This window comes from Lissotriton helveticus, chromosome 9 (assembly GCF_964261635.1).
Source record: "Lissotriton helveticus chromosome 9, aLisHel1.1, whole genome shotgun sequence".
Classification (NCBI taxonomy): Eukaryota; Metazoa; Chordata; class Amphibia; order Caudata; family Salamandridae; genus Lissotriton; species Lissotriton helveticus.
The window spans coordinates 424,355,209-425,298,868 of record NC_136070.1 but is presented as its reverse complement, the minus strand read 5'-3'; the positions used below and the strand labels follow the sequence as shown (position 1 = coordinate 425,298,868).

At 46.6% G+C, this 943,660-nt stretch overlaps 4 protein-coding genes and 1 pseudogene across 11 annotated transcripts in view; 4 read left to right on the top strand and 1 right to left on the bottom strand.

Moving 5' to 3' along the window:
* Positions 1-61,979: 61,979 nt before the first annotated feature.
* Positions 61,980-90,278, top strand: ANKRD9 (ankyrin repeat domain 9). The gene is made up of 2 exons (XM_078660216.1): positions 61,980-62,130; positions 83,554-90,278. Exon 2 carries the CDS (start codon positions 83,632-83,634, stop codon positions 84,514-84,516), a length of 885 nt encoding a protein of 294 aa, XP_078516342.1. The 5' UTR covers positions 61,980-62,130; positions 83,554-83,631; the 3' UTR covers positions 84,517-90,278.
* A 160,475-nt stretch (positions 90,279-250,753) lies between these two features.
* Positions 250,754-762,942, bottom strand: TECPR2 (tectonin beta-propeller repeat containing 2). 4 transcript variants are annotated; one of them, XM_078660213.1, is made up of 22 exons: positions 762,750-762,868; positions 732,774-732,825; positions 723,139-723,251; positions 705,500-705,753; positions 693,510-693,638; positions 665,533-665,664; positions 657,706-657,863; positions 620,213-620,525; positions 614,945-615,077; positions 611,539-612,021; positions 599,331-600,328; positions 532,782-532,965; positions 486,964-487,137; positions 485,198-485,378; positions 440,456-440,597; positions 422,132-422,372; positions 414,277-414,366; positions 406,240-406,473; positions 342,507-342,655; positions 286,741-286,882; positions 282,614-282,763; positions 250,754-252,679 (listed from the first exon to the last, which is right to left on the bottom strand). In XM_078660213.1, the coding sequence occupies exons 4-22, from the start codon at positions 705,722-705,724 to the stop codon at positions 252,522-252,524; spliced, it is 4,416 nt and encodes a 1,471-aa protein (XP_078516339.1). In that variant the 5' UTR covers positions 705,725-705,753; positions 723,139-723,251; positions 732,774-732,825; positions 762,750-762,868; the 3' UTR covers positions 250,754-252,521. The 4 variants fall into 4 exon arrangements, with proteins under 4 accessions (XP_078516339.1, XP_078516338.1, XP_078516341.1 ...); XM_078660212.1 differs by lacking the exon at positions 732,774-732,825 and having other exon boundaries at positions 762,750-762,942; XM_078660215.1 differs by lacking the exon at positions 732,774-732,825 and having other exon boundaries at positions 599,331-600,325; positions 762,750-762,935.
* A 455-nt stretch (positions 762,943-763,397) lies between these two features.
* CINP (cyclin dependent kinase 2 interacting protein) lies at positions 763,398-853,941 on the top strand. Its single transcript, XM_078660211.1, has 5 exons — positions 763,398-763,785; positions 791,917-792,085; positions 802,008-802,125; positions 850,095-850,224; positions 853,312-853,941. The coding sequence occupies exons 1-5, from the start codon at positions 763,779-763,781 to the stop codon at positions 853,512-853,514; spliced, it is 627 nt and encodes a 208-aa protein (XP_078516337.1). The 5' UTR covers positions 763,398-763,778; the 3' UTR covers positions 853,515-853,941.
* Positions 853,942-880,468: 26,527 nt separating this feature from the next.
* Positions 880,469-943,660, top strand: part of ZNF839 (zinc finger protein 839) — a 213,649-nt gene continuing 150,457 nt past the window's right edge. For 2 of the 5 annotated variants that reach the window (XM_078660208.1, XM_078660206.1), the window contains exons 1-2: positions 886,581-887,278; positions 922,126-922,977. In XM_078660208.1, coding sequence (XP_078516334.1) covers positions 886,757-887,278; positions 922,126-922,977 — 1,374 coding nt within the window. In that variant the 5' untranslated portion in view covers positions 886,581-886,756. Of the gene's footprint in view, positions 880,665-880,736; positions 881,895-884,961; positions 885,158-886,580; positions 887,279-922,125; positions 922,978-943,660 lie in introns of those variants that run through there. The other 3 variants (XM_078660210.1, XM_078660209.1, XM_078660207.1) reach the window with 3 other exon arrangements.
* On the top strand, positions 894,364-897,164 carry LOC144782552 (uncharacterized; annotated as a pseudogene).

Sequence of the window (943,660 nt, the reverse complement as noted above, 5' to 3'; positions counted from 1 at the left end):
GGGTGAGTGAGGGTGAGGGTGAGTGAGGGTGAGTGAGGGTGAGGGGTTGAGGGTGAGTGAGGGTGAGGGTGAGTGAGGGTGAGTGAGGGTGAGGGTGAGGGTGAGTGAGGGTGAGGGTGAGTGAGGGTGAGGGTGAGTGAGGGTGAGGGGTTGAGGGTGAGGGGTTGAGGGTGAGTGAGGGTGAGGGGTTGAGGGTGAGTGAGGGTGAGGGTGAGTGAGGGTGAGGGGTTGAGGGTGAGTGAGGGTGAGGGTGAGTGAGGGTGAGGGTGACTGAGGGTGAGGGTGAGTGAGGGTGAGGGTGAGTGAGGGTGAGGGTGAGTGAGGGTGAGGGGTTGAGGTTGAGGGTGAGTGAGGGTGAGGGGTTGAGGGTGAGTGAGGGTGAGGGTGAGTGAGGGTGAGTGAGGGTGAGGGGTTGAGGGTGAGTGAGGGTGAGGGTGAGTGAGGGTGAGGGTGAGTGAGGGTGAGTGAGGGTGAGGGTGAGGGGTTGAGGGTGAGGGGTTGAGGGTGAGTGAGGGTGAGGGTGAGGGTGAGTGAGGGTGAGGGTGAGGGGTTGAGGGTGAGTGAGGGTGAGGGGTTGAGGGTGAGTGAGGGTGAGGGGTTGAGGGTGAGTGAGGGTGAGGGTGAGTGAGGGTGAGGGTGAGGGGTTGAGGGTGAGTGAGGGTGAGGGTGAGTGAGGGTGAGGGTGAGGGGTTGAGGGTGAGTGAGGGTGAGTGAGAGTGAGGGTGAGTGAGGGGGTGAGGGTGGTGAGGGTGAGTGAGGGTGAGGGGTTGAGGGTGAGTGAGGGTGAGGGGTTGAGGGTGAGTGAGGGTGAGGGTGAGTGAGGGTGAGGGTGAGTGAGGGGTTGAGGGTGAGTGAGGGTGAGGGGTGAGGGTGAGTGAGGGTGAGGGTGAGTGGGGTGAGTGAGGGTGGTGAGGGTGAGGGTGAGTGAGGGTGAGTGAGGGTGGGTGAGGGGTTGAGGGTGAGTGAGGGTGAGGGTGAGTGAGGGTGAGGGTGACTGAGGGTGAGGGTGAGTGAGGGTGAGGGTGAGTGAGGGTGAGGGGTTGAGGTTGAGGGTGAGTGAGGGTGAGGGGTTGAGGGTGAGTGAGGGTGAGGGTGAGTGAGGGTGAGTGAGGGTGAGGGGTTGAGGGTGAGTGAGGGTGAGTGAGGGTGAGGGTGAGTGAGGGTGAGGGTGAGTGAGGGTGAGTGAGGGTGAGGGGTTGAGGGTGAGGGGTTGAGGGTGAGTGAGGGTGAGGGTGAGGGTGAGTGAGGGTGAGGGTGAGGGGTTGAGGGTGAGTGAGGGTGAGGGGTTGAGGGTGAGTGAGGGTGAGGGGTGAGGGTGAGTGAGGGTGAGGGTGAGTGAGGGTGAGGGTGAGGGGTTGAGGGTGAGTGAGGGTGAGGGTGAGGGTGAGGGGTTGAGGGTGAGTGAGGGTGAGTGAGAGTGAGGGTGAGTGAGGGGTTGAGGGTGAGTGAGGGTGAGGGGTTGAGGGTGAGTGAGGGTGAGGGGTTGAGGGTGAGTGAGGGTGAGGGTGAGGGTGAGTGAGGGTGAGGGGTTGAGGGTGAGTGAGGGTGAGGGTGAGTGAGGGTGAGGGTGAGTGAGGGTGAGTGAGGGTGAGTGAGGGTGAGTGAGGTGAGTGAGGGTGAGGGGTTGAGGGTGAGTGAGGGTGAGGGTGAGTGAGGGGTTGAGGGTGAGTGAGGGTGAGGGGTTTGAGGGTGGGTGAGGGTGAGGGGTTGAGGGTGAGGGGGTTGAGGGTGAGATAGGCTACATAGGGGTTGATATCAGCATGAGTGAGTGAGGGTGAGTGAGGGTGAGGGGTTGAGGGTGAGTGAGGGTGAGTGAGGGTGAGGGTTGAGGGAGGGTGAGGGTGAGTGAAGGTGAGGGGTTGAGGGTGAGTGAGGGTGAGTGAGGGTGAGGGGTTGAGGGGTGAGTGAGGGTGAGTGAGAGTGAGGGTGAGTGAGGGGTTGAGGGTGAGGGGTTGAGGGTGAGTGAGGGTTTGAGGGTGAGGGGTTGAGGGTGAGTGAGGGTGAGGGTGAGTGAGGGTGAGGGTGAGTGAGGGTGAGGGTGAGTGAGGGTGAGGGTTTGGGGAGGGTGAGTGAGGGTGAGTGAGGGTGAGTGAGTGAGGGTGAGTGAGGGTGAGGGTGAGTGAGGGTGAGGGTGGGTGGTGAGTGAGGGTGAGTGAGGGTGAGTGAGGGTGAGTAAGGGTGAGGGTGAGTAAGGGTGAGGGGTTGAGGGTGAGTGAGGGTGAGGGGTTGAGGGTGAGTGAGGGTGAGGGTGAGGGTGAGTGAGGGTGAGGGTGAGTGAGGGTGAGGGTGAATGAGGGTGAGTGAGGGTGAGGGTGAGTGAGGGTGAGGGTGAGGGGTTGAGGCTGAGTGAGGGTGAGGGTGAGGGTGAGTGAGGGTGAGTGAGGGTGAGGGTGAGGGGTTGAGGGTGAGTGAGAGTGAGGGTGAGTGAGGGGGTTGAGGGTGAGGGGTTGAGGGTGAGTGAGGGTGAGGGTGAGGGTTTGAGGGTTGAGTGAGGGTGAGGGGTTGAGGGTGAGTGAGGGTGAGGGTGAGGGTGAGTGAGGGTGAGGGTGAGTGAGGGTGAGGGGTTGAGGGTGAGTGAGAGTGAGGGTGAGGGTGAGTGAGGGTGAGGGTGAGGGTGAGTGAGGGTGAGGGTGAGTGAGGGTGAGGGGTTGAGGGTGAGTGAGGGTGAGGGGTTGAGGGTGAGTGAGGGTGAGGGGTTGAGTGAGGGTGAGGGTGAGGGTGAGTGAGGGTGAGGGGTTGAGGGTGAGGGGTTGAGGGTGAGTGAGGGTGAGGGTGAGTGAGGATGAGTGAGGGTGAGGGGTTGAGGGTGAGTGAGGGTGAGGGTGAGTGAGGGTGAGGGGATGAGGGAGGGTGGGGGTGAGGGTGAGTGAGGGTGAGGGGTTGAGGGTGAGTGAGGGTGAGGGTGAGTGAGGGTGACTGAGGGTGAGGGTGAGGGGTTGAGGGTGAGTGAGGGTGAGTGAGAGTGAGGGTGAGTGAGGGGTTGAGGGTGAGGGGTTGAGGGTGAGTGAGGGTGAGGGGTTGAGGGTGGGTGAGGGGTTGAGGGTGAGTGAGGGTGAGGGTGAGTGAGGGTGAGGGTTGAGGGTGAGTGAGGGTGAGGGTGAGTGAGGGTGAGTGAGGGTGAGTGAGGGTGAGTGAGGGTGAGTGAGGGTGAGTGAGGGTGAGGGTGAGTGAGGGTGAGTAAGGGTGAGGGGTTGAGGGTGAGTGAGGGTGAGGGGTTGAGGGTGAGTGAGGGTGAGGGTGAGTGAGGGTGAGGGGTTGAGGGTGAGTGAGGGTGAGGGGTTGAGGGTGGGTGAGTGAGGGTGAGGTTGAGTGAGGGTGAGGGGTTGAGGGTGAGTGAGGGTGGGTGAGGGAGGGTGAGTGAGGGTGAGGGTGAGTGAGGGGTTGAGGGTGAGTGAGGGTGAGGGTGAGTGAGGGTGAGGGGTTGAGGGTGAGTGAGGGTGAGGGGTTGAGGGTGAGTGAGGGTGAGGGTGAGGGTGAGTGAGGGTGAGGGGTTGAGGGTGAGTGAGGGTGAGGGTGAGGGTGAGTGAGGGTGAGGGTGAGGGTGAGTGAGGGTGAGGGTGAGTGAGGGTGAGGGTGAGTGAGGGTGAGGGTGAGTGAGGGTGAGTGAGGGTGAGTGAGGGTGAGTGACGGTGAGTGAGGGTGAGTGAGGGTGAGTGAGGGTGAGGGGTTGAGGGTGAGGGTGAGTGAGGGTGAGGGTGAGTGAGGGTGAGTGAGGGTGAGGGGTTGAGGGTGAGTGAGGGTGAGGGGTTGAGGGTGAGTGAGGGTGAGGGTTTGAGGGTGAGTGAGGGTGAGGGGTTGAGGGTGAGTGAGGGTGAGGTTGAGTGAGGGTGAGTGAGGGTGAGGGGTTGAGGGTGAGTGAGGGTGAGTGAGGGTGAGTGAGGGTGAGGGGTTGAGGGTGAGTGAGGGTGAGGGGTTGAGGGTGAGTGAGGGTGAGGGTGGTGAGGGTGAGGGGTTGAGGGTGAGTGAGGGTGAGGGTGAGTGAGGGTGAGGGTGAGGGTGACTGAGGGGTGAGGGTGAGTGAGGGTGAGGGTGAGTGAGGGGTGAGGGGTTGAGGTTGAGGGTGAGTGAGGGTGAGGGGTTGAGGGTGAGTGAGGGTGAGTGAGGGTGAGTGAGGGTGAGTGAGGGTGAGGGGTTGAGGGTGAGTGAGGGTGAGGGTGAGGGTGAGTGAGGGTGAGGGTGAGTGAGGGTGAGGGTGAGTGAGGGTGAGGGTGAGTGAGGGGTTGAGGGTGAGGGGTTGAGGGTGAGTGAGGGTGAGGGTGAGTGAGGGTGAGGGTGAGGGGTTGAGGGTGAGTGAGGGTGAGGGGTTGAGGGTGAGTGAGGGTGAGGGGTTGAGGGTGAGTGAGGGTGAGTGAGGGTGAGGGTGAGGGGTTGAGGGTGAGTGAGGGTGAGGGTGAGGGTGAGGGGTTGAGGGTGAGTGAGGGTGAGTGAGAGTGAGGGGTGGGGGGTTGAGGGTGAGTGAGGGTGAGGGTGAGGGGTTGAGGGTGAGTGAGGGTGAGGGGTTGAGGGTGAGTGAGGGTGAGGGTGAGTGAGGGTGAGGGGTTGAGGGTGAGTGAGGGTGAGGGTGAGTGAGGGTGAGGGTGAGTGAGGGTGAGTGAGGGTGAGTGAGGGTGAGGGTGAGTGAGGGTGAGGGTGAGTGAGGGTGAGGGGTTGAGGTTGAGGGTGAGTGAGGGTGAGGGGTTGAGGGTGAGTGAGGGTGAGTGAGGGTGAGTGAGGGTGAGTGAGGGTGAGGGGTTGAGGGTGAGTGAGGGTGAGGGTGAGGGTGAGTGAGGGTGAGGGTGAGTGAGGGTGAGGGTGAGTGAGGGTGAGGGTGAGTGAGGGTGAGGGGTTGAGAGGTTGAGGGTGAGTGAGGGTGAGGGTGAGTGAGGGTGAGGGTGAGGGGTTGAGGGTGAGTGAGGGTGAGGGGTTGAGGGTGAGTGAGGGTGAGGGGTTGAGGGTGAGTGAGGGTGAGTGAGGGTGAGGGTGAGGGGTTGAGGGTGAGTGAGGGTGAGGGTGAGGGTGAGGGGTTGAGGGTGAGTGAGGGTGAGTGAGAGTGAGGGGGTGAGGGGTTGAGGGTGAGTGAGGGTGAGGGTGAGGGGTTGAGGGTGAGTGAGGGTGAGGGTGAGGGTGAGTGAGGGTGAGGGTGAGTGAGGGTGAGGGGTTGAGGGTGAGTGAGGGTGAGGGTGAGTGAGGGTGAGGGTGAGTGAGGGTGAGTGAGGGTGAGTGAGGGTGAGGGTGAGTGAGGGTGAGGGTGAGTGAGGGTGAGTGAGGGTGAGTGAGGGTGAGGGGTTGAGGGTGAGTGAGGGTGAGGGTGAGTGAGGGTGAGGGGTTGAGGGTGAGTGAGGGTGAGGGGTTGAGGGTGGGTGAGGGTGAGGGGTTGAGGGTGAGGGGTTGAGGGTGAGATAGGCTACATAGGGGTTGATATCAGCATGAGTGAGGGTGAGTGAGGGTGAGGGGTTGAGGGTGAGTGAGGGTGAGGGTGAGTGAGGGTGAGGGGTTGAGGGAGGGTGAGGGTTGAGTGAAGGTGAGGGGTTGAGGGTGAGTGAGGGTGAGTGAGGGTGAGTGAGGGTGAGGGGTTGAGGGTGAGTGAGGGTGGAGTGAGAGTGAGGGTGAGGGGTTGAGGGTGAGTGAGGGTGAGGGTGAGTGAGGGTGAGGGTGACTGAGGGTGAGGGTGAGGGTGAGTGAGGGTGAGGGGTTGAGGGTGAGTGAGGGTGAGGGGTTGAGGGTGAGTGAGGGTGAGTGAGGGTGAGTGAGGGTGAGGGGTTGAGGGTGAGTGAGGGTGAGGGTGAGTGAGGGTGAGGGTGAGTGAGGGTGAGGGTGAGTGAGGGTGAGTGAGGGTGAGGGGTTGAGGGTGAGTGAGGGTGAGGGTGAGTGAGGGTGAGGGTGAGGGGTTGAGGGTGAGTGAGGGTGAGGGGTTGAGGGTGAGTGAGGGTGAGGGTGAGGGTGAGTGAGGGTGAGGGTGAGTGAGGGTGAGTGAGGGTGAGGGTGAGTGAGGGTGAGGGGTTGAGGGTGAGGGGTTGAGGGTGAGTGAGGGTGAGGGTGAGTGAGGGTGAGGGTGAGGGTGAGTGAGGGTGAGGGGTTGAGGGTGAGTGAGGGTGAGGGGTTGAGGGTGAGTGAGGGTGAGGGTGAGTGAGGGTGAGGGGTTGAGGGTGAGTGAGGGTGAGGGTGAGTGAGGGTGACTGAGGGTGAGGGTGAGTGAGGGTGAGGGTGAGTGAGGGTGAGGGGTTGAGGTTGAGGGTGAGTGAGGGTGAGGGGTTGAGGGTGAGTGAGGGTGAGTGAGGGTGAGTGAGGGTGAGGGTGAGTGAGGGTGAGGGTGAGTGAGGGTGAGGGTGAGTGGGGTGAGGGGTTGAGGGTGAGGGTTGAGGGTGAGTGAGGGTGAGGGTGAGTGAGGGTGAGGGTGAGGGGTTGAGGGTGAGTGAGGGTGAGGGGTTGAGGGTGAGTGAGGGTGAGGGGTTGAGGGTGAGTGAGGGTGAGGGTGAGTGAGGAGGAGGGTGAGGGGTTGAGGGTGAGTGAGGGTGAGGGTGAGTGAGGGTGAGGGGTTGAGGGTGAGTGAGGGTGAGTGAGAGTGAGGGGGTGAGGGGTTGAGGGAGTGAGGGTGAGGGGGTTGAGGGTGAGTGAGGGTGAGGGTTGAGGTGAGTGAGGGTGAGGGTGAGTGAGGGTGAGGGGTTGAGGGTGAGTGAGGGTGAGGGTGAGTGAGGGTGAGGGTGTGAGGGTGAGGGGTGAGTGAGGGTGAGGGTGAGTGAGGGTGAGGGAGTGAGGGTGAGTGAGGGTGAGTGAGGGTGAGGGGTGAGGGTGAGTGAGGGTGAGGGTTGAGTGAGGGTGAGGGGTGAGGGTGAGTGAGGGTGAGGGGTTGAGGGTGGGTGAGGGGTTGAGGGTGAGGGGTTGAGGGTGAGATAGGCTACATAGGGGTTGATATCAGCATGAGTGAGGGTGAGTGAGGGTGAGGGGTTGAGGGTGAGTGAGGGTGAGGGTGAGTGAGGGTGAGGGGTTGAGGGAGGGTGAGGGTGAGTGAAGGTGAGGGGTTGAGGGTGAGTGAGGGTGAGTGAGGGTGAGTGAGGGTGAGGGGTTGAGGGTGAGTGAGGGTGAGTGAGAGTGAGGGTGAGTGAGGGGTTGAGGGTGAGGGGTTGAGGGTGAGTGAGGGTGAGGGTGAGGGGTTGAGGGTGAGTGAGGGTGAGGGGTTGAGGGTGAGTGAGGGTGAGGGTGAGTGAGGGTGAGGGTGAGTGAGGGTGAGGGTTTGAGGGAGGGTGAGTGAGGGTGAGGGGGTGAGGGTGAGTGAGGGTGAGTGAGGGTGAGTGAGTGAGGGTGAGTGAGGGTGAGTGAGGGTGAGGGTGAGTGAGGGTGAGTGAGGGTGAGTGAGGGTGAGTGAGGGTGAGGGTGGGTGAGTGAGGGTGAGTGAGGGTGAGTGAGGGTGAGGGTGAGTGAGGGTGAGTAAGGGTGAGGGGTTGAGGGTGAGTGAGGGTGAGGGGTTGAGGGTGAGTGAGGGTGAGGGTGAGTGAGGGTGAGGGTGAGGGTGAATGAGGGTGAGTGAGGGTGAGGGTGAGTGAGGGTGAGGGTGAGGGGTTGAGGCTGAGTGAGGGTGAGGGTGAGTGAGGGTGAGGGTGAGTGAGGGTGAGGGGTTGAGGGTGAGTGAGGGTGAGTGAGAGTGAGGGTGAGTGAGGGGTTGAGGGTGAGGGGTTGAGGGTGAGTGAGGGTGAGGGTGAGGGTTTGAGGGTGAGTGAGGGTGAGGGGTTGAGGGTGAGTGAGGGTGAGGGTGAGTGAGGGTGAGGGTGAGTGAGGGTGAGGGGTTGAGGGTGAGTGAGGGTGAGGGTGAGTGAGGGCGAGTGAGGGTGAGTGAGGGTGAGGGTGAGTGAGGGTGAGGGTGAGTGAGGGTGAGGGTGAGTGAGGGTGAGTGAGGGTGAGGGGTTGAGGGTGAGTGAGGGTGAGGGGTTGAGGGTGAGTGAGGGTGAGGGGTTGAGGGTGAGTGAGGGTGAGGGTGAGTGAGGGTGAGGGGTTGAGGGTGAGGGGTTGAGGGTGAGTGAGGGTGAGGGTGAGTGAGGATGAGTGAGGGTGAGGGGTTGAGGGTGAGTGAGGGTGAGGGTGAGTGAGGGTGAGGGGTTGAGGGAGGGTGGGGGTGAGGGAGGGTGAGGGTGAGGGGTTGAGGGTGAGTGAGGGTGAGGGTGAGTGAGGGTGACTGAGGGTGAGGGGTTGAGGGTGAGTGAGGGTGAGTGAGAGTGAGGGTGAGTGAGGGGTTGAGGGTGAGGGGTTGAGGGTGAGTGAGGGTGAGGGGTTGAGGGTGGGTGAGGGGTTGAGGGTGAGTGAGGGTGAGGGTGAGTGAGGGTGAGGGTGAGTGAGGGTGAGGGTTTGAGGGTGAGTGAGGGTGAGGGTGAGTGAGGGTGAGTGAGGGTGAGGGTGAGTGAGGGTGAGTGAGGGTGAGTGAGGGTGAGTGAGGGTGAGGGTGAGTGAGGGTGAGTAAGGGTGAGTAAGGGTGAGGGGTTGAGGGTGAGTGAGGGTGAGGGGTTGAGGGTGAGTGAGGGTGAGTGAGGGTGAGGGTGAGTGAGGGTGAGTGAGGGTGAGTGAGGGTGAGTGAGGGTGAGTGAGGGTGAGGGGTTGAGGGTGAGTGAGGTGAGGGTGAGTGAGGGTGAGGGTGAGTGAGGGTGAGTGAGGGTGAGGGGTTGAGGGTGAGTGAGGGTGAGGGTGGGTGAGGGTGAGGGTGAGTGAGGGTGAGGGTGAGTGAAGGTGAGGGTGAGGGTGAGCGAGGGTGAGGGTGAGGGTGAGTGAGGGTGAGTGAGGGTGAGGGTGAGTGTGATGGGAGATGTATATGGGCATATAACGAGAAAGCGAAAGTGAAAGAACAGGTGATGTGGAGGACTCAGAGGTAATCAGAACGGGGCCGAACGCAGAGGAGATGGCTTCGAGCTCCAGTACACCACCCTGGCAGCAGGTGTAAGGTGGCTGAAGCAGACAATGCGCATCTTGACGACGGAGAAATCCCATTTCAAAAAGCATCCAGGGCCCTGCATTATAGCTTTGGGCTTTGCTGACAATCACTGATCAGGAAGTCCTTTGCTAACTGGTAACGACCTCTGCTACTGGACGCAGCCTGTGGTGGGCACATTGCTTGTACTGCAGAAAAAGACAGAGTTTAAGCAGCACGTGAGAAGATACCTCGGGCTGCAGGTGGGAGCAAAGTACAGGCCCTGCACCCTCCTCAGTCTGCATGCATGCACGGAGCTTGAATTGCCGTGGCTCTGAGATTTTGGTGGCTTACTGCAAAGTTGCCAGGTTTTGCATGTATGTGCACTGAACACCAGGTTTGTAGAACTGAGCTTTGATTTAACAAACGAGTGTCTTCTGGGAGTTGTAATTTTCATGTGCCAATATGTAAAAAAAAATAGGCTAATCTCCATGCCCGATAACTATCTGTAGTAGAAAATATCAGGAGTAAGAGAGATGGTGATCGGCACAAATGAACGGATGGTAACCTTATTTGTGGCACAGAACCGTTTGCAACCAAAAAGATTGACTTTCTGGATAAGAAAGTAAGGTTAGCAATAGGCAAAGAAAAGAGACTGCTAGAGGCACACACAAAAGCCAGCTGCTGCTGTGTGTAGGACCACCGGTGAGCCCAGCCTGCCTTGAGCATGTAAACACACTCCATTCAGCGTCATCGGAGTGCAAAGTTCCCAGAGAAACAAGAAAGGAAACAAGACGGAGGGCATTGCTGTGGGGAGGGGGGGAGGAGAAATGCACACTGCGGGCAGGGGAGGGGGCGGAGCGGGGAGAGCGGCATGAGGGTGTGAAGCAGCCGGGGCCTTTGAAGTGAAGCTAAGCTTCACTTCAAAAGGTGTGGGAGGAATGCGGCTGAGGTACCAGACGGCGATTTGGTGATGTGCACGCGCATTTTAGGTCAATGCGCTTGCGCATTGACCTAAAAGCCACGGGCACAGCAGCAAATCGCCACAGTTAGGTAAGCTTTGTTTAAAGCCCTATAGTCTCGCTTCTCTCAATGCGCATGCGCATTGATAGGTCACGAGACCTAAAAAGGAGGAGGGCGGTATTACAAGCACCTCCACTTCCGCTTGGCTCAGTACTAGGGGCACCGACGGACAGGTGAGACGCTGAGTGTTCGTGCTGTCTTTCACTCAGTATTTGACGAGGTGACATAATTGGAAGCACCTTGGATGGTCCGTAGATTCCATAGACCGTGTCTATTTGTAGGACTTCGTCCATTTACATATTGTTGATACCAAATGGGTCTTTATAGTGGGTGGCGAAATAGGCTACATAGGGGTTGATATCAGCATCTCTTACCAAATTTAATAGATTGTGGTTCTTAGTCAGGATCCCATCGATACCCATTCTTTGTAATTTAAATGAGCCTTCTTAGTGGGTATCTAAGATAGCTATCTAGAGGCGTCTATTAGTGCCTACACTGCGTCCTGGGACATGTGCAACATCCCAGTATGTGTAATTTTTGAGTTAGCCGATGTGTGGGCCAGTGCTTGGTCTGACAGATAGGTTTCCATCACACGTTTGTTGGGTTATTTGTGTAGAGCAATTTGGCTAGGCACAGTATAGTTGTGTGCTAACTGCGTCCTCTTTCTACACTGCAGAGCGGGGCCTCATTCTCCCGAGCGGTTGCCGGGTGAGGTGAGGCTTTCACCCACACAAAGCTGGGTGAGTATCACTGCGAGGAAATGCCTCTGGGTGATTAAGCTATTATGCTTCTTTTGTAATGCGGAATGCAAATTATTCGCGCAGGTGTGTTTATCCATACGGTTTTTTGTGGAATTGTGTGGTTATATGTGGGTAACCTTGTGCTGTTGTAAAAATAACTTTCTGTCTCTTGATAGGAAGAAGATATGTTTCTCTCCTTCCAGTGGACATTGGAGCACAAAGTTCCTGGTAGATATGTAACTTCCCTTAAGTACAATTTATGTTATTCCTCATTTTACTTATTTTTTCTAGTTGCAGTAGCTATTCCATATTATAGGTCCTGAAGAAAGCCGGGGCAACTCCCCTATAGGCTGAAACATGTCGACCGCCCTGCATAGCGCCTGAAAGTAGTCCTAGTGTCAAACTACTTGGCGTGTTGTTTTTTCATTCTTGACACTTAGACTTCTATCTTAATGTTTTCTGAGTCTTAGTAGTCAATTGTATCCATCACGATCACCTGAGCAGTGCAATTTATTATCGTTTGAGGAACATCATGGCTAGAGTTTTGACATCCACTCCCGGCACTAAATGGTCGGGTGAGGTATTGAGTGTTCATCAATTCCCATATGATGAAATTCCACCATAAGGGTGGGCTGATGGGATTTGTTCTAGCCTGTGTGACTCAACAGCATTTGCTCACACATGCATCCAACTGTTTTCACAGTCACCTGTATGGCTACACACCATTTCCAGACCTGGTCTGCTCTGTCGTATGTTATGTATCTTGACAGTAGGGGAACAAGCAGACAGGTCGGTAAACATTCCCCTTGACCCTCCACACATTTGTTTTTTACAAATAACCTATCTCTTCACGTGAACAAGCAACACACCAAGGAATTAAGCGGTTTGTGGGACGCATGATGGTGTAACCAGGTATTATAAGGAATAAAGTGCCCCCTTGTATACATTTAAGACCATTGCAAGTCACCTCAAAGTTCCATGATCTTGAAAAGGACCTCAGACTTTAACCTTGTTTCTCTGTATTATGGTCATGGAACTCCTCAGTGACTTGCAGTATCCTCATTATGGTCCTCAAAGGGTACTTTTTCCCAAATATAATCATGTAACTAAACGATTTGCTTTAAAGTGCACGGTTGAGCCTGTAAAATGCCAGATAGTCAAAAACAGAAATCGGCATTAGTAAACAGAATAATATGTGCTAGATGTCCCAGTTTAAGAAGGCCTGTGATAAAAAGAGATTACTTGTATCCAACTAAAGTTATTTTACAGAGCAAGGGTTTAATTAACAGAATATTAAGTGGTAAGTGTCCCCAAGACCTGCGTATTCAGTGAGTCAGTCGGAGCACAGATTTAACGCCTCCTTGGTGGAAATATCAGTTGGAATTGGTGTCCACAGGATCTTTTTTCCGACATGAGTTTTTGGCAGTGGACTATATATGTGAATATAAACAGTAAAGATTGGCTGTTGGGTATGGACTGCGCAGAGACGTGAAAATTCATGCACCAAAAAGATATTTCCTCAATGAGAGTGCTCTAAAGATATTGGGTAACGGCCACCCAGCATTGCCAATTATGTAGACCACTATCTACACATACACACAAAAAGAAATAATTCAATATACTGAGCATCAATCAAACAGAAATATATATATGAGTCCACACAGAGTTCTTGTCGTGTTCTTCTTTGCTTTATTCCATATTTTGTATGGTGATCAATACTTCGATCTTCATCAATATAACTTGAGCCACAGCTTTAGCCAACACGTGTTTCGTCTCTGTGGAAATATCCACTGACTTCATATGGGCTAAAACAAACCAGTAAACAAATTATGACTTATGTAACCTTACCACACTTTAACATACAATTTACTCCATCGTTAACACAAGTAGGGTTAAACACCACCAGTAACCGGTGTAATATCCATATGGGACACAAAAGTATTGGAACATGTCCCTGGTGGGGAGGGCAAGAAAAAGTACACCAAATGAGATGCCCCAGGACATCTCGTGATAAAGAGACAGACACCCCATGTGCCTCTGCCCCCTGAGACTCCCTGAACTGCCACGAGGCGGAGGCCGCCCACCGAGGAATACCTGCCGGTCCCCGCCGCCTCCGCGTGAAGGCCGGGCTGGCCGTGACACAACGGGCGTCCTAGCGGCCTGGGGCGCCTGATGGACCTACGGCGGTGACTGCAGGTGACTTTGGGGCCCTCACGGACTGCCCCCATCAACGAACCCCTGGGGACGTTCCCCCTGCACCCCGGACGCCCCGTGTGGCCCTGGGGACCCGCCCTGCCGGCCTCTGCGGGGACTGCTAACTGAGGGCCCCTGCTGGAATCCCGGAGTGACTGGAGCCGAGGTAAGGAGGGGATGGGGACGGGGGTTGGGGCAGGGAGACCGGGCGCCCAAGCGCTACTTGACCCCTCACTGGTCCTCGGCCCCCCCACTGTGCCATTACCACCCGGAACCCCGGCCTGTCGGCTAACACGCTCTGATCGCCGTCTGCCCCCACTCTGCCGCCCCTGCCCGCTGTCGCCGCCTGCCACGAGAGTGGGAGCCCTGAAGCGACTGGCCTACCCCTGCGCCCACCCAGGCATTGTCGCTGCTCCTCCGCGAGGCGCGAGCGGTGTGGGGGTCGGTGGAGACGTTTTGGACCCGGGGCTGTGCTACCAGGACTCTTCTTTGCCCAGCTACAACCGGGCCGGGCCAGCTGCGGGGCAACGCAACAACGGAGACGTCCGCCTGGGGGCCCCCCGCTGCCATGGCTCCCTACACCAGGAACGCGGCGGCTTCCCCCTGCTTCCCCCCCTACATCCAGGCCCCCCTCTGCTAGTCTGCCCACACCGGGGAGGGCCCCGGAGCTCTGCCGTGGGTCCACTGAGCGACCGGGCGGCGTCACCCGCTGGACTGCATACTTGGAGCTGTGCCACCCCCCCCTGGTCCACGACCGCCTAGAGAAGCCATTGTCAGGGGAAAGAACACGCAGACCCCGGTCCCCTCCTCCCAGCTATGAATGGACCAATTTGCCAAAATGGACCATGCCTCCGGTGCCGAACCCCCGCCTCCCTCGGGGACGAAGGGAGGGGACCTATCAATAACCCTCCAGGCGATTAGCGCCTCTCAAACATCGGTCGAGGCCAAAATTGGGGAGGTGCGCGTGGATGTGGCCCTCATCCGTCAAGACCTCAGAAACGCCACGGCGCGAATCACCGAAGTCGAATCCCGCATATCCAGGGCGGAGGACGACCTGGCCGCTCTCAAGACCCAAGTGGCCCGTCTCCAGACACTGACGTCGGATCTTCACCATCGGGCGGAGGATGCCGAAAACCGGGCCCGAAAGAACAACCTATGCCTCCTGGGTTTTCCGGAGGGGGCGGAGAAGGGCCCGGTGGCCGAATTCCTCGAAACCTGGTTCCGATCCTGGATGCCGGCTGAGAAGCTCTACCCCTGGTTCACCATAGAGCGGGCCCATCGATCCTTGGCGCCCCGGCCTCACCCCGGGGGCCCCGCCCAGCCCCTTATCCTCCGCATCTTCCACTTCAGAGATCGGGACGCCATCCTGGGAGCGGCCAGGGACCTGGGCTCCCTGCTATTTGAGAATTCCAAAACCATGGTCTTCCCGGACTACTCGAGGGAGGTCCAGTCCCATAGGCGATCCTACGACGAAGTCAAGCAAAAGCTCAGGGCGCTGGGTCTGAGGTATGACCTCCTATTCCCCGCCCGGCTCAAGGTCCTCTTCCAGGGCAAGTCCTTTTTCTTTGATTCCCCTCAGGCAGCCTGGACCTGGCTCATGGAGGAGCGTCCCCTTCTACCTGGGCGAGGGCTCTCCCCTAGCCGAGGTCCCACTCTCCGCCCCGCCCACGAAGGACCCAAGCCAAGGCAACTCCGGACTGGCTCCCGACGGCGAGGTCGCCCGCGTCGAGACGCCTCGTGCTCACCAAGGGGTAACGCACGGCGGACACCTCCCCCCCGGATCAGGGGACACCTCCGGCGACGGGGCCTCCATCGGTGGTCACCATTGACATTCCCCCTAACTCGGGCCCGAGCCTGCGCAAATCCAGATCGGACTCGGACTTGTCCGGCAGCCCCATAATCCGGGACTCACCACAGGATACGGAGGCCTGAGCTCTGGCTCCTTGAGGTCTGTCTACTCAAAGCCGCCCTGACCGACCGGACTGCCCTGCGACGCTCGTCCAGGCCCTGTCAGACGCCCGTAGGGCGAATCGCCTGGAGAGGGTCCCTTCCAGGAACTGTAATCCAATCAATGCATACCTTTGTCTTCCCTTCTCTGTTTACGACCTTTTTTCTTCTCCATCTCTCTCTTCTGATCCTGCACTCTTCTATCCCTTGTGCTTCCATGGGCATGTATTTCTCCGTACCATGTCTTCGCTTAACCGTGCCTGTTTCTTGCTGTTGCCATCCATCCGGCACTATGGAGGGGGGTCCTACTTTGTTCGCTCTAGATTAGTGCTACTGCTCCCAACTACTCGTTTAAGTTTAGTATCAGTCCCCTAGTGAGGGGTTAGTTCTTTGGGTGTTTTAATTTAGGGCAACAGATGCTTCCTGTTCTGAAGTGTGGGGTGGGGGGAGTTGGGGGGTACTGGGGCAGGGGAGGCCGTTGTCTCCCAAATGTTTTTTGTTCTCAGCCGTCTACGGGCTGCTTTCAGGTTTAACGTGGCTCGGCCGCTCCTCGGCCTCTGTTGGTGCTGCTTGTGAGCAGCTGGTTGCAGCTCCCTACCTTGCTACCCGACTGTGGGTGCATCCTTGTCCGACACACACCTCCGGCTCACTGATCTCCTGGCCACTCTGGGTCCCCGTGGTCTACCACGGGGGCGGACTGCGGGCGGCCGCCCCTGTCTCCTACCCCCACCCCGGGCGCCTGCGTCCCGCTGGCCCGCTCCGACTGCCCTGCTCCCTTGACCCGGTGTGGTGCTGTGGGCCCTTCCCCTGGAGGTGCGTCCCGAGCTGATCCCGCGCTCTCCCATGTCCTCCTCCTCCCCTAATGGCTTCCACTCTAACTAGGCCCCTTAACGTTCTCTCCTGGAACGTCAACGGTCTCCTCGACTGCATCAAGCGTTTCAAGCGGCGCATCGCCACTCGGCAGACGTGCTCCTTCTCCAGGATACCCACCTTTTAGGGACTCAATGCACTTTCCTGGCCCGCTACGGATTCGCGATGGTCTGGCACTCTGGGTTCCAACGAGGGTCCCGAGGGGTGAAGGTCCTGATACGGAGAGGTCTCCCCTTCACCCTGCTTAAGGCCCACAATGACCCACTAGGACGCTACGTTGCTGTCTCGGGTGTGATGGAGGGCTGCCCCCTGAATATCCTGAATGTCTATGCCCCACCGGCCCTCCTATCCCCGACACTTCGGTGTCTCACTCAGATCATTCCCACCTTCCCGCTCGGCCTCACAATTATAGGGGGTGATTTCAACGCCGTGATGCAACCGGGGCAAGATTCAACCGGTCCCCCCTCGGTGACCCGCTCCTCCTCTGTGGCGGCCCTATCGGGCTGGGCCTCGGCCTTAGGGCTATGCGACACTTGGCGGGTCTGGAACCCGCGCAAGACACAATACACTCATACCTCGGCCTCTCACCACAGCCACTCCCGTATTGACCTCCTCCTGCTCCCGGCCACAGATTGTCATCTGGTCTCTGGAGTCACTATCTTACTGAGGGGACTGTCGGCACTCCCCCGTCTCCCTCCGCATGGGCTCCGCACCTGGGGGTCCGCGTGCGGTAGGGCGCCTCAATGCCTGGTTCCTACAGAACCAGGCGATGATCGACGATTTATGGCAAGAACTAACCCTCTACTTCACTGCCAACGAGGGCTCGGTTCCGTCGCCAGGGACGCTATGGGAGGCCGGTAAGGCAGTGATTCGTGGAGTGGCGAGAGGGCTTGTACATGCCAAACGAGCGAACCGGCTGGCCCGGCTTGCAGAGCTGGAATCCCAGGCTGCCCGGCTTGAAGTTGAGCAAGCTGCGCTGGGTCTAGGTGACCCCACCCGGCAGCTGGCGCTGATCCGGGAGGAGCTCCGTCAAGTCTCGCTCAACTCGGCCGAACAGCTATGGCGCTCGTCTGTGGCGCTGATATACGGCTGGGGGGACAAAAACGGTAAACTGCTCCACAACTTGGTCTCCTACCCTCAGATTCACCGCGTTATCCCGGAGATCCGCACGCTGGACGGTACCCTTCAGATGTCCTCCGGGGCTATAGCAGGAGCCTTTGCCGACTTCTACACTCTTCTCTATACGGCGCGCCCACCCGACACGCTTCTGAACACCCTCCTGGGCAGGGCCGGCGCCCGGCTACCCTCCCTTGCCCCAGAGGATTCAGAGGCCCTGGAGAAGCCCTTCACACAGGAGGAAGTCCTAGAGGCTATCCCTCTGCTGCACAGTGGCAAGACACTCGGTCCAGACGGATTCCCTCAGGAGTTCTACGCGACCTTCCGAGACACTTTGGCCCCCCACCTGATGACTCTCTTCCACCACGTGCTGGAGAGGGGTTCCTTTCCCCCCGAATCGGACCTGGCCATGATTGTGGTCATTCCCAAGACCCATCCGCCCTCCGTGAACTGCGCGGATTTCCGCCCTATCTCCCTTATAAACACTGACATCAAGCTCTTCGCCACGATACTGGCCCAGCGGCTCAAGCCCCTCCTGAAGGACCTGGTCCCTCCGGACCAATACGGTTTCATGCCGACCAGAGGTACCCGCCACTGTATCCGCCGCCTCCATTTGGTCCTGGCCCATCGCTCCCGCCTAACGCCCTATCTGGCCCTCCTCTTTCTCGACTTTGAGAAAGCATTCGATACGGTGGGCTGGGATTACCTGCAAGACGTGCTGGAGGAGATGGGCTTCGGCCCGCGGTTCCGCAGCTATGTTGAGGTCCTTTATGCGAGCCCCAGGCCCGAGCGTTGATCAATGGGACACTCTCGAAGGTATTCCCGATACGTAGAGGTACGCGCCAGGGGTGCCCCCTTTCTCCACTCCTGTTCGTGTTAGCGATGGAGCCCCTGGCGACGCTCATCCGGCACGACCGCCTCATTCAGGGGTGGGCCTGAAAGGAGAGTCACGTCGACAAGATAGCCCTCTAGGCCGATGACGTGCTCCTATATTTGGCGGACCCGGCGACCTCGGGACCCAGGTGTCTGCAGATCCTCCTGGACTTCGAACAAGTCTCCGGCCTCCGGCTTAACGCGGCAAAGTCCACCCTGGTCCCGCCGCACCCCTCCCGGGAATGCTTTGACTGGCAGTCATCCATCCCTCTTAGACGTCACTCGGTTAAATACTTGGGGATATGGGTGACTCTATTGCCGGAGCTGGAATGGGCCTTGAATGTTACGCCTCTAGTAACCCGAATGCGTTCTGACCTGAAGAAATGTCAATCCCTCCCCCTCAATCCCCTGGGACGGAGTGCACTGTTCAAAATGATGATCCTCCCCGTTTCCTATACATTCTACAGAATGCCTCCATCCCCCTTCCCCGTTCCTGGTTCCGGGAGCTGGACAGAGCCCTCTCCAGGTTCCTCTGGAGTGGTGGGCGGTCGCGTATCTCCCTCGCACACAGCCGCATCCCCCCCGTTGATGGGTTCTAGGGGTGACTCACCTTTACCTCTACTACCTTGCCACCAAGCTGATCGTCATCCACGACTGGTACGTGGGCGGCTGGTCCGACCCGGCGTACCGGGTGGAACTGGAGGAGACAGACTTTTCTCAGCTTCAAGCGCTCCTCTACGGCTGTCCTGTCCCGCAAACTATGGCCCCAATTACCAGAGCGGTCTTGATGGCTTGGTGCACCGCCCAATGCCATACAGGATGGGACCGCAAACTTACCCGCCAGACGCCACTCTGGCACGGGAACTGCCTCCGGGAGGTCTCATCCCTTCAAGGGTTCCGGCGCTGGGACCTCATTGGGGTGTCGGTACTAGGGACGTGTGGTTGGGGGACCACATGCGAGCTTTCGCCGTCCTACAGCAGCGGCACGCCCTTCCTCACGCCCAGCACTTCTGGTACTTGCAGCTGCGCCACGCCCTGTATGCACACATCCCCACGCCAACCACCCTTCCAGAGTTTAGCCCGTTGGAAACCCAAGTGATGATGGGGAACCTGGCTTGGGGAGGGGTCTCCCTAATTTACCGGGCCCTGATCAACAATAGCCCCTCAACCCTTGACCAACTGCGCACCCGCTGGGAGGGCTGGGTGGGACCCCTGGAGGAGGCTGATTGGAGAGACGCCCTGATGGCCCCGCGTACCCTCACCACATCCTCCAAGCTGCGGCTGGTGCAAACATATTACCTACACGCGTCCAACCTCACTCCAGAGAGGCTTTTCCGAGCCCGCTTGCGCCCCTCCCCGGACTGGACTGATATACTTCTACCCATATGTACTGATGTTTTTTATCTCGCTATACCTGCTACTTCTTGAGCTGTGACCAATGAATTTTCCTTTTTATCCCTGTTTTAAAAATGCCAATAAAGTTGATTATCAAAAAAAAAGAGAAAGGAGAAATAAAAATGGCCCGCAATGAGTTACAAAGTGCCAGGGAAGAGGGCAAGTGAATGTCAAAGGAATGTGAAATAGAAATTTAAAACGCATATAGTCAGAGGCTGGGACAACTCACCGAAGAACCGGTGATAATTCCAACTCAGTCGACGGGTATTAGTATGAGCAAAGGATGGGGGGATCAATAGAAAAGGAGTCACACGGGCGGGTTCGTCCGTGTTCAGTGGGGCCTGAAAAGAAGCATGAGCGTAGGTCAGAACTTGGGTTGGAGAAACTGAGTTCAAGAAACTTCATATGGCGTGGGTAGGGGTTCGTATGGTGCCTGAAAAAGCAAGGTCCAGCCTGTGTACGTCTCGCTGCCGAAGTGCGGGAGGAGTAGTATAAACAGGAAGTGTTTTTTATTGGCAATTGAAGCCAAAGGCTGGAACGCTAACATCCGTACATGTCAGTGAGCACGGAAGTGGTGTTGGGAGCGAGTGGCGAATGGTGAAAAAAAGTGGAAACTTAATACAGGAAAGACTCAGAATCCTATATCTACGGACCGTGAGAGTCACATAATTAAAAGACCTACTTGACATCTGACTTTACACTCTAATAGTCGGAGGTGGTTTGGCGATAAAATGGCATAAATATATTAATTTAAGCTAATATAGGTCAGTGTGTCATGTAATCAATTTCTGAAAATGCAAACATCTCCTGGTTGTAATGCGCATGTACTAATTTCTAGCATTTGCATGTGGGTTTAGCATATAAATCTTAGCACATTGATATATTCCGATAGTTTTTACAGTCAATATACAGCAATAATGTAAATTGAATATTAGACAAACATGGATAAGAGCTGCAAAAGACCGTAGCTTGACTGGAGAACAGTAAAATTCATTTCATAGGAATCATATGCAAAGTGAACATGACACAATGATACATGGATTCATTTAAGCTAGACACACTGGTCATTATGCAGTCTGGGTAGTGCTATCAGGGAAATCAGTGACAAGTTGAACATCTTGTGATAAAGCTTGCTACATAGATGCAGAAAATTTAATACAAGGGATTTACAGAATGATAAACAGGATAAGAAGTAAAAATGAAAAGGCTGTGAGTCATGACTTGAAAGGCATGAATGTATAGCGCCATGTGGTGGTTGGAAGTAAAAAGATGGTCTTGAGGACGGATTGTGTCTTAAGTGCCCAGGAAGTATTGTAACTCATGGTCGGTGTTCTGGCCATGTCTCACAGTGCGTAGGCGCATAATCCAGGTGGCCTCAAGGCATCTCAGTTTGAGTTCACAATTACCCCCCCTTATATGAGGTTGGGAAATGTCAATTCCAAAGAATGAGAATTTTTTATGAGCACCCTGCGAGGGGCATGACGCAACATGTAGAGCCATAGGGTACCTAGCATCCTGTTGGTGAATGACTCTGGCGTGTTCACTGATGAGAACTTTCAGGGCCCTGATAGTGCTGCCAACATATTGGCTTTTACAGGTGCGCTCAAGCACATACACTACATATTTAGTGTTACAGTTGATGTTCACTTTGATCTTATAGTGACGTTTGTGGTGGCTCGTGAATTTCTTCACTCCAGTTTGTGCCCATTTGCACACACCACAGCACCCACATTTGTGAAACCCTTTAGTGTGTGGTGTGAGCCAGGAAGAGGTTGTTGCTGAGTGTGGAACAGTGGGACTTAGTCTGTTCCTCAAAGTCCTCCCACGTCTGTATGTGATTAAAGGCTTGGTAGTAATGCTCTCACTCAGTGTTTTGTCAGGTAGTAGGATGTTCCAATGTTTATTGAGGCTCTTTCTGATCACTATGCTGAGGTCATTGTAGCATGTTATCAATCTCGTTTGTTGGGTATGTGGTTCTTTGCGGGTTTTTGGTCGGAGTGTACTGTCTCTGTTAGTTTTTTCAATTCTGGTTACCGCTTTGTTGATCGTGTTAGGTTTGTAACCTTGTTTGGAAAATCTGTTTCTCATGTATGACATGCAGTTACGGAATTCAGTTTCTTCGCTACAGTTCCTTCTTGCTCCCACGAGTTCACCATAAGGGATGGACTCTATCTGATGGGCAGGGTGGGAACTGTCCACATGAAGAATTGCATTGCAAGCGGTCTCTTTTCGGTATAGTCTGCTGTGTAAAATCTTCTCTTTTACGTAGAGTTCTATATCTAGGAATGTGATGAGAGATGTGCTGTGACTGCACGTGAACCTCATGTCCATGTCATTGGTGTTAAGGTGATCACAAAAGGCATCTAGCTCCTCTTGTGTACCGGACCATAGGAGAAGACAGTTGTCGATATAGCGTCCCCAGTATACAATAGAATTGGTCCAGTGTGCACCCTTCCTACCCCAAATCCAAATTGCCTCTAATGAGCACATGTAGAGGTTTGCAAAATAAGGTGAGAACATCGAGCCCATGGCCACACCTTTGGTTTGCTTGTACCACTTCTTATCGTACATGAAGCAATTGTTTTTAAGTATAATGTCCATCATGGATATTATCATGTTGGTATGCTGCCACAAGGTGGCAGGTCTATTATCCAGATATTGTGTCCGATAATTCAATTGGTGAAGCGGCGCATGTGAGCGTGATTAAAGTGACTTAGTGAATATGGTGACAAAGTGACGAGATTTGAGTATTAAACACAAAAATGACATAATACTGTACATATATATACAATTTTTTTTTTTTTAAACAAGCTATAAACAAGCTACAATTTCAAATTAAAAAAACAATGACGCTAGCTCCATAATTGAATTATAAATTTGTGCGCTAGCAGGTCTGTTAGAGCATGGATGGACAAACAACCGTTGACGTTTCAACCCTGACAAACGGCATGAGTTAAGGATGTCAAAGACGGGTCTTCTTCAGGACTGGGTGGTGTGTTGGACAGCCTGCAGAAAAAATTCTGAGTGAGTGTGTGTTCATATCGTAAGAGGGAACATGCCATTGTTTGTACTGTGTACAAACCACTCACTGAGTCTTCGAAAATTGAAGGAAGCGAATGGAGCAAGCCCATGGGGCCTTGAGGTGGGAACGCCAGAGGTGTAATCCAACTGTACGTCAATGGTGGACTGTATCAGGTATCTGAAATATTGATGGGTAATGGTGTTAAAGATGGTAAAGATGTCAGATCCTCCCTTGGTTCAATTAGGTAAAGACAGGTTGGCGGATCAAACATACCTGAACAGAAGATAGATCCAAACATTCAGAGTATTAAACATAAAAGTGACAAAATACTGTACATATATTTATAATAGAAAAAATTAAAACAAGCTCCAATTTCAAATTAAAAAAACAATGACGCTAGCTCGATAATTGAATTATATGAATTTGTGCGCTAACGGGTCTTGTTATGAGCGCTGGATGGACAAACAACCGTCGACGTTTCGACCCTGACAAATAGCATGAGTCAAGGATGTCAAAGACGGGCGTTCTTCATATTCCTACACTTAGATTGGGGTTTTCTTCTTTTTTCTCTTCATGTAGAGCTAAAATGATGCCCTGAAATCTTACAAGATACGCCGTGCATGGCATTAACTGCTATGCCCCAACGTGATTCTTCCAAATACAAACGGACATCCAGGTACACTTTGTCCATAGTTACGTTTGGTCTTCTAACTTTGATCTCCTCTATGAACCGCACACTTAGGATTCATTTCATCTTTCTACAGTTTGATGCTCCACAACTGTTCTTTACAGTTTTGATGCTCCAGAAACTGTCCTGATTACAATTAGGCCTCCCAGTTTTATGGTATTTATTTTCTTTACATTTCCGTCTGTATGTATCCATATTTATTTTTTGTCAACTTTATCTGTATTTATCCATATTTATTATGGGTTTTGTGAAAAAAATAAAGCTGAAACTGGTATATTTCCACATTTATTTAACCAATAAATATGCAGTCAAACTGCACACTAATGCCTGTCAGGTTTTAGTGATATGAACACCCGCAGAAGATAAATCAATGTGCTTATATGAAAATATGCACATTTCAGTATCAGACATGTGCATATCTACTGCTGTTTAAGCCTCTTTACTGAAATTCCTTTTTTAACCCCCTTACCGATCAATCCACACAGTTATTGGTCTGGCAGTAATGGCAAAGTATATTTAGAATCACCCAAAAAGCACCCAATTTTCGTTGGTATCCACATTTAAAAATAAATATAGACAAGAAAATAAATGGTTTTCTGTCTGTATTTATCTGTAAAAATCAGTAAAAACAGAAAACAGGGAGCCTTAATTACAATTCAACTAATTTAATTAGTTACAGACGCTCTGAATCTTTGGATCTATCTCCTGTTAAGGTATGTTTAATCCGCCAACCGGTCTCTACCTAATTGAATCAAGGAAGGATCTGACACAGTTACTATCTTTAACACCATTACCCATGAATATTTCAGATACCTGATACAGTCCACCATTGACGTACAGTTTGATTACACCTCTGGCATTCTCACCTCAAGGCCCGATGGGCTTGCCCCATTCGCTTCCTTCAATTTTCGAAGACTCCGTGAGTGATTTGTACACAGTACAAACAATGGCATGTTCCCTCTTACGATATGAACTCACTCAGAATTTTTTCTGCAGGCTGTCCAACACACCACCCAGTCCTGAAGAAGACCCGTCTTTGACATCCTTAAGTCATGCTGTTTGTCAGGGTCAAAACGTCGACGGTTATTTGTCCATCCATGCTCTAACAGACCCGCTAGCGCACTAATTCATATAATTCAATAATCAATCTAGCGTCATTGTTTTTTTTAATTTAAAATTGGAGCTTGTTTCCTAAAATTTGTTATTGTAAATATGTGTACAGACTGATGTCTCTTTTGTATTTAATACACAAATCTCGTCATTTTGTCACCACACTCACTATGTCACTTTAAACACGCTCACATGCGCTGCTTCACTAATTGAATTATCGGACAGCCTTCTCTTGTTGGTCGTAGTAATTCTTGACCTTGTCTGAACAATTTGAAAATGTAAAGTAAAATATTATCTTCTTTGTGAATAACATACATTGCTTGTCCCTCTGTGTGTGTTCAATTGTTATGTGTATTTAAATGTTTAATACCACAAAGAAATTGTTTCACCCGACAGAACCAATTGTTGTTTATAGTGCATAGGCTCAGGTTCTGAGGGATACTGGGTTACCCCATTGCTCTGCATATTATTGTAGTAGGCGCCACTGGTGCCACCATGTTTGGAGATGTTGGCCCTGTTAAGACACGGTTGAATCATGGCGGCCTCTCATTGAAGGCTACACATATTGTATGTAGCATACCAGTATAAAAATACTCCATGATGATAGGAAACCTGGAATTTGTATGCATATGTGTGATTTCTAGAGAGCAAATCTAGCTACTAGACAGTGGGAGGTTTTGCAACATGCAAACATTGAGGACAAGTCAGTGGGGAGAAGAGCGGCTCTGGGAGTGGGAGAGTGGCAGAGATAGTACCCATGGCACAGGGAGTGAGAGTCATGGGCCTGCAGGAGAGTGTTGTTCCTCAGTCAGTGCTGCATTGGTAGGTTACTGACACTATAACCACACTGTAGAAGTACATTCCCAGGGGCCACAGAGCAAGGTGGAGATTCTGCCACGGGTTTCCGCTCCAAAGTGACTCCTCTCATTGGTGGAGACAGTCTCTTTGAGGAAATATCGTGGTGGCCCACATCGCTTGGCGGAGCCCCGGAACCCACCGACCACTCACGCAAACTGGGGTTCATCCTCGACTCCGCCCTCTCCATGACCAAGCAAGTCAACGCCGTCTCTGCGTCCTGCTTCAACACCCTCCGAATGCACCGCAGGATCTTCAAATGGATCCCTCCCGACACGAGAAAAACCGTCACCCAGGCCCTCATCACCAGCAGACTCGACTACGGGAACGCCCTCTACTCAGGAACAACAACCAAGCTCCTGAGACGACTACAAGCAATCCAGAACGCCTCGGCATGTCTGATCCTCGACGTCCCCCGACACAGCCACATCACACCCCACCTGAGAGGCCTACACTGGCTCCTTGTCAACAAGAGGATCACCTTCAAACTCCTCATCCACGCACACAAAGCACTACACAACACCAGACCCACATACCTCACCGACCGACTCAGCTTCCACACCCCCACCCGCAGCCTCCGCTCGGCCAACCTCGCCCTCGCCACAGTTCCTCGTATCCGGAAAACCACCGCCGGGGGCAGATCCTTCTCCTACCTCGCCGCCAAGACCTGGAACGCCCTCCCTACCAGCCTACGACAGACCCAGGACCTGCTGGCCTTCAGAAGACCTCTCAAGACCTGGCTCCTCGATCAGTAGCAGCCCCCCCCCAGCGCCTTGAGACCCTCACGGGTATGTAGCGCACTTTATAAATGCAATGATTGATTGATTGATTGATTGACGGTATGGTTGAATTCTTTATATACAGATAATTTTCCTCTGTCATTGTGCAGAGGTGGTATGTCTACCACACTGGCAGATGATAAATCTGCAATGAGCCTAAATCCGGCATGTTAACGGCCATGTGTATCCATCTACTTATGGTTAGAAGTGATTCAAACATGTTACGACTGTGATAGCCCACCAACGCTAGGTATCATCAACAGTAGTGAAGGCAAAAGAGTAGATTTGCAAATAGGATGCAGATATAAATAGTATACAGTACATACTGCGCCATTAAGCTGCAGGGTAAAGAAAGTGTTTGTAAATGTGATGCTCCCAAATGTCCATTTTGTACATATAATGCTTAAAACTGCACACCAGCCTCTCTTTTAACGTTCCCACACTTGACAAAGTGTTATACAAACATGTGTAGTTACAGTGTTATGCCCAGGAGGATACAGCTATTCAAACATAGAAGCACACATTTCAATTCATTAGGTAGACCCTCTTCAGAACTGTTAATTACTCTGAGTATAGCTCTGTTTAAGTTTATCTATATATATATAAAAACGAATGTATGTCTGTCTGTCTGTCTGTCTGTTTGTCCTTTAAGCATTACTACACCATTCATCCGATCACCATTAAACTTTGGGAAGTTGTTGAGTACACTCCCGCAAAGGTTTCTGGCATAATTTTTTTTAAAATATTGGCCTCTCAGGGCCCTCATAATCTTTCGAATACTGATGTACGCACCAGACGGAAAAACAAAAAATAGTGTACCCACAAGCACTCGAATAAATAAATAGAATTAAAACGACACTTTGAAATGTTTTCCATATTAAAATGAATACGTTTCAATAAAAATGACACAATGTAAATTGAATGTTATCATAACGAGTTTCCTTGAATTTCCTTTCTTCGGAGATCGTAGCAACGCGCGACGGGTAAGCTAGTATATATATATATATTCACTGAAAAAACCATAGGTTATAGACCATATATAATTAGGAATTAGCATTTAAAAAACCTTATTTTACTCACACAAAACCATTGAAATTCCATATATAGTTAGTTGCACTAACTATATATCGCGCACCTGCAATCCACTGCTGATCATGTCACATATTACATCATTCATGACATGGTCAGTGACATCCCTGATGACATCACTGATGACATCTCAAATGACATCACTGATGACATCACTGATGACATCTCATTTGACATCATTCTTGTGCTAATACGATAAACCTCTTCAGACTCTAATATAACCTTAGATACACTCAGTGTATACAGACACTCACACACTTCCACTCATCCATGGAGTTACTCACACACCCAGTCAGTCATGCAAAGAAACAATCTCATCTCCATTTCTTCAACTATACAGTTAAACACACCTTACTTATTGAAACATATACTAACACATATTTACTCTCTTATACAATCCCTGATACAAGTTCACAATGATCGATACAACCACTCACTCATTCGGTGGCTCTCATGCACAGTTATTTATATATGCCAACTCTCACATGTACTGTGTTTTACATATGTACTTACTATGACATGTAGCATTGAGATATCCATTCACTCATCAATACACTCATGCACACAGTCAACTGCCCATGTAGCTGTTTCCACATGCACTCTTGAACTCATACACCTAGTGAATAAACTGTTCACACATCTATGCATAGAGTCACACACCTTCCAGCCACCCCCACACAAACTCAATCTCCCATAGAAATACTTGGGCAAGCAATTAATAACACATATAGCCTCTCGTATAGCTAATGATCAACACATGCAGCAGTTTACAGAACAACAGACATAATGATGCACAAATTAAGACAGTTTAGTCACTAACCCATGCATTCAGTGAGACACATTTAATCACTCACTCATACAGTCAGTCACGCACCTACTAAATCCTTCATCCAGACACTTATACATCCACTCATTCTTCAATATGTAAGATATATTTTAACTTTACAGAAACATACAGTCACTGGATGTTGTCATCAGTGATGTCATCAGTGATGTCATTTGAGATGTCATCAGTGATGTCATCAGTGATGTCACTGACCATGTCATGAATGATGTAATATGTGACATGATCAGCAGTGGATTGCAGGTGCGCGATATATAGTTAGTGCAACTAACTATATATGGAATTTCAATGGTTTTGTGTGAGTAAAATAAGGTTTTTTAAATGCTAATTCCTAACTATATATGGTCTATAACCTATGGTTTTTTCAGTGAATTTTCAAGGTTTTGTAAATGCTAATTCCTAACTATATATGGTCTATAACCTATGGTTTTTTCAGTGAATTTCAATGGTTTTTTAATAGCAAATATCATAAGCTGTCGAATGTCAAGTACGTGGTAAGTGAAAACATTTTCGTGTTTATGCACACTGATCTGCTTTGAATGGTGCCCCCCCCCCCCTCATTTCTATTAGGAGTACTCTCTCTTTGCAGATAGTGAAAGGTAGTTAACGCAGGTCTTTGCCCCCATTGTAATCCGTCGTGCCTGCTTCTCTCTCCATTTGATTGATTGTTATCCAAGTATTTACTGTTTTAGAATTAGTTCTCTTTGGTTCATTCTCTATTTACAAACAAACACAGAGTCGCAATACTCTGTTCAGTCTTTGCAGATAACGAAAAATCGTGTAAAAAAAAAAGAAAAGGAATCGAGCAAAATCAGTAGGCCACTAATGGGATCTCTTTTTGACCTCGCTAAAATAGAAACATTAGGAACAACCCCTCATGACAAATACAAAACTAGTGAGATGAACTGAACTCCACACAATGATGGCTGCAAAACAACTCGGCTCCGCCACACACCCCGCCCAAAATAACGATAAAGAACGGCTGCCATGATTGGTTGCGGAATGACCACGACGGAGCTACGAAATGGTGCTGCTCTCATGCTAACCCCAGCTTTAGTCTGAAACATCCAGAAACACTGTAGACTACCAATTCGATCAGTTCCGGTAGCGCCCCAATGTAACCCGGTAGAGAAGAACTAGCTCTCCCCTCTCTGACTGATGGTTCTTGTTGCCTGTCCCTTCTGTTGTCATTTAACAGAACTATTTAGCCTGCTGAAAGGGGTTGTGTTCCGACCGCTGGTTGGTGGAGACATTTTGACTATATTCTGTACCTGCGTTGTCGCGTAATGCGTCATATGACGCGCCGCGTTAGCGCATCCGGAAGTCATCCGGGGCGCGCAGCGCGTAACGTAAGCATAACAAGTCATGTGACTTGTTAATAAAACTTTTCATTGGTTCATTTTACTTTTCTTATTGTAATGATGAAAGGCTTGGTCATATGACCTAAAAATTACGCTTTTCATTACTTCCGAACATTATTTTTTCTTAAATATATGTTATAATGTTCCAGGCTAATGTACTTTCCCGGAAATTTTACAATTGTCCTGCAAGTAAAATATATTCTTTTTTCGAGAAAAAGAGCGTTTCTTCGTCCCATGACGGAGCCGTTGAGCAAAAGAGGGTCGACCTGCTGTCTTAGTCGCCGATACGCCTGAATATGAGATTCTTATCGATCACTTTATGTTGCAGGAATAGAAAACACAACAGCCCTTGACCATTTATCTTTACTGCGTTCCTTCGTATTATACCTTTTACCCTTCATGTAATTGGTCTGCTTTATTTCACTTGCCTTTTAATGATTCTAAAACAGTCACTATTATTAAAAACTTTACCAATGTATATACTACTACCATGTTTTCTTTTAAAAACCTTTATTGAGAAAATTTCATTATACAAATACGAGCCTATAACCACGTGGGCCTGCCACAGAGCAAACTGTAATCGTATATGATGAATAGACATTTACACTGTAGAGGAACGTAACGGGCGGGCCATTAGGTTGCAAGAACTAAGGTGTCTAACAGTTACGGAATCGGTGGACGTACATTTTATAATTAAAATACGACAGGGCCAGTTACAATAAAATTATCTAGATATACATTTGCGGGCAAGTACCATGGGTGACGTTAATTCGAACTTTCAACAGTACAGTAATCAATAACACATCAGAACTTAATATCAATAGGGATGTCGAAATATTCAATCAATTCTCGTCCCCGCCCGCCATGTGCTTCAAAACTGCATACGTATCTCGTGATTTCAAGGTTCTGCAACCAGTACACAACAAGGAGTTACGAGTCCCATTTATTCTGGCGCCATTTTGGGCGAGGACGGGCAGGTCCAGGATATAGTCAAAATGTCTCTACCAACCATCGACTATGATGATCTTCATATGCTGTATTTATTAGAGTAACACTCATCTGTCCACATGAAATTAATTTGCCACAATCTAAACATGTCATTTTAATCTTTCCAAAGTTCTTCTAAATATTTGGGACCGTTTCCCTTGCCTCTGAAGCTCTCAGTGCCACTTCTTTGATGAATGTACTAGCAGGTCAGGGGTTCTCCTCCAAATCTCTCTTTTATGCAGCACTATAATTAATTGGTGCCACCTCTCCATATGACGATGCATGGTATAGTTACCACAACTATATTTTTTTTCGGTTCCTCTGGAGAGTTCATCGTGGCAGATGAAGCGTGTAACGTACCGGGCATTTACCTTTTTTTGCATGTACAGGAAAGGAAAAAAAAAATCGAGCGTCCGAGTTCTAAGGTGTCCCAGGGCCATTTTGGTGGACCAGGCCCAAATCCAAAGAACAGCCATCTCACAGGCTAATGGGGCGACCCACGCCGAGTTTCAGCATTGTAGGATGACCACACAAGTACAGCAACTTGCTAGACATCACCTCGGTGCCATCCGGATCTCGGCGCCCCACTGCAGATGAAGTGCCTCTCAACTATGAAACCACCACGGTGACATCCGGATCTTGGCGCGTTGTGCTGCCTTCGGCCTATTCGCACATCGGTCCGCTACTGACGCCATCTCACAGGCTAATGGGGCGACCCACGCCGAGTTTCAGCATTGTAGGATGACCACACCAGTACAGCAACTTGCTAGACATCACCTCGGTGCCATCCGGATCTCGGCGCCCCACTGCAGATGAAGTGCCTCTCAACTATGAAACCACCACGGTGACATCCGGATCTTGGCGCGTTGTGCTGCCTTCGGCCTATTCGCACATCGGTCCGCTACTGACGCCATCTCACAGGCTAATGGGGCGACCCACGCCGAGTTTCAGCATTGTAGGATGACCACACCAGTACAGCAACTTGCTAGACATCACCTCAGTGCCATCCGAATCTTGGCATCTCAACGCCTAGTGGTATCTTCCATACAAAAAATATTGTTACGCTGCCTTTGGCCCCATTCGCACATCAGTCCGCAACTTAGACACCACCTCGGTGCCATCCGGATCTTGGAATGTCAGCACCTTTTGGTGTCTTCTCGTCAGAAAATATTGTTGCGCTGCCTTTGGCCCCATTCGCACATCAGTCCGCTACTGACGCCATCTCACAGGCTAATGGGGCGCCCCACGCCGACTTTCAGCATTGTAGAATAACCACACCAGTACAGCAACTTGCTAGACATCACCTCAGTGCCATCCGGATCTCGGCGCCCCACTGCAGATGAAGTGCCTCTCAACTATGAAACCACCACGGTGACATCCGGATCTTGGCGCGTTGTGCTGCCTTCGGCCTATTCGCACATCGGTCCGCTACTGACGCCATCTCACAGGCTAATGGGGCGACCCACGCCGAGTTTCAGCATTGTAGGATGACCACACCAACTTGCTAGACATCACCTCAGTGCCATCCGAATCTTGGCATCTCAACGCCTAGTGGTATCTTCCATACAAAAAATATTGTTACGCTGCCTTTGGCCCCATTCGCACATCAGTCCGCAACTTAGACATCACCTCGGTGCCATCCGGATCTTGGCATCTCAGCGCCTTGTGGTGTCAGTCAGAAAATATTGTTGTGCTGCCTTCGGCCTATTCGCACATCGGTCCGCTACTGACGCCATCTCACAGGCCAACGGGGCGCCCCACGCCGACTTTCAGCATTGTAGGATGGCCACACCAGTGCGGCAACTTGCTACACACCACCTCGGTGCCATCCGGATCTTGGCATCTCAGCGCCTTGTGGTGTCTTCTACTCCGGAAATATAGTAGAAAATATTGTTGCGCTGCCTTTGGCCCCATTCACACATCAGTCCGCTACTGACACCATCTCACAGGCCAACGGGGCGCCCCACGCCGACTTTCAACATTGTAGGATGGCCACAGAAGTGCGACAACTTACTAGACACCACCTCGGTGCCATCCGGATCTTGGCGCGTTGTGCTGCCTTCGGCCTATTCGCACATCGGTCCGCTACTGACGCAAACTCACAGGCCAACGGGGCGCCCCACGCCGACTTTCAGCATTGTAGGATGGCCACACCAGTGCGGCAACTTGCTACACACCACCTCGGTGCCATCCGGATCTTGGCGCGTAGTGAAGCTGCAGCAGCTGCAAATAAGCTTCAGACAGTGTTACAACCGCTGCTCAGAACTCTCAACTATGACACCACCTCGGTGCCATCCGGATCTTGGCGCGTTGTATTGCCTTCGGCCTATTCGCACATCGGTCCGCTACTGACGCCGCCTCACGTGCCAACGTATTTTCTCCGCATTTTATACCCTATGCCGCATAACAGGTCATGTGACTTGTTTATAAAACTTTTCATTGGTTCATTTTACTTTTGGTTTCCTAATGATGGAAGGCTTGATCATATGACCTAAAAACAACACTTTTCATTGGATGAAAACTTTTTTTTTCCCCCAAACGATGAAAGCCCCACCTTGTTTCTGGATGTTTCAGACTAAACTGGCGTCACCATGAGAGCACCACCATCTCGTAGCTCCGTCGTGGTCATTCCGCGAGCAATCATGGCAGCCGCTCCCCACCAGAAGCCTGCAGGAGTCGGGGCCCCCAAAACTTTTGATGAATTCTCAAGGCGGAGGGGACGCTTTCGAGAATGGGGTCCAAGACCTAGCAGACAAGCGTCCGATTTCCAAGGTGTCCCAGGGCCATTTCAGTGGACCACGCCCAAAAAGGAAAGAGCCTGCCGCCATTTTGAGAGTCCTGTGGCAGCCGCCTATCGCTGCACCGCAAGAGTGGGCGCAACTCAGCTGAATGGCGGATTTTGACACAGTGGACCAAAAGCGGACGGAATGGCAACTGAAACGGTAAAGGGGCGCCCCACTAAAACAGATGAGACTCCACCTGGAGAGGCCCGTTCACGCCGCCTCCCCCGGGGCGCTCCACGCCGTTATTCGGAGCAGCATTGTAGGATACCAAAACCAGTGCGGCAACTTACTGGACATCACCTTGGTGCCATCGTTCTGCTGCCTTGGAACTATTCGCACAACAGTTTGCTACTGATGACCCACCCCCCGCGACGCCCCACGCCGTTATTTGCTGGGTGGCAACTTACTAGACATCACTTTCGTGTCATCTAGATTTCGGCGCGTTCTGCTGCCTTGGAACTATTCGCACAACAGTTTGCTACTGATGACCCACCCCCCGCGACGCCCCACGCCGGAAATCTGGACGTTGTGCTGCGTTGGGACTATTCGCACAGCCGACCGCTACTTCGTTGTTTTTCTCTAAAAATGTTTATATGTTATTACTATTTTTGTTTTCTTGTATATATTTATAAATTATTAAAGTTTTATAATCTTACTACTTTGTCGGAGTGCTATATATTTTTAATGTGACACATAATTGTAAAAACTTTGATGTACAAAGAGTCATCCCTGGAATCTTCCGCTTCACGCTCGGTCCCCTCCCCAATCACAATACAGGATGGTTTTCAGATAATAGCAACGCTTCTGCTGTGACGGATCTCATCGAGTGTGGGCCTTGATCTACTATAACTCCTTTGAAGAGGGGTGATTCTTTACAGCTGTGGCCATAAACTACATCTGCAGGGCTAGCTGATAGCCTAGGACCGGCCTGGACAATCGGACACAGAGGAAAAGGAGTGTCAGAGGGTGCGGTAGTGAATAGGGCGAAAGGGAGGTGTCGGACGGGCACAGGGTGTGATTCTCAGGGAAGAGCAGCGCAGATGGGGGGAGGTTTATTACCCATGCATAAGACAGAGAGCGGGGGTGACCACTGCCTGGGTGAGATGCTTGCGAGGGTGGGGAGCCATGCTAAGGATCGACAGCGTGCACAGAGTGGGTCTGGTCAAGGCATCTAAAATGGCTGCCGTGCACGACAAAAGTGTGGCATTTGAAAAAAGACAAGATGGCGCACACAATGTTTTTCAACACTTCCTGATTTCCTTCGAATCGAACGTTAACAGACGTTGGGGCATATTACCAAAGTTAAGCGATATTTATCCCTAACGATGCATTGCAAAGATTTTTTTACCGTCAGAAATTATCGCAGATAAACCTTGCTATTATCAAGGTTTATCGCAAATACGATAAAAAACGAGCGCAATGCATTAATATCGCTGAAAACTCCGCGATATTCATGCATTACCGAGCTAATGCTCTTAGCCATGTTATCCACCTCCCATTGGATAACATGGCTAAGAACTGCTCAGGGCAGCTGTTACTTTTTGGAGATATTCGCGCTTATCTCGAATATTTCCAAAAGTTGATAATAGGAGATAGCGATGTTAGCGACTGTTTCCAGTCGCTAACATCTTGGCATGCCCACTTTGCATGTCATTAGTGATAAATATCACTCACATGCAAAGTGGGACCCAAGATGGTCGCTATCTCCTACTAGCCGTCGCTAACTGGTGTTAGCAACACCTAGGTAATACAGATATAATTTTATCTCCGCGAAGCGGAGCGCTGTTACAGATATATATCTTGTTTTTGAACGTTAATTTCTCAAAATGCACTGAAGCACATATATTGAGACATAGCAAAGGCACATCGGGCTACCAGTCCCTAATATTTTACCAAGTTTCGTGCAAATCCATTCAGCCGTTCGATTATTATTATTATTTTTTTTTTTTGCCCCGCGGGGCCCTTTTAAAACCTCCACATCAAACCTAGGGGGTCAGCGAGGATCTACTATGCCCCCTTATGGTCATTTGCCCCTTCGCTTTGGCCTCCTCTTGTCTCTCGATCCTACCGAGAGACAAGATGGCGGCCGCTACGTACCGTTTGGAATGTTTACAGACACCGGAGAGCCAATCAGCTTCGCTTCGCAAAGCTCCGTAACGCGAAAAGTACGCGAAGCGGTGCGCTGTTACAGATATATATCTTTTTTTGAACGTTAATTTCTCAAAATCCACTGAAGCACATATATTGAGACCTAGCAAAGGCACATCGGGCTACCAGTCCCTACAATTTTGCCAAGTTTCGTGCAAATCCATTCAGCCGTTCGATTATTATTATTATTTTTTTTTTTTGCCCCGCGGGGCCCTTTTAAAACCTCCACATCAAACCTAGGGGGTCAGCGAGGATCTACTATGCCCCCTTATAGTTATTTCCCCCTTTGTTTTGACCTCCTCTTGTCTCTCGATCCTACCGAGAGACAAGATGGCGGCCGCTACGGACTGTTTGGAATGTTGACAGACGCCGGAGAACCAATCAGCTTCGCTTCACAAAGCTCCGTTGCGCGAAAAGTCCGCGAACCAGTGCGCTGCCTGGTCCGCGCTTACAGATATATATCTTTTTTTAAACGTTAATTTCTCAAAATCCACTGGAGCACATATATTGAGACCTACAAAAGGCACATCGGGCTACCAGTCCCTACAATTTTGCCAAGTTTCGTGCAAATCCGTTCAGCCGTTCGGGCTAAAAGTGAGGCCAACCGCCCTATGGAAAACTCAATGTTAAAAACACGTTTTGGGACCCCCCTTTTTTCTCGGCCCCCACTGGACGAACCCCCCCCAAATTTTCAAGGGCTGCTCAGAAACAAAATGTGCCATTTTCCTGAAAATTTCAGCCAATTCCGTCCACAAACGCCAAAGTTATTAGACATAGAATTTTCAAAAAACCCATAGAGAAAAAATCCTAACTATATATACCTACTGGCGACCGCCAGTAGGTAATATATATACAGGGCAACTTATCAGGGTATCCAGGCGCTGTCCATGGGCACGTGGAGATTAAGTAATTTGCCCAGAATCACAGGATGTTGCGCAGATGCTGAGACTCGAACCCGGAACCCCAGGTCCCGAGTCAGCCGCTCTGGCCGCTGTACCACATGCACCCATAGTAGCCCATCTGGCAATCCCAACAGGATATTACAAAAATCCTAAGAGTGAAACCAATGTAAACAAGGGCCCAGATTTACTTTGATTTTGCATCAGGCTGCGTCACTTTTGTGTGGTGTAGGTCAAACACAAAACTATTTTTGGTGTTTACTAAGTCACACAAAGCCATGCAAATTAACGCAAGGCCGCAAGGCAGCACTAAGCTCTGTCTTGCATCACTATGCATTGGGTGGCATTATATGACTGCAGCATAGGTTTCCCCATGCATCCACCCATGTGTTTTGGCACAAACCCAAATTTAAAAAGACTATGTAAACCTTGGTTTGCGCCAAAATGGTGAGCCTACCCAACAGAGGTGTAACGAGGAAAAAAATCTTTATTTCTCCTCCTTATTTCCTCTTTCCGTGTATGCTGCACTCAGCGCCACACATGGAAAGAGGAATATACATCTAAGGACTGTTTTTGTGATGGAAGGTATCCCTTTCTAAATAACAACAATCCTGCCTATAACGCAGGCACCCTTGCACAGTGGTGCAAGGGTGCCCGCATGGCACCGGGCAGCACACAGTGGGCCAGCACAAGAAGAGAGCAGAAATTCTCCATGTCCACGTAAATATAGAGCATTTCTGCTCTCTCCCTTTCACACAGTGCAGTGCAGCAAGTCATCTTGCTGTGTTGTGTTGTGTGAAATGACAATAAATGCGCCCCTTGGTTGGTATAGATCATCACAATCAACTGACCAGTGTTTTATCTATAGCTTTTTCATGGTTTTAAATAAATTCGTGGTGAAGATGACAAGTAATGTATGACTGTAATTTCATGGATGAATAAAGAAGGTGAAATAACATATGGCTGCACTTCAACTCTAGTGGAAGATATCTAAAAGCATGCTTGATAAAACAATTCCTGAGAGCAAAGAAAATCTACAAAGACTGTATGAGAATGCAAAGTGGCTAGACTGCTTGACTACGATCTCCAGTGACAAGTGCCCAACTAAATATCCTCCCAGTGTACAGCCACAAAGACACCTCAGTCTCAAGACTTCCTTAACTCAAACTCAGATCACTCTGTGGTCAAACTTAAGATGTTAGAACTTTATCTCAACAAAAGGTGCAGCCTTCTGTAGCTCGGACAAACAGGACTGTGTCAACCAACAGATGACAAGAGTGTCACTATAGGACAACACCATGCTGTATAACACTTAACCACCAAGCATGTATCTCGCATGTTGTGATACATAGCATCAACAATTAATCTGTTTGAACTTTTCTGCATAATTAGTGTTTTTGCTTACCACCCACAGACAGAATGAGGAGTTATAACTAGAGTTTTTGATGTGGGACAACACCATCACTCCATATTTCTTTATCATGCTTCACTTTTTTAGGGAAAGATCCACAATCAGGAGTGGTACAACCTCACCCCCGATACTGTTAAGGATAAGGGAATAACTATAGGTCCCCCTCGAATTTGGAAAGGAAACATCAAGTTATAATCATGTACGATACATTGTACCCCGTGAACCATCTCTTTCCTTATGGACATGCCTTTTTATTTTATAGGTATCCTCCAGTGACGTAAGATCAAGTCAGGTGAGAGCATTAGGCTTCGGGTATGTGCATTGTATGCATGCAAATAGAGGCAGGAATACACAAAATATATCGGAAGGGGCTCATAGCGTGGGCCAAAACATGTTGGCATATGCATACTAGGATTGGCTGAACAATTTGATTCAATTAGAACCCTAACAAAAATATTTTTACCTATACCACAGGTAACCTACAAATGAAATAATTCTTTGGGTATACCTTGAGGTATTGTTATACTTTCTATTCTCTATCTGGATCCCTGCTTATCTAGCAATCAATCAATCAATCAATCATTGACTCATAAAGTGCACCTACTCACCCATGAGGGTCCCAAGGGGCTGAGGGGCGAGGTGAGGGGCTGGGTCTGCTGTTCAGTCGAAGAGCCAGGTCTTGAGGTCCTTCCTGAATTGAAGCAGCGATGGTGATTGCCTGAGGTGCAGAGGCAGAGAGTTTCAGGTCTTTGCAGCGAAGTAGGAGAAGTATCTTCCTCCAGTCGTGGTCTTGCAGATCTGTGGGACGGTGGCCAGGGCCAGTTGGGCAGAGCGGAGATGTCTGGTGGGGGTGAAGACAGAGAGGCAGTGGTTGAGGTATGCAGGTCCAGCGTTGTGGAGGGCTTTGTAGGCGTGGGTGAAAAGCTTGAAAGTGATTCTCTTGTTGACAAGTAGCTAATGAAGGTCTCTCAGGTGGGCAGTGATGTGGTTGCAATGTGGGATGTTCAGGATGAGTCTGGCTAAGGCATTTTGGATGGGCTGCAGTTTCTTTTTGAAGTTTCCGGGTTGTGCCAGCATAGAGTGCGTTGCCGTAGTTGAGTCTGCTGCTGACAAGCGCACGGGTGACTGTTTTCCTGAACTCGGTGGGGATCCACTTGAAGACTTTATGTAGGAACTCCCAACCTTTTAGTTGAGTCCGCTCTGGTGGTACCACCTTACCAGGGTGTGGATAGGCTTCAATGATGAAGCATGTCATGATAAAGTGACTGAGGCATCTATTTAAAAAAAAATGAATACCTAGGAATTACATCCCAGTCAGACCATGTTAGTATCCCTCTTTCTCCTACTTTGCCCGGTTGCTCTTGTGTGATAATAGTGAATTTGGGAGAATGCAATTGGGTAGATTTTCTCTTGTTCACCCTCTGTGAATATAGAATCGACATCCATACTCTGGTTTTCACACACACTATCCTACATCACTTATTTAGCCCACTAGACAGACACTCTTTCGGTCTTCCAAAGACAGAGCATGTAAAGACCACCTGCAAAACAGGATTCCGATTGCTGTACGTAATCAAGAAAATTATGCCCTTTATTCCAATACATAAAAGATGCTTGTTTAAAGCACTGTGCGCATGTCACAAAATGGTCAATAGCACCAGTCTGGGCACTTGCATGGCATTATTCTTTTCGTGGGAAGTCCCCTCCCAAGAGCTTAGATCCAAACTTAATTCTTTAATTGTGACTCCAAGATACAGAAAAGTTAAGACAAGGAGGTCGCTTGTAGGCTGTTGCCACCACAAAGACGTGGAATTAATAGCCATTAGCAAAACGTGCACATCCCAACCTTTTCATGTTTAGGAAACACATTAAAACCTTTTTGTTTTCACATCCAAGCTAAAACTGTGGTCTCTTCGAAATAATACCTTGCTCTTGTTTCTTTTCTCACTGTGCCAAACTCACTGTATTAGATATGGGGTTATAACCCATACTTCTCCTGATAGCCCCAGGTCACTTCACTGGAAGCAGTTGTTCGTGCTTTTATAAGTGCCCCGATCAAATCAACATCCCACAGAGTAGAGTACTACCCATGAGTAAATATGCTTTGGTGCCCTGCCAGGGATAAAGTGCCCTACATAAAGTGATTACAAAACATTACTGTGTATTGACGGAGAAAGTCTTTTCTTTGAATTGACTGCACCAGTGCTTAATTTGAGCCGGTGGGTTCTGGCGCTTGGCATCAGCACTTAATTGTCAGCACTAGCACTTATGACAGTCTGCCACACCGTGAGCACAACAACATTAGTTTATTAACCCTTTAAGTGCTGCCGTCGGCCAACGGTTGTCACGGGCACTACCTCCCCAGTGCTGCGTGCGACCGCTGGACGTCCAGTTCAGCACTGGATAATGGACAGCGCAGCACTGGGGAGGTTTATTTACGAAGCTGCTAAGGTGTTAATGGAGTATACATAAAAAATGACTGTGTCTGCCGCCCTAGCCATTCTTATAGCTTTGGGGGCCTAGAATAGTCTGGATTGTCACATTTGTAGGAATACAAGGGTTAGTCACTGTGTTGGTACTGTCATTGGCAGCGCTGGCAGGGGCAATGGGTGATGCAAGCTCCATCAGCCTCCTGCTGAGGGCACTGGCACTTATTTCTTTCAACAAATTAAGCGCTGAGCCAAATACCACATCCACATTTTTGTCCCTGAAATCTACTCCACTCTTGGCCTTCAGTTAACAAGAAACAACCATACAAAACTTCCCCTTATCTTAGCCACTGAGATTGCACTCACTCAAAAGATCACCATGAGACACGATCATCAGTCAGTGCTTTGCAAATTAAAGAAATTGTTGATCCAAAGTGACTTTGTTGAGTCCAATGTCTTAAAAATCTAGATTGCTGATAGCACGGACTGGACTCAAAAGTTTGTCATCAGCCAGGATTTAGCCTTGTTTTCCGAGCTAAATTCTTCTTCTTCTTCTCAGTGACGAACCTTCGAATGTTGAATTAGGAATCAAGGAGAAAGTTAGACATCTCAGACTTAATTTCATTAACAGTTTAAGTTCAGTCAAGGATGAGAGTTGTAGTTTCATTTCAAAGCTTTATTTCTCAGCAACAGATTAGTAAAGTTATTTTCTTTATTTTTTGTATTTATTTAGTTAGTTCATCAATCAAATACGTTTACAGAAATCTCATTAACACCTTGGCTGCTATGACTTTTCCCCTCCTGTGCTGAAGGCTTCAGATTTACATTGTTCATGACGAACACAGCTCGTCATAAGCACAGCTCCAGTGTGCCTCATGACGAGCTGAGCTTGTCATGAGCAGCGAAGGGGTTAAAAAGAATGGTTAGGACAGCCTCTTTATTATAAAATTGCATTAAGTATGTTCCTTATAAGAATATATTCCCTGTTCTATAAATCAAAATAAGAGCTTCAGATTTTATGAACCCATAAATAGTTCACATTCAATGGAAAAGAGTGAATTCAAAGGAGCGTAAAGCCTTAGAGCCATATTAGAGTAGCAGAACTTCCCAGAAGGAGTAATTTATAAGAATCAGCCAAGTCTCAATAAATCCAAGTAGGTAAGCATACAGTTGCAGTAGCAATGTGTAAATTCAATATAGCAAAGTAAGGCAGAGAAGAAAACAGTAGTAGCAGTAACCACAACTGTCAAAGGTCTGAGTCTGGGGTAATCCACCAAAGAAAAGCATGGAATCTTCCTAGGAACCAGCACTAATATAACCGTCAAAAAAACATTTCGAAAGCATTATAGCAGGCTTCTTTTTCCATGAACCAATCAGTAGACAGAGTTCTTCAGTAAGCAGGTTCAGCTCTTCCGTACCCATGAATTACGTGCAAATAAAGTCTTGCCTGATGAGATTCTGGAAACACCAAGCAAGGTTCCCATTGACCTTAAACACAGATTGACTTTCCACATGAAATGTGTTTCTCAGCAAGAACAATTAACTACTAATTGTTAGACCTGTCTGGTTTTTTTGCGTAGTCCCTCCAATTTATTATTTATTTTGTCCCCTTTTTGCCCCTCATACCCTTAATAATTTTTGTGTCCACTAGCTTTTTCTAGGTGTTGGTCAAGGGGATAGGTGTTCTTTTTCCCCCTCATAGTTTTTCACCTCAGGCCCAGAGGCCTGTTCTGACAGGAAAAGTTGGAACCACACAAAATGGTGGCTACCAACTGCCTTAACTGCCAAACCCAGAACTTGCCCATAGACCAGTATAGGGCGTTCCAGAACCTTCTGGTCCATTCTGGACCACTGAGGGGCAGCCTATATAAGGCGGAATGCGGGGCAACCATTTTGTCTACCTGTGAGAGTCCGCTGGAGGACAGGCTATCTTGGAAGGTGGGGGGAGGCTAGTGAAAGGGTTGAGTTCCTGAACTAGGAAGCAGCCTAATTAATCCACTTCTCTACTCCTCCTTTGTGATCCTTGTCTTGTCCCCGCTGTGGAAGTTTAAGGGAGACCCTGGGCGCCTGTCTAATCCCTGGACTGAAAGAATAGGGAGGTGGACAGGAGAAGGAGACTACAGCATTGTGGGGTGCAGTCCTCTGCCCAGTGAAAGGACATCTGCTGTGATTCCCTCAAACGGAGGAGGGCTAATTCTTGTGGCCCCCACCCTTTTATTTAGTCCTCAATACCATCCTGCCCTGGTTTCAGCGACTGTCCCCTCGCTTAACTACCCCACAGAGAGTCATCTCTCACCTGTGCGGAGTGCAGCCAGCGCCTGGTGAGCTGTCCTAGTTCAGTAGTTGAGCGCCATCTAAGAGGAGCAGCGGGCGCTGAGGGAGCAGTGGCCAGGAGAGATCGGGCTGTTCTGCCCTGTGTCAGCGTGGGGAGCGGCGCCGAGTGGTGGCGGAAGAGGCGCTTTGTAGGTGAAGGGTGCCGGTTTTCATGAGGCGGCGCTGATCTCGCCGTCTGTGGGACCCCGGGGAACCGGCCGCGTCGTGGAGAATATGCCCCAGATTTGAAGTTCACGGAGCGCTACCGCGCATGCCCCAAGCAATCCCACTCCTTTGTGCAGGAGGGGCCTAGGACCGAGCAGGCCCGGAAGAAGCAGCGTCTCGCCAGCGGAGCCAGCGCGGTGGAAGGCGGGAGCGGAGGCGGGTCTGGAAGCGAGGTGAGAGGCGGTGCAGTGTGAGCGCCTCGCGCAGGCCCAGAAGTATAGCGCGTCCCTTGCCAGAGCGAGGAGGATCTGAGGAGGAGCGCCAGGAGTCCCCCGGCGGCGGAGGAAAAAGGGAACTTCTCTCCCCTGCTCGAGCGGCCCATAGTGAGGCTGGTGTGAGCGGGAGGGGAGATCTGTGCAGGCCAAAAGCGGCTGAGGAGACTCGGCGGTAACTGTGACTCTGGATTTTGGCGCCACGCAGAGGAAAGCTGAGGGGCCCCAGAGGCTGAGGAATCTTGATAGCGTGTGGCTCCCTTTTGTCCTGCCCAGTGATTTTCCACGTCCCTTGGCACAACAAGACTACCACCGCCTATTCTGGCCCAAGTAAGGAGGTGTACTGAAGGGGGAGAGTGTCGCTAGAGGTTATCAGAAAATAACCCAGACACTGTTAGTTTCCACAGCTGTGTTACATAAAGTGGGGAGTATCTTGAGGAAATCCTCAGTGACTGTGCATCACGGAGAGGGGGTTATAGGTGCTGTGGGAGACAAGTATAGTGCACTTAGTAGTAACCTTTTCTAACTAAGGCTGGAGTCTGATAAAATGCACTATTGTTGTTGATTAATGATTTAATTTAGCCAATCTAGAAGTGCTGATCTTCTCTCCTAGAGTAATGCTGTGAAGAGAAGTTGCCGAAGAGTAAAGCAGAGTACAGTAAATGCATAACTAATGTATTGGAGTATAAGTGTTACCTGCCAGTTTTGGTTAGGAGGTCTGACCAAATTTAATGTACTGCAAATGCTGATTGATAATATGTTTTAGAATTTAAAAGTATAGTTAATGCTTCCAAGACAAACTGAAATGCCTAAGTTGTAAATTTTGAAACCAAAGAGCAGAGTATATTATTTTTATAAACCAGTACATATTTTCATAACAAATTGGTGTAGTGTCCTTTTTAAGTGTCATTGCGTGGATTTACTGCTGGGTGGTTTGCAACCTTCACACTTGTGCCTCTGAAATGCATGTCTTACCCTAGGCCAGGCTACCCTAGGTGACCTGACATCCCAGGTTCCAACAGATTGGTGTCCAGTGGTGGGATCCTGACTGTGGTTGCAGCTACTCAGTAGTAATTGAACGTAATACACTAAGCCTACACCAGGAGTTTTCTCCTAGCGGCCCTCCTAATTTGAATTGTGTTTTTTTTCCAAATTTGTTCCTGGTGGTGGGTGGAGGTAGCTTTAGGTTGCCCTTGCAACTCTAATTTCCTGGTGTGTATAATCTGGTTTTGCCTATTTCAAAATGGAGTTTGCATTAGAAAACCTAGATACCTATTCTGTGGCTCAGCTGAAAGATTTCTGCCAGAAAATGGGGGTATTTTTTAAGCATGGTGCCAAGAAGGTGGAACGCCAGACCAGTCTAAGGGCTTGGGTGGAGGCACACAAAGAAGGGAAGGAGGAGGATGAAGGGGCAGACCGGGACCCGGTTGTGGAGATAAATGGATTATTCCACCCGGAGGGGGAAAACCTACTCCCAGGACCAGGGTCCTACTCCAGGAAAGGCAGTAGTGTCTCCGGGGGAAGCTTAACCGAAGCAGAGCTCGCTGACAGGAGGGAAAAGAGGCAATTAAAATGGGAGTTGGCTAAGCTGGAGCAGGAGAAGGAAGAGAAGAGGATGGTTCATGAGTTCAGGTTGAAAGAGTTGGAACTCCAGGCCCTGCAACGGGGGCCTTCTCCTGTAATAAGTGGTGGCAGCGAATCCAAAGAGACAGCCAGGGAGTCCAGACCCTATTTGCCAAAAGACCTAATCGCTAGCTTTAGTCAGGGAGATGACATAGCCAAGTGGTTGGCTGCCTATGAGGTCTCCTTAAGAGCCCATGGGGTGCAGGAGAAGCACTGGGGGGGGTGGTTTATATAGGTACATGCCTCCTACTGGTCGGGACACCTTGCTGGCCCTGGAACCAGGGGAACAAACCAACTACCCCATCATGAAGCTAGCATTAGTAAAGAAGTTTGGGCTTACCCCGGAAAGGTATCGCCAGAAGTTCAGGGGGAGCCACAAGTTAAGCACCCAGAACTGGGTGGACTTCCTTGACTACGCACGTAAGGCATTAGAGGGCTGGGTCAAGGGCAGCGAGGTGAAGGACTATGAGGGGTTGTATGATCTATTTTTGAAAGAACACCTCCTCGAGAAATGTTTTCCCGAGCTGCGCCAACACCTGGTGGACAGCAAGCTGACCAATCCCCGGAAGCTTGCAGAGGAGGCGGACATCTGGGCAAGTACCTGGGTGTCCTCAAAGGGGACTGGAGGGGATTCCCAAAAGGCCGGACAGGGCGCCCCTCAGAAGAAGGAGGGTGGAGACAAGAAGAGGGAGTTCTCTAAAGGTCCCCAAAACAGTTTCCAAGGGAAGGGAACAGGTTTCACCCCTAAGGCAATCCCGCCCAGAAACCCTAATCCTGGCCAAAGCCAGCAGCCAAGGGTTCTCCACTGTTTTGAGTGTGGTGGTGTTGGACATTATAAGGGAGATGTCAGATGCCCAAAGAGACCACCCCCTCCCACCGGAGGAAAGTCACCGGGAGTAGCTAGTGTAGCGCTCGGGGAGGAGTTGCCCTTAGATAAGGGGGGTGAGTGGGCGGGTGTCACCTTAGTGTCCCTGGGAGAGCGGGAGATGGTTCCAAAGATCCAGGTGCCCCCAAACACTACAAAGTATGGGCAATGGGTCACCATCAATGGCCAGAGAGGGGAGGCTCTGAGAGATACAGGAGCCAGTATGACTATGGTGAGAAGTCAACTGGTGTCTCCAGAGCAGGTGGTTCCTAATGTACTCCACCCCGCCGCGATGGCTGACGGCAGAATGGGCCACTATCCCGTGGCTGAGGTTCCCTTTGAGTGGGAAGGGGTTGCAGGTTCACTTCGAGTTGCCGTAAGCCCTGCCGTGCCAGTTGATTGTCTGCTGGGGAATGATATGGAGCACAACACTTGGAGAGAGGTGGAATACCGGACGCACTCTGCGATGCTGGGTACACCTGACTGGGCCTGTGTGAGCACACGGTCTGCGACTACCCGAAGAGGGAGTTCGCCTGGGTTGGAGCCTGGAACAATGGCCTAACCCGCTGCCAAAAAGGGACAGACCCGAAGACAGGAAGAGCCTGCTTCGGCTTCCGCACCCCATGTGACGGATCGGCCACCTGCGGTGGTGGGCCAGGAGTCCATGGAGGGGGAAGTAGACTCTCTGGAGGATTTACCCATCCCTGCTGAGTGGCATGTGGAGGGAGGACCTACCAGAGAGGAATTCTGTAAGGGGCAGAGGGAGTGCCCTACCCTTGAGGGACTGAGGCGTCAGGCTGAAGCCCAGGCAGCAGGTGATGCTACGGGACACCACCATATTTACTGGGAGGATGGACTCCTCTACAGTGAACCCAAAGTACCCCTACCAGGCTCATCAAGGGCCTTGGTGGTCCCGCAGCAATACCGAGCCTTTCTGCTGGAATTGGCTCATGCAATACCCTTGGCAGGACACTTAGGCCAGGACAAGACCTTTGCTCGGCTTGTCCTCCACTTTTACTGGCCTCAGATGAAAGTGGCGTCCAACACTTACTGTCGGACATGTGTATCCTGCCAGGCCAGTGGGAAAACAGGAGTGAAGCTGAAAGCTCCCCTGGAACCACTTCCAGTCGTTAGCACCCCCTTTGAAAGGGTGGGCATCGACATTGTAGGGCCATTGGATCCACCAACAACAGCTGGTCACAGGTTTATCCTGGTTCTGGTGGATCATGCCACACGTTATCCAGAGGCCATTCCTCTGAGGACTGTTACTGCACCTGTGGTGGCTAGGGCCCTGATGGGAATCTTTACCCGAGTAGGATTCCCCAAGGAAGTTGTGTCCGACAGGGGGACCAACTTTCTGTCAGCTTACATGCGGACGATGTGGAAGGAGTGTGGAGTGACTTACCGGTTCACCACTCCTTATCACCCCCAGTCGAATGGATTGGTAGAGAGGTTCAATAAGACCCTGAAGGGCATGATAAGAAGTCTGCCTGAGAGCCTACGAAGGAAATGGGACGTCCTCCTGCCTTGCTTGCTGTTCTCCTACAGAGAGGTGCCGCAGAAGGGAGTGGGCTTCAGCCCTTTTGAACTGTTGTACGGGCACCCTGTGCGTGGACCTCTCAGCCTGGTGAAGGATGGATGGGAAAAGTCTCCCAGGAAGCCTCCTCAGGATGTGGTGAGCTACATGCTGGCCTTTAGGAGCCAGATGGCAAAGTTGTGGAAGCAGGCTTCTGATAACTTGGAGGCCAGCCAGGCAGTAATGAAGGAATGGTACGACCAAAATGCTCACCCGGTGGAGTTGGAGCCTGGCCAAAAAGTGTGGGTGATGGAACCTGGAGAGCTAAGTGCCCTTCAAGATCGTTGGACAGGCCCATTTGAGGTGTTGGAAAAGAAGGGTAAGGCCACTTACTTGGTGGATCTTAAGACCCCTCGACAGCCCCTACGGGTGCTGCATGCCAATCGCCTCAAACCCCACCATGAGAGGCCAGAGGTCATCCTGATGATGGTGACTGATGGTGCCGAGGAAGCAGAAAGCGAGCCTCTCCCTGATCTCTTTTCATCCCAAGAGAAGTATGGGTCGGTGGAGGGAGTGATTCTCTCCCCATCCCTAACTCCTGAGCAACGAGAGGATTGCCGCCAGGTATTGGAGCAGTACTCTTCGTTGTTCTCCCTTGTCCCGGGAAAAACCCACCTGTGTACCCATGATGTGGACACAGGAGACAGCCCCCCAGTGAAGTCAAAGACCTACAGGCTGTCAGACAAGGTGAAGGCTAGCATCCATGGAGAGATTGCCAAGATGCTAGAGCTAGGAGTGATAGAACCTTCCAACAGCCCTTGGTCCAGTCCGGTGGTGCCAAAAGCCGCCCCACCAGGCACCACACCAGAACTGAGGTTCTGTGTGGATTACCGAGGACTGAACTCAGTTACAAAGACTGATGCTCATCCGATCCCTAGGGCGGATGAGTTAATTGACCGGCTAGGAGCTGCCCAATACCTAAGTACCTTTGACCTCACTTCAGGGTACTGGCAGATCTCCTTGACAGATGGAGCAAAGGAAAGGTCAGCCTTCTCCACGCCTGAGGGACACTTCCAATTTTGTGTGATGCCCTTTGGGCTCAAAAATGCCCCTGCCACATTTCAGCGGCTGGTGAATCAGGTCCTCTCTGGAATGGAGAGTTTCTCTGCTGCCTACCTGGATGACATTGCTGTCTTCAGTAGCAGTTGGGAGGACCATTTGCAACATTTGCAAGCAGTTCTCCAGGCCCTGAAACAAGCTGGATTGACCATCAAAGCCAGCAAATGTCAGATTGGGCAAGGGTCGGTTGTGTACCTTGGACACTTGGTGGGTAGGGGGTCAGTGCAGCCCATGCAGGTAAAGATTGAGGCAATCATGGCCTGGGAACCCCCCAAGACACAGACTGAGGTCCGAGCTTTCCTGGGCCTCACAGGCTACTACCGTCACTTTGTGAAGGGGTATGGCACTATAGTAGCACCCCTCACAGAGCTCACCTCCAAGAAACAACCTCGACGGGTAGTTTGGACGAAGGCTTGTCAGCAAGCCTTTGAAAAGTTGAAGCAGGCAATGTGTGTAGCACCGGTCCTGAGGGCCCCAGACTTCTCCAAGGAGTTCATTGTCCAGACAGATGCATCAGAACATGGCATTGGGGCAGTGTTATCGCAACTAAATGAAGAGGGCCTGGATCAGCCTGTGGTCTTCTTATCCAGAAGACTACTTCCCGAGGAACAGAAGTGGAGTGCAATTGAGAGGGAAGCTTTTGCGGTGGTGTGGGCTCTGAAGAAGCTGCGGCCATACCTCTTTGGCTCGCACTTCCTGGTTCAGACTGACCACCGACCCCTTCGTTGGCTGATGCAAATGAAGGGGGAAAATCCCAAGCTGTTGAGGTGGTCCATCTCCCTACAGGGAATGGACTTCCGGGTGGAACATCGGCCTGGAGTGGACCACGCCAATGCAGACGGTCTCTCCAGGTATTTCCACCTTAGTGATGAGGACTCCCAAGGGGTTGGGTAGTTCTCCCCACTTTCAGCTGGGGGGGACGCGTGTTAGACCTGTCTGGTTTTTTTGCGTAGTCCCTCCAATTTATTATTTATTTTGTCCCCTTTTTGCCCCTCATACCCTTAATAATTTTTGTGTCCACTAGCTTTTTCTAGGTGTTGGTCAAGGGGATAGGTGTTCTTTTTCCCCCTCATAGTTTTTCACCTCAGGCCCAGAGGCCTGTTCTGACAGGAAAAGTTGGAACCACACAAAATGGTGGCTACCAACTGCCTTAACTGCCAAACCCAGAACTTGCCTATAGACCAGTATAGGGCGTTCCAGAACCTTCTGGTCCATTCTGGACCACTGAGGGGCAGCCTATATAAGGCGGAATGCGGGGCAACCATTTTGTCTACCTGTGAGAGTCAGCTGGAGGACAGGCTATCTTGGAAGGTGGGGGGAGGCTAGTGAAAGGGTTGAGTTCCTGAACTAGGAAGCAGCCTAATTAATCCACTTCTCTACTCCTCCTTTGGGATCCTTGTCTTGTCCCCGCTGTGGAAGTTTAAGGGAGACCCTGGGCGCCTGTCTAATACCTGGTCTGAAAGAATAGGGAGGTGGACAGGAGAAGGAGACTACAGCATTGTGGGGTGTAGTCCTCTGCCCAGTGAAAGGACTTCTGCTGTGATTCTCTCAAACGGAGGAGGGCTAATTCTTGTGGCCCCCACCCTTTTATTTAGTCCTCAATACCATCCTGCCCTGGTTTCAGCGACTGTCCCCTCGCTTAACTACCCCACAGAGAGTCATCTCTCACCTGTGCGGAGTGCAGCCAGCGCCTGGTGAGCTGTCCTAGTTCAGTGGTTGAGCGCCATCTAAGAGGAGCAGCGGGCGCTGAGGGAGCAGTGGCCAGGAGAGATCGGGCTGTTCTGCCCTGTGTCAGCGTGGGGAGCGGCGCCGAGTGGTGGCGGAAGAGGCGCTTTGTAGGTGAAGGGTGCCGGTTTTCATGAGGCGGCACTGATCTCGCCGTCTGTGGGACCCCGGGGAACCGGCCGCGTCGTGGAGAATATGCCCCAGATTTGAAGTTCACGGAGCGCTACCGCGCATGCCCCAAGCGATCCCACTCCTTTGTGCAGGAGGGGCCTAGGACGGAGCAGGCCCGGAAGAAGCAGCGTCTCGCCAGCGGAGCCAGCGCGGTGGAAGGCGGGAGCGGAGGCGGGTCTGGAAGCGAGGTGAGAGGCGGTGCAGTGTGAGCGCCTCGCGCAGGCCCAGAAGTATAGCGCGTCCCTTGCCAGAGCGAGGAGGATCTGAGGAGGAGCGCCAGGTGTCCCCCGGCGGCGGAGGAAAAAGGGAACTTCTATCCCCTGCTCGAGCGGCCCATAGTGAGGCTGGTGTGAGCGGGAGGGGAGATCTGTGCAGGCCAAAAGCGGCTGAGGAGACTCGGCGGTAACTGTGACTCTGGATTTTGGCGCCACGCAGAGGAAAGCTGAGGGGCCCCAGAGGCTGAGGAATCTTGATAGCGTGTGGCTCCCTTTTGTCCTGCCCAGTGATTTTCCACGTCCCTTGGCACAACAAGACTACCACCGCCTATTCTGGCCCAAGTAAGGAGGTGTACTGAAGGGGGAGAGTGTCGCTAGAGGTTATCAGAAAAGAACCCAGACACTGTTAGTTTCCACAGCTGTGTTACATAAAGTGGGGAGTATCTTGAGGAAATCCTCAGTAACTGTGCATCACGGAGAGGGGGTTATATGTGCTGTGGGAGACAAGTATAGTGCACTTAGTAGTAACCTTTTCTAACTAAGGCTGGAGTCTGATAAAATGCACTATTGTTGTTGATTAATGATTTAATTTAGCCAATCTAGAAGTGCTGATCTTCTCTCCTAGAGTAATGCTGTGAAGAGAAGTTGCCGAAGAGTAAAGCAGAGTACAGTAAATGCATAACTAATTTATTGGAGTATAAGTGTTACCTGCCAGTTTTGGTTAGGAGGTCTGACCAAATTTAATGTACTGCAAATGCTGATTGATAATATCTTTTAGAATTTAAAAGTATAGTTAATGCTTCCAAGACAAACTGAAATGCCTAAGTTGTAAATTTTGAAACCAAAGAGCAGAGTATATTATTTTTATAAACCAGTACATATTTTCATAACAAATTGGTGTAGTGTCCTTTTTAAGTGTCATTGCGTGGATTTACTGCTGGGTGGTTTGCAACCTTCACACTTGTGCCTCTGAAATGCATGTCTTACCCTAGGCCAGGCTACCCTAGGTGACCTGACATCCCAGGTTCCAACACTAATTAAAAGGCAATATCACTGTTAGGTAATCCATTCTTTTATACTATGATTCAATCATTATTGTTTAAATCCACTGTTGGAAGTGGAGTTCCCTGTCGCTTACCGCCGCCACCAAATGCTGGAGGCGTGCGTTCCCGACTCCTCGCTTCAACGATAGGCTAAGTAAGGACACCATCTGAGATAGCCCTGCTCACACCCTTAGTAGCTTGGCACGAGCAGCAAGGCTTATCGCCAAGGCACAGGTGTTCAGTATGTGCAACCACGCTCACAGTAACCCCATGATATCATCACAAATAGACTCCACACGAGTATTGATAAAATGAGTATAATCTTTATATAAGTAATTATATAATACGACCACACGATACAAAATCAACATATAAAAATGGGTAGTATTCTTTCCGGTGGGTTGGTAGGTTCTAATCACAACAACCGCTTCTAACCAACAGTTAAGCTCACTTCTAACCGTTTCCCAAAAGGTTAGGCAAATCGTATTGCTAGAATCCCACACGTTACAAAAGGAAACAATACTGCAATGCGTAACAGTATTGTCCCATACTGTGCAATAGAGAAACAATGCCATACGTAGCGCCACAGTCATGTACTTTGCAATTGAAGGAATAATGCATTGCGTATCACCACCAGCATGCCCTGTACCAGGAAGGAAACAAAGCAATGTGTCACGCTACAATCCTGTACGGTGCAATGAAGAAATATTACACTGTGCCACGTTATACTCAGATACTATGCACTGAAGAAATAATGCAATGCGCCACGTTACAATCAAGTAATATGCAAGGGAGAAAATAAAACAGTGCGTAGCGCACCCAGCATAAAGTTCGTCAGGCACAAATGAGGTCAGGCGTCATACGACAGTTTGATAGTTCGTTAGCAGCAATAATGCAAAGTGTAATATGACAGTCTTAAAGCTCCGTTAACAGTGCCACCACTATGGATCACAAAAACACAAAAAGTACTGCTTCCCACACCGGCCCCAGTACTGCCCCATCTTGGGTCAGCATGAGCCAGGTTCCGAGCTGAAGCAACGGCTTGCGCAGCTGACTGAAGCAGGAGGCCGACAGAGTGTCCCTCCGGGCCCGCACCCCACCCCAGGTGTTGATCCACGTTACCTGGGGGGGGATGAACCCACTCTTCTTCCCAACGTCTGTGACTTCGGCCTTGATCCAGAACTCCGTCACGGGCTGCGGGTGATTCGGGTCGGTGGCTCAGCTCTTCCGTGGCTGCCGGTCCGGGCTTCTGATGATCGACTCCGAGGGCCCCAATTACTTGGCCCTTACTCCGGCCGTCTCAGTCCACACTAGGGCCCGCCCTCAGCACTGTGGAGACTTTACCTCGATTCAATGGCAAACTGAACCAGGCACTCCTCACCAGCACCTCAGGTTACATTTCGGCATGCACACGGCGCATCCGAGACTCGCCTCTTCCCTGGTGCTCAGGACGATCCGGCGCTCTTCACCAACGCTCTGCTTGCACTTCAAAATGCACCCTGTACGTTCGAGCTTCTCCTCTTCTCCTGGTGCACACGATGTCCAGGTGCTCTTCACCAATCCCATGGCTGCACCACGACACGCACACTGGCGCGTCTGAGTTTCACCTCTTCTCCCGGTGCACACGGTGTCCAGGCGCTCTTCCCTAATGTCCTGGCTGCACCACGACACGCACTCTTGCACATCAGAGACTCACTTCATCTTTTAGTGCCAACGAGGCCCTGGCGCTCTTCACCAACACCCGGGCTGCACCATGACACCCAACCAGCGCGTCCGAGAATCACTTACTCTGTTGGTGCACACGATGTCCAGGCGCTCCTCACCAAGGCCCTGGCTGCACCACGACACACACACTGCGCGTCCAAGTCTCGCTTCTTCCTTTTGTGCACACGAGGCCCAGGCGCTCTTCACCAACACCCGGGCTGCACCATGACACGCTCCCAGCGTGCCCGAGTTTCCCTTGAAACTCCCTGTGCCCACGATCACAGGGCACAACTTGCGAAGGTCTCCGGCTAGGTAGAGCACACGCACCCACAGCTATCTGAGAGGCTTCTTTAGAAACTTTTATGTTCTTGTATTTCCAAAACAGGGAGCCAGCTCACCTCAGGCCCTTTGGGGTACCAGACACAGCACAAAGCACAGTCTTTTTCAAGCAGGGATTCCCAGCGCCTCCAAGCACAGTCCCAACAGCCTCTTCCTTAGTTAGAACAGCAAACTGCAGACCAGCCCCAGATCACGAAGCAAGGATTGGTCTATCCACAGCAGTCTCTCCAGTTGTTCCTTCTTTAGCAGAGGTTCCTCTTGACCACAGAATGGGTCCAAGCCATTTCTTTCTAAATCCATATCTGTTTCATTCCCCCGTTCAGGGGTTTCAGCTCTCATAGTTATACCCCTTAACGTATTTGAAGTTTGTATGTGCTCAGGGGACCCTGACCCCTCCCTAAATTAGTTCTGGCTGTCTCCCTCCCAGTGTCACCTCTCTCCCTTTGATACTGGGGGTCTGAATCCTTAATCACTCAACAGGAGATGGGTCAATTGGTTTATAGCACCAGCCCAGGCCTTTTCACCTCCCGGGCTTCTCCTCCCCCTACTCTCCAGATGCAGGGCAGTCTGGTGCCATTTCAACCCCTCCCTGGGTCAAGACCTCTCCCAGCTCCTCTCACCTTTCAGTTCCAGACATACAATCCACATTTCAGAGACACACAGAAATGCTCAGAACACAGAACTCATCCACTTTCTAAAAGAGTGGTTTATAAACACACAGTGACAAAACCACCTTCATAGAAAGATGCATTATGACACTGTGAGTTCATACATACCAAACTTCACCTCTCCATTATAAACTGACAGGAAACTAGGCTAACAAACACAACACCCAGCCTCCCCATTCTGTCCTATGGGCAGAATGGCCTTTCAGCAGTGAAAAATAAAATGGAGAGTTTTTCACTGTCAGAACATAACACACACCTTAGTTTCATATTTATGATGAACAATAGGGGAAACAACCTTTACAACGCAACTTTTACAACGCACTACCATTACAACGAAACTTTTACAACGCAAAAACCATTACAACGCATGTATTTACAACGCATGTTTGTACAACGTAGGTACCTTTACAACGCATACCATTACAACGTAAGTATTGGTAAGTATATAATTATATTTAAAATTTTATATGTTTGGGTTTTTTTAAGGGGTATTTTTAGGGTTCAGGGTCAGTTTTGGGTTTTTGGGTAAAGGGGTATTTTTAGGGTTCAGGGTCAGTTTTGAGTTTTTGGGTAAAGGGGTATTTTTAGGGTTCAGGGTCAGTTTTGGGTTTTTGGGTAAAGGGGTATTTTTAGGGTTCAGGGTCAGTTTTGGGTTTTTGGGTAAAGGGGTATTTTTAGGGTTCAGGGTCAGTTTTGGGTTTTTGGGTAAAGGAGTATTTTTAGGGTTCAGGGTCAGTTTTGGGTTTTTGGGTAAAGGGGTATTTTTAGGGTTCAGGGTCAGTTTTGGGTTTTTGGGTAAAGGGGTATTTTTAGGGTTCAGGGTCAGTTTTGGGTTTTTGGGGTACAGGGGTACAGGGTAAAAATAAAGTAAAATTACATTTAAATTAAATTAATTAAATGAAATGAAATGAAATGAAATTAAATTAATTTCAATTAATTTACATTTAAAAAATTAATATATACTTACCAATACTTACGTTGTAATGGTATGCGTTGTAAAGGTACCTGCGTTGTAAAAACATGCGTTGTAAATACATGCGTTGTAATGGTTTTTGCGTTGTAAAAATTTCGTTGTAAAGGTATGCGTTGTAAAAGTATGCTTTGTAACGTCATACATCCAACAATAGTCATCTTTGAGAGAGTAATTAAATGTACTCGACTCATTTAAAGTTTATTTCATTAATTCCTTTGATACCATTTTTATGCTTGTATAACAATTTGGCCTTTACCCCGGTATTGAAGGGTTATTTGTGTATATCCCTGTTGTTTGTTTATCACCTTCATGACCTTTATATGGCCTACATGATTAACAATGAATGCCTACTGTGAGTTACCACATTTCTAATGCATGTCAGTTTAATTTTAAGTTTTACACTTTATGGCACATTTAGCTTATTATGTTAATTATTTTTTCGTTCTAATTAATTGACTCTATCACTGCCTAATCCAATCCAATCCAAAAATTCTTTATTTCGGCCACATGGGCCATAAAAGAAGCAGTAGAAATACATACAGATAAAAAGACAATATATACAGTAAAAACAACTGGACCTGCAGTGTTTAGAAAAAACAGGGTAAAATGGATTAACCAGACATTTTCTTCCTTATTAACCATGCTGCCATTAAGAATTTGGAAACCGCGAACACAATGTGGCCCAGGGTATTAGTTTTCATCACCCTGTGGCCTGTAAATAGTTACTGAAGCCCAGATTCCGGCATAAAGGGGCTAGCCAACGCCTCCTCGGGCTCCGATAGGCGTGGCAACAGAACATTATGTGCAAATCATCTTCATCCTTAACTTTACAGCATGGGCAGAGCTTGTCGCCCCCTAGCGTCCATTTGTGGGTGAAGACTTTAGTAGGGAGCGTACCAAACCTCCATTGCAGGAACAGTTTCCTCGCCAAAAGAGGATAAATAAAATCCATAAAAGTTTCAAAGATATAAGAATTTTTGGATACTAAAAAACATCCCGTCAGGGTGCCACTATCATAAGCATTGTCCAAGTCAGCGAGGTTTTTGTTCTTATAGAGCTGTGCGAGGGATTTGCGCGATAGCCTTCTACATCCTTGAGCAGGGTCATCCCATAGATCTGGTAACTTAAGGCCCGAGCATTCCGACCTAATAAATGCCAGCCAGGGGATCTTGCCATTTACATCCAACCTCATAACGTGTGTGAGGTCCTGCCTGTAGTGATGCAGCTCCTCGGTGGTCCATACCCGATGCCAGAATTTCAATGGTTTCGACCGTAGGTCCTCTGCAATAGACGGGAGACCCAAGTCAAGTCTTAAGGGGAGGAGTGGTGTACCTTGCGGGAGGGCAAGTAAACGCCTAAAGAAGCAGTTTTCCACCCCTGCCATGACCTTCCCAGCTTTGTGGCCCCACAGTTCGCTGCCATACAGGGCAGCTGCCTTCGCCTGTGTCCTGTACATTTCCAAAACCGGACTAACAGGCTTGAAGGTGGACTTGTTGGACACCCTCAAGAGTGCGCCCGATAGCTGGGAAAGTTTCAGCCTGGATCTTGCTACCTGGGAGTCCCATGCCAGATTTTCTTGGAGTGAAACCCCCAGATATGTAAAAGTAGAGACCCTTTCCAGGCTAGTTTCCCCCAGTTTTGGATTGGGTCTGGTCTTGGATGGAGGGTTGAAGATCATGAACTTGGTTTTATCCGTGTTCACCTCCAACCCATGTTGTCGACAGAAATGACCAAAACCATCCACAATCCTCTGGATCCCCATAGGTGATTTGGAAAGAAGGAGGGTGTCGTCGGCAAACATTATTGCCGGGACCCTCCTTCCTCCCAGGACCGGGGCGTCATTGTCCCCAACGGCGTCAAGATGTTGAATGACGCTATTTATGTACAGGCAGAACAGTGTCGGAGCCAGAACACAGCCCTGCCTGACACCTCGGCGGACCGGGAATTTGCCTGAGGGCTTACCATCCCTCCCACACCTCACTACCGCAAAGTTGTTCTCATGCAGCCTAATGATGATTCTAAGGAGGTGGGGGGGAACTCCTAGCTTCAGCAAAACCTCCCATAACTTCCCCCTCGGGACCAGGTCGAAGGCTGACCTCAGGTCCACGAAGACCATGTACAATCGACCTCCCTCTAGCGTGACCGTCTTCCAGTACAGGAGAAGGAGGCGGAAAATTTGGTCCATGGTCGACGTGTTCTTCCTGAAGCCAGCCTGGAGGGGGCTCATGATGTCATTGGCCTCGGCCCAGTCCAGGAGATGATTCAAAATGAGGCGGGCAAAAAGCTTTTGGGGCACATCTATTAGGCTTATAGGCCTATAGTTAGAAGGGAGCAAGGTAGAACCCTTCTTGTGGATGGGTACAATCTCTGCACCCAACCACGTCCCAGGGATCGCCATACCTTCAAGAATGGCATTAAAAAGAATGAGAAGGTATGGGCCCCAGATATCCGGGTGGTGCCTAAATAGATCCCCGGGTAACCTATCAAGGCCTGGCGCCTTCCCCACTGCTAGGCACTTGAGGGCATGCTCCACTTCCCCCAGGGATAAATCCATTCCAAGCTCCTGGGTACCCATGGACAGTTGCAGCTCTGCTGCCGGGCAGGAACTAGTATCTTGGTAGAGAGCCCCAAAGTGGGCCTCCCAGACCGCAGGGGCTATATTTGGCTCTATCGCTTTACTGAGTTCCCCTGTCCCATTATTCACTAGGGCCCAGAATTTCCGGGAATCTCTGACTTTGAGGGCATCATAAAGATCCTGCCAATGGGTCCAGTCCCACTCGGACCTAGCAGCCACCAGCACTGATTTATGGTACTTCCTGAGATCACGTACTTTGGCCTTATCTGAGCCCTCTTTTATTGCCGCAATGAGCTCAGATTTTGCCGCCCTACAATCTTTGGTGTACCAGGAAGGAACCACGGTCCTTTTCTTCCGGGTTGGGACCACCGGATGGAATACCTCGGCCAGGTCCCTCACTAGATCCTGGTGGATGATTCCCAGTTTCTCGTGATAGACTGGTGTTCTTGGTTCGTTCAGGAGAGTATCCACCTCCATAAAACTCGGAAGTGCCAGCTCATATAATTTCTTAATAGACTCTTCCGAACTCACCAGCTTTCCCCACTTTACCCGACGCCTGTTTGTAGTCAGGGACAGACCCCCCAGGTCATCCCCTTGGCCAGCTGAGGAGGGGTCCGCCATGGGCAGAGGGCACAGGATGTTTAGGCAGAGGGCATTATGGTCACTGTCTGACCTCTTAATTACCCTAAGGTCAAGCACTTTGGGCCAAAGTGAGATGTCCACCATGATGTAGTCAAGCCTCGACTCCTGTCCCCTCCTATTGAAAGTGCAGACCGAGGGGGTGTCGGAAGGAGTGCGACCATTACACGCCCTCAGTGCGCAATTCAAGGTAAGGGACGTGAGCTGTAGGGCTAGAGGGGACCATGCTTTAGGGTGGGGCGAGGACGACGGTGGAACCCCCCAATGGTCATCCTCGGCCGTTAGGGCACCATCCAATAAGCCTTCCAGTGGTTCAAAGTGGCAATTGAAGTCTCCTCCAAGCACCACCTTGAGGTCACCCGGAAGTTGGCCCAGGAATAAGGCCAGATCATCTAGGGTAGGTGATTCATTTGGCGGGGCCACTGGGCGCGAGTAAACGTTGACAATGGCCCACGAGGATTTATCAGGCCAAGTGAGCCGCACACACTGGATGTCCTGCGAACACGTATGTACTTGCTCCGCCTGACACCCAGTGTGACTCGCAATCCAGATTGCCAAACCCCCAGATGGCCTCCCCCTCCCAGCCCATTTGGCAGGAATTTCGTAGATTTCAAACCCTCTCCTGGGCTGGGCGACCCTCGCCCAAGTCTCCTGGAAGAGGAGTATGTCGCATTCACCTACCAGGGAATCCCATTCAGGAGAGCCTTCCTTGTTCGCAATGCCTGCCACATTCCAGGAGAGAATCCTCAATCCTGGAACAAGTGACGGGGTGCCCTGGGCTCCAACAGGAGATTGCAGGGTGACCATGGATGAACCAACCTCTAGGGAACCAGTTCCGCAGACAGCAGTGGCGGCAGGACCTAGCCTCTCCACTGCCCCTGCCTGCTGAATATGGGCTGGTCCGGTGTCGAGCAGTGGACCCAATTGGGACAGGATATCATCTGTGTTGGCCTCACTCTCGTTAGCGGTGTGCATCCGGGTTGATTCCACCATGGGGACCACATCCGATCCCACGCAAGCCTGCACATCCACCATCATCCTCCCTGGATCAGACAGGATTGACCTAATTTGTGGTCAATCAACCTGGTCCAGACAGGAAAACCTGTTGTGGTGTACAAAGTTTGCCCGCACAGTTGGAAGGGGGTGCCTTGGTCTATAGCGGGAGCCATCTATAGCAAAGCCCACCCTAGTCCACCCCTTCTCACTCCCACCCACCATGTTGGTACCACTAGGATAGAAATAAGAGAGGGGTACGAGTTCTATATTGGACTTGTCAGGCCTTACAAGCCAGTTGCAGATGTAGTTTGCAACATGTGGGCTCCTAAAACTTAGGACGATGCAATCCCCTGGCCTGTTTTTAGTGGTAGGGCCAATCCACGGGATCCTCCTTACCATCAGGACCTCGCCCTTCAAGTTTGGAGGCAGCGGTCTATTTATACTGAGCCAGCTTATGACCTTATTACGGAGGGAATCTTGAGACTCTCTAACTCCACCAGCTAGTTCAGGAACTCCCATCATGATTGCCGTAAAAGGTACAGCTTCTGGGGGCAGATTAACCACCCTACGTCTATCAAGGGGGGGGGCAGGACCATCGCTCAGGACATTTACAGTACCCACAGCCACCCTGGTCTGCGGCGCGAATTGCGGCGCAGGGGGTAACTTGGATCTCCTGGGGGCCGGGACAGGGGGCCTAGGTGCTGGTGGTAGCAAAGTGCGCGCCTGAGGGATAGACGCGCCATTTGCACTAGGCAATACCCTACTGGAGCCCTGAGGCAATGTGGAGGAAGGTACCCTATTCCCAGGTGGATCCCCGATAGCTATAGGAGGATTTACAGCCATACCAGGACTATTCCTAGTATGGTTGTTTTCCCGGGACTGGAGTAGATTTTCTATTGCTTCTAGTCTAGCTGAGATGGGGATTAGCAGATTCTTAATAATAGTTGTGAGCGATGTAATTACTAAATCTGAATTGTTGGATGTTACCCCACCAAAGATAAATGGGCCCGCCAACACTGGTGGTGGCACAGACGCTGGCGAGGCCACATGATCCGACCCCGACCCAGATAGAATAAGCTCTGGAGAGACCGAAATGTCTGTGCTTTCTTCAAGGGACGAATCAGATGCAACAGTTCTTGCCCTTTTCACCCTCTTGGTTTCATCCGGCCTTTTCCTTTTTAGAGGCTGAACCACCCCACTACCTGCAGGGTCTGGTGACAGGCCTGCTTGGCCCGCTTCCAGCGTGTTTGAGCCCATATTGTCAGGGACAGCAGGGTGGTCAGAAATCCCCAGCAACCGCGGGGAATCCCGATCCCTCTGCGGAACAGGGGTTCTCAGCTGCCGAAGCACCGACTCAATGGTCTGGTCGATGCTGTCCAGTAATGACATGTGAGTGGCGTCCATAGTGATGGGAGTACTGGCATCATTTGAGGCGGATTCCCCGAGGTCCATAAACACACTTTCGGGGCCCATCTCAAGATGAGAATCCATGGATGAGTGGCACTTACTAATCTGGGAGCTCGCCTTGGGGAAGAATTTTTCCAGAGTGCTTACGCCATGTTGTACAGACTTGCTCCTTAGTGCTCTAGATGCCATACTGGGATAAGTAGTGGGGCAATTTGTCCGGGGCGTTAGAGGGGTGGCCCGGTCCGGTCTCTCCCGGCCTCTAACGGCCTAAAACGGCCCGCTCTTTGCCCGGTCTTCGCCCGCGCGCGTCCCGCGTTCGCGCGGGTGAGCGAGGTTAAGTAGGAAGAGGAGGAGCGAGCGGGAAGAGGCAGCAGGTGTGCGCGCTGGTCCGGCGCAATTACCTGTGGGCCTCGCAGTCCCGCTCGCGCTGTGGGAGTCCTCTGGCCACAACAGATTTGGAAAACCAGGAATGGAGCACGCCGGCTCCCGCAGATATCCACAGTGAAACAGGCGGTGGGGACACAAAAGTCAGTGAATAGAGCACGCCGGCTCCCGCTAGTGCCCACAATTAATGGAGCGATTAGAATGCTTCAATGAAAGGCACGTCCCACTTACAGCAGCGACTTCGAGCGGCTCCCGCGGAGCGGGGGCCGCGAGTCGTATTTAAATAAAGAAGGCTTCAGGGAGGAGCGAGCGGGAAGAGGCAGCAGGTGTGCGCGCTGGTCCGGCGCAATTACCTGTGGGCCTCGCAGTCCCGCTCGCGCTGTGGGAGTCCTCTGGCCACAACAGATTTGGAAAACCAGGAATGGAGCACGCCGGCTCCCGCAGATATCCACAGTGAAACAGGCGGTGGGGACACAAAAGTCAGTGAATAGAGCACGCCGGCTCCCGCTAGTGCCCACAATTAATGGAGCGATTAGAATGCTTCAATGAAAGGCACGTCCCGCTTACAGCAGCGACTTCGAGCGGCACCCGCGGAGCGGGGGCCGCGAGTCGTATTTAAATAAAGAAGGCTTCAGGGAGGAGCGAGCGGGAAGAGGCAGCAGGTGTGCGCGCTGGTCCGGCGCAATTACCTGTGGGCCTCGCAGTCCCGCTCGCGCTGTGGGAGTCCTCTGGCCACAACAGATTTGGAAAACCAGGAATGGAGCACGCCGGCTCCCGCAGATATCCACAGTGAAACAGGCGGTGGGGACACAAAAGTCAGTGAATAGAGCACGCCGGCTCCCGCTAGTGCCCACAATTAATGGAGCGATTAGAATGCTTCAATGAAAGGCACGTCCCGCTTACAGCAGCGACTTCGAGCGGCATGCTTGTATAACAATTTGGCCTTTACCCCGGTATTGAAGGGTTATTTGTGTATATCCCTGTTGTTTGTTTATCACCTTCATGACCTTTATATGGCCTACATGATTAACAATGAATGCCTACTGTGAGTTACCACATTTCTAATGCATGTCAGTTTAATTTTAAGTTTTACACTTTATGGCACATTTAGCTTATTATGTTAATTATTTTTTCGTTCTAATTAATTGACTCTATCACTGCCTAATACTTTTCCTGCTTGCAGAGAGGCAAAATCCTCTTTTCTGCATATTGTCAGGGGAGTAACACAGACCCCTGCAGCCCCCGCGGTGCGGGGGGAGGGGGAGGGGCATCACCCTCCAGGGGGCCCCGTCAGCACCGAACTTCTGCTGGGGAGCTCTAGATTGAGTCCCGAGGGCGCCCCTTCACGTACCCTGCAGGGGGGCCCCCTCAAGGTTCGTTACGCCACTGCATATTGTAACATTTTAGCATTATTTATTTTAAATGTACATCAAGCGACTCTACTCACGGCCTTCCTCGGTGACACTTACTGGTTAGTTTAGCTTGAATTGTGTCCAGGTATTATCGTGAAACCAGCATCTTATTTAGAGCAGCGCTATGACTTATCAGATCTGCATTATGCCGCATTGCTTTCGGCCGGTACAGGTGCTGCTGTCTTCCCTGTTTACACGTCGTCCCCGTGCAGGCCTCCCTTCTTGGCGGTTGCCCCCTCGAGGCCCTTGCCCCTCCCTCCTGTCACTGTCGGAATGCCAAACACAGCACAACTTTCTTGGAACTTTGCCCTTGTGTGACGCACTGTAATAGAGGAAGCCGGCCTCCCTCTTCGGCCAATCACAGGCGAGGGCGCAGCCGCCAGCCAATTGCAACTACCCAGGCTCCTGACGACCTTCAGGGTTCAGGGAATGAATAAAAGCGATCCGGGCGAGCAGCAAGTGTTTGCCGGCGGGAGAAAGGAGGTACCCCCGGGAATCCCCGGACGGAGGAGAGGAACGCAGACACCACCTCTGGGCACCCGCGACGGAGGACAAGAAGCATAACCAGGAGCAAGGTCAGTCCACAGCAGCATGTGTCTAACTGGAGCTACATGCTTGTACACGAGGTATTTCATTGTGTGTGACTGGTGCGCCTCTGCGTACACGGGGAAATTCCATGATGTTGACTGGTGCCGCCCTTCTTTAGTGAGGGTTTCTTCGGCACGTATGCGTGACTGGCTGGGCTGGTCGAAGATGGCGAGGTCCATTTCAGATTTTAATTAATCAAACAAATAAAAACAAATTGAATTGAATCATTTCAGATTCTTATAGAGGCGCCCGCACCTGCTATTCCCTTTCCCCGCTCCAGTACATTATACAAATATGTATAGATCCCCGTTCCTTTCATTCACTCTATTTCACTGTCACCTTTCGTTCGTACCGTTCTCTTCCTCCATGTTTCTTTTCCACTCTCCCCTTCTCTTCTGTCTCTATTTCTCTCTCACTCTCTCTCTCTTCGGGTCAATCTTTATACACCTGGCAATGTTCTCCAAGCACTCTCATTTCCACCACCCTCTTTTCCTCTCTTTAACTATCTCCCCTTTACTCTATATTTCGTGTATTGTACACATTAAGGATTGCTCCCCAGAGGGACCTAAGGTATAATGTACAAAAACACTTCAGGAAGTGCGTTACTATAATTCATAGTGCTCAAAAGGTCTAAGATTAAAAAAGTGATGCACTAATACATGTCTGTCAGCCACACACTCATAAGTCCCGCTACTACATCATCTTTCACTTCTTTCTCCCAGTTTTCCTCTTTCTCCCACACTGTCCTTCGCCGATTCCCACTGTCCCCTCTTTGATGTTCATCATACATACCTGGTCCCATGGAATAACGTTGATTAAATGGCAATGGTAAATGTTTTCTTCCAAATAGCACAACTCTGCGTTCGGAATACCTCTCGGAAAGACAATTATTTTAGCTTCACGGATAAGTCAGTGAGTGTTACACAGTTTTTTTTCTCTGTCATGTGGTACTTGCAGTTGTGGTCTTCCCTTATAAACACTGAATTGATGGTAGCAAAAGTCAAGGTAAAACTCACACAGACTCATGGGCCAGGCAGCTAGAGATCTCCGTTGTATTAAAGGAGCCCTTTAAAAGTGATAGCATGGCAGGCTTTTCCTGCATTACCCCTTGGCAGTGTAGAAACGATTATCCCTTGGTGGAAAAATATACGATCCTTAGGTTAAATACTCAATCTCAAAGTACACAGCAAAAAAGTTTTTAAAAGTTAACAGCCCATGTGGTAGATCTCAAAAAGTCGCACATACAACAATTGTTTGTTATATTCCTAGAATATATGCTTTTATTATAAAAAGTCACAGATATCACGACAATGGTTAAAAAACGCTATAAAACCAAATACAGTAGCTTTGATCTCAAATTCTTGTACAGTTAAAATCATGTATCCTATAAAAACCTTAAATTTATATATTTCTAATCATAAAAGTCTCCAACACTTAGTCATTCTTTAATAGAGGCGTACAGTTTGTCAAGCATGAGCACCCAGATGAAACACACGAATCCGTTTACTGCAAGTCACAAATACACTCATGAGTTTTTTAATGGACTAAACAACTTTGTTAAATGGGAAAAGCGAAAAAGTTATGATTTCTTATGTTGTTTCCTTGAAGGCAGTCAAAGGAGTTGAGATTGTCAAATACAGAAGCTCACATCTTTATTCTGTGGGTCATGCGTCAACACTTTAGGCTTCATTTGTAATCTTATTTTGCACATTGTGGTTGAATTTTGATTTGAAATAGAAATGAATTAGGAGTCTGAATTCACAGAATATTTTTTACTGAGTCGGGATCTGTAGATAGTTCCACCTGCAAATATATTTCCGCCTGCAAATACAAGTTGTACTGTGGATAATTGATCAGTAGGCTAGATTGTAGTTCTGAATTTACTCGTGGGGCAGGAAAGGAGGGTTTAAAGGTGATGATGGCCACCCTGGAAACAAATATTAGACTACTTGCGTAAAAGGCGTGAATGGGTTCCTCAATGGTAGGAAATGAAAGGGAACACTCTCATCTTTCATGGGGGTTTAAAGGAAGAGGTTTCTCCAACTGGATTTTTATTTTACTGGTGCACAAAAAAAGTAAAGCAAAAAATCTGTAAATGTACACTTCTGCCTCATTGACAATTGACAAGGGCATGTTTAGATAATTAGCAGTACACATGGACTTATGCGACTTGCATACAATTCCTGGAACATATGAGGGGATCTTTGTGAAGTCAGAAATCTCAGTAAATCGTAGCCAGAAAACGACTATGCATAGATTTCCACATCTTCTGCAAGGCCTTTGAAGTTGGCCTAGATGGCATGTAAATTTCACCTATTGCACAAAGTAGAACATGATTTATATTGTCGGTTTATTTGGAAGTAGCATATTGTCTGTGTCTTTAGTGCTGTTTCGGTGAGGTGCTCTGCTCCTGCATGTTCTTATGTATTGTAAGGTCAGTGTGCTTAGATACTGTGTCTTTATTGAAGTTAGAGGGTGGCTCTTACGTAGGCTGTGTTTATTCACAGTCTGCGCATTCAGTGGTAGGTAGGTGTGGCTCTTATGTAGTCTGCTTATTCATTGTGTATTCTGTATTAAGTTAGTGCGTGGCTCGTATGAGGTCAAGACATTGAGTGTGAGGCGTGGCTCCTATATATTGTGTGCCTCTGTTCACAGTCTGCACATTCTGTGTTAGCTTAGGGCCATGATATCAAGGGTTGCATCCCGTTTGCACCACGAAATGGAGTGCAAAAGCGACTCAACCCTTGAAATGCGATTTAACAAGCCACGCAAGGCCAACTTGCGTGCCCTAGTGACTTGATAAATCCAAAGTAATGCACCATAGAGCAAATAGCTGCATTACGATACTCTGCCCCAGGGAGGCGTTCCATGGGTGGTGCATGGGTTTTCCCTCGCAAAACCTATGGAATTTGACGTACTCTCAGATTTACCATAAGTGGTAGACATGGGAATGCGCCTAAACTGCTATGCGTCCCCATGAGGCGCAACGAGGAGAAATGTGTTTATTTCTCCTTGTTTTTTTCCGCTTTCTATGTGTGATGCAATCTGCAGCACGCATAGGGAGAGGAAAATGCCTTAGGGGATTGTTTTTGTTCAGGAAGGTGCTCCTTCCCCGCACAAAAACAATCCCGCTAACAACACAGGTACTGTTGCACCTGAGTTGGCGCTAGGCAGCATATTGTGCGCCTGTGCTGGGAAAAGGCAGGAATGCGCCATACAATGTTAAGTACCCCATCATGCAGCGCAGCAAGGTGACTTGCTGTGCTGCGTGATATCATGATAAATATGCCCCTTAGTGTGTGGCGCAGTACGCACATTCAGTGGTAGTCTTTAGCGCTTATGAAGCGCATGCTTATTCAAAGTTAGTGCAGTGTGAGGGTCTGATTTACAGTAGGACACTGTATGGTTTTGAGCAGTGTCTGGGTATACCTTGGGGGCACTAGTGCCAGCAGATCTGAAACAGTTTGCTGACACTGAGGGAAGGGATGAGGGGTGCTGAGTGAGATGCTATCAGAACTATCATGTCTGCCTCTAGGAGGGCGTTTGTTTTTGGGGGTACTGCACATCTGTTGCTGCAGGGGGGGGGGTCTTCCAACCTCCGAACCTCTGAAGAACCCGTTTGTCTGTGCCTTCCGGAAGCAGCTGTATTCTGTTCCCCGTCTGAACATTGGAGTGTAGGTCTAGAAATGCTCCCACATTTTCAAACGCAGACTAGTTTGGTATTCTAACTCCAGCCCCTGAATATTAGGCGAAGTGTCTTTTTAAAGGCAAGACTGGGGAGTAAAAATGTAGTGCCATCAATTGCATGCGTGCATACCGGTCAACCTTTTGTCTAAAAAATGCGGGTAAAGTCAGGTGTTGAAGAAAGTTGGCACATATGGGTCAATGGGGAAGAGCCGCGTTTTTAAAGTTTGAAAAGCAAGTTACTCTTAAAGTCTGTTAGGGCATTTTTTTTGTCTGGCGGCTAAATAGAAGTAAAAAGCAGGTGACACCTTCCAAATACGGGTGTTGACAGTTGTGTGTACACTATCTTTGTATGTACAATGGAGGATGTGAAGAAATGACAGATATGAAGCTTCAGCAGAGACAAAATGTTGGCTGTAAAACCAAATTAAGTGTGAAGTTGGAAGGTGCTTACTAGATGGTGTCTGAATAATTTATTGTGAATTGGCATTTAGATGTGACAAGATCTGCCATTAGGATGGCACTGCATCGCATTTTGATAGTCCCAGGGTATTACTTTCCAAACGTTTCCATCACAGATCGGTTGTGTGGAAGTTTATATTCCGAGTAGTCTGTGTTACAGTTTTCAGAAAATGTCAGGTTGGGTGAGACTAGAGGGCTCTACCAGATTTCTCACATATTTCCTCTAGTGTTACAGGTGCCCATTGCCCAGCAACTGAGAGGCTTGCATAGGATAAAGAGTGAGAAGTCTGACAATTGGCTAGGGGTGGCATTCTATACGCCTCCAAAGAATGAGACGAGCGGGGATGGGGCTGAGACAGAGACATGATACTGCGGCTGAGGTTGGGAGCACGGCCAGACCCAGTCGGGGCCAGACACGATAGACCGGTTGAATCGCCAGGTCCTGTTTCTGTGAGGTATGTCAGGCCCTAGCAGGTTCCCCTCTCCTGGGACTGGCCCAGTCCTGCACTTTAACACCTAATATTGTGCAGAGTGATCGAGACTGTGGGCCATGTGGGTCGTTCGACCGGTTTGTGATGCTGACTGACCATGTGTGAAGAATAAATAAAGGCTCTTCGTGTTCTGGTTCAGCCTGGGGCAGACGAGGTTGGAAACAGGCCACTCTTACAGCTGGTATCATTGTTCTGACTCTGTGCAGGATTAGGGGGTAGGCAAAGAATCCCTTAGGATTAGGAACATTATTTTTATTTACTTAGGTTTTTTTCTGTAGTGCTAACATTTAGCTTGGAAGATGCAAGCACCTCACATGCTCGAGGAGAATCATTCAGTTTCTTAGGTGTAAAACACTGGTATGTTATTGTCGACTCATGGAGAAAGAAATACATTGTTGACATCAACAAATATGTTTGAGACTTATATTTTCTTGAAAAAGTGGAACTTTTCTAGGATACTGTTAAAAAGCTACAATTAGTAAAAGAAAAACTTGCACTGGGGCGGGGATCCACTTTTTGAATATAATCACGTCTTTGAGCACTCTCATATCTCAGAGGGGCCAGGCGAGAGAGTAAGATAGCGTGGAAAATGGCGGGAGGGAGGGAGAAGGTTAGTGTGAAGTATGGTACCGGCTGTATAGACTTGACGTAGCAGTAGAGGTCCAAAAGGGTTATGTGTTCCATACCATACATGATTATATTCGCCCATTCTTGTGGCTTCAGGGTGCCCCTGGATAAGTGTATTCAGTCTGAGTAGGCCGAAGCCCTTAGGATAGCGGAAATGCAACTGTGTTTTTGGGTACCCCATTTGATATTGATAAAAAACTGGATGTTTGAATAGAGTGTCGTTCTAGCCACTGAACTGTAGCGTGACCTGTCCATCAATGTCAATCTGCTGAATATGCTTAATAGTGGCACGATGCCCAATAAGCTGCCCTCAGCCTGTAGAGTAGTACTTGACTGCTGGCATAGGCCCTCAAGTGCATAAGAGGGCCTGGTAAGTTGACCCAGGAGTGTCCCCTGTGGCATGGCACTTGGTTGGCCCCAAATCACATCCTTGACAGGATCCGGACCATGAGATCTGATAAGCTTGTTTCCTTTCCAGTAAAGAATTGGCTTGGTAGTTTGGTCTGCCCTGTTCCCATGATGCACTGGGCCAGGGTCAGACTAATTTGCATGTAGCCAGGTTCTGAACTGGGATGGTGCAGTGAGCTAAAAAACGGTGATGGATCAAGCCCTGATCTTTTGACTGGGTAGGAGTGTTCTGCTTAACTCAGATACTCTGTCCATCACCACCCCCTTTTGAATCGTTTTGGCCACCACAAGTGTGGAAGGGTATGCTCAGATGTGAGTCCCTTGCTCACTGCACCATCAGGATTCAAGCAAGCCGGGCCAAAGACGGCTGTAATGCCCGAAACCGGTCCCCGGAAGCTTGTTTCCTTTCCAGTAAAGAATTGGCTTGGTAGTTTGGTCTGCCCTGTTCCCATGAAGCACTGGGCCAGGGTCAGACTAATTTGCATGTAGCCAGGTTCTGAACTGGGATGGTGCAGTGAGCTAAAAAACGGTGATGGATCAAGCCCTGATCTTTTGACTGGGTAGGAGTGTTCTGCTTAACTCAAATACTCTGTCCATCACCACCCCCTTTTGAATCGTTTTGGCCACCACAAGTGTGGAAGGGTATGCTCAGATGTGAGTCCCTTGCTCACTGCACCATCAGGATTCAAGCAAGCCGGGCCGAAGACGGCTGTAATGCCAGAAACCGGTCCCCGGAAGCTTGTTTCCTTTCCAGTAAAGAATTGGCTTGGTAGTTTGGTCTGCCCTGTTCCCATGATGCACTGGGCCAGGGTCAGACTAATTTGCATGTAGCCAGGTTCTGAACTGGGATGGTGCAATGAGCTAAAAAACGGTGATGGATCAAGCCCTGATCTTTTGACTGGGTAGGAGTGTTCTGCTTAACTCAGATACTCTGTCCATCACCACCCCCTTTTAAATCATGAGATCTGATAGGCATATGGAAGTTGGGGAATGTGTGCGACCTATGTATGAGTGGAGGACTGGGTGGTTATTCTTATTATTTTACTTGGAGCTGAGCTATCCTTGGGCAGGGGCCCCCGGCTCCCCATAAGTCAATTACGTTAAATAGGTTGCACATTCTGTATACAATTCAAATGTTAAATGCTACATGCTATTTGTTTTCTGTATCTTATCCCTCATCACTCAGTCTTGGACTCCTCTTCGGAATATGGGTAGAACTTCCCACACTGTACTGTATTATTGTTTCTTTTCAGATATTTGGTTCCTTAAGAACTGATATCCTGTATCACTGATTATGTGCTGATATATGTTCTTTTTCCAATAAATATAAACAACAAGAAGAGTTGGGAGATGCTCTGGTAGGAGACCATAAGAAATCCTTTAGTGAGTTAGGGATTAAATTGAGCGTACATAAATCCTATTGCTATTTATATCTACAACTGTCAGTGCATAATTGGTAAAAGAAAAGTGCTGAGATGCAAAGGTTTGCTCAGAAGCCCGCAGCTGGCACTATCGAAAGCCGGGGTAAGTACCAAGGCTGCATAGACTTCATTCCACCTCATGTCTCTTTAATCTACCACCAGAAACTCCCTGCTTTTTTGTCCCACTCTTGCTTGCCGGCTCTTTTTCATCCCTATTTTCTCCATTGTCACTATTTTTCTTTCTTTCTCTCCCTCCTTCTCTCTCTTGCTCCTGAACATAGGCTAATGAGGAAAGTTACATGCAGCACAAATCAGTGCTGGTGGGTCCCATCAGCAATCACTGGCACAAATTAAGCACTGATACATACAAAAGTGCTCAAACAGCCTAACCCGAGTTTAGTCTGTTAGAGGCTTAACTAATGATTACTGAGTTGGGGACAAAATGAGTTTCAATGGTTTATCCTATGATGATAGTTAAGGCACCAGACAAGGAATGCTCCAAGGGAAATTGTCATCTCATCTATGCTATGTCTAATTCAATTTTTATATTTACAGAGAATATACCACATGCCTGAATGACTATAGAGAATGGAAAGAGGTTTCTCGCCCAGTTGTCTTAGGGCCTGATTACAAGTTCAGCGATCCGGGAACCAATGTACCTGTGGTTGCGGTCCGTCCTCTGCGAGTTCAGTGATCCGACCGCCGTATTACGAGATTGTTAGATTGCTTTTGCAAAGATCGTTGGCACTCTGCCAGCCATCTGCAGACTGCCACGGCTGCTGTAGCGGAAAAGCAGCTGCCATAGGGGGGTACTGAGAAGATCACCGACATCCGTATTATGAGATGGCGTTCCAATGAGCCGACCACAGCAGTCCTACTGTGTTCTTCAAGTCGGCGGAAATGGGGTACATACTCACCCCTTTCTTGTCAGTTTGATGTGGATCACTTTCTTCAGGTCCCTCCTTCACAGCAGCATCTTCACCCCGAAGAATACGAGACTGTTTGCGGCGATATACAGGTAAGTCTGTTTTGTACCATATACCTATTGACTGGACTGCCCGCATATGGGTAAGACTCTGGCAATGGGTAGGTGGAATTTTTCCACATGTATCATGCATATGTGTACATTTGACACAAGCGCAGTCGAAATATACACACAGGCATTGATAAATATGGAAAACCATTGACTGCCGTCAAGAAGACCACTACTGGCCCCATGGTCCACTCTTAATACAGTGGTCGGAAGACAGCCCGCACTGCGGTCTTTTAGAGATCGCAGCGTCCGGGCGGTATACCGCCAAACTTGGTAATCCGGTCTTAAGTGTCATGTACACAGATAGGAAAGTTTTTCCACTCAGCCCTGTGAGTATTAGCGATACAAAAGGGGATGATGGACACAGGTTTTGGCCAGTACAGTGTACTCTCTACTACGTATAATCTCATAGGGTACTCCAATAGTTTATCGGGATTGCTTTTGATGGTTTGCATGATGCCTAGGAAGGTACAGTTCCCAATAGCCTAGTCCCTCTTGTTCATCCTCTCTGTCGCTGAGCGAGGGCTTGTGGATTATTAGAAGCACAAGTCTCGTCTGGGGTGGACATTGAGTTGTCCCCTAGGATGGTACTTTTGGGTCTGTTGAAGGATCTTGGGTGTACACGGGCACCTCTGAGTTTAATTACTATGGGTCTGTTAGTAGCTAATAGAGATGTAGCTAGGCACTAGATTCAAGCATATATTCCAGGCCATAGCAATCACCACTGCTCAATAGATGCAGTTTCCCCTATGTCATGTTATGTGTCTATTTATATCAAATGGAAGTAAAATGTTGCTAAAAAGAAGGGGGGTGTGATGTGGCATAAATGTTTTGGTAAAAGGGAGCGGTGAGAGTAGGCGAAAGGAGGGTAATAGAGTTCAGTGAGAGGGAGGCTCGAGCAGAATTAAGTTGTCTCCACAGCAGGTGCTCTGTCAGCATATATATTTTTGAAGAAGAAAATGAGGGCCCTTGCAAGATCTCTTGTACCTAATCAAAGGACAAATTGTGGGTGGGGAAGAAAGCAGAGCACAAAATACAGATGAGATATGGCACCAGCAGAGTTTGGGTGGTCTTGCTGAGGCAGGCGCGTGCAGTCGGAATGCATTTGTTGATTTTTAAGTTCTCTTTTAAGGTCAGGTTTGACAGCACAGTTGTTTGCATGACATATTGTCACCAATGCATTATAATATATGCATGGAGTGGGCTTTGCCTCCGCCCTGCAGGAGTGTCTCACTCTCACTTCATGGTATTGGTTGTTTGGATGTATCTTTCCCGCTTCCATTACAGTGCAAACCTTACACTGTCCGCGCACTCTGAGCAGTAAGCTTTCGCAATAGGATTGAAACCGTTATCTACAGGTAACACTCCAATCCCAGCAGTTGTATGTTCTAGGCCCCGGTGTGTCCTATGATGGGAGATTGTGATATAAATATTAAATAAATGCAGATCTCTAAAGAAGTTGCAGTGACACATTGTACCCATAGAAATTAGGACCTCTATGCTTCGGGCTACACACAAGTGTACACATACGCACCTCTTTGCAGAAGATGTACTAACCAAATGACCTCTGTCCCTGGAAGACCTGAATATTATATGGAGATCTCAACAGTAAGTGCATTAACCTGCGGAGAGGTGCTGCTCTTATTGAAATTGTTAGCAAAACAAAAAAAAGTTAAGAACGAAATTGAATTGATCTCTGCTACTGGTAATTACTCAGTGGTACACTTCAGTCCATTGTTTTTAGCCCATGTTGTACTATTCAGGGGCTGCCAGGCTATCATTGGTCCCCTAAAAATTCAGATCAGTTCTCCCATCTCTGCCTGCCTCCAAACCTGCCCAATCGTTGCACTTGGCCCCAACTGTCCACCAACCAAACCATCCTTTGCCCACGAGCACACACTCTAGTTGGCTATAGCAAGCTGCAGTTTATTAATCACATCATAAATCATTGATAAAAGCTGCAAATCACTCGTCATATAACCCTAAATCATTGATACAACCATAAAGGAGTGTTGCCACTCTGATGGAAATTCACTCGTCACTCAGTGTTTGACTGGACTGTGGATTGAGTGCAGCAGCTTCTAGGCTTTCCTTGCTACCGATGTCTGACCTCGTAGGCTCCTCTGGCTGGGCAATAGGAGCCATGTTTGCTTTGTGACTACACCATCGACTCCTCTGTTGCTCTCCCCAGTGCCCTGCAACATTTGGCATCCCAAGGCCCACTGGTATGGCAGCCTTACCCTTCCTTAGGCCTTCCGGACGCCCATGAGTGTTCTGATACCGGCCAATGGTGCTGCTTCCGTCCACTAAACCCTGGAGGGTTCGTGACTGCGAGAACCACAAATCTTGTTCCTCAGGTGTGGGTGGGACAACTTCAGGAACAGTGAGGCTGTTGCCCCGTTCCGTGCCTTTTTGGCCATTTAGATTCGGTCACCCTCCACCCTCATTGGCCAGTTTGAATTGGTGTGATCCAATCCCCTGGGAGGGATGTTCGTGCGCTTATGGTGGGAGGAGTCATCCGGCCAGTATGGTACCCTGCCGGCATCGCCTTCTCTGCCCATTCCTACAACCCTTCTTGTCCTGCTATAAGGAGGGGAAGGGTCCCTCCCCCAGGGATCTCTAGAGCTCCACCACAGCCAAGTGTTGGCCTGAGCCCACATGCACTTTAGAGTGACTAGCCCTCCAAGGACCGCCTGCACAGCGAAGTGTGCACTCCTTTCCGTGTCAGCACGGACACACATGCTAGAACTTGTTGCATTGCAGCACGTACATGCGCGCTTATCTGCTTGTATGAGCAAAGACACGTTTTTCAGAATGTTGTGGTCAGATGATTAGATTGCAATTACTGATCTGTGCGCTATGCAGTATGGATATATATATACACACACACACACACATATACTTGTATACACTATTTGTCTATTTCACAGACAGAAGATTCTGCAGAAGAGGTGCCAGAGCTTACTCTGCAGTCTAGAGATGGTGAATCGCTATCACACTGGGCCCCACCTCCCCCACTTACCCATCCCACACGCCTTCCTGCTGGGCCTGCCTCCCGCCAGATAATCAAACGGATGTCTAACGGAAAGACTTGGGGGGAGGTGAAGCTGTACTAGTGTTTTTAAGCGATTAGACCTTGTACAGACAAAGGCCGAAAATGTTGCAGTCATACCAGTAGCAGAGTGTAGAAAGAGAGAAAGAGAGATAGGGGACGGGGAGGGAGAGGGTAGAGAGACGGTAGAGAGGGAGAGGGTAGAGTGTAGAGAGGTAGAGTGTAAGAGAGGTAGAGTGTAAGAGAGGTAGAGTGTAAGAGAGGTAGAGTGTAAGAGAGGTAGAGTGTAAGAGAGGTAGAGTGTAAGAGAGGTAGAGTGTAAGAGAGGTAGAGTGTAAGAGAGGTAGAGTGTAAGAGAGGTAGAGTGTAAGAGAGGTAGAGTGTAAGAGAGGTAGAGTGTAAGAGAGAACGAGTGTAAGAGAGAACGAGTGTGTAGCGAGGTAGAGAGAAAGAGAGAGAACAAGTGTGTAGCGAGGTAGAGAGAGAGAGAACGAGTGTGTAGCGAGGTAGAGTGTGTAGCGAGGTAGAGTGTGTAGCGAGGTAGAGTGTGTAGCGAGGTAGAGTGTGTAGCGAGGTAGAGTGTGTAGCGAGGTAGAGTGTGTAGCGAGTAGACAGAGAGAGAGAGTGTAGAGAGTAGAGAGAGTGTAGAGAGTAGAGAGAGTGTAGAGAGTAGAGAGAGTGTAGAGAGTAGAGAGAGTGTAGAGAGTAGAGAGAGAGAGTAGAGAGAGAGAGTAGAGAGAGAGAGTAGAGAGAGGGAGAGTAGAGAGAGGGAGAGTGTAGAGGGAGAGTGTAGAGGGAGAGTGTAGAGGGAGAGTGTAGAGGGAGAGTGTAGAGGGAGAGTGTAGAGGGAGAGTGTAGAGGGAGAGTGTAGAGGGAGAGTGTAGAGGGAGAGTGTAGAGGGTAGTGGGAGAGTGTAGAGGGTAGTGGGAGAGTGTAGAGGGTAGTGGGAGAGTGTAGAGAGTAGTGGGAGAGTGTAGAGAGTAGTGGGAGAGTGTAGAGAGTAGTGGGAGAGTGTAGAAAGTAGTGGGAGAGTGTAGAGAGTAGTGGGAGAGTGTAGAGGGTAGTGGGAGAGTGTAGAGGGTAGTGGGAGAGTGTAGAGGGTAGTGGGAGAGTGTAGAGGGTAGTGGGAGAGTGTAGAGGGTAGTGGGTGAGTGTAGAGAGTAGTGGGTGAGTGTAGAGAGTAGTGGGAGAGTGTAGAGAGTAGTGGGAGAGTGTAGAGAGTAGTGGGAGAGGAGTGTAGAGAGTAGTGGGAGAGTGTAGAGAGTAGTGGGAGAGTGTAGAGAGTAGTGGGAGAGTGTAGAGAGTAGTGGGAGAGTGTAGAGAGTAGTGGGAGAGTGTAGAGAGTAGTGGGAGAGTGTAGAGAGTAGTGGGAGAGTGTAGAGAGTAGTGGGAGAGTGAGAGTGTAGAGGGAGAGTGAGAGTGTAGAGTGAGAGTGAGAGTGTAGAGTGAGAGTGAGAGTGTGAGAGTGTAGAGTGAGAGTGTAGAGTGAGAGTGTGAGAGTGTAGAGTGAGAGTGTAGAGTGAGAGTGAGAGAGTGTAGAGTGAGAGTGAGAGAGTGTAGAGTGAGAGTGAGAGAGTGTAGAGTGAGAGTGAGAGAGTGTAGAGTGAGAGTGAGAGAGTGTAGAGTGAGAGTGAGAGAGTGTAGAGTGAGAGTGAGAGAGTGTAGAGTGAGAGTGAGAGAGTGTAGAGTGAGAGTGAGAGAGTGTAGAGTGAGAGTGAGAGAGTGTAGAGTGAGAGTGAGAGAGTGTAGAGTGAGAGAGTGTAGAGAGAGAGTGAGAGAGTGTAGAGAGAGAGAGGGTAGCGAGGGTGTGGAGAGAGAGGAGAGAAGGGAAGGGAGAGAGATTTTCCCAGAATGCAAAGAAAACAAATAATGACTGGGTCAGGAACTCTTGCCGACGTGAAACAACTTACGGTATTCTATGGCTGTATGCGGGGAGCACCTTTGTGGCAGGCAAGTCTCACAGCACACCTGAGCCACCATGTACTGCAGTACAACATGGCCATAGCATCGAAAATGCCTTGGCTTTGCAGTTTAGCTTGTTGCAGTACGCATTCGATCTCAGGTGTTGATGTTTGAAGTGCAGATTAAGCGATATGAAAAATAACTACAGAATTTCAGGAATCCAAAAATCAGTGTTCCTGTTCCACAGGACGCCAAAAACATGCGAGCGATGGAAAATGTTCACGTAAACAGCTCTGCTTTTAGCTTGTTTGGTAGAGGTCTTGTTGCTGTTTAGCACTTGTACTGACATTTGACACCCAAGGACAGCTGTTAAAACGGTTTTAAAATTAAGATGCGCCATGTTATGCTTAGCGTGTGCACACACTTTTAATGGCAGCTGCGCCCAGTGCACTAATAGCCCCCCAGGGATCCAGCACAACTTCCCCCAACCACAAAAAGAGTGATAATACTCCCCAATCAAAATAATAACTTGATTTTACATTTTGCTTCATGCCTCGCTTATGCCATTTCAATACCTATACGTGACTGGGGCAGGTTACATAAACTTAAGGTGCAGATACCAGTGTCCAATTCATTTTGCACAATGTTGGCACTTTTCAAATATGGAATTGTCCCCAAAATGTTTGTCTGAGTCCACACTACAGAGAGATCTTTGTACCAGGGAATCGATTGTGGAACCATTGCTGACCATATCAACTCACTTTTTTTGCTCATAAATCAATGTATGCGTTCATAGAGATGTTAACGGACAAGCCATTGTCCATGAGCAATTCTTCATTTAAAAGAACGAGCAAAGACACTTTTTCTCTGCTGGTGGAAGGAAAAATATGAAGCAGACTGATTTTCCTTCAGATGTAGTGCTAAATCGTGCGTATTTGAAAAATGCTGAAAATGTTTTTTTCTTTACACATGCTTATTAGAAAACAGTAACATCTGTGACTTCACTTTGTGTCTTGCTTGTCCTGGTGAAACCAGAATTTATCTGAATCCCTATCACAAAAGTAGCAAAAATGGTGCCAATAAATATGCTCTAATTTTGGGGTCTCAGTGGGGTGTTTCTGCAAAACGGTCAGTGATGTTTGTCATTTGACTTAATAGTGCTCAGTTTACTCACTTTAGGAAGAGGGAACGCTGACTCGACGTTTCAAGGATTAAAACTCGTGCCCTGGCGATCATTGCAGAGGGCAGACGGGGCGCCTAACTCACTGGCCCATCTTGGCGGCTAGTGCTTTAAATGGGACTGCAATGTCGGGTACTGAGTACCTACACTTCTTTATTTGGAGCGGGAGAGTACCTGCACTTCATACACGTTAATGGGAAAGAACCGACCCTTTTCAGAAGTAAACAGGTACTCTCGTATATAGGGTACCTGCACTTCTATTTTTCTTTTTAAAGCACGGTTGGCAGCATATATTAAAACATATAAAAGGATGTCCCAAAGACTTTCTAAAGGTGGCATTTTGGGCAGCAGTCACTACCCCTATGCAACATATGCTTGCTACCCTTCGTAAACTGCTTGCATGCCCTGTGGTTGAACCCAATTTTATTTTTAATTAAGTGATCAACTTTTCATAGTTGCAGTAACTGTTTTGTCAGTGCCTGTCGTCAAATATTAGCGTGCTGCTGCTTCGTTTCACAAACATTAAAACAGTTATGTCGTCCACTGGTCAAGTGTTCTGTGATAAAATCAGAGAATTTTTTTTTCCGTTTTATATAGCGCGAACAAGACCTGAAGGTATTACATGAGCACCAGTTATATTACACAAGAACACATAAATTTTTGGTAGGCACGGGGAGATTAAGTGATTTGCCCAGAATCATTGGATGATAGCCGCTGCTGAGACTCGAACCTGGTTCCCCAGTGCCAACGTTGGCAGCTCTGGCCATTGCGCCACATCCTCTCCCCTAAGGGAGGCCTCTCCTATAAGGGGCCTACAAGGTTGTTTCCGCTCCCCATTCTTTTGCTAAACTGGTGTAGCCGAGTCTAGTCCTGTCCCCCCTCACCCTTCCCTTCTTTTCTGGTGAGAGGCCCTTCCAACAAGAAGCAGAAGGCAGTGGAGCACACGCCTGGCCTCCTTGAGTGGGCAGGGAAACCACACCAAGTTCTCCTACATTATTTTTAAATCTCATCAAATCCTAGTTTACTGACATAAAGTGCTACCATAAGTTGTGGTGTGAAAATCTTCTTTAGAGAGAAATTTCACCGCTACCAAAAGGTTAATTGTATGTACATGTGAGAACAACTTTATACAGCTGCTAGCCACAAAAGTATATATGCAGTGAATGGACACTTGACATATTCTGCCTCACTATTTCCGGGTAGTCTTTCTAGGCACCAAATCAACGTTAACGTGTATACTTAGGACTTCATTGATTGCCATGTTAGGTCTCACTTATCTGTTACAAATGTAAAACTGCTAGTGTCAACCCCCTCTTGGACCTACTCCACACCAAGGGGCCCTTGCCAACAACAGATGCTAAAACTTTTTTGCATCCCAAGGGAGTGAACTTACTGTTTGTACTGATGGTGGCCTGCAGCATTAATTGTTTAAGAACCGAAATATTGACTGATATACCTGAGCTTCCTCCTTAATCAACTTCAAAATAGATAAACAATTATCGTCAAAGCCAGTAGGTGTGGGTTCAATGAGAAAATGCATGCACAAACTCACATGAGACATGAGGTTTCCATTTGATTGCAGATTAAACAAACATTGGTAAATGCTTTAGGTTTCGCCTATGTGATTAATAATAAGCTGCTTATTTGTTCTAAGTTGTAGCTTGCGGAGCAGCTTTACAAAAAAGTCTATTAAAGTTTTATGACTTGTTTATATACAAAAAGCAATACATTGTGCTGTTACTAGTGGTATAGTGGGAGCGAGTAATAGCAACATTTTGAAAAATAAGAGTGAAATAATAAAATTAATTAATGTAATAGCAATAGTATGTGTTTAGAGGAGTTCTGACAACTTTTGGCCCAGGTGCCGCTGCACCATTAAAATCATGCCTCTAGTGCCTGCAAGATAACTGCATTTGTGACTGCCTGTTTTGTATTAAAATATAGCAATATTTGGTGTTTAGAGGAAATATGACAACTTTTGGCCACGGTACCACTGCACCTTTCAAATCATGAACCTAATGCCTGTAAGGTAACTGCACTTGTGACTGCCTGTTTAGTAGTAGTATATTGCAATATTTTGTATTTAGAGAGGTCCCTAGAGCTTTGGGACCCGGTGGCACTGCACCTGCTGCACCATTGAAACATGGCCCTAGTGCCTGCAAGGTAACTGCACCTGTGACTGCTTATTTAGTAGTGAAATATAGCAATATTTGGTGTTTAGAGGAGTTCTGACAATTTTTGGGCCCAGTGCCACTGCACCTGCTGCACCTGCTGCACCATTCAAATCAGGACCTTGTTGTCTACAATGTAACTGCACTTCTGACTCCCTGTTTAGTAGTAAAATATAGCCATATTATGTGTTTAGTGGGGTGCCTAAAGCTTTTGGTACTGGTGCTACTGCATTTTAGTGGGGTGCCTAGAGCTTTTGGTCCTGGTGCTACTGCACCTAATGCACCATTCGAATTATGACCCTGTTACCTGCAAGGTAACTGCACTTGTGGGTGCCTGTTTAGGAATAAAATATAGCAATATTAGGTGTTTAGTGGGGTGCCTGGAGCTTTTGGTCCCGGTGCCACTGCACCTGCTGCACTATTGAAATCATTACCCTAGTGCTTGCTAGAAACTGCACTTGTGACTGCCTGTTTAGTAGTAAAATATAGCAATATTTGGTGCTTAGCGGAGTTATGACAGCTTTTGGCCCCAGTGCCACTGCACCTGCTATACACCATTAAAATCAAGCACCTTTTTAACTGCAAGGTAACTGCAATTGTGACTGCCTGTATAGTTCTAAAATATAGCAATATTAGGTGTTGACAGGCGTTCTGACAATGGCTGGGCCAGTGCCACTGCACCTGCTGCACCTTTCAAATCATGACCCTGTTGTCTGCAAGGAAACTTCACTTGTGACTGCCTGTTTGCGAGTAATATATAGTAATTATAGGTGTTTAGTATGGTACATATAGCTTTTGGTCTTGGTGTCACTGCACCTGCTGCCCCATTGAAATCATGACCTTGTAGTTTTCAACGTAACTGCACTTGTGACTGCCTGTTTTGTATTACATTTTAGCAATAATCTGGGTTTAGTGGGGTCCCTGGAGCTTTTGACCCTGGTGCCACTGCACCTGCTGCACCATTCAAATCAAGTCCCTTTTAACTGCAATGTAACTGAAATTGTGACTGCCTGTTTAGTAGTAAAAAATAGCAATATTATGTGTTTAGAGTAGTTCTGACAACTTTTGAGACCAGTGCTACTGCACCAGCTGCACCATTCAAATCCTGACTCAATTGTCTGTAAGGTAACAACTGCACTTGTGTTTGCCTGTTTAGCAGTAAAATATTATAGATAAGACAGGAGTATAACCCTTAGACCAAGTCAGGACTGGGTAGGTAAGATACAATTATAACACAATGTCCTGAAAGGTAAAAGTCAATAGACAGTTATAAATAGCATGCACATAGCATTGCTGGGTGGACAAGAAGGAGATTAATCATTTTTTAAAGCAAAAGATAATTATTCATCTTTATGTGGTAACATTCATTTCAGGGTTGGATATACACAGTTAAGAACAGCATCGCATAGAATGTAATGACAACCACATGGAACTTGGTGCAACAAACGTGAATAAATAGTGCAGGTGGCGACGCAAGTGAAAAGAGAACAGAGAACAGCGTAGTCGGTGCACTGTGTTTGAGGTGCAAATTATATACAGTGAGTGGCTAAAACGGCGCATGTGACATAGTGATATCACAGTGGGCACAATTGATTTAATTAGAATCTGAAGCCACTAAGGAGAAGTGCACCAATTAATCGGGCTGTTGGGTCGACGGCGTTTCGATCCGGAGTATTTCGGATCATCATCAGGACTGGTTGTCTGAATTAGAAAGTGCTTGAAGGATCCTTGAAGATTGGAGTCCTTGTAACCAACAGGAAGGGACGACTTAAATTAACCAGAAGATCACCGAATGATCGGGTTGCTGGGAGAGGCTCGCTGTAGATTTCAGCGCGCGAAACGGCCGTGTGAATCAGCCGTACTCGGTGTGTCTGTGCTGGGAAAATCAGCGTTCTAGCCGGCCGCGTCAGTCAGCCGTGCTTGATGGGCTGACTGACGCGGCCGGCTAGAACGCTGATTTTCCCAGCACAGACACACCGAGTACGGCTGATTCACACGGCCGTTTCGCGCGCTGAAATCTACAGCGAGCCTCTCCCAGCAACCCGATCATTCGGTGATCTTCTGGTTAATTTAAGTCGTCCCTTCCTGTTGGTTACAAGGACTCCAATCTTCAAGGATCCTTCAAGCACTTTCTAATTCAGACAACCAGTCCTGATGATGATCCGAAATACTCCGTATCGAAACGCTGTCGACCCAACAGCCCGAGTAATTGGCGCACTTCTCCTTAGTGGCTTCAGATTCTAATTAAATCAATTGTGCCCACTGTGATATCACTATGTCACATGCGCCGTTTTAGACACTCATTGTATATAATTTGCACCTCAAACACAGTGCGCCGACTACGCTGTTCTCTGTTCTCTTTTCACTTGTGTCGCCACCTGCACTATTTATTCATGTTTGTTGCACCAAGTTCCATGTGGTTGTCATTACATTCTATGCAGTGCTGTTCTTAATTGTGTATATCCAACCCTGAAATGAATGTTACCACATAAAGATGAATAATTATCTTTTGCTTTAAAAAATGATTAATCTCCTTCTTGTCCACCCAGCAATGCTATGTGCATGCTATTTATAACTGTCTATTGACTTTTACCTTTCAGGACATTGTGTTATAATTGTAGCAGTAAAATATAGCATAGCTCTGGTATATGAACTTTTTTTTTATCGTGCAATGTTTATTACAGCATTTAGAATTTGATCATAAAGGCCAAATAGATTATATTGAAAAAATCAATCTGATAATGCCTACAGAGTGCAAAGAAAGGTTCTGAGGCATGAATTTGGAAATGCCACAAATGTTCTAAGGCTAAAGCATCTGCTTTACACAACTAAGTGATAAAAAGAAACCAGTCCAGCATACTGTTAGAAGCTGTCTGCCTTTTCCGTGGGAAGAGATCTCATCTTGACAGTGAATGGGGCTTAAACAGTGTGAACAGCTTTAGTAGAAGTATTGTAAATGCATGCAGCCAGGGGAACTAAACAAACAAAAAAGTTCCACAAAAAAAGTGAATGAACACAGTAATTCGGCCATGGGAACTGATTAGAGCCCCCTGTTAAGATATATTAAATACAAGAGATTCCGCAAGCGCTGTGCCGGCGAAACCTGAAAAGACCCACTGGCTTCGTCATTGCTTGGTTGTGGTGGTGTTGTTGGCGTTTGTGATGGTGGTATTCTTGCTATTCCTGGCATTAGTGGTAGTACTGGTGGTGTCTGGCTGTGCTGTTATTGGTGACCCTAGGTGTTGGTGATGGTGGTAGTGGTGTGGTATTGGCAGTGGTATTATTGGTATTGATTGTGGTGGTGGTATTCTCTGTGGCATTGGTGGTGGCAGTGGTTTTGGTGGTCAGTTGGTGAGGTCTGGTGAGATTGATGGTTTTATTGGTATTGGTGGTGATTTGGTATTGTGGTGCTGGTATTATTGTATTGTTTGGTAAATTCCTTTATGTAGTGCTTACTATCCCTGACAAAGCATTGAAGTGCTTTAGCTATTGCATTGGTGTGGCATTGCTAGTGGTGATACTAATGGTGATTTTTTTTGCCGAGGAATTTTTGGTGATGGTAGTGGTAATGGTGCTGTTTGTATAATGCAGATATCAAATAACTGAGTGTGACAGCAAAAGGTGTGATGGCTGAGTGTTTTTGTTGATGTAAGTCCTCCTCTTGCATTAAAATGCAAACTCCCTGAAGACGGCAGAATGATACACCAAGCAGCCAATACCATGCCAGTGAGAGACTGACTGCCGAGCCGTTATATGTAAGAAGAAAATAAAATTGTGTTCTAAAATATGAACATTCGAGTTTCTCATCATTGTTCGCTATTAGTGTTTAAAAAATGTTTCTTTGACGGTTAAAACAATCTTTGCCTACAGACTTTAACTTTAATGAAGAACAATGTAAAAAGGTGAAAAATGCGTGTATTTTCTTTTGGGGATCACCTTCGTTTAATTGGGTAACTGTACCCAGATCTCCCATGGGGCATTCCGTAGCCCTATTAGTATGAAATATTTAGTTTGGGGGCACATGAGCAATACTGTCCTCCGAGATGAAGGGCCATGATTGTTATTGCACCTCATGTGAAGAGGCCTTCAATGTAAAAATATAACATTGTAATTTGTTTATATACAGGCACATGCATCATCCATTTTTGCGAGCGTAAACACTGCGATTCTCAAAAATTGGCCGTTTGCGCCAGCAAAAAGGGCATTTGCGATGTATCAAGGTTAAAGGCACTCACAATTTGAGAATTAGCAAATAATTGCGATTTCTCAAATTGAGATTGCATTTAAGGAATCGCAATTTGCGATTCCTTAAATGCAATGCAAGAACCACTTTAAAATAGCGATTTCGCTATTAGGGGGCTTAATGGTAATTTGCAAAAACTAAAGTGCATTTTTCAAAGTTGTAAGTTGCACACACACATGCGCAAAATGTGTCACCCTTGCACCCTTGAATTTGCATGCGCAATTTGCGAGTACCTATTGGTACTCGCAAATTGCACATGCAATCTCCCATTCATTCCTATGGGCTTGTAGACCCATAGGAATGAATGAGAAGGCATTCCTTAATTGCGAGTCGCAATTTGCGAGTCGCAATTAAGGAATGTTTAGGAATCGATCTTTTAATAGCGATTCCTACATGCATATGCTACTGAGAGTCCTTAATTGCGATTCCTTAATAATCGCAATTAAGGACTCGCTAAAGCTTTTCTTGATGCATGTGCCTGATAAAGTATAATCTACAGAGAAAGTGCGGATTACTAAAAAAGCATATTTTTACTTTTCTAAGATTACAAAATGCTGTTTAAGCTCAAATAATTTGACTTGCAATATTAGGGAGTAAAATGCTTCCCTTTTAATGTCCTGGTTAATATGTGTCACTGTGGTTTTTGTGTTAGCGAATCATAGAGACTGTTTACTGCATTTAAATTGATCTGAGTCAAGTAAATGAATGAATAATGAACAATATTTTTTCTCTGCAGTAATATCGGATCCTTGCCCAATGAAGCGCTGTGATCACAGCGAGAAACACGCGCCCTCCTTCAAAGTGAAATCTAAGAATGTCTGGGAACGTTAAATGGCTGAACAGTGGCAAAACCGCCGATTATCAGTGCCAGAAGCGCTGCAAGAACACCTCTTTCGCCTTCTACCAAGCCGTGAGGGACCTGCGGCCTGTATGGGTCCTGGAGGACATGCGCATCATGGAGGTGCTCCACTGGCAAGAGGGCGGCAAGGTGAGTTCGTACACGCCGTCCGAGGCTCTGCTGTACGCCCTGGTGCATGACCACCAGCCCTACGCGCAGTACCTGCTGAGCAACTTCCCGCGCGACGCTCTGGCCATGCCCAGCATCAACTTCCATTGCTGCCTATCCCCCGCGCCTCACTTGGCTATGGCTGTCCGCTACAACCGCGTCAGCATTCTCCTCAGGATACTGAAGACTATGGAGGCCTTGCCGGACAGGCAACGACTCAGCTACCTCGACCGCAGGGGCTGCCAGCCCGTGGAGAACGGACAAACGCCCCTGCACTTGGCCTGTGAACTTCTGCACCCAGAGTGCCTCATTCTGCTGCTGGGGCATGGTGCTTCGCCCTCCATATTGGATGCTAATGGGTATACACCACTTGACACTCTAGTACAGCACATTGGGCGGAGTCAGCAAGACCTGCGCTGTAAACTGCTCTGCCTGGACGCGCTCTCGCTCTTCCTGCCAGAACAGGTTCAGTTCACTTCAAAGCAGCAGCTACAGGCCAACGAAATGTTCTGGCAGGAGCGGCTCGGCAGGAACTTGTTTCAGTGGCTCTCGGGTCAATGCCCGCCATCTTTGTATACTCGATCGATGCAGGTTTTAATCCGCTCAGTCCCTGTGGCACGGTTCCCGGAAGCCCTGGACGAGCTTCCCCTGCCCGCCCTTTTGAAACCCTGGGACCTAAAATGGAAGCACTGAGTGGTGTAACCCGGTGCACTTGTGCGTAGGTGCACTCTCCACAATGCATCTACTATGTGACATTTCTTAATGTGGATAAAAGCACTTTTTAAATATTTATAAAATTAACTCGTTGCACTTTATAACTTTTAAAAGTCAATACATGCGTTGAGTGCAGTAAAAGAAGGCAGTTTAGCACCATGCGCTCCAGGCAAGGCCGGCCTTTAACATGGGCGAGCTGGGCCCAGGGCACCAATTTTCTGAGGGGTGCATAGAGCGGTGTGCATTAAGGTTATGTCAACAGCAGCGCCCTTGTCATTGTCTCTGCCTGTTCATTTGTGCCTGATTTGCCAGTTTAAAGTGGTTAGTCCTCATTATCACTGGGCGGGCGATGTTTTTTTAACACCCCTATAGCCCCCTTCCTTCACCCTTTGACCACTGCTGGCACACATCAACAAAACCATCATCTAACTGAGGCAGCTAAGCTATCGGTGATTTAGGTGAGCTGGGGGAGGTCTGGGGATGTTTGTGTTCAGGGGCCGGTCCCTACTCATCCAGGTACAGCCCAGTGAACACAAAAGCCTCATTTAATTCACTACCATAGCCGAGAGTGCTATTTTAGCAAAGGTCGGCTCTGGTTACAGGATCATAACATATTAGGTTATTTATTAAGATGTGTTTAATGTTTATGAATGTTAATCAATACGTTTGTATTGAAGTTAAATCTGATTTGTGTTTCTAGGAAAGCACTTTTGCATTCATGGCAGCAGATGCCTCACAATAACAGATTTCTTCTTAATGTTATTTATTTATTGAACACTGTTGCAACGTCATGATACTTTCTTTCATGCCCCCAGAGATTATGGAACCAACTATATCTGCTGTAGTTCTGATTAAAACTCACAGGGGCTGGTGTTTCCTGATGTTGTTCATTTTTTATTATCCGTTATTTTCATGTGGCACATTTACAACACTACCATAGTACCCCAACTATGAAGGATTTGTACACTGTAATGGTCCTCTCAAATAACTCGGCCTAAAACTTTAAAATCCTGGATGAACAACCACAAACATTTCCCCCATTTTTACGCCAACGTTTAAATGATTGGCTGCCCCAAAATGTTATACAAAAATAAACACTGTAGGTCGGCCACAAACTGTTTTGGCCTGTGTAGCTCAAGGAAGAGTGGAAATTAAAGCTGACACTGCAATTACGTTGCCCAAGTCTCATACGATACCCCAGCGGGGTAGCTACTCCCATTATTATGCCAATTTATGGAACTTTTCTTTTAGCTTTACTCTGAGATTTGTCAGCAAGTGAGTGACACTATAGCAGTAGTGTAGCAAATACTGAGTTTTATACAATGAGTATGAGACACATTTACACATCGTTAAACAACAAAGTAACTAATGTCCTGATTTTAAAGGAAAAGGCTAAGGCAGCTAGTTAAGTCACACATCTTTACTAGATATGAATTCTCTAAAATGTTTAGGCGTTTAGAAGAATAGTATTGCATGGGGAACTCTCCCCAAAGTAATAAATTACACAGCTAGGGCCAATCAATTAAGCAGAGGAGCTGCTACTCAGGATCTTACACCTTGATATCAGTCTTTCCATTCTCCAAATTAGTAGAATCAGTACTTTCTCCAAGAAACTGCACACTAGTTTATAACGATCATCAGCATCTTACTACAATGCACATAAGTTCTTCGAATCATCCTCCTTTTCCAGAGACTAAGACCTCAGTTTAGAATCCCGCTTAATTGCATTGCTACTTACCACACTCCATAAATAGCTATACCTTGGGGCTCATTGTTTCTCAGATGTGATCAGTTACATCTTTTGCCATGAAAATGGAGCCTAACATGCAGATTTTGGTGCTTACTGCACCGACAACTACATGTCCTGTTATTTGCTGGGCTTCTTTCACCCATTCAATTTTGGCAGTTATCGGGTGAAAAATCGGACTGTCGGTAAAATCCAACAAACTTGTAATTCCAACACCTGTCCAAACAGTGGTTGTATGGGTGTTGGAATTTTTAGAGCCACTCGAGATTGAGGCTTAAGATGTCCCACACTGTCTTCCTGCGGCGTGTGTGGGATCTGGAATATTCTTTCCCATTTATCATGGCCTGAGAGCTGTTTCAGCAGTCAGACCACTAGTGCCATTGATTGTCCACTGCAGTGTGTCGGCTCTTTAATGTGAGTTAACATTGTCCCCGATTTCTGGTCAGAACTTAGGAATAGCATAATTATCATCAAGCTTTCTTACTAGTGCTGTCCAATGCAAGTCCACTACAGAAGTAGCCAAGCTACATTTTCAGGTTATCCGTCGGATACGTTTGCATACATGGTATCCAAATGTGAGTCATTTACATAGTCACTTGGCATCTTGAAAATATTTACTTTGGACAGCCTTTCACAGCGCTATTCATACAGGTTGATTTTCACATCCTAGACACCTTAGCTTTCGTAAACTCCTCACTAGTTCTCCAGGTTGCACTATATGACAGTGTCAGGCACACATCAGCTAACCTCAGCTGGGGCTAGCTCCATACACGAACTTCTTTTACAAAGTGGAAAAGAAATACGAGTGCCTTTCTGAGAATGATAACCAGAATATCGTAAATAAACGGAACCATTTGCTTCATTGGTATATCATATGCATTGAACATCAGGTCCACACTGCTGAAGAGTCAAAAGACTTTATTAACTTTGGGTGGCATCAGAGGATTAGTTGTTCTGGTTCCTTCAGTCCTACAAACGACTAACATCAAATCACATTGGGCACATTTCTCTCCAGTATAGCTCACATCAACTGCGATGCACCTCAATGCTCAGCTGTCACCAATGCTTGTTTACATTCACATGGCCCCTGCTGCTGACCTTTTAGACACATACAATATTAATTATTGCATGTGTGTTGACAGCACTTCATTCCAGCTCATGTTAGAAGATTGGCCAGGAACCATCATTCTCAGTTTATCCTATTGCCTTTTACATTTGCATTGTTGGGTGCTGAACAAGTGGTTGTGCCTAAACAATGAGAAAACAGAAATCCTCCTCTTGAGGGTCTGTCAGTCATGCTCGCCTTCCATGTCCCTGTGGAAAAGGTCAGCAAAGTAGTTGTGCTCTCTCACTGCAAACTGCCATTTAACCCTCAAAACAATGTGGTTTGCCTCATCGAAAAGGTGGTCAGCTGATTTGCTACTGCTTACACCAGTCATTTCCTGCTTAGGTTATTATATTAGCCTGTACAAGGGTCTCTCCATTAAACCACTTTCAGAATTTCTGAAACTCCAAGATTATGTAGCACCTGTTGTTTGGGCAGAACCAATAAAATCACTTCACACCAACCCAAAGGCCCTCCACTAGCTTCCAGCAAAAGAAAGAATTAAGTTCAAAACACTGTTGTACACAAGGTGCCATATAGACTCTTTCCACAAGCTCTTGCAAATTGTTTGTCCCGACAATCAAACTGGAAGCCTCTGGTCCACCAACTGAGGCCAGTTGATGACCCTATTATTTAGCTATTTAGGCATAGACATGGTCGATCTCTTCATGACCAAGGCTACTCCCTGTGGAATTCCCTAATATTTCAACTGAAAGCTCAAACAGACTATCTATATATTCAGAAAATCCTTTAAAGATTAAGCTCTTCACCCAGGCATTTGGATACCATCTTAATTAAAGTCCTTTTGAGTGTTACTCGTCCTGCCTGATCAGATGCCTAAGACTGGCTACACTGCCTTCATCCAGGCAGGACTCATTACAAGGCTTTGTAATCTATTTAGGATTGAGTTTGACAATGGGTGTCCACCGGGACACTGCACTGTTAAGTTTTGTTCCCCATCACCAGGTTTGTGTTGAGTGTACAATATTGAAACCCACCACTGCTATATGAGCCCTTACAGAAAACTCTTTCCAAGGAGACTGCAAGATGATTAGTAGTGCTTTACAAAAAAGCCAAATTAAAAAATATACACACACTGCTTATAAACAACCAAGTAAACTATGGTCAGTGCTTATGTGACTCCGTTCTCTCTTAATATTTAATTTATTTATAGAGAATTTCAGAATGTGTACCTGCATATTGACAGTGTTTACTGATTCTGTTAGCATTTAAGCCCTCTTTCGTAGTCTGTGCAGTGGTATACTGCCTGTTTCAGGAGTAGAGAAAAAAAAAAGTTGGTATTGCCTAGAGACTAGGCAGTGCTTTGCCACATTACTATAATTTACACAGGTATCGTACTTGAGCTACCACGGATAGTGACCTATACATCTTCCGCTATTCCTTGCACAGATAATATTTAAATGGAAATGTTTAATTCTAAATCTTTAAGCAGAGAGTGGATTTGAGCATATCTACCTCATGTATTCACGTCTACGTTTTTTGCCTGCAAGCAGCTGTGCCACTCTTGCCAAGGTATTTCTTTGTCCATGCAAGGCAATCCGATCAGGGACAGGTAATCACTTGCTCAGGGAGCTCAGAACATGACTATCAATATCCATATCAACCGCACGGCGTGCACTATGGATTGAGAAACCTACTTTAAGGATTTATGAATGTCCCAGTAATCTCAGTGGAGCTAGTAACAGAAATGACCAGCCACATCAGGATTACAAAAAGTCAGCGGCGTAGCTAGACGGCCTGCGGCGGCTGCAGGTTAAGATCGGGGGAGGGTGCTGGTGATTCCTGCGTACCTCGCCCCGGCTGCAGCAGCAAGTAAGAGCCGAGGGGAAGGCAACCTCCCCGCTACACCACTGCAAAAAGTGCAGTAACACTGGAACTCTGAAGTTTTTCACCTAGAAACTTTATTTGTTAAAAGCAGGTGAATCCTTTTAGTAAAAATTTAGCAGAGGATGTGTAAAATGCACAGGAATCTGTGCAGAAAATAGAAATAAATATTCCTGCATGTTATCCACCATTATCCTGCAATCATGAGTAATCCCCCCCCCCCCCACACACAGATGTAGTAGTAGTATCCATAAATCCACGTGGGGGAATTGGGGGCATACCGGGCGATTTCTCGCTAATTTGTAATGATCTATCTGGAGCTGTGTCACCCATAATCACCATTCATGCCATTGCATACCTATCTTTTCACATCAGCCTTCCTTGAAAGAGACCGTCATATAATTTCTTCTGAAATGCTGGGACCTAGGTGTGCTCTAAGGTCATGGCTATCATGAGATAAAACCTTTTCCAGTTTTCATGATGTTTTCCCCAGCACTAGCATTGAAGAAGCTAGCACATTCTCGTCATATCATTATGTTTTGTGTTGGTGCACTTCCTTCCGACATCTTAAATACCTCTAACATTCACTGTATTCCTCATACGTACAATCTTTCATCACTATGAAACGCCTTGCACACTACGGTAAAGGCAAATTCCAGTAAGCAAGAGCAAACCGGTGCCTTACTAAGACTGATACTCAGCATATCAGCCACTTAAACATGACACAACTGCTCTACCAGTGCCTCATATGAAGAGAAGAAAAACACCCAACGCCACATAAAAAAACATTTTAAATGGTTATCTGTTGTTTCAGTTAGTTTGCTGTTCAGTCCTCTGGTTTCTTTTGGTATGTAACTTCAAGATCTGACAAATGTATCAGGATCTAATCCCCACCCACAAGCCCCTCAGTGAAAAGGCCTTACATGGAAATAACTACTGTTTGCTTGACTGATCTGTGTACATTGTCCTCTTGTTAATGTGTTACAGTTTCTTTGAAAGTCAGTGTTTGTTGCTTATTCATAAATTAAATGTTTATCCAAAACATTTGTGCAGTTTGTGCATTTTATTTTTTGTTTGTTACCCAGTGTCCCCCTAAAGGGGCATTGCAATATTTTCAGTGTACCAATAAAATACAGTACAGACTGTGACAAACAGGGGAGTGCAATGAGGAAAAATGTCTTTGGCATAAGACCCAGAAGCACACAGAGCTTAGAGCACGGCAGGTGCCTGGCATTGGATCGAAGAACCACAAGCTGGTTCAGTCTGGCTATTCTAGCTGACCCATAACCTCAAAGACAAGGAACTTCTAAAGTGCTGCACCCCACACTGTGCCTTAAAAAACATCGTGGGTAGATTAGTGGAAGACTATGCACAAGTGGATTGTCAGAACTACTAGGGACCAAATTTGTTAATATTTGACGCTATGCGGCACAGAAGCAAAGTTGCTACGCTGCCTTGCATCAAAGGGAGAGAGAAAAACAAATGCACCATAACTACTGGTGCCTTTCTTCTCTCTCCCAGCACTGGTGCACTATTGGCTGCTACGTGCCAAAACATAAGCCTCTGTGCCCTAGTACAAGGGTGTGTGCGTTCTCTAAAGCATGGGTTTTACACTGGAAGGACACTCTTCCAGTACAAAAACTATCCTGAAATACTTTCCCCACTTTGTATGTGTGTTGTACAGTGCAGCACACATTCAAAGTTGAAAAATAAGGAGAAATTAAAACATTTATCCTGGTTACAACTGCCTCAAAGCATAAAGTTTGGGTGCAAATCCTTGTCTATGAATGTTAGTAGATAAGAATTTGCATCAAAACCCATGGATGGTTGCAGGGAAATGCCCATCTGTCACCAGGAGTATGCCCCTTTGAGGCAAAGTAGAACAAAGTAATGCTCAGTGCAACTTTGCATGACTTTGGGATACTTTACAACGCAAATCTTGTTTTGCTTTGGATACTAAGGGCCTCATTTATGAGGCCCCTTGCTCCATCGGATCGGCACTTTTTGTGACGTTCCGTGGCGCAGAAGCCTGCGTGCTATTTATCAGGCAGCACTAAGCCACTTTTTTTGGCTTAATGCTGCCTGATAAATATCAGTCCCTCTCTGGCATCTCCTTTGTAGTGATAGAAGCCTTTACACGCTCCCACCGCGCCTTGATTTATTAGCGCTTGTCTGTCCTTTGGAGCCTCTCCAAAAGTGCCAGAGTATCTGTTTTCGATCACCAGCTGTACATCAACAGACTGGTGTTAACATAATTGGCTCATCCCATAGTTGGCCCGGAAACATCCTGTTAACAACGGCACTGCTGTGCAATGTAAACTCCACAGCATAGTGCACATTTCTAAGTCTGCACATACCATCCAGTTTTTTAAGAATGTATTCCTCTTTGGTTGTAATTGGGCCCCTGTCCCAGTGTACTTGATTTGGTTAACAAGATGGTGCCTTTATAAAGGATCGAGCCAAAAGATGTTTCTAATTTGACCATGTAAAGGATGAACGCCATTTTTCTCTGAGTCTTTATGTTGTGACAGTAGCAGAAGCCTCCCCAGTACTTCTTTACCAGCTGCTTTGCGCCTCGTTCGATACGCTGTCCGTGGGGTAGGTGCATCGGCTTGGACCGCGTGCCGCCGAAGGTACCATACCTTTACCAGCCGGTCCTACGGAAGCAGACTGCGAGGTACCTCAGGGAATCTTCTGGGGTCACAATACTACAGAAGGACCAACCGGCCTGCGCTTCGGTATTACCGACCATACAAAGGTTGTATACCAGATTGCAAGTTTTATTTATCACTATTATACTCTTTTCACTGTGTGGTACTATACACCGAGGTCCTCAAGAATTGCCATCACGGCAAGAAACATGTCGACCAAACAAGAGGGTAGTAGTTAACGTGCTAGGATAGCTACAGGGCATTTAGCTCCCCTCCCACCCCTTTTAAACAAGGAAGTCTACTACAAGAATAAAGTAGGTTGTGGACTGACTTACCTTTTTTAACTTCACCTTTTTCACGTCACGACCACACTCCCCCGCCCTCTCACACGCATGCACCATATGGCCGGAACAAAAGATCTCCGATAAAGTGCCCCGGTTTCGGGAGCCCGTCAGACATTGCAGCGCCAGTCTGACGAGGAGCAGAACCCATATGATGAAGCATGACACCTAGCTTGCTGGGTGTGTGAGGTTTTAGTTCCAACAAGGGGATTCCCTCCTCTCTCCTGCACACACACCCTCTACTCCTTCACTCTTCTCGGGGAACTTTGCACCCTCTTTGTGTTACTTGTGTTAGTAGCAGAAGCCTTCTCAGGGTTGAGACTGAGTCTTAACTATCAGAAACTGATTTGCTATTGTATCTGTGTTGTTATTTGCAGAGCATGAAATGTGTTATATGTGAAACCCAAAATATTTTTTCCAAGAGGCCCGGGGCTACTGAGCGGACTTCCAAGGCGTCTCGTTTGCAGCCGATTGAGAACTCTAACCACGATTACTGGGCTGTAATTCATTAGTCTGCGTTCTAATCTTCCTCGTCACAGTACTTGCAAAGTGAGCGTGGCCTCATCCAAGAGACACCATTTTCCTAATCCGACCCTAGAAATGAATATTACCCATACGTAGTTGGAGCACTGCCTCCTCGTCAGTGGCGCAACACTAAATGAGCGTGGAGAGGAGCAACGGTCAGAGCTGCCGACTTTGGAGCTTTGGCGTTGGCTCAGCACCCTATGATTCTAGGCAAATCACTTAATCTCCCCACCAAAAAAAGAATGTGTCTTTGTGTACCGTAACCGGTGCTTATGCAAATTGCTCCAATATTTTTGGGTCGAGTTCGCGCTATATAAAACTGCAAACAAAAAAATGGCATCAATCTATTAAAAAAAAAAACGAGACCCACTGGCTAACTTTGAGAGCAGCCGAAGCCAAGAGGGCACAACCCCACACACATCCTTCAGACCAGAGATGCTCAGTTGGTCGCATTGGCAGAACAGCAGACGCGGAGGAACAGACCGACGCCTGGCACTCCAGAGAATTTCAGAAAGGGGTTGTCCCGAAGCCCCCCTCTCTGTACGTCCTCTTCCTTATTGTATTTTTCGAAGAATCGATGACACAAGGGGGGACGGAGATAGCGCTGCCTATAGACAGACCGGAAAAGGAGCACACTTGCACCAAGCCCCAGACCACCCTCCTGTAACCAGTTTCCCAATTGTAAAAGAAAGCAGCTCCTCATTGGACCACACAATGTGTTTGAGCAGAGGGGCACACCCTCCCTGGGGAAGCGGAGCTCTCCCCCCGGTGCCAGGCCTCTGCTGCGCATCAGTGATGGATGAACGCACTTAGCTGCTAGTGTCTATGGTTTGCAGCTGGGCATGCTGCCAGGGAGGCACGCGGAATTGTGGGCCCCACCCTGGCCCTCCCCTGACAGGTGTGCGATTCTGCAACGTCTCATGCACAGCGGCCCCACCCTGGCAGCGCACCCCGACAGTGAACCACCCCCTCGCTAGGAGGCAGTCACCAGCCTGTACTAAGCCCCTACATGCGGGGATGCAGAAGTGCCCCTAACGTTTATCAGCGCTCCTTGTGCACATAAGCTGAAGGCGTGCGGCTTCGAGGTGCTATTACAGTGCGTAGCTGGGGTACTCATTCTGCCGGCAACGGATGGTTAAAACGCGGATACGATTTCGTCAGCGTGTGAACCCTTAGCACGCAGCTGGCATCTACCCATGTCTCAGCAGCATGCGCTGCAGCTCGATCAGTTATGAATTGGAATTTGACGGTGGAATTTGCCTGGGAAAGCTGGGTCTGAATGCACCACGTGACCTGCAGCACCCACACCGACTTTAGCAACAGGTGCATTGACTCCCCTCGGCCGTGCATTATTTAAATGTCACCACTGGCAGCTCTTTTGTAGGGAGGAGGTAGGTGTTACCCAAGAGGAAACAAGCATTTACAATGCAATAGGTCTCGCATCGACACAATTTTGAGCTATTGGCATTGCAAATAACAATGCCCTTTATTTTTGTTTTCTTTTTAAAAACAAATAAAAGGCATTGCCATTTGCAATGCCAATAGCTTAAACTCGCATAAATGCGAGACCTATTGCATTGCAAATGCTTGTCCTTTTTTTCTCTGTGTGCTGCATTCTGCAGCACACATAGAAAGAGGAAAAGCCTCTTGTGATTATTTTTGTACAGAAAGGTCTCCCTTCCTGTACAAAAATAATCATCCCCGCAAGGCTGGCACCCTTGTGCAAAGGTGCTTGCGTTGGCGCAGGCAGCCCATTGTGCACCGGGACAGGGGAATATGACAGGAATTCGCTATATCTTATAGATACGTCGCATTCCTGCCCTTTTCTTTTGCTGTAGGGAAGCGCAGCAGGAAGGTCTGTATATCCAAACACACCTATGTAGCTTTCAGCTTGTAACAGAAGTGCACACACTGCATGGCCATTAGACTTGTTATCATGAAGTGAGTGCAGAAACCCGATTGCAAAGCACACACTGTGTCTATATGTGCCTCTGTTACATTTAAATTTACAAAACTGGCTTTGCATTTGAGTAAATCGGAAATCAGAGAGGAATTCTTGAACTCATTTTTGGAAAAATGCTACTGTCAGCATTCCAAGAATAGCTGTGGAATTCTCTGTATATTCTAAAAAAGTAGGGAATTTAGTCCAGCACGACGGGTGAAAATGTGCAGGTGTTTTGAAAATTGGGATCCTATGATCAAGGTTTGAAGCCTCAGGGTTCTCCTTGGTCGCAGCTTTAGTAAAAAACAAGAAAAATTAAAAAGCTGAGACACAGATAAGTCTGCAGTGACCACCACAGCTATGATTGCTTAATCGTTTTCAGATGGCTTTTTCAGTTTCGGATTGTAGAATCATTTACTCACGTTTTCATATTGGCTAGTTTAAATTATGTTACACCCTCGCAGGGTGGATGTTAGCAGAGGAGGCGCACATGAAACTCAATAGACGGGATGATAAATTACCGGATGACTTAGAAACTTGAGCCACATTGCTGGATGCCATGCAGACGGACAGGAAAGGGAGTTGTGAGCAGGGGCCACAATCACAGGGTACTGAACATTCTGACACACAGAGGCAGCAGTCAGAGGACGAAGCGGGGAGGTGGCCCACCCATGAGGGTCTTAAGAGGGCCTGTGAGGTGGGAACAGGCCAGGGCCTACAGCATGTGCTCTGTGGGTTCGGATGTTTCTTTGGTGAGGGACGGCTGGTACGAATTGTGTAGAATTAGCTGGGAGGAGAATGGGGTGAGACTGGGTGATGGGGAGGGGAGGGTCGGATCTTTGAGGCTCGCTGGAATTTGAAGTTATTATTATTATTATTATTATTATGCGTTCTTATATAGCGCTCGATTACCCGTAGGCATCTCGGCGCTTGCCGTGGGAACCCGTCCTGGCTTCCCCCAAGGTGAAAGCCAGGCATCCCGCCGCGGGGGGGCCGTAGTGGAGATTAAGCAGGCTAATGCCCAGAGCTGCAGAGTGTGAACCCATGATTCGAGTAGGCACCGAAACGAGAATTATCGAATCCGTGGATATTTGGGCTCAAGACCCTGCCGCGTCGGGAATTGAACCCTGGTCCCGGGTCTGACCTCTGCTTCAGGGTCTGCCTCCTCTAACCAGTGAGCCACACTTCTCCACTCTGAAGTGCACAATGAGTTACTGTACCATTTGACGTATCGATTTTGGTTATTAATGTTTTTGCTGTAACTGTGTACTTGAGATTTGTGGTTATATGTGACCATGACAAAGGATTTGCCCAACAAAACCTGAATACCAGAATAGATAGGTTGTAATTTACCCCTGTTTCTTTTGGTCTTCAGAGTCCCATACAAATCAGCGGATCGAACTATAAGATAGATTGTATATATATAAATTTCTTTATTCGGCTTTACACATTGGCAAACCATAAAAGCAACAATTTGATAATAATGTTTCATATCTTAGGAGATAAAAAAGTAAACATATTATAAGCTAAGATTCAGACAAAGTCAAGTTAGTACATTTAAAATAATGGAGCGTATTGTTTCGTTACGTCATCTGAGACCACAATCAGGATACATTTTACAGATTTTTCTTGTGCTTCATGTTGCATTTTAAAAAGTTCAGGACGTGGAAGCAAACGGATTCAGATTCTAGCAATTGGAGACGAAGCATTGCAGGACGACATTGTCTCAATCCCCAATGCCTTAACACAGGTAGTAGCCATATTTTCCGATGCGGAAGGTGGAATTTACAAAACAATATTGTGTGTAAGTTAGTTTGTTTTGATTCTTCATCGCAAGGACAGACAGGAAAGGTTAAATCCCACCTATTTCCGTCATAGAAGGCTACTAGTCTGAAAAAAAGATCTAGCCTGAATCTTGTCAGTAGCATCCTCTCATAGGTACTAATCTGTAATGTTAGATAAGGCTGGCTGGAGTATGTGGCCTGGATCATATTAGCGTGAAGGACCGAGGGTTTCGTGGACTCAGAGGTCAGCCTCAGTGACTCTAGGTGACTCAGTGCCAATTGTTTCAGCGCTCTTTGGTAAAACGATAATGCCTTCGGGTTGGAAGTAGTACTTCTCCATGCCTAGGTCTTTAAGGAAATTTCTGATGTACCGAAGCCATCTTATATTATTAGTTCGATCGAGAGTCTTTGTCTCTGCTGCAATTGTCTGTGTCAGTGAGTTTTTATCAGACGTCCAGATGCGCCTCCAAAGCAGTAGTGGCTGAATCTTTATAAGATCCTTTAAATAGGGGACACCAAGTTCCAAATGAGATGCATAGATAGAAGTGCATCTCGGTGTTGCCAGGAGGAATCTAAAAAAGGAGTTTTCTACGACCTGAAGGGTACTGACGTCTACATGACCCCAGAGGCCCGCCCCATATAGTGCGATCGCCTGACACTTTGCACTATAAATTTTTAGTAGCTCTACTGGTGCCCTTCTCCCCAGTCTCTGAGAGAAGCTCATCAGGGCCGCTGTGGCTCTTTTAAAAAGGTGACACCTTGCCTCTACTGCAGGCCGCCAGTTCAGTTTTTTATCAATCATAATACCTAGGTATGGGTACTGGGCAGTTACCTCAAGTTTTTGACCTTTGAGATAAATGCTCTTCACTTGTTTTTTCCCCGTGCCTGCTATCATGACGAACGTTTTTTTAACGTTCACATGTAAGTCCAGCTCGCCCATGTAGTCAGTGTACCTATTCAGGGACTTCTGTAGTTCGCGCGGAGTGCGTGCCAAGATGACGGCGTCGTCTGCCTAAAGCAGAGCGGGAATCAGGCGCTTTTTAACCCGTGGCAGGTCCTGGGCCCCCCTCAACATCTCTTCCTCAAGACCGTTGGTATACAAAGAGAATAAGAAGGGGGCCAGGACACACCCCTGCCTGACTCCGCGCTCCACGCCAAACGACGCCGTCAACTCCCCCTTTACGCCAAAACGTACCCTCGCAGAGGCTCTAGAATATAGTTCTCTCAGGAAGTCTAATAGGGCAGAATCCACTCCCATTGATCTCAAAATTGTCCATGGCTTAGCATGCGAGACACAATCAAAAGCAGCGGACAGGTCTACGTACACCATATAGACCATGTCCTTCTTTGCTTGGGTGTATTTGCCCATTAACAAGCTAAGATTAAGGGCCTGCTCCACCGTACCAAACCCCTCTCGAAATCCAAACTGGAGATCGGAGATAATGCCTTTCTCCTCAGCCCACTGCTGGAGTAACTATTCGCCAGAATGCCTCGCTGTTTTTGGAAAGAGCACTAGTGTGGAGATCATCCCATAGCTTCTGTTTTAGTTCTTGTATTCTCAGTTTGCGTGCCCTACAATATTGTTGTCTACAAAGTTGGATCTGACCCGAGTCTCTGGGTATATTTTTTTAGAGCCAGCTTTAAGTTGGTTAAGGCCGCTGTGCAGCTATGGTTAAACCATCCTTTGGTGGTTGTGTTCGAGCCTTTGGGATTTGCTATGAGAAGGCTTTTAGTTTTCTCAAATATTTGGGTAAAGTTATTTAAGACAGCCTCATCCGTTTCCTGCAGATCCAAACATTTAATTATGTTTGGATAGGCCGCTTTTACCAGTTTTCCGGTAATTTCAGCCGGATTTAGCTTTACCCATTTTAGTGTGTATCCATTTCGTTTGCCTATCTCCAGTTTATTCTGAGCGATTGTTTTCTCTATGGTTGTAATTAGGGGTTTGGATTTATTTAAGTTGAGATCCAGCCTCAGGGCGGAATGATCACTTAAAGTATTATTCCTGACCTCGAAAGATCTAACTCTAGCTGCCAGTCCAGATGAGAGAAGGATGTAGTCAACTGTTGTCTGGCATCCCCTACCAACATAGGTTGGTTGTAAGGAGTTTGTATCTAGGCTTGACCTGTTGGCTATTACGAGATCTAAATCTGATAGCATGTTATTCATGGCAACCCCCATCTTAGTATGGACAAAATGCATTAATGGGGCGTCATGTTCGTCCACTATCCCACATTGGTTTTTCTCAGCGTGTGAGCATGGGTGTAAATTAAAGTCCCCTCCCCAGAGAAGATGGATTATCCCTTTTCCTGTCCTAATTTGACGGAACTGGATTATTTTCTCCTGTATATTAGAGAGAAGGGTCAGAAATTGTCCCTCTTCTAGGTTGTTATAGAGGTTAATTAGAAGAATGGGGTCCTTGTTCTTGAAGGCCAGGGAGAGTATTTGAAAATTTGGATCAGATCCAACTATCGTCACTTTTAGGTGGTTCACAGTGTTTGCGATATACGTGGTCATCCCTCCCTTCGGTCTGCCTGCGTTGCAGGTCAGGGCTGGGATAAAGTAAGTTTTATATCCTAGAAGGTGGAGTTCCACTGTGGACCATGTCTCTTGTAGACAGATCATTTTCCCCTGTTCCAAAAAGTACAGAGCCGTCCCATCCTCGGTTTTAGGGCGGAGACCCGCCACATTCCAAAAGAAGATGGGTAATGGCGGTGGCACTGGATTAACCGCCAGTTCTTCGTTTGCTAGGGACAGTATGTTTATTACTTGGGGTGAAATGGGATTACTGGATTCAGTCACCGCTAGTGGTCAATCGACCATTTCGAGGCCACTGAATCTATTTCTCATCGGGATATTGAACCAAGTATCCCAGCGGGGCGGCTCTCTATGGGTCGTTCTCTGCGTATGTGGGCCCCAATCATCCCATCCCCCCCTCCTGTAGCGTGATCCCACTGTGTGCCAGGAGCTATCATAGTCATGAACGCGAGGGGCCGTTGTTTGTCTTATGTTGCCGTGTTCAAAAGGCCGGGGGCTGTTCTTTCCCAGGGAGTTTCGTGATCGTTAAAAGGGCCGTTACATTGCCTTGCGGGGTAGAAGAAGGAGAGTGGTTTCGTACTTATACCTCCATTTATACTCGAGTATTCCCAAGAGCAAATGTAGTCTACTACTCGGGGGTCCTCGAATGTAATGACGATACAATCTCCCGGAATTGTTTTTCTAACGTTTCCCACCCAGATTGTCCTACGAACCATCAAAATCCTAGAAGGCCAGGTTGGCCGAATAGGGCGATTGATGTTTAGCCAATGCTGGGCCTTATTTTGCAATGACCACGTAGGTTCTATGTTGTGGTCCACCAATTCGGGGACGCCAGTCATTACTACCACAAAAGGAGATGCTTCCGGTGGCATCTCAACAGGGAGTCTACCTTCAGGGGGTCCTCTGGGGCCACCTCTGTTTGATACTGGGGCCAGGTTTTTGTGAGCTTGAGGTTTACAACCCGGTGTTTTAGCTGCCGGCGTTTTGGGCGCCGTGGTTTTTGGCACTGATTTTTTTGGGGCGGATGTCTTAGGCGCCGGTGTTTTAGGCGCCGGTGCTAATGTTACCGGTGAATTGCCCTGTGAGAGAGTTGTGACAGTGTTAGTGGGAAGTTTCGCTGAGCTATTATTACTTATCATTTCAGGAGCTGTTGGTTTAGGTGTTTGATTTAACAGTATGGGTACGTTGTTTTGTATGACTGGGTGGTTGGGAAGAGTCTGTTTATTGGCTTTATTTCCCCCCGTTTTTTGTTTCCCCGGGACTTGCATCGGCTTTATATGTTTTGCAAGGTTAGTTAACTGGTTCTCTATGTGCACCAGTCTTGCTTCTACTGGCTCAAATAAGGATTTCAGTATGTCTTTAATATTATTTATACGCTGCAAGTTATTACTAACAGTTGCATCATTACTACAGGATAGAGGGATGGGAGATTCTAAGCTGATAAGGTTAGATGAGTCATGTACTGAATGGTGTATAATCGCCGTAACTACTATCTGTTCCGGCCTGGGAAGTACATTCTCTATCGTAGTAGTCATATCTCTAATCTCAGTGGTGTTGGAACTTTTCTGGTCATTTTTTCTTTTACTTATTGCACCCTCCCTCCTCCCTCTTGCATGCCTTATTTCGTCCGGTGTGGTTTGGGGAGGGAGCTCTGGGGTCCTTTCTAGATCTGAGGTTATCTGGGCGACTGATAGCTGGGAGTCTGATAGCTGGGAAACTGACAAGTCCACGTTATTTGGTAGACTAAGCCTACCCTCACAGAGGATCCCTTCCCCGGGATTACTGTCTATTACAGGGGACCTTGCGTTCGCTAAGTAACCCATGGAGGATCTCTTAGCGTCTTCTAGGTCCAGGGACACCCTGCCTTCCATCAAAGTGATACTCTGATCGATAAATAAGTTAGCCTTTTATAATGAAATCATCCATGGGTCCTAGTAGTTTGCCCCCGCCCCCTATTACCTTGCTTTTACTTCCTCTAGTTAGTACCATTGTTCTTGGTGAGCCAGTACAAGGAGGTTAATAGCTTATCTGGGCAACAATCGTTGAAGCTGACTTTTTTTTAAAGAGTTACAGAAGCAGGCTCGTTATAAGGAACAGTACTTACGATGTTCGGGTAAATATCTCAAAGTTGATAATTTAGGGGGATGGCCCGGTCCGGTCTCTCTCGTCCTCGAACGGCCTCAAACAGCCCGCCCTTTGCCCGGGCTTAGCCCGGCGCCAGCCCGCGCGCGAGCCTCTGAGCAGTTATATAGAGTGAGGAGGTGGGGGCGGGAAGAGGACCAGCTGCGGCAGATTAGCAACGCACTGCCCGCTGGTCCTCGCAGTCCCGCTGAAGTCCGGTTGGAGTCTCCTCACCGCCCTCTAGCCAAGGTCTCTTTCCGTGAGCGGCACCCGCGGAGCGGGGGCCGTGAAAAGTGGGCAAAAGAGGGCTGGAATCCTGGGGGTCAAACTTTCTGCAAACACGCCTCTCCCGTGGTTTTCTCGAGCAGATAGATTGTAATTTACCCTTGTTTATTGTGATCCCATACAAATTCTTTACCATTCTTAAAGGTTGCTCTGGGGCAACCTGAAGCAATCATTTTTCTAGCCCGCTTTTGTTTTCTTGTGCGTTTATTTTTGAGGGTTTGCACAGCGATAACCAAGCTTCTCGGGGCATGAATGTCCTGTACATGACGGGGTAACGTCCCAGTGAACCTAGCACACTTATTAACACATTAGAGGGCATTTTAAACATAGAAAGGATTACATGGAGCCTAACCAATTGTTAGAGGGATAATGGATTTGGACACATCATGTTCATCACCCTGATCATTAATATATGGGACAAAGTACCCACCTTAGTACATTATAAGGATACAGCAGGACACGGTGGAGTTCTATGGACATATATAGAAGACATATATAGACATGAGGCCCAAGGCTGAGTTCCTTGACATCACCCGAGGTGATTTGCAATATCCTTTTAATTTACAGGAGAGGGTATTTTATTCCTCAAAATACATAGGTACACTATCACCCATCCCACACGCCATTTAAATGCATAGAGTTGTGCTCTTTCGTATAAAAGAGATGGTATGGTTGTAGACATGAGAAAATTTACCATCTGTAGTGCGAAATTAAACACATCAAACAGCACTTAGTAATTTGTTGCAAAAACATTAAAATCAGTTTAGTGTAAATATGATTTAAAATAATGTTTGGGGCGTGGCCAGGCGCCGACGAAGATGGCCACTTAGCCCGGAGCTCCTCGGAGCCTAAACCCTCCACCCCTTCTAAATCCGGTAGGATCCGAAATTTATGCACTTCACCGGCGTCGCTACCTAGGGGAGGTGTGGCGTCACACAGGGAGCCCACTTCGGACCTTCTAGCTGCCTCTGATGCTGTGTTACGGACCCGCTGCCGGGCGCCGCCACTTGGCGCTGGTGCCCTGCGTGCGGCCTGGGCGTCACCGGAGGCCCCAGCTTTGAGGCCTGGTCGGGGCGTGGCGTCACTGAGGCCTTTGGGACATATGCGGGGCCCCGCGGGGATGGCACTGCTGCGGAGAGGTCGCGGAAAAGAAGAGGACACGCCGCGGCCCCTGAGCACTACTGTGCACACTGGTGAGGAGGCGGGCCAGCTCGCAGTTTCGAGACGTGCCCTGGTGGGGGTGCGGCCTATGCGAGGCCTCGGGGACCGGCGGAGACAGCAGCCGCGGTGTGTGTGGTTGGCAGGAGCCTTCCCCTCGCTGTAAGATCCGGGCCCCCCTGGAGAGGGGCAGACCGAGTGTGTCGTGGTGCAATATCGGGCCAGCAAGGACTGAAGGCCATCCACAGTCCGGAGTGGCTAACGGCTGGGTCGCGGACTTGAGGACAAGCTGGGAGTCCTACCAGGTACAGAGGCTAACCGAGAGCAAGCTCTACAGACCGGTGTGTTCCCTCCCTGGGCTGGTTACTCTGCAGTGGGCGCTGGTGCCGGTGGCACTGGGGTAAGAATGCCAGGACACGGCACAGAGGCTAGTTGGAGGGACATCGACACCTGGGCCCTGAAGGGGGATAAAGGGGCCAGTTGAGTTCCTTTTACAGCGCCACGGAGGGATAGGCCTGCCGCCCTGATGGTGGGCCGGACTAAAGGAGTGCTTGCAGAGCAATTCCGTTGTGAAAGGCGGCTTAACACGGCTACCATGAGGCCTAAACAAGACACAGCATCACAGTCCAACAAGCTTGACAAGTACACAGTACGGAAGGGGATGCAACAGACGGAGGGGGCTACCGCAGACCAAGCCGCGCAAAAAGAACCGTTGCTCGCCTCTATCATGACGGCCATTCAGACACTCTGCACGAACCTAGAAACAAAGATTGACAAGGTTTCAATTGAGGTCAATCTGCTCCGGGTGGACCTTAGCAAAACCTCCGAAAAGGCCAAAGCCAACGAAGTTGATATCCGGGAGCTCCAGTCTTCGGCCAAGTCTCTTGAGCAATGCGTGAATGACCTGGTGCACCAGCATCGACGGATGTCCATACGGCTGGAGGACCAGGAAGGGAGAGCTTGCAGAAGTAACATTCGCGTGGTGGGGGTTCCGGAGGAATTGGAAGGGCACAGCGTAGAACTCTTCTTGGAAGGTTTGATCCTTAATCATCTGAAACCTAAACGGCTGTCGAAACTCTTCACCATTGAACGGGCCCACTGTGCACCTATCCCTAAACCGGAACCAGGGGCTCCACCCAGGACTATAATTGTAAAAATTCTGAACTATAGGGATAGAGACGCTATCCTCCAGACAGCAAGACAGGCTGGGGACCTGCAATACGAAAATGCCACCATACGGTTTTTCCCGGACTTTACTCTGCAAGTACAAAAGGAGAGGCGCTCCTTCGCGGGAGTCAAGGCAGCGTTGCGGAAGAGAGGAGTTAAGTACATGATGTTCTTTCCGGCCAAGCTCAAGATCATAACTGGTGGCAAGTCCCTGTTCTTCACCTCACCAGCGGATGTACAAGACTGGATTGATCGGGAGTCCTCGAGGGCCCGGGATTGAGTGAGTGGCGGGAACTGGAGGGATACTCAAGCAGCGTCACCAACATCGAAGGTCGTGAGGCCGGACGTGGACGTCAACGTTCCTGGAGGTCGAGGTCTGTGAGTCCTCGCTGGGGGTCTCCTCGAGAGGCGGCTGAACATTGACGGCGATGGGACTGCTGCTGTGTATCACTGCTTCACATAACGTATTGGGTGTTGTGAGGCAGGGGGACGGACCGGGTCGGTCTCTCTTGTTGATTCTTCTACCGGGAGGGGATAGAACGGTACTCCCCACCACGTTGGAGGGAAGCCATGATTATAATGGCAGCAATGGCGATGGTCCCCCCCTTTTCCTTAATGCTATGGGTATCCATGGGGGCCCTTGCAGGCGGTGAGGCTGGCTGCCCGCGATGTTGACTTGACTCTAAACGGCTAGAACTGAATCATAGTGGAGTGTGGTGGGAATTTTGCGATACTATATTATTCTGTTATGCTGTGTAATGTTTTGAGGGGTGAGGGGGCGGCGGCCTAAGTTGGGAACGGTCCGCGCTCCATACAGGGAAGGTACTGATAGGAGAGAGGGCAGGGGAGTTCTCTGCTAGTTTCTTCTCCTTCAGGGTGGGTCAAAAGGCGCCCTGCTAATTGGGGATGTGGGTAGTTCTGAACCTACGGAGCAGGGAAGCAGGGAGGGGGGTTTGGGGGGGAACTGGGGGAGGGAGAGGGGGGGAGTTGGGAGGGGCTGGAGTTGGTGGGGGTGGCGAGGGGGTTGGGAACTGTTTGGTGTGGTCACAGCAGATTGATGTGAATATTAGAATGCAATGTACCAGGAGCTTCAGGGCTTTTAGTGCAGTTCGGACTGTGTACTGCTATGAGGTGGGATAAAAGCCTCAGGATTCGGAGTTGGAACGTCAATGGGCTGGGGGATAAACTCAAGAGAACCTTAGTGCTGCAATTTGTTAAACGACACCTGCCGGACGTAGTGCTCTTGCAGGAGACCCACCTACTGGGTAACACTTGCCATGCGCTTAACAGGTGTGATTCATGCTGGTTTTACTTCGGGGTCCCGCGGGATGGGTATCATGATACGACGTAGCCTTCCCTTAGTCAAAGACCATACAGATTCTGATACACTTGGTCGCTATGCTGCTCTCTCGGGTAAATGAGAGGGCCACAGAATAAACCTGGTCACTAGTTATATCCCTCCTGGGCTTCAAACCCAATCTTTTCAGGATTTAGGAAAGTTGCTCCTTTCTCTTCCGGAGGGGCAGCTCTTTGTGGGGGGGGGGGGGGATTTTAACGCTGTGGTCTCAGGGCACTGTGACAGACATCCACCAAGGGACATCCCATCCGGTCATAGGTGGTATGGAGACTTTATTGAGACATTTGGCTTTACTGACTTATGGCGTCTCAAACACCCCAATGACAGCCAGTACACCTTCTTTTCAGGCCCTCATCGCTCATTCTCCTGCATAGACTACATATTAACACCTTTACAGCATGGCACCACCGTACAAGAAGCCACACACTTAGCGCGGGGCATTTCGGACCACTCCCCGTTGATGGTCCATCTCACTATCGGAGATAAACGGGAGGGAAGTATAGCGCAGATCAATGCCTGGTATTCTGTAATGCAGACACGCGGAAAGCTCTGGCACTTGAGAATGACCGATACTTTCAGGATAATGATGGTACGGTGGACTCCTCGGTGGTGTTATGGGAGGCTTTTAAAACCGGACTTAGAGGGGATGCCCTCTCGGCGATTGCGGGCCGTCGCAAGGAGCAGGAGGCGCAAAAGGTCAAACTGGAGGGAGATCTGCGGGAGTTGGAAGCTGCGGTGCTTGCCGAGGGCGATCCAGAGGTAACCCACCAGATGCAACTCAAAAGGGCTGCATATAAGGTGTTGGCCACTGATTCCGCCAAAAACGTTTTAGGGATAGAGAGGGCAGAATCTACGACCAGGGAGACAAGGTAGGCAAGCTCATAGCTTGGTTGGACAAAAAACAACAGTTACAGAAGGTAGTGGCGGAGCTCAGGACCGAGTCAGGAGCAGTTATCACAGAACCTCGTGAGGTTATTAAAGAGTTTGAGCAGCACTACCGTAAGGTCTATAGTAGAGGGTCTGACCGGCCGGAGGAGGACTCAGTGGACCTGCTGACAGACATCCGTCTGCCTACCCTCACAGAGGCAGAGCGGGAAACCTTGGAGGCTCCACTCTCGGCTGAAGAGCTGGGTCGAGCTATTAGCGACCTCCGCTCAGGGAAAGCCATGGGACCCAACGGGCTGCCTATTGAACTTTATAAGATTACATCTGACGGCCTCACCCCCAGGGGAATGTTGCCACGAGACCAGCGTATAGCCACCATTGTGGCCATCCCTAAGGATGGCAAACCTAGAGACTCATGTGCCTCTTATAGGCCTATATCTTTTCTGAACACGGAGCCCAAGATCCTGGCTAAGGTTCTGGCCAATAGGCTCAAGCCAGTCCTGCCGACACTGGTCCATCCGGACCAGTCGGGCTTTATGCGCTCAATCTCCGCTGTCTACACGGAGTGCTGGGGCGCTGCCACACTATTCGAGAGGATGCAGTGGTGGTATCCCTTGATGCCGCTATGGCATTTGATACCCTGGATATATGATGGCAGTCCTTCCGAAACTGGGCTTTGGCCCCAAATTCATTCATCGGGTGGGTGCGTCTCCTCTACTCTGAGCCCCTGGCCCAGGTCACTGTCAACAATAAAATCTCTGAGGTCTTTGCTTTGGAGAGAGGGACACGACAGGGGTGTCCCCTCTCACCCTTGCTTTTTGCCCTGTCTCTGGAGCCACTAACTGCCTGGATCAGACAAGACCTTTCTCTAAAGGGGCTCTGCTGGGCTGATGGTTGGGAAGACAGGATATCGCTTTACGCGGATAACATCCTTCTCTACCTCGCAAGTCACTCATGGTAGCAATGGACATTTTTACTAGTTTCGGGAGGAACTCAGGATACAGTATTAACTGGGGCAAGTCCGTAATGTATGTCCTTCATGGCGACCCTCCGGCGGTCCCCCGGAATTGCCCGATTAAGATAGCCACAGATGGGTTTAAATACCTGGGGATTTTTGTCTCCAAAGACACGGCCACCAGGTATGAGAGGAATCTCCTGCCACCTCTGCAACGGTTCAAGAGGGACTCGGCCTCCTGGCGGAAGCTCCCGTTGTCCCTACTAGGTAGGGCGTCACTCTTTAAAATGATGGCGTTGCCGAGATTTTTATATGCCCTGCAAAATTACCCAGACCTGGTTCCTCAGTCGTATTTTGCATCTCTCGAGACCATGCTGAGTGAGCTACTGTGGTCCGGGGCGCCTCGTATTTCCCTCCAGAAGCTTACATTGGGCTGGTTTGATGGAGGCATAGCACTCCCGGACATTCGTAAGTACTACTGTGCTGCGCATCTCTCGACCATTAATCAGGGCACGTACTGCGATGGCAATGACCTGGGGTATGGAATGGACCGTTGGCTCTTACCGGGGTGGGGAATTTTGAGGCTGCGCTGTACTCCAAGCCTGGCAGGTACCCGCTTACCGGGCCCACCAAGCACTCAGTACAAATATGGCACATAGTGCAACGGAAATTGGGCTGGGCTGACACTCTAACTATGGCTACCCCGTTATGGGCTTTGGAAAGACTGGGCACTATGAGCCGCACCAAAGGGTTCCGCAACTGGGACTTGATCGGTATCTCCCACATAAAAGACTTATGGGGTTTAGGTGGTGTTGTGTCCTTTGCATCACTCCAACACAAGTATGAGCTCGCTCAAGCAGAATATTACCGATACTTGCAGGTCAGGCCCTCCCTCCAATCCAACATCCCCCCAGGGACTCTTCCCACAGCCTCGTCCCCCCTGGAGGACAGATTACTGGATGGCCACCTTCCCGAACATGTCATCTCTCACATATAAAAAAAATTATTAATAACTCCCCAGACATATTGCAATCCCTTAAAGGGAAAAGGGAGTCTGATGGGTTGGAAATAGACAAGGAAGAGTGGAGAAGTGCGCTAGCGTCCCCTAAGGAAGTATCCATATCAGCCAGACTTCGCTTGATTCAGCTTAAAATTCTCCATCGAGTTTACATTTCAGGGACAAGATTGCAACTGATGGGCTGCAGTGCGGATGGGCTCTGCAGGAGGGGATGTGGAGACATTCTTTCACATTATATGGGAGTGCCCATTGCTCCAGGTTTATTGGTAACGAATACATCACTGCATGCAGGAGGTGTGGGAGGTGGAGATACGAGTCGAGGCAAAGAGGTGTCTACTGAATATTTGGGAGCCCACTGACTTGTCATCCCGTGGGAGGAATTGGGCCACACTGGGCTTCGCAATCGCAAAAAGGAACATTGCTAGGTTGTGGGGGGCAGCGGGGCCTCCGAAACTTGGTCCCTGGAAAACGGACATGAACTGGTGCATGCTCCAGGAGAAGACAGTCTTTGTAGCCAGGGGATGCCCACAGAAATGGGTCGCTTTCTGGTCCAAATGGAATGAATACAGGGGCCACATTTGCGAACCCCCCAGACTACCGGGGTTGACAAACCACTCGCATTGTTGAATGTATAATGATGAACTGTAATGAGTAATATCAAAGGTCCACAACCCTTTTTGCTTTGACTTTCCTAAGGTACAACTGTATGTCTTCAACTGTCTGATTGTGATGATCACCACTGTTTTCTGCAAAGTTAATAAAAAGATTTAAAAAAACAAACAAACAATAAAAAAAAATAATCTGCAGGTCAGAATGAATAGTAACATGCAGAGATTATTTCCTGTACTGAACTGTAGCATGCAAAATATAAACTTTGGTATAAATCAGCCCTTTGTGCTGATCAATGTTAATTTTAGAAAAGCAGATCATAAGAACGAGAAGTGTTTAAAATGCAGCTGCGATGTTACTTCAGTCCTGCCTCTCACCTTGGCTGCTGATTTAGGCAGAAGGCATTCTGGCATCACAATTACACTCAACTTATTACTGCTGAGCAACCTCATCATTTTAGTATTACACGTGACTAGATATGTCATATCTCAAATGTAATAAGGAAATTGGAGACAGGTTTCTATACAAAGATTGGAGGCTTCTGTATATTATAAAGTGGATTATTACATGAAGGCATCCAAGCCCTTTGCTTACATGTTCCCCTCCTCTCACAAAATATGAGTTTTTGATCTTTTCTGAAAACGAAGTAGATCAGGGAATAGCCGTGGGTCTTCTGGCAAGGCATTTGGCAGGTATATTGATATATCAGGAAACCTCTTTCTCCAGTCTAGCATGTTGGTATTCCAGCCTGTCTAATAAAGAGCTTACCTTCACATCATAAGTGTCTTTCACAATGATAAAACTGAAGGCTAGCTTTGACACCAACACATTTTATATAAAAATTAGCACATACACACACCACACCGGAGACAATACATGGAGAGACCAAGGGCCAGATGTTCAAAGATTTTGTCAGGTTAGCATCACTTTTTTGACACAGACCAGGCGCAAAATCCTTTGTGATATTTTGAAAGCAACACAAATGTGTATTTGTTATGCTTTATAAAAAACAAGTTAAACCAGTGCATTGGGCTGCCTTGCGTTACTTTGCTTCAGGTAGGCATTCCATGGGTGGTGCATTGGCATTCTCATGCATTTAGCCATGGATTGACACAAACCTGTGTCTACAAAGACTTGTAGATATAGGTTTGCGCCACAATGGTGCCCCTGCCTGAGGTTGGCGTTAGAAGGAGAAAAATCCTTTTTGCTCCTCAGTGTTTCCTAGTTGCATGTATACTGCTTTCTGCAGCACACATGCAAAGAAGAAATAGCCCCAAATAATATCTTTTGTGCTGGAAGGTATCCCTTTGTGTACGAAAACTATCCTGACCCTAATGCAGTCACCCTTGCAGTATGGGACAATGGTATCTGCGCTGATGCTAGGCGGCCACAAGTGCGGCACGCATGGAGAGAGCAGACCTGTGACGTAGCTTTGAAGATATTGTGCAGTTCTGTTCTCCAGTTCACACAACGCAGCACAGCAACTTCACTTGTAGCGCTGCTTTGAATGAACCCTTTGAAAATATACCCCCGAGAACATAGTGATGTATGGGTAAGGAGTAGACCATAAAGACTTAGGGGTCAATTACGATGGCGTTTGGAAAGGCTCCGAACGGGATTCGGATTCGTTGAATCTGATTCGGAACCTATGTTTCCGACCGATTCGGATACATGTCCGACCAACCAATAACGATGCAAAGAAACTGTTCGGGCTAGTCGAATCGGTTCCAATCTGCATCCAGGCAGACAGAGTTGTTCGGAGACGAAACGTACAGCCCTATGGACACTGTTTCTAAACCGAGCAATTACAATGTCCGATTTGGACAGCCGTTCTGAATCTGTTTGTCCGACATGAAACTGCTTTCGCAATCTGACTTTGGGGGCCTGTGTCAGGCCCCCCTTTACCCAGGGGTCTCTGAATGGGACACCTGGGGGTACCTGTGGAACCCCTCTTTCCATCCATGCACAGTGTGGCAGGCACCATGAGGTGCACGCCACAGGGTGCAAGGTTTTCCACAACCACCCCTTTTTTCAATGGGAGCCTGTGTTCTCGTTCGGAACACAGGTGACTATTGATGTCAATGCAAGTCCGATCGAAGTATGTTTGGAAGTATTGTAATCAGTCTGTCGGACTCGCAGAACCCGATTCGGTCAGAAACGATTCCGTAACCTATTTGGTCAGAGGAGTTTCCAAACGACATCGTAATTAACCCCTTAGTGCAGTTATTCAATCTGTGGGGCGAGCCCCCTCCCCAGGCAGGGGGGTGAAACACCATCTCAGGGGGGGGCGCACTCCACCCTAAACTCTTACCTTTGTTTTCCACTGTCCCACATCGCAAGTCTTCACCCATTTCAAATGGGGATTTTTGATTGGAGCACTCCAGAGCAGCAGCCAATCAGCGGAGGTTCGGCGGTAACGGAGGGTCATAGGGGGGAGGGAGGGGAAATCGATGGGGCTAACCGTCCCAGGACGGGGTTAATTCCTAGAACTGAAATGCTTCAGCTGCAGTGGGATTCAAGGAGTCTCCTCTGCTATGAATCCGAAAGCAACAAACAGACAGTCCACTGTGGACTGTCTATTCCTTCGTGTTCAGTTTCATAGCAGAGGAGACTCCCTGCCTTGCACTGCAGCTGAAATGACAGTCCGTTTGTTGCTTTCGGGTTTAGCAGTGGGAGACTCCCTGCCTCCCACTGCAGCTGAAGCATTTCAGCTCTAGAAATTAATCCCGTCCTGAGACAGTTAGCTCTTCCCAGAAAGTAGTCAAAGTTTCTCTTAAAGTTCCACAGGCAGACGCTCAACGCCGACAGGGCTAAAAGGGCTTCAAGTTGCCAATAGAAAAATGCCAGCCATGTGTTGTTTAAGCAGCCTGCAAACAACTCGTCTTGACAGTAAATAGGGTTATAAATAAAGAAATGTGTATTCATTTGCAATGTGGCTTTTCTGTCTTTGTTCCCTTTAAATATCAGTTATGGATCATTCAGGCAGCTCTAGAACACAATTAAAAGAGCTTTCTATTTATATTTGCTGTTCGAAGTATGCACAGATAAGTGCTGAAAATACGGCTTTAGGTGACTGTTTATTTTTGTACCTCCTGGGACATCAAAATAATGAGCTGGCAAGCCTAATCATAAAACCAGAAGTTTGTTGCAAGATCAGCACATTACTTATATCCTCCACCTGCACTCACAATGCACTTGCGCTGGTCACCCTGTACCTCACTCTGCAGTCACACGAGCATACTAATCCACCTGCACTTGTGTGACACTTCACTCTCCTGTCCCCCCTCGCTGCTCAATCTGCAATCTTACTCAAATAAGCCCATCACTAACCATACATTAATCCGTCCCACTCTGCACTTACATCCGCACCCAAATTTAAATGGTCACCTCACTCACCCTCCAGTCACTCCTCTTACCCTACTCTCACACTGTCGCATCGCTCACCCTGCACTCACATGGGCACTTCTGCCACCCACACACAGCGCAGACGGTTAATGTGCCTGCTACAAAGAATGTGTACCATGCAGATCAAAGAACTGAGTGTGAGTAAACTGTGAGTCGTGCTATAAAAAATATGTTTGTCAGAAAGGTGCTATTGAGAGATGAGGTGCATGTGAGTGAGTACGCTCTTGTATAGCGCATGGCTACCCTGAGGCATCCCAGCGCTGCAAGACCACGGACAGAAGAAGACAATCAGTGGAACAAAAATGTCTTCAATCGATTCCTGAATACGAGATGATTCATTTCCAGCCTGATGTTATCTGGGAGTTTATTCCAGCCCTTGGCTACATGGAAGGAAAGCTGGCGGCCACCCATACGGGCTCGCTTCACTCTGGGTACCACCAGCAAATTTCGCTGATTAGATCTCAAGGATATGGCGGCATGATGCCGGCAAAACAAGGGCTGCAGGATGGTAGGACCAACATTACTTAAAGACTTGTGCGCCATACAGAACGTTTTAAACAAGATCCTTTCTTGGATCGGGAGCCAGTGAAGTGACCGAAGTGCCGCCTTCGCCGAACAGCGTCTGGGGAGATTCATAAGCAGCCGAGCTGCACAGTTTTGTACGATTGAAGAATTTGGATAGAACCAACTGGAGCTCCCAGATAAACAGCATTTGCATAATCCAGATACGATAAAATCAGCGACTGGACCAGCACACGTCTGGCCTCAAAAGGTAGGAGGGACAGGACTTTCCTGAGGACCCTAAGCAGTCCATAACAGATCACTGCCACCTTCTTGGCCTGGACCTGAAACCCCAAGGTGGTGTCTAGCCAGACCCCCAGGCTCTTTATTTGGGTCTTTCGGGTGGGAGGGGGGCCCAGACACTGCAGCCACCATGGGTCGAGGTTGATGGGAGCTTTATAGCCCAGGTGCATGATGTCAGTTTTGGCCCCATTTAGCTTTAAAAACGACGTCGTCATCCACTCCAAAACCTTGGTGAGACAGGGGGTCAAGTTGTTACTCCCCTGGTCCCCGGCGTCATCCCTTGCCAGGGAGACGACCAACTGCGTATCATCGGTGTGTTGGTGAGTAGTAGTGAGGGAATTCATGGAGAAGGAGGAAATGGGGAAGGGGCGCCAAAAAAGACTGTTGACTGTGTGCGACAAGTGCTAGGGCCAGCCCTGGCTGGGAGTTTTAGCCCCCCCGAAGTTGAGGTAAAGTTGAGTTCCTGTACATAAGTATGGGCATGTCATGCCCCATCAAGGTTTTCATCCTAAATTACAAAAGTACACATTTAATGGATACCAATCCAGCCTTTCAGGGGGCCCCTTGATGGAGGCAGCTCTGTTTTTGCCCTGATGGCCTGGAATAATCCCTAAACAGTTTCTTCTATGTACTGTTGTTTTTCATTTCTTTTTATTGTAATTGATGTGAAAGTATCTATTACTATTTGCAGACAAATTTGTTTGTTTAATGCAACAACCATAAAAAAGTTTGTTTTAGATCCAAATGGGTCCTCACATATGAGAAAGTGGAGGATGTCACAGATATAATTTGCTGTAAAATTAGTGGGCTGCTGCTGTGTTACAACAGTGAAAATACACATCACTATCTCTGAATATTAGATGTAAACACTTATAGAATTTCGACCATAGGGCCTGTGCACTGTTAGTAGAATGGCTAAAGAGGATGTGGCAGAGCTGAAAGTAAATCATAAACTCAAAGCTGTTCTGAACAGGCGCCCCCAAAATAGTTTTGGACTAGGCCCCCCAAAATCCTTAACATGTCTGTCACAACAAAGTCTGTCAGACAACATTGCTATAAAGTAAAAAAGGCAACATCATTATTTTTTTATATGTTCTAATTTTTTTTAACATAAGCCTGACATGTGTCCTAAACCCCACTGCTTCAGTCAAGCAACTTATTGTACCACTAAGGAATTCTCAATGAGGTGTTCTTTCAGCGCCCTCTCTGTGGACTTTTACCTTTGTCTTCAGATCCATAACTGTTTGGTAGGCAATTATCCCATTATAATGCTGCCTAGAACATTTGTTAATGATTTCTAGAGAAGAATGATTCCTCGTGTACCAGCTCTGAGCTAGGGAGTGCTAGAAAAATCTGATAACACTGTCTCCCCTTACAGACACACAAACATTTACATGGGTACATATTCTGCCACACATAAACACATACTAGTGCGCGTGCACACACACAGCTATTACTAGCACCCTTGAAAGTGCTACAGAAGTTACAGAGATTCGAAGTGTCATACACACATTATTGCACTTAGCATGATTCCACTTTGAATATAGCTTTGGGCTGAAAAAGCATACCTAAAATTCAAATTTCTGGCATTGTTAGGCTTTGTTTACATAAGAATGCTAACTCTTCATAGCTACCTGGGTGTGTAGGACGTTAGATGTTTGTAAAATCTAAGCGGAGAGGATGTTGTTTTATAGTCAGAGCTGCTGACTTTGTAACTGGGGAGTTGGGTTTGAATCCTGGCCTTGGCACAACATCTCGTGATCTTGAACGAAATGATTTAATTTATCCATGCGTAAGGTAATAAAACTTACCCTTTGTAATGTAACTGGTGCTCATTTAAAGTGTTCCAGTGCCCAGGTGCTGAGTTTGTACAATGTAAAACTGTGAAAATATAATATTTTTAAAGTAATCATTGGCACTAATTTTTCCCAATATATCAAGGTGTTATCTTAATCAATGGAGTCTTAGCATTGACATAGGAAAGATTTATATTTTGAATACAATTTCCAAAAAAAGATACAGTGTGGCGGTACGGAGTATCCCAGGAGCCCTCCTTGTTCCTTTCTAGATGCCATTCAGCAGCAATCGTTGTATGAACCGTTTTTATGCAGTAGAAGAAGTTATTTTTTCCAGTGCTTTTTTGCCCTGCCCGTCCTTCTGTAATATCGCAAAGGCCTGAGCTCCATGAAAATTATGCATAATTATTTTAACAGTCCAAAAACCACAATTAAGACCTCTGAGGTTGTGAATCAAAGGCAGTGCAAGTTTCTTACAGTGCCTGTGCAGAGTGCACATTAATTTAGTCACGGGCCAGTTGTGATTCTGTGAAAGATGTGTTGAAATATTAACACGGCACAAGTAAAGGAAATTGTGTTTACAGGAAAGTGGGTGTGTTATGTATGGGGGATATTGAAGTGAAGGAGTTGCAAGGAAGTACATGCAAGATCAATTTAACAAACTTGAAAGAATTGAAAGCTTATGTGGCCCTGTCAGAAATCATATTTTTAACTTGGCGATCATGGCTATCTTACCAGCCATAAGGACTTCAAACTAAGAACTTGAAGATCATGGCGTATTTTATTTGCCCTTAAGATAAGGCAGCAGGTACCTTCTAGGCATGTCATTCACTCCCTTGCCCATCACTATGATTCGGATCTCTGGGGAGCTTTCATAGTGTCTCATGCAAAACATACTGAGAACATACAAGTAATATTTCTGAAACATTTTCTCTTCATTGCAAGTGAAAAAGCTACTTGATTGCTATGCCAAGGACTCCTATTCAAGGAGCAGGAACATCTGAGGAAGTGAATAAGAAGGTATGCATTTGTTTTTGCGTGATGGGTGAAGGGGCAGTGCTGAAGTTTGCCCTCATTAACCTTTGAACAAGCAACTTGCAGAGCCTCAATAGTGGTATACGGCATATACATGCTGCAGCAATTTTGGGAACACCTACTTAAAGCCTGGATGAGCTGGAATTACTTTTTATCCACTCACCACAAAATTATTCTTTTATCCAAATTTATTTTATTTAAAACATAAGAAGATATTTTTTAAGTTTTTTTTTAAAACTACAATGTTAAAAACCTGCTGTGCCTCATGTAGCTGTAACATTGCAGCCATGTACTATTCATTAACATGCTGCTTCGAATGTTGTATCTTAGGTTAACCAAACATTTGACATGGATCGTTTTCTGCTCCCAAAAGATGGTAGAGTGCTCAAGTGAAAGGCTGAAACAGAAACAGATGGAGAGAGAAAAGCTGCAAAAACAAGAAAATATGATTCCTCCTATTTGGACATGGATTTCACCTGAATTGTTGTTAGTGGAAAAAGTAGACCACAGTGTGTGGTTTGTGGCATAATCTTAGCTAACAACAGCTTGAAGCCAACAAAACTGGGCTAAAGAACGGTGATGGATTAAACCCAGATCTTTTGACTGGGTGTGAGTGTTTGATTGGTTCAGATGCTCCGTCCATCACCACCCCCTTTTGTACCGCTTTTGGCCACCATAAGTGTGGCAGGGTATGCTCAGACGTGAGTCCCTTGCTCACTTTGCCACTGGATTCAAGCAAGCCGGGCTGAAGACGGCTGGAATGCCAGAAACTGGTCCTCGGAAGCTAGTTTCGGTCCAGGGAAGGCATGGCTTGGCAGTTCGGGCTGGACTGTTCCCATGAGGCACAGGGTCAGAACGATTTGCATATAGCCATGTCTGAACTGGGGTGGCAGAGTGGGCTAAAGAACGGTGATGGAGCAAACCCAGATCTTTTGACTGGGTGTGAGTGTTTGATTGGTTCAGATGCTCCGTCCATCACCACCCCCTTTTGTACCGCTTTTGGCCACCGTAAGTGTGGCAGGGTATGCTCAGACGTGAGTCCCTTGTTCACTTTGCCACTGGATTCAAGCAAGCCGGGCTGAAGACGGCTGGAATGCCAGAAACCAGTCCTCGGAAGCTTGTTTCCGGTCCAGGGAAGGCATGGCTTGGCAGTTCGGGCTGGACTGTTCCCATGAGGCACAGGGTCAGACTGATTTGCATATAGCCATGTCTGAACTGGGGTGGCAGAGTGGGCTAAAGAACGGTGATGGATCAAACCCAGAGCTTTTGACTGGGTGTGAGTGTTTGATTGGTTCAGATGCTCCGTCCATCACCACCCCCTTTTGTACCGCCAACCAAACTAAGGCATCGCTTTTTAACCAAACATGGGTCTCTAGCAGGAAAAAGCAAAGATTTCTTTGCCTGGAAGTTGCAAGAGATAACTCAGCAGAAATAAGCAGTTAAACAAATACTCCTGCAAATGCATTAAAAGCATCATACCAAGTAGCATATCACATTGCGAAAAACAAAAGGCAGTTTGTAGATGAATAAAAGGTGATGCTCCCAGCAGTGGCTAGGACATTGTTTGGTGAAAAAGCAGCAGAGAAGTTCAAAAGTATACCCATCTCAGATACAACCTTTGTTCCTGCATCTCTGACATGTCGGAAGATATCCACTTTGGAGAGCTACTGGTTACTCACTCCAGCTGATGTCCAGCTTCTGCTGTACCACTTAGACATAAGGACACACAAAACAGTGAAGCATACCTATGGTCTGCTGAAATCCCAAAGCTGCTGTTGCCCAGGACAGGTGTTTAACTGTTGTAGAAGGTTGATATGGTTTGTAGGACTGTAATATTGTTTTGCATGCTACACATGACTCCTGCACGCAGGGTGCTGTTATCAAGGTAAGTGAAACAAATTGGTTCAGTGAATAAGAGGAGGAACTGGGTGATGCCTACAGTGAGACCAGATGTATGAGATAATTCACAAGGTAACAAAACAAGAGGGGTGATACCCAGAAACCGGTCCCAGGATGCTCGTTTCCGGTCTAGGGAGGACCTAGTCTGGCAATTCATGGGGAGCAGGGTCAAGGCTGATTTTCATATGACTGGGTCCAAACTGGGGTGACATGGCGAGCAAAACAACGATGGACTAAACCCAGATCTGTGACTGGGGTGAGTGTGAGTGTTCGAAAAGTTTCAACACTCCATCCATCATTTTATTTTCTGATGTTCGTATCATTCACAAGGATATAGTTTGTAACATTTCTGACCTTTGAAATCGACGTATCATGTAAAATAGCAATACTTTCAGACAGCAACATAGTTTTATTTATTCACTGTGATGATCACTTTCTAGCACCCAACATACACCTAAAAACATAATCCCCAGCACCACCTTACCAGGACCTAGCTCCAACAGACCCATCCAAATTACATTCCTTAGCAGCAACATACCATCATCTCCTTAAGCCCACAATACCGTTCAAAACACAGTCCCCAGCATAATCATTTTCCCGTCCCTAATTACAACATGCCACTGAAAAGCGCAATCCCCAGTTCTTGTACCCTACTCTGTTTCTAACTTCAATACACCCCTCAAAGCACAATACCTAAAAGCTGCACCCTTCCCTCCCTCACCCTGATTCAAAAACACTACTCTAAAGCACTACAGCCAGCAGCAGTGTTTTCTCTCTCCCTACCCCAACATACACACACAAACATTTGACTGTTGAATTCTATCCCCTTCCTATTGCAACACGCCCTGGAAAATAGCTCATCACACAGGGGAAAACAAAAAGCAAAGGAAGGAGTGTTTGCATTAATCTACTTCGCTGGTAACTGCCATGGGCCTCATTCCAGCCTATCATTCTATTGATCACCCTGCCACCCCAGACAGAATCCAGGTACATACATAGTGAGAGGAAGACAACTGGTTTGCTAGAATGGGTTGAATTACTCTTGATCCCATGACGGGTTGCAGATAGCTTTTTCAGGGTTGATCTGATCTGGCATTGTGTAGTGAGACTCGCCTGCAAAGGTAATGTAATGATTTTGTGTCTGTGGACTTTGTCACCCATGCTGAACTATACTTTTAAATCAGCTTTCAAATTAACCTCCTGGGTGCAGGGATGTTTGGCCAGCCCCAAAACTGCGATCAACCTTTGTGAATCATGGTGAGCTATGGTTCCTCCCAGGTCCTCTCTACTTAGCTGGTGTGGTCTTCTGCAAAATCAGGTGCCTGTGCTTTTCCACTACCCCTCTAACATGGCAGTGTTGGTCTGCCCCTCCTTCTGCTCATGTTGTATGGAGCAGAAGAAGGGTGTTATTGCCTTCAACCTGTCACTCATATGATTGAAATCCTGGCCTTCTCACAGAAAAACGTTTCTGAGAAGCTTTCTAAGCAGAGCGCCACAATGTCATCAGACAAAAATCACAATTACATCTGAAAAATAATGTTTGTATCTTTCACCTGTTGGTGTGCCTGTGCCTACAGGTGTATTGATGTGTGTGGCCTTCGTGTTCACTGAACTGCAAGAGAGCAATTGATGCGTTCAGGCTTTGGACATCTTAAAATGGTGGCCCAATTTAGAGAAGTCTCCTCTCAGTTGTATTTCTGGTCGCCATCCAGTAAGATGTAGCTATTTGGGAAACATGAGCACTCCCTCGCTAACGTGCCTTGTGAGTGCAACACGTTTCCTGCATTTGTACAGTACTGGAACATGCACTCATATCCAGCAAAATTACAAAAATGAATACCTGCTAAATTTGACAGCAAGACTAAAGCTGATAGTCTGACAAGGCGAGTTAAAGACACAGATGGAATTACCCATGGTGCTATGTTATGGGACAACACCATCAATATAACAAGCATTAGAAATGCAATCGGGCTCGGATTTATTTGAGTTTGAGCTAATGGCATTGTAAATGCCAATGTATTGTTGCTATGTGTTATGGAGTGTGTTCATGTGGTGTGTACTGCCAGTGATCTCCTTGTGAGTGTGAGAATATTGCACCGTTACTGCCTGTGATGTCCTTCTTGTGAGTGTGAGAAGCTTGCACCTCTGCTGCCTGTGATCTCCTTGTGAGTGTAAGAAGCTTGCACTGCTGCTGCCTGTGATGTCGTTCTTGTGAGTGTGAGAAGCTTGCACCGCTGCTGCTTGTGATGTCCTTCTTGTGAGTGGGAGAAGCTTGCACCTCAGCTGCCTGTGGTCTCCTTGTGAGTGTAAGAAGCTTGCACAGCTGCTGCCTGTGATGTCCTTCGTGTGAGTGTGAGAAGCTTGCACCGCTGCTGCCAGTGAGTATGAGAAGATTGCATTGTGCATCTCTGTGCTGTGCCTGTTCTTTGTAAGGGACTCTTGCTCTGTTGCTGCTGCTGCCTTGGCACAGTACCTGCTGTGAGTGTGTAAGGGAAGCTTGCACCACTGCTGCTTGTGATGTCGTTCTTGCGAGTGTGAGAAGTTTGCACCTCTGCTGCCTGTGGTCTCCTTGTGAATGTAAGAAGCTTGCACTGCTGCTGCCTGTGATGTCGTTCTTGTGAATGTGAGAAGCTTGCACCGCTGCTGCTTGTGATGTCCTTCTTGTGAGTGGGAGAAGCTTGCACCTCAGCTGCCTGTGGTCTCCTTGTGAGTGTAAGAAGCTTGCACAGCTGCTGCCTGTGATGTCCTTCTTGTGAGTGTGAGAAGCTTGCACCACTGCTGCCTGTGAGTATGAGAAGATTGCATTGTGCATCTCTGTGCTGTGCCTGTTCTTTGTAAGGGACTCTTGCTCTGTTGCTGCTGCTTCCTTGGCACAGTACCTGCTGTGAGTGTGTGAGGGAAGCTTGCACCACTGCTGCTTGTGATGTCGTTCTTGCCAGTGTGAGAAGCTTGCACCTCTGCTGCCTGTGGTCTCCTTGTGAGTGTAAGAAGCTTGCACTGCTGCTGCCTGTGATGTCGTTCTTGTGAGTGTGAGAAGCTTGCACCGCTGCTGTTTGTGATGTCCTTCTTGTGAGTGGGAGAAGCTTGCACCTCAGCTGCCTGTGGTCTCCTTGTGAGTGTAAGAAGCTTGCACAGCTGCTGCCTGTGGTGTCCTACTCACTACTCTACTCTACTCACTACTGTACTCACTACTCTACTCACTACTCTGCACTCACTACTCACTACTCTACTCACTACTCTATTCACTACTCACTACTCTGCACTCACTACTCTACTCACTACTCTACTCACTACTCCCTACTCTACTCACTACTAACTACTATACTCACTACTCACTACTCTACTCACTACTCACTACTCTACTCACTACTCTGCACTCACTACTCTACTCACTACTCACTACTCTACTCACTACTCACTACTCTACTCACTACTCTACTCTACTCACTACTCACTACTCTACTCACTACTCACTACTCTACTCACTACTCTGCACTCATTACTTTACTCACTACACTACTCACCTCACTACTCTACTCACCTCACTACTCTACTCACTACTCACTACTCTACTCACTACTCAATACTCTGCACTCACTACTCACTACTCTGCACTCACTACTCTGCACTCACTACTCACTACTCTGCACTCACTACTCACTACTCTGCACTCTGCGCTCCCTATGCACTCTGCGCTCCCTATGCACTCTGCATTCCCTATGCACTCTGCACTCACTATGCACTCCCTATGTACTCTGCACTCCTTATGCACTCTGCACTCCCTATGCACTCTGCACTCCCTATGCACTCTGCACTCCCTATGCACTCTGCACTCTCTATGCACTCTGCGCTCCCTATGCACTCTGTGCTCCCTATGCACTCTGCGCTCCCTATGCACTCTGCGCTCCCTATGCACTCTGCGCTCCATATGCACTCTGCACTCCCTATGCACTCTGCATTCCCTATGCACTCTGCACTCCCTATGCACTCTGCACTCCCTATGCACTCTGCACTCCATATGCACTCTGCACTCCCTATGCACTCTGCACTCTGCACTTCCTATGCACTCTGCACTCCCTATGTACTCTGCACTCCCTATGCACTCTGCACTCCCTATGCACTCTGCACTCCCTATGCACTCTGCACTCCCTATGCACTCTGCACTCCCTATGCACTCTGCATTCCCTATGCACTCTGCACTCCCTATGCACTCCCTATGCACTCTGCACTCCCTATGCACTCTGCACTCCCTATGCACTCTGCACTCTGCACTTTCTATGCACTCTGCACTCCCTATGCACTCTGCATTCCCTATGCACTCTGCACTCCCTATGCACTCCCTATGCACTCTGCACTCCCTATGCACTCTGCACTCCCTATGCACTCTGCACTCTGCACTTCCTATGCACTCTGCACTCCCTATGTACTCTGCACTCCTTATGCACTCTGCACTCTGCACTCCCTATGCACTCTGCACTCCCTATGCACTCTGCACTCCCTATGCACTCTGCACTCCCTATGCACTCTGCACTCTCTATGCACTCTGCACTCCCTATGCACTCTGCGCTCCCTATGCACTCTGCGCTCCCTATGCACTCTCTGCTCCCTATGCACTCTGCGCTCCCTATGCACTCTGCGCTCCCTATGCACTCTGCGCTCCCTATGCACTCTGCACTCCCTATGCGCTCTGCACTCTGCACTCCCTATGCACTCTGCACTTCCTATGCACTCTGCACTCCCTATGTACTCTGCACTCCCTATGTACTGTGCACTCCTTATGCACTCTGCACTCCCTATGCACTCTGCACTCCCTATGCACTCTGCACTCCCTATGCACTCTGCACTCTGCGCTCCCTATGCACTCTGCGCTCCCTATGTACTCTGCGCTCCCTATGCACTCTGCGCTCCATATGTACTCTGCACTCCTTATGCACTCTGCACTCCCTATACACTCTGCACTCCCTATGCACTCTGCACTCCCTATGCACTCTGCACTCCCTATGCACTCTGCACTCCCTATGCACTCTGCGCTCCCTATGCACTCTGCACTCTGCGCTCCCTATGCACTCTGCACTCCCTATGCACTCTGCGCTCCCTATGCACTCTGCGCTCCCTATGCACACTGCGCTCCCTATGCACTCTGCATTCCCTATGCACTCTGCACTCCCTATGCACTCCCTATGCACTCTGCACTCCCTATGCACTCTGCACTCCCTATGCACTCTGCACTCCATATGCACTCTTCACTCCCTATGCACTCTGCACTTCCTATGCACTCTGCACTCCCTATGCACTCTGCACTCCTTATGCACTCTGCACTCCCTATGCACTCTGCAATCCCTATGCACTCCCTATGCACTCTGCACTCCCTATGCACTCTGCACTCTGCGCTCCCTATGCACTCTGCGCTCCCTATGCACTCTGCGCTCCCTATTCACACTGCGCTCACTCTGCACTCCCTATGCACTAGCGCTTACTACCCCTGACAATGCAAAAAAAATTATGGATTAGGTCCCTGTGTTTAGTTTCTCAGCTGCAGGCGCACAACCAGCTCTCTGTAGACGCAGGAAGTAGTGACAATACGGAGACAGTTATTTACTGTTATTAAATTATTAATGGACAGCATGTTGCCTTCACAGGTGTTCCTTGTAAACTAAAGTTACGAGCAAATAAGCGAGCATTTCACATCAGCAGAGCAAAGCGGTTCGTCATGCTGTGCTTTAGGCAAACTCTGCTGAGGAAGCAACTGCCTCTTACCATAGAATTATTAACACTGCAAAAACACCATCTGGATTGCATTTGGAGGAGCACCCTGACAGCTCCTAAGTAAAATTAATGGACTTCCGTGCGCGAAAGGTACATGTTACACGCGCGCCTAATACATGCAATGCAAGGCTGAATGGTGAACGCGCTCCCACCATCTGCATTGCATTACACGGGCACTCTGACAGCTTCTAATTAAGATTAATATTCTGCCGTGCGCATAACCGCACACAATATGCCATGAAAATGAAAAAAATGTCGGACGAAAAGTAAATATAGCCTATCACGTCAATGCTACTAAATAGACACCACAGCAAAGACTAATCACTAGGCAGATGCCATAAAAAACTTGCGCGCACTAAGGAATGTTGCAGCCCGGACCCCTAAAGAAACTTTTTTTTTTCTTTCTTTAACATTAGGATCTCGGAGCTCCGCCCCGAGCCCTAAAAATGAGTCCCATTGAGGTTCATTCTTGAAAAAAATAGAGTTGAAGCTTTCTGTTACAGATGTGTAGGACCACTCGTGGTTTATAGAACAGCAGGTTTAGCCAAGACCCGCAGGTATCTGGGATTCCAGTAATCCCGTTTTATTGTTGAGCATATACCCCAACTGCATCACATGTATAATATTGCATGGCAAAAATATCACATGTGCTACATCCACCTAAACACTACATCGCAAAGTAAGTCTAGGTAAATAGACAGTGGAAATACAAATACTTATTTACTTAACTTGGCAAGGCAGTGGTAGTCAGGGTCGAGGATGCAGTTTTCTGTACCTCGATATTCTTGACCTCAAAGTGTCATGCAAACCTGGTAAGCCATAAAGCATTAGGGCCTGATTAATAGTTTGGCAGTCCTGCAGCGGGCTGCCCCGCGTCCACCAAACTCGACCACCTGCTGCCAGCCAGATTACGAATAATCTCGTGGTCTGGTGGGCAGTCCTTTGGCTATCCCACGTGCTGCCTATTAAAAAGGCACTGCAATGGGAATGCCACAGCAAGTTCCTGCACGGCATGGTCTGTAAAGGCCATGCTGTGCATGAAAGGGGGTGACTGCACACGGGGTGGGGGGGTGGTGGGGCACAACAGGAGGACTGCCCATCTGGTTGTCCAGGAACCGCCACCAAGGGTTCGGTGGGCCATCATAATTAGGTCCTTAGTCTGTTTATGTTAGGAGATTCATCTATGCATCTTGTCCATATCAACAGGGCACCCTCACGTATTTTGCATGCACTTTCGTTTAACAAACTCTTGATTGGTTAAATTGCATGTTGACTTGTAAATAGTTTCAAAATCATGCATGTTCAGACTGTTTTAAAGAGCACTTTGAATCTGGTAGATTCCAGTGTTTGAAAGATTTTATGAGTATTAAAGCACATTATGATTTCCTGTCTTTCTTAGACACCTTTGAGTTTCCATTCGCTGAACTATAGAAATGCCACAATATACGCTTACCAAAAATATACTGGTTAAGGCACCACCCTAGTAATTCAACTGAAGATCCACAGCCTTGGCAAACACCACCATCTCTGAACCACAAGGATACAATTCTAGATACATTCAAGTTAAAAACAGCATCTCACCAAGGCTGATCATTCTCACTCGAAACCCACACTGTTTAAAGCTGCAGTTAATCTCTGATTAAGGGCCTCCCCCCTCCTTCAACAAAGCAATCCGTTGTTTTTTGCTTATTCCATATTGTGGTATGTCAGCTGTGCCATTTCAGAGGCTCGGCTGCCCGCTGTAATATCTCACTTGCCTACAATTTCTGGAGTAATAATAGTGGGGCTCTAATCAATTCAAATAGTGTAAATGTATTAAGAATATTATACCATGAGCAATAACGATGGTGTGCTCGTTATTATATGGCATTTAGAAAGAAATGTTGATGTCACTTATCGCTATGGGAACATTGTTAATAGATAGTTTATGTGCCCAGATTCCTATGGAGTTAGTGGGCACCCCTGTCTTAAACTGCAGTGTAATTTCTCAGCTGTGCTGGTGTCGTAGACACCATTGTATGCGCATCTATACAGCAGCAATGTTTCCCCATGCAGAATATCTGCATGGGTATGCCATTAGCATAGGGTGGGGGTGCAGGTGCACCAAAACCTGCCTTGTGTATGATTTACCCCAGTTTAAAGGAAGGCGTGAAAACCTGACAGCATATATGGACAACCTAAGTAGAGAAGAGGGTGAGGAGTCAAACAGCAATAAATTGAGGCCAACAATAACTTCACCAACATGGGGTGTGGGATAATGCTGCCATTTTAGCTTTTAATAAGAAAGGCACAGGCAGCTGCTAGACGACTAAACTCCTCTCGTAATTATCATTTAAATAATTGATCAGTCATCCGAAAATATTATAATTCCATATGAATATCGAAAACGCTTTCAGTCTTGGTCCAGGCTACTATACCCTAAGTATACAGCTAGAATGGGGGTTAATGGACATTTCTCAGCACCAATAACTATAAGCAGAGGAATGGGGCAAGGGCGTGCCCTATCCTTTTAGCTGTGGCCGCGGAACAACTCAACAGCATACCAAGGGAATCCCACTGTAGGTGGGGCATAAACTTTGACTATAAGGTCTTGCAGGTGCCAATGTATGCAGCCATCATTCTACTGTTACTAAGACAACCAAAACAGAATCTTAACCTGATTAAAGGTGAAATCATTGAATTTGGTTGGTGGTCCAATCTATTGATAAACTGGACAAAATCTGTCCTAATTCCACTGATCAAGATAAAAAAGCCCTTTTGTCTTAGACTATATTGTTAAGTGGCAGACTGATCCCGTGTACTCTCTGGGAATTCAATATCATTGGGAAATCTAAACAATTATTGGAGAAATCTATGGGAAATGTATGACCGCAATGATTGCATCAGTCAAGAAATGGATAGAACTTCCATTGTCTGTGGCCGGAAGAATCGCGCTTAAGGCAATCTTCATACTGCCCAAGCTTTTCTACTTATTTCAGAATATCCCAATCCCTCTTACAAAATGGCTTATGGGAAATTTGATGGGAAGACTAGCCTGGGCAGGTCGACAGCCCTGGAATAGCATGGTATAAATTACTTCTCCCCTACGACAGAGGAGGATTTGCTGGGCCTAATGTTGAAGGCTATTATTTAGTCACACAGGCACAGTTGGCACATTCTTGACTGCAAAGTTAAAGACAGGAGCCACACTGCAGCCTCGGAGCTGGTCTATCAACCTCAAGCCCCCTTCCCATCCCGCTGTTTTAACGGTCTAACAGATCCTCTGGAAATTCCCACAGTGAGATGCACGATTTGGGCATGGGATAGGCTATCTACAATGGGTGGTATTGAGAAAGCATTCTCCCCTTTAAACCCCTTGGCTGCAGCATTACAATGACCACTGAAAGAACCAGAGCAACAGTTGTAATACAAAAATCTGAAGAAACGGAGGGATCTTTTTATAAACAACAATTTAAAATCACATGAAGAGTACCTAGACGGATCAAGGGTGACTTTGGTTCATGTAATGACATATCATAAACTAAAATCCTCTTTTGGGCGACCATTCGGGAGAGTCTGCCTGATGTGCCACCAGAATGGACACTACTTATGATGCTAGTATCTAACCCTTTCCCTAATCAAATAATAATGAGAATGTAGAATAATGTTGTAAAAGATATTCCGAACGAGGTGTATATATTGAACATTATACACCGGTTAGCATGCTTCGGGATGGCATCCCCTACAGACAGTTGGCGCTGTGGTGAACATTTTTTTTTTTTTTAATATATTTTTATTGCAGAATCAGGAATAGACACATCCAGCAAGTCAACCCCTACACCAACGGCACCCAGCGTACAGTGCAACATCAATACAATACACAGCCGATTAGCCCACATCCCGGAGGCTGGGCGGCGCTTCAATGAGTCAGTTCACTGGAGGTACCTCGGCGCAAGCCCTATTCGGGACACAGGTCAAGTGTAGTACTTCGTTTCTGCATTTATCCCAGAACAACCAACCCACCCTCACCATCCAAGCCTAGGCCACTCCAATGTCATGTCACTAAATCATCACAACAACCTTCCTGGGCCACCCGGTTCCGGGAGGCTGCCGCTAGCCGGCGAACCACCCCCTCCTCCGAACCCTTCACAGTACCCTCCCCCCAACTGCTGCTAATGCGGGTCCCACCATCCTCCTCCTGCTCCAGGGTGACAACTATCAGGAAGTGTTGACTAGCAAGTAGTCACATGGAATCCCTGCCTACAACTGATCAGTTTCTTCGCCTTCAGTTAGGTAGTCCCTTAATGCCTGCACCACCAGCTCCCAGGCCCGCGCCAGGTCCAAGCTCTTCTCATTACCAGTTCTAGTCGCCTGGCGCATTCGTAACACACTCTCACAGCTCGACCACTTCACCAATTCATTCCTCCACCTCCGTACAGACGGCCCCTCTTTAGACTTCCAATGCCAAGTGATCTCACGCTGTGCCAGTATCAGTCCCAACCCAATGAATTTGCTCGTAACCTTGGTCTTTTTGGTATGCGGGAACCAAAGAAGCAGGCATGCGGCCATATCAAAGTCCACCTCCCGATCCGTGACAGCATTCAAGAGGTCTCCTACCTCGGACCAGTAGTCCCCCAATTTCGGGCAACCCCACAGCATGTGGTCAAGATCCACCTCAGGTTCCAAACATCGCGGGCACATGGCATCAAGCACCCGGAAGTGTCCACGTAACCTCTCCGGGGTCAAATATGCCCTATGGATCACAAAATAATGCACCTGTTGGAATCTCGCATTCCTCGTCCCTTTCCAGGTCCTGTACAGCACCTGACCCCATACGGCGTCCGGAATTTGTCTACCGACGCTGGTCTCCCAGCGCGACTTCAACTCAACTAACGGGGCCAGACCTTCAGTTAACATCCTAAGGTGGAGGCAGGTCACCGCCTTGACGGTGCCCGCCGCCATCACCACATATTGGCACACCGCCGTCACCTCCGGTTCAGCCAATCCGCCCCCCCAATGCTTCTGCAGAGCCGCGACAACCGCCGCATGCAGCAAGAAGGTGCCACTCGGCAGGCCAAATTGCTCCTGTAAGGTCTGGAACGGGGCCAGCGTCCCGTCCACATAGAGGTCCCCTACCATCTGCAAACCCAGGTCCTCCCACTCTAATAATCTGGACCAATCACCCCCGTGCGGTAAGGCAGTGAGCATTCCCAACGGAATCTCCGGGGCGTATGGCCGGCGCTTCCCAGCCCTCTTCAGGTTCCTGTTCCAACACAATCTGAATGTCCATTCCTCCATCGTGAGGTCCCTACTGGCCAGCCTCTGTTGCATCACGATAGACGACAAGACATGCCTCTGAATGCCGACCCCCCGGCCTTCTTCAGGCCCCCTGAATTCTCTGGCCACGTTCTGCGTCAGGACCTGTAGCTGCGCTGCCAGATAATACAACTCGTAGTCGGGGACAGCCATCCCTCCCTCACACTTGGGTCTCGGCAGAGTGGACAATGCCACCCGTCTGCGACCGTGGCCCCAGAGAAAACCAGTCACCAATGTCTTCAGTTCCCTAAAAATACTCTGCGGAATCCACACCGGTAGCGTTCTAAAATAGTAGAGGAGCCTCGGGAGTGCCACCATTTTCAACAGCGCCACACGGCCCAGTACAGACAGCGGAAGCGCTGTGGTGAACATGACGCTGAAGTACTGCATTTGGCATGGTTTTGACCTCAGGTATTTGCATATTAATTGATGCTGTTTATAGGGCGACAACATGGATGGCCTTGTTGGGATATGTCAAGGAGGTATCTAACATTAAGCATGAGCGTAAAATCCGTTCCGCTCGCGGATTTTGCTGATTTTCAGCAAATTCGCAATTCGCGAACTCTTGCGAACTTGCCGAAAATTCGTAAAATCCGTGCGAAGCGGATTTTTTGCTTGGTCGCACTTGCCAACTAGAATACTATACAATTTCGCGGGAGTAAACACTTGCGAACACGTAGATGCGGCGGGCAGCGACAATCTCGCAATTGCAAGATTGCAAAATTTGCAATTTCGCACAAGAAATCCACCAGCAGGCAGCATAAACCTTGAAAATTATGATTTTTATCAGAATAACTCCTCAGGTTGACATTTGCCTGCACTTTTTCTTTGCTCTTTGCAAGGAGTCCATTTTGGGGGGGGGGGGTGGGAGGAAGGAAGTGCCCCACAGTCTCCAACTTCCTGTTCCTGTCCAGCAGGCTCCTCCCAGTGCTTTCTTCATGTGCTGGTCACTTTGATTTGGATCTTGACCTGGAAGGATTACTTTTTGTGGATGCTGCTGGATATTTGGATTTTTGCAAAACTGAAAGCACTCAGCAGGTGCTAAAGTTCAATCTTATCATTAGTAACCATTCCCTGTAGTGCTTCCTGAGGGGCCTCTTCAGAGTTCAGTTGCCTACTTCCAACTATTCTATGACCCTGCTCTGACCCTCACAGCAGGCTCAGAGAATAGCTACAAGTAGGCCACAAAGGTCCTGTGAAAAAAAAAAATTGCACTGCAACAGAAAGCAAATTACAGATAAGGAAGCAGGTGCCAGCCAGACTGGAAGTTTAAATTCAGTGACACATTAATCAACCCCAAATTAATTCATGTCAGTTGAAGCAGGGCAGGTGTGCTTGCTTTTTTTCACCCCCATAATCTACAGTGATAAACCAACCAGAGGGTGGCAGTGATGTACCAGAGGGTGGCATGGGTGTACTAGAGGGTGGCAGTGGTGAAACAGAGGGTGCTGTGTACCTGTGATGATGAACCAGACGTAGAAACAACATAGTCGCGGCCGTTGCGAGCCGACAAGTAAGTTCGCAATTGCGAACTGGTACACAACCCTCGCGAACTGGCAGAAACCCTTGCGAACACAAAAAAAAAAAATCTGCAAATTCGCGAGAGTTCGCGGATTTTGCGGATTGCGAATCCGTAAATACGCAAGTTCGCGGATTGCCAATTCGCAAAATCCGCCCATGCTTTTCTAACATTCATTGCACTGGCTTTACTGCCAGGCAAATGCATGGTTGCTAAGGGCTGGTGGCAGGACTGAGCCCCCAGGTGAGACAATTGGATCATGGGCCTATCAACCTGTCAGGAGAATTTGGAGGTGTATGATTCCAGGCTTTCTGCTCCTCACGTCCTAGAGACATTTGGGGTCAACTACAAGCATACTTGACTCATGCAAATGAGGAACCATAGCAGATATGCCGACCGAAGCGGAAGGACTAGCTGTCCCCTATCTGGAGCTGTACTATCTGGCAGCGCAAATGCAGTGGGTGTCGGGCTGGCTGGGCGGAAGAGACTTGGGAGATACGGCCACGGATGTCACGGTCTAGACACAGTTACAGGTTCAGGTGCTATTTCACCCACTGACCAGGACCCCGCGCCCGTCGCAGCTGTATCTCGCAGTAGCACGCAGATGCTTCCTCCGCTGCCTGCGCCTAACGCGGGTGACAACGCCATATGCCCCAATACTCCCAATATTGGGTACCCCGACTGCGACAGGGACACTAACGGCTGCACAACTTGATGGCTGGACCACAGCGGGCGTGGAAACGTTGGGGGACCTTTACTCTGACGGCGCTCTCCTCCCCTTCGCCACCCTCGTAGATGACACATCTCTACCGGCTGGACAATTCCTATTACATGCGACCCTCACACACACGCTGACTACCGCCTGGGGGGACATTACTGTTGAATTGCCCACCCATAACTTCCTGCAGTACCTTCACGTCATGAGTAATGGCACACACATAATCCACTGGCTAGCGCAAGCTCTCCTTCTCCATACACATCCCACCACGGAGCAACTGAGGGAGAAATGGGCAACTGACAGAGGACGAGACTGGACGGATAAGGAATGGACAATGATTTTGGCTGGCCCGGTTAATGTCCCTCGTAACCCCCGCTTTAAAATTATACAACTATACATACTACACCGTGCCTACCTCACTCCGGACAAGATCAACAGGTACTTCTCAGTCAGGGATACGGCCTGCACTCGCTGTTCCCAGACCGGAGTGGACCTTTTGCACATGCTCTGGCACTGTCCTACCCTTCAACAGTATTGGGACGGGGTGACCATGCTACTGACGCAATGTACTGACGAACGAGTGCCGAGAACGTGGGAGGCCTGTATACTGGGATTGTACAAACGTACGCGACTGAACAAAGTCCAGGCCCGGTATTGGGATCTTGGGCTCATCACGGCCAAGCGACTGCTCACCAAACGGTGGAAAGCCGACACGCCTCCACACATCCGACACTGGAGCCTATCGTTGGTAAACTGGGCCCGGGCGGAGAGCACAGCCCTACGACGTGAGGAAACGGCAGGCCTAAGAAAATTCCCGATTGCACAACACTGGGACGCTATCCTCCAATCCTTTCAGCAGAAATGTGTAGAGCAGGGGATCACATGACGAAATGTAGACCATCCCTGCTCCCCCGCGCAGCGATGAACGCCACACACTGTGATCACATCTGGCGAGTCTTCTCCGTGTCCCTTTCCCCCCCCTCCCTGGTCCTGCTGTGATATTGAAACGTGGCTGCTGCTGCACTGCTTGCTGCCTCCAGGACCCCCGGGTCTTAGCCACTGTATGCTACGTACCCGACTGTTTGGTGTTGACGGTTATGCAGTCTTTCCCACACCCATGTCCCCACACACACTACCATAGCTAGGGGTCTTACTGCTGACTACGTACGGAACAATACTATCCTGGTACAACTGCCATACTCTCACGCTGGGAGCCCCCCCTTATGAACCTGACATGCAAGCGAACTCCCTCCTGCGCACCCCGAGCTACCCCGCCCGCTGATTAGCTACCGACATATGGATGACACACCCCCCCACCACATGGCTACCTCCATCCCACTCCCCCTCTTCCTTTCATGTGCATTTCCCAAGTTGCTGTTATGAATGTTATTGACCTCTTGGTCCCCCACACCCCTAGACCACATTCTTCCCTGCTGCTTCTCATACGCGCTGCGTCTTGGGGTCTTAGAGAATACCTGTCAGGGCTGAGGTAATTCTACCCGGCTACGACTATGGACGCCGGACATCCCCAACAAGTTGACCATGTTATATACCCCCCAATGACTGCCACACTTGCGGTACTATGCAACATCATCCCTCCTTAATGCTATCCCGCGCCCTTCTAGGGAACGGGCTATCTTATTATCCTTTATGTGCCTTACAAGTGTTATGGCGGGCCATGGCTTACAGACTGTCACTGATGAGTACTACCATAGCACTAAGTTTTTCTTTGAGTTTGATTATGAACATATAAGAGAAAACGAAGACCTACAGACTTACAGTCGTTATTTTCACGTTGTATTATTGCATTGCTGAATGTTCACATGATTACGAACTTCGGAATCGATCATTTAAACGCCGCCGGACCCCCGGGTTGTCGGCCCTGTGGCTGTGTTCCTTCAATGCATGTGCTGCGATTTTACTGATGTGCGGCTGGCCCAGATGGGTTGTCAGCGGAACGCTGTGTACTGTATGCTTCCAACAATAAAGGTCTTTTAAAAAAAAGAAATGAGGAACCATAGCAGATACCTGCATGCAATGGTTAATACACACCTTTCCTGGTTGGATCTGGTCCACCACCCTATTATTATATGATTATTGCTTCAATTCACTTGAAAAAAAGTGTGCTTCGTAATTATGTGTTTTATGATTAATAGGCCACATTCCAATGGGTTAGAGGACTAGAACGGGGTGATACACTGCACATTGCCAGCTTTCTGTCTGTCACTGTTAATTTAGCAATGCTCTGGCTGTTTTTGAGAGCCCAGGAGGTCCTATAAATGCGTGACTTTCCATTTCATTGCAGGGATGCGCACCAGCACACTGAAATGCGTTAGTCTCACGCCAGATGCGTGGTACTTGGCAGGACTGTACACATTTCAGTGTCACTAGGCCCCAAGATGTGTAACTTGTACTTGATGATGCAATGTCATCTGTTTGTAAAACTTCAAACAAAGTTTAAAAATATCTTGCAGTCTTCTAGCCCCATACCTCTGTCGAGTCTTTAACTTGTGTCTCTTCGGGAACCGATGGTGGGACGGAAGCCCAAGGCGTTCGCCCTGTTACGTCACCTCCTCTCTGCCCAAGAAATTATTTCTCAGTCCCACAGTCCCGTGTTACGTCGCTTTCTCCCCACATCTGCAACTGTTTCCCCACCTGTGCATGTGAACCCTAGTACTTAAATTATAAAAACATAAGTACAAGTGCAGGGGCCCAAAGACTTTCTCAGGAGCCGTCTCCTGATGGTGCAGAATCAGTGGCATAAATGTCAAATCTGCCTAGTCTTAATTCTATTTCATAAGTTTTTCTTCCACCACCTCACATTTCCTGTCTCTTTATCTCACACTTACTGGTCCTTTTTCATACCTGCTTTCTCCCTCTGTACTTCTTTTCTTATCTTTATCTTCCTCCTTTGTTCACCATTTTCACCTTTCTCTGGGTCAAGATCTGATGATAAAAGATATGTCTAGGAAATCAAAAAATGTGTGCTGGGCCGACCACCTAGAAGCACCTATATCAATTAAGCACTTGTACACCATTGAAATTAATTTGGCTTCCCTCGCTTGGTGTAGTTTATATCGTATAATGCTTTGCACGCCAAGGGAATCCTGATTGTGGCTTCCAGATAAACAATACAATGTGTGTGTCAGGTTATTAGTGCATGCACTTGAGGTTCTCCCCAATTGTGCACCCGAACCCTAGTACTGAAAATGTAAAAAGATAACTGCAGGGACCCCACAATGTTCTCAGGCGCCAGCGACAGAATCCTGTGGGCCAAATGACAAGGGTCTGCCTCGTCTTGACTCTACCTCACACCTTTTTCTTCCACCACTCCACACTTCCTGTCTCTTTATCTCACTTTTGCTGGTTCTTTTTCATCACTGCTTTTTCCCCATGTCAATCTTTTCTTATTTTGTTCTAACTCCTTTGTTCACTATTTTCCTCCAACTAGTTCTTTGTCAAGGGCTCTCAAAATGAGTGCTGGGTCCACCATCTGGAGGCTCTTACACAAATAAAGCAATTCAACACCCATGAGGTTAATTTGGCTTCCTTTGCTTGGTGCAGATTATGTCATCTAATGCTTTGCACACCAAGGGATGCCTGTTTGGAGCTTCCAAATAAATAATGCAATGTGTTTTTCTTGTTGTTGGTGCAGGCACACGAGATTCTTACTTTGATAAGAGCCAGTGAAGTATTTTCTTAGGAAATGCACCATGCAGGTTGGGTGTGGTACCAGCATATCATAGTCAGGATATCGTCTGATATAAACAGTGTGTCCTAAGTATTGTGTACAATAACATCACCCCATTTGAATAAATAACAGAAAAGGTTCACTCAATGCTTAGGGCACAGTACTTGTGTCAGAAGATGTATCTAACTACAATATGCGACAATCAGCAAGAGGTATAGCAGGTGTGCTATGCGCCATTGTGCAAGCAGGGAAAATAGGTCTCGGATTGCTGCCTGGATGGCACCGCACAGCAATACTCAGGGTTCCGTGGGTCCTGGCGTCACTGCACCTGCTGCACTATTGACAGCTACTCCCCTCTAATCAATCCAAATCGTGTCCAGGTAGGTGAAAGATGGACAACGTAGTTGCTTTTGATTTAAAACGAAATAGGTTTTCCATTGAATTTATAGAACGGTATATACTCTCCGATAAAAAAAGGTAACAGCTCCTCAGCGCCTGGGCTGCAGGAAGGAAGGGCGTTTCCCACCGCAGAGGTGGTTTTAATGCGTGGGTTCAGGGTTTGGTGTCTCATGGGGTTGCGACAGACCGTGACATCACGTCTTGGCAGCCCTTTGTTTTGTGTGATCGGAAATGTGCAGACGATGTGGTACGTGCTGCTCCCATTATGTGTGTCACGTTCGCCTGACCACACCCCTGCCACGCATGGACAGTCTGTGACTTGGCCTTGTGCGTTCAGCGTGACAAGGCGAGAGAACGTCTTGTGCCCACACTCCGGTAATTAGGCGGGTTCTTTTACTCGAGGTGAACAAAAACTGCAACTCACGGGGATCTTTTTTTGTCAAAAGGAGTTAGTTCCACGGTCAGTAATACGGTTGTATGTCGTTACAACGAATTCCGTTGCAACGCATCCCTTTACCACGCATCATGCGTTGCAACGGAATTCGTTTTCCACGCATCACCTTTATCACGAATATTCCTTTACCACGCATAGATTTATAACGATTTTTGTTGTAAATGTATGCATGGTGAGGGCATACTCGTGTTAAAGGTTGTACCTCTCCCCTTACATGACCCCCGGCCCCCACTCCTTTTAATTACCCCTGCCCTTAACCCTTAATCTTTTTTTTTTTTTAAACTAAAATTCCCCTTACCTTTATAAGTCGTCTCCTTTTCATCTTCGTTGGTTACGTCGGTCGTACGTCGTAAAGAGGAAGCAGAAGTTTTTTTCTGCTTCCTCTCTAACGGCGCTGACACTTCAGGTTCGGTTTTTTTTGGGGGGGGGGGGGAGAAGATCCCCCCCAACCCCCTTTTTAACCACGCTTTATTTTTTATTTTTAGGGGGGAGACCCCCAAACCCGGTGTTTTGTTTTTTTGTTGCATTTACCACACATGCCTTTACTACGTATGTCGTAGTAAAGGTATGCGTGGTAAAGGCTGTCGTTGTAACCACGCATGCGTTGTAATGCATGTGTGGTAAAGGTTTTCGTGGAAACAGCCGCGTTGTAGGGGCCGTTTCCTGTAAATAGTCACCTGGTATCTTTATTCCTCACATGCGCACTGCAGAGCGCGTTGCCCATAGGTTACTTAGAGTCGGGTAAAAGGAAAGGCCAGACAATGGCGCTTCCTATGGGCTACATGGGAGCAAAGGGCCGGTGCTGGGAGGCAGCAACAAGGTGTGCAGCTCCTTTGAGTTCCGGCCGTATGCTTCTCTTTTCAGACCATACTTGTGTCCTCAGGCCAAACTGTCTGCCCTTTCAGTGAAGAGACCAAACATATGTGCGACATATATTGTTCACTCCTTTCAAGTCATGCTTCTTTTCCACATAGTGATGTTTCATCAATAGGTCTGGGTTTTCTGTGTATGTGGTGAAGTGGAGGGATTTAAGTGGAGGGATATTAGTGACATAGGGGCATATTATCAAGCCCGCGATAAATGCGTTAGCGACTTTTTAAAGTCGCTAACGCATTTTTTTTTTATCGCACTATTCTCAATACGTCTGTAACCGGAGTTAGAGATGTATTCTTGACTTCATCTATCGCCCTCGCGCTGGGGGCGATAGATAACGCTAATGGGATGCAGGGTGGGCGTTCCCACGTCCAACTACATGTAGAATGTGGTTGGAGGTGGTAACACCCTATTATCAAGGCAGGCGTTGGGAGAAGGAGACCTGCGATAAACTCGTTTATCACAGGTCTCCCAACGCCTGCTTTGATCAGGTGTTAGGCATTGATAACATGGGGGTGTGGATCATAAAGCTGAATCCACCCCCCCATATTATCAAGGCACACATTAGCGCGTGACAACATCGCTTGTTTTCAAGCGCTAATGTTCCCTATTGCCGACTATCGCCGGATTTAATATCGCCTACGTGTTGCGCGTTGATAATAATGCGATATCACGGCGATAAAATCCGGCGATAGCCGGCGATAGGGAAATGTGCGATAATATGCCCCATACTGTTATCAGAGACTCTTCTATTTCTTTTTTTGTTTTATGAAAGGCGTGAGCTTGTTGTTGGGAGAGATCTTTGGGATACCGAGAAACCGATGGTCTAGATTTGAAATTACATGCTTAAAGCAGGGCACGCATTCTTCGATGGTTTCCAGGAGTGCGTTGAAGGTGGAGAGTAGGGCAATGACACCAGAGGTCTGGGTGGTGGTGGTCTGGTGAGAGTTACTTTCATGATGTATCTTGTTAACTTAGAAGACCTTGAAGGAGTGAAACTTTTGTTTTAATTTGGTTGGGCAGCTTGTTGACCACCAATGAAGTACACTGGCAGAGATGGCTAGATACATCTGTCCGGTCCAAGAATGTGAGTGGGTTGCAGAGGATGTAAGGTGACACTGAGGGGGTAAGGTCAGTGATGTGGCTTCAGGAGTAGATTTATTCAGTGGCATGCTTTACCACTCTGAGGGGCATATTACCAAGGGCCATTATCGCCGCTTTAGCGGGACTTTTTCCGGCTAAAGCGGCGATAATTTCATCTCCCTATTACCAAGCTGTCGCTAACACCAGTTAGCGACAGCTTGTAGGCGATAGCGGGCATTTTGGGGCCACTTTGCATGTCAGCGATAATTATCGCTAATGACATGCAAAGTGGGCGTGCCAAAATGTCAGCGACTGAAAACAGTCGCTGCAATCGCTATCGCCTATGATCAACACATGCGTACTTTTGGAAATATTTGCGCTAAGCGCGAATATCTCCAAAAGCTAACGTCTGCCCTGACCAGTTCTTAGCCATGTTATCCAATGAGAGGTGGATAACATGGCTAAGAGCATTGTCACGGTAATGCCTGAATATCGCTGTATTGACAGCGATATTCACGCATTTCGCCTGTTTTTTATCGCTCCTGAGATAAACCTTGCTAATAGCAAGGTATCTCAGCGATAAAAACAGGTGAAGGGCGGCAATAGAAATATTCCCGCTAAGCCAACTCAGCGATAATTATCGCTAGTTGTTGGTAGAGTTTGTTGAGGAGGTTGGAGAGGGAGTCTCTTGTTTTCTTTGTGCTTCAATTGTTGAAGAGGTCGAAGTCTCTTAGGAGGGTGTATGTTTATGTTGAATGGGCACCTACTCTCACGCCTACACTCACAACTCAGCGCTTGGATACCCTCACGGGTGATAAGCAGCGCTCTACAAACCCACTTTACACGGTGAGGCGATCGCAGATTTCACCTATGAAGTCCCTGTTCTGTCTGGAATTCCTGTAGATGAGGTCAATCCTGGTGGAATGGGTTGCCAAGAGTAAATAGTGATGATTCATGAGGAGCTTTGTGAGCATAGGTGCAGCTTGTTCACCTAGGGTGCAGGGCCAGGAGGAACTAAGGAAGACAGCAAGTCTCTCTCTATTTTGAGTGTGCATTGTGCACCCAGAGTGTTGTAGCTTATGCAAACCAGTATCTGTAGAGCCTATTTGAAGGGCATGCCGGTGTGGACGCGCTGTAAATTACAGGCAGTACGTACGCTGACTAATCTGTTTCAACTTTGGGCTCAAAATATAGATTTTAACTGCAATTTCTTAGAGTTGTGTTGAGGAAAAGGATATTTAATGTTCTGTTGTGCCGCATAGCAGCATCTACCCTTTGGTCCGCCACAGAGTTTCTGTGCAGAAAGGGTTAGGTTACTGCAATTAATTCCCCACTTCCTGGCCGCCATCTTGTGAAGTCAGCGCTCTAATGCTCCCTCCACGGGGTCTATTTTAAGGGCATGCCAGCAAGAACGCGCCGCTGGCTTGCTGAAGGTGCATCAAAGGCAAGCCCGGCTGCGCCCATCCGCGGCTGGACGGTGCCAAGGGCAAGGACCCCTGGTGGTTTGGAGTCAGCCTCTATTCAATACCCTAAGCAGATACTGCTGGAACTCGCAAATTCCCTGCCTAAAGGTTGCCATCATGTGTTAGACCCTGCAATGGCAGAGTCTCAGTGTAAGAACTGTGGGTATCTACTGTGAGCTCTGCCAAGGAATCACCCAGTAGGTAATTTAATCTATATACCTCCGTCCATGGCAACGTTTTTCTCTATTAATTGCAGGTCCCTAGTCAAACACAAATTAGATGTGTATGACTTTCTGGATGAGCATCAGCCAGATGCAGTCTTCCTTATAGAGATATGACTTACACAGGATACCTCTACTGACCTTCTTCAAGCCATTCCCAAAGGATTTGCCTTTATGAGAATTGATAGCTGTGAGAAAGTGCCCTCTTTCTGCCTTGCTGCACCAACTTTTTGCTGAACTGCTGATGTGCTTTGACTGAGTGTGTCATGGGCTCCTGCTAATCTGGTACCCAGGGCCTTTGTTATTTCCCTAAAACTGAATTGAAACCAAAACCCAATTGCCATCCCTGGCCACAGGTCAGCCCCTGGTAAATGGTACCACAGGTACCCAGGGCACTGTGACTAGGGAAGGCCTCTGAGGGCTGCAGCACTTATTGTGCCACCCTCAGAGATCCTGTGCCTTTACACTCGCACACTGCTTTAGCTGGCTGCATGTCAGGGTGCAGAACAATGTGAAGAGTTGACATGGCAACCCATCCCTGTGTGCCATGCCTACAACCCACTGCCCTGGCATAGATCAGACACCCCTCTAGATGGGTGCCCTATACCAGTGGTGAGGGTACAGGTGCATGAGCCCTGTACCCCTACAGTGTCTAAGTCAATTTAACTCTGAACTTGGCTCCAACCTCTGCACTTGCTAGCAGCATCCCATGCTGGTAAGGCTCCCTTGTCTGGCCACCTACCGCGACCGGTTCTACGCGCATTAAGTCACTCCTACTCACCCACCATACACCTTGTCACTACGCCTGAATTGTTTTCACCTTGTCACTGCGCCGTTCACACCCTCTCTTCCCCCTATATTCCTGTCCCATCCCATTCCCGTGCCCTTTTAAATTTTCTCAAATTCTGTGCACTACTTTAATTCAAACTGGCTTAAATTGTATTGTTCACTCACCTAGCCGCTCTTTCCCTCACCAATGCTAATTTGCCGCATTGTACTCTGAATCAACTGTAACAGATAAGCATTAGAACCATTGGACAGTTGCCCTAATATCTACCTTTGTTTTGTTTTTCCAACTTTTTCCCTCCTGTTTTTAATTGTGTAATGTGATGAAGGTTATTTAGGCACTTAACTACAGGCATGTATATTTTTAAGTCCTGAAGATGATCCCTGTAATTATGGTTGGGATCGAAACGTCGTCGACACCTTATAACTGCTCATACATATACGCTTGATATCTTTAATTGTTCGTGTAGAGCAGTTACTTGCGATTTGTTTGTTTAATTACTTACCCTCTTGAAAAACAAACCGTGAGCATTGCCTGAAACTCCCCTCCCGCCTCTATATGTCTCCCAAATTGTATGTCTCAATTGTCTCTGTAGTTGGACACAGGCTTGTGCTCCACTCTCAGTATTTGTGTTTGCTTATTCTCTTAAATTGTTTCTTAAATTAAATATTGAACCTCTGTCCGGCTGGACAAGTTTTTTGGCCAATACAGTACTGATTGGGTCTGTATTCATTTTTCGTTATGCGCATTTTCTGTTATTTAGTCGGGACCACTGTTGTGTTAATAAGTGATTCCCAAGGTCCCTAGCAGACTTAATTGGGTTACCCTTGTTGTAATAACAGATACAAACTCCACAGCACCATAATGGCTACACTGAAAACTGAGAAGTTTGGTATCAAACTTCTCAGCACATTAAACCCACACTGATGCCAGTGTGGGATTTAATGTAAAATGCACACAGAGGGCATCTTAGAGATGCCCCCTGAAAAATGACCTACCACTAGTGTCCAGGCTGAGTGGCTGCTTTCAGCTGCTGCCACCAGCCATGATTCTGTACCCCTGGGTCGAGGGCCTGCTGCTCTGGGGTGCCTGAAACAATGCACATCCTGGGATGAGGTTCTAAGCCAGGATGGGCAGGGTCCACAAAGGGGAAGCTTCAAAGGCTTGCCGCCTTTGTGAGCTTCCCCAGGCCATGTGCTGCTTTCAGCAACTGGTCCCCACTGGTTTTGACCCCCACTTTGGGCGGGAGAACCGGCGGGAAAAACAAGTGAGGAAGAGAGGTGTCCTCACCTCTGCCAACTCCACTATAACAATAAACTAACATAACATAACCCCTCAGGTGGGGGAGGTGAGGTGAAGCACAACTCTCAGTCCCCGCCAGCTAGCAGATGGAGGGGCCAAGTCAACCAGGGTGAGGCACATGCCCCCCTCCCACTGGAGGGTGGCATAATAGGGGGTGTACTCACCCCAGGGAAGGGACCAATTGGTTCCAACCTTTTACCTACCTGTAACACCCCTAAATCTTGTATTTATGGGCACCCCTGAACCTTGCTTCCTCAGACAAGAAACCACAAGAAAAGAAGAAGTACCGAACAACCATGCCGAAGCTAACAAGAGGAAGACTCCTACTGACTTGGCCGCAGCCCTACCGGCCTGTCTCCACCTCGAACCTGCTCCTGCGAAATCCCGGTGTGTCCTGCAGCCAGCAACCTCAAGAAACCCGGAGGACCTGCCTGCCTTCCATTCCAAAGACTTTTTCTCCCGTGAACACCGGATTTGTTAATCTCCAACCTCTGGTTCCAGCCAGAAAACGCGAATCCGCACCACTCTGCACCCACCGTCCATGGCCTGAGCTTGGGTGGTCAAACACCATGAGGAGGTCTCCCCGGCAATCCTGATCTGAGATCCAGTGACCCCTGACCTGCCTCCAGCCGACGCCTGCAGCCTCAATCCAGAAGGTCTCCCCAACCGCGACCAAGAGCTGGTAAGAAGATCCAACCCTAAAAGGCACCCCTGCACCAGATGCGCCACGGCTATGGGTGGCCCAACCGATGGTGCCTAACCAACCCCCAGCATCCCAACTTACCTCTCCAAGTGGTGGTCGCACATAGAAGACCTTCATACCCGAGCCTGCAGTGCCTATGCAAACCGGAGAATCCCCATTGCAAGTAACAGGGCACCTGACATCGAAACAGCACCCTGCAACCGGCCGCCCTAGTGCCGCTGAGGGTGTACCATTGGTGCTGCTTTTTTTTCCCCATTTGCCCTGAGCTAAAGTCCAGGAGCTTTGCTCCCACAACCCAGTGGCCTGCTCGTCAGCAGCCACCAACCAGAGGCCCTCTATCCCCCATTGGATAACATTGGACCTCAGCGCTCTGCACCCGGCCGCCCTAGTGCCTCTGAGGGTGTAAGAAGAGTGCATCCCTGACCCTGGGGGACCCCTGAGTCTACCCCCAGAATGCCAACTCCCACAACCGAATACCTCCCTTTAAACCAATAACACTATTTTCCTCTATAGGATAACATTGACTGTTTTTCTTTGAAAAGTTTCTAAGTGTGAAGTTGGGAAATCTAAGAAACCCTTTAAAACGGTAACTAAATAACCACAACGCTTTTACTTCCATGTTTACAGGAAATGTCCCAGTACAGTATCCAGGTATACTGCACTGTGTAAGAAAAGTACTCTGAAAAGTAACTTACCTGTAATTTTACTAAAAAACCTAGAAAATCAGTGCTTAATTTGAGCCGGTGGTTTCTGGTGCTTGGCACCTAATTGCCAGCACAGGAGCTTATGACAGTCTTGGTGGCACTGTCTGACTAATTTAGCTATGTTATGGTATGTTCAAATTATTGAAAGTCCCGGACCACTTCTTCATGGAAAAGGTGGCCAAGATATACAATCCTTTCCGGAAAAAGCCAAAGATACCCCGTGCATGAGATCTTGGTTCAATTGCCCAGAGGACAGCTCTAAGTTGTTGAATTTTAGGCCTATAAAGCCTGAGGAGCGGACCTTGCTATGTACTTCGGTGAATTCAGGCTCACCACTGGACACAGCTTCCCCGTCAATTTTGGAAAAACCCAGTTGTAGGAAAACTGATTAACAGATTCCTAGCCACTGGCCCGGTACCTTGGTGATGGAAGCATGCTGTGGTGGTCCCATTTTAAAAACAAAATGCTGTTGGATCCCACCAAGCTGGAAAATTACCGGCCTGTTTCACTGCTACCATTATTTCCCCAAATTATGGAGAAGTTCATTATTAAACAGCATTGAAGGTTTATAGAGAGTCACAATTTACTCCACTTGATCCAAACAGGCTTTCGCCACTGTAGCAGTACTGAGTCAGCCTTGCTGCTGGCGACTGAGTTGATCCGTAAGATTCTGGATGCAGGCGATTCTGTGGCCCTGCTATTATTAGATCTCAGTGCCACTTTTGACACTGTGACCCAAAACATCCTGATTGAGAGACTCTGGAACTGTGGAGTGGGGCATAAAGCATTGATCTGGGTGGCTTCTTTTCTGCAGGGGTGTACCTTTCAGTTATGACAAAAAACTGCACCAGTCAAAAGTTCTCCCATTAAAACAAGGAGTACTGCAGGGCTCGTCTTTGAGTCCAGTAATGTTCAATGTGTATATGTGACTGCTTTAGGAGGTAATCGAATGCTAAGGGTTTACAATCATCTCAAATGCGGATGACATACAGCCAATCATCATGCAGTCACAAAACTCTTCCCACCTGGCTTCGTCCTTGTGCCTCTGCCTTGCAGAGGTTGCCAGGTGAATGGAATGGAACTGTCGTGAGCTCAATGCCGGAAAGACCGAGGTTCTGTCTTTAGGCAATCATTCAAACATCTCACCCACTGCCTGGTGGCCCATGAAGTTGGGTCCACTACCTGATCCAAAACCCAAGGTTAAGAACCTGGGAATTTGGTTTGATGGAAAACTGTTGTTTGACAGCCATATTACTGCAGTGGGAGAAAAATGCTTCGGAATCCTCAAGATGTTGAGAAAAATGTTGTGCAGTAATTCGGGCCCTGATTGTATCAAGGCTAGATTACTGCAATGTGTTGTATCTCAGAGTTACACAAGGCTGGACCAAGAGACTCCAAAGAGTGTAGAACGCTGCTGCACATCTAATATTTAACCTTCCATAGTGTACGTCAATGGGGGCCGCACTTAACCCCTTCCGTGCTCCTGTCGGCCAACGACCGTCACAAGCACTACCTGGCTAGTGCTGCACACGTCCGATGGCCGACGTGGCCCCGCCCACTCGTTAAAACCGCCGCACCGTGGTGGAATTCACGCCGCGGTTAAGAATCTGCACTGGCTTCCGGTGAGGCAGATGTCTTCATTTAAAGCACTCTGTTATTGTCACAAGGCTTTTGCTAATAAAGGACTGCGGTACCTTCAATCGTTGGCTGAACTATATGTACCGGTGAAAAACCTAGGATCGGCAGGGAATAGATTGCCTTCTGTTCCCAAAGTAAAGAGATCTTGCTCATGTGGAAGTTCTTTTACTTAATTGGCACCGAAGTTGTGGAATAGTTTGCTACTGGCAGTTTGTCAGGTTCAGTTGGAGTGTGCCTTCAGGAAAAAAAATAAAACTTGGTTCTTCAGTGTGTGATCTAGGGGAGTTTAATTGTTGCACTTGGGGCAGCGGATACCTGTACCTAGTGCTGGGACACCTCATCTGAGGTAGCTATGCGCTTAGAATAAGCGTTATTATTAGGATGTGAGAAGAATGGGGACATGTTTCAATGATGAAGAATGCATTGTGTGTGTGATACTTGGATGAGGCCTGCAAAGCTGAGTACAATTCATGCTTGTTGGCCAATAATCTACAGTAGAGTGTGGCCATAGTGAAATACTGATCTGGTAACAAATGTGTTTATGAACTCAGTGTGATCACTGATGAAATCATGACTGGAAATCCTTGGGCCATTGTTAGGCAATGTGCTTACTGAATGTAGCAATTATAACCACCCTGAGGATATGTGGTGTGGCAGTAAGCCAAAGATGTATCATCAAAAATGTGAAAAAAAGCATAAGCTTCATGTTTTTCTCCCCATGTGAGGAGGTGGTGGTGGAGCAATGGTACCAATTATAATGAGGAATTAAGGTGGTGCTCTCCTTCTTGGCCAATTTCCTCATACTTGCTGTTTTCCGGTTAGATAATTATGGCTGCTCTTGTACAAGGTTGCCAAATAAACCCAGCAGAATCGAAAACAAGTAAACAGGTGAGTTGTGCGGAGCATGGATTGTTATAGCGACCTTTTGTTTTCTTTGCATGTTTTAATGGATGAGTTTTCATATTCTTTAAACTTACAATATCATTAAAGTATACCATAAATGTAACACAAATAACACTTCTAGGTGTGCAAGGAAGTTAGCTGGTCAGCATGCCATATTACAGGATATTAGATTAACATGCTGCTCTAACTCCACTGTGGGGTTCAGCTAACAAAGATCACTACTACTGAGATATCCTCCCTCCATGAGCAGCTTTAACTCGACTATCGGATAGATCGAGAAATGGCGCTATCTATCTGGCCTCTCCCCTGAGTTGTTGTTGCTCTGCTTATGGGTAGACATAAGTCTGCTTCCAGGTACTCCCAACCACGATCACTATAGGTTTATTCAGCTGTCTCTCTGAAAAACTAATTTTGATATTGCAAAACACCAATGGCCTTGAGCTTCAATGATAGGTGACTGTCTCTGAGCGACCGAACAATCAATGATAACAAACCACCTTAAACACAACACAACAGATCAAAACCTTAGATTCCAACATGCAGAGATTGGAAAAACTACGACCTGTTGACCACATGGCCTGGGAGACCCAACAACAATTTAAAAGAAGTAGGAAAACCAGACGTTGCTATATACTCAGCCCACACCATAAGCCCTTAGGGTAATCAAACAGCTAAAGGAACTTTTCATACCAAGTGGATACTAGGGTACATTTTCCTACATCTGGAATTCCCAAAGAAGATACAAGTAACTACTTCCCTCATCATGTTACAGTTGGATTATGCAAGTTGTCTGCATCCAGGCGTTCAACTATGAGACTCCTTCAAAGAGACTCCTATGAGACTCCTTCAAAGAATCAAGAACACAGCAGCAAGACAACTTCGACATGTAAACCCCTGAAATCTCATCCCCCTTCATCGATGTCTTCACTGGTTGCCTGTCTGTAGATGATCTTCCATCAAGGTACTATGCATTAGACGCAAGGCAATTATTGACAATATGACACTATTCTTACAGGTGAAGCTGACATGGTTCTCTCAGTTAAGGTCACTGCATTCCAGATGATCACACCATCCTACAAGAAGAAAAACATCAGTTGCACCTTCTTCTCTGTTCATCTAATCTCCCTGGGGACACATTGCCTCATATGTTCTTGAGGACAACACTGTCTATGTAGGCTTTTTATTTTAAGATTACCAGATAAGATAGTATCAACAGTTAGGCATAATCGGTTGTGAAAAGAAAGGGACAGCCCCTGATGGAGATAGGATAGTAAGCACAGGGTTAGAAAATCCTAGGTGTTAATTTTCCAGCAGAGCTAGTCAACATTTTTATAGCTGAGGAGTATTCTTGAACTAAAGGACAGTAATACTCCATAGAATTGGTTCAAAATAAAAAACATACTTTTTGAAACTAGTGACAATTCTTTGACCCTCAGCACGACCAAGTTATTTCCCATTGCAAGGCGAACCCTTGCGAAACGGACCCTCTAGACTTCAAAAGACATGCAGCTAGATTCATCAAGCCGAAAACGGCTCGCAAAGGGCCCGATTCTGAGAATCAGGCCCTTTGCGAGTGCAATTTTTGCATTTGCGATTCATCATCCCAAATGCAAAAATCGCTAATTGCGAAATCGCATATTTGCGAGGAATTGCATTTAAGGAATCTCTATTTGAGATTTCTTAAATGCAATTCATTAACCATTTTCTAATAGCGAATTCGCTATTTCTGGCCGCTATTTACCACGAAGTCAGACTTTGTGGTAAATAGCGAAAACTCAGAAAAATGCACTTTAGTGCATTTTTCTGAGTGGTATGTTTCACACACACATGTCCTTTGGACATGTGTGTGCGCAACATCTGGCTACATTTGCTTTTCAGGGGTGCTACAGGGTGTCCTTTGGACACCCCTGGCACCCTTGAAATCGCATCCTTATTTGCGATTAGCAAATTGCTAATGGAGTTATTCCTTATTTGCGATTAGCAATGTGCTAATCGCAAATAAGGAAGATGTAGGAATCGCAATATTTTTTGCAATTCCTACATGAATCCCGTTTTGCAAGTCCTTAATAGTGATTCATTATGAATCGCTATTACAGACTCGCAAAACGGGACTTTGATGAATCTAGGTGTATGCCTTTGATGTCTCTTCGATGTCTACAGTTTGACACATTTTTTTGATCTGCTCTATTTTGAGACTTTCCTTGTGCCCGTGGTGACGTAAAGTTAATTTTCTGAATGAATTCTGTCATACTATTTTATTTTTAATTGCTTCACATGTTTTTGTTATCGATATCATTGTCTTAATTCTTATAAATAAACATCATTCTCAGTGTTAAGTTGCCTGTAGCGCCTCTCCCTTTGATGTATATTCTGATAATGTGTGCACACCACATTAAAAAAATACACAGTATAAAAGATGACTTTATTATCTGGACATCATCCTAGCACTTTTTAGTAAGGCCAAGCCAGAAATTGACGGTTATGATAATCATGCAAGAAGTATGTGTACACAGTTGAAGACACGTCTTGCATCAGATAACTTCCTTGCGCACACTTCTGCACATACGCAAGAATGCAAACATCATTCACGTGTACAAAAACAGGGCGGAATTAGTGTGTGTTGTTCAGTATGCTGAGAGTCTGCAAGTTCGCAATAGCAAGAAGGGATTGAAGACTTGGACAGTGGAGCATGGGGACCGGAACTGGAAGGGAAAGACAGACACTGGGCCAGAGCGACAGAGACACTGGGCATTGGAGATACTGATACATACACTGAGGCAGGGCGATACCAACACATGCATTGGCACAGAGAGATACCAACACATGCACTGGGGCAGGGAAATACCAACACACGGACTGGGGCAGGGAAATACCAACACATGCACTGAGGCAGGGATATACCAACACATGCACTGGCACTGGCGCAGGGAGATACCAACACATGCACTGGGGCAGGAAGATACCAATACATGGACTGGGGCAGGGAAATGCCAACACATGCGCTGGGGCAGGGAGGTACCAACACATGGACCAGGGCAGGGAGATACCAACACATGGACTGTGGCAGGGAGTTACCAACACATGCACGGGGGCAGGGAGATACCAACACATGCACAGGGGCAGGGAGATTATGATACCAACACATGCACTGGGGCAGGGAGATACCAATACATGCACTGAGGCAGGGAGATGCTAACAAATGCACTGGGGCAGGGAGATGCTAACACATGCACTGGGGTAGGGAGATACCAACACATGCAATGGGGCATGGAGAAGCCAACACATGCACTGGGGCAGGGAGATACCAACACATGCACTGGGACAGGGAGATACCAACACATGCAATGGGGCAGGAATATACCGACATATACACTGGGCAGGGAGATACCAACACATGGACTGGGGCAGGGAGATACCAACACATGCATTGGGGCAGGGAGATACCAACACATGCACTGAGGCAGGGAAATACTGATACCTACACCGGGGCAGAGAGATACTGATACATACACTGCCGCGGCTGGTGCTCTAAAACTGACAGGCACTCTAGACAATTTCATTGTGTACACTAATTCCTTAATTGATGAGGGTATCGCTCTCATGGAAAGAAGAGTGTCCCAGGATCTCGCTCAAGCGAGAAGGTCCTCATTAGGCCCTATAGCCTTTGCACACACACCAATTAAAGACCAATGTATTCCTGAATCCAACCCTTCCTCTACTCCCACATTAGTAGTCTCCCTTACCCCTTCTTCAGTTCCTTGTTTAGCTATTGACCATCAAGATATGACACTCTCACAAAGGGGCATACTGGATGGTGCTATTCCTAAACACACCCAACCAAATTGTAAGAATACTGGTGTTCGCACAATCATCTCTGATGAGGCAGGTGGACCAAACGGTTCCACCAGTATTAGTGGCGGGCCCGAGGAGAGGGGAGCTAATTTGGATGATATGGGTAATAATGTCGGGAGAATAGAGGTGCTCCATGAATCCCGCCCTCTATCGATGGGTATTCCTGACGATACAGCCTCAAACATTAGTTTGGAAAGTATCCTTGAGGCGAGTAGCCTGGATGAAACCTCAGCGGGTATAGAAGATCGGAAGGGTATATTTATGAGCTCCCTATCTGATCTTATTAAGTCTTTACTTTCTCCTCTGGAGACCAGATTACAGGGCATTGAACTCCAGTTCCAGACTTTAAATCGAGAGTTAAAAACCCGGCCTAATGTTCCCACCCAAAAAGCTTCAGGTACACTAACTTTGGCTGGATCAAAACCACCTCTATCCGCCAAACAGTCTATAGGTAAAAATACCACCCCTAAAATATGCCCGCCCAAAACTCCTACCCTCAAGACCAATATAAATTGTACCACTAAGTTGCCTCTTAATGTCCCCAGTAAATCGCAGGGGAATGATGGTTCCATCATTCCTGCGCCGAAGCCCCCTACATCACTCCCAGTGAATCCTAAGGCACGCAGGAATATTAGTTTACCACCTGACGCCTGCCCTTATGTTATAGTCCTAACAGGTGTTCCCAAACTTGCCCCTGCAACATCAGAACCATTTTGGGCTTTAAAAAACAAAGTCTGCCACTGGTTAGATAGAAACCACCCTCTTCCACCCCACATCCATAGTAAAATGCTAATGGTGGAGAGAGCACCGTGGGTTGGTGAGAATAAAAAAAATATTCAGGGCGACTGTGTGGTTGTGACATTTGGGGATCCACGTTCGGTGGAGCATATTTGTGCTGGGCCCCCCTGTAACAACAATTCTCCCATTTCAGCTAAACCCCTTTCCTATTTTTATATGGTTGCAGATCATCGCAGTAATAGGTGGAGCTGGTTGAGAGCCTCCAACCATATGAGAGGGGGAATGAGAGGGGAGCCATTGTTGGATCATAACACAAATCAGTGGGATGGGGGTGTTGATGAAGGATGGAACATAGTACAAAGAGGAGCTGGTAGGCCCCCTTTCGGTGCTAATCAGTTTAATGGGGTATGGTTTGGTCATCAGCAAAATCCCCTTCCAATACCCCGTTTCAATCGTTATAGTGGTCTGGAAGCAGTTGACTGACATTTAACATTCTCATCTGGCAATAATGATATGGGGGAGGTGGTAACTTCTCCATTGGTTGTTCCTGGAAGTGGTAGGGGGGAGCAAATGAACATGGAAACGATATATCGTAGTTTGGGTGAATCTGAACATATCCTTATAGTCACAACCAAGGCATCTCCTGTACCCCTCACCCCGATTAACATTCTTTCATGGAACATAGCAGGGCTGAGGAGAAACCTTGTCAACCCGGGATGGAGCAACTTTATTGATTCCTTTCAGATTTGTATGTTTCAGGAAACTTGGTCCTTGTCCCCGCAATACAAAAATGGGTATTCTACCTATTTTGTTCCAGCAGTTTCCTCAGGGAAAGGACGCCCCTCTGGTGGTTTGCTCATCTGGGTGAAGGTTGATCTAAATTGTACTGTTACTACACATAAAGTTGATTCCAATGATATTTTGCACATTTCCCTGAAAAATCTATATAGGGGTATTGTTCATCTTTTTTGTGTTTATGCAAGAGGGATCCAGGGTGCTTTAACCTCGCCGATAATTGAGCTACTGGATACTAAGCTTTTAGAACTACCACCTAGGTCCCATATCCTGGTGGGGGGGTGATTTTAACTGTACATTTGAACCCTTGGATGATGAGGATGTACTGGGTTTGAGTTCTGAGGATTGGAGACAGACAATTCCCCCCTTAGTTCTGGCCCCTATTAAGAAATGGTCTGCCAGAGCAATCCAGTTGAATGCCCTCACCCTGGAGCACAACCTACGGGCTCTAAATGGTCGGACTATTTCCGATCGTGAGGGGGCAATGACCTACAATAGGCTAGGCTGCCCATCACGAATCGCCTACATTCTTTTAGATATACAATCTTGGGCTAGCTTAGTAGATATGGAGGTTAGACAGACCTCAGATAGTGATCACAACCCATTATGTATGAAAATGAATTGGAGTATTGGATTTTGTAAGAGTGGGGGGCCAGAGTTGATCACTAAGGAGGTCTTCCCCTCCAACTGTAACCGGAAATTAAGATGGGATGTGGTAAAATGTGAAGAGGGGAAAATTAATAGTATTAAAGAGTTAGTTACAGCAGAAACCCATAGCCTCACAGCCGTGGAATTAACAGGTCCCCACTCTTCAGGGCCTAATTTGTTAGCCCAGTACAAAAACCTAACTGCTAAAATAGGAAAGTATTTTCTTAAAAACTCCCAGGGGCCCACTCGAGTGGATCTTAGACCTTCAAAGGCAAATCCATGGTATACATTGAACTGTAGAGCAAAGAAGAAGGCTATTACACTGGCCATTAAATCGAAAGACCCTATAGCAGTGAGATCAGCTAGAAAGGAGTACCGTAGCACTATAATCTTAGCCAAGAAAAATTGGGAGGAGGAGCATTGGCAACAGCTTAAGGTCGTTGTCTGTGGAAAGAACTCAACCGTTTTTTGGAAATTAATTAATGTCTTAGAGCGTAGGGGAGTTGACCCAATTTTAAACCACATTAATGAACAGCAATCGTATGTCAATTTTTTTAAATTGTATTGTCAGGATGGTGCCCAAGTCTCTTTAATACCACCACCCTTGGGTAACCAGAGCAACCTTAGTTTGGATTTGGATAGCAAGGTGGACTTATTCACCCCGCGAGAAGTTAGAGATGCCATTTTAAAAATCCTTCCAGGTAAGGCAGCCGGTCCAGACGGTCTGCCTGGGGACCTATTATTACTTGACCCCAAAATTTGGGCTGATTATGTAGCATGCTTAATGAACCTAATCCAGGTAGGCCACCCCGTCCTGGAATCATGGAAAGGGGCGGAGGTGATCACGATATATAAAAAAGGTGATAGAGAGGACCCTGCCAACTACAGACCAAATAGTTTAATTGATACCATCCAAAAGGTAGTTGGCAGGGTCATTATAAATCGAGTGGAGACTTGGCTTGCGGACGCGGGTATTCTAACCCACTTCCAGGCCGGGTTCAGGCGGAAAGTTGGGGCAGTGGATCAGGTCTTCCGGTTTTGTGCGGTCTACTGGAAGTCAGTATTAATTACCAAAGGCAGCCTCTACTTGGCTTTCATTGACCTGAAAACTGCGTTCGATGTCATTCCACGCGCCAAACTATGGGAGGTTATACTGGCCTTGGGGTTTCCTAGTTATTTGCTACAATTTGTTATTAAGCTACATGAGAATAACTACGCAAGGATACGGTGGGGGAGTCAGGGCCAATTGACAGGGAGGGTACCAGTCAACAGAGTGGTGCGGCAGGGATGTGTGATGGCCCCGACACTATTCTCCCTTTTTATAAATGGGGTGGTGGACCATTTGAGGGAGGACCCAGCGGATGCCCCTGTCCTTGCCGGGGAGAAAACCCCCACACTCCTCTTTGCGGACGATACCCTCCTGATGTCCAAGACCCCTAAGGGTCTTCAAAAACTACTTGACCGTTTTTCCCTCTTCTGTAAAGATCGTGGGTTAACAGTAAACACATCTAAAACAAAGTTAATGGTTTTATCAACGCATAGAAAGGTTAGGAAGGCTCATCTTACACTATATGGGTCCCCCTTAGAAGTAGTGAGTGAATTTGACTATCTTGGGGTAAGATTGTCCAACAATATGAGCTGGGATCCCCATATATCAAAGATGGTATTGAACCTCAAAAGGGTCTCTGGAGCTATATTAAGGAACCAGCACCTTTCCATTAGCAGACCGGTGGCCCCTGCGTTGGCAGTCTACGAGGGGAAGGCGTTAGCCTCGGCAGTCTACGGCTCCGAACTATGGGGTGCCGAGAACACCAAGGCCTTGGCTACTGCGGAGAATAAGTTCATTAGGGACTTAGTCTCACTACCAGTCTCAACCCCCTTGTTACCACTATTTTTTGATATGGGTAAAAAATCAATTACAGATAACGTCTAACTAAGGCCGCTGTTATACTGGGTACGCCTTAGAAGGACACAAGAACTAGCACAATATGCTCGAGTGTTGGACGAGTTAATTTCCCTAAATGTCGCAAACAAAATAAAGTGGCTAAACAAGCTCAAAACGCTGGTATTATCTATAGGTTTGGGAGAGTCTTGGGTCTCACAATGCCCCCCGGTCAAACAAGTTGTTACAAAACTTTATTGGGATTGGGTTGAGGCTAAGGTTAATTCTAACTCAAATCAGGGAACCCTGACGTCCAACTTTTTGGATCATAAATCCTCAAGGAAGCTAGAACCTTTTCTGGATTCCATCCAATTACCTAGAGATAGAACCTTATTTTTGAAACTACGATATGGTATCCTGCCCCTTAAAAAATTCATGGTGGGTGGAAGAGCAAGGGAGGGCATGACTTAAAATGTCCCGGCTGCCCATGTCCAGAGGAAACCCTTGGCCACTTTCTGTTTGCATGTACAGCTTATAAGCAAGTTAGAGCTAAATGGTTGAAACCAGTATGTAGGGAATTGGGAGTGAAGGATCATAGATCAGCCCTGCGTATTATTTCAACTAATACTGTCTCCATGTTTATCATCTGCGGGGTTGCCAAATATCTAGCGGGCGCTTGGTTAATTCGCTCAAGGTTGTTGGGCAATGTATAATTCTCTTTTTAGAAAGAATGTACTGTTTTTAACTTTGTTTTACCCTTGCTGTTCTGGATGGAATTGTAGTATTATCGGATGGATTGTTTTATGTATTTTTTAAATGTTTGTACTTTTATGATATATATCTATCGAATAAAGTATATTGAAGATTTGAAGATACATACACTGGGTAAGGGTGGTACCGACACACAGACTGGGGCAGGGAGATACCAACACATACTTTAGGGCAGTGAGATACCGACATATACACTGGGTCAGGGAGATACCGACATGTACATTGGGGCAGGGATATACCCACATACACACTGGGGCAGGAAGATAGCAACACATGCCCTGGGGTAGTAAAATAATGACACATACTTTGGGACAGGGAGATACTGACACATACACTAGGACAGGGAGATCCAGATACATACAGTGGGACAGGGAGATCACTGACACATACATTGGTGCAGGGAGATATTGGTATATACACTGGGGCAGGGAGATACCAACATATGCACTGGGGCAGGGAGATACCAACATATGCACTGGGGCAGGGAGATATCGACACATACACTGAGGCAGGGAGATACCAACACATGCACTGGCACTGGGGCAGGAAGATACCAATACATGGACTGGGGCAGGGAAATGCCAACACATGCGCTGGGGCAGGGAGGTACCAACACATGGACCAGGGCAGGGAGATACCAACACATGGACTGTGGCAGGGAGTTACCAACACATGCACGGGGGCAGGGAGATACCAACACATGCACAGGGGCAGGGAGATTATGATACCAACACATGCACTGGGGCAGGGAGATACCAAGACATGCACTGAGGCAGGGAGATGCTAACACATGCACTGGGGCAGGGAGATGCTAACACATGCACTGGGGCAGGGAGATACCAACATATGCAATGGGGCATGGAGAAGCCAACACATGCACTGGGGCAGGGAGATACCAACACATGCACTGGGACAGGGAGATACCAACACATGCAATGGGGCAGGAATATACCGACATATACACTGGGCAGGGAGATACCAACACATGGACTGGGGCAGGGAGATACCAACACATGCATTGGGGCAGGGAGATACCAACACATGCACTGAGGCAGGGAAATACTGATACCTACACCGGGGCAGAGAGATACTGATACATACACTGCCGCGGCTGGTGCTCTAAAACTGACAGGCACTCTAGACAATTTCATTGTGCACACTAATTCCTTAATTGATGAGGGTATCGCTCTCATGGAAAGAAGAGTGTCCCAGGATCTCGCTCAAGCGAGAAGGTCCTCATTAGGCCCTATAGCCTTTGCACACACACCAATTAAAGACCAATGTATTCCTGAATCCAACCCTTCCTCTACTCCCAAATTAGTAGTCTCCCTTACCCCTTCTTCAGTTCCTTGTTTAGCTATTGACCATCAAGATATGACACTCTCACAAAGGGGATACCAACATATGCACTGGGGCAGGGAGATATCGACACATACACTGAGGCAGGGAGATACCAACACATGCACTGGCACTGGGGCAGGGAGATACCAACATATGCACTGGGGCAGGGAGATATCGACACATACACTGAGGCAGGGAGATACCAACACATGCACTGGCACTGGCGCAAGGAGATACCAACATATGCACTGGGGCAGGGAGATATCAACACATACACTGGGGCAGGGAGATACTAATACATACACTGGGGCAGGGAGATCACTGACACATACATTCAGGCAGGGAAATACCGACACATACACTGGGGCAGGGAGATACTGATACATACACTGGGGCAGGGAGATCACTGACACATGCATTCGGGCAGAGAGATACTGACACATACATTGGAGCAGGGAGATCCCGACACACAGACCAGGGCAGGGAGATACCAACATATACTTATGGCAGGGAGATACTGACACAGTGGAACAGGGAGATACGGACACATCTACTGTGGCCGTGAGATACCGACACATACACTGGGGCAGGAGATACCGACATATACATTGGGGCATGGACATACTAACACATACTTTGGGGAAGGGAGATACGGACACATACATCCAGAATTACTGAGGACACAGCCAACATTTAGTTTGCTAGTTTCATTGGGCATATATAAGATTACAACCATATGCAAAAAAGAAATGAATCGAACCTAAACCTCGGTGGGTTGGGATGGAGGAATGAGATGAGGGACACCTTCATCCCAAACAGAAGTGACCGTGGCAGGTCGCTGCCCTTAGAATAGTCCCTCGGCCCTGCATGGACCATAGGAGTCTTCCTGACAATTAGTGGGGGAAGAGCTGCCTGCTGAAGGTGCAAGGGTGGGGTGGGGATGAATTGGAGCCCTCACATTTGCATTCACTGTATTTGAGTGTAATAGACAGATATTATATGGTGTTGGTATTTGAATTGTGTTTTCTTCCCCCAAGTAATGCACAGATCAGTAGGCGGTAGGAGATATTTCGACTCAGATGGTGGTGTTTGTTACTCAAGTATTGCCCTGGTAATGCCTCCTTTTGTAAATGCTGTTATCAATTTTGGTGTTGCCTTTCTGTTTCTGTTGCTGTCAAGCCTTTTTGTCCATAAAGGTTGACTAAAATCCATAAACTGTGTTAGCAGCTTTCTTGCAGTGCCTGTGCAGATATTGAGGGGGATTCACAAAAGCATTAACAATTATGGGAAGTCGGATTACTCTTTTACACACTCTCACTTACCTTTGTGTTTTGGCCCCAAGACTGTCCATTAGTAAAAGTGCAAAGAGAGCACAGTCCAGCCGCTTCCCGTGCAGGTAAGAGCAGTGGGTGGAAGAGTTTGACAGACGACGACGAGGGAAAATGAATTATTTCTTTACTTTTCCCTCATGGTCGTGTGTCAAATCCCTCCACCCAACCCTGCCCTACCGCTCTTACCTGCACAAGCCGAACCTGGAAGAGTCCCTGTACTAAATGTATATAAATACTTCCTGAATATTCCCATTTTAGTTGTTTTGCGGCCAATTCACAAAGGTGTGTAAGAGTACGTAAAAGAAGACTACAGGAGCACTGCTTCACATACAACCGAATGCCTTTGTTGGTAGGCCACGTTGTGATTTTCTTGTGCTTCAGTCTTTTCAGTGCCTTTACGATGGGATGTAGCCAGAGGACATGCGATGTTGTCTACCAGGGAATGACTGCAAGGGTGCATTTATGGTCCCTCTAACAAGGGGGGCGAATGCTGTACAACTCATGTTTAACAACAACATTGTGTTGTTGCTGGAGTTATTTCACTGTAAGTTACATTCACTTGAGTATTATCTGCCTAGTTGGGTGCTCTAATTAAACGGAGGGAGAGAGAGTGTGAGAGAGTATGTGTGTGTGTGTGTGTGTGGGTGTGTGTGTATGTGTGTGTGTGTTAGTGTGTTAAACAGAGAGTTAGACATGGGTACTGAAGGTAATGGAGATGGATTTGAATGGGCCAGAAATTGTTGAGGGTGGACACAAAATAGGGCCCCAAGTGTGGACTTTACAAACCAACATGATACTGGGGTCCCCACCTCTCTGCCCCTGGGCTCCACTCCTTCAGGTCTAGTATTTGTCAGTTCTTCATGATACCTGAAATGGACACGGTACAGGCCCCGAGGAAAGGCGGACTACATGATTCCAGTGGGTTGGGAACTGTGAAAAAATTGCTGTTGAGAAAGAATGGACTATTGCTTAGGTAGGATGAAAGATGAGATCCCCGACAGTTATTAAAATGGTATCCAATAAAAGTTAATGTTACACCACTCAGTATAAGGTCACAGCAGCATCCAGGACTGAAGGATTCCCTGGGAGAATCCGGTCCATTGTAGGAACTGCCAGGATACTGGTCATGTGACGTTCCCTGTGAAATAACATAGCGACACAAGGATTGCAAGGAGACAATGCCGAGGTGTGTCATCATTCTAATCCCACAACATTTTACAAGAGGAACCCAACTTGTGTGTCAACTTAGTTGAATGTGGCGCAGTAATCGGGTGGGTTTTCTCCTATCCCAATTCAGGAAATGGGGGCTGGGATGAGTTTCTAAAGGTAGATGCTTACATTCACTAGCTTATGTATAGTACCCTATATGTTACATAAGATGCCTGGGAGGGGTCACGTCTGTCGGTCCAGGAACCCGCTCGTTATCTAACGAGACAAAAGGGGTTAACATGCTATCCAGAGGAATATTTTCTACTGAGCGAGCTAAAGATCTACCCCATGAAGTTATTGGTTTTTTTTTTAAAAAGGGCCTGATTCAGGATTGACAAGGGAATATAAAATCCGTCCATTTGCAGAGAAAACAGTAAATCTTAAATTGGAGGATTCTTTCTCGGTGGGGAATCCTGAGGCAGTCTTACCACTTTTGTAGGGATACTATGGCAGTGGTCGATCTGTGGGAGTGTCTCCACTACTAGAGAATCTCTAAAGGGGGATTTTCCACATTTCTTTCAAATATAAAGATTTTCAATTACTCATGAACTTTAAATCAGGCCCCTGATGTTTGATCTACCCCATTTGGGGCTGATGTGTTTTGCATATAATAAGGCATGCGGTTACACCTGGAAGGGGCTACTCATGAGCCGAGTGTCAATAATAGCCAAGGAAAGATGTTTTGAGGCACTATTATTAATAGAACCCCAGCGAAATCAAACAACACTCCACAACAGCAAAGTAGTTACAAGGATTCATGACACACACATTCTGCAGGGAACGTGAGGGTCAAGCCCAGACTCCTGCCTAGGAAGTGTCTAAGGTGACCAATGTTAGTCATCCAAATTGTAGTGAATCCTCGCAGGTGACAAAATGTGGTAGGTACAAAGGTGAGGCACGCGGCAGACAAATTATTAACAGACAAACAACACAGCATCTATCTATAATTATGTGACATTTCTCCATCTGTACAGGCGCAAAGGCAACCAGGCTTTGCAAGGTTTTTCTTGTATTTTACTCAGCTTTTGTTTTTAAATCCAGGGGAATTTTAACATTTTTCATAAGGTTACCATCAAGTGAGCATGTCAGATCTTATATTTAACGTTTTCCCCATTCCACGATTGGAAGCAATTATACTTTGAATATGGTAAACATAGTGGACGTTTAAAATCAGTCTAATATATAGAGCAGTTATCCTCTGGAACAACAATCCGGTAACCACAAAAAAAGAAAAAACAGGAATCCCAAGCAAAGAAATCAAACAAATGAAGCTCCCTCGATGAAGACCATGATTCGAACAAGCGAGGGAATTGTAGCACTGGAAGACGAACAATGTGTTGACATTTAGTGCAACAAAGTCAGTAGAATCGCTTTGTTCTAAAAAATAATGTGGATTTTTGTATCCAGAGTCAGGGTGCTTTGAAGACGGACCCATTATCTTAGCAGTAACAATAAACATTCATGGTGGTATATTCTTTTTGTGAAAATTGCACTGTTGTTTTTGAAGTTGGTCATATTAACACACAGTTTCCCTAAATAAAGACACAGATGGTTAAAACCATGACGCATATCACATTTCCAGGGGTTTCCCTGTGGATCAATTAAACACCCCAATTAAGCACCAGGCTTCTGATTAAAGTTTCTCTCCCTAAGCGTCAATGTGGCATCTAGATGTGGCTACCTTGTGCTCATCTGTAGCTGAGCCATAGCCTCTCCCCTTTATTAGCCCAACAACTGAAACATTAGCTTCTGGTGTCGTTGCAGGCGTAGGGGATTTAGAATTTCAAGCGGAGTCGTGTTTCTGTACAGAAACAGAGTGATGTATACCTCCAGCAAATTCAAACATCAGCAAAATTACAAACCATATGCAGATTATCCAATAAATCACATTCTTGTTGTTTCAGTGTAATGTAAAGCATCCTTCCCTTCATTCCTTTTCTACCCATTGGAACACATATGTAATTCACAACGTGTTGCCTTTAATGCATTGAAAGTGAATCAAGTAGAATTTAAATTAGAGCCAATCTATTTCTCTGTGAGTAGGATTTGGATAAAGTTTGGTTTTAGTAAATTTACGTTCAGGATTAAAAATCAACGAGGAGTTGGTCGAAGCAGCTCGTTTACTATCTCATATTTGCCACAACCATGCCAGGATAGGCTAAAGTTTGTGTCACATGTTATAGATTTGCTGCTCTAAACTCCATTTCTAGAACATCTGATCAATTAAAGATAATTTCTCCTTGCTCAGCTCGGGTGGCACATTATGTTGGTGTCTTGTGAAGCACGCACTACAAATTGAATCGACCCTCGGTGCGGCACACACAAGCAAACTCTAAGGGGCCGAATCACAAAAGCATTTATGAGTAAGGAACCAGTACTACAGGAGAAGTCTGTTACGTACTCCTACATGACTTCGTGAATTGGCCTTGAAGCGACCATCTCCCTATTAGTAAAAGGTCAAAGAAGGCATGGTCCTTCCTATTTGTACTAATAGTATATGAATAGTCCCTAAATATTCATAATTTAGATGTGTGTTGCTAATTCACAAAAGCCTGGTAAACTGCTCAAAAGAGTGCTACAGGTGCTCGAATAGCGTAGTCCAAAATGTCCTTGTGAATATGCCTTTAAGAGTAGAGGGTGAGGATGGAAGAAAGAACAGGGATCACAGAGGGAAAGGAGATAGCACTGAATAGTGTTTTAGGAAGGATGAAATAAAATAAATTGTGAATTAGGATATTAAAATAGAAAGCTAGCAGGGACGTGGCTTGGTCAGTAAGATGGGGAGAGGGGCAGGAGCTTCAAATGTTCCCAAAATCATCCTGGCTTATAATGTAAACATACATTGAATGGGGCACGGCGTATGAGAGGGGGTTAAGGGGCAGTGGAAAGGGAGATGAATTCAGATTGATAGGGGTACTAAGTGAGAGAAAATATAGTATTTCTTAAACTTACCAATATTTTTAACACTTTCAAAACAGAGAAAGAGGGAGAGTATATGTGCATCTTTGTCTATGTGTATGTAAAAATTCCTGGTGAAATCTGACAGACACCTCACCATATCCGACTGAAAGCACCTGTACCCAACTATTTCTCCCAAAATAGATTTATTACGGGGTATAACACGCTAAACACTCCCCTGAAGCTACGCCAGAGTGTTAGCAAATATAATCAAAGAAGCAGATTAGCTGTGCTCCCATGCCCTCCACTTCCTTGTCCCTTAAATTTAGGACAGTTGTGGCCAGCTCCACTGTACACTGCTTTTATCTCCCTAAATAATACAGTCTTCCCTGTGCATAGCATGGAAAAAGGAAATGAGAGGAAAGCTGAAGGATATTTATCCTATTTGCATTTGGGATGTGAGTTCTGAGAGAAAAGATATGTTACATCTTGAGTAGGAGCACTACCTACAGTTCCGAGGCAGGCAGCCACCCATCCTTCTCAATGTCGCCATCTTGGTTGCTTACGTGAGTATTATATATATATATATATATATATATGTATATATATATATATATATATATCACTCCACCCTTCCTTTTTCAAGAAGTACACCAGGGACTCAGGGGACTTGCAAACAGGTAATTTTAATGAAGGCTCTGGCATGACCGGTTTCGGCGTGTGCCTTTTTCAAACGCCTCGTCCTTCTACAATGATAACTCCCACGTCGTGGTTCTTAAGAGCTCCTCCCTCCATGTGGTGGTTGGTCTCACCTGGAGCTAATTGTCTCTTGCTCGCTTCTGTATTGGGGACTACCAGTCCCACGTTGCAGCGTATATATACGAACCAACATAATATGCACCGCCACCATATATGTCCCCCAGCTCCGCCACAATTGCCGACTGGCGGAAAAGCGGCGGACGGACTTTCCGTCCGCCGCGATACCCATCGCCATCTTAATATGGCGGAGGGTAATTCATGTTACGATGGTGGGTGGATTGCCACCACCGGGCCGGCGGTGGCGATCCGCCCTCCATCGTAATCAGCCCCTCTGTGTGGGAATCGAGTTACATGAATATTTATCATTTGCCCATTACCAATTAAATTACCTTGATTTGTATTGATCGTATTAAAGTCTGTTTCTATCATACATCAGAATTACAAAAACATTACTGTGGATATATTTTCAATAATTTGTACAGTACATATACAGGTATTTAAATATTGTAGTGTTAGGAAAAAATTATGTCCTGTTGCTTTTCATTTCACACTCCCTGTAACCCAACAAGATTGTTACATAGGTTCCTTCACAAAATGCTCTAACTTTGCAGTCAGAGAATTAAAAGTAAACACCAACCTCCATGTTAAACAGCAATTTGACAGAAGACTTAACCTAACATTTGACTCTGTTCCTGAATGCGCAATGGGCGTGACAAAAAGAAAACAAAAATATAAAGGCATCTATATTGCTCATTCAACTTTTGAACTCCAGCATGGTTATTTTGGGGGTGAAGCACTCCCCCCTGCACCTACACTTCCAGCGCCTACAAATAAGTAGCCATTTTTATTTTGGTGCCTATTTTCTGTCCCAGTCCAGCCCTGTGCTATTATAGTCCTTCTGTGAGGCTGGGACAACCCTTCTCTGGCAGACATGAAGAATGGCATTTTAGAGGGGTTTGGGAAGCATACAGTACCAGGCCCGAACACCAACTTGTTGATCCCCGGTATCCACCACAGAGCCTTGAGTAGCAGGGGCAAGACTTCTAAGGAGGGCCTTTTGTGTAGAAGTATGGAAGTGCAAGAGGCAGGGACAACAGAATATATGCCTCATATGTACAAAATAATCCTTCCAGCCACGTCTCTCAAGCTCCCCTCCGACCCCTCCCTATACCCCATGTCAGGTAACTAACGAGCTGCATTGGGACAATAAAACTGCACCTTTACTACTGTTCCTCTGCTGAGATTTCAGTCAAAAAAGTCAAGATGATATTGATTATTGTGTTAAAAGATGGTGAATGATGTTTTATCATGGTGATGTTCATGCCATAGTAACACAACTAAAACTGTATATAATTCGGAAATATGTATTTATTTTCTTGATGTTGTGATGCTGAAAGCTACCCAATCTCAAAAAGCTACTTTCCCAAGATTCAGACGGCTTCTTTGGAATCCTGCCAGAGGGCCAACATTCTAACCCCAGTTCTTGAATATTTGTCAATGTGTATTTTTGAGTGCCTTAGATGACATCACAGGAAGGGACATCATGTGACAGCTGACCTTGGTGACATCACAGGAACTGATGTCACATGAACTATGTTTGTTTTATAAGGCTTAACTGAAGTTAAAAAGTCTACAATAAATGCTAATGAAACAAGCAATGCAATAGGTCTTGCATTAGCAAGAGTTTAAGCTATTGGCATTGTAAATGACAAAGCCTTTTATTTATCTGTTTTGATAATTAACACATAAATAAAAAGGCATTGTCATTTACTATGCCAATAGCTCAAACTCTTGTAAATGTGAGACCTATTTCATTTCAAAGAACATTGCCCCGGGCTCCTTGGAAAGTGAAAGCGCGCATGGCATGCTGAACTTTGCAGGAAAGCATGTCGTGCCTGCAGGACCAGAAACTCATTAAGTAGTGCTTACAGACAAAAAAAGAAGTACCATGTAACACCAGAAGTCAATGGGCCAGTCCTCATGGGAGGTTACAAATGAAGACAAGGTGGTACTAAGGAGGGACTAACAAGCCTATCAACGAATCAGAAGCCAGCATTTACAAAGGACAATGACACAAGCCAATTAAAAATATGGGCGAACAGATTGCGGAGCTTCAAGTACAAACTACAATACAGCATGCCTAGCAGCGTATGCGCTGCCCAGGCTCTAAGTAAAAAAGATAAAAAAGCAGATCAAAGTGCATTTTAGTTATTAACCATATACTGAGATGGCTCCTGTCAGGATATGTCAGAGGAACAAGTGGACCAGGGAAAAGCCAATGTTGACACTTTAGTTAAGGCAGGGGCGGCCTTAGGCATGTGCAAGCTGTGCGCCTGCACAGGGGCACCAAACCCCAGGGGCCACCACACCAATATATATCCTTAATATAATAATCCTCTGAGGATGGATACCAGACGCGGCCCGTGGAGGGAGTTGTGGTGGAGCAGGGTGGGGGGTGCTAAAAACCGGAATATGGATAATTGGAGGTAAGTAAACAATTTAATAAATAAAACGAATTTTGTAGAGCGCCCTGCATCGCAAAATACGATGCAGCCCGCGCTACGAAATTCATTTTAATAATTAAATTGTTTACTTACCTCCAAATATCCATATTCCAGTTTTTAGCACCCCCCTCCCTGCCCCTCCCCCGCCCCGCCTTTCTGCCCCACTGCAACTCCCTCCACGGGCCGCAGCTGATGGATACATATTTGCGTGGCGGCTCCTGGCAGGGATCTGGCGGCCTCCAGCTCTGTTCTACTTCCAAACACCCTGACCCCCCCTCTTCACTGGCCTTCGTGTTCCGCCCCGCCCGGACCCCCTCTTCCGGGGCCCCCTACCTACGCTCCCTGCCCAGGGCCGCCATGTGCCGAGAGCCGCCCCTGGTTAAGGAAGGTATTTAAGGCATGACTCTCTTAATTGTATTTGGCACTAGGTGCTAGAGGCAGCCAGGTCATTTGAAGGGCAAATGATGGCAACGAAATGCCAAGCTGTTTACATGATGAGCGCATCGAAAGGGAATGTGCAGTGGGTGAGACTGGCTGAGAGGATTTGGGCACATGCTGACGGCATGGAAAGTGGCTGCTGTGGCTCTGTTTTTCAGTGCAAGCACGAAGGCAAAGTATTGTTGTAGTGAGTGAGTTTAGACTACACAAGGGGAATTTGAATTCTCAGAGAGCTGTGAAAATGAAATTACTTTTCTCGAGTTAGAACTTTTAAATATTGAATTCCTAGCTCCTAACTATTGAACTTTAATCTTGGGCCTGCCCATTTCTCTCAGTAGAGGGATCCGAAGCAGCAAACCCATCATTAGGGAATAGAGAAATCGTATAAAGATGCCATGCAAATTATTTTCCGGTGAGCTTCAGGATGCGACATATTTCTATTTTGACTGTAGAGATTATTTATTTTCCTGTTGATCCTAGTTGGCAAACCGAGCCTTTTGAGTGTTTAAGTTTAATTGTTTGCTGAGGGCAGGTGGAGTTTGTACAACCCTAGTATATATTGGCTCTCGGGGAGGGATATTCTTTTTGTTTAGGAAGAAAGAACAGATCTGGAGGTGGCGGGCACATATTTGAGCCAATTACATTTTTGAGTATGTTTACTACTTTTCGGTATTCACAAACTCCACAAGTAAATGTATTACAAAGTGTAAGTTACATGCTTCCACTTCATGGGGATGGAAACTTTGCTGCCCTGCGTTGTGTGAAAGTGAGAGAGCCAAAATGTGTCATATCAACTAGCATATGGTGCATTGCCGCTGTCTCCTAGCACTGGCCCACTGTGTGCAGTCTAGCGCTGATGCAGGTACCCTGCACCATAGTGCAAGGATGCCTGCGTTGCAAGCAGGATTATTTTAATGCAGGAAGGGATACCTTCCTGCACAAAAACAATAATTAAATGCATTTTCTTCTTTCTATGCATGCACACATAGAAAGAGGAGGTAACAACAAGAAATACAGATATTTCTCCTCGTTACACTCGGTTCAGGGAGGCAAAGCATTTTGATGCATTCTCAAGTGTACTAGCGTTAGTAAAGCTAGGAATGTGTAAAAATTCATGGGTGGAGGCATGGAAACACCCATGCCCCACCCATGGATAACCTCCTTAACACAAAGCAATGCAAGACAGCGCTATGCTAAACCTTGCATTACTTTTCGGTAAAAATTCCACGCAAACCCAGGCAAATCTATCTGCTTGAGTTTGTTTGTAAATGACAAATATCATTTTATGAAAGATGTTAGTAAAACTTCCCCCAAGTGTATAGCAATTGGGTTACTCTTGTGTGGGTATGTAACATCTGTCCAAAACGTACCACAAAGTGCAGTTTGTGAATCAGGCCCTGTTTGTTTAAAATTTCAAAAAGAAACTACTTTCTTCAAATTCATAATTTACTGTTAAAAGTACATTTTACAGTGCACACATATTCTGTATACTAGACTGGAACATAAAATATACATTCTATAAGCATGTTAGAGGTGCTGAAACCTATAAATGTTTTCATTATACCTGAACTAAATACCGTTCTACTAATTAAATACTTTGCTGTTAACTGGGACATGCAAATACACTTCGGTCACTAACATATCTGTACATGAATTTATAGTTTACATTTAAAATGTAAGGTATATAAAAAGTATACATACCATTTATTTGGAGAAAGCAACAAATTGATACCTTATAGACATTCACAATCATTTATTCACAAGTTTAGTTTTTGTGGCAAACAACACTTTGCCAGGTAGATTCCGAATTAATCATTTCAGAGCTCACAATGCAACTTAAGGTGTGGATTCACTTATGGCCACATACTTTCTGCTTATCATTAAATTGTGGGTACTTACCTTCTTCTCAGAGCCAGGTCAGTCTCTAAAACGTTGGCAGGTTCTGGTCAGTGTCTGTCACATGCTAGGGCAGCGCTGACCAAACGGATGTATGACTTTACAACGCATACTTTAACAACGCATGCCTTTACAATGAATTTTTTACAACGCAACATCCTTTACAACTCATTCCATTACAACGCATGCCATTACAACGAATTTCTCAAAACTACCATTACAACGCATTCCATTACAACGCATGTTTTGTAAGTATTGGATAGTATAGGGGTAAAAATTACTATTCTAACTCCAGGGGGTGCAACAGTAGGGTAAGTGTTGGATAGTGTAGGGGTAAAAATTACTATTCTAACTCCAGGGGGTGCAACAGTAGGGTACGTGTTGGATAGTGTGAGGGTACTATGCGTTGTGATGGTATGCGTTGTAATGGTATGCGTTGTAATTGTATGCGTTGTAATGGCATGCTTTGTAATGGTATGCGTTGTAATGGTATGCGTTGTAATGACTGCGTTGTAATGACATGCGTTGAAATGGATCTTGCGTTGTAAAAGTTTTGTTGTAATGGTAGTGCGTTGTAAAAGTTGCCTTGTAAAGGTTGTTTCCCGACCACACTGGCCAGGAGCATGCGAGTGGCACATTGGCAAAGTCCCCTGAAAGAACAGGGGTACATGTATCTAGTCAGTTACGTTGCCCAGCACACTCCAAAATCTGCTAGATTTAGGTAGATCACTTGTCAAGGTGATTCCTCTAGATGGCTGGTACAAACTGGATCACAATAAGGGTTACATGAGATCTGTGCCACTTGGGAGGAGAATGACCTTGGAGATAGTTGGCCCATAACTATGGTACAATCTGTCAAATGCCTCTGGAGCCTACAAACATGGCGACCTACCCTGTCCACCAAAATGTCGGTTCACCTGCTCTATTTAGAGTCAGGCGAGCTGTCATGTTTTCACCAGCAGAGCCCCAACTGGCTCTGCTGGTAGAAACCAAAGTCCCACGGGCCCATAGACTGCTGGTCCTCAAATTGCCTTAGTTGGTCCACCCTACTTGGGGTGGTCATTCTGGCATACTTTTTTTTAACTCGAGCGGACCAGGAAAAGATTAGTGGTGTCGAAAAGGAAAAATTTCAAAAATGGCACCCACACTTCAGGTGAAAACTCCCAGTATGTCAGGGCCATTAGATTTAAAAAAAAACACAAAAAACACACAAGCTCACATGTTGGAAGTCGTTTGTGAAAAATAGAAAGTTTGCTGGGCGGACGTCTGACACATGGTTGCCACTCAGCAACCTTATAGTGCCTGGAGAGAAGCTGCAGTCGCGATTTCTCCTCTGACAGCATAGAAATCTCCAATGATATTGGTAAGTTGCAGTCCTATATATATACGACTGTCACCCGGGGCACAAGATTATTGCTGAAAAAATCCAGCTTGCTGTTAACAAAATTCTTCACTCCTGATTTGTTTCATGTGTGATTTTTTATTCCATTCCATCAAGTTTTCATGTTAAATTCACACGATATTTCATTCGAATGATATATCACATCCAATGCATTTCGGCCGTTAGACCGTCTTCATCAGGGAAACCATCTGTAAAGTACAAACATTAATATGTCTAAATATGCAGGTTTATCAAATTCACAATCATTCACTATATACCTCCTAGATAACTTTTAACCAAACCACTGAGAATGGATCCCCACTCTTTAAGCAACCTTTCTAATGTTATGCGACTGGTTATTAAGTAGATCTTAAACGAATCAAGCCTTTTGTTTCCTGATCCTCGTTTATGTTAAAAAAAGCTACCCAATTGCAACTGTGCATTCACAAACGTTATTAAGCCTCCGGTAATGAAAGTGTTCGCTCTTGCCTACTAACGCGCTCTCTCACCTTAATGTTATATTACACGGCTCTTCCGTAAGATTTGGCGTGTGATGCGCTATGCGTTCTTCCGGGTTCTTTACGTGACGCGATTGCGTGTGCATGCGCTTTACCTATAATGTTGCGTCTGTGAGTACGAGAGTTTTTTTTAAATGAACTTTGGGTTAACTTTATGGGCCATCTGCCTTGGCATTACACTCTCACCTTCATGCTATGTAACACGGCTCTTCCGTGAGGCTCTATGTATACATCCGGATTTTTTACGTACCGCGATTAAGTGCGCTTGCGCATTACCTATGATGTTGCATCTATTGGTGCGAGTTTTTTTTGGAAATAAACTCTAGGTTAGCTTTATAGGCCATCTGCCTTAACATTGTGTGATCATATTCAGTGGGTTGGCTGGATACGGATACAGCCCCTTACCATTGACAAGCATTATCAGTTCATTTTTAACCACAAAATAATGACTTATTTCAATGAAGTAGATGTATTTTCAATTCCTAATAAACTGATTATACATGATTAAATCATAAGTAGCAAGTAAATTCAGTTCTATCGTTTAGCTCATGATGTTTTAAACTGTTCAGGTGAAAAATCCAATAATTTTCTCGTTTCAACAAGTTTTTTTTGTTTATAGACCTGAAAGGTAATAAAATAAATTTGAAAACCAATGCAACTTGTGACTCCACCAACATCATATATATGTTAAAATGCCCATGTGGTTCTGTATATGAGGATCATACAGAAAGGAAACTTAAAACTAGACTAACCGAACATAAAAGTAACATTCGTACCAACTCATTGAAATCATCGGTGGCAGTACACTTCATGGAGAAGAAACACCGTATAAGTCATTTAAGGGCGTGCGTATTGGAAGAGATCGATAGAAAAGAAGGGTCTATAAACAAAAAAAACTTGTTGAAACGAGAAAATTATTGGATTTTTCACCTGAACAGTTTAAAACCGCATGGGCTAAACGATAGAACTGAATTTACTTGCTATTTATGATTTAATCATGTATAATCAGTTTATTAGGAATTGAAAATACATCTACTTCAATGAAATAAGTTATTATTTTGTGGTTAAAAATGAACTGATAATGCTTGTCAATGGTAAGGGGGTGTATCCGTATCCAGCCAACCCACTGAATATGATCACACAATGTTAAGGCAGATGGCCTATAAAGCTAACCTAGAGTTTATTTCGCAAAAAACCTCGCACCTATATTTGCAACATCATAGGTAATGCGCAAGCGCACTTAATCGCGGTACGTAAAAAACCCGGATGTATACATAGAGCCTCACGGAAGAGCCGTGTAACATAGCACGATGGTGAGAGTGTAATGCCAAGGCAGATGGCCATAAAGTTAACCCAAAGTTAATTTTAAAAAAACTCTCGTACTCACAGACGCAACATTATAGGTAACGCGCATGCGCACGCAATCGCGTCACGTAAAGAACCCGGAAGAACGCATAGCGCATCACACGCCAAATCTTACGGAAGAGCCGTGCAATATAACATTAAGGTGAGAGCGATAACGAACAGGGCGAAGGCGCGTAACATGCGAGAGACAGTTCAGCACGACCTCAGGAGTAAGTGAGCGCGTTAGTAGGCAAGAGCGAACACTTTTCATTACCGGACGCTTAATAACGTTTGTGAATGCACAGTTGCAATTGGGTAGCTTTTTTAACATAAACGAGGAGCAGGAAACAAAAGGCTTGATTTGTTTAAGATCTACTTAATAACCAGTCGCATAACATTAGAAAGGTTGCTTAAATAGTGGGGATCCATTCTCAGTGGTTTGGTTAAAAGTTATCTAGGAGGTATATAGTGAATGATGGTGAATTTGATAAACCTGCATATTTAGACATATTATTGTTTGTAATTTACAGATGGTTTCCCTGATGAAGGCGGTCTAACCGCCGAAATGCATTGGATGTGATATATCGTTCGAATGAAATATCGTGTGAATTTAACATGAAAACTTGATGGAATGGAATAAAAAATCACACATGAAACAAATCAGGAGTGAAGAATTTTGTTAACAGCAAGCTGGATTTTTTCAGCAATAATCTTGTGCCCCGGGTGACAGTCGTATATATATATAGGACTGCAACTTACCAATATCATTGAATACACTCCGGGCGGGAAGTGATACCTGGGAGCACGGAAAATACGGACAAATACATTGATTAAAGAGGCTGTGCACGACCTAACTACATTAGCTAATCAGCATAGAAATCTCCGCCAGGAAGACAGAGGACTGCCAGGGTAAGGAAGTACATGCCTCTGCTGCCCTGGTAGAATTGAGTAAAGCCTACACATTCCTGAATAACTCCTTAAGTCAGAACCTTTGGAAAGTCAGAAGATTCAGGATGCTATTAATCACAAACCAGCAGGTGTCACAGACACATGGGTCAGGCTCGGTCAGAACCATTAACAGATCAAGATGATGACTTAACGCAATTTTCAGGCCCAGGCACAGTCAGTCACTTGTTCCACCTTTGATTATTAATGGTTGAGTGGGATGAAGACAATTGGTCATGTGCAAAACCAATACCTTTGAAAGTGTTGTTGAAGGTTTACTTACATTTCCAGTGAATGCCCCTGCATTACTGGTAGTGCCGATGTACAGTCAGTTGACTTTGAAGTCATTGCATCTGGAACCTGAAAAGGCTTCGGGGAAGTCAAATACATGTTCGATTAATGCCTTTGTAGGAGGGCTGGTCTGGGGCTAAGGCTAATTGGTCTGTGGCCAGCCAGTCACAAATCAGTAGACAGAACCTGAACACAAGTATATATAAAATATACACATACTAGGGCCATTCACAAAGATAAATACTGTTGTATATTTACTCATGCGTATATTTACTACTACATCTAGGAGTAAATGTATACTTGTTTGCTATTCAACATTTCAGAGTGTAGACTTATACCTAGGTGTAGACTTATATGTCTTCACCCTCAATAATCAGGGTGTGGACCCTCCTAAAATGTGATTTACTAGCATAAAGTTACTTCTAGTAACTTTGCACACATAGGTGGAGATCGCTTGGGCCACCATGGCCAAGATCTCCTTATGGAAAAGTTTAGGGCAAGTTATTAAACTTTAGCATTAAAATATTTTAATTTACTATATAAATGTAAATTAATTTTAAATATGTATTTGTTATCTAGAAATAATAAAATAAAGTTTTACAGCACACTAAATTAAAATGAAGTGTGTATTAAATAATTGTATTCAAATATATATTCATTTAATATATAAATAAAAAAATTCAAACAATTTAAAAATGACACCCTCACTAACATTTTTCATTTTACTTACTAGCTAGTAAAGTTTGTTAAAAATTATGTGTGTAATAAGTTTAAATTATTTAGAATTTTTTAAGTAAAAGTTGAATTTCTTTTTGGAATGTATATATGTATATAATTTAAATGTTTAAATACATTAATCATCCTAATATTAATTCCTGTGGAATTCTTGTGGGTATTTGCCTGCAGGATTGATTTGATGGTGTGGTACTTGACTTACTCCAAGACTGCGATGTATAGTTTATGAAAAGCAATGGTCTTGGTCTTTTGTGGTTGTGCATTTGTATCAGTATGTGGCTCCCTAAAGCTTGCCCTAAATTTCCCTAAAACTCTACCATTTACTACTTAGGGCCTGATTTAGACCTTGGCAGTACTCCCGCCATTCCTCTGTGGCTGTGGTTTCAAGTACTCCATTGAGTTGACGGTATCCCACCCGCCGTATTTAGATATGTGCTGGCTGAACCGCCACGGTAGACTCCTCTGGTGGCTAACAGTACTCCGTTAGGCCGGCGGTATTGCGCAGATCTTATTGAGATGTCCCCGCTGTGCTGGCGTTGTCCTAGCAGCGGAGTCCTGACAGAGTGAGTCCCTAGTGAAGTAGACACTGGCAAGTACCACCCAGTAATATGTCAATACACATATATGTTGTGTTTGCGCCAAAATACATATGTAGGTAACGTGTAACAGCGGTTATTGATACATATTGCATGCCACACACACAACATACACACCCACAAGCACCACAACAAATTTTTACTTGTGTCAATATAGGTGTGTTCATTTTACCTTGATTAATTGTAAAATGAACACTACTGGATTACACATAAGAAAAAATTGTATGTAAGAATAATGCAAAAAGACACACGGCCAGAGCAATTGTCAACACATAATTCACAGTAAGACAATTATTGAAGATGCCTACCTTAGATCCCAGCGACCACAGAGCGGTTTGGCGTCATTGTGAAATCAGAGCAGCAAAGAAGGGACCTCGACGATGTGGTTCAAGACGGAAATGGAAGTGAAAAACAGTGAAAAAGGTAAGTTCTTACCTCATTTCCTTCGATTCTGCCAACTCAAAGTAGTAGGTATCCCCAGCACAGCTACCTCGATGTAAAGGCACATTGTGATTAGCTCAAGGGGTAATGTCGAATAACACAGAAAGCAACTTCTACCTATTATGCCATCGACGCGGGTGAAGATTCCTGGCGCAGTCGGCAGAACTCTGGAGGTCTTTCGTCTATGGACCTGCCAACATCTAAATAGGGCGAGCGGACCTCCAAGTAGGCGGGCAGTGAATCAGTTGAAAAAGTGACGGTGGAATCAATACCACTAAAACCTAAATCAGGTCCTATGTGTCCCCTATTTACCAGCCACTCACCATTCTCCTTCCCACATTTACTACTAAAACATATACTGACATGTACGGAGGTCTCAGCCATTCTGGCTGAGCTCTTTGCACAGAAATTATAGGCGAGGCGGACGTACGGCCTGTACGTTTGGGAATAGCATTTTCTAGTACATGAGTAGTACAACTGCAGAAATACTATACAACAAAAAACAGTTTTTGAATATCTCCATATTCTAGCATGACTGTACCCATGCAAGCACACACACACATACATATTTTCATTGAAAAAATACAGTTAAAACGGAGTTCTGATTCTGACTCAAATATATAAAACCAGTGAAAATTGCCAGTTATGGTTCTGAACCTACACAACACACACCGGCGCTATTTTGTTCTCCGGTCATCTGTTTTTGTATATCTGTCCTGTTGGCAAATAGGTGTTTTGTTCATTGCAGACATTGTGACTTATGGCGTGTTTTGTGTGCGTTCGTAATCATAATTAGTGAATTTCAGTGGTTTTACACATTTGAGACAAACCATAGCTGTTTTTAACTGTGATTTTTTTTCAGTGTTTTAACAAAAAAAATTATGACACACTTAAAATCCAGCTCCAAGTGGGTTGGGCACATGGCCTGTCTGTAGGCCAGGCGCTATGCCCAATGCATCATGGCCACACATCCCCCACTGCCACAGTATTTGGTCATTCAATGTGGGGGTTCAATCAATCAATCAGAGTAATTGTAAAGCGCGCTACTTACCCGTGAGGGTCCCAAGGCGCTAAGGGGAGGGGGGGGGGGGGGTGCTGTACAGCTCGAAAAGCCAGGTCTTGAGGAGTCTTCTGAAGGTGAGTAGGTCTTGGGTCTGCCGTATGTGGGTAGGGAGGGTGTTCCAGGTCTTGGCAGCGAGGTAGGAGAAGGATCTGCCGCCGGAGGTCGTTAGTTGGATGCGGGGGACAGCGGCGAGGTCGAGGCTGGCCGAGTGGAGCTGGCGGGTGGGGGGTGTGGAAGCTGAGTCTGCAGTTCAGGTAGGCAGGCACGGCGTTGTGGAGTGCTTTGTGTGCATGGGTGAGGAGCTTGAAGGTGATACTCTTGTCAACGGGGAGCCAGTGTAGGTCACTCAGGTGGGGGGTGATGTGGCTGCGACGGGGGGCGTTGACAATTAGTCTGGCGGAGGCGTTTTGGATGCGTTGTAGTCATCGTAGGTGTTTGGCTGTGATTCCTGCGTAGAGTGCATTGCCGTTGCCCAGTCTGCTGCTGACGAGGGCCTGTGTCACCGTTCTTCTTGTTTCGGTCGGGATCCACTTGTAGATCCTGCGGAGCATGCTGTAGCAGGAGGAGGAGACGGCGTTGACCTGCTTAGACATGGAGAGGGAGGAGTCGAGGATGAATCCTAGATTGCGTGCATAGTCGGTGGGTGTTGGTGCTGTTCCCAGTGTGGTCGGCCACCAGGAGTCGTCCCAGGCTGAGGGGGTGGATCCGAGGATGAGGACCTCCATCTTGTCCATGTCCAGCTTCAGACAGCTGCTCCTCATCCAGTCGACGACGGCCTTTATTCCCTCGTGGAGGTTGGTTTGGCGGTGTGTTGGTCCTTGGTGAGGGAGAGGATGAGCTGGGTGTCGTCGGTGTAGGAGATGATGTTGAAGTCGTGATGGCAGGCCACTAGTGCGAGGGGGGCCATGTAGACGTTGAACAGCGTCGGGCTGAGGGATGAGCCCTGGGGGACACCGCAGATGATGTCGGTGGCTTCGGATCGGAAGGGTGGGAGGCGGACGCTCTGAGTTCTGCCGGTGAGGAAGGACGTGGTCCAGTCAAGGGCCTTCTCTTGGATTCCGGCTTCTAGGAGGCGTGCCGTTAGAGTGCGATGGCAGACCGTGTCGAAGGCGGCTGACAGGTCCAGGAGGATGAGGGCTGTTGTTTCGCCGTTGTCTAGTTAGCGCTTGATGTCGTCTGTGGCAGCGATGAAGACTGTCTCTGTGCTGTGATTTCGTCTGAATCCGGACTGGGACGGGTCCAAGATATTGTTGTCTTCCAGGTGGTGGGCCAGTTGCATGTTGACGATTTGCTCGATGACCTTTGCTGGGAACGGGAGCAGAGAGATGGGCCGGAAGTTCTTGAGTTCCTTGGGGTCTGCTTTGGGCTTCTTAAGGAGGGCCTTGATTTCGGCGTGCTTTCAGCTTTCCGGAAATGTCGCTGTTTCAATGGAGATGTTGATGACCTTCCGTAGTTGGGGTGCGATGGCTGCGTCTGCTTTGTTTAATACGTGGTGAGGGCACGGGTCAGACGGAGATCCTGAGTGGATGGAGTTCATGATCTTGCGTGTCTCGTCGACGTTGACGTTGGACCAGGAGGTCAGGCGGTTGGCGCTGGTGGTGTTCACAGGGGAGGTGGAGCCTGGCGTAGTCGGGACGGTCGTGATGTTGAAGCTGTCGTGGATGTCAGCGATCTTGCGGTGGAAGAAGATGGCTAGTGAGTCGCACAGTTCTTGTGAGGGCGGGATGTTGTTGGCATTGGCGCTGGGGTTGGAGAGTTCCTTTATGATGCTGAAGAGCTCTTTGCTGTTGTGCGCGTTGTTGTCCAAGCGGTCTTTGAAGGAGGATCTCTAGGCTAGTCTGATGAGGTGGTGGTGTCTGCGAGTGGCGTCCTTGTGGGCTGCGTAGTTGTCCGCTGTACGTACGTGTAGCCATGTCTTCTCCAGTTTTCGGCATGCTCGTTTGGAGGCCTGGAGCTCGTTGGTGAACCATGTGGCTCTCTTGTTGGTGTGGCTGATGGAGGGTTTCGTGAGCGGGGCGAGGGTGTTGGCGCAGTCGTCGATCCACTGTCTGAGGTTGCGGCGTCAGAGTTGGTGGGGTTGGTGGGCAGGTTCTTGGCGAGGGAGGTGAACAGCTGGTCTTCGGTGACTTTGCTCCAGCAGCGGCGAGGCAACTGTTGGGTGCGATGGTGCGTGGTTGGTTTCTTGAAGGTGAAGTGGATGCAGCGGTGGTCGGTCCAGTGGAGTTTGGTGGTGTTGAGTGCAGGGCCTCATCTGAGACCCAGTCCTTACTGTGCATGGCCATGCACAGCAGGGTTGGGTGCAGGACCTGAGCCCAACCTGCTGATAGAGGTCAATACCCACTTTTGGGAGGTAGATACAGTACCTCATTTGTGCCAGGCCCTGCGCCCATGCTGCAGTGGGTACACAACACCCCTGTGCACATCCTTTGGTGATGCACAGATGGTGTTTGGAATTGCTTTGACTGTATTCTGCAGTGATGGCGTTCGGCTCTTTCACAATGAGCATATTTACATACATGGTAGTTTCCTATCATGCCGTGGACAACTACAGCAATGTGTGCATTTCAGGCGGAAAAAAGTTTGCTTTTTCCAGTGCTTTTTAAAAATATTGGCTAAGTACCATCAGCTCCTACAACATGGCAAAAGAAAAGTATTGAAAAACCAAGCCACGAGGCTGGAAGCCAATGGCAGATTGACTGGTTTTATTAACCGCATGCGTGCTTGCGGAATTCAGCTGGCACGCTGAGAATTTGTAAATCCCTTTATTCATGACGAGCTGGGCTCGTCATGAGCGTGCGAGGAGGCTACCTCATGACGAGCCCAGCTCGTCATGAGCGTCGAAGGGGTTAATGGTTGGTTCCCACTATCATGTAATACTCCTTTTAGCTAATGTGAGGCCCAGCATCACAAATTTGGACAGTGCATGATTGCTTTCACTGCTTGGAATCAGTCCTAGTAACTCATCTGCACAAATGGTTTTAAGGCCATACTGTTTAGGGATCTCAGCTTACATGTCACTTCCCACCCCTCGCATTCCCACCTTGTGTGAATATATATTTATAGGCCAGTATTAGTCAAGCATTTGGAGCACTTGATAGTATTTTAAACTTTTATACTGTGTGTTAATTAGGGTGTCATATAAATAGGGACTTTTGGCAGTATAAAAATACCCTATCCATCCCTGCAACCTTAGGGCCATATTTGCCCTGGGTTGGCTCACTTTTGCACCAAGCAACGGGTGCAAAAGCAACGCAAACCTTGAGATGATATTTATCACCTTGTGTGGCATGAGTGGCTTGATACATCAGAGTAATGCAGTGGAAATCGCTGCGTTGCCTTACTCTGCCCCAGGGAGCCGTCCCATGGGTGGTGCATGGGTGTTCCCAAGTAAAACCCATGGATTTTGATCCATTCCCAGATTTACCATAAGTGGTAGACCTGGGAATGTGCCAAGCCGCTATACCTCCCCAGGTGAAGCGTAACGGTTTATTTCTCCTCGTTTTTACCCCTTATTGCACAAAAAACAATCCTGCTAACAACACAGGCAGGCCTCGACCATGGTGCAAGGGTGCATGCGTTAGTGCTAGGCAGCACATTGTGTACCAGCACCGGGAAAAGGCAGGAATGTGCCGTACAATGTTCGGTACGAAGCATTCCTGCTGTTTCCCTGTCACGCAGCGCAACAAGGTGACGTGCTGCACTGCGTGATATAATGGTAAATATGGCCCTCATCTCCTCCATTGCATCTGTGTTCCATGGCTCCTTTCATCGATTTACTTTCTAAGTCTCAGTAGGTAAGCATACTTCGTAGCGACTCACGTTTTCCCTCTGCACCTAGAGTAAAGATGGCCTGTTTACTGTGTGTGTCTCTGGCTCTTGGGAAGGCAGGCCACCCCTTCTGAATCACTGTGGCTCATTTTTGCATAAGTAAGGAATTGCCATTACAGAATCCTCATTCCCACATTTGGTGCATAATTCTCACATCATTCAACACCCTTCCTATATGTCTTCCAAGCTTTGAGATTTTATCTCTTCGGTCCCTGCCTTTTTGAAGTTGGGAACCTCAGGTGAGAGTACTGTGAGCCCTTACTGTCAGTTGAGGGGTTTAATGAATGTATAACTTTTTAATCATCGTCGTATGTGCCAGACCATAACTATAACTTTTACACATGTAGGTAGTGATATGTTTTCTTTGGTGATAGTGGTAGGGCTCTCCTGAGATAATGTTTTGTATATGTAGATGTTTTCATCAATTTGGATGCAGATATTGTGACAACACTAAACATAAGTGACTTATTATCAATTATTGGTAATAGCCGAGTATGGACAGAATCATATACAGAGGGGAAGTGAGTCTCGGTCCAAAATCCTCCATGAGAACCTCACTGTGGTTAGTGGATCCAATGTCACATCCACATAGCATGCGTCACTCAGCCTGTGCATGTATTTAAGTCAGAGAGAGGTGTCTTTCTATCCAGCTCCAAGGATGAACACTGGCACTGTTGCATCACATGTAAAAAAAACATGGGGTCAATATAATGTTGCTCATTACTAATTACCCCCTTAATGACATTGGGAATTGCAATCATTTTGTTACATTAATGTCAAACGATGTCAACAGAGACCCCGCGATAATCTCATATACTATCTCATAATCATCGCTTATGTGTATACGTAGTTATTAAAATGGTAATTGGTAATATGTAGTCAGCAAATAAGAATATTATGTGTATGACACCATTGGGATTGCTCCCTCATGTGCAGGGGCCGACACATGTTAAGGGGCACACTCTGGACCAGGTGTTCTCGACTTCCCTTTTAGAGGAGCTAGAGATTATCCCGGTACTATGGTCAGACCATCTGCTGGTGAAATTTTCCATCAAAGGTACAGCTAAATTGCCTGCTGCCGCCTTACAGCAGTATGGTCGAACACATAGGGCCTATCATCGAGTGACCCCTGAGTTGTTGGCTCAGGCTGCTTTGGATCATCCCTGTCCTCTCTCTGGCGACCTGACGAAGGATCTGGATTCCTTGCAGGAATGGCTGTCTGATAGACTCAACGATCTTGCCCCGGAACTAGTCCCCCGACTTACTCCTAAACGAGTTTCCGCCCCTTGGTTCACCGCAGCACTGTCGGCTAAGCGGCAGCAGTGCAAGGTGGCTGAAAGAGCTTGGCGGGTTAAATATGAGGCGGAGGCTAAGATGATCTATAAGAGCGTGGTTAAAGAGTATCACCAGGACATTCGCATGGGTAAAAAAACCTACCTGGCAGGGAGGATTGAAGCTGCCTCCAACTCCTGTAAGGAGATTTTTTCTATAGTTAGGGAATTTACATCCCCACGGACTAACATCGCTGAGGAGAGGCCCTCTGAATCGTGGGCTGCAGATCTTGCTAGTTTTTTCACTAGCAAGATCCAACTTATTCAGGACTCTTTTCCGGTCGCTACACCCACGGAGCGGATCAATTCTGAGGCTAATCGCTCACCCCCGGCTTCGCCAGGCTTGACATTGGGCGCATTTCCACCGTTATTGGCGCCCGCCTCTTTAGCACTGATGGGCAACTTGAAATCGGGTTCACCTTTGGATCTCTGCCCTGCTAAAATTCTGGCGAAATTGGCGGAGGTGATTAACCCATTGGCCAACCCGCTAATGAATCTCTCGCTGAGTCAGGGAGTGGTCCCGCAGGCTTGGAAGCAGGCAATGGTCATCCCGCTGCTCAAGAAGCCTGGTTTGGACCCTAAGGCCCCTGTGAACTATCGGCCGATCTCTCTGCTGCCGGCCCTTACGAAGATTGTTGAAAAGCACGTGCAGACGGTGCTTTCCAATTTCCTAGAGTCGAACGAGATTCTGCACGCCACCCAGTCGGGTTTCCGCCCTAATCTCAGCACGGAGACGGCGCTCCTCGAGGTCTCCGAAACAATCAAGGAGACCCTGGATTCTGGGGGTAAAGCCATGCTGGTGCTGCTGGATTTGTCGGCGGCTTTCGACACCGTCCCCCATGATGGTCTTCTCACAAGACTCTATGAGATTGGACTACGGGGGACGGTGCTCAGCTGGTTTTCCTCCTTTCTAGCTGGCCGCCGGCAAACGGTCTGGGCCTCGCCAGACTCCGCCGTGATGCCGCCTCTGGGAGTTGGGGTCCCTCAGGGCTCTATTTTGAGCCCGACCCTCTTTAATATCTTCATGACCCCATTGGCGGCGTTGGCGGAGTCGTTTGGGGCCCGGATCGTATCGTATGCTGACGACACCCAGCTCCTCTTCTTGTGTAAGAGAGGAGGAGATTTTGAGGAGGAGAGTATCCGGGATTGCCTTGGGGCTGTGTTTCAATGGTTCCAACTGCACAGCCTCAAGTGCAATTCCGATAAATCTGAGGTACTCTTCTTTGGGTGCGATACGGAGCCAGACTGGCGGGCTTGGTGGCCTACTAACATGTTCCCCCCAACGCGTTCCTCCCAAATGGCCAAGAACTTGGGTGTTAAGATGGACAAGGAATTGTCTATGAAGGCCCAGATCCTGGGGGTGTCGGGCATGTGTTTTGGCCTCCTCAGGATGCTACGGAGGTTTCTTCCCCAATTATCGGAGGAGCACAGGAAGCTGACTGTGCAGGCCCTGATAGGCTCCAGGTTGGATTACTCCAACGTTCTATACCTGGGCCTGCCACAGTACCTGCTACAGCGGCTCCAAGTTGTGCAGAACGCTGCAGCGAGGGCGATTTATGGATTGAATAGACGTGCCAGTGCCACTGGTCTGCTTCGGACCTTGCACTGGCTCCCAATCCGTAAGCGGATCGCCTTTAAGACCTTGACTCTGACGTACAAGGCCCTCCATGCGACGGGAGCCAAGTACCTCCAAAGGAGACTTGCCTTCTATCGACCGGCCCGTTCTCTGAGGTCGGAATCTCTATCTTTGGCGATGGTCCCGCGAGTGAAGAGAGCGCGCCTGGGAGGCCGTTCTTTTGGACTATTGGCCCCCCAGTTATGGAACTCTCTGCCTCTTACTCTTCGGGGAGCCACCAGTTTACTAGTTTTCAGAAAGGATCTTAAAACTTGGCTGTTCACTCAGTAGGCCTTTTGCTCGAGTTCTCTTTTATCCGGTATCCTTTCCTTTTTTTTAATGTGTTATGTTAGCAGCCTACCTTAAATAAAAGCGCCGGGACACTCTTTTTGAGTAGCCGTGCGCTCTACAAAAACCAATTTAACATAACATAACATAACATAACGTATTGTGTTATTAATTGTCACTCCATCTTTCAAATGTCTTTTTCGCACTATTTGTGCCAGGCTTCAATTACTAATGCCAAGACTAATGGGGACAGAGGGCATGCCTGTCTTGTACCTCTATTTATTTTCCACTGACAGATATTTGTGTGCCTGGTTTGAATCGGGCAGGGACTTCACTATTAACGCCTTAACCTCGGCGGCAATTCCGCTGCAGTGCGGGCGTTCCATTGAGTGGGCAGGGCTGCGACGGTCATTGGCCGTTCGCAGCACTGGGGAGGGAGTGCTCGCCGACGGGAGCACAGAAGGGGTTAATGAGTAAACCCACTTTGAGAACATATCTGCTAATTCATATCCTTTGAGCTCCTTGGCCATAAATCTCTGGTTTACCATATTGAATGCCTCGTGAACATCCACATTTGCCAATGCACCATGTTCATGGGTTTTACCCATCACCATTGCTGCCTCAATTTAAGAAGGACCACAAGACCTGGCTCTTCGACTGAACCACAGATACACCCCTACTTCTCAGCACCTTGAGACCCTGACGGGTGAGTAGTCACACTTTACAAGAAACCTAATTTATTGATTGTTTCAGCAGCAGAAATACCATTCTAATGTTTGTTGTGGTATTACGACTTACAAATCCTGACTGATCAGTGTGCAATAATTGTTCAGCTGCCTCTACCAGGCATTTAGCTAGGGGTTTTTCCTGAGATCCTGTTATCTACATTTATCACTAACAGAAGTCTGTAAGGCTTGTAATCGATTGGATCCTTGCCTGCCTTTGGGAGCACCACACTTTCGCCTTCCTGAGTGGGCTGGGGAGCTTCTATTCCTAAATGCCTACTTCATATCCACCAATGGGGACTATTTGCACATATCCAGCAATGGTGGACTAATAAGTCTGCATATTCCCTGTAAAAGTCGGGTCATGAGCCATCATTTCCTGGTGTCTTGCCTGTTCCCAGTTACTGGATGGTCCATTTTATGTCATCTACTTCTGAAGAGGTTTTTAGCAAATCGATTATTTCCACATTTAATGTAGCAATTTGGCCTTATAAACGAGGGCCATATCAGTCCATTGTTCATCAGTTAACTGCTTGTAGCTGATATTATAAATTGGCATCAAAGTTCTGAACCTTTTGTCAATCGTTACCTGATCTGCTTGGATTTGACCAGCCTCAACCGCACTGCTTCAGTTGTCCTGCCTCCTCTTTCTCTGTTGATCAGCCATGCTAAAAGATGTCCTCCCTGGTCTCTGTTTTCATGTTCTAGTACTAGCTCACTTCTGTACTCCTATTGGCCTCGCGTATCCATTGCCTCATCGGGTTGCTTTATTTTCTTATTCCTTTCATTGTTGTGACAATTTCCCAATAAACTGTGCCTATCTATGTCCTGAATGTCTTTTTTCAAGTCTAGTTATTTCATTTACTAGATTTCTTTTCACCTATAATTGTAACCTTGAAGTCTCCTAAACTACTCCAGGTGATTCGACTAACAGCTAGATTCATGAAAGAAAAATCGGCTCGCAAAGGGCCAGATTCTCAGAATCTGGCCCTTTGCGAGCACAATTTTTGCATTTGGGATTCATCATCCCAAATGCAAAAATCGCTAATTGCGAAATCGCATATTTGCGAGGAATTGCATTTAAGGAATCTCTATTTGAGATTCCTTAAATGCAAATCATTAACCATTTTCTATTAGCGAATTTGCTATTCCCGGCCGCTATTTACCACGAAGTCAGACTTCGTGGTAAATAGCGAAAACTCAGAAAAATGTACTTTAGTGCATTTTTCTGAGTGGTATGTTGCACACACACATGTCCTTTGGACATGTGTGTGCGCAACATCTGGCTACATTTGCTTTTCAGGGGTGCTACAGGATGACCTTTGGACACCCCTGGCACCCTTGAAATCGCATCCTTATTTGCGATTAGCAAATTGCTAATCGCAAATAAGGAATAACTCCCCATTCATTCCTATGGGCCTTTAGAAGATGTAGGAATCGCAATATTTTTTGCAATTCCTACATGAATCCAGTTTTGAAAGTCCTTAATAGCGATTCCTTATGAATCGCTATTACAGACTCGCAAAACGGGACTTTGATGAATCTAGCTGTTAGTCTTTATTGATAGTTCAAGATTCTACAATGGCTTTCCTTATTTCCTCCCAGCATGGTTGATCCAATAGGGCTCTGATCTGTAGTTTCCATTGTATTATCCGGGTCTCCTGTCTTCCCTTGCCATTTAATTAGTAAAGGGCTTTATCTGATAACGTGCCATCTAGGTGTATCCCCTCTTTGAAGTCTCCTATTTGTTCTGGGTGGGTGAGCATGAAATTAAGTCTTACGGGAAGTGTCATGTGGTGGTGAGTAAAACGAGTATCTCCTTACTTCCCCATGGTGTGTGCTCCAGATTCTACAAAATTTAGAGGTTCCATTGCATTAAGCACTGCCATGGTGGAGAAATCCAGAATGCATTCAAAGTTGCCCATCCATTTATAATGTACATATGGCATAGAACGTGGGCATATCTACGATTAGCGCATATATGTTCAGGAGAAAGGTGGGTTGGCCATTTCGCTTACCGGCTACCTCCCAATAAATATATTTTCTGGTTGGAGCGGACAGTGTGGGATACTCCTCAAGCTGATGATTTGAAGTCTGCCTGCCAAAATGTTCACCCCTCAACTTCAATTTGAGCTTCCAGTGCTTCAAGGACGTCGTGGACTACCTGAAACATTACTATTTTGGCATTCCTTCATTTCAAGAATGATCATACACTTGGCCTCTTGCTTACCCCGTCAATGCCATTGCCATTCAATGATAGTAATATGTTCGCAACTTTGTGCGTGTTTTCATGATTTCTTTTGGGTGACAGCATTTCTTATTGGATGTAGGTTCCCTTCATATTCCATGATATCCACAACTTCATTCTGCAGCACACTTATAAGGAGGAAAACACATCTAGGTTTGTTTATGTGCAGAAAGATGTCCCTTACTGCACAAAAACAATTCTGCCTGCAACACAGGCACCCTTGCACCCTGACCCAAGGGCGCCTGCATTGGTGCTATGCTGCACAGTGTACACCAGCACAGAGAGAAAGCAGGAATATACCATATCTTGATACATATGACGCATTCAGGCTTTCTTCATTTGACCCAGTGCAGCAAGTTGTCTTGCTGCTTTGCTCGGTATCAAAGTTTGATAAATCTGTTCCCAAATATTTATCAGTCCGAGTTTCCATTTCAATGTTCAGATGTTTTTCTTCTCTTTTATGTAGTTAAGCTGAATTCAGGGTAGAATGAGAGTGGATTTTCATTGTGCATGGTTTCTCTTTAATGTCTTGTTGCTGACAATATGCAAATCTTTCACAGAACTTTTGCATCCTCAACATAATCCTCTTGGGGGGGGGGGGCACCAGTGGGGGATGGTCACCTGGGGTTCTATGTACACCAAGAGTCCTTCAATCTCACAGATTTAGTAGAAACTTTTCCGGTAAGAATTCCAGTGGGTAGGCTTCTGTACCCTCTGGTAGGCCAAAAATGTGTATATTGTTGTCCCTTGATCTATCGTCTATTTCAGTGAACTTTTCAGAATGGCATTTTCGCAATCTGTTTGAGTGCAGCTGGTTGCTCTGCAAACCCACCGGTATTGTTTCTATTGTGGATATTTTGCATTCAGCTTCAGTGGTGAATTCTTGTGTATTATTTAGATCTTGACTTAGCAACGTAATACCGATCATTAGGTTATCCATTTGTCTTAGCAATTGCTCTGTTGTCTTCCATTATCAGTTGCTTTAGTGCTGTGTTGGAAGTAGAACTCCTAGCCTGGACAGCCTCCTGTGTCATTTAACATACTCTGCTTGATTGTGCCATTTTTGCAATCCCCTCCACAATGTAATGCTTATTCCAGGTGTATTTTGCGACATCCCTTCCATTTATGCAGCTTCAGCTCAATTTCTGTTCTAGGTGCAGCCAGGTATGTGGACTCTTCATCGTGGGTGGTCTCTTTGGCATGACTACGCTTTGTGGGATGTCACACTGATACAGCTGTAATTTGTGTTTGGTCAAGGATTCAGGGGCAGGTTTACTTTGCCATTTTAGGAGGTACTGTCCTTTCTCTCTGCAGCACCTTTTTGTTCACTGTTCATATGTGTATTGTTGCAGGAGGCTGGGTATGTCCTGTTTGGTCACAACAAAGACCCCGGTCAGACAGGTGCTGGTAAATCCCAGCTCATATATTTTCTCTGCAAGTGCACTTCTGAATCGCCCTGTGGCGGGCCACTTTCTTCTGTTCCTTCCTCAGAAAACCGGCATGCCCAGTACTGCAAGTAAGTCATTACCTGCACCCTTCACAATATCTTTCATGGACTTTTTGTGGTTAGGAAATAGGTTTCTCCAAAAGACAGCTGAGGAATTAGGAGTGAAATGTTTAGGTACACTATCAATGGAGAGCCCAGAAGCAGGGTTGGGAGTGGATTGATGAACAGGAGAAGACAGTAACAGGATGGTGATAGAGGGAAAGTAAAAGGTAGGTGTACACGAGGGCAATAGTGGGAATCTCTCCTTGCTGAGATCATATTTTTTTTGATATTGTTGAACCTCAACTGTGTGTTAGTTAGTTACAGGGCTCAGTTCACAATGCCCAACTGGGTGGTTCGCTGTAAGTATAAAAACTATTTTCCGCTTACAAAGAAAAAACATGGCAGCTCCACCATTTCACTTATTCTAATAGTAGACTATTTTAGCAGCCATAGCATTAACATTCAGAGCAGGCTTGCTTGTGCTTTAGAAATGTATTAGTAGATACAGCAGGCGCGTGAGACCATGAAAATCTCTGGGCCTCGTACATAATGCTTCGCTGCTCTCCCTTTGTTTCGACCATGGCTATCACTCTCTCGAATGAATCTCTCAAAGTTCTAGAAACAAATCTCAGAACACAGGTATCATTAGCAACTACCCATCCTACCCCAGGACCACATCTTACACAGCTATGATTTAAGTCCCTGAGAACATTCGTTGGTGATTGTGTGCTTTACCAGAAGTTATTATCCTCGTCTGGGGGTTCAGTAAACCTGTGATACAAAAATAAAAGATCTCTTGGCGGTCTACATTTCAAGAAGTGCACCTTGCGTGGATCCTTCTCAAGCAATGCTCCCTCAATCCAGAATGATGCGCTGGATAGATCTGGAGTTAAGTCAGAACTGCCAAGTTAGGTCCTCTCTGGAACAGAACACAAACAACCCAAAATGGCTGTGCCATTTCGGGCTGGACTGTGCCTATTGGTGCAGGGTTGATTTGCATAAGGTTGTGTCTAATTTGATGTGAATGATGGGCAAAAAAATGGGTTGGAATGCAACCCTAAGCCTTTACCGATTGTTAGACTATTTGCAAGCATTCCTCCCATCATCTTGTGTGTTTTTGATAGTTATGTTTGTGTCAGAGATTACCCCCAACTATTGGAGCCACCATAAACATTTTGGAGGACTGGCTTCTAGAGTAAGCTAGTGCCTTTCAAGGATGGACACAACAGCAGTCACATACACAATAGCACACATATGCACAGAGAAATTCACATACATATATGCACATTACTTCCACCATGTGAAACAAACCACTACCAATCTTCACTCATAATCCAGCCTGGACAGAGGAGAGACAGTAGCCCTCATCCTCCTCGACCTTTCAGTGGCCTTCGACACAGTCTCTCACCGCACCCTAACACGCAGACTTCACAACGCAGGGATCCGGGACAAAGCCCTCGACTGAATCCACTCATTCCTCTCCGGCAGAACACAGCGGATCAGACGCCCTTCCTGCCACGGCTGTTCAGACTAAATCCCAGGAAAAGAATAAAATAAAAAATCATGTTCTGGTTCTGTGTGAAAATATAATGTGACACAAATGTAAGCGTCTTATTTAGTAACATGTGCAAAACAAACGTCGCCTACAATGTGCATGATTAGGCTAACCTAGAGCAAACAGCAATGGTCCATATGCGAAACACACAACAATGTTCTGTAGTATGGTTTAAGGCAATAAAAGTTAAAGCTACTAAAAAATATTAATATATATTTCTCTTTACTGCTTGAACCGCCTGCCCACGAGAAGTTTATCAGCTTAGATATATTCGCCAGACTCCAGCGCGTAGTTCATAGATCCTACCATTTCTTACACTTGCATTATGTGACTACGTAGTAAACATTGCCTCACCATATCAGTAAGATAAGGACTGTGGCAGTGTAACGAATGACGCAAAGTCGAGAAGTTAATACTGCATGTAGCCTTTTCGTACTGATTAAGAATCCAAGCAGGTATGACTGATATTGTGAACGTGTATGGACTTTATATCACATTACGTAATGAAGCCTTAAGTTCTATTCAAATGAACTTCACATTTTGCTTCGCTAAACTCACGCACTGCTTGGCTTAGTCAAACGTGATGACCAGTAACCAAGCTGACGCCTCTCTGCCCTACACGAGCATGTCTCATTCTCAGATTGCCTGTACACACCTAGAAGTAGCTATCTGCTTACATTCTTTGTGCTATAATGCGGCAGTGTAGGTGACAGAGCAGTTGAGAAGAGGATATTTACTACTGTGTTACTGCGACAGCGAATCAAATCTCAAGTTTATTGATAAGGGCTCAGACGTCCTTATAGTCGTGAAATATTTAATATTTGATGAAGTCTGTGATAAAATAGCTCAGGCAGAAGGAATTGTTTCACATGTTAATGAATGTATACATTCAATAAAATGCTAGCGTGTGAAAGCAATGAGAATAGCCAAAGGCAAAAGGGGGATTAGCCACGTGGCCAGATATGGGACCAATTCAGGCAGCTGGAGAGGTAAGTGTGGGAGACTAGTTAGGATGGGCAGACGATAATACGGGGCACATGGAATACTTCTGTTTTCACCAGCCACTCCCTGGCAGCCTGCTTGGCGGAAGCATCCTTGTGATATGGTGGCTTGCCATGTGACTTACCGTCCATGCATGGCCAGCCTAAAAAGTCGCCTGCATCAGGATTATTTGTGTCATTGGCAGGCCAACGTGCTTTCATTGGACACTCCTGAAATTGTTTACACCACGACCCTTCCCCACCAACCAACATGGAACAGTTGTGGAATGCCCGAATATTGATGTATTAACAGGGTCGCTGCCCCATTCTCTTTCCTTGTTGTAAACAGGGCCAACCTTTCAGCGGATAGCACCCTGGGCAGAACCAAGGGGCATATTTACAAGTACAAAAGCATTGATTTGTCAGATTTCTTGCGCCTGACACAAATGACCTATCAACGCCATGGATACTGTATTTACAATACAGTGCTCCATGGCGCAAGGATTCACGGATGCATCAGACATTGTTGACAAATCTTTTGGTGCTAAAGTGACACATTGCTGGAGTTGGTCGTAAGACTGAGGCAACAGCAGCAATGCGCCAGAACACAGAGGCGAGTCCCATGTTAACAGACCTGCATCAATCCTTACACCTAGTTTGAGAAGGCGTAGGGATTTTGACACAGGCAAGTCGTAGAGTGACTGCCTGCTTTTAACGTGGGAATGCTTACCCTGCATACATTATACCTGGCACAGGTATAATGTTACGCAGGACTCTACAAACTGACGCATTGGGCCCAATGTGTCAGTTTGTACATATGGAGCAGTGTGGAGCAGTGAGTGCGCCGTCTCTGCATCAAAGAAAATGATGCTGCGGTGGCGCTAGTTCCTTTTAAATCTGCCCCCAAATTTAGTGCCCCTTAATACTCTGCTTTTCATCCTAGTTTTTTTATTTATTTTTGTTTGTTTTATATAGCGCAAACTAGACCCGAACCGAATCAGGTATCAGAGCGCTTTACATAGCACCAGTTACGTTACATGAGGACACACATTCATTTTTTGTTAGGCACGGGGAGATTAAGTGATTTGTCCAGAATCACAGGATGTTTTTGTTTAGCGTCGTTACCGAGACTCTAACCCAGGTCCCCAGGTGTAGCCTGATATACAAGGAGCAAACCATTATCTCCATTAACTTAGCAAAAATGTTTCCTTTGCTTCCTGGTACTTGTAGCCCTATATTTACAGTGAGAAGAAATAAAACTTCAAGTACTAGAAATCAAAGAGAAATGGTAGAACTATTTTTTCAACATTTTTATATAGCGCACTAGTTGTTCCACTAAACAAGGTCAGATTCATTTAAGCATGGGTGATTTGCCCAGACCTACGAGATCTTAAGGCGACGCTGGAACTCTAACCTGGTTCCCCAGTTCCGATGCCACAACGCCACATTCTCTCCCACAATAAACTTAATAAATTAGCAGTAATCGAGTAACACATCTGTTTTGTGTTTGCAACAATGTGACCAGAAATATGTAAGATGATTCATGTATAGAAACCAATACTTAGAATTTTGTTTTATAGAGGTTCAGTAGTTCCAACTGAGACCTCCCTGCCAGGCTGTCAGCTATGATGTCCAACCCCATCCAACATTTTCTTCCTTGCGGCTTCCACTAACTAAAATTTGCCAGGGAGGGGAGGCTGGGGGTTATTGTATTCAGGGCAGGCCTTGGCTGATGAGACAGACTTTGCTATTCCTCCCCCTGAATCACCCTCAGCTTCAAGTACAAGAAACAAGCATGATTAAACACTGTGTGGGCTGAATTGCAGGAGCCATTTCAGAGGGTGACTGCCACATGATCTGTATGCAGACAGCTCCTTGCGCCCCTATGAATGTCAACACCCCGGGCGTGGGCCCAGCTCGCCCGTGCTTAAGGCTGGCCCATGTTACAAAAAATGTATAGGCACTGCTGCTGGAAAACCCGGCCCTACCACGTCACACAATTATGGATGAAGTAAGACTACAGCACATACATGAAGTATTTGGGCATTCACTTTAATCAGCGTGGTTCGCATCAGGCACAGCTGGCAACCTTGAAACAATTTTCCTTATCTATGGTCAATGGCTTCCAAAAGTTAAAAAAGTTGTGCGACCCAGACCTTACTGGCATCCGTAGAGTAATCGACGACAAGTTCAAGCCAACTTTGACTTATGTCTTGTTGATATTCAAATATCACCTTGCCCCATGGCCAGATAAAGCCTAAACACAATGCTACAATCGCCTGTTCCAGCTGCCAGATGCCAACCCTTTTTCCCAAATACGTTTGGAATTTGGCCGGTGCAAACAATCAACTATGCTTAAAGCTCGATTTCTGAGATATTATGCTAAACTCACATGGCCCCCATAGGATGCCTCAAAGATCTGATATGGTTAGGCTGCGGCATTCAAGATAAACAGCTCCATTGGGAGCCCTACGTGAAGAACTCAATTGAATTTTTGAAAACACAGAGTCTTTTTTAACAAAACTTGCCGCCCAAATCAAGTGCTAAAATCTTCGCCAAAAATGCAAAAATAGAATCGGGCGAAGAAGACCAGCAAAAGTTAGCACAAAAATGCACATGCGGACCTGTGCGTAGCTTTCTACCAAGATCTAGAGAAAGCTGCTTACTTATGCAGCTCTTTGAACCTAGCATATAAAAAAAGAACTTATGAGACTGAGGTAGGGACAAATCCCTTTAAAAGTGTACACATTTGGGAGTTTATAAGGTTCTTCCCATCACAACCTGTAGACTGCACAATTACAAGCAAGAATCACTAAAGCATGTTGTGTGTCTTTGGCCTAATTTAAAGAGATTAAGGTGTTACTGCCGTAAACCAATATTTTGTCACTTAGGCATAAACAAAGGCAAAATAGCCAGAACCACTTTAGAGCGGTAAACGCTTAGCTCTTGGCCAGGTTTGCGAAATTTCTCAGGGAGGCTTACAAGATAACAAACATAAGTTCTGGGGCCGGTTAAAGTTGCAGATGGTTTTTGCCTTCTCAAATTTTGCCCAAGTACAGTTGATGACTGGTGTCGCGGCTCATGATATTACACAGGGCCAGTGCTTTAAATGGGCCGGTACTCACCGGTACTGAGTACCGGCACTTCTTATTTTTATCCCTTCAAGTACCACTTCTCTCCCGCCAAGGAGAGTACCGGTACTATTGTCTGATATATTGTTCATTGCTAATTCTGCGGAGGCAGGGTGGCGCCTGCCTCTATGGTACTCTGACAGCCAAAGTGCCCCTGTAGCCCTGTGCTGAGCTCCTGCGGAACCGGAACCGTTCAACAGCAGCTCAGTTGCATTATGTCTTTGACTTGTAGGTGTTGAGAATTTCACCTTCACTCTGAGATTGACAGAGCAGTGTCAATATCTTTCAGACACTGCTTTGTCAATCACATTTACACTATGATGTGCATTGTGCACACCCTGGAATCCAGACGACCCAGTGAGCGGCAATTAAAGAAACCACGAGAGGTAAGGAGGTAAAAATGTCCTTTATCCACCGTGAGCCTTTTGTGTGAGTGTTTGACTGCTTGTGAGTGGTTAACGGCTTGTGTGTGCCTTTATGTGTGAGGCAAAGAGGAAGCCATAGAATCTGGATAGTCTAAGAAGGTGTTTTAAAGAAAGTGTGCAGACTGATTTGTATGTGCATGTATGCTCGGGTCTGGGTGTGTGTGTCCGCACACGAGAATTTGAGTACTAAGCCCAATGCAAATAAATAATAATAATCAGAGCCACTGTAATAATGCGTCATGGTTGGTTAAATTATGCAGCAACAAAAGGAGACTTATGCTGCGTAATGCAGAATAGTTCCTGATTGTATTACTTCATTATTTTGGAAAGGGCCTTCCACTGGGCAGCAGCATGTGTTGGTACGATTTTACTAACTTTTTAACTGTTTGAGTTAGAAACAATTTTTTGGGGAGAGGTGAAGATTATGCATTAGATGATGTGGCAAATGCAGCAGATCAATAATTTATGTGAAAAGGAATTGCATAATCCCAATTTCCTGACAATAACAGTGTGGCATCAAGAAGCTGCACTAGATGAACAAGTATTGGCTAAGCCATTAGGTTTGGCCTTGGTAAAGCTGGTGCAATTGTTAATTCAAAAAAGATTATTGCACTAATATGCCACAAAAAAAGAAAACATGCCTCCTATATGAGGTGAGCTTAAGCATCCAAAAATTACTTTAAATAAAAAGGATTTACCATTGCATATAATTTAGCAGTAGCAGTAAACCCTATCAGGCATGTGACTTAGAATAGTTTTTTGGTTGGGGGGGGGGGGTAGTTTTATACAGCACAAACTAGACTCCAAGGTATTAAGCACTTTACATGAGCACCAGTTGCGTTACAGATTAACATATTAATTTTTTGCCAGGTACAGGGAGATTAATTGAGTTGCCCAGTAGAATCACAGGATATTGAGCATCCCTGTCGAGACTCGAACCCGGTTCTCCAGCTTTAAGGTCAACTGCTCTAGTTGCTCTCCTCAACTGGTTTAGAACCACTTTTTAGCTTTAATACACATCCCATGGAAGTATGATTCTTATTGGTGTAAGGAAAAGCTACATTGGCCCTTAACTACTGTAACCTGGAGACTTATTTTAAACAAACACAATGACTACCCAAGCATTGGCATAGCCAATAGGTCTCACCCTTGGGAACTTAATAATCCAGTCATTCCCATAATTTAAAGGAAGACATTTTAAACCCAATTAATTACTGACCAAGTGGTGCATTATCTACGTATTAAAGTAATGCGTTTCCTTACTTACACTTAAGTCCTACCTGTTCAAAACTAACATCAAAGGAAAACTAATGAAAAAGCAATAAAAAAATAAAAAATGTCGCGGTCTAAAGGTGGCATGCATATGCTTGGAAAAAAGTTAAATTTGATCTGTTGCAAACTTAAACTACGACAACATGAAGCGAATGCTGAAATCGGCCAACTAATTCTGACATTGAAGTGGACGACTTTATATGACGAGGACTAACATGCCAATACTCAAAGTGTAAAAAGAACGGCGGTTTAACTGGGGGTACTCTGCACCCCTTGCTGTAGTTCAAGGGGGAAGGAAGTAAATTGTGGACAACATTGGCACAGATCCATTGATAACGAGAGCTGACACAGTCCCTCTATTCATGTGAAATGTTTGTATTTTTGATTAACATTTTTGGAAAAATTAGGATCAGACCTAAAAAGGAGAGCAGAGCACTACTACAGCGAAAGGCGCTACGAAGCTGTGAGAGAGGCACGTGATTCCTTACCTGAAATCTATTATTTACATGCTAAGAAACTATGACAGAGGCACACGATACCTTACCTGAAAACTATTTACAAAAATTGTAACACCCTAGTCTATTTACGAGATGTCCCCGGCCGCCTGGCACACAAAGCAGCACACTGTGTTTTTTGGCAGGGCACTTGGAAATTTGAGCAGAGGTTTTTAATGGCAACATAAAGGCATCTACTAGAAGAAATGCTAATGTTATTTCAATTCCCCAGGCAGGATATTTGATTTCTGCTGGCAGAGAAAAATAGTGGGTAGAATACCTCAGACATGGGTACCATTTTATGATATAGCCAATATTGCCCTCGTGACCACAGATATTTGTCTGCTCAGTCGTTCAAGCGGGCATGCCATTTTCTGAACAGTGCATTTTACATTGGTCATGAAAACTGCTTGTGTGTCAGATCCTAAAAGCACAGAGCTAGTTCATGAATTCAACTTTGGAAGAGATTCTATTTCTAAATATATAAGTTAAAAGCCAATATAATTGGGGAAAGTGGCTGCAAGATGCAGCATTTAGCCTAGTTTTTAAATTGTCTGCAGGAGAGGCGCGCTTCCCAAATTCCCATGAGGTGTTTGAGGCTCTCGCAAAGCTCTCTACAGTTTGGAGCTTGTATTGCACATGTGGTTCTCAATTTGGCGCTGTAAGTAGAGATGGGGGAAAAAGGTGGTGTGAGGTGGAGAAACGGAGAGGTGGAGGGAACATCGAGTTAATGGAAGACTAGGAAAATTGAGACTTGTAGGCCAGACACGCCAGTTGAACAGGAGGAGGAAGGAAAATAAAAACTGACATAAAAAAGCAGAAAGGGAATTCACAGAAACTAGAGCCAGAGGTCAGCTGCAAGATGCGGAGAAAAGGTGGGGGGGAGCTATAGGTAAATTGATTTGGAGGTGAAAAAAAAGTGGAGAAGGTAGGAGGAATTTCTAGAGAGTCATGTCTGAGCTTGGTTAAGGAACACATTGATTGGAAAATACAATTTATTTCAATACTGTTATTTTCCGCCTTTTAATGACGTTTAAACTGCAGGAAAGCGAGGCTGACAAAGGAGAGGGGGGTTGAGGGTTCTTCTAAAGTTAATGGCTGTGACTCATGGCTCGGAAATCTGCGCGAGGCTGCCAACTGCAATACAAGGGCTTATTTGGTCAGTGTGAATGGAGCTCCGCCTGTCCTGCGAGGCTGAGCCCCATCCATATCCTGAGTTAAAAAGGCAGCCTGCCTCTCTGAGGGCGCGCAGACCTATCTTGAAAGATAAAAAGAAAAGTTTCCCTACCATTAATAAAGTGAACGGGCGAAGGGAGCTTTAAAGCCCGTAATCTTAAAAGAAGGTAATGACACATCAACGGCTCGCACTGAATAATCATGCAGTGGGAATCAAAAACCTCATTTCTGTCAGTGATGGAGGCAATATGGTGACTTCTGTGTGGAAACAATGGAGAGGACAGTGGGGGGACAATGCTTCAATTTCCACCGAGGGAAATGGAAGAGAGGCAAAACACAGCAACACAACAGCTTTTCACAAACGGAGACAGCAGCCCCGCCGGGCTGGTGCCGGGAGTTCTGGTGCCCGTCGATGAATGTAAACTCAGCTACCAGAGCCAGAGAGCTGATGGCCTGAGCGCCCCAGTACAGCCGCTGTTTGTTGATATAACCGGGGCAAGGGCGGGGTTATTCGGCAGCGCCTCATGCCACGACTGAACAAGCATTTGAAAATAAAGCATGGCGGCGCGTTCTGTTCAATTAGTATCCTAATCCAGGATGAGGAATGTAGCTGCCAGCCTGCGCGTCGTTGCTCGCTCCCGAGAGCAAAGCGTTGACAGAGTGAACATTTGAAGAAGAGGTAGGACATGCACCTGCCTCTGGCCATTTGCGTGCTTTCATTACTGAAAGACACACGCAAAGGCCAATCAGATATGTGGGAGGAGTCTGACCCACACGGAGAAGTTTGGAGTGATTACACAAAGCCTCCCATAGAGGAGCGCATGCGCGCTGCGCTAGGCTCGACCTAAAAATTTATAAAAACTGGAAAGAAAAATGTTATTACCAAAGTAAAGTACTGGCCCACCAGCCTGGCATTGAAGTGCACTTTTTTAAGGCAAATTTGCCCATGTGATTAGGAAAAATTTCGTCATTCACAGTGCAAGGTAGTTAGTACCTTCATGGGCTGCCGCTTTAGCCCATGCTATTTGTTGTGCTGGGTGGAAGCAGAATGTGAATGATAGCTGAACGGACCCAGGGATAAAGACAGTTGAGTAAAATTCCCCTCTACATGTGTATTTTTTATTCATGGAAATTAATTTCATATGGCTGATGAAAACCTTACCAAACTTTAAAATGAAAAGGGGGTTAGCTGGGCTTCACTTTCCTGCAGTATCTGAAGAAGGACAGATCTGTGATGTTCTTTTGCTGCATTTTTTGTTTTCTACACCACAAGCCAGTCAGTCTTGATTATTTAAGGCCTCAAACATATTCCCATGTGTAACGTAGGATAGGTAGAACCAGGACCCCCTAGAAGTTCCTAGAGGGTGGCAAATGCTAAGTATTCTAAAGTGTGGTGGCAGTTATGCATGAATAGTTATACTGTTCAAAGAATGTAATGTCATCTTTAGGGATAACTGAGCTAAAATAATGAGATGTGCCTAGTGTTACAAATAGTCTACCTAATAATTTTTATCTACTCACCTTCTGACACCAACTAACAACGATGTAAGAAGACCAGGTGTGAGAGAGACACAATTACACACCTGCCTTCATGCTTGGCTGTGCCACGCATGGGCTGGTGGATTCATGACTGGTAAAGAGGGATAGTTAAGAATGTTTGACATCCCCCTGCCAGACACTAAACATGTTTGTCATTGATTTGTTTCAATAGCGCTTAAAAACCATGAACTAACACAGGTCCCACCCATCACTGCCTCTACTCTGCTCCGCACACCCGCTCCAGACCCATTATGACAGTGTCCTATTTAACATACTAAACTACCAACACCCAGTAACCCAAAGTGCTGAGGTCTCATTGCATATAAGAGGAAATGAGGGTGAGCACTTTAAATGAGGATCTCTTGAAAACTATGGTGCTAAAGGAGAGACGGTGCCCGAGACTGTACAAATACGGTTTGGTGTTACCTGGTTTAAAAGTAAAAAATGGCAAAGCAGTAGTCTAGGAGTGTGCATGTTGACGCTGCTGTGCCAGGATTTTCCCCTGCAATCTCCTTTCATGTAGTAAAGATAGGTGAAAAAACCATGGCCACTTACATTACAGACCCCCAATGTATACATGTCAACATATTGGGAATAGCTAAGAGTTATTAGAGAGATACATTTCAATGTTATTTTCTGTTAGCTTTCTTGAGAATGAAGGAAAAAGGATGAGAAAGTTAAAATATAATTTAAAGCTAAAATTCTCCCCTCTGTTTCACAAGTTTTTGCATGCAACGTGTTATGAACTAAGTGCTATTCTCTGTGAGCTCATCCTGATCTTTTTGTGGTCTGTGTTCTCTGTGAGAAACAAGGTACAGAGCAAAGATCTGAAATTTCAGAGGCAAGGTCTGATAGGGCTGAACCAGGGCCCCACATCACTGGCACAAGATAGTACATTGGTGTCCCAACATCATTCAGTGCTGGCCTAAATCACAGCAACAGCTCATTATCAGACAAGGAAGATTTAAAAATCACACAGTGTTGGGCAGTGTGAAAACATTTCTGGCCAACGACCACACAGAATATGTCAAGATCACTTTAAGTGCAACGGGCTGCATACATATTTTAGCGTGTCATAACAGCAAAAACCTATTAATTACTAAGCATGTGTTATGTCACATGTGCAGAGGGAATCTGCACATATGGGGAATTTGAGATTACTAACAAGGATAATGCAAGTACAAAATTAATACACATCAGATGGAAGAAGTGCCACTGTATCATATCCCACCCTTCGCCCCACCCTTAGCCCCGCCCACTAACCACACCCCTAACTCAGTTTGAGGAGTACCTGCACTTATTGTTTTCCATTTAAAGCACTGCACAGTGCATTCTATTAACTGGACTAAGATTTTGCTGCACCCTACTGGCAGACAGAATCACAGAATTTGTAGTTTTTTCCAATTTTCAGCTATGTCCAATGTGCGACAGGTTCGGTAGGCTCATTGATATTATATTATGCAGTTTATAAGTTCGATTGGAAAACTGCTATCCAAACACTTGTGTATACTGCTAATACACGGTGCACTTTATCACTTTGTCTTATGATCTGGTGTCTGGTGATCTAAGCTTTCGCAGCAAAGAATTACAAATGGTCCTTATTTATGAAATTCCAAAATCAATATACCAATGGTTGCATGGTTTCACTTGACACATCTACTCTCTCTTGTCAATTTCGGAAGCAGGATGAAACGTAAGTACAAAAGATAAATAGAAAGGAGGATTTAAAAAACTGAAGAGAGAGGGAAGAAAAAAATGAAGCTTGGAAAGGATAGCAAAAAGAAAGGAACAAATAAATAAAAATAAAAGATGGAAGGTAAGAAAGAAAAAAGGAAAGCAGAACAATTGAATGGAAGGATGGAAAGTAGAAATGAGTGACCGATGGAAGGGCAAAAGGAAGAATTGACAAATGAAAGGAATACAAAAATAAATAAAAATGGAAAGAAGGGTGAAGGAAGAACACGAGGTTGATAAAAAGAAAGGACGAAACAAGAAGAGAAGCATGGGAAGATGGAAAGCAGCAACGAAAATTAAACAAGACTATTGCGAAGGGCTGAAAGCTAGTGTACACATGAAATGAAAAAAGAATGGACAGAAGGAAAGGAGGATAAAAAGAAGGAATGAGGAGAATGGAAATGGAGGAAATAAATAGAAGGTAGGAATGAAAGACTAGTAAAAAAGGAAAGAATTAACGAAAGAAGTTAATACTGGTAAATGTGCAATTCTCCCAAATTCTTTTAAAATAATGCTGCACAATGCGTCATTTTAAAGCACTGTACTAAAGGGAACTAATTCCACTAGCTCTTTAATAAAAAGTGTCGGGATCACTAACTTTGGTAGGATATTTTTACTCACTTACTCCACTATCAGAAGCAGAGAAAAGCAGACTAGGGGCCAGATGTACAACCGTTTTTTGCATTCGCAAAGGGGATTTCAGCCCACTGTACTAACCCTATTGTGCGAGTTGCTAATCAATTGGAGACTCACAAAATATGGTTAGAGACTCGCTATTAGGAAGGGGCGTGCCAAGGGTGTAACTTCCTAATAACAAGTCCATAACCTATGTATGAATGTTCCTTCTCAGAAGGGTGGTAAAGCACTCCTTTGGGAATGGATGCACAAATATATTTTAAGAATAGGCAATGCCTGCCCTTAAAAACAGGCAGCATAAAAAAAACCTGCTTTATTGACAAAGCAGTCCCAGACATGGTGGTCTGCTGACCCCAGCAGGCCACCATCCCTGCGAGTGCCAGCTATTTCCAATGGGGTCGCAAATGGCGTCAGCCTCATTAATATTTATGAGGTATGCAATTTGCAGCCCCTTTGGGAATCACAAACAGTGTCTGACACACTGTTGTACATTGGATTTTGCGACTTGCAAATTGTGACTCGCAATTTGTTGCAATTTGCGATTCGCATATTCCAATGGTCATACATCTAGCCCTAGGTATCTCTGTTATCAGAAACAAATGGAAAGTAGATCAGACAGATCAAGTATCTCAACCAGAAGCAACGGAAAAACAGACCAGGTACCTCTGCTATCAGAAGTAGAGGGAAAACTGATATGGGGCTTCTGCTACAGTAGCAGAGAGAAAGAAGACCAGGGGCAGTATTACATGAAGTGCCTTGGGGGTGCAACAGATGTGTGCAGCTGGGTTCTGCGCCCCTGGGGCACTTTGGTATTACATAAGCGACCATAGATGCTTGTGCAGACCCTACTGTAATACTGATACCACCAGCGCCATCTTAAGGAGCCCATGCAAATGAGGGAGATACATTGCCTCAGTGCCTGCACTGTATTATGGACATGGGCGCAGAAGCAGTAAGGAGGTGCACTGACTATGCACCACAAAGAGGTGGTGCACAGTCAGCCCTCTGGAGATAGTACGTGGGGGGTCCCCCCCAGACACTGCCTGCAGGCTGGTGTAGTCACTCACTGCACCTTCCTACAGGGGGATCTCTGTCCACCTTTGAAGGGCAGGCCAGGTGCCGCCTAAACAGTGAAAGACAGAGCGGCTGCTTGTAACAGCTGGTCCTCCTTTCACTAACGTGCTGCCACTAGGGCAGCCACGAGATTGCGGCTGCCCTAGGGGCAGTACACCATATTAAGGTGCGCTTCCCCTGCCTGAGCCTGCTGCACCTTGTTTAACCAAGGCACAGGAAGGCTCACAGCAGTCTACCTGGAAGTCCCGTGATAATGCACAGTATTGAGAACTTGTACTGTTGGTCGTTTCCTCTGTGGCTAAAGCTACTGGATATCAGTTTTAAGGCCCATACTGCAGGCACAATATGAGGGCTGAGGAAAGAAAAAGAGAGAAAATAAGAGAGATAAAGAGAAAGAAAGAGAGAAATTAAATGTAGAGAAAGAAATGAGACAAGAAAAAGGGAAAAAAAGGCCCCAGGATATGTTCCCTCCTGAGAACTCATCTCCCCAAGTGAAAAATCTTGGAGTGGTGTTTGATGATGACCTCTCCTTCCGTCCCCATATTCTGGGGATAGCTGGGAAATGCTTCGGCATCCTTAAGATGCTGAGGAAGTTCCTTCCTCTGCTTTCCCTGCAGTATCGGAAGATTGTAGTTCAGGCATTAGTAGGCTCTAGGCTAGACTACGCCAATGCGCTCTTTGCAGGCTTGCCCAGGTACCTCCTGGACAGACTGCAAATTGTTCAAAACTCGGCGGCCAGAGCTATATTTGGCCTGCCCAGGAGAGCTAGCGCTCACCTGCTATTAAATAGGTTGCATTGGTTACCCATCTCTAAACGAATCAGGTTTAAAATCCTCACACTAGCCTTTAAAGCCCTTCACTCTGTCGGCCCGGTTTACATCAGAAAGAGGGTCGCTTTCTATGTGCCTCGGAGGACGTTGCGCTCAGCGGATCTGGCCAAGCTGGAGGTTCCTACTGCCAAACGAGTTCGGATGGGGGGACGGTCCTTCCAATTTGTGGCAGCTCGCTTCTGGAATGAGCTTCCTCTTTCCCTTCGCAAAGCTAAGAGTCTTTTGGCTTTTAGGAAAGAGCGGAAGACCATGCTCTTTTCCGCGTAATCACTACGACTGTGGTATTGCTCCTTTGTGTTTTCAGGTTTCAGGTCTCTTTTGCCAAAGCGCCGGGACACCCCTTGGGGTAGCCGTGCGCTCTAAAAGTATGGCCATAACATAACATAACAACAAAGAGTTAGAGAATGTGAGTGAGTGAAAGAACAAAGGCGGGAGAGAGAAAAAGCAAACACAGTTGGTTTCAACATTTTTGACAGGTCTACATTTGGGGGCATATTTATCAAAGTTTTGTGTTGCCCTTGTGCCACGCAAGGGTGCCGGAAAACCTAAATGAGATTTATCAAGCCACGCAAGGCCTTGAGTGTCTTGATAAATCTAGAGTAAAGCAGGGCAGCCCAAATCACTGCCTTGTGTTACTCTGTGGCAGGGAGGCATTCCATGGGTGGAGCGTGAGGTGGGTGCTCCCACTCATCCACCCCTGGACACTGACACATAACCAGATTTTTTGGGGAAAATCTTTTTATTATATTAACCAGCTCCATAAAATCACACATCAGTCAGCATCGGAAGTTCATTGGCAATTGCAAACACAGTCAATCATAGAATCATTTTAAACAATATGACCTACATACAGAGATCAATCCCCTGAATAGACATCTATGTAATGGCAAAGGCGCCCCGAATGCCACAGGAATAAAACAGGCCATCTTCAAATCACCATCCACAGTTCGCTCCCCCCCTATCCCTCCAAATCCATATTGTGTGCATCGTGATCAACAGTAGCAGTCCGTTTGACTCAGAGGAGGCAGGGTGACTCATAACATCATCATGAACAGAGCATTCAAGAAATAAAGATCCGTATACATGCATCTCATTAATCAAGTGCAAACACAGACTGGGTATCCATCAATTCTCCCCTGTACCGCCTCCATGCCGCCCATATTTTCTCCCACTTCTTGGGGCAACCTCGGCTTTTATAGATTACTTTCTCAGCCCGTTGGCACCAGTCCAGGTCCCGCTCCCATTCTTCCACTGTTGGCAAAAGATCACTTCCCCATAACCTTGCTATATTTCTCTTGGCTACCATACTCGCCAGAACCAGCCATATCTTGTCCCATTTCGGCCAAGTGATGTCGCTCGTCACACCCAAGATATGCCATCTGGCTTCCAGCTGGACCTCTGCGCCCAACACTTCCGACATGATGCGGGACAGCCTGGACCAGTATGCCCGGACTCTGGTGCAATCCCACAAAATGTGGAAGAAGGTGCTCTCCTCTCCACACCCCCTTATGCAAAACCGTGAATCTACATATCCTATCCTGTACTGTACCGTGCGCTGGGTGTATGACCGGTGTAAAATACGTAACTGAACTAGTCAGAACTGGGCGCGAATCGCCACCTCCCGGGGACACTGTAAAGCCTCACCCCAGTCGTCATCCTCTAGCAGCCCAATATCCGATTCTCACTTTTCTCGCAGAGGTCCCAGTGGGTCCGTGAGGTTATTGATGAGCTTCTTATATGTGAGGGAGATAGCTTTGTCGATTATGGGGTCCATCAGTAGCCTGTCTTCCAGTGGGGCATACTCAGGTAATTGTTCCCCCTGGCTCAGATGTTGGTGTAGGGCATGCCTAAGCTGCTGGTAATGTAAAAACTCCCCACTCCCCATTTGGAATTCTGTGTGCAGGGTCGCAAAGCCCACCATACCCCCCCCTTTTCCAGATAGCCCCAGCACATCAATACCAATTAGGCTCTATTGACGAAGACCCTGTAATTCGCAACCTCCGGGAGGAAGTTCCCAGCCCACAATGGGGTTTGTGTCGCGAGTTTCGCCTCCCATCCCAGTAGTTTCATCGCCCGCTTCCACACCCCTACCACCACCGCCGTTTGGGGTGGCAAGGGCCGACCACGCCTGCCCCTAGTATAGAGAGCTGATAAGTAAGTACCACTGCCGAGGACCATGCGATCCACCCTGTATGCTGTCTCCTCCAGCGGGGCAGACACCCACCCATTGATATTAACCAGTTGCGTCACCCAGTAATAAAGGCGGATATCCGGGACGGCGAGTCCTCCCTTATATGGCCCCTTCTGTAGCTTCCTAAGAGCTATACTCGGGCAACCCCCACTCCATAGTAAGGAACGCTGCTCTGATTCGACCATTCTAAAAATCTGTTCCGGGACGGGAAAGGGCGTGCTTTGCAGAACATATATCAGCCGGGGAAGGGTAATCATTTTAAATAAAACAGCGCACCCCATCAAGGAGAGCGGGAGGGTTTTCCACTGCTCTACATCCCCGTGTAGCCGCTCCAGTTGTGCCGACAGGTTCAGGCGTAGGAACTCTGTGTCCGACTTTGTGACCCAAATACCCAGATATCGGAATATCTCCTTCCAAACCAGGCCCCTATAGTCTTCAGTTAACTGCGGTTGCCGCCCCGCCAGTACATGTCCTAGGGACTTATCCCAGTTGATGCGATATCCGGAGTACTCACAGAACGTTTGCCGAATTGCCATCAATCTCTGAATGGAGGCGGCCGGTCGCTGCACATATAATAAAACGTCAACGGCATATAGCGATATACGCTCTTCCCAGCCCCCTCCCAGGTCTATGCCCCATACCATGGGGTCCGCCGGTATCCAATTTGCCAATTGGTCCAGCGCTAAGGCAAATAGGGTCGGAGAAAGTGGGCAGCCCTGCCGCGTGCCCCGGCCCAGTTGGAACTCCCTTGATAGAGTGCCATTGACTCGGACCCTCGCAAGCGGCTCAGTATACAGTCAGCCTCACCCATGATCGAAAGTTGTCTACAAAGCCCAGTTTCTCCAAAACCGCATATATGTACTGCCACTCCATTCTATCAAAAGCCATATGGGCATCGAGAGATAGCAGGGCTGCCAGCGCGCCAGGCCGCGTAGACACCGCCTGTAATACACCAAACAGGCGCCGCAAATTTAGCCGCGTGCTTCTATGGGGCATAAAGCCCGACTGATCCGGGTGGATCAGAGATTGAACAACCGCCCCCAGTCTTGTGGCCAGGATCTTCCCGAGAACCTTCGTTTCATAATTAAGAAGGGATATGGGCCTATATGAGCTGCACAGGTCTTGCGGTTTGCCTGCCTTATGGAATACTACAATCGTTGCTGACCTTACATCCTACGGAAGCTTCCCCACCTGTTTGGCCTTGGTGAACATGCGCAACATGTGAGGTACGATTCTACTGGATACACACCCAAACGCCTCTGCCGGGAACCCATTAGGACCCGGCGCCTTCCCCACCTGTAAGTCCCCTATGGCATCTTCCACCTGTTTGACTGTAATATCGGACTCCAAGATTTCCTTATCAGCCTGATCTAGGGTAGGCAACTGTAGGGGGGCCAGGAAGTCCCCGCATTCCTGCTCTCGCCTTGTAGTTTGCGACCGATATACTGCCTCATAATGTAAATGTATGAAGCTTATATAGCGCATGACTTACCCTGGGGCATCTCCGCGCTTGCTTAGGGAACCCGTCCTGGTATTCCCCTGTGAGATAACCCTGGCAGGGTATCCACAAGGTGAAAGCCAGGCATCCCACCGCGAGGGGCCGATGTGGAGATTAAGCAAGCTATTGCCCAGAGTCGCAGAGTGTGAACCCGTGAGTCGAGAAGGCACCGGAGCGAGAATTATCGAGTCCGTGGAATTATTGAGCCCAAGACCCGCCGAGGCGGGGAATTGAACCCTGGTCCAGGGCCGAACTCAGGCTCCAGGTCTGCCGCCTCTAACCCCTGAGCCACACTTCATAATAGAGCGCGAACTCCTCCGCTATACCCTTGCTCATGTTCTGCACAGTCCTGTCGGTCAGTCTAATCCTGGGCACCCAGTTACGTTCCCTATCCCGTTTCTCCAGCCAAGCTATAATCTTATTGGCCTTGTCCCCTAAATCATACACGCGCCTCTGGGTGGCTAGGGCGTGCGATCTCGCCTGGTCAGCAAGTAAATCCCTCATTTCTTTTTCTAGGAGCCGCAGCCTGTGTCGCCAATCCTGTTCCTGCTCTTGAGTCTCCCCCCTAGCGTCCTCTAAGGCATGAAGCTCCAATTCTAGTCTGTCAGTTTGTGCATATTTGTTCTTGCGACGTTTTCCCACCTCCTCCTGTACAAACCCCCTAAACACGGTCTAATACGCCTCCCACACTATACCATGAGATCTGACTGAACCCACGTTTTCTGCGAAGTATTGGTCTACATGCTCCAGAACTTCTCCTGAAACTCCTGATCTTTAAACAGAAATGTGTTAAGCCGGGGGGGGGGTGGATTAGTCCACTCTTGCTCTGGACCCCGCAGTTGTACTCCCACCGGGGAGTGGTCAGATATCCCCCTTGCCTTATGGTAACCACCCTGAAAGAGGCCCATATGTCCCATCTGTGTGAATATGTAATCGATCCTGGACCCTGAGCCGAGAGCTGCGGATATGTGTACGTATTGCCGAACGTGGGGGTTATGTGCCCTCCATAGATCCACCAGGCCCATAGCATGCACAAAATCCCGGAGATGACATATCCACCCCCTGGCTGGTAGAGCCTGTGACCTATCAATGTCCCTAGCCATAACCTCGTTCATATCCCCCCTAAAAGCAGTATCCCAGTTGGCATATCCAAGAGTAATTTCCCAATATCGGGGAGAGTGATGCTGTGCAACTTTGGGGGAATGTAAAGCGAGCAAAGGTTAAGCGTCCGACAGTACCACTGTGCCAAAAGTGCCGCATAGCGCCCTAAGGGGTCTAACCATTGCCGCCCAATTATCAGCGGCAAGGAATTTTTAATGAGAATCCCCACTCCTCTTGAGCCTGTGGTAAAGCCGGCATGAGCCCGTAGCGTGTAGCCAAATCTGTTAAGGGCCTTGCAATGGTTCCCAATCAGGTGTGTTTCCTGGAGTAGGACAATATCCGGGGCATGCCTGTGAAGGTATTGAAGTATCATGGTACGCTTAATCTTGTTCTGCAGGCCATTAACGTTCCAGGACAAGATATTGACTTTTCGTGCCCTTGGTGTATGCATTGTAGATATCTATCAGATAAATCATGAGGGATGGCTGCCCATACTCCCCGCCTCCCACCTCCCGCCTGCCCACCAATAGTGCAAATGGAGCCAAAACAGTTACATAGTGTAATGACAAAAATGCAGAAAGCAAACAGTCAACCTTCCCCCCCCCAACCCCCAGAACTACCCCCCCTCCCTGCTACCCTGCTGCGCCGGCCAACATGGCCCGACATCCCCCAACAAGCAGAGCACCTGTAGCCCTTACAACGAAAACCTTGGGGGTGAATGCTACAACGAGTTTGGCAACCTGAGGGTTTCACCCGGCCCACCACTACAGTGAGCTAGCCGTCTTACCATATCCTATTACGGGGGACAATACAAAAAGTATAGGTCTCTGACCCAAATGCATGGACCATCCTCCCACTCCTCCCGAGTATCACAAACAGTTCGATCCAATAGGTCCGGTATATGTCAGATCCCCCCCTGAGGGCCACCCTTTAGGACAATGCCCTCCACCATATCAATGTCCCAGTAGTCTCATACACAGGAGAGTCATTATATGTTACGTGCACTACGTCTGCGCCCTTCACAGCAAGACAGCCCCGGCCGCTTCACCTCATGTCCGGCGAAGCCGATAGACTCCGAGTCCTGTTTCTGCTGGATGGTCGAGGGCTGCCCTGCTGTCCACGCTCCCTCCCAGTGGAGCCCACAGAAGAAGTCTGAAATTGGGGCGCTGCATTCCTCCAGCTGCCTCCCGGCCTGGGGCCTCCCGATAATTGTACGTGCTCCTCCAACCAGGCATAAACTTCCTCCGGGGATGTGAAGAAGAAGGATTTCCCGTTCGCTAGAAGCTTGATACGTGCCGGAAAGAACATCATGTATTTAATGCCACAATCGCGAAGCTCTTTCTTTACTCCATCAAACGATCGGCGCTCTTGTTGAACCTTAAGCGTAAAATCGGGAAAGAGTCTAATAGTGGCGTTTTCAATCCAAAGATCTCCATGTTGACGGGCTCCCTGCAGGATGGCGTCCCGATCCCTATAATTAAGGATCCGAGCAATGATTGTTCTCGGGGGAGCTCCGGTACGCGGTGGTGGGATCGGCGCCCTGTGAGCGCGTTCAATGGCAAAAAATTTCGATAGACCTTTGGGCTTAAGGTGATTTAGGATTAGATCCTCCAAGAACAAGTCAATGCTTGGCCCTTCCATATTCTCCGGCACTCCCACCACCCGTATAATATTCCTGTGGGCCCTTCCTCCCTGGTCTTCCAGCCGGGCCGTCACCAATTTCTGCTGATGGGTCAGTTGCTGGACCTGCTGTTGCAAAAGTTTGGTGGTGCGCTGAAGTTCTACAATATCCATGGCGTTCTGAGTGGCTTTCTCTGAGGTTTTGTTTAACTCCGCTCACTGCAGCGCCATCTCGATGCTCACTTTATCCATCTTTGATTCCAGCGTGGTGCCCAGAGTTTGTAGGGCCTGTATAATGGAGGCCAGGGAAGGCTCCTGCGCCTCAGCCAAGTTCCCAGTATGGGCCTCACCCCCGCCACCCGTCGCAGCCGTGTAGTTGTCCATGGTGTTGGTCTGCGTCATTGTGGATTTTTTGGGCTTCATGGCCGTCTCTGATACCATCCACGGGACCACAGGGGGAGGGCACACCACATTCTCACACTCTGGAGCACTCCGTCACCCGCTGCTCACACCCCCCAGCGTAGTCTCCTCACAGCCCGGGAGGCGCTCTTGTGGGGATGAACTGGACTTGCGTCTGGGCCTCTCGTCGATAATTCGCCCTCCCTGTGGCCACTACAGCTCAGGCCTTGGGTCCACCAGCGCACTCGTCCTTTGGGCTCCCTGCCGAGGATCAACAGGGTCGCCCCCTAGTAGGCAAAATTGTCCGTCTCGGGGTTTTACCACCCTTGGTATTCGTCGATATCAGGGCACCTCTCCCACAGGCCATACGCTGCATCTCCCAATCCGGGGCACCGCACCTCCACAGCCACCACCACTCCTGCCCAAGTCCACTCGCCTGGCTCCGCGTTCTCTCCTTCTCACACTCGCCGACCGTCGCCTACGATGTGCTGCCACTATTTACTCCCCAACAGGGGGCACAGGCAAGCGCCGCCGGCCTGATGCCGCAGGTCGCCCGGGGCCTGCCACTTCCCAGCCAGGGCCTTCACTTGCCTCTGTTAGTTGCTCCCCAGGGTGGCAGGCCGCCAACTCCCGTCATCCCGTGGGCCCGGTAACTGTCTGCAGTGGTCCGCTGCTCCTGCCACACACACGGGGGATATATGCCAGTTATCCGTGACCTCGGGGCAGAGTTCCTTGCTCCTAACACGGGGCCCGCCGCTCTCCGTCCCCGCCGCCGCCAATGCGGCTCCTCCTCACCCGGCCCGCCAACCACGCAAGGCCGGTGCTTCTCCAGCTGCCCATGCCCCAGAAAGCTCCCAACCGCCGGGGGCCGTCACCGCGCTTCCGGTCGTCGGAGAAGGACAAAACAAACACCTCCCGGCTCCGGAGTGTAGCAGCTGGCCGAATCCGTTGTCAAAAGCAGTGAGACCGCAGGATTTAGTCCAGATTTTCGGGGCCTTCAGATTTGCCTCCGGAGCGCCGCGGTGTTATGCGGCCAACTTGGTTGCGGCCAGGCCACGTCCCCCTACACATAACCAGATTTAACAGCACTGGTAGACCTAAGACTGTGTCAGAATTGTACACCTCCCCACCAGAGGCACAACAAGGAGAAATATCTCTATTTCTCCTCGTTGTTTCTTCTTTCTAAGTGTTCTGCATTCTATTGCATACTTAGAAAAAAGAAAATGTTGCGGAGGATTGTTTTTGTGCAAGAAGGCACAAAAACAATCCTGCCTGCAACACAGGCACCCCTGCAACATGCATTGGCGCTACATAGCCAAATATGCGCCAGAGCTAAGAAGACAGGAATGCGCCATATAATTGTAAATACGGCACATTCCTGTTCTTTCACGCAGTGCAGCAAGGTGGCTTGCTGTGTTGTGTTGCATGAATTTTTGATAAATATGGCCCCTCCGTTCTCAGTTAGGCCAAGATCGGGAGTCTACTTTTGGTGAGGCTAATGACCAGGAAACCCCCAAGAACAGCTCTGGACACTAAGTGTGAACACTTAGGATCGGACTCTGATAAAAACACATATAGGAAGCTGGGGAGAGGCATGCTATTATTCTCCAGCTACTTTTTAGTATAATAATGCAATTTTGCACTGTGACAGAAAGTTGCACCACTTTTTCCATATAGTTAGGCCCAAAACATGTTGATGTGTCCCCTGGAGACTGCCCCCCTCCCCAAGCCACTGCTACTTACCAGTAAACAGCCTCTGACCATTTGCCCCCAATCCCCATTGATTTGCATTGGGGATCCGAGCTCTAATTTGCACCTTGCACCCGGGTGCACTGTTGGTGCTGAAGTGAACTTTGCTTAATACAGACCTTAACTTCTGAAGACTGGTCTTGTAAGTCAATGTTATCTCAAAGTTTGCTGAATGTTTTCTTCCTCCCAAAGATTAACGTTGTAAAGTCTGAAAACAGCACTGTGTCTTTTTTGGAAACAAAGTATTTCTTTTGAAAAACATATTTGTCTATGATGAAATTCTGAAAAAGAAATATAACCAAATACTATTTTTAATAAATTTGTCTCATATTTATTTATTGAGTGTCTCTCTCATTTACTGCTACTGCGTGTACCACAAATGCTTAATATTACCATCTGATAATTCTAACTGCTCATACTTCAAACACCCAAACTATAAATAGTGTGGTGCAAAAATAGAAAAGTGAGTAAAGAACGCCTCATATAGTTAATTTGGATTTAGGATCTGAACATGCCTGAGGAATAACTTGAAAATCAGTTGCTGCACCCTTTTTCTTTAGTGTTTGCTTTTCAAATGTATATTGGGTGCAGCCATGCGCCTTGTCAACAGCATTATTGAACAAGTCACTATGGTAACTAGGAAAGACACACCTAGCCTCCTATGACTTAGGGCCAACATACTTATAATACACCCAATATTCAACAACAAACATTTAACTACCTCATGCTGCCTGCTACCTACCACAACTGACAAGTACTAGACTCTGATAGGAGATGGAATCCTTAAACCCATGGAGTGAAAATACTGACTCCTACTGGTGCTGCGAGGCAATACCAATGGCAGCTTGTGTACAATACAAAAAACATAAACAGAACATTTGAGCAGCTGTGTTTCAACAAATTCAACCCTTTTCAAAATGCGTATCAACATTTTATTTTTGAAGTGAATAAAGAATGTGTGCAACCGTTTCAATACTACAACCTACTGTTGCTAAAATTAACTTTTTCTTTTAATGGTACGGCTAATTGTGTTTTACCTACCAAAAAGAGTGGGCTTGGAGCCTGCCCACTAATTACCATTGGTTGGTTTTCTTGTCCCTCTCATGTGCTTGTTTCGTATTCAAGAAGAAAATGGGTCAACCCAGTAAACCAGGGACCAGGGTAGGAAAATGATTAGTAGAGAAACAATGGCCCTATGAGGGAAGTGTAAGCCTCAACTTCCGGGGCAACATGTCAAATCCATCAATAGATTGGTTTGATCTGAATCAAAACAAAATGTATTTAGTACATTTTGTAAAACATGAATTAGAAGACGTCAACAAATAAATTGAACTAGGGTGCTCCAAGTAATGTTGTAGTGCAGTGCAAGTGATATCGGTGAATTTAAAGTGTACGAGTGCTATACAGAAAGCATACATATACAAGTGACTGGTAGATATAAATATATGTTGTACATCACTCTGTGTAGGAGTGTTATCTAAAATCAATTAAAACAGTCCACTGAAATAGTTGTCGACGTTTCAACTCCACAAAGAAAGTATTTATACAAGGGTCATCATCAGGGCGAGAGAATAGGATGGAAGCACCTAGAAGTGAAAAAATCATGTTTCAAAGTAGAAAGAATATGTTATCAAGTTATTCCATAGTACATCACACTAATCGGTTGTGTTAATCATTTTCAACTAGTTGGTACCTTGTAGCCAACAGTAAATATGTAGAGTTATTGCTTAGCTCCCAGATTATACACAAATGACTGAAAAGTGATTTGCTGCCGGGCCACTCTGCTTTCCATAAAGCCCTTTGCAGAATTTAATTTTTTTTGTTATTTACCAATCTAAGTCATACCCGCTATGTTACATAGGTAAAAAAACAGAAAGGCACTGCATCATTCTGTAGGCATGCGCACACCTACATTATCACGCATGAACGCATCCTCTTTTTCGCTCTTTTTGTTTATTTGCTGATGTAGCACAGCACTGGCATAAAGCGTTGCAGAAACCAGCAAGTTAACAACGCGAGACCAATTGGCTTTGTCAGTGCTTGTTTTTAAAAGCAACGGTTTGATTTGTATTCATTAGCAACGTCATGGTTAATGTCTTTGGGGTTTGTATAATGCTAAAAAAAATGCAGTGCTTTATTTCGAACTCATTTACATTTCACAGAGCACGCAATGTTCGCATGATCATTCGTCAATATTTAATGTAATGCATTAACAGAAAATAACAGTTGCATCTTTGCAGCACACACCGGAGGCCTAACTCAGAAGCCGTGCCATAGGAACACATGGACAAAAACAAGGTAGCCTCTCCTAGAAAACTATTCAACTATAGGTAATATATCCATCAATTTCTATATATTAACATTGTCCCACACAAGAGCATTTATTTGATAAAGATATCACTTTTTTATTTTTTGTCCATCAATCGTGATTTTTTGCATAAAAATATATACAATATAATTCAATATAATAGACATATCATGCAGCCCCCAAACAACCTCAAGCAACCAGGCATCCTCACAGGCAACCACACCACCATATACAATAACAAAACCATATACAAATATAACAAATTACAATACAAAAATACAAAAAACAATGACAAAAATAAATGCAGGCAAACAGCGCATTTGCCTGCATTTATTTTTGTCTTTGTTTTTTGTATTTTTGAATTATAATGTATATATTTTTAAGGAAAAAAATCACGATTGATAGATAAAAAATAAAAAAGTGATAGGTTTTTTAAATAAATGCTCTTGTGTGGGACAATGTTAATATATAGAAATTGATGGATACATTACCTATAGATGAATAATAATAATAATAATCTTTATTGCATGATTAATTAAAATCTTTGCAATTACTCAGTAAAAACAAGAAGGAAGCTGTAATATAAATATAACAATTTTGCGAGTAATTAAAAAACACTTTTAGAAAATTAAAAAAGAAAAAAAAAAGAAAAAGAAGCCGTGCAGCTAGTATGGTACTGTCCGTTAATAGAAAAGTTCCTTCGCGATCAGTAGTGACTTTAATTATCAGAAGAAAATCATCTTAGATTGCGAAAACTAGTCACAGTAATTCAAGTTTAATTACTAGCCTCTGGGTTTAGGGCCGTATTGACTATTTTCATAAAGCTCACTAGCCTGCTGGCTAGTTAAATATCTTCTCCCTTGAAGATCATCAGCAGAGCTTGTCTGCAAGTGCGCACACGTCTTTGGTTCCAGAGCTGTGTTAGTAGGTTTTTTCGGGCGCTATCTAGAGCGTTACAGCTACACAGCAGGTGCAGGACGTCCTACTTTGCGTTATCACAGAGCCTACACTTGGGATTACAGTCCAATCGCATCCAAGGGGGGAGATGTACTTTGGATGGTATTACCCCCATCCTCAACCGTAAAAAGTCTTCCTTCGCCTTCCTTGAGAAGCCGGTACTGAGATATGGCTGTGGTGAGGCGCTGGTGTAGCCTTGAATCACAAACCACCCATGGGACCTCTTGGATAGTGCTGCTTTGTCCTCTTCCAACGAGATTGTTTTCACAGATTTGTTGACAAGGCGCTTGAAGCAATTGTGTGTACAACTCGAGACCCAAAGATCTTTTAGCACCAGGGAGTTAATGGCTGCTTGGAGGTACACCATTGCGGGGGAGTCCTTGTTTGTTTCCATCTCTTTCCAAAGATGAGCCTTCAGGGAGTCTGTTTCAGCGTTCTTTACTTTGTACCAGCATTTTACGTATGCGCCTTTACGTGCAATTTGCTGCTTCTATAGATGATTAGTTTTCTAGGAGAGGCTACCTTGTTTTTGTCGGTATTTCTTGCCTGCTTCCTCCTCCTAGCATTATTGTATTCAGGGACCCTCGCTTGTTGTTATTAGGAACACATGGAACACGACTTGCATAGCATGACCTCCTGTTGCAATGTGCCGAGCTTTCAATATCACAGTAACTTTGCACAGGTTTTATTTAAATACTTTCGGCAGCAACCCTTTCGTGTACAGAATTCAATAAAACAATAAAGACATTCACAAACGTGTAGAACAACACACTCTAGTGACTCATGGCAAAGGATGCAGGCTCTGGGCCGCTTTTCCATCTGAGTGTGTCCATGCCTTACATACTCTGGTTAGCATGTGAAGGCACTTCACACACGGGCACTGACAGTGCCAGTTGTTTAGGTCGAGCCAGGGCAGCGCATGCGCTGCTCTGCCAGGCATGCTGAATTAGGGCATGGACTTGAAGCCCCACCCACTCTCCACCAATATTTGTCACTGGCTTGTGTCATTGTCCTTTGTAAATTCTGGCTTCTGATTCGTTAATAGTCTTGTTAGTCCCTCCTTAGTACCACCTTGTCTTCATTTGTAACCTCCCATGAGGACTGGCCCTTTTTTTTTCACAACAAAATTTTTTATTATTCAATGGAAGGGAAGCAGAGCAAAAGATGTGGTTCCCCACAATCAGGAGAGCGCCACCAAACATTGTAGTACATTGTATTTTTGTCAAAACGATACCAAGTAAAAGGAGAATAAAGCAATGTAAGCAATCCCTTCCCTCACCCCTGTCCCCCCCCAACAACCCCCAAAACCCAACTACCCCACTACCCACCCCTTATCCCTCCCTAACCCTATGCACGTGTAAGAGAAACACAATCACTATCGGTCGTGAGGTATGACACAGTAATGAGGCTCCATCGGTTCTACTGTCTATATCTCTTCCTCATGCGCTACAGGGGGATCAAGAGGCAACCCCCTATACTCCGCCCACCTCTTCCAGATCTTAAAGTGTTTACGGGGGCAGCCTCTCGCCTCAAACACAGGTCGTTCCAGTCCCATATAATAATCTAGGCCGGCCTTCCATGCACACAGGGGGGGGCACGAACCCCCTTCCACGCTCTGGCTAGGTCTCGTTTGGCCACTATTAGTCCTAGTAGCAACAGGTGGCGCTTGTATATATTCCCACCTACACCATCGAGTATGTGGAGTAATCCCAAACGGTGAGTGCGTGGGAGGTCCCAGCCCAAAACTTCAGACAGGCAATTCAATACGCCCCTCCAGAATCCAATCATTCTAGGACATGACCACACTGTATGCAGCAGCGTACCCACAGCCGCACCACACAGCAGGCATTCCGACGAGCCAATCAACCCAGCCTTACAGAGTCGCTCTCGGGTATAATAAGACCTATGGAGGTACTTAAATTGAATCAGGCAAAGCCGCATCGCTATTGCAGTTCCGCGTGGGGACTCCAGGGCTTCCCTCCAGTCATCCTCATCTAGGGGACCAATGTCAGCCTCCCATGCTGCTTTCAGAGGGAGCAGGGTAGAAGAGCAGTGGGTCACTATCGTCTGGTAGATGCGAGAGATCTTCTTATCACCAAGGTCTCCCATGAATACCTTCGCTTCAATGGGGTTAAACTCCGGGAGCGAGTCCAGATCCGCAATGCTGGGGGCGAGCACATGTCGGAATTGTAAGTAGCGAAAGAACTGGGTTTGGGGCATACTGAACTCCGCGCTGAGTTCCTGAAAGGACTTAAGAGTAGTCCCGGACATGACATGTCCCAGCATTGATATCCCAATGGCTTCCCAGCCATCAAACCCGGAGAGTGTTGTCAGTTCAGGGAGGCGTCCATTGTGCCATAGTGGTGTCTCAGCGGTTAATCTACCCCACCATCCCATGCGACGTAATGCCTGCCGCCATACAGCAAAGACCACTTTTGTGACGCACGGTAACGCCCGCCACAGCCGGGCCGAGTAAAGAACCGTGTGTAATGTATTATCGCCCATCAATGAGCGCTCTAGAGCGTATGTCGGATCTCCTCTTTCACCATACCACCACTCATTGAGCACGAGCAGCTGCGAGGCCTGATAATAAGATAGCAGATCCGGGGTGGCGAGGCCACCACAATATGTGGAAAGGAAGCACGTCTTCAGCGCCACTCGGGCCGCACCCCCAGCCCACAGAAAGCGGCTCAAGGCAGAGTTAGCCTGCCGAAACCACTGGGGAGGGATAGGATGAGGATAGTTCTGTAATTGGTACAGGAGACGCGGAAGAGCCACCATCTTAAATATCGCTGATCTATCAAAAATGGTTAGAGGCATCCGGGACCAAGTCTTAACGTCCTCTTGAACTTTATCCCACACGGGGACAATATTGCGCTCCCACGTAATACGGGTGGATTCGGAGAGGAACACCCCCAAGTACTTCAAACCGTCGGTCGCCTGCTGTAAGTCCGTCGCCCAGGGGTCTATTTCCGCCGCGCCTCCTAGAACCCAAAGGGTGGATTTGCCTAAATTCAAGCAGAGTCCCGAGACCTCTCCAAATATGCGCATGATTTCCAACACTCGAGGCCCCGAGCGACTCAAGTCGGTAAGAAAGAAGAGGACGTCGTCTGCATATAAGGCAATCCTGTCGAAAAGAGTCTCAGACCAGACAAAATACCGGAGCTGGGCATCTATGCGCACCCAAGAAGCCAAGGGCTCCATGGCCAAAGCAAACAGGTACGGGGACAATGGGCACCCCTGACGGGTCCCCCGTCCAATGGGGAACATCCTCGAAGTGGCCCCCGCGACCCTAACGGACGCCGTGATATCGGTATAGAGCAACGAAATGTATGACAGATACACCGGGCCCAGGTTGAGGCGAGACAGGAGTGCAAAGAGGTACGCCCAGCTAACGGAGTCGAACGCCTTATGGATGTCTGCTAAGAACAAGGCCGCTCTGTCTCCCAAGTTCCCCATCGCGTCAACTGCAGCCTGTGCGCGCCGGATGTTGTGTCGTGTCGCACGGTGAGGCATAAAGCCTGCCTGGTCCGGATGGACTAGATCCACCATATATGGGAGTAAGCGGTTCGCTAGTGCCTTTGCTAGTATTTTGGCTTCCACATTGAGCAATGAGATGGGGCGATATGAATCGTGTCTGTCAGGGGGTTTGCCAGGTTTCTGGAAGACCACAATCTCGGCGTGGCGCCAGTCAGGAGGCAAGCTGCCCCGCTCACGTGCAACCTCTAGAGTACACCTATAATGGGACCCCAGGAGCAGCTGGAATTTCTTAAAAAACTCACAGGGGTAGCCATTTGGACCCGGTGCCTTCCCCACATTAAGTTGGCCCAGCGCCCCCCCCCCCCCCAAGTTCCTCAGCCGTGAGGGGAGCATCTAGCTCCTTCCTTGCCTCGTCCGACACCGCCCGAGGCGGCAAGTCGTCAATAAATTTAGCTACGTCGTCTGCGCGGAGGCTGTCTTGCGGGGCATATTGTGACCTAAAATACTCCGCGAAGCTTGCTGCAAGCTCAGCTGGGTCCGTAATCGTTACTCCGTCCTCAGCAGTGAGGCCCGGCAGCGTGATCGGTTGGAGACGTCGTTGACACAACCTATGGAGCATGGCACTGGACTTATCCCCCCATTGGTATATTCTGCTCCGCGTGGCCAGCCACGCCTGTTTAGCCTCATCCATCAAGAGAGAGGCGTATGACCGTTGTGCCTGGAGATGCAATCGTATTGCCACCTCGTCCCCTCCTCCCCGGCTCCGCTGTTCCAGTTCCTCAACGAGTTTCGCAGCCGTAGTGGTCGCTTCCCGTCGACTACGGCGGGCCTCAGCACACCACGCAATATCTACCCCTCTTATAGTGGGTTTCATGGCTTCCCACACTACCGCAGCGTCCATACCATCCACCAGATTTTCTCGCCAGTAGTGTGCGACGGCTGCACGCAGATGTTGGACATAGGTAGGCTGTTGGAGATGCCACGAGGACATCCTCCACCGGAAAGGCTGCCGCTTCGTAAGCAGTTCTATCGTTATGGATACTGGGGAATGGTCCGAGAGCCCCCTCGGAAGCATCGCAGCGTCGCGCACCCTGCTCAGACAAACACCAGGCACAAACATATAATCCAGTCTCGAGAACGAGCCGTGCACCGCAGAAACATACGTGTATTCGCGCGCTGCTGGATGCATATGTCGCCACACATCCACCCATCCCAGTCCTTCGGCCATGGCCTGCCACCTGGTAGGGGAACTCGGAGAAGGGCCAACAAACACTCCCTGCTGCCTCTGACGGTCCACACTAACATCCATCACCTCATTCCAGTCACCCCCAATCACAGCCAGAGACTCCGGGATATCGTCCCACACCGTAAACAGCTTCTCGGACAGGGCCCACTGTAGAGGGGGGGGAGCATATACGCTTCCAAAGACTACTGGCTCCGTACCCACCCTACCCTTGATAAATACATAGCGTCCTTGAGGATCAGCCCACTGCTTCTCATGGACGTAGGCCACCCTGCGGTGCACCAGAATAGCAACACCTCTAGAGCCCCTGACAAAACCAGCATGAAAGACCTGATGATATCCAAACCTCTGCAAGCTAAGTACTTTAGAGCCCATCATGTGAGTTTCCTGGAGCAAGAGTATATCAGCTGCCTCCCTCTTCCCCCAACGTAAAACAGGCCCCCTCTTAACAGCATCCAGCATCCCCCTGACATTCCAAGTAATTATCCGTAGGGACTCTCTGGGGAGTCTATGAGTCGAGTCAGCCATAGTCAATCGAGGTCCAACAGGTAAGCCTCCTGCGCCATCCCCACACAACGCGCACTGTCTTCGGATCTGTAACAAGCAGCACGTGCATTTCCCCCCCCCGCCCACACCAGGCCCTCCCAACATCAACAAAAACTACCCCACTACCCCAAAATGCAAGAACTTCGGGGTCAGCAACCGCTGTTCCCTCCCCTGCTGTCCATATTCCCAACCCCCCCCCCTACACCTCACAGAACTATGAAGCATCTGTCGCGGCATGGACAGTCCCAAGCCCAAAACAGAGGGCCTAAGACCAACCATGCCAATGGAGCCCAACTCCCGTAAACCAATTGTCACAACCCCCCCCCCCCCCCCCCCCCAAAAACAACTCCTACTAGGGTAGGAGAGGGACAGCCCCTAATCAGCTGTACCCGAGCCAACCACCACCACCCCATTTAAATCAAAGAACACAGTCTCGAGATGTCAGCGAGGCATCAATACAGCGTCCAGTTCGCCGGGCCACCGCCGTTTACCCTCCCATCACTGGGAGCCCTACCATCAAGCAGGGAGCACAGAGTACCTGTTGATATCACTGTCACTTCCCAGAGTGGTCCGAGTCTTCAGCTCTGCCACCTCCCTGTGCACCAGATGCAGAGGCCGACCGTTTTCGTGATCTAGATCTTCGGTGTCTCTTGGCCTTGGTCGGTGGAACTCTGCGTTCCGGCGAGGAGCCCCTCGAGGACCCCGGATTCAGTCCCGGCTGGGCATGTGGCCTGAGCGCCACCGTTTCATCCGTCCAGCGAAACAACTCTTCCGGAGAATCAAAAAACAGCGTCTTGGATTGGAAGATTACTCTCAGGCGAGCAGGGTACAGCAGGGAGTACTGGAGACCCAGACCACGGAGTTTCGCTTTAGCATTCATGAAGGACTGTCGCCTCTGCTGCACGAGTTTGGTATAGTCTGGGAAAACCATGATCCTGTGGTTTTCATACAGGATAGCATCCTTGGACCTCGCCTCCCTCAGGATAACATCGCGGTCGTGATAGTTTAACAGCCTAGCGATCACTGCCCTGGGCCGCTCACACTCCGGCGGCCGCTGAGTCAAAGCGCGATGCGCGCGTTCAATGACGAAGCATGTAGACAGGGCCTCCGGAGGCAGCCAACTCTGCAGCCACTGAGTAAGGAACTGTTCCATGCTTCCTTTCTCGCAGCGTTCCGGAAAACCAACAAATCGGAGATTGTTACGACGAGCACGTCCTTCTGCAATCTTAGCCCTTAGCGCCAGATTCTTCTGCATCGATTCTACCACCGCCAGTCGTTTCTTCAAGGACCCAACATCGTCCTCCACCACAGAAATTCTGGATTCCGCTTCGGTAATCCGCGCCACCGCATTCCGTAGGTCTTGGCGTATCAGGGTAACTTCTACGCCCACCGCTCCGATCTTGGCGTCCAGCATGTCCCTGGACTGGGTTATGGCGGCCATAAGAGCGACATTGTCCGGGGGGGGTGGTGGTTGTTGCTGTCCCCCACCCGATGGGCCCGGACCTCCTGTAGGACCAGTGAACTTGTCGATGGTCGGCTGTTTGGTTTGGCTGCCGCCTCCTCCTCGGGTCATGATTGCCCCCTGACCGTGGGCCACCGATAGGTAACACGGGTGTGGCTGTATAGGGTCTCCCAAGTCCTCCGGCCAGCCCAATGGGGACCCCCTCAGCCGTTCGCAGCCCACAGCCAGATGTGTGCACCCAAGTCCCTCTCTAGGCTCGCTGCTCAAATGAAATACGGCAGGCTACGGGAGCCACCCCCACGCCAACAGGGCCCGTGAGTCACTTAGCAGATTAGCGGTGCCACTGTGTGTCCTCTATGCGCCTGTAGTCCCGCTACCACTGCCAGTAATACCTGGGGGTCCAGATGGGGGCATCCACCATGTACCGTCTGCCACCGGGCCTGCCCATTGCCGCACCGCTGGGAATAGATCGTTAGCAGCAGAGGCGAGGCGTCGTCCAGCCCCAGAAGCAGCCACAGCCCACTGCCAGTCCCGGGCGGGAGCCGCGAAAATCGAGGTCCCCGGCCCCGCCGGTCCCGCCAGGCCCCGGCCGCCAATGGAGCAAGCCTCGCCCCTCCCAAATGGTAGAGCGGCGACTGGACACCCGGGATGGGACAGCGTCAATTGTTTCTTGCTCCGCCGGGTCAATCCAGCTCCGGAGAAGCGGCGAGGCGGCCGCGCCACTCCTGTGCTTCCCGGTGGGGAGCGCCAAAATTGAGGTCCCGGCTCCCGGCTGCGCACCAGGCCGCCCTCTGCACTCCGCTCCTCAGCCGTGAGTAAAGCGCCGGAATCACCGCCAACCACACCGGAGGAATCCCGGTGCCCTCAGCCACAATTGCCTCACTCGGGGTGTGTCGTGGAGGCTCGGGGACCAGGATAAGCAGACGGATAAATCGCGGGCAAGCGGGAGCTCTAAGAAGCTGCGACCCCCCTTGCCGCTCTCGAAGCCACGCCCCCGATCGAGGACTGGCCCTTTTACTTTGGTTGTTACACAGTACGTCTTATTTAGTCTGTAAGCACTATTTTCTTAAATGAGTTCCTCCTACTGCAGGCATCACATGCTTTCCTGCAACATTCAGAGCGCCATTCGAACTTTCACTTTCCAAGCAATAGGTCCCGCATTTACAAGAGTTTGAGCTATTGGCCTTGTACAGAACAATACCTTTTATTTATGTGTTAATTATCAAAACAGATAAATAAAAGGCATTGCAATTTACAATGCCACTAGCCTAAACTCTCGCAAATGCGTGACCTATTGCATTGCAAATGCTTGTTTTACTCTCCTCATTTGATGAACAAGGCCAAAAAAATACACTACCCCAAATAATCGAGGAGTGAAGTTGGGAAGATAAATCATACCCTCATCGACATTTTCGAATAATTCTATGCCTCTTTTGGGAGCTTGAGGGGAGGCATCGAAATGCAGGCAGTATTTCTGTGTCTATCCAGGAGTTCCGGTGACAGCTTTGAAATACACTTCCGGAAGCCATGGACCGAAAGGGAACTTGAATGGACAGAACACTGGACTGGCAACCAAAGTAAGCCCTGGCTAAAATGTTCTAACCATCCCACACTGCAGGAAACCGTGACTAGAGTGGTGCCATGATTGGTCATGGCAGTTGGGACAGGCTTTAGGGAGGTGCGACCAGTGCAGCCGCACGGGGCGCTGACCTGAAGGGTGGGGGACACTGACCTCAGGGGGGGCACTGTGTTTAGCAATAACTTACAATTTGAAAGCACCTGCTGCAGAGCTCCTTCTGAGTCCAGCTTTCAGGCAGCAATAAAAATGGCAAGATGACTCTCGTGATTAATGTTCCTTCTAGAGAGAGAGTGGAGTTTTTTCTAGAGGCAGCTTTGACTCGCATAAAGTAGCGCATTGGTTAATATGCCTGCTGCAAAGAAAAGATCTGTATTTTATGTGGATAGCTGAATGGATTAGTAAAACCAGCCTTTACCAGGGCTTTAAAACAAATGAAATGTATGTGAGAGAGGAGCCAGGGCCGGCTTTAGGCATGTGCAAGCTGTGCACCTGCACAGGGCCACCAAACCCCAGGGGCCACCACGCCAATATATATCCTTAATATATTAATCCTCTGAGGATGGATACATATTTGCGTGGTGGCCCCTGGAAGGGATTTGGCGGCCTCCGGCTCTGTTCCACTTCTAAACACCCTGACCCCCGCCCCTCTTTACTGGCCTGCGCGCTTCGCCCCGCCCGGACCCCCTCTTCCGGGCCCCCTACCTACGCTCCCTGCCCAGGGCCACCATGAGCCTAGAGCCGGCCCTGGAGGAGCTATGGAGAGATGAGAAGCACTTTTACTGGGTGGTAAGGAGGGAATCCAAGGAGGAGGAAAAAGGGAGGGGGGAATAGACTGTCTCACCAGGCGCCACCAGCGCTAAAGCCGGCCCTGATGGCAGTCCACGAGCCCTGAAGGCAGCCACTTATTTGGTAGGTCACTGACTAGGACTATATCCAGTCCAGCTCTGCACAAGGTCAACGATCTTGAACAATCATGGATTGGAAAGTGGGGTTGGGGTGACACTTATGATGGGCTGACCATAACCAGAGCAGTAAACGTGCGTGGAGAAACATCATTAGCATAACATCCCTCCAGGAGCACTTTTACAGCACCTACCAGGGGCCTCACTGTCAGCCCAGTTGCAAAACACACAGTGGTGTGCAGCACCTCCTCAGAGGCAGGAGTGGGGCATTTGTGACTATGGTAGGATGGCGGAGGCAGATGCCACATGAAGGGTGGCTTGGGAGGTTCCAGAGCTCCAGCTACAGTCTGGTTTGAGCCTTCAGTTGCTCGCCCACCTCTACTCTCAACTCTCAACAACAATGCCAAAATTGAAAGGGGTTTGGGAAAAACTACTGCACCAGCCAGGATTACCTCTATGAAATGCTCTCCTGGTGCATCTCGCCAGGAAAAAAGCAAGATTATTATCCTAGATAGCGGCTTGGGACAGGGGCTTTGCCACAAGTTATGATGATAGTTAGGGCAAGGTTGGGAGGTGACGGAAATTGAAGGGAAGAGAGAAAAGGTATAATGATGTATCTTGATTCGATGACTAGAAGAAAAAAAAATAGTAGTGGGTAATAAAAAAGATACTTTAGGTAGGGTTGACTGTAGACACGTCAAACTTCTTCAGTTTTAGAAGTAAGTCCAGGTGTTATCAGGCAAAATTTGACTCCAAGCTGGAATCAATTGAGCCCATTGTGGTATTCATTGTCGAACACATCTTCCTAAAGCCGGACTGATCTACAGGGATTTCCGAAGATTCCCAGGTATACAATCTACAGTAATGCAGTCTGTCTTGGTTGTTTATTCATGAACTACTATCCTGTTCATCCATTTCAAATCAAATACCAACGCCATTCTGGGCAATAATTTTGTACAAAACCATGACTAGAGGTGTTTCCAATAAACCTAAATGGGAATCTCTGGGAGATTGTTAGCATTTGGAAATAATGTTCTGCTTCACCATGACCATATCACAGATGTTCTTGTCATGAAAAGGGGCTATTGATTCACTGGCCCGGGCAATGCTGGAAGATCTTTCTTGATGGCATTTTTTAACCTCTTCTCCTTCTTTGAAGCTTTTTTCGTATCTCCCATTCCTCTCCCTGGTTTATTCTGGAATCTCTGGGTGCATTAATTACACAGTTTTTCGTTTGGAATTTCCATTTAATTTCCGAGTTATTTATTTTGAAAAGGGAGTTTTGCTTCTTTATTACCAGTGAAACTCCTAGTCTTAGTCGACAGTCTTCTTCTAACAGTCTCCTGTCCAGTGATCCATGCTTAATTTTCATGAACCTACCCAACTCCTCTCTAAATCTGATGATGAGGAATTTCTTGAATAATAGCTTTGTGCTACAGCCTTTCTAAAGTGTTAATCGTTGATTTGCCACAGATCTCTCTTTTCTGACTCTTCCCCATATGTCACAGTGGTGGACAAATTAACAGATAGGAGGAGGTCCGAGAAAAATCTGTTTAGCTTGGTCGCCATTGCCGGCTGTCTGCGACACTCCGCATTAAGATCACAACTGGTTATAGACTGATCATTTTGTCTGATGGTAAAGTCTCTTGATTCCTAAACTGATTCCGCAATAGAATCACCAGATTAATACCAGACAAGTCTGTTTCATGCATTTTCTACACAGGATCATTCTCAATCTTTGGTGGGTTGGAAAAATATCAACAGAGGAAGTTTGCTGTGGCCTGGGGAAAACAGAGGTAAGATGCAGAAGGTGCTGTGAAGTTTAAAGAGAGTGTTGATTTGGGAGGCTTTATACACCACATGCTTCTATGGTTCATTCAAACCGCATCTGCATTCTAGTGTCCCTGTTATCCAGCACAGATAGAATGCAAATGCAATTAGCTGGGGTAACAGGTGGCAAATGTGGGGTATCTGCTGGCATGATAGAGAGTGCTGAGAACATTATTCGGTATATCGACCCCTCTTTGTTGTAGGATTAAACTTCTTCATTCCACCTATGTGGTTATCATGGGAAAAGATCTGATGGAAGGGTAGCTCACCCTCACCACTTTCTTTCATACAGAACCAGATTCTTTCAAGAGAATCACACTTCCCTTCAAAAGGGAAGGGGGACTGTGGAGTGGGTTAGCGTAGCGACTGCTAACATCTCATGTGTGTCAGGAACTCTAAGTGAGGCTATAGTGCATATAATCATTGGGTCTTTGGTGCTGTAACAGTCTGGGCCTTCTTAGTGCAGAATTCAGTCATATTGGCCTAATTATTAAACTTCACGGATAAGGGTGCAATGGATGTGCCAGTGGAAAGCATCACCCCGATTGTCAGCCAGAGATGCCCAGTTCTGTACACCTGTCTGATACCCTTAAAATACATAGGACGGTCCCCGTAACCTCATGATAATTTGGTATATGTAAATTCGCTAGAGTGTAAACACATTCTCAATTGGGGTTACATAAAATAAAAGTATTTACGAAAGCCAGCTCATCTGTCACTGCTTTCAAAAACCATTTATGGAATTTTACTAGGTTCAATTGCTTACACAATAAGGCCTTCATTTGTCTTGACCCTTAGAAGATACACCATGGGCGTGTGTGTCAACAGTTCCTTGCACTTTAATAATTTTCAGTTTTATAAACATATATTCCTATTTCTTTTTAGACAAGCCAAAATATTTTTGAAGTCCTTGTAGTTATGTTTCATTGCAAAAAAGCCACTGGAAGTGCATTTTAATTGGCAATTCGAGACACATTTCCAACATGGAAACTGAACTTTTGTTATCCAGTTCAGATGTTGCATATATTCTACTAAATGGCCTTTTATATGTTGGCCTTCCTTTGTGTTGATGACACATTTTGGCCTCTATTGATTCACAGGTCTTCTCAGGACAATCAGAACAAAGGTGATCAAATTACTTTGAACAACTCAATACAAAAGTTCTTGCCTCTCCAATCCCATCCACGGTCCAGGCTTTTACATATTACAATTCAATTCAATTCAGAACTTACAGCATCTATATAGCCCCCATTGTTAGACATATTGCATCATGGTCCATATCTTTGTCAGATATTCTATTGTAAAGCAGGGCTGGCGGCAAGTGTGCTGCACAGGGTCTAAACACACCCAGGGCCTTGGCTATATTGGGGCTGTCTGGTGTCGAATCTAGTTTTTTTTTGTTGGCAAGCAGGCTCGTTTCTGCTACTTCTGGCGCGTAGGTCTGCACAGATTCCAATAGGTGTAATAATGGAATATGCCTGAAATATGAAGGGCTGGCTCCAACTTGACTCAGAGCTTAGGAGATTCATCATGGTGGTTCATCCATGAAGTCTTGTCCTACACATCTTGGCTCTCAGAGACTGTTACAAGACAGGATCCGGGTTAGAATCAGGCTAAACGAACTGGGCATGCGCACGCCTGCTCAGTATCATACGAAGAGCTCATGCTTCATACTACTGGGTATTATGCATAGGAGACATTGCCATACTATCCAGAGCAGGGCCATTTCTAGGCATAGGCGGTCACTTATGACACTACCTGCCAGGAGCACTGCTAATGAACTCCTTGCACAGGCATGCAGCTACAAGGCGTGCCAAATAGAAAGAGCCCTAAAACGGGTGTGTCTTGAGAAGTCCTTACTCGAGGCATGCCCATTTACTTATTACACGTGAAACAGGATCCTATCTTAGAACAAATTCATAAACAGAGACTCACTGTACAAACCATAATCATTATTCACAGGATATTATAATTATGGTTCAAATCTGTTTTGTTATGTGTATTACAAGACAACGTACAACAGATATGCCAACAGCATGTATTCTATTTGTGCCATAGGAGCCGGGCATAGGTTACAAAGCAATATATTCGCTTTTCATGAGCACCAGTTAAGGACACATTCATTTATAGGGAGATTGAGTGATTTGCCCAGAATCACAGGATGATGTGCCGACTCCGAGACTCGAACCTGGTTCCCCAGCTCCGAAGACGGTAGCTCTGGCCATTACACCACATCCTCCCCCCACTTTCATGGTTAGTTCTGTTTTAGGTGACGCCAACAGGAGAAATGGGTTGGTGCAAGCTGCCTCCTGACGAGAACACCAACACATTTGTTTGACAAATTACTGCTCAAAGGCCTTCTAAGAAAAGCTATACAGCTTAGGCCCTGTAAATGTGTACTGGCTAGGTTAGTAGTAATCCCCTTCGGCATCCTTCATGTCTGGAGGGGCGCTTATCCCGGGGCTTGGGCCTCAGGAATCAGGCATAGGGCCCACAGATATTTAGGGCATGTCAATTCGGTAAACTCTCTGAAAATAAATGAGATAAAAGGGCCCCACAGCGCCTGAAATGCCTTTCTCGGTGTTACACTACCAGGGCGAGTTTCTCCATACCCAAAGTCCAGCACAGCCTATGTAACGATGTGGTGTGTGTGGGGACTGTGGTAGTGTCCCAATGTGTGAGAATGGTCCGAAGTGCTGCTCTCAATGCTGGCCTAATCTGGCGTCACCGTCTGGATTTTAATAGGCATGTCTGGGAGTTAGGTAGGTCCAATATCATGTAAGTCAGAAAGCGAGGTAACAGTGTGTCCATGTGCTCATCTATATCCACTAGTATGTTTTTACAGTACCAGTTTAGTTTGGGACAGGGCCTCTGGAGATGCAGTAGCCTGCCAGTTTTGCTCTGTTGCCCACCCAGTAGGTCTCCCTACGTATGGGATTCAATCTGTTTAGCCCAGTGGGAGTGAAGTATTAGTATGTGGTAACCATAGTGGACTTTGAGTGCTCACTACATTACATGCTGTGTGTTGCACTCTCTAGTATGCCTCTCCTTATTCCTTGTGTGTGAGGGGGCGTCCAGCATCGGCATCCCAGTGCAGCTGAGCAGGGAACTCATGGCTGCCCGTGAAGGAAGGATGTAGAGTTTTATTAACCGTTTATCACCTTCATTTAGGAAGACTCATTTATTGACAGGACTAAGTGTTCCCTGTGCTCCACTCCTCTTGGAGGGCTGCATGACCCAGTGTTGGATCTGGAGATATCAGAGGCATTCAGACTCCAGTAGATCGTGGGCTGTCTTTAGGCGGTCAAATGGGATTACCTCGCCTTAGTCGACGAGGTGGAAGAGGTGTCTTATCAACTTGAAGGCAGATTGCTGTCAGACAGCTAAGGCATTGATGTGGAGGCTTTTGGGTGAAGCCTCTGATGCTCACAAAGGGAGTCATTGGCGAAGGGAACATGGACTATGGGCTGTGGAGACACAGGTCGCAAGTGTGGCCCTCGTGATGGCAGCCAAAGGATTTTCCACGTGTCCCCACTATCATACGGACCATGAAGCACCAGTGTTTCTCTGAGTTGCTCCGGTGCTTTTCTACAAAATGCCTTAGCTGACCGACCTTGAAGTATTGGATCAGGCTAGAGACTCCCAAACTGCCCTCCCCCGTGGGGCGATAAGCTAAGTACCTATGGATGTGAGGTCGCCTACCAATTCAAACAACAGCGAAGGAGTTCGCTTGCAGAGTTTCTGAGTATGGCCTGCGGGACTGTAAGTCAGAGTGCTATGAACAGATACAGATAGGGAGCCCTGCCATTTTCAAGGCCACAATGTGGCCAAGCCACAAGAGGTAGTATTGCTTCCATTGGGATAAATATTATTTGACTTGGCATAGTAGAGTGTGGTAGTTACGTGTAAATGTGTCATTAAGCATAGTGGCTATCTGCATGCCTAGATAGGAGTTAGATGAATAGGACCATATCAGGGGATATTGGGTAACTGGTTGTGCCTGAACAGCTGGTGTGACCGAGATGTTGAGGGCCTGAGACTTCTGCAGGTTTATTTAAAAAGCTGATGCCCTCCAAAGAACTGCAACTCTTCTAAAAAGGCTTGCAGGTTTGTGGGTTCTTCAAGAGAAACCAAGACATCATCAGCGTACTGGCTGATGGTATGCGTGTCCCCTCTAAAGCGGACCCCGGTGATCCATGACTCATCCCAGACTCTCTGTGCCAATGTTTCCATGTAAAGGGAGGACAGCAGGCATAATTGCCTCGCCTCCCTCCCTGCAAATGGGGAAGGGGCCCAATGTGATGGCGTTAACTCTCACCATCCCCTGTGGCGCACAATAGCCACTTCGTATCCAGCTGCAGAATCTGTTCCCAAAACTGAAGGGTCTCAAGGTAACGAGAAGATAGGGCCAGTGTACCCTATCAGACTATTTCTCTGTGTAGGCCACCTGGAGGATTATCTCCCATCTGGAGCGATTTGCCTCACTAAGCAGGTGCAGAGTCCACTTAGTGTTATCCCACATTTCTGATGTGGGGTAAAACCTGCTTTAATCTGATCGACTAAGGACAGCATAAGGGGGTAACCGCATTATTATTATTATTAGTCAGATTTGTATTGCGCATAGCTGCCCCAGCAACGGGGCGTCCCAGCGCTGCCACAGACCTTAGACGTGAACCAAGGGAAGAAAATAAAAGGTTAAACAGGGAAAAGCCAGGTCTTTATGGCTTTTCGAAAGGCCAGGTACTTCTGGATTGCTCCGATGGAAGCAGGGAGCGAATTCCAGAGTTTCGCAGCCAGACTGCGAAACGAACTGCCACCAGCTCTGGCTTTCAAAACTCGAGGAATGCAGACCAAGCTTGGTCGGCAGATCTAAGAGGACGCCGTGGCACATAAAACTCTAACAAATTGGCCAGCCCCGAAGGTGCCTGTAGTGTCAGGATCCTGTGCGACACACGAAGAGACTTGAATTGAATGAGCTTCTCAACAGGCAGCCAATGAAGTTTAGGGAGCACATGAGAAACTGAGCAGGATTTCGGAAGTGCCACCAAAATGTGAACCGCTTTATTCTGTAGTCTCTGCAGACGCTTAATGCTGGCCTTGTTAGCGCCCAGGTAGAGGGAATTGCCATAGTCCAGTCTGGATAGGATTGACGCCTGGACAATGGTTTGACGTACTTTGGGGGGAAAGAAACCCAGCAGCGGTTTCAAGATTCGCAAAAGCCCAAAACAAGCCCCTGCCACTACTTTCGATTGAGTGTCGAAAGTCAGGCCACAATCGAACCACATGTCCAAGTTCTTCACAGCCTCCTTGGGCAAAGGGGCGGGTTTAAGACGATCCGGCCAACACCGCTTGGACCACAACTCCCAATCCTTCCTAAACAATAAGATCTCGGACTTACTGGCGTTTAACTGCAAGCAGTTTACCGCCATCCAGTCCACGACAGCTAAAAGGTCCTCTTTAAACTTGTCCAGATTGGTACAACATTTCTTAGAGAAAGCGATCACCAATTGGGTGTCGTCGGCGTACGACACCAATGACAATCCCCTACCTTTGGCTACCGCAGCCAGGGGTCGGACATAGATGTTGAACAATAAGGGGCTCAAGACTGAGCCCTGCGGCACACCCTGATGCAAAGCGAACTCCTGTGAGTGAAAAGGTGGCACGGAAACTTGGAAAGACCTCCCCTCCAGAAAAGACCAAAACCAATCCAAAGCCACATCCTTGATACCAATTTCCTGTGGCGTTTTAGAAGCATCACGTGAGAGACGGTATCAAATGCGGCGCTTAAGTCCAAAAGGACTAAGGCCGCTGAATCGACATCCAGGCTCCCCCGGATAGCTTACGTCACTACCAACAGAGCGGACTCGGTGCTGTGACGCGCTCGGAAACCATGCTGTGACGGGTCTAGGATGGCATTCTGCTCGATAAACTTAGCGAGAGTGGAGAGCATGCTGCTAGGATACCTGTAAAGAGTTTAGCATCATTTATCACATAGATGGGGTGGTATGAGCTGCACTGTAGACCATCCTTCCCGGGATTCAAGAGGACGAATGCCTTGAGCATTGATTGTGGAAGGGTCCCCAAGTCCTCAAAAGAGTTAAACACCCTGGTGAGTAGTAGGGCCAATACCGGACAGAAGATCCTATAGTAGAAGGAGTTTAAGCTGTCTGGGCCAGAGTATTTTAGGGCCTTCAGGCGAGTGTTGGCTGAGATGACTACCTCTATGCGGATAGGTTTATCTAAGGACTCAGCTTGTTGCACAGTCAGCCGTGTAGTGTGCACTCCTCACAGGTGTTCCAAGCAATCTGGCTCACTATGATCCTGAGAGTCGTAGAGGGTCTTATAGAAGTCCCTGAAGCATGCCGCAGTGAGAGCATCGCCAGTCACGTCAGGGCCATCTGGCGTTTTAGGAGATTTGACCTGCTTAGCACCAGTCTATGAGAAAGCAATTTGTTGCATCGATTCCCCCTGTAAAAAATGTATGCACGAGTCGGAGGAGCGCATATTCTGCGCTATCTATATCCAGCTGCCATAGTTGTGACCAAGCGGCCTCCAGCTGTCACCATATCCTGGGGGCCTCAGTGCACTTATTGTTTCTAGTCCAGAGACCCTACCTTATAGTTCTGCCCTTTTTCCCCGCAGTTTGTTAGTTGTGGGGATGCAAATGAGTTGCCCCCTCATCACCACCGTCAGCTTCTCCCAAAGGGTATGCATGTGTCTCCTATGTCGGCTGTCAGGAAATTCGTTAGGGTAAGAGTCCGTTTTTGGACTTTGACAGATAGATGTAGGAGAGTGTCATGTGGTCTCCATGGGCCAGGCAGCAAATTCAAGGGTTCTATGGAAATCTCCTGGACTCTAGATTGTATTGCTGAGGAACCAAGAAAATGGTCAATGTGGTAGTAGTGTAATCCCTAACATTTGGGTGTGCTACCCTCCATAAGTCACCCAGCCCCACTTCCTGCAACTAATCCCAACCCTATTGGATATAGCTTCTGCTTAGCTGATGCTCTGCCCGAATCTGTCCAAATCATTATCTATTACTAAGTTAATGTCCCGCGCCTATAACTATTGCTTGATCAGGTGTCTCTATGATGTCTGGGAGTGTTTATTTCAGGAACCTTTTCTGGTTGTTGTTTGGGACGTAGATGGTTGCACTCGTGAGCAGGTGCCCCCCAAACAGGATATGCAAGGCCAGTAATCTACCCCAAATCTCCACCACTTTGGTTACAATAGCCCCGCCAAAGTAGCCCAAAACCAGGATGGAAACCCCCCCTTCTTGTCCGGACCAGAGGAGAAGTATTGAGGAGGGAAATGTTGTGATCTCATACTATGACAATCTTGAGACACCAAGTGGGTTTCTTGAATAAGGCACATCTCCCCACCACCCAACTCCCCCTCAACGACTCCTCCAGCATGGGTTAGAAACTAGTAACCTATTGGGAGCCACACTTGCCCATAGATACTCAGGGGAAATAGTAGCCCTATGTAGGATAGTTTTGACTTGGTTCTTTTTCAATAGAGAGAAAGAATCCCAGTCTTCTTTGAGGCTATTAGGTGGAGTGCTCCCATTGTTGCCAAATATGGAAGGAGATCTCAAGATGGCTGCTACCATCTTGCCATCATAACTTAATCCTGGTAATTCTGCCATTGCAAAAAAACTGTTGGGAACGGCGACCACCAGAAGTCAGTTTTTACCAAATCTAATTAGTTGTGGCATTATCCCAAGAAGGGGATTTGTCTTCTAACCTGCCCTCTTGTAATAATACAAATCATGTCGCCCACAGCTGGAAAGTTATGCTGAAAACAAGGTAAACTGAAGGGAAAGAGAGGATGCTATCAATCCAGAACACTTCCTCTCTAATGCAGTTATCTAAGTATACTCTGTGGTTAACATTTGCTGAAATAAGTAGAGCCCGACATGTAAATTAGGCATTAGTATATTGGTCCTGACGAATTGCCACTGATCCAATTAGGGACCGTTGACCCAGGCTAAATGTCATGTAACATTATTTCCCTGGTGTCTCCATTCTTAATAACGTTTACAAAGGTCCCCCAGGATTTAAAAAGTATTTAAGTGGGGATCCTTTAGTTAATTTTATATTCCCCTTCGCAGCAGTGGCTGCTACCTGTTAGCAGCAGTGGGTGGGGTGGGGTGGAGGGAAGGGGCGCGGGGGTCAAATATGTTAAATAAATCACTTACCTCTGCGGCCGGCCAGCTGCTGCCTCTCCTACGTCCTCTTCCTGGATTCTTGGGGGAGACAGGAAGCAAGAAGCCCCAGAGCTCGCGGGCTCCCTGCAGCCAATCATAATGCTAAAATGCAGCGTTGTGATTGGTCTTAGCACCGTGATACGGCGCTCAGCCAGGGGCTAGAGGGGTAGAGCATGTTCTCCATGCAGGCTGTAATGCAGCCTGCATGGAGAACACATATGTGCGCATGACTGTTTTGGGAGGCCCGAGAGGGCTGACCAAGCACTCATGCTCACATAGGGAGCGTAAACCACTCCTCTCCCTGCTCTGAGGGCAACCCTGCTCACAAAGATGCCAGAACGGGGGAAAACTAAAATGATAATAACCTCAAGTTATCATTTTATTTTTCCTTTTTTTACACAGCAAAAAGCAGTGGGGCAACGCTCCTGCGCCTTAGCGGAGGAGCCACCACTGCCCCGTTGCTCATTTTTTTGGCCAATCTACTCCGCATCCACGTCAAGTCCTAAACTTTAGATTCCAAGGCTGATTTTGAAAAAGATCTCTGGAAAAGAGCCCCCATGAGGAGTCCATCGGGCACTGCGGCACCAGCCCGACAAGGAGCACAGCCCAATGACAAAGCACCGCACAAGCTTGTGCTCCATAACACGAATACTGTGTTTGACATCCATATGTTCTACTGGTCATAATTGAGCGCTTGAACTACCCCTCCGGAACTGTACACAGGATATACTTAGATTACTGTATTGGGAAGGAAGTGTGCTGGAGTGGCCATATCCTCTCTCTCCCTCCACTTTAACTTTTAGCATCAGTAGCCATCCATCACTTCGTCCCTCTGTCACAATAGGGAATTCTAGTGTCACTGCATTGTAGCATTTTATGTGACCGAAAGGAAGGTAGGATTTTTTTCTGCAGTCGATGAATGGCAGCAATAGAGGGCCACATAGGGTCGTGGCTCAATGCCAGGCCTGGCCTACTTGGAACACTGTCTATAAAGAATATTGTTGTCACTTCAGTGCTCTGCCGTCTTTTGGCTAGGTTTGTGCTAGCGAAATACCACATACACACTTCATTGTTATAAAGCCCACCATGAGATAGCAGGTCCTTGACGACATGACCTCCTTAAACCTCCTACTACTCCATCACAAAACCCATACCCAGTTTGAACAGTTTTTCCTAAATATGCAAGGTTATAGTTTGCTAGTTAATATGTTAATAGCTGTTTGACTATTGAAGTGGGATGTAGATGTAGGAATAATATCGATGGAATGGATCTGTTTTAAGTCAGTGAAGGAGTAATGGTCTCCCTTTGGGGGTTTGGAGCTCCAGCTGGCAGAATAAACAAAACGATATTCGTTTTTAAATTTTATTTATGATATATATATATATATATACACATACATACATCCAGTACACGGGGATAGCTTCGTATGGGAGGCCGTCCTCTGTGGTACAAGGTAAGTGGTACATAGTAAATACTTTGGATGGCCCCCTTTTGCTGGTTATACAGTAGTGGTAGGTTGGAAGTAGAGTAGGAAGAGAGGAAAAAGTGAATAAAGATTACGACTGTAAACGTGATGGTACCGTAGGAATGATGCATTTTATTCTGCAACTAGATATGATGATGGTCTCGAAATCGACCTCTCAGAGCAATTTGAAAGAAACTTCAACATGGCCTCCAGATGGGAAGTCATTGGTTTCCCTGGGTACAGCATGGAACAACACCTGTTCTTCCTACAGAAATGTCTGTCCAAAAAAACACATTTGATTTGTTTTAAAGCTATAAACAACTACTTCATAGTGTGATCACTTCCACGCTGACCCTGCACTGGCCCCTATTCAGCTTCCACACTGGGTCCTTTATGTAGCCGATTCAATCGTTGTTGGGCTCCCTCCAGCTACGCGACAGTGACAATGCGCGCAGATAAAATAAAATATATAAGGAAAATGCTACTTACCAGTATGCATCTGTTCTTGGCATGTAGAGCTGCAGATTACTACACTTTTGCATTAGATCGCCACCTGGTGTTAGGCTCGGATGATTGCATGTTGTTGTCGTCTTGGAAGAAGTCTTTTGTAGTCACGAGATAGGTGACTCCTCCCTTGGACGATAGTGCCATGGGCATCGACTCCATCCTTAGATTGTTTTTCGCCATGATGGGAAATGATGGAGTTAGTAGAAGTAAAGAAAGGATGTCCATGCGTGCGCATCTAAGATAAAACTGGAACAGATACAAGTCCCGGGGAGCCGGGAGGGCGTGTAGTGATCTGCAGCTCTACATGCCAAGAACAGATGCATACTGGTAAGTAGCATTTTCCGTTCGAGGCATATGAGCTGCAGATACTACACTTTTGCATCGATTGTGCAGCAGTGTCTCCCTTAGCGGTGGTCACCTGTATCTGTTGCAGTAGTTTGAAAGAGAGTTTTAAGGACAGCTTGGCCTACTGCATCTTTCTGCTTGTCTTGCACATCAACACAGTAGTGTTTAGTGAAGGTGTGTGTTGTAGACCATGTTGCTGCCTTGCATATGTCTTCTAGGGGGATGTTCCCTAAGAAAGCCATAGAGGCTCCTAGTTTACGTGTGAAATGCGCTCTAGGAGGAACTGCTAATGTACGTTTTGCTTTCTGATAGCATATTTGTATACATTTTACAATCCACCTTGAAATTCCACCCTTAGAGATGGGGTTGCCTTTATGTGGTGGAGAGAAAGATACAAACAATTGTTTTGTTTTTCGAAAAGATTTAGTCCTATCTATATAGTAGAGAAGAGCTCTTTTAACATCTAGTGTGTGTAGAGCTCTTTCTGCTACAGAGTCAGGGTTTTGGAAAAACACAGGTAACTCTACAGATTGGTTTAAATGAAAAGGACTAATGACTTTTGGAAGGAATTTAGGATTAGTTCTTAGAACCACCTTGTTACGATGTAGTTGTAAAAATGGTTCTTGTATTGTGAAAGCTTGTATCTCACTTACTCTTCTAAGAGAGGTAATAGCAATAAGGAAAGCTGTTTTCCATGTGAGGAATTGCAGTTCACATTTGTGTAAAGGTTTGAAAGGGGGACCCATGAGTCTTATAAGAACAACGTTTAGGTTCCATACTGGAGAAGGTGGTAACCTGGGTGGAATGATTCTTTTTAATCCTTCCATAAATGCTTTAATAGCAGGTACTCTAAAAAGAGACTGATGTTGTCTGTTTTGTAAATATGCTGCAATTGCTGCAAGGTGCAGGCGTATGGATGAATATGCCAAGTTACATATTTGTAAATGTAAAAGGTAGCAAATGATATTCTGGATAGAAGCATCCAGGGGATCAATTTGGTTATTGTTGCAATAAATGGCAAATCTCTTCCATTTATCAGCATAACAAGCTCTGGTAGTAGGTCTCCTGGCTTTTTTAATGATGTTCATACAGTCTGGTGGTAGGTTAAGATAACCAAACTCTAAGACTTCAGGAGCCGGATCGCCAGATTTAGTTGATTTGGGTCTGGATGTCTGATGTCTCCATGGTTCTGCGTTAGCAGGGAAGGTGTTAGTCGTAACTTTTGGTGTGGAACTAGAGACAGTTCTAGCAGTGTTGTGAACCACGGTTGGCGTGCCCAAGTGTCATGTTGTCCGTCCGGATTAATACAGCTTTGTTTTGTACTTGGAATGTTTTGAGTACTAAGAATATTGCTAGCAGCTCTAGATGGCTTATATGGAACAATTTTTGTTGAATGTTCCATTGTCCTTGAGTTGTATGATGTAGGAGATGGGCTCTAAATCCTGTGGGAGATGCGTCTGCTGTGAGCACTATTTGTGAAATAGGTTCGAGGAACGGTCGCCCCTTTGTCAAGTTTTTGGTGTTCCACCACTGCAGAGAGCGATGTGTGCGGCTGTCTACCAACACCAGGTCTGTTAGTTGCCCTTGAGCCTGGTTCCACTGTTGTGCTAGACACTCCTGCAACAGACACATCTGTAGTCTTGCATATGGTACTATGAAGATGCAAGATGCCATCATGCCTATTAGTCTCATGAACACTCTGGCTTGGAGAGAGTGTTGATGTTGGAAGCTTGTGACTAAGGCCTGAATGCTCTGTATTTATTTTAATTTTATTTTAATTTCTGATATCGCGCAGGAATCAATCCCGTAAGGGTATCTCCGCGCTTTGCCCACCAGAACATTAACAGAGTCAGTGAGAGTGATTAGTGGAACTGGAATGCTTCCCGGAAAAGGAGAGTTTTTAATGTCTTTCTAAAGGACAGATGATTGGTGGTCATTCTCAAATCTGTAGGAAGCTTATTTCATAGGGCAGGGCCGACTGAGGAGAATGCTCGGTCACCCTGTCTGGATTTTTTTGTTGCAGGGGGTTTCAGAAAAGCTTGGTTACTTGAGCGGAGTGACCGGCTAGGTTGATACAACTCCAGTGATTGAGAAAGATATTTAGGACTATCCCCATATAAGCATTTGTGGACCGTGCAGCATATCTTAAAACTGATGCGCTGCCGTATAGGGAGCCAATGCAGCTCATCCAACAAGGGCTTAGAGGGAGTCCTAGCCGGTGCACTCATGACCAGTCTAGCCGCAGTATTCTGGACTACCTGCAAACGGCCTACTGCATCTGCGTTTGCTAGTGTCAGCAGGCCGTTGCAGTAGTCCAGGCGGCTAGTGACCAGGGCCTGTACGAGAGTCTTCCTGTAGGTGTCAGGAAGATATGGGAAGACTCGTCTTAGGAGGCCAATGGTATGGAAGCACAATCCTGCGATGTGGTTGGTATGTTCCTTAAGGGTCAGTTTTTGATCAATTTTTACCCCTAGATTTTTAACGTGTGGCTTTGATGTTGGAACTGGACCCAAATCCAGCGGCCACCAATCTGGAGACCACAAAAGACTTGCTTTGCCGAAGAGCATAACCTCTGTTTTTGCAACGTTACATTGAAGGCAGTTTGCGGCCATCCAATGTGACACTGCCCTCATACCCTCAGCAAAATTTTCCTTGACTTTGGGGGCAAGGGAGCTGAAAGGGTAGAGAAGCTGGGTGTCATCAGCGTAGGAGACCGGTGTGAACCCGTACTTCCGCACAATCTCAGCAAGGGGGGCCACATATACATTAAACAATGTAGGGCTAAGGCATGAGCCCTGTGGCACCCCCTTCGTGAGCACCCTCGAGGTGGAACAATAGGGGCCCAGGCTAATAGATTGCGACCTCCCGGAAAGGAAGCTCTCCAGCCAGGATAGTGCTAAGCCTCCAATCCCCACTCCCTGCAAACGGCTGAGAAGGATGTTATGGGACACGGTATCAAAGGCCGCAGACAGGTCCAACAGCACTAGAATCATGGAACCCCCTCTATCCTGTGACATTTTGATCTTATCAGTCACCGAGAGGAGGGCCGATTCAGTGCTGTGGTTGGGCCTGAACCCAGATTGTGATTGGTCCAGGCCCCCTGTCGCCTCGATAAAGCTAGAAATGATGGTGTTAACGTGTTTCTCAGCCAGTTTGTTAATAAAAGGGAGGAGGGAAATAGGGCGGAGGTTGGAGAGCTCTGACCAAGGTAGGGTTGTATTTTTGCGTATGGGGTTCACAACCGCTTCTTTCCAGGGTTGTGGAAGTTGTCCTTCGGCAAAGGAGAGATTCATTAGTTTTTGAATAGTGGGGCCTAGAGATTCCGTCAGGGAGGAAATCATTTTAGCAGGAATCAAGTCATTGGGGGAGCCGGTCTTCATTTTGTTGATAAGTGTGGTGAGTTGTTGTAAAGTTATTTCTGGGATTACATGAAGGGTGTTCCCAAGGGTCACCATTGGGGAGATTCCAGAGACCGCAGTCTCTAAAGGACCTGAGACTTTCATGATTTTTTTATATATCCCCCCAATTTTATCTTCGAAGAACTGGGAGATTTTATTACAGAGGTCTTGGGTAAAAATATCCGGTCTCTCACACATTACTGGGTTGGTGAAGGCCTGTATAACTTTAAATAGCTCTCGAGTAGAATTGCCTGCCTCTGTTATTTGGGAGGTAAGACTGATTTTCCTCGCTTTTTTGATGCTTTTGTAGTAAGTGGTCATAGCTACCAAGTATCGTTCCTTGTCTTCCTCCTTACGTGTCCGTCTCCAACGCTTCTCTAGTTTCCTACATCCCTGCTTTTCTGCTTTGAGGGCCTCAGTGTACCATATTTCCCTCTTAGCCATGATTGGCTGTTTAACAGTTTTCTGAGGAGCCAGTATGTTAATGGCTGTCACCAGAGTGGAGTTAAATTTGGACAGGGATGTCTCAACGTCATCCGAGATTAAAAATACTGGCTGCTTCCAGGCTTGTGCAAATCTGGCAGGAGTGACTTTATGCCATGGTCTGCGTTTAATGGGCTGTGTAGTAGGGTGATTAATGGGTTCAGGAAGATGCAGAAAAGAAAAGTCTAGCATTTTATGATCAGACCAGTAGATGTACTTAGGGGGATGACAGTAAACTTTAGGGAGGGAAGTAAAAATTAAGTCCAAGGTGTGGCCACCTATGTGGGTGGAACCATTGTTACGAAGATGAAGGCCCAGTAGAGCAAGATCTGTCAAAAGTGCTATTGTATCAGGGTGGTCTGCAGTGTCGATGTGAAAATTAAAGTCTCCAAGTAAAATAAAATTTTCATTGGTTTTAATGTAAGGAGCTAAGAGTTCAGTTAGGGCTAGGGAGAACCCAGCATTAGGTCCAGGTAGGCGGTATACTAGTGCCCCTTTCCAGTATACCTTAGGGCTAGCTTTTAAGTGAAAGATTACTACTTCCATAGTAGGTAGCATTACTTGTTCTAGAACTCTAATATTCAGAGTGTCTTTGTATATAATGGCGATCCCGCCTCCTACTTTTCCAAGTCGATCCTGGCGAAAATTTTTGTATCCCATAGGTATTCCTAAGGTGATAGTGGGGGTAGTGTGGGGTTTAAGCCAGGTTTCAGTAATAAAACAAATCTCTGGTTTAATGCTGTGTATGGTATCCCAGAGTTGTATATGATGTTTAGGGAGGGACCTTACATTTAGTAGAAAGCTTTTCCAGCCTTTTGGAATATCAGGATTATCACAGGGGCGCCCAACTGTAATATGGGAATGAGTAGCTTGAAAGCCACATGAAATGCAGGAGAAAGGCCCTTCGGGACATACTGACAATCTGTTAGTACAGCTATACTTGGTCTGGGGTTGTAGGGCAAGTAGAGCATGTGCAGAGTACCTTATACAAGAGGCGGTTGTAGGCACGTCCATAATACCAAAAAGCGGCAGAGTAAAGGGCCCCTGGCCCCGTCCTGTCGCGGACGGGCGCAGACGGGCAGCTCTTTGGCGGGTCTTAGGCGGGGCTGCGTGCGATCGCTGCGCGCTCGGGGAGGGGCGAGGGCTAAATAGCCCTGTGTACAACCACTAGAGCGCTAACCGCTCCTAGTGGGACAGAAAGTGCCGCAAATGCCTACCACCCCCTAGCAACAATGGGAGGTGGGAGGCGGCAACCAGCGCTTGTACGCGACTGTAGAGGCACACGAGTGTGGCTGAAAGCAGCTGTTAATGCTGGATGAGTGCGGGAAATGTGGATTCCAATTTTAAAAAAATACACAATTTAAAAGTATCAGCGCGAATTCTGGATTTAAAATATCACAATCACAGTCACATTATATGCAGACCCATAGGAGCGTAACTGACAGGCAAGCGGGTCGGAGATACTGCCACCGTCTCCTTCCCGCCGCGAGCTCCTCTGGTGCTCCGCCTAAATAGCCCTGTGTACAACCACTAGAGCGCTAACCGCTCCTAGTGGACTGGAATACGCTGGACTGGAATACGCTAGAGCTGTAGACGTGTTTATTGTAGCCCCTAGATACTGATGTGTATGAGAGGGTTGCAGGTGCAACTTGGTGTAGTTTATTGTAAACCCTAAGTCGTGTAATGTTTGAATTGTCTGATGTGTGTGTTGAACACACTGATTGAATGACTTGGCTTTTATGAGCCAATCGTCTAGATAAGGGAAGACATGTATTTGTTGTCTCCTGAGATGTGCTGCTACTACTGCTAGGCACTTTGTGAGTACACTTGGTGCTGTTGTAACTCCGAATTAAAGGACTTTGAATTGATAATGTTGTCCTTCCAGTACAAATCTTAGATACTTCCTGTAAGCAGGATGTATTGAAATGTGGAAGTAGGCATCGTTTAAATCTAGTGTTGTAAGGGAATCACCTTGTTGCAGCAGTGGAAGCACTTGTTGTAAAGTGATCATATGAAATGATCATGCCCCATCTGATTGTATGTAATGATTGAGGGGCCTGAGGTCGAGAAATGGTCTTAGTGTCCCATCCTTCTTGGGTATTAGAAAATACAGCGAGTAAACCCCTGTTCCTTGGTGTTGTAAAGGAACTATTTCTATTGTGTCCTTTTGAAGAGGTGACAGGACTTCTTGTTTGAGCAGAGTAAGATGTTCTGCAGACATTGGACGCTGCTTGGTGGTATGTATGGAGGAGTTGCTGTAAGTTCGAGGCAGTAGCCATACTGCATAATTTGACTTACCCACTTGTCTGTTGTAATGGAATTCCAGACAGGTAGGAACTGTGTTAATCAACCCCCCCAGTCTCTGTATCCTTCTTCATCTTTTCAAGTGCTGTGTCTACCTCTGGTCCAAACAATTGATTTTGATTAAATAGTTGATTTAAAATGGTAGTTTGCACTTCCTGTTTAAATCCTGAAATGCATAGCCACGCATGTCTTCTAAGTAGGACACTAGTGTTCACCGGTCTAGACGCAGTGTCTGCCACATCAAGTGCACACTTGATTGAGGCATTGGAAATTAGCTTGCCTTCTTGTATAAGGTCGGTAGCCTGCGTTTTATATTGGTCAGGTAGATGTTCTAATAGTTTCTCTAACTGATCATAATGAGCCCTGTCATATCTTGAAAGGAGGGCTTGTGTGTTAGCTATACGCCATATGTTAGTAGCTTGTGCAGCTATTCTTTTGCCTGAGGCTTCTATGACTTTAGATTCTTTGTCATCAAATCTCACTCGTTGGCTTACCTCTGCTGCCGACGTAGTAGCTCCCTTAAAATTAGTTAGAGCTAGACGTTGTCATGACGCTCAAAGGTGGTTCACCGAGGACCTGAGAGCTTTAAAATTAGGCCTCCGTCAGGCAGAACGGCGGTGGCGCCGGGGGTATTCCCTCGAGACTAAGGAGGTATTTTCCTCCCTGCTCAAAAAATACAAAACAGCTATATCCTCGGCTAAATCCTCCTATTTTTCGAACAAAATTATGGATTCTGTAAATAAATCAAAGGACATATTCTCAATTGTAGAGGAACTATCCAACCCAGCGAGACTCACAATAGGGCAACTTCCCTCTCAACATCTGTGTGATTCCTTGAACTAATTTTTTATAGAAAAAATTGTCAAAATCAAATCTAGCATTGCTGCCCATACCCCGCTTGTTCCTTCCCTGTCCACTGAGCCTATTGACTATCTTAACCCTCACACTTTAACCCTGATCCCCCCCCATCTCGACAGTCAATTTTTCTTCACTTTTGCATAAAATTTCCTCTGGTTCCCCCCGCGACTGCTGCCCTCCCTCGGCCCTTCGAGCAGCTTTCATTTCCTGCCCTGAACCCCCCTTGGCCCTTATAAACAACTCTTTGGCCACAGGGGAAGTCCCTTGTTCCTTTAAACAGGCCGAGGTGGTTGCCATCCTAAAAAAACCTTCGGCAGACCCCTCCATCTTGAGCAATTACCGTCCCATATCCCTTCTCCCCTTTCTCAGTAAAGTCTTGGAATCGCACGTAACTCAAACACTCAGTACCTTTATTGAGGACTCATGTGTCTTAGACTCTAAGCAGGCAGGGTTCAGACCTGCGCACTCCACGGAGGCAGTTATTCTCTCCGTGATGGACGAACTGCGCAGAGGGGCTGATGTTAACACCCGACAAGCCCTAGTCCTTTTGGATTTATCGGCCGCCTTCGACACGGTCGACCATGGTATTCTGGTCGGCCGTGTCAGAGAGGCTGGCATCCATGGGACCGCCCTTGACTGGGTTCAGTCTTTTTTGACGGAACGTCAACAAGCCGTCAGGCTGTCCCAGTTTTCTGCCACTCAGGTAGAGCTGACCTGTGGTGTTCCCCAGGGTTCCTCCCTGTCCCCTCTCCTTTTTAATTTGTATTTAGCCCCTTTACTCCGTGCCCTTCGTGGGATGAGTGTCACCGCGTTCAACTACGCGGATGACATTCAGTTGATTTTCACCATTGACTCCTCTGATGACTCTACTTCCACTTTCCAAAATACACTCTGTTTCATCAGTAAGTGGATGAGCTCAAACCACCTGAAGCTTAACCCCGACAAGACGGAGCTGATTCTTGTCGGGGGAGCTTCCAATCCTTGGCAGCCTTCCATCTGGCCTGCCAGCCTTGGAAGCCCTCCCTCTCCAGTTAACTCTGCCAAAAGTCTGGGTGTTGTCATTAGTAATGACCTCTCTATGACTCCCCAGATCAGCGCAGTGGTGTCCGCCAGCCACTTCCAACTCAGGAAAATTCGAAAAATCTCCCACCTACTTACCACCGAAGCGCTCACGTTAGCGCTACTTGCATTAGTGATCAGTAGACTTGATTACGCTAACGCATTGTATGTTGGCATTCCTGATTACCAACTGAAAAGACTCCAGCTGATCCAAAATCAAGCTGCCCGCTTGATCTACCACCAGCCGAGAGATCAGCACGTTCGTCCACTACTAAAGAGTCTCCACTGGCTCCCAGTATCCGCCCGCTGTAAATTCAAGCTAGGCTGTATCATTTCTAAGTCCCTCTCTGGCCATGGTCCCTCCTTTATTTCTTCCCTTCTTCATCTCTATACCCCGTCCCGCAATCTTCGTTCATCTCAAATTGCCTTATTATCTGTTCCCAGATTCAAGAGGAAAAAATACGGAGGCCTTAGGTTTTCTTTTTTGGCCCCATCCCTCTGGAACTCCCTCCCACTTTCTCTCAGGCTTGCACCCTCATACCCTGGTTTCAGATCACTTCTTAAAACTTTTCTTTTCTCTACCTCATACCTTTAGATCCCGTCTCACACTCTTTCCACCGCTCCCCCAGCACAGCGCCAAGAAACCTAATGGTGTTAGCCGCGCTTAAGAAATTTATTTAACATAACATAACATAACATTTGTCAGATGGGGGTGCTTCACCTGACATTTGCGAGTTTGCCCTTTTCCTAGCATTTGATACAACAAGTGAATCTAATGGTAGTTGTCCTTTAATGTAGGCTGGATCGGCAGGTGCAGGCCTATATTTTTCTCAATTTTAGGGTTTAGGATCCTAGTACGTACAGGGTCTTTAAATATCTCTGGAGCATGTTTGATGACCCCTTTAATCATAGGAAAAATTTGAACAGACCTTTGCGATTGTTCAAATGTGTCTAATGTAAAATCCTCCTCTGCCTCATCAGAGTGCATAGTGACCGCATGGTAAATGGCAGCTCTGTTTAATAGGTGCCCAAAACCAATGTTATCTTCTGGGGGAGAAGGTTTTGATGGGTATGACTGTGGGTCAGGAATATCAGGTACATCCCTTGGGTTTGGGTACTCCCAGTCTGGATCATCTAAAGGGTATGAGAAAGGCTCATCTGGGTCTATCCCTCTCGCCAGGCTTTACTCATCATCGTTTTGAGGTGAGTGTGAAGACAGAGTAGGAGAATGTGGAGGAGAAATCTGTGGTGAAATGTTAAGAGGAACAGGGGATGAAGGAGAAGGAAGTATAGGAGAAGAAGGGTGCATAGGAGATGTGGCAGAGTCCTTCTTCTTGGCAGGTACTACAGGTGTGGGTGTTGTATCTGCCTTCTTCTTCTTGTGTGGTATGGTGGATACAGCACCTGATTTTGGGTCAATGTAGATCTTCTTTTGCAGAGGATCTGGTTGGAAAAGTTCTTCTCTTTGTGGAACCCTTGTCGGCGCCGATTTTTTCGGTTCAGGACGAGGTTCCTGCTTGTCTTTAGCCATAGGAGGTGTTACATTGTCCTTTGGCGTAGTTTTTGGCACCGAAGATGTTGTTTTCGGTGTTGTAGGCTGTTTCGAGGGCTTGGGCGCATCGGAATCAGGCCTTGTCGGTTGAGTGGAAGCTGTTTTCGTTGGCTTCGAGGCGTCGGATGCTGGCTTCGCACCTTTGTCTTTCGAAGTCGGCGGTCTTGGAGCCGAGACTTCTTTCGGTTTCGGTGCCGAGGGAGCTGGTGGGATCGGCAGGTGCGGCTTGCTCGGTAAAGAGCTACCGGAAGGCCTAACTGCTTTCTTCGGAGCCGGGCTCGATGGCGGGGCTTTCAAAGTGGTTTACCGGTCATGACTGGGCCCCGGGAGGCAGAGTGTTGACCTTTGCCTTCGATCTGGGTGCTGTGTGTGGTGCAGGGGCAGTAGTACTCACGCACTGACCCGATGGTATGGAGTCATCTGCCTCTGATACGATTTGGAGATCATCGGAATCTTCTTCGGGAACGAGTGGAACCTCCTCGTCGAAGATGTCTACCGGTTCCGGAACTGATCTCTGCATGTCGTGTAGACGGGTCCTCCGATCTCGGATGGTTTTCTTGGATCGAAAGGACGCGCAGGCTGTACAGCTGGATTCGTCGTGTTCTGGCGATAAGCACAGGTTGCAGACCTCGTGGTGGTCACTGTGTGGAAACTTTGCTCCACACTTGCGTCATTTCTTAAATGGCGTCCTTTCCATGAGGTGTAGGCCTCACGGCGTGGATAGGCCCAACGGCCCGCGTCGACGACCGGAATCGAGCTGATGGAGTCGAAACGATACTAGTCGATATCGAAGTTAGTTAAGCAAAGTTTTTATGATTTTTTGCGCTTCAAAGTACTTGAAAAGTAGATTTCGAGGCGGAGCGGAAAAAGTTCATCCGAACCCAGTGGCGGAAAAAATTCAATCTAAGGATGGAGTCGATGCCCATGCACACTATTGTCCAAGGGAGGAGTCCAAGGGAGGACTACAAAAGACTTCTTCCAAGACGACAACAACATGCAATCATCTGAGTCCAACACCAGGTGGCGATCTAATGCAAAAGGGTTGTATCTGCAGCTCATATGCCTCGAACAGTAAGTTTAGGGATTTATCGGGTTCACCTCATTGCTGTAGTTTTTAGGATTATGTTGAACTTTTGAGATGATGTTCACTTACACTATTTCTGTTCAACACACAGCTTTTGTGGCAAGTCAACGTGAGACAAGCTTGTTGACTTGCCACATTTCGGTAAACCACCACTTTATATTTTAGGTATTTGTTTGAATTTCTTCCTCTGCATTCAATAGCGAGTCCAAGCATGACAGGGAACTTTTCTCCCGATTCTTTGCTTTTTTTATGTACAGCCTCAAAGATGGACAGAGAACATACGAGACTGATTTATCGACAATAGACCTCACAGACTGCCCACAAGAGACACAAATATTCTAGGCAAGTTTTCTATACCATTGAGCCAGACCATCACCTGATATACATGGATCGCTGGTCTCTTACATGGTTTCTCATCTTAATACAGGATAACTCTGGAGGTCCCCCACAACGCTCCCAAAACAGTGTGTAACACTTAGATACAGGTGCACGCTTTATCACAAATAGGTAGTCTTGAGACTAAAGAGCAACATGCATGTTCACCATTTCTTAATTCAAACGTGGACCTTATCAAGGCAAAACTGCATGCGTAAGCACAGATAGGAACATTTGAAGTCAAAGACAAGCCGGTACTTTATTAATCCTTCGTGCACTTTGATTTTTTTTTACCGACACATAAACATAGTGCAATATAAACCAATCCATAAGGTGATTGGTCCACTTAGTACACAAACCGTTTTTAACTTACATTTTAGTCTTTTTTTTAGAGTTTATAATTCGTTTTTTGAGGGCACATATCAAAATTAAGAATACATATATATTTTTTTTGTTTTTCACTGTCATTACTTTGATTCATCTATCCTGTGGCTTCCTGATGAAGGCAACATGCGGAAACGTGTATAAAGAAAACGATATTTCTTCAGAATTCTATTTTTTAACCATAAATATGTTTAGAATTTGGTATTATTAGCACACTTAAATAGCCTGTTCAACTCTGTGATATCGATGAATAAACATTATGTACTTCCATAACATATTGATAGAGAAAGATGAAGAATGGAGGCTTGTATGCATGAGTATGTCTAACGATTGTAACGCATGTTATTTATACAATTTTTTTTTTTATTGCTAATTATTATGCTTAAAGACACAGTGATATTGTTCTTTACAGACAAACAAACAGATGTCTAGACACCCTTAAGGCGTCATTCAACATTTCCAAATGATATTTCAAAACTCTATTTGTTTATTCGGACAATGTGTCCATATCATATATACATTTCTAATAATTAATACACCTGCAACTACTGGCACAATTAAGCACTTCTAGCTGCTGCCTTGCCGTTTTTTTACAGCAATCTACTTATTGCACGCAAAATAAGCGGTTTTAGGTCTACATTATTCTGTAAAATACTGATTCAAAATGGCATTCTCAAAACAAAATTTGGGTCCGCTTTGAGGAAGTAACAGTAAAGTTCCCCCCCCCCCCAATTATTTTTTTTCATAATCGCTCTATGTGCCTCAGTGCGAGCACTAATACAATCCCTTCTGTGTGTTATTGAAAATGTTGGTGAAATTATGAATTTGAGATGCTTTAATGTAGGCCTATGTACTGTTCTTTAGCCAGAAGGCAACACTATAAAAACCACCAAAATAAAATAACAATAATCTTCAACGGTTACGACTCCTAGGTACCTGACCAGCAGTGGCTTGCTCCTTGCATGGGCATGAAAAAGGTATCGCTTGACATGTTTCAAATAATACGTTTTAAGTTTTTTTTTTTTTTTTTTAAAACCTTTATTGTACAGAGAGAGCTCACAAATACGGGCCTACAACCCACCGGGCTGGCCACCACATAGCAAAAGTATCAGGAGCAATGTATAAAGTGTCACAGTATACAAAGGCTACGAAACAGGGGAAATAACAAGCATCTTAGAGCAGTCTCAGGAGCAAACAAATAGAAAGGTAGTTTTCTTTTTTTAAAAGGACGGGTTAGGGAGGTCAGGAGCATGGCGGGCCGCGAACCAAATCAGAGGGGCGGGGTCGCGGCGGGCAGCAATATAGCGATCTCAAAAAACACAGGAGAAACAAATACGAAATAGGTATACCAAGAAGCACCGGTCAAAACAACGGACATGAGGAAAGGCCACTGCGCACCCTGTCCAATGCCCGCCCACCGCAGCCACCACCCGTCCCACCAATCAGCACAGAAAAGGACCCAAATACAAAAACAATACGAAACGCACCCCCAATAGAGAAGAAAACCCCACAAAAGGGGGAGGGGGAAGGGAAAGGGGAAAAAGGAAAAGGAAGGGACTCTCACCCAAACACTCGCCCCCAGGCGACAAACCAGGAAAAACAAAAATCCGGTACAAAATAGACAACAAAAATAAGAAGACACACATAGCGAATCACAATCATCGTAATACCGGAAAAGTACACCAGAAAGACACCTGGGGGACAAACAACGAGACAGAGCCCCGAAAAAGGGGATACACAAGGGCCATAGAACCAAAAAGGGAGAAAAAGGGGAGGAAAAAGACCCCTCCAAAAACAACAACAGGCCCCCCCACCCACCCCACAAGCCCACCCTGCACCCCTGCAGAAGGCTACGGCCTACCCCCCAGCAGCGTGCCTGTCGCCCTAAATAGAACCCGAAATATAGAAGAAGAGGAACAGGGTAGAAACAAAGACAAAAGGGAAGGGGTAGGGGAAGGGAAGGATCAGCACACACGGGAGAGGGCGAAAAAACAGTATTATCTGCATCCATCCCGCCACCCGTAATAAGGGAGAGGTAGAGCCCACGGGAAGTTAACGATATTAGGATAAGTTTCAGGAGTCCCATGAAGTTACACAACAGCACAACAGCACATGTCAGTCACAGATCAAAAAACGAGACTACCGCATATAGAAAGTCATTTCAGCCCTGTCCGCTTTTGTCCAAAGTTATAACCATCCGAACAAACAAAGACCAAACGGCGAGGGACACAGGGCACAGGAGAAAATCCCGCGGCAGTCCTGAGAAGAAACGTGAAAGAAAGTACTGAAGATCCAGGAAAGTCATGGTACAACGTACGCATCGCAGGCACAGTTCCAAGGACAGTTCCAACGAGGCAAGCCCAGCCGGGTCGGCACATGCGTCTCGGCCAAGGAGCCGACGCGATGAGAAACAGGAAGGATCATCGAGGTCAGGCCAGGATGCAAGCGGACCGCAGACCAGTGGCCGAGGCAACAAAGGAGGACGACGAGGGGCGTCGGAAACTCTCCGACCCAAGGATGCGGTCTCCGCCGGGGGCACAGAGTCCAGGAGCACACCAGCCGTAACCTGCAACGAGGAGGCCAAATCCGATGACGGGGGCCCGTCCAGTTCAAAATGAGGGCTCGCCTCCACAACGGAGACAGGTGCAGCCACGGTAGTCCGCCAGGTGTTCAGTGCATCCAGGACAACTTGAAGTGCAGGAAACTCTTTACAAGATCCGACATCCGGGTCATGTGGCGGGCCCCCAGTGCTCGCCCAGGCCCGGCAGAGACTCCCAGGGTCGGCCGCCATCTTAGGAGCCCAGCAAGTCCTCGGTCGTCGGGGGCCCCGGCGGGGCAACACCAAAGCAAAAGGAAGTCAGCCGAACTGCGGCAGGGCGCCCCAAGGCAGGAAGGAGACCCAACAGAAGAAGGATTTTCGTCGGCCCCCTCGTGCCGCCGGCCCCGTTCTCCGAGCCCGGGCGGAAATTCAAAATGGCCGGGCCGGGGAACAAAGGGGGGGACCAAGCCGGAGAAATGAGTAGGCTCTCCCGCGAGGGGCAGCGTCCGCACCCCAGGGCCCAGGCCAGTCGGGTCCGCCAACAGGCACAGCCGGACTATTCGCACATCAGCCTCCGCATCCAGATCCACGGCGCCAGCAAGGGCCGACCATCGTGTTCCGTCACGTCCCGGCGTCGCAAGGAGGTCCAGGCCAGTCCGCCCCGGAGGCTCCGAGCGGGATCGCTGCACAGGATCGACAGCACCCAGGATCACCGGAGCAACGGGTAAGTGTCCACAAAGTGACTTCAATACCAAAACACAGCAAGGAGGGCTTCCCGGGGCAGGAGTAATACAGGATAAACGAAGAAAACAGGCGGTTGAACGGAGCCGAGCTAAAACGCGGCCATCTCGGTCGCGAGCTAGGCTCCTCCACGTTTTAAGTTTTTGACTCGGATGAACACCCACAAAGTATAACATCAAATATTGACCTGTGTCCCGAAATGGGCTAATAACGATTACACCGATATTGATTTCATGCTTGTCAAATGTGTCTGCCCCACCACACGATACCATACTAAACTACTTAAGGTTGATACTTCGATTTGATAATGTGTCTTCTTACATTGAAGTAGGGACTGACAATAACTGCTGACCTCACATTGCTTGTTCTGATACATTTTTCTTAAGTTTCCTAGGACGTGGGTAAACTTTCCTGGGCTGGCTGTTTTCCTAGCCAATCAGAAGAAAGCATTAAAGTATATGAAAAGAGGGGCACCCCCCCAATGTTGATGATCAGATGACGGGCGCAGCACTGTGTAATTTTATGTTACGAGTTCATAAAGAGTATGCAACTCACGAGTTTCTTGCTGAGGTAGACTGGAACTAGGACTAGAAAATTAAAGTAGGCTCTGGCAAACAAGAAGGTTTTGATCATGGGTTTAAAATTACTGTGGTATGCTGTCACTGATCGGTGAATTCCACGGTCTAGCAGGACAGAGCGAGAAGCTCCGCCCTCTCAAACTGCTTCTAGAGGACTTGGGGATAGTGACCAAGTAGGCAGAGAAGGAGTGTAGTGTTCTAGAAAGTGTAGGTATGATAACACTCAAGTTTGAACGAGGCAGAGAGAAATATCACCATGCAAGATCCTGTAAACGAAGCAGAAAGTTTAAACTGGACGCGTTTCCTAACAGGAAGCCAGCGAAGTCAACTTGGTGCTGTGAGCAGGATAGAAGCGTCCATGGTTCCTCCTATATCAGCCAGTTTGTAGCAGTTATTCAATTGTTTGGCCACACGATTTTCTTACAATTTGGCAGCAGCTGGTTGGCGGTATAGGACATTAGTTTTTTTATTTTTGTGGAGTGCAGGCCTGGTTTTGATGTCGGCAAAATCTTTGTAAACTAAAAAAAGATTAAAACGAGCTTTTTAAAAAACAAGTCCTTACCATTGGTTGGTTTTGATGCAACTCATTTCCTTGCTTCTTATTATTAGTCGGTGCCTCATGCTTGCCTCCTGCTTTCTCCAGGCGCTTCCAGTTTTTGTCCCTGCAGTGGAGCCTGGACCACATTCAGTTTCCTGCCTGCCGCTAGTGTCCATCCACTGGCCGTGCACTCCTGAAGTAGCTTTTAATAAAATAAAAATAATAATTCATGCACTCTATAAGAGTGCATGTGTCTGCTGTTCATCCCCTTCCCTCTGTCTGTCCTCTTGCCTCATCCGCCCTCCTCCTACTGAGCGTTGTGTCGCTGCACCTCCCTCGTGTTGCCTGCCCCACCCGTCTTCCTTCCACTGTCTATTGTGTTGCTGCTCCCTCCTCCTCCACACCTTCCTAGTGTGGCTGTGCAGCATGTGGAAAAAAAACATTGACAAAACAAAAAGATCTTGCATAGACGAAGCCTATTGGCTTTGACAGTGTTTGTTAAGAATAGTGGTAACCAAGGCAGATTTACAATATTTAAGAAATAAGCCCTGCATGAGTGAGGCGTTGAGGAACTTCTGTAAAGGGAGGAGTTGCTCTGCAGATTCAGTGAGTAAGGCCCAGATGCATGAAGCTAAAAACCGCTCGCAAAGGGGCAGATTCTCAGAATCTGCCCCTTTGCGGCCGGTATTTTTGCATTTGGGATGCATCATCCCAAATGCAAAAATCGCAAATTGAGAATTCGCTAAATTGCGATTACTTGCATTTAAGGAATCTCAAATTGAGATGCCTTAAATGCAATGCAGTAAAGTTTAAAAAATAGCGATTTCGCTAATAGGGCTCGCAAATTACCATGAAGTACAACTTCATGGTAATTTTTCAAAGTTTCATGTTGCGCACAAACATGCCCTAAGGGCATGTGTGTGCGCAACATATGTGCACAGATCAATTTCAGGGGTGCAACAGGGTGTCCTTTGGACACCCCTGCACCCTTGAAATCGCATTCTCATTTTGCGATTCGCTAATTGCGATTCGCTTTTTGCGATTCGCAAATTGAAAATTCTTCCCATTCATTCCTATGGGCCTCTAGGCCTATAGGAATGAATGGGGAGGTATTCCTTAATTGCGACTCGCAATTTGCGAATCGCAATTAAGGAATTTTAAGAAATCGCTATTTTTAAAGTGATTTCTTCTTGCATAGCATTTTGCTATTCCTTATTAGCGATTCCTTATTTTTCGCTAATAAGGAATTGCAAAATGGATGCTTGATGCATCTGGCGGTTAATCTACAGGGCAGGGGCCAGAGAGTTAATCTGAGTAAACGGATTGTGAAGAGCGGTACACAACACGTTTGCATCCTGAGCAGGAACAAAGGGGTATTTGGACAGAATACCGATTATATGAACCAATTTCACTCGGAAGATGTAGCCGAGAGATTGATTTTCTGAGGGACTCAATAATAGATGTTCACTTTACCTTCCTAGCTACTAGCGGGGGTCTTATAGGCATGGGGGTATAAACTGATTGACGGCTATCGATGAACTTTAAGGACACCATAATCTGATGAGCCAGACTATGTAACAATTGGACAGTAGAGTAGTACCTTCGAGAAAGCTTACATTCTCCTTTTAACCATTATTCAAATGTTGTGTAGTTTTAAAGAACACCACAACTAAAAGAAAACAAGCACAGGCAAATGTATTAATGTTTAATTTATTGCACATTTTTCATAACAAAAAAATCTGAGAAAAAGCTGTTCTAATAAATAGTACAAACAAGGGAAGTTAAAAACGGTTTTAATAATTTGCCACCAACTAAAAAAGGACATATTATATTGCACTAAAAAACTTGGAAAAATGAACACGGAGTTTTACAGTACTGCACGAAGAAAGCAAGATGTGTTACAACATCCCAAAGCACATCTAATAATCGCAGCACAGCCAAGTGTCACTCAGCTCGTGTAAACCCGGTCTCCCAATACCATTTCCTGTAGTGCACTGAGATGTCCCTCTCTCTTTGAAATGTTTTCGGCCCTACGCAGTTCAGTGGACAGCTGCGCACGTCCTTCATTTGGACCAACAATGTCACTCATTTTCTCTCCTTAAACTTGGCAGCTCCGAAATTCAGGGTCATTTTCCGTGTGACTCAAAAATATAAAGTGTCAATACAAAATGGCGCTAAATCTGCTTCTGGACTGAGACGGTTAAACCAGCTAGCAACCGTCCACTCAGTCACACGCCCTTTCTTTAACCGTTCTTAAATTACTCCTCGCAGCAACACTACACTCCTCTCAGTACAGGCACCCCTTCCAGAAGGCTACAGGCCCAAGGGTGTTCCTGAAAGCAGAAACCGCTTGAGGGGTCTATTTATGGCTACAGTAAACTGTGTGAAACCCCACTGGATGTATCCCCTGAAGGCACAGTCCAGAGGCCACGATTATACAATAGTGTTTAAGTTCTGTAACCTTTCTACAACAACTTTTGCTCACAGGGGCATAAAAGCTCTACAAGGTTCACATTGTGGTTAGCGGCCTTTCTTAACTTCTCGTTGCTACTTCCTCTGACTTGTGAGTTTCTCTCTCGTCCACCTGTTGACATTTTGTATTTAGTGACGCGTTATACACCGACAGTTCACATTATGCAGGAATCTGTTCAGAAAACGGCAAGCTATTCATCAACGAATTGTACCGTGTTAAGGTTACTAATGAACGAGGCCTTGTCTTCAACGCAGCCTTTTGGGTCAAACGAGGACGTAAATAATGTATATATGTTGGGAAACAAACCACGTTGTAAACGATCGAGACAAACATGCCGCATTTGTTTAAGACACGGATCTCCAGAACCCACAAACTCACCATTTTTTGCATGTTGATTAGTAATAATATAATTTCATAATGCGACTGTAGTGACGCGGAAACATGCACCTTTATGTGGCAATGTATTGTTAACTCGAATGAAACCAGGGTTTGATGGACTGTTTCCATGTGCAAAAAACTTATGCTTCGTGTGCTGTAAACAAACATTATGAAACAAAGAGATATGTAGTGAAATGAAGAGATGCAGTGAAGAGATGCAGTGAAAAAGAAGTGATACGTACTGGAATGCAGCTGAAATGCAAAGGTGGGTATTGAAATGAAGAGATTTGTACAGTAATCTGATGCAGGCATCATTACATGATAGCAGCTTTGGTCGATGTACTCGACAGACACGTGAAGGCATGCTGTTGTGAAACATTCGTGCTCACTATTTATAAAGACTATTCACTGCACAAGTGTTGCATCGTTAATATGTTGAGCTGACTTCCTCAAAGTCTAAGTTACATGAACAGTTCTCTTATGTGATTAAAAAATTAACATTAGTTGCCTGACGTCAGTGTTTTAAAAGCAGCAAATAGTGGACATCACAACAAGGCTCCCACAGACATTTCGCACTGCTTGTAGAAGAAACCTCAAAGGTGGACATCATTTCATATGACTTCCCATTCATCTTCAAAATCATCGGGGTGGACAAAAAGCGATTGGTCGCTGTTCTTCTGAGCACTCTGCGAATGGCTGAAGGTTTTCGTAAGGCGTTGCAACAGATACCCTGAAGAACCTACCGCCCACAGGTCATCCATAGGTGTCACTGCAAAGGGAAGGTGAAGATGCGTTAGTCCTAAGCAATACAACAAAAAATAGAGAAACCACTAAAACAAGCTTTGGTAAACCCCGAAGGTCTGGCATGCATTTTCTGTTATTACTCAGAGCATGGCCCCGGAAAAGCTGCGGACACACTGAATTTGTATTTCAACAACAGCCCAGCATCTGAATATGGTTGCTGGGACGCCAAAGATTCGTACTCTAATTAACCGCATGCGTGCGGGCGGAATTCCGCTCGTACGCTGAGATTTTTCAAAGCGCACTTTACGTGACGAGCTGGGCTCGTCATCAGCGTGCGAGGAGGCTACGCCATGACGAGCCCAGCTCGTCATCAGCGTGGAAGGGGTTAAGACTATTAGAGGAAAGTTAAATTGGCGTCCCCAGCAATGTATTTGGTTTGCTGTTTAGTGAACCAATGTATCTTGCTGTGACAAAAATAACAAAAATATTTTTTTAAATATATAAAGCACGTAATAGATAATGTATTGGATGTGACAAGACCTTTGATGAAGGAGTGTACTTTTCAATTATTAAATAATTGATATAATGCATTCCAATGAGAGCACTTTCTAGGCGGTGGAAGGATAAACCTAAACAAACAACAGAATAGGGAGACTAGAATACTCTCTGGGCAACTCCAATATCTGATAGACAATGTCTCAAGCCAATGACCAAAGGGAGCCCACCCATGCAAGCCAACACTTTGACGAGGACTGCGCCAAAGCCTACCCACTTTCTATTAATTAAGCACAAGAGGTTAAATGGAATATACGTTACCATACCAGTTTCCTAAAGGTATCACTCTACTGGTACCAAGTTTTCCAAACATTGAACATCATCATTATTATGAATGTATTCTTAAAGTATCATCTACGACTCAATTAGTAAAAATGTGTACTTGATAATAAAATGAGTTAGGAGGCCAAGATACTCGCATTGCAATGGCCAAGGAGAAGATATATCTCCCGCAGTGGACTTCGATAAGTGAGTGCAGTGTAGGGCATTTAAATGGGTCATTTGGTGAATGATTTCACAGTAGGTCCCAAAACCTACGCAGATATTATCAAATAAAGGCACATTCTGGAATTAATATTGTTGCTGATTGTTAGCGAGGTAGGACTTGGTGCAAAATAACCGGGGTTTTTTCAAAACAGGATAGCAGTTTTATGGTCAATGAGAGCGAGTTTCAACAGGCTGATGCCATAAATGAGAATGCATACCCTACCAGGGCTGAATGAAAAATGTTTGGTTTAATTTGGTTTAACGAGGCACTTATCCACAGATGAACTTAGCATTAAGCTACTGCTCCTCAGATACACCTGTAAAGACTGCCATAAAGCCAACCTTGCAGAGTTTTGAATGTATTCCCCAAGATCACAGGTAACCAGTGCAGGACACACAGGTGATCAATGTTCAAAGCAAGGGAGAAGCTGCAACAATACAGCAGAAGAAGTTTATGTAATGAGGCCTTCCACCCAAAACACCCTAAAACCCCAGAAATGCCAGCAGAGTAAGACCTATTGCAGTCATTTCCTTACCAAGACAAGTGAAACACCAGCTCAGACTCAACTAATAAATATAGCGACCAATGCAAGCCACAAAAGAAACACAAATTTGAATTCAGGCTGAAGCATAGCATGGAAAGAAATACTGCTGATCTTCAATAATGCTAGTCTTCGTCAGCTGTTTTTATAGTGGGTACAGCTCCGACACGCCCATCTGTGTTGTTTGTGGGCTAGCTATTGTGCTGGAATTCAATTACATAATTGCTGCAGTGGCGAGTGTTTAGCTGCTCTTTCTTCTTCCATCCTCTGGATGCTAAATTCATTATGGCTGTAAAGAACTCTTTTCATCAAATTGCTATCAAACTCATTAAATCTAGCTTCTGGTAGTAAACATCAAAGCTGGCTTGATCAATGTCAGATTGGGCCCTCTTGCATGTCTTCTGCAAAACGTCAGGTGGAGTTTCTGTTTATATGCAGATGAAAACAAAGTTTTATATAAGGAACTATATAAGGAACTAGAGAGTAACATCTAATTCCTGTCTTCCTCAAGCTCTTGACGCCATCAGATGGTGGATGAAGAAAAGTAGTAAAAATTGAATCCTAAAATTGAAATCATGCCTGTTGGAAACTGACCAAACAATGGTCCACACAAACATCAATTTGAATTCACATGGTAATAGTTTTCCTCCATTCTTGTCGTATATGGTAGACGTAGACCCACGAAAACAAGTGGAGCTACGATTTCTTTGGGAGAAGTGTGAGAATACAGGGTGGTAGGAATTTTGTGGATCCCCACAGATTCCAGAACTTTCCCTCACAGAAATTGTAGTGGCATCTATGTAAGACACACCACCCTGGATTTGTCTGAGTCAGTAGGCTCCAGAAATTCCCTGGGTTCATGGAGCTCCTTGGTTGCTTCTTGACCCAGAGCATTTTACCATGGCAGCTGAGAGGAGATTGGATTTGAACTCCCTCTAAGCAGGCCCACATGTCAAAATTATGCCTTGAAGAAACCAAATTTCCTCTTGCTTGCCATTGGGTGGGAGATGCTCTAGGCGAACAGAAAGATTGTTGGGCGCTTAGAGGTGGAGGTAAGGCCTGATGCCAGGGCAGGCCACCCTACTAGGCCTTGGCAAGGGCAGACCATCCCACCACACTTTTGTTTTCCCCCCAAAAAGTATCCCTGGTGTTTAGTGAGATTTCTACCCCTACCCTGCCCTAAAGGGAGCAGATTGCGAATAAACAACCAATCGGCCCTCATGGGGTGGGACAGAAACACTGACGTGCCCTTTAGGGGTAGTGAGTCAGGCTAATTGTTTGGGCGGGCTGCCCCCACCAACATATTTTATTTCTTAGTTCTTCCCAACTGGGGAGAAGACAGATTGGGGGTAAGCCCCACGAATCTACCCCCACCTGGGGTGGGCACAAAGCATGTTACACTGATTCTGCGGTGGGAGCGTGGCCCGGTGCCACGGTGTGCGGCTTACACTTCCTTTAAAAAAATACAAAAATAAAAATATCCCAGGCGTCCTGTGAGTTTTCCGCCGCAGTTCAAGCAAGGATGGTAGAAAGACTGATGGGCCAGTTCTGGGGTGGGGCATGGCTCAATGCCTGGGCGGACTACCGCCACCCTTCTTTTTTTTACAATTTTTCCTGATGTCTAGCAGCCATTATGTCCAACTGGCGGGGAGACAGAAAGATTGTTGCACCTATTTTAGGGGGGACATGGCCAAATGCAAGGGGGTGGGGATGGCATGGACTGATTCTAGGGTGGGGCATGGCCCGATTGCAGGGCGGGCTGCACGTCATCACCTTTGAAAAAGAATGATCTCTGGTGTCCAGATGGATTTCTGCCCTCCCACTTGGGAGAGATAAGCTGTAATGGGGACATTGTCCTCTTTCTAGCTGTACCTCTCCCACACAGATCAGTACTCAGGTGGGCAGAGTTATGCACCCCCGCCCCCTCCATCACCGATTAAAGTGAAGGCAGTCCACTCCTAATGGTGCTATACACTTTCATTTTTGTTTACTGTGCCTTCAGTGTGCAACACGCCAAATTACTTTTGTTTTTTAACCAGAAGGATTTTCTTCTTTTGAGTGGTAGATAAACGGTTCATGTACACCATAACAGAGGTTCTAGCGGTTTATCCAAAAATAATTTTTAACATGGTTTGTCCAGAGGGATCAGTTCTAAATTGGCCCATCATCATTCTACCTGAATGTCCATATTGGCAAGGCGTGAAACAAAGGATAAATCATTAAGGCAAGACAAGGCCTTTTGAGGATACAAAGGATTCTATGGTTAGGATAACAGGAGAGAAACTTCTCTTTTCAGCCCCCAACAAATCAGAAATGAGGGCCAAATGGGCCATCTGGAGGTCACAAGAATTACTGTGTAGCTTAGTGCAGAAAGGGATAATTCTGAAGAACAAAGGCTGGCACAAAAACAAGACGGAAGAAGGATGGCTGGAAGGAGGAGCACTAGAAGCTCCCCCTTTTCTTGTCTGATGATCGGGTGAAAGCCTGGGAATCAGCCTTAGCAGCAATGCAGCCCTTTCATGAGGCGAATTAACTGGCTTTCGTGGACGGTAAAATTGGGTTCGCTGTTCCCACAACTGGTAAATCTGATCAACTTATAATAGAGATCTTAGTCAACTGAGCTTATCCTTTTACTGTTTGTGTACTCCCATCCCGTGAATTGCTGACAGAAAGAAATGTGGTTGTCAGAGCTCATTTCCATAGGCTCACCACAGCACACAGAACAACGGATAACCTGCACAGCCCATGTTTGTGAATGTAAGATATATTGAAGTATTACAGCTTGGATTAGAACTCATTTGTCTTGGATAAAAAGGCAGCAAGCGTACACTGATCTGTGTCAGTGGCGCAGATTAAGGCATGTCATGTACATTGGTAACCACAACTGGTGAATTTCATTGGGTTTTGTATGTTTGAGTCAGAAACAAAACTCAGTTTTTAACTTTGTTCAGTGTTATGCACTTAAATTCCAAACCTTTACTGTTCACGGCTGTATGCTACCAGACCTTCCATCCAACCTGTGAACAGCCAAACACCACTGCACACACTTTTTAGCAGTGCATAATGGGGGTTAGCTGCAGGTCTGGCCTTCAGCCATGTTTAGCCCTAATCTAACTGCACACAATCAGACCAAGCAGTTAACTCCCGCTGCTCACTGCCTAAGACCGTGTGCAGGGGGAATTGATGGGGAGCTTGGCCTGTGGCCATACCCTACCATCAGGCCGTTGCAGGAGGAGTGGACTCATGGAGCTTGGCTTTTGGACCACCTTTTTTATTTTTTATTTTAGAACTGTTAATCCAAGGCCAGTGTCATATCCCAGTACCACAAACCCAGGGATTCCTTATCCCTGACAAGCAATGCATGTGTCGGAGAAGTATGCTATGAGTTTGCTGTACCTAAACAGAAAGGCTGTTCTGGATTGCAGTACCTTTTAGGGATTCGCAGTTCCAGACACCTTAAATACTGACTGGGTTCCACAATACCCGTCATGGTACTTTGGACAATGGCTGCCAATTTCAGTGCCGGGGATACATGGATCCTGTAAAGTTACAGAGGATAAGGTCTCATTTTAATAAATGAAATAGTCTTTTTTTTAACTTAACTCAAGAGGAAGGGCTTTTAAGGTCTTCAGATTATGGCCAGGGGGTCAGGGTTTGCTCACTCTATCCCCTTATATTGCCTTTTAAAAAAAATCAGGAAGCAGGGACAATGTGCAGTGTCCTGAAATAGCTACAGTAGGAGAAATTTCTCTTGCGGTAGCCAATCACATCCTTTGGTTCAGCTGTACAAGCTCTGTAACCGAGAAGCCAAAAGGACGAAGGGAGAAAAGATTCACTTGTCCAATCTGATTCCTTTTTTATTTTGGATTAACTAAGGACTCACAAATCCCAAAACGCACAGATATACAAATATTTCTAACTCTTAAAGCCCAATTAGCAAATTTTATAAACACTTAAATCTCCAAAAAGTCTGAAAAGATTAACAACAAACCAACAAAATCACAATATCTGATTACGTTCAACTTTCATGCCATATTTGGTGTCAATCCGTTTAGCAGTTTGGGCTGTAGGCGGGAGCAAAAACTTCCTATGCGAGCTACAATGGGTAAAAACACATCTTTTTAAATTCCCCATACATTTTCTTCTCTGCACAGACCGGCATGAAAACATTAGCTGACTACTTCAAGCAACTTCCAAATTTGGTCCAAATCCTTCCACAGAGTCAAAATGAATAGGTAAATTAAAAAAAGCATTTTCAATGGAAAGTGTGGCTGAACCATAATTACACAGCACCCATCACTGTGTAATTTATATTTGTGCCCTGACAAATAAATGGGGCTTCAATAAACAGACCCACTTTCTCAAATGTATTACAGTAGTGAGAAACTCAGTTCCATGTAGTTACCACAGTACAGTTTAAATGACTTGGAAAAACAATGCTGGTTGCAATGTAGATTCCATCTACAATCACTTGATAGACGAAAACAACTGGAACTTAACTGGACTTAACCCTTATGCAGTAGGTTGAGTATATACCTTTGTGAATAACGAGTGTATATACAAACAGTACGGCATAAACCATGTCTGCATATTCACTGAATATAATATCATATTTAATACCAATAAGTCTGTGTGACTATCTCCAGGCTGGAAGAAAAAAACAGTAGCATAAGGTGGTCTGAGATAAATATAGAAAAAGCAAAATACAACATCGCCGAAAATGAATAATCTCAAGAAAGGAGATATCCAAAGAGAAACAACAACACATAAATAACAAATAGCAAGTCTAATAATGAGTTGACCAGTGTTAACTTATCAACTAGACCTTTAATTGCATTGAAATGATTCCTTGCATATTGTAAACTTTGGACCCCTCTTGAGGCGAAATAGCCGGGAGGTAGTTGGACTGCACATTTTACTGAGATTGATTGCTGAAAACGAGCATTTTAAAATCGGATTATTTTAATTTACCTACCTCACTTGCACTAGCCTAATATTAGCACAAAATAGAGCGTGAGCCTGCATTTACTCGGTGACAGCCGATTTTCGGGCTGAATACCGATCTCTCACCTGTAAGCTGTGAAAAATACGGCGGACATCTTGGGTAGGGGCGTGAGCCTAACAGCGCTCTAGCCACCACTACATAAGGAGCCCCAAGGCAAAGAACGCGAGATTCCTTGCATATTGTAAACTTTGGACCCCTCTTGAGGCGAAATAGCCGGGAGGTAGTTGGACTGCACATTTTACTGAGATTGATTGCTGAAAACGAGCATTTTAAAATCGGATTATTTTAATTTACCTACCTCACTTGCACTAGCCTAATATTAGCACAAAATAGAGCGTGAGCCTGCATTTACTCGGTGACAGCCGATTTTCGGGCTGAATACCGATCTCTCACCTGTAAGCTGTGAAAAATACGGCGGACATCTTGGGTAGGGGCGTGAGCCTAACAGCGCTCTAGCCACCACTACATAAGGAGCCCCAAGGCAAAGAACGCGAGATTCCTTGCATATTGTAAACTTTGGACCCCTCTTGAGGCGAAATAGCCGGGAGGTAGTTGGACTGCACATTTTACTGAGATTGATTGCTGAAAACGAGCATTTTAAAATCGGATTATTTTAATTTACCTACCTCACTTGCACTAGCCTAATATTAGCACAAAATAGAGCGTGAGCCTGCATTTACTCGGTGACAGCCGATTTTCAGGCTGAATACCGATCTCTCACCTGTAAGCTGTGAAAAATACGGCGGACATCTTGGGTAGGGGCGTGAGCCTAACAGCGCTCTAGCCACCACTACATAAGGAGCCCCAAGGCAAAGAACGCGAGATTCCTTGCATATTGTAAACTTTGGACCCCTCTTGAGGCGAAATAGCCGGGAGGTAGTTGGACTGCACATTTTACTGAGATTGATTGCTGAAAACGAGCATTTTAAAATCGGATTATTTTAATTTACCTACCTCACTTGCACTAGCCTAATATTAGCACAAAATAGAGCGTGAGCCTGCATTTACTCGGTGACAGCCGATTTTCGGGCTGAATACCGATCTCTCACCTGTAAGCTGTGAAAAATACGGCGGACATCTTGGGTAGGGGCGTGAGCCTAACAGCGCTCTAGCCACCACTACATAAGGAGCCCCAAGGCAAAGAACGCGAGATTCCTTGCATATTGTAAACTTTGGACCCCTCTTGAGGCGAAATAGCCGGGAGGTAGTTGGACTGCACATTTTACTGAGATTGATTGCTGAAAACGAGCATTTTAAAATCGGATTATTTTAATTTACCTACCTCACTTGCACTAGCCTAATATTAGCACAAAATAGAGCGTGAGCCTGCATTTACTCGGTGACAGCCGATTTTCGGGCTGAATACCGATCTCTCACCTGTAAGCTGTGAAAAATACGGCGGACATCTTGGGTAGGGGCGTGAGCCTAACAGCGCTCTAGCCACCACTACATAAGGAAACGTACATTCTCCGCGATAGCGGACGCGAAATGTGGACGCGCCTGCACCAGCGCCGGAGTCACGCCTGAGTCAGCCCGTCTGCGCCCGTCCGCGCCTCGGACGCGCCCAGCGGCCATGACACCTACTCCCCAACCGACTTTACCGGTAGGTGACAGTAACCAGACAATTAGTGCCTCTACTATCACTCCTTATATAAAATATAGCTCAGAACAACTCTTAGCGTTAAGAACACTTAGACTACCGGACTGCTGCCTATTAGACTTATACAGACACCATAACATCTGTCACGGCTGTTCACTGACAACAAATGCCACTAAAATCAAAAGGCTTGAGACCCAAACCAATGCTACATGTGCGACATCTAACTCTAAAGTATTTACCTTCTTTAGTCTGAACTGTCGCTCTCTGCCAAGACATAAAACAGAAATTTTTAATTTTCTACTGGATGAAGCCCCTAATGCATTGTTCATCACTGAAACCTGGCTTCATGCAAGCTCCGGACCAGATGTGGCCATGGCCCTCCCTGACTCATACGCAATTATACGCCTTGACAGAATTAAAAAAACTGGAGGAGGCATAGCTGTTATTTTTAAAGAAGTATATACCTGTGAGTTTACAAATCTCCCATGTCCAGGGTGTGAAGGCGCCACTTTCAAAATCATACTCTCACCCAACTTTACCTTTTCCGGCGCACTCATATATCGTCCACCTGGTGCTGCTTCAAACTGGCTAAATAATATTTCAGAACTTCTAGGCCCGTTCATTATGAATACTACCAATTTTACAGTGATTGGTGATCTGAATCTTCACCTGGACAATGAACATTGCTCTAAAGCTACGGAACTTATCGATGACTTCTTATCCCTCAATTTGATTCTCAAAAATTCTGGCCCTACCCATACTGTTGGTCATCTACTTGACCCAATCTTTTCTAATATTTTGAATTTAAACACCTTCCCAGCTTTACCTATTCCCTGGTCCGACCATTTTCCCATCAAATTTTCCTTTCAAACGCCTACAACTAATATCCCTCCTATGGCGATGCCCGTCATGGTGAGAAAATGGAAAAAGCTAGATATTAACATTCTTAATACCCTGCTAGAAGATACAATACCATGTACCATCTCCGGAGTACAAAATCTATCCATCTCTGTTCAATCATGGCTCCTAACAGCCATCGACTCCTGTCTCCCTCAGACTAAGTTAAAAGGCATTTATCAACGTCCTCCCGCTCCGTGGTTCAATGACTCTTTAAAACATGAAAAAAACAAATGTAAGAACGCTGAACGTCAATGGAGAAAGTCCTACTCCTCGGAAGCTAAAAATGAATACAAAAATCAACTAAATCAATATCAAAAGCTGTGCAGCAAAGCAAAAGCCAACTTTGTCTGCTTAAAAATTACTGCAGCTTTAAATCAAGCTAAAACACTCTTCAAAACAGTCAAAGAGCTAGCTGGCTCTAACACCTCACCTTCCCCTCCTGATCTAAATAAAACTCAATGCAATAAACTTGCCGCTTTCTTTGTCGACAAAGTTGATAGAATCTATCAAGCCATCCAACCTAATCAGGACAATTATGAGGAAAATCACCATGAGAGTAGTGATGTTAATAGATCAGACAGTGAAGAGACCAATACCGCCATCCCCTATGATACTACCACCTCCCCTTCTTTGAGTGCTTGGCCTACACTCAACGTTGACACTGTCATCGAACTTCTAAACACCATTAAATCAGGTTCGCCAAAAGACCCTCTACCCTGCTCAATCTTAAAACTACTTAGCAGGAAAGCCTTATCTACCATCACAGACCTTCTAAATAAATCCTTGCTAGAAGAATGTGTTCCACAGGAGTGGAAGCATGCCATGATCCATCCCCTTCTAAAAAAAGCTAATGCTGACCCGAAGGTACCCGCAAACTTCCGACCAATATCTCTCCTGCCTATTTTTGCCAAAATTCTAGAGAAACACGTCCACCGCTGTCTCTCACATTATATAACGACACATGACCTGTTACCTCCCTATCAATCTGGCTTTCGAGCAGGTTTTTCTACAGAAACCACTCTCCTAGGTGTCACTGAAAATATTCGTCAAATGATAGACAAGGGTGAAACAGTGGCACTGGTGCTTTTAGACCTCAGTGCCGCATTTGACACTGTATCACATGCGGTACTAATAAAAACCCTTTGTCTAATGGGTATCTGTGGCCCTGCTTTAAATTGGATCACATCCCTACTTGAAAATAGAACTTTTCAAATTTTTTCAAACTCTTCGGACTCTGATACCTATACTTTTAAACATGGCGTCCCTCAGGGCTCAATTTTAAGCCCATTACTTTTTAATTTATATATGAGCCCTCTTGCACAAATTGCTAAAGACTCTGGATTGATAATGTTTTCATATGCTGATGATTCTCAGCTTCTCTTTTCCCTTCCACCAACAGACAATAATGATCCTTCTATTTTGAGAACAGGGCTTACAAAAATTGCTGGATGGATGAAAAATAACCTCTTAAAATTAAACAGTGAAAAAACTGAACTCATAATCCTAGGAAAAAATAAAGAACTCTGGGGACCCCAACACTGGCCCCCAGAAATGGGCTCTCCTCCTATTCCAACTAACCAGGCTCGTAACCTTGGCTTTGTGGTTGATGACACTCTTAGTATGCACCAGCAGGCCATAAAAACATCAGCCACCTGTTTTGTCATCTTGAAGTGGCTAAAGAAAATATGCTGGATGCTACCAGCTCACACTAAAAGAACTGTCATCAACGCCCTTATAACATCTCGATTGGATTATGCCAATGTATTATACTTAGGGGCCAACAAAGCCACAGTCCGTAAACTACAAACTGTGCAGAATGCTGCTGCAAGACTGTTAGGTAAAATCCCTATTCATGCACCCACCACCAAACTCATACGAGAATTACACTGGTTAAAAATTGAGAGCAGAATTAAGTTCAAATCATTATGCTTCATGCATAAAATCTCAGCAAACAAAGCTCCTAAATATCTGCTAAATCTGGTGCAACGTTACCACCCACCCAGAACGCTGAGATCTGCAACAGCGAATAAATTTGCTGTGCCTAAAATAAGATTGTCACGCATGGGAGGCAGATCCTTTGCCTATCTTGGCCCCTCCCTGTGGAACTCCATGCCACAAGTTCTGCGTTCAGAGGCTAACTACACCAGTTTTAGGAAAGCCATAAAAACCTGGCTGTTCAACATCTAAGTCAGCTGTCCAAACTCACTTTACTGAATCACAAGCGCCGGGAAACCCTTTGTTGGGTAGCTGTTTGCGCTATATAAACTAAATAAATAAATTAATTAATTAATTGAACTAGAACAGAATGTGTTATTAAAGGGCTTGTCCTTTTACCCAACTTCTAATCTTAAACTGGTCTATCTTCAAACTGGCTCTGCTTCAATTTACACACAAATTGAGTCCAATTAAATATTATACATGACACCTAGGATCAATTTTACAGAAAGAGATACTGTAGTAATTAGTTATTTGCATTTCAAGAAGTTTGATGTATTAGATGCTTTGCATCATCTAGACACCAATGCAGACATGGAAGATAACGTTGATATCTAAGTGTTAAATCCTGAAGCTTGCGAGTTTGCTCAGTCTTCTATTCAAATTGGATTTAAACCGAATTTCAATTTTGAAATTCAAGTATGATTCCTTAATATCAGCATTTGAGAAATTAGCTTGGGATGAGTGTTGCTAAACTTTCTCAGAGAATCAACGAGATCTGCATATAAAGCCCTGAGATGGTGAAGTTCAATTTAATAAGGCCTCAGATAAAGGAGGAGATTTTGTTGTTATTGATAGAAAGCAATATTTTCTGCAGCTTATAGACAATTAAATGACAAAAATAACTATATTAGATTGCACAGACACCGGACTAGAATGCTTCAGAAGAAACTAGTTATCCTTACAAAAACCTGTACTGAATTAGGTATTAGTGACACAAAGACGGAAGGTAAATGTTTATTTAAGGAGCATTCTACAGCACCAGTCCTTTCTTTTTTGCCTAGGACCAATAAATCATTAACCTCACCTCTAGGAAATTCAATAATTATATCTCGGTGTATCTTGACACATTTCTTATTCTATGTGACATCTTTGGCATCACATGCTAGGAACACTGGGATTTTCATGAACATTTGAAGGACTTCCAATTAAAAAAAATGATTGTATAATCATTACCTTAGATGTCTCTTCCAGTGATACTTCTATAAAACATACAGTTTACATGCACTGTAGTATTCTCTTTCAGGTTTACCAGCTTCTCATTTAGGACACAGAAAAGGTTTACTAACTATGTTACTAGAGAAGAATTTATTTATGCTAAATGTGGATTTTTTTTACAATTATGTAGAAACGCTTGACCTTAAGATAAGGGTAAAAAACAATAGTTCACATATGTCATTCTTCTAAAAGGAGACTTCATCTAACTGTGTTAGAAGCCTTCAGCTGTCACCCAAGAAGCATGATTAAAGCAATAACCTCTGGGGAATTTCTGCATACAAAGTGTAATTGCACATCAGATACTGAATATCGAGAGGTTGCTGATGACATGACTGTTTGCTTTTGCTAGAAGAGGGTACTCAAGTAGGGTTTTGAATAAAGCTAGAACAAGGGCTATCTATTTTAGGGACGGACAAGAACTACTGAAGAAAAGTATAATAATTGTTTTAGTAAAAGAACAGGAGAGGGAAATCAGATTCCTGATGTCAAACTGTAACCAAAAGCTACAAAATGCATAGTATTTTAGGGAAACATTGAAAGATAATGTTGACAGATCCTATATTAAAAATACTGTAAACCATGGAAGCAAGTATTACATATATGAGAGGAAGGAAACTAAGGGAAAGATTAACTAACAGCTTATTTATGGCCCCCCAGAAACAATCCTATATTATTACAGAATATGGGGAACAAGGTGATTGTTTTGTGTGTGTGTTTATCCTTCATAAATACAATACCATGACTAAGTCTCATAACAAGACATTTAGTATACAATCCTATATTAACTCCACAACAATATTTGTAATTTATATACTCCAATTCCTGTGCAAATTGCTTTATGTGGGCAGTACTACGTGACATATAAGAGTTAGATTAACTGAACAAATTAGTACAATTAGAAGTCATGATAAATACCCTGTAGCTGCACATTTTAAAGCATTACACAATAGTGATTATACTACTCTTAAATTAGCAGGAATCTGCAGACAGCATCCGGCCTGTATGGCTTAATTGTGACCAGCCTGTGTTCCGCTGCCTCTTGTGCGCTTATGAATAAGCCCTGAACCTGTGCTTGGGATCGCAGTTGGTTGAACCTTGGATCATACATGTGCTGGTGGACCCATTAAAGGATAATAACAACAATTTGAGAGCGAGGGAAGGAAAAGGGACACTCTCAGTCCCCCGGGTCAGTATATGTCAAACAACAGAAGAGTGTCGTGAGAGGCAAATGTTTCAAGCACAATAGCAGAGAAGGAGGAAATGACCTAATTGATTCACATTGGAAATCATTAGGGATTTCTTTAGGAAGCCCTCAATCACCACCCTGGGTGGTGACATGCTTCATCATCGGGCCCACCAGGAGAAGCCAAATGCCTCCCTGGTGTGCTACAACGCCAGAATACTGCGGAGCTGGTTTTTCGTGGCAATAGTGTGAAAAGAATGTGAATTAAAAATGTCTAAAAACTGTACCATACAAAATTTTATTCAATGGTCAGCCAGACATGATTAAAAATAAATGTGTCGGGAATCTACCAAACAATGTTTTGGGTATTTCCACATCTGTGCAGCTGTCCCCTGCCAATACCTCTGGATGGACCACCACTGCGTACACTTCTCTTTCAACATCGCCACTGCTCCCAAACCCACCGCTCGCCCTCCACGAAGGAACTGGAGCAAGACCTTCATCAGGAACAAAATCCTCACAAACTCCAGCATCTCTAAGGAACTTTTCAACATCATCCAACAATTCACCAAGCCTCACAGTGAAGTCACAGATGTCACTCCCTCCCAAGAACTCTGCAACAAGGTCAGCTCCTACTTCCATCGGAAAATCAAAGCCCTCTACAACAACTTCAGCGAGCATACTTCAGAAACCACCCTTCCCTCCAGCTACGACAGCCAGCCTACCATCACAGCCTGGACCCCGGCCACCACCGAAGACACCACCACGACCATGAAGGGCACTCACTCAGGAGCCCCCACGGACCCCTGCCCTCCGCACTTCTTCCACAGAGCCGCCGCCTGTGCACCCCACCTACGTAGCACTATCAATGCCACCTTCGAGTCTGGCACCTTCCCAGATGACTGGAAACGCAGAAGTCAAGCCTCTCCTCAAGAAACCCTCTGCAAACCCGACAGACCTGAAGAACTACCGACCCATCTCTCTACTTCCCTTTGCAGCCAAAGTCACTGAGAAGATCGTCAACGCCCAGTTGACAAACTTCACTGAAGAGAACGCCATCCTCGACTCCTCCCAATCCGTATTCCGCAGCAACCACAGCACAGAAACGGGCCTCATCGCTGCCACAGACGACATCCGCACACTCCTCGACCAAGGCCACACCGCAGCCCTCATCCTGCTCGACATCTCCGCGGCCTTTGACACCGTCTCCCACCGCACCCTCGCAACCACACTCCACCTCGCCGGAATCCAGGGAACCACCTTCAACTGGCTCTGCTCCTTCTTCTCAAGCAGAACCCAAAGGATCAAACTCTCGCCTTTCCTCTCCAAACCCAGAGATCAACTGCGGTGTACCACAAGGATCATTGCTCAGTCCCACGCTCTTCAACATCTACATAGTCCCTCTCGCCGCCACCGTCAGACAGCATGGACTCAGGATTTTATCCTACGCCGACACCCAGCTCATCCTCTCCATCACAAAGGACCCCAAAACCACCAGACTCAGCTTCCAAGAAGGAATGAAGGACGTCACAGCTTGGATAAGCAGCAGCTGTCTGAAACTCAACTCGGAGAAGACAGACCCCCCCCCAGCACCTTGAGACCCTGATTGATTGATTGACCTCTGCTCTTGGCCACGTTCTATGAGCGTTCCTGGGTTGCCTCCACACCTAGTGGTTTGGAACTGAGCTCTGTTTCAATGGAACATCTAATGGCTGTGTTTCGTCCCTCAGCGGCTGCTGTGGGGACTGGATGGGAACATATTTGCTCTATTAATTTACTTCAGGGTTTGCCTCTGGGAACGTGGTCTGTGGATGCTGGGAACAGCAATGTTGCGTCTACTACTCGGAACATGTAAACATCTGACTTTCCATGTGGTGGGAACTTTTATTCAGCCTGTTTTTACTTCCAAATTTTGTTTTTTAAATTGCCTTCATTTTAAGTGCTTTTGTATTTTATATATGTTTGGCTTTCTTTGTGCTTTTGGCCTCCAAATAGCACGAGTGCCTAGATTTTAAGCAATTTTACTATACACAATTTTTAGCATTTTCTTTTGCTGCTGTGTGAGTGCCTTGCTTTTAGTAGCTTTTTACCGACATACGTATGAGGAAAAGGTGTCATGTGCCCGAGTTAGGCCCGGTAGGAAAAAGTATAATTCTTACATAAACCCGAATCCTTTATCTGAAAGTTGCCTGCTCTTTGCCACATTAACATTTGACACTCGTTTTGCATTTGTGACGCTTGAATTGGTTTTACAGAAACGTCAACTTTGCTAAGACAGACCACTTTGTGAGAATCCTATCACACTGCCTTAGCATTCAATGCAAGGCCTCTCACGTGCCTAATACAAATGTGTTTTATTATTACATCCATATGGCGACACAGCTATCTGTAGAACACAAACAATGGTTGCCCAATAATTATCTTTGTCCGAGCCAAGGGGGCCATTTTGTATATATAGCCTTCCTAACATTATCAGAGGAGATACTTCTGCTGATCTCAAGGGGTCCCTGCATGCGGACGCTTTCGCCTAGCAGCTGACTGACATCTCCGTGAGGGGTGTCCAGTTCGTGACCAAGACGGGGTTGTACACTCTTACCCACCAGGAAAAGGGGTTAGATCATCCAGACTGGGGTTTTCTTGGCAAACCATCCATTCACATCCTAGACATATAAGTTAGGGTTAGCATCGTAGGGATATGCTCTTTTGTTACAATCTCTTATATGTATGCATATATAACCTGTCTCAAAACGATGGTGGAACTCTTTGTTTTCTTTTCTGTGATGACACTCTTTGTAACTTTTATATGCTTCTGTCTATTAATCATCGCAGCTCACATATTTTATACAAGAATCACTCTGGTTCAATAAATATTGAAAATGCCTCTCTGTGTATTCTTTGTATAGTTCTCTGAGCGGAAGAGAGCACGAGTGACTGAGCGAAAGTTTGAAGTCGGTCACCATGGTTCCTGAGGGAATAGAGTGGTCATGTTTAGTGGTTACCAGAACTGTTCGCTTCTGGTCTAGATTAGGGGGGCTAACAGTGGCACTACGTTCTAGCTGGTCCAAGGAACAACATATGTGACGGGGTATATGGAATCATTCTGGCACCACTGTGCCCTCGGCCTGGTTGCCCCCTCGCTCCCCGCCTGCTGCCTGCCACTTACCTGCTGCCTGCCTGCCTGCTGCCGATCCATCCCGGCGCCCCAGCCGCCGCAGGGCCGCCCGCCTGATCGCCGATCCAGCCCGGCGCCCCAGCCGCCGCAGGGCCGGCCGCCTGGATTTCGCGCCGGTTTTTGACGCGACCCCGCCCCCCCGCCTACCGATAGGCCCACGCGCTCCCCGCCTCCCGCCTGACTCGCCCTCCCGGATCCCTTCTTAAGGGGACCCCGACCCCAGACTTGCAGCAACCACTGTGCCCTCGGCCTGGTTGCCCCCTCGCTCCCCGCCTGCTGCCTGCCACTTACCTGCTGCCTGCCTGCCTGCTGCCGATCCATCCCGGCGCCCCAGCCGCCGCAGGGCCGCCCGCCTGATCGCCGATCCAGCCCGGCGCCCCAGCCGCCGCAGGGCCGGCCGCCTGGATTTCGCGCCGGTTTTTGACGCGACCCCGCCCCCCCGCCTACCGATAGGCCCACGCGCTCCCCGCCTCCCGCCTGACCCGCCCTCCCGGATCCCTTCTTATGACGCCCCCTCAGCGACTGCGCAGCGGACGCGCGCAGCGGACGCGCGCAGCGGGAGCACCGATTGAGCGCCGAAGGTGCGCCAAAGGTAAGCTCGTCTGCGCCCGTCCGCGCCTGGCCCGCGCCCAGCGCCAGGACCCCTGGCCTCCGCAGACCCCAGCCCACCCGCCGGACGTACGACGCCGCCACCCTCATCGCACTCAACGACGGACGAGCCCCGGGATGCTACCGTGCCACCCCGAGACGCACCCACGGACCCTTCATCTGCCAGTCCTGCAAGTTCACCTGCATCCGGACCTGCCTCGCACCAGCACCCGCCAAGACGAACACCAGCACCAACCACCTGAAGTGCATCCTGCTCAACACCCGCTCAGTCCACAGACACGCCATCGAACTCTGGAACCTCATCGACACCACAGCACCTGACGTTGCCTTCCTCACAGAGACCTGGATGAACGCCTCTTCAGCGCCCGATATCGCCATCGCCATCCCAGAGGGCTACAAGATCACCCGGAGGGACCGCACTGCCAAACAGATAGGAGGAGGCATCGCCATCATCCACAGGGACACCATCCGCATCACGACCAGCACAGACGACATCCTGACCACCGCCGAACACCTACACTTCCAGATCCACACCGACCCGAAGACCACCCTCACCCTGATCTACCGACCCCCTGGACCACGCACACGATTCAGCGAGGACATCGCCGACTTCGTCAGCCCGCATGCCCTCCCCTCCGCTGACTACATCCTCCTGGGGGACATCAACTTCCACCTGGAGAACAACAACGACCGCAACACCACCACCCTGCTGGACAACCTCGCCAACCTCGGACTCAAGCAGCTGGTGACCACCCCCACCCACCTCGCCGGACACACACTTGACGCCGTCTTCTCATCCAGCAAAGACATCACCTTCAGCCACGCCACTGGACTCCACTGGACGGACCACAGCTGCGTCCACTTCACCTTCAGAAGAACGACGACCCACCACCACCAGCAACAGGTTGCCCGAAGAAGCTGGAGCAAGATCACAGCCGACCAGCTCGCCGCTTCCCTGAGCCAGCACCCTCCCGCCAGCTCAGCGAACCCCAGCCAGGCCGCCGACAACCTCACGAAGTGGATCAGCAACTGCGCGGACGTACTCGCCCCACTGAAGACCCCGCCCAGCAGACCCGGCAGCAAGAAGGCCCCATGGTTCACCGACGAACTCAAGAGCTCCAAGAAGAACTGCCGAGCCCTCGAGAAAGCCTGGAGAAGGGAGCCAACACCGGACAACATGACCACCCTCAAGCTTGCCACCCGGAAGCACCACCAGCTGATCCGCGACACCAAGAAAACTGCATTCAAGGACCGACTGGACAACAACGCACACAACTGCAAGGAACTCTTCAACATCGTGAAAGAGCTCTCCAACCCCAACGCCGGAAACAACGACATCACCCCATCGCAAGAACTCTGCAACTCCCTCGCCTCCTACTTCCACAACAAGATCGCGGACATACACAACAGCTTCAACACCCAACCGACGAACGCCACGCCCGACTCAACCGAACCACCGCCCCCCACCACCACCCTCCGCGCCTGGACTCCTATCAGCACCGAAGACACCGTCCGCACGATGAACTCCATCCACTCCGGATCTCCGACCGACCCTTGCCCTCACCACGTCTTCAACAAGGCCGACGCTGTCATCGCACCCCACCTGCGGGACATCATCAACACCTCATTCGACACCGCCACCTTCCCTGAGAGCTGGAAGCACGCCAAACTCAGCGCTCTACTCAAGAAACCAACAGCGGACTCCACCGAACTGAAGAATTACCGCCCCATCTCGCTCCTCCCGTTTCCAGCCAAAGTCATCGAGAAGACCGTCAACAAGCAACTGGCCGCCTTCCTCGAGACGAACGGATCCCTCGACCCCTCACAGTCTGGCTTCCGAGCCAACCACAGCACCGAGACCGCCCTCATCGCTGCCACCGATGACATCCGAACCCTGATGGATAACGGAGAAACAGCGGCCCTCATCCTCCTAGACCTCTCCGCGGCCTTCGACACCGTCTGCCACCGCACCCTAGTGCAGCGCCTCTACAACGTCGGAATCCAGGAGAAGGCACTGGAATGGATCATCTCCTTCCTCGACGGAAGAACCCAGAGAGTCCGCCTACCTCCGTACAAATCAAAGGCCACCGAAGTCATCTGCGGCGTACCCCAAGGATCCTCGCTGAGCCCAACCCTCTTCAACGTCTACATGAGCCCCCTCGCGGCCATCGCACGCCAACACAACCTGAACATCATCTCCTACGCCGACGATACCCAGCTGATCCTCTCCCTTACCAACGACCCCGCCGCCGCCAGAGCCAACCTCCACGAAGGAATGAAAGAAGTAGCCGAGTGGATGTCGACCAGCCGCCTGAAGCTGAACTCGGACAAGACGGAAGTCCTCATCCTGGGATCCTCCCCCTCCGCCTGGGACGACTCCTGGTGGCCCCCCGCCCTGGGAACTGCACCCAAACCGACAGACCACGCACGCAACCTGGGCTTCATCCTGGACTCCTCCCTCTCCATGACCAAGCAAGTCAACGCAGTCTCCTCGTCGTGCTTCAACATCCTGCGCATGCTACGGAAAATCTTCCGGTGGATCCCCACCGAGACCAGGAAGACTGTCACCCAGGCCCTCGTCACCAGCCGACTGGACTACGGCAACGCCCTCTACGCCGGAACCACCGCCAAGCTCCAGAAGAGACTCCAAACGATCCAGAACGCCTCAGCCAGACTCATCCTCGACATCCCACGACACAGCCACATCTCCGGACACCTAAGAGACCTGCACTGGCTCCCGGTCAACAAGAGAATCACCTTCCGTCTCCTCACCCACGCACACAAAGCCCTACACGATCAAGGCCCGAGCTACCTCAACAACCGCATCAACTTCTACGCTCCCAAACGACACCTCCGATCAGCCAGTCACGCCCTCGCCGCCGTCCCCCGCATCCGAAGAACGACAACAGGAGGAAGGTCCTTCTCCTACCTGGCTGCCAAGACCTGGAACTCCCTCCCGACCGACCTGCGCCTGACCCAAGACCACCTCGCCTTCAGGAAGAAGCTCAAGACCTGGCTGTTCGGGCAGTAGCAGCACCCCCCCCCCTAGCGCCTTGAGACCCTCCGGGTAAGTAGAGCGCTCTATAAATGTCTATGATTGATTGATTGATCCTAAGTTTATGTCATCCACAAACGCTCCGTTCCTACTGAGTGGTGGAAACTACACAACATCACAAATTGACAATTGTGAATTACATTTGAGACAGCTAGAATCAAAAATCATTAACAAGCTAGTCCCCACTAAACCTTCGGGAATCAGATGAAGATTATGCTATATCTTCCAAAATTAAAATATAACCACTTAGTCATTATTGCAAATAATCTAAATGATACTTTTCTATATTTTAGGAATATTGGACATTGCTTAGACTATCTATACTACCATAATATTGGCATTTAAAAGATACTAATGTAAGTGGCTCATACCATTCTATAAAAATACAATATCTCTGATATATGTAGCAAATAACAACTGCGTATTTCCTCAAATGTATGTTCAAGTATTTATATAGTGATTAAATAATGCCTAATTGTGCCAAGGCAGTGAAAATAAATGTGGCCCAATAACCTGCTATTTAGAGAAACTGTACTAATACATGAACAAAGACATGTTTATCACTCCACAGGACAGCAAAAATAACATGTAAAAAACACTATTTACTGCCTCACAGAGTGTGTATTACATTTAACAGATGGAAACAACTCTCCCAAAAGTCATAAACCCTTGTCAATGTGATCCTAGCTTACTGCACAAATCTATGCTCCTGTATCCTTATTTTGGCTAAAGATAGTTTTAAAATAAATACAAATGAAAATACCATGGCATAAACCATATATGCTGATGCCTAGATTGTAATATTCTGTTGGTCACCAATATTGAAGGCGAGGGAGTGCGTCATAAGCCACTCGAGGCTTCACCTCTTATGCATACTGGCCCCTCCTCACACTCAACAACTGTAATAAATAGACTATTACATTATTTTACTTCTGCATATATACTGCTCACTTAACCGCATGCGTGCGGGCGGATTTCCGCCCGTACGCTGAGATTTGCGAAAGCGCACTTTACGTGACGAGCTGGGCTCGTCATGAGTGTGCGAGGAGGCTACCTCATGACGAGCCCAGCTCGTCATCAGCGTCGAAGGGATTAAGATACTTCTGTATCAAGTTTTCTTGTGACTGTTTAAGTGATTCAATAGAAATACAAGACGACGATGAAAATGCCCACGGATGCGGATGAAACGCTGGCCGTGTGTGGTTGCCCACACCATGTTGTGCACTTTTTTACTAAGAACTTTGAGATTATTAAATAAATGAAATTTTGTACATTCATTCCTACTGTCCCATGTTTGGTCACTTGGGGCAATAAGTATGGCAGGGATTTAAAAGGGCTATTGGCGTGTGCCTGCTTTCTTTTGACAGCACAGAAGAGTGCCAGCAAACCAAACTACAGGTGCAGAACTTGCCCTCTGCCAAACAGATGAGCTTTCTTTGAGAAAGTCATGCTGGATAGGTGCTGAGCTCTTCTAAGTACCAGAGCCAGGACCGCTTTTTTTTAAATAGAAGACAGATAACCTTATTTTAGTCCCATTCTTATCATTGCCTCATCCAAGACTGAATAAAGAAACCGATAAGAAAACAATTGCCCATGTAGTACTTCCTATTTCAAAATCAATGTCAGCATCAATGAAGTCTGTGAATTGACCAGCAGACAAGGAAGGACAAACAATTGAGGATCAGAAGGAAAAGGGTCACCTGACTGACAAGGGGGCTCAGGGCCAATGGAGCTGATTAGGGAACATTTATTTTCTGGACATCTATTTAAAAAAAAACCTTCAATAATGAACACTGAAATAACTCAGAAATGGAGCTTGTGCTTGAGGGTTAAGAGTTTGTGGGTGACCACTCTCTCATCGTTAGACCTCGGCGGTATGGCAGCATTGATAATAAATCCAGAACAGCAGTACATATGGCAGAGTCATGCGGGGGTACCAATGAAAATGTGCACAGCATAGTATCACCAGCCAGTACTCCTGTGAGAGTAAAATTCAAGCATGAGTGTATGTAGGGTGATGCAGAGGTACACAATTCTCTGCACAATCACTCCATAAGTTCCAAGTGAGACTGGCTCATTTAGCATCTGTGTGGATGGAAAGGGCAAACCACTGGGGCCCTTGTGGCCCAGGGAAGCTAAATGATTTAGGATTTGGCCTATAGCTAAAAAACTGCTTTATCAGAGAATATGGAGCATGAACGGAGGGAGGTAAGACCACAAAAGGCAAAGGTTTGAAGAAGCTAAAACTAACGTTGGGCATTAGTAATAATTGGCCGTTCATCCTCGGAACAGCGAGGCAGGTGGGCTAGGTGAGGAATCCGCAGGTAGAGTATCCACCAGAAAGACTGTAGGTAAGTAACTTTCTCTTATCAATACTGCTACCTGCAGATTCCTCATCTCTTGAAACTAAATGATTGAGGATTCAACCTATCTAGCTACACAACTACTTTATCAGAGAATATGGAGCTTGAATGGAGGAGTCCTTTCAGTTTCTGAAATTCATCTAGGAAAAACAGCTCACCATGAGCTTGGAATGTGAGAAAAAAACATTCGCTCACCCTGCTTCAGAGGAACAAACCGTTAGAACGCCCTCCCTGAGGAGGTGGCTACCACAATGCCTACCTGCTAGTACAGATGATTCATAAAAGGTCTAACTCAATTAAAATGACAGAATGCCAGAGCGATGTGGTAGCCAAGTCTCAGACAGTGCAATCACAAACGGTAAGCATGACACAATACAAATGTTAAACCATACCATTGGCATATTTGGAGACCTGTGTCATAAGCAGAAGCCCAAAAAATGCGAGGAAGCAGCCTACAGGGCCAATAAAACCCTGACCATAAGGTGGCACCAGGAAACCAAAGAAAAAAATAATTGTGTCCAATTACCTCATATGTACCTATAGAGTGAAGCCTGCTGCTGATGGAGCCACTCATAACCACTGTTACTAAAGTGCTCTGGCCACTTCCCTCTAGAAACAAAATACCATACATCTTGAGTAAAGATGACTGGACACTGAAGTAGCCTATGCAGTTTTCTTCAACATATGGTCCAAAAGATTAGATTCAGAAGACAGGGATGAAAGAGATATCCTTGCATTGTGTCAAAAACAATAACCAAAACAGTATCTGCTTTCAATACATTTGAGATATTGCATAATGTTACTAGTTCCTGTTTGCACATACATGGGTAGTGTTTTTATGTGAAATACTCCAATATGAACCAAATAATCCATTACATTGCATATTTAAAGGGCATAAGGGACATGCCTTAGTATTAATGTGTATAGGTGTACTTTAGTATCACGTATACTAAAGCTATCTATATACTGCCCTTCGCATGCATACATTCAACCAGTGATCTAACCCTTTCAGATATACTGAAGTCTCTGTTTGTTTTAAATGCATTCTGAAAAACATATATTTCAGGAGGTTAAAGTAAACCCAATCTATTAAAACTTGAGACATTACACACTTTTCACCGACCTGCTTAAATGCACCTATTTGATATATTTATTACATACCTCTCTCTCAAACTATACCCACGTACCAACATTCTACCTCTAAAATGCTCATCACCACATGGTGAATTCACATGCCTCTGTAGTGTTAACAACCGTGGAATCAATAATATATTCGACGGACTGGGACTGGTCCATGTTCGAGGAAAATCATAAATAAATATCTACAGGCTGTTAGAAATGTGGACTTTAGTTGGCAGAGGTATGCACCCAGTCCAAGGAGGGGGCCACAATCCTAGTCAGGGTAAGTCACATACACACCATAAAATAACCTGTGCTTACCCTCTGGTAGCTTGGCGCAGGCAGGCTTAACTTAAGAGGCAATGTGTAAAGTATTTGTGTAACACTTCAAACAGTAGCACAGTGAAAACAAAAAGACTCTACATCAGTATAGAAAAATAGATTATGATTTTATAAATAAAAAAAAAAAAAAATCCAATGAGTAGAAGTAGAGATATGAATTTTTAAAGATTTAATACAAAAATCGGACTTAAAAGCAAACAGATCTGAAACAGTTAATTGGTTACACTGGGCCGGTATAAAGTCACGAGTTCAGGCCACCCGCGATTGAGCGCAGGCAGGCTACAGGACCCACACCTGGCCTGCTGAGCAAAAGTACCTTAATCCTTGTCCCAGCGCAGATCCATTGATGAGCTCCACACAATTGGGGTGTTGTGCCGGAGTTCTCCACACAACTGTGGCGATGCGTCAGTTCCGTTGAGCGAAGTGGCGGTTCCAAGTGCGGCGGTTCTGAAGGCGATGCGTCAGGGTATTCCAAGCTGGAAGGCCGATGCGTCGATCTACTCCACTCAGTGGCCGTGATGCACTGGTTGCAAAGCAGTGGTTCTGAAAGCGATGTAGTGGTTCAGAGTGGGCAGTGGCGATTCTGCTCCCGCAACAGCGACGATGTGTCGGTTTTGCTTCCCGCAGGCAGTAGATGCGTCGGTTCGACTGGAGCAAGCACCCAGGTCCACTTCCAATGGACCAGGCACAGGAGCAGGTGGTGACACTTTGATAGGCCGGAGTCTCAGAAACAGGAGGCAAGCCAACAAGTCTGTGGAGATCACTCTGGGTTCAGAGTCCAGTTCTTCCTCAGCAGGGTAAGACGGCAGCAGGGCAGCACAGCAGAAAAGCAGTTCTTCCACAGCAGCAGTCCATCAGAGTGACAGTCCTTGTAGCAGCACAGCAGTCCTCCCTGACAGAGTTCCTTTAAAGGTGCAGAAGTGCCTGATTTGGTGGGGTCAGAGACCTACGACTTAGATCAAGTTGTGCCTTAGAAGTGGGGGTGAATTCATAGGGGGTCTTTAAAGTGCACAGAGGTCCTTTCTTCCTAGCCCTGGCTCCAGACTCACTACAGGGGGGTAATCAACTCTTTGTGTGGGGACAGGCCTATTGAGGTGTGTCAGTTTGTCCATTTCATCCTGCCCAGGATGAACCATCAGGATGCAGGTGGGCACTCAGACATACCTAGCCTTCCTTCGTGTATGGCCATCTAGAGGAAATGCACATAGTAAAGCTATCTTCCACCCCAGACGTGTATTGGAGACAGGATGCAGGCACACAGAGCTTTAAGAGCAGAGAAATACCAACTTTCTAAACGTGGTAGTTTTAAAATAGTAATGTTTACCAGTAAAGAGAATTTATCGTTGCCATTCTAATGACATGAACCATAATAGAGCTACTCCTTTTCTCAATCAGGAATTACAGCTTAAAAGTGTAATAAGGAATTCTAAAGTTAATCTATGAGAGGAGTAGGCTTCGCCGTAGGTGTTTTTCACTACCAGGGCTTGCAGAACTTAAAAGTACCTGTCCTACCTTTTAATTACACAGCACCTTGCCCTATGGGCTACCTAGGGCCTACTTTAGGGGTGACTTATCTGTAAAAACAGTGGAGTTTAAGGCTAAAACTGCAGAAACAGGCTCTGCAGTGTAAGGCCTGAGACAGGTTTAAAGGGATACGTATGTGGGTGGCACAATCAGTGCTGCAGTCCCACTAGTAGCATTTAATTTACAGACCCTGGGCACAGGGAGTGCACTTGACTAGGGACTTACAAATACATTTGATATCCAAATTGTAGCTCAACCAATGTAAACATGTTTAGGGGAAAAGCACATGCACTTTAGCACTGGTCAACAGTGGTAAAGAGCTCAGAGTCCTACAGCGAACAAAAAGAGCCAGCAACAAACAGGAGGTAAGCAGGCAAAAGGTTTGAGGGAAGACCACATTGAGGCTGACAAGTCTAACACAGGCCCATATGCTCAAACATAAATGAATATACACTAACTCAATAATAAACATCCCTTGGTACAACATCTTCATTTAAATGCAGCCAGATTATACACATGAAAGTTAAGATACCCTACTGTGGCCTTTGGTAGCTGCAATGCTCAACTATACACTTACAACATAATTCCCTCTGCGGATATACTTAGTGGAAGTGAAGTGCTTATATAACACACACGGTCTTAACCTTGACAATGCTGACATACTTAAAAGTGAGCATGGACATTAAATCATGGACCAGTATGGCACCACTGTGGAAAACATGTGAAAAGAAGCAGGGATACAGTGACAGTGTCACGGTCTTCCATACAAAGTGACTGAATGAGGACATCAATGGTATACTTAATGATCACAGGCACAAGTGTATTTCTTGATAGTGGTTGTTCCCCTGTTATTGTGGGAGAAGTTCACAAAACAAGCAAATCCTAATATTTACTATTTAGCATGGGCTGTTATCTACCAGAAATGTATGCAGCGGCAAGGTTTCCCTCAGGCACAACACACAATATACAAACGGTCAGAGACAACAATGATGTTCCTTGAGATCTTAGCTGGTGGTGTTCCTAATATTCCTAACAGAAAAAGGTGAGTAACCAAAGAAAAAACAAATTGGAATTGCTGCGATGACCTTAAACTCACTGTGCAAGACACATGCATATTGGAACTTTACTAGGAAAGGTGAGAATGGAACTATGAAAACATATCTATTTGTAGCATACAACACCATCAATCATCACCTTCACTTGTCTGCAAGGACTAAAATTGTGTATTCACAGTTTTGGTTTTCACTTTGATATACCTAATGACACAGCTCCTCGTTAGCCCACATGATCTTTTTCTTTCTCCTCGCAAACATGTTTTCAGACTATTTCTGAAAGGCTGAATACAATCTGGTTCAAACAGAACGCAAGCAAGATGGAGGTGGCATTACAGCTCTCGTCACCTGACAATCTGCCCAATGTTGTCAATCCCAGTGGCAGTAATTTGGAGTTCAATGGGACTTTAATTCTGGCATTTCAGGTCAGCTTGTTTTGAGACCATTTGAGATAATGCCCCTTTTTGCATGGTCATCCCATTTGTTTGCTGAATTTTATGGCTAGCTTTTAGACTGTGCACCATGTGATGCTATTGTCCAGTGACCGGTGTGTGTGCTCTGATCCTTAAAATATGTTAAAATTTGACAATCCCTGATTGGCATATTTAACTCTCCGGAAAGGCCACAGTATATGGCACAGGAACTACGCCTATGGCATAGAAAGTTAAACATCAAGTGTGGACTGCAGCACTTATTGTGCCATCTACTAATGTGACTAGAAAAATATGGCTGCAGGCCTACCAATAAGGCCAAACTGCTGTAGTTTAAACATGGAGCCCGGCCTGTCAAAATGACTTCATTGACAAGGGGAATCCCTTTCTTTTAAATATTGACACGTCACCACTATATAGGATGGTAGCCGACAAAGTATAATGCCTGGCATTTAAACATTTAAAAGTAGGGCACGTAGAAATGTAATGTTACCATGTCCATGCAGTGACAAGACCTCACAAGCTATTTCAGTCTGGAAGGTACTGGCTATTCTATGAGGAAAACTAGAGTACAGATTAAAATAATTATTCTGCTATCTCTGGTTTGGTATAAGCCAGAGAAAATAAATCACCATTATTTAAAATACCTATTAAGAATCCAATTCAATGGTGCAGTTAGATTTTTAACAAACATTTGGGAAAAGTAACTTTTAGAAATATCACTTTTTCTTGCCTGAAGCTCCTGGAAGCTCATTTGCAAGAGCCTGACAGCAGCTGCGTGCCAGTGCTTGACCTTCAGGAGGTGTGAAAACTGCTCCCAGAGCAGAGACGATGGCTTGGAGGCCTAGTGACAGGATGGACTGTGTGTGGGGGGTATGTGCTCACTATAAGCTCAGGCGAGGGAGCTGGAGAGGTTCCAGGAACTTCATTAACTTGCAAAGACCAGAAATGAGGCCTGTCCATACACCGCTTAGGCTAAGGGGAGAGCTGAAGAAGGGGAAGCCTTTGTTCTTTAGGACAAGGTAGCCAGCTGGGAACCAGCTCAGTGGGCGGGAGAGCTGATCCCACAGCCACTTTGGTTTGGCTTAGTGGGAAGCTCTTCATTTTGCTTAATTCACTCCTGTCTGTCACACAAGCTCCCTCCAAGGGCAAAAGACCTGTGCCATCTTCAATTCCCACTAGAATAGTACATTCTGGGACAGTTTGCGGTAAACAGAAAAGAAGTGTTGCAAATGTGGGTATGGTTGCCTCAGGTAACTTATTCCCCCTTTGGAAAGGGAGAACCATCCACCCCAATTAATTTATTTTCTTCCTGAGTGCAGTGTTGTTGTATTTTAATTGTTATTTACTTAGAGACATATCAGGGAGTCTTGACCCTCCCCATCTTCACTCACTTGACTGATGTAGTAACCGCACTTCTGGTGTTGATGGTGTATTACAGGATTCGTTCTTATTTTAGTTTAATGGTTGACCTTGTGGCTAACTGCCATTGAAACCAGAAGGTTCCAACAACCTTCTACTGCAGGTCGACTCAAGGGTGCACAACTTCATACAACTGCTGGTTTTGCACTGGTTCCTGGTAGCCAAAATAGGTACAAATCACTGGATATTCCACAGACATAGTCATTACTAAGACATTGCTGCACTACCAAATCCATCCTGACCTAGCTCCAAAAAAACTAAGGACTCCTTATTTCATGGAAAAGTTCAATGACAATTACTTTCAATCGTGAGAACTCAGCTTTGAAATTCACAAATAGTTCTCCCATCCTCAGTACTAAACCGTGATCACAGTTCAGACCTTACTATTGTCAAATACTCCTGTGCTGGTGTACCAGATATTTACTGCAGTGATGGCCCCAAATATTCAATAGGGATGGCTTGGGTGAGTCACTTACTGAAGTTCTTGTTACTTGTTCCTGGCAAAGCCGGGCCCCCTCCCAAAAGGGTCAGAGTAAGGTACACTCCCGGATTATGTGTAGGAACGTGTCTCTTTGCCAACACTCCACTCCGTTGCACATTCAGGAGAGGCCGCCCACCCCATTCTGAATAGTGTAACTCTAGTCTAGTACAACCTGTGTAGTATACACAATTGCACTAATCTGAATCCTTCTCGGAATGCAATTTCTCAGAGTCTCCTCCCATTACCCCCCTCTTCCATATCGCCCAGGTCCACCTCCCAGTCTATTTGTTATCGGGCCGGTGAGACAGGGGAATTGTTAATTATTTTTCTATAGGTTACCAATATTGATTTTGTTTTATTTTAAACCGAAGTTTACTCTTGAGACATATTTTTGGATCACAGACACCGATCTACAAACAATACTTTAGGCTTTAAAGATGATGTGCTGGCTCTTGTGGGATGCATATGTGCAGCATACTGACACAGTTCAATCTGGAATAGACAACTAGATGCATTCCTTAAAACCTGGGGATGATAAAGCATAACTAGCTATTTAGGGTTTAACAGCAGCACTTATTAAAAGTAAGATAGAGATTTATTAGTTTATATAGAGCTTGTCTTAAAGGATTTCTCGGGCTTTCATGTGAGGTATGACATTGAAAATAAACATATGTAAACGTATAAAAAAACATAGGCCTGTCAGCCTATGTGATAACAATAGACAATATTACACATTTAAGTCACTAGAAAATACAGGAACTGTATATTTTTGACACCACTTTAAAATAAGTCAGAACTTTATCTGACTTAGCAAAGAAATTGGTCTATTGTAAATTATATAGAAATAATAGGGGCCAGATACAGCGGGCCAGTAATCATTTAAAATACTCTGAAAATGTAATTACCTGCTAAGCTAGACATATGTCCTGGAATTTTCTTCCAGTAGTCACCTGCTGGATTTTTATCTGTGATACCATACCGTCTTGCTACATCTCCATTTGGGCAAAGTGCCCATACTGTCCTTGTGCTGATAGCCAGTCGACATGCTTGCAGCCCTTATTAAAAGAAAAAAGATAATGTCATTAGCAGAAGTGTTCTATCTGTGGGAGAGCACTTTAGCAATCTTTTTGATAAAGAGGAGCCCAAGAAAATTATGCCTTGTATACCAGGCATACATTTGATTTTAACATGCAATACTACTACAGAACAAGCTACTTACCTTTAGTAACAATCTTTCTGGGGATACTGCAGGTTCCTCACCTCTTGTATCCTTCCAGGCACAAGGAAACATATAAACTTATAATAGCTTCCCTGCTCTGGCATGTAGAGCCAGAGCTTCTTTTCATTTCTGGGAATCATCCCAGATATGACATCATGGAGACGTATAAGGCACCGCCCGACACAATGATCTCAGTTCCTCATCAATTTTCATGCCCACAGAGGCAGATGCTGACTTGATTCATAGACGTTTCAGTACACCAAAGGTAAATTTGGGTCTTATTAATAATTTTCTGATCATCCCCAGAATGGCAAGGTGGGCGGGATAGATGAGGAATCTGAAGGTAGAGTATCCACCAGAAAGACTGAAGGTAAGTAACTTTTCCTTATGGATGTCACTTACTGCAGAATGTTCATCTCTTACACCAATGCCATAGCAGTACCGGAGGTGGTGGGTCTGAGGAAACCAAATAGCCCTGCAACAAAGATGTAGCAAAATAGCCATCCCTGCAGACTTCAGAATCAAGGCAACACTGTGTGCAGAAGGCAACGGTGGAGCCGGGCAGACATCCAGGACAAGAACACAATTGGACAATGCCAAACAGGCAACCTCCACACAGGTGAAAGGGGCCCATGCGTCCCGAAGAGGGCCTAATTTCACAAATGCATAGTAACTCTTAACGCACAGCATGATCCAGCAGGAGATGATCTGCTTCTTAATCACTTTTCCTTCTTGCAACGAACACAGTCAAGGAAAAGCGGATCATCAATCTGGCACTCATGAGTCCTATTAATGCAAAAACTGAGGATTGTGTAAAGATCTAGGCAATCCTGTCTCTTCTCTTCTATGGAGGAATGAGGAGGCAGGCAACGTTTTGATATAACAATGCACTGATCCAGGTGAAATGGGGTCAGCAGCAAGTCTTCAGCAGGCAAGAAACCTTAGTCCTAAGAACCAGCTTGTCTAAGGAAAAAAGTGGTAAAAGGAGGAAAAACAGGCAAAGCCTTCAGCTCGCTATCATGCCAATCTGAGTAAATGGAGCTCAAGAACATGGTACGCAACCACAAAGGACATCAGTGTGTAGCCTCAAAGGGAGAAACTATTGAAAACACAAACACCAAGTTAAGGTCCCATTAAGGCAAAACAAAGGAAGAATGGGGAATAAATTAATCATCTCCTTTGGAAAACCCTACAGGAGAGTTAAATAAGGGTGACTGATCTGATACATAAAGAAAAGCTGAAAGTGATGACAAATAGCCCTCAACTGTGCCCAGCGTACAGCCTTGATGGGCCAAGGAAATTGCAAAGTGCAACACGTCATGTAAATATGTTCTGCGAGGGGGTTCAACTTCTGCTTCAGCGCAGCAAGAGACAAAATAGAACCAGAGCCTAAAAAAAACAATTTGGCAAGGGGGCAATTTCATTAACCACCTCAGCGGGCAGATCTAAAGGAATCAGATTGTCCCATTCAATCTCTAGACATGAAAGCAGAGACTCTGGAGATTCAGATACAGAACCGTTCCTCCCACTGTGAGAGGAGCTCTGCTGCCATAAGTAAAAAAGCAAGGCACAGGTGCAGATGAAACAGACCTAAGTACCATACCCTTCTTGGCAAATCCAGTACATTTAAGATCTACGCATGGTGCAGACACCATCATAATACGAGGAATCAAAGGGATGGGATAAGATCAGTAGCGGAGATGCAAGTCCTTCCCCAGATAGAACATAACTCCTAGGGCTCCTTTTAGTGGAAACTGCATGGTGCAGAACAGCAACGACTGCATGTTTTTGTGAATGGCAAACATGTCCACTGGAGCAGTGCCCTAGAGGTCGAATACGGCTCAGACTACCTCTGGGTGAAAATGCCAATCGTGATCAGCAAGGTGGCTCCAACAGTGATCATGGCCACACACAGTCTGTGATCCTGTCCTATGGTTCACTATCGGCTAGATATCGTGAGACTACACCCAAGACCAAAGACTTAAGGGCCAGATGTAGGTAAATATTATTTACCGATTCTAAAATACCGAATTTTACCGATTCGGTATTTTAGAATCGGTAAATGGTATGTAGCACCGAATCGGTATAATTCAGTATTTACCGATTCGGTATTCCCCATTCATTCCTATGGGCCTGGAGGCCCATAGGAATGAATGAGAATTACCGAATCGGTAAATACCGAATCGGTAATTACCGAATCGGTAAGAGGGGGTAGACTTACAAGGGTGGCAGGGTGTCACATTGACACCCTGTTGCACCCCCTCATTCCTATGGGCTTCAAAGCCCATAGGAATGAATGGGCGTTACCGATTCGGTATTTACCGAATCGGTAAATACCGAATTCTTCAGAATCGGTATTCCAGCACATCTGGAATACCTACATATCCACCCCTTAGATTTACCGATTTTTAATTACCGATTCGGTAAAATTCGGTAATTAAAAATCAGTAAATCTATTTTACCTACATCTGGGCCCAACTCCTTAATTTTGGCCCCTACATCTGAAAAGCCGAATACCGGTCGGTAACGGCCGAAATTCGGTAATTTCGGCCGTTACCGACCAGTATTAGGCTTCCTACATCTGGGCCCACTGTGGAAGGTTGAGATGGAACTAGTGTCATCATTATTTTCGCTCTACGTTGGAAGCCGAGAAAATGAAAGTCTGCTGCTGCAACCTCAGTCAGCTGGAAAAAAGAGTTTAATCACAACAGCAATCTGAGGAGGGCATTGCCAGGTGACGATACATGTGCCAAGTTTTGTGGCAGGCAAGGGATAGGCTGTGGAATTCACTGCCGCTGACATTAAAGAAAGAAACTGAACTTCTCTCTTTTCGTAAACTTTTTAAAACATGGTTATTTAAAAAAAACACTAAAAAAGGAATGCTAAGTGGGGTTTGACACTACTGTATTTTTTTGTCTATTTTCTATTGTTTGAAATCTGAGTTCTCGCGCCTAGACACCCTTGGTATTAGTGAGCGTTACACAAATTACATTTTCATTTAATTTCTTTACCAAATGCAGACACTTCACCCTGGGGCGCCGGATTGATAGTGGGCATTAGCAGAGATATGCAGATTTCAACCGGACGTAAAGGACCAAACCTCCAAATACCTTAATGTCAGTTTTACTAGGCTTAGTTTTCAATTTATTTTGGTTCTGTTTGCTCATTAATTGCCAGCAACAACAGCTTTCTGGGAGATCAGTAAGTGGCAAAGTTTGAACAACAGCTGAGGGGTTTACCAGTGAATGTAGAAATTCAGATAAAAAGAATAGTTAAGCCAGCAGGTTTGACCTATGCCATACTATGGCTCTCATATCATGGAGTCGCTGATCTACAGCTTATAAAAATGTGCTATCATAATTGGAGTCCATACAGTTCTATCCCAACATATAATCACTTAATATACAGCCTATTCCATATTCTGTGCTTCACCTTGATTGTTATATTATTAGCCTCACCCACTATCATCCAGCGCGTTTCAGCTCTCTTTAGCCACCCGCTCCTCTTTTTTCTGCTTATTTGTTAGGAAATTTTTTTAATCAACCAGAAGGCCCCAACTTAGAACTTTATAAAAACTAATCACACATCACCTCTCTTCAATTACTTAATTTAAGTTGCAGTGGTTCACTTCATGACTTTGGATGCTTGCGGTGATCACGATGCTGTTCAGGCGAAAAGCACATACTACGCAGCTACATCTACTGAACTGTAGTTCTAGCCTTCGCAACTCTACGGCAATCTATGGCCATGACAACAACAGATCACAGCCCCACGTCAGTATCTACCAAAGCCCAATGCAGAAAGAGAGTGTACCTGGAACATGCTCCCAGTCAGTGCCTACGGGCATTTCCTCTGTAATTCCTACTCGCACATGAACATTCCATCGGTTATCAGTGGCCCACAACATCCGATCATTGGGGCTCGAGTGGACACTGATCAGGTTCATACCTACAGGCTAAAACACAAAAACTCGAATTAATTTTAAAATAACTGCACAACAATACTGATATTAAATCCATTTTCAAATGACACATTGCTTTAAATTAAGACTACATCTACAGGTAGCCTACTCCATTATGTAATAAAGCTTTTAGCTAAAAATTTTCTCTGGTAAGAAAGCAACTGACGGTCCTTCACTGCGGTCTTAGTTGATGAACGCTCTTCTCTCTGCTTTAGAGCAATTTAGCAGGTTCATTTTCACATATTCATCACCCAGTTCTTAGACATGAGGGCAGACTGCATGCTTCTAGTGCAGTGGTGGCTGCTAGGGAACGGTGGCAGGGGGTGGGGTAGGTTTAGAAAAAAAGAAGAGACAAAAAAAAAAGACAAAAAGACAACGTACCTGCAGGTCGCCGGCCACCTCGCCTCCGTTATCCCTCTGTTCCTGGCTCCCGGCAGCTCCCAGACTCCGCTAAGCCAATCACGACGCTGCTGTCACAAGCATGACCCCAGCATGGTGATTAGTCTACGCGGCCTGTTTGGACACTCAGGCAGTGCCTGGGACAGTTATATGCCCCGCTGTGCAATACAGCCAGGTGGAGAAATGCTAAGTGCACATGACGGTTTGGCCAGCCCAAAGCGGCCGGCCAAACCATCATGTGCCTCTTAGAGAGTGCCCACCACTCCTCCTCCCCCCTCTGACGAGGGCCCAGTGCACTCCACCCAAACCTGGCTCCATACTAAAAATAAAATGATAATAACGCTGTGTTATTATCATTTTATTTTTCCTTTGTACTGCTCGGAGAACAGCGAGGCGACGCTCCTCCGCCTCAGAGGAGGAGCCGCCACTGTACTAGTGGCGCCTGAGGACGAATTTGCACTCACTCTGGGTGTGATTAGCTGACAGGTAGGTCGGAACCAAAAACTTAGAACTCCTCATTGAAGGATAGTAAGTCTGAGCTAGGTTTTGAGCCCTGCACAGTGACAGGGGCAAGACGATGGAAGGCAGCGGCAACCAAGAAGGATTGTGCAGAAAAGAGCAAGCCATTCCCGAGACTGAGAACATAAAACAGAAAGCCCATGAACTGGGAAATGGCTCAGGGCAACGGCCATTACCCCACAAAGTGAGACGTGTACCGTGGGTGATGGAGGACTCCAGTAATATCAGTGGAGGCTCAGTTGGAACCTGACTGTACTTTGGAGAAGGCAGGTGAGAGGAGCAGCTAACCTCTTCCCAGTGCAGGCAGATTAGCAGTTGTTTGTCTACAAGTTACAGTTGTTGGGCTTTATCATTTTAAAGTTACCTGGATGAAGCACAGATTGGCAGAAATAAAGGGGCGGTTAACAGTGCTTAAAGTGAGATGGAAAAAGTGGGGGGTCTCAAAATGGGTATGATCATGAAACATAACTAGGATTTCTTTAAAAGGGTGGGGCCTCTATAACGAATGGTGTGGCCTAGTAGACAAGACTATACGCCTGTGCTGCATAAATCAATAAACAAACAGTTCCTTCACAAAATCATGTGCAACAATCTATTTAAATGTATGCAGAAACATTTTTCTGTGCCACTACAAATAGCAAGTCTGAAAGAATATATTTTTTTTCTCCAGAAAATACTGGTATTTTAAAGCCACTGACATATTTTATGTGCTAGTTACTACAGGCAGCCTATTTCCAAACTCTGCATACAAAATTCTAGAGGAAATTATTTGGGTTATTTTTATTTACCAGCAAATCTAGCAGTACTGTTCACTTTCGGTTTGAAAATACTATGTAGAGATAAGATGCTTGACAGCTATCCCATAGATTCTATTTCATTCTGAAAGTCTTGGTGGCCATGGGAGAGTGAGAAACAAGTGGTAAGTACTGAAAGAAGGGCTAAAAAAATCCACGAGTGACAAGCAGCAATAACAAAGTGCCCCATGGTGCATAAACGCCAGAGAAGTACAAATGACTTACTTACGGTAAAGCTTTGTCTGGTAGGGACAATCTAGCAGCAGATTCCTTACCTTACAATATCCCCAGGCGTCTGATTGGATCCGGAAGATTTTGGAGAGGTACACTTTTGTTTCAGTAGGTGGCGCTGTTCTGCTTTGCGTCAGCCGCACCAGAACGGACACGTGTGGACACGGACATTGTGCAACATTCCGTCCATCATCTTGTGTGTTTTGCTGTTCACCCTATGTGGGAAGGGTATGCCCAGACGTGGGTCCCGTGCTCACTAAGCCACTGGAGTCAAGCTATCCAGGCTGATGACGGCTGATAGCCAGACACCGGTCCTTGGATGCTTGATTCCGGTCCAGGAAAGACATGGCTTGGCAGTTCGGGCTGAACTTTTCCCATGAGGCACAGGGTCAAGGCTGATTTGCATATGGCCATGTCTGATCTGGGGTGGTGTGGAGTGCAAAAAAACGATGGATTTAGGCCCAGATCTCTGTACTGGGGTGAATGTATGACAATGTTCTGCATTCTGTCCATCACCTGTTGTTTTTGCCTTTGTCGCCCCGAGTGGGATGGGTATGCTCAGACGTGAGTCCCATGCTCTCCACACCACTGGAGTCAAGCTATCCAGGCTGATGACGGCTGATAGCCAGAAACCGGTCCTTGGAAGCTTGATTCCGGTCCAGGAAAGACATGGCTTGGCAGTTCGGGCTGGACTGTTCCCATGAGGCACAGGGTCAACGCTGATTTGCATATGGCCATGTCTGACCTGGGGTGGTGTGGAGTGCAAAAAAACGATGGATTTAGGCCCAGATCTCTGTACTGGGGTGAATGTATGACAATGTTCTGCATTCTGTCCATCACCTGTTGTTTTTGCCTTTGTCGCCCCGAGTGGGATGGGTATGCTCAGATGTGAGTCCCATGCTCTCCACACCACTGGAGTCGAGCTATCCAGGCTGATGACGGCTGATAGCCAGAAACCGGTCCTTGGATGCTTGATTCCGGTCCAGGAAAGACATGGCTTGGCAGTTTGGGCTGGACTGTTCCCATGAGGCACATGATCAAGGCTGATTTGCATATGGCCATGTCTGACCTGGGGTGGTGTGGAGTGCAAAAAAACGATGGATTTAGGCCCAGATCCCTGTACTGGGGTGAATGTATGACAATGTTCTGCATTCTGTCCATCACCTGTTGTTTTTAGGTCTCGTCCTTTTCCATTGCGAAGCAATGGGAAATGGGGGAGAATTCAAGTGCTCCATCGGATAGTCAAACCACCGCTTTTTTCCGTGGCGTTTTCTTCGAGTGCACGTACAGGCACGCGCATTTGGCCCATACACTTTCATGGCCATCTGTTCCTGTTCCTAATGGCCCTCCCCCAGCACAGAGCGCGCATCGCGGCCGCACAGCACATCAAAGGGCTTCTCCCAGCGTGTGCTGTGCGGCTTCTCCTCCCCTAATTATGTGGCCGGCCGTACTTGTGTTTCCTGGCCGCTTCCCGGCCGATCAACTTGTATCAGTTTGCTTACATTACCATGGTTTACACATAATTTCCTGTATCATGCCTTGCACTCCCTACCTTCTCGGGACATTCTTTGCACTTGTAATCATAGCAAACAAGGCAACTTTCGGATCAGCTACGGTCAGACAGCTATCTTGTTCGCTGTCCTTGTTTTCGACGTTTTATGTTCTCTTCCTAAGCCTTACATCAGTGACGGCCCTTCGCTAGCCTTGCACACCAAAGCCTGTGATGTCACTTATATCACAGTTGCTTGAACTAGATTACCTACCCATGCCACCTGAATTTGGCACACATTTTATATTCTCTTGCTGGACATCTCATGCCGTATCGTTATTTTTACTCCTCAATTTCCACACCTGGCATTAGTTTCTTTTCATGTCTTGCACCATTTTGTCATGCTTTACTCTACTCATGCCTTGCAAGCCCTGAACCTATTATCTTCCCTACCCAATCTTTCCACCTGATATCTTCACATGCCATATACCTGTATTCTCCTCCTATGCATATGCACCCGTTATCGTCTCTCACATCAGGAAGGTTTTGTTTCCCATGCCTGCTCCTTGCATCAATCTCATGCTCTGCACCTGAAATGTCACATCAAAGGCTCTGTGCCACTTTCACCCACACAGCAACACTTACAGACACACAACGCCACTCACACCCACGCAAGCCCACTATCATCCACGCAACACCACACTCACCCACGCAACGCCACTCACCCAAGCAACACCACTCACACACGCAACGCCACTCATCCACGCAACCCCACTCATACTCATCCACGCAACGCCACTCATCCACGCAACGCCACTCACCCAAGCAACACCACTCACACACGCAACACAACTCACCCACGCAACGCCACTCACACACGCAACGCCACTCACACACACAACGCCACTCACACACGCAACGCCACTCACACACGCAACGCCACTCACACACGCAACGCCACTCACACACGCAACGCCACTCACACACGCAACACCACTCAGCCACGCAACGCCAATCAGCCACGCAACGCCACTCACACAACGCCACTCACACAACGCCACTCACACACGCAACGCCACTCACACACGCAACGCCACTCACACACGCAACGCCACTCACACACGCAACACCACTCACACACGCAACGCCACTCACACACGCAACGCCACTCACACACGCAACGCCACTGACACGCGCAACGCCACTGACACGCCCAATGCCACTGACACATGCAACGCCACTCACACACGCAACGCCACTCACACACGCAACGCCACTCACACACGGGTGCAGATTGTGGGTGCAGATTCAGAGAAAACTCAGCAGCACCACCACCATTGCAATGCAATAGGTCTTGTTTTAACGCAAATTTAAGCTATAGGCCTTGTAAATGGCAAAGCCTTTTATTTATGTTCCAAAAACCAGAACGCAAAAATAAAGGGCATAATCATTTACAATGCTAATAGTTCAGACTCGCGTTATTGCGAGACCTATTGCATTTTCAATGCTTGTTGCCTTTGTCGCCCCGATTGGGATGGGTATGCTCAGACGTGAGTCCCATGCTCTCCACACCACTGGAGTCAAGCTATCCAGGCTGATGACGGCTGATAGCCAGAAACCGGTCCTTGGATGCTTGATTCCGGTCCAGGAAAGACATGGCTTGGCAGTTCGGGCTGGACTGTTCCCATGAGGCACAGGGTCAAGGCTGATTTGCAAATGGCCATGTCTGACCTGGGGTGGTGTGGAGTGCAAAAAAACGATGGATTTAGGCCCGGATCTCTGTACTGGGGTGAATGTATGACAATGTTCTGCATTCTGTCCATCACCTGTTGTTTTTGTACCTATATAGGTGCCACCTTGGCGTGCTGGCATCAGTTACTTTTACGACTTTTCACGCCAAGAACGTGGAGTCACCATAAGGACTTACCACTGGCATGGAAAAGACCAAGGACCTGAAAAGGCTGTTCCTGACATCTTAACTGGTACACAGCGCAGGGACGATGGGCGGGTCGGGAAGGAATCTGCAGCCAGATAGAGTCTCTACCAGATAAGGCATTACTGAAAGTAAGTGACTTGCTCATCGGATAGAGACTTCTAGCCACAGATTCCGTATCTTACAATAGACACCAAAGCAATACCTCCTCAGAGGTGGGTCTGCAAACCCCATTAGATCAAAAAGTCCTGCAGGACAGAACAGATGAAGTACTCATCACAACGGACCTAACTGTCCAGGCACTAATGTTTTGTGAACATGTGCAGTGATGCCCATGTCGCCTCCTGACCGATGTCGAGGAGATTGACGCTGTGCACTAACACAGTGATCGCAGCTTTGGCTCTGGTGCAATAAGCACATAGGGCCTCAGGGGGCTGTTTCTTGGTCAATGCATAGCAGATCTTAATGCACAGGATGATCCATCGCAAGATGGTCTGCTTCCGCACAGCCTTCACTTTTTAGGCTCCAACATAACCCATGAGGAGTTGATCACTCACCAGACTCTTTTGTGTGGTCAAGGTAGAACAACAATGCTCTTGTGGAGTAGTGTGGCTCACTGGTTAGAGGCGGCAGGCCTGAGAGCAGAAGTCAGCCTGGGACCAGGGTTCAATTCCCGACGCGGCAGGGTCGTGGACCTTGGTCAGCGGACTCGATAATTCTCGCTTCGGTGCCTACTCTAATCAGGGGTTCCACTCGGCAACTCTGGGCATTAGCTTGCCTAATCTCCACAACGGCCCCACCAATTCCGGGGATGCCTGGCTCCACCTTGGGGACTCCCAGCAAGGGACCATCCCACAAGGAAAGCCAGGACGGGTTCCCCAGAGTTATACAGCGCCGGGACGCCCCGTTGCTGGGGCAGCTGTGCGCTTTACAAGTATACTACATTTACATTTACATTTACATTTTTGGGTCCAGGCTGTGAAGTCTCTCCTCCTCTTTGGAGGGATGAGGCGGTGCAAAGTAGGTAGGCAGGGTAATGCTCTAGCCTACATGAAAGGAAGTGACAAACTTCAGAAGGAAGGAAGCACGCGTCCGGAGGACCAGTCTGTCAGGGTAAAAGGAGTTGTAGGGATGGTGCCCATAGAGGGCTTGCAATGCACTGACCCCTCCTGGCCAATGTAATGGCCACTAAAAAGGCAGTTTAAAGGTCAGCAGCCGAAGAGGGCAATTGTGCAAAGGTTTGAAATGGCGCACACATCAGGAAAGTGAGAAAAAAGTTGAGGTCCGGCTGACGCATGATAAATGGCGGTGAGGGGAAACATGTGCTGCAGACCTATAAGGAACCTGGCTACAACAGGTGATTTGAAAAGAGAGGATTGGTCCGGCAACCTCAGGAATGCAGGGATTCCAGAAAGATACCCTTTGGCAGTGTCAATAGCAGGTGCCTGCTGGGCCAAAGAGAGGGCAAACAAAACACCCTTGGATAAAGGTGCAGAAAGGGGTTCAAGGTTGTGGAAAGCTCACCTCGATACAAACGTATCGCAACAGCAGGCGTATACAGACTTAGTGGAGGGACGTCTGGCTGCCAGAATACCATCACAGGCTTTGGGCGGAAGGTCAAAAGGTATCAACTGTCGCCACTCAGTCTCCACGCATGCAGGTAGAGGATGTACAGTTTCGGGTGCAGAACCCTCACCTGTTGCTGTGACAGAAGATCATCCTGAAGAGGCCGCCTGATTGGAGGACTAATGGTCATATTCCAAATAAACAACAGAGGGTCCCTGAAATCTCAATGAGGAGGAAGAGAGCAGGGAAATAACCACAGGCAAATCACAGAATCTTCCCCCTAGAGCTTTAAAAGTATTGGTGATTCATCCAGAGTACATATGTAGTTGTCCCACAGGTTTAAGGTTTAAAAAATGTTATTATCAAAAATATAACAATGTGAAGTACAACAATTTTTAAGAATAATTTTTTTCTCTTTTCACAGGCATTTATAAACAGTTATCTCCACGGGATAAACAGCGACCGATGGTGCTCAAGCTCCGGTAGGTCGAGATATTCTGACATCCTGAGAATCTAATAATTATCAATTCTCTACCGTGAGATCAATGTGGATCCTGTAGAATTACACCACACAGGTCCCTTTCATGTTAAATGAATCCCGCATAATCCCTTGCGGGGTCCTTCTCCCATTCCTTGGGCACCATACCGCACTCATTAGGCGGGTTCAAAACATTGGCATTACCCATGACCTTGTGAGGGTTGTCCTGTCCCTGTCCTAAAGAAGACCCGCGTGGCTGAGGTTAAAATTTCCCTCTCCTGCCGTCAAGTCGGGTCTAAACGTCAACATCACACACCCTCCATTTTGGACACCTGGACCTTCGTTCCTGGCCCCCCATCCCTCAAAGGAAACATAATCCTCCAATTGTTATAAATCAATTGTGTAAACACAAGACATGTAAAATTATTGGGCCAGATTTCTGATGACTGGTTAATAATTACCAGGCTTACACTGAATTTTGTAAATATATGCTTCTTACTCTTTTTGGGAATGTTTCCCTGTTCCAAGTCCTTTTACAATTGAGCACATAAATTCCTTCACGTTCCCCTTTGGAGCAAACCTTTCTCTCCCTCTTTTTCTTGACTGATTTTTAATCATATGATGATCTTTTATTGTATTATACATACATATGTGAAATAAAATATATGCCCTCTTTTGAAAACTGTATTGAAAAGACTTTGTTTGGTGCACATCTGTTTTTGGTATTAGTTTCCTGATAATGTGAGCTAACTTAATAGTAGCTCTTGTTGAGAATATCAGTACCTTTGAATTAATTTATGGATAAATAGATATTGGTCCAGGACCATTGTTTCCAGGAAGAATTTAGTCAGTCATGATGCAAACAGCATAGGACAACGTCTATCCAGCTCCGTGTTGGAGTCGGCGATGAGAACGGGGATTGTGCCCTCTAGGGGCTCCCCTTTGAGTCCAGCAAGAGATCCATGGGGCCTAACTGACGCCGAAGGCGATGCCGCCAGCGTGGATCCAGTAGCCAGCGCTGTAGGGAGGGGCAGGGTCAGGCCATGGGAGGGAGGAGGAATGAAGTGGCATGTACACTTCTAAGTGTGCATGTCTGTTTGGCCAGTCGTCTGAGGCTGGTCTAACAGACATGCGCAGTTTGTTTTCTCCAAACCAGCTGTATTACACACCCGGGTTGGAGAAAGAGCACATACTACCTGTGCCTGAGCGAGCATTAAACCAGCCCGCTCAGGCCAAACCATGTGCTATTGGTAATAACATGTGAGCAGCGCAGGGATTGCACAGGGCATCCATGATGCTTTCCCAGTGTCTTCTAGGACTAGGAAGCAGTGGAAAACCGAGGCACGAGGCGGCTGGCAGCTTCAGGCAAGTCTTATGTTTTTTTTATTATTAAATCCACCCCGCTTCCCAACCCATGCTACACCCCGCACTACCTCCATCCGCTAACCACTTTCTGATTATGTCGACCGCCACTGCTAAGATTACTACCAAATACTCTGATGCACCCCAGATGCTGGCCCCCTTACACTTCCTGAGCACCAGTTGGGAGAAAGCTGTGGACTTTTCGGTTCCTGGAAACCAGTATCAGGAGGACAGCTGGTGCAGGGAACCAGGAGAACCAGCTCTGTGAAAACTGCATTACTGTGGAGGTGAGGAGGGTTGCTGTAACGGCCCCTGGTAGATGGAGCTTGCCATCAGGAGTAAAATGAGCCCAGGATCGTCCAAATCGACCCAGCGGGGTCCAAGTTATGGCATTTCAAAGTTTAGCGGCCTTTGACATTCTTTGCCTCAGAGCACGTGGGGCTCCGCTGCCAGTCTGGTAAATTACCCCATGGTGGGCCAGGGCTCGGCAAAAAAAAAGAAAGTACAATGGCCCCAGGGAGAAGGCATGTGTGGGTCCCCCTCCCTTCACCCTCTGGTTTGCACAGGGACCCAATCCCCTGACTGTAGGCCTCTCCTGGGGTCCGTGACCCCATCCCCAGCCCTCGCAAAGTGACAGAGGGCTGGAGGGAGCCCAGGCACCCCTAAAAATAAACAACAACAACAAAAACAAACGAACAAATAATTAGAGCTGTCCCAGCTCAGTGGGAGAGTGAATTGCACCAGCAAGGAGTGCCCCATAATACCTTGCAGAACTCATTTGGTTTGCCCACATTTTGTGCTGTTTCTCCCCTTGTGGTGGCCCCAGGACGACGGGGTCACCACTGAGGGATCAGGGAGGCACTGCCTTGCCAACCCTCCCCCCCATTGATTTTAGGAGTCCCCACCCTAAGTTGGGGGGACTCCAAAACATTCACCACCCCAAGATTTTCATTACATTTATAAGTACTCCCAAAGCTGGACCTATAGCTGGGAGTGCTGCACCCTATGATTGCATTCATTATGGCCTAAAAAGTCTAAAGGTTGTTAAAAAAAAAAAGTACATGGATTGAAGCGCCCTCTAGGGGCCAAGTGTATGGTTACATTACAATGTGACGCCCTCTAGGGGCTGCTTTTGTCAGTTTGATGGTAAAGATGGTATTAGAAGTATACAGACACAGGTTTTATTCATTCTAAATGTTTTATTGTTTCTCCATAATGATGTCAACAATTCATTCTAAATGCTTTATGGTTCTCCATAATGCTGTGAATGATTTCTGCTCACAGTATATATGTTTAATAAGTGCATTCATGCTGGAATACTATTTGGGACTATTGCATTTAAGTACATAATGATGAATTTAACATGGTGTGTTGCTCTTAAGCCTTGATAAAACCAATAGACTCACTTAATATGGTTGTGTGACCCTTTTAGGGGTTCACAGGTGATTACACAATGTCATATATGGCATTTTCCACCTGGGAATGTACATTTATGTAAATTATTGTGTGGTATTTAGTAATGGGTGTGTAATAAATGTACTTCTACTTTTTCTACAGAAAAAGTACTGACTGGACAATCATTTATTGAGTGTTATTATAGCATGCCAGTGAAAGGTGATTACTAGCCCACACCACCTCCCCTGATTAGACCTTGCCCCTGCTCTGCCTCGCTACAATGTGGTGCTTGGTTCCCAGCAAGGACAATTGTGGACTTATTACTTGTGCAGGCCGCACAACAAATAACCCAATTTCCTACAGTGGGTCAATTTGAAACAACGGTTAGGGCTGTCAAATGCTTTATACTTGAATTTGCTGAGCAAGAAACTTGCCACCTGATGAAGGAAAGGCCTCTTCTCTTCCCAAAAAAGATAGTGAAAAGGTGGTTGTCAACTGCAAATGAGCAATTCATGTTCAACGTAGGAAGTTTAATGAGAGTTTATTGGGCATGACCAGGTTAGCTGGATTCAAAGTTCTTGAACTGGGGTTGGGAACTGAAGGGCAAATCCCACTCCATGTGGATCTGAGAAGGAGAGGTGGTGTCAGAATGAAAGCATTTGGTTTGAACTGTGAAAATTGAACATGATGCAGGGACCCCTGTCCAGAAATGGTACAGGTGATCATTAAACTTTAGCAATACATCTGATTTGCAATATTTGACACTAAATGAATTTGAGATTAAGAACTACCTGAAGCAACAAGCACTAGTCTGGTACCTGACAAAGTACTGAGTGCAGACTGCTTGTGCGCAGGGAACCCGTTTAAATGTAAGTGAACACATCAAATTGAAGACATGATGGAAGGCCATATTTAGTTTAGTGCTCATGTTGCATCTTGATTACAAATATGCTGCCTATGACCATCTAAGCACAGGACAAATGTGTTCCCAGGATATCATCACCCCTCAACCCTCCATGCCTTCTGCAATAGCACACTGTCAATGGGAATAACAGGGCAGAGTACAAGTTTGTGGCTCTTAAAGTAAGACTATCAGAGGCAAAATTATTTCTCTGCAAGAAGTCAAATCTTAGAAATCCCTTGTGGCTAAGCTGGTGAAGGCAATCCGTTTAACTCTGGTACTCGCATGTACCCCTAACACTGGTTAAAGTGCTGGTTTACAGTGTGATTAAAGGGTATAAAGCCTGTATAATGCCTTTATTTCCTGTTGACTAAAACAGAAGACAGTTTGTAGCAAAGTACAAAAAACTGACCTACTGGTGCATTATTAAAGGGAAGCAGTAATCCATTATTGCTACTGTTTTTTAAAACACATGTAAGCTTGTTTATGTTGTCTTCAGCTGTAGGTACAGAGGTGCCATGTGCCTCAGACACTATTGCCAGTACTGCAGAAAAAGATTCAGATTCTTCTGTTGGGGTGACGTAGTGATTTGGAATGTCAAATTTGGCAAATTGCCCAACCTACAGAGGCTTTTTAGATACATTCTGCTTATTATTATTAACATAGCCAATGCACATAAAGACACAGCATGTCGCCTACAACCCCAAGGGGCCGTGGCATTACGAATAAAAGACATAGCATCCGCCTACAACCCTGGGGCTGGCTGCGGGGTACAGACTGGTGAAACGTAAAATTAATGAGAATAAACATTAATCACCCCCTTCACATCCTTCAGGCTTTTGGAAAAACAAGCAAAGTAGCTAACATCAACTAGGCGAAAGAGCTTACATCTGGTACAGGAAATGGCGATGGCCGGCTAGGCCTCTAGGTGGAACACCTCAGGAGTCAGGTGAAGCAGCCGAAGATAGGACAGGCATATCAGCACCCGCAATTTTGGTAGAGAGGATGTAAATGAAGGGGGACCAGAGTTCGGGGTAGGAGGAACAGTCCGAGGTCGCCGCTAGGGAATGTTTCTCCATCCCCAGAACAAACCACAGTCTATGCAGCAAGGAGACATGGTCTAGAGGCCTATCTGTGCCCCAAAGTGAGAGTATCAACTGGTGGGCTGCACTGAAAGCAAGGGCCATTTGCCTTCCCCTGTTGGAGCGTAGGGGATAAGTAACATAATTCGGGGGTCCCAAGATGGTGTAAGTGGGGAATTGGGGGGGATGGTAGTGTTAAAAGCCAAGTCAATATCACCCAAAACCTGTTCCCAATATCTAGTGAGTTTGGGGCAATGTCATAGAAGATGAAGCAGGGTCCATGCATTCCCAAAGCCCCTCCAACAGTCTCCGGAGTGCCCCGTGTTGCACTTACTTATTCTCATCGGGGTAAAATACCAATCTGAGGCAATTATGTAAGTGTTTTCAGTGCTGGGGATAGTGGGAGCTGTGTGGTGGACCCGGTAAAATATGTCATACCATTATTTGGTGGAGAGAGGTCTACCAATTTTGGCCTACCATCTCAGCTGTCCCCGAGATTTTATCCGGGGCCCCTTATCTCCCAGTAGAGCATAACATTTGGATATTAGGCGTCTATCATCCTCCTTGAAAAACAGGCATTTTCAAAAGAGGTCATCGGTCTACCGGCATTCTGTTGCATCTCACCCAGTGTCGTAATTGTAGGTATGAGACGTGATCAGATAGTTGTCGATTCCACTCAACCAAAAGTCGTAGCTGGCCAGCCTAATAATAACGAAGCAGCAGGGGAACCGCAAGTCCCTCCTCCTTCTTTGAGCGGTATAGAAGCTGTTCATGGAGTTGAGGCTTCCTCCTGCCCCATATAAATGTATTGGTATCCAGTTGAAGGGAACAAATAATATTAGGCGGAGAGGTCAGGAGTAGAATGTGAAAGATATATAGAATGTAGGGGAGGATAGTCATCTTAACTGCTGAGGCACGCCCCATCCTGGAAAGAAGAAGGCGATTCCAGGATGCCAGATCTGTACGAGTTGTGTGAGTTAATAGCTAGAGTCTGAGATATGGTGCGGGCTAAAGAAATGTCTAGATATGGAATGGCATCCGTAGCCCAGTCAAAAGGAAAATGATAATGTAAGGCAGTCTCAGTCGCAAAAGTAACCGAAAGATTTAAAATGTGTGCCTTCTGCATCTTAGCCCTGAACCCAGAGATCGCACCAAAGGTCTGGAGCTCGGTCACTAAAGCCGGGAGGGAGGTCAAGGGATCCGTAATGGACAAATTGGTGTCATCAGCATAGAGGTTTATCAAATGGTGGTCAGCTCTGAAAGGAATCCTTTTGACGGCTGGGTTGTCACGGAGCTGCTGCACCAGGGGCTCCATTTATAGAGCAAATAAAACCGGTGAAAGAGGACACACCTGACATGTGCCCGATGGATAGAGAATGGGAGGAACTGAGCTCCACTGACCCTGACCAATGCAGGGGAGCGCGGTCTATGCTCCGGATCCACCTAACGGCTAGGGCGCTTGACCTTGGACCTGGGGAACTGGGTTTGAGTCTCGGTAATGACGCTAAAAATACCCTGTGATTCTGGGCAAATCACTTAATCTTCCAGTGCCTAACAAAAATTAATGTGTGTCCTCATGTAACGTAACTGGTGCTATATAAAAGCGCTCTGATACCCGATTAGGGTCAAGTTCGCGCTATATAAAACTCTGAGAAAAAAAACCTCCCAAATATCTTGCTAATGCAAAAAAAAACCATAGTGTATCGAAGGAGTAAGGTCAGTGTACCCGGTTGAACGCCTTTTCAGCATCAATAGAGAGAAGCAAGGCTTCTCTGCGCGACCGATGTATTTTATCCGTAAGATAGAGTAGATGCTTAGTGTTGTCTCCACACTGGAGGGAAGATATGAAACCATTGGTGGCTCGCACTGGTAATGTTGTGGGCCGATGAGGCAAGGCGGGGCGGGGTGGTTGTGGAATACGACAGCAGGCGCAAGGTAAGGGGGTTTATTTATTTATTTACTTTCACCTTTCCCGTCGTATGTCGTACTCCACTACCACACCACCACACCCCGGCCCATCGCCCCACAGCGTTACCTGTGCAAGCCGTCACTGTATCAAACCCGACTAATCTGGGTCTATAAGACCCCGGATTAAGTTGATGTGCTAAGATACGAGCAAACAACTTTGCGTCCACATTTAAAAGAGAAAAGGGTCTATACGACCCACAGAGGGCTGGATCTTTGCCAGGCTTTGGAATGACCCAAATGACAGCTTCCAAGAATGGTATTAGCCAGAGAACCCATTTCAGAAAACAAATGAAAAAGTTGAGTGAGTAAAGGAGCTAAGTGTTGCCAAAAAGTTGAATAAAAATGGCCACTGAAACCGGGTGATTTCAGTGGCTTTAGATGTGCAATGGCCGATACCACTTCTTCCAGATGGATAGGCTGATCAAGAGTGCGAGACTTCTCTGTAGGTAGAGAGCTAAGAGCAATACTGTGGACATACCCAGCGGGGCAACAACAGAGTCATTGGTAGACGAATAAAGAGAGGCATAGAAGGCCTGAAAAGCCGAGGCAATACCTTAATCTAGTTTTGAGAAGCAACCGTCACCAGACATCATGTAGGCCTCAGTCTGCCAACCAACACATCCCCAAGGGTAAAAAGGCCCCAGTCTGAGCAGAGCATTGGCTGGAATGGTCCAAGTCAGAGTTCATGACGAGATTCATGTCATACCCAACCACTATTGACGCGTCAGTGGTCTGAAGAACAGAGGCTAGTGAATGTGTCAGGAAGCTCTCCTGTTGTTCATTCAGGACTTAAACATTGACTAGAGTAAGACAGAGAGCAAGAAGGCACCCCTTGACCTTCACCACAGTAGTCAAAATTTCCCCTGTAAAGCGTTTGGAAAAGAGAATGGTGACCCAACTCTTTTTTGAAGGACCAGACTACCAATGTTGGCGTGGAAACCAATGGGATTGCATTCTGTGAACATCTTCAGGAACAAGGTGGGTCTCTTGGAGAAGACAAAGAACACCGCCTGACTGCTCAACAGAGAGGGGGATGGCTGAACTATTGGTAGGATTATTCAAGCCCTGAACATTAAGGATGATAATAATAGGCCCCAGAAGGCCTACAGTGGGAAGTGAAGCCCTGAAGAGGCTCCCTCCTGCAGGAGCGCATGAGGCACATAGCAGAAGAGTGTCATCCAGTACAGCCGGTATCAAGAGCATAGACTAATCCAGGTTGAATCGCAGCGTGAGAGGGAAAAAGAAAATCCCCCAAAAACACACAATAAAAAAAGTTTTAAAAAAACCTGTGTGCTAACAATCGTAACATGTCCATCAAACAGGAAAACAATAGTGGAGGGATGGTTCCATCAGGTATATACATATAGATGAAATGAAACAGGGCTTGCACGTATTACTCCAGATCAGCACATTTTGCATCAGTTAGAACAACTCGAATTAGAATAATGTTTCTTCTAAACCTGTTTTCAAGCTCTTCAATGTTTGCCTGAAGGTTAATTTGTTGTTCCTGGATGTGAAGCACCTTCTCCTGCAGGCCCTCGACTTCTTCATCCCTCTTCGTGACCCCATCCTCCAGGGCGGCAACCCTTTCCCCCACTTCGTCCAAGTCTCTATGGACCTTGGGGAGGTTCGAGGAGAGGTCTTTCTTTACCAACTGCAGGTCTTTGCGTAAAAAGGTAAACAGGGACTCCATGAACGTGTGGGTGACCGGGTTCTCTACGTCTTCAGTTTCAGTTGGACACTCCATGCTCGCCGCAGTAGTCTTGTCGGCCATAGCTCCCCCGGGGTGTCTAGTGAGCATTTCCCGTAGGAAGCAGTACATTTTACCCTTAGCTGTGGACATGACGGCGAACTTGACCAAGAACCAAAGCTGCGATAGGGGAAATCTCAACAGAAGTCAGGTCCGATGGAGATACAAAAGGAGACTGCGATTCCCGGTCAACTCTCTCTCAGCTGCGTGTCGACGTTCCAAAGAGCACCGCTCACCTCACTGCGAGCGGGCAGACGGTGTCTCTGAGGCCCCGTTCTAAATGTATTTTATTCTGCTTTACAACTAGGTCTTTTTATGGTGTGATTAGCACCAGTGAGTCAGCTGCACTTCTGTTTCCGACCCTGAAAATATTACGCTTTGAATCTCACAAGTAAAATGCTATCCAAAAATGTCTTTTCGGTCAGCTCCGGAGCTACGGCCGTCTCCTAGAGCCCCTGGTAGCATTAATCGATGTTCACCAGCTGTGCACAATTGAAGTCTGAGAACTGCTTGTTCGAGGAAGCAGCACGAATCAGCATATAATAACTGTGAGAGGCTTAAGAGTCACTGTAGCCCAATGGTTATGGTCTTAGACTGTTACTCTGAAGGCTAAGTGTTCAATTCCTGGTGCTTTAATGGGTCTGTGTGCGCTGATAAAAAATATATATGCAATTGTAGTTTCTTTTCACCCTTCATCTCACAGGCACCCCCCGAATGAGCAAGTGCTTGATCTGCGTGCATGTTTACGTCAAAGAAGTAAAGTGGAGGATAATGCTCTGCTGGATGGCCATGAGTTAACCGCTCGCCATTAATGCAGGCTGACAGATGATACGACCAGTGATAATCCAAGCGAACAAGTTACTTACCTTCGGAAACGCTTTTTCTGGTGGATACAGTATCTGCCTGTGGATTCCTCACCTTGTGAATATCCCCCTGCGCCAGCAACGTTCGGAGCTTCTGTAGCACACTGGCGTGGACGACGTCACAGGAGCACGGCATCACGCGCGACTCCGCTGACGTCACCGACCCCATAATAGGCCTACGTCGGCATGATGACATCAGTTCCGCCCTTTTTTCCGTGCCTTCGAGGCACACGGACAGACCAACAATAGATAGATAGATAGATAGATAGATAGATATATATATATATATATATATATATATTACCTACTGGCGGTCGCCAGTAGGTATATATAGTTAGGATTTTTTCTCTATGGGTTTTTTGAAAATTCTATGTCTAATAACTTTGGCGTTTGTGGACGGAATCGGCTGAAATTTTCAGGAAAATGGCACATTTTGTTTCTGAGCAGCCCTTGAAAATTTGGGGGGGGTTCGTCCAGTGGGGGCCGAGAAAAAAGGGGGGTCCCAAAACGTGTTTTTAACATTGAGTTTTCCATAGGGCGGTTAGCCTCACTTTTAGCCCGAACGGCTGAATGGATTTGCACGAAACTTGGCAAAATTGTAGGGACTGGTAGCCCGATGTGCCTTTTGTAGGTCTCAATATATGTGCTCCAGTGGATTTTGAGAAATTAACGTTTAAAAAAAGATATATATCTGTAACAGCGGACCGGTTAGCGCTCTGGTTCGCGGACTTTTCGCGCAACGGAGCTTTGTGAAGCGAAGCTGATTGGTTCTCCGGCGTCTGTCAACATTCCAAACAGTCCGTAGCGGCCGCCATCTTGTCTCTCGGTAGGATCGAGAGACAAGAGGAGGTCAAAACAAAGGGGGAAATAACTATAAGGGGGCATAGTAGATCCTCGCTGACCCCCTAGGTTTGATGTGGAGGTTTTAAAAGGGCCCCGCGGGGCAAAAAAAAATAATAAAAATAATAATTGAACGGCTGAATGGATTTGCACGAAACTTGGTAAAATATTAGGGACTGGTAGCCCGATGTGCCTTTGCTAGGTCTCAATATATGTGCTCCAGTGGATTTTGAGAAATTAACGTTCAAAAAAAGATATATATCTGTAACAGCGCTCCGCTTCGCGTAACGGAGGTTTGCGAAGCTGATTGGTCATTCTGTCACTGGGCAATAGTTGGGCTACATCTGGCTGATATTTGGGCTACATTTGTTTTTTTGTGTGTCTGGCGGCCATCTTTGGGCTACATTGGGCTACATTGGGCTTCATTGGGCTACATTCGGCTAATTAGCAAATAGCTCATCGCAAACTAGGAATGGTAAAGAATCGCTATTTATTCCTTAAAGTTCGCTATTTAGGAAATGCAAATAACTTTTATGATACATATGGCGGTTCATCTCTAACAAGATAAGAAGCATAGGGATAGATTTATGATGACTGGCGCATCACCAGGGATGTGTTAGTCATTCTGTGCCGCTGTTCCGTCACCTATGGTGTGCTGCATTTACAATGCGGCGCATCATGGGGCAAAAACAGCACAGATGCGTGATGTATCTGTGCCGTAAAGGTGGCGCATTGCTGGAGTTGTATCGCAAGTGTGATGAAGCTCCAGCAAGGGTCGGGGGTGCCCCTGTCGCAGGGTTTCTGTTCTCACACAGAACTGTGGACAGAGGATTGGAACCTCGGCGAATTAGGGTGTCCCAAAACTCACGTTAGTAATCAAAAACTATTTAGCAAGCTAGGTACAGTGTCACATTGGATATAACAAACTCTCAATGTTTAGACAATCCAGAATATGAACTTATAGTACCTCAGGATACGTGGAACTCATGAACAGTCGGTCGTTATATATTTCTTAGAAACCAGAACATGGAGTTAAGAAGAACACATGTGTATTTGAAATGTTTATTTACTAATGCCGTCTTCTCAGGCGTAGTACCTTAGATAATAAAAGTACACATATTATCAGTAGCAAAATTACCAGCATAGTTACTAGTACATAAAAAGTGAATGGTGATAGTATGTTAACATGCTGTAAATGAATAAGAGTTAGCAACACTTATAAGCAGCCGCGGGCCGTGGAGGGAGTTACAGGGAGGCGGGGAGGGGGAGAAGCAGGGTGGAGAATACAAGTACACATATTATCAGTAGCAAAATTACCAGCATAGTTACTAGTACATAAAAAGCGAATGGTGACAGTATGTTAACATGCTGTAAATGAATAAGAGTTAGCAACACTTATAAGCAGCCGCGGGCCGTGGAGGGAGTTACGGTGGGGCAGGGAGGCGGGGAGGGGGAGGGGCAAGGTAGAGAGGGCTCCACCCTGCTTCTCCCCCTCCCCGCCTCCCTGCCCCATCGTAACTCCCTCCACGGCCCGCGGCTGCTTATATCTCACCCTCCCTAATACACATATTATATTATTTGCTAAGAAGGTCTCTTTGTGTTGGTTTAGGGCGTGTCCATACTTTAGTGTCTTAGATTTGAAGGAATCACATCAGCATACACCAGCTCTCTCTTCATGTGAACCGCATCAACTGTTGTGTATGTGTGTTCGGCAAAGCAATATAAAACCCGCCTCATGCCCAGAATTGGCAGAAGTTGCACTTATGTTATGAGTATGAAGTCGTGGAGATCAGACCTCATAACAATTCTGTATCGTGTTGTTCTTGAAACTTTAGCACTCGCTGTACAGATATAGTTTAACAAGTAAAGCAGATAGTAGACCAATAACATATTATTCTCATGTAAACCACGATGAACTACTAGGTGGAAAGCTAAAGCAACAACTAAGTGTCGTGTGCAGAAGTTGCAAAAAAGGAAAAATGGCGTTTAAACCGGTAATGAGCCCATGCTAACTTAACACGGTGTAAAGATATCCAGGACCTAGATGACACCTCCTCATGATCCGGAAACGAACTGAATAAGATAATAGAAGTGCCATCTCATGAGAGCAGATTGCAAGTTTATATGTGGACGGTCCGCAAGGTAAAGCATTAAAAACTAGGAAAATTCAATGCTAAAGAAAAATAAAACAGCCAAGTACTTTATCGAGTCTTAAGCCAATAGGCAAGGTAAATAATAAAAACTTGACAAATAAGTCAATGAATTGTCAATGAAATGCTAGTACTCAGCATATCAAACATGAAAAAGGTCTATGACATAACTGTGTATGCAAAATAAGCTGCAACAGCCTCCAATAGGAAGTCACCGTCTTCATCCGAAAACAGTTCAGCCATCCAATTTAAAAGCGGAAAAGAACATACGTGCTCTCCCAGCACCGGATCCTCTATCACCATCAGAGGACAGCTCGGTGGGTTTTCAAGAAAGCTGTGTTCCAAGAAAGACTGTGCTGCCGCCAGTAAATTCCAGGGACCAAGTAGTCCATGCATCAATGCCACAGCCATAATCCTTTCGCCAGGACAAATCAACTCGTGAGTAATGATAGGAGTCATCAGCTGATTAAAGTCGACGTCAGGAGAAACCGGTCCGCAGAGGCACAAATCAATGGCCCAATCGAAATCACAGGTCAGGCAGTGAAATACAGGCTGGACACAGGTGAAGTAGGAGAACCGAAAAGATAATCCATATGCCGTGCTTAATATCGCCAACGGCATTGTGCCATAATATTCTAGCATGCGATTGCGGAACAGTGTCAGCAGCTGCAGGGTCGGAGGTTGCATAGGAGGGACATCCATATTTAAAAATGTAAAAAAGCACAAGAGCGTCCGCTGGTAATGCAAGTAAAAATGCAATCCATGAACCAGAGTGGAGAAAATGGAATGAAAGGGAGCAGGGATGACTCCAAAGATTTTCTCAAATGAAGTCACGAGACCACTGGTAACAACTTTAAAAAAGTGTGCCAGGGATTTTGTGGAGGATGCGTTAAAGATAGTCGGAAACATGTTGCTGAAATTGAAAGGCAAACCTGTGTACGGGTGTTCGCTATGTGAAGTACGAAAGTTTCACGGGCCGAACTCAAGGCCACCTCTCTCTGAGACAAAAGAGCTCTTATTCTTGTCATGCCGTTGAAACGTGTCCCAAGGTTGGTATTTGTGGCCAGATTGAAAACTCCCTATGTTCATGTGTGGGAGGAAATAGAACATTTCTGCAGCAAATAACCCGTTCACTTACTGTTACGATAAAAGGAATACTTTTTAATTAACTCAGAACAATCTTCATTATTGAGCATCAAATAACTACCATTTTCCAACAACTTGAACGTGGGGATGATAGCAGGAACTGGCGTGCCTTGCAACACGCAAGCCATATTTGGTCGGTGTTTGTTGCATGAATCGTGTAACTGTATGTGCCTACACATTAGTGAATGATCTGGCGTCTCAGTGCATTCCTCTCCATTCAGATAAACTTCTTGATCATCTTTGAAACATCTGTATGTGTATGGAAGCGACCAGACCTCATGAACAAAAGCACTACCTAAAGGTTCATAAAGACCTATTGGTATATATTTCATACAATTTGAAAACTTATATAAAGCAAAAGGCAGCGTTATTAAACCGTGGATAAGGCATGTTGCCAAAAAACCCGCAATCCTCTGCTGATGATGTCACTGAGCATGTCATGAATGATGTAATATGTGACATCATCAGTAGTGGATTATGGGTAATAGTATCTCTAGTTTACTCCCCTATAGCTGTCTTTCTTTTAACATAAGTGTGTGTTTCCTTCCCTTATACTTACTGTTTTTGGTTCGCTTCCAGTTCGCGTACCAGCGAGCGAACTAGGAAGCGAACTAAGAGAAATAGAGGTTGGCACAGTTCCAAATATTGTACCAATTTTTTAATAACGGGGAGGTAGTTCTGAAAAGAACTTTTTTTTTTATTTTTCTGAACATTTTTTTACTGTTTTTGAATTTTTCGGAACAGTTTTATATTTTTTTGGGTTTTTCTTGGAGGGGGCAATGAAAACGATTCATTGTAAAGGGCTCAACAGGAGCAACAAAACAAAAAAAAGAAGTATTTATTATTTTGGGCGTTTCGGACAAACTTGCATATGATAGTCAATAGCTCTGTTGATCAGAGTGATGCTTCTTTCTCCGTAGGAAATGAATCCATCGCAAAATACGCAGGTGTGTTTTACTTCACCAAATCTCATTTGTATATTTGGCACCATCTCCCTGCCCTCTGGTCCCGTTACTTCCGGTACAACAGATCTTCTGGCCATAATAGGGAGATTATCTAGGTCGTTCCGAAACTGTGCAGCACTGTAGTTGTTAGGATGCCACCTAGTCATATGGCGATGCATTGTGTAGTTTCCGAAACTGTATTTTTTGTCGGTCCCTCTGGACAGTCTATCTTGACATATAAGGCAAGTTACGTATCTTGCATTTACTTTTTTCTGACCTTTGGGAATTTTAAAAAATTGCCAAATGAAGTTTTCTTTCCGGTGAGACGTCTTGGGCTGCTCAGGCAAAAACTGCCTCTCTTCGTGCTCGTCCTCCTGTTCCTCTTCTTCTTCTTCTTGTTGAATTACAACTTGAGCAGGTGGTCCACTCTTCCTTGGATGTGGTGGAGGTGGTGGGGAAGCACCAGCTGAAGCTACTAAAGAAGCCATTGCTCAGTGATCACAAAGGGTCTTTCTCTCACAATGATGAAAGTCAGAGTGAGGAAAGAAGGAGGGATTTTCATCATTTGGGAAAAACAAGAGTTCTCAACCAATCAAAAGTGTTCATTTTAGATTATATGACCTAGTCTTACATCATTAGGAAACCAAAAGTGAAATGAACCAATGAAAAGTGTTATTACCAAGTCACATGACTTGCTGTGTTTACGTTAAGCGCTTTGCAGGGCCTCCCGGTTTGCTTCCAGAAACCTGCGCTTTGGCACTCGCTTCGCGTACCAGTTTGCTAACGTAGCACGTCATATGACGTATCAAGCGACAACGTGGAACGTCATGCGGACGGGAGGCGTCACGATGTTGTTTTCTAACGCGGCACTTGCGGTAAAGAAACGTTTACCGGCTCGCGGTCTATTTCGCGGCATCAAGGTCAGCTAACGGGAAGCTTCCCGATTCGCGAAGCGGGAACGAAGAAAAAAAAATATTTTAAAAAAAAATTATTCATAATCATATAAAATATATTTTTGGATTTAAAGAAGAATACATTTTACAGCTACAGATATTAGCTGTTAAAAAACCAATGAAATTCACAGAAAAAACCATAGGTTATAGACCATATATAGTTAGGAATTAGCATTTACAAAACCTTGAAAATTCACTGAAAAAACCATAGGTTATAGACCATATATAGTTAGGAAATAGCATTTAGAAAACCTTATTTTACTCACACAAAACCATTGAAATTCCATATATAGTTAGTTGCACTAACTATATATCGCGCACCTGCAATCCACTGCTGATGATGTCACATATTACATCATTCATGACATGGTCAGTGACATCACTGATGACATCACTGATGACATCTCAAATGACATCACTGATGACATCACTGATGACAACATCCAGTGACTGTATGCTTCTGTAAAGTTAAAATATGTCTTACATATTGAAGAATGAGTGGATGTATAAGTGTCTGGATGAAGGATTTAGTAGGTGCATGACTGACTGTATAAGTGAGTGATTAAATGTGTCTCACTGAGTGCATGGGTTAGTGACTAAACTGTTTTAAATTGTGCATCATTGTGTCTGTTGTTTTGTAATCTGATGCATGTGTTGATCATTAGCTATATGACTAACTATATGGGTTATTGATTAGTTGCCCAAGTATTTGTATGGGAGACTGAGTGTGTGTGTGGGTGTCTGGGAGGTGTATGACTCTGTGCATAGATGTGTGAGCAGTTGATTCACTAGATGTATGGGTTCAAAAGTGCATGTGGAAACATCTGTATGGGCGGTTGACTGTGTGCATGAGTGTATTGGTGAGTGAATGGATATCTCAGTGCTACATGTCAAAGTAAGTACATATGTAAAACACAGTACATGTGATAGTTGACATATATAAATAACTGTGCATAAGAGCCAGTGAATGTGTGAGTGGCTGTATGGATTATTGTGAACTTGTATCAGGGATTGTATAACAGAGTAAATATGTGTTATTATATGTTCCAATAAGTAAGGTGTGTATAACTATATAGTTGAGGAAATCGAGGTGTGATTGATTCTTTGCAAGACTGACTAGGTGTGTGAGTAACTCCATGGATGAGTGACAGTCTGTGAGTGTCTGTTTACACTGAGTGTATCTAAGGTTATATTAGAGTCTGAAGAGGTTCATTGTATCATCACATGAATGATGTCATCAGTGATGTGATCAGTAATGTCAAATGAGATGTCATCAGTGATGTCATCAGTGATGTCATTTGAGATGTCATCAGTGATGTCATCAGTGATGTCACTGACCATGTCATGAATGATGTAATATGTGACATCATCAGCAGTGGATTGCAGGTGCGCGATATATAGTTAGTGCAACTAACTATATATGGAATTTCAATGGTTTTGTGTGAGTAAAATAAGGTTTTCTAAATGCTATTTCCTAACTATATATGGTCTATAACCTATGGTTTTTTCAGTGAATTTTCAAGGTTTTGTAAATGCTAATTCCTAACTATATATGGTCTATAACCTATGGTTTTTTCTGTGAATATATATATATATATATATATACAGTGTACACAGTACAAAATAATTAAAATAACACACATAGTGTGAATACGACATAGCAAGTCAAGAACAAAAACACACTTCTTTTTAAGATAACATATATACCTTGAAGCCATGCCATAACCCAGGTATAGAAGAGTGGACAACGGGGAGGTGGGTGGGCATGTGAGGAATCCACAGGCAGATACTGTATCCACCAGAAAAAGCGTTACCGAAGGTAAGTAACTTGTTCTTCTGATGGATACATCTGCCAGTGGATTCCTCACCTTGTGAATAGAGTCCCACAGCAGTCCCCACTCCCGGAGGAGGGTGTCCACTCTCCTATACCAGCAAATCCTGGAGGACAGAACCCGCAAAGTGGTCGTCCCTCCTCACTTCGGAATCTAAGCAGCAATGCTTCGCAAAAGTGTGGAGGGAAGCCCAAGTCGCAGCTCTACAAATGTCCTCTACAGGTACACCCCTAGACAAAGCAGAAGTAGAAGACTTTGCTCTAGTGGAGTGAGCTCTTATACCCTCTGGAGACTCCATACCCGCCAGGGAGTAAAATAATTTGATGCATAGTATAATCCATCTTGAAAGTGTGCGCTTGTGCACAGCTCTTCCTTTTCTGCAGCCAGCAAATCCAACAAAGAGCTGGTCATCCACTCGATAGTCTCTTGTCCTATCAAGATAAAAGCTCACCGCCCTCTTAGGGTCCAGGCGGTGAAGTCTCTCCTACTCCTTGGAAGGGTGAGAGGGAGGATAGAAGGTAGGTAGGGTAATGGACTGTCCTAGATGGAAGGGAGTTACCACCTTAGGCAGAAAAGCAGCCCTGGTCCTAAGAACCATTCGTTCAGCATGAATGGTCAAGAACGGGGGCTTTGAACTAAGAGCTTGAAACCCTCCTTGTCGAGGTAATTGCAACCAGGAAGACAGTCTTAAAAGATAAAAGTCTCATGGGACACTTGTGCAACGGTTCGAAAGGAGAACCCATTAGAAATGTAAGCACAAGATTCAAATCCCATTGAGGCACAATAAAGGGAGTAGGAGGAAATTTATTTGTAAGACCCTTCAGAAACCTTAGAACCACAGAAGATTTAAATAAAGAAGGCTGATCCGGCAGGCAGAGAAAAGCCGACAAGTCCGACAGATAACCTTTAACTGTAGCCACAGCAAACCCTTGCTGAGCCAGGAAAAGAGCAAATTGAAGTATGTCAGATAAACGAGCCCTCAAAGGGTCAATGGACTTCTCCCCACACCAAGTAACAAATTTAGACCATCTGTATGAATAGATTGACTTGGTGGAGTCATGCCTGGCCGATAGGATGACATCCACCACATCATGTGGGTGAGAAAAGGAATTCAGGTTGCCCCGTTCAATCTCCAGGCATGAAGGTGTAAGGTCTGGAGGTGTAGTCCTGCCCTTCTATCTGAGAGAGGAGATCTGCCCTGAGAGGGAGACGGGGCGGGCACGAGGAGAGGTGGAGAAGATCTGTGTACCACACCCTTCTTGGCCAATCGGGGCGATCAAAATAACTTGGGCCCGGTCTTGGCGAATCTTCCTCAGAACCCGAGGAATCAAGGGTATGGGAGGAAATGCGTAAAGGAGTTGTGAGTCCCAACTCAACTGAAACGCATCCCCCAAGGTTCCCTGCATCGGTAACTGGAGACTGAAGAATGACGGGCAGTGAGCATTCTCATGAGTGGCGAACAGATCCACCCGAGGAGTTCCCCAAGTCCGAAAGACGTGACGAACTACCTCTGGCTGAAGCCTCCACTCGTGGTCGGCTGAGAACTGCCGACTGAGACTGTCTGCACGCACGTTCAGAACTCCGGCCAGATTTGCCATCAGACAAATCTGATGATCCTGAACCCAGGACCAGAGACGCAGAGCCTCTCTGCAGAGACACTGCGACCCTACTCCTACCTGCTTGTTGACATACCACATCGCGATGGTGTTGTCCGTCAGGACCTGAACTGACCGACCGCGAAGGGAAGGGAGGAAGGCCTTGAGCGCTAGACGTATCGCCCGCAATTCCAGAAGGTTGATATGACCCTACAGGACCCGCATGATCCAGAATGGCGGATCTAGGGCTGCTTTGCTGCAGAAGAAGGAGGGTGGGTAGAGGAAGAGGAAGAGGAGGAGGAGACCTGACGTCCTCGAAGACGACCTCTTTGTTTTCCCCTGTAAGATTTATACAACGGATTTTGTTGCTGCTGCTGTTGCTGTGATTACTTGTAGGGACGAAAAGTAGATCTTCCAAAGCCCCTATATCTTTTGCCCACAGATCCTCTAGTTTGCAAACCTAAAGATCTGGCTGTAGCCCTACTGTCCTTGAACCTCTCCAATGCAGCATCAGCCTTTTTACCAAAAAGGCCTGAACCATCAAAGGGCAAATCCATTAAACCAGCCTGAACATCTGCAGAGAACTCAGAAGTCTTTAACCAGGCAGCTCTTCTGGTGGCAATTGAAGAGCCCATGACTCTAGCAACTGAGTCAGCTGTGTCCATTCCGCTCTGTATGACCTGCCGAGCAGCAGCCTGCGTGTCACTAATCACCTCATTAAAACATTTTCTGTCCTCCTCAGGAAGTTTAGGAGACAATTGCTTCACAGTATCCACCAAGGCATGGATATAACGGCCCAGTAGGCAAGTGGCATTTGTAGATTTAAGGGCCATGCTGCCTGATGAAAACACTTTCTTGGCACATTGGTCCTGCTTCTTGGAGTCCTTATCACCAGGTACCTGGGGAAAAGCACCTGCAGATTTTTTAGAACAGGCAGCTTGCACCACCAAACTCTCCAGCAAGGATGAGTGGAAAAAATTCAGGGTCATTAGGAGCCACTCTATAACGTCTAGCAACGGCCTTAGAAACCGCAGGAGCTGTAAGAGGCCTACTCCACACCTCCAAGATAAGATCCGTCAGAGCATCAGTAAAAGGAAGTATAGGCTCAACAACAGATGATGGAGAATGAGGACTTCAGAGGACGTCAGAAGGAGCATCCGACACCGAGGCTAATTCCCAATCAGGAGACAGTTCTAGTCCACTTGCCTCTCTCAAATCATCAAAACAATCATCCTCCTGATCCTGAAGCTCACCCTCTTCATACTCAGCATCCCTATAACTCTGCTCCTCCAAAAGGCGCTGGGCTTCACGCCTCGACCTCTCCTTTCGAAGCGACATCGACGGATCCGGAATCGACTCCGAAGGCACCGGAGCCGGCATCAAACGTGGAGCTGGAGCCGGCGTCGAACTTCGAGTTGGAAGATCACGATGTCGGTCCAGCCCCGGTGAAGCCGTAAACGGCGTTGATGACCTCTTCGGCGCCGAGAGATGCCAAGGTGGAGCCGGCGCCGGCATGAACAGCGCCGGAGCATAAGATTGGGGAACACCCAAATTGTATGCCAACGGGCCCATGGGACCAGCCGGTGCTCCAGAGGGGTACATGGCTCTCGCATAAACATCATACATGGCGTTTAAAAATTGCGAGGGGTCCTGTCCTGGACCTGGAAAAGGAGGATACAAACCCACCGGCTGCTCCTGGGGAGGCTGCACCTGAGTATATTCCTCTTGTTCCTAGGGCTGGTGAACCGGAGTCGCCGAGTCCTGAGGAACAGGAACCTCTTCCTCTTCATGTCCCGGAGACTGATAAGGAGCCGGAGAAGGATTCGACACCGGAGTCGGTGATTTTTCCGTCGACTCCAGAGGTACGGCCTCCTCTTCAGGATTTCGAACCGGAGAGGGAGAAACCATGTCCTTACGATGCCGTCTACCAGACGACTCCGCTTTCGAATCCGACTCCGTTCCCGATGGTGCCTTGATCCATGCTTCCTCTTCTTATGTTTTTTCTTTGATGATCTCGAAACATGACCCGAAGACGACTTCGAAGCTGACCTCGACCGGGACCTCGACCTCGAGCGCCTCGATCTCGAACTCTTCTTGGTCTCTTTACCTTTTAACTTGGCAATCAGGAGTTTAGCCTCACGTTCACGAAGAGCCTTCGGATTCATCTTCAAACAGGTTCGACAACTCTGGACGTCGTGATCTGAACTCAGGCACCATATACATTCATCATGCGGATCTGGATTGGACATCATTTTTCCGCATTCATCACACGGCTTAAAACCAGTCTTCTTAGACGACATCTCGACAGAAGACAGCGACACTGGAAAGATACAGAAATCCTTCAAAAGCAACAAAGTTACTATAAACTAAACAGAAAATCCCTAGAAACCGTTAGCGTCGACGCCGCGGAAAAAAGGGAACTGATGTCATCACGCAGACGTTAGCCTATTATGGGGTCGCCGACGTTAGCCTATTATGGGGTCGGTGACGTCAGCGGAGTCGCGCGCGATGCCGTGCTCCTGTGACGTCGTCCACGCCGGCGTGCTACAGAAGAATTTTCCGAATGTTGCTGACGCAGGGGGATATTCACAAGGTGGGGAATCCACTGGCAGATGTATCCATCGGAAAGATATTGCTTAGCAATCAGTCTTGGCCGTTGATGGGGCTGGGGACTTCTCCAATGGCAAGTGGGATCACAAATTTCATTAGCCGGCGCACAGTAAGGAATGCAGGCCTCACAATGATGATACCCCAGTCATAAAACGCTATCTTTTTGCGGTTTTATAAGAACCTGACAAATTGCTGGCCGGCCCCACCTGTGCCGCACTCTCGGCCTCCGTCATTTCAGAGAACAATAAAAAAGTTGAGATAACTCCAGTGATTAATGTTCTTCCTGGAGAGTGGCCAGAGTTTTTGTCTTGTGGATTTTTTGACTCATCGAGAGGTAGCGCAGAAGGTTAATATGGCTGCCGCAAAGACTATGTACTAGGTAGATCTCAAAGTGTATTAAGACAAATAAGTCAGTGGGCCACTGATTTTGTCAAGGAGATACTTGTGTTATTTGCAACTTATAGATAAAATCTTATTTAGAACAGCGAGCCATTAACTGTCAGCGGAGAGCTGCATGCAACTGCAAAGTATAGTGTTATGATTTTCCCAATCCTTCGTTATCCTAATGTTGCAAAAAGGGCTTATTGGGGTAGAAATCAATTCTTATGATAAAGAGAACCCCAACATAGGGTTATATTTAGAGTCTGAGTTAGTGCTTCTCCAGACCAAGCATTCTGAAACTATACTGTCTATCGGTAAGGTTGGCTTGTGACTACCACACCTTGTAGTCGTCTGTCTTATGTAACATTACCTGTACAGTTATTTAAACGCATATGATTGATTGTTTCTGTGAAAGGTTTGTGAATGGTGTAAAGTGCTCTGACACCCTACACTGGTATGAAGGGAAAAAGTGCCAGGTCTCTCAAAAGGCGGCCACCTCCGCTTGCACCACCAATTGCTATTGCCAGCACGATCAGTCCCCACACAGCTACTAGCTGTAGGAAAGTAGGATCTGCTTCCTATGGTTAACTCCACTTTTTGCTGGATGTTACCCTGTTTTGACTAGTCTGACTGGGATCCTGCTAATCAGGACCCCAGTTCATTTGCTTTCTCCCTAAAATGTAATGACATGTACTTCGGTACACTCCAGATTGGATACTGGGGTACCCTTATAAGTCCCTAGTATATGTTACCCATGTACCCAGGGCATAGGTACCCCAGAGGCCTCCCATGGGCTGAAGCATGTATCATGCCACCCCTGAGAGGCCATGCAAAATTGAACTACAGGTCTGCCATTGCAGCCTGTGTGAGCTAGTGCTTACACAGGCCTATATATAACTTACGTTATATATAGGTTTACTATATCTATTGGTCACTAAACTTAAAACTTATAAGTCACCCCTATAGCAGGCCTTGACAATCCTGAAGGTAGGGTGCTTGGTTTTACGTGAGATGGTGCCCCTGCATGAGCAGAGCCCCTCTGCAGCCTTCGGAGACCAATCTCCTGGGTTGTCTGTGACTCAGTCAGACATATAGGTGGAGGTGCATTATAACCTTGTGGTAAATGCTGTCTCGAAAACGGCTGAAACAAACCGTGTCGTGTTTGGTATCTAACACCTCCTCACCGGTAATCGGTGTGGGAGGTATGATTCCACCTTTCTGAAGCGTTTCATGGGGTCACTGGTCTTTCCGGTACCAGCCTTCTCGACCCGGGCAACACAAAACGGTTGCTGCCGACCAGAGACACATTTCTGCCCTCCTGCTGCTGAGCCAAGCTCGGGCAGGGGAAGGCAGGACAATAGGCATCCTGTCACAGGGAGGTGTGACCACCTCCTAGACAGGATTTAGTGTATTGAGGCCGGGTGGGTACACTTCCAAAGTGCCTGAAAGTCTGCACGAGGTGCACATTTGACGTCCCTGTGCATAGTATAGCTCAAACTAGTTCTGGGAGCTGTTAGCTCCAACTCTGGCGTGACACTGGACAAAGGACATGGGAGTATCCTCCAGACTGTCCTGACCCACCCCTAGGAGGGTCCCCTGAATCTGTCCAACCCTCTCCCGTGGGTACATAAGGGCTTGGCTGTAGGACCATATATTTGACGTGGACAAGATTCTGAACAAGAAACCATTGACCTTCGACGGTCTGGACACTCTGGACTTCGACTGGGCCTGACTTTGTCTCCCTCTCCATCCAAAGCATCTTCTATGCCCGTGCACCATACAGGCTTCGTGCAGGACCTGTGGAGCATCAAGGACATCTGAAGAATCTCCCTTGGGGTGAAGGAGTCATTCCCCTGCATTCACAGGCACCAAAACACAACTGGCCGGTCTGCTGATCCTGAGCTCCTGCAAACTCCGAAGGCTCCAGCAACACAGGAGATGGGTGGTTCCGCCGTTCCTTGAGGTCGAGCTGATCTCTCATCGAGTTTGAGGCCAGTTTGCCTTGTGGGTTCTGCTTAACCCAAACTCCCATGCAACGCGTATTTTTGCAAGTGCATATGCTTGTTGGTGATTCACGAGCTTGTGCATTGGACTCCTGTAGTCCTGACCCTGAGCAGTATTTCCACCAAAGAACTCTGGCTTCCTTGCACTGAGTGCTCCCTGGGCTGATACTTTGTGATCTTGCTCGAGGTCCCCTTGCGACTCCTGGTCATTCAGCCTGTGGGTCCTCCTGAGGGTCATCTCGATTTCTGTTGGGCTTCCCTGGTTGCTTCAGGCGTGCCCTGACTCCCCATTGCTTGGTGAGTCCCCTGAACCTTGCTGGTCCACACTATACCTGCTTGACCTTCGTACGTAGTTTGCTGTTGCCAAGGTTTGTTGGTCCCCCAGCTGGACACCGAACCCTCAGCACTCGACATCCTTCGTGGGACAGCTCGCATCTGGCTCCTGGTCATCTTCAATGACTCCTGGTCCTCGTGGATGCAGAGTCAAGCAGCCCTTCTTCGCACCTGAAGCACCCAACATCGGAGGGCATTCGTCTACTGAGCCCCTGGTCACCTTGAGGTGACCCAGATTCTGTCCCCTTTGCTTTCAGGTTCCCTCCATCACAAATCCACCCTTGGATTCCAACGGACACTTTCTTCCTTCCCGGCAGCAAATCTTCTTTGAAGTCCTCCACTGAAAGCGACAGCGGTTTCCGACACCACTCCAGACCTATGCACCCAGCTCCCCTGGGATAGGTAACTTGGGTACTCCGGTATCCATGGGTGGGGTGGCTCTCCAACCTCCTAAGTTCCAAAGGGTTTCCTCAAAGTCCACCGAGAAGGGTCCTTCAACTTTAAAACTGTAACCGCAGTTTCCCCATAGAATTGGACGGAGCCCGAGGTCGTGTCAGCACACTGCACCCATCCTCCGTTGGGTCCCTGTTTACTCACATTGGTTGGTTCCTTGGGGACCCAGCGATTCTACGTGTTCTACACACGGTCTCGACTCAAGTCGTGGTTCTTATACCACTATTTTAGTATATGGCTTGGTCTCCCCCTGGAGCCCACTGTGCATTGTGCTACTTATAACTGTTTCTTTGCTAAAGTATTGTGTGCTTTGTGTTGCATCCTCATGTAGATGATGCTAGAGAATGTTATATAAATAAAGAAAAAGTTACTTACCTTCGGTAACGCTTTTTCTGGTAGATACAGTATCTGCCTGTGGATTCCTCACCTTGTGAATATCCCCTTGCGTCAGTAACATTTGGAAATTCTTTTTGTAGCTTCGCGCCGACATGGACGACGTCACAGAGGCACGGCATCGCGCGCGACTCCGATGATGTCACCGATACCATAATAGGCCCACGCCGGCGTGATGACGTCAGTTCTGCCCTTTTTTCCGTGCCTTCGAGGCACACGGACGGACCGACAACAGTAGATATATACACAGTATACAATAGTCAAGATAACACGCATAGTGTATGGAAAATGCCGTAATTCAAGAAGAATAACATATATACATTAAAACATTGCCATTATCTAAGGTATAGAAGAGTGGACAATGGGGAGGCGGGTGGGCATGTGAGGAATCCACAGGCAGATACTGTATCTACCAGAAAAAGCGTTACCGAAGGTAAGTAACTTGTTCTTCTGATAGATACATCTGCCAGTGGATTCCTCACCTTGTGAATAGAGTCAAACAGCAGTCCCCACTCCGAGAGGAGGGTGTCCACTCTCCTATACCAAAAAATCTTGAAGGACAAAGCGCGCAAAATGGCCGTCCCTCCTCATCTCGCTATCCAAGCAGTAATGCTTTGCAAAAGTGTGGAGGGAGGCCCATGTCGCTGCTCTACAAATGTCCTCTACAGGAACACCTCTAGACAAAGCAGATGTTGATGACTTTGATCTAGTAGAATGAGCCCTTATACCCTCTGGAGGTTCCTTACCAGCCAGGGCGTAGCAGATCTTGATGCATAGTATGATCCATCTTGAGAGTGTGTGCTTGTGCACAGCTCGTCCTTTCTTGTAGCCAGCAAATCCCACAAAAAGCTGGTCATCCACTCGATAGTCTTTAGTTCTATCAAGGTAAAAGCTCACCGCCCTCTTAGGGTCCAGACGGTGAAGACGCTCCTCCTCCTTAGAAGGGTGAGGGGAAGGATAGAAAGTAGGTAGGGTAATGGACTGTCCTAAATGGAAAGGAGTAACCACCTTAGGCAGAAAAGCAGCCCTGGTCCTAAGAACCATTCGTTCAGTATGAATGGTCAAGAATGGGGGCTTTGAACTAAGAGCTTGAAGCTCACTTACGCTCCTTGCCAAGGTAATTGCGACAAGAAAAACAGTCTTAAAAGACAAAAGTCTCAAAGGACACCTGTGTAAAGGCTCAAAAGGAGAACCCATTAAATATGTAAGGACTAGGTTCAAGTCCCATTGAGGCACAATAAAGGGAGTAGGTGGAAACGTATTAGTTAAACCCTTTAAAAATCTCAGTACAACTGGAGATTTAAACAAAGATGGTTGATCCGGTAAACAGATAAAAGCTGATAAAGCTGATAAATAGGTTATCATCAAAGGACGAAACCTGACGGGTATCGTGATCACCCAATGTTAGAGGGAGGACAACCTTACTTTTTGAAGGACCCTCACTCACCACTAATTGGTGACATGCTTCATCATTGGGTCCCCGCTGGGGTGACCGAATGTCCCCCCAGCGTGCTACAACGCCTGATTACAGCGGAGCAGGATGTGGTGAGTGTAACAGTGCCCAAATTAGAAGGTGACTATAAATGAGTGTATAAGTGTGTTAAAAAATGCAGAGGTTGTACCTTTACAAAAATCTTTAATAATGGCCAACCTGCATTGGATAAAAACAATGTGGACGGACTACCCAAGGTTCTAGGTTAAGGAACCGGAGTCCTAAAAAGTATCAAAAGTTGGTCAACATGTTTCTGCTGCATATATTGCAATTTGCTCAGCATTCGTCAGGACCTACACAAAAGTCCTCCGGTGGTGTGCGCGCGCTAAGGCGTACCCTCCCGAGAGGCTCAAAATGTGAAAAATATATATCATAAGTGAGAATAACGGATGGTTTCCGTATTTACCCGCTACAATTTGTAGGGATATGTCAAAAACCTGTAGGGAGAAAAGAGACAAACAAAAACACACATAAGGGAACTTAAAAATAAGTTATTTAGTCAAATGCGTTAGTTATTATTGGTAGTCTTCTACATTTCAGGAATTGGCGAAATGCATGTTTGTCATTCGATCAACTGAAAAGTGCTTGCCCTAATTACGGGGTATTGCACCCAAGCCAGCCTGACTTAACCGGCCATCAGAGTGACCTGGCATCACGTAATTGCTCAGCTGCTTAATTTGTCATAAAGCTTAGCAAGCAATGTACTAATCGATTCGTGATCGCCTATCGGTAAATTTATGCAGTATTTATAGATTATCGTCATACGTGTGCTGTTAGGATCAAAACCTGGGAAAACCAGGAAAATCTCCTATTGGTACGGGAGAAATGCAAAAGCAACCTTAGCGAATGCTGCTAAACTCACTTCACAAGAGGCATGACCACGCCCCTTCGGTAAAGACAGCGCGGGGTCCCCTTCACGCGATGTCTATCTGTTGGCAGAGGAAAGCAAATGTAATGAGCACGCGAGAGGTAAAGAAAAACCCGTACTCCTGATGGAAGAATGTGGGCAGAAAAGACTTACTTCGACCATCGCGGCTCCCCGCGGTATACCTGCTCTCTCGGCTGCTGTCTTCCGGGAATACAGGAGTGGGGGTGGGATCGGTTTTATGTATTGTGGTACCATGAGGAGTGGGCGCAGATTGCGTGGCACTGCACGCGGGACTGGGGCATCCTAATTATAAAAACTGCACTACGCCTTTCTGAAGCCCTTATGGTGGAAATACAGACCACAGAAGCCCATTTTAAAACCACCATTACTGGGTATAAGAAGAGACTCGATGAGCTCAATAAAGAGCAGAACGAGTTCAAAGAGAATTTGGCTCAATCCAAATCACAAAAACTACAGAAAGACCTAAAGAGGTGGTCTTACGCTAAAGTCTATCCCTATTCCACTCCTGATTTCACCCCCTCTACGAGTGCAGGATATAATTCCGACACTTCAGCAGATTCCAATACCAGTGGCTCTAGCACTGGGAGAAGGTCTAGAGGAAGGGGCAGGGGTAAAGGGAGAGGGCAAGGCCAACAACAATTTTCGAATGAGTTTCAACCTCCAGGCTGGAAAGTACCATTCCCCCAACAAGGGATGGGTCTATATCATCCAAACCCTTTTCAGGCACCATTCCCTCCTATGATGGGCTGGAACCCACATTTTATGCCATACCCACATTTCAACCCCCAAGGATACCCGCATCCTTTTCAGGACAGAGGCAGGCGGGGCAATCGGTGGAGACAGAAAGGAACCAACCAAGTCCAGTGGGACTTGCCAGAGGGCACAGGGGATTTCACCAACAAGACGGCAGGGGACCAGAGACCAGGTCCCAGCGAAACCCTAGTTGTTAACTTATCCTCCCACAGCCTTTCTCCAACCGAAACAGATGTTTTGGAAAAAGGATTAGGCTTTATTCCTACCCCCCGGCTTGATCGCTTCAAACTCCATTGTGAGTTGAGCCAATTTTTCAGGAAACTTCGATTGAGGAACTTCTTTGAATCCACAGAGAAAGATCAGGTAGAAGGGATAGAAAGCGACACTGAGTTCAAACTGAAATCGACTTTCACACCTCCACCTCATACAGTCACACCAGAAATTCTGGCCTTTGAACAGGCTGTGTTTAAGGAAGTGGAACAGTTGCAACAACCCACCTGTAGGAAGGTAGATCCCTGACTATGGTTGCCCCCAACTTTTTGCCTGGTGTTTTGCTGGTTTTCTGACTTAGTTGACCTGGGACCCTGCTATTCAGGGCCCCAGGCCTACTGCTCTCTCTGTAAAATGGATTCCATGTACCTTAGGTACATATCTAAATTGGATACTGAGTCACCTTATCAGTCCCTGTACAGTGTACCTTAGGTACCCAGGGCATAGGTGTACCCAGGGCCTACCAGGGGCTGCAGCATGTATTATGCCACCCCTGGCTGGCCATCCAAATCTGACACAACTGGCTGCTTGACAGCTGGGGCAAGGTGGTGTAATCACCCTTTGCTTTAGATATAGTATACCTATATCTAACCCTAAAATGGACACACAGATCTCCTATCAGTCACTCCTATGGCAGGCCTTAACAATCCTGAAGGCAGAGTGCTTGGAATCGTGTGAGATGGTGCTCTGGCATGAGCTGAGCCTGTCTGCGGCTTTCGGGATCTATCCCTTAGCCGTTTCCATGATATCGCATACCATATACTCTTAAGTGCATTATAATCCTCGCGGTTATATGCCAACTCTGGTATCGCTTTATCAAAACATGTCGAGTAAGGTGTCATACGAATTGGAATACTAACCCCTCGCCAATTCTGGCGACGGGGTTAGCATTCCACCCTTCTAGAGGGACACGACATGCATGTAACCTATAACCCGGTTAAAAGTCAGACAGAGCCTTAGCATCCACAAAATGGATGCTGCCACCGAGACACAAGTCTGCCCTCCTGCTGCTGGGAGTCCTCCCAGAGCAGGAGATAAGGACAAAGGGTTTCCTGCCAGGGGCGGTGCCAGCACCGTCCCAGACAGGGTTTTGTGTATTGTAGGTAGGCAGGGCTTTAGAGGAAGGTGACTGCACGTGGCACCCCGGTGCTCACTGTGCATAGGCTGGCTGGAACCAGTTCCAGGGTCACTCCAGACCCTGTGCTGGGGAAAAGCCCGCCAAGGAAGTGGGTGTAACCACCCCCCTCCTAGTCCCACCCCTAGGGCAGGACTTAGTCGCGTGCCAGCCCCCTTTTACAGGATAAAGGTAGGAACTGGCCCCCTTCCAAATCAGATCATCTTTGAATCCTGAAACTACTTTCTGCGAAAGGAACTCAAGACTTCTTCCTAAGATTTCTCCCTTGTGACTAAGGAGTAGTCACCCTGCATCCGCAGGCACCATCTAAGAACACTGCGGTCTGCTGCAAGTCCTTCCTCCGGAATCCGACTGCCCAGCTCGACGAGAACCGGCTTCCCTGGCACCTCTGACCTCTACCCACCTCTACAGCCCAGCTGAGAACCGTGGGTGCGACGAGACCTCAAGGGACCGGCCATCTGCAAGACTGCACGACTTCTTTCCAGCAAGCCCGCCGAGTGAATTCCTGGTGAGTGCTTTGGGGTCCGAGAAGCCCCCACCCTGAGCAGCTCCAGCACCGAAGAGCAGCCCCCCAGCATCTCCACGATCTGCGTGGGGCCCTTCTGCTTTTTACTGCTCACCGCGTTGTTTGGCTACTAGCCCGCTGGCTTGTGGCCTTCCTGACGACGCCCGACGACATTTCTGCTGCTGGTCTGGTTGCTCCAGACTGGCCCTTGCTTCCCTCCATCGGAGAAGTACCCTGGACCCTCCTGGTCCACCCAAGACGCCATTTTAGGTCCACCGCGTGGGCCTTGCATTTGCCAAGACTTGTTGCCCACTCCTGGGTCCAGCGACGTCGACAGCAAGAACCTTCGTGGGACAGCTCGCACCTCCATCCTGGTCGCCGACAACGCCTCCTGGTCCGAGAGACTGCAGAGCCCAGCAGCGCCCACTCACCTGACTGCGGTGACTTCGCCCGGTGCCATCCTGGTGCCCACTTAATCACTGGCTAGTGATTCAAGAACTTGGTCCCCTCTGCTTTCAGGTTTTCTTCTTCCTTGATCCAGGCTTGGATCCATCGAACTTTTCTTCACTGGTCGCCTGCCAGCAACTTCTTCCTTCCAGGCTCCTGGTCCGGCAACGAGATCCCCGACGTCTTTTCAGACCTATGCAACTGCAGCCCCTGGGCTAGGTAACTTCGGCACTTCGGTGTCCCAGCATAGCCTCACTATCCTAGGGTCAGGATCCACTGTCGTTTTCTTCCTACCAGGTCGGGTTCGCCCGTGAACACTAACTTTGTGAATTCTAGCTTCCATAGACTTTGTCCCGCATCCCGCGTGAGAGTGCACACTCTGCACCCGAGTCCCCTGGGCCTCCTAGTAGTAATCTAACGATTCCCTAGTCCAGTCCTAGCGATTCCAAAGCCTATTAGAACTGTTACTTACCTGCTAGTAATTCGCATTCCACTTTTAAAGTATATGGTTTTTCGTGCCCCTCGGGCATTTGTGTATAACGTGCTAACTTAAGTATTTTCGTAAGAGTTTTGTTGTGTGCCTAGCACCCTGTCCTCATAAAGAGTACAGGGTTGTTGTGATTCTAATAAATACACTGTTTATTTTCATAACACTTGTGTGGTGTCCTTTCACTGGGTGTTCAAGGGGTAATGTGATGGTAAAACAGCTGGCTTAACACGCCCTCTAGAGTCTTAGCCTTAGACTGCTCGTATCCATGCTACTAGGATAGCTGGTCTATAAGGTTGACTTACAACCAATCATCAATAAGGGTTGTTTGGACTGATATATAGTGATCACTAGAATAGTGAACACTGCACATCAGGCCAACTTCTCACACCACCCCTTTCAAGAACTTAACCGCAGATGAATTTAAGGCCATCCAATCCTTGAAAAAGAACAAGGACATTATTATAAAGAGTGCGGATAAAGGGGGAGGTACTGTGATTCTCAACAAACGAGATTATGATACTGAGTGTCAACGACTATTGAGCAATGTCACCAATTACATCCCTCTAGAAGTGGATCCAACAGATGACCTAAGAGACGAAATATGTGAACTTGTGTCAACGGCGGAAAGAGATGGCTGGATTACAAAGAAGGACGCAGACTTCTTGACAACTTCAGAGGGGCGAGTTCCGTACTTTTATGTACTACCTAAAACCCATAAGAACGTGTTACCTCCCCCAGGGAGACCGATCGTCTCCGGGTTGGGTTCACTCCTCGAGCCCCTTTCAAAATATTGTGATTTTTTTCTAAGACCTATTGTCCAGTCCACTAGCACCTATCTTAAGGACACGAAGAGTTTCCTTTTTTTGCTCAGCACGATCACCTTACCGAACGATCCTTGTTTCCTTGTCTCGATGGATATCGAGAGTTTGTACACCTGCATTCCGCAGGATGAGACCATTAAGGTGGTGAAGGAAGCGCTGGACCGAGTAGTTTGGAATTTTAACACTACCCGTGCCTTCGTAGTAGATTGTGCCACCCTTGCCTTGAAACGCAATTTTTTAGAACACGATGGGTAGATCTATTTGCAAGCAACAGGGCCCTCGATGGGCAGCACTTTTGCCCCGTCGGTGGCGGGTCTCTATGTGTTTGATTTCGAGTCCAAACATATCCTAAGCCCCACGAACCGATACGGCAACAACATCGTCGTATAGCGTCGCTATATAGACGACGTGTTTATGATTTGGCAAGGGGAGGAGACCACACTATTTGACTTTTTCGCTTGGGTCAGTACTTACGATGACCATCTGAGATTCACCCATGAGCACTCCTGTGAGAAATCAACTTTTCTGGATGTCAGTATTAGGAGTGAAGGCAACCGGCTTGAGACCATGACTTTTTACAAGCCAACTGCAAAGAACAATTTGCTATATTTCACCAGTTACCACCCCCGGGCCCTACGGGAGAATCTCCCATATGGGCAGTATCTTAGGATACGACGCAATTGTAGCAACCTTTCCGACTATAAACAGCAAGCAAATGCACTGACCATCAAACTAGAAAATAGAGGGTACCCCAAGGGGATAATAAACAAGAGCCAAAAGAGGGCTAGAAATCAACCAAGGGATGTTTTGTTGGAAGACAACTGTCAGATAGGAAGTGGTGAGATCCCCCTAACGTGTGTAACAACTTTTAACTCACTATCAAATGCAGTGAGCAAATGTATCACGAAAAATTGGAGAATTATCACCAGCAACAAGACGCACTGGAAGAAGCCTCTCTTTTCATATAAAAGGGCTACAAGTCTTAAAGACTCATTGGTCCACACGCGACCAAGGGAAGAGAAAACCAACAACCTTGCACCGAGTGTTCTTAACGCCTGGGGTTTACCTCCAGTCACAGGACACCACCCCTGTGGGAACTGCAACGTTTGCCATCTCACTTCCAATACAAAATTTCTGAATCTGACAGACGGCACACGATGGGAACAACGCAGCCACACAAATTGTAACACCACCAATGTTGTGTACCTGATAACTTGCAGATGCAATCTACAGTACGTGGGGATGACATCAAGACGCATTAAAATCAGGATATGCGAACATCGTAGTAATATACGTTGTAAAAAAACAACAACAAAATTGACATCCCACTTTTTACAACTAAATCATACACCTAATGATCTGGAGTGGACAGTATTGGAACACCTGGAAATGTGTTCGGAGTCCTCTTTGTTCGAGAAGGAACAACGCTGGGTGTACCGTCTTGGCACTAACAGAACTGGTCTCATTGATGACATACCATGGGGCAGTGTGCTAAGAAGATAGATACATCCAGACTCATCTGCCACCATATGACTTTATGCTATACTCTCCATCCAGCTCTCTGCGCTTGAGTATCCTCCCGGGTGCAGATACATAGCATTCTCCATTTTTCCAGCCACCACATGATTTTATGCTACGTACTTTACTCTTGAGTATCCACCCGGTGCAGTCACTCATTTTCTCATGAGCTTTGCCTTTTTGTATTTTCTGTATATATTTATATATTTTTTGTATTGCCTGCTCCAGCACTGATTTAAGACCTCGTTGTTAGACCAGGTTTTACCATCAGATTAAGGGCCTGTTACATCTGGGCTCCTTTTTCCGACTGAAATGATGGTCCACATCCTATTCATATGGTTGTCTCACGTCTTATGCGTGAGTTACTGCTGGTGGCCCCGCGTATATATTTATATATATTTTTGTTAAAGATCGTTTTGAGACCATGGCAAAATTAGACTAAACGTTGTTTTTACCTTCAGCTGGGTTTGTAAACTGGTCTGGATTTAATTTCCCTTGACTAGTTTCCCCTTTTTTTCCGTTGAGATCGTACTGGGATTCGAACCCTTATGCTGCAACTAATTTTTCCCGTCTATACTGCTTTCAGTGACGTTGTGACGTCACCCAGCCCACGTGAGGAAGCCTGGCCACTCATGGTACCACAATACATAAAACCGATCCCACCCCCACTCCTGTATTCCCGGAAGACAGCAGCCGAGAGAGCAGGTATACCGCGGGGAGCCGCGATGGAAGAATGTGGGCAGAAAAGACTTACTTCGACCATCAGGAGTACGGGTTTTTCTTTACCTCTCGCGTGCTCATTACATTTGCTTTCCTCTGCCAACAGATAGACATCGCGTGAAGGGGACCCGCTCTGTCTTTACCGAAGGGGCGTGGTCATGCCTCTTGTGAAGTGAGTTTAGCAGCATTCGCTAAGGTTGCTTTTGCATTTCTCCCGTACCAATAGGAGATTTTCCTGGTTTTCCCAGGTTTTGATCCTAACAGCACACGTATGACGATAATCTATAAATACTGCATAAATTTACCGATAAGCGATCACGAATCGATTAGTACATTGCTTGCTAAGCTTTATGACAAATTAAGCAGCTGAGCAATTACGTGATGCCGGGTCACTCTGATGGCCGGTTAAGTCAGGCTGGCTTGGGTGCAATACCCCGTAATTAGGGCAAGCACTTTTCAGTTGATCGAATGACAAACATGCATTTCGCCAATTCCTGAAATGTAGAAGACTACCAATAATAACTAACGCATTTGACTAAAGAACTTATTTTTAAGTTCCCTTATGTGTGTTTTTGTTAGTCTCTTTTCTCCCTACAGGTTTTTGACATAGCCCTACAAATTGTAGCGGGTAAATACGGAAACCATCCGTTATTCTCACTTATGATATATATTTTTCACATTTTGAGCCTCTCGGGAGGGTACGCCTTAGCGCGCGCACACCACCGGAGGACTTTTGTGTAGGTCCTGACGAATGCTGAGCAAATTGCAATATAAGCAGCAGAAAATGTTGACCAACTTTTGATACTTTTTAGGACTCCGGTTCCTTAACCTAGAACCTTGGGTAGTCCGTCCACATTGTTTTTATCCAATGCAGGTTGGCCATTATTAAAGATTTTTGTAAAGGTACAACCTCTGCATTTTTTAACACACTTATACACTCATTTATAGTCACCTTCTAATTTGGGCACTGTTACACTCACCACATCCTGCTCCGCTGTAATCAGGCGTTGTAGCACGCTGGGGGGACATTCGGTCACCCCAGCGGGGACCCAATGATGAAGCATGTCACCAATTAGTGGTGAGTGAGGGTCCTTCAAAAAGTAAGGTTGTCCTCCCTCTAACATTTGGTGATCACGATACCCGTCAGGTTTCGTCCTTTGATGATAACCTGTTGGGTATTCATAGGGAGATAGAGAGAATTCACCTTGTACATGCACGTGTGTGAGTATTGATCACATTTGCAGTACAGAGCGAAATAAAATCAGATCTCATTATTTAATTTTGATAGCACCTTTTTTCACACAGTCACTCCTCTGTTGTTAATTCATAATTGATTGGGGTACAGGAGTGCCTACTCATGTCCTTCCTCTCTTGTTGGTATTTACTACAAAGCTGATAAATAACCTTTTACCGTAGCTACAGCAAAACCCTGCTGTGCCAATGAAAGTGCAAACTGAAGTATTTCTGACAACCGAGCTCTCAAAGGATCAACAGAATTCTCTCCACACCACGATACAAATTTAGACCACCTATATGAATAGATGGACTTAGTGGAGTCACGCTTAGCCGATAAAATGACATCCACCACATCTGGTGGGAGAGAAAAGGAATTCAGGTTGTCCCGTTCAATCTCCAGGCATGAAGGTGTAAGGTCTGGAGGTGGGGGTGTAGAACCTGCCCCTCCATCTGAGAGAGGAGGTCTGCCCTGAGAGGGAGATGGAGCGGAGGGCACGAGGAGGGGTGGAAAAGATCTGTGTACCACACCCTTCTTGGCCAATCCGGGGTGATCAATATAACTTGGGCCCGGTCTTGGCGAATCTTCCTCAGAACCCGAGGAATCAAGGGTATGGGAGGAAATGCGTAAAGGAGTTGTGAGCCTCAACTCAACTGAAACGCGTCCCCCAAGGCTCCCTGCATCGGAAACTAGAGACTGCAGAAAGACGGGCAGTGAGAATTCTCGTGAGTGGCAAACAGGTCCCCCGAGGAGTTCCCCACATCCGAAAGACGTGACGAACTACCTCTGGATGAAGCTTCCACTCGTGGTCGGAGAACTGCCGACTGAGACTATCTGCACGCACGTTCAGAACTCCGGCCAGATTATTTGCCGTCAGACAAATCTGATGGCCCTGAACACAGGACCAGAGGCGCAGAGCCTCTCTGCAAAGACACTGCGACCCTACTCCTCCCTGTTTGTTGACATACCACATTGCGGTGGTGTTGTCCGTCAGGACCTGAACCGACCGCCCGCGAGGGAAGGGAGGAAGGCCTTGAGCGCCAGACGTATCGCCCGCAATTCCAGAAGGTTGATATGAAGCAACCTTTCCTCTGGAGACCAAAGACCCTTGATCTCCAGATCCCCCAGATGAGCACACCACCCTAGAGTGGATGCATCCGATATCACTGTGGCCATAGCTGGAGGCAGTTGAAAGGGCTTCCCTTGAGACAGGTTGCCTTCCACTCCCCACCAAGTCAGATCCACTGTAGTTTCTCTGGAGATCCTCACAGACTCCCTGAGATCCCCGTTGTGTTGATACCACTGCCTACGGAGGCACCAATGGAGTGCCCTCATATGCCAGCGTGCATTGTTGACCAACAGAATGCAGGAAGCCATCAGACCGAGCAGGCGAAGGTCCTTCAGGACTGGAACAACCGCTCCATTGTAAAATAAAGGAATCATTTCCTGTATGTCGTGAATCCTTTGAGGTGGAGGGAATGCACGACACACAGTTGTGTCCAGTACTGCACCTATGAACAGGTTGCACTGGGAGGGCACCAGGTGAGATTTGGGTAAATTTATCGAAAAACCCAACCTGTGCAAATGATGGAGCACTACCTCCGGAGATTGTGCTTTGATCAGCCAATCGTCCAGATAAGGGAATACCGGAATCCCTGACCTTCTGAGATGTGAAGCCACCACAGCCATCACCTTGGTGAAGACTCGAGGCGCAGTAGTAAGACCAAACGGTAGAACCGCAAGTTGGTAGTGCTGCGATCCCACCGTGAAGCGGAGATACTTCCTGTGCCACTTCAGAATGGGTATATGGAAATAAGCATCCTGCAAGTCGATCGACACCATCCAGTCTTCTTCCATCAGCGCTTGAAGAACCTGCGCAAGGGTGAGCATCTTGAACTTTTCCTGCTTCAGATAAAGGTTCAGGATCCTGAGATCCAGGATTGGACAAAGTCTGCCATCCTTTTTGGGAATCAAGTAATACCGGGAGTAGCACCCCTGACCCCTTTCTTGCTCCGGAACCACCTCTATCGCACGCACCCTTTTTGAACCGTGCTTTCACTTCTTCCTGAAGGAGCAACCGGTGGTCCTCTGAGCAAAAACCTTGGCAAGGAGGGTAATTTGGGGGAAACTCCCGAAAGGGAAGAGCATACCCATTCTCTACGAGATTGAGAACCCAAAGATCTGATGTAACCAATTCCCAATCCCGTAGAAAATAAGTAAGCCGACCCCCCACAGGACCCACATGATCCGGAATGGCGGATCTAGGGCTGCTTTGCTGCTGTAGGTGGGGGGTGGGTATTAGAGGAGGAAGTGGAGGAGGCTTGATGTCCACGAGAACAACCCCTTTGTCTTCCTCTGTAGGACCTGTACAAAGGATTCTGCTGCTGCTGTTGCTGCTGGGTTTGCTTAAAGGAGCGAAAAGTAGACCTTCCAAAACCCTTGTACCTTTTGGAGACAGAACCTCTAGTCTGCAAACCCAAAGATCTTGCCGTCGCCCTGCTATCCTTAAACCTTTACAAAGCAGCATCAGCTTTCTTTCCGAAAAGGCCAGAGCCATCGAAAGGCAAATCCATCAGAGCAGCCTGAACATCCACAGAAAACTCGGCGTCTTCAGCCAAGCAGCTCTTCTAGTGGCGACTTAAGACCCCATGATCCTAGCCATTGAATCTGCTGTGTCCATACCACTTTGTATGACCTGCCGAGCTGCCGCCTGCGTGTCAGATACTACTTCATTAAAGTTTTCTCTATCCTCCTCAGGAAGCTTAGGCAACAGCTGTTTCACTGTATCCATCAAAGCATGGACATATCTGCCTAGCAGACAAGTAGCATTAGTTGACTTTAGGGCCATACTGCCTGACGAAAACACCTTCTTAGCATTCTGATCCTGCTTCTTTCAGTCTTTATCTCCAGGAACCTGGGTAAAAGCACCTGCAGATCTTTTCGAGCAAGCAGCCTGTACCACTAAACTCTCTGGCAAAGGATGAGTGGACAAGAATTCTGGATCTCCAGGCGCCACTCTATAATGCCTTGTTACTGTCTTTGACACTGCAGGAGCAGTAAGTGGTCTACTCCATACCTCCAATATGGGATCAGTAAGAGCCTCAGTAAAAGGAAGAGTTGGCTCAACCACCGAGGACGGAGAATGGAAAACTTCAGTAAGGATGTTCGATTTGTACTCCACAGATGGTAAAGCCAAATTCAAGAGTTCCGCAGCCTTCTTAATTACCACATGGTAAGGCGCCACATCCTTAGAAGGAGCATCAGATACCGTGGGTAACTCCCATTCTGGTGAAAATTCCAGCCCACTTGCATCATGCAAATCTTCAAAATAATCCTCCTGATCCTGAAGCTCTCCCTCTTCAACCTCAGCCTCTCCAAAACTCTTTTCCTCCAAAAGGCGCTGCGCTCTACGTCTCGACCATTCTATCCGAACCGACGTCGTCGGATCCGGTAACGACTCCGATGGAGCCGGAGCCAGCATCGAATGAGGAGAAGGAGCCGCCTTCGAATGAGAAGTTGGAACCGATGTCGAGCTCTGAATTGGATCACGAGGTCGCTCCGGAGCCGGCGAAGCCGTGTACGGAGTCGACTGCCTCAGTGGCGCCGAGAGATGCTATGGTGGAGTCGGTGTCTGCATAAACGGCAGGAAAGGAGCCGGAGCATATGCCTGAGGCACACCAAGATTATAAGCCAATGGACCCATGGGACCAGCAGGTGCACCAGAGGGGAACATTGCTCTGGCATAAACGCCATACATAGCGTTTAGAAAATGCGATGGGTCCTGACCAGGAACAGGAAACTGAGGGTAAGAGCCTACCGGCTGCTCCCGAGGAGGCTGCACCGGATTCAACTCCTCCTGTTCCTCTTGTTCTTCGGGACGTCGTACCGGAGTCGTCGACACCTGAGGAACTTCTTCTCCTTCATCATGCTCCGAAGACTGATTCGGATCCGGAGACGGATTCGACACCGGAGCCGGTGTAGGCTACCGAGACTGTAAGGGAGTAGCCTCACCTTCTGGATACAAACGGGAGAGGGAGAAATCGTGTCCTTATGATGTTTGAGAAGATAACTTCTTCTTCGAGTCCGGCTCCCTGCCGGAATGGTGTCTCGAACTGTGCTTCTTTCTCTTGTGCTTCTTTTTAGAAGAACCAGAAGCATGACTCGAAGCCGACTTTGATGCCGACCTCGATCGGGACCTCGACCTCGACTTCGACCTTGTACATCTCGATCTTGATCTCGAAATCCTCTTGGCGTCCTTACCCTTCATCTTGGCAAGTAGAAGTTTTGCCTCTCGTTCTCGAAGAGCCTTCGGGTTCATTTTTGAACAAGATCGACAACCCTTGACGTCGTGTCCCGAACCCAGACACCATAGACATTCCTGATGAGGATCGGCGATGGACATCATCCTCCCACATGAATCGCCTGGTTTAAAACCTGTCTTCTTCGTTGACATCCCGATGGAAGACAGCAAAACTAAGTAGATACAGAACGAAAGTTCACAATAGTAATAAAGTAACTATCCGCAACACAGAAGATCCCAAGAAACCGTTAGCGTCGATGACCCGGGAAAAAGGGAACTGACGTCATCACGCCGGCGTGGGCCTATTATGGTGTCGGTGACGCCATCGGAGTCGCGCGCGATGCCGTGCCCCTGTGACGTCGTCCACGTCGGCGCGAAGCTACAAAAAGAATTTCCGAATGTTGCTGACGCAAGGGGATATTCACAAGGTGAGGAATCCACTGGCAGATGTATCTATCAGAATACGTATTTTTACAACTACTGTGTCGTTCTCCTTTCATTTAATTAATACTAAATGTGATATTCTGGTAAAACAAGCTGCTACATTCCTTCAAGATTAAGCCTGAAGGCTGCTCTACAGAGCTAACCCTAGGATAGCTTTCTGAAGGTTATCTTTGTCCGCATACATCATAAGGGTCGTTTGGAATGGTGCAAGGTGCCCACTTTAATTAGTGGACAGCATATACCAGGCCAACTTCTCACACTAACCAACACACTGCTACAAGTGTGACAATTTAGATTATTTAACAACCCCAAAGCTATTAGGATGGCTTGGGCGACAGGTAACAAATACATACGTAGCTACATGACCTCGGTTACCTTTCTCCCACCTGTGAAACCGTCTAACAAACTGATTAATTGATAGCTTAATGAATTAAACAAGCAAGACTTTCAGGCATGACAAATCATGTTCCAGTGTCCGTAAAGTTGAGAGTTTTTAAAATGGAATCATAGTGAGATGCGTTATTTGGCAACCCGCACATATCAATGTTCTTTCACAACCAGAAAAATGTAGTCTAATTGTGCATGATCTAGCCTAATCTGGCATCACTGATCTCACGGCAGAACATGCTCTGCCAGGAGTCTGAGAATATTGATTATGGAGTCTGAGTTTCTGGTCAAAGTGCTGCAAGGTCAGAGCACTCCTACGAAGGAAGAAAAAAAACTCCAACTAACTCGTATCCTGCATTAACATTCGAAAGTAGGGAAGCTGAAAACAGCGAAGAAATTTGGAAGGGGAAATTCAGTCGAATACACTTATTTAGAGGGTAACACTTTGGAAGATATGCTGCCTGTTGTGAAGCTACTGAAGAATATTGCATAAAGGAAGCATACTTGGTGCAGGGATAATGCTTGCGTTGGTAGTTTAGCATTCGCAGGTTCAAATCATACAGTTTTACGCTACTGGGAGAAAATGTGGTAATCCCCCGTAACTGTCAGCATGCACACTAGTTGCATTATGTGATGCCTGAACCTGGCATTTTTAAGTAATATATGGATTCTGCAGTTTAGATCCCTGTACATGCTTAGGTGGGAAACGCACTGGTTCAATCCTGGGGCTAGTTTAAGCTGGTATGAGAAGCCATGGGGTTTCATGGCTTCTGCAGTTGTCACAGCTCATAGTTACACACTTACAGCTCAGGCAGGGCATTTTAATAAACGCCAAATAGCACAGGGGCAAAATCGGTGGGTAGTAGTGCAGCATGTCTTCGTTTCCAACCACACCAGTGTTAATCTATTAATTATTATTAGTGTTACTACTGTGAAGAAATGTTTTCACTTAATCACTGGGGTCACCGAATACACTCCGTGACAACTTATAGGGCCTTCCTAATGATTCACTAGTGTTTCTTTCGATAGAAACAGTGCACACTGGTGGAAATTAGAAGCTAGTTCACGAATTCATAAGGAGCCATGTTGTTTCATGTGATAGTTGCAATTCACAGGCTTTCACTTTATTCAGACTGGAGTCCTCTGGTCGGGGGAAGTTCAGCCTCTCTGCTGCTGTTTCAATGATACAGGATATTAACATATTGCTTGATATTACTGACAGCGGGACAATTAAAGAAGGTACATGGGCATTGTGGTCAGTGAAATCCCCGACTTGCTCAAAGTCCGCTGAAAGGCTTCATGGTTGAGGGGAGTTAGGGTGGCTGGTGCGTCTCAGCCGCAGATAGCAGATGGGCTCAGGCAAGGGGGGGGGACAGCACAAAGGGTCAGCAGAGGAAGCGCAATAGCCAAAGCTGGAGCCGTTCAAGTGCATGCCCATGGGATCATGATGCCTTACGGCAGGGGCATGGGGAGCAGGCTATAGGTCAGCATGGGGTCAGCAAAGGGTGGACTCACACTTGAAGCCCGGGTCAGGCAAGAGGGCTGCCCACAAACCTTGGCAGCAAGGTGTAGCCTAAAGAGTGTATCCCAGCTGACAGGCTTCGCTTTCACACACGATGAGGTCAGGGAGAGAGTCATCCAAGGGCTGGGTCACTTGTTTGAACCACAAGAGGCGAGGACCAGTAGAGTCAACGGTGAGGTAACAGGGCTCACATTGGCACCAAGGCTGAACACAATAGGAGATATATGATCAGGAGCTCAAATGAAACGGATTTTGGGGGGAGCTCTTCACTGGAGGAAGGAATAAACGGAACAGAAGTGATTGGTGAGATGGTTACTCACAATACCCGTAGAACAGAGACAAACCTGAGCATCATCAGACCGCACCCTCTGGTCCAGAAAACATGCGCATATTACGTTAGGAGCCCAATGGGGTACATCAGGGCACGAGCCATTGGCCACAAGCCAATCCGTAGGAAAATCAGGACTTCCGATTGGGTTGTTGCATGAGGGTGAAGACACGTAACTGACTATCTCGGATGGACATGGCGACGTGGGAGACTGCAGAAGTCTGGGAACTCCCCCACCACCTCGTTGTGTCCACAGGGATGACTCCGATGACCAGGTACATCTGACTAGAGGAGAGATTGAAGAGACATTGTAACTGTAAAAATGATGCAGTACAGGACTAGGCAAGTTACGGCAGTGGTTAATTTGTAAAAAAATAAGTTCTGGGGCTCTCGTCAGAAGGCAGCTTGCACCATCCCATTTCTCCTCTTAGCGCGGCCTAAAACAGAACCAACTACTAACCTTGAAAGTGAAGGGAGGATGTGGCCTAATGACCAGAGCTGCCAACTTCGGAACTGAGTAACCAGGTTTGAGTCTCCGTGTCGGATCAACATCCTGGGCAAATCACCTAATCTCCCTACCCATGCCTATCATAAATGAATGTATCCTTAACTGGTGCTTATGATAAGTGCCAGTGTTGATGGCGAAGTGCCTGTGCTGAGTACCGGAAAGCACTGGCTCAAATTAAGCACTGAGTTACGGATATTAATATGCAATAAAGTATAAGATGTGCTCTGTATAACCTGTTATGAAAAAACCTTACGTTGTAGTCCAAGATAAGCAAGAAATGAGCATGTTAATGACCAGTACCATCATGACAAGTGTGTACCAACTTATGATGTGATTAAACTGCAGCTGTCTAACACCACGAAAGGGGGGCGGTGTTAAGGACAAAGCCAGTTTGGGGTCAGGTTCTTACAGTACCTCTTCAACACGTCAGGAAGAAGGAACCCCGACAGGTTTCAGTGAGATCTCTTGAATTGATTTTGCTCCAACGCCCTCTGGAGCCGTGTAAACATTTTCCAAACCTTGTCCAAGCTTGCATTTTATTAGATAGTGAATCGGTTATGTTCGTCGCAATTTAGAGGACTACTCGTACTTGTAATTTGGGTATACTGACATTTTTCTGATACGGGTGTATGCTACCTAAACTACTATTACAAAATTCATTTCCAGCAGCCTGGTTTTCTTTAAACAATCTGTGCCAACTCTATAAATGTTGCCAGGCAGTGGGTGTTAATTAGCATTTCCCGCGGCAAGCTTGACAATGACGGGAGTGTTAAATAATATCGTTGAACAGGAATTAAAAGTGCAAGCCTGAGGCGGAACCATCACAGTGCTACCTTGTTATTACAGCGCGCCATTCTTCACGGAACCCTTTTCGACATTTGACCCACTTGCGATTGAAATTCATTTAGGCTAAATCCGAAGATTCTGTGTCAAATTATGCAATTGCGCCAGGTGTGTATTTCTCGAATAACAGAGTACATAGATTTAGGAAGCAAAGTGTCCGAGCACATTCGAGCACCTCACAGGTGACTTCGACGAGAATGTAGGCTTTGCCATGGAGATGAGCAAACACCTCAGCTTCCAAAAACGACCGTTCCCGAGCGCGCGCCCTGCCGGGCCTGAGCGTGCCTGAACATGGCTGAAAGGGGAGTGGAGGGGAAACTAAAAATACATTCGTGACGTAAATGTATTAATCTTCCCTGCTCCTTTCACTGAAAGAGCATCTTGCTCCTGTCCGTGCAACTGTGGGCCTGTCCTAGTGCTACTAATTTGGTTATTTACTTAGGAGTTTTATAAAGCGATGCCGCGTGCTCGCTATACATATACTAGCGCGCATTTACACAAAAGCAGAAATATGGAGCCGCCTTCCGCAGTGGTGTAAATCCGCTGAGATGAGAGGAGGGCCTCCCATCCGGCAGTCTTCAACCGCTTCTCTTTGTAGGACTTGGGCTGAAAGCAGAAGTCTGTTTTGAAACACCTTTAGGTGAAGTTCAAATGCAAAATAGGCCTCAGTCTCCCAGTCAACATACACCCATGGGGTTGTAACACAGGCTCCCAACACTTCAGGGACCCCCCATTCTGCCCACGCCCAATTAATATCTTATATCTGTGAGACTTGGGAGGCTCGGGGGCCCTCCTCACATTCAAAAGGGGGGGGGGATATTTTCCTTACGCCGCTGCCTCCTCCTTGTGTTAGCCAATTCAACCAATTAACATTGATATTGTGTTCTGGCCTTATATGGTTTTACCCTACCTCTTCTAGTCTCCTATTGATTTATATAACGTTCTATTCTGTAACATTTCTCTCATGTAACGTAACTGGTTCTATTGTACAGCGCTCTGACACCTTCGGTAAAGTCCGCTATATAAAAATGCGTACCATAAAATAAATAAAAATAACTGATGGCTTCCGGACTCTGACTGAAGGGGCCGACCTGAAATCCTTGGCAGTTATGTAGAGGGGCGCCAGCTTTTAGACGCCCCGTGATTTTTATCCCAGTAGACGTTGCGTGCAAAGCACTGTCTTGTAAAAGTATTCCTTTAATTGACTGAATGAACGTTTACAAAGCCAAGGTTAGACGTGCCAACCTGGCCTTTGTAAAACCGATAGCTGGCAGACTCTGCTGGGCACGGTGAGCTGGAACAGGAACCTTTCACTGGTACACAGCGTTAGGTCGCTGCTTTGTTCTTCAGTTGTTCGAGAATGAAGGCAGCGGTGTTTTCTGTCACATGTACTTTAGTATAGATTTAATTTGGCTAACTGGAGTGAAAAGAATCAGAAAGTGTTGATTAAAGGCGCGTTTTCTAGTTTGTTTTCATATTTAAAAAGGTGTTATTTATATAAAATAAATGTTTTAGAAACCCACACGTGCAGAGATAGTGTATCCTTTATGCTTTTTATTAATGACATATAAAAAGAAACAGGGTACATGGGGCTTTGGTGGCAAAAGGAGAACAATTACAGTCCCTAACCCCAGCAGAACAAGCAGGTATTTAAACAATTGCTGTATATGAGGAAGTCCTTGTCCCAGTACAAGAGGAGTTTGGTGGGGTGAGAGATGGATACACCTCATCTGTGTGAAGGGATGTAGGATCACTGTCCTAGAGTCTGTTTAGGTATAAACCACGAGTCCATAAATACACTGACAGAAAAACAGGACAAGAAAAAAATGTTCCCAGTAATCAGGTGAGCAAAAAAACGATGGATTTAGGCCCAGATCTCTGTACTGGGGTGAATGTATGACATTGTTCTGCATTCTGTCCATCAACTGTTGTTTTTGCATTTTCACCCCGAGTGGGGCGGGTATGCTCAGACGTGAGTCCCATGCTCTCCAAGCCACTGTAATCAAGCTATCCAGGCTGATGAGGGCTGAAAGCCCGAAACCGGTCCTTGGATGCTTGTTTCCAGTCCAGGGTGGACCTCGCTTGGCAGTTCGGGCTGGACTGTTCCCATGGGGCACAGGGTCAAGACTGATTTGCATATGGCTGGGTTCAAACTGGAATGGCATGGTGAGCAAAAAAACGATGGATTTAGGCCCAGATCTCTGTACTGGGGTGAATGTATGATATTGTTCTGCATTCTGTCCATCAACTGTTGTTTTTGCATTTCCACCCCCAGTAATCAGGTAAAACACCCACAAGCTAATAGAGGGTCAAAGGTCCAACAATGATTTACACAAAAATATAAATACATTCTTAAGCCAACTGTACCACTATATCACAGTGAACTTACAGACGTTCCACTCTGACGTAGAAATGAACTAAAGAAACTAGTAATTACTAACCATGGTGGGAATTGTGAACCTGAACCGGTGTGTGAAGTGGATGAAACGTTTTCCAATTACTTCTACATTTGTATTTATTTAAAGGTGGGTATGGGGGAGTAGAAGAGGAACTCAGTAGAAGCAGATTCCAATATAACCACATTTAAGGAAATCTGGTACAGATACCACTTGTGTAGTAAAGAAGGCCCAAGCAATCCGAGAAACACCAGAAGGATGGGTGAACAAAAGTGAAATGGGTGGTGCACCACTGGAGTTCCAATTTCCTCTCTCCAAGGTCAGTTTCACATAGCCTCCTTCTAACAGAGTGCCCCACAGAGTTCCAAAATGTCACAGGCGACAAGATCCAGGCCTGTGGAGTCAGTCAGCCTGACCTCCAGAGAAATCATGGAGAGCAGAGACAGTCATGACGGGAGATCTGCAAAAGAGCTGAGCCACGTCTACACAATACCTGATAAGTTTAGATGATCAGAGGGACGGACACAAGTCAAACACAAGGGTGAAAAAGGGATCAAGGGTTGGGAGTGTGTGCAGTGTTCGGCTATTTTGGCACCTCAGGTCCAAACTTGATCTTGGGACACAAACTAACCTGAAGTTACCATTGGTAGACAGCACCGGCTCCTCTGCTAAGGTGGGGAGTGTTGCCCCACTGAGTGTAAAAGGAAAAATAAAATGATAACTCAACATTAACGTTACATTATTGTCATTTTATTTTTCTGTAAGGAGCCGAGTCAGGTTAGGGTAGGGCAGGCCGGGAGGTGCCGCAGGGAGTGGGAGTGGCATAATGTGAACTTAAGTGCACATGACGGCTTAACCAGCTAAACCGTCATGCGCACTTAGCATATTCTCCACCCGGCTGTATTGCACAGCTAGGAGGAGAACATGCACAGGCTCCCACTTCTTGTCTGAGGGCTAAACCAGGCTGCTCAGACCGATCATTGAAGCTGCTGTCAAGCTAGTGATAGCAGAGTCGTGATTGACTTCGGGTAGTCTGGGAGCCTGTGTGCTGCCAGGAAGAGAAGAGGCGGCGGCCCTTCAGGTAAGTGAACTTGCATATATATATTTTTTCCATCAAGACCCCCCACCACCACTAATTTTGCAAAGCGCCCTCCACAGCTGTTAGAGCATTCACTGGAATAAGCCACCCAATGACTGCAGAAATCCTTCACAGACTGGGGTTTCTTCTTAGAAACATTAGCAGGTACTCAGGGACTAGGTAAAGAGTTTTAAGCATCAAATATTTCAAAGTGTGATAAATTCCCAAAAACACTGCACTGGGCATATACCAAAGATGCCCATCAACCAATGTAGGTGGCTTTTGAGTCTTCTAGATGAAAAGGAAATACCAATGCTGCAAACCATAGGTTAACTTTCTTAGAAATATGGTCAACCATATCCGCATAATGTAAAGGATTTGAACTGGAACATAAGAGGTAGATAAAGCAGGTGGAAGGGAGAAAAACAGTACTGAGAAACTAGAACAATAAGAAGGGATCCCATATGTGGACTAAAGACGTCCACTCACTAACCTTGGAGATGAAGGACTTGAGTTTGAGAATGCTGGGTAGGGTGGGGGGGTTTGGGTTTAAAGTGCATACCGGAAAAAGGCAATGACCACAGAAAATCGACAAATGTTTTTAAAACTATGTATGCTGTTTAAAATGGCATCATCTACTTTCACCATTAGAAGACCCCCTTCCCCCCAAGAGTCTTGAGCACGGGAAAATTGGTAGTTAATGGTGTATTGTGAGATTAGATCCTGTCAATATATAAGAACCTATAAAGAATGAACTGGTTTTATACAAAAAATATTTTTTACTAAGCTAAATAAAGAGAAATATTAGTTTATACCACCTACATATGGTCCACCAAAATGGCATGTAAAGTGCCCAATATTTCATTCAGGTAGGCTGAGTTGCCTTCTTGTCTCCATCCATCTGACAGCACTAACAAGGTTCAGTCACCACCCACTCTTACCTGGAGCAATTCAAAGATGCTCTGCTGTCAGACAAAGTCTTTCTTATTGCCTACTCACATGGTGAAGCGTGTGGCACAACATTTTACAGATTCCATTAAAAAAAGCTTACATTGCCATCTATCATTGGCAAATAAATTCTGATTCCGTACATTCTATTTCCTTCAAATGGGTGTGATGAAGGTATACCAACACTATCACATGTAATAAATCATAACCAACCTGGCTACAGTTACCTGTAAAGGAGGATCAATAATTATCCATGCAGGGAGCATCATACTTGGATTAAGAGGCTGAGTTCCAACTCTGAAGTATATCAGGCCACTTGAATCACAGGCCCAGATGTGCTGGTTCCCACATGTCAGACTGATCAGCTTAACACCACCTAGAGAGAAATGTATACAGGTAGTGTTGGCTCGCAATATGAGGCGATCATAGCAAACAAGGCTAAGCACACTTATTTAATGTATGAGAAAGCAGTTACTCACAACGATTAAAGCATAACAAGAAAAACAATAAACACAAAGGTGAAAACAGATGTCTATCTTCTTCTTCTGCTCCACTAGATTCATTCCCACTTCATAAATTGGCAGAAGTATCCCAATGGACTCTTAGTACCCACTGAGCATGGAGTTAGAGAAGTCCATGGTTTGCGATAGATATAAGTTACTCATTACATCATCTGTATATGACCATAGCTGCCCCTAAGTGAAGTGATATCTTGCTGGTAATGATTGCAGGGGTTTATTCTATTTGACTGTTTAGTAACAGGGCCCTATACGGTGCAAACTTTGATTAATAATCTATCCTTTCCACGATTATTCCTCCAAATCCCAGGACTTGAGCAAGTAATCTTTGTACTCGACCCAGATCATCTGTTTTTAACAGGAGACAAACCGGTGTGCCCCTTGTCCATACTTCTGTCCAAACTGGACACATTTTCAGGCTTATTTATGGAGCGGGTACAGGGCCAACTCTGCAGTCCATTTCATTATTGTCAAATTGACAAACAGAAAGGTCTTTTAAAACAAGAATTGTTTGAAAACTATTTAACAGTCTTTGGGTAGGTTTTCAACTCTTCCTTAAAGCCAATAACATGGAAACTGGTCGTGCAACTTATTACCTGCAATTTCCTGGAAGCGATGGCCCAGATTTAGACTGGTCAACCAACCGCAAAAGCAGATGCCATTATTTAACAGTGTCACTTCTATCCCGACTATGTGAATGAAATTTATCTGAAAAATACTGCAAACAACTCTGGAATAATTTCTGTTGCTAAGGCTCGTAAATGACCAAAACTTTCTGTGCTCTCTCTGGTCTCCTCTTCAGCATGGCCCTCAGCCAGTGTTTTCAGAAATCTCATTGCAGGAGGGGTCGATACCTGGAAAAAGTACAGACATAGCATCTAATGTAAACGGTTGGTAGGCCCTCACTAAACCAGAATCTGACAGATAAGAAATGCTACGCAGGGAGAAGTTAAAGTTGGTAGGCACAGCGTCCCATGTACTCGGGATCTAAGTGTTCCACCCAGACACACAGCAGGTGATTCTGAGCTTCTGTACCGCAGGGGTTTTGCAGGACTGGTCTAGAATATGTAGTGCCTCACAGAGTTACGGTGGGATCGTAGAATTTTAACTGCACCACTAAGAACACACATCCCTGCAAGGCAGCAAATGCGAAAAACAACTGGAAACATCAAAAGGTCAACTAGCACATGTTGCTGGCCTCGTGGAGTGAGTAATCTGTGGAAAAAGAGAGCCTACGAGACTGTGTGACAGTTTTAAAGTAGGCCTGTCTGAATAGAACATTTGGAAACAAATAAAAGGAGAAAATTAGAAGATATATCTTAATAGTTAAGCGCCACAGAGGTACTCCAGAGTACTGTGAAAATGAAGAAAATACTCCCCTCTAAACAACACTGGTATCAATAACAAAGAGAATAATGTCTTCAATGTGTCGTTTGAAGTGCACCACAATCAGACTGATAAAACAGGAACAATTGTGGCAGCTACAACGGGCACCTTGGGGGGCTGAAAACAAAAAATAAATGGACCAGATGCAAAGTAAATGTCGCTGAAATCCTATAGGAGGAATAAGGCAACTTTGGATACATTGAAGACTGCCCGATAAGGCAGCAAGAAAGATGTGCAAGGATTCTTGATAACCTTTATAACGCTGATCATATTAGAAACTTGGGTCTCAACTACTTTCAGAAAATGATGACCTAAAAAGTTTAATGAGTTTTTACACCACCCATATATATATATTCTGAGGAGTCAACTACCCAAATACTTCTCCTAACAAAAAAATAGAAAAATAGGGCAAGCCGGTGGGTTCGGAACAGTCTTCAGAAGCCACAAAACAAATGGAAAATCATGAGAGCAGTACAATGTAGACTGACAACTATCAAAAAGACAGCAAGCAGTCCACCATGGACTGTTCCATAGGAGGGGTGAAAAGCACACAATGAGAGGCGACTTGTTACTTTATTTTATATAGACCTTGCTGCACTGGGAGCTACTAAATCCATCCCTTGAGGGCCCTGCGCTAACATGTATGCCTTGTTCAAAAGATGCAGACGCACTGTACTCAGAAGCCAGAATAGTAGCCCACAAGGGATCTTTTATTGTGCAATGGAGCATGGGCCCCTCAGCCTGCCCTCCATTGAGTCCGCTACCTTTAGGCTTCTCAGTGCAGATTACTCCAACATCTTAGCCAGCATTTTAACACGTCCTTCCTGTTAACACAAGATGAATCTAATAGTATCAAGTGTCTCCTGAGGTCGGAAGTCCTGTGATCTCATTGCTTGCCCACAAACGTAACACCTTTTGTTGGGCTCCTGGGAGAGTCGGTGATTACTGGACAGCATCCTGTATGGCTACAGTCATTTTTCACAGGTGTCCGGTGACCACCATACTGGTGCACTCCTGCTGAATGGCCACATTACTAATTTTGGACAGTGATTGCAGGGTCAAATAGTGAACACCAGGAGGGGGGAGTAGGAGTGGAAATTAGGACAATGTGATACAGAAAATAACACTGAACTACAAAGTGCAGTCGTTGCTTATGGGAGATAGCTACAACATAATGAATGGGGAATGGGCGAGTTTCGTCCAGGGAAGAGGAAACCTACTCTGGACAAAGGGACTGGTGTGATACCCTCCTGAACCCACTGTGTACAGAGGGTTCACGGATGGAGGCAGAACAGATTTATGAGCAGGCTGTTATATCTAGGATGTGGAATACTGGCTTACACAGAAGTAAATATTGTTTTTGCAGCATGCAAATGCGATCCAAATGGACTCGCTATTTATCAGTCAACCCGTGAACTACACATTCACACACACATAAATACATTCTTAATACATCCCCCAGATATTGTGACGGCAGGGGACTCGATTATAGGGGCTGGGCTAACTTTTTACTGAGTTGAGCTCATAGGCAGTATCCCCGAAGGATTGTGAGTCAAAAGGCTTGTGCTGTAGACCAGCAGTTTTTAACTGGCGGTCCGGAGATCCATGGGTATTCGCTACACGCCTACTCAGGAGGTCTGCGACTGCTTAGAAAATTAAATATTGTTAACATATTAATGAAGTGTATATCAATAAAGTAACAAAACTGAAAATGTTAAAATGTTCTGTAAATGTGAATGAATTTAAAATTGGAGGTTAAAAATGAAGTTGGTATCCTCAGATTGATTTGTGAGATTAGTTCAAGTGCATTAGACAAAATATAGTATGGACGATAGGTGGCCTCAATTGAATTTAGAAAAGCTCCAACCTTCCCAATAAAAATTTTTTTTTACTTTTTTTTAATTTGTGAAATGTATAAAATATTTTAACATTTGAGTATTTGGTGAATGCTTGGTTCTGTATTTCTGTGTATTGTTTTGCAGTTCAAATCATTGAAATTGCTTAGGCCGGCATCCCCATATACTGCTAATGATGCACCGAGGGACTCTAGATTTTAGTAATGATTAATTGGGGGCGTCCAAAGAAGTCAAAAGGGTAAGAACTGCTTCCGTAGACTATGATTATGTTACCATAAACAAATTAAGGGAAGTGTATAAGTGCTGTGGAGCAAGGGGCAAACCTCCTCTGACACAGAACTTTACACAAACTATAGAGCCCAACTCGATTTGATCAATCTAAGAACCCTCCCTTTGACCTAAGGGGAAAAGAATCATTTTGCTTTAGAAACCTCTCACCCACCTAAGGTAGCCCTTGGTGGCATGCTTCATCATACAAATGCAAAAAGAACAATTGGTGTAGAGATCTGGGCCTAAATCCATCGTTTTTTGCTCACCATTCCAGTTTGGACCCAGTCATATGCAAATCAGTCTTGACCCTGAGCCCAATGGGAACAGACCTGCCCGAACTGCCAGGCCAGGTGCTCCCTGGACTGGAAACAAGCATCCTAGGGCCGGTTTAGGGCTTTCAGCCCTCATCTGCCAGGATAGCTTTACTCCAGTTGCATGGACCCACGTCTGGGCATACCCGTCCCACTCGGGGTGACAAATGCAAAAAGAACAATTCATGGACAGAATGTAGAACAATGCCATACATTCACCCCAGTACAGAGATCTGAGTCTAAATCCATCGCCTTTTTTGCACACCATGCCATTCCACTTTGGACCTAGCCATATGCAAATCAGTCTTGACCCTGCGCCCAATGGGAACAGTCCAGCCAGAACTGCCAGGCCAGGTCCTCCCTGGACTGGAAACTAGCATCCCAGGACCGGTTTCGGGCTTTCAGCCCTCATCAGCCAGGATAGCTTGACTCCAGTGGCATAGAGAGCACGGACCCACGTCTGGGCATACCCGTCCCACTCGGGGTGACAAATGCATAAAGAACAATTGATGGACAGAATGCAGAACAATGTCATACATTCACCCCAGTACAGAGATCTGGCCCTAAATCCATTGTTTTGTATGCCCAGATGTGGGTCCCTTTCTCACTGTCCCACTGGATTCAAGCTAGCCTGGCTGACTATGGGTAATACCCAGAAACTGGTCCCAGGATGCTTGTTTCCGGTCCAGGGGGGGGACCTGGCTTGGCAGTTCGGTCTGGACTGTTCCCATAAGGCACAGGGTCAAGACTGATTTGCATATGGCTGGGTCTAAACTGGGGTGGCATGGAGAGCAAAAGAACAATGGATTTAACTCAGATCTCTTGACTTGGGGTGAATGTATGATTAATTTAGCATTCCGTCCATCATTTGTTTGCATAGCACGTTTCACCCTAAGTGGGATGGGTATGCTCAGATGTGGGTCCCTTGCTCACTGTGCCACTGGATTCAAGCTAGCCTGGCTGATGAAGGGTAATACCCAGAAACGGGTCCCAGGACGCTTGTTACCGGTCCAGGGAGGACCTGGCTTGGCAGTTCAGTCTGGACTGTTCCCATGAGGCCCAGGGTCAAGACTGATTTGCATATGGCTGGGTCTAAACTGGGGTGGCATCGGGAGCAAAAGCACAATGGATTTAACCCAGATCTCTTGACTGGGGGTGAATGTATGATTCAGTCAGCATTCCGTCCATCATTTGTTTGCATAGCACTTTTAACCCTAAGTGGAGTGGGTATGCCCAGACGTAGGTCCCTTGCTCACTGTGTCACTAGATTCAAGCTAGCCTGTCTGGTGAAGGGTAATACCCAGAAACCGGTCCCAGGACGCTTGTTTCCGGTCCAGGGAGGACCTGGCTTGGCAGTTCAGTCTGGACTGTTCCCATGAGGCCCAGGGTCAAGACTGATTTGCGTATGGCTGGGTCTAAACTGGGGTGGCATCGGGAGCAAAAGCACGATGGATTTAACCCAGATCTCTTGACTGGGGGTGAATGTATGATTCAGTCAGCATTCCATCCATCATTTGTTTGCATAGCACTTTTAACCCTAAGTGGAATGGGTATGCCCAGACGTAGGTCCCTTGCTCACTGTGCCACTAGATTCAAGCTAGCCTGTCTGGTGAAGAGTAATACCCAGAAACCGGTCCCAGGATGCTTGTTTCCGGTCCAGGGAGGACCTAAATTGGCAGTTCGGTCCTGACTGTTCCCATGAGGCACACGGTCACAACTGATTTGCATATGGCTGGGTCTAAACTGGGGTGGCATGGTGGGCAAAAGAACAATGGATTTAACCCAGATCTCTTGAATAGGAGTGAATGTATGATTCATTTAGCATTCCGCCCATCATTTGTTTGCATATCATGCTTCATCATACAGTTCCGTGGGAGAATGGGGTGTTCTACAACTAGTGAGATACACTGGAGGACTTTGTTAGAAAAAGAATATGGTAGTGAGTGGGGGCAGAGTTGCTCATTTTTCTTTAATTGCACCTACCACTGTCTTACCCATGTGTGGTGCCATGGTGTGCTACTGGCAGGAAGACTGCCCATACCTTTCAACACTTTCTGAAGTGCCAGGAGAATTTGAATCGATTTGATACAAGCTCAAAATTAGGGATAGGAACTAGGGCCACACACATTCTTGGGGTCAGTGTTGATACACTAATTTAAACCTACAGAATGCGGGTCTTCAGACAGATTTGATCAGAGGAGAACAGGGTGCATAACCTTGACAAAGGGTCAATCACCACACCCACCTCCAGAAATCCATTTTACCATGCCTCTGACACTTTTCTAAATGAGAAAACTACTCTCCATGTCAGACAGATTCTCAATGCATCCAGGGTCGGACTGGCTGTAGCTGGCACCGGGCGTTTTCCCGGTGGACCAGAAGGGTTAAGGGCCGGTTCTGGACGGGTGTGGGGCATTATTGTTACTGGGGGTCGGTTTTGCAGCAGCACTGCAGTATTGGCCCTCCGTAACAAACTAAGCAGCAGTGATTCCACAACCCCCCCCTCAGGGCCCGGTCCGAGTTAATTGCCAGGGCTGGTATGAATTCCCAATTTGGCCTTGGATGCATTCTTAGAACAAGGTAAGAGCTGGGCTCAAATCCCTGGACTTGTGATAGAGAGGCAACAGGCAAAGAAATGGGAGCTTTACTTTCCTATTTAGATGTACAACAAAACCGTAAACATGGAAGGAGTATGACTAAATTATTTTCTGAATTGGACACAGAGAGCAACAGAAACCTAACATGATAGATTGACCAAAACCTGACTGATAGCTAGATGCATTAAGGGTGTAGGTCTAAGGAACAAGAGTTCCTTGAGGCTATGTCCAAAGACATCAACTCATACAGCCCAGAGTTTATGCATCTTGTGTTCTCAGACCTGGTCAGTGGTCAGCTGCAAGCTGAATACAAAAAATAAAATGAAAATAACGTGTTATTATCATTTTGTTTTTTTGTATTCAGCTTGCAGCTGAAGCCAGGCAGGCGGGGTTGAGCTTCCCATGCATCACGGGGGTAGGTGTGGTGGCAGCACCAAAAGTGCCACTTCATGCACACTCTGCATGTTCTCCACATAGGCTGTATTACAGCCTGTGTGGAGAACATGCAAAGCCTGCCAGCCACTGTCTGAGCGCCGAACTACGGCGCTCAGAACAATCACAATGCTGCTAAGGCAGCGTTGTGATTGGTCAGGGGATTCTGGGAGGCTGTGTGCTTCCTTGCCGGAGTGCCGGCAAGAGGACGGAGGAAGAAGAGGCGGCAGCAAGAGGTAAAAAGGTAAGTGCTTTATGCTTTATTCCCTCCCTTCCCTCCGTCTCCCCCGCCACACCACCCCTGATCGGTAGCAGCCGCTACTAGTCCTGGTGAAACTATTTGCAACATACGGGGCCTGCCAGTTTCTCTCCGTGTGAATTCAGAATTTGTGGGTAAATTTAAGAGTTCTGACTCACATTGCTAATGCCAGGTATCAGAAATACCCAAGAAAAGTTGACAACGGTACTCGCATCTAGTTCCATTAAGTATCAAGGGACGCTTGAGATAAGGAATAGTTTGGGGCCCTTTGTTATGCTAGTGGTGGAGAGGCACCCTGAGAGATCTCAACACTTAATCTAAGAGGGGAGATCACAAACCGACCGGGTGGCTATTGTTAGGGCAGGTGATCACACTATTTTATGCCAAGTGGCAGCCAACAGCCAAAGACAAATAGTAGGTCGCTTGAAGTTGGCTGTTGAGGCGAACAATGCTCTAGGTCAGTGGAAAGAGGAAGGGCATGAAACAACGTCAAACCAAGGTGTTGGGGGGGGGGCATGAATAAAAAAGGTTAAGGCACAAAGTAATTTTCAGCCCACACTGCGTGAAACAAAGCAAGGAACAAACGTTGGTGAACAGCTCTACAGCGAAGCTTGCTTGACATAGAAATCTCTTTCACCAAATCTGCTAACAAAACAATGTACAGCCAAGCCACTAAATGTCAGGACTACAAAAAAATTGGCAAAGGGTGGGGACAGGACTCAAACGTTACGCATTCATTTATTGGTATTGTACTATTTTGCATATGACACACAGTAAAGCCAGTATCAGTTAGTATTCACCAGTGTATTCTTCAAACTATCTAATGCAAACGCCAAAGCAATAAACAATGTTTTAGCAGTATAATGTTTTTGTTCCACTGTTCATCAGGCACTATACCAAAACACGTTTAAAAAGGGCTACGATTGTAACCCACACCATTCTAACCAAACATAATAAATGTATATAAAGCTAGAAAGGCATTTCCCTCATTCCTCTGCACTCCTCAAATCAATTCCACGCAGTGACCAATTTCTGGATAACAGCACCATTGTTGTCACCACCAGGACACTAAAGCATAGGCCACACCACAAACCAACATTCTTTCAATCAAGCACACCATAGGTTGCGATCCTTGCATGCTAATATAATGAGCTGCTTCGACGGGGATATGAAGGGCTATCTAAAACAACTACAACACCCCGGAGCCTTGGGTGTTTTTCAACCTAGAACAGGGTAATCACTCTCACAAAATCAGCAATCAACAACGGAGGGTGATTGGAGATAAATAGATTAGCGAACAACAACCACTCTGCAAGTTTTCATAGTGGTAAGCATAACGTCTGCAACCACAAGGGCACGTTGTCAAGCTGCCGCGGTGTCTAAGTAGCCACCCTACTTATATACCGCATTTCCGTCACGCACACCGTGCCTTGGATATCACTGACAGGCGCATTAATGCTCAGCTGCGGAAGCACTTGAACGCAAACGGCGTCAGAGGCCCACAACAAGGAGTCACATATCACCCGGTCAGCACTGCCAAGTATTACTGCCCCCCACTTCACCGACACATTCCAAGCGCTGCGCGCGTTTGACGTACAGTGTTTACATTCTGATTGCGTTCAATGCAAAGCTGCTCACAATTAATCACTCTGACTGAGTCCTATCAGAGCGCCCTCTTACGAAAGCGAATTTTGATAGGGTGGCCTTCTTCAGGGCCTTACCCTTGAGCTTAGGACACCGTGTTCAGAAACGTATATGCCAAAGGTGACCCTCAGCCAATGACGTTCGTCGGACGCGGCGCGCTACGTGAATAGACACACTGAACCTGGGCAGCGTTGAGAGACGCTTGCCACGCGCACATTCTTTCCGACTGGCTTTAAATACACGGGAGAATACAACGTTTCCAGAATACGGTCCTAAGAATAGCCGCGTATGTATACCTCAACGTGTTTTTCGGCTACGTTGCATAATAACCAGACATGCGATAACAAACACGGCAACGACGAGAAGAGACCTGAGTTTGAAATATTTCACTCCATGCTCTAAAATTAAAAGAAACAGAATTGAAGGAAGTGCTCTCCATGTTAATTAAAAGACCTAAAGAGCTTTTCGAATGGTTGTAAGGAGCTACTCCACTTGTTATGGCTGGGATAGTGTTGTTTCTACCATGTTCTCATATTTCCTGTTACTTCTTTATTTGTGCCTATTTTAATGAGTTCTGAGAAGTAAGCATTAGCTAGCAGGACTCTGTTATTAAAACAGAACTTTTTGGTGGATGCTCAGTCTCCCTGGAGATTTCTCACCTCATGAGTCTTCCTAGGCGCCAGACTGGATCTCTAATATTGCAACAGCTCTCCTGTGCCAGGAGGTGCCGCCATGGTCGCCAGACGACTGACACATCCCCCTAATGAACATCACAGAGCCACGTACCGTGCCATCCGTTGCTCTGATTTCAGTTCTCGCCCACTTAGTGTTAGAGATGAGATTCACAAAAGTATAGTAACGTAATACATACACCTACCTCTGTCCTGGGTAGTAAGTACCACAGCTCCTACTCCGAACAGGGAGGCGAGTACGTTGGTGAGGAATATGCGGGTAGGCAGAGTATCCACCAGAAAGACCATTAAAGAAGAGAAGTACCTTTTTTGTCTGATGGATCATACCACCTGCAGCAGAAACAATACAGCACACAACAAAGATCACCGAAGAGGGTGCCCTACATGGCTGCACGAAAGGTGAAGAAGGATGTGCTAAATTTTGAACAACCGCAACCTCAAAATGAACAGAAGCAGCAACAACATCTACACATACTAACAGACAAACTAAGACCTGGGTAGAGCCAGAGTACAAAGGATGGAGATGAACTGATAGCCACAGACAGCACACTGGCAACCACACAGAAACCATCCACTTGCCAGAGAAATCCTAACAGTGGGTTGTAGTTTGAACCCCACTTCGGTTCCAGAGTAAAGAAATAGGCATGAGGGTGCAGAATAAACGAAAAGAAAGGAACCAGCAAACATTGCCACTCCATCACACGCTAGTAGAAGCACCCTCATTAACACAGAATCCTTTTAGGTCCAACACATAACCTGTCATGAGGAAAAGGCATTACACCGGGCACAAATCAGCAAGAGGTCACTTGTTTTAAGTCTGACGTTATTATTCAGAAACCATAAGCAATGGCACTAAACCAATTCTACATCAAGGCACAGCAGAACTGGGGAAAACTACGCCATGTCCGCTCCAACACACATCAACAGGCTGCAACAGAGATCAAACAGAATCACTCACAATCCTTATACAGAAAAAACAAAGGCACAGATTAACCCAAAAATCATCAGTCAAGAAAGGTTCGAAAGCGGAGTAGTCGTCTAAAACGGCCAGAAACATAGTAAGGAACAGTCAGAAACAGTGTAGCATACTCTACCATTACAGTTAACTGGAGGACAAATGACATCACCGAAGGTGCAAACTGACTACTCACAACAAAACTGCCCAGTTGGACATAGGACTCTGCCATGGGCAACAGCAGCCCAGAATGGAAGAACGCAGAGCCCTCAAAATCTGAAACAAGACCGAAGGGGGACCTCCTCAAAGGACACTGGGACTTCCAATATGTGTATGCATTATCAAAGGATATAGCTGAACATCTCATAAAGAACCAATCAGAAAGAACAAGCCAAGACATGCTATCAAATGCCAGCCCAAACACGTAGGATCTATGGGAGGGAATTGCACCAAAACCAGGCATTGTCCCCAAGAACAACAGGAACAAGATCAACAGAAACGTCAATATAAACACCAGAAGGAAACGTGGTCATAACAATGAGCCTGGCCACATAAGCCCTAGTCTGCATTACGTCGGAGGGTGAAGCTCAGCAAAAACACCCCCACACCATAATGAGAATCTCGAAAGGCAGAGCATATCTCTTCAGCATCAACATGAAAGGGAAATACAAAAATAGTAGGCAACAGCATTCCAATGGCCAAAGCCACAATCAATCATTAGCCTACCCGTGCAATCTATACAATCCCAACCCAGGAGAAATCTGATACTTAGGACACTAAAGAGTATGCCACCTATTGTACTTCCTCCGGACCTGCTCAGCACCTACTCCTAGATGACCAATCCAGAAAATATGCTCACTGGAGGGACCCAAGTGAGCAATAAGGCATAGGGACATAAAGAAGTCTACTGATTTGGCCATTGCTGTCAGCAGAGATAGAAGTCTGATCCAATAGTGTCCAGAGCGGTTAAAGAACCGGAGGAAAACACCATGACGGAGACCACCAAAGGCATCAGAGACAGGACTGGTAGTATGGAAAAACTTGAAAATCCACAAAAAAATTCAGAAAAGAGCACCTGAACCCAGGTGAAAGGACACACAAATGGAAAGATGTCAAATCACGGGGTGGCCTCATATAAGGCCGTAAGTTTCAACGCTGCAGCAATCACATTAGTGGGTTGCGTCGTTTGACCTTCTCAAACACCTGTGAAAAGAGAACAGTGTCAACTGCACCCTGCAGCACCAGTACTGTTCCATTGAGAAGTAGTTTAACAAATTAGCCTGCTGTGCAGCAATCTTAGTACTTTTTGCTTTCATAACTAAAATGACTTAGCTTTCCAGTGCTTTAAGTGTAACCACTAAAAAGATTGTCTGACCTAATGAAAGATAAATGAAGAAATAGGCCCATGCTGACTCCTTACAGACCATACTATGCCCACTACTTCCACCACTCCTTTTTGTGTTTCTGTGGCAGCCTCAGGACAGCTAAACAGTTTCTTCAAGTTGGGCACACCAGTCCATCCTCGCTTACCAAGGGTGTCAATCTCTCTTGGCGAGCCCCGTCCCAATACCCATAAAAAAATACAATCTCCCTGTGTTCCCCCATATCATCACCAATACCCAACAAGGCAAATTTGAGGAACAGGTCCATGGATTTCCCGGTCACTCGGGCGAGCAATGACATTTTTTTTGGTCAATACTGTTTAACGGGGACAGGCCCACACTACATGGAAGAAATTGCCCTCTCTTCTTGCCAGCGAGTGCAGGCAGGCATAGCTAGTTTGTTGGCTTGCCATAGTATAATAGGCGCATGACAGATCCAATGGAAGTAATTGAGCTGTATGAGTCCGAGTCTGGCAGAAATGATCAGTGTTCTGGGTAGCACGCATGCGTCCCTGCAGTTGACGTTGTCAAGGGGCCCAGCCATGTCTCCTATCGAGACTTCAGGGTGTCAAGGGCGGTCAGGGAGTGGATGATAAGAATTTCGTTTCAGCCTGATTTCAGTACTCTTCCCAGCAGAAACTGGACCGCTGAATACCAATGTGGTTTGCCAAAAAATGTAAAAAAGCATAGGCCTGGGTTTGCTGCATCAATATGAGGTGCGCTTAGAGGCTTTGCAAAAGTTTTTGGGCAAAAAGCAAGGAAAGAAATGTGCTTCTCTGCCAGCAGTTGGGTAGTAATAGGCATAATTAAACCCTTGCCCCTGTGCCATGGTGCCACTGCACTGCTTCGGTTGTCACTTGTTACAACTAAAGTGTAGAGCAGAGAGATTTCTATTGCACTCAATTCGTCAACAGGATATATATATATATATATATATATATATATATATATATATATATATATATCTAACCTCAACCTCACATACCATGAGGAAAAACGACAACATGTGGTGAAGTATTTTCAAAGTTTAATGTCGCTCTTCAACGCGTTTCGCCTGTCCCAGCAGGCTTGTTCACAAATAAAGTTTTCTATTTACAAAGCGCTTTTTAAACTCTCACCATGTGACCCAATCACGTGAAACCACAAAATGATAAAACTAAACAACAGACTTGTAGTTCTTTACAAGCATATGTAGAGTTCGTGTAGTCACAATTTATCAAAGCGGGATTAGTAACCAGCAAAAATGGGCAATACTTGGCTCATGCAATATCGACATACTTAGCATATCCGCAACTAAATAATAACATTGCGTAATGCACAAAAATTGAAACGGCGCCTGGAACAAAATCATATATCCCAAAATGCACTTAAAATTCATTTAACTAGAGCCAGAGAATAGCATAATTCAATTATTGACTACTAAAATTGTCGAATGCATGTAGTCAAATAAATGCAAGAATTTAGCCCTAGTGGGCAAAAATACAAAAACGGTATACAGCCTTACTGTTGATAATGTTCCTGCACGCAAAATAAAGCCCAAGTGGGCCCACTTTGACTTTATTTTGCGTGCAGTATTCATGGTTGCATATTCACTAAAATGACAAGGGTAGCGGAAAAGACATCGCACACCCTTTGACATCAAATGAAGTGACCCCATGTGGCCTTTGACCCAGAAGTATCACAGGAAATGACATCGGGTGACATTTGATCCTGAAGCCGTCAAAAGAAGTAGAATCACCGGACCTTCGAAAAAGCATTCAAGTGAGGGTGTCTAACATATAGTCACATTTCAAATAGATAGCAAAAACATTCACACCGAGAGATGTGTAGGGGAAGATGGTTTGAGTTATGACCTCTCACTCACGGTGCACGTGCCCCTTGTCAATATCTCGCCCCTCTAGTTAAATAGTGCTCAATATATATATATATATATATATATATATATATATATATATATATATAATACAGTGTGACAGAACAACATATTTAAGAATGATGGGTTGCACGGGCCCTTGAGCACCATATTAGCATTCGGTGTACAGGAGAAGTAGAACAAAAATTGGTTTCTTTTTAGTCTTATTCAGGACTACTTTAAATGTGAATGCACTTGTGTGGTAGGAAGGCATATTTATATAGGAAAAAGTGCCTTTCGAATTAAACATAAAATCACAGACAGATACTACCCTTGGTGGTCTGTAGCAGGATGGTCACTGCATGCAATAAAACTATAACTTCACTTGAGTTGAAGTCATGCACATCTTTCTGGTTTTCCTGGCAAAAATACAGTTTTGAGCCGTGCAGGTTCGGGAATTTTGCTTCCATTTTGGTGGTGAGCTTAATTTAAATGCAGAATTCTTATCACCATTTAGCGATCACCAAAACAAGTGTAAAAACTAAAGTACATTTATGGCCAAGATGTACTATGCTTAAAGAAAATAATATATTGCCATGTGCAATATGAAAACTAAAATAGAACACAGCTCTGCATAACGTGATCAGTCTTTTCAACGCAAAATTATTTGCCCTTTTCCATGTTAAGATTGCATGTATAATTTGGAATCTTCACAGCATGCAGCTTTGTTTGAAGGTCACCTGTGAATCTACCACAGGACACCACCAGAAGGCTCAAAGGGAAAGCTAGGGCGAGCAGCTCATACCTCTGACGACTCCTAACTGATGTCTATTAAAGTGTTCTTGTGCAAATATGACAAAAAGTGCAGAAGTGCTGGATCAATTCCTCGGTTAAAGAGAATTTGTCATAAGTTCGAGCAGTTGGCATAGTCAAACGCTGAGGTCAGGTCCATGAACGTCAAATATAGAGGTGTTTTTTTGGCAACAGTGTATTTGCCCATGACCAGGTTCAAATGTAGGCACTGCTAAATCATCCCTACGTGCTTTCTGAGCCTATACTGACAAGGATATAAAATCGACTCATCCTCTATCCACTTCTTAATTCTATTATACAGGACACTCTCTAGGATTTTAACAGTTGTATCTATTAATGAAATAGGCCTATAGCAATCTGGTTTGGACTGGTCACCTTTTTAGGTCTCGCCTGTCGATGCGCATGCGCATCGAGCTTGCGAGACTATGGGGGCTTATCCACTCTTTATCCAACTTGCAAGGAATCGTGGCGATTCCTTGCAGTGCACGAGAAATTGAAGCTCAATGCGCATGCGCAATGAGCTTCAAAGCGCGTGCACAAGCCCCCAGCCGCCTGCATTGCCTGCTCTCTCTGTCACAGCCTCCCCCAGCTCCGCCTCCTCACTTTTTGATTGCACGGCCGTTAGGCCGTGCCTCCCCTACTCTACTCCCCCCTCCTTCTCCACTCCCCCTCACGAGTGTCACGACGCACCTCCGGATCCGCCCCCTCCCCATTTTCTCTGCCTGCCATGTCGCGTCGCATTTCTCCTCCCCCCTCCCCCCAGCCGCCTGCCTTGCCTACTCTCCCGCCCCCTCACTTCTTGATTGCACGGCCGCTAGGCCGTGCCTCCCCTACTCTCCTCCTCCTACTCTCCTCCCCCCTCCCCTTATCTGGCCTTCCCTCCGTCTGTTCCCTCTCCCCGCTCCGGACACCTAAGTTAAACTGTACAAAACAAGAGTCTACAGTAAACAGAAACAAGAACACAATTTGTATGCCTTTCACCCACACACGTTCCAGTAAAATCAATATTATGTTCCATAAAGCCGGACAAGAAGGAAATTCGGACATGAAGGGCAAGGGGGCAGGGTTTAAATTCGTGAACTGCTTCTTTTGCAAAAAATGGAATTCCCAATCAAACCAAGTTGTGAAAGCACTTCCAAAAGAGTTTGCATGTCGCCGTGTTTCACCAAAGCCCTGCACTGTTTGTAGCGATAGTAAACGGCAATGCCTACGTCCTAGCACAAGTCCCTTTGTAACCAGCGGCTAGAATGGAACAAACACCATTAAGAGTTTTTACATATATGGAAAGACAGTTTATTCTATTTTTTAGCAAGCACGAGGCACATCTATGACTGCATGTAATTCTTTTCATGTGTGACAAGTGCACAAGCAGAATCGACTTTATACCAGAAACAATTGCAGGAGCCTAGCTTACTGCAAAGGCGTCTGGACTAGGGGTTTCCAAAATCTGCATAAGCTGCTTTTGCATAATTACGTGACATTTCAGAAAAAATGATGTGAAATTACCCAAAATGCTAAACTGACATTTGGAATTATATTTTTGTGTGAAATGCGTTCTCACGTCCAGGACACATTTAGTGATAAAAAAAGTAGCTCACAACCACAGCAAACGGAGATCACTAGATTCTGGCCATTTATTGTTGTTCCATTATGCGTGCGCTCATTTTTTTGCTGTAAAGGACTTAATTATCCGGCCTAATAGATGATTTGGGAAATTTTGTGAAACAAGCCTAATGCAAAATCACTAAAGGTCACACCTACATAACGGAAATCTCGCCCCGGCCTAGTCGAGAGGGTTGTTATAACAAATCCAGGATATATTGCCGGATCAGTGGTTTAAAATAGAGATCAATAGAACAATCTGTGGAAATTGAATTAAAAAAAATTGAACAGAACCTCGAGGAACGCGAGGAAAATGGTAAGACTAATGAACAGAATTACCCTCAAAATATAATTCTTATTACGAAATGCTGATGTTGATTACAGGGTCATTTATGGGGCAATTTAAATAGATGACATACACAGAGTTATCACCCCTTTTACAATTAAATAATATCAAGAGCTTATAATTATTTAAAAGAAAACCAAGTGCCCATTCATTGTTCAAGAGAAATCTAGTTTTTATAAGAATGTGTAGAGTCTATATTTAATAATATTTTATGCAGATTTTTTTTTAAATAGGCTTATGGTGAGTGATATATTAACAAGTTGAAGTTATGAGGATGAGGATGGTCGTATTTGTTGTATCATTATTTGCACACATAACAGATGTGTTTTTAATTAAGAATATTATAAGAGAATTTTTGATTTGTTTGTAGATGCCTCTTAGATTTGTGTGCAACTTTGAGGCAGCTTTAAATTGGTTGCAGTGATGTTGGAGACTGGTCATCAATGAGTCTTGAAACATTACATTTGCCTGCACAGTATCCCTCTGCTAGAAGAGATAGCACCTACGAAGAGGGCAAAAGTGTGTGGTAATGTGCCACGCCTATACGCCACCTCAATAAGAGGTGGGAAAAAAACATGTTTTTATAAGTAACCCTCACCCACTCTAGTAGTGGCATTTTTCATCATCGGGTTCACCCTGACCCCTAAAAGTCAGGGGGGCCTCCATCGTGTTCTAGGGAGCACTTTGCGTGTTTTTATCTGAGGGGATGTAGCAACTAAATAAAAGTCCTCTTCCAACTCCAAGGTATCCCTTTATTAATGGGGAGGATGGGAAAGATTAAAAACTATGGAAGGGGCATTCATGATATTGTGGTCCTTGACCATTAAACGGCAACATGTTTTTGCCCTACACTACTCACCTTGATAGGTCCTGGCATATGTCAGGGAAGGTTTGTTTTATAATACTTCCCCGATTATATTAAATTAAACCTCGGGGCCCTGTCCACTTATATTCCGTCCATACAGGGCTAGGTGAGCAGTGTCTTAAGCTGTGCGCAGGTGCAAAAGAGTAAAGTATATTTGCGCGCTTGTCTGAAAGTAGTTCATCACAGTGTAGCCTCCTCCCTCGAATCACGCTGTGCGCATGCGATCAGTATTTCATGTTGCGCATGCCTATGGGATACACGCATGGTACCTTGATGAAGCTTTTTTTCAGGGAATTGTGTTCATAGTTGGGGTTTCTGGGTGAACCCCAACTCACCCTCACTCACCCTCAACCCCTCACCCTCAACATCAACCCCTCACTCACCCTCACTCACCCTCACCCACCCTCACCCTCACTCACCCTCACCCTCACTCACCCTCACTCTCACTCACCCTCAACCCCTCACCCTCACTCACCCTCAACCCCTCACTCACCCTCACTCACCCTCACCCACCCTCACCCTCACTCACCCTCAACCCCACACAGTGCAATAGGTCTCGGAGCATTTGAGTTAGAGCTCTTAGAAATGTTTATGGCTTTTTTTTTTGTAATTCTTTAGCATTGGCTACAGGAAACAAAAATGCTAAAGATTTACAAAAAAAACCCATAAACAATTCTAAAAGCACTAACTCTAATGCTGCGAGACCTATTGCATTTCCAATGCTTGTTAAAATATAGGCACTATAATAGCTGTTGTCCAAGAATTAGGTACCAGGGAGTGGGCAAGATTATTAAAAACATTCATCAGTAATCGAGCCAAGAATTCAGTACGGAGCAACAAGTCGCCTTCTACTATTGATGTCTTTTCCTCTTTTTTTTCTTTGATATCTTATTAAGCAGTCCATTGGAGTGCATATCTTTTTCCTTCGGCTATGATAGCAGTGAGAGAATGATTCATTTGTACCTCGCACCGCACCCAACCAATCTCTCCCCCATCACCCCCACAACCCTTCCAGTACTCTTCAAAAGGGTGCCGGGTGCCAGATGCCAGACGTCCTACTTGGTGATATTCACATGTTATCTTGTAGCCCAAACCTCCATGACCTGGTCTCTCCCACTATTCCTCGGAGGTGTGCCAGGAACCGAATAGTTGGCTTGGTGATGCCCTGGATGATGTCTAACAACAAATTCTTGTGCCTCTTAAAGACCCCTTTTTCTTGCCTTTTCTCCATCTCCATTTGCCCCTCTCTTGCTCCAAAATCGCATCCACAACTAGTTAGATACATTTAAAATGTACTGAAATTGGCAAAGCAATTACCCACTACCCACCATCATAAAAGTACAGAAAACACTGTTTTCCATACCGATAGAATTGCCACCAGGATGTTTGATGCAACACAGCAATGCAACTGGGCGGCCATCATAAAAGTATGGAAAACAATCTTTTCCTTTTTTCATGATGGTTGCCGGACTCTGTGATGCAATGTGACAGTGCATTAGGGTGGCCATCTTGAAAGTATAGGAAACTATGTTTTCTATATGCCGCATCACATCGTGTCACACAACGTGGCGGCAATATCTTGAAAGTATGAAAAGAGTGGTTTCTGTACTTTCAAGATGGTCTCCTTGTACATCATCAAGTTGCATTGTGCAAGGTGGCAGCTACAGTGGTGGACCTAGAAAACTTTTTTTTGAACAATTTCAAGATGGCAACTGACCACTTTTGTGTATTTGCTAATGCAAACATATTATAAAAGCATCCAGCATTGTCAAAGTTGTAGGGGCTACTGCAGGGCATTGACAAATCATGAACGACTGGCTTTAACGATAGAAAAAAAAATGTACTAAGTAAAGACTGAAGTTTCCTCTGAGGCAAATTGGTCTATTTTTAGACAATGCTAATGTGATGTTTGTAACAGGGACAACATTAGTTTATTTAGGTAAAAATTAAAAATGTATATCTAAGGGCAAAATGGGTATTTCGTCCAAATATTCTGAGTGCCGATCTGAGTGATAATTCATGCAGATTTAAGGACACCGGTTGCTGATGTTGCAGAATAATCTTCTTGGTTACAAGAAGGCACTTTCCTGCTATGTGGCTGTTACTTTAGGACTACTATGGAGGCATTTCATGCTCTACAATCCCATTAACATATTAATGATAATCCTTTCATTCATTTATTTTCTCTCTATGTAACTGGAGCGCTCTGCTCAGCCGTAGGATCCATATGGCGTCCTTCCTGTCAAAGGCTTTGGTGTTTACAAGATCTGTGTAACTTTGACATATTCCCATGCAACAGATTCTCAGATATTGTATGTGAAACAGTTAGAAATGGTATCTCTGGTTGGGTGAGGCTTGCGCCAAAGCCAGACAGAGACCACCACTCTAGTCAGGGCAAGGGAGTTACACGCCAAGATAACCCCTGCTCACCCCCTTGGCACGAGCAGTCAGGCTTATCCCAGAGGCAATGTGTAAAGCGTTTGCGCAACACACACACACATCAGCAACACACTAGGCACACCACAAAAATGAACTTAAGACAAGGTTATATATAAATAACCTTTGTATTACCATAAACACATTAGATGATAATCACACAGATACACTGTGCCAACTGGCACTGGGCAGTATTTACAGGGGATTATTTACACATGACAGGGCCACGTGGCCCACTGTCAGAATCAGCACTTAGTAGAAATAGCACATAGTAGAAATAGCACTTCTAGAACATAGAATAATTGTAGCACAAAATAACAAGTGTAGGACACAACCAGTAACCACTGGTAAAAGGTAGGTACACACTACGCAATACTATTCACTATAGGCATAGGTCACGCAGTGAAACATAAATTGACTAGCATAAACTATACTAGGCAAAACAACCTCCTAATCATAAAAACACAGTTAGAGGTATCACAGGCATAAAGGCACTGCACATTACTCATAAATCACACTAGGCATAGACACAGTGCGCCCCAGGCGGGGGCAGAACACAGGAAAACTGTCCCCAGGCCAACTGGCCTCTCATGGGGCTCAAACGCCCTTTGTCCCAAATAGTCAGGTCTGGCTGAGCACGCAGCCAAAAGCAACAATGCAAGAGAACAGCCTAAACGTGGCAGCTGCCCACTAATTGCTGGGAAGCTGTTGAATCACCAAGAGATGGGCACAGGCTCTCAAAGCGCCCTAAGAACAAATGCCAACAAACAAGCACTGGCACTACTGTGCCCCTGGGCTCCGTTCTGGGGCTCTTTGAACAATATTGCCTCTGTTGGAGCCACTCGGGGCTCTAAAGTAATGGTGCCCCCGCGTTGGAGCCACAAAGGCTCTCAGCACAATCAGCCACACGTTGCAGCTGCCCACTGTCGGGCGGGGCAGCTGTAGAACAGATTAGCCCTGGCACCACTGTGCCCCTGACCCCTCACTGGGGCCCTCCCAAACGAAAAATATGCCCAGTGTTGCAGTGGCCCGCTTCAGCGGCGCCACTGAGGAAAACTTGGCCCCCTCACGGGGGACGAACTGGTCCCCAATGTTCCAGCTGCCCACTGGCATTCGGGGCAGCTGGGAATGTTCCAAAAGTGAAGCTTCCTTGGTCTCCCTCCTCGTCGTCGGGGTTCTCCTCGGCATGCAGGCAGAGCTCTCCTCTAACTGCGGTGGGGGCAGGCACCGAAAATGTGCCTTGTGCACCCTCCGCTTCTCCTGGGAGGACGGTGCTTTTCCTGTGGAGCCTCTGAGGCTCCAGGGACTTGGGCAGCACGTGGGGCTCTCCTCAGGCACCGGAGCCCCGCCCGCTCCTCCCGTCACTCACCGCTCCTCCCTGGGCAGCACGGGGCTCTCCCTCGCTCTCGGGGGCCCCGGGTGAAAGTGCCGCCTTTCTCTGTGTACAGGAGCGCGGGGTGGGCTCCCGTCCGCTTCCTGTTTACTTCTCCTGTGGGCAGCCAATGGCAGCACGGCCCTCACGACGAGCCCCCAAGCTCCGGGGCGCGTTAGCCAATGGCGGCGCGACCCTCTCCAGGAAGCCCCCGGGCCGGGGCGGTGATCTCAATACCGGCAAAACGAGGGGTAGGCACCCTTGAGTTTAGAAATAGGCAGCGCACTGTAATTCGGGGCAAAGTCGCGGGATAGGCACCCGCGCAATTTAAATAAAAGTAACTACGGCAGCCATAACGCGGGGTGGGCACCCGCGATGCATTACAAAACAGGCGGCGGCCAGTTAAACAGCGAACGCTCTCCCCCACAAAGCGCAGGGTGGGCTCCTGCTTTACCAGCGGACCACGGGGGAATCCTACACGGTGCAGCTTCGCGCTGCAGGCCCCCAGCAGTCCTCTTGGGGCAGCAACACAGCGCTCCTCAGCCCCTAAGCCAAGCGCTTCTCAGGCACTTGGCAGAAAAGTCCACAGAACGTCTTATAGAAGGTAGGGGGGCAAAGGCTGGGCCCAGGGGCCAGCTCACAGGGCCCTCCAGCAGGGAGGCAGTCCCCAGTGGCGGTCCTCCTGGCGCCCAGCAGCAGCAGCAGCAGCAGCAGCAGGCCCCCCTCAAGTTAGGATCAGAAAGAACATTTTTCATGGGGTCACAGCACCTTTTTATACACACATTTCCTTTGTCTAAGGCTGCAGTGCAGGGGGAGAACCAGTTACAACTGGTTCTTGAGCACTTTGTTTTGCTCAGCCCCTCTCCCTATTCACAGGACAGGCTAGGGACATCAGACGCCACACAGGGGGCAGAGCCAGCATTGTGGAGGAAAGGCACAGCCCTATTCAGGTACCAGGTGCAACTCCTCCATCTACATGCAGATCTCCCTATTCACCACCGGGCAGACCCATCCAGACTCCTGGAGCCAGGCACGCCAGCCCCTGTCACTCAAAAGCCAGACAGGCAATCCACATTCACTGCACACAGACATTCCAACTTCTAGAAGTGGCACTTCTACACTAGTCACATTACATCTGCGCACACCGTCGCGCGCAGCATTTAATCTCACAAGTGCGCACATACCAAACTCGCCCCTGCACTCTTCTCACATCAGGAACTACCATGGACACTCATCTCCCCCATGCATTCCTATGCGAGGGCAGGCCAATCTCACCACATGCACTCAGATTGCGCACGCACATTACACTGGGACACAGTGGTAACGTGCGCAGAAGCCAAAAACAACTAACACCAGGTCACATTTAAAAGCAAAAAGTTTAGGGGTGAACCTGCCAAAATGGCCAAGTCCAACAGAAACAAACTACTAAAAGGGGCATATTGGAAATATGAAAGAGCATTAGCAAAGCCAGTAGGTCTGCCGTGGAAAGCTGCTGCAACGATTACTTTTTTAATTAGATTTTTTAAGTATATAACACAAAAAGGAAAAAAAAGTGAGCAGATTGAATGGGGGCACTATAAGCTGAATAAAATAGAAATAAAATCAAATTCACATTTTTTCAAGAAATCCGTCTGACTGCTTCCTAGAAAGCAGTTCTGTTTACAACAGGTATGGAAACCCTTTTGGAAGTTAAGTACAGAACAGGGAAATAAGATTTATATTGCTGCAAAGACAATGTAATGCTAGCTTTGAATTACTGCAAACTGAAGACCCAGTTTAAGCATAAAATGACGTCTAAAAAAAAAAAAGGATTAAGAATGTAAAGAAAAAAGCACTGGCAAAATAAAGCATTGACCCACTGTTCCTGAAGTGCACTTCTTTTTAGGCAGATGTGCACATGATCAGGAAAATGCGTCGCTCAGACTGAAAGAGAACCAATGGCTGATGGGGGCTGATCCGTTGCCTCAAGCTGTAAGCTCTGGTTAGTGAATTCAAACATGTGGATGACGGGTGAGCAGACACTTGATGAAGAGGACTGGCTCAAAGACCCTCTATGTAGGAATATATTTTTTATTTATGAATTTTTTGGTTACATGATGCTAGGCCAGATCTCAAAAGTGAGAGATGAAGAGAAGGGACGGAATTGCTTTGTTCTTTTAGAATAACGATGGCGGTTAACTGCGTATCAAATTATCTGTGGTGCTTACAAATCATGACACTCATGGCCAATGTTCCCTCTAATTTTTTTCCTCTGTGTGCGGCAGTGGAGGGTCTCTGTGCGCTGCAACCATGGCTATGTGCGCCAGGAACCAAACCGTGTGTGTCTGAGGCGCCAAATGGCACTCAAAACGTTTACTTTAAAAAGTGAAAAGATGGTGCATTTTCACACATACAGAGCCAAAATAAGGGTCTTAAAGGCAGTTTGCAAATTTATTGAATTGCCTGTATTTTCATTGTTGTTTCTCTGACTACTGTTGTCTGTCTTCCCCGCTGCCTGTACGTGGTCCGTGCCCCTTTTTCTTCCCTCTGTTCCCCTCGCTGTCCCTGTGCTCTCTGCCCGGTCTTTCCTTCTGTACCCCTCGCTGCCCGTGTCTCTGCCCAGTTTTCCCTTCTGTTCCCCTCGCTGCCCCGTGCCTCTCTGCCCGTTCTGCCTTCCGTTCTTAGCTGCCCCTAGATTTCTGTATTCTGTATTTTGCCTCTGTGCCATTAGTTATTTGTGCCCGTCTGCCCTCTGTGCCACTCTTTTTTGTGCCTTTCTGCCCTCTGTCTCACTCGTTTTTATGCCCTCTGTCCCACTCGTTTGTGGGCCCTTCTGCCCTCTGTCCCACTCGTTTTTGTGCCCTTCTGCCATCTGTCCCACTCGTTTTTGTGCCCTTCTGCCCTCTGTCCCACTCGTTTTTGTGCCCTTCTGCCCCACTCGTTTTTGAGCCCTTCTGCCATCTGCCCCACTTGTTTTTATGCCCTTCTGCCCCCTGTCCCACTCGTTTTGTGCCCTTCTGCCCTCTGTCCCACTCGTTTTTGGGCCCTTCTGCCCTCTGTACCACTCGTTTTTGGGCCCTTCTACCCTCTGTCCTACTCGTTTTTGTGCCCTTCTGCCCTCTGTCCTACCCGTTTTTTGCCCTTCTGCCCTCTGTCCTACACGTTTTTGGGCCCTTCTGCCCTCTGTCCCACTCGTTTTTATGCCCTTCTGTCCTCTGTCCCACTCGTTTTTATGCCCTTCTGCCCTCTGTCCTCTGTCCTACTCGTTTTTGTGCCCTTCTGCCCTACTCGTTTTTTTCCTTGTTTTATATACCCCTTTTGCCTTCTGTTCCGTTCGTTTCCCCAGCCGCTGTGCCCCCTGCGGTCCCGCCCTTCTGACTGCCCACTGTGGCCTTTTGTTTAAATATTGCTGTTAATCGGAGCCCCTTCACGGGCTCCGATTAACATCAATACTTAAACAAAAGGCCACAGTCTGCCCCGCGCTTTACTAACAAAAGCGTAGGGACAGTTTCCAAACACAGCGTGTGCTAAAGTACACGCTGTGTTTGGAAAGTGTCTACGCTTTTGTTAGTAAAGCGCGGGGCAGACTGTGGCCTTTTGTTTAAGTATTGATGTTAATCGGAGCCCGTGTAGGGGCTCCGATTAACAGCAATATTTAAACAAAAGGCCACAGTCTACCCCGCGCTCCCACATAGCCACCAGCCCCCCCGCCACCAGCCCCCCCTCTCCTTACCTACACTTGTCATGTTCCCGCCGCTTGCTTCTTCAAAGCGGCCGGCGGCGACTATCTCACGTCCTGTGTGCGCGCTCCTAGCGAGTCGGTGCGCGGGGATGTAAGGAGAGGTGCGCGCGCGCCCTAGAGGGAACGGTGCTCATGGCTTTTTATCATCTTCTTTGGAAAGATATGATGTAAAAGGCACTGCTTGTTTATTTTCTAAAAATTGTGGGAGGTTACTACGAACACAGTGAGTTGAAGCCCAAACTTTATTCTTCACAGGAAGAGAAAGAAACATGGGGTCTTAAAGAGGGGGAGCTCCTGGCCCTTGCCCAACAAGGCAGCCAGTTCTCGAGTTGATTGCAGGTGCACTGCATATACTCTCTTACAATTCTTTTGATATATACAAGCCTCTGCAGAATAGGTTACAGTGTGAATATTTCCACGTTAAATAACAGTGTCAGCAGAGAACAGGTAGTGGCTGATGCCAAACACTAAAACAGAGTAACATTTAAAGGCCACTTATGACAGAGACAATGTCAGTCTTTCTGGTACAATATATCAGGCTACCGGGGACAGCATTCAAAGATCCCAGGACCTACTTCAAAATTCAAAGTCCTCGCAGTTTATAATTACCTCACCCAAAGTGTGGATGGGTACCCGGCTTTTATCCTTCTTGATGAGAGGAAATGTCCGATTGATTCTGCTTTTCATGTTTTCGTGGCTTCCCAGCTCAGACAATATTAAAGACATACACTGAGTTCATCTTCTCACTTGTGCAGCATCTTGGAACCTCTTCTGCAGAATAATTTCAAAACATATCATTAACTTCTTGGAACCTTTCAAAGAACAGCCTTTCGTCCTTGTAGCTCTTCAACCTCTTCCAGCACTATCTTCAGAAGCCTCATGCTAGTGATCAAACGGGGAGAGTTAGATTTATTTGTTTGGTTTGTGAAACTACTGTTAGATTCTTGAAATGTTCCTTGAATCAATGTGCTGGATCTCTGCTTTGCCCTCTGACTTGTGCTATAACAACCACTTCTGGGGCCTCCACAGAATTATTTACAAATCCTGAGTGAACCTTTGTGTCTGTTTGGTGCCTCAAGTTGTGAAGCTTTTAACAACTAGACCATCGGAACAAGACCAGTATCAACACAATTCTCTTGACTCTTCTAGAGTAAATCTTGGGTATTTTATTTCAGTTTCTGTAGACTATTTTCATTCATGTGCACTCCATATAAAAATAAACTGCATGCATTTGAAATTAAAGTAAGAGAAGAGAGTAACTGCAGTCTTGTGTTCTGTTTGGCATGACTGAGCCGTGAATTGTGAGACTGCAGAATACATGAGAGAGCTGTGACAGTTTGCCTCATCTATGTGGCAGGCTATAGCGGAATTTGAGGATCAACTGCAGGATTTGGGGATCCCAGAACTTAAGGATCTACCACAGAATTTAAGTGTGCACTGTAGCATTCAAGGACTGCAAAACTATAAAAGCATCACCAAGAGGGTGGCTCAGTGCTTGGCTTTCCACACAGTTAAAGAGTAAGCCTGTGCCCGGACTCAGCTCTTTAACTGTTCCCTCTTCTTGGGTTCTTCTCTTCATCTGTGTTTCAAGCTCTCTTGCTAAGACTATCTTCAATCCAGGCGCGGAGTACATTCCCATAGCAGTTTTCTGCTTGTATTCCTTTTGGAACTTCTTCTGCAACGTCATGTCAAAAAATGTCTGTACATCATTAGAGCTCTTCGACCTCTTCCAGCGCTAAATTCAGCCGCCTCATGTTAGTGATTAGCTTTGGAGAGTTAGAGATTGTGAAACTACTGAGAGTCTTGTACTAGCTCTTGCACCAATGTGCTAGAACTGCCTCGCCTTCTAAGCTGTCCTGCAATAAATCTCTCAGACCTTCACAGAGTTATTTATAAATGCAGAGTAAACCTTTGTTTTTGGCTGGTACCGCATGTTGTGGAGCTTTAAAAACCATATTTAATGCATGGGGACAGGACCAGTCTCATGACTATACCCTTGGATCGAGCAAGATAAAGCTACTATGGCACTGGTATGCTGATGGTTGTACCACAATGCAGCTGTTGCTAGAGAGATTGCTAGGCATTTTTCAGTTTTTGTAGAATATTACCACTCATGTTAAATAAAAAAAACTAAATGCAATTAAAATTAATGCAAGAGCAGAGAGTAACAGTAGTCTCGTGTTGTACTTAATATGAAAGTACTTTCAATCATTAGAGACTGCAGAACACCCAAGAGAGCTTCCATTTGACGAGACGAGCTGTGCAACTGCAAACTGACTACCTCTGTGGTGTGTCTTATCTCATATCCCTAGCCTCTTGGCCCATTCTCACTACCAGTAGCAAGCACAATTTTAGACGAGCTCGGCACTGACGGTGGGGAAGGCGGCTAGTGGGTTCCAGGACATTCCTGCTGGAACTTTCCAATCTGCAGGTCAGTGGTAAATTTTGTCTGACACAATTCAATTTGCTGACTCTGTTGTAGAACATTGCATAAAATGTCCTGTAAGAAATGACTACTTAAATATACTACTGGTTCTGCATCATACGCATCTTCAGTGACACTTTAAACATTAGAATAACTCTGCGATGTGGGAGGGCACCCAGACACTCATATCCAATATATCAGATTGTGAGAGGGAGAGGAGGTCAGCATGATGAAATGCAGCACACTCCCTCCAAAGAAGCCTAGCTAGGCAACATTTTTGAACATTTAACCTGATATAAAAAATAAGCCAAGAATGTCTTTCAAAACCACACTGTACCATAGTAAAAACAGCCGGCTGCTTAACATGTCTAAATAGAGAGAAAACGGGCAGTCTGGTAGGCTTGCATTATAGGAGTTAAAACAGCACTCTGCCTCTTTAAGGGTCCGGGCCTTCCATATCCCATGATGCAAAGCACTGGAAGTCACCTCACATAATCAGTTCTTTTTGACGAGTAGGTGAAGATGAATCCAGAATAAACTTTAAAAGTTTTTATGCTGTATGAACAAAATAATAATACTGTCTTAACATCAAGAGCATGTAAAGAATGTTGAGCTGGGGAAGTTGGGTTCTTAAAGGAAACTGGTCAGGTTTACAGGAAATTCCAAAACTACCTTTGGTGGTGAAGATGGATAGGTCCTCATGGCTACTATGTTCAAATGGAGCTTAGGGCTCCACTGCCGAAATGGCCTAAAAATTCCTAAGCCTATGAACTGTAGTGATAGCCACTGACAAAGCTGACTTTCCTGAAAGATGGTACAATGACACCTTGTGAATAGGCTCAAAAGGAGGGCCCACACGTTTCCCAGGAAGTGAAAGAATTTTTAAAGGAGGAAAGACTTATTTTGAAGAGGGCCTTTTCTTTAGTCTGTGTTAGCAGCAAGATGGACTTTGGTAGAGGAGGATTATAACTTGGCGTGCCTAAATATAACCAATAGGGCACAATCTCTTATTCACAAGAGATGGGCCTGTCTCCTCTCTGTTAGCACCGCAAACCACATCTTTTCCATTTGTACGAATAGAAGGCTCTTGCTGATGGTGTTTTCAACTTTTTTTAAATGTCCATACATGACTGAGGTTAATTTAGATATCAATATTGTTTGATCTCAAAGCCCTGCTGCCAAATTAAGTTCAGGTTGAACAACTGACCCTGTAATCGGGTCACAAAGTTTAGTTTGCCTAGCTAGCCGATTTCTCTTATGCGGCAAAATCTTGAGCTTAATACAAGACTGTTGGGGGCAAGAGTTCCTAGACTTGAGAAGCATGAGGTGCTGCAACTACTCTTTCTTTTAGGGGAGGGCAGAAATAGACTGACATGGTTTTATAAGGCCCTTCTCAATATGGCAAAGATAACGCTGGTTGATTTAAGAGCTAGTTGAGAGGTATATCTTGGATATGAAGTGAAAAAATTGTGAATGGGATGGATCTGTAGAGTACCTGAGTTAAATATACACAGTTCAGCTATCTGCAGAAGACTTACCTGACCCCCAAAAGGATTAATAGGATATATATAATGTGACTATGGTGTAGGACCCTAGATGTAAATATTTAGATATATTAGATGCAGGGTTTTTCCATATGGTGTAGGACTGCCCTATTATAAATCGTTTCTGTTGAGAGGTTGTTAAAAATTATTACAAACACTGAATATGGAAGGCTTTTGGTCACTAAGTTCAAGCAGACTGGAGCTTGTTTCCTAGCTGAAAGCAAAAAAGGCTGGTAACAGGTTCCTATATCTGGCTCTGTTAATGGCTATAAGAGCTATCGCAATAACCTGGAAATCAGTTCCAGCCCACGCTATAACTGTGTGGCGGAATGCATCAGAGGTGTGGGCAGTTGGTAAAAGCATTACGCTCCTTAGAGAAGAAAAACAGACACTACGCAGATGCCCAAATGCCCACCAGTGAGCAAAGATACTTGTGGCATTCCTCTACTGAACCAATCCAATGAGCTGGCTAAATAGTCAGGTGTTCAGAAATTGAAACACAATATCAAAGAGGGTAATTGCACTGGAGCGAGACAACTCCAGTGGCATGTAATGGGTGCAAGGTATTGATAATAGGGGAGTTTCCTCTTAACAAAGTAACCCTGTTCCCAGGTTGTATCCAGCATGATCCACATTCATACTAACAGACAGCATGGTGTGACCAGACAGCCTGGATGTTTTATGCTCTATGTTCCTCTTTTTTCTTTTTAGTTGAACTTGAGGTTAATATCTGCAGGAATAGGGGGGCGTGGCTAACCGAGCAGCGAAATGGCCGCTCTGTGAGTGAGCTCCGCCGGCTGCACACCATAAATCCTTGAAAGATCCTTTCTATGCTGCGGAGAGACCCAGTTCTGTGAGGGGCTGGACACTGCATGACCTGGGACACACTCGGTTGAAATCCTGAGGCGCGCCGACGCTGGGCGCCTGAGCACTGAGGCGACCGTCCTGACCGGCTCTGCTGCAAACTCCGGCGGAGCCTAAGGCGGCAGCGGCTGTTCACTGGACCCCGTGGATTGGTGGGCCTATTCGCCTATGAAACGGGAGAGCTGTCGTGACCCCGGGAAGGCTATCTGACGACTGCGTGGTGCTGCGGGGCTGTGGCTGAGGTGTCGGAGCCGGACGGTGATACTAGCCGGTCCCATGACGCCCGTGGGGAGAACTGAAGCCGACCCGGCGGCGCAGCCGCCATCTTGGTGAGGTGTCGCGGAACAGAGGGCCATACCCTGTACACTGGGCTGTGTGTTTACAGACTGCTCTTGTTTGGCGGTCCTCAGAGCTCCTGCGACCCGCTAGCCAAACGGAGCCCGGCTACAACACTGGTGAGTGACATCTGCCTGTATTCGAGGGGAATACTTGGGGACGAATTCGCGAGACACTGGGAGCCCGGATGTAACCTGTTGCCGGGGAACCCGCCATTTTCCACTCCCAAAGCCTGCCTAATAACGCGGCGCCCTCCCGACGCCTACATCGAGTGGGGATAGCCTGCGGATACGCGCCAGTGCTCCTGACTTGACTCTGAGTGTTCCTTGCTCAGGGCTATATTCCCCTTGAGGGCTAGCTCGTACTCGAAAGGGGACAGACGCTCGAGACCTCCGTGGAGGCTTCCGTATTCCAGATGGGGGGTAATAAGGATGCGAGACAGCCCAAGCTCACTTTTGAGCAGAAACAAAAGGCAAAACAAATGTCGGCAGATCAGGAGGCAGCGACAACCCCTTCCACCAGCCCTACTCCGGACATTGATTTTGGCGCCTTAATTATGGAGGTCCGCTCTAGCCTCAAGAGCATCGACTCCAAGTTGGACGCTATGGCTTCGCAGCTGGAGGCGGTCAAAGCCAAGGTGGACACACATGAGACACGCCTAGATAAGCTTGAGAACAGGCAAACGGAATGCTGCGAGTTCCAGCAACAGACCAAGCAACACGTAACGAACATTGAGCGCGAACTGGAGTTCCTGAGAGCCAAGGCCGATGATTTGGAAGCGCGGTCCCGCAGATCCAACATTCGTATCACAGGCATTCCGGAGACGGATAACACTGGGAAAATGGAGGTATTTGTAACAGACCTACTTCACGAACTGTTTGACCCCGAGCTATCCCAGGTTTTCACGGTAGAGAGGGCGCACAGAACCCTTGGCAAGAAACCTCCGACTGGGGCCCCTCCTCGACCTATTCTGGCGAAATTGATGAACTATCAGGATCGTGACCGTGTCCTACGGCTAGCTCGTGAGAAAGGCAGAATTACTCACAAAGGGAACCAGCTCTCCTTTTATCATGACTTTACCCCTATGGTTCAAGCGGCCAGAAAGGAGTTTCTACCGGCCAAGAAACTGTTGATGCAAGCCGGAATACCGTACTCCTTGCTGTATCCGGCGAAATTGAAAATAATGCACGAGCATGTGGCACATTTCTTCACTGACGCGAAATCTGCCTTGAAATTCTCCAGACACATATGTGGAGCTGGTGCTCGCAGGAAATCACCCAGACTGGAGGACAGCGCTGATCGAATGAGCGATAATGATTGAAAACTTCGGGCCTGGCTGGCTGCGAGCCCCCACTGCACGGTGGCCTAGATGGAGGGCCTCTACTTCATCGTGCCTATGGACATTGGCATAGTTGACCGGCGGCCGCCAGCACATTTCTCCATGCCCGAGGGTCGGCTAGGAACCGTGTGAAGTCCCGGGTCTAAGACACTGCTGTGTCCCTTATTGGCACATTATTGACACTTTCGTAGGTCTGGCTATCTCTGGACAGCGGTGAACCTTCTGAGATGTGCAGCCACCCCGAGTAGTCGGGGGTGTATGCCGGGAGCACCTCGCCCTCATGGGGTATTTCCCGCTGTTGATGTTTCTATTTTACTTGAGTGCTGTTCTGAGCGCTCCTGGGGTTTTAACTCAACCTGATTGGGGGGTTGGCGTGGGTGGGGGGGGGGGGGGACTACGAGGTGGGGTGTTTGGTTATTTGGTTTGAACTGGTGCACATCTGCTTACATATTTACTTGCTTGGTACGGGAGAGGCTGTTGGGTGCGGGGTGTGAGGGCGCTCGGAGGGTACTGGGGTTGGTGGAGGAGGGTATTCAGTCACTTAAATTCACCTACTGGAATGGGGGGGGTTAAACTGTGGACCTGGAACATTAGAGGGCTTGGGGATTACAAAAAAGCTAGGCTGATGCATGGGGTGCTATCCAGGCACAATGTCGACATTTGTTTCCTGCAAGAAACGCATATTAATGCAACTCCGTCGCCCAGGTTGAAACAAAATAGGTGGTCACCGATATATTCCGCTATTTATTCCAACTATGCTAGGGGGGTGGCTGTTCTTATACGTAGGGGGCTGGATTGGAAGCAACATGAGTGCGTGCTTGATACTGAAGGCCGCTTTGTCATACTGCATGGTTCGCTACAGGGCAAGCCTCTAGTTCTAGCTGCTATCTATGGTCCGAATGTGGATGACCCGGACTTTTTTCGCGAGGTCTGGGCTCGAATTGCTTTGTTGAATTGTAACTCGATTGTGATTGGAGGGGATTTCAATGTTGTGTTAAATGACGAATTGGACAGACAGGGCATGGCCAGGCCAACGCACGTCAGAGCGAGGCAGGCTATACTGGATGTGATGGAGGAGGGATCGCTATCTGAGGTGTGGAGAGTTAGGCACCCTGGGGAGAGGCTGGGTACCTGCATCACGTGCCATCATGCTGCCTGGTCTAGATTAGATTTTTGGTTAGTGACACCTGAGGTTGCGACGTGGGTGGAGAGGGTGGACATACAAGCTAGATCGCTCTCTGATCATGCCCCCTGTGCACTGGAGATAACTGTTCCTGGATGCACTGCCAAGGCGTTTGCTTGGCGGTTGCCCCCGCATGCCCTCACGGATCAGGTGTTCACGGAGGAAATACGCACTGATATTGATAACTACTTCAAAGATAATGAGGGGTCGGCCTCCACGGAGGCTATTGTGTGGGATGCCTTCAAGGCAGTAATACGAGGACAGTGCATAGCTAGGCAAGCGGGAGTGTTACGTGATATTAGGCGTTCTCTGGCAAGGTTAGAACACGAGCTGAGGGAGTTGGATCTGGCCTTCTGCCGAGACCCGAAACTGGAGACAGCAAGTAACATCAAAGCTAAACTGCTCGAATTCACTGAGGAGGCGCAGCAGGAAGTGAAGTTTCTGGGTAGACAGGCTGAGGCGCGCAGGTACGGGGAGGGGGACAGGCCGAGCAGGACCCTGGCCAGGCTGATTGCCCCCAGGTCAGACACACACCACATACACACTATTCGTGACGGCGCAGGCAACCTGGTGGTGGGTCAAGAAGCAGTCCTACAAACCTTCACTGATTTTTACTCATCCTTATACAGAGCTAAACAGACGGTCGTCCCTGATTCCCTAGATAGCTTTCTGGATTCTATTGCCCTGGTCTGGTTTAATGACAATCACAGGCAATACATGGACCTCCCAGTCACTACACAAGACATAGCTCAGGTCATCAAAAAGCATGCCATCGAACAAGGCACCTGGCCCGGATGGGCTTACGACTTCCTTCTACAAGGCATATGTGGAGGAACTGGCCCCGAAACTGCACTCATTGTTTGCTGAGGCCCTTGAGCTGAATTCGCTCCCTGATTCGATGTGCGAGGCCCTCATAATTACGCTCCTGAAACCTGACAAGGACAGCATGGCACTGGACTCTTATCGTCCCCTCTCCCTTATTAACGTTGACGCCAAGATCTTTGCTAAAGTCATTGCAGACAAGCTACAACCGCTCTTGCCCATGATAGCTCTCCCTGACCAATCCGGGTTTATCCCGGGCCGCGCGACTTCCCACAACCTCAGAATTCTATTTTCTGTCCTACACTATTTACACCCATCTGTCCGAGCTGCGGTGGTGTTCTTGGACGCCACCAAAGCGTTTGACTCCTTGGAATGGCCTTACTTGTTCAAAATCTTGGGGAGGATGGGGTTTAGCCTCAACTTCATCACACTTATCAAACTACTGTATGACGCACCTAGGGCGAGGGTAAGTGTGAATGGTTTGGTGTCTGAGCCCTTTAACATAACTAGAGGTACCAGACAAGGATGCCCCCTATCTCCACTCCTTTTTGCTATTGCCATGGAGCCACTGGCGGCCAGGGTTCGTCAACATCATACGGCAAGAGGGATCGGCTTCAGCTCCCGGAGTCTGCTAATTTCACTATATGCGGACGATGTAACTCTCTACATTACAGATCCCTCTGACAACATGAACCCACTGCTCCGTGAATTTGTGAGGTTCGAGGGCCTAGCTGGCATATCGATAAATTGGTCTAAATCTGTCGCATTCCCCCTAACTGATGCGACCACACAACCTCCCTCGGAATATCCCCTGCGGTGGGAAACTGAGGCGGTGAAGTACCTGGGAGTGTGGGTGAGTCGGGACATACAGGAGATCTGGTCCCTGAACTTCGGGAGGGCGGTGGACTGGCTTGAAAGCAAAGTGGAGATATGGAACAGACTTCCCCTTTCCTTGGTCGCACGGATAGCACTGGTGAAAATGGTAGTACTCCCCAAATTCCTGTATTTATTTGTAAATGTTCCCTTACCAATGACGGCACACTTCCACGCGCGTGTGAGGTCGCTACTTCTAAACCTGGTGTGGGCCGGTGGCCAGGCTCGGTCTTCTTGGGCCCTGTTGACCCTCCCACTCAGACAGGGAGGCCTAGGAGCGCCGGATCTCAAACTCTATTCACTGTGCGCACAGGCGCAGTTCCTGCATTTCTGGGTCTTCCCCACCCCATACCAGCCGCATGTGGCAATGGAACTGGCCGCTGCCGCCCCATCACCTCTGCAGGTGGCGCTATACGGCGGGGTCAAGCGCCCATCGAAAGACATAGACACGGTGGAAATGGTCCGCTGGTCTTGGCGGGAACTGAGAATCCGTGCGAAACTCCCGTTGCTCTACGCGCCATCGATCCCACTGCGTGGTAACGCGATGCTACCGTGCCTCTGCACCAGGGGGGACACCATTACACTCCGAGGGAAACGCATACTGACGTTTGCGGATCTCTATCCTGACGGGAAATTTGCTGAGTTACCAGCGCGAGAGGATGACCATCCTGACTCTTTCTCGGATGCACTGCTGCACTACTCCCTCCGGGAGTCCTGTAAGAGGTTGTGGCCTAACTTCCCCGAGGAGCCGCCGCGCCTAGATGCACTCCATAATCTGCTGTCACGTCCATCTTCCGTGAAGCTGGTCTCTAGACTGTATAACTGTATGCAGGCACAGGCTCCGATCACGGAGCCAGCAGCCAAACAGGCTTGGTCTGCCGACCTAGATGACCCCCTCACTGACGACAGGTGGGAATACTGCTGTGCACAACTAACGGCGCTGTCACCGAATTATAGGTTGAGACTGGTGCACTTTAAATTCCTGCATAGGTACTACCGCACTCCGACGCTGCTACACCGCATGGGCATTAGAGACGATGCTTCATGCTGGAAATGTGGGGGAGCGGATGCCTCCTTTTTACATGTGGCGTGGGCCTGCCCGAAGCTGCATGAATATTGGTCGGCCATCTTCAATGCTGTCAACCACATGTTGCACAGGTCGGACGAGCCTACTCCGCTTGTGGGCCTGTTAGGCTATGTGAAAGACACTGAGCCTTGTGACCGGAAACTACACGCGATTCTGCTCCTTTATGCGAAACGCCAAGTGGCAATAAACTGGGGCCGCAGGACTCTACCAACATTCGCGGCGTGGGTTAAAGACGTGACTTATGGTCAAACACAACTCACACACTACTGGGAGTCGATGCCCACCGCCACCAGACCCAATGACATTTGGGAACCATTCCTCCAGTGGGCCAGGGAGAGGACAGGCTCCCCTGATGTGGGTGTCTCTGATGACATGGGTTGAGATCCCTCAATTGCATACGCACTCCATATGGCAAGTTCAGTGCCGCCGGAAAAACTGCTCCTATGGCCTGCGATGCGCCTTGACCGTGCACAACCCCTGCTTCACCTAGCGCCCACCAGACTTGTTGCTCTGCCCCGTTCACTGATCACACGACGCACTAATCGGTCTGCTCCCCCCCCCCCCCCCCCCCTCCACCTTTAGTGTGATTCTGGAGTCCCCCTGTTGCTGACCCCACCACATGCTTGCTTATTACATTGGCTAACTCTGCCCCGCGCGCTCTGCCCCTAGATTGCCTTTTCAGCCATGTAGCTCAAGCTCTGTTGAGCACCACCATGTTTTCTGTTACCCTCGCACTGTTGTGAGGGCTTGGGAGTAAAGGCTGTTGCAAGTTTGTCTATGCTTTACTGCTGTATTGGTGAGCCATGATTACCGTTCTCGTCCTTATGGCGGTGCGATGTCTAATACATATGTGATTTTGACTGTTTGCGACGTCATCTACGAAAATGTAAGATAATGTGCTTTGCTTTTGTTGCACTGTATGTTTCCTTTCTTTTATCATACTTTACAGGTACGGCCAGTTACGTGACGCAAAGATTTGTGCGGCAATCCCTCGCGGGGGACCTGCTGTTGTTGGACACTTGCTTGTATCGCGGCCTGCCTCCGGGATGTTGGCATGACGCAGTGTACCTACTGTATATGACAAATAAATATCTTACACAAAAAAAAAAAAAAAAAAAAAAAAAAAATATCTGCAGGAATAAAAAACGTCTAGCTTTCTCAATACGGGTGTTTGGCAAGATGGTGGATGCGGCCAATTGAGGCTCCCACCAATTTCCCCTTTAAATCCTTCATCATCCGTCTACTATGACCTGACAAACCCCTTTTCCTGGGTACACCTACTCGTATGGTGATCACCCGGTTATTGAACTTTAGAGATAGAGACTCGATCCTTTGTTCGGCTAAAGCAGGCCAGGATCTGATTTGCAGCAACAAATTATTATTCTTTTTTAGCCCCCTGGAGCATGCATGGGTGGAGACGCAGCCTTCTCTTCCTGTGACCCGGAGGAAACCTCCCAGACGGGATGTGCTAGATGCATGCCCTCACCCTGCACAGACTAGAAGCCGTAGAAAACAGAGTCAGTCGTCCCCCGAGCGAGACTGTTTGTGACAGGGAGAGTCCATCACATGGCTCAGAATCAGAAGGCGATATGACGATCTACCAGTGCCCCAGGCTAAAACTTGGAGACTCTTGGTGCTGGATAAACTGGGAAGAGGGGACAAATCACAACTGTATAAAACGTTAATCAATAATTCACCAGATCAGTTCCAACAACTTAGAGCGGCCTGGGAGGGAGACCTAAGTGAGCTGAACAATGAGGAATGGACGAAAGCCAGAATGCCCCCCCGGTGCTGGCTGTCTCCCTACAGTTCATGCTTATTCAATTTAAGTACCTGCATCCCTTTTATCATGTGATCTGGGGATGTCTTGTGATCCAGTGGTACTGGCTTTCCATAAATAGAATGTTTGGGGCAATAGGGGTCAGGTCTCTGGACCTAGACCCGAAGAACAAGTTAATTACCTTCGGTAACGCTTTTTCTGGTAGATACTATATCTGCCTGTGGATTCCTCACCTTGTAAATATCCCCTTGCGTCAGCAACATTCGGAAATTCTTTTTGTAGCTTCGCGCCGACGTGGATACGGACGTCACAGAGGCACGGCACCGCTCGCGACTCCGCTGACGTCACCGACGCCTATAATAGGCCCACGCCGGCGTGATGACATCAGTTCCGCCCTTTTTTCCGTGCCTTCGAGGCACATGGACGGACCGAAGACAGTAGACATATACACAGTATACGCAGTATAGAAATCAAGGTAACACACACAGTGTGAAGCAAATGCAATAAAACATTTGAAAGAAACAACTCCTTGACAATAAAATAATACATTATAGAAACTTCTGGCATAGAAGAGTGGACAACGGGGAGGCGTGTGGGTCAGTGAGGAATCCACAGGCAGATATAGTATCTACCAGAAAAAGCGTTACCGAAGGTAAGTAACTTGTTCTTCTGATAGATACATCTGCCGTGTGGATTCCTCACCTTGTGAATAGAGTCCCACAGCAGTCCCCACTCCCGGAGGAGGGTGTCCACTCTTCTAGACCAGGAAATCCTGAAGGACAGAGCGTGCAAAATGACCTTCCCTCCTCACCTCGGAATCCAAGCAGTAATGCTTCGCGAAAGTGTGGAGGGAAGACCAAGTTGCCGCTCTACAAATATCCTCAACAGGCACACCTCTAGCCAACACTGAGGTTGATGATTTAGCTCTCGTAGAATGAGCCCTAATACCCTCTGGAGGTTCCTTAACGGCCAAAGAGTAGCAGATCTTAATACAGAGGACGATCCATCTTGACAAAGTCCTCTTATGGACCGCTCTTCCTTTCTTGCAGCCAGCAAAGCCAATAAAGAGCTGGTCATCCAAACGACAGTCTTTAGTCCTGTCCAGGTAAAAAGACACCGCCCTCTTGGGGTCAAGACGGTGTAATCTCTCCTCCTCCTTGGAAGGGTGTGGGGGAGGATAAAAGGTAGGAAGGGTAATGGATTGACCAAGGTGGAAAGAAGTCACCACCTTTGGCAGAAAAGCAGCCCTGGTCCTAAGAACCATTCGATCAGCATGAATGGACAAGAAAGGGGGCTTGTGACTAAGAGCTTGAAGCTCACTTACCCTCCTTGCCGAGGTTATTGCAACGAAGAAAACCGTTTTGAAAGTCAGAAGCCTCACAGGACATTTGTGAAGAGGCTCAAAAGGAGCACCCATCAAAAATGTCAAAACAAGATTTAATTCCCACTGAGGCACAATAAAAGGGGTAGAAGGGAACTTATTTGTGAGGCCCTTCAAAAACCTTAAAACTATAGGAGATTTAAAAAGAGAAGGCTGGTCAGGCAAACAGATAAAAGCCGACAGCGCAGAAAGATAACCCTTTACCGTGGCAACAGCAAGCCCTTGCTGTGCCAGAGAAAGGGCAAACTGGAGAACATCAGATAAATGGGCCCTCAAAGGGTCTATAGACTTCTCCCTGCACCAAGTAACACATTTAGACCACCTATAAGAATAGATGGACTTAGTGGAGTCACGCCTGGCTGACAAAATGACATCCACCACATCGTGAGGGAGAGAAAAAGAAATCAGGTTGCCCCGTTTAATCTCCAGGCATGAAGGTGTAAGGTCTGGAGGTGGGGGTGTAGAACCTGCCTCTCCATCTGAGAGAGGAGATCTGCCCTGTGAGGGAGACGGAGCGGCGGGTGAGAGGAGAGGTGGAGAAGGTCTGAATACCACACCCTTCTTATTAAAAAAACAGGGGTCCCTAGTAGTTCAGGGATCTTTCGCAAAAATGATAGACATACGCTCAATAGTATGTATGACCTTTGTCCAGCCGGACAGGAATTTTGATCGGGGCGAACAATATGACTTGGGCCCGGTCTTGGCGAATTTTCCTCAGAACCCGAGGAATCAATGGTATGGGAGGAAACGCGTAAAAGAGTTGCGAGCTCCAACTCAACTGAAACGCGTCCCCCAAGGCTCCTTGCATCGGATACTGGAGACTGCAGAATGACAGGCAGTGAGCATTCTCGCGAGTGGCGAACAGGTCCACCCGAGGAGTCCCCCACATCAGAAAGATGTTGCGAACCACCTCCGGGTGAAGCCTCCACTCGTGATCGGCAGAAAACTGCCGACTGAGACTGTCTGCACGAACGTTCTGAACTCCGGCCAGATGATTTGCCATCAGACAAATCCGATGGTCCTGAACCCAGGACCAGAGACGCAGAGCCTCTCTGCAGAGACACTGCGACCCTACTCCTCCCTGTTTGTTGATGTACCACATCGCGGTCGTGTTGTCCGTCAGGACCTGAACAGACTGACCGCGAAGGGAAAGGAGGAAGGCCTTGAGCGCCAGACGTATCGCCCGCAATTCTAAAAGGTTGATGTGAAGCAACCTTTCCTCTGGAGACCAAAGACCCTTGACCTCCAGGACCCCCAGATGACCCCCAGATGAGCACCCCACCCGAGAGTGGACGCATCCGATATCACTGTGGCAACCGATGGAGGAATCTGAAAAGGCTTCCCTTGAGACAGATTGCCTTCCACACTCCACCAAGACAGATCCGCTGCAGTTTCTCTGGAGATCTTCACTGACTCCCTGAGATCTCCGTTGTGCTGATACCACTGCCTGCGGAGGCACCACTGGAGCGCCCTCATATGCCAGCGTGCATGGTTGGCCAACAGAATGCATGAAGCCATCAGACCGAGCAGGCGAAGGACCTTCAGGACTGGAACAACCGCTCCATTGTAAAACAAAGGAATCATTTCCTGTATGTCGCGAATCCTTTGAGGAGGAGTGAATGCACGACACACAGTAGTGTCCAGTACCGCACCTATGAACAGGTTGCGCTGTGAGGGCACCAGGTGAGACTTGGGTACATTTATCGAAAAACCCAACCTGTGCAACAACTGAGTTGTCTCTTGCAGATGATGGAGCACCTTCTCCGGCGACTCCGCTTTGATCAGCCAGTCGTCTAGATACGGAAACACATGTATCCCCGTTCTCCTGAGATGAGCTGCCACCACTGCCATCACCTTGGTGAAGACTCGAGGCGCAGTAGTAAGACCAAACGGAAGGACCACAAACTGGTAGTGTTGTGACCCAACCGTAAAACGGAGATACTTTCTGCGCGACTTCAAGATGGGAATATGAAAATACGCATCTTGCAAGTCGATCGACACCATCCAGTCTTCTTCCAGCAGCGCTTGAAGAACCTGCGCAATTGTGAGCATCTTGAACTTTTCCTGTTTCAGGTAAAGGTTCAAAATCCTGAGGTCCAGGATTGGCCGAAGCCTGCCATCTTTCTTGGGGATCAGGAAATACCGGGAGTAGCACCCCTGACCCCTTTCCTGCTCTGGAACCACCTCTATCGCACCTTTTCGGAACAAAGCCAGGACTTCTTCCTGCAGGAGAAGCAGGTGGTCCTCCGAACAATAACCCTGGCAAGGAGGGTAATTGGGAGGGAATTCCTGGAAAGGAAGTGCATACCCATTCTCTACAAGATTGAGAACCCAAAGATCCGATGTTATTAATTCCCAATCTTGTAGAAAATGTGTAAGCCGACCCCCCACTGGACCCACATGATCCGGAATGGCGGATCTAGGGCTGCTTTGCTGCGTTGGCAGGGGGGTTGGGAAGGGGAGGAGGAAGAGGAGGAGGAAGCTTGACGCCCTCTAGGGCGGGATCTTTGCCTGCCCCTGTACGACTTGTACAGCGTATTCTGCTGCTATTGTGGTTGCTGCTGAGATGGTCTGTAAGAACGAAAGGAAGATCTGCCAAACCCTCTGAAGTGTCTTCCAGTAGTACCTCTGGACTGGAGACCCAAAGATTTTGCAGTGGCTCTACTGTCCTTAAAAAGTTCCAAGGCAGCATCAGCCTTCTTACCAAACAATCCTGAGCCATCAAAAGGCAAGTCCATCAAAACAGACTGGACGTCCGCAGAGAACTCTGAAGTTTTAAGCCAGGCAGCCCTCCTAGTGGCCACGGATGAGCCCATGACCCTTGCCACCGAATCAGCAGTGTCCAGACCACTCTGGATTACTTGCCTCGCAGCTGCCTGAGTGTTCGATATTACCTCCTGAAAATCCTTCCTCTGTTCCTCAGGGATTTTCGGAACCAATTGCTTGACAGAATCCATCAAGGCATGAATATACCTCCCCATCAGACAAGTTGCGTTAGTTGATTTAAGCGCCATACTGGCTGAAGAGAAGACTTTCTTAGCCGTTTGATCCTGCTTCCTGGATTCTTTATCTCCAGGAACCTGCGGAAAAGCCCCAGCAGACCTCTTCGAACAGGCAGCCTGAACAACTAAACTCTCAGGTAGGGGGTGTGTTGACAAGAATTCAGGGTCACCCGGAGGAACCCTGTACCTCCTCGCCACTGTCCTAGAGACTGCAGGAGCAGACAAAGGTTTCTTCCATACTTCATAGATGGGCTCAGATAAGGCATCATTGAAGGGTAACATAGGTTCAATAACAGAAGAGTGTGAATGAAGAACCTCAGTTAAAATATTTGGTTTATAATCAGCAGTGGGCAGAGTAATGTTTAATAAACTCGCTGCCTTTTTAATAACGGTGTGATAAGGAACCACATCTTTTGAAGGAACATTTGAAACTGAAGCCAAATCCCACTCAGGGGACAGTTCAAGTCCACTGGCTTCACCCAAGTCCTCAAAAGGATCTTCAGAATCATGTAACTCTCCTTCCTCAGTATCTGTATACTGGTATCTTTCTTCCTCCAGAAGTCTCTGGGCCTCTCTTCGCGATCTTTCCTTCGTGATAGAAGTCGAAGGATTCGCAATCGACTCCGACGGAGTTGGGACCGGCGTCGATCCCGAAGTCGGATGAGGTTGTTTCACTCGAGGTCGAGCAGAATCCTGTCTCGGAGTCGTAGGTATCGGCGTCGATGGAATCGGCGTCGATGGAGTCGGCGTCGTACGCTTCGGCGTCGACGACACAGGAGGTGCCGGAAAATGCCAATGCGGTGGTATAGCCGGCATAAAAGGCATGAAGGGCGCAGGTACATAAGCCTGGGGAACACCCAAGTTAAAAGCCATAGGACCCGTGGGACCAACAGGTGCACCAGACGGGAACATTGCCCTGGAATAGACACCAAACATGGCGTTCAGGAACTGAGAAGGATCCTGACCTGGAGTTGGAAAATCAGGATATGGACCTCTGGGTTGTTCCTCAGGAGGTGGAGTTGATACGACGTCGACCTCTTCATCGAGTCCAGGAACCGGGGTCGACGAACCCGCAGGCACCGGAACTTCGACTTCACCAGCCCCCTGCTCCTCACCTTCATCCTCCTGAACAGAAGGATTGGATGGAACCGGAGAATGGACCTGCTTCTGAGAATCGGGTGAATTCGGATGTGAAGCCTCACCAACAGAGTTATGATCTTCCGACTCTGAAACTTCCACTTCCTTACTCAGAAGCTTGACTTGGGACTTCGGTCTTGAACTAGACTCCTTTTCAGAGTGATGACGTGACTCATGGCTCCTCTTCTTGTGCTTCTTCCTCGAAGACTTCGAAGCGTGAGCCGAAGACGACTCCGAGCGTGACCTCGAACGAGACCTCGACCTCGACTTCAACCGTCGAGATCGAGACTTCGAAGACTTTTTAACTTTCTTATTTTTAAGTTTTGCCACGAGGAGTTTCGTCTCTCTCTCTCTCTTAAAGCCTTCGGAGTCATCTTCTTGCAGCAAGGACAATCCTCGACGTCATGGTCGGTACTTAAGCACCAGACACAGCATTCATGAGGATCGGTGATAGACATAGTCTTGCCACATTCACCGCAAGCCTTAAATCCAGTTTTCTTCGACGACATTTCGAAGAATATAAAGATAAACACAGTAATAGTATAATAGTAACAAAGTTACTGTAAAGCTACAGTACGATCCCAGAAAACCGTTAGCGTCGACGACGCGGAAAAAAGGGAACTGATGTCATCACGCCGGCGTGGGCCTATTATAGGCGTCGGTGACGTCAGCGGAGTCGCGAGTGGTGCCGTGCCTCTGTGACGTCCTGATCCACATCGGCGCGAAGCTACAAAAAGAATTTCCGAATGTTGCTGACGCAAGGGGATATTCACAAGGTGAGGAATCCACACGGCAGATGTATCTATCAGAAAATGATCCTTTTGGATGAGTTGGTTGAAACGCGCAGTGTCGGCTCCCTTGCGGCCATGAACTATAAAGGGGCAAAGAGGGACATTGCATGCCATGGAGAGATAGCAATTCTCCGACAGTCGTAGAAGGGACAAGAGACATGGACCACCGTGCCAAGCTTGAAGAACTGGTATAGAAAAATAGTGGGTAGGAAGCATGCTAAAATATGTAGTTCTTGGCTTGATGGTGACTCACCTTTGTGAATGTTGTTATGTGGATGCTGGAGAGGTTTCTAAACCCCTGTACCATTATGACATTTACTTGTTCTGTATTATCACGAACTGTACAGTGACAGACACAAAGTGTAATTTAGCTTTCAGTTAATGTAACTCTAAAAACCAATAAAGGTTTATTTAAAAAAAGCTTTCTCAATACAACGGTGTGCCTGTATGGCAATGCATAACATGAATAAAAGTTGTTTAAAAAATTGTTGCTTGGGAATTTCAATATTTTAAAATGGGTGCATGGGCCAGTGGAACTGGTGAAAAGGAACGTAGACTTGTCGACCAGCTAATCGAAATGGCATTACTTAAAGAACTTAGTTCCTATATCCTAAATGAAAAATATATCCAATTTATTTTCAGAGATGAAGTGAAAAGATGTAATGATGGATGAGCCCCATTCTGCAAAGATGTTTTTGAAGAACTACTTTAACCTGTGGAGAACATCTGTTTATAATTTTTTGTTCCTGGCAGGTTGCTGGTATTTAATGTCTGACCTCTGATTAGGGCTTCCAAACAGATTTGCTGAGCTAGTCGGACAAAGGTCTCAATCTCGTTGTTGGTTTAAGTAAAACATGGTCATTGTGTTGTCTGTCTGAATGAGAATGCTGTTGCTCGTCGGAGATGGTAGGAAAGCCTTGAGGGCTAGGTGGACTGCTCTGGACTCCAATTAGCTGAGGCGACAGTTGCTCTCCCTCTTTGACCATAAACGTTGCACAGAAAGGTCACCCAGATAGGCTTCCCAGGCAGACAGGGATGTTTCTATGACTACGTCTACACAATAGGGTCATGCTGAAACGACAACCTGGTAGAAGCCCGTCTTTTGCACCACCAGGACAGAGAAAGTTTTGCTGATTTTGAGAGTTTAAATTTATTGTTTCAGTTGCTAGGTCTTGACAGCGCATGCTCTGTTTGCTGCAAGACTTTAGCTTACAGTGGACTTACAGCCTGGTTTGGGTTGATTGTCACTCTCATTTGCTTTTTATTAGTCAGCTTGTGTGGGCTTTCCTTCCGCTTCTTGTATTTGTCCCACAACTGGAGCACGGACGCATTATTTGTGTCTTCCAATGCTTGCTTTCCAAACACTACTTTATTCTTTTCTCTCCCCAAAAGTGCATGTGTTTTCTAGATGTGTCCTTCATGCATTTCTCTCTACTACTCCGGCACACTACATGATCCTCTCACTCACCTTTGTGCTTTTTCCTACCAGCTCCACATTTCTCTCACCAGTTTGCTTTCCTCCCACCCATCTTTGCTTCTACCCCCACACCTGCACCTCCTTCATGCTGCATTCGCACCTACACCCATGCTCTCGGTGTTGTTTTTTTTCGAGATGTACCCCCGTGTTGCTCCTGTCCCCAATGCTTCCACCACCCACTTTTTCTTTAAAGCTTTTGCTTGTTTTTTTTAATTAAAGCTCTAACTTGGATCATTAACAAAAAAGTAACAAAAAGTGACTGTGACATTTTGTAGGTCCACGTATGCGTTGTGCACGTGCCTAAAACAAATGACATGGTAAGGTCGTAGCATCGCCGTTATTTTTTATTCTTCAGCTATGCTGCACCGCATCAGGGATGCTGTGCAGCTTGGCTACTAACCATTGGCCAAGCCAATAGGAATCACATGTGCAACCTATTGGCTTTGCCAATGCTTGTTTTTCATTGAGCTCATTGATCCTCTGGACACTTGGTGAAGCGGCCTCATGGGAAGTCCTGCACTTGGGTTGTTGAAGATGGATGATGCAATGGAAGCCAGACGGGAGAATATTTGAAGAGATGTTGGACAGGGTGTTTTGAAGAGGAGCTGGCTCTTCTACCAGATTGATAAAACTCTTTCCTCTGAAGGAAATACTTTCCCTTGTGCTCTTTCTAATGCTGCTCCTATCTAGAACAGGATCTGAAAACATGTTGTCACTAACTTTAGAAGGTTCGCCTGTAAGCCAAAGTGCTGCACCAGGAAGACTGGCATCTGTAAGTCCTTTGCCACTTCATTTGATTATAGAGTTTTATTAATTAATAGTCCAGGCATAGGTAGATAAATATTCTCTGACAAGAGAAGTGGGCTGCCACTAGTGACATGTTTGAGGGGCAGACTTCAGATCAAAGGGTAGCACTGCATATTGGAAGTGGGTAAGACCTACTACAAATCATCGGCATTTTCTGTGTCTTATAGCACCAGTAAAGTAGCCATCATCAGGTCCACAGGGCACATCTAAATCTAAATAAATTATTTCACCTATCTTTGCTTGAGAGGTGAAATAATTGATTGAAGTGCTAACATGGGCAATTACTCTCTTTTGGGCCACTTTTGTGAAATACACTCATGCAGGACTGTTATGAGCTCCTTCTTTGGGCTTTTTTTCCAAACCAAGAAATACTCCGATTCCCCTTGTACATGGGGAGTGGGTCTATTACTTGTTTTTATACCACTGATCTAGTCATCTTGTGCACTTCAGCTATATGGAATTTGGAAGACTTCTTTGGTGATACAACCCGCGGAGGTGCCTTGAAAAACAGCGAGTTGCTGCATTTTACAATAATTAAGACCCAACTGTGATTTTTTTGCCACTCATTTAGATGTTGTGTTATGACACTGCCCAGTGAAGTGGGTGACGGAAGGAGGACAAAGGATAAGTCACTGTTTGTCTTTTGAGTATTGTCATCCGAGGTTAAATTTGAAATGATTTATTTCACAGACTTCATCTCTGATGGTAAAAGTGCCTTTGGCCCTCGTGGTATTAAAGTTGTTGCAGCTGTTGGTTGGGCCAACAAGATTTAAACCTGTGTCAAAAGTAGATTGTGTGCCTCCATAAACTGTGATCTGCAGAATGTCTGCTTTTTCCATCGGGTTTCAGGGTCTCATTCTTAATTCTCTGCATTTCTTCTACAGTGGGTTTACCAGAACCTGTGACATGAAGGATTAATATGTTCAGATGTCTGGTTTTAGAGAAGTAAGAGGTAGCCAAGAAGAGTGTCTAAAGGTATGGTGTAACAATCAGAATCTGCTAGTTCTGCAGAATCTAAAGAGGTATAAACATCCTCACTAGAACTCAATGCCCTTCACGAGTGGCCTCCTTCACGTCTTGTCTGCAGTCCCACAGTCAGTCATCAGACAACTTTTGAAGGTTGTCTCAAAGTTCTCAATCATTTCGTACAGAAGCGCTGTTGCACTTGCTGTCTTAAGAGCTGTAGCTTAGATCTTTTTCACTCATTTGCTTACTCTTCGTCAGTAGTTGCGGAAGTTTCTGGTGCAGACGCATGCTTTCTGCAAACTGCATATTGACAGAATCAATCTTGGTATTAAACCTCTGAAAAATTGGCTCTTGCTGGAGATTCTTGTACTTTTTGAGCAAGTGAAGGTTGGCTGATTTCATACTTACTGGTGTTAACGTTTTCTTTCAAGATCTTTAATAAAGCTAGTACGAGAGGCAACAGAAATATGAAACAAGGTCTTGCCTGCAAAGTCTCCATAATAGTATTTGTTGCACCTCCAAAACAACACATCATAGAGCATGTTGTCATCATCCATGGTGAAATCCTCAATGGGGAGGATGTCAAAGATGTGAGAGTACATTAGGATAATGTGTTAATATCAGAATGGGAGAACCCTGAAGGAGGCCATGTAGGAAACCTTTTATGCCTACGCTTAGGCAAAGGCTGACCAAAAGCCAAATCTCTGGTGGGCAACACAGGCCCACCAGGGATTTGTTTGTTTTACTAATGGAAAGTCCATAGGTGTCGCTGGTTCCCTCCTTACAGTTGACATGGATGCATGCCAGGGACAAATTTGTACATAGGAAAATACAAAAAAGTGATGGAAGTTTTGCTCCCACGAGGAGCAAAACGCCCGATGATGAAGCATGATACCCACAAGGGTGTGTGACCGAACACTTCCAAATAACGAAGATCCCCCTGGATCCATATATTCCAACCACACCTTTTCTTTAACATTTTCTATACCCACTCCACATAGGAACAAGTACTCACAATGAATAGACGTGTCAATTATAGTGAGGAGCACGGGTACTGGACCTTAATCTGGATCCTAGTACCTCTCTTTTTGATTCATGATTTATGTTTGAGGATGAGCATGATTGTGCTTGAAAGCGAGAATGCACATGTCTACAACGACTAGCATGCACGCATTTGGGAGAGTAGAGATGTGTTTTAGAGAGTGCATAAGAATATGCATTTGAAAGTCACATTTACAACTAAAGAGTGCATCAATGTAAATGTTAAGGATCTTTAAGCATAACAAGCCAGCAGAGTTAACGGGTGTCTAAACTACACTGTTTGTGAGTTTTATCATCATCATATCATCTATACTCCAGGTCTCCACGTTCTCTCACACTGAAAATATGCAGTTCAACTTCCAGAACAGTACTTTGCTGGTTGGTAAGCAGGCTCAAGTCACCATCATATGTACTCTCCATGCAGCTAAGATGTACAAAGCAAAAAAAGTGAAAGGCATCTTGTTTGGTGCCGACAGGATGAGTTAAAAGGAAATGCAAGTTCAAATGTTGGTTCTTTAGTGAAGTCAAAGATGCTGCATGACCTGACTGTTGAGTTTAAAAAAATGTTTATTACATTTTAAGATCCTCTTTTACCTCTCAGAAGATGGATAGGTCCTCAGGGAGAAACTCTTTTTATGAAAGTATAGTTTCATGTTTTTCAAGTTCTGTTGGATCATCGCTTTACTTTCTACGATCATTCACCACACTCAGAAATTATAGACACAAGTAATAGCAGAAGAACACAACAGCATTTACAACGAAAATATATACCCTCCACAGGAACTAATAGTGTAAGTTTTCTGGAAGTCACGGCAACAAGGATCCCAAAAAAAAATGTACAGGAGCATTCTTTTAAAGGTGGAACCATCTTGGGAATTGCGGAAGGTCAAATCTGTATTCCCTTATTTGAAAATATTGTTACAGCAATGTAAAATCCAGTGCAACAGGAAATTAGTCTACATGGCACTGACAGAACAAGCGACAGATCTCAGATCCCAACTGGCATAAAAATGTCTAGTACTCTATCTAGCTCAACTTTTATGTGGCCATACTAGAAAAAGTAGGCTGTTTGGTTCTGGTGAAAGACTCTGTACCCCTTGCTGTGAAGAGAAAGAAAGAATGGAGCACTTGCAATAATCCTAAATACTTGCAATGACTGAATAGAATTTATATATGACAACCTTCAGTCAATATGGGGCAACCAGAATTGTTATCATTTGAAACTGCCAAACGTTTTGAGAATCAGTGGGATTTGTGGAATTTACAAGAACGCATGAACTGGATGCAATGTTCAGGGAACCATAACCACATCAGCTTCCATCCTCAGTGACTCAGTTGAGCAAAAACCTGGAGCATTTCAGTTAAGTTGCAAAGAGGACATCGAGTATAGATGTGGCTAACAAATGCTAAAAATAATAGCTAAAATCTCAAAAAGACTAGAAATTGCTTTGACAGTGTTCAACTGTATCCCTGCGTACAAATACACTTTGATCAAATACCACTACCAATGCATACAAAAACAATGTAATACACAATATTTTCGAGAATGTTGCTTCACATTTTTCCTTTCTGAACTAGGCCAATATTGTGTTCTGTTTCGCAAACCTTAACCCTTTACGTGCGGTTGCTGGCCAATGGCTGACACCCGCACTCCCTCCCCAGTGCATCTGACAGCCATCCCACGACACTTAAGATGGCTTTAAAGAAAACTCTAGTGCTTGCAGCTGAGGATTCCTTTTTTTAATTTAATCCAAGGGGGAGGGGCGTGGGTTTGCAGGGTAAAGCAGAATTGCTTCTGCTTCAGCCCTCTACATCCCTCTCCCCCATCGGTGACATCAGCCGTGAGGCGCGCTGACATCACAGATCCCCATTAGAGGCGAAGAAGCCAGCAGGTGAGGGCTTTCTCTGCCATCCGGCAGGGCGTTAGGGGCTACAATGCCTCCCCAGGTTTCAGGGAGGCAACAATTCCTTTCTGAAATGGTTTCCTGGTTGTGGATTGCATCATGCTGCGATCCATAGCCCGGAAACCCACTAGGCCATCAGGAACCTGTGTTTAGAGAGGGAGTTTTTTTTTCGTTGTGAACAGCCATATACCCATGTGGATAGAATATTTGTAAACAATAGTGTTTTTCCCCCTGGGGGCACAATCGCGCCGCCAGTGGAAGTAAAAAAGATTTTTTTTTAAAAGATAAAATGATTAGGGGGTCAGACCTCTTGGCATAAGGACCATTTCCCATTTGGCCCCAAATTGTTTTGGAAATGTGTGCTGATTGTAACACCCAGGGGAATCCACAATTTCCCAAAAAAATAGGAAAGATGTAGGTAGGGGATTGACCTCAATTGGCGGCCATATATATATTTTTTCAAAATGTGTGTTTTCCTTTGGGAAAAAACAAATTTATTTAAAAATAAAAATACAAAATGCACCATTTGTTACATACTCTACCATCTGCTGCATAATCTGCAGATGATAGAAAGTAAAAATGTGTTTCCTGCTCAAAGGGATCTAACGTTACTAAAAAATGAGGTGACATGTTCTCATGCAGTGGAAGGCCCTGAGCAAAGGTTGACTAGTCATTTTCCAGAAGTTTCAGTTGCCTATTTCTCATTTTAGTTGCTAAACTGGTAAACATGAGGGGAAATCTTTACAGAGACAGTATTTACATATTTATATATATTCATTATGGAGGCCAGCTCTGAGGCAGGATCAGCTACTGAGACAAGATATGAGGAAAAGGAAAACGGAGCAGAACATGGAAGGTTAGATCAACCCAGAGAGACCCGACATGCGCAGCAGCAAACTTGATGGAGGCGGATGCTTGACAGGTAGGAAAAACATAGTTAAACGTTTTTTCATTTGTGAAGGTTGTTGATTCACCCACCGTCAACATGCCTGGCCATGAGTGCTCTCTTGGCAGCCCCCAAATTTAGTGCAACCCCAATCTTTGCCGATTTACAATGTCATCTCTTTTTGGATGTTGACTAACTTGATAAATTGCACAGGAAACAAATTTGCGTTCCGAAAAATTTCTGAGGGGACATGGAGGATCTCTTGGGTCTCATTCTAGGGCACACCGTTCCACTCCAACTTTACGCGAGGAGTTGGAGAAATTATTTTGGCCTTACACTCAAAATGGGGGTAGTGCAGAAACCAAGCTTGAAGTCCTACTGGTCTACTTGAACAGTTTGGGTAACACCCATCTTCGCACAATAAAAGATCAGAGATGATCATATGCTGCCTTTCAATGATAATTCTTCTGCATTGCCAGGAATCAACCACGCTGTTGACAAGGCGGCCTGTCATGGAAGATCTGTCTGCCAGGTTTCCAGAGATTTATACTCCTGGAAAGAATGTACCCATTGATGAGTCTTTGATCCTGTACAAAAGGAGGCTGCTGTTCAGGCAGTGCATACTAAGCTAAAGAGCTTGCTAAGGCATCAAGTAGTACATTCAGTGTGGAAGTTCTACAGGCTATGTATATAGCTTGAGAGAGCATACAGAGAACGTTTCCGCTCTAAACCCTGTAAGATGCCCTCCCACACTTGAAGTCACAATACAAATTGTGTGGGAGCTTGTCCAGCCATTCATTCATAAAAGTTATAAACTCAATATGGATAACTTCTATAGTGGAGAAAAAACTGTTCAGTGAGCTTTTCAAAGCTAGCACTCTCCATGTGGTACAGTTTGATGTCGCAGCCAAGGATTCCTGCAGAAGCTGGTTTGTAAGAAGCCCAAAAAATCCCAGAGCGCTTTGTTGTGTACCAATAACTGCTCGCAGTCAAATTCTCTGATAGGCGTGATGTGTACATGCGCTCTATACTCCACGATTAGAGCACTTCTTCCATCACGGTTTGGGGTCAGTTGGCCCTGCTGTACACTTGAACAACAAGTACATGGGCAGAGTGGTTAAGAATGACCAGGTTCTTCAGCCATGCAATACGAATCATAAAACTCACACTTGGTATAAGAAGCTGTTTACCCACCTGATCTAGATGGCAACATACAATGAGCATGTTGTTGTCAGACCACCAAGGGAAGGAAGATCCATGTCTTTCCTTGAATTTCAGTTGACGGTCTTTGGAAGTCTTACTGCTACAGAAGCAGCCACCACTTCATATGCTTTGGAGGGCATGGCAAGGCTGCAGGATCAACACATTGCCGACCACATCTCTGCAACAGCTAGTAAGACTCAACCATGTTGTGGTTGCAGAGTTTGTTCTAAGCAAGGAAAGAGGTAGGAGACTCTTTGTTACTGTCCCCGGTACTCATCTCAGCCAGCCCTCTGTTTTCCTACTAGCTTTATGTTGTACCATACAAAAGAGACATTTTGGAAAATTGACTGAGGTGGAGCTGCCATAACTTATACCTTTCAGTGGCTCTGCATGTATATATACCATCCATGGGCCATTACTACACAAGCAAGCAACAGTACAAATTGTTTACGGCCTTCTTGACATATTTAACCGCCATCAGAATGTGGTAGGTGTTTGTTCGCCATACCAAAAGCGAATTACAGGCCCCATCCTGCACAGAACAGTGAGCAGAACATAAGCCACATAGTCACAGAGTAACCTGTGTGGCAAAAACTCTTTAGTAGTTTTTGAAGTGCTCTTTGGATAACTTAAGCAGTCTTCGACAGCATGTTTGCCTTAGTGTCAAATGTATAATATGCTCACTCAGTGTGAGGAATGTGGGCCATGAAAGGCAGTATTGGACATACCTCAACTTGCATCCACAAACTAGAAGGAGTTAGAGTTAGCACAATGAGTGTGCTAAAGGCGCATGAAAGACACGCATTCCTGAGCCTCACGTGGCTGTTACAGGAGCCATTAATAAAGGTTCAATAGGCATGCTTTCTTTAATGCGCAAAATGTCGATGGAGGCGGATGCTTGGCAGGTAGGAAAAACATAGTTAAACGTTTTTTCATTTATAAAGGTTGTTGATTCAACCACGGTCAACATGCCTGGCCATGTGTGTAATGGTTTGCTTGTGGTGTGTTTATATGTGAGCTGGTCGATGACTAGGTGAGATAGTCCTACATTCTTGCCCTAATTTGGGCCCTCAGGGCAGCACTTTCTGCCATTCAAAATTACTACTTTTCAACCATTCCTAAAAATACTTGGGGAATTTATAACGTTCCTCAAAATATTCCAGGACTGGAGTTGAAATACTTGATAAGCTTCCTGAAGTATTTGGGGGGGAAAGTTGCTCTTTCCCCAAATATTCTAGGACTGGTGTTAGAATAGTAAATTTGACCTTCCAGTGTCAACCACGTCACTGCTTCCCTGGGGGCGCAGTTCAGGGCAAGAAACACAAACAAGCACTGGTTGAGAGCTGGTTTGGCTGGGGATTCCGTCCTATGGCATATGAATGTGATGGGCCCTTGAATGGGCACTGAAGTGTTGGATTGGGCCTGTGGCTGGCGGTATTAAAGTCTTGTATGTGGTGCGTGAATGTAGTCTTGGTTTCAATATTCTGATACTTTGATTAGCATCTGTTCTTTGAAGCTAGCCCTTCAGAAGATGTGCCAACATCAACCTGTATGAGTGGTGGTGTTATTTTGAAAGTTTAGTAACAACCCCTCATTTGTTTTTAAATTGAACACACATAGGGGTCCAAGGTGGTATAACTTGCATTGATCCCAATCACTTTCCCACAATGCCCTGCAAAACTTGAAGGTGTGCGTAAACAGCTAAGATCACTCCTTTATTTACCATGTATGATTGATATTTCTGAAATCTGTTGTGATCAGCAAACTGCACAGCCCTCAAGCATTTCTACTTGCCTACCTCAACCTACCTAGCCGTCAGGCATGCGAGTAGTTCTACTGGAAGTACTTCACCCTTCTTTCCTCTCCATCATAACCCCGCTAGCCAGTTGCCACAATTTTTGGTTTGCATTTCAGGAAATGTGTTGCCCAAAGTATAACAATAAATTGTTTCTTTGAGCCTTCATACATCTTCTGTAAAAAAACTACTTTGGTTAGCCTCCCAGGTACCACCCTCAAAGCATTAAGACTTGCTTTTGAGGGATGGTGTGGAATCTACATGCTCTTGTAAGGCAAGTGATACCTCAGCCATCGTACCGTGGAAAACCTAGTCTTTCTTTGACCTAAAAGCCGCTACACAATCCAATAAATTTGAGAACTGGGAGAAGAGATTTGCTGATTTAAAGACTTAAACTGGTTATCATGACAAGACCAGATGCTCCAATTGACTGCACCTTTAAGAAAAATAGCGCATATGTAATAAAACATAATATTGAATAGAGACCAGCTTTACCAACATAGGGGAAAAATGAATTACAGATGATGAAGCGGACCATACTCCAACAGTTCATATAACAACAATTTTAGACTTTCGTGACCTAAATATATAACTCTGCAGTTCAAAATGGCAATTCGACAGCCCCACAGGTAGAAATCTTTGATTTTGGGCAGCAGGTCGAAATGTCTGCAGGCAAACAAAGTCAGATGCTTAGATCAATAAGAGAGAGAGGACTAGATAGGCTAGGCCGAATCCCCTGGATTATATATGCATGTATCAATAAGGACTAGCTAGTTTAGAAGGATATAAGACACTCAGGTAGGTACGTCAAAAGGCAACAAGGAATAAGGAAAAACACTGTTTTCCTCATAAAGCCCTCACCCACCGACCTAGTCGGTGGCATGCTTCATCATCGGGCCCACCACGGTGGCACCGAATGTGCCCCGGGTGTGCTTCAACGCCAGGAGACTGCGGAGCTGGTATGTTGCTGAGTGTGCGGTGAAAAGAGTGAGAGAGGTGAGGTTTTTAAAAGCTATGCAGGAGGTCCCAGCACCCAAGGGTTGCTTATCTTTAATGAACTGGGCCTCTGGTAGCGGATAAAAAGGCAAGAAGACGTATTGGAGTGCTTGTTATGACCTCCAGCGTCTAGTGCGGTCTACATGTTTCAGCCAGTGCCTTGTTAATTTAAGCTGGCTTTCCTCAGGACCATTTGATATGTGAAAAAGTGCAAAATAAACTTAATTTTAAGTGATTGTTTGGTCTTTTGGCTATGTGTGGCGCTCGCTAAGGCGCTATAGCTGTTAGAGGGGATTCCCTCAAGCTTGACTACATATAACACATAGGACAAAGACAAGACGTACATGGTAGAGTCATTTCAGTATGGTATATTGTTGTACCACAAAATGCCGGCTTATAAGGTGGTGTGCGACCTATAATCGGCTATGGTGAGCTCATGGCACGTGCATGAAGCTGGTGAGGGTTTTAGCGAAACCGATAGTGTTTGGTGGTGAGCTAAAGAGCATATTTACAAGGTGAGGTACAGGTAAGTGTAATACTGGGTCCTCACTCTGTTTTATCTTGTAAACAAGCTTCAAGGGTCGCCTGGCAGAGAAAGAGACCCTGTTGGGATAAAAAGTTGTTCAACATATGTCCAACCTGTAGGGAAAAAGGTGGTTGCTTACCCTGTCTGTAGCTGTAGTGGTTCTAATTTAGGTCTGGTTCCTCCTTGGACCTATTCGTCCTTCCGCGGCGCCCGTTATGAGGGAAATGGGGCATCCGGTCTCTTATTTGTACTTCCTATTTGGTTGATTTCACCTGTGTGTGGTAAAAAGAGAGGGAGGGGTGCGCGCTGATCGCCATGTCATTGTTGGTCTGAGCGCCCATGCGCTATGGAGTAGTGTGCGGTATTGCGCATGCGCGGGTGGTCAGCGCATGCGTATTGGTGCTACTTCAGGGACTGATTGAGTGAGCATGCGCGGGTGTGTCGCGCATGCGCAGTGATGTCGACTGAAGTCTAAGTATTGGCTGGAGTGAGGGCGGGCCACTCGAAATTTGCTTGGTGCCAATCAATTGTTGTGAGGTCATGATGGATTATCAGCATGACGTGGCCTAAAACTGTGATAGTGATAGCCATGAGAAGTGATGCGCTTACGGTGGTAACTACTCATAAGTGCACCGAAGTGCATGGGGGACACGCAGTAGGGGATGCACCCAGAAAGGTGCTCCCATAAGGGGAGAGAGAGGAGCAAGGACAGGGGCGCTCATGCAGAGATACCCTGGCACAGATATCGCTTTATTGAGGGATGTTATACACAGCTTGTGGGGGTTACACAGTTAAAGAATTCCATGGTATGGCATCGTTAAGGCCATGGGTATGTGTGGATAAGCGATATATCCACCGTTGTTCCTTTTGAAGGAGAAGTTTTTCATTGGTGGTGTTGTCAAATTTTTCGATGACAGTCCAGGAGAAGTCATTGGGGGTGTGGTTGTGAGTTAGAAAGTGATCTGTGAGCTTGCTAATGTTTTTGCCACATCTTATCGTGCTCCTGTGTTCCGTCATTCTTGTCCGGACTTTCCGGGTGGTCATGCCAATGTATCTTAGGCCGCATCGGCAGGTTATCAAATACACCAAGTTTGGGGAGTTGCAGTTTGTGAACTGCCGTTGTGTCCAGACCTTGCCAGGTTCTAGGTTCAAGGTTTTGGAAGGTGATGTCAGGTGACACACGCTACAGTTATTGCAGGGTTGGTAGCCAGTGACTCTAGGCAGGCCCCATGCGTTTACTATGGTGTTGTCACTGCTACTTTTGTTTGGCCGAGGTCTGGTTTTTACTAGTTGGTCTCTGAGGTTGGTAGCTCTTTTGTAGGCAAAACGTGGTTTATCCCACTTCCTAGTGCCAGAGTTGATAATCTTCCAGTTTCGTTGTATGATGTTGGCTACCTGGTTGGACGCCGTGTTGTAGGTAGTCACACAGGTCAGGGTGGGTTCTTCCTGTTGTTTCTCAAAGGTTTCCAAGAGTGCCTCTCTGTTCTGATTCCTTGCTCTTTTGCAAGTTTTGTTTATTATCCTTGACGGATAGCCACGTTCCTTGAGTTTGTCTGTTAAGTCATTGGCTTGCAACTTGTAATCCTGGATGTTGCTGCAATTACGTCTAATGCGTAAGAATTGACCGTAAGGTAAATTCTCCCTTAGGTGTCTGGGATGGAAGCTGTCAAACCTTAGTAGGGAGTTCCTTGCTGTGGGTTTGTAGAAGGTGGTCGTGATGAGACCTCCATTTTGCGATTTGATGGTCAAGTCAAGGAAGGCTAGTTCAGTGGAACTGCTGGTGCTTGTAAAGCGTAAGAAGGAGCCTTGATGGTTGATCCAGAGCATGAAGTTATCCAGTTGTTCTTGGTTGCCTTCCCATATCAGGAGGATGTCATCAATGTAGCGACACCACATTTTTATGTTGGCTAAGAACGGATTGGTGGGTTGTTGTATGTAGGTGTGCTCAAAGTGTGCCACGTACAGCCCTGCCACGCTGGGGGCAACAACGCTGCCCATGGAAGTTCCATTGGTCTGCAGGTAGTAGGTTCCTTCATATTCGAAGTAGTTCTCTTTGAGGGCCAAGGTTGCGCAGTCCAAAATGAAACTGCAGGGGGGTGTTATATTCCCAGGAGCTTGCCATGAGGACATCATGCAGTACCTTGAGTGTAGCGTCCTGTGGCAGGCTGGTGTAAAGGCTCTCTATGTCTAATCCTACTAGTAATTCAGAGGTAGGGTTAAAGTTGATGTCTTGGATTACACTGAGGAGGTGTTTGGTGTCCTTGATATAGGAAGGAGTTTTTTGAACCAAAGGGTTGAGAAAGAAGTCACAAAAACGTGACAGGGGTTCAAGTAGTGACTTAATTCCAGACACGATGGGTCTACCAGGTGGTGGGGTGATGCCCTTGTGTACTTTGGGGACTATGTAGAAATACGGGGTTTTTGTATCTCTGGGGCATAGGTAGTCCGCCTCTTGTTTGGAGATCTTTTCGTTGTCTTTGGCATTTTTGACCAGAAGGTTGATGGTGTTTTGTAGTTGTTCAGTTGGGTCCCTGTTTAGGCGTTTGTAATTCCTGGTGTCACCAAGGAGTCTCTTGCATTCCTGGTCATAGTCAGTTTTATTCATGAGGACTATGCCCCCTCCTTTGTCCGCAGGTTTGATGACAAGGGTTGGGTCATTTTGTAGACGTTGAATGGTGCTCCTGTCTTTGTTGGAAAGGTTGTTGAATGTCTCTTTGTGTTGGAGTTGTTCCACTTCTGTGTATACTGCCTGTTCGAATGTCAGGATTTCTACCGGAATACTTCCCGGTGGAGGGGTAAAGGTGGATTTTAGTCTAAGGCCTGATTCATTAGGGGCGTCTTCCCTATCGTTGTTGGTATTATCTTTTTTCTCAAAAAATGCTTTTAATTTGAGTTTCCTAAAAAACTCGGCGAGTTCAACATGTAGTTTGAAGGTGTCCAGTCTGGTAGTGGGGACAAATGAGAGGCCTTTGTTAAGCACTTCTGTTTCCTCCGTGGTTAGTTGTGTATGAGACAGGTTGAATACAAGTGGGCATGGAGATCCTATTTGCTTGTTCCCGGTTGTTCCCTTGTTTTGTTTCTGGTGTTGGAGCTCACTGGTTCCTCTTCCGGTGCCCATTGGACATGCCCCGGGTTCCGCCTCTTCCCCCGTCCTCTTCTGCCCTGGGATAAAAAAGGGTATCGTTGATTCTGATTTCCCTGGAAAAAGGGCATGTTTCCTGGGGGTTACATTTGGGGGTAACCAAAGAATGGGGGTGGTGGGTGGCCGAAGTGGGGCGGTGGTGGACCAAAGTTATAATTTTGGGGACCTTGCCATGGTTGTTGCCATTGTTGTCCTCGTCGGCCTCTGCCTCTGGATTGATTCGATCCTGAGCTGGAGTTGCTTGAGGTGCTGGAAATGGAGCTATTGTCATGGTTCTCTGAGGATTTGTTGGGAGGGGTGTAGTCATCATCAGAGTACGGATAGGTCTTGGAGTAGCTGAACCTTTTCAGATCCTTTTCGAAATTTTTGATTTTGGTCTGGGATAAGTAGTCTTTGTATTCTGCTATTTCGCGATTCTGATCATCAAGTTTTTTCTTAAAGCCTGTCAAAGTGGTTTTGAAATGTGTCTCTGTCGCTTGGATCTCTATCATGATGGCATCTGATAGGCGTTTGGCTGTTTTTATGATGAGGACTAACCAGTCCCTGGTGCAGTGCCAGGCGATCTGGGCCCAGTCTTTACGAAATGCTGCGTCATCTAGGAAAATTCGGGGGGCGTTTGTGACCAAAAGGCCAGTGGGGGCTGTGTTGGTGCGTAGATATTGTGCCAGTATAACACCATGCAGAACAGTCCGAATCCTGTTCCTCTTCTTCTCCGTCAGTGAGTCCCAGTCGGTTGATTGGGCTACAGTGGTGGAGATGTTGAAGTCTGCCATGAGTGAGGGGTCAGATAGTATTTCGCTGACCTCCTCTGCAGTGAAGGTGAGGCCAAAATTTTCGGCCATGTTTGAGGGTAGGTAGGGCTCTCGCAGCTGCGCGCTGCTGAGTGATGCTTAGATCAATAAGAGAGAGAGGACTAGATAGGCTAGGCCGAATCCCCTGGATTATATATGCATGTATCAATAAGGACTAGCTAGTTTAGAAGGATATAGGAGACTCAGGTAGGTACGTCAAAAGGCAACAAGGAATAAGGAAAAACACTGTTTTCCTCATGAAGCCCTCACCCACCGACCTAGTCGGTGGCATGCTTCATCATCGGGCCCACCACGGTGGCACCGAATGTGCCCCGGGTGTGCTTCAACGCCAGGAGACTGCGGAGCTGGTATGTTGCTGAGTGTGCGGTGAAAAGAGTGAGAGAGGTGAGTGTAGGAAGGTAGATCCCTGACTATGGTTGCCCCCAACTTTTTGCCTGGTGTTTTGCTGGTTTTCTGACTTAGTTGACCTGGGACCCTGCTATTCAGGGCCCCAGGCCTACTGCTCTCTCTGTAAAATGGATTCCATGTACCTTAGGTACATATCTAAATTGGATACTGAGTCACCTTATCAGTCCCTGTACAGTGTACCTTAGGTACCCAGGGCATAGGTGTACCCAGGGCCTACCAGGGGCTGCAGCATGTATTATGCCACCCCTGGCTGGCCATCCAAATCTGACACAACTGGCTGCTTGACAGCTGGGGCAAGGTGGTGTAATCACCCTTTGCTTTAGATATAGTATACCTATATCTAACCCTAAAATGGACACACAGATCTCCTATCAGTCACTCCTATGGCAGGCCTTAACAATCCTGAAGGCAGAGTGCTTGGAATCGTGTGAGATGGTGCTCTGGCATGAGCTGAGCCTGTCTGCGGCTTTCGGGACCCATCCCTTAGCCGTTTCTATGATATCGCATACCATATACTCTTAAGTGCATTATAATCCTCGCGGTTAAATGCCAACTCTGGTATCGCTTTATCAAAACATGTCGAGTAAGGTGTCATACGAATTGGAATACTAACCCCTCGCCAGTTCTGGCGACGGGGTTAGCATTCCACCCTTCTAGAGGGACACGACATGCATGTAGCCTATAACCCGGTTAAAAGTCAGACAGAGCCTTAGCATCCACAAAATGGATGCTGCCACCGAGACACAAGTCTGCCCTCCTGCTGCTGGGAGTCCTCCCAGAGCAGGAGATAAGGACAAAGGGTTTCCTGCCAGGGGCGGTGCCAGCACCGTCCCAGACAGGGTTTTGTGTATTGTAGGTAGGCAGGGCTTTAGAGGAAGGTGACTGCACGTGGCACCCCGGTGCTCACTGTGCATAGGCTGGCTGGAACCAGTTCCAGGGACACTCCAGACCCTGTGCTGGGGAAAAGCCCGCCAAGGAAGTGGGTGTAACCACCCCCCTCCTGGTCCCACCCATAGGGCAGGACTTAGTCGCGTGCCAGCCCCCTTTTCCCAGATAAAGGTAGAGACTGGCCCCCTTCCAAAGCAGATCATCTTTGGAATCAAGATACCACTTTCTACGAAAGGACTTCACGATTTCTTCCTCAAGATTCTCCCTTGTGACTAAGGAGTAGTCACCCTGCATCCGCAGGCACCATCTAAGAACACTGCGGTCTGCTGCACGTCCTTCCTCCGGAATCCGACTGCCCAGCTCGACGAGACCCGGCTTCCCTGGCACCTCTGACCTCTACCCACCTCTACAGCACAGCTGAGAACCGTGGGTGCGACGAGACCTCGAGGGACCGGCCATCGCCAAGACTGCACGACTTCTGCACAGCAAGCCCACCGAGTAATTTCCTGGTGAGTGCTTTGGGGTCCGAGAAGCCCCCACCCTGAGCAGCTCCAGCACCGAAGAGCAGCCCCCCAGCATCTCCACGATCGGCGTGGGGCCCTTCTGCTTTTTGCTGCTCACCGCGTTGTTTGGCTACTAGCCCGCTGGCTTGTGGCCTTCCGAACGACGCCCGACGACAACACTGCTGCTGGTCTGGTTGCTCCAGACTGGCCCTTGCTTCCCTCCATCGGAGAAGTACCCTGGACCCTCCTGGTCCGGCTGAGACGCCATTTTAGGTCCACCGCGTGGGCCTTGCATTTGCCAAGACTTGTTGCCCAATCCTGGGTCCAGCGACGTCGACAGCAAGAACCTTCGTGGGACAGCTCGCACCTCCATCCTGGTCGCCGACAACGCCTCCTGGTCCGAGAGACTGCAGAGCCCAGCAGCGCCCACTCACCTGACTGCGGTGACTTCGCCCGGTGCCATCCTGGTGCCCACTTAATCACTGGCTAGTGATTCAAGAACTTGGTCCCCTCTGCTTTCAGGTTTCCTTCTTCCTTGATCCAGGCTTGGATCCATCGAACTTTCCTTCACTGGTCGCCTGCCAGCAACTTCCTTCTTCCAGGCTCCTGGTCCGGCAACGAGATTCCCGACGTCTTTTCAGACCTATGCAGCTGCAGCCCCTGGGCTAGGTAACTTCGGCACTTCGGTGTCCCAGCATAGCCTCACTATCCAAGGGTCAGGATCCACTGTCGTTTTCTCCCTACCAGGTCGGGTTCGCCCGTGAACACTAACTTTGCCTTTACTAGCCTCCATAGACTTTGTCCCGCATCCCGCGTGAGAGTGCACACTCTGCACCCGAGTCCCCTAGGTCTCCTAGAAGTAATCTAACGATTCCCTAGTCAAGTCCTAGCGATTCCTAAGCCTATTAGTACTGTACTTACCTGCTAGTAATTTCGCATTCCACTTTTAGAGTATATGGTTTTTCGTGCCCCTCGGGCATTTGTGTATAACGTGCTAACTTAAGTATTTTCATAAGAGTTTTGTTGTGTGCTTAGCACCCTGTCCTCATAAAGAGTACAGGGTTGTTGTGATTCTAATAAATACATTGTTTATTTTCATAACACTTGTGTGGTGTCCTTTCACTGGGTGTTCAAGGGGTAATGTGATGGTAAAACAGCTGGCTTAACACACCCTCTAGAGTCTTAGCCTTAGACTGCTCGTATCCATGCTACTAGGATAGCTGGTCTATAAGGTTGACTTACAACCAATCATCAATAAGGGTTGTTTGGACTGATATATAGTGATCACTAGAATAGTGAGCACTGCACATCAGGCCAACTTCTCACAGTGAGGTTTTTAAAAGCTATGCAGGAGGTCCCAGCACCCGAGGGTTGCTTATCTTTAATGAACTGGGCCTCTGCTAGCGGATAAAAAGGCAAGAAGACTTATTGGAGTGCTTGTTATCACCGCCAGCGTCTAGTGCGGTCTACATGTTTCAGCCAGTGCCTTGTTAATTTAAGCTGGCTTTCCTCAGGAGCATTTGATATGTGAAAAAGTGCAAAATAAACTTAATTTTAAGTGATTGTTTGGTCTTTTGGCTATGTGTGGCGCTCGCTAAGGCGCTATAGCTGTTAGAGGGGATTCCCTCAAGCTTGACTACATATAACACATAGGACAAAGACAAGACGTACATGGTAGAGTCATTTCAGTATGGTATATTGTTGTACCACAAAATGCCGGCTTATAAGGTGGTGTGCGACCTTTCTCTGCCAGGCGACCCTTGAAGCTTGTTTACAAGATAAAACAGAGTGAGGACCCAGTATTACACTTACCTGTACCTCACCTTGTAAATACGCTCTTTAGCTCACCACCAAACACTATCGGTTTCGCTAAAACCCTCACCAGCTTCATGCACGTGCCATGAGCTCACCATAGCCGATTATAGGTCGCACACCACCTTATAAGCCGGCATTTTGTGGTACAACAATATACCATACTGAAATGACTCTACCATGTACGTCTTGTCTTTGTCCTATGTGTTATATGTAGTCAAGCTTGAGGGAATCCCCTCTAACAGCTATAGCGCCTTAGCGAGCGCCACACATAGCCAAAAGACCAAACAATCACTTAAAATTAAGTTTATTTTGCACTTTTTCACATATCAAATGGTCCTGAGGAAAGCCAGCTTAAATTAACAAGGCACTGGCTGAAACATGTAGACCGCACTAGACGCTGGAGGTCATAACAAGCACTCCAATACGTCTTCTTGCCTTTTTATCCGCTAGCAGAGGCCCAGTTCATTAAAGATAAGCAACCCTCGGGTACTGGGACCTCCTGCATAGCTTTTAAAAACCTCACCTCTCTCACTCTTTTCACCGCACACTCAGCAACATACCAGCTCCGCAGTCTCCTGGCGTTGAAGCACACCCGGGGCACATTCGGTGCCACCGTGGTGGGCCCGATGATGAAGCATGCCACCGACTAGGTCGGTGGGTGAGGGCTTTATGAGGAAAACAGTGTTTTTCCTTATTCCTTGTTGCCTTTTGACGTACCTACCTGAGTCTCCTATATCCTTCTAAACTAGCTAGTCCTTATTGATACATGCAAACAAAGTCAGATGACATTGTCTGCATTAGTGTGCACACATTAAGGCACATATTCCCCATATTTTGAGAACTATAGTAATAATTTAGAGCAAAATCATCACATTTAAATTATGGCTTGCAAAATAATAAAAAGCCTCATAACCTTACCTAGCTGAGATAGGTCCAGTTGTGTCCAGTGCATGCCTATGGGGCAACTTTTAGACAGAGTCCGGATAAATACGCGGCCAAAGGTATCCAACACCCAGACCGCATCCTGGCAGGCGGCAAAATGCACCATTTCAACTTCAGGCGGCAGCTGCACTGTTGACGGACGGAACTGTGAATTTTGATCAGTGACACAAAACAGATCTTTGTTGCTCTGGCAAAGCCACAGGAAGGCTCCTATGGAAAAAGCATTAATCGGATTCAATCCTTCATACTAGAATACACATTCTGTTCCTTCTATATTAAGGAATATATACAGTAGATGCCAATTCCTGTGACAAGGTCAACTTTCAAGTTCATTTATTAGTTTGAATAACGTATTTAAAAACGAAAACAAACATTAATGAAACACAAAGAAATCAGACTCTTAAAAATCAAATTGTAAAATAACACAATTCCAGACAAATTGCTGCAAGGAAGTCTGTTTGACTTCACAAGCACTGGTCCTACTGAAACCTAAAAGATTTAACAAGAGAGACCCTTGCATCATCGCCATCAGTTTATAGAGGCAATTTTATAATCCAATTCAAAATTCTGCCCCCTGCCCGGTTGGTGCAGGCACGTTAACAGTCTCACAACAGTCTACACAGCGAGGCATTTCAGATTCTTAACTGCAAGCAAAAGGTATCAACAAAACAACGTTTTTGTGGAATTAATAGGACACATACTTACTTACATTTTCCTTTCCCTAAATACAGATGACATTTCAGTGGTTCATAAGCTGGCAGATTTTCAACAGGTGTCTTCACTGCTAGCAGCACTGCTATTCAACTACTGTGCCACTTGTTAAATCCAGCAAAGGGACAGGGCCAGCCAAGCTCCCAAAACGTCCCATTTATGCCAAGATGTAGCAGGGCTCCATCCTTGGATTCACATATCAGTGCTGGGAGGTAGAGGGGGTGTTGGGAGTGGTGGTGACTGTGGAAGCAGCGGTGCCTCCAAGTGAGGGGCACCCCCGATCTCCATATTCCCACAGCCTCCAGATAGAAGCCAGTTCCGATGGCTGCATATTTTGGAATAGCGGCATAAGAACGGTCATAGCCCAGTCACATGTGACTGCAGCATCAGCAAGGGGCTTGAAGAGGTTTGATGCCAGAGCTACCCTGTTGGAGCCAGATTCTGATGGAGGGACCTTTCAGTGATGGAGTGGCACAGAGAAGAGGGAAAGATATGCCCGGAGAAGTACAGCCATTGGCAGGCAGCTTTTTCGCCCCCTACTCTGAGGTAACTTGCTGTCACCCAAATGACTTGAAGAGAGGTACAGCACCTTGTAAATGAGGTAGTTCTAGAAGTGAATATGCATTATAAAGAGCTGCATTGAAAGTTTCCCACATTCCAAACAAGTGTTACTACGGCTCTGGGCAGAAAGGAGTAGAAGAGAGAAAAACCTGTCCAAATAGTTGACCAAAGCAGGTGTCCTAAAGAGAGATTTGTCATTGTAGGGATCCAAGAACCACATCTACCCTGACTGCAATGACCTACAATGCAGGTGAGGCTTGCAGAATATTAAACAAGACCTGATCTCCATATGAATATAGGTTTCCTAATGGTTTCCTGTTAGGTTGCGGATTAAGGATGATGGAAAGATTTTTGTGTCCTCCAATCTCAAGCCTGAAGAGGACTTTCTAAATGAGACTTTCTAAAACAGAGGGAGTCCAGAGGTCACCACTGAATAATTGGGAAGCAGTAATGTTTGTTGTTGAGATGGTTCAGTCCACAAGATATGTTTACCCTAAATGAGCTAGTAAAAACACTGATTATTGAGAGGACTTGCATATTATTGAAAAATAAGTCGGAATTTAGGTGTGGGTACTTCTGGGAAATTTTCTGTGTTCTTTGCTTTGCTTCTTTTTGGTTCTCACCTCTCCTTCCTTCATCCAGATGGACTTTCATGGCTGAAGCATTAGTTCCATGGCACATTGTTGAGTAGATATATACCCAAACGTTCACCGCAGGTTTCAATTGAGATACAGGCACTTATAATTATTGTCAATATAACTCACACAATGGCTTGATGCTGTAAACTTCTGTGCTATGCCTATAATAAAAAAATATCCCGACCATATTTCAAGTCAAATTTCTGTGTTCGACCTCAAAAGATAGGCAAAGTGTTTGAAAGAAACACAAGATGTATATTACTTAAATCTTGCTCCTGCAACTAGATATTCTCATTTTAGTGTTTGGGCTCACTTCAACATTTATTCAATTCCAGTAAATACAACTGAATAACACACTTAAATATATAATTTTAGTTTAACATAAAACCATTACAACCTATACTAACATTAAGATTTCATATACCATAAGCTTCGAAACATTTGCATTGATCAGTAATGCAAATACAGGGTAACGGCAGGCTTTTCCAATGAATGATAAAAACAAAGTACAAAGTGCAGAGTGTGAAGTGTGAAACAGCAGCAGACTTTAATGAACAGAACTTAGACGCGAGAGCCAATTATTCCCTTTTAAAGCGAACGCATAGTTTGGCCCAGTAGGCCTTAAATAAATATATACAAACTCAAGGTCCGCAACACACGGCTATTCCCATGAAGCTTTAAAACGGACATTTCATAAACGAGATCTACAATAAAAAGAGAGTTAAATTAAAAAAGTACCACTGATGTAGGAGGAAGTCTCAGCAGGGCGGGGTTTGAGCAAAAGTGCAGAGTTCTTTACACACTGGGAAAACCTCAGATGGGCACAGTGACCCGGGTTCCCAAAGACACTATCAACTGGCCGTTCCTTTGAGTCAAACCCGCTGCTCTTAGAACCTTTAACTGCACAAGTTAGCCTCTGAGCGTTGTGGAACGGACGGTCCGTCATATGAGATATTTAAAGTTATGGTTGATGCCACACCCTGGATTGTGACCTCCAGGCTTATTTTATTAATCGCTAGGGCTTCAGACCTGACCAGCAAAATGTTCAAAGTGGTGTTGTCAGGATTAAGGGCGTTAGTAATGGCCTGCCGGCACGTACAGGCGCCTAGTTTGTTCCATTCTGGCCTTAGGAGTTCATTCCGTTCCTCTAATAAGGCTGGACAGCTGCAAACAATGCGTTGGAACGATTCATCGTACGTACTGCAACCCCTACACGCTGTCCCTTCTGCGGGCTTGTACCACCTGGCTTGGTGTTTCAGAAATGGCAGCCCCCTAGCCTAAGAGCCATAAACAATCGTTTTTAATATTTTGAGAACATGAAGGCCAAATAAGGTTGTCCATGCCTCAACTGGCAAGAGCTGAGACTGCCCAAGAGTGCCTACGCATCGCCAGAATGTCCAGGCCTAGATTTGGACTGAAAGGGTATCTTTCCAGTACAAAGCCTATGCTGGGCAATTCACACACACCTTTGCATCATTGGGCAAAGAGGTGTTCGTGCTGCTAGGAAGCCTGTTGTGCACCAGCACTGGGGAAGTGAGAAACAGCGTCACATCTTAGTAGGTGTGGCTCTGCAATGCTATCTCTCTCATCCTAGTGAAAAGCAGCATAGCAACATTGATTGCTGCACTGATTTGTGCTACTTGTTTAAGTAAATGTAGCCTTGAGTTTCTGTGAGTCAGTGAAAATTAGGCGAGTTATAGAAAAAGTCACTGCAAGTGTCTGAATGAAAGTGGATGAGAATGAATGAGCGTGAAGGAGTGCTAGAGAGTATAAGGGAGCATTTAAAAAAATCAAATTATTTATTGAGAGCTGGAAATACCCATGAACAAGACTGAATGAGTGGCAGTAAGCAAGGGTAACTGAGTGAGAATGACAATCAAAATGAGTGAGATTGAGTGGTGAGAGTAAAAGTGAGTGTAAGTGATGAGTGAGTGATGGTCAGAGTGAAAGAGCATTAGCAAGAATGAGAGAGTAAGAGTGCAAGTGAATGAGTGAATCAGAGTTTAGAGTGAGAATGTAGCCATTGTGTTGTGTTTGCTTGGGGATTTGTTACCACCACAAACAGGCCCAATGCCTGGTGAAATACGTAAAACGTACACACTTGTGACTCAATTTGGAAAGAGAGACTATAAAAGAAAACTGGTAATTTTCAGTTTGTGTTTGGCACCTTGCCTGGAATATGATGCATCAGATTGAGAACAGATCTGTTAGGTTCCCTCTTTCACTTCTTGGTGGGCTTGGGGTTTAAGGTGTGAAACCCTGAATGATTGCGCTTTCATTAGTACATCATGCTAAACATGGAAGTTGCACTGTGGGTCTACAGTTATTTCTCTCTAGTGGTACTCCCTGTCTCATACTATGGAGTGGTGATTTGCAGTCATTCTGTTTCATGGCATGTTGGCATCCTCTTGTTCATATGGTTTAACTTAGAGCTTCAGAACTAGGTGTTTTCATAATGGGTATGGAGTATATAAGATCATTACATAGCCATTTTGGCTGCTGTGAGGGCTCCCTGGTAGGTTGAGAGCTTGTTTATTATGATTTGATTGCAGTTGTTTCCTTATTTGTTCCATGCTTGTAATGCAAATCAGTGGCTGGAATGTTTCAGTCTTGACCACCCTGGTTCCTTGTTGGTACCTTAAAGGTCCTGGGGCTTGCGCAACTGTCTGCTGAGATTTGATGTTGTCTTGCTTCACTTTGTTAAACCCTGTTAGGTAAGGAGTCATGGGATCTTACCTCAGTGACGCTTTATAAGAGTCAGCTTTTTGTGGTTTGAACACAAGTAAGATTAGATGCTAGACTTTATGACGGGTCTTTTTTGATTATGCTATGTTTAGATCCGAGTTCTAGGATCATGTCTTTAACTTTTGGTTGTTCCTCTTGTGGTCCTTATACACTCAGGTGAATTAGGTTTTTATCTATTTGGATATATTGTCCATAGCATTTTATTTATCATAACTTGTCCATTGTAGTTTCATATCCAATAGGGTTATGGAACTCACTAGTTCCAATTACACTTTTCTCCAGTTTGGAATACATTTTTCCTTATTTTCATTTAAAGTCTCACTGTAGTCATTTCAGATTTTTCAAGGAATCTTCGATAGGTGAAATCCTGGTGACTACTTTGACTTCCTGTGACTACATTTAATGTTTAGAAGATGGGCTTTAAGACAGAGCTGCACTGGTGGCTATACAAATGTTTTGGATTTCGGAACTTGTATTTGGATCCACAGTTAATCTTTGTCCTTATATATTTCCTGCTGGTTTGGAGCATGGGGATTAAAACACTTGTTTCTGTCCCTGCTGGACATACCCTGTGATGTATCTGTCAATAGTCTTTCTGTTCTATATAGGTACTCTGCTGAGTTTATAGTTGTGGATTATCTTTGACAGATCGTAATCCCTCTTTTACCTTTGCTGGGCTTGGAGGCCGAGATAAATAGAAGTGGGGTGAATTACTCACCTCCTTGCTCTATTTGCCAGGCATGGATGAGGGAGTCCTAAGTCATACCATTGTCATACCATTGTTGATTCCTGAGTATTCCCTGGCATTTCATGAATTGAAAGCGTAATCTTTGGTTCTCTTTTTATGAAACTGCATGGGTTAAGGAATGAGGTTATATGAACAAGTAGACATTTTAGACACCTAAGTAATTCTATTTTGGATAATGGAGCTCTCCAACATGTGTGAATGTCTGTGGGGAGTATGGGAATTTGCAGATTAATTTTGGCCCATCATGTACCCTCTTTTGCTTCTTCATGGCATTGGGTTTTGAAGTGTTAAAACCTGATCACCGTGGCCACTGCTGGAACTGCATGAGGATCAACAGAGGTGAAAGTTTGACCGGTATAAGTTTATGCTTGTCGCCTTTTTATGCTGCTTAATAGGCTTGAGGGGTTATGACCTGGCCACACAACTCCCACTAGTGTTTCCAGTTGGGCATTTAAGGTAGGAAGTTTTGCTGATATTGGTTTTGGTGCTTTATTGTGGTTCCCTCTTTAGCTCCTGGCTCGGCCTTAGCTTAAGGGGCATTACATTAGTATTTGCAGCTGAGCCTGGAAAGTCGGTCAATATTTGTTTTGTGGCTTCACTCTGGTTCCCTATTATTCTCCTTGCTGGGCTTTGGACTGAAGGTGTTAGAACCACGTTGCTTCGGCTTCCATTAGTACTTCCAGCTTGAGCATGGAAGGTGGAGAGTTGGTCACTATTTGTTTTGGTGGATTATTTTGCTTCCCTCCTATGTCCTTTGCTGAGCTTGGCGCTAGAGGTTCGAACTGTCTCACTTAAAGCTTTTTCTAGGCGTTCTCTTGGAATGCTAAGTTTTTTTTTTTGTAGGAGCACTACTGAGAAGAGTGCTAGGCATAACGGAGGAGAGTGACAGTGACCAAAGTTGCCTTTAGGTTGTTCTTCTCTTTCAGAGGCAGTGGGAAGGTGGAGTAGTTGCTTCACACATTTCTAGTTCATTATGCAGCTAACAATCAATTGCAGGGCAGTGCTATAGTTCCCTTGGAATGCTTTGGCTACTTGACCAATGGTTTCTGGTCCACTGTCTTTCTTGGTCTCCAATTTTAGGTTGTAATGATTGTCCAGAGCTCTGCTTCCATTTTAGGTCAGACTGTTTTTTTTTTCTGATTTACACTCAAGCAGGTTAATCCTTAAGTCTGGAAATGCTGGTTAGTTTCTTTATGGTTTTAGTAATTCAGAGATTTCTTAGGGCCTGATTACGAGTTTGGCGGTGTGGCCCTTATGCCGCACCGCCAAACTCGTGGTCGGGCAGCCCACCAGATTATGAGTGTTTCTCGTCTCTGGCGTTTTTTTTGGATGTTTTAGTTGATATCAAAGGAGAATGAATCACATGTCCTGTGTATTACCAGGGTCTCGGTTCTCATAGTTTGGAGTCCCTCATTCACATTTAACATACAGTGCAGTATATGTTGGTTCCCCGCTCTGTTGGTTATGCAAAATGCATTATCATTGGGTCTTTTTCATTCACTTGAGTGTTCAGTTCTCCAAGTGATACACTTTCCTCCACTTGGAGGGAGAACATCTGGTTTCTCCAACATTTGTGATTAGAAAGTGTGAGGACGTGTTTGCAGTTTGGTTAAAATTACCACCTGTCCTCAGTACGGTCTTTAATTTCTCAAGGACAGGGTGAGATTAAAAGAGTAAGTGGTGCTTGGTGGAGGAGTTACTGTTCCACCCCACCCAGTAACGGTTGTGACTGGTCGACATGTTTCGACCCTTTGGTGCCCCTACGGGGCTGGGAAAGTCCAAAGTAGCATAGATATTTCAGTCCTTATTAAATCCGACACACACGTATAAGTGTTGTGTCCTTCGTTCCGGTTAAGAGCGGCGCTGTATGAAATGTTCGCAATGCGCTGTGTGTGGCAGCGTATGCGATGACCTCCGATCCCGGCACCTCGGGGCATCAGATTTAATAAGGACTGAAATATCTACGCTACTTTGGACTTTCCCAGCCGCTTTTAGGCTGGGACGGAATTATAATTATAACCAGTCAGAAGGTTCATTACTTATTCCTGTGTACATACAGCCCTTAGGAAGTCGCGGGTCTCTTGTCCCGAACGACGAAACACATGTTAGCTGGAGGTACTACAAGAGAACATTAAAAATCATCCACATATATCATGTTTGTTTGTTGACTACAAGTGATTGACTTTGAATACTATTTTGTGTGTGCCAAGGCTTGATTTATGTACTCGTACAGATTCTTGGATCTGAACTGTGGGGCATTGGGTGATTACCCCCTCCCTGGGCACCATATACCTAAGAAGTGCAATATCAGATACACCGGTTATAGTGAGCGCCACACCCACCCAGGGCACAATCATCTGACATCTGTTCTGTACGACTTTTTCTGCACCCACACAAAGGTGGAGGACATAGACATTGGAGTTTACTGTAATGTGTTTACTGTACCATTTACTCGAAGAAGCTTGCATTATGTAATGTTAGCATGTGTAAAATATCTATTTCTTCCATCAATTTATAATGTGACATGATTCTCAACATACATGTGTTAATATTGTTTTCAGAAAACATTATAGAACATTAAAAAAATAATGCACGGACTACTGTACTGACCTTCTTTAGTAGAAGCAGCAGAGGCAAAGACAAAAGCCCATTTGGTAGCAGAAGCAGTGCCACGGGGTACAACATTATTCCAGTAAGTACCTAAAAGAACGATCAATCAAAAAGTAAATACAGTAAAATATACTATAAATTAAATTCACTGTGTTGTAATAAACAACTAAGAGCTGAGTGAGGAATGATGGATAGAAGGATGATCACCAAACTGGTGAGAACAGTTGACACAAGGCAGCTGGGAGAATGAAGACTGATTGGCTGCTTGTGTACACTACACAATCTACACTATGAGTGGTCCTAGCAACCTCGACAGTCCCATTTCTTCAAGAGTTGCTGGAATGAAATTGGAAAGAAATTAGAGGAGATATGAATGGGGCATTGGGATTCAAACCATCATACCTGATCTGTCCCTGTTAGCATGATCCTATGTGAAAGCACATCCAACTTTAATCTAAAGGTGATCTCCTGTGTTCGGGGAAATGATATGCTCACTTGAGCAATGATGAGAACTGGTGTTGTGGCATCACTCAAGGAGCAGCAAAATAATCTATGCACCTGTGTGAGGCAACCTGTGTAAATAGAAGGAACATGTGACTGGAAGTTATAACAAGCATTTGCAATGCAATAGGTCTCGCCTTTGTGAGAGTGTGAGCTATTGTCATTGCAAATGACAATGCCTTACATTTATGTGTTTTGAAAACCTGCAAGCGGTCCGTAAACAAGCAGCTAGGATTAATTCCAGGTTTTCTGGTTTCACATCATGCAATTGCAACTAGATGTGTAGATGTATATGTTTTGCATCCCTACACCCATCTTACTGCCACCACCCCACTCTGCACGACCACTCCTCCCCTCCTCCCACTGCCACCATGCTGGTATCATTGTGGCCCTAGGTCACATCACAGACAAAACTTTATGGCCACTGGGAAAATATTTGTGAGTACCCATGTTGTTCTATAAGGTCATCTAAAGGGAACCAGGGAAATCTTTTTAGAACATGCTATAATGTCTATATTCTCCCACATAAACTACAGCAGTAATGTGCCCCTTAAAGCATGGCTGCCTTGCTGAGATGTGTTGTAACTGTCCAGATACCTATGTTGATGGTCTGTTGTGAAGTTCCTATGCTCTTCCTAAAAGGGTCTATTTGAAATTTGATTCAGCTATTGATTCATTGTGAACTCCGGCAGTTTAGGAGCTGCGTTTGAGATACAACACTGATTATTGCTCAGAAGACATAACTCTAATTTAGTGTCCATATTGTCAAGTGATTCATTACATGAGAGGGGCATGCTCACCCTAAGCATAGAATCCTGCTGCCTTGTAGTTTGCACACTGGACACCACTTCCCGCCCTAAACGATGGGCAGGAAGTGGGAAGGACAATGGATGAGTGCATGCTTATCCCGCAGCATGCAGAATAGGACAGCGCGCTGCGAGATAAGCTTCGCAGAAGATGAGAATCCAGCATGAGTGACTTTACTTTAGAAGGCATACAGCAAAGGTGCACCTGCATCGATGGGCTTCCTTTGGTAGAAATGTAGGGATGCCAACAGCGGATGTTAAAGGTGATTCAAACGCACACCATCCAGTTACCACGCATACAAGGGGTCGAACTTTAAACAACTCAGAGATTATTGTTTTATCAAAGTGTATTTTAAAATAGGGTCTTATCATATTGTACTTTTTTGACATATTGCTTTACATTTGCAATGGTTTTTAGTAATCACGCATCAAAGGTTATCTTATCTAATATGCAGCATGGCATGACGTGTGCCCAGGGCCGCCAGAGTGAGTAGACCACAGAGATGAATATATTGCAGCTCACGACATCTACATCTCTAGTAAATAGGGTACGGTGTAGTGCCCATAAAGTGTCCTTTTTCAAATGTTAAAATGTCGCTGGCACACTCCATTCGTTGTAATATCGATTGACCAGACTTCAGGGCTTGTATACCTGCGTTGAGCAGGTGACTTCAGCTGGTTACGTCAAGCACTAGATCTGGCCTTTTATCCTTCCGAGGTAGGAAAACTGTGTCCCATTGCACTTGGATTAAGTAATAGCAGCATCTGTTACTTGCAGCGCTTAGAAAGGGCTGGAGTGTAGAAGGAAGTGCTAAATAAAAGTTATTATATGACAAGTACGCAGTGTGTTTATAAAGTCTCCAACATCCTTGTACAGAACAATGAATATCCCACACGCACATAACTTTAGCTATTGCTATTCCCCAGTGTGCCAAACTGGATATACAAGTCATTCGAGGAATTCGAACATTTAAATTGGAATTCCCCAAAATGAAAACGTGGTACTCGGCGCTGAGATTTATTTACACACTGAATGGGCAGTTGAAGTGCGTGGCACCGCCTTAAAACAAAATAGAACTTGCCCTCGAAGTGGAGGTGATGTGTCTTCAAGGGTGGAAAAATAACCGTACAGCCCAAATCAGAAGTATACAGTGTACCCATAATGCCCGTCGGAGGTTTTTGCACAGAGATGGTTGCATTTATAAAGCGCAGTGTTCACCCAATAAAAGATTGTGGGGGCTATGCGAGTACCTATCCCGGGACAAGGGCACCCAACTCGGGAATAATTCAATTGACATAAAACAGATGATCATTTCCTATAAAGGTGCGTGATTTAAACATGGAATTTCCAAGAGGCGTGGATGAAACATACAGGGAAATCCCAGCAGGTGCAGCGAAATGAGAATTTGTGCCCGAGGCACAGCAAACAGAAATTATGGCAGCCACAGCAGCATCTTTTCCGCATACATATAGATTTGCCACACTTACCATAAATCCATCTTCAGCAGACTGGAACTCAAAAAAAAAATTCTAACTCAGCGCTGCCTACTCCATGTCCAACGCTTACCAAAGTGAATTGTTCACCATTCAAATACTGACTGATGTATCACACGCTCAAAGTAGTGACAATTTGCCAAGATGGTGTTACTATACCGGTTAATGGGCAAGAGCAAGAAATGTTATCTCCAGCCCAAAATAAAATCGAGAGCTCTACTGTAACTCAAACAGGGCGAAAACACGGATTTTTTCCTTGGCATGAAACTGTCAGTTAGGTAAACAGGAATTTTGTGTGAAAAGTGAACCAAAGCAATGTTTTCAAAGTAGCAGTTATTACAGGAGGGCACTCAGACTTGACAGGAATGTCGAGAATGTAGTATCTCTTTTTCTTGAATCTGAAAGTGCCCTCTACTAAGACATGTTAAAACAAGGATTTAATCTGTTACATCCCTTTTCAAGTTTGCCGAGAGATAAACTGAGAATTTCTTTTTAATTTTTTTAGGAAAAATTAGCAATTTGCTCTTGGTACAGGTAATGGTTACCCACAACATTTCTGGGAAGAATCAAACTTGCTTCGCACACCATAAAAATATTTGAATATTCCATTATAACCCTTCAGAAACTAGAGCTATTTAGCACGTTCAAGTAATAAACAAGCGGTAAAATGCACTATTTTGCCCTATATTTTTTCAAAACATTTCCAAGATGGGTGTTCTACCTCGATCCTGCCTATAGGAAGTCAGGCTCGGGCAATCCAAGCAGTTCAATCCTAGTACAGTCACCCAGCCACTAAAAGATCACAATTTAGATTATAATACACTGGTCCTATGTCATTCTACGGCTGCAGCTTTTTTCCAGATAATTATGGATTTATTGCACGTGCCACTCAATCCAACATCGGCTTCAGAATTTGCAAATATCATCAAGGAAAAAATTGTTTCTAGGTCAGACGGATCAAAAGTTATTAAAACAGCCTCACCAGTGTGAGGCAGTGACTGGCCTTCCTGAAAAGGTTAACTGCCACCTCTCGGTTGCCAATAGCTGTGTTCTGTGCTAAACTGCTACTATTGATGTGAAACCTTTTCTCAAACAGTATTATGTGTTTGAATGAAAAAATAGCGAAATACAGTTGCCGAATATGCCACATTATGCCGCATAATTCCAGTGGCCGTGGCACATTAACCCTCTAAATTATAGGGTGGTTCAAACTTGTATCTAGCTTCCAGCAGATTGCAAACACAAACCACTTATGTGGGTGCATTTTTCAGTATTTCGCCGATATTATAACCTGACACTTGTTGTCTAGATAAGGATCTCTGTAGCAAATGCTTTAATCCCCTGAGCTATCTTAGAACGCAGCCTCTGTTTGCTAATAAAGTGTGTGTGTGTGGGAGCAGTTTTGCCACTTTAAGCTAAAGTAAAACGTCTCATTTGTAATTGTGAGCAGCACGTCGAGCTGCCAAATGTCTGTCCTAAAAGTCTATTTTTTTTTCCAAGTCAAAAATACTTTTTTTGATTCTTTAAAAATCGTAAAAGGATTGCAAACTATCATAAAACACAGAAAATTAACTGAGCATTTAAAAAACAAGCTAGCAACAAAGCAAACAAATCCCGCCCCCCCCCCCGCCCTCACTTACCTACCTCCGGCCGCTGGAACACGCTGTGACGCACACCGCAAGTCGGCCTGGAGCGCGCCTCGGCAGAGACGCGGGAGGACAGGAGCGTGACGCGCGTGAACGTGCACGTTGACGTTCCCGCGCGTTCACGGACCTGAGTCGGCTCGTGCCCAGCTCTGTGTCGGGCTCGTTCACAGCTGCTACTCCCTTGACAGGGATCAAGGCGGCTATAGAACTCGCTGGCGGGAGCGCTTCGCGCTCCAACGCCAGGCGAGCCCTAAAAAACTGCCATCCACCTTTCTTTCAATACAGTGTGGAGTCATAGGAGGTGTTTGTATGTTATCGTAAAAGCTGGCACTTGCTTACATGAATAACCGGGCATGTGTAAATTGGCTGTATTGGTTAGGTCTTCTGGAATGGTTGCCTAGCACATGCAATTCTAAGACTCGAAACGATGATGTGTGGAAGATGCGTTTGTTCAGAGAAGCTCATTGCACAGTAAAGGTAGAGGAAATGAAAAGTACATGGAGTCACCAAGGCAGATTTCAGGGACAACAGAGTCCTGTCACTGCGTGGAGTGTGATCTGTTGTCCATCACGCAAGGCCACGAGTGTGAGCCAAGGTGAGTTACTAAGTAAATGAAGCAAGTAATTGAATGTTGCATGACTTAGCAATGAAGGACAAAGCAGCCAACTGGAAACCAGTCTATGATACTGTGTAATGTCCATATATACATGTACTGTACAAGGTAAATAGAACATTTGTAAATGAGAAATTAAACGCTTTTCAGGGACACAATGATGCTGCACAATGTTTGATTATGTATTGATGGTTTTAATAATATAAATTATTCACTAAGATATAACTTTTGATAAATACAATAACAATTAAAAAATATTTTATATATCAAAATACATAAGTGTCATGCCTAAGATTTGTAAGTATTGCACATTGACTTGCATAATGTAATTGTTGCTTTGCCCGTATATATTCTAGTGTGTACACTTGCCTAGGTTTTTTTCCCCCTTTATTGCCATTACGCTTCTCACAGAGAAGGCAAGGGCACTTCTCTTGTATAGACGACAGTACAGGCAATTGTCAAACACCAAAAGAGTGGAATAATTCTGAAAGCTTACATCTTCAACTATGTGTCAAGCACATGAGCAAACACCTGACCTTCTTGTGAGTTAGCGGTTTCCCACAGCTGTGTGAGGTTACCTGTCAGTAAACTCAAAGAATGCATCCATTGTAGACTGATACTTGCTCTTAACGCGGTGCACACCTTAAATTAGGTGGTAACATTAGTGGCAACTGCTGCATCAAATAAACTGGTGATTTCTTAACTTCAAGCGCCAACATTTGTTACAAATTAGTACGGAATTAAATATTTAGTTTTTAAAGACAATTTATCTCACTGTGAATAGAATGGTAGTAAAATACAGTAAACTATACTATAAACTAGAGGTACTATGTTCTAAAAAAACAACTAAGAGCCGAGTGTGGAATGATGGATACACACACACAATAGACCTCTAAAAGGTAATATTTTGCACCACGTTTAAGGAATAGGGATTGTGTGCTAAAAAACATTCAAGCTTCAAGGGATCAGTTAACTCTGATGACAGCGTTCGCATTTTTCCTCTACAATAGGTGGTATCCACACATTAACCTCTGCGTAATCTTGGTCTACCCTGGGCCTAAAATGTGAAAGCCAGTATACAAATTGATTGGGCTTGCCACCCAGTTGCATTATGAAAGAGATCAGCTGGGGACTTGACAGCCAAGACAAGTCCACAAGCAGACCACTCAAATGTTAAAGTGCCAGCTTCACAGGCAAGCAAACAAAATCTTCAAATGAGATTAATAGAAGCATGATGCGTTTGAGGACACATCAATGAATGTACATGAACATCCTTCACGTGATGCTGATAAAAGGAGGGCAGAAGCAAAGCTACAAAAGAACACAACGTAAACACCCATCAAGTCATGTTGGTATAGGGTGTTAAATGCACTAAGGAGACTTTTACACATTCAGCAAGAGTATGCACAATTATGTTGAGAACAGAACGTGAATACAAAGTGGCTCCCCAGAACACAGTCCTAATGGAGCATGCAGTCCCAGACTAAATAACAGTGACAACCGAGAGAAAAGTCCCACCCATCCCAGCTACACAGTTGGCCTCCAACAGAAGCTGCACAAAAGACCAGAAGCAGCTGGGTAAAAACAGAGTCTGGAGCATCTGAATCCTTGATCACTGCTAATTCAACGGCACTGTTATGCCCCCATGACAAGCATCAGTGTAAGGATATGGAGGATTTAATACAATAATTTTATAACGAACACAGGAGAGAGACTAATGCTGGTTTGGTAAAGGATAATCTCAAGACTTACATTGAAGCATCTTGCATTGCAGCAGAAAAGGCAAGGAGGCAACTATCTATGCCATGGGAACGTGAGACACAAGCCCAGGTAATTACTTACCATGAATTTGGAAGGCAGGAAGTTAACTGTTAATTGGCTAAATATTAGGAATGAGGCTGTGAAAACAAAATTTTGTAAGTCCAATCAGGTAACCTGTAGTGGCCATCTCTTTCTAGGCATCACCAATGTATTAATCAGAATCCCTCAACTCACAGCGAAACAAGGGTGAACCCCCCCACTTAGTCCTTATTGGATTCGCAGGACCCCAACTAAATCAAAATTGGAATCCAGTGACCAATAATTACTGGATCCTGGGGACTTTGGCCTAAGCAATTTCAATGATTTGAACAGCAAAACAATACACAAAGGTACAGTAACAAGCATTTGTCAAATGAATACACAAAAGATGAAATGTTTTATTGTATTCAGAAACAAATAAATACATTGAAAAGGTGTTTCTAAATTCAATAGAGGCCACCCATACTAGATTCTCTTTCATGCACTTGCACTGCTCAACGTGAATATATTGGAAGATTGTAATTATGGTCTGTATTCTGCTAAATAACTCTTACCGTTTCAGCTGTAGAACTGGGCAAATATATGATCACAGAAGTTTAATATGTGGGGATATTTCTATCAGACTGGCTATGGAGGATTTTGCTATAAGGGACTAAAACTGTTGGAGGATGAATAGGCCCTGTCTGAAAACGGTGTAAGCTCTGGGCACTAATGGAAAGAAAAGGGAACGGAAGGGTGAAACATTTGAAGAAACAAATAATGATCTTAAATCACAAATTGATAAACTGGTATGGGCATAATTTGACATGTGGAATGTGCAAAAAAATATACACTAACTAGGAACATGGTAGAAAGTGTATGGACGAATTCGGCAGTTCCTCTCTTTTGGCATAATAGACTCATTAAGTCTATGATCCCCTATAAATTACATTTCAGAAATCTACTTAAATGTTTAATATAAATAACAGTGCCTTAAACACCGAATATCAACACACCTATTAAGCTTCCCTTGGCAACGTGGAACTCGTTTTTGCCTGATGTGATCCAGACACCACTGCTGTTGACACCAAGGAGGCTGGGTGGAGACTGAGGCTGCTGGGACCAGAAGGTCATCCGAAGTTTGTCTGCGACCTTCTCAACAGGAGCCTGAGCCACAGTTGCCACTGTGTGTGTAGCGTGCATAATTGTCTGGAACAGACTGTACTGGTCAAACACGACGTAATCTGTAATGCTTACCTGGAAGAAAAATAGTCTTTTAACCAATGAGCTATTACAAAGCAAAACAGTCACATCAAAACAATATTTGTACATTTGGCCAGCAATTGAGCTAACTTATAACTCCTCTTATACTACAGGATGAAGTCTAAGTTCAAATTAAAGTGAATCACATATGGGTGGCATTAGACATCATGATTTACATATGAAACATGTGGATCCCACAGCTCCTTTTTCCAAAGTATAACCATAAACCAATGTCTAACTCTAAAGAGGCGTCTGCTAGTGACCTAAAAATGAGATGTGTTGTGGAGATACAGCACCTCTGCCATGTTATATTTGTCTGCCTGTACATAAAAGGGCTGAGATAAACAAGCAGTGGGTCACTCTGCATGAAAGAATCCTTTGAAGATGTGGCTGCTGCACAGAACGTTCTGGCTGAAAGTTACAGGTGAAAGGTTATGCAAACTGGTCAGATCACATGACAACTACATGTGCAGGAATGGCAAATGAGGGTCTTGATCAGAAGTCCGGGTGAGGTGATGACAGAGGAGAAATATGGAGAGTGAGTGACTAAGTAAGAGGGCAGTTGTAGAAACTGAGCTTGGAAATGAAGTGAGAAAATCTTTGAGAGGTTCTTTAGCAAAACTCACCCACACCAGAGCAGCAGCACATTACGAAAGAATTGTGCTACGCCTCTAGGTAAGCAGAAGTGCAAGGACTTTTATCATTGTGTATTTATTCTATACTTCAATGAGAGTTCAGTATGTGTAGAATGTAAGGTTTTGGCCACCTTCTACTGACACTTAACGTCCAGGTCTAAGGACTCGCGTATGATTCAGGTGCTTTACTTGGAAGCAGCAGGGCAAATTATTTAAGAAAATGGTCTTTGCCAGGCAAGCACTTACTGTGAGCAAAATAGAAGCAGTTAATGGGGTGACTCAGTATAATCCCTGTATGTTCTTTTTAGGTCCAGCTTTAGCGGCAGCGCGCGTGCGCTGCTCGCTCTGCGGGGCATGCAGTAGTAGAGTATGGGGAGACAAGCTGCCCTCACTTTCGCACCCATATTTTTCATTGGCTTCTGTCTTAGTCCTTCGTAAATTCTGTCTTCCGATTTATTATGAGGCTTGTTAGTACCGCCTTATTATGGCCATGTCTTCATTTGTACCCTCCCATGGTAATTGGCCCCTTTACTTCGAGTGTTACACTGTACGGTACATGTTAATTAGTGCACTATTTTTCTCCCTCCCCCGCCCACACTCCCATTGTCCTTGCATTCTCGCCCTCCTCCGGCTCGCACTCCCGTTGTCCGTACCTTCTCACCCCTCCCGACCGCACTCCCGCTGCTGTGCCTTCTTCCCCCTCCCCCGCACTCCTGTTGGTCATGCTTTCTTGCACCCACTACCCCCACCCCCTCCCACTCTCGTTTGCAATACAATAGGTATCGCGTAAATGCGAGTCCTGTTGCATTGCAAATGCTTGTTGTTACTGTAGAAACGTAATTAGACCCCGGTGTGATCCATAAACAAAGTAGTCTAGCTCTTAAACAGGATAGCGGGTGTCCCCAAAACTCTTGCATGGCGGTGTAGGTTTCAGCCCTGCAGCCGGACATCGGCTCTATGCGCACGCTGCTTGGGGAGGAGACGGTGCAGCACACTGTAGAACGGAGCAAGGGCATGTGAGGTCACAACATGGAAAACAGAGTGAGGTAAATAACAATGGGCTGTCTCTGAGACTGTTAATATGCTCACCCAAAAGGAGACAGCGAGCAACATTGCTGCTTTTCTCCCCCACACAAAACACTTGCTTGTAGTAATTGCAAACAATAACGATATTTTTCAAAGCGCTCTGCTGTATGAGCTCACGCAGCATGTTTTTTCTTCTTTGTGGAACCTGGCAGGCGAAAGGGAACTGAAAGGAAAACTGGGGAAAGGCAACTGTTCGGAGCTCATCTTACAGTCAAACAAAAGCATTGGCACCGCCAATAATCCTAGCCGTGGTAAACTGTTGCATTAGTTTGTTCTTACATAAAAAATAATAATAAGGAAAACAAACATTTGCAATGAAATGGGTCTCGCATTTACGCGAGTTTAAGCTATTGGCATTGTAAATGACAATACCTTTTATTTATGTTTTGAAAAACAAAAATGATAGGCATTGTCATTTACAATGCCAATAGCTTAAACTCGCATAAATGCGAGACCGATTGCATTGCAAATGCTTGTTTCTCGGGCAATGTAGAACATGTAGTTAAAAAGATGGATGCTGCAGTGATCTTTTGCTGGCTGTCACCATACATGCTAAATATAGTCTGCTTGTGTAACTGCAAGGATGATATTGCCCATTCAGATCTTCAGTTTCTGAAGGATCCCAGGTACTGAGACAACTTAAACAGGCCAGCATATATGATAAGTGTTTTATCCCACAAATTATTTGCTGTTCCATTTCTCATGTCAGCTTGGTTCGGGGAGGCTTTTCTTGGGCAAATTCCACAGAAATCTATGCCCATATCGGGTGTAAACATTCCCAGACCCTTACCCACAGTGTTACTCTTAAGACACACAAACCATTTGCTGGCAGTAGGAAAGAAAAATAGTGGTGCAGGCTTGCACCAAATAAAACTCAAGGGGAGGCTCTTTAAAGAAAGCGGATCAAACCTCAATCTCTTGCTGATCATCGTCTGTCAGACCCATTCTAGTGGATATAAACATGCTTGCTCTACAGCAAAAAGAAAACACTACTTTAAAAACACATCAGCGACCCTGAGAATTTTGTCAGAATCTACAACAAACTAAGCTGCATCACACCAGTGATCGCCGTTCACAGCCCCAACACATGATCCATGCAACAATGTAATTTGCCTTTTGTAATAAAACTACCATTGTAAGAGAAAACATAGCTTATCCTTCCCTGCCCACTAACCACACTATATCCTTATGCAATTCTGCCAATCACTCATCACAGACTCCACCCCGCTCAAAAACCCTAAGTTACCAAGATGGTCTTGCTTTAAAGAAAAACTCATCACCTACAAATATTTACAAAACAAAACTTCTAAAATTAAACTCCAAATGTTTTTTTCCCATCATCATCAGCATTATCATCAATAATTCAGTATACACAAATGAAATCCTCACAAACTCAAACATGCCATTATCACATTTCCACTGATAAAAACTAAGTCAGACTTCCAAATCAGTTCTTTCAAATTACCATCCTATTTCATGCCTTCCTTGAATTCCCAAGGTTCATGAATCAGCAATGAATACATAGCTCTCCATGCACCTGGAAATCAACAGCACAGCATACTAAGCGGTCGATAGTCAGATTCTAGTTTTCAGAACAACAGACATAACGCCGATAAACATCATAGAGTATTGCATAAGTGCTCGTGACCAGGCCATGGCATGTGCCCTAATCCTCCTGGATCTCTGAGTGGAATTTGACATCACAGACAACAATGTGCTGCTAAATAAAATATCTGCTCATGCTGTGTAAACAGAGTTGGTGTTACATGGTTTATTTACTAAGGCAACCTTATCTAGCAAGTCCAATTTCGGTCTGCCTTATCCAATATCATCTTCATCATCTGTGGTGTAGCTGAAGGATCAGCCCTCTAACTGATCCTGCTCAACATCTGAATGGTCTGCTGTATCAAGTCTACGAAGGACATCCAACTAGTTACCACATGAACACAGACAATGCCAAAATGTTCCCTAAATTAGAGCAAGGTTCTAGTGATCCTTACAGAGTTGCTTAGGAGTGGATTAAGTTCAACAGGCGTTATCTCAACGACCATAAACCAGGGATCTTAGTCAGGAACCAGTGGATATTTCACCTTTACCTGGCCTGGCACTAAGGGCTGGTCTCACATCTTTTGTACATCTATGTGTTTTGTTTGACAGACACCTCTCTTACATCCCCCCCCCCCCCCCCCCAAGTCATTCTACTCTCAAAAACAAATGCTTCACAATTTCACAGAACCTTACTTCTCCTGAAACATCCCCACAAAATTGGCTTGATTCTCTTTGTAGTTTCCTCATACCTGGACTATTTCAATTCAATTCAGTTCAATATTTGCTTTCGATTAGCATCAGCAATCATACAACCTCGACTATTGAAATGCAATCTATGCTGGATTAACAAACAAAACCTGACTAAACTTCAAAGTGTTCGAAATCATGCTGCCTGCCTCATACTCATCCTGAGGCATCATGATAATTACATTCCAGTCCCAAAAGACTATACAGTGGCTTGCAGTGAAAGTAAGACCTCAGTTCAAAACCATATGCATTGTAAACAATGGGCTGCTCCACCAAGCAGTGGAATTTCTCCAACATTTTTTTGCCTTACCAACCGACCAGGAGTTTAAAGTTATCAAATCACAACATTTTGTCTCTAGGTCTTAAAAATGCAAACAATTTGTCAGAAGAACTCTTCACATTCAAGGTTCCACTTTATAGAACAATCTTCCTATACTGACCCTAGCCATATTGACTCGTGGAAGGAGGATTCAGCATTTCTCTTAAGCCTGGGTGCTATTTACTTTAGGCTCCTGGGTTCAAATTATCAAACAAAGGAAATATAGCATCCATTTCACATGTTTCTTCCGCCCAATCTGCGTGGGGTTTATCGAGATACCATGGCCATGCAGCTACACAAGAGGAAGTAGGGCTTCTGTAGGTCACTGTAGAATAAAGCAATTAGCCTTGTGCAACTGGAGAAACAGGGAAAATTAGTTTCTGCTCATGTTTTCTTAATTCCCAAGATCTCAGGGGTATATCAGATTATAATCAACCTCAATTTAGTGAACACATTGATATGGTCATTGCCATTTAAATTGGAGACCATATAAGAAAAAAACTTCTTTGAGACTTACAGAGACATCATGGTGACTCACGACCTTTTGGACATGTACTTCCATATCCCAATGATGACATATAATTAGACGGTTCTCAGCTTTGTTGCACAGAATAGGCATTTCCACTTCAGAGTGATTCTATTCAGACTAAAGTCTAATCTCAGAAGATGTACAAATATCACAAGTGTGGTCCCCTTCACCTCTAAGGGTAGTCACTTTACCCACATATAGATAACTGGATGATGGATATGTCCTCTCCTTCTAAAGAGATGATGGGCCTAGAAGGAGTGCATATTTGTCTGCCAGAGCACAGTTCTCTCATCAAACATAAGAATTGTCTACTGGTGCCATCTCAATATCGAAATTCATTAATGTCCATTTTAAGCCAGACCTCGTTTTACGTTTTTTTGAGTGGAGTGATATCCAGAGTACAAAAACAGTTCTCAGATCTGTTGGCTAGCCATCATGCTCCACGAAAAACATATGAAGGCTCAGGACCATTTGCGGGTGAGTGTTGTTACAGACCCTTGATCAAGGATTCATCTGTATCCTGTCCTAACCCTTCTACACATTCATTAGGCTCCAACCATGCAGGAATTTGATCGATTGATACAGTCAAGCAGGAGGTTTGGAATGCAATTGCAGTAGTGGTTAGTTTCTGACTATCTGTCCAGAGGGTGTTCCAGACGCCACTGTTCATGGGTGGTGGACAGTGATATGTGCATAACAGTTAAGGCTCACTGGTCTCACTGCACCTGAAACTGAAGGCAGTTGACACGTATTCAGAAAGATATTGAGCCATGCTTCAAGAGAAAAATGTCTTAATAAGGACATACAATATGGAGACTGTCACAAATATTAAATCATTTTTGGGTCTCGCTCTTCTTCACAGGAGCTTCTAGTTTTCCAGCCGAATTGCAGTTCAGAGGTACAACTCTTGGTTCAGTCATAACCAGTGCCTTAGAAACAGCCAGCCAGGCTGGCAGGGTATTACCAAGTTTCTCAGCTCAAGGGTTTTGTAATCTAATTGTACTTGGGACTCTCTTTGATTCCAAAGGCGCGGAGTGTGGCTGCCTGATTCATACAATGGCCCTAAGAAATCCTCTGTGCTTTTTCACTCTTTCAGCTCATCCCCTATGTTACTCAGAATCTGTGAGGACCAAGTGACTATCATTCTCGTGGTTCCCTCTGAACCATGCACATCCTGGAATTCCTCTTTTACATGCCCTGGCTATGAGGCCAGCATGAACGTTTGATTTTCTTCCATACCTTCTTCAGTTCTGCTATGTGGGGAATCATGCACCTAAGATATGTCCCTTGTCAGACTAGAAACTGAAAGAGTGAACTCCAGAAAATGGGATTAACAAGATATTTGGTATAGGAAATCTAGCATGCCAGATGAACGTTTATGTTCAAATCCTACTCTAGCCTTTGGGTTGTTCCAGAACTAGTGCATGGATAAAGATGTTCGTCCCTTGCACATGTTTTTAGGCTTACTGATTTATAGATATGTACCTCGGCAATTAAATGGGCAGCAAATTAAGACCTTCACAGATCATGGGACGTGGGTTGTTGCGGTGAGGGAGAGCCACTGGCAGCTCGATTAGTGAAATGTTCTTTATCAGACATCTCGTTAGATTCATCAGTCTGCAATGGGGGCCCTGGATAACACAGGGAGAAACACTTACACTCATAATGTTACAAGAATGACAGGGGTCCTTGCCTCATAATGAGATAGCCTAATCACTAGAAAAATAATAGAATGAATAAAAGGACATATCATGAAAACGGAACGAGAGGTTGGGTGCATGGATCGAAAACTTACAGAACTAGAGAAGAAACTGTGCAAGCAGGAACAGAGTTCAGGGGCCTATAGTATAGAAGTGCCCTGGAGGCGCAACGGGTGATAGCACTCGCTTTGCGAGCCCCCGGGGCATTATGCCATTACAGAAGGGCCGCAGACGCTTGTGCGTCCCCTAATACCGAAAACGTTGGTGCACATACAGCGCCAGCACTTTCTCAAGTGGGCGATCCCTCATTTGCATGGGGGGAGGGCCCATGCAAATGAGGGAATCCCTTTGCCTCTGCACCCGTGCCGTATTACAGATGCAGGCGCAGCAGCAAAGAAGCTCTCAGGAGGCGCACTGACAGTGCGCCCTCTGGAGGACGAAAGGGGTCCCATGGACCCCCAGACATTCGCTTGCACGTGGGTGCAATCTCACTGTACACACCTGCAAGGGGAACACTAATCCTCCTTAAAAGTGCAGGCGGGTTGCTGCCTTAACTGTGAAAACAGAAAGCGGCTTCAAAGCTGCGCTCCGTTTTTCACATGAATGCTCTGCCCCCTAGGACAGCACAAGTTCACGACTGCCCTGGGGGCAACGTACTCATCATAATACAGCGCATTTTCCTTCATTGCGCCGGGCGTACCTTTTAAAGGGTGCGCCCAGTGCAATCCAGGAAAATGTGCCGCATCCATAAAAAGGCCCCAGGTTTTTTCAGTAGTTTGGAAATTGTGCTAGCTTCGTGATATATTTCCTTGACAACAAGGTGGAACTCCATGACACTGAGGTAACAGCTGTAAAGTTAAAAGTCCTGGAACTATCCCAGCCCTCGGTAGTGTGGAGCTATACGAGGTGGTGCAGCACTGCCTCATTCTGACATCCTGATGGGCAAGGAGGAGTCACTGAGCTAACAGCGACGAGACTGTCAACCAGGGACCTTTAGGGGAAGAATACTAAACTAGGCACAGTACTAGTGGTACACGGCAATGCTCTACTGATATAGCGTGTAAGCCGGGCTTCTCCAACAGTAGCTCGTGAGCTACCGGTAACTCTCCAGCTACCCGTCAGTAGCCCTCCTATCTGCAGCCCAGACTACTAAATTAGAAGCTTTTGCATGGCTGCATTAATATATGCATACCAAAATTGAAAAGTGTGTATTCAGGACAAAAATAGCTTATGTGTGGAGAAAGTGGTTTCAGTTTTCAAAATATATTGAACGCTATTTGAGTGATACATTATAAGGTTTTGGGGAGACTTGTTACTAATTAAATTCGTTCCATGGGTATAACTGCTATGGCTGTTTTATATTACCCATGTAGACACATTTCCCATTTACGAAGCATTTTTAAATGAATGCTAGCATCCATGTCTGATGCACTACGGTGATCACGGCCGGCAATCGTGGATATTGTGACTACTATTGTAATCTTGTCTGATGATGTCACTATTCTAACTTTGAATGAATATTAAATTCATAAAGCGCAGACCTAGCCCAAGGGGCTTGGGGCGCTTTTCTTTGGCCATAAGTAGTTCTTATTACTCAAAAGGTTGGAGACCCCTGGTGTAAGCGGAAGCCGTGGTGAAGACTAATCTAACAGTGAGGGGTTCCAGAACATACACACCCCTAGACCGGAGGCACGACACACTAGTTACAACAAGAACTTCAAATGATTAAGAAAGAAATGTTGCTGCCTGTGTGACCTCCATGTGGTTTCCAGCCAAACATAAGAGTTGTCAAGGAGGAAGGACATGGTGTATTCCACTCCCACAGTGTCCAAAGATCCTCCACAATCTAGAGGTCAAGGTTCATGCTGCTCGACTCCAGTGGAGATGCCAGATTGGCTCCAAAGGTGAGAGACTCTTCGCTGTTTCCCATTGAGTTGAAACAAAGTAATACTTTATTCTTGGCATAAACCGCGCTCTTGTTGCCGAGTTTACTGCGTTATTGCTGCACTGCACGTTCAAAGTTCTAATTCTTACACAATATGATTATGTAATTGAAACGATATGGTACAATGTGTCTCTTCCGGCCCTCCCTCCCCCTCACCCGCTGTTTGGTTTCTACCAAGAAAGATTACGTTTGAGAATTAGTTGTAAACGGGCCTGCCCCGATGCTTAGTGGTATATTTCTGAGCTTAAGGTTTCTCTCTACTAATATTTTCTTAATAAAGAGAATTAATCAATCCGCCTCCTACTCTTAATCAAAGAATTAACTTGTCTTGACGTGCAGTAGCTCATGACGAGAATCGCACACAAAGCATGGCTGGCCTCCCATTCCAAAGCGGCTGCACACCGACACTGGTCGCTTTGCAAGGCTTTGGCGTCTGGTATCCGCGTGAGATGACGGGCAGGAAGTCGCTAGGAAGGAGACAGGAAACGGACTTTTATCTTCCCTACCGCAGTGTGAAGTACACGAGTCCCAGCAACCTGGGCGAACATGACGGTACCGTGGGTTAGGGGGTGTTTCAGGATCCAGCGCTTGAAAGTCCCTGCTTCAAACATCGATCCAAATTATAAACAATAAAGTATTAATAATAAATATAAGTGTGCAAATGACAAATCACAGCTGTCCATGCAGACATAGGAACCGAAGATCGCAAGCGTCTTTATTCATCACTTAAGTTTCATGCATTTACGTCCTCTGTAAGGACACCCTAAACCAAGAAGAGGAGTGCAATATCACAGAATAACAAGCATTTGCAATGCAATAGGTCTCGCAGTTGTTAGAGTTTGAGCTATTGGCATTGTAAATGGCAATGCCTTTTATTATGTGTTGGTTTTTAAAACATAAATAAAAGTCATTGTCATTTACAATGCTAATAGGTTAAACTCTCGCAAATGCGAGACCTATTGCATTGCAAATGCTTGTTACTCAAGAATTCCCCTTCAGAATGTCACCCGACAAATACCCCACTGTCCTTCATCACAAACCCCTCTCATTCTTTGGCGACTCATACCGCCCACTAATCATTTCATGCCCCCGTGGCGTCACCCTTACTTAGTGGCATGGAGAACCACTCATGCAGAACCCAAGCAATGCCTCTCATAACTTTGTGATGAACATTACTATCAACTCTTTATTTCATCTGGTACACCCAGTGCCATCTCATCATTATTAGACACCCCACAGTGCTGACTGGTCACTAGATAATCCAGAACTATCCAAACATCCAGTAACCCACAGTACCCTCATGTTTTTTGCTGGCTGTGCCTATTATCAACACATCAGTGAAACCCTTAATTATACAAATCCTCCACATAAATCCCTCAACATGCTACCCTTCTCCCAAACAGTGCTTCGCCATAATTGTTCGTCAGAGCCCTAACCATAGGACACCCTCCTCTTAATGTGATATACCATCAGTGTCTATCATCTTTCGGACTCATACAGTGCATCCTCGGTATCGGGTACCGCGACAGTAGCATGTTCGTCATTCCTTTGTGCATCACGCTGCCCACTTCTCATTTGACATTTTTACGCTGCAGTCTCTTTTGGGGTGGTCACACTTCCACCCCACACAACATAAACCCTCCCCTTCAATGCCACCGCATCAACTGTCACCTGATTATTCCCTCAAAGCAGTATATGCGACGGAACCTTGTATCCCCTGGGGATCACAGTGGTGCTTGTCATTTGGTGCACACTTCAACACTTTTTCATCAGTACCCCAAAAAGCTCAGCCAAGTTTCGCAGGTCCAGGTTTTTTCTTTGAATATTGGGACTGGTTTAATTTATTCCATGATAAAATAGGACTACAAGTACCAGAATTAAAAGGAAAAAAGCTGGATTGAAGCAGCACGTCACTTATGGACCTGGGAAATTTGTTAGCTATGCCCAAATACTTCCAACACCATCAGACATCACACATAACGCATTAGGTGTTGATGGCATCTTAAAGTACCCCTCCTGATGTGTTTGTCACTCAAGCAGATGCTGCGAGAGGTGGATATGCTAGCTGACCTACCGCTGCCCTTCTTGGGCCCCTTCATGAGTAGTTCGTCAGCCTTTTCTGCCGGCTGCTTGGACAAGGACAGCAGCTCCTTCTCGTTGTACTTCATGCTGGCCGCAGAGCTGTGCTACTGCCCCATGGCGCTGGCTGGCTGGGGGGCGAGAACGCTGCTATCCCTGCTCCACCGTCTCCATTCTACAACCAACACACACCCTTTCCGACCCGCAGTGTGAGCGGGCGACGCTCAATAAAGTTACTGAGAAAAAAAACCCGGAAGACGCTTCACTGAAACTGGGGTCTGCCAACATGAGATGTGGACCTCTAAAGCACCCGTTCTACCACCCTCCTTTGGCGGCCATCTTGGATTGGGAAGGTCGGGTCAACATTTTTAGATCAACATCGGAATAATTATCTTGAAGCAGAAGCTTGGCGAGAAGGGTTACCCATGGCAGATGTTATTAGATGCACATTGAAATGTGTATTTACCTGTACTATATACAAACCGACAATAGTGGCATCCGTCATGGAAGAGTAGCTTCTTAGAAGCTAGGGTTAGGTCACAAATGTGACCATCTTGAAAAGGTCCTATATCCTTATCAAGTGATTTTTGAGTTTTATATAAGACACTTTACAAGAAACTGTCGACAATAATACCAACCTTATTTTCAATAAAGTAAAAGCAGGATGGCACATACCAAGAAACTTAGGCAGACACTACTACATTTCGGGCAAAAATCTCATGGCTCACAGGTTTTGTATTCCTGTTTACACCCTTATAAAATCTACTTGTCACAGACAGCACAGCAACAACCTGGACTGGATAAGCTATTCTTGCATGAATCAGTTATGTGGAGTGTTGAACGTGCAATCTAATCGTGTAGTTGGAGGCTCCAGTCGGGCTTCCCCACCACTGTTGGCACTTTCTGAGAATGAGCACACTGGAAAGTGTCAGTGGAGTGCATTGGGATGACGCACATTCAGGACAACATTGCATGCTCCCAACTTAAATTACAACCTGTGGTAGGTCAAATATGTCTATAAGTCTATAAGACTTCAAGAAAGCTAGATTGGTCAACAGGTGCGTGAAGGCACGGAGTGGGTTCAAGTTGTGGAGCTGGAAGGGAGGAGAACATATAGCATCTCTAGAGAGCCATCCGGCCTCTATATCACACTGTTGCCACCTGTAGCACTCCTTGGGGCAGGCACTGTCTGAGGATATAAATAAAGGAGCGTAAGGCCGCACATAAAGCCGCATAGGTTCTATGCCGGCAGAGACCTATGTGTGCGTGTTGTTACACACCGGAGGCCTGTGCAGCATAGACAGAGAGTGACCAAAGCCACCCCGCTACACTGGTGGGGAGGCCAGTACTGACCCATGCCGCCACGAGGACCGTCAGAGTGAGAGGCCCAAGAATGCACCCAGCCTTGCCGTGCATGCTGGAGCCAGGCACCCCGGATTCCCCCGGCACTCCCAGCAGCTCCCGAGGCCCACGCTGCTATGTTCGCCCAGTCCGGTGGCTGCAAGTCTCCTCGTCTGCAGCAGTAGGTGCCGCCCCACCAAGCATGGCTGCAGTGTCACTTCTGCCCTCTCTGGCACGCTCGTCTGCAGCACTGGTGCCACCTCTTCAATTCACCACACGGCCCAGGAGCAGCCTAGGCGGGGCGCAGTGCACATCGCTCTCCTGCTCCAGTGGAGGCCCGCAGCGCGCTGCGAGGCCAGGAAAGGAACTCCCAACGGGCCAAGCTACGTGGTTCCCCGCAGAACGTGGCCGGGACTGATGTTGGGGCAGGTGGGTTCATGGAGATAGGCCTGTTTTGTTTAAAAAAAGAAAGGGGGTAAAGGACATTTCTGATTATGCAACATCAAGAAAAACCAGCACCGCCTCTCCCCTACCTCGCGCAGGAATGACTGCAAAAATGCGCACAAAAAAAAGGGGCCGAAACAGCTACTGAATCCCTCCCCTCCAGGACTCCGTGACCGGCCTCATCGTTGCCATAGCAACGTTTCTGGAAATCGGTTTGCGACACCAGAAGTCAGGTCACGGAGTCCTGAAAAGGAGGGATCACAGCCGGACAAATCATCCGGACAGGGGCATTGTCCAATGGCAGGCCTCCGTTTCGCGAGCCCGGCCAATGGCAGAAGCGGCGTGGTTTCATGCCCCTTCTTGTTTACAAGAACTCTCGCCTGCAGCAGAGCATGCGCTGCAACGCAGGCTTTGACCTAAAAAGGTGTCTGAACAACCATATTAACAGTTCCTAACAAATAATCTTCGACTGACAACTTACACTTGGAGATTACAAGAAATATAATAGAACCTAACATGTAACAGGCAAAACCATAGCTAACACTAGTTAGGCAAAGGGAAATAGGCTCCACACCCACTTTGAACAACCACCTAGACACAACCACTTACACATAGCGCATTTTTCACACGCTTATATTGAGAGCTGTGAAGACCCCTCTCCTATGTAATACTCCCGCAGACGCCACTCACACCCTCAAACCACATCACCATTATGCGCTCCTCCTCAGCATACTTATTACAAATACCAGAGACAAAGAAGATGAGGCAAAGAAGCAGATCTTTTGCATACCAGTTAGTGATAAAAATGTAACTCCCTTTCCCAAAATTGAAGAAGTGAAACTGATTTTGGCTATTTTTTTGTGTAACCAGGGGCAGTCTTAGGTAGTCTCTCTGTAAACTCAGCACCTAGACACCCCCCCCCCCCGGGGCAATCGCACGCCTAATCAAAAACAAATACTGACCAATCATGGAATCCTTAGACCTTCCCTACTGAGAATCTCCTCTGGGAAAAAGCTTGTATTTTTCAGGAGAAACTGTCCCAACCATCCATCGCCTTAGAGGTCAAACTGTCTCTCTCTCCCTCCCTTCCTCCCTCCCTCCCTCCTAGATCCCTTACATTTCATTTCTGATCTTCGATCCCCACTCACATGCTACTGGTTTGCATATGGCAAACCCAATCGAAGAAACCACACATTTCCCTCTGTACAAGACCAACAAAACATTCACCCCTAAGGAGACATTCTAAAATGTGACAAAGCACAAGAAGATAGATGGTTTAACACCATAAATCACATGGTCACCTTTAAGATACAATTGCAACGAATTGAAAATAACATGTAAAGGTTGCCCTCAAACAAAAATAACTACGTGCAGAAATCAACAGAAGCATAATAGAGACATGTATATACATTGTATAATCATCATAACATTTAGGGGGTTTACTGGCTCTTTTACTTCTCCACAGACCTCCTTGTACATGGACCCTTTCATTATGTCCATTCCTCTTATTAGCTTCCTCAGCATTCTTTTCCTATCACACTTACTCATCACAGTACTACCCATACTTGAACATAAGTCTATTTAGATTCCACACTCATTAGTTTTCTGTCTTTACTGCATTTTTGTACAATTCAGTCACTTTAATGGGTTTTGAAACCTTGAATTCCTATTTAGTGGTTGTAGGACTCTTAATCCGAAACAATTCACCAACTTCCACTTTCATTCTTTTAATAGTTTATTTAACATTACTCCATGCCTTCCTTTAGATATTTTTCCCTTCTTCCATTCCAGGTCTGTCCCATTCACGATAATACACTTCTCATTCAGCCACGATGTTGAAATAAGGGAATTACAGCTAGATACATCAAAGACCCGTTTTGCGAGTCTTTAATAGCGATTCATAAGGAATCGCTATTAAGGACTTGCAAAACGGGATTCATGTAGGAATTGCAAAAAATATTGCGATTCCTACATCTTCCTTATTTGCGATTAGCAAATTGCTAATCGCAAATAAGGAATAACTCCCCATTCATTCCTAAAGGCCCATAGGAATGAATGGGGAGTTATTCCTTATTTGCGATTAGCAATTTGCTAATCACAAATAAGGATGCGATTTCAAGGGTGCCAGGAGTGTCCAAAGGACACCCTGTAGCACCCCTGAAATGCAAATTTACACAGGTGTTGCGCACACACATGTCCAAAGGACATGTGTGTGTGTAACATGCAACTGAGAAAAATGCACTAAAGTGCTTTTTTCTATTTTTTCGCTATTTACCATGAAGTCAGACTTCGTTGTAAATAGCGACCAAAAATTGCGAATTCGCAATTTAAAATTAGTTAATGAATTGCATTTAAGGAATCTCAAATAGAGATTCCTTAAATGCAATTCATCGCAAATATGCGATTTGGCAAATAGCGATTTTTGCATTTGGGATGATGAATCCCAAATGCAAAAATTGCGCTCGCAAAGGGCCAGATTCTGAGAATCTGGCCCTTTGCGAGCTGATTTTTGAATGATGAATCTAGCTGTTAGTCTTCTTTCCTCTAACCAGTTCAAATGGTGTTTTTGTAGGGACAGAATGTGGATTTAATCTATATACCTTGACCCTTCTATCTACTTCCTCTTTTTAACATTTCCCATTCTCCTTGGATAACTGAATGGTCTCCTCACCACGCTATTAAAGCATTCCATAATACCGTTAGGCTTGGGATGGTACAAAGCACACTTTTTTTTGTTTTATCTCATCCTTCAGAAACTACTCCATCTGTCTTGAAAACAATTGTACACCATTATCTATCAAAATGGTGGTAGGTAAACCTTCCCTCTGGAACAGCCTTCTTAAGTACTCCGTCCTACTCATTAAACACCCATCTGGCACATTGAAAACTTATCCAAGATCACATCAACATACACTTGCCTTCCTCTATTGTCAACAGGACCTAAAATATTCAAAGTAGTGCCACTTGAAGAAGTCCACAGTAACTCTCTGATGACCATGGGTTGAACACGGATTTTTAAGACTTTAGACAAGAACACCGCCTATATAGTCTTTCATAGCTCTTGCCACACAAAGATCCATTCAAGGCCACCAATAAAATAATCTTAATATTTCCTTAGTCTTTGACATAACCTGGGGCCCATCATGCTAAATTATTCAACCCTTCCCAGAGGGATGTGAGTAGAACCAACCTGCATCCTCCGTATAACAGACCCAATTATTCAGTTAATTCATCCTTTAGAAACCAAAGTGTTCTGCATTCCTCAGTGCCATCACCCCTCTTCCATCCTTTACTGACACAAGCTAACACCTCTTGTAGGACCTTACCCTCCTTTACCCCATTTCTCCACTCAGACTCTGAAATGATGCTGGCTTCAATCTCACACATGTGTGGCCGTCTTCCACCACACTACATTCCACAGAATTGTCCATCACCTTTGGTATCAAATGCGATAAAGACTCAGCCACATGATTAGTAACGGCAGGTATATACTCAACTACAATTTGAATCCTTGAAGGGATAGAACTCATTTAGCTATCCTACTCTTCTTGTGCTAGTGCCAGCTTCTTCCTGAACGTGCATCCTAGGACTAGGATGGCTTGACACATTACACGCAGCCTGGATGAGGAAACATTGGGTAAGTGAGGGGCAAGGTTCAGCATGTGAGAGGTACTACAAAGGCTGCCGCAAGGCCACTGACACTACCGACTCGCTTTAGAAATGTTCGAACATGCTTGGACTGTATAATGAACAAGACAGTCTCACGAGTCCGCTATTTAACCCTTGTGCCGCATTAAAACCCACAGGTATCGATGGTCGTTATCTCGCCATCAAAGTAATATTTACAATGCACCATGCCTTCACTGTTTAAAAGAGTGGACACTTTATCAAAACTCTTACATGCACAAAGTTACGGTGGTGGGAGGAAAAACACTGGACAGGCTAAAAATCAACTCTTTCCACTAGGCTTCCACCAGGGCAGATTGACTTCACACTGACGATAGCCATTAGGCATAGACAAAATAGGCTAGAAGTGCACTGGGGCACCCAACACTAGAAGTTAGCTAATTTGGGGCCCTTAAACCCAATGACCCTTAACATCCAATTGGAGGCAATGGCTCACCTTAATGCGATGTTGAGACACTACTCCACCTGCTGTGTAATATACTCTAAAATTATGACAGTGACCAGATGGGAATGATCAAGGCGACCAGATGGGTGCATTGAAGAATCTTTTATTTTACAGGAGAAAATGTCCCTGACATTCAAATGCCTCTCTTCTCCTCGCAGCTCCTTTCCATTCCAGACTAGAACTTCGCCCCACACACATTCCACTGGTTTGCATATGTCAAACCCATTCAAAGATAGCACAAGACGTCTGTCGGCAAAAGCACAAAGAGCTTTCCAAATCAAATGTAATATTAACAATTTGACACAAACCTGGGACTCTAAACTCATTAACAGTTGAGTCTCAGTGTGAGATTCTGCTTTACTGTTATGGAACCATCTGAAATCAAACAATGTTCAGATTCGTCTCTAAGGTAAGAATGGTCCCCAGTGGGCAGGAAGCAGAGCAGAGAGTCAGAAGTTCAACAGAGCAATGTACAGTGGCTCTGAAGCAACCCAGTTTGGCGTAAACCCAATTGATGTATTTGACCAGTCTTGCATTATGTGTTTGCTTCTACCTATACAAATTAATGCAATGACAATATTATAGAATAAGGAATTGGCCACAACTGATAACTTTACAATGGTAACTTCTTGAAGCAGCCCAGTTCCTCAAAACAATGAGATGTTAAAACACACAGTTTTTAAACAGAAGAAAAGGTCATGAAATGACGACAAAAGATATTATAACAATGAACAACCACTGGCAACCAAACGTACATTAGTGTCTAAATACAATAAGTGCTACCGTTCCTCTAGTTCTTACTACAGTACTTTTATTATTTTGAATCTTTGTAACTAAATGTTCTTTCTATTACCCATTGTATTGGTACTATGTTTATAAAGCTTAGAAAAAAGAAAGGAAGTTAGCCCTTTTAGAAGCCATGCTCTTCACCTTCAAGAGACAGAGCAGTCAGCAGTAAGCACAACACCACTCAACTCTATCACTGGGATATCTGGAGACAGAGACCTTTTAGTTTCTAAATGCTTCTTCAATGTATGTGTGCCAGTAACATTATATCTATTTAATAAGTGGGTACTACAGTTAGTTGATATCTTCTGGCAGACGAAAATAGGCATCTGCACTAAATATCAAACAAACATGAACTCCAGGTCTTGAAGAATAAACTCTGTAGCTTTTAGAACTATGGTGCTCTGTGAAGCCTAAGTGTATGTATACTGTTAGAGAGAATTTTTTCCCCTCATGAAATAGAGCTGCACTTTGGTAGATGAAAAGGGCCCAAAAGTGTGATTATACAAGAGGCACGTAAAGTAGCAAATTACCACTTTCACTGTTGACTGTTAAAAGCAGGACTTAAACTTCACGTGTATATCAACACCTATCTCCTATCATTTATCAAGTGTGAAGTTTAGCCAACTGTAAAACGACTTATCAGCAGAAGAGGATTATTTAAGAAGTGCCTGATTTGCGGTCCAGTGCAGCACTCAAATATGAAGCTAGACTAATACACCCATGCACAAACACTATAACTGTCAGGCAGTACAACATTATCAAAAAATAAGGGAAAGTGCCTACTTGCCACCAATGGTCATCATCTCCCTGTGGTTTCTTAGACGTGACACCAGTTCTGAACCAGAGATTGCCTTCATTATCCAGGGTCCAGACTGTCTGCTGATCCCCTAGAGTTATGCACACTGGCTGTAAACCCTGTCTTTCGCTGTAAATGAAAAGAAAGAAAACCAATTATAAAACATTATTAACGTAAGTCAACACACAAGCATTTTCTTCAACACATCTTTGATTTCTTCCAAAGAAACAGTCGGCATGTGAGTGGTTACCCTGTAATTAGCAATTGTTTTATGGAACAAGTAATGGAAAACACTGCCTGTTGACACGTTTCACCCTCACAGACTTGGTCAAAACATAGTGCAGTCCTTCTCCGGAGTCATTTCATAGTGTGTTACTTACATCTCCCTACTAATTTACACATATGAACATGTGACTGTATAAACATTATTTATATTTTACAATGTATTGAATGATATTAATCAGAACATGCAGTTCATTGTATATATTCAATTATGTGGCTTCCCTCTCATTTTTTAACATTTCACAGTCATTCCAGTCCTACCTTTTCTTTGGATAATGTATTTTAGACTTACTGGGTGTTTGTCTGATTGGAATGCTTTGTTGCATAATTGCGCAAAGTTTATTTTCACTTTGTCACAAATCAATTAATCAATCACTACTTATAGAGCGTGGCTAATCGGCCATGGGGGTATCCAGGCGCTGAGGTCTCGCAGGTCTTAGTCGAAGAGCAAAGTCTTGAATTCCTTTCTGAAGTCTGTGAGTGAGAGTGATGGCCGCAGGTGGAAGGGGAAGTCGTCCCGGAACCTGGTGGCGAGGTAGAAGAAGGAACGACATCCGCTGTGGCTTTGGCGAATGCAGGGCACGTGCAACAGTGTGAGGGAGGCGGAGCTCAGTTGTCTGGTGGAAGTTCAGGTGGTGGTTGAGGTTTGCTGGACCCTGGTTGTGGAGGACTTTGTAGGCGTGGATCAGCATCTTGAACTGGCATCTCTTCTGGACGGGGAGCCAGTGGAGGTTTGGAGGCAGGGGGTGATGCGGATCCGTTTGGGAAGGTTGAGGGTGAGTCTGGCTGCTGCATTCGGTATGGTCTGTAGTCTCTTGAGGGATTGTGTGCTGATTCCAGCAGAGAGTGCATTTCCGTAGTTCAGCCAGCTGGTGACGAGGGTTTGCGTGACCGTTTTCCTTGTGCTGATTGAGATCCATCTGAAGATCTTTTGGAGCATGTGGAAGGTGTGGAAGCAGGTGGATGAGACAAAAATTGTAATTAAATGTACAAACAATTCTTCATCATTATTTAAAACTTTTGGGTGTGTTATCTGTAATGCAATCATATACGGAAACTCTGTTTGACATTTTTCTCTCCCTATTGCTGCCAAATGGAATCAAAGTCGCATAAATGAAACCTATGGAGAATGAATTGCGGCCACATTATCTCTAAATATAATCCTTCCCACTACATATGGGATGAGCAAGAGAGGCGTAAAAGCATAGGCAAACATCCCTGACCAGTTCACCCACAGTGCATTGCCAATGGATTGTGGGTAAGGGTATCTGGTGGTGAAGTTTTGGAATTTCACGTTTTCTGAAGCGGCAAACAGGTCCATGGTTGGTGTTCCCCACTGTTGAAAGAACTTGTGAAGGACTTTGGGATGGAGTTTCCACTTGTGGATGTGTTGGTGTGTCCTCCTAGGCAGATCTGCAAAGTTGTTCTCCACTCCTAGCAAATACTCCATTAACAGGTGAACTTTGTTGCGGGTTGCCCAGTATCAAATCTCCTGAGCCAGTGTAGAGAGCTGGATGAAGTAGGTTTCCCCTCATATCTGGATGTAGTACATTGCAGTCAGTCATATTGTCCATCTTTAGTATAACAGTCTTGCACAAAATTAGCTTGAAGAAAGCTCTGAAGGCTAGTACAATGACTAGCATAGGCAGGTAGCCTATGTGACTCCCCAGGTACTGAGCCTTTCAGGTGCCTTAGACAATTACCTGGCAGAGGTGAGCACCCCACCCCGCAATAGATGTGTCTGTCATGATGGACACCTGCGGAAGGGTGCCTAGAAAGGCTCTCATGAACAACAGGTGGTTGCTCTTCCACTAAAGCAGAGAGAATGATGAGCCTTGATTGTTACCAATGCTAAATCCTCTGAATGCCTTTACGCTTGTGCCCATTGCTTCGAATAGCACTCCTGGAGAAGGGTGCATATGTAATCTGGTGTCTGGCACAATCATTATGCATGAACCCCCGATCCCGAACAGTTTAATCAATGTTCAGACATTGATGGGACAGTGTGCCTGTTGGCAAAAGAAGCAGCAGCTGTTGGTATGCCATCACCCTCGGTTCCTTGGGGTATTCTTCCTCTGCTACTTTTTTTAACACAGAACCCAGGAAGGACTTGATTGCCTTCAGTTTAAAGTGCAACTTTTTCTCATTGACGGTGAAACCTAGGCTGTGAAGTAGGAACCCTGCTGACTGAGTGTGTTCTAGGATTTAACGTTTGCTACTGCTCTTGATGAGTCAATCGTACAAGTACAGAAAGACATGTATGCCATTTTTTGCTCAGATGCGTTCCTGCTGATGACAGTAGTAAAGAACAACAGGAGTATAACCCATAGACCGGATTGAGATCTGGGTAAGTATACGTTTTTAAACAACAATGTCTCAACCGGATTCAATGAAAAAAGGCAGATACACAGGTATGTACACAACATTACAAGGTAGCAAAGAAAGGAGAGACTACCAGTTTTTATTCAAAAGTGCTCATGACATCATATATTAAAAAAATTTCACAGTTCATACAGGACAGTTATAACAGCACTGTGGGCATGAAATGCAAAGGCAACCCAAGGGGGCTTTGTGCATGTAGTGCTTGTGAAAAAGAGTGACGGCGCAAGTGACAAGTGGAAACAGCGAGGCACGCAAGGTGACAAAGTGAAGAAAATTATATACAAAAACAATGGTTCCTCTTCAATGACTGGAAGACATGTAACTGTGAACCAAAGTTGAGGGTGCGTCGTGAGTTGCGCTGTATGATCGGTCAACAGCGTTTCGATCCTCTCAAGTTAGGATCACCATCAGGACCGGGTTGCCATTTTTAAAGGTGCTGTTTAAGAGAGGAAAAGGCAGAGTGAGGGCCAGGGAGGGGCAAGGAGGAGGTGTGGCTAGGCAGACAGAGCGATGGCCATTCCAGGAAAAGGAGGTGAAGCAGTGATGCTAAGGCATAGCGGCAGGCGGGTGAGGGAGAGGAGGAGGGGGCTAGGCTAGTGTCCTGGTGGGTCTACTGGAGGGGATGGATGGGAAGAAGACTAAGCAGTGAGGAAAAATTCTGGGGTACAGCAGGAAGGGGTGTCAGCCAAGGAGGGAAGGCAAGCGGGGAGGAGGCAGTGAATGAGCAAGCAGGAACTGTAGCAGTGAGTGACAGCGTCAACAGGGGGAAGAGGGGCCAGGTCAGATGAGCAGGATAGTAAGTGAGGTACCTAGGTTGGACGGTGGGTGGGGTGCCATGGGGCTGGATGGTGATGACAAGGGTGCCAGAAGTAAGTGTGAACGAGGCACACGTGGCGGCCAGGGATAGAAGAAGAGGAGCTGACGAGAAGTTGAGGAGGCAGCAGAGGAGGCTTGCTGGGCCTGTGGTGATTGCCAGTGCGCCAGAGGCCGGAGGGTTACCAGGGCAAGAAGTTGCGAAGTCGCTGGTTGCATGTGTGGGCCAATCGTGCTAGTGGTGGGCATGAGGGGGGGGGAGGAGAGACCAAAGGGTAAGGGAGCAGCGCAGTGTACTTACATGTTAGGGAGGGAGGGAGGAAGACAATGTGGCGCAGAAACGGAGAACAGGTGCTGTACAAGGAGGCGGCAGTAGATGGGGTTCGGCAGTCCTGTGGAGGAGGAAGGGGAGGGCTAGCGTGGGGGCGTGGAGGAGTGAAAAACGCGCTGGGGAGGACTAACGTGGTGGAATACGGAGTGAGCGTAGGAGGAGCCCTGGCGCATGGTCAGATCACCGATCCACTGTGAGGCTTACCTGCTGATGATCGGCACACTGTAAACACCCCTGGTGCCGTAGTGACTGCAAAAGGTAACACCCTGAACTGGTTGTGTTTGTCCACTTACCATAAATCGAGGTACAGGTGCAGGGTGGATCAGGATGTGAAATTACGTGCCTTTCAGCTCCAGAGCTGACAAAGTCACCTTGGTGGAGCAACAGGATCATGCCTTGCATGGTGGCCATGTGAAAATGTTAGGAAAGATTGAACCTGTTCAAAGGTCAGACATCGAGATTCAGCTTGGCAGAGCCGTACTTTTTGGGCATCAGGAAGTGTGGGGAATACACTCCCTTCCTGCGTTATCGGGCAGGTCCTGATTTGATAATGTCATTTGCAAGGAGTGCTTGGACCTCTTCGTCTAGGAGGTGGGATGTTGCAAGGGATGTGTGGAATGTGTGGCAGTACCCTACTCACACCATGGAGAAGAGCCACTGGTCTGAGGTGATAGCCTTCAACTGAGGGAAGAAGTACCTCAGTCTTTTCCCCAACAAATGTCAAATGAGAGGGCTGGGGAGTCACTGCATTCTAGCGGAGAAGCCTCTGGAGGAGCCACCTCGAACCTTTCCAAACCTTTTCACTCTACAGGCACACACTAGAAACTCTTGGTTTGCTAGAGGCCCTAAAAGTGTTGTTGGTATGGGGGTCTCTGGCTTGAGACTGCGATTTTCGCATCCCTCCTGTTTTGCTGCCTACATAAGGCAGATCTGGGAACAGGTTGCGGGGCACCCACGGACTTGAGAATGTCAATGTCCTTTTGATTTTCTCGAAAATCTGGTCCACCTGGGGGCCAAAGAGTCTCTTGGCATCAAAAGGGACATTCAATAGGTACTGCTGGACCTACGGTCTAAACCCTGACATCCTGAGCCAGGCCCACATATAGAAGAGGATGCTGGTGTTCGAGCCTCTCTCTGCAGTGTTTGCCCCATCCATGATGCATCTAATGTTGGGATTAATGATGGCATTATCTTCAGCAACTAGCTTCTGCCCGCATTTGTGGTGCACCTCTGGGAAGTGCTTCACCAGCTCCTCCATCTCCTTCCAGTGGTTGTAATTGTTTAACTAGAGGGAAGGTTCACTGAGTTTGCAATCTGCTAATGGGTGATTGTGTCTGCACCACGCGCCACCCACTTCCCTGCCGCACCAATCCACTTGGGTTCTTTATCAAGAGGCTGGCATCCCTGTTGTGTACGTGGACGCCCTCTTCCTGGCAGTGTGCACTAAAAGCAACTCTGGGGTGATTTATACAAATATAAGCAAGGTCATCGGGCACTGGCCTATGCTTTTTTTTCTACTTTAGGTGTGAACATTCTAGCCTTCACTGGCTTCTTGAAGCTGACCGCAGCCAACCTGAGCACACCCTTAAGCATTAGAAGGTAATGCACCATGCGGTCTGTCTTGGACAAGGTTTCAACTAAAACGTCGACCTCGACCTACATTGTATGCGGCTTTGCCTGATGGTGTGAACAGCCTGCTGGTTCGCCACACGTTAAGCAGTAATGTTGTCAGACGGTGATGGTTTGGCAAGGCAGGGTTCGAGGTAAGGATCATCTTGGGGCTCGACTACATAGACCCCCCCGGATCATCTCCCTTGCAGGGTCTAAAGGGCTCGTCATAGCAGTCCTGAGTGTAATCGGGACAGTCGCGATCTGAATCAGTGTAATTCGGATCAGGGGGAAGGCAGCACAGGGGAAGTGGTGGTGATGGTGGTGGTGTTGCGGGCAAGGGTGGAAAGAGTGTGGGCTAATGGTTGAGGCCCTAACTCTGTTGGGAGTAGGTGGCATCAGGGGGTCAAGGTCTAGTTCTTCCTCGAAGCTCAGCTAGCATTTCTTCGAGATCCGCATGAGTCCTAGAGCCGGAGATTTGTTAAGAATCCTGCCAGTGTCTGGGTTTCTTTTGTTTTGTATCCAAGACCTCAAACAGCTTCTAAAAGATTAACCAGTCTGTGGTGTCTCACTTCAGCGTTGAGGGGAGCCTTGCCCAAGCCTGATGGTGGAAGAAAACAATCTGAGGTGCAACAAGTCCGCTGCTGCATAGTGGACAATGGGTGGAGTAACAACAAGTCTTGTGACTCAGACTTCTTCAAAGAAAAACAAAAACATCCTGACCCAACACTAGGTACCTAGATTATGCAGAGCATGTATATCTACAGCAACATATTCTATGAACATACACACTCATATATATATATATAAAAACAAAAGATTAAAGTAACGTTATAGTTAATAGGGATTAAGATCTGTTTTTGTTAAAAAAAACTAAAACCATAGGAATTTACAGAAAAAACACAAAGGTTAAAGTAACATTATAGTTATATACCTGTGGTTCTTTATTAATGTAAACTAGCCTATCGGTGAAGTATATGGTATAGAGTTGATGATGCACATAATCCATGGTTGCTACACCCAAGCGAGTTTTATTTGTGATGGTATTAATGATACTTCCTATTATTCCCAGCTGTTTTGTACTTACTTTCAGGCCTCTGATGCCATACTAGTTTATAGAGCAAAGTGTGCAAAAGAAGCTTGGATGAAGTAATCAGTGAGGTCATCAATTAGATAATTTGCGATGTCATCAGTGATGTCATAAATGATGTCACAAAACATGTCATGAGTGATGTAATAGACGAGGTCAAAAGCAGTGCATGGCAGAGGCACTCTGCTAACTATAACTGGTGAATTTCTGTGTTTATTTTCTTTTTAGCTCAAAACGCTAATGTTTTCAATTACCTATTCACCTGCATTTTTTAAGTGAATTTCAAACGTTTTTAAAAAAAAAAACAGATCTTTTTATCACACCTAACTATAACATTAACTTTTGCTTTTTTCAGTGAATTTTTAGGTTTTTCTTTTTATGTATACAGCAATAGTTTATTACCCTCATAAAGCCAGACCCCCACCCCACCATCATCCACCAGGCAAAGGTCGTGTGCAGGAGGGGGTTGGTCACAGGGCATGGCCTGCAGCCAAATTCCCAGCAAGCTGCAAAACCCAATACTGTGCATCACCCTTGTCATGCGCAGCATAAGGTTTGTCTTTGGGCCACAGGGACCCCATCCGGAGTAAAATATGAGAAAAAATAGGAAGGTGCAGCTCCCTTCTCCATGAGCCTCATTAGGCCCTGGGTACGCCATGCCCCAAGGCCATAAATATCTGGCTGGATGAGCAAGAATTGCCTTAAGCTTAATTCGGATAAAACTGTGATAGTGATTTTTGGTAACCTTCAACCTAAATGGGACGACTTATGGTGGCCTATTGAAATGGAAGAACTACCAAAACCGGCAGCAAAGGTCAAAAACCAAGGGGTACTGATTGATAATAAGCTATCGTACTCACAGCAAACTAATGCTATTGTTTCTGCGGCCTTTCATTTGATCAAGAAACTGAAGAAGGTTCTTCAATACATTCCTACCAAGTCTGGGAGGATGGTTGTGACTGCCCTTGTGCTATCAAAACTAGACTACTGCAGTGGACTGAATATGCAGAAACAACATCTAAAAAAGCTGCAGATGGTACAAAATGCAGCGGCAACTCCTATTGAAGTGGCCTGAATATGAGTCCATTTCTAAGGAAATTCGGAAACTCCACTGGCTTCCTGAAACAAGTTGCGTAAAGTTTAAGACGCTATGCTTAGCGTATAAAGCCTTTAACAACATGGGTCCCGCATTCCTAAAAAAGCGTTTTTCATTGGTATCATCCTGGTAAACAGCTACGCTCTACTGATGCTAGGCTCATGATGGTTCCCAAGATTCGCACCTCCAGTTGGGGGAGGGGGCGAAACATTGGTTATGGTACAGCCAAACTATGGAATACGCTCCCAATACATATTAGGTCAGAAAGTTAGCTATCCTCCTTTAGAATGCTTCTTAAAACCTGGCTGTTACAGAACTAAATCTTGATCCCCAAGGCATACTTTTAGTCTCAGCACCAAGACACCTCCGGGTATTCGCTCGCTCAATAAGTTAACGTACCATAACACATCTTAAAGGGAAGGAAGGCTGCAAGGCCCCCCCCCCTCCCTGAGCCTCTTTAGGCCCAAGGAACCCCATCCATCAGGGCAGTTTTTTAATTTAATAGGGGAGGAGGGCCATGTGTCCCTCAACCCCGAGCCTATTATGGTCCTGGAGATCCCATCCTGTATATATTTATTAAAAGGGGAATGGTCCTCTCCTCTAATCATTATAGGCCCAGGAAAGTCCACCCCTGTGACCTAAAATTACAAAAAAGGGTAGAGGGCAGTGCCCCTCCTTCCTGAGTCTCTTTAGGCCCTGGGGATCCTATCCCCCAGGGTCACTACTTGTCTTAAAAGGGAGGGGGGCCAAGCCCCATTTTCGGCTACCTGTGACCGCATACCCCGTTGACGCATTATTGCAAGGTAGGTGTCCTTGTGCCGACCCAGGGCAACCCCCATTCACAACGCTGGTGGGTGAAGAGGGAGCCCCAGGGCCCTCAAAGCACCAGTCGATTCCCTGCATGCTGAGGGAGCCAGCATCATTCCTACCTACAGGGAGCAGCTATTTATACTGCTCCCAACAGGCGGGAACAATCTGTTCATCTGTTTCCCAGCCGCACCACTGCGGGCAGGGAAGCAGACCAAAAGTCTGCTCACAGATGGTAGGAGCATTTTTTAAGCTCCCGCCCACTGGGAGCAGACTCTGTGCTTGTCTCAGCATGGCAGGAGATTCAAAAATGTTCCCACCAAAGGGGAGCTAACACAGGTTTCGCTGCTCGCGCACGTGCAGGACAAAAATCACTGTGCCCCAGGGGTGGGCATCTCAGGACATAATTAGTGTGGCGGTCCCAGGCTTAGGGACAGGGGCCCCGTCCCCTTTTGATAATACATTGGCCCAGGTGGGCTCCCCGGGGTCTGTGATGGCTCGGAGCCGGGGCCCATGTGACCCCCCTCCCCTTTTTTGGATGATTTTGACCCTGGGGTGGGCTCCACTGGGCCTGTGATGGCTCGGGGAGGTGGACCACCCAGCCCCCACATCTTTTTTTTATTATTTCGGCCCAGTGAGGTGTACTCTCCAGGCACTGTGAGGGCTCAAGGAGAGGGGCAGTGTGGCCTCCTCCCCTTTTTTGGATGATTTCGGCCTTAGGTGTGTGCACACCAGGGCCTATTAGTGCTGAATGTGGGGCCGGTCACAATTATTATGGAGTCCAGCGTGATTGAAGCAAAATGTGCAGGTTTCGTTTCGTTTTTGGCCCTAGGTGGATCCCTCTGGGTCACCCTCATGGGGGCCAAGGTATCCCTACCTTGCCTCCTTATGTTTTTTTAATTTTTATTTAACCCTTCAGGACAAGGGACTGAGTCCCCAGGTCCTGTAATGGCTGACAGCAACATTTTTCTGCGGCCAATCAGACCAATGAAAGAAAATTCAGCTAATGGTGAACACAGCAATTGAAATGTGAAAGCATGTTGCCTACTACATGTGAATGGCACCAGTTGCTCTCTGAGCTACAGTGGCTTTCAGAGAAGTTTTTGATCCAGGATGAATCTTGGTGGAATATGAAGCATTTATTAGCCTTGCATGTGCCCCTTTGCTCAGCCATCTTATCATGAAAACCTCCAGTTGTCCTTCCATTTGCTGCAACAAAAGATCATCTATTGAATCAACTATTAGCGATCTGGAATGTATTTTCTCGAAGTTCATGCAATGCATTGCAACGCACAGTGTAATATTTTCATTTATCCTTCTTGCCGTTTTTGGGGCCTGGTCTAGACCTGTTGAAGAACTGTTCCTTACAGTACACACAGTGAGCTTTGGGTCCACCAATTTTAACCACTGGTATTCTTCAACCATCCTCTTCCAGCCATTGGTTTGAGACTTTGCCAATCACCTCTTGGCTCAGTGCAGTGGAGTATTCACCTCTCACCTAGTGCCACTGGCTGCTTGAATGTGTCCTTCTGCGCCACCCTGTCTTTGCATTGAGGGACGTGGGGGACTACTTTACAACTATAGCCCTCGCTGTCCACTCCTCGAACTCCCTCCCAAAAATCTTCCTCTAATGTGCCACCTCTGCATGCATTAACACATTTTACCCAAACCTGGTGGCATTGACAATGCATTTCTTAATTTGTGAAACCCTGCCTTTGCTTCATTATGTTTTAAGTTTTACGGAACTTTGGAGCTGTCTTGTGCAAGCTAAGTTGTGTTTGGCATCTCTTTAAAATAAACTTGAGGCTCTTCACAGCAGTTGAGGCGTGCCATCAGGAGTACTCACTGATGTGCATTAACCTGCCTCTTGGTTCAGACTTCAAGATCAGTGATTTGTTAACCTTTCTAATGTGAATGCCACCCAGAAAAAAAACCAATGGAAATAGTGACGGTGTTTTAATTAAATGGACACCAGCTCTCAGGGAAATGGACTGCATCACTGTCTCATTTCACAAAGACCACCGAACAGGCCAACGGACGACGATTTTTAACTACAAGCAATCTAAATGTTAACAGGCTCCTGTCCCCTTCTGTCGATGACATTTACAAGTTTCTAACAAGGCGAATACAGAGCAGTAGCGGCATTCCCCACCTCCCAGGCCCTTGAGACCCTCACGGGTAAGTAGTGCGCTTTATAAATGTTATGATTGATTGACTTAATGACAGACATCTTAACCTCACTGGAGATGCTGGGACTCATCACAACTCTGCCATAATGGATGTCTCTATTCACTATGTATGACATTTTAGAGGGGAAGAGCCACGAAACACGTTTTTGTGCACTGATCACAGAATCATCCAGCCATTTTATGTTTTACAATGTCACTTCTCCAATCTTAACTGTAAATTAACAACCTTCTTACTCACTATTTGCCATGTCCTGATGCATCTTAAGCGTAATAGAGGCACTATTATCAGTAATTCACGTGAAGTAATCATGCCAACACGTTCAGGAGGAAGGAATATGGTTCCATGCCTCAGTAGCTCATTCATCCACTTTTTTGTTGCATGCTGGGATTTATAGTCTTTGTTTAACCTATTATACAACCAGGACTACAAGTCCCACAATTCAAAGGAACATCCCGGACTGGCTGGGTTTCTCACGCACGGAAAAGGGAAACTTGAGAGCTCTGCTAGTTGTTACAGTTGGGAAAGGTGACAAATGAAGGATGAATGGTTTTGGGATTGTGTACTGTGACCCATTCTATGGTTTAAACCAAATATTTGTAAAGCAATTGGTCTTGCATTTGAGAACGTTAGAGTTCTTGGTGTTGAAAAAGAATTTTGTTTTATTTTCGATTTTTTGTTTGCAGTGGAGTGATGACATGTGTATAGCGATATTGCAGAACCACAAAATGGGAAATAGGTTATGAAGGAGGGAACACAAGTAATATGCTGGCTGAAAAATAAAGTAACAACATCCTGGAAATAACAAACACTCATAGGGAATACAAGATTAGGTAAATTAAGCATATGAAATGTAAGCAGGAACAACATGGTTATCTTAATGCATTTACACTCATTATTCATAAATCAATGAGTGCTTTTGCTTGAAAAGTTAAGAACCTGATTGCAGGGCAGGAAGGGACCAGTTTCAATGATCATTGCTTATATCCTTACCAAACGTAAGCAGTATGGTTTAAAAAGACCACATCCCTGAACACATAGCCGCAGTACACATTTTCTACACTAAAACAAGGAGAACAGCTGATAAGGATCTCATTAAAGTGAATGTTTTCCACTTTAAGCATCAACCAGGGATTGCAGTACCTCCACGAATGGTGCACTTCTGCACCCAGTGAAAACAATGTTGTTCAAAGAAAGACGAGAAAACCAAAGTAGCACTTCACTGGCAAACTCAGTAAAGTGGCACTAAAGTGTGTGGTTGTTGTGAATAAAACCAATCTGGCCACTTTGCGAACTCTCAGTTTTGCTTTATTTAGTTATTTGTTCTTTAATTTTTCATATTTTGAACCTTTTTTTGCTCTTCGTCCCGAGGCTGCACTCTGGAATAGAATATCAGAAAAAGATGACATTTGTAGCCAAAGTGTTCCTTTCTTTTTTGGATCCACTTCTCAGGGGAACAACGGAAGGGAGAGAGGTAAGAGCAGAGCGAGACAGAGACAGAAAGAGAGGGAATAAGAGGAACCCTATGAGGTAATATATTCCAATATCCCGGCACTATATCCCAAACAATTTTGGGATACATTAGTGAGCACAATCAGATTTTTATTTTAAGTCAGACAAAAGGTAATACAAGTTTCACTGATGAAAACTGGCCAGGAGAGGGTGGTAAACAGAGTATACAGGACAATTGGTATTTATATGTCCTCCTCTTCCTTTTCTGATTGTGCTCACTAATGTGTGTTAATAAAATACCCTTATTTATAAGAACCAACATTGTTACTTGTGGATGAATGTTTAGGATCTAAGCACAGAAAAAGTCTTATTCTTTAATAAATGTGGACCTAAATTGTTACAATTGAGTGCCGGGATATTGGAATATAAAGCTTGAATTACTCAGGGACTGTCTTGTGATATTCCCTCTGTATTTGCTTGGTAAAGGTAATAGCATGCACGCGCGCTATGCTGCTGGAATAGTGATCTTCAGCGCTGCTTAGTTTTAAAAAATACAGTTTTTGTATTTTCGTTTTTCTTAATTGTATTTTTCCCCTGCTTTTAATTCCATCTTGCTGTGCCCACACACCTGCATTTAAATTGTTCCCCCCACCGCGTTTTGAGCGGATTCGTCTTACCTTCGTTTTGGCGCCTGGTCGCCATCTTGGGGGTGGCTATTGGCGAGTGTGCCACTTGTTTCAGCGCTCTAGCGCTGATTTGGACCTCAGGTGAGCCCTATTTAAGGTGAGCATTTTCTTTGCTCGTCCTTGGTAAAGGTAATAGCACGCACGTGCGCTATGCTGCTGGAATAGTGATCTTCAGCGCTGCTTAGTTTTAAAAAATAACGTTTTTGTATTTTCGTTTTTCTTAATTGTATTTTTCCCCTGCTTTTAATTCCATCTTGCTGTGCCCACACACCTGCATTTAAATTGTTCCCCCCACCGCGTTTTGAGCGGATTCGTCTTACCTTCGTTTTGGCGCCTGGTCGCCATCTTGGGGGTGGCTATTGGCGAGTGTGCTACTTGTTTCAGTGCTCTAGCGCTGATTTGGACCTCAGGTGAGCCCTATTTAATGCTCGCTCTATTCGCGCAGCGGTGACGCGCAGCGGGAGCGCCGGACTCGCGCCGGAGTCAAGCCAGAGTCCTGCCCGTCTGCGCCCGTCAGCGTCCCGGAGGCGGTCGGGTCGGCAGGTGGGGCTCTGGCATCCGGCATGTGCACATTTGGTGCGTCACTGGTGCGTTACACGCCCGAGGAGCTGTGCTCTCTTAATCATTGTCAGAGTCGCTGCTGTCCGGTTTTTCCTGGCCGCCACAAGGGTAAGTTTTGCTGCCCTTGCTGTGGCTGGCGCCCTAATCGTGCTCTTTCATCATCCCCCAATAGTAACATCGCTGCCGTTGAGTATTCCTGCATGCTGTTGAATACAAGATCTGCGAGCAGACATGCGCAAGACATCTTTGAGCTTCTCGATACTGAGAAGCCTCTTTGTCTTATGTTGACTGAGACCTGGTGGGGAGAGTCCTCCAACCCGGATGTTGCGACGGCAATTCCGTCGGATTATAACATCTTCAGGAAGGACAGAGTTACAGGAAGAGGCGGAGGGGTGGCACTGATGGTGAAGAAGGGCACGGCGTGTACTATTTTGCCTGCGGAGGATATCCGCGGCTCCGAGTCCCTCTCTTTTACGATTACCTTAGCGCCGCACCAATCAGTAAAGGGACTACTAGTTTATCGTCCCCCCGGCCCGCCGGGTTTGTTCTTTGAAGACCTCGACTCGGTTCTGCTGGGACTAGCTCTGAAAGCAGAACATTGCATAGTAGCTGGGGATTTTAACTTTCGGATGGATGATCCGTCTGACCCGGCTGCTATTAAGCTATCTGAAGCAATGACACCACTGGGCCTTATCCCTTATCTGCAGGGGCCTACGCATGTCAAGGGGCACACTCTGGACCAGGTCTTCTCTACATCCGCTCTTGTGGTGAAGGAGATTCTCCCGGTGCTGTGGTCTGATCATTGGCTTGCCAAATTTGCGATCAGAGGCACGGCCGGGGTGTCCATCTCTGTCCCACAGCAGCGGGGGCGAGTGTCTAGAGCATTTAATAGAGTGACCCCTGAGCTGTTGGCTCAGGCCGCTCTTGATCATCCCTGTCCTCTCTCGGGCGATCTGGAGCAAGATCTGGAGTCGCTGCAAGCATGGCTCTCCGATAGGCTGAACGATCTAGCACCGGTGTTGCCCCCCCGCTTGACATCGAAACGGGTATCGGCCCCCTGGTTTACCACTGCACTGCGGGCTAGGCGGCAGCAGTGCAAGGTAGCCGAAAGGGCCTGGCGGGCACACTATGATAGTGTGGACAGGCTGACCTACAAGGCGGCGGTTAAGTCCTACCACCGGGACATTCGCCTCGGAAAAAAAGCCTTCCTAGCAGGGAGGATAGAAGCGGCGTCCAACTCCTGCAGGGAGATTTTTACTATAGTTAGAGAATTTATCTCCCCTCGGTCCATCGCTTCTGAAGTGGTGCCCTCAGATTCCTGGGTGGCGGATCTTGCTTGCTTTTTTACAAACAAGATAAAACTCATACAGGACTCTTTTCCACCTGGTGCACCTGCAGGGCCAATTAAACCTGAGGCTGTTTTGTTTCCTCTGGCCCCGCAAGGCGCTACGTTGGCTGTGTTTCCATCTTTGGCAGCCTCTGCCTCCCTAGTGCTTATGGGCAATCTGAAATCGGGGTCGCCATTGGACCCTTGCCCAGCTAAATTTCTGGGTAAGTGTGCGGAAGTGATCAACCCATTGGCGAACCCTCTTCTGAATCGCTCATTGAGCCAGGGAGTGGTCCCGTCGGCCTGGAAGCAGGCAATGGTTATCCCGCTGCTAAAAAAGCCTGGGCTCGACCCGAAGGCCCCAGTGAACTACCGGCCAATTTCTTTGCTGCCGGCTCTTGCAAAGATCTTGGAGAAGCACGTTCAGACGGTGCTCTCCAACTTTCTGGAGACTCACGAGATCTTGCATGCCACCCAGTCTGGCTTCCGCTCAAACCTTAGCACCGAGACCGCGCTCCTCGAGGTTTCGGAAACCATCAAAGGGGTGTTGGACACCGGGGGCAAAGTCATGCTGGTGCTGTTGGACTTGTCGGCGGCCTTTGACACCGTCCCCCATGATGGCCTTCTCGCAAGACTCTATGAGATTGGCCTTCGGGGGACGGTGCTCAGCTGGTTTTCCTCCTTTCTAGCTGGCCGCCGGCAAACGGTCTGGGCATCCCCGGACACCGCCGTGATGCCGCCTCTGGGAGTTGGGGTCCCTCAGGGCTCTATATTGAGCCCGACCCTCTTTAACATCTTCATGACCCCTTTGGCGGCGTTGGCGGAGTCGTTTGGTGCCCGGATCGTATCCTATGCCGACGACACCCAGCTCCTCTTCTCCTGCGAGAGAGGTGGAGACTTTGACGGGGAGAGTATCCGGAGTTGCCTTGGGGCTGTTTTTAAATGGTTCCAACTGAACAGCCTGAAGTGCAATTCCGATAAGTCCGAGGTACTCTTCTTTGGGTGTGACACGGAGCAAATCTGGCAGGCCTGGTGGCCCATCGATATGTTCCCCCCGTCTTGTTCTTCCCTAATGGCTAAGAACTTGGGGGTCAAGATGGACAAGGGGCTAACGATGAAAGACCAGATCCTTGGGGTGACCGGCACCTGCTTCGGCCTGTTAAAGATGCTGCGGAAGTTTCTACCTCTGCTGTATGAGGAACACAGGAAGCTGACCGTGCAGGCTCTGGTCGGATCCAGGTTGGATTATGCCAACGTCCTTTACCTGGGCCTACCAGAGTACTTGCTGCAGCGGCTTCAAGTCGCGCAGAACGCGGCGGCCCGGGCCATTTTCGGTCTAAATAGACGAGCCAGCGCCGCGGGCCTACTGCGGACACTGCATTGGCTACCCATCCGCAAACGGATCGCCTTTAAGGCAATGACTCTGGCCTACAAGGCTCTTCATGCGGTGGGAGCAAAGTACCTCCAGAAGAGACTGGCCTTTTACCATCCGGCCCGGTCGCTGAGGTCAGAATCTTTATTCCTGGCGGCGGTTCCGCGAGTGAAGCGAGCGCGCCTGGGCGGCCGCTCCTTCGGTCTGCTGGCTCCACAGATGTGGAATTCTCTTCCGCTCTCACTCCGGGGGGCCACCAGTCTTCTTGTTTTTAGGAAAGGCCTTAAATCCTGGCTCTTTACCCAGTAGGCCTCTCAGCAGCCCTCCTTACCCTATCTGTCTTGTTTTCTCTTTTTAATTGTGTTGTGTTATTGTGATGCAGCTCTCCTTTACCTAAAGCGCCGGGACACTCTTTCTGAGTAGCCGTTGCGCTATACAAAAGAATAAATAACATAACATAACATATTTGTGCACCTAGGTAGTAGGGTGCTTTTTTCCCCGAGAGGCACCAACCCTAAATGTAAATGTGTTAATGACCCATACTTTCACATTCCCTAAATATATAGCTTAATCTGATTATACTGTTAAATGAGGTGCGCCTCAGTAGCATTACTGCCAGTGAAATTACAGAACCCTATGAGGTACTCGAGGCAGAAACATTCTCCATGCTGCTGCACTCGAGTAAGATTTTCCGAAGCCTACACTCATTCACATTTCTACAAGTTCCTTATCTGTCAGTTAGTGTTACTGCCCCACCCGTGGAGTCGTGTCTGAGAGCGCCACCTGGGACCATGGCGCAAGCAGATTGCTCATAATGTGACAAAACCAGCAATCGCTCTGCTGCAGGCAGACAAGTATTTATGTAGTGTGTTCTGCAATGTCTAACATGCACTAGAACAGCCTTTAAGAAATAACTGCTCTGTCTAGATGACAATGAGGTAGAATGACAACAAATGTAAAAAGCAAGCAAGTACTGAGCAAAATAGACTTACAAAACAAGCATGTGTCACTCGGCTCTGCAGTGCAGACACTTAGAAAACTGCGATAAACAAGCTGTAGAGCTTTACATTACAGGAGATTCTGTATTGCTGTATAAACAGCAGTCACTGCACCGAAGTCACTGATTATAAGGAAAATATGTCAGAACTCTACTATTATAAGTTATTACAGTCGAGTTCTGATGCCACAATGCCTGTTCCAAGAGCCAGCAGCTGAGGTGAAAGTCACAGAGCATAATTAAAGCACCTGTTTAAAGCAACAAACGGAACAGTGCTTTTCTTTCTAGTGCTATATTTTAATAGCTTACAAGACAAGCAGAGAGACTGTGTTTATTTTTTTGCACTCTTTAGATAGAGAAAGGCTAGAATCTTTCTGCATGTTTCTACACGTTTTGAGCTACTGCAGCTTTTCTTTTAAACTGGGTTATATTGAACCGTTTCTAATATCTGTTTGCAACAAATACCTAACAGTTTTTGGTGCGTTTCATTTTGGCACTAGCGGTATTATTTTTATCCTTCATGTTTGCAAACATGCTTGCTCTTTCATATGAAAGAGCTAGGCACCAAGGTTTTAAGTCGTTTGTGAGAAAGGAGATGGCAGTGACCATGTATGGGATAAAGTACCCCCTAGCATACATGATAAGGATAATGTAAGTCACCTCGGGGTTCCGTAACCTTATACAGGAACTTAGCATATGGTTGTGGAACTACCCGGTGACAAGCAATATCCTTACTATGTTCGTCCTGGGGTACTTTATCTCTTACATTTCAAACAGCAGCACATCTATCTATATCTATCTATCTATCTATCTATATCGATCTATCTATATCGATCTATCTATATCGATCTATCTATATCGATCTATCTATATCGATCTATCTATCTCTATATCTATATCTATATCTATCTCTATATCTATCTCTATATCTATATCTATATCTATCTCTATCTCTATATCTATATCTATCTCTATCTCTATCTCTATCTCTATCTCTATCTCTATCTCTATATCTATATCTATATCTATATCTATATCTATATCTATATCTATATCTATATCTATCTATATCTATCTATATCTATATCTATCTATATCTATATCTATCTATCTATATATATATATATATATATATATATATATATAGCATTTAGGGTTGGTGTGGGTAGTGGTATAGGGTGGAAAAGGTAATTTTAGGGATTAGGGGTGGGCAGGGTATAGGGTGGTAGGGTTATTTTTTGAGATTAAGGGCTGGGTAGGGTTTAGGGGTGGTAAGGGTTTGTTAGGGTATAGGGGTGGGTACGGTATATGGTGAAAAGGGTATTTTTAGGGTTTGGGGTGGGTAAGGGCATAGGGTGATGAAGGTATTTTTTGGCTTTAGGTGTAGATAAGAGTGGTATGGGTATTTTTAGGGTTTAGGGGTGGGTAGGAATTTAGGGTGGTAAGGGTATTTTTAGGGGTAGTGGTGGATAGGGTAGCGGTGGATAGGGAAATAGGGTGGTAAGGATGTTTTAGGGGTTTAATGGTGGATAGAGGCATAGAATAATAAGGGTATTGTTAGGGTTTAGGGGTGGGTAGAAACATACGGTGGTAAGTGTATTTTCAGGGGTATGGGGTAGGTAGGAGTATAGGGTGGTAAGGATAATTTAAGAAAGGGGTGGTTATCCTCCGCTAAAGAAAATAAACTACAAAGATTGATAAAGCTTGGGAGAACATGGCGGCAGACGGCTGAGCTGCCGTGGTGCTCCGTGATGCGGGCTTCTGCTTACTTTACCCGGTGACCCAGCCTGATTCGATCCGACCCGATTTAACTAATGGAAGCACTCATCGAGATAATTCCATCACTTTAAATCATTACTGTCCGTTTCAATCGTGGTAAAATTGTAAAAGTGTAAAAACCTGCAGACTTTGAACTGAACTGTGTATCTTGGAAGCGGGAGTCTTTTCACCGTGTCTATGCCCTGCTGCAGCGGCCGCGTTACCGCGGCAGTCTTCCAGGATTCGGCGTCTGGGATCAGTGTTTACGGTACTGCGGCATTTCCCCTTGACCCGGCTTCTGTGCTCGATGACCGCGATACCACGGTAGTTTCCTTTGCTGTGGCTGGAGTCAGCGGGGGTGAGGAGACGCTGCACGCTGTTTGGAGGAGCGAGCTTCCTCCTGTGATACTGCGGCGGTGGTCTGCGGCAGCCCTGGAGCTGAGGAGGGGGAGGAGAGCCCGAAACTTGGTGAGAGTTTCTTGTGGCATTTCCACCAGAAGTTGTGAGTTGTCAGCGTCAGCACCCTCTGTGAGAGTGGCTTCCGAAGTGGTGGAAGGGTGTTTCAGCAGCGGTAAGGGGGATCCCCAAGAGGTGGGCAGCCCAGAATTGAGTTCTCCCCCTCAGATTAAGACTAGGTCTAAGGGGCAAGGTGGTAAGAGAGGGGGGAAAGCGCTAGCAACCCTCTCAATTAAGGAACCAGCACTGAAGGAGAGTGGATCTTCTTTTTTAACAACAGAGGTGAAGAGTAAGGGCATTCGCTCAAACACTGCTAAGCTAAAGGCTAAAACAAAGGCAAATACTAAGAGCGTTAATGTTACAGAACTAGGTTCTAAAATTACACCATCGTTGCGCTCATATTTTAAGGCTTTGCCGCAAGTGTTACGCCTTTCTAAGAACCAGGAAATGGCAGCCCTTAACGATGCCGTATATGCTGGCCCATCGCTTGCAATGGAACATGATGCTGCTTTTAACTCTCTCCCTATATTGAGCTCGTCTTTGGCTCCATCTACTGACCCAGATTTGGGCACAACTACCCTCCCGCCCTCAACGTATGAAGGTGTAGTACCTACAATGCCTATAATGCCGCAAACTGAACACCCTGCTGATATTTTAGACTCTCTAGGAAATGGGAGTGTATTACTAGCAGCAAACAGTTTATCATCAGCTTTGGCTTTGGTTGAAGAGAGGTGGAACATGAATATGAATAGCGCCGGAAGTCCAAGGGGTGGTACAGGTCCTGATCGGCAAGAACAGATGGTGCTGGAGCCCTCCGCTATGATTTTTGCTGAACCTATAGAGGAGTTGGTAACTGGAGCAAGAGGCGAATGCCCCATAGTAAACAAAGTTGGAAACGAGCTCCCACTGCAGACTCCTGTACAGCAGCAGCAGAGTGTCTCTGCTAGTTTAACACAAATAGATACCGCAGTTGGCATTACAGCAGAGTCATTGATGGCAATGTTCTCTGCACTTTCCCAAGATATAAAGAGGGGCTTTGAGGAGTCCTCGGCTAATCAAGCGGAGATGAGGAGTTATTACGAGTCCCTTGATACCAAACTAGAGGGCCTGGCATCAAGAACAGGCGTATTAGAAGAGAATATGGGAGCATGGTCACTGCATGTAGACAAAGCTGAAGAAGACATAGTAAAGTTAAAGAGAGAGGACCAAACCCTTCAGGACAGGATGGAGGTGTTAGAGAACAACGCCAGACGCAGTAACATACGGGTCCTCAATGTGCCTGAAGGATCTGAGGGTTCTGAAATTAAACAGTTTATGGTCCAGCTTTTGAAGGATTCACTAAGCCTGGGATGTTCAATAGAGGAGCTCACCACTGACATCCAACGGGTGCACAGAGAACCCTTTAAACATAATCCACAAAGGACTAAACCTCGTAAGATCCTGATTAATTTTCATACATATGCCCTCAAGGAACAAATTCTCAATCAAGCCCTTAAACAGAAATCTCTATCAGGGAAGGGATTCTCTTTTCAAATAAGATCAGACCTAGCCAGGGTCACACTTGAGAGACAGTGGGAACTAGGTAGGCGCTTAGACGCTTTCAGGAAGGTGGGCGCTACAGCGAAGATAACATTCCCTGCAGCGTTAAAAGTTATGCATAATAATAAGATGTATAACATTAGGACAGTGCAGGCAGCGGATGAGCTTTTGTTGGAGCTGGGCAATAGGGCTTCTGCACTGTAGGGGAGATCGGGTTTTAAAGGGGCCTTAGTAATGCAACTTTTGATGTCTCCCTTCTTTGTTTAAGAACATAGTTAAAGGATTGGTGCTTGACAAAAAAAAAAAAAAAAGAGAGTAAAACGGGATGGGGAAAAAAACAACAACTGGCATTTACACATATATATGCACACAACGAGAAACAACAAAAATAAAATAAAAAATAAATAAATAAATAAATAAGTGAGGATAACTTTTGGTCATTCTATTACCTTTATCCTTCCATACCTTCTAGCACATAAAATAGGCACAATGGCCTTTACACAAAGGGTTGGGCTCCAGATTAGGTTGGGACCGGGTGGGTTAGTCGAGGTCCGTAGGGGGGTGCAATCTACTGGATTTGATCCGGTTAGATACATCTAGGGTTCTCCATGGGAAAGGGGGTGGGGGTGGGAGTGGGCGGGGAGGTCGGGTGGGGGGCGGGGTTAAAAGTAAAAAAATTCTCATTTGTCACTTCAATACGTTGTTTTATGAAGTTCAGTGGGCACTTTATGGCCTGCAGATGAGTCTGTTCTGGTTAGAGCCCTGTTTAAAGTGGTATAGCGGTATTCCCGGTTCTCAGCACTACTATATGGTAAGAACTTGGCTGATGTTTTTTTTTCTTTGGGGATGGCTAATCTAAAGATATGTTCCTGGAACATAAATGGCCTGCGGACTAAACCCAGAGCTAGAAAATTGTTTCAGTATCTCCGGGATATGGACGTGCAGGTTATTCTGCTCTAGGAAACTCACCTGACCCAAGCTGAGTTAGATGTAGGGGTGAAGAAAAATAGGTGGATTGACTTTGCGGTTTCCACCTCCCAAAGCACAAATACAAGGGGAGTATCCTTGATTCTTAAAAAACAGCTAAAAGCAAGATTTTTAAATTCCATGGCTGACCCAGGGGGCAGATGGGTCATCGCATTATTAAACATCTTGGGGGCTCAATTTACTTTTGTGGGGTACTATGGCCCGAATCAAGACGATCCCTCAATATTAGAGACCATCTTTTTTCACCTTTTATCTTTCCCTGAGCCAGTAATATTCGCAGGTAACGTTAACATCGTACTTGATCCAATTTTGGACAAGTCCCCAAACAATCGGTCCCGTATCCCCTCAAAATCTAGGTCTTTTTTGCTTAGCTCGATGAAGCAGTTTGGATACGTGGACGTTTGGAGGGAAAGGTCTGGGACTCAGCAGGGGGTCTCCTTTAGAAACTATAAATATCATCATCAATCACGGATTGATTTCGTACTGGTCAGCCAGAGTTTAGTGGCTGGCGTTAAAGATATTCATTATTTACCCATACACTTATCTGATCATGCGGCCGTGGTATTGGATTTATTAGTAGCTCCCAATGCTTCTTGTAGGAGATGGACATTTGATCGTTCCCTGCTCTCCCACCTTGATGACATCTTATCTCTTAAAACGGAGGTCCGGCATTTTCTTAATGAGAATGTTGGGTCAGTTGATAATGGTATTGTCTGGGATTCCCTAAAGGCATTTTTACGAGGCCTTATCACCGCTAAGGTGTCCTATAGAAGGAGGGAATATAGGGAGGCCGTTGCTTCGGTTGAAGCAAACATAGCTAAAGTTCAATATGATATTGATACCAACGGGGCTTCCTCTGCAACTCTCTTATTAAATCTACAAAATAAGCTTCTCTCCCTAAAGGGGCAATTAACCTCAATCTTAAACCAGCGTGTTCAAGAAAGATGGGACGCTAGTAAGATCGCCCATTTTGAATACGGTGAGGGCGCAGGGAAATTATTAGCCTGGAAATCCAAAACCGATCAAATTCGTAACAACATAGATTTGATCACGGTTAACAACATCTCAAGATCATCAGACCTGGATATAAGACAGGCTTTTAAAGACTTTTTCCAGGAAATTTATCATGAAGACAAAATAATTGACCCAGACCAAATTAGGAAATGGCTGAATCAAATAGCTTTGCCGACTCTATCGAGTGAACAGAGTGAATATATGGATAGCATAATCTCAGAGGGAGAAGTTGAAAAAGCCATTCAATATGCAAAAAAAGGGAAGGCTGCAGGACCGGATGGTCTACCAGCAGAAATCTATAGAGCATTGGTGCAAGAACTAGCCCCCTTTTTGACAAGTTTATTTAATCAAATTCTACAAGACGGTATTCGCCCTCCATCATCTTGGGATAACGCTTCTATAACCCTAATCCTAAAGCCTGGAAAGGCGCCTTCCGCATGTGGGTCGTATAGACCCATATCAATTCTAAATGTGGATTATAAGATTTTTACCACAATACTTGCTAAGAGACTGGCCATGGTGGCTCCTGAAATCCTTCATCCAGATCAGAAAGGGTTCGTGAAGGGACGACAATTACACGAGTTAACTTATGATCTAATTGGGGCAATAGATATGGCCTCTCTGGAGTCCCTCCCCTTAGCGGTCCTCACGCTGGACGCAACCAAGGCCTTTGACAGGGTGAACTGGGTTTACCTGTCGGAGGCCTTGGCGAAGTTCAACGTGGGTGAAAAAATGCGGAGAGCAATTAACCTTTTATACCAGAATCCGAGTGCTTGTATTTTGGTAAATGGCATTCTATCTGAGCCCTTGAACATCTCGAGAGGTACTAGGCAGGGCTGCCCTCTCTCCCCACTCTTGTTCGATCTTTACATTGAACCATTTGCCCAGAGTTTAAGGGAGAATGTTAACATCAGACCGTTCATGTATAAGGGGTGGGAGAGAAAGGTGGCCCTATACGCCGACGATATTCTGGTATATACCTCAGAGGTACACACGGCGCGTCCAGTAGTTTTAAAGCTGGCCTCGGAGTTCGGAGAAATCTCTGGGTATGAGATCAACCCTGATAAAACAGAGATGTTGATTTGGAACGTAGATCAGATTCCAGCAGATATCATGATACGCCCGGGGAATACGTTGAGATACCTGGGTATTAACATCATCAAAGATATCAATCAGATCGCCAAGATAAATTTTGTAGCTGTAGCTAAGGAATGCCGTAAATTATTAATGTCATGGGCACAACTTCCCTTATTTTTAGGAAGGGTTAATTTAATTAAAATGTCTATTTTACCTAAGGTCTCTTTTCTTTTCAACACAATTCCGTTATATTTTGATCCCTCATTAATAAATAAACTACAATCGGATATTAACTCCTTTATCTGGAGTAACCGCCTCTCGAGGATCTCCTGGAAAAAGCTTAGGAGGCGCAGAGAAAAAGGTGGAATCGCGGCTCCAGACTTCCAAATATATGCATGGGCATTTCAACTATCACATGTCAGAGTGCTTCTTAAAAATCCATCAGGGTATGGGGCTGGTTCTTTGTATTCCACCCTTCTCACAGGTGAAGGGGTTAGCCATTCAGGGTTTTTGTTTAAGTTTGGGGACCCCAAGTTCTTTAAAAAAATTAAGTTGAAGATCTTGCAAGGAATGGCCAAAATGTGGGCACAGATAAATAAAACCATTAAGGTAGGGTATTACAACAGCAGGACTCCACTGTGGGATCTCCCTGAGACTCCCGTTTGGTTGAGAGACAGTCTAGCGATACCAATTAAGGAAGCTGGGTTGGCTGTTTGGGGGGATTTGTTCACAGAAGGAGAGCTGCTCCCGTGGGAGTGTCTTAGAAACATCATTGGCATAAACTTTGCTAGATAGTGAAGTGGTGTGGCTCACTGGTTAGAGGCGACAGACCCGTAAGCAGAGGACGGCCCGGGACCAGGGTTCGATTCCCGACGCGGCAGGGTCGTGGACCAGGGTCAGCTGGCTCGATAATTCTCGCCTCGGTGCCTACTCCAGTCAGGGACCACACTCGGCAACTCTGGGCATTAGCTTGCCTCATCTTCACAACGGCCCCCCAGACCGCCGGGGATGCTTGGTTGCACCTTAGAGATACCCATTAGGGACCATCTCTCAGGGTGAGCCAGGACGGGTTCCCCAGCGGTCGAAGCGCGGAGATACTCCTCCGGGAGTTGATTCTAGCGCTATATAAACCCACAATTAAATTAAATTAAATTAAATTTAAATATATGCAAATAGCTAGCTGGTCCCACGCATATGCTTCTCGTACAACGCGTGGAAATAAATTCCCCATAGGAGGTTACAGCCAATTAATATCATCCTTGGTCGATAAACCTCCCGCTAACAAAGGAAATTTCAGCATGGTACAACCTGATTATGGAGGAAAGGGATGGAGCTTTCTCATTACCAGAGGACCTTTGGTCATCAACCATAATGGGGCGAAATCTACAAACGCTCTGGAGCCTATCCTGTGGAATGTTGTGGGATGTAGTGAAACCATCTTGGCTCCGTAGAAATCACATCTTTACTATCCACAGGGCCTACTACTCTCCATTAAGGCTTTCGAAATTTACACAGGGGAGCCAGGTAGCATGCCCTAAATGTGGTGAGGTAGCTGTTTCGGACTGTCATATGTTTTTGAGTGTCCCGTTTTGTCAACTTTTTGGGAGGACATAAAAAGAACTTTGTCTTTATCTTTGAACTCGAACATAGTCCTCGATCTCCCACTGATTATCTTTGGCATTATGGAGGGTCTCCATAGCTCAGAGAAGAAGCTAGTTTTCTATTCTATCTTGCTTGCCAGGAGGGAGATATGCAGAAGATGGAAAGACTCTTTGCCCCCTACAATAGAAGACTGGTACTCCTCGATTCTAACTGTCTCCAGATTAGACCTGGGTAAGTCTAGTAACTCAAATAAAAAGGCGTTTTGGTATCTACTAAATTGGGCACATTGAGTTTCCGGTTTTTTTCTCTTCTTTTTTTTCTTTTTCCCCGGGTTCAATGATTAAGCCACTTGGACATACCCCAGGGCCAGGTATCATTGTGGAAACTTCCACTTTTTTTTAATGGTTGGTTTTCGTTTGGTGAAATAAAGTTGGTTGAGAAGGAGGAGCTGAGGGTTAAGTATCGAAAGTTAAATCTGAACCCCACCAGCTAAAATATCTGCTGAGACAGCACCCCACTCGTATACCACTCGACTTCATCATGGAAACAAATCATTGTGGTAAATGAGGACAAAAAAAAACAACAATAAAAACCTACATTTATAATTCATTTTAAAAAGGTGAGGTTGTATGGGGGGGGGGGCATCCCTACCAAAAAGAAAGAAAATGAATTTAAAATTCCACACACATTACCTTAACTATATTTGCATTGCGTGGTAAAGGCATGTGTGTTAAAGGCAAATGCGTGGTAAAGGCATGCGTGGTAAAGACATACATTCCATCACTTTTTTTACCACAGAATGAATAAAGGTAAAAACTCTTTAGTTATATAAGCACGTTCTGTAGCGCTGCTGCACCACTGGGTATTAAATTTCCGTAAACACAAGAAATAGCAGCGAAACAACATAATAGCATGGTAAACAGAATTACAACAGTCTTAAGAACAACAACTTTGTAGCAGAACATATTTTGTACATCAATTATAAATTTACGGGACCATTAGTTAAAGAAAAGCACAAAACTAACATTAACATAACCATAACATGTGTATTTGTAAAGTGCATGTTCAAGCATCCAGTCCTGTCAAGCGTCACGCAACAGGTGTGACGCTCACGCATTTCAGTGCGGTGATCCGCATCACCGCACTGAAATGCATTGTCACGCATTTTCCACCTGTGCCAGGGCGCTCCTGTGCCCGGGCTCTCAGCATCTCTCTGCTGTTCTGAGAGAGGTGCTGCTCAGCCCGAGTGCCTAAACAGTTAATCAGACTGCAGCTCTCAGCTCTGTAGTGGCTGAGAGCGGGGCGATACAATGTATCAGGCTGCTGTCCGACTCCTGTGTTGCCCTGGAAACTAAAATGAGCTAACGATGGTACACCGGGATTAAATCCGGATGTGCCGGCCACGGTAGTGCCGTCACGTCCGGAGGAACTCTCACATCCGGGTAGTGCCCCCATGATAGCTACTACCGAGGAGACAGCTGGGACCCTGAGTCAGGTTGTGTGACACAAGGTGGCCGGGTCATGACATGATGTTCTGTTGCCACAAAGCAGGCCGCAATCATGGCGCTGCGGCCTCTGTCTGACAGTAATGCTGCTGCTTGCACCAGTCAGACCTCCTGTGCTGTGTTGGCTAAATTCGTATAACGCTGGCCGCCGGCGAATTATTATTTTCCGATCCACTGCCTGGCCGAAGGAGAGCTAATGCAGTGGGCAAGTCGCCACGGACCGTCACTGTTGCAGCGGCCACCATGACTAAAGGTAAATCTGTGATATACCTCTTGACAGCATTTGTGCTGTTTATTATACATTATATTCTGTTATCTTCCTTGTTATTGCATCTAAGAGGCATTAAATAATGCGGATCCGTTAGTGTGTCCGGTTCATAACCCTCAAGGCAATTTATTGAAGCCCTGCCCGCCGCTCCCCAGATTATGCGATATATTGATGTCCCCACATTTCATCAGCTAGGACTAATACCCAGTAACTAGAAAAAGCTTACATGCTCTTGAATCCGGAGCTCCCAGGCCGCAGGTTTATATAACCCTGTTGTCTTAAAATAATTCCAGTAGGTCATGTAAGTAACAATTAACGTCATCACCTAAATATGATGAAGTAAAGGTGAATTCCTAGACTGTTAGCAAACTGGCTTTACTTTCAGTTTGAATACAGTTCTTCGCGGGTCCTGCAGCTCCCGCCTTTTTCATTCCCATCTCTTTAGGGGACTCTTTGAAGCTCTCGTGGCGTGTTTTGTTGGTGCAGACAATCGGCTGACCGCCCAGACAAGTGCTGGATGGGTGATTGCAGACAGTGGTCAGAGCGGGCAACACGGGTCAGCCGACCGGTGCATGTTGTTTATTGAAACCGGGGAGAGTCATGTGATGAAACCTTACTTTCCCAGCCCACCCGGCACCTTGATTTCACTGGCCCGATTGGTGTTTTTAATAAACACCATATTATGTCTGTCAGGTGTCAGGCTAGGCGAACAGTCATTCTTCCACTCAAGCTCCAGCACCTCTGGACAGCCAGACATACTGTCCCAAGTTAGGAGGGGAGAACTGTGACTGGTCGTCTGCACCTTGTGATGCTCTGAAGTGCCTGCTGCTGACTCGTCGCCATCCTGACTAGCCTGGACGCATCACGGTGCCTTCAAGGTAAACTATGATGTCAGTGCTTTAGTTCCTCTGTATATTTCACATTTTCCTTAATCTTGCATCCCGTAAGATTATTAGCTACTACCAGTTTGTGCTTTTCTCATTTTGTTCACGTAATTTTTTATGCTTGTATAGTGAGTGCAATTTGAACTATTCATCTCCAGCTGCTTTATAACGAGCCACAATCAATAGCTTTTAGATTTGAAGATGAAGGTAGTGAAAATTCCTCCTAGTGCTTGCAAGTGGGTTAAAAAATAGGGTTCGCCATGCATGATCATCCAATCTTAGCCTATTTACACAAACAAATAGTCATGTATTCCAGTTTCAACTGTGATTCTGTGTCAAGGAGCGGCACAGTTGTCAAAATATTGACATGGCAACAGTGAAAGGAACCCAGTGCTTATCGGTGAGTGGGTCTGTTGTTTGTTTTCGTCAGTGGAGTGAAGGAGTTGCGAGGAAGTGCATTAAAGAGTGAGTGAAAAGAGGGCACGAAGAGGAAAGTGGCAAGGTGTAAAATATGCAGATGTCGAGAAAAAAGTATGCAAAGGTCACACATGAGTGACATGGAGTGATTGAGACATTCAGAAGACCACTATAATCTCTACATGCCTCAGCTGTTTAAATCAAAGGTTCAAAGGTTCAAAATAAGCTTTATTCGATATTCAAAAAGAAATATCATATAAGCATACATAGTTATAACTGTTATAAAAATAGACATAAAATTTCGGTTTAAAATCATCAATTACACAGTTGAAAAGTTTAAAATTCAGAAGTAAGGAGGACAAAAGGCAATATTAAAAAACAGCATCAATATCTCGGGTAGAAATCATGCAGATCCCAAACGGAAATGGAGCCATCTTTTTCATGGGGTTTGCAGGATCGTAAGTAGGGGACTGTCTGTCTGTCCTTAAATTTAACTAAAATTAGGTCCCCGGGAATTTCTTTGGCTGATGACCCCAACCAGCCCACCCTTCTGACGCTTAGGATGCCACCGTTTTTATTGGGTGGGAGGGGTCTAATTTTTGATAGCCAAAACCGGACTTTGTGATATAGGTCCTGGTGGCTTTCAGGTTTCCCGTGGGCAAGTGGAGGTACTCCTGCAAGAACAAGCACAAAGGGTGCTGCTTCTGGGGGCAAATGTATGCAAGGTGCTCTCTTAGGTTCTGCTCTAGTAGTAGAGGAGTTAGGTAACCCAGGTTTACAAGGAATATTCAGAGTAGTTGAAGATATTCTCTTAGGAGGTCGCACTGATGTATGGGCGATTTTAGTACTTACAGTTGGGACAGTTTTTGTGATGAAAGGCACTTTGGGGACCGTAGGAGGAGTGGGACAAATAGATATAGCAGATGAAGAAGAATTGGCTTTAATAATAGCCTCTAGGCTTGTCAACCTATCCCCTAAGATGTTAATTTGGTCAAGCAGGGGTGATAGCACAGATCTTAACATCGATTCAAAGTGGGGCAATAGTGGTAGGTAGGAAGATGCTACTTCACTCTCCAATGTTCCAGTGTGCGCCTTGGATGGGGTTGAAATAATAACAGGCGATGGGGAATCAGTACAGTTTGTTTCGTTGTGCTTCCTTTTTACACAGTGACCCTCTGTAAGTCCAATAATTTGGCTGCTATCCTCCATCGGTGATCGGGATGTCTCACAATGTTTATCCGCACAGGGGTCGATAGTAGGGTCTTTTACGGGGGAAGGGGCTATAACTGGGATAAAATTTGTCCCGCATAAGGCATTTAATTCCTCCCAATAGGATACTTTTTCTGTCCTGGCAGAGGGTTGTGGGAGGGTTTGAATTGGGTCTAGGAGTTGACGGCAGTCATCGAAATCTGTGTCTCTAATGGTGAGGAGAGTCAGATGGCTCTGGGTGGACATGTCCAATTCCTGGTCCGGGCGATGTTTTTGGAAGAAGATGGGATAGGCCCCCTTGGAAGTCATACTGTATGTGGTGTATTGAAATTGATAAAACAGGATGGCCTTAATTCTTCAACAAACGAGAATGGACACTGTACCTTATTTGGTTGAAATCCCAAGGGGTCTGGCCCGTCCCCGTCCTTCTCGTGCCGCCGAGGGCCGTAGAGGGCCCGCCCTTTGCCCGGGCTTAGCCCGGCGCTACCCGCGGAGCTGGGGTGATGCCTGCTTTATGCGCCGCCCGGCGCGATGGTGTGGCGTCTGGCCACAGCAGAGGGAGCCTGGGAAGTGTAGTTTGCAGCGCCCCCCTCCGCACTGCTGCCGCGCTAGATGACCACTGCGGCGGCTGGAGGGAGGCGAAGAGAGGCGAAGAGTGGTCGTCAGGGGCCGGAAATCCCAGGGTCCAAGGTCCGCCGATAAGGTGAGCTGGAGAAAATGCTCACGCTCCCCTGCAGGCACCCTCGCTCCACCGGGGTGATGCCTGCTTTATGCGCCGCCCGGCGCGATGGTGTGGCGTCTGGCCACAGCAGAGGGAGCCTGGGAAGTGTAGTTTGCAGCGCCCCCCTCCGCACTGCTGCCGCGCTAGATGACCACTGCGGCAGCTGGAGGGAGGCGAAGAGAGGCGAAGAGTGGTCGTCAGGGGCCGGAAATCCCAGGGTCCAAGGTCCGCCGATAAGGTGAGCTGGAGAAAATGCTCACGCTCCCCTGCAGGCACCCCCTGCTGTTTAAATCAGAACCTCACTGTTTCATAATTGAAACATTCTTTTTACTCATTTATCTTAAACTGCTAACAACCATTGACCAAGCCAGTAGTCCTGGATGGTTTTAGAAATATGTCAGTTGTCAAGCTCAGAGAGGAACCAAAATACGTATCGGACGGCACACTGTGAAAATCACAGAAATTATGTGTTTAAACCAAACGCTTAATTATATAGGCCATGCATGCTTCATTTAGAGGCTCCCACTTGTTTCATCTCACTTAAAGCCATGATGTCAAGATATTCAATTTCTAGTGTTTTGCAGCAGTTTTCAGATTTTCCTAGAGTTTCCTGTTGCTCAAATACGTGTAAATTCTGATATTTATATGTTTACCTCGTCTTCGCTGCTTGATTTTGCGCACGAAAAACTGTCACTCATATTCGTTGAATGCCACTCATAATTACACAGATATTATGAAAATGTCACACATAAGCAATCTGAAACCTTGGCAGCTATGAGCATCTTGGCGCTGAATAACATGTTTTATGTAACTCATTTCAATGCGAGTCATTTTAAGGACCTCAGAAGGATGTTAGACTAAGTGGAGCTCATAGCCACGAACCCGAACTCTTTATGAGCTCGTGGACTGATAAGAACGTACTCTGCCATTCAATGTGTGAATAACAGAGAGGAAGAAAGCAGGATAGGCATGGCAAACAAACAAGAACTGTGATGTACAATTTATTTATTGCTTGCTTTGATTATAGCACTACAACATCCACTATCAAAGCTCTTATCAAACATTGAAAAATCATGTTGTTACCAACCGAAAAAAATATGTTTTGTGACCGTTACAAGTTGGATTTGTCACTAAAACACAGAAAAGTCAATCATTCCACCAGTGCTTAACTTGAGCAGGTGGTTTGCGGTGCGCAGCACCGGTACCTAATTGTCAACACTGGTGGCGCTATTTATGAAATTTAGTGATAAGCAGAACAACAGTTGTTGATTAATTCTATATACATTAAAACAACTGAAACTGGCCTCCCAAGCCATTCTTATAGATTTGGGGGCCTCAAACAGTCTGAATTGTCACACTTGTAGAAGTGTGATGGTTAGTAGTTGAATAGGCACTGTCGCTGGCAGCGCTAGCAGAGGCCATGGGGTGCAAGCTACGGTGATCCCCTCACGAGGACACTGGCACCTGTTTTTTAAATAATTTCATTTTCTACAAATGAAGCACTGCATTCGATACACAAGGAATCTAGCTGGTGGAGTGGAAAGGATTTCTTAGGCTAGTCCTGAGGTCTTCAAAGGAGGCAGTCGGCTGTGACGAAGGTCCATATTTCTGGGTTGTGGCTGCAGAATGAGAGTTTCAAGTTAGAGCTTCTCATGAACTTTGGGCGTTTAAGACACAGAGATAATTTTCCTTGTAGGGTCTTATCCCTAATGATCCATTTATATGGCTTTCATGAAGCACACGCCACCTCCTGTGATCTAAGGTTGGTAATAGCGAGAAGGTAGAGCTAGGTGAGTTTGTGCTACTGAGGGCCACAAGCACCACATGATGTGCTGGTCTGATTGGGGCAACCATTGTGGAACCAGTTTGGATCACCTCCACTCGTGTTAGGTTAGTGATGTCACGCGAAGGGTTTCTTTTGGGTAGCTTCAGAGTATGCCTGGTTTTACATTTTACGGAATGCGGTACAGTACTAAGTGCTTGCTCTTGAGGCAATGTTTTCCATAAAAATAAAGCAGAAGATACCAGCCAGGACTGTTCTTTCTAAATTCTTGCTGCAAACTGAATTCTATGCATGGAACGCAGAAGCACAAGAAATGTTTTCTGCATTCCGCTTATTTGTCCGGTATAGTACGTCATATAGGGAATGACAGGGAGCAATATATTAAAGACTCTAATGCCCCGCAGAACAATTAAACATGCTTAACCAAGTTTGGAGCATTACTTAAAAGAGAAAGGGTAGGAGGCCATTAGAGGATTGAAGGTCCTACCAAGTAGAAATAACCTTCTGGAAACCTTCATTTACAGACAGCAAATCATCTCTGTAAAGGCAGCTGTCACAGAGATGACCCTCTGTACAAGGAACACAGACTTTGGCCAATGAATGTGGTATGCCCATAATATTCTGCAGAGCCGTGCAAGTCTGACTGAGAAGATGAAGCCTGCATGGCTTCAACTTCCATCACAATGTAGAGCTCCCAATTAGGTCGAAACGTAGATGGGGTTGCTGGTGTTCCCCTTCAAAGAACACATGGCCTGGCAGTTCAAGCTGAACAGTCCCTTATGTCATTGGAATAAACAGATTCTAAAATATTTTGTACTTATCAGTAGTTGCATCGATGAGCTAAACACAGTAGAATGGTGTGTTATGCGCCCCAGTAAACATAATAATCACCAGTGGTTGAGAGCGCTAAGAAGAATCAATTAGATCACTTTTTCTGAGGAAGCACACTTATGAGCTCATTTTCTTGGCTTTCATCAGCTGGGCATGAGCAGTAACAAATGACATGAACATGGAAGATTCTGTTGGAAATGTTCTGTGCCCAAATGAAAACACCTTAAATGTAGGGATGCTGAGATAAAAAAAGAAAATTAACTTAATTTGTTCACAGTGCTTACTATCACAGATTTACCATTTTGCAAGGCTGCAAACACGAGCTACTATTACCTTCTACAGAGCAAAATCAAACGGCTACTTCAATTCAGAAGACAGACTAATATTGGAAGGCAAAATTGAATCAAAAACTATTTGGCTGGATTTACCCTCACTTACTACCCCATTTGCTATGCCTGCTCGGATACTGAACATAATACACACTCTTATTCCAAAAAGGTCAAATTTCCTGGATAGGTTGCCCGCTCTGTTTGAGAAAACGGTTTTTAAAGAGATTTTTATAGTTGCACCAACACTGTCATTCTTGCAGTGGCGACTGGTGATCTTTGAAAAAGCGTGGCCAACTTCTTCTAGGGTGGTTCGGGGGTCCTCGTTCCGAGAAAGCTTTTAACAAATTGGGGTCAAATACTGAATTTCAAAATATATCCGCCACATACATTTGCTCAAAAGGTCACTGCTTAAATATCGAAGCACTCTTGTGGTGTGCCATGGCAAAGCCTGACGCTTCGCTGGCATTGGCCCCATTGGTTCAAAATGTGCAGTGGGTGCCCCTGTGTGCCAATAATGACATCCACTGTGCAAGAGCCAGCATTGTGTCATAGATGCACCCCACATGCATGGAAGTCGAATCACCAAAATGCCAGGGATAGCGGAAATGACATTACACCTTAATGACATCATAGGAAGTCACATCATTTGGCCTTTGACCTTGAATATCCAGGGCAAGTGGAGTCACATGATCTCAACACTAACAACATAACAATAATTGACACTGGTAAAGCACCATAACTGCATGATTACTATAACACAACACACACAAATGTCCATTAAAGAAACCACCTACATTAGGGTGCTGACATGATCTTTGAAAGTGGTGTGACGTAATAATGTTCCTAAATTGTTGCAAGACGGACCTCTACTAGGAGATCTTGGGGGTTCTCCCCTGAGAAAAGTTTGAGTTAAATGGTATCAAATAGTGTATTTAAAAGCACAATGTTCACATAATTTTCCTAAACACATGGACTCTGAAAGGACACTCACTCGTATTCAGGTTCTTTCATGGCGTATGGGGAAATGAAACCCGACACGCCTGAGGAGAAGACCCTATAGTTTTTTTGTTTCCAAATGTACTATGGGTGCCCTCATATGTCAAAGATTACCTCCACTGTGCCAGGGCCAGCATTTTATCATGCAGACCAGTCATATGTCACAGGTGTCCCCTTATGACGAAACCTACCTACAATTCACCAGTGTCAGTAGTTTGCAATTATTTCCATCCATAGATCTAATGTCAAAATTATCTCTAGTATGTCCGGGCCAGTAGTTTATCCTGGTTGCCCCCTCCCAGATGCCATAGTTTTCCTCTGTTATGTCAAGAAGTACCTCCAATAAGCTAAAGCCACAGATGCCCCAATGCCAAAATGATCCTCAAGTATGCCAGTGTCCGCATTTTTTCCACGGGTGCCCTGTAATCCATGAGTTGCTTTTGTTATGCCAGTGCCAGTATTTTACTTAAGGGTGACCATTATCCCTGTGATTAACTCCAGCATGCCAGTGCTTGTATTTTGCCACAGAAGCCTTTCTTGTTAACAACTGCCTACAGTTTGCCAGCAGGATTATTTTTCTTCCATGCCTGTATAAACCAAGACTTACCATCAGTATGCCAGGACTAGTGGCAGACACTACATTCTTACCCACGCTCACACTCACTCATTCATTCACACTTCATTACACTCATTCACTCTTATTCACTATCTTGCACTTGCTCTAATTCACTCACTAACTCACTCATACTTACTGGCACAAAATTGTTCTCGCTCACTACCTGTCACTGATTCTCACTCACTCACACTTGCTCACATATACAGACACATGCTAAAAAATTGACACTCTCCCTTGCATACAAACACACACTCACCCACAAGCCGGCACACAACATATACTTAAAAACATATTTTTGCTTATGTCATCTGCAACTGGAGATCTCATTCTAGCTCTTTGTGCTCATTTTTTTCAAATTAAACTAATAGTGATTAATAAACTATTATGTACTATTATTATCCAACTCGCTCCCTGAGGTCTGAGTCTCTGCTTCTGGCGGTTGTCCCGCGAGTGAAGAAGGCCCGCGTGGGTGGCCGCTCTTTCGGCTTACTTGCACCACAGCTGTGGAACTCTCTGCCGCTTTCTATGCGGGGAGCAACCAGTTTACTGGCTTTTAGAAAGGATCTTAAGACCTGGCTGTTTACTCAGTAGATTTTATTTTGTCTGTTTCCAGGTCCTCCTTGTTTTATCCCCCTCTTTTAAACGTGTTATGTTATTATGATGCAGCATTCCTTTACCTAAAAAGCGCCGGGATACTCTTTTTGAGTCGCCGTGCGCTATATAAAAAATTAAATAACATAACATAACATAACATACTGTTACTGTCATGCACAACAGGTGGAGCACCCACACCTATAACAGCAAGCTACCTCAGCCTTTTTGCCACTGAATTTACTACTTCTGGGGCTGCAAAGGCAGTGCCTGAGGTGGCAAGGGTCATGCCAGGGACCCCTAAATGACGTCCATGCCAACATGTCAAAGATTTCCCAATGATACCAAGAATCACGTACAGTATGCCAGTGCTAGAATTTTGCCATTGAGTGCATCCATAGATCATGAGTGTCACAAATATCCAAAATTACCTCCTGTATGTCATGGCCAGCATTTTGCATGAATACATCTCATGTCCTTATTCTGAAAACTACAAACAATATGCCACAGCCTACCCACCCACATGCCATGGTTATCTTCCATAATGCAAATTATCTGTCTCCAGTACATCAGTGTCAACGTTTTGCCATGTGTGTCCCGTATACCAAGAGTTACCACTTGCGTACCTGCATTTTGCTAGGGGTGCTCCTTGTGCTAACAATTACCTCCAGTACACCAAGGCCAGTGACAGATTACCAAGCATAACTCACTCGTGCTCACTTGCATTCACTCACTTATTGTACCTTACTTATACTTTCACACGGCCTCGCACTCATTCTCACTCACTGTCACTTTCACTCAGTCAGTCAGTCAGTCAGTCACACTCTAATTCTCACTGACACATACTTACTCTCAACTATTCCCGCTCGCCCCCTCACTATCACTAACTCTGTCTCTCGCTCTCGCTCTCACACACACATTTACACATCCAAACACTTACAGATGCACAAGATACTTACCTTCGGTAATGATATATCTGTAGGAAACATTAGTTAGTGATAGATTCCTTACCTTAGAATATCCCCAGGCGTCTGGAACTGTTGTGTGAGGTTGAGATAGAATGAAAGTGCACGTTTTAGGTCCAGACGGTGGAGCTTCTCTTCCTCTCTGGAAGGATGCGGAGGCCGAAATAAGGTGGGCAAGGTAATGGACTGCCCAATGTGAAAGGCTGTAACAACTTTTGGCAGAAAGGAAGGACGGGGCCTGAGCACAACCTTGTCCGGATGGACCAATAGAAAGGGAGGCTTACAAGAAAGAGCCTGGAGCTCACTCACTCGTCTAGTGGAGGTGATGGGGACCAGGAAGGCAGTCTTCAAGGTCATGAGACGAAGAGGACAGTTGTGGAGAGGGTCAAAGGGAGCACACATTAAGTATGTTAGAACCAGATTCAAGTCCCACTGTTGCATCACGAAAGGAATAGGAGAAAAAAGGTGTGTAATGCCTTTGAGAAATCTATTTACAACCAGGGACTTGAAAAGAGAGGGCTGATCGGGGAGCCTGAGAAAGGCCGAAATAGCAGAAAGATAGCCCTTAATAGTGCCCAGAGCAGAGCCCTGCTGGCTCAAAGAAAGAAGGAACAAAAGAGAAAGGGGGACAGAAAGGGGATCCACAGCCTTTGCTGTGCACCATGCCACAAATTTGTTCCACCTGCAGGCGTATACCACTTTAGTGGAGGGACGCCTGGCTGCCACAATGACAGCACAAACTTCAGGAGGCAAGTCGCTCAATCTCCACGCAAAGAGGTGGAGGCTGGACAGGTTCAGGTGGAGGACCGCCCCCTGCTGCTGCAACAGAAGATCCTCCCGAAGAGGCAGTTGGATCGGTGGATCTACGCTCATACTGAGTAGCTCGGGATACCATACTCTTCGAGTCCAGTCCAGGGCCACAAGAATGACTTGTGCCAGGTCGCGCCTGATCTTCTTTAGCACTCTGGGTAGAAGTGGTATAGGCGCAAAGGCGTACAACAGACCGCAACTCCACTTGCGACGAAAAGCATCGCCGAGCGAGTGCTGCCTTGGAAATTCCACCGTGCAGAACTGATGACATTGCACGTTCTCTTCGGTGGCAAATAGATCTAACCAAGGCTCTCCCCATAGCTGAAAGAGACCTTGCGCCACCTCTGAGTGAAGACGCCATTCGTGATCCATCATGCACCTGCGGCTGAGTTCATCCACCCTGGCATTCAGAGACCCTGCCAGGTGTTGAACCACCAGGTAAACGCCCTGATGTTCCAGCTACGTCCAGAGGCGCAGAGCCTCCTGACATTGGATCCACGAACTCACCCCGCTTTGCGTGTTGCAGTACCACATGACAGTGGTGTTGTCTGTGAACACCTGCACTACACTCCCCTTGACAGAGGGAAGGAATGCCTTCAGTGCAAGTCGGATTGCTCGAAGCTCCAGAAGGTTGATATGGAGCCTGGACTCCGCCAGAGACCAGAGGCTTCTGATCTCCGCCTCTCCCATGTGGCCACCCCATCCCAGGAGGGACGCATCCGTCACCACTGTGAACTCCAGTTGGGGAAGGGAGAGGGATCTGCCGTCGACCCAATGCCGGTCCGTGAGCCACCACTGCAACTGTCTTGCAGTGCCCTCCGAGATCTGGACGTGATCGGACAGGTTCCCCAGATGCTGCGCCCACTGGAACTTCAGGTCCCAGTACAGAGCACGCATATGCCATCGGGCATGATTGATCAGCAGGATGCAGGAGGCCATGAAGCCCAACAGCCTCAGAGTCACCCTGACCGAAACCCGGGACAAGGGGTGAAAGATCAGAATCCAAGCCTGAATATCCCAGACTCGCTGTTCAGGAGGATAGACCCGAAACTGCACCGGGTTCGGAACAGCTGCGATGAAAAGGAGCTTCTGAGAGGGAATCAGGTGCGACTTCGGCACATTGATGGAGAACCTCAGCGAATACAGGGGGTCGGCCGCAGTCTGGAGGTGGGAAACGAGTGCCTGGGGCGAGCCCGCCTTTAACAACCAATCATCGAGATATGGGAAGACTGAAACCCCTGATCTGAGCAGATGAGCTGCGACCACCGCAATCACTTTCGTGAACACCCGAGGGGCGCTGGTAAGGCCAAAAGGGAGCACGGTAAACTGAAAGTGCTTGTGACCTACCATGAACCGCAGGAAACGCCGGTGGGCCCGCAGGACTGGGATATGGAAACATGCATCCTGCAAGTCCAGCGCTACCATCCAGTCTTGTGGATCGAGAGCAGACAAGACCTGAGCCTTCTTTGGCACCGCGAAGTAGTGGGAATAACAACCACGCCCTACTTCTGGCGTCGGAAAGCGCTCGATGGCCCCCTTGGCCAAGAGGGCCGCAAATTCCTGCTGAAGAAGCACCAAGTGATCCCCCGACATGCGGTGGTACTGAGGTGGCATGGCTGGAGGAGTAGTCTCGAAGGGGGGGGGGGGGAGTAGCCCCTCTGGACTATCTCTAAAACCCACCTGTCCAATGTGATGGTGAGCCAGTGGGGGAGGTGATGGCGAATCCTTCCGCCCACTGGCGTTTGATGGGCCTGAAAGCTCGGTCTAGGAAGGTTTAGAGGCAGGAGTGGCCGGGGTGGAGGTGGACTGACCCACCCGCTGGCCTCTCGGTCCGCCACGGCGGAACCCGCGTCCCGCCAGGATTGTTGTTGTGCAGGCTTGTGGCTCTGTTGTGAACGTTGCGGGGCGCCGCTTCCTGTGCCACAAAAGGAGCCAAAAGCAAATGGTGGAGGAGGGCGGACTGCGGAGAGTCCTAAGGACTTGGCTATAGCCCGCGAGTCCTTGAACCTCTCCAACGCGTGGTCACCTTTGTCACCGAAGAGTCGTCGGCCATCGAAGGGGGTGTCTATGAGGGTTGATTGGACATCCCCCGAAAATCCAGTGGTCCTCAACCAGGCATGGCATCTGATGGCCACCGGTGTTGCAATCGATCTGCCCAGTAAGTCAGCGGTGCCTAGGCCACAACAAATCATGAACTTTGCTGCATCTCTCCCATCTGCAACAGCCTCGGAGAGAGTTTTCCAGGCCTCCTCCGGACATTGGGGCAGAACGTCCGCCACCTTATCCCACACACAGTGGGAATAACGGCCCAAGAGGCATGCGGTGTTCACGGACCGCAGCGCAGAATGGGAAGAAGAAAAAATCTTCTTCACAAACTGATCCAGTCTCTTGGATTCCCTATCCGGAGGTGCGGAAGGGAAGGCGGTTGGAGAAGTAGAGGCTTGGACAACCAAGTTCTCTGGGGTGGGGTGTTGGGAGAGGAAAATGGGGTCACCCGGGGCCGGGCGATGGCAGCGGGCCACGTTCCTATGCACAGGAGCCCCTGTGGTGGGCCTGGACCAGGTGCCCAAAACAAGGTTGGAAAGTGCTTTGTTAAAGGGGAGCAGCGGCTCTGCAGTTGTAGCTGCTGGCTGAAGCACTTCTGTTAGGAGGTTAGTCCAAACGGCCACCGTGGGGAGGTCAAGGTGGAGGGCCTCGGCAGCCCTACGTAACACCACCGCATAACTAGTGCCCTCCTCCGTAGCCACGGTAGGAGGAGACAGCATGCCAAGATCAGGAGAGGTATCCAGACCACTGGCTTCCCCCAACTCCTCTGGCCAGTCCTCTTCATACTCGCAGTTGGCTGCGAGAGGGTCCTCAGACCCCTCCCAGTCCTCCCCTTCTTCCTCAGGCCGTTCTATAGGCCGAAAAAAGGAGTAGGGACATAGGGATAGAAATCCCCGAGCGGCGTAGAGAATGGCATTGACCGACGCCAGCCCGACGTCGCGTCCCCTTCGGGGCTGAAATCAGGGCTGACGTCGTCCTGAGGAGTGGGCGACGTCGGAAGTGGTGCCGGTGGGGTCGACGTCGGTGGAGGTGTGATAAGGTCAACCGGGATCCAGGCCTGGATCCACGGGGGTCCTGCGGCGCAGGGGCCAAAACTGCCGGCGGTGCCAGCAAAGGAACGCGAGGACCCCCAGTCGGGCCCGCGGGACCCAAAGGCGTACCAACGGGAGCCGAGGGCCTAAAGAGTCGAGCCACTGCGGACATGAACTCTTTTATCTGGGCTGGAGTCGCCAACAGACCCGGAAAAGGGCGGGTAGGCCGGTGGCGACACCACAGGCTCCCTCAGCCGCGTCGCGCGACCGCGAGGGGAAGGTGGAGAGTGATGACGCTTCTTCCACTTCTTGTGCTTCGCCTTACCTGACCCGGAGTGCGAAGACTTGGAACTGGAGGACCGATGATGATGACTCTGCGCATGGTCCTTCAACCTCCCGCGGGACCTGGACCTCGATCGGTGGAGCCGATTGCCAGAACTCAAGCAGTTTTCGGGACCGCTCCCGCAAAGACTTCGGCGCCATCGACCAGCAGCCGGGGCACGACTTGGGGTCGTGGTCGCACCCCAGGCAGAAAAGACACACTCGGTGCGGGTCAGTCACCGACATCATACGGTGACAGTCCACACAGGTCTTAAAACCAGGCATCCTAACTGCCCCAGGAGTCGAAGAATCGATGAAAAGATGGAGTCAAAAAGCCTCAAAAAGTTAGTCAAAAAAGGGTCCTGCTCTTCCTGGATCTGCGCTTGCTGGTGCGGAAAAAGAAAGAACTGGCGTCAGCGCGCGGGAGGCAGCGTCTAAGTAGTGCCTGCAATGTCATCCCGGCAAACACGATGCAGACGATGGACGCGGAGCCCCACAGCGCCACCAACCGATGTGCAGGGGTACTGCGGACGAAAACTTTCCGGATCCAGTCTGACGCCTGAGGATATTCTAAGGTAAGGAATCTATCACTAATGTGTTTCTTTCAGATACACACTCACACACGCACGCATATTTCATTTCAGATAATTTTTTATTTGCTTTCCGCTGTCTGCGCTGGTATGCTTCAGCTACAGGTGCTAGGTTAACCCCCGGAGCAGGAACTAGCTTCGCCCCCCCCTCCAGCACCAAAGTTGAAAACTACAAGCAAGAGCCTATGCAGTTATGCATAGGCTCTGACTTTCAGTTTCTTGATTATCACAACATCCTCTCTTATCTCATCACAGGGTGGGGTCAGTAAGGCTCCTGACTCAACCCCAACCAGTGACAAGATGGGAGAGGGATCAACTTAAAACCGGATAGACAGGTAGCCGTAGCCACTACAGGGTTAAACCTAAAAGGTCCATGGATACCTGTACCAATGATGTTGCAGCATGTCAGTAATGGGGAGGCCCTGAGGCATGGCAGGTCCTTGAGGACAGGTCTAGGACTCTGTCAGCCCAGGGCATTCAGTCGAAAGGCTGATGTAAATACTTATATGACCATTGCCAGCCATGAAACAGAATTAATGCCTCAGTTTGCAGCGAGGGTTGCCATCTTTTTTATTATACAAACAGTGATTAAAAGGTTATTATTCAGTACTTTATAATGAAAAAACGGCAGAAAGAAGGAGGGCAGAGTGCCAATGTCCAACTGATAAAAGGAGAGCAGAGAACTGAACACAGCGATCAAACAATGGTTCTTACAATTCACCACCACTTACCTCTCAAGGGAGAGGAAGTCCTATATCAGTGGATTCAAGGGAAGTTTTGCCAACACTAGTTGGCATCTGGATGCAAAAACAGCTGATAATGCCAACATTACACTTAGTATTGTCAAGGCTTTTTTCATTCTGCTCCCGCTTACCGAAGGGGGTAAATTCCACAATATAGTTTTTATTTTAACAAAATCCACAGTCTTAGATTGTGGCGTGATAGTGGATTCTGGCCCATTTGTCCCAGAGTAGGCAGCAATTGACTCCTATATAAGGTACTGACATACAAAGGAGGGAGGAGACAACTTTCACCTCAGGGACTGAAAGGAGGTATCAATTAGCATCATCTTCTTTTCAAAATACTTTATCAGTCCCACCTGCTGGAGCCAAAATGCACAAAGATTTTGAGCTGCTAAACTTTTCTGGTGGCCATTATAATAAACCAAGGCACACAATTGCCTGGAACAGATTAAACATACTTTTTCTGTTAACACACCCAGGACATTGAACACCTATATTTTCAGAATTATGCCAAACCTCCTGCCATTCAGAAATACATTGAAGAAGTTATTTGTTTGAAGAACACTAACGCCCCCACAATAGGAAATCGCCTATTAACTACCTTTTTTAAATGATGGTCTTGAGTTGATCTTTGGGCTCTTGCACCCTTGTTCACTCATCCACTGCTTTTCATCTAGGTCTGTGCTACAGAAACACCATTACATATATACGTACACACACATATACACAAACATTCATATAAACACATCTTTTGAAGAACCCGAAGGCAAAGAGCAAACAGCACCAGTAGTTATTATTGGTGAAACAAAAGTATTGCTCTTTCAAATTAATGCAGATGCCTGCCATCCAAGTTAGAGCAATGTTGATGCCAGTTAATGAAAGTGGAAAACTATAGTCTGTCATTTTAGGAATGTTAACAACTGAACTAAAAATATCAAATGAAAAGCATTCTCCTTCATAAGAGAGTAGTAGTCAACTGGGCCAGACAGCAGGCCTTCTATCTCATTAACAGTAGTAAAAAACTAAGGGAAGAGACATTACGAGCACTGACATTTACCTAAAGACTCAGGAGTATCGAGTATGGGGATTTTTTTGTAACAGCACTTATATAGTGGTTCAAAACCACAATAAGGCAAAGTGCTTTTGGTGGACTGATGGCATGCTACCATGAACATTTTGGACCATGAGTGAGATGAACACATTCTTCGATTCTTTGCTGGCACTTCCTTGCCAAGTGAAGTGGGGATGAAAATGATTTATACGAGCTGTGAATGTACAGAAAAACACGAGATAATAGTTATTTTAAAGCTGTTGACCATAGCCTTCAGAGGTAAGAAATGCATGTTACACAAAGTGAAGTGGCTTACCACTTAAAAATGAATATTTCCGTCACCAAGTAATTGACAGTTCATAGTACTGTCAACCGTACATCAAATAAAGAGGGTTTACATTTTAATACAGCAGAAGTAGAATCATCAACTATAAGGCAGGGTGCCAAGCAGTTGAGGCGCCTCCGCTCCTCGCTCAGAGCCAGCAAATGTAAAATAAAATGATGTATTTGCATCGTTTTATTTTGCATTTGCCGGCTCTTAGCCAGCGGTGTTGGGAGGGGCAGGCCCGAGGCATTGGGGGGGGGGGGGGGGGGGGGGGGGGGAGGAGTGCTACGTGTAGTCCACTCCCTAAGTGCTCATGTGGATTTGGCCAGCCATCTCAGGCGGAACAAACCCACATGGACACTTAGGTTTTCTCAAGCCCAGTTGCATAGACCAGCCGGACTGGAGAAATCCTACAGACTCCCTGGTCTGAGCAGGGCATCTTTCCTGCCGGCTCAGACAAATCCATTGGACAAGGAGTCTATCCCAGGGGCTGCTGGGTCCAGGCAGGAAGAGGAGAAGCAGTGGACGAGATGCGACGCTGGAGGCGGCCAGCGGCAGAAGGTACGTTTTTTTAAATATTGTATTTCTAACCTGTCCTCCAACCCCATTCGACGCCTCCTGCGCGACCTCATCTGCCTCACCACCCTTTATTTATGGCGGCCACCGCTGGTGTCAAGGGCATGTACTGTGCATTCACTTTGTGCATCTATTCTGGTTGTGCTCAGTGATTCATGAAAGCTGGGCAGCTGAGGTTGTGATTGTAGTGCAAACCAATGACATTAACAAGAGGCTACTATGGGATATAATTGAAAACATCACTAAATCCAGGTAACAGTTAACAATTTTGGTTCATTGCAGACCAGGAGAAGGACATTTGTGCGTTGTATCAAGGGAACTCGACCCACCCATAGGGCTAAAATATTTCATTCATTTTAATGAGATGAGGAAATATTTTCAAGATTTAGAAATCTCAAGTGTCAAGGATACCGAAGAAGTCTTTAGAAAGTTCTGCTTGAGAGAAAGATCAGGATTATGAGTTGGACTGTCTTGCACACAAAGTAAACAGCATGCGTATGGTTTGCTGGGAAAACCCTCAAAATGCAATTGGGTGTAAGTGATGATGGAGTGACTGTTGTACATACTGTTCATTTTGAAAGAATGCAGATTCTAGACAATACATACAACAAACCTCTGCTGGTTTAAATTAGAAGGGTTACAGATATCCACAATCAAAACCTATAAGGTTTTCAAGTTCAGAATTGCCCTTTAGTACCTGATAATATCACTTTTCCATAGTTCTCCTTCAGGGCAGAAGCTACTGACTCCCTCTCGATACATAAGACCTTGCTGCTCAGTCAGTGCCCACACTACATTATCCCTGGATGTGATCTGTGACAGTGGACATAGACAATCAACCTTCACTGCTCGGGCACAAGGACGATCCACACTTAAACCTTATGGAGAGAAAAGATCACAATAAATTAAGCTTTCACACCAGTTGTTATTTACAAGAATATAAAGCATCAATTTTAGGACAACATCAGTTTACTTGCTTGTAAACTCTATGTAAGACAATCTTGTTGGTGACTAAGCATTAAAAGGAAAGCAAAATTAACAGCAGAGACAAAGACAGAAGCCTGAGTGGGTAGCTTAGCACTATCATATGGAGACTAAATTTACCCTGACACTATCAACTAATTTATTTAATAAAGGGTTTTGCAGAGGATAGTCTTTCAGTTACTTGAGACTGATATGAGCAAAATAGAAGTTGGGCAGGGGAACAAATGTGGCATGGGAAGAGGTAGAGTTATGGTGGACAAACCCAGATTATCTTAAAATGCAATACTCCAATATGAAGATTTATTTAAAGGTGATCCAGAACAGTTTAGTTTAGTTTAGGCCCTTCCTAAAGCCCACGAGGTAGGACTTGCCCTGAGGTTTGGTTTTAATGCAGGATATTGGAGTAGTCTAGGTTGGTTTAGCCAAGGATGCTGGACTCCCAAGTTTCATTCGACTTAAAGTCCTTGTGACATTCAAGTGAAAAGAAGTAGAATGCAGGGACTGTTAGTCATGTAATGAGGTATATGTCAACTAACCACTCATAATAAAGAAACTTTTCAAATTTCTGGTTTCTTTTTAACTGACACAAATAATGGATAGCCTGCAAAGGGAACAACATTAATGTTAAATTGTATTCCAATTGATTACAAACCAATTGAATGTGGGTTTCAACAATCATGGTAATTTCCTACCTTTTACAGCTTATTTCGAAGTTTACGGACTGTCTTAAAATTCCTTAAAATGCAGTTCTGATAGAAAACGAACTATAACACTGTTATTATTTTACTCTATTTTGTAGAAATTGCAATGGCGTGTTGTCCTTTGACCACTTTCATAAAAACCGTAGGATTAACTATTACTTTGGAGCACTCTAATTTAATAGAAAATCCTAGTTTCTAAAAACAAATTGCCACGTCTCTCGGAGAAGAGGAGAAATTATTCAGACAAAAACTTCACAAATGATGGAAGACTTAATACAGTTTAAAATCTTTTTAACACCCACAAAGTAATTGTTTAGGAAAGACCAAAATACCCTGGGGAAAGACAGCAACCAGCCGGTGCTAAATAGATGATGGGATCCATTATCAAACATTAATAACTCGCCACTCAGATCAGTCCGCTCTAAAAAGAGGGAAGCAGGCACTTTTGTATCTAGCATTAGAATTTGGACTGCCCGCCATAGCATGCAAGATTTGAATTGGATCCCATTCGGTTTGGGACCACATTAACACATCATAAATTTCTTTAAATCCCTGGAATCAGAAGAGAAAACTGGCACAGCAATGCCATGAGACAGTAGATCTAATGAGCACAATATAAATGTGATCAACCAATCACAAATTAAAAAATGTGTGCACTCTTGCTTCGAGAACAATGCTTAAATAGGAGGACCTATTCTGGCTTTATTCATACCGCTAACTTTACAACTAAAAACAACCCCCACATATTGAATGACGTATGTGAACATATTGTACGTACCAGTCTGGAGGTATAAATCCCCATTTGTTCTAATGATCCAGGCGGTATCATCACTCAAGGCTACAAAGGCTGTTTGGGGAAGGGCCTCGTACCAATGCCGCTTTCCCTTTATTGTAACTTTTCCACATGCAAAAGCTTTGTTTGATTTCTGCTCAATCTTCCACAGAAGAGCACCTTTAGAGGTATAAAAAACACAAAAAAAATATCACAAAACTATCTCTGAAATAGAATTTTAGATGTCAACCATGTAATCAGCTACACCTAGAACACATGATTATATTGTTTTCAGTGTCTGCTCATGAGTAACTCCACTGGACAACTAAAGTGTCCAAGACTGTGGTTGAATTTAGACATTTCTGTATTAAAACAAAAACTAAGATTACATTATACTATAGATTATATAGTTTCTCATCACTTACATACAAAGCACAATAATGTGACACATCTAAGATGACCCCTTTCCCAATAATATCCAGTGTATCTTAGAAAATTCAATAAAAACTACAAGCCTCAAAATAACTGCACAGTTTAATTGGACAATTCACACATTTTACACTATTAGTGGATTACAACAGAATAAAGAGTACCTCTTTCAAAGATGTGTATAATGACCATAGTACTTACGGTTGGTAACACTCTTTCTGGCTGATATTCTATATATCTACGAACTCCTCACATTAGAATAGACCCCAAGCTCCAGAACGGATCCAAAGATTTTCTCACAGCAGTACTAGCACGCTCCACTTTGGTGCATTGGGTTTGTGAGAGGCGCAACTTCTCAGTGTGGCTCTGCGTGGGCTCTATAGCACCTAGAGGTGAGGGAGTAGAGCTGCATATAAGTATCACCCATCCACGCTGAGGCCATTTTCTTATATTTAACGTTTCTGAGCTCTACGATGCAGAGCATGAACAATTGTTGGCAACAGTGTGCGGAATACTACTTGAACCTTTTAAGTTGTTATAAAAACACCACTCCATGGAACAGGAATGTGGTAGGACAGTGAGGAAACTGCGGTTAAATAGAGTATCAATCAGAAAGAGTATTACCAAAGGTAAGCAACTTGCTCTTCTGATGGATACCTCTAATCGCAGATTACTCAACACATAATAGATACCAAAGCACTAACTCCCAAAGGCACAGGGTCTGTGGAGTGGACTCAGACCAAAAGGTCTTTGCAGAACCAAGTAGGCGAAGAGTAATTTTTGCTAAACCTGGGTGCTAAGGCAGTAGTGTATTGTGATTGTTCACATTGATGTCCATGTCGCAGCCTGGTAGATATCAAGGACAGACACACCAGCACAAATGCAGTGGTAGTAGCAAAAGTCCTGGTGGAAAGGGCTTAGAGGAGCTGCTGCCTGACAAACGTGCAGCCGATTTTACTGCAAAGGACTATCCACCTCGACAAAGTCCCCTTCTGCACAGCCTTCCTTTATTTGCTCCAAAGAACCCAACAAAAATCTGATTATCCACCCGATGATCCTTAATATGATCCAAGCAAAAGCTTAAAGCCGTTTTAGGGTCCAATTGATAGAGCTTCTTTCCTATTCTTTCAAGGGGTGAGGTGGATCAAAGGACGCTGGCAGAGTGATGGATTGCCCGCAGAGTGATGGATTGCCCAAAGAGGAAGGATGTCAGGACTTTTGGTAAGAAGCCTTCCCGAGGCCCCAGCACCAATCTGTAAGGGGAAACATGGTGTAGGAGGGTTGCATTGAGAATGCCTGTAGTTCACTCATGTGATGAGCTGCGAAAGACAGTTTTCAAAGTCGGGAGATGTAGCGTGCAGCTATGGATCAGCTCAAATGGCGTGGTCATGAGGAATGAATGGCAAGACCAAGTTAAGGAACCCCAATGGCATGGGAAGTAATGTGTCAAACTTTTTTTTATTCCAAAACTCTTAATATTGAGTCAGCAGATATAGTAATTGCAAGCATTACAAAGTAGTGAAAGCATACAGTAGTCAGTATATTGGTTTCTAAGCAGGTGACTATTATATAACATTTGTAAAATAAGAAAGTAAACCATTCAGGTCCGTAAACGACAGCCCCAAACTTTCTTAACATCTGGGTCTTATACCGCATAACAAAACCCTGGTCATGCCCATCAAGCCCATCTTTGTACTTCATAGCTAATGTAACAGCCTTACTACACTGAGATGTATATCGAACTTTTAATAAAACCCATAGCAACAGGTGATCTGAAGAAAGATGGTTGGTTTGGCAAATGTAAAAAGGCCTAAAGAGTAGCTAAACAACCTTTTATCGTGCCCACTGCAAGGCCTTGCTGGGCTAAAGGCAAAACACATTAAAGGGTGTTTGACAGCTTCGCCTGCGAGGGGTCAATACTGCGACACCTCACCAGGTTACAAATTTATCCCAGCAGCCGGCATAAATGGATTTTGTCAAGGATGAAGTGCATCACTTGAGGAGGCAAATCAAACAGTCAATTATAGCTACACAATCTCTATGCATGTAGGTTTAGCTTGCATAGATTCCGGTGGATGACCCTACTCTTTTGCAGACACAAGCGGTCCTCATGAAGTACAAGCCTGATGGGATGACAGATGCTTATGCCCAGTTCCAGATACCACAATTCCCTGGCCCAATACGGAGCCATTAAGAGGACTTGGACCCGGCTGCTCATCATATTTTTTCGAAGTCCAGGCAGGACAGGTAACTGCAGGAAAGCATATGGGAGCCCCTAGTGCCACTCCTGCCTGAATACATTGCCTAACAAGTGCTCTTGCAGAAATTCCTACACGCAGAATTAATGACATTGCACATTCTCGATGGTGGCAAAAAGATGTAGTCTGAGTTCTCCCCACTGGTAGAAGACACCCTGCACCACCTCGGGTTGCAGACGCAATTCGTGATATTCCAGGTGACGTCTGCTTAGTTCGTCTGCTTAGTTGATTGGTGATCAGGAAGTGAGTGCGGTGCTCCAACCACCTCCAGAGATGCAAAGCTTCTTAGCCTAGATCCCAGGACCCCACTGATTGCTAGCACATGGCGGTGGTGCTATCCATGAGAACCTGAACCAGTCTTTTCTTGATAGACGACAGGGAGGTCTTTAAAGCCAGGTGAATGGCCTGCAGCTCCAGCAGACTGATGTGGAGCTGTCCCTCTGCTGACGACTAGAGTCCTCTGATCTCCACCTCCCACAGACCTCCCCAACCTAGCAGTGAAAGGCCCATTACTACCGTCAGCTCTGCAAGTGTTAGGGAGAGGGGCCAGCCACTGAACAAATTGCGCTCAACCAGCCACCACTGCAGATCTCGAACTGTCTCTTCGGAAATCTGGGTCATCTAAGAAGGCTGGCCTCCAGGCAAGCAACAACATGGTCTCAGCTATGTAGCCATTAGTGTATCTGTGTGCTCATTATTAAATGGAAGTAGGGGCTCAGATGCTACTAGCCCAGGCAGCAAAATTTCTGCAAAGACATCTGATTTTTTGTACAAAGGAAGGCAGCTGTAATTCTAGTACCTTGGCTGCCCTCCGAACCACCACTTCTAATGAGGCACTCTATTCCATTAGTGGCCTATGTGGCAAGTCAAGTTCTGTCCCAGAAGAGAGAGATTAAGTCCACTGGCATCCTGTAAATCAAGGTATAAGGTGCCATCAGTATAAAGAGGGGGCAGAATGTCAACCCCTTCAACATCATCAGTATCCTGGAGTATAACCTGATCCGGAATGGATCTAAATCAAGGTCAAAGAGATAATTAAGACTTTTATAGCTGGTAAGTGGTAGAGGCCAGGATTGAAACCAGGGTGTATGACAACGGATTGCGCAACACTAGTCGAGCTTTAGCCGATTCAAGATCTGAGCGCCTGTACTAGATCACCCTCCTGCGCTATTAATGTTGGAGGTAACAGAAACCAGCGTGGATTGTGGGGCCGGATTTTAAGTCTGTAACAGAGTTGTTACAAACCTTTTAATGGGTCCCAAGGAGATACGGGTGCTGGGGAGGGATCTGCTGGTGGAAGCCTGATTGGAGGTCCCTGCAGTTCCGTGGGGGCGCCAGAGAGACATGGAGGCACACTAAAAATTTGCAGTGGGCTTTTCAAAGTCCTCAACTGCTGTGGGGGTCAACAATGTCCAGGAAAACACAGGGTACATCTGGACCAACTTAGAAATCTTTTGTGTAGCTGGTAACCTCAAACGAGTACAACTTACATAGTGACACCCTTGCACCTTCTCTTTGATGGCAGAGTGGCGGGATGAGTCCTGCTTTACTTTTTTCGACTAGCATTTAGACTTGGACTTTAACTTTGAGTGCAAAGTAAAACGGTCACAGAAGTGGCCCTGAGACGGAGTCGTGACTTAGAGCAGGATCTATTGCTACGGCTGTGCGTCTTCTTGAATTTAATGACATACTACATCACCTCCCAGTCTGGGATTACCTCCAAGTGTTCGAGGGGGCACTTATCACACACCCTATGGCCTTATTTGGAGTTTGATGGATTGGTTACTTCACCACAAACTAACATATATCTGGTCTTCCTTACTACAAATGCCATAGGATATATGCCCTTGTAATATGGCAGACGGAATATCTGCATCTTACCCGCCAGATTATAAATCAGGCCCTTAAAATCATGTGTCGAGCCCAGGCACCACAAACCTCATTCAGGTCCATGACTGACATCTGCTTCCTGTAGTTGTGGATTGGCTTGAAACCTGTTGTTTTCGGTGAGGACATCGTTCCCTAACAGACTGTGAATCATTTGGTAGTCATTAGAAAACCACAAATTTGGAAGCAGAGCTCTGGATAAGTGTTGAAAGAAGCAGAAAGAAACAAACTGAAGTCAGCCCACAGTGGTGTCGCTTATATTCAGCTCCGCCCCACCACTTCCAGGGCATGGAGCCCAAAGTGGAGTCACATGATACCACCTAGCACCATGTGGGAGCACTGCAATGAAAAATACCTGGATATAGTATGGCACTTGGGGGTTCATATAAGGTGAGGATTCTGCATTTAGTAGCATCCATCAGAAGTCAATATTTAGGTGTGGTCAGTGTCTGGCAACAGAGATGTTTGATCATGGAGCATGTCCGATCTGCTCTTCTAAAACCTTGCTTCTGAACTTCTGACACTGGACACTTAAATATTTCATTCTTAAACTGAAAGAAAGATTCAGCTGCCTATTTCTACAAATCCCGACTTCATTTCTCATTCCTGGATCAGTCTCCCAAGTTTCTAGACGTAATATTTGCAAGAGTATTTTCTTTTTCCATTATGGTGCTTCCTCCACATACTTAAAAAAAATAATAATAATAATAAAAAAAAATATGCCGGAGGGCCGAGAGCAGCAGTGTGCGATCCCGATGCTTTGGGCACTTTGATGGATTATTAACTGCACGGCAGCCCTGCCGTGGGGGTCAGCACCACCGTCAGCTGGGGGATATGAGAATCAACAGCCGAAAGAGGCCGCCGTCGGGACTGTGCCTGACACCGCGGCGCTGCTCTCTAGATGCAAATAGAGCCCTTTGATCCCAGCCGTGACTCAGAGTAAATACAAAATAGAAAGAAAACGAATTAGAAACACAAAGGAACTTACTATAAGGAGATTCTCACCGCCGGTAAAACTCCATCTCCCATCATGCACCAGGTGGAAGTGGATGCTAACACGCCTCTTGGAGGTGGGATGGACGATTAATTAAAGTTGAGAAACGTTACATGCTGGCCTCATTCTTGTTTTTTCAGCGCAGGAAGAAGGGGCAGCAAGCCCTGAAACGGGCTGGCAGACACAATACTTAACAGAGGACATCAGAGGGATGCATATGAAATGCCGGAGGGCCGAGAGCAGCAGTGTGCGATCCCGATGCTTTGGGCACTTTGATGGAATATATATATATATACACCCCCATGCACTGCCTTCCAACCCTGGTGAACTGTGGGAGATGTAGTCAGGATTTCAAGACTACAGAAGGTGTGCACTCAAACAACAGGGGGCGGAGCTCTCCGACCAATGAGGGAGCAGGAGGAGACACTTAAGGTGGAGATGGAATGGCGGCTCGTGTGTGGAGGCATCTGACGAGGCGAAGGGTCGCCGAAATACATAATGCCCAGTGTCCACATTAAAGTCTCCCAAAAGGATTCTTCCGTGTGGCCTCTTACCTCTTGGAAATGTAGGGGTGTGTTTGGATGTTTTACACGCTGGCCAGTAGCGTGTTAAAGAGGCCCCGTTCCGCTTAAGAGGCCGGAGCATTGCTGGCAACAGTTGTGGACTTAACCAAGGTTTTGGTAGCTCCGGCCCGCCTCGGACTGTGGAAGCTTGGAATTGGGCTGTTTGCCAGGAGCAGCTCGACATGGTGCGAGGAGCCGGGAATCATGTATCCCGACCCGCGGCCCGCCAAGCCTATGCAAGAGAGGCTGGGACGACAGTGGGGGCCTGAGGGAGTCACAGGACACCATTCCCACACGGAACCAGCCACCGTTACAGCAATCATCTTTCTCCCCGAGTAACGTAACATCAAACAGTTACCCCCGTGCACTGCCTTCCAACCCTGGTGAACTGTGGGAGATGTAGTCAGGATTTCAAGACTACAGAAGGTGTGCACTCAAACAACAGGGGGCGGAGCTCTCCGACCAATGAGGGAGCAGGAGGAGACACTTAAGGTGGAGATGGAATGGCGGCTCGTGTGTGGAGGCATCTGACGAGGCGAAGGGTCGCCGAAATGCATAATGCCCAGTGTCCACATTAAAGTCTCCCAAAAGGATTCCTCCGTGTGGCCTCTTACCTCTTGGAAATGTAGGGGTGTGTTTGGATGTTTTACACGCTGGCCAGTAGCGTGTTAAAGAGGCCCCGTTCCGCTTAAGAGGCCGGAGCATTGCTGGCAACAGTTGTGGACTTAACCAAGGTTTTGGTAGCTCCGGCCCGCCTCGGACTGCCGAAGTTTGGAATTGGGCTGTTTGCCAGGAGCAACTCGACATGGTGCGAGGAGCCGGGAATCATGTATCCCGACCCGCGGCCCGCCAAGCCTATGCAAGAGAGGCTGGGACGACAGTGGGGGCCTGAGGGAGTCACAGGAAACCATTCCCACACGGGACCAGCCACCGTTACAGCAATCATCTTTCTCCCCGAGTAACGGAACATCAAACAGTTACCCCCGTGCACTGCCTTCCAACCCTGGTGAACTGTGGGAGATGTAGTCAGGATTTCAAGACTACAGAAGGTGTGCACTCAAACAACAACAGGGGGCGGAGCTCTCCGACCAATGAGGGAGCAGGAGGAGACACTTAAGGTGGAGATGGAATGGCGGCTCGTGTGTGGAGGCATCTGACGAGGCGAAGGGTCGCCGAAATGCATAATGCCCAGTGTCCACATTAAAGTCTCCCAAAAGGATTCCTCCGTGTGGCCTCTTACCTCTTGGAAATGTAGGGGTGTGTTTGGAGATATATATATATATATATACATATATACATATATACATATACACATATACACATATATATATATATATATATATATATATATTACCTACTGGCGGTCGCCAGTAGGTAGTTATAGTTAGGACCTAGTTTCCATAGGAAATCCGCAACATTCTATTGAGAATAACTTTGGCGCCGGTGGACGAATCTTTGTGAATTTCTCAAAGAAGATGGGCTGCTCCGCTCCTTCCCTGAAAGTTTGGGGGGGATTCGTCAAGTGGGGGCTAAGATAAAAGGTGGGTCCCAAAACGTGTTTTCCCCATGTTATTTTCCATAGGACGTTTAGACACGGCTACAGCTCGAACGGCTGAATGGATTTATAAGAAATTTGGTAGAAAGGTAGAGTCAGGCTCGCAGATTACGCTTTTCTTTGAATGGTGTAAATCTGTTCAGTAGTTGCTGAGAAAATTAACTTTGAAAAACTATATATTGGGCTACATTGGGCTATATATATGTTAGAGCCCAAATGTAGCTAAATGTAGCCCAATGTAGCCCAAAGATGGCCACCAGAGACAAAAAAAAACAAATGTAGCCCAAATATCAGCCAGATGTAGCCCAACTATAGCCCAATGACAGAATGTCCCAGAGTGTTCTAAAGAACAACTAGAGCGCTAACAGTCTTACTTATGACAAAAGTATGGCACACCTGAAGTCATCTTGATTGGAATAAAGTGTTAACACTTAAAACATTTAATTGGCAAAGGAACAAAATGAGGGGGTTCATTTTGCCATAGAAATTATGATTAGTGCTGAAGAAAGAAAAATTAGGGCACATTTTGAGTGACTTCTCAAATCCTCTTATATTTCATAAAAAAAATTCTGATATGCAGTCTCCCAAGATGGCCACCAGAGACAAAAGAGCCCAAATGTAGCCCAAATATCAGCCAGATGTAGCCCAACTATAGCCCAATGACAGTAGTCAGGACCTAGTTTCCATAGGAAATCCGCAACATTCTATTGAGAATAACTTTGGCGCCGGTGGACGAATCTTTGCGAATTTCTCAAAGAAGATGGCCTGCTCCGCTCCGCTCCTTCCCTGAAAGTTTGGGGGGGATTCATCAAGTGGGGGCTGAGATAAAAGGGGTGTCCCAAAACGTGTTTTCCCCATGTTATTTTCCATAGGACGTTTAGACATGGCTACAGCTCGAACGGCTGAATGGATTTATAAGAAATTTGGTAGAAAGGTAGAGTCCGGCTCGCAGATTACGCTTTTCTTTGAATGGTGTAAATCTGTTCAGTAGTTGCTGAGAAAATTAACTTTGAAAAAATATATATTGGGCTACATATATGTTAGAGCCCAAATGTAGCCCAATGTAGCCCAATGTAGATGGCCACCAGAGACAAAAAAAAACAAATGTAGCCCAAATATCAGCCAGATGTAGCCCAACTATAGCCCAATGACAGAATGTCCCAGAGTGTTCTAAAGAACAACTAGAGCGCTAACAGTCTTACTTATGACAAAAGTATGGCACACCTGAAGTCATCTTGATTGGAATAAAGTGTTAACACTTAAAACATTTAATTTGCAAAGGAACAAAATGAGGGGTTTCATTTTGCCATAGAAATTTTATATATATATATATATATATATATATATATATATTCACTGAAAAAACCATAGGTTTTAAACAAGTTATAGTTAGGAAGTAGCATTTAAAAAACCTATGAAATTCACTGAAAAAACCATAGGTTTTACACACGTTTTAGTTAGGAAATAGCATTTACAAAACCTATGAAATTCACTGAAAAAACCATAGGTTTGACACCAGTTATAGTTAGCTGGAAATTTTACTCGCATAAAACCAATGAAATTCCCACGTTATAGTTAGTTGGACTCACTATAACTTGCGCGTGCAATGCACTGCTAATGACGTCACATATCACATCACTCATGACATGGTCAGTGACATCAGTCATGACATCACTGATGACACCATCCTTGTGACAGAGTGACAGACCTCTTTTCACTGTAATGTAACCCTTGAAACACATATTCAAAAATAGAAACTAAAATTTTCAAAAAAATAGAGATACCCATACCAGTTACAACAACCAATTCAATAATTCCACCATCTATATACACATCCACTCATTGATCAACAGTTCCATATAGTCACTCATACATATACTCACTCATGATATGTAGTGATACACCTATACATCCTGTTACACACCGACAGTCATCCAAAAGATACTCTCACACATATTCACACATGCAAATAAACTATTGAACATCCATTTATTTGCATATACAGCTATACACACACAACCACCTTACTTCTATGGAAACTTACACATACTTACTCTCTTAAACAATCACTTATAGAAACACATACTTATCTAAACAGGAACTCTTACAATCTCTTTCTCTCACATATACTCACTTATATACATCAATATTCACATATATTAGAATAAAACATATGTTGTTACTGATAAAGACACTAGTGAGACAGTCATTCACTCACTAACACACACATATACACACTCTTCCACCCATACAGTCCTGCACATATGCTGCCTCCAAAACACATACAAAGAGAGAGTCAGTCATTCATGCATCTATGTGTTAAGTAATACCCCCACCAAACCATACAAACACTCATACTGATACTAACAAAAACATCTAATAACCCATATACATACACATGTAGCTACTCACCAACCCATGCAACCACTTATACACAAAGTGAAACACTAATACATATATTTAAATATTTAAACATTACTCTCTAGTATATGTATTCACTAAGATACACTTAATAAACCAGTTAACCAATCAATTTTTTTTAAAAACATCCAAGTAATCACTTATTTAAACATTTATTCTTCCATCAACTTTTACATATACATATATAACACATATTTATCTTTTAAAAAGACACACATTCACTGGATAGTGTCATCAGTGATGTCATGACTGATGTCACTGACCATGTCATGAGTGATGTAATATGTGACGTCATCAGCAGTGCATTGCACGCGCAAGTTATAGTGAGTCCAACTAACTATAACGTGGGAATTTCATTGGTTTTATGCGAGTAAAATTTCCAGCTAACTATAACTGGTGTCAAACCTATGGTTTTTTCAGTGAATTTCATAGGTTTTGTAAATGCTATTTCCTAACTATAACGTGTGTAAAACCTATGGTTTTTTCAGTGAAATATATATATATATATATATATATATATATATATATATATATATATATATATATATATATATATATATATATATATATATCATTCACACACTCCGAGTTTTTTAAGACAGCCGGTGCATCGCCAAAACGACACGGACCAGGAATTTGTGCAAAATTATTTATTCCTTTTCGTCGCCATAACGTTTCGGCTCGTCTGAGCCTTGATCACATGACAATGTATCGTTGGAGACCTCCCGGAGGAGTGAATGGTCTGCATTCTTATTTCTTTGCAGCATTTTATCAATATCCTAAATTAAATACTTCCGCCCAGAAGCAGTAGCATGCTGCCATTCGAATTAAAAAATTCTAATTATTTGGAATACCACCTGTATTAGATCAAAAAGAAAAAGTTACTTACCTTCAGTAACACCTTATCTGGTAGAGACTTCATCTAGCCGCAGAGTCTTTGTTTCAGCGTAGCGGCGTTGATGTTGTTTGCAAAGGAAGTGAAGTTTGCAGAGCCTATATATAGGCACCACCCAGGAGCCCTGACATCAGTTACTTTTCGTAACTTTCCAAGACAGAAGCGTTGAGCCAAGAAGTACACCGACCACTGGTGTGGAAAACTAGGGCCCTGAAAAGGGAAAAACCCTGTCCCTAGAAATCCGTTCGCAGTGCGGGGAGGATGGGTGGGTCGGTAAGGAATCTGCTGCTAGAAAAAGTCTCTACCATAATTGGCATTACCAGAGGTAAGTAATTTGTTCACCTGATAGAAACTTCTAGCCTCAGATTCCTTACCTTTGTAGATACCCAAGCAATGACTCCCCGGAGGCTGGTCTGCAGACAAATTTCAAAAGAGAAAGTCCCGCAGGACTGAACAGGTAAAGTAACCATCCCTACGGACCTGCTTGTACAGACAATATTGTTTGGTAAATGTGTGCAGATATGCCGATGATGCAGTGGCCCAGGGCTGGAACTCCACGAGCTAGCGCAGATGTTGCAGCTTTAGCTCTGGTGGACTTGGCACGCAAACCCTCATGGGGTTACTTTTTAGCCAATGTGTAGCAAATTCTTAATACAAAGAACGATCTATCGTGAGATGGCCCTTTCCTGTACGGCCTGTCCCTTCTTCGCTTCGACATACCTCGCGAATAGTTGGTCATCCACCCTGAACTCTTGTGTGTGGTCAAGTTGCAACTCTCTTTTCTGTCCAGATCGGGGACTCGCTCCTCTTCTTTAGAGGGATGTGGAGGAGTGTAAAAAGTAGGCAAGGTCATGGATTGGCCTACATGAAATGGAGTGACTACTTTTGGAAGAAAGGAGGCTCTTGTTCGAAGCAACAGTTCGTCAGGATAAATAGTGAGGTAAGGAGGCTTGGATGACAAGGCCTGAAGCTCACTGACATTCCGGGCAGATGTTATCACACCCAGTAGGGCCGTTTTAATGGTAAGGAGCCCCAGCTCGGAGGGCCGAGAGCAGCAGTGTGCGATCCCGATGCTTTGGGCACTTTGATGGATTATTAACTGCACGGCAGCCCTGCCGTGGGGGTCAGCACCACCGTCAGCTGGGGGATATGAGAATCAACAGCCGAAAGAGGCCGCCGTCGGGACTGTGCCTGACACCGCGGCGCTGCTCTCTAGATGCAAATAGAGCCCTTTGATCCCAGCCGTGACTCAGAGTAAATACAAAATAGAAAGAAAACGAATTAGAAACACAAAGGAACTTACTATAAGGAGATTCTCACCGCCGGTAAAACTCCATCTCCCATCATGCACCAGGTGGAAGTGGATGCTAACACGCCTCTTGGAGGTGGGATGGACGATTAATTAAAGTTGAGAAACGTTACATGCTGGCCTCATTCTTGTTTTTTCAGCGCAGGAAGAAGGGGCAGCAAGCCCTGAAACGGGCTGGCAGACACAATACTTAACAGAGGACATCAGAGGGATGCATATGAAATGCCGGAGGGCCGAGAGCAGCAGTGTGCGATCCCGATGCTTTGGGCACTTTGATGGAATATATATATATATATACACCCCCATGCACTGCCTTCCAACCCTGGTGAACTGTGGGAGATGTAGTCAGGATTTCAAGACTACAGAAGGTGTGCACTCAAACAACAGGGGGTGGAGCTCTCCGACCAATGAGGGAGCAGGAGGAGACACTTAAGGTGGAGATGGAATGGCGGCTCGTGTGTGGAGGCATCTGACGAGGCGAAGGGTCGCCGAAATACATAATGCCCAGTGTCCACATTAAAGTCTCCCAAAAGGATTCCTCCGTGTGGCCTCTTACCTCTTGGAAATGTAGGGGTGTGTTTGGATGTTTTACACGCTGGCCAGTAGCGTGTTAAAGAGGCCCCGTTCCGCTTAAGAGGTCGGAGCATTGCTGGCAACAGTTGTGGACTTAACCAAGGTTTTGGTAGCTCCGGCCCGCCTCGGACTGTGGAAGCTTGGAATTGGGCTGTTTGCCAGGAGCAGCTCGACATGGTGCGAGGAGCCGGGAATCATGTATCCCGACCCGCGGCCCGCCAAGCCTATGCAAGAGAGGCTGGGACGACAGTGGGGGCCTGAGGGAGTCACAGGACACCATTCCCACACGGAACCAGCCACCGTTACAGCAATCATCTTTCTCCCCGAGTAACGTAACATCAAACAGTTACCCCCGTGCACCGCCTTCCAACCCTGGTGAACTGTGGGAGATGTAGTCAGGATTTCAAGACTACAGAAGGTGTGCACTCAAACAACAGGGGGCGGAGCTCTCCGACCAATGAGGGAGCAGGAGGAGACACTTAAGGTGGAGATGGAATGGCGGCTCGTGTGTGGAGGCATCTGACGAGGCGAAGGGTCGCCGAAATGCATAATGCCCAGTGTCCACATTAAAGTCTCCCAAAAGGATTCCTCCGTGTGGCCTCTTACCTCTTGGAAATGTAGGGGTGTGTTTGGATGTTTTACACGCTGGCCAGTAGCGTGTTAAAGAGGCCCCGTTCCGCTTAAGAGGCCGGAGCATTGCTGGCAACAGTTGTGGACTTAACCAAGGTTTTGGTAGCTCCGGCCCGCCTCGGACTGCCGAAGTTTGGAATTGGGCTGTTTGCCAGGAGCAACTCGACATGGTGCGAGGAGCCGGGAATCATGTATCCCGACCCGCGGCCCGCCAAGCCTATGCAAGAGAGGCTGGGACGACAGTGGGGGCCTGAGGGAGTCACAGGAAACCATTCCCACACGGGACCAGCCACCGTTACAGCAATCATCTTTCTCCCCGAGTAACGGAACATCAAACAGTTACCCCTGTGCACTGCCTTCCAACCCTGGTGAACTGTGGGAGATGTAGTCAGGATTTCAAGACTACAGAAGGTGTGCACTCAAACAACAACAGGGGGCGGAGCTCTCCGACCAATGAGGGAGCAGGAGGAGACACTTAAGGTGGAGATGGAATGGCGGCTCGTGTGTGGAGGCATCTGACGAGGCGAAGGGTCGCCGAAATGCATAATGCCCAGTGTCCACATTAAAGTCTCCCAAAAGGATTCCTCCGTGTGGCCTCTTACCTCTTGGAAATGTAGGGGTGTGTTTGGAGATATATATATATATATATATATATATATACGTATATATATATATATATACATATATACATATACACATATACACATATATATATATATATATATATTACCTACTGGCGGTCGCCAGTAGGTAGTTATAGTTAGGACCTAGTTTCCATAGGAAATCCGCAACATTCTATTGAGAATAACTTTGGCGCCGGTGGACGAATCTTTGCGAATTTCTCAAAGAAGATGGGCTGCTCCGCTCCTTCCCTGAAAGTTTGGGGGGGATTCGTCAAGTGGGGGCTAAGATAAAAGGTGGGTCCCAAAACGTGTTTTCCCCATGTTATTTTCCATAGGACGTTTAGACACGGCTACAGCTCGAACGGCTGAATGGATTTATAAGAAATTTGGTAGAAAGGTAGAGTCAGGCTCGCAGATTACGCTTTTCTTTGAATGGTGTAAATCTGTTCAGTAGTTGCTGAGAAAATTAACTTTGAAAAACTATATATTGGGCTACATTGGGCTATATATATGTTAGAGCCCAAATGTAGCTAAATGTAGCCCAATGTAGCCCAAAGATGGCCACCAGAGACAAAAAAAAACAAATGTAGCCCAAATATCAGCCAGATGTAGCCCAACTATAGCCCAATGACAGAATGTCCCAGAGTGTTCTAAAGAACAACTAGAGCGCTAACAGTCTTACTTATGACAAAAGTATGGCACACCTGAAGTCATCTTGATTGGAATAAAGTGTTAACACTTAAAACATTTAATTGGCAAAGGAACAAAATGAGGGGGTTCATTTTGCCATAGAAATTATGATTAGTGCTGAAGAAAGAAAAATTAGGGCACATTTTGAGTGACTTCTCAAATCCTCTTATATTTCATAAAAAAAATTCTGATATGCAGTCTCCCAAGATGGCCACCAGAGACAAAAGAGCCCAAATGTAGCCCAAATATCAGCCAGATGTAGCCCAACTATAGCCCAATGACAGTAGTCAGGACCTAGTTTCCATAGGAAATCCGCAACATTCTATTGAGAATAACTTTGGCGCCGGTGGACGAATCTTTGCGAATTTCTCAAAGAAGATGGCCTGCTCCGCTCCGCTCCTTCCCTGAAAGTTTGGGGGGGATTCATCAAGTGGGGGCTGAGATAAAAGGGGTGTCCCAAAACGTGTTTTCCCCATGTTATTTTCCATAGGACGTTTAGACACGGCTACAGCTCGAACGGCTGAATGGATTTATAAGAAATTTGGTAGAAAGGTAGAGTCCGGCTCGCAGATTACGCTTTTCTTTGAATGGTGTAAATCTGTTCAGTAGTTGCTGAGAAAATTAACTTTGAAAAAATATATATTGGGCTACATATATGTTAGAGCCCAAATGTAGCCCAATGTAGCCCAATGTAGCCCAAAGATGGCCACCAGAGACAAAAAAAACAAATGTAGCCCAAATATCAGCCAGATGTAGCCCAACTATAGCCCAATGACAGAATGTCCCAGAGTGTTCTAAAGAACAACTAGAGCGCTAACAGTCTTACTTATGACAAAAGTATGGCACACCTGAAGTCATCTTGATTGGAATAAAGTGTTAACACTTAAAACATTTAATTTGCAAAGGAACAAAATGAGGGGTTTCATTTTGCCATAGAAATTTTATATATATATATATATATATATATATATATATATATATATATATATATATATATATATATATATTCACTGAAAAAACCATAGGTTTTAAACAAGTTATAGTTAGGAAGTAGCATTTAAAAAACCTATGAAATTCACTGAAAAAAACATAGGTTTTACACACGTTTTAGTTAGGAAATAGCATTTACAAAACCTATGAAATTCACTGAAAAAACCATAGGTTTGACACCAGTTATAGTTAGCTGGAAATTTTACTCGCATAAAACCAATGAAATTCCCACGTTATAGTTAGTTGGACTCACTATAACTTGCGCGTGCAATGCACTGCTAATGACGTCACATATTACATCACTCATGACATGGTCAGTGACATCAGTCATGACATCACTGATGACACCATCCTTGTGACAGAGTGACAGACCTCTTTTCACTGTAATGTAACCCTTGAAACACATATTCAAAAATAGAAACTAAAATTTTCAAAAAAATAGAGATACCCATACCAGTTACAACAACCAATTCAATAATTCCACCATCTATATACACATCCACTCATTGATCAACAGTTCCATATAGTCACTCATACATATACTCACTCATGATATGTAGTGATACACCTATACATCCTGTTACACACCGACAGTCATCCAAAAGATACTCTCACACATATTCACACATGCAAATAAACTATTGAACATCCATTTATTTGCATATACAGCTATACACACACAACCACCTTACTTCTATGGAAACTTACACATACTTACTCTCTTAAACAATCACTTATAGAAACACATACTTATCTAAACAGGAACTCTTACAATCTCTTTCTCTCACATATACTCACTTATATACATCAATATTCACATATATTAGAATAAAACATATGTTGTTACTGATAAAGACACTAGTGAGACAGTCATTCACTCACTAACACACACATATACACACTCTTCCACCCATACAGTCCTGCACATATGCTGTCTCCAAAACACATACAAAGAGAGAGTCAGTCATTCATGCATCTATGTGTTAAGTAATACCCCCACCAAACCATACAAACACTCATACTGATACTAACAAAAACATCTAATAACCCATATACATACACATGTAGCTACTCACCAACCCATGCAACCACTTATACACAAAGTGAAACACTAATACATATATTTAAATATTTAAACATTACTCTCTAGTATATGTATTCACTAAGATACACTTAATAAACCAGTTAACCAATCAATTTTTTTTAAAAACATCCAAGTAATCACTTATTTAAACATTTATTCTTCCATCAACTTTTACATATACATATATAACACATTTATCTTTTAAAAAGACACACATTCACTGGATAGTGTCATCAGTGATGTCATGACTGATGTCACTGACCATGTCATGAGTGATGTAATATGTGACGTCATCAGCAGTGCATTGCACGCGCAAGTTATAGTGAGTCCAACTAACTATAACGTGGGAATTTCATTGGTTTTATGCGAGTAAAATTTCCAGCTAACTATAACTGGTGTCAAACCTATGGTTTTTTCAGTGAATTTCATAGGTTTTGTAAATGCTATTTCCTAACTATAACGTGTGTAAAACCTATGGTTTTTTCAGTGAAATATATATATATATATATATATATATATATATATATATATATATATATATATATATATATATATATATATATATCATTCACACACTCCGAGTTTTTTAAGACAGCCGGTGCATCGCCAAAACGACACGGACCAGGAATTTGTGCAAAATTATTTATTCCTTTTCGTCGCCATAACGTTTCGGCTCGTCTGAGCCTTGATCACATGACAATGTATCGTTGGAGACCTCCCGGAGGAGTGAATGGTCTGCATTCTTATTTCTTTGCAGCATTTTATCAATATCCTAAATTAAATACTTCCGCCCAGAAGCAGTAGCATGCTGCCATTCGAATTAAAAAATTCTAATTATTTGGAATACCACCTGTATTAGATCAAAAAGAAAAAGTTACTTACCTTCAGTAACACCTTATCTGGTAGAGACTTCATCTAGCCGCAGAGTCTTTGTTTCAGCGTAGCGGCGTTGATGTTGTTTGCAAAGGAAGTGAAGTTTGCAGAGCCTATATATAGGCACCACCCAGGAGCCCTGACATCAGTTACTTTTCGTAACTTTCCAAGACAGAAGCGTGGAGCCAAGAAGTACACCGACCACTGGTGTGGAAAACTAGGGCCCTGAAAAGGGATAAACCCTGTCCCTAGAAATCCGTTCGCAGTGCGGGGAGGATGGGTGGGTCGGTAAGGAATCTGCTGCTAGAAAAAGTCTCTACCATAATTGGCATTACCAGAGGTAAGTAATTTGTTCACCTGATAGAAACTTCTAGCCTCAGATTCCTTACCTTTGTAGATACCCAAGCAATGACTCCCCGGAGGCTGGTCTGCAGACAAATTTCAAAAGAGAAAGTCCCGCAGGACTGAACAGGTAAAGTAACCATCCCTACGGACCTGCTTGTACAGACAATATTGTTTGGTAAATGTGTGCAGATATGCCGATGATGCAGTGGCCCAGGGCTGGAACTCCACGAGCTAGCGCAGATGTTGCAGCTTTAGCTCTGGTGGACTTGGCACGCAAACCCTCATGGGGTTACTTTTTAGCCAATGTGTAGCAAATTCTTAATACAAAGAACGATCTATCGTGAGATGGCCCTTTCCTGTACGGCCTGTCCCTTCTTCGCTTCGACATACCTCGCGAATAGTTGGTCATCCACCCTGAACTCTTGTGTGTGGTCAAGTTGCAACTCTCTTTTCTGTCCAGATCGGGGAGTCGCTCCTCTTCTTTAGAGGGATGTGGAGGAGTGTAAAAAGTAGGCAAGGTCATGGATTGGCCTACATGAAATGGAGTGACTACTTTTGGAAGAAAGGAGGCTCTTGTTCGAAGCAACAGTTCGTCAGGATAAATAGTGAGGTAAGGAGGCTTGGATGACAAGGCCTGAAGCTCACTGACATTCCGGGCAGATGTTATCACACCCAGTAGGGCCGTTTTAATGGTAAGGAGCCCCAGCGGACAATTGAGCAGAGGCTCAAAGGGAGCGCACATAAGGAAAGTGAGGACGAGATTGCGACCCTACTGAGGCACAACAAATGGAGAAGATGGAAACAAGTATTGTAAACCTTTCACAAACCCAGGTATAATAGGGAAATTTCAACAGTGATGGCAGATCAGGCAGCCACAGAAAAGCAGAAATAGTGGAGATAGCCCTTCACAGTGCCCAGAGCAGAGCCCTGTTGGGCAAGGGAAAGGATGAATGGGAAAACCTGGGAAAGGGGGGCAGAAAGGGGATAAATGTATCTTTCTGTGCACCAAGCCATACGTTTTACCCCACTGCAGGTGTAAACCGTCTTGGTAGAGGGATGCCAGGCTGCCAAGATAACGTCTCTAATTTCGGGCGTTGGTGAAAGGTATCAACTGTCACCGTCCAATCTCCACGCAAGAAGGCGGAGCGTTGACAGGTTCAGGTGGAGAACTCACCTGGTGCTGCGACAGAAGATCCACCCAAAGGGGCAACCTGATCAGAGAGCCGATGGCCATGCTAAACAGCTTGGGGTACCAGACGCTCCATGCCTAGTCAAGAGCCACAAGAATGACTTGGGTACAGTCATTCCTAATGTTCTTGAGAACTCTTGGCAGGAATGTAATGGGCTGAAAGGCATATAGAAGGCCTGAGTTCTACTAGGGATGAAAAGCATCTCTGAGCGAGAGCCGCCTTGGAAACTCCAGGACGCAGAACTGCTGACACTGCGTGTTCTCTTTGGTGGTGAACAGATCTAACCAGGGCTCTCCCCACTGCTGAAAGATACTTTGCACCACCTCCGGATGGAGACGCCATTCGTGAACCGGTAGGCATCTTCTCCTAATTTCGTCCGCTCTGATGTTCAGAGAACCTGCTAGATGTTGAACCACCATGGATAAGCTCTGCTGTTCCAGCCATGTCCAGAGTCCGGGGCCTCTTGTCATAGAGTTCACGACACCACACCGCCCTGTTTGTTGCAGTACCACATGGTAGTAGCGTTGTCCAAGAACACCTGCACCAGTTACCCCTAGATCGGGTGTAGAAAGGCTTTTAATGCCAATGGGATCTCTTAGAGCTCCATAATGTTTATGTGGAGTTTAGATTACACTGGAGACCACAGTCCTCTGAACTCCACCTCTTTCAGATGACTGCCCTATCCCAGGAGTGACGCATATCGCACTATTGTCAGATCTGGTTGGGGGAGGGACAGGGGTCTGCTGCTGAAGCAATCGCGGTTCGTTAGCCACCACTGCAGATATTTCGAAGTTCTCTCCGAGATCTGGACCATGTCAGAGAAATTTCCCAGAGCTGCGCCTACTGGGACTTCAGGTCCCACAGCAGAGCCTGCATATGTCAGCGAGCATGAGTCACCAGCAGGATGCAGAAGGCCAAGAGTTCCAGCAGCCTCAGAGTCAGTCTCACCGAAATCCAGGATAGAAGCTCAAATATCAGTATCATAGCCTGAATATTCTGGACTCACCGTTCGGAAGGATAGGCCCATAACTGCACCATGTCCAGAACAGCTCGGATGAAAGGAAGATTCTGAGAGGGAGTTAGGTGTGACTTCGGCACACTGATATTGAACCTCAGCGAATGCAGGAGTCTGCTGTAGTTTGGAGGTGGGAGACAACAGCCTGGGGCGAGCCTACCTTCAACAGCCAGGTGTCAAAATAGGTATAGGAAAAATGCCTTTGTTGTTTTTGGGCACCAGAAAGTAGCGAGAAGAACAACCACAACCCACTTCTGGCATCGGCACTCTCTCTAAGACTTCTTCGGCCAAAAGAACTGTGACTTCCTGTTGGAGAAGAGGTAGGTGGTCCTCCGTCAGCCTGTCGTAAGTGGGTGGCATGAAGGGAGGGGTAATCTTGAAGGGGAGTAGCCACTTTGGACAATTTGCAAAACCCATCTGTCTGATGTCATGGACTGCCAGTGGGGCAAGTGATGGCGAATCCTGCTGCCCACTGGGCACCTGTGACGGTAAATGGCCTGATGAGGAAGGTTTGGAAGTTGCACCAGCTGGTGGGGTGCTGGGCTGACCCGATCGCTCGCCACCTGACCCACTGGGCCGGCAGGAACCAAGTTCCCAGCCGCGAAGGCTGAGCCGGTAAGGACGCGGCTGCATGCCCCTTCCATAGCCACAAAAGGAGAGAAAAGTGGATTGAGGGTGACATGGGGCCAAAGAAAGGCCCAAGGACCTGGCCGTAGCCCTGCTGTCCTTAAAGCCCTCCACCGCAGAATCCGCCTGGTCTCCAAAGAAATGGGAGCCATCAAAGGCCATGTCCATGAGTGATGTCTGGCCATCCCCAGAAAAGCCAGTAGTCCTAAACCAGGCATGGCGTTGCAGGGCCACTGTGAACAAAACCACCCTGCCTAGTGAGTTGGAGGTGTCTAGTCCACACCAAATATTGAACTTCGCTGGATCCCCGCATCTGCAACAGCCTGGGAGAGCACGGCCCGGGCCTCCCCCGGGACTGTTGGTAGCACCTGTGCAATTGTAGACCGTATCCCACAGTGCTTGGGAATAGAGGCCTAAATGGCAAGCAGTGTTCATGGACCGCAATGGCAAGCTGGTGGAAGAAAACAGTTTCTTGCCTATAGTGCCCAGCTTCTTAGATTCCTGATATGGTGGGGTGGTTGGGAATGAACGAGGATTTACTTGGGATGTTGAAGGTTGGACCACCAAGCTCTCAGGAGTGGGGAGTTGGGTGAGGAAGTTTGGGTCCCCTGGAGCATGGCAGTGGGAAATCATGCTGTTCACAGGAGCCTCTGTGCTGGGCTTGGACCAAGTCCCAAGCATGACGTCAGAAAGTACCTCATTGAAAGGTAGAAGCAGTTCTGATAGGGACACTCCCGGCTGAAGCACTTTCGTCAAGACATTGGTCTTGTGCCATCAAGGGCAAACTAAGGTCCAGGACCTTAGCTGCCCTCCGCACCACCATTGCGAAAAAAGCTCCCTTCTCTATAGCCATGGTAGGTTCACAAAGCATGCCAGTATCTGGAGAAGTGTCTAGTCTAGTAGCTTCACCCAGATCCTCACACCAGTCCATTTGTTCTTCATAAGGCTGGTATTCCTAAGGATCCGCCAACCTCTCCCATTCCTCCCTGAAACCTAGCTCATAAGAAGAAGGCTCAGGCTTGAACGGCATGGCTCCAGTCAGTACTAGTGTTGGATGACGCCTCTCCGGCTGCGTGCTGGGGATGGGGACAGCACCGCCAGTGGGTGCCGGCACCGCTAGGAATGCCGGCCTCATGGTCCATCTGTGGTTCCCTGGGGCCAAACAGGCACCAGAGCCACCAGCGTAGATTCAGTAGGATCCCCTCCTTAATCAGCGAGGCCCAAAGGCGAACCATAGGGAACAGGTTGCACAAATATGAGGTGCTTGGCCTTGTGTGCTGTCTCAAAGAGACATGTTGTATATACTTTGTGGGCTTCAGCATGCATATATGCTTCTCATTTGCTGGCTCCATCGTCGCTCTCATCCTTTCTCCACATTTGTCCAAAGCATGCATGAGTTATTGCTCGTCCTGTGTTTAACATGCCCCAAGAGCATGAACCAATTACTACTATCCATCCCCAGCTCCCATTTTAGTAAATGCTTTTGGAACTACTTTTTGCTTTGATTTGGAGCACTTTACACAAGCACTCATTTCTTCACTCGCTCTGAGCTCCGTTTCTGTAAAGAAGGCTGTAAATCTTGTTCTTATCTCATCATAAACTCTGCTGCTCCAGGATGAATATTTACATTTTCCAGGGGGTGCTAAATAATCGATATGTCCGTGTATTTTTGTGTAACTCTTGTTGTCATTGTGTGGCATAGTGCTTGCTTTAGTTCTTTTTTTGCATTTGGATTTGTACTTCTTTTGAGCTTTTTTCCCAGCGCTCCAAGCTCTGTTTCCCCTATCCCTCACCCTCATCGCTGCTTGCTTTGTGCTTGAGCACTCATGCAGATTTTCCAAACACCATAGCATTTACGCCGTGTTACTTCCCATGGCTTAGGTGATGTGGGGGTTCCTCTTTCTGTACCATGTACATTCTCTGAGAAGATACACAACATGCTTCCAATAACTCAGAAAAGACCGACTGCGTTGATAAGTAGTCGAGCGGAATCATGGGGACCCTGCCCACTCCCAACCTCTTAGCACGGCTGCCACGCTAAGGCGGTTCTACTTCAAATAAAACCTTGCGAAAGGTCAAAACAAGCATTTTAACTTCAGAAACCTCTTCATGGTATGAAAAACAACAAGGATTGTAATATCTAGTACTTATGACCTGCCGAGTGGATGTTTTTTTGACATAACACACGCATGCAGAGTTGGTCGAAGGTTTAAACAATTTTAATTAAAATGGACCGTTAACTATTAAAATTATTGCTTATATTATATAATGAGTGGAATATGATGTGCCCAGGTCGATAAAAACTGTTCTAGCAGACCTGCTAATTAAAAAAGTGCCCCGCTCTAAGATGGGAATCTGTATAGGGAATTTTTGTTATATGGTTCGCTTGGCGTATCACACCCCACAGTGCAATGTAGAAAGCACAAAAAAGCCATGCTGTGTTACTCTTCATGTTAATACACGACCAGTGTTCTGCTGATATGACAATTTTTTATGAAAATACGATAAGTTGCTACGCGAAATATTAGGCAATTTGTCAGCTATAGAGCTTCTTACAACTGACTGACCTATAGCAAAGTGCACATCACCTAAAAACACAACTTTTTAAAATTCAATTAATGCTGTCTTTTAGGTCACTGGTATAAGATTACCTATTTTTGTTCTATGTCAGATATCACAATCATTCAATCCATCTTTTGCATCATGGGCCGAAGCCTAAGAACTAACTCAGTGTAAGTTAGTTGTTAAAAATCAAGATGGCTGTTCTGTTTAAAGTAATCAACTTTGGCTCCTGTGCCCATGCTTTAGTGTGTAAAGGGACGTGTTCCCAGGACACTCCCGCGCCGCACGGCCACCAGCTGTAGCGTGTGCTGCTTCTCCCCGCTACTGCCCTCAGCCTCGCTGAGCCCGCCCCGACGACCCCGCCCCCCGCTGTAGTTGCGTGCTGTGATTTCTTTTGCTGCATTGTTTAGTCATTGTTTGTTCACTTTGCCTCTTACTGTACTGTTCCCATTTTGTTCTGTTTCTTGGCTGTGCCGTTTCCCTCTCTGTGCCCCCTGTCCCCCCCGCCCTGCTTCCCGCCGCCGTGTTTGCGGCCACGCCCCCTTTGCCTTCTGTGCCCTCCCCGCTCCCGCCTCCCAGCTGATCCTCCCTCCCTCCCTCCCACTTGGCCATAAATGGCGACCGTGCGGCGCAGGTGAGTGTGACCTGTTCCCAGGACACTCCCGCGCCGCACGGCCACCAGCTGTAGCGTGTGCTGCTTCTCCCCGCTACTGCCCTCAGCCTCGCTGAGCCCGCCCCACGACGACCCCGCCCCCCGCTGTAGTTGCGTGCTGTGATTTCTTGTGCTGCATTGTTTTATTAATTGTTTGTTCACTTTGCCTCTTACTGTACTGTTCCCATTTTGTTCTGTTTCTTGGCTGTGCCGTTTCCCTCTCTGTGCCCCCTGTCCCCCCCGCCCCGCTCCCCGCTTCCCGCCGCCATGCTTGCGGCCACGCCCCCTTTGCTTTCTGTGCCCTCCCCGCTCCCGCCTCCCAGCTGATCCTCCCTCCCTCCCACTTCACCATAAATGGCGCGCACGCGCAGCAGGCTCGCGCCGAAGGCGCGCCAAAGGTAAGCCCGTCTGCGCCCGCCAGCGCCTGGCCCGCGCCCAGCGCCAGGACCCCTGGCCCCCGCAGACACCAGCCCCCCCGCCGGACCTACACCGCCACCGAACTCAACGCACTCAACACCGGCCGGAACCCTGGATGCTACCGTGCCACCCCGAGACGCACCCACAGGCCCTTCAGCTGCCACTCCTGCAAGTTCTCCGGCATCCGGACCTGCACTGCACCCGCACCCAACAAGCCGAGAACCAGCAGCAACCACCTCAAGTGTATCCTGCTCAACACCCGCTCCGTCCACAGACACGCCGTCCAACTCTGGAACCTGATCGACACAACATCACCAGACCTCGCCTTCCTCACGGAAACCTGGATGAACGCCTCCTCAGCGCCCGACATCGCCATCGCCATCCCGGACGGATACAAGATCACCCGGAGGGACCGCGGCAATCAGACCGGAGGAGGCATCGCCATCGTCCACAGAAACACCATCCGCATCACGACCTACACCGACGACACCCTCAAAGCCGCCGAACACCTGCACTTCCAGATCCACACCGACCCCAAGACCACCCTCAGAGGCACCCTCATCTACAGACCTCCGGGACCACGCACACAATTCAGCGAAGACATCGCCGACTTCATCAGCCCGCACGCCCTCCCCTCCGCTGACTACATCCTCCTCGGGGACCTCAACTTCCACCTGGAGAACAACAACGACCGCAACACCACCACCCTGCTGGACAACCTCGCCAACCTCGGTCTCAAGCAGCTAGTGACCACCCCCACCCACTACGCCGGACACACACTCGACCCCATCTTCTCCTCCAGCAAGAACATCTCCTTCAGCCACGCCACCGGACTCCACTGGACGGACCACAGCTGCGTCCACTTCAGCAAGAACACGATCCACCACCACCAGCAACAGGTTGCACGCAGAAGCTGGAACAAGACCACAGCCGACCAGCTCGCCGCATCCCTGAGCCAGGACCCCCCGCCAGCTCAGCGGACCCCAACCAGGCCGCCAACAACCTCACGAAGTGGATCAGCAGCTGCGCCGACGACCTCGCCCCTCTGAGGACCCCGCCCAGCAGACCCGGCAGTAAGAAAGCACCATGGTTCACAGACGAACTCAAGAGCTCCAAGAAGATCTGCCGAGCCCTCGAGAGAACCTGGCGCAGAGACCCAACACCACACAACATGACCACCCTCAAGACCGCCACTCGAAAACACCACCAACTGATCCACGCCACCAAGAAAACCGCATTCAAGGAACGTCTGGACAACAACGCACACAACAGCAAGGAACTCTTCAACATCGTCAAAGAGCTCTCCAACCCCAGCGCCGGAAACACCGACATCACCCCATCGCAAGACCTCTGCAACTCCCTTGCCTCCTACTTCCACAACAAGATCGCAGACATACACAACAGCTTCAGCACACAGCCAACGCACCCCACGACCGCACCGGCACCCCCCACCACCACCCTCCGCGCCTGGACCCCGATCAACACCGAAGAAACCCAATGCACGATGAACTCCATCCACTCCGGATCTCCAACCGACCCCTGCCCCCACCACGTCTTCAACAAGGCCGACGCCGTCATCGCACTCCACCTGCGGGACATCATCAACACCTCCTTCGAAAGTGCTACCTTCCCGGAGAGCTGGAAGCACGCCGAACTCAGCGCTCTACTGAAGAAACCATCAGCGGACCCCACCGACCTCAAAAACTACCGCCCCATCTCGCTCCTCCCGTTTCCGGCCAAAGTCATCGAGAAGACCGTCAACAAGCAGCTGGCCGCCTTCCTCGAGACGAACGGATCCCTCGACCTCTCGCAATCTGGCTTCCGGGCCAACCACAGCACTGAGACCGCCCTCATTGCAGCCACCGATGACATCCAAGCCCTGCTCGACAACGGGGAGACTGCGGCCCTCATCCTCCTGGACCTCTCCGCGGCATTCGACACTGTCTGCCACCGCACCCTAGGGCAGCGCCTCAGCAACGTTGGAATCCAAGAGAAGGCTCTAGAATGGATCACCTCCTTCCTCGCCGGAAGGACACGGAGTCCGCCTCCCCCCGTTCAGATCCGAGACCACCAAAGTCATCTGCGGAGTACCACAAGGATCATCGCTCAGCCCCACCCTCTTCAATGTCTACATGAGCCCCCTCGCGGCCATCGCACGTCAACACAACCTCAACATCATCTCCTACGCCGACGACACCCAGCTGATCCTCTCCCTCACCAACGACCCCACCACCGCCAGAGCCAACCTACACGAAGGGATGACAGACGTAGCCAAGTGGATGATGAACAGCCGCCTGAAACTGAATTCAGACAAGACGGAAATCCTGATCCTGGGCTCATCACCCTCCGCCTGGGACGACTCCTGGTGGCCCCCCACCCTGGGTAGCGCACCCATACCAACAGACCACGCACGCAACCTGGGCTTCATCCTGGACTCCTCCCTCTCCATGACAAGACAAGTCAACGCCGCCTCCTCATCGTGCTTCAACATCCTGCGCATGCTACGCAAGATCTTCCGGTGGATCCCCACCGAGACCAGGAAGACGGTCACCCAGGCCCTCGTCACCAGCCGACTGGACTACGGCAACTCCCTCTACGCCGGAACCACTGCCAAACTCCAGAAGAGACTCCAGCGGATCCAGAACGCCTCAGCAAGACTCATCCTCGACATCCCCCGACACAGCCACATCTCCGGACACCTGAGAGACCTGCACTGGCTCCCGGTCAACAAGAGAATCACGTTCCGACTCCTCACCCACGCACACAAAGCCTTACACAACCAAGGCCCAAGATACCTCAACAACCGCCTCAACTTCTACACCCACACATGCCAGCTCCGTTGGACCAACCACGCTCTCGCCGCCGTCCCCCGCATCCGAAGAGCCTCCACAGGAGAAAGGTCCTTCTCCTACCTAGCCGCCAAGACGTGGAACTCCCTCCCGACCCACCTCTGCCGAACTCAAGACCACCTCACCTTCAGGAAGCAGCTCAAGACCTGGCTGTTCGAGCAGTAGTGGACCCCCCCCCTCCCCAAGCGCCTTGAGACCCTCCGGGTGAGTAGCGCGCTATATAAATGCTTTGATTGATTGATTGATTGATTGATAAGTAGACGTCATGTGGCTTAGTCTCACATAAATTGCCTGTCAACGTGCAGGGTTGCAGTGTTGCCAATCATGTGGATGAGGGTTCTTTTCTTGCACCCTGATCTGGGTATCTGTGGTACGGAGAGGTTTGTGCTGGATGCTGCCTAGGCCCTGTAAGCTTGCGGCTACTCTGTGGAGTTCTGGACGTTGCATTATGATCCCCATCATTGTTTCCTGGATTCACTTCATCCGCGTGTCTCTTACATTGGTGACTGATTGCCGCAGGGTATCTGTGGCTACTGCGCCACACACTGTGCCTATCTATGCATGGTGTTCCTTGCACATTATGTTATTTTCCTTAGCTGTGCCAAAAGTGATGTGTTCTTCTGTGACCAGGTGTGCAGGAGGACATGGTAACATCGCTGAGTTAGCCAGTTTTCAACCCGGACACTACTTTTGGTGACTGATTGATTGAAAGTGCCTTCTAACAGTGAAAACGTTGTCCAACGTCTGTTTTCCATTTTAAAATGCGGTGTAGAGGGCTGCATGCATCTCTTCATGTTTCACTGTAGGAAACAGTCTGTTTCAGACTCCTCCAACAAGTAGCTCGTGAGCTACTGATAGCTCGCCAGCTACCTGTGAGTGGCTTTCCGGTATGCAGTCCATTAGTTGAATTACTATATGTACAGAAAAACTGAAAAGTGTGTATTTAATATGAAAATATGAAAATGTGTGTATGTATGGCTAAAAGACATTGACAAATGCAAAAAGAAAAGATGATGGACGGAATGCTAAATAATCAAACATTCACCCCAGTCTCAGATCTGGGTAAAATCCATCGCTTTTTTGTACGCCATGTCATTCTAGTTTAGACCTAGCCACATGCAAATCAGTCTTGATCCTGCTCCCCATGGCAACCGTCCAGACAGTCTAGCTTGAATCTGGTGGCACAGAACCCATTTTTGGGCACACCCTTACCACTTAGGGAGACAAATACAAAAAGAAAAGATCACAGACGGAATCCTGAACAAATCAAACAATCACCCCCAGTCACAGACCTGGGTTAAATCCAATATTTTTTTGCAAGCCATGTCATTCCAGTTTATACCTAGCCTCATTTCACAATTAGTTGGCATGCTGTAGAGGCTTAATACATCATGTACTTGGCATGTTAATGAGTTTCCTTGGTATATTGAGAAATGGTATGTTTTATCCCAACCCAGATCAGATATCTGCACAGTAAGAATGCACTGCTCTTGGAGTGTCCTAGTTTCAGAATATCACTATCTCAACATCATTCATTCGCAGGTGTGGCTATCACTACCTGGAACTCATTACAGCACAATTTAAAATACATGCCTAACCGTATGCCCCTCCGTAACCATTCAAATACTTATCTTCTCAGAATATACTTTCCTAATGACACCAGGGAGAGGCTGTTGTGCAGCGGCCAGAGCTGTAGACTTGGGAGCTGAGGAACGGGGTTTGAGTCTCGGCATCGGATCAACATCCTGTGATTTGGGGCAAATCACTTAATCTCCCCAAGCCCGTGGACAGTGTCCGGATACTCTCACAGGCGATAAGCCGCACTATATACATCTACAAATTAAAATTACTAATGAGTAGCTGTGCTTCAAGGCTGACCCCCATTTAATATACACTCTTGGTTCCTTTCATCTCCTAGTCAGATGAAGACTGCTATTGTTCCTTCAGTTTTAAATCTCCCTCCCAGACACTTACTTCAGTTGGGTTATCTGTTGTGCTATGTGTTCACTCCAAGTGATGGAGCGCTATAGAAAGCTCTCAAATAAATAAATAACCTTGTTTCTTTAACTGCCTCTTTCTCCTTGGTTATTACTTTTTTGATTTTTTTCAGGCTTCGTCTGTTTTTGATTAACATTTGTTTTCCTAATAGTTCTTGTGAGGTTTCCAGACGCTGTGTCTCAATTACAATAACAAATGCGACATGTGAATTGAACGTTTTGAATTACATAAATATTTTACTGGTTTTTCAATGCCTGTTAATGACCTTTACTTCATTTGTTTGTGGTATTTTTTGTTATTTCTGGTGTATTTATTTCCCCAGGGTGTTTGTAATCAATACCAACGTTTAGGTATTTGGAAACGATTAGATGCATTGAATATTCACTATGTAATACAAATTAAATATTGTATCTTTGACACAAATGTACGCTGTCCTTTTTATTCTCTTTTTTCTAAGTTGTCTTGCCTCGTTTTATCTTTTTGTTTTGTGTTTCCATATTATTGAAGCTTGGGTTGTACTTCATCTCTAACTTGATTTTTGCAATGCATGCATGCCAACAAGCAGGTACCTGTATTTTCTCTTTAAAAAATGTACAGTGTATTACAATTTTATTCATGGCAAGGAGTGGTGCAATCTAAGAGGAACCAAACACCCACTGTGATATAAGAGCAAACATTTTGGAAAAACAGCTCCCAGAGTTTAAAAACAAAACTAGTTGGCATTACTGTACAACAGTCCTCCATAAAGGAATTTACGGTGACATATTAATGCCAAAATTCATGATATTGTTCCCGATTAACTACAGCTTTAATGTTTGACGTTTCTGTTCCTTAAGGTAAACCTAGCAAACGATCAGAATGAAGAGAAATTGTATGCAAAGGCCTTACTCAACACGCAAGGGCAGTGCGGAATGAGTTTACAGCCTAAGGTTGAGGAAAACAGTTTGAGCCATGGATTCAAGATGACTCAATATACAGAAAGCAATCTGTGTCAGCCATTAAAACTACAGAACAACAAGGGTGTGTTCATTAAGGTCGCTGAGGGTGATGCAACAGCTCCTCACTTGGCTTGTGTTTGTAGGGATGGGGAAGTTTGTTTTATGGGGATGTCCCAATGTACTCCCTTTCTTGTACTGTGGAAAAACACAACTAGTCAGTGGAGTCATCGGTGATGCAGACCATTCTCAACTAAGCAAACTTCTGTATAAATCTAACCTAACCTGCCCGTCCCTACAAATAATTCCCAACTAACAGGTAGGTACCGGTATTAACAAGCAAAGAGGGACACTGTCGGCTGATGTCAGAAAATACAGGTGAAAGTCGAAAAAATGCAGCTGTTTGCACCTTGCCCACTGGCCTTCTCCAGCTTATTTATGAAATTCAGCTTTTCCTGCATTGGTGTTACTGCTGGAAACTATTACCATCTTCCCTTGGATACAAATGCAAGGCAAGTGACTGCCTCAATTCTTCTCTGTTCCAGAGCAGATTTTTAACTAAGCTAATTTTCATCATCATTATAGTCTTTATTTCGATTGTCACAATCATAAAAGACAAAATACATCCACAATTAAAAGTGACTTGGAAAATTCATAATACAAAAGTTTTCTAGTGTATCATCGACTATCTAGACTTATGCAAAAACCACTATTATATATACTTATAATATTTAAAGAACATGGTTAAGTTAGGTTCACAATATTATAAACACATAGTGTTGAAGCATAATTAAAATGATTTGATGAAAACATACAATATGCTTAAAAAACTCACTATAAATAAATAACAAACAGGTGCTTCCTACCTTTTGCCCGTAATACTGGGCCCAAGTTTCAGCAGGGTACAACGGGCGGTCATTTCCTAGATGACAGTTACCAAAACCTAAGCAAATTATGGGACTACAACACCAGACCATAATATCTAAAGCCTCATGCAAAAAAACAGGAAGAATTAATATACCTTCATCTTGTTGGCTCGGATGACCCACATCCAGCTCAAGAATGTTGCCACGGCAATCACAATGGATTCTTGAGTGTTTGTCTTTAAAATCTTTAGAGCCTCCGTAGCTATTTTTCTACCCAGATTCATACAAATAGGTTTGAGACATTTGTTCCTAGGTGACTTATAGACTGGGCATACAAACAAAATGTGTGCTAATGACTCGGTTTGGGCTGGGCATGAAATACATTTGTCATCCGTTGGGGGGTACCATCTGCTAGTAAGTGCTTTTATGGGAGGTGAGCCCACCCTAAACTGGTGGTACAATTACCTATCATTCGGTCTGGTGATGAGGTCCCAGTAGGTTTCAAGCTTGGTCTTGTGTTTAAACCCCAAAAATTCCCTTGCCAAAGTGGGCCTTGTAATGGATGTGAAACGCTTGGTTTTGACCATGTCCCAGTAGGCTGACTTAAAATCCTTTTTAGATGGAAATAGGTTGATAGCTGGGTCCTCCCACAAGGTGCTCAACCCCATGTTAATCAGGGTAATCTTTATATTGTTTAGCCAAGAGATCTTACTTAAGCAACCCAAAGCCCTTACTTCAAGGAGAGCCTTAGCATACAGGGAAAGCTCAGGAGTAGTCCAAAGCCTTCTCCAGAATGCTAAGGGTCTAAAACGTGCTATGTCCTCTATATTCTAGCAACCCAAATCTAGGTATAGGGGCATGAGTGGTGTAGATTGTGGGAGACCTCTTAATGCTCTAACAAATTTGTTTTGGGCTAGTGCCAAGGATGATAGGTCCTCAAAGCCCCAAAGTTCTGCACCATATAGTATTGAGGAGGTGATTTTAGAGTTGTATATCTTTAGGGCGGGGCAATGGGCTTGGTCTGTGAGAGCCTCTGCTCTTTTATAAAAACACCAGCTAATTGTGCATGTCTGAGGGCCAGCATATCGATCTGGGGCTTCCAGTTTAGTTTCCTACCTAATGTTATCCCCAGGTAAGTAAAGACGTCAGTCTGTTCCAAGGGGACGTTGTTCATACACACTCTCCCTTTGATAGCTTTATACTTGTGGAGCACCATAAACTTTGCTTTTTCCACATTTACCACTAGCTCATGGTCGCAGCAAAACACCTCGAAGCGGGACAGAGCAACCTGCAAACCCTGTTGGGTCTTTGATATTATCAAGGTGTCGTCCGCGAACATGAGAAAGGGTATCTTCATGCCAGCTAATGTTAGAGCATCTGTAGGGTGGGTGGAAAAATACTGAATGACCCTGTTCATGAATAGAGAAAACAGGGTTGGTGCTAGAACACACCCTTGACGAACCCCCTTGGAAACAGGGAACCTATCTGTGACATTCCCCTGCTTTCCCCAGCGAACCTGTGCGTAATTTGAATTGTGCAGTTTTACTAAAATGACCAACAGTTCCAGGGGCATCCCCATGTTCACAAAAGCTCTCCATATTTTGGTACGAGGGACTAAATCAAATGTGGATTTAAGGTCAATAAAAGCCGCGTAGATTGAGCCCCCTCCAATAATGCACACCCGCCAATAGATGAGCACGAACCTAAAAACCTGATCTAGGGTACTAGTGTGTGGTCGAAAGCCCTCCTGGATTGGTGTCAGGATATCTGTCTCTTCTATCCAGGCCTGGACTCTACCTAAGACTAGTCTGGCAACAATCTTCTGGATGGAATCTAGAAGGCTGATTGGCCTATAGTTGCCAGGTAGTGAACGATCGCCCTTTTTATAAATGGGTAAGATTTCAGCGCCTGACCATGTGTCGGGAATGGGAGCACCACTAGCTATAGCGTTGGCGAGTATCTTTATATAGATTACCCAATGTTCTTTGTCATACACAAACAGATCCGAGGGTATACAGTCAGGACCAGGGGCACTGCCTCTCAGGATAGATCTTAATACAGATTCGACCTCAAGACTGGTAAAGCACAGAGTAGTGGTTGGAGCAGGCCATGGGGATAAGTCATCGCCACAATTGGTAGCAGTAAACTGTACCTCAAAGTGCGAAATCTACTGATCGGGAGCTACGCAATTGATAGGTATCTGAATTGATTCGCCACTACCCCATTTGACAAGCTGCCAGAATTGGACCATATTTTTCCCCTTGCTGGCTGCAAGCAGGTCTTGCCAGCTGGTCGCCATACATTCCAAAGGTTCTTAATGGAAGTGAGAAGCCCCTAACAAGGTTTCACAGGATGCTCAGCTGATTCTCTACATCACCACCTCACTGAAAATGTGACCAAGACCTGCTTAATGAGCTAAAAGCAATAGCAGTGCTTCCCCGCCCAAGCAAATCAAACTGAGTGAAATGTGCAGCCCAAGCTGTCACAGTTGGTAATTGCTTTGGATGTTCCTGAGAAGGAACCAAAACTGAATTACCCTGACACAAGAGATAGCACTTAGAGGATATAACGTAGTGTTATAGTTGAGAGGCAAACTATATGGATGGAAAAATCAGGGGAGAAACATCAGAGAATAGGGCTGTCTGAAGGTTCCATATTTACGTTTTTTGTGAAAATCGTCCTAATGGGTTTTACACATGAAAACAAATTAAGAAGTCACAGCAGTGCAATCAAAGGAACACACACAGGCTGCAGGATTGGCATTGATCCCCAAAGTATAGAACAGTGCAGCACAAGAAAGATCATTGTGTTGTTCCCTTTTACCATGCTACAAGCGGCGCTGCGCCTTCCTTTCACCTGTGTCAATCATTCCATTGTAACTTCGATAATCAGTAATTACTTTGTGTAAACAGCCATTGTATCGATTTAAGAATAAGGTACTAAAAACATGTTCTCATTATTGATGCTAGATACCATGACATACTGTAACCACAGCTACCACGGTGGGACTTGTTCCAGCAGCTTGTTTAGACAGTAGAGGAGAGGCCCTGTGATTTCCATCTTAATTACTTACAACAAAGGCAATTTTAATCTCTTCAAGTTGGAAGGTTGTAGGAAAGTGCCCCTTTTTGCATGGTTACCCACCATTTTTGACCCGAAACATGATGCACTTTGACTTGGTGTGCCCTGGGTACCTGCCAATCAGGTTCCCAGACCTGTGTTTTTACCCTAAAGTTGTACCTATGTAACCACAGTTGGCACATCTCTGGCCACAGGCAAGCCCCTTGTAAATTTAGGGGCACTGTGACCAGAAAACCAGGGAAGGCCTCCAAGGGCTGCAGCACCTATTGTGCCACCTTTAGGGTCACTGTACCTTAGGACACACACACTGCCATTGCAGGGTGCATGTTTTGGTGCAGGGAAAACTGAACAGTCAACGTGGTGCCATGCCTGCAATCCACTGCCCGTGGCCTAGGCAAGCCACCCCTCTAGCAGAGTGCACTACACCACAAGTGAGGGTACAGTTGCATGAGCACTGGACCCCTATAGGGTCTATGTCAATTGTTAGAAATTGTAAGTACAGTAAAGCCATAACGAATATATGGCCTGGAAGCTGGTAATTACGAACTCTACAGCTCCAGAACGGCTTTACTGAACACTGGGAGGTTTGGTAGCTAACGTCCAGCATATTACACCCACACTGATGACGGCGTGGGATTCAATGTAAAATGCACACACAGGTCATCTTAGAGATGCCCCTGAAAAACAACCAGCCCTAGTGTAGTTCCTGAATGGCTGCCCGCCATTTGCCACCTCCAGACAGGTTTCTGGTACCCTGGGAAGAGACAGTTTAGGACTTGGGCTTTTTGGCTAGTTCCCTAACCTTTTTGCTTTTCCCCTAGACCGTTTTCCTCACAGAGTGCCAATTTAGATGCTTTGGGTACAAGTGTTCCCTATGTAAAATATAATGGTAATTGGTTGGCCATGATTGGTATGTTTGCCTTACTAGTAAAGTCTCTACTGATGTGCACTGAGTGTGCCAGGGCTAATAATGAAAGGCCTGACTTTCACTTTTACAATCATGTAGGGCCCCCTGTAGTAGATCCCAGGTAACCCCTGGGGAGGGTGCAGTGTAGGTAAAAGGCAGAACATATACTGAGGTGTGTGCTATGTTCTGGGAGTGAAAAACTCTCCATTTAATTTTTCACTGCTGAAAGGGCATCCTGCCCATAGGACAGAATGGGGGAGGCTGGGTGTTGTGTTTGTTAGCCTAGTTTCCTGTCAGTTTATAATGGAGAGGTGAAGTTTAGTATGCATGAACTCACAGTGTTATAACACATCTTTCTGTGAAGGTGGTTTTGTCACTGTGTGTTCATAAACCACTCTTTTAGAAGGTGGCTGAGTTTTGTACTTAGAGCCTTTCTGTGTGTCTCTGAAATGTGGATTGCCTGTCTGGAACTGAAAGGTGAGAGGAGCTGGGAGAGGTCTTGACCCAGGGAGGGGTTGAGATGGCCCCAGGCTGCCCTGCATCTGGAGAGCAGGGGGTAGGAGTAGCCCGGGAGATGAAAAGGCCTGGGCTGGTGCTATAAACCATTTGACCCATCTCCTGCTGAGTGATTAAGGATCCTGACCTCCAGTATCAAAGGGCGAGAGGTGACAATGGGAGAGAGACACCCAGAACTTATTTAGGGAGGTGTCAGGGAACCCAGAGCACATACGAACTTCAAAGACATTAAGGGGTATAACTAGGAGAGTTGAAACCCCTGAAAGTGGGAATAAAACAGATATGGATTGAGACTGTAAAGGCTTGGACCCATTCTGTGGTCAAGCGGAACCTCTGCTAAAGAAGGAGCAACTGAAGAGACTGCGGTTGAAAGACCAATCCTTGCGTCGTGATCTGGGGCTGGTCTGCAGTATGCTGTTCTAAATAAGGGAGAGGCTGTTGGGACTGTGCTTGGAGGCATTGGGTTCCCCTGCTTGAAGAAGACGGTGCTTTGTGCTGTGTCTTGTAACCCCCAAGGGCCCGAGGTGAGCTGGCTCCCTGTTTGGAAATACAGGATCATAAACGTTTCCAGAGAAGTCCCAAGCAACACGGTGTGTACATGCTTTTGCAGCTTGAGACCCTCAGAAGCTTACTCCTGCATGCCCACGATCACAAGGTGTGCTCGTGGGCATGCAGGAGTAAGCCGAGTCTCGGACGCACAGGGTGCGGGCCGTGGTGCAGGCCAAGGCGTTGGTGAGCACCTGGTCATTGTGTGCATGGGGAGACGAGGTGAGACTCGGACGCGCAGAGTGCATGCCGTGGTGCAGGCCAGGGCGTTGGTGAGGAGCGCCTGGTCGTTGTGTGCACCGAACGAAGAAGTGAGTCTTGGACGCGGCAAGTTTGTTTCGTGGTGCAGCCAGGGCATTGGTGAGGAGCGCCTGGTCATCGTGTGCTCCCGGAGAAGAGGTGAGACTCGGACACGCAGGGTGCGTGTCGAGGTGCAAGCAGAGGCATTGGTGAAGAGCGCCGGGTCATTGTGAGCACCAGAGAAGAGGCGAGTCTCAGACGAACAGAGTGTGTCGAGGTGCATCCAGAGGCACTGTGAGGAGTGCCTGGGTAGTGTGTGCACCGAATTCGAAGTAAGTCTCCACAGTGCCGAGGGCGAGTCTCGGTGTTCACTGAGACCACCGGAAGGAGGGCCAGGTCATTTGGCCCTCGGAGTGAAACAGCAGCGGCCCAGACCTGCTGCCCCGGAAGTGCTGAGCCGACGGCCGGAGCTCACTGTACCCATTGATGGAGTTCTGGAACAAGGCCCAAGTCGCTCAAGGAGGAGAGGAGAGTGGGGTTGCGCCTCCCCAGGTAACGTGGATCACCACCTTGGGCGGGGTGCGGGCCCGGAGGGACACTCTCTCTCGGCCTCTCGCTTCTGTCAGCTGCGCGAGCCTGTTGCTTCGTCTCAGATATTGGCCAGTGCTGGCCCAAGGAGGGGCAGTACTGGGGCCGGAGTGAGAAGCGGTACTTTTGTGTCATCATTGATCCATATTGGAAGCACTGTTAATGGAGCACCTAAACTGTCGTATTACACTTTGCATTATTTCTGCTAACGAACTATCGGACTGCCTAATGAGGCCTGACCTAATTTGTGCCTGACTAACTGCATGCTTGGTGTGCTACGCACTGCGTTATTTTTCCCTTGCAGAGTACATGATTGTAACGTGGCGCATTGCATTATTTCTTCATTGCACAGTATCTGATTATAACGTGGCGCAGTGCATTATTTCTTCATTGCACAGTACATGATTGTAGCGTGACGCATTGCTTTGTTTCTTCCTGGTACAGGGCATTCTGGTAGCGATACACATTGCATTATTCCTTCTATTGCAAAGTACATGATTATGACGCTACGTATGGCATTGTTTCTCTGTTGCACAGTACAAGAGAATATTGTTACGCATTGCAGTATTTCTTTTCTTTTGCAACATGTGTGATTCTAGCAATACGACTTGCCTAACCTTTTGGAAAAGGTTAGAAGTGAGCTTAACTGTTGGTTAGAAGCGGTGGTTGGGATTAGAACCTACCAACCCACCGGAAGGAATACTATCCATTCTTATATGTTGGTTTTGTATCATGTGCAGGGCTCGAAAATTCCACTCGACCGCTCGCATAGTCGAACTAATTTAACAAGGTTGAGTTGTTTTTAGGTCCTACTCGCCCTTTCTGGAGAGTAGGAAAACAAACCAACTTTTGTCCTCTGTCTGTGAAAATGGAGCAAATGTGACAAGATAAGATTTAAAGGCATTTTTATTGCTCACAAAGTTAATGAGCAATATAGATGCCTTTAAATCTTGTTATCGTGTCACATTTGCTCCGATTTCAGAGACGGAGGTCAAGTAGGTTGCAGTAAGGTTGAGGACATGTTTTAAGGTACTAGTCCTGCAGGACTAGTACCATTTTTTGGATTTTTCAAGCCCTGATGTGGTCATATCGTATAGCTTCTTATATAAAGATTATACTCATTTTATAAAAACTTGTGCGGAGTCTATTTGTGGTGACATCATTGGGTTGCTGCGAGTGTGTTTGCACAAGTTGTACACTTGTGCCTTGGAGATAAGCCTAGCTGCTCGTGTCAAGCTACTAAGGGGTGAGCAGGGCTATCTCAGACGGTGTCCTTACTTAGCCTAACGTTGAAACGAAGGGTCAGGGACTCCTGCCTCCAGCATTTGGTGGCGGCGGTGAGGGGTAAGGACCCCCACTTACAACAGAGAGCCTCCGCTCTCTGGGTCCTGGAACAAAGCCAATCCTGGGCAGAGGTGTCATGCCTCCTCCCGTAGGATGGGCTGGGTCCACCAAGGGCAAGCTTCAAATACCTGTCCCTTTGTAAGCTGTCCCTGCCTTTTGCTGCCCCCCGCAACTGGCTCCCACTGGTTCTGACCCCCATTTTGGGCAGGAGAATCGGCTGGAAAAACGAGTTAGGAAGAAAAGTATGTCTACCTTTGCCAACCCCACCCCTCAGGTGGGGGACGCGAGGTGAATCACACATCTCAGTCCCCTCCATTCTGGAGATGAGGAGACCCAGCCAATTAGGAAGAGGCTCATGCCTCCCTCCCACTGGAGGGTGGCATAATAAGGGTATACTCACTCCAAGCAAGTGGCCCATTGGTCCCAACCTGCACACCCCTGTAAATGCCCCTAAATGTAGTATTTAGTGGCAACCCTGAACCTTGCCTCTACTGATTTGAGGAAGAACGAAGAAGGACAGAGGAGCTGTGCTGGCCCAGGAAGATGAGAACACCAACTGCTTTGGCCCCAGCCCTTCGGCCTGTCCCAACTCCAGCCTGCCTACAGCGGAAACTCCGGCATGTGCAGCAACCCCCAGAGCATGGAGGACCTGCCCTGCACTCACCTTATATACTCTGTCTCCCGTGAGCACTAAATTTGCTCAACAAAGACTCCAAGACCAGAACCTGGATCCAGGCAGCTCCGCGGCGACGCCCACGGCCCGGGTTCGAGTGGCCCAACACCACAAAGTCGCTCCAGCAATCCTGACCTGGAATCTGGTGATCCCTGACCTCCCTCAATCTTCAAGCGGACACCTACAGCCTCAACCTGAACCTGAATAGTCCCTCCAACCAGAGCTGGTAAGAAGATCCCAACGCCAAAAGACAGCCCTGCACCAAACGGGCCACGGTCTTCGGTGGCCCAACCGATGGTGTCCAGATATCTTTCAAGAACCCAACTTACCGCTCCAGCTGGTGGTAACCTTCAGGAAGCCTCCCTGTCCGAGCATGCAGCATATTTTTCAACACGGAGATCTTCATTGAAATCTACAGGGTCCTTGGCACTCTGCACTCGGCAGCCCCTGTGCCCCTGGTGGTGTAGCTTCTGTGATGATGGTTGGCCCCTGTAAAGATGATCTTAAACCCAGGAGCTGTAAGCAACCTCTGATCTAAGGCCCACTGAGCCCCATTGGCTAAAATTGGGCCTCTGCACTTTGCACCCGGCCATCCTAGGGCCCCTGGTGCTGCAATTTGAGTGCCCAACTGAACCTTAGAGAACCTTGGTTCTAACCCCCAAAAACTATTCTTGCAGGTCATTTTCTTACCTGCAAACCGATAACCTTCTTTTCCCCATAGGACACAATGTTGTGATTTTTGTTCCTAAAAATGTTTTGTCGAGCTTAACTTTTGTATGAAAAAAAATGTAACTAAATTGCAAACCTGAGAAATCTTACTTTCCTTGTATTGTAGGCTCCACTGTGTGATATCTAGGCATATCACCCAGAGTAGTCAATGTAATTCAAATGTAAAGCAAAAGTAATCAAAAGTAATTTCTGTGTAATTTAAACTGCTTTTAAAAGCACATACAAACCTGTAACAATTGCAAATCCATTCCCAATTGCATTACCTTGTAAAGTTTTACAATTGCAGCAAGTACAATTTACCAACCTGTACCATGACCTGATTGGTTCTAGAAATAAAACATAAGCATACCATTTTTATACTTACCCAATTGGTCTGGATTCTGTCTCTGAGTGAGTGTAATCAGTTCTTGATTGAGTGAATACAATAAATGCTTAACACACCCTCCTGATAAGCCTAGCTGCTCGCCCACACAACTAAAAAGAGAGCTGTTCGTACTTATCTAATTTCGCCTCTGCTATACTTCTGGGGACTCCCCGGACTCTGTGCACACTATACCTTACTGTCGTATAGTATATACAGAAACAGCTTCCTAAAAAGGCACGTCATGAAAATTTTATATCAGGTGGCTGACGTTGGGTGAGAAATGATCTGAAGCTTTCCTTGGTCCACAACATACCATATTTCCTCAGCCGGGAATGAAATACGGTAAAAGCTTTGCCAAATTTGATGGGGGTGTGTGTAGAAACAGACCCACGTTTATTTGTGAGGTTAAAGGGCTAACTCCGGCAATTCTTTTAAGGCATAAGTCAGTTCTTTTGCAGAGCAGCATGAATGTTACCACTACATAAGCATCTGGAGGCTTCTGTCTGACAGCATTCAAATGAATTTTAAGCCTGATAAAGTTGAACGCGTATGGATGAAGATATCGGAGCTGGCACAAAAGCAGGAACCACATGTAAAATCTGAAGTTTAACAGAACCAGTAGCACAAAAGTGTGAATGTGGGGACTTGTACACAGACTAGTAGTAGCAAGCCATAATCTAGAATGATCCAGTGACTGATCCAAGACATAACGATGAATCAGTTCAGTAAAGAAGATCCAGTCAAAAAAGCCTCAGATATATTAAAAAAAAAGCATCTGGAAAAGGCAATCCAGTAATCATCTAGAGGTTAGTACAAGGATCACTTGGTCAGAGGACAAGCTTTGTAGGTCATTTGACACAGTACATAAACAGAATGTATTTCCAAGAAAGTAGTCATACATCACGTACTAGGTATGGGCAGTCCTATTCATTTGTAGATCATCTAATATTAACACAAATTGCGCAAATGTTTCCAGTAAAAAGGAGGGCAAAAAAGGCTCAGGGAAAAGGAAAGGTGCGCCTGGATTTTGCAGGAGGTGCAAGGTGTTTGTAGCAGGACATAATCTGAGCTGCATTACTTTGGCTGAAAGCTCTGCCTTGTCAACAAAATGTCTCTTCTTACTGTAGTGCAAGCTTCCTGGTCATGCTAACAGGCTAAGCGATTTCCTATTTATTAATCCGTAGTTGGCAACCGCTCTTCTAAGCCCAGTCAGAAGCCACATGATCAGGGCACAAGTCGGGAGTACATAAGGGTAGACAATTTTCTCAGAGTTGACGCCGTCCACCCTGCCAAGAAGTTGGGCCCCCCTGAAAAATATGATGAACGTGTTCTGGTGTAAATTTCAAAGACTGGGACACATCCAGCAGAACCTGTACGTTGACTGTAATTGATCCACAACATCGTGCAGGCACGGAGAGGGGTTTCTTATTTCTGACTCCAGCTGGACCCAGAACAAAGGCAGAATTTGAGGCGTCATCAGGCCTCCTTTTGTTCAAGTCTCCTGGCTGAGAGCAGGCTGGAGTCTCACAACTAGACGTAAATGCAGTTGAGGAGAAACAAAGTGACACACCTTGTTAGCATTTCAGACGTACTTAAGTGAAGTATGCTTTTGACTTGGTTTAGTCCCTGTTTACAAAATATGCATGAACTGCAAGAAAGTTAGATGTGTTGGTCTTTCCGAGTATTAACACAAAATAAATTGCATTTATATAGAACTTACTACCCCTGATGAGGAGTTTAAATAATATAAATAACGCTATTGGTTTCTTTTATAGCACTGCTCATCCCAATGCAGGGTGTTAAAGAGCTTTATATCCCATAAGCGTATTAGATATACAATAAATCCTATAAGTTTGTAAATGACTGTACAGGCTAAGTTACATAAAAACAATGGTGGTTCCAAGGTATATTAGTCACATACCATCCTTCATAGCTCACTGTGCTATATTAGAAGGATTACATTGTAACTGCAAATAACATTCATATCTCTATGTTCAAAGAAGTAACCCCTTTGTTTTGGAAGGAATGGATTGATAAAGGCATTTTCACCCCACAGCACTTGATGAAAGACGGCGCCTTTATGCCCTTTCCAGCCCTCCAATCCCTCTATCATACCTCTTCACAACATGCCTCTCAATTCACTACACTCATAGACATCCTTACTCGTCATTATGCCCCTTTGCACTCCACTCCCACTACCTCTTCAAACCAAGTCCCTCCCTCTCCAACTCCTATTGATTTTTTTATCTCCATTTAAAGCAGCTACCATATATAAACTGATCTCCCATCCTCCTGCCATTAGAATTAAATCTTCCCTTGAACTCCAATGGGAGGAAGACCTGAATCTTGATCTTCCTATACATACCTGGGAATTGCTTTGGTCCAGAATTCACACTACTTCTCGTTCCGCCAGCATAAAGTAAACTTAATTCTATTTTTATAATAGATTATTTTTGACCCCTTATGACCTACACCGCTTTCGTTTATTAGATTCCCCTAAATGTTGGTCATGTCCTCATATTAGTGCAGATCTCCTGCATATGTTTTTTCATTGCCCTCGCACTAACGCCATGTGGACCACTATTTGGACCAAACTTAACGATATCCTTCAACTGAATGTTCCCTTTCATATTAACCACGTTTTCCTGGGCAATCTCTCCCTTGTTTTTTGCAAATTATAAGGATGTTGGTTCTTTTATTAATCTTTTCTTAGCAATTTCCTTTCAAATTATTACTGTTAATTGGAAGGATACCTCTAATATCTCTTACTAAGCTTGGTGGAATCTACTATGTCATCCTCACAGAATGGACAGAGCCTATGCAACCTCCACCTCCTTGTCTAGAACGTTAACATGAATTTAGCAATTATTAAATTCTTATTGTTATATATTACAAATAGTTTTTGGCTTTATGATGCTTCTTCTCTTCTCCTCTCCTTCTCTTATCTGCTTTCCCTTTCTTCTCCTTCTTCTCTCTTTCTTTTCTTCTTCTTTTTCTTTTTCCTCTCTTCTTCTCAGTTAAAATCTCCAAAATGCTTTTTCACTAAGTACATTTTTCTTTTATAGGACATTTTATCAACTTGCTTAGTTTTATACTTCAATGTTGTTAATTGCTCCTATTATGCTACTGTTTGCACCGATGTTCTACATTGTTTTAAATTCTCAATAAAGCATTTTAAACTCAAAAAAAGCAGTAACCCACTTACCTATCTACATAAAATTAAATCTATCATCTACAAGTAACATGATGTGCTTTGTAGGAGACAAATTAACCCTCTATGCTACAGTAATAGTCAAAATTGGGGCTAAACAAAACACAGACCTTTCAGGCATGTGCCTTAACCTCCAGAGTTATCTTACCATTATTATTCACTCAGATTTACTGGGAACATACAGATCTCTGCAGCAGGTGCCTTAACCCCATAAGACATTTTAAAATTCAGGCTTCGCAACCAATTAACTATAACAGATAATGTCAGTTTTTTCCTTGTTGCAACTTCTTTGTGTAAGAGTCAAATGAGGAACCTATTGTTTAAAAAGTAACTGCTGCGCTGGGCTGCATTATTGGAAAAGGGCAGAAATGTGGCGAATTTATTACAGCACAGAGCATTCCTGTCCTTTCCCCGGCACCTGTGCACTATGGGCTGCCTAGTGCCAACGCAGGCATCCGTGCACCAGGGTACAAGAGTGCCTGTGTTGCATGCAGGATTGGTTTTGTATGAGCAGGGGCACCTTCCGGCACAAAAACAATCCTCAGAGCCATATTTCTCTATGGGTGCCGCTTGAGATGCCTCTTCCTGTGATGTCAATTCCTGTGATATGATGTCTTGCGCCGTGATGTCATTTACAGACTCTCTAACTAAGGGGTTCGTCCGCCATCCTCACTGAAATGACCCCCCGCCACATTAGGATGGCTGGGGGGTCCGCGGCGGACGGGAAGACTGTCCGCCGGTTTTCCGCCGCAGTCGCCTTGCGACCGTGGCGGAAAAGGTCTAATATGGTGGCGGTGTCTATCAGACACCGAAAGTCAAATTAGGCTGTGCTTTGGGGAATGCCTTTCCGTGGCGGCATTAAAGGCATACAGTCTTTGCTTTGGGGGCCCGTTGCGGGCCCCCAGGGTGAAGGGGGGATGGGAGGTGCACATGGGGGGTACCTATGGTACCCCCCTGTGTTTCAAAGTACAACATGGCAGGCAAGGCCTGTCATGTTGTGCTTTGAAATGCACAACATGCATTTTTAGCATTGTGGCGGGCGGTGCTTTCAGCATCCCCTGCCGCAATGTTAAAAATGCGGGATGCACCCGCCACTGTGGCGGGTGCATCCTAATTCGACGCACGGGACCTCCGCCATTATGGCGGACGGTCCCTTGCCACGACAGGATGGCGGCCGGACAAAGTCCGTCCGCCTTCCTAATCGACCCTTAGGTTTGCCTCCCCCCCCCACACTTCTTTCAGGGCTTGTGCCCTGCACTTTGATGCAATGCGCCTCGACGCGAAGACAACCGCTCTTCTCAGCCCAGTCGGAAGCCACGTGATGACCTGCGATGCGGCGCAAAGGCATGTGTACATAACTGCAAGTGGAATGAGAGCAGTCTTTTTTGTCCGTGACTTTCCACCACACACAGTGAGCGACGTTCATGGCTTCCATTCCATTCAGAAGAGAGGAGAACCAGTAACCGTTTAATCGTGCCCTCCCGCTTGTACACCGCAGAACGGCATGTTCCTTTGCTTCCATGAATGGAGTGTGGCTGGAAGGCACCTCGTTCACCTGGCAGCTGTACAGTACACCGCGCTGGGGTCGCAGAGATTTAATGAGGCCCGTGCTAGCGTCTGTTTCTCCGAATAGAGGCCAGCTGCACCTCACACAATCCGAGCACGAGATGTTGTCAGCGGCCATCAGCATGTACTGTTCTGCATTTCTTGTCACGGATCCAAGCAAACTTTGGACCTACCGCTCGGTGGGGCATACCGCTGAGTCCGCAAACATAAAATAAGTTCAGCAAAGCTTAAATCCCAAAGGAAAAGGGACGTGACAATGCAGCAGGGATTTCTTCAAATGTCTATAGCGGCCAGTGGCGTCGGTGACGTAACATAGGCCTCGCAACCCCCACACCCCCAGTACTGTACCCTGGGACATGAGAGCTCCTGATTAAAACTGGAGGGAGGCAGGGGGGGGGGGGGGGGGCACTCAAGTTTTGTTACTAACGCAAAATCATGGGGCCACCCCACAGAGGGCCTTCAGAGGGGGGCTCCCATACCATACACATATTTATTAGAATTAGGCTGAATGAGGGCCCTCTGGAAGCGTTGGGGGTCGGCCGCGTCGCAGGGGCTTGCGTTACACCCGTGATAATGTCACCTTGTGCCTTTTCAATTGGGTTGTTTATATATGTGCTTCACATTGAATAAATCAGCGCCATGTTTGCGTCGATTTTTCTGTTGCAGTTTGCACCTGAGCATGTAATAACTAAAGTTAAATATGATTCTTGCATGAGAGCCTTGGCAGTGCACAATATGCACGGTATGGAAGTAGTTGCAAAAGATATATAACGTCTTTTAAAAAATTAATAGCATTGTAAAAACGGAAAACACTTTGCAGGCAACTAACCTGAGGGCGAGACTGCCACCTGCTGGACAAAATCTTCAAATTTCTGCCACCGAAGTCCAGCGCTGGGAAGGGCACTGCAGTATAAAGTGCCTCTATAATCCAAGCACCAGATATATTTTTCGGAGACAACGATGCTGACTATTCCATACCCAGGGCCACTGTAACCCATCCAGCTCTCGGCAAGCTAACAAGAAAAAAACGAAAGAAGAACACAACATAAACTTTGTGTAGAAAGAAACCACAAAACCATTCTAAAAGTCATTTACAATACAAACATATCTTGTCAGGCGGTTACAAGAAACTCCCAAAGTGTCAAAGTATATTTATTTCAGTTACTAAAAACCATAATGTTTTACACAGCTGGATCAGTAGAAGTAACTCCGTTACCCACCGTGGCATTGCCGTCAAACCCAGATCTACAACTACATTGCCTCGTGGTTTACTCAACCTAGACAGCTAATCTTAACCACAACCTTCCTTGCCTTTAACCATATCCCTAGCTCTCACCAATATTAACGTACTATACAGTAAGTGGCTTATATATATACAAGGGCGTAGGAGACATGACATTTCTGCTGGGAGGAGGGGAAGCGACAACCTGGGTGAGAGCCGAGCCAGGATTCCAGCTTACATGTTATGATGACTATGATCAAGTCTTTAAAATAAAAACAACACTTCAACATTTCTCTGGTGTCTCAGTTAAGAAAATGTGATGATATCACTGAATTGAGTGACATAGCATCCTCATACCCTGAAGACCTTCCCACAAGTTACCTAAAATGCGTCATTTTTTTGTGTTTGCTGTTTTTACAGCCTATATTGTCATTAAACGTGAAGCAAGATTATTTCATTTTAACCATATACAAGTGAGGGTTCTGTAGAGCGCAGATTCAGAACTAAATCACTTCAACGTGCTCTCAAACTGAACAGCTAAGGAAAATGATACATAATCAAGTAAAAAGATGGCTCTGAATCACACAATTTGGTCAAGCTGGGAAGCCGTGGTTTGTTGTGTTATGAGTATTTGTAAAACACACCATCACACAGGAGGGAATCTTGGCTCTGTGGCAGGTGTTCGTCTTGGAAGTCCTAGGGCTGGCGTGGCGTCTATGCAAAGAGCTATTTCATCCAATTCTTACGGAACTCAAGAATTGAAGGAGATGCTCTGATGAATAGTGGCAGGCAACTGCGGTGCGTCCATTGGGGCGTAGGGGCGTAGCCCCACCAGCCACCATGGACGCATCGCGGCTGCCGGCCGTATCTAAATAAAATACACGCTGAACAATGAATCAGCCGCCGGGAATTGCCAGGGGGGGTGGCCTGCTGCAGCTTGAGTGACAGTCCACACACTCAGGCTGCAGCAGACGTAGTGCGCAGTCTGGGGAACTTACAGTGCGCATGCTTGGGAAAGTTGGCAACTTTCTCAAGCATGCGCACTGCAAGTTCCCCAGCGGGACCCAGGGGTCCTTGTTCGCCTGCCACAGTGCCACAGTGCCACAGCCCGGGTTTCCAAAGGGCGACAGGGCGAGGGCAAATGTGCCCCCCTAGCCAATCCTGGCGCTGCATGCAGCGCCAGGATTGGCTGGTCCACCGGCGCAGCATCCCATTGGATGCTGCGCGTGGGGGTCAGTGGACGGAGGTTAGGAGGAGGCGCGTACCCGGGACCAGACGGCAAGGATGGTGACCTCGTACCCGCTCCCCGAGGGCTTCACCGAGATCGAGGTGTTCGGACTGGGCACTGCTCTGCTCATTGAAGGTGGGTGGGTATGTGTCTATTATGAGTGCGTGCCTCCTTTTGGGCAGTTCAAGTGGTATGACAGGTGCGTGTCAGGAGCCTCAACGCTGCCCTCCCTGCTCATAGAAGATTCATGCTGCGTGTGTGTTGTACGTGTACGTACAACACACAAACAAAGCAACCATCTATAAGCAGCACGCATGCCACCTCTGCCCTGCTCACCTGGGGCATTTTGTTGGAAAGTACGCTTGTCTCGGGTCTTGGTGTGTGCTGTGGGCGCGTTTTAGACACCAGTAGCGGGTGCTTGGGGGACAACTTGGAACTTCCCTTCTCTTGAAAGGTGAGTATGTGGTGTGTTGTGGGTAAGTGGTACGCAACACATGCCTAAACTTGGGCACTTCAGAAGTAAAGCAAATGCGTGCCAAGGGGTCTTGGGTACTGCAATGCTCCCAAAAGGTGGCTACATGGGCACTGTGATTGTTGTGAGTACGTGCTGTACGCCACATGCCTCCTAATAGACAGTTCAGAGATGAGGCAGAGGTCTGTCACGAGTTTTGGGCAGTGCTGCTCATAGACGTGGCGGTGTGTATATTGTGAGTACGTGGAACGCGGCTCGTGCGTGTGAGAAGTTGGCCTGATATGCAGTGCTCACTATTCTAGTGATCACTATGTATCATTCCAAACGACCCTTATTGATGATTGGTTGGGTTGTAAGTCAAGCTGATAGACCAGCTATCCTAGTAGCATGGACAAGAGCAGTCTTTAGGCTAAACTCTAGAGGGCGTGTTAAGCCAGCTGTTTTACCATCACATTTACCCTTTGAACACCAAGTGAAAGGACACCACACAAGTTGTTATGAAAATAAAAGTATATTTATTTATAACAGTACTACCCTGAACTCTTTATAAGTCAGGGAGCTAAGCACAATACAAAACTCTTAAAGAAATACTGAAAGTCGCACAATTTACACAAATGCCCGAGGGGCACGAAAAACCATATACTACAAAAGTGGAATGCGAATTACTAGCAGGTAAGTAACTATTCTCAGAGGCTTTGGGATCGCTAGGACTAGACTACTGAACCTTTAGATTACGAGCAGGAGGCCTAGGGAGATCGGGTGCAGAGTGTGCACTCTCACGCGGGATGCGGAACAAAGTCTATGGAGGCTAGAAAATGCAAAGTTAGTGTTATCGGACGAATCCGACTAGGTAGAGCTGAAACGAAAAAGGATCTGGACACTTAGATAGTTAAGCTATGCTGGAGCACCGAAATGCTCAGGTTACCTAGCCCAGGGGCTGCGGCTGCATAGGTCTGAAAAGACGTCGGGAATCCTCGTTGCAGTCTATGGAGCCTGAAAGAAGAAGTTGCTGGCAGGCGACCAGTGATGAAGTTCGATGTGATCCAAGCCTGGATCGATGAAGATGGAGACCTGTAAGCAGAGGGGACCAAGTCCTGAATCACTAGCCAGTGATTAGGTGGGCACCAGGATGGCACCGGGCGAAGTCACCTTGACCAGGTGAGTGGGCGACGCTGGGCTCTACAGTCTCTCGGACCAGGAGGCATTGTCGGCGACCAGGATGGAGGTGCGAGCTGTCCCACGGTGGTATCTGCTGTCGACGTCGCTGGACCCAGGATTGGGGCAACAACTCTTGGCAAATGCAAGCCCACGCGGTGGACTCAAAACGGCGTCTGGAGTGGACCAGGAGGGTCCGGGGTGCTCCTCTGTTGGAGGGGAGCAAGGGCCAGTCTGGAGCAACCAGACCAGCGGTGTTGTCGTCGTGGTTCGTCATCAGAAGGGCCACTAGCCAACGGGCAAGTGACCTGTACAACGCGGTGAGCAGCAAAGAGCAGAAGGGCCCCACGCAGATCTCGTGGATGCTGGGGGGCTGGACTTCGGTGCTGGAGCTGCTCAGGGTTAGGGCTTCTCAAACCCCAAAGCACTCACTCGAGGGTCCCTCGGCGGTCGTGCTGGGCAAGCGTCGTGCAGTCTTGAAGATGGTCGGTCCCTCAAGGTCTCGTCACACCCACGAATCTCAGCTGGGCTGATGATGCAGGTAGAGGTCAGAGGTACCAGGGAAGCCGGTTCTCGTCGAGCTGGGCAGTCTTGATCCGGAGGAGAGACTTACAGCAAACCGCGATGCTTGGATGGTGCCTGCGGGTGCAGGGTGACTACTCCTTAGTCACAAGGGAGAAATCTTAGGAAGAAGTCTTGAGTTCCTTTCGTAGAAAGTAGTTTCAGGATTCAAAGATGATCGGATTTGGAAGGGGGCCTGCTCCTACCTTTATCCTGAGAAAAGGGGCTGGCACGCGACTAAGTCCAGCCCTATGGGTGGGACTAGGAGGGGGGTGGTTACACCCCTCTCCTTTGTCCGGTCTCTCCCCAGCTCAGGGGCTGGTGTGCCCCAGGAACTGGTTTGAGCCGGCATATGCACAGTGAGCACCGGGGTGCCACTTGCAGTCACCTTCCTCTATAGCCCTGACTACCTGGGATACACAAAACCCTGTCTGGGATGGTGCTAGCACCGCCCCTGACAGGAAACCCTTTGTCCCAGCACTCCTCGCTGGAAGGACTCCCAGCAGCAGGAGGTCAGACTTGTGTCTCGGTGGCAGCATCCATTTTGTGGAGCTGAGGCTATGTTCAACTTTAACCGGGGTTACAGGCTACCAACATGTCTTCTCCCTCTAGAGGGGTGGCATGCTACCCCCGTCGCCAGAACTGGCGAGGGGGTAGTATTCCAAAGCGTATGACACCTTACACGACATGTTTAGATAATGTCAGGCCAAAGTTACCATAACCGCGAGGATTATAAGGCACTTAAGAGTATATGGTCTGATGCTATCATGGAAACGGCTAAGGGATAGATCCCGAAAGCCGCAGACAGGCTCAGCTCATGCCAGAGCACTATCTCACACGATTCCAAGCACTCTGCCTTCAGGATTGTTAAGGCCTGCCATAGGAGTGACTGATAGGAGATCTGTGTGCCCATTTTAGGTTTAGAAATAGGTATACTATATCTAAAGCAAAGGGTGATTACACCACCTTGCCCCAGCTGTCAAGCAGCTAGTTGTGTCAGTTTTGGATGGCCAGCCAGGGGTGGCATAATACATGCTTCAGCCCCTGGTAGGCCCTGGGTACACCTATGCCCTGGATACCTAAGGTATACTGTACAGGGACTGATAAGGTGACTCAGTATCCAACCAGATATGTAACTAGGGTACATGCAATCCATTTTAACAGAGAGATCAGTGGGCCTGGGGTCCTGAATAGCAGGGCCCCAGTTCAACTAAGTCAGAAAACCAGCAAAACACCAGGCAAAAAGTTGGGGGCAACCATAGTCAGGGATCTACCTTCCTACAGTGCGTCTCCTGGGCAGGTCCGAATAAGGCAGGTGCGCGCCAGGGGTCTTGGGTAGTGTGCCCTGCTCATAGCAGGTGGCCACATGTTTGTTGTGATGACTCGGTGCTCGACTCATGCCTCCCTAGCCAGTTTACTCATTGGGCAGGTGCGTGCTGCTCATTGAAGGTGACTACATGTGTGACCGCGACACGCCTTCCTGGACAGTTCCTTCCCGAGGCAAATGCGTGCCAGGGATCTTGGCACAGACGGCGGATGCATGTGTGTTGCGAGTACATGTTACACGACACGTGGCTCCCCTGGGGCAGTGCAGACGTGAGGGAGGTGAGCGATACACAGGCATGGAAAGAGGAAGCCATGACAGTTAATAGGTGTGATTGTTTAAAATAAAGGATTGGGTTTGAGTGTTGCAATAAGTCATGGTAGGGGTTTAAATGATAGGGTTACTGTTAGGGCTGGTTATAATATGCAACAAGCATTTGCAATGCAATAGGTCTCGCATTAGGAAAGTTTGAGGTATTGGTATTGTAAATGACAAATATTTTATTTATGTGTTGGTTTTGAAAATAGCGAAATTAATAGCTTTGTCATTTACAATACCAATAGTTTTAACTTTTACAAACGTGACACCTATAGCATTTCTAATGCAACATGTTTTGTATTTACGTGACTTAGATGTATTGATATTACAAACAACAATGGCTTTAATTTTTTTAAATAATTAATACTTAAATAAAAGTGATTGTAATTTATAATGGCAATAGCTTAAACTTTTGTAAATAACTTTTGTGAAGATTATGTTCAGTGTATTTTATTGTGACGAAAATCCAAGAACAGAAGTGAAATATTAACATCTTTTTGTGACATTTGTAATAAAGCTTGAAACACTGAGAGAACATATTTGAACCAGTGATGCTGTGGTTGCGCTGAGTGATGCTGTGGTTGCGCCGAGTGATGATGTGGTTGCGCTGAGTGATGCTGTGGTTGCGCTGAGTGATGCTGTGGTGGTGCTGAGTGATAATGTTTGCTTATATTGGCTCCATGAAAAAAAAAACGAGCGCAAGAAAAGTTGTGATGTAAGATCTTCAGTGTGGGATACCCGCTGTATAAAGGAAGGTGTGTCCAGGAAAGGATTTAGTAAAGCAAAGATGCAGCATTTTGTGTTAATAAAAAGCGAACGTTATGTTGCTTACAAGTTTAACCCTCAACATTAATGCTGTGATGTGGCACGACTCGTAGAAATGTAACGTGGTGACATGAGAAGGACTGTACATATGAGCTGGGATTGAAAGAAAGGATAGAAGCATACCACGCTCCTTCTGGCCGGCAACCACAAAGCTGAAGCCATTAATCCAGTAGTCTAACAAGGTCCTGCGTTTCGTTAGAATGGTGCAAATATCTGCGCACAATTGAAAAGGGCATTATCTGACCCGGAAATATCTGAATTATGTAGTGATGCTGATGGGGCACAGATCAACCCTGCCAAAAAACTGAAGGGTGACCCTAAGAGCACAGCTGCCATCCTTTCAGGGGTGGGATGCTTTGGTGTGCTGGTCTGGTTTTCTGGGTGCATTGGCTCAAGTTTTTTTCCATGTAATTGATTGGGTGTCTTGGTAAGTTGCTTTTATGTGAATGTCTGACTTATGACTGCGCATTCCTTTCAGTGTGCACTTGCTTCAGTTTACTTTTTGAGTCACTGTCTAGTTTGCTGGATGTATTGCTTTCATTTTTCTTTCATTAAACTGTTTGGCTTGCTTGGTGCTTTTATGTTGGTGCCTGCATGCTGAGGTGTACTCTTCTTCAGTTTAAATGTATGTGACTGGCCTGTTGACTAGCACCCTGCTTTCAAAGTGAAGGTTCACACTAGCTTTAGTTTACTTTTGTATGGTTGACTGCATGCACTATTTTGCTGGATGCATTGCTTTAAGTTACTACTTGATGCATTGCTTTCAGTTTGCTTTCAAGTAATTGCCTCTCATTTTCCCAATGCTTTGTGAAGGCTGTTTCCCAACTGCTGTGCAACTTCTTCTACTCTTAGAGCTGAGATTTTCATGAAAGTCTTATAGTCTGAATTCAGCACCTGAGCGTAATAGGACGGAATGTATGAAGCTCTGTGGTTATACAGAATAAGCAGCTACCTATGTTATGCCATCTATTAATGTAATAACTGCACTTTCACAATTGCTTTATTAACCTTCCTGCTTTCTCAAATTTGCTTGAAAATGCACGATTTTTCTTCTTTTTTTTCAAAATTTTCTGGGGGGGGGGGGGGGGATACCCCACCATACCCCCCTTTTGGGGTTCGGGCTCGCTCGCTACGGTGCTGTATGCAAATCACTTTGCGCCCAACCACTTTGAAATGTTACCCACTGCCCCTGGTGGCAGGTCGCTCCAAGCTTTCGGAGTCATGTAGGAAGAAGGCCAAACCATCGATTCTGGTTCTGAATATTCATTGGATGTGTGAAAGAAGTAGTCAGGCCAATCGTAGGAGTCTGGATGAAGTGTGCAATGAAATTGGTTTATTGAAAACAAGAGAGGTGGGCCCATGTTGATTAGTCCTTTGAATGTGTGTGTGAGGCATCGGAATTGTGCTTTTTTGTGCCCTCAAAGCCAGTGGGGGTTTCTGAGGTGCAGTGTGCTGTGTGTATGGTGTGGTAGTTTAATTCTGGCTGCAGAGTTATGGATGGTATTAACGCCTTAACCGCAGCAGTTTTTCCGCCGCGGTGCGGGTGTTCTAAAGAGTGGGCGGGGCTCTGTTGGCCGACAGCAGCACGCAAGGGGTTAAGTCGTCGGATAATTTGTTTCTGATTCCAGCTTAGAGGGTGTTCCCATAGTCAAGCCTGCTTGTGACAAGGGTGTGAATGACAGTTTTGCAGGTGTTTGTTGGTTGGGAGCCAATTGAAGTTTTGAACCAAGAATTGCATACTGTACATTTCAGAGAATATTGGATAACATCCTTCTCTTTTTCGTTTAACACCAAAGGTTAGTACTTTGTGTTCAGTTTTTCAATTATTGCAATTCAGATCATGTTGATATATGGAGTTAAATAAAAAATATTATCACACCTCAAATCAAACTGTCACTATGGCCACACATATACATGTACGTAAATCTCCTGGCTTAAAAAACAACAATTCTAGGCGAGACTCATCAGTTTAATGACGGCAAATAAACATTTAACAGAAACAAGCATTGGCAAAGCCAAATCAGTCTTGCTTATGCGAGACCTATGGCCATGGGCATCCGCAGAAATGTTTCCAGGGTGGGCAACATTTTAACTTCATCACCATCCCCCGAAATGATTGAGCACAAGTATTAAATACATTTAAAAAAATCTAATAAGACAAAGAGCTTAAATAAACAAAGAAATCCATAGAGGGAAGAGAAAAATCTTGTGAGGCGCCACATCAGACAACCTGGCAAGTAATAAAACAGAGGGAAAAACTAACAAGCATTTGCAATGCAATAGGTCTCGCATTAGGAAGATTTGAGCTATTGGTATTGTAAATGTCCAATTTTTTTATGTGTTGCTTTTGAAAATAGCGAAATTAATAGTTTTATCATTCACAATGCCAATAGTGTTAACTTTCGTAAATGTGACACCTATAGCATTTGTAATGCAATATGTGTTGTATTAACGTGACTTAGATGTATTGATATTATAAATAAAATGGCTTTTAATTTTTTTAATAATTAATACTTAAAAGTTACTGTAATTTATAATGTTAATAGGTTTTGTAAATAACTTTTGTGAAGATTATGTTCATTGTATTTTATTGTGACAAAAATCCAAGAACAGAAGTAAAATATTAACATCTTTTTGTGACATTTGTAATAAAGCTTTAAACATTGAGAGAACAACTTTGAACCAGTTGTTGTTCAATGGTTGCACAGATTGATGCCGTGGTGGTGCTGAGTGATGTTGGGGTGGCGACGAGTGATGCTGTGGCGTTCAGTGATGCTGTGGTAGCGCATAGTGATGGCGTGGTGCCCCTGAGTGATGTTGTGGTGGTGCCGAGTGATGCTGTGGTGATGTGATAGATAGAGTGAGTGCGATAGATAGAGTGAGTGCGATAGAGTGAGTGCGATAGATAGAGTGAGGGTGATACATAGAGGGAGGGCGATAGATAGAGGGAGGGCGATAGATAGAGGGAGGGCGATAGATAGACAGATAGAGTGAGGGCGATAGATAGACAGATAGATAAAGTGTATTTATGTTGCATTGAGTTAAGTGTAAGTATGAGGTGTGTAATTATATTGCACTGAGTGGTATTATGTGGAGTGTATTTACGTTGCATTGAGAATAGTGTAATTATGTGGTGTGTAATTATGTGGCACTGAGTGGTAATATGGGGAGTGTATGTTGTAGTCAGTAGAGTGTAATTTTGTGGCGTGTAATTATGTGGCACTGAGTGGTATTTGGAGTGTATGTTGCATTGAGTGCAGTGTAATTATGTAGCATATAATTATATGGCACTGAGTGGTATTGTTTGGAGTGTATGTTGCATTGAGTGCAGTGTAATTATGTAGCATATAATTATGTGGACATGAGTGGTATTGTGTGGAGTGTGCTGCATTGAGTATAGTGTAATTATGTGGTGTGTAATTATCTGGCACTGAGTGGTATTTGGAGTGTATGTTGCATTGAGTGCAGTGCAATTATGTTGCATATAATTATGTGGCACTGAGTGGTATTATGGGGAGGTAATGTTGTATTCAGTAGAGTGTAATTATGTGGCACTGAGTGGTATTGTTTGGAGTGTATGTCGCATTGAGTGCAGTGTAATTATGTAGCATATAATTATGTGGACATGATTGGTATTGTTTGGAGTGTATGTTGCATTGAGTGCCGTGTAATTATGTGGCGTGTATTTATGTGGCACTGAGTGGGATTTGAAGTGTATGTCGCATTGTGTGCAGTGTAATTATGTTGCATATAATTATGTGGCACTGAGTGATATTATGGGGAGGTAATGTTGTATTCAGTAGAGTGTAATTATGTGGCACTGAGTGGTATTGTTTGGAGTGTATGTCGCATTGAGTGCAGTGTAATTATGTAGCATATAATTATGTGGACATGATTGGTATTGTTTGGAGTGTATGTCGCATTGTGTGCAGTGTAATTATGTGGCACTGAGTGGTATTTGGAGTGTATGTTGCATTGAGTGCAGTGTAACTATGTGGCATGGAATTATATGGCACTGAGGGGTATTTGGAATGTATGTCGCATTGAGTGCAGTGTAATTATGTGGCGTGGCACTGAGTGGTAAGAGGATACATGTGTGAGTTGTAATATACACATTAGTGGTGAGGCACATATATAGAACAATGTATACAAATGTGTTGCATCAAGTGTGGGGTAAAAAATATCTATGTACGTTTTTTACACAGGCTAAACTACAAAAATGATTGGGTAAAGCTGCTGCAAGATTAGAGCATCAGCACTTTCCCATCACAAAATAAGCAGGGATAGCGCAATTCTAAATATAAACTAATTAAAACACCAAATATTTAGCCTTAATTATGAAAAAAAATATAGTTCCATTTAAGTTCTCAATTATTTATGCTGTGTATATATTTCTAAATGTATTCTTCCACAATTATGAGTTAGAGAGCAGATTAAGACTTTAAAAGCTGGTTTGCAAACTAAAACACCCTAATGTAATAGTGCTGCCTATAGAAAACACCGGCTCTCCATTTGAGACAAATTAAGCACTAGTAGGCGACTTTACCCACATATTTATAGCCAGACAGAATACAATAAATAGCATAACTCCAGTTTCCTTCATATATATTCTGCGTGTGTAAAGAGATATTAAGTGCTCCGTCTACAATTAGAGGTTATATATTACCATTACACAATTAAACATGTTTTAAAAATGTGCACATATGCAAGTTTAACCTTTAAACACTATCCCCTCCCCATTTGAACTGTTCGTGAGCTTTGTGTTAAGCAGGGTAAACAAAACACACACCGTGTAAAGCTGCTGCCTCATTAAAGAGCCGGACCTTTATATTCTGCAAATTAGGCACTTTGTTGTAGAGTAGCTCCACTGTAGGTGTACTTTTTTGGTCATGTGTATTTTCTCCTAAGCGCTGTTAGTCCCTAAAAGAATACTTCAGGCATGTTTAACTTGTTCAAACTAGCTGGGCACAGATGCATTTGCACTCATTGGAAAGGCTAAGTAAATCGCTATGTTTGTCGTTATAGCTTGGTAAATAGCAAGGGTGGGGTAAAACAGGTCTATGGTCGTCTTTTTAGACAGGCTAACCCACAAAAATATTTGGCGTGAAGATGCTGCATGTCCAAAGCCACAGCACATTTCCCTCTCAAAATAAACAGAGATCGCACTGGTACATATAAACTGGTGAGTTTGTGGCGCTCAGCAGCAGCAGACAATTGCTATCTGATAATAGCACCAGCATGTTTCCTTTCAAATTAAGCAGTAGAAAAACACTGCAATTAATACAGTTTAGATTTTTAGCTTATATGCTCTTTGTTCTGCTAATTAAAAAAAAAAAACAGGCTTAAAAAACAGGGATGCCTAAAATGTTGGAAGGGAGGCAGCCTGCATCCTGAATCTAGGCCGAAAGAATGTTACTTCATTGTTTAACTGAAATAAAAAAGCTCAACTATAATCAACTCCTAGTCATCGCTGCAACAACATTCTGCCACCTAAGCAAGCTGAGGAAGAAGGGATGCAACCACTGCAAATGTATAACAAGCTGGCTTTTTTGAAGAAGGTCATGCAGCGCTGGTAGTGGAGCAGATGGTCCTGTTTATGACCTGCAGAGTGCGTGTGAAGTGTGCGCGGATGAAGTGACTGGGGGTGAGGGGGTGTGCAGCCTGGTGTGCTGAAGCCTGGCAGCAGAGGCGGCGTGCGCGAAAGAAGTGGCCCCAAGGTAAATGCCCGGTGGAATGAAAGGCCTGTGCTCATACAAACCGGAGTGGGTTTAAAGGCATTTCTGTCCTCAAAAGTGTAAACAAGGTTTCACCGTCAGAGAACGCCACAGTAAAGCATTAACACAGAAAGTGTGGTCAGGGATGTTAACACCACAAAGCTTAAACGGCTTCATGACGTTCATCACTGGGGACTGAATCATAAACATACTGTAGCCTGGGCAAGAAGAGCATCACAGAAATAGGACTTGAATCTTCATTCAGCATCAGACACCTCTATTGTCTGATATGGCATGTGATCCCTCGAGTCTGGCTAAAGTCTGGGCAGCCCTGGAGGCATGGCAAGTTCGATGATTGGTTATCCAATGATTTATCTGGAGCCCTGCTGGTTCCCTAGACTCCTAAGTAGCCTGGGAGCCCATAAGTCGGCGAAACGGAGTATTGATGGGAAGGCAGAGGCTACTTGAGGGTTCAGGCGTACCACCCTGCTATTGGCCGTTTCCAACAAGGGCCGGATTAGGATGACCAATCTGCATCGAGGTGCCTGTATCCCATCAAGAGTTCCAACTACGGTATATGAGAATTACCAAAAAAAAACAAACAACAAAAAAAAAGACACCTCTATTGCTTCATGACAGACACAAACCAGTTAGCGCTGTTTACGGAGTGAGCGAGTCAAAAGATATCTTCATAAGAATGTGCATTTTTTCCAAACCTCAGAAGAGCCCTTAGTTCTCATACCAAAGGAGTAGCTTGCAAGGAGTAAACACAAATAAAGTCGTACAGCAGCCCAATTATATATCAACTTACGGTTGGCATGCAGGCTTTATCACAAATTGTTTGACAAACCATTTGGCGTGGTTAACTTCGCAATAGCTCTACCTAGAAGATTATTGAAGCATCATCCTCGGTAACGGTAAATTATGTTATAATGATTCCTGCAAAAATGACATGGGGGGGGGGATCGGATAAGCGGGACAAGATGGGCAAGAAAAATAAAGCATGACGAGAAGTCCAGTGAAAAGTAGTAACACAGAAACCCGGGAAACTGAAAGCACGGCCAGCCGGCCGTGAAAGCCTTTGATCCGGCATGAAACTGAAAGCACAGCACGGCCGGCCGTAAAAAGCCTTTGATCCGGCAGGGGGTGGAGCGGCACCAAGCTGGGCAACAGATGGCTGGCGATTTGATGCTGTGCACGCGCACAAGCGCATTGACCTAAAAGCGCACGGGCACAGCATCAAATCGCCAGTCTAGGTAAGGTCTGTTTAAGCCCCTATAGTCTCGCTCTGCTCAATGCGCATGCGCATTGAGAGGCGAGACCTAAAAATGACGGGAAAAAAACAAAAACATTCTAAATCAGGTTGATGCGGTTCTAGAGCATGGGTACTCACAAACGTTCTCTCATGGGCCAAATTTACAGTGTGGTTTGTGGCCGAGGGCCGCACTGGTGGGGGCGGGGTCAGAGAGGGAGGGGGGTGGGGCTAGAGCAACAAAAAAACTATAACCATGAGGTTGAACACAGGTCCCTGCATCGGACGCCTTCGTCCGCTGAGCCACCAGACCCGGCATACACACATCTTTCTTTCTCTCTCTCTCTCTCTCTCTCTATCTCTCTCTCTCCCTCCCTCTCCCTGTCTCCCTCTGTCTCACTCACTCTGTCTTTCTCTTTCTCCCTCTCCCTCCCTCTCTCCTCCTTCTCTCTCCCTCCCTCTCTCTCCCTCTGTCTCTCTCCCTCTGACTCTCTCCCTGTCTCTCTTCCTCTGTCTCTGTCTCTCTCCCTCCCTCTCCCTCCATCCCTCTCTCTCCATCCCTCTCTGTCTCCCTCCCTCTCTCTCCCTCTCCCTCTCCCTCTCTATCTCCCTCTGTCTCTCTCTCTCTCCCTCTCCCTCTCCATCCCTCTCTCTGTCTCTCTCCCTCCCCCCCTCTTTCTCCCTCCCTCTTTCTCCCTCCCTCTCTCTCTCTCCCTTCCTCTCTATGCCTCCCTCTCTACCCCACCCTTTCCATCCCTCTCTATCCCTCCCTTTCTCTCCCTCCCTCTCTCTCTCTCTACTTCTGTCTGTCTCCCTCCCTCTGTCTGTCTGTCTCCCTCCCTCCCTCTGTCTGTCTGTCGACCTCCCTGTCTCCCTCCCTCTATCGCCCCCTCCCTATGTCTGTTGCCTTCTGTCTCTCTCCCTCTGTCCCCCACCCTTTCTGTCCCCTGCCCTATCTGTCTTCCTCTCTCTCTGTCTCCCTCTGTCTGTCTCTGTCTCCCTCACTCAGTCTCCGTCCCGCAGTCTCCATCCCTCTGTCTCCCTCCCCTCTGTCTCCCTCCCCTCTGTCTCCCTCCCCTCTGTCTCCCTCCCCTCTGTCTCCCTCCCTCTCTGTCTCCCTCCCTCTCTGTCTCCCTCCCTCTCTGTCTCCCTCCCTCTCGGTCTCCCTCTCTCTCGGTCTCCCTCTCTCTCGGTCTCCCTCTCTTTGGTCTCCCTCTTTCTCGGTCTCCCTCTCTTTGGTCTCCCTCTCTCTCGGTCTCTCTCTCTCTCTCTGTCTCCCTCTCTTTCCCTCTCTCTCGGTCTCTCTTCCTCTGTCTGTCTCCCACCCTTTATCTCCCTCTATCTGTTTTCCTGTCCGTCTGTCTCCCTACCTATGTCGCCCCCTTCCCTATGTCGCCCCATTCCCTCTGTTGCCCCCTTCCCTCTGTCTGTCGCCCTCTGTCGCCCTTCGTCTCCCAGCCTCATTGTGCTCATCTATAATAATGTCCCCCCCTCGCCTCTTTCACTATCTTCTCACGTCAATCCTTTCTCCCTCTTTCCTCTCCCCCTCTCCGTTTGTCTCTACTCCCCACTCCGTCTCTTATTTTTCCTTTTGGCTCTGTCTCTCTCTTTTAACTCTCCTCAGCTCTTAGGTCTCCCTTAGCCTCAACATGGAGGGTTAGTTACATTTTTCCACTACAACATTGTCAAAATCGAATTTTTATTTTTTTCCATTTTTAGTCATATTGTTCTTTAAATGTAGTTATTTCAGTCCTTAGTGTTTTTTCCGGAGTATTTTCACTCTTAGTTGTATACAGCACTCTCCCCATTGCACAAAATCATGAGAATGAAACTTTCAATTTCAATCCGGTCTGTCACTTCACAGTTTTTAAACTAAGAATGTTGGCACTAACCCCGCTCCCCAAACGACGCCCCCACCCACGCCCCTTAGCTTTTTATCTGATCATTGTGGCCTGCTGTGAGGGACTAAAGCTCATGGCCCCTGCTAATTGTGCTGCTTGAAAGCATCAGCAGCTCCCCAAGAACTCAACATCATCTCCTGAGGCCTGGGATGGGGGTAGATGCTCCATGCTGTGTCTCCTCTGCCGCCCCATTGTCACACTGCCCATGACAATGGAACGGCTGACTCTGACCTGCTGGGACTCACACTCGGGCTGTCCTGTAGCAGCCTATCGGTGTCGCCTCAGCAGGAAAGTCGGCCCAGGTATGTGGGCCCATCCTCTGGAACCGGGCCTGGATCCGTGGGGGAGGGGGGGGGGGGGCAAGCGCCCCCTCTTGCCCCCCCCCTGCGGACGCCCATGCCTATGGCCTTTGTAAATGTGTTTTAACCATGCTGTACAGCTGTGCGCCTGCTGGGCAGCATGGCTGAAAGTAAAAAAAAAAAATTTTAAAAGCACACTTTGACGCAATCCGCGCTATTAGAGTCATAATGCTTTTTTTCTTTACTTACTGTCAGTCATGCTGCACAGGAGCCACGCTAATGCACAACATGGCTAAAAAAATGGACATTGCGTAAGTGAGACCTATTGGCTTTGCGGTCTGGTTTTTGATTTTCAAAATCTAGTCATCCTCGAAGTGCTTTAGATTGCAGTTTGGCTTTATGTATTATTAATGTGTTACAGTGCGGCGTGCTTAGGCACTCTTGACTAAAAAAAAAGAAAGCCGTAAGTAAAAGTGGCATTGTGACGCTGGAAGAAACAGCTACATGAAATTTCGCACGCAGGGTAAGGCATCACATTGCAATCCTACAAAACATTAAACCAACTTCAGAGATTAATAAAGAGACATCCTTGCCAGCACTTGGAGGTGTTGTTTTTACACGATTCGGGGAACTGGGGGTTAACAACCGACCTACATCTTAAACCAGCCGGACTATAGCTTTGTCAATGGTTGTCTGTGTGAGCTATACAGAGAGGCCAAGAATTTGATGGACATGCATTCTGTACACTTTTTTGACCCACTGATAGCTACTGCAAGGAATCGAATGGAAAGGGGCGACCGCTCGGTCCCCCCGAACGTATGGATGGGGGCCCGAACCTCCCGGGAAGCCATTTTGGGCGGGGTGGGCGTGGCCCGGCTGGTATGCCCAAAGCGGCGTAGCCGGAGCGCGCCTTCCCCCGCCCGAGAGGGGTTGTCCTAGACACCTCGAAGGAAGACCACGCCCAGTAGGCGTATCAGGGACGGGTACACGCCCTCCCGCAGAAGGATAAAGGAGCGGGAACCCAGAAGATCGTCCTCTTGTTCCTCGGATCGGAAGGCTGCACCCACTCGTTGCTCGTGAGCCCTCGACGGAACAAGCAGCAATTTTGAACGTGGTAATCCTGTTTTTTATCTTTCAGTTCAACACGGTTTTTTCAGGACCTCGTGGATCGACCAAAGGCGGAGGACTCGTAACCATGCCTAGCAAACAAGTAGGAAAGGGTTCCGAGATGGAGAAGATGTTACGCCTATTGTCGAACCGGATGGCTTGTATGGACCGAAAGCTCGGTCAAGTCCAATCGCTCGGTAGAGGTTTGGCGGAGGTAAAGAAACAATTGGCGACAATGAACGACCAAGGTCAGCCGAAAAAGGTAATAGGCCCGGCCTTGCCGGGAGTGGTTCCCGGGTTAAGAGGGAAGCGGATCAAAGAAAGGGCAGTCTCTGGGGGGGTCCCGGCACCAGAGGTGCCACCCATCGTCCCCCTAGTACCGGCTGGTGTCCCGGTTCAGGAACCAGTTTTAGGCCAGCCTATCCCAGTGGTGATCACCTCGACCGAGGATGATGAAATGCCCCCAGAATTGGCCGCACAGTTGACCGCATGGCTTAAAACAAAGGTGGGGGGCAAAGTGACCCCGGGTGATCCGGCCGAAGAGGCCAGAGTGTTAATGAAGCAGTTGCGGCAATCGAGAGATGTCGCGAAGGCGAGTGTTCCTCTTGTTCCCCCCACAGGTGGCGCCAGGAGTACCAGCAGCTGGTCAGGAGAAGGCGGCGGCAACAATAGCCGATCCGGGTAAGATCGCATTGCCAATGGTGGGGGAGGGCTCGATACCCTCAAGGCGGGAAAAGGTTGCACAGCACGTTCCCTTGACCACAAAAGAGTTAATATGGGGAGACAAGTATGTCAACATGTTTTCATTGTTAACGGACCATCGTGAGATGGAGTATGCTAAAACGCAGAAAGATTTGTGGCACCCTAGTGTATGGCGCGCCAAGATGGCCGAGTTCAGGGTGGAAGAGACAGTGACGAACTGGGTTAAGGCCTTCTCTATATTTACCGCAGTTATGGGGGAACGTAAACCTGATATTATGACTGAGTTGGTTTGCTATCAGAATCGCATTATGGATTTTTATTCAATGTATGAGGGGGAAGAATGGAAAGGCTATGACATGAAGTTCCGTAAAGCAAAGGAATATGATGCTTCTCTGTCTTGGGATTGTTTGGACTCGGTGTCATGGCACAAGCAACTCCTGCCAGGGGCGACAGGTACGTCCTCGCCAGGCGGGAGCGGGTCCGGAGTTGTCCGCCAAAAGCCCGGGGTGCCCTTTCGAGCAGGCACAGGTGGGGGCTATCAGCCTAGAGTTGGCGGGAAGGCGGACAAGGAGGGGTCTGTTGGGGCTTCAATCGAGGCAATTGTAACAGACCGCAGGGGACATCCAAGTTTAAGCATGTGTGTGCCGGCTGTGGGAATTTCTCACACCCGGAAAGTACATGTAGATCAAAGAATGGCGGGATGGGTGGAAAAGGAGGACCTAAGCAGGAGTGAGGTGGACCTTTGTAACCGATTGCCTACACCCGTTGATCTAATGGTTATGATTCCGTGGTTAAACAGATACCCTGATCATGTGTCCGCTGGGGTGTTGAGGAAGGGATTCTTACATGGCTTCCACATCCCGGTCGGGGAAGTTCGGGGGAAGTCCTTTTGTAGAAACCAGTTATCGGTACGGCACAACCCGGGCGTGGCAGAGAAGAAAATAGCAAAAGAAGTCAGTTTCGGCCGAGTGGCTGGCCCCTTTTCATGCCCGCCGGTGGCCAATTTCATATGTTCCCCTTTAGGGGTTGTCCCGAATAAAGACCCGGGGGAGTTTAGACTCATACTTAACCTTTCTGCTCCCAGGGGTTCCTCGGTAAATGACGCCATAGACCCAGAATTTTGTTCGGTACGATACGCATCGTTCGACGATGCCGTGGCCATATTGAACCACCTAGGCCGTGGGGCGCTGATGGCGAAATGTGATATCGAATCAGCATTCCGGTTGCTTCCGGTGCACCCGCAGGATCAGCGCCTGCTAGGTTTTGCATTTCAGGGAAAGTATTACATGGATAAATGCATGCCCATGGGTTGTTCCATTTCATGTGCATATTTTGAGATGTTTAGCTGTTTTTTGGAATGGGCATTTACAGAGGCCACAGGGCATAGACATGTTATGCATTATCTGGATGATTTTCTGTTTGTGGGGGCAGCCGGTGATATGAAATGCGCACAGGCGCTGTATGATTTCTGCATCCTCATGAATGAATTCGGTGTCCCTTTGGCACCAGGTAAGACGGTCGGCCCATCTACTTCACTGGAGTTTCTGGGTATTGAGCTCGATTCTGTGGAGGGGTGTTTCCGACTACCAGTAGACAAAGTGATCAAGTTCCGGGCTTCCTTGATGCAATGCCTGAGTGGGGAGAAAGTGACCCTGCACCAGTTACAACGAACAGTGGGTCAGCTTAATTTTGCCTTGAGGGTGATTCCTATGGCCCGCCCGTTTTCGCGCTCTATCGCGCAGGCTATGGGTGGTCTCAAAGAGGCTCACCACCGTACGAGACTGTCTGGAGAGGTTCGCCAGGATATGCGTATTTGGTTGGCATTTCTGGCGGACTTCAACGGGCGAGTCGTCTGGAACTCCCCGCCAGAGTCTTCGGAGGAATTAGGTCTATGGACCGACTCGGCGGGGAGTGTGGGTTTTGGCGCCATCTTAGGTGATCGATGCTCGGCACAAACATGGCCAACATGGTGGCACGCCGACGGCCTCACAGGTAACATTGGATTTCTGGAGTTATTCCCCATCTGGGTTGCTCTGATGACATGGGCTGATGACTTCAGGGGACGCTCAGTGGTGTTTTGGTCCGACAATATGACTGTCGTAGATTGCATTAATCAACAGGCAGCACGCTGCAAAATGATTTTGAGATTGTTGAAAGAGATTGTGCTGCTGTGCATGAGATTGAATGTACTGTTCAGGGCAAAACATGTGCCAGGTGTACTGAATCATGCGGCTGATGCACTCTCTCGTTCACGTATGCAGGCATTCAGGGGTTACCTGCCCACAGCAGACTTAGAGGCAGCACCATTCCCAGAAGCAATGTGGCTAATCGGTGCCTCGGATTACAAGACCTCGTGGCAGCGAGTTTAGCCCCCAGGACAAGGAAAGCATACGAAGGAGCGTTTCGTTCTTATTGCACATATTTGGGTCCTGTGGGGAGTCGGCATTGGGGGCAGGAGGAATCCTTCCTGGGGTACCTGGTTGCACTACACAGGGAGGGCCGATCAGTGGCAACGGCCGGTAGGCATAGGGCGGCCATTTGATTCATGGCCCAGGTACACGGCATAAAAGACCCTACAGGTTCCTTTTTGGTGAAGAAAGCCTTTCGCGGCTGGCAGCGCCTTGAGGGTTGCAAGAGAGATACGAGGCACCCGATTGGCTTAGACAGACTGTCTCTGCTTTTAGCAAAGCTGGACGAGACGTGTTCCTCCCATTACGAAGCAGTTCTGTTCCGGGCAGCGTTCACACTGGCATTTCATGGGGCCATGAGGGTGAGCGAACTTGTCGCAAGGAACAAGAGAGATATGGAGGGAGGTTTGTGCAGGGATCACATCCAGATAAGGGGTGATTCGATGGTAATCATGATAGCCAGGTCCAAGACCGACCAGGGGGCTATGGGAGATAGTGTGGTCGTACAGCGCAAGCGAGGGTCCCCCGTCTGCCCGTTGAAGTGTGTGGAAGACTATTTGGCGCTGAGAGCGGCCGCCTGGGGGGGGAGCTTGCTCCGACACAAGGATGGCACCCCACTGACAAGATTTCAGTTTCAGAGGGTGCTGGCACTGACAATCGCTGACGCGGGCATGGACCCGTGCGATTTTGGGACCCACTCCTTTCGGATAGGGGCTGCTACTGAGGCTACAGCCAGGGGTCAGAGTGCCGAGGAAGTGAAACAATTGGGCCGTTGGTCCTCGAATTGCTTTAAGAGGTATGTGCGATTGCACATGTTGTAAGTGATCAATTGACATGCACTCACGTTTTCTGTCTTTTGTTTACTTTGCAGTTTCGCGGGCCTGCCATGCAGGGCGGAATTGGAGGTCGACCCTACATCAAGAGACCAGCGGTCAGAGGTCACCGACTGGGGAGAGGATGGTATGGGTCGTGGGCCACTCATACGTGAGGCGCGCCGGTGACGTATTCAAGGAAGGTGACGCGATTCACGCACCTGGGGAATACGGGTTCAGAGTGGCTTTCCATGGGAAAGGTGGGCTCGTTTTTGACCAATTTGAGTCATTTTTCGAGGGACTTTTAAGGCGGCATAGGTCACCGCCATCTATAGTCATAGTACACCTGGGTGGCAACGATTTGCTGACACTGGGTAGACGAGTGTTACTTGAACGAATCCTGTCGGCTGTTAGCTGGTTGGCTAAAAGAGTCCCGGGGTGCACGATTGCCTGGTCCCACATGATTCCTAGAAGGAGGTGGCAGGGGGGCCTTTTGGTGTCAGCTCTGAACCATTCAGTTAAACGGGTCAATAATAAGATTAATAGACTGTTCCGTTCTGCACAGTTGCATGTCATTCCTCATGGGTGTATCCGGGGTGACCATATGTATCTGTATGATGGGGTTCACCTGTCCAGGGAGGGGAATGATTTACTAATAGGAGATTTGGTTGCATGGCTGAGGGGTTTGAGGAAGTATGACCTATAGGAGGAGTTGGGGGGACCGGATAGTCGGTCAACTATCCGGTCTGTGGCGGTAAGGTCATGATCGGTGAGCAGGAATTTAAAGGTCCCTAGAGTGGGGCGCCACCCACAATGGATGGGAGCGCCCGGGGGAAGACGGCCATTGGCCCCTTCCACGGGGAGGCAGCACCCACTAAGGATGGGGCGCCTAGGGGGAGATGGCCGTGGGCCCCTCCCAGGGGGGGAGGCGGTTAAATGCCCCTCCTGACTAATTTCCCGGGGGCCGGATATCCGCGCCGGCGGATAAAGAGTATGGGGTTGGGGGGGAGAGTCCACGCTGTCCTTCCTACAGAGACCTCATACGGGAACTCGGACGACCCTTAAGATGGCGTCGAGTAGAAAGGGGGCCCCCACCACGACAAGGGAAGTTACAGTTGGCAATGAGGGTAGAGCCCTCTGCGCATGTGCCGCTCACACGGTGAGGGCGGGAGTTTGGTAGTAGGGATCTGACACCGGTTAAGACCTTGCCGTTGGCCCTTAATGCTAGGATGTACAATTTGAATTGGAGTGTATGCATTTTCAGGATGTTAGCTAAAAGTACATGACTGCATCGAAATGTAATAAATGTCAAATTGTACATAATGCATAATGATGAAACTTTTAATTTAATGTTTTAAATTTTGTTTCATATTTTAATAAATTCGGCCGGGAGGGTGACTCCCTCCCGTCTTCCAAAAGTTCAACGATTGTCCGACTTCCCATCCTTGGGGATGTGTGTTGGGAGGGGGTGGCGGGCATCCCGGCCATATGGAAAGGGGCGACCGCTCGGTCCCCCCGAACGTATGGATGGGGGCCCGAACCTCCCGGGAAGCCATTTTGGGCGGGGTGGGCGTGGCCCGGCTGGTATGCCCAAAGCGGCGCAGCCGGAGCGCGCCTTCCCCCGCCCGAGAGGGGTTGTCCTAGACACCTCGAAGGAAGACCACGCCCAGTAGGCGTGTCAGGGACGGGTACACGCCCTCCCGCAGAAGGATAAAGGAGCGGGAACCCAGAAGATCGTCCTCTTGTTCCTCGGATTGGAAGGCTGCACCCACTCGTTGCTCGTGAGCCCTCGACGGAACAAGCAGCAATTTTGACCCACCCACCAGCCCCTGATAGCATATGTTTGGAGAAAATAAAGTTTTCTGAGTGATGAAAGTATAGGCCTTCTTTTTCCTTGGTAGAGTGAATAAAGGAATGTTGAGAAGGTGAATATGGTTTGCATTGGAGAAGTTTCTTCTTGCAGAAATGATCAGTAATGAACAGTAAGATGATGCTGAATTTTTTCTTTTTAATAGGTAAACAACTGTCGTATTTATTTGTCGGGCGGTAAGGTCATGATCGGTGAGCAGGAATTTAAAGGTCCCTAGAGTGGGGCGCCACCCACAATGGATGGGAGCGCCCAGGGGAAGACGGCCATTGGCCCCTTCCACGGGGAGGCGGCACCCACTAAGGATGGGGCGCCTAGGGGGAGATGGCCATGGGCCCCTCCCAGGGGGGGAGGCGGTTAAATGCCCCTCCTGTCTAATTTCCCAGGGGCCGGATATCCGCGACGGCGGATAAAGAGTATGGGGTGGGGGGGAGAGTCCACGCTGTCCTTCCTACAGAGACCTCATACGGGAACTCGGACGACCCTTAAGATGGCGTCGAGTAGAAAGGGGGCCCCCACCACGACAAGGGAAGTTACAGTTGGCAATGAGGGTAGAGCCCTCTGCGCATGCGCCGCTCACACGGTGAGGGCGGGAGTTTGGTAGTAGGGATCTGACACCGGTTAAGACCTTGCCGTTGGCCCTTAATGCTAGGATGTACAATTTGAATTAGAGTGTATGCATTTTCAGGATGTTAGCCAAAAGTACATGACTGCATCGAAATGTAATAAATGTCAAATTGTACATAATGCATAATGATGAAACTTTTAATTTAATGTTTTAAATTTTGTTTCATATTTTAATAAATACGGCCGGGAGGGTGACTCCCTCCCGTCTTCCAAAAGTTCAACGATTGTCCGACTTCCCATCCTTGGGGATGTGTGTTGGGAGGGGGTGGCGGGCATCCCGGCCATACTGCCTTCTGCTCTCCATTGTGATTGTGACCATTATAACCACTTAGAGGTGTCTCTGTACAAAGCATGAACTATATAGGATTAATATGCCACACGGAAATAAATGCAAGAATACAACATCCTGGGAACAGCTAACTCCTTAATGGAGTGTATAACTCAGTAAAACAACTGAAATATAAACCAAATTACTGCCATGGATTACCCGAACATTTATTACACAAATTATTTAGAAATTGTGCCTGTGTTCCCAATAGAGTTACGAATATGAATATTGGGCCCGATGGGGACCCATTTCAATGTTTGTTCTAAAATACGATCAGATCTGAGACACCGAGGGACCCGGCCCACTTAAAGCCTTGTGCACTCCTGAACATTGGGGTATTGAACCTGCAGTGGAGTCAAGAGTGCCAAATACTTTAAAGCACACAGACTCTGTTAAAATAGGGAGAAAGAAAGAAAGATTCAGAAGGAGGCGATATCAAAGGAGGAGAGGGCATATCTAGCAGTGCCCTGAATACTTACCGGTAATCTTCATTACTCTTAGTCCTACTCGTCCTCGACCCAGTCATAACAAATGAGATAGCATCCAACCACAGACAGGAAACAAACCAGGAAAAGCTTGCTAACCCCACCCACCCTCCTGCCAAGGGCTATAATACAATAGACAACCCTTAACACTTCCTGAAATTGCAAGCAAAAGAAAGACCTGATAATGGAAGGGTGTGTGGGAAGTACAACTGGGATGATTAGGACTAACAGTAATGAGGATTATCGGTAAGTAACAGGGCATTACCTATACGTCCCTCGTCCTCGACCCAGTCATAACTAATGAGGTATTCCAAAGCATACACCTAATACAAGGCCTTTGAAAGACCTCCAGAAAACAAAAATCATCCATGATAAAAGCACACCACAGTGAGAAATACCATATCCAAGGAACAAACAAACAGGAGCAGGAGGCACCACAGCCTGTAACACACCACTCCCAAGATACAAACGAGCAGTGCAAGCACAAGGCAGATGGCAAATCCAAGAAACAGGAGTTCAGATGCCCAAGATCCTGCACTTCAGAACTCATCCAAGGAGACCCCATAGAATGCGTCCCATGAAGCAGACACACTTCTAGCGGATCCAGCCCGGACAAAGGCAGGACACGGCAAGGCAGAATCCGATATGTCAAGGAGACATTGACCACAGCCCAACGCCCCAGGGACATCACATAATCAGATTCCTATGCCCTGCAAGACTAAAGAAAAGCTTTAGAAGAACGAAAAGCAGTAGAACTGTCCACGTATAGAGACAAAGCACATCCAGGAGACAGAAAAGGACAGAAAGAAGAAAAAACAGTTCCTAGATGGCATGAAGCCGAAATCGAAGTTTTGGGAGAAAGCCAGCATCCAATGCAAAACAACAGCATCCTACAAAACACGCAGAAAAGGAGCAGAACACAGGAAAGCAGAAAGCTCCTCCAAGCTAATGGCAGTTGGAACAGAAACCAGGAAAACCACGATGAAGGACAGGTACATCAAATCCACCAAAGACAAAGACGGAAAATGAGAGGACTGATGGGTGTGAATGACCAGAGCGAGATCATACGTAGGGACAGAAGAACAGATAGCAGGGGAAGAGAGAGAGAAAAACTCAGAACAACCGGGCAACCATAAGGCCTGATGGCCAAGGTAATGGGACCCCTGAAAGCCTAAATAGCCGACCACTAACCCTACAAATGAGACAGAGCACACCCACATGAAAAACAGTAAAAAAGAACTGAAGAATAGAAAAAGACGATAGAGTGGAGGTCCTACAAGAACCCGGGATCACCAAAACAAGGTGGGAAGGCAAACTTGGCCTCCCCAGGGCCCGCAGCTCATCCTCCAACCCCTAAGGGCAGAGGGATCAGTGATTGAAGGAAGACCATGGAAGAGAGAGTCTCAGAGGCAATAACCAAGGAGGACCCAAAGCCAGATCCAGCAACAATGGGAACCACGACCTCAGAGGCCAAAACGGCAGAACAGCCACCACAAGCGCCCACTTCAGTCAGACCCTCAATAGAAATACCTGAAAAGCAGGAAAAAGGAGAGAAGGTACACAATAACAGAGGAGGCCAAGGGATCAAGAAGGCATCTACATCCAAGGCTCCCATCACCTAAGTTGAGGAGGAAAAGGTTTGCAGAAGAGCAGTGGTCCTGCACGCGAACAAAACCACCTCCAGACAACCGAATCTCCAGCAGACCACGTGAAATACCCTGGGGGAGAGACAGAGACCCAGGTAGGACGGAAATACGCGGCACGGAGCACCCACCACCACAACGGCCGCACCGATGAAGTGATGAGCAGAATTAGCCAGAGATGGAGCACCGCACAACTCGCCACTGCACAAGCCACCAGAATTAACAAAGTACAGTGAGAGCTGCTCAACTGTATTGTGGTACCGCACCACAACATTCCACCACTACAGGAGCAGCATAAAGCATCTAAAGGCCCTTCTACAGCCGACAGCCCCTACCACATGGGGAACTAAAGACCTCCAATCCGCACCAACAAGCCTGAAAGGACCACAGACCCCCAGTAGCTCCCCAACTCAGAGCACTGGCATCTATCAGCAGCACAGGCGAAGGAGAAGGAAGTAACAACAAGCCGCTGGTGAGATTCGACAAGACCGCACTGGCATCCATCACCAGCACAGGCGATTGAAGTAACAACAAGCCCCTGGTGAGGTTCGACAAGACCATACAACACAGCCTCCGGAGACATCGGAATCACTAAAGACAGAACCAGAAACGGGAACCCCACAAACATTGTCAGGTACCAGAGAAACAGCTGAAGGCGTAACCTGGCCTCTGGCACTGAGAAAACAGAAACCTCCATGTGCCCCTACACCCCCGACCATGGAGCCAGAGTAGGCGAATTCTGAGATGACAGTGACAGCGCCAAAGGATCCTGAAGCTGTCACGGTGAAGACATCCTGGCCAAGGACTGAAGAGTGCATTTCGGAAAATCAGGAGGAACCAGAGGCGCCCAAGAGGACATACGGTCAAGCCCTAATGTTGCTGCATCACCTGAACAGATGGGGCTCTATCAGCCAGGCATCCAGGGAAGGACATGTGGAGACCCCTAGAAGATAAAGGAGAGCTCCACGGACCAGGAACACTATGGAAAAAGTGCCCCAATCCCACTCCGACTCACAAACCGGAACAATTGGCTTCTACTGCAGGAGCAATTGAATCCCATCCAATCACGCCTTCCCCCGCAGGGCAGCCTTCTTGAGTGGTGACACCACTGTCCGCGATGACGGGAGAAAGGACACAAACTCGAGCAGGAAGCTCACATCCAGAACACCCAGCCTCCAGTTATCCGAAGATGTGCGACACCAAAGCAGCAGGAAATGACGCAGACTCACACTAACCTCTGGTAACAAGCCAACTGGCACCTCTGCAGCGGCAAAATCTGGACCGTTAATCCGGAGTCCCGGGCTCCGGACAGGTTACTTCGGAAATGCGCCCTGGAAACACGGACTACGGAAGGCACCTCACGGTGTACCAGAAGGTAGGCAAAAGGACTTTGCAGAAGAGAAGAAAGACTGCATCTGCCAATTTAGACCAATAAAGCAAAAAGAATGAATCCACTCCATAAAGGCGTTAGTGCACCTGCACCCGTAGTTACTCACCAAAAAGACTTGGACAAGTAAACGGTAAACTCAAGCCATCGACCACGGAGAAGAATCTATGTTCCATCCCCACATAAACAAGGTCGCCCCACTCGACTTGCCACAATAGAGTCCACATGCATAATTCCGGGAATCTTCTTCTCGATACCCCACATTGGGCAAAGCTAGGAAATGAAGCAAGGCAGAATAATACGCACTGGAAGCTTCCACTTATTCAAGAGGGCACCCATCACAAAAGGATGAATGGGTAGGACTTGAGAAGAAGCCCTGAACAGAGCCAGCACCAGGACATTGGACGGTCTGGCCACCAGCAGCGGTGCGTCCATTGGGGCGCAGCCCCACTAAGCCCTGGACGCACCGTGACAAAAGCAGCCAGCACCTCATCAATGAAATAATTACAAATAATAAAGCGCCGCAGCGCTGCGCTTCAGTCCGGGAAAAAAACCAGATGGAATGCGGAGTGCTTAGGGGGTGGGGCTGGCCAGCTTGAGTGACGGTCTGAGTCTGCAGAAGGCCAGCAGCAGTGCTGTCTCTGCGCATGAGGATTTTAGGGTGGCACCTAGCCCACGCATGCGCGTTACAAGGCTGACACAGAGGGACCAAAGGGGCCGGGGGGTGCAGCTTTAGCCGGGCCCGGGGTTTCAAAGGCACCAGAGGGCGAGTAGTCAGTGTGCCCCCCTAGCCAATCCTGGTGCTGCACTGACTACATATCATGGCCAATCACAGCATGTGAAGCCATGCAGTGATTGGCCATTCGGGATGTGCGCGCGCCGTGACGTCGTTCACTTTTTCAGTAGTAAGTTTCATTGTGTAGCGTCTCAGGAGCGGCAAGCAAAGAACTGGTCGTGCAGCCTGCTTCTGTTGTGGATTAAGGTAGGATTCATTTAGTTTTGAAATGTCCACTTTTCCTCATCTGCCGTTGTCAGCTGCCCCGTCTCTTTCTGTCTCACTCGCTGAAACGGTGCTTCGATCCCTGGTGAAATGGATCCAAAAAAGAAAGATTGTGATGCCTGTTGTACAGTCTGTAATGTTATGCTGTATTTCTTGTGTACTGCATTATATAGTGGTGTTTTATTGGCCTGTTGTTCTAAGGTATTGCTTGTGTGCCATTTTGATTTGTTGCCATCACTGCATTATCACTCCATCCATTATACTACTAACCCTACCAATTCACTCTCATATCACACTATCTCCACTAACACCCCACTTACAGCTGCACTAAAAACTTCCATCAATGCATTAGTAATGATACCCCACACCACCAGGCTACCAACTTCGAACTCCTTTATCACCCTCACCACTACCCGTCCTGCTAAGTGTTGTGCATCACAGGTTGGTGTAACGCATTTTAGCGCCTGTACTACCTCACTAAAATGCTGTGACAGGTTGAAGAGCCCTGTGTGAATTGTTCGAGGTGCAGCAGCTCAGCGCTGCCGTACAGTCATCACTTACTAATCTCTGCTGTTTGTGGTATCTGAGGTAGTTGCAAGAGTGTGAGCTCGGCCCAGGACCAAGGTTGCCATGAATACCAAGTCATCGGAGTATGTGCCAGCTTCTTTACTTTATGTCTGGCACACAGATATAATAACAGGGATACAGTAACAGAGGCAAGCCAGGTTCTCATGTCAGTGGTACAGTAACAGAGGCAAGACAGGTTCTCATGTGGCAGAAGGCAATGTTAGTCTCTGTAATTGTGGTGTTCAGAAAAAATGCACATCAATCCTTGGCCTCTCTGCAGAGAGCCAAGAGTAGCTGTCACATGTGTGCTAATTGTAATCAATTTCTTATTTTTAGCTCTTTCCATGCACTGTAATCTTGGTTTTACTTGCAAAAAGTGTCACTTTTAAGTGTTATACATTTGGTCGTTGAATGTCACAGGAACAGCGCAATTTAGTACCCAGCCTTACACGTCACAGAAACGCAATATTTATGTGCATTTAACACTATATACTTTGTGTGCCCTAACTTTATCAACATGGAGTGAAGCATTCAAATGTACCCCTGGAGCGTATTCACTGTAGAAAACTAGAGACTCATGAACGTGTGTATACTAATATCTAGTTTAATCATGAAAGCAATTTGAAAACTTGGCAGCAATGCAATAGTTCTGTGTAATATTTCCATGGTTTCAGTGTACTTATGTATTCCAGTGCCTGACATCCACCCATATGTTTCAAACTCTATCCTTCTGATCATCTTATTTGCACTCTCCGGGTTCAAAATACGAAAAATAAATAACTAAAGCATTACAGAGCGTTCACAAAGTGGCCAGATTAGTTTTATTAACACCCAAACACAGTAGTGCCACTTTACAGAGTTTGCCAGCGAAGCACTGCTTTTTGTTTTCTCCTCTTTCTTTGAACAGCATTGTTTTCCCTGGGTGATGAGGTGCACCATTCCTGGAGGTGCTGCAATACCTGGTAGATGGGTGGAGTGGAAACCGATTAATGTGATCCTTATCCGCTTTTTTCCTTATTTTAGTTTATAAAATGCGTACCACGGCTCTGTGTTTAGGAATGTAGTCTTTTTAAACCATACTGCTCACGGTTCATAGGATATAAGCAATGGACCGTGATACTGGTTCCTCCAGGGATCTGTAGTGGTGCTTAAAGTTTCAGTAAAAACAATCTTGATTTCTGGATAATGAGTATAAAAGTGTTAAGGTAGCCATGTTGTTCTACTTACATTTCACATGCTTTACTTAATCTTGCATCCATATGAGGGTTTGCTTTTTCCAGGAAGGTACTTTTTTTTCCAAGCAGCATATCACTCTTATGCATAATTTTAATTGAGCCGCATCCAGGTATATATAGCCGGGCACTACTGGGTTGTAGCTGAAGGCAGTGTGGGTGTCTCAGTGGGATAATATGGTGTTCATTGGGGGATGTGGCACTACGCCAGAGCTGCCGAATTTGGTTCTGGGGAACCAGGTTCAGCCTTCATGAACAGTCCACCAGACCACTCTCCTGAGGGAGCACATTCCCATGGTAGACCTTAGAAGCCCCAGCTAGACCTTTAGAAGCCCAGGCCCAGCCCCACAGCACAGCCCGATGGCGGCACGTGACATGAGTGAGAGTCACGACGCCGCAGCCGCACTACATTGAGTGAGTGAGCTCAGCTGACTGACTGAGTCCGGACTCCGGCGGTACCTCTCCTCGACCTCCGGTAAGTGGGTCTGGGTTACGGACGGTCCCGGGTGGTATTAACTTAAAACTGCCCACAGACTTCTCCCACCCTCAGCTGCCACCTGCCAGCCTGGCCTGTAGACTTTGCTGATTTTGCCTGTCTGGTGTCCTATCGGTCTCCATTCACGCTATGTTTTTGCTCTTCTTGTGGTATTTGTGCTTGCTGTAGGGAGTGTTTGTGGTAATATCAGGGAAATCCATAGCAAAAGTTGGCCCACCAGACCATAAAACGGGCCCTCAAAACAGAAAACACGTCTGCATACTGATTTTTCAGACCAGTCCTTCTGGCACTGCTCGATGCACTATAGGCCAGCCTCCCTGGAAGATGGTAAACAAGAATTGATGCAATTGTATTTAGTGATAATGTAAAACCCAATAGTGATTGTATGTAGGTTTAAGACAACTGTGGAGGGGTAAAGAGCGTATGGTACACAAGAGAAAACTGGCTCACTTGCATTGTAAATGCTTCATGTTATTTAAAAACATAAACCACTTTTATCAGTTTACAAAGCACTTGGAAGGGTCAAGTCAGTGTCCAGAATCTATTCTGCGGAAACTAAAATAATGAATTCCACAACAATGAGATTTGTTATGGTTTTAACCTTTGGGCAAGGGCTGATACATGCATGTAGAATGTATGTAATCTGTATAGGAGACACCGTTTTAAATCCAGTCTCATTCGGAGCAGCAGGAGAGCGTAATGTCCCGCCACAATGCAGCAGCAGCACCTTCACTTTCACTGCAGGGTCTTTCAGTTCTAATATTACATTTTAAATATGTGGAATTGAATGTCAGTTACACAGCGGAATAGCGTGGGTTGGTTGCCAGCGCCAGGGGCAGGGCAAGTATTCTTTCACTTTTCGTTAAAAAATTTGTGCCTCTAAAAATGCCCCTAAGAATTTTACGCAAGCCGCCAGGGCAACTGCCTCTGTGCGCCCCCCACCCACCCCCTCACGCTGCACCACACGTACATATCCAAATTGACTTTACCCTCAGAACAGGAAACTACACTAAGATATAGGTTTCATAAATTAGTACAGAGAATATAGTTTTTTAATACCACTTACATATGTTTTCGCATTGATAACCTTTCATACGATTGAGTGTCTAATGTGTTATTTTGCTAACTTCTAATTCCCATATTAATTTAAACCATCTGTCTTCCTGGCAAAGATCTTTATAAGGCAGAATTTTACCAGCACTGTTTGCTCCTCCTTTCTTATCCGTCTCAGTGCAGTGCTGGATGAACAATGTGCTTCTGCATTTACCAAAGCAGGCCTTCTACCTTCTAGTTTGCAGCTGCTTACACCCTCACATGGTTTCTGTGACCTCAAAGCTAACATTTCATACCATCGTTGCATTGTGTGTATTAGTATACAGTAGAGAGTGTGCATGCATAACACAGGATGTCCTTCTTATACGTAGACTCTGGTCAGTATGCAGGTCAATGTTTAAACCTTTTTATATGTGTGACCTGTGATCAGTTCACAGTCAAGCAATGTACACTTTCATAAATATGTCTTGTGGTCAGGGTACTGTTCTAGGACTGGATGTTTTGATAGATGTAATGTGTTTCAAATGTGCAGATCTGTTACTGGAAAAGCTCATACACGTGGCCTGTGGTCAGTGCCAGTAAAGGAGTAAAACCTTTTTATTTGTGTGACTTATGCTCAATGTGTGGGTCTCAGATTGGACCTTTTCATATCTGTCACTTGTCAGTCTGCAGGTCTCAGACTGGACCTATCATACATGTGACTTCAGGACCATGTGCAGTCCAAAGACTTGATCATTTCACATATGTGGCTTATAGTTTGCATGTAGGACAAACAATGGACGGTTTGATATACATGATTTATGGTCTGTGTGCAGGCCTAAGACTAGACCCTTCCTGGCACATTCCCACCATAACTATGGCCTCAGCGCCTATTGTGAATGCTGCCGTCTTTGCTGTTCTCTGTTGATTTGGAATTTAGTGGAGTTTCTTGTTCTCTTGAGGAGAGTAGTCTTACTGGATAGTGGTTGGCATGATGGACCCGATTAACGTATTGCCCAGTGATTGACTATGTTGGAGGAGGTGGTGGCTAAATCCTCCTACTGGTGTCTGTGTTCACCACCCTCCCTGTCTGGCTTTGCTATTCCTTGCTCCGTGCAGTTGTTTCTGAATTTGTAAAGGCTGTTTCCCAACTGCTGTGCAACTTCTGCTACTCTTAGAGCTGAGATTTTCATGAAAGTCTTATAGTCTGAATTCAGCAGTGTAATAGGACGGAATGTATGAAGCTCTGTGGTTATACTGAATAAGCAGCTACCTATGTTATGCCATCTATTAATGTAATAACTGCACTTTCACAATTGCTTTATTAACCTTCCTGGTTTCTCAAATTTGCTTGAAAATGCACGATTTTTCTTCTTTTTTTCAATATTTTCTTGGGGGGGTTAACCCCCCAAACCCCCCTTTTAGGGTTCGGGCTCGCTCGCTCGCTACGCTGCTGTATGCAAATCACTTTGCGCCCCACCACTTTCAAATGTCACCCACCGCCCCTGCCGGCCACCTCCACAAGGCGAAACCTCTTGCATCACCAACATGGGTCAGAATCTCATGCAAAACAGCTGCCAAAACATACTTCTCACATATTCCAAAGAGCCCAGAGACGACACAGCAGAAGAGTCAGATCTGGAATATGCAAAATACAGCTCCTGCCAACTGCCAGAAAGCAAACTGGCGTTAATCTTCACCAGGGACAAAAAGCAACAAAAATCAGCCTCAGCAGCATCACCTTCTCACCCAACCTTTACAACATAGGTGGAGTAGCAGACCCAGGACTCACAACGAAAGATGGGGGTGATGACACTGGGGAGCAAAGCCTCCACGCCCTGCTGTCCCTGGACAGCAGTCCATAGAGACCAATACATACATAGGATGCCAGAAACCAACATCCAGAACTCTTTGACATACCCACTACACAAACGCAGCAACAACTGCATGAGAGCAGAACAAGTGTGTGGTTGATAGTACTGTAGTTAAAAAATATATATATAACCAGGCCCTGGAACACGTGTAAATCACCCCAGAGCGCCTCATAGCATTGAATTGTAGCAGGGAGATTATGTGAACTGTCCAGAATCAGACAATGTTGATGTCTAGCAGAGACTCAAACCTGGCTTCCACCGGCTCCGAAGTCAGTAGTTCAAGCTGTTAAGCCACAACCTCAGAAGAAAGCTGTCAATAGCTGCTCGGACATGTGGACTACAGGGACCAGCACACGTCAGAGCGCACACAGGAAGGCCATCAGCAACTTCCAACGCGCCCCTCGCCCGGAATGCAGTCGGATGGGCAAGAGGTAGCCGCTACCGCCAGAACAGGTAAGGCCATAGAACCGTAGCAAATACGCCGCGGCCATGAGCAAGATTCCTTTCCCCCACCTCTCCCACAGCCCACACACACCACAGAGGGCAGCCGCAGATGAGCCGGCCTCCAGGATGCAACCCCTACAAAAAGCCACTTGCACAGAGGCCGCAAAGCAAGGGATGAATATACCTAATCCTGTCCTCCGTCACATTCATAATAGTCACCGGCCTATATAGAGCAATCAGGGAAGATATAAGGGAGCCCCTGGACGCCCCACGGACTCGCTGGAAGGACCTGGGAATACCTATACCGGAGTGCAACGGGGCGATGTTGCTGGAATGGATCACCAGAGTAGCCCGATTTAAACTAATCGATCTCTATATCCTACACAAAGCATACCTACCCCAGAGAAAATAAACAGGCATTTCAATCGAACTGGGACGGCGTGTCCGCGATGTGGATTAGTGGGGGCGTACTTATGCCACATGCTGTGTAATTGGCCACTGCTAGAACAGTAGTGGGAGGAAATAACTCATACACTTGCTGACATCACACTAAGGGAGGTCCCCTGCATCCTGGGACACTGTCGACTGAGCTGGTTCCCCCACACAGCCAAAACCAAAGTGTCCAGTAGATTCCAGGGCCTAGCTATTATTTTAGTAAAAAGGAAAATCATAAGAAATTGGAAAGCAACTACGGGCCCTCGATTACTGCTTCCAGAGGCCAGACCGGGACGGGGTTCACTGGAAGTGACCAGGGCCTGGGAGGCAGTAGTTGACAGCCTCAAGGATCTGGAACCCCCCCCTCGTTTCTAGGCAGCGTCCCCTGGCAACCCAATAAACCTTAACCCCAATTGTTCTGCCTACTGGGATTACGATTCCATACCCTGCTATGTTTATACTAGTGTGTCTGAGTGGAAGTGGGGTAGCTGGTGGTTTAAGCGAGATAGAATAGGAGAAAGGGGTGCCGCCTGCCCTAAGTCTCTTAACGTGGAATGTAAATGGGTTAGGCAATGACTTAAAAAAAGAACTTATAAAGAACAGCGTAAATGAAGTAGAAATTGCCTGCCTACAAGAGACATGGGCTTGCGGCGAAACCCCAATTTTCGAGGGCTACTACCAGTTAAACCGACTGGCGAAGAGGCAAAGATATGGACGCCCCTCGGGGGGAATAATGACACTTATCTCAACGAGAATATTAAGAAATGTAATAATGCTAAAAGTAAAGTGTAAGTGGCTATTGGCTTGCAGGATAAACCATCTATCCCAGGATAATACATGTGAAAAGTTAATTGTTATAAATGTATACATGCAGTGGGAAAATTTGAGCGACTATGCAATTGAGATGAAGAATTTTAAACAGGATATAGATGATATTCTTGAAATGTACACCTCAGACATATTGATAATTTTGGGGGATTTTAACCATAAGCTGCACCCAACGAAGGCCGACTGTTGGTATAATGAATTATTGGACACATATGGAATAAGATATGCTAGCTTTCCAATATGCGCTCCTTCGAAGCTGGACCGGGAACTGGCCAATTATTTGGGGGAAAAGGGTCTTTTTTGCTTAAATGGCAGGTTTAAAACAGATTGCCCAGCAAAGAAGACCTTTAAAAAAGGATCACAAAACTCCCCAATAGACTATGTCTTTATGCCAGCTTGGAACTTCCCCTTAGTGCAGAATTTTAAAGTACTTCACAGCGAGGGTAGTGACCATAACCAGCTCGCTGTGAGGTTAAGAAAGGGAAGGATGAAACCAAGGGAAAAGGTGATTCAACAAGAAATGGACTATCCAAAGCGGGTAACAACAAGATTAACCGAAGAGTATTTGGAAAAGCTAAAAACGTTCCAACATAAGACAGAATTAATAATTTATGAGAGACTAAATTTGGAATGGTACGAGGAGAAAATAGCCCAATTAGTCCAATGCCTTCGGATAGAACTAAAAAAGAATAAAAGAAAAGGGGCAATAAACCGTGTTACCCGACCGAAATGGTTCTCAATGGACTGCCAAAATAAAAAAAGGGAAATAAGGGCAGAAGCTAGAAAACAAAAGAAAAAATTCAACCAAGATAGGAAAAAACATATTATATCTCTAAAAGTACAGTTCAAAAAAATGGTCCTCGATGCGAAAAGGGAGTACAAAGAGAAATGCTGGGGCAAGCTGTTAGAATCAATTGAAGAAAAGGACTTGAGACAATTTTGGAAATTGATAAAATCAGCATCGTCCCCACCAGCTGGAGATATGATTTGCGTAGTAAGTGAGGCAGCCTGGGATAAATACATAAGAGAACTATATGAAGCCAGACTAACTTTAGGAGCTAGAGTATCTCCAGGTTGGCAGGAAATTTCAGATGAATTTAAACTAAACTTCACAGAAGACATGGTTGAAGGAATAATTAAGAAGCTGAATCTAACCAGAGCTGCAGGACCGGATAACCTCCCAGCGATAATTCTTAAGTCACAAACAAAATGGTGGGCAAAGTTTTTTTCCCACCTCTTCCAGTTAATAGTAACAGAGGGAAAACTACCACTAAACTGGAAGGGCGCAATAATTAGACCTATACACAAAAAGGGTAGCCCTGGTGACCCACAAAATTACAGACTGATAAACCTCCCAGACATAGGGGAAAAGGTCTTCTCAAAACTAGTCCTAAATAGACTAAATGACTGGGTTGAGGAGAACTCGATAATACCCATTGAAAAGGGAGGATTCAGAGAGGGACACTCAACGATTGACCACTGCTTCTCATTATGGGCAATGGCAAAGAAGTCGACGGAGCAGAATGGTAAACTCTGCTGCTGCTTCGTGGATTTCCGAGCCGCATTCGACTCTTTGGACAGGGACTGCCTCTGGGAAATATTAATAAAGAAAAATATCCCGCAAGACCTGTTGACGATATTAAAAGAATTGCACCGGGACAACTGGGCTCAAGTGATTAAGGATACTGAGGGGGCACTGACGCCAAAAATTCCTATTGAAAATGGATTACGACAAGGCTGCGTTCTGGCCCCCCAGCTATTCTCCATATTCCTATCAGAATTACCAGAATGTCTTGAAGTGAAGGGTAGTGCCAGCCCAAGAATGAATGGCAAAAAGGTGCCGTGTCTGTTATACGCAGATGATCTTGTAATTGTAGATCAAACAGAAATTGGCCTTCAAAGGAAATTGAACTCTTTTAATGAATATTGTACAAGGTTATTTTTAAAGGTAAATCTAGACAAGACGAAAATCCTGTGTTTTGGGAAAAAAGTGATCAAGTTTAATTGGTTTTTAGGGGATCTTAAATTAGAAACCGTAAATGAATACCGATACCTAGGTGTGTGGTTTGACAAAAGATTAAATTGGCAAACACACCTTGAAGCCCAAAAAGCGAAGGCCCAAACCTCAATTGCTGGTCTAAAAATGTTTAACCGGGACTATGGGGATAAATCCCATCGACCAATATTAAAAGCTTTTAAAGCAATGATCCCACCACAAGTACTCTATGGAGCAGAAATCCTTTATTTGAGCGGTAAGGGAGTCTGGGACCTGGAGGAAGGAAAATGCTTGAAAAATCTCTCATCCCTCCCCCCATCAGCAATGGTGCAAGCCATAAGAACAGAGATAGGGACAACAGCTTGGGGAATTCAAACACAAAGTGCAGTAATTAGATTTTGGAAACGCCTCGAAAAGGACCAAAAAGTAGCACATTGGTGTCGGAAAGAAATACAATACAGTAATTTAAAATGGGCAAAAACGTGTAGGAAGAAAATGATTGAGGCCTGCGAAAATATAAAGGTGGATATATGCCGTGATTCCCTAACAATAGAGTGCTCAAAAAATGATCTAAAAATGAATGGACAAGCGGCCACCAGAAATATGGATAGGGAATATCTCGGTAAGAAAAGATCTGTGGCATTTATGATGAAGGCATGGGAAAAGGAAAACTGGTTCCCCTACTTAGATCTCCTGCCAAACCATTGGCTTAGACAGGAGATCTTAAGGTTACGCATTGGGATTAACCCATGGACATCAAATAAAGAAGTAAAAAACAAAATGTTAGATCTTAATGGACATTGTAAATGCAGGCTGGGCACAAAAGGAGATACCGTGCATGTCTTATTGGACTGTATAAATATTTTAGAGCAACGAAAACTTTGGCTGCGCCCAATCTTTATAAAATATGATATAAGAACTAGAAGTTAAGCACTTGAACTACTTACAGAACTCCCAAGTATTGACATTGCCATTGCACTTGGGAAATTTATAAAGACTGTTCAGAATTTCATAATAAGCCAGTAATAGATTTTAGAGTTTTAATCAGAATCTTGTCTAGAGACAAATGCTTTTATTCATTTTAATAGGATAAACATACTATTTGGAGTAATTTTTTATACGTGTACCTAGTTTGAGATGTCATATTTTGAGAAAGAACGTCTATATTTATTAACTAAACAAGGAAGGAGATGTTTTTTTATAATTCTTTATGAATTGCTACCGTTGGGAAACATTTGAACTTAATTAAGTGTGATGTATTGGTTTAAAGATTACGATCTAAATAAACTCACCCTTTTGACTTGACTTGACTACTAGTGTGTCATTTCCCGAAATTGAATACAGTGGACTTTTACTCTTGATCTGCTGGGTGTGTCAAACCATACTCGGACATATATATATGAACTGGATATGCTGATACTTTGATGCAAATTGGGGGGGTGGGGGGGATATAGTTGGGGAATTGGGGGTTATGACAGATGAATATGCATTGCAGGTGTACTACATGATGCCTCTCTTTGGCCTAGTGTACGGTGCTACTTTAATACTCATTACATCTAGTTTAAAAAAAGTGGGTGTGACAGTGAGTGAGGGTAAGTATGTCACAAAGAGTAAGTGAAAGAGTGTTAGTGAGTGTGAGTGAGAGTTAGTAAAAGAGTGTGAGTGTAAGGGTATTTTTGTTAGAAATATTTTATAATGAATAAAACATACTTAGTGCTATGAACTGTTACTATTATTATCATTTCCCTGTACTACCAACCATGTGGCGGCTGTTAATCAGTTTGAAGTTGCTGATTGTTTTATTAGCCATTGCTGAGTTTTTTCATTTAATTTAATATTCTCTGCTTTTGTTTTCTTTTGTTTGTTTGCGGGGATGTGCGCGATACGCTGGTGGAATGATCTTTAGAGGCCAGGAATGGAGAATGTAGGATGCGGCACTGCTCTTGTATTTTAATCATACAATACAAGTTCAGCTCAATTACCTTGACTGCCGTCCTTCTTGTAAAAGATTCATGTCCTTGCTTTCTAGGGGATATTGGCAATGGAATGAGGACAGATTGTCGTGCACAACAGGTTGCTATTTAAACAGGTACTGTAGAATGGTATGGTAAAAACACATTTTTAGCAAACACAACAAGATGATGGATGGAGAGCTGAAACTTTTCCACCACTGAACCCTAACCATAGAACTGGGTTTAATCCATCGTTCAAAATAACGATGGAATAAATCCAAATCTGTGACTGGGGGGGAGATTTTGACAGTGCTCAACATTCCGTCCATCATCTTTTTGTTTTACTTTTTCACCCTCAGTGGGAAGGGTATGCCCTGATGTGGGTCCCGTGCTTGCTATGCCACTGGATTCAAGCTAGCCTGGCTGATGAGAGGTGATGCTCCAAAACCTGTCCCAGGATGCTTGTTTTCTGGTCCAGGGAGGACCTGTCCTTGAAGTTCGGGCTAAACTGTTCTCATGGGGTACAGGCTCAAGAATGATTTGCATATGGCAGGGTCCAAACTCGGTGAGCAAAATAATAAATTAAACCCAGATCTGCGACTGGGGTTGAATATTTGACGATGTTCAAATTTTCTCCATTATCTTTTTTGATTTTACTTCTCCAGAATCAAAACAGATTTAAAACTATTCATACATTCAGCCAATGGGTTCTTTGTAAGGGTGTGAAAAATATGCAATAGTGATGCTTGGCGAAGCCATCAATACACATTAGTCCAATGCTTCACCTCATATCAAACTGCGAGGAGCATTTCTCACCCTATGGATGAGAACACAAATATGTTTTTGTGCCACTGCATGCTGGATATTTCAGGTAATTCGGTTTGTGATCAAAATTGGAGACATTAGCACCAGTTTTGAACGGTAATATAGGACGACCAGTTAACGTTTAGATTTACATTGTTGCACTTTCCATTTTAAGAGATACCTGGTTTTAATAATGAATCATTTTTAGTACATTTAAATCACACGTGCCACTTTGGAGACGGATATAAGTTTGACTACACAGAAGAAGGGGGTCCTTAATATTAGCACTTCTGTTTAGGACTATCGGGGTGTACTCGGGAGCCCTTTGCCCTTTTCCACTACTAGGACTTGTGGTTCCACATTTAACAATTTTGTGACACGCTGAAAAACCAAAATATTAAAAGTGGTGCTAGTGGAAAGGCAGAAATTCCTCACGGTATCACGCCTGACATGGAGCCATCCGACAGCTAGAGTGCATTATTCATGCTGAGAGAAAGCAAAAGACACACAGACGGAATGTGGAACAAATCAAACATTCATCCCCAGTCAAGAGATCTGGGTTAAATCCATCGTTCTTTTGCGCACCAGTTTAGACCGCTGCGCCTCTCACCAGGCCGGGTCACCCCCTTGCTCCTCCTGCCGCCTCCTGCTCCTGCCAGCCAGCCTTGCCGCTTTTTTTCCGCCGCCGACGCCCCCCTGGTCCCCCGAGCGGCCCAGCCACAGCAGAGCCGCCCGCTCGCCAGTTCCCGCCGCAGCTCGCCACAGGCCCCGCCCACCACCGGCCCATTGGCCGAGCCGCTCCCGCCGTCCAGCTGACCCGCCCTCACGTCCCCCTTCTTATGACGCCCCCAGAGCGACCGCGCAGCGGGAGCACCGACTGAGCGCCGAAAGTGCGCCAAAGGTAAGCCCGTCTGCGCCCGTCCACGCCTGGACCGCGCCCAGTGCCGGGACCCCTGGCCCTCGCAGACCCCAGCCCACCCACCGGACGTACGACGCCGCCACCCTCAACGCACTCAACACCGGCCGAATCCCGGGATGCTACCGAGCCACCCCGAGACGCACCCGCGGACCCTTCTGCTGCAACGCCTGCAAGTTCACCTGCATCCGGACCTGCACTACTCCAGCACCGACCAAGACCAAGCCGAGCAACAGCAGAAGCCACCTGAAATGCATCCTGCTCAACACCCGCTCTGTCCACAGACACGCCGTCGAGCTCTGGAACCTGCTCAACACAACCTCACCAGACGTCGCCTTCCTCACGGAAACCTGGATGAACGCCTCTTCAGCGCCCGACATGGCCATCGCCATCCCAGACGGCTACAAGATCATCCGGAGGGACCGCATCAACCAGACCGGAGGAGGCATCGCCATCATCCACAGGAACACCATCCGCATCACGACCAACACAGACGACACCCTCGCACCCGCCGAACACCTGCACTTCCAGGTCCACGTCAACCCCAAGACCACCCTCAGAGGCACCCTCATCTACAGACCCCCGGGACCACGCACACAATTCAGCGAAGACATCGCCGACTTCATCAGCCAGCACGCCCTCCTCGCCGCTGACTACATCCTCCTCGGGGACCTCAACTTCCACCTGGAGAACAACAACGACCGCAACACCACCACCCTGCTGGACAACCTCGCCAACCTCGGTCTCAAGCAGCTGGTGACCACCCCCACCCACTACGCCGGACACACACTCGACCCCGTGTTCTCATCCAGCAAGGACATCGCCTTCAGCCACGCCACCGGACTCCACTGGACGGACCACAGCTGCGTCCACTTCAGCTTCAGTAGGACCATGATCCACCACCACCAGCAACAGGTTGCACGCAGGAGCTGGAACAAGATCACAGCCGACCAGCTCGCGACCTCCCTGAGCATGAACCCACCCACCAGCGCAATGAACCCAAGCCAGGCGGCCACCAACCTCGCGAAGTGGATCAGCAACTGCGCAGACGACCTCGCCCCCCTGAAGACCCCGCCCAGCAGACCCGGTAGCAAGAAAGCCCCATGGTTCACCGACGAACTCAAGAGCTCCAAGAAGAACTGCTGAGCCCTCGAGAGAACCTGGCGCAGAGACCCAACACCGGACAACATGATTGCCCTCAAGCTCGCCACCCGAAAACACCACCAACTCATCCACGCCACCAAGAAAACCGCATTCAAGGAACGACTGGACAACAACGCACACAACAGCAAGGAACTCTTCAACATCGTTAAAGAGCTCTCCAACCCCAACGCCGGAAACAACGACATCACCCCTTCGCAAGACCTCTGCAACTCCCTCGCCTCCTACTTCCACAACAAGATCGCGGACATACACAACAGCTTCAGCACTCAACCGACGCTCGCCACGACCGAACCACCGCCCCCCACAACCACCCTCCGCGCCTGGACCCCGATCAGCACCGAAGACACCGTCCGCACGATGAACTCCATCCACTCCGGATCTCCTACTGACCCCTGCCCTCACGTCTTCAACAAGGCCGACGCGGTCATCGCACCCCACCTGCGGGACATCATCAACACCTCCTTCGACACCGCTACCTTCCCGGAGAGCTGGAAGCATGCCGAACTCAGCGCTCTACTAAAAAAGCCATCAGCTGACCCCACCGACCTCAAGAACTACCGCCCCATCTCGCTGCTCCCGTTTCCTGCAAAAGTCATCGAGAAGACCGTCAACAAGCAGCTGGCCGCCTTCCTCGAGACGAACGGATCCCTCGACATCTCGCAGTCTGGCTTCCGGGCCAACCACAGCACCGAGACCGCCCTGATCGCAGCCACCGATGACATCCGAGCACTGCTTGACAACGGAGAAACAGCAGCCCTCATCCTCCTAGACCTCTCCGCGGCCTTCGACACTGTCTGCCACCGAACACTAGTGCAGCGACTCAGCAACGTCGGAATTCAGGAGAAGGCACTGGAGTGGATCATCTCCTTCCTCGCCGGAAGGACACAGAGAGTCCGCCTCCCCCCGTTCAGATCTGAAGCCACCGAAGTAATCTGCGGCGTCCCTCAAGGCTCCTCGCTCAGTCCTACCCTCTTCAACGTCTACATGAGCCCCCTCGCAGACATCGCACGCCAGCACAACCTCAACATCATCTCCTACGCCGACGACACCCAGCTGATTCTCTCCCTCACCAACGACCCCGCCACCGCCAGAGCCAACCTTCACGAAGGGATGAAAGAGGTAGCCGAATGGATGAAGAACAGCCGCCTGAAGCTGAACTCGGACAAGACGGAAGTCCTCATCCTGGGATCCTCACCCTCCGCCTGGGACGACTCCTGGTGGCCCCCCGCCCTAGGCAGCGCACCCAAACCAACAGACCACGCACGCAACCTGGGCTTCATCCTGGACTCCTCCCTATCCATGACCAGACAAGTCAACGCCGTCGCCTCATGGTGCTTCAACATCCTGCGCATGCTACGGAAGATCTTCCGGTGGATCCCCACCGAGACCAGGAAGACGGTCACCCAGGCCCTCGTCACCAGCCGTCAGGACTACGGCAACTCCCTCTACGCCGGAACCACCGCCAAACTCCAGAAGAGACTCCAGCGGATCCAGAACGCCTCAGCACGACTCATCCTGGACATCCCCCATCGCAGCCACATCTCCGGACACCTGAGAGACCTGCACTGGCTCCCGGTCAACAAGAGAATCACCTTCCGACTCCTCACCCACGCACACAAAGCCCTACACAACCAGGGCCCAGGATACCTCAACAGCCGCCTCAACTCCTACGCTCCCAAACGCCAGCTTCGATCGACCAGCCACGCCCTCGCCGCCGTCCCCCGCATCCGAAGAGCCACCACAGGGGGACGATCCTTCTCCTACCTCGCCGCCAAGACATGGAACTCCCTCCCGAACCACCTCCGCCTGACCCAGGACCACCTCGCCTTCAGGAAGCAACTCAAGACCTGGCTGTTCGAGCAGTAGCGGACCCCCCCCCCCCCCTAGCGCCTTGAGACCCTCTGGGTGAGTAGTGCGCTATATAAATGCATTGATTGATTGATTGATATGCAAATCAATCTTGACCCTGCTTCTTATGGAAACAGTCCAGCCCAAACTGCCAAGTCAGGTCTTCCCTGGACCAGAAACAAGCATCCTGGGACCGGTTTCGGGGTATCACCATCATCAGCCAGGCTAGCTTGAATCCAGAAGCACAGTGAGCCCAGGACCCACATCGGAGGGAACAGAGTGGCGCACACACAGCCACACTGCAACTTGATGAATGTGTGACTACAGGGCAATGTTCCCACTCTATCCCCAGGTTTGGACTACGATCAATGAACCTCGGATACGCCATTAGAAGTGTGTCTACTAAGGGCAAGTATGGCCACATACAACCTCCCTAACATATAGTGATTAAGTAGGAGAAAGTGTTACAAAGTTTAAGAGATCTGTATCCTGAGGAAGGCCTTTGACCCTGTTGGGCAATAGTGAGAGGCTGAAACATGTCTGTACAGCAGACAGGGTAATGGAGACGTTGGTTCTCACATATACCCTTTAGAATGAGTTATTAACCTTGCCAAGAGGGACCCATAATAAACAGATAGGCAGGTACCCACTTAGTTTTAATCTTATTTGTTCTCAAAGTATGGCCACATACAACCTCCCTAACATATAGTGATTAAGTAGGAGAAAGTGTTACGAAGTTTAAGAGATCTGTATCCTGAGGAAGGCCTTTGACCCTGTTGGGCAATAGTGAGAGGCTGAAACATGTCTGTACAGCAGACAGGGAAATGGAGACGTTGGTTCTCAAATGTACCCTTTAGAATGAGTTATTAACCTTGCCAAGAGGGACCCATAATAAACAGATAGGCAGGTACCCACTTAGTTTTAATCTTCTTTGTTCTCTGCACTTAGGAGCCCTAGTTTGAAAAAAATCTGTTTCATAATCCTTTCGCAAAAATAATATCGCTCCACTCTGAGGGTTGGGATGTGCCAGGGTGTGTCAGCGGCCCTATGATGAAGCTTGCCACTATCTAGTGGGTGAGAGAAATTTTAAAATGTTTCCCAAATTGAATCAATAGTTTGTTGATCAGTTTGAGTAGTTCTGGACAGGAACTAAGTTGGCTAGTCTTTTGATTTTCCCTCTTTTCTGGTTCCCTCCCATTTCTATGTTTAGTTTAATTTAGTTTTATGTTAGTGTCTTTCTTGTTGTGTGATTAATATAACACAGGCTATGACAAAAGCACTGAAGTCGGGAATGGGGGCGTTATGCACGAGACTTACACCTCAAACCTGAAAGTTCCATGCCAGCCCGCTGAGTAACCATTTCATTTTCATTTAATTTGAGGAATTATATATAGCATGAACATGACCAGTCAGGGTATTAGAGTGCTGTACATATAGCAATCAAGTCTTACAATGAAAAATGCAAGAAGGAATATGCAAGCAGCAATACAGATACAATAACATAACATAACGTGTATTTGTAAAGCACACGTTCACCCCAAACGGGGTATCTTGGCGCTGAATAAAATATGTTTATTGTTACCCATCTCAATGGTACTCATTTTATCGACCTCAGATGAATGAAAGGCTGAGTGAACCCACCAGGATTTGAACCTGTGACCATGAGGTCAAACACAGGCCCCTGCCGTGGATGCATTAGTACACTGAGCCATCAGACCCGGCCCACTATAAACAATTGTCCTGGTATTTGCATATTATTTTGTGGTTTATGTTTTTATATGCAGTGCTTTTATGGCTTGGTAAATACAAAACCAATTAAAGTTTTAAAAGAAAGATGTGGTAAAAGGAACAATGTTACGCGAAGACATAGCTGTATAGGAGGTAAGCTTATTACTAAAGGAAAATTTCGACCATCTATATGGCACACGATAGAAGTAACATTTATCTGTAATGGCAAAATAAATATAAGCAGTGCAGTGACACTCACTTCCAACCAATCATTCAAACATACCTGCTGGGAATTTTACAGCTGAGAGCAATGCTCGGATGATTTTGGAAGGTAACAAACAGACAATCTATCTAAAACAATATTTGCTATTAACAAGAACTGATTTCCAACGTACGCCTGTCAAAGAAAAGAAAATTGCACGGTAAAGTAGCAGTGTAGCTGAGAGCAATTAAACTGTTGGTATATTCGGTACTCTGTACCTGTACCATCTAATACAAACATGGCATAATGTAGGATAATAACTTGCAGCAGTGATAATTATCACGGTTAGTGGAACAGCCGCAAATCTCCATAAATCGTCTATATCCTTATCGAATTTGTAAGTATTAAATAATCACAATTGATATTTTCAGGTTTTCCTTTATTTTAATAAAAACAAAATGCAAATGTAAACAAGGAATGAACAGCAGAGAAGCAGCATCCTCAACCACATCCTAACTCTGGAACCTGCCTCCTAACTCACAAAAAAAAACAGAAAACTGGGCGCCCCAATCCACACATAGCTTATTCATTTTTTTCAGAATTGTTCCTTAAAAAGTGTCTTTATTTTCTTTCAATGTGCTTCTACATATAGACCTCAACAGTTTCAATACAGAGAGTTTGTGGTCACAATACTTCAATAGTACAAGTGATTTCAAAATCTTACAGATACCGTTGGATCACCCCTTACCAGTGGGTTTACCTACCAAACAACAGGAAAAAGGACTTCTACTTGAATGAACAGAAGTTGCGATGCTTGCAACAAAATACATTATTTGTCCTGTCTTTGGGTTTCTTAGACAATGAAGGAAGACACCTGCTGTGTAATGCTGCTAATCACTTCTGTTTATGCACAGCCTTCTGGAGATGGTTGTGGGCTGCAGCATATTTGAGACATCGGACTATTTTCACACTAGGCAGAGCAATTATCATATCCTCTTTACTTTGGTGTCCTCATGCCTGTTTGCGTCAACATTTCAAAATCTGCCCTTAAATGTACAGCAACGAGAAGGCAATAGTTTGTCAGAGTTAAAGCCCATAACTGTCAGGCCAAAGCACAGAGGCACTGCTCACTCGTCTGCAGCTCAGATTAGAGTTATGTTAGAAGCAATAAACACTACCCTCTAGCAAAAGGTTCAGTCCTTAAAGGATGGACAGGTTTAAAATCTTAATCTCAACAGAAGCCATCATTTTGTTCATACGAAAATGAGCTAAGAAATACTATACCCCAATCAACCAATCTGGGGTTTATATAGTGCTCTACTCACCCGTGAGGGTCTCAAGGCGCTGGGGGGGGGGGGGGGATGGGGGGAGAGGAAGGGGGGCAGCTCCGGATCAGTCAAAGAGCCAGGTCTTGAGGCCCTTCCTGAAGGTGTTCAGGGTTGGCGAGCGTCTGATGTTCACAGGGAACTCGTTCCAGGTCTTGGCTGCGATGTAGGAGAAAGCTCTCCCGCCAGTTCTGTTTCTGCGGATGAAGGGAACTCTGCCAGTGCGAGGTCAGCGGAGCGGAGAGTTCTTCTGGGTACGTGGAAGGATACTCTCTCGTTGAGATATTTGGGTCCAATGTCATAGAGGGATTTGTAGGCGTGGGTGAGGAATTTGAAGGTAACCCTTTTCTCGACGGGGAGCCAGTGTGGGTCTTGCAGGCGCTGGGTCATATGTTCGCTACGCGGCGTTCCGAGGACGAGCCTGGAAGCAGCGTTCTGGATGGTCTGGAGTTTGTGAGGTAGGGCTTTGCTGATTCCGGTGTACAGGGCATTGCCGTAGTCCAGTCTGCTGGTTATGAGTGCGTGGGTGGCGGTCTTTCTGCAGTCGGGGGATCCACTTGAAGTTTTGAAGAGGATATGCAGGCAGTTGAAGCTGGTAGAGGCGACGGCGTTGATCTCGCGGTTCATGAAGAGAGAGAGGAGTCGAGGACGATGCTGGGGTTGCGTGTGTGGTCAGTGGGAGTGGCTGGATTCCCGAGGGCAGAGGGCCACCAGGTGTTTTCCCAGGCGGAGTTGCAGGATACGAGGATGAGGACCTCGGTCTTCTCTGAGTTGAGCTTCAAGCAGCTGTCTTTCATCCAGGCTGCCACGTTCTTCATTCCTTCCTGGAAGCAGAGCCTGGTGTCTTTGGGATTCTTCGTGAGTGAGAGAATGAGCTGGGTGTCGTCGGCGTAGGATACAATGCTGAGCCCATGCTGTCTGACTATCGCGGCGTAGACGTTGAAGAGCGTGGGGCTGAGAGAGGAGCCTTGGGGAACTCCGCAGTTGATATCGGTGGGTTCAGAGAGGAAGGGAGGGAGTCTGATCCTCAGTGTTCTGCCGGAAAAAAAAGGATCAGATCCAGTCTAGGGCGGTTCCTTGTATCACTGCGCCGTGAAGTCTAGCTGCAAGGGTGCGATGAGAGACGTGTCGAAGGCTGCGGAGAGGTCTAGGAGGATGAGGGCTGCGGTGTTTCCCTGGTCGAGAAACAAGCGGATGTCGTCGGTGGCAGCGAGGAGAGCAGTCTTGGTGCTGTGGTTGCTGTGGAATCCAGACTGGGAGTCGTCTAGGATGGAGTTATCTTCGGTAAGGGGGTCAGCTGGGCGTTCACGAGTCGCTCAGTGACTTTTGCCGCAAAAGGGAGGAGAGAGATGGGCCAGTATTTTCTCAGGTCCGTTGGGTCGGCCGTGGGTTTCTTAAGGAGAGGTTTAACCTCTGCCCGTTTGCAGTCGTCTGGGAAGATGCCGGACATGAGGGAGGCGTTGATGGTCTGTCCCAGTTCGGGTCCGATGGTGGCAGCGGCCCTGTGGAATATGTGCGGTGAGCAGGGGTCTGTGGGAGCTCCTGAGTGGGTTTTCTGCATGGTGGTTGTGGTGAGTTTGACGGTAGCAGGATTCTAGGTCATGATGGTTGGCCTATCGGCTGCGTTGGGGGGGGGAAGGTGTTGTCAGACATAGGTTCGTTGAAATTGTCGTAGAGGACCTTGATCTTCAGGTAGAAGTATGAGCTGAGCTTGTCGCAGAGTTGCTGGGAAAGTGTGATGTCCGTGGCTTCGCTGGGGGGTTTTGTGAACTGCTGTATGACCTGAACAGTTCCTTAGCGTTGGTAGCTTTGTTCAGGACTTTGTCTCTTATAAAGGTCGTTTGGTGTCCCTTATGCGCTGGTGATATTCTTTCAGGGCGCTCCTGTGGTTGTTCCGTGCTTCTGTCGTTTTCTGGTTTCGCCAGGATTTCTCTAGGCGTCTGCCAGAGCGTCTGGCTTCCTGTAGCTCAGTGGTGAGCCAGGTGGCCTTCAGCAGGCTTTGTTTGGCAGGGTGTCGGAGCGGTGCGAGTGTGTCGGCGCATCGGGAGATCTAGCGGTGCAGTTCTGTGGCTGCAGAGTTGGTGTCGGTCGTGGTGCTGGGGGGTCTTGGAGGAGGATGGTCAAGAGGAGTTCTTCAGTGACCTTGCTCCAGTTTCTTCATGGTGATCCCAGAAGGGGCTTGGGTGCGGTGGTGGTGTTGCAGGTGAAACGCACGCAGTGGTGGTCAGTCCAGGGAGGCTGGGTGGTGTGGCTGAACCAGATGTTTGTTCCTCCCGCAAAGATAGGGTCAAGAGTGTGTCCAGCTCTGTGCGTGGGCATGTTGACCAGCTCCTTCAGTCCAAGGTTGGCAAAGTTGGCGAGGTAGTCGCGGAGAGCGGTGGTGTTGGGGTCATTGTGGTTGTCGAGGTGGAAATTCATGTCCCCAAGTAGAATGGAGTCCATGGAGGTGCTTGCGTGGGGTGCGGCGAGCTCGGCTATGGAGGTTGCGGACTGGGCGCGAGGTCCCGGCGGTCTGTAGATGAGGGTGCCCCGAAGCGTGGTCATGGGGCTGGTCTGGATCTGGAAGTTGAGGTGTTCTGTGTTGGAGTGGGGGTCGCTCGTGCTTGACATGGAGAGGCGGAGGGGGGTCTTGTGGGCGATGGTGAGTCCTCCTCCTGGGCGGTCCTTTCTCTGGATTTTGTAGCCGTCGGGGATGGCAGTTGCGATATCGAGGCCGGAAGTGGAGTTGCTCCAGGTTTCGGTGAAGAAGGCGACGTTGGGCGAGATTGTGTCCATCAGGTCCCAGATCTCTACGTTGTGTTGGTTGAGGGAGCGCACGTTGATGGGGATGCAAGTCAGGGTGTCGGTGGTGCGTGCGTCAGGCGGGCCTGCGGCGGTGGTGGGGGTCTTGTCGAGGGTGAAGGAGCTGCGGCAGGCTCTGCACGAGAACTGTCCTTGGGTGGTGTTTGGTGAGGATCTTACCCAGTCGGTGTGTCTTACGGGATGGAGTGCGTTGAGGGTGGTAGCGTCGTAGCGGTGGGACCTGGGTGAGCCAGTGTTCCTGGCGCTGGTCGCCAGTGGGTCACGGACGGGCGCAGACGGGCTTGCCTTAGGCGCGCCTTCAGACAGATGCGAGGTGGCAGAAATGAGCACAGATAAGACAAAAAACACAGTTAAGCACAATTGAACACAAATGCAATGCTCAGAGGCAAAAAACACAGTTAAGCACAATTATGCACTGACGCAATGCTCAGAGGCAAAAAACACAGTTAAGCACAATTAAGCACCGCACAATGCTCAGAGGCAAACAACACAGTTAAGCACAATTCAACAAAAATGCGATGTTCAGAGGCAGCAGCCTCGAACACCCACAGCAAGGGGCTCAGCGGCAGCGAAGAAGAGCAGGAGCTGTTGGGTGGAGTGCAGGCCTATGACCAAAGTCAAAGTCTTACTCCACATGCTAAGAAATTTACACCGGTTTGCACAAATTGATTAAAGTCTGCTATTGCCGGCTGCCCTGATCAGAGAGATATTGTACAGCAATACTTTTTCCTAAGACACCTCACACCTCATTGTGAGTGATAACATGTTGAATGGGGAGAAAGAGGTGGGTGAGGGGAGATAAGCCGGGGCTGGGCACTGCCTGCGCACCAGAGTCCACTGCTGTTTGTTTTCCTTCACCAGGAGAGGGGCTAGAAGGAAGGGAGTGAGGATCTGCTGAAAAGCAAGTACTTATGTTAAGTAAGAAGTGCTGAAAACAAAGTAGATTCGAGTCCTGCTGTGAGCTTCACAGCACATGATTCTGGGCAACTCAATATCTCCTCGCCTATAAAATAAATGCTGCTGCGTCTGGGGAAGAGGTTGGGGGAGGAGGTGACAAGTAGGGGTGTTGTCATGCTTGACAATAAGAAAGAAGTTCCACCAAAGCAGATTAACACAAGTACTTGGCCCATGGGCAACTGATAAGAGAAGCACACAAGGAACAGGAAATAGTGTGCTACAACCAATAGATACGGAGGACAAACAAGTCGCAAGCACACAAACAAATGAGAAGTAAGGGCGGAATGTAAGCTCCTTTTAAGATTTATATTAAATACAATAGATTTCACAAGCACAGCGCAAGCACTGTGCAGGCGAAACCTAAAAAGTGTTGCAGGGGTTACCCACCTAGTAAAAACATCACATTGTATTTCCTGTACATTTTGGAGGTCCTGCTAGCTTTTTGTACTACTGATATCCCACACAAAAACAGAGGCTATATAGTTGTCAAAGATTCTTGCTTAGCTCCCCAAGATCTGAAGTATTCACAACAATCTGCCCCACAATTTTCTTAAAAACTTGTATGTCTCTTTGAGCTGCCCAAATTTTGCTGTTGATGTAATTAGTGTGGCTATCTGTGAGCCCTGAGGTTTTCTGGGACAACACGAAGAATGATGGGTAAAAATGCTTTCATCAATTTGAACCATTGGTTATTACCCAGGATGCCCACTTTATTCCATCGTTATTACCTTTTCTAAGCCATTATAAACACAGCACAGATAAATCCAAACTTAAACTAAGAGGCTACATTCTCTCTTCTTGGGAGCACACACAACCCTATACACGATTCCACCATTTGAAGCTCATTGGTGAGGTGCGACCTTGGTCTCTGTCATACAGCAAGCTTAGGCTCTCATCTGGGAATATCTAAACAATGCAGGACAACTCAGTTAGACAATACAAAAAGTAATGGATAGTAGTCACTATGAGTAAACTGCACTTTTATTATTTTCTCTCTTGCCTGTGTCATTTCAGAAAGTGCTGAACTTGATGGAAATCAGAAATGATCCCGTCTCAAAAGTGAGTCAAGCTCGTACAGCTACATTGTCCACTAAGAACAACACTGTGGATTTATGCTTGCTGGGCTTCATTGGTAAAATTAGGTTTGAGACCCTGTAGAACAGAGAGCTCAGGAACCAAGTATGGGGATAACTATGGTGTTTGGGGTGATTCACTTACCTATAATAAACATAAATAAATAAAAAGACTGCAAATTACAATTGTACATCAAACTCTATGCACAGAGGTGTACAACATTATATTACACTTGCAGCTAATATACCACTATGACATCAAAGGTGAATAACCATTTTGCATTCATGCAATAGGATCCAGAATTTATCCTAGATCTATTTATTTAGCTTTATCTTCTTCAGTTTTGTAATTTACTACCCTATGAATGCTCTTCATTCAATCATATAATCAAACAGTTTACTGCCTGTTCTGTCTGCCACATAAGAATCTCTGCTGCCACTGACCATTCTCACATATCCATATGTCACAATTTATATTGAGAGTTATCCTTTTTGCTTCTACTGTGTATTAAGCGTAGGGAGATCCTTGAGTCATGCATGGATCCCTGGGGAAACAGGACATCACAGTACAGTACCACACACATGTGGTTAGCATCAACTTGTGCTAGTCTTATTCCAATGTTAATGTTAATAGTTTTCTAAAGCGCGCAGCTGCCCCAGCGAAGGGGCGTCCCGGCGCTATCAGATCTACCTACCCAGGAAACAAACGAGGTAGGAAATGGCAGACCTAGCTATAAACTATACAGATGCAAAGAGGAAGTTTTTAATTGCTTTCCGAAATGCAAACAAGTTTTCCATACCGCGGATAGATATCGGTAGAGAATTCCATAGCTTGGCAGCCAGATAGCAAAATGAACGCCCTCCCGCCCTACTACGTTAAAAGCGCGGGACAGTCACCGGTTGCTGACCTAGTGAACGCAACTGTCTGGGATGCACATACGGGGTCAAAAGGTCGCCCAGAAGTGCTGGGCTGCTAGTGTTAATAAACCTAAACGATAAACAAAGGGCTTTAAACTGGATCCGTTTAGAAATCGGAAGCCAGTGCAACCCTTGAATAGTAGCCCCTGCCGGACAGTGACGGGGGAGACCTACCAAAATTCTGGCTGCAGAGTTTTGAACCCGTTGCAGCCGCCTTATTTCTGCTTTGTTGGCCCCTAAAAGCAGAGAGCTGGCATAATCTAGGCGGTTCAGGATGGTGGACTGAACAATTAGCTGACGTACTATCGGGTCAAAGAATTTCAGAAGGGGTTTAAGACCTCTCAGTAATCCTGTACAGGTAGCAGCAACTCTCTTGGTATGGGTCTGGAAAGTCAGCGTATCATCCATCCAGACCCCAAGGTTCTTTACAATTGCCTTAGGCGTAGGCATGGGACCAAGGGGCATTGGCCACCAATGTTCATTCCACAAGGCAGCCTTCTTTCCCACCAGCAAATTTTCAGTTTTGCTGGCGTTGAGTTGCAAGTGGTTTTCTGTCATCCATTGAGCCACTGCTGTCATCCCCTCTCTGAATCTGGATGCCGCTACTGATGGCTCCTCAGCTAAGGTGATGACCAGCTGGGTATCATCCGCGTAAGACACTATCGTAAGGTCCCAACTTTTCGCGACGGCAGCCAGAGGCTGTACATAAAGGTTGAACAGCGCGGGGCTCAGAGCTGAGCCTTGCGGTACCCCCTGGCCAATAGAATGGGATTGAGAAAGGAACGGCGGGGCTGACACACGGAAGGATCTCTCCGCTAAGAAGGATCTAAACCAGTCCAGGGCGGTGCCAATGACCCCTGCTGCCTCCAGACGATGAATGAGGATATGATGTGAGGCAGCGCTCAGATCTAGTAGAATGAGCGCTGCACTTTGACCGGCGTCCAGAACATTCTGCAGATGTTCCGTGGTGGCAAGTAGGGCCGTTTCCGTGCTGTGGCCTGGCCGGAAACCGTTCTGTGACGGGTCCAGGATGTTATGAGTACTCAAGAAACGTGATAGGATGGTGTTCATGTAGGCTTCAGCAATCTAAGCCGCCCAAGGAAGAAGTGAGATTGGTCTAAAATTCTCGGGCTTTGAAGCATCTAACGTAGTCTTCTTGATGATAGGATACACATAGGACTCCTTCCAAGCAACTGGGACTATAGCCGTAGCGAAGGACCGATTCAGTATATGGCATAGCGGTTGCCGAAACAGCGAGAGTGATTCTAAAAATTGGGGTGGCCCGAGTGGGTCAGAAGGGGAGCCCGATTTAATTTCCCCCCCTAGTCTAGTGAGTTCCGTCTCCGAAATCTCTGATATAGCTGATAACGTAGGGCAGAGGGCCTCCCTAACAGGCGTATGGATAGTATGGGGGGCCACGAGTGGAAAGGATTGGGAAATCTTTTGCACTTTTTCTACGAAAAACGTTGCAAGTTCTTCACAATGTTGTGCGGAGGTAACACACTATAGAGCCACTCTGTTGCTCCTAAGCTCTTTAAAAATTTTAAAAATACATTTGGTTGGGACTCTCCTTAATCTCATTCGCATAAAAAGCTGCGTGCGCTGCGCAGATGGCTTTATGATAGATCTTAACTTTTGACAGATAGATTAGTTTCTCTCCATCCAATTATTCCCTTCTCCAGACACGCTCCGCTTTCTTACAAGCTTTCCTGAGCGTTCTCAGAGAATCATTGTACCAGGGGCTCGAGCTGGACGTACGCCCCTTGGTCCATTGTGCAGGAATCAGGGAATCAAGTCCCTTTAGAATCTGGTCGCATAACTCGGCATATGCCTCCCCAGGGTGGGTCTTCTCTCGTAAAAGGATTAGCCATGAGGTAAGCGTGGAAATCTTCTAGGCTGAGTTTATGCCATGGGGGGGTGTTATGGCACTTGTACCGCAGCAAGACTAGAGGACTTCATCTTAGCCTGCAACACAGGTCAGACAGCTTACCATCAATGTCAAACTCCAGTCTTGGTCGCTAGGTCCCCGCTGCATCTCCCAGGCAGTTTAGAAAGCCAAACAGAGTAGTGTGTGGCAGAACTCAGGAGCCCAGCAGTCATCTCTTAGCTTGGGAAGGATGTCCCAAAATATATTTACATGTTTTACAAGAACATGCAAGGCTAGAAATCAATACAGTTATAAAAAAAAAATGCATAATGGATCCAAAATCAGGTACTAGGTTATAAAACACATCTGTTTTTGAATTATAAAATGGAGGGGTTTTAGGAGACTGCAGTTTCCTCTTTTTACTTTCTGAGAATTTTCACCACCCCACTTTCCCACTCCAAAATAAACCTCTCTCTTATTCTGACACTGTTGCATTTAGGGCTTTTAATAGACACTAGGGGCAAATAAATGTATTGGTGTATCAAGACAAGAGAAACGTGGGCATTTAAGTGATCAAGTACCTTTAAACACTGTGGATAGGTTCCATTATGTCTGAGAATGGGAACGCAACAATGAAAAGTCACCATTGGTCAGCCTAGGTAAACCGAATACGCAGGACTTACTGGACAAGTTCTGCATTGCATCAGTTAGATGGGGAATTCAGACTAGTGTCTGCAGGATACATAACAAGGTCACATAGCCCCCAAGCAAATACCTCAGACAGCTATATGCCTGGTGATTGTCACAGTTACTACGCAAGCATCGCTCTAGTTTGCACAAACACTGGATGGAGGTTATGCCCATGTACAGTAGCAATCAGTGACACATGACATTATCCATCTGAAAATGATGGTCTTCGTAGCCACAAGGCCTGAATCATTTTCTTCAAAATCAGGAATAGTTGGTTAGAGAAATGCAGCTCTTTCTGTTCTTTCAAGATAAAAACAAAAAACAAGCCCGAGGTCGAAGAAGCCTGACAACGAGGAAACATGTCAACAGAGTGCTTGTCAAATTCAGATGAACCTCAGACAGTACCTTTGGCACAAAGCTGGGAGGAATCCTCCTTACCAGCTCTGTGTGGAACGCTGTGAAAGACGCTTTAGTGCGAAAGGGCCTGCAACTCAGTTATTCGCCTGGCTGATGTTATGACTTCCCATTTCCAATATTTGTATACTCAGCCAAGTTTGTTGCTCAGTTGCATTATTTGGAGCCGCCATACCAGCCTATGAATGGTGAGCTGGGGCTGTCACTGTGACAAAAAAAAAAATCAAGGCTTCATAAATTAGCTGGGGGAGCCTGCCCTATGCTACAATAAAATAGCTTGCTAATGTCTGCTTGACACGCTTTTCTGTGCATCCCCCAAAATTAAGTGGAAGGGAAAAGCTATAAGCATTCTACCTGAACTGGTCTGGATGTGACAAGTAATGGTAAGTTGCGAAGTTGAGTGCTGAGCCTGTGAGCACTGGCACAGGCCGCCAAAGAACATAGTATTAATTAGCAGCGCTCGATTAATTAAAACAAAGGCCAGCTGGCCTCAAATCTTAATTTAAAAACAATACTGTTCAACGAGCAGATATTTAAAAAAAACAAGCACTGGCGTTGCCAATAGGTCTCGCATTAGGAAAGTGTGGGCTATTGGTATTATAAATGACAATTATTTTTTTAATATGTGTTGGCACTGAAAATATATAAATTAATAGCATTGTTATTTACAAAGCCAATAGCTTACACTTTCCTAATGAATTATTCAGATTAGAACATGAGCCATGTGGCAAGAGCGCCTCCTGCCGGTAGATTTAAGACTAGTGTTAGTCTCTAAAATGTCCTCCTCTTAATCTACAAATGTAAAACTTGAAAAGAAATAACTAAACAAAATAGAGAAGAAGTACCTGAAGGACGGAGCACATAAAACAAAATAATGAAGACATGAATTATAATGGACTAACTCTGCACCACGAAGAAACTCAAGGCTCGTTTTGATATTTCATTACGTAACCATGTTTTTTTTATTAATTGTTGATACAAAACTCCAGCCACAAGGAAAATATAGCATTGCCCAAAGTAGGAGTGAAAGTTAACAGTGAAAACGAGAGATTGTTGATAAGCAGAGTGCTAAACACATGTAGAGAGCATTCCGTATATTTTGAAAGTAAAAAACGCTGTGGTTGATACAAAACTCCAGCCACAAGGAAAATATAGCATTGCCCAAAGTAGGAGTGAAAGTTAACAGTGAAAACGAGAGATTGTTGATAAGCAGAGTGCTAAACACATGTAGAGAGCATTCCGTATATTTTGAAAGTAAAAAAACGCTGTGAAAGCCGTGGAAAACTAGATATGCGGGCCGGCCAGCAGTGAATAATTAGGGGAGAGAGAGGGGAGGTGCTGGTGAACAGATGGCCGTGAAGCAGGGGGCACCCTTTGAAGTCACGGCCTGCGGCCGTGAATAAGTGAGGGCGGGGGGCGGGGCAGCGGAAGCCTTTGATGAGGCAAATGCTGCTGGCAAAGCTGGCTGGGGAGGGGGAAAGTTTATGGCCCAAAAGCGCGTGCCTGTGGCCACGTGAACTCTAAGAAAACCGCATGAAAAAACCCGTGGTTTCACGAGTATTTTGAGCAGTTGAATTCTCGCTCCCTCAATGCGCTTGCGCGCATTGATAGGTCGCGAGACCTAAAAAATCAGGGCACGGTAACCGCTGTTTTTTTAGCATCCACAAGGGGCACAAAAGGTCACTCCAACTAATTGCTGAAATAGATTCATGACCTTCGCAAGCCAGAGAAGTTAAATTGCTTCCGGGTTTTGCTCCCTCTAAGATGGGGCCTGTGCGCTGGCACAGAGTGCATTTTACAAAGACAAAGGAAATCATGAAGCGCGTGCATTACGTAAGCGTATTCATTTACCATTGATAGGAAGAGATTGAAGAGCTGTGCTTAAGCACAACAAAGTAAAAAGAAACTGGTAGTTGGCAGCAAATTCGTTCAGCGCACAGTGTAGTTCACTTCTGGCTCATTTTAAGATGCTATTGTACATCTCTCTAATCATTCTGCAGAACTATAAATGACAGAGCCTCAACCATCCACACGCCATTCTAAGTTTATTTCTGCCCCTTCAAATACCTGATGACACCCACATAGCTGCCAAGGTTTCGGATTGCTATGTATGATATTTTTATAATTTCAGTGTAATTAGGAGTGGCATTTCAACCACTATGAGCGACACTTTTCTCGCCGAGCAAAATCAAGCAGTAATGACGAGGGAAATTTATAAACATAAGAAATGACACCCACTTGAGCAACAAGAAACTCTAAGAAAATCTTAAAACTGGCCGTAATCATAGAAATGAAAGGGCACTAACCTAGAGCCCTTGTAAACTGATCGTTTTTTGGAGGAATATGCAGTGCATCATTGGTGCAGTCAAGTGCTTTCAACAGTCCGAAATCACTGTGGTAGCGTTAAATCTATAATAAATACTTCTGTCTCTAGTAAAGTCACAATACACTGGTGCACCTAGGTGGGGGGCGGAAAATAATAATTTAGGTGCCGATGTCCTTGAGAACAGTGTCTAAGCCTGTTACACTCACTGGCTCAGCCAGTGGCGAAGTTATTCTGCCCCCAGTCACAACGCTGATGAGGAGCTCTGAATGCAAAACTGGTCACGGTGGCACAGCTCTGCCAATGTGAGAAGCGCCTGCCCTAAACACCACCAGCTCAGCCTCTCTCCAGACTCAGTGCAGAGTTCTAGAATTGCCAGGCTTGTCAACAGCAACACTTAGGGCCAGATGTAGTAACCCTAATACCGGTCGGTAACGGCCGAAATGACCGAATTTCGGCCGTTACCGACCGGTATTAGGCATTTGGGATGTAGGTGGCTTCATTTCAGATTCGGTAATTTACCGAATCGGTATTTAAGAATTTCGGTAAATTACCGAATTCTTAAATACCGATTCGGTAAATTACCGAATCTGAAATGTAGGAAGCACTCAAATTAGTGCTTTTCACCTGTAAGGATTCATTATTTACCACCAACTATAAGTTGGTGGTAAATAACGAATACCTTTGAAAAAGCAAATCTGTGCATTTTCAACTGTGCCATGTGGCATAGGGCATGTATGTGTGCCACATCTGCACACAAGCACAATTCAGGGATGCAACAGGACACCCTGGCACCCTTGAATGTTTCCCCCATTTTACCGAATCGGTATTTACAGATTCGGTAATTGCCATTCATTCCTATGGGCCTCCAGGCCCATAGGAATGAATGGCAATTACCGAATCGGTAAATACCGATTCGGTAAATACCGAATCTTACAGATTCGGTAATTTTTACCGAAAATGTATCTACATCCCATTTACCTATTCTTAAATACCGAATCGGTAAAATTCGGTATTTAAGAATAGGTAAATTGGGATTACCTACACTATATCTGGCCTTTAGTGAGGGCCCGGGCTGGGGCACAGGTTGCTGGAGGAAATAAGAATCGGAAGTACCCAATACTACACTAACCGCTCAAAAGCGGCGGAGAAGTGTTTACAAAGATATAATTTTTTGATACTTACAGTTTAGTTAATAGCTTACCTGCTCTCTCAGGTACTTAATTATTCATGATCGTCACTGGGCAGCTGAGCCAGGCTGCGGCCCAGTAGCAGGCTTGGTCCCATTTGCATGATATATTACCGCCACCAATGTGCCATCAGTCATGCTGCACCCAGTGAGCACTGCAAAACACACAGTTGATGGACAGAATGTAGAACAATGTCATACATTCACCCCAGTACAATGATCTGGGCCTAAATCCATCGTTTTTTTGCACTCCACACCACCCTGGGTTAGACACTGGCTATATGCAAATCAGCTCTGACCCTGTGCCTCATGGGACCAGTCCAGTCCGAACTACCAAGCCATGTCTTTCCCAGACCGGAATCAAGCATCCAAGGACCGGTTTCTGGCTATCAGCCTTCATCAGCCTGGATAGCTTGACTCCAGTGGTGTGGAGAGCCTGGGACTCACGTCTGAGCATACCCAGCCCACTCGGGGTGAAAATTGCAAAAAACACAGTTGATGGACAAAATGTAGAACAATGTCATACATTCACCCCAGTACAATGATCTGGGCCTAAATCCATCGTTTTTTTGCACTCCACACCACCCTGGGTTAGACACTGGCTATATGCAAATCAGCTCTGACCCTTTTGTACCGCTTTTGGCCGCCATAAGTGTGGCAGGGTATGCTCAGACGTGAGTCCCTTGCTCACTTTGCCACTGGATTCAAGTAAGCCGGGCTGAAGACGGCTGGAATGCCAGAAACCGGTCCTCGGAAGCTTGTTTCCGGTCCAGGGAAGACATGACTTGGCAGTTCGGGCTGGACTGTTCCCATGAGGCACAGGGTCAGACTGATTTGCATATAGCCATGTCTGAATTGGGGTGGCAGAGTGGGCTAAAGAACGGTGATGGATTAAACCCAGATCTTTTGACTGGGTGTGAGTGTTTGATTGATTCTGAGGCTCCGTCTATCACCACTTCCTTTTGTACCGCTTTTGGCCGACATAAGTGTGGCAGGGTATGCTCAGACGTGAGTCCCTTGCTCACTTTGCCACTGGATTCAAGTAAGCCGGGCTGAAGACGGCTGGAATGCCAGAAACCGGTCCTCGGAAGCTTGTTTCCAGTCCAGGGAAGACATGGCTTGGCAGTTCGGGCTGGACTGTTCCCATGAGGCACAGGGTCAGACTGATTTGCATATAGCCATGTCTGAATTGGGGTGGCAGAGTGGGCTAAAGAACGTTGATGGATTAAACCCAGATCTTTTGACTGGGTGTGAGTGTTTGATTGATTCAGATGCTCCGTCTATCACCACTCCCTTTTGTACCGCACCCAGTGAGCACAGCAGCTTGCTGCGCCCACTCTCACTGCGACTGCCCTCCCCTCCCCCAGCGCTGCCTCGGTGACCCTGCCTCGTGAGCCAGCCTCTCTGGCCCTGTCTTTGGCTGACTGGTGCATGTGGGATCGCCGTACCTTGCCTAACGACTCCCGCCGCAGCAAACACCGGCCAGGGCACGATGGTGTGGCTGCAACTCCAATGGCTGCCCCGGTCTGTGTGGGGGTCTTAGCTCAGCCGCTGGTCGGGTCCGTTGCCTGTTTCATAAATAACCATTGCACAATGTTGTCATGCTGCGAGGCAGCGCTGCCATTGCATGCAGCCTGCCACAAGTTTAATTGAACTGCAGCCGCCCGCACTTGTTAATTTGCACTGCGGCGGGATCATCACCACCGATGTTGATGGCGGCCATGAAACTCTCAACTCAAGTGAGTGACTACTCAAGTCACTCGATGCTGGCCGCCTCCCGCAGGTCTAACGCAGGTTTTATTGGGAGACAGCTCAGCTGCGAACCACTACCAGGACTCGCCGACTATTGAATCCCCCGCCGTTTCTCTGACCTGCCAACCACCTTACCTCACTTCCTTTTGGCTCCTCCAGGACGTGACTAGGTACGAGGTCCCAATCTCGGGGCCCCCCACGGTGCCACACAGCTGCCAGTAGCAACCACTGCCGATGCCAGGCCCCGGCCGCCCCCGGGTCTGAAGAGAGTGCGAGTCAGTGGCGTCTGAAAGCCAAGCCGCGGCAGGAAATGAAATGCAGCGAGGCAGATTGTAACATTGTAGCGCTCTGACTCCAGAGCTGAGCAGTCAGTTCTTTAACTATTAACTTACTGGGCAACGCACGTCTGTGGGACGCAGCAGAGCCGGGGCACAGGATATGCTACAGGGTGCCTGGGTGGATTGTTGCTGAGGGTGCCTGGGTGGATTATTTCAAACCCCAATATGCTGAGACTGCAGAGTTTAAGAATTTGGAAGCAATTCCAGCTGTAATCCCTATTGGGAATTTATTCACCCTTAAAGAAACCGAAGTCGCAATATGCACTGCTCCCGGGGGAAGGGCCCCGGGTTTAGATGGTGTACCCTCTGATGTTTTTGCAAACGACAAGGTGAGGTGGGCCAGATATGTATTCCTTCTGAGAAATGCTATTGCGAAGGGAACAGCTGTCCCCGAACTATGGAGGGGAGCGACCATCATACCTATATATAAAAAGGGGGATCGGTCTCTCCCGGTTAATTACAGGCCGATAAGCTTGATCGCCACTGTCCAAAAAGTGGTAGGGAGGATGGTGGTAAATAAACTAATGAACTGGATTGAAGAGAACAATGCCCTGTCCCCTTATCAGGCTGGTTTTCGGCGGGCTACGAGTACAGTCGACCAGGTGTTTCGCTTTGCTCTGCTGCAGTGGGGGACGGTGGCACTTGGCGAAGGCAGCCTGTATGTTGCTTTTGTTGACCTGCGGGCTGCCTTCGACCTGGTCCCAAGGAGAAAGCTCTGGGTAGTTTTGCGCGAAATAGGTCTTCCGGCAGAGCTACTCACCCTGATAATGAGGCTGCATGAATCCAACTTCGCCAAGGTCCAATGGGGTATGAATGGCGAATCCTCTGCTGACTTCCCGGTTGAGCGTGGAGTGCGACAGGGGTGCGCAATGGCTCCCCTGCTCTTTTCCCTATTCATAAATGGGATAGTGGCCCGGATGCTGGACGCCAGTGTAGATGCGCCATCGTTGGCGGGCCTCAGGGTTCCGATCCTGATGTTCGCCGACGATACGTTAATCCTGTCCAAAACTCCGGCTGGCCTACAGCGAGCTCTAAATATTTTCGATCTTTTCTGCAGGGAGCATGGCCTGGAAGTCAACGTGGGTAAGACTAAGTTGATGGCCTTTTCATCCAAACGTAGACCCCGACAAAAAATATTCCTGAATGACTGTCAGCTTGAGGAGGTTACTGTATTTACCTATCTTGGGATACAGATAGCAAATGACTCGAGATGGTCCCAGCATATAGAAAGGGCGGTTTTGAGGCACCAACAGATCTCGGGGGCACTTCGGGTGGAACACAAAAAGTCGAAGTCCAAGCCAATAAAACCTGTCTTGGCTGTATATGACGCCAAGGCACTTGGGTCTGCCCTCTATGGGGCAGAGCTGTGGGGATTTAGGAAGCTCCTCCCTTTGCAGATATCAGAGAATAGGTTTTTTAGGGGAATCACAGGACTCCCGCAGAGTACACCATTAATCCCACTTGGTCTTGATCTAGGGAGAAGATCAGTTAGTGACCAAGCGAGGTTGCGCCCGATCCTATACTGGAGACGCCTTTGGACTACCCCGGAGATCCGGCATTATGCAGAGGGGTTTCTGGCCATAATTAAAGCTGATATTTTTCATAAGATAGTCTGGCTAAAAAATCTCAAGACTTCCCTAGGCGATCTTGGTCTCTCAAATCTATGGGACAATCCATCTGAGGAACCCTTCCCAAGCAAAAATACGATCAAGGGCCTATACTGGGATCGGGTAGCCGGAAGACTCTGGAATAAAACGAAATCTGACTCCATGACGGGGCGTTTTTTTTAATTTAAACTGTATCCTGCCTTGGAACCATATTGGGACAGCATTACGAACCCAGGCGACAGGAAGCTTCTCTTCCAGTTAAGATCAGGTGGCCTCCCTCTGAGATCATTGACTGGTCGATGGAGGAGTTCCACCACCTCTTGCTGCCCAGTCTGTGGTGCAGCAGACGAAAGTATAGGCCACTTTCTGTTTGTGTGCAAAGCTTATGCCGCCCCGAGGAAAGTCTGGCTAGCCCCTGTCTGTAGAAACCTAGGGACATCTAGGGGTGTTGAGGCACTACGAATACTCTGTACCTCCACCGATATGCCTGCTGTCTTGGCAACAGCAAAGTACCTGGGGTGGGCATGGTCCATCAGACGGAGGGCAATCCTTACAAAAGCAAATTGATTGGGTACTGTTTGTGGTTTCTGTGTAAATTATGCATCAAAGTTTTTTATTGTATATGTTTGCACAATTGTTTTAAAAAAAATTGTATAACTAGGATATAATCTTTTAAATGATGTATTTTAAATGTATGTTTGTGCTTTTATGAGTATAACTCTTGAATAAAGCTTTGATGTGTATGTGTGTGTGCTACAGGCACCCAGTTACAGAGTGGCATGAGTAAAAATACGTGACAATGCATTTCAGTGTGATGATGCGAATCACCACACTGAAATGCGTTAGTTTCACACACGATGATACTTGGCAGGCATGCACCCACCAGGCCACGTTGAAAGGCGTTTGCCATGAGAAACAAACATTATAGACTTCTTTATATGCACCTGCTTTCAGCATTGATATGCTGTATCTACTCCTCTCATAGTCTTCGTTCAACTCCCCATATGCAAATGTGATTCACATGGCAGTGCAACTTGAAGACAAAAAATATTTCTGGGATGAAAAAATGATGCGCTTAAAGGGGGCAGGGTTGAATTGGGAGCGCTTAGGCAAAAGGAAACCCACGGACTGCGCAGGGTCCCCATAGCAGCGGATTGGGACAATTTGCTGCACGAGCAGCAGGAATTCAAGGAGGATCTCCCCGACTAGGGCGAGATAGCACCCAGTTACCGACAGGTACAACGCTTCTAAGGGCTGATGCCTCTCCCTTCCCCCATACCCTGAGATTCAGAGCTGAAAAGGTAAAAGTGTGCTGAGGGGGTGACATTATGTTGCATGTTGATATAATTATCTCTCTGAAAGGGGGCAGTACATAGGGGTGGACACACGAGAGGGTGGTAACCGCCTCACCTTTGCCTCGAAAACGTAACTGTCATGACCTTCGGTTAACTATGTTTTTTTGTATAATTATATATATATATATATATATATATATATATATATATATATATATATATATATATATATATATATATATATAGTAAATTGCTGCTTTTGAAATTTATATCGAAAGGCGTGTGCAGAACCCATGATGGGGGTCACCAAACACGGCTATGTAACTTAGATCTGTATGTTTTTCTTATGCCGAGTCGATGCAAAGATAAAACTCATAAAAAATTGGTTAAAGAAAAAACTTGTAAACAAAAGATGTCCTGGCTTAATGGAAGGCACTACCTTTGGCTTTTACAAAGAAATTATTTCAATGAATTGTATTTTTTCACATTCAATGTTTTCCATCAAACCGTTATTTGCAGTGGGAAAGCATTTATCTGTAGAACGAGTTCTTAAATGAATGTAAGACAAAAAGCAAGAATATGACTGAAAGAGTAAAAAAAATAAATGGAAAAGCAAGTGGGACTAGTAGTCAGTGTGTGGAAGTCAGTATAACAACAATAGAAATGAGCAGCAAAAAGAGAGAGAGTTCTTGAGATTAAGAGAGCAACAATGACTTAAGTATGAAAGATTGCAAGTAAGTATGATCGGTTGAATGATGAAGCTAGAAATCAAGTGTGGGGAGGTACGTTAAAGAAGTCAGAGCAGACGGGAAAGTGAGACGGGGAAATAGAGACATCCTCCATACAGATGCTAGGAGACATTGGGAGAAAAAAAGAAAGCGAGTATGTACAGCACCGTAAGTGATAGAGGTATTCTATTGGTAGTAACTGATGGTTCAGGAGCAGCTGATCGACACCGATTGTACAGGACACATTACAAGTTTCATAGTAAACAAATGACAGGCATTCTTTGGTACCATTCTGGGCAGACATTCTCTTACAAAGTAAGGAGTAAACCAACAAAACGACTGGTGGCATGCTCTGGAGGCAAAGTACCCGACAGGAGGCACTATGGAATTTAGACATACAAGTTATGTTGCATGGTGAGTCTGATGAACATATGTTATACCCACATGGATACACATCATGGCTGTTGTATTCTCTTCCACAGAAAGTATATTGGGTGATGCTTCTACTGACATGAGCTCTGACTGTCAACAACTGTTTCTACTGGTACATAATCAGTTTCTACAGATGGCCTTGATTTCTACCGTGGTGCTTCTGACAAATATGTGGCTCTTTACAAATAAAACTGTTCTCATGCAGATGAGTGATTCTTCTGGGCAAATCTTTAAAAAGTTTGAGATTAGTTCACAAGCTCCCACTCAGAACAGCCTCAAAAGTGTAGGGTGACTTTCTCCCTCCAGATCATTACGGTTACAGTTTCCATAACTGGAATGTTTTTGTAATATCCTGAATTATTCTCGGCTAATTAAACTAATACTTCTAGGTGGACATTTCAGGACTGGAGTCATTGTACACTGTGACCAGCAGACAGATGGTCACACTGCTCAAATGCTTGGCTTTTTGGCCAAGATAGCTGGAAAACAAGGTTTTAAAGAGTACAGTTTAGTACCATTTAAAAACATTTAAGTACTTTTTCTTGCAATATTCAATTACAAGTGATAGTTCACTCGCTCACATAATGCCTTACCTCAACATGCACCTGTACATACATCGAGAACAGGGTGCATGCAAACCATCCATTTCAACACAAAGGAAAACAATTAGAGGAGCCCATTGCTGCAAAGGGTTACAGGGGCTGAAATACCAGCCAGGTAGCAACTAAGACGTTAGATCAGTAGTATAAGATTGAATGGACTAATATGACACTGGTGCGGTGACCAAGGTCCGAGGTTGATGAAAGCTGGGAGAGAGAGGGATGCAGTTCAATTCCCCTTTGTGAAGTGGTGGCACATAGCACTGAAAGTGAAATAAGCGTACTCTCATGTAGCCTGATGACCCACCAGGAAGGGGTAGAACCCATGGAGTGTTCGGTTGTAAGGCATGAGAAAGCAGAGCAGCCAAGCTTTGGTAAAAACAACATCAAGAGGTATCCTCATCAATCAAGGAGACCACAGAAATTAATGTTTCCATTTGCCAGGGCCTCACAAGAGGTATCACTAGGGAAAGCTGTGTTTTTAAAAAGGCTGACCTCGCCCCAATGCAGTGTTTTGCTCTAGTACCTTAAGAACAGCATATTATGTATTCTGTGGTTGGGGGATTGGGTATGTTACCACGTCGCCGTATTTTTGAGGCCATAAGATACATAAGATGGGAAGTAGGCTGTTGCCTGCCTGCATACGTTATGCTCCTGCCCCTGTTTTCACGAGAGGACCCATAGAGATGAAAATGTTGTCCAGTTTGATGGAGAAGTTAATTATAAAGAAAATATGGTGGCCATATGATGTAAACTGTAGACTTGATAGTTGGGATCTCTACAGATCTTGACACTTTCCTTAAATACTCATATTTGAAACAAAAGTAAAAAAGATACCGTGCTACAGGATGTTCCAAAACACTCAGATAAACCATATAATGCAACTCATACATTTTTAATGCTTGACCTCTTACCTGATCAGATTTCAGAACCATTTCCTCCTGGCATAGTCTAGTCATATCCTGGACAGAGATGGTTACACTGATCTCTGCCACACTTGTTTCTGAATTGGAGTAGGGAAGTCCGTGGCCATAGATATCATCTTCATCACTTGAGGATGCATGGCCGGCTTCCTCGTGTTTGTTTTGAACAGCATTGGCTGCTCCTTCAGCAGAAGGTCCAAGGCATCTTTGTTTAGCAGGCTCTCCAATGTGAGATCTCTGAACGGAACTACTTTCAGGATTACACGCTTCCTTAGCAGAGCCAGGTTGGGGATGAGCAGGTAGATTTCTAGGGGCAGTGTCTGTTAGGTCAGAATGTCGCTCTTCTGTACTTGTTCCATCACTTTTCCTATTAGATGATGATCGCTTATCTTCTCCTATTACACAGAACACATCTAGAGATTCTTTGTTTATTAAGTTGTTTTCCAAAACTAGACTACTTGTTTCAGAACTGCTCTTGCTGCTTGACGTTTGACCTAATGCATGCTGTCCAGTGAAACTATCTCTTTCTTGGAAGGATAGTAGTATGCCATCTTTTTCAAAGATTATTTCTTGTCTCTGTTCAGTTTTTTCATAATCTCCAGAATTCACAAGAGTGCACAGAGAAGAGTCAGGAGTGGTTGTAGCATGTGAAGTAATCAATGTAAATTCTGCAGGTTTCAGGTCCGTACACTGTGGTAGGATCTTTGGGTCTTCGTCGTCCAACTGACTCCCGGATTCAGAAGAATGAAGCACACTGAACACATCAGAGCCGTTCTCGGGCTGCAAGAGGCTGTGAGACTCCCCACTGTACACACTGTCTCGGTCTGGGGAATCCGTACTCCATTGGTCTACACTACTACTCATCAGGCTTGTGGTACCAGAAAACAAATCACTGTTCAATACGTGTGAACTATCACAAGGGAGCCGACGCTCATAGCTTGGTGTAGTTTCCAGAGAGCTATATTCGTGCCTGTTACTTCCACTTTCTGCTTAGTAGAAAAGAAACATACAAAAGAAGCATTTAAGCATTTCTTGCAGATTAAGAAAATATTTATTTAATTCATAGTTTAATGTCGGTTACAAACTACAAAAACATGCCATAATCGCATAAAAACATACACAAAGTTAAATTTTTTCTATTTCCTTACCCTTTTTTCTCTTTCTTTTATATTTCACTTCACCTAAGGCCCAAAACTTACAACCAACCTTGATTACAACTTTATTATTCAAACCTAGAAGCTATGTGGCAGATCTATTTAGGTCAGGTGTAGTTAAAAAGTTGAGCAATGCTATTGATAAGCGAAGACTGTTAAAATGCAAACACTCACATGCAATATTACCAATTGCCTCAACTGAGCAGAAAGGGCAGAATTTGCAACAGTGAATGTCACATGTAATGCCCAACCAGGCACAAGTGTGCTCGAGGTGACCCAGTCGGATCAGAAAAATAGGATATGCAAACATTCACAAAAATCCTATGAACGAGGAGGCCCAGGATGAAGTGGGTAAATGGGTTCTCTTTAATTTGTATTTTTCGTGTTTAGTTGGATCATCAACCTCTAAACAAATAGAAGCTTGGTGGTCTCATATGAACCAGGGCAGGATATAAATGCAGTACACATTTAAATTACTATGATGAATATAGTTCTTCAGGAATAGTATCATTTATAGACTTGCATACCTTAATGCCACACTTGGGAATTTTGGTACTAATAGGTAATTTACAAAAACACCCTTTTATAAGCTCTACCAATACTTTAAAAAAAAGTTACTTCAGCTACTTTTACCGACTAGCAGTTGTCCAGATTACTCTATAGATCCACAAGTAACCCCATCTTAACTTGATTCTGAATACCCACATGCAACAGATATAAGCCTCTTCGTGAATTTAAAAAAGACGGCAATTGTCAACACCTATAAAGTTAATTAACTTACATATGGTTCTTTTATAGACTTGCTAACTTTATTGAATTCAGTAAATAGCACCATATATCTGGGAGGGGACATAAAATATAGTCTTTATTTCAAAAACATTTTTAGGACCTCCTGTACAGCCCTCATTCCCAGAGTTTACTCCCTGTTTAGCGACGTTAAGCGACTTTCATGTTGCTGATTTGCATATTTCACTCAATGGAGTGTTTGCTAGAGTTCACACTGTGACGGCCTTCCGTCTTGTGCTACGCACTGTAACACAACTAGGATCAACGTAGATGCAAGTACACCGCTTATATGTTTGAGGATTGAAAAGTTATTTAATCATCATGTTTCCTATTTGAGGTCCTCAGGTATGGGAACATAGGGGAAGCATGGATTAGGTGGACCCACCTCTAATATAAAAGCTTCTCGGCTAGGGTCTGAACTGGGAGGAAGAGCTCAGCGACTCAATGTGCTGTGGGTCTAAACATGGTTGCTGCTGTCCCTCATGCTCTTTCCCCTTGCATGCAACAGAACCCTTTACAGAGCACCTAATAGCAAGTAACAGACAATGGAAATCCTCTAACAGATGGGTACAAGTCATTTTGCTTTGGCTATCCTGAAGGCAAGCAAAAAGACTTTTTGATTCTTTAAGCGTTCATTTGACATGTGGGGCAAGCAGAGAAGTGGTAAGCGCCCCCGCCACCTACCCATTGTGTCCCCTCAGGTTGTCACAGACTAGGTGCGTGGGGTAGGAGCCAATGACAACATGGGCCAACACCCCACGCCATTCCGTTTTTACACCAATTCCTAGTGACTATTAGGCTTTGTGCTTCCTGGGGCAGAATGACAGGTGGTGAACCCACCAATCTTTCCCCTAAGTGGACAGAAAGGCAGTCTAGTTCCTGGGGATGGGGAAGCCGGCACCCCATTCTGTTTTTTACTTTTCTCCCTGCTGGTCTGGTGGGCTCTCTGACCCACTTCTATGATGCCCAGATAGGGTGTAAACACACCAATCTGCCCCCCAAAGGGGGCTTAAAGCCCATCTGACTACCATGAAAAAAGTGATAAAAGAAATGGGGTGGGGCAATAGACCGTCTTCCCATCTGTATCCACCGAGGTACACCAGAAAGTATATCTGTCCCACGCGGAGGCACAATGAGGGGTTTATCCCAGCTCTGCACAGCCATATGTCAAACAAACATTTAAAAAGCAAACATTTAAAAAATGGCTTAGCATTGTGGGGAAGTTGTCAGTATTAAAGAGGTCAAGCACTCCATGGAAGTGCATGTGTTTACTTGTTCTGTCCTCAGTGTTTTACTTCTACCTTCACTATGTCCACTTCCTCCCTCGCTTTCCGTGTTGCTTCCTCCTCCCACACTCAGCATGTCCAAGCAAGGGCCGCTGTGAAATACGTCACTAAACTCCAGTGTTCCTTTGAAGTGAGAACAACTAGCAGTCCTGCCAAGTATCATGCATCAGGCGTTAGACTAACGCATTTCAGTGTGGTGCTCCGCATCACTGCACTGAAATGCGTTGTTACCCATTTGTATAGAGTGTAAGCCTCATGAAGCACTGCCTAAAACTGTAATATTATGGTGTGGTAGCTGGCAGCGCACCGCCCATTCCTTGCGCGCACTGCTCCTGCCGGTTTGGTGCTTACAGCTGAGCGAAGGTTGCTGCTGGCATGCAGCTCACTGCTACATTGTATCCGATTATTTCACGTGGCGCCACTCGCAGACAGCCTGACTTCATTGTCAGGCCCAATGGATACTACCATCACAGCGGGGGCGGGACCGGTTAAGCTGATTTACCTTTAAACATCTTGCGCGTGGGGGGGAAGAGACGTCAAGTCCTGCTGCTGAAAGAAGGGAGTTTGTTATGAGAGAAAGCAGGTGGCGCTTTAATCATGGCGCTCGCAGCGTTGTCTCCGCCTACTCGCACAGGCTCAGGATGCCGTGTGAAAGTCAAAAATCTAATCTGACCGGCGCTGTGCCTAATTTAGTTACACCTGAACTGCTTATCACTGAGTATGATCGGCGATTGCAGTGGCCGCACAGGAACATAACGCAAAGAAATAAAGAGGTACCAGTGTCTTATAGTCATGTGGATTAATTGTAAACTGTGGCCCAAATTTAAACGTTGTCAGTTCTGGAAGCCGTAATTGCTGCCTTTGTGGGTGCTGCTCCATTGTGGGAGTCAGCGGGCAGAGTCTGAGGGCGTTTAGGATGCCAGAAAATTGGCTCTGCGCATAAATACATACTGTTGCTTCAACTTTGGGGTGAGGGTATCTGATGCAATAGCCAGTGTGAGGGTCTTGGGGATGCCAGAAATATGCAGAGGTGTTATGGCCTGTCCAACGACCGACCGTGTCTTCTTTGGCGGGTTATTTGTGGTGTCCTGCATGAGAGTGAGAAAGTTAGGAGGAACACTCACTGGACAGCAGTAAACTCACCGAGGACAGCCCCGGATTAAGGAAGTCGGCGCTGCGGTAGGTTCCGGCCTGAACCTGCCTCCCAGAGTCCACTGCAGGCCCATGGTTTCCATGCCGGCAATACTAAACCATCACACCTCTCAGTGTTTTTAGCACCTTGCCATGGCCAAAACAGCTGTAGGTCCAGAGTTTTAAGTGGGCGGGGTCTCACCAGTGCTGAGAACAGGCAGTTCTTTAAAGGGGGCCTCGAAACGGGTCTCTATCGGGCTCTGTTTTGTGCCCTGGCACAGGCGGTCCGTTTTTTTCAGGACTGCACTGACAGCAGGCACATTGATGTGCACATGTGCAAATAACGATTGCTAGGAACGTTAGTTGAATTATTCAAACGCCATACGGCAAATCATGGATACGGGCTATATAGCAAGCTTTTTTGATAACTCACAGAGAGGTCTTTTAGATTATGTTAGAAACGCAAACCCCAATAAAGTTTTTTAAAAGCACTAGTAAAGCGCAAACATTCCATAGTACGCATGCGTGAAAGGTCATCCAGGGTTAATAACACGTGACTCACACATCACGGAAACAGCCGGGGAGAACCGCCGTAATGGTGGAGCTGAGCGGACACGCTTAAACGTACGAGGTGAGCTGAAAAAGAAAACCGTGTTGTTTCCTTTATGGAACGCAAATATAACTGCAGGTCATAGCTTCAAGTAACACGGGGAGGTATAGCAGAGGAAAGAAAACGCTTATCTAAGCAGCGAAACTAGTTTGGCGTTTGTTAACGCACCAACCAGATGGGAGGTTTACTTATGTATGGGGAAGGGAGAGCAAGCATACAGCGGCGCAGTTAAACAGCAATAATAGCCATTTATCAACAAGTTCTAAAAACATAAGGCGGAACGAATTAGACACAAATCAGTTTTTCACCACCAGAGAAACCAACGCTAGTCTTTTTAAGTCACATAACCCTAAGCAGGTACTGATGTAGTCACATGAAGACAGTATTCACTGTTGAATCTAGCGGATAGATAATGTTATATAGTAGATAACTACAATAGAACAGAATCTGAGGGACACACCCATAAACAGAAAACGCAAAAAGTGCAGGCGTAAAATCTCACAGGGGTGAGCGGATAACATTGACTATAGATATCACTGTTAAGCATAAAAATTGTATATATGAAAAGGTCAATTTGAAATACCATGGGTGTTTATGATTGTTTATCAATTGCAGATTGATCCCTGATGAAGGTGCAGAGAGCACCGAAATGCATTGGAATATTGTGAGAAGTTGGCCTGATGTGCAGTGCTCACTATTCTAGTGGTCACTATATATCAGTCCAAACAACCCTTATTGATGATTGGTTGTAAGTCAACCTTATAGACCAGCTATCCTAGTAGCATGGATACGAGCAGTCTAAGGCTAAGACTCTAGAGGGCGTGTTAAGCCAGCTGTTTTACCATCACATTACCCCTTGAACACCCAGTGAAAGGACACCACACAAGTTGTTATGAAAATAAACAGTGTATTTATTTATAACAAGACTACCCTGGCTCTTTATGAGACAGGGAGCTAAGCACACAACAAAACTCTTACGAAAATACTTTAAGTTAGCACGTTATACACAAATGCCCGAGGGGCACGAAAAACCATATACTCTAAAAGTGGAATGCGAATTACTAGCAGGTAAGTAACAGTACTAATAGGCTTTGGAATCGCTAGGACTGGACTAGGGAATCGTTAGATTACTACTAGGAGGCCCAGGGGACTCGGGTGCAGAGTGTGCACTCTCACGCGGGATGCGGGACAAAGTCTATGGAAGCTAGAATTCACAAAGTTAGTGTTCACGGGCGAACCCGACCTGGTAGGGAGAAAACGACAGTGGATCCTGACCCTTGGATAGTGAGGCTATGCTGGGACACCGGAGTGCCGAAGTTACCTAGCCCAGGGGCTGCAGCTGCATAGGTCTGAAAAGACGTCGGGGATCTCGTTGCCGGACCAGGAGCCTGGAAGGAAGAAGTTGCTGGCAGGCGACCAGTGAAGAAAAGTTCGATGGATCCAAGCCTGGATCAAGGAAGAAGGAAAACCTGAAAGCAGAGGGGACCAAGTTCTTGAATCACTAGCCAGTGATTAAGTGGGCACCAGGATGGCACCGGGCGAAGTCACCGCAGTCAGGTGAGTGGGCACGGCTGGGCTCTGCAGTCTCTCGGACCAGGAGGCGTTGTCGGCGACCAGGATGGAGGTGCGAGCTGTCCCACGAAGGATGAAGTTGTCGGCGTCGAAGTTACCCAGGATTGGGCAACAAGCCTTGGCTAATTCAAGCCCACGCGGTGGACTCAAAATGGCGTCTTGAGGGGACCAGGAGGGTCCGGGGGGCTCCTCTTTTGGAAGGGAGCAAGGGCCAGTCTGGAGCAACCAGACCAGCAGCAGAAATGTCGTCGGGCGTCGTCAGGAAGGCCACAAGCCAGCGGGCTAGTAGCCAAACAACGCGGTGAGCAGCAGAAAGCAGAAGGGCCCCACGCAGATCGTGGAGATGCTGGGGGGCTGCTCTTCGGTGCTGGAGCTGCTCAGGGTGGGGGCTTCTCGGACCCCAAAGCACTCACCAGGAATTCACTCGGCGGGCGTGCTGGAAAGAAGTCGTGCAGTCTTGTAGATAGCCGGTCCCTTGAGGTCTCGTCGCACCCACGGTTCTCAGCTGGGCTGTAGAGGCGGGTAGAGGTCAGAGGTGCCAGGGAAGCCGGTTCTCGTCGAGCTGGGCAGTCGGATTCCGGAGGAAGGACTTGCAGCAGACCGCAGTGTTCTTAGATGGTGCCTGCGGATGCAGGGTGACTACTCCTTAGTCACAAGGGAGAATCTTGAAGAAGGAAATCTTGAAGTCCTTTCGCAGAAAGTCGTGTCTTGATTCCAAAGATGATCTGATTTGGAAGGGGGCCAGTCTCTACCTTTATCTTGGAAAAGGGGGCTGGCACGCGACTAAGTCCTGCCCTAGGGGTGGGACCAGGAGGGGGGTGGTTACACCCACTTCCTTGGCGGGCTTTTCCCCAGCACAGGGTCTGGAGTGTCCCTGGAACTGGTTCAAGCCAGCCTATGCACAGTGAGCACCGGGGTGCCACGTGCAGTCACCTTCCTCTGTAGCCCTGCCTACCTACAATACACAAAACCCTGTCTGGGACGGTGCTGGCACCGCCCCTGGCAGGAAACCCTTTGTCCTTGCCTCCTGCTCTGGGAGGACTCCCAGCAGCAGGAGGGCAGACTTGTGTCTCGGTGGCAGCATCCATTTTGTGGATGCTAAGGCTCTGTCTGACTTTAACCGGGGTTATAGGTTACATGCATGTCGTGTCCCTCTAGAAGGGTGGAATGCTAACCCCGTCGCCAGAATTGGCGAGGGGTTAGTATTCCAATTCGTATGACACCTTACTCGACATGTTTTGATAAAGCGATACCAGAGTTGGCATTTAACCGCGAGGATTATAATGCACTTAAGAGTATATGGTATGCGATATCATGGAAACGGCTAAGGGATAGATCCCGAAAGTCGCAGACAGGCTCAGCTCATGCCAGAGCACCATCTCACACGATTCCAAGCACTCTGCCTTCAGGATTGTTAAGGCCTGCCATAGGAGTGACTGATAGGAGATCTGTGTGTCCATTTTAGGGTTAGATATAGGTATACTATATCTACAGCAAAGGGTGAGTACACCACCTTGCCCCAGCTGTCGTGCAGCCAGTTGTGTCAGATTTGGATGGCCAGCCAGGGGTGGCATAATACATGCTGCAGCCCCTGGTAGGCCCTGGGTACACCTATGCCCTGGGTACCTAAGGTACACTGTACAGGGACTGATAAGGTGGCTCAGTATCCAATTTAGATATGTACCTAAGGTACATGGAATCCATTTTACAGAGAGAGCAGTGGGCCTGAGGTCCTGAATAGCAGGGCCTCAGGTCAACTAAGTCAGAAAACCAGCAAAACACCAGGCAAAAAGTTGGGGCAACCATAGTCAGGGATCTACCTTCCTACAAATATGTATCATTGTATTTGGAACATCAAGATGAAATCATGTGAATGAAACATGTTTATAAGCAGAAAATCATGATTGAATAATAAATCAAATATTGATGAAATTAAGGAGCAAAAGCGAATTGATTTGAAGTACGAATGAATTGCGGGCTGAATATAGTTCAGCTTCAATCCAGTGCCTAGGGTGACAGACCTACGAGCAGTAGAGCTGCAACGTACGGATCACATGCTCAAACTGCTCACTTGTCACTTGTAGGACGCCATGCCAGGTGAGCGTAGTAGGGGAAAAGAAATCCTTTAAAGAAAGTCATTTTCTTTCTGGATTCCCCTCCCTTTTTAAAACTTAGGAGCAGCAACATTGTCATATTATATACAAGCCATAGTTGCTGCTTATTTATCTTATGCAACTAACAACCATTGACAAAACAAATAGTCCTGACGTGTTGTAGGTATGATGTTACTTGTATCATATATCTGGATGCAATGACAGAAACAGCAAAATACAAGTCGGGTGGAACACTATGCTAAGAACAGATTTTTAACTTGCATGTTTTTAAGCCACGCCCTTAATTACATTGGCCACGCCCCTTTGAGAGACACCCTCCCTCAATTTTCATCCTGCTTAAAGCCCTGTGTAGGTCCCAAGATAGTACAGCCATGATTCTCAACTCACTGATTCTAAGGTAGGGGTGACACCTCTGCAGGCACAGTGTCTTGGGCCACATTGTGTATTTATAAGGCTTCATGCAGACACACAGAAGCAGATGTGGGAGAGCTCAAACGTCCAGCACAGAGATGTGTGTATGGCCCAAACCAAGGTGGCATCCTTTTAATTTAACACACAAAAGGCTTGGCATTTCTTAGAAGCTACAGTAGTGCCTGGCTGCCCTCTGTTACTTAGGACTGCAGTCTCACAGTCTGCGTCTGGTTACTGTCCTTCTATTTCTAGTCCTTTGCAGCAGTTTTAAGATATTAATTAGAGTTTCTTGTTGCTCAAATGGGTGTAACTTCTGATTTTGATATGTTTCCCTCATCTTCATTACTTGATTTTACTCGTGTGAAAGTGCCACTCATAGTTGTTGAAATGTCACTCACAATTACACTGAAATTATGAAAATGTCACACATAAGCAATCAGAAACCTTGGCAGCTATGAACAACTGTTTGAGGCGCACTTTGAAAACAGAGCAGTGTTTGTTTATGAAGACTTCATTACAGCCACCAGAAAAGCACAGCAAATCTCAGCTAACTGATCAAAAGCGGAGTCATTGACGTTTAACATAGCAATGTAAGCTACATTTTCTGATGTTTTGACTGTGGTGAACTTTTAATGTGCAAAGAATTGAGCTGGGTCTGGTGGCTCAGTGGACTAATGCATCCACTGCAGGGCCCTGTGTTCGACCTCATGGTCACAGGTTCAAATTCTGGCGGGTCCACTCAGCCTTTCATCCATTTGAGGTCGATAAAATGAGTACTATTGAGTTGGGTAACAATATACATCTGTTATTTCAGCGCCAAGATGCCCTGTTGCTGGGGCGAATGTGCGCTTTACAAATACACCTGTTATGTTATGTTATTAGCATTCGAGATTGACTGCAGAGCTTATTGAAAAGTAACCTTTATAAAACACACGATGCGATTGAGATCTTTCTGCTTCATTTCTGTGCCGACCAACATTGTTTTCATTTCTTACCCACACTATGACAGGCATGAACAGTTGTGGCAGGAAGTTACTTGTAGACTTGGAAACAACTGCTAATTAGTGCACATTTTTACCTAGCTGTAAGGGTTTAAGAGTTTCAGTACACTGCTCTCAACTGCAGGCCTTCCCTCCATTAAATAGATTACTTACATGTAACCAGTATCTCTCATAGGCATTTAAAGACTGGTTTTAAAGACTGGCTTTAAAGACTGGCTTTAAAGACTGGCTTGAATTAACGCATTGCAGCAATTCGTTTTTTGTGGTTCTTTCTCACAAGCTGTGTCAATTAGATGGCAAATTTCCATCTGGTGAGTTTCTAACCTGCCACGCGCTTTCTCGTCACTCGCCCACTGCAAGGGCAGGGTGCCAGACTAAATAGAAATTGAAATTATATCAAACTAGGGCTCATCCAACAGTTGCTCACCTGCTTTTTGGAGCCGTCAATAACATGATAGGGCCTTAGGACACAAACCGCTGCTCAAAAACTAGCATCCTTGGGCCGAGCAGGAGTAGGTCAAATCTGGGTCTTGAAACAGTGAGTAGGTTCTGCTCAGGCCTCCCACCTGCATTGCTCTTCTGCTGCTTTGTTCCCCACTCATGATGCTTATTTGTACAGCAGTTGGTGCATACTTGCCTTCAAAAAGGTGCACAACTAATGCTCATGTCCCCTACTTCAAAGCTTGGGAGAGGTGTGGTGCAGCGGCCAGAGCAGCTGAATCCGGACCGCGGTTCGATCCCCGGCGCTGGCGACAGCTCAGCATCATGTGACTCTGGGCAATAGTTCACTTAATCTCCCCGCTTGTGCTATATAAATTCTTCAATACAATATACAACAATGTTTTTTCTTTAAAAATATATTCTGCAATGTATCAAATGTGTGATTACATGAATATCTTTATATTAGGAAAGGTGTAGTGATTATTGGAATGTGACCCAGAGGTTGCATACAGGTGCAATGACAGATGTAAACTACAATTTTAGAAAAGATGTAGAGGCACCTAATAGACGTGCAGTATCTCAATCAACTGCTGGAAATGAGAGAGAGAAGGTCCCACCAGGACAGAAGGAAACCCTTGAGGGCAGTGGATTGACAAGAGCCAAGACGTCCAACTCTACGACACATGAAGGAACAATCAGAATACAGCAATCCGTCAGCTAGCTACAGACGCAAAAGGAAATTCATCACACCTCATAGACCGCTCTTGCAAGGCTTGAATGCTAACTGCATGAGATTGACAAGAGATGTCCTAGTGTGGACCATAAGCTATGGTTAATATGGTTACCCACATGTAATCACCCTTGTCAGCATTTGGAACATCTAACTGGGGCTCCTGGGCAGTTGTGAATATGTTAGATACATGTTTCTCTGTTTGCAAGACATTCCGTGCTGACAGTACAAATGTCCTCCATTTACTGGAATTTTTAGTGCTAAATCAAACAAAAGAAACTACACATTTGAAGGACAAATTAATGTGCCTCTATGCTGCCCTGAGATTTCGGGTTTTGCTTTCTGTAAGCAAACATGTTGCCAATGCAAATTTTAATAAGATGTAAACATTTTGGTAGAAGTGGTAACATTCTATGCCAAGAGATGTAATTTATTTGTTGAAAGTTAATCTTAATGCCGTGGACACCTACAGAAGGCTGTAGCCAAGGTATTGCCTATGTATGAACCGAGGTCAGTAGCTCAGTTACTAGAACATGTGGCTTAGAAATTCCAACATACTTAAAATTCACTAAACTGGCAAAATATCTCAATCATAATCCGCTGGGATGGAGTATTAAAGAGTAGGCAGCAAATGTGAGAACTATGCCCCCCCCCCCACCCCCAACAGATCCTTTACGGTAGCAGCCATTAACCCGAAGAGATACATTCCCTAGGGTAACCATGAATATGGTTAAAGGTTGTCTTTTATATAAATCTATAATCTCACTGTCTCGAAGGGGAGAACTAACACCAAATCCAAGCCAAGATTGTCAGATTTTGGAATGTTGTAGATATGAATTTGGATATAAATAGGGTTTGAACCAATTTTCTGTAAAACAAAAACAAAAAAAATCTAAGTAATACACAGTACACAAGCGAAATGAAAAAAAAATCTCTGACAGTAAACGTATAGTGGATAGTTACCTGGCCTTTTCTTTTTTCTCCTCTTCACCTTAATGGATTTCACAACAAGCTCCTGGTCAAACTCTTCAGTGCTGATCGTGCTGAACCGTTGAGAAGGGGGTGGGTCCTCTCTTAAGACTTCCGGCGCTTCATAGTCCCCTGCCGCAGTTGAGCTAGAACCGCTGTCCACCGAGTTGAGTGAGCTTGTTTCGCTTGCTGCATTGTATCCTCCTCTCCTTAGGTCACCGCTCCCAGAGTCCTCCAGCTTTTCATCAAAACTAAGGCTTTGCAACTGAATTTTCTCACAGAATATACCACATTCTATGTCATTTTTCACAGACGAAGGCACAATATGTTCACCATCACCACCTGTCGAGATGGTGTGTGGCACAGCAATAAGTGATTCTTGCTTAAATTGGGTTGAGTGGGTTTCCAAAGGTGAAGCAGGCCTGAGTGATGGCTTCAGAATCATTGGAGACTGTAATTTCGTATTTCCATCGAAAGCTGTCAACACAAAAAACTATTGACTACCTCTTTACCACACATTTATGCATGACAATTACAAGGAATGAAAATTCAAGAGCTGTTAAATATTTCTATAACAGGAACACCATTCAGCCTAAGGCCAATGAATATATTTGAAATATGGGAGACTTGAGGGGCCCCTCATCATATTCTGCAGGGGGGGCATCATTTTTCATCAGGCCACTATGTTGAGACTATCAAAAACCCCAAACATATGCATAGATTTTAAGTTTCACTTGTCCATGCTTGAGTGGATCATCCAGACTGGGTTTTGCTTTTTGCATTCTGGGATTTGTTTTGTCTCATTATAAAGTCAGCACTACAAGCTCCAGTATTCAAATAATAAAAGAGGAATGGAAGAGCTACTAACACATGGACCGGGGAAATGTAACAGCTCTGCATATGCAGAGTAGTTCACAATCTCATTTTAGAAGTACTACTGCGGGTTGGTTCATAATGTTTCAGTGATATAACAAAGTAGAAAACAGGTTTACTTAACAACACACCATAATTTATTTTTCTCTGGGTCAGAAAATACTGGGCATCACATAATATTCAATTTTGGCATATTTAACCCCTTGTCACGAGTCTCGTTTTTTTGCAATCTATCTGTTGTCCTTGCCATTGCATGTATTTCTCAGCTAAAACACTTCACTTGTCTTCCTGCTGATGGGAATGGGATGCCAAACACTGGATCCTTCACACAAAGATGGCGCCTAGGATAAACATGGAATGGGAGAATCAATGTACCCCTCAAAAGAAGGACGCTAAGAGAAAAAAAAGATGAGCACAAAAGCCCTTGGAAGAACGGAAGCCTCGACCTTACAAAAGGTAATAGAAGCATTGCTGCGGAGAAACACATATAGTAAATAGTATAGGGTGCATAAGGCTTCCACAAGCCTGTTTCCTACTCATGAATGCTTCGGAGCTATTCTGGAGAGTCAGACAAACGTTTTATGAACCGTAAATGAAGAACAATGACATGGATAACAACTGTATGAGTATAAGGATCTGTATTTGGGGGCACGAGATGGAGAGCGCAGTTTACCTGCTATGCCTCACATACTACACTAGCCACAGTCATGGAAACAGAAGCAATCAGCCCGATCACTGTCAATCACCAGAGGGATCCACTGAAGGGTTAATTCAACGAGCTGAGCTATGGTGTCAGAGTGAGAGACTCATGGAAATAGTTGTCTCTCAAAGAAGATAAAACAGACCTCCGCTCGTAGACAGACTCATTATTTTGCTTGCTATGTAGCCATGGAAAGAGCCTACAACACCCTCACCATAATGTTCTTCTAATTAATAGACCTATACTTTCACTGCATCCTCAACAGGACCACCTACGAATGGTATCACAAGGCTTTGGTTCACTTCTAGGGTGGTGAAACACAAGAAATAGATCAATAGACCGGGACATGGGAACTTTTGGTCGATGGCTTTCTGCGTAACATGAACATCCTGCGAGACAATTTTAAAACACTTTCTTTTAAAATGAGACATTAGAAGAGACGTTGAGACGTCTACCTGGACTGTAAAAAAATATTCTCTGTCATTTTACCGGGAAAATTACAGCTGGAATTAAAAAAAGGCAGTGGTTTGGAAACTGTGCTAAAGAGTGTATATTCTGAAAAGAAAAGGAAAAGAAAGGGATAATTTCCCTTGACCGTGTTACACAACAGCTATAAATATATAACACAAATAATAATTTAATATGAACCTTTGATCCACTGAAAGATGTGATAGGTGCTCCCCTCCAACTGGGCTCTGGACTCCACCCTAGATCCCCCATTACCTCCTGCCCACTCCAAAGGCAGGCCAGCCACAGGTAATAGGCTATGTGCAATCCTACAACCCCGCCACCCTTCCATGCCCAGTGCATGGTGGGAGTAGACAATAGTCCCTTGGACTCTTGTAGCCTGCCCTGGCTCCCCCTTCTGAGATCGCAACCCCTACCAGATCTCCCGCTGACATTTTCTGCCTGCCCCAGAATTTGTCTTCAGAATTTGGAACCACGACGTGGAAAAGGACCCGGGATTTCGGTGTCCATGTAGTTATTCCCCTTTGCGTGGCCAAAACTCTGAATAGCCACAAGTTGATGCTGTGATAAAGGCTGGAGTCGTATATAACATTTCCATTGTATCCCTGCTCAAATTTCACATAGCCCATACGAGGCACTTAGTTTATGCTAATCTATTTACCACCTACTTGAAACTAAATGAAATGATCAAAACTTATAAAGCGCAAAAAAGGCCCATAGGTGTCTAGGTGCTATAGAGTTGTTGTACTGCAAGTGAACCGGTAGAGGGCTTCAGGAGGTAAGGTCTTCCTATAGGGTAATTAACCAGATATTTAGGGCTTCCTAGAATGGATATGCATATTGATGGAAGAAAGAGGACAAGGAAGAGTGTTCCAGAGCCTATCCGCTTCAACAGAAAAAGCTTTGCCTCCCAATTTCTTCTTCCTGGACTCTAGGGACTGTTACCCAGTTCTGATATGCTGAACAGAAATTTAGAACAGGCACATACCATAAGAACATGGCGTTGATGTCAGCTGGACTTATCTCATAGAGCGTTTTATCTACCGTGCAGAGAGACTTGAACCGGATGCGTTTCTCCACTGGAAGCCAGTGCAATTCTTGCAATCCTTTCGATAGCGAATGTTACTTGGGGATGTTCAATGTGAACCTTGCCATTGCATTCTGCACAAGGTGGAGGTTGGCGAGGGTCAAGGTATTAATCTCCAGATAGAGCGCTTTACAATAATCTACCCTAAAGTAGTGCTGCTACTTAGTCTAAATATTCTAAAGCAAGAAGACAGTTCAAATTAAATTTACCTTGAAAAGAAACTAAAATAATTCATTTTATTAAGCAGTGGTAACATTAGCATTAACACAGACCTGTTGAAGGCAATCCTTCTGGCCTATTTGAAATTCTTAGAATGTCTCGGTCGCCTTTTAGTAGAAATATTTCATTATTTGTACACGACACCGAAACAATGTCACCGAATCCTTCCAAACCACCAATGACAGCCTGCCAAAAAATGGAAAAACGAATTAAAATGTGTCTGCAAAATTATAAAGACTGTCTAGCGTCTGCATAATTTAAAAACAGCAAGTCTGACAGTGGAGGAAGTAACACAGGAGTTAGGCATCGCTAAACAGAAAGCTCAATATCAAAGGGCAGCACACTGTACACTCGTACACTTGCTTCCCAATACACCTTTCAAGTTTTGAATATCGGAGCAAACTTTGAAAAGCCCACTGTTAAACTTGATTACAAAGGAGAGAAACCATGAAATCGTGGCAGACCATAAATGAGCATATGATATTAGGACACTGAAATGTAGACAGCTCCATTAAAGACAATGGAGGAACAATGGGATAGGCCTACTGCTGTCAACTTTCCAATGTCCCGATTCACACCCTCTGCATCCCTACTGGCATGTGGATTGTGCAGGGGAATGCGAGAGCCAGAGGCTGGGGAGAAGGGCACACAGCCAGTGGCGTAACAAAAGCCCCCGCATCCGCGACGGTGCGGTCATGGGGGTACGGAGCTCCCTCCGGCACTGGCAGGACCCTGGCCTGACAGCGTCGGACTGGGTCCGAAGACAGGGGAGCCCCCTGCATGGGCCCCACTCAAGTTTCGTTACACCCTGCACACAGCAAGCATTCCCCTATCGCTCCTCCTGTTGCTCTCTGCATCACTGGAGCTTCAGAAGGATGGAAGTGGGATTCTTCTCAGCTCGTCTCACTCGGTTCAGTCAAACAAAGAAATTCGTTTTGGCAGAACACAAGGGAAATCAGGGGCTGGCTGATGCTCACTTTCAGAGCTCCCCTTGTGTGGCGTGTTAGCAACTGTCAGGTACACACAACAAGAGCTGTGAAAGGCACTCAAGCTTCAGAGATACAAGGGGTTGTAAATCTGCTGTGTCACCAAGGAGACTGTTTTCTTTCATTAGGATGCTCACTCATGTTCTAATACCCTTATAGCCCACTGCAGTGGGTAATGCTGACCCTTAAAGGTCTGCTCCCTTGTTATAGGCCACAGCTGAAGGAGCAGGCCTTTAAAGTCCAGTATACCCTGCAGCGGTGTGCTACAAGGCTATATTCTATGCTATTACTACCAACCAGTGCTTTAAATTGTCCGGTACGGAGTACCAGCACTTTTTTATGTTCTCAATAGAAGCCTAATACTTCTAATTGGAGTGTGCCAGCACTTCTCAGAAACGAGCAGGTACTCTGGTGCAAAGTACCTGCACTTTTGTTTTTCTATTTCAAGCACTGCCGCCAACTACATGATGGCCGATTGTGATTATAACATTGTTTTGCGTCACTCTCGCTGGATTCCTCTACCCACCCCTCAAGCCCTGGGTTTTCAGCCGAGAGGTAAGTCGACGATTTTAAACTGCTTGAAGAAAAAAAGCCAAGCAATCCATATTTTGATGTGCTGTGTTTTGAGGTCACTAAAAGAAAAGCAGCTTAGCAACTAAATGCAGAAATGGCTGTCTGCTGCCGAACTGAGCGTGAAAGCTCACGGACGAGGGTGAATAGTGGTGGAAGTGCATATAACACCAACACCAAAAATAAAACCTAATCACAGGTCTAAGCAGAAGGTGGTAGAAAACAAGGGGTAAGGGAGAATCGGTAGATGGCAAAGAGAAAGAGGGTTATAACCCCATAAAACCATTAAAAAACAGGAACAAATAAACACTTTCTTTTATTCCCTTGTTGCATTCCTGCCCAAACAAATGACATTTAGAAAATCACTCTAAAAACTTCTGGTGCTTTGCAACATAAATTATTCCAAATTAAAAGCCTGACATACAACCAAATTTCATACTACTTGGGACATTTACGCTCGTTTTCTGTAGCCCTGGTTCAATTAGTTGCTATGCTTTGACACTGGGAAATTAGCGCTGCCAGAAGACTGTGCACTGAGTAACGATGGAGCCAGTTCATTATTCAGTTATTTTGCTATTTAGTGACAGTCAGTCATTTTGCTATTTAGTGACAGGTTGTGTTCGGCCGATGGTTTTTTCCTGTGCTCAGCACCAACCAGCACGTAATTGACAACACCGGCACTTGTGTCAGTCTGCCACATGGTGGCGGTATTAGTCTAGTGTAAATTAGAGACGAGTTGTTTCTTAATTCAATACGCATTCAAAATGACTAATCAGATCCCCAGGATATCGCGATTAGCAAAGAAATCGCAAATTTGGCACGATTTTTACAATAGTGTCCGCAAAAATTGGCATTGTGAATACATTTGAGGCAGATCCTCCTTTTATTTGCTCTTCTCTATTGTGAGACAATGCAAATTATGTGAGCACTGAGCAACAGGTTAACAGGCGGCAGCGGTGTTGGGTTTCTTTACCGCCTGCGTTTAAATTACCCAAGCCTCCTCCGGTGCCATCAGACCTCGTCCTCCCCTGGCGTTGATTTCCTGGTACCTGCTGCCCTTTACTCTTTATTTATTTTTGGCACCTTAATACACCTCAATCCGGCATGCATAGCACTGGAGCGCGTTACATCAGCTCCAGTTACATTAAACACGTGTTTTATAGGTACAGCGAGATTAAGTGATATTACATGTTCAGCCGACTTAAACCTGGTTCCCCAGTTCAGAAGTCTGCAGCTCTGGACGTAACCCCACATCCGCTCAGCGTGCCAGGTAAAAGAGGAGTCACTCACTCCAATGTCTCCTCTCTCCCGTGAACACCCCTTACCACTAAAACCACAGGACACTCATGGCCCAGTCTCCTCATCCCCAATGCCCTCCCACTCTCGAGTCTACGGGGTACCCACCACGCCATTTGTCCCCTGTTGCAGTGTGTCCCTTAGGAATAGAGACTGCCCGATGCCAGATAATAGTTTTCAAATTTAGATATTGTAAATGCATTTTTATAGCGCTTACTACCCCTTTTCGGCGAGAAGCATGCTACTTAGGAACCCAAAAAGTATTAGTAGTTGTAGGAAAGTAGATCTGCTTTCATGGTTACCCTCACTTTTTGACTGGTGTCAGTGTGTTTTTGACCTAGTCTGCTGGGATCCTGCTAATCAGGACCTCAGCAACCGTGCGCTCTCCCCTATATTGGTTCTGGTAAGTACTTTGGTACCTCCACAATTGGCTACCGGTGAACCCTTATGAGTCCCTAGTATAAGGTACTAAGGTACCCAGGGCATAGGTACACCAGGGGTCTCCCAAAAGGTGCAGCATGTATTGTGCCACCCATGGGAGTCCACTCAAACTGTGACTACCGGATTATCATTGCAGCCTGTGTGAGTTGGTGCTTGCACCGGTCACAACAGATACAAGTTTCCTTGTATCTGAGGTCACTGCACTTTAAACCTATAAGTCACCCCTATGACAGGCTCTTCAGTCCTGAGGGCAGGGTGCTTGGTTATAAGTGTGAGGGTGCCCTAACATGAGCAGGACACCTCTACAAACACCGGAGTCGATTCTCCAAGCTTTGTAAGTGTGGTCAGCCATTTTAATACATATAGTGGACATCAGTCATTACGAGATGCCTAACTATATAATGGCTGAACCGACCTGGTCATGTTTGGTATCAAACATGTTGGAATCATACCCCAACACTGACTCCAGAGTATGATCCCATGTACTGTGGAGCCTCTGGGGGACCCCTCGTACACCTGGTAACAGCCTTTCAGGGTATGCAAGCAAGCTAGTGCTGCTGCCGACCACAAACAAGACCTTGCCCTCCTACAACGGTTGTATGTTTTATGTACAACGCTCTGGTAGCCACAAGGGTGCACTTTACACTTCATAAAAATGTAAATACGCCGGTAATGGATAATATACAACTTGACTTAAAACATACTGTATCAGCACCACACCCCATTACAGTGTAGGTTATTTTGCCAAGAGGGAGCAATATTTATAAGAAAATGCCTCTTCCTGTCTTCTTAGGTCCTCTTACAAAGCTAGGTTGAAGATTCCAGCTTCAGGTGCATACAAAAGGTGGCAGTTCTTTATCTTACTGTGGAGCCTTCCCCTGAAACTCACTCCCAAGTTCTTTATACTCCGATCCCAAACTTTTCCCAACCCTTAAGTCTTTTTAAAAAACATTTCTCTTCAATGCCTGTGTTTCTGTATGCCTCACTGTGAGTGCCAGAGCTAGGGCACCACTGGGCAACGTGCATGTACAAGCTCTTCATTCATTGATTACTTCATTGATTGATTGATTCATTCATTCATTCAATGCCTACAACCTCTTCTTCACAGGAGCCCCATGGTACATTTCTCCTCTTCAGCAACCGGATTATGTACTCCAGATACCAAACTATCAGTGAAGTTCTATAAATGTTATAGTGTCCTGGTATTCTCTCTTGCACATGAAACTCACAGCTGCTGATGTGTATCTGACTTCTACAGGCCTGCTAAACATACAAGCGTGGTACTCATGGCGACAGGTCTGCGTCACTTTATTTTAGAATGAGGCATGGCTCGCGGTTCAAACATGAACACCGCTGCTGACCCCAGTGATACTCTTCCCACCACTATAAGGCCTGAGACTACTAGTCAAACGTGCATTAGATGACCCACGCACGAGAACCCAGCTTACATCAGATGCCTCTGGTGATCTTCCATTACCGGCCCAGTGTCCAAGAATATGGAAGAATATTGAGTGAACTCAATTCAGAAAAGCCTTTATCCCACTTGGCACCAGTTCATCTTGAAACACACACTATAAGAAAAGTGGACTATGTATCTCAGGGTTGCAGCCTTTAGAGGCTGGGGAAACATACCACAGGGCTTTTTGTAGGAAAACTTAGGATGCTGTCTAGAATGCTAGTGTTAGTCAGGTGAAGACTTTAAACCAGCTGATTGGCGCACTTGTGAATGCCTCGGGCTCAAGCCTGTGAATGGCACAAGAGGACTCGGTTAGTGGATTTGATGATTCAACCTAAATTGTGATACTTTTAAGATTAATACTAAAGTACATGTTTTTTGTGTGGAAATTAGTATAACTCAAAGATTAAGGTCTCCTAAAACAACAGTATTGTAAAACCTAGACTATAATTGAATCCAAGCAGCAACATTACTAGGACCCCTGCTTTCTTAATTTTTCTCAAGGAATATATAACATCTTGGCACAGTTCCAGATAAGCAGGCAACCAGATATTTCCAATACCACTCCATACCTGATTTATAGTATCTAGCAAATAGATATTGTACTCATCCCAGCTCAGCACCCAACCTTCCTGGAAGAAACTTGACACAAGTCCAAGTTGTCGCTCAGGCAAGCTACATCGGCCAGTGTGAGGGCACTCTGACCGAGGGTACAACTCAAAGGGTTTCATGCCTCCAACTATCAGGTCCTTCAAAATGTATGTTGCCTGCACGCATCCGCGAACATCAGATTTCCAAACCCGCAGCCCAGGTCTTGATGCATATAGAGTAAGGTCACTTTGCCTGCACAAGCCAGGTATAAAGCAGGCTCCGAATTTCCCATTGCTAAAAGGAAAGAGTAAAAAAAAAGTGTCTGTTAGTAAGTCAAGCAGCTGATGAACATGCAAACAATAATAATAGTTCTAAGACATTATTAAGCAGCGCCGAATTTGAAAGGGTCAAGATCTAGAAGATAATCAATTCAAGTGCAAAATGCAATGGATGGAAATGCTTGAAATAATCTCTTAATGACTCGCCCTAAATGAGTCTTGGATGTTCAGATGGGGCTACTAAAAACTGCTGTGCCATAGGACTCAATATGTAACTCACCAATGACATCCAGCAATTCCAAAACATGTCTGAAGTTTCTTGTGTGCCCAATACAGAGGGAATGTGGCCGAGCAGTTCAGAAGGAACGGGGAGGTTCAAGACTGATTTGCCTATGGTTGACCTTAGTCTGTAGTGGCTCAGTGAGCAAAAATGACAACGGTTGAAACGCAGATCTGGGAAATTACCAGTGTCCGAGATCAATTTAAGTACTCCAAAATCAGTTAAACAAATTACATCCAGGACATTGAGTCATGGCTCAAACTGGTACAAAATGCAACATAGTAAACACAATTAATTAGTCTACTATTTGTGTGGTGCATTATATTGGTGACAACTCCATCAGTGGTTTTAATACTATTATCTAAGTATAAAACGACCAAATACTTTCAACTAGTTTTCATCAAGAAGATATCAAGAGGGTAAAGCTGAAGAGATGACTGTTATCTGTACATGGAAAAATACTGCTCCTGAACGCCAAGATTACTGGTTAAATTCCCAAGAATTATGAAATTACTTTTAGTTCTAGCTACAGGCGAACATCTTGGGAAACCCCTATATTTAAAAGGGCAAGAGTTACAAGCACTACATGTCAATAAGCGTTGAGAAGTTTTAGGTGCATAATTGCCAATGGTTCATACACACTCCTCAGGCAACAAGCTAAGGGGTAAAATGATTATATATAGTGTCTTTAGGCAAAAGTAATAACTATGACAATGTAATATTGTTAAAAGAATATAGTCAAACCCCAATACCTAGTGTTTCAAATAGAGTGCTCCTTTAAAGTGACCTAAAAAAAAAAAGCTGTCAATTAGATGGACAAAGCTCCCAGGACATACCCATGGTTACATTGGTCACTAAACTGGTACCATTTCTTAGAGACGTTTTTAGATCATGAATCAACTACATGTCGCTTTGCACAATGAAAAATAGTGTGTAGCTCTCCACTCAAAAGGGATGCTAACATTATCCCTTCCCCAGAACTAATATTGTCCATTGCTTTCAACCCTACAATAGGTAGAGAAATCGTATGAAAGGCTAGAACTGTATCTGTTACTGATAAATCATGAAGAATTGTCTTATATTTTACGTGTGTTGTTCTATTCTAATCCCTAGTCTTACCTTTCAAATGCAGAAGTAAAAAGCATTGTTCTCACCTATACAGATCTATTAGCTTAGCTAATGTGTATTAGCAATGTTGTAAACCAGAGTGGCTGCTGTTCAGCATGGCTAAAAGTTAGTGGCGAAGAGTAGAGTGGAGAGACGAAGAGTAGAGTGGAGAGGCAAAGAGTAGAGTGGAGTGGCGAAGAGTAGAGTGGAGTGGCGAAGAGTAGAGTGGAGTGGCGAAGAGTAGAGTGGAGTGGCGAAGAGTAGAGTGGAGTGGCGAAGAGTAGAGTGGAGTGGCGAAGAGTAGAGTGGAGTGGCGAAGAGTAGAGTGGAGTGGCGAAGAGTAGAGTGGAGTGGCGAAGAGTAGAGTGGAGTGGCGAAGAGTAGAGTGGAGTGGCGAAGAGTAGAGTGGAGTGGCGAAGAGTAGAGTGGAGTGGCGAAGAGTAGAGTGGAGTGGCGAAGAGTAGAGTGGAGTGGCGAAGAGTAGAGTGGAGTGGCGAAGAGTAGAGTGGAGTGGCGAAGAGTAGAGTGGAGTGGCGAAGAGTAGAGTGGAGTGGAGTAGAGTGGAGTAGAGTGGAGTGGCGAAGAGTAGAGTGGAGTGGAGTGGCGAAGAGTAGAGTGGAGTGGCGAAGAGTAGAGTGGAGTGGCGAAGAGTAGAGTGGAGTGGCGAAGAGTAGAGTGGAGTGGCGAAGAGTAGAGTGGAGTGGCGAAGAGTAGAGTGGAGTGGCGAAGAGTAGAGTGGAGTGGAGTAGAGTGGAGTAGAGTGGAGTGGCGAAGAGTAGAGTGGAGTGGCAAAGAGTAGAGTGGAGTGGCAAAGAGTAGAGTGGAGTGGCAAAGAGTAGAGTGGAGTGGCAAAGAGTAGAGTGGAGAGGCAAAGAGTAGAGTGGAGAGGCAAAGAGTAGAGTGGAGAGGCAAAGAGTAGAGTGGAGAGGCAAAGAGTAGAGTGGAGAGGCAAAGAGTAGAGTGGAGAGGCAAAGAGTAGAGTGGAGAGGCAAAGAGTAGAGTGGAGAGGCAAAGAGTAGAGTGGAGAGGCAAAGAGTAGAGTGGAGAGGCAAAGAGTAGAGTGGAGAGGCAAAGAGTAGAGTGGAGAGGCAAAGAGTAGAGTGGAGAGGCAAAGAGTAGAGTGGAGAGGCAAAGAGTAGAGTGGAGAGGCAAAGAGTAGAGTGGAGAGGCAAAGAGTAGAGTGGAGAGGCAAAGAGTAGAGTGGAGAGGCAAAGAGTAGAGTGGAGAGGCAAAGAGTAGGGTGGAGTGGCGAAGGGTGGAGTGGCGAAGGGTGGAGTGGCGAAGGGTGGAGTGGCGAAGGGTGGAGTGGCGAAGGGTGGAGTGGCGAAGGGTGGAGTGGCGAAGGGTGGAGTGGCGAAGGGTGGAGTGGCGAAGGGTGGAGTGGCGAAGGGTGGAGTGGCGAAGGGTGGAGTGGCGAAGGGTGGAGTGGCGAAGGGTGGAGTGGCGAAGGGTGGAGTGGCGAAGGGTGGAGTGGCGAAGGGTGGGACGGCGAAGGGTGGGACGGCGAAGGGTGGGACGGCGAAGGGTGGGACGGCGAAGGGTGGGACGGCGAAGGGTGGGACGGCGAAGGGTGGGACGGCGAAGGGTGGGACGGCAAAGGGTGGGACGGCGAAGGGTGGGACGGCGAAGGGTGGGACGGCGAAGGGTGGGACGGCGAAGGGTGGGACGGCGAAGGGTGGGACGGCGAAGGGTGGGACGGCGAAGGGTGGGACGGCGAAGGGTGGGACGGCGAAGGGTGGGACGGCGAAGGGTGGGACGGCGAAGGGTGGGACGGCGAAGGGTGGGACGGCGAAGGGTGGGACGGCGAAGGGTGGGACGGCGAAGGGTGGGACGGCGAAGGGTGGGACGGCGAAGGGTGGGGAGGGGAAGGGGGTGGCAAAGGGAGGGCGGCGAAGGGTGGGGGCGGCGAAGGGTGGAGTAGAGTGTGGTGAAGAATGAAGTATAGAGTGGCGAAGACTAGAGTAGAGTACCATATTGGAGTAGAGTGGAGCGGTGTAGAATGGAGTAAAGTGTTGTGCAAGGGTGCTGAGTGGAGTGGTGTGGAGTGGCACAGCGATGAGTGCAGCAGAGTGTTGGAGTGGAGATGAGTAGAGAGGCATAGAGTGAAGTGGCATGGAGTGGCGTAGAGTGCGGTAGGGCGGAGCGTCATAGGGTGGAGTTTTCGTAGGGTGGAGTTTCGTAGGGTGGCACAGAGTGGAGTATGTATAGTGTGTTAGCGCACTGCCATCACAGGCAACACATTTACAATTGAAATGACCATTACATTTTCACATACAGTTTTACTGATAAAATAATACAGCACACACATGATAATGTGTGGAAATGGCATCATCTAGTGTACTGATTTGTTTGGATCGTATTCAAGTATTTGATTCCACTACACTTCCGAATTACAACAAAATGTGATTCTTTTGTGCTTTTCTAATACTGATATATTCTGAAATATTTGCACAGTTCATTTACAGACATTTAAATTGTGTTGTGTGCTAGAAAAACCCTTTCCTTCTCAGTACCTGGCTAGATTGTCACATGAATCCTCTCACTTTGAAGTCAGAGAAGAAAAGTAAATACCAAGCTCCCCCGGAAGACAGAGCCTGCCATTTGACCTCTGTACTTGAACAAAAAGCAAATGTGAAAAGATAAGAACAAAATTTAAAGGCCTGTTTACAGAAAGCAAGCACTTGTGGAAGTAGAAATGCGTTACTTACCTGTAACTGCAGTTATCCAGTATTGGTGTCTTTCATAGATTCACATGACTGAATCATTCCCCGTCATCGGAATGGGAGTCCCCGGTACATAAATAAAGTAATGTCCCATAGACATATAGATAAATAGGACTAAAGGCCTCACATTAGTAACCTATCCCTGTCCTTTTGTAAAAAAGGACCAAACTCTAGAAAAGAGCCAATCAGCTATCACCTCCCTCTAGAACCCTCCTGGAAGGAGCCTCAGTCCCTCAGATTTTCGTACGCACAAAGCTAAGTAGGCGTATCACAGAGAATTTAGTGCTTAATTTGTGCCGGTGCTTTCCGGTGCTCAGCACCGGCACTTATTTCACAGGGCCGGGTCTATAGAATCTAAGGACACGTTGTGACTGCCAATGCTTGATGGCTGCATTCCTCAGTATTGTCTCTGCCGCGGAAGGGAAACGGAACATGGGTGATTACTTTCAGTGAGGGTGAGAGAGAAAGAGAAGTTCTGCTGCCCGGGTCACAGCACTGTGCAGAGCTCACAGACGGAGAGAAGAGAGCATTGCAACATAAGGTCCCACAGTGCGGGGGAGGGGGTGGGGGGGGCAGGTCACCTAGCCTCTCTCAGCCTGTTTTGTGCATGGCAAAATGATACAATTAGTTTCCGCTGCTGCCGGGCTGGATCCTGTGTTTTTCTGGAACTGAAATGTATCTATTTCGTGAGGCAGGAGGCCCGGGCTTTTCTTTCCAGGAGTGTCTTTTCTTGATTTCTATCGAGCCCTGAGCATGAAATAGTGAGTATCATGTCTTTTGTGCATGTCTGTGAGAGATCAGTGGCAAGTCTGCAAGGGCTCGAGTTCACCTATATGTCTGTGTGCCAGCAAGAATCATAGTATGCCAAAGGGGTGTTGCCCTGGAGCAAATCTTGTTTTCAGAATGATTCTGGTTGCTGTGTCCCTTTTGTTGGTCCCAACATAGACACCCATAGTGTATGGTAGCGTTTTTTGTTTTTCTGTCTGAGAGTGTCATTGCTTTTGTTGCTGGTATGGTTCTTCTAGCATATGGGATGATAAATATTATGCCTTTTGTGCGTTTCAGTACGGGAACAGTTACTGCATAATGGCAAGGATTGTAGGATGCCATGATGGTATTTTCTTGGGACGTGTCTTTCATTTCCAGTATTTCCTCTGCTTATTGTGACACCTGTATCCATTTTGCCTGTTTTTGTTATATAATTCCTTAAGGATTAAGTAATGGTTGCAAGGTGGAGAATGAAACAGCCAAAGTAGTGTGGCAAACTAATGGATTGAAATTCCTGATAGCTTTTATATGTCGAGAATCAGCTTGAATTTCTTCGATTTAGTTGTATGTTTTGGAAAAGAAAGAAGACTTGTTATTGTTGTTGGTCAGCCCGTGTTCGCAGATTCTGCATCCTTCCTGCTTTTAAAACAGGTAGATCAAAGTAGCGACAACTCCTTCCTGCTGGCCTCATTTTTTCATTTCATATTTCTTCACTCTGCATTGCCAACCTTATCAGAGAAAAGTACTGATAATCTCTTCATGTTTTAAAATTCTGCAAGGGCCTGGACAGGATTCTTACGAAAAACTTTATATAACAAGCATTTACAATGCAATGGTTTTGCCTTTGTTAAAGTTAGAGCTATTGGCATTGCTCTTGACATTTTTTTTTATTTATGTTTTTTTTAACATAAATAAATGGCATTGTCCTTTACAATAGCAGGGCAGGGCACAGGGAAGGGGGGGGGAGGAGAGACGAAGGAGAGCTGCGGGCTCAGGGAATGGGGGGGGCGAGGAGAGACGAAGGAGAGCTGCGGGCTCAGGGAAGGGGGAGAGGAGAGACGAAGGAGAGCTGCGGGCTCAGGGAAGGGGGGAGAGGAGAGACGAAGGAGAGCTGCGGGCTCAGGGAAGGGGGGAGAGGAGAGACGAAGGAGAGCTGCGGGCTCAGGGAAGGGGGGGCGAGGAGAGATGAAGGAGAGCTGCGGGCTCAGGGAAGGGGGGAGAGGAGAGACGAAGGAGAGCTGCGGGCTCAGGGAAGGGGGGGCGAGGAGAGATGAAGGAGAGCTGCGGGCTCAGGGAAGGGGGGAGAGGAGAGACGAAGGAGAGCTGCGGGCTCAGGGAAGGGGGGGCGAGGAGAGACGAAGGAGAGGTGCGGGCTGTTGTTGTAATGCTTGCATGGATGAGTTGGTGGATGCATGGATGCACTCACACTGCACTCACTGTCGCTCTCGCACTCACAGGCACTCACACTCACTCTGCACTCACTCTGCACTCACTCTGCACTCACTGTCATTGCACTCACTCACTCTTGCACACACTGTCACTCTTGCACGCACTCTGCACACACTGTCGCTCTCGCACTCACTGTCACTCTCGCACTCACTGTCACTCTGCACTCACTGTCACTCTGCACTCACTGTCACTCTGCACTCACTGTCACAAACACGTTGCTCGGGGCATTTGTTGACAAAGCAAAGCAGTTCCATTAAGTGTCAAACAGGTATGGAGCAGGTTTGCTTTCCCATGTATGTCTGTATTTGAGGTGAGTTGCATGAAAAATATGCATCACCTTATCAAAGAGGAACTCCAATAGCCCCCAGCACCTCCCTTTGCCAGGAGGATGTGAACTCCTACACAGAAGCAGGGCAGAGTCCTCCATGCTGGGCCCTTGGCCCAGGATAGAAGGAGACGCATTCTATGGAGAATGACAATGTGCTAAATGGGGACCCTGCCCCAGACCTGACAAACAACACCTACATCTGACCTCGGGAATTTGTCCTCGGGCCCCAGAGAAAGAAAGTCGTGCCATTTCCAGGGAATTCCAAGGTTAGGAGACTGAGACGACTGCTGACATGACACCGTGCCAGCCCCTCCGCCTCGCCTCCTCCTGCTCTTCCTCTTCCTACCTCACCGGATCGTACCCGCAAGAACCTTATCTGTTTTGGGAGTCGCTGGGCCTCAACCCTCCGCGCTGCCAGATGTTCCTCAATGCCACTCCCTTGCCTACATGTTTGTTGTCCCTGGCCCTTCGGATTGTGGCAAGCCCTCAGCCCACCCTCCCACCCACTCTCACGTGACCAGCCCCTCTGACCACCCTCCTACCCACTCCTCCAGAACCCAGTTTGTCTGCCCAGGTTCCCAGTCACGTAGCAAGCGTGACACGAACTATAGCTTAAGTGAAGAACATTGCCTACGAAAGTCCGCGCTATATAAAATTGCATAAATAAATAAAAAAATAATCACCAGTTGCTTTACACACGTACACACTAATTTTGTTATGCACAGGCAGATTAAGTGATTTGCTCAGAATCACAGGCTGTTGAGCGTCCCTGCCGAGACTCGAACTCTGTTCTACAGCCAGACAACCATGTAAAATATATTTATATGTGAATTACACTGTTTTATTATCGTACAAGCAATGGTTTCCAACCTCTTAATCCGCATAAATAGTGTCCTCAATTAAAATTATTGGCATCATCTTCAGGGGTAGCCTCATTTTAATGCATTTGCGATTTCAACCAATGGCAGAATTAGAAAGAAAAATTACATTTTCGGAACATAATATAAAACATCTTCAGAGTTAGGTTAGCATGTTATTCTTCTCCAGGGTGACCCACACATATACACGCTGATGCTGCCGATTCTCTTGCTGTCAGGGCGTTTTCTCTCATGGTTTAATCTTTCTTCCTCTCGCGCACATTTCATCCTTTACATTCACTGTCACGCTTTCCTCTGTCCCGCTTACACACTTTCTCACAAACTCACTTTTTTTTCATTTTATTCAAGCTCACTCACACACCCTTCCACCTGAGCGCATCTTTGTATGTAATATATACCCTTTCACATCTTTTTATGTAATATATACTATATTATGTAATATATAGCCTTTCACACTTCCCCATTCTCTCGGAACCCTGCTCTCTCACACGAGCGCGCGCCCACACACACACTATAAACCAAATCTAGGCATCTCTATACCCACAATTATAATGAAAAAATGCCAATTTAAAACGTATGGTATTTGTCATTTAATGGCACACGTTGGCATTTAACAACTGTCACCACGAAGCAATCTACAGAGCCCGGAGCCAACATTCACCAGAGCTAATAGTAGTAAGAAACGTAGGTGTGCAGCACTACAGAAAAACGGGAAAGAAGGGGAAAATGTTTCCATGCTGCTGTATGTTGTGGTGTCTGAGGATGCCTTACTTAGTGTTCATTCGATTGATGCGCTGTAAACACTGATCCACTCTGCTTCGGAGAGAGAGTAGAGCTGGGCCAGAGCCGCCCTTTACATGCCATGATCGCCGGCGGCCACTAAAAGGCCAGTGGGGCTGGGAACTCGTTAGTCACATATCAGGGTCGCATCCTTGAAAACGCCTGGCAGGGCTGTGACTAGGTCGGGTTGCTTCTAGCAGACTGCTAGGGGGCGCCTGATGAGCAGATGGCGTGTGACTGACTCTTTCCCAGCCATCCCAGCTGTTGAGAAACACCAGCCTGTCTGGATTTGGGTTACTCCGCTGAAAGCAGCCAAATGGTGGACCATGGTGTAAAAGCGACAACGCCCGAGTATGCCAACTGGCCAGACAGGGTTTGTGTATACCTAGGCTAAGCGCTTTATCAAATCATTCAACAAATTATGCGGTTTTAAAATGCTCATCTGCGCCTAGATACCACGGCCCCTGACGGCCAGATAAGGAGCTGTGTGGGATAAGCGGGTCTGCCTTTGATCCCTTTCAGGTCCTTATCGGGCTGATAGAGGCCTGTGGTGCGAGGTGTCAGCCTCACACTGCGCCCTGCCCAGGTGACACCTCTGATAGCGATGCGGCGCAGTACCGAGACCCGTGCTCGTCTCAGGGTTAGGCCTCGATGAGATTAAGGCCAGGAGATAGCTCCGTGGGTTAAAGCACCTGCTGCCACTAGGTCCGCATAGCCTTTTGTCTTTCCTAAACTGAAAAACAAGCGTGCCGGTGAATAGTTTATTACAAATGAGTTATGCCTCTGCCAGGGTCAACTGACACCGATAAAGGCAACCCCCCTAACCAGAAACTTTACGGTACCTCAAACAGTTAAAGGGACACCCAGCTGTCCAGCTCGAGCCCTTCTCAATTTTCTAACCTGAAAACACATGCATTGGCTGACTAGGCGACCATTTCTTTCGTTATTGCCCTAATCAGCTTCAACCTCAGAGACCATGAATCTATGACACAGACTTTAAATAAGACTGCTTAATAGAGTGTTTGCAAGAAATTAAAGGGCGCTTATTGGTGTGCTTATATTCACAAAGTAGATCCACATTTATTACTTCAACTTGGATATTAGCTATTCTGAGCGTGGTGTCGCTTGGGGGTGGGGGGGGAGTAAACAACGGCCGACCTAATCAGCGGAAGGAGGGCGGGAACAAACACGAACAGTGGGAGGGGGGCGGGAAAAAGACCACGGCAGGGAAAGAAAACAACGGCCGAACTAATCCTAACCGGATGACGTAGCGGAGGCTCGGCCGGCTGGGTCAATCCCAGCGCGGCCCTGGCTGGAGGCACACGGCTGCTTCCTTCGGGCCGGATCTCGCTGCGGGCAGCATCTCCGGTCTCCCTCACAACACGGGAGACCGGCAAGGCAGGAAATGGCTTCCCCAAGGAAGGGGGAAGCGAAACCACGTCCTCCCGGCCCCGCCCACAACCAGGCGGCGGGCCGGACATCTTCTTCCGGTGTTTCTAATGCCGGACCAGATTCGGGGGCGTTCCCGGCTTTCGGCTGACGTCGCGTGACGTCGGCAAAAGCCAAAGAATCTCGGGAACGCCCCCGAATCTGGTCCGGCATTGACGGACAGGCCCCTCGTCCAATGGCTAGGCTCCATTTATGGAGCCAGCCAATGAATGACGAGGGCCGACCCAAACCCACACTACAGTTCTCATCAGGTTTTCGCCTGCGCGAAAAAGATGCGCAGAGCGCATCTTTTCGCCAGGCAAAACCTAAAAAGGTCTCTACTAAGTCTAACATGGGCTTTCTGTCTTTTTTTACGTTAATTGCTAGCCTGGGTCAGTAGAACACATTTCTGCATATGGAGAAATACATGTTCCAGCCACACTGTTGTTTCCTCTTTTGGTGGTATTTGGTTTCCAGCTCACTAGTACTCACATTGAAATCAATGATAGCTTGACCTAGCACCTCAAAGATTAAACTGTATGTCTTGTGTTATGAAAGCTATGCATGATTCACAGCAGCAAGAACATGAACTTACTATACTATGATACTTGGATGATGGCGCGTGGCATTTTCTTACTCCCTGCTCGTCTGCAGGAAGGGCATTAGCCACCCTAGCTATCTTACCAGAAAAGCAAAGACCTGCTTCATACAAACCAGTGGCTGCAATGGGCACTTTAACCCTTTGAGCTAGTCATCTACAGATGTATTTTTGTACCACATTGTTCTGCTTGAAGAGGATAGCCGAAAGGTCGCACGTTTGAATCTCGTTGTGGTAGCACAGCCTTTCATGCTTCTAGGAATGATAAATGGGATTTTGGCAGTTGGATAATAATTAAAAAAAACTATCATTTACACTGCCACTCAACTGTGGTACTACTTGCTACGTAAAAGAAAAAGTAGTGCCAGTGTGTGAGTCACTTATGAATATTTGTATTATGATTGGTTTGTTTTAGCCCATTCGCAGCTTTGAAATTTACGAACCTGGGAACTAATGCTGGCTCTTGATCCAACTTTATTAAATTCTGTTTTCCTGCCCTGGTCAGCTGTGTCACTGTCTCTCTGATCTAATTCTAACAAAGGTGGTAGTGCTAGAAACTTGCTAGCCTCAGAAGTACTATATTAATTCACATTGTGTTGCCAATAGTGTAGGCTTTTTTATATTGCCAGCTTATAACAGATAGCAGCACATGGCTGTTAATGATAGATGCTTTTGTTCTTCATATAATGCAGCACCACTGATGCTGCCCATTGAATGGCCGAATTATCACTTAGAGAAGCCTAGTAAATATCTCATCACTATACAAAGGGTAATTCACTGCCACAGTCAGTGTGAGGAGTGGGGTCTGGAGTGGGGTCGACTCGGGAGCAGTTCAGGGTGTGGGGAGGACGGACCTGTGCAGGGTCCACAGGAGAAGAAAGGTGAAGCAGCTCAGGCTCAAACGAACAAGTTACTTACCTTCGGTAACGATATATCTGTAAGAAACAGTAGTTAGTATTAGATTCCTTACCTTAGAATATCCCCAGGCGTCAGTCTGGATCCGGAAACTTTTGCGTAGCAGTACCCCTGCGCGTCGGTAGGCGTCGTCTGCAGGCGTCCCCTGCGGCTCCGCGTCGTCGGCGTCGTGCGCCGTGATGACGTCGCTGGAGTATATAGACGCCGCCTCCGCGCGCTGACGTCAGTTCTTTGCACACAGCTTTTCCGCGCCAGAACACGCAGAGCCATGTGAGAACCAACACTGGTGCCATTTGAAACTAGGGCCCTGAAAGGGATGTCCCTAACCCTAGGTATCAGTTCGCAGAACGGGGAGGATGGGCGGGGCGGTAAGGAATCTAATACTAACTACTGTTTCTTACAGATATATCGTTACCGAAGGTAAGTAACTTGTTCATCTGAAAGAAACAGGTTAGTATTAGATTCCTTACCTTAGAATAGATACCCCAGCAATACCAACCCCGGTGGTGGGTCTGCGAACCAATACAACCTACACCAGAAAGTCCTGGAGGACCGAACGGCCAAAGAAGCCATCCCTCCGGACTTGACTGTCCAGGCAGTAGTGCCTCGCAAAGGTGTGCAGCGAGGCCCACGTGGCCGCCTGGCAAATGTCCTGCAAAGGGACTCCCCGGCCCAGGGCAGTAGTAGCCGCCGTGGCCCGAGTGGAATGGGCCCTCAGCCCAACAGGAGGCTCCTTCCGAGCCAAAGAGTAGCATGCTTTGATGCACAGGACGACCCACCGAGAGATGGTCCGTTTCTGTACCGCCCTTCCCTTCTTCTCACCCACGTAGCCAACAAACAGTTGGTCATCCACCCGGAACTGGCGTGTGCGATCCATATAGAATGAAAGCGCACGTTTTGGGTCCAGACGATGGAGCCGCTCTTCATCCTTTGAAGGATGCGGAGGCGGGAAGAAGGAGGGCAAGGTGATGGACTGCCCAATGTGAAAAGCAGAGACTACCTTGGGCAGGAAAGAAGGTCTGGTCCGAAGAACCACCTTATCAGGATGAACAGACAAGAAAGGAGGTTGAACAGAAAGAGCCTGGAGCTCACTCACTCTCCTGGCAGAGGTGATGGCTACCAGGAAGGCCGTCTTTAAGGTGAGAAGACGGAGAGGACAGGAATGAAGGGGCTCAAAGGGAGCGCACATCAGGAAAGTCAAAACCAGGTTCAAGTCCCACTGAGGCATCACGAACGGAGCTGGAGGATACATGTGCGTGATGCCCTTTAAGAATCTTAACACAATAGGGGACTTGAACAAAGATGGCTGATCAGGTAGCCTCAAGAAGGCGGAAAGGGCAGAAAGATAGCCCTTGATAGTGCCCAGAGCAGAGCCCTGCTGGGCAAGGGAAAGGAGGAAGAGGAGAACCTCAGATAGAGGGGCAGAAAGGGGATCCACAGCCTTCGCTGTGCACCATGCCACAAATCTGTTCCACCGGCAGGCGTATACCGACTTTGTGGAGGGACGCCTGGCTGCCAGAATGACATCACAGACTTCAGGAGGCAAGTCAAATGGCCTCAACTGTCGCCGCTCAATCTCCACGCATGGAGGTGGAGACTGGACAGGTTCGGGTGGAGGACCGTCCCCTGCTGCTGCGACAGAAGGTCCTCCTGAAGGGGCAGGCGGATCGAGGGACCGACTGTCATGCTGAGTAGCTCGGGATACCAGTACCTTCGAGCCCAGTCCGGAGCCACAAGGATAACTTGGGCCCGGTCGCGCCTGATCTTCTTCAGCACTCTGGGCAGAAGTGGTATAGGCGGAAAGGCGTACAACAGACCGCAACTCCACTCGCGCCGAAAGGCGTCGCCGAGCGAGTGCCGTCTTGGAAACTCCAACGCGCAGAACTGATGACATTGCGCGTTCTCTTCTGTGGCGAATAGATCTAACCAAGGCTCTCCCCATTGCTGAAAGAGGCCTCACGCCACATCCGAGTTCAGACGCCATTCGTGATCCACCGAGCACCGACGGCTGAGTTCGTCCGCCCTGGCGTTCAGAGAACCTGCCAGGTGTTGAACCGTCAGAGTCACGCCCTGACGTTCCAGCCATTGCCAGAGGCGCAGAGCCTCTTGGCAAAGGGTCCACGACCCCACACCGCCCTGTTTGTTGCAGTACCACATGGCGGTGGTGTTGTCCGTGAACACCTGCACTACACTCCCGTTGACAAAGGGGAGGAATGCCTTCAGTGCCAGGCGAATCGCCCGCAGCTCCAACATGTTGATATGGAGCCGGGACTCCGCCGGAGACCAGAGGCCTCTGATCTCCGCCTCTCCCAAGTGGCCACCCCAGCCTTGGAGGGACGCGTCCGTCACAACCACGTGCTCCGGCTGGGGAAGGGAGAGGGATCTGCCCCTGACCCAATCGCGGTCTGTAAGCCACCACTGCAACTGTCTCGCAGTGCCCTCCGAGATCAGGACATGGTCGGATAGGTTGCCCTGATGCTGGGCCCACTGAAACTTCAGGTCCCACTGCAGAGCCCGCATCCGCCATCTGGCGTGATGCACCAGAAGGATGCAGGAGGCCATCAGCCCCAGAAGCCGCAGCGTCAACCTGACCGAAACCCGGGATAACGGCTGAAAGATGGGAATCAGAGCCTGAATATCCCGGACCCGCCGTTCCGGGGGATAAACCCGAAACTGCGCCGAGTCGAGAACCGCTCCGATGAAAAGGAGCTTTTGAGAGGGACACAGGTGTGATTTCGGCACATTGATGGAAAACCCCAACTCGTGCAGGAGGTCTGCCGTCATCTGAAGGTGGTGGACGACTGTCTGGGGCGAGCCCGCCTTCAACAGCCAGTCGTCGAGGTAGGGGAAGACTGAAACCCCTAACCGGCGCAGATGAGCTGCGACCACCGCCATCACTTTCGTGAACACCCGTGGGGCGCTGGTAAGGCCGAATGGGAGCACGATAAACTGAAAATGCTCGTGGCCTACCGTGAACCGCAGGTAACGCCGGTGGGCCGGCAGGACGGGGATGTGAAAGTACGCATCCTGCAAGTCCAACGCTACCATCCAGTCTTGTGGGTCTAGAGCAGCCAAGACCTGAGCCAAAGTCAACATCTTGAACTTCTCCTTCCGGAGGAAGCCGTTGACGTTCCGTAGATCCAAGATAGGACGCAGGCCTCCCTTGTCCTTCTTGGGTACCAGAAAGTAGTGGGAGTAGCAACCACACCCTACTTCTGGCCCAGGAACGCGCTCGATGGCCCCCTTGGCCAAGAGGGCCGTAACTTCCTCCTGCAGAAGTGTCAAGTGGTCCCCCGACACACGGTGGTTCTGCGGTGGCATGGCTGGAGGAGTGGACTCGAAGGGGAGGGCATAGCCCCTTCGGACAAGCTGCAGCACCCACCTGTCCGATGTTATCGCGCGCCAGCGGGAGTGGTGATGGCGAACCCTGCCACCCACTGGCGTCACGTGAGCCCGAAAGCTCGGACTAGGAAGGCTTGGATGCCGCAGCGGAGGGAGGCGTGGACTGACCACGACGCTGGCCTCTACCGCCACCACGGCGGAAACCACGGGCGCCACCGCGCTGGGGAGCGCTCTGCGCCGCGTGGCTGGCAGCACGTGTGGGACCTCCTCTCCCTTGGCCACGAAAGGGCCGAAACGAACCCGTCTGCTGGCGCTGGGTCTGGGTCGAGAGACCCAAGGACTTGGCCGTGACCCTGGAGTCCTTGAAGCGCTCCAGCGCGTGGTCCGCTTTGTCACCAAATAGGCGACTGCCATCAAATGGCATGTCCATAAGCGTATTTTGGACGTCTGGTGAGAAGTTGGCAGATCTCAGCCAGGCATGGCGACGAATCGCCACCGTAGTGGACATGGCCCGTCCCAGGGAGTCCGTGGTGTCCAGACCACAACGGATCGAGTACCGCGCCGCATCCCGGCCTTCAACAAAGGCCCGGGTGAGCTTGTCCCGCACTTCCTGGGGGCATTGCGGCAAACACTCCTCGACCGTATCCCACAGGGAGTGGGTGTAGCGGCCCAAGAGGCACGCGGTGTTACAAGACCGCAGTCCAGCACTCAAAGAGGAAAACACTTTCTTTCCGAATTGGTCGTACCTCTTTGATTCCCGGTCGGGCGGAGCCGACGGAAATGCGGACTGCGAAGTGGAGGCCTGGATCACCAGACTCTCCGGGGAGGGATGGGTGGACAGGAAGGCAGGGTCGTCCGCGCAGGGACGGTGACGCCTGGCAACGTTCCGGTCAACCGGCGCACCAGAGGCGGGCCTGGACCAGGTGCCCAGAAGGACATCCGTCAGGGCCTCATTAAACGGCAGCAGAGGCTCCTGGGGGCATGACTGCGGTTTAAAAACTTCCGTCAGGATATTCGGTTTGACCTTCGCGACGGGGAGCTCAAGGTGTAAGGCCTTGGCAGCCCTCATCAGGACCACCGAATAGGCAGCACCCGCCTCGGACGCCACAGGGGACGGAGAGACAAACCCAGGGTTGGGCGACTCGTCCAGGCCACTGGCATCACCCAGATCACCTACCCAGTCCACATCGTACTGGCAGGCACGGGATAGAGGGTCCTCAGACCCCTCCCAACCCTCACCATACTCCTCCTCGTCATACCCATATTCTGGGTCGACGATATAGACATCGGGGTCAACAGGCCCCATCGGCGTCGGGTCCGGCGTCGGCCGACGCCGGTCCGGCTCCGAGTCCGGAGTCGGGGAGGAAAGGGGGGTGGCGCCGCGCGGCGTCGGTGCCGGGGACCCGACGCCGGCCGGAGCCGACGGCGGAGTCGCTGCACCACGCGGGGGCGGTACCCTGGGCTGGCCCACAGGAACCGACGCCGGAGAGGCCGGGAGACCAGCCGGCGACGAACCAGAGGGAACCAGCGGCGCCGGGGCCGGAGCCACCGGCGGCGCCGGGGCAGGGGCACCCGAACCGCTCGGGCCCCCAGACGGGACCGACGGGCCCGCAGGCGCCGAAGGCCCCGCCGGAGAAGACCTCGCCCTCATAGCAATGAGGAAGGCCTCGACCTCCTCACGCGACGCGCCTTCCCCAGGGACCGACAGGTGTGGGGCAGACGGCGTCGGCGACCCATGCGGGACCGCGGGGGTGGGGTCACCCGAGCCCCCGGCCGCAGCACGCGGGCGTCGGGGGGAGTCGGGGGTGCGATGGCGACGCCCCGACTTCTTGTGCTTACCTGACGAGCCGGAGGAATGGTGGCGACTCCCGGAGCGCCCATGGCGGCTCCGCGACCGCTCCCTCGACCGCTCCCTCGACCTCCGACCGGACCGGGACCGCTCTCGACGCGGGGCCGACAACCGGAGTTCGAGAAGCTTGCGGGACCGCTCCCGCCTAGCTTTTCCAGTCAAGGCCCGACAGTCGACGCAGGACTCCACGTCGTGGTCCGCGCCCAGACACCGGAGGCAGAGTCGATGGTGGTCGGTGACCGACATCATGCGGTCGCACTCGTCACAACTCTTGAAACCGGGCATCCTACCGGCACCGTAAAGATCAATCAGTTAACAAAAAACTTGGTCAAAAGACCGGAGTACTGCTCTTCGGATCTGCGCTAACTGGCGCGGAAAAAAGAAGAACTGACGTCAGCGCGCGGAGGCGGCGTCTATATACTCCAGCGACGTCATCACGGCGCACGACGCCGACGACGCGGAGCCGCAGGGGACGCCTGCAGACGACGCCTACCGACGCGCAGGGGTACTGCTACGCAAAAGTTTCCGGATCCAGACTGACGCCTGGGGATATTCTAAGGTAAGGAATCTAATACTAACCTGTTTCTTTCAGATATGCAGCACAGGAGAGGAGCAGAGAGGGCAGAGAGTGGTAGAGAAGAGCAGAGAGGGTGGCGCAGAGAGAAGTGAGGGGCAGAGCGGAGCAGAGTGACAGAGAGGAGCAAAGAGCAGCGCAGAGGGGCAGAGAAGTAAACAGGAGCAGAGAGCAGCAGAGAGAAGCAACAAAGGTAGGGGGGAGTAGAGAGGGGCAGAGAGCTGATGGGTGCCAAGAGAGCTCAGAGGGCTGACACTAGCATGCTGCAAATATAAGCACAGGGTCTAAAGAGGATAGAGAACAAGGCCAGGTCTAGGGTGGTGGAGGGGAGAGAATACTGCATTGTCCAGAGAGGTGGGGGAGTAGCACAGGGTATAAAGGGACATAGCGGATAGTGCCTGGCCTAAGTGGAGGGACGAGACCACTGAAGGGTTCTAAGGGGTCAGAGACCAGCACAGGTCGGATATGGGGTCAAAGAGCAACATAGGATAAAGGAGCGTTGAAGAGCAGTATGTTTAAAAGACAGGTGTTAAGAGTGCTTACCATGTGTGCTCAGGATGGGCCTTTGTAACTGTACTTTGAGCTCAGGGTCATAAATCTAAATCTCGGTGTGGCCACCCAGTCTTTCATCTTTCTGAGGTTACTAAGATTAGTGCCATTGAGTTGGATAACAACATTTTTAATGTGGTGTCAAGACCCTTTATGGTGAATATGTGCTTTACAACATACATAGTGTGGTAAGGACACAGAAATGTATTTTGATATTTTGTTTATCAAAGTCTTTGCAATATTAAACTGTCATTATTCCCTCAGTCCCTCTTTATTATTATTATGGAAATTTATAGAGCGCCTGGTTACGCTATGATAAGTGGAGTAAACAGTCCGAACCGCACTCAAGGTCGCCTACCTCTTTGACCTAGTACCTTTCATACCTGTATCCATTCTCTTGACCTCGTTTCTTTCCTTCTTACCATCTTTTTCCTTTCCTTTTTCTCTTCTTCAGCACCTCCAGCCATGCCTCCATTCCTCTTTCCATTCTTGCTTTCTTACATCCTCATTCTTTCCCCATTCTTCCTCCCTACGGACCCCTTATTTAACACGGCTCCCTTGAGCCTTTCAGCTGACGAGCTGAGGTAACGCCCTACGCGCCTGGAGAGGTACCATACCTGAGAACACTTTGGCAGCCTGCACAGCAACCCCTGAAAACCGTCCTACACTCTGCTGATGAAGGACAATAATCCTGAAACACCGGTGTGCAGAGTTGGCCTGCAACCTTGCTATTACACTTCGATTCTTTTGAAAAGCGCACCCGCTTTCTAGAAAACTGCATTAACCATGATGCTCTTGGGGTATACACGCTGGAATGGTGGAGTAGCGTGCGACCTACGGACCCCTTTTTTAACACGGCTCCCTTGAGCCTTTCAGCTGACTAGCTGAGGTAACGCCCTACGCGCCTGGAGAGGTACCATACCTGAGAACACTTTGGCAGCCTGCACAGCAACCCCTGAAAACCGTCCTACACTCTGCTGATGAAGGACAATAATCCTGAAACACCGGTGTCCAGAGTTGGCCTGCAACCTTGCTATTACACTTCGATTCTTTTGAAAAGCGCACCCGCTTTCTAGAAAACTGCATTAACCATGATGCTCTTGGGGTATACACGCTGGAATGGTGGAGTAGCGTGCGACCTACGGACCCCTTATTTAACACGGCTCCCTTGAGCCTTTCAGCTGACGAGCTGAGGTAACGCTCTACGCGCCTGGAGAGGTACCATACCTGAGAACACTTTGGCAGCCTGCACAGCAACCCCTGAAAACCGTCCTACACTCTGCTGATGAAGGACAATAATCCTGAAACACCGGTGTCCAGAGTTGGCCTGCAACCTTGCTATTACACTTCGATTCTTTTGAAAAGCGCACCCGCTTTCTAGAAAACTGCATTAACCATGATGCTCTTGGGGTATACACGCTGGAATGGTGGAGTAGCGTGCGACCTATGGACCCCTTATTTAACACGGCTCCCTTGAGCCTTTCAGCTGACGAGCTGAGGTAACGCCCTACGCGCCTGGAGAGGTACCATACCTGAGAACACTTTGGCAGCCTGCACAGCAACCCCTGAAAACCGTCCTACACTCTGCTGATGAAGGACAATAATCCTGAAACACCGGTGTCCAGAGTGGGCCTGCAACCTTGCTATTACACTTCGATTCTTAGGAAAAGCGCACCCGCTTTCTAGAAAACTGCATTAACCATGATGCTCTTGGGGTATACATGCTGGAATGGTGGAGTAGCGTGCGACCTACGGACCCCTTATTTAACACGGCTCCCTTGAGCCTTTCAGCTGACGAGCTGAGGTAACGCCCTACGCGCCTGGAGAGGTACCATACCTGAGAACACTTTGGCAGCCTGCACAGCAACCCCTGAAAACCGTCCTACACTCTGCTGATGAAGGACAATAATCCTGAAACACCGGTGTCCAGAGTTGGCCTGCAACCTTGCTATTACACTTCGATTCTTTTGAAAAGCGCACCCGCTTTCTAGAAAACTGCATTAACCATGATGCTCTTGGGGTATACACGCTGGAATGGTGGAGTAGCGTGCGACCTACGGACCCCTTATTTAACACGGCTCCCTTGAGCCTTTCAGCTGACGAGCTGAGGTAACGCTCTACGCGCCTGGAGAGGTACCATACCTGAGAACACTTTGGCAGCCTGCACAGCAACCCCTGAAAACCGTCCTACACTCTGCTGATGAAGGACAATAATCCTGAAACACCGGTGTCCAGAGTTGGCCTGCAACCTTGCTATTACACTTCGATTCTTTTGAAAAGCGCACCCGCTTTCTAGAAAACTGCATTAACCATGATGCTCTTGGGGTATACACGCTGGAATGGTGGAGTAGCGTGCGACCTACGGACCCCTTATTTAACACGGCTCCCTTGAGTCTTTCAGCTGACGAGCTGAGGTAACGCCCTACGTGCCTGGAGAGGTACCATACCTGAGAACACTTTGGCAGCCTGCACAGCAACCCCTGAAAACCGTCCTACACTCTGCTGATGAAGGACAATAATCCTGAAACACCGGTGTCCAGAGTTGGCCTGCAACCTTGCTATTACACTTCGATTCTTTTGAAAAGCGCACCCGCTTTCTAGAAAACTGCATTAACCATGATGCTCTTGGGGTATACACGCTGGAATGGTGGAGTAGCGTGCGACCTACGGACCCCTGACATAGCGGACAGTGCCTGGCCTAAGTGGAGGGACGAGACCACTGAAGGGTTCTAAGGGGTCAGAGACCAGCACAGGTCGGATATGGGGTCAAAGAGCAACATAGGATAAAGGAGCGTTGGAGAGCAGTATGTTTAAAAGACAGGTGTTAAGAGTGCTTACCATGTGTGCTCAGGATGGGCCTTTGTAACTGTACTTTGAGCTCAGGGTCATAAATCTAAATCTCGGTGTGGCCACCCAGTCTTTCATCTTTCTGAGGTTACTAAGATTAGTGCCATTGAGTTGGATAACAACATTTTTAATGTGGTGTCAAGACCCTTTATGGTGAATATGTGCTTTACAACATACATAGTGTGGTAAGGACACAGAAATGTATTTTGATATTTTGTTTATCAAAGTCTTTGCAATATTAAACTGTCATTATTCCCTCAGTCCCTCTTTATTATTATTATGGAAATTTATAGAGCGCCTGGTTACTCTATGATAAGTGGAGTAAACAGTCCGAACCGCCCTCAAGGTCGCCTACCTCTTTGACCCAGTACCTTTCATACCTGTATCCATTCTCTTGACCCCGTTTCTTTCCTTCGTACCATCTTTTTCCTTTCCTTTTTCTCTTCTTCAGCACCTCCAGCCATGCCTCCATTCCTCTTTCCATTCTTGCTTTCTTACATCCTCATTCTTTCCCCATTCTTCCTCCCTTGGTGCATTAGTTCCATCTTCCTTCATTTGTTCCTTACTTTCCTTTTTCCTGCTCCTTCCTTAATCCCTTCTTTAATTTCTTAATTTCATATCCTCAACACTTCCTTCTGATTTTCTTCCTCCTTTCAATTCATCCGTCACACATCATTCACTTCCTTTCTCCCTCTATCCCTTCATTTCTTCCTTACACATTCTTTTCTTAGTTTCTCCTTTTTTTAATCCATAACAATTTCCTCACTCCAGTACTCCCCTTCCTGCCTTCATTTGTTTCTACCTTCTCTAATGTATTCCTTGCTTCCTTCAACACGTCCTTTCTTTTAAACAGCACGGTAGAAGCACATTCTCTTTAGTTTGCAAACTTGCCTCACATCCTCAAATTACCTTTCCTAAAGCTGCATTTTGAGACGTACACACATTCTCTAACTTGAGTTCACTTTTGAGTTGTTGTCCATATGCTATATTATGTTATGGTATATTGATTCATATAGTGCACTAATCTCACCCAAGAGGGTATCCAGGTGCTTGGGAAGGTGTGTAGGTGTGAGGTCCCAGAGGTGCTTTTATGAAGAGCCAGGTCTACAGCTTCTTGAAGAACCCAAGAAGTGAGGAGGTGGCTCTGATGTGTTGAAGCTTGTGGATGTGGGTGGAACCATTAAAGGAAGTGGGAGGAGCCAGTGGAGGAAGTAGGTGGAGCCGGGGAGGTGGGTGTGGCCTCCTAAAAAATATGAGTACCTGCACTTAATATTTTACAAATTAAGCACTGGGTGAGCCCTTCCAGGGGAGGCGGGAGGGTTGCATGTGAATCTGTGAGAGACACCAATACTGGATAACTGCAGTTACAGGTAAGTACCGCATTTCTTATCCGGTATTATAGCTGTCTTTCATAGATTCACATGCCTGAATCAGAGTAGCAAGCAATGAACAAAGCACATTTCGGATGGCACAGTATATGCAAGTCATTAGATAATATCATATCAAGCGACTAACAAGAGCATATAGTTGAAAACAATCACTACCATCAAATAACACAACAGAGAAATGTGCGTACATGAGAAGGATGGAGGGATGAAAGAAGGTTCACCTCTAGTGAAATAGATGACGAAGCACTGATTGTCCCACCGCAGCATCCTTCATAAGTTCCGTGTCCAGGCAGTATTGCCTAGTAAAGGTATGCGGCGACTTCCATGTTGCCGCTCTGCAAATGTCAATGACCAGCACACCTGCGAACAGTGCCATGGATGTGGACATCGCCCTAGTAGAATGAGCTCGTACTTTAGAGTGTAGGGGATGTACCGCTTGTTCATGACAAAAAGAAATAGCTGCCGAAATCCAGCGGGAAATGCTATGTTTGGTGAGCGGAAGACCTTTCCTAGGAGTGCTGTAAGCCACAAATAGCTGATTTGACTTTCTGAAAGTCTTTGTCTTGTCGATATAAAATTTCAAACACCGCTTGAGATCCAATGAATGCAGCGATCTTTCCGCTGCAGTACTGGGATTTGGAAAGAAGGAACGCAAAACCACAGGCTCATTGAGATGGAAATCCGATAGGACTTTTGGAAGAAACTTCGGATTTGTCCGTAAAATCACTCTGTCTTGTTTAAAATTGTAGAAAAGGGTCCTGAATCGAGAAAGCTTGTAGCTCACTCACCCGCCTCGCGGACGTGAGCGCAAGTAGTAGAGCCGTCTTCCAAGACAGATATTTCAGGTCAGCCCTGTGCACCGGCTCAAAGGGATGCTTCATGAGCTGGTTAAGGACTGTATTAAGGTGCCAGGTAGGTGGCAACATTTTCACCGGCGGGAAAGTCCTGTATAATCCTTTCAGAAATTGTTTGACCAGTCTGTGAGACCAGAGAGAAGGCTCCGCTGAAGATCTCTTGTAACGGGATATTGCAGCCAAGTGGATCCCGATGGCAACGTCGGGCCTTGCTCACTCCTCCAAGTGGAGAAGGTAAGGCAAAACTTGTTCTGGAGAGGATGAGAAAGGGTGTATTCCTCGATCTCTACACCAGACGCAAAACCTCTTCCATTTCAGAGAATATGTTTTATTGGTGCTATCCGCTCGCGCCCGAGCTAGGATGGCTCTACAGTCCGGTGGAATATTTAAATTCTGAAGCTCTCGGAACTCAGGAGCCAGGCGGCTAACCTGAGAGATGCCAGATTCGGATGCTGGACTTGCCGGTTACTCATCGTGAGCAGAGATGGACACTGTTTCAGGCCGATCTGTGGCTCCAGAGATAGGCGGTGGAGTTCCGTAAACCAATGTTGGCGTGGCCAAGTTGGGGCTATTAAAATGAGAGTGCAAGGCTCCGCCTTCAATTTTCTGAGGACTCTGGGAAGCATCGGGAATGGCGGAAAGGCGTATGCAAAAACGTTGCACCATGCGATCGAAAATGCATTCCCTAGAGACCCTGACTGGTGATGCCAACTTGCGAAGTGTGGGCATTTGGCGCTGGATCTTGTGGCGAATAGGTCGATCTGTGGAGTGCCCCATCGCGAGAAGATTTGGTCGAGGATTTCCTGATCCAGTTCCCACTCGTGGGATGTTGTTTTCTGTCTGCTCAATGAGTCGGCGAGTACATTTTCCATGCCTGGGATGTACTCCGCCCCAAGAGATACCTTGTTTGTAATTAGCCAGTTCCAGATTCTTTGCGACTCGAGAGAGAGTGTCAGCGAGCACGTCCCTCCCTGCTTGTTGAGGTAGTGCATCGTCGTAGTGTTGTCTGTGCGGACGAGCACAAGGGAATCCTTGATCCTTGGAAAGGAAAGCCTGAAGGGCCAGGAAGACTGCTCGCAGTTCGAGGAGATTGATATGAAGTCCTTTCTCGACGGGAGACCACTTCCCACTTAACCTCAGTTCTTGCAGGAAAGCTCCCCAACCTTTCAAGGAGGCGTCTGTTGTGATAATATGAGGAGCAGCTGGAAGTAGGAGCCTTGAGAAAGGTTTCGAGATGACATCCACCATTGCAGGGCTTTGACCATTGAGGAGTCACTTTTATAAGGTCGTCGTATGACCCTTTGCATTGGACCCACTGTTTCGAGAGTTCCTCCTGCAGAGGTCGCATCCGTAGACGACAGTGAGGCATCAGGAGGATACACGATGATATCATCCCCAGAAGGAATTTGCAAAGGCGGACCGTCAGAGCCTTCTTCAAGGCTACTAAAGCAGCCAGTGCCAAGAGCTTGTCCTTTCTCTCCTGCGATGGGAAAGCTTTCTTTGAACGTGTGTCCAGGGTTGCACCTAGGAAATTGATGCACTGAGATGGTTGCAGGACTGATACAAGATCACCCGGAGGGATCGCGTCAACCAGACCGGAGGAGGCATCGCCATCGTCCACAGGAACACCATCCGCATCACGACCAACTCCGATGACACATTCACTGCCGCCGAGCACCTCCACTTCCAGATACACACCGACCCCAAGACCACCCTCAGAGACACTCTCATCTACAGACCCCCGGGACCACGCACACAATTCAGCGAAGCCATCGCAGACTTCATCAGCCCGCACGCCCTTACCTCCTCTGACTACATCCTCCTAGGAGACCTCAACTTCCACTTGGAAAACAACAATGACAGCAACACCACCACCCTGCTGGACAACCTCGCCAACCTCTGACTCAAGCAACTGGTGAACACCCCCACCCACTACGCCGGCCACACGCTTGACCCCGTCTTCTCCTCCAGCAAGCACATCTCCTTCAGCCACTCCACCGGACTTCATTGGACTGATCACAGCTGCGTGCACTTCAACTTCAGGAGAACTACGACGCACCACCACCCGCAACGGGCCCCCCGCAGGAGCTGGAACAAGATCTCCGCCGACCAGCTCACCACCTCCCTCAGCCAGAACCCTCCCACCAGCGCAACAGACCCCAACGAAGCAGCCCGCAACTTCACACAGTGTCTCACCGACTGCGCCGACGACCTCGCACCTCTGAAGAAACCACCCAGCAGACCCGGCAGCAAGAAAGCCTCGTGGTTCACCAACGAACTCAAAACATCCAAGAAAAACTGCCGCACCCTCGAAAAAGCCTGGCGCCACGACCAGACCACAGAAAACATGACAGCCCTCAAGAACGCCACCCGCAAACACCACCAGCTGATCCGCATCACCCAAAGGACAACATTCAAAGAACGACGGGACAACAACAGACACACCAGCAAGGAACTCTTCAGCATCGTCAAAGAGCTCTCCAACCCCAGCGCAGGAAACATCGACATCACCCCATCGCAAGACCTCTGCGACTCACTCGCCTCATTCTTCAACCGCAAGATCACTGACATACACAACAGCTTCGACGTACAGACCACGCAGACAAACCACCGAACCAACGCCCCCCACCACCACCCTCTGCAACTAGACCCCGGTCAACACCGAAGCCACCACCCGCACGATGAACACCATCCACTCCGGATCCCCTACCGACCCCTGCCCCCACCATGTCTTCAACAAAGCAGACTCCATCATCGCACCCCAACTCCGGGACATCATCAACATCTCCTTCACCACCGCCACCTTCCTGGAGAGCTGAAAGCATGCCGAGATCAGCGCCCTCCTGAAGAAACCGACAGCGGACCCCACCGACCTCAAGAACTTCTGCCCCATCCAGCTCCTCACTTTTCCTGCCAAAGTCATCGAGAAGACCGTCAACAAACAGCTCGCCGTCTTCCTCGAGACAAACGGATCCCTCGACCCCTCACAGTCCGGTTTCTTAGCCAACCACAGCACCGAGACCGCCCTCATCGCAGCCACCGACGACATCAGATCCCTGCTCGACAACGGGGAAACAGTTGCCCTCATCCTCCTGGACCACTCGGCAGCGTTCGACACAGTTTGCCACCGCACACTAATACAGCGCCTCAACAACACCGGAATCCAAGAGAAGGCACTGGAGTGGATCATCTCGTTCCTCGCCGGAAGAACCCAGAGAGTCCGCCTCCCCCCGTTCCGATCCGCAGCCACCAAAGTCATCTGCGGCGTACCTCAAGGATCCTCGCTCAGCCCCACCCTCTTCAACGTCTACATGAGCCTCCTTGCGGCCATCGCACACCAACACAACCTTAACATCATTTCCTACGCCGACGACACCCAGCCGATTCTCTCCCTCACCAACGACCCCGCCACCGCCAGAACCAGCCTACACGAAGGAATGAAAGACGTCGCTGAGTGAATGAAGAACAGCAGCCTGAAACTGAACTCAGACAAGACGGAAGTCCTCATCCTGGGATCATCCCCCTCCGCCTGGGACGACTCCTGGTGGCCCCCTGCCCTGGGCACCACCCCCAAGCCAACGGACCACGGACTCTCCTGGATTCCTCCCTCTCGATGACCAAACAAGTCAACGCCGTCTCGTCATCCTGTTTCAACAACCTGCGCATGCTCCGAAAGATCTTTCGATGGATCCCCACCAAAACCGGAAAGACGGTCACCCAGGCACTCGTCACCAGCCGACTGGACTACGGGAACACCCTCTACGCAGGAACCACAGCCAAACTACAGAAAAGACTCCAGCGCATACAGAACGCCTCCGCACGACTCGTCCAGGACATCCCCCGCCACAACCACCTCTCCGCCCACCTGAGAGACCTGCACTGGCTCCCTGTCAGCAAGAGGATCACGTTCAGACTCCTCACCCACGCACACAAGGCTCTCCACGACCTGGGCCCCAAGCACCTCAACAACCGTCTCACCTTCTACACGCCCACCCGCCAGCTGCGATCGACCGGCCTCGCCCTCGCCACCATACCACGCATTCGCAGAGCCACCGCCGAAGGAAGATCCTTCTCCTACCTGGCGGCAAAGACATGGAACTCCCTCCCCATTCACCTACGGCTGACCCAGGACCATCTCTCCTTCAGATAGCAACTCAAGACCAGGCTCTTCGAGCAGTAACGGACCCCTCCCCCCCCCCAGCGCCTTGAGACCCTAGCGGGTGAGTAGCGCGCTTTATAAATTGTTTGATTGATTGATTGATTGAGTGTGAGACCCAAACAATTGAAAAGTCGTAAACAGGTGTTGGAAAGCCTGGACGCGTCTTCCAAGGATGGAGCCTTGATCAGCCAGTCGTCCAGATACGGAAAGACTTGATGATGACGCTGCCTGAGATATGCCGCCACTGGGGAAAGACATTTCATGAAAATGCGAGGTGCAGACTTGAGCCCGAAGGGCAGGACGCGAAATTGAAAATGTCTGCCCGCTACTGCAAATCTTAACAATTTCTTGTGATTCCTGTGAATCGGGATATGGAAGTACGCGTCCGGAAGGTCTAGGGGCGTCATAAAATCTTTCTCTTCCAGTAGCTGTAAGACCTCCTGGATCGTCACCATGCGAAACGACTGCTTCTTTAGGAATTTGTTGAGGGCCCTGAAATCCAAAATTGGTCTCCACTTCTTCTCTTTATTCTGGATTAAAAAGAAGCAGGAATAAAATCCTTTTCCCCTTTGTGATGGAGGTACCTTCTCTATAGTTCCTTTCTGTAGCATAATAGAGATCTCTTGCAGAAGCAGCCGTAGATTTTTGTGATGCATTGGGCGGGGAGGAGTTTGGGGAGGGATTTGTATGAATTCCATAGAATGGCCGAATTGCACTAATTGAAGGACACAACGGTCCGTAGTAATCTTTCTCACATTTTTTAAGAAGGGGAAATCTTTCCTCCAATTTTGAATGAGTGAAATGAAGTCTGGACTGGCTGAATAAACATGTCATTGCCTGCGCCCGTTGTTCTTTCGCTGTCCTTTCCCACGAAAGGACGACTTGTTATAAGAAGATTGTTGATTCTGTTGTTGGCGCTGTTGGTATAGGGGTCGACTCTGGCCTGAAGAGTATGAAGATCTGTATTGGAAATTTCCTCTATAGGAAGACTGTCCTCTTCCTCTAGTTCCACGAAAGGACTGGTTCTTGTTTTGGAGAGTGGCCAAAGTTCTCGCAGTGTCGGTGTCCTTTTTTATGTTCTGCAACGCCTCATCAATTTTGGAACCAAACAGTAACTGGCCATCATAAGGCATGTCCAAAATCTTCGTTTACACCTCAGGATGGAATGAAGTGGACTTCAGCCGCCCCTGGCGTCGCAAGACTGCTGCCCCCTTTAGCCGAATGGTCTGGATAAAGGCAATACAGGCAGTCCTTATGCTGGTCATCAATATGTAGCCTTTGTTGGACCCTAAGTCACCGGTCCACCTAGGGTAGCTTGGCACAAAGTGGGAAGGCCTAACTTAAGAGCAGCTTGTCGTACTTGCGCCACACTCAGCACAGCACCCCAGCGTACCTCCACCAAAAATGACACCAAACCGTATTTAGAAAAGGTAGAAAAGCTTTATATTTCCTTTAAGTTTGATTTCCTGTTGCAATACCAATCATAAATTCACATTTTAGACATTTCCATTGGATTTCCTGCTTTTGTAAACATATGTCATGACATAAGATTTCGTTGCACTGGCGAATCTTACTTAGTCAGAGCATTAGAAAGCGGGCTAGATGTAATAGATTAACTCAATTAATGACTCCTTCCAATATAACAGTAAAAGAGAAAGGCTCTAGGGCAGTTGTGCTGCATTCTTTCACAACATCAAGGCATCAAGCAACAGAATCCATTAAATTAAATATAGGTATGTATCAGATCAATTTACCACAGCACAAAGATAATAGAACCAGTGAATTCTATAAGAAATCAAGTAGGCAGTTAATTGTTCTAAGAAGGTAAACATTTAGAAGCATTAAGTTCAAGCAGACAGTTGTATTATAACAAATGGCAGTGCCCTTGAAGACTCAGTAAAGTCAACTAGCTTCCACCTCCTGCCGATTTACTTTCCTCTTCTTTAAAGTCCCTCTTTTGCGGAACTGTGTGGGGGAATCAGTCCCGTCTTAAGTGCTTCCCTCCACTTCAAATTGGGCTTGGATGTTCACAGTTCCCCCTCCCCTTCTTTCTACTCTTTTCGCTACTTTCAGCAGACCCCAGTTAAGTGATGAAGGCAGCAGTGGGGCACTCTCGCCACCTGAGGCCCCACACAATACTCCGGCGATCTTACCGGCTTCCTTTAGAGTCCTTGGCCCAGCCGTCTATCCAGCCGATACCTGCAACCCGGGCGATCAGGCCTTTGCGATGTCAATCTCCGCCTTGCACCGCGGGCAGGCCCCCAGCGTCTGGGCCTGAACTGGGGATTTGCCGAGTCTCCCTTTCGGCCGTCCCAGCTGACTCAGGGTCCCTCCCTCTCGCTCTACACAGAGGGAAGGATCTTTACCCGGGCTCGGCCTCCTTCGATCCCGCCCCTTTCTTCCTGATGCTCACTCTGTCAGCGTCGGAGCGGGCTCCCGCTAGGCCACAGCCACACCGTCTCTGCCTCCCTGAGGCACCACCACTCCACTTGCCAACACCGGTCCCCCCCCCCCAGGATCTCCTCAGTGGGGGGCCCGCAGACGCTACCAGCCCCGGGCAAAAGGGCGGCAGCCCAGCGGTAGGAGCTTCGACTGGGCCAGCAGCAATGAGGTGCGGTCTGCGCAGAGAGCGCCGATGAACCCAGGGATAGCGGCAGTGACTTATCCTGCGCTTCTATCTGAAGTATAGGCTCAGGTGGGTTTCTGGCGGGACGGCTAAGAGTCTTTGCGCACCCAGACTCCAGGCGGCAGCAAGGATGAGGAGAACTAGGGCAGAGGTCTTGAGCCCCTACAGGAGGCAACAACACGCACCCCTCAACTCCCAGCTCAAATGTCCTCAGCTCACCAGAGTTAGTCCAGGGTTCCTCTATGAGGGGGCACAAGGGGGAAAGGTGGCCCCAGGTAAAATGATGATGGCAGGGCTGGGTCAACAGGCAGGGGGTAGCGTCAGCAGAGAGGGGTAGCAGGCTTAAAGACAGTCAGACCCCCCCAAGTGCACCAACCTCCCCACTTAGAAGCCTTAACTCCTGACTAGTCTCACTTCACACACAATGGCCGACGCAGCCCTCCTCTATTTATAGCCCGGGCCCGGAGTGACTAGAGTGGACCAGAAGGTTCTGGAACCCCTCCTGTCATCCTATGGCCCTAGGCTCTGAGGTGACAGTTGACGGGCCACCATTTTGTAAAGGAGCTCCTACTCTTCCTCCATTTTAAAGGAGCACCTGCGCCTCATTATTAATTGGTAACAATGGGGCGCCCAGAGACCTAAGGTCAACACCAAACAGAAAACATAGTGAACGCAAAAATAGAAGGCAAAAAGGGAGAAAAATAAGGAGGGACCACCCAAAGGGCTGACAGGTCTAACAGCCTTTTCTTTCCACAAGAACCACAGGATCTAAAAAGACCCTTTTTTGGTGTGTCAGCCATAGTAAATAGCAGTCACCATAGCAAATATCTTAGAACACTGGAAAACAGCTGTGAAGAAACAAACCTGAGCAGAGCTCAGAGGAGACTCCCTTAGCACAACGTGCGTTAGAAAATCTGAGGTACTGAGGCTCCTTCCAGGAGGGTTCTAGAGGTAGGTGATAGCTGATTGGCTCTTTTCTAGAGTTTGGTCCTTTTTACAAAAGGACATGGATATGTTACTAATGTGAGGCCTGTGGGCCTATTTCTCTATATGTCTACAGGACATTACTTTATCTGTGTACCGGGGACTCCCATTCCGACGACGGGGAATGATTCAGGCATGTGAATCTATGAAAGATACCCATAATACTGGATAATACAAGGAACGCTGGTGAATAAGCTTTGGTCCACGGGAGGAAAAACGAGATGCTGGAGAGTCTAAAAAAATAAAGCCAGCAAATAGAAAGCAAGAAAATGTGAGTTACAAATCACAAAGTCAATGGTAAGCAAAAAGTGAAATGCATTCCCAAGGAAACTTTCAAAATGCCCACATGAAGTATTTTCATATCCAGACAGCTTCACTGTGTGGTAGTCTCTGACTTAAAAAAGAAGCAATGCTATTGTCTCTCTCATTGTGCGTAAACATTCCTAGACAGCTACCTTTTGGCACAATTTCTGAGCATAAAAATCTCCCCACCATTCTTAACAGCCTAAACTGCTCTTTATTTAATCCTGGGTTTTCGACTATATGGCTTGTTACCTCACTCATCAAATCGTTACTTGTTTTTCAGAAGAAACAACTATACTTTATCCAAAAGTAACCTTGCACCCTTAATATTGTAAGACACTTAAAGTTGCAAATTGGATCGGTAGACCGATAATTTAATGGGAACATTACTTCATCGCAACATTGGGTTCAATTCAGACAGTAAGATGGTCCCAATTGAAAACATGTGTATGGATTGGTAGAAAATATCTCAAATTCTATTGAAAGGCTAAGATAATGGTTCTTCATTTCTGTGAAACGGGTCGGTTTAATTCTTCTGTGAATCCAAAAATGGGTAGAATGATGTCTGTTCCTACAGTGGCATCCACTACTAAGAACTCGCTTTTCTTAGTTTAGGACTAGATAACAGATAAACCGTTCTAGACAGTCTTTGTCAACCTCTTCAGAAGAGATTTTAGTATTTGTTTTGTAAGATGAAGAAATTGCAATTCTCGTATTTGCAGCATTAGAAGTCTGATTTATTTAAATGGGCTGTTTGTTGCATTCGTAATATGGCTTTTTTCCAAAGAACAAATTAAGCATTAGATTTTAAGTTGATCTCCTGGGGAGAGATGGTGGAACATTTGAGTACGGTGACTGAAATGATTGACGGTTCTCCTGAACCTTCCGAGGTGGTATCCTCGACTTCGCCTTAAGACATGGAAGAGCGCGCATGCATTGTGAAGCTTGCAGTTCCGGTAAATGTGCCAGAGTTTGCTCGGGGGAGTGCCAGGGGCTTGTGCTGGACACTTCATACTTTATGCTACTGTGCTGAGTTTTGTTGATGTGGTGGGATGCTCACCCTTTCTTGGGGGAGTGAGGTGTCTTAGTGAGACATCTCATGTACATTATGAATCTAACCAGCTTCTTGTGTTTATCTTTGATGCAATGTTTTGTTATATTGATATTTTAGTTCTCCGGTATGAAAAATGCTAAGAAAGACAAGGTAAAAAAAAAAAAAGAGTTTATGTTGATGTCCTGAACTGATTATATAGTTAGTTACCAGAGCAGTTGAACAAGTATTTTTTTGCATCAACTTTTGGGTGGTAGTTGGTGGGACGGGGATGCATAGCTAACACAATCCAGGCATGTGTGCATCTGCAGCATAATGCCACTAATGTGTGCATGTCCACTAGAAGTATGAAATCATGATGCTGGCAGGTAAATTTTCACCTAAGCCTTTCTTCACCCTGTAAGGTACATTAAAAACAAGCATTTACAATGCAACGGTCTCGCCTTCGGAAAAGTTAGAGCTTTTGGCATTGTAAATGACAAACTTTTTATTTATGTGTTGGTTTTGAAAACAGATAAATAAATGGCATTGTCATTTACAATCCCAATAGCTTAATCTCTTGCAAATACGAGACCTATTGCATTTGTATCACACCCACACAGAGAGCCACACACACTCACACACACAGAGCCACACACAGACACAGAGCCACACAGAGCCACAAACACACAGAGCCACACACACACATAACCACACACAGAGCCACACACACACAGAGCCACACACACACACACAGAGCCACACACACACACAGAGCCACACACACACACAAAGCCACACAGACACACACACACAGAGCGCCAGAGACACACACACACACAGAGCGCCACACACACACACACAGCGCCACACACACACACACAGAGCGCCACACAGACACACACAGAGCGCCACACAGACACACACAGAGCGCCACACAGACACATACAGAGCGCCACACACACAGAGCGCCACACACACACACAGAGCGCCACACACACACACAGAGCGCCACACACACAGAGCGCCACACACACACACAGAGCGCCACACACACACACAGAGAGCCACACACACACACACAGAGCGCCACACACCCACACACACACAGAGCGCCACACACACACAGAGCGCCACACACACACACAGAGCGCCACACACACACAGAGCGCCACACACACACAGAGCGCCACACACACACAGAGCGCCACACACACACAGAGCGCCACACACACACACACACACACAGAGTGCCACACACACAGAGCGCCACACACACACAGCTGTTGCGTTTGAGCGTTACTAGCATGCACGGACCTGAAGCATGCTTGTCAACATTTGGGAACACCCAATGGCAAGAATTTTCTGCAGAAAAGGAGGGTGGCTGCCACCTGGCAATGAGTGAGCCATGGTTAAGCAGGAAGTTTTAAAAATACATTTTTTAAGCATTAACACTTTAGTTTAAAAAAAAAAAGAAAGAAAGCTGTCAAAGTGGGGTTGGCACACAGACCACCAGTAGACACCTTAAGGTTTCTCCACACTGGAGGTGAGTCTCACACCGCGCTGCAAATTAACTCTTGGTATTTAATGAGTCCCACACCCTAGAGCAGTCAATGTGAGTTTCAGATGTAAACATCCTAGACCATTCTCAGTTTGGTTTTCTAGACGGACATGGTACTGAAACGGCACTGCTTACGGCAGTGGAAGAGCTCAGGAGTGTTCTCGATGCTGGGGGAAGGCCGCCTTGATCCTTTTGGACCTCTCGGCGGCCATCGACACGGTCAACCACGAGACACTCCTGACGCGCCTGGCCGGAGTAGGAGTTCAGAGCTCAGCCTGTTCGCTTTTAGCTTCATATCTGAGTAATAGATCCTTTACAGTGGAGCTGGGAGAAGCAAGATCAAAACCTTTCAGATCACCTTGCGGTGTGCCGCAAGGGTCCTCCCTAAGACCCACTCTTTTTAATCTGTACGTGGCACCTCTGGCGGCTATCATAAGGGAAAGTGGTTTTGTGGCAGTTTCATATGCTGATGACACGCAAATAGTGGTGTCCATAGCGAGCGAGGTTGATGAAACCGCGAAAAAATTTTAGTCATGTATGTTGCAAATCAAGCAGTGGATGCAGAGCAACTGCCTAAAATTGAATGGGGATAAAAGTGAAGTAATGCTGCTTGGACCGGACGATAATGTATGGACACCAGAATGGTGGCCAGACAGCCTGGGCAAATGTCCTTCTCCGGTTCAGAAGGTAAGGAACCTTGGTGTAACATTGGACAACAAGCTCTCCTTTGATGCTCAGGCCAGCAAACTGACATCTGCAGTATGGTACATTTTGAAAATGATAAGGAAGCTTCTTCCATATATCCCCGCTTGACACCAGGAAAACGGTGGCAACAGCACTGGCCTTATCAAGGCTAGACTACGGAAACGCACTTTATGCCGGTGCCCATGCCCAAATCATAACTAAACACCAACGTCTACAAAACGCAGCAGCCAGACTGGTGCTGGACGTCCCCAAGTTCGAGCCAATAGCCCACAGACTAGATCATCTCCATTGGCTCCCGATATCCAAAAGAGTGTTGTTTAAATCACTCTGCCTGGCCTACAAGGCCCTCCACGGTTCGGGCCCGTTGTTCCTCAGAACACGGTTCAAACCCTATGAACCATCCAGAACCCTCAGATCCGGCCAGTCCCGACTGCTGCAGGTCCCCAGGTTTAGACAGGCCAGATGGGGAGGAAGGAGTTTCATACTGCAAACGGTCAGGACCTGGAACCTACTCCCAGTCACTATCAAAAACAGCACCTCTTTGCTCTCTTCCAAAAGGAAGTAAAAACCTGGTTGTTTAAAGCAAGATAAATCTGAGCAAACCGAACCATGTGTCTTTGGATCAAAATCAGCGCTAAGACGCCCACGGGCAATTGCACGCTTTATAAAATAAAAAATCAATCAATCAAAATCAAATCTCACACTTTGCAGCAGTCACTCTTTTGCATTTATGCGTCTCACACCTAGGCTTGGAGCAGCCAGTGTCTTAAGTGACCACTGACTTTAATTAATGTTTTTGGACAGCAACCACACATTTTCAGCTAAAACTAACTTCTGAGTCAATATTCAACAGCGCACCCCTTACCCCCGACTAAGAACTGATCTCTTGCAACATGGACAGTGTAGGGGAAATACCTACCGAACGCAAACAATACTTTCCAATTGAATAAAGACACACAGTAATGTATAGGGCCAGTGCCCTGCAGCCTTACCTGGCGGTGGTGCCCCTAGGTGATGCTGGGGAGGGTACGGTGGATGCTGCTGTTGGTGGTGCTGGTAGTGGTGAGGGCTCCCTGACCCCTCTAGGTTTGACCCCAGCTGGTAGTGGGCACCCCCAGGGTGCTACTGGACACCTGGCTGCAGACTAAGCAGGAAACCGGAGCGGGACCGGGAGCGGATCCTGGGGTGCTCCAGGAGGGGGAAGAGGAAGGGCGGCAAGGACCCCGGCGAGAAGGAGTGGAATAAGGACCCCGAAGGGGGCGAGAAAGAGGCGCCGTCCAGCTGCTGGGGGGGGGGGGGGGGGGGGAGCGGGGACTCAGGCTCCCTGCTCTCGGCCTGCCCGTGCTCTGGCCGGGGCGGCGGGTTGTGCTCCAGCCCGCCGGCCCCCGGGGATCCCTGCTTGGGGGACTCCCTGTGGCGCGGCCGGGGGTAGAGGCGCAGCTCGGGACTGCTGCACAGAGTCGGCGGTCGGCATGAAATAGGACCCCGAGGGGGCGAGAAAGAGGCGCCGTCCTGCTGCTGGGGGGGGGAGCGGGGACTCAGGCTCCATGCTCATGGCCTGCCCTACGCTAGCCGAGACCTAAAAAGGTCACCGTGAAACGGCTCATTACTTCATCACAAATTAATGGACGACAGCAGCTTGCGTCTTCGCTGCTTCAAAGTGACAACCAGCAGCAGTACATTTCCTTGCGGTCTTTGTTCAGTCAGTTCACCACAAACATTCCTGTTGGAACTGCAAGTCAAAACCTACAGCAACACAGCACGAACACACACGTCCGACCAATTAAAACATTTAAAAGGCGTTTGAACTGGCGCACCACCTCGCTCCAGCCCGCCGGCCCCCGGGGATCCCTGCTTGGGGGACTCCCTGCGGCGCAGCTCGGGAGGAGCCCCGGGGCGCAGCTGGGGGTAGAGCCGCGGCTCGGGGGGCTGCACGGAGTCGGCGGTCGGCATGAAATAGAATCCCGAGGGAGGGCCAGAAAGAGGCGCTGTCCTGCTGCGGGGGGGGGGGGAGCGGGGACTCAGGCTCCCTGAACACAGCCTGCCCGTGCTCCAACCAGGGCGGCGGGGTGTGCTCCAGCCAGTGAGAAAACCCCGGAGGGTCGTTTTGACAGGTGGCGGCCGAGGTTGTGGGCGAGCTTGAGAGGTAAGAGACAGCGCAAGAAGGGCTGTAAAATGGCGTAGGAGGGGTAGGAAGGCAGTCGTACATATTCAGCTGAACCTCGGACCACTCCATGAACACCACCATGTTTCTCCTAGGTCAAGCAGAAATCGATTTGAGAAACGCCCCGTCATTTTCAAACTGGGGGGCGTGTTTTTCTTTCTCCCCTCTTCTCCATTGGCTGGAATGTAAACAACGGGCGTGTTTTTGCCTGTTGTTGTTACATTTCAGCCAATGGAGAAGAATGAGAAAAAAACGAAAAAACACACCCCCTCAATTCGAAAAAGACGGGGCTTAGCTGGCAAAAATTACATCACTAAAACTTCTTCTCCGATGGCTGGCCGCCGTTTAGGAAGCCAGCCAATGGAGAAGAGGGGCGGGTTAACCCTTGCTACTAAGAAACATAAAATCTCGACAGCGAGACTGCGCAAGCGCAGCCTACGCTAGCCGAGACCTAAAAAATGTTAATACAGTTTTATCTAGCACGAACTAGACCCTATTGGGTATCAGAGCGCTTTACATGAGCACCAGTTTCGTTACAGAAGGACACATTAATTTTTGTTAGGCACGGGGAGATTAAGTGATTTGCCCAGAATCACAGGATGTTGAGCGACGTTGCCGAGACCTGAACCCGGTTCCCCAGCTTCGAGGTTGACCGCTCTAGCCGTAAGGCTACATCCTCTCCCCATTAACATTGGAATCACCATGTATACACAATGGTACCATGAAACTAACTGGCAATATCATGGTTGCTGCTTGAAATAGACAAGTTTCATTTTATACAACAGGAATGATGTGTTTATCTAGCTTCTAGACACCTTGAATTTCTTGGGCCTAGCAATGCTAACTACTGGACTGCCAGCATGGACGTGTATTGTCGGTCTTGAGTGTGGTAATGAAACTTGTAACATTCGGAATGTCTGTATGTATGTGATTTCTACTGCTATTTCTCCCTTTAATGTACTGGATCACAAATGAACGAATCAGCTCTCAGGCAGTACAAGACTCACATTTTCCTAGGCTGGGTTCCAACTTGCTGGACAGACTTTTCTTCTGTGTAAAATAGCAGACTCCTTTGTAATGTGGAGACAAGCAACACTTTTTGGTTGTATTCCAACTGTACAATAGCTGAGGGTTCTTCCAACACTACGCTGGAATTGCAGGTACCCTAAATGGAAATATGAAAAAATAAAAACACAAACATCAGTCCCACTGTATTAGCTCAACCCATTCTGCAGTGACTGTTTATATACTCAACTAATATTACTAATGCACATTGTGATGCATATGAGAAGGGGTTGTAACACGCAGTTGACAAACTGGCATGGATCATTTAAAAATTGCTTGCTACCTATTTCAGGGTTTGAGGCTCTTCTTACACTAGTCCTGATCTTCAGCCTTAGTCACATCCCAACTGCTCACCATCTCCTCACAGAAATCTACAGAGATATCCTGGGGTAACATCATATCATCATAGTGTATAGATCAATTTACATACCAACACAAAAGCTCTCCTGAAACATCAGTCTCTATGCCTTCCCACAGGCACTAGGAAAGAGAAACGGTGTGGAAAGACTCATCAAGCGCTGCATCTGTGTACTGTACCTGTAATGACTGTGAAGTTATTCTTGTAGGCCCACCTGCAAGATGCACTGGCACATTGCACCCGATTGCCACTGCACACTGCCTGCCACAAAGTTTCTGCAATGATAGTACCTGGTATTGTCTGCACCAATCTAGACACTGCATTCCGCCCAGGGCCAGCATCAGCTGGGGGTCGGTTAAGCATGTGAGAGCAATTTCATGGTCATCTACACTGTTCAGTGTCCACTTACAAGATCACAAGGGTTGCATGGTCCAGCAGACGCCAGGCTCTGTCCACACCTCTGTTCTTCAGCATGGCATGAGCAACTTTCAGCCCATTCTACAAAGGGCTACAAGGAGACACCTTCCTTCCATTATCTTGGGGTCCAGAGAGGCTTCAAGACCAGTTTCCCTGTAAGAAATGTCTTAATGGCTGAAGGGGGTGTAAACCTTACTCAAGCAACAACCACAATCCTCGTCAGGGTAAACCAAAAGTCAGTAAATTAACCTGTACTTAACCCTCTGGTAGCTTGGCACAATAACAACCAGGCTTAATTTAGAGGCAAGGAGTAAAGTTTTAATGCAGCACACAAACAGTAATTAAGTGAAACATAACACAAGAAAAAGGCAAACAGATTTAGAAAAATAAAGTACATTTTGATAAATAAAATGATACCAAAATGACTGAAATCCAATCAGTAAAACTGGAGATAAACAATTTTCATTCATAGCAATTTGAGGTAAATGTCCTGGACTTATTTTCAGGAAACCCACTTTTTTTGGCTGGTTGGGACTAGGAATCTTTGCCCTCCAGAGAACTGTTTTTGGAGCCTTTAGAGTACTCCTTGTTTTTATTTTTATCTTCCCCTCTTTCTTCTGTTCGGACCCTGCCCCCCATTTTGCTCCCTGGGGTCATTAAGCTTACTATCCACTAGGTGTTGGAACAGCTCTGTAAAACAACTGCTGAACATGTGTTCTATGGCAATCAAATCACTGCCCTTCACTCAGCCATCCAGTGCTTTGCAAACGTGATTCACAAAGTCCACCCAGGACTGATGGGACAACTTCTGACTTTCCCTAAACCTATGCCTATACCTTTCTGGGGTGAGACTATACTTTCAGATAAGGGTGTCCTTCATGAGTGGATTTCTCATCATGTCTTTCTTCCCTAGGGCTAACAGTGCATCCCTCCCTTCACTGGGAATGTGCCTCCATTGACTGGGTCCCCAATCTTCCTCGGGGACCCTGTGCATCTCTAAAGCAACCTGACAGACCTCAAAGTACTTCTCAGCATCATTGCCCAAAAACAAGGTTAGGCACCAGGTCCTTGGGGATTATGGAACCTTTTTTCTCCACTGGGCACTGGGGTATCACTGTCACCATTGTTGCTGGACTCTGAGACCTGCTTGGCTTTTAGGACCACATCTTTTACGCATTTAATGGGCCAGCTCAATTTCTTTCTCTCCAGGGACAGTTTATTTTTCTCCCGAGCCATATCAGCCGCAGCCCTCTTTTGCCAAGGCTCTATCTGCCTCAGCTTTTCTTTCCTCTGTAGCCCTCTAGATGGCTACCTCCGACATGTTCAGTTGGGCCATCTGCAGCCAGTACTCCCTTTCTGCTTTCCTCTCCACCAGTTCCTCAGTGGCAAATGCTGCAGAAAGAGATACTACTGCCTCATGTGGATCTGGCTGGGGAGCCTTCCTCTTTCTTCCGGGGCCACCATCAGGAGGTTGGCATATTCCCAATCAATCTCCTCCCCCTGCTCATTCTCAAAGTCCACTTCCTCATCATCCTCCAGTGCTGTAGAATAGAACTGTCTGGCACCCTCCCAGGCCCTGGGGCCTTCTGGAGCTCCTGCGTCTTGTAGCTCTTTTCACTGAAAGTCTCTTCTCACTGCAGAACTCCTTGAGCGCAGCCACAATGTAGCTCTGAAGGCTGTTAAACTCAAAATTAATCTCTGCAGGCAAGAGTTACAGGTGCACAAAGTCAGGTGTAACACAAGTAAATGTTGAAAAAGCGGCCAATTGAGGAGAATTTAAAAAGGAGATCAAATAAGAAGTCAGAATAATTAAAGGGATTTTTAGTGTTACACAAAGTCACTGAATGGTTCTGAAAGTAGTGCATCCCACCTGTAATGTATGAAATTGGGTTGCTGGTTAATGGGGGTGTAACACCCTACTCAAGCAACAACCATAATCCTTGTCACAGTGAACCACAAATGTCACTAAATTAACCTGTGCTGTGAAAGTATTCAGATTTAACTTATAGGTAATGTGTAAAGTATTTATCACACACACAAACAGTAATTAAATGAAAACACAAGAAAGATCCAAACCCAAATATATACAAATAAAGTACATTTTAATAATTAAAATTATACCAGAACAACAAATATCCCAACAGTAGATCTGGAGATATGTAATTTCAAAGTTTTAGGTAAGTATAGCATCGAAAAGCACAAAGGATCACCCGCAGTCATCTGGTCGTGTGGGCCGGATACAGGGACCAAGTTAGTCCAGCTGAAAAGGTTACCTTTTCAAAGTCCTGCGTGAAGAGTCCAGTTCATGGTGGAGCAGGCTGTGAAGAGAAAGAAGAGTGTTTTGGATGGGTGTCACTGTAGCATTAAGTGCAGATCTCGCTTTGCTGATCGTCATGGGCGGTGGCAAAAGCACGAAGAATTAGGTTCACCGTAGCTTTGCATTGGCTGTAATTGTAGGCAGCAGAGTCTTGGCACGAACATGCCTGTTTGCCGTCATAAATAGCCCAAAACTTCAGGATTTCTCCTTTTCTTTCAAGGAGTTAACTCTGATGCCAGCCAAGGATTTAGGAATTGGGGAGGCACCTCTTGGGGATCATAAACTCACTCTAGGAGACACTAGCAGTGCCCAGGCAGGTCCAGTTGCAGCAGGTCAGCTCTGCAGTTGCAGGGAGGTCTCCTGAGCTTGTTGTGTCCCTGCAGCAGTCTGTGACACTTGGAGTCACTCGGGTTCGCCTAGGATGAAGAGAGCAGGTACAGCCTTCCTTCACAGAGAACAGGGCAAGCCTCAAGGAGCAGGGCAGTTCCCCAGAGAATAAGGAAGGCCCCAAGTACCAGGACAGTCCTCTGCAGAAGGGCAGTCCTCTGAAGAACAAGGCAGGCCTCAAGCAGCAGGGCAGTCGTCCGGGGAACAAGGTAGTTGTTCTTCTGCAGTTCACGAGTCCAGGAGTGGACTGTAGAGGTGGTTCAGGAGGTCCAATATTTATACCAAGTGCCTGCCTTTGAAGTAGGGAGTGACATTCTGGCTATACAACATCTATCTGGTTTTGTGAAGTTCCTTCCTTCCCCCTGCCAATGCTCCAAGTAGTCTAAGGTGAGAAAAGACGGGTGTCAAGTTCCTTTGTCAGTGTCCTGGAAGTACCCTTTGAAATGTAAGTGGGGCCGCAAACAGCTCCACCCCACCAATCCTGGTAAGATGGTCCATCCTGCCAACACCTTTTCCCACTTTGTCTAATTGTCCAGGAGGAATATGCAAAGCTCAACTGCCAAGCTATTCACAGTCATGTGACCCAGGGCACTGGCTGCAGGCACCAATTGTTAGGACAAAATGCCAACTTTATAAAAGTGCTATTTCAGAATGGTGACTTAAAATCCATCTTTACCAGTAAAGAGGGGTTTAAACTACGATTCATTTGAGTCCAAACTTAATATTCCTATCTGCTCCCGATCAAAAATTAGCACTTATTAAATGTAATAAGGTAACACCATGTTATCCTACGGAGAGGTAGGTCTTGTAGCAGTAAACATAGTGCATTTCGGGGTTTGTCTTTTAACTTTTATATGAATTCGTGTATACGCTGAAATTCCAGCTTGCAAAATGTTGCTGGCCAAGCGCCATGCGTGCTGAAGGTTCAAACATGACATGGGCCAGCTTGGCAGCAACTTCCAACGCATCTTCTGATGCAGTATATACATGTGATGGGCACGGAGCGGCACCTGATAAAATGGTTTGCAGAATCAATTTGTGCACACACTTTGGCCGACTTAACACCATTGGATAGTAGATGGGAGGCAGACTTGTCCCGACCCTGCACACCTAAAGAGTGGGCTATGATGCTTGAGAGTCCCAGATATATTTCCAGAAATGCAAGATTCAGGTTGATTCAATTCTATATCATTCATAGAGCAGACCTGTCCCCAGGTAAAATCAATAGTTATTTTAACAGAGTGGATATTTGCTGCCCCGGTTGCAAGCGGGTGGGCGCCGATCTCCTGCAAATGCTGTGGGCATACCCCAGGCTGCAAGAATATTGGCATGGAGTGCAACAACTACTGAACTTAAGCACGGATAGGGTATTTGCAAGTACATGGGAGGCCTGCATTACAGGGATATTTCCCAGAAATAAAAAAATACAAAGCCACCTCTAGATTTTTAGACTTGGGGCTAGCAGTGGGAAAAAGACTTGTTACACGTCGATGGCAAGTTGTAGACCCCCTATGCTTAAAGCCTGGTCACAGTCTATGCTGACCTGGATTAACGCTAAGGCTGTCTCGCTGATTAGGGAGGACACGCTGGGATTGCGTAAGTACCCCATTTCAGCAGCTTGGAATGCACTCCTGACAGCGCTCCAAGTAGCAATAACCCTGGACGATCCTCAAGACATCCCTTATACTGATTAACCTACCTAGCACATGTATTGTAGTCTGGCCTGGTGATGGTGTGATCTGGAGCACGCAATTCACACTGTGCATACTAACCAAGCAGTCAGTATTATGATCCTAAAATAGATGCTTATTTACCTGTGAAAATGGCAGCATTATAGAAGCTATGGACCAACTTTCTTCATCTTTGCCTACCATAACTCTCCTTCCCCCTTTTTGTGTTTTTCTTTTCTTTTCACTTATCGTTATAAGTCTATATTGTTACGCATATGGTGGTTTGATCATTAATTTTGGTTCCACAGTATAACCGAAAGAAGTCATGCGAAATACACGTTAGAAGAAAATGGTATGGGAACCAGACAATTGTACTTGGTTGATTCATGGAAATGATAACCTGTATTGATAGAAATGATTTCATTGGTGTATTAAATGTGAATTATTATGTTGTACAGATTCGGGTAGCATGACCATTTTTCCTGCTTTGGGATACTATCTAGAAAGTGTGATATCTCTTTATGCTTACTGGTTCTGTAGATAAGCTGTATGATGTAACATGTATCATCTATACACAAAACATAACAGATCAAACAAAAAAAAGACGAAGTTGATGCCAAAAAACGAGGTAATATCAACTTGGCTTTCTCATCTGACCACATCGCATGCTCTTTGGCCTCTAAATTAATTTAACTATTAGTGGTTACCTTAACCCTGAATGTTTATTGAGAACTCAGCAAAAGACTAGATATCTGTGAATCCCTTTCCATGGACTTTATATACAATAGTTTTTTTACTGAGAAATGCATTTTCATCAAAATCCATTTGCTGGCTGCTTCTAGGACACAACGAGCTATTAATAAAGATCTAAACTATCATGTAATAGAGGTAAAGTATTGAAAAATAACATTTAGGCATTTGTTTATGAATGTATTCAATCACAAATGATAATTATTGAGTAAGACCCTGCAAGGATGGTAACACACGTTCAAGCCCCCACAAAGATGGTTCTGTGCATGCGATAAAATAACAATACATCTGCAGATTTGAAGCAGGATCCTAGTGTATGTTTGAGATGCAGAACAAGAAATCTTCATGTTATTTGTCCACTAGACAATTTGGCCTATCCTCTGAAGTACAAAGACTTTGTCTGCCAGTTTACAATGCCAATGTATGGATTTGAGGATCAGGGTTGCATGCCACTAAGGCAAGTTTTGTATCCCTTAGTATATGATGTTTAAACTAGTATGTACGCTTCTTAAACGCAAATGACTTTGATTTTAGAAAGAGCACATTAGTAAAATATAGTGAGCTGTGCTCTCAGCTTACATAACTGACAGTGGTTCGGGTACAGAGTCTACCTGTGATGTTCCTAGAATACTCCCTGATTATATGCAAATACATGCAGAAGCATGAAAGCAAGATTGGTGACTATTTGCTTTCAAAATAAAATGCATGCAAAAAGAATTGCAACTTTAAGAAAATGTTTTGTTGAATCTTCATTTAATAAACGTGTTTAATACATGTCAATATTTAAAAAGAAGACTAGTAATGGGGAGCATGAAAATAAATTAAGGACTCAATTCTTTAAAAAGTCATAAAAGTGCACCGCAGATATAGGACCTTGAACTAGTGCAGATTTACAACTTTCAGGGATTCATTAGAGTTTACAGAAGTAAGCCTGGAACCCTGTACTCATAGCAAACGTTTCCCGATTTAAATGTTTCCATTAGCAAATATACAAGTTGTATGTTTACTCATACGAAATTCTGACAAGCAATGGTAAGTTCTCTTCATCTAAAGCCCTCTTTTTCCTATCCTGGAAAACATTTTTACTCCTGCCTCCTGCCCTTTTCAGGAGCTAATTGCCAAACTTTTCCAAAGGGGGAATGGATTAGAGAGGAATTAGTGAATACCCCCAAACATACAAGTTTATGAGTGTGCTCAAAGGGCATTCGAAACCTTTCCCCTACATTCATTTTATTAATTATTATTTTTATTATTTATACAGTGCAAATGAATACCCAAAGGTACCTTGCAGCTGACGGCTAAAATGGGTTACACACTCAATGTATTGAATCCTGAAATTTAGCAAAGTCTTAGATTAAGCATAGAGACACATCGTCCGTGATTTCCTACATTTCAGCTCTGCCTCACAAAGTGACTCATGAAAACATGGAATCCTCTCACAATAAGGCCCGCGTTAGATCTTAAACTTCGCATTGGAAAATAGTGAGAAAACTTCAGACAAAAGAGATTGGGTATATGCATGGAGAAGGTAGGAGACTGCTCTTCAAAAAATGTAAACAAAAAAAGAATTTGTAGGAGAAAAAAAGTTGCACAATTTACGGCAATAATCCTGGTCTCAAGTGAATTCTTCAATTAAATGTAAATACAGACTTTGACAAAGAAGTTTTCGAGTTACTGTAATGAAGGGTCATAGTTCAGTAACAGGACTATCCTCACACACCAGGAAAAGAACCATCTGTATTGATCATCCATTGATATTAAACTGAAGCAGAAATAATTCTACAGACTATTAGCAGAAATAGGTGTTACTGTTCAAAGTAAACACAAGTCATTTTGATGTAGCAGAGAAACAATACGTAAGGGGACTTACATGGTCTAGATCGAGGGCCGAATAAACAATCTTCCCTTTCTCGTCTCCAGAATACAACTTCATTCCATTTGGACTCCATGCCAATGCAGTGATGGTACTCCTGTGAATACCAACTACATCAAATCTTCGTAGCTGTGACAGAAAAGCAAAGAATAACTTACATTTTGCCTGTACAACGTTTTGTATTCTCATATTTTTGCTACATTCCATATTTTTTGCATATCTTATATACGTGAGATAATGTCATTTAGAGCCTTCGCACTGTTCAGCAGGTGAGTATTACATTAATAGCTTTAACCTTTTACAAATTAAAATAGAAGCTTATTTGCTTTGCCTACGGAATAAATAAAATGGTTTTGTTCCAAGTAGGAAGTTAATATTGAATGGGGGTTGGGAGCACTCTGCCTCACATACCAGCAAAGTTCTCCCCTTTGCATCCTGGTAAATACAATACACAGTTCATGCTTATTTCAAAATGATCTGGAGTTTTTCAACAAAGTTGGTGCAGACATTGCTGTATATCTCTAGACACGTGTTTCTGGGCTGAGCCCTTCAGCAGTAGAGAGCAGCAGTATTAGAGAGCAAAGAAGAATCTTCTGGCGTTGCTGGAAATGCTGACAAGTTCCTCTCAGGTCACGGTACCACTTACAGGCACATTGGTGCATCTCCAAAGCTCATCATCTTGCTCCCTTGAGTCATTGAGCTGACGAGCTTTTGGAGGTGCACCTGTGCGCCAGAGAGAGCTACTGAGACCTGAGAGGACAGTGGCAGTTTTCTCAGCAACCCCAGATGAAATTTGTTTTTATCTCTACTGATGACGATAATATTCAGAATCACATGTGTCTAGAGATTTAAAGCAGTAACCTGCACCAACCTTGGTGAAACACTCCAGCAAAAATCCAAGTAAGTATTTAAAGTGAACTGCATTTACCAAGAGTAAAAAAGGTGAATTGTGCTGGGAGGTGAAGCAGTGTGCTCCCATCCACCTTCAGTTAGGAAGTTAATATTAGTCACTATTAATAGGGCTAAGGAGGTCTTCGAATTTAATGAAATTGTAGACCTCATGTTCACATTCCTCTTCTTTTAATCACAACTTACATTTTCATATTTGTATAAATGGAGGTCCCGCACTCTTTCACAACTGAGTGAAACCTGAACCATGTAATTGATAATATAAGGTTAGTTAACTAAATGGCTGACGCTTGCATGGGTGCCGCACTTCAAATTGCCTGATTAGTTACTGGTAATCTTCATAAATTGGGTTTGAGGCTTTCCTAAACAGAGTTAATACTCAATCAGTGAAGAATTTCCAAAAATATATACATTTTTGCATATTATGTGTTACTAATAATGTTTTAAGCGCTTCACAGCACATATTTTTACGATTGTATGTGCTATAAATAGCAGCTGCCACAATATCTCAATTTAATTTTTCTCAGTGTATAAGCCGTTGAAGGATGAAATGCTAAGATGGCCCAACCAGGATAAAAACATTAATAGACAGCTCATGCCATGTCAGCAGCAAGCATATTAACAAGCTGAGTCCTCTTGTTAGCATTAAAAAGTATTAAACGCAACTAAAGTTTAAAAATTATTTATGACTACAAAAATCAAGTTTACATGTTCCAAATCTGGGTTTTAAAAAATTAAATATAGTTTTATATTTTAATATTTTTAAACGTTGTTTTAATATCCCCTAAAGCTTATTTTGAGGGGCAAGTAGATGAGTTATTTGCTGAACTTCAGATCAGCCAGAGAGATTTAGATTATATAGCGCTTGCTACCCTTGATGGGGTGTTAAATTGTTTTTTCGGAGAAAAGCACGCTACTTCGGAACCCAGAAAGGATTAGTGGTGAATCAGTATAGTGAAACTATGAAAGCAATTTGAGTGGTGGCTATGTTAGTCTGTTATTTGGACTGAAAAAGATAGGGGAGGGATAGAAGGAAAGGATTTACTTTTTTTTAGTTTTTTTTGTTTTGATGCTCATAGGAGAAGGTTTGGGGTTAGTAAAAGGGAGGTGGAGGGGTGAGTAAAAGGGAGGTGGAGTGGGAAGAGGCAGAGGGAGGGTTTAGAAAGGCTTGTTATGGGGATCGAAATAGCAAAAAGAGGTATGAGACGATGCAAGGAGGGAAGGGAAGTAAAGAAGAGTCTCGAAAGGGTTATTTTGCTGTAGATCATCATAGCACACAGGCTGTATAGGTTAGTCTGATCCAGGATCAGGACTTTATGGTAAGGATCGAGGTATGCCAGACACCGGCATATGGGGATTATGGTGACAGTCTTGACTAAGGTGTCAATTGTGGGATTGATTCACTGCAAACTTCCACATAGAAAGGTAATGTAAACGCTGGCTAAACAGGACAACATTACAGTTTAGACACTGTTAACAGTTTGGCTTGACAACCATTGGTCTAGTGCTTGTGTACACAACACCATCTTGGAGACAAGCACAGAAATGCCAACAAGTCTCCCTGTTTTTTAATTGAACGTGATTCTTGATTGGCGAGTCTGTGCGTGGTTGTGCGAAAGGGTGAACGAGTAACTGCGCTAATAAATCAGTGGTTGGATGAATGGCTGAGTCTTTCCTGTATGCCCCGCTTAGGTCAACAAAAGGCTATAGTACCCTAATAAGCTTCAAGGTGCCCGGTGTACTCAGTAGCCTCCCCCACCTCACTTGGAAAAACAACAATGTGTTTTCTTCTTATCCCACATACCCTGCAATGTTAAAGGCAGCCCCTAACCAAGAAACCAAGCTTGTAAAAAAAGGTATGTTATTTCTCTGTATTTTGTGCTCAAAACCGTCATAAAAACATTTAATAAAAGTTCAGGCAGTTCTCCTACAGGATGGAAAGGGCTGTGGCACTAACACGCCCCAGAGTGACAGGTAGCAGCATCAAGGATCACCTTGGGCAGGTATGCTAAGGAAGCTGCACCCAGTGGTCTGACACAACCTGAGGTCAGGGCTTCCGCTGTGCTTCATTTCATTTGTATATGGATATGTGTATGTATGCAATTGTGTGCCCTTTGCAGAAGCATGCGAATGAAAGAAAGCATGCATGCGGTCACACAGATGCACTATCAGAACCTGTCTATGCACAAACATAGCAGGCAGTCCTTAGGCTAATAACACCTAGAGAGGGATCTGGTGTCCAACCGAACTCAAGCTTGGGCACCCCTCATAGTGACCACAGATGTGGTCAGGGACAAAAGCAGTCAGGATCAGATAGCCACTAAACCACAATTATCTGTATGGATTCTGCCAACCAACAATCCATTTAACAATCTTGAATCTTTGGGTTAATCATTTTTATTAGAAATGAGAAAAACCATCAGCGTCTGTCACGCAGGATAGTGTGTGCTAAGTGTTATCCGCTGTACGGAGTGTGGATACAGTTTATGGGATCGACGCAATGTCATTGCAGGGTATTACTATCAGGGCAACAGTTTAGTGGGCGAAACATGATCAGGAAGCTGCAGTTCTATGCAGGATTTTCCCTTTATTATTTTGCGACATGTGTGGAGTGGACATAGGCCGGATTCCCTCTCACAGCTATGTAGAAAGAAAAACTGTAAGAAGCTGTGGTGCTGGAGTGTGAATCTGGAATGTGTTAGGACTGCGCACATAACGAATCTTAAGCAGTGTAGATGGCAGTAACATAACAACCAATGTATCACCCATATATATGTGCCTTCTAAAAGTGGCCGCCAGGGGATCTGTATTTAAAATCCTACCAAACACCTGGTAGGCCATATGCCCTATGCTCAGTTTTCCCTTGGGCAGAAACACCTGACCTTCATTTCTACGAGCAGTCCTTAATGGACACTGTCTGGCAAACACTCATGCCAGGGTTCATTTGCATACTGATGATGCCCTGGGGTTGGGTCACAGGCTGTACCATTTCCTTACTTTTAATTGTCATTTCTCCTCCTAGGTTACATATTTCAAACATCTATGTGGCCAGAGCACAACAAATGGACAGTTATTATTAAAAGTCTTATAGCGTGCATACCTCCCCAAGGGCTTCTCAGCGCTAGGCGATCGAGGTGCAGAGGGTAAATGTGTTGTTGAAGATACTGAGGGAATAGCCATATGTAAAATCCTCAAATATAACACAAAGTAGTGAGGTTCAATTAGAAGTTTAATGTTAAGCACCTCATCCATCACCCACCAAGAAGCAACTGACCATCAAGAACCCTCATACATCAAACATTCTAAGTTCTGAGGAAATCCTATAAACAGGAAGATGTATGAAAACACCACACATCTCCCTTCCAATAACAAAAGTATTTGTATTACAAGGTGCGGAAACAGAAAGATCATATCTCAAAGTCTGACATGACAAAGTAAACAGAATGCAGTAACCATTGGAAATAATCATAACAGTAATTACACTACTTAGTCTTTCAAATGTCTGGGCATATACGTTTTTCGAATACTATGTCTCAGATGAGGTCTGGCAGAGACAGAAGAATGAGCTGTAATATTATAATCAGACTTGTACATAGACTGGATGAACTGCAACCACCTCAAACTCAATCCGGACAAGACGGAGTTAGTCTTGACCGGAGGTGGTTGCAGTCCCTGGTCCCCTTCCCACTGGCCATCTTCACTCGGTGTCCCCCCGCTTCCTGTTCCTAAGGTTAAAACCCTTGGTATCTTTCTTAATTCCTCACTTTCTGTCCACTCACAGGTGAATTCGGTTGTTTCTTCTTGCTTTTTTTCTCTTAGAACTATTAGGAAGATCTCTCGCTTTTTCTCCCTACCCGCCTTAAAGATCATAGTGATGGCCATGGTGCTCTCGCGCCTTGATTATGGTAATATCATCTATAATGGCGCTCCGGCCTATGCCATCCATCGGCTGCAGCTAGTGCAGAACCAGGCTGCCCGCCTGATTCACGGCCTGCCTAAATATCACCGTACCACCCCTTTATTGCAGGCATTGCACTGGCTGCCAGTGAGAGAGCGAGCCTTATTTAAGCTTGGTTGTCTTACCTTCCAGGCTAAAATGGGCACTGCCCCGGAGTTTATCTGCTCCGCTGTTAAACCCTATGTACCGGGCAGAGAGCTCCGCTCTACCCATCAGGCACTCCTCACCACTCACCGGTTTAGGAAGAAAAAGGCGGGTGGAACCAAATTTGCAGTTCTTGCCCCTATGTTTTGGAACTCCCTCCCCGCGGAACTTCGCATGACATCCCTTTACACTGAGTTCCGTAAAGGCCTCAAAACCCTGCTCTTTTCTCGAGCTCACGTTCTTTAGATCCTTCTCGTTCCTGCTGCCTCTCGCAATCTAAAAGCGCCAAGAAACCGCGTGGTATATGTGCGCTATACAAATGTTTTTAAATTCAAAATTAAATTCAAATTCAAATAGAAGAATTGTTCTTGGGAAGAGCAACACGGTTCGAATTCCAAATCTTACCATTTTCTAATTTAACTGAATTCTTAAAACACTTAATGACACGCATGGGAGCAGCATATTTAGACCAAGATAAAACTCCTACAGGACCTTTTACCCGCACCACATCTCCTATCTTAACCACTTTTACCCGCACCACATCTCCTATCTTAACCACGACTTTCTTTGATCATAATTTAACTTATTCTTTAATTGAAGTTTCTCCTCTCTTAATCTCAATGCACCAACACAGTTATCTTTAATACATTTACCCCAAGTCATCCAACCAGGACATAAACTAGTATTAGGAGCCCTGCCTTTGGTGACTACTTACTTATTGAAGTGTGAGGGGAGAAACGATGAGCCAAAATACATTTTTGTAATTCTTCCTTCCAATTCAAAGAATTTACCCTTGAAAGTTGAATATTCTCCTTTATTACTCTGTTGAATCTTTCTACAGTTCCATTTGTTTCTGGATGATAGACTGAACATCTTTTGTGCACAATACCACAGGACAATAAAAAGTCAGACATACTACTAGAGCAGAACTGTGGTCCATTATCAGATAAAATTGTTTTGGGAAATCCTTCTCTCCTAAAAATATCCTGTAAAAAGGAAATTTCACAAGAAGATGTGACATCCGACACCTCAACCCATCTGGAATAAAGATCAATTAAAACAATAAGATAGGGAGTACGATGTTCTCCATTGAGATGTCAATAGCAACATCCTCCCACGGACCATTGGGTAAACTACGACATACCATAGGAGGAGTACGGGAAGTGAGAATTTGATCACTCAGCTTACATTGCAAACACTCTCTCACTTCTCGTTCAATTTCCAAATCCATTCCAGGCCACCAGAACGAAGATCGGCGTCTTTCTTTGGTTTTTACAATTCCTAAATGGCCCTGATGAGCCTCTTCCACCAACCTTTTTCTAACAGAAGAGGGAGGAACTAACTTAGTACCTCTTAACAAGATCTCATTGACAACCGACAATTCCTCAGCAACTAAATGCCAAACTTTAGACAATGAATTATCAAAGGAAGATTTCAACTTAATCATATTCATGACTTTGTTAAGTTCACTATCTTTATGAACCAAAAAGTCTGAAGCCTATGGGAACCTTTTGTAACGTTTCCACTTGCATTCTAACACTCAATCGTCTTCATTCACATTTGTAGCTTACTTGACTAGACTTGCAACAAAAGTGTTACTTCCTGGAGCAATACTTGAGAATGGACTGACAAGAGTTGAGATCATGAACTCGCCTACTTTCTAAATACAACAAACAATCCTATGACAAAACTACAGTCGTCTTTAGGAAATTGCAAGTAATAGATTACTAAATTCTTCCGGATTTGTATACTTTTTAATTACTAGATCATCTCATCCTGTTGAGAGCAACCAATGGTACAGAATGGTCCGACAAATTTGGTGATGCCAAAGGGAGTAAACCTGGATTAGATGGAGTATAATTACCTAAATTTTGAACTAAGGAGCGTCTCTCTTCTACCCAACTTGCGGTAAAGAGACTGACGATTGGGACTTCCAGAAACAACGTGAACTGTGACGAAATACTGCGTTTGCTGCCGGCTGGTATGCTATTGTAGTGGAACCTTTTTGGCAGAAAGGTACATAACAGAGCAGCTGCGGCATTGACGCAGCAATGCAGGCAGAGGCAGATGATTCAGTCTATGAACTGGAACGGTCATTCGATATTTGCTGAATTTTCCTAGAGAGTTGGTATGACATTCAACTGATTTCCTGCTAATTAACTATTCTAGAATCAATTAAAACTCCCTCGGCTGAGGAAGATAGCTGTCTCAATTTTGAACCTCGCAGGGTTTGCAAATGCTTATTAAACCTGATCTGATTTGAAATTAAGCTGTTTGCTAATCCTTTAAAACTTAAACAGTAGTATATTGTGATCAAATATTCTGATGGTTCTGCTTCTTTTATTTGGTTGTGGCAAATTTCAAATTGATTTGATGATCAACTAATTAAGAGTGGGTTTTACATGCGAGATTGCTTTTATCATTGAATGTTAGTGATTATCTATTCCAGATCCTCATATGATAATCGCTTTTCCCCTAAATATTCCAGTCCCTTTCAGCACAGAAAAAGATCCATCGGAGGACCTAGGAGATTTGATATGGTAGCTGAGGTTATTCTGGAACAAGAAAAATTAAACTACATAAAATAATTTATGAGGTCAAATACATTAGCACTATACCAGTTCTTCAGGTAGAGCGTCGGATGGTTTACTGTCTAACAAAATTGGGATATAAGGGGAATGTGTAATAAGGTCACTACAGATTAGCCCAAACCCCAAGTTCAGGATTCTTTGACCGAAAGCCAGTTCGGAAGATGAAGAGACGACAAGACAAGTGGTGTGAGTGTCAATAGGGTTGTGAAATATTGTTGCTTAAATGTGTTACTAATGAGAATTGTTAGAGAAATGTTTTAGTGTTTTAGGTAGAATTGAGTTGTTGTATTAAAGTTATCAGGTCCGAAGTGGCCTAAGAATCCGGAATATACACCTAAGGGTGGTCTCAGTGTGGCATACGGAGTATGTTTATCTGCTGTTTCGAAGGTGCTGTGCGGTAGATGTCATCAGCATTACCACCAGAGAAGGAAACTTTGTGATAGTGTTAAGATTTAAAATCGTTGGGATTTTCCTCAATTCCACGGAGGTTAATCGTAAGGATTTTCTAGGTGAAGTCACGCTGGTCAAGATTTTGCTTAGGTTGGATGAATATATTCTGGTTGTATGGAGAGCTGCAATTTCTTTTAGTGGTGCAGACAAGAATTTACTGGCGTTTAGTGGATTTTTAAGATCGAAGTTTGCAATCAAGCTTTTTCTAAGGGAGGGTCAGTTGCAGCGCGGAGTTACCTTGACATCATAGAGTGTCATGCTGTGATAGGACAGTTGGTGTAGAGCAGCACTGGAGTTGGTTGAGGGTGTCGTAGAGAGCCATGCAGTGATTGGGAGTTAGAGCGATAATCAGGAAGTATATTTCTTCGGAAATACATGTGAAATAATTGTAAAGGGCAATAAAATATTTTGTTCGGAATCATGAACATTTGAGAGAGCTTAAAAACATTGATACATGGAGAAGTGCTTGTACCTACTGGAGAAGAAGTACCAATAGCACCTGAAGGCACACCTGCTTTGTGCATGTCTTTAGAGAAAGGATATCATACATGTATTTTGTTAGATAATTGGATGAAAAATACTGAGAGAGATGGACCTTTAACTTTCCCTCAATATACTAATGTACGAATTCTTGAAAACGTAAGGAGACTGGTGAATGATATTAAGCCACCACCAAGACCTATGCAATTTGAAGCTCTTGAAGCATGGGAACATGAGGCTCATCAAAAAGAAAAGGGGAAATATCAGGGTATATATAAGAATACTTTAAATAAGTATGAAGAGGCTAAGAGGGACTCTGAACGGAGAATATGGATATTATTGTTCCAGTATGAAACAGGAGAGACAGACCGAAGCACCCAATAGAGTTATTATCTAACTCAAAGTAAAGTGTGTGAGACACCGGCTAGCCATCTCGCATTGCACAGCCTGAATAAGACACATAGCCAGGAGAGCATTTAAAAAACAATCATATTCAAATATAGTATAACGTCACAGTCCAAAGGTTGGTTAAAAGCAAGCACTACAATACTACTAATTTGCTTAACGCAACTGCATCTGGGGGCCAGGCACATATCAGAGTATTTGCCATAATTGGTCAAATGCAGCAGCCTGCCATTTCCTGATTTTGTTAAGGAAAAAACAATTGTGAGAACTAAACAGCACTGAATGTGAAAGCTTATTAGGCAACAGAAAAGAAAAAAATTAATCTAATAAATATGCAAAAAGTAAACTACCTGTCCTAAAACTACCACACATAACTTTTCCAACCATACAATACCTTGCTATAAGCAAAGATGCAACTTTCAAAGCAGCAACAGTGAGGGCGCATTAACTAAGCAAACGTGTGTGTATGTTACAAATTAAGTAGTGAGTAGAGGCAGAATATTACTTTACATTGATTGACAAAAGCTTAGTGGGGAACATAAAACTAGATGTCTGCAGATGTGTCAGTGAAGCAAACGCTGAACTAAATGTATTTAGAGAAAAACACTGGTGCACCACCAGGTGAATTGTCTACAGCCAAACCCTCTAAAGCCCACCAAAATACTTAATAGCCACTTGAAAAACTCAATGAGGTGGTGAAGGAAATCAATCCAGTGCACCTGGTTAATAACAGTCAAGCCTCCTTTAACCACACAAGTTTTGTCTTCTCACACAAATCTGCCTATCACAACCATTCTTCTCCTGGTACTGGTGCGCGTCATCCACAGCATTCCAAAACAACACTTTTAGCCAAATATTTGAACTCATGACCTTCAGGATCAATAGTATCACTGAGGAGTTTGCTCGTCAGTTAATATAGCAGATATCTGGAAAAAATCACAATTGTCCCTGGAATATAGATCAAGTGTTAGTTTCCACAGGTTGCTCAGCTACAATTTGGCCAAAGCAACCATGCCACATTAGTGGCACATTGTGCCTTTTTCCAAGTAAGATTAACCAAACTAATGATTGTTACATCATTCATTAGCAGGCAGACCATCCCAGCAGAACATCATTGTCAAGTAAAACAGTCCAAAGCCTACTACTTTTTGAAAAGCTTGATAATACCAGGTCCTGCAACACTCGGACCAAATACGCCCAATAACCCAGGTCCAACAATCAGACAACCAATCGCAGAGACTGGCTGGGAGATTGAAAAAACACAGTTGTGCTGCTAAGAATGTAACAGTTTATAATAAAGCTTTACAGAGATATTAATTATTTTTCTACCATAAAACAAAGAATACAATTATGTCTGGATATGCCTCTCAGATTTTTAAGCTGGAAATGAGTTTGTGGAAGCGAGTTGTATATGCGCACAGACCTACACCCACAATCTTGGCCAACATTGGGATTTGTACTTAAACACTGGGTTTTGAATCCTTTCTATGTGGGAGGCACAGAGCGTCTTACTGGTGAAAAGCATATTGGTCTTTCATCGTGGTATGATGCTCAGTCAGTGGTTGTGTATCAGGGTGAGCTGAGAGGGGCTATTGCTAGGTAGGACAACAGAGGGCACTGAACATCTTTGCTACATGAGGAATTTCTATCATCATGTTTTCATGTCTTGTTTCAAGAAATTAATCTAGGTGATATGTTTAGGTTGTGTGTGGTGTTTATCACGAAGTCTTGGTGTTCAAGTTTGTTTAGGAGGGTGTTGCGTGATGCAAATTCCATTTTTTTTATTCATCTTTATGTAGAATCATGCTGTCGGTTTTCATTTGTTGTCTTTGTAAATCAAGGAGAAGTGATATTGAGATGACCATTGCTCTCATTAGTAACTTCCTTGGTTTCAGCGTCTTCCTTACGATGAGGAGTCTTTAGGTTAGGATAGTAAGCCAGGAGACAGATATGTAACATCTGAGTGTTGGGCACAGGAGCATACCACAATGTCACAATGGCACAGTAGTTTTAAGACATTGCTGAACAATGCCTTGGTTGGGGGGTGCTGAGCCACATGCAGCCTTTTTCTTTATTTTATTGCCATTATTAGTGGGGCTGGTTCTTGAACCTACCAGGGACAGATCTAAATCACCCACAGATAATGCACCATTATCACGTAAGTCACTCAAATTGCATTGATGAAATCTGACTGGTAGATCTTAGGAGAACACATCATGCCGATATAGATGAATACACATATTACTCAGCAACACATCACACCCTATCCTCCATACATTTTTCTTGTTCTACTTGACTGTACTGATGGGGTAGGTGAGCTTGATCAATCATTTACCACCTGTAATATCAGGCAATTTTCCAGTAATGCTGGCGCTTAATGTACCGCCCAGGCCAGATATAGTGAAGCAATGGTGTTTTCGGAGAGATGGTATTCCATGACAAATAGCCATGTCCATCATGGAATACTTCACCAATTAACAAAGGCAAGGTCTCTTCTCGAGCAACATTATGGGGGCCTTTAAGGGGGGGGGATCAATTTCTAAACAAACAAGTGGGAGTCCCCAGTTTCATCAAAACACAGCTCCACAGGCAGGTCCAAGAAATTACATGACTGGAAAATTGCTTTAAGTCCTACCAAAATAGAGGTAATGACATAGAAGGCCACTGAGGAGCTTAACAACCTAGCTGAAAAAGGGAAGGGAAATATTTGGGTACATATGCACAGGCACTGGAGCAGGCAAGCCGTTTGCGAATGTTACTAGTTTACAATACATGCTTCCCAATGCCAAAATACATATTACTGGTCACCTATCCCGATCAATAGAGATCAGAGAGGGGTACTCACTCTCATCCCTGATATTTTCCCTACCATGGAAACGTTGGCATTCAGTCAGGAAGGAACACTGGTGATGCGGATTGATATACAAGGATGGTAACCTTGTTTTATCACTGTATGCAGATGACATCTTGTTATTTATAAATCAATATGCTGAGAATCTCCAGCCAATAATTTGAGAAATAGTGTGCTGTGGTGCATTAACGGGGATTAATATCAACTGTACTAAATCTGAGCTATTTCCAGACAGATCACTGCGATACTGAACATCCACTGAGTTGATGCTCAGACTCAGTGGAATATTTTGGTATAATAATTAAACAGTCTAAAAAATACCGATCCATTCAGATTCTCGACCTGCTATGGATAAACTGGCTAAGAAAGACAAGAAATTAACAAAACTGCCACTCTCACTTGCTGGGCGGATATCCTTGACAAAAATGGTAGTCATGCCGTGTTTTCTATATCAGTAGGTCGCCCCCCTAGCCACCGCGAGGTCCCCCCTGGCTGTGCTGCTGCGCTCTGAGCGCCCTCTCTGCGAGACCTGTGGTGTTGTAACTCTTTCGTTTTTTCCTTTTTCCTTTTTGTAACCTTGTAAACTTGTAACTTGTGCTGGTTAAATCGTCGTTTTCCCCTCATTCCCCTTGCCTTGTAAATTTGTTTTTATTCGTTATCCCCCCTCGTTCCCCCTTTGCCTTCTGTGCCCTCCCGCTTCCCGCCCTCTGCTTCCCGCCGCTGCTCCCTGCGGCCCCGCCCCCCCGCCGTTCCCATTCGCCACCCCACTCCCGCCTCCCAGCTGCTCCTCCCTCCCTCCCTCAGCCCCTCATATGGAGGCCGCTCGGCAGATGTGCAGCGGACACGCGCAACGGGCGCGCTGATTGTGCACCGAAGGCGTGCCAAAGGCAAGCCCGCCTTTGCCCGTCCGTGCCTGGACCGCGCCCAGCGCCAGAACCCCTGGCCCTCGATGTCACCAGCGCACCCGACGAACTTACAACACCGCCACCCTCCACGCACTCAATTGCCGTCCGGAACCCCGCCTGCTACCGAGCCACCCCGAAACGCACCCATGGACCCTTCACCTGCCAAGCCTGCCAATTCACCTGCCTCCGAACCTGCACCGCACCCGCCAAGCCGAGCACCAGCAACAACCACCTCAAGTGCATCCTGCTCAACACCCGCTACGTCCACAGGCACGCCGTCGAACTCTGGAACCTCCTCGACACATCACCAGACGTCACCTTCCTCACAGAAACATGGATGAACGTCTCCTCAGCCCCCGACATCGCCATAGCCATCCTAGACAGCTACAAGATCATCCGGAGGGACCGCAGCAACCAAACCGGAGGAGGCATCGCCATCGTCCACAGAAGCACCATCCACATCACGACCAACTCCGACGACACCCTCACCACCGGCGAGCACCTTCACTTCCAGATACACACCGACCCCAAAACCACCCTCCGAGGCACCCTCATCTACAGACCCCCGGGACCACGAACACAATTCAGCGAAGCCATCGCTGACTTCGTCAGTCCGCACGCCCTCACCTCCACAGACTACATCCTCCTGGTGGACCTCAACTTCCACCTGGAGAACAACAAGGACTGCAACACTACTGCCCTGCTGGACAACCTCGCCAACCTCAGACTCAAGCAACTGGTGAGCACCCCCACCCACTACGCCGGCCACAGGCTCGACCCCATCTTCTCCTCCAGCAAGCACGACTCCTTCAGCCACTCAACCGGACTACACTGGACAGACCACAGCTGCGTCCACTTCAACTTCAGGAGAACCACGACCCACCACCACCCGCAACAGGTTCCCCACAGAAGCTGGAGCAAGATCACCGCCGACCAGCTCACCAACGCCCTCAGCCAGAACCCGCCCACCAACACGACGGAACCCAACGAAGCAGCCCGCAACCCCACACAGTGGCTCATCAACTGCGCCGACGAACTCGCACCACTGAAGAATCCTCCCAGCAGACCCGACAGCAGGAAAGCCTCTTCGTTTACCAACGAACTCAAAAACTCAGAGAAAACCTGCCGCACCCTCGAGAAAGCCTGGCGCCACGACTAGACAGCAGAAAACATTACCGCCCTCAAGAACGCCGCCCGCAAACACCACCACCTGATCCGCACCACCAAGAAGACAACATTCAAAGAACGACTGGACAACAACACCCACAACAGCAAGGAACTCTTCAGCATCGTTAAAGAGCTATCCAACCCCAGCGCCTGCAACAACGACATCACACCCTCGCAAGACCTCTGCGACTCACTCGCCTCGTTTTTCCACCGCAAGATCGCCGACATACACAACAGCTTCGGCACACTGACCATGGACCCAACCACCGAACCAGCGCACCCCACCACCACCCTCTGCACCTGGACCCCGGTCAGCACCGAAGACACCACCCGCCTGATGAACACCATCCACTCCGGTTCCCCCACCGACCCCTGCCCACACCACATTTTCAACAAAGCCGACTCCATCATCGCACCCCAACTCCGGAATATCATCAACAGCTCCTTCGCATCCGCCACCTTCCCGGAGAGTTGGAAACATGCAGAGTTGAGCGCCCTCCTGAAGAAACCCACCGCGGACCCTACGGACCTGAAGAACTTTCGCCCCATCTCGCTCCTCCCCTTTCCAGCCAAAGTCATCGAGAAGACCGTCAACAGACAACTCTCCTCCTTCCTCGAGCCCAACACATCCCTCCACTCCTCTCAATCCGGGTTCCAAGCAAACCACAGCACCGAGACCGCCCTCATCGCAGCCACCGACGACATAAGGTCCCTGCTTGACAACGGGGAAACACCTGCCCTCATCCTCCTGGACCTCTCAGCAGCCTTCGACACCGTATGCCACCGCACCCTGATACAGCGCCTCAGCAACACCGGAATCCAAGGAGCGGCCCTGGAGTGGATCATCTCGTTCCTCGGCAGTAGAACCCAGAGAGTCCGCCTCCCCCCTTCCCAATCCACGGCCACCGAAGTCATCTGTGGCGTTCCGCAAGGTTCCTCACTCAGCCCCACCCTCTTCAACGTCTACATGAGCCCTCTCGCAGCCATCGCACGCCAAAACAACCTCAACATCATCTCCTACGCCGACGACATCCAGCTGATCCTCTCCCTCACCAACGACCCCGCCACCGCTAAAGCCAACCTCCAGGAAGGAATGAAAGACGTCGCGGAATGGATGAAGATTAGCCGTCTGAAACTGAACTCAGACAAGACGGAAGTCATCATCCTTGGACCATCTCCTTCCGCCTGGGACAACTCCTGGTGGCCCCCTGCCGTGGGCACCGCACCCAAGCCAACGGACCACGCACGCAACCTGGGCTTCATCCTGGACTCCTCCCTCACGATGACCAAGCAAGTCAATGCCGTCTCATCATCCTGCTTCAACACCCTGCGCATGCTCCGAAAGATCTTCTGATGGATCCCCACCGAAACCAGGAAGACGGTCACCCAGGCCCTCGTCACCAGCCATCTGCACTACGGGAACACCCTCCACGCCGGAACCACAGCCAAACTCCAGAAAAGACTCCAGCGCATCCAGAACGCCTCAGCACGTCTCATCCTGGACATCCCTCACCACAGCCACATCTCTGCCCACCTGAAAGACCTGCACTGGCTCCCCATCAACAAGAGGATCACGTTCAGACTCCTCACCCACGCACACAAGGCCCTCCACGAAACGGGCCCGAAGTACCTCAACAGCCGCCTCACATTCTACACACCCACCCGCCAGCTCCGATCCGCCAGCCTCGCCCTCGCCTCCGTCCCACGTATCCGCAAATCCACCATCGGAGGAAGATCCTTCTCCTACCTGGCAGCCAAGACATGGAACTCCCTCCCCACTCACCTACGGCTGACCCTGGACCATCTCTCCTTCAGGAAGAAACTCAAGACCTGGCTGTTCGAGCAGTAGCAACCCCCCCGCCCCCAGCGCCTTGAGACCCTAAAGGGTGAGTATCGCGCTAAACAAATTCTGATGATTGATTGATTGATTGATCTGTTTTCGAATATCCCCATCCTGCTTCCAGAAGCCATTTTTTACTAGACTGGTGAGCCATCTACCCACTTAGTTTGGAGTGAGTGGAATCCCCAGAATAAATTGTCCACCCTAATTTTACCATTTGATAATGGAGTAGGAGGGTTTCAGGTCAGGACTTTGAGCTCTTATCACTTGGTGACGCAGGAACACTATGCATTTTATTGCCACTTACCCCTTCCATTGCTACTACACGTAATGGCTGAGACAGAGGCAGAAGCACGAGGCACACTAGCGACATAAGTAGATCAAAGGACTCCACATCCGAGGAGAAATAGTTCTACAGTATTGTGCACAGGCAGAGCGTGAGACTAACTATGCATGCTGGTGTCCATTCCAGTCGTAAACTACCCAGATTGTCCACTGGAAAATCCAGCACTCCCATCCACAATGGAAAGGGTTGTGAAAAATATGCTTTAGAGACATGACTGGACATGTATGTAGCAACTGTTTCAGAACTTGCTGATTCTTACTTTAGAACGATTCACAAACCTAGGCGCTAGAAGCCCGATAGATATCTTTGTACACCACAGACTTCATAATGCAGTAAAAGAAAATTATCCATCCTTCCCTGATGAGTCAATGGAATTGATTCCACTTACTCGGACCAAAAACTTAAACAGGGAGCAAGGTTGGGTCACTAAACTGTAAAGATGGTTTGTAGACAACAGATGTGATGTGACGTGTCTGCAATGGATACATGGGCAACTGATACAGGAGAACAAAGGTCGAAAAAAAATAGACCTATTGTTGTGCACAGACTGCACAAGTGTCCTCCAATTACAGACATCAATCAATACATTGTACGTTTCTACATGGATATTTATAACCCCAGTTCGACTACACAAGATGCACCCAGACGGAGACCACAAGGTGTAAGACCCTGCATGCTGGTTTTAAACACATAGTATGGTATTTGCCATCTGATCTGTGAGTTTTGGAAAGCGACAGTGAAAGAACTCAATAAAATGTAACCTATGTGGTAACATGCACATCATTGGGTGCCCTGTTGGTTGGGCTTTGTAACAGATATACCTAAACCCAGTCACAAGTTTATTGCCCATCTCTTGTTATTAGCTAAAAGGAGAGTCACACTAGGTTGGTGGAAGGCGCACGCCTTGAGAGTGAATGATTGGATGAGAGAAGTTATATGTGCAAATCTACTTCAGAGGTTTATACTACACTTCTCCCTGACAAGCCTAAAGACAATTGAGAAGCATTTCGAACACATTGTAAACAACACTGGCCGGACCTAATGACCAAAGACTTTTGTCTTTAAAGTATTCATTGTGAATAAATGATCAAAGAACTATGAATATGTGGAATTTTGCACCCACTTCGTATTGATGGAACTTTTCTTCCCTTTTGTCAATCACACTTTGCTGCACACGTATATACATCAAAATTCGCGAGTAGTGCTGCTGTTCTTTAAAGACAATTTTAGAAGATGTACACATCAACTCTTTAAGTTATGGGCAATTAATTAATTTCACAGATCCCGAAAGGGGACTGTATTTTTTTATTTTTGTTCTTGGACACGAATAGTCCTGTTAGCACTAGTTTCGTGCTTTCATTAAATGCTCCAACATATTTATCGTTTTTTACCCGAGTCCTACTAATCCCTGCTTTATTTACTACTGAGTATTCTACTCTCGTGAGACTTTACGTTTTCTTGCAATACTTATTTTGTCACCCTTCCCCCGTATCCTCATGAGAACACGCACACCTGTTGCTTAACAACCCTTCTGTTTTGTCTGTCTCTTTCTCGCAGTGGTTGCGTGCTGCTCCACGAGAGATGGAAGAACCTTCTATTTTGGGAAACCTACTGCGATTTGTTCACAATAATTTTTTTCTGATGTACATGTTTTATTAAGTTAAAACAGAATGCAGCCCTGTCCTGTAACTTAATGCGCGGAGTCTGAAGCGTACATGGTTTGGAGTGGCCATATGCTCGGTCTTTCATGTACATTTCCAATACTATGATCAGAGTTATAATCATTCCATCATTAATGAAAATGAAGCTTGAATGATACAGTGAATATCGTCACCAGAATAATGATTTAAATTGTAACGCTACATGTTGAGACTTAGGCATTGATTCTGGAACTCTCATGACGTTTTATCTATAACTGGATGGGGGTCTCTTGTGAGCTACCTAATGCTACATAGTGCCCTTAGTTATGCGGCAGCAGATGAGCTCATCAACTGCCTTAAAATGCCACATACTGGCCCCCTAACTGGGCTGTCTGGGTGCTGTAATACAACATGTATCTACCCTAGTTTCTCCAGTGTCCTCTACACTCTTCAAACAGCTCCTTTCTAGCACCAAGACCCTCAAATAAATGACCAGACCAAAATACCCCTGTCGGACTTGCTGACGTGGATAATAGCAGTTCTGCAAAAACATATCTGTGGTGGTTGCAACAAGAACTAGGAAACGTAAGAACATGAACAAAGTTCCGATATATTACACCATAAACACAGAGATGCATGCTGGTGGTAACACAGTAGGAGGGTAGCTGCAGTCCAATTTAAACCAACATTCTCCCGCAGAGAACAGAACACAACCCCAACATTCTATTCAACAGATTACTACATAGAACGTCACCATATACAAATTTATAGTAAAAGAAAAGAGACTTGCATCGATAACAAGGGTACTTTCACCAATCATAGAGGGGAACAGAAAAAGGGGTCATGAAGCGCAATGTGCACCAAGAAACATGCATATAAAAATCAGATCATCCAAAAAAATCATACATTAAGATAGTGACAGATCATGACCTCGCAGCCAAGGCCTGGAACGACTTCCACCTCCGGCAAACCCCGACAATGCCAAAGTTTAGGAAGGACCCCAAGACCTGGCTCTTCAGATGATCCCAGAACTCAACGAATTCCCCCCCACCCCCTCCAGCGCCTCGAGACCCTCTCTGGTGAGTAGTTGCGCTTTACAAACCCCTGATTGATTGATTGGTGACCAGCCAAGACCTCAAGAATCCAAACCCTGAATGGATCCCAGATCCGATTTATTATAAATCTACATTTATCATTTTCTACTATTAACATTCATAGAGAGATGGTGAAAAATGTAGCCGTGCAATGTCAGGTTTAATTAAAGGTCAGTCTCCAAGTATTATCAACGTATAGTTCAGACTATATCCACATGAAAGGTATATCATCTCAACAACCCTAAATGCTTGCACAAGCTGCAAAGATATGGGTACCCCTCGCCCCTTCAACTCCGCACCAAAAGCATTTCCCATCCAGTCTTAAATTCAGTTTGTACAGGAGATGTGGTGTAATATACAAATCATTCATATATTTGAAATGGCGGACCTTTACCCAAGAAACATTCTGCACACTCTGTGTGAGGGTATTCTTAATTTATTTATATATCACTTTAACCCCCAGAGGTCCACTCTATTTGTCAGCCCTAACTTGAAATAAGTCTGCTTTTCCCTCAATCCCCACCTCAAGAATACTTTTGAAGGCCGAACTTATATTGCCCTTGTGACGAGTGATCACAAGATAGTCAAGAAAATATTTTAGGGAGCAGTTTTCCTTCTCTACTTTCCAGCTTTTTAGAAAACTACGGAGTTGGTGATACCTGAAGAAGCCCAGGGAGACCTGCAGCTTGAAAGCCTCTTCGGATAATAGTGTTGTATCCTCATACAATATTCTAACACAGAGTAGAGCACACAACCCCAACATTCTATTAAACAGATTACTACATGACTTTTCCTTTTTACAAAAATTACACAAGAAAACCTTACATGACAAAAGAAAATATAAACAATCAAGTAATACATAAAATGATACCAACTTGTACTAAAACTGAACTTTAATTTCCAACTATCTTATGAAGGTCCTTATGAGAAAGAACTATAGATGACACAAGTAACATTTACATTTCAAGTATACTGATCATTGAACTTGCGAGGCAATTTTTTCATTCTACGGCTGCTCCTCAGCACAGACTCGGAAGCACTGGACATGGGTACCAGCTTACTTTGCATCACTATCATTTTCAAGTACAACAATTTCCTCATTCTCAATACCTCTTCTGCACCCAACTCTCACTACACGCTTATCGATGTACCATTGTCCACCTTCAATTCTGATACTATTTCCTTTTACCTCTAGTATTTTAACAGGTGGACCAAACCTGGATCTGCCTTTCTTAAAGTGTACAGGTTTGCACCACATCACCAGCTTTAAATAGCAGGGATTTAACCCCAATTCTTTCATCATAACATTTTTCAGTTTCTCCTGTGTGGTTTTCACTTTTGCCCTAATACAGTCATCTGAACAATTAGGTTTTATGCCTTAAACTCACTTGTTCATCCATGCTGGACAAAACCAAGTAGCAGACTTCCTTCCTCATAATAACGCAAAAAGAGAAACCCTTGAAAAAGAGTGTGGGGTGGTGCAATAAAACCACAACATCAATGTGATGCCATTCCCTTCAATGCATCCATTTGCAATTGTCCACTGGATGCATTCGCCCAACACCATGTTTATTCATTCCACTAAACCGTTGGTTTGAAGAGGATAGAGGGAACTCTTTAGAAGTATGATACCACTGGCTTGCAAAAACAAAATGTAGTTCAATAAATATAAATTGTACATCATTGTCTGACACTAACGTATCGGGAAATCCGTCTTTGAGAAAGACAACCCTAAGGATCACGACAACTACTTTGGATGTAACCTCACTCACAAACTTCACCTCTGACCATTTACTGTAATAGTCCATCATGACCAGAGCAAAACGAGACTTGGACGCTAAAGAATTAAATGGACTCACAATGTCTATACCTACTTTCTCCTATGGGAAACACAGAAAATCAATAGGACACAATGGTAGTGTCCTTACTTTTGTAGATTGGACACAGCTTTAAGAAATGATACACTCCTCTACGATTTAATCAATTTCTTTATTTATCGATGGCCACAACAAAGATAATCTAACACGTCGCTTTGCCATCGTAGACCCCAAATGACCATCATGAGCTTTGAGAATAATCTCATTCCTAACAGAAATGGCAGGAACAAATATGTCAGCTCTCAACAAGAATCCATCCTCAACACACTACTCATCCGCCACTTTAATAAAGGACTTCAAATCTGTCTCCAAATTTCTTTCTCTAGGCCAACCTGTCTTGATAAAACCCGTTACAGCACAAAGTGTGGCATCGTTTTTCAATACCAACCGCCAGCCTTCCTAGGTGAATGCACCACTCTGCAGTATATCACCCGATGCATTATTGCCAACCTCTTAATCCTCTTCACTTTCACACTTCGTGGATTCATGAGTACTTAGCGGGGAAACAAGACAGATAATCAGCAGATACATTTTCCCCACCAGAAATATATTTAGCAACAAAATCAAACTGCACAAGTTTTTGGGAAACTCTAGCTATTCTTGGAGTAAGATCTCGAACATTCTTCCTACTGAGAATGTAAATCAAAGGTTTGTCATTAGTTTGAATCATAAATCTCTTACCTCACAAATAATTTCTCAGTTTCATGACTGCCCACCAATAAGCTAAAAATTCCTTTTCGGTAAATGAATATTGTGCTTCAGTAATAGTCAAGACACGAGGCATAACCAATCATAAATACTTCCTCAACTTTCTTCTGTGTAAAACATGCTCCTAACCCAACATTTCTAGCATCCACTGTCAAATCTCAAGGCGAATCAGGATTATAATGCTTAAGTGATATAGGGGAGGTTAACTATTTCTTAACTCATTCAAAAACTTGTTGACAATCTACACTCCATTTGAACGTTTCACCTCTCATTAACATGAGAGAAAGAAGCCTCAATCGCAAGGCATAATCCTGTATGAATCGTGAATAAAAATCACACATACCCAAAAATTATTTTAACTCTAGGATGAACATTAAATCTGGTTTGAAGTCTCTTAAATGTTTCCTGGTGCTCATCCAGCTCTTCACTCTTCACAACCACTAATTCTGGTAAATGTTTCAAAATGGCTCTGCCCTCAAACCCAAACGAGTGAAGCAGCAAATATTTTTTCCATTCAGCACGTAACCCTAATTGCGCTCAAATTTGTCTTGAAGTCACCAAATCATTGTTTCCACTGAATAGGAAGCTCACTCGGAGTTTGCAAAAAAGGGGAGGAGGATTCACAGATTGCAGGGTAGAACAGTGTTTTTTTTGTTGAGTACAATTACTAATGTCACATATGTACAGGAACCAAATGGAAATGGTAATTTAAGAAATGTATACTATATCAATGACTTCAGCATAAAACAACTTCCATACAATGTGTGTCTGTTGAGATGCTAATAACATACATATAACAATAAATTGTTACTTTTTAAACAACAGAGGTGTGAACATCACCGTGTAAGATTAAACTAATAAAAAGTACAATTATTCCCAACACAAATGTTTACACATACGACGCCTCATACCCAACCTAATTAGAAATATCAGCATAAGGATGTGCTGTATCTCCCGTCAATGGTGTGCACATCACTACTGCTTAAGTTCCAAAAGCCAATGGTGTGCACACTATTGTGTATATCTGCTTCGTTTTGTTCACAAGAGAATGTAATTTAATGTCAAATTAATTTAAACTGTTTCTGGTGTGCAGATCACCGTTGACGAATATTAATGACCATGTTTTTCGCCATACACCATAGATAAATCTTTTGCCATACTATAAGAAGAAATGTCAACGCTACCACAATCATGCCTTTCACCAAACACCTTGCAATAACGAATCGCCCCCACTTTGTGGCAACCCCAATCTAAACACGATCAGATTTACTCTCCGAACGTCTCCGCAGCAACCTGCGTTTCACACTCCCATCAGGGTGAAGCACATGAAGGAGGAGTGCCCCTAAAGGCATCAAGTCTATACTGCTTAACAGGAGCATGCTCAGATAAAGAACGGTGTCCAGTGGTGTCATACCTTCTCACTTAGTGCAGAATCAGGCAAGAAGTTGAACACCTCTGTTTCTTTCGCAACATTGAAGAACTTCCCATCTGCCTAAATAAAGTAAACATTACATGCAGACAGCACCCTCCTGCAAAGGCTAGTGAAGATCCATGCGCTCCAGTGCTAGTGAAAACAGGAGAGCAGACAAAGGACACATAGACCAGTCGTCCAATATCGCACCACCCGTACGCACTCGCACCAGTATTGAACACTGGAACCTAGCCACAAAGTTCTAGGCCAAATCCCTTCTAAGGACTTTCATAAAGGAGGCCGAATCCAGGGTGTCAAATGCCTTCTCCAGATCAATCTCAGCCAGGGCGAGTTCGTCCTTACAATCCAAGACCGAGTGTAAGACATGAGTAAGCCTCCTTAAGTTCATGCCTGTGCAACGGCCCAGGATGAACCTGCACTGGTCCTCACATACCAGGTGTTGCATCGTCAATTGCAATATACAAGCCAACACTCTACAGAGATCTTTAGTGTCAGTATTAATCACACAGATCACACCCACTCGTATAGTTGGCGGGAGAGATCCTACCCACCGTGCCTCCTTGAGCACCTTTCCTAAAGTTGAGGTAAAAAAGCTTGATAAAATTCCACAGGGAAGCTATTCCCTTCCTTTGTCTTGCCCTTGGAAAGTGCAAGCAGGGCCTCTGAATTTCTTCCAGGGTGAGATCAACCTCAGGCACCCCTATGCATGTTGTCGGGCCCCAGGGATCCCATGACTGCCACAAATCTGTGGATAGTATCAGGTGCGTCAATGGGGACCTCTCTATACACCTCTTGCAGATGGTCAGTACATACATCACTTACAGCCGCCTGTGTGAGTGCAGGTGTACCATCTGTGTGCTGCAGGCAAAACACTCGTGATTCCTCCACCTCCCTCCGCAATACCCAAGCAAGCAGCCAGCTGGGTTTGTCCCCCACGCAGTGCAGTCCTTGTTGCTGAGTTTTGAGCATATATTTATCCAATCTGTCCTATATGACTCCCTCACGGCGCCGGATGTTCAGCAACTCCTCTTTGGCAGCTGTAGATAACCCCTGCCCTCGCTGAGCAGAAGCCAGCCTTCCCTCTCAGTTACCTTACCGCTTACTTCAGCACCTCCCACTCATTTACCCTTAGGCCCGTGGAAGCACAATTGTCGATCATGTATTTATCAAATGCCTCAAATAAATCCGTCCGACAACTCATCTGTCATAATGTCAGACAGCAGTCTCCAAGTCAGCGGAGGACCACTCCTCCCCCCCTCCAAGTACAGTTTCCAAGCCATGGGACATGATCTGATAAAAATCCACCTAAATATTTAGTAGACACTATTTTGTGCATGTCCATCCCAGAAACTAGAATGCGGTCAAGATAGCTATATGTGCCATGTGTAGAAGAGAAGCAGGAATACTTCCTAGAGTTTGGGTGCATGGCCCTCCCTACAGCTACAAAACCTGCATTAGCCATAACTTCAGTCAGGGAGGCCATCATGTTCAGCTTAGTATGCTGTCTAGGTGGTGTTCTATCCAGCTTATCGCCCAGTACACAACTCAATTCACCAGCCTAGTGCATAGGCTTCCCCACCTACTCTGTCAGGAGGGCCTGCATTTTATAGTAGTAGCTTGCATTGTCAGTTTTGGGTGCATAGGTGTTAAGTATGCAGAGCTCCACGACATTCAGCCCCCAAACAGTACATATTGTCCTTAGATATTCACTTCTGAGTATTGGTTTTTAATGGGGACCCCTGGGGATATCCATACGGACACTCTTCGGGTGTAGCCAAATTGGCCGAGTTCATCTGTCCTCTCCATTTCCTTGAGAGCTTATGTGCTTCCGAATCAGTGAGTTGTTTCTCCTGTATACATGCAACTGCAACTTTGTGGTGTTTCAGGTATGGGAGTACTCAATGTCTCTTTGAACGTCACCGGAGTCCCCAGACACTCCAGGTAAGAAATTGGTAGTCAGTCACCATATCTGAATGCTCATGTATACAGAGAGGTGTCAAAACACCTCAGGGACCTCAATGTCTCTTTGAACATCACCGGAGTCCCCAGACACTCAGGTAAGAAATTGGTAGTCAGTCACCATATCTGAATGCTCATGTATACAGAGAGGTGTCAAAACACCTCAGGGACCAGCAGAGCACTGCAAGTCAGTCAAAGACTCCCCATGTTTACCTAAGGGGGTGGGGGCCAACTTTCGGCTTAGACTTGATTTCCCAATTTACTGGGCAGAATAAGGTGATCAATTGATCACACTTATAATGTAACCATCCCCCTGCTGTACTAATTCTGTCTGCCACAACATCACAGCTAAGGACCACTTATAGTGGTTACTTACTTGTGTTTTATTCGCATCTGGGCCAGTGCCAAGCTTGCCTTAAGACTTTCCTAAAATCTTATTCCTTCCAATCAATTTGAAAACTTCAGTCATCCAGATCACAGAGCCCTCCACAAAACTTGAAGTACCCTCTTCGTTGGCCTTCAAACCAAATGTTGTCAGAAATCATCAGCTGATGATTTAGACCTGTTAAAGGATTATTTTATCTTAAATCGATGAATAAAATTCAGCCTTCCGTGGATGGTAATCTCAGCAAGTATCCTCATAAAAACCACATACATCATCCATGGAGAATTCTAATGGTTACCATGAGTGAATCATATTAATTAGAAAGCGCGAAAGCTCACTGACAAAAGAAAACTCAAGATCTGTTTCCATGAGGTAATGTGCTTTTCTGGGGGAAAATTGTGCACCTGATGAATACCAATTGGGCATACTAATTACTGAGTCCACAAAATGCATAACATTCGGAGTGTTGGACCTCAGAATGGGAGATAATGTGCAAATTGCTAAGATTTTCCCTCATTCCACAGTGTACGACCCATACATTTCTGCTGTTTTCGGTCAGTAAAACCTGGGGGGAAAATGGAGGCAAATATCATTGAGTCAGGAATTTTTACTCAACGTGGAATAAACCTGGGGTGCAAACTCTGACTTGTGCATGAAAAAGGATTAGCCTTATGCCTGGAATTAAGGCCTAAGACAGAGGTCTTGTAGATGAGAATTTCGCCCTACTTGGCTCCAAGCCTTGATTTACCAGTGCCAAAAGAGTTGAAAGAGATTGATAGGAACCTATTTGAGCAGGGGAAAAAAATAATACTGGTCTCTCCCCTAACACCTACACTCATACACTTAGACACTGTAACCTTAGCCAACCCTAAAGGACTGCAACAACAACAAGGTGATGGACGGAATACTTGAATTAATCTTAGCCACTAGCAATTGCTAGGGCCACAGTCCAATCCATCCTTTTTCATCTACTATGCCACTACAGACAATGCCTACACAACAACGGACCCAAATACCTCAAAGTCAGAATCAACTTCCACGTACCCGAAAGAAACCTCCGATCCTCTAACCTTGCACTGGGCGAAACCCCGCGCATCCACAGAGCCAGAGAAGGCGGGAGATCCTTCCCCCACATTGCAGCCAAGACCTGGAACAAGCTACCGGCAGACATCAGACGAGCCCCCTCCCTGAACACCTTCAAGAAGACCCTCAAGACCTGGCTCTTTGGCTACACTGATCTATGGACAACTCCCCCCGCACCCACCTTCAGCACCTTAAGGTCCTCATAGGTGAGTAGCGCGCTTACAATTCCCCTGATTGATTGATTGACAGACAAAGACTCACCTTTTGCAAATCAGTACTGACCTTGCTCCTTATAGGAACAGTCTGTCCTGAACTGCTAATTGAGGCCCCCTCCAGAAGGGACCACAGGCAAATCCAGACCAGTTTCATTCTGCTCGGGGCTAGTCAGTAGGATTTAGCTTGAGTCCTATGGCACAGTGGGCATGGGACCCAAGCATGGGCATACCGGTCACACTTACACTGTCAACTGGAACAACAACAACAAGGTGATGGATGAAATGCTTGAATTAGACAAAAGCTTGCTTTATGCAAAACAATACAGACTCTGTTCCTCATGGGAACAGTCTGTCCTGAGATTCTAGGCGAGGTCCCCTCCAGAAGGGACCGCAAGCAACCCCAAACCGGTTTCGCCTTGCTTGGGACTCATCAGAATAGTGTAGCTGGAATCCTATGGCACAGTGAGCACAGGCTACACTGTTCCTATTTTCATATGGCTGGGTCCAAACTAAGGTGGCATGGTGTGTAAAACAATGGTGGACTGGGATGAGGCCCAAAGTAATTAACAATGGTTGAGATTAATTCAAGCATTCTTTCTATCACTTTTTTGTATACTTCAGTGTGACAGGTATGCCCCCTTGCTCACAGTGCTACTGAAACAAAGCAGCACCAGACTGATGAGCCCCAATGAGGGTGAAACTGGTCTTGGATTGCTTGTGCTCCGGTTCAGAGAGGACCTGGCCTGGCAGTCTGGGCTGAACTGTTCCTCTTAGAGCAGGGTCAAGACCGATTTGCATTCACGCAGTCCATCCTTAACTTTTTTGTACCCTTCAGAAAGAAACACTTGAGAACCAGCATAAAACCACTGTTGCTTCACTATTACAACATTTCTTTTCCACAAAACACTCTGTAGTAGCCTCTGCAGCTTGTAGTTGCTAAAAACAACCAAATACAATTAAATGAAAACACAAGTTATGGACTAGAACAATAACCTGTGCCTACTAGCTCAGACAGCAAAACAAAAGTAAAGAGATTAAAGCTACGTAATTCAAGGAGAACAGAGGAAGGCTAATACAAACTGCTATCTTTTTGGGCCTGTTAAATGAACATCAATTTTTATTTTTCACACAGGGGCTGCAAAAGTAACAACGCTTTTGTAGGTGCCTTTGTTCTCTTACATACTCTCCATGTTTGTTTTATCCTGGTGGATGATACCTAAAGAAATGCAGTGAAATTTATTTTTTGACAAATGGTGCTGAAGAATTACTTGCTCTTATAGAACAGCTGCTTTGCTTCCTGGTGAGCAAGTGCAACCCAGACTACTCTCTTCTTCACTTCTATTGAGTCACAGTTTCTTCTTTCGAACATTTCTACATCTAGAAGCTGGACCTTGTGGACATGGGAAATCATAAATTCACATACTGCAAGGTGATACTCTGCCTCAAGCAGAAGGAAAACATTTCTTAAACTAGGGAGCTGGTGGGGGAAAGTACAAGCAAGGTGAACCTTGAGGAAAAAAATTATAATGATTTACCTGTTTATTTCTTCCAGGCAACGAAGAGACCAGCTGAAAAATGGCAACCCGTCCAGAAGCCGTACCAACGGCAACAAGGTCATCAAAGCAGCTCAAAAGTTTTGCAACAGTTATTGATTCAGTTTTTCCCTAGTAAGGCAAAAAAAACAATTGTGCATTGCTGTCACTACAAAGCAGGCACACAGGGAAAACAGAACAATACATACTTCTTTGAACACTAATGCTATATTTTGCTAACGTGTTTGACCATGTATCACAATACTTACAAAAATAGGTTTCATCACAATACTAACTCCTGTAATTATATAATACTCAGTTCGTTCTCGATAGATAGATAGATAGATAGATAGATAGATAGATAGATAGATGCTTTTTCAGGTATTTCACCTATGAACCAACTGAATGAACCTCAGCTTCAGGTGTGCCTTGGAACTCCTCTGATTACACATCATGTTTCTGATTTTGAGAGATGTTTCACTGTTGTTCCAACCATAAGCAATGAATGAGGTCACTGCTGTCATGCATGTGAAAAGAAACTCTAGGTGAAAAATGGGATGTTATATTCATTGTTTCCTTAAATTGTAATTTGAAGAGGGTTTGTTACGGAATAAAAGCAGGGGTGTTGCAAATTAATTGGTAAAGCTTCAGATGCAGAGGACCTGCATGGTGAATGACTAGGCCACATTATTGCTCTTATCCAAATGTACCAATTGAAATGTATCTCTCGGGTCTCATGTGGGTGTGATATCTGGGGCTATAAAAAAGCCCCTTATCTCCAAGCCATTGAGAATATCTGAGACGCCTTTTGGCAGTGCCCCAATTCACTGCTTCTTTTGTGATCCAACAGGTGTTAGTTGTGGGTTATATCACCGATCAGTTATTAATCAGTCCCTTGTTAAAATGGATTTCAATCTGGATTAATCCTCAGTGGGAGCTAAATAGGTTAATTCTGGGGAATTACATGCTTTTGGATGAAGCTAAACTGACCTCATGGTAGAACTATATCAGATGTACCTGTTGGGAATTGGGTCACCCAGAATTATATGACCACCGTGAAAGCACAAGAAAAAGTGACTTTACCTGGGTAAAAAAAAAACGGTGCCAGAGATCAGGCTTCTAGGAGTGCAGGGAACTAGTTAAGCCCCCGGTCCATGTATATGTTATCATTTCTACTTATGGGCTTACCGAACCCAATTTCACCTTCAACACAAATCCCCCAAAAGTGTTTTATGCTGACTCGTATTAGGTTGAACCAACTGCATTGGCTTCTAGCGGATCTTGTAGGCTGAAATAAAGTTGACAATTTATCTCCATGTAGCTACAATAACTTTTGAGACCAGGACACTATACATGTTGTCCTGTTCTCTGAATGTGTTTGCGTTCCCACCAGGCAATTCATTCTTTCACTGTTCAGATGGAAGCAATTTACTCAAGCCAGACCCGTCGTAATTTTCTTACAAATGCTACCCAATGAATAGGTCTACCTTAATGTGGCAAGGTTTTTAATGAATTCAGTAAGGATTAGAAAAAGAAGGGGGTGACTGGTATATTGCCTATTACAGGCAACTGTGGTTATTGGTTGATGTTTTTCTACCCTACAGTGCCATTGTTATGCCTTTTTAAATATATTCCTAATGACTTTGTATCTAAAAATGTATTTTAACCGTTATTGTGTTTGTTTGTTTTTTTAAATAGTGATACGAATTCTGTTTTTGATGTACTGCTACTTTGGCTTTTAACCTCATATGTAAATTGTTTTATTGCATTGTATGTAACTTTTATGGTTTTAATTAACTAATTAATGATTATTTAGACTGACTGAGCCACATTCCAGCTTAAATGGTAAGCAAATCAACTCTATGCTCCCAAAGAGTATAAAGGTGGCTGGAGGTAAAGTGCCTTTTAGCAATGGCACTCTACATTGAAGAAAGTACAGGCTTTAAGGGGGGATTGCGAGACAAGGACATAAGTAATGCTCTTATACGTTGCATGTGAGGTGAGGAGGAGCACCACACCATTTGGAGTGGTTTCAAGCAGACAGGGCTCATTTTGATAGGTCATAAATTATTGTGCTAAGGTGCTATCTTAAGCAATTTTGGTGGTTGATCTTTAGGAGGTTTAGGACACTTAACTACCAACAGCAGTACAGCAGGCATTTGAGATTGTGGTTAAGTATTGAGATCATTTTTAAGTTTATCTGGGTACCATTTGAATACTGACATGAGTTTCTGTTTGTTGTGTTTAGATGTAGGACATACAAGAAACTCTAATGATAAGAAAAGGCCAAGGTAATATGATTCAATACATTTTGTATTGATGTTATTCCAAATATAAAACAATGATAATAAAGCAAAACGAAACCCTGTTGATTACCCTCGTCCCAGACAGCACCCCTCAGACCCTTACTGGGTTCAGAGTCTCACAATGAGTAAAACAGACTCGAGCATACACTGCCTCATCTGGTGCTAGCACAGTATTCCTTCAGGTAAAAAAATAGCCATCCAAACATCTTACAAGCGTCAATAAGAGAGCATTCAAATAGGTAAAATCTTCAGTGCTCTTAATATCCTTCTGCATGTTCTCTTGAATCATGTGAATTTTTTTCCTGAAGGCAGCACCATAGCCTCCTAAAGGTACGCCTCGTTTCTTAAAAATCACACCGTTTTTTTCCATGACCGAGATAAACTTTAATACCATCCTTGCATGGTTGGACCTTTTGGTGTCCCCCAGCTTTCTAGAAGAACCTGTTTGGCCTTTGAATGCATCACAGTAATACATGGTTATTAGGGTCATTCAACTCAATATTGCACCTTCTAAGACAGAAGGTGTCTGAAGGATTATAACTGCCCACATTGCTCTAGTGACTCCTCTCAGAACCTCCTCAATACAAACACAAGATATATTATTATCCCTTTCTAATCACACCCTTCCCAACACACTTGTGGCCCACTTTGGTCAATAGTATACAGACACACAAGATGGAAATTCCACCTAAGTAATATTTTGTCCCCCACTTCCTCTCAGGTGCATGTGTAATTCCCTTTATGGGCATTCTGCAGTAGCCCTCTCCATTGTTGTTCATGGAAGCACTTCACCAGTTCTTCATCCCTAGTCTGCAGAAAATGGCACTCACAAGGCTTTCTGTCTGCTAATAACGTTAGAGATCAGATGTTTCTCGTGAAATACAGTCTGTAACAATTTCTCAAATGTCAAAAGATCCCAATAGCACCTGGGTTAATCGAGGGGTTGTGCCCACTGTGCCAGGTCAGTGAATATCTAAATCTCTCCCATTCATTTGGACTACAATCCTGTTTGGACTATTCAAAGGACTTGATTGGTCCCTTTACAGCCTAATAATTTTGAGTTTTAAAGCATAAATAAAACATAAGACAGGCATTTCCAGTAACATGCGTTGCTTACACCACACCCATCCCTCAACCTATCCGTTCCTCAACATTCTTCCTCCTCCCCTCCTCCTGTGCGAAGTCAATCCCCTCCTTATTCCCCCAGCACAGAGGCTTTTAATGTTTCAACACCAGTTTCAGGCTTGGTCCGTTTCTGAAGTTCCGTCCAGGCATTTCAGCCCCCTTCAGTCCTTTTTGAGACAGAAGAACACTGTATTCCATGTCTGACAAAATTCCCGCTCCATGTATGAAGGTGCATTATGCCGATTTCTGGTGACTCAGCAGTGGATACAATCTCTGTAACCAGAGATCAATCTGCACCTGGCCCCTCCCAGGCAACAGCAAGATTGTCTGCTTGGGGGCTAATAAGAGACAGGACAGAGTCTTCCCTCACATTGAATTTAGGTTAAATGTTTCCCTTCATAGGGGTCCCAGTAAAATGACCTCAGATCATCTCTCCAAATCTTTGTTTCATTTCTGCTAGGATTCCACGCCAAAATGCAGAGTCTTGGGAAGCTCCACATATTTGAGATTGTGCTTTTTCAGTTACACCGCATCCACCACAACAAGTGCATAGTGCCATCTACATAATATCTTAGAGGTTGTTTCCTTCCACTGTGCATGCCTAGCATAGTGGTTTACTCTCTGATAAACCTCTTCTCATTGCTTCATATCTAGGGCAATGCCCACCTCCTCCTCCTCCCATTGGGTTTGAACCAGAAATGTCCTTAGTGTTAGTAATGAATAAAGAAAGTGACAGAGGGCCCAATTTACACTTTGGTGGACAGGTTACTCCATCACAAACGTTAAGGATATCCAGTCTGCTGTTTTTCAAGTGTCACTGGATATAATACACTTGTAATATGATGGACAGGATATCCATCACATTTGTGACGGAGTGGCAAGCCCGTCAAGCTTTACATCAGGCCCACAGTTTGGATACTAGCCTTGTGGACAATAATGCACAGAACCTTAAAAAGGGAAGACTGCTATATTTACTCCCTTTTTAATCACGAATAGTAGCACCCACTACAGTATTTGTAGACAGTGAAATCTGTCTGCCTGGGAATGGGCAATCTCCTTTTTAATGTTCTCTATGGAGTTAATGGAATGCATGTCAAATGATCTTGAAAAACCGTCCAGAGCTGTAGACTAAAATCATAAGATGTGGAGCCTTTTGTGTAGTACTACATTTGGGGCCCTTTAGAAATCCAGCTTGGTCCGCAGTTATCATTGAAGGTATCAGCACGTCCAACCAGTTTGCCAGAAGCCTCAAAGATATTGGCTTCTAAGTTAAGCAGCAATGTGGGATGGTATGACATGCACAAAGCAGAGTTCTGGTTAGGCTTGAGAAATAAGGAAACTGTGGCTTCCTCCATGTAGAGTGTCCTGCCTGTAGAACCTCTAAACCCATTAAACAATTCAGTCAATGAGGTGGCCAGATGGGGGGAAAAGGATTTATATATTATGGCTGTAAAGTCGTTGAGGTCATGTACATATAGCCAGTGCCTATCCAGTCTTTGATGGTATTTGTCTAGTTGTTTACACTTAACCATATTAAAGTCACCTCCAGCAATTAACGGTCCTTAGGCAAAATCAGTTATCTCTAGTGATGCCTGCTCAGAAAGGTCTCTTGCCCCTGGCTGGGGAACTATGGTAAAGCTAAGAGGGGAACCATTGAGGTTGCCATTGCTCACTACTCAATCGTCTTCTACATCATTTTTGCTGGATGCCTCCATAAAAGGGTGGCCTGGGCCAATCAGCACCACCGCCTCAGGTATTCTCCTTGAGGATGACAACATGAGCTGGTATGGTAAAAGGCTAGACCAAATTCTTAAATGGTCCACCTATAGGAGATGCATCTCCTGCAGAAAGAATAAGTCTACCTTTAGGGTGGCTAGATCCTGCAAGAAGCTAGGTCGCCTGATCGGATTATTTAGACCCATAACATTATAAGTGATGACTTAAACTCCAACCTGGATGACCTCCTGTCCCTCAGGCAAAATCAGTGAGTGTAAAAGTGCGTTCATGACACGATCTTCCTTGTTGTGTGAAGGAACTGAGTAGAAGGTCATACAGGGGCTAACATATCTGTCCCAATTAATTTCAAGTGGATCCCGTTCCTGTCTGGTACACCCAGCACACTTTATTGGCACCTCCCTTCAGTGGACAGTCGTCATGCAATACTCTCCTCCACTGTCCTTCAAGTCTAGCTATTCTCTTAAATCTCATTCTTTGGTAGATTTAAACTTGTGTCAAGGTCTCAGCATAACCGCTGACTACCCAAAAGTGTAGATTGACCTCCATCTTGCTAGCTATAGTTTTCTCAGAGTCTGAGCAAATGGTCACCTGCCTCTTTTCCATTTCTCATGCAGGGATCGGCAGGGTCAGTCTTGGTCAAAGGCAGACTTAACTCCTTTCTGCAGAGGCAACCCCAGACTAAACCTGCTCCGGGAAGCAGCAAGCCCTCTGTCTCCCCTCCAAACTGAACTTGATTCTAAAGGGAAGGCCCAACTTACACCTGATGCCCTTGTCTCATAGGTGATCAGTAAGGGGTCTGAAGGCTTTTCATCTGTCAGTGTTAACATCAAAAACTCCTGAAATAACTGGAGTGCCCCCCTCCATTAAAAGAGATCAGACTCCTCCTCACCACCTCCAGATGAGCTTTGTTGATAATATAATCCTAACCTCAGGTGAAGTGGACGCTCACTAGGAATTCTGGCGCGAAATTCTTGTTGATATCATGGGGGTGTCCTATGAGCATTGTCAGCCCTATCTATTGCTCTTCTAGCAGCAGGTTTGGGGTATGAAGTTGCTTGAAGTCATTCAGCTGCTCATACATAGTCTCCTCTAGAATGCTTACCTGTCGCCCTGGTCAGATACATCTTTGCAAACCTCATTTAAATCATGCTGTAAGCTTATCTTGTCTTTGAGTTTGTTTAACACATGGATCCGAAAACTCTTGGTGATAATACTTTCCAAGCTATGGGATGTTTCCCAACAATCCTCTGGTATATCACCTTCTGTGTTGCCAAAAGTGGTATTTTTCCCCGTAGTAGGGTTTTTTAAAACTCCCTCCTGGAGCATTTTTTTTACATTCCCTTCTATCTTATTCTTACCACTAGTCATTGCAAGGGTTGTCAGGGGCGACTACTTCAGTCGCTGCTATCTGAAGAACTTGACTTAAAGTCCCCTACTTCACAGCTCCTGGGAACACATCTAATACTCAGCCACAGAACCCTGATAGCTGGACATCGAAGCAGGCACAGGTGGAAGTGCTTATAAATATGGGGGCTAGGGGTTGTAAGGGTTTTGGCCTGGTTCTCCATCCCCTCCCCCTCCCTTCAGAGGAGTTACAAGGATATTGAGAGGTAGGAGTCTCCTGGTTATGTTCTACCACCAACTAATGCCTTTTTCCAGCATCCAGGCCTAATAAAAGGTCCTGTCACTTCGGGGTCGACTTATACGAGTTCTGGAGGAGCAAAGCAATCGATCATGCAGGTTTGGGGCAGCCCAGTACCAGCAGGGCTTAATATCCAATGAAGGTAGTGAAGCGCCAAGGCAGCTCAGCTCATCTTTTTACGATAGTGGCCCTGGAGAAACTTGCCACAGGGACCTTCCCTCCAGATGCCTTACTCTCAGCCAGGCTGTTCCACTCGCTAGGTTCACAATAATAGCTCTCTGCATAGAGAGATCAGGAAGGTTCTGCATCTTGGATGCCATATGGTTATTTAGGAGAAGACACCCAGCAATGGGCGCACTGCAACACTGCAGATCTCCTCTGACCACTACCCTCCCCGATAATGCTGATCCCACAAGCGGGCAGACATCTGTCACTTTCTCTTCAGCACTGCACTCCGGTCTCTGCATCAGACTGTGTGCACAGTCATTTTGACATTCTAGTGGTGCACACCACGCTCTACTCTGCGTTGCTGCACCTTTGGTCAGCATGTTGGATCTGCCAGGAGTTTCCACCAGCCTCTGTAATATCTGGGGTCAACTTGCTTTACCGATGGGTGAGACGGTGTTGGCGCAGATTTGAATGCTTGAGAGGTGGCGAGTGGAAGCTCTACACATAGGCATCTGCCATCTTCTTGTGCCAGACTCCTTAAAAAATATTGCTAACCTTTGCACAGGGAGCCAGATGCAACTGAAGGAAGGCCTTCCTAGCTAGTCCCAGCTAAAGGCACTGTTCCCAAATAAAGCTAATTAAAGTGAGGTGAAGCTGACGAATTCTTACTTTATTCTTGTAGTTTCCCACAGTTTAAAAGTACTCTTGGTAAACAGCAAGACCAATAGAATAGAATGAGCATCCTATCCCACGGGATAATCAAGGTACCTCTCAGAGCGACCTTCCACATTAGTAGGATCAAAAAAGAACCATTGAAGTTATGTTACTGTCCTAGAAGAGCCCAACAAATAGCTAAGATGCAGACTGAGAGTGGGGCACAAAGTCAGGGATGCTCACCTCTTCCCCATTCCCTCATCTATATGTTTAGTGGCCTGTCCGGCTTCTATTCTCATTTTTCTGCCCCTTCCTATGAAACTGGAACTAATATGTTGCATCGTATAAATACATTTTTGCTGTAAAAACATAAACAGAGCTTGTAAGAGAAATATTATTTTTGGAAGCATGAACATTTGCAGATAATTCGCTCCATACAAATCAGACCTCATCTGTCAGTTATACCATGGGAATTTACCGGAGATAGAGGGCCATCAACATAACAGAAACATAAATGTATATGTATACGATATTTCTATAGCGCAAACCTAGCCAAATGGCAGTATAGAACACTGTACTTGGTCAAAGGCAAGCTTATCGTCAGCGAGTAATAGTAAAGGAAGCAGAGTAGTGCATGGTTAATGCATTGTGACAATGTGTTCTTTAAAGAGGCGAGTTTAACTCTTTACTAAATTGGAGCAGCGTTGGGGAGGTCCTGATGGATCCAGGATGTTGCTCCAGATCCTGGGTACATAGATGGAAAGGGCCTGTTGTCTTGTTTTTATTTCCGTTTTATATTTCTTAGTCTGTGCTCCGATGGTGTCCTGGCTGCGAGTGGGCCAAGAACAACCAGAGATGGTAAACTTGTCTGCCCTATGAACATGGGTGCTGGGTGTGATGGCTTTGTTACATGATGCAACTTGTTTTTAAAATAGTGCAGGTTGGCAAGGGGAGCCAACGGATTTCCATCATGGTGCGTGCGGGTGTGATCGCATTTCTTCAGGCTCTGGATTAAATATCCTGCGATGTGTTGGGTGCCTTCAAGGGGTGCCAGAGTGGAATCAGGTAGGTTATGGAGTAGTGAATTATCATCACCCAGATGCAAGAGTACAGTTACTTGAACAGAAGTTCTGAGGTCTTTTTCTGGAAGAAGAGGTCGGACTTCTTTAGAAGAGAGAGAGAGATAAAACTAGGCTGTCTTTGTTGTTTAACAATTGTGCCATGGGAGAGAGAGCGAGGTTGGTGTCCAGGGCGAGTCATGGTGACTGGAATTCCGTAAGCTAGGGTTCAAAACCAGCAAGGATCATGTCACTGAGCCAGGTTAGTACTGTATCTTGGTTGATGATCTTGGCAAATAATAGGAATTTTGTCTTTTGTTGGTGCTGAGCTTCTGGTAGGACCTGGACATCCATATCTAGATTTTGTGTAAGCAGTGTTTGAGGCGTTGGATGCCGGACATAGATGAGACTGCAGTGAAGTTAGATTTGCAGCTGACATCGAGAGGTTCAGGGCCACTGATTTTGTCATATTTATCTGAAAGTCAGTCACTTCCCTAAATTGGTAAATGGATTCTATAAAAGGGGCAAGGCACATCTACCCAACTTTAACAGTTTGCAAATTTTCTGTCATTCTCCCGTTCAGAGCCAGAGGCTCTAGATGAAACTAATGAGAAGCACCTTGTTTGGTGCCCTTTGAATATATACATTTGCTAATCCCTCCCATTTAACCTCAATCATGTTCCATAGATGCCATAACTTGCCATAATCCATTTAAAAAAGCTGGAACCAAATCCCTTTGCAAAATTGTAATCCTAAATAAACCTCCACTCTATCCTATTGAATGATTTTGAATTGAGGTAGGCATAGAAGCACAGTCTCCCTCTTACTCTGATTTGCAAAGTGAATTAACAAGACTAATAAGAAGGCAATAGGTCTGGCAATGACCTAACTTGGTCAGCTTGAACCAGTTTTGGCATTAGTCCTTGTAATCTTAAAGCTAAGAGCGTAGTAAAAAGCTTCACATGTACTTAAGCAGGGATATCAATAAGGTTCCTCAACATTTTTTCCAGGCTTTATGAGGACAGATCCACTAGCTTCAGACATAATTATTTTTACTGCTGTCGGTTTATAAAACTATTAGAAATCGTGATAGGAGGGCAAATAGTTGTGCGTAGTGCGATATGTAAAAATCCATGGAGACCCATAAGGCCCAGGGGCCGTGGATATTTAACTTCCTAATCTCCTTAATCACTTCCCCGTTACTCAACAGGTTCTACAGCTGCTCCCTCTGTTCTGTGGTGATCTTCTTTAGTCACACTGCAGCGTTGCAAATAGGCTTCACAATGGAGCTCCTTGTAAAGTGCAGAACAGGACATGAGCTTATAACAAAAGGGGACATCTATCTTGGATTGGGGAAAAAACAGTAGGGTAAAATAGTTTTTTGCTGTCATAATTAATACATTTTCCTGCATATGGGTATGCTAAAAGCTGGTATGCAGGAAACAAGGATTTCCAGTATGGAGCCAGTTGATGGCACTAGTACGTCCTCAGCCCGCATAGATGCTCAGTGGCACCACAGCAGAAGCTGCATCGATGAGAGAGCTTGGTGCCACCAAGGCAGGGTCCGTAGTGGCGCAGGTAAGGTTTTAGCCTTCCAAGGGCTTGATCAACAATCACAGGCCTCTAGAGAAGATCTGGTCCCTGTTGTGTGTTCCTCTGCAATATTTTACTGACCAAGCCAGTTTACTAACCTCGGCAAGTCCCACCGCCATCAATTGGGTAAAGCACCTCACCTTTGAGCCAATTATTCACTCACCTGCCCATGTTACCTCGATTTAGAGGTCAGGCTGGCCACCTCCCACTTTCTCACTGGTGCAGCTGAACCGCAGGGCCCTGCAGCTTCTCCAATGAAGGAATCAGCTGCTCTGGACCTCGTACAGCACTCCACCAATAACATATTCTGCTCATGCGACACCACAGCTTCTCTCATGTGCACTATCTTGGCTTCCACATGTACGGCCTCACATTTTCAACCAGCAGCCTTAATCCTTTGCCACCATGTACTCTTAAAGCTTCAGTCAGGCTTTGTTCCACAGCAATTGAATCACCCGGATATCCAGGTCCTGTATTTCAAGATCTTGCTATACTTCGGCTGTAGTTTTGAGATGAAAGAGGGAAGGCTGGGACTGAGGTCAAGCAAGGCATGTCCTACTCCACACCCTTCTTGGCAATGCCTCATTAAGCACAGTTTAATGTCCAGATAGAAGGGCACCCACAAATATGGGCAGACACCACAGCCAATAGAGACCAACTGATAAGAGTCAGTTAGGAATATGTAACCAAGGAATCCAGAACACACAAGCACATGAGGCCATGATAAAAGCAAAAGATAAAAACAAGTGTAAGCTACTCACACTCAACAAAAGAGACATGAGCCAATATTGTTTAATCCAGATATTAATATTGTACACAAGGAAGGAAGACAAACTAGGTCATGGTACAGGAGTCATCAGAGTGAATATATTGTGGAAATTATTTTTTTGTCATGCGTAGTCAAGCGCACAGGAAGAGGGACAGATTTGGAGGTATCCATATTGATAACCCTTTACATTGCCCCATACTGAAGGCCAAACCTGGGAGGACCAAATTATTTTCAGGTGATCAATTAAGACTAATGCCAGCCAAATACAACTGGACTGGAATTCATTAGATAACGTCACTTTACATGTATAGTGGATCCTTACCAACATAGAGAGTGCCAGAGTGGTACAGATCTAAAGGATTTGATGATCCAGGTGCTGTTGATTGGTTTACTGTGAAAATGGTGGCTTATGAGCAGTTTGCTGCTCTTAAACCTACTTGAGTCGGGTCTCAGTACTCCTAACAGTAGTACTGCAATTTATAATTCTAGTCCATACGAAAAGGTGCCTTGGGTTAAGGAGATAATAATGTTGAACCACACTAAAACAAAAGCTGCAGGGATTATATTATTTGAGTAATTCAATGATTTCAGAGTTTGGGGATTGTACATAAATTAGGGCTGGGTTTGGTGTGGGTACAAAATGATACATTTAAGTGTTTACTACAGTCCTGGAAGGGCTCTGGTGATGTTGGTTTTGACCAAGAGCATTAGGAATACATAACATCTTCAACTGCTGACCATATTCTTTTTAAAATTGGGATAAGCGACAAACACACAGTACGATTAATAATGTAATTGTTCATCATGCAGCTGTACTTGAGTGATTAATTAGGAGACGATGGGTGAACTATAGATAATTTCACTACATGCAGAACTTTCTAAAAAAGAAATCATGCAAGTCAAACCTGTTCTTAAAGCTTGGAAACATTTGATATGCTTACCTCCAAGTTGTATTTTTTCATGTGATTGGTTTGTCTGCAGTGCAGATACAGCATCCCAATGCTGCTGCCAATAGCAATATAGTCCCCATTGGCATCAATGGCTGTTAAGTAGACCAGAACAGATCGAAAGCCTTTCTGGATCTTTGAAGGGATGGCATTGAGAATGGAATACAAAGGACAAAATTCCTTAAACACAACATCTCCAGGCCCGTAGACAGATGCCATGGCAGTCACAAACAGGCCCAGTCATCCCTCTGAAACACAAACAGGAGCATAATCAGTGTTTACAAGGAAACTCCCCAGCCTATCAGAGGTGTTCGAAAAACAAACTACAAACCATCAGAAATAAACATTATAAAAGACACATTTTAATCAAAAGAAGAGAATCAAATGATAAATAACCTATAAGGGTCCTTATTACAAAAACAATTGTAATAACAAATCTTACTTGCATCCATATTTGGTTATCCTACAATTGAATGAAAATAGGTACTGAACATGGAAGGCAGATTAATGTCTTTGATAAAGCCTTAAGAAGGAAAGTAGCATTTAACTAGATTTCTTTTCTTGGTTTAACTTTGTTTTGAGAATCTAGATTATCAACTAGGAAAAATCAAGGCAAATTTCCCACACAGGTAAATAACACAACATCCAAGAAGCAAAAAACAAGTTTCAGTAAAGAATCATGGCCTTAACGCTTTAATCTGTGGTACAAAGAATAGGGCTTTTTAAAATATTTCGTATAACGAACCTTTATTGATTAAAAAGACAGCAAAAAACAACACAAACTGGGAAAAAGGTAAGGATGTTTGAATGCTTAAAGAAAAAGCAAACTGTGTCCACAGCAATAATAGGGAAGACTAAATCCAATGCTAGTATACGCCGCCGGATGACTGCGCCCTAAGAACACTTTCAGGTTGACTTTGGGGGAGTGGGAAGGGTAAGAACTTGTAGTTCACCTTGTAAATTGTTTTACCTTCTAAGTCAGTCATTTTCCTAGATGTAGAAAAGTAGTGGTGCAAGACTCGGTCATTTTTTCTAGATGTAGAAATCTTTCAGTGGTGCAAGACCGGATGTTGTTGCTGCCGAGAACTCCACAAGGTTAGAAAAGTTGAAGTCAGGGCCTCGATAAAGCCTTGAGTTTTAGTGCTAAAGAATCAGATTAGAAGACTAGACATCCTAAAATGTCCTTGCCACTGGAGTAATTTCGATATTTTTTACTGTTCTTCTACACTATGTGTAGGCTTGATCAATCACTGTTTTAAAGCTCAGTATCATCAAGCATAGCTAGGCTGAGAACCATGGCTGGGCAGGGTTCCACAACAATAACACAAAAAGTTCTGACGAGAAGACCAACCAGAACATCTTGTCTGACAATGTCACAGCTTTCTTAGTCCCAGGTAGGTAGCAAGCAGACCTCTGCTCCTTATTGTCTCCAAACGTAATAGAACTTTTAAAGTGGTGGTTGCACCCGAGTACTTAACTTGCAAAATAAATAAGTGCCAAGGCTCTTATCAGGAGGCCACTGCACCGTGCACCACATATTGCCCCTGCTATACTTCCAATGATAGTAACAACACAACTACTAACCATCAAACTCCTACAAGTGTGACAATATGGACAATCTCAAGTCCACAAAGCTGTAAGAATGCCTTGCTCTGAAGCTAATAGTAATTTTTTATGTATATTGAATTAATAATTAACTGTTGTCGTGGTGATCTATAAATTAGCCAGACAGCGCCACCTTACAAATACTAGTGTTGACAATCAGGTGCTTGTGTCAAGCACTGGACACAACTGGCTCAAATTAAGCACTGGTGCACCCAGATATAACAGTACTACAGCAGTGGTAAGGGAAGGTCCTGAAGCTATCCCCTGACCTTCCTAAAGTTTCAGATGTTCGCTACATATCTGGCAAAAAAATCCCAGTAAATGCTAATCTAGATGCTGCAAAAATAAATATTTTCTAGTGTATTCCAAAGTCAAGATATATAAATATGGATTTTAGAAACAAACCAGGACTGCAAATAGAAAAGGCTATTTCAGCTTACGCAGAAAACAGTGCATTTGATTAGTGTTACTCCTGAAATATTGCAAATATATACTTGGCACGTCTTGCTTGTAACAATTAGGTACACAGGTCTTGGCTTCAAGATGCAATTTACAGATGGCTTACTTAATGTTAAGAGTAAAACTTCCTGCTTCAACTTGGTGAACAACAGTCCAGCACTGCTTGAGCAGCCTTGGCATCTTATCTTTAAGTTTCTCTCATGTAGGTGGTGAAAAGAAACATTATAAACTACATGTAGCATTTGACCTTTACACTCCCTGTGACTCTTTAGGAACCTTACAATATAGTGCCGAAGAAACACAGTTTTTCTCATACTGAAATATAGTTGGTAAGATTACATCTCACGCCACTACTACCCAAACCTAGATGGGCTGCACAGTTGAAATCAATACTCTAAAGACAGGAAAGATCCCATTCAGTTGTAGGTGCCTGAAATCAACGTATATGCATCTAGTTTTAACCTTTTCTATTCAATGGTGACAAATACATACATGTTCCTTTTTTCAGTACCTTAGCTTTCATAAATAATGCATTATCTTTGAGGGGTACAGCAGAGTTGTGGAATGCTATTAAAAATCTACTTTGTCCAAGGGACAGGATGCTTCTGAAATCTACTTGTCAAGTAAAAAATAAAATCAACTAGTCCCTTTTGGCTACATGAACTGTTGTGACAAATTATGGCAGCATTCTCATTATATCAGTACTCTGATAACAGCCTCTTTGCTAATGCCAGGTTCTATACAGGTACTGGAAGTAGGCGGGAAAGAACGGTTTTCATACCTATAGCCAGTGTGCTCTGCAGGCGCCGTGCGTACGTGCACCGTCTTGCTACTTCCAGCACCCACGAAGCGCACGCGTTGTTCCCAGGCTTACTACACATAACATGGAGATTTTGTATGTAGGAAGGCCTATCTCTGCTTTCTGTAGTATAGCAGTGGTAGGTGGCCTCCGGCTCCCATGACAGCCCTGTCAAGTCTATATGCTAGCCCCCCTTGGTCTCCGAACACCCAACCATTCACAGTGACTAGTTGGGAGGCCCAGTAATACAGTTTGACATTGGGTATCGCCAGTCCCCCCTCGTATACTACTATCTGGAACTTACACAGGGCAATGCGAGGCGCACCTCCCCCCCAGATCAGAGTTCGCAATTCGGCCTCTAATTTCTGGAAGAAAAGTGGTGGGACCAGATAGGGTGTGTTCTGCAAGACATATAACATGCGGGCCAGTGTCATCATCTTAAACAGGGCTGAGAGGCCCTTCAAAGTAAGTGGAAGCATCTGAAAACGCTGGGCATCGCTGATAAATGTCTCTAGTTGCATCACCAAATTCCGCTCGAGAAACTCTTGCGGGTTTCTTGATACATATATCCCCAGGTATTTGAACCGCTTCATCGCCAATGGGACATTAAACCTAGTTGTTAATTTTGGGAGGGTCGCCTAGCAGAGGAAACAGGGATTTGTCCCAATGTATTTGATACCCAGGCTGTTCTCCGAAAATACGAAAGATTTGTAATATCCTGTCAATAGATTATCTTGGCTTCGTTACGTACAACAAAATGTCATCTCCATATAGAGAGATGTGCTCGTCCCACTCACCCCCAACTGGGATAACCCATATCAGAGGGTCTCGTCGGACCCACGCTGTCAGGGGTTCCAGTGCCAGAGAGAATCGTAATGGGGACAGTGGGAACCCTGCCTCGTCACTTTGTGCAAGGAAAACACCCGGGATACTGTTGTGTTTACTCTCACCTGCGCTAATGGCGGCACATGGAACAGCTTTACCCACCCAATAAATTTCGGTTCTCATCCTAGGTGGCTCAGAACAACCCACAAATACGGCCACTTCATACTATCGAAGGCCATCCTGGCATCTAGTGACAGGAGGGCCGCCTGCTCTGCGATGTCAACCCACGTGACATGCAGGATGCCAAAAAGTCTGCCTAAGTTCAGCCTGGTTCCCCTCTGTGGGATAAAGCCGGACTGGTCTGGGTGAATGAGGAAGGAGATCACCGTGCAGAGGTGTGTAGACAAAGACTTTGCCCACAACCTTTACTTCGTAATTGAGGAAGGAAATCGGTCTATACGATCGATATTCCCCTGGTAGCTTCCCCTCCTTTGGTAATACCACAACCACTGCTGTTCTCTAATCTGGAGGCAACACCCCTATTGATTTGGCCTCTTTAAACAGGTCTAGGAGATGTGGTGTCGTTTTGTCTAACATGCACTTGAACAAATCTACTGGCAGACCGTTTGGCCCAGCCGCCTTTTCCGACAGCAGAGCCATTGCGGTCGAGCTGATCTCCTCCACAGTCAGATCACCATCTAGTCTAGTACTCTCCTACATATAAAATAGCGATTGACTTTGCAGCCTAAAGAAGGCTAGAAAAGGCTACATTTTGCTTACTTTTTACTGTTAAAATATCTTCAATTATAGGAAAATAGTCACTAAATCTAAATGACTTTAAAGATCACTCAGTCTCATGGCAAGGCATTCTCTCCTGTAAATCTGGCTCCCCCAATGACCCTTCTCACCCAGCCATTCTGCATAAGGCCGCTGATACTGTCAACCTTTTAATTAAAAAAATTCTTAACACATCACTATCTCAATGGCTGAGTTCTCCCAGATTGGAAGCTGGCAGTTGTGAAACCACTGCAGAACAAAACCCTTGCAGATTCCTCCACAGTTCGCCATCTAGTCTAGTACTCTCCTTTGTGGAAAGACGCAGTAGGGGAAGGTCCTGCAGAAAGTCCCCACAGCCTGTTTCGGAGTTCTCTGCTGAGGACGAACATAGTGCTTCGTAGTAGGTTGCGAATGCGTCTGCTATCTGTGCCCCCCTTTTAAGTCGCACTACCTTTGTCTAATATACCAGGGACCCATTTATTCGTGGACACTTTTTTCTCTAACCACGCAAAAAAAAAATGTTGTCTTTGTCTCCCACTTCATATAGTCTGTGTTGAGTGGCCAACGCCTGCGCCCTAGCATTTTTTCCAGTAGCTCCCGCAGTTCCTTCTATCACTATCAATGGTTGACTTCTCCCTGACTGAAAGCTGGCAGTTGTGAAATGCTAGTAGGTAGGCTGCACATGCAAGGCCGTCAAAAACTTGGACTATGCCTTTGAAGGCCTCACATTTCCTCCATCATGCTCCCAGAGAGAATAGTTAGTTTTTAAAGAAATTATACGATTCTGGGCAAAGATGAAAACCTCGGTTTTAACCTCTGGTCCAGGGTGGAAGGAGGGAGGATTGCTTATGACTCTGATGAGGATTCTCCTGGAAGAGAAGTTGAATTATAGGTAAGAAACCTTTCCATCTCTTCCAGGGAATCCTCATCAGCAGTCATAAGCTCTGAATAGATTAGCAAGCTCATGGAAAAACATTCTGGAGATAAGAAGAAAAACGAAGAAAATTCTTAACACCATCCAAAAAGATTCCTGGCCCACTTGGGCATCTGCTCTCAAAGGGGAATCCAAACAATAATGTCTAGTAACGTTGCGAAGTTTAAGATGAACCTGAGGAGAGAGGCTACCTGAAGAGAGGTCCTTATGGAACTTGATCTTTTACTACGGCGTCAAAGGAGCCTTGGAGGCGAGCAAGTCCTTTTTGGAAACTTGACTTCATCCGGTACATGATCTTCTTTTTATGGAGTCTCCTTGAAGAGCAGACTTAGGTGGAACCTGAGGAACCACCTGCGGCTTCACTTGCTGAGGTGACCTTAAAAGGTAGGGTAACAGGTGGGGTTATTGAAAAACATAAGAGAAACAAACCTTTGTGGTGAAGGAGTAGATGACAAACCAACCGAACTGTGACTTCTTGACATCAACCTCAACATTATGGATGTACTATGCCTCGATGGTGGGTATGTGCCCCAGAACCGGTTGTAGATTTTGAAGGCCTCAATGTTGAATGGGACCTTCTTCTTTCTTTCGTTCTACACTAGTTATATCTACCTCTTGGGTACCCCCTTGAGTGAGAAGAGGGTGCGGAGGTAGATGGTAAAACGTCTCCTCATCACTTGTGACATACTGAAGCTGCCTTCTGATGTCTCTCCTACTTGATGTGCAGCCTGATCTTCTGTCTATCATATAGGTTCCTCCTGGTCATTTTGGAAAATGTGCAGAGTTTTCAGGATGGTGATCCTCTGGAAGGCATAAGATAAAGAGGTCATAGGCATCTGACTTGGCAAATGTTTCTTGTGACAGGCAGGACACTTAATAAAATGTGAAGTCATTCCACCTGGAACAAAACTTTTCAGTCAGAAAGCAGATAAAACTTCTCTAATCCTAAGGGATAGCAAATTAGGTGGATTAAACCCAGTTAAAAAAGGTTTTATAGAGAAAAATCCCACGAAAGCAAGGGTCGGTGCTCCAGAATCCTGTTGCCTGGAACCAGAAAAATTAACTAACCTAACTGAAACGTCTGGGGCATGAAAGGACACTGAAGGAAGAGAGGGTGAGCCACTTTATATTGAGCAACTAGTTTTTGATAACTGGATATATTTGTAAAAGATAATTACTCTAAATGTAGCTACTTATAGACTTCTTTCAGCAGCAAAGCGATTTCTTTTGAAGTATATGTATTTGTTGTCTTCAAAAAGAGCTTGGAAATATACAGATATATACTATGCAAAGTGATCAGGGATCCCACAAGTAGGTGGGGCAGTTTTGTGCGGATTACTTTGATAAGGATCACCTGGAAGTAAACAACCACCAAGCTCACTTCCCTGCTTCTCCGTTTATTTGCATGTAATCAGATAATATTATGGAGCAATATAAATAGCCTCAGATTGTTAGTGTATAAGAGTAACTTGTATAATTTCATACAGTATAGCAGTATACTTGATATTATGAAGACATTTCTTGCATCAGATTTTATTAGTGTCACAATCTTACAGAATAATAACTCAGTCTTTGCTCACAGGGTAATCACAACTATGCAAAAATGTGGTCTTACAAAATGTCTCTAGGCTTTTTGGTGGGGTATGGAGCTTCTATAGTTCCTATCTTGAGATATGCCTCAAAATTAGTGTATTTTCATAAGTCGAGGTAGATTTAGTATGCGGGCTTGGATCCCACTGTCCACAAAAGTATGTGTATTGGACTTAAATTCTCAGCATGAATAGGTCCCTTCAACCCACCCACACAAGTCGAATTTCAGCGGTGCGTAGAGTTCCGTGGATTGGGGGTGAACCCAAAAACATTCCGGGAGACTGCATCATAGTAACCTGTGATGACCTAGACATGGTGGATTACATTTGCTCCTGGCCTGCTTTGGCCAAGAAAGGGGGGATCGATGCTCATCGCCTCTCCTACTTTTACCCCTATGTGCGTAATCACCAGAACCCGATAGCCCCAAACTGGGTGCAACCACCTGAGCGCCAGCACCCGATAGCCCCAAACTGGGTGCAACCTTCTGAGCGCCAGCACTCGATAGCCCCAAATTGGGTGCAACCACCCGAGCACCCGCACCCGATAGTTCCAAACTGGGTGCAACTACCCGGGCGCCAGCACCCGATAGTTCCAAACTGGGTGCAACCTTCGGAGCGTCAGCACCCGATAGCTCCAAATTGGGTGCAACAACCCGAGTGCCCTTGGAACCACATAGGTCCTTGGTATACACAGAGGAATAGTAGAGAGTGGGAACATCGGCCGTGGTATTCCAGTAGTGATCATCATACAATGGGGGGATGGCGAGGCATTCCCGTCAGTAATAGATATGATTGTCTGGAAATGGTCGATTGACCATCGGCCATCCCATATAGTAGTAACCTGAACCAGGGGGCCCCAGGGTCAGATAAGAAGCCAGGTAGCGCCTTAGTTACTCACTCTGAAACCCCTATAGTTTCAGATTTACTTAATGACCCAAACCTTACTATACAGATAGTAGGTATTCCCACCCCATGTAGGATTTCTGATATTGAAGTAGATGTATCAGTGGTTCAACAGGAGTCATTTGTAGTGTCTACAGGTGTCCAGCAGGTTGCCCCTGATACAACGCCTGCCCCCCAACCAGACTGTGCTATTTTAACTGCAGCTGCATCTGCGGGGGTCACAATTATTACCTGGAACATAGCTGGCATCTCAGGTAAATTGAATACCCCGTTTTGGAAGGAGTTTATTGGGGCTGGCTATGACATTATTTGTCTTCAGGAAACGTGGTGCCAAGAACCTATTTATGTAGAAGGTTACTCATCTCACTGCCTAAACGCCTCTAATTCTCCATCAGGTAGAGCTAAGGGAGGCTTATTGCTACTAATCTCCAACAAATTGATTAACTTTAAAACCAAAAGATACTCCATTGTTGGAACACATAGCCAGGTGTTACGGATGGAAACCAATAAATGTAAAGACCTAATTCTTGTAAACTTTTACAACTACATTTTTGATGCTTCTAGGGGAAATATTCTATCCCCCCTGGAAATTGAAATCAAAAGTGTATTGGCATCTTCCCGCAGAATGGCAGCCATCTTGTGGGCTGGCGATTTTAACATCCAGCCATGCCCTTTAGCAATGGGTAACCCATGCGGTTTCAGAAAAGAGTTGGGCAATAGTGGCGTGGCAGATAGTGTGGATTGCCTACACTTTCCACACTGCAACTATGGCACGTTATTAAACAACTTGTTAGTTAAATTTGATCTAGATTTGCTTAGTTGTAATAGAGATAAGTTCAATCTTACTTGCCCTACATTCACAGGCAGGAATGCTAACACTAATATAGATCATATTTTGATGTCCAACAATAGCGAATATACCAACCTGTGGGTTAGGGAAGAAACCCTCAGTGATCAGAACAGCATCTCTGACTCTATTGGGCTGGGGAATAGAGTCATCCAATAAGGAAATCTGCTCCACGGATATAGCCCCCACGAGACCGAACGGCCCAAGGATTAAATGGGCCGGAATCGATCCAGCGAAAAAACACAAGGAGGTAGTGGAAAAATGTAGAAATTAGATCTCCTATTGCCTTGGAGATGTCACCAATTTCACAACCCTGCTTTCAAGCTTTATCAGGATAAACACAACTATTGAAGATATATTCACAAAGAAGCAATCTAAAATTAGAGCGGCCAGGTTAGGATGGTTTGACAAACACTGCACCCTGTCCCTACGCAAACTTAAAAAGGCACTAAGTCATAAACCACGCAATAATAATAACATCAACATTTTGCGTGCCAACTACAAGGTGGCCCTCTCTAATAGGAAAAAAGTTCTGCAAGAAGAAGCTTGGGATAATCTAAATCTAGCAGCGGAAACACAAAACAGTAAACTCTATTGGGAGACTATCAACAGCCCCTTTTTAAATTCAGAGGGTATCCCGGAACTAACATCTTATGTAGCATGCAATGCATGGGTAGAACACTTTACTAATATTTTCAATCCGGAAGGGAAGTCCCTAGAAACCCCGGCCCATGAGGCCTCAGTCTGGTTGCCCTTACCATTGGGAATAAACTTGGATGAGGTCTATGAAGGCCTGTCCAACAGTAAAGGAGGAAAGGCTCCGGGCCCTGACGGAGTACCTATAGACCTACTCAAAACTGAAATGAATCTGTGGGCGCCCATTTTAGTGAGGGTCTTCAATGCAGCAGCTGAGGGATGCACCCCACCATCTTGGGGCCAGTCGGTCATCATACCAATATTCAAGAAAGGCAGTAAATCAGAGGCGGGTAATTATCGCCCCATCTCCTTGCTGGATGCTTCAGTTAAGGTAATGAGTTGAATCATGCTGAAGAGGCTGGAAACCTGGGCAAATGAAAAGGACATTTTAACTAAGGTTCAATATGGTTTCAGGAAAGGCATGGGGACACTAGAACAGTACGTTAATCTAGATCTTTTAATCAACAAATGTACGGAAGTCAAAAAAGGGAGCCTGTTTCTCTGCTTTGCGGACTTGAGCAGTGCGTTTGACTTGGTTGACCACTCTATATTATGGCAGGTCCTGATAGAGTCGGGAGCACCTAAGGAGATTGTACATTTTTTGGCCAGGCTCTACGAGAGATTGTCATGTAAGGTGCGCTACGGGTCCCTAGGCAAATGCACCTCTTTCTTTAAAGTCTCAAGAGGCATCCGCCAGGGCTGCGTATTGGCCCCCCTTTTATTCTCCCTTTTCATCAACCAATTTGATTCCATTCTGTGCCAGACTCCCGCAGATGCACCTTTGATAGGAGGGAAACCGGTCCCAATTTTATTGTATGCGGACGACGCTGTGCTATTGTCCCGCACACAGATTGGTCTACAGCGCCTTATTGACAGATTCATGTTGTTCATTGAAAGTAGGAAACTACTAGTAAACAAATCCAAAACCTTTGTAATGTCTTGTGGGAGGAAAGCTAAGAAAACTTATTCCAGCTTTTTTATTGAAAAGGTCAAGATGTCACAAGTTAAAACCTTTTGCTACTTAGGACTCACCTATGCAAACAATGGGACATGGCAACCGAGTTTGACAACATCAGTCTAAAAGTGATGAGGTCCACCAACAGTATCTTCAAATTTTCATCTAAACTTGGGGTGAGGAGTATCAAAGACATGATGAACATTTATAATGTAAGATGTGTTTCTTCAGCGCTGTATGGTGCGGGGGTGTGGGGACATTGTGTTGGTCCAAATGTGCAGAGAGATGAAAACAAGTTCCTCAGAAAGTTGCTATGTGTACCACCCTCAGCATCAGTAGAACTGATCCACGAAGAAGTAGGAATCGAATTTATCTCGGATTTAGCAGCACTACGTCCCCTGCTGCTTTGGCGCTCAATCTGGGCTAAGACCGAAACCCAATTTACCCAGGAGATAATCCTTGATTGTCTCAGGTTGGACCACTCCTCACGTATCATGTGGCTTAAGTATATTCACTATTGGTTTTATCTCCTATTTCAGTTTGACATTTTTCTTGACCCCAAATCTGTTGTTTCTATTCCAAAAAAAGACATAAAACAAAGGTTTTTAAATCATAAAAAAAGAATGTCGTGCAAGGGTGTCTGGAAAGCTACAATCTGTGATGACTTATCGTGATTTCAATCTATTTACTGGTTTCCAACCTTACCTTTCTGGTGTTACTCGTAATTCCCACCGGTTTGTTTTAACACGCCTACGGTTGGGAATCGTATACCACCTTGTTGCTTTTCCCGTAATGAAAGCCAGATCTGATACCGTATGCCCCTGTGATAACACTTCACGTCAGAGTTGCTGTCACTTCTTATTGTTTTGCAAATTCTATCATTTTTTTAGGGTAATATACTTAAAACCCGTCTTTTTAAAAAACAATGTTCGTTCTACGAAGAATGCTTTACAGCTACTATGCTCCTTAAAGGATCCGGATACCTGCTTTTTCGTAGCATCATATATATTAAAATGTACAGCTGCCAGGAAAGCCATAGTCATTTGATACATCTGACTGTTTTGTTTTAACTTTGGCTTCCTGTCTGTATATTTCTCTGTGTACGTGTAATGTATTATAAATGAATTTAGTTTCATTAGGCAACAGAATATGTATTGTCCAAACCCAATTCTTCTGGTCAAATTATGTTTTAGAACATTTTTTATTATGTGTACGATGGTTTTTAGATTGTTTTTAAACTTAGTGACTTTGATGTATTTTTAGTAATGTATGTCACACATGTAAATTTGTTCTGCTTGTATGGTTTGTTTTACAAATCGAATAAAGCTTTTGAACTGTGAACTGTGACTTAAATTCATTTGACACCAGGAAAAAGGCAGCTGCAACACCATACAGTCATTCAATCATTGCATGTAGCTTAAAACTCCTACGTCGCTTTTGATGACAGATTTTTCAGGTCCAAACCCCTGCAGAAATGCTTTGACACAAGCCTTCAATGGCTGGTGCTTTGGCAGTTTACCTGTGTATTGCATTTATCCGAACACACATCTGGGATGCTATTGTGAATATGCATACCAATGCTAATAAGCGTCATGATGTAACCACCTGTTTTTTTTAATGTTTAGCTCTCATGTTTGAGATGTTGGTTTGTGTAGCAAAATCTGAACAAATAGTTTAGTTTCTGACACATTGCATCATGTTTGAATTCTCCTCTAAGAGAAGGTTTTCAGTTCAGTCATACGAATGAATCTTAGATCTCAAAGAACTTTCAAAATCACCCTCAATTGTCCATCCTCTTATCTGCTAAGCTAGTTTAAGTTTGAACATTTTTAGGAGGCGTGGCCAAGCCGTCGCCTGTAATGGCCGCATGGCAATGAAGCTCCGGAACCGAAAGTCCACATCCTGAGGGCAGCGGTTTCCATCCTCGCTTTAGCCGACCATCAAGGGGAGTTACCACACCCTTTTCATCCCGGCAATGCTGCAAACTGCCACTCGACACCCGAAGGCCCCTACGGCCATCGGGACTCACTGAAGAAAGGTACGAGTGAGCCCGAGGCCGAGGCTGCGGAGCCTTGCTGGGCATCTCTTCCAAATGATGCCTCCACAATTGTCTCACCAGCCATCGCTGCTCAGCCAGCGGGGGCTGTCCCAACTTGCCTCGGAGGCCCCGTGGCGACAGGGGCCACAGGTGAGCCTGAGGCCGAGGAAGCGGCTCCTCGCTGGGCCCCCTCCTTGGGCCATCATCTGCAGCGGTCTTGTCTGTAGCCACTACGGCCGACTGCCTTCCACATAGCAATTGCCCGATATCTATCATGGGAGTTTTAACACGCTGGGGCCTGAGAGGACGTGCCCCTACCTTCTGTGTTTGCGGCCCCACCAACCACACATTCTGTGACCAGCTGACTTGTCTGAGCCTCCGCGGTGGACCTACTGGTATGGAACCCTGCTGGGTCCTGCAGTGCAGAATTGAGCCGCCTCCTCTCTGTTCCCTACCTGCGGGTGCTTTTTGGAGTCCACTGTCTGGATACCTCCTTGCTACCGCAATCAAAAGTGAGAACCTACCTGCATTGCCCTCCTACCCTATGCATCAGCTTCGGCCCTGCGGTTTGTTTTTGTTCGCCGTTAAGAGTGGGGCACCATCATCGCTACTGCCTTTTTGCTCCTCACCCTATCAATTGGGACCCCTCTATGTTGGCTTCATCACCAGTGCTGCAACCAGAATTAACCTGTGAGTCCCCTCCATATTGAGCAGCGGGCCTGGAATATATCCCACACATGGTGCTCCCAATCTCACCACCTGCCGCTTTTCCTTCAGTTGCTAGCTGGCCTCTCGCCACCTAGCATAATGAGCAACGAGTTCTGAAGATTTGCTTGACCCCCATCCCCCCGCCCCCCCCAAAGGAAGATTCTGTATTTTGATCTGTTGGGATCTTTGTTAATGGTTTGGGTTCTATGGGGATTCGCTAGGTCTTCTTCACCTAATGTGGGTGGGTCTATTGCGGTCTTGTTGTAATTTACATTGCTATATGTCTTTTTCTCTTATATCTTCCCTTTCTATAGCAGACGGGGTGACACCAAGAGTGAACTATTTTGTAGGACTTGACATGATTGGAACGAATCCATACTTCCTTGATGGGGGACACTAGACGATCTGTAGACCTGATACTCCTCACCTGGAATGTCTGCGGTCTGAACAACCCTCGGAAGGGGAAATTGGTGTTATCGTATCTTAACCGTCATGGTGTTAAGGTTGCATTTCTGCAGGGAAAGCACCTCCCCCCACATTAACGGTATCCTGGAGCCCACATAGATACTTTGTTAAATACAGCTTTTATTTCAGAGGGGTCTGCATCCTTATACATTAAAGCCCACCCTTCATACATTATGCTACCATAGCAGATGACCAGGACTGCTACCTCCTAGTGACAAGGATAGTGCTAGGGAGGAGACTTCTCTTTTTAAACATATACGCCCCAAACACCAATGATCACCTCTTTTCCAAAACATTTCCACTCTCTTAGATAGATTTGACTCAGATGCCATTTTAATAGGCGATGACTTGAATTTACTTCTAGATCCAGCCTTGGCCTGTACACACACCTGTTCGGGACGCAAGCCACGCTCCTTAATTATCCTTCAGGATATTGTTCACACACACCCTCAAAGATATTTGACGAATTCTCCACCCCAACACCCCAGGTTACACTTTTACCTTTGCCCCACACGTGGTGTGGGCAAAACTGGATTACTGGTTTCTCTCAGCAAACAGCAGCCCATGGCTTCAAGATATACAGGTATTTCCGCATACACTTTCTGATCACGCACCGGTCAGGTTGCTGCTCACCCTCTCGTACGGTGGGTGTTGGGAATGCCACTTTTCGCTCCCCACAACCGCCCTGCTGGATGCGTTTTTTTGTTCTAACCTTCGTGATAACAATCTATTATTTTGAGATAAACACAGGGTCTAGTAGTTACCATTCTGCTGGATGCCTTTAAGGCATACATTCGTGGGATCTACATTTCATAACACAAGGGGGTATTATGAGATATTCACAACAGTTTAGCACGAGTAGAGGCCAAACTCATAGACATTGACAGGGAGAATTCTCCCCCCCCCCCTCCCCAGGTTCCAGGCATATTACCAAACTCAGCCTCCCGGGTATCGACCAATGAAGGTATAATACATGAGATAGTCGCGTTCTATAAATCTTTATGTACTACTCGCTTGTCATCTGATTCTGCAGTACGCCATACTTATCTCAAAGAGGTTTCCATAGTCTGGCTTACCACCGGCCAATCTAAGTTCTTAAAAGGGCATTTTACTGCTGAGGAAATTGCCCAGGCAATAGACTCCTTGGATGGCACTAAACCTGGCCTTGATGGCCTTTCTGCTGCTTTTTAAAAAGTGTATAAAAACATCTTGATTCCTCAGCTGTTGACGGTCTATGTCGTACAGACCGCTTTCCTCACTTAAGTTTTACAATAAAATTCTTGACAAAGCAATGGCTATTAGGCTATCGTTGTTGAATGACCAAATAATCTCTCCCATTCAGACCGGGTTCATACCACAAAGGTCCATGTCGCTTAATCTTCGTGTCTTCTTCTCCGTTCTGAATAGGGTCTCTCCTGAAACACCTGCAGTGGTCAGCCTTTCAGACGTGGAGAAAGCATTTGATTCTCTAAAATGGCTTTCTCCATGCGATATTACGCAAACTTGGCATTCCCAACAGATTCACTTCCCTTGCTCGTCTAATATATTCAAACCCCACTGCCTGTATTCAAATTATTGGCTCCATCTCTGAACCCTTGCCAATGTCCCGAGGCACCAGGCAAGGCTGCCCACTTTCGCCATTATTATTCATCATAGCCATGTTTCCCTTCATACGTCACCTTAAAGAGCACCACATGCACCAGGCCTTCAATTTAAATCTGGGTCTCTCCTCGTGTTCATGTATGCCGACGACATTCTATTATCTGTTAGACATCCCTCAGACTACTTGGACCCCATAGTGCGGGAGATTGTCAGATTTAGTGGCCTTTCTAGTTTGTGCATCAATTGGGCGAAATCAGAATAGCTACCTCTTACTGATGCCACCATTCCCCCTCCCCCACTTGTGAATATCCTTTTAAATGGTCTACCGATACCACCAAATATCTCGGGGTTGTTTTACACAGAGACAAGTAACAAATTATTTGCTTGAAGTATGGTCCTGCCCTGGATAGACTATCAACGCAGGTTGACCGGTGGATATGACTACCCCTCTACATGGCTGGCCATATAGCCATTATAAAAATTACGGTCCTTCCTTGTTTCTTGTCCTTATTCGTTAATATACCTATTCCTTCAAAGAACGCATTCTTTACATTGTTACGCAGCTTACTTCTGAAACTAGTTTGGGCTGGTCGGAAACATCAAATCGCCTGGGAAACCCTCCCTGGTCCGTATGATCACAGCGGCTTCAACATTCCTGATTTCCTTATTTAATTTTTGGTCGCCCAGGCTCATTTTGCATACTATTGGTTTCACCCAGAGGCCTGTCTACCTTACATCAAACCAGAGCGTGATTTAGCAGACCCCATTCACCTAAATGCTCTACTACAACAAGGCCTTCAGTTGAACCCACCGTAATTCAGACCCTGTCTTCTACCTGCTAGGCATGGCGGAAGCATAGAGGGGCACTGGATTTTGATTTTTTTTTATTCCCCCGAACTAACCATTTACTTGAACCATTGGCTACCACGAACATCTAAGAAGCTGGTGCAACTCACCTTGGCCACACATTTTCTCTATACCGCTGGGTATTTGTTCCCTTATGGACATGCTTTATCACACACTATTGATGTTACACATATATGGATAGATTTGTCCTTAATAGGTTACATAGCCTGTTGCAGTCCCACATACCTTCCTACCATCTCGCCCCTTTTGTTAGCCGACCCAGACAGATCACATTTGATCACCAAGCTTTACCGCACTTGCATGGCTCTTAAAACATACCCATGACAGCAAGGTGCGACGGAGCTGGGTAGAAGACCCGGGTCACCCCATCACCAACAAAGACTGGACCGTTTGCTGCGCACAGATTAAGCAGGTATCCCTGAACCATGGTCTTGAGCTCCTCCATTTTCGCTTTTTAAATAGATCCTATACTACTCCTGTCGGACTAGCCAAGATCGACTCTAGTAGGTCATCCCTCTGCTCTAAGTGTCGGCTCCCAGAACCAAATTTTCTACACTTGATTTGGACTTGTCCTGTCATTACCACATACTGGATGGAAGCATTCATCTTCCTTTCACAGATGATCTCCCTATCACTAGAACCCTGATCTTCTCTAGCATTGCTGGGCAATGTTTCAACCATTCCGGTAAGCTACAGCAGATTTACTGCCATTGCTTTATTACTGGTGAAAAGAAAGATTACAATCCATTGGCGTAATAGTATATGCCCCACCAGTAAAGCTTGGCTCCAAAGCATGAGATGCAAGGTCTACTCCACCCAACAGCCCCCTCTGCTCGACCAAAAGACATTTGGCAGCCTCTTCATGCTTATTTGCTTTCCTTAGACGTAGACTCCCCATTGCTGTCCCCCCAAATACCCATTACCTCACTATCCTCATGTCATACCAGCCAACACACCAATACATGACACCTCATAGGCATTCCGATCTATTTCTCCTAAAACTGCATATTTGTCTGCTCCCCTGTATACGTATCAATGACCGTTTTCCTTTTATTGGTACGTGACAATGATACACTGTGCAATTATGTCAAGCTATACACATATGTAAAACTCATAATGTTGTCTTGGGCCTCGCCTTCTTCTAATTCCTTTCTATCTGTATTACACTTATGAAAACTCTTCAAAAAAACTTTTTTTTTTAAAAGTTTATACGTTTTAACCCTTCAAAAGACACATAAATGCACAGTACTGCCTTCATTTTGCCAGGTCAACCCACCCAACTGACCAAAACTAAAATGAAATGTTTCTCTTTTGAGAGACATTCTCTTGCACCAATGTGTTACCTGATCTGAAGGAATTTTCCCATGACTATTTTTTAAAAGGTTAGACAGAGCTATAAATGTATTTGCTTCATTAGGCTCTGCTATGAGAAAACAGTGGGTCAGTGTCTGGCATCTTGCTATTCCTCTGAGGTACTTTGAATACTTCATAAGTATGAACTATGCAGATTACTGAAATGGAAAATAGATTAATAGACATGCATTATGTAGAATATCAAACTTACCAGTGTACTTAGTGATGGCACATACTGATATGGACTTCTGCCAACCTTCAAGGTTCTAAATCTGAGTGGATGTATTCTCTTCTGCCTAAAGTATGCTCTGGAGAAACTGCATCCTAAAAAAAAAAGATACTTCTGTTATCAATGGTGAAGTGTTGAATGCGACTTTCACAAGGGCATCAACTTGCTTTACTTTCCTAGTTTATTTCTGTCATGTCAATACAACCAAAGAGTAACAGAAGGCAATCTTCATCCTACTAACATGTCGGGGAAATGAATGACCTTTTCCATTTTAAGACATTTGATTAATTACATCTATGAACAATAGTCTGATATTTTTGGGAGCCCCTGCACTCAGGTGGAGCCAGTTTGCTACTGGTACCCTGGACTGTGTATTATAATATCTATTTAAGGCACGTAGACTCGCCTGATAGTTGTGAATATTTTAAGTATCATTTAAAGGGAGAACAAGGCAACAAAAGTGGAGTATAAACAGTGCCGTAGGCTATTCGTGTCAACTGGCAATAGTTGTCCCGTCTCCGCCTGCTTTCCTCAGTGACTGCATGAATTTGAAAGGGGTGTAAATGATATGGGATGTTTTGTTGTTGCTGTATGCTGCAGCAAGATAGGGTTTCTTTGTGGGACTAATGTACGACTCGGTAGGAGAATATCCACAGATATCCCCAATAAACAATGCCAATGTAGCTATTGTGACTACAACTGAAATGGCTCCAATGAAATCTTTGAACCAGCTTACAGCATTTTGCAATGCACAACATTACCTGTCATGTCCTTTCCTACAGCCCTGCTTGGTTTAGTACCAGACAATCAAATGGATAAATGATCATCAAACATATTTACGAACAGAAACTAAGAGCTCTCATTGGATCTAATCTTTGAGCATGCTCCTCTGTCCTGGAAGAATAATGAGGCATAAAAAGGAAACTGGCTAACTCTGCGGCCTGCATTAAATATGTCCTGGGTGGGCAGGGCTTTTGTTGGCGGGAAGAACGGTGAGCAGCAAGACCTGGGCAGTGGCAGTGTAACTGGATCAAGGTGGAAAAAGCAGGAACTGGAGGCCACACCAGGTGCAGGCTATGTGTCCAGGTGCCTTTTATTGAAATGAAAACATACCATCAAAGCTAAATGTCTCCCTATGAGATCTACTCCACAAAACCTTCATCAGGAAAAAAAAACTGTCATTGCTATTCTGTTTCCCAAGTATGCCCACTGTGGGTCAAACCATAACTGTGAAAAATGCAGGACTATTTTGAAACTGACTTTACATCTATGGTGGGACGACAGTTGTCTATGGAGTGTGTCTACTTCCACATTCAGAACAACCACCATATGACCAGCTACAGACATCAAGTTTCTTATCCATAGCTAAAAGACAAAACCGCATCCCAGAAGTGAAAGAAATCTCTTCAAAGCTAAATGCACTGCCCTGAAATCTAACACATTTAGGTGAATTGGACTATACTCCTGGCTTCAAAGAAAACCCCCTTTTTTGGCTAGGTGGGCTCCCAAGCAAACCAGGTATGCATCAGTTTGATTCACTATCTGAGGCCTATGGGTCTGAAACAGAAGCCCAAAACGCAATTTCTTGGACTGGCCCCATTACAAAATATGTTGCATAGGGAAAGCAAAATTCTGTTCTTGAACACAATGTTGTTGTTTTTTTTTTTTAAAAGTCCATCTGCACCTACAAAACCTACTGAATGAGTTTCCTGTGGAGACCGATGTGGGAAACACGCAAAAAATAAAACATACAATTTTCAGGTTAGCCCAACTTTTAAGTTGTATGATTGACTCTTTTGCAGTGGAAATACCAACTCTGTAACTATATCTAGGATAGTGCAGATACAATTGTATATGTTGTGTCGATATCAAAAAAGGCCTTTCTTTGTTAATGCAAAAGTCAAGCCATGTAAAACAGTGATGCTATTGTCTAAATATTTCATAACTTATTTTGTAGCTCTCTTTTGATCAGGCAGTCATCCAGGTAAGGAATGCATGGATGCAATGTCTTTGGAGAACAAACACCACTGCTGCTATTATTTAAATGAACACTCTATGGAACTAACAACAGGACAGCAAATTGGTAATGTCTCCTATGACGGAGAGATTGGAAAGTATATTGGCATAACCAGTGCAAGATGGCACTTGGGGAGCCGATAAATTACGAGATCAAGGGAGGAGAGGGGCAGCTAGTGGTGGGTCCCAAAACGACTGAGCAGGCTATTTATGGACCAAAAGATTTAAACGAAGTGCGAGAGAAGACAATGGTGGAGGAGAACGAGCAGGGAGAAGAGGCAACACCGGAGCAGTAATCACACGGACAGGTCACAGGAAGGAGAGGAGTTGAGGCAGTAACAGCAGAGGTAGAAATAGCATCAAACGATTCTGAGGTTATGGACCGGAGCAGGACCCAAGGAAGATCGGGATGGAGTCGGCTGAGATGGGGGCGAATGTGTTTACACTTCCAGAACCCAGCTAACCAAGGAAAGAAGAACAAAGTTCTCCGACATACACCATGCTGCATGGACAGGGCCGTGCCTACATGCATGTAGCGCAAACCTTTATGTGTATCTGGCACAACTGGTAGCATCCAGAGTGGCAGGTTGACACTAAGCACTGAACATTTTACCAACAGGCTAGTTGAGAGCCTATACCTCCAGCACACGTGTAGTAGTAAGGGTTGTTATGCGGACATCACTAAATTAACCAGTTAATACAGAGTCTGATACAGTGGTATTTTTGTGCTTCCTTTTGCTGGGGACCTGGACTAGAGCCTCAGAAGTTGTTAACTGCATGGGAACAGGGAGAAGGACAATACTCGGGGAGCCAGGAGTTTTAAGACTCCTGCTAGACTTTCTCCTCAAGATACTATTCAAAAATATATATCTGTGATTTCCCGATGTATACTGGCAAACCAGCATCCCAACAATAAATCCCTTATCAAGCCTGATTTGGTGGTGTCCAGATATAACATAACATAACATGTGTATTTGTAAAGCGCACGATTACCCGAAGGTGTCCTGGCGCTGAATAACAGATGTTTATTGTTACCCAACTTATTGGTACTCATTTTATCGATCTCAAATGGTTGAAAGATTGAGTGGACCTGCCGGGATTTGAACCTGTGACCATGAGGTCGAACACAGGCCCCTGCAGTGGGTGCTTTAGTCCACTAAGCCACCAGACCCGGCTACAATATCTATTACCCTTCCCAAATCACAAATGTGAGGTAATTCCAATAGTAAGTGCATATCAGGATTTGGAAGCAGATACCTGACGATCTTAGTACATCATCCAGCATTGAATCTGAAGTGCCTGAATAACACTTGGACAGTGACCAATTTGATTTCATCTTACTGAAGCACTAGTTAATGAATTGAATGGTGAGAACGGGCAGCAATTCTTGCCATGTCTTGGTACAAGGAAATATCTGGAATATGACTCTTTACTTTCTATCAAGCGAGAAGCTTTTGGTATAGTTCCTTCAGCAAAAACACATGGAAACATGGAAATAAGAGGTGGAAGGGAGTTTACAGCTGTAAGACTTCTGCAGAATGGGAGTACCCATAAATAAAGCACCCAATGATCGGGGGTAATGGCCACCCATCGGGGCTAGAAGGCTTCCATCTGTCTACCAAGTGAAATACTGAGATATATTGATATTCTCCTTTTAAAGCAGTTTTAAGACGGTAAAGGGGACAATAGTTAACGTTGGTATCATCCTAAATCTGTGCTGCTGCCACTAAAAAGACTGCAAGATGTTTTTTGTACTGTTGAAGAATGCATTATAAAGAAAACATTGGTGGTACAGATGGGGAAACTGGCATGGTGGAGTGACTAATGCTCATGGGCCTACTCTGCTTGAATTTGTTCATGCTAAATCTAAATCTTTTTACAACTACAAATTGCAGGGAATATTACACAAACTCAGCAGCTCTTTTGATAAGTGCAAAGAATGCATGCTTCTCATATGGTGGTCCATTTAGCAATACAGGAGTCACCCTAAGTGGTTGGATCTACTCCACTAGCATTTTACAGGTCAAGCTAGAGGTCCTAATCGGAACGCTGCATTGGAAGGAGGTAATTATTCTCACCATCAACGTCATTATGCATGAAGTAGGGTTCAGAGCATCCCAAGATGTCTGAATCTGACCCAAATAAGTCTTTAAATCTTGTCATAATTGCATGTCTCATTATCTTTTTCGTACTTTGTTATTTCTTCTTCTCAAAGTTATACTTTGCCTTCCATTTCTGACTGTTTGGAGAATGAGACCTGATCACAGTGAATACAAGTACCACTGGCCAATGTCAAAGGCAGACAAGGAAATGGGCTGGTCTGACCTGGACCAGAAAGTCAACTCTCACCATTGATGCCAAAGAATCATTAGGAGCGTTGCGTGGCATGTCAGAGGTCAAAGGATAGGATGCCATCAAAGATAGCTACCATTGAATATTTGAAAGTGTGTGTTTGATACTGCGAGGCCATAAAAGATAGACAAAGGGTTAGGTTTTATATTTGCCCCCACTCTAATCAAGGACAAGGAAGTCAGTGTCATTTTGCAACATCTACTTAACTAAAAGTTTCATAGGGGTGTTACAGCAAGAGGCATTTGCGAGTCAAAGCTAGATTACTTTTAACCAGTACAAACAAATAGTATAATAAAGTTACAGACATTGCACAACTCTGCCGCAAAAGTGGTTTGTTTTATTCATAAGCAGTAATCTGAAGATACCACGGCCTGGGCCGCCATTTTATGCGGAAATGATGGTTAAAGGCCTGGCACTTTCTAAGAAAATCATATCTAAGGGTAGGTTGCATTCAACACAAGCAAGCCAGCTCTGAATTTGCTCCTTATTGTAGCATATCAGTTTAAGTCCACTTTTCAATTCAGGAAACAGATTAAGAAATGTTGTTATAGTCTTCTCAGGTTGGGTTCCTATTGGTCAGAAGTCAATTCTTGGGGTGGTTTAGCGCTCTTTGGCGATGACCATTCAAATGGAACTGATCATTCAATTAAGTCAGGTATCCTCTTTCTCCTGCTTCGGCATTTTCAGATAATAAACAACCCTTTTTTATCTCTCAAAGCTTTGGCTGACACTGACACACACACACACACACACTCACCCTCACCCTCTTCTGCGTGGTCACCCCCAATTTTATGCCTTTTTCAGGACCCTATTTTTTGATGGTTTTAGAATTCTATGCACTTTACTCCTGGTAACCAGGAAAAAAGTGCCTGTGCTCCCCTTTACATATGGTTGTATTGGCTTATCCTAATCAGCATTAATGTCTTGCCAATGAGCCCATATTATATGGCATAGGAAGAGCACCGAGGGCCTGGAAGTTAAATTCCACTAGTGAAATGCAGCACCTATTGTGCCATCCACTACAGGCAGGGCAAACTTGACTTCAAGCCTAATCTGTGTAGCCTGACTACTGCAGTGTTTACCCTGCAGTACGACCTCTCAAAATAAACCTTTTTTGACAGGATCAATCCTTCCTTTTAAATATTGCTGTCCACAAGGTAGGGTGAATGGTGTTTAATAATGTAACTAATAGAATGTTACCATGCCCCTACCGTGACAAGGCCCAAAAAGCTATTTTCACTGAGAGGCCTAGCGTTCCTATGTAGAAAACCAGAATACAGATTAAAATACGAATAATGTATCTCCGGAATGGGACCAGCTAGAAAAATAATTAAACAACTATTTTTAACAGTTATTAGAAATCTAATTCAATGGGGACATCAGATGTTTAATAAATATTAAGGAAAAGTATTTTTTAGAAAGACACCCTTTACCGGTCTGAACTGTCAGCAGGCTAATTGACATAAGTCTCTGCAAGTTCTCAGCCCGTGCTCTGCCTTCAAGGGGCACACTTGGAAGATGGAGAATAGGATGACAATTCTTCCGGATCCGCTGCCTAGTTTGCTGAAGGACCCTGCTTTTGTCCTACTAGACTTCGGACTCTGGATTTGCTGGGGGTACAGTACCTGCTTCAAACTATTTTAGTGTTAGAATTGAGGGGGCACTAGAATTATCATAGTAATCCCCCCCGAATCCCTGCCCGCCGAGTCCACGTTCAGTATGGAAGAAGACTTTCCGCATCGTGAAATTGCCCTGACATGTGGCATTTGGGCCTTCTTGCTGTAAGGCAAACAGGAACTACTGAAAGAGCGGGTGGAGTTGACCCCAGGAACTTTTACTCCAACCTGCTAGCTAGTGTCAGGCATAAAATTGGTATCTTCAGTCACCCACTTCAGAACTCTTTCTGGACCTGCAGAAGGTTATAAGAGGATTGGACATGTTCTTTTTTACCCAATCGGAGCCCTGTATAACCGAACCTGCTCCCTCTTGTACCTAGGGCAAAGAAGTAGACTCCAAGGGACAGTTTGCAGGCCTCTTTTGTGGCTACAGAGACAATACAAGTTGCTAGAAGCCTTTTCCCTAAAGTGCTCGCTGACTAGTGCCAACTGGACTTGGACTGGTCTTTTCGTCTGTCTTTGCCCGATACCCTGAGACAGTTTAAGTGTTCTCCCCTGTGGTCATGGGGGCCTTAGAAGTATACTCTAGTAGTTGGATGGAACTTAAAAGACGAAGTCAGAAGATAAAATCTTTTACCAGGTCTAAAGAGGTTGATGTATCTGAACTGCACTCCACCTCAGTCAGCCTAAAATTGCACTTAGGTCCAGCTTTAACTGGACCACTGACTATCATGTTACTCTATTTTTTTAATTCAGTTTGGGATATTATTGTTTTGCAGTTTCACTATACCCGTTTTGGTACTGCATAAATACTGCCCTAAGCCAAGCCTGTCTGCTCTGTGCGATACCTACCAAGGGGGTTAAGCTCTGGTTAAATTGTTAACTTGGATGGTTCTCTCTGACAAGGATTGTGATTATTACCTAAAGAGGGCAGTCACTCACCCTGAAAAATAATCCAATTTCTTACACATAATTAAAGGGGTGGTGGGTCACTCCTCTCCTTTAACTGGTCTACATAACTGACATTCAGATTTAGCTTTCACCCACCACAACATACGGCATGGGCCAGTGGACCAGCCCAGTTCAATCACTGACACTCTTACACACTGTGTGACAGCATTTTGTCTGAACACGGGTGCGCATCAGTCTACAAAAAAAACATTTCAATGAAAGGGTTGTTTGGGCCTATGTTTTACTTTGCCAATACTTTTTCTTTCTAACCTTGTTTTAGTTTTTTTTTGTCCATTGCTTGTGTGAACTGTACTGTTTATACCTACTCTCTGTACACTTGTTTTACACTCACCAAACACAGGAATTTATCTCATAATTGAATAACCCTTTTCTGCCAACTTGCAAAAATGTAAATTCCAGGCTAAATAGACTTGTAAGTTCTTACAATGGATATCTGATTATGCAGGTAGGTTTAGCGTTAACTTGTCTTCAGACCTGGCACTCGAATCATGTGCTGTCAACAATAACAAAACTACAGTGATACATGGCTGGAAAATGAAAAAAGCACAGAAAACCATTGTTTAACCACAAATACATAAGGTATGTTTCGGAACTCAGAAAGAAAAGGATAAGAGTCAATAGCGAGAGACTTGATCAATGCGACATCTTTAATAAGAGGAGTTTCAGACCTATTTGAGAATATGCCATGGGGTCTTCAGTACAAGTGGAAATGCTTTAGAAAGTCCCACAGCAGAATTTGAAGTGAGGTGAATTTAATTCCAGGTGATGTGCCTTTGGTCACGTATTACCCATTTCGAAAACAACTCTTCCAACCTGCATGTATTCACGTTCCATGGCTGTGTTGAGAAATGTACCCTAGATCCCATGGGTAACAATTACTCATCCACTACCACCAGAGAAACTCTATTAATGCATTTTCAATTGCTACACCATTAAGTAGTTCTTAACATCAAGAATGTATCTTTTCTATGCTGCTTTTACTTGTCCAAGTGCCAATACCTGAGAGGGTCAGGCTGTATTATGAAAAGAGAACCTAAGTGCCAAACAGGATTGTGTTTCAGCTGCTGCCAATGCACAGGAAAAAGCGAAGACGTGCTGCCTAATGCCAGAACCCAAGATGCTGCTAAACTAAAGGAAAAAGTCACCACCTTGAATACATCTTCTCATGAACAACGTAAAGCTGGAGTGGGAAGGAAGGACCTCCAAGGACATTTCGTGAATGAGGAGGAGCAGCATGTCTATGGGCCTTTTAAGATGTCCCTTCCCCCTCAACAGTCAATTTCTAGCCTTCTCAGGGAAGGGTGGAGGAGGGATACTGAAAAAGGATACTGGTAATGACTGCCAAAAATATTTGATCAGATTCTTCCTCATACACCCTACAGGCTGCACAAAGCTCTCAGGATTTCCAGGTCCTTGTGTCAGTAGCTCATCCAGTTCAGGTTTCTTGTGTCCTACAAGAAACAAACTACAAGTATTAAAATGCATATTCAACTGAGAAGCACTATTTCTTCAACTATCTTTTTTTTCTTATTGCTTCCCATTTACGCAGGGTATTCTTGCTGCATTAGATTTTAAAGTTCATTCTTTAGACGGGATTCTATTCAGAGTGATCTCAGTAACAAGAGCTCAAATTATTTCACTGTAAGAGATCCTGTTTGGAACAATTCCAGTAGTCTGATCCTGGAGCATGGAAAATACAAGCATGTGCCACACACTAATAATGCATGAGATGCTACGCTGCTATTTGAGAGTGTTCTCTTTGCAAGATTTAAACACCTGCTGCCTCATCTGTGGGATTCATTGCCCATTACTCTCTGGGATCCCATCATCTCAAAGACAAAAGCCTGCCACTGTGGAGTTACTGCCTATTCGAAAAAAGAAGTGGCCAAAATACAAAGTAGTTCTTAATACGAATGACTGGCGATTTCTCAATATTACAGATGGACTCAACATGGTCATAAAGAGCAATATCACTTAGTTAGTTAAATGGGTTCTGCTAGTTTGACCTGCCAGTCAGTGGACTGAACGACAGCAAGCCCAACATAGTGTTTCTTCCTTCAGAGGTAAGTAAAAGTAGTATCATTAAACTGCGTGATAGTAGCACCTGTTATTAAAAGAGCTTGGAAGCAGCAACAAGAGTTGTGTTAAGTGCTACTTAACCCCTTCGATGCTGATGACGGCCCGCAGCCATCATGCATCACGGGGCTCGTGTGCTGATGACGGCTGGGGGCCGTCATAAACCCGCCCACTCGCGATTCTGCCGCACAGGCGCAGAATCGCGGCCGCGCCCAAGGGGTTAAGAAAACAATGGTAATTATTTTGCAGTCTCTCATAGGAGCAACACTGAGATCAAGGGCCAGTAGCATCAGTTATTCTGACCAATTTAGAGGCAGAAGAAACTTACTACAACCTTAAAGATTAGCTTCAGAGATGGAAAGAGGTCCTTTTCACCCCAACCCACCAGGCAACATCAGATTTCTTACTGTAGACCATGTCATAAACATTTTGAATAAGTTCTATGCAACAAATAGTTTTTACATTATTGTTACAGCCCTTAACTGGTGAGTGATAAATGCCTTACTTCAATTTATCAGTAGATAATATAAAATAATGCACTTATTCGGCACCGTAAGGTGTGGGAGAATACAGACAGAACATCACCTAATTGTCTTCTTGACTCCAGCAATAATGCCCCAGTTAGATATGGAGTGATCTAGAAAGCAAAGAATTAAACCATGAATATGTGGATAACACTGAACGGTTTTACAGAGACATTGCCAACAGTGCCAACTAATGGACAAACTATTACACAACCACATCATCCTGGGCGGGCAAAAATCTTCTGCCATTAATAAATGATTCACTGTTCTCACACTTCTGATCCAAACAAATTGCATTTGACAGCTGGTGACTGACTGTACAATTTTCCTACTCTGATGTAGCTAACTTCTCATTCTGTTGAAATTCACTGCTCACTTTTTATACCTGGGTATATGAGGTAGCGGACTTTCATGTCCCTTTGATGAAAAAAATGGTCACTAAACGTAAGAAGCCTGGCCCGTGGTACTCCTCTTAATTAACAGAGGTTAAAACAAAACTCTGACAATGAGAACAGAATTACTGAACAGGACTACTCCTTTTGCATACTCACCTCGCTAAGAATACTCAACAAGCATTTTCAATGCAATGGTTTCGCCTTTGGAAAAGTTAGAGCTAATGGCAATGTAAATGACAATGCCATCTATTTTGCTATTCTCAAAACAAACACATAAATTCAAATTTTGACATTTACAATGCCAATAGCTCTAAATTTTCCAAAGGCGAAACCATTGCATTGAAAATGCTTGTTCTTTATTTCTGGGACTGAGTTGATATATTTCGAATAGAGCCGAGTGCCGCTCAGATCATTCGTGACTGATGTAAGTAATCAAGGATGATAAGGTTCGGAAACACTCCTGTGCCCATCACTCCTCACAGACAAACTAATTGTAATAAACAGACAAAAGTAGCTTGCTTTGATGTACTTTTTCAACAACGAAAGAAATCAGATTGAAAAGCGAATGCTTCTTCCATGATCAAATCGTCGAAATATTTTTAAAAACATAACAGATCTCCATGTTCCCTGATTGTGGCAAAAAAAACATTGAATTACAAAGCAAAATAAAGCCTCAATTAATGTTAGCTTTAAAAATTGCCTAAAGCGTTCGCAGTCAGCCTTTATTTAGCTTTTGTTGTAACAATGTTTAAATCGGACAGAATCTGCTTTAGCCATGCTCATGCTTTTATATTTGGTGGGAGTAAGGGTGAATGAAGCAGACCTCCTGGAAACATCCCGCCCCATACGAAAATAAGCAGGAATGTGTGTTCCTTAACCGAAGGGCCAAGACTTTCCTATGAAAGCAGCTTCGTTTTACATAATTTAGGAAAGCATGTATTTGGCACTGGGTGTTAAACAATTCTCGTATCATTATAGTTTCCAGGTAACCAGAGAGCTGAGCAAATATGACTTTTCTTTGATCTCAACTTACCATTGAACCGTACATGAGTGCCTTCATTGAGAAACCTTTGCAGCAAGAAGCCAAGCTGTGAAGCCTTGAAACTGCTGTTGGCATAACATATACTATCGTCAAGAAAACCCTGCCTAAGAGAGGACAGGGTCTGTGATGAACATGTACATTTCAATAAAATACCATGCCAAACTAGCATATCACTTATATTATGTTTTTTTTTTAATTTGCGTTGGTCTAACGTAAGATTAAAGGTAATTTAGACTTCTGTAGTTCGCCAGATTTTTACCCAAAGCACTCGAGGGAATTTTCACAGAAAGTGAAGTGGCCAATATGGTGGGAACACTTTTGGCAAAAGTCTAATACCACCCAAGTCCCATGTTATGGTGCGCCAGTTGAAATTATTTGTGTTTTTTCCCCAGAAACAAACTCCTGAAGCCGGGGACTTGCTTCTGCGATACAAAATGGCAAAGGTCCTCCGAGTTTTGTTGATTTTTCCTGTTCAGAACCCCAGTGCTTTACAGAGCATTTGCAAACAGCAGAAACAACACAAGAAGGTCCGCCCTGAATAGGATGGCCCTCCAGCGCTTTCAAGCTGGAACACCGCTGGCAAATAGGCTTATGGCAAAGGATTTTCTACATAAGAGTCAGAAAAGGAACTGCTGTTGCAACCCAGGCGGTCCCCTGCCTCAAAATTAGGCCGGGCAGTGTACACCCACAAAGTGGACAGGTGGAGCATCTGCCAGTTTTTTGCAGTTGGCCCTCTTCTGCCCAGCTAAATGGTCCTCACAGCCACACATAGAACTGGGAAGGTGGAACATTAGGTGGATGTTAAACTATTTCATTCTTGCTTTGGCTTCCAAGTCCCTGGAAATACCCGATCTATAGGTCCCACTGCAAATGCAGAATAGTGCAGATGAAGCAATTCAGAGCTTGATATATTGTTCATGAATATTCTTTGAATTGCATAGGAATTACACAAGGTGTTCACGTTCTGGCCCTTCCCTATGCTGGATAGACACAGTACAAAGATGGTGGTCTTATGCTAATGAGGACCTTGCACCTGAGCCTTGCGAGACACTTTGGACTGAACTCAGCCGATTGGATGAGTAACCTTCCCTATGTGGATTTTGAACAGTAAAGAGAGTTCACTTTCAGATGTAATTAGTATTACAAGGGGAGTTGAAGATCCCATGGTACAGAATTCACTTTACTGGGTCAGAAGGCTGCACTATTACCGAGAGAGTCACTGAGACTCTGCTATAGAACGCAACTGAGTATTTTGCTGTAGGTGATCTAAATTGGTATATCATAGTTGGCAGAGGACAACCCGGTTAGGATAGATAAGAGACTGGAAGAAAGTCCTGTCTGACGCTATTAGAACTTTGCCATAGAGTTTTGTTTTTATTTGTTTGCTTATTTATTTAGTTACTTATAGGTTTATTTATGGCTGCTTAAAAACACTTCATGTTGTAGAGAGGGAATAAGTTGTGTCAGCTCATCCATTCCGTTACCTTGAATGAAGTTACTTAAAAATGAATGGACTATACATTGTGTCTGCAACTGGCAGCAACAGAGGGGTCTTAACCCCTCTGGAGAAGTTTTGTAAAACCACCTATAAGTCTGATGGGTAGTGGGGGGAGGGGCAGTCAAGAGGGAGGAAGATCTCCTTTTGATGAATGGTGAGCTGGATCAAAGAGTTCGACCGTAGGCCTCAATATTAATTGGATTTTGGAAAATAAGGTTTTAGTAAATCGTTTCTTACATATGTTCTGGGTAATCCTAACGTCAGCGATCCCTCTTGAAGTTTTAGGTGTAGTTGTGTGATTAACCTTAAACTAGTATGCAATCAATGATTTGGAAAAGAGGGATCATGTATACACTGTACAACAACAGTGATATTGTAGACACTATAGGTGAAAGGACGCAACTTTGGAGAGGTGGGTGCTCATATTAAATTACTGTGTCTGGTTTTTAAGGAGGAATACAAACAGTTTGTGATCATACCTGGTATGTGTAATAATGTTCTTCAGGAATATTGTGGGTCGGTGGCGTAAAAAGTCACAGACAGGACAAGCAGCAATACTATGTATATGTAAACTTAGTTTTGGGTAGATGTGTTCATCACTTATATTGATTGAGGTGGTTTCTGTTTCTAAGGGTGGATGAAAGCTGAACTGGAAGTTGACGAGGAAGCGATGAGATTCCAAGTGAGATGAGAGATGTCTAATGACAGCCATATCCAGGAGCATTCTGTAACACTGTACCTCGCCCGACCCATACATGCACAAGTTTAAAGTTCAGTAAGCTAATTATAAGCATATGCTTACATACTCCTGTAAAGTGTAAAGAAAACAGCAATAAGCGGCGCACGCCAAGCGAAGCCGCACACGAACACAGTTCAAAATTAGCGTTAGGAAAAGCCAAAGAAATTAAAGCTTAAAGACTCCACAACGCGCTAACTATGATCACTAAAACTAGCAAATAGAAGCTTATACAAGCCTGTGCAAACATAAGGAAACAACAGTATGCAAAATACCAGTTCAGAACATTCTTCACAGTACCACACAGACATGGCAGCGCTGCAGGCCAGTCCCGCCTCGCTTCACCCGGGTGCTGCGGGAGTTCCTCTCTGGGCTCCCAGTCTGCTGTCACCCGGCCGGGAGCAGCGCAGACTTCCAGCGCTCGCCGTGGCTCCTCTTCTCGCGCTGGGCGGCGGGGGGGGCGGGCACTTCCGGCCGGCCGCGCTGGGATTGGCCGGCCGGCTGAAGAAACCCGCGGGCGGGACGGGATAGCAATATTTGTTTGTGAGGACACGGGGGGGGCGGGAGAGGACGAGGGGGGCGGGCGGGAGAGGACGAGGGGGCGGGAGAGGACGAGGGGGGGGGGCGGGAGAGGACGAGGGGGGGGGGCGGGAGAGGACGAGGGGGGCGGGCGGGAGAGGACGAGGGGGCTGGAGAGGACGAGGGGGGCGGGAAAGGACACGGACGTCGGGAGGGAGGAGGGAACAGCAAACACGGCCCGGCCGGACCAGACACGGGGGCGTTCCCGGCGTCGCGTGACGTCGGCAAAAGGAAAAGAATCTCGGGAACGCCCCCGTGTCTGGTCCGGCATTGATGGACAGGCCCCTCGTCCAATGGCTAGGCTCCATTTATGGAGCCAGCCAATGAATGACGAGGGCCGACCCAAAGCCACACTACAGTTCTCATAAGATTTCTCCTGCGCAAAAGCTGCTTGCGCAGCTTTTTGCAGTCGAAACCTAAAAAGCAGTATTTTCACATTTGTAATGAAATAACTCACTATGTCCAGGCAGTTGCAAGATATCTCCCCTTCTCAAGAATTGTGTGGTCAACTCAACCCATTATCTATTGAGAAGGTCTCATGAGATAACATAAACTCAGCTCCCTATCCATTTGCCGCAACAGAGTGGTTACATTGCTCCTTCCCTCTAAACAGCTTCACACCCTTTTCAAAAGGGTCTGCAAAACCAGGTTCAACGTTAGACCCTTGCCCTATCTTTATACTTAATCAAATCTGCCAGGCAGTTGCCACCACTATGAATGCTCTCCTGAATTGCTCATTGGAGGATGGCTCTATTCCATCTACATTCAAAGCAGCTATTGTTATTCCTTTCTTTAGAAAGCATTGAGTAGACCTACTAATCCAAGCAACGTCCATCCTAACTATCTACGGCTATCTGGAAGACCATGTTGCTAAACAATTCTGTACTCACTAACAAAAAAATACATAGTTGGACAAATTGAAGGAGGGCTTCTGCCCAGCCAACAGCACGAAATTGTCTCTTCTCTCCATCACTGATTATCTTAGACTGAAACAAGACTTGGCCATATCAATGTCTTGATTTAATTGGATCTTTCAGCTGCCATTGACATGGTCAAGCAATCCATACGTTTAGACAGAGGGCAAGTGACGATGCTGGTATGGCTCTCTATACGCTAATAATCTTTCTTTCTGGTCATACTAGCTGTGAAGCTTGCTTTCTATAATGCTCAGAAGCTCTTAGCATTAGGTTTGGATTTCCTCAGAGCTCCTCGCTTTCACCTTTTTAACATCTATATAAGTCCACCTGCAAGAGCACTCTACAATGGACATAAGAACATACATGTATGCGGATAATACACAGCTACTTCTACACCTTGCTGGCAGTCCTTCTTCCCACCATGCCTTTCATCAGACCATACGTTTATTCTGGGAATGGATTAGCAGCAATAGGTTTAAGCTTAATGCAGACAAAAATCTCATTTTGATTTTCAATGGCAAAAGTTATCTATGGCTTGATACGAACTGATCTACGGAGATGGGCCTACTGCAACTCTGTAAAAAGCTTGAGTAAAAATTAAAAATGACCTCTCCCTGGCTGGTCAGGTGTCCTAGGTAGTCTCCACTTGCACTTAGTGTCTAAGATCACTGAGAAAGATGATCTAATTTCTGGCAGCAGATGGCAAATGCATGACAGTATCTGCTCTCATTAGATCAAGCATAGACTATGGTAACTCACTCTATCTCGGTTTTCAACACTAATTGCACAGAAACTCCAAGTTGCCCAGAATGCAACAGCTCGCTTACTTCTTGGGACTTTTTGTTGTTCTTGTGCTAGCCCAGTTCTCTCTCATCCATACAGGTTACTTATAAAGGAACTGATTTCTTTTAAATCTCTATAAATGGTGTACTCTTTTAAGAATTTCTCACATTTGTTAGGAGCCATTTTTACAAAGGTACTGTCCAAATAAAACGGTTCATTTCATCTCGACCAACAATTTTTTGTTCCCAAGTCAAATATACATAGGATTGGTGATCGCAGATTTGCTATGAGCTACATTAAACCATGGAATTTTCTACTTGATACACTTCAACATGAAAAGTCTCTTCTTGATTAAGGTATTCTCCTAAGACTTGGCTCTTCCTTCAAGGACGGAGCTCTTGATAAGCAATGTGTTTCCAATTGTACTGGTCTGCTCACTCTTCTTACTTCTTTGGCTCACTTTATATAGCGTCAAAGGACCTATGATGTTTGAGTGCTTTAAAAAAAGATTTAACATACCATAACATCTGCTGAGCTTTCCTGTTTGTGCCCCTGTGTTTTCTTTCCGGTGTTGCTCCTTTATACCCTTTCTTGTGCTCTGTTGCGATTCACACCTGTGCTCCGCTGCCTTTATACCCAGTGACTAATCTACTTCCTCGCCCATGTACCTTTCCAGTCTGTGCCTACACCCTTGCCCTAGGCACTCTATTCTATGCAAAGTGTGTCCCCAGATCAACTTTCCTCCCGGTCTATCCCACCCTCTTTGATTGACTGTGCCATCTTCCTGTGATCCATTTGTCTCTGGCTTCTTTTATGGTATACATGCAATTGCTGGGGAATACTTTGAGTCACAGCTGTCGGTTTACACTAACGACACCCAAATGTCAGCTGATCTACAGGGTAACTTTTCCTCCGAAATCAAAACACATCTCATCAACAGTCAACGATATCAAAGTAGTCAAGAATTTCCGACAAGGCATATCGCATACCTCACACCTGCAATGATCAATAGGTACTTTCACCGCATGGATGCTACGTGTCCGAGGTGTGCTGAACAAGGGGCTGAACTGATACATATGACCCTGCTCGGAGGCAGGTCGCTCCCCAGGCTGCTGCACGGCTCTGCCTGCATTGTTTTTGCCTAATCTTGTACCCTGTGCCTAACTTGCTTTCTTGCCCAGACTTGTTTTTATTCCTCTGTGCCTGTACTTGCTTTCTTGCCCAGACTTGTTGTTATTCCTCTGTGCCTATACTTGTTTTCTTGCCTAAACTTGTTTTTCCTTCCTGTGCCCAGTTCTCCCACAGCACGTCCATTTTTCCCGCCGCTGCGTTCATGCCCCCCTGCAATCCCATTTGCCGTCCCGCTCCTGCCTCCAAGCTGCTCCTCCCTCCCACATCCCCTCATATGGAGGCCGTGCAGCCGCCGCGCCTCTGGCGCGCCTAAGACAAGCCCGTCTGCACCCATCCACGCCTAGCGCCAGGTCCCCTGGACCTTGCGAACGCCACGAGGCCCGACACAGCTACGATGCCAGAACCCTCCATGCACTCAACACCGGACGATCACACACCTGCTTCCTGGCCGCCCCGAAGCGCACCCACGGAGCTTTCACCTGCCGGTACTGCAGCTTCACAAGCATCCGCCTCACCATGCTGCCGACCAGGAAGAACCCAACCACCTCAGATGCATCCTTCTCAACACCCGCTCCGCCCGCAAACAAGCCTTTGAACTCTGGGACCTACTCGACTCAACTTCCCCAGACGTCGCCTTCCTGACGGAGACCTGACTGAACCCCGCCTCGGCACCCAACTACAAGATCACCCGCAGGGACGCACCAAGGAGGAGGAATTGCCATCGTCTACAGGAACACTCTCAGAGTCTCAACCAACACCACGAACCCCTGCACTTCCAGATCCACACTGACCCTCACACCACCCTCAGAGGAACCCTCATCTACAGACCCCCCGGACCCAGACCACAGTTCAGCTACTTCATCGTCAGCACACACACCCTCGCATCCACGGACTACCTCCTCGGGGACCTGAACTTCTACCTCGAGAACAACAACGACACCAACTCCACCACCCTAATCGACAACCTAGCCAACTTCGGACTCAGACAACTTGTCACAACACCCACCCACTCCGCCGGTCACACGCTTGACCCCATCTTCTCCGCAAGCCCCCACGTCTCCATCAACCACACCACCGAACTCCACTGGGCCGACCATCGCTGCATCCACTTCCCCTTCAAGAAACCCACCACGGACCACCGCACCCAACAAATGCCTCCCCGCTGCTGGAGCAAAGTCAGCGAAGACCAGCTAACCACCACCCTCGCCCAGAGCACACCCGCCAACCCCACCGACCCAGACACCGCCGCCCGCAACCTCAGATAGTGGATCAACAACTGCGCCAACACCCTCGCCCTGAACAAGAAACCCTCCAACAGTCACACCATCAAGAAAGCCAGCTGGTTCACTGAAGACCTCCGGGCCTCCAAGCATACCTGCCGAAAGCTGGAGAAGATCTAGCTCCGTGAACGAACACCGGACAGCCACGCAACCCACAAGACACCATCACCTCATCAGATCCGACAAAAGGGCCTCCTTCAAAGACCGCCTACACAACAACGCGCACAACAGCAAAGAGCTCTACAACATCGTGAAGGAACTCTCCAACCCCAGCTCCAACACCAACGACGTCCCACCCTCGCAATACCTGTGCGACTCGCTGGCCACCTTCTTCCACCGCAAGATCGCAGACATCAACGACAGCTCCAAAGCCACGACCGCCCCGACAACCACTGAGACCTCCGCCCCCAGGACCACGATTCGCACCAACCGCCTGCTCTCCTAGACCAACATCAACGACGACGACACCATCAAGATCATGAACACCATCCACTCCGGATCTCCGTCAGACCCATGCCCACACCACATCTTCAACAAAGCCAGCACAGCCATCGCACCCCATCTCCGGAAGGTCGTCAACACCTCCTTTTAGACAGCAACCTTCATGGAGAGCTGGAAGCATGTCGAGATCAACGCCTTACTCAAGAAACCAATGGCGGACCCCAAGGACCTCAAGAACTTCCGGCCCATCTCCCTGCTCCCGTTCCCGGAAAAGGTCATCATGAAGACCGTCAACGAACAACTGACCCGCTACCTCGAGGAGAACAACATCCTGGACCCTTCCCAGTCTGGGTTCCGCAGCAACCACGGCACCGTGACTGCCCTCATCGCTGCCACCGATGCCATCAAGTCCCTGCTGGACAACGGAGAAAGGGCAGCCCTCATCCTCCTGGACTTGTCAGCCGCCTTCGACACGGTCTGCCACCACACACTACGAACACGCTTCCACAACGCCGGGATCCAAGAGAAGGCCCTGGACTGGACCACCTTCTCCCTCTCCGGCAGAACACAGAGCGTCCACCTTCCCCCCTTCGGCTCCGAAGCCACCGAGATCATCTGAGGCGTACCCCAGGGCTCATCCCTCAGCTGAACTCTGTTTAACATCTACATGGCACCACTTCCCACGTCGCCCGTCGGCACGACCTCAACATCATCTCCTACGCCGATGACACCCAGCTGATCCTCTCCCTCACCAAGGACCCCCACACTGCCAAAACCAACCTTCACGAACTAATGAAGTCCGTCTCTGAATGGATGAGGAACAGCCGACTGAAGCTGAACTCGGACAAGACGGAGGTCCTCATCCTCGGAACCACTCCTTCGGCCTGGGACGACTCCTGGTGGCCGACCGCACTGGGAACCGCCCCAAAACCCACCGACCACGCACGCAACCTAGGGGTCATCCTCGACTCCATCCTCTCCAGGACTAAACAGGTCAATGCCGTCTCCTGCTCCTGCTTCAACACCCTCCGCATGCTCCGCAGGATCTACAAGTGGATCCCCACCGAAACGACAAGAACGGTCACCCAGGCCCTCGTCAGCAGCAGGTTGGACTACGGAAACGCCCTCTACGCAGGAGCCTCGGCCAAACTCCTGAGACGGCTCCAACGCATCTAGAACGCCTCTGCACGTCTGATCCTCGACATCCCTCGCCGCAGCCACATCACACCCCACCTGAGAAACCTGCACTGGCTCCCGGTCAACAAGAGGATAACCTCCAAGCTCCTCACCCATGTAAACAAGGCACTCCACAATACCGGACCAACGTACCTCAACAGACGACTCAGCTTCTACACCCCCACCCGCCAGCTCCGCTCCGCCAACCTCGCCCTCGCCACAGTCCCCTGCCTCCGAAGAGCGACCTCCAGTGGCAGATCGTTCTCCCACCTTGCCGCCAAGACATGACACACCCTCCCATTCACCTACGGCAGACCCAAGACCTGTTCACCTTCACAAAACTCCTCAAGTCCTGGCTTTTCGAGCAGTAGCAGCATTCCCCACCCCGGAGCCTTGAGACCCTCACGGGTGAGTAGTGTGCTTTACAGATGATATGATTGATTGATTGATGTTATGGAGCTGCCCTAGAATACATACATACCGGCACACAATAGGTAGACTGCTACATGCATGCACAGGCCGCGACATACCCTTTGAATGGACTGTATACCTACTGCACCACTTTAGGAGGACCCCCGCCACAAAGGTAACATCTAGGTGTCTGGACCTGGGGATATTGGTTGCCAAGCGCCTTTTAACTAAATGGTGTAAAGCGAAGGACCCACCTCACACACGTGCATGTCGTTGCTCGCTGCTAGCATGGGCCAAAGCGGAGGGGATTGCCATTCAGCAGGAAGAAACACTGGGACTGCGTAAAGAACCCATAGCAACCCAATCGGAGGGCTTCCTCCATGCACTACAGCAAGCGGAAGGGGGAGGTCCTGAGGGGTGACCTGAATGGGAGGAGTGCGAGCCAGTAACAGGAGCCACACGCACCACCAGGGAAAGGCCGTGATATTCCATGGACACACATGAGCTTGATGGAGCGAGATTCAGAATGATATTTTGTTCTGACTCGCAAAGTTAAACTTCCATAATAATATAACCGTATTAACTGATTTGTGATGAATTATTAACCAACATAGTTTTAAAAATGCATTTACACAACACGAGGGACTAACTTATGTGCTCTTTGTTGCAAAAGCAAGTGCGTTGAAAATAATAAACTAATCTTGTCTATTGTCTTTGTCACTATTAAATGCGGCTGTTTAATTAATGGCATGTGCTTATTTGTGTGCTTATGTTATGTCTTTACGTCTTTATGTGGCATAAGCTCGTGGAGAATCTTGCGGCCTATAAGAAGAAGGTTAATATGAAATGCAGCTTTGTGTGCTCAGCTAGGTAACATAAATTAATGGGTTAATAATTAGCAAAGGGGGTGGGTAACAGAATGGGTCTCAATTCTCTAATTAATTGATGTCTTGTGTTTGTTTAAATAATAGTTTTCGAATGAGGCCTAAGAGTATACTGAAAAGATGGCGTTGTCAAGGCCTGTCCAGAAAGAGCAAGAGCCCTGCATAGAAGTGGAAACTTGTACCACGTTGAAAAGTATTTGCAAATGAAAACTGTGTTAAACGTGCTCTTGGAAAGACAGATTCAAGGACAGGAAGCGGCAAAGTTTGCCAAGCCAAGGAAGTCATGTACTGTGGCTCAAATGAAAGTATTATTTTATCCCCCTGACCCACCGTTCCCGTAATGTAGAACAAATAATTGCTCTGGAACTTGTCTCTCCCCTGTGTACATTCCCTGATATAACGTATAAACTTTACTGTGTTATTTTTTGCCTCCTTCCTCGCTCGGACTATATCCTAATGTGCTGTGTTTCTTGCCTTGTGTGTTATTTATTTTCAATAAAAAGATTTACAAAAAAAAAAAAAGAAAGTATCATTTTAAGGAAGCTGCGTGACGTCAGAATAAGAGACAATGGACTCTAAGAAAAACCCGATCTAGGCTTGGAGAAAGGTGATGACACCATATGAGCGGACATCAGTCAGCCAATGAGGACACTGGATGGCAGAGAAAAATATACAATTTAGTGAGATTAGCTAGGCAGAAAGGTAGAAAACTTGGCCCCATTGACAGGAGGGCGTCTTCTCGCTTTCCGATTCCTGAAGGGCGTGTCGTGCTGTTGGACTTTTGGCGCACGTAAGGATAATAGGCTTAAATGACTTTCTTTTAGGTGAAGTGAGATTTAGACGGAAATAGAATTTAGGGAATGGAAACTTATTTTCTCTAATTCATGCGAATTGATTTGCCTATGAAGTGTCAGCCTAGTATGTTTTCTCCTTAATAAACTGCTTTCATTATTGCTAATAAAATAAAGATTCTTAATAAGATGCTCTTTTCTGAATAATAAAGTTAATAAAAATTAGATTTTTGAAACGACAAGCTGGTCTTGTTTATTCATGGTCTAGTTACCATCAGCTGATCCATTTTACCCAAGTGACTTAATTAAAATGATAATTGTTTAAAATCATGGTAAGAAATGATAAACTGCAGTTGTATATAAATGTGTAATAGTTTTTGAATAGCTCTGTTTAATTAGGTCACATGATTCAGCCGCCCAAAAATTGTCTCGTTGGTATATGGGCCTTTTGAGTGATTTATGATTAATGGTGAGTATTGTGGAGTTGGTGAGACAGTTTTTCCTTAGGGGCGCTGGATCAAGCTAATTGGCTGCCTACATAGAAGCGTACACCAATCAATCAATCAAGAAATTTGTATAGCGCGCTACTCACCCGGAGGGTCTCAAGGCGCTAGGGGGAGGGGGGTCTGCTACTGCTCGAACAGCCAGGTCTTGAGTTGCTTCCTGAAGGAGAGGTGGTCTTGGGTCAGACGGAGGTGGATGGGGAGGGAGTTCCAAGTCTTGGCCGCCAGGTAGGAGAAGGATCTTCCTCCCATTGTGGCTCTTCGAATGCGTGGAACGGCGGCGAGGGCGTGGCTGGTCGATCGCAGCTGTCGGGAGGGAGTGTAGAAGGTCAGGCGGTTGTTGAGGTACCTGGAGCCCAGGTTGTGGAGGGCCTTGTGTGCGTGGGTGAGGAGTCAGAACGTGATTCTCTTGTTGAAGGGGAGCCAGTGCAGGTCTCTCAGGTGTCCGGAGATGTGGCTGTGTCGGGGGATGTCTAGGATGAGTCGTGCGGAGGCGTTCTGGATGTGTTGGAGTCTCTTCTGGAGTTTGGCTGTGGTTCCGGTGTAGAGGGTGTTCCCGTAGTCCAGTCAGCTGGTGACGAGTGCCTGTGTGACCGTCTTTCTGGTTTCGGTGGGGATCCAACGGAAGATCTTTCGGAGCATGCGTAGGATGTTGAAACATGATGATGAGACAGCGTTGACTTGTCTGGTCATCGAGAGGGAGGAGTCCAGGATGAAGCCGAGGTTGCCTGCGTGGTCCGTTGGTTTGGGTGCGCTGCCCAGGGCAGGGGGCCACCAAGAGTCGTCCCAGGCAGAGGGTGATGATCCCAGGATGAGGACTTCCGTCTTGTCTGAGTTCAGTTTCAGGCGGCTGTTCATCATCCACTCGGCTACGTCTTTCATCCCTTCGTGTAGGTTGGTTCTGGCGGTGGGTGGGTCGCTGGTGAGGGAGAGGATGAGCTGGGTGTCGTCGGCGTAGGAGATGATGTTGAGGTTGTGTTGGCGTGCGATGGCTGTGAGGGGGCTCATGTAGACGTTGAAGAGGGTTGGGCTGAGGGATGATCCTTGTGGTACGCCGCAGATGACTTCGGTGGCCTTGGATCTAAACGGGGGAGGCGGACTCTCTGGGTTCTTCCGGTGAGGAACGAGATGATCCACTCTAGTGCCTTCTCTTGGATTCTGATGTTGCTGAGGCGCTGTACTAGGGTGCGGTGGCAGACAGTATCGAATGCTGCGGAGAGGTCCAGGAGGATGAGGGCCGCTGTTTCCCCGTTGTTGAGCAGGGCTCGGATGTCGTCAGTGGCTGCGATGAGGGAGGTCTCGGTGCTGTGGTTGGCTCGGAAGCCGGACTGCGAGTGGTCGAGGGATCCGTTTGTCTCGAGGAAGGCGGCGAGCTGTCTGTTGATGGTCTTCTCGATGACTTTGGCAGGAAAAGGGAGGAGCGAGATGGGGCGGTAGTTCTTGAGGTCGGTGGGGTCTGCTGATGGTTTCTTCAGGAGGGCGCTGAGTTCGGCATGCTTTCAGCTCTCCAGGAAGGTGGCGGTGCTGAAGGAGCGGTTGATGATGTTGCGGAGTTGGGGTGCGATGACGGAGTCGGCCTTGTTGAAGATGTGGTGGGGGCATGGGTCGGTTGGTGATCCGGAGTGGATGGTGTTCATCGTGCGGATGGTGTCTTCAGTGCTGACTGGGGTCCAGGCGCGGAGGGTGGTAGTGGGGGGGCGTCGGTTTGGTGGTTGGGTGCGTGGTCTGTGCGTCTAAGCTGTTGTGTATGTCGGCGATCTTGCTGTGGAAGATCGAGGCGAGTGAGTCGCAGAGGTCTTGTGAGGGCGTGATGTCGTTGTTTCCGGCGCTGTGGTTGGAGAGCTCTTTGACCATGGTGAAGAGTTCCTTGCTGTTGTGTGCGTTGTTGTCGAGACGTTCCTTGAATGCTGTCTTCTTGGTGGTGTGGATCAGCTGGTGGTGTTTGCGGGTGGCGTACGTGAGGGCGGTCATGTTGTCTGTAGTCGGGTTTTTTCGCCAGGCTTTCTCGAGGGTGCGGCAGTTCTTCTTGGAGTTCTTGAGGTTGTCGTTGAACCAGGAGGCTTTCTTGCTGCCGGGCCTGCTGGGATGGTTTTTCATAGGTGCGAGGTCGTCAGCGCAGTTGGCGATCCACTGAGTGAGGTTGTTGGCTGCTTGGTTGGGGTCCGTTGAGCTGGCGGGGGGGTTCTGGCTCAGTGATGTGGTGAGCTGGTCGGTGGTGATCTTGTTCCAGCTCCTGCGGGGAACCGGTTGCGGGTGGTGGTGAGTCGTGGTCTTTCTGAAGCTGAAGTGTATGCAGCTGTGGTCTGTCCAGTGGAGACCGGTGGAGTGGCTGAAGGAGATGTACTTGCTGGAGGAGAAGACTGGGTCAAGCGTGTGTGCGGCATAGTGGGTGGGGGTGTTCACCAGTTGCTTAAGTCCGAGGTTGGCGAGGTTGGCCAGCAGGGTGGTGGTGTTGTTGTCGTTGTTGTTCTCCAGGTGGAAGTTGAGGTCCCCTAGGAGGATGTATTCGGCGGAGGGGAGGGCGTGCGGGCTGATGAAGTCTGCGATGTCTTCGCTGAATTGTGTGCGGGGTCCTGGGGGTCTGTAGATGAGGGTGCCTCTGAGAGTGGTCTTGGGGTCGGTGTGTATCTGGAAGTGAAGATGTTCGGCGGTTGTGAGGGTGTCGTCGGAGTTGGTCGTGATGCGATGGTGTTCTTGTGGACGATGGCGATGCCTCCTCCTGTCTGGTTGACGCGGTCCCTCCGGGTGATCTTGTATCCGTCCGGGATGGCGTTGGCGATGTCGGGCGCTGAAGAGGTGTTCATCCATGTTTCCGTGAGGAAGGCGACGTCTGGAGATGTGGTGTCGAGCAGGTTCCAGAGTTCTACGGCGTGTCTGTGGACGGAGCGGGTGTTGAGCAGGATGCACTTCAGGTGGTTGCTGCTGGTGCTCGGCTTGGCGGGTGCGGTACAGGTCCGGATGCAGGAAAACTTGCACGATTGGCAGTTGAAGGGTCCGTGGGTGCGTCTTGGGGTGGCTCGGTAGCAGCCGGGTATCCGTCCGGTGTTGAGTGCGTTGAGGGTGGCGGCGGCGTAAGTCCGGCGGGTGGGCTGGCATCTGCGGGGGCCAGGGAGTCTGACGCTGGGCGCGGTCCAGGCGCAGAAGGGCTTGCCTTTGGCACACCTTCGGCACACAATCGGCGCGCCCACTGCGCGTACGTGCGGACTCTGCCATAAATGGAGAGTGGGGGGGGGTGGCGGAGCGAGGGAGGAGCAGCTGGGAGGCGGGAGCGGGGTGGCGAGTGGGGAGGGGAGCGGTGCGGTGAACAGAACGAAACGGGGGTGGGGCCGCGGGGGAGCAGCGGCGGGGAGCAGGGTGGAACAGCGGGAGAGAACGGCGGTAGAAGCACACAAATAGAATCAGGGGCACAACAGTGGAAGCAATGAAAACAAATCAGGGGCACAACAGTGGACGCGCAAAAGAGATACTGGCACAACAAAGAAGCAAAATACAATTACTGGCAGTGGCGGCGGCAGGGGAGACCGGGCACACTCAGGGTGGGCCACGCGGCGGGTGGAGCGAGCCGGCGCTGACGAGGTCAGGTCGGGTCACAGCTCCCCGCCTCAAGTATCCAGTGGGAGGGAGGAGCAGAAGGGAGGAGCAGCTGGGAGGCGGGAGCAGGGTGGCGAGTGGGGAGGGGAGCGGTGCGGTGAACAGAACGAAACGGGGGTGGGGCCGCGGGGGAGCAGCGGCAGGGAGCGGGGTGGAACAGCGGGAGAAGCACAAAAATAGAATCAGGGGCACAACAGTGGAAGCAACGACAAACAGATCAGGGGCACAACAGTGGAAGCAATGAAAACAAATCAGGGGCACAACAGTGGACACGCAAAAGAGATACTGGCACAACAAAGAAGCAAAATACAATTACTGGCAGTGGCGGCGGCAGGGGAGACCGGGCACACTCAGGGTGGGCCACGCGGCGGGTGGAGCGAACCGGCGCTGACGAGGTCAGGTCGGGTCACCGACAGGCGGGGAACAACTTTTAGGTTGATCAGAAATTGATAGAGATACGCGTGTGGGGGGCAGAGGGGGGATAAGTACACATAGACCGGTCGATGTTGTTGTTGTTTTCGTTCTTTGTTATATTATCTGTTCGGAAGCAAACAATGAATGAACTGGAAGGACTTTTGTGGAACATCATCACAATCTCGTCGATACTCCAATATAATTAGCTGTAATTCTATACTATATGTAACAATGGTCAAAGACCAGGGGCTATCCTTGATCCCTTACGGAAGGAATTGTGTGTTATCAACTGTACGCCTAACACATACGCAAAGAGAAATGTATGTCATACTGATGATTGATGGTTGTACCTGTATCATAGCCCAACCTCTTTTCCCTTTTTTCTCTTTTACTGTATAGACAACAACCCAAACATCTGTTGCCTTTCATAAGAATGCAAAAACTCAATAAAAACAGATTTAACCAAAAAAATCAAAGTAGTCAAGAATGAGTTCTTTACCTGAGGCTCAACCTAAACCCTTTCGTGCCTCTGATTCTTCTGCTATAAATCAGTGAACTTCAATCATGGTATTTTAAAGTATAAGCAAAGAACGTCAGTGTGATAATGGATACATCTCTTTTGCCTTTGATGCTCGCATCAATACAGTGATCACCTCTGTCAACTTTACTCTAACATGCATCTGGAATGAGAAACACCCCTACTAAGTCTCGAAGATCACAACTCTTAAAAATCACCTCCAAACTTGATACGGACACTTCACTCCAGAAAACATCAACTGTCTCCCTAGCCAAAAAACGTCAAGTTCTACCGTACTCAGGAAATTGACCTTTCTGAAACTCTGTTACAACCACATACCAACCATCTTGAAATCTGGTCATCTGTTTGCACAATCTGCCAATTCAAAGTTCATATTCTCACCCACAAGTCTGTAAATAACAAGCCCCCATTAAATCTCTGATCACATCCCCCCCCTCACCAACCCACAAGACAGTAAAAACTATGCTCTTCGAAGAAAAACCTGCTTAACATGCCAAACATAGATTGCTTCTGTTTCAATGGAGCAAGATTATCAAACTGAGGCTGGCCTGGGTGTGCCTCAAAACCCAGGAGTCATCTAAAACATCTTCCCATTCTGCAGTCACTTAACAAACTGACTTTTATCTAAAGCATGTAACTAGAGAACATGTTGCACCTCTCTTCTCTCAACTACTGTCTCTTGGGGACTTTGACTAGTCATCTTCTGGCGACTTTGTGGCTTCAACAATACATAGAACTAATAAATGTCTAAAAACAAAGGATGCCATTTACATTGTTAAAGAACTTTCTTAAAAAAATTAGATGCATAATTTGATCCTAGAAATACCTGTATACAAAGTACCCACCCTGAATTGAAACTAAAGATAGGCTTTCCCCATAAAGATGTGGGTAGGTGTGGAAAGGAGCAGAGATCAGGAGGATGCCACTGAGGGGAGAATACTTTAAAATTAATCTGTTTGCAAAAAATATATTCTCTTTAGTTTAGGCAAGATAAAAGCTGGCTTTAAGAGAAGACATTAAGAGAATCTGAGAAAATCAATTGGAAATGCTCAACTTGTCCTTCAGCTCCAACAAAGTGTAAAGTTGAAGGTCCAAACACTATATCTACGGGCACAAAATTGATCTAATAATTGGGCATAAGCTCACAAGCTCATTATGTACCATGCTTAAAACCACCAGGCAGAGAGGTGGTGAAATAGTGAATAACTTGTGTAGGTAAGAAAGTATTATCGCCCCTTGCGTGACAGAATAAATGCGCTGAAAACAAATGTCTAACCTCGGTTACTTCTCTTGTTTGAAGAATTGCCGTATATATTCCCAGGTAGGAACCTTATCAGTCATCAATCAACATTTCTAGAGCACGGCACGGTCACCCCTGTGGGGCATCTAGGCACTGAGGTGCGAGATCTCATTCGCATGTCAGGTCTTGAGGAAACGCTGGGAAGAAACAAGCAGAAAAAGGCAAAAACGGAGTGCAGAAAACGAGCGAGCAGAAAGAGCAAAGCGGAGGGCAAAAAAGGCAAAACAGAGCAGAAGAGGGCAAAACAAAGGGCAGAAAAACGAGCAGTGAAGGCAACACGGACGGTAGAAAAACAAGCAGGAAAGGCAAAACAGAGGGCAGAAAAATGAGCGGAAAGGCAAAACATAGGGCGGAAAAACAAGTAGAACAGGCAAAACGGCAGAAAAACAAGCAGAAAAAGGAAAAACCGAGGGCAACAGTGAGCCAGGCAACAGAGGGTAGCGGACTGCAGACAAGCGGGACAGGATAACTGTTGCGTAATAGGAAATTAGATAAATCAGTCTCAATAGCTGGAGGAAAAAATTATGATGAAAAAGAAACAGTGTTGACTCGAAAAGTTGTTGTTTAATGCTTGAGAGGTCAGCCGGCACGTGTTTCGTCGCAATGGAACACAAATTTCCGCGACTCTTCAGGGCTTTCCCAATACGTTGGCAGTCAGTTGGGGTCGCCTAGCTGGTGATAGTTCCAACCCAGCTGGGCCCTTGACCGAAAATCAGGTGTCACAAAAACACGGTTATCGTTAGAAATAACACCAATGTAAGTACTGTTAATCTTTAATCCAAAGGAAGAGTAGATAAAAACGTTGAAAAGAGATCTGTAATCTTAAAGTTGTGACACTATGGTTTAGTGTTGAGCCCGCAGAGTGCAAAAATATGAAGACAGTTAAAGGAGCGGGTCCACTCCTATACGCAAGAACGGAGGCCGTAGACGGACAGATTCCCGTCTGTTCAGGGATGCGGGCTCTTTCCAAGCGATAGGTTCCGGGTGAGGACGACAAAACACGTGTCGGCTGGCCTCTCAAGCATTAAACAACAACTTTTCAAGTCAACACTTTTTCTTTTTCATCATCATTTTTTCCTCCAGCTATTGAGACTGTGATTTATCTAATTTCCTATTACGCACTACGTTTTGTTCCACTTTTTTTGAGTGCAGGGGACACTCTTTAACTTTGTACAGGTGTGTTGTGTTCAACGCACCCCATTAGAAGGGTTTTAGGGCTCTCCCTTCGTCCTCGTGCACCTTCTTTTGACGCTGTACTCTCTAACTCACGTAGCTGAGTGCCTAGTATTTACCCTAAATCTCCTTCAAAACCCTATCGACAGAAGGATAACTGTTGCAGCTGGAGCTGGCACACGGACCTGCTACTTAGAAAGAAATTGTTGAATATATGTGGGGAAGCAAAACACCAGAATAAAAAGTACGGTCCTCATAGCTGAGTGCTGAAAGAGGAGGGGCATTGTCTGTAGCACAAGATGGTAGTAGCCGTCTTCTAGTGCTCCCAAGCGAGCACTGCCAATCCAATACCATCCTGCCCTGCAACCTCTTAATTTCCACACCTTTGAGGCTCTTCTGAGCCTGTAGCCTAGCATGAACACTTGGACTGTCTTTGGTCTCAGTCCGACCAACAACGAGGGGATGAGGACACCTCTGGATCGTTCATCAGTATTGGAGGCTGCACCAGACCCTCGGTGAAATGCCCATGGTTGTCTGAGTGGCTCACATAGGTGGCAGTGCAGGTTCTCTGGCACCTGTTGTCACGGGGGTTGCCTAAATGCACCTGCCTCCAGTCTCGGGAATCGCTTGTGACCGAGACAGGATCCTGCCTACAGGTAGGCAATTGCGTCTCGATAGGGAGTGCCTGGGCCCTGTTGAGACCTGCAGAGCAGTTGGGCATGAGGAGTCTACTCCCTTTAAGCCCCATGAACTGTACAGAGTGGATAAAGGGCCTGTAAGGGGGGGCAGGTCCACCAAAATTGGGACGCTTAACACGAGACAAGGGCAGACATGGGTAGACCATTTAAAATGTATGGAGGGGCCTACTGGCAGGTTTGGAGGACCTTAGTGCCCTTCTGCATTATCCTTACTCCAAGGTGGGCTTGAGCCTGCACCAGCCACTAACAGGAACCCAGTTCGCAGGCCTTGTGCTGCATACCAATGAAGTTTCTGTGTCACCAAAATTGGTGCCTACTGCCCTGAGCACCCACCAGATCTACAAGGTGTGACTGGTACCCATGTCGCTAAGCTTGTGGTTGGTCTACCACAGAACTGCAGCACCAGCAATTTCTGATTATTAACAACATGGGAACAATATCTGTCTGTTTGTGCTGCCCACCATGGGCAGGGCAGCAAATACAGGCTCCTGTCGCCTTGGTGGTTTGTTGCAGATTCTCATCACCGTGGAGTACCGGACTTGGGGTTGACCTGGTTGCTCACAGAAAAGGACAAGATGATCCCCTAGAAGGGGAACATGGACAAGTACGCGAAAGCCCTCAGCCCACCAGGTGGAGGGGGGATTGGTGGGGGAAGTGTGGAGGAGTCCACCCAGGCCGCCGCTGCTGTAGCAGAGCCCCAACTAATCACATCCAAGGAGCAGATCCTGCAGGCTAGCTCTTGAGAGAAAGATAGGAGAGTTGTGTCGAAGTGGATTTCTTCTACCTCGCCCAGGTATGCTCACAAAGGAAGACCAGCAGTCGGAGGTAACTGTAACATAAAAAGATTTATTGCGCTCGAGCGGGTACACCACCTCACAGCTCCATGTGGCTATGAGAGAAGTGGACAACTTACAAAGTCATAGACAGCCTTATATACTTTTGTGCTGGAATAAGCGTAGGTGGGAATGAATACACAGATCAGCAACTGCCAAGGATGATGAATGATCCCAGGACGGACCCACGTACTAGTCAGGACGAGTCACTCTGGAAATATGTATATTTGGCATGCAGAACGCAAATATAAAGGTTACTCACTAAACCCCATCAGTCATCAATAATCTTGTGATACACAGAATAAAGCAGAACTATGCATAACTTGTGCCAAGTATAAACATAGGCGGGCCTGTGGTTACAGAGTCAGGCGCTCACTTGATTACTCATCCGGATATGGAACAAAAGGTTATGTCTCCTGTGTCAACAGTAATTTATCACCATCAGCAGTGTTTAGTTAACTGTAATACATTGGCAGTAGTTAGGTAGGAAAGTTAAACAAATGAGTCATTGACCTTTAAGCAATGCACCCTGCTCTACTTGTGTGTCATAAAGCAGAGTACAAACATATGCTCTGGGGTCGATCGATGTATCATCGTTTCTTCGTGCAGATGAAGTGGCCATGTTATATGTGCTGAGGTGGCAGGCTAGAGAAAACTTAACTCAAAATGGCTGCTGGAAAATACAAAATGGAGGAGCTTTCGTCCATTACAAAAACTGTATTTTCACAATCGACCCTTTGGACGCAAGGTCCAACATTTTGCTGTGGCCTAATGTACATGTTCGTAGATAGGCCGGCTGTTACTATAGTGAGCCTCATTGCGCTCATTAACATAGTCAACTGTGTTGGTGTCAGAGGGGCTGTTATCCGAGATATCAATATCCATCAATTGTTGAGTTTCAATATCTCTCATTATAAGTGCATTGGACACTGTCACAGGGGGCATCGGGGGTGGTTTAAGCAATCGCCCCAGACACTGGCAGCACATGGGCAGGCAATTAATGAAAATGCAGCACCCAATCACCACGAGGAAGATAATCACCAGAAACATCCCTATCTTCCAGCCCCAGGCGGATAAAGCATTCCAAAAGGAACCTACAGGGTCCCAGGGGCCAACATCATTATGGGCCTGAGCTCCTATATCATATAGTCTCTTGACAGCTTCTCTAACTGATGTAGATGAGTCAGGAACGTATGAGCAACAGGAGGACCCGATCACCCTACAGACTCCACCCCGTTCTGCTAACATCATGTCTAGCACAACCCTGTTTTGAAGGGCAACGAGTCTAAGAGCCTTCAGCTCAACTGTGATGTTCTCAATTACACCTGCGGTCTCCTCTATAGTCGCCTCTAATAGACGGGACAACCTACGTATGTTTCTGGAGTTTATGGCAGGGCCATACCAAGGAACAAAGGCCTTTAGCACATCACCAGCTATCTCACCCACTGTATCTCCTTGATCAACACTCCTCCTGCCCCTTAGAGTTCTGGATGCTCTATTCACTTCTGCAGTACTTTTTACAGACAATGCTGGTGTTACAAGACCCAGGTGGCAGCAGCCACCCCAGTTTACTGGCAGCCAAATGTAGGCCCTGGAACCACAAATGAAATAGACTGAGTCACCAACATAAAGTGGAACAGTTATTTCCTGGGAAGACACTTCAAATGTTATACTGCAATTGGTACTATTCCCCATGTCAGTGGTACCGTTACTCCTGATACATATACTCCCAAGTACACTACGCTGCCTCATTTTCAAAAATGGTACCTGTCTTGTGTCCCTCTGGAGCGGAGGTGCGCTATCATTTTTTATCAAAGACAGTGGGGTGAATATATTTGAAAAGGGGAATGTTGCATTGGGCAAAATAACTTCAGAGCAATTCCCTGCCTGGAGAATGTCTTTGTCATAATGGGTATACAAGGAGGCAGTTGATGTTCTGGTGGTAGAACGGGGAGTTACTAAGCTACTGAAAACTCTTATTAACTCAACTTTCAGCATTGCAATGTGTAATGCATAACAGGACGCCTCAAATGGCAGGGGTACTTGGAGAAGGGGTTTTGGTTTTTACTGATAAAGAGTTAGCGGTGGTTATTGATCAAATGTCAAGTAATAAAGCTCTAGGACCGGATGGTGTCCCGGCTGACCTTTTTAAAACCAACATAACATTATGGTCCAAATTATTAGCCAATGTTTTTAAAAAGGCCTGTAAAGTTGGCCAGCCTCAATCATGGTCCAGTAAGTTATAGTCCCGGTTTTTAAAAAGGGGAATAGAGGAGACCAACGATGCTATAGGCCAATCTCACTGACAGATTCTGCAGTGAAGGTTTTAGGAAGAGTGGTCCTAGGCAAACTCACTGACTGGTTAAATGACACCAATATTCCCTCAAATTTACAGTATGGGTTTAGGAAAGGGAGAGGCACTACGGACCATTGTCTTTATTTGCTTTTATTGGCCGGGAAGTAAACAATTGCGAAGAAAGGGACACTTCATTTGGCATTTCTGGATCTCTCCTCGGCCTTTGACCGAGTAAATAGATCCAAATGATGGCAATGGTTATTGAAACTAGGTCTGGACAAGAATATTGTAAATTTTATGGCTGATTTACATCGGGACCTAACAGCCACAGTGAGATTTCATCAAAAAGGCAACCTTCCACAAGGCACCTACAAAATGCAAGCAAAAAGAAACGTAATGGCCAGATCTACCCTGGCGTTCCTTGACTTTGCACGTAGATTAGGGGCAAACCAATGTACACAATGTAAAATATATATAGGGCCAAATGCATTGCCATATCTAATTATGGCTCGGACATATGGGCATATAGAGTAGCTAGGGATATCCAAATAGTAGAAAATAAATTCTTAAGAAATCTGATATCTGTGCCACAGTCAACATCTTATTATATAATCCCCCAAGAAACCGGTATAGGTTTTGTGTCAGATTTAATTGGTATGGCACCTTTACTTAATTGGATAGGAATTTGGATAAACACGGAGATAGGAATGAATCATGAAATTATTCGCGATTGCCTAGCACTTGACCGAGCTAGTAGCATCCCCTGGTTGAGCTAAGTAAAAAGACTTGCTATTCAATTAGGAAGGCCAGAGTTATTTAACTCCCCAGAGAAACTTTTAAAGGCAGATATACTCTGGGCTAAAAATACTTATTTGCAGATGCCACAGATGGATAGAGAGGCCAGGGAATTGAGAACGCCATCAGTACGGGCACATCAATTGTTATCTACTTCGTGCGCAATTGAAACCTATTTAAACATAGTAACCAATCAGCATCACTGTTTCCTTGAAGTGAGGTTTAGATTTATTCATTTGCACTTACTTCTCGTTGAACCAAAGGGATGGAAAAAGATTGAGGACCTGGTGGCTTGCACATGTGATAATTTTTCTACCCAGGACTCCTTGCACTTTGTTTTATTCTGCAAGCATATTTTGCACATTCGGAAACGGTTCATGTTACCTATTTTAAGGGGCAAAGGATTTTTACAGGCTAGCCCTGCTTTGATGTACTTACAAATGTTGACCAATGTCTGGGAAATTTTTAGTATAGCTAGCTTTTTGACTGCAGCGGTCAGATTAAAAAAAAAAAGAGAGAAGGATAGTTGTGAATTAGATCATTTTTAGATAATTTTAAATCAATTATAATATGAATTGTTCTTTTGTATATTGATGATTAAGATGTATGTTCACTGTATTTTGTTGGCGCTTGTGCTACTTTAGTGTTAGAACTGTTTTTATGTAGTATGCTTTTAAGGTTTTAATTAACCGAATACAGTGAATTTGACTGACTGACTGGCTGAAAGTAATGTAAAAAAAAGCTCTGTTACACAGTCAGTGTTGTCCGCGTTATGCCCTCCGGTGAGGCTTCACTGAAGCTAGCGCTGCTGTATAATATGGCTACCAAAACATTGACAAACCCAGTAGATCTTGCATAGGCGAGACCTTCTGGCTTTGCCAATGCTTGATATGGAATGTCATTGGGTAAGTAATATGTATTTATATAGTGTTTACAACGGGAGAAGTGCTAATGTTAGAGAATGCCCTTACCAAAGTGTTAGTGTGTCCGGATTCAGAAGCAGTTTAAGACCACAAAAAAAATTAAAGTGTGCCATATAAATGCGCTAAATGTGACATAAGATGTAGGTAAACAGGAAGGTCCAATCGGGTACAGTTTTTATTTCAGTGATGCTTTAGGCTATGCGTTAATTTGGGTGCAATGGTTAGAAAAGAACCAAAAAAGACCCCTTGACTGCTTGATTAGTAGTAAAATACAGCACTAATCGGTGTTCAGTGGGTTTCCTATAGCTTTTGGCCCCTGTGCCACTGCACCTGCTGCACCATTCAAATCATGACCCTAGTGCCTGTAAGGTAATTGCACTTGCGACTGCTTGTTTAGAAGTAAATATGGCAATAATCGGTGTTCAGTGTGTTTCCTGGAGCTTTTGGACCCTGTGCCACAGCACCTGCTGCACCATTCAAATCATGACCCTAGTGCCTGCAAGGTAACTACTTGCAACTGTTTACTTAGTAGTAAAATATAGTGATAATCTGTGTTCATTTTGAGCCATTGAGAGATAAGTGGCAGAGGGATGTTGGAGATCTAGAGGATGAGGACTGGGGATATACGTTACAATTTCTCAGACAAGTAGCGATTAAGGCCAGTTACAAATTAATACAATTAAAAATCCTATATACAGTCTACTATACCAGAGTTCAGTTATATAAAATGGGGAAGGTTTCAGATGATCATTGTTTGATGGGATGTGGAGGTCAAGGGACCTTTCTACATACCCTTCGGGATTGCCAGCCCTGAGTGAGTTCTGGAGAAGCCCACAGGTTAGAGCCTGCAACAGATGTACAGATAATCATGGGAGCTCCACTGATCCTATTGGGGGTTTGGAGCAAATTGGATGCAAATTCCTACCAACACATATTGTTCAATTTAGGGTTCCTGCTCGCAAAATGAGAAATAGAGCGTAAATGGGAATCCCCAGTGGCCCCAGGCATAAAAGCTTGGGAAAGGAAAATGGATATAAGCAGCACACAGGAAAATGAAAGTGATCCCGGTGACCTCAGCAAGTAGGAAGGTCAGGGGGAGGGGGGTAAGGTGGGGAGTGGGGAGTCGGGATAGCAAGTACATGTGCTATGGTTGAAAAATAAATAAAATACTTTCATTTAAAAAAAAAATTTAAAAAAGACGGTGTTCAAAAGGTTGCGTTTTCCATTCTTTCTGGCTTTTTAAGTATGGAATCCAGTGCTTCCATCATCTCTTTTTGTCCCTTGGCTAAGATACTTATAAAGAAGCAAAAGATGAGGCTGAGGCTGAGATTTGGGTTGATCCATCTAAAACCTTACGGGTACGGTAGGAGGGGCAGCGTATTGAGATACTGTGCAGATTGTGCCAAACTGGAGCAGAATCTCCTTTCCATGTTATCTGCATTTGTAAAGTGCAACTACCCTATAGAAAATTCTGGGTTTTCCCCAGTTTTAGCACTCTAAACATACCCACCTGCAAGGAGGAAACTGAAGACTGCTTAAAGGGGAATCCACCCAGATGTCCTCACGCTTCTTTAAATTCCTAAAAGTGGCAATATCCGCTCTACAGGCTGACCCGGAAGCCCTGGGTTTTTCAGGTTCCATGATCCGTGTGGTGCAGAGGTAGCAGGGGATGGCCATGATTTCTCCCTTCGAGGCAGCCACTCAACTCCCCCTTGAAAACAGCTAGGGGACAGAGACTGGTCAAATCTCCATCCCCTTGAGAGGCAGCTAGACACCTTCCCTCACAGACTAGGGTTTGCAGGGATAACATTTATGGCTCTGTAAGTAGCAATGAAGCACCCGGAATAAAATGTCCATAATACCCTTGCCATTATGGCGGCATTTGGGCACCCCCATTAACCAGCTAGGGGACATAGGGATAACGTCAATAGCATGTTAATAGTACTCTGAAGCACTTTAATTTGTACTTTAATCTGCAGCCTGCCTAGCAGCCATTGTGTGTGTGCAGAAAATGTTCTTCATGAGAACTGCAGCAGCTATGCATCCACTTTTACGATCCAGGGGATCCTGGAATGGAGGGGATCCTGGAATGGCGTTAACAGCACTGTAAATAGACCCAGGAAACACATTAACTTGCACTTCAAACAGCACTTTTATTGACGGTCTATTTAGCAGTTCTTCCCCCTGACCCCGCTGTGTGCAGAGATTTTCTCTACAAGACTTGTATTGCATGTATAGCACTTAACAATATTTTCAGCAGATGTTAAGTGGGCTCCATCACTACAGTTGCTTTTAGATATGGTTCGATCTGTGTTTGCCAGCTTGTCCATACAGACTTACATAGTATGCCCTTGGGGGGGGAAGGAGAGGGGAGGTGATTTACACATTCGCTTTCTACCGCCGGTCCTGTAAGCAGCGGCTGCCGCTCAGTACAGACTTTAACCTCTAGGAGTCTAGGGCATGGCCACAGCCATGTTGTTATACCCTCTCAAAATAGGCCCTATAGCAGCTTCTAAGTCAACCCTAAAGCCATAAGGCTTGTGGTTGATAAATGTAAAGTTGTATATTAATATATGACCAACCTTATTGGCTATTGTAAAGCTTTTACTGAAGATTTAGGTATTTCAGTTTTTTTGCAACAACGCTACAATAGCTATTCACGGCAATCTTAAAGTTATGATGAATGTTTTTGATCAACTTAAAGGCTTAAATTAAATATATGTTCAATCATATTTGCTATTGTAAAGTTTTTACGAATGCTTAGTCCTATCAGAATTTTACCTGTGGCGCCTCAATAGTAATGACTTTTCATAACTGAACACAATTATGTACTAGTTTTTAACACCAACTTTGAAGCTGAACGACCTTTGAGTGCCAATCGACTGGCACTGGTTATTGGAATAATTGTTCTTCTTTTAACGTACGTTAAGATTCGTTCAAATTTTAGCAGCGGGGGGTTAATATTGTAATGATTATTGATAATTGTACAATTGTTCAATAAAATCTAATAAATTGTTTAAATATTTTTTTCCTTGAAATTATTCTTTCCTTGCAAAAAGTAATGTTTCTTGTTTAGGAAGCTGAAACATTGGTAGAAAGAAACCAAACAAAGTAAAATGGAACAAGGAATTATCTAAGTATGTTACATTTGAAAATAATTTTCACCAGGCACGTATATCCATGAAATATACAAAATAGATGACTCTTCATACCACAAATTACAGCTTTATGGCATTATGTACCATATGTGGTAGCATAATTCAAATTTCAGTAAGTGAAAGCAACCATCTCAGGGCATGAGTATCAATTAATTGTGACGATCCCACATGTACGATTTAGAAAACTTTTATTCAGCATAACAGAACATATTTGGCTAGGGAAACCAAAACCCTCATTCTCTACCTGTCAATTCCTATTCTTGAGTGAGAGGCATCCTGGTGCATACGAAAGGGATCCTAAAACTAACACAGATTGTATCAACAGCAGGATTATAAATTATGTCTAAGCATACAACTGTGGTAAGGGGGTGGATACAATTATTTTAAATCCATTATTTTCAAAATGTTGATTCCTTTTTTGAGCAGAGATAGGGCGAATTACATAAAATAGCTACCATCTTAAGACGCGGACAGGGAAATGCAACGGTTTATAATAAAATGGTTGTTCTCAGGGGTGCTATGGAGCCTACATTCAAACGTAAAGTGGTGAACAAATGATGGCATGCCAAGCCAAAGAGATAGTCATCCAAAGTAATATTCATCCAATACTGCAACAAAAAAAAGGAGGAATGAACCTGGGCGAGATAAGCCTCTAGACTTGCCTTTCATATACGGCATTAACTGTAAACATGAGCTTACTTAAAACTTACCCCAAAGAAGAAGCGTTAGCTGATTAGGAGCAATCTTATAACATGGAAGTATGAAAAACGCATTTCAAATTGCAAACAATGCACACTAATATGAAAAATCACTATAGACCACATCCAAGTAGTCTCATGCCCTAGTAAGGGTATACCTAAACCAATGAATTCCATACGTGTGAAATCGCCATACCAAACGTAAACAACTTCCAGAGACTATCTGCCTCTATGGCAAATCATCTCATCAAAAAAGTACAATTATGTACGGGATAAATGCACTTCAAATAATAATAAGTCCCCACATTGCTCTGTAATCAATATGTAATAAGAATAATATATTTTCTATCAATTCTTCTTATTTCTGACATGATCAAGCATAAAATAGCCAAAACATGTTATTACTAAACATATGGTACTTCCTGAGGGCAAGAGTAACGACATTAAAACAAGAGTCCATATTGTCATTCTATAATTTATAATAAGAAAAAAGGAAAAGGCGTATGCTGCTATGATAAGCACTGACTCGGAAAAGATGATGTACACCACAAATATATGTGAGCATCTGGGTAAAAGGCACAAAGGCAGAACTCCAATACTACATACGTATAATTCTCTTAAACAACAGTCCAGTACTACAAATGATGCAATCCTGTAGCATACTGCCGCCTGGTAACCATGATTTTTCAAGATGCTGTGTTCCTGAATGTGCAATAACTAACAACTGGGCCCATGTTATGTATATTCGTTCTTTTGTCAAACGCACGTATTGTGTTTCGACGGACAGTCATACTTCGAAAATGAAACTACAACATCGGGAGTCTACTATGTAGTTAACTAAAAGGTCACATGTGGCTACTGGTAATGCTAATGGAAAAGGGCTTGTTGCCAACTATGTGCTACTGGGTCAATATCATTAATTGGGTGTCTGATGGTGCGCGACAATACAGTCTGGCACAGATCATCAGGTGTGTGTCTGACTGTCCCCTCTTTCGCTTCAGACTCGACCTCCCTCATGATACCCGCTCCTCCCTTCCTCCGTCAACTACTAACCATTACAGGTGGCATGTTCTTGACGGTGCCAGGTCCCCCAGTAGCATCTTCATCAGGTGTAGCGGTTAAGCGGAGGCTGCAGTTTAACTCCTGGGTGAGCGTGAGTCTACGACCTGATACTGACAACCTACTAACCGACCAATCAAAGTGGCTCCTTCTCTGACATTTCTCATAACAGGAAGTGACGATGAACTCCGCCCGCGACATCGTACACTAGGAAACAGAGTAACTTTCTTGAGAGATAAAATGACGGACAAAGCTGTACCCGCGCCATCCATTTTAAGAACTAATAGTTGTCTTGGTTCAAAGTTATTCCGCCAAAGGACCGAATGTTTTTGAGGAAAAAGCGCGTTTAGCTTACAGCCATTTCATATATGAAGAATTATCTTTTCTCGAATTGTATAAATAATGTGTATTTATAATTATGTTTCGTTAAGTATACTGCAAAAAAGTGGTTTATGTAATTTGGAAGTAATTTCTATTTATTAATTCTGCATATTTTTTTGGGTGTGTTCGAGTAAAGCTAAAGCCTTACATAAAGAACGTTGAATATAGTGTAGTTTCAAGATGGCTACTCTATTCGTCCTGCTCGATAGAGCGGCTGCCGTTTCTTTCCATCCAGTCATATGGACAGTAGTTCTTTCTAGAGTTAATTCAGTGGCTCTGGGTTTTCCTGTCCTCCTCGGTCACTGGCATCTTTCCGCCTTGTATGTGTTGGTTTCATCTGGCATCGTGTGGATGTTCTATTTATTAACTTTTTCTTTTGAAAAATTCCCCGTTTTCTGTATCCAGTTGGTGTTCAGAACTCCCTCTTTTGCTGTCATTTATTCTTCGACCTAACGTTTGGCCATATATTGACTATTTAAAAAAAAAAAAACATCTAATAAGTGCTCAGTGCAGCATTTTCGCATTCCTCGTTTTCGGTTCAGTTGTTTTGGAGGACTGCATTGCCCCGCGGCTGGATGATCGTGTCAGGCTGTACACATGCTGCAAAAGAAGTAGGGACAGTTTTAGTAATGCGCACTCGGGATGGACGGTGAGTTTGTTCGTGAACATATGTAACATGTAAATGTACACTGGAGGCGATTTCATATATTAGTTGACAGATTTCTGTAGTGCTCGTGCACCATGAGTAAATAAGGATGTTTTATAATTAAGGCTCCTGGTTTTTTGTTTATACTGGTTATTACAGATAAATACAGACAGGCTACTGTTTTCTAGTCTGTATCGTACATGCCAATAGACCCGATTCGGGTGGGAGATTCCCTATTTGAAGCAAAAGAATTGCGTTATTTTTGCTATCCTGCTTGAAATAGCTTCGTCTTCAATGGGGCAAATACATTCCCTTGATTCTTTTTTTAGAATCTCCCACTTTAATCCTCTAAAATGTTGGCATGTAAACTGTGGTTATGTTTAACTGTGCATCTCAACGAAAATTAAGTTGTGTTTTGATGATTGTAAATGCTGCAGTATGCAAGAAGGAAAGGGGTACCCCCGACTAGAGTTCCTAATTTCGGGATATGTGGCCGTGTGTCAATACAATAATTAGGAACGAGGTAAAAGGGTGGATAATTACTGACAAGAGAAAAGGAACACTAAATCATCAAAAGAGTGCACGGTACAGATAAGATTTGTGTATTTTTATTGAACAATCATATATCAAAAAAGGGGGGAGGGGGGAGGGAAAAACCAATATCTTTTATACATTCATTGTGTTTTGGTCTCCGTTATATTTATATATTCTACAACAGTATGAAGTTATGCATATTTGTTTCTCTATGCAGATTGTTTGAGATTTACATTTGTGATACTGTCTAGATGATTGCATTAAAAAACATGGCTAAAAATTTGAGTATTACTACGCGCGTTTCGGCTATTTAGCCTTCATCAGGAAGCCATGATGAGTTGTTCTGTAGTACCCGAAACTTATTGATGTAACGTCCTGCGATGTTGGCACGGGAGAATAGGATAAATCTCAAACAATCTGCATAGAGAAACAAATATGCATAACTTCATACTGTTGTAGAATATATAAATATAACGGAGACCAAAACACAATGAATGTATAAAAGATATTGGTTTTTCCCTCCCCCCTCCCCCCCTTTTTGATATATGATTGTTCAATAAAAATACACAAATCTTATCTGTACCGTGCACTCTTTTGATGATTTAGTGTTCCTTTTCTCTTGTCAGTAATTATCCACCCTTTTACCTCGTTCCTAATTATTGTATTGACACACTGTAAATGCTGCAGTCCGCAGGGACTTCAAGGCCAATAGCTATGTGCATTGACGGGTAAGATGGTTTAAAAATATATATATTTTAGTAATGAGGCTTCTCAAGCAGAATTAGCATGTTTTAATGGACGTGTTTTGCTTTATTATATGTGGGTTCGCATATAATTGAAACCTGTCAAGAATTCAAAATTTGCAAACATACGTGACAAGAATTTTCAATTCTATTAAGGACAAGGAGGCGAGGATTATGCTTTTCTCATTTCTTTATAAGGAAATGCTCAGCAGCCAATAATAGTAACAAAAAACTACATTACCCATGAACACCAGGGTATAACCATAGAGTATACAGTATAAAAGGTCATAATGCTAGTCCTTCTTCCTCTTTCTTTGTCGAGGAAACAGTTCAAGTCGAATAGGGTAATCCAACGTAGACCATTAGGAACAGAAGAAAGCACGCCGCAGAGGTCCAAACGAGCTGGATGCAGGCAGCAGAAGAACACTGGATCCCCAAACCAGGAAAAAGGGGAAACGAAGACGGATGACACCGGCAAACTCTACTTCGGGTCAGAACCTGAAAAGAGACATACAGCCGTAATACACATATATAGTGCAAGAGTATAAGAATTCAAACCAGGGGGGGGGGGGAATAAGGGATGTGAAAGGTTTGCAACATCATCAATACAGATTACAGCAAAATAACAATGCAAATCAATAACAATGGGTGGGATAATCCTCGCCTCCTTGTCCTTAATAGAATTGAACATTCTTGTCACGTATGTTTGCAAATTTTGAATTCTCTGTCAGGACAGGAGGCTCCGATTATGCTTGTTCAAAGCTGATCCACCACCACAGAAGCAATATGATAGATTGGCTTATAATAAAACGTTTTGAAAACAGAATCAGAAGACCAATCTGCGGCCTTCATAATGTCAAAAAGAGTGACACCCATGGAGAAAGCTTTAGAAGCCATCGCCCCACGTGCAGAATGTGCACCAAACACAGAAACATCAATGCCAGCTTCTGACATGAGCCATCTTACCCAGCGCACTAATGTAGCAGGAGTTACAGGGCGAAATGGTTTCTGTAAAGCAATTAACAACTGACCCTGCATATCTGAACGTAAAGAAGCAGTACTTACTTCGTAATCCTTGAGACACTGCACAACGCAAAGGTTGGGATGAGTGGGAAAGGATGGATAGGTAATCGAAGCAGTATTAGATTTAGTACGTCTGGAAAGACGAAATGTAACGCCTTCTGGAGTAAAACTGCGACCCGCAGCTGCTTGCGGGACAGCAACTGATTAGAGGGCCAAGCCTCTAAAAACTGCAAAACGATGGAAACATCCCACAAAGAGACATATTTAGGACTTGGCGGTTTCGTGAGACGAATACCTTTAAGCAATTTGGAAATGAAAGGATGTTCACCAGCAGGCTTACCATCAATCTGGATACGTCCAGCCGAAATGGCGGAACGAAAATTGTTGACCGTCCTATAAGCCAGACCTGAAGAGGCTAGGGACGCAAGGAAATTAATAATCAAGGAGACATCTGCTGAAGCGGGATCAACCTCCCGTTGAACACACCAATCACACCAACGCTTCCAAGCTCCTTTGTACCGTTTGTGAGTATTGGGTGACCAGGCCTCACTAATGAATCTGGAAGCGTCGCTAGAAATGCCTGGGATCGACCAGCGTTCCCCGAAATCCGCCACGCCAGCAATTGGAGAGTGCCGGACAGAATCGGGGGATGCGGATCTTCGAGAGGATCCAGCAAAAGATTCCACTTCTGGGGAAGAAGGATTGGAACCTCGCAACACATTTCCAGGAGAACCGGGAACCACGCTTGAGCCCTCCAGAGCGGAGTAATCAGAATCAGATCCGCTCGATACCGTTTGGTGTAAGCCAGAACCCTGGGGATCATCATGAACGGGGGAAACGCATAGCACAGAGCCGACGGTCAAGCCTGAAGAAAGGCATCCGTAGCCAGGGCTAGCGGATCCGGCCTCCAACTGTGAAATAGCGGAAGCTGTGTGTTGAGGCGAGAGGCAAACAGGTCTATGTGACACTGGCCCCAACTCCGAAGAAGAGAGCGGAATACGCGAGGGTGAAGCCTCCAGTCGCTTAAATCCCGAAGATGTCTCGAGTGCCAATCCGCAATCTAATTGTGGCGACCGGGAAGATACTCTGCAATAACAGTGATCTTCTGTTGCAGGCAAGAATGCCAAAAATCCTTGGCTATCTCCGCTAGCACTTTGGACCGAGTTCCGCCCAGCTTGTTGACATAGCGTACTGCTGACACGTTGTCCATTCGGAGGAGTATGCAGCAGTTGGACTGATGGGGAGTAAAGCACCTGATCCCAAAGGAACCCGCTAGGAGTTCCAGACAATTTATGTGGAGAGATAATTCCTGATGAGACCAACGACCCCCCCCGTCGAGACAGGACCGCACCGGGCTCCCCAACCCCAGCGACTGGCATCGGACTCTATCACCAGTTCCGGCGACGCACCGAATAGGGCTCGACCATTCCAGGCCTCCATGTGGTCTAGCCACCATTGCATCTCCCACCTCACCTCCTACGATAGAGGAATCTGATCTGAATATCTGAGACCTTTCCGGAGATGTTGGATCTTCATACGCTGCATTGCCCTGTAATGCAGAGGACCCGGAAAGATCGCCTGAATGGAAGACGCTAACAGCCCTACTACACGTGCCAACGATCTCAATGACACAGTTTGTCTGGAAATAACGGAAGTCAACTCCCTCTTGATATAACAAATTTTCTGGTTGGGCAAGAGAAGCTGACAAGCAATAGAATCGATCTTGAAACCCAGAAAATCTATTGACTGCGTCGGTGTCAAAACCGATTTCTGAATGTTGACCAGAAAACCGAGAGATTGTAAAAGATCGATGGACCACTCCAGATGAGTCAGGAGTTTGCGAGGACAATCCGCCATAAGGAGAATGTCGTCCAAGTAAATAATCAGACGCACACCCCGAGCTCAGAGATGTTCTACAACCGGCCTCAGAAGCTTCGTGAAGCACCACGGTGCTGACGAGAGGCCGAACGGGAGAACCTGATACTCGTACCAAACACCCTTCCAATGAAACTGATATGCGTCCTTGAGATCCAGACGGACCATCCAATCTCCCTCGCGAAGGAGATCCCTTAAGAGATGGATGCCCTCCATCTTGAAGTGTCTGTACACGACCCCTCAGTTGAAGTCTTTCAGGTTGAGAACAAGGCGCGATCCGCCCCCTTTTTTCTCGACCAGAAACAATGAGCTGACGAACCCTCTTGGATGACGGACAGTGGGAAGAATCGCCCCTTTCTTGAGAAGAACGTCGATCTCCTCGGAGAGGCAAACTTGATCTCGAAGGGAAAAACTTAAAGGAGTGGGAGGGTGGATCTGATGCTGGGGCTGGTAAAACTCTATCTTGAAACCTTGAACAGTTTCCAGCACCCATGCATCGCTGGAGAGCATGCGCCAGTTGTTGAGAAAAAACTGTACTCTGCCCCCCAAAACCACATCGCAAGCATGAATCGGGCTCACCTGAATTGTTGGAGTCTTGATAATGGCCTTGCTGTCCTCCGGAACGGCCTTTTCCATAGTTCCCTCTACCCTTGCGGGAGGGATAAAAGTTCGCTCAGGTGGAAAATCCTGAGCCTTGGCCTCCTCCACGCTGAAAGTTGTTACCTCTGTGGGGCTGTTGATGTGAACCTCGGCCGAACGAGCGTCCACGATGTCGTCCGGCCTTGGCAAAAACAGGTCGCATAGCGCGACGCAATGAAGCTTGCGCTCTGTCAATGCCACTGAAGGTGGAAACAAATTTGGTCAGCTCTTTCAAGAAAGGCTGGCCAAATAGAAGGCCTTGCGCCTCCGGACCCGACTCAGAGGTAGAGAGTTCCGCCAGTTTAGGGTCTAATTTTAAGAGAATAGATCGGCGTCTCTCGCAAGATAAAGCACAATTGGTGTTCCCCAATTGGCATATAGCCCTCTGCGCCCATTCAGTTAATTCATCAGGGTCCACAAGAGCCGAAGCTTCCTTGGCCTGGAATCCAAGATCTAGAAATTTGGTCAAAGGACCAAGCAAGTCGAGCAATTTGTCTTGGCAAGATTGCCAAGACCTGTCAAGGCCCTTTTTGGGGTCCTTTGCGTACTTTTTCAAGTAGGTGACCATCATTGGATCTACCTCCGGCGTTTCCGCCAAGTGATCCGCGAGATCAGGCCTCGGACATTCTGAGCGGAGCCTGGCCCTAACATTCGTATCAAAAGGCTGACGTATGTGAGCCTGAACATACGCTGCAACTGCAGGAGAAGGCAACCAAGATGATGAATGAGGGTGAAGAATATCTGCAGGCTCAAAGGTCAACACAGGGGGACGCTCAGGAGCGTCAACAAAATGTTCTTTGCAGACTCGTTTCCTTGGTGGAGGATCATCATGGTCCGAAGAAGCTGAAGTATGAACATGATCAGAGTCGTCAGTATCGTGAGGTGCAGAAGACTTGGAGGCCTCAGCCGCCAAAGATTTCGCTAATTTTTGGAAGTCCGACCTGTGGGGATTGACAGGAGATTTTGAGGACTTCTTAGCAGTCGGCAAACAACCCTGTTGCTGCGCATATTTATTCAAATGCCGTTTGAGTGGATTAATGGCATGCACTAGCGCCTTATTTACAGACTGCTGGACACCCTTGTCCAATTCTTCAACTAAATCCTGTTCCAAAGAACCAGAATCATCTTCCCCATAATAGTAGTCACCTTTATCACAATAGTAGTCTTCTATGATACACAAGGTGTATTGAAATAATGCCCACAAGATGACTGGAAGAAAGTATGGCGTGCCAAAGACACTATGCAGGGGGAGTGCGGTAAACCCCACAGCAAGCCAATAGAGCAGGCACCAACCTGACTCAATTTGAATGAAAAGTGGAGGGAGTAAGGCCTGCTGACACCAAGAAACACACTCTAGGCAAAGCCTATGCACAAAAGTAACAACCAAAGCTCACAGAACTCCGGCGTCATACGGGGTTAATCTCCAAGCAGGCTGTGGGCTTTGACTTTCCTCTAACCTGCGTTGTGAAGAATGTCACAGAGCCGGAAAAAAATGCCAGTGCGCATGCGCGACACGGCTGCCTGCGAAGACACGGCTCGAGAGCGCTCGCGCTCCCTGCACAAGCCGGAAACCCCTGCTCCCGCTCCACGCACAAGAAACAAGGCAGCAGACAAGCGCCCGGTCTCAGGGAGGTGACCACACGCTCCCGGGAACACTGTCACAATTCGGAACAGATTGACCCACCTGTAGATCCAGACACGGCGGGAGCGAAGCAGATGCTAGATTCACTCTTCCCTAGGAGCGGTACTCCAAGTGAGCAATACAAAGAACGCACCACTGGGAGGACCCTGCCCAGGGAAGGGGGAAAATGGAGAAATAAAATATAAAGGACTGGCAGCCAGAAATCATCCACAGCACAGAAGGACGGATGGAACTGTCACTTTGGGTCTGGGATCTGTGTACCTGCAGAAATACACAAGTGACACTATCAGTACACCCTCCCCTATCTTGTCTCAACGTATACTATATTGGTAGCTGAATATATCACTCACTGGGATAAGCTGCCACAAACGCCCATACAAAAACAGGTGCAAAAAGGCAAAAATAAAGAAAAGAGAAAAGAATGTCGAACAAGCAGAGCTTCACAGTCTGATGAGCAAGAGTCTAGTAGTGAATGTCAATACCAGAAGAAAGCTACTAGTGTATAAGTGATTGGCATTTCCATGGAAGAAAAAATATGCATTCAAAGTTCCAGAGCGCAGCCGGAAAGCAATCCCTCTTGTCTCCTCACAAGTCTCTGTAAACCAAAAAACTCCGAGCAGCACCACTGCTCGTAATTCCACAATCCCACAAGTTTGTGAATCCAAGGTAAACACGAGGGAATACCAAAAATAAATCCCCACTGAACTGTTAATTCAAAAATAAGCTCACAGTTCACGGTTCGCGCACAGTGAAAGCTGAAGTGTCTCTCCTGACTTCCAGCACGGCTCCTCACAGCGCGGCTCAAGAGGTCAAATGTCAAGCATACCGAAGGGCTGAAGGCGTCTCTCACTGCTTCCAGCGCGGCTCCTGCTCGTTTGTTTCCAAGTTCAATTCCAGGATAAAAAACACGGAACACCATGTAAGCAGAAAGCAACCTCCTGCTTCCTGAGGCTACAAAGTTCCTTAGCCCGTTACACGGACCCACGATATCAGACTCTCTGATTCTCCAAACTCCAGACAACTCAGTAAGGGCTAACACTAAAGTGACAAGCACCGAGTGCACTGAAAAGGAGGCAGATATAGAAAAGGGAGGGGAACAACATGACAACACAAAGAATGGACTAACACACAGGCATTCTGGGATATGGAGTCCAGGGCACACAGCACCTAAACCGTGACAAACACACGCAGCAATTATGGGCCGAAAGCGAAAGAAAAAACGGCAGCGGGCACAGCAGGCTACCGGAGCCGGAGCGCTCCAGAGAAACGCAACACACAGCGCACTGCAAGCGCTAGAGTCAAAGCATACAAACTAAGTGAATAACAAAGTACGTCAAAGCAATCACAGTAACGACATGCAAATACTGGAAAGAGCACTTAACTGGCTGCGGAGCAGCAAAGAAAGAGGAAGAAGGACTAGCATTATGACCTTTTATACTGTATACTCTATGGTTATACCCTGGTGTTCATGGGTAATGTCGTTTTTTGTTACTATTATTGGCTGCTGAGCATTTCCTTATAAAGAAATGAGAAAAGCATAATCGGAGCCTCCTGTCCTGACATAGAATTCAAGCAAGAGTGTACATTTATTGGTTAAGCAAATGTGGAAATATATTAGTTTCAGTTTCGATTTTTTCACAAAAAAACAGAAATAAGAGATAACATCTGAAAACTGTAGATATGGAGAAATACAGTCTTAAAAGGTCGAAAAAGAAATACTATAAAAGCACAAGCCCTATTTATAATAACACGAGAACAGTGGTGCTAAGGTCTTACATCTAATAATAAACAGTGTGAGCTAAAGTACGGGAGAAGAGCGTGAGATAATGGAAGTGTTGGAACCTAATGGAATTCAGGGAAACGAAGGATGGTATAAGTAATCTAAGACCTGCAATGTGAGGAGGGAACGGGGAAAGCAGAAAAACACAGGGGAGAGAAAGAGGCATGGGGAGGGACCAAAGACAGAGGAACAGTAAAAGCACCCAGAGGCAATAGAATATGTGTTCAAAGACTTTTTTTGTGAAAAATATTTTGCATGACTTCTTTGGTTTTTAACTTTGTAATCCACTTAGCATTACTGCATGTTCACGTGTATATTTATAGCCAATGGTCGGTGACTGTCATTAAACAATTAAAAAGCGCTGAATGAAACGTTTGACACAGAAAGTAACATATTCCCGTTAAAATAGCTCTCCAGTAGTCAATGACAAAGTACATGAAAGGCATAATTTTTATTTTCCTCATCAAGTGTTCTATTAAACAAATCCAGGGTTTGCCAAAAGTGTAGCTGTTTTGTTCTCAGATCAAAATAATTGGCATTTAGGCATGTGCTGTAAATGCAATATATTCAGTTAAATTGCTCATTGCAAGTGTAAGTTAGCAATAAATCATTATGTCCGAAAAACTAGTTAGTTGCCTTAGATATTGGGAAAAAAAACAAATGTTGAAGTATAGGAAATCCTCTCACATATATACATATTTATTACAAATCATTTCAAGCTTCCAAAAGGCCTAGAAAAATGAGTGAGCATCAAAGCAATGATAAACTAACGGAGGCAGACCTGTAAAAACAGAAGGCAATGCATAACTTACAAATGATTCCAACATAAGCGGTCCAACTTCTCAAAGAATATTACTGAATGGCACCCTAGCATACACCTAGATGTGGTCTGCTACTCCGTATTCAAGCGAACATGTTTATTACTGGTCAGCTAAATAATAATTGTAAACTACATTCAACATATAAAATAAGTTCTCCATTAACCTGTCGTGAATGTTGCCAAACCTGCGTTAGTGCTTCCCTGTGGCTGCCAGTTGAAGAATATAAACAGAATCAAGGGTCGAAGAGCTGGCATCGCTGTTATCTACAGAATACGCTTGTCTGCAGCCTCACCTTATGCACCATCGCTGATTTCAAAGCACCCTCTTCATAATGTCTTTGGACTGCAACTTTACTCACTCAAGGCTTCTAATGTGTCGGCCCACAGGCCATTCCAAAGCCTTCCGAGAGGCACTGACCAATTTTATTGCTCCATTGGTCATCAAATCAGCCAACTTTAATATCCTTGGGGATCTCAATCTCTACCTTGACACCATACATGACAGCGATATTCACAACTTCATTTACACTCTCGTTGCTATGCAGTTAACCCAATTAGTCACAGACGCCACACAATCCGGTGGCCACCTCTTAGATCTGATCTTTTCCAATCTTAGCTCCTTATGGGCCATGACCGCTCTACCCATGACATGGACTGACCATTAACCTTTTTAATCCATCCATCCATCTGGCCAAACGCGTACGTAGACCCCAACCAGATTTTTAAACGCCCTTGGCATAAGCTTGACTTCCAAGAATTTGAGCAGTTTATTCAGGCCAGCCGTCCTCCGCTACCTCCAACTCAAAGGCAGCACACAACACCCTGTAATCTTGCCTCACGTCAGCCTTAAATGTCTTTAACCCTGCCAGACAGGTCTCCACCAAGAGGAAGCTTGCTGCCCTTGGTTCAATTAAACTCTTATCCAGGTCAAAAAGCAATGTAAAGCCCTAGAATGCTCCTGGAGTAAAGTACACAACCCTTCACTAAAAACTCAATACAGATCAGAAAACAAAAATTATCACAGACTGATCATGAAATCTAGGGCAGAACGTTTTTCTAATAAAATCAGTAATATTAATGACCCTGCCAAAACTTAGTGAACAGTTGTGGCGGGGTTGGAGAAAGGGACCGGAGACTGGATCGAGGTAGGTAAGGTTTTATTTTTACAAAGAACTTATTTTCCTTGGAGGACAGTCTTTCCCAGGTAGGTGCAGCGGGATCCGTTGTGGCCTCGATGTTCGGGGCCCACTTCTGAGGGCTAATCGTCCAATCGAGTGGAAGGAGCTTCGGGTCTTGCTTGAGCAGAACATTACCTCCGGACCGTATGCGGGAGAGACAAAATTCCAAAGGGTACAGTCAGACAGCCGTCTGTTTATTTATATGCCAGGGGGCCCAGGGAGTGAGGAGGTCACCGGTGCTCATGTGAATATATACAAAAATGATTTCGAGTGCACTAAAGTGAGGGAGGTGCAAAATAGGGAGGGGGAAACAGAATAAGCCGGGACTCGCGGTGAGAGTGCTTCGGGAGGGTTATACCGGCACTAACTGTTATCGGAACCGCCCGCCTCCCTACCCAGCTCGACACCCTCTGTTTTACCTGGGAGAGTCACACTCCTCCGTGAGTGTGGCTGGGCGACTCGCGGGGACGTTGGCCTCCAGGCGTCTCCTCTTCTTCGTTTTTTCGGCTTCTCTGATCAGCTTCGCGTTCTGCTTCCCTCCGTACTCGATTTCGGCAATCCTCACGAACTTCCTCGGTGTCGTCACACGCCGAGACCTGGGCTTCCTCCTTTTTCTCCAACCGGCAGGTAGTAACGTCATCCCAGGGCGAGGCTTCCAGCTCTGAATACGCCCCCTTAAAGGAGCAGTCCTCGTCCGCTTCCCTTTGTCGTCCCCAGAGCGGCTCCGTGTCGGTGTTCCAGTCATTCTGGGTTGTGTGAAGAGAAGGGAGAGTTGATGTATCAGCGACCCACCATTCCTTCTTAGGGGCTGTATCTTCCAGGAGCGGGGTCTCCTTGCTACAACAGTCTTATCGAAACCAGCGCTATCTGCAGACCCCATTGAAGCCTCCAGTGGTTACTGAGAAAAACTTGCAGATTATCTTACTAGCAAGATAGAATACATCTACTCACACTTTCCCTCTGTTGTTCCCAATGCGAGGTCAGATAGTTCGATTCTGTCAGCTGACAGTTATCCTACGTCCTCGCTCAACTCATTTATCCCCTTGTGTCTGCCTGCCCTCCAGACTCTACAGCCAAAATAAATCCAGCTCCCCTGATGATCCGCTCAAACCTGATCTTTTTATCGAGCTGCAGGATGCCCTCCTCTCTCCCTGTTTGGGATTGATCAATCTCTCTCTGTTATCAGCTGTTGTGCCAGGCCCATGAAATCAAGCTAAAGGTATCCCCTCCTGAAGAAACCGTCTCTGGATGCCTCTATGCCTGAAAATGTCCGTCCCATTTTGCTCTTGCCTTATCTTGCCAAGGTCCCCGTGAGGCATGTCAATAACATCCCGACCAAATTCCTGGAAGACAGTCGTATATTGGACTCATCTCAAAACAGCTTCAAGGCTGCACACAGCATGGAATCCGCACTCCTTGATGTCAGTGAGAAACTCTCCATGCCTCTGGATAAAGGCAGATTATCAGTCTTGATCCTGCTTGACTTGAGCACCACATTTGACACAGTGTCTCACAAAACATTACTTGAGCGCCTACAGGGCATTGGTGTAGGCAAGTTTGCTCTGTCGTGGTTTGCCTTCTTTCTATCTGAGCGCTCCTCCCAGGTCACCTCTCCTCCTCATGGCTCCCAACCTCACACTTTACACTATGGCATCCTCTACGGCTCTTCATTGAGCCCTACCTTGTTCAATATATTCAATATATTCTTTCAAACTCTGGAACAGGTCGTTAAACCTTCAGGGCTTGCGCTGTTGCATGCTGGTGACACCCAGCTCTTTCTTTCACTCTTCTGTAAGCCTAAGCAGAAGATGGCCAACTGCCACAAGGGAATGGTGGCTGTAGCAGAGTGGATGAACTACTATCTTATCTTCACCTGAAATCTAATTAAACCCAAATACCTTTACCAGGCAAACATACCCTTGTCTGGGATGACCACTGGTGGCCTACCTCCCCTGGGTATCCACTCAAGCCCAAGTTCTCTTTCCAATACGTAGGAGTTTGGATTGACAACACTTTGGCCCTTGAGGCTCAAGCCAAATCGCTAGTTTGCACTTGGTTCTGGCTTAGGAGAAGCCTTGAACCCATCCTAGGCCTCTTCAACCCACACACCCATCAAAACCATCAGTCAGGCGATCATTCTGTCCTGATTAGATTATTGTAACACCAGTGGCGGCTACTCGAGGGAGTGCTGTGGGGCGGGGGAGGGGCAGGGAAGGGGGTAGTAAAGTCAGGAATACGGAGTTGAGTAAATAAATAAAACAAATGACATTGCGCACTGCATCGCCGATTTGGCGTTGCAGCGCGCGCAATGTAGTTTGTTTTATTTATTTATTTACTCTACTCCGTTCGGCAGTATTCCGGAGCTTACTACCCCCCACCCTGCCCCTCCCTCGAGGAGCTCCCACTGTGTAACACTCTGTGCCTTGGAGCTAAGAAATCTGTCACCAGAAGACTCCAGCTAGGCTGCTATTCTCCCTTCCCAAATTGGGCTCCACCTGTGGTCTTCTCCGCAGGCTGCATTGACTCCCTGTGGACAAGCACATTCATTTCAAGACTGTGCATCGCCCACAAGAACCTGCACTCCCAGTTGGCCCCCATCCCTTCTAACCTCCTTTCACCCACCAGGCTATCGCGGCCTCTGCCGACCATTAACCTGTCCATTATTCCCCGAGTCCGGAGGATGAGAGCTGACTGCCGCTCTTTTCATTCCCTGGTCCCTTTGCTCTAGATCAACCTCCGTCTCTACATCAGGAACATCTAGAACCACTTGCCTTTTAGGAAATTTCTTAAGACGTGGCATTTCTCCACCTAACCTCCCCACGTCCTTTCCGCGTTGCCAGCAGTGGTAGCTCGTTTGTTGTCTGGGCCCAGTGCTGAGAAGCCCTGTTATTGGGGCAGCTATGCGCTTTACAAACCTTTTAACATAGCATAACAACAATGATGGTAATGTGACAAAAACAAACTTCAAGAGCTCGTGGGGGGTTGGCATGGCTTTCATTAAAATGCATCAAAACAAGGTATAAAGGTTCTAAATATCCCAAGCTTAAATTTTGTTTGGTTATCCTGTTGCACAATTCTTCCATAGCACTCTTAATCCATAGATCACATAAGTGTGATTGCAACCAATTTAATTGTGTGTCTGACATGAAGAATTTCCATCTCAGCAGCATCGTAGTTTCAACGTTTTGTGATTTTTCTAAATAGCATGCGTTTGTCAATTACTTGGCCTGGTAGCACTTTTGTGCTGAGTATTTTGCTGTTGTGAAATTGTATATAGGAAGCTCTTTGACCGTCCCAGCCTACCCTGTCAGGAAATCTACTGATATCCTGTAGAAGGGCCCATTCCAGACCTCATTCTGTGCATACTTTCAGCACGGCACATGTCCAGATTGAATTAATACTAACTGGCCAGCGGTGGATCAGGCAATAAGTCTTCAAGGCATTTATCAGCCGGTCGATGACTCACCAAGGCCACAGGGCTGAGGCAGTCATGTTCTAGGCTCTGACTGACTGTTTATACATAGAATGGCAGCATCTAGTGACTAGTCTGATTAAACAGTGAAGATAGAAGACCGAGTCTGATTGGCCTGCAGCGAAACCAATCAGTGTTGGTCCAAGTTCGTCTTTGAGCAGAGAGAAAAAGCATTGGATACGACGGTAGCCTTCCTTGAAAGTACTAAAATAAAAACAAAAGTCAATTGCCACTGTTAGAATGTTTTAGGAGCCAATGACTATACCGCAAATGTTTATGCAGAATGCTGGATGCCTACAGGTCGTTAAAATTGTAGATTTCTTTAAGAAAATAAATTTTGACATAAAATAGTTTATTAATTTCTATATTACTATTTCTACGTTATACTGTCACTGAAATAGATGATAAACCTGCAAACAAGCTTAATTTCTGTTTGTTGTGTTTCATAGAGCAATAAAGCACGCGGTGGTTTTACATTAGACAGCACAATATTTATTTCTTACAAAATTAAGTTGCTAACACACACTGAGTCATGTTTTTAAATGTTTTAATGCATATGTGTTTCATATGTTGTTAAATAATTGCATTTGAACTATATATTTATCCTCTAAGTTCCGATAGAAGTAATTTGAAAACATGTTGTTTTGTCATTTCTGCAGTCTCTAATCCTTGCCCAGACAGTTAATGGTTTTGTTGGCTATTTAGTTTGTAGTTTGTTTGCTGAGACCAAATGTCCATAATTTGGGACGGTTGGCTGCTTTTACTGGAAAACCTTCCACAGGGGGCCGTTTATACCCCTGAGCCCCTATTGGCCACTGCTTTTGTAGCACCAATGATGGATATTCAGCTGAAAGTATTACTTTGCTCTAGTGGATAAGTTACATGCAACTATCCAAGGAAGAATATAAGGGGATATAAGTACAGCTCTGTTAGACCTATCATCATTAGCTGATGGTCTGTCCAAATTTTTCCGCCTTAGTGAAGTGAACTCCCAAGGGGAAGGGTAGTTCTCCCCACATTTCAGCTGGAGGGGACACATGTTAGACCTGGCATCATTGGCGTGAGTCTCCCTTCCATTTTGTCGGATTACCTTCTCTGTGTTTGATAAGTTTTTGATGGTTATAGGCTTTGGGCACTTTGCCACTGCTATTCAGTGCCACAGTGCAAGTGCTCCCTATGTTAAATTGATGTACTAATTAGTGATTCCATGATTGGGTTATTTGATTTACTTGTCAGACCCTAGTAGAGTGCACCATGTGTGCCCAGGGCTTATAAATCAAATGCTGCTGGTGAGCTTGCAGCACTGGTTGTGCCACCCACAGAAGCAGCTTGTAAAGTGTGTCTCAGGCCTGCCATTGCAAGGCCTGTGTGCAGTCTGTGACTGCCATGTTGACTTGGCAAGTGCACCCACTTGCCAGTCCCTAAACCTTCCCTTTTCTTCATATCAGACACCCCTATGGTAGGCCCAAGGGCAGGGTGCATTATAAGTATAAGGTAGGACATGACCTGGTGTGTGTAGCATGTCCTAATAGTGAATTACAGCCATTTTTGTTTTTCACTATTGCAAGGCTACCTGTTCTCCATAGGCCAGAATGGGCAGTTAGATTATCACACCTTTTAATCCTAACTGACTCAGGGAACATGGTAGAAATTAGAATTTAGTATGCCTGCACCCAGAAATGTAAAATACATCTTTTAGTAAAGTTGGTATTAACATTCTGTGTTTGAAAATACCACTTTTAGAAATTAAGTATTCTCTTGTCTAACTAGCCAAAGCCTGCCTCTGCTAGGTTGTGTATTCCTTGTCTGGAGTTTGAGTGACAGGGCTGGGGGATTCCAGGAGACAGAATGAGTCAGCCCAGTGGTGAATAGGGAGATCTGCATCTAGATGGGAGGGAGGAGTTGCACCTGGGACCTAAGTAGGGCTGGGCCTTCACTCCACAATGCTGGCTGTACCTCCTGGGGTGCGGCTGATGTCTCTGCCCTGCACTGTGAAATAAAAGAAGGGGTCCTGTAAACAGAGTGCTCAGGAACTGGTTTGGACTAAGCAGAGGCCTCTCTGCCTTCAGAAGACAAAGAGAAAAGTAGTAAAAATATTGGGACTCAGACCCAACAACTTTAGGTCACTTCTGGGAACAAGAAACCTTTTGCCAAGGAGAAGAACCAAGGAAGCTGCAGGAGTTTGGACTGCCCCTCGGCCAGTGTGCCGTTTGCTGGGTTGGCCTGCAGTGGTTTCTTTATTGCCAAGGGAAAGGAGAAGGAACTTTTTAAGGACTTTCATCATCTACAGAATATTCTCCAAGGGCTTGAATTTGTGCTTGCCTCCTGCTGAAGTCTCAGGGACAAAAGACTTCATCTCCAGCTCCCCTCTGAATTTCCTTGCTGGGAATTCTAACTGCAGAAGCCTGCATGTCGCTGGGAGCGCGTCGCAACGAGAAGAAGCGTGACACCGCCGCAGCTGAGATCGTCGCAGCGCCGGAGAAGCCTACCACCACCGCATCTCCCAGGAAGCGTGTCTTCGTCAAAGCTGCCTGCTGTCGCATCACCAGAGAAGCGTGATGCCATCGAGAGAGTCGCCATTGCATCACCGGAGAAGCGTGTCGCAGGGCCTGTCGCGGCTTCAAAGTACAGAGTCGTCGCTAGGCTGCCAGGGCATCTACGCATCATCGTCGCATCAAGGGTGCCATCTTCCTTCATCGCACCAGGATTCTCGCATCGGGGCGCCATCTTGCGCATCACAACCGTACCACAAGCCGAGAACCTACGCATCATCCCTGCACCGGTAAGGATCACAACGCACCCCCTACTCTGCGCAAGCATTGAGGCGCGATGCATCATCTCCCCCCGATCACGGAACCGACGCATCTCCCCTTTTGAGAGCCTTTTGTTCATTTTTGCGTTACGCATCCAGGTACTTTGTTGAGAACTTTGTCGCATATATCATCTACTTGAACTAAGTAACTTTTACAATCTTTAAGTCAATCTTAAGTACAGTATTGTGGATTTTTGTAATTTGTGGTCTTGTGTTAAGTCTATATAAAGAATACTTATTTTTATAAAACCTGTGTTGTGTCCATCTGTAGTGTTTTCACTGTATTACTGTGTATATTCACAAATTCTTAACACACTGCCTCTGAGATAAGCCTGTCTGCTCGTGCCAATCGGGTGAACAGGGGTTATTTAGAAGTGTAATCCCCTTATCTTGACTTAGAAGTAAGGGTCCCTATTTGGACAGAGGTGAATACCATTGCCAACTAGAGACCCCTGATCTAACAAGCTCGAATACCAGGCTCTAGATGCCACACTCCTGGAATAAGGTGACTTTTTAGGTCTGGCCTAGGGACAGCGCTAGGTGTTTGCCAGCCTTACTGCTTGAAATAATAATATAGCCCCCGTCAGCTGTTTCTCGAGATAGTGCCGTTATCTTAATTACAGAAACAAGCATTGGCAAAGCCAGTAGGTCTCGCCTACACAAGAGCTATTGGCTTTGGCAATGCGTTTTTTCCATGTTGTAGACCAGTGTTGCTGCTGTTCAGCATGTCTAAAGGTTAGTGGCGTGGAGTGCCCTAGACTGGATTGGGGGGAATAGAGGGTCATAGACTGGATTTTTTTGAGTAAAGTTTCATTGAGTGGAGTGGGGGAGTAGAGTGTCATATCGTTGAGTAGAGTAGAGTAGAGTAGAGTTCAGTGGCAGAGAGTGTCGTAGAGTGCAGTGGGCTGAAATAGGGTGGAGTGGGCTGGAGTGGATTGAAGTAGTGGAGTGGATTGGAATAGAGTAGATTGAGGTGAATTGTATGGAGTAGAGTGGGTTGGATTGAGTAGAATGGGATGGATTGAGCAGAGTGCGGTGGATTGGAGTGTGGTGGACTGGATGGAATGTTTTGAGTGGGGTGGACTGAACTGGGGTGGGGTGGATTGGATTGGGATAGAGAAGGGTGGATTTGAGTAGAGTGGGGTGGATTGGAGACAAGTAGATTGGACTGCAGTGGGTGTGGATCGGATTGGAGTGAGGCGGATTGGTTTGGGGATGGGTGAACTGCTTGGGAGTGGGGTGGGGCGGATTGGTTTGAGGTAGATTGGGGTGGGGTGGATTGGAGTGGGATAGATTGGATTTGGGTGGATTAGATTGGAATGGGGTGGATTGGATTGGGATGAGGTAAGGTAAAGTGAATTTGAGTGGGGTGGATTGGAATGTGGTGGATTGGAGTTGAGCAGAGTTTATTAGATTGGAGTGAGGATGATTGTTTTGTATTGGCGGGGCCAGTTGTTTTGAATTGGAGAGGGGCAGATTGTTTTGGATTGGAGGGAGGCAGATTGTTTTGAATTGGAGAGGGGCAGATTGTTTTGGATTGGAGCGGGGCGAATTGTTTTGGATTTGGAGCGGGCAGGTTGTTTTGGATTGGAGTGGGTGGATTGGATTGGAGTGGGGTGGGGTGGATGTGATTGGGCTGGATTGGAGTGGGGCAGATTGTTTTGGACCAGAGTGGTGCAGACCGGAGTGGGGCAGATTGTTTTGGATTGAAGTGGGGAGGATGGAAGTGGGGCAAATTGTTTTGGATTAGAATGGGGTGGGTTGGGAGGATTGGAATGTGGTGGATTGGAGTGGGAAGAGTGGTTTTGATTGAAGTAGGGTGGATTGGATTGGTCTGGGTGGATTTGATTGAGTGAGGCGGATTGGTGTGGGAAGGGGTGGATTGGCTTGGGGGTACTGCGCGATTATGTGTTAAAGCACCATTTCAGATATTACACTTAAGCAAGAAGCAATGTTGCTTTGCAATAAGATAATCCTCATCATTTGAGAACAGTGCCCACAAGCAAAAACAAAGGAAAACATGAGTGCAAAGTGAGAATAGAAGACAAGGCAAAATAAAAGAAAGTTAACTATAGAAAAAGAATCTTTGCAATTGTTTGTCCTGCTGGGCACATTTTAGTCAGTTACCTGCCTTCTGTTTGCAGGGCACTAACCATTCAAAAGAACAAAATAGTACCTCAATCACGTCAGGAGCAGCTGGTGGGCCCTGATTACGTTGAACCAATCGGTGCTTGGTCCCTGCTCCGCAGAGAAGACCGGGAATGATGTTAGGCCTGCCTTGACGAATTACAAGGCTGTAAAGAAGAGTGCCACACAAACCAACAAATGGAGATCAATGGGCAGGCTCCAGGTTTTCTTAACAACAACAGTGTCTTACAAGCAAGACACACGCGCTAGCACATGCTTTTACAGGCTCGACCCCAAAAAAGGGCAATAGGCCATCCCATTTCATCTGTTGGCTTTGCTCTCAGTGTCATTCGTGTTTTGATCAGCTTAGTGGACAGCCATTCGATTCTAGGGGTGTCAGGCAGTGTGAGTGACAACATTTTCTAACTTTACCTGTAACTGCAGATGGAAAGGGCAGCTCTTTTCCCTGAGATGCAAATGGGTGCTTATTTAGCCACCACTAGATGCTAGGCACTCTAGCCCTCCAGGGAGCAGCTCTGTGCAGCTCGAGGATAGAAACTGGAGGAAGCAACGTGACCTCACACATTGAGGGTGAAATAAGTGTGTAGCTTGGTGGCAGAGCATCTTTCTTTGCGACACTGCTGGGTGCATGCACCCATATTCAAGCTTACATTCTTTCGTTTCGCTGTTGCTGTTCATTCACCCTCGATGTGCAAAGGCCATGCTGCAGCTCTTACTTCACTCTTTACATACCACGCACATGGATGGACAATGGGCGGGGAAGACACACTGGCAGTAGAAATAAATCCCTAGGTTGTGCTCATGTGAGACAATGATGCAAATACAGGAGGCTGTTGCCAGAGCTTGATCTGTGCTGCTCTCTCTATGAGAAAAGTTCAGCCTGCACTCACATTACATACTCCATCCTTGACTACCATAAATATAAACGACGTTTGTTGCTGGATTGTGTACCAGATATTGATGGTTAAACACTGCAATGCACTTTAAAAGAATTTGGAACAATCCTTGAACTGGTTCTCTGTTATAAGTGAAAATGGTGGGCAAGAACCTCTTCATCACGACTGCTGGGAACACCACTATTGTGTCTTTTTTCTATGCCCACTTCCAGAGTAGTGCCCCGATTACTTAAGAGTTATCTTCATTACTCTTTTTAAAAAAAAATGTTTTATTGATTAATATTCATTAATCTTAATCTAACCCGTCCTCATCTCGGTTATTACTTGGTGCGGATTGTTACTATTGTTAAGGACAGGAAACAAAACGGGAATGCTTCTAATTTACCACACCTACCATCAACTGGGTTCTATAAGTAGTCTAGCATTCTCTAAGCACTTCCTGTAATCCAACTCTTTATCAAAGGCCTGGACGTAGAGAGGGTCGGCTGGTCATCACTTGTATGAGGGCTAAGAGTAAAAAATATTATCAGTAAGTAATTGGCGCATTGCCTCTACTTGTCCCAGTCATTACTTTTGATGTATACCAAAACCATAAGGCCTTTAACCAAAACATGATCACCAAATAATGCAATACCTATTGATTTAATTGCAGTTAGAAAATTATCATGAATCAAATTTATTAGGAAAATACTGGCAAACTATTACATTGCTGACTGAGACTCTCCAAAACCACCATTGTTCTGTTTACTCTGCACATTTTGAAGTCTATAATGCCTTATGAATGTGTGTTGTGAGGCCCAGGTACTGGCATTGCAAATCTCTTCCAGGGATCCAAGGAAACATTCAGTAATTCAGCCCAAGAGGCTTCAACACTCCTGGTGGAACTTTGTTTCTTCCAGAATCAATCAGGCAAACAATGTAGCTTCCTTAATCCATTAACCCAATCATTTTAGAAGCCTGGAAATTGCTTTCTGTTTATAAGATAAACTGACAGATAATGCCTAACATCCAACACATTTAGTAACTTTTCTTCTTCAGAAAAAAGAAAAGCAAAGAAAACTGGAAGGATGATCTCCTGAGAAGTATGACATGAAAAATCACCTTCCATAGAATAGTAGGATCCTGTTACAAGACTACAGCATCACACAGAAACTTTAAAAAAAGGAGGGTGACGTTGAAGAGCATAGTTCCCCTAACTTCCATGCTACAGTAATTGCACTGAAGAAACACACTTTGGCTAAGATCCGCAGTGCTCAAAGCTAAAGGACTGCAAATACTTCTACATTAGTGGGAGATCCCAAGGAAGCACAAATGCCAGAGACGTTAAAAAACAGAGAAACACTTACACATTCTAAACTAGAACTTTTTTTCCCTACGATGAGTTTTCATGCGCACGAAAAGTCTTAACCACACACCACTCCAACTTCAGAGTAGATGGTGAAAGATTTTTGTCTAAACCATCCAAGAATAGAAAAATTGCAGAAATAGGGTCCGTCTGGCACGTTCTTTGCTGATCTTGAGTCGGTGTTGCTGGGATTGGCCTTGAGAGCAGAGCATTGCATAGTTGCGGGGGACTTTAACATCCGAATGGACGATCTGTCTGACCCCGCTGCTATAAAGCTGTCCGACACCTTGACTCCGCTGAGCTTTATCCCCTACTTGAGGGGGCCGACTCATGCTAAGGGGCACACGCTTGATCAGGTCTTCTCCACTTCGCCTCTGGTGGTGGATGAGATTCTCCCGGTTGTGTGGTCGGATCACTGCCTTGCCAAATTTTCTATCACTGGCAGTGCTAGATCGTCCGTCCCTGCCCCTCAGCAACGGGCTGGTGTTGCCAGAGCGTTCAATCGAGTGACCCCTGAGATGTTGGCTCAGGCCGCTGTGGATCACCCTTGCCCGCTTGTCGGAGACCTCGAGAGAGACCTGGAGTCCCTGCAGGAGTGGCTTGCGGATAGGCTTGAGGATCTGGCCCCGGTGTTGCCTCCCCGCTTAACATCTAAGCGGGTCTCGGCCCCTTGGTTTACTGCAGCACTGCGGGCTACGCGGCAGCAGTGCAAGGTTGCCGAAAGGGCCTGGCGGGCACACTATGACATTGTGGACAGGTCTGCCTACAAACGCGTGGTGAATGATTACCATCGGGATATCCGCCTTGCAAAGAAAATTTATCTTGCGGACAGAATCGACGCAGCATCGAACTCTAGTAAGGAAATCTTTACTATTGTGAGAGAATTTACTTCTCCCCGGGCCGTCACGTCGGAAGAGGTGCCCCTAGAGTCCTGGGCGGCGGACCTTGCCTGTTTTTTTACGGCCAAGATAAAGCTTATTCAGGATTCTTTTCCATCGGGAGCGCCTGAGGAAACATCGTCTATTTCCGCGGCTGGCCTTCCCTCTCCCGCTTGGCAGGGCGCCGTTTTGGCCGAGTTTCCATCTCTGCCGGCCTCTGCCTCCTTAGCACTTATGGGCAATTTAAAATCGGGGTCGCCACTTGACCCATGCCCAGCTAAGCTCTTGGGTAAGTTGGCGGAGGTGGTTAACCCACTGGCGAACCCTCTTCTCAATCTTTCGTTGAGTCAGGGAGTGGTTCCGCCAGGATGGAAGCAGGCGATGGTCATCCCGCTGCTAAAAAAACCGGGGCTCGACCCGAAGGTCCCAGCCAATCATAGACCGATTTCGCTGTTGCCGGCCCTCGTTAAAATCCTGGAGAAGCACGTCCAGTCGGTGCTCTCCAATTACCTGGAGTCTCATGAGATCTTGCACGACTCCCAGTCTGGCTTCCGCACTAATCGTAGTACCGAAACCGCGCTCCTTGAGGTTTCTGAAACCATCAAGGGAGTGTTGGATACCGGGGGCAAAGTCATGCTGGTGTTGCTGGATTTGTCGGCGGCTTTTGACACCGTCCCCCATGATGGCCTTCTCGCAAGACTCTATGAGATTGGCCTGCGGGGGACGGTGCTCAAATGGTTTTCATCCTTTCTTGCCGACCGCCGGCAAACGATCTGGACGCCGCCTGACACCGCTGTGATGCCGCCATTGGGAGTCGGGGTCCCTCAGGGCTCTATTTTGAGCCCGACCCTCTTTAATATCTTTCTGTCCCCCTTGGCGGCGGTCGTGGAGTCTTTCGGTGTCCGGATCGTGTCATATGCCGACGACACCCAGCTCCTCTTCTCTTGCGAGAGAGGGGCTGACTTTGACGGGGAGAGTATCCGGAGTTGCCTTGGGGCTGTGTTTTCATGGTTCCAACTGCACAGCCTCAAGTGCAACTCCGATAAGTCCGAGGTACTCTTTTTCGGGTGCGATGCGGAGCCTAGCTGGCAGGCCTGGTGGCCCATTGACATGTTCCCTCCGTCCGGCTCTTCCCCTGTGGCTAAGAACTTGGAGGTTAAGATGGATGGGGGACTGTCAATGAAAGCCCAGATTTTTGGGGTGACCGGCACCTGCTTCGGCCTATTAAAAATGCTGCGGAGGTTCCTGCCTCTTTTGTCGGAGGAGCATAGGAGGCTGACAGTGCAGGCCCTGATAGGCTCCAGGTTGGATTATGCCAACATTCTCTACCTGGGCCTACCTGAGTACCTGCTGCAGCGGCTTCAGGTCGCGCAGAATGCGGCGGCCAGGGCCATTTTTGGTCTAAACAGACGCGCCAGTGCCTCTGGGTTAATTAGGACTTTGCATTGGCTTCCGATCCGTAAACGGATCGCTTTTAAGGCCATGATATTGGCCTATAAGGCACTCCACGCAGTAGGAGCTAAACATCTCCAGAAGAGAGTGGTCTTTTACCATCCGGGCCGCTCTCTGCGGTCTGAATCGCTGCTTATGGCGGCCGTCCCTCGCATTAAGAGAGCTCGCCGGGGCGGCCGTTCTTTCAGTCTGCTAGCCCCACAGATGTGGAACGCGCTTCCACTCTCACTTCGGGGAGCGACTAGTCTTTTGGACTTCAGGAGAGGTCTTAAAACCTGGTTGTTCACCCAGTAGGCCTCACTAGCTGCTCTTTTTTGTTTCTTTGTGTGTGCGTTGTCTTTTTGTGTTCTTTTTAATTGCGTTATGTTATTCTGAATCTGTTCCCCTTACCCAAAGCGCCGGGACACTCTTTTTGAGTATCCGTTGCGCTATATTAAAAACATAAATAACATAACATAACATAACATAACATTGAAGATTGATTGTGCAAATAACACCAACACCAAGACGCAAAAGAAGCCAAAAACTTAGAGTAAGATTTGAGAGTGAAAGATCTTCTGGAACCTTGACCTACTTCTCCTAACTGTAAAGACATTCTTTGCTTTTACAGATTTAACCTTTCAACCTCCCAGCCAACAGGGTGTGTTTCACAGGAAGTAGAGAAGAAGACAAATGTGGAAGAACCCAAAGAGGTTGAAGCACCATCCCTTTTATTAATGGTAACTGTGTACTTCTGGGCCTGAAAAAAGCACTACAATAAAGTGACCTTTCTCCTGTTGAATCTTTAACAACCACCTCTGGATTAATGGAAATAGTGAAAAAAACAACAGTTTGTTTGACCGTTTGAGAACAAGTGGATCCACTCCCCATGCTCCCTGTTCCAGGAACCTGGAGCAAAACCAAAAGGGAGAAGGGTGTTCATTCGGGAAGAAAAGAGGTCCTTGAAAGGGGTTCCAAACCGCCTGCATACCTTCTGGAAGGTTATTTTGGACAGTGTTAGGTTTTGGGAGGAGGTAAACAGTCTGCTCAATTGATCTGCCTCCACATTGCCCAGACCCTTAATATGCAGTGCCAATATTGAGAATAGATGTTTCACTGATCAAAGACTCATTGATGAGTGACACAGGCCACAGTCACCGTATTTTTTGACCTTACCAACACATTGGAATGATTAAGTTGTTGTTTGAAATAAAAGAGAGATTTGAACACCAGTGTTGTCCCTCCAATCGGGGGATTTTGATGATTCTACTTGGTTCCATCATGTTTGTATACATTATAGCCATACACCTAGATAGGCTAATCTTGTCAGAGACCTTCCATTTATTATGAGCAACATCCTTGACTTAATGATGAATCCGTAGATGAACCTCTCTTTCTTTCACTGGAAATCCTATATTATCATTTATTTAATTTAAAAGTTCACGCAGTGTAACTTTGGAAATATACATTCCTTTTCTTATCTTGAGGCGGCAGCGAAGAACCATCTGGAAGCAGGTAAATGTGAATACATAGTTAACTTCTCGACCAGTTCATCCTCCCATTTTCCTCCTCTGCTTTTTTTTGAGAGGAGGAGAAGGAGGTCTGCTTGATGAGGAGGAAGATGGTGACACGTGTCTCCTTTTTTTGTGTGTATGCTTCCTCACAATGCACAACAGTAGCAACAGTCCACAAGCAACTCAGTACCAAATCACCAATTCAAGTTTAAAGCACGCTGCATACCCTTTTTGTATGCAAAAAAAACCCCATAATCAATCAATCATAACATTTGTATAGCGCGCTACTCACCGGGAGGGTCTCAAGGCGCTTGGGGGAAGGGTCCGCTACTGCTCGAACAGCCAGGTCTTGAGTTGTCTCCTGAAGGCGAGATGGTCCTGTGTCAGCCGGAGGTGGATGGGGAGGGAGTTCCATGTCTTCGCTGCCAGGTAGGAGAAGGATCTTCCTCCGGCGGTGGCTCTTCGGATGCGTGGTACGGCGGCGAGGGCGAGGCTTGTAGAACGTAGCTGGCGGGTGGGCGTGTAGAAGGTCAGGCGGTCGTTGAGGTATTTGGGGCCCAGGTCGTGGAGAGACTTGTGTGCGTGGGTAAGGAGCCTGAACGTGATCCTCTTGCTGATGGGGAGCCAGTGCAGGTCCCTCAGGTGGCCGGAGATGTGGCTGCGTCGGGGGATGTCCAGGATGAGTCGGGCGGAGGCGTTCTGGATGCGTTGGAGTCTTTTCTATAGTTTGGCTGTGGTTCCGGCGTAGAGGGTGTTTCCGTAGTCCAGTCGGCTGGTGATGAGTGCCTGGGTGACCGTCTTCCTGGTTTCGGTCGGGATCTTGCGGAGCATGCGTAGGGTGTTTAAGCACAATGAGGAGACGGCGTTGACTTGTCTGGTCATCGAGAGGGAAGAGTCCAGGATGAAGCCCAGGTTGCGTGCGTGGTCTGTTGGCTTGGGAGCGGTGCCCAGGGCAGGGGGCCACCAGGATTCGTCCCTGGCGGAGGGCGATGGTCCCAGGATGAGGACTTCCGTCTTGTCTGAGTTCAGTTTCAGGCGGCTGTTCTTCATCCACTCGGCGACGTCTTTCATTTTTTCATGTAGGCTGGTTCTGGCGGTGGCGGGGTCTCTGGTGAGGGAGAGGATCAGTTGGGTGTCGTCGGCATAGGAGATGATGTTGAGGTTGTGTTGGCGTGCGATGGCTGCAAGTGGTCTCATGTAGGCGTTGAAGAGGGTGGGGCTGAGTGATGATCCTTGTGGTACTCCGCAGATGACTTCGGTGGCCTCGGATCGAAACGGGGGGAGGTGGACTCTCGGGGTTCTTCCGGAGAGGAACGAGATGATCCACTCCAGTGCCTTCTCTTGGATTCCGATGTTACTGAGGCGCTGCACTAGGGTGCGGTGGCAGACAGTGTCGAATGCTGCGGAGAGGTCCAGGAGGATGAGGGCCGCTGTTTCCCCGTTGTCGAGCAGGGTTCTGATGTCGTCGGTGGCCGCGATGAGGGCGGTCTCGGTGCTGTGGTTGGCTCGGAAACCGGACTGCGATGGGTCGAGGGATCCGTTTGTTTCGAGGAAGGCGGCGAGCTGACTGTTGACGGTCTTCTAGATGACTTTGGCAGGAAAAGGGAGGAGCGAGATGGGGCGGAAGTTCTTGAGGTCGGTGGGGTCCGCTGTTGGTTTCTTCAGTAGGGCGCTGAGCTCGGCATGCTTCCAGCTCTCCGGGAAGGTGGCGGTGTTGAAGGAGGTGTTGATGATGTCCCGGAGTTGGGGTGCGATGGTGGAGTCGGCCTTGTTGAAGACGTGGTGGGGGCAGGGGTCGGTTGGAGATCCGGAGTGGATGGTGTTCATCTTTGCGGCTGTGTCTTCGGTGGTTACCGTGGTCCAGGTGCAGAGGGTGGCAGGGGGGGGGGCGTTGGTTCGACGGTTGGGTGCGTGGATGGTGCGCCGAAGCTCTTGTGGATGTCGGCGATCTTGCGGTGGAAGAACGAGGCGAGAGAGTCGCAGAGATCTTGTGAGGGAGTGATGTCGTTGTTGCCGGTGCTGGGGTTGGAGAACTCCTTGACGATGCTGAAGAGTTCCTTGCTGTCGTGGGCGTTGTTGTCCAGTCGTTCCTTCAGTGCTGTCTTCTTGGTGGTGCGTATAAGCTGGTGGTGCTTGCGGGTGGCGTGTTTGAGGGCGGTCATGTTGTCTGTGGTCTGGTCGAGGAGCCAGGCTTTCTCGAGGGTGCGGCAGTTCTTCTTGGAGTCCTTGAGTTCGTCGGTGAACCAGGAGGCTTTCTTGCTTCTGGGTCTGCTGGGAGGGTTCTTCAGTGGCGCGAGGTCGTCGGCGCAGGCGGTCAGCCACTGCGTGAAGTTGTGGGCTGCTTCGTTGGGGTCCGCTGTGCTGGTGGGAGGGTTATGGCTGAGGGAGGTGGTGAGCTGCTCTGCGGTGATCTTGCTCCAGCGAGGAACCTGTTGCGGGTGGTGGTGGGTCGTGGTTCTTCTGAAGCTGAAGTGGACGCAGCTGTGGTCGGTCCAGTGAAGTCCAGTGGAGTGGCTGAAGGTGATGTGCTTGCTGCATGAGAAGACGGGGTCAAGCGTGTGGCCGGCGTAGTGGGTGGGGTGTTGACCAGTTGCTTGAGTCCGAAGTTGGCGAGGTTGTCCATAATGCAACTAGCTTGCTTTTCTTCCTACTGGAAACAGTCGCCGCATGTGCAGACCATCGGTCTCCTCGCATGTGCAATCCTGACAGCCAATAGCATCTCCACTGTAATATAACGCTTATCAGGGCATAAGTAAGTAAGAAGAACATACTCTTACTTAATAAGTGGGTTTAGGGATACAGTCACAACTCAACACAGCATATTGCTACCACAAACGCACAAGAGTTCCTTCGGAGCCTAGCAGAGAGGAAAACTCTAGCACAGTATTTGCAGACTAGCCCGGCTACTACTGCCTCAATGCTCCTAGTCCTCATCCTATAAGACAGGAAACTAAGCAGGAAGTGCTGGGGAAATGTTAGCCTACTTATAGCACCCAGCTGAGGATGAGTGGAGTTAGCTAGAAGCATTACTGTTTTGTTTCCTGCCCTTAACAGTGCCTAATGCCCATGTGTACTAAAGAATGTTCCCAAGACATAGAATGGGTAAAACCCTTCGCTACATCTGGCTCTTTGTAATGACTGGGACGAGGAGGAGGGACGTACCGGTAATAACACTTGGCGAGCCCTTTATTTTGAAATTGCACTTAGTATCAGCTTTGCAACTACCTGTTTTATGTGTGGTTTTGCTTTACCTAATACTATACTTTACAATGCTATAGATTGTATGCTGTTCATATGAACGAGCCAGCTATGTCTAATCTGGCATCAGGAATTGCCATGTCTTTAGTATTTATTATAGATGAAGGCTCCCTAATCCTTTCTTGCGTTTGTTTTCTTTTATGCAGCCAGGAGTCCTAGATCCATCACCCCAAAGAGACCCGCCGTATCTGGCAGCGCGAGAAAAGTTAAAGACAATGCAGCAGATTGGCACAATTTTATATTGAAATGGGAAAAGCTAAATGACATTGGCTTCAACGCAGCGAACAAAATTGTAAATGTAAAAATAAGTACACTGTAAGTATACACCAGTAAGTATTTGTGGGTAGTAGCTAGGGAAAACTGCAACATTTGTTTAAAACAGAACAAGAAATATTAGAAGGGCAAGTAAATACCTGTAAATTCCAAAAGAGCTACATGCAGTCAGTGGTTTGGTTTCTACGTATAGATGCAAGTATTTATGAATCATGTTGCAGACTACATTTTTTTACTATCCTCGCAAAATTATTTAATTCGGTTGGTTTACATGTGTTAAATATTGCCATATCTGATACTTCATTAAGTTATTTTGTTGAACAAAAACAGGGATTGCCAGAAAATGTCCCTTTTTGAAATAAAGGCTCTGATTTTGGTAAAATCACATGTTAGTCAAAAATAATGACTTATTGTAAATAGAAATGTACACAGATCATTAATGGCCATGTGTTAGTGTTATTAGTTCTGGACATGTGAAGTATTTGTTTATAGTCGTAATCACTTTCCTTACCTTCCCTCTTATTGAAAATATCAGGCTGAATGGGGCATTTTCAAACCCAATTTGAACACTTCCTGCATCATTTTCTGCTCCTAAAATTAAGTATATAAATTGAATGTGAAAAAGCCATTGATTTTGATTATGAATATTCGCTAAGCTTTTAAAGTGTCGGTGGTTACCATATCTCCACGTGCCAATCCCAAAAAACAAGTATCACATACTTTTAGTCAAGTGGGGAGGTCGGCTTTAATACTCTGTGCTCTGGTGCCTAATGAATACAACTTTATGCTTGAATAAGTTCCAATGTTCTAAAGCTGTTGTACAGAATGTTTCAAGCTGCCTTTTCATTTTACGATTGCGGATATTCTAGCAGTTTTTTTTTTTTATAATCAAATTTATGAGCATTTGAGGAAAACAATACAGCATAGGCGTATACAATGTATCAAAGTCCATCACCAGTAGACAACAGGAGACCCAGCCCAAGTGTAAGGCCCTGGAACAAGACATCTCGTGGGAAAGGTCAATGTAGCAAGTCAGGAGAAGAAAATGCACAGCAATCAAAACTGTAAATTTAGCCACTTGCCCCAAACTTTTTCAAATTTTTCAGGACATCCCCGGGCCTCAAAGAGGGGTTCTTCTTGGGCCACACACCAGTCCACCCCGTCACCCCTTACGTACAGTAGGGAGTTTGGCCTGTGACCAGGCCGCTGCAATATCTCACTTGGCCACCGCAACCGCAGTGCCCAGAAAGCGTTTGTCGGCTCTAGAGCCGTCAAGGCCATCAAATACTCCCAGGAGAAGGCGTAAGGGATCATGGGGGACCAGCCACCCCAAAATCTGTGTGAGCTCTGATTCCACACCCACCCAGAATGAATAGAGAACAGGGCACAGCCAGACCATGTGATAAAACTCAGCCGGGGCGTGGCCACATCGTGCACAGTCTGGGGAAGGACGTAGTCCTGCTCTGTATAGGCGCGTGGGGGTAAGGTATGCCGTGTGAAGATAGTAGAGTTGGATGAGACGTAGCTTAGAGGAGTTTGTCAGAGTTTTGGGAGCCATGAGAGCATCTCGCCTAACTGCCTCCTCTAGGGGACCCAGCCATCCCTCCCAGCGGGTGCCATTGTTCACAAGGGAGCGGTAAATCCACGACATTCCCCCTCTACCCAAGTTCCCCATCATGACCTGGGCCTCTACCGGGCTAAATTCAAGAAGTGAGGTGTTTGGTGGGATAGGCACGGTGAGGGGGTGTCGAAGCTGTACTTGTACTTGTAGAATTGGGTGGTGTGAAGGGAGTGGCGTTGCTACAGTTAAGAGAAGGCCCTGATCTGGTCCCCCACCCAAATGTCCCCAAGGAGTGAAATCCCAATCCAATCACACTGCCGAAAGCGCTGAAGGGTCGACGCCTCATGTAGCCAAGTGCCGTACCACAGAGGTGTATGTTGAGTAAGCTTCTTGTCTCATCTCATATAGTGCAGAGCAGAGCGCCAGGCCGATATGACCGCTCTAGTGATAAGTGGGATAGTATGCGGTATGGGGGCACAGTACAAGTAGGCTTGAAGTTGTGGGAAGTTCTGAGCTCGGTCTGATAAGCCGGGTCAGACCAGCCCCAGCGAACCAGTCGTGAACGACAATGAGTCTAGTGGCCAAATAATAAAGGTGGAGGTTGGTAACACCCATGTCACCGTCAAAGGGGTGTATCTGACATCGTGCCAGGGCCATACGTGGCCTCACTCCCCACATTAAGTTAGTGTTCCACTGGAGCATCAGGGACATTTTCTTGAACTCCCAGCGATATGCACACACATTTCCACTGCTACATTTCCAAGCTTATACCTGAATGAAGCCATTTGTCAGCGCTTTATGAAGTAGGAAATATTTCCCCCAAAATGCCTGTTTTCTTGGCCGAATTAGTAGGAGGCGGAAAGATTCCTCTTATAATGATTTAATGGAAAATCAATTCCAGGAAGAAAAAAAAGTTACGAAAAATATATTTGCTTATGTTTCTGTGAGTTTGTAAACCTGTGCTACAGGGTTAGGAAATAGGAGAATTCTTAAAAATATATTGTTGTTTCCTTTTCATGGAAAATAATTTTCTTTGAAAGGCCTTGCTCAGCTCCACATCCCTGTGAACATTAGGCATTTTGGTGCAGGTGCCGTGTGGTTGAAGAAACGCTCTGTGGTAAATCCTAATCCTACTATCCCCAAATTAGCCATTTTCTACTATGCTTTCTGTCCCTTTATAAAATAGTTTTCTAATGTGCTTCTTCAACCCCACCAGTCACAAGTTACAGCTTGCTGCTTAGTACTAGTTCTGATGGAATCTACTGCGTTCAGGATGTAGTTTTCATTTTTGTTTTCTCCTTGAGCCCCTGTGCCTTATTATGTCTTTTTGGATCGAGCCTAGCACAGCGCGCATGCGTTGCTCTATGGGAGACTTCTTGTAAGTACTCTAAACTTCTCAGTGTGGGTCTGACTCCTCCCATACATCGGATTGGCTTTTGCGTGTGTCTTTCACTAATGAAATCACACGAATGGCTAAAGGCGGGTTCATGTCCCACCTCTTTTAATAATGTTGACACCCACAGCATTTTGTTCCCGGGAGCGAGCAGCGGCGCGCTGGGTGGCAGCTGCATTCCTTGTGGGTCAAGTTACTATTTACACAAAACGAGCCTGCGCTTTCAGTTGTTTTCGTCTATATGGTATTGCTTGCTTCTTTATATCTGTTTGTTCTTTAGCTCTCCCTTGAAGTGTTTTGTCTAAATGTGTTTTTTTAATCTTAGATCGTCCATTTGCATGGCTGTGTTCTGCATGTGGGTCTTTCTTTCTGTGCAACTGGACATGGTATGTGGTTCTTTAGTGCGACTGGTGAAAGTGTGCAGGCATTGCATGCTCACTGTCTTGGGGTTTTTGTGAACATTCAATTGTGTGCTTAATGTATTACTTTTTAAGAAAACTCTACATGCCACAAAAATGTATGTGCCTTTTTGCCTTTGTGTCTGTGCCAAGGATGTGTAAGTGTCTTTACCTGTGTGCCTGTGATTGCGACGCACATGTTTGTTTTTCTTCTCCACTAATGCTGGAGCTGTGATTTGAACATACAATGCGGTTCCTGGAATCGGCTTTTTCCTGGAACAGATAAAAGAAAATTGCCACAACGAGCAGCAAAGAGCTCAACGTCAGGTAACGCATTCCTTCCCTGCCAGCGGAGATGGACGTATGACCTAGCGCTCGCTCTCTCTCTCGCTCTCTCTTCGTCTCTCTCATATTCACCCCATTTTTACAAATAACTCCCAGTTTTGGGTCTGAAGTGAGCACAAACAACCCACATCAGCATTCTACACTTACTTAGAATACTGTGTGGGGATTACGCTCTATTTTCTTTCTCTTCACATATATAACTTCTCGTTTCGCAAAGGTTTTTATTTTCATTTTCAGGATTGATTTCATTTGTCTTTGAAGTTACGCGAATATCTGGGGTTTTCCCTGAAAATCCTTTGTGTCCGATTTGGCAGCAGACTCTTGGCGCCAAGGTGCCGTGTTTTTTGCCGAGGGCACTTGCCTTTGAAACTGGCTTTTCTGGGCCATATGTCCTTTCGTGGACTTGGAGTCACGGCGATCCTGAGAGTATCGTGGGGTTTCTGAAGTGGACGCCCGGCAGAGAAGACGGAGGAGCAGCCTCGCTGCTTGAGGAGCGACCCACCCATGCCTTCAAAGCTCTCATGCTTTTCCCCTGGTCCTGGCCAGATATGATTCCCTGCCGGTGTACCTTTGCTTTCAGTGTCCGCATGCTTCACGTGTGATCTTCCGCAGCCGGCACCCATCACTCATGCTTACGCTGCTTCCATGCCCCTGATTTACCTATAATATTTCCCTAGGTATGTCCCCACATGTGCAGTTCTTCTCTTGACTCCGTGCTTCACTTGTAAGTACCCAGCTTCCCGTGCCTGTTGCTTTACATGCACTTTTGCCTCAAGTGTAACCATCCCCCACAAGTGCCAGTAGCTCTGGCTAAGCACTTATAAGGTCCCAAATGCGAGACCTATTGGCTATGCCAATGCTAGTTTATGTAAGGCAGCCACTATCCTTGCTGGGGAGTAATGAAATGGCATACTTTAGGGAGGTGTTAAGCTATGATAGAAGTTGTTGTACGTTAAGTGGGGATATATCTTTTAAATTAATAGTATTACATTACATGTCACCTCTTGCATTTTGCATACTTATCTTTTACGGCACTGAGTGACTAAGTGATTTGCCTACACTGAAATGTCCCGTACAGGCTATCATAACATATGGGCTGTAGGAGCAGTTTGGGAGCAGTTTGGTATTTTACCAATCAACCTATGTACTAATAGGTTGGTTTGTAAAATACTGTTTCGTGTTGGGTGCATATCGACCTACCGCAAGAATAATAATGAGCTAGGTTGCAATTTGTGACCCACTAGAAATCACAGTCATCAGAGGGATTGTGGCCTGCTGGAGTCAGCAGACCATCATGTCTTTTTAAAAAAAAATTTTTTAAGAAAGCTATCTTTTTCTTACAAATGCAGGCCATTTTTCTTCAAGAAAAACAGGATGTGTATATATATATATATATATATATATATATATATATATATATATATATATATATATATATATATATATATATGTGTGTGTGTGTGTGTTTATATATACATTTTAAGAGTAGGCAGCTTCATAGCTTCATGACTCTGAGGACCCAGCTTTCACAGCTGCATTACTGCCAGTGACAAGCTGACACACAAATATGAGCCATATGGGCTAATCCAGCCAGTCTAGAAGTTAAGCCTTGGATTAAACTACGGTCGCCAACAGTGCTCTATAGACAGAAAGCAGTAGAGTGACGGCGCCTGTGGTGTCGTGTGAGTTAGAGATGACTGGACTCTTTTGGTTCCCAATGGACTCCATAGAACAGTGATGCGGGCGATAGAATTAATGATGTAGAATGTTCAGTTAACGGTTACACGCTGAGGAATAAAGACGTGTAATACTAAGCTCCATGTGTGTGGTGATTATTTGCATGTACCTGGGCTGGGTAGGATGCAACGAGATAGGGGGTATTGTAAAACCTGCGACCCAAATAACTCTCCCTGAGAGTTTGTTGTGGTCCAGCAAACTGCTCATGTGTGCCAGTGCCTCAGTCAAATTGAAAATCGACTGTTGGTGTATGTGGAGCCAAAGGGCCAATCCAGCCAATACAAGCCCTGTGAAGAAAGTGAAAGCCTTACAGAAGATTCTTTTTTCATTAGCTAGAAATTTGCTGGTAAAGTCGAGACAAGAGGTACTGCACCACAACACGACACAGAGCTGTCATTCATACACTACGACAACACTAAAGGCAGTGACAACCAGGTACAGAGAAGCGCTAAAGGCTGTGATAGCTGAGTGCAAGGAAGCTCTAAAAGCAGAAACATTTCTGATACAAATAAATGCTAAAGGCAGTAGAAACTAGATACAGTGCAAAGAGGTGAAAAGGGTGAAAAACCTGTGCAAGAAACAAAGTCACTACTCACCGCCGAGGAAGAAGACCTGTTGTGTAGTTCCTAGGAATTCCCAGGTCCTGTGTGTTTTGGATGACCTAAACTGAGGGCTTGGTGACCAAACCGATTCCGGACACCCCCACAGTATACGTCAGCCGTTAGACCAGCTAGCTCTACAGTGCCACTACCACTCCCCTGTATCTTACAGTGGTGTAGGTATTTTCTGGCAACTACTGAACATGACAACCCTGATTCCTCCGGGATCGTGTTAAACAGTACAGTACTTTTCGCTTAGTCACTCGTGCTTACTTAGTCTTAGAAAATACACAGGTTGGCGGTTAGGACGTTTCAATAAGTATTTATTGGTCTAGCATCAGTCTTGTGTAAAACATATTAGCTGCGACTATTAGGAGATAGAAGCATATGAAAGCTTGAAAGCTGTAGGCGTGGGCTGCTTTGACGTCACTGAATGTAAATGTATGAAACTTATATAGCGCAGGACTTACCCTGGGGCATCTCCGCGCTTGCTTAGGGAACCCGTCCTGGTATTCCCCTGTGAAAAACCCCGGCAGGGTATCCACAAGGTGAAAGCCAGGCATCCCGCCGCGAGGGGCCGATGTGGAGATTAAGCAAGCTATTGCCCAGAGTCGCAGAGTGTGACCCCGTGAGTCAAGGAGGCACCGGAGCGAGAATTGTCGAGACCGTGGAATTTATGAGCCCGAGACCCGCCGAGGCGGGGAATCGAACCCTGGTCCACGGTCGATCTCAGATTCCGGGTCTGCCGCCTCTAACCACTGAGCCACACTTCTCCACAAATTCAAGGTTCATTCACAGCGATTGTGAAGCATAAAAAAACAAAAGTACAAGCGCCAATTCATATCTTGCCAGGCACTCAATCGTGTACATGTTTACTCAGTTTCAGTACTGTTGCTGACATGGGGCTGATTTCTGTAAAATACAATGTCAATGCCTATCATGAGATGGTGAATAACTATCCCCCATCCATCCTAAAGCTGCTTCCCACAGGCTTCATTCATGTACAGTCGCATCTGTGCAACTAGCCTTGCTAGAAGGTGCACACATGAACACAGAGCATGTGGGTTTCACCCAGCCCAATGTTCACAGTATCTGGTGTGCACATCTGAAAACTGTGTGCTGTGAGCTCTAGGCACACCCTGCTCCAAGCTCCATAGCCTAGGTACCCAGGCTAGGTACCCATAATGAACTGCCTTAAGCGATGTGCAGTTGTCTCTCGAAACAGGGCATTGCCTTGGGCCACAGCCTACAACTAATCTCCATAACCGAAGAACAATCTGCAGACAACCTTTTACATGTTCCACAGTGGGTTCTGGATACAGGACATGACTGAGTCTCCATGCCACCATTCCTCATTTCAGCTCTATGTGTTTTTTATACATCCACAGATCTCAAAATTGCTTCACAGTAGCAAGCTGTGCCAATGACAATAGGTAGCTGTTGAATATCCAGGTCTCCCTTTGAATTTGCAGATCACTTAATACAAAAAGATTTTGAGGGCTGGGTTAGTCTTTTTGAGACTCCCCTACTTTCTACCTGTCACCAGAGGTTGCCCAATCAATTTAAGAAAACACATATATTTGTAGCATCCTCTGAGCTGTAATCTTTAGACAGTGTCTATCTTGTTTGTGGGAAGCTCCCCAAATCTCCCTATACTTCCCTAATGTGTGTTGTCTGTGATGCACTATCTGCAAACAGATTGAGACAAATGTTGGCAGCCAGGAAATCTACCACCTCACCACCTAAAGTAATGACCAATTTTTAATGACAAATTCCCCACCTCAAAATGACCAGCTACCAATTGGCTTCACATTAAACACTTTAGATAATAGAATGAGATACAACGATAATCCAGTGTTAAAAAGCAACAATTTAAGCACAGTACTCCGAAGAAACACGACAAATCACTCATTGTTAGTGATCTTTTATTCCATTTCTTTTCAGGTTGCACAGCCAACGCGTTTCGCCTCATTAAAGGCTTCCTCAGGGCAAATTTGTGTGAGTTATGGTCTATTTTCTTTAGCTGTACCACAACGTCACGGTCTAGCAGATTATTTCATCAGTCTAACCAGCTTACGTTGTTTCACAAGAATAGAAATCAATGACGTTTCCATCCAGATACAGTGTAAGCAGTTTGGAGAAATATCAGGGGATATCCACTTCATGCTGTGCTCGGCTAACAATGTCCTATGGACTGCAGCGTCTAGTATAATGCGAGTAGTACATTTGCATTATACAAGATGCTGCGGTCCTCTGTATCTGGATGGAAACGCCATTGATATATCCATTCTTGTGAAACAACATACGCTGGTTAGATTAATAGAATGTACTGATAAACGGGTGATGTTGTGGTATACCTAAAGAAACTAGACCATAATTCACACAATTTCGCCCCTAGGAAGCCTTTATTGAGGCGAAACGCATTGGCTGCACAAGCTGAAAAGAAATGGAATAAAAGAGAAAAGATCCCTAACTAGGATAGAATTATCCTGTTTCCTGGAGTACTGTGCTTAAATGGTTGCTTTTTACACTCCGGGTTGTGGTTGCCTCTCATTCTATGTTCTAAATTATCTGTAAACAGCCTTGGATCCCACACATAGTGCAATGGGAGCCCCAGCGCATTTAATGCAGTGAGGGCATTATAGTCATTACCCAAATTACAGAAGCACTAAAATGTCCAATTTGGGTATCTAGGTCTCAGGAGGCGCTCTATTGTTGCTGTCTGTGAGTGTACAATGGCAAGGCATCAATCATTTTTTTTTCTTTAAAAAAAAAATCTTCCATTAGTGTAATTTTCAAAGAAGTAAAGTTCAGTTCAAATGTTTACCAGAAATTGTCTTTAGCCTCAAACGCATACACAAAAGTTAACAAGGGTTTTCCGGAAAGTGTTTTTTGTTGATTACCACCCTCTTAATCTGGTTTTCCTTCTTTTATCCTTCAATTATCTCCTTTCTCAATTGTAAGGTGTTGATTTTCTTGTAATATTACTTGTTTATATCAATGAACGTCCCCTGATGGGTGAGGTAATGTTACTTGCAACACTGGTCTTCCATCCAATCGTTGGTGGATTTTAGCTTGTACATGGATGCCTTATTGACAGATGGTGACATCAGTATCCAGAAGTACACAGGTCATAGCTCTACCTGAGGGTCTCACCAATATACACATTTACCCACACACTTCGGAAATTGTTCATTTCAACTTACTTAATGTAACACGCCATGTTTGTTTCTTTGCATTGTAGTTCTACTGTGGGTGCATCATAGATCCAGTAGTAATCATAAGCATAGCGTTCCAATTTCAGAGAATTTGAATTCTTATATATTATTATAACATTCTTTGATGTGTTTGTTATCAGTGCACTTGAAGGTTTTTTAATGTTATGCCTAATCTCGAGCAATGGCACCTGTAAAATGTAGTGCTCATCTACATATGTAACCGTAGAAATATATGATGTCCTTAAACGTTGAAATGAAGTCCTTCAATCTCCACAAGTTGAAGTACTTTGTTTAGAAGTTCTTCAACTTCTACTTCTAAACACAAATATACTCTTTTGTGTACATTAAGATCATTTTACAATGCTGGAATGTCCTCTGTGGTAGTTCCTAGCATACCCAGACATACCTGTTTCTCTCTTATTTTGCAATATAAAGTCCCAGGACTCTGCAAAAGATCCCAACCTTGCCACCTAGCTAAATAAGATGGTGTTTCCTCCTAAACAGCTAGTCAGCTTACAGGACATTGTGAATCAATCAATCAGGACATTTGTAAAGCGCACCGGAGTCCTGCATACAGAGAGAAATACTTGGTGGGGTTCTGTTTATTTAAGATACCAGTGATATCGAAGTGTTGTTATAGGCAAGTAACTTTACATTCTTGGTCAGTGCCCATAGAAGTAGACTGCTATTAATAATAAAACTTCATTTTTCAGTACCAAAGATAGTAAGCTGGAGACAGAGAGCGACATAGCTATTGCTGAAAATCCACCTACAAACAACCAGGAGCTTGAAATGTTCTGCACTGAACTCCTTGATACTTTTGAAAATATGGTAAGGTTTGCAAAGTGTACAGTTACAGCATTTTTCTTAGAAACACAGTAACACATTCAGCACATCCCTTCTAAACCCTATCCCAATGTTTTCAAACCCTCCTCCACTTCCATGTTTCATCCCAATTTTAGAGCTGCTACACTCTACGTCCTGCTACCACACGCTACTCCCCATCCTGTCTCTTAATGCTCTCGTCGTACTGCCTCTTGCACCAACTCTCCCCTTGCCATAGTTTGTAAGTACTATTTGAAATTGTTAACAGCCAAAAATGTAAAACCGAATTAGTGTATATTGTGCAGTTGCCACATTACATGAAATTATCTGTAAAACTTGAGGATACATGTTTTTTGAGTTACTCATGGAAGTAAATACGCTATGCAACAATAGATAATACATATTTAAAAAAATCTTATTTAACTTTTTTTACTGATAACTTGTATATCTAGTAGAAATTACTACAGGTTCGTAAAGTAAATGCCATTTCTGTACCTATGTGCTTGCACTGACACACATCTGTTGATAACACAATGTATTGCAAGATATTCCTTTTATGAGTTATTTTAGTGACCACCATGAACCACCCCTATATCTAAACAGCAGTACTACCTGCAGGTGTTCCATAAACATCCTAAAAATGTGAAGTTCAAATGTGGCTGTTTCAATAAGAACGTGCTTCTAATAAGTGCTTATTAAAAATTGTGAACATCACCAATTCTTCTGCGCGTGAGAGGCAACATCTTGTGGGTCACTCCATCAGTAATGTTTTTGTATGGCTATACATTGCATACGATTAACATTCTTAAGTTTAGTACTTATTCCTGTCTGAATGTGCATGCAACTTCATCCTGCTTGTTGTGAGAAGTTGGCCTGGTATATGTTGTCCACTAATTAAAGTGGGTACCTTGCACCAGTCTAAACGACCCTTATGATGTATGAGGTCAAAGATAACCTATTAGAAAAACCTATTAGAAAGCTATCCTAGTGGTAGCTGTGGAGAGAAGCCTTCAGGCTTAATCTTGAAGGAATGTAAAGCAGCTTGTTCTACCAGAATATCACCTTTAGTATTAATTAAATGAATAGAGAACCACACAGGAGTTATAAAAAATATGTATTTATTTATATAACACTCTCTCGTATCTTATGCATGAGGATACAACACAAAGCACACAATACTTTAGCAAAGAAACAGTTGTAAAAAGCACAATACACAGTGGGCTCCAGAGTGTCATGATCCAGCTCCAGGGCGTCTTGTATGCCATCACAGCCTCTTTTCCTCACCTTCGATCCTCACACTTGTAGGAAACCGGTCACCATTCCTGCTCTGATCAGCACAATAAACCCTTCACTTCCGGGTCATGCTGGAGCAGGGCAGGTTGGGTTTCAACTTCCAGGTCGCGCTTTACAAAAGACCAGAGCGTGGAGCCCGACACTGCTTCGTGTACAGATTCGGACCGGAATCTCGTTTGGCCGTAGCCATGCTGCCAAGACCTTCACCCTTGCCTGGGAGGTCTATCTTCACCTGATTTCACCCTCTGAGTATCCTGAGAGTTGGAGCGCTTAAGGTAAGACCTTTTTCTGGACCGCTACTAACACAGTTGCAGGGGACTTTGAGCATTTAAAGCACCGGAGCGCTTTGACACAAAAACATCCCTGAACCGCAAGGAACGCGGTTTCAGGGAACATTGAGCATTCAAAGCGCAAGAGCGCTTTGACACGCAAACGTCCCTGAACTGCGTTTACAGGGAACCTTGATCTACCAGAGCACAGGAGCGCCGTGAAAGTTATCTAATCCTATACTGCAGGGAACACGGTCACAGGAATTGAAAGAATTGCGGCGTGTGCAGGCCGAAAGGGTACCGTTCCTGATTGTGCTGGAGCACATAACGATGCTGCACAAATAGCTCCCGTGCAGGAGCGCCTTTCTTGTTTGTTTTCCTTCCTTTACATTTCCGCGCAGGAGAGCCTGTCTTGTATGTTTTTCTCCTTTTACATTTCCACGCAGGAGCGCCAATTTGTTTGTCCTACTTACATTGTGTCACCGCGCAGTATGTTTACACCAGGACATTGCCCAGGAGCGCACTTTTGTGTTATACGCCGGAGCGTCTGTCTGGGTACTTCCCCTTGCAACACCAGGAAAGTAAAACACACCACGCATGATTGTGGTCATCTGACGTTTCTCTGGATTATATTGCCGGGACTGATACCACACAAACAAAGCCCTTTTCACTGGAGCACTGTACCCACTAGTGCCGTTTGACTCACTCACTACTATCCTGTCCCCGATTTCCTCTGCATCAGGTAGTTACCTCACCTATGGGAAGGGCAATAAATGACAGGGTCTCTCCTATTATTGGGGATTAGTAATTCTGCCTTCTCTCTTTTAGGTGTCCTACTCCATACTGGTCGCAGACCTACTTGTCTTCATCGGCCTTCTTTCCCGGCATCCTGACCTTCTCCTTGCTTAGACCTTAGTGTATCGAGTAACGGTAAGGGGCAGGGGAGTTCGGTCATATTGTCTCTGCATGGTCTCACCGCAAGTCAAGGTAAGAAGTGCGCTGGCTTGACACATGGGGAGACCAAACCATATACTAAAATAGTGGATAAAGAACCACGACTTAAGTCGAGACAGTGTCTAGAGCACGTAGAATCGCTGGGACACAAGGAATCACCCAAGGTGAGCAAACAGGGACCCGACGGAGGACTGGTGCAGTGTGGTACAATTCTATGGGGGAGTCGCGGTTATAGTTTTAACGTTAAGTTTAAGGACCGTCTCGGTGGACTTCAAGGAAGCCCTTTGGAACTTAGGAGATTGGAGAGCCACCCCACCCATGGATACCTGAGTTACCTATCCCAGGGGAGCCGGGTGCATAGGTCTGAAGTGGTGTTGGAAAACGCCATCGTTTTCAATGGAGGACTTCAAAGAAGTGCTGCTGCCCGGAAGGAAGTGTCCGTTGGAATCCAAGGGTGAATTCGTGATGTAAGGAACCTGAAAGCTGAGGGGACAGAGTCTGGGTCACTTCAGGGTGACCAGGGACTCAGTAGACGAATGCCCACCGATGCCGGGTGCTTCAGGTGCGAAGAGGGGTTGCTTGACTCTACAACCACGAGGACCAGGAGACGTCAAGGATTACCAGGAGCCGAATGCGAGCTGTCCCACGAAGTATGTCGAGTGCTGAGGGGTCGGTGTCCGGCTGGGGCACCAACAAGCCTTGGCAACAGCACCCCACGCAGGAAGGTCAAGCAGGTTACGGTGTGGACCAGCAAGGTCCAGGGGACTCACTAAGCAATGGGGAGTCAGGGCACTTCTGGAGCAACCGAGGAGGCCCAAAAGAATACATGATGACCCTCGGGAGGACCCATAGGCCGAATGACCAGGAGTCGCGAGGGGACCTCGAGTGAGATCACAAAGTACCAGCCCACGGAGCACTCGGTGTGAGGAGGTCGGAGTTCTTTGGTGGAAATACTGCTTAGGGTCAGGACTACACAAAGTCCAATGCACAAGCTCGGTAATCGCCAACAAACATATGCACTTGCAAAAGTATGCGGTGCACACGGGTTTGGGTTATACGTCCCCACGAGGGATACTGGTCTCAAACTCGTGAGAGGGTAGCTCGACCTCAAGGAACGTAGGACCCCACCTCCTGTGTTGCTAGAGCCTTTGGAGTCTGCAGGAGCTCAGGATCAGCAGACCGGTCAGTTGCGTTACGGTGCCTGCGAATGCAGAGGAGTGACTCCATCACCCCAAGGGAGATTCTTCAGATGTTCTTGATGCTCCACAGGTCCTGCACGGAGCCTGTATGGTGCATGGGCACAGACGATGCTTTGGACAGAGAGGGAGTCGAAGTCGGGCCCCGTCAAAGTACAAGTCCAGAGTGTCCAGATGGTTGAAGTTCAGTGGCTTCTTGTTCAGAATCTTGTCCACGTCAAATTTGAGGTCCTACAGCCAGGTAAGCCCTTTTGTACCCACAAGAGAGAGTTGGACAGATTCAGGGGACCCTCCTAGGGGAGGGTCAGGACAGAGGTGAGGTTACTCCCATGTCCTTTGTCCAGTTTCGCGCCAGAGCTGGAGCCAACAGCCCCCAGAACTGGTTTGAACTGGACTATGCACAGGGACACCAAGTGTGCCCCAGATGCAGACTTTCAGGCACTTTGGAAGTGCACCCACCCAGACCCAATACACTAAATCCTGTCTGGGAGGTGGTCACAACTCCCTGTGTCAGGATGCCTATTGTCCTGCCTTCCCCTGCTCGAGCTTGGCTCAGCAGCAGGAGGACAAGAATGTGTGTCTGGTCGGCAGCAACCGTTTTGTGTTGCCCCTGTCGAGAAGGCTTGTACCAGAAAGACCAGTGACCCCACGAAGCTCGCTAGAGAAGGATGGAATCATACCTCCCACACCGGTTATATGATTCCAAGGTGTTAGATACCAAACACAACATGTTTTAAATCATCTGTTTTTGGGATAGCATTTACCGCAAGGTTATAATGCACCTATTATGGCAATCCTTCGTATCGGGTGAATTTCTCCACATCAGTGACGTCGCCAGGGGCAGAGTCAGCACAAGGAGCCAGAGACTTCTACACGTGGACAAAACCACGACCTTTATGCGACTCTTAGCACCCTGATGTGGAGAAATTCACCCGATACGAAGGAATTTCAATATGAGAGTTCCATTCACTACCTGAATACTACACAAGTTGTATGAGTATTACACTCCCCCCTGTTTGTCCTGACGAAAGCTCCATAGACCCGGCTGGGCCCAGGTGAGCTGAAACATGTCGACTACTTTTGAGAAAGATATTATAATCCAGTAACTCGATTATACAATATACCCAGTATTTTTAAACTATCAGTGCCCACATTTTTGTAATAAAATTTTTGGTTTGGTGTGACACTGACTTTTAACATCCCTCGTAACTGCTCCAGCTACATTGTTCAGCTGTTGTCCTAAAATCCCTGGACACTTCTACTCCTACCGGAGGTTGCCTCGGGCGAGGCAGGCATACAGCACGTCTTTTTTGACAACCCGATGACTATGCCATAACGCGAGAGAAAGGGGCGGATAAAAAGATACACCGCAACGTTACATTCTGAGCGTTTATGAGGGTTGTCAATAATAACCAATGGTTATAGTAGATACCAGTGTCCTTTCCCATTTGATTGCCATAGTACTGACCCAGGGGAACTGAACGGACCAGAATTCCTCTTCCCTCTACATTGATGAATTACTATAATGCACCTATACCTATATGTCTGGCTGTGTCACAGACAACCCGGGAAAATGGTCTCCGAAGGCTGCAGAGGGGCCCTGCTCATGCAGGGGCGCCCTCTCATGTAAAACCCAGCACCCTGCCTTTCATGATTTTCCAAGCCTGCTATAGGGGTGACTTATAAGTTTTGAGTGTAGTGAACCGATATCTAAAGTAAGTGGTGCTAGCACCAGCTTACACAGGCTGCAATGGCAGGTCTGTAGTACCATTTTGAATGGCCTCTCATGGGTGGCATAATACATGCTTCAGCCCATGGCAGGCCTCTGGGGTACCTATGCCCTGGGTACATGTGTACCATATACTAGGGACAGACAAGTGTACCCCAGTATCCAATCTGGAGTGTACCTAAGTAAATACATAACATTTGTAGGGAGAAAGCAGATAGGCTCTGATCCTGATTAGCAGGATACCAGTCAGACTAGTCAAAAACCAGCAAAACACCAGGCAAAAAGTGGGGTTAACCATGCAGTCAGATCCCAACTTCTTACACTTGTAAAGAAACTAGTGTATTGTTTTTTTTTTATCCTGTTTTTTTCATCCTATTTCTGTTGAGCACATGTTTTGAATTGTGCTCATCAACGTATTCAGACCTTTTGCCTTTCTCGATGCTTGCTTTTTCATCTGGGAGAACCTATCATCTCACACTGTGAACTCATTTTTAGATTTTGCTTGAAAGCACGTCACCAGACCTCTGTAACCATCAGAAAAAGACCTTTAAGAAGCACCACAGAAAGAGGGGTTTACGCTTCGCCCCCATGTTGATCCTCCTCTCTACAAACATATGATTGGACAATATTTGCATTAGTTTCCCTGAGTAGTGCACTGCAGTGGCCCAGGACAACCCTCATGGACAGTGACTTGCCCATTCATTTCAAAGCAGGGACATTGTTTAGCTATGGCTGCTCCAGCCACCCCTTCCTTTTTAGGTCAAGCTTTCCAGACCTGTTGTATATACTTTAGTATATACTTTTGTGTGGGCTTAAAGCCCGCACACTGCTTTTCATGTGTTTGTTTCAGTGTCCTTTAAAAATCTTTGCTTGCTATTAGTCATTCCTGAATCTGTGTCCTTGCATTTTGTCTTTTGTTTCCTCCCACGGAGCAGGGACCAAGTACTGTATCTTTATGCTTTGGTTATTTATCTGTGGTTTGGGGGACTATTTTTTTTATTTTTTCCCTGCTCATGTTACACTGTGGGTGCGTGTTCAGCTTTGTCGCCCGTATTTTATTGCATCTTCCCTCCTTCCCCTGTTGTTGCTGCCATTCTTCCTGAACCTCCAGCTTCATGTTTCAGTCGTGTGGGATGAGTCAGTGTAGCATGGAGACGTGACTGCCCTGTCATGCCTTGCAGCTTTTTATTTTTTTAGCTTGGCCCCCACTTCACTAACATCACGCTTCATGTTTCAGGCTTGGTTGAACAAGTAACAAAGAGCCTGACCACTCCCGGTACTATCCTGCACTGCTGTGCCTCTCCCTCCTGCCCATTCAGATTGGCGAGCGATATTGAAAGGGCATCCTACTCGGAAATATTCTGCTGCCGGTCAAGCTATGGTCACTAGGCATCTTTGTTGTTGTGCACATAATGAGACTGTTGACCCAACTGACTCACTATCTGATTTTTACTCGAAGCCATCATGGAACACGTCACATGGCGGGGCAGGCTCTGTACACATGGAGAGCTGTGCTGTCCTGGTATATTGCTGCTGGCTCTCAAGAAGCAGTTGCAGAGCTGTGGTTAAGATGAAGAGTTGTTAAAGTTACAGAAAATGAATTCTGTAAGTATCTCCTTTCACGCCAAGGGCATTGCCTGCCAAGCGTGCCATGCAGGAGCCAGTCACAGGCTTCCAGTGGGAGAGGTGGGCCAAGCTGTAGGCATGGCTCTGATGGTGATGATCTATCTAGCATTGAGTGCACCTACAGTATCCCTTGTGTCAGTAGCTAGATCTCCCAGTAATGCGTGGGGCAGAGCAAGCTACACATGGAGCAAGAGCAGTTGCTTCATGGTTTATACACTACAGTTTTATTAATTGAAAACCAGGAAATATGTATTGCAGGGTTTTTGAAAAATGTTATGCAAGCCTTTAACCGAGTTTGGGATAACACAGCTTCCGCCTCAGTGCTCCCATATTGTCAGCAAGAAGTGCTGATTCCAATCCAAAGGTGCAGGAGATCGGGTTCCCGCAGTGCAGACCAACAATTGTAGGGCATTGCCTTCCTTCTATTCCGTCTGTTCCACTCTTTTTGTTTCACTGGTAAAGTCTTATTCCACATTGTTAATGGGGTGGCCTTCTGCATCTGCTTGGAGGCCCACGACATCAGCACCAACCCTTGTTTCCGGTTTAAACACTAGAGCACAGGTCCTGAGTCCTCTGGTCATTTGTCTTTTACCAACTCTGGGCTGGTGGTTAGTCAAATGCAAGGTCAGATCTAAGATGCTGAGACCTATAGGTGTCGCCCACTCTCAGTTGTAGACATCTCTTTCAGATGTCAGCTCCAATGGATACAATAGCTCCTCAGTGATGTGTTGCCTTCACTTATCCCAGTTACCTCAACACAAAGAACCTTTATTGTGTGGCTAGTAGAGCTATTAAACAGTGATCCCACCCCCAATTAACTCTAAACAACCTGTACTTTTTCTGTATATGTACGTATTATACATTACCCACCTGGACATGCATATATGTATGTTCACATGCTCTGCAAAAGCTTCACAAAGGCAGGCTGATTGTATATAACACATTTGTGTGTTTATGTATGTGTGTGTGTTCACATAGCGGGGTTAGTGATGAGTGGTGGAGTGAGATTGGTTTAAAAACACAGACTATGCCCCTCCCCTCCCCTTTATTCTCCTTTTCAGGGGTTTGCAACACATCTAGAATGGTTTGTTTCAGCTATTATCCTAGAGATAGATTCCTTTGCCCATAGTTCCAACATTGAATTGCTGTAATGTGGACTGTTCCAAAATGTGAATGTTACTTGCAGCATTCATGGCTGAGGGAAGCTTGCTTTTATTCCCCTGTATTATGAATTGATTTGAGCAGATCTTCCCGACAGCCAAAGCTGTCTCTGCCCACCTAAAAACAGCAAATAAAGAAAAAATACATTTGTTTATAAGTGATACCCCGACTAGAACCGTTGTTCGTAATAGCAGCATTTCCCGGTCACCTGACCGACAGTCTTATGTTTTTGTTTTTTTATATTCAAAATATTTTATTAAATTTTACAGCAGAGCAATACAGTGGTAAACAAAACGAATCCACAGTAGGAAGGGAAAGTAACACCAGGGGGAGGGGGAGGAGGCTGTGCATGAGTTGATATAGTAAACGCTCTACATCAAGGGTTAAAAGGTACATTGTTTTAAACTTTTATTTATCATTTTCCATTAACAACAAAACATACCGTTCTTAGTTATTATTTAACAGTTACAGTAATATGTGGTACTTTTATGTGTGTTACATATTAACCTCCTTACACAGGTTCTAATCAGCGTCATAAGGTCTTGGTTTCCGTACATAATTTTGGTGATTACTCTATTCTGGCTAAATGATAGTGCCCCATCCATAATATAGCTTTATATAAAATGTCCATTTACTTGGTAGTAGGTGTTTGAGTTGCATGATTTAGTCCTTGAAACTGGCGGCCCTGGGTGTCATCCATATCTAGGAGGTATTGTCACAGTGGCTGCCAAATGTTGGGTGCTCTAGATGTGATTGGTTGTAAATTAGCGTATAATTCACAGTTAGTGTTGCAATAGATTTTAAATGTCAAGCTATGCCTTTTGGGTGGGAGTGAATCTGCTGCTCCATTTTATGTTTTATATTATTTGAAAAGTTTTATATAGCGCTGGCTAGACCCGAAGGTATCAGAGCGCTTTACATGAGTTACAGCGAGTTACAGGTTACATAATTACATCACTTAAATCAAAGAGTCACAGGGGTAGGAGGAGGGGGAGGGAGGGAATACACAACGGGAAAAACGAGGAAAACAATGTCAGATGTCCGGTTGGGTAGGTGATGGCCGAGGGGTTGAAACCAGGGCCAGACTCCTCTTTAGCTGCATGTGACCTCTCCACCGGGCATCAGCCAGGGTTGCTCGTGCATCGAGGTGAGTACAAACAGTTTTGAGGCCCATGGGGTGTGGTCAAAGGTCCAACAGAAGATCAGAGGAACGTTATTTATGAGTTACATATAGTGCTGGCTAGATCCGTAGGTATCAGAGCACTTTACATTAGGCTACACAATGTTACAGAGAATTAAAACAAATACACATTACGTCAAAATTTAAGCAACAAATTGGGAGAGGAAAGAAAGGTGAGACAAATAGAGAGGATGGGGGCAAGTGTGAAGGGGAGGATGAGGGAAAAGGCAGCAGAGGAGATGAAAAGATTGCAGGAGAGACGAAAGGAAGCCTGCCCAAAGACCGACTGGGTAGGTGACGTCCGAGGAGGGAATCCACTGGCCATCACCCCAATAGGTAAACAGGTAGCTCCATCGGGCATCAGTCAGATAGCTAGGTCTCAACTGACGAGGGAAAGTTCACAGAAGAAAGGGTGGGAACTATGAGCATGGACGGGTGAGGGCAAAAGTCGATAGCAGGAAAGAGGAGAAGAGTAGAGAGGAGGGGGTAGGGGGTAAGGTGAAGAGGAGAAGGGAGAAAAGTCCAATAGAGAGAGGCAGGAGAGTTTGCCTAAAGACCGGCTGGGTAGGTGATGGTCAAGGAGGGAAATCCCTAACCCATTTCCCCTTTAGCTCGTGAGGTAGCTCCACCGGGGCGTCAGTCAAAATGTCTAGTTCTCAGCTGCAGATGTGAAGATCTCCTAGTCAAGTGTCATGGAGGGTGAGCAGGAGCGGGTCGGGTGAGGGCTGATCCTGAACAGGACGATGACCTATGATTTTAGATCAGGAGAGATACTTGATTACGTAGAACGTCCCACCAGCTCAGTTTGGGAGTGCTCCGGTACCTCAGGATTCCCCTGCGGCGGTAGTCAGGACTGGCCCCAGTCGCATCTTGGGGACAGGCACTGCAGCAAACTCCACCTCCGGCTGAGATGCAAGCAGTGTGAAAGGCAGAGGGGAGGCGGGGCCAAGAAATCACGGTAGCCTTTCCACCATGATAGGAGAGGTGGAAGAGACAGCTTCTAAATCTGCAGATCTTCGCCATTCCCCAAAGCAGTAGTGAGTTTTGGGCAATTGTCCAGGAACACAGTGGTAGGGGGGGCATGGGCACCTCTGGGTCGAAAAGTGATGCTCTGAGAGTGGTAGGACGCTGAATAGAGCCTTATAGCCTCGACCAGTCTCCAAGCTTCCAAAGGACATGGGGAGAGATCGCTGACGGCAGTAAAGGAAAGAAGGTTCCCTGGCGGTGATAGCACAGCCTTCCCATAAAGCACTGTTCTAGAGGCTCATGTGCTGCATTCATCCAGATCTTACATATTCCCAAAATGCCTCAGTCCCTCATTTCCTTGCAGCCACGAAGTCCAGTATAAACCACACCACCTTGGCACAGCTCTGTAAAGCCCAGCTTGGGACCAAGATCATTTGTGCAGTGAACTGCTCCCCACAAGACACAGGCGTTGCACCTCTCTTTATCTTCCTAATACATCATGCCCAGATAGAGAAAGTGAAGCGGGTCGAGTTGTCTTATACGATCGCCGTTTTGAAGTCAGGCACCTTTCCTCCGGAGGTCGTCATGAGACTACAGTTGGGTATGAGACGTCAAAAGAAACTTCAAATCGCAAATAGCTATTTCCCGTTTGGCTAGTAGAAGGGCAATTGCGACAAAACGGCATATGGACTTCGGGACCTCAGGTACGTATCCCAGGAGTGCCATTTCTGGCGAGGGTGTAATAGTAGTGTGCACCATGTGTGATAAGACTGTGACTATTTCCTGCCAGTATTTTGGGAGCTTTTCGCAGTTCCACGTCATGTGCGCGAAATCCGCAAGTTGCGCGTGGCATTTGGGGCATGTGTGGGCTCGGGTAGGGTCAGGAGTGTGCAGTTTGGCCAGTGTTGCTTAGGCCCGCCATAAAAATTTGAAATAAAGTAGTTTGTATCTGTGATTTAGGGATATCTTCTGTGTCTGCACACAGCAGTATTCCTACTGTGAGTCTGGTATTTGGTGACAAAGGTTGCGTTCCCATGCCCCGCGAGTCTTGGTATCCCTAGTCGGGAAAGGGCCAAGCTTGTCTTGTATAGTTTAAATATTAAATACTCCCCTCCGGTGTCGGAAATAAGTAACGTTAAAAGGGGAAGCTGTCCAGTTCCAGAGAATAGCCGGGAATCTGGGCTCTCAAAGCTCCCTGTAGCCTGCTCAGTATAAACTGATCCATTTATGGAGCCCCATGGAATTGGACATCTTCCGTTCTCGAGTATACATGCCCCTCTGGAAAGAGGTCGTCCATGGTGTTGAGGGAGTATTTTGTGAGGGTGCGGCGCACCAGTGCTTCTTGCTTGAAAGGCAGCCATGGGTTGCCGGCCAGAGGGATAGCTGAGAATTACAGCGATCGACATCCAGTCAGAAGGGCCAGTTCTTTCCAGACCCAGCTAGTCGTTTATACTGTCTGAATGTTGTGGAGGTCCCTAGGGAGGCCTATTGGCAATAATGCAGTCAATGGGGTTGGATCTGCAAGATCTGCTTCTGGTTTAGTGTACAGAATACGGGCGTCGGCATGATTCCAGTGTTGGGCAAAGGTGTGTTGAGCCACAATGTAGTATAGTTGGAAATTAGGAACTCCAAACTCCCCACGTTCATATGGTAGAGACATCGTGTCTCAGCTGATTCTGGATTGTTTGCCTCCCCAGACCAGGCGAGTAAGGGCGGTGCGTAGTGTATTGAAAAAGGCATTGGTGAGCGGGATGGGGATGTTGTGGAACATATATAGAAATTTGGGCAATACTACCATTTTGATAAAGGCAACTTGACCGGCCAGTGTTAGTAGAAGTTTTAGCCAGCGCTCTTATCTGCATGTTTAGTTTACTTAACACTGTTCCATAATTCAGTCGTATTATGTGTTCTGCCTCTTTGTGTATATGTATCCCTTGATATTTAACTGATGTGTTGCACCATGTCAAGGGGTATTCCCAGTCCCCGCTTACCATCACCGCCGTTAGAGCGAACACCTCGAATGTTCTCCAGTTTATGTGGAGCCCAGATAATGTACCATACACAATTACTTCTCTGATTAAGGGTGCCAGGTTGTCGTTGGAGCGCCAGACATAAAGGATAATAACGTCCGCGTGGAGTGTGATCAAGAGTGGGCCAGTCTTGAACTATAACCCCCTGTGGAGATGGTGTTCCTGTAGGTGCCCTATTAGGGGGTCAAGCTCGATGGTAAACAGCAGTGGTGACAGTGGGCATCCCTGTCTCATGCCACGCGTCAGGAAAAAGGGGGGGTTAGGGTCCCGTTTAGTCGGATTTGTGTTGTGGGCCGAGTGTAAAGTAAAGTAATGAGCGCGATGAATCCCGGTGGTATGCCCATCTGACACAGTGTAGCTAATACGAAATGCCATTCCAGAGAGTCGAAAACCTTCTCTGCGTCCAACAGTGTGGCAACTGCGGGTATTTCAGGCGAGATCCTGTGCAGCACCTCGATCAGTGTGCCCAGGTTCAGGGCCGTGGATTCATGCGGAACAAAGCCTGATTGAGCCGGTGATATAGCCAGTCTTGTGGTTGAACATATTCTTGGACTCAACTGGAAGTGGGAGAGACTAGTAATTGTGAAAAGGAACCTAGGATTGGATCATTCATGTCACCTCTGCCAATCCTATTGCGCTGCACAGAATCCAGAAGTGCTCATTCGCTGAGAGAGATATATTTGCTAATAGCTTAGCACTTGCTTTGTAATCTCTTATAAGGTCCCAAAAGTGAGACCTATTGGCTATGCCAATGCTTGCTTTAATAACAAGTGGTTGTTCTTACAGACTAGTGCCTTGTCACATCATGGCTATACACCACACCCTAAGCCTGTAGAACCCACTACCCCTTCTGCAGCCTCTGTCTGCCTTCCCCTCCACACTGAATCCAGCAGTCCCCGGTCTCTCATCTGCAGCCTCAGCCTGATCACCACTCATACGTCATCCCAAAGCCTTACTCCGCTTCTCACTTGCATCAACAACTTCCCTTTCCTGCACCAGTGAGTAGTAGGTATGGGCAAGGGTATGTCCCATCCGAACACAGAATGGCTTTTAAGTAGACAGAATTCATCAAAACGGTCACATAGTGTAAGTACCTGCTTTCCCAATCCAAAAGATCGCTGCAGCCAGAGTCCTGAGCACTGTGTCACCAAGGTCCATGGCACCCGCTCCAACTCCAAAGCAAGCCCTGCTGTGCGGCTGAAGAAATGGACTCATTACCTGCCACATGGCTCCAAAATCGACGCAGCGCCTTTTTTGCCTCATTGACCAAGTGCATCAGGATATTCGATGTATCGCACCTGTGCACCAAGTTCTTCATCGACACAGCCCAGCAGTAAGGAACCGAGGCCACTTGTCTGGAGATCGACGCATCACCTCCCCTGGCAGTAAGGTAGATACGCATCACCTCCCCTGGCAGTAGGGAATCAACACATCACCCCCCACCCGACAAGTGTATCAGGAATTTCGACGCATCGCACCTGTGAAACAAGTTCTTCATCGACATAGTCCAGCAGTTAGGAACCGAGGCCGCTTGTCTGGAGATCGACGTATCACCTCCCCTCGCAGTAAGGAATCAACGCATCAGCTCCTTACAGTAAGGCATCGATGCATCACCTCCCCTGGCAGTAGGGAATCGGCGCATCACCTCCCCTGGCAGTAAGGAATCGACACATCAGCTCCCCAACAGTAAGGAATCTACACATCATCTCCTCTCACAGTAAGGAATCAACAGTTTCCACATCTGCAGCTTGGAGTAGGGAAGAGCTGATAAGAAATCCTGCAGTGTGGTGAAACATAATAAAAACACATTTCAAAGTCGTTAACACACTAGACAGTCGATCTTTTGTTTTGGAAACTCTACCTAGTTTCAATCCAAAAGGCGTCACAAAGAGGCAGTTTTATCAGTTTTGATAAAATATCATATTTTTCCTCTCTCACTTCATTTGAGTGACACTTGAGATCGGCTGATCTCTATCATTAGGTAAGCATTTTGTTGCGTTTGGTGAAACTGTTTCTCGCAGAATTTAGTGTCATTAAAATTAAATCTTCCTCTTTTTATGTTTTTTTCCTAATTTTTAGTGTGTGGTCCTGAAAAGAACCCAAATTCGATTAATGTGGGGTTCGAAACACGTCAACCAGTTTTTCCCAACAAGTGTGGTCATATATTTATAGAACTTCTCTGTGACGGAACACGGTTTTCTAAAAACATTCACACTGTTGACTAAATTCTGATCCTTCATATCAAATCACTGTCAATTTTATGGATGTAGAGGAGTTTCATGTTATTTGTTTTATGTTGTCCCAGTCTATGTCTGAATGTCGTTAAATGAATTTATCATTGAAATGTATTGTCAATAGGTTTTTTCATTTGGTTGTTATGTTCAATTAATGTTTTTTGCGTGTCTTTTTAAAAAAACAAAAAAGTGAGATTCACATTTAAATGAGAAAATAAATGTGTTTCTTCAAAGAAAATAAAAGCATTTCTGATTAAAAATTTTTTATCCGGGTGTCATTGATTCAAATCTGTGCACACATGATCATTTGTTGTCAAAAAGAAGAATCAGTATTGGCAATTATGTCGTTTTCTGTTGAGATTGGCTCAGCCTTACTGATTAGAGCCCAACCCTTCTTCTTTGTTAACTATTCAGGATATGGGCATAAAGTTCCGTCCACTTTCCTTGCATCTTTTTTTTTTTGCTCCTGTCCCTGTCCTTTGTAAATGGGGGCTTTTCATTGGTCAATAGGCTTAGTAGTCCCTTGTCTCTTCTTGTAACCTCCCATGAGGACACCCCCTAATACATGTGTTGTTACGCCTTAGGTTTTAATTACAATATCAAGACGCTATTTTCTTAAATGGCTTCAGGCAGGACATGTAGGAGAGTGGGGTCTGCAATCCCATGGCCACTCCAGATTTTTGCTTTTTGCTTCACTGATTTACGACTTTCCCTGGCTGTGAGCCTGCTAATCAGACCCACAGCCTAGCTGTTCTCTCTCTAAATTACAACCATGTACCCTAGGTGCATTTACCAATTGGTACTGGGCCACCTTATCAGTCCCTGTACAGTATACCTTAGGTATCCAGGGCATAGGTGTACCCAGGGCCTACCAGGGGCTGCAGCATGTATTATGCCACCCCTGGCTGGCCATCCAAAACAGACACAACTGGCTGCACGACAGCTGGGGCAAGGTGGTGTAATCACCCTTTGCTTTAGATATAGTTCCCTATATCTAACCCTAAAAATGGACACATATATTCCTATCAGTCACTCCTATGGAAGGCCTTATCAATCCTGAAGGCAGAGTGCTTGGAATTATGTGAGATGGTGCTCTGGCATGAGCTGAGCCCGTTTGCAGCTTGCGGAACCAAGTCCTAATAGCTGTTCCATGATAACGCTATACCATATACTCTTAAGTGCATTATAATCCTCGCGGTTAAATGCTAACTCTGGTATAACATTATCAAAACATGTCGAGTAAGGTGTCATACGAATTGGAATACTACCCCCTCGCCAATTCTGGCGACGGGGGTAGCATTCCACCCTTCTAGAGGGACACGACATGTATGTAACTGTGAACCCCGGTTAAAGTTAACTCGAGCCTCAGCATCACAAGATGGATGCTGCCACCACAGACACAAGTCTGACCTCCTGCTGCTGGGAGTCCTTCCAGCGAGGGAGGCTCAGACAAAGGGTTTCCTGCCTTGGGAGGTGCTAGCACCACCCCAGACAGGATTTGTGTATTAGGTAGGCCAAGGCTGAAAGGAATGAGACATGCCTGGGGCACACAAGGTGCCCTGTGCATATACCGGTTCCAACCAGTTGCTGGGGCACTCCAGCCCCAGCTCTGGCGGGAAACTGGACAAAGGATAGGGGGTGTAACCACCCCCCTTCCTGGTCCCACCCAGAGGAGGGACCTAGTCGTTGTGCAGCCCCCTTTAGCTGAATAAAGGTAGGAGCTGGTCCCATTCCCAGTTAGATTAATCTTGACAACTTCCACGAAGAACTCTTGACCTTCGACCTCCTGGACATCAGAAGACTGAAGAATCTCCCCTATGGTCAGGGAGTGACCATCCTGCTTCGCAGGCACCATCAAGCTCCTGTGCGGTTTGCTGCAAGTCCTTCCTTCCCGGAATCTGACGACCCAGCTCAACGAGACCCGGACCTCCAGACCCCTCTGACCTCTACCCACATCCACAGCACAGCTGGGACCCGTGGGTGCGACGAGCAACGTGGAGACGGCCATCTTGAAGAAACCTGCACAGCGCTTCCAGCACGACCCCCGAGTGACCCTCGAGTAAGTGCATTGGGGACTGAGAAGCCCCACACCGACACAGCACCTGCATCAAAGACCAGCCCCCCAGCCTCCACGAGATCTGCGTGGGGCCCTTTTGCCTGGTTGCTGCTTTTCCTGTTGTCTGGTTACTTGCCGGCTGGCTTATGACCTCTGAGACGACGGCCCGAAGATTTCAACACTGCGAGTCTGGTCCCCCAGACTGGCCCTTGCTTCCTTGTGAAAGAGAAGCACCCCGGACCCTCCTGGTCCGCACCAGACGCCATCTTTGTTCCACCGCGTGGCTTGCATTAGCCAAGGCCTGTTGACCAGATCGACGATCCAACACCGCCATCAGCAGTAGACTACGTGGGACAGCTCGTGCCTCCAGCCTGGTCGTAAAGAACAGCTCCTGGTCCGTGCAGCTACAGAGAGAAGCAACCCTTCCTTCACCTGAACGCGGCGACAGCACCTGGTTCCCTCCTGGTTCCAGCACCGTCACTGGCTAGTGACCAAGACTCTGTCCCCTTCCCTTTCAGGACTTCTCCTTCCTAGTTCCATCCTCGGAACCACCGGACTCCTCCATCTGGCTGCCTGCCAGCAACTCCTTGTTTCAGGCATCACCGGGATCAACGCAGCAAACCCGACACCACTTCAGCCCTATGCACCCGCAGCCTGTGGGTTAGGTAACTAAAGCTTCTAGGTGCTGAAGTCAGTGTTCACTATCCTAGTGCCCAGGTCCACTGTTGTTTTCCCTCCATCCAGCCGGGTTCGTCCGGAATCCGTAACTTTGTAAACTGTAGTATCCATAGACGTTGGTACGCATCCCGCGTGAGAGTTTCCACTCTGCACGTGAGTCCCGTGGGCCTCCTGCTCCGTACTTACCTAGTTCGTAGCGTAGTCCCAGCGATCCTCCAGCCTCTGGATCCCCTTACAGTACTTTCCTTCCTCGCATTCCATTGTTTCTAGTATATGGTTTGTCGTGCCCCCTAAGGCACACGTGTAAATATTGTGCTAACTCGTATCTCTTTCATAGTATTGTCATGTGCTTAGCCCCCTGATCTCATAAAGAGTTCAGAGGTGTTGTTATTAATAAATATATTGTTTATTTTCATAACAACCTGTGTGGTGTCCTTTCATCTGGTATTCAAGGGGTTATATTGTGGTAAAACAGCTGGCTTCACATGCCAAAAGAGTTTAGCCTAAGACTGCTTTGTCCATGCTACCATTAGGATAGCTGGTCTATAAAGGTTGACTTACAACCAATCACCATAAGGGTTGTTTGGACTGATACAAGGTGGTCACTAGAACTAGTGAACATCATATATCAGGCCAACTTCTCACATTGGTGTGCAGCGGTTGGGATTTGAGCTTGCTGTTGTTGTTACCAAATATAATCTTGAGATATCATTTGAAAGATCACATAAGGTACCATAGGTACATATAACAAGCTTAGAAATACTCTGAGTTCTACTGAACCAGCTGTTGTAGTAGAAAGGGCCTAGCACACGCTGACTACAACTCTTAGCAAGGGATCAGTAGGAAAACCCATAGTGTAGGTAGGTGCATCACTTACACCTCACTAGAAAGCATGTCTACCCATGGAGAGTCTGCAGAGACTCCCCTAGTGGTTAGTGACCCTCCACAGGTCCTTTCCAGATATGCAGCTCTCAGTTTCCAGGAGATGAGACAATTGTGTACCTCCAGGAAATTGAAACAGGGTTCTAACCCTACCACTCCTTTTCTGTTAGGTCTCCTAGAGACATATGATGCAAGAAAGGCTGCTAACCCAGACCTCTCTAATCCAGATAGGAGCATGCCCCCCTTAGAAGGTACACCTGGTGATCCAGATCTCCCTTAAACAGAGGATGTAGAAGAGGAGGAGGAAGAAGGGGACACCTCAGGGGATGAGGCAGACAAAGGTCCTGAGCTAGTCAGCAGACTTACTAGGGCCAATTTAGACCTACATAGGGAAGGATCTGGGGGACCCCCAGTACTGACCCTAAGCAGGCCTAACTTTGGAGTTAGAAGAGATAGGTCTCATTCTAGGGGCTCCAATAGATCTGTGCACTCTCATGCCTCTTCTCAGAGGAGAATGACTTCTCCCCAGAGGAGAATGACTTCCCCTCAGAGGAGAGAACATGAAGCAAGGATGAAACAGGCTAATCTGAGGATCCAGAGGGAAGAACTTGCCCTTGCCAAGGAGAAGCTTGCCTTTGCTAGAGAGCAACAGTTGAGTGGGGTAGTCCCCACTGGTGGCAGCAATATCCCTAAGGATAAAGACAGGAGTTTTGATACTAGACACCTGAGTAAAATAGTGCCCCCCTTTAAACAAGGGGATGACATCCACAAGTGGATGACTGCTTTGGAGAGGGCCTGCACTGTCCAGTGTATCCCCCAGAGTCAGTGGGCAGTTATATTGTGGCTCTCCTTTGAAGGTAAAGGTAGAGATAAGCTCCTCACTACTAGAGCTGAGGATGCTAACAATTACCAAGTTGTGAAGAATACACTGATTGATGGGTTTGGCTTAACAACTGAACAGTACAGGTTGCTGTTCAGAGACACCCAGAAAATTCAGTCTCAGGATTGGGCTGACTTTGTTGATTGTGCCACTAAGGCTTTTGAAGGCTGGTTACTGGGAAGTAAAGTTACTGATTACACAGGATTGTATAATCTAATTATGATAGAACAAATCTTAAATATTTGTCAAAATCAGTTGTTGCATCAGCACCTTATTGACTCAGATCTGACCTCTCCCCAAGAATTGGTAAAGAAGGCAGACAGATGGGTCAGGACATGGGTCAAGCAGGAGAACCAGAACCAGGGTGGTGGCCAGAAGAAAGCAGACCCCAAGGGTAATGAGAATAAGCAGAATGACCAGAAGTCTTCAACAGGGCCCCAACAATCTAAAGAGGGTGGGTCCCAGAATTCCCAGAATTCCCAAAAGAAGAAGAATAATGGTCAGAGGAAACCATGGTGCCAATACTGTAAAAGTAATACTCACTGGTTTAGTGAGTGCACCAAGAAAGGCCCAACTCCTACCACTACTGCCCCTAAGGCCTTTGCACCCCCTAGTACAGTTAGTAGTGGTAGTAATCCTCCCAAGGCTATAGTGGGGTTAACCCTGGGAACTGAGGCGGATTCTGACTTAGTCAGGATACCTACTCAGGCTGTTCTTGTTTGTACTGGGGACATGGATATGACCCCTACAATAAGTCCCAGTACTCTGGGCAAGTACAGGCAAACGCCTTTGATCAATGGAAAAATGGCTCAGGCCTACAGGGACACTTGTGCCAGTGTCACTATGGTGACACCAAACTTTGTGGACCCTGAACAGATAATACTAGGTTCAGACTACCTGGTGACCAATGCTAGCAATGCCACTACCTCCCATAGTATGGCACTTGTTAATTTCTCCTGGGGAGGGGTAAATGGCCTCAAAAGGGTTGTTGTTAGTTCAGACCTCCCAGTGGACTGTCTTTTGGGCAATGATTTGGAATCCTCCTTATGGTCAGATGTGGAGTATAGGACTCATGTGGAAATGTTAGGTTTATCAGCACATATCCTTGCTGTGACTAGGTCACAGGCCAAGAAATGCCCAGCTGAACTAGTACTGGATCCTGGAAGAATGGACCAGACACTAACCAAGAGGAAGAGCAATAGGGGTAAGGTTGACCCTTCCCCCCTGCCTCAGGTGGAGGATCAGCTCTCTCAGGAGACTGACCCCAAGACCCCAGAAGGAACTGTCCAAAAGAGCTTGAGCCTGAACAGGTTGAGTTTCTTGGGACAGGGGGACCTTCCAGGGCAGACTTGAGGCGGGCACAGTTAGACTGTTCCTCTCTTGAACCCCTCAGACAGCAGGCTGCTGCTGATGCTGCAGGGAATGCTACCGGTGCCCATAAGGTATATTGGGACGATGGACTCCTATACTCTTAGGCAAGAGACCCCAAGCCTGGTGCTACCAGGAGGCTGGTCATCCCCTTGTCTCTTAGAGGTTTCCTCCTCACCTTAGCCAATGAAATTCCCCTTGCAGGTCACTTAGGCCAGAACAAGACTTGGGACAGGCTTGCCCCACACTTTCACTGGCCTCATATGTCTGAGGACACTAAAGAGTTTTGTCGCTCCTGTGTCACTTGCCAAGCCAGTGGCAAATCAGGTGGCACAACAAAGGCCCCCCTCATACCACTACCTGTGGTGGGGGTTCCCTTTGAAAGAATGGGGATTGACATTGTTGGACCTATTCCCCTTAGGACCACTACAGCTCCTGTTGTGGCTAGGGCCCTGGTTGGAGTTTTCTCCAGAGTGGGTTTCCTAAGGAGGTTGTCTCTGACAGAGGTGCAAACTTCATGTCAGGATACTTGACTGCTATGTGGAAGGAGTGTGGTGTAAATTACAAATTCACCACACCCTATCACCCACAATGCAATGGGCTTGTTGAAAGATTCAACAAGACCCTCAAAGGGATGATAAAAGGGTTACCTGAAAAGCTTAGGCGAAGATGGGACATCCTTTTACCCTGCCTTCTGTTTGCTTACAGAGAGGTCCCACAGAAGGGGGTTGGTTACAGCCCTTTTGAGCTTTTGTTTGGACATCCTGTAAGAGTACCCCTATGTCTGGTGAAGGAAGGATGGGAGTTACCTCTCAAAAAGCCTAAACTTGACATAGTGGACTATGTACTTGGTCTCCGCTCCAGGATGGCAGAGTACATGGAGAAGGCATCTAAAAACCTGGAGGCCAGCCAAGAACTTCAAAAAGCTTAGTATGACCAAAAGGCTGTGCTAACTGTTTACCATGCAGGACAGAAGGTGTGGGTGTTGGAGCCAGTGCCCCCAACAGCTCTCCAAGACAAATGGCCTGGACCCCACATCATCATTGAGCAAAAGGGAGAAGTCACCTACTTGGTGGACATGGGAACTCCCAGGAGCCCTCACAGAGTACTTCATGTGAATAGGCTCAAAGCATTTGTTGACAGGGAGGACATGGGCTTGCTCATGGCCACAGATGAGGGGCAGGAGGAAGAGAGTGACCCTCTCCCAGACCTGCTCACTCATAACCCTGATGATGGGTCAGTAGATGGTGTAGTCTTTTCTGACAGCCTCTCTGAGCATCAACAAAAGGATTGTAAGCAAGTCCTTCAATCCTTCAGACAAATGTTTTCTCTGACCCCCAGTCAGACAAACTGGTGCGCACATGAGGTGGACACTGGAGACAGTCTGCCTATAAAGAGTAAAATCTACAGGCAACCTGACCACGTCAGGGACTGCATAAAACAAGAAGTACAAAAGATGTTGGAATTGGGAGTCATTGAACCCTCAGAGAGCCCTTGGGCTAGTCCTGTAGTTCTAGTGCCTAAACCTCACACCCAGGATGGTAAGAGAGAGATGAGGTTTTGCGTAGACTACAGGGGTCTCAATGCTGTCACTAAGACAGATGCCCACTGTAAGAAATGGGGGTTACCCAAATCTCAAAGGGGGTAGCATGGCACCAAGCGGGCAGGCCAAACTTCGAGGACATGTGAAGCACTCACGCAGTATCCACAGACGACACACCAATCACACCACAAAAGAGTCACGACACCACCTTTGGTTGGGAAAAAGAATAAATTTAGTGATATCTCCAACCTGCAAGGTAAAAAGGAACCAAATAGTGGTTATCACAACAAGGCGCCAACTGGCGCCAGAGCCAAGTACATCAGGGGGATTTATTTACAAGGGACAAAAGGGTTAAGTCCATAGTCCATAGCTGAAATAAAGAAGAATGCGATTAAGTTAACAGTAGACCTGGGACCAATCTGGCGGGGCCAACTCAGGCTCTCTTCCTTAGGGGATGACTGTAATTTCAAAATCCCACATTAGCGCACATGCATCTCATGCGTTATAACGCCAATCCCCACCCCTGTAAGGGTAAAACAACAGAGCATCCCAGCACATACTAGACAGGAGCACCTGTAAGAAATCAGCAAGGCTTCCTCCACCATAAACTAGGGGAATCAGCCATCAGGCGGAGCAGGCCTAAATCAAGGGAACCTCAGGCAACAGATAAAAATGTACATTACATTGGGCATATCACCTGGCTCTGCGTATCAAACCTTGACATGGGCAGGTAACTTCCAGCAGGCACCCATTGGCACCCCTATACCTCTAGGCTCCCTTAATAACTGGGGACCTCAGGGCCGCCCATACAGTAGGAACTCATATTTGCAATGAGGGGGAATTAGGCTCTCTACCCCAAAATACTCAATAAAGGCAACCGGCTCGCTCCCTTGTTGCCTGGTAGGACAGTTAGGTGTAGGCGATGTAGGGCAGTTCAATACTTCTCGTGCCCAAGTTGCAGGTGCCCTCTGCCAGACGGGCTGCCTGATAAAGTAACACCGTCCCCAGGGCGGGCACCGGCAATGTACCCCGTTGCCCTCTTTATCCCCCACACAGTTAAATGTAGGCCCTACTCACCGGGCTCCCCTCGAGGGCTCCTGAGGGGCTCAGTAGGGTCTGCAGGCTGTCCTCTGGGGTTTCCTCTGCCGAGGGGACCAGGCACCGACAATATGCCTCGAGGCCCCCTCCTTCCCCTCCGGGCTCTGGCTGCAACACTCTAGGTTCTCCCTAACTGCGGCGTCACCCGGCCCCTCCTCCTCGCCCGGGGCCCGGGGGGGAATCACTGCACCTCTGGGCGGTCCAAGTGGGGCTCCCTCGTCTTCACGGGAGCCCCGCCGGCACTCTACTCTTTCCGCCTCGGTGCCAGCCCGCCTCCCGACCTGACAGTGTGCCCCGGCCCCGCCTACCTCACTGGCCCCTCGCGTGGGGCCACAGACCGGCAGGGTAGCCTCCCGCTCCGGTCGTTCCTCTCGGGGCTCCCTCCTTGGCACGGGGGCCCCGCAACGGTGCTTCACCTGGGTCCCCCCTCCCTCACGGGGACCCAGGGCTTTGCGTCTCCTCGCGGCCTCCTCGATCCGGCCACAGACCGGCGGGGTGGACTCCCGCTCCGGTCGTTCTTCACGGGGCTCCCTCACGACCACGGGAGCCCCGCACCGAAGCTTCACCCGGGTCCCCCTCCTACCTCACGGGGACCCGGGGCTTCGACCCGGCTTCTTCCTGCCTACCGGCTGCCCGGGCCGGTAGCCAATCCCTGCGCGGCGTTGGCGGGGGCGGGCCGATGCCGCGGCCGAGCGCCCCCGGCACGTGACGCGAGTGCCGCGGCCTCAGGGCCTAGCGCGGCCCTTCTTTCACTTCGGCGGCCCTCTCCTGGCACCGGGGGCTGCCGCGACGATGCCGAACACGGCGGGGGTCTTCTTGGCGACGCCGGGCCGCGGCGTTGACGACGGCCACAATAAGGGGTAGGCTCCCTTTATTTAATTATTTCTTTGGCGGTATTCACAGCGCGCCGAAACGAGGGTTGGCTCCTCAGTAAATGGCGCTATCCTCGGAGCACAGCTCCTCCTTCGGCCCACTCAGCTTCCAGGGCCAACAGTACTCCGGGGGCCACACCAGCCCCAGCGCTTCCACACACAGCGCTATGCAGGCAGGCTTTACTGTACTAGGGGGCCACAACAGTCCCAGGGCCCAGCGCTTCGGGGCCTCACAGCACTTCAGCCAGCAACAGTCATGGGGCACAGTGCTTTAACAGGTCACAGTCCCTCGGGGGCACAGTCCTCCCTGGGCAGCTCCTCACGACTCAGCAATTCCACAGGGGCCACAGCTTCACCCTGGGGGGGCAGACAGTCCCACACCCGCTCCTCAGGGGCACACTCCTCACCTCCTGGGCGCTTCTTCCTCGCAGCACTGGCGTAATTCCCGGTCCCCACAGTGTCAGGGACCTGGGTAGGGGCCCTCCCTTGTCAGGGGCCCAGGGGACAGTAGAGTAGGGGTTTTTAGGGGTGCAGGGCCCAGCTCACAGGCCCATGTGGCGGTAGCACCTTGTAGCAGGTCCCCTCTCTTTCTTGTCCCAGCGCTGACTGACTTTTTGGTGGCACTTCTCCCTACTTATACCCTCCTCCCTCACAGAGCCAGCACCTTCCGGAATGTTGGGGAAAACTGGTTCACACTGGCTCAAGGGGAGGGGTTGAGCACCCTGGGTGCCAGGCTTCCCTCCAAAAGCTAGGGGTGGCTGGGTAATAATAACTAGACCGCCGACCTAACGCAGTCAGATGGCACTACCCAGGGCCTTGGCATCCATTTTAAAAACACAGTACATTTCAGTCAGGTGCATGTTTAACATGGGGGAATATTTTCTGCACACCATTTCACGACATTTTAATTTTACAACAGGGCAACTCTTACCACACATGGTCCTTACATGTCTAATACCATGGGGGAGGCATTTCAATTTAGGGGGGGTAAAAAGCGAAAAATTTGGGGAAGAAAAGGCCAAGTCCAACACAGCTCCCCCCCAGCCAAAAGCCAGGGTAGACCGATCAATACCTTGATGGGCTTCCCTGCTTGGGGCGGAAAAAGGTGGACGCAGGCCGGCAACTACAGGAGCACCTGTAGTCTCTTTTCCACTCTGGAACCCAATGGTTCTCTCTCGCAACGCTCCCTTCTCCAACCAAACCACCCCACTGGTGTTCCCTAGTGGGATGTGGCCAGGACTGGCCTCTAGGCCATCCAGAAATCTCTGGCCCTTGTTCCTTCCTAGAGTGGGAGGCTCTAGCCTCGGGCTTGTAATGCTCTTGGACCACTCTCTTCCTTCCAAATTGCCACTGGTCCACCCACCTGGGGTCTACACCCTCAAGCTGACCAGCTCTCAGGGGCGAGGCTCTCCTCCCCCTACCTCTCCTAGGGTTCCGCCATCTCCTTCTCCTGGGGACACCCTCACACAACCACTCTCTCCCCAACCTGGAGTCGAAACCCTCAGGTTGCACCGGTGACAGGGGCGAGTCCTCCCTCTCCCTGCACCCCCTCCCAGAGTTCCGCACCCTCCTAACCGGAGTAGTACCCCTGAGAGTCAACTTTGGGGGGACTCTGAACACAGATGTCCCACCCGCCAGGTCCGGAAAACCCTCAACCTGGCCACCCAACCCGGGATCTGCGCCCTTTGGCTGAGCCGGTGACAGAGGAGAGACCTTGCTCCCTCTGCACCCCCTCCCAGAGTTCCGCACCCTCCCACCGGGAGAAGTACCCCTGGGAGTCAAACTGGTAGGGACCTGGGTTACAGGTACCCCACCATCCAGGACAGGCAACCCCTAACCCTGGAACCCCAGTCCAGGATCTAAACCCTGTGACTGGTCAGACCCCCGAACCACTGGAGCTCTGGTTACTGATACTCCGGGTTCTCCTGATACTAGGGGATCCCCTTCATGAGAAGGCACATCGGGACAGCCTTGGCTCCCAACCTGGGGTTCCTTAAAAGAACTCTCCAAGCCCTGTGACTGCAGTTGGGGCACCTCGGGACACCTTCCCGTCTCACTCCCTCCTATAGATGAAATGTGAGGCCCTACAACCCGCCCACCATCCTGGGACCTAGCTGGGCTTCTCACCTCTCCCGCCACGCTGGGTCGGAAGATCCCTGCACCTCTCCTTTCTGGATCACTCCCCAATGTCTTTCCAGACGCTCTGGCACTTACCCAGAGGTCTGCCTCCCGTGCAAGTTCCCTGGGGTCTGAGAACCTACACTGCAACAGATGGTGATGCAGACTTGGGACACAACTCCTCAGCATGTGCTCCCGAATAACGGCATGGCACAGCCCTTCCCAATCCTCTACTGCTCTCCTCACCACCCAATCCTCCAATGCAGTCCAACACTCCTCCTCAAACTCTCCCCAGGACTGGTGGGACAGTTTTCCCCTGCCCCTGAACACTAACCCGTCCCCCTCTTCCTGGGAATCAGGCACGGTCTCCTGGGCATCTGGAATGGGACTCCTTGCACTGGACCTACACTCGCTGCCACCACTGGATCCCACCCTCACTGGTGAATCCAGACTACACAACCCACTCTCAGGGGACAACCTACCCACCTGAGCTGATCTCTCACTGGCGAAAGCCCTCTCCGCCTCCGCCATCCTCTCCTGGGCTAGGACCATTTCTGTCTCTAGCCTCTGCTCCTGAATCCTCAGCTGCGCTAATTCTGTGGCCTGCTCAAACCTGAGCTTCGCCAGCGCCAGCTGATGCTCCCTTTCTTCCCTCCTATCTACCCACTCTTCTGGGGACAGGGAAAGGGATGAGGCAGTGCCCCCGGGACAGGACCCAGTGCGAGACTCCCTATCTACGGTGTCCTCATCAGCTACTGGTGTCTCTGCCCTGTTAAACTCTTCCTCCTCTTCATCGGGGTAACTACTTCCCAGGGTTCTGGATGGGGAGCCCTCTCTCTGGCCTCTAACCCACTGACCCTTCAAAAACTCGGGAGGGTAGTCGGACAAGTCCCCACCAATCTCTAAGGGCTCTCCCCTCTTGAGGGCCTCATAGAGAAACAACTTTCTCCTAATGTTTCCTACTGGGGGTATCCCTCTCTCCTTGAGGAAATCTATGACTTCCTGCTCGGTGTACTCCATCAGGTCCATTTCGTCCAAAACCAACCCCATCGTGGCGAGGTACACCCGGGACACACCCTCCCAGTGGAACAAGGGGACACAATTCCACAACAACACTTTTCAGGAGGAAGCAATACAAAGTCACAATGTTCAGCCAAACAATAATCCCCACAACAAGGCTATGATCACTCTCAAAGCTCTACTTGTGGTGTAACCCGTGGCCGCTGTGGTACTGCGCAAACACAAGTCCTATCCCACCGCTTGCCACCAATGTAAGAAATGGGGGTTACCCAAATCTCAAAGGGGGTAGCATGGCACCAAGCGGGCAGGCCAAACTTCGAGGACATGTGAAGCACTCACGCAGTATCCACAGACGACACACCAATCACACCACAAAAGAGTCACGACACCACCTTTGGTTGGGAAAAAGAATAAATTTAGTGATATCTCCAACCTGCAAGGTAAAAAGGAACCAAATAGTGGTTATCACAACAAGGCGCCAACTGGCGCCAGAGCCAAGTACATCAGGGGGATTTATTTACAAGGGACAAAAGGGTTGAGTCCATAGTCCATAGCTGAAATAAAGAAGAATGCGATTAAGTTAACAGTAGACCTGGGACCAATCTGGCGGGGCCAACTCAGGCTCTCTTCCTTAGGGGATGACTGTAATTTCAAAATCCCACATTAGCGCACATGCATCTCATGCGTTATAACGCCAATCCCCACCCCTGTAAGGGTAAAACAACAGAGCATCCCAGCACATACTAGACAGGAGCACCTGTAAGAAATCAGCAAGGCTTCCTCCACCATAAACTAGGGGAATCAGCCATCAGGCGGAGCAGGCCTAAATCAAGGGAACCTCAGGCAACAGATAAAAATGTACATTACATTGGGCATATCACCTGGCTCTGCGTATCAAACCTTGACATGGGCAGGTAACTTCCAGCAGGCACCCATTGGCACCCCTATACCTCTAGGCTCCCTTAATAACTGGGGACCTCAGGGCCGCCGATACAGTAGGAACTCATATTTGCAATGAGGGGGAATTAGGCTCTCTACCCCAAAATACTCAATAAAGGCAACCGGCTCGCTCCCTTGTTGCCTGGTAGGACAGTTAGGTGTAGGCGATGTAGGGCAGTTCAATACTTCTCGTGCCCAAGTTGCAGGTGCCCTCTGCCAGACGGGCTGCCTGATAAAGTAACACCGTCCCCAGGGCGGGCACCGGCAATGTACCCCGTTGCCCTCTTTATCCCCCACACAGTTAAACGTAGGCCCTACTCACCGGGCTCCCCTCGAGGGCTCCTGAGGGGCTCAGTAGGGTCTGCAGGCTGTCCTCTGGGGTCTCCTCTGCCGAGGGGACCAGGCACCGACAATATGCCTCGAGGCCCCCTCCTTCCCCTCCGGGCTCTGGCTGCAACACTCTAGGTTCTCCCTAACTGCGGCGTCACCCGGGCCCCTCCTCCTCGCCCGGGGGGGAATCACTGCACCTCTGGGCGGTCCAAGTGGGGCTCCCTCGTCTTCACGGGAGCCCCGCCGGCACTCTACTCTTTCCGTCTCAGGTCGGGAGGCGGGCTGGCACCGACAGTGTGCCCCGGCCCCGCCTACCTCACTGGCCCCTCGCGTGGGGCCACAGACCGGCGGGGTAGCCTCCCGCTCCGGTCGTTCCTCTCGGGGCTCCCTCCTTGGCAGGGGGGCCCCGCAACGGTGCTTCACCTGGGTCCCCCCTCCCTCACGGGGACCCAGGGCTTTGCGTCTCCTCGCGGCCTCCTCGATCCGGCCACAGACTGGCGGGGTGGACTCCCGCTCCGGTCGTTCTTCACGGGGCTCCCTCACGACCACGGGAGCCCCGCACCGAAGCTTCACCCGGGTCCCCCTCCTACCTCACGGGGACCCGGGGCTTCGACCCGGCTTCTTCCTGCCTTCCCGGCCGCCCGGGCCGGTAGCCAATCCCTGCGCGGCGTTGGCGGGGCGGGCCGATGCCGCGGCCGAGCGCCCCCGTCACGTGACGCGAGTGCCGCGGCCTCAGGGCCTAGCGCGGCCCTTCCTTCACTTCGGCGGCCCTCTCCTGGCACCGGGGGCCGCCGCGACGATGCCGAACACGGCGGGGGTCTTCTTGGCGACGCCGGGCCGCGGCGTTGACGACGGCCACAATAAGGGGTAGGCTCCCTTTATTTAATTATTTCTTTGGCGGTATTCACAGCGCGCCGAAACGAGGGTTGGCTCCTCAGTAAATGGCGCTATCCTCGGAGCACAGCTCCTCCTTCGGCCCACTCAGCTTCCAGGGCCAACAGTACTCCGGGGGCCACACCAGCCCCAGCGCTTCCACACACAGCGCTATGCAGGCAGGCTTTACTGTACTAGGGGGCCACAACAGTCCCAGGGCCCAGCGCTTCGGGGCCTCACAGCACTTCAGCCAGCAACAGTCATGGGGCACAGTGCTTTAACAGGTCACAGTCCCTCGGGGGCACAGTCCTCCCCGGGCAGCTCCTCACGACTCAGCAATTCCACAGGGGCCACAGCTTCACCCTGGGGGGGCAGACAGTCCCACACCCACTCCTCAGGGGCACACTCCTCACCTCCTGGGCGCTTCTTCCTCGCAGCACTGGCGTGATTCCCGGTCCCCACAGTGTCAGGGACCTGGGTAGGGGCCCTCCCTTGTCAGGGGCCCAGGGGACAGTAGAGTAGGGGTTTTTAGGGGTGCAGGGCCCAGCTCACAGGCCCATGTGGCGGTAGCACCTTGTAGCAGGTCCCCTCTCTTTCTTGTCCCAGCGCTGACTGACTTTTTGGTGGCACTTCTCCCTACTTATACCCTCCTCCCTCACAGAGCCAGCACCTTCCGGAATGTTGGGGAAAACTGGTTCACACTGGCTCAAGGGGAGGGGTTGAGCACCCTGGGTGCCAGGCTTCCCTCCAAAAGCTAGGGGTGGCTGGGTAATAATAACTAGACCGCCGACCTAACGCAGTCAGATGGCACTACCCAGGGCCTTGGCATCCATTTTAAAAACACAGTACATTTCAGTCAGGTGCATGTTTAACATGGGGGAATATTTTCTGCACACCATTTCACGACATTTTAATTTTACAACAGGGCAACTCTTACCACACATGGTCCTTACATGTCTAATACCATGGGGGAGGCATTTCAATTTAGGGGGTGTAAAAAGCGAAAAAATTTGGGGAAGAAAAGGCCAAGTCCAACACCCACCCAATACCTAGGGCAGATGAACTGATAGACAAGTTGGCTTCTGCAACTTTCTTAAGTACATTTGACCTGACAGCTGGTTATTGGCAGATCAGGTTAGCTGAGGATGCCAAAGCCAAAACAGCATTTTCAACCCCTGGAGGTCATTACCAGTTTGTGGTGATGCCCTTTGGTTTGAAAAATGCACCTGCCACTTTTCAAAGGTTGGTGAACCAAGTTCTCACTGGGTTGGATGACTTTTGTGCAGCATATCTAGATGATATTGCTGTCTTTAGCTCCACCTGGGAGGATCACCTGATCCACCTAAGGAAAGTTTTAGAGGCCCTGCAAAAGGCAGGCCTCACTATCAAGGCTACTAAGTGCCAGATAGGGCAGAGTCAAGTTGTATACTTGGGCCACCTTGTAGGTGGAGGCCAAGTTCAACCTCTGGAGAGCAAGAAACAGGCCATAAAGGACTGGGCTCCTCCAACCACCCAGACACAGGTCAGAGCTTTCTTGGGCCAGTCTGGTTATTATAGGAAATTTGTCAGAAATTATAGAACCATTGTGACTCCACTTAATGACCTGACAAGTAAAAAAATGCCAAAGAAAGTTCAGTGGACAGTTAGCTGTCAGAAGGCATTCGATGACCTAAAGCAGGCCATGTGCACTGCACCTATTCTCAAGAGTCCAGACTACTCCAAACCTTTCATTGTCCAAACAGATGCTTCTGAGTTGGGTGTGGGAGCTGTTCTATCTCAGCTGAATATTGATGGTCATGACCAGCCCATTGCTTTTATAAGTAGAAGGCTGACCCCTAGAAAGAAACGTTGGTCAGCTATTGAGAGAGAGGCCTTTGCTGTGGTTTGGGCCCTGAAGAAGCTGAGGCCATACTTGTTTGGCACTCACTTCAAGATTCAGACCGACCATAAGCCCCTCTTATGGCTAAATCAAATGAAGGGTGAAAACCCCAAACTTCTTAGGTGGTCCATTTCCCTACAGGGGATGGACTTTACAGTGGAGCACCGCCCAGGGACTGACCATGGTAATGCAGATGGTCTCTCCAGGTACTTCCACTTAGAACAAGAAGACTCACCTAGTCAAGGTTAGTTTGATGTCCCTAAGTTGGGGGTGGGTGGGTTATGTAGGAGAGTGGGGTCTGCAATCCCATGGCCACCCCAGATTTTTGCTTTTTGCTTCACTGATTTACGACTTTCCCTGGCTGTGGGCCTGCTAATCAGACCCACAGCCTAGCTGTTCTCTCTCTAAATTACAACCATGTACCCTAGGTGCATTTACCAATTGGTACTGGGCCACCTTATCAGTCCCTGTACAGTATACCTTAGGTATCCAGGGCATAGGTGTACCCAGGGCCTACCAGGGGCTGCAGCATGTATTATGCCACCCCTGGCTGGCCATCCAAAACAGACACAACTGGCTGCACGACAGCTGGGGCAAGGTGGTGTAATCACCCTTTGCTTTAGATATAGTTCCCTATATCTAACCCTAAAAATGGACACATATATTCCTATCAGTCACTCCTATGGAAGGCCTTATCAATCCTGAAGGCAGAGTGCTTGGAATTATGTGAGATGGTGCTCTGGCATGAGCTGAGCCCGTTTGCAGCTTGCGGAACCAAGTCCTAATAGCTGTTCCATGATAACGCTATACCATATACTCTTAAGTGCATTATAATCCTCGCGGTTAAATGCTAACTCTGGTATAACATTATCAAAACATGTCGAGTAAGGTGTCATACGAATTGGAATACTACCCCTTCGCCAATTCTGGCGACGGGGGTAACATTCCACCCTTCTAGAGGGACACAACATGTATGTAACTGTGAACCCCGGTTAAAGTTAACTCGAGCCTCAGCATCACAAGATGGATGCTGCCACCACAGACACAAGTCTGACCTCCTGCTGCTGGGAGTCCTTCCAGCGAGGGAGGCTCAGACAAAGGGTTTCCTGCCTTGGGAGGTGCTAGCACCACCCCAGACAGGATTTTGTGTATTAGGTAGGCCAAGGCTGAAAGGAATGAGATATGCCTGGGGCACACAAGGTGCCCTGTGCATACACCGGTTCCAACCAGTTGCTGGGGCACTCCAGCCCCAGCTCTGGCGGGAAACTGGACAAAGGATAGGGGGTGTAACCACCCCCCTTCCTGGTCCCACCCAGAGGAGGGACCTAGTCGTAGTGCAGCCCCCTTTAGCTGAATAAAGGTAGGAGCTGGTCCCATTCCCAGTTAGATTATTCTTAACAACTTCCACGAAGAACTCTTGACATTCGACCTCCTGGACATCAGAAGACTGAAGAATCTCCCCTATTGTCAGGGAGTGACCATCCTGCTTCGCAGGCACCATCAAGCTCCTGTGCGGTTTGCTGCAAGTCCTTCCTTCCCGGAATCCGACGACCCAGCTCAACGAGACCCAGACCTCCAGACCCCTCTGACCTCTATCCACAGCACAGCTGGGACCCGTGGGTGCGACGAGCAACGTGGGGACGGCCATCTTGAAGAAACCTGCACAGCGCTTCCAGCACGACCCCCGAGTGACCCTCGAGTAAGTGCATTGGGGACTGAGAAGCCCCACACCGACACAGCACCTGCATCAAAGACCAGCCTCCACGAGATCTACGTGGGGCCCTTTTGCCTGGTTGCTGCTTTTCCTGTTGTCTGGTCACTTGCCGGCTGGCTTGTGACCTCTGAGACGACGGCCCGAAGATTTCAACACTGCTAGTCTGGTCCACCAGACTGGCCCTTGCTTCCTTGTGAAAGAGAAGCACCCCGGACCCTCCTGGTCCGCACCAGACAACATCTTTGTTCCACCACGTGGCTTGCATTAGCCAAGGCCTGTTGACCAGATCGACGATCCAACACCGCCATCAGCAGTAGACTACGTGGGACAGCTTGTGCCTCCAGCCTGGTCGTAAAGAACAGCTCCTGGTCCGCGCAGCTACAGAGAGAAGCGACCCTTCCTTCACCTGAACGCGGCGACAGCACCTGGTTCCCTCCTGGTTCCAGCACCGTCACTGGCTAGTGACCAAGACTCTGTCCCCTTCCCTTTCAAGACTTCTCCTTCCTAGTTCCATCCTCGGAACCACCGGACTCCTCCATCTGGCTGCCTGCCAGCAACTCCTTGTTTCAGGCATCACCGGGATCAACGCAGCATACCCGACACCACTTCAGCCCTATGCACCCGCAGCCTGTGGGTTAGGTAACTAAAGCTTCTAGGTGCTGAAGTCAGTGTTCACTATCCTAGTGCCCAGGTCCACTGTTGTTTTCCCTCCATCCAGCCGGGTTCGTCCGGAATCCGTAACTTTGTAAACTGTAGTATCCATAGACGTTGGTACGCATCCCGCGTGAGAGTTTCCACTCTGCACGTGAGTCCCGTGGGCCTCCTGCTCCGTACTTACCTAGTTCGTAGCGTAGTCCCAGCGATCCTCCAGCCTCTGGATCCCCTTACAGTACTTTCCTTCCTCGCATTCCATTGTTTTTAGTATATGGTTTGTCGTGCCCCCTAAGGCACACGTGTAAATATTGTGCTAACTCGTATCTCTTTCATAATATTGTCATGTGCTTAGCCCCCTGATCTCATAAAGAGTTCAGAGGTGGTGTTATTAATAAATATATTGTTTATTTTCATAACAACCTGTGTGGTGTCCTTTCATCTGGTATTCAAGGGGTTATATTGTGGTAAAACAGCTGGCTTCACATGCCATAAGAGTTTAGCCTAAGACTGCTTTGTCCATGCTACCATTAGGATAGCTGGTCTATAAAGGTTGACTTACAACCAATCACCATAAGGGTTGTTTGGACTGATACAAGGTGGTCACTAGAACTAGTGAACATCATATATCAGGCCAACTTCTCACAGGACACACACGCTGAAAGTGGTTACTTCACTCACTAGAACATCTCACATTTATATGAGACCGTCTATAAATTTCCCTTCATCAGCTCCACACAGAGTACAACCTAATCCGAAATTAATGTAATAATAATTTTGTCACATTTCAAAGCTACTAATTGTATATATGGACATAGCTATTTGAATGTACTCGTAGTGCTGTCTTGCATGCAATGCATTATGGATAGGGTGGATTTACCATATCTTCTGCAGGGTGATGTACCATATGTTACCAAAAGAGGTCCCCTTTCTGCCACATATAGTATTGCACCCGGCAACATGGCTAGGTAAAAAACATTGCCATATATAATGCCAGTAACTTCAACTTTGTAGACATGTATTGCTGGTGCCTTGCTCACCAGGGACCTCTCTAGGAGCAGCTTGCGGTACTGTACCTAGACATACTGTGCTGGTGCCTTGCTCACCAGGGGCCTCTAGGAGCAGCTTGAGGTACTGCACCGAGACATGCAGTGCTGGTGCCTTACTCGCCTGGGACCTCTAGGAGCAGCTTGGGTTACTGCACCGAAACATGCAGTGCTGGTACCTTTCTCACCAGGGACCTCTAGGAGCAGCTTGCGGTACTGCACCGAGACATGCAGTGATGGTGACTTGCTCACTAGGGTCCTGTAGGAGCGAGCTTGCGGTACTGCACCTAGACATGCAGTGCTGGTGCCTTGCTCACTAGGGTCCTCCAGGAGCAGCTTGCAGTACTGCACCTAGACATGCAGTGCTGGTGCCTTGCTCACCAGGTGCCTCTAGGATCACCTTGCAGTACTGCACCTAGACATGCAGTGCTGGTGCGTTGCTCACTAGGGACCTCTAGGAGCAGTTAGCGGTACTGCATGAGAGATGCAGTGCTGGTGCCTTGCTCACTAGGGACCTCTAGGAGGAGCTTGCGGTACTGCACCTAGACATGCAGTGCTGGTGCCTTGCTCATTAGGGGCCTCTAGGAACAGCTTGCGGTATTGCACTGAGACATACAATACTGGTTCCTGGCACACAATGCAAGCATTTGCAATGCACTAGGTCTCGCATTACTGAAAGTATAAGCTATTGGTGTTGCATTATTTGCAACGCCAATACCTCAAACTATTGGTAATGTGAGACATAATGCATTGCAAATGCTTATTATGTGTTGTCTTGAGTATCTTTGCTATTTTTCCTCTGTGAACTGGCTAGCCCACATTCCCCTGAATGTGCTTTGTATTTTTGTTTATTCTAGCAAAGCGCAAGCTCAGCTCAACCAAGGGAACACTCAAAATGACCCTCTCAACAGTGGTGGCTACTACTCCCTTCTTCATAGGTTTTAGTACCTGAAGAAGTGCCTGCTCTCTGCCTTTGATAAATATTGCATAAAGAAATGCCTACACTGTGACATCGTTAAATGTAATATGGGGGTCTGTACTAGAAGAAATATCTGCACTGTGCCATTGTTAATTGTTTCAGGGTTTTTGTACCGGAAGAAGTTCCTGCTCTGTGCTGTCGTTAAATGTTTCAAGGGTTCTGTACCAGAGGAAGTACCAGCTCTGTGCCATCATTCAATTTTAATGAGGTTCTGTATCGGAACAACTGCCCGCTCTTTGCCTTTGTACATTTGATGTGTTTTCCTGAGTATCCTTGTTATTTTTTCCTCAGTGATCTGGCTGGTCCACAAGTCAACTGAGCATGTTCTATATTTTGTTTACTCCTCGAGTAAGCTCAGCTCAACCAGGAGAACACCTAAAATAGACCTCTCAACAATGTTGGAGGGTGACTACTGCCCCATCAATAACCCATGGAGAGAATTCATGGTTGGTTCTGACTGAATTTCTAATGGAAGGGGATAGTTTCAGATATAAATGGTGAGGAAATTACTAATTTTTGCATCCTCTATGGTTTTGTTTACCAGGATTACCATTTGAACCTTAAGGAAACCTATCTAAAGCAAGCATTTTCACATATGTACACCATGAAGTGTTCAGCTTTTCTAGTTTTACATAAAAGTCGCAAAATCTTAACATTTTTCAGTGTCCTCCCTCAGCCAGAAAATTGTTAGAATGAAGAATGGCCGAAATATTTCTTACTCTTGCGCTCTTGAGTTGAAAGATAGTAGACTTAAAAATAAGTATTGAGCCTCCTGCCTACAAATAACTATAGTTTTACCCTAGGGGGGCGTGGCTTGGCCAGCTGCAAGATGGCCGCACTCTGAGTGGGCTCTGCCGGCCAAGCTCCTAATCCGTTATGATCCTGCAGCCTGGGCTGTCCTACACCATCTCCTACTTGCTTGTGGGAGAGAGAGGATCTGCCCGTTACCTTTTTGGTGGATTCCGGAGTTGCCGGTGCGGAGATCGGGACCTCTGTGCTGGAGCTGGGCCCTCGCCCCGTGACTTCCTGCGCTCCTCTTGCGGCACCCACCACGGACCGTGGTGCTAGGGAGGCGCCCGCGGCGGAGCATCGGCTGTCCTGCGGTGAGTGGTGCGCTTCGGGGGGTCAGCTGGGGATGGGCTGGGGGCCACCTGCCGCCTGACCCGCTCTTGAAGGGCTGCGGCCTGGTTGGGGCCTAGCGCCCGCCTCGACTGCGGCCTTGGCCTGGGGCCGGGTCCCGCTTGGAGCGCGAGCCCCCGGGGGTTGGAGTGGAAGCGTGGTGGCTCTCACCGGCCCCTTCCGGCTGTGCCTTTCTTCGTTGGGCGCAAGCTCCCGTACCTTTTGGGCTGCTATCGGGCCGGCTGGGGGGCCCGCCGCCGTGCTACTTTGGCGGTGAGGACCTCCAGTGCGGTGCTGGCTGCGGCGGCGCCGTGCTCCCCGCTGTTGAGACACATATCCCTGAGAGGTCCCCGGCCCTGATTAGGAGCGATCCTGAAGTGCAGAGTGGCCCCATACTGGCGGCGGTGTGAAACGGTGGGCGGCGTCTGACAGCATCTTCCTCCATCTTGCTGCCCGCCTTGGGGGACGACCGCCTACTGCCTGCATCTGGTTGTGGTCCGGGCCTGGTGCTCCCGTTATTGGCCTCTTGCTGCTGCCTGCCCTGTTAGCGGCCGTCGCCTGCCACTTGTGTCTGTCGCACCCCGTCACCTACCGCCTTGACCTCCCGCTCTGGTGCTGCATTTGCCATTGCCGTCCACCACTCTTGCCTGGAGGCTTTTCATCTGTGGTTTGCTTCCTCTGCTCTGCGGCTTCAACGCCACTAAAGGTGCTCCCTCTGTGAAGCTGGACATGGAGTAGCCTGTGACTGCTCGCCCCTGATACCCTCCCCGGTTGTCGCGCCTGCTGCTGCTTCCCTGCTGAGGTCTTCCCAGGTCCTGGGGCCGGTGTCCTGGGTCCTGGGCCTCCTGTGGTCGGCGGTGTCATTGACCTGGCTTGCATATTCGGCCCCACGCGGGCAGCCATTGGGCCCTCACTTTTCATCTACTACCCCGATCCAGGGTCCCCGGTGCAGTGGTGCGACCCCCTGAGACGGCTGGCCGTGCGCGGAAGGCTTCACTGGCCTGGCACATCTCTTACTTACCTGCACGGACACACCGCGTGACGAGGGTTGGTGCTCTGCTGGTGTGCTCACCTCCCAGACATCTCAGCCTTTGGTGTGGTCCTCCTGCACTCCCCTTTCCACCTTGGGCCTGATCGTCCCCTTTTCACCTGCTGGACCCACGGCAATTTGCTCCGCTATGGGGGAAGTCAGACCCCAAGCAGCCCAAGATCGCCTTTGAACTTCGCAGGTCTTCCCGCCAGGATGGCGCGGGCTCGGAGTTGGCGGACTCTGCCGGGGCTCCGGATGCCCTCCCCGGCCGCGATGACGATCTTAAGGCTATAATGCTTGAGGTGAAGTCGGCCGTCACCGGTATCGCCTCTCAACTGGAACAGCTCTCCGCTCGCCTCGACTCGGTGAAGGCCCGGGTGGATTCCCACGACAACAGGCTCCTCCATGTCGAAACTAGGGCCTTTGATGCTGAGGATGTGGCCACCCGGGATAGACAGAAGCTGCTCCAGATGTACAAAATCCTAGCTGTCATCCGCGAGAAGAACGAGGACTTGGAGGCGCGCTCCCGTCGGAGCAACCTGTGCCTTACGGGCCTTCCCGAGTCCACCAATATTTCTAAGATGGAAGACTTTATGGAAAACCTTCTCAGGGAACTGTTTGGGGACGTCCTTTCGTCTTTCTTTGTGGTGGAGCGAGCGCACCGTTCCCGGGGCTCGCATCCCCGTCCTGGTATGCCCCCACGCCCCATTGTGGCTAAAATTCGGAACTTTCGCGACCGAGATGCCATTCTCCAGGCCGCCAGGGACAGGGGCACCATCACACACCAAGGCAATACCCTCTCATTTTATCCCGACTACACCATGTCTGTGCAGGCCGCGAGGAGAGAATTTCTACCAGCCAAGCGACTCCTCCAGAAACACGAAGTATCTTACTCCCTGGCCTATCCGGCGAAGTTGAGGGTCCGCCAGGGCGCCAAGACGCTGGTCTTCCCCGACCCGAGGGAAGCGCTCGCATTTGCCAAACGCCTGGACAAGGAATCCAGAAACTCCCCCTCTGGGTCCTCACATGAAGCCACCAACCATCTGAGTAACAATGACTGATTGGCCTAGCTGGGCACAACTATGTCTCCTATGTAAATTGGTTCCGACCACGGACCCCATGCCCGCCTGGGTTTTTTCCTCTTATTCTTTCCCTTCCGTCGTCTGTGGGGGCCTCCATTACTGCGAATTGTACAATGCATGTCTGTGAATTTGTGCCGATCCCCGGGGTTGCCCTCACGTAACTCTCTCTCCTCTCCACAGTTGGACTATATCCTTGCCTTTTTTCAGGATTGCTGGGTAGTGTGGTCGTATTGTTTGTACTTTATTCTATTCCAGGAGGCTGCTATTAGTTTTTAGCTTGGCCACCCTGCCTTACCGCAGTGGTGTTTGCTGAGTCCTGCCATGCCCCACCTGGGATGATTCCCACTCTTTTGGTTTTGTTGCCCTGTCCAAGTTCTGGGTTCCCTGGGTGGGGTGGGGGGTATTCTCGGCCTGATTGGGGGTTGGAGTGAGTGGGACACAGGGGGTACTCTGATTGTTCTGTTCTGAGCGGACCTAGGTCTGCTAGCTATGGGGGGTGGGTGGGTGGTTTTGTTTTTCAATGAAGTGGTGGTTCTGTTGTATTGTCTTTTTATTGATGCTCTGTGTCATTGCACGCTTCAATGCTAATGCTGCGCCATGTTTGAGATTCTGTATCCCTTTGCTATGCGACAAATGGGTTGTTCTGGTGTATCTGATTGTCTGTATGCTCCTTTATAGGAAGTGTGCTAGGTCTGAAGCTCTGGTTGTTTGACTTAAGCGCAAGGTGCTTCACTTTATGTCTTGGCGTTTGCTCATTGCTGCGGCCATATGCCCCTCTCCCTTTGTCAGCTGCATCACAATGGCACGTTTTATGCATCACAAGTCCTCTTGCTCCCTGGTGCTTGAGTCCGATTTCCCTGGGTTGGACTTTGCTCCCTCGGGCTGCTGTCTGTCATATATTCCGCATTGGGTCTCCCGACTACCCCGTTGTGACCGGATGTTGGACACGGCTGGATCCCCTGCAGTGTCCCCCGCGCTGCGCTGCCTTTGACTTTCCCTCTGATGGCTAATCTAACGTGCTGGACTTGGAATGTCCGTGGCCTGAATGATGATCGCAAAGCTCGCCTGACTCATGCCCATTTACAGCGCCACTGCGTGGATATTTGCCTATTGCAAGAAACCCATTTGCTCCCCAGCCCTGTTTCCAGGCTCCATGCGCGTTATTGGGGGGAAACCCACTCCTCTGCCTATTCCTCCTATGCCAGGGGGGTCTCAATTCTGCTGCGCCGTGGTCTCCCTTCGTAGACTTCCAATGCCCTCAGTGACCCAGAGGGTAGATACGTGATTTTGCATGGCCTCCTGCTGGCACAGCCGGTCACCATTGCCGCGGTGTATGGCCCAAACTCTGACGACCCTGACTTTTCCCACCATGTCTGGCATCTGATTTCCTCCTGCGGTCCCGCTGCCGTGATCTGGGGTGGGGATTTTAACATTGCTCTCTCCGCAAGGCTGGACCGTTCGGGCGCTTACCGGTCCCATCCGCGGGCCGCCACTGCTCTGTCCTCTATCCTGGCCTACAATTCGCTCTTCGATGTCTGGCGTCCTCTTCGCCCGGAAGCCCGGGAGGGTACTTGTGTCACGGGTGCGAGGGGCTGCTGGTAGAGAATTGACCTCTAGATCGCTTCGCCAGACGTCCTGTCCAGGACTGTCGATGCCACTCATATGGCCCGTACCCTTTCCGATCATGCGCCGGTCCGCCTTATCATTCAACCCACCTGTTCTCAGCGTCGGGCCTTTTCCCGGCATCTTTCTCCTAATGCCCTTAGGTATTCTGTTTTTTGTGACGGAATCCAGTCCGCCATCACTAATTATTTCGAGCTTAACATGGGATCTGTTGATTCTGCCTCTACCCTCTGGGAGAGCTTTAAAGTATTTATTCGGGGTGAGTGCATCTCTAAGCAATCGGGCGTTCTTCGGTCTATTCGATCTGCGCTTGCCAGGTTGGAGGAAGAGATTCGTGATCTGGATGCTGCTCTGCAGATCAATCCTAGCCCTGACGCGTTGGCGCTCCTGCGCCAAAAACACACCGAATTCTCTGACGAAGCTGGCCGTGAGTTGTCCTTTTTGGGCAGGGAAGGCCGAGTCCGCCGTTTCGGGGAGGGGGATCGCCCGGGCGTACCCTTGCTAATTTACTGCGCCCTCCGCGGGCTGCTTCTTACATCACCGCCCTCAGTGATGGGGGTCCGGATCACACCACGTCCTCGGAGGAGATTAAGGCCCGGTTCGTCGCATTTTACTCCAGTCTCTACTCCGCGGGTTCTCCTCCTCCTTCAGCGGAGTTTGAACAATATTTTGAATCCATTGCCCTGGTCTGGCTGGCAGATTATCGTAAATTCCTTGACGAGCCCTTTTCGAAGGAGGAGATACTGGCGGCAATCAATAGCCTCCCGAGCGACAAGGCACCGGGCCTGGACGGCCTGCCCGCCTCCTTTTATAAAGCGTTTGCCCCTCTCCTGGTTCCACATCTAGCCGCCATGTTCAATGAATCCTTCGATACGGGCACGCTCCTGCCGTCTCTTCGCGAAGCCTCGCTGACCCTCCTTCTTAAGCCTGATAAGCCTGCTGATGGGTGTGACTCCTATCGCCCCCTCTCCCTTATTAATATAGACAACAAGATCTTTGCTAAACTGATTGCCTCTCGCTTCTTATTATTAATGCCCACCATTGCTCTCCCCGATCAATCTGGCTTCATCCCCAGTAGAGCTACCTCCCATAATCTCCGCACCATTTTCGCTGTATTACACCAAATTAACCCTGAGCTCCCAGCCGTGGCGGCACTGCTTGATGCCACGAAAGCGTTTGACACCCTGGAATGGCCCTTCCTATTTTATGTCCTGTCTCGAATGGGTTTTAGTGACCATTGTTTGCAGAACATTCGACTCCTGTACACTGACCCACCAGGCAGGGGTGTCTATTATCGCTCATGCTTTTCGCCATTGCTATGGAACCCCTAGCCGCCCGGCTGCGGCAGCACCATACCCACAGGGGTATTGGTTTTTCATCCCGCTCCCTCCTGGTCTCTATGTATGCGGATGACGTCACTCTTTATGTTCGTCATCCCCAGGACAACCTCAGCCCCCTGGTGCGGGAAGTTATTCGGTTCGGCGGGCTCTCGGGCGTCCAGATCAACTGGAATAAGTCTGTGCTCTTTCCCTTGACTGATGCCACTCACTCGTTTGCGCCTGATTTTCCCTTTGAGTGGGCATCTGGCCCCACGCGTTACTTGGGGATTTGGTTGAGCAGGGACCTGGACGAGCTCTGGCGATCCAATTTTGGCCACGCGGTGGATTGGTTCGAGTCTAGGATCCCTCAGTGGAGCCGATTGCCGTTATCCCTGGTGGGTCGTGTTGCTATAGCCAAGATGGTGGTCCTCCCCAAATTCCTTTACCTCTTTTCTAACATACCTATCCCTCTCACATCTTATTTTTTCCGTCGGCTTCGCTCGCTGGTAGTATCGCTGGTCTGGGCCGGGTCGGCAACCCAGGATTGCTTACGACATCCTAACACTGCCTATGTCGGCCGGCGGACTGGGCGCCCCGGATTTTAAACTGTACGCTCTCTGTGCTCAAGCAAGCTTTCTTCATTTTTGGCTGCATCCCATCCCTTACCAGCCCCATGTCGCGGTGGAATCGGATGTTGCCTCCCCCTGGCCCTTGACCACAGCCTTATTTGCTCCTGCGGTCCGGCCCCGGGCGGAAGTAAACACTGTGCAGACGCTGCGCTGGGCAGGGTCCTATCTGCGCAGCCTTTCAGGTCTTTCTCTTCTGTCCGCCAACGCCGTACCCATTGTTGACCACCCGGATTTTCCGCCCCTGCAGTCCTCTAGTATGTCTTGGCATGCAGCGTCGCGGGGCCTTATGACCGTTGCGGATCTGTACCTGGGCGATTCCTTCTACTCCCTCCCGGAGTCTCCCTCCCTGATGGACACTCTCCTTTATTATCAGCTGCATGCCACCTGTCGGAAATTGCACCTGACCTTTCCACACCCACCTCTAACTTTCCCGGCGCTGGATTTCGTGTACACTTCGGCGTCCCACACAAGCTTGTCACCAGATTGTATGCCCTTGCTTTGGTGGCCTTTCCCATCTCCCCGATGCTTGGAGTGCGGATCTCGGCAGAGATATTTCGGACGCCGACTGGCTATACTGTTGCAACCGAACTACCAAACTCTCCCCGAACTATCTGCTCCGCTGGATTCATTTCAAGTTTTTGCATAGGTTTTATCGCACTCCGGTGCATCTTTATCGGTTGGGGCTTAGCCCTGAGGATTCCTGCAGGCGCTGCTCAACGCCAGCTGCGGACTTTGCTTATCTGCCTGGCTCTGCCCCAGGGTGCAGGGGTTCTGGATAGAGGTCTGTTCTATTATCTCTGAAATTACTGGTGCAGATGTGCTCCGGGACCCCTTTCTTTGTCTTCTTGGCTTTGTAAAGCCGGGTCCCGACGCTTCCCGCCGGCCAGTCGCTCTGCTCCTGGTGCTGGCGAGGCGCAGGATTGCTATGTGCTGGGGCCGTCGTCCTGCCCCCGTGGTTGCAGCCTGGCTGTAGGATGCCTCCCGTTGTCAAACGCTCCTTTCTGAGTTTTGGGACCTGATGCCTGCTAGATCGCGGCCTGTCGATATTTGGGGCCCCCTGGTTACTTATCTTCTTTCCCGCTCCTCTCCTAGCGGATTTGCCTCCCCTGCGCTCCCCGCCGGCACTGGGTCCGCGGCGGCCGCTGCTGTAGCCGATGCATGATTACCTTTTCAACTCCCGCCCTATGGATGCGCTGCCTGTAGATCCCTCCCGGGGTTGCCTCTCCCGCGCTCCCCGCCGGCCCTTGGCCCGCGGTGGCCGCTGTTGCTGGTTTCCGCCTGGCCTCCGACTGTCTTCTTTCTGCTGTCTTGTGCGCCTTTGATTCTGGGGTTTCCGCCTTTCATGCTGTCGAGCCCAGGTGCCTTTCTTGCCGAGGAGCACAGCACTGTCACGCCAATGTTTCTAGAATTGTCTGCTGCTTTTTCGCCATCTACTGTTTTGAACATGGCTATGTTAGAATGTGACCTGCCACCTTGCATGGTGTCTTGATATGGAGCTTATTTCTTGTAATGTGTTGTTTTATTGCATCTTCATTAAGAAAATGATAAATAAAATGTTAATAAATAAATAAATATAACTATAGTTTTACCCTAACATTCCTTTGGACCGTACGTAGACTCAAGCTCTATTGCAATTACTCCTAGTACTAGGGTAAACCTTATAAAACCAAATATTTTCAAATTCTCTAGTCTCTTGGAGGTCGACTCATCCGTACCATACTCTCTTCTTCCAACAAGTCGGGAGACATGGCAGAACTAGGACAGTTTTTACAGTCATCATTTCTGGAATAATAAAAGTCTCCCTGCGCAACTGTGACAGGGAAGAATTTGACATCAATTGTTACTCCCAGGTTTCACCAGTGTAGCCTACTACAGATAGTTTTTGATCTTTTCCTTCCTAATAATTAACGCTTGCTTCTTAAATGATTTGAAACGTCATTAGGACCCCAATCCTCAGTTTCTGTGCAGAGTGGTCCCAAGAATTTGCGAAATCCTCAATTATTTTTTTCTTATTTCTGAATCCCAAAAGTAATCAATCCATGTATGACAGACTGTTGCTCCTGATGGTCTAGCAAAGAGACAACACTGAAAGAGCAGTACCTCTGAATTTGCATGGAATTACTATGATCCTGACTCGATGCGAGGTCTCACTCGCACAAACTACTCTCCTAGACACTTTTCACTCTGTTTTCTAGCATTGGTAAATATTGAGGGCAGGGTGTAGCATTTTCCGGGTGTGGCATTGCTCCCTATGTTGACATCTGTACATCAGAATGGGTAAAAAAAAGTAATATTCCACTTTTTTCTGCCTTTCAGAGCTTCAGTTCTCACAATGTTTTGTATTTTCCCTGTTCAATTTCCACCAGGTTTTAAATGTCAAAATTTGAGTGGGGAAAATAATGCTGTGCTTCCACACAAATGTTATCCCTTTAATCCCAATCTGGGAGCAAACTAATTTTGGCGTAAAAGTTGGGATTACTTGCCCTCTTGGAGTGAGGGCCAATGAATGCTCCAGCCTTTTGTTGCTTTGACAAGTAAATACAAGAATTTTGAAGAAATTCTGCATTTCTTAATAGGAGTATGTTCTGCATATGCTAAGAAATACATTGATGGGAGGTAGACGCTGCTCTATGGTTTGATTTGATTTGTGGTTTTGTAGAGCGCTCGAATGCCTTGAGGCGTCTAGGCCCTGGGTCTGTCTTTAAGAGGAGGGGCTGCTAAACCTAGTTACAGAAAAGCCAGGATTTAAGTGATTTTCTGAAAGACAAGAGATCCAGACTGTTCTTCAGAGTCATGGGGAGAGAGTTCCACTGTTTAGCTGATCCCAGAATAAAAACTCTAGCTCCCCTTGAGGCTCGTTTAATCCTAGACACCACCAAAAACTTGGCTGCAGATGATTTAAGTTTCCTTGGCAGACTATACCAGGTAAATCTGTCCCGGAAATAATCTATGCCAACATTATGTAATGCCTAAAAAGCTAAACATAATGCTTTAAATGCAATTCTCTTTTCCACTGGAAGCCACCGTAGCTAAACCAGAGCCCGAGATAGATTGATAGTTAGGAATTCACAAGAGAAGCCAAGCTGATACATGTTGCAGTATCTGAAGTTCATGAAGGAATCTTTTTTTGAATATTCAGAAAAAGGGCATTGCCATAGTCTACTTGGGTTAAGGCCAATGGGGTCTCAACAGTTTTCTAAAGTTCTGATGGAATAAAACAGAAGAAACCAGCCCATTAACCTGATCTTCAAGGTTTAATTTATTGTCAAAGACAATACCCATATTCCTCATTTTTCTCACAGGCTGGGCTAATGGGCCAATTTCCTCGGCCACCAACTTTTTGACCAAAAAGTGTTGTCATTACCTAACGGAGGGACTTCTGTTTTTCTGGAGTTAAGCTTTAAACAATTAATCTTCATCCAGTTATCAATCTGACTACTACAAGAATTGTATCTTAATGCTGTCTCTTCCACTATTTGAGTATTGTCGGCGTATGAAACAGTAGAAAAGATTTAATAAGCCTTACCAGTGGGTCTTGAGTGGGATCTAGCTTGACTGACAAATAAATTATGTTCAATATGTAGCGTCTGTTCCTCTTCAAAGTCCAGTTAAGCTAACAATTCTTCAAGGCCAGTAGACCTCCCTCATACATGTGTGTGATACTTGTCTTTATTTGCTTGCCTAGGGTGCTGCAATTTTTTTTTTTTTATTCCCTAAATCCGGGGTTGTTTATGCTGTACGGCTCCACAAGCCTGTGAAATAAAGATCATTTTAGATAAAGAAAGATGAACGTTGCGCTTACAGGGCATAAATAGTCTGTGTGTATTTCTGCTCTTTTGTTTTAGCACATTAAAGACAGAAAAGTTACATACTAGGAACTAATTATGCTGGGGCTTGTCGTGTATGCCAACATTTTAAAACCGGAGAATGGGAGATTTTGAAAAACAAATCAGGGTGAATGTATTTATCCCATTGACATCTATTGAAGCAGAGGCAATGTTAGACGGGAGACCCTACTTTTGCTTAAAAAATCGTGAGCCTCTTGCCTGTATCGGGTCTGTTGTCTTGTATACCTTGTACTAAGGACCTCAGATCATGAGTACAAATGTGACCCCTGCACTTGCTTGCTGAAAACACAAGGTGCTCTAGCTGGTAATGTGAATTCCATAGTACGTGAACCTGAGCGCTTCGGGGTGGTCATTCCTCCCAATGTGTTGAAGCCACTCAAGAATAAAAAGACAAGTTACTGTATCCCAAGTTCACTCAAAGCCAAAGGTAAATCATAGGAAGAGAGAACATGGCAAAGGTGATCAGCTGTGTACAGACACAAAAGGCCCCATATGGATGACACCAGACACCACTGATATGCAAACAACTTACCAAGAACCCATAATATCAAAGAGAAGTATCACATATTTTATTTAATTTCCTTATAGAAAAGGCCACTTACTGTTACATCCTTCTTTGTGTCTTTATGTTCGAATTTGAATAACTGATCTATGTATTGTAAGGTGTTATCACGTTTGCATAGCAAGTCATAACCCTAATGAGACCACAGTGCTCTCAGAATTGCATCAGTAAATGGTTGCACTTTCAGGGAGTATGATTGGTAGGGTGTGGGATATTGTTTTCCTTATGGATGAGGGGCATGAGGTTCAAAGTCATGTTCGAAACATGGTGCATGGTACGCTTAACAATATAAGGTTGCCGGTATTCCTGCCTTATTTGCTTTCTTACAGGCACTTGTAGGGCTACGGCCCAAACTTCACTGGAATAACCAAATAAAATGTGTTATAAAAAAAAAAGAATGTAAGGTTGCATGGAGTGTGAGGAAAGATGCATGCTTGCGAATCTACATATCCATTTCAATTCTAAAAATACTATTTTTGAATTTTTTTATTCTAACACTGAAAAGAACCATGTTTTTTCTTTCCCGAATTGGAGATGCTTGTCAATTCTCCTTATTTAAGCAGGCACTGAGTGCAAGTGTTTTGGCTGATTGGATGAAGGCTGCCCCACAAGTTGCTAATGTTTTGAAGGCAGGGGGAGACTGTGCCATGGGTCCTCATTTGAAGGTTCAGCGGCTGCCTTGCGGCCTTATTACGCAATCTCTGTACTTTCAGGAATGCTTTTAGTGGTGCCCCAAGATATATTCTAATGGCGTGGTCAAGATGAGTAGTAGTAGCACAATGGTACCTTCTGTGAAAAAATGAATTATGTGAACATTTGTTGTTGTGGATGCACTGTTTGGCAACTTGATTTACATGCGGTATAAGATAGATTGAAGTCCATGATCATCCCTAGGTTCCTGACTTGGGCTAAATGTGGTGACGGAGGTTTAAGATCAGGAGGCCAAATTTGAGGTGGTTGGTAAACATCCAGCTGCCGATTGCTTGAAGGTATTTCCGCATATTACAGGAGTTGAGATCTGATCAGCATGTTTGTGAAGATCCTTTTCTGGACATATTTTGGTCTGCTTTGTTCCACGATAACTGGAGTATTGCAAACTTAGATATGTAAATCGTGTCTGTAATTTGCATATGAAAATGTTCAAGCTTCGCAATAATGAAATCCACTCGGAAATAGTCAGTCTGTTTTTTTTATTTCAGTCAAAACTGCAGTTGAAAATGGAAAGGTTAACTTCAACATTTAAAGGGGTTTGCAATCTTGAATCATACCATCATGGCGAAGACCACAACACAACCCCTCTCTTTCATACTTGGCCTATCACACATTTCTGTAAGTAACATTTTAATTTCTTCTTGTGCATTACACTTTCAGTCATACACTGGGCAGGGTGTTGGTGGTAAACAAGAGAAATATATAGAGCATAACAGAAATAAAGTGTTTAAACAGGCAGCAAGGTGACCAATATACAATAGTGTAGAGGGAAGGTGGCACTAGGCCAGCCAGTCAAATCTGATTGTGAAGATTTTTTTTTTTTAAAACATCTGTTTATTGATTTTTAGCATCAAAACAACAGCCAGCACAGTATACACCCAATGCTTATCCCAGTAAGCAACGGGGACAGATAAGTAAAAAAAAAGAGAAGACCAGCGGTCCCAGTGGGAGATATCCACATTGCAGATGGTCACTCAGGATTGTAGGGGCGGCAACAAAGGGGTCGGGGAACGTTGCAAAGGAGATGATAGATCTTCAGCACTATTAAGATATCTCCTGAAGGGACCCCAAATATCTTCTGTGCGTTTAGTAGAGTGAATAGTAGCAGCGCATAGTTCCGTTTTTGGCAGTAGATTGCATCGCGAAGCGGCTCGCCCTTACATGTAAACCATAGCAATCCACCTTTTTAGCCAGCACCATCAAGGTGGAGGCAAGCCATTGTTGTCCAGCGGCTAAGTCCTATGTGTTTCCTAATAAAGCTATAACGCCTCTCAGACATATTAGTGTACTACTGGCCCTCATAGTGCAGGAACCTTTTTTCCAGGTACATCAGGATAGCGTTAATTAAACCATCCAACTCCTAGTCACTTCACACACTTGATCTTAAACATGCTGTTGTGAACAACATTGATAGAACCAATTCCTTTAGAAAAATGCAAAAGCAGTTGGTGACTTTTTTTTGCAACCTCTAAAAGGCCAGGCCTTTTCTGGGACTGGGATTAATTACCAGGTGAATTGTCCAATGCATCTAAACCTTTTACGCAAAAACTAAAATAACCGTGCCCTCCCCTCCAAGCCACACTCCACCCGCAAACAGGGAGCTACTATGGCCTTTTTAGGAAACACATCTATAGCACACAACTGTAGGGCTGCCATATGGTCCACTCCACACATATTCACAGAGTATTATTTGGTGGACATTCTTGCAAGGCTGCAAGCTAGAGTTGGTCGAACTGTCCTCTGGACTCTGTTTCAGATCTCTGCACAATAGACTGGCTAGCCACCAGTTAGGGGAGTACTGCTTTACATTTGATGCTGAGCAGGTGTTTCTACAGCCACACATGCTACAAACAGATTATGTTACTTACCCTGTCAGCATCTGTTAAGTATTAGCAGTGTTGTAGATTCACATGAGCTCATCCTCCTCCCCAGACTACAGTGTTTGTTTCAGGTATTATTCACTTCATATTATTCTCTCTTTACATGCATGAGCACTTTTCTTTTGTGCTCACTGCTCTATTCCTACGCTCACCCGTTTGGGCGAAAAACCATCTAACAATAGTGTTGGTTCCCATGCACCACCAGAGGAGGAATCACCGACACCTTGTGACTCGAAAGACTTCTTTGAAGAAAAACAAGTTGAAAGCGTCCAGGTCCAACACTAGATAGCAGGTATGAGGTGCATGTGAATCTATAGCAGTGCATGCAACGAACAGATGCTTACACTGTAATTATATATCATTGGGACATGGTCACCAACATAATCATAAGCGTGTAGGTACTCAAACTGATCACAATCTGTAGTCACTTCAATATACTTCATTTAGGTGAAACTAGTTTCATGTCTCAAAGCACTACATTTTTGTTTTCCCATATAGTACTCGTGCATTAGTTGCGTATGTTGTGTCCTTTCTGGTTCACTTCTGTTTGTCATTATGTACAGCTATATCTATCAAGACCAACATCTATTGTATTTGTATTCTTTGCAGCCTTGAAAAGGTTGCATACAGATGAAAATGCATGTCGGCTGCCAGCTTTTGTGTATGAATTTTCAATCGAGACTGCGAACACTTGGGACATTTTATCAATAAATTACTAATTATTGAACCGGTCAGGGATGTTTCATCTATACTACTACATAGACTACATGTGATGTGTGCTGCGGTGTCATTGTCAGCTACACACATCAAACATATCTGAGCCCTAAATATTTACAGAGCATTTATACCTCTCGTGCCCAAGATGTGGGGGAAGAGTGGTTGCATTCATCCACATATTAGGACTCGTCCTGTCCTACAAAGACACAAATTTTAGGTTGCAGTGGTAACCGAGTGAAAGCCTTCACTGGGTGAAACATCACATGCATTCCTAGGATCTGCTTTTTACATTGATGTTTTAAGATAGAGCTATATACCTGTATGTTTAGAAACTTAGCCTTATTATTGGCCAAATCGTCTACAGTATAGAGACCATATCGGTCATCACAGACACTGTTTACGGTCCTAAACTTTTGTTTGATAGCCTAATGCATTCTGAGTGTTGTAGTTTCATCGAGCTAGATAGAGTAAGGTTCAGGACTGGAGACAGGGTCCGAAATTACCTGGAGTGAGGTGGTCAAGTTACTCTACAATCTCTGACTTGGCGATCTCCCTCTTTTGTCTCATTAAAGTTTATGCATGTTTTTCATGCTTTCTATGCCTAGTCCTAAGGAATCACATTGTTTTGATTTACATTTGTACTTAGGGTGATAACACAGTGGTTGACCACATAAAATCAATAAAGACAACATTACAAAAAAAATCATATTTCCTCTGCATGCATATCTTTTTTTCTCTCTAAAGACCTCTCTTTAGGGAGGTGGGTATTAAAACGTATTCTAATGTAATTGTCAGCACATTTAGTCTCAAAACTTCTTAGCCGCAGGTGTGTATGGAAATAAAACACCAAGGCACCAACAGAGTCTCGTAACAGAAAGGAGAGTAAGGTGTCTGTCTGGAATAGAAAATCACAGCATTTTCCAACCTGCCAACTTGAACTGGACACTTGGTGCTTGGTAGGTAGACTCAGATTTGGAAACCAGAGGGTAATCTATATAATGTTAGGCTGCGGAAATAGAAAGTACAGATGCAACTTCAAATTAGAAGTGATTCCTGCCTACTCTGTTTAATGAATTTATTAATAGTGTAGCTTATGTTTTCATTTCAGATGATGTTTCTCTAAAGCTCTCGGGTATGTACAAGAAAGAACTGGAGCTTAAACAAACGATTGTTCAAGAGATTGCGCATACTGGTGACCAGGACCTCCTGATGGTTTACTTATCTGCTTGGTTGTACGAACCTTACATTGACAACAACACCAAACTGCTACTGGAAAGCATGCTACTGGAAACAGGACACCGGCCACTATAACATCTTTACAAAATCACAAATTGTGAAATGATTTTATTCCTAGTAATTGTAGTACAATTAGAAACACAGTTTGAACAATATCTCAGTCTACCGTGCAATGGAATGATACTTTTTATATTAACTTAACATTTTTTTATAAACCATTTTCAAATCTTTTGAAATACAAATATGTTTTCCTAGTTTCTTTGTAGTCGTCAGTTATGGTACTTCAACACAAAAATTGCTTTGTGACAGTTAATATTATCCGTGTTGTGTCATTTTGGTAGTCTTTTTCTTATAGAGAATCAGCCTTTGTTTTGCATTGAACCATTTATTATCTGAACCAGGCTTCATGCTTTAAAGATTTTGTTACAATCCTTAAAGTACCAGTTGGTAACATGTAGAAAAATGGATATGATGGATACTAAATTATTTATCTTGAAAATAACCCACGCTGGTATTATAGAATTTAATTCACAACTTTATAGCACTGATGTACTTTATATGTGGCCCAGGATGCGGAGCAACGCTGCCTGAAAGAGAGGACTCTTTTATATGGTGTCACTGCACCATTTCTTCTCAGTAACATACGGGATCATCTGTATAAGAAACAGTTATCATTAATAAGGTAAATATTTATCCTTCCAGGAGTCTTTATTTGAAAGATTCTAATATCGGTGCATACCAACTTAGAAGTAGGGTCCTCAGATTAACATTAAGAAAGTCTGCCTAATGGTATGTTAAATTACTGATTCTTCACACAAAGTTTACATGTGAACAGGAAGGTCAAGGCATTAGTAGTTGAAAAAAATATGGGGTAAGGACCACATAGCTAACTTACAAAACCAGGTCAAGGGACTAGTAGTTTGAGAAAATATGTGAATGGAACACTCCTTAAGAATTCTTTTGTAGTGGCTCTTCTCCCAATTGAATGAGTGGTTACCTACCTAGTAGGGAGGAAAGTTGTTTGGTGCATCATATCAAGTAGAAAAGCAAGCAGTTGTACATGAAGGCGGGGTTTGTTTACTACGTCATCCCTTGGAGGCTCTGCTGTAAGGTACAAATATCCAGCCATATTGCAGATCCGGCACACATTGCTCGCAGTGATTGCAAAGGGAGAGACACCACCAGACTCTGCCCCACTAGAAGATAGGGTCTTAGACGGGAATCTCCCGGGGAAAGCCATATCGTTAATATTTTAAAAACAAATCAATAACACGACAGACCCCCTTCTCCGACTTAGAGCCAAGTGGAACCACGATGTTGCGGGTTTGGAGGATGAAAAATGGCTTGAAGCCTTGGCTTCTCCTAGAGAGACTTTCATCGCCTTCTTGCTTAGACTTATACAACAGAAGATACTCCATAGAATATATCTTGCTGAACCAATTTTGGAAAGATGGGATATAGTACTGAGGCCAGATGTACAAGGGGATAAGGGCAGGAGGGCACTTTCACGCACATACTCTGGGAGTGTATAGTCATTCACAGATGCTGGTCATCATTGAAGAAGTGTATGGAGCGAGTAATGGGCAATGAGATTGATTGTAATATAAAGCTATGTCTCCTGAATATTTGGGGCCCTACAGACTTAAACACCAAAGAGAGAATATGGGATGATAATTGCTAAGAGAAATATTGCGAGATTGTGGAGGGCGCAGGAACCACCAACACTGTGTGAGTGGGGGGAAAGACATGGATTGGACCAAGGCAACGGCGAAGACTGTATATAAGTTGAGGGGCTGCCCCACCAAATGGACACAAAGTTGGGGTAAATGGAATGAATACAGGGGAGGAATATGTGATCCCCTGCAGCCTAGACGGGGCACTGATCCGGGATGGTTGGTAACCAATGGACCCAATGTAAATTGATTGTAATAACTCTATGGTCTCAGATATACTGTTAAGTGTGTGCCAGCACAACACCTCGGATACACATGTCTGTATGATGTATTATGTGCTTTAACCTTGTCCCAAATAAAACGTTTTATTAAAAAAAAATATATATATATATATATATATATATATATACACACACATACACACACACACACACATATATATACACACATCCATCCATCTGGTATTGAATTCTAGATATGAACAGACTGGGGGTATCATTCAAAAGTTGGTGGATACTGGGAGTCTACCAGGTAATAGCAGATACCCCAACCAACATGCTCGCTGTTCATTTGTCTTACTTAGGGGAGTGTTACCGGCAGGGTTTGTACCGGCAGAGCCATACCTGGTTCAGTCTGCTGAAACTCTTGACTTGATGGACCGTCCGCCAGCTCACAATGATAATCACCTCATCACATTTAGGGTTGAGCAGTAGTCACTAGATTTCCCTGTCAGAACTATCATGCAAGGCATGATAGTCTGGGGAAGGAAATCTGTCAGTGGCCTTGCCCTGCAGGAAGAACATTCCATGCCCTTCAAGGCCATGGGACATGATTTTTCTAAAACCTGGTTACGCTTTGAGAGTTTGTAGTTTATTTTCGAAAAACAAAAAAGTATACCAGTGGGGCCACACAGACATGTCACCTGCCTGACAGATTATTATGCTTTCAGAACAACAGTCAAACCAGCAGAGTATGCTTGTGAGTCTGACAGAGAAGGCAATTGCTCCTCTGCTAACCTGGTGAGCTGCCTGCAAGACTCTACATGACTGTGTGCTGCCCCTTTTAAGATGCAACACATGTAATGATTATTTCACCTCATTATAGTTGGAGTAGAAAGAATGGAGGAAGTTCTATAGTTTGTTTAGAGTGAAATTTGGTAAACCGCATCATATGAAAAATGTATGAAAACTCCTCTGACAGTGCTTACAGTTGACTAACCCTTCCATCTGATGTAACATCATTAAGAAAGGCTTTAACAATTTCAAAGAGTAATTATGCATTGGCTCATCCAGTTGGAAGCTCTTCGCTCTGTTGATCTGACGTTCTCATGCCCATGCTCACTGCTGCCACCCGAGTCTGCTGCCACTGTCTCACCTCAACACTGCCGCTGCCTTGTCTGTTGCCTGCAAGACCTACTTGCACAAGCCTCCAAGCAGCCCAGGCCCTTTAAGGCCAAGCCCAAAGCTGACAGACAGCTGCCCCTGGACTCGCTGGGCCGCCCATTTCCCAGACTGGAGGACGGAGATCGGGAGCCAGGACCCGGCTGAGGCGGAGGAGTTTGCTGTTCAGGGCACCAGTTTACTGTTTTGGCATTGCATCTCCCTGCAAAATCACTCCAGGCGTATTGTCTGACCTGTAATCCCAACAAAATCATAGAGGACATTATACTCACCCTCTGCAAAAGCCCACATGGCTGGCAAAACTCTGTTGGAGCATCCAAAGGAGCAACCTGGGCAGGTTAGAGAGCAGCAACCCTTAGTATGGAAAAATAAACTGTTGCAAGCTCTACCTGGCGTAAAAAGCATCAAGTCTAATGTTGCTTGGGAGGGCCAGTACATAATCAAAATTTGACTTTTAAAAAGGTCCTGTTTGGGCTATTCTCTCCACCACAGCTGACATAGAAGGCCTTCCAACACCAATTTCCCCAGCCATAAGTCTCAACAGTCTCTCGAACGAGGCAACCTAGGATATGGGGCCTCACAAGGTGAAGCTACACTAGAGAGTGACGACAACAAAGAAATAGCCTGGTGCCCGTTAACCGACATGGCGTTGCTCACCTTTAGGTCATTATCGCCCTACATGCCCCCCAGACTATTACTAAGAATCGGAGCTCCATTACCAATTGAGGTCAAGACTATAGTGGTAATAGGCCTGAACGGTGAACCAGGACTTGATGTACAAGATGCATCACAACAAAAAGCTTATGGGTCTCTGGAAGCACAACTGTCGAGCCAAAGATCTATACCCATCTCCCCACAACTTGACCCAAACTTCGACGTGGCTCAAATACAACAAAAACAAGTTAGGGGTGAGTCACGGCCGCACAACCTGACAACAGTAAGGGGAGATCAGTAACTTGATATTATGGCTCGGAGCCATAGAAGAGCTCAAATAAGTACCGAGCACCCACCAGAGATGGGTGAAAATCAGTTCTGGGACAATCTTAACTCACCCTACAGCTCAAAAAAGATACCTTCCTCCACCAGTAAAAAGGTAGAAATAGGGACACAAACAGGGCCAGTTACAGAGAGTAAGATATCTGAAAAGAATACCTTTCAGACTTTTCCAACTAAAGGGGCCCAATGCACCAACAGTGTCGGGGGATGTATGGGACCTGCTGTTTAGAATTTCCTCAGCTGACATTAGGGGCCATATAGATGAAAGTTTGGTTTTGCAATTCTCAAATTGCGATTTTTAGTGAATCGCTATTTGAGAATCGCAAAATGCTACGTATGTAAGATTTGCAAATAATTTAGCAAATCCTACATATTCCTTAACTGCGAATTGCAATTTGCAATTGAGGAATACCTTCCCATTCATTCCTATGGGCCTAGAGGCCCATAGAAATGAATAAGAAAACATTCTCAATTTGCGATTCTCAATTAGAGAATCGCAAATTGAGAATGCACTTTCAAGGGTGCCAGGGTGTCAAAAGGACACCCTGTTGCATCCCTGAAATGTGCATGTGTGTGCATGTGTGCACATGTGGCACACATGCATGCCCTAACTTGAAGTTGGTGGTAATTTGTGATTCCTTAAGGCCAAATTGCACTTTTTCTGTGCTTCTTACATTGCATTTAAGGAACAGCAAATTGCGATTCCTGAAATGCAATCGCAAAATAAGGAATCACAAATTTAGCGATTCCTTATTTTGCGAGGCAGTTTTTCTTTCATACATACCACTGAGCCAAATTGCGATCACAAACGCCGAAATTCTGCAAATTTCAGCATTTGCAATCACAATTTGGAATGGTACATATGGCCCTAGATGCTTTGTCCTATCAGTCAAACAAAATAGAAGTACAAGAAGAGCTGTTAAATTCCTTGGCAGTATTCATCTCTGGCATTGATCATAAGGTGGCATCATTAAATAAACTGATAACCAGGGACAAAAACTACGCAGTGGCAACTTACACAGACTGTACTTGTGCACCAGGCATGGACTCGCTTGCAACAGTCCCAGCTGTCCAGGGCACTTTACTCAAAGACCTAAAAAATAATTAGCTACCTATGATCTAAAAGGAACATAACGCCCCTAGCACAATTTAGCTCGCACCGTGATCCCCGCAATGCACATACAAGGACAGTAGGAGAAAATGGAAATTGTTCATGTACCATGTTAATGAAAATGTCTTGCGCACCTGATAAGAACAAGGACAGCTTAAGAGGGGAATCCCCGCAAATATAGCCTGCAATCAGGTCAACAGGCTTATTTGAGATGTATAACACAAATAAGGTACCCTCTGTAAATAATTTAAACTTCACCTACCACAATGAGACCTTTCAATTGGCTATCCAAATTCCATCAGAGAACAGAATGACACACAAACATTTACAATGCAATGGTTTCGCCTTTTGAAAAGTTTGAGCTATTGGCATTGTAAATGGGATGGGACGGGAAAGGCATGGACAGCGGGAGGGGGGACGGGAAAGGCACGGACAGCGGGAGGGGGGCGGGAACGGCAAGAAAGGCAAAGCAGAAGGCAGCACTCACCTGGACTTCTTCCGGCGGCGGTCGGCCTGCATTGACCAAAACAAACCTTCCCCCAAAAAAAAATAAACACGCCCACAGCCGCATGACGTGAACAGAAAGCCTAAAATTCTCGGGAACGCCCCCGAATCTGCTCCGCAATTGACGGACAGATCTCTGTTCCAATGGCTAGCCTCCATTTATGGAGCTAGCCAATGGAACAGAGGGCGGATTCCCAAGCCACATACTGTAGACATAAGATTTCGCCTGCGCCGAAAAGCTGCGCGGCGCAGCTTTCGACGAGGCGAAACCTAAAAAACCACATTAAATACACGTGCTGGCACATTAACTTAGGCCCTGCACTACACGGCTAGGGCCTGTTCAGCCATCGCTGCTTGAAATGGGGAGGTAGAAGAAAAAGAAGCGTAGTCTTCAGATGTGCAGCGGGTGCAGTGGCCCCGGGGCACGAGAGAGAGGTCTCAGTGGCTCGGTAGACCAGGATAGAGACTGCGAGCTCCGCCGCCTGTCTCGCATTTTCAGCAGATGGTGACTGACACGGGCATTGAGAGTTGCCCGTTGTGCTGCACCACACTTGTGGGGTTTGCGGGCAGCGCCACCAGCCCTGTGACGCCATCATGCAAATGTCAGAGTCAGCGACAGTGACACTGCAGGTGTGGTGCAGGGCAGGACTTGGCAGGTGGCAGAACGAACGCAGTCTGCGCCGAGGCACGCCCTGCGCGTGCCACCGCCTGAGGCTCACAGTCACAGGTACGTCTCGGCGGCGTTCATCGGAGCGAGGATTGTTTTTCTGGGTTTGGCAAAGGGTTAAGTGCTGAGGCCGCTGCCGAGCAGAGAAGCCATGACCTAGGACGACACGCGCCCGGCCCGGCGAGGCAGGCCCAGATTCCCCTGAGTGGGATCACCTGCCGTGTGCGCGTGAGCCATGAAGAGCGTGCGCTTTGCGCTGGATGGAGGAGATGGAGCGGAAGGGGTAAGTGCGGACACATTTCCCGTGAGTGATGGGGCAGTGTGCAGAGGGGAGGAAGCACTCTCACAGGTCTCTTCGAATGACCCCTTCGAATGGAGTCAGCCAGGGTACGAAGCAGGTGGCATTGAACCAGTGCGGTTTGTGTAGTTCGTGACAAATAGTAAAGGACAACCTGCCCTCACCTTCTTGTATTGTCGTGCATTTTATTCTTGTCACGTGTTGCTCGCCACTCTCTTCCTGCGCTGTTTGCCAGTGACAGCTGCAGCACTAAACTTCGCAGGTGTCCAGAGAGGAGATCTTTTTTCCACCCATGCTGCTTTTTCAAACGCGTCACATGCTACATTTGCTCACCAGCTGTTGATCTGGCCAGCTGCAGGTGAGAGACTCAGGATATGGACTGTACCTCCTGAGGTGGAGCTGACCAGCGAGGCCTGTATGATGCACGTTGAATCCCATCCCTGTTTTCAAAATGCATCTGAAGCGATTAGTTGAGAGGTTGTTCATGTAACTAAGTGGTGTGGGAATTATGTAATGTAATGTGTATACTTGTAAAGCGCACTGTTGCCAGCCGGCGTCCTGGCGCTGTATACCGCTGGGGAACCCGTCCTGGCTTTCCCTGTGGGATGGTCCCTGCTGGGAATCCCCAAGGTGGAGCCAGGCATCCCCGGCGTTGATGAGGCCGTTGTGGAGATTAGGCAAGCTAATGCCCAGAGTAACCGAGTGCGAACCCTGGTTAGACTAGGCACCGAGGCGAGAATTATCGAGTCCGCTGACCTTGGTCCATAACCCTGCCTCGTCGGGAATCGAACCCTGGTCCCGGGCCGACTTCTGCTTCCGGGTCTGCTGCCTCTAACCAGTGAGCCACACCAATCCACTGAAGACAAACAACAAATGAAAGGGAGTGGGTCCGTAAGTAGTGCAGTTTAAAGCAAATTGGATGGTTCGGATTAACAAGGCGTTGATTGAGTTAATACGTTTCAATGTATTATACGTGATTTCACAAAGCAGTGGAGTGGTTTCACATTATACAAGATAATAGTATGTGCCACTCAGTAGCCTCTGTTGTTGCACAAAACCTGACTGGGTCGGTTCTGAGTGCCATGAGAGCATGCATTCCATTACACTTCGAAGGTGTGAGCTGAAGTCTCTGTTCTGATGTGAGCACTTGGTAGTGCCCCCTTCTTTCCATGAGCACGTATAATCCAGCATCTTTGTCAGTCTTCACTTTCATTAGGCAGAGTGGAAAAGGCCTATAATATAACGTCTCACACCTCCCTGCTCAGCCATTGTCTGCCTCTGTATCCAGACTGCCTGTGCTTGTTTCTTCCAGTCAATGTCGGAGAGGACTGTCCTGTGTTCGATGGGCTCTTTTGAGTTTTGCCAGCTTTCTGCCGGTGTCTCTGTAGGTGACAACATTGAGCAGCCCAGCTTTCTTACCTCAAATGTGGGATTGAAGGAGAATAACTCTGCGGGGGGTAAGAGAACAGCAGAGGTACACGGCTGGGTGAACTGGAAATTTATTGCATGTGCAAGGGTTTGAGAGGGTTGGATAGGCAGGAATTGGAGGGCTGTGCTACATGCGAGGGGGCTGATGTCAGGGTTATCAGCAGCACCAGCTAATATCAACGCCACTAACCTTTCGTAACAGCCAGCAGGAACGATGTCGTGGAGAGTAGCCTCCCTCTTACCCTGAACAGTACCCCTACTGTAATGACCACACTGTGGGAAAAGGAGCACCCAAGGGAAAAGGGAAGGGGACAAAATAATAAAGAAGTCCTGTTGCTTCACAGGCTTGTCTAGGTCGTCTGCCTTCTTCTGGTAACACTGTATGTAAATAGAAAGCAAAAGAAAGGTAAGAGACACCACATGCATACATACATACACTACCTTGCCCAGAATGATGTTAAACCCCCACTAGTTCATATACCTAAGGTTTCAAAGTATCAACCATAAAGTAACCCAGAGAACTCCGTAGTCACCAGAACCCTAATACATTGAGAACAGGATCTAAAACCATTGCGGGATTGTTTTGCACCAACAATACCTCCAAAGTATCTGTCTAAATAATCTTTCAGCACATTAAAAGGCACGTACTGCAAAGAAGCTTCCAGAAGCAATACCCCTGAATGAAGGCAGAACACAAAGAGAGGAAGCGAGTCCCAGCTGGGACGTAAATCAGAAAATCATGGGCAGCTCAATCCTCACGCAGCAACTCCAGATAAACCTGCAGAGGTAATATTGCTGGTGACAAAGTAAGCGAAACGCCCCCATGCACATGGAAAACCGCTGCGCTGCAAAGCAAAGTTTAAAAACCCAAAATAATGTACCCGAGAGGAGAGTGCCTTATGCGCCGTCTCCGACTCTCGGAAATGCCTGTAAATTACCTGCGAAGTCAGCAGACTAACGGTATGAAGGTGGTTGCGGTGAATACACACCCCCGAGAGGAGAGCGCCTTTTTGCGCAGTCTCCGACTCGAGCATACAGAACGAATACCTGCAGCAGTAGAGAAGAGGCTGAAAAGGTAGCCGCGGCGAACTCCTGCACCCGAGAGGAGAGTGCCTTTCTGCGCAGTCTCCGACTCTCGGGGAACGGCTTGCGGGAAACAGCGTCTCTGCCCTTGGAGATCGGCTTCCAGCTGTCCGGAGAGGAATTGGACACACGAGGGAGTGTTCTAGAGAAAAGAACAACAGTAGCTACAGATAGACAGAGTCCAGGGGCGCTGTCTCAGGAATTTCCTTGAACGAGGAAGAAACATCCGAACTCTCGGCTCCTAGGAAGTTTGTCAAGCGCTGGTTACTTAGAAAGGCGGGGTTTATATCAGAACATGCCCAGGCCCTTAGGAGTCGCCCGGTTTCCTCTTCCTGTCATGGCGCCCCTAGGCCTTCTGGGATTTGGAGTTCCATAGGCTAACCTGCGTGTAACTGATGTCACATTCGAATCAGAGGAAGGTGTTGTATGCGTGCTGTTTAAGGTAACTCTCTTGCTTTTTCCTGAAACCGCGACAGCTGAGATGAGAATGTATGTGCAAGATTGGGACCCCAGCATTCGGGGAGTGGGATATTGAGAGACTGAGATCCGTATACATTTGTGAATGTCTGGAAAGATGGGAGGCTGTGGAGTAGAGCTGGATAGTCCAAAGAGAGCTGCCATTTCCTGTTGCATGTTAGCACGCATGGTAGAGTTTGAATACATGTAGTGAGTATGTTCATCAATCAGTCACAGAGACTTGCACTGCATTCAACATAACCTCAAGGGTGTATTCTTTTAGCCAGCGCTGTCAAACTGAACAAGCAACAAACGGACATTGCGGTGAACTGGGCCGGTGGACTCCACCATGCCAAGAAATCGGAGTCTTCTGGCTTCTGCTATGTCAATGACATTGTTTTGGCCATCTTGGAGCGACTGAAGTAAGCGTGTCTCTTGCCTTACTTCTACTTTGCTGCTCTGTCACATATATCTGTATTGGGGCATTGTCACGGCAGAGGGATGGGGCTTTAAAAGTCTGACACCAGCATGCAATGATGTCCATGAAAACTTAAAAGTTAAAAGAAGCGTGCGGCCGCAAAAGTAAACGCGAGCACTTGTTTATGTACGGCGTCCACCTTGCGGGAACGAGCAGCTGCGCCATCTGTTTCCAATTTACACGTCCGCGAGGTGCGATAATTGGTAACCGATGTCGCTGTTGCTCGCTCCCGCAGGGTGGACGCCGTACATGCATGAGTGCGCATTGGGAACAGTGCAGTACATGCCTGAGTTTCCGAAAAAGTGCTAAATGATTCCAAGAGGTCATCACCTAGAGCAGCGCATGTGCGCTGCGCTAGGCTTGACCTAAAAAGGACACAAAGGCAGTCTCTCTAGTAGAAGACTTTGAACCTCTTGGGCTGAACGTTTTAAATGGCAGATATCAATGGGGTTCTCCACCAGCGTGGACCCCCTATACATCTGATTCTCACTCCCATCAAGTGGCCACCCTCCCCATACTTCGCTTAACCTCATAATTTAAGATTGAAAAAAAGGGGGCAAAAGCGATCACCTTCTACAACTTATGGAGCTTAATGTTAAATGTCCCCTCCATCAGCAGGCAAGTACCCTACCTGGGGAAATGGAAATCATAAACTATATTAAGTTACTTGGACCGAAGATACTATAGGTGCCATTGGAGAAGCAGGAGCAGACCTCATCGGACATTGCTTTATCAAGAAGCACCTAACCCTGATCTCCACATGGGGAATTTGACTATAAATCTAATAAGCAAATATCCACCCTAGAACTGCTCAACCACACATAAAGTTATAAAGGGCTCTCAAGTCCCAAAAAGGAATCCTATATTTGCTTTAAGTCAAAGCATAAAGAGGAAAGGCAATTGAATGTTGAGAATGGCTCGGTGGGAGTGCGTGGCTTTGGCGCAGATGGAGCTGTACACGGACTGAGGTGCTCCTGGCTGAACTCCACCATCTGTAGGCATCTTGGCCTCCATCTTCTGTATTTGGCCCCCATAGGTGGAGTGGGGGGACCATGAACTGTTAGCGGCCCGCTGAGGGTGCTGGAAATCCAGCTGGTGTGCAAAAATCTGGTGGACCAAGGGGCTCAGCATAGCGCGGCCGCAAACAAAATGGTGGTCTACCGTCGGCACTAGGTGGAAAAGTGACACAGAGAACTCCCATTGGAAGCCGGATGTCCGGCTGCACAGGCCAGCCGCACACATTCAGCTAGGTGCATCGGGAGGGGTGAGCCTTGCTGCGAGAGGTGCTCACCTGGACGGCTGCGTGGCTGATCGGCCCTGAGGCAGCGAATCTGCGTTTAGACGTGCATTGGCGGGCCCAGAGGGAGATGGTGGCTGAGAGCTGCGGGGCCTCGACGGACTGTGAGACGAGCCTGTGCTGCTGGAAATACTGTTATTGGCCCCGGCCGGACTGCAGCAGGGACTGGGGCCTGCTTGCTTCCCCTCTCTCCTACCCTACTGTGCTCCAGCCAGCTTGAAGAGGCCAGTGAACTGATGATACGTCCTGCCAAGGATGGCGGGTCTATGCTGGACTAGAGCAGCTGGAGAGTATGGCATGACGATGTGGTAGGCAGCGGCTCCCTAAGGTACTGGGCATCAGGGGACGGTGATGAGGCAAAAACTCTGAGACCTCTGCAATGAGGGGTTGCCACTATTCTCAACATGGCAGTTGGTGCCTGGGGCCTCTCCGTCATCCCAGTAAGAGGAGAGGAGCATTGCTGGGATGGGCAGACTGACTAGCTAAGAGTGTGGAGAACAACTGCGGGGGGCACGCAGCGGCTCTGCAGCTGCTGGTACTGGCTGGCGGGGAGACTCCGCGGTTACATTAGCTGATACCTCCTGTCTCCCTCCTGCAGCTTCATGTTGGGCCTGGAGGTGCCTCGCTGACTCTGAGCTGGTGACTGCTTTTGGGAGACCCTGCCTGCCAAGCCCCCCACCGCTCTTTGGATTCCCCGCAGACTGGTCTGCGGCGGTCACTATATGGCTAGGTTGATTGTGACCTCTACAACCTCCTGTGAGGAGGAGAGGAGTATTGCCAGGGTCCCCACCTGATGGGGAGTATTGCTGACCATGCTTGGGGTACACGTGGTGGCCCTGTAGCTTCTGTTGCCGCCTGGTGGAGGGGTCCTGGAGTGACAGTGGCTGATGCCTCCCTCCCCCTGCAGCTCCCCGGTTGTCCTGGAGACACCACTGACACTAGAGGTTGTGCCTGAGGGATACTGCCTGACGGGTGGCCCTCTCCTGGACTCCCCGGCAGCCTGGACTATAACACTAGCCGGCTTCAGTAGAGTACAGAGTAGACTACAATTCGTGCCACCCCATCTTCCCAGATGGCCAGCATACTACCTGTTCCTCCCACTCACTTCAATTTACCTCCTGTTGGGTTTCAAGCAACGGGGAGGGCTGTTACATGGCTCGCCATGTTACCTAAAGGGGTGCAGGCCAAGCTCAAGAGGTTTCTTTCCGACCAGCAGATTGAGGCATTGTGCTTGCTCCACCAGATGAGTCACAAGGACATTGGTGAGCTTGTCACTGGGGGTGACCTTGTTGGGTCAATTTCATGCACGCTAGTTATGTGTATGCTTCTTTATATGTATAAGAAAAAGTTAACCCTGCATAAAATTCTCTGCTAACATTCGCTGAAGCATGTTTCATCAATGTTGATGTTAGAGAGTGTTTTTATGACTGTCCGTCTGTCAGGGACAAACAGAGTTTCTTGTTGTTACGTATTGCCTTTACCAGATGCTGCTTGTGGGCACTGCACCGCACTTGCAGCCCATGGCTTTTCATTTACAAATTGTTAAGTGTGTTATTCGCATGGGCACATCCCCAGGAAACAATTGCGTGTCTGTTTGACATGGAGTGACCTGTCAAATAGCAACGCTACTGTTGAGCTTTCGCTTTTGGGCAACGTAGCCCACTCTTCATGAAGTAGTACTACAAGGGCTTCAGGACTAGATGACATAATAACTGTTTGTCTTGTGTTTTCACAACTCTGCATATAGCTAGTGCTATTTACACAATGTGTGTATATCTATCATCAAAGACATGCTTTTGAAAAACCTAGGAGTAAATGACGAAACCTTTAATACTCTGGATCTCAGTGTGAGTTCACCCAGCTAAGCATTTCAACAAGAAGCCTGCAGATGCCAATATCACTGCATATCCGCTGCTCCTGACGTGATTGAGACGATATTTTATCCATCAGACACTTCTTGCAAGATCTTATTTTCTTTGTGACTTCGCGCTGCAGCTGTGATTTCTGCCTGTAGGGTTATAGTTTCAATGTCACACTAGGCTGGGCATACAATGAGGGGTTTTAGCTTGTGCCTCGTGCTTGGACCCTGTATTCCTGCTCAGGTGAGGGTGGAGCCTGCTGTCCCCTGCGTTGCTTCCTTTTCACTGCGGTAGCAGTCCAGTGATTTGCGTCCTGGGTAGAACGGTGTCTCTGCTTGCCTCACGAACTGTTCTTACTATTCTACCAAGTCTACTGCACACTCTATCTCTACTGGGGCCCGAGGGGCTGCATTTTGGTTTGGGTACTCACATGTGATCATGATCTCCTTTGGCATCAGTACAACTGCCCGGAATAAGTACAGCAGCAGTACATTTGCTATTTTTTCAACTCACCCTGTCTGCTGCTTTGTCCATAGTGCTTGCATGCCACTCCACAACACACAAGATCACTCCACATAATTACACTCCATGACACACAATCCCACTCGTCAAAATTCCACTACACTCAATACCACATTATTTCTACCCAGATAATTCCAGTGCACACCATGCCACATAATTCAACTACAAAGAACTCCACTCAACACCACATAATTTCACGTCACACAATTCCACAACAAACAATTCCACTCCAACCCACATAATTCCACTCCACTCCATAACACATAGCTAAAAGACAATAACATTGACAAAACTTGGTACACCCTGACCAGAATGGTTTTGTTCCTGCCCGGTGCACTTCTCTTAATATCAGTAGATTCTTTAGAGTGCAACAGTACACAATACATAGTTGGCACCGATCGGGCTGCCTGGTCCTGGACTTGGAGACGGCCTTCGATTCTTTGGAATGGCCTTATCTGGCAGCAGTTTTGGGCAAATATGAATTGGGGGAGCACTATTTAAATATGATTCACCTATTGTATCAACGTCCCAATGTTCGGGTTTGTACCGGTAGGTTAATCTTTGACCGCATTAGAGTGAGGCGAAGGACGCATCAGGGCTGCCCCTTGTCTCCGTTGTGGTTTTCCCTAGCTATGGAGCCCTTAGCAATGTTGCTCTGGAGCGATGGCGATGAGTGGGGTACACGGCTGGGAGATCGGCTACACGCCTGGGAGATGGGCTGCACGCCTTTTCCCTATATGCAGACGATCTGCTGTTATACCTCTGGAATGTGACTGCGATCTCGACGTCCATTGCGGATATACTCAAAACCTTTGAGAAGTTAGAACTTAAGGTCAATTGGGCTAAATCGGGGACCTATCCATTCAGTACTGACACAACAGAGGAAGATGTATTTCTTAATGGCTCGCGCCTCACAGGGTATCCCCCCACCTTCAGCTATTTCGGTATTTTTATATACCGGATGCCTGACAACTTATTAGAGGGCAATCTGATGAGAGTAATCTCGGCTATACGAGCTCAAACGCAGTCGTTACATCGCAACATCCTTTACAACGTATGTCACTACAACGCAGGCATTACAACACATACCATTACAACGCATGACACTACATTGCATGTCACTACAACGCAGGCATTACAACGCATACCATTACAACGCATAGTACCCCTACACTATCCAAAACGTACCCTACTGTTGCACCCCCTGGAGTTAGAATAGTAATTTTGACCCCTACACTATCCAACACTTACCCTACTGTTGCACCCCCTGGAGTTAGAATAGTAATTTTTACCCCTATACTAACCAATACTTACCTTAAATGCTATGTAATGGTATGCGTTGTAAAGGTGTAATGCCATGTAATGTAATGCGTTGTAAAGCTAGTTTCTAAAAATGCAATGTAGTGTCATGCGATGTAATGGAATGCGTTGTAAAGGATGTTGCGATGTAAAAACTGCATTGTAAAAGCATGCATTGTAAATGTATGCGTTGTAACGTCATACATTCTCCCGGGACTTAATATGGAACAAGGGGAGGCCACGAGTGGCTTTGTGGAAGATGTATGCTCCTACTAGTCAGGGTGGGCTGGCCATCCCCAATATGGAACTGTATTATTTATCTGCCCAGCTCCAATGGGCGACAAAATGGCTAGACGGCAGGTGTCTGGAAGACACAGCGACTCTGCACCGGCCCTAGATCCACTCTCAAATCTTTCATCTGTTTCACCCCGTTGCCAAGCTTTCACGACCACCACAATTACACTTGGGACTGGCACATGAATGTTACAAGAGGAGTTTATATCTTACCCGCACGACACTTCCATATGCCCCGATTTTGCCACTGATGGGAACACCAAGGGGTAGACTGGGTATATCGGACACAGCCCTGGTGACCTGGCATGCTGTGGGGCTGGACACTTTGGGCGATCTATATAGAGACTGCGTATTATTGACGTTTGAGACAATGGCCGAAGACGCTGAGTTGCCGGCAGGCCAATTCCTTCTACATACCTCCCTTCTGAAGGCTTTTTCAGCTGCCTGGGAGGATTTAATAGCTGAGCCACCGAAGCATCTATTATTACAATACATATATCTAATGGGGGCGGGATCACATGTAGGGCATTGGCTGGTGGGGGCGCTTCTTGCACATACATTGAAGCCGATGCTGCGACTTTGAGGCAGATAGAGGCCAGCCTTGGACTGATAGGGAATGGGATGCTATATTAGCGGGAGCTAGGTACATACCGAGGAACTCTTGGTTCAAGCTGATACAAACAAACATTATACAGAGGGCATACCTCTCGCCTGACAAGATAAATAGATTTTTCCATATCGCCACTTCTGCATGCCCTCGCTGCCAGCAGCCAGATGCGGACCTGCTCCATAGGCTATGGGCTTGTGCATCCCTTCAACATTATTGGCAGGAGGTGGTCACGATCCTTGCCTTATGTACTGACACACCCATGCCGTTGTCATGGGAGGTTTGCCTTCTAGGGCTCTATGCCAGATCCCAAAAAAATAAGGTTACCTCGAGATTCCGAGATTTAGGTCTAATCACTGCGAAACTTCTGATAACCAAGAAATGGAAGCATGTGGATCCCCCAGATGTAATTAGCTGGAAACGTTCACTCACAATATGGACGCAAGCGGAGAGTACGGCATTACACAGAGAGAGGAGACAGCAAGGCTCTGCAAATATCCTATTGCACAAGGCTGGGACGCACTACACACTGCCCATCAGCGCGGTGATACAGTGGAAGAATATAATACTCCATCTGCTGATCTGTAAAAGATACACTAGCGATTCAGCGCTCAGCTAAGAGGAGCAGATACACTTTAGGGTGCATAGAATAGAAAATTACTACACCCCCTGGTCCGTTGTGGGTGGTTATCGTGCCCTGTCTGTCTTTAGATATAGAGGTGCCCTTTGCTGTTTTGTAATTATATTTAGATATGCGCACTGATTCAAATCCCGACTAGACGAGCCACTATGTGGTAATGTACTGATAATACACATTTATACTCAGGATTGATCCTATTTGTATTCCACAGATGGCAGTTTTTTATATTATAAGTTTCATTTTAGTTTTAATGTTATAGAAAATATGTCTTATTGGTATCCTTCAGTGGTTCCCTCTTTTATTTTATCATTATGTAATTCTTTTCTTGCAGTAAAAGTGATGATCTTGTCTGTATAACAGTTTTTGTGTGCTCAGGCCACATATATATCAGATCTTGTTATGTTGGTCCTGGTCGAACGTGTCATAAGCATGGTGCGGATGGATATCACTACAATTTATAACCATGAAGTAGCAAAACATGTGAGCAATGGCATACAGAGACCTCAAAACACATATTCACATACGATGCAAGTATTTGTAATGGAGAATAGTACACTAGTAATAATATCACACTGTTGCAATGAGTAATACTATTCTTTATATGCGATTGTGTGAGTGTCTGAGTCCCTCCTGAGGCGGAAGCCGGGAGGCTGTGTTATTTTTTGCTGTATTGATTTTACTTGTTCTTAAACTCAAAAATAACTGCAAAATCGGCGTTTGACTTACTTATTCGTAACTCTATCTAAATAGCTTGATTTAAGAAGCTTGACTCGCTGACTTTGTTCCCCCTCTTTCCCGCTGCCCTGGGCCACTCCCAGCCGAGTATTGACGCTGTGGAGTTGGTCCCGGGCACAGAATGTCATATTACGTATGGTAATCCTCATTACTCCGGGTCCCGTAGTCCTCGACACCTTCACAACTAATGAGATGGATCCATCTCCTGACAGAAAAAGAAAAGAAGGAATGCTGGACCTACCCCCACCCTTCCCCCCCTCCCGCCGGGAGTACAAAAGGGTACAGGTCCCAGCATTCCCTCTGAAATACCAAGCCCAAAGATGAAGGCCGGCACAAAGGGAGGGAGGGAGGGAAGTCATGAAGGTGTCGAGGACTACGGGACCCGGAGTAATGAGGATTACCATACGTAATATGACATTACCCCCAGGTCCCTCCGTCCTCGACACCTTCACAACTAATGAGACATACCAAAGCCGCACCCGGCCGTCATCCCAAAGAAAATCACAACAAACCACCAGGATAACACAGAAATCCAGAGATTTATTGGAGACAAAATAAATCAAGGGCGAACACCACCCAACACCCCCAAAGCAAAACCACCCTCCTCACCCAGCAAATTGGGAAGGCGATAATGCCGGATGAAAGTATTGGGAGAAGCCCAAGTGGCCGCCCTACAAATGTCAGACAGAGGAACGCCCCGAACCTCAGCCCAAAAAGCAGCCACCCACCTAGTGGAACGACCCTGAACACCCACCGGAGGAGGGGAACCAGAAAGGGAGTAGGCCAAAGAAATGACCTGCGTCAGCCAGCGACCAATCGAGACAGAGGAAGCCCTACGCCCCCGGGAAGCAGCCCCAAAGGAGACAAAAAGGGAATCAGAAACCCGAAAAGCAGCCGTGCGCTCCAAATACACCCGAAGAGCCCGGCACACATCCAGCAAGGACCAACAAGTACCCTCCGGGGAATCAAAACCAGGGCCCAAAGCAGGCAAGACCAACTCCTGGGACCGGTGAAACTGAGACGCGACCTTAGGAACGAAGGAGGAGTCAAGGCGAAGAACCACCCCAGCCTCCGAAAAGGACAAGAAGGGCTCCCGTGCCATCAAGGCCCCCAACTCCCCAAGGCGCCTAGCAGAGGTGATGGCCACCAGAAACACAACCTTCAAGGTGACAAACTTTAAGTCCACGTCCGACAAGGGCTCAAAAGGCGGATCAAGCAAAACTCGAAGGACCAAAGGCAAATCCCACAAAGGAAAAGAAGGCCTGGACACAGGACGAGAAAGGGAAAAACCCCGCAGGAGACGAGAAACCAAGTTCTCATCATGCGACAGGGTACCCCAAGGGGAACGGAACGCCCTCATAGCCGCCCACTGCGCACGCAAAGTGGACACCGCCCAACCTTTCTCGAAACCATCCCACAAAAACTGAAGCACAGCCTGCAAGGGACAGAACAAAGGGGAAAGGCCCAGCTCCGCACTCCAACGAGAGAAATGACCCCAATGACGATCATAAGACCGGAGGGTAGAAGGCCTGCGGGAACCCTGAAGAGCCACAGCTAAATGCTCAGGGAAGCCACGTCGCCGCCACCCCTGCCTCTCAACCTCCACACCGACAGCCGCAACCGGAGAAGAGACAGGGACGGAGACGAACGCAGGGGAGACGGGGACAGGGGGAGAAACCAAGGGCCCTGGACCGCCAGCAGACGAACCGTCGGAAACCAAGACCTCCGAGGCCAAAAGGGCAGGACCACAACCACCTCCCGAGACTCCAGGCACAGGCGTGCCAGAAACCGAGGAATCAGCGCCAGGGGAGGAAAAGCATAAAGCAGGCGAGACGGCCAAGGGATCGACAGGGCATCCACCCCCCAACAACCCTCCTGCGAAACCGGGAGCAGAAGCGAGGAAGCAGAGCATTCTGCTGGGAGGCAAAGATGTCCAGAAAGGGACGCCCAAACCTCACGCACACAAGCCGAAACGCAGCCCGGGTGAGAGACAACTCCAACGACCCCGGAAAGCAGCGACTCAGGGCATCCGCCACAAAGTTGTCCACTCCCCGAATGTGAACCGCCGTCAGAGACAGAAGGTGACCCTCCGCCCAACAGAACAGGGGAACCACCACAGCATTCAGGGAGGCCGAACGGACCCCACCTTGATGGTTCAGATACGCCACGGTCACCGCATTGTCCGACCAAACCAAAACGTTGTGACCCAGAAGCAGGGATCGAAACCCCATCACAGCTCGACAAACAGCCGACAGCTCCCGCCAATTGGAGGAACGACGATACTCCAGAACAGACCGGCGACTCTGAAGGGACGGAGACCCCAAAGTTGCACCCAACCCAGAGAGCTGGTATCCGTCGTCAAGACCAGAGAAGGGGAAGGCTGAAGAGGGTGACCCTGGGACAGATGCAACCGCGTGGACCACCAAAGGAGAGTCGGGAGAACCACAGGAGAAACCGACAGCAGGAACTCCAGATTCCCAGACACAGGATTCCAGTGGGACAGAAGAAAACCCCACAGAGGGCGCAGATGGAACCGAGCCCAAGCCACCGTAAAAACCGTTGCCGCCATCAGACCCATAAGCCTCAACCAGAGGCGCACCGGAAAACAACCCCCCGCCCGAAACAGCCTGGCCAGCGACACCAGGGTCCGGATACGAGGGACAGGCAGGAACACACGGTTGAGGTTCGTACGAAACCGGGCCCCAATGAACACCAAGTCCTGAGACGGGGACAACTGACACTTCGGGAAGTTGATCAGAAACCCGTGCAGACTCAACGCAGAGCAAACCACCTCTCTGGCCTCCACCAACAGGTCCCGGGACGGAGCATGGATTAACCAATCGTCCAAGTAGGGATACACCATCACCCCCTGGAGATGAAGCCAAGCGACCAAAGGAGCCACCACCTTCGTAAAGACCCTTGGGGCAGACCGAAGGGCAACACACGGACCTGGAAGTGACGCCCTTGAACACAAAACCGCAGGAAGCGATGGGACCGAGGATGCACCGGGACGTGGTAGTAGGCATCCTGCAAATCCAGGGTACACATGAAGTGACCCGGAAGCACCAAAGGAATCACCCGCTGCAGAGTTTCCATGCGAAAGGGAATCTTCAGAACCCACCGGTTCATAACTCTCAAATCCAGAACCAGGCGGTAACCCCCCGTAACCTTGGGTACAAGAAAAATCAGGGAATAAAAGCCCGACCCCACCTCCTCCGGAGGGACCTCCTGAACGGCCCCCTTTAGAAGAAGAGCCTCCACCCCTTGAGAGAGATGGCTCCTTTTGGACCGGCAAGCAGGCAAGGGAGTTGGGCGTACACCGGAGTCTGGAGGGGGAACAGAGAACTCCACCACATAACCCTCACGGAGGACATCCAACACCCAAGCGTCTGAACAGGACTGAACCCAGGCATCCAGGAAGAAGTGCAGCCGCCCTCCTACCAACAACCCAGGAACCACAGCCAAAGAGTCAGGAACGAAGCTTAGCAGGAGGAGGGGACCTAGCCTTACGATCCCGACCCCGACCAGAAGCAAACCTCCCCTGACCCTTCCGAAACTTCCTACGAGAGGAAGGGCGGAAGAAAGGCTTAAAGGGAGCAGGAGCAGCAGGAGAAGCCTTAAAAGAAGAAGAGTGCTTCTTTTCCTTAAAGAGTTTGTGCAACTTGTCCTCCAACTCCCCCCCAAACAGCATAGAACCCTGGAAGGGCAAACGCAAAGCACAAGCCTTCTGCGCAGAGTCAGTCTTCCAGTCTTTCAGAACAAGACTGCGGCGAGCAGCCACACAAGCACCACCAGAGAGGGCAGCCGCCCGCACCACGTCAAAAGAGACGTCAGAAAGAAGCTCCACCTGGCGCTCAATCTGGCCAAGAAGAGGAGAACAGTCCGTGGCATCATCCATCGACCGATAGAGGGACTTAATGTCAGAAATCAGAGATTGCGCCACATAAGTACCATAAACACCAGCCCTCAAGGCCAGATGGGAGCCAGCATACACCTTCCTGAGAGCACCGTCGGCCTTCTTGTCCACAGGGTCCTTCAGCACAGCGTCCTCCGACAAGGAAGTGCCACCCACCAAACTAGCCACAAAGGAGTCAATGGGGATCGAGTCTGGGAGCTCCGTAGCCATATCCTGCAGGGGGTAAAGGCGGGCCATAAATCGGGGAACCAGAATACGATCAGGATCAGCCCACTCTCGCTTCAGAACATCCTTAATGAAGGGGTGCACCGGGACATCCACCGTGGCAGAACTCTGGAACTGTCGCAGCAAAGAACCACCAGACGTACTGGGAGTCGCCACATCCGTGAAACCCAAGTTCTCCTTGACATGAAGCAGAATTTCAGGCAGAGCGTCCTTGTCAACATACTTACCCTTGAGATCAGCATCCCCAGCCACCGCCGACTCATCAGCAGAGGAACCAGACGACACAGGAGCAGAGGCCGCCCCCTTGCCACAAGCCCTGCGAGTACCCATCTCAGTGATGGTTTCACGAATCAAGCGCTTTAAGCGCGCATCATCACCCCCACCACGACACCGGGACCTGGCAGGAGAAGGAGAGCGTGAGGAACTGGAGGAAGAAGAGGAAGACCTCTCCCTATGGCGCCTCTTCCTCGAACATTTGCCCATCCTCCAACGCGTAGAAAACACCCACAGCACGAATGAATAAGCACACAGTAGCAGAAAGAACAAAAAAACGCTATGCGGTACTCACCACTGCCCCGAGTGTTAAACCCTCGAGAAAACCGCCGGGACAGCAGCGCCTGACCCCCTCAGGACGGACGTCAGGCAGCGGAAACCGGAAGGCATCACCCCGAGTAGCCAATCCGGTCACACACAGGAGGCCACGCCCCCCAGTAAGCCCGGCAGACCAGGAAGGGCGGCCATTGGGCGAGCGCCGAGCCCACGCGGGACCAAGACACCACGCGCGGCCACCAGAAGCGCGAGCAGCCCCCCGCCACTCCCCCCAAGCCAGGCAGGGGGGAGAGGCCCAGGAATCCAGAAAAGAAACCGAAAAGTAAGTCCAGCGCGGGAGCGTCTTCAAGCTCCTCGCGCTTCCAATCCAACTGTCAGAATGACAGAAAAAAATAACAGAACAGAGGGAATGCTGGGACCTGTACCCTTTTGTACTCCCGGCGGGAGGGGGGGAAGGGTGGGGGTAGGTCCAGCATTCCTTCTTTTCTTTTTCTGTCAGGAGATGGATCCATCTCATTAGTTGTGAAGGTATTGAGGACGGAGGGACCTGGGGGTAATAGCGGCGGCCATCTTATGTGTGGGTGGGAATCATCGCGCTCTAGTTGCGCATAAAAGGGATCCCTACTGGCCAGGGGCTCGATTGTGTGAGTGTCTGAGTCCCTCCTGAGGCGGAAGCCGGGAGGCTGTGTTATTTTTTGCTGTATTAATTTTACTTGTTCTTAAACTCAAAAATAACTGCAAAATCGGCGTTTGACTTACTTATTCGTAACTCTATCTAAATAGCTTGATTTAAGAAGCTTGACTCGCTGACTTCGTTCCCCCTCTTTCCCGCTGCCCTGGGCCACTCCCAGCCGAGTATTGACGCTGTGGAGTTGTTCCCGGGCACAGAATAGCGGCGGCCATCTTGTGTGTGGGTGGGAATCATCGCGCTCTAGTTGCACACAAAAGGGGATGGCCACATTTCCGCGCAGCGGACGCGCTTTGAGGGCGCGCCCGACCCGCGCCGGAGTCGTGCCAGAGTCCTGCCCGTCTGCGCCCGTCCGCGGCCGGACGGGTCCAGGGGCTAGGGATGCTGTCACCCCTGTCACTTATTCCCCATCTGCCCTCAGGAATTTACAATCCAAACACTGTATCCTACCTCCCGCTTGTATGGATCGCATCTCATTACTGGGCATTGCGCGTACAGCCTCCTCCCCACACCCTATTGTCCAGCCTTTCGCATGTCCGGATAGTAAAGATTCGCCCATACGCGTTCTATACTTAAACACATGGTCTTTCGTAAAACATCAGGTCGACCTCTTCATCCTTCTCACCGTCGAAAGCCCCGATATCCTTCTAATCACCGAAACATGGCTAACCGATGACTCTCTTCCCGATATCTTGGCAGCACTGCCCCCTGATTATTATATGCTTAACATCAATCGTCCCTCCGGCCGTGCTGGTGGGGGGATGGCAGCTGTCATACGGAAGGAGCTTAAATTCATCTCTACGTCCACGTTCAGCCTTGCTAGCGTAGATAATCTTATCATCAGTCTCGAAACAGGAGAGGGAGCCCTGACACTTATTGTCCTTTATCGTCCCCAGTCTCCCATGCCTCTGTTCCATGCCACCTTCAGTGAACAATTAGCCAATCTGATCACGTCTTTGGCCCGAGTCGCTATCTTTGGCGATTTCAACTATTGGTACGACGATAGCGATGCCGGCCCCCACGCTGCAGAGCTGTTCGAAGTCCTCTCTAATTTCAACATGAGCCAACTCGTCTCCTCCCCTACTCACATCAGGGGTCACATATTAGATCACATCTGGACCCACAACCTCACGCGCTCCTGTCCTGTTATTACCCCTTGTATCTGGTCGGACCACCACTTAATTGACACGGTAATCACAGTCAGGGGTCGCGTCAAAGCTCCCTCCGTGGCAGGTGGGGTCGCTCGCAAATGGGGCACCGTCGACTCACAAGGCTTCCTCTCCTCCCTGGCTGACACTCAACCCCCACCACGCAGCAACGCAACTGTACAGGTTTTGGAAAACGACTTCTCCAGCTGGATTGCAAGGGCTAGTGACCTTTTCGCCCCCTCTCCAGATTCCCCCGCTCCCGCCACAGCAAATCACACAGGTGGTACAATACCTCCTTGAAATCCCAGCAGCTTAAACTGCGTCAGATGGAGCGCAGGTGGAGACGTTCCTACTCATCGCCTGACAGAGAGGCATACGTCACGGCACGTAAAATATACAAAAGCGCTATCATAGCAGCGAAATCCTCATACTTCTCCGAAAGAGTCTCCGTTGCCCTCAACAAGTCTAAGGAGATATTTAGAATCATGGGTGAGCTGACGTCAGATGCCAGAACCCTCCCTTCACAGGTCCCCACCCAACAATCCTGTGATGCCCTAAACAGCTTCTTCACTGATAAGATCATTAAGATCAAGAACACTATCCCCCCTGCCCCTCTCGCCGCCCCATCTGTTTCTCCCCTGGAACCCTGGAACCCACGCTCACTATTACACTTCCCCCCCTTGACCCTCCTTCCCTTGCCAAACTCGCCTCTCGAGTCAAATCTGGCTCCCCTAAGGATTGCTGTCCTCCCTCTGTCTTTAGTGACATCTGCCTGGCCTTACCTAACTGCGTCTTACCACTGTTAAACACCTCTCTTGAGGCGGGCACAGTACCCAACTCCTTTAAGGAGGCTGTCCTGGTACCTCTGATGAAAAAACCTGGAGCTGATCCAGAGGACCTTGCCAACTATCGGCCTATTTCTCTCCTGCCTTATCTTTCCAAAATTCTGGAGGCACACGTCACCAGCTGCCTCTCCCAGTTCGTCGAGTGCTCCGGCTACCTTGAGCCTAACCAAGCCGGCTTCAGACCTGCCCACTCTACTGAGGCCGTGATCTTGGCGGTCATGGACTCTCTCAGTAGCAATGCCGACAAAGGGTCTCCCCAGGCTTTGGTTCTGTCGGCAGCGTTCGACACGGTGGACTACAACATCCTTCTCGACCGTGTCGAACAAGCCGGCATCCAGGGCCTTGCCCTGGCCTGGATCAAATCTTTCTTGACAGGCAGAACCCAGGCTGTCCACCTGGGCCCCTTCACGGCCCCTAGGGAACCATCCACCTGTGGAGTGCCTCAGGGCTCTTCTCTGTCTCCCCTGCTTTTTAATCTTTATCTTCGCCTGCTCATCCACTCTCTGAAGAGCTGGGACATTACCGTCTTCAATTACGCAGACGATCTGCAAATCATCTTCCCTCTCAATACTCCCACCGCAGCTCCTGACTGTCAGGCGGTCATGCTTCACATCCAGCAATGGATGAACCTTAACCAGCTCAAGCTGAACCCGGGGAAGACAGAGCTAATCCTCCCAGGCAATAGCCCCATCCATTGGGGCCCACAGTTCTGGCCTGTAGAGTTGGGCTCCCCGCCCACCCCGGCAAAATCGGCAAAGAGCCTTGGGGTTATCATAGACACTGAGCTCTCCCTCAAGCCTCAGGTCGGTGCAGTCGTGTCATCCTGCATGTTTCAGCTCAGGAGAATCAGGAAAGTGTCCCACCTCCTCTCGCCTGAGGCCCTATTACAAGTCCTGATCGCCCTGGTGCTCTCCCGCCTGGACTTCTCCAACTCTCTGTACCACGGCCTGCCCAAATATCTTCTCCATAGGCTGCAAGTTGTGCAGAACCAGGCGGCGAGACTGGCCTATAAAACCCCGAAGTGGCAGTCTGCAAAACCACTGCTCTGCAAACTCCACTGGCTGCCGATCGAACAGAGAGCCGCATTTAAGATCGGCTGCCTGACCTTCAAAGCTGTAACTGGTACCTCTCCCGCTTTCATCAGATTCCTAGTGATCCCTTATCGCCCGGCACGTAACTTACGGTCCTCTCATCGCCAACTTCTGACTGCCCCTCCAATCAAACTCAAAAAATATGGCGGCTGCAGATTTGCCCATTTGGCCCCCAAATTCTGGAACCAGTTGCCGTTACTGCTTAAATCTTCTAACTCTCTCTGGGAATTCAGAAAACTTCTGAAAACTCATCTCTTTACACAGTCTGGCTAGCTCCCCTCTCCTACATTCTTCAGCACCCATCAAGCGCCAGGAAACTTACGGTGACAGAGCGCTATACAAAACTCCCTTAAGATAAGATAAGATAAGATGTGTTCTATAATTATATTATAAATATTTGGATATTTTGTACAAAATCATGATGCCAGTCATGTTAAAATCTGAAAATTCCAATAAAGATATTTCAACAAAAAAAAGACATTGACAACTGAAATAGCTCTTGGATTGCAGAGAAATGTTGGCTTTCACAATGCTTGTTTTGACCTGGTGCACAGCAGCCCCATGGGGGCCCCAAGGGGAGCAGAGCGCGAGCGGTCTCCCCCTGGGGTCTTTCGCCCGATGGACCAGACCGGGCACGGGGATAGGGAAGATAGGAAGGCAGGGGCGCGCGCTGTGAAATGTCACAGTGCGTGCCGAGGGAGGTCGAGAGGCGGCAGCTGGGTAGCGGGAGGCGTTTGAGTTTAGTAAGTGCGCAATTGTTGTTGTGAAATTGTTGGCATTTTTGCCGTTTTTCCTGGGCAGACTGTTCCTTATTGCAGGGTATTTATCCATATTTTGAAAGGCACTGGCAGACGCTGCTCCCTGAGGGGGCCCCACAGCCCCGGGCTCAGAGCTTTTTGACAGGGAAAGGTTTTCATTTAAGATGTGCCTCATAAGCGAAAGTGTTTAGTTTAATTGAAGTGACTTTTCCAGATAACAGTGTTAGAGGCAGCCCTATCTCCTTGCCATTGAGTGGTCCTAGGGGGGTTTTGTAGTTTTGGTGCGTGTATTTTTTTTTAGGCAGCATGTCAGTTAAGGCGGAGCTGCTTGAGGCTCTTCGTGTAATACAAGAGGCGGGTCAGGCCGATTTATTATCAGCTGAGGCTCGTAGGGTGGCGCAGCATTCCCCTGTCAGGCGGCGAAGGCAGGCGGCGACAGGGGTACAGCGTGCAGTGGCTGCTTGTTTGCCCCAGAGTTCGTTGAGTTGGCGGGGAGCTTCGCGCTTGGCGAAAAGAAGACCAGCCAGCGTTTGTGGAGCCAAGCGCACGGTGCGCACAGTGCTGAAGCGACAGGCCCACTCCCTGTCTCCAGTTGGGGCTCTTGAGGACCGCCCTGCTGTGAGGGAAGAGGCAGCTGCATGGTTGGCACCAGGAGAAGGTAGGGGTATTTCGGGTGGGGTAGAAGACATGTTTTGTTTCAGCAAGGCGCCTTTCAAAGGTTTCAACAGGCGTGGGGGGAGACGTGGCGGGCAGGTTAGTGGCGGGGTGCGCCAGGCGGCAGATACAAGGTGTGACGCAGGAGCGCATGCAGTGACGGAGAGTGCAGGTTTGACAGAAAATGTTCCCCTCGAGTTTTCTAAGTCTGCCATCGCACGTCAGACCCCATCACTGGTCCTTTATTATAGTGATTCTGAGGACGAAATTGAGGTTCAGGAGCCGCCAGTAAATACAGAAAGGTTTTCAATGGCCAATGAACCTGTTAGGGCACTGTCGCAAGAAATTAGTACTGTTGGTTCTCAGAGTCAGTCTGCAAGTGGTGGTGGCAATTTGCACACCAGTGTAGAGACAGAAATGAGGAATGCCTTTGATGACGACTACCTATTCCCGGCAACAGATTGTGATTTTGATGTAGTGGAGGTAAGGGCCAATAGACACTCATTTCCCCAGAGTTTTGAAGGACAGGCGTGAACTGATAGGGAGCCACTGAGCCGTTATAACACAGAATACATTTTCCCTCGTGCCAGGTCCCCTCCGGGCAATAGGTCCCACAGACATGATCAAGTTATGTGGGAAGAGGAAGGCCAGTGGGTTTGGGTGGCACATGGCAATACACACGGTGGTGATAAAGAGAATGCTTCGCCAGTTTTAGAGCAAGAGACAGGACGATTCATTCCAAGCAGTCGTGTCAGGTAAACGGGCAAGGAAGAGTACTGTTGGCGCAGCTACAAATGACGGCAGAATAGTTGGGAAGCCTTGGCCAGCGGCGCATTTCGCGGTTGCCAGAAGTATGGCAGTATTTGACGGGTCACGAGCGGATTCCCTTCAAGCAGGCAGCGGAGGTCTGTCAGAGATTGGCCTCAATTTGATGGTGGTATTGGTGATGGTGAATGTCCTAGCACTGGTACTAAGCGGTCTGGTGGGGGGAGATCCAAATTTTAATTTTGAAGTGGACAACAATTCTTAGGAGGAAGGTGAATTATGTGCAGGGCAAGAGAATGAAGGTTGGGTGGAAGAGGGGAGAGATTTTTGCGGGTCAGGGAGGGGGCAACATCTTGTTCTCAATCGTTGCAGCAGTCAAGAGCGGACCTGACAACTGCGGAGAAGTTACAACGGCGTAAGCAGACCGTCATTCAAGAGTTTCAAGACAGAGCGGAGCAAATTCCGAGAGGTAGGCAACAATGGTGGTATGCATGGGATTCCACTTGTCATAATTTAAGCAAACGGGTGGGGGACGATTTAAGGGAACAGGACAAGCAGGTAAGGTCAGGGGTTAGGAAGAAGGGTAAGTTGCATGATACATTGGATGAAGCCCACATTGCTGAAAAGGGGGTGAGTGATGAGGCAGTCTAACAGGATAAGCACCAGTTAGTTCAAAACTCGACAGTTGTTGAGGTAAGCACAAGGACACATCTTCCATACATGGGTTTGGCGATGCCTTTAGGGATGCAGTCATCATTAAAAAAGAAACAAAGAATTTGGGATCATGAATATGTAGACGTTTTTAAGTTGTTGCATAGAGATGTGCAGTCTAAAGAAGAGTCGAAGGAAGAGGAGTGGGAGTTAGCGAGGCGTCCTAGGGTCCCACGCAATATTGAGAATTGGACATCAGCATTTCTCATATTTGCCAGCATATACACCGAAAAATACCCCGAGAGGGCGGTTTCAGTTTTTAAATACATGGACGTAGTGCGGAAAGCGCAGATGCATTTTGGGGGCTAAGCATGGCTAAATTATGAAGAGGAATTTCGAGCCAGAATGAGTATATTCCCAGAGAAACCTTGGGGGGAAGTAGATGCAGAATTGTGGCTAAAATGGATGTCATCGGGAAATCCGCCAGCGTCAACGCATACTGCTAGCGGTCTACCAGTTTTTTATCGGCCCTTTCTGGCGCGTCCCGCTCAGCCAGGGGCGGGTACAGCAGGGAGAGGTCAGATGGCAGGGTTTGAAACATGTTGGAATTTTAACAGAGGTTATTGCAGCAGACCAGTCTGCCGCTTTAGACATGATTGTGCCCAATGTGGAGGCCGCAACTCTGTTACCCAGTGTGTTACAGTGCTATCAGGGGCGGGGGGACAACGAATGCCAGAAGGAAGTCCGGGTGCGAGAGGAAGGGGGACCCCATTCCCAATTGTTCAAAAAGGCGGCTACACCAATTAAGTTAGACGCTATGATAGCATGGTTGGAAATTTACCCGGACTGGAATGCAGCGAACAAATTGTATTGGGGATTCATGGAAGGTTTTCAGATCAGTTATCAAGGTCCTAGAGTACGGCGCTGGGCTGAAAATCTAAAGTCAGCTAAAGAATTTCCTGACATAGTGAGAACGAAATTTGCTGAAGAGTGTCCTTAGGCAGAGTAGCAGGCCCCTTTGAGATGTGTCCTTTGCCTAACCTGATTGTGTCACCATTGGGAGTTATTCCTAAGAAGACAGCTGGTGAGTTTAGAATGATCCAGCATTTGTCATGGCCGGAGGGCCAATCAGTCAACGATTTCATTTCTCCCATGGATACAACTGTTTCGAACACATCAATTGATGAGGCTCTGAAAATGGTCAATCATTTGGGAAAAGGCACAGAATTGGGCAAGTGCGATATTCAATCTGCCTTCAGGTTATTACCGATACACCCGTCAGACTTTGAGTTGTTGGGTATGTTTTTTGATGGATTTTACTACGTAGATAGAATACTTCCCATGGGTTGTGCTGCGTCATGTGCGCTATTCGAGCTTTTTAGCACCTTTTTAAATTGGGTGTTTGCACAGAAGTGTCAGCAAGGTGCCGCATGTCACTATTTGGATGATTTTCTTTTCATGGGCAAAGGGAGGACACAGGATTGTCAGGTGGCATTGGATGTATTTCAGAAATTTGCAGAGGAGTTGGGTGTGCCCTTAGCGCTGGAAAAGACGGTAGGTCCTACTACAAGGTTAACTTTCCTTGGCATTGAGATTGACAGGGTGGAAATGCTAGCCAAGTTGCCACAAGACAAATTGCACAAGATTAAGGAGTGTGTCACACATGCATTGGGACAAGCAAAGCTGGAGCTTAGACAGGTTCAGCGTTTACTAGGTTATCTGAACTTCGCATGCAGAGTCATTAGAACAGGCCGTAGCTTTTGTAGAACTTTGGGCATGGCAATGTCAGGTGCCTGGCTACCTCATCATAAGGTGCGCATTTCTAGACAAGTGAAAGAAGATTTGAAAGTTTTGTTGACATTTTTGCAAGATTTTAACGGGGTCCCATTGCATTTCATTGAGGAGCAATTGGTGTGGCAGGTACAATTGTATTCTGATGCAGCGGGCTCAAAAATGTTTTGCCATCTTTTGAGACGGAAGATGGTGTGCCGAGCAGTGGCCGGAGAATTGGATTACACAAGGGAGGAGTATAGCCTTTTTAGAACTATTCCCCCTTATTGCTGCACTCATGGTATGGGGAATAGAATTTCAGAACAGATCGGTCCTATTTCATGTAGATAATATGGCTCTAGTGAATCTAATCAACCATCAAAAAGCTAAGGATTTGAGGGTTTTACAACTGCTCAGGGAATTTATGCTGATCAGTTTGAGGTTGAACATAGTATTTAAAGCAAAACACATTCCAGGGGTTAATAACTGCATTGCTGACACCCTGTATCGTTTCAATTGGCAGCATTTTCGTGCGTTGGCGCCAGGGGCAGAGACCAGCAAAACTCCCATCCCAGACAAAATTTGGGCCCTAGGGGAATGAGAATTACTCAACTGATAGAGGATTCTTTGGCTGAGACTACTAAGAGGAATTACAGACAAACATGGGCGGAGTTCATCAGTTATGTGCAGTATTTTCATACCAGTAGCAACACACAAGTATTGGTTCCCATTATTTTGGATTTTATTTTGTTTTTGTCTAACGAGAATTTATTGGCTAACACAATAAGAGGTAAATTAGCTGGGGTTTCGTTTTATAGTCGTTTGCATTGGTGAATTGATCCTATTCATAGCTTTCTGGTCACAAGGATGTTAAAGGGTTTGAGCAAAGAGAAGAGCATAGTACCCAGGCCTCGGGCCCCCATTACTTTTCACTTGTTACAACAGATTTTATCTGCCCTACCCGATTGTTGTTACAATAAACGAGGTTGGGCTTGGGATGGGAGGCCATCAAAAAAATAGGGAGATGGAAGTCAGGTTGCTGTGCCCGTTATGTGCGCAAATGATGGCTTGATTACTGTTTTTTGCTAGTTTTGCTAATTGTTTTTTCTATATAGGTGATATTCGTGGTGTAGCTGGGAAAATGCAAATCTGGATTGTCGGGCATTCATTTATCAAATGGGCGGCCATCTTTGCTGAGTTGCAAATCTATGGACGGAGCCTCGGCATTCCCAGTGATGAACATGAGATACAATGGCGTGGGAAAGGTGGAATGAGATGGGACGAGCTATTCCCTACTATCTCCAAGATGAGGTATGACAGAGGTTTGCCAGCTGTATTAGCAATCCACCTTGGCGAAAATGACTTGGTGCCCCTGTCCGGCTTAACATTAATAAAGAAGATGCAACTAGATTTAGCAGTTTTAAAAGACAATTGGTTAGGCACCTGCATAGTGTGGACTGAATTCATTTACAGACAACACTGGAGGAACGCTAGGGATCATTCTGCAATGGACAAGGCTTGAAGAAAATTGAACAGGGTGATGAGGGTTTTTTGTGTGGGAATGGATATAAAGTACATTTGCCATGAACACATTAATAGCAGAGAGGGCCACCTGTTTAGGGATGATGGGGTACACTTGAAGGATTTGCGTTTAGCATATTATTTGCTTGAGCTGAGAGATTTTTTAGCAAAAGAACTGCAAGTGAATTTATGGTGCACTGGAAGGGATTAATAAAATTGACTTACGATATGTGTGGGGTCCAGGAAAACTCTTCGGTTTTCCTGGGTGGCACTTATATTGGGAAGTCTGGAGCGGGCTTGCCCACCTTGAATTTTGAGCAAAAGAAAGTTGAAAGGTGTAAAGGTAACAAATGAAGAGAAGTGAAACACAAGGTTTGGAAGGAATTTGATAACATGCTATTGAAGGTTTCGGTCTGAAAATGTTAATATTTTATACGTAGGAAAAGATTAAAGGTTTTGGCACGTTTTACTAAATTGTTGATGTATAAACACAATTGCCTGAATTTTGGAGTTACCTGATCTAAAATAAAGGTGGCCTTTTCTGCTCTTTGATAAACCTGTGCGTGGGTCTGGTTATTTTGGGCGAATGCTGTTCAACATGGCTAAAAATAACACAAACATTAACAAAGCCAAAGAGTCTCATAGGCTAGACCTATTGGCTTTGCCAGTGCTTGTTCCGAAGCTGCTATTGCAATTATGGAGCGAATAGAATGTATAATTCGTAACTGCCAGTCTTTACTAGAATTCAAAATTCTTATTCACAAATACTATAAAAAGTTCCATTATAGAATACCCCAGTGGGTCATCCTAGAAGTAGCAAATCTAAACTAGGACTGTAGAAATAAAAGGAGGACAAGCTCGGCTCTTGTGACGCAAGTATATTCAACACATAAACGAGACTACCATTCAGGAAAACTGGCTTTGAGTGTTGCAAATCCCTCGTTAAAGATCAAAATGAAACAAAGTGGTTCTCTAATGAGTCACCAACTATACCTATTTTCAATAAATTGCATAATATGTTTCTTTATTTTGTCGGCTGTCAGGAATTTAAAGCCACATAATAACATAATGAAAACAATGTTGATTATTATTGAGAAAAAAACAATATGACTAAAACGCTATAATTCAACAGTAAATAGACACTTTTACAATATGGCGGCCAAGATTACGGTGCATCGAAAAGGCGGTGCGTTGACGCTCTAGTTTTTCCTTTGTGAATGCTGCTTCTTGGATTACAATCTGGAAGCAGTTGGAGCATCGCCTGAGCACTGATTAATCGTGCAATGCATTTTCCATCACTTGCAACCTCATGGTTTGGCAGCATCGTCTACAAACGACCGATTAGCAAAACGTAGCTGAAACACTTCCGGATATTGTGATCAGATCAAGATGGCAGAAGCCGAAAAGGATAGTGGCGAAGAATGCGAGGAGTCGGAGGTGCTGCAAGTTTGGGGCCCCACTTACGTGGAGATGGATATACCATTCAGTCTGTCTCGGAAAGAGGTCGTCCCTGGTGAAATCTCGGCAGCACCGGGTGGTGGTGGCCCGACCGATGAAGTTATCTACATGCAGCCCGGCTGTTCGCTGTTGGGGAGCACCGGTCATGCGGACGACGAGCAGCGACGGCTGGAGGAGCTGCTCGACCAGCAGCAGGTGGTTGAGGTGACGGTGGAGGAGGAAGTGGCCCTTAATTTGGGAACAGGTGATGGTATGCCAAGGGATTTGAAAGGAGGCGTAGACCACAATATTGTCTCTTCAGTCTCGGAAGCCCCAACGGGGAACAATAACACCGGAGGTCTGCGGGACCCTATGATTTTCATGCAGAACGCAGCACAACAGTTGCAGACCGTGGCCCAACACGTGGCTTTGCAGAATAAATTGAATGCTGTCACCAGACTCGTCCAGCAGAAGGTAACTGTAACTTCCCCGATTATATTCCTGAGGAAACTTCCCCTTTAGTTAATAAAAAATAAAATCCAACACTTCGTTGAAGTGAACTTGCACTTTTAACAGTAAAAGTACAGTGCTAGCCCTCTATGAAAAATCACAGTGCAGCTCTCACAGACGAAGGCAATCAAACTATAGCGTTTTGAACCTCTCCAATTTCGTAGCTCAGCGACAATTATCGCTGGGTTCGGTCTGCTTAGCTGATCCACGCTGAAAGTTTGACTAGTCATTTAATGGCCTTTTTTGACAGGTAAAGTGCTGCTCTTTGGAAATACATTGGTAGAGCGTGAGGGGCGGGATGCAAGAATGGATTCTTGCAGTGGTAGACATCGCTAGAAATGAATGAACAAAGAAAATGTAGTATAAAAGAGAGAGGCGACTAGAATAGACGCGAGACCTGTACTAAAGTATTTGGGTGGGGGGGATGTTATTACCTGGAGGAAGAAAGGGTGATAATGACAATTGCTTTTATTTGGTTTTTAAAACATAAATAAAAGGCATTGCAATTTACAATGCCTAGAGCTTAAACTCTTGCAAATACGAAACCTATTGCATTCCAAATGTTTGACCCTCCTGCAGTACGGAACGCATTAAAGAAATTAGTGCTCACAGACTAAATAACACATACTGTGTAACAACCGAAGCAAAAGGGTCAGTCCTCATGGGAGGTTACAAATGAAGACAAGGCGGTACTAAGGAGGGAATAACAAGCCAAATAACGAATCAGAAGACAGCATTTACGAAGGACAATGACACAAGTCAGTGACTAATATGGGCAGGGCTTCAAGTACATATTCCAATAAAGCATGGCTCGCAGAGCAGCACATGCGCTGCCCAGGCTCGACCTAAAAATGTAACTAATCAATTCCCTTGTACTAATATATTTGCTTCTCTTGCTGAACATGAACAAATCTTGTTCATGCTTTTAAGCCCTTCAAAGTAGTTGCGTTTATTAGATCGAGCTGTTACTGATGCTGAGACCTTGTGTATAGATGGAATCTGGAGTGGTCCAGCTTCAATTGAAAGTTAACTTTAAACAATACTCGTATAAGATACCGGCCCTGTAAACATATTAAAGTCTTTCGCTATTGTTTGCATCTGCCCATGAAGAAGGTTGACTCCTTTCCATATTAATGGCACTGCACTTAAGTGTGTGTCTGGTTTTACCTACCTGCAGGTCCCGATCAACTGTAAAATCACTTTGAAGCATCTTAGGCGTGTGAGAACAAGCCAATTTGAGGAAGCAACAGCTTCTGTGTTTAAATTTGCTGCTAAATTAGGGACCATGCCTTTGGATACTGCCATGAAAATGTATAAAACCATGCCTGTACCTATTGTCTTCTATGGCGCAGGGGTTAAATGGATCATTCCCAAATACAGACCAGTGAAAATAGTTTTTTGCGCAGACTATTGTCATTACCAAACAATGTTCCATCCATAATCAAATCAACAATCTTTATTTAGATATAAAACAAATATCTTTAAAAGAGAATTTCCAGTTCATATTATTTACAAATACTAAAAACAATGCAAACACAGCGAGAGTCTAAATGATCATCTCCTCGGTCTCCAAGTTACAAGTATTATTAAAACTGCTCCACTAAGCTATGATTTCATACATAAACAAACCGTAATCACAAGGAGCTATTTAAGCTATTCTTGGCGCTAATTGCCTACTGGGTTGAGACTTTTAAAAGCGTTGTTTAATTAAAAAAAGGTAGTGGAGAAGCTGTAGCAGGCCACTTTTGTTTAAAATTGCGATATGCATGCTGGATCAAGTTTGTCAGTCTTATGTTTAAATCTGTGTTATCTGGGCTCAATGCCGCAATAATGGCTTGCCTGCAGGTCTGAACACCCAGTCGATTCCATTCCCCCCTCAGCTTAAGCCTACGTTGGAGGTCGAAGGCGGGGCAAATGCAAACCACATGCAGTAGCGTTTCTGCTGCTTCGCCACATCCTCTGCAGGTTGTATCCTCCTCCGTACGACGCCAGGGGGGGTACATTTAGCAAAAATCGCCAGTCACCCATTCTAATAGTTATAAAACTACGTTTTAAATACAGTGAATAAGTGCTGGAGAGGTAAGAGGCAGGGATTAGCCGATTTATAGGAATTAATAACTGCCCATGAATGACTTCGTTTTGAAAACAGTGCTTTGTCACTAATGAGTGATTGCATTCTTACACATTTTTTGATTGCGAACTTAAATGCTGGCTGACTGGGGTTGAGGGCCCAGAGGCCGTCTGCTGACATTTGTTGGATATAATCCTTAAAAAGACGGCTGAATGTTCCTTCTGGGTTTTTCTCAGTTATTTCTTGCCAGACTAGGCACTCTAGTGTGCCTGGGTTGGATTGTCTTAGTTTGTGGCACAGATTAAGAAATACCCCAATGCTGGAAACATCATAATTCAATAGCCCCATCTCTAATCTAATCTGTGGAGGGGATGCAGAGTGTGGCAGCTGAAGAACATTTTTATAAATTTTAATCGTGTGCTGATTTAGAACAGTGTTCAGTTTGCCCTTGAATATCCCTATACCATACGACAGGGTGGGGCCAATTTTCGCTTTCAGCACTTCCAAAAGGGGTGACAAAGTGGGGCCTGACAGGTTTTTCGAAAGCTTAGTCAATGACACCTCAAGCATCGTTGCTTTGGCCGCGATCTCGTCACGCTGCTTTGTGAGGTTGCCCCTGGAGTCTAGGTGGACCCCCAGATATTTATACGACTTGCCTGTGGTGAGGGCATTGTTATTAAATGACCATCCGCCACCGGCATATCGCTTCTTCCCAAACGGAACAACCTGGGTTTTCTTCATGTTGACTTCTAATTGGTTCTTAATCGTATATTGCAGCAGTGTATCAAGAAGCCTTTGCAACCCCACCCTTGTGCGGCTAAACAGCACCAGATCGTCGGCTTATAGGAGATTACTTAATGCCGTACCTCCTACCTTTGGAAGATGGCTATTAACCTCATCCAGGGTACTAGATAAGTCAGCTATGAACAAGTTGAAGAGGAGGGGGGCCAGCACGCATCCCTGCTTAACGCCTCTCGTTGTTGAAATTCTTCGCGAGAGATGCGTGCCGGACCCTAACTTCACTCGAACCCAGGTTCGTGAGTGCAGTTGAATAATTGCATTCAATAATTTGTCTGGGATTCCCCACTTCCTCAGCTTTTCCCATAGGGCCTCCCTAGGGACCCTATCGAAGGAGGCTTTGAAGTCGACAAAGCAGCAGAACACATCCATAATTGCACACAAAGAACTAGGCTCCAATATCTCTGGATCGCTTGAGGATGGCGCCTACTCTGTTATGGCTATCGATCTGGTCCAGACCAGAGGCCTCCTTGACACAAACTGTGATTACTGACGGCCTTAAAATGGCAAGGACCTTAAAATTAGATGGCTCACACGTATCAGAGAAGATTTGCGAGCAATTATTAGGTTGAACCTGTTCGATTCACTGCTAAGCGCAAGTTGGTCGCAAAATGCCATAGTGAAAGGTGAACTACTAAAGCTGATAGTAGAAATCTGAAGAAGCGGTTGGTTGAATTGTACTACCCTTTGTCCACTACTACATCCATTGAGCCATGCCTGCTTAGGTCACTTCGCAAACAAAGGTGTTACCTAATCCTATTAGCAATGGCTCATCTTTTGGTGTCTTATCCTGCAAATGTGTTTATCCGTAAAGATGTGTCCCTGTGCCCATGTAACTCAAATGCCTCAGTCTCAACTCAAACGTATTTTTTTTGCATGAGTTGTAACGTATACTAATACCATTGTTGAGAAACTTAAAGAAGCGGAAATGTAGAGAGGCACTGGGGTACCTGCAGTTGCTCCAATTTGCTAAGGTGTGCTTAACTATTTACAGATTTATGATTTCCGTAGTCAACTGTAGAATTGTTGGGAAATAAGGTATACTGTTTATGTATTTTGTTTTTAATGACATTATTAATAGAAGGAGAGGGCATGTAACAGTGGTGATTGTATTGTATGCACAAAGTCACTTTACCCTAATATGGCACAAAGCTTTCTTTCGATGTACTTGTATGATAGTGGGTGTTTTTATTATTATGAATTTACCGTGTTTTTTAATTGACTGTGTCTTATCTTTATGGTTTGTTTGAAACCGAATAAAGACTTTTTAATTCATATAAAAAGCTATGCAACGCCTTGAGAAAACGTTAATAAGTATTCTAGGGTGTTGATCTGATTTTAAACCATATTGATTACATGGCAATACAGGAACGAGTTGCACATCTCCAGAGCCCCAGGGAACATATTTTCAAATTGTACAGTTGCCACGTATTATACCTATACCATGAAACCACTTTGATATTAATTTGTTATTCAGTTTATTTTATCTAGAGTTTATCCAAAAAATTATACCATGTATGAGTGCGTCTCAGATTCAACACTAATCTGTGAGTGCAGTGTATTTGCAATAGCCACACATGTGTTCTAAGTCAGTTTCGTTAATGTTTTTATTTGTGTGGGTGGGGGGGAGGGGGTGCAAATAAAGCATTGATAATGCACCTCAAATTTGTATTACTTATTTTCTCCTTGTGTTTCTAACACATTCTGTTGCTTTGAAGCTGCAATGGAGGCCTACAGGGCCTTTCATTTTCTAGTGCAAACGAGTGGAAGTCTTATTCACCTTTGGCATGGCATAGGTGAAGCAAGTAATCCGTAATACTTTCAAGACCAAATTTAGGACCTTGTGGCATCCGAAGAATATATTTTGCTTCAAAACATAGATGACAGACCGCAAATATGGGTTTAGAATTTTTGGTATTAAAACACTTTACACATACAGCTTATTGAAAAGGAATATGAAGCTGCAAATGAGAGACATACATGGCAACACAACGACGGGTTGATGGACTTACAATGCAGCCAAAATATTTGTAGTGCTTGGCTAAAAGGTACATAAAAAATGACCTCTTGACTCTTTTTGTGTAGGATTATAATTTTCTCACTTAGTGACTGTAACAGCAGAGCCTAGTTTCACATCTTTGCCCTTCGAGGTTACACATTGCAAGTATTTTTTCCTCGCCTATTCCACCATTTCTCATTCCCGATTTTTTTTTTATTCTATTATTGGCATTATTAGGTCTAGAAAAAGACACACATCACTATTACAGACATTACTTTTAATCCTAAAGTAAATCGTTTAGTTTTTTTGGTGCTTGTATTAGTTCCATTAAAGTTCCTTACGAAGCATATTTGCGTATAAATATATTCTTGCTCATAAGTGTGCCTTTCTCAGTATAAAGTCCATATTCTCATTGGTGCTTTAGATAACTGCCCATGCATGCAGCATTCTCTAAGCTGTATCTTCATTCCTCACACGGGTTGTCCAATTTCCATTAAAGTGCAGTTTTTTAGGCACCACTAGCAATGAGCATTGCATCATGAGAAAATAAAGTTGAGCCAATCCTATCTCCAAAGTGAATCACCGGCTCTTTTTTGTGGGGTGGGGGCAAGGTATTGCTGACCTTGCAGGTGATATGCCGGCTGTTGAAAGCGGGGGCTGAACAAAGCTGAGCTACTTTGGCCTCCCTGGCAAAAAGTGTGCATGCTGCTTTCCTGGTGACACCGTCAAGAGTGACCACGGAAATATGATTAAACAAGAGGAGACAAAGTCTTATCCCTTCTATCCAATGTGAAGCAAACACCCCCGGAATGCTTGATTTAGTCATAAAGTCCAAGCACATGTTTGAAATGCTTGTGCAAGAATGCAAGCATAAGAATGTTGCCAGTTTATTCAACAGTTGCATCAAATCTAAATCTCTGTTTGAGTGACATCCCAACAGGATCCTTCTGCGGCTGGACCCCTTTTGACTATATCACGATCAGCAGAAAATGCTGACTTTTTAAGTCTCGGCCTGCGTAGACTGCGCTTGCGCAGTCTCGCTGGCGAGAAATTTTGTTTTTCAGTACGGGGGCTTGAATCCGCCCCTCTTCTCCATTGGCTGGCTTCCTAAACGGAGGCCAGCCATTGGAGGGAGGGGCGTCACTCCATTCAAGGCAAAATTCGGGGGGGTGTTTTTTTGTTTCTTTCTCTTTTCTTTCTCTCCTCTTCCCATTGTCTGGATTTTACTTTCCAGCCAATGGAAAGAGGCGAGAACGAAAAACACTACCCCCCCCCCAGTCGGAAAATGACGGGGCTTTCTCCAGGAGGCATTTCTACATGACCTCGGAGGAAGATGATTGTGTTTATGAGCCGCGGGAGTTCAGATTTCCCTGAACCTGGTTGCAGCCCGTCCCCGCACTCATGTTTACATTTTCCCTGGCTTGTTTTAGGTCTTGAGTATGGTATAGGGGATAGGAGTTTATAAGTAGTTTACGGTCCGCACAGCTTGCAGAGCCGATGCCAGCTTCCCCCACAGCTCGCAGTAGTCAGCCCCGGGATCCCGTACAAAGGAGCCCCCCCACCGGCAGAAGGGTGCCCGCCGGGGGGCTTGCATCCAGAAAAAAAAAGGTGCTGCCGCCACACCCCAGGGACCCGCCTCCGACAGTGACTCACCGAAGACTCCCCCGTGAACCTCGCAGAGCGGGGCAGCGGCAAACGCCCTGGGGAGCAGCGAAACAACGCTGGCGCTGCATAAGAGGACTGCCCTGCGCACGAGGCTGCCAGGCAGAAGAGCAGCGCCGTAATCCCAGAAAGGGCAGTGGGAGCTGCAGGGAGTCCTGCCAGCGTGCTAGAGCCCGGGAGAGCGGGGGCTGCCGGCAGCGCAAACACACCTGGAACCCCGGCGGCATGGTGCTGCGGACGGTGGGAGCACGCAGAGCTGCGTCAGGGGCGGACGCCAGCTTCTGATGCTGTGCGGCTGCGGTGCTGCCCTCCGCTCCTGCTCTTAACCGCAGTAGCAGCGCCGCACCCGGGCCGTGGACATGAGCAGGACCGCGGCAACGCTACTCCTCTGCCTGCTGGGGTGCAACGTGTGGAATGCGGTGAACAAGAGCCTGCACAGGGGGGAGCAGCAGCCCGCCACAGCAGCAACGCAAGGTGGGTGAGCAGCCTGGAGTGATAGTGCAGCAAAGAGGGGTGTGCATGGTGTCTTTTTCGCACGCCCGACACACTGCCGAGAGTTCATTTGTGAACCCTGCTGCCGTTGGGAAAGAGGCTAGTCATTGTCACCCTCGTCAATCAGGAGGCTCTGAACTCGATGTAAGAATAGGAAAGAGAGGTGGAGTGTCTTCAAGCCGGGAACAGGACTCACCCAAAGGGAATCAGTACTTTATTGGAGTGGGACCATTGACTTGCAGCAGCTGTGCAGAGGGCCAGTTGGGTTCGGTAGAGTTGAGATTATGAGGGGAATATGTGGGAGCAGCAAAGAGGCTCAATGGACCGGCTGATCTCCGGAGTCCAGCATGCAAGCATTCAGGAGCAGCAGGGAGGTGTCTGGAACTAGCAGACATAGATCTGGGGGCGATACAAAAGGGGATGATGGACGGAGCGTTTGAGCAAATCAAACACTCACCCCCAGTCAACTGATCTGGGTTTAATCCATCACCATTCTTTAGCCCACTCAGCCACCCCATTTCAGACATGGCCATATGCAAATCAGTCTGACCCTCTGCCTCATGGGAACAGTCCAGCCCGAACTGCCAAGCCATGTCTTCCATGGACCGGAAACAAGCATCCTGGGACCGGTTTCGGATTCATAATCCTCATCAGCCAGGCTATCTTGAATCCAGTGGCCAAGTGAGCAAGGGACTCACGTCTGAGCATACCCTGCCACACTTAGGGCGAACAAAGCGATACAAAAGGGGATGATGGACGGAGCGTTTGAGCAAATCAAACACTCACCCCCAGTCAACTGATCTGGGTTTAATCCATCACCATTCTTTAGCCCACTCAGCCACCCCATTTCAGACATGGCCATATGCAAATCAGTCTGACCCTGTGCCTCATGGGAACAGTCCAGCCCGAACTGCCAAGCCATGTCTTCCATGGACCGGAAACAAGCATCCTGGGACCGGTTTCGGATTCATAATCCTCATCAGCCAGGCCATAAGTGTGGCAGGGTATGCTCAGACGTGAGTCCCTTGCTCACTTTGCCACTGGATTCAAGCAAGCCGGGCTGAAGACGGCTGCAATGCCAGAAACCGGTCCTCGGAAGCTTGTTTCCGGTCCAGGGAAGACATGGCTTGGCAGTTCGGGCTGGACTGTTCCCATGAGGCACAGGGTCAGACTGATTTGCATATAGCCATGTCTGAACTGGGGTGGCAGAGTGGGCCAAAGAACGGTGATGGATTAAACCCAGATTTTTTGACTGGGTGTGAGTGTTTGATTGATTCAGATGCTCCGTCCATCACCACCCCCTTTTGTACCGCTTTTGGCCGCCATAAGTGTGGCAGGGTATGCTCAGACGTGAGTCCCTTGCTCACTTTGCCACTGGATTCAAGCAAGCCGGGCTGAAGACGGCTGGAATGCCAGAAACCGTTCCTCGGAAGCTTGTTTCCGGTCCAGGGAAGACATGGCTTGGCAGTTCGGGCTGGACTGTTCCCATGAGGCACAGGGTCAGACTGATTTGCATATAGCCATGTCTGAACTGGGGTGGCAGAGTGGGCTAAAGAACGGTGATGGATTAAACCCAGATTTTTTGACTGGGTGTGAGTGTTTGATTGATTCAGATGCTCCGTCCATCACCACCCCCTTTTGTATCGCTTTTGGCCGCCATAAGTGTGGCAGGGTATGCTCAGACGTGAGTCCCTTGCTCACTTTGCCACTGGATTCAAGCAAGCCGGGCTGAAGACGGCTGGAATGCCAGAAACCGGTCCTCGGAAGCTTGTTTCCGGTCCAGGGAAGACATGGCTTGGCAGTTCGGGCTGGACTGTTCCCATGAGGCACAGGGTCAGACTGATTTGCATATAGCCATGTCTGAACTGGGGTGGCAGAGTGGGCTAAAGAACGGTGATGGATTAAACCCAGATTTTTTGACTGGGTGTGAGTGTTTGATTGATTCAGATGCTCCGTCCAACACCACCCCCTTTTGTATAGATCTGGGGGCAGCAGCAGAAACCAGGGAATAGCAGAGGTGATGCTAGAATCGGCAAGGGGGGGTCACAAACCAGCAGAGGGGTTCGAGGCAGATTGCTGCATCTCTCCGATACTGCCTGGACACGAGCTGTTGGAATACATGGGGCCCGAGGTTACGCCTAGCACTGTAGCACCCAACCAGCAGAGGCACCACCCGAGTACGCTAGAAGACTGGGGAGTGACGTCATCAACCGACAACAAAGAGCTGCTGCGTGGGGAGACTACGGAGGATGTCCCAGCCTGTGAGGACGCCCTAGAGCCGCTCCCCTGCTCCCCCCCCAAGAGACTCCCCCGAGCCCCACAGGGAGCACTTCGACAGGCTCATCAGGCAGTCTAAGCTCTGGTGTTATGCAAAGGGCTTCAGCGCAGATGGGAAAGAGTTCTGCCTGTCCTTCGGCAGTGCCCCTGCCTCCAAAAGAGCTTGCGGCAGCACCCCCTCCAAGAAGGCTTTCAAGGGCAGCGGCTCGAAAAGGAATGCTAAAAGGAGAAGGCTTCCCAAGGGCACCGAGCCAGCGAGGCATCAAAGCCGTCGCCGCCAGCAGGCCAGGCCTGGGAGGAAGAGGAAGAGCAGCAGCGCCGTGCCCACCCCCACCCGGCAGCCCTTTACTCTGCTTGAGCACTTCCCCTGTACCCCCTCCCTGGTGCTAGGGGCCGAAAGAGCCCTCAGTCCGGCCTACTCCGTGGGAGCAGGCCGCTCCAGGTCCATGCCCAAGCTGCACCCAGTCTGGAAGTGGCAACTGGGGGGCACTGCCATCCCCCTGCTTCCTAGCCTCAAGTTCAGAAGCTTCCCCCCTGTGGGACACTGGTAGCCTCTGGCACGGGCCTATACCGACCTACCGTACAAGCAACTTTTGAAATAGGTGCACTTTAAAGGGTCACGCACTGTGGCGTTAAAGGACTACAAACGTCCGCCCTACTGGCACCCCTGGTTCGGCTGCTGGCCGTGGATTGGAGGTATGTTGTACTCGGAGAAAGGTAGTGGAGTGAGATCTGGGGTTGTGGCCAGTATTGGCGTCTACACTTGCGCTGCACTGCACTAGTCCATTTTAATTCACTAAGTTACCCAATCTACCCCATCACAAACTTCCATCATTAGGGCAGTGAGCTGAACTTTAGCAAACACCAGGCCAGGGAAAGAGGAAAAAGACCTCCATCAAAGAGCCCCAGTTACTCTCTTCCTGGCAGACCCTGTTAGGTCCCACTGCGAATACTGGCGATCAGGAGTATTTTTGGGAGGCATGCATGATTATGGGTAAACTGGGATAAATCTGTCGCCTATCCACTGATGGCTAGAGTCCCCCCTCCAAGACCCCTCCCCCGTACGGTAGGAGCCAGCCAGCTTTAAATACTTGGGGATAAATGTTATGATTGATCGTGAGCTGTTCTTCAGAGAAAACCTAAACCGAATCCTTGAGGCTTACAGGTGAGACGTGGGTCACTGGTGCCGCCTCCTGCTGTCACTCATGGGGAGGGCAGCATTATATAAAATGATCTACCTGCCCAGATTTTTATATATTCTACAAAACACTCCCTATGCAGTGTCAAGCAAGTTTTTCCTCCAGATCGATGAGGTCATCGGGGTGCTATGGGATTGTGGGACCCAGCAGATCGCTATTGTGACACTGATGAGGAAACCCTGACATGGGGGGCCTCGCCTTGCCTAATTTAAAGCTCTAGTACTGGGCTGCCCATCTGATCGTTGCAAATGACTTGGTTATTTTGACCAGAGTAAACTGGCCCTGATGGCTGATAGAAGGGCACTAGACCCAAGGGGCTATTTACGCCAGTTAAATGGCAGAGAGAGGATACGCAGACTCCTACCACAGGTGCCATAGTAGTGTATGTGTTAAGGAGGGCGAAACGGTTATGGGCTCCCAGGAAATATCACATTGGTGACTCCACGGTGGGAGACACAGGCCCTAAAGGAGCTTGGGCTTATTGAGGGACACAAAAGTGGGATGTGCCGGGTATCACAAAGGTGGGGGATGTCTGGAGGAGGGGAGGATTGATACCCTTCCGTGAGCTACATGCTGAATATGAACTAGCAGTAAACCAGTACTTTCGATAACTTCAAATGCAACACACTCAGTAAACATAAGGATATCTTGGAGAATTTGGAGACGGAGTCCCCCCTGGAGTTAAGGTTGCTGGCTGCACTCCTCCATTCCCACGCTGACCAAGACAATGGAATGACTAGATAATATTTCTAAATTACAGGGAGAAATCTGTGACCTTTAAATCATCTGAGAGGGAACCCAAGAATACTTGGCCTTCCTTAAGCAGTAGAAACCAACGAAAACAACTGCATAGAGTTTTTAAAACTAGATGCTGCAGACTTTGGGTGTAATCTTTGAGAGGCCATTGAAAGAGTTCATAGAGTACTTTCACATAAAATCACAACACGAAGAGTTCTTACTTTTCAAACACTTTAACTTCAGCACACTGAAATAATTCACACCCACATGAAGACCTATCATATCTGTAATAAATGCAACAAAATTAGAATCTATAAATACTACCCCAGAGACACTTGGGCTAAGCAGAGGGTTGTTGAACCATGGCCAGAAACCTGTACACAAGAATTTCCCCTTTGTTCGTTCGTTATTATTATTTTAATTTAACACCTCCCTGCCCCAAAGTGTTTCACAAGGGTAAAACATACATTTTTGTTTCCGAGGAGCGAGAGACGTTCATAAAACAATATCTCTGAATCAAGTATGGAAATGTATTTTATACTAGGAGTGCTTCATAACCTGTTTGATCTGTTTATTGTTTGTTGTATGTTTAATGCTTAACACTGACTCTGTAGATTTTCAGAAAGAACTGGGTTACTCTATGTAGGGGGGTCGCTAATTGGAAGAGACTAAGACCCAAGAGATGGTGCCACAAAATAAAATCTTCTTTATTGCCTCTTCATTTAGTGGTCAGTACACAAAACAGTTCTTTATTGTCTCTTTCTTTAGAGTCTGGTGCACTATTAACTCTCCGTTGAATGCCTGGTCTTCTACTCTCTGAGCTGGTCTTTGCCTTTAGATGATCTTCACCGGTTAAAAAAAAGAAATAAACAAAGAATAGGCGATGTAACTAGGGGGGAAATGGCACTCTTCCTATGAAGGTAGCGGGTAGTGAGGGACGAATCACCCAAAATTATTGCTGTCACCAAATGTGCCCCGGCTGTGTCCTCCCTCGCTTTCCCACCCCTACCCGTGTCCAGAAAACCCCTGAAGTTTCACCCATGGCTTGTTAAGCCACCCTCCTTCGGAAGGGTGGCGGGGCGGAGAGTGTAGTCTCGTGGACCTTCTGGCTTGCGGTCTTCCTCCCCTGCAGCACTCCTCTTCTCGGCTTCTCTTCGGTCTTTAGTTTCCTTCGGTTTCCACGCGTCCGACGACTCTCTCCTCTCTCTGGATCCTCCTTCCGGGTACGTCTGGGCACTCTTCTCTCTTGTTCCGTCCTTAATGTTGTGGGATTGGCTGGTGGAGGGGTACGTCACCGGCCACGCCTCCGGGGACTCCGCCGAGCATTTTTCATTAAAGGACTCCAGCCCTGCCTGTAGATAAGGAAATACAGTGGCGTTAGAGTCCGGGGGTACTTCGATCTCGCTAATGTCAGCGGAGTCCTGACACTCTACTAAATAACTTGATTAGTAATTAGTATGCAGTCCTGTATCTTTCAGTTCACTGGCCTGCTGATGCAAAGCCATTGCATGTTTTAAGATTTGTAATGAATTTACCAGGCTATTAGATTTTGCAGTCAGTCTTTAGTAAAGTGTATTATTGAATCAACCAACTTTTTAAGATAAAGTCCGATCTTTCTTTGCGACAACATGATGGTTGCATACAAATGCTTAGCAAAGTCTAGTCTTGTCCAATGAGCCATAATGTTGCTTAGTGTGAAATTATTGCAGTACCCTGTTTAAGGATTGAAATATTTAAGACCCTGACAATAACATAACAGTCTTACTCCTGCACACTCCTAATCAGATCAACCTGGTTTGCTAGACAAAATTAAGCCTTTCACTAAAACAATTTGACTGCATACAAAACACAGTTCATGTTTATTGCTGGTTATGGAGCCACATCTGTGTCTTTAGGTTTTTGGTGATTTATTGCCGATTGGAGTTTGGAATGCCTGGAGCACGTCTTCTTAAATTCCCATAGTCTTTTTATGATGTAAAAATGTGGTTGGGAGAAATGGTCCTGCGGTATTTTTTGGTACCTTAATTTGCTTGTTAGGAATCTTCTTTTTTTCTTGCAGTTCAGTTAGTCAATTTAAATTGTGTGAATAGACATCTTTTTAATGGATTAACAAAGCGTCTCTGCAGATCAGCCCTATCAGGGGTGTGGAATTTAATAAAATATCTACTTGTCCATGGAACAGGTTGCTTCATCAATCCACTTTCCTGGTTGGTGCCATTTAGTGCGGCAGGAAACTATGGCAGCAGTCTCATTATATAAGAGCTCTGATAATAGCCTCTCTGATTATGCCAGAGCTCATACCATAGAAGCGTTTAAATGCTAGCAATTCCTTTATTTTGCCACCTTTCTGCAGCTTTACATCTTTGGGCTGAATCAATAGATCCCCACAGTTGGAATACCCATTTGAATCTGCGCAAACCTACTGACTTGCATGTTTTATGGGTTTTCATCAGTTTGACTCTAAACTTTTCCTATATAGAGAGAGGTTAGAAATTTACTCCGGACATGGGCAGAGTAACACTTCTGCCAGGATTGGGGGGAAAAAGTGGTTGGTGGGAATGTGAACTTGTTAGTTCTCCACAGATTTCCCCATTAGCAGATTTACACCTGCATATTTTATTGCTAAAATGCAGTTGACACATGTTTTCTAGGAGTACTCTTTCCTGACCTACTGCTGTAAATTCTTGTGCATACATGAAAGCCGTAAATCTGCACTAATGCAAGGACATTTACCATGGGTGCACTTTTATGACTTAAAGAATTGGGCCCCTATTTAGGTCTAGTGTTAACCAAGACCTTTTATTTGTATTAAAAATCTATTGGTTTCTCTCAATCTATTGTCTGGCTTCTACGTGAATAACAGCATTTTGCTTTTTCACAAGGTGCATATCGGTACACAAAGTAGTTTTGTTTAGTGCTGGGAACTACTGTGGCAATGTGTGGTTCTGGAGACCAAAAGTATTTCTGCTTTTGCCAGTGTTTGTTATAATAACGAGTGCCTGGCAACTTACACAACAGTAACGTTTTACAAATTTCATATAAAAAAAAAAAGACTGGCATTGACAAAACCAAAAAGTTGACCAATGTCATAACCATCGGCTGTGCCAATGCTTGTTTATTTTCATGTTTCCTATCCTTTTGTTGAAACTGGTTCCATGGATTTGCCATTATGGATATTTTGGGGAAATACTAGCAGTCATCAACACATTTTACTAAATGATGCTTAAAAGAAATGGTACCTAATGTTTCACAGTAGTTGAGCAAAACGTTTTGTTCTCAGTTGCATTTTTAGGTTTCGCACTGCGAAACTCTATTGTGATCGTTTCTGGTTTCAAGGAGTCAAGGGAGACAGGAGACAAGTGATGTGCACGCGCACGTAAACCGATCAGGTCACGCGCGCTTCCTGTCTCCCTTGGCTCCTTGGAAGCAGACACACTATCACGCACACATACAGATTCCCCCGCACCCCCCCCCCCCCCCCCGCCGCCGTGCATACACACACTCACACACACACATAGAGAACCCCCAGCAGCGCATACACATCCCCTACCTCGGCTCGGCGTGTCTTCTCGTCACAGCTTGCGCAGGGGCAGCCAGCGTGCACACGCACGGCGACGGCGTCTCCTGCGCTACAACTGTGGTTTCGGTTTCCCGTACTGCCGCCAACCAGCATTTGTTTTCCGAGTGCTTGTTTTAACCTCCGAGCTTAGATTAGTCACCTGCTTCTTAGATCACGTTTGCGATTGTGATCTTTCCTAACAGAATACCGGCGACCATTTGCTGCCCCATTGGGCTCCTGAACTGCGCCTCAGGTCCCCCCCCCTTTACTGCACAGATAAGTGCAACTGCACGCTGTGCACGGTTTGTGTTTAAAGTCATGCACGCGCATTGCATGTAAGCATGCAAATCGCATAAGCAATGCCTGCAATTAAGTTATGGTGTGGGTTCTAGCTAGCGCTGTGACCATCGAGGCCCTGTCTGTAGGCTCTCTGGCTCTTCTTCGTCTTCATGGGGACCATAACGCTGACCCAGAGGCTCAGCAAGGATGCGTTCGGTGAGATGGTGAGTGCTACGGCACGTGGCAGCAGACTGTGGTGTTATATGTTGTGTTGGATTCTAGCGTGTGCTCGAGCCATCCTGAATGTTGTCGATTCTAGAATGATGTTTACGTGGAGTATGTAGAATACCTGCTGCATTCGAGTTACGGAGCTCCAGCTGACGGTTGTGTCTGCATTGCGGTGGGGTCTTGGGGGTTTAAGTATGAGACTAAATCTGAGAAGAATCCTCCTTGTGTACGATTATTCTTCACAACATTATAGTGCCTTTTGTCTCTTCCTTGGTAACTCGATGCTGCCAGGGTGCCTTGGCACGGCCTGGGAAAGGGCAAATGAGCCGGGCGAATGTCTTCCGGTCGTGTGCATTTCAGAGAGCCTTTCCAGTGGCTCAGGTGCTGCTGACACTCGTGGTTATTTTTTAAAGACACATCAAAACCGAAGTGAACATTTAGACTTGGACTTCGCTCACTAGAAACTTGATGAACGCATATATGCAAGTTAGCAAAAAGCCGTTAATTTATCCGGTTATTCACCGGCCGGTGCAGCAATACCGGTCCTAACTCACCGACATCCAAAAGCAACACCTTTTGTAAGATGGTGGGTGGTGGTGCCAAGGGGTGGTTGGGCGGTGCAGTGGTCATATGGCGACCCTAAGTAAGTGGCTGTCCACTGACCTCTCTATCCTCCTAACGGATGTCCCAGCATGACGCCTCTTAGTGTAAGTTTTCCTGCCAGCCGGCGGCCCCTTTAAAGGGCTGTAGAAGCTTCAGGGTCTGGCTTCTGGCTATAGACACGGAATGCAGTAGCATGCCACTTGGAAATGCTTTTCTAACCCATAGGTCATATGTGCCAGCGTTTGGAAATATCAGTGAGTTAACTGAAAGAGAAATATTGTGACAATTCCATTTTAAAATTCGTTTTTAAGCAATGTATATTTTTAATAGGGTTTTGGGAAAACATTGAGAAATACCACCACTTTGGGTAAAATAAAAAAAATGAAGCTCGCTGATAGACAGAGGTGGCATTAATGCTGGTTGGAACTGGGAAGCAAAGGCACGAAGCACTAAAATCATGGTAAACAATAGAGCTGGTTTCGTGCACTTCTCTTCAGGCTTACCCTCGCCAACACCTGTTTATAGTGCATGTATGTGTGCCCCTCCCCAGTCTATAACGCCTTTGCATACATTTTAAAGCCAGTGCTTAACATATTCCATAATAAATCGAGGGGAGGAAGGCGTAAAGGGACAGATTTATACAGAAAGGGAAAATAACATTGGAATGGGAATTACACTCTGAGCACATTAGCCGAAATGGGTCCTCAACCGGTCACTCAGGGTTCTTTTTAAATAGCAGACAGAGGTATGTGTTGAGGAGGCCTCCCGGAGATAGGGCCGTCTCCACCCCCTCACTCCCCCACCAAAGGGGCTGCAGGGGCCTCTGTTGCCGTTACGACAGATGTTTTTAGTGCGCTCTACCCCCATAACCATCTCTGTGAATCTGTGAACTTTCCTCGGATTGTTGGGTAATTGTTATAAATGTGTTTTCAATAAACCCCATGTGTGGGTTGTGAACAATGAACATTTCTTCACTGTATTGTTTATTTAGAAACAAAACGTCACCCTTTAAAGTCGTCTGCATTTTAGCCTGCTAGGGATCTAAGCGGTGTTAGGTGCTGTGTTGGTTGAGAGAATGAAGTTGATGATACACTGCCACACAGTCCATTGCAGTAATGTGCGATAATATAATGCATGGCTAAACACCTATAAGACCCAATGGTGAGACCGATTTGCATTGCAAATGCAACAAGTCTCACCTTTTGATTAAGGTAAACCATTTGCTTTGCTAATGGTATTGTATAGCAAAGCAGATGGCTTCAACTTAATAAAAGGTGAGACCTATTGCATTTTCAATGCTTGTTTATAATTGTGGACATACTTTATCACAAAGTATTCAGGGGGGGTACTCTATGTGTGCCTGGGAAACTGTCTCAGCCCGGGCTGATACACACGGGAGGGAGGGGGGGATGACTGAAGTCCATTGAGCTCAATGGGGGTTTCACACCTGGGGGGTATAAAGTGTGCATCGAATTGACCTCTCTCGCTCATGAAGGAAGAGGTGATAAAAAAAATAATGTGTGATACCTTTTTGGTCTCTTAAACTTCTCCAAAGCTGCGGGACAATTGCAGGGTTTAAAGCTTGTTGACTAACTAGTGATTGTAAAATGGCGTTTTCAGAATCTTTCCTAAGGATGGTTGGGTTGTGGTTCCATCACTTTTGTTCGCATCACTATCCTGATCCTCATCAGAGAGGAAAGAGACGTGGCTAAGTCCTGCGACCGCTAAGAGTCCTCATATCCGGGCAGTGCACACAGTGATTCCAGGGGGTTGGGTCGTTTCGTTACGGAGGCGCGGTGCTGGGAGGTGACTTGTCCGACAGCATAAGCAAGGAAAGCACGTGATTTACTTTAGTTTCAAGCTGAGAAAATGTTTTCTGTCATTTGCCGCTGAGAAAATGTTTTCTTTCATTTGCCGCTCTCACGGTGCTCTCTATACACACCTGTAGACTGCAGAGAGAGGATGTGGCGTGTCGGCCAGAGATGTCGACTTTGGATCTGGAGATCCAGGTTCGAGTCTCGGCGTTGGTTAAAAATACTGTGATTCTTGGCAAATCAATCTCCCAGTGCCTAAAAAATAAGCACATGACATGTATTTTAACTGGTGCTCATTTACAGCGCGCTGATATCTTCTGGCCGCGCTCCCACTATGTAAATGTGAAAAATAATCACACGTCCCCGTTATAAGGATAGTGGGTTTGAATGGGGCCACCGGTGTCCCTTGCGGGGCAACCCACCCTGCACTTGTTCTTTTAAGTTCTTCCTTCATATGAGCAGCACAGGAGAGAAGAGGAGGCAGGGGCGGATTACGCACACTTAAGGACAAAAGAACAAAAGAACAAAAAAACTCAGCGGTGACAGAGCGGAATACAGCGTTTCAATCAGATCCCAATGAGATGCCACTGTTTTGCCACAATTGGCCAACCCTGTCGTAACATTTTGACCCCCAGCTTTAACATAATTGCAGTGGCCCTTATTTTGTGGTACAAAATCTATGCGTTCAAAGCTTCCACTGTATTCACTTAGGCCTTTTATGTGACTCAAAGTAGACTATTTGGAATTCGGAAAAAGCCAGAAATTCTTAATTTCCAAAAGGATTATCCGTGTTGGACTGCAGGTGTGCATTATATCTAACATTTTGCTTTAGCCTTTGTTATCCTATAAAAAGCTCATCCCTCCCTACACAGAGCTCTTAGATTAAACAGGCAGGCAACACGTATAGAAAAATAGGAAATGCTTTTTTTAGTCCAGGTTTATTTTTTTTATTTATTTAAATCTGAAAGTACCTGGTACATGCAGTTATTTGTATGGTGGAAGCTGTTCAGGGCGTCAGATGAGGTCTCCCACTTTAAAAGTGACACCTATTTTCTGGATGCGTTTGTCCTCAGAGATGTATGTGGTGAAGAATCTGGCCGCTGTCCCTGCCCGTCTGCGTTCAGCAGTTTTTGGTCTGTTACTTAGATGTATGCAGAGTTCGAAATTGGCAGGTGAATGACATTCCCAAGTTTGTGTTTGATCAAAACCGTTTTCATACTTTATATTTAAACAACTGTCCCTGATCAGCTGAGTTGCTGCGGGTTAAAAGGAGAGAAGGATGGTCTCCTCCACCTTGAAATGAGAGAAAGGAGAAGCAGCTCAAGAACAAGCTTTTGCAATGCAATAAATCTCTTTTGAGAGAATTTGAGCTATTGGAATTGTAAATGACAATGCCTTTGATTTGTGTTTTGAAAACATGCAAGGGGCTTGTACACACACACTTTGTACTTATAGATGTTGCTTGCAAGAAGAAAGGCTGGCAGTAACTGCGTCTCTCTTACTACCAGCCTTGCTTCCTGAAAACAGCAACTAAGTACAAAGTGTGTGTTTACTCACTGCTTGCAGGTTTGCAAAACACATAAATGAAAGGCATTGTCATTTACAGTGCCAATAGCTCAAACTCTTGCAAAAGCGAAACCTATTGCATTGCAAATGCTTGTTTAATGAACATTTTATTTTAAAAGCAAAGAATCATCAATCTTGCTTTCAAGCTTTTGCATATATTTGCATCTCATCCGAGAGTATCCAAGAAGCATTATGCGTAGCCTCATATTGTTAAACTTTCATAAAGGCTTTTTGTTAATGAACCATAAATACAAGTTTGAACAGCATTTACATATGGACACAAATATTACACTGCAGACAGTGCAATTCCATGATCCATAATGAGGTACTATAATCCGGCAGCCAAAGGGTTTGTGCTTCCAGGGGGTGGACCTACTTGTCCGAAGGATAAAATAAAATTGAGAACTTATTGTCCTTAAACCCACACAATATTTCCTGTACGTTTGGCTATGGGAATTCCACACCCCATAACATGGGTCATTAACCCCTTCGGCGCTGCACGAATTCTCCCGCTGTGCCCCTGGCCATCCTTAGCACACACCCACCGTGACGTCGGACGGCCGGGCCATCCTGAGCACCGAAGAGGTTAATATGTTGTTAGCTACTCAAGTTTACATTTCAAGCTGGTAGTTCCAACACAAGACTCCAGCTCTACAGGGCCTTTGATTAACAAACTACACCTTCTTTAAATGATCCAGATTCAAATGTTATCCCACAAGAAACAGTTGAATCACCCTGTTAAAAGAAAGTGTTGGTTTACTTCTAAAAGAACAAGCATTGGCATAGCCAATAGGTCTAGCTTTTGGGACCTTTATAAGTATTTTGTAATGCAGCATCATATCATTGTTACAACAGCATCAACTGTTGCATGGCTAAACATTTTTAAGCTCCCTAAGGAGACACCTATTGGCTATGCCAATGCTTGTTTTTTGGTATGGGGTGGCATAGATAACAGGCTGGTGTGTCGCGTTGCGGCATTTTCGCAGTTTCAAAATGGCCACTAAACACATGCAGGCACCGAGATCCTCACTTCCGGGCAGAAGTGAGGTCCCGGTCTAGTTCTTCTGGTTGCGAAGCACTTCCGGGGGAAACGCTGCGCTTCCCGCCGGCTCTGTGCTTCAGATCCTGTCCGGAGCCTGTGTGAAACCCGGAAGACGCTGCGGACTGCTCCCTGTGTTCTGCCCTTGCCGCACCGAAGCGCTTGCTCGGATGCTACCTACGGACGGTTCCGCGCTGGAGCGCTGCTGCTAGACTTTCATGTAGCCGCATGACAGCGCTGCTATCTGTGCACCCTTCAGCGCTGGAGCGCTATTGAGGCTTTTGTTTTGGGGCCGCGCTACAGCGCTTACCCTGGAGTTTTCATTTTTGCCAGCATCGCGCAGGAGCGCTACCCTGGAGTATTTCAGTACTGTACATCGCGCTGGAGCGATGTCTTCTTGTCTGTTTTTCACCGCGCAGAAGCGCATTGTTGCTTTGCCTTTTGTGAGCGCAGGAGCGCTCGCCAGTTGATGGCTATACTTTGTTTTCACGTTCTCCACACAGGAGCCTATTACTTTCATTGTTGAGCATTATCCGCACGAGAGCGCTTGTACTTGGAGGTTATCCTTGTTTGCCCTAACACTGCGCAGGAGTTGCAGCACATGGATGCTTACCTTGGGTCGCTTTCATTTGCATGGATTACCGAGATCACATGAGCCATGGTGAGTCGATGGAGCTGGTGCTCATTCCTGCATGTGTCTAGCGTTCTACCCTGAAGTGGGAGGTGCGGTATATATCCTAATCGGGTCCTTCTTGTTTCCCCAGTTATTGCCCGAATCCTCCTCTACTCCACGACCTCCAAGACCTCGTCCTTTCTTGATTTGGCTCCTTTCCCTAGTCCCATCCTATCCCTGCTGGGTACCACTCTCCGCACGGGTCAGGTGGGCATAGGGACGGTGGCTCTTGTCGTCTCTGCGGAATCGCTTCACAAGCAAAGGTGAGTCTTGTGGGGCAGCTGACACAATCTGATGCCCACGTAACTTATTCCGCCCAGACGACATGGGTGACCCGGAGGTTACCCTGCAAGACATTGCAGTCTTGCTGGCTACCATGCAGGTAGAGAACCTCAGTCTACACCATGACCTAACAGCTATCCAGGGCCAGTTGGCGGCCGGTATCACGAATCCTTGGGGAACCACTCCTAGCCCCAGAGTTAGACAAGAGGGGTTGTTAAGACAGCCAACGTTCACCTTTGGGGGATCCTCCACTGCCGCCACACAAGACACGGCTATACAAGTCGTCACACCCCACCCGGTGCAGCTGGCTCCACCCGAAGGCTTCTATGGCGACAGCACCAAATATGGCATCTTCATCCATCAGTGCCATCTGCACTTCATGGCCAGATCATCAGCCTTTCCGGATGACACATCGAAGGTAGCGTTCATTCTATCATACATGGGTAGGGACGCCGCGCAGTGGTCCATAGCGCTGGTAGAAAACGATGACCCCATGCTTAGCAGCCTACCAACGTTTAAGGAAGCCATGCGGCGGATGTTCGCCCGTCACACCTTTGTGCAAGCCGCAGACAACGAGTTACTCAACCTAAAGCAGGGTAACAACGACCTGCTTCACTATATCACGGTGTTCAGTAGACTCGTCATCGAGGCCCACTGGCCTGAGTCCAAGAAGGTGTCGGTATTCTACCGGGGACTGCGTGATGACCTTAAGGATCTCATCTCACAGCTACCCAATCCGCCTGACGAAATAGGCCCTTTCATTGATCTGGTGGTCAAAATGAATTTCCGTTTACAAGAACGAAGAACCGAAAAAGGGGAAAGCAGCGACAACCGCTTCCTGTCTTTTGGGGAGAAGGGCACGGAAAAAGGCAAAGATGAATCGGCTTCTTCGGGTGATGCCCCAGAACCTATGCCGATAGGAGGCATCAGAGGGCCCCTAACTAGCCAAGAGAGAGAAAAAAGGAGGAAGCAAAACCAGTGCCTGTATTGCGGCAAAAGCGGACACTTCGTCCGGGAGTGCCCGGTAAAACCTACACGCCCATGGAGCAGAAGGCCTTTCGCGTTACCCGTTGACAAGGGAAACAAGAATGGAAACAAGGCCACCCAGTAGACAAAGGGGTCTCTCCTCTGGGTTTTTCTTCCTGCAACACAGCGATCCCTGCGGTCTTCGACGGTAATAACCACATAGGCGTGGAAGTGACCTTGCGGAATCGGACCGGCGATGCCTGGCAGGTGACCGCCATGCTGGACTCCGGAGCAACCGGCAACTTCATCGACACCGCCTATTCGCAGACCTTGGGCATGAGCACGGTGCCCAAAGCACAAACAGAAACGGTCAAGGCAGTGGATGGAACGGATCTGACTTCCGGCCTTATCAGGCATCAAACCGAAGACATGACCATGACCTTCACGAACCACCACGCCGAAACCATCTGCTTTGAACTGATCGACGCACCGCAGTTCAAAGTCATACTGGGCCTGCCATGGTTGGTAAACCACAATCCCCGAATCGACTGGGTGTCCAGGGTTATATGCTTAGATTCAGAACACTGCTGCAGGGACTGTTACACGAAAAATGACCTACCAGAAACCCGTGCCATACAAGCACGCTCATTACCCGTGCAAGGCATGGGGACGGTTTCCCAGTCAGAAATACCAGAGGACTACCAGGACCTGGCGGAAGTGTTTGACAAGAAGGAAGCCAATACCCTACCACCACACCGCTCCTTCGATTGCAGGATAGACCTGATACCCGGCTCCACGTTACCATGCAGCAGGATATATTCTCTCACGGAAAAGGAGAACATCCACCTACGCTCCTATCTGGATGAGTATTTGGACAACGGGTTTATTCGCCATTCCAGATCTCCGGTGTCCTCTCCCCTTTTCTTCGTGTCGAAGAAGGAAGGCGATCTGAGGACATGTATCGATTTCAGAGCGATGAACACCATCACGGTAAAAAAACGGTACCCGCTACCTTTGATATCCAACCTCCTGGATCAGGTAAAGAACGCCTCCGTTTACACCAAATTGGACCTGCGGGGAGCCTAACACCTGGTTAGGGTCCGGAAGGGCGACGAGTGAAAAAGACCGCCTTCTGGACTAAATTCGGTCTGTTCGAGTACCAGGTCATGCCTTTCGGACTCTGCAATGCCCCCGCAGCGTTCCAATTCTTTATCGATGAGGTGTTACGGGAATTCATCGATGTCTTCTGCATCGTCTATATAGACGACATTCTGATATATTCTCAGTCCATCCCCGAACATGTACAGCACGTGCGCTCTGTCCTCCAACAGCTGGGAAAGAATCGGTTGTACGTGAAATTGGAGAAGAGCGTTTTTCACGTCACCGCTGTTAAGTTCCTGGGACATATCATCACTCCTGCTGGTATCCACATGGACGAGAAAAAGGTAGAGGCCATCCTGTTATGGCCCACTCCGGAGACGGTAAAAGGGGTCCAGCGGTTCCTGGGGTTTTCCAACTACTACCGTCGGTTCATCACGGGTTTCTCCAGGATCGTGGCCCCTATCACGCGTTTGCTACGCAAAGGAGTACGCTTTTGTTGGGACCAGAAAGCAGACAACCCGTTTCAGGAATTGAAGAGGCATTTCACCACCGCTGCTGTTCTTGTGCATCCAGACACCGAACAGCCCTTCATAGTAGAGGCGGATGCCTCAAAGGACGCGTTAGGGGGTGTGTTGTCACAAAGGAATGCCAGCACAGGACAGCGACACCCGGTGGCTTTCTACTCCAGGAAGCTCCAACCCGCGGAGCGCAACTACACGGTGTCTGACCGGAAGCTCCTGGCGATTAAGAGGGCGTTCGAGGAATTGCGTCACTACCTGAAGGACGTAAAACACACCGTGACTATCTACACCGACCATAGGAACCTCCAGTTCCTGCGCTCCGCACGTGCCCTTACAGCCCGCCAGCTCCGATGGACCCTATTCTTTAACGAGTATGATTTCACGATCACGTTCCGACCCGGAAAAGAAAACGCCAAGGCGGACGCACTGTCGCGACTGGAGGAAACAGATGAAGCCACGGATACCACCGAGCCCACTCCCATCATAGCGGAACAACACTTCCAGGGCGTCGTGGTTTCCTCTGAGTTCATGACACAGCTGCACAAAGACTCGGCCCTAACAGATCTGGATGTCCTAGCAGGAGAACACAAGGGAGTGGCTCGTGTCAACGGTTTCCTGTTCAGGGGTGACAAACTGTACCTACCTGGAGCACCGTGTCAACAACAAGCGATACGCATGTGTCACGATCACGTCCTCTCGGGCCATCCCGGTTACCACAAGACTCTCGACCTCATACAAAGACAGTTCTGGTGGCCGGCCATGGAGGCTGACACGAGAAACCACGTATCTAGCTGTGCCATTTGCCTACAAGGCAAGAACAGTTCAGAACCCCCTGCAGGACTTCTACGCCCCATTCCGGTACCGCCTTACCCTTGGCACACCATTTCCATGGACTTTGTGGTCGAGCTCCCTGTTACCAAGACCGGCCACACCACGGTGCTCACCGTGGTGTACCATCTCTGCAAGATGGCTCATTTCGTGCCCTTGCTGAAGCTACCCACGGCAGCCGAACTGGCCGTGATCTTCATGGACAACGTGGTTCGCCTCCACGGCATCCCCTCAGTTGTGATAACTGACCGAGGGTCGCAATTCGTGGCCCGTTTCTGGAAGGAAGTCTGCAGGATTCTGGAAATGGATGTGCATCTCTCCGCGTATCACCCCCAGACGGATCGGCAAGCAGAAAGAACGATCCATACTATGGAGCAGTATCTCCGCTGCCTGTTGCTCATGGTTGAGAAGGAATGGTCTGAAGTGCTGTGAATGGCGGAATACGCATACAACAACAGCAGACATTCGGCCATCGGTATGTCGCCTTTCTCATGCCTACAGGGACGACACCCTTGCACTTCGGCTTGGGAGGAACCTCTGGACAGTCCTTTGCCTACGGTGCGGGCTTATCATCATGCCCTGCGTAGCCTCTGGCAACAAGCCCGGTTCGAACTGGCCAAAGCGAAGGACTCCTACAAAGCACACGCCGACGCCCACAGACAGAAAGAGCCCGAATACCACAAGGGCGACAGGGTGTGGCTCTCTATTCGGCACCTCAACGTGCATGGCCCCAAGAAACTGTTGCCTCGTTTTGCGGGTCCTTTTATCATCGAGAAGGTGGTCAACCCCGTGGCTATGAGGCTCTCCCTTCCTGTACACATGAGGGTACACCCAGTCTTCCACGTCTCCCTTCTGCATGCAGTCCACCCTGGTAGCACCGTTCCCTCTCCTCCTTCTCCGGTGGTGGTGGAAGACCATGTAGAGTACGAGGTCAGGGCCATCCTGGGTTCTCGCCGTACTAGAGGGAAGCTTTACTATCTGGTGGACTGGAAGGGGTATGGTCCCGATGAACGTTCTTGGGAGCCCTTGTCCCATGTACGTCATGCTCCTGTTCTGATCCGTGCTTTCCATCTGAGCCACCCACTTAGCAGTCGCCCTGTTTCCCCTTTCTGACTCCGGGGGGGATGGGGGGGGGGGGGGGGGAGTTCTGTCTTGGGGGGCGGGGGGCGGGGGGGGGAGAGAGAGAGATACTGTCGCGTTGCGGCATTTTCGCCACTAAACACATGCAGGCACCGAGATCCGGGCGGAAGTGAGGTCCCGGTCTAGTTCTTCTGGTTGCGAAGCACTTCCGGGGGAAATGCTTAAACGCTGCGCTTCCCGCCGGCTCTGTGCTTCAGATCCTGTCCGGAGCCTGTGTGGAACCCGGAAGACGCTGCGGACTGCTCCCTGTGTTCTGTCCTTGCCGCACCGAAGCGCTTGCCTCGGATGCTACCTCCGGACGGTTCCGCGCTGGAACGCTGCTGCTAGACTTTCATGTAGCCGCATGACAGCGCTGCTGTGCCCCTTCTGTCCATGAGTACCGCGCGTGAAGCGCTGCTATCTGTGCACCCTTCAGCGCTGGAGCGCTATTGAGGCTTTTGTTTTGGGGCTGCACTACAGCGTTTACCCTTGAGTTTTCATTTTTGCCAGTATCGCGCAGGAGCGCTACCCTGGAGTATTTCAGTACTGTACATCGCGCTGGAGCGATGTCTTTTTGTCTGTTTTTCACCGCGCAGAAGGCGCATTGTTGCTTTGCCTTTTGTGAGCGCAGGAGCGCTCGCCAGTTGAAGGCTATACTTTGTTTTCACGTTCTCCACACAGGAGCCTATTACTTTCATTGTTGAGCATTATCCGCGCGGGAGCGCTTGTACTTGGAGGTTATCCTTGTTTGCCCTAACACTGCGCAGGAGCGCTTTCCCTCCTTTGGTTGTTGCAGCACATGGATGCTTACCTTGGGTCGCTTTCCTTTCCATGGATTACCGAGATCACATGAGCCATGGTGAGTCTATGGAGCTGGTGCTCATTCCTGCATGTGTCTAGTGTTCTACCCTGAAGTGGGAGGTGTGGTATATCCTAATCGGGTCCTTCTTGTTTCCCCAGTTATTGCCCGAATCCTCCTCTACTCCACGACCTCCCAAGACCTCATCCTTTCTTGATTTGGCTCCTTTCTCTAGTCCCATCCTATCCCTGCTGGGTACCACTCTCCGCACAGGTCAGGTGGGCATAGGGACGGTGGCTCTTGTCGTCTCTGCGGAATCGCTTCACAAGCAAAGGTGAGTCTTGTGGGGCATCTGACAGGTGAAGGTTATTCAGTTAGTTATTTAGTCAGTAAGTGAGAGTGATTTTCGAGAGTCAGTGAGAGTGAGATAGTTAGTGAGAGAGTAAGAGAGTGAGAGTGTTAGTCAGTGAGAGTGAGTCATTCAGTGAATGAGTGAGTGAGTGAGTTAGTGATTTCCTGAGTGAAAGAGAGTGAGGTAGTGGGATAGTATGTTAGTGAGAGTGAGTCAGTGTGTTTGCGAGAGTTAGTGTTTTAAGAAGTAATTCAGTCCGTGAGCGAGAGTCCGTGAGAGTCATTCAGTGAGAAAGAGTTAGTTATTGAGAGTGAATTAGTGAGAGAGAGTGAATTAGTCAGTGAGAGTGAGTCAGTCAGTTAGTGAGAGAGAGTGGGATAGTCAGTTGGTGATAGAGTGAAAGAGTCTGTTAGTGAGAGTCAGTCATTGAGAGTGAGTTAGTTAGTTAGTGAGCGAGAGTGGGTGAGTTTGTCCGTGAGAGACTGTTAGTGAGAGTGAGTCACTGAGAGTAAGTGAGTGAGAGTAAGTGAGTGAGAGTGAGTTAGTGAGAGAGAGTGGCAGAGTTAGTCAGTGAAAGCTGTGTGCATTATAAGGGACATACCAGAGGTGCAGTGGTAAAGGTGTGTGCAGTATGACTAAAATGTGTGAGGTGCATTGGAAGAGCTATATGCATTTTTACGGAGTGAGCTAATGATCAGTGTGAAAGGTATCTAGCGCCGACATAATGCGGTGAGTGAAAGTTTAGAAGTGCATTACAGCACAATGTTCTGTCGGAGGGACAAAACATACTTTGCACTAGAAACTGTAGGTGCAGTCTCGACTAACTTGCGATACACCTGATAAACAGTCTAGCTTTGAGTTAACAGAGGAGTGTGTATCATAAGCGATTGATTAAAAGCGCACCAAACACCAGTATCAAACAACCATTGTTGTCAGTGTTTTACCTTCTGAGTATGTTGTGACATTTCCCAAATTCCATTGTTAGTGTCCAACATAAAGTTGGCCCGTGTCCTAACTGTTTTTATGCTAATTGTTAGTTTACCAAGTCAGGAGGCACGAACAGTGTATTACTTGACTGCGTAGTAAAAAAGTAACCGCGTGCAAGTACAACTCTTCATCGAAAGTAAATTATATACACATGTATAATGCTTTCCTTTAACTCTATAGTATGTTTGAAGCAGAACTAAAAGTTAATGTAAAAAATGTCAAGCAGAGAAACTGACGAGAATGTAGTTTTTTTTATTCAACTGTAAAGTGGAATGCTTTGGTATGCATTGACACCTTGTTTCAAAAAGACTCCCAAGTGTAGCCGCCATTCAGTCTGCACTGGTTTGAAACGTCGAAACAGTTACTACCTGTGGTTAAATGGGAGACTGCCGATGCGGGACCTATCAAGAAGATTCTCAGAATTACTAACTGAAGCCCAGGCAGCGTCTCATCATCGTCATCTTACTGGTGGGGAGAAGCCCTTCATAGACCACCCATGTTGGCGTTCATGGCACCTTACAGACAGAGTTGAGAAAATTTCAGCAGTGCAACGCGTTATTTCGTAGCCAAGCAGTTTACAGCAAGGACTGTAGTGTTTTCTGGAAGAGCTCAATGCATAACCTTGTTGTGTGCCTGCCATATAGCGCTCGCTTCTCAAGCCATAGAACGTTGGTATGGATTACGAATCATCGGACCTGTTCCTCTGCTGGCGCGCAAATATCGGATGTCCAAAATGGCCGCTCATAGTTTCCCGCAGCAGCCCAGTCGCCATGCACGCTGCAGTATAATCATACACGGGTTCTCGCTTTGTGCCCAGCGCAACAGACAAATATCGCCGGAATCTCAGACCATTGTATGTATAATGTAGAGGAGCATGAATTCTATTCCGTTACCCAGGCATGAGAATGACACTGAAGGCAAGTCTTGAAGTTAGGAGATGTAGGGCTGCGTATTGAGTTCAACTAACATGTACATAGTAGTGCGGTTCAGCGCAGTTCCGCTCGGCGAGCACTTACCGACGATGATATGCCGCTGGGTGACAGTTGTTGTAAGTGCGCTTCAAGTGCTACTCGCTGCGGTGGACATCTAAAATACAGTGGGCGCCGCCATTTTGTTTCATGCCCTGATCTGTCCGCTGGCGTGTTATTAAACCCTCTGAAGGAGGAGCAAGCGCGCTGTCGTCTCCCGCAGCCCCCGCGATAGCGAGCAAATTGTCTCTTAATCAGGCTTGCCTGTGCTTAGCTGCAGAATTCTTCCGACGCGGAGATGGGCAGTTCAGTTATGCGGCGGCCGCCATTTTGCCAGTCTCCAAGCGCCTCCGCCAGCAGAGTCGATAGACTTTTCTCTTCATACCATCCACATTTCAACCGCTCACAGCGCACCTCAGGGTCACTGCGCCTTTCGATTTCCAATGCTGTTGTTGAAAACGTTGAAGTTGCCTTTATCGCATTATAAAAATGCAGCTCATGGATCTGTCCCGCGGAGCTGTCTCATTAGCCAGCCATCCCGCAGTGCGCCCTCTAGCGCCCCCCTCAGGCTCCCACTAAGTTCGTAAAAAACTCCACAAGCCATTACACGCATGTGGCAGTCTTCAGCTTCAGAGGTTGAAATCTCAATCGCTCTTCCTCTCTCCTATTTTGAGTGGCTTTGGATGACTTCATGATGTAGGATCTTGGGGTCTCCTGAACCCACTATGTCTCATCTAAGGTTGTTTTGCCCATTTTGGTGCGCTTCTGCTTGGAGTGCACTTCTACTGCCTGACCTCGTCAGTGCAGGTCGCTCAACCCGCCGCGTGGCTCCTCCCGAGGTCACCCGGTCTCCCTACCGCCATCGCCTGCTCGTTGCCGCCTTGCCTCCGCTGTGCCCCGGACTGCGTTTGCATCTCCGCGTTACTTGTACTTCTGCTGTGCTGGTTGCCGCCTTGCCTCCGCTGTGCCCCTGACTGCGCTTGTATCTCTGCGTTTACTTGTTTTTCTGCTGTGCTGTGTGTTTTCTGACCGCTGTCCCCCTGATTCCAGTCTTGTGCTCTGCCCCTGTTTAGCCCCCTGCCTTTGTTTGTGTTTTAGCCCCCTAGCGCTTCACCCGCTGCTCCACCCCACTCCCTGCCGCTGCTCCCCCGCGGCCCCACCCCCTCTCCTTCGGTTTCCCTCTACCCTCTCCCATTCGCCACTCCGCTCCCACCTCCCAGCTGCTCCTCCCTCCCACTGGGCACTTAACGACTCGGCCGTGCGACGGGGAGCTGTGACCAGCCTGACCTCGTCAGTGCAGGTCGCTCAACCCGCCGCGTGGCTCCTCCCGAGGTCACCCGGTCCCCCTACCGCCACCGCCTGCTCGTTGCCGCCTTGCCTCCGCTGTGCCCCGGACTGCGTTTGTATCTCTGCGTTACTTGTACTCCTGCTGTGCTCGTTGCCGCCTTGCCTCCGCTGTGCCCCTGACTGCGCTTGTATCTCTGCGTTTACTTGTCCTTCTGCTGTGCTGTGTGTTTTCTGCCCGCTGTCCCCCTGATTCCAGTCTTGTGCTGTGCCCCTGTTTAGCCCCCTGCCTTTGTTTGTGTTTTAGCCCCCTAGCGCTTCACCCGCTGCTCCACCCCGCTCCCTGCCTCTGCTCCCCCGCGGCCCCGCCCCCTCTCCTTCGGTTTCCCTCTACCCGCTCCCATTCGCCACCCAGCTGCTCCTCCCTCCCACTGGGCACTTAAGGACTCGGCCGTGCGACGGGGAGCTGTGACCAGCCTGACCTCGTCTGTGCAGGTCGCTCAACCCGCCGCGTGGCTCCTCCCGAGGTTACCCGGTCCCCCTACCGCCACCGCCTGCTCGTTGCCGCCTTGCCTCCGCTGTGCCCCGGACTGCGTTTGCATCTCTGCGTTACTTGTACTTCTGCTGTACTCGTTACCGCCTTGCCTCCGCTGTGCCCCTGACTGCGCTTGTATCTCTGCGTTTACTTGTCCTTCTGCTGTGCTGTGTTTTCTGCCCGCTGTCCCCCTGTTTCCAGTCTTGTGCTGTGCCCCTGGTTAGCCCCCTGCCTTTGTTTGTGTTTTAGCCCCCTAGCGCTTCACCCGCTGCTCCACCCGCTGCTCCACCCCACTCCCTGCCGCTGCTCCCCCGCGGCCCGCCCCCTCTCCTTCGGTTTCCTTCTACCCTCTCCCATTCGCCACCCTGCTCCCACCTCCCAGCTGCTCCTCCCTCGCTCCGCCCCCCCTCTACTTATGGCAGAGTCCACAAGTATGCGTAGCGTTCACGCGCAACGGGCGCGCCGATTGTGCGCCGAAGGCAAGCCCGTCTGCGCCCGTCCGCAACTGGCCCGCGCCCAGCGCCAGGACCCCTGGCCCCCGCCGATGCAAGACGACCCGACAGACCTACGCCGCCGCCGCCCTCAACGCACTCAATGCCGGCCGGAACCCCGCCTGCTGCTGGGCCACCCCGAAACGCATCCACGGACCCTTCACCTGCCAAGCCTGCAAGTTCACCTGCCTCCGAACCTGCACCGCACCCACCAAGCCAAACACCAGCAACAACCACCTCAAGTGCATCCTGCTCAACACCCGCTCCGTCCACAGACACGCCGTGGAACTCTGGAACCTCCTCGACACAACATCACCAGACATCGCCTTCCTCACGGAAACCTGGATGAACGTCTCCTCAGCCCCCGACATCACCATCGCTACAAGATCATCAGGAGGGACCGCATCAACCAGACCGGAGGAGGCATCGCCATCGTCCACAAGAACACCATCCGCATCACGACCGACTCCAACGACACCTTCGCCGCCGCGGAGCACCTCCACTTCCAGATACACACCGACCCAAAGACGACCCTCAGAGGCACCCTCGTCTACAGACCCCCGGGACCACGCACACAATTCAGCGAAGACATCACAGACTTAATCAGCCCGCACGCCCTCCCCTCCGCCAACTACATCCTCCTAGGGGACCTCAACTTCCACCTGGAGAACAACAAGGACCGCAACACCGCCGCCCTGCTAGAAAACCTCGCCAACCTCGGACTCAAGCAACTGGTCAACACCCCCACCCTCTACGCCGGCCACACGCTTGATCCCGTCTTCTCTTCCAGCAAGCACATCACCTTCAGCCACGCCACCGGACTCCACTGGACCGACCACAGCTGCGTCCACTTCAGCTTCAGAAGAACCACGACCCACCACCACCCGCAACAGGTTCCTCACAGGAGCTGGAGCAAGATCACCGCCGACCAGCTCACCAGCCAGCACAACGGACCCCACCGAAGCAGCCCGCAACTTCACACAGTGGCTGACCGCCTGCGCCGTCGACCTCGCACCACTGAAGAACCTTCCCAGCTGACCGAGAAGCAAGAAGGCCTCCTGGTTCACCGACTAACTCAAGGACTCCAAGAAGAACTACCGCACCCTCGAGAAAGCCTGGCTCCTCGCCCTCGCCGCCATACCACGCATCCGAAGAGCCACCGCCGGAGGCAGATCCTTCTCCTACCTGGCGGCCAAGACATGGAGCTCCCTCCCCATCCACCTTCGACTGACCCAGGACCATCTCGCCTTCAAGAGACAACTCAAGACCTGGCTGTTCGAGCAGTAGCGGACCCCTTCCCCCAAGCGCCTTGAGACCCTCCCGGGTGAGTAGCGCGCTATACAAGTGTTATGATTGATTGATTGATTGATTACTCGCCTACAAATTTAAATTGTATTTGTCCATTTAGATTCACAGGTTCATATAAGCATACTAAGTCATCAAAATACAGTACAAAAAATCACTTATTAATTATAAACATAAAAAAAGCCATAAAACACAACACATATTTCCACCGTATCCAACCCCAAGACAAAGAAGTAATTGTATACCTTCTACACGGTTCTAATACCGCATGAACTAGTGAAGGCTTTAATAATTTCTTTCTTGCAGGTATGATAAAACTGCACATAAAAGAATGTGGTAGAAACTGGAATTTACTGTGTCAAAATGTCAACACTTAATAAATATTAATAGGCATTTTGGATGTAGAAGCAGGAAACATGTACAAAATGCATTTAAGAGGCTTGAGCGGTTGGCTAAAGAATTAAGTGTGGAGTTGAACAATGAGAATTTGTGAAACATTTAGAATGAAATCAACAAAGAGTATTACAGAAACAAGATCTAAAAACGTTGCGATAACATTATTGGGCAAGAATAGAGAAAGGGAAGATGTGACAAGGTATAAAGAAAAATTGAAAGCCACTCCTACGTAGAAAAATAGAAAAGAAAAATGTGAGTGATTCTGAATGTGAAGTGATGGTTGAAAAGGGGTTTCCGAAAGGAACAGTGCAAAGGAGGAGCATATACGAATGCACCTTGGTGAAGAAGTGGTATTTAAACAGTTACAAACAATTCTCAAAGCTCAGAGGAACATGAGAAGCGGTATACAGAAGTGGGAAGAATTGTGACTATTTCAATGGTACTTTGGACAGATTTAGATGCTTTATTCAACTAATGTGCCTCGAGATTTGTGGGCCCAAACGTAAGACTATAGTACAATGACCAGAATAACAGCAACAGAGGGAAGCCTCTCTTAGTAAGCCTCCTCTGATTGTTATAGAGAAATATAATATGTTTGTCGATCATTGAAAACAAAAGGTTCCCCAGAAAATAATTCTCAAATGTCAAAGCATTAGTTACCGACAACATCCAATAGTAGACACTGGACAGAACATTACAGACACCACGTCCACTGCTGCTGCCACCAATATGTATTGTAATAAGATGTATCATTGTGCTCACGACAGCACTGGCCACCAAGATACACTACACCATACCCTATAGCAGAACACATTTAGGCAGAACTCGTTATTAAAAACACGAAAATAATAATAAATCAGCACAACCGAAATATACAATTAGCTGTCAGTTAAGGCATATAGCAGCACTTTCTTCTACCAGCTGCCTTCCGCACATTTATATAATTGTCAAAGAATGGGTACATGTAACAACTGAGATAATTTAGTACAGTTCTGAACAAAGGCGACAAATTTTAAGACACAACTCGGTAAAGTTTACACACACCCCGAACAGAGGCATGCTCATGTTATGAAAAGCACATCTCCACAGTCATACTGTGGTGAAAAGACCAAACCAGGAAAGAGTTTAGTGAAGTAAAAATGCTTTAATTCTACAATTATGTCAAATTGTACATTACGCAAATGGCAATAGGAGTCTCTGGAATTAAAGTGACAAATATATTTTAAAAACATTGTCATGCAGACGTATTGACAGTTTCCTCACACACCAGGTGGCCTAGCACCTTATTGCATTCAGGCATGCGCCGATCCACAGTTTTTACACACCCACTGTGCTCTTACCCAACATCCATACTTTGCATGGGCATGCCAAATGTAAACTTAACCTAATGTTGAAGATTGTTCTCTATAATTATCATGAGAATTTAAACACTAAAACATGCGAGGGGGTAAGGGTTAATCTGCTCGTGTTTATTTATTTTAACTCCTTTATTTGCTAAACCTGTATATAGGCACAGGGTCAGTTTGAAGACATTTTACATTTATTATTATTACCGGGATTTCATAGTCAACGTGACCTGATAATCCCTTTTTTTTTATAAAGAGGAAAATCTACATTCCCATCTGTTGCATTAGTTACAGTGCCAGTGTTTTCTCTTTGTTATAACACCAGTGCATTATTCTTTCAAGGAAATAAACTTCTTTTTGGGCCATCTACTGGAGTTTATTTCCATTTCTCCAAATGTTCTTCTTTATGAACCAGTCACAGTTATAACTTGTTTTTGACACTGTCTAAAATTGTTTTATGTTTAATACTAGCTTTGTAGATTTGAAGAATTTAACTTAATGATCTGTTTTTATTTCCTGATGGTTTTTGGAAAGAAGTTGGAATCAATTCAAATCCAAATACAGCCATTCAAAATGAAAGAAAAGCTAATGCCGCCTCTTGCTGCAATCAACCCTCAAACTGTGAAACTGGTTCAACCACTCAATCAAACATTGAATAAGTCTGGGTTAAATATTGGCCCGCAGGTGTTTCAACTCCAGCCGTTAACTGGCAATGGAGAGCAGCAGTTCATTTTACAGAGTTCGCCATCAAATCCCTCTATTCAGTTGCTTGTACAAAGGAATTTACCCCATGTTGGACCTGCACCTTTTGCAAAGAAGACCAATCCTCATATGAAACCGACCATCTCAGCAGATGGAGCTTTTAAGGAAGATCACATTGGTGGAAGCTTCGAAAAAAAGCAAAAGCAAAAAAAATCATTAAAAGTAAAAACCCGATCAGGACGCGTTTCGCGTCCGCCAAAACACAAAGCTAAAGATTATAAATTTATCAAAACTGGGGATTTAGCTGATGGCCATCCGTCAGATTCTGATGATTATTCAGAGTTAAGCGTGGAAGAAGGAGATGCAATGGAAAAGGATGCGTTATTCAATTCTTCAAATTGTATACTAAAGCCAAAAACATTTAAATGTGATAGCTGTGAAAAATGTTACATCGGAAAAGGAGGATTAGCAAGGCATTATAAACTTAATCCTGAGCATGGGAGCGTGGACTGTGTTCAGCAAAAAGCTGTACCCATGTTAAATGGAAATGATGCGCGAATTGTGGTTGACTCTGTTGGAAATCATTATGCTTCTGGATCTCTCAGCCATGGAGTGACATGTGCAAATCCTGAAAGTGTATCATCGCCGCATGCTGAAGAAATGGATTCCGTCTGTGGTCAGCAGGTACTGTATACATTTCAGTTGGGTAAAAATAATAACTTTGAATGAAAACCGCAATGTAAATACTAGAAACTAAATCACATTCATATGCAGTGTGCACTTGTATTTTTAGTGCAGCTTTTAGAAATACAAGTTTTTTTGGGGGAAATATCTCTTTATTGGCATTTTTATACGAAAACATGTACATGTTTAAAAAGGCATCATAGGAGAGAAAAAAAACAATTGGGTTATTTAGTTATTAAAGTACATGCATACTTCCAGGGTATAGTCCATGGGGTTAATAAACATTCCCAGTAGTTTTAACTTCAGATTTTTGCTCATTGCCTGTATCTCACGGCATTCCTTACAGGGGTTGTGATTGTTGCTGCTTACCAGATATCCCAATAAAATATAAGAAATCATTATGCAACTTGTAAAATAATAAAAATGGCATCCTGGTGTCATCTGCTATGTTGGATGTTTTAAGTTTCGCATCTATGTGGCAATTACTACTAGACATATGAGGGCATCTAGCTGAGGGGGAATTCTCTAAATTCTACTGGGTTTCCCACCTCACCCACTTGGATTTGTTGAAGGTCTGGGGCTCTCTAGTTACTGGTCCCCAGTCTGTGTGCTACCAGAAGGGCTCTTCCTGTTACTTTCCCTCTGCCATCCCATGCCTGCACCACCTCTGATCACAGCCCCGCAATTGGTCGTCACCTCATTCCTTGATTGTCTTCTTTCATTAATGCCTTCTCCTCTGCCCAGGCATCCACACCTCTTTCCCAATCTACCATTCTAGGTCCTGTCTTCATCTGCCTACGGAGGGCAATACACGTTAGTGCTAGGACAGGTGCTAAGTCTGCATATTTAGTGCCCACTTTCTTAGCTTTAGGTCTGGGGAACAATCCCAGAAGGCAGACCTCTGCCATACAGGGTAATGAATGTGCTAGCACCTCATTGAGCACCTCTACAATCCGGAGACAGTAATCTCGTAGGGCTGGACAATCCCACACCATATGTGCAGATCTTAGATCCAGTGTGCCACATCTCAGGCACTGTTGTCCCAAAGCCCCATACATATAGTTAGATAGGTCATGTGCAGAAAAACAAATTGTGTGAACATAAAGTTGGTGTTCCTAGAGATATTCTTAGGGATGCTCATGACTCTACCCCACTCCACCTCAGTCAGCTCCCTGCCCACTAAGGCTCCCCATTTCTCTTGTAGGTGTTGTAGGGGCTGTATGGCCATCTCCATGAGCGCTCTATACAGCCATTTGACCAGGTGCCATGCTGCCCCCAATGTCACCAGCGCCTGCAGTACTGCGTATGCGTCAGGTTCTCGTCTGCCTCCCTGGCACAGAGCACCGAAGGTCCCCATCAATGCATGATAATTTCAGAACTGACATTGGGGCATATTGTGTAAACTAAGGAAGTCATCTAGTGGGAGGAACTTCCCTTCTTGAAAGCAGTCATGAACCGTTAATATGTCCACAGCAGGTCAACTGCAATACTGGACAGCAGCGAAGGGGTGGAGGCGTCACCTCGTAGGAGTCCCACCAGGGTAAGGTCAGGCGCACAAGGGGTAACCCTACTGTGCGTTGGAGACATCTATTCCAACATTTCAATGCTACCTGCAAGAGAACTCCAGGAGCCTGTATCTTGAACTTAGGATTTAAAACTTTTGCGAGCAGCAAACCCTTGTGAGTCCACCTGTGCCCTAGTGCCTATTGTCTCAAGGGCCCCTCCAATCTAGCCATTGTGCTAGTCATTGAAGCCGCCAGGTAGTGTGCTTCAAAGTCTGGGGCACCTAGACCACCCATCTCCGGAGCCCTCCGCAGTACTGCCAGTGAAACTATTTCGCTCCCGCTCCATATTAAGTCTCTTAGCATTGTGTCCAAATCCCTAAACCACCACTGTAGGACCATCACTGGGAGGTTAACAAATTAATATAATAGCCGTGGGAGCATGACCGTTTTGGACAGTGCCACTCTGACTTCAAATGGTAGTTTAAGGGAGTGCCAAAATGATGTGTATGTTTCAAGGGAGCACATCACCAGGCTGAGGTTGCCTTCCATAAGATCCGTTGGTTCGTGAAACACTTGTATACCCAGATACTTGATGGAGCCTGGAGCACAGTTAATAGCGGTCGGGAGGGCTACTGGTGGATGCAATCATGGTGATATGGGTGGGGAAAATGTGTCTTGGACTTATTAACTCAGAGTCCCATCAGTCGCGAATTCCTCCAGTATGTTCAGGGCATAGGTTAATCCCCTGTGTACCAGCTCTCAGATATAGCAATAAGTCATCTGCATATAGGGAAATTATGTGTTCCCATCCCCCAAGGAGCACACCGTGTTGTGTCCCTTCCTGCCTTAAATGTTCTGTTAACGGCTCAATAGCTAATGCAAACAATAGAGGGGACAATGGGTAACCCTGCCTGATCCCCCTGTAGACATCGTAGGAGGCTGAGACAACACCTCCCATTTTGACCCTTGCTTTGGGGCTAGTATAAATCAGCTGTACCCATCGAAGCCACCCGTTTCCCAATCCCAGCTTCTTCATTACGAGCATTAAAAAATCCTATCTCAGGAAGTTGAATGCTTTCTCAAAGTTGGACACCATTACCATGGCATCTGGGTAGTCTGCTATGTGAAATAAGACGTGATGGATTCTTCTGGGGTTGGTCTAGTTGGTATGAATCCATTTTGATCAGACCCTGCGTATGTGGGAGCAGCCTCATGGCTAGTATTTTACAGAGTACCTTGAAATCTTTATTTAACCTGGAGAGTGATTGAAACTCAGATATACTGGCCATCCCAGATTTGGTTTTCGGTAAGGGGACTACTAATGCCTCTCTAGTGGAATCTGGCAGCCAACCAATATGTAGTGAGTCTGCGTATACCCTCTCCAGGTGGGGGGGGGGGCAAGGAGTGATACAAAAACGGAATAAAACTCTGTGGGGGCCCATCTGGGCCCAGAACTTTTCCCTTGGTCATGTCTTTGATAGTGGCATGGATTTCTTGTGCAGATATTGCTTCCCCCAATGTTTTCTGCACTGTAGGATCTAACTTAGTTAAAATGATCCTTTGTACTAGTCTATGGTTTCTGATGGTAGTTCTTTCGGCTTCCCATATAAGGAGGTGTAGTACTCACAGAAAGTGAAATCAATAACCTTAGGCGAATACAGTGTGGCCCTATCTTTGTTCAGTATTTGGGAAATGGGTGAGCCCCTACTCTCGGGCCTAAATAGTCAAACCAATAGCCTTCCTGATCGTCCCCCTTTCGCGTGTTGCAGTTCTTGTTAAGCGCAGAGATCCAGCAGACACAACCTTTCCAGGGCTGCATTATGTTTACTCTTGACCTCCGAGAGCTGTTTCTGGGCCACTTCTCCCACCCAAAGTCTATTGTCTAGTGAGTGTATCTGTGCCTCAAGTATGCGGAGTTCCCAACTGAGTTCTCACAGCACGCCCACCCTCTGTCCCATGCATTGGCCTCTCACCACCACCTTAAACGCTTCCCATTCAATCAGGGAGGTACTCTCTGTACCCTGATTCGCCTGGAAGTAATCTGAGATAGAGGTCTGCAACGAGTTTTTGAAACTGGTGTCTTCCAAAAGGGCGAGGTCAAGGCACCAAACCGGGATGGCCACACATTCACGGACAGGGGAGCGAAGCAGTGGTCTGTGGTCTGATAAAGTGCGTCCCAAGTACTCCGTGTTAGTCATAGCCAAGCTAAGTGGGGGCGAGCAGAGAAACCTTTCTAACCGGGTGTGCAAGCAATAAAGAGGTGAGAAGTAGTCCCTTTGTTGCCCATGTTGCAGTCTTCAAATATCTAAGTTCCCAAAGCCCTATCCAGCTGCAGAAACCCTTTGAAATCTCAGACGCTAGCGTACCCCATCCTAGGTGTGTGGATCTAGCTAGGTGTACGTCCGCCACATATTTAAAGTCCCTTCCCAAGGGTAGTTCACTCGCCGCCACTCCCGTCAGGAGTCTGGACAATTGCTGAAGGAACTGTCAAGTCAGGACTTCTGGTGCTGCCATAAAAGCTTAATATAAAAAAGAACCCCTGGATTTACAATTGGTTTAGGGAAAATTTGTTTAAATATATCAGATGTTTAATTTGTATGTACTGGTATAATATATGTTGGGAAATCTAACATTGTGATAAAGTGAAGTGGCAGACCTATTTTTCACTCCACAGGTTCAATTACGTCGTTGGAGTGTATGTATATAATTCTGTACAGTATAGTGAAAGGATGGGAATAAATGTGGATGGTTGATGGTATGCATGGTTGACTGCTTGAATATTTATTCATTATATTTGTTTGTGTCCCTTTATTCGTCAATAATGATATTCTTTGTTGTTCAAATTATGTGATAATCGTGTTGTGTGTTTTTTGAAAACAAGAAAAAAGCAAATAAAAAGCAATTCAGAAGCCTTCGGATGTTAATAAATTGGACATTCTGAACTAAAATAGATTGTTTGTAATAATTATCAGCACTGGCACTCTTGCTCGTTATATGGTCTCTGTCACACTCAGCGGGTGCCCACACCAGGCTTCACAGTAGCGAACACCCTGTAGTGCACCAGCCTTTAGCCATGCCCACTGTACTGCTCCTTTCACAATCACAAGCCTCGAAAAAGAAGGACACCAACCTCCCACGTCGATCCAGCGGACTGTGCACCCCCAGGCCTCTTCATACTGCCCTCCGTCTCAGGGACCCAGTGTATTCAATCCCCTCACCAGCAACCAGGTGAGATCGAGCCTCCCATCACAGTCCCGGCGCCTCCCACGGGGGGCACAGGGAAGGCAGGCAACAATGGGGGCAGAGGACGGAGAAGAGTACTACTCCAGTTGCGTAGGGCTCCATTGTCCCCAGTGGGGGCCTACCTCATCATGCATTTCCACATAGCCCGGTTCGCTGATGTCTGCAGCACTGGGGGCCCGGGGACTCGTCCGTCCCTCTGCCGTGCCGGCACCTCCTCAGACGCTGTACTCACTGGGCCTCGCTGTTGGCTCGACCTCCCTTGCCAATCGCAATCCCAGGTCGCGGGAGCCTTCCGGAGTCACTTACTCAGTCTCTCACCTCTCCGCCAGGTCTCTGATGTTCTCCCCACCGCACAACTCTCAGCTGTTTCTAGGGGGAATCTGTCCTCAAGTCTTCTCTTCTCACCAGCAGCTCCGATTCGCCGCAGAGTTCAGTCGCCCCAGCATGAAGGAGGCAGTCACCACTTTGGGCTTCTATGTACTTTGTACTTGCTTCGTTCTCGTATGAGCCCCACTCATACGCCGGTCTCTGGCGCCTACGGCCCTCACCGAAGCATGGTCGCCTTGGTTCCGGGGTCTTGTTTTGTCCCGTCAGCAGCGAGCTAGATGCCGTCTCCCCAGTGACGGCAGAGCAGTGCCAGGTCTGCTGCGCTTTTCCAGTGCCACGACCGCGGTCCCTCGACCTGATGAAGCAGGATGTGTATTAGGCAGGGGTGGAGCTCACACGTCCATCCATGTTTGACGTGTCGGCCACGCCCCCTTGAGTAATACAAGTTAGCTAGACTAATGGACAGGAAACTCATGATTAAAGAAAGGCCCAGAAGGCAAGCATGGTTTGTTCTGTTCTTTAACTACTTTCAGTAGCATGAGTTTTAACAAGCTTGGTTAAAGCATACATTTCATTTAAACCTTTGGCATGGACCACAAAACGCTTGGTGTGCGGCCTAATGCACCTGCAGTTTGGAAAATTGCATGGTTTGTGACTGAAAAAGTGGATGTTGCAACCTACAAAAGATACCTTGCAAGTTGAAAGTCTTTCTGACTTGCAAACCACCTTTTGCATCTCACAAAGAGAAAGTGATGTAAATGAGAGCCTCCTTACTCACTGTGATTCATAGTTACATTTATTGCTACCTCGATTGCAGTCATAGAACATCAAACCGATAACATTAACCCCCTTAGTTAAGAGAACATCATTCACATTGCAGAGTACGCCCAGGTTGCAATCGGGTCAAGAACATTGATGGATTTTTTTATCTGAGTGGTGTACATAAGGCATGTAGTACTTCTAATGCCTGTCTGAGCATTTTTCATTCCATTCTTAACGCCTCTCGATACCAATTTCCTCTATCCTTTTAGATGCTTGAATAATGCATATCCAAGCCTTGACTCTTCTGTGCATTCTAAAGGATCTCTCTAGAAAGGTTTCCCCCCGAACTGTACACATTCTATTGTCTGTGGGTCCCGCCTACCTTTCCGGATCAAGACTTTTTGTCTTTGTTTACCGTCTTACCAAAAACAGAGCTACATAGTGTTGATTTTTTCACTGTTGGCTTATTATTTTTAAATAATAATCCTATAATTCCCACCCATTTTATAAGGGTATACCCCCATCCCCCCATTATTGTCTATTTGATAAGCTGAACTATTAGAATACTCTCCATATGTGTGAGATTCTAGGAAATGATTTCTTCTTTGCCTATCCAACCAATTTAAGAGCTTCTTTTGCATTTTTAATTTCCTGGCTCCCCCCGTATACCGGATAGTGAAAGAGCCTGTTGCAATGAGCAGCGTGATCTTGTATCGTCTTTTGGGCATTTAGAGCAAGGTGAGACTCATCTGCAACATGCCACAAGAATATGCTGTGGTAAAACCACACGCTGCCAGCTTTGGCATAGCTGATCACTTGACCGCATGTGATCATTCCCTCTGGTGGATTCTCCCAAACTCCTCTCTACAGGAAAATTGTCTGCACCCTGCCCCACAGAGTTCCGTAGTGTAAGTTTATAACAACCAAGGAGAGCTGTGGAACATGCTGATGTTGCTTTTTAGTATATTTTCATGTTTAGTAAGTCTATAATACTACTGTCAGGAGCAGCTGCTGATTTTCTGCAGAAGTATTGTATTTATTACTAATGGATGATACAAATAAGAGAAGCCACAGCAGCTTTTCTCTGAGTAAGATGCTCTGGTGTGGGCTCTTGAACTCTTATTTTTTTTTTGTACTACCTCTTCTTCATAGCTCTAAGTTCAACAACTATTAGAAACCGCTAAGTGGTGGTTTGAAATTGTCTGGATACTAGAGGTCTTGTTTGAGTTTTGAGAACCTAGCCTCAAAAATAATGAACGATTGCCTTTCTGAGGTAGAAGTGTTGATGTTTAACCTGTCTGCTCTACTTTTCACCACACATCTTAAATGCTTGCTTTCTTCCCAAGTGCTACTTTGATCTCAAACCCCCAACCCCAACACGCTCTCCATGTTGCACCACACCCCTCCCAGCCTGTCCATAAAAGCACAACCAGAGGTTTAGTTTTGCTTTGTTTAACTAAACCAAAAGGAACAATTGATGGACGGAATGTCGAACAATGCAAACATTCAACCCCAGTCACAAAGATATGGGTTTAATTCATCGTTATTTTGCTCACTATGCCACCCCAGTTTGGACCCAGCCATATGCAAATCAGTTTTGACCCTGTTCGTCCTGTGAACAGTCCAGGCCGAACTTCCAAGCCAGGTCCTCCCTGGAACGGAAATAAGCATCCTGAGAATGGTTGTGGGGCATCACCCATATCAGCCAGACTAGCTTGAATCCAGTGGCGCTGTGAGCATGAGACCCATGTCGAGGCATACCCTCAAGCAGGCTTGGATAATCTGGAAAATACTGAATTTCTAGATGGACGTCTCATAGTACTTGGCCACAAAATATTGTGCTCCTAAATACAGCTAGCCAAGGCTTTACCTCCAGCTCTCTGTTCCTTGGAAGGAAGAGGCAGTGGCCAAAACAAAGCTTTGTCTTCTACGGGGGCAAGGAGATGAGGGATATTTCATCATATGGGGAAAATATTGACAATCTAGTTGCCTTTTTCTGAGACAGTCCGAAAATAAGGGGAGGTGGACCCTGTATCCCAGTGGAACTTGGGGTTTAAAGATCATTAGTATATCATATGTTCGAAAGGTAATCATTTAGAAACTAGTGTACACAAAAAAAACTTACAGCGGTGCACCTCAATCCAATGTTTCAAAAGTAAGTATCCTGTGCACAATGCTTCCGTCATTTTCCTCTATTGAGTGCTAATGGAGAACAGAGACCGAATTTCTTCAAGAATCGGAAGGTGCACCAGGAAAAAAGTCCATATTCCAATAGATTAATCCATCATCTTCCTTTATTAGTCATCTATAATATACAGGTTAAAATCCAGCCAATGTGTTTATTTCCATTTTACAAAGGAACTTCATCAGGGCTGAAAATAATTAGATAAGAGGATATAAATAACCACATATGTACAACATGAAATAATCTAACCTGACAAGACAAACAATACATTCTAATTTTTATGTGTCCCAAGGGAAATTTAGACCTAGTACATAGGTTAGGCACAAACAAAGACAAATACTATTTTACTACAATTCAAAAAACCTACATATAAATGGTTATATATACACCCCCCTCCAGTGTGTGTGTGTATATATATGTATATATATATATATATATATATATATATCTCCATATCCATCCTGTTCAAGGTTCACATGGGTGGGCTTTTCCACCTGGCTGACCAATAATCTCGGGTGTGCATTTCCCCTACTGAAAGGATGTCTGAATCTGTTGATTTAAGACTTCAGAAACATGTCCAAAATCTACCCTCTTATATAAAACATAGTATGGAAATGTTCTTATAGTTTAAGGATTTCAGCTGGTCTGATCAATTGCAATTTACAGACATTTGATGTGGAAAGTCTGTACACTTGTATCCTCAATATATTTGAACTTATCGTAGACCGGTCTTATCTGGATACTGAGGGGGCGGACTGCTATGAGTATAATGAGATGATAATGCAGATGATGGAGATTATTCTGACCAACAATTTCTTCCTCCATAATGAACAATAGTTCCATCAGGTACAAGGGACCGCTATGCGTTCCCGGTTTGCCCCTTTTTATGTTATGTTATGTTATTGGGCTGACTCACCCAGGGGCATCTCAGCGCTTACCAATAGAAATCCGGCAAACAAGAACAGAACGAATTATACCATGGCCTGGTTAAAATAAGAATGTGTTTTATAATTGTTTCCTGAAGATCATGTAGGTGTTAGATTGCCGTAAAGCGATCGGTAAAGAATTCCAATATTTGGGGGACAATGTAGGAAAAGGCTCTACCACCAGTACGGGTTAGCCTAATCCGTGGAGTCTTCAGGAGGGCTAGGTCATTAGATCTTAGGTTTCGTTCATGTACTTGTTTAAAAAGTTTGTTATGGAGGTATGAAGGTCCCCCACCTCTGAATGCTTTAAAGGCAAGGCAGCATACCTTAAAAACAGATCTCTTTTTGACAGGAATCCAGTGTAACTGCATGAGCAGGGAAAGGGAGGGGGATCCAGACGGCGCATTCAAAACCATTCTGGCCGCGGTATTCTGTATGACTTGCAATTTAGCTAGAGTGGTGGTGCCTATTTCTGCCAACAAGGCATTACCGTAGTCTAACCTGCTCACTACCATGGCCTGTACCACAGTACGGCGATGTTCTTGAGGAAGATAGGGGATGATTCTACGTAACAGGCGCAGGTTATGATAGCACGTCCCTGCTATGTGTTTAACATTATTTTTCATGTTTAGTGAGGCATCCAGATGGATTCCCAAACTTTTTACTGAGGTGGAGAGTGTAGGTACTTCTCCCAACTCGGGAGGCCACCATTCCGACGTCCAGAATTGGGCATCCTTCCCTAAGAGCATGAGCTCTGTCTTCCCAGGATTCAATTGAAGACACAGTTCTTTCATCCAATTAGCAACCGCTAGCATACCAGCCGAGAAACTAAGTTTCTTGTCCATAATGCTTTTCCCTATGGGAAATAGTAGCTGCGTGTCATCGGCATATGAGAAGCCGAAAGATTGGACAATTTTTGCCAGGGGGCTACATACATGTTAAAAAGAGTAGGGCTCAGGCAGGAGCCCTGTGGTACCCCTTTGTCCAATAAGAATTTGTTTTCAGAAACAAATGCTCCAAGTGAGGTAGTCTGCCATCTGTCTACTAGGAAATTAGTCAGCCACTGAAAAGCTTTACCCCCGATACCACACTCAGTCAGTCTCTCCGCTAAGCGTTGATGAGATATCGTATCAAACGCAGCGGAGAGATCTAAAAGAATCAGGACCGCGGTACCCCCAGCATCGAGGGTGCACCTCAGTGAGTCAGTAACAGCCAGGATTGCTGTTTCTGTACTGAAACCAGTACGAAATCCTGATTGGGAGGGATCCAGTATGTTATTGGCCTCCAGATATTGACTAAGCTGGGTGTTGATTGAAGATTCCAATAGTTTTCCTAATAGAGGTAGCAGAGATATAGGTCTGTAGTTATTCATCTCGTTGGGGTCTGCTGATGGTTTTTTCAGTATGGGGCGGACAGTGGCCTCCTTCCAGGCAGTTGGAATAAGACCTGTAGCGATGGAAGAATTAAAAATCTTTTGGATGATGGGGGCACAAATTGGGGATAGGAGGGCCATTACCCTCGGAGGACAGATGTCTCTTGGTGAGCCAGATTTTGCAGTTAGCAGTAGGTTGTCCATTTCTGCAAGGGAAATGGGCTTGAACTGGTTTAAAGTACCCTTGGTAGAGATGGGGAGATTTACCAAGTTCAGGTTTAGACAGGAGGTGTTGGAGTGACTAGTAGGGAAATTATCATATATTTTAGCTATTTTATCATGGAAGAAAGATGCTATGGAATCACATAATGATTGGGATTCCAGTGGCGCTTGTTTGCATGCTAAAGGGGAGGAGAAATCCTTAACAATATCGAGCAAAGCCTTGGTGGAGTTCCTGGATTGTTCAATTTGTAAGTGAAGATATGAACAACTGGATGTTTTTATTGCTTTATGATAATGGGCTAAAGTAGCCTTGTAGGTTTCCCTATCTTCAGGTAGCTTGTCCTTCCTCCAACGTCTCTCATGTACTTTACACTTGGATTTCAGGGTTTTTAATTCACCTGAATACCAAGGTGCTGAAAATCGTCTATGCGAAAGATGCCCACTTTTTAATGGAATCACTCTTGTCAAATGTTTTTGTTAATGCCGCGTTGAAACTGAATAGCATGGCTGTAGGATCTTGGTCATTCAGCTTGATATTAGATGGGAAGGTTTCCTTGAATCTGTCCAAGGTAAGATTATGCCATGGCCGTTTGTTTTTGCCAGTTTTAGATGTAGAATTAGGTCTATACTCAGGTTCTACTTGCACTAGGATGGAAAATTGGATCATATAATGATCCGACCAGACAAGAGGGAGCGGGTGTGATATTTCCAGCTGTTCTGCACTGGTAAAAATAAGATCCAGTGTGTGGCCAGCCCCATGCGTCGGTCCAGACACCCACTGTTTGAGCCCAATGTCACTCAAGTTAGAGAAAAGCCTCATTACATCAGAATTTTCCACTTCCTCTCCGTGGAAATTAAAATCCCGTAGCAGAGTAAAGTTGTTGGATGCTACTGCCTGCATGGCAATAAACTCCGTGAGGGAGGTAGCAAAATTAAGTTTAGATTTAGAACCGGGTGGTCTACAAAGCAGAGCCCCATCCCAGGAAGTTGTTGGGGACACAGATGCTTTAAAGATACCTAGCAAATGAATGCGTAGAAAACAAGGACCCCCTGGGTATCCATACAGACTCCTAGGGCAGGGTAATCACCTATGTGGGTAAAAAATCCTAGGACATCAGCAAAGAAAATGACCAATTTTTACATAACTAGTGGTGTGAAGAAGGAACGAAAAATGAACTGTATATAAACATATATTTAATAAGTATGAATAAAAATCATATAGAATCTAACCTATATGATGGAGTAAACAAATAGAATTCATAAAAAAACAGACATGGGTATAACAAATCAATACATAACTTATAAATCCTACACTTTACAAAACACAATACATTCGTATACATCAATGGCATAAAAAGTACTAAGAATTTATAATCATTAAAAAAACTCTCGACGCGCGTTTCGGCAGAAACCCGCCTTCTTCAGGAGTCTCTGCTGATATTATTAATCTATTTTGTAGAAGTTGGTGATATCTTCATAAATACGAATAGTCAGAGCCACTTGATAAAAGCTAATACCTGAGTTAAGCCTGACATCACTCTAATTTCAATATCGATGGTCTTGTACAGCCGCCAAGCATGGATGGCCGGGGATGTTGGGTTTTCAGTGTCAGCATAAACGAAGCAACTCTATAACTTTCTTGAACAGGTGTATATATATTTTTACGCAGGGAATATCGACCTCCACAAGGGGCCAGACGGATCGTGACTTGTGTATTCAAGAGAATACATAAAATATATTTCTTATTTCGTGTTCTATCGATAGAGGTAGGATTCTAGCAGCGTCTGCCGGTGCTTGATTTCACAAAGCTTGCAAATACGGGAATCTTGAGGACAGCTGGATGGTGCTGCTCCAATACGGGCAAGACGTCGCGTCACGTAGATACTGTCAGCCAGACAAGATACCTAGCTCCATTAAGGCATTGCTGATAGAGGAGGTCCAAACTACATTAAGATGGGCTTTAAAGGCAATTCCAATGCCTCCTCCCACCTTTCCCTTCCTATCGAGTTGTATACATTTATACTCTGAGGGTATAGCAAGGTTGATGGCTGGAATATTAGTGGTATTAAGCCAAGTCTCTGTTAAAAAGCATATATCTGGGGAGAGAGTTGAAATTATATCCCAGATTTCAATGGAATGCTTTACCAAAGAACGTACATTACATAAAGTAAGTTTAAGTGTCAAATGGTTTAAAATGGACTTGATAGAAGTATTACTTGCATCGGGCTCCTCCTGAAGGCTTTGGAATTCACAAGTAATACATGATATCGGACCCTCCAAATTGGCCGGAAAAGAGTGTTTACACTGACCTCCTATATTGGATCTGCAAGGTGTAGTAAGTTCTATTTCCCGCAGTTCCGCCCCGGAGTAAGTGTAAGGCTTAGAAGCTGGGACACTGGTAGTGGTTTGAGCAGCATTTCCTGTCTCCTAGCGCGGACGTGCGCAGACGGGCGCGCCGCCGGTGTGCGCGCTGCGCGCGTTCACGTGGGTATGCTCATCATATAGAAAATTGAGAGGCCAGGTGATGTCCCCACAACTAGCCCGCCGACCCTGCACCCACCCAAGATGGCGGCTCCAAAAGTGCCCCGTTCTTCCCCGTGTTCCAGCAGCCCAAGTCGGCTGTATGGAGGATCGGGAGGGTCGGGAATGGAGGCGAGCGCAGGAGGGTTTCTAGCGGTGCAGGCAGCAGTTAAAATACACATAAAACAAATTGCGGAGGAAAAACGATTTTTAAAACCAAATGTCAGTAAATCACAATTTAGTTAGACTGGGTCCCGGCTTCCGTATATATATATATATATATATATATATATATATATATATATATATATATTCACTGAAAAAACCATAGGTTATAGACCATATATAGTTAGGAATTAGCATTTACAAAACCTTGAAAATTCACTGAAAAAACCATAGGTTATACACCATATATAGTTAGGAATTAGCATTTAAAAAACCTTATTTTACTCACACAAAACCATTGAAATTCCATATATAGTTAGTTGCACTAACTATATATCGCGCACCCGCAATCCACTGCTGATCATGTCACATATTGCATCATTCATGACATGGTCAGTGACATCACTGATGACATCTCAAATGACATCACTGATGAGATCACTGATGACATCATCCAGTGACTGTGTGTTTCTGTAAAGTTTAAATAAGTTCATTCATGTGACAATACAATGCATCTCCTCACGTTTTAATATAACCTCTGTTTCACCCAGTGTTAAATACAGAGTATAATTTTTGAAACCATTGACACACCAATACTAGTTACTACATACGTACTCACTGATTCCTACGTTTACACACACATTCACTCATTCACCCATACAATCATTCATACATACAATCACTCATCTTTACAACACTATCATATGCACTCATACACCTATACAGACACTTACACTCTGCCACTCATCCATGGAGTTACTCACACACCTAGTCAGTCCTGTAAAGAATCAATCACACTTCCATTTTCTTGTCTATACAGTTAAACATAGAGCACCTTACATTTTCAAACATATACTAACACATACTTACTTTCTTATACAATCATTGATACAAGTACACATTGATCTGCACAGAGTCACACACCTCCCAGCCAGCCACACACACACTCAGTCTCCTATACAAATACTTGGACAATCAATCAATAACCCATATAGTTAATCATATAGCTACTGATCAACACATGCAGCAGTTTACAGAACAACAGACATAATGATGCACAAATTAAGACAGTTTAGTCACTAACCCAAGCACTCAGTGAGACACATTTAATCACTCACTCATACATTCAGTCATGCACCTACTAAATCCTTCGTCCAGACACTTATACATCTACTCATTCTTCAATATGTAAAACATATTTAAACTTTACAGAAACACACAGTCACTGGATGATGTCATCAGTGATCTCATCAGTGATGTCATTTGAGATGTCATCAGTGATGTCATCAGTGATGTCACTGACCATGTCATGAATGATGTAATATGTGACATGATCAGCAGTGGATTGCGGGTGCGCGATATATAGTTAGTGCAACTAACTATATATGGAATTTCAATGGTTTTGTGTGAGTAAAATAAAGTTTTTTAAATGCTAATTCCTAACTATATATGGTGTATAACCTATGGTTTTTTCAGTGAATTTTCAAGGTTTTGTAAATGCTAATTCCTAACTATATATGGTCTATAACCTATGGTTTTTTCAGTGAATTTCAATGGTTTTTTAATAGCAAATATCATAAGCTGTCGAATGTCAAATACGTGGTAAGTAAAAACATTTTCGTGTTTATGCACACTGATCTGCTTTGAATGCTGCCCCCCACCCCTCATTTCTATTAGGAGTACTCTCTCTTTGCAGATAGTGAAGGGTAGTTAACGCAGCCCTTTGCCCCCTTTGTAATCCGTCGTGCCTGCTTCTCTCTCCATTTGATTGATTATTCTCTTTGGTTCATTCTCTATTTACAAACAAGCACAGAGTCGCAATACTCTGTTTAGTCTTTGCAGATAGCGAAAAATCGTGTAAAAAAACAAAAGGAATCGAGCAAAATCAGTAGGCCACTAATGGGATCTCTTTTTGACCTCGCTAAAATAGAAACATTAGGAACAACCTGTTGAAAATAGCAATGCGTATGTACATAAGCGGCGTTCATTTGTGTTCACAGTACCCCTTGTTGATTGTTTCAATCGAGCATTGAATTGTTCGAAGTTAATTCTCTTAAGGATCTTCTCTACCTGCAAACGAGGAAGAATAGGAATATTCTCTCTCCCTTTGCAGATAGTGAAGGGTAGGTAACGCAAGCCTTTAACACGTCGTACCTATTTCATTCCTCATTGATTGATTGATTGTCCGAACATTGACTGTTTGGGAATTAGTTCTTTTTGGAGGTATTCCCTGTTTGCAAATAAACGTAGGAAAATCTTTGCAAGTAGTGAAAGGGTACGTAATGCGGACCTTTCTCCCCCGTTGTAATCTGTCATGCCTATCTACTCCCCACTGATTGATGCACCTTTTTCACCCGGACCATTTACTAGAGATACGTCATCTGGCCCGACCAGAGAGCACCCCTAGTGAAAAGGACATATGCAATAATAACGAAGTGATCACTGTATCCTGTTAACAGAAACTTTACCATGAAACAACCTGGAAAGAAAAAAATAGGAAAACGAAAATCAGTAGGCCACTGATGAACATGAACTTTTATTAAACAACGAACAAAGAAACGATAACATAACGTAATGATAAAACCTATTAATGTCCTAGAAACAAGAAAACGTTAAAATATGCCAGTGGTGAGAGACCAGAAAAACAGTAAGAGAAACCAAATCACCCCTCGCTGTCCCACCGCCTGCCACGCCAAAAAAATCGATAGACTAGGGAAAATGCAAGTCAGTAGAACATCCGCCCCCACTCTGGAAACTTCCAAGGTGGGGCAGGGTTCCGGCTACGCCCAGCCGGGAGCAGCCCATATAAGGCAGGTCCTGCTGCCACGCCTCGGCCAGGAGATCCTAACGTAGGGTGTAGCCGGAGGAGAGGCCGAGGCCAGCGGGACCCGGCCAGGGGATTGCCTTTACAACGCTGAACAGTTGCAGGGGGGGGGAATGTCTCCTCGACCCTCCCCTCTCTCTCCCAGTCCGGCCGCGGTGGCCCTTGAGAGTTGCAGGTAGTCCCGCCACATGCTCTTCCGGTCCGGCCACCAACGGTCGGGGGGCCGAGGCCGACGGGATCCGGCTGCAGCCGATAAACCAAGAAACCCGTTCATGGGGCCAGAGCCAGGGGCGTCCGGCCGACATCCACCGGAAGCCCGGCCCGAAGACGGACGGGACACTTCTTTCTTTTATAATGGCTGCGACAACACTGGGGGGATGTCTTGCACATGCCTCCGACCCCCCCTCGTCCTCATCGCCTGGTCCGGCCATAACAAATCTCAAGCGAGACGCCGTGGGGTGCACTGGGAGGGAGAGACGGTGCGAACAGGCCTCTCCCGCCTCCCCAGGTGGAGGCTTCCCAGCTGCACCCTCAGCGCTCCAGGCGCCCGGAAAAGGGTTCTTCCACTGTGGCCATGCTGCAACGTCTCGCCCGGCAGGGTGGAGCCCGTCCGCTCATGTGACCCCGCGATCGCCGGTAGCTGCCGAACTCTCAAAATGGCGGTCGACCTGGCAAGAGCGGGCCCAGCATAAAGAAATGGCCCGGTCACTGGTTGACTCCACCACCGTAGTCCTCCACGACCTTGAAGATTCTAGAGGAGCCGCGGGAGTCTCCGACCCCCGATGGGGAATGACTGCCATGATCGCCCGTGGAGTGACGAAACTGTATCCGCGGGACGTCGGCGCTCCCATGCTGGCGCCAGCCTCACTTTGAATTACTAGAATCCTGCAGACCTCACTTCCGGTGAAAGCACAGTGTGACCCGGTAGGAAAAATTATTGCACCCCCTTTCTTTTTGACTGATAGTTCAACCCACCGATCCTTTCCTTTGCCCTTTTAACGGAACTTTGGACTGCCTCCCCCTCTTTTACATTTTCTAGAGAAAACAAAACATTAACCACTACATTAGCATAGCAGTTGACACCAGAACTGTTTTCAAATTGAAAACCAACAACATCTTCAACAGAATCCTTTTTGTTTCTGCTGTGACCCTGCTACAGCACAGGCATTGTCCCCAGCAGTAATTCTGCAATGCCGGTAAGAATAGCTGTGGTGCCTACTGGACTCACTCACCCCCGCGGCGCCCCACGCCGTTTTTTGCTGGGCGGCAACTTACTAGACATCACTTTCGTGCCATCTAGATTTCAGCGCGTTCTGCTGCCTTGGAACTATTCGCACAACAGACCGCTACTGACAAGAATATTTCATTATTGGTGCTGTCAATTTCAATAAATCTATTGGATAATTCAAAAGAAATTGCCACGGTCTCTTCGTTGTTTAAATGTTTTTACTGTTTTTGTTTTCTTGTATATATTTATATGTTATTAAAGTTTTATATTCCTACTACTTTGTTGGAGTGCTATATATTTTTAATGTGACACATAATTGTAAAAACTTTGATGTACAAAGAGTCATTCCTGGAATCTTCCGCTTCAGGCTCGGTCCCCTCCCCAATCACAATACAGGATGGTTTTCAGATAGTAGGAACACGTGTGGTGTGACGGATCTCATCGGGTGTGGGCCTTGATCTACTATAACTCCTTTGAAGAGGGGTGATTCTTTACAGCTGGGGCCATAAACTACATCTGCAGGGCTAGCTAATAGCCTGGACAATCGGACACAGAGAAAGAGGAGTGTCAGAGGGTGCGGTAGTGAATAGGGCGAAAGGGAGGTGTCGGGCGGGCACAGAGTGTGATTCTCAGGGAAGAGCAGCGCAGATGGGGGGAGGTTTATTGCCCATGCATAAGACAGAGAGCGGTGGTGACCAGTGCCTAGGGAAGATGCTTGCGTGGGTGAGGAGCCATGCTACGAATCGACAGCGTGCAGAGAGTGGGTCTGGTCAAGACATCTAAAATGGCTGCCGTGCACGACAAAAGTGTGGCATTTCAAAAAAGGCAAGATGGCGCAGACAATGTTTTTCAACACTTCCTCATTTCCTTCGAATCGAACGTTAACAGACGTTGGGGCATATTACCAAAGTTAAGCGATATTTATCGCTAACGATGCTTACCAACCAAATTTTTTACCACTAAGCATCGTCAGAAATTATCGAAGATAAACCTTGCTATTATCAAGGTTTATCGCAAATGCGATAATAAACGGCCGCAATGCATGAATATCGCTAAAAACTCAGCGATATTCATGCATTACCGAGCTAATGCTCTTAGCCATGTTATCCACCTCCCATTGGATAACATGGCTAAGAACTGCTCAGGGCAGGTGTTACTTTTTGGAGATATTCGCGCTTAGCGCGAATATCTCCAAAAGTTGGTAATAGGAGATAGATATCTTGCATGTTGTAATGCAAGTTATTGTGGTATATGGAACTCATACCATAATCTCTCAGGAAAGCAGAAACTGATCCTTTTGGGACCGCCTAAAAAGGCCTAGGGGGTGAGGAGTACTCTACTTTGCCCCCTTTTCACGTTCCGAACTATTTTATTTTACTCTCTTCTGTAATTACACAAAATAGCAGCGATAAGATGCATCGGAGACACACAGTGAGAGAAAGGAGGCCGGAGATGAAGAAGAGATGTCAAATACACATTGGAGATAATATAGTGGCAGAAGGGAAGTAAATATGAGTAAACTTACCATGTAACATAAAAATGTTGCACTCTATACTATAAGTCTCATTTTATACTACAATCACTTCGCTACAACCTCATAAATTAAAAATAAAAATGAATAATGTCTCAAACAATTTTTGATTTCTAAATATAAATTTATTCTTCAGAATTTTCTAAATTTGAAAGAACTAGTAACATGTCCTCATCAGCAATGTCCTCATTAAAAGTCTCCAATGATAATTCTTGTAACTCTATGGTCTCCAAACACTCGATAAATTCGCCATCAAGAGATTGATCAAAAAAATCATTCAAGTCATCTCCTCCTTGTGACAATATTTCATTATTGGTGCTGTCAATTTCAATCAATGTAGTGGAATCATTCAAGTCATCTCCTCCTTGTGACAATATTTCATTATTGGTGCTGTCCATTTCAATCAATCTAATGGAATCATACAAGTCATCTCCTCCTTGTGACAATATTTCATTATTGGTGCTCTCAATTTCAATCAATGTAGTGGAATCATTCAAGTCATCTCCTTGTGACAATATTTCATTCTTGGTGCTGTCCATTTCAATCAATCTAATGGAATCATACAAGTCATGTCCTCCTTGTGACAATATTTCATTATTGGTGCTCTCAATTTCAATCAATGTAGTGGACAATTCAAAAGAAATTGCCACGGTCTCTTCATTGTGAGCCATTTTATTTTGAAATTGCTTGCTGTAAATTGCAGAAAAAAATAATCACTTTCATTTATCGTTTTTAGTAATACATAATATAAAACTAACTTTATCAAGTATTTAGTATAACAGAAGGACTGCAAATAAATAACAGAAAACATTTTTCAAATTATCTTCAAGTGTACAACATAGTTCCCCTTACAAATTAACAACTCACCTTTTTAAAAGTAGCAGAAGTGTTAGTACTGTGTAAATCAAACACCAGAAATTCACCACCAACAATTCCTCACAAATGTACCTCAGACAGTAGTATCACAAAATGGCTGTGGTTTCCTCTCATTTGACATATATACATAACCAATTAACTTTCATCACACACAAATACAAAACCAAAGTAACATTTTAATTGGTTCTAAATTTCAACACTTTCAAATGTGTTTTCCCCATGCAATTTTCCATAGGACATTTACATACGTCTACAGCCTGAATGGCTGAACGGAATTACACCAAACTTGACAAAATGGTACATCAAACCTAAGAGGTCAGGAAGGATCTACTATGCCCCCTTATGGTCATTTCCCCCTTCGCTTTGGCCTCCTCTTGTCTCTCAATCCTACCGAGAGACAAGATGGTGGCCGCTACGGACTGTTTGGAATGTTGACAGACGCCGGAGAACCAATCAGCTTCGCAAAGCTCCGTAACGCGAAAAGTACGCGAAGCGGAGCGCTGTTACAGATATATATCTTTTTTTGAACGTTAATTTCTCAAAATCCACTGGAGCACATATATTGAGACCTAGCAAAGGCACATCGGGCTACCAGTCCCTAATATTTTGCCAAGTTTCGTGCAAATCCATTCAGCCGTTCGATTATTATTTTGTTTTTTTTTTGCCCCGATGAGCCCTTTTAAAACCTCCACATCAAACGTAGGGGGTCAGCGAGGATCTACTATTCCCCCTTATGGTCATTTGCCCCTTCGCTTTGGCCTCCTCTTGTCTCTCGATCCTACCGAGAGACAAGATGGCGGCCGCTACGGACTGTTTGGAATGTTGACAGACGCCGGAGAACCAATCGGCTTCGCTTCACAAAGCTCCGTTGCGCGAAAAGTACGCGTCCTGGAGCGCTGCCCGGTCCGCTGTTACAGATATATATCTTTTTTTAAACGTTAATTTCTCAAAATCCACTGGAGCACATATATTGAGACCTACAAAAGGCACATCGGGC

Bases quoted from the DNA above. Each gene is read 5' to 3' on its own strand.
- CINP (XM_078660211.1), top strand. The intron at 792,086-802,007 runs GTAAGTATACAC...TTCATTTTTCAG, and splicing joins AATGTAAAAATAAGTACACT to TACCAAAGATAGTAAGCTGG. The intron at 850,225-853,311 runs GTAAGTAACATT...TTTTCATTTCAG, and splicing joins TTGGCCTATCACACATTTCT to ATGATGTTTCTCTAAAGCTC.
- TECPR2 (XM_078660212.1), bottom strand. From the start codon at position 705,724: ATGGCATCTGTCTACGGGCCTGGAGATGTTGTGTTTAAGGAATTTTGT. The intron at 657,864-665,532 runs GTAAGTCCCCTT...ATTTCCATTTAG, and splicing joins CGGCCCTCGATCTAGACCAT to GGTACCTGCAATTCCAGCGT. The intron at 487,138-532,781 runs GTTAGTTGCCTG...ATACCTCTAAAG, and splicing joins GGTGGCAGTCTCGCCCTCAG to GTGCTCTTCTGTGGAAGATT.
- ANKRD9 (XM_078660216.1), top strand. From the start codon at position 83,632: ATGTCTGGGAACGTTAAATGGCTGAACAGTGGCAAAACCGCCGATTAT.